Source organism: Alligator mississippiensis, chromosome 10 (genome assembly GCF_030867095.1).
Source record: "Alligator mississippiensis isolate rAllMis1 chromosome 10, rAllMis1, whole genome shotgun sequence".
NCBI classification, from domain to species: Eukaryota; Metazoa; Chordata; order Crocodylia; family Alligatoridae; genus Alligator; species Alligator mississippiensis.
In genome coordinates, this window is record NC_081833.1 from 19,403,968 (window position 1) to 20,507,674 (window position 1,103,707).

Here is a 1,103,707-nt window from a genome sequence, read left to right on the forward strand (position 1 = left end):
CAGACACTGCTGAAGACCTAGCCTTCCACAGGCACTGTGGAGCAGAAGATAGGGTGCTGGACTGGGACACAGAGGTCCTAGTTTGAGTCCCTCCTCTGACACTTGGCTGCAGAGTGCCCTTCAAGAAGCCTCTCCTCTCTTTGTTTCCTCAGTTTCTCCATCTGGAAAATGGTTAAACAACTCACTGGATGGTTTTTGTATAACAAATAACAAAGTGGCTAAAAACAGAAAAAAATGGTTGAAAATAAAACAACCATTTACACTGTCAAGACTCAAAGCGAATCCTTCCAAACCCACGTTACAGCAAATCTCCCAGACAAAGAAGACTAGGTTTATTTCACAGAAATAAATGGGTAAAATTAAAAATATTTGAGGTGGACAGGTAAACAGCATGAATGCTTGACAGTTATGCCGATGGCCTTCATCATTCACTAATGGTAGCTCCATCTGTGGGCAGAAAGATTTCTTTTTCCTTAATTTCCCCGCGCAGAAAAGGAAGCATATCAAGAGGGCTTTATGGTCAAGGTTAGCAATATAAAGTGAGACTGCTGAACCCAGAGGTTCCTTTGCTTATGATGCTCCATCCTCCTTTTAGTCCCAAGGAAGAATAGAACAGAAAGTAGAATCCCAGTGCAGCAAAAGATGCCTCTCCACTGCTGCGTTCAGCTGAGCTCTCACATTAAATCCCCAGGAGAATCAAACCGCCTCTCCCTGGATATGCCAGATCATGTTCCAATGGCTCCTTTCTGATCTTCCTAGCAATGGAACATCAGAGAAGGGGTAGCCTGCCTTACACTGGGTGTATCTACACAAGCAATTAATGCAACGCAATAAACTCCAGAGCAGTTCGTGCCGGAGTCAACTGCTCCCAAGTGTGTCTACACAATGCCCAGGATAGCAGCAATTTGAGCTGGATTGGAGCAGACCCCAGCTGGCTGGGCTGACCAAGTTCAATTTACACCCCACCCCTGGTCACCATCTACACATGTGTTTTGGCTCAGTAGAGTACCCTGTATGTTCCCCAACAGTACTATCCTATGATGGAGTTAATTAGTTTACTGTTCCCTAATACTGGTGCACGTGTAAACTGTGATGCTTTACCAATGAGCTAATTAGTCTACTCTGCAGCAAAGTGGACATTTAGATGCACCCACTGACGGTACGTTTCTGAATGAGAGTATCATCCAGTGGGTTTAGAACCCGCACCTTGTCTCTGTTTGCATAAGAGAAGGCTTCTGAAGATAAACTATTCAAAAATACACCCACAAGTCAAGATGTGAGGCCCTAGCATTGACAGGCAGGTAGCAGGGCTGTACAAAACTTTGGTCTCTGATTCGATTTGGTGGAGATTCGGCCCGATTCGGTGGCCGAATCTCTGAATCCGAATCAATTCAAAGGACCCTTTAATCTCTCTGAATTGATTCGGAAAGATTCAGAGATTCGGACATAGACACAGCTTTAAATGTTTTTTCTACATCCTTCTAGGTAGCAGGAGCTTGTGAATGCTGTGATGCTGGGGTGCATGGTGCATCCCACAGAAGGATGGTGCTCAGCAGCAGACCCAGAAATGAAACAGAAGCACTTCTGGTCCACTGCTGGTCTGCTGGCGAGTGCACAGGCCCCCCCGTACCCCCCAGCTTGGTGACTGGTGCCTTCTGGGTCTGGGGGGACACCCAGGGTCCCCCTTGCAGCTGATCACTGAGCCAGGGGGGCGCAAGGGGCCCCCCATCGCACTCCCCGGCAGACTAGGAAATGGATCAGAAGCACTTCTGGTCCACTTCCAGGTTCACTGCCAAGCATGTGGAGGCCCCGGCCCCCCCCACCCCCCCGCACCCTCTGCTGTGGGATGCTCCATGCGTTCCAGCATCGCAGCGATCACAAGCTGAGCCTGCTACCTCAAGGTACATAGAAAAAACTTTTAAAGCTGTGTCTATGTCCGAATTGCTGATTCTCTGAATCAGCATTGAATCTTCAGATTCGGCCAAATTGAATCAGGGACAGTGATCTCAATTAACTAATCGAATCACTGTCCCTGATTTGGGTCGAATCCAAATCGAATAGGACCCGCTTTGCACACCTCTAGCAGGTAGCTCTCTTCCTTCTGGACCCAGAGTACATTCACAATGCTGACAAAGGCATGAAAGCAGAGTATAGACATCCCCAGCTAGCTTTTAGCCTAGCTACCTTGAGTATAGCATTGAAGCCCCAGAGGCACAGGCTTCAACCACTGTGTCATAGCCTCAAGGCAGAGCAGGCTTTTGCAGTCCATAGTGATAATAGTGCTATCACAGTTTCACTGCTATCAATTTCTGAGCTAGCTGGTAATACCTGCATGAGCTGCACTCACACCTTGAAATTCAGTGTGGACATAACCTGAATCTATGCAGGTATGATCTGGGACGTATATGACCTCCAGAGTCTACACTGGCTAAACCAAATTAGATGTGTAAAGAGGAGAGGGAATGTATTAGGTATTTTCATGGCAGTAGCACCTGGAAGCTTTGTGTGAACAAGTCCACTTCCTGCCTCACACTCACTCATGCTGAAAGGGTCACATTTGTGAACAAGGATCCATTGATACGGTCCCATGTGGATGGGACAGGCACAGCTGCGGGTGTGAACAGCTGGCAGAAAACACAGAGATGACAACTGGCAGGCAATTCAGAGGAAGAAAAGGGAAGCAGCATGCGGGAGTGGAGGGGGACTGAGGGGTTTACACCCAAGGGAATCTGCAAGTGACAAACGAGTACCATAAGCTGTCACAACAGTAGATCTCAGGACGTCTTGAAGGTACAGTGGCAGAAGTGGGAGGGAAAAGTTACAAGACTTCTCTGAAATGGACTTGGAAAAAAAAATCAGTCGTATCACACAAGGAAGGGTTGGACAGGATAGCAAAAAGGTGAACTTAAAGAGCCTGATGGCAGGTTGAGAGACATTATACGTTAAAGACTAAAGGAAGTGGCCTGGGTTCTGCATCCATTTCTGCTGCTGACCAGCTGGGAGACTCAGTCAAATCACAGCAGCTCTCTGCTGTATCTCTGTGAGGGAGAAACTGATATTTCTGGCTGGCTGGGGCATCAAGAAGGTCAAGCATCTGTCTGTAAAATGTGCCCAGTTGTCTAGGTGAGCCCCACTCTCATACAAAGAAGAGATAGTGTCCAACTTTGACTTTGTACCTCAGCTGTGTCACATTAAGAGGTACAAAAGGAGTGCAGAAACCAGCAGGGGCTCATCCAAAGAAGCCTGATGCAAAGACTTGAGACAATGACGTCCGCTTATATCCTCAGACCCGCCCTCGGCAGCCCAGCTTTTGCACTGACTCAAGCAGCCTCATGAGAACCAAAAGAGTTCCCTGTAGTTTACCTAAAGCTGCTCTGGGGAGATACTTTCCATCAAGTCGTCCCAGCAGACCCAGCACATGGCTGTCATGAAGAATGCCCTCATCTGTCCATGTGCTCCTTCCTTACACTCTCCCTGCTTTCCTTTCATATCCATCTTCAATGCTAATTCTCTCTGTTCATTGCTCTTCTTTCCTCTCCTTACTCCCACTCTGGTCCCTAAAGGAAGCAGCTCACCTGTACTTGGATGCAGGCTCAAGCAACACAGGGCTAGCCCAAACAGCTCTCCTCCACTTGAGCCTTGCCTTGGATGGCCTGCATGGACCCCCTCTCATCCTGTGGCACTTAGCTCTCTAGCAAGTGAGAGAATGGGGAGGGGGAAGAGAAGGCATCAGAAAACATGAGAAAGAGAAAAAAAGAAGGAAAAATAAAAGAAACAATGCAGAACACGGACAAAAATAGAAACTACAACAATTTGCTGAAATATGATACAACAGGAGATGGCAGGGCCATGATGCATCTCTCCATGAATTCTTTTCCCCCTTTCCTGCTGCTTGTTATACACCTGTACCTCTCCCACTACCCATGTTCCCTGCCATCCCCTGCCCCTCACTCGCCATCCTCATATTCAATTACCTTCAGGAACATTTGCAACAGGAAGATGCCTAGGACGTAGCAAATTAATGCATTATGAAAATGCAGTCAGGAAATGTCCATCTGATCCTTATTCAGTTACTGGGAGGTGATGGAGTACACCACACTAGGAGCAGGGGATGGTGCTATATCCAGACACACACTGTCCAGGCCGCTGTGTTGTCTCATCTTTCATGTGCTGCTTCTGCCAATGTGACCATCACTTCCAGCCCCATCATTTCCCCTCACTGTTACCTTTGTTTATACTGCCAGAGCAGGGATATTTAAGGAGAAGGACACAACAAGGGTTTTCTCCTCCTCTTTTCTTCAGAATCATGCTCACTATTGGTTATTTCACTTGGAGGCCATTAACATGTCCACCATAATCCCATGACATTTCTTTTCCAGTAAAGCTGCACATGTCCTCAGATGCCTGCTAAGATCCCATTCTTTTCCCAGATGTTCTCATAGCAACCCCTTTCCTTGCCATCGCTGACTGAGACCTTCCAGGTCCCAAGTCAGGCACTTCAGAAAGAGGCATCTAGAGGTACATCTGCACCATAACTGGGAGGGAGACCAAACATGCCACCAAGACATAAGCCTTGCACATTTGCTCCTGCTCTTCATGGGCCTGGGTTCACAAGATTATGAATGACTTGGCACAGCTCAGGAGAGCCTAAACTGTACCACAGGGCACATTTGGGACTCTGCCAAGCCTTTCACACCACAAATGCATGATTGTGGGTGTAACAAGACAGGACTTATTTCTTGGTAGTATACCTAACTTTGCCCAGGTCAGAGGGTAGACATTTGTGTCTAGTTGTGAACATATATTAGTTATGTATATTATTATTGTATAAATTATAAGTATATATAATTGTATTAATATATAATAATCATTTGGAAATACTCAGCAGGTATTTTGGATGAACAGTTTTCAGCTTACTAGCTCCATTTGCAAATCTGTGTTTATGTGACTGTATTTCTGTTTCCTAATTTATATGACAAATCTTCAAAACAAAAAGAACAAGAATTAATTTTCCGCAATTCATTTTTGGTGGAGTACCAATTTGTGCTAAAACTTATGGTGCATTGGGGATTTATAAACATCATCTCCGGAAACTCACAAGTAATGAACCTGCAGCCCTGCAAACACAACTCAGCAACTCTGCCCCCCTCAATATCCCAGGCTCTTTCCTAACATTCCCCCAGCTCTACTGATAGTCACTCTAATAACCAGCACTTATATTGTTGCTTACTAGCATGCTGCATTTCTAACAAGCTTCAGATAACTGACCAAGAGTCAAAACCATCCAGGTGAGGGTTGTGTAGCTGGTTCCTAGTCTACATAAGGATCACGTTGAATTTAACTGCATGGCTTGGAATCAAACTGACTGGCTAGTCATCCCAGTTTGATTTCAGTGGAGTTACATCATGGATAAAGTTGGCTTAGTGTATTTAACCATCATGTGGTCAGTTGTGATGCTACAATGAAGGAGACAGAGATATTGTCTCATTGGTCTCAGTGGGAGGATGCCACAACCTAGAGAACTAACAGATGTAGGGTTTGCTCATATTGCTGTCACTACTGTGATGGCAACTTAGAGTGACACACCAACGCTGAGTTTGGATACTGTTGGTAATGTAGTTGGTGTGGCACAAATTCAGCACAAACTGCAAAATCTGCTGGGAAAACAAATGTTCACATATTAGCCCATACTGGTGGTAGTACTCCACCTAGATAGCTCAAAGCTCAGGTATATCTGCAGTGTAGACACCCCATGGTCTCCAGGCACCACACTGATCATTGGGACAGCACACAGGCTACTTCCTGAACTCCACAGAAGCGGCTTGAGATTTTCCTTACGTAAGTTCTAGGTTTAGTCCCTATCTATATCTCAAGTGAAACAAGTTCAGTGGTTTGGGCCTACGCCTTAGCAGAGATTTCTCCTTGGCATAAAGCCACTAGCTCAGTACAAGAGGCTGCATCATCAAGGGGACAGACCACAGCTGGGACCACACTAGGGCTGAAGTTCTATGGTGCTGTAAGTCATGACTGAGTTTCATAGACTTGTGCTGAGGGGGAACCTGGGGCCTATCACGCTGGGGAGAGACGACAAGGGATCAGCACATGGAGAGTTGGCCCTGGGAGCAGCTCCCAGCTGCTCGGGCCTCACCCAGTGCGTGGGTCAGTGCACGGAGAACCCGCCTTAGGAGCAGCTTGTGGCTGCTCAAGTTAGCCTCTGCCCTAGGCCGAGTGACCAGAGCCCCGCAGTGCAGCTCCACCTTTAACTAAAAGAGACCCAGTGCCCAGAGCAGGGCCCGGGACAGGGGGAGGACCCTTGGTGTGAGACCAGGGAGCCAGAGCCTGTAAAGGCTCAGCTCCTGTGAGGGAGTGAGCCCTGGGCCCCCAGTGCAGGGTGCCGGGCCATTGAGGACAGCCGAAGGCACTGTTGCAGAGAGGCTCTTGTGAGATCAGTCACCAGGGGATGAGCCTTGGCTGCTTCAAAGAGGAAGCGTGAGTTGCTGGGGAAGTGGGCCCTGCAGGGGAGGCTGACACGGGTGAGGAGGGTCTACCGCCTCCACCCTCCATTGCGGGAGGGGCGTGTCCACATCCCAGGGCCCTAAAGGGGAGGGACTCCAAGAAAACCCCTGGGGGAGGTGCTGAGTGCACTCCCTATTTTGGTGATTGTTGTTGTGTTAAGGGCTATATAGCTATGGGTATTCTTTAAGGGAGTTTATATGGTTCATGTGTTTTAATGCATTAATATGTATATTTGTATTGTTACCTGGTACGTTAAAAGGAACATTATTATTAACTTATTTGGGTTATATAAGTTGATTCCCCATATGTGTTTTTTGTGCTGTAACTTTAAATATGTTGTTTAATGTATTAATTATTATATATGTTGCAAGTTATCTGGTTTATGTGGATTGTGGGATATTATATGTAGTGTCATATGTTAAGCTTTATTGTAAATATTTCATGTTTTATCTTAAATATATGTATTTATTATAGTAATAAATTGTATATAGTTAAGCACTTGGTCTCAGCCTGGCTCTGTAGAGGCGAGGGAACTGCTCTAGTAGCCAGCCTCTCCATCAGCACCCTGCCTGACCTCCACCATGGTCATTGGAGGACAGGGTGCACCCCCCTGGGTGTACCTGGGCTACATATTCTAAAATAAACATGCTCTGAGGCAAGGCTTTGGGAGAAACACCAGGGAAAGGGAATCATATGCATCTCATACTGCTGCAAAGTCTGGTGTTGGATGGACTAGCTGGGGGAGGCCATGCAGGCCTCAGCAGACCCTCAAATACCACTGGAAAGTGTCTGTAGCAGTTTGTGTATGAAAAGAAGGCTTTGTAGCAAGCAATAAGTTCTTCTCTTGTCACCTAAAACAGCGATGAAGCCTGCTAGACCCAAAATGGTTTTAACCGTGTAGACCAAGGGTTGTCAACCTATGGCCCACAGGCTGGATCTGGCCTGCAAAGAGGTTGGATCTGGCCCAGTGTGGCACAGGGGAATTTGGCAGCATACAGGTGTGCTTTCTGTTCACCGTGTCCACACCACCCCCTCTGCAGCCTTGCCTCCCACTTCCTTGTGCCTGCACTTCTCCTCGAGGTAGAGGGGCTAGAGATCAGTGGTGAGGACAAGCACAGGGAGGCTGGGTACTCCAGGAAGCTCACCATGGAAAATCATGTCCTAAGCTGGGCTGAAGCTGTCCTAACTACTAGCATCCTCTAAAGGCTTCTATAGCAGCATTTCCTTCGGCAAGGTGCCTCGCGTGACCATCTTGAGAACCGCGCCATAATCTAATCCCCCTGCCTTACAGGCAGGATACAGCAGTTTAGTAACATGGCACCTTAGGGAAAGCTGCACCACACAGCTCTCAGGGCTGCCATAAAGAAGCATAGCTGCAGTGCGCTCATAGCAGCTGTGGGCAAACAGGACTTCTCAGCCCGTCAGCTATATTGAGGATAAGACTTAGTGGAGACTAAGAGCCTGAATCCAACAATGGCTGAATATGTTCCAGAGCAGCTGGCAGCTGCCAAGCACCCAGTACTGCATCCTGCCTCATATAAGCAGAACACCTCTGGGATTTCAGTGCGAGCCAGTGAGGGCAAGTAGCCCAGCAAGCCTGCTTAGATCTATTTTTAAATCCCTGATCCATCTGCTCCACTCCACAGCTGGCAGGGTCAGGAACCACAGTGTAAGATCCTCCTAACAATAGCTTCCTTATGAACCACAGGAGCCCCCTGTTGGGTTGCTGGGACAGAGTCTATTTTGGGTGACACAGATGGCATTCCCATCTCCTCACAGAGTGCAGGGAAACAACAAGCAAATACTTGCCAGAAACAACACTTGGCCAGAGACAACATTTGTGTAACGGCAAGGTTCTGACAAATCCACAGGACCTGGGGTGGGAGCATGAGGTCAAGGCTGGCAGCCTGGCCTCAGGGCAAGTCTGAGACACTGGGGAGTCCTTACCAGCATAAAGGCTCTTGAAACCTCCTTTGGGGATATATCTAGAGGTCTGATTAGTCCTGCAAAATCACAGCTCAACAGCTAATTAGCAAGGAGCTCTTCTTGTCCTCTGGCCAGAGACTGGGCTGGTCCTGCATCCAAAACCATGCTCTAAAGGGCTCCTGTCCGTAACACAAACTTCTCCCATCCTCTGCACCACCCTGATTTAGTGTCTGAGCTCTCCCTGCCATAGCCCAGAGAGCTCTTCCATTATTGAGTGCTTCATGCCATGTGACCCCAAAGTACAGCCATGCCCCCCAGCGTCTCATTTTTCTATTATTTTATTGTATTTATGCTCTTTTCTGTGTTTAATGTTTCTTGTACAGCCATCCCACCTGGGTCCTACCTGCTGGAAAGCTACAATCCTGTCCCCAACCATGGCACTTGCACAGAACTACTACAAAGCAGCTTCTAGTTTCTCTGGGACGCACAGAATGAAAGCACAGCGCACGCCACAGATCTTGAGAGAGCAGGTGCCCGAACTTCTCTTTTGAAAGGCAATGTCAGCAGAAGTGCCTGTGGAGGAAGACAAAGAGGGACACATTTCTCTTAACAACTCTGAGGTACCTCTGGAACAAAGCAGACAGGTGTGTAGGGACCTTCCTTCTTAATCCCTAAGTGAGCAAGCGCCTATGCTGGATGCACAAGCGCTACAGGGCCCCAGCATACATGACAGCCAGGCTCTCCATGTTTAGTCTTCCAGGATGTCAATAGCATGTCCCCTACGCTCTCAGGATGGGATATGCTTGTACAAGTCCTGCCCACCACCACCAAATCACAAATGGGCCCATGCCAGAGGTGTCTCCTATGGTGGCACTGAACAGGGAGGTCTTTAGACCTCTAGAAGTTTTGCATGGTGAGAAGTTGAATGGCTTGACTTCTGCACTTTGGGGTCTGGCATATGAGTGGGTGGGGGCAGGCAGGCCACAGCCTCTCGACATAGCTTTGCAGGGGACAGAGGGTTAAATAGTCATTGCAAGAGTTGCAGGCTGAACGCAGAGTTTCCCAGAGAGAAACACAAATCATAGATCCTAACAGGGGAAGTGTAACAGAGTGATAGGAGGCAGGGGTAGCATCTCTCCCCTACACTGTACAGTGGAAACACAGTCATACATTTCCTGCAGATCTGACCATGGTCACCCAGTGCTAACAGTAGGGAAAAAAGAGTCCCTGCAAGCCTCTCTAATAACGAACCCGTGCTGTCTGGTTCTCATTTTGAGTACAAATTCATTTGGAAATGTAGGAAGTGGGATGGGAAAGAAACTCCAGGGAGAACAGGTGTTTAGAGGCAACAGCCACAGCTGCAGGTTTCTGTTTAGACAAGTCCTGCTCCTGGCATTTGAGGCAGGTGTGGCTATGAGGAACGTAGGAGCCTAGCTTTAGTTTTATATTGCATGGGTTAGTTCTGAGGATTTAAAGGCTTTAGTGCAAGCAAGGGATATTCCTGTATAGTTCCTCTGGATGGAAATCAGCATTTTTCTCATGAATTCTGAAAGGCTGCAGCTGTACAACAAACAACTGGCCTCAGGCTTTGTTCATGGCATTGAGTTACCTATGGTGGGAGAGAGAATAGTTCTGGCTTCTTTTTTTTAATGCAGCCTTTAGCATTTTCTCTACTGGGAATTCAGGGAAGGTCTCAGGGACCCTTTGAAGTTCTCTGGCCCCCTGATTATGCCCCTATTCTGGTAACTTTTTCAGCGTGTATCTGAAGAGAAACATGACAGGCCAGCTGCACTGTGCCAGCGGCATCTTTGAAATGAAAGAACAGAGCTGTTTCTGCTTTATGGTGCTGAGCATCACTGGGGAGACCGTGAGCCACCTCAGATCCCAGCAAAGTCAGTCTCAGATGCTGAGACCATCATCACTTTACAGCAGATGCTCAACATTTCACAGTGCTGGGCCCAAGGGCTGAAAGCCAAGTGTGAGGGTTGAAGTTCAGCACACTGAGAGCACTGCCAAAGGCACTGTAACAGGGAACCCTAACCCCGTTACTAGGAGACAGGGTGGTCCCTTTAAGTCCAGAACCTTCCAGTCACGGCTGGCCGGTCAAGTAGGGGTTAAGGCTCAAGCCCTGTCTGCCGGTCAGGTGACAGGAAGAGGAAGGCCAGGACCTTACAAATGGCAAGTGGAGAAGGCCAGAGGGGAGCGGGGAGGTAGACTCCCAATGACCAGGTTGCAGTCTCTGTTGGAAGACTACGCCATGCCCTGAGCCATCCTCATGATCATCTAAAGTAAGCAGGCATGTTGCCTCTCTTGTTTCTGTATTATCATTTTTCCACTATATGGCCTTAGAAGCCTATGTTAAGTTATAGCCCAGGGGCTTATGTTTTGATTGTAGTTTTATGAGACCAGTGGTTTGGGTGAGGCTTTTTGGGAAAGGAGGAGGCCTCATTGGGGACCCACTGCAGTGTGGGGACCCCAGCGCCAGAGAGGGTGCAGTATTTGGGGGTGAGCAGACCCCAGCACCAGAGGGGGCAGGAGCCCAAGTGGCTGGATTTTTTTTTGGTTTTTTTTGGGGTTTTTTTTGAGAGCTAGAGCCTGGGAGTCAAATCCTGATTAGTAGAGGTTTTTTTGACTGACAGGCCTAGCTAGAGAGAAAAGGGGTAGGCCCACAGCGGCTGAGACCCCAACATAAAGAGGAATTTACGACTACCATCTGCAAGGCTTGGGCTGCGGGGTAGGAGAGGAACGGAGCTGCAAATAGCGCCCCCTGGCATCAGGGCATACAATGGGCAGCCTCCCACTTAATTAACAAGGCATGGCAGGAGAGAAGGTGGGTGGTTGGCCCATAACAGGTGGGTGGGGCCACCAGTAGACAGACCCCGAGCAGGCCCCCACCCTGTTACAGGCACCCATCAGTGCCAGGGCTAAATTCAGTCCTAAGCAATGGCACAATGGTGCTAGCAGCACTTTTCTCCCTAAAGCTGCATCTGCTCTCCCTTCCCAGCCACGAGAGAGGCGGTAGAAGTCAATGGATTTCTCTGTTGTAGCTCCCCAGTTGCTACTGGAGAGCATTATGAGTTTCTATAATAACAGGTACATTTTGGAACTGATCAGGGACTTGGTCTTCACTGACTTACCAGGTGCACCCTGGGACTTACCTGTGTTCAAGACTGAGATTTTGGTCTTCATGAGTCTCCTGTCCATGTATCCCAAATACAACATATAGACCCCACAGACAGAGGCTTGCAACTTGTCAACAAATCTTTGACCTGAGGTGCTTCTGTTGTATATGAAGGGTTCGTTCATCCAAGGAACACAACAGGTGGTGCATGTAGACAGTGCTGTACCTCCCTTCCCTACCCCCATGTCATCTCTGAACATAACACTAAGAAGCTGCCCCAAAACCTTTTCAATCTCTTTTGTTGCAGTCTCCATTGAGACAGCAGCACCTGATATCCATTTCCAATAGCAAACACTTCTGCATAGCTTCATGTTTCAGGCTGTATGTTGGGTTGGCCATCAGCCTAATTGGGTTCTGGTTCACCTGTGTCAGTTCAAGTTTTCAGCTCTGTTACAAACATTTCTGGTGCTATGTATTCTATGGGGGGAGGGAAGGATGGAACCCGAAACTTCATTGCAAGGACACAAATTGTAGAAAAGTGCCTCAAGAAATTAGCTGTAATCCCTACAGCTGTGCTTCTCCAGTATTCCAGTACTGCGGGCATATACATGACTTCACAGGTGCTGTTAAAGTTCAACAAGACTGATAATTTTTCTAACCTACTATACTCTAAGCATTAAGAGCCTGCTCAAATGCTTCACCATAGGATTCCCATCCCTCTTCTAAGATGCATGTAGATGTCAAGCCCCAGCCACTGTTCTGCCCCCAAGAAACATTAGCCATTCAGTATTTGACAGAAGACATAGTAAGGCAGGGATTCCTCCAAAAGCCATCAAGCATCAAACCTAGAATTCATGCCGCCTTGCTATCAGCCAAGGCTTCCAAATGTTTGAGCAGTTTAAGCTCCACTGGCTGCACAAAAAGCTCCTGTCTGAAAGAAATGCAGGCAAGAAACAGTCAAATGTGGGGTTTGTTCAAACCTTTAAAGTGCTTGCACTAATTTGAGGGACTGGACTCAGTCCCTGGGGCAGGCAGTTCTCATCACGCTCTCCAGATTTGTGCCACTGTGAATAACAACATCAGTTTGTAAATGCATTTCCCTTTTATGGCTCCATTTCCAGGGACTGAATTAGCATAGAACCAAAGTGAACTCCCCCACCCAGAATCAGCAGATACTTCTGCACCATGCACCTGTCCTGTCGAAGATGGTTTCAGCATCTATTGCTGCTCAGCCCTTCACCGTGACTCCCAACTAGGCACTTAACAAACAAAGCTAAGAGAATGCATTGCTAAGCAGAACATTCTGCTGAGTCCTGGTACCAGGACTGCATGTTATAGGGCACTTGCCAATTCCTTAGTCAGCTTTATTTATTATACCCTTTTAAGGGTCATGATGAAACTCAAAGATAAAATCTGGGCCTGTCAGGCCTCCTTCCTTATTTTCACTGGCCCAGACCTCCATGTTCCACACCAACAATAACAGGACGTGGGTTCAAGAGGTACCGTCAGTGCAGCTCACCCTGGAATGGCCCAGATGTGTTTTGCATTCCCTGTATAACCGATCCCTATTGCTCAGTTCTCTTTTATTCACTTTCCCTTGGATAGGTTCTCTGCGCAGCACAAGAGCCTTCCCCCACCCTCACATCCAACATAGGAGACTTTGGCAGCCCAGGGAGTGCCAGATTCCTTCCAAAGGATGCAGCTGCAAGTCTTTCCTCCAGGTGGGAGCTCTCCAGAAACTCACAGTACCCATCTAGAGCATTTTTGGCTTCTAATTCAGGATGGGGGAAGAGACTTTCTAAGCCAAATCCCATTCTGATATAGGCCCTCTACAATCCCACCAGCAGTGGCAGGAGCATGACACTCCATGTTGAAGGATCTGCCTACACTACATCTGGGTGTGACTGACATACTCCAAGTTGGCTTTAAACTGGCAAAGCTGCAGACTTGGACCTCAGCAAAAGCTGCACAAGCCTGCCAAGGACTTTGGAGCTGCAGCAGCTTGTATTGGAGCTGCCTGGAGCTCTGAATCCCCAAGCCAGCTAAGCTTAAAACCAGCTCAGCTATGAACATGCAAGCAGTAATTGCATCCTTAGCCTGTAGCATGGTTACCACTGGGAACTACCCTGGTGCTTTCACCCCGCAGCTCAAAGCTACTGATCCAGTCTCTTATGCATGTATTTGAATATAGTAACACAGAACTGTTCTAGGCATGGATTTGCCCTCCCCAGTGTAAACCTATGCATTGCACATCTACCCCACTTTGACTATGGCTTAAAGTCAATTTACTGCACAACACACATGCCATGTGTCTACATACCTAAACTGGTAGAGAATTACCCTTGAAATCATCTGGGGTAAAACTCCATCGGTAAAAGTCAAAATGTGCCTTGTCCACCTTCATCCTAGGACAGCAGCTTGCTGAAGGTCAGCAAGCAATGAGCCACAGTAATATAAGCCACTTACTGTGCAGCTAACTTGGCACTGCTGCACACCCATCCATTGGGAAACTTACATCAACATATGAAACCCAACGTCAGTTGTGCTGCACGTAAAGCCCTCTGTCCACACTCAGAAGCTGCAGGATAATGTTGCTCTTTCTGTTCCTTGTTCTCTAGTTCTTCAAACCTGTTGTCCCTCAATTTCTCCACTAGGCTTTGGCCTCTTTCCTGCAAACAGCAAAGGCTCAGATCTTTGAAATGAGCATCTGAGTTATTTTCTGGGTCCCAAGCAGAAGCCTCCCATGTCTGTGCAGAGTCTTACCAGGGACTGTTCTTCCCTTCTATTGGTGTGGCATCCCTCTGGTCTGATCACACTTACCTCTTGGACCTCATATTCACTGGGAAGCTGCTGCCTTGTAGCATCAAAGTTTGCTTCCATTGCTGGTTACTGAGGCTCTCCTCTCTGTTATGCATTTAAACTGGGATTTTCACAGGAATGCATGGGAGATGGGCACAAGGGTCAAGAGAAACCCCATCCACAGAATCCTGTTCAAGCAGTCCTACTTCTCTGTCCTAGGAGAAGGGAACATCAGTCTCATCTCTCAGATAGTCTCAAGTACCCATCAATTCATACACATTATTCTCAGGACAATATCAAAGAAGAAATGGGGGCAGAGGAGAAGCTGGCATACAGCTTTCCAATCTATCCATAAAACACAGTAAGGTCTGTGGAAATAATCCTGGAAAAGTACAGCCTGCCTCCAAGGAGGTGCTGAGCCCATTCAGTTGCTGCAGATTTTACCCTGATGAAAAAGGAGGCCAAGGGGGCTTCAGGCTTTTATGAGAGGAGGCCAAGGGGACTTCAGACTTTTAAGCTGCCAAGGGGCTCCCATATCAAGAAAACCAGGGAGGGAAACCCCATGGCTTTTAAAGTAGTCATCATCAGCCATACTTACCTGGTGTCCTTGGGCTCACACCATTGCCACCATGTTAGGCAAGTGGAAGCTAGAGATGGACAAGAACTCCCATGTCCCCAGTGGATGATGAATGATCATCTCTCCCCCAAAGAATCCAATGCATATTAAATTATAATTCAGGCACATCACAGCATGAGGCTGCAACTAAAGCCCTGTGAAGTGTCTGTTTCCTGCCCTTGCCTATGTTGGTTGGGATTGCAGGAGCCAAGCAGTCAGGCTCAAGGGTTACGTCTCCAGAGCTGGCCAAATGTGTTTTGAAACTCACTGTGTTCTTCCAAGTACTCTGCTTTCTTCCTGCAGGACAGGTACAACCATTGTTCCTCCAAGAGCTCCTGCTGTACTGTGGCAAACTCCCATTGTTCCTCCAAGCTCCTTTCCTTTGATGCTTCAGAACAAAACACACAGTGTTTGTGAAAAAAGGCTTTTTCATTGACACACTTGACTGCACAGCTCAGGCACTGCTAGTCTGCAGGGAACAGGGACGCCAGATACTTCTCACAGTGGGGTCACAAGGCCTGATATGGTGGGGTGGGTACTAGCCCCCTCAGAAAGAGGTCTGAGAGGGGAGTTTCTATTCACCAGCGGCCACCTGGGGAACTGTCACTTCATCGTCTCTGTATGCCTGATGCTGAGGTAGCAGATCAGCTTTCCCTGAACCGCGCTTCACAGCTGCTATGGAGGAAAGCTGGACACAGCTTTTCCTGTGTCCTGACACAGCTGCTGTGCACTGGCTTGACAGGGGTACTAGAGCAGCAGGAGGGGCCATTTCCTCTCTAGAGCCGAAAATTTAACCAAGCTACAGCTCTCCAACCCCAACCTGCACCATTCTTGCTTTGCCAGAGTGATGCAGGGGGTGAGAGCAATGGGGTAGCCAGGGCATTATTGGCAGGAAGTCTGAAGTGCACTGATAACACTGATAACACCAGCCAGTGCTCGGGTCCCAGCTGGCAGAGTTGCATTGTGGTGCATGTGTTACCTCCAAGTAGGTGTCTGTAGTATTTGCACACTTTGCTACTGCCCTGATAGGCAACGCTGCCCTGCACAGCTCAGGCAGACAGATGGGCTGCAATTACACAGCACATTAACGTGATGCCCTTTTGCTGCCAAGACGATGGCTCCCAGGAAGTCAGAGATGTGATAGGCCTTCGAGACTCTAGGGGTCCATCATCACGGAGCAACGTAAGAGTTTCAACAGAAGTCTAATAGAAGGAGTCAGAGGATGGGGAATGGAACAGGATGGAAAACTCTCCTTTCTGTTGGCTTAACCCCAGAAGTCAAATAATAACAACAATAATAATAACCATGTTGCTGTTGTCCAACCAAACCAGGAGCCGGCTGGCCGCCCCAGCACTAGGACACAAAAACACTCGCACTGTCTTTTATAAATATATTTTATTTTAGTGCTCAATAAAAAACTTAACCAAGACATCACACTCAGCAGCACCAGGGCGCTTCCTGCCCAGCAGTCTGACAACTTCACACATTCAAAAATTGTAGTCAATGCACTTAACAATACATTTACAGGCACACAGACTCTACCTCTCCCCACCATGTCCCTCTCAGGCTGCTCCCACTTGCTCCAGATGCAGAGAGAGGGACATGAAGACATCCCACCTATAAGTTACAAAACTTTTAAATTAAAGGGGTGGGGATCTCCTAGACTGCAGCATGTACATTGGTGTGTTTGGGTTCCCTTGTGCCAGGGAATACCAGGAGACAAACCGAGATGGGGACAGAGGCTCTGCAGAGTGAAGGAAAGGGACCATCTGCTTTGAGAGCAAATGGGAAGGAGACCAGGAGTGGAGGCAAAAGGCGCTTTAGGATCAATAGGTTCCAGCCCTGATTTTGGCCTATTTTGGCTTGACATGACCCAGCTTCCTGGAAAGCCACAAAGAAAGGACCCAGACCTGATTCTGGCATTTTAGAGACTCACCAAGGGTAGTCACCTTGTTTCAGTTACTCACCATTCATGCTACCATGGGGAAGATTAACATCAGCCTGGGACCTCTTCTGCTCTCAGGACCGCAGGGAGGTGCCAGGTCTGATGCAGAGCAGATTCAATGAGAAAGGCAACAGAAGAAAGAGCTGATCTTTAGGCAGCTTCCTAAACACTGTGCTAGTGTTCTGCACTGGTGACGCAACCCACTTTACAAGGGCATGACTTCAGTGCGTTCATGTGTTCCTCTAAAACATGGTTAGGCTCATCAGAGGCGTAGGAGGGGCCTTGGGATACATTGAGGCAGGAGGAAATAAAGAGCATCTGAAGGGAGTAGGCTGAGAAAAATCCCTTCTGCCTTGGCTGCATACCAATCAGGTGGGAATGGGCTGCTCCCCCTGCTGTGAACAGCCCTGGATAGTCATGGCACACACCCCATCTGCCTCCCCTCAAATCCTGTGGCACACTGCTGGGCCCCAAGACTTGTGGTGTCCATCCCTCCACCCCCTGAATCCTGCCTGAGTCTCTCCCAAAGAGAAACTTCAGCACACTTGTCTCCTCAAACCCCTGAGTCCTCCAGCACGCTTCCCCTGGGAACACCTGAGAACCCTCCAGGATCCTCCCCTACCCCAAACCCCAAATGTGCCCCAACCCTCCAGAACCACCCTCCCCTCCAAGGACAGGTGCCCTGCTCAGCAAATCGGACAGGCTTTGCATTTCAGTCCTTCCCACAGGAGTCCTCTCTCTCCAGGGAAGCATCTGGCTGAATACAGTTAATATGACAGGTTATCCTGCCCTTGAGGTCTGTCAGGCCAACACAACACACCCAAAACTTCACCCCCACCACATATATGTGCCCAACATCTCTTCACAAGCTGGCTGCATGTTCAGATGACCCTGCCCATGCAGCCCATTTCAGAGAGTCCTCCCTGATAGTCCAATCAGGGAAGGAAGCATGGTGGACATTTCCTGAGGACAAAGTCTCTTGCAACATTTCTGAGAGCAGCCCGTTTCTAGTTGGCTGGGAACATGAAGCGACACAGGATTTAGGCACAGAAGCTTTTGACCTTGACCAGAATCACAGTGCAAAGCTGAACTGAGATGGGGGAACAGGGGAAGAAGTTTAAGGTAATCCCACCTCCCTGCCACTTTGGCCTCAAAGCCAGTTCCTTTCAAAAGGTGAACAAAAGCTCAGCTTAGTCCCAATTTCTTCCAAGCCTGTTTGCAACCCAAGGCCTCATTCCCTAGCTGACAGAGCCACCATCCACAGGCCCACTCTCCCTCCACATACCAAATTTTACATGCTGCCTTGCTGGGACATATTTCTCAGCTACTGCTGGACTCTCAGCTGCCCTATTCAAGCTTCCAAAACACTCAGGAATACAGCCGGTCTGGAAGATGCTATGCAAAATAAAGTGGTAACGTGTTGCGTTGCACACACACAATCAAGACAGCACCCAGCAGAGACAACGGGCCTTAGCATGACTCTTAATGAAGTCAGTCATGGCCATAAGCCAAAACTCTGTCCAAATCCCTGCAAGGCAAATAGATACTGGAACTTGCCTCCTGGGAATGGTGAAATTCATAGAATTCCCTCAAATAGAATAAGGCACCAGATCTCTCTCTCTCTCTATGAGGGTTAGGGCCGCTTTTAGCAGAATGTTCCAGTTCAGTGATACTTGACTCCCGCAGAACTCTGCCTCTGTGCTGTAACACCACGGCTCTGCATCTTGACTCCCTAAGAAAAAACTCTCCGTCTTCCCCTGCCCTTTATCTCAGCCACGTCTTAGCTTATCCAGAACAGCTGTATTTCATCAGCTACACATTCCCCACTGAAAAAGGATAGGGGGGTGGGAAGAGGGAGAGGAAGACGTGCTTGACCTTTCCCCTTCACAATGACCTTTGACCTTTGTCACTGAAATATTTTAAGCAGGGGCATGTTTCTCAAAAATGGACCAACAGCTGAAAAGGCTGGAGTGGAGGGGAAGAGGAGCACTCAGCTTCCCAGGTCCCTGCATCTGGACTGGCCATTGTCATGACTGAGGATGGTGATAAGGCCACAACACTGCCAGTCACAATAACATGAGTCTTGTGATAGGCGATGTCTCTGCTACAGCCCCAGTTCTTGAAGTCACTTGCTCACATGGGCATCTATACTTCCCCTCCTAAATACAGAACAAACCAGGAAAATATGAACCCTAACAAGGCTCAAAAGCAGGACAGCAAAAAAGACAAACCTCAAATGCCCTTATTTTTGGGTTGCCAATACTGTCAAGTGGAGCTAAACAACCAGTGTCTGCGTTTGGGGCCACAGCTACCTAGTAAACATACCGTCCCTAGCAGAGACAACTTCAGATGGGCCACGCTGCTCAGGCTACCTGGTAACCCGAAGCAGTCTGCATGGCTACCTGACTCTGCTGCTCAGCAGTGCTGATCAGCCCACCTGAAGCACTGTGCAAGCACAGATAGATACGCTGCACTGAGGAGTCAGCCCCCAAGGGACAGTGCAGCAGGCTTAAGGTGCTGATGCTGCTGGGCACAGTAAGTTTGTTGTGTAGATGTAGGGAATGGGAGATAAAATTGGTCAATGGACACAGAATGTGGTGGACGGGTCATTTTCGACCTGGAGGGATGTGAGGAGCGGGGTCCCCCGGGGCTCGGTCCTCGGACCTGCGCTGCTCAACATCTTCATCGGTGACTTGGATGAGGGGGTAAAAAGCACCCTATTCAAATTTCCTGATGACACTAAGATGTGGGGGGATGTGGGCATGCTAGAAGGGAGGACTAAGCTGCAATTGGACCTAGACAGATTACAGGGGTGGGCAGATGAGAACAGGATGGGTTTCAACACTGACAAGTGCAAGGTGCTGCACCTGGGGAGGAAAAACCAGCAGCATACCTACAGGCTGGGGAACTCCCTTCTCGTCAGTGCAGGGGCAGAAAAGGATCTTGGAGTCATTATTGATGCCAAAATGAACATGGGCCAACAGTGTGGGGACGTGGTCAGGAAGGCCAACTGTACCTTGTCATGCATCCACAGATGCATCTCAAGCAGGTCCAAGGAGGTGATCCTCCCCCTCTGTGCGACACTGGTCAGGCCGCAGTTGGAGTACTGCATCCAGTTCTGGGTGCCGCACTTCAGGAGGGATGTGGACAGCATGGAGAGGGTCCAGAGGAGGGCCACCCGCATGATCAGGGGGCAGCAGGGCAGGCCCTATGAGGAGAGGCTACGGGACCTAAACCTGTTCAGCCTCCACAAGGGAAGGCTGAGGGGGGATCTAGTGGCCTGTTACAAACTAGTCAGAGGGGACCAGCAGGCATTGGGGGAGTCCCTGTTCCCCCGAACACTACCAGGAGTGACTAGAAATAACGGTCACGAGCTGGCAGAGGGTAGATTCAGACTAGACATCAGGAGGCGCTACTTCACAGTCAGGGCGGCTAGGATCTGGAACCAACTTCCCAGAGAAGTGGTGCTGGCTCCTACCCTGGGGGTCTTTAAGAGGAGGCTACATGTACACCTTGCTGGGGTCGTTTGACCCCAGTGCTCTTTCCTGCCATGGCAGGGGGTCGGACCTGATGATTTGTCAAGGTCCCTTCCGACCCTACAAACTATGAAACTATGAATTCTGCATATACAGCTGGGCAGATACAAAGACAGATGGAGAGAAAATGATTCTAAGACAGCGCAAACCTGGCCCTGGCTCCAGCCTATCCCCTTCTATTGCTCCCAATGCACCTGCCAGCCATCCACCAAACCTGTCAACACCTCCTGGGCACCTTTCCCTACCCCTGCCTTGTCGCACTGTTACCTGCAGAACACAGATCTGCTCTCACCCCTTAGTATCTGACAAAGCAGGCCGTTGCCTCTGAAAGCTTTTGCCTCTCTGAACCATTTAGTCTCTAGGGTGCCACCCTATCATGCCTTCTGCCCTTTGGTTAATATAAATTATTTAAAATAATTTCATATTCATACTTCTTTAAATGAAATGGGGGTCTGTGAAATATAGTTACTGGTTTCTTTCAACATGCTGGGTCTACCAGGGACATGGGCGGCGTTGGGAGCTGTGTATAGTCATGCTTCAACTGCTAACCATTATACATAAGAAGCAGGTCCTACGATGATGTGATTTAGTGGTGATAAGAAAAGTCAGGAAACCTGTGGTGCAGTTAAGCTTTAAAAACAACAACGACAAAGTAAAACAGTTATGTAGTTTAAGGTGTCCAAAGCTCCGGATGAGAATCCCTTCACTTCCTAGGTATTGTTCCTGACCAGCAGGCACGGTTATGCCTTTTACATTTTTAACAGAGGCTGCAGACTTAAAAGCCCCACCCCTCTATATAAATACTTCTAACCAGCCCTTTACTTCTGTGGGTGAAGACAACTAGACCAACACGCATACACAGACACATAGTACAGAGGAGAACAGCACAATATACCCTGAATTAACAGTCTCCTGGTGCTCAGCTCAGGATGTCAGCTTTGACCTTAGCTTGCTTCTCTCTGCATCTCAGAGCTGGACCTTCGACAGATACAGTTTTCCTTCTTCCATACTCCATTCAAAACTCTCTCATTACTTTTCTCCAGCCCAGCTCTTAGGATCTTCCCATCAGTCCTGGGCAAGGACCCCCTTCACCAGAAAGACGTGGACAGACTTCCCTTTCTTCCCAGCCTCCCTTTTTCCCATATAGAGGCATCTGACAGGGCAAAAAAAAAATAATTCTACCAGGAAGACTCTATACAAGTCATCAGGAAACATCAGCTGCTGCAAAGGTTGAGCTCTCCAGATCAGAGTAAGAGACGGATGTCTCAATCAGCTCTTCACTAAGCAGCTCCATGTTCTTACATGCCTCTGAGAGGTCCCCGTTTTTGCAAGAATGTGGGATATGCCCATTTGTTTCCATGTCCAATGCACTCCCATTCTGGTGCCATTCCAAACCTGCCTTGCATTTGCTCAGGTCCTGCTTTTCAGGGTCTCTGTGGATCTCCCCATTGGTGTATACATTCAGGGCATATTCACTGATCCTTATGCTGGTATTCTCCCCATCCCCACCATGAGTTGAAGTCCGAGAGCTGGCAGTACCGGTCTTAAACTGCTCCTTCCTACCCAGGATATGCTGACTGATAATTTTCCGGAAGGTGTGTCGGAACTCCCGGATCCGATAGGCATAGATCAACGGGTTCACTACGGAGTTGGCATGAGACAAGATGATGGCCAGGTACATCAGCCAGAGGGGAGCACGGGTACACCCTGGGCAAAAAAGAGTGAAGCAGTTTATAATGTGGAGTGGAAGCCAGCAGATGGCAAAAAGTCCAACAATGATGGCTAAAGACTTGGCTGCATGGACCTCCTTCTGCAAAGTGGACCGCGAGCGTTCCCCGTGCACCATCTTGTTCTCCATCTGCTTCAGCTGCCGCCGGGCTGCCATGAAGATTTTCAAATAGATGCCAAACATGATGAGGAGGGGCAACAACACGCAGGCAAAAAAGTTGTAGTAGACCATGTATTCCATGGTGACCACAGTCTCAAAGAGACAAGCCACCATCCTGTTGCTACAGTTGTTTGGAGACGAGTTATTGGTATCCTGACCTTCACTCTGGGAACATTTGTTCCAGCCCAGCATGGGTGTCAGGCCAATGATGAAGGACAAGACCCAGCAGATGGCAATGATACCCTTGGCACGTGAGCCAGTCACCAAACCATTGTACCTGAAAAACAGAGGAGAGAAGAATTACAACAGTGTAACTGGCACAAACACCTGACACCTAAGTAACCCTCCAATGGCCTGTCCCTGTGAGTGCAGAAAGAGGAGAAACTTGTCCTGAAATACTCCAGTTAGCTGTCACATGCCTATCCAAAGAGTAACTGAACAGCAGAGCACAGCCCACTTGCCTCAACCCCCGCAGGATCTACAGCGATATTGGACACCCTCTTAATTTATTTCATCCACTCTTGGGTGTTGAAGGATGGGCAACAACATATTAGGTGAGCTGTATAAACCCTCCCCCTCCTCCCCCTGCCAAAATCCACCTGCCTTCTCTTTCCTTGCATCTCTCAAGCATCATCAGAAATTTATTAGGTTGATTGTCAAGCAAAGGGTGGCAGCCCTGCTCCAACTCCTTGACACATAAAAGAAGCACCTCGAACAATGCACAAACTTCACTTCCATTTACCAGCAAATACTGAAATAGTTCTTCCATTCTGCAACGGAGAAAATCCTGAAGAAAAGTTTTGCTAGCTCCATATCTGAGTGTAGGTAAGGCCCTGGGTGGACAGTACAGCTGACTAGTAACAGAGAGCTCGAGAATACTGTATTATTGGCCCAGCATCACAGAGCCTGGATGAGAGTCCCAGATACAGAGCATGCTACCGGTCTACAATCAGAGCCAGTCCAGGATCTTGGACTGTGAATTCCAATTGCATCGACCTGATTTTGATGAACATCCTAAGAATTTCAGTATCACCAATGTAATGCAGAGAGGGGGATTAGTATTGCATTGATACTAATGGTAGAAATGGATGCTGCCAGCTGAACAATACTGGCAGATGTGCCTTCCACATTAGCAGCAATTCAGCATGACTGTTAGGCTCAGAACAAGGATTTTCACAGAAGGGCCGTATTACAGATTGGGCCAACACACAGAACTGTAAGGAAGGCATCGCTAAGCCTGTCCCAAGCCGATGCACCCAGGAATAAATCCACTCAAATATTCTGAGAGAGAAAACAGCAACCTGGTAAGACCCTAATGACAGACCAAGGGACCTGTCCTAATTACCAGCCGGTCACTGAGAACTAGCAGGCAGCTGCAGGTCCTGAGCTGGTGGCACTAGCTTTGCTCCACAGAAATGTGAAGCAGAGGGATGGTTTCATATTTCAATACAATTTCCTTTCCTAAGTAGCACTTCGCACGGAAAAGGAACAGAAGAGTTCCCACATTGTTTAGCACTGATCCCACACTGTGCCTGACCTCATGTGTGCGTGATCTGATCATGGTAAGATGTCTCCCATGTCGCCCCCTATTCCCACTCCCTGCTTCTCCATCTCCATTTCTTTAACAAACAAACATTAAAAAAAACCAACAAAGACAACTCTCTCTCCATGGGCTTGCTTTTCCCACACACGCTGTGCTCTTCATGTGAGCTCAGAGGAGGGGCCTGGCTTCTCCCAGCCACAGTGCAGAACTGGGGCCTGGCACAGGTTCTCAGTCACTGATGAAGGACCATGGAAAGGGCATTGAGGCACCAGCAGCACATATGGACTGTTATTCCCTTTGTTCATTTTTAAATGGCAGTTCACAAGGAAGAAAAAGTGGGGGAGAATCAGAGAGAGAAGAATCATAAGAGAAGTAGGGCTGGACAGGACCTCCAGAGGTCGCTTAACCCAACCCCCCCCCAAAGGAGGCTGGGAGGACAAGAAGTATCCTCTGGCTCTTCCCTCAGACCTGGGACAAGTCTCCCTCCCCCAGGTTCTGGAGAGATGGTGAAGGGGTTTCTCTAGAAACTTGTAGCTCTCGTCTAAACCGCTGAAAGGGGCTGAGCGTACTCTATATTGGGGATGTGAGAGGAAAAGGGGGTTGCTCTTCGATTCAGATCCCACTGACACAAATCAAACTACAACTTATGATTCAAAACATATATTTAAAATCAAAACAAGGCAGCAAGAGATCTGCTGAAGGAACTTGAAGCTTAAAAAATAGCAACTAGAATTGGCTGCATCTCTGCCGGGAGGAATTTTGAACTTGAACAGCTGTTATCCCACGGCTGGAGATGTCCTTCCCTTCCACTAAAAATATATTTATTACAGCTGCTTACAAACTCCTCCCCTTCCTCCATGTTCTTACCCTCTGGGGATTCCCGTGCAAGAGGATTTAAAGGCTTGTGAACCAGTTTTTAACCCAAACAGGCTCTTTGCTTCACTGTCCTAGAGGACACAGCAGCTGGTAGTGAGTACCAGCCTAAATCTGGACGCCCTTCCATAGCGCCTCATTTAGGGATCTCCACTAGGTTTTGGAGTTAGGTCTTACAATTCTCTAGTAAGTAGTTCATTGTAAGATTGTTCCTATTTTAGACAACTACATTAAGGCCAAAATATTCAGAAAGTTTCTGGTCATTTGGGGGACTTCAATTTCTGAGGCTCAGCTAGAAACACCATGAGCCTGAGGTGCTGAGCACACGTGAACTGGGGTGGAGTTGGTCAGAACTGCGAGTCCCCAACACTTCTGAAGATCCGGGGCTTAAGTGTCCGGAAAGGGGCACCCAAAAACCAATGTCTTCTCACCTCTCACTGGTGGACAGTTTTCATCACATTATAAGATTGGATACTGGCAGAATCCTTAACAGCCCCCAGCCCAGGGTCAGCCCACACTGCTCCAAAGGAAGCGTACTCATGAACTTACCTACACATCTGTCCGCTCCTTATCCCTGATTCCCAAATCCTGTTGGCTACTGGGGATTGCACTTAAGACTTTCTCTGGTCAGTTCTCTGTAATACAGGGCTAGTGGTATGGTACTTGTTCGCTAGAAAGCTTTGCCATTACACAGTTTGGGGCTTATTACAAATTATTATATTATGAAGCTCTAATATTCCCAATTAGGGTCACAATGTGGTAGGCTCTAAAAATACACATAAGGTTGTCCTTGCCTCAAACAGCTTACAACCTAAATACACAAGACAAACAAAGGGAGGAATGTCCCCATTTTACAGATATGGAACAGAGGCACAAATACAGCTTATGGCTGCATAAGAAATCCTGCGGCACAGTATCCAGATCTCTTGTATCCTTGGTCTGGAACTTAACCCCCATTTCATGAAATCCTCCATCAAAAATCCTCCTTCTCCCATCACTGGTGGCTGCCAATATGGCCATTAAAGGTTGAACTGACAGGTAGCAGTAAATGTAGTGTCCAAGCACTACTTCTTTGGTCAGCATAATCAGTTCCCGTGTGCAAAACCACATGTTAATGATTGCTGGGCACATGACTGATGCCCAAGGCACTGCACTCCTAGAATCGACCAGTGCTGAGAGACAGCTGACGCACGAGAATCCACTGCACACAAGCAAGGTCTATACAACTCTGAAGGACCAGGGGAAGGTGACTAACCTCCTTGCAACTGTAACCTAGCAAGTAGTTGAGCCAGAGCTTCTAGAAATTGAAAAGCTACACCAAGACTGGAGTCACTGCTGTCACATCCCCAGGTGCGTTAGAGATGGGGACCAAAGACAACATTTTAAATAGAAAGAAATAAAATCATACTACTCAAAAGGTCAGCCCCTTTGACTGTTTCTGAGGAATACCCGCTTCGGGGCTCGCTCATAGGTGGCAAGCAATGAGCCAGACAAAGGATTACCAAGTGCAGGATGACCTTCAAATAAAGAGTGCCACATAATTACTTTCACATTGGTTAGCTCCTGGCTTTGCTTCAGAGTGGTACCACAGGTCTGCAGCTCTATCTGATACTGCCATTGACTGAACGTGATCAGAAGCTGAAAGATACCTACTTGAGGTTATTGTCTTTCAGAGGGGACAATATAGGCAGATGGCAATCTGAGCCAACTTTTCCATTTGGCTGCAGGAAGAAAACCTCTTCTCTTCCTCTTCTCAGGGCATCCTACCTACCTGCCATTTCTCCATGGGAATACCTCTATAACAAACACACGGAAGCACACACTGGGCACTATGCCCTCTGGAGCCTGTGCTGGCTCAAAGAGCTTGGAAAGTGCTAGCTGTTCTTGGCCAGCCACATCACCCTGGAACTAAGAATACCCAGCCAGTTTTATTTATAACACCCAGGTTTATTATGCCAGCGAGCGCATGCTCTCAGCATACCTGCCATCTTAGAGATGCAGCCAACTGTTCTTCCCAGACCATTCAAGAGCCTGTGTCTCTCTCTGCTTCCAGAACGCAACACTGCTACATTTTGGAATTTGATATTAGCAACTAACCGGATGGACTGTCCTCTCTCTCTTAATTCCTTGTGGCATCAGCAGACTATTTACAAAACACTGGAAGCATTCATCAAATTCTGCACAGTTATCTATTGATTGTTTTGGAAAACAAAATTTAGAAATTGTAGGATATTTTTAAGCACAATGCTTAGCCTGAACCCTTTTAACTATACCCAAGTGTACCTTTTCTTTCCCTACCTTCTGAAGATCATTCTTCCCTTAGGCAAGATTTTTCCTCAAAGATATTCCAGTCCATCTCTTCCAGTAGGATGGACAAGCCTGTACAAGATCTGAGATTGCAGTCAAGCATCTGTCTCTTAAAAACCTGTGGAACACCCTTTCAATTAAATGCAAACACCTGGTTATTTTGCTTGAGACAATCAGCAGTGAACTAGTTAAAATTGACCTAAAAAAGACAAAAAATACTGAATTTGGGCCCTTTCTTTTTCTTTAGGATGTACAAGAGAGGCCTGAAAATGTGTTATGTTTTTGGGTTTGGTTTTGTTTTGGGTTTTTTTGGGGGGGGGGGGGTGTTAAGTCTGGTATATATACACACCTCAGAATACTAGCTACTTCTAGTCTTGTCTCCTTCATTGTGTGGTATTCTTCCTTCAATGGACTAGAGGAAGTACTCTCAGTTATTACAGGTTAAAGTAAAGATACTGAATTTTTAAAAGGAAAGTATTTCTTTCAATTGTTTTTTAAATGTTTGAGTGAACTGAGTGCTAAACAAAAAAGTTCTGACTAGTCTAATACCACTTCCTTTGTCCATGTAGGCTAAGTACAGACATTCAGGGGCATTACAGGGAGGTTAAATCAATTCAAAATGGCTGCCCCAAATCAGGTAAGTCAGGATGGGGTGGCTAGCCAGGGGGTTGAGGATCCAGCAGGCTGGAGTGGTTTGAGGGTCCTCTGGGAGATGGGGGTAGGTGTGACCCAGAGGTGGAGTAGGGGGGCAGGTGCAAACTATAGATGGGGTGAGGAGAGCAGGCACAACCCACGGCAGGGAGGGAGGCAAGACCCACTAGGAGTGGGGTGTCTCCCCGCAGTGAACCTACACCCCCATCCCTCCCCCCACCCCAGACTTACTTGCTTGGCTCTGGCAGTGGCGAATACTGATAAAAGCAGCTGTACCGAGAGGCTTGTGGGATGGGAGTTGAGAGGGCTGGCTGGTGGGGGGTGGAAGGGAAGGGACACACAAAAAATAGACCCCTGTGGGGAGAGGGAAAGAATGAAAAGAGCATCCCTGGGGCTGGGGCCAATGACTAGGTTTTCCCAGCCCCGGAGCTGTACAGATGAAGTGTACAGAAGTTCCATGCATCAGTTTGACCTAAATTGAGTTAATCTAATACGACATAGATCCAGGTTTATCTTAAACTGGGTTCTGCAATTTTCAGGCCAGTTTGTGTGCATGGAACTTCTGTACAGTTACAGGTTTGGACTGACTGCCCGTCACTGAGACTGGGTCTATAAGTGTAAGGTCGGCACCAGGACAAGCTAGGTTTAAATCAGGCAATTCTGAACCCAATTTCACCTCCCCAAAAGTCTGTGGTTAGCCTTACAGGTTTGGTGCTCTCATCATACTGAAGGTCAAAAACAGATTTGAGTTGTCTAGTCACATACAGGTTCTTTCAGGTAAAACAGACTCGATAAATCATACATTCCTAACTATAAAAGGCAAACAGCAGATGGAGGGGCATGTGTTGAACACTTGAGACCTTTTATTTTACAATCTTTTATACCAATTGCATTTTACTGGGGGGGCGGGAGGGAAGGAGGGGAATATACATTTTATGTAATTATCCTCGTATAAAGGTGCCTTCTATCTGTATTGCTGAGCCCTATAAACACTTATAATAGTCAAAGCAATTCAAAAACTGAGCATAAACAACTAAATCAGCACATGCCCCAATTTTTGTTTTAAACTTTTCCTGCCATTCAGCTCATCCTTTTACAATGTGAAAAATTGTCAGTAAAAGGTTCCAGAGTTAACATTCATCTGAGATGAATGAGAAATATTTGCATGCTCTGAGAAGAAACATTATTTTAGAGACATACTCTGATCTACACACAGTTTTTGTACCACATCTACCTATGCTCTTTCAGAACCTCATAACATTATATTAGTCCAACTCCCTGATGTGGACACAATCCATTGTAAAGGGGCTTATGGTGATGTAACCAGTTCTCAGAATGGCATCTAAAATAGCGGGCTGTAACACTGTGTATATGCCTGGAAACCAATTAATAAAAGATGGAATTACAGTTACACACAGAAAAGCCTTCAGAAAAACTACTGCATCTGTATGAGTCTGCTGTGGAAACAGCATCACCGCAACGGTAATTAGAAACTTTATTTCTAAGTCAGAGGTGTTATTAATCAGCCGGAGTTCCTGACTGCCTTGCTTCTCACAAGTGACAAAGCCACAGATGAATCATGTAGGTCCAGTCAAATGATTTACTGCAGAGATGTGGAGGAGGCAGTTGTGGGTGGAGGTTGGGGGGGAAGAGGGGGAGTCCTCAAGCACGTACATGATTTAGGTGTGCAAGACACCAGAAGCCAGTTTCAAATTCTTCAGCTACATTTAACCCTGAGCAGAACAAGCAGCAGGCACTTCCTTCCCCATCTGCAGGAGGAACCAGCATGCTTCCCTGTTTTGGCTCATGCCAGAGTGTGGTATGTATGAAAATGACTCTGTCTCTGTTGCACCAGATGCCTAAGAGGACATGAGGAGGGGAGGACCAGAGGGATGACATCTACCTCTTGCATATGCAGTGGAGAGAAGGCAGGTTTTCACCCTCCACATCCCTCCTGATATTTCTGCAAGGATCAACCATAAACTGGCTGCTGCAGGTCTGACTGCTAGAGATGCACATTTCTTGTCAATTTGGCCTTATTGTCTTACTTGTGATTGGACAGCGATAGAAAAGAATCAGAGAATGGGCAGCACTTGTTTTACTTTATCAAACAGTCAGTTCACTTGGAGATGCAGGTTAGTCTAGGCCAGGGGTCAGCAACCCCTGGAATGCGTGCTGAGCATGGCACACAAGGGCATTTTGCTCAGCATGCCATGGCCAGCCCTGGCTTTGGGTAGCTGCTGCCAGCGACGGAGCCCGGGCTGCTCTCAGCAGGGTTTGCAGTGTCCCAGCTGCCTGCTGGCAGCAGCCCAAGCTCCCGGCTGGCAGCAGCTACCCAGGGCTGGGGCCGGCTGCAGCCGGGAGGCTCCAAACAGCTGTGCCGGGCTCCACAGCCCCGGCATCAGCTCTGTACCGGTGCATACACCCGCGCACCAGAGCAGGCAGTGGGGGAGGGGCCTGAGGCAGCGCAACCCCAGTCTCTCCTCCGCTCCCGGCACAGAGGTGATGGCAGCGCTCCAGAGCCTGGCGCAGTTGTTCGTAGCCAGCCTGGGCTCTTGGCAGCTGCAGCAAGCAGCAGGAAGGCTGCAAACAGCTGCACTGGGCTCCACAGCTCCATGCTGGTGAAGACTTCATGGGCACCTTGGGGTGGGCTGCGCTGCCCTGCTGTCCGCTCTGAGGTGAGCAAGCAGTTGCCGCCAGCACGGAGCTGATGCCGGAGCTGTGGAGCCCAGCGCAACTGTTTGGAGCCTCCCGGCTGTAGCCAACCCCAGCTCTGGGTAGCTACTGCCAGTTGGGAGCCCGGGTTGCTCCTAGCAGGGAGCTGGAACACTTCAAGCCCTGCTGGGAGCAGCCCGGGCTCCAGCAGCTACCCAGAGCCAGGGTAGCTGCTGACAGCCACAAAGCCCGGGCTGGGGGGCAGGGGTTTTGGGTGGGAGGCAAGGGGCAGCAGGGCTGGGGGGCAGGGGCTTTGAGTGGGGGGCAAGGGGCACAAGCAGGGCATCCTGCCATGTACCCCTTGCCCTCATTTTGTTTTTCTGGCATGCCAGCATGCTGGCACTGTGGTGCTTTTTGGCACTCTGGCCAAAAAACTTTGTCTACCCCTGGTCTAAGCTGTGTAGATTGAACTGATAACTTAAGCAAGTGAAAGGACATTCATTTTTTATTCTGGAAATGCAGCCACATGCCTGCAGCAGCCCAGTCCAGAACCTGCGGTGCACTAACATGTCTCCCTGCTTGGCTGGAGCAGACAGCTTGGGCCAAGGCTAACCTGTCCACTCTGGGGGTATGCAGGGGAGATGCATAGCATCCTGGGATGTTGGGGACTATGAGTTAACTTGAGTCTGATTGGGATCAGGGACAGAAGTGCAATAAACTGATTTAACCTAAATCAGTTAAGTCTAATACTACATCCATCCAGTTTCATCTTAAACCAGTTTCATCCATTTTGAAAGTGATTTATGTGCATTAAACTTTTGTTGTGTTACAGATCTGAACTGGTTTCTGTTCACTTACACCAGTTTATGTGTAATTTCTGTCCCTAGCCTGAATGTGCCTCTCCAAGGGCTCTCACCCTCTCCCGTGAACCTCCAGCTGCTTCCATGAACTGCTGGCTTCATCTCTACAGGAAACTTTTACAGTCCTGGGGTACAGAAGCCTAAGTGCACTGGAGTAAGGGAGGGGTCAGGCTACAGTCACTACTGTAGGCAGGGCTGGGTGGCAAAAACACTTAATTTCCCTCTGTAAAGAAACAGGCACCCCTCCAAACAATGGCTTTTACAAAAAGCCCTTCTTAACCTGAGTAGGAGTAAAGCTCCCCTTTGGGAAGGCCGTGGATTCCTCATCAGCACTCCCCAACAGCCAGTCTCACTACAAAACCATTCGTCCGTGTCCTAAAGCCCCTATTCTCTCGACATTCTTCCATGTACCAAAGCAGCCACCTTGGCCCCCCAGAGCTACGATGAGTCCAGGGGAAGGGGTGGGGCTGGGGGCAGGACTACCCCACCCCACCCACCTGGCACCAGACCCTTTCCTCCAGAACACCCTCCTTTAGCTCAAGCTTTCCCACAGTGATCTTGTTGGCACTGTTTACTTCAACTTGGAACACAAATCATTAAGGGTAAGACATGATTGTCTCTAAATATGGAACTCAAGCTCCTAGGCAATGTTCTTGTAATGCCATGGGCACATACTGTATGGGGACAAAGAACAAGAAACAGAAATGCAATGACAAGACAAGCCAGCAGCTGGGGAGGCCTAAAAAGCATTTTTGGATTACAGTGCAAATGCCACGGTTCCTCCACGCTTTCCTCCTCAGTTGCAGTTTCTAGGGAACTCTAGAGATGCCCATTCTATTAACAATTTCTCCCACACCAATGATCCCAGTGCTTACCTGAGGGGTATCCGGATAGCAATGATCCTGTCAATGGCAATAGCCAGGAGGCTGAAGATGGAACTCTGAGTCAAAACCAGGACAAAGCAGGCAATGAAGAGGCATCCATAGAAGAAGGCACAGAAGCCAGTGCTGATGGTGATGGCAAAGGGGATGGCCAGCACGCCCACTGCAATGTCGGCTGCAGCTAAGGACACCACAAAGTAGTTGGTGACATTCTGGAGGTTGCTATTCAGATAGACGGCCCAGCAGACCAGGACATTCCCCAAGATGGCCAGCACGGCAATGACCAGTTCCAGGATGATGTAAACTACATCCGCAAGGAAGTCTTTATTCCCATGTACTAGCATGGTGAGGTTGACCAGGCCAATGTGAGAAAGTGCCAGAGAAGCTCAGAGTCCATATCTGCAGCACAGTGAACAATAATTGAGGCACCTCAAAACTGTCTGGGTTCTGAAGGGCACTTAATTGCTAAGCAGATGGTGGGAGGATGACGACATCCCCCTGTTTCTTGTTAGCTACCTCAGATCTCTACTGCAGGGAGGTACAAAAGGAAAATAAAGGGTTTGTCATCTTTAGCCAGTCAGATACACTTTACAGAGTCTGAGCCTGTGCAGAAGAATAATTTATCAAACTCCAGCCAACGTCGCCACAGGGAAACCTCACTCTGATCAAGTGCTTTATCACCAGCCCATACAGTCCTGCAGGCACTTCTGTGTGTGAAGTATACTGTACGACACAGTCATTTATACCAGTTTCCTGTTGACAAACAGAGCTCCTTCACTATTTCCTGTAGTTACAAACCTAACAGGAACATGATCTTCTTGGGTTTTTCTTCTCTTTCACTGAAGGCTATAGGACTTGGGAAACACTTTCTTCAGCTGATGCAAGTATCCAACTTCTCCATTCAATATTTTCTAAAAAAAAAACACAACAAAAGAACACACAGTAAGTAATCAGCTCTATGGAAGAGAAGGGAAAAATAAAACCCTCATTAAAATTGCATATGAGCTTGATGTCAGAAATTAAACAGACTAAGGCAAATACATCACAGGCAACTATTTTGCATTCTATCCACTCTGAAAGCTGCATAGCTAGAACCAAGTTCAGAAAATCAACACTTCACAGCAATGATGAGAAACACAAGGGCTGTCTTGTTTTTGAGATTATCAACTGAGCTGGCAATTCAGCTGCTACTTGATAGTCTGCCATGAAAGAAGAGAGTCAGCTTAATTATGCTTTGGAAAGTTTTGTGCCCAGACAGGACAAAGGTGGAGGAGGCTTTTGTACACACCTACCTCCAAACTGTCACAACTATGTAGCTGTAATCATCACATGCTGCTTACACTTAAAGGCATGACCGTGCTTTGTCATCACATAAAAAACTGTGTGCGCTTGCATGTAAAGAGCATGGCATGATTGCCCCTGAACCTCTATGTACTGCCCCATAATGGTCTTTGCATTTGTCGACACGTGCAACGGCTCTGATATTTTCTTTACCATTGATCTCCAAGGGCTTTACAAAGGAGCCCTGTATCATTTGTATAATGAAGGATATACATGCAGAGGTACATACACTCCTCCTCATGGAAAGTACATGCTCATATCTCACATCATCTTGTGATATCACATACTCAAACCTGGAAACAGCAGCAAACTCAGCCTTTGGGGCACATATTCCCCTGCACAAAACAGCTCTTTATCCCAAATACATGGTAGAATACTAAACCACATTCATGAGAGTTCAACACCCAGCACTTAAACCCAATTGCATCACAATCTCCCTCACTTTCAGATATAAGTCTTCCCACAGAGATAGACCCTCAGGTCTAGCTTGCACTACAAAGTATTGCTGGCCCATCCTTGCTGGTTAGTGGTGTAATAGTAGCATAACTAGGGTGGGTCTCCAGGCACCTATTTAGAGGAGGTGCAGAAACAGCAGTTGTACCACCAACCCAGCTGCCACCACCAACCCAGACCCTGCTGCCAGCCCAGCTGTCCCAGGAGCAAAAATTGCTTGCAATGTCTCTGTGTAAAAAGGATCTCACTGTTTAATCAATATATGCATGCTAGAACCATCCGCCCAACCACCTCTGGACACAGCTCTACCACTAGAAGAGGTGGTGTAGCCCAGCAGTTCTCAATCGGGTGTCCACAGCAGGTTTCAGGGGGTCTACCCAGCCCAGCCTGGCCTAGCCAGGAGCCACCTCAGCCCCCCAGGGCTAAGATGAGTCCCAAGAAAGAGGCAGGGGCAGGGTAGGGTGGTGCTACAGGTGGGTAGATGAGGCTTGGGTGAGTGGGGCCCTAGGGCTATGAGCCACTGAGACCCATCTGCTGCACCCAGGGCTGTGTGGGCAGGGCTGGGAAGCCAGGCCAGTCCTCGGGCAGAAAAAGGTTGAACCCCTGGTGTAGCCCACAGAAAACTGCCTTTGTGGTCATATAACGACCCTCTGATAGGGGGCTACAGCTCTCTTGGCACAGCTGTGGCAGCAGCAGCGCTGTCATTAAGACAAGCTTTCAAATCAAAATGTCATGATGGAGAAGTGTGGTTTGTGGAGCTTAATTTGAAGCTCAAGTCCTTCACAGTCCATTTCTAGCTAGGTCAAGTGGCTGCCCACTGCCAGAGCCTGGCTCCTCTGCACTGAGTTTGTAGCCACCTTTGCTGTGAAAGGCAGCTGGGAGTTTGTCACTTGTGTAACACGAGACCATTCATGCAAACGCTGGGGGTGGGATATGGCACCATCTGAGGGGCCACTACAGTGGTCAATTCACAAAATACAAACAAACCTCCCAAAACAAAGGTTTCTACAGCCACATCCACAGGCCTCCCTACCTGGCCCCGGCAGTGGGACTTTCATGCCTTCAGGGACGATAGACTGATCTGAAGTTAGAAACCTAATTTTCCAGGAGAAAATGAAAGAATAAAGAGAGTAGAAATACCAGAAAATAAGATTAACTTGTGTTTCACATCTGATCTCAGGGAGATAATCTAATCTTGGACCTTCCATCGTCTTAGACATCTATTACTAATGCTGCCTTTGGAAAGAAAGTGAATGTCTGTGGTTTAAAAGTGTGTAAAATATACTTTTCCCTTAATTTCTGAAATTCCCTTTTATTTTATATATGTACATTTTGACTCTGTGTGGGGGAAGACAGCAATGGAAAGTAATTTGCAATTTACCTTGTATAAGGCAGATAAGGATGTTCCTGTTTGACCTTTTTATCAACAGTTCCATTCAGGAGGGACAGCCTCAGTCTACTTTTCTCCGCTGTCCCTCCTAACACATTGAGCTCTTTCTCCACATGCTTTTTGATTATCCGTTTCAAATCCTGGCAGATATGTGCCAAGGGCCACACTTATCAAGCTGCATTTTAGCCTTGTTTTCAAAGCAGATGAACAGAAAGAAATAGGGAGAGAACAAGACAGCCGGAAAAGGAGAGACAGAGAGAAAGAGCATGTGCACATGTGAGAAGGAGATAAGACAGGGCATGAGGTGGAGGGGAGAGATGAAGAAAGAAAAAGAGGCACATAGAGAGAAATGGGGAACAACTTGTGACATTAAGCAATAGGAAAAGGTGGGGAAGATAACTAGTAGGGCAGAAGTGCTGGACTTCAGGAAGGCCAACTTTGGTAAACTCAGGAAATTAGTTAGGGAGGGACTGACTGATAATAGCCTCGCAGAGATGGGAGTCCAGGAAGGGTGGTGTTTCTCAAGGAACTAATCCTGCAGGCACAAAAAAGACTATCCCAGTCCATATAAAGGGGGGCAAAAAAGCAAAGAAACCCTCTTGACTGAGCAGGGAAATCCAGGAGAGCCTGGTGAGGAAAAAAGAGGCCTACAGGCTGTGGAAGCAGGGGGCAGTCACCAAGGAGGAGTTCACCTGTTTGGGTCGAGCCTGAAGGGAAGCTGTGAGGAGAGCCAAAGCGGAGACGGAGCTTAGGCTGGCGACAAAAATCAAGGATAACAAAAGTCATTTTTCAAGTACATAGGCAGGAAAAAGAAAGTGCAGGATAACTTAGGACCACTTCAGGATGAACAAGGACAACTGGTAACAGATAGGATAGCTAAAGCAGAAATTCTAAATGAATTCTTTGCCTCCGTGTTCCTGGACACGAATACGAATATGCATCCCATTAGGACTTTGACAAGCCCAGGATAGACACCAGCCCACCAGCAGTTCATGCAGACCTAGTAAGGGGACATCTGGAGGGGCTGAATGTATTTAAGTCAACAGGCCCTGATGATCTTTACCCTAGTGTACTTAGGGAATTAGCTAAAGTCATAGCGGACCCACTGGCACAACTGTTCAAGCACTCTTGGCGCTCAGGACAAGTCCCAGAGGACTGGAAAAGGGCCAATGTGGTCCCTATTTTCAAGAAGGGGAGGAAGGAGAAACCAGGTAGCTATAGGTCGGTTAGCCTCACCTCTATTCTTGGCAAGACCTTTGAGAAAATAGTTAAAGATCACATTTGCGGGGGACCAGCAGGTAAAATAATGCTAAGGGACAATCAACATGGGTTCAGAGCAGGCAGATCCGGCCTGACCAACCTAGTTTCATTTTATGACTGGGTCACAAAATGCCTGGATGAGGGAACAGAGGTAGATGTTGTCTACCTAGACTTTAAAAAGGCCTTTGACACAGTGTCACACCCAATTCTTATAAATAAACTAAAAAACTGCAGTGCAGATTATTACACAGTCTGGTGGGTGGAAAATTGGCTTATGAGATGCACCCAGAGTGGTGGTAGATGGGTCAGTTTCTACTTGGAGAAATGTAGGCTGCGGAGTCCCCCAAGGCTCTGTCCTGGGACTGGTACTATTCAATATTTTCATTAGTGACTTGGACAAGGGAGTAGTAAGCACCCTGTCCTAGTTTGCTGTCGACACAAAACTATGGGGGGAGGTAAACACACTAGAGGACAGGAAGCAAATCCAGGCTGATTTGGACAGGTTGCGGAGGTGGACGGAACAGAACAGGATGCAGTTTAACAAGGATAAGTGTCATGTGTCGCACTTGGGGAGGAAGAATCATCAACACTCTATAGTCTGGGAGGGACCACTCCAAGCAGCACAACTGTAAAAGGGATCTCAGAGTCATAATTGACTCCAAAATGAACATGAGTCACCAATGTGATGAGATAATAAGTAAAGCTAACTGCACTCTTCCTTGCATAAGTAGGTGCATCACAAACAGGTCTAGAGGGGTGATACTTCCTCTCTATGTGGCATTAGTCAGGCCGCAGCTGGAGTACTGCATTCAGTTTTGGTCACCGCACTTCAGGAGGGATGTGGATAACCTGGAAAGGTTTCAGAGGAGGGCCACCCATCTGGTTAAAGGCCTACAGAAAAAACCCTATGTGGACCAACTGGGAGACTTGAACCTCTTTAGCCTCCACAAGATGAGGCTGAGAGGTGATCTTGTGACCACCTACAAACTCATCGGGGAGCTCAGCAGGAAGTGGGGGATACGATGTTTACCAAGGTAACTAGAAACAATGGACACAAGTTAAAAAAGAGCAAATTCAGGCTGGACATCAGGAAAGAGTTCTTTACAGTGAGGGTCGTCAAAATATGGAATAGGCTTCCAAGGGAGGTGGTGATGTCCCCTTCCTTGGAAATATTCAAAAGGAGATAGGACAGACACCTGGCTGGGGTCATCTGACCCCAGCGCTCTTCCTGCCTTGGGCAGGGGGTCGGACTCAATGATCTAATAGGTCCCTTCCGACCCTAATAACTATGAAACTATGAAAAAGCTATGCAGCTGTAAAGGGATATTATGCAGGTCTGTTAGAAGTGCCATACTGTATTAAATTAATCTGTGCCAGCTAGAGCCAAGATCTATGTTCCACATGGGCAGCACTGAAGAAACACCAAGTTAATTTCCACATCCTTCCAGCAGTGCAACAGAAATATACTGAGAATGACTAAACAGTGCATTAAAAAGTCCTAGAAAGCTGCGTGTGAGCTTCCTAATTCACACTTAGATTTTCATACAGGAGAATTTCAAGAACATCAAGATTTAAACCAGCTCACCATTTAAGGTTTAGCGAGATTTAACAATTATGTACCAGGCTGCTGAGTCAAAATCTTTGACAGATAAAAAGACAAGATGTAAAAGAGCAAAAATGACATGTGAAGTCACAACAGCTATAAAAATAGCAACACTCTATAAGAATTAGCCACTGACGCACTCAAATGAGACAAGATGCAGGGAACAATATGAGTACCTCCATGTAGTGCTTTACTTGCAACAGACGTAAATGCTATTTTACTTCACAGAAGTTGAGATTAATGGGGTGTTCTTTTCCACCTCAGCACTTTCTTATGCAGGTTTGTGAATCCCACATCAGCCCTACTCTGGCTTTGTTTAACCCCTTCACTGGCTAATCTTTGTCCAGCATAACTGTTTTCATTCAGGTTGGGAGTAACGACCAGTTTCAGTGCTCTTCATTCCAAAGAGCTCTCCCCTAGTTCATCTCATCTTTTCTGTAGTTTACCCCATCCTGCTGGACTAATGCTGTAGTTTTAAGCATAATGACACTATCAATTCTGCTAGATCAGTTCTTGAACATTTTATGTTACCCAGTTGTCTCTGTCTAATTTCCCCCTCTTTATTTAGTCACTGGAACCTTTCAGTTCAGCTCTTGCTTAGCTTCCTGGTTCCTTTTGTAATCTCTGGTCTTATTTTGCCATCAGAGTCTTTACTGTTCACTTTAGAATTATGTCCAGAAAGAAGAGGACTTAGTCTCACACTCCACTCCATTTCCAAGTGAGATGGAAACAATTAAAGCACTTTGCACAGCTGCCATATCTCAGAAGAGCAATGATGGGAGGTGAGCAAACATTCTAGCCAGGGCATGCTGACAGTTTATCTACTTCAGCACCAGAGTTTCTGTGGTTGCCGCTAATATCAGACAAAATATTAACACGGAGGCCATTCCTGCATTCTAGGTGCAGCAAACACATTGATTATAATGGGGGCAGCTGTCTAAGGTATAAATTGCCTCAGATTTACTCCCCTGCCTCCTTCATTTCCTGTGCTGTGGGGCAGGACAAATTGCCATTGAGCATGGGGCTTACTCTTTGATTGTAGAAGTAGTTGAAGCTCATTTTAAAATTAAATTTGCAAAGCAGGCGCAGTTGGTTCTGTTCAGGTTGCTAAGATATACTGAACTGGAGTAAAACAACATATAAGCCATGCAAAGGAGGAGATAAACCTATTTATTTGGTGGATACATTGATTTCTCTGAGAAACTTCTATTCCAGGTAAGCCCTTGCAGTTCACAGCCTGAACTGACAAAACAAATCTAATTAACAACTTGTTTTACTCACAGGGGAGGTGTATATTTAACACTTACTTAGGCCCTCCAGGGACCAGTATTATAAGCTTCTTGTAACTTAGGGAAAATAACCCCTAGGGTACAGCCTGCTGGACAGCTACAATTAGTATTGCTTTTCAGGCTCATGTCTTGTTCTGCTAATTGGATTATTTCTCCCTTGTTACTGTGGGCTATGTCCCTGCCTTCTCCCTGTTATTAAATAAACCTTTCTTGCCACTTGCAAACCCATAAACTGCTCCCCTGCTCACTTTTCTTGACTTGGAACACACAGTTCTATCTATCTCAGATTTCAGCCCCAATGAAAAACTGCCTTATGAAAATTCAATAAAGAATCTGAACAGCACGTTCCAGTGAAGCTGCTCACCACTGGAGGTGGAACAGGCTTTTGTTTTGGGGTGTTCCAATTGGCCTTGGACCGAGATGCTGCCTTCACAGTCTCCTGAGCGGCACCGGCTTTTTGTCTGATGCGAACGCTTGGAAATCGCTGATTCAAACAATATGTCCCAAATACATTCTTTTCCTGCTACTGAGGTTCACTTTAGGCCTCTTGTTGCATGTATGGTCTGCCAGTTTGCATCACTGTGCTGATGGTGAGTGGACTTACTCCTCTTAGGACTCCATCTCTTCATTCAATACTATTTCCCACTGTGGAAAACCACAGCTGACAACATCCACATCATTTTTAGTTGGATAGCTAGGCCTGGGGACATTCAGCAAGGTTCCCAGAAGAAGACTGGGCCACTTGGTTCAGGTTTTCTTAGACAATCTAGAGCCCCACAGCTACCAGATTGTGGACCTTTGTGACAGTGAAAACCCTGGGACCCTTTGTTATCAGCATGCAAAACTAAGCAACAAGAGAGATGCACAAAGGCTGGGAAGAAGGTTCAGACTGCAGGGAACTTTCCTAGCTGTGTAATGTGTCAGAGAGCCATGAGAATGTCTCATGTAATGAAGCCAAACCTACTGTGCTCTAACACTGCATGGCTTCAAGTGGAATAGGGGAAGCTAACTTCCAAACAGTGAAACCTACTGCTCTTTAGGGCCCAGGAAAGTGATGGAGGACTCAAGCCTGTTCCTTGACTCGCTGAGTGCCTCCTGTTCTCCACCCAAAAGCACTACCAATCCCATGGGGCCACTCAGGCTTAAATGACCTTCCATCTCTGGTCTAGTGTCCTGCTAGGCATGGCTTTTTCCTGCTGGTTCCAGGCTAGAGAAAATGAGAACCAGCAGCAGAGGAAATGGGGGAAAGTGACCCTACTAGGAGAAAACTCAAGCGTAACTGGGATCTGCCTTTCAGGTAAGAGTCCTGAATTGGCTCCACATTCCCTCCTGCTTGTCACTGGGCCTCCAATCATCCCAGTGAGAAATTTTACTGTTGCCATCCATATATGAATTAATCTCCACAGGACAAAACTGAGGACATGTCATACAGGGCTTTGTTCTCATCTGTCCTGATCCTACCACTAAGCCAGCAAGTTGGCACTGTTAATTCAACAGTGTGCTTCTCACTGGCAAAAGCTGGAGAAAAATATTAGGGCCAGCTGGGATTATTTTCCTCCCTTTGGAAACCCTTTCACTCAGGGGCTGACTCAATATCTCTGCCATTCTTTGGCTAGAGAACAGGCCTCATTCTCTTCTCCACCTCCTAAGAGATGAATATAAGGTGGGACGCATGCAGGCAGGACCAGGAATTGCTATAAGCAGGACATGGTTTCTCTGGTTTCCTTATTGGCTTTTTTATTGGTGCATTTTTAACTGACCTTTCAGTCATCTGCTTCCAGTAATAAGAGGAAATTAAATATTAATAATGGCCTATTTCCCTTGTGACTGTTCATTGTTAAAGAAGGTGGCAAATGAAACAAAGCAGACAAGACCACCACAAAGCACTATTATGTTTCCAACTTCCCAGGCGCATCAAAGGCCTGCTGCTCCCATACATCTGCTGGAAGACAGGAATGCTTGGCCCCCTTGGAAAGGTGATTGTGGATCTCTGTCCTGTGGACCTCTTGCCACATGCATTGCCCGTGCTTTGCCCTGAGCACCCCTGCATGGGTGAACTCTCCCGCTAGAGGGCACAGAACATCCCTGACAGTCAGAGAGAATCTTGCCTCATCTTTTTGCCCCATCCTTCTGGCAGAGGATCTCAGAAGAGGCAGTCTTCCAAGCCCATCAGTGCTTGTACTTTGGTCACTAATGAGTGGGCAGTGGTCCTCCTCTGGCCCCATGCCCAAGTACTCGGCCCACTGCAGCACTCCCCACCTCTGTCCACCCAGGGAAGAAGAGATGGAGATTCAGACATTCAGGCAGATTTCCCCACACTCAGTGGTACAGAGCACTCATACCTCCTCTACTGCCTTCCTCATGAAGGAATCTCTTTTCCAGAAGAGCAATCTACAGACATCAGGACAAGCAGCTAGGCTCTTTGGAGGTTCAGTAAAGAGAAGCCCTTGAGAATTTTACATCCAACAAAATGATGAGTTTGTCCATTTCTAACACCAAATCCCTCCACACCGCTCTCTCCCAAGCAATGACAGCCCACCCCTACACTCCAGCCCCCACCCCTATTCTTTCCTGGAGCACAAAGGCCCTTTTAAGAAAACTGCATTGTCCCTGATCCCAGTCCACCCTAAATTCAGCTAGGGGAGCAGCAATGATACCTCTGCTTTCCATTCACCTTCTTAATATGCTTCCATAACGTGGGTCCAGGCTGCCCTGCTCACATCAGAAGCAAACCCTAAGAAGCTGGCTGCAAATTAAATCTTCCATCACTGAGCCCATCATTTATTATGACTCTCTCCACTGCTGTATAAGTAACAGAGAGCATGTGGTAACTCTTACCCCACCAACCTGTATCTTCTGTCTCACTTCTGTTCTCCAGGTCCAAATTATAACTTCAAAGGGAGGAGAACAAAACATCCCCTGCTTCAGCAAGCAAGCAGAAACCACTTTATAATCATTCAGGAATGGGTAAACTGATGCCATGGTTCAACCCATGCATCCCACCCTTCAAGTATAAAAAGCAAATTAATAATCACTGCTGTGGTGACAGAGGATATTGGAATGGGAAATATCTGGCCATTGCTCTCTAAGCGGATGCTGTAAATGTTACAAAAAACAGAGCAAGAGGGAAACAGCCTGAAATAATGACTCCAACTCTAACACGCACCAAGAGTCAGTGTGAGCAAAGGCACACAAGGGATACACAAAGCAATTGACACAGTGGCAGGCAGATTAAAAATACAAACAAACAGCAAAAAAAAGGCTCCCCTGTGCCTACTTGAGCGGAGTCTCAATCATTGCCATAGACTGCAAGAAGGAAGAGAGATCACTGTAATGCACAGCAACATGCAAGATCCTAGGTCAATCCAGTACATCAAGAGCAAACAGCACCAATTCCAAGCACGCTGGAGTAAGCTAGATCATTAAACATGAAACAGGATAGAGAATGAACAGGATGCTAAATACAGGTGCAAAGAAACACACCCTGCTTGCTAACAAGTCACTATCTTAAACACCATTTAAAAGAGACTTGTGGTTTCTCTTGGGGAAGGATGAGGTTTCTGAGTTTTTATCTGTTTTCAAGAGATAGAGCTGGTGATCACACATCAAATGCGCCTTCACTTCTTTGTACAACACACAGGAAATACCAGCTATCTTATCTATTTCATTTTTACTTTAGTTGCCCTCAGCACTTGTTTCACCTGTAACTCTGTTTTCTAACTAGAGTGTCACCAGATAAAATTCCACTTCCTCCAGGCCTCTCATTCATTTTCCTCTGGGAAGTTTCTGGGTTGCTAAGGAAGAAGCCAATGGTTATAAAAATATGTCTGCTTGTCCTGATCAAGGTGGAAAGGAACTTGCTACAAACCAGTGCAGAGAATACTGTTGTACCAGTTAAACTGAGCTGGTACCTTCTTTCAGAAAAGATATCTACTGTCCTCTCTGTCCATACTTTTGCAGTGAGACTTTCTAGATCTACACATACCAGGATGTGCCCTTTCCCACTTCCCCCTCCCATGACAGGTGCCCTTAGGGGCATGCCACTTTTTGGGGTTAGTAACATGTCTTAGAACACCATTCTCCATCCTCTTTCCTTTTTGCTCTATCCATTTTGGGAAACAGTAGGATTAGCACCCTTTGAGACTGTGCTGAGCACACAGAGCTTGACCTCTTTCAAACAGCTTCTGCCTAGTTGTCCTGTAAGGCAGATGCTGCTGGAAACCCTCTCTACATTCCCTGTGTGCTCTGCAAAGCCCATCTCAGTGACTAGCCTAATCTACCAGGTTGCTCCTGGTGTCAAACACACCCTCCTTACACTTTCAACTGACCTAAACCATTTAGGTGACCTCTGTTACCAAATCTATTGAGTACTACCCAAGGCTGCTTCAATTTAGGACTTGCCTCCATAAAAAAAAAGTCTTCAAAAACTAGTTTCAGTCCCTATATCAACTTTACATTTATCAGCAGAGATCTTCCATGAATGCTGGTTTGGTGCATTGACCTCAGGAAGGAGGCACCACTTTCATAGATTTCATAGACATTAGGGACTGGAAGGGACCTTGCAAGATCATTGAGTCCAGCCACCCTGCCACAGACAGGAAGAAAGCTAGGATCAAGTTACCCCAGCAAGAAAAATATCCACATGTTTTTTGAAAGAGTCCAGGGTAGGTGCTTGCACCATCTCTGGGGGGCTGTTCCAGACCCTGGACACTCGGACCATAAAGAACTTTTTTCTTATGTCTAGTCTTAAATTGGTCCTCCTGGAGTTTATGGCGGTTAGACTTTGTTACCCCTCAGGAGCTCTGGTGAACAGCTGTTCTCCCAGGTCCGGATGTACCCCTCTTATGTAATTGTAGGCTGCTACCAAGTCCCCCCTGAGCCTTCTTTTTTCCAGATTGAGGAGTCCCAAGTCCCTCAGCCTCTCCTCATATGGCCTGCCCTCCAGGCCTTGGATCATTCGAGTGGCTCTCCTCTGGGCTCTCACTTATCCCTCTTCACGTTATCTCCTCAGTTCTTTTACTCCCAAGGTAATCCCTTCTTATACTTCTTTAATATGCTGTTACTGACCGAGCAAACCCCCTCCATCCTGTGGTATTCCTTGCCATATCCATGACCTTGCATGGATGACCTTGTTCACTCAGAGTTAAAGATGCACTTTTTCAAACAATGCTTTTGTTTTCCTCATTTAGTCTTATTTGTTTCTTGTATGATGCTTCAATTATTCTCTTATTGGACAACTTGCATTTTCACTGGCATGATTCACTGAGCCACTCATATAGCCTGTACCAAAGACATTAACTGTGACTTTTTCTAAAAAAAAAAAAAAAATCCTGTTTAAAATCCTTGTTTATAAAATATTTCAAGCATTTGCCTTTACAGATCCCAAAGGTCCCTAAATAAAAAACTCCTCTTCCTCTGGGCCGCTGTGTCATTTGGAAAATATACTTCCATTTATGTATCACAGCCTGTTACTTCTGCTTGTACCTACTTGGATTCACTCACACAGATTCCGACGTTGGACTTTGGGAAGAACATTAATTGCTAGTTAAAAAGGACTGAAATTTGGAAGCATTGGGTTCTCTTTTCAAACTATATACATGCTGGTCTGCATGCCTTACAGCTGTTTATAAATTAACAGGTTTGCTTAAGGGAGGAAAGGACCTAAACCCAGTCTGATGAAATAAGCTGTTATTTATGAAAAGTCATGGCTGTCTGGACCAGTCAGTCACTAAGGTGACACCCTGCCCTGCTTTGTGCTAAGCTTTTACCATGCCATATATGGCCTTGTACAGACATTCAGTTTCTCATAGGCGAGTTTCTTCTCTCCCAGGAGAAACCATGAATATATAGATAGTCAGACTTTTTCTCCCACAGTAAAAATGGCCACTCCAGAGTAAAAATAACCTGGTAACAACTTGGGTTAAATCACTCCCAGCAAATTTTTCCTGGAAGAGTGAATGTCTGTACATGCAGTAAATTTTGATAGGTTACTTTCCAGAACTGTCCAGGCTCAGGGACTGATTCAAACCTGGACTTATTTAACACTCAGCTTTTTGGAAATTTCAACAGCCAAGAGTATAGGTTCACAAGTCAGGCCTGGAGGACTGGGATCCTCACCATCCAGCACATGGGGATAAAAGTAAATGAGACACAAAAATATGCAGCACCTTGGGCACATTGTACAAAGCCCATCCCCACCCCTACACGAACACATCAAAGCCTGCTTTGTACTCAGATTCCAGAGGCTGTTGTTTTGGAGACACCATGCAACTCCTTGTAATGCCCATAGTTCCTGAAGAAATGGAGAGGGGGAAACAAAGGCAAATGGGTTAATGTCACAGTCCAGGAGAACAAGGTGAGATAGCTTCAGAGGCTCAGGTGTTAGGCAAGGAAAGAGACCTATCACTGTGCTACTTGCCCTGAGCAGGAGAAAAGTGCAAAGCAGAATGTGGAGAAAGCAGAACAAGGCCAAATTACACATCACTCTGCTCTGCATCTCTGCATTATTCATTTGAATGACCACATAACTCATTCCAGCAATGAGTTAACATACCTAGAGTGATCCCAACTAAGGTCAGCTCAGCACAATGGTTGCTGGCCCTGCCAGGAGGAATGGAAAGGAGGCAGGGGGAATTCTGGAACAACTGCTAGATAAAGATCATGAGGGTCCCCACTACTCTGGATTGGGATAACACACAGGTTATAGATACAGCAAAACACAGACACTGAATGTATCTAGGTCAGCTCTAAGCTAGCAGATCCTGCAAGGCCTGATCCTGCAAAGGCTCCTGGGAGATCCAGAATAGTATCTGCTTCACTGATGAAGGCAGCGGGGAATACTTTGCCCTTTGCAGAAAACATCCCAGCAAATAACCTCTTACCCCCACATTTCTAGGAACTCCTCACCTGCAATTCCTCCACCTCTGATAGGCACCAGGAAAATGAGTTCATCCCTTACACTAATGCATCCTCATATGCCTTACCTAGACTCTGTTTAAACCTCTCTAGTGAGGGGGGTTCATAAACTGTTGTTTCATAAATATTGTCTCAATATCATTATTTGCAGGTGCTCCCTAAATGCCAACCAGAGCTCGATTTCCAGGCTTCAGGCCTCATTACCCCACCTGGCCTTTATTTTATTACCTCTTAGATAATTAGAACCTTGCCACATGCCACCCTACAGGTATAATCAAAGACAAATGAGACCAGTGGAGTTGGTTTCATTTCTCTTTCAAACTTTTCCCTCTGGTGGTTGCTGCATTTTACATACTCTTCTCTGGATTTGGAATACATTTTCTAATTGCTCAGCATAAATTATTAGCAGTGGGAATCCCAAAAACATGCACAGAGCCCTACATCTGGCCTCCATACTTTGTGCCAGAAAATCAGCCAAAATGCCTGTCCTATCTGATGCATTCTATCACATCCTATATTACAGCTCTCTGACCCAGCAGTAGGCCCCAGTGAAGGCAGCCTCCTTATCCAGCACAGGACTTAAATATATACTTAAAAGGTTTCCTGAGTAGAGATGGACTTACACATGTGCTTAAACACTTTGCTGAAGCTAGGCCTGAAGCCTTTAGACTAGTATCAATTTGAATTACTGCAAAGACAATTTTTTTTGTTGCCTTTTCTCCAAGCTCTTTTGATCATTCTATTAGTGGTTCGTCAGCCCACTTTAGAACCTCATCAGAGTGCATTTATCCAAATGTTTTTGTTCCAACTTTTCTATTGCATTACTGCATTTGACTGTACAAGGATGCTAATAAATATCACGTCTGCCGAATCCCCTCAAGTTCTAAATCTGTAATCAGATCAAAAGTAGACTAGCAGCGTGTCTGCCCAATTTGATTTTCCAGAATCCAAGCTGTCAGCTCCTCATCAGGTTACACTTTACGGAATTATAAGTCAAATCCTTTATTATTTTCTCTTGCATTTTACCAAGGATATAGGTTGGACGTGACTGTAAATAGCTATAAGGTTTCCTCTGCTACTTGTTTAAGAATTGACAGTGTTTGCATGTCATCGTGCCATAAAAACCTACATCTGTTTTGTTTAGGAATAAGCACCTAATAAAACTGATTCCTGCACTTGGTACTTGCATGTTATTTTACCTGTTGAACCTAGCTACTTAATCCTTGTAACATACCTGTAAGGAACAAGGTCTTTTTCCCATATTACAGTTGAGAAAGCTGAGGTACAGAGAAGTTCAAGTAACTTGGTATAAAGAGTCTGCAAAAGAGGTGGCATTAGAATATAAGGACTCCCAGAACCCAGTCCTTTTATTTATACCTCCCTCCACACAACCTCTTTTTCTTAGACAAACTCCTGCTGGAGTCCAGCTTTTTCAGCAAGTTGCCTGGCTCTTCCTAATATCCAGATGCACTCCTTCAGGATAAGACATTCTAGTTTTTGAGATCAACAGGGAAATTCTGTTTTCCATCAATGAGAAAACACTGCTGTAGACAGTCAGGGACATAGTGCTGAATAGCTCTCCCAGGAAAACTCAGCCTGCTGCTTCTGAGCTACTCTTTACCTGTGGATCTTAGGGGTGCACTGATAGAGATTTTTTAGGCCGATACTGATGGCAAATTTTGGGGTGGCTGCAGCCCCTCCTTGTAGCCTCCCTCCCAGTGCTGCCACCACCTGCCCTGAGCACAGCACAGCCCAGCCCTTTGCCAGGAAGTGCCCAGTGCCACCCAAGAGCCCCTGCCCTTGCCCTACACACAGATCCAGGGGCATATGCCCTCCCCTGCCATGCCCTCCCATGGTGCATGCAGTGGCGGGAGCTGCCCCTCTCTCCCCGGATGAGCTGCTCACGGCTGTCTTGTGCCCCAGCCCAGCTGGGCAGCGCCTGCCCTAGCCCCATTCCCTCCCTCACTGCAGGCCCCCCTGCCCATGGCCCTTCCCTCACAACAGACTTACCAGCTGGACCCAGCTGCTCTCCGGGCTGCTGAGCTCTACTCCTACAGGGCATTTATCAGCGACATTATCGGCCACATCAGCCAAAAAAAAGCTGATTGCCAATACTGTCAATTTTCCTTATTTCATAGACATTGATTTCATAGACATTAGGGCTGGAAGGGACCTCGGAAGATCATCGAGTCCAGCCCCCCGCCCAAAGGGCAGGAAGTCAGCTGGGGTCAAAGGATCCCAGCAAGATAAGCATCCAGTTTCATCTTGAATAGATTTCATAGACATTATTGGCATTTTGGTGCCAATCCGATTTGGGACCCATGTATCAGTGCACCTCTAGTGGCTCTTTGTAAAAATGTTATCAAAGGTCTTTTTTTTTTTAGTGCCTGCACTGAACTGCAGAAAGTGCTTCCATAAAGCCAGAAAAGTGACACTGTGCTGGAAGTTTAACCTATATCAATGGTTCTCAACATTTATAGACTCAAGGCACCCCCTCAGTAGACTCAATGCACCCCTCGGAAAATACCAGCTCTCATGTTTTGCTAGTTTTTTGACAACAGGAAAATAATAGAGCAATTCTTCTCTTGCAAAGAACTCAGAAAGACCACAACAGGGTGGAATGCTTGTAACACTATGGATTTCTATGTGAAATCTCTGGGTGTATCTTGTGAATCATGTTTGCGCACCTAACATTGTGTGGTACCCCATAGCACTCCTCAAAAGGACCACAAGACTGAGAATCACAGTCATAGATGAGGTACTGGGGTACAAACAGGCACTATTCGCACAAGCAAAATATTACTGTGACCTCTTCTGGAGAGCACAGGGACTCCAATCCCCAGCAAATGGATGCTGGATCACAGAAAGGAACTCCACTGACATGCAGCAGTACTCCTCTAGTCCTTCAGTGGGCAGCTCAACACAACTTGGTTTTTACTGTAGGCTCCAAGGCAGATAAAACATTAACAACCCTCTGCCCCTTCTCAGATCTGCAACATTATGCAGTTTGGTGGATGCTCATCCACCAGGTCCAGAAAGGGTGGATAAGAAGAGCAGCCATCTTTCTCCCTAAGGCCAGGCCACAGATGACGCCTGGAGGGAGAACAAGCACTGAGAGTCTTATATGCCGAAGCCCAGGCCAGAGAGGCTGCAGCTGGACAACGCGTGAAAATCACTCACACCCATGGGCAGATCCAGGATTTTGTAGAGGAGGTGGAGGATGCAGCGACAGAAGCAGCGGACCTTTTAAGTCCCTAATTCAGGGAGGAATCTCCCTTGCCTGCTCTTGGCACCCCTTCCCTCCCCCTCCATGCTCAGCTGCACCAGTCTTCCTCTCCCATTCCCCTTTACTCCACCTCTTGCTGTTGCTGTCCCCAGCTGATTTGGGGGCAAGGGGAGCACCAGAGCTGCTCCTGCCCCACTCCAGCCAGGCAGAGCAGCCATGCAGGCTCAGCCAGCGACAGCAGCAGGCAGGTTCCTCCTCCCTGAGCCTCTTCCTGGGCTAGCAGGGAACACCCAGGGGGACCTGGCAGAGATGGGGATCCTGCCCTCTGCTGCCACTGGCTGAGCCTGGCCCCCACATAGCTCAGCTGGAGCAGGGCAAGCATGGCTCTGGTGTACCCCATCCCTGAGTCTGCAGGGCAGAGGCAGGAGGGAAAATGGGAGAGGAGGGGAGGGGCTGCTGACAGCAAGAAGGATCCTTATCTGTTCTGGGGACTTAAAGTCCCTGGCAGTTGCTCCTTCAGCATGGTCCCAGAGGGGGGTACAACTGTACCCCTCCTTACACCACTGAGAGAGCTCACAGCAACCCCTTGTCCTTGTCCCGCTGACAGGAGGTGGACCTCAATACTAGGCTTGCTGCAGTCCGGGGAGGGAGCACAGTATAAATAAGTGCTTTAGGAAAAACTTAAAGGACTCTGAACAGCCCATGTATGTCAATCACGCATAGCCTAACCACCCTCCTAAAGAAAGGCAAAGGAGGAGAGGGCTTCCCTGCCCCAAATAAACTGATGGAAAGGAGGTCAAGCCCAGCAGACAGCAATGCCTCCTGAACTGCTGGGTTTTTTTACTGAGCATCTGTGGGGGGTGAAAACCCATAAACACCTTCTGTTTTTTCCCTAAACCTTCACTTACACCTTGACTTTTCCTTCCTGTTTTTAAGAGGGTTTAATCACACAGCTCAACCAAAACCTTGTTACAAAAAATTAAACCTGCTTATATTTGAATGCAGTAGTGGACAGTAAATTTTATGGAAAATCCTTCTAAAATATCAGCAAAAAAGAAATACAAACATAAAAGCTTTGGCAAGAGGTACTTGGAATTGTACAGCCCTCCCACCCACTTCGTGTGATTTTGCTCAAAGCTCTCTACTGCTAAGGCAAAAATCTCCTGGACTTAGGGAGAACTGATATTTACACACAGACTACCGACTCCTTGTACTGAAAGGAGAAAAGACCCTCTGCCTCCTTTTTTTTTCCCTTTTCTTTTTGAACTCTTGCTGCCTGATGTACTTTTTTATTTTCTATGCATACATGCACATGTGTATGCACACGTGGGTTCCACATACAAATTTGGAGGATCGTGAGCCTGGGCTAATAAAGGTCAATCTGTCTGCCGCATTAGAAAGAATTTGATTTCCACATTACTCTGCATAGTTAATTATATTTCTATTGGCTTTTTTATTGAAATTCAGTGAGTGGATTCTGCCGCAAATCTAATCCAATCTGAGGACTTCCTCTATTGCTGCTAATCACTTAGTTTGGTGGTTTTTTTGGAGCTGGCTGGTTCTGCGGCCACCACTTGAGACAAGAGTCGTGTATTTTGTATAAGCTCATGTTTCTATTGCATGTCGGAGGATGTATTTACCAGTTAGTAGAGTTATTTAGTTACTGCAAGGCTGAGACTTAAAGGTCTGATAAGGAACTTGAAAACAAACATGCTCAGAGGTAGAGTTATTTAACAGATGACCATCTGCTTGGTAAAATAATTTTGTTTTAAATAGTTAATAAACATGGCCTTAATTACTATTTACCCAAATGACTCACACTAACTTTTTTCTGGTAACCCTTTCCGTTTCCTCCACTACATATGATAGCAAGACTATCAAGCACTCTGTCAAAAGTATAGCACCTGCAGGTTTGCAATAGCTCAGAGACTTGGGCTCCCGTGGCACTAAGATTTGAAACAAGATTAGAGAGCAACTACCTGGTGCTTTAATGGAGTGTCTGAAAGGCACCTCAGAGAAGAGGAAAAAGCCACTCCCCTGGCTTCCTCCTTCAGTTAGTGCCTCATGCTCCGCCAGGGAGCGCAGCCTCTGAGGCAGCAACTCTGCCCAGGTGCCCCGCTGCCAGAGGGACAATTTGAAAAGAACAGGGGCTGAAGGAGTCCCATGCATCTCTTGGCTTCTCATAGTGCCTTGGAGTCACAGCTGCTGGCGCCCAGCCCTGTGAGCACCCATTACAACGACACTCCTTCCCTTAAACCACAGCAGAAGGGGACACTAGATGAAGCAGCAGCCTTTTTAACAGACACTTCTGAAGGTTCAGGAAGCAACCAGCACGGTCCATGTAGAACCTCCCAAGCCAGGATCTCAGCCCAGTCAGGATCCCCTCCCCCACGCTAAATTACTGGATTCCTATATAGCTACCGCTTCACTACTGAAACCTGCACGTACTGAAACTCAGATGACTCCCTGGTCACAGCAGCTGGAGACACCAAGGAAAGGCTGCACAGCCTTGAGCCTGCTGTCAGTGGGTGCGTCTACATGAGATGCTAACTGCACAGCAGCCGAATAGCGCTGCAGTCATGTGCTGGGCAAAACCTGTGCTAATATGCTTCTGCGCAGTAATATTAGGGTACTGTGCAGTTAGCATCCATAAAAACCCGTGTGCCAGTGCTACTGCGCAGTCGCACCAGTTACTGCGCGTTGATCTAGTACTTGGTTATCCAAGTACTAAGCTTAATGCTCGGTAACTACGGTGCATTAATGAACGTGTAGATGCACCGAGCGTCACCTAAGAAAAAGGAACTGGGTTTTTGTATCTGAAAAAGCTGTTTAATTTGACTCATCACCTGATTTCAAAGCAAGTGAAAACCCCCCAGTGTTAAATACCACGAGAACGCTTCGAAGCTGGTGAACGCTCCAGCGAACCCCCCCCGTTTTATGACCAAACACTTGCAGGAATCTGCAGGAGCATCAGGTGTGACAGGGGACATGGAGGGATGGAAACAGGGTGGGGACGAGCACTGGGGAGTCCAGGGGGCGCGGGGCAGGGAGCCAGAGCAGGGTGGGGCGAAAGCCTGGAGATTCCAAAATCAAAGGCGGGCGGGGGAGGGGGACAGAGGAGCTGGCTGGGACCTAGGAATTGTGATGGCAAAAAGAAAGGAGCACAGTCTTGGGGATTTAAGCAAAGGCAAAAAAGATAAGCAGACGGCACAGAAGGGAAGGGCAGGCCTGACCCATCACAACCCCCGAGGGAAGTTCGGTGGGGGGGATTCAGACCCAACACCCCTGGAGCGGGCGCCAAAGTCCCTCCTCCCCGCGGGTGCCCAAGCGGTGCAGGGCCCCGGCTCCCCCAAGCCCGCCACGCGCCCGGGGCACGCGGGCCGCCCTGTCACAGCGCACACACGTCCCCCGCGCCCAGGCACGTCGGGCCGGGAGGAAAGGCGCGCGGACGCGGACGGGGCGGACGCGCCGCCGGGCGAGGCGCGAGCTCCGGGGCCAGCAAAGCGCAGCAGCCGCTCGCCGCAGCCCGCTCCCCGGCCCCGCCAGCAGGGGCTTGGCGGCCCCGAGCCCACGCGCCGGGCGGGGGCCCTCGCAGGCGGGACGTGCCCGAGCCGGCAGCACCGGCGACCCGCCCCGCCCCGCCCCGACCCCGCCATCACCCACCTGTCCCGGGCCGCGGCTCGTGCTCCCGCCGGCGCCAGCCTGGTCCCGGCTCCGCCGCCCGCGTGCCGCCCGCCCCATTGACTGAGCCCCGGCGCGGCGCGCACCGACATGCCGAGCTCGGGCTCCGCGGCGCCCCCTGCCGGGCAGCGCTGGCCGCTCCGGGCGCCCCGGCCCGGGGGGAGGAGACGCGCCGCCGCGGCGGGGCAGCCCCAGGACGGGAGCGCCGCGGCTACTGCACCGGCCCCGGCTCCGGCAACGCCCCGGGACGGGACAGCGCGAGGCCTCCAGCGCAGGCACTCCTGGCCGAGCCCGGCCCCGGCCCGCCGGGCGAGACCGCGCCCCCGGGGCACTGACCGGCCTTTGCCCAGCGCGAGTGCGGGGCCCCGCCGCTTCCCACGGGGAAGGTGGCAGCCGCACCGGGCTCCAGGGACCCTTCCCCGGGCTTCCCTGCCGCCACTCTTATCCCTCAAGTAGAAACCCTTGAGGAGACAGTTCACCTTCTTGGGCAAGTGACCTACGTGCCTTTGGCCCTGAGCTCAGAGACCACCTCAGCCCGTCCGGGCTGCCAGGGGTTTTGGCTGAGTTCCTTTTAAAACTTTTCCCTTAGCTGCCCTCTCCCTCGCACTCGGCTCCGCACGGAGCATTAGCCAGCTGCCGGCTGGAACAGACTTCCTGAAACCTAAGAGTTTGTTAGAGTAGGGATAGCCCATAACTAGCAACGGTCATGGCAGACATCCTCTAAACCCTGATTTGGGAGAGGTGAAACGGAGTTAGTGCTCGTGCTGCCACCCTCCTGCGCTCTTGCCTTCACAATCCGTTCAGCATTTGCCTACATTGGGGCAATTTGATTTTGCAAGTACTAAAAGGAGGAAAAGTCACTTTGGCCAAGAGATCCTTCACTCACTGCCAACATCAGCCAAACCAAGGGCAGAGGGAGCACCACAGACTCTTGGTAACTACAAAGGCCTTTTTAGAGTCCTGGGGACTGTCACGTACCTTCAAGTGCACGGAGCGCTTTGTCTCGTCTCTGAACAAGGCCAGGTCCTCTGTAGCTGCCTGTATCTTGCAGGTACATGTCCAAGAACTGGATCCCAAGATCTCTTCTTGTGACGGTGGTGGGGGTCACAGCAGATCTATGTATGGTTGTTTGTAAGTATGTTCCCATGACCATCTGGCTCTCCTTTGATGACTTCCATAAACTCCTCCCTGTTCTCCTGGGGGCTTTCAGACAGCAACGGAACAACCTTCTTCCTAGTAAGGAAACAGCATTTATCAAGCAGGGCCAGCTAGTTCACCGTGCAGAGTGGCCAGGGGGTGATGAATGTGTCTTGCATCCAAAAAGCCCGTTTCCAAAGATCTTTACACAAGCTGTGCCCAAGAACAGATATCACTTGGCCTTGCACTGCTGAAACAGATGGGGGCTCTGGGGTTAGATAGGCAAAGAAGTGCTCCAGACTCTTTGGGGGACACCTGGTATCTAGTCTTGACTGATTCATACGTGGGAAAGGGAGCGGGCATGGCTCACCACAGACTTTTGGCTGGTTCAAAGATAGGGAAAGCAATTCAAAGAGTTTCAAACGTTTTTCCTCTGAGCAAAAGGATCACAGTTGAGAAAAGCTAAAGAACCAGTGCTATCACATCACAGCATATACTTATTTTATACAGGACAATGAAAGGCTTCTTCAGCAAGGCATTAGCTAGAAGCAACATTTCTATGGGGTAGTACCAGAACTCACTACTAGATGGAAGATGCAAAAATGAAACCTCCAGAATACCCAGACGTCAAGTCAGTGGTGCTGCAGCGTGACGGGCTGCTTGGAAGTGACCTGAGGGATCCAGTGCTGCAGGCTGCACTGGAGCAAGTATAACAGATGGAAGAAGGCAGCAGCACCTGCACCATCCCACTACAAAGAGCTACGTTAACACTAAGGTTATATACATCTCATCATCTCACTGCTACCATGGGATGAAACAGGAGGTGTGGAGAAAAGGCCAAAACACATATCAGAGCTCAGCATCAGATGCCAAGCGCTCATCCACTAGTTAAGAGACTCTGCAACTGGAATCCTGGTGGGAGTGCTAGTTCTCTAAATGCTGCATAGAAGTAGTGACAGTTTTAGAAGTAGGCAACTGTCCCCCTTGGATGTTGCATAGACTAGAAATCCTCCAGATGAGCTGCTATCTACTTCTAGGAGTTACCTGGTTTTTTGACCAGTTATTACTTTTTTTTTTTAAGCACAGTTGATCCAACTGCCAGACTGGCATTTAAAGAAAAAAACTTAACCCCTATGAAAATCCTCATTCTTGGCAAGACCTCATGCTATTCATGGTTGAAAATGGGAGCCCTTAGCATGGAGAAGGGATGCAAGGAGCATCTGTCCATCCAGGGGCAAGTGTACAAGAGATTTTTGTCAGAGGAAGAGGGTGAACCAAAATGGCACCTCAGTCCACAAGCCCACTTCCACTCATTTCCAGGTGCTGGCTTGTGGATGCAGCAAATGGGGAAATGAGCAAAGCAGCAGGGAGTGCTGGCATCCAACAATGTGAGAGGGTGGTCTATGTACATTAATTTTTTTATCCCTCACAGAACTGTGGGCTCCAAGACCTCATGCACACATGCTATTTGGCAAGTTTATTTCAGTTGTACCATGTCCACAGAGCAGTGGCTCCTTCAAGCAATCAGTCTGCTGGGGGACAGGACAGGCACCTACAACACAGAAATTGTGACCCATCAGGAACACATGGTCTTCTTTCTTTCTGGTGACAGGCTGAGTGCATGAGATTTATTAAGGAGGTTTTGATTGCACTATTGCAAAGGCCTCAGTCAGGGATCTGGACCCTATTGCAAGCAGCTAATCTAAGCCTACAAATGCCAGAAACCACCATCCGCTAATGCTCTCCATACCTTTGCTTTGCCACTCATCATCTTCCTTGTTTTCCCATCCAGTCCCCATGATGCTCTCATATATGGCTTTGCTGACTTTGAAGCTTGTATTCCAGGCACATCTGCCTTCATTGACAGTTTGATGTGGCTTTCCTATGGATTTTGTTAGTTGGAGTTTCCTGCTGGAAGCCAAAACATCCAGCACAGAGAGCATGAAAGTGTGACAGTGCATTATGTTTAATGAGGAGCAGAAGCTTTCACTCTTTGATAGGGTGCCTCCATAGAGAGTGGAACAGGAAGTTATATAAGAGTTTTGTCTGTGCATACCTGTAAGATAGGAAGCTTGAAGCTGTGTCACTGCTCATCCTTTTCCCAGACTGTCAGCTGTTTGGTCAAGGATGGTCTTAATGTGTGTAGCCCAATGAAGCTCTGATCCTGAGTGGGGACACTGGATGTTACGGTTCTGCATCATTCACAGTAGCAAGAAAGTCAAGACTCTTGCACAGAGTTCATGGGCAGGCGGTCACTTAGTCTGATCTCCAGCTAGGGAACCTCAATTTCTGCATTAAATCCAAATTGTTTGAGTCGTACCATTTCTTTTTAAGTCTTGATTTAATGACTCAAAATGATGGAAAATTTACTTCAATCCTAGGTAAGTTCCTCTAGTTAATTACCTTTATGATTAATTTGCTATTTATTTCTAGTCTGAATTTCTCTATTTTCAGCTTCCCCTATCACTGGAGCTTGTTATGCCTTTTTCTTCTAGACAAAAGATGTGGCTACTTAGAAATGGCCCTTCTAAGATCATGATCAAGTCACTGCTTACCCTTCTCTTGCATAAACTAAACAGAGCTTTTCTAGTCGCTATGCAGCAGATTTTCCAGATTTCAAATCCAAATTGTTTCCATTTGGCCAACATCCTTTTCAAAGTGTTGACACCCAATTATCTCACTAATGTCCTATACAGAGGGAATACTCCTGCTTTACTCTTTTGTGAGATTCCCTCCTTATACATCTAAGGGTTGCATTTACTTTCTTAACTACAGCACAACTCTGGGTGCCCTCATCCAGCTGGTTCTCTTCCAATTCACTGCAATGTATCCTGGAGAGTAGGAACTCTTGAAGAGACAATTCACCTTCTTAGGCAAATGACCTACATTCCTTTGGCTCTGATCTCAATGGTATAGAGAAGTGTGCAGGTTTCACTGAAGTACCTTGGAGAATGCAGATTTGAGATTTCCTCAAAATAAGCTTGTAGCTTCAGCTGTGTTAAAATCCATGTCGTCCAAACAAGCTTTTATAACTAAGCAACCAATCTCAATTGGTCTCTCTTCTTTCTCCATAGATTGTCCCACATCAGTTTTTGTCATCTGGAAATTTTACCCAATCTTTGATACAGATATTAAATAACCTAGGCCAAGAACATATCCCCACAGGGCCCGCTAAAGTATATGCCACTGAATGTCCATTTGCACTTTTACAATTACTTTTTGTGATCAGATTTAAAAGCAATTAGGCATTGCTGTTCAGCATCCCCCTGCTAGCTGCTGGAATAGAAAACATTTCATTATCATAGTAAGATAAAAATACCTCTTCCTGCTTTTTTCTGAACATAGAACTGAAATCTGTTGAATACTTCTGCCATTACTATAACTACTAATTTTATGACAGTTGCATAGTATCAGACTTACACCATTGTTAGGATTTCTTTTTTTCACCAATATATTAAAAACATTTCTTCTTATTGTCCTTCACCACAATGGCCATACACTTATCATCAATACCCTCCCCTTGTGAATTGTCTGCATTCCAAACAGCTGATTTGTACTCATGGCTATCAGCTTCCCTGTTTTCTTTTCAGTTACTATATTTTCTTTTTTACTGCTGCCTTCACTTCCCCTTTAATCATAATGTCTTTTTTTTTTTTTTTTTTTTTTTTTACTTGACTGCAAAGGAAGCTTTTGTAACTACAGAGGTGTGCTTTTGGGGCATCTAATAAAATATTCTTAAAAAATCCCTGCTTTTCCCAATTTGGTATAAATATTTCCCCCCGCTCAGTTTTGTTCACAAATGTTTTTCACTTTAGGGAAAAAATACTCTTTTCAAGGATCCGGATATGGGTGCAAGTATGTATTCTGATAACATTTTGATTGCCTGCAGTAAATGAAGTTAGATCCAGTTGCCTCTGAGTAACCATCAAGATTTAATTCAAAATATTTTTGCCTCAGACTAAAATATTACTCCAAGAATTTTTAAAATAAAGTTACTCCAAATAAATATTTGCTCACTTTGTTTCCCAAACCCGTTAGTGACATATATTCTTTGAACCCACTGTCACAGGTTTGAGAACACCTTGTTAAAACTTGTAAGTTTAGCCACCACCTTTCATTTCAGATGAGACAGTGAAGTTTCTCAGGCTATAAAGGCTACTCAAGTATTCAAACACTGGGGGGGACATGCTTCAGCTAAGTATTATTTGGTAAGAGGTGTGTGAGGTGGGAGGGGTTTGTGTACATATATGCCTGAAGATAATACAATTCACAGTGTAGAACGGGTCAGCAACTCCTGGGACACATGCCAGAGGATGGCATGTGAGGCCATTCTGCTCGGCACACCACAGCTGGCTCAGGCCCTAGGCAGCTGCCACAGGCCAGAGCCTGGCTGCAGGTGGCGGAGAGGCTGCTACAGGGCAGAGCCTGGCTGCAGGTGGCGGAGAGGCTGCAAGCCCTGCTGCGAGCAGCCTGGGCTCTGTGACAGGCAGCACAAGCCTGCCTGGAGCCCAGACTGGCTGTGGCAGGTAGACGGGAGGCTGCAACCAGTGAACTGGGGTTCAAAGCCCCAGCCCAGCTCCATGGCTCAGGGTGCGTGGCAGGCAAGGGGCTTGGGCCTGCCCCAGGCCCCTTCCCCACCGTGCACACTGAGGCATGCATGCGGCCACTGCCAGCCACAGAGCCAGACTGGGGCTCTGGACCCCGATGCAGCTGTTCGCAGCCTGCCTGCTGCAAGCAGTCTGGGCTCTGTGGCTAGCAGCAGGTGCACGCACACCTCAGGATGCATGGCAGGGAAGGGGCCAGAGCAGCACAATCTTGGTCCTTCCCCCACTGTCTGTCCAGAGACGTGTGTGTACCTGCTGCCAGCAACAAGCTGGGCCAGGGCTCTGCAGGCCTCAGTGCAGAGGCTTGCAGCTTCTTGGCCGCCTGCCACAGCCAACCGAGGCTGCTCACAGCAGGCAGCAGGGAGGCTGCAAACAGCTGCGCCGAAGTCTGTGGAGCCCTGCCCCAGCCTGTTGCTGGTAGTGGGTGCATGCACACCTTTGGGCAATGGTGGGGGAGGGGCTGCAGCTGTGCCTCCACAACTAGGATCAGGCCCCTAGTTGCTCCCCCCACCATCTGCCCCTGGCACGCCAACATCTTATAAGTCAAGGTTGGGGTGTTTTTGGCACTCTGGCCTAAAACATCACCAACCCCTGGTGTAGAATGAGAAAACACAAAGAAGAAAGCTTTAACACAGCCTGAACAGCACAGGTAGGTGGCAGTGGGAGAAGACCAGAGAGGGTTTTTCTGGGTAAAGGTGTTGACTAAGAAGTCTGGAACTGAGTGGAGAAATCTGATTGCTTGATTCTTCCTATACTCAAGGTGGTAGGAATTTGTATATTCTTGAAGACAAACTTGCATCAAAAGATACCCAGACTCCATCACCAATTTCTTCTCATAGAAGGAATAGCCTACAAGACACTGAATTATGGCTAGTTACACAAGTCAAAAGGGGTAGTGTTACACTACTATAAACTCATGATACACACCCTTCAGCCATCAACACTAAGCCTAAGTAGTCAAGGCTGAAGAAAATCATTGCAACATGAACCCTGAACAAAATTCCACCAAGATGGCCTTTTGTTAGCTGACAGTGCACCAAACACCAAGAGCCTACTTGAGTAAGACCCTGATGTCATTAAAAAAGAGATAAAAGTATAAAGGGATATAATCAAAAGGAAACAGCTACTTTTGGCCAGAAAGGATAACACTGCTTCAGACAGCGGAACAGCAAGATGGTATGGAAACCGCCTATGGAAACTGTGTTCTTGCAGCTGAGCAGCAAGATGGTATGGAAACCACCTATGGAAAGTCTTGAAGCTGCTATGAGGAGGACACGCACGGACTCCTACTGAAAAACTGGATCACTCAATTTGTCCTGAACAGACCGTTATCTGTGTATCCAGAGATCTTGTAGTACTAAACAATTATGCTTCTGTGCCTTCAAGAAATAACTATTGTTTAAATTGAAGGATGATGGACATATCAAACTTTTTTCAGCACTTACAGATGTGAATTAAGGCAAGAAGTGAGCCTAAACCTGCTTTGCCAGTTCAACCACAAACTGTGACAAACAGCTGAAGAGTAAATTGTGCTCTGATAACCATCTTCCACTGGACAGATAGCCACATCACAAAAGGCAGACTGTGCAAAGGCAAATAACTAAGTGGTGATGGTCTGCAGGCTAATGGATAAGTGAGTGAAACGAACAGAGGCGTAACAACCAGGTTCTTCCCACTAGGCATTGTACCCCTTTAAGTGGGCTCCTGGGGCTAGTTGCCTCCTCCCCCTCAATTATGCTTCTGCTCAATAGGGATACAAATGTACTCATAGAATCATAGAAAATTAGAGTTGGAAGGGACCTCAGGAGGTCACATCTAGTCCAACCCCCTGCTCAAAGCAGGACCATCACCAACTAGATCAATCTAGCCAGGGCTTTGATAGGCCAGGCCTTAAAAACCTTCAAGGATGGAGATTCCACCACCTCTCTAGGCAACTTGTTCCAATGCTTGACCACCCTCCTAGTGAAAAAGTTTGTCCTAATATGCAACCTAAACTTCCCTTGCTGCAACTTGATACCATTGCTCCTTGTTCTGTCATCTGCCACCACTGAGAACAGTCCAGATCCATCCTCCGTGGAACCCCCCTTCAGGTAGCTAAAGGCTGCTATCAAATCCCACCTCAATCTTCTCTTAGGCAGACTAAATAAGCCCAGTTCCCTTGGCCTCTCCTCGTTAAGTCATATGCCCCAGCCCCTGAACCATTTCCACTGCCCTCTGCTGGACTCCCTCCAACTTGTCCATATCCTTTCTGTAGTTGGGGGAGGAGGGAGGGCACAAAACTGGACACAGTACTCCATTATGTGTATATATATGTATCAGTTGAACACAATGTTTTATTGATATATTTACAATTTTAAAGCAATCTGGAAGCCTACCATTGCCTCAATCGTTATAATAAAATAAATGATAAATACCTATATATTTTGGCATTTGATTTTGGGGGTTTTTTCCCATAGAAAAATCAGAGCTCCCCCTGCCCACTTCGCTCATCGGGATGTAGATCCAGCTGCGGGCTGTCCCCTCACCCTCCCTGCTGCTTTGTGGTGCTGAGCAGCCCTGATATGCTGGTGCCCTGCCCCTGCCATTGCCCCTCACTCCCAATCTACAGCCACTTTACTGGTGCCTCTCACTCCTCACCTGCTGCCCCCCACCCCCAGACTCCAGCCCCCAGTGTGTGGGGAACAGGGTGGATGTGTGAAGAACAGCAGGTGTGGGCACTGGCCATGGTGGGCACATGCCCCCCTCCCCAGTTTTCTATGCCCATAGCAGCGCACAGGGCTGCAGCCAGACTGGACAAGCTCCAAGCAGGAGCCACCTCAGTGCCCCAGTGGCAGGATCCACTGTGGGAAGGAGTGCCACACTACCATGGCTCCCAAAGTGAGATGCCCCCTGGCAGCAGCTGGGGCACAACATGCATGCTGCTGCCGCCCACCCCCATAAACTTACCTGGAGAGGGGGAGCTGATCTCCACCATACTGCCTGGCTGCCACGTGCATGCATCTGCACACACATGCACTTGAAGCCTCCTGACCCTGCCTCCTGCTCCCCCAGCAGCCCTTTGCTGCCTGGAACAGTGCCAGCCTACAAGGAGAAACCCATGGTTTCCCTGGTTTTCTCCTTCAAAGTAGAAAATCCTTGATTTATTTAATGTTAAATGCTTTTATTCTCTTTTCTTTTATAAATTATTTTGAAATTTATTCTGTACAAGACCTTATTTAAACAGTGCCTGATTTCTGTCCAAACTTTAAAAAAAATGGAATAAGTAGTAGATGATGTCACCAGATCAAGTCCAAGTTATTAAAGTTCTTATTGGGTCTCATGTTTGCAGTTGCCCTCTTTATCAACATAGTTTAATTGGATTCACTTCTGTATATGAAAAAGCCTATAAAAAGTCTCAATTTTTCTTAGGATTAATTTCCTTATTTTCCCTTCAGTTTATCCAGCCTTTTGGGGCCTTCCTTATTAAGAAATTAAAATTAATTAAAACATTGGAAAGTTTAGCTAATTTGCTCAAAAGTGTTCTCACTGCTAGATTTTTTTTTTTTTTTTTGGTATTGATTAAACATTTTAGGGACATATTTCTGTTTTACTTCTGTGATACCTATATATCCAGTTTCTTCCACTTCCTCCCCCTTCCCCCCCTCCCGCCCCCCAGCCATTTTAGATTCTCCGCCCCACAGTTAAGCCTCCTAAAAACGACAGAAACTTGAGGAAGAGACATAACAGTCTGGAGACAACTTCACAGAGCTGTTGACAGGATCATATTTTTCAAAAATAAATACCTCACAGTGCACTAAAAGTCAAAAGCGCTCAGTTACAGTGCATGTGCTTTGGGGGCCCACTTCAGTTTCCTACTGACATTGTCTCATTAACTGCAGCAGGCAGTAGATCAGTGAGAGAGTAAAGGCATACAGCATACTCCCTTCATTAGACTTGGATTTTTATCCCTGTAGGACCAGATTCTCTGAGCTGATGAGCACCTGCACATCCAACTGAATTAAGTCAATGTTGTTGGGTGTTCAGCATTTCTGGAAACCAAGCTGTTCATTTTTTGGAAATGGCAATGCATCATACAGAAAGCTGGGTCGCGCCCAGCTGAACAAAAAAGGGGAACTCCAAGGCAGTGTTGTTGCTAGCAAAGGGTTATAATGATACATTAGATCAAGCTACCCACGCACTAACATTTTATTATGAACTGATGAAATTCCATTGTTCTACATCAACATTCCCAGTATGTCGAGGCCATAATAAGCCCTCACAAGAAGTGACAAGGGGGTCAGGAGTTAGTTATATTTTGTCCTCCATGTTTCTCTTGTTGCCAAGCTCCTGTCATAATGTGGATCTTGTCCAGGTTAATAAGTGATGCCCTCTCACTGCGCCTTAAAATAGAATGGGAGTAGTGTCTAAGGGAAAATCATCTGATCCTTGCTGACATCCTCTTGCTGGGGCCTTGTAACTTCAACAGTTCCTTGATTGTACAACAGTGAATTCTATATAATGAAAGAGCAAGTCAACAGCTGTTTCTCTACAACATGCGTATGATCATTCATACTTATGTCAGCATTTAATAGTTCACAAGCAACAGTGTTTGAATGTACTGTTCCATTTTTCATCATGCTGAGGAGTGATAAGCAAAGTGAAGCCACAGTTGAGGTGGGGTGAGTATCCTTTAGGAGAGACAGTCCAACACTAGACACTAGTGATCTGAGTTAGGCAAATGGGTTCAGTTGGTTCAACTTGGCAAATATCCTTTGGTTAATTTGCTAATTATCTGGCATCTGGATGTTTATCTTGCCAGGATCATTTGACCCCTATGGCAGGTGGGCTGGACTCAAATGATCTCATGAGGTCTCTTCCAGCCCCTAATGTTTATGAAATCTATGATATTGGTCTGGGTACACAACACTGGAACCTGCTTTTAAGTATTCCTTCAATCATTTTGCATGTATAACTTAAGGGCACATTTCCTGTTTTGAAAGTCTAACTTAGTAAATGATTTTTATATTACTAAAAGCATTTAGTGGTTAAACCTTGAGTGTTGGAAGCACAAAAAAGCAAAATCTTGCTAAAACTATTTTGTATATTTGCCTATAAAGGTCACTGCTTCTTTACAATGTGTGGCTTAGGTATCGTTGGCCATGTAGAAGAATGGGCTGATCTCATTATAGGAAAAGCTACCTAATGGAGAAGAGGTCTGACTCAAGGTATGAGGAATCCGTATGCAGAGAATGGAAGACTGGAAGTAAATATGGGGCTTAATGAGGTTTGCAGGGTTTTGTGTCACAAAACAGTTTGATAAAGTAGGGTAATTGGCTCAGATGTCTGTACACAAATGCACAAAAACTGGGAAACTAGCAGGGAGAACCATAAGTCCTTACACAGTCAAGGAACTAGGATGTGATTGAAATAACAGCAACTTGGTGGGGTAGTTCACATGACTGGAACACTGTGTCGTGGAAACACACACAGCATACTTTTGGGTCAGGTCAGCAGAAGCTTTTATTCAAAAGAAACTACAGCTGTAGGGGGGATTCCAAAGTGACATGGATTTCCCAAGCACTTGGAAGGGGTCCCCCCCCCAAGAGCAAAATCAGGAGGCTTATATACTTTTTAACAGTTGCTTACAACTCACGTGATCATATAGTGAAATTAGCATGAAAAGCAGCTATAATATTACTTCATTATTTCTTTGCTGTAATCAGGATGGGAACTAATGGGGGAGGCGAGGTTAGTTCACAAACCTCCTTCTTGCACCTGGAAATCAGATTTGTGCATACTTTTTGCTAGCTTCAAGGTCACGGTGAGCGAAGCAGTTGCAGAGGAGTTACAAAGAACAAACACTTCCTCTTATCTGTTCTACTATACAGAGCCAGCAATTCTCCACAAAGCGGTTATGTCATCTTATAACTAAAATAATCAAAGTTTAAGGCATATATTTTTTCTGATTCCACAGTCCCCCCCTTTGAGACTATTTAGTCTCACTTTAGCCTTAAACTTCCATTCTCATGAGCCCCTCTATTTCATCATGCAGCCTTTCATGTTTTCTTTCAATCTGCTCACACTTTTGTAACACCATTATTCTAGACTCTGCTGTGGGTTTTCTTGCCTTAGCTAAAGCTTCTCCTGCTGGCTTTCATGCAGCAGAGGATCAGTTGCACTAAGACATAAAACATTATCAGAACTATCAAGACAAACAATATTCCATACAGGATTTTCTTGCCAAGGGCCCCGAAATCTGGGAGCCAGGAGGTTAGCCAAGACCACATTTCTTCTAGACCCCAGTCAGTATTTTCTGAGGCCACTTGATGTAAGACCCTTAACTGATTTCGGATTTTGCGAATGCCAGTTTCGATTCGCATGTCCTGATTGACATAGACACAATAGGTGGAGTTTACTAAGGCACATACTCCTCCCTGGGATACCAATAGGTAATCTAGGGCTATGCGGTGTTGTATAGTTACTTGTGAGATCTGGGAGATATCTTCTTGCAGAGCCTGAATTGCATCCGCAGTGGCATTTCCCATAGCTTCCATTGTGGCTGAAATGTTAATTATAGCTAGTTCCAATTCTCTTATTCCAAGCCACGGTATGAAGGTTTTCACAAATTGATGGAACCCTGTGTTTCTGGTAGCTAAGGGGTTAACCGCCCTTTTCATGTGATGGTTGAAATTTTTTACTTGTTCCAGATATATTGCACTATGCATTTCGAAACCAGGGATAACACGTCCAAGAGTGCATGCCCCCACCCAATTCCAGGGCAAGATTTTATGAGCCCTGTTTCCACAGAGCCAGCAAAGGCCTGGGGCAGAAAGGGTACTCAAATCTCGACAGGTGTTGTGCCATATCCGGCACTTTCGATTGATATGCATCGTATAGGACGGACCACGTTTAGCTGCTATCCTGCTGGACCGAGATATATTACAAGAAGTAAAACTGGAGTCAATGTAAAATTCCGATCTGTTTGCAATGAGAGCAACATGAGGTTCCTTAGAAAAGTTGTAGACCATGAATCCTGTACAACTGAGAGAGGGTACGTTACCCAACAGGATTCCACTGGTGCTACTAGGGCTATAATCTAGAGTAGTTAGGCAATGAGGGTAGTGTCCTACAGGTGTGGCTTTATTATAAGCTCCGGTGTTGTTGGATCTGTAACAGAAAGGCGCCTCTACTCTTGGGGAGATTATCCAGTTAGCAGGGGCAGCCCTCCATTTTTTAGGAGTGGACCGATGGGCAGCTAACGAGTAGTGTCTAACGAAGCCACCGTTTATTGTTCCCCATTGCTGGAGGGATATTGGTACTTCGATCATTGGGATTCCTTGGTGTAGGTGCGCTGGGCTGTGAGAGCATATCCAGCAGTCACTTTTATTTCCAGCTTGAGCCACCGCATGGGAGATCTGCAAATACAAATTTTTCTCCCACCCCACTTGGGTGATACTGAGATACCCAAGTGTGATATATAAGGACATCAGTGCCATTTTTAGAGACAGGAGGGACAAAGAATCTTAACAACAAACATAACCAGCACCAGTAAGAAAAAGAACACTACCAGCCAAACCCAGGATGGCAGCCAAAGTCTTTCTTCGTCCTCTGGGCTCAAGTTACCTAAAGGACTGATAATGTTGGCTCTTGGTCTTGATCGAGGTGGTGATCTTCCGAATGGGAGCGTTCACTTTCTTCGAGGCCAAAGATGATATCTTCGTTCTTCAACTGATGAATCCAGCTGGGCTGAGGTGTTGGGTTCAGGGGAGAGGTTACTAGCACTTGCACCCTGATGCTCCTCACTTGCCTGAGTGAGGTCCTGCGGGTCTTTGTCCTTGGCCTCAGGGAAAGATCCCAACCTTGGTTGGAATACAGCTGCTTCGGGGTCCAATGGAGATGATACCTTCTTGCAGTGCGAGGCGTGAGTCCACGTTTGGTGACCTTGGCAACGAACAGCAGAATTAGTGGTCAGAAGTACCTGGAAAGGTTCTTTCCATCTGGGTTGAAGTGCGTTTTTCCATTGATAGACCTTTACGTAGATCCAATCCCCTGGTTCGAGGTTGTGACAGGGAACATCCGGTGGTTGAGGTAAGGCTTCTTGGACCTGTGAATGAACAGACCTGGCATACTTCATTAATGCCTTGCAATAATTTAGTACAGTTTCATCAGTTAATTGTAGGTCTGTTTGGTGTGGGGCAACAGGTGGTGTAGCTGGCATCCTCATGGGTCGTGCCATGAGTATTTCATAAGGGGTTAGGCCATGTTTTCTGTTAACAGTGTTTCTGATGTGCATAAGAGCAATGGGCAGCGCATCAGGCCATTTGAGGCCTGTTTCAGCACAAACCTTCGAAATGCGCGTTTTTAAATCAGAGTTTTTACGTTCTACAGCACCACTTGATTGTGGATGATAACTACAGTGTAGGTGTTGCTGTATGTTGAGTGCTTGGCAGATGTTTTTTACTATCTGTCCTGTGAAATGGGTGCCACGGTCACTATCTATTGTGAGGGGCAATCCAAATCTAGGGATGAATTCTTTGAGCAATTTCTTTGCTACAGTGATGGAATCAGCATGTACGCATGGGTAGGCTTCCACCCATCCAGAGAACACATCAATAATAACAAGAATGTACTCATAAGAACAGCACTTAAGTAGCTGCACAAAATCAATTTGCAGATTTACAAATGGTCCCTATGGAGGGGGATGGGCTGCGGGTGTCGTTTTTACCCGTTGCCCAATGTGAGCTAAGCAGATGGGACAGCAGCTACAGTACTGTTGTGCCATGGAAGGAAAATTTGGACAAACCAATTTCTTTGTACTGTAGCAATCATCCCCCCTTTGCTCGTATGGGCCACAGAGTGGGTTAAACGAGCAAGTTGTGGCAAAAGCTCTCTAGGCGCCACCAGGCGGCCGTCCAGGGAGCGCCAGAGAGAGTCGGGGTGCAGTGAACATCCTGCACGCAGCCAGTCATTTATTTCCTTTTTTGGGGCCTGATTTTGAAGAAGGGCCAGACTTGAAAGGCTAGCCAAAGGAGACTGGTCTGCTGAAAAACAAACAAAAACAGAGTTAGGAGCCTGTGGGCCAGAAAGGGCCGCATTTCTGGCAGAACAGTCTGCCAGATCATTTCCTCGTGTGACATTATCAAAGGGTTTCTCATGAGCTTTATATTTAACAATAGCAATAGCAAGAGGCAATTGAACAGCTTCTAAGAGCGCTTTTATATAACAACCATGACTGATTTGGGTCCCTGATGAAGTGAGGAACCCTCTTTGTTTCCAGATTTGTCCAAAATCATGAACAACACCAAAAGCATACTTAGAGTCAGTATAAATGGTTGTGGTTTGATTTTTTGTAAGAATACAAGCACGTGTTAAAGCAGTGAGTTTAGCAACTTGAGCAGAACGAGCTTGGGGTAAAGAATAGGCTTCCAAAACAGCATACTGAGTGCATACTGCATATCCCGCAACTAATTTGCCTGCATCATTTCTAAGATAGGAACCATCAACAAACAAAACAAGGTCAGAGTTTGGGATAGGAATGTCCTTGAGGTCAGTTCGAGGGGTTAACAATTGAGTTGTGATAGACAGGCAATCATGAGGCTCACCATCAGAGGCAATAGGCAGAAGTGACGCAGGATTCAGAATTGAACAGCGATTTAAGGTTACATTTGCAGCTGACAGTAGAAGTTTCTCATATTTAGTAAGGCGGGAATTGGAAATGTGCTGAGTTTTGCCCTTGAGCAGAAGGGCCATCACAGCATGTGGAACTGCAATGGTTAAAGAGTGTCCCAAAACTAGAGAATCTGCCTTTTCAACCAACAAGGCAGCAGCTGCAACTGAACGGAGGCAAGGAGGAAGTCCCGCAGCTACGGGATCAAGGGCAGAGCTGTAATATGCAATTGGGCGATGATTTTCACCATGCAGCTGAGTGAGTACTCCTAAAGCGATTCTTTCCCGTTCATGACAAAACAAGGTAAAGGGTTTCTTATAATTAGGAAGTCCAAGAGCGGGAGCAAGAGTGAGGTCTTGCTTAAGGGCCACAAATGCTTGTTCGGCTTCAGGAGTCCAAGGGAGGGGTTCCGGGGTGGTATCATGAGTGAATGCTTGCAAGTGTTTTGCAAAAGCAGCATAACCCAGGATCCACTGTCTACAATAACCCGTTGCACCTAAGAATCCCCTCATCTGTTTTCTAGTCATAGGTTTGGGAATGTTGAGGATAGCTTCAACTCTACTAGGGGAAAGGTGTTGTTCTCCTGCTGAGATATCATGCCCTAAATAATGTACCTTAGACTTGCAGAGTTGCAATTTAGATTTTGAGGCCTTGTGGCCTTTTTGAGCTAAAGCTGTGAGGAGTGTCAAGTATCTTGTTTACAGGCCTCTAAAGTGGGTGAGGCTAACAATAGATCATCAACGTACTGAACAAGGGTGGACCCCCCTTTGAACATGATAGGATCCAAATCTTTTTTTAGGATCTGGGAAAACAGGGTTGGGGACTCTGTATATCCCTGAGGGAGTCTTGTCCAGGTATATTGAAATCCCTGATAAGTAAATGCAAACAGATACTGGCTATCCTTATGAACGGGGATAGAGAAAAAAGCAGAACAAAGATCCACTATTGTGAAATATGTAGCATCTGAAGGGATACAGGAAAGAATAGTGGCAGGGTTAGGGACCACGGGGAAAGCGGGTAAAACAGCGGCATTTACAGCTCGAAGATCTTGTACAAAGCGATACGTGTCTTTACCAGGTTTTTTGACAGGTAGGATAGGTGTGTTGCAAGGGGAGCGTATTGGGACAATAATCCCTTGCTCAAGGAGTGAGGAAACGACAGGCTTGATCCCTTCCTCAGCTTCCTTTGAGATGGGGTACTGTGGGACACAAGGAAGTGGCTTGGCAGGGTTCAGGATGATACGCACTGGTTCAGCACTCAGCATGTGCCCCACTTCATTCGCATGGGTGGACCACAGCTGTGGAGGTACTCGTGCCAACAGTTCCTCTTGCAAGTAGGAAGTGTCAGGATCAGAGTACTCCTGGGTTAGCAAAGCCACAAGCTCAGTTTCCCTATGTTCCGGTACCTCAAGGTAAACACCATCTGGGCTACAATAAATCACGCATCCCAGTTTACACAGCAAATCCTTACCAAGAAGGTTGACAGGTGCACAGGGGCTAAGAAGAAAGGCATGGTTTTCAGACAAAGGGCCAATAGAGATGGAGACAGGTTCAGAGACGGGATGTGGGATAGGTTGTCCGCCTATACCGACAGCATTAACAGTTTCAGGAGAATAAGGTAGAAAAGGAAACTCAGCAGCCTTTAGCGTGGAGCGGGACGCTCCGGTGTTGACAAGACAGGAGACAGGTTTACCAGAAATAAGGCATTTAACAAACGGACCAGATTGGTCAGTAGCAAGCAAAGGAGCAATGATGTCGCTGTCCCTCAGGCCGTCCTATTCAACACTGGGAAAATTGACTGGAAGTGGAGGTGGGGGCTGGGGTCTGGGTCCTTGGCCAGGGCAGTTGGGGCATTCTGATTTCCAATGTCCTTCTTGCTTGCAATAATGACATTGGTTCCCATAGCCTGGGTTTTGTGGGCTCAAGGATCTATCTCTTCCCCTGAATCTACCCGGGCCTCCCCTTCTCCGTCCTCGTCCCCTTCCTCTACCTGGACCCTGCAACTGAGAAATCTGTAAGGCCATTAACTTAAACTCGGCATTGTCTTTAGACCGTTCCAATTTGTTATGAAAATGGTTAGCCGCAGCAAGGACTTCGGTCAAATCTTTAGTTTCCCAGCCAATAATTACTGTTTGAATTTTCTCAGCAATTTTAGGGTTAAGTTCCTGGACGAATGCTGCCACTATTGCTTGTTTAGCATTTCCGACTGGGTTATCCATTCCTGAGTATCGTTCAAATGCCTGTTTGAGGCGTTCTAAATAGTCACTGGAGTGTTCATTTTTGTTTTGTTTACAGGTATTTATTTTGGTCCAGTCTGCCTTTTTTGGGCAAATTGTGAGAACCGTCTGAACCAAAGCATTTCTCTTGTCAATAAAGTCTTGGCCAATCCCTGGGTTTTGATCTGGCCAAGTAAAGGCGGCGTACAGATGTAGCATAGTTTCCTTGGGCAAAATCAATCGCATGAGCTGATTAATGTCAGCCCATGTTGGATTATAACAATTTATAACAGTCTGCAATTCTTTCTGAAATTTTTTTGGGTCTTCCCTTTTTTTTGGGAATTTTTGAGTTAAATCGTAGAGATCACCTGGAGTCCAGGGTGCATGCACAGTTACTATATTTTGTCCATCGGTGCCAATGCCTGGCATTTGTCTTAGGGGGTAAACTTGTGCAGTTCGGGATCTCAGATTGATGGGAGATCTTTCCATGCCTATTTCCATTCTTCTAAATACACCTGTGGTGGGTTGTGACCCAGGAGTAAATTGCCACACTGGTGATGATTGAGTGGCAGATATGGTGGATGAGTCCGGACTATTAAGCTCCATGGATGGATTTACTGAAGGAGCTTCAGCTAACGGGTTACTAGCCTAGGCTACAGCCTGATGTTGAACCGGTTGTTGCTGATGTGGGAGTCCCAGGAGAGCAGGGTTCGAACAAAGGTCAAGGATATCCTCTGCTGGCTCCGGTGGTGGGGGCGCCCCAAGCAATGCTGGATACATCGGAGCGGTGGCCGGCGCGTAATTTGGGGGAGCAGCCAATTTCTCCCGAACAGCTTTTAACTGCTGTTTTAATTTTTTTTGAGAGTCTTTTAGGCTCCTAGTTTGAGATTCTGTCCGCCTTTTGGACATTTCATCATACCAATAAAAGAACGCGTCCCACTGGTTTTGTGGTGTTTTGGATCCACGGGACTCTAAAGCCCCTCTCAAGTGCACTATTTTATCCTGATCAAATGTTCCTTCCTGTGGAAAATGCTCCACAGGATCATCCCTAGTATGCCAGTTCCACTTATCCAGGTACTTGCAAGTCTTGGGAGAATAGTGTGTGTACATAAAGCATGCCGGAGTCCCCTTAGCGGGGACAGGAACTTGTTTAGACTGACTTGTTCCCATTTTCAGTCACACAGGGAGACGTAGGAGAGGCTTATTTAGGATGTCCGGGCCGCTCAGTGCCTTGCCCCGCAGTTTTTCACTGCCCAGACAAAAGGCTTCTGACCCAACACTGGCTCATAAAATGGAAATGGGGAGGGAAACACAAGAGGGATCCTTTCACTCCTGCTCTCGGCAGAAGCTACTGGGACAAGGGGTTTAGAAAAGACAAAATCACTCAGATGCCCTGTCCACTGGGTCACCAGGTTCCAGTTGGGCCCCCTTGCTTTCAAAACTACCCTGTCAGGCAGAATTGGGGCGGCTGAACCCAACCGTAGTCTCAGACCTGGTCATTGGCTCATATTTCTAAATACACACACACACACATTCATTCAATAAGCCCTGTCCACTGGGTCACGAGGTTTCAGTTGGGCCCCCTTGCTTTTAAAACTGCCCTGTCAGGCAGAATTGGGGCGGCTGAACCCAACCGTAGTCTCAGTCCTGGTCAGTGGCTCATATTTCTAAATACACACACATGCACATTTATTCAGTCAGCCAGACCTCCTCCCCCACAGCGCCTTAGTTAATTAACTACAAGCCCGATGTGCTGTTGGATGAAGGTGCCTCAAACAGTTTCTCCCTAAATAAAATGTACGTTACCAGACACAAAATGGGATCCTTTACCAGACAGAAAATTTTAGCCGGCAGTAAGGTTCACACTGACCTGTTTTAACAAGGTTCAGATCCAGTTACCATGGCCAAGTTGGGAGCCTACAGGCAGTCCTCCTCCGAAACCCCAATAGAGATTTTGAATTAGGTCTCTTACCTCTCAAGTTTGGCGCCTCGGGGTTCGGGGGGGGGGGGGGGGGCAGTCTGCGGTCCTCCTTCCTCAGCCTGTGTTCTGGATCTGAGTCACGGCACCAGGAATTGTCGTGGAAACACACACAGCATACTTTTGGGTCAGGTCAGCAGAAGCTTTTATTCAAAAGAAACTACAGCTGTAGGGGGGATTCCAAAATGACATGGATTTCCCAAGCACTTGGAAGGGGCCCCCCCCCTCCCCCAAGAGCAAAATCAGGAGGCTTATATACTTTTTAACAGTTGCTTACAACTCACGTGATCATATAGTGAAATTAGCATGAAAAGCGGCTATAATATTACTTCATTATTTCTTTGCTGTAATCAGGATGGGAACTAATGGGGGAGGCGAGGTTAGTTTACAAACCTCCTTCTTGCACCTGGAAATCAGATTTGTGCATACTTTTTGCTAGCTTCAAGGCCGCGGTGAGCAAAGCAGTTGCAGAGGAGTTACAAAGAACAAACACTTCCTCTTATCTGTTCTACTATACAGAGCCAGCAATTCTCCACAAAGCGGTTATGTCATCTTATAACTAAAATAATCAAAGTTTAAGGCATATATTTTTTCTGATTCCACAACTGTCATGGATGGGTAAAAACTGTTCAGGAAAGACGGGCAGGGGAGAAGAGGAGTTGCACTTCATGTAAAAGAGCTGTATGATTGCTCAGAGCTCCAATATGAAACTGGAGATAGGCCAGTTGAAAATCTATGGGTTAAGGTTAGGAGAGCAACAAAGGTCATGTTGTGCTGGGTGTCTGCTATAGACCACCAGGACCAGGAGGATGAGGTAGATGAGGCTTTCTTCAGACAACTAACGGGAAGTTTCCAGATCATAGGCTCTGGTTGTCATGGGGGACTTCAATCACCCTGACATCTGCTTGGAGAGCAGTACACCAGTGCATAAGCAATCTAGGAAGTTTTTGGAGACCATTGGAGACAATTTCCTGGTGTAAATGTTGGAGAGGCCAACTAGGGGCTGTGCTCTTCTTGTCCTGCTGCTCACAAACACAAAAGAATTGGTGGGGGATGTAGAAATAGATGGCAACTTGGACAGCAGTGACCACGAGATAAGAGCTCAGGATCCTGACCAAAGGAAGAAAGGAGAGTAGAAGAGTATGGACCCTGGTCTTCAGAAAAGCAGACTTTGATGTCTTCAGGGAACTGATGGGCAAGATCCCCTGGGAGGCCAATCTGAGGGGGAAGGGAGTCCAGAAGAGCTGGTTCTATTTTAAAGAAACCTTACTGAGGGCGCAGGAACAAACAATCCCGATGTTCAGGAAGAATAGCAAATATGGCAGGCAACCAGCTTTGCTTAGCAGAGAACTTTATGGTGAGCTGAAAAACACAAAAAGCAGGCTTACAAAAAGTAAAAGCTTGGACAGATGACTAGGAAATATTGGCGATGCATAGGGGGTGCACGTGCATGCATGTGCACCCCAAGTTTGGTGGTGCACCCCCTGCAAAAAGTGCTGCTGACCCTGCCAGCAGCACCCGTGGGCAGTCACCGCTCGCTACCCCGTCCCCCTCACCGCCAACACTGCTGGTGGCATCTGCAGGCAGTCCCGGATTACTGCTGCCAGTGGCGTCTGCAGGTGGTCGCCGACTGCTGGTTGGCGCCCCCCACTGCCACACTCCCACCGCCGCAACCACTGCCTGTAGGCAGTTGCCATGGCCCCCCAGCCTCTGGAGGCATGTGGTGTTCATGCTAGGGAGGAGCATAAGAATATTGCTGGGGCATGCAGGGATGAAATCAGGAAGGCCACAGAGCAATTGCAGTTGCAGCTAGCAAGGTTTATGAAGGGGAACAAGAAAGCAACATGATGATGATCAGAGAAAGTGTGGGTCCTTCATTGAATGGTGGAAGCAACCTAGTGATAGGTCATGAGAAGGCTGAAGTACTTGATGTCTTTTTTACCTCACTCTTCACAGGCAAGGTCAGCTCCCAGACTACTGCACGAGGCAGCACAGTTTGGGGAGAAGGTAAGCAGCCCTCAGTACTGAAAGAACAGGCTAGGGACTATTTAGAAAAGCTGGAAATGTACAAGTCCACGAGGCCAGATGCAATGCATCCGAGAGTGCTGAGGGAGTTGGCTGATGTGATTGCAGAGCCACTGACAGGTTCCCCTGTGCGCCCTCCCCCATTGCTGATTGCTTGAGGGTCCCCAGTGGCCCTGCCGCTGACTGACTGGGAGGCAAAAATGGGTTCATATTTAAAACCACGGTTTAGCCTCCTTGCTGATCAGAAACAAGTGGCTGGACCCCTCTTCCAATCAGTGGGGAAACTTGCAAAATTAAAGGAGCTGCCACACAGCCCGCTCCCACCGTGAATTCGGTAGGGCCCTAGTTATGAATAATGCAAGCAGTGGTTGGCTATTAATAGTCCTTTCTATATAAATAACAAAGTAAGTTTCTATAACAAGGTTATGCCCAAATCTTACAAGGAACCCAACAAGGGTAAAATCTTGTCTCTCTAAGGAATCCCCATTGCAATGAAGCTATCTGTAGGACCAGGACCTCAGGATAAAAACTGAACAGCTTTGCTACAGACACAATGTAATGCTTTAAACCATAGTTTCTTCACCTGTGGTATGAGTACCTCTGGGGGTACACGAGACAGGCAGGGTGTACACAGGTACCCCAACACTCTCTCTCTTGCCCTCTTTTCTTCTCAAAACTAGGGCAAAAAAGTTGGTGCATCGCATACTGCATGGTGCTTTAAACTCCCCAGTAATAATTAGGTTCAGCCAATAAATAAATTCCTCAGTAATAATGTGGTTCAGCCCTCCTAGGTTTGGGCAACATCACCTGTAGCCCAGGTACATACTTGAGTTGTGCACTCCTGGTGTAAAAGGTGGCAACCCTATCCACACCAAATCAGACATCTGTCATATCGCAGCCTTATATATGCAGCCCTTCTTCCAACATATAGCACATATTAGGCTGTAAATATAAAATCCCCTGGAAAACTGCGTGTTGGGGTACTTATTAAAATGTTCAGAACTGAGGGGGTACTTGCTACTTAAAAGGTTGAGAAACACTGCTCCTTTGTTCAGTATTTCATACGAATTTAGTAGAAAGTTCTGTATTATTAAGCAAGTTACTATATAAAAACCTCATCTAATCATAAAACTTAATCCTGTGACCGCAAAAATATTTTCCCACAAATATGATAAAAACCTGTTACACTGTTGACATTTCTCAGTTTTTTTCCTAATATGGATTTCCCCTCTGGAATTAGCCATAGGATTTTCAATAGTCCTTCACTGTAGGACCACAAGAGTCTTGATCAGGAAAAAAATGGAAGTTAGGTTTTAAAACTCATGCAACTCAGTGTACCAATCACAGTGTTCGATGTTAATACTACGCCTCCTCTTTTTGTTAACTACCAGTATGTCACACTTTTAACTAATGAGCTTTGCTGCATGCTGGACTCTTTTAAACCCACAATTAATTTTTAATATTGTTTTTGAAAAATTCCTTATTCTAAAAACAAAGCCTATATGAAAAATTTGTGCAGACATGTTTTAACAACCAAAAATGTAATTGAAATTTTCAAAATGTGAGTAGTTTTTCACATTCTACTTACAAATTCACAGAGAACTGCTACTGCTGTGAAACTGAGGTACTCCTTTTGAGTTAACTTTCCAAGCCTCAGTCAAGACATATATAAGCTGTATAACTGCTAGAAAGCGTCCTCGAACAAGGGCTTGATCTAACTCAAGAAATCAACACATTTTTCCACTAACTTGAGTGGGAATGAGGTGGCATACCAAAAGAGCCATGTCTATGGCCTGCATCCAATATGGTAATCACATCTGAAATAAAGATTGGCCCAAACCAAATCCCAGCACTGGTGTGTGTAATATATTCAAGATGAAATAGAACTGGAATCAAATTAGTTCTTCCATTTTCTCTAGAGGTAGAGTAAAATTTAGTCAACAGGTTGCTGAATCATCATAAGGTAAGCTCTTTATATAGTCACTTCCCCCCCGGCTCCTTTTGACATAAATCTTGGAACAATTTGGCTTTAGTCTCCATACGTGTATCACATAGTTCCAGGCAACTCAGTTATGAATGTTGCTTTATCAACCAGTGTAAATAGGATGAAATTATACCCAAGATATTTTAGCCTGTTTCACCTGGAGAGTTTATTTAGGGCACAGAGGGCATGTCTACACATGCTTTTACATGTGCCTAAACTTAAGGTGCATTTCCCTAAGGTGATTTTGGCATGTGTCTATATGTGTGTGCCCTAAGGCTCATTAATGCAGTGTGTGGACAGACTTGGGACTAAAGTTAGTCCCAAGTCAGTTGACATACACAGTGTCAATGCACTTTAGTGCATCTACATGTGCATTAGGGTGCTTTAGCTATTCATGCCTAAATTTGATACCTGCTTTTTGCTATCTGCACCATCTCAGGGTCTACGCATGGAAGTCTGGCGCCTTGCTGCTGCCTCTCTACAACCTCAGTGAGAGACTTGTTGTGTCCCTCACTTAGGAACACTGAGGCAAAGAACTCGTTGAGGAGTTCAGCCTTGTCCCCCCTGTCTGTCACCAATTGTTTCTGCCCATTTAGCAGAGGTCCTATTCCTCCCTGGGCCTTCCTTTTACTCCCAATATATCTAAAAAACAATTTCTTGTTGTCCTTTACTTGGGATGCCATCCTCAGCTCCATGGTAGCTTTGGCCCGCCTAACTGCCTCCCTACAAGCACGAGCAGAGGAGGTATATTCATCTTTAGTGATCTCACCCTGTTTCCACTTTTTATGTGCTCCCCTTTTGGCCCTTAGGCTGCCCTGGATTTCTCTGGTCAGCCATCGAAGCCTCCTGGCCCCTTTCCCTTTTTTGCCTCGCTTGGGGATCGTCTTGCTTTGTGCCCAAAGGATGGTTTCCTTAAGGCACAGCCACCCTTCTTGGGCTCCCATCCCTTCAAAACTCCTACTCTGCAGTGCGTCCTTGACTAATCACCTGAGTGCATTGAGATCAGCTTTCCTAAAGCCTAGCACTTTCACCCTACTAGTTACCTTACCCACTCGACGTCTTATGTTGAATTCTATTATTAGGTGATCACTGTCTCCCAAATGGCTACCAATCTGGAGGTCCCCTATCATGTCATCCCCTGTTGCCAATACCAGATCCAGTATGGCATTCCCCCTAGTGGGACCATGCACCTCCTGTGTCAGGTGGAGGTCCTGTACACAGGTTAGAAACCTGCGTGAGCGATGGGACCTTGCTGTCTGCGTCTCCCAGCAGATGTCCGGGTAGTTTAGGTCCCCCATGACTACCGCCTCTTTAGCTTTTATGGTCTCCGAGAGTTGCCTCAGGAGCCCCGCATCTATTTCTTCCCCTTGGTGTGGGGGTCTGTAGCAGACCCCTACCACCAAATCCCTTTCTCCTTGCCCCCCATGCAGTATGGCAATGTGTGTGGATAGTAATTACACAAACCTATTTGAAAATAAAAATTATTCAGGTGTTTTATTTTAAAATATCTAAATATGGGGAAAGGAGCCACCAAAAAAAGTGACAAATATTAAAAGCTTAGCAGATGAGTCAGCAGTCTGTTGGCTAAACTGTACTTGCCTCTAGAGAAAAATTAGGAAAATGGAAGAACTGATCTGATTTCTGTTTTATTTAATATTGAACATTACATAATGTATGTATTTAAGACCCTGTTGCTATCTAAACACTAATCATTTATTTGTTACCAGACTCTAAAGCCTCACTTCACATTTCTTTTATCAATGCCATTTTATAAAATTCAAATCTTACCTTCTGAATTCTTATGTACCACTATGTAAAGGGATTCCACTCTCAATGAACTGAAAGGCTACAAAGCAAGAATTCCCTTTGTGGAGCTGTTCTGAGGTACTTGCATCTCCCTATGGATGCTCCCATTCCCTAAGGGAATTTTGAAAAAGTAGGAATGTAAAAAAAAAGTTATCTAATTCAAGCACAAAACCAGCAATTCAGAACAAGCTAACATAAAACAAAAATCCCAAATAGACATTTTTATCAGAAAAATCTATGGTTACATATTACTAAAATATTAAAAATCTTTAGAATAGTTGCTTTACATTATACTATTACGCTAAAATAGCAAGAAGAATTCACAAAGTATCAGGAATTTCTGTTACCCACCTGTCTACAATTTTGCACTCAGGTCACAGTGTTACAAGCCTCTCCCTTACAGTCTTTCTGAAAGCAAGAAAGTGAGGGTGACAGAATAAAACAGTTTAACTAGATCTCATTTTGTAGTGTGGCTTCTCTCTCAAACAACACAACACACAGCTGGAGATTTGTAATCTTTATTTCACATATACTCAAGAAGAAAACATGGCAACATTGGCAAATTGAAGGCGTACATACTAAATACAAATACAGAATACATTGTTATGTATAAAGAAAATACCTGGATCTTTAGCAGTCCTTGCCAAACTAAAAGCATATTGATTCCAAAATCTTTAACTAAAAATATGCTTGTCAAACTTTTAAGTCCCAATGATTAATGGATTGTGCCTTTTGAACTGGAACCAGGATGAAGTTTAATTTAAACACATTTTGGATTGCTTTGAAGTCTCAAGCTCAGCTAGATGGGACACAGGAAAAAAATACTAGCATTTCCCCCCTTTGCCTTCAAGGCCAAATTCATGATCCAACCATGTACTTTAAAAGTTCAGTTGTTTCCTGAAAGCTTTCAATTATATCCATAGCATGTGTTTGTATGACTTTTGAGAGGGGGTACTAGGAAGAAGAGAAAGTGTTTTTTGTATAGGGAAAGAATCTCTGCCTCCCTCTTGTTCCACAACTGCTACTCAGACAATCCATGTTTCAAAGTATATATAAAAATTAACATATTAGGAAAAACTGATGGAGAAGTTTTCCAGAATCACTTTTCTTGTTACAAGACTGTTGAAGGCCACTGACAATTCCCTTTAAAACAGTTATACCTTGCAAGTAATGACAATATTGAAGGCAGTAGTATCACCAGCACAGGTTGCATCCCACTTTTAAAGATAATGTAATATGTGTGATGCCAAAAGGAAAGAGTGGACAATAAAAATCCATTTTTGTTCATTGCGGGGCAGGGCAGAAGAGACTAGGGAAGGCTTGTTCACGCTACTGCCACATCTGAATCAAAAGTACCATTAAAGTGTCAGCGTATAGCTCAGTCTACCAACTGGGTGATGTCAATTAGTGTCATTATGTTACTTTGGTGATCCAGTGGAGAGGTGTCCACATCAATTTGGTTTTAAACAACTTTCATACAGCTGCTAGCAAGAAACTGGGTTTGAAATAACAATTCAAATGGCAAAATGCTTCAAAGTCACTGGAATGCTTCAAAACGCTTGGAAGCCATTGTGGTGGAATGGGGGAGGAAGGGGAATGTGCCTACTGCAGAGGCCAGGGTCACCCCTGGGCAGCTCTCCATGTTGTAACAAGCTAAAAGTCTCACACTTCTCATTTATTTTATCCAATGGGAGATAAAAAGATTTTTTTGTTTAGGAAAACTTCAGCAAATTTTAAAAATTGCAAATAAACTGGTATGCTATATTGGTCTAAATAGGAAGCTGTAATAAAGTAATATGTTTAAGGTTGGTGTGCACATTTAAAAGCTTTCAGGATGCTCATGAAACATTGGTCGCGTACATATTTCGACAGACACATGTTACTTGGGTAGTTTATCATGGAAAGTTGTATTTTATTCATTCCAGTGGCCCCCAGTTCATCACCCTAATTGAAAATATATCATTTACATATTTCTTATGAATAAAGCCTCCAGAGAATGCATGTCTGCAACATGAGGGAAAGAGGGAGTTTCTGTGTAAGATATAGACTTTAAAAAGTAGAGTTTTGACCATTAACTGCCTACCCTTTAAGTCCTCAGTACATTAACTATGGATCTGAGACAGTGATAACTCAAAAAATGTCTGCTGTGGCATTCTAGGTACAATATAAATACTATAGGCACATGCTTAAAATCATGCATATTATTCACTGAAAAGAAGAAATGCACATAACACAACATATTATATAACTGCAGCAAAAGTCAAAATAAACAGTTCATAATCTAGAACTGTACACAAAATGCTCAGTTGAAAATCCAAAATATTAGAAAAGCACAATAAATCTAAACCCCTGACAACATTTCTTCTACTTCATTTAATACAAACTATTCCTTCAAAAATACTAACAGAAGCAAACACCCCAGCTGAGAACTTATATTCCATTTGTCAGCTTCATGTGAATGATTTTGGCCACACTAAGACCCCTGAAAATAGGGGATAGAAAGAAAAATATAATCTTACCCACAATAAAGCTGCCTTACGTATTCTGTAGGAGATTCATCCTACTGTTGTTCTGCACCCAGCACTTGCAAGGTATGCAATGCTCTGGCAGACCATGGTCCTGAATCAGTAAAGGTCAGGAATATCTCAAATGAAAAATACACTGCTTTAGCTGAAGACAAAAGACACCTGACAATCATAACAATTATTATTCTGTTTTATATGTGGGGAAATATTTCCAATGAAAGGAAAGGAATCACATAAATTTAATTTGCTAAAACAGTAATCCTGTCAAATTATGAGTAAATTGAAAAGCTTCTTACCCCAAAAGTTCGCAAGCACAGAATACATAAAATGAAAACCACTTCAATACTCTGCTTAATGGGGCAAGCCTTCTGTACAGAAGTGTATATAAAAAGATTGTTTAAATGATTTGGGGTTAGCTCCCAGAATGCACTTTGCAGATGTTCCAAGTGCTTAGCACGCTTACCTCTTGACAGTTACCAAATGTACTCAGTTATTGACCTAGATCTTACAGATTAAAGCAAAAGGCAGGGCAAATTCAACAGCTTCATTGGAAATGCCTAACTGATCTGAACTCTAATAATAGGAGTTATTTAAAATTAAGCAAGCAATTAATAACCCTTTCTACTACAACAACTCACCTTTTGAATGTAGGACCACCTTGTAAGCAACACTCCAGAAGAAAAGCTATTATAGAAGCACATTCAATCTTAGATCTATCTTTTTTTAGGACCACTAATCACATTACAGATGTCTAACTATTTTATTTACTGGAGAGCTTACCAGACAAGTGATCTGGTAGCATAAAGACTAGGTGCGCTGACTGAGCGGTTGAAGAGTTCTGATTGTATCTGTCGCAGTAAACAAAATGCACGATAGTGTTTCTAAGACACAGGAACGACATGTCGGTTTAACAATACTCTGTGCTAAATCACATCTCAAATCAGTGCTGGTGTCCCCCTTTGTAAGGGATTCATACTCTAACCATTCACCTTGAGGCAAGGCACTGAAACTGTAGGGTTCGGAGGAAAATAAAGGCAAGATAGTTAATCATTGACTATATCAAGTCTGGAGGAAGATCATAAACTAATTTAGGAAATATATTACTACTCTAAGGCCCTTTTTCCTCGGCAATATACTTGGGGCTGTCACTTGATTTAGGTTCCAGAAATAGATGAAGGTACTGATATTCCTAAAGCAACCCAGAAAGGGATACCTACTCATCAGCTTAGAGGCAAGCTCTGTTCCCAGAACAGTCATGAATAGAACACAGCAGGTAAAAAAAAAGCCACTAATAGAATACGATCCTATTTATCAATTTAAAATAGAGTGAAGTTTCTCCCCTTTACCCCTCCCCCCCCCAAATTGCACAGAAACTAGAGATGTAAGAATCAAAGAATGTTGTTCCACATTCCATACTAGACTTGTCACTGAGGTCACCTTACAGGGGGAAAAACCCACCATAAAATACCAAAGACATTTGATAAACAATTTAATGTAATTACTAAGACAGCTCTTCATAACTGGTTAAACTACTACTCCATGCAAACCAAAATTCTGCTGTTTACACATGTAAAACCAAAGTAATTATTGAAGAAGTCAACAGAGTTGATATGGACTCACACCAGTGGAACAGAATGGAGTTTGGTGGTTTTGTTCTGGTCTGTGAAAGAGACCTTTCGGAGAAAGAGATGGGGTATGGGATAAGGAGAAGGGGGTAAGGTGGCCTTTAGGAATACACAAGACAACTTAAGCTAGAGAAACTTTATCAAAAATTTGTAAAACTGTATATATGGTAGTGTCATTATGAACACGACATTCTGGGATGTGGTTTCAATTACCAAGTTTTGCTCACAATTTCTAGCATGTATGCTGTGATGAAAGGTCATTATGAAGTCTACTGGACTACATGGCTAAAGTTCATGCATTAGTATTTCTAGTTAAATATACCTGAAAACCAAATCAGATGCATTTTACTCATTCTGAAGCCATTTCACTTTTATTTTTGGTTAGGATATCAAAACACTGAGTCTTTCTGAAAAATCAAAAATAAAATATTCCTTCCCAGCGCCATTTGAAGGTAAATAAAAAGCTGCAGCTGTTCATTCAGTCCATCTCTGATATACCATCACCACAAACTTGATACACTGTGGGACTGGGTTTTGACATTTCTACATTCTACAGAATATGTTTCACATACAGTATCGCTACACAGCACAGTACACCCCTGCGTAACAATACCTGAGCTAGCTGTAAATGAGCTGTAGCTTGCTTCCCAGGAGTAGAATAACTACAATAGTGTTGTGCTCTGTCCAAGCTAATCAGCCCTGCTGAGAAACAGACTGGATTAGGGAGAGTTAGCCCAGGTATCTTAGTGCCATGGAGAGACACCCTTAATGCCATTCAGATAGTAGCAGAGCTGTCTGCATTAATGTCTGATAACCCTAATTTGCTTATGTGCATCTCTGGCAGAGATGGTCATCAGTAACACTGACATACAACATAGGCATTTGCAAGGCACATGTTAAAATGCAATAAAAAAAAAATCTACCATATCATGTTTGGCCTTCTTAGTACATTCAGAAATATTTAAGAGATCAAAAAATAAAAGTCAATTAGAAAGAAGCCTGCACTCTATAACGTGTAACAGAACTGGCCCTTCCAGGATGCTGTATATGGTAAGTCTGCATCATGTTGAAGCATACCATAGCTATTCAGAAGGATTACATCATTACTCTTCTACTTCAACAGCAGAAAACTTGTTTGAGCCTTTCTGAACATATTGCTACAAACTGTAGCAAGGATTTCTGTTTTACTTCTTCCACATGTTTCTTGAATCCTTCCACACTGTCCATGTCAATATTGTATTTGTACATATTCAGATACATATCTAGGAAAAGCCTATTTATTCAGCCATGTGCTTATTTCCAGATCTGACCTACAGCACAGGTTTATCACCAAACACCACGAAGAACTTCAAACATAAAAAACAAGCAAGCAAGCATACAGACAGACCATGCCACCCAGCAATCTGCAGAGTTCATTTCACAGCAAGGTTTTTGTTCATTATTTAAAAGTTTCCATCTCTGAAGACTCCCAATATCTCTGTCACAGAGCATAAGTGGATGCATTTAAAACGCTACAGTTGCTCTTTTATGAATACTTATATGATTATTATTATTTCAATTGTTGACAGATATAACAGAGTCCAAACAAATAAAGTTCATAGACAATGCAACAGAAAAATAAGCAAAAGCCCTAGGATCAAACTATATTAACAGAATGAGTGACTAGTAACATTTACACAAAAGAGTATTGTTATTTCCACCAAACAGAATTTTCTTTTTCTATTTTAAATGCAATAAATAAAAGCATAATTGTAGAGAGATATCTTAAATTCAAAGGAAAGTGAGACTATAGCTTTTTGTGGCATAAATGTGCAAAAATAGGAATTCATTGGTGAGATGCATGTGACCTTGACAGCATACATTTCCAAACTGATCTATTCGTCCTGTAACTTAAGTTCCAAGAAATAAGTAAAAATACCAAAACAAACTGCTTTAGAAGGGAAAGTTAAATTTCAGTCTTCTATTAAAGATGATTTTTTTCATTTAAAGTTTCTTATGCAAGTTTTCTCCTGATTCATAGCCTGAGAATATTTACCTACTTTCAGGGATAACCATCCCAGTCCTAGGGGAAGTAAAGCATAAGTCACCAGAAATTGCTGCTCTGAAAACTTCTCAAAGTGCCTCTAAATGGATTAAATAATTAGGGGTGGTTGTTACATATGATAAAAGCATTTTCATTGACATTTGTTAGAATTTAAATGTTAGATGAGCTTTTTGAATATTAAAGTTTGCTAAGTCTTTTTTTTAAATGCCACAGACACGGAAATGCTCACTTCTTCAGACTGGTTATCTTCTTCAGAACCCAGACTCTTTCCACCTGACTACAGCTTTGATCTGAATCAGTGTTTTTTCTGTGTGACAGTTCATAGCACACTTGCATTCAAGGAATTGTTAATATCTAAAACATTAATTTCAACTCTCTAGAAGAGTTATAGGCGCTATATATGAATGGTGGAGTCATCATTTCTAATGGTTGAGTTGGAAGGTTAAATGTACATATAAATAGAGGTTGTCAGAGAACTAACTTTGTAACATAAGGCTTTCACTCACTATCAGAGGTTCTTTGCTCTGGCTTAACTGTTGATAAATATTTAGGGAAGAAAATGGCAGAAATAGTGGTAGAGAGAAAGCTTTTCCTTGGCTTGACATGTATAGGATTGCAGCAAATATGCTAACACTGCCCATCAGCTTGACACTGAAAATGTTTCTGAGCTGCTGATATTCTGCACAGTGCCCTGAAGTGCCAAGATCTAACAACTCAAGGACAGTTAAGGCACTTGCTTGAATTCTTTTGCCCAGAGAGTTTTGTCACATGAATTCATGGGAGAACAGAATTTGAGAAGAACAAAACTTTACAATTTTTCCTCACAAGCATGAGCTTTGGGATACAATATTCTTTACATAAACAAGAATCCCTCCGCGGTTCTTTTCAAAGTATGTCTTGTCTTCTTTGAGTCAGACCACAATGTGCAAGATGAGAGAAAAAGCATACATGCAATATTCAAAGGAAGACTGAGAAAAACTGTCCCATTACTGCTTCTTCCTGAAAAAATCTCTTTGCTGAGGAGACTCCCATTCTGATGGCATGGTTAGAAGTCAGTGACATCTTATGCTTGTATTGTTGTAAAAGAAAAACCACAGGATTTCTTTGTGTGCTATACAGACAAAAGAGGAGGAGGAAAAGGACGAGCTGTACAAGGATAAATTCTGGATTCATCTCACTAGTTAAAATGGAAGCACAAAAATTATATGAAATATGGATTCATCCAAGTACAGTATACCCTGAATGCCAGGCGTTGTATGTGCTAGTCCTTATAATCCATTAGATAAAGTTGGAAGCCACATTACTGTGTGACAGAGGTAGGCTTAGAACAGAGTTATTTACTGAAGAATCCTTCTGTGCCAGATTTGTCAAGATGGTAACAGTACTCTCCAGTCAAGTAAGCCTGATGGAATAAAAGCTTATTTTCCTAGAATATTGTGCATATTTTAGAGGAGGAAAAATAGTTATAAAGGCAGTAACTGAATTATTTTTAAGAATTTTATCGTCTGGGGTGCAGTGAGCATGGGTAAAATATTCACCCAGACTCTGCGGTATCTAATATTGTAGAGAAATTGTTATTATGATGCTCTGTCATCTTTTCCTTCTCATATTTTAGCTTTACATTCAGTCTTCTATACGCTACAGCATTCACTTACTGCAATCTCTTAAGTATGAAAGCTTCAGGATGTCTGGTGAAAAGGCAGTTCTTTAAAGTCCAGACTTACTAGGCTACATGATTATTTTGGATACTTTAGGAACTTGGGATATTCCAAGCACTGTGGTAGTAATTTCTTACTTCTAGCTGTTATCCAAGCTTTACTGGCTGAAGCTGAGACAAGCTTTGATTGTGTCACTGAAGTTAGAGAGATGTGAATGTTGCCAGTTTTCAATGAAACTGGGATTAGCATTTCAGTCAGGTTTCCATCTGGTAGCTAGAGTTGGCTCCACTCTGCAAATCTCTTGAATTACCAGGGTTTCAGGTTTCAAAGTATTTGTAAATTGCTGTAACATACATCATGACATTCTGCCAGTCAGGACGCTCAGTTCGCACCATTTCATTGATGTCCTGTCACAGAAAAAAGATATGCCAACATTAAATATTTCCACCTTGCAAATTCCTGCTACTGTTCTGCTCATCCAGGCATAAAACTCCCACAATGAAAAAGTCTAAAGGAATGAGCTTTCAATTTTATTCAGTGCTTTATTTGCAAAGACTGGATGGTAAAAGACATTTCACAACTTTAGATTTCTTGGGCCATCTGCTGATGGTGATCATGTTACAGAAAAGCAACATTAATTATGACAGGAAGTATAAGAGTCCAGCATCAGAACCGATCTCAGCTTTTTTCTCATTTAGCATTACTACTCCCAGTCAAAACTATTGTTTACAAACAAGAACTGATAGAACATAAGTTGGCTTGTGTTGCATCTACACATGCATTCATTATCAGTTGGAGGGTAACGGCCTTGAATAGCAACAAATTTAACTGTACAAAGGATGGAAAATAACTAACTCTGACATTTGGTCTTTATACTTTTCTTGTCAAATGTCACTTTGCAGTACATTAATGAGCTCAATGTGGATTTTGAACTAGGAAAAAAGTTGGCAATTTATTACCAAATCAAATATACCCCGGAGGGAATATAAAACACGAGCAGTCATTTCCTGCATAAAAAGTTATGAACTGATCTAATAACTATTCCACATAGATTTGAAAAATGATTAAGTAGTAAATAGAAAGAATGTTTCTTGCTCTACAAGTTAAATAGACAACCTAACAGACTAAAGAAAAAAGGATTAATAGTTTTTAAACCCTTCCTACCATTTCTCAAGTTTATTTCTTAAACCTCACCCATAATCCTCAGGAGAGTTTAAACAGAACCAGTTGATTTGTTGGAAAATGAGCTGTGAATAAACACCTTCGTTAACAGGCAGAAATGAAATAACTCCCTCTAATATTACTATTGTTAATCTTTATATATGCAATGACTGTTTTCCCATAAAAAAGCACGGGCACACACCACAATGTGCTGCACATACTGGTAAACAATTAATCCTATAAAAGGCAGGTTATATTTCCATACAGGTGATTTAATTAATCTGATTTTATAAGTGTGTCTGTAGGTATAGAGATTACACTTTAGGACTATTCTTAGTTTAACAAATTCTATGCATTCTGCATAATCCTAGTTCTAGAACCCTCAGGCCCTGTAACATTACAAGACAGAAAAGAGAGATTTTTACAGCAGCTAATTCTATATAAGCATTACTGCAGTTACTCTAATAGTTTAGGTCTTACATCAGCATTTGGTAAGAAACTTCGTGTTTCAAAGATCACTATCTTATATGATGTGACTCAGTCATTTCCATTGTGAACAAATACAATGGCTTCACAGAAGCTTTGATAAGGATCACGGGAAGCGTTATTTTTAAGTGTTGAACTATTCTGCATTATCAGCTGCCAGGTCTATGGAGCTTTGCTAGAATTCAATTTACATAAGTCGCAATGAATTATCAAGTAAATTCCAATTCTAACACTGGCATTCTAACTGGATTGCTGGAGTCATTCATTCAGGCTTGGGTTTCTTAGCCCCATGTTTTCAAATAAAAGTTTTCCTTTTTCTGATAAATGCTTTTATAATGACAATTAATAATTCTTTCCAGAACTGCCTGTAAATTTCTTCTGGTAGAGAGTCCAAAGGCTCTTAGTTGTTAACTATTAAGAGAAACAACGTTAAATTAAGAGGTAAAATCTTAATTTGCTTTTCTTCAATATGGACCTTGTTTCAAATTTTCTATTGTGTTTCCTGTGGTGGATTATGAGGATAAAGATGGCCTTAATACCAACAATATGTTGGACCAACAAATTGGTCCAGCAACTGATGTTTCACATAAATTATAACCTTCACATTGCACTGAGAAGCAGATGAGTCTTCATGGGTCTGAGGTGAACTTTTAAGAAATCCAACACATTTGAAATGTAAAGTCAAATCTAGAATGTAGTTTGTTCTTATTCAAGGTGCTAGCACAGATTCACAGTATGCTGAGTAAGAAATGTTTGGTATCTGCAGACCTTCTACATCTAACAGGCAGAATACCTGCAAGAGTTTAACCTGTGCCCTTCTTTAGCTTCACTGTATTGCTTTGAATAGAAATATTTTCTTTCTATGCAGTAGTTGGTCACACACCTGTTTTGTCAAGAAAGCAAGAAATGACCAAAAAACCCAGAAGACACCAGTAATGCCCATATAACCTTTCATATATGATTACAACTGTGTCATTTCAGCCTAGGGACTGTCTTCACTATTGTATCTTGGGTCTAAAACATGAGCATCTTTGTGTTACATAGCTTCCAAATGTAAAGTTTAAAAGATATTTTATGAACAACACATGATCTGCTTAGTGTGCACTTAACACTTACCAGAGTGGACTTGATGCCAACACTTTCAGCAGCTTGAAAAGCCAGAGTGAAATTCCGCCTCTGTAAATGTGATATGAAAATATGTCAGTCAAGAATAAAGACAAAACTTTTGAAAATTTAGCAGGCTTCTTGCTTGAAAACATTTCTAATAAAATCCTTAATTAATTTTAGTTAAAGCATAATATTAGATACCATTCAGACTTGTGCCATAGGAGTCATTCTGTATCACAGACACAGGAGTCTTTAGGAAATATTTACCACCCTCCTGACTCAAGGATAAAGAATTCTGAAGATGACAGCTAAATCAAGTGATAACTGAAAATTTTGTCATGTATCAAATGGGGAAAACCCCAGAGATAAAAAGGGGTGTTTCCTAGTTTTGGAGGGGGATGATTTTATATCAGGATGGGTAAGAAAGAAGCAATTACAAGGCATAATGCTTTTTTCTCTTTATCTGACAACATTAAGTAAAAGACAATGCTAAGCAAAGTTCAGGAAATTCCATATTTATAAGGTTCTAAATTTCAAAATTTCATAAGCTGCATATACTTCAATATTACACACACACTTATGTTGTTTGATAAAAGTGTGGGACAAAATGAATTGGCAGTAAGGGGTTCTGTTGATTAAATAACAGTCAGTTTTACAGAGGGTGGAATTAGCATTCAGGAAGAAAGTATGCAATTATTCATCTTTCCTAGGTATTCCCATAATATTCCCTCCATTTAGTAAAATATTATGTAAAGCTGATTTTCAAGCCAGGGTCTAAAATTAAACTTTACTGGAGATATTCACTTTGTTTTTGTCAGCCTTAGCATTATACAAAAAAAAAAAGATAACATTTTTAATAATCAACAAGAGACAAACAATTCAATTTAGTTTCAAGTAAAAATATGTTTTTCAGAATAATAAGAGGTCAAAAAAGCTGCAGCACTAAATCTTGGATGAAAGAGGGAATTGTAAGAGAATATCCTCCACAGACCAAAAAGGGATATATGATAAAAGTTATTATGAAATAATAAAATCATTTAAATATACCCAATAGCGAGAAAATAAGAACTCAGGGACTTATTCAAAAGGTGACAATTATTTCTTCACAAAAATGGAAAAAGTATAAGTGATCTCTTGGCATATATTGAGGAAAGCCATTTTGTATTTTTTTGGACGTTTCAATGCAACTCTGGAGTATGGTCTTAATAGGTTCTAATTACAACAAGGGATTACTTGTTTCCTTAAATGATACTTAAACTTTTTTTTAAACTATTTAATTAAAGAGGAGGAAAAAAAACACCCCAAAAAACTTTTTTTCTGAACATGACATGACCAGGGTGGGACTGGAGAATATTTGCCCAACCTGGAGGCCTAGCCTGGCTCCCCCCAGTACCCCAGCTGGGGTAACTGATGGGGGCTGCAAGGCGAGAGGCTCTGTTCCACGCCCCACTCCAGCGTATGCTGGGCATAGCAGCCAGAAAGCTGCTGCTGCTTCCTTCCCTCCCTTTCCAATGACAGCTGCAAGCGTGGAGCTCAGCTGGTGCTTGCATGGGCTAATTTCTTGCATGATCAGCCATTTTAGAAGTGCTCTGCAGCTGTGCACGTGTTAGGTCATGGCTGAAGAGCTCTTTCAGGGGCCAGATCACGCGAAAAGTGTCACTACTGTCTGCATCCATAAGGAAATGTCCTGACTTACTGCCCACACTCCCATTCCCCAACCATTTTTCCCGGCTCTTTCTTTAAAGAGCTACTTGGCGCTGCTTCTTCCCTGTGAGAACCAGAATGCAAACAAACTTTCAACATGACTTACTTAGTTGAACATAATAGCTTTGTGTTGAGAAGAGAGGAAAAGCACATACCCAAAAGCATCTCATAAGGTGTTTGAGAGCCACACTGCTTTCACTCTCGCCTGCCCTTTGCATGGGTCTGTGCAAGGGTCAGGGGAGCACCTCCTTCATCCAGCTGGTGAACTGAGTTCACTTCTTATTAGCAGCATAGCTGAAGGGGGAGGCAGGTGGGGATGACAGCCCCTGTCATCAGCTCTCTAGTTTCCATTGCCGGCAAGTACTGGCAGAGCAAGTTTTCAGGGTGCTTTTCCCCACTCTGGATGCAGAAGGAAGTCCCATGAAGCAACAGTTACTTGTTTGCTTGATAAAAATGTCTGCCAGAGGCCCCAGTAACCCAAATACCAGCCACCTTCCTTGTGTCAGCTCTTCCACCTCTATGAACTCTCACAGAGATGCTATGATGCATTTTTCTAAATGGTCTGTATTTTCAGCAAGTCTAAATAGGACTTTCCAATACTGTACCTTGTCCTGGCTGTTCAGCTCTTGGTAGGGAATGTGGGCTGGGAGGTAAGTATGGAGGACTGCACAGAAGGCCAAACCGTCGTTCCAGCTGCTGCTGAAGTTTGTGATGTCAATGTTCTTGAAGGGGAACAAAGTTTATATAAGCAAAAGGTTAAATTCTAAAGCATTATTAAGTGATAAGCTACAAAGCACCTGGGAAAGTAACAATGATAAAAAAACAAATCACTCATGTTTTTTGCCCCTAGTTGAAACCACTCTGTTTCCTGCGTTTCCAAATAGCCATCTCTTCCAATTCTGGAATGGTATGAATTCAAAATCTAATACTGCTGAGTGCACGAAAGACAAGGGCAGAAGAGAGCCATTTTTTCCTGTCAGATGATTACCTATGGAGCATCTTCTGTCTTGCCATTCACTACAGATGCATGCCCATTTCTGAATGCTTATGTTCCACCAAGAAAGGAATATTTTGGGAAAGTTGAACATATTAAGATATGCCAGCAGGAACAAAGTATAGTTAAATATTTCTGGGCTCTTTTAGTAGCATTGTAGGGTTTTTCTTGTAGTTGTCATGATCTGGAGAATTTGAGAAGCAAGATTTGTGAGATAAGATAATATGTTTCACTGGTCCAACTTCATAGCTGAGAGATATGATAAGCTTTCAGTGCTCTGAGGAAGGATGTTCTCTGCCCAAAATCTTGTCCAACATCACTCCAAACCATAAAGTTGGCCCAATAAAACATGTTTCACCACATAAATCCTAGTTCTGGGCTTTATGGAATCATAAAATATTATGGTAGTTGACCTGTTTTATCAAGAAATGGGAAGACTAGATTTTTCTCTTTTTTCTACTGTATTACTAATCAGAGAAAAAGACTGATCACTGACCACAGATATTTTCTTAAGAATTTTATTTTCATTAGAGAAAGATAAATGAATGAGGAGTCAAAAGATTACATAAACTAGTTACTAATTCCTGATGAAAAATTAGTTCACTGGAACACTTCCATCACTGAACAGCTGAAGGCAAAGTTCTTTTTGAATGAGGTATAACAGTAAAATTCCACATTCTTTAATTGGTCATCCCATATACCCTGCCCTTTACTGTTCCAGCAGGAAGCTCAGTAGCAATGTTAGATGCATCTTTTTATTCAACAAAATTGTATAAAGAGTTGTTGACAAGAGTGAATAGGGTCTGCCACAGGAAGTTATGAAAAAGATGCTTAAGTGACCGTTTTAAAATTACTATTCATTTGTTTTTGGCAGCTAAACAAGGGTAAAGAGCTTAATGCCACCCTAGTGAATGTCAGCCAGTTTAGATTTAGCTGATTAAAATCCAATTACGAACTAAAACAACCAGCCTATCCTTTAAGATCCAAAGGCACATATTCCATGCATCAGATATACTTCTCCCTTAACTGAGGTTAAGTCATGTTCTTCATATTTGTTGTTCCTCTAAGCCTGAAACAATTAGAAATCATAAAATCCAACAAACAGAAGAGTCAAACTTTTCCTCCCCACAGCCTGATGTCCATCACAGAGACTCACAAAATACTAACTGTAATAATGATTTATCCTTGGTAAATCTCCAACAGAAGTGTCCAGAGTATTAATATGCCAAATACAATAAAACTAAAAACAAACATCAAAATTATGGAATTGCGAGACTCAGGTTTCCTGTCTTATCATTGAGGGTTTAGGATCACAAATGTAAAACAATTGCAATGTTCCCTAACCCTCCCTTTCACATCAATTTCTGCAAGAGTACAAGGGGAAATCTTCATTTCCTGCTTAGCTTCAGCTTTTTTTTATACAGTGTCTACAAATACAGGTTCAAACTATAGTGATGTAAGTGTACGTGCTTAGCCTCACAATGCCTGAAGGCAATGGTCTGAGTGTTGCTGTGCAATCCAGCAGCCTGCTTGCAAACGGAAATGGCTTTGTTCGAGACCCCCAGTCTGTGGGAATACCAATTTTTTTTTTTTTTTTTTTTTTACACTCAGGCTCAGCTTCCTCCAGACACAAGAGCAAAAAAAAAAAAAAAAAAGAAGTCTCCCTCCTTTCCCTTCCAACAGCCAGGAAGCTGGAAACCAACTGAATTAATTTGATTTGGTTCTCAGATTTCAGAACTAGGTCAACACTACCTGAACTGGGGGAGAAGGGGGCCTTTCATTTTTAGCTAAGAGCCACCAGGCAAATCTTATACTATAGAGACAAGGCCAACTTTCAAAGATGTTAACAATCAAAGCTATAGAAATTCCTTGATACACAAATATAAGTTGCTCTTTGAAAACTTCCTCCCCTACCAGCATGACATGCACTGCCTGAAAGCTTTTAACCCAAATTAAGCTTTTAAGGGCTCTTCTTTCTTGCCAACATTGGTTTGCAGCCACCTACCTTTAAAGTACTTGTTCATTTTTTTTTATTAATCAAAACAAAGCTGAAGATTTGGAGTAATGATAAACTCTGCCCAATTTTACAAAACAGACACCTACCATATGACTATTGTAGCCACTAAAATTGAAGAGTATTTTTTATAAAGTCACATCCCATAAATAAAACTACAGTACAATATGAAAGACTGCCCATACAAAAATAACATTCAAGTCTCTTCCCAAGAAAGAGCCTGGGAGGTGGAGAAAGGGGAGAAAAAAAGACAAGCTGGATTGTGGAGAAGTCAAAATTTAACATTAAACGGTGTGGCCCTATGTGCATTTGGCTGAAGAAATTATTTGACTCTGGACTGCACCACAGAACATTCAATCACTTCTTATGTAAAGACTGGGGCAAATTTAGTAAAAAAGACAGGTAAGTATAATTAAAAAGGCAAAAAACAGAGAAGTTGCATACAACTGAACATTTAAGGAATGCCTGTATTTAGTGTTGTTATCCCCTAAGCTCTAGCAATTTGAGCTGGGAGAATGATCTCTTCATAATGTTCGGCAACATTCAGCCAATATTTCTTATGAGCAGAAGCTCAGAGTTTATACAGACAACAGTTGACTGCAATAGTCTAACATAGAAATAACAGCTCTGAATATGTTGTTTCAATAATTATATAGACTATAGACCGAGTAAGGAATAAGATGTTAGCCTGTTTCTGCCTTCGACATTTACTGTCATTCACCTAACCTGGGGGCGTGAAAACCCTGGTTCGCAGGCCAGATCTGTCCCCTGATGCCATGTCATCTGGCCCAGGGAAGCCCCATGGGCTAAGGCCCTGCATGTTAGATTGGGCAAACAGGGTAGTGCAAGGCCTGAACCTGGTGTGTGGAGCCAGGTGAGAGCAGTGCAGGACCCCAAGACGCAATCCTGACACAAGGGAGCCAATCTGGGTATGTAGGCCCAGCCTGGAGCATGGAGTTTTATCTGGTCCTGTGCCACTCATCTGGCCTGCAGGGCCAAAAGGTTGGGCACCACTAACCTAACCATATTTGGTTATGTGCTCTGGTCCTATTTAGAAAAACAGTTGTTCACAATAACTGAAGATTATTATAAATTCACCCATTTTATGTGCTCCCAAACAAACGGTGCGACTGATACAGCTGTCCATCCAAGCACAAAATGAATACCTGGTGGAGGACCAGGCTGTTCCTACCTCTATGGAGATCGTGGCATGTATATGCTAGAAAAAAACAGCAGTAAGTGTAAATCTGGTATTTATTTAGGAATTTACATTTAATCCTCATCTAATCTTGCCAGTTTTATACAGCTCAGATTCAACTGCTTTTTCTGCAGCCTATGAGCTTCTGAGTTCAGGTTTACATATTGTGAGCCAGGATTTCTTCCAGAATAGAGTTAGGTGAGAATTTTCAAACTAAATGATTTTTCACAGGACTATACTAGTTTTGATGAAGTTTTGTTGGAATAAGGTTTCTGAGCTCCAGAATAGAATTTCTAGGCAAAATTGGAGAGAAACTGATTCACAAGAACTGATGCTAGTGTGGGGTAAAGAAAAGCAAGATTCCACAGCAGGGCTGCTGCTCTGCATGCCTGTGTGCATGTTTTTACCCTGCAGTACATGAAAGCTAACTTGTAGTAACTCAGCCTTTAAAATGAAAGTAAATCAGATTTTTTAAATAGCTGTACCTGTTGGAGCCACGTCTCTAGCCACCTGTGAGTCCTCATTATATCCACTGCAGATTGTGAAAGAGAGAGGCAAGGCTTCCTCAACCCCCTCTCAGCCCTTTTGCCAAGAAGAAATCCCTGCATCAGGTTTCCATATTTGCATGGATGAAATGTAGGTGCATCATGTGGACACCTCATAACTAGGAACCTACTAAATTTGCAGTTTTGCAGAAACAGCAACATCTGGGATTGTCTGCAAAACCAAAAAACAAACAAACCTTGCTCCCCAGTGGTCCTTACTGTTGGGAGGGAAAGGCTGGCTGGTGAGGCAGCATGCAGGGCAGCAGACAAGATGATAGCTGCCCTCTGGTCCCTCTTCCCCCTGCCAGGGCCTCTCTGCCAGTCAGTGCTAAGGGGCAGGGCCATTGTGAAAAGACTGCAGAATCAGAACTTCACACCATGATCAACCCACAAAAATTGTTACGTCCCCGTTCCTGCCCCCACTTCTGCCATGACTTAGGTAGACCCCTACTCATAACTGGTCACTGAGTGGCTGTCAGTAGAAATTTCATGCATAGCGGTCGGCAAGCAGAACCATATGCCTGGAGATGGGAAAGGGAGATACTTCCTGAATACTGGTTAAAGCTGCCCTACTGAAGCTTGCATCTGATCTTTAGGCCTGAACCAGTACACAGAAAGTGGTAAAAGCATGAACCAAACTTTCCATTGTTGCCTACAAATCTCTTCTGCCAGCAGTCCTCTACTGTAAACAAACCCCAAGATACTTCAAGCTCACAAAAAAAAAATCTGGTTGCTCACTCTGTCTTATTTTCTAATTTTAATTAACTTAATGATAACCATTATAAGGGGCACGGGAAAAATGTACCAGTGAAATATATGTACAAGAATAATGATTCATTTTTGGACAGCACTTGGGGACAGTGTTCAGATATACCAAGCAGACTACATTAATTCTCTTAACAGGATTTGAAAAAAGTCAAAAAGAAAGGGAGCCATGCTTCGTAATGTATCTCCATTCTTTACTTACAGTCTCAGTATGACAACAGTGCACATCTTACCATCTAAATCAGGGGTAGGCAATGTTTTTGGATGGAGTGCTGAAAAAAACCACAATATCTACCTTGTAAGGTACTGGAGTGCCGGCATGCCAGAAAAACAAAACCAGGGAGGTAACATGGCAGGACACACTAAAAGCAATAAAATGTTGCTTTTTTTTTTTTTTTTTTTCAGTAAATACCAGGTTTTCTAAAAATTATAAACCTGGTGACAATAAATAAAACTTCTTATATTACCTTTGTTCTTGTGTATTCTTTTTTGTTAGGCATGTGATGAGAGAGAGAAAAGAGAAAAAGAGATAGAAAAGAAAAAGAGAAGAGAGAAAAGAAAAAAAGATAAAAAATAGAAAGGCGAGAAAAAAGAGAAGAGAAAGAGAAGAGAGGAGAAAAAGAGGGAGAAAAAAATAAAGGGGAAGAGAAAGAACAAAGAAGAGGCAAGAGGAGATGAGAGAAAGAGAAAGAAAGAAAAAAGAAAAGATCAAAAAAGGAGAAGAAAAGAAAGAAAAAAGAACAGAAAAAGAAAAGAAAAAAGGAGAAAAAGACAAAAGAGAGGAGAGAGAAAAGAGGAGGGAAGAGAGAAAGAAAGAGAGAAAAAGTAAAAAGAGAAAGAAGAAAAATGATAGAGAAAAAGGAGAGAGAGAAAGAGAGAAACAAGAAAAAGAGAAAGAGGATGTGTCTGTTGCTTGCCCATGTCTCCCACTGCTACCAGCTGCAGCTCAGGCCCACTTGTCCAGGGCAGTTTCTGATGAAGAGAGGCAGCAACACCCCAGCAGCAGCCACCAGGGCCAGGGTGCTCAGGCCTCCCCGATGGTCCCACAATGGGGGGAGCCCAGACCCAGGGCTAGAAGGGAGGAGCCGGCTGGGGGTTGGGCAGATAGATGTCCCATCCCACCTGGGCAGGGGCAGCACCAGGGAGCCGAGCGCTGGGCTGGGTGCTCAGGGCAGGGTCTGGGTGGCGCAGGGAGAAGCAGGCGCAGGGGGAGGTGCTGCGGGATGGCCAGCTTGATTGGGCACTTTGGAAGGTGGAAGCTGGAGGAGTGTAGGGCTAGACAGGAAATGGGGGCTGCCCTGGGGCTCTGCAGACTCAGGCCACAGGGGGCAGGTGAGTGCCCAGTGGCACCCGATGTGGGGCCCAGCCTAGGCAATGCAGCTCTGCGGGGATGGGCTGCAGCCACCCTGCCTGTGAAGGATGCTGCCTGGCTGGGGCAGAACGAGAGGGCTCCGCACTCCAGGCTCAGCCTCCCTGCACACCGGGCACAGCATGAGTGGGGCGGAGCCACCCCTGCTGCAAGGGCCTGGCCACAAGCCCCCCTGGGCCCTGGGAACAGCCACCACTGGCAGTGCTTGGAGCCAAACCGTCTGGAAGCCTCCAGAACAGCAGCCCTCCGCAGCGCCACCCCAAGCTCTGGCTTTGCCCACCTGCAACTCCCCTCCAGGGGTCAGGCTGGGCTGGGAGGTGCAGCCTGGGGACAGGGGGTGGAGTCAGCACAAAGCAGACAACCAACGTCATTGCTTGTGTTCTCCTGACTGCTTCCGTGCCTGCTGCAGCGCTGAAACCCGTGGCTGCTCTAGCGCGCCTGGAGCAGCAACTTACAAAAAAGCATTTTTAAAAAAAATTTCTTTGCACACCTCCTGATGTGCCAAGGAAAATCTCTCCATGTGCCATTAACTGGCACACATGCTGAGGGTCGCCTATCTCTGATCTAAGCGAATGTAGAGAAGATACTAATTTTTTCTCATCAGGTGCTTTCCCCAATTTTTAATTATTGCACTAAGGAAGTACACTTGAGTAGCCTAAGGCCCAAATTATATTTTGCCTTCAACAAACAAATACTGCATTAATAATGAATAGCAATTACCAGCATAGTGAAGAACCCCCAAACAGGCAAGGCATATTCAAAGAACTGTAACAAAACAAAATGTGCTCAGAACAAGTTGAAGTGACCAGAAATCCTACAGGGGTTCATTATAGCCCATCTTCTGACAGAAAGTCAAGACCGCAAAAAAGACAGCACTGAATTTCAATTGTGCAATCCAATTGCAGAGCCAGGAACATATTGGCTCTTATAAATGCTTAAGGATCTTAAAGTAGAAGATAAGCAAGAACTGTTGATCCAGTTCTCAACTACCCTTTGCTCTTGCACATGGCTTCCCTTCTAGAACATTTCTGATATACTGGTATTAGAAATATTTTGGTATATTAATTGCCTAATGAATGTAAGATAATTTTGCCGCCTTAGTGGTATTAAATACTGTATATTATGGGTGGTTGCAGACATTAAAAACAAACAAGTCACCTTTTACCAGAAGAAGCAGCATGTTACTTTGACCCAGCTCTGCAGTGTCTGTATATTTCGGGTACTTCAGTGGGGCTTTCTGGCACTTTAATAGCTGATTGACTTAGCTTCAAATAAGATAAAAGCACCAAAACCCCGCCACTGAAGTGCCTAATTTATACAGATGTTGTGCAAGCTGCATTCAATTAATGTGCTGCCTCTTCTGGGCACGTGGTGGGATCGGAGCAGGAGCATGCTGAGTTTAAAGTAAAGCGCCTGTTGTTGTTGTTTTTTAAATGTCTGCAAGCAGCATATTTGTCCTTTGCTTATTCTTTTCTAGTACAACTGGAACAATACTAAATATAGATCCATTTAAAGACTTTTTTCCATTTTAAATTGGGACCACTGACTTCCTGCCCATCAGTAACAAGATATGAATATTCCAATACATTTCATTCTTGCTACATTATAAGAGGAATTTAACAACTGCATAGTCTCTAGCCCTAAAAATGACTATTGTGGGGGAGAAGAGAAGGATTCCTTATGAACATGTACTGGCCTTTTTTTATTACTTCTGAAAAATCTAATAAATTAAATGAAATAAGTTGCATTAGTGTAAATTAACCTGCTAGTAAACAAGGGACTAGTTACAACATGTCCTATCATCAAGGCAAGGAGGAACAAAACACTGTATATTCAAATCTAGAGATTTCTGGAGTTAGAAGTGATTTTAGCTTCTACTCATATGTTTATCATTTGTGTTTCTGGAATACACAGAGTACTAGCCCTGGATCAGAAACCCCTATGTGCTAGGCACTGTACAAAATATTAAATAAGAGGGTCTTCTTCCCCAGAGGCCTTATAATCTAATTATAAAAAACAAGAAACAGATGGATACAGGCAGACAGAACATGATAATGAGTCAATGCTAACTGGCATGACAGGCAGTAGTCACAACACAACAACCTAACCACTACCAAGTTTTCTGAAGGCATCACAGCAAAGGAGAGAGAATATGAAACTTGAGAATACCTAGGAAAAAGCGCAACGGTATTGTTTGAAAAACTGATGACTAGATGACACAGACTGACATTATGGGCCAAGCGAAGGCATGAGTTAACCTCTCAATAGTGTAAAATGACAGGCTGGTTGGGAAAGACTGGGAAAAGAAAACAAGTAGCTCAGATTTAGTATAGAGAAGGGAGAGCCAGCAGATGGATGCAGGGAGGAATGTGTGACGTGGGCAAAGCAATGGGCTTGGAAAATGTATTTGCCACAATGATCTCTGCAACATCATCTGCAACAGTCACATCAGCAAGCAGGACTGCATTTGTTAAGTCCAGAGAAAAGAATGTTGCTGTAAGAATGATGGAAGGATAAGATCCTGGACATATGTTTAGTGGTGTGAATAGGAAGAAAACAAGGCCTTATCTTATACGTGTCATGTGGTAAGGATCTGTGAAACGTACTTAGCCTGGATATGAGGACTGAGAGATGGGTCCGAGTCGAAGAGGATGCCTAGCTTTGGCAGAAGAGGTAGGCGGGAAGATGGTGGCGTCCACAGTGGCTGAGAAAGGAGGTAACAGGATATGACATGCCTCCAAGTTGTGCAGGTACCTTTTATGGTTTGACAGTTATCTTTTTTCTTGAAAGAGAAGAAAATTGTACCTCTCCCTCTCCTGCCCCCCCCATGAAGACATGAGAGGATGATTAGACACACACCATCAGAAGCAGAACCCTGTCCCCCACCCCAGCCCCTCCCAAAAGAAAATAAAGACTATTTTTCACTCTAATATTTGACTTACAATAAACTTCAATTTCACTTAAATGGCAACATTCCTAAATACACAGAGCTCTGAATTTTCACCATAAGATAGTGAAACATTCCTTTAAAAACAAAAAATAAAAAAATCAAACCTTAAGTCTATTTGAAAAATGTCTGCTTCAAAAAGCTTAGCAGATGAGCTAACCAAGTTTCTAGACAGACTATAAAACACCCTCTTCTCTCTAGGCCATTCCTGTCAGTTCCAGCTTCTATTAAGACAGCAAACAGAAAACAAATCCATCATCCAAGCATGTTAATACATTCAGAGAAACCAAATGAAATACAACGGAAGGAAACAATTAAAAAGGGACCTGCTTCTATTTACAAACTGCTTTGAACGTTAAGGATGACTTTTATTACCTAAGTGAAGGAGGTGCAGCATGGCTTGACGAGCTCACTGGAAATCCAGGAAGCAAACAGGCGGTCATCTGAATGAGCAGTTTTCCACACTCTTAAAAGGTCCTATTATATTTGCACAAGGTGCAAATACACAACTGGCACATTTCAGGACTGTGTAATTCTTTAAAATACCTTCAACTACTTATTATATTGTTGGAGGAGCTTACTGTAATGAAATTAGCCTACTTTTAAACAAAAGTGGATCATTACTTACATTAAACTGTTAAGCAACCACAGTAGAAGTGTGAGCCTAAAAGCTTCCATAGCATTTCCTCTTCATTACAGGTGCCTATATCTGGCTATATTAAGAGGAGTCTCACTGAAAGACAATTTGAAACTACTGTTTTAGATTATGGGTATTAAAGCAATAAGCAGAAGTGAGTTTTCTGGCAAGCTATCAAATGAAAACTAAGCACTGTCAGAGATGAACGTACTCTATAGGAAGTATGGCAAGAGGGCCACAGGTCAAATGCACAAATGTAATACATTTTCCATTTTTAGAAATTAGCCATTTTCCAATGCAGTTAAAATGATATCTAGGAGTTACTTGAAACCATCTCTGGCACTGGGGAGGACACTGCTCATGAAAAAACAGATGCATTCTTCACATAACCTGCTGTTGCAGCTGCCTGTAGGAGATGCAATGCTATATCCCCAAAATGAAAGAACATACGTAAGTTATGGATTTGTGAAAATTTTGACTTGGAGGCAAAGATATGGGGGAAAATGGTGAAGAGGTCAAACTGTTTAAGCCCATAAGCATGTTAAAAGCTTCTAGCAGACAGGTTTGGGGTTTTCACACTCAATCATGTCAAGCATTTTGAATGCGAGTTAGTGTCTGTCAAACTACAATGGCAAAGCAGCGGCATGCTGACTGAAATGAAGGGTCTTATGGTTCACTTATACAGAGGGAGAAAAGAAATTGCTCCAACAAGTATGAAATACAGAATAACGTGTTGCCTTAACTGAACATATTTTAATGGTTATATAAAGCAAATGAATTATTTAAAAACCTCTCTCAAATGCATACGAAATAGATTCACACAGTTCAAAAATTGAACCAAAGGTGATATACTCCTCAGACTAACCCACCTCCCTCATTTCTCTTCCTGCTCTAAATTAACATGGAATCTTATGTAATTGCAAAAAGGACAGATTATCTTTGTCTATGAACCTGATCTTAAATAATATCTCTAGTGCTACTGGCTAGCACCACACCTGAAATCTATCACCTGGTTTCTAATGTGCAGCTATGAAGCAAGAATGAAATGGGCTGACCTATTTCCTCAGAGTACATATCCAGAGCTGTTTTTAGTCTCACTTGACTGCTAGATCCTATAGGTTGTTTGAAGGAATAAGGTGTGCATCAGCTAGTTCTCTGGATCTGGCTCAAAAGGCCCACCACCACACATTAAACAATTAGATAGGGTTTGGGGTTTCAAGTATAGGGACCTATACTTAACCCAATGCCAAACAGTAACCATTAAAATTAATTCTAAACCTTTTATTAAAGATATAGACAAGACAGCAACACAGCTAAAGCATTAAAGTAGAGCTTTAATTTTAGCAATAGTCTTTTAATTAGCATAACAGACTTTTGGAGAAAAGGAGGTATTTGAGATGGGCTGGAGCTACTGTTATTGAAGTCCGATTCTGCTCCTCTGAAGAATCATGGCAGATGTACACAAAAGAAGAGCAAAGACAGAAAAGGCAACTTTTGTTTTCATTACTATCACTTTCACCTTGTATACTATGCAACTGGCTGCTTTAAGATCTGGGAAAATTATAAAAGTTAGATTAAGACTAGCTTTTAATTACCCCTCTGGTGAGATTCACATCAGTGTACTGAAAGATGCAGTCTCGATAACTAACTTGGATGAAAGAAGAAATAAGAAAAATAGAGAAGGAAAAGGTCTTAGCAGAGCATAGGTGAAAGCATAAACACTTCTCATAGTTTCATAGTAGCTAGGGTCAGGAGGGACCTGAACAGATCATCTAGCCTGACCCCCCGCCACAGGCAGGAATGAGTGCTGGGTTCACAAGACCCCAGACAGGTGATCGTCCAACCTCCTCTTGAATTTGCACAAGGTAGGGGCGAGGACCACCTCCCTGGGAAGCTGGTTCCAGATTTTGGCCACCCTGACTGTAAACAAACTGCCTTCTGATCTCTAACCTAAACCTATTCTCCATCAGCTTATTACCATTGTTCCTTGTCACCCCAAGCGGTGCTGGGGAGAAAAGGGCTCTGCCTATTTGCTGTTGATCGCCCCTGATGAGCTTGTAGGCAGCCACTAGGTTCCGCCTCAGCCTCCTCTTGCTGAGGCTGAACAGGTTCAGGTCCTTCAGTCTCTCCTCGTAGGGCCTGTCCTGCTGCCCTCTTACCAAGCGGGTGGCCCTCCTCTGACCCCTCTCCAGGCTGGCCACATCCCTTTTGAAGTGCGGCGCCCAGTACTGGATGCAGTACTCAAACTGCAGCCTGACCAAAGTCACAGACGGGGAGTAGCACCTCTCTGGACCAGCTTGAGATGCACCTTTGGATGTGTGACAAGGTATGGCAGGCCTTGCTGGCTGTGGTCTGGCATTGGCGGCTCATGTTCATCTTGGAGTCAATGATGACTCCAAGATCCCTTTCTGCCTCTGTGCTATCAAGAAGGGAACTCCCCACCCTGTATGTATGCTGTGGATTCCTTCTCCCAAGGTGCAGCAACCTGCATTTGTCTACAATGAACCCCATCCTATTCTCATCCGCCCACTTTTGTAGTCTGTCTAAATCTAGTTGCAGCCTCTCTCTCCCTTCAAGTGTGTCCATCTCGCCTCACATCTTAGTGTCATCAGCAAGTTTGGACAGCATGCTTTCCACCCCCTTGTCCAAGTCACTGATGAAGATGTTAAACAGTGTGGGGTCATTTCAGGTAGTGTTCAGGATTTATCCAAAGCCAGTGGATACACTATCACCTGGGTCCCTCTCTGTGGTTTACAGTGGTTCGAAACATCTCTGAGGATCAAAACGAAGGTCCAACAGTATTAAGGAGGATTATATAGTACTACAGGGAAGAGTTGAACAAAAGAGTGACCACAATAGCAAAGTTTACTCCTTTCAGTGTCTTGGCATCAAATTAAGGACCTCCAACAGGGAAGGGGTCAGCACAGCCCATCACCTCTATTTCGTTCACCAATTCAGTCTAAATATCCAAAGTGTTAATTTTTATCTATTAACTTATAGCCTCACACCTCTTGTTTACCAGACGTGATCTCAACATGGCCTTTGGGTCATATAAGCAGACCTTGTTGCTTGAACTACTTCAGCTTTTCTATCTTTAACTTTTGCTGACTTTTGTTAAAACCACTTGATACAAGCCAAGTTGGATTTCAGTTACTTGGGACAATTCTGACCACAGGTTTCTAGCAAACATCCCTTTCAGCTAGCTCCTAGAAGACAGTGACAGAGCAATGGAGCCCAATGCTTTATTTAAAGAACAAAGCAGAAATGTTTTACTAGTGGTGGAGGTCTAATCCCCTACGGACTAACAAACACTTTGTTCTTATTAGCCAGTAATGCCATACAGCCTCAGCAACTTCATGGACTTTTATCTACAATGTACATTTAGATGAAAGAAAATCAAAATCTAACGCTTTATAGCATAATACACAGATTAGGAAGGAATTTTCGTTCTTTCATGAACAATTTGCTTGGTATAGTCTGTTTTCTGGTTTCCTTTCCAGATTCCTTCTATACATTCATATTGACAATGCTGGTGGAAAGGTACCATACTTCGCAGCTCGCTAGCTTAATCAATCCTGCGTACCATCCGGAGCTGCATTTCATTTCCCCCATGCCCTTTGCAGCACTGTCCCTTGGACTCCTGGGGATTACCTTCTTTAAAACTTCTTCCCCTCTCCTCTTACCTTGGTGCTACTTACAGTAGGGACTACCTCCAATGCTAATACCAGATTCTGCTATAGCCAGATGTGTTTCAGGCTCCAGGGAGGAAGTGACTATTACTGATCTTTGTTGTGAGGACTAACAGGGAAAAAAAAACCTGACAACTAGCCCTAAAATTGGTCTGCTTTGCATGTCCAGTCTTACAATGGGTTACTGCAAAAATCACACTTCCGCAGTCAATGCAAACAGTTATCCAGACTCTGAGTGTGGGTTAGTTAGCTCTTAATCCCTCGATTTAAGCTGACACAGAGGAGGGGAGAGGGGAGGGGAACACCAAAAACATTTCACGAAATGTTTGGGTCCCCAGCAGTCCCAGTTGCTTTGGTAGCAGATATTGGATGAACTGATGGAGAGGAAGGCAAACTGCAAACCAAAATTCATGTTAGGCTAACTTTTCACCATTGAAAATTAATTGTCCCACTGGCATTTTTGTTCTGAATACTTTCTATATTCAATTCAGGCAAAACAAAAATGAAAGGAGTTTCTCCTTTCAAGAAATCTTTTAAAGTTTTTAATACTCCAGGCAGTTATGGGCAATGAGACAACTTCATACTTTGCTCTAAGTTTTGTCCTAATTAAACAAAACAGGTCTGACAGCTCTTACATTAGAATCCAACCCAAACAGAAAAAAGGAAGTGTGCCTTTCCTCCTTTGCACTATTTTCAATAACTTTTTTACAAGACCCCCATAACTTGAGATGAGAAAAGATAAGTTTTGGTTATCTGAATACTTTAATAAGTCAGCCAGCCAGGGCCAAGGAAAGTTATTTAAGACCAGAATATTTTTACTTGTATAAAGCCTTAAGCTTTATTTGTATAAAGCCCTAAGTTTTAGCTTCCATTCCCCTCCCCCATTCTTTGCTATTTTGAAAGTAGAACAATTTAGAATATGATCTAATTTCACATTTTAAAAACTACTCTTATTTACTGACAGTTTTAAAGAGTAAGTTCAATTAGCTTATACACCTTACCCCATTATGGTCGTGTTGTACAGCCCTTTTTGGTAGGTTCCTTCTGTACAGCCTACTTGAGGACATATGAATCTGTCATGCTATTTTCACAATTTTTCAAGATTATTTTCAAGATGTGTTTAGTCTGGTATTACACACATGTATCTCTTCATGGTCAAATTACACTGCTGATGTGATACCTGATGTGATGACCAACAAGCAAGACTGATGAATAGTCCTAAACTTGCAAAAAACTAGCTCTTTGGTTATGGAATTAAGAACAGAACCAATGCAATTTATAATTCTGTGTTTGATTAGCAAGATAAATGCACCAGGTTTTGGGATTCGTTCCCAAAAATCAAGGAACTTAAACAAAAGCCTATGTAGCATAACAGGATTACCAGCAATGTTAGTAAGTCTAGATTCATTATCTACACTCTGTTGTCATAAGAACATTTATAGAATATACAGTAACCATTAACCATAATTAACAACACAAAAGACAAGTTGCATCTTCAGAAGGGATTGCCTCCATACTTGGAATACCCTACCCATTTAAATAGGCCCAGACAAGCTCAGGTTAAATGCAGTTATGACAGTAGAAATAATATTTAAACAAAATTAATGTGTCAAATCTTATATCCTTTGGAAAACCTCCAAAGACTTAATTTTCTGGCATAAAATGGGATGAAACAAACAAAAAAAAAAAGTAAAAAATGAAGGACTGAGTCATCACACGGAAGTGTGTGCATGCCAGAACAGAAAGCAATAATATTTTGATTGATGAATGGGGAACATTTAATGCAACTTATTAAATGTTCGTCCACTTTACTGGCTATGTAAATTATTATTTGTTTGCCTTGTTTCCATAAAGCAGAGCATTGGTAATAGGGACTGTATAAGACTGGATGGTCAACAACTGAAGGGGAAATGCCTCCAATTGTGCATCACAAAGGACTTGCCTCCATCGCCACCTTGAAAAATTCCACACCTGCTTGCTCCATTTTGCATGTGTTAAATACCTGAAATGAGATCATGTAGTCACCATGGAATAATTGTATGCATACCCAGAGCCATGCTAAGGTGGGTACATTGTCTCATTTCCAAGACTGTGTGCATAACAAGCAGAGCAAATGGGTAAGGCATGCTTCATGACAGCACTTCTGGGTATGGCAAGGGATGGCAACCTTGTAAACATGCCCTTATTCTGCCGAGTCAGAACTCTATACGTTGGCAGAAACAGGCTCTCTCTCTCCATCTATGACCATTTCAAAAACCCAAACTAAAGTTTTTTCTTCAAAACCATTAGTATAGTATGGGGACAGCTGTGAGTGCACAATGGTAACTTCAGTAAATACAACCAAGTGAAGTAACATTAAAAACTCAACAGTTCAAGCTCTGTTAGGCCTATGTGGCACTTGAACCCAAATTAACTCTACCTCAGAGCAATACCGAGAGAAAGTCAGGAACTCATGCTCTTATCTAGCCAGTTTCCTTTACCCAGCAACCATAAAACCAAGAATGCTTCAATATTAATAGCACAGTGACTGAATATAGTCTAACACCTTCTTTATAGCCCATGCAATCTACAAAGAATGTCACTGTTTCCTTCACAAAGCATTCTGAAGGCAGTCCTTGCCAAAACTTAATATAGGGCCCAAACCTGTGAGGTATTCATGGTATTCAGCATTACCTGTTAGAAAATTATCCAGTTACTAAATGATTTCCAGACATCTTAAAATTAAAGCTCTTCAATGAAAAGATGCAACGCACAGCTTACTTTTTGTTGGACAGAGACCAAAAGCAAGTGATAAAACTTAAAGTTTTAAAGCAGCTGGAGTACTGTGTTCAGTTTTGGGCTCCACAATTCAAAGAGGATGTGGAGAAGCTTGAGAGAGTCCAGAGGAGAGCCATGCGCATGATCAGAGGTCAGGAAAACAGATCTTATGATGAGAGACTGAGAGCTTAGGGACTCTTCAGCCTGGAAAAGCGCAGGCTCAGGGGTGATCTGGTGGCTGCCTATAAGTTTATAAGGGGTGTTCACCAGCATGCCCCAAGGAATAACGAGGTCGAACGGTCACAAACTCCTCCATGACTGTTTCAGGCTGGACATAATGAAGAACTTCTTTACTGTCCAAGCCCCCAAGGTTTGGAATAGATTGCTACCAGAGGTGGTTCAAGCACCCACTTTGAACGCCTTCAAGAGACATTTGGATGTTTATCTTGCTGGGATCCTATGACCCCTGCTGACCTCCTGCCCCTGGGGCAGGGGGCTAGACTCGATGATCTTCTGAGGTCCCTTCCAGCCCTAACGTCTATGAAATCTATGAAAGTCTACAGTAAATATCCTTGATACTCTATAGGTGAAGGACAATATATGTTTGCGTGTGTGGGGAGGCAATGTTAAACAAATCTGTGTGCTTTCTTTGACTAATGCCACTAACTGCAATAATATTTCCCAGGTTTCTGATAGTTGTTTAAGGTTTTAAAAATATGCATTGAAATAACTTAATCAGTATTAATAAATACAAATACACATGGAAGCTCAACATCAGACAAGTCAGTATGTCTAGATGTAGTTTAAAACTTTAAGTACATACGTACAAAGTACCTATTCCTTTCTCCTTTTGTTCATAGATTTCATAGACATTAGGGCTGGAAGGGACCTCGGAAGATCATCGAGTCCAGCCCCCAGCCCAAAGCTGTTAAGCTGCATCTTTCCATATTATTTGTACAGTAATATATTAATCTCAAAGCTACTGGAATACGCAGTGAGATGAAGCAGACTGACTGGTATGCATCAGATCAGTTACCGTTCCTCTTAAAGATGCTAGTCTCCTGAGAATAATTATGAAATGTGCTCTCAATTTTAAGAGACTACAAAAAATTAATAAAAAATGCTTGTAGAAGAAGATTCTGGGAATGCTTTTCAAACAGCTGCTAAATTTAGCATTAAAAGGAATTTCTTTCAAACAGGAAACTACTCAGTCCATTGAAACATCCAAATGGTTTTCTTGTAAATTTTGCCAGTGGGTCACAACATCCGTTTTAGACAGACAATATCCGTGACACAACATTTTCCCTCCATTTTTGACTAGTGGCAACAAATGAATTTTAATAATCATTATGCTCTATCTGCATGCTTTCTTGATAAGGTGCCTTAAATAAATCTATATATTGCTTATTATTTTCTGTACCTAAACAGCTTTGTAGCAAGTGACATACGCAAGATTTAACATAGAGTGGACTTACAAACTGAAGCCGCTTCCAGGTACTCTTTTGTGCTTAAAGTTACTTACAGTCCCATTAAAAGATAGATATAAAATATTTTAATAGATATTAAGTTAGGAGTTTAAATTCAAGAGTAAGGACCATTAAAGTTGTCATGGTGACATCAATTAATTCACAGCACATATAGCCACTGTCAAATTTTTAGCAGATACTTCTGGACTTATGTACCTCACCTGTTATCCTCTGAATCCTAATTACCCTAGTTAGACAATAACCTCTTCTGTAATCTCCGCTACATATTTCCAGTAATTTAGATGAGGGTTTAGGCTAATTAGCATGTTCCCAAGATTCCACGTATACAGAGGCCTGAGCTTCAACCAAGAACTGTTCTTCAGCATTCAAGCTTTGAACCAAATGATGAACATTTCTAGTTCTTACTGCTGAGAAAAATGTTAAAGTGTGAATAAACTGCAAGACTGTTGATCTTCCCAAGTTGGACAACTGCTCTGAGAACTGTAAATTGCCCATTTCTCCTAGATATGTTAACTCTGAAACAAAATTATGTGAATGTACAATTAAATGCATCTCTGATTCCCTTCTAAGAATCACCCAGAAATATATACCGAGATTATTAATCCCTTATTTTAAACTAGTGGCATAACTGGGGGGGTGGGGAGGGTGATAAGGGCAGCCGCCCCCAGTGCTGACTAGGAAGGGTAAGGGAGGGTTAAAAAAAGCAGCCACTGCTGGCAGCTGTGCATTTGCTGTGGCAACTGTAAGCAGCCACTTCCTTTTGCCCTGGGGGCCCAGCCACACCCCTTCACTGCTGCTTCAAGCAACTAGGAGGGAAAACCATAAAAACAGTGCGGGGGGAGGGGGGGGGGGGGGGGGGAATCTTTTTTATTTGAAACTGAAGGACAAAATGCCATTCATCAGATCTGGTATTTAAGAAAATGTTATAAGATCTTGGGCAACTGCAAATGGACAAGGCCTTTCTTGTAAATAAATCATCTGAAAGACGGCTTCTCCAAGCAGTATTACCATTCTTCAAAACTGTATATAGACCAATATAAATACAGTCCATTTCTTGCAGCATCTTGGCATTCTCTTTGAGGTCTTCTATCAATACTTTAATTCAATTCCATTTACCTTGCAAAACTTCATAGAAATACAGCATAAAGACTGCTCTCTAGTAACCTTCATACTTGTAATAATTAATCACTGCGATGTAGGAGAGAAGCAAGAATTATTACAAGTGGCTTTTGTCTGTAATTTTAAATAAGTGACGTTTCTGAAAAGATCCAGTTGAAAAATAGGAAGCCGTATTGATGACTGGCTGTAAATTGCTCAACCTTTCCATCCCTTCAAATAAGATCAAATATCTGCATACCACTATCCCTGAGGAAGAAACATTCTGTTTACTCTATAAAAAACCTTGTGCTGTATAATGCTATGATTATGGTAAGAATTTGCATAATTCTTTAAATGAGGAAGTAAACTCCAAAAGCTGTGAGAAAAGTTATAAATCTTTCCTTGCAAGGGCTTAACTATCACTTTTTTTGCATTAAGTTTCTATAAGTAAAGTCTTTTACATCCAAAAAAACATTGAATACAATTATTTCTGTTCAGCAAATCTGCCATTGATAAAGATCCTATTTAGCTATCCTATTTAGTAGTCCTCTTCATTTTAACATGAAATGCACACTCCTTCATCCTTTTTTAAATTCATTACTTGTACATTTAATATGTAAATAATTATATTACAGCTAGGGTTGACTGCTACATGTCAGCTGGAGTGGACTGTTTTCTACTTTCAAATTATCTGGGATTTAATGTCTCAATTTAATGACACTCTGCATGTTTTTAGAGGAGCCAGGATGAGTCTTTCTTTCTAGAAAATCCTGTATTTGGCTTTGTATACTGTTTGAATTAAAAGATTAAATTATGAAGAAGACCTGCATGTAATCAAATCCTAGTTATTTTACATCTCTATCTGCAAGTCAATGGGACTTCTGCTCCCAAGTTACTAGAGGCCTTGGAAAATCTCACCCTTTTAAAGCACTTGCTCTGTCCAAGCAATCTGAAGTTCATTAGTGCTCAATTTTAGATATATTTATGTTGGTCAACTCTGTATTCATAGATAACACTCTTGCTCCTCTGGGTTTGTTCTAGACAAAAACGTGTTATTCAATTTTTTTTCCTTTACATCAATCTGCAATTCTCTCCCTTAACAAACCCCGGGCATTGTGTTGAAGCTAAGTTTCAAGGGAGAGCTCTAACACGAGTATTCTGTAAACTGCACATACATCCAACTATCAGACGGCAACTCATCAGGGAGAAGCAGTCGTGCCATTTTTTGCATTAAGTAACTATGTTCCATTATTTTCATTGTTTTGGATGCAGGAATAGTATGCTGTTCATTCTATTAAAAGAAATTCCAGAATAAAATAGTACATTCTACACAAGGGTCAGAGGCTCTGTGAATAAGAGCTGTTCAGTTTTTACTTCTATTCAATGAGTATATTACTTTCTTGTTGAGTAGGCTCCAAGTTGCACAATGCGTGAAGCAGAATACTGTGAATAAAAATGCATCGTAATGCATTATAAAAAAAGAGGAGAGAGAAGTTTTACTATTGTAAAACTTTTCCACCATCATTTTTTACTTAAATATTTCATTTTATACCATTTGGTTATTTTTTAGTTTTTATCTGTCACTAACTATGGTGTTTATTAATGACTGAAGAACATTTTACCACATGGAAGCAATTGTCTAGTACAAAGCATGTATGTTCATAAATATTCAAAAACCTTTCTACCCAAATCATAATGAATATTCATCGTATATCCCTGCAAGGCAGGATGTACAACTCACAAATTTTCAAACTTTTACCACCTTGTCCTAAAGGGTTAAAAGATGCTTGAAAAGAAAATTCTCAAAAATAATTTGAGAATTATTTCTCTTCCACCTCATCTTCTATCTGATAAAATATATATTTTGTAACAGCAAACAGTCAGCCCAGAAACTTCACAAATCTCAAGGGTATGAAGTACCTTAACTTCCCTAATATGAAATATCACTTTTAGTTCAAATTAACACTTAAGGCAAAACTGTGAGGCTCAATCAATTCATCTAGCCTTTGAGAAGATTAGTACTTGATTGTGTGCTGCTGGCTGCTAAAAGGTGGCCTGACTGTAGAGAATTTTGTTCTTATCGGGTGTCATGTTACCTGCAGGCCACAACTCTTCTATGGGCACTCTGCATAAAAATAAAAGGGATTAAGACTATCTAGCTATTTTTGTCTGATTAAACATTCAACAGTTTAAACACACCCAGAAATGCAACCTTTTTCTATCTCTAATGGAACAAACAATTCCAGGATCTCCAGAGCTAAAACAATTCCAAAATAAGCCATTGTGTGGGTCTACCCCTTCTACCATACGCAAGCAGCTGTAGTAGTATATAAATGAATAACTACATTTTTCAATTCTTGCTCTTGGTACAGGCAATCAGTTCACAAATCTGCAAGACTGGCCAATATGTATTGAATGAAAAAAAAAAACAGCTGTTTCAAAAAGAAAGTAATTTCTGAATAAAAGGTGCAAGAATGAGACTGAAGAAGTATAATACTGACCACAGGGATGATAGACTAAAAAAAACCTCTCCATGCTGAAGTGGCAAAAAGATATACTAAAAAAAAAAAAAATGGATTGACAAGTTTTGAATGCTTACTCTCATTTATGTGTCAATGGGTTAACTGGTCACCAAGGAACCAGAAGTTCTCCTCTCTTTTGTATGTTAACTTCTTAGTGCAACAATATAAAGTTAAAAATCAGAAGACCAAGACCAAGATTTTGATTCTTCAGGCATAATCAGAAATATAGCAGAAGAGTTTTCAGACTAAGACTATGGTCTGATCTAATTATAACAAACTGCCATGCTCTGGCTTTGCAATAGGAAATGGTATAATTTGAGACAATACAGCTGGGATGAAAGCAGAAAGATAATCATGATAAAAGTGGTAGAAGGTTTTTGTTATGTGATAAATCTGGGTTTAATCTTTTGGGATAGTTTAAAATCTAGATTGAATGATTCTGAAAAGTGTTTTTTGTTTCCCTGCAACCTACAAAGCCTGGAGTATGTTACTGAAAAGTGTTTCATCTTTTGGTTAACCTAGACAGTTATTTTTAACATTTCTGGGCACCTTTGAACAACTGAAAGTCCGTTGCCACCTCAATTTGTAGGCTACATACCCCAGCCAGTACACTTGCCCGTCTGTGGCCATTTTGTCATGCCTGGAAGTTCCTGATGTGGTATTTACATTTTTTACATTAGTCAAACCAGGAGACCATTGGGTGAATTATTTTCTTTAAAACATGTTAGCATACACAGAGTAATTAGATTTATTAGAGCCTCAAGAAGATGGTTCCTGATGTACAAGTAGTTTTAAGGGGGTAACCAGGGATGGAAGGGAACTAGCACTCAATAACAAGAACAGACATCAGAGACAGGACAATATAGGCATGAAATCACCTGCCTTATGAACAGCCTTTTGCAAATACTTCAGGGCTCCCAGCTCTTGTCATGAACCACTTGAAGCATTTTCTGCGTTTGCTTCTAAGCGACGTTCCAGGCAGTGTCTATGCATTTTTAATTCTAACAGGAGAGCCAGGGGTTTCCTTTCCTAAATACAACACTACTTTTTTTGATAGATGTGTATTTGTTCTAGTTCTGTGTTACATTTTCCTTTTCTTCAATCTTTTTTTTTCAGGTTTCTTTCAGCTCCCACCAGTGAAAATTAAGTTTCCTTCCGTTTTGAATATATTATGCAAAGGTCTCAATTTGTAAATATCGAGATTAAGGGACATATGCAAAGTCTGATTTTCTTGAAGTACAGAAACAAAAAAAAATCCCAGCAGAGGAAGTTTCTGCTCAAAGATGAGCAATATCATAACTATACAAAATAATAGGAATGTGACATGTTCTTCTTTTAGAGGTTTTTTATACTGTTTTACTGTATCAATCTATTACTCATCTTCAAATTTACCACATAATGTTCTTCACTTCACATGAAGTCAAAATAAAACAAAACTTTATGAAGGTTTGGTATCCAACAGAAGCCCTAATAATTATTTTTTAAATTAATAATGCACTTGAGATGTCGAAAAGCTGGATAATCTGTATTCATAATGAGAACAATTGAGGATACATGTATAGCATTACAACAACACTCACGTAGAACAGAATTGAATTTGTGTGGGATCTTGAAAACAAATAATGCTATACAACTAATTTAAAGGCAAATGATAAATGTGGATGTCTAAACAATAGCATTCTTCTGCGAAACCTAACTTAATATAGCCTAATAGCGCAAGTTTATTCCTTTAAAATAAGGCTTGTAAGGCTCAGAGACATGACATGTTAGGGTCCTGCAGCAGCAGCACATGCAGAAAGTCACGTAATAGCTGTCAGGGAAGCAAGTACATTAGCTGTCAGCTGCTCCCCCCTTTCTATTAGCAGTTACAAGGGTCTATGAAGATTGATCATAAGCAGCTAATCAACATAAACAAGAGAATGGCCAGAGAAGGAAAGCTATTGAATACTTTCTATAATGTTGTCCTGATGAGTTAAGGAAACTGCCAGATGCATCATTTGTTTAAGGAGGTTCAGATATTTTCCTATTTAGACTTACACAATTTACAGTGAAAGATGTAGTATCCTGCATTTTTAAAAAAGAAAGTGGAGAAAGGAAGGACCTTTTCTACAAAGCATTTTACACTCAGAAACAGCCAATTTTGGTACAGACGTGCCACAGGAAGAGGGGGAGGGGCACCTGGGGCTTATAGCACAAGCTTCTCCATTGTACTGAAAGACGACTTTTCCTATGGATGGTCAACCATCCTGTTTTGTGGCTTTCAGCTTCCTCCTGTATTGTGAGCTTGAAGTCATTGAAAAAGAAAAGGTTTTAAACTGAGGTCTGTGTTGGGAATTCCAAACACTTTCAATACATGTTAACCAAACAAATACATCATGCCTAGACTATTAACATCCTGGTTCACATTGCTGAAGCCACTATTCTTTGGAAAAAAATAATGTAATCACAGAAGAACTTTGAATAGCTATCTTGTTAGTTCTGATAATATTTAGACAAACTGAAAAGAAATTTGAAAATGTGGTAGAAAGCCAAGTACAGTGTGCGCAAGACAATGCGTCTCGCAAAAGAGAAAGAAAAATCCATCCCTATAAACATTACGGTTAAGTGGCAACATCCTGAAACATTCAAACAGACAAATTCATATTAATAACTTCTTACTTTTCAACACTCTAACAAATGCATTTGTGTTAATCTTGATGGAATATTTGGAAAACCTCTGCCTTAAAATGTTAATTTTGTATCCATGTTTCAAATGTGTAAACTGTAGGCTGATTATTTTCAAGTGCCTTGCTTCAATGGGAGGTGAGCTGCCCCTCTAAGAAAAACATTTGCACTATGCAAAAAAGTGACTAAGTAACTATTAATGCTAGTTTGGTTAGGACTTGTAGCATGTGTTCCTGCAAGAAAGTACAGCACATACCAGTTTCATCGCGATCTATGCAGTGAACTGTGGAGCAGTCTGGTTTATGCCACTGGCAGACTTATGTGTTGCAGCTATGTGTGTGCTACATTAAACAGACTGCAGTTACCTGATATCCTTCTGTTTTCTTCTGGCACCACTTCAGCAAGGCATTTCTTTTGGAGCCTCCATATTCTCTTGCCAGGGCAGATAAAGGGTCTTTCCTTTCTTCCCTAAGAATAGAAGGGGAGGAAAAGAACAGCAAGGTTTGATACCATGCTCCCTTCTGCAAGTTTTTCTTTTTCATTTGAACAAGGTGAGTACCTTTCTCTCAATGACAGGAATAAGGCACAGCATGCCAGTTAAGGGATGGAATATGCCCAATTAAACCCACATAGTTTTCTCTGTTAGGCAAGATCAAATCAGCTGATTTGCTGGCAGTCACTTCACCTATTGTCCATTCTGAACAAAAATTTGAATGCGATCATACTAAGATCTTTGAGAGTTATCACCACTGGTGCTAATCACTTACCATTTACTTAATTATTTTTAAATTAAACCTCTTTTCTAGGGCTCTGCATACAAATAGGGCTTCTTCTAAAACGTATAACATTAAGCTAACATGCTCAGGACACAATATGTTCCAGCTTGAACTATAAGCTAATGCAAACAACTTTATTTTGTTTAAAAAAACCCAAACTGATGGTATCTCTTTTGCATCTCATTTGATTAGCAATGTCACCTTGAAAGAGCAGTAACTTGGAACACTGTTAGGACAAAGTTATTGCTAAGAGACTGTCTGCTCCCATATCTGGAGTTTTCAAAAGAAGGGATCAAGGACAGTCTCACTCATTTACTTCATATGCAGGCAATATTGATTGTAATGAAACACTGATCAGGTCTCAATAAAATATGTTAAGATAACAGATTCAAACCCATCGATAATGATCTTGTGTACCATTCTGATTAAGACAAATAAGAATACAAGTATCCTTGTGCAGTCATATTTGTCTATTTAGCCAGTAAAAAGCTGGATTGAGGGAGAAGGGGAGGCTGATTAAGAAAACAATTACTTTCCCTATGATGAAAGGCAGAGGGAGGAAGTGTAACTGGGTTGGTGAATGCATACTACAATTTTGCATTAACAATTTCAATGTTAGGTTTTAATAGTCAAACTGTTCAAAATATTAACTCTTAGATTAATTACTCACATTAACACCCTTGTGGTAGTGTGACTGAGGCATGTCTTTCTGCAGGCACTAAAATGAAGTACAACAAAAAGGTCTAGATATGACGTTTTATGTAGCTTGAGTAAAAATAGAGATACTCCAATAGGTCTATGCAGTTAACCCTAATGTTCTCTGTTTGGACCTTTTCTACAAAGCATTTTACACTCAGAAACAGCCAATTTTGGTACAGAGGTGCCACAGGAAGAGGGGGAGGGGCACCCAAACAAAAAAAACATCAATTAACTCTGAGTTTTCCCTGTAGTGGAGGGTTCTTTATTTCCCAATTTTTAAATAATTCTATACAGATTAATCATTCTATACAGATTCTTAGGTCCCTCTGCCAGCATCATAAAAATGTACCCCTCTGGATACCTTCATTCTATAAGCAGCTAGTTTATACTAATTACTTATTCTCTGGTTTTAAGCCCTTTACGGCCAATCAATTCAATTCCAAAAGAAAATAAGTGCTCCAGTGCAACAACTCTTGCAAACTATAGGCATAGATTTCACAAACCTTAGGGGGGTGGGGGGGAGCTATTATTGGAACCTGTATTTCTTTGTGTGCACATACTGTCACCTCAGCACTAATGATCGTTCTACATGACCCATGTTTAATTTAACTCCATGTGCCAGATGAAAAAGATTAGTTCCTAGAGTCTAATTAAATATAGTTAATATAATCACACCTTTTTGCTGTCATATGAAGTCCTGACTGAAGTTGGCAACATTTCAGAGTTGCTCAAAACTAGGTGGCTCAAATGCCATCTGTTGTCAGCTATTAAAAATAAGTTCAATAAATGAAATAACAGGGGAATAAGGATGCAGCTGACAGAATGCATCTGAAAGGAATGTCGTTAAATTGCAAGCAGTAACAGACCATGGATTGGCTGCAGTGCAGAGGAGTTGCACATTCTTCAAAGTAGCCATCAGTAGCTATACTGACTTGGCAGATCTCTAAATAGATCTGGTAAATCTAAGTTAAATTAAATATTATTTTTAAAAATCTTACTACCTTCATAAACATTCCAATATTGAAATGAGGCCTGAACTTGGGGTCTAGCCCACATTCCTAAAATTCTGCCATTAGGGTTTTGATTCTTTTCAGGCTTTTCCTTACAACTGCACATGAGGGAAACAGAAAATAAATTACCATATTTACTCAAATCCAAGACGAGTCATCCTGTCCCCCACTCCCTCCCTCTCCCATTTAACATAGGGGGAAAAAGTCCTTGTCTTGGAGCAGAAAACAAGCAGGAGAAGTGCGGGGGAAAGTGGGGGAGGGGGCAAGAGAGGGCACAGGCAGCTGCTGCAGCTCTGACTCCTGCCCCAACCCAGGCTTGGAGGTCAGAGTCCTCCTAGCCACTGCCTACCCCGCTGTAGCTTTTGCGCCCCACTGCCACCTGCTTGCCCTGCTGCGGCAGCGAAGGGGAAATATTTAAAACAACCCTTCAATAATTAGTTTCTATAGATGGAAAATTATAAACTAATTTATAAATTTTCTATGTATAATCTGATTATTGGGGGGTTGTCTTAAACTCAGAGTTGTCTTGGATTTAGGTAAATTCAGTAGTGTATTTTGGCTTAAACAGAGAATTACTTTAGAGACTTTTAAAAATACAGCATTATAAAAAAAAAAGAAAAAACAATGAACGATAGATCATATTTAACCTGGTAGGCACCATGTAGCTAGACTGAAGTCTTAAGGAATTTACCTTGGCTTATATATCTTCAATGTACATATGCTTTAACTGCCCAGACTCCCGAGTTAATTTAAAAACCAATTAAATGAACAAATTTGGGAATCTTGTATTTAGATTAGAATAAAAAAAAAAATACAATATCACCTTAGTTTAAGAAAAAGATAATGGAGACACTTAACCCCTAAAGATTTGTGAGAGAATACTAGAACTTGAATTTAAGTTCTCTCCCTTCATGCTACACATGCTGTGTAGCCATGAGGGAACTGTACAGACTGTTCCCAAATTCCAGTAAGGCACATGGTTTATATCATGTTCTTATTGTTATGAAAACAGCATTGAAGGAAACAAATTAAAATGAATAGTATGGAGACAATGAAAAATGGTTTGTGATTGATATAAATCTTATAAGTGAATATATTAGGTCAGCTGTCTTCCAAAATGTAAGAACTGATTTATGGCTTCAGCTTGCAGAACAGGGGTGGTGCCTGCATTTACTGGACAGGTTGGCAGAGATTTATTTTCTTTAATAACTTATTTTACACACTGTTGTAAACTTTTGCAAACCACACAGCATATTAAAAAGCCCAACAAAAGATTATCCAGAGAATATTCCCAAGAAGTAATTCTTCTCCCTGCCCTACTTTCCCCACACACTGATCAACCCACTCTTCTAATGGTAGCAATTTTTCTTCCTACAGTGAACAACTCTTTACTTCATGCAGGCAGAGAAGTTACCAACTGCAGAGATCGTTCTCCATTTATGGGTCATTCAAAATTTCATACTTCTGTTACAATCTCAGGTTTACACACCCTGCTGGTATTAAGAGTTTAAATTTACATAAAATTCACTTTTTTTTTTTTTTTTTTTAACTCCTACTTGTGGGACCAGATATCAACCAGAGGTTTCTTGAAGTGCTAGTTGTACATTACCTGCAAAATAATGCATCAACCCAGTCCACAGACTTAAGACTACATAAAAGCATTATACTGAAGTATGTCTCACTTAATTGAAGCAAAACCATTGTTTTGAATAATATCCAGAGCTGCAAACACTCTCTTAATTTTATAATGTGATTTTTATAATTCCCAATGGCTCAAAATATTACGGGTTTAATTTTCTGGCATACAAGAGCACTGCTGATAAGCTACAGTGTCAGATGTTCTCAGGAAAAATCATTTAAACTTGGTGCACTGCTTTCTAATCTGTGAAACTAGAACTTACCCACATCAGTGACACGAGGCTCAGTGGGTGTTCATACATGTGCTCTGGGAGGGGGCTCTTTAATTAGAGTGGCTCCAAGAGCTGCTCTAACTGAAGTCCCAGAGCGTCTCGTGTATCAGCATCCCTGTGCTAAAAAATGACAGTGGGGTGCCTTAACTAAAACTCATTGAACAAATTTTAAAGTGCCCCTGCTGCCATTTTTCAGCAGTGAGGATGCTGATACGTGAGATGCTGGAGTCTGCTGAAGTGCAGTAATAACCGTGTTCCAGCTAACTCAATTAGTTGAGTCTGCTCCAACACACTGTAATGACAGTGGATTGGAGCAGCCCTGCTGATCATGTATAGGTGCCTAATACACGTAAAATATTTTGAGGTCATTGAACAGAAGATATTAGAGAAGTGAAAATATTCTCTCTGGGATATTTAATATGAAACCAGCTATTCCTTAGCCTGCTAGTTGGCCACCATCAGCAGGATGGCTTATGACTGTCCTTTGACAGGAGGAGTACCCAGGCATTTGTTAAAAAAATTACAATTTGATTTAGGTAGGAAACACTGGTGGAGCTCTTATTCATTCAGCTCTTATTTGTTTATGGCTGGTCAGGAGGCTAGGAATACCTTGTAGTGGAGATCTCTCTCTTTGGCTGCGCACCCCCACCCTCCTCCTCCCAACCCCCGAGCTCTGCGTCTGGCCACCAGGGGTACACTGCTCCGCAGCTGGGGGTACACTGACCCAAAAAGGTTGAAAACCCCTGCTCTATATGGTATACAGGCCATAAACTAACTTGAAAATGAGTTGGGTACAGAATGCCACAACTAACCTGTTAAACCTGATTTTGTACTCTATGCATATGACAACACAGCTTGCTGATCTGCACTAGGCACCTGGTCTCCTAGCTGAGTTTAACATGTTGGTAATAAGCTGCACAGGTTATTGAAGAGCATGGATCATTGTCAGTCCTGTTTGTTGACTGCCAGAGCTAAATAATATTCATATTAAGTATAGTATTTGCCAGCTGCAAAGTTAATACTGGTTTAATGATGTACTGAATAATGAAGTTATACCTTATTCGGCTTCGTGTTGTGGGGGTGACGGATGCTGTGGGAGAGGAAGAGAGGGAAAGTTGTGGTGAGGTGGTACCCATCGCCATGAGAGAGGCTGGAGATGCTCCATCAGGTGCATTAATGTCTCGCTTGATTTCTTCGCTGCTTCGTCGTGACACTGAACAGTAAAAATACCCACAAGGTTATCGTTTATAAAGAAAAATCCACTGAAGCAGGTTCCTAGTGTTTGTTATGCACTTTCTCCTGAAAGCTCAACCCCCAGTTCTCCCCTTAAAATACATACCACAGCTTGTACATCAAGAACTATACAAGGCTAGACCTCAAGAGTGTGAAATTGCAAGAATTAAATGGCAAAAGGGATTGCAGGAAGGGAATAACTTTCTCAAATTACCATTATTTTCTAGGGTAAAATTCCATTTGAAGCAATGAAAGCTTCCTGAATGGACTTGTGGAACCCCTTGGAAAATGCCAGAACTTCATTTTCACTCATTTTTTGAATGCAGAAAAATAGTAGACCAATTTTTCTGTTCCAAAGAACTCAGAAAGATCAAAACAGTTCAGAATATTTTTAGCACTATGATTTCCTATTTGAAATCTTTGCTTTCATCATGTGTGAAAACATGATTCATTTAACAGTGCTAACATTGCATGGCACCCTGTAGTGCCGCAAAAACATTTCACAGCATCCTATGGTGCTGAAGCTTCCTGGTTGAGAATCCCTGCTCTAATGCCACCCCTAACCGACAGTAAGGGGATCTCTCGAGGAAGACAATGCTTATATAAAATGAAACCATTTGGCTTTCTTTCTGTCTAAGTGGTTCCAGTGCTAAGCTGTGCTAAGCTTTCTAATTTTTTTTTTTATAAAGCCCTTTTCAAATATTGAACATTTAACAAAAAACACAGACACCTGGGTGAAAGTTAGCAGGTGATATGAAAAAGAAATCCTATCAGCTGTGACAGCTGGCCTTATCAAAAGTTAGAAAGTGATTCCAATTAACAATGAAAGGTGCCTGGAACAAATTTAGATAGCATTAAATTTTCCTGATGAAAATGTTGCCAATTAAAAAATGACCCAGGACTAATCAAACACATTCTAGAAAAAAAACTACTGTGATTTACCAGATTCACTGTTTAGACACTAATACCAGCCCCACATTCTGAACGTACATCAAAGCTTGGAATGGTTGTGTAGTAATGTTTTTCCTGTCTTAAAACTTAAAAAGTTCAAATAAATGAATAAGCGGTGAGTTTTGGTTACAAAAAACACCATAAATTTGGATATAAAAGTATTTCAGAAACTTGGTAACAGTTTAAAATCCCGATTTAAATATGTTCTTACTTGCATAACTAAGATTGAGAACTTAGAAAAAAACCCACGCTTTTTATTACTTATATACTATTTCCTTGTTTTTCAGAATTTCCCTCAACTTTGACAGTAAGAGCTGATTAACTGAGAAATACTTTGTTTATTTTAAATATTTTTAGGTTCTAAACGTTGCAATATTCATGTCATACACTTCCCAGGGAAGACTTGTTTTAAAGCTTTCCACTGTAATTTAGTAAATATATACATGATTTAGTTGTATATTTAGGCTCTAGAATTTAGCTGTTTTTTAAAACGTAGGGGTCTTTTAACCCAAATAAGTGTGGAGTTAATTTTCAGTATGAACTAACCTTGACACTTACTGGCAGCCCATGCAAATATTTTTCAGTTGTGGCAGCATATTTTAAAAAGGGTTTACTGTGGTCACTCTTTACCCTGTAGTATGGTAAAAGTTTTGTGCGGTGGCTTGTAAAAGGGTCTGTTTAAATGTCTCGTAATAACCATTTCATTTTATAAATTAGTCGATAACATTCTACTACAAAAAGTAGCAGTCTTGGGCTACGGACAAATGCAAATGTTCAACTGCTCTAAAAGTGAAGAGGCAGCTGCCAATCAGAAGCACAGATGTGTTGTTATATCTGTTTGCTCCTGTAGCAACACAAAATCAATTACATCTCTGCAAGTGTGACTCAGCGAGACAGGGTTAACCCTGCAATGATTCTGTTACAACTGCATCCATACAAGTGCATGAAGATGTCACTGTTACATTGCAACAGCTTACACTTGCATGATTTGATATTGATACGATTATTACATTTGTTTATATCCTCATTTTAAGCGTATAAATTAGATGGAATCCTTTTCAATAGAAAAAATCTCAACACATTATTTTGCACTTCAGGGGGTCAGTTTGCCTTTGATAAGGCAAAAATGGGAGTGTACCATTGCTGCTTTTTTTTTTTTTAAAGGCATCTTGCAAGGCAAAATTATGTGCAACACCAAGAAGAAAAGTTATAGCTTTTTTCTTTTTTAGATACAGCCAACTACTGGATGGCTGTAGATAAGCCATCAAGGCAAGTGTTTTGGTGCACATGTTTTCATGCAACTATGCCATAGAAGGAAGTGATTCCACAGAGTTAAGTTGTTTGGTTTTGTTTGAATCTGACAGGTCATAAGAACATTTTACCATTAGGCCTAGTATCACCCTGATGCCTTGCAATACTAAGCACAGATGTTGGAAAACATTCAAAACTGGAAAGTGAATGCCTGGACACAACCACTTCCACACATTCTCTCTAGAAGCAGTAGCTTGGTCACGTTACTACAGTACTGGAATCAGAAGGTTCCTGGTTTTATTAGAGGTGCACCAATACATCGGTCCGATATCAGATCGGTACTGATAAAAAGAAAACTGACTATCGGAAATCAGCCTAATGTGGCGGATAATTTGGCTGATAAATGCCCATATGTGTGCGCAGCTGCTGCGCAGCACACAGGCAGTGAGAAGCACAGCCAGTCCAGGGGAGGGGGGGCAGCTCCCGCCACTGCAGATGTCACTGGGAGGGTGCCCCACCCCCGCGCTCCCCAGATGAGCCACAGCTCTGTCCCGCACCCCACTCTGACCCAACTAGGCAGCGCCTGCCCCAACCCCACTCCCTCCCTCACTGTGGGGGCCTTGATCTGCCCCCTGACTTCCCTCCCCTTCCACCACAGCACACATACCTGCTGGACACAGCTGTATCGGAAATCTGATCGGTATTGGCCGATATGCCTCCTTAAAAACTGGCTATTGGTATTGGCCCCAAAAATCTCTATTGGTGTACCCCAAGTTTTTATTTAGCAGCCATATGCAGATTTACCTGAGATAGATTTGGCACTTTCCATAGCAGGTACTCTTGGCAACGAGGCTGGTCTGCTGGTAGAGGATGTCCTCAACAAATGTTCTAGACAAAGGAAGAGTAGTAAAAATTTACTAATACATTATTTCAGTTGTGATCAGTGAAGAAGCTGTGATACCATTTACGAATTACAGAATGGGTTCATTTATCTTGTTGAGACAAACAACTAACTGATTGTATGTCAATCTAGGAGGAAGGCTAAATAAAGTTCATACCTTTTTTTGCCATAAAAAGTTCACCATGGAAATTTCATGATCCTTTAAACTCTACTCCCTTAAACCTTTTCTTCGGACATGGCTGCTATAATCTGTTGATTCATTTAACAATAAGCTTGACAAGAAATTCCTTTTTAGCACAAAGATAGCCTAAGTCAAGGGTGCTCAACCTCCAGCCTGTTATCCAGATCTAGCCTATGGAGCCATGTCATCCAGCCTGCAGAGCTCCCCACTGGTCCAAAAATGTGGTGTCGGGAGGGAGAAGGGGGGTGGGAAATAGTGACAGTGTTAATCGCTATTCTGTTGCTCCCAAATTTCTGGACCCAAGGGGAGCCCGGTAGACCAGATAACATGGCCTTGCTTGCTAGATTGGACATGTGGGGCTGATCAAAGCAGTGCAGAGCCAATTGGGGTGGCACAGGCAAGGAGGCTGATCGGGGTGCCATGGAGCCTGATCTGTGTGTGTGGGGCCAGACAGTGGTAGCCCAAGGCCAGATCCAGCCTGCTGACAGGCCCCACACCACGTGTCCGGCCTTTGGGGCAAAGAGGTTGAGCTCCACTGCTCCAAGTCATGTGCAATTCAAGCGGATTTCTGTCATTCTGTGTAGAGTTCAAACCAAACATGTTTGTAGCAAAATTTTCTATCATCATTTTTACCTTCCATATATAACAGCTAGAAGCTGCTGCTATGTTAAAAGTGTTGGGAGATTAGCTCTGCCCACAGTCAGTGCAAAGAAATTTAGTTTTCTTTTAAAAAAATCTCCAATAAAATGGATTCTTATATCAATATAAGGATCAATTCAGATTTAACATTCATATTATAAAATTATATTTTAATCAATATCCTTTATGCCATTTAACATTTTTACATAAGGCATATGGTTAAATGTTTGTAAGGTAATTAAAAATAAAATTATCCCAAGGCAATAATTTGCAAATAAGAATGCACAATACTAAAATACAAACAAATGTGTAAGGTCCTAGCTCACTGACAGAATTTATTGGTAGATAAAGAACACAAGTCAAAACTAATCTAAGTATGCATATCTAAAAAATAAACAGATTTCTTACCTGTCTTTTTTCCAGGGTTCAGAATTCTGTATTTCTCCTGTATTAGGTGATCACATAAGCCACATAAAACAGCATAAAGAATGCTGTCTCCTTTATGAACAACTGTATGTGAGATAAGGGTATTAACACTTGCAGGAGAAACAAAGAATCCTGAAAACAGGTCTTGGCAGGTAACAGGTCCTTCAGATTACTTTCAACACAGAAATGTTCTTAAGTCTTATTTTTTGTATTATTACAATTTAAAGTCCTGAAATATCTTCTTGGCAACGTATTTTAATATAACTAACATTGAAAAGTATTCTAAAAAAATTAGCCCCTTGCTGCATTGAGCGAATAACCACAATATGTAATCAACAAATGCAAAAAGGAAATCGGGTATATGTTAAGTGCTGTAAAGTGTCATCTTTTTTTTTTTTTTTTTTTGGGGGGGTGGGGGGAACGACACACGACAGGGGTGGGAGAGGAATTTCTGAGGTCTGGGTCTGTTATTTTCTCAGCTGAGAGGAAGTATATAGCTTGGAGTCACATGGGGATTATCTTAAAAAAAAATCTAGAAAAAAACCCCAAACAGACATAAATCAGAGCGTTACACCCAGAATACGATAGCAATTTATTCTTACAGGAAGGGCATATTGTGAACAGAGTTTTGACAGACAAAACAAAGTTACCAAAACAGGGAAATATTAGGATTTGGAAAAAGCAACACTTTTAACATTAATCCAGTTTTCTGTCTTGTTGCTGAAGAGCCATTACATAAAATACTGACAAAATAGCAAAAAAAAAAAAAGAAACTTATTTACATACAACAGAGCACCTTATATACTGAAACTAAAATAAGAATAAACCTATCATAAGATACACAAGGTATCATTTTATACCTTATCTAGTCCTCAGGAGGATGCAGCATGCCATTGTGTCATGAATGTCATCTTGGCTTATCTTTGCATTTGACCTCACGATATTTTGGCCCTATTTATAGCCTGTGTACTTTGATAGTTGTATGTAGGATGTAAAAAAACCTGAGCTCACTAGCCTTGCAAGACTTATTCCTGGGCACAACCACCTCAAAAGGCACCCCAGTGATTTATCGAAGACAAATGTTGCTTAGTATCCTACTCACAGAAACAGCCATTTCAAGAAATTACAAACCCCTGGGATAACAAATGAAACAAGGTAATATAATGGGAATATCATTTTAAGTCATCCCCATTCAGAAACAAACCTGTATAGAAACATAAATTACATTATGTTAGATGCTTGATGGGAGAAGGCCTATTTTTACAGTAAGGAAATCACTGTTCAAACTAGCTGAGGTACTAATTTAGTGGATAATATTTTATATACTATGAATTGTAATTATCGTAATCAACAAGATTGCTGACACTGAAACATTAGAACTCTGTTGGATTAAAGGTGAAAAATCAGACTGAAAATGAAAGAAGCAATTATCACGCTGTAACAGCAGATGCCAGCTGCATAAGCACAGACTTTTACAAGCCGTCTGCTGCACATTCATGGAACAGGTAACTCAACTGGTAAACTCAGCTTGTTATCACATACAAAAAAAGATGCCCACTTACAGCTTCCTGTACCTATTTATAAACAGGAACTCTCTAATTGCACTTGAAGGTAAATTACAAAAGAAAAAATGTTGCTCTGATTTTTCCCAGAAAGCATTTACTGTTTTTTGGGGGGGGTTTTGTATTACAGACACTAGGCCAGATCCTTAGCTTACATAATTGGCTGAGGTCCAGTAAATTGGCTATACCAATGGTGCTTAAAGTACAACCCAAAGCCCAAATCTGGCCTGCAGAGGCAAGTCATCTGGACTGTGGGGCTCCTCACAGGTGTGGAAATTTGGTGCTGGGGGAGCAGTGGCAGCACAGTGGCAATTAACACCGCCACTGCTCCCCTGCCTCTAGATCAGGGGTGGGCTGGATGCGGCCCATCAGGCCATTCTATCCAGCCCATGGGTCCCCTAAAAAAATTTATAAAATTAATATTTATCTGCCCCTAGCTGCCTGTCATGTGGCCCTTGATCACTTGACAAAACTCAGTAAGCGGCCCTCCACCCGAAATAATTGCCCGCCCCTGCTCTAGATGCTTTGTCCTGTGGGGAGTCTCATGAGCTAGATGACGGTGCCAGATTGAGCCAGGTCATGCCCCAGACCCAGCACATGGGGTTGGTTTTCTGGCCAGATTCAGCTTGCAGACCAGCTTTATTCAATTCATCCAGCGCCTGCACTAGAGAGGTTGAGAACCATTGAGCTATACCGATTTATAATAGCTGAAGATCTGGCCCATCTTGTCTTGATCTGTACTTTATAGGAATGCTCTTACAGTGTCAAGAGGACACTAATCATGACACAACAGAAAAATGCCCACGCTGTATTTTTTCTAGGTGTTAGCTAAAAGGGGAGGTGATGTTGAGTCTTTAGCAGAGAGATCCTATATTCCATTTGCTAGTCAACTTTAATTAGACAGTATTTAACAAATACAGTTTAACATAGTCTGGAACCCCATCTGACCCTAAGAATTCTTCACACCCCTCCTCAGCCTCACTAGCACAGGCAACACTGCATCTTTGGTGCAAATTCAGGGGAGAAATACCAGGCATGAGGGACAGCACAAAAACAGCAGAGGGAGAGCAACAGGAGTATAGGGATTTTGCAAGAAATCCCGCTTCTGATTCCACAGGATTACAGTTCCTTGGTTTTGCAGAGAATTGCACACAGTGTGCTCATTATAAACTCATGTCATTTGTTTGAATTCCTTGGTGGATTCTGAATCTAAGTCTGGTGGGACCAGGCTTTCACACCTGCACATAAGAATATTCTTCATTACATGTTCTCTCAAGAACTTCTCTCTATCACTTGTAAGCAAGCTGCTATTATGGACTGACTTTTTCAGATGAAAGAATTACTCTATTTTCTACAGACAGCTTGTAAAATTTAACTAAGCAAAACTACAGAAAATATTGGCCATGGAGAATAAAAGCTCCAAAAGGTCTCTCTGCAGAATCAGGTCTGGGCTCAGGAGACCTGCAACTACAATCAAACTATATACATGGGACCAGGTCCCTGTCTCCAAAGAAGAGAATACCTCCGCTGCTCGGGCCTGTAGGGGGCTGTTAGGAAAGCTAAGGCAGACATAGAGCTAGGACTAGTGTCCAAAATCAAAGATAATAAAAAGTCCTTTTTCAAACATATAAGGAGGATGAAGAAGGCACTGGGAAATGTGGGGCCCCTGCAAGATGTGCTGGGCAATCTGGTGGTTGCGCCAGAGGAGAAGGCAGACCTCTTTAACAAATTCTTCACCTCCATTTTCTTGTGCAGGGACCGCGATTCCCCCACCGTGTTTCAAGACGGACTCGAGGGGAACGCCTCAAGACCTAAGGTTGAGGAGGACCAGATTAGAGTGCTTCTGGAGGGGCTGGACATGTTCAAGTCAGCAGGTCCAGATGCTCTCCACCCGAGGGTGTTGAGGGAGCTAGCAGGGGTTATTGCTGGGCCCTTGGCATGCCTTTACGAGTGCTCGTGGTGCTCGGGCCAGGTGCCAGATGACTGGAAGATAGCCAATGTGGTCCCCATCTTTAAGAAAGGGAGGAGGGAGGACCCAGGCAACTATAGGCCTGTCAGTCTTACCTCAATCCTGGGGAAACTCTTTGAGAAGATCATCAAGGAGCACATCTGTGATGGGCCGGCATCAGGGATGATGCTGAAGGGCAACAGCACGGTTTCATTAGGGGCAGGTCATGTCAGACCAACCTGATTGCCTTTTACGATCAGGTCACAAAAGCATTGGATGCAGGTGTCGCCGTGGATGTAGTCTTTCTGGACTTCAGCACAGCCTTTGACACTGTCGACCACCCCATTCTCATTAAAAAACTAGGCGACTGTGGCACTGATGCCTACACGGTCAGGTGGATTGCTAATTGGCTGAAGGGTCGTACTCAGAGGGTGGTGCTGGGCGGGTCATATTCGACCTGGGGGGAAGTGGGCAGCGGAGTCCCCCAGGGCTCGGTCCTTGGGCCCGCACTGTTCAATTTCTTTGTCAGCGATTTGGACGATGGGGTGAAAAGCAACCTGTTCAAATTTGCTGATGACACCAAAATTTGGGGTGAGGTGGGCACGCTAGTAGGGAGGGAAAGACTGCAGAAAGTCCTGGATAGGTTGCAAGGGTGGGCTAACAAAAACAGGATGCGTTTCAATACAGACAAGTGCAGTGTACTGCACTTGGGCACTAGTAACCGGCGGCACACTTATAAAATGGGAAACTCCATTCTTGAGAGCACAGAGGCAGAAAGGGATCTTGGAGTCATCACTGACTCCAAGATGAACATGGGCCGACAGTGAAGGTCACGGTCGGCAGGGCTAACCGGACCTTATTGTGCATCCACAGGCACATCTCAAGTAGGGCCGAAGAGGTGATCCTCCCCCTCTATGTGACACTGGTCAGGCCGCAGCTGGAGTACTGTGTCCAGTTCTGGGCACCCTACTTCAAGAGGGATGTGGACAACATTGAGAGGGTCCAGAGGAGGGCCACCCGCATGATCCAGGGACAGCAGGGCAGACCCTACAAAGAGAGGCTACAGGACCTGAACCTGTTCAGCCTTCACAAGAGAAGGCTGAGGGGGGACCTTGTGACCGTCTATAAACTCACTAGGGGGGACCAGAAGGGTTTGGGAGAGACCTCGTTTCCCCTAGCGCCCCCCCCCCAGGATAACAAGGAATAACGGCCACAAGTTGTTGGAGAGTAAGTTTAGATTAGACATCTGTAGGAACTACTTCACAGTTCGGGCTGCTAGGATCTGGAACCAACTTCCAAGGGAGGTGGTGCTGGCTCCTACCCTGGGGGTCTTTAAGAAGCAGCTCAGTGCCTACCTGGCTGGGGTCACTTGAACCCAGTTTTCCTCCTGCCCAGGCAGGGGGTCGGACTTGAAGATCTACAAGGTCCCTTCTGACCCTACTTCTAGGATTCTATGACATACAGTGGGAGAGCTCAGATTTAGGCGTTCCAAAACTATCATAAATTCTATGAAAAAGCATTTTCATTAGAATTTGTTCCAGTATGACAAGAGCTACAGCCACCATATGCAGCTCTACTTTTCTTGTGTCTGGAGGAGATAAAAAGACATTGTACCTCATGCTAATTAAGAACATGCAACATCCTTCACTTGTTTGGAAGAACTGTATTTTGAAAGCTGGCGCACACTGCCAAATGTTTACTGCAGACAATGTAAATTATTATTTATTATCAAATATAAATCCTCCAGATAAGCAGTCACACATACTTAAATGTGCTAGATAACCAAAGACCTATGTTTCAGCATTCCTACAAAGTCTCTTGTTTTTATGTTTTAAGTTGCTCTCAAAATTTGAAGGTTTCTGATTAGAAAGACACCAACTACAAATCAATCCTGGTAGTTTTACGGGAAGGAAAGCTGATAAAGTAGAACACCTACCCTGAACCGGGATTTCTGCGTAGCTTGGTCTTTTGTCTGTCAGAGTAGTAAGGGGTTTGGAAGTTGATATTGGTCCACTTATAGAATGCCTCTGAAATAGTAAAATGCCCATGTCAGAATCTATTTTATACAAAGCTAAATATCATCAATAAGTTAAAAAAGAAACAAAGTAGGTTAATTCAGAGTTTAATTAATCCATCTGATTTTATATGGTCACTGTTAATATATGCATGTGCTATAGCATCTGTATACAGCATAAATATACCCAAGTTGATGATAAAGCCTGCAAAGAGAAGTTGCACATTTTTTTGCTCCTATACAATGTATTAAAAAGGACCCTTTTTTCAAACCGTTTTTGCTAGCCAACTCAAATTGCAAAGCTAAAACAGCCATGCTATACCAATTCAGTTTTCTGTCAGCTCTTGCTTCTAAACCTAAACCTAGCTATGTAACTGCACAAAGCTGCACTGATTTGAAATCATGTACATTGACTGGTTTTGTTTTTACATCATTCACATTTGGGTCTTAATTTACCCCTTTTATTCTGGAGACTAATAACAATGGGTTAGCAGGTTTATGACACCTCAGGTTCTAAGGAAGCAAAAGCCAACTGAATTATTATAATATAGAAAGTTAAAAAGTGATTTTCTTAAAACCTTTTAAATTTGAGCCCCCAACAAATAGCTGAAAGAAGAAATTTGTTCCAACTAGTTAGCATATAGTTAAACACTCAGTAACACAGCAATGCAATCACTCTTTCATTTGAAGGTCACCTCAGAAATGCAGTTCTATTCTGAAAAGTAAGATGATACCAGTTTTTCACTTTTAAAAAGTGTGATGGGAGCTACAGGGAATTTTGGGGTGGCTGCAGCAGCAGCCCCCGCCCTTAGCTCCCCTCCTGGAGCTGCCACTGCCTGCACCAACTGCAGCCTGGCCCAGCCCCCATGCCAGGAGGAGCTCAGCACCACCCCAGCCCATAGCAGCAGCCCACCCTTGGCCCGCAAGCAGATCCAGGGGCACATACCCTCTATGCCCTCTTGGGGTGTGCGGAGCCATGGGAGCCATCCCCCTCCCCACAGCCCCCAGATGAGCCACAGCTCGGTCCTGCACTCTGCCGGGGTAGTGCAGTGCCTGCCCCTGCCCAATTCTGTTAAACTAGTGAAAATCTGCAATATTTACAATGCAGTCAATCAAAACTCGGAGCTTATTTATAAAGAAAATGTGGGGAAGCGGGGAGGAATGGGAAGGGAGATGGGAGGGAACTCTATTAGTTTCTGAAAATTATTTTGGTTTCGAAACAGCTAATGCATATTATAGCACACATTCATTATTTACTCATCATCCTATCTATCCAATTCTTATATATAAACTGCCTAATCAACTCAAAGTGGGTAACGAGAACAGCCTGTCAGGTTTCCATCTGATCCATGACAACACAGCAGGTTAAATGAGCACTCATTATCATCACATTGAACACCTTCAAGATGAAACTGGATGCTTATCTTGCTGGGATCCTATGACCCCAGCTGACTTCCTGCCCTTTGGGCGGGGGGCTGGACTCGATGATCTTCCGAAGTTCCTTCCAGCCCTAATGTCTATGAAATCACGAGATAAAAGGTCAGATGTGTCTCGTTACAAGTCATACAGATGAACCTAACCCGAAGACAAGATAAAGAAACTTAATAGTATAAGGTCAGTAGGGCTGTGCGAAGCTTCGCCGGCTATTTTGTTTTGACATTGTTTCAACTTGTTTTGAGCTCGAAACATTGAAATTGAAATGAAATTAAAGGCTTTGAAACAGCCTCAAAACAAAATGAGGCCAGGCGAAACATTTCAAAAGCCTGGAAACATTCTGAGTTTCAAAACAGAAGCAAGGTGGTGGGGGGAAGCAGAGGAGAGCCAGGGCTGCGCTCCAAGCAGCTTCAGAGCTCCATGTAGCTCAGCCCAGCAGGGAACACAGCCCTAGCTCTCCCTGCCCCCTGCCTGCTTTCTGTGGGGCTGACGAAGCTGATAAGAGTGCAGCCAGCTCTGCCCACCTCCCAACTCCGCTCTGCTGCCCTCTGATTGGCTCCACTAGCCCCATGAACTTCAGCCCGGTGGCAGAAGACAGGCAGAGCCAGTGCTGCACTCTGCCTCAAACCACCTGGCTGAGTTCTACGGGAGTGCGAGCCGCTGGGAGCTGAGCCTGGTGGCGGAAGGCATTTTCCCCTGCCAGGCTGAGTTCCTCAGGGCTGCGAGCCGCTGGGAATTGAGCCCGGCAGGGGGAAGCGCCTCCCACCCCCAGGCAGTTCCCAGCGCTGGGAAACTCAGAACGGCTGGAGGAGCCATGTCCTACTGTCAGGCTGAGTTTTCCAGTGCTGGGGGCAGGGTCCAACTAGGGGAGGTGTCTCCCCCCGCCAGGCTGAGTTTCCCAGCACTGGGAACAGAGCATGGCTGGGGAAGCACCTCCCCCAGCCGGGCTGAGTTTCCAAGCATTGTGAACCGTTGGGAACTGAGCCTGGCAGTGGGAGGCACTTCCCCTAGCTGGGCTCAGTTCCTCAGCACTGGGTCTCAGGTGGCAGGACCAGATCGGGGGCCCACCCACACCACTAGGAAGGCTGCAGGGGCTCTGCCAGACTCCTCTGGGGGGTGCAGACCCCCAGACTGCCTGCCGAATCACAGAACTCTGGCTCCTGCTTGTCAGTAGCTTGAGGTGCAATTTCCTAAAAACCCTTACACCTATCTCCTTGAAACTTGACAGGCTTCATACCCTCAGAAGGGGCTACCATCCCTGCAAGTTTCATTGTAATCAGGCAAGAAGTGACTACATTATAAGCTGTTTCATGCTTCCCCATTAAAGCCTATGGGTGAAACGTCAAAACAGTTCAAGATAGCAAAACCGTTTTGACAAAACGGAACAGAACAGTGCTTTCAAAATGAAAGGAAACTCAAAACAAAACACTGATCCATCGAAACGGAAATCGAAGTGAAACATTGCTGTTTCGCACAGCTCTAAAGTATCCCCTCGCACACTAAAAGACTACAAGACTACTTATTTTTGTTTGGTTCTTAACTAATAACTATTAGGGGTGCACCAACAAAGGTATTTGGGGCCAATACCTATAGCCAATTTTTAAGGAGGCTGATACCGATCCAATTTCTGATACAGCATGGAGAGCTGCGTGCAGCTGGTAAGTCTGTTGTGGTAGAAGGGGAGGGGGAGGGAAAGGAGCATGGGGCAGCAGATCAAGGCCCCAGCAGTGAGGGAGGGAGTGGGGCTGAGGCAGGGTCTGCTCAGCCAGGGCGGGTCGCAGGATGGAGCCGTGACTTATCCAGGGGCCATGGGGAGGGTGAGGCAACTCCCGCTGCTGCATGTACCCTAGGAGGATATGGGGGGGGAGGGGTGCGCTCGGATCTACGTGGGGCAGGCTGGGACCGGGGCTGTACCGGGCTCTTCCTGGCATGGGCTGGACCAGGCTGCACTTGGGGCAGGTGGCAGCGGTGCTGGGAAGTGGTTATGGGGGAGGGGGGCTGCAGACACCCCAAAATTCACTGTAGCCCCCTCAACCCCCCTTCTCAGCGTTGCCACCGCCCACCCCAAATACAGCCCTGGCCCCAGCTTGCAGCATCCCACGCAGATCTGGGGGGCACATGCCTCCCCGCTGTGCCCTCCCAGGGCATGCACAGCAGTGGAAGCCACCCCACCCTGCACCTCCCAGACAAGTCAGAGCTCTGTCCTGTGCCCAGCCCGAGCTGGGCAGCACCTGCCCCAGCCCTACTCCCTCCCTCACCGCAGGGGCCTTGATCTGCACCCCCCACACCCATTCCCTACCCCCTCTCCTTCTACTATAACCGACTTACCAGCTGCATGCAGCTCTCCAAGCTGCTGGACTGTGCTGCCTGCCATGTACATGCTGCGCTGTGGCTGTGTGCATGCACAGGCCATTTATCAGCCACATCAGGCCGATTTCCAATACAGCCAATTTTCTTTATATTGGTGCCGATCCAATATCAGACTGATGTATCAGTGCACCTCTAATAACCCTTTTGTACTGGTAACCAAAGGGAAAACAATTATCAGTATTGAGATGTTTTATCCCTCGTTACAGTAAGAGGATTTTTATGTCATCACTTTATAAGGAGATCACCTATGACAGGGGTGTCAAAGATATGGCCTGCAAACCAGATCTAGCTTGTAGAACCGTAGGACTGAACTCATAGGTCTCAGACTGAATATGTGCTGCATGCATTCATGCATGGAGCTGGTCTGGCATGTACTGCATGCAGTGCCCATACTGGACTGACCCACCATGCTGGCTCTGGGGTTAGATCAGGCCTACAAAGTGTCCCTGAGCACCTAGCCAGCATGTAGGGCTGGTCCAGCACAGGTGCTGCATGCAGTGAATGCTTTGTGCTGGCTCTGTATGTACCATGAACCCCAGAACAGGGCTGGCACATACTATGTGCTGGACCCAGCATGTACTATGTGCAGTGCCCCACTTGACCAGCCCTGACCACTGGCTTCAGGGAGTCAGGTGAGTTTGATATCCCTGATCTACAACATCCTAAATGAACACTAGAGATGTACACACTTCATTCTTTAAGTATGTTATCAACTGCAAATCAAATGCACATTTAATTCTTATGCATGTAAAATTGCTTCCATTAGTAACTATACAAGTTGAAATTTCTAATAATTTTATTTTAAAGGCTCATTTCTACTGAAAATACCACTTTTTAAATCTCCCATGTAAAAGTTAATTTCTTCTTTCATAAAGGAAAAAGAAAGAAGACCTAATTGAGACAGACTGTGACAAAATGTGAAGAGGAATAAATGTGAGAGGCAGGAATTTTAGTGGGTGGTATCTTTTACTGGAGCAGTTGCATGGCTGTGATGAAAGCTTGTCTAAGTTTAAATGTACTTTATTCCTTCATTCTTTTTCAACCTGAGCAAGGCTTAACAAACTACATCTGCTCACATGTTAAACAGTGATCCCTGGCTGGCTGGACTTGAGAGGCTTGTAAGGGTGCTAGTGGGCAAACAGCTGGCCATGCTCCAATGATTTTGAAAGATACTTCTGCACTCTTAGGACAGAGGATAAACAAAGAACTCCTTTTAAAAGTTCTCTCTTTCCATGTCTCCAACTTCAAAAGGCTTCAGCTTTAAGATAAGTCTCCACCCAACAGAAAACTCCTGCTAAACCTTGTCCCATGCCACTTTGCATTAACTGAAGTCTTCAGGGTAAAAGAAGTGCTTTCATCACACAGCCTAAATATGGAGGCTTCACAGTATTCCAAGCATGGAAGCCAAGGAACACACAGGTATAGAACTGCACCTACACTAACACTCTTGTTCTCCCACATATTTTTTGAAGACAAATCTCTTTTACATTTCAATCAGAAATAATGCAGCTACAATTAGAAAAGGCAACTGCCTTCTTGATGGATAACTTTCCACATATCAGCCAGTCACAGAGATGACAGAACTTTATGTTCATTGTATTATGTAGCTCTTGCATGGTTATTTTCAATCTATATTAAGAACTACCAGAAGAACTGCCACTCAGGCTAAAAGTAAAAAGGATGTGCTTCTCAATAATGATCCCCTGCTCTAATCATCTTTTAAACACATAAAAAATACATCATTATTTTTATGGCACTGGTCCTTTCTTAGCTTACTGCAGAGATCTAACCTATAAATGACGCTTTTATTTAAAAGTTAAGTTATACATCCATACAATCATAACTGCATGCATGTGAGACTTTCAAATTTGAAGTACAGAAAGATGGTGGAATAAGTTAGTTCATTAACTTTAACATCAGTATTCTTCTTCTCGTGTCCTTGTCATAAACTGCACGTTCTCCAGAAACGTGCAGAAGTGATGGCTCTTTCCATTTGTGCAGTGTGGTCCTCCTTTGTACAGGTCTCACCAAGCAGCTGGCAAACTAGCAGTTGTTCCACAGTCTGCACTTTGCCATACTCGCATGCATTTTGTCATCACAGTAGCCTCATTTGATCAGGTTTGTTTTTGATCTTCCAGTTTGCACACGAAAGTAGTTCCCACTAAGAAGGTCCTCCTGGGGTTCCAGGTCCATTTCATGGCAAATGATTGTGTATAATCTTTTCTTCCATAATGTTAGTCATGCCCCGTCAGCTCTTGTGTCCAAGGGTGCAACAGTGCTCACAACACTTTCACACTAAGTCAGTTGGTTACTTCTGTGTGACCCCAGAAAGGATGTCTGGGGTCTTTCATCTGCCATGATCTTTCTTTCTGGCTCACTACCTTTCTTCTGTTATCAGGTGGTGCAATGCCAGCCAGTTAAGTACAGGCTATCCTTTGGGGTTGGCTTTAGACATCCTGTTATTTCATGACAGCTGTCACTTAGAACTGGGTCTAGTTTCTTGGCATGAACTGATTGTTCCCATACTGGACGCGTATACTGTGCAATGAAGTAACACAAGGTAATAGCAGTGGTTCGTAATGTAGCTGGGTTTGTTCCCCACTTCGAGGTAAGCAAGCTTTCGAAGAGTGCTGTTGTGGGGGCTGACTTTCTCTTTCGTCTTGTCTACATGTGCTTCAAAGATAAGTGTTTGGTCCGCTGTAACTACCAAGTACAAAGGGCAAGGGTGATAAGTCAGTGGGATTCCATTCCAGATGATATTTAATTTCCTCTTGGCTTTTCTATGGCATAGGTGAAAGGATGTGACCTGCATCTTGGCTGGGTTGGCAAGGAAGCTGGTTCTTATTGTAACAAATCTGAGAGGTTGCTCAATGCACATGTCAGTCTGCTCTTGACAGTGGCAAAGTCCTTCTCTTGTGACATGGCGCCTACATCCTTAGTATATATGAAGCTCCTCATATTGGTCAGTATGGTTTGGTCACTGGTATATATCAAGAGGCCAAGTGCTAGCACACTGCCCTGTGGGAGGCCATTTCATTGTCATCTCCAGCACCTCTGTTTCTTGCACAGTTCTATGTGAAAATGTCTATTCTCCAAAAAAGATCAGATGAGCTGCACTAGGTGGTAGTCATGTAGCATATTGTAGACTTTGGCAAGCAGACTTCATTGGTTGACTGTATCATATGCCACTGATAAGTCTACAAACACAGCACCCGTTATCATCCCTTTCTCAAATCCATCTTTTACATGCTGGGTGTATGCAGAATTTGACTGGTCTGTATATGGCTTGTTCTGGCACTAGATGTTTGATGCGAGGTGAAAAGCAGTTGAGAAACAAGCATTTGTAAAGCTGATAAAAATGGCAAAGGAATGACATTGGCCCTAACATCAGCGATTTGAAGCAAAATCTCTGGAACAACTCTGGTAAACCTCCTTAAATGACACCCTTGATTATGTAAGTTTAGTTGGCAGAAGCATAAAGGGCAGCACAAATTGCAAAGCTAAATCCAGTTTTCTTCAATGTATTTAATGTTTATGGGCCTTTGTACACACCACAACAGTTGCCTTTAAAGCAGCTTAAAGGCCCTTTTGCACCTAACGAAGGACTTCTTATTGTCCTTGACTCCTGTGGCTAACCTAAACTCAGTCACCGCCTTGGCTTTCCTGATCACTTCCCTACAAGTGCCGGCCACTAACATATAGTTCTCCTTGAGGACCGTCCATAGCTTCCACTGTGCATACACCTCTTTTCTTTAAGAGGACTGCAATGTCCCTGTTAAGCCAGGAGGGCTTGCCAGCCCTTCTGCTACCCTTCCTTTTTGCAGGAACAGTTTTCTTTTGTGCTTCGAGGATTGTATCCTTGAGCAATAACCATTCTTTGTTCACCCCATTTGCCTTCCCGGTCCTGCATCGCCTCCCCTACTAATGCTCTGATGCATCTGGGTCACAGCAAAATAAAACATGTCCAAGGTGTTTTCGTTTGCTACCTTACAGCCATGGAAGGAAGCACTGGGCCCCATGCAACTCATGGGCTGTGCAGGCAGCCTGGTGGCAGCCCACGCAGGCAGGCTCCATGGAAGGAAATAAAACAGTGGAGAGCCTGATCTTTTTTTTTCCCTCTCCATGGAAGCTGCCTGAGCTATGCGGGGATCTGGTGCTTCCCCCATTGGGGGGGAGGAGTGCTTCCCTCCGCAGCTGTGGTGCCCCCCGGGACTGCCCAGGCAGGGTACCTGTGGGTATTTTCCAGTAAGAAAGCATAAAGAGAAAACATACATATTCACTTCTGACTTAATCCACTTGCCTACTTTTGGGCTGCTGAGTAGTACACCACTCTTGCTTCCCCAATTCACTTGCACTTTAAACTCCAAATGAATCAAACCAATTAAGAGATGACCATGGTTAAAACACAAGTAGCCAGACTCAAGACCAGGGTTCTAATTGCTGTAAATACTGGGAAAGCTGAACCAATCAATAGTTGCAGGGAATTTTTGCTACTGGAGGCATGGTTGAAAAAAGAAATGGCACTAATCTCAGAAATGGTTCACTCTGACTAACACTCTGTGGTTTGCCTATTATGCTTCAGGCCAGGGTTGACCAACTTTTGGCACAAGTGCCCCAAGTGGCATGGGCAGCCTATGTGTGGCATATGCACACAAACTTAAAGTTAAAAAAGCTACACTAACATTTAAGCCCAAGTTAGGAACACATCTGCTGGCATGACAGTAAAATACAGGAACATGTCATAAACTAGGAGCATCTTCAATCCACTTCCAATATTTTAAACATTCTCTTTGTGCTGCTCCTCCTAAACCATGTTGCAACACTACTACATCCTATTAAACAGCTAACAAGTGGGCTAGTGCAAACTGAAGGACACTTGATTCCAGTATAAAGTCCTCCCAATGCACAAGGTATTCTGTATAATTAATATTCAGACAACAGACTTCCCAGAAATGTCAACAAATGTAGGACAATTTGAGTACTCATAAACCAGACCAAATCACAGATGTCAATCTCCAAGCAGGAAAGGGAGGGGACATGCAGGAGGCAAAAAAAGAGAAATGCATCTTCCAGTTGGACCGGAATAAACAGAAAGTAGGAGAGAGGGGGAAGAGTTGCACCTGATTCTCTCCCAAAGGAATAAATAGAAAAGTAGGTTAATCTGGTGAGCATGCATATATTTATATGTATACAATATATAATATTTATATGTATTCACACACACACACACACACACACACACATACACACACACACACAGCCTGCGTCGAATTATATAGAGCCTTAAAGGAAATTACAGCAGAAACCAATGTATTAACTTTACTGAAATTCTTTTTAGGCTTCATTACATACCTCCTTGACTAGAAAAGCCTGTACACGTACACACACACACACACACACTATCAGTGAAATAACTCGTACATATGCAAGCATGTACATTACTGTACTGATAATACTGTCAGACTGCAATGTCCTAAAACTCTGCTGTGATGTGACTGATACTCTTTAGAACACAATGATACTAATTGGTATTGCTAACAGACATAATATTCACAGATTCATATATGTTAGGGTCGGAAGAGACCTCAGTAGGTCATTGAGTCAGGCCTACTGCCCTGGGCAAGAAAGAGCGCTGGGGTCAGATGACCCCAGAGAGGTGCTTATCCAGTCTCCTCTTGAAGACCCCCAGAATAGGGGAGAGCACCCTGCCCCCCAAAGCCCATTCCAGATTCTGGCAACCCCTGCTGTGAAGAAGTTCTTTCTAGTGTCCAACCTAAATCTGCTCTCTGTCAGTTTGTGGCCATTGTTCCTAGTTACTCCGGGGGTGCCCTAGTAAATAGAGCATCTTCCCTGCTGCCCTCCTCTGATGAATTTATAGGCAGCCACAAGATCACCTCTCGGCCTTCTCTTGCAAAGGCTGAAGAGATCCAGATCCCTCAGTCTCTCCTCGTAGGGCCTCGCCTGCAGGCCTCTGACCATAAGAGTGGCCCTCCTCTGAACCCTCTCAGGATTCTCCGCATCCCTCTTGAAGTGCGGTGCCCAAAACTGGACACAGTACTCCAACTGCGGCCTGACCAGTGCCGTATAGAGGGGAAGCATCATCTCCTTGGATCTGTTTGTCATGCATCTGCTAATGCACGAGATAAAGTGCAGTTAGCCTTGTTGATCACTTCGCCACACTGACAACTCATATTTATCCTGGAGTCAACTATGTCTCCAAGATCCCTTTCTGCTGCTGTGCTGCTGAAAAAGTCATCCCTCAGCCTGTGAGTGTGTTGGTGGTTCTTTTTGCCCAAGTGCAGCACATTGCACTTGTCTTTGTTGAACTTTATCCTATTTTGTTCTGCCCATTTTTCCAACCTGTCCAGATCCGCCTGGATCTGTTCCCTACCCTGTGGTGTGTTAACTTTGCCCCATAATTTGGTATCATCTGTGAACCTGTACAGGGTAAACATTCTTCCATTCATATCTGGTCCTAAATGTAGGCAGTTTCACACAAAAACCTGGTTTTCACTGTCTCCCAGTCTTATCAGTTTCTCCAGGTGGGGTTTAGTGGGATTTGTGCTAGCACGCTGATTGTGCCACTAATTCACCAAGTCTCTGCTTGAGCAAATACTTACTTTGTGTAAGTGCCTGAGTCGCCAAGAGTAACTGTACATAGAATAAACTCATCTTATACACTGGCCCCAATTTTAAATCTTGTTTTTCCACTAGAGATAAGGAGGGTGAAGCCATCATAGAAGAATGCACAAATGATGCAAGTGGAAGAAACACAAACAGGCTATGGAAGATGATATTACTGTAGGGCAAACGTAATTAAAAAAAATAATTTTCAAAATTCAGACTGTGTCAAGTTACAGAGCGTTGAAGGAAAGTACAGTAGAAACCTATGTATTAACATTACTGAAATTTTTTGAGCCTCATTACATCATTCCTTGACCCAAAAAGTTTGGTTAAATAAAATGCATGTAAGCAAGGTAAGGGACAAATCACTCTTTTCACACTTATATGCATTTTCAGCCAAACCACATGTTTAAAAAAATATATAAAAGAGGGAAAGTTATATTACAACTTTGCTTTTCTCAGGTAATTTCGTCCACTACAATATGCAATCCACTCCTGACATTCTGTGACACCAGAAGCACAATTCAAAATCTAATTCTTGGAGATACAGAGCTTCAAATGAAGAACAGTAAAGCTTATGCACTAACTCCTCAGTACTGTACAATGATACGCTGGTTTATTTGCAAGTATATAACATGACTAAGCCTTAGGCTACAATGAAAAACTTGTCTGCTGCCAAAGCTCTAGTCTCTTTTTTCAGAGTATGAGATTAAGTGTGCCCATTCCTACTGGAGCACAGAAACAAACAGAAATATAAAAGCAGATCAATGGAGTCAGAAGACCCTACTGACAAAACTAGTCACACACCCAAGTGCCTTCAGAAAAATGCCATCACTACTCACTGAACCACAGAAAGCAACAAGAGATACTGTTTCACAAAAACATCCAATTTTTTCCACTTAGGGCCTTGCTACACATTCAAATTAAATCTGGATAAAAAACAACTGGAGAGTTGCTACATATTTTCAAGCACTAACTTTTTATAGCCAGTTGGCTCTTTTTTTTATAGCTGGACAACCATTTTTATCATGTGATAACTTGGCACATACATATGGCTGGTTTAAATTTATTGTGCCATTCACCTGTTAACCTGCCACAAATGCAAAGTAACTATCAGACAGTTTACATTTATTGTGCAATTAAGCAGTTAATTGAATAACAAATGTAACATGTAGCAGGGGCCTTACTCTTGAATCTCTACATGCTTACTTTTGAATGAGTGCCTCAATGTGGCAGGAGACTTAATATCTACAACAGAAAATCCTGATGTGTATGACAGTAGGTTTTAAATATTATTTTTTTCACTAATACAATCCAGTATTTAAAAAGGTTCTTCATTTTGTCTGGACAAGGTCAACTACTGAAAAATTATTAGGAATATTATTGTATTTACTTTTCATTCCATCCAGGAAGAGCACACACCAACTGCTGAAACTTCCTTAGCCTGACAAAGGGTTTTTGAACTCGAAAGCTTGCTTAATAATTATTCTCCAACTATTTGGGTTGGTCTAATAAAAGATATCAAATTCACCCAAGGAATCTTGTCTGCCTATGTTCTTAGACCAACACGGCTACAACCAACACCCCTAGGAATATTATTGACATTAGGGAGTTACATATGTATGCTCATGGCAAGCAGCGCTGGTCCAGACAGCTTCTGTGGAAAAAGGGGGAAGGCAACACAATAAACTTACAATCACCAAATAATGAACTAGGTTTGAAAGATGATTTTGTTTTTAGTGCCTTAGACAAATAGAGTTCTTCTAGGATTGTCTTCATTTCAGCAGCTATTTACTGGAGGCAACATTTTATTGTTATTGCCCCCAAAGCCAGTCAGTCAACATTTGCATAATGCCATTGCCACCAACTTTCACATGCTTTTCTCTACAGATAAAGGATTAAATACCATCAGAAAACACTTACCTGCATAGGGGAAACTGCAGCTGCAGGGGGTGTTTTCATGGGGCTTGGACTGAGCGGGGTGCGAGGAATTGTGGCTGTGGCTGGGCTTGGAACTATTGGGAAAAAAAAAGTGGCTATGACATGCTCCATAGTTTTCAGTGAAAAAGACCATAAATGTCCACGTGTTCATATTACATTCGACCCTTACATGATCACTCTGACAAAACAAACATTGGCTCATATTTAGCAGTACTAATTTCACAGAAAATAACTTGTAGGATTTTAAAAAATGCTCAGAACATGGCATCTGTCAACTACTAAAGCATGCCTGAATTGCAGAAGAAACAGCTGTATAAAATTACATTTAGCAGCTCATCACAAAACACTTCCCCCAAGCTCAAGTGGCTTTGCCTTTTTTACATGGGTGGGTTGAACACTTTGCTGCTTCTGAAGGTCAAGTACATTTTCACAAGCCAGGAAGTCCACTGCTCCCCACACACTCTCATGCAATTCCTCAAGCTCTATACCTGCCAGGGCTTCTATGTACCCTTCTTTCTCCCCTCCTGTCCAGACAGTTGTGGGAAAAGAGAATCCCTATTCCCACTCTCCCACCATTGGCTTTATTTCTTCTCTTATAGATCATTAAGCACATCAACATTTTTAAACTGCATGAGAAGATGAGCAGTGCAAAGATATGGAATCCTATTTGATTGGAAGGTGTCAACAGTTGTAAAGATGGTTATTATTTCTTGGTCTGCCAGATGCTTCCCACATAACCCATTTTCTTCCTTTCAGCTTTTCCATTTTTTATCAAAATCAGTATGAAGTCTACAAAGCCTAGGACATATAAAGGTCACAGAGTCATGACTGAGAATTCACTTCACTCTGCCAGTCAGCTGATTTTCTAACAGCATGACTAGCAGCTGATGTGAATCTGACAGGGGGAAGGGCATGGAAGCATTTTATGCGACTAAAGTTGCCGAAGCAAGAGTTTCTTTGTCCCAAGAGAAACAAGAGGCAAATGTTTTCTCGATTCCCTCATGTTACTTCCTCCCTGAATCGGAATTTTATTTCTTTTTGCAATTCCTATGAATAAAGCAACTGCAACTCCTAAGTTAGCAATGAGGAAGCTAAAAACTAGAAGTATAATAGAAAGAATGCAAATGTAGAAACATTACTAGCTGTAGAATCACTATGACTTATCAAATATGATGCAACATATGACAGGTCTTCAGGTAGAGAGCAATTCTACCTGTTCATCATTTACTTTAGGTCACAACGGCCTTAAAACAGATGTAAACATTTAAATGCAATATACAGCTACATGTTCCCCCTTCACACTACAGTATTTTAAAGTGACCTTACTATAAATGTGATTCACACTCAAAAATTGAGAAAACTAATGCCTAGTGCTTGCAATTTCTTTTTTGATCCTCAAGGAAAAACTATATATTGATCATAATCCTGCTCATTTTCAGAGAAGTGAAAGAACTAGACCCCAAGCCCATCTCTTCAAAAAAAGTCCTAATATCAGGACATAAGACTAGGTTGGCTGTACATCTCATTTTATAAAGTCTTTTGGCACCCCAACATACCCCACTAAGGCAAAGAGGAGCTGAAAAAAAAAAAAACTTGGCTACAGCCATAACATGGCTTCTAGGATGCTGAATTTAGAACCTCTATTAATTTCAGAAACTCATGGCTGGAAGCACAGCTGAGTGCACAATACATTTTATATCCCTAGAGTGTGGGAGTGCTGAATCATCACCGGGTAAGCAACAGTGCAGAAAAGTGACCACTGAACCCCTGTGGTAATGATGGAAAGAGATGAAAATGAGGGCCCCTCCTGACACGCAGGTAAAGGTGCGGTGGGATCTAATATGTAATCCATACAACTGCACTTCCTGCCATGCCACATGTTTGTGACAGGAGGTGTGATAGTGGGATCATGCATCAGACACCATCACATCTTACTGCTGGTGAAGGGGGAGCCTAAGATCATAATCCTGGGATCCCTTTGCACCAGCAAGTAGCAAGCTCCTGTGGCCAGGAGTCTGTACACACGCCATGGGTCCCAGATAAACAGGTGACACCATGTGTCACGGCAGCTGGGTGTCCCGTGGAAATGCATGGTGTGCCCCAATGGCTAGGAGCTCCATCAGCTGATGGCACTCCCAGCTGTAGGGGTGCCCCTGACCTCACCTTCAATAAATGGCGTGATAGGAACCAGCCAAAAAGTTATTACACTTTTTTGTGGAATAACTTTGTGGCTTATTCCTCCTTTTATTATGCCATTAATTGGATGTGTGGCCACATCACACCTGGTTAATCATGTCTTAAGCATAAGTGTACCTAACAGTAAAGTATCACCAGTAACATGATTTCATTTAGAAGGGTTTGTTTAAACCCTTATTTGTAGGTCACAACAGCACAGTCAAGCAGCAGAATTCTGAATTGGCTAAAATAGCAGCAGGGTACCACATTAACATACACAAATCCTTTACTTTCTACAATTACTACATTAATTGAAAGTAATTACCTTGTGAGGCACTGTCAAAGGATTTGATGAGTGTTTTTACAGTAGGAGTTGGCTCTGAGGAGGTGGAGGACCTGCGACTCAGCCCCATTCCTTGTCTGAGCGCTGCCAGATCTCTCTCTACAGCATTCATATAATTGTATACTCGGCCACGTTCCTCTTCCTGCCTGGAAACAAGAGCTAGGCCATCTCAGAAATGCTGGGAAACAAATCTTTCTTTATGAGGAAAGGTCTGAATGTGAACCCAAGAACTGAGCTTATAGCCCTGCTCTATATTAACCACATTTTCTATTTATTGTATTGAGTTAAATTACCAGCTTTGGATTTTTGGTCAATTTAAAATATTTGTCAAGTAAAGCTATTTGATGCAGTCCACAGATATGTGGCTTTGGCAGTGGGAGTGGTTGGCTGCAGGCACTCTCCCCATGCTGCTATGGGGAAAAGCAGCAGTGGCAGCTGAGTCCTAGTGCCCACACTTCTCTGACCCAAACTGGATCACTCTGGCCTGCAACCTAAAAGGTTGTCAATTGCTACTGAAGAATACAGTATTGAAGAACAGGTTCATTTTCAAGCTGGATCACACTGCTTAGTAGGAAAGTCAACTGTAGCTGTTTTTCAGCCAGAATATTAACTATGCTAATTTATTTTATTCATATTGGTAGGAGAACTGTCAGTGCAAATTCAAGCCTTGGCTTCAGTAAGAGAACTGAAATACTTCACAGTTACATATTTACACCTTAATAGATAGATTTCCTAGGAATAAAGAACACAAATAAAAATGCTATATATACAAAAAAAAGCAAAAATGGGGAGAGCCAACTGGGTAAAAACGAACTGTTTTTCCCCTCTAAAAGGTACAGGCAAGTAAGCAACTAGCGCTTGCAAGAGTTGCTGCTTCCTTTCCATGTCCTTTTCAGGGAAGTTGACCCAAAGTCAGTGCTGCTTATATGCAAAAGTGCCAAAACCAGTATATTTCCTCTACTGGAGGAAAAGAAGTGTGATCTGTAAAAGCCAGAACTAAACAAAACAATATCACCCAACCAAACAAGCTTGCCAGTTTTCCCAAAGTGGTATCCAAAAATATGCAGAGATCAGAGGCTGATATGCTCAGTCCTCAGAACAACAGCTTCTTGCTCCATAACCTTCCAAAGTCTCAGTAACAGCTAAGCAATTAACCTCTGAAATGGCAAAAAAAAAAAAAAGCATAACTCCCAATGTTCAACATACTTGCGAGATTTTATTTCTTCTAGCTCCTTAGTGAGCTTCTCATTTTTCTCCTGAGCTTCATGCAGCCTACGCTTTAAGTCTCCTATCTCCTCCTGGGCTTCAGATTTGATATCATTTGCTATGACCACTGCAGTCTGTAGATCAGCTTGGAATTGGCGCCATTCAGCAGACTCTTCCTATAAACAAACCACATTTTAAACTGCTAGCAACAATGAGAAATCTCAAGTCAAAAAAGAAGCACTTATGCACCATTCCACTGCATCATCAGAAGGAATGATTTAAAAGTGATGTTACTGCTGACAAATAAAAACGGCAGAAAAGTCAAATGCTACTTAAGTGTAAAACTTAAAGTACAGCTCTGGGGAAAAAAAAAGGTTCTTAGCAGAAAGTCCTGAAATTTCTTTTCCTCTAAAAAGTAAAGATGTTTATTTAAAGAATACTGTACACCAGACAACAGAAAAAATTGTTTATTTACTGCACACATGCTCTTACAGTTCCATTTGTCAGTCCCTGCGGCCTAGTAACTTTATCCCAAGATGAAGCCCCTCTCCTCAAAATAAGTCATTTTATCTGCTTTTATAAACAAAATATTGTTCCCTGTTCCACTCATTAGTAAGTTTGTATTTGCTTTTGATACCTGTTAACATCAGCAACATTTTGTAGAAAGCAGTTCCTACTTGAATGTGCCACGATCCCAGTTCTTTTCATATAACTTTGAAACATTTCTGGTAGGTTTTCAAAGCAATGCAAGAGTAATATAGATAAACTACACTCAGCTGTTACATATTATGTATTTCTTGCTGCAGAATGTCTTGCATATCACTCCTATAGCATCCTTCTCGCTTTAGTCCTTACTGATGCATTGGGTTTTAGCTTTAACCTACCCGGAGCCTCCTGTGAAGATTCTTTATTTCTCTCTCCATATCATGCTTTTGGTCCTGAAGTTTTTTAACTGTATCTGGAAAGAGAAGTTAAATTCACTTTAAGACAAAATCTTACTGAAGGATCTGTTTGCCTCCGAAAAAGTAACTGAAGTTCCTTGTTAAAAATCTCTTTCCAAGCTCTCTTCCCCTCCCCCTCTTTATTTATGCACACACCCCCCACACACCACTCCCCTTTCCCCACCAGAGGCATTTTTGGAAAAACACTAGGATTAGAAAAGGTTTAATGTATACTTTCTTAAGGTATACATGCTTAAGTCTGAGCATGGCACCATTTTGCAAGTGTGCACTGCTGCAACTGCACATCACTCCAAACTTTAAAGTTGAAGGATTCCCACTTTTCTCCTGCCCCAGAAAGAACCAGTATCTAAGAACGGCTCATGCTAAGAGGAGTGACATGGGAAGATACTAAGTAAAAGCTTCAAAACCACCAGTTTAGATGGCCTGAAATATTTTTTCACAATAAAAAGAAAAAGATGAGTTACTGCCCCTACTGAGTTAACACTTTTGGGCACGTGTATGTGTCATGGGGGTTTAGCCCCTAAATTGAAAAGGTGGGTTTAATTGTGACAATTAAAAGCCTAGCATTCCAATTTAGGGGCTTCTATCACTGTTGCAGCAATAGACCCGATCCTCCCCACCGCCGGCAGAGCCTGCCTGAGTCTCCCACAGCTGGGGGGCGAGCTGCTGGTGGGCTGAGCAGCCCCTGAACTGCAGACGGCCCCCTGAACTGCGGCAGCGGCACCCCCAGGGCCCACCCGGGTGGGCTGCTAGCAGGCTGGATGCTGCCCCAGCTACAAAAAGCTATGTTGCAAACAAAACTACATGTAGATGTGGTTTAGTATGCAGTGGGACAAACGCATTTAAAATCACAAAAAAAACCCCTGTATGTGTACAGCATGATGCAATTAAACTGCAAAAATGGGCAATTTTAGTCATGTGTACAAGCAACCTTTCTTTCCTGCATAAGGTAGCTGTTGCCAGTACCAGCTTCCCAAGCTGTGACTTCTATATGGAAGATTTATATTCCCACCCTCAAGAAACTCACATTCTTGTGTATCAGCACATTGTTTGAGATGGGAATAAGTTATACGTAAAGCACAGTGGGCAAGCATTATATCATAGTCAACAAGATCAGAGCTGGCAAGAAAGATGTTCCCTTAAATCTGTTAGCAGCTACACAAAGAGTAAGAAGAAGCTTGATCACTAGCAATGCCTAAACTGTTGTCTGACAGATAGACTACTGCGATTATTCTTCATTTGCTGCTTTATTCAACGCTCCAGGAGAATAGTATGATTGATTATTCCATTCTTATAAGTGAGCCACTGATGAAGCACCACATGGAATAATTTTTTCCATTAAGTACTGCTTCACTGATCCTTGGGTCTTAGGGGCATTTATTTCTATGGTACTGTGTATGTACCTGCAAACTGTAAAAATGCGGGAGCTGCTGATTTGTAGTTAGTTATAATAAATTATGCTTTGTATTTCACATTCATACTACTAAGGGCAGTTGTGAAACAAACATTTTGTGTGTATGTTGGCAGCACTTTTTCATAAGAAGGTTGCAACTATTCAACCTTTAGCTATTTAAAATATAAGAGCTCGGCAAAACCTTTGCAGTAATGTGCACATACCTTCTGACTATTCAAACATCCACTGAACATTACCTGAAACAAACTGTCAATGTAAAATTGTATGATCCTTATTTCATAGTAAAATTAAAATTTCCAACATCTTTACTTGATTACCAGATACAATTACTATGGCCAGGGAGCAGCACTATGAAACACAGAATTATTTCTAGACCCTTAAACCCCACTAATCTTCCTGATTCCTTTTACCTTGTTTTTGAAGTAGAGCCCATATTTTGATACCCAGAGGTGTCCTCTGGTCTTTTGGCAAAGGGATTCTTTTAGCATGAAATGAGCCTCAGTAGCATATAGGGTGGACTAAACAGAAAATACCATGCAGACTGCATTTATTCACATAAGGCTACTCTATTTTGCAATTCTGACCCTGATGCCAACATGGCAGTATTCAGGCAAAGTCAGATTGTAGCATGATGACAACTCCATGGTCATAATTTTTATGTCTTTAGTAATTATAAACTTATTGACTCTTTCTTGTAATTTTTTTTTGTTTCTTTGACCTTTTGGCGTGATACAAAACTCTAAACTAGAGAGTCTTTTACTACTATAGCTCATTTCTTTTTAAAAATGATATAAACCTCCAGCAGCTTGAAAAAAAAATGGCATTTCAGGATTGGAAAAGTTCACCGACTTCAAACCAAACTGACGTTTTCTTCTAGCCATCTTATGGGATAAATGACACATCCACCTCATCCTTTAGCACTGGACAGGATAAAACAAAGTGGGAGTCACTTAAATCACAAAATACCATGTCATATTAGCAAAACGTACAAAAGCAGGACTCTTTATTTGCAATTCTTGATTGAGCTTAAAAAAACAAACAAACCATACAGACTTGCCAATTTTAGGTTAAAAGTGACAAAGTCCAACTGAAGGATGTGAGAATGGGCTTCTTCAGAGACACCAAAAATGTACAGTTCCTTCAATACTGAAAGCTGCCTATCTAAGGAGTTGATGCAGCTCCTCATACTTGTTTATAAGCTTGTTCCCAGAAGTGTGAAGTTCTAGTGGGTGAGGCATCTTTTTTCTTGTTTTTAAACCAAGGATTTTTTTTAAACAAACAATTTTTCTCTAGAAGTACACCATAAACTTGTCTAAAAATAAAAAAAAGAGTAAAAAGGAAACACCACAAACCGGAAATTCTAAATGTGTCCCAAAGCTAGATCTTGGGTAACGCTATTGTTCTGGGTTTTTGTGGTATGAGACGCACCATTAAGTTTTAGTATGTTTGTGCTTTGAAGTTCAATACAATGCTCTGAACATTCTCCAGCCATTATAAACAATACAGAGTGTTTTAGAGCAAAAGGTAAAGTGTTTTTCTAAAGTCTACTGAGGGGAGGAAAATAAGAGAGGGAAGACAAAGACTTGAATCTTGCCAGCCCCCAGGATCCAAAAGTCATTATATTAAAAGTCCTGATTTTTGGTTTCTTTTGGTTTTTGAACTCCCAAGTTCATGCCCCTACACCCCCCCCCAAGCATATGCACTACCTACAGGTTGGCAATTGAGCCTTAACTGCATTCAACCCATGGGCACCTGTCCTTCTGTGAACCTGCTCTGAAGCATCTTCCTTCCCTTTAGCCTAACTGCCTAAACCCCTCCCTCACCCCAAATGTCCAAGAAGCTTCAAGAACCCCAACTCCACATGAGCAAGCCCCTGCAGGGACCCCTTTCTCCAGCCTGACCCTTGAGCCATTACCCAGTCTCCCCATCTCACAATGGAAGAGAAGAAGGTAGCATGTTCAGAGAAAGAGAAAAAGTGAACACTGCTTCCAAACTCCAACAACTGAAGCACAGGGACTTCACATTACTGCAGACAGCAGCAACAGCTATTGCAGCACAGGAGTTTCTAGTGGCTGAACAGGGAAACTACATAGCAAAGACAGGCTTCCAGACTTGTCTGTTTTACTGAAAGAGGAGACGCTTGTTTTAAATAGGCAATAACAACTTAAAACATGTTTTAAAAAACCTGACTTTTTAAAAATAATAAAATCAATTTGATAAGGATTCAATCCAATTGGACATCAAGGGAACAGACACAGACAATTCCACGGCTTTAAAGGTAAGTCGGGACATACTGTTTGTGAGAGTATGGTAGCTGACATGCTTAACTTTTGCCTGTCTGCTTCTATCCCGCTGTAAAAGAAGCTATATTAAACACATGTAAACTACTGCGGTTAGGCCTCTACTTACTGAAGGGTACAGTGAACAGGCAAAACAGTTAGACGGAAAAGCTGAACTGCGGTGTCCCCTCCCTCACCTTCAAGGAGTACAATTGTTTTGTGTGTTTATGCCCTTAATGCTACTGCATTTTTATATTAAATTTTAATGAGATAAGTTAAAAAACCTGAAATGATTGCTGACATGCTAATAACTGGATTTTAAAGGCTGCTGTAAGAAAAGAGCAAAACAAGCTGAGAAACCAAAATTACTTAAAAGTAAATACTCAAGTCATTTGAATTCAACACATTTCAAATCTGTGAAAAAAGTACCATCCTGGATTAAGATATCCATATCAGTTTCATCAAACAGCACACACAACATTACTAGCAATCCCTAGTCAATCATATCAGTTAAGGTTCATTCTTCAAACTCAAAGAAGATCTTTTTATAGTCTGAAGCATTATGATGCTTTAGAAATGAAGGAAAGTCTTATTTGTCCCTTCCAGTTTTCTAAACTTTGAATAATGTGTGCGGGCCGGGGGTGAGCCGGGCCCGTCTTTGCGCACGCGGGCTGTGGCCAGCAGCCCAGGCACGCGGGGCCGGAGAGGACCGTGTGGCGGCAAGGCATGCACGGGCTAGAATTAGTCACAGAGGCGTAATGGTTGATTTAAAGATTATTTACTTACACCCAAGATGGTCGCGGTGTAGGCTGGACAGTTTCCCAGGTACAGCTCCGCTTAAATCCTCGTTGGAGGACTACGACAAATTCGGTTCTTTGGCCCCGGAGCTGTTAAGGCTCCGCAGGTTCGGCAATTTCTTTCCCACAGAGTTGTCGAAGCTCCGTGGGTTTGGTTCGGCTCTCTGGCCCCGGAGTTGTTAAAACTCTGTGGGTTCGGATCTTGAGTATATAGGAAAGGGATACATCTAGGATTGCGCTCAGCGACGGGGAGAGGCCAGAGGCTGTTTAGACCTCTGTTGCCTGCTTAAGAAATGCATTGGGTCCATGAGGATCCGCAGCGCTTAGAGATCTTCACGCTCTCTAAGTGATTTCTCTCCAACTTGGGCGGAAGCCACCCAAGCTCTTTATATGGCTAGCAAGCCAATCGCTAGCCGCCACGTGTGCATAATTTAGAATCGGCCAATAACGTGGCACAAATCTTCATACAAATGGCGGGAACTCCTTTGCACCGTGCATTTCTGAGATGCAAAGAAAGCTACAAATTGGCGGGAAATTCCCCGTTGCACCGGAGTTCTCTTCTGCAGCAGAGAACTCCACCGTGCAAGGAAGCTGCAATTTAGCGGGAACATAATTTAACGATGCCAAAGCACACACAAACAAAAACTCACAACTTTGGGTTGTGACATAATGCATCAGGCAAAATGATGAAAATAGTCGGTCTTTACCAGCAAAAAGACCTACAAGTTATCAGGCAAAATGCTACTTTCACAATCCTATCCTTTCTTTTCTCTCAGGACATTTAAATTAACAGTGGAAAATCTCAAGTAACTGTTAAACGTTTCAGTATTTCATGGAAGAACAAGCTTTTATGTAACAGAAGATGCTAATTTGTAAATGTATTCCTGATGATAGAAATCCAATTCCTATACAAGCTACTCTGGCATACCGAAGGAGCATTTAGTCCTCTGCAGCAAGAGGAAATTCTGCTGTGTTCAGACTGCCAGCATGGTGTTACAGACAGGTGATTCTTTCAGAATGTGCATTTTGCCATAATCTAATTGCATTTCAGTAATTTTTCCCCCTGTACTTCATCAGTTTTTGTAACTGAACACAAACTCTTCTATAAAGAATCAAAGACTTCAACATTTAGAGCAATTATGAAGCAAGCCTCCTTAGAAAGCTCTCTGTTACCTACTGGGAAACCCCAATATTCCCCTGAGCCGCTCCTGAAAGAGACCCCCTCAGACAAGTTGCAAAAGCATTTCTTTCCTTACTACTTAGGCCAGGGCTGTCCAACTGGTGACCTATTAGCTGCCCGCAGGCCACAAAGGGTTACATTGCAGCCCCCAGGCTCCCACCCAGCTGATGCTCTCCCCTGATTACTCTGGGATCTCCATGCTCGCTCTCCCCCTTACCCCAGGGGCTGGGGGTGCAGCACGGCACAGACTGCAGTGCTGGTGGAACCTAAGTTCTGAGGCCCCCCGAGAGGCACGATGCAGCGGGGAGCTGATAGCTGAAGATTTTAGGACAGGGGTTGGCAAAATGGTGGATGTGGCCAGCAGCTGGACTCCATTTCCCAACAGCCCCTGCTTGCATTGCTGTGGCTGATTTCCACAGAGACCCCAGGAGCTGAGGTAGTGCCATGACAGCGTGAGGTCAGGGTTTCCATGGAAATCGGGCCCAGTAGCTCTGGCTAGGTGGGGAGCTGTTCCACCGCCGGGGCTAGGATATTGCAGTGGTGACAGCATGACCTGGAGCTGGGGCAGACCATGATCCTCTGCCCACAGCCTTGCCTGGGGCACGCGAGCAGCAGATGGCAGCTCTGCCCCAGCTCCGGACCACACTGTCACCACCATAAGATCCTAGCCTTGGTGCAGCTCCCTCCCCTGCCATGAGTCCTGCCAGCGCTGCTGGGGCTGATCTCCAGGGAAACCCTGACCCTGTGCTGTCACTGCTGCTGGGGTCTCCATGTAAACTGGCCACAGTGATGTAGGCCAGGGCTGCTGGGACAAAGTCCACCACGGGCCAAACTTTGCCTGCCCCTGGTTTAGGGTGAGGCCAGGCATGCAGTGAAGTGAGGGGACACACAATGCAGCAGGTGGTGGGGCCAGGCATAAGGTGCAGTGTGCAGCCCTGAAGATCCATGGACCCCATTGGTAGGTTCAGGCTGGACATCAGAGGGCAATACTTCACAGTCAGGGTGGCTAGGATCTGGAACCAACTTCCAAGGGAAATGGTGCTGGCTCCTACCTTGGGGGTCTTTAAGAGGAGGCTGGATAGTTACCTAGCCGGGCTCATATGAGCCCAGTATTCTCTCCTGCCCAGGGCAGGGGGTCGGACTTGAAGATCTACTTAGGTCCCTTCTGACCCTACATCTGTGAATCTATGGTACATCCCCAGCTAGCGTGACCCATGAAGCCTGCAGCCCCTGACTGCTTAGAAGCTGGACAGCCCCAACTTAGGCCATGACAGTCTCTCCCCAAGTACCTTCAAGAAGTACACAAAACAGCCACATTTTAACACTTATTTTTCTTGCAAAGCTATCCTCACCTTTGCCATATTAGCTGTATTGTCTGTCACAGGAAATCACAATATTTCTCTGAAAAATTATGTAAGGAAGTAAGTACTTGTAAATGTACTGATGTGCTCAGAAGAACATGGATAACTGAAAAGCTATGCTTATCAGACGAGAAAACAGCCCTTCCTTCTTCAGCCACTCTGATACAATAGGCTTGTCATGAACATTACACCACTTATCTTTAGTCACGCACAGAGAATTTCTGACAATATTCGGCAAATGTCTACATCAGGGGTGGCCAACCCACAGCACGTGGCACAGGCAGCCTTTGGGTGTGGCACGTGGCATACCAGGGAAGGAGCAGAAAGCAGAGCAACAGATCAGGTGGGGGAAGGGGATCAGAGTGGCAATTGGAAAGGGTGTAGGGCTCAGCTTGTGGTACACCTGACAAAACAGTCAGCCCCCACAGGTCTAAATGGCACAATGAGGCACTGTGTAGACATACCTACCTATGCTAGCTCTGAGCAAGCTGGTATGTCTAGACCAGTGATTCTCAACCAAAGCACCCCTCTATAGACTCAAGACATCCCTTGGAAAACGTTAGCTCTTAGTTTTCACTCGTTTTTACCATGGAAAAATAATACAGAATTCTGTTGCAAAGAATTCAAAAAGCCCACCACAGCTCAAAATGGCTTTACCAATTATTTCTATTTGAAAACTCTGATTTTTATCTTGTGAATCATGTTCGCATACCTGGTGGTGCTAACGTTGTGTGAAACCCCACACAGCACCCTTGAAAAGACTTAACTTGCTATGGTCCTGGAAGCAGTATAGCCGGGGCAGGTAACTGTATAATACCACACTGCTCTGTGTAGGCATACATTTAGCCTTCTTGCGAAATACTTAGACTAGAAGACATTCACTGCTGACCCTAATGGAGGCATCCTGGTTAAATCTGTATTGGAAAAAGTATACTACCTGGAACTAATACCAATTAGAAATAGTTAGGCATGTTGATTTCATACCAGCATAGTTATACGGGTACAAGATATAGTGCAGAGACAGCTACAGTGGTAAAAAGGTACCCTAATACTTGGATAGCTATTTCCTGAACAATTAGGGATAGCAATTCCGGTTTAACTGTATTGGTATAGTTTAAGTGATACAACCTCCTAAAATAGGAGAAGGGAATAGTTTTCAAATATGCCAGGATCAGTATTTGATTATCAATAATATACCCAAATATATACTCTATAAAAGTTCATATGAAACAGTAATTAAGTCTTAATATTATTTAAGATACCATACAGAGAAAAACAGCTCTAAATCTTAACACTGCCACCATTACGCAGAGTTTTTATTTATTGACTAGTCATATTTATCCGAATTAAATCTTTATGATCATGGGGGAAAAAAAAACCCGTCAGCAAGATCTAGTGGGTGCCTGGCATACACGTGCAGCAAGGCTTCTCCGACGCAAGGCTTCTCCACAGCACGTCAGAGCAGACTTCATTAATCAAGTAATTAATGGCATGCTTACATGCCTTCGACAAGCTTTTGATGAGCCTGCGAGCGTTCAATGAGTCTGCATGCATTCAACAAGCTTTAGTTAAAAGTGCCCCTGCTACCATTTTTCAGTGAGGGGCGCTAATACACATGATGCTCCAGGAGCTTTAGTTTGAACAGCTCTCGGTGCCGCTCTGATTAAAGTGCCCCTCCCTCCTACTCCTGAAGCACATGTATAAAAGCTGTGCAAAACAGAATTTCACTGATATTTCAAAGAACGAAATACATGTCCATATTTGAATGCATCTTGCATTATTACATCTTGACAATGATTTCCAATTATTATTTATTAGCTGGGTTTGAGGAGATACTATGTTGAGGGATTTTTTTTTGGTTGGGTGAGTGTTTTGGGGGGTTTTTTTTGTTTTTGATTTTTTATTTTTGTTCTTTTTTACATTTAGCTTAGAGACTTTACTGCATGTCTTCCGTTACAGTCCATTTAGTTTCTGAAAACCAGTACTCAAAATCAAGGCAAATACGCCATCTAGTGTAATGTTTCCAAAAACACTATGGGGGGACTTCTGCATCTAGCATATGTGCTGCAATAATGTAAAAAAAACAGTACAGGCAACTTTTATGTCCAGTAAGGAAAAGTCAGATCAAAATGGTTAGGCATAGGGAGGGAAATTTCCTGAAAGCAATTAAATAGTAGCCCTTTCCTTGTTCTCAATTTCCTGGTGTTAACTCAGGAAGCCTATACACGAGCAAAGAGGCTGCTCTGACGTGCTGTAATTACCATGCTCCAGCAGACTCCAGCGTTGCATGCATCAGCATCCCTGCACTGAAAAATGGCGGCAAGGGCACTTTAAGTAAAGCTCGTTTGACAAGCTTTATTTAAAAGTGCCCCCACAAGATACTCCAAGCACTTTAATTAGAGCAATTCTCAGAGCCTCTAATTAAAGTGCCCTCTCACCCCCCACTCCCAGGGCCTGCTTAACACTTATATCTTTTTTCAAGCAATATTTGAACTTTACTGCATACATTCAATAGATTGTTTTATTTTGCAGATAACATCTATAACCAACTTCTTCCACAACTAAAATCTTAAGTATTTCATGCTTCCATTGTCCCAAAAGGTTTCTTCCCAATTTCCTCTCATCTCAACAAGCCATTTAAAGCCATGTCTCCTAACTTACGGCACCTCAGCTTCTCACCTTATTCCAACATAAATGTTGGTTCCCATTAAACTACATGAACTTAGTTATCAAATATGGCTCTCTTCTTTATAGAGACTAGTTTCTGTGAGCTTTCTAATTCATAATCTTCTAATATTATTCACTGCTTGTCATACTACTGCCTTCATTTACACATTAAGTTGTCCGTCAAGAAAATTCTCCCCTCAAAGAATTAGAGTTTTCAGATGCTACAGATGCTGGGGTTTTCAGATTTTTTAAAAAAAATCTAAATTGAAGTCTTTTCTTTACCGAATGATTTTTTGTTCTTATTTTGGCTTTAGTTGCTTTAATATGAAGACCAGAATTTCTCTTCTGACTATATAACACAGCACACAGACATGCAATTAGGAAGAGGTTCTCCATATTTACAATGCTGTTAATATGGAGAACACATTAATAGTGGACACTCTTTGTCCTTACCAGGTGTGATTGCAACATCTTATCCACCAACCCATCTCATTGACATTATTTCCCAGGAATATTTTCCATACAGCATAAAATGACACTCCCTATAGCAGCAATTTAGGAACGACATAGGACTAACATGTTACAACTAAGAGGCATCAACTGTATTTTCACAGCCAAAGGGACAAGCTAGATCAAACACCATGACAGGGCTTACAGTCAGGATGCAATTTTCTAACACATTAATACCATCACAGCATTATACAATTGTTTGCTATGATCCATCTCTGTCTTATAAGCACAACCTCTGGGTTTCAGACCTGCACTTATGGCTCTAGTCTCATAAGCAGGGATCTGGGTTTTATGTTTGCAACAGAAAAGCATGGTAAAAAACAGATTTTCTCATTTTAAGGAGAAAAATGCAGGAAACAGCAGGTTTCCCCTTGCAGGTTGACAGAGTTCCAGCCTGTGAGGGACTGGGGGGGGAGGGGGGGGCTGGTCAGGCAGGGGGTGCCAGGTGTATGTGCACAGGTGCACATATGCACATAGCCGCCAGGCAGCTTGGAGAGCAGCTCCTGCAGGTAACTCTGGCGCGGGGGTGGGGAGGGATTGAAGCCTCCATAGTGACAGAAGAAGGGAGGGAGTTGGGCAGAGTTGAGGCTGGGGCTGCGGCCCAGCCTGGGCGGTGTGTGGGGCTTGGGGCCCAGGGCCAGAATGCCCGGCTGCAGGGCCCAGGTGGGAAGTAGGACGAGGGGTAGTTCGTCCAGGTGTAGCAGGGAGCAGCTCCCCACTGCTGAGCACACTCCTGGAGGACGTCTGGGGGGAATGTGCCCCCCCCGATTTGTGCACGAGGCAGGGGAGGATGAGGGCTGCCCACTACAGGCTTAGGCTCCCCACCCTGCTGCCCTCTCCCTGGGACCTTGGCAGCTGGGATCTGGCATGGCAGGGCACAGTGGGGTGGGGAAGCTCGGTACTACTGCTGCAAGCCCTGTGTTGCCTTGTCAAAGTGTCCCAGTCCACCCAGCAGCAAGGGGCACAACTCTATGCCACCAGCCCCGCTGCTGTCAGGAGGGCAGGAGATGCCTTACCAGGGCACCACAGGGCTCGGTGGCAGCACCAAGCTTCCCTGCCCAGCCCCACTCTGCCCTGCTGTGCCAGGTTCCACCTGCTGGGCTGCAGAGGCCCCAGGGGGAGGGAAGCAGGGCAAGAAGCCCGAGCTCCCCCAACCCCCACTGGGCTCTGCTCAGGCTGCTACACTTGGGGGATGGGGAACTGGGCTTTGTGCTCCGCTCTGCTGCAGCAGCAGCTGTCACTTGCCACATGCGGCAGCCAGTGCTCAAGCACTGCCATGGTTGGGCAAAGGGCTGTGGATCCGTGTCCCTTGCCCTGTAACGCTGGCAGCTGGGGGCCCCCTCCGGCAGGGCACCAGTATACCAGGACTGCTCAGCACCACAAAGCTGTTAAGGGGGACAGCTGCAGCTGGACCCATGTCCTAGTCAGAGAAAGGGACATGGGGAGCTCTGATTTTCTGTGATAAAAAACCCAAAATCAAATTCCAAAAATCATAGTTATTTAGAATTTGTTTTATTATAGTGATTGGTACACTGGTAGGCTTCCAAATTGCTTTAAAATTGTAAATATATCAATATAACATTGTATTCAGGTGATACCTATATATCTAGTGGTGTTTCATTTTAATTACTGAAAAACACAGATTTGGGGATTTTTAATCAGATAATTTATCATTTTTAAACACAGAAAACCAGGATCCCTGGCTCGTAAGGAAGATTGTTCTCTTTCTTTAAAATGTTGCTTTTTTGTGCTACATATTCCATTCGAAACAAAAGTAAACTAAAAAGGAAAACAAAACAATAAAAATATCCCAGTAAACTACTGTAGGTATGTAAGTTTTAAAGCCAAGAAAAGTTTAAAAAACTTACAAGAAAAATGTTAGTTTTGATTACGCTGATCTTTGGTTACCATACTGTACGGGTACCACAAGATGTCGCTTTCCTTCCTGCCTTTACTTCAGGTTGTCTCCTGAAACTGTTAGACTGCGATCCAGAAACTTCAGCTACGTCAGATTACTTTTAGATGTATAAATAGCAGAGACTCAGAATTCCTCATGAGACTTTCAGCTCATTGAGCATGCCGTGTCTGAATCTGTGCCAGTAGCCCCAAAGCTAACTCAGTAGTGAAGACCTGTTGCAAGACATCTGTTTGAAGAAGAGGTGAAGTAGTTATATTTGACAAAGCTATACAATAGAATTGGAGCTGCTCTGTAATTATCTGACACCGTGTATTGACTCGGTATTGAAAAGTTTACAGGGGCCACATCTACACAAGCGGCAGATTACACAGTTGTTATTAAGCAGTCATTTAGTACTTGCATAACCAAGTACTAAATAACTGTGCAGTACCTGGCATTACTACACAGTACCTTCTCCACATGTTTTTTTTTTTTTCAGACGCTACTGCACAGTCGCAGTATGTCATGGTTAGTGTGCACCAACGTTACCGCAGAGTAGCAACGACTTAATGCACAGCAGCATCTCATGCAGATGAGCCCTGTATGTATATAATCATTTAGTTTAATAGGAAGGAAAAAAAACAACCTAGGAAAGGAAAGACAACCTTCATCTATTGTTTGCAGAGAGATATCTAATAGGCAAAAACCTAGCTACTGGCTATCTAAATACTAGCTCGGTTTTGTCTAGAAAGACCAAAACCAGGAACACAAAAGAAAGAGGATAGCAGTTTAAATAGCATCTCTCCCTCTCAAGAAAAGGGGCTCCCTCTTCCCCTCCAAAGAAAGAAGAAGATGAAGAAGATGATGCCTAGAGAAAACAATCTGATTTAAAAGCACACACTAGTAGTGTCTGAAGAAGTTTAGACCTGCTTACCTGGGTTGCCATCAACAATTTGTAAAGTTTTCAGTAAACTAGACATGCATATAGACTGGTTTTCAATCTTTTTGGACTCAAAACCTCCCTTGGAAAACACCAGCTCTGTTTCTTGACTACAGAAAAATAATAACATATTTCTTCTGTTGCAAGAACTCAGAATGACCACCATAATATTTTTGACAGTGTGAATTTCTATTTGAAAATCACATGATTCACAAGATAAATCCAGAGCAGATGTCTGCACACTGAATAGTGCTGATATTGTGCGGCACCTTTAAGGGATCTTGCAGCACCATAGTTGAGAATCAGGGATGTAGACTATCTTAAAATCCTATCTTCAAAAGATTTATTTCCTATAGTTAAAATAAACCATATTTTGGTTCAGAAGGCCATTTTGTCACTGTATGATGCTGGTCACACAATCCCCAAGGGAAAAACTGCAGGAATCTCAGACCTGCTGCTGAGTAACCACAGTTGATTAACAGGGTGCTGCAGCCCAGGACCCAGTTTATGACTGGAACAGACGCAGAACCTCACGCCAGGGAAAACGAAGGCATGAAGTCTAATAGCTATGCAGCTTAGGGAAATGGAGATTAAAAGAGAACAGGATGGAGTTTTTCGCACTTGTCTGAGCTTTGTTTCAGAGTTAGCATTTTTGTTTTCAAGGACCAAATCAATTTTAAAATCTGAACAGTCTACACAGAAGAGTATATATGGTTGTACCAAGGAGACAACAACATAGTTAGAGATCTTTAGAGCTGCATCCTCCAGTTTCTCTGAGAGGGAGAATTTTTCTGGTCTAGTGAACTACAAAATAATCCTCAGATGCTGAAATTGCCTACTTAAAGGTTGTAGGAATAGAAAAGAGAACTTGGGTTTCCCAGACAAAAATTAAATTAGCCTTTTAGCAGTCACACGGGCAGTAAATGCTATTATCTAAAACTACAACTACTAGCAGTTCTGCTGTGAAACATGACTTGAAATAGCATTATTCGTTTTGTATTTATTCCCTGCGTTTGATCAATTTACTTCCCCTCACTCCAACTTGAGAACCTAGAAATCTTCAAGTCAAGCTAAATTTTTTCTTTTGGGGATATACGAGATTCCACAAGTCCTCTTCTGACTGTAAAACATACATAGCAACTTACAACTCAAATATTTTTACCACTTCAACATGCTATTTGTGACCAAGAGGAACTCACAACACTTACTTTCCAAGTCAGATATGATGAGATTGTCATGAAGTTTCACAGCTCGGTGTTGCTCTACTTCATCTTCTAACTCAAAGATCGTTTCCTTCATGTCGCTTCTTTCAGTCTCTTTCTCTTCTAGCTCTGTCCGAAGCTTTTCTAGAGTCATATTGAGATCTTCAATTTGCTTCTTGGCTTCTTCTTGGAAGACCCTGTATTCATCTTCAACCTAAACAAAAAAAAACCCAAAAGGGACCATCATAATGAATTAAAGATAACGATTTACATTAATATAAAATGTCTGCATTTTACCACAACACTCTTAAGATGTTTTTAAAAAACACCATAACTAGATTTTAGAGTAAATCAATACCAAAATGTTTTACACAAATTCATTAGGAACTGTTATGCATGGGATCATTGCTGCACTGGAGTGATCAATTTTTGCTTGTATTGACACATTTAAACAGCTAGCACAATTAAAGAATTTAAACAGCTTCTGGACTGCTATGCCATCCTATATCAACAGTAACAGAATGGTGCTGAAACACAAATCAAAATGACAGCCAGCCAAAAATAACGAACAATATTTCACCCCTTCTTTGTTACAAGAACAGGATTTAAACATAATGAAGCTCAGAACCAATTTTTATCACCAAATCTCAGTAGCAGACAAAACTAGAAATGATGTAGCCCTAGATAACTCTTCTAAAAGATATTAAAGATAAAAATGTTAAAGGATGTCCACTTGCCCAATTCCAACTAAAGTTTGACAGATTTTGTCACATGTACAGTTTAGGTCATGCCTGATCAAAGCAGGGTGCATTGGTTTATAAATATCAATAAAATTGGTTGGGTTGTTTTTTGTTTTTTGTTTTTTAAATCAACAAGCAAGAAATCTTAAATAATGGATTTTAATTTTATTCATTTACATATTCAGTATTTTCTGAAATAGATTTATAACCATTAAGACAACTTGATTTCCATGACAGTCATTACACTAAATTTGATGGTAAAAAAAAAAGGGAAAGGAGGAAAACAAAAGAATCTAACCAACACAGATGGCAAACAGATAAGCAATTATACACACACTTTCACTAACGCCCTTTGTATTAAATAATTTTGGTGTTTGATCTTGTTTTTTTATCATGGAAAGATAAGAAGCTCCCCTGCCTCCTTCATTCACCAGGACATGGATCCAGCTGTGGCTTCCCCTCTCCTCGCCCCCGCCTTGTGGCGCTGAGCAGCCCTGATATACCAGTGACCTTCCCCTGCCCATGCTGTTGCCCCTCCCTCCCCACCCTCAGCCTTGCCAGTGCCCCTCACTCCCCACCCCAGCCTCCCCAGATCCCTCATTCCCAACCCACTGCATCCAACACCAGGCTCCAGCAGGGATGGGGGTGTATGATCACAAGCACTGTGCTGGTGATGTGCAGGGCAGGGAGAGAAAGAGGAATATACCCACCCCCCGATTTCTGCACCCACAGTGGGGTGCAGAGCTGCAGCCAGGCAGGACAAGCTTTTGGCAGAAGCCACCTCCGCAGCCTAGTGGGCAGGACCCAGTATGGGAAGGAGCACCATGCCACCACGGCAGCCAAGGTAAGGTGCCTCCTGCCCACCTGGCAGCAGCAGGCGGCACAACTCCCTGTGCCAGGTCCCACCTGCTGGACTGCAGAGGTGGCTCCTGCCCAGAGCTGGCCCAGCCTGGCTGCAACCCTGCACCCTACCACACATGCAGAAATCAGGAGGGAAGAGAGGGGGGTTCACCTGCCCTCCCCCCACCCCACCCATGGCCTGTGTGCCCCTCCCCCAAGCCCCACAGATCTCACTGGAGTGACCTGCGGAAGCTGCTCTCCACAACACTGCCTAGCTGCCACATACATGTGGCACCCCCTGCATCCCAACCCCAAGCAGCCCCTTGCACCCTGCAAGGGGAAACCCATGGTTTCCAAGGTTTTTCTCTCTAAAAGGAAAAAATCCATGTCTTTCTGCAGCAAATGGGAAACCTGGATCCCTGGATACTACCCTAAGAAATCCTTGCCTCTCACAATTCCTTGGCCATCAGGACTACAACATTACTCTAACACTACTGAATACAAAAGGAAGTGTGGGTGGAAAAATGGTTCCCACTTACACGTAAGTTATTTTTTGAACAATGGAAGTATTTTCTGTCATCAGTGAGACAAGCTAACTAGTTCTGGTTACCATGTCCTTTGCACTGAGTTACTATTCACAAATTAGAAGAGGAAGATGAGTTCTTCTGCTTTTTCAACTGTAAATGAACCAGTTACCAAACTGAACAAACTGAAGTGAGAAAAATATTCCCCCTTTGCACCTACAGACAGGTCTACACCCATCAAAAGCTGACGTTACTTCAACAAACTCTGGTTCTAGATCCTTGGCCAATGACTTCTCCTAATTCAATGGTGCAACATTCTTTAAAACTTTGGCAACAAACATGAACTACCTGAATATTATTTTAATAGAGTATAGTAAATTTATGCCTTAATACAAGTTGCCGTAATGTCAAATAGATTTCTTTTTGAAGAAAAATTCTACTTCAATTAAAAAAACAACAACCTCTTTTGATTTAAGACACTGATTTTTATCTACGCTCTGACCAATGTCTATAAAAAAAAACTAATTAAAAAAAAAGATATACTTTTTTTTGGGCAGTGGAGAGGTCAGGAAAATGGGAAGATACAGTCTATTTGAATATAGGCATATTCTAGTAACACATAACTTATCACATTCTCCCAAGAAACAATTGGTTTGAAAAACTGCATCCCAAAACCAGTTTTATAAAGCACTACCTTAGCAATTGCATCCTGCAATCTATTGGCATCATTGCGAGTGTGTGCTAGCTCTTCCTGTAGACCACTGGCCAAGGTTTCTGCTTTTTCCTTATCCAGTCTGACACTCTCCAGCAAGTCTTGTATATCCGATTTATCCCCAGAGTTGTGTATGGAATACAACTCAGCCACTTTTTGCTTTTCATGCTCCAACTGAGCTTTTAGCCTGTTCATCTCAATCTGATCACTGGCTACTGTAGCTTTATACTCATCCAAGTTGGCTGCTAGTGCAGTCTTGGTTTTTTGCTCTGACTCAACAATTCGCTCCATGTGGTGGTTGCGTTCCTTTAGCGCACCTATCATTTCTTGGGCCTCTTTATTATCCTGTTCTGCCATCTTGAGAGTGTTGCTCAGATGTTGCTGAACACCCAGCAGTTGCTCTCGTTCAAAACGGGCGTTCTCTGCAAGGTCCATGTAACGTTGCTCTAATTCCATGTAGCGTCCACTCTTCATATCTTCATCAATAACGTAAGAGATGTGGTGTTCATCTAAGAGGGAACGAAAATACTCGATCTGTCGGCTGAAGTGCTCTAGCTTGTCACTTTGTTGGCATAAGGACTCCATAAGAATTACCTTTTCTTCTCCGAGTCTTTCATTTTCACTATTCAGTTCTTGAGTTATTTGTTGTAAATCTGCAAGTTCCTGAAGTGTTGCTTGAAGCTCCTCAGCTGTACTATGCTGGTTCTCTTCCATCTGGTGTATTCGTTCTGTTAGACAAGCTACAGACACTTCACTGGCATTACCACTGCTTCCTTTCCTAGACCTTTCTATGCTTGGCACACCTTCAGACTCTGAAGATGAGGGAGCATCTAAGGCATCGTCACTTGATGTAAGTGGTTGATAAACTTCACTACATTCACTGTCTAAGTTATCCATGGAGTTACTGTGTTGATTATCCATCAAAGTGTTTTCATCCTGACTCAACAAATCTTCCATTGATCCAGGAGCAGAACCTTCCACTGAAGATGTAAGAGTACCACCACCATCACTGTGGTTACTAGTTGCAATTTCTGGGCTCAAAGAAGGGTAACCAAAAAGTTTTTCAGAGTTATCCAGCCTTTGCTCCAAAGAAAAGCCCAAAGCATTTAATCGGTCCTTTAGCATTCGATTCTCATTCTTCAACTGATTAAGCTCTTCTCGGATGGCAGTGTTTTGTTCTTGTAACTGTAGCAATGTAGACTCTACATCAGTTGGCTGGTGAACAACAACAGCCTCTTTTTCCTCAGTCTTTTCATCACTCTCACACTGATCTTCATTAAGGCCCAGTTGAGCACGCATATCTCTGAGTTCATTCTTTAAGTGTAAAATCTCTACATCTTTAGTTTTTGCTAAAGTCAGAAGATCTTTCACTTTAGCTTCTAAAGCAGCTTTGTCACTGATCTGATTGTCCGACTTGGACTTGCTCATACGAACATCAGATTCTGGATTAGTACGACTTCGAGAGCGTTTTGCCAGTACTGTATCATTAGTCCCCTGCCCCATTAAAGGCAGCTTTTTGCTCTGGTTTAGACGGGAACGATCACGTATTCTCTCTCTAGAAGAGCTAGATTCCTTATTTCCAGATGAAGTGCTACGCTTGGTTATGGAAGTTGTACCTATACATTTAAAAAAAATTAAAAATATTAATTTAACCAAAAAAAAAGTAAAAAAAAAAAAATCATATTAAACTATGCATGTTGCCATGCTGCACACCTGAACCTGAATAATAACATTCACATGATTCATAATGTTCAAACTCCCCTGAATGCCTCAGAAATCTGGGCAATTGTATTTTAAAATCATCATTAACTGTTCCTGTCAGTACTTCAACATGCCCTTTCAAAATTAAAATTGGAACACAGTGCTTGCAACAGGCAAAAGACCAATCTCCAAGTTACTAATAAACTGTACAGAAAAGGAATAAATATACATACACTGACATCTCACATTTTCTTAAAGGAAGAGTATTAATTTGAGTACTTGTATATCTGGATCCCCAAGAATGAAATGTATTTGAGTACTTAAATATTCTCACTCTTATCAGAAAATGTTGAAGTAGAGAACCATATTATCACTGCCTACCTGCAAGTAGACTTGCATTTTTGTAAACTATATGGAACCCAAAGAATACCAGTAGACATATTTCCACTAGTTCTGATGAATGTTAAAGAACTTCACACCTTCCTATGCAGAAGCAGGCAATGCTACAACCCTACACAGTGTTTTAATAAAGACATTCACTCCTTAATGCCTCCTGAAGTGGATATTTTTAGCAGCATATGTCTACATTGGCAGCTTCCTCCAGAGATTATCAACATGAACACAATCATTTACTAGACCTAAAAAAGCAGGTATATGTACAGATTAAATTGTTGCCATGTTTTCTCAAATAATACAAGCACCTTTGCCCCCCAAAATTGGGATGCACATTTTAAGCAGGGAAGCTGTTTTCTTTGCTGGAAAGTCTTGCAGCTGCCAATATGGCAGACTCTTGTGTTAACCCTTTCACAGCCGTAACTACTGACTGAGCACTGTAGCTTGTACATGAAGCAACAAGTGAGTGGCCTGTAGTATCTCAATGAGGCTTGTGATATACAAAAATAGTTTATTTAAAAGAAAGCATATAAAGAATTACTTATAATAAAGAAATGACAGGTCTTGCTACTGCCTTTGTAAGAGCCCAGGGAATAAACTTGTGTGACAGAGTAAGTCCTCCAGGAAGCACAGTGTCCAGCAAGCATGGCATTCTAGGAAACAGTATGAATCAGGCAGCAGACACCAAGAACTTCCTGGTGTCACAATTTCTGGACACTTTAGGTTTCCAAGAAGACTTACTCTGCCACAGCCAGCCATGATTCTATAAAAATTTAAAAAAAAAATTGCCTTCAAGAATACAGTGCATGTTTTATTTGGGGCATGGCGTAGGCAAGAAAATACAGTATTCATATAAACGGATAACCAGAGTTATGAGCAAAATGCTCATAAATGTCTTATTTGGCTTTGGCCTTGTTGACCATATTGTATCCTCTCTACACGAAAGTTCTTTCAATATTTTCATATCAGAAGAAACTAAAACCAAGAAAACAATCCATAAAGGTCAGTATTTCTTTTTACCTGTAATAGTCTTGGGTTTATTCTCCAGGTTATTCATGGTGGTCCCTGAAGCTGAAGGCACTGTAGATGTGCAGGTGCTCTTCTTTGCTTTCACACCATTGGTCACAGTCACCCCACCACCAGCCATCCCAGCTAAAAGGTCATCATTACTTTTTGTCTGGAAGCAAAAAAAGGCATAAGTAAGACTAGGTAAGTAGTGGAGGAGCAGAATCATCAACTCCTCAACATTTAAAGTTAGAAGTTAATATGTTAATTTTTATAATCTTTTATATTCAAAACCAAGGATATGCTTTTTGTTTAAAAAAAAAAAAGGCTTACATGTATTTTTAGTTAAAAATCAGCCTGTCCCGCACAGTATTTATTATTCAATGTGTTTTCCCTTTCAACAGTTTCACAATAATGATGGTCACCTGTAATGGATCTTGGGAATGGTCAAAGGTTTATGAGAGTTATGCTTTTTACTTAGAAAACTAGTTATACAACCTAAATTGAGCTCAGAAGAACTATATACTGCTGTGCTTGTTGTACCTGATGATAGAGGAGAGTAGGTATAAAATCTTCTACAATTAAGGTATGCAGCTTATCCCTGAATCAACACAGGAACATCATGACATTCTAAAATGGCTCCTAAAAGCACAGCAGAAGTAAAACAATCAAGTCTAAAAAGTGTTAGAATGGGAGGAAAACCTTACTTTTCTCTCATTTCTCCATGACTATTTCATGAGACAGTTCATGAGAAATGAATCCGTTTACTAGTGAAGGAGGAGATTATGATATGAGGATCATGTAAAGTATAAAAAGTGTGGCGTTCTGAAACACTGTCAGGAAAAGTTGACTGCATCCAAAAGCTCCTTAAGATACAAACTTTAACTAAAAAACTATCAAATTGTAGCATACCAGCTCCAAGACTTCATGTCTAATCTACTTCAGAATAACCCCACACAATAAAATAATTTACAAAGACACGCTGAACAAGTTACTCGTCTTTTGATATTTTCTTACCAAAACTGACAGTGAAATTGTGCAGCTAAATATGACAGTCCAAACAGACTGCCAGTTCTCCACACTTCCGTCTTGTTAAAAGGACAAGTAAATTCAGTCAATTATAACTATTTATATGAATAGTATAAACTCATGCTACTGAACCAAATAGGTCAAGTTGTGAGAATGCTGCCCTGGTGGTGTGATTCAGCTTGGAGGGAAAAAAAACAGCTCTGTGGTAAGCAAAACAGATGTATCTATAATAATAATAGGCTTATTCTGTCTATCCAGAGCACTCTGATTGGTTATCTTGGTAGCCAATCACAATGCTTACTGAAACAACCAATCAGAGTGCTCCAGACAAGCACAGCATTGCTCCACCGAAGGAAAAAAATAAACAAAAAAACCAGCAAGGGGCCTGATCCTTCCCCAGCCCCCGAAGAGCCTGCCCGCCTTTCCTGCAGGGGGGGGGGAGGGGAATGAGCTGCCAGCGGACCCTGAGCTGCAGAAGGCCCCAATGCCTGGGTGGGGTGCCAGAGGATGGGTGCTGCCCAGGGGGCACTGCCTCTGTAGAGGGAAGCACCTAGGTCCCCCACAGCTCAGGGCCGACCAGCAGCTCCCCCCACCCCAGAGCCTGTCCCACGAGCAGGATGGGAGCTAGCTGTGCGGGTGCAGCCCCAGCTCATAGACAGCACCTGCTGGATCCAATGGTGCACGGGGCACTGGAAGCCCGGGTATGCTTGGGGAAGCTCAGGCTTGGTGGACTTCTAGGATCTCATGGCACCATCCCCGCTGCCTTCCAGCCACCTGGAACCACCTGGGAACAGGATGGCTGCCCAGGGAAGGCAGCAGGAGGGCGGCAGGAATGGTGCCTTTCAAGGGTGAGAAGTTGATTCCATTACTGTATTCATTCAAAGTATAACCAGAAATCCGGTATTTAATGAAATACTTTTGCAATAAAAATTTAATCACAAATGTTTTGTGGGTTTCAGCTAGTTATGATAATATTAGTCATGCAAAGTCTTAGAAAAACAAAAGAATTCAAGACAGCCATCCCTCTTCTGCTTTGCCCACAAACTGCTTCTATTCTAACTTGGAAGTCATTAAATACTGTAATTTTGGCTTAGGATGCCATCTTGTGAAACTTTTTCATAAGATTAAAAAACAGAATTGGCCAATGGTTAGTTTTTCTCTTGGTTTAACAATACTTGTAGCAATCTTGCTCCCTCTCTTTCTCCCCCCTGCTCCCTTTTTTTTCTTTTTAAAGAAAAGAACATTGTAAAAACAAGGACATTTCTATGACATACTCATTGAAATTTGTAAGTTGATAGCTGGGTTGATTTCTGAAGGAACCAGTTCATTCCAGTGGGTAAATAAAAATAAAAAAGACAGTTCCCTCAAATCCTGCACATACTATAATTGCTTTATTTAGCCTAAGTATAAGTATACTGCATTTTTAGGTAGCTTTTCTATATGTGAAGTCAAGCACTGAAAATGAAGGAAATTTGTGCAGCCATATTTTGGACCCCGTATCCATTGGCAACACAAAGCTATTACATGCAGCTAGCAGACACCACACAGGCGAGGGAGGCGGTGGTCATGGGATATCTGAACTACCCAGGTATCTGCTGGGAGGAGCAGACAGCCAAAACAAGCCACTCATGGAGGTTCTTACACTGTGTGCAGGACCTCCACCTAACCCAGGTGATGTCTAGTCCCACCAGGGGTAGCACCTTGCTTGACCTGGTCTTAGCAACAGGGGATGATCTCGTGGGGAACATGCAAGTTCATGGTAGCCTGGGAGATAGTGACCATCACTTGGTCGAGTTCACTATCTAGTGAAGGGTGGGTAAAGTAACTAGTGGGGCTAAAGTGTTGGATTTCAGACGGGCCAACTTTAGCAAGCTTAGAAGGCTTGTTAGTGAGGGGATGCAACTCAAGAACATAGGGCAAATGGGGGTCCAGGAGGGTTGGAGGTATCTCAAGGGAGTGATCCTTGGGGCTCAAAAGGAGTCTATCCCATTACGTAGGAAGGGAGGTAAGAGGGCAAAAAAGCCCCCTTGGCTGAACAGGGAACTCTAGGAGAATCTGGGAGCAAAGAAAGAGATGTATAGGCAATGGAAGCAGGGAGCAGCCACCAAGGAGGAATATATCTCCCTGGCGCGCTATTGCAGGGAATCAGTTAGACAGGCCAAGGCAGAGCTTGAGCTCAGGCTGGCTTCAACAATCAAGAACAATAAAAAGTCCTTCTTCAGGTATATAGTGGGCAAAAGGAAAGCTCAGTCACATAGGGCCCCTGCAGGACAAATCAGGACAGTTGGTGGTTGACGCGGGGAAAAAAGCAGAACTCTTCAATGAGTTCTTTGCTTCAGTATTTCTATGTACCAGCCAAGCCAGTTTCCCCACCTCGATCATTGACGGATGTCCACAGGGAACCAGTCCACCTACGGTTAGCTCTGAAATAGTTAAGGAGCTCCTGGAGGAGCTGGATGGGTAAAAGTCAGCAGGCCTGGATGACATCCATCCATGGCTGCTGAAAGAACTGGCCAGTGTAATAACTGAGCCACTGGCATAGCTGTTCGAGCACTCGTGGTGCTTCAGCCAGGTCCCTGAGGACTGGAGAAGGGCCAATGTGGTGCCCATTTTCAAGAAAGGGAGAAGGGATGAGCCAGATAACTTTAGACCAGTCAGTCTTACCTACATTCCTGGGAAAATGCTAGAGAAAATAATCAAAGAACACATTTGTGCAGACCCAGCAGGGGAAATGATGCTGAGGGGAAACCAGCATGGGTTTGTCACAGGTAGATCCTGCCTGACAAACCTTGTAGCCTTCTATGACCAGGTCACACACTGCCTGGACGTGGGAGCTGAGGCTGATGTCATCTTCCTGGACTTTAGGAAGGCCTTCGACACAGTTTCACACCCTGTCCTCATTGGGAAGCTAGCAGACTGTGGAGTGGACCCCTACACAGTCAGTTGGGTGGCCACCTGGCTTAGGGACCACACCCAGAGAGTGGTGGTGGATGGTTCCTTCTTGGCCTGGAGGGAAGTGGGCAGTGGGGTCCCGCAGGGTTCGGTCCTCAGACCAATATTATTTAATATCTTCATCAGCGATTTGGACAAGGGCATGGAGAGAACCCTCTCCAAGTTCACTGATGATACCAAGTTATGGGGCAAAGTTAGTACAATGGAGGGCAAGGAGCAGATTCAGGCTGACCTGGACAGGTTGGATCAATGGGCAGAGAGAAATAGGATGCAATTTAATAAAGATAAATATAAGTTACTCCACCTGGGAAGGAGGAACCCCCAGTACACCTATAGGGAGGGAAGTGTCCTCAGCAGCTCAGAGGCAGAGAGGGATCTTGGAGTCGTAATTGACTCCAATATGAACATGAGCCGGCATAGTAACGAGGCCATCAACAAGGCCAATCGCACCTTGTTGTGCATTAGCAGGCGCATGACTAATAGAACAAAGGAGGTGATGCTCCCCCTCTATGCGGCACTGGTCAGGCTGCAGTTGGGAGTACTGTGTCCAGTTTTGGGCGCCACACTTCAAGAGAGATACGGGGAATCTCGAGAGGGTCCAGAGGAGGGCCACTCGCATGATTAGTGGCCTTCATGATAGACCCTATGGGGGGAGGCTGAGAGAGCTGAATCAGCCTTCACAAGAGACAGCTGAGGGGAGATCTTGTGGCCGCCTGTAAATTTATTAGGGGAGGTCAACGGGGAATAGGGGAAGCGCTGTTTACTAAGGTGCCCCAGGGAGTGACTAGGAATAATGGGTGTAAACTAGTTGAGAGTGGATTTAGGTTAGATATTAGGAAGAAATTTTTCACAGTAAGGGTGGCCAGGATCTGGAATGGGTTTCCAAGAGAGGTGGTGCTATCACCTAGCTTGGAGGTCTTCAAGAGGAGGCTAGTCAGTCACCTGGCTGGGGTCATCTGACCTCGGTCCTCTTTCCTGCCAGGGGCAGGGGGGTCGGACACGATGATCCATTGTGGTCCCTTTCGACTCTACAATCTATGAATCTATGAACACATTCCATTTTTTCTGCAGGAACCCCTTACATTATACTATGGACAGGATACGCAGTGCTCACTGAATGAGCAATTATACAATATTTAATTTTACCCTCATTGTTCAATGTATTGTTCCATATGTTATTTGCTACACATCATTCAACTTGTACTCTGAATACAGAAATATTGATTTCTATATTGGATTTTCTATGGCGCTTATTTTAGCAGCTGAATATTTCATATGAATCTCTGCAGCAAGCCTGTGGTAAGTAGCAGCATTATTCTCATTTTACTGATGGAGCTAAGGCCTATGTGAGGCATACCGTAACCCTGAGTGTCCAGCCTAAGATGCTCAAGTCCCTTTTTTCAGAGAACCTGGCAATTTTTAGAGCTTAATTTGTTCAAAGCACAGGTCTCCCTCACCTCAGTTGCAGTAGAAAGCCCTGATCTAGATATGGCATTGCCTCATCTTCAGCCACGGAGCTTCAGGCCTCTCCAAACTGGAACTCTAGGATTTTGCTGAGACTGTCTTGTAAAACTTACAGAACATTAGAGAGCAAAAACAGCTGATGCTCAGTTTTCTGGTTTATATTCAGTACAGCAACCATTCTCAGTGCTCTCTGCAAATAAGACCACAAATGTCCAAACCTAGAATCTTCCCCGCTCCCAAAAAAAGGAGATAAGTGGTGGCCACCTATGACAATACACTTCCTCAGCCACTCCATGGCAGAAAAAAGAACAGTGGGCAATTAATGCAACTGAATATACTCCCACTCAATTTGAGCCATAGTAAACTAAACCCATCATCACCATCTACACATGCATTTAAGTGCAGTAATTTACTGTGATGTAGGATAGTACCCGTGTCTGATGGGACTACCCCACACCAGAGTAAATTAATCTATTGTGCACTAATTGCGGCACACATGTAGATGGTGATGCTTTACTGCATATTAAATTAGACTAATGCACAGTAAAACTCAAGTGTAGATGTACCCAGTATGGCTGAGATGGCATTCAACTGTCTAAACTAACTGTCTCTTCCCCCGAGTCCCACCTCACTCACTACATACCCTCCCAATTTTGCAGCAAATACAGCAAAGGTTCTACGGAAAAAGGGCATAGCTGCATTTAAAGACAAACTTAACACTGGCCTGTAGTCGTATTTCAGAAGGGTTTAAAAGGAAACACATCACAATTTTATGGTTAACTTCATGTTGTCACTACAGGTTGGAATCAAGGTTGTTACAGTGCTTTGTGCATTTCCATTCTTTACTAGGTTTGCATTAATTTTTTGTATAGGCAAAAGGCAGAACAGTGCCATCTTATAATTTAGGTTGAACTCAGAATTTCCTTGGTCTGTATAAAGGCTTGGTTTGAGGATAATTATCATATCTGAGTAATATATTCTAATCTAAATGATAGATATGCTCTCAATCTTAGCTCTATATGTACTTTCTGCCCAGCAATATACATGATACAATTAATACATTTGTTGTTTTACAATATAATTTTAAAGTTCAAGATTACATTTTCTGAAACAAAGAACTGGAACTGGTCTCCTGTCCATTATGTCCAATCTCCTTTGCTTGCACGTAATCATTCACCCAAAGGAATCTTCAAAATTGTCTCTTCAAACTCTCATGCGCAACTACAGGGCACAATACCCAAAACACCATGGACACTCTATGTTATGGGTAAAAGCAGAAGAGATGGTAGCAGTGATCACAATGATAGGGAAGTAGTTGGCTAATGTATGCTCAGAAGATCCTACAAAAAGGACCATGCCCAAACTACAGAGAAAGGCAAAACATGCATAGCCCTTACAAATCTGACCTGGGGGAAAAATTCCTTCCTGACTCCAATCTGATGAACAGCTCAACCTTGAGCAGAAAAGCAAGACTATGCAGCCAGGAACCTCAGAGTTTTCTGAGCACTGGCAAGCAGACACTATCAGTGCCCACTAGTCAAATCCCAGCCTTAGCTGTGGCCAATACCCCGAGTCTTCCAAAGGGAAGGACAGGAAGGGACACCCCCAAAAGCCAGCAACATTTCTGAGGAAAAAAAAATTCCTTACTGACCCCTTGCAGGCAACCAGCAAAAGCCTTGAAGCATGGGATTGCCCAATACCTACCACGCTGAGTTTCCCCTGTACCCCAATAGAAGAATGCAAATACAGGATTCTACATACTATAAACACCAACATTCCTTATCCTATTATGCCATCCTTCCATAAACTTATCAGTTCAAACAACAAAACTGGAGAGAGCAGTATGCCAGAGACTTCATAGAAAAATCACTAAGAAGAAAAGGACATAAAAACATTTCTTTTAAAATAGCACAATTGATTATTGTCTCTCAAACCAATAAATGTAGATGTAAATTGTCAGTACTGTACTAGTAAATGTACAAACTACAGGTCAGTCGCATCATACGTGCATTTAACTTGCGCAAATTCAACTACACACGGGGGGAGGGGGCAGGGCTTGAGTTTGCACATGGCACTGCCACATACCTGGAGGCCCATTATGGCGGTGACGGCCACTGCCTCCAAAACCTCCCACTGTCACCAGGGAGCCGTGCCCGGAGCTGCGTGGCCGGCCGCCGGGCGGCAGCGTGGTGGTAGCCGGGTGGCACGCACCCATTCCCACCACCACCACCACCCTGTGCTGCGCTGCTACCGCTGGCCGCACAGCTCTAAGCACAGTGATGCATGCAAACTCAAGCCCTGCCCCCCCTCCCACCCTGCGTATAGTCACTGATTTTGCCTTACGCGCTGACTTCAGCACCTAACCCCTGTGCAAGATGCGACTGACCTGTACAGCCTTTTAACTGATACAGATGGAAACCTGACACACAACTGGCTTGACAATAACTCCCTGTGGGTTATAGGATGATGTAGCTAAAACCTAGCTATAACAAAGTTGCAACGACACTTAGTTGCTATTTAAGAACTTTCTTACCATGCCTAAAATGCATATAATTGCCATTATATTCTACTTCTACACTCAGCACCATCAGAAGTGCTGTTGTTAAGAGAGAAAACTGTGTACAGGTTTCCCTTGCCAACCACATTTTTATCAACCATGGTTTTGGGTATCCACGCTTCAGAGAAGGTGGGGGTACAGTCTGAAAATACTCTCCATGACCCTCCTGGCCCTGCTCATGCCTCTTACTCCCCATTCCCCACTACAACCCCCACAGCCTTGCTGGTGCCCCTCACCCCCCAACAACAGCCCCTGCTCCTCCAGCCCTGCCAAATTTTGCCAGCCATGGGAACTTTCAGGAACCTAACCCCCATGGTGGGTAAAGGGAAACCTGTAAGCAAAGAGGGCCAAATAATTATAGGAATTATGGAGAGGCCCCTCTTATGACAACCAGGGAAAATATCTGACTTGAATGTCACCTGCTTGCCCCCTGTTCAGTGACTGCAACTCCCAGTATTAAACCACTCAAATAGCAGATGCCCTGGGATGTGCTCATGTGTTTGAAGACTTGTTGCCCTATTTGCTAATATTTCAGGGAGAAACTTCTGACTTTTTAACTTGGCTCCAGTACCTCAGAGGAGCACTTACAAGTTGAGCTAGAGTTCTACTCTTTACACAACATGAGAAGGACATGGAAAAGACTGCAAGGACAATGTGGCCACTTAAGCCTGACATTGGTCACCAATGTTAGGGAATACCACAAAGGCAGCCTCCTCAATTAAGTATCAAGTATTTGTCCTGACAAACAGGAAGTGGAACTTTACATGCAGAACACAGTTCCTATCAGACTCCACCTCTGCTATTCAAGTCAGCCAGAGGAGGTAATTCAAGAGCAGCATATGGCATCGTCTGGCTAAGTGTGATTAATGGTGTTCACTGGAAAGCACCATTCGCAGGGCAGTTAAAAACTGAGTTACACAAGATTTGCTGCCTTCCACCCTAGTATTTTAGGAGAAACAAAATTTAATGAATACCATATTTGTAACCTGCTGTTGTCTCCTGTGTAACTACCTAAATTCCTTTTCTATCATTCAGAGATCATGGATCTCGCTTCTTCCCTACTTCACATTTCATATTAAAATCCTAGATTTCGAAATCCTTTATTGTCCAAAGAAATCAAAGCACTCTGCTAAACATTACCTTCAACAGAGAGGTTGATGTCCCAGTTTTTGAGAGTTTTGTTACTGCAGACACTGAGGAGCCGTTTTCTTGTTTCACTTTTTCAACTGTTTGAGTTTTATTTATTCCGGGCACTTTGGGCGCTGAGCCAACACTCCTGCTTGCTTTCTTCATTCTGGGCTGCCTGTTTGTGATGCATTTACAAACAAATCTAGGAAAAGCGGGGAGGGGAGGGAGGGAGGAAAAAGAGAAAATGTAAATAAAAAGCACAAAAGAAATAGGATGTAGGTCTCTGAATGACTACTTTAAAATCAGGAGTGCAAGTTTAGTGTTGAACAAGCACAAGTAGGAAATAGTTTTCCCAAGCACCTGCAGACTGTTAGCTTCAATGTGAAGAGAGAGTTAAAACCCATGAATATAATGCAAATTTTATTTGGCTGGGAGATGAGCAGCAGAGGTAAACACTGCTGTTATTCATAAGGACTGACAACCCAAAGTTGAAAATGAGTGAAAGGTTGAACAAGTAGAGTTACACCTCATGGCAGCTACAGCCGAAGGACAACAAAACAAGCAAATCTTCACGTTCTTACAGCAATGAGGTTTGTGGGAGAAAACAGCTATTTTCCGAAGTCTGAATAAGAGATCACAAGGAAAAGAAAACTTCTGCTCCCAATACTAAAACTCAAATAGAAAATGGAGCAAGAAAGCATTCAGGTTTTTCAGTGGCCTATCATCTTCCAGGCGATAGGTAAGATAGAACAAGGTTAGTTGTCTGCCCTTCTGGAAAATGGTATTTTAAATACAAAAGTACCTTGGGACAACTCAGAGTATGGAGGAATGTTATATAAAAATACAGTGATCAAGGTTACTAATCCAGTTTAACCAGCTCCATACCTTCACAGCCTTTAAAAAAAAGGCCAAAAAACACTCTTCTTTCTTTTATGTATTGTTTATAGGCAATAAAATCTAAAGACCTGTAAAGACAAAAGTAATTCTCCATCTTAAATATGGAAAATTATTACCAGATGAACTATTCTACAGACTGAAGTCTACTCTCATTTCCATTAAAATTTATGTTGGCTATGCAAGTAAATACGAATTTAAAATGAATTAGTTGCTTAAAACAACCTCAAGTCTCCTTGCACCCTAAAATTTAACGTTTGATTTTAGCAAGGCTCTTCTCCATGTTAGCATTTGGAATATTTTTGCTTGGCCAGTTCTAAATAATTAAAAAGGCAAAAATAAGCTTACTAACTACTAAATTTCAAACAGTCACTCAAGAAATTCAAAAAGTTTGGTGTTACAAAGGGAATTATGTCATGATGAGAGGCCTTTTCAGAACACACGAGTATAAAAAGTAGGTGTGTGTGAAGAGGGCCCTATTTGATTCAGATACGGCCCGAATCAGGGACAGTGATTCAATTCGTTGATACGGATCACTGCCCCTGATTCAATTTGGCCAAATCCGAATCTGAAGATCTGATGTCAATTTGGAGAACCAGCAATTCGGACATAGACACAGCTTTGAAAGTTTTTTCTGCCTTGAGGTGGCAGCGCAGCTCGTGAACGCTGCAATACTGGGGCGCATGGAGCATCCCACAGGAGTGCAAGGGGGCCTTCCACTTGCTCGGCAGCGAACCTGGAAGTGGACCGGAACTACTTCCGGTCCACTTCCAGGTCCGCTGGGGAACGTGCTGGGGGGCACCCCCATGCCCTGGTGAACAGCCATGGGGGGACCCTGGGTGCTCCCCCAGACCCAGGAGGCACCAGTCACCAAGTGGGAGGGTGCGGCCCCCCCCCCCCCCCCCCCCCCAGCACACTTTCCCGGCAGACCTGGAAGTGGACCGGAAGTGCTTCTGGTCCATGTCCAGGTCGGCTGCCAAGCGTGCTGGGGAGCCCCCCGCATTTCTGTGGGACACTTCATGTGCCCCAGCATCACAGCAATCACGAGCCCCTGCTACCTAGAGGTATGTAGAAAAAACATTTAAAGCTGTCTCTATATATGAATCTCCAAATCTCTCCAAATTGATTCAGAGAGATTAAAGGGTCCTTGGATTCGATTCGGAGATTTGGCCACCGAATCAGGCCAAATTTCTGCCGAATCGAATCAGGGACCAGCGTTTCACACAGCCCTAAAAAAAATATAAATGTTTCAAAGGGACATGTGAGAGGCCAGGATTTTTGTGGGTGATACCTATGATACCAACTGTATTAGTGGGACAGACTTAGACAAGCTTTCGAATGCAATGCATTCTTCTTCAGGTCATAGATGAAAGGGACATACCTTTCACTTTAACTTTTACACCTTGTTAAAATACTGAAGGGTTCTAATTATGCTCAGCCTCACATTTAAAAAAAACGATTGCTGCAGCTGCCTGTGAACTCTTAGGTGGAGGCACAGAAACTAAATTGAACAAACAGTCAAAGTACACTGAAATACAGGAACCCTGCCAGGTCCCGAGGCTGGTTTAAACCCTACACTTTAGTAAGTGTTCACAGCTTGGGCCAAGTTATCACACCTACACTTGCATCAGTTATCAAGTAGCAATTTGAAACTATTTAAAAAATGACTAAGTATTAACTATATATTTCTCACTTGAGACAAAGACTCTTCTTTCATATAAAGCAAAAGTGGCATTTGATTCCACTATGGAAAACCTATGGCACAAATAAAATGCAAAGCTGTAGAAAAATTTTCTTTGATCAAGTTTTTGTATTACAATATGAATAGTTTATCATTTTGTTTATTGTACCATGGGAACATACATGTGCTTTGCCTGAGTTCACTGTGAACTAAATCTAGAAATACCAAAGGAAAACAAATGCTTAGAGATCATATAGTTAATAACTATGCCTGATCATTCCAACTTATGGTACTGCTCTTCAGATAAGCAATCCAGCACATTTATTTGTAAAGCAAACTGTTCAAATTAGTTTAAAGTTGCCCACTTTGTTACATATCTGGATGCATTCATGAAGCTACCAAAAAAGGAGTTAATACAGGAGGCACAGGGTATAAGGGTGAAGTTAATGAAAAACTATAGACCCTCATTAGCTTTACAATCTAACATCTAGTAAACCAGCACTTATGGCTTTATGACTGGCTTATCCTGTCAGCATCCCACTACTCTAATGAAACCTAGAGTGTTCTTAATGGAGGTAGGACAAAGAAAGTACATGTCAATGACTAATGAAAATATGCCACTGATACAGTTATGAGGCAAAGGCTTGGATTTTACTGCTGCTAACCCTTTCCTAAGAATGATCTGGAAGTTGAAAGATTGCAAAACAAAGAAACTGGCAGGATAATCCTTGAATGGTCCCTGACAATCTATCAACAATAACTGTTAATCTTAGGTCAGTCTTAAAATTCAAGTAAAACTAAGGTTTACATCCCAAAAACTGCATGTTTCCCTTTATGTTCCACCCAGGTTAATATGTTTTTGTGGTTTGGAATTCGTATACAAATACATACCTTAGTGCACAAAATGTATTTATGGTTAGGCCAACAAATACAGCTGTTGAAACTACATTTTCACAGAATGCAAGTCTAGACTTCCTGTATCGGAATTATGGCTCTGATCCTGCACCATTAAAGGTTAATGGAAACTTTGCCACTGGCTTCAATGAATAAAGGATCAAGTCCAACGAGATCAATGATCACAAGAGATGATATCTATCCAAGTTGTGTGCTTCTTAATCGTGATGGATCGCAGAAAACACACCACAGCAGTTTTCATTAAAAAATGACCAGCTTATGCTCCAAAAACAGCTACCATATTGCCAAAGTAATGTAACTAAATATTTCTATAGTATTTGGAGAGAAACTGAACCTTATTTTCTCATCTAAAAAATACCCATGATATTATCCTTCATACATTTTTTTAAATATTAAGCTCTTTAAAATGGAAAAGACTGTGCCAATCTCTACATTTATTTGGTGCATATCCCAATAGGGCCCCAGGCTGTTTTGGGCCACTGGGTGCTACTACAAAAGTTTCTTAAATATTTAATATAAAAATGGTTTTATAATAATGTTTTAATGACCTGCAACTACAGAAGTCCTTTCCAATACCAAATTATTGAAAAATTGCATAAAACAACAAGTGACGTTAAAACAACCATGAACGGTGCATGCCCTCAGCAGCTGGGGAGGGCATGGCTGTGCTGGCGACGGTGGGAACCTGGCAGCAGTAAGCTGAGAGCTCCTGCAGATGCTGCCGGCACTGTCAATGGCAGGGGATGGTGAGCGCCGACCAGAGGTTGGCGACCACCTGCAGGCACTGCTGGCAGTGTCGGCAGTGGCCAGCGACAATCATGGACCGCCTGCAGACACCACTGGCAGTGTGGGCGGCAGAGTGGCAAGCTGCACCACCACTGGCAGTGTTGGCAGTGGGGTGGTGAGCTTTTTGCAGGGGGTGCACCGCCACGTGCACCCCCTACACGTCGCCCCGAAAACAACACTCCAATCCTACTAAAACAACATATACCTATAATGGTTTTGATTACTTTATATTTGAACTAACAACAGGTACAGAAATATTTACTGTAATGAAATAATTTTTAGGCCAACAGTTCAAAGTTGCACATAACACATCTCAATGCAGCACTATTGTTTAAACATGATAATTTCCTTGAAAATCATTTTATAATATAATCATTGCTGTCATTCTATAAATATCCAAAGGCAACAACTCGGGCAGGAATTCAATATTAATGAGGTTCAGAGCGTATTAGGGACAGGACCTGCAGGTGCTTTGCTATTATCATCGTGTAATGATCAAAACTTGCGACATCCCATTCTAATGAAGGAATTAAAAAACAAATTTCTACTTACCCATTTTTTAGAATTCTTTTAGATACTCACCATAATTTAGTGCAGATTAGTAATAAGCAAAGTACTCTGAACACAGAGGGGAAGGACCTACATAGCTAAGTCCAAAGTGGAGTTACAGAAAAACACTTATCAGCTAAGGTTGCTCAAAGCGTATTTTTCAATGCCATATAAGTAAATATACGAACTACATAACAGAGTATGAATCCCAACAAAACTGAGGACTAAAACAGGCCAAAATCACAAATTAGCATTTGCAACAGGGAAAAAACAAAGTCACCACCACCAGAATGTGACTATTCATTCTAACCTGAGCCCTTTTCCAGATGTTTCTCTTCCAATAGCACACACACTGCAAAACATGAGAAACAGTCCTGTTCAGCACTGTGCTCAGTGCCCCAGTGAAAACAGAAACAGATAAGTCTTATGTTTTTTACATCAACCACAAGTGCCGCTCCAAAAATAATGTTTTAAAAATGGTTTGCCCAATAGGAAGGTACATATCAGTGCTGCAAACCAGTATGGTCAGCCTGCCCTGCCAACACCAAATTCTTTCAGTGACTGTTTATGAATCAATTAAACATTTCATTTTAGAAGTCCAAGGAGGCAAAGGGCATCTACCAAGAGCCCAACAAGAGGATTTTTAAGTTGATTCTTAGTTTTGTTGTGGTCATTTATCCTTTAAATTAGATTACTCTGTTCAATACAGCTATTAAAAATAAAATCTTGGGGAAAATGACCAAGTGGTCTTTTATGCCAAAGAAGTGAGAGAGATTTGTCTAATAAACAAGATGCTACATGTTCTTTGTATAAACCTGAAATGTTTAATAATTTGAACAATTCTACATATCTAAAAGGCACTGAATATTAAGGAAAAATAGATTAGCCACTTCAAAAACAGCAGAAATTAACCACCCAATTGCAGCAAGTATATTAAGTGCTTTATGGAAGTTTTAATGACCACAAAATAGATTATAAATACTTAGCACAAAACCAAAGATAACAGCTCAGCTCCCTGAACATGAAAAGGGTGCATGTGTGCTTTGGGGTAATCCCATTACACTTCCATTTCATATCTGCGTAAATTTCCCAAGTCAAAATCCTCCACGTGCATCTAATTTATTAATCTAAAGACATCAAAACAGGCAAGTGAAGACTGAAACATGAGCCCCACCTGCTCAAGAAGGCAGAGTGGGAAAGATGACTATGCAGAGCAGGTTTTGCAGTCTTCTGTACATTCTACTACAGCTCTCCAGGCATGAGCAGAGGCAGGCAACAGACGAGGTAGTGTGTGGCCAGAGAATTAATATGCTACACACAGATGCACTGATTCTAGCCCTTAGTGCTCCACAGTGGTGAGTCTCCACAAAGAAATATAACGCCTGTATATGGCCCTAAATTTCCTTACTCCTTGTTTGGCCAAAAATTTAAGGCCCCTGGCTGCTGCAAGCAACCTTTAACTGCAGCTAATACTTAGCATTCCAGACAAGTGACAGGAACATTTGCCGGGCTGCCTGCCTTAAGATGAACTGTGCTCTAGCTGCTTGTTAATAACATACTTTGGTCTTGTTTCAAAGTTGGTACTGTAATTTAACTGGCAGGTATTTCAAACTGTTGCAGAGAGAAACCAGTAACTAAGCAGCTGTTTATGTTCAAACGTTGCTGCTTTAAAAAATAAAAAGCTAATTTTCCTTGAAACTGAATTTAAAAGATGAAAAAGCCACAGAACAAGGATTGTAAATGTATATTGTTTTAAAATAAAGCTAGCCAGCATAAACTTATAATAAAGTTTTTTGTACATAGGGCATGAGTAGAAACTTTTTCAATAGAATCCTTGTTGCTTTGCTTTTGAACTCTACTTTCCAAGAAAATCTGAGGAAGAATACAAGATGAATTCACCTTGCAGAAATTAAAATTAGATGCAAGGAAAATATGTAAAGTGAAATCAGGGACTGACTTCTAGCCAGAGTTTGTACCCTGGTAATTTATGACATTGTCCACAGGACAACTGCATAGGTTTTGCTATACAATACACTGTTATTTTTTAGCGTGTGTAACTTGGCACAGCATAGAAGCCTAAGGTTATGGGAACTGAAGCACTAAAACAGAACCACAGCTCCACACAGAAAATAGTAGACAGGATGCAATAGGTGCAATAGGTGTCCCTTGATGAAGGGACTCTGATCCCAAAAGCTTGCAGAAAAGGACAATTTTCTTGCCATTTTCCAGTTGGTCTAATAAAAGGTATCATTTTGGAACCAAGAGTTCTACTTTTTTGTATGGCAGGTTTTTTAGTGCACTAACTCACAACCAACTAAACTATGTTTGGCTTGCTTCTGGTATAAAACTTGCCAGTTCAAAAAAGGTCACTCCTTGTCAAATTAAAATTAATATTTCTGTCTGAAAAAAAACTTGTACCTCCAATTGTACAAGTGACATCTAAGAACAGTGACCCCCAGCAACCTGCTGCTCACGAGGGATAAAAGAGCAATTTTATTTTCATTTTGTTTTGTACATTTGACTTCTTATACCACTAAGTCTATACTTAGTGTCCCTGTTTCCTACTAGCCAGATCCCCCTCTTCCAAGCATTTCATCACACAGCAAGAAGGGTGAGAAAAATATTTAAAAATAAACAGGAACATGCAACTGTAAGACAATGCACACTGATTGGACAATTTGAAAGCAGGTTCATGACCTAAATCCCTATCTAACTTTTTTCTTAATGTTACTAGATTTCAAGCTGGAGAATTCCTTTGCATGAGCATGGTTTCATTCACTGGCTTAGCTCCTCCTTGCAGGCTAGAGGCATCAAGCAACCAATATTTGCTTCTTAAAGGAAACTGTTCTCCTTTGTCCAGCTTGAATCCCTATCTAGCTACACTCCTACATCAGGAGCCAGGGCAGCAACAGCTACCTGAAAAGGTCCAGTATGTTGGCCAAGGTAGGACTGAGAGAAGCACCTGCATCTCCCAGCCTACTCCCCACAAAAAGGAGACCACACAGTTTGTGCATGAAGCAGGTACTCCTGAAGGAAAGAGGGAGAAAGCAGAAAACTTGCACCACTGCCAACCACAGAATTGAGGAAACCTGTTAAGGAAAGAACCAGGATCCTGTCATTGGAGAACAGGGAGCCAGCAGGGTGAAAGGAGGCAGGATAGGAAGGTGTAGCTGGAAGTTCCACCAGTGGCAGGGAGAGAGGAGGAGACGGATGTCTATATTGTTGTTGACTAGGGATTAGGCAAGAAATCCAGATTTGGAAAAAGATGAAAGGAGGTTAAGCACAATGAGGAACCTCATGACTGGCTGCTGAATCCAGCTCTGCACTTTGCATTCCTTTCTCCTGCTTCCCACAGGAACTCCCAGCAGTCTAAGCAGCTACCCTCAATATTTTTAGATTTTCCAAGCAGAGGGTGGTAAGAGAAAGCTGGATGAGAATCCTCCTCAAATACCCAGGGACCCCAAGAGAATTGAACACTCAATCACTTCTGAGTGGTCAGAAGGGATGTGCAAGTGGGTCATAAGAAAAGGGCTTATAGATACTCTCTGCCCTCCCTTTCTTTGAAAGGGGGGGGGGGGAGGAAAAAGGGAAGGTGTCAAGGGAAAGAGAATGAGGGATGGAGAGTTTCCTATTCCACAGCCCTATTCCAAATCTGTCTGGAAAGGGGCAAGTCACAAAAGCTTTAAAAAGCTGTTGTTTCCCCTAACTGCTGTAATCCTTGGGCATGACACAGGAGACTTGGGGGTGGGGGGAAAAGGGGAGAGGCCCTCAGCCTGAGAGGTGGGGAATGCAAGAATCAGGGGAATCTCTAAAAGCCAAATGTAATCTGACAGAGGCACTGATAATGTCTCTGTACTTAAGCCGCCTAATACTTTCCATTATATAAGACTCCTATAGTCTCTCTCTAAGGGGTTCCTATGGAATCATTGTTTGCAACAGGGCTTTGATATTTGGCTCAAGGAATGCCTTCTGGCTAGGGAAGGGCCTTGGAACATTTTTCAACATTCCCATTGTTTAGTGGAAGTAATGGTTGCATTCAAGTTTAAGTACTTCAAGTTCAGCTACAGATTTCTTTGCTAGACCCTTCAGTCTGAAAGGCAATTTCAAGATGGATAGCACTATGAAATGAAAGTTTAGTGTAGTGATCTGTCCCTTCTCATACAATAAGTAAATTAGAAAAGTTATTATTTGCACATAAACAGGGTACAGATTCAATGCAAGAGTGCAGTATTAGCTGCCCCCTTTAAAGGCAACCCACAGCTACATGCCCACATTGTATTTCTCAGACATGAAAACCAAAATTTTCCCATAACCCTGGATATATACATCACAGTATTCCAATTCTAATACCCTTGCTCTAATTTCATAACAACTGTCCAGTGTGTTGATTTACCCACAACACTGAATCAAAAACACACTCATATCTTCAATAGGAGCTTCAAGCATCACTTCCTCCTAGGATCTGGTATTTAGAGACCTTATTTTTTATTAGTCAATACTTATTAGTAAGCTACATGCTGGTGCTCCAGTACTATGTTGCTCTTAAGGGGCTGCTGCTGTTACAGAAGATGTCATCCAAGTACTTGTATACAAAATATTCCAGAGGAAATAGTTCTGGTGCAACTGCTGCTCTTACCAGGAGTTGCTGCAAACTTAACTATGTTAATCTCCACCCCCCACCCCATTATGATTTGCAACTCTTAGCATTTATAAGCCACAGATATAACAGAATTTCTTCTACAGGCAGATGCACTGCTGAACAATATACTGTTTGTATGTCAGAAGCTGTTTCAGAAAAATGCATGCAGTTCTATTGCTACATCGTCTCCTCTAGAAATATGTCACAATTTACCTGCAAACTGTCTTGGAACTCATTACACCGTTAGAGAAAGTACAGTATTGTTCTGATTATATCAGTGTCTTTTCACTTCAAAAAACTCTAAAAATCCAATAGGCTTATACACAGGATGGACCTATATTCAGAACAATACAGTATGATTATACAGAGCATATAACCCCTGCATGACACCCTTAAGGGCCACAATGACTAGTCCTGAAGAGTACTGTACTAAGTGGGTGCTGCTCTGGCACCAATGCAACATACTGGTGCATTGCATGCTGGCCAGCAAAGGAAGAAGCAGCAAGGAGAGGGCTAGGAATAAGAGGATAACGAGCAAGGAATTCTTCCTCATGGTCTGCCTGACCCCCAGGGGGGCAGGACACCAATCACAAAAACGTTCTCCACCCCACTCCACACATCCCTTTTTTAAACCATTGCTATCCTCAATCCCAAAAACAACAAAACAGCACTGCCCTTTGTGCTGCAAGCAATGTTGCTAACACAAACCTTGCCTCAGAATACTACATTTGCAGCTGCAGGCAGGAGAAAACTCCAAAGGAACATTTCTACCTTTTAAAAAAGTAATCTGAGCTGAGCTTGTTGCAACTCCTTGATCCCTATGCTCTATTGAAATTTCTGGTACCTTTGGATCTATTTTAAGTTTTTAGTAGCTTCATTCTGCAAGAGTTGCTTTGTAGATGAGCAGATTAGAAACTGCACCATCCAAAGCAGAGCACAGGGAAAAACCTGAATGTCCAGTGGGAGTTAAATCCATGTGTGGCCATGGAATGTTAGGCTGGTGATGACATTACAGTGAGCCTTGGGCAACACTATCTTTGGTACAAAGGATGGGCAATTTTTTTAGTGCATTTAAAGCTTTGGGTCCTTTCCTTGGTTATTTGATTCTCCTGTGGGATTTTGTAAGGGCAATATCAGCTCAAGGACTTTCTGCAATTATCCACTTATATTCAAAGGAACAGACGTTTTTCTAAAAATGGAACTGAAACTGTGGAGTTGATTTATAAGCAGAACAATATAGTCCTTTATTTAAAATACCTTAAACTTTTTTTTTTTTTTTAATGAGTGAAATTTCACGCCCAGAACTTATATACATACAGTTGTATGAATCTGCAAGATTTTGGTATGTATCTAACAAGACATACATGGTTAAACTGAAAAATGAAGTTGTGCGCGCCGGGTCTGACCCCGGGTCGCTTTCGTCGCTCTGCACGCGGGCTGTAGCCGGCAGCCCGGGCAGGCCGGGTCGGAGAGGGAGATCACCGAGCTAGAATTAGGCACAGACGCGTAACGGTTGATTTTAAGATTGTTTACTTACACCGAGATGGTCGCGGTGCAGGCTGAAAAACTTGCTTGAGTTACAGTTGCGGATAGAAAAGAAGAGAGGCGGACTAGAGTTCCTCCAGGAACACTCTTCTAGCCCATCCGGTTGGAGGCTCTAAACCGCGAGCCTGTCAGACCAACCGGAGAAAGTCCATCCGGTAAAGAGCTCTGAATAGACTCACTCACACGAAGTTTGCTAGGCTCCGTGGATCCGTCTCTTTGGCGCGCAGGGAAGGATACGTCTAGGATCGTACGGCGACGGGGAGAGGCTAGAGGCTGATCAGACCTCTGTTGCCTGCTTAGAATGCGTTGGGTCCGTGAGGATCCGCAGCGCTTAGAGATCTTCACACAGTGCGAAGTCTCCTTCTCCTGGTGTTCGTGGAGTTCTCCAACTAGGGCGGAAACCACACAAGCCTTTTATACGGCTAGCAGGCCAATCGCTAGCTGCCACGTGTGAATAATTTAACGTAAACCAATAATGGGGCTCGAATTAGAATACAAGTGGCGGGAACTCTTTGCAACGTGCATCACCGTGCTGCAACTTAGAAATGCACACTGCAAAGAAAGCTACGAATTGGCGGGAACTTCTTTTGCACCTGGGGTTCTCTGTTGCAGCAGAAAACTCCACCGTGCAAAGAAGCTGCAATTTGGCGGGAACAATTTAGCGGGGAGCAATTTAGCTGTGCCGAAGCACACAAAACAAAAACTCACAACTTGGGTTGTGACAGAAGTAACAAGAGTACCTACAGTCCATACAAGCCATGGTCTCTTTGATTTATTATGTGTACAGTGCCTAGTACACAATCACTAGTGAAAGTAAGCAAAGTGAGAGTAAGCAGGCAGCTTGGGTTGGAGATCTGTGGCATGCAGCAGGCAGCCAGATCATAAGTTTCAGCCTGTGGCAGCAAAAAATTGCGAACCCCTTGTGTAGAATATCTGAAAAATTAAACATTGTAATTTGATTCTAAAAGGTTTTAAAAGCCAGTAATTTCATTATTATTCTATTAAATGACCACAGTATGGCTGAAGTGTGGGTACAATACACTGCATACTTCTCCTAGATTTCACATGTATTGGACCATCTAGCACAGAGCAATATTAGTAGTCTTGCACACGCATCTCTTCAACGGTAGAAAACATGTCATTTATGAAACAGTGGCAGTGTAAAAAAAAGTCAATTTGCACGCACAGCTGGACTGAGTATTCACGGCTTAATCACACAGCCTTGAATTTTCAATCTGTCTTTACTAGAATTTGAGGCTTTTCTTAAGAGAGTGCACACATGCACACAAAACTCAGACCAAAAAAAAAAAGGGGGGGGGGGGGGGCAGTAATCTCCAAGGCTTTTAAACTCTTGGCCTGAAAAGAACTACAAATAGAGGATGTAAGTGCCATATTCTGGAACTGCTGGATTCCATTAGCACACTACCCTTAACATGGGCCTCTGGAAGCTAGTCACCCTTGACAAGCGCCTGCTCTGTTTACTCACCAATCATCTACTTTGCAGTAGTATGGCATGAATGGTAGCTAGAACAATTAAGTGACAGTAATTACCGATTACTATCACTAACCTAAGAGTTTCCTGAAGTAAATGCTTGATGTATAGTGTTCCTATATCATACTATTATAGTTAAACTAGTGTTTTAAATAGGGGTGCATCAATAGAGATTTTGGGGGACGATACCAATAACCGATTTTTAAGGAGGCATATTGGCTAATACTGATTTGATTTCCAATACCCAGTCTGGCTGCATCCAGCTGGTAAGTCTGTTGTGGTGGAAGGGGATGGGGGAGGGAAGGGGAGTGGAGGGGTAGATCAAGGCCCCTGCGGTGAGGGAGGAAGTAGGAGTGCAGCCGGGGCAGGTGCTGCTCAGCCGGGGCAGGGCGGGGTGGGGCACGGCACCAGATGGAGCTGCAGCTCACTCAGGAGGAATGGGGGGGGACAGCTCCCACCACTGCACACACCCCAGGAGGGCATGGCAAGGGGGGGGGGGGGGGGGGGCATGTGCTCCCAGATCTGCACAGGGTGGAATGGGCTGCAGCTGAAGGCCTGGGCTGGGGCTGAGTCTGCACCAGGCTCTTCCCAGTGGGGGCTGGGCTGGGCTGTGATTGGGACAGCTGGCAGTGCCCCAAAATTTGCTGTAGCTCCCCATACTCCCACCCCCCAGCACTGCCGCTGCCTGCCCTGAGCGCAGCTCTAGCCTGCCGCCCTCCCCCACACACATACTGGCAATAGCCCAATGCAGCCTTGGCCCCAGACCACAACTGAAGCCCACCCTGCCTGCACCCATGCAGATCTGGGGGCACATGCCCCCCATGCCCTCCCAGGGTGTGCACAGCGGTGGAAGCTGCTTCCCCCTCACTGCGTTCCCCCCCCCATGAGTCGTGGGTGGGCAGCACCTGCCCCAGTCCCACTCCCTCCTTCACTATGGGGGCCTTGATCTGCCCCTCCACGCCCCTTCCCTCCCCACCTCTTCCACTGCAACAAACTTACCAGCTGCACTCAGCTCTCCAAGCTGCCAGGCTGTGCTCCTCGCCAAATACGTGCTGTGCTGTGGCTGCACGCATGCACAGGTATTTATCAGCCAAATTATCGGCCACATCAGGCCAAATTTCCGATACAGTCAATTTTCTTTATATCGGTGCTGATCCAATATCAGACCAATGCATTGGTGAACCTCTTGTTTTAAATATATGCAGAAAACTTTTAACATTAAAACACTTGACAAGTTAGATCTATGGAGAACAATCAAGTTTTAAGAAGTTGGGTGCAAACACTGACACGTTAGTTGGATGGGAGACAAGTTTATAAAATGACACAGGTAAATTCCCATTCATGCAAAATGCTCCATGAATAGCCAGTAGCATCTCACATTTGAAGTCAGGTCTGAAACATGTACATAGAAAACAGCCCACTGAAGGTCTAGTCTGCACTACAAAGTTTTGATAACAGAACTCCACCATACTCCAATCTTCTCCACAGCTGCAAAGCTTTCCTTTCTAGCAGAAGAGTCAAACCATCTCCATCAAAAGCAGCAAAGCTCCTGCGTCATCTAGCAGGTGTCAAAAAACATGTGAAAAGGTACTCCTGTGCCTTCAGTCTGTTGGGCAGCTAGTGCTCTTACCATACAGAAGAACAGCTGCTGAGTGAAGTTACCTGTATCCTCTGGAAGTGCGGGGGGGGGGGAAGAATGACAACAAACTCTGGGAACTGAGTGACAGCGGTTACTGTCTGCTGCAAGAGCTACTGGCAGCTGTGCAAAGAAAACACAGGCAAGGCCTAACTTGAGGATGAAGGCATGAGTCAACCATTCCTAGGCCTCCGTGTTAGCATATGCATAAATTACCCTTTTCCTGACTAGTCCACGCAGAGTAAATATTGCAAACTCTATATTTAGAGAACTGCACAATTCCCTCCAGGAGAATCTGAAGCTCCTGCCCTTCGGGTAGTTTCTTACTGTCTTAAAACAAAATCAAAACCCACGTAGCCTTCCTGTAACCTAACCTCTTTCCTTTTTATATCCTAAGACTCATCTCTGCTAGACTCTGGAGATAGATACAAATCTATTGGAGAGAGACTGACCTAAGACAGAAAGAAATGTTTGCAAGATGCCATGACTGCTGTATTCTTTTCAAGCTGTAAAGGGCAGACACACCAATAGCGTAACTGGAGGAGAAGGGGGGCAACCAAGTCAGCAGCCCCAGGTGCTGCCTTTGGGCCGGGGGGGGGGGGGGGGGGGGGGGGGGGGAGGTGGCACAAAAGCAGTCATTGACACAGTGGCAGCTGACTGTCCCACCACAGCGTGGCAGGAGCTGGCGCTGCCCCAGGTGCCATGCAACTGCCCGGGGCACATAGCTATGTTTCTACAACTGAGACTTTGAGACATACAGGGATGAGTTTGTTAAGTAGTTATAAACTATGCAACTATATCTGCTAATACTCAGGCCCTGGTGAAGTACTCCTATCCCAAAACATCCAACTAACTTTTTTTTCCACAGGTGACAGGATTTTAGCTGGGGCTGGGCCCTTTTAGCAATAAAGATGACGCAGCCCCTTATGAATTACAGCTCTGTCTAGAAAAACCACCCTCCAACTGGCTGGCTGTCCCACTTCGCCACCTTCTGAAGTTAAGAAGCCCAAGTAGCAGACACAGCTCTCCTCCCCCTCCCACTTAGCAAACCCCTACAGCTGCCACCCCATTCCCCCACAAACACATACCCCCTGACAGCAGTCAAGGACCCCAAAGGTAGCAGAGGCAAGACTGGACAGAACTGACATGAAGCTTGGTGGCAACACAGCAGGACTAAGCAAGGTTATTAGAGAAGGAAGGATTATTACATTTGGGGCAGGTGTACTTACTGAATTGGGGGCAGCCAAGCGTGAGAAGGAGAGCTCCTTCAACAGAAGTCAAAATAGCCTCTCAATTTTAAGGAAGTGTGCTACATTGTCACACATTCAAGGAACAGAGATCAGGAGACCTGCCAAAGAACTAGTCTTTTGCAAATCTTATGTTTGTTTATTTAGCTTTTGGGGATGACAGTCCTGATTATCTTTATCTTACAAATTGAGTAAGATGACAGCTGTTAAGTAACAAGCTCACACAGCAAATAAGGAGGTGGGCATTGTATTTTGGGTTACAGACTAAAGATCCCATAGTGCTACCATGACAAGCAATTCAAAATTTCGGTGACACATTTTTATTACATCTGAAAATTAAAAAACAAAAACAAAAACACAAACACCTCACTAGATGAACAAGAGGAGGCAGAAGTAATGTTGATTTACAGAAGTAAAGCATAGTTTTGAGCTACTTTTGAAAATGACATGACACAAGCGTTTCATACCTGCATAATAACTACTACCTCAGAGTTCTCAGTTCTATTTCTAGCTCGGTTACAAGCTTCCTCTATGCCCTTGAGCAAGCATCTATTTGTGCTTCACTTTCACTTGTAAGCAAAGTAACAATATAGACCTACATCCTTGGGGAGAAGTGCAAGATCACTTTTAAAACCTCTCTCAGCCACAAGAAGCATACTTTTTCTGACACAAGAGAATAACAGGCCATCCCATACAGCTGAGAAATCATCCCCTCCAATTCTGTACAATGAAACGAGCAGGAGATATTTGGAGCAAAGGTGGAAAGAAGGAATATAAAGAAGAAAATGTAGCATATTTTTCTTATTAAGAAGATCTCAGCTATTGAAGAATCCTATCAGCCAAGGAAAATTTGGTGGCGATAACGTTTAACAGCTGAATCCATACTAAAACGTTTACTCTCTCCAATACCCAAACTTAAGTGTCCATCTGCTCACTTGTGCCATAAGTGCACCAAGTTGCTTTGGTAAAGAATCACGGCAATAGAGCAGGAACATGCTTGCCCACAAAGTAAAACTTACCAAGTTCAGATAAATTTTATCTGGACAAGTCCATGTTCATAATGAAATCATTTAACATGTGATTTTCTGATATAGCTCAAGTAGGGAATTACAGAAAGAAGGACATGTGTTTTAAAGAAGTAAAATCATATTTAATGAGAGGGATTTCTGTTTGCAGTGTGTGAAAAGAGGTAAGAGAACCCTCCTGAACAACTGAACTGATACACTGAAAAAGTAATGTCAGCTGTCAAATGCTGGTGTCTGCCTAGTGATTAATAACAACAACAAGAAACAACCCTTTGCTTACTGAAACCTAACTTTTCTCAGTTTTGCTAAATCAGTTAATGCCTAAACCTCAAACAGGTCAAACTTTACTGGATCATTTTATAGACTTGCACATTTCAATTAAGGCTTATTGATTTTAAGATCTCCAAAGTTTTAGCATTTTGCAGGAAACTATGCTGAAAGTTCCTTTGCTCCCCTGCTCACCATATACTGAGGAAATTCTATAGTGAGGCTCTTAAAGAATGCTGCCTGCCAAAAACCGATATGTCTGCTCTTAATTAAGAATATTTAAGTGCGTAGCAAGTTTCAAAGAGTTCTAAGAATTTTAGGCTTTCCACCAATGATCTTGCAAAACTGTTTTCAAGCAAAGTTTATTTTCCACTGACAAAAAAAAAAGAAAACTCCTTTGTGCAGAACTACAGAAATCAAAGAAAAATAAATTTCCTTTTTACTGTGACCTTTAAGCTTTTGGTCTTATTAAATTATATAGAGGTGTACCTCTATATATATATCAGATATATATATATATATATATATATATATATATATATATATATATATCTTTGCTCCAAATATCTCCTGCTCGTTTCATTGTACAGAATTGGAGGGGATGATTTCTCAGCTGTATGGGATGGCCTGTTATTCTCTTGTGTCAGAAAAAGTATGCTTCTTGTGGCTGAGAGAGGTTTTAAAAGTGATCTTGCACTTCTCCCCAAGGATATATATATATATCAGATCAGCACCAATAAAAGGAAAATTAACATTATCAGCCATTGGCTTTTTTTGGCCGGCGTAGCCAATAATGTCACCAATAAATGCCATGTGCCCATGCACAGCTGTATGAATGCACACAGCCAGAAAGGCAGCCTAGCAGCTTGGAGAGCAGTTCCCTGCTGTTAAGTCTGTTGGACGGGAGTGGGGGGGAAAGGGCATGGGAGGACAGATCAAGGTCCTAACGGTGAGGCAGGGAGTAGGACAGGGGCAGGCGCTATCCAGCCATGGTGGTGAATGGGACTGCTATGTACACCCCAGGGGGGAGGCATGGGGAGCATGTGCCCCACCAGATTTGTGCGTGGGGTGGAGGTGGGCTGCCCACTGCAGGCTCAAGGCCGGGGGGTGTTCCTGATGTGGGGGCTAGGCCAGGACTGGGCTCAGAGTGGGGTGGGCTCAGCTGTGTGGAGCAGGCAGCTATGCTGGAAGGGGTGGCTACACGGAATTTTGGGGTGTCTATAGTCCCCCAAGCTGCCCCCCAGTGCCAGACCTGCTTGGGACACTCCGCTCTGCTGCCTTTCCCTCGGAAGCTACGCACTGTGGGTCGGGCACAGGGCACACAGCGAAAACAGGACTCCAGAGGGAAAGGCAGCAGAGCAGAGTGCTTTGGGCAGGGGCAGCACTAGGGGTTGGCTTGAGGGGGCTACAGCCACACAAAATTCCCCATAGCCCCAGCATAGTCACCCCTCCTAGCACCACTGCCTGCTCTGCACAGCTGAGCCCACCCCGCTACTGGCCACTCCAAGCCCAGACCCCACACTGGAAAGAGGTTGGGCAAGCCCAGGGCCCAAAGCCCGCAGTGGACAGCCCGCCTCTGCCCTGCATATAAATCTAGGAGTGGGGGGAGGGAAAACATGCTCCCCATGCCTCCCCCAGGGGTGCGCACAGCACACAAACAATATCAATTCACATCACCAAAGCCAAGTAGCACTTTTAGATTAAGAATAAAGCCAAGTAAAAGAAAATTTAAAAGATTAATCTGGTCTTTATATTTTAATTAGACATCATTTAAGCACGTTTTTTTTTTCTTTTTTTGTTTAAGAGTTGCCTTGTTTAGTCAGCTTTGTATTTTTGTTTATTCACTTCAACTCTGAGGAACAGATGGCAAACAGTGCACCCTGGAAAGTATGAGTGCATATATATCAATTACCACCAGGACATTAATAAGTTTGCTTCCATTTTTGCAAATACTGATATATGCAAGATATACTGCAAAATCAACACACGTGCAATAAAAAATCCAATACAAGTCTTATCTTTAGGACTTACTAAGGAGTCAAGTTTAAAAAGAATGACCAATAAGGAGTAAGTACTTTACCCAAATATTTCTTTGGGGAAACTGTACTACTTTGTAGTATGCTAAAAATAGTAAAAAAAACAAACAGAACACTTCATCCTACACTTTTCTCTTCTTTCTGAACAATCCCATAATCTGATCTAATAAAATATTCTCTTTTTACTTACAACTACTTAAGATATACCCATACTGGCTTACATTTGTTTTGATTTGGGGACAAAAACAAAAGATATACACTGTTATTTGGAATATGCCAAATAATCTGTTGTAGGTTTTTAGACACAGCAGCCAACTCCCACCTGCAGGATGTGTTAAAATTTAAGTTCTCCAAATGGTAAATTCAGGACATTTTAGTTTAAGATAGCCCAGCACAGCAGAACACAAACATTTTCCTTGTGACTATACACCTAGTCATAACCTCAACTAACTCCATTTCTAAAGCCTATTGTTTTTCTTTCCCTGGCATATTACAAAGGGCTGAACCATCAAAGCACATACATAATGGTAGTTAAATGACCTGTCATCACTTTAATAATATGAGTAAATCCATATGCTTCAATGTTACAAACACTTAAGTATGTGTATATCAGAGCTTATGCTTGCTTGCGAGAATCCAAAAGGTGCAAGTCAGAGACCATAGAACATAATTTCTGAAGAAAAACATAATAAAGGATTCTTTACTTTAAAAAAGGTTGGAACAACATACCTTATGCAGGCATTTTTCCTTAATTATATATTATAAAGCAGCCAAAAAGGGCACAAACTCCATTTATTTCCCCAACACACATCACATGTAAGCTTATATATTTAGATTTACAAAAACAAAAAAAAAAAACCTACCCAAGGCTATTAGTTCCATAACATACAGAGACTACACCAAAATCTAGCAGCAATAAAGTAATACTTCCTATAAAAAGTCAAACAGACAAAAAAGACACCTACAGAAACTCATTTCCACCCTTCCAAAATTCTGGGAAACATACTCACTGCCCTTTCTCCCAACTCTGATCTAAGAAATGTCTTTTACAGCATGCCTGGAAGGTTACCAAATTTAAGCTATTTGGGATACTTTGCACAGAAAGGTGAAAGTTGCAGGTGACCAGCAGCAAGCAATCCATGGAAACTGGAACAGGGACCTGCCTGCTCAGATAGGGTTGAAATAAGGCATGAATGAGTGCTACCCACACCAAATATAAAATCATTTAAGTTCTTGCTAAGCAATGCCTGTCCCTCACCCCATCTAAGTGAGGACACATATGTCTATTAAACAAGACCCACACAGAAAACTGCCAGCAACAACTGACCTGTTCAAGACCCGGAGCAAACAGCTGTACAGTATAAATTCAAACAGTTATCTGGCTGATATTCTGCTTTGTCAGCAATGATACTCTGAATCAAGCAGCTTTCAGACTCCTTGATCCCCATAATCATGCACTTGGTTCAAGGGTGACCTGCAAGAGAAAAAAACTGGAATTGGGCTTTTAATTGTTTTTTTTTTTTTTAAACAGTGAATAAAAGAAAGCCTGGAAGATTAAGGGTTTTTCCTGTTTCTTTTGAATAGGAACTCAAATCTTTGGCTGGCAGACTATGATACCTGGAAAATTAATCAAACGGTGACATTACAAGAACTACAAAAGTAAACAAGGAGGAAAGTGATTTTCAGTCAGGCTTTTAATGATCAGATTGGGATTTTTTTTTTTAATAAATAATTATTTGACCACAAAAACTCTATTTTAAATCACAGACATTTTTGTTAGAGTTCACAAGTTGCACCCCCTCCCAAAACACTTTAAAGGTCCCCCAACAAAATAAAACAGCTGACTAGATTATTTAACTAATTTAAAAAGCTAGCAAGATGAGAAAAGATGCTTACAGTCATGTTCAGAACTACATTATATATAGCTGGCATTAACACCATGCAGAACCAGTATCCTGCCTATACTATGGCTCTCGTAACTACTAAAAATGGTAAAATTGAATTGGCACTATTATCAGAGATTTTTCCCCCTTCTTTTTTTGGTAGAACACCCAGAGTATACAGGGACTTTGTTTCTGTACAACAATTTTCACACCATAGAACAAGGGCGGGCAATTATTTTTGGGCAGAGGGACGCTTACTGAGTTTTGCCAAGCCATCGAGGGCCGCATGACAGGCAGCCGGGGCAGATAAATATTAATTTTCTAAATTTTTTAGGGGCCCTGTGGGCCGGATAGAATGGCCTGGTGGGGTGCATCCAGCCCACAGGCTGCATTTTGCCCACCCCTGCCACAGAACCCACTTCACAGCCTAGTTAGTTTCCTTTTAGCAGAAAAGTTCTCTAGAAAGGTGCTAAGACTTCCAAATATCTCTGCAGGCAGAGACTCTCACTTCAGCCCCAAGCTATTCCATGCAACTGGATGTAGAGAAAGGAGTGCAGTTTGCTACCCAAAAGCTAAGGCCTGGTCATCTCGATTTCTTCTCTTATAGGAGATGCAGTGGGCTTGAGCTCTACAGTGTACAAGTTCTTTACCTTACGTTTGTCACTATATTTGCCTAGCCAACGTGAGTAGCTTCTTTAGGCCCTAGCAGTGGCAACGCATAAAGGGTACACGGGGTTGCATGTCCACCCCTTGAGAGCGCCAGTGCACCCACTGACCAGCCACACTCGCCACTTAGGTGATAGGCAAAGGGGGCAGGCAGAAGTGCCAGCGTGCCCCCCGGAAGAGCCAGCCAATCGCTGCAGCCGCTCCCGGAAGCGGCTGCAGCGATCGGCTGTCGTGTGATTGGATCCCCCCAGGCAGTGAGATCGGCTGCGGGGGGAGGGGGTGGCAGGACTGGTCGCAGGGAGGGGCATGTGCCCCCCCCCAACTAAGGCGGTACTAGTTGCCCATGGGAACTAGCACTGCTACCCTTAAAAAAGGTGGAAAAGGAATAAAAAGAAGAGACTCAAATTTCTGCAACACCATACTTGGTCGCAGCCAAATCCATCTGGCCCATGACCCTGTATGTCTCAGTGGAAATGAATGCTGAATACAAGAATATCAGTGTAGAGCCTACCCAGTCTGATCGGCCCCCTCCCGCCCTCCCTTGCAATTTCTGGTGCTGTCAGAGCAATGCTGTAGCCGTGACTGTCCAGAAGTTATGAGACAGGCAAGGATTTGTTACAGCGAGATCCTTAACCGAACCAACAGTGTAGATGGGGGAGAATCAGACAAGCTGTTGAACGCAAGACAGTCGTCCTCAAGGCTGACCTCCCCCGGCACACGGCAGAGCTCAGGAGGTCCGCCCCAAGGAGGGCCGCCTTGCATTGGCGAAAGCTTGTCCGACTTGGTCCCAGGATGGACGTCGACAGCCCGATAAAAGATCTCACCCTAACAAATCCTTAGGACGGCCTGCCGAGACGTCCCTGCTGCCGGACGTATTCCCGGCTGAACCTGCCCCGGCCTCCGTCGCAATCGGCCGCTGCAACACCGGGTGGGCGCGAGCTCTGCCAGCCGTCCCATCCCGTCCGTGACAGGGGAGGAAATAGCCTCGAGTGGGTCTCACGCCTCGTCTAGTCGATGCCGCCGCGCGCCCCTCGTGCCCCTCAGCTCCCGCCAACCTGCCCCGCGCCCCCATCACAGCCCCCCCCCGCCGGGGCTCCCGAGCGCGCGCGGGGCGAGGTCAGTGCGGGGGGTGCGGAGCCCCGGCCCGGCGGCGCCTGCGTGGCTGCACGACCCCCCCCCGCGGCCCCCTCAGGCTCGGGCCTTACCGGGCCGCGCCGCCGCGTCCCGCGCGTCCGCACCGGCCCCGTCCGCGGCCCCCGGGAAAGCGGCTGCGGCCCCCGACGGCGGGGGGGGCACCACAGCCCTCAGACCCCTCCCCTCGGCCGAGCCGCCACCGCCACCTCACCGCGCAGGCGCAGGCCCCGAGGGGGCGGGGCTCGGGCTGCGCAGTACCGCCCCTGGCAACGCGCATGCGCGGTACTTCCCCGCGCTCCAGCAATGGGTCTTTAAACTTCCACCTGCTGCTTTCGGTCCGTGGCCGGGTCCCGCAGCGCCGGGGGTAGCGGCCACGGCCCCGCTTGCTTTCTCTTCGCCATTTAGTACGTTGCAAGCCCGTCTCATGCTCCCCCTCGTGTCTCTTTTCTGCCTCCCAGTTCATCGGATTCAACTTGAGCAGGGCTCTCTAGCCAGGCAGGATGGCGGGGGTTGTAACGCTGAAGGGTTGCACTCCAGTTTTCTGATTCGTATGTTCAGCCGGGATGTGAGGAAATCCCGAGGGCCCTGTTGAGTCCTAGGGACCATCGTTTATAAAACCGGTCTGATAAAAAGTTTTGTCCTCATGAAACACCTGTGGAAATGTTTTATGTCCTACACAGCAGTGGCTCTGCCTTTGCCCCTTGTGTAGTGATTAGGCTCCTCTCTCCAGCTGGGAGAGGAAGTATTTTATCCCAACTTTTACAAGCATAAGTTACTACTGGTTTCCCTCGCTTTATGTTGTACGTCGGTTCCTGGAAAGCGGCGCATAACTCAAATTCACATAAAGGGAACCCACTTTCAATGTAACGAATAGGGATACGTTCCAACACCTCGACTGTACTGACCCCCAGGCCCGTTTCTACCATTTTTACAAAACAATTTTGGTACTCGCCGACAGCAGAGACGGGTAGGACATAAGCTAGCGGGATGCATAGAAGCCTTAATGGGGATGGCAACTACAGAAACACGTGTCGCAGGCAACGAGTGAGGAGCAGAGAGTCGCACGGGAAACTATATTTTGGTGCATGTCACTCCCACAGTGCACCACACAAAGCAGCTGACTGCGGGCTTCCACCACACCCTTCGCAATCACATAAGTGAATTTATCTTGCATATAACAAATTTTCGGTATAAAAAGGTCATTGTATAAGAGCAAACTCGCACATAGAGAACCTGCATAAGGCAAGGGAGACCTGTACACGTTGCAAGATTATAGAGAATCATGTGCCATCATTGCATTGTGCAGAGCACCCATGAGATGTACCTTAGAGAAAGGGACTCTAAACCTACTCATCAACCGCACTCCCTTGATTCAAGGATGATCTCTACTGTGGATAACTGAAGGTGTCTTGAGCTGACTTCAAAGTTCAATCCTCAAGCCACAGACCTGTTCACAGAAGTTGCGGGTCATTCTGCAGAGGACAGCATGCCGTAGGCTAGGATTTTTCTCCTTTTCTTCCCTCTGTTCTCACTTCTGTGCTTCGAGGGCAAGACATTTTACCTCAAAATGGGCTGCCGTCTGCTGCTTGGTTGAGGTTGCTGCAGCACTGGAGTCAGTCAGTAGCCAGCTCCTCTCAACTCTCTCAACCAAATAGGATCTTTAGTCATCCTGTGTAATCTCTCCTCATACAGAAGTCCCTCCATACCTCTCATCGTCCTTGTTGACCTCTGGTTTTTCTGTTTCCTTTTTCGACAGGTGAGGATCAGAACTGGGCACAGTATTCAAGGTGTGGACACACCATGGATTTATAAAGAGTGATACTTTCCGTTTTAGTTACAATGTCTGTCTTAATAATCCTTAACATTTTGTTTGCTTTTTTAATGGCAGCTGAGCACTGAGCTTGTTTTTAGTGAACCATCCATAATGACTTCCCTTCACATGCCCTGCAGATTACATTGACTGGACTAAAATGGCTTGAGTTACATTACTACTGCTTGTTGATGCTGCAGTTACAGCCAGGAATGCAAACTGCTCCCTTTTGGGATAGATGCATACCCCAGAGAGCCAGCTGTACCTTTTCCCATCTTGTTCAACGTAACCAGACTCAGCGATGGGAGAAAGTTCAGCCTAGGAAATTCCTAAACTGGCAAGTGCTTTGTCAGCCTGCTTGATGTCCTATTAGCTCTCACTTTAGGTTTGAACCTTGACTGGGATTTTTAAAGGATAAATGGATACATAAATGACTGCCCTGCTCTTCTGAGTCCCTATGGTCAGGGCTGCTGAGCCACTCTTTTCCCCAGACCCAAGAGTAGCTCAAACAGGCTCTTGAGATTCCCTGATTAGTAGCATAGCTATCCACCCCAACCCTCGACACTGCTCAGTGCAATAACAACATTTTGGCCTGACCCATCTACCCATATATATGGCTGTTCCAGTCACTTGGTTTAAAGCAAGGCCCAGAATGGCAGGGTCTGGCTTTCCATCCTAAACCCTCTCTGATGGAACTTCAGGTTGATACTTGTTCATCCTGCTCAGCAGTGTGATAATCCCTTCAGCTTTGTATAGCTTAAGTGTGGGCTCCAAGGGACACTTTAATTTTCAGTATTCTAAAAGTCAACATGAGCAATAGCTTTTCCCAGAGTTTTCTTTAAAATGATAAGATGAGAGGATGTTTTCTTTCAGTTGTGGAAAAGCTCAGTTTGAACAGTAGAAACTGTCTTGTACTCAGCAAACAGTGCACGTCAGTACAAATTTTCAAGACTATAAAGAAACTAACATTCCCCTCTCTCAAAGGTTTTAAGAGTAAATAAATATTGGTTTACTTCAGGAAAATAGCAAGCCTTTGCCTTTGGGCACAATTTTTACCTACGCTAAAAGACAACAGGGTGGTTTGGAAGTAAAGCAGTGTTTTGTCAAGTACATATCTTGCATGTTCTTTAGCTACAAAAATGGTTTTTATTGTAGGATTTACCATACATAAAATCCCTCAGATACCCAGAAAAAATGGATCTACCACCAATGGCACACACATACACATCAACATCAGTAACTTGTAAAAAGGTCAACAAAATTATACAACAGCTGCTTTTTTTCACCTTCAAAAAACATCCTGTTAATGGGATATAATAGTCCTTTGAGGTATAATAAAAATGCTGAGGAAGCGCTGATTGCTCAGGAGGTCAGTGGCTGAGATGTAGCCAATCAAACGTTCAAATGTATACTAGCTTGCTGGCTAGTGGTCATAGTAGGTCTGTACAGAAATATAGGCATTTTTGGTTTTTATTCAGTATTAGGATCCAGTCAATCAAGTTTCTCTAGGTTTGGTATAGTAATAGTACTGCTGATATTATTCCAGTAGTCATTATTTGAATCATCATTGTGCTTGACAAAAAATGTGATTTGTATACTACTGCAGATGTGTTGGAATTTGAATTTTGGATTGGATTTTAAAACCTGACCATATCTGTGGTCTGTGTGCTGGAAACATGCAACTCCAGCAACATGAAATCAGTAAGGGCACTACCACTGGTTTAGAGCTGCTAAATGCATTCTGCATTGTTAAGTCTCACATTTTTCATTTTAGTCTGGTAATGTTCTCACTTCTGCTTTGTAGCAACAGCAGCATTGTCCAGCTCCATAAATTAATAATGAGCAAGCTACTGGCTGACAAGGCAAATGCCTTATGTCCTAGTTCAAGAACTAAAAAGGTTACTAAAGCAAAATCTGTATAGCAGTTCAGTGCTACAGCCTGCCAGGTAGCAGTCTGTTTCTAAAGGTAGGACACCATAGCAGATGGCTAGCACACCTTAGGTAAGATTGCAAATCCTTTTTTGTAAAGGCTGATGTTCCTTAATGTTCTAAAATGCATGTGCTTAGTCCAGCTGCCCTCAAATTTGGTGTGGGTAACAGGAATGTGGCATATGGTTGTATTCCAAATTTGTGCTCATCGGGAAAGGGGGGGGGGTCCTGACTGATCCCCTGTCCCCTCTTGTGAGCCAGAATCTAGGGATCTTTGCTGCTCTGCTGTTAGCTAGGAACTGTGAAGGGCACTATGAGCCCCTCTCTATGCCTCTCAATCAGAAGCCCAGATTTGGAGAATGCCTTGTCATTCTAGATGCAGAGCTGAGCCCTTGGCCTTGTCCCCTGTGCCTGTGTTGGGATCTGTGGTATGGGGCTCTGTCCCTTTATGGATGTCTGAATCTTTCCTCACCCCCTCCATGTGAGCCAGCAAGAGAGGGGAGGTGTTGCACCTCTCTGTGGGGAGTGGGGAATAGCTGTGGTGGAAACGTACATTGTGCACACAAGGCTGAGACTGCGCAGGAAAAAGTTTCATCACCAGGTTTTCCATTTCCCATGGAAAAACAGAAAAAAAACACATATTTTCCCTTTTAGCCCAGGAAAATGTGGATTTCTCATTTTAAACAGAGAAACATGTGGATTTTGCCCTTTTGCAAAGAGCTCTCTGCAGGCTGGCAGAGTTCCAGCCTGCACGGGGATTCAAGGGAGTGGAAGGAGGGCGGTCAGGCAGGGGGTGCCATGTGCATGTGCTGCAGCCAGGGCGCAGGTGGTGCTGCAGGGGAGCAGGAGGCTGCGGACCCAGGTCTCAGGCCCTGTAGCCTTGGCAGCTGGTGGCCCCTCCAGCATTGCTGGGAAGGCAGGGGGTTGTGGGTGGGGGATGAGAGGCACCAGTAGGGATGGCAGGGATGGCGGGGAAGGGGAGTGAGGGGCATCAACAGGGCCAGGGGGCTGGGGTGGCGGGGAGTGAGGGGCTTGGACCTGTGTTCTGTGAGCTAAGGTGGCAGGGGGAGCTCTGATTTTCCATGATAAAAAACCCAAAATCAAATACCAACATTTATAGGTATTTAGAATTTATTTCATTCTAGTGATCGAGGCACCGGTACACTTCCAAATTGTTTTAAAACTGTAAATCTATATACATATAAAATGAAGTGTATGTCTGTATGTTTGCTTATAACTCGAGAATGGCTGGTCCTGTCTACTTTAAACCTCCCAAAATCACTGCCACCCGAGGAAAATTATAGGCGAGTTATTTTTCACTTTACCCTGTTTGGGGCTTCCAGTGACTATTTAAGGGAACAATGCTTTTCACACGGACAGCTATATGTGGCTTGCTCCAGAGTTAGTAGTCAAAGAGGGTTGAATATACTGGCGCTAACAGGAAACACCATGAACATTGTTTACAAAGAAGTTCTATAATAAAGATGATTCATAGATGTTAGGGTCGGAAGGGACCTCAATAGATCATTGAGTCCGACCCCCTGCATAGGCAGGAAAGAGTGCTGGGTCTAGATGACCCCAGCTAGATGCATATCCAAACTCCTCTTGAAGACCCCCAGGGTAGGGGAGAGCACCACCTCTCTTGGGACGCCATTCCAGACCTTGGCCACTCTAACTGTGAAGAAGTTCTTCCTAATGTCTGTCATGACCCAAAGGTCTGATTTTGTGTGTGCTTCGGCACTCGAATTATCCCCGTGGGATTACAGCTTCATTGCACGGTGGAGTTTTGCTGCGCAGAGAACCCGTGTGCAAAGGAGAGAGTTCCCGCCACTTTGCAGCTGTCTTTGCAGGGTGCATTTTCTTTGCAACACAGAAATGCACGGTGCAAAGAGTTCCCACTCTTCGAATGCAAATTTGTGTCCCGCTATTGGCTAGTGCTAAATTATTCCCACGTGGCGGCTAGCGATTGGTCTGCTAGCTGTATAAGAGGCTTGAGCAGTTTTCGCCCAAGCCGAAGAGGACTCCACATCCATCTCGTGGGGATTCTGGGTGCGCAGCAGGGTCATAGAAGCCCTGTGTGTTACTCAGAGGAGTTTGGCGGCCTGATCCACCGCCCACCTCTTCCCGTCTTCGAGCGGTAACCTTTTATAAGACGTATCGACGAGTTTTGAGGTGCGCTTGTCCTGGACATCCGGAGTTCTGTCTGCGTGGAGCCTAGCAAACTCCACGCGATTGTTCGTGTTTTCTGTTTGTAACCGCAACTCAAGCAAGTTTTCAGCCTGCACCGCGACCATCTCGGTGTAAGTAAACAATCTTAAAATCAACCGTTAAGTGTCTGTGCCTAATTCTAGCTCGGCGCCCACCCTCTCCAACCCGGTGTGCCCGGGCTGCCGGCCACAGCCCGCGTGCAGCGCGACAAAGGGCCTGGGTTCGCACCCGGCGCGCACAATGTCCAGTCTAAATCTGCTCTCTGCTAGCTTGTGGCCATTATTTCTTGTAACCCCCAGGGGCGCCTTGGTGAATAAATACTCACCAATTCCCTTCTGTGCCCCCGTGATGAACTTATAGGCAGCCACAAGGTCGCCTATCAACCTTCTCTTGCGGAGGCTGAAGAGGTCCAGGTTCTCTAGTCTCTCCTCGTAGGGCTTGGTCTGCAGGCCCTTAACCATACAAGTGGCCCTTCTCTGGACCCTCTCCAGGTTATCCGCATCCCGCATTCATTTGTATGTCATTTGAAATGTGGCTCCACGTTAAATATCAAATGTCAAATATGTTGTATCATGTTCTTTAAAATAAACAATATTTTTTACTTATGTTCTATATTATATATGTTAATGTGTATATATATATATATACACACACACACACACACACACACACACATATACACACATATCCATATACAGTTGATATATAACTGATAATTATATATCAAAACATTGTGTTCAGCTGATACCCCTCTCTCTCTCTCTCTCTCTAGATATATATATATATATATATATCTAGAGAGAGAGAGAGAGAGAGAGAGAGAGAGAGAGAGAGGTATCAGCTGAACACAATGTTTTATTGATATACTAGCGGAAGGACCTGTTCTTCGCCCAGGTCGTTATTTCTGTAAGTGCAGTGTTTGTTTATTTTCAAATAACCTAGTATAACATATTTACATAAAAAATATTGTTTATTTTTAGATAAAGAACATGATACAACATATTTAACATTTGATATTTAATGTGAAGCCACATTTCAAATGACATCCAAATAAATTATCTTCATTATAGAACTTGTATATAGATATATAGATATATAGATAGTGGCCTGTCATTTTAATAACAGATTTTGGGATTTTAATCAGAGAATTTGCTTTTTTTTTTTTTTTTTTAATTATTCAGAGAATTTGCAATTTTTGTTTAAATCAGCGAAAACCAGGATCTCTATTCATCATTAGTCTATTGCCAGCATGGCTGTTGTAGCAGAGCCCCCTAGCGTACACACAGAATCTGACACCAAAAGACCATTTCTTTCCATAATAGGCACCTATGAAGGGTCCCTGAGGAATGATAGGGACAGCAGCACATAAAAAGACTTAGACTTGAGTACCATGAGGACATCTGGGATGCCCCAAACAGAAAAGACAGCTGCTATGCTCCACTTTTCTGCAGGAGTTAGAATTTTCCAGGATGGGCAAGGTTTATGTTACAAGGCCCTGTACGATGTGGGCAGGTTGCTCTGACAATCTGATTCTGATGGATAGAATCAAGTCATGGTGATGGATTATGGAAGATCAGACGTAATTCAGAAGACCTAGAGTTTTAGAGAAGTTCATCTAAAGCTAAGACAAACAGGTTAGATACTCATTGGATTCCAACTCCCTGCCACAGGGGAATACAAGTAAGTCTTCATTCCTTGCACATAGAAAGCTCACATTCAAGAGTAGACTGTAAAGATAAAAGCAAATGCTTCTTACATGGCATGATACAAAACTTAATTCCAAAGTCATGGGAGTCTGTTGCTTTCATGGTGAGCTCGATCACTGCCACAGGGAGAATGTTTTAACACTTACTCACCTTCCTTAAATGCACAGTGACCGCTGCTAGAATTTGATAAACACTCAGCTCAGAGCAGCGTATCTGAACAATTAGATACAGTTCATCTGATTAAACTGTTTAGTAGGGACCCTCTAGACATGGCATGATTGCAAGTGTTGATTAATTTGTAACAGTGAATGATTACACTTGAATCTTATTTCTTCTGATTCAGATATTCAACCAGAGTTTCTTAACTGTGAGAAAATCTTGTGGGTCATGTTGAATTTTACTGGACTGGTATTTATAAAAACAGTCCCTGAAGAAATTCTAATAAAGTTTACCCTTATAAACACCAAGTGGATTTTTTTTTTTTATCCTATTTAACGGGCAGCTCTGCCTTTGCCCTTTGTGTAGAAATACACTCTGCTGCCCAGCTCAGAGAGGAAGTATTTTACCCCAACTTCGCAGAGGAATAAGTTACTACACCTGTTGCAAGACTGTAGAGAATCATGCCCTATAATTACAATTTACAGAATACTGATGAGACATACCTAGAGAAAGGCACTCTACCATAAAAGAGGAAGCCTGGGAAAGGTGCAAGCAGACAACAGCAGAAATCATCTGTATTTATAGCTACAGAAAGAATAAGAAAATACTTATTGTATTGATTAAGAGTCCAATGTAATGTTGCTTCCATGGAAATCCATGGCGATTTCATTATTCACTTCAACTGGAAAAGGATTTGACCTTAAGAACCCTGTGGCCCTTTGCAGACAAACATATCCAGGGCAATTAAGAGATCTGTGAGAAACCAGCATTTGATGGGAAAAGTCAACAGCTCCTTGCTTTCAAAAGGGCACTTCATAGGTGGATTTGGAGACAATTACAAGAGATAAATCTCTCCACCACTGTGCCAAGAAACTCATAACAGACTGTAAATAATTTAAGAATGCAAGGGAATTTACCAGTTCAAGGATACTGTGTTGCATCTTCTACATGTAGCACAGAGATGTTCTAGGACAGAGGTTTCAAATTGTTCAAGATTCAAAGAACCCTCCTAAGCTTTCACTCATTTCTTGGCTACAAAAATAAATAAATAGGAGCAATTCTTCTGTTGCAAATAACTCAAAAAACTACGATAAGTCAGAATGATTTTGGGACTATGGATTCCTATTTTAAATCTCTGGATTTCTCTTGTGAATCATTCATAGGTGTTTGCACACCTAACTCCATTAATATTGTGCATCATCCTTAAAAGGATCTCATGGCACCCTGGTTGAGAACTGTTCTAGGGTGACTGAACAGCAAAGGTACAGGTTTTAACTGAGTGAGAACCAAGTGCGCAAGACTTCCAGACCAAACTGCCTGTGCAAAGAAGATCCTGAAGAGGGGAATATACCTCCCTTTCCTGTATTGAAGGAAGGGAGTTTCATATCCTCTTTCTTGCTCAGGAGTTAGTATGTAGGCTCTTCTTGGCTAGCATCCCCTTCTGGTTTCAATGTATTCTCAACCAAGAATGCAACCATCCATTTCAACTAAGCAACAGCCTCAAACTCACTACCCCCACATCCTCTGTGTAGATAAAATTGAACTTAAAAATATTATTTAAATATTTTTAAAGGATTTAAATTTAAATTTGAATTTTAAAGAGATTTAACCACTTCTGAAATTATAACCACTTCTATTAAGGCCTCAACTTACTAGAATCTAGTAATCACTTTTAATTAAGTAAAAATATATTCAAGCAGTACATGTTTGCAGCAACAATAAACTAGCTTGTGACAGCTTCTCCTGATCATTAATTCAGTCCAATAACTAATTCACTTGTTCAGAGTGGAGAGAACAGGAAATGTTGTCTATATCCCACCGATACAATTGGCCCAATAAAAGATATCACCCACCAAAATCCTTGCTTCTCACATTTTTCCTGGGCCATCATAGCTACATCACCCCAATACTACCACTCACCATTTCTGACATAATAAAGCATGCACATTAAGATTCTCAATAAATGCTTGTTAAATTATATTACTGCTTAAATGTGCACATAGTGAAACCACAGACTAGCAAAGAGAAGTACCAAATTTAGCATAGAAGTTCTCCTGTTGGAAGTCAACATGTTTTAAAAGTTGCTACCCAGTGAGACACTATCATTTTTAAGGTGGATGCATATCTAAAAAGAAGCAAAAACAAAGCAAGATTAAAATTAGTGCTTTGACACAAGATTTCTTTGCTTGCTGATGTAACTCAAAATTAAAACAGGCCCTTGAAAGCACCTTGATTTTAAATCAATCTTCACCCTGAGGTGCCCTCAGATACAGGGGTGGGCAATTATTTTGGGTGGAGGACCGCTCACGGAGTTTTGGCAAGCCATCAAAGGCCGCATGATAGGCAGCTAGGGACAAATTAATATCAATTTTCTAAAATTTTTAGGGCCCCCGCGGGGCCGTAGAATGGCCTGGCAGGCCGCATTTTGCCCACCCCTGCCTCAGAACATCTTTGCCTTCCAGTTCCAAGAGCCTAAGGACAAAGCGAACCACTTCATCCTCTCGGCAAAGTGCCAAGTACACCGGGATTGCTCAACGTAGAAATGGAAGACCATGTTTATAGCTTGTTTCATTTTGAGGTACGAATCCTATCATGAGATGAGCCCAGACCTAAACACAGACAATTCTGTACCTTCCATCGCAGTGCCTGTCTCGTAAACTGCCTATCAATATATCTTCCAATTACTTTGAGTTAACTCAGTGACATCCATGTCTTGGTTCATGGAGTTTATTTAACCCACCATTCAATTACTGTTTTGTAAACAGGTATACTTTCAAAGTCAGCAGTTATAAAATGAATAAAATGAAAAATTAACAAAACTGAGATTAAAAATTAAATACAAACTTTAAATTGTACACTATTCACTATATCAACTACCATTCACACATTCAGCCCTGCACAAATCTACAAATGACTTAAATTAAAACCAACAAAACAGGCACACATAGATACAGATTTTTATTTAACATTGTGTACAAACAAAGGCTACAAATGCCTTAGATTTTTTTGTCCAAATACAGGTTCTGGATCCCATTTTTATACCATTTATCTTCAGAAAATTAAAAAATCCAGACTGACAGTTTGTCATTTGTACAGTTTTTCTCTGCTGTTTTCTTTGGGCCTAATTCTGAGAAAGGTGGAGCCCTCTTACATTGCAGCACCTTCTAGGATTAGCCCATCTATTTTTTGTTCCTTGAAAATAGAGCCCTATGGAAAACTGAAGCACTAACAGCAGTACAGAATGTCCAGGCAGCCTCCCTAACCTGACGCAGGGTCATGTTAAAACAGTGATAACAATAGCAACTCTGTGGTGAAACCCAAAATTATCCACTGACAATCAACAAGGGTTTTTTTTTTCTTCTACACCTGATACTTCAGCACTAATCATATAATTTAAATTGTATTTATAGTTAAATAAATAGTTTTACCATCTTCCTTTCCTCTGAACCTTGCATGGATTATAAACACTTGCAAACAGTAGAGGTAAGAACAAAACAATACAAGTTAACAAAGGCAAGAGAAGGCTTAGTTTGTTTTTATTTTTATTTCTTCGCTAAACACAGAAAGAACACATGGTTCATAGTGTCACACTCCCATTGTCTTTTTTAAATTCACAGTTTCCTTCCAACACCATCTGTTATCCAACACTACAATTCAGTGTCCTCTTCTTGCACTTTCCACCCTAATATCTAGGCTTGGATACGCAGCACTGACAAGATCTGTTCTTGTGTAGTAAGAACGTGATCCAATGCTCCAAGCAAGTGCAGTTATTGTATAATATTCACAAGTGTTTAAAAGTTACGAAGAAGCCCAGAATAAGCCCACTCTCAGGCTGTAACTCAGCCAAGGGCCAGGGAGGAGCTAGGTTAGGAAGTACTGCTGTGAAGAAATGCTCGTCTCCTGTGGCTCTTTCTACATGATGACCCATGACTATTTGAAAGTTTTCAAACATGGTTATAGTCTCCTCCAGCTGATGTGGATTATGTCCAGACCTAACAGGACTACTGTAGGTCCAAAGGGTTCTCTTTGCAGACTGGTGCATGGTCCTTCTTCTAGTTGGGGAAGAGAAAAAGTTGAATTTGCTAAGGAGTCCAAACTCTGTCTCTCCTTTAGGATTCATACACATCTGGGGAAATCAGGAGGTGCTCAGAGCCATCTGCATAGAGGCCTCTGCAGGATCCCCAGACTCAGTGAACATCTTACACAGAATCTTGGTTAAGTGTTGCAGGGAGCTGTCACCATTTGGGCACAGCCAACTCCCTCCATATGTCAATACAGAGAAACAAGTGGGGTCTGGGGCACAATTGCTTTCTAAGGCTGAGCTGTGAAGACAATTTATCTGGCAGCATCTTGGGCACAGATGACTCAAGAAATGTTCTGGCCCCTCTGTGCTGAGAAACTGCAATAGCTGTCCTAGCAACTGGCAAGTAGCTAGCCATGCCTAACCAAAATGATTGCCTTCTGTGACCAGACTGGCTCTGTTGATGCAGAGAGAGCAGTGGACATGATATAGTTCGACTTCAGCGAAGCTTTTGATATGGTCTCCCACAACATTCTCGCAAGCAAGCTAAGGAAATATGGGTTGGATGAATGGGCTATAAGGTGGATTTTAGAAAATGGGCTGGATCATCGGGCTCAAAGGGTACTAATGAAAGGCTTGATGCTCAGATGGCAGCTAGTATCAAGTGGAGTTTCCCAGAGGTCAGTCCTGGGGCTGGTTTTATTCAATGTCTTCATCAACAACCTGGAAGATGGGATAGAATGCACCCTCAGCAAGCTTGCAGATGACACCAAACTGGGGGGAAAAGTAGATACACTGGAGGATAGGACTAGGATTCAGAGAGACTTAGATAAATTGGAGGATTGGACTAAAAGAAATCTCATGGGCCACATCTAGACGAGCACAGCTGTGGGGTATGTGGTGCCACAGACCCATCTGCGGTGCCACACACTGCACTTTCAGGTGTTCTCTGTGCTGCAAAGTAGCAGCATGGGGGGGACCCCAGGAAATCCCGGGGTCCAAAAAAAACCTTCGGGGGGGGGGGGGGGGCTGCACAGGAGGAAGCAAGGTCGTGCACATGGGGGCAGCATGCATCACCCAAAACCAGAGCCTGGCCAGCTGGAAACGCACTCTGGCTGCTGCCCAAGATCTGAATGGCAGGAGCACCGTGGCTGCAGCTCCCCCAGCCACCGGGACCCCAGGTAAGGCTGCTTGGGCCAGCACAGTTGCTGGCCCCAGCTTCCCCTACCCACTGGGGGTAATCTGCTGTGCTCCAGACGTCCCCAGGGAATGTCTATGCTATGCGCCAAGTAGGAGAGGCACACGGTGTGCTTCTTGGCCCCAGGGAAAGAAACATTCATGCTCGTGTGGATACAGCCATGAAGTTTAACAAGGAGAAGTGCAAAGTCCTGCACTTAGGACAGAGCAATCCCATGCACCAACAGGCTGCGACTGACTGGCTGAGCAACAGCTCTGCAGAAAAGGACCTGGGGACTACAGTGGACAATAAAATGAATATGAGCCTCTGCCCTTGTTCTGAAGAAGGCTAACATCATACTGGGAGTACACTGCCAGCAGATTGAGGAGAGTGATTATTCACCTCTATTTAGCCTGGTGAGGCCACATCTGGGCTCCCCACTACAGAAAGGATGTGGACAAATTGGAGAGTCCAGCGGAGGGCAACAAAAATTGTTAGAGGCCTGGGGCACAGGACTTATGATGAGAGGCTGAGGGAACTGGGTTTATTTAATCTGAAGAGAAGACTGAGAGGGAATTTAATAGCAGCCTTCAACTACCTGCAGGGTGGTTCCAAATAGGATGGAGCTAGACTGTTCTCACTGGTGGCAGATGACAGAACATGGTGCAGCAAGGGAAATTTTGGTTAGTTATTAGTAAAAACTTACTCATGAGGATGGTAGTAAAGCACTGGAGGAGAACTACTGATAGCTTGGGGCAACCTCTTAAGGGCAGTTATGTTCAGACACACTGTCCTAAACTTAAAGCAGAACCCAAATGAATTTCAACTAGGTTTCATAATGATGTTGTAGCACAGTTTGGTCCACTCTGTACCAGATGCCTGAAAAATCTTTTAGGGCTATCAGGAGACAACTATTCTATGTAAGTGGGTCACTCAATACAGGAGCTTCTGCAATGCAGGACAGGATATGGCTCAAATTTGTGTTTGACAAAGAGGGCTTATTTCTCATGGTAAGGCAGAAGGATTTAGAGGAAGGAAAGCAAAGGGTAGAGGGCAAGAAAAGTATATGCATAGAGTCCCTGCCTGTATGTTCTGCAATGATGATCTACAGGTTCAGCACAGTCCATTTGTTCACAGAGAATCAGCAATAAGGGGCATCCCAAGTCACGCCCATGTTTGCTATTCCTCAGGAGCTCCATTGCTGCATTTTGGGTGGCCCACAGAAACAAGATGAACTTTCCAGAGATATGCCCAAGGGAGAATGAGAATCGGGACATTTCTCTTCCCTTCTTCATAAAGGTCACTTTAGTCTTACTGCTGTAACCACTTCCCAACAGTAACTTTGCATGACACTATTCTCATGGCCTGGAGGTTGGCTCTTTCAGCATCTCATTTAATCTAATTTGCTGTTTCCAGCCTGTGCTTTATCTGTTTGTTGCATCTTTTTTTTTGTTGCAGTCACTGTGTAACCTACAGAACCTTTCTCCTCACTGAGGACAGACACTTTGGATAAAACAAGCGACAAGATGGAATACTCAGCATTGGAATTGTACTGGTTTTGGTAGCGAGAGAGGAGGATTGCAGCACATCAGACCCAGCAGGTGACAGGCGCTGAATGCCTGTGCTTCCCGTAGTAAAGTTCAGTGAACTACTGAAAATACACTTGGCTCAGGGTGTATCTGAGGGCACAGGCTCTTTGTATGATATTGAACAAGAGGCAGCTGCTTTGCTTCTTTTAACGCTAGACCATATGATTTGCAGGATTCCTAATTGTTATTTTAAACCCTGCAGAGGTTGGTAATCCACAGCTCATCACCTCTAGGTGCCTCCTTTAAGGGAAAGCCCTTTAATTTCAAGGCCAACCTGGATCCCGCCTTCCATACAACAAGCAATAATATAATCAACCTGAACACACGCTTTTCATTCCAGTTTCATGTGAAGAATTAGCACCTCTAACTCCAAAGCCTCAGTGTCTCTCTCTAAGCAGCCTGGATTTAAGAGAGGTGTTCCACACGCATCGGCAATTTTTCAAATGAGTAGTGAGAGCAGCTCGGCAAAGTTTACAGAGACAATGGAAACCAGAAAAACAAAACTAGGCTGCAAACCCTAAATCCACTCGTCCACATGATTTGACTGTTTCTACTTAGGAACTGTCCTGTTCATTTTTTAATTTCTTCAAGGGACAGAAATGAGTCCCTACAAGAGTGAATTCTTCTGCTTTCTTGTAACGTATGCCCGTTGCCAGCTCAGAAATTCCAATAAAAAAAAATGTTAATGCCTTATGAAAGACTTGCCAGAGTAAGAACTGGGAAAGGTATTCCCTTTGGACACAAGTAGGCACTAAAATAAAGGAAGGACTGAGCAGTGAAGGATAGCAGGAGGGGTTTTTTAATCTTTATTAAGATGCAGATTTTAGGCACCTTGAAAGGCCAAAGCTGTTCATTTTCTGCTCCACATGTATTTTGAGGAATGGCACAGTGCGAGAAGTGAACACATACCGTAACGCCCTCCAGTGTCGCAATGGGTGGTGAGCAAGTTTGAAGACCCTTTATGTGCTTTACAGAACAGTACATTTGTTTAAAGGAACCAATATATAAAAGAAACATAAAACAAATCAGAAAACAATTCAAGTGAACAAACAGCATCTCCAACAAACACAATCCACAGTTGCATCACGTAGTGACCTACAAAAAGTATTTGCAGTTTCATTTCACATGGTACATATTGATTGCCCTGTACTTTACTTGGCAACTGAAGGTCAGAGTCAAGCCAGGCATTAGGCATCAGTGAATGGGATCAATGCATTGCTCTATGTTGCCCTTAGCTGATACATAAAAAATTAGCAGCATATAAAGTACAGCCTGATTTAGCCTAACAACTACCTCAGCTCTTTACATTTACTCTTTTCAAGAGTAAAATGCACCAGCAGCATTTAAATGGATGTGTTTCAGTTTGGTTTCAACTAAGACACCTTTTCCCCCCAATATAAAACAACACGCAAAACACAAAGATAAAACAGATCTAAGCAGTTATCACTGGTCCTTATACACTCTTTTTCAGGGTTTATTTGTTTGTTTTACTTACTGCTACTTGCTGGTTTAAAGACTTACTCCAGATTGGAAAAACATCCACATAATTTTTTTTAAAGCTATTTCTAAAGGCAAGGGCTCTGGTGCCTTTTCTTTTTTAAATGATGTTATACAGATGATATTGAGATTATCTGAATAATCCCAGATGCACGTTCTCATGTTTTAGGTTTAAGCAGCTGAAAGCTATGGGCTTGGAAGAGTTTATTCAATACGTTGGTACCAATTCCCAGCATACATTACAATCTATCCAAGAAGGTTGAATCTTGCCAGTTCTCGCTCTCACACTGCTGATGCTGTGTCTTCTAAAATGTACGATGGGAGAGGCCAGTTTTCCTCCTGGGAAGCAGGCCTCTCTGACACTCCAAAGGATCAGTTCTTTTTCATTTATTGTGTTGAGATGTAAGAAAACAGTGGGCAAAGGGAAATAGCCTTTTGTGAGTTTTCAATTTCGGGAAACGTAGTCCCCACACAAGACTTACAGCTGCATCTCTAAGGAAAGTTTAATTAAACCACTCCCACATTTCAAACAAATCAATGACCCTGCCAGTATCAGAGGATGTGCTATTTTTCCAGCCCAAAATTACCAGCTTTGGGGAAAACATACACTTGTACTCAACAAAAATAATTAACGGGTTACGTTAAATTAACTCTTGACACTTCTTCTGATCCACATGCCTGCATGTTAGATAGTGTTTCATTAGAATCACACCTTGTACTGTACTAAGAGACTAAAAGCAACAACCTGGAACAGTAACCAAAGCAAAAAGCAACTTTCTTATGGTTACATAATATAAATCAGCAATTTAATATTAAAATTACACTTCCTATATAAATAAAAATAAAAAAGTCCGGCAAAAGTAAATTGGCACAGTCATTATGGTATTGCTTTCCAGTTTAAACACTGCAACCTGCAGCCACAGATTATAAACACCAAAAGGAGAAAATTATTACACCACTACTTGGAGCAGGAGTTTCAAAACAAAGTTATTTGCAGTGCTGCTGCCTCAAACATACCAAACTCTGAAGTCCATGAAGGGACGGGTGGGTGTGCAGCTGACAGTGAAAGGATTATTACAGATATGCTATTAAAACACAAAACACAGAAAAGCGCGAAACCAAAGTGTGTTATTGGATGGCATCACTTTCCTTGAGATAGCTTTCAGGATTGGACCAATTTTTATCTATTTTTCCCCAGTGCCCTCCACCCCCCTCCCTCCCCTATTAAAAAAGGACAAATTTTAAGCCTTCAAGTTTCCTTGGCTCCACCCTCCTCTGTGCAAATACCTCTGAACCATGCACATTTTTTGGCCTTAGGGTTTCTAACAGAAAAGAGGGTTTAAAGTGAGAATGCAGTGGAAATACAATCCAGAGAAGGATTTTCTAGTTGTACAACACACAGAGGTTTTGCTCCCAGACCTAAGAAGGGAGGGGTGCTAAGCAATATTAAATTCCTATACGAATCCTTACAATAGCATGCAAAATGTTGATATACTCACAAAATCGAAATCATTTCTATTTGTCTTCTTTTGAATTTGCAACTTCACAGTACAATAACATCTAATAGTATGCAGCAGTCAGAATTAGAGTGACTACCAATTAGTTTCTTTGCTTCCCCCCCCTTGTTTGGAAGATTCCTCTGTCATTTTTCACAATGGAGAGGTTTGAGAGACCTTCTGAAAATTTGGCATAACAGGATTGGTTTTCTCTTTAGTATATCCCTTAAATGATGCTGATGATTCAACTGCATCATTTCTTTTTTCAACTGGCTTCTTCCCTCCCAATCCCTCCCACCCCTTATTCTATTTTTTTCTCTTCAAGCTGCCTTTTTTTTCAAAGCCAGGATGGTGATGGATGGTCATAACTAAAGTTGACACTGCACAATGGGGTGAGTTGTAAAGGGGGAGGAAATACCTTATGCAGCTGGAATCTCCCCTCAGATGTTTGGCACATCTGCTTCATGACCAGAATAGCTCATTCTGGTCTAGATACCAGGCAATTAACTTATGCTTACAATTCCCAAGGCAAATACTGGTCCCACTTCTACCCACGTAAGCCATTCTGGTTACACTAGTAGAAGCAGAGTAGGTATTATGGCCCCTTCTCTTGTATTGCTGTGTAGTTCCACAGAAATTGCTGCACAGCTCTTAATTAAAACAGGGTTGGAATTTCTGAAGAATACAAAATGCATGCTACCTGTGAAATTGTCCATGTGATAGTACATTCTGACACACCAAAGCATTTGTGCCAATCAGAAAAAAGACTCTTGGAAAAGCAACATACAAAGTCTCGAACAAAAGAAAATGGAATTCAAGTTTCAAAACAAACTTTTCTAAGAACAGTTTAGAGTACGCAGCCAGCAAGAAAGACAGCTGTTGATTTTTTGTCCCCAGATGTTTGAAGATACTTCAGTAGGTGTTTTTAGTGCTTATTTTTGCACCAGTGCTAACATGCATTCATATGAAGAGCTGGGAGTTACAGCAGCCTCACCAGTTCATTTCTGTCCAATTTGAAAAGGGCCCAAAAAAAATTACTGATCCTCTGGAGAGCCCAGCCACTCCTTTCTGACACAGCCAAGCACGCTTGCTTGTTCCAGAGAACAGGCTCATGGTGCACTCGCCCTGCCTGTTGACAAATGGCAGGGAGGCCTAGGCTTACTCATTGTATCATTGCAACTGAGGCTGGCTCCTTTTAACACCAAAACAGTGTCAGAAGTGCAACAAAGAGGCAAAAAGAGGGCTGCCCCTTCCCTCAAGTTTGTACAAACCTTTACAAGGGAAGAAGTGGGCAGGAGAGAGACAAAAAAACAACAGGTCCAGTTGTGCACCAAACTTCTGGTGTATTGGTTCAAAAACCCTGTTCAAATCAAGGCCTGAATTTCTGAGTGGAGGGAATTGTGGCTCCCCCTTGCTGAGCAGCGCAATCCCTTGTAACCCAGAACAATAGCTTAAAACAGCAGTTATAAAATGACACAGTTGTGACAAATCCTTTAAACACCCCCTTACCCCAGGGCATCCTGACAAGTGGTCCAGTAGAAATCTTGAAACTTCTTTATGATAAATTAACTCCATAAAAATGAGGAAAATCTTCTGTCCTATTCCCAACAAGCACAGCAGCTGTGCCCTGGGTGGCCTTCATTAAAGTGTCTATTGCTCCTTCGAGTGGAGGCTCTTAGCACAGTCTCATGTCCTGTCCAATTCTTTCCTGTTCTTACCGATCAAAACGAGAGGGAGTTTCTCCTTTCTCTTCAGCTTGTGTCTCTGTGTGACAAACAGCAGAAGCACTGAAGGCCACACTTCCCTGCGAAGGGAGCAGGCCAAGAATGTCTGAAGAACCAGTCTTCTCACTCTCAGAGTGGCAGGTTCACACTGAGAGCAGTTCTACAAGTCCCCTTGCTAAAACCAGACCTCTATACCTCTGTGGAAAAGAGGATGCTTTGCCTCTTGCTGTCTGGGGTGGGAATCGTTTCCAGCTGCAGGAAGTAAAGAAGAACTTGAACCTGGAAAGAAAAAGGGAGTGAAACTGTAAAACCACTTAATTCATAACTAGCTCAACTTCTGTTAGAGGAGAGGACAGGATTTTTAAACTGATCCTCTGAGGAGCTGCATACATCCTTTTGTTACAGTGTGTAATGGGACCTTGAATACTGGAACATCTTCAAGGGTTCAGTGGTTCTCTGTTCAGTCCACAGATTAAACCAGGGCATGTGAAGGCCTCTGAATTCAAGATAAGTCTGCTTTCTGAAATCTTTTTGACTCATAAGTCACCTTACCTAAGCCAAAGAAGACATCAGGCTCAAAAACAAAAGTAGTCTCTGTGCTGGAATTCCCTATTAGGCTCTGAGCAGGCCTCAATGCTGAAGACTTCTGGAACCGGCAGAAAGTCTTCCTGGGTGCTGGTACCCCAGATACAAGGAATGGGACGTTTGTAAGAAAATGCCAAAAAATCCCTTGGCTTTAAAATCAGTGATATACTGTGGAAAAGCTGCCAATATTTACCATAATGCTTAGGTACCCACAAACCTGTGACGCACAGTGAATGGGGCTACACAGAATGTTTGCAGTGACATCCATGTTAGCACAGATGTGAGCTGAACTGTCACAGCAAATACTGGGCCAGACTGGGTTTAAGGCACTGTCTAGCCTAACCTGGCTGAAAACTGCTTTGTAAAAGGAGTCTCTGGCATTGCCACAGGGCAGGTCTCTAGCACTGTTAGCCACCAGAGATTTATAAAAACCATTCACCCTGACCACAAACATTTCTAGATAAGCTGTTATGTAAAACAACTGTTATGTAAAACAACTGTGCCAGAACCTGAGGGCCAGAGCAGCCAGCCTGATTCCCAGAGGCTAAGATACTACCTCTAACAAACACATTAATTATTGTTTTACCTGGGACATGACTTCTAGTGACCAGCTGTCAGTCATTGTTATGGGCTGGGTTGGGTTAGCAGGAATTTTACTGTCCTTCTCTGAGGGTCTCAGCAGCGTTGGTCCAAAGACAGTTGCCAGATTGTGCAGGGACATCTTGTTGATGCTCTCCCTCTCAGCAACCCTAGGAGAAGAAAAACAACGGTGAAGAGGATTTTTTTCTAAAACTGGAAGCTCAAAGAACTTTATTTTTACCTCCCAGAGTTTAGGCAGGGATGTTCTCACTAACATATGTATGTTTGGAAATATTATTTATATAATAGTAATGCCTTATGGTGCCAACCACGGTAAGAGCTATTGGATTGTACAGATACTGAATGAGAGACGACCTCTTCCCAGCCAGCTTAAAATCTAAACAAACTAAAGGATGGAAGGAGGGGAAGATTTTCATCCTAATATTACAGATGGGAAACTGAGACTTGGTAGTTAATGGACTTGCCCAAAGCCAAAAAGAAGTTTGTAGCAGAGCTAAGAATTGAATCCAGATCTCCTGGTCTTAATTCCTAAGGCCACCCTTTCTCCCTACGGGACAGTGTTTTTATTTTTATTGTTTTAAATTTTTAATTAAAATCTAAAATGAAAACACAATGTCACAAACCTGCTTATTTAATGAGCACTGAATTTTCCAAGCGCTGTCCTCCACTTTCATAACAGAACTGTCCTAACATTTCATAACACAAAAGCCATCATATAATTCACCCTTTGAAAACTACAAGAGTGACAGAGATAGCCCCTAAGCAAAGAGGAGACATTTATCACAGGAGAGTGAATCTTACTCAGTAAGGGACACCCCTGCAAGGAACACAAAACATGGTGCTGGCAGTCCCAACAGGCAGGTTATGTCAGAGCACTGACCCCATTAAAAACCAGGCTCAGAAGGGAACCATTGAACACAGTCTTCAGCTTTCAAGAGTTATGTCCAAAACCTTTGCCAGTGATTGTCTCCCAGAAGCAAGTGTGATTTCACCAAGATATTCAGATCCTTTTTTCTTTTTTTGGTTTTTTTTTTCTTGGGGGGGGGGGAGGGGGGGAAGGATTGCAGGAACTCACATTTTCATTGGTTCCAGCCTTTAACATCTTTCTCCCCTCTTCCTTGAGCACAATTCCAGTGCCATCAATAAGTATGGAATTCAAGACTTAGCCCCTTACAAGACTAATTTTGCATGGACTACTCAATAGTTATTAAGGGAAAATCAGCAAAGGTGCCATATGGATAATTCAGCCCATAACCTCTATCCAAGATAGGTCTGACTTGATCTACACAGTTAGCGCTCCTGTCTGAAGAGTCTCTGTGTTACCTTTTTAAATGGTCCAGAAGGAAAAGGAATGTCACAAGGTTAGGTTCTGGAAGTGACAGCAATAGGTTCAGCATGCAGCTTTCCTTTGCAACCGGATCTGAAAGTGCTGCAGGAGAAGAACACGACCACACAGGAAAGGAATGAGAACTTAATGGACAGCAGAGCTTGCCAGACCTGCTAGGTGATGCTTAATGTTTTGCAACAATATCACAAGCAAGAGGCTCAGTATTCCCAGGCACAGCCTCTCTCCCCCTTGGATTTTCAGTTTTCCTTTGACAAGGGAATTAAGAATCCTGTCCTCTGTGCAGGGGATGCCAAAGCACTCCAGACCCCAAACCAATGAGACACCCCTGCTCTGAATCAACCTCGGAAGTTGCAACTCAAATCCTTCTAAACTGGACCTCTCTTCCATTCTTAATGTCCAAAACTCAGCCTTTTTGCACCTTTCCCCAGTCTAAAATCTAATCAAGGTAGGATTCAGGCTGATTAAAAAGCAAGAGCTCTTCACCTCCACTGTATTACAGTAATATTATAGATATTACTATTAACGATGCTGAAGTGCCTTTTTAAAAAAGGAAGCACAATGTTAATCTATCACATTTAACATATATTTCTGCTGCTACACACCGATGCCCTCTGCAAAGTTGGGGTACAGTTCATCTGTGAAGAGGGGCTCAGGCAGTTCTCTGAAATACAGCTTTAATGTCCCAGCAATGGCGTTAACATCCATCTCACTCATCATCACTGACACATCTTTGTTGTCTGGAAAAGAAACCAAGGAGATAGGCATGTAATGAAGTATTGGTCTTTTGTTCGTTTTTCTGTCTGCCTCTATTTTGTTCCCTTTGTTTATTCTTTCTCCTTGCACAAAAAGCAGATGCTCACTGCCTGCTGTTACTGTGCTTGGGCTGACTGCAACATTCTCCATTCATCTCATCCCAGTGCCACGCAGTGGATTACATTCACTGCCCTGTGACCGCTAAGCAGCTATAAGCCCAATGCCCCTGAATCAATCAGCCTGGGTGAGTGGTAAATCCAAAATACCCAGAAGTACTTCTACTTTGTCATTATCCTGGGCCAGATCCAAAAGCCAGCAAAGTCAAAAAAGGGCTTTTCCAACGTCGTCAATGAAATTTGGATCAAGCCTCGTATAAGTTCAATTAAATGCATTTCTGTTCCCTGTTTGGACCATCCCAATACTCAGAGATGCCCTCAGCTTCTTCTGATAAGAGCTGTGTTAAAGGAAGCTATCTTGTTTAGGTCTCTCCTGAAAAACCCAGGCATGGCTCACAAAGCCTAGTGTATGAATGGCTTAAATGAAAGCAGTTATGTTGTATTATTCTTAATGTAATACCGCCCTTCCTCCACCACTGAGTGCACACATGTACACACATATACACACCCGCTGCTGGAAACTCAGACTCAGCCACATTTGAAAAGAGAAGTTTCACAGTCCCAGCAAAGGGAAATTGCAAGAAAGGTGAAATTCAAGGCTTGACACAAGGTGTGGCCACCACTTCAGTCAAAACAGGGCTCAGCTAGGACTTCACCAGTGTCCAGCCCTTGCACTGGCCCCTTTGACAGGGGCAGAGCTGGGAAATTCCACATGCAAGGAACAGACACTAAGTGCTTTCCATTTGTTAAACCATTTTGACCTAGCAATCCCTGCTGTTATTAGAACACACGGAAAATACAGCAAGACCACAGGGCCTTATGTCATCCATGGTTGTCAAAGGATTACTCTTCTCTTTGTACAGATGGGCACAGAAGGAACAGAGAAAACTTGGCTCCTTCCATGTTGTAGGGAAAACCAATGGCAGAGCTGGGAATAGAACCCAGGAGTCCTGGTTCCCAGTTACATCCTGGTCAATCAGACCTCTCTATCTCTATTGAAACCTTTAAAAAATCATCTTGTAGGGCTCCTTTAATATGAAATGCACAAGCAGCTGCAAGTGCCTCACTCATCCCAAGTCGCCAGGACCATGTAGGAAGTGAGGCTTCTGGCTGCTCCCACTTCCTCTAGGGAGCGTGAGGCAAACCACCAAGTTGTGCCTGCCGGGCAGAATAACTAGTATATTTCTCAGGGCAAGGGTCCAGTCCATTGTGCATGTCTGTACCTGGAGATCACTATTAAAGCCATTGTGTGTTTTAGATGATAGCCCTTGTGCCAGCATCTCCATTTCTTAATGCTTCCTGGGCTAGGCACAATTAATGCAGTACAGCAACCTGAAAGGGCACTTGCAGTGGAGTGCCAGTGGGGAGGAAAACATCAGGAGCAAATACTTACTGACATCGAAGGCAGCTTTCAAAGCCTGGATATCAGTTGCAACCCCTGAGACACGATAAATGCCCACTTCCTCCATCCCACGCCGCTCTATCTCCTCCACACACTGGCGCACAATGTAAGGCACCTTGGATCTCTCTCTCCTGAAAAAGTTGGGAAGAAGAGTTCAGTCCGGTGTACATGGAGAGAACACTATTACCAGGCTCACATTAGGCAGGGGGCAGAATGAGACCACTCCATGTCAGTGGCTCCCAAACATCATGTAGCCTCTTCTCAACCAGTTGTGCTGAAGTGAATGGAGCCCAGTTACCACAGTTGAAGAGCCCCTGCTTTGAATGTTACTAGTTTAAGAACTAGTAAGAGGTAAGGATGTAACCACTGGATTCTCCCTGTCATATGGTAGTTCTCCATGGAGCTTGTTTTTTCTGAACAGAAAATTTAGTGGAACTGTTTTTGTAGCAATGTGGTGAACAGGCCCATCTGTGCACACTCCCACCCGCACAGAACCCCTCCTGAGGGGGGACTGCAGCTTCCGAGAGAAGAACACTCGAGCTCATTAGTATTAATTGCTAGGGCTGCGTGAAGCTTTGGTAGCTGATTCAATTCAGAGGAGATTCGCGGACCAAATCTCCAAATCTGAACTGAATCGGGAGACCAAGTAAAAGCTCTGAATCGATTTGGAAAAGCTTTGGAAAAGATCCGGCAGATTTGGAGATTTGGCCATAGACTAAACAGGCAGCTACAGCTACCTCCAGCTGGTAAGTCTGTTGGGGTTGGGGGAGGGAAGGGGCGTGGGGGAGGGAGGGATTGGAGCTGGGACTGGGACAAGCTGCCCAGCCGGGGGGGGGGAGGGGGGGGTGTGCTGGTGGGGTGTGGCTGTGGCAGCGCTGGGAGCAGGGGCTCTGCCCTGCTGCCATTTGCCCAGCTGGAGTGGGGAGGGGACATAGGATGCAGGTGTGGCTCGCTCTAGGCGGAAGTGTTCTTTTTTTGGGGGAGGGGGTTCATTTTTAAGTGCCAGGACTAGGTTGGGGCCGGGTAGGGCAGCCATGGGGGCTTCTCCCACAGCTCCCACAGTCCAAGGAGAGGCAGGCACAGCTGGAGGAGCCGCCTGGCTGTGCCCGTCTCTCCCCAGCTAATCCAAATCAGCAGATCTGTCCTAATCAGTGCCAAATCTTCCAAAGCTGATTTGGCAAAATCGATTCAGGACAGTGATCCAAATCTCTGAATCAAATCACTGTCCTCCAAACAGGCCAAATCCAAATCTGAAATGAATACTTCCCTATTTGCCTATTAACTACATGTATTTACAACCAAGAACAGGCTTCCTCTGTACTGCAGGGGTGGGCAAAATGCGGCCCACGGGCCCAACGTAGCCTACCAGGCCATTCTATCTGGTCTGTGGGACCCCTAAAAAATTTAGAAAATTAATATTTATCTGCCCCTGGTTGCCTGTCATGCAGCCCTCGATGGCTTGCCAAAACTCAGTAAGTGGCCCTACGCCTGAAATAATTGCCCGCCCCTGCTGTACTGGGTGTGGCACAAACACAGAGCAGTAGATGATTCCTACCCTAGGGAGCTCCCCATCTAATCAGCTGCAGGATGGGAATATGCCAGCAGAGTGAACAGTGTGATGACATGAAACACCAGATTAGCACCAGAATTTTTAATCAGGAGAGGGTGGCAAGACAAGGAAAGTGAAGGGGAGTGAGAAGGACAGAGCAGAGGACAGAAGAGGAGAAAAAAAGAGCAGGCACAGGGTGAAAGGGTGGTGAAAGCTATGTCTATACGGAAGAATGGAGCTGCAACTGTAGCACAGACTAGCAGTAGTGAACAGATGGCCACAAAGACTTTAGTCACCAGAGCATATGCCCCTGGAGAGGTTACACTCTGACTGCTACCATATACTGAAGCCAATGAAACTGTATCCTCAATACTCTCAGCCCCAATTCCAGCTAGCCCAGGCTGGCACATACTCTATCCACCCCTTTGTCATGATGTGGATACACACCCTGATGGAAGGAGAGGGAGAGGGTTGGAGCAAGCAGCAGGGCCAGAGGGGGCACAGAAAGTGCAGTTAAAGCTATGGAAAGTTCTCTGAAATGTTGCAAGGTCCCTGCTTTGACTGCTTCTGCAGACTGGAGTGTACGGCTGGGTCATCTACGCACAGCGATTGTAACACTAGCAGGTGATTAGAGGATTCCACAGCAGCTCTGCTGCTGCCAAGTTACTGTACTTCCCTGGGGAGGAAATTCCAAGGCTCCCTAATTATCTAACATGAACAAACGGGTTTCTTTTGGCAAACAATTCATAACAAAAGATCAGGGGTTAATTTAATACAACAGGATCCAAAGCGCTTGAACATTTCCGAGCACGGAAAGGAAATACTGCAATTCAGTAGCTTTGGAAATCTGGAGCCAAGTCAGCTAAGTACAGACGAAAAGGTCAGGGGGCATTTCTGGAATACAGCAAAGTGAGAGATGTTTGAAGTAAACACCCTGGGTTTCCAAGCACGGGGGTGGTTTGGTTTTTTTCCATGCAAATAATAAAGCTGCTAGGATACAAAACAGTTCTTTTCTGCAGAAATTGCTATTGATATGAGTCATGCAGGGATAGAAAGGTATATATGGATCTGTCTGTTCACTGAGGACAAAACCAGGAGCTACTTAAAATAAATCAACAAAGAAGAGATTGGTGAGTCTCAGCACTGATGAGGTGAGTATTCAGCACTGGTAAGGCCACATTTGGAGTACTGTGTTCAGTTTTGGGTCCCCCACTACAGAAAGGATGTGAACAAATTGGAGAGAGTCCAGCAGAGGGCAGTGAAAGTGGTGAAGGGGCTGGGGCACATGACTTCTGAGGAGAGGCTGAGAAAACTGGGCTTCTTTAGTCTAGAAAAGAGAAGACTGAGAGGGGATTGATAGCAGCCTTCAAGTACCTGAAGTAGGGTTTGAAAGAGGAGAGAGCTAGACTAGCGGTTCCCAATCTGTGGAATAGGTACCACCAGTGGTATGCAGACAACCTGTCAGTGGTATGTGTTAACAGATTTATTATAATTTATATGACAAAAATTCGCTACTGGCACTTAAGGCTGAACTGAAAAATTTGCTGCTGGTATTTAAGGTTGTATCTTTTTAAATTGGTGGTACTCAATCCGTCAGAGTTTGGGAACCATCGAGCTAGACTGTTCTCAGAGGTGGCAGATGACAGTACAAGGAGCAATGGTCTCAAGTTGCAGCAAGGGAAGTTTAGGTTAGATATTAGGAATAATTCTCACTAGGAGGGTCATAAAACGCACTGGAAAAGGTTACCCAGAGAGGCTGTGGACTCTCCAACACTGGAGGGTTTTAAGACCTGGCTAGACAAAGCCTTGGCTGGGATGACCTAGTTGGGGATGGCCCTGCTTTGAGCAGGGGGTTGGACTAGATAACCTCCTGAGGTCCCTTCCAACCCTAGTTTTCTACGATTCTTTGAGAACTGTGACTGGCCAACTCACTTGGTGACAATAGCAATCTTGACTCCAAAGACCCCAGTCTGTTTGCGGGATGGCATTCTTTTCAGGCTGAACTCCCGACTGGTGAATTTCACAGACAGTTTCACTTCAATCTGTGAGGAAGAGACTGTTTGTTACCTTTCAAGCAATAAATATTTTATTTTTTCAAACTCACAACAAGGAGCAGAGAGAATAAAACATGATAGTGAGGCTTGGCAGAGAGGAAGTGTCAGCCTCAGCACTCCGTACTTACTCCATTCATTGAGATGACTGTCCGCTGCCAGTCTTTGTCCTGCAGTACCTGTGGATCCAGCTGAAAAACATGGAAGTTACCCACAGGTTAGAAATTGGACCCAGAGAATAGTTCAGCCAGGCCTGAAATTCAGTGCTGAAACAAACACATTCTCCACTTTATCCCAATGTCGCAAAACAACAGAGAAGAGTCCCAGGTTCCAGGTGTCAGGTCACTCACAGAGAGCACGCTACCTTAAACAGGGCTGTATATGAACCGTAAGTGCAGAGACGAAAACCCCAGCAATGATGCATCTGCAATATCCACTTAACAAGTGGAAACCTCTAATAGCAAAACTGTTTCTCTAGCACCACTAACCTCACCTTTAAGTGACAGTCAGACTGGGCTCACTGCCACTGCAGAGCAAAAATTATGCCACTGACAGCCTGCCCAAGAGGGCTGGGAGTGGGCAGAATAGGTTTTCTGAAAGGAAAACAGTGATCATCTGGAATCCAGCACGGGGCTTCTTCCTTTCTGAAATAACAGACTGAGGAGCTGCTGGCCCCAAACTGAAAGGCAGCTCATTTGCTGGCATCAGCTGGGTTTATAAAAAATTGCTGCACAGGTGTTTTGCTTTTAAAAAGTTTGGGGGTGACAAGATTAGGGATAGGAACTGGGCAGGAAGCTTTTTCTTTCAGCTTTGGGAGCCTTTCAGGGGGTCGGGTTCCCAGGCACAGTGTGTCAGTGAGGTTTAAACACAGACATCTGTAGCCTCTCTCATCAGTCCCGTCCTACTGAACTTGCCTAGTTCCTCTGCACAGCTCTTCCTGGTGAAGCAGCTAGCATGGAGGCTGTCTGAGCATTTATATGGATTTGCTCCACAAATCAGGAACTGCTGAGAATAATTCATCACATCTTTAAATCACAAACCCTAGGCTTTGTCACTAATGCTTATTTGGTCCAACCTATCCAGGTCTTCAACAACACAATTGCTTGCTTGGGTACCTGGGCACCATATCAGTCTCTTCCAGGGACTATTTTTAAGCACCTGACACTGTGGATTTATTAGGGAGTAAAGTACATCATTCGCATATCAAAAAGCAAGACCTGAGCTGCAGCACCCTGCTGCTTCCCCCCGGACACCAGCCTGCAGAGCTTTCTGGAGAGAAGGGGTAACCCAGAGGACAGGATGGTTTCCTGAAGCACACCCTTTCCAAGAGCTTCCCATAGCACTGCAATTCCACACTGCTCCAACTGTGAGCCGGAGGACAAATATCATAATGCAGCCCCAAGTGGGGAGTTTGGATCACAATTCCCCAGTGACCAGCAGGGCTGGAGAACTGTGGACTTGTCATACACAGGCTCAGGTAGAAATGAAAAGTGGGGCTGAGAAAGAGCTGCTTCAGCAACATCACCGAGCATGCCCAGCACTGAAGCTTACCTGTTCCTGAAAGTAACAGTGTCCACTAAACTCAAAATACATGTTGTCTCAACAGTCAGTCTCAGAGGAAGAAAACAGAGGAGGAACATGGGGTGAGATTCAGGAGGACCTTCCCTGAGCACCTCAATCCAAGGACAGATGTCAGCCATGTCCTGTCCTTTTTAAAACCCTGCTCTGACTTGGAACCAAAGCAAGATAGCAGCTGAAATCTGCTGAGAAAAGCAGCACAGGTCACAAAGGGAAGTGGATGAAGCACCCTACCCCAGCACACCCTATTCTTTTTCACTTCACCTCCAACATAAAGGCAAGAAATGTTCCCCACCCTGACAGAGCACCCGGCTGTTGCAGGAATCTGTGGATCAACACAAGCTTGGAAGCTAGATCTGGACTCTCCATTTTCAGGTCTCGCTTAATTTCTTGCAACATGAAAAACAGAAGGTTGGAAGGCAGCCTGTCAAGTCCTAGAGATTAGCAATATATGTGAACCACACACCTGCAAAGAGCTCCAAATAGCTCAGACTGAGCTTGCAGGAGAGAGATCTGAATGCAGAATTGTATGAGCAATTGGAACCTGACTGAAGGAAACAAATCTTGCTCTTTTCCTGACATGGCTCTGCAATATAAAATCCTGATGGCTGCAGAGCAGGTGAATGCTCTTGCCTTGCACCGTGGGAAGTATGGATTCAGAATCCACATCTTGGTGCACAAACAGGAAGATACTTAAATAAAATGAATCCCACAGCACAACCACCTTCCTTGCCCCAACCCTGTGCAAAACAAGGTCAAACGTTGGACTAGATAAGACAATGCAGGGCAGTGCTGAGGCAGCACCTTGTAGACATTTGATCAGTGGTCAATGCCAGTCGCTGCTATTCTAAAAGGTATTCCATGCAAACAGCCTCTCCTGGTAAATCCCAGTCCCCTCTACCAACTATCAACACATATGGCTAAATGCTGCCCTCAGTTATGCAGATCAGACCCCAACCCCTGCCTCCCACACAAGCAGAGAGAGAAAGCGACTCAGGCCAACCTTTCCTCCGCGCAGTTTCTTACAGATATGAGCCCACAGTGGGGTGCTGCCCACACACGTGTGTTTCCCTGTGGAATTGGAGCGGCTTCTGTAGGTGCAGTTGTGGCAGAAATACTTGAAGACTCCTTGCAAGGAATAGTCGGTGACCAGCAGCTCCCACATCCTGGCTGTGCAGTGTTGAGGAGATCAAAGAGTGGTGCTTAGTTGCTGTGGCTTCTAAAACCCTCAATCTCAACGGTTTGCTAAGAGGTTTTTGACTGGGATCTGGCGGAAGGACCTGCCCCCTCCGGGACAGATGGCCAAGTCCCTTCAAATCAGCTGTAATCTGCAGTTTTTTTTTTCCCCCAAAAAGTTTCCAAGGAGGAAGTGCTGCGTCTTTAAACAACACGCTATTCCCAGAATCAAGAGGAAACCATTTCTGAAGTGTGTGGTTTCCTATAAACTGAGCTCAGCTTTCCTGAAAACCTGATCATTGGCCGACTCTGATCTGTTATTAGAAACTTCGTGGTAACCAGGGATCCTGGTTTTTCTTTGTTTAAAAATCCCAAATTCTCTGATAAAAATCCCAGATTTTCTGATTAAAAACTGCAAATCCGTGTTTTCCTATGATTAAAATGAAATGCCACTACCTATCTATCTATCTCTCAGTTGAACACAATGTTTTATTAATATATTAACAATTTTAAAGCAATTTGGAAGCCTACCAGTGCTTCAATCATTATAATAAAATAAATTCTAAATATGTATATATTTTGGGGGTTGGTGTTGGGGTTTGTTTGTTGTTTTTTTTATCATGGAAAATCAGAGCTTCACCTGCCCCCTTTGCTCACCAGGATGTGGGTCCAGCTGTGGTTGTCATCCCTCCACCCTCCGGCTTTGTGGCACCAAGCAGCCCTGATATGCTTGTGTGCCCCCCCCCCCGAAATGCTGTTGCCCCTCACTCCCAGCCTGTAGCCCCCTGGCCCTACCAGTTCTCACTCCCATCCCACAGTACCCCAACCCTGCCAGTGCACCCCCTGCTGGAGGGGACCCCCAGCTGCCAGGGCTACAGGACCAGGGCCCACAGCCCCCTTTCCCCCCAGTGCCCGAGTCCTGGGTGCTACATGTGGGAGGCAGCAGCTGCTGCAGCCAAACCAGTGTAGAGCCCAGCCCTGCTCCCTGTGAGGGGGATAGAGAGAGAGAGAGAGTGTGTGAGTGTGAGTGGTGGGGGGGCAGATGTGAGCTGCCTACTGCGGGGCTCAGGGCCCCCCCATCCTGCTGCCCTGGAGGCCACCGTGGCCCAGTGAGTGGGTCTTGGGAGTGGGAGTGTAGGGAGACTCAGTGCTGCTGCCACTACTGGGATCCACCCTGTCCCACTCCCTCCCTCCCTCACCTTGGGGGCCTCAATCTACCTTCCCCCCACCCATCCATGCCCCCTCCCCCTATAGACTAACTTGCAGGCAGCTAGGGGAGCTGCTTTCCATGCTGCCTGGCTGTATTTCTGGCCATGTGCATATCTGCACACGTTTGCACATGCACGTGATGTCCCCTGTGTTCCACTGCCCCCAGCCCCAAGCAGCCACTTGCAAACTGGAACTCTGCCAGCCTGCAAGGGGGAACTCGCGGTTTCCCATGTTCTTCTCCTTCAAAGGAGAAATTCCATGGTCTTCTCCTTTACAAGAGAAAAATCTGCATTTTTCTCCTTTAGAGAAAATCCACATTTTTTCATGGCAAATGGAAAATTTGGATCCCTGGTGGTAACAGTGCTTCTGGTACCATCTCTTGTACTATTCATGACTGAGAAAATGGTTGTCCATGCACTCTTCCAAGGAAGGCTCTTTAAGGAGCATATGCATCACCAAGTAGTGATTAAATAGTATGGGCGGGCAGGGAAGTAGTGCGTGCGAAAAGCATTCAGAGAGGTTCTGCCTATTTCAGGTGTGACAGGAGAAGTACCAAGAAGTGCCCAGGCAGTATCAGTCTTGCTCAGAGTCATAGTAATGAACTCCCACTGTGTGGAGCAAGGCGAAGGGAAGTAAACAGATGTTACAAAAGATAAACCAACTGCAGTATTGCTCTTTGTCTCCAGAGTGAATGCCATCTGGCAGGTTAGAATTGTCAGGAGTCTTCTTTGAGGCAACAGCCAGACAGATGACTGTCCTTTGTGATTAATCCTTGGTGTTTGCCAAAGGCTGTTAGAATAGCTTCTGTTACCTATTCCTTCCCCTCCCTTCCCCCAGCATTGTGCATGGTCAACTCCCAGATCCCTCCAAACTCTGGCTGCTGGATCGGAAGGCCTCCTCTGCTCCCTGCAGCTGGAACCTCTCCAAGGAAAAGAGTTTGTACTCCACAGAGAGGAAGCTGGGAAAAATGAGTATGAGAAAGTCAAGGTTAGATGCCGGGTACGCAATGGGATCAAACATTCAAGGCTAAAGCGCTTCCCACAACATTATTTGAATAAACACTCACTCCACCACTGGACGAGTCAAGAAGATCAGGCCCAACAACCTGAAAAAACCACAGAAGCAAACAACAGAGCCAAAGGGAAGTGGACAGCATAGTTTCCCTCATCTCTGAGCAAGCTGGCATTGCTGCACTGTACAGGCAGCTGGCTGACAGGGTCAGCAAGCGTAGCATGGGGAAAGGGCAGCCGAGTCAGAACAGGGTGCTGGGCTGGAGGGTGAAGGCACAGGAGGCTAGTAAATGGGGCAGCTCAGTGCAGGAGGAGACCGTGGCTGGTGGAAGGCCTGATTTATGGGTCAATGACCTGGAAAAAGGAACATTCAGTAAAAGAACAGAACCCACGCAGAGGACAACTGCTCTCCGTGGATGAAACCATAGGAGCCATCAGGCCAAGCACACTGCTAAAGACCTGGGAGGGCTCCTAGTGTCAGCTGCCCTTGCATTAATTTCAGACTGAGATTATGGAACGGATGCAAATTTCCTTAGAATGATCACTGATTTTTAATGGCCAGAAGCCTCTCATATCTCTGCAGAAAACTGGTGCCTGGCTTGTTTCCAGGACCTTTGGGGGTAGGAACAGACTATCCAGGACATGGAGGAGCAGTCTCGTCACTACAAGGTCTGCCCCAAAAATGGGCACTGCTTGGAGAAATTGCAGCGGGAGCATCTTTAAACTCTGTTGCTGCTTGCACCGATTCAACTGCAGCAGGCACGCAACTGCTCTGTGGCTGGCCTTGCTGCCCAGAGCCCCGTCAATCACCACCACTGCCCTTCTTTGGCAGTGGTGATGCTTGTGGTGAGCTTACATTGTGAAGCTCTCCCCCTGCGCTCAGCAAATTCCCCCTCTCCAACCTGCACAAAGCACAATAGCTCTATGCAGCAGAGGTTTCAATATAAAGAGTCAGGCCCTAGAAATGGCTAAGCCCCTGTTTAAGCAAAAAACAACAATGAAGCTAAGGAGAGTTTGGGGTTCACAGCACCTTGTTGGGTGGGGCCCAAAGAGAAGATAGAGAAGAACACACAGTAGACAGGATTTGGGGAAAAAGGTGTGGGGAGGAGAGATAGCAGGACATGGCTGGTAGGGAAGGCAAGGCAGGGCATGGGTGGAAGAGGCTCTGGTTGGGTGTAGTTACCCATCCGAGAGGGGGCAGCAGTTCGGAGGGAAGTCCCAGAAAGGGGTAAAGCAAGGAGCAACCAATGAAGGGGGAAGATGAAGGGAAAAGAAATGAGGCAGCTTTAAGGTTAGCATTACATATTCCTGTTATTCCCTCCCTTTATTACATTCCCATGGCAGTTTCACACTTCAGCAGTTTCTAATTGTAACGGATGAGAGTTTGTTGTCAGCAGCCCATTATTGCTGGAAACACGCAGTCCTGCCTGGCCCCATTCTTCCTTGAGCTCACCACTGACATGTTAATCTCCCCCAGCTCTGCCCTTTAGGCACAACCCGTTGCTTTCTTCGTTTCCACCCCTGTTTTCACTGCTGTTCTGCATGGGCAAGCTGCTTAAATGATCAAGTGAGTGAACGGCCTGGAGTCGGCTCTGGAAACCATCTATCTCCAGGTCTAAAGAATAAAAAAGGGAAGGGAAATGGCTTGACACCCTTCTACATAATGTCACAGATAATTAAGCAGATAAGGTTGATGAGTCTGCATGGCAAGAGAGGAACATGGCTGTCAGAGCACCAGAATATTTGTGTTCACAGTGCTGTTGAATTGCCAGCACTGTTTTGGAGGGGGAAGGGGCTTGCCTGCGTTGCTCATGCAGAAAAAAAAATAATGGAGGAAGCCAAGGTGCTGAGGCCTGGGGTGACTCTGGGACCTGGATGACAAAGCAATGTAGGTTTTTGCAACTAGCCCATTCCCAGGGTTATTCACAGTCTTGCTGACATCTTCGCTCACCCAGACACAGTCAGAGAATAAACAAAGGCAGCCCAACTCCTACACGGAGCCCAGACCAACCTGTCTGGCAGGAAAAGGGCAAAATCCAGGGGGTAGAAAGGCCAGCTTTCAGCCTCCCAAAAATTCATCCCATGAAAAAATGTAAAGGGAAAAAACAACCTTCACTTGCGATGAGAGGAGCTGTCAGGTACCATTTAACCCAACTGGGCATTTCCTGTTATGTCGAGGCAAAAAAACCCCCCGACCCCACACTGTGCTTGGGAAGCTCATCTCCTGTCTGCACACAGTGCCTCTGGCATGGTGGGCTGGTGCACCTGTGTGTCCATGGGAGGTGAGAGCCATACAGCTGCTGCTGCCATTCTCAGGGAAGCAGCCTTTCTAGAGGGGTTATTCCACTTCATAAAGCAGCCCTGTCAGAATAATGGGATGGGTTTGTATAATGTGGAAAGAAATTCAGAACCTACCAACAATGAAGCTTTGCCTGTGGCTATAAAAAGAGGTAAATAAAATATTCCAAAGGAAAAGAACATATGAGCAATGGGTATCATTAAGACTGCTGCCTGTTCCTGGAAGCTTCTGTCTGGATACATGGAGTGATTTACTGCCTTCCTTCCTCCTCAGCCATGATAAAACATACAGCTAATAAACATTTCACAGCTCTGGGATCCCACAATTGTCCCCATCCTTCCAGCACAGAGAATCTGGTAATTCAGAAACAGTGCTGGGAAGCTGTAGATTTACCGTAAAACCAAATGGGTTAATAATACATGGTGGTTTTTAGGCAATGGAACCTTTTCCCAGTTTCTGCAGCAATGAGAGGATGCAGATGTGAATCCTGACTTCTCTGGGACACTAGACTCAGTGGGATTTCAGAAAAGCGTACCCAACTCCTTTTGGTTTCCAAACAACTCTACTTGTATTTACGGAGGGAATTTTGTCTTGAATAAGGATGACAACGAGAACACGTGACCGTTCAGAGTTCCTAAGTGAAAAGACATAATGCAAATGCTTCTGGAAAAATCTTGATAGTAAACAAATATTAAAAATAGTAGTAGGAAGAAATACTGACTTCACTAATAATAAGTAATTCTTTTCCCTTACCCACTGATTTCTGCTGTTGCATTACAATAACCGTTTTTGATTCTACAAGGGAACTTTCAATGGCTCACTTAAAAAAAAAAAAAAAGTAGCCCAGTATAGATGCATAGATTTATAGAAGTTAGGGGCTGGAAGGGATCTCATGAGATCATGTCTAACCCCCCGCACTAAGGCAGGAAAGACTGCTAAGGTCAGATGACCCCAATGAGGTGCGCTTCCAGTTGTCTTTTGAAGATCTCCAGGGAAGGCGACCGTACCACTGTGGCAGAGCTGGGGAGAAGAGCAGGGAAGAAACCCCGCTTGCCACCCTGCCCCAACCACCCAGGGCCCTGAAACCTACCAGAAGTCTGGCCCCAGCGTGCAAGCTGCAGAGCCAGGATGGTGTCTCCACTCATTCCTAGCGGAGGGGGGATAAACAGTAGAGCCGAGAGCTGACATCAAGAGGGGCTGCCGGCTTGAACTGGAAACTTGAGTGGGGATGTGGCTGTGGCCCCTCAGATGCCTCTAAGGTGAGGCAAAATACGGCTCCCCCACATCAGCTGTTCTCACTCTTAGCTCAAGGGAGCATCCCCAGCTGCGTGGTGATGACAGCTGGTGACTGGCTCCTGGGAGCAGGCAGGGACCTCAAAAGCTTCCTGGAAACCAGATCCAGCAGCGAGCTGAAGAGAGACCACGTCCAGTCACAGTTGAACGTGGAGCAGCCTGTCTGCTCACTTTTTTCTATACCAATAGTGAATGGACTATTTGGTATACCCAGAGTCAAGGGAGGCGCTTACAGCAATGATGTTGGGGCACTATTAAACTGACTGAGACTATTAAACACCCGGATGTATGTGGCAGGAGTGTAGGGACGGAGGAGCTCCCAAACTTGGCACATAAGGCCATATACTATGCCTGTGTGAAGCAGCTACTATTCACTTCAGATTTGGATTTGGCCGATTCAGGGGACAATGATTCCATTTGGTGATTTGAATCACTGCCCCAAATCGATTTGGCTGAATCTGATTCGGAGATTCGGCTGCTGCTGAATCTCCAAATCACGCAGGCCCATCCCCTGCCTACTCTCCCAGCCCTGGGAATGGCTGCCCTGCCTGCCCCAGCTCCCAGTACTTTGGAAAAAAAAAAAAAAAAAGCCTCTACTCACCAGGTGCTGCCAGGCAGGGGGCAAACCCCACTGCCCTGTGCCACAGGGGGGGCATGAACCCCCGACCTCACCCCCCGTTGTCCCAGTCCCCTCATGGCTGCCCTGCCTGCCCCAGCTCCAGCCCTTTAAGGGGAAAAAAACCCCCCAAACTCACTGGTTCTTGCCTGGCAGGGGGCAAACCCAATTGCCCCGTGATATGTGGGAGGCTCTTCCATGAGCCTCACAAAACCCTGAGGCTATTGCAGGAGCTGATGAGTCGGGGGGGGGGGGGGGGGGGGGGGTGTCCAGGTTTTTTTTCTTAGAGGGCTGGAGCTGGGGTGGGTGGGGCAGCCGTGGCGGGGCTGGGGGCTCGTGCAGAGCCCCTGAAGCAGCGTGGGACAGTGGGGGGCAGTGGGGACCGTCCCCCTGCCAGGCAGCACCCGGTGAGTGGGGCTCTTTAAAAAAAAAAAAAAAAGCCGGGAGCTGGGACCAGGCAAGGCAGCCATGGCAGGGGGAGGGAGGAGGGGGAGGCAGGGGATGGGGCCCGACAGGGGTCTCCCCATGGTCCCTCCCCTGCCCCCTATTTACCAGCTCCAAATCTGGCTCTAGCTCCCTGCTGCAGTGGGCAGGGACTGTCCGAATCATGGAAGCTCTCCAAATCTTTTCTGAAGATTCAGAGCTTCGGATCGATTTGGACCTTTTTATTGGTCCCCTGATTCGATTTCGATTTGGAGATTTGGCCACCAAACCGGGTCAAATCTCCTCCGAATCGAATCAGCACCTGAAGCTTCGCATAGCCCTGCTGTATACCACACTCAATTTAAGCTGACAAGAGGCTGAGAAGCGATTTGCTAAACTGCTATTTTGGATCAACTCTAGCCAGGGAGGTGTTGATTGTCCCATGGAGAACAGTAACTGTCATCATTCGTCATTTCCTCCTATCAGTAATTTCATCTAAATCGTGGCGGGCGAGGTAGGCAAAGGACTGTGAGAATTCTTCCTTGAGAAGAAATAGAAAAGCACTCCTTTAACCTGGCGAGGGTCCATAAAAAGATAAGAACACAGCCCGATGACCTTTACCCTCGTGGTGACGCCAACTCGGTGACAACCACCTCTGGGGGGAGTCTGTTCCAGGCTCTTGACACACAAACAATGAAGTAGTTTTTCCTTATGTCTAATCTGAAGTGAAATTCTAGCAGTTTATGACCATTATTCCTGGTCTTTTCCTGGGATGCCTTGGCAAACAGATGATGTTCTCCTAGCCCCTGATGTTCACCCCTTATATACTTAAAGGCTACCACCAAGTCCCCCCAAGTCTTCTTTTCCAGGCTGAACAGTCCCATGTCCTTCAGCCTCTCCTCATATGGTCTGTTTTCCAGACCTCTACTCATTCATGTAGCCCTCCTCTGGACTCTTTCCAGTATGACTCACAAAGCCTTGAGATTTTGTCAACATAAATCCCTTCACGCTGGTTATTTTTAGGATTTTCTCTTTAAAACTATACTATGATGAAGAATATGGTCATTAAAAATAAGTTGTGTGACAAAGAAGTTCTTGAGAATCAAGGAGTTCCCCTCAATGAGCGCGTCCAAATGAGAGTGGACGTGTCTCTTACAGCATCTCAAAGCGCTTTGAGACGCTGCAAGAGGCACATGCAGGAAGGAAAAAATGTTCCCCATGCTGCATGTAAATTTGCAGCATGGGGGCAAAATTAGACCCCTGGATATCCAGGGGTCAAAAAAAAAAAACGCAAAGGAAAAAAGCAGGGCAGGGCATGGTCCTGGACCATGTCCTGAGGCAACTGGAGGCTGGGTCCTCCACAGAGATGCTCTGGTAGCCAGCCGGAGCATTTCTATGGTTGGCCCTTGCCCTGGTGCTGAAGCACACTGCCTGCTCATGCAGGGCAGGCTGCACGCCAGCAGCAGGGAGCTGGACCTGGGCTCCTGCCAGTAAGTAGGGGGTAGGGGGGCTGGAGGAGGGGGGAGAGGACCATGGGGGGGACTCTGCTGGCCCCCCCTCTCCCCCAGCCCCCCTCCCCTGATCGCTGCCCTGCCCAACCCCATCCACTGCCTGCCTCCTGAGCTCCCCCCCATCACTGCCCTGCCCCATCATCCCGGCAATATGGGGGAGGAGGGGGGGCGCTGCAGGAGCTGGTAGGGGATGGGGCCAGGCAGGGCAGCAATCCAGGAGGCTGAGGGAGCAAGCGGGGGTGGGCCATGTGTCCCCTGTGAAGGGGGGCTGTAACCCCTGTGGGGGGCAGTCCATGAGGTGTGCAGGGAAGCTGCATCTTGTGGGGGGTAGGGGATCCACCCCTCCTGAGCAGCCCCCCCCCACACAGTCCCTCCACAATCCACCCACAAATCCCATGGCCCCCCACATCCTCCCATACCCCTCCTGCAAACCCCACATCCCCCCAGCACACACCCTGCGTGCCCAGCTGCCAGACAGGATGTGACCTGCTGGCAGGAGCTGTGGCTGCAGGGGCAGATGTCCCCACATCCTGATTAGTGAAAGGGTCACAGGGAGCTCTAACTGCTCTATGGTAAGAAAACCAAAGGCAAGCAGCAAAACATAAGTATTTAGAATTCATTTTATTATGATGACAGAGACACTAGAAGGCTTCCAAACTGCTTTAACACTGTAGATATATCAATAAAACATTGCCCAATTGATCACTGTCTCTCACTCTATATATCTAGTGGTCTTTTGTTTCAATTGTGGAGGAACATGGATTTCAGGGTATTTTACAGTGACTTTGGGATTTTTTAAATCCGGGATTTTTCAGTTTTCAAACAGGGAGCACCAGAATTCCCGCTAGGGAGGCAAGTGGCAGGACCCAGGCAGTGGAGCCTGCTCAGAGCTGGCACGTTGGACCCAGCTGGAGGTGACTGACCTCCTGGCTAACTTGGGCCAGGAAGACATGCTTTGACCGTTCAAAGCAGGCCACCACACCCAGAACATCTTCCAGGAGACAGCTGCCCAGGTGGCCGGGCAGGGGCACACATGGCAATAGTATCACACAAAGACCAACTCTGCAGCCACAGCCCACTGGCAGCTGGCCCAAAGGGGCAGATGCCTCTACTGGCTCTGCAGTCCCCATCTGGGTCTGGCAGATGTGCAGCAGGTCACAGCCAGGCAGCAGCCTCCACTACTAGATTGTTGCGGTGGGTAAAGGGTACAGGGCACTCTCAGGGTTGCTTCAGCAGTCCAGCTGGCACAAGGGGTAGTGTCCCCAGGTACCAACTGGCTGGGCCCCAGAAGCTCCTAAGAGCAAGTAGCCCTGAGCTACTTGCCAGGGCAGCTTTTTGTACTGTTGGGGCCAGGACAGGGCACTGCTGGGGACAACACAGGTGCTGGCCCTGGGCTCTAGGTCCCCCTGGCTGCAGATCCAGGAGGAGCCAGGCAGGGTTATTTTGCCCTAAGTGGCACAATTTGCCCCACACCAGAGTGCATGTCTGGGCACATGTGCTGAGGCAAAAAGCCCCGGCTCAAACTACACCACTTCTATTTGAGCTGCTGCAAGCACACATGCTTGCATGTGTGGATGCACCCAATGGAGAAAATAATAAAAAAGAAATCAGAAAAAAGATCCAGAAGTGGGAAGGGACTTATTTCTCCTGCTACTACAGAATGCAGATTTTTTTAAAAACTGTCCAAAAATTATTTTTTATTTAAAAATGATCAGGTTCTCTTCAAAAAATGAAAAGCCTTTTTTAATTTTTTTTTATTTTTTTTTTTAAGTTTGGGGACAGAAGAGCTCAACCAAAAATATTTCCCTTTCCATTCCCTCCCCCACCTCACACAAAAAGGATTAGACTTTTTTTAAAAAGTAGAATTTTTTAATGAAACACTATGCTGAGTCTGTGATAATGCCTATTTTGGCCAAATAGCATCTCATTGTCAAGAATCTTCCATGAAATTTATTTTCACCATCTCCACCTGAAACCTTAGAAAAAAAAATCATGGATTTGGCAATCTTGGGACCCCTCAGAAGAAGAGAGAGAGACATCAAAGAGTTTCCAACTAAAGTTTTATTCCTTTATTAACACTAAGCTCCGTGAAACAGAGCTTCAGTCAGTACACCCCAAAGGTATATATAGCCAGTCTACTGTTGGCCTGAGTGAGGTGCACAAGAGATCCTGCACTGTACTAGCATTTACCGATTTAAATACTCAAATATTTGCTTTCTTTCAAACATTCCCTAGAGATTTGGTGGCAAAGTTTTCCTGGATGGTGGCACAGAAGAGGAAAGGGAAAGAGCAGGTCTCATGCTGTGCAGACGCACACTCAGCTTTGCCAGAACCAGAGGTTGGAATTGGTCCTGCAGGCCTTAATCATTCAAGGCCCCTGTGGAAATCTCACAGGAGAATAAGGTCTGCGTAGCCACCACTCAGCTACAAGAGGACAGCTTTTCAAGGGAGAGGTGAGGAACACGACAGAAATGGGAGAAGAGAACTGTTAGTTATTTCACAAAGTGCCATAAACATGCAGGAAACAGCTCTGGGCGGAGAGGGAACCATACAACAGTCTGTGCCCACAGGCCTGGAACAAGTGGGACACCTGCCCAAGTTCCCAGGATCTACTATCCAGAGCTTCAGCTTCCATTTCTCAGAAACACCCTGGGAGTGTCTCCCCCTTTGCTACCATCCCATCACAGCTCCATCCTGCTCTGATGTTCTCCTAGGATTACAGAAATGTCACAAGCTGCTTCTCAGTGAGTAAGAGCTCAAAACAGGCTATTTCTCTGTCTCAAAACTAGTGGTCACAGACACTCCACTCTGGACACAGCTGATGTCAGAGGAACAGGCAAGTCTGCTATTGGTCCTATTAACACATCACTACAATCCCAGCCCATAATTTAGGGCTGGTAGTGTTTGCCCTAGAAAACTCAGACAGCCCACTCGTGCAGCCGTTCCTTTCACTTTCTCTTTCCTCCTGCAGCCTTGCCATGGTACATGGAGTCTAACTGGGGCTCATTGACTGAATTGTTGTCCTGACCCTGAAAAGGCAACTTAGTAAAAGGAGACATGACAGAGGATGAAGCCCTGATTCTTACAAGCACTGCGTCCCTTCCCCTTCAGAATGCCCCTCCAGTCCAAGACTGGAAGGGGTCAGGAGAACATGGGAAAAGCCATATCATATTTAACTTCCCAGACATGTCTTGGACAAAGAGAATCCCCCACCAGCAACCAACATTTGGAATATTTCTTGAAGCAGAGACCACTGGAATGTATGGAAACAGGTCTCTGCTTCCCCATCACAGTGAGGAGTCTGGGAATGGGTCAGTTCACTCACCTGGATCTGGCCTTTCCCCATGATCCTGTCAGTGGTCTCTCCATCCTCTTTGGTGAGCTTGGTTTTGTTATAGCATTTTTCATAGCACAGAATCCGCAGGGTCTGTGAGCCCTCCAGCTCAATTTCAAACTCCTACAGCACACCCAGGGAGCAGAAGAGCAGCAATAAATTAACAAGGACACAATACAGGCACTGCGATGCTTTATTCAACATCATCAAAACCTGTCTGATGGGACCAGAGATAAAACCCATCTTGCCTAATGGAGTCAGTCTTCAGAGGGGCTGAACAGGACTGTGGTCAATACATGTAGGGGGTACTTTGGATACTGCCTGAAGAGAATGTCTGGTACCCTTGTTCATATTCTACTCATGGAGACAAAAAGAGGGTCCCATATTTCTGGCACTTAATTATGTTCCAATGCATTTAAAACAAACTTGCTACAAAGACCCAGGGTGCCTAAAACTGAGGGTTTAATAACTATCCCTTTCCTTCCAAAAACACTTTCTTATTCAATAAATTTCTACAGATGACACTTGCTTTTTTTTTTTTTTTTAATACCTTACATCTACTCAATTATCATTCATGTAATCATCTGCCTGACAATTCAATATCCCTCTGTGGCTGACAGACTCTCTTCATCAGTGATGCTGCAAGATAAATCACCCACAAATGCAAAGAGCCAAGAGGAAATGACAGGAGGCTTGCACAGAATGCGCTGTCAGATGCACTGTGCATGCTAAGAGTCCAGACTGCGCGGCACAGATTACACACTGAACAGCCTCTTCATTTCTAAATGTTCTGCCCTCAGGGGAATAATCAAGGTCCCACACATCAGACAATTCACACCATGAACACCACAACCCACCTCATTCCAATTGGGCTCCGTGGTATCCCTGTAAACACGGGTCTTAGCTTTGTTCACAAAATACCCGAAGGAATCCACCTCTAATGTGCAGTACAGATCTGGAGGGAAGACACAGAATCAAAACATTTGTTACAAGTACCAGAATCTCTTACTATCCAAACTGGCTCTTACGTGTTTCTTTACCTAAAGGCCTCTCTCTGCTGATGCTCCTAGCCCTGGCATAGCTAACTCATTGCAAACCCCAGTGTGGATGGGTTACATGGGTCAGCTAATCCAAACACCACATTTCACTGTTGAGAGCATCCCTAATGAGGAGTGGCTCCTGGGATAAGGTGTAAACATGACAGTAAAAACCTCTTCAGACCATTTACATATACTCCAAGTGGTTGGCATTCACTGATGCCAGAGAGTCTTCAATTCATCCTTAACTGGTAGAAGCTTCATGTCTTGTGCGTCAGAAAAGGTCCTCCGTGTACAGGAATAAATCCAGGGGCGGGGAGAGACAGTTACTCAGAGAGAAAGGTACCTGCCCTGCAAGGTAGGGGCTCTTCTAACTTTCATTAAAACCCCTGGAAAATTCCTCTGCTGACTTCACTGGAAACTGGACTGTGTTCTTCTTAAGTTACTTTAGCTGCTGCTGCTGAGAAAGGATTTCTCTCCTCACTCTGCTCAGCTTTGCCCAGTCCTTCAGCAAAACCTCAATCCTGTGTTTATTACCATCTCCTGGCTACTGTTACTATGATCTTAGAGATTCTGCCTGACACTTTCACTGTGGTGTTAAACAGGCTTGGAAAATGAACAATAAGGGAGCTAAGCAGGCAGGAAATACAGTAGCATCTTAACAGCAAAATGATTAGTTCTTGAGCCCCAGCTATTTGAGTGCCTTAACAGCACAAAAAGCTGCTTAGTATCCTGCCAAATTTGCACAGATGCCCCAACTCCTTTCCCACCTCACCAGTCTCTCAGGCACTGTAATCCCAGCTTAATCCCAGTCCTGCCACCTCGATACCCAAAATACCCCATACAATACAGCTCTACTAGCCAACTACCTCTGCACCTCCCCGAGTATATCACCTATCTGCAACTCACTTGAACTCTGTTTGAATCCTGTGGCAGAATGGACGATCACGTTCAGGAATCCATAGAGCCCGGGGGATTCATCATCTGTGCAAAAAGAGTTTGGTTACAGCTTAAAGGAAGGCCTGGAAATGAGACTTACTTCACTGAGATTTATGGGTGCATGGCAAAGCATCTATAAATGGGTCCCAGGCAAGGGAGAGCGAGGCAATGTTTTAATAAGGAGTTATAATTCATGTCATGCACTGCTCCTGCCCCAGGGCACTCCTGACAAATTGGGCAGTTGTACAATCATGCTTTACCATGTTTAAATATGTTTTTCTTTCCCATGTTGATGTGTGAAAAGCAGGAAATGGACTGGACTACAGGGAACACCATATACAGAGAACTACCAAACTCACAAACAGAACCAAACCCCAATGGAACACCGTAGGCCTCTACCCTGAGAACAGGATCCCCTTGTGCCTGGCCTCAAATTTACAAATCTAATGCTGCGCAGGCTTCTCCACAGTCTTCTTACTGCAACCAACACAGGGGCTTCCAAGCATGCGACTGGCCCCCCAGAGATTGGTTTCAGTTGATATTCTTGCGACTCAGGCAGCAGCAATGCCAGTCATTGCAATAGAAATTCCAGTCAGGTGCACAGGCCAAACATTTCAATCAGCATAAAAGCAATTTCCTGTTAATGCCTCCAGCCAACAAGCAGAGAGAGAGCAAAGCAGAACAGACTGTACCTCCCTTACCCTATCATCTGGAAATCCCCTGGCCTACCTTCTCTGCAGGAAGGACACCAGGGCTTACACCTTTTTCTCAGATCCAAATTGATCATCTTAAAATTGCCAGTTTAAAAAAAAACACCACCCAGGAGCAACTCTCATGGCTACATCTTCTGCTAGGAAAGCAGTAGGCTGGTCCTAGGACAACAGTTCCCAAATTCAGGGTTGCAACCTCAAATGGGGTGGTGAGCCCCACAGACATTGAATTAGACTGGAAGTTAGGTTTAGAGCCCCAAAGCAAGATCACAGTCTGGAAAACCAGGAACTGCTGCTATAGAAAGGAGGAGTGTGGCTGATCTGGCCAGGGGATGAATGATGTAAGGAGGAAAAAGGAAGAGGACTGAGTGCATATGAGTAATGGGAAAAATGAAAGAATTATCAAAATAAAAAGAAAATGTAACCAGAGCCAGTGGAAGATGTGGAGGATAGTGCAGAGACAGGCAGAGGTTCTGCATGCTCATGGGGGCAAAACCTAGTAAAAACAAGAAGTGCACGTGTTTTTCAGCCTTTATTTATACTGCAGAAATCAGTAATGGTAGGACCTCAGACCACACCATCCCAGCCCTGCTCCTTTCCTTTCTGCTGCTTCTTATCCACTCAAACTACACCATACAAGCTGGGTACATTTGGTCTCCAGCCATCGCTCTGCTGGGGCCACCAGTCTCTTGTGGCTCACTCAAAGCCTTTTATTGAAGGAAAAAAAACAGAAGAGGATAAGGAAAATATAAGAGGGAAGGCAGGACCTTGTTGTTTTTGACACCAGCTGTTGACAACCACTCACCTTCTTTATTGATGGTAAGGGGAATGTTGTGGACAGTCTGAAGCTTGACACATGAGTTGGTCAACATCTGGAGCTCCACTGATGTGAGCGAGAAGCTTTTAAAGCCTGCCAAGGAAATTCAGAGAGGCAATGGCATCAGCACAGGAAATGGCTTCTCAGGCACTGCCTGGTGACAATATAACAGAACATGCATGTAGCTAAAGGGAACCATAGATGAAGCCCTGATTTCCCATCAGTACCTCTAGGAGCCTGCTGCACATCTGCAAGTAACTCACTGATTTAATGTTCAGAGGATTAAAGTCTCTGGGCAGCACAAAAGGAACCAGAGACACTCCTCCTTGCAACCATAACCAACGCCATTCCAAAAAAAATGAGTCGTTCCTCTTCAGGTCAGAGACAGAGGGAAGGAATGGGCCTTTTACTGTGCTCCAAAAAGTATACAACTCCAGCTCTGGCTGGCTGATGCCAGAGGTGACTCCACTGCTGAGAGATTTCCTTGGCCCCCAACTCCCAAAGAGTCAGATCTGGGAGCTGCAATCAAACCCATCTTCCACTGGTCACAGCTGAAGTAAAAGGGCAGAAGGACAGAAAGCAGCCATGCTGGCCTCACAGGTCCTCTGGGGTAGGGAGTCAGCCTTACCTAACTCCCTGGGATTCAGATAGCCTTGGACAACCCTTATCCTTCCCCCAGCAGAGGAAGAGCACAAATGCTGCAGCTATTCAGCCAGACAGTCTGTGACTCCTTGAGACAGGGGCTCCAGCTGGCAGAGGGACACTTACATTTCTTCTGCTGTTCCCGGATGTTTTCTCTCCACTCCGCACGTTCGTAGTCTGATGAGATGAGGAACGTGTAACTCTGTGGAGAGAGTGTCAGGGAAACGGGGAGCACATCAGGTTGGACAGACATCAAAGATGCCTATGGTCCAAACATCAGCAAGCTGGATCTTGTAATGATCCAGCAACAAGTACATGTGGATGCTATGTCACCCACTTGCCCAGAGCAGGTCCGCTGCCCACCAGGCAAAGTCACATCTCACTGGTGCTCCTCCCAGCTCCTCACATCATTGAGCTGTTAATGTCCACTGAAATCGCAGCATTGTACTCTCCCTCCACCTTGTAACACCAACCAGCCAAGGCTACTGCAGTCCAAGTTACCACAAAGCACTGCCCTGCAAATGGCAGATGAGACTTGGGCTCCTGTAATAGCTGGATGCTGGACTTGGGCTCCTGTAATAGCCAGGTGCTCCCCACAACACCTCCTGGCTGTGCTCTGGTGCAGGGGTGGGCTGACACTGGTCTAGGAGGATAGACATCAAAGATGCCTATAGTCCAAACATCAGCAAGCTGGATCTTGTAATGATCCAGTGACAAGTGCATGCGGATGCTATATCACCCACCAACAGCAACACAGGCCTCTCCCATTTGCTACAGGAGACTCTCCAAGATTGTTTAACAACAGTAGTGCCAAAGCAGGTGGCTGTAATGGAACTGAGGCAAGGGGAGCCCCAGGTGAAGAGACATGGGCACTTCCACTCTGCCAGGGCAGAACCAAGCACACGCAGATGTCAGGGGAGGAGATGAGGCAGGGGGATCTGATTATGTTTGTGCAATGCAGACTGTCCAAATTAGCTGCTGTCCCCAGGCTGCTGCTCTGTGCCTGCTGCCAGCCATTAGTGTGCAGGACAACACTCAAGCCAACCCAATTTCTTTGCACCCAGAACAGCATCACAAAGAGGAAGTTACAAGCCTGCTTACACCACATCCACCACCCTGTACATGAGGCCTGGGCAAAGTGCGTGGAGCTACTCACCTTGCCATTGCGGTTGTGCACCCGGAAAGCCATGTTGGGGGACATCAGCAGCAGCAGGGACTCCTGCTCAGAGAGCTTCTTTTTCAACCTCTCAATGACTTTGCTGCCCTTATTCGCCTTCTGGAGAAAAGAAAGAGGCAACATGAAGGTCATGCTCCAGCACTGACACAGAGAATAAGACTAGGCTCAGCTTTTAGATTAATTTGCCCCTGCCCTCTATGAGAGGGCACAGCCCTATCCCAGGCAACAGAGGGCCTGCCAGCAAGGCAGGTAGGGCTCCACCCCACTCAGGGAAGTGGGAATTATAAGTTCAGTCAATAAATGTACTTCATGCTCTAGCCCTGAGTCCCACTTGCAGCTCATGTGAACAGCCCTTGCAGACCAAGGCGCTCTGAAGGGGAAGCCATTCACCAACCCAGGCAGAACAATGTATGCTCCAGTCCAGAGCAGCTGCAACTGCCACACAACAGCACAAAGGGTACTTGCAAGAGCATCTTTACTTAGGGAGCACACAGATAAAACAGCATCCTGGAGCCAGCATTCTATGTAGAGATAGCAGCCCATGATCCTTTCCCCATCCCTGTGAACCTGTTTTCTGAAGTCACCCACCACCAAGTTTTTCCTTGGACAAACCCTAGATCCTAGAATTCAACTAAGGCATTGTTTGGCCCTCATGCATCTAGAGACACCTGTAAACTGTGACTTAGCAGCTGAGTCAGCAAAAAGACTTTTCCCACAGGTGATTTCATACCACACCATTCTTCCTAGGTAACCCTCAGAGAGCTAGCAGGGACCATAGGGTTGAAATCCCCTTTGTAACTAGGGGCAAAAGGTGCAAGTGAAGGTCCGTGCACTTTGCTGGTCACTGGGCAGGGTCTCAGCAGTCACATCTTGGCTGTTCCCAGAATAGGCTGACTTGGATTCTACCATCTTTGAGAAAACCCAGACCTAGCAAATGAGGAAAGGCCAATGTTTAAAAACCACAGAGGCCCATAGTGGACAGTGAGCAACTAAAATATTCGATTAATTTCTCTGGACACCTCCTCCTCTAGGTCTCAAGCACACCTTAAAAGCTGGTATGGATGTAGCAAAAATTCTTCTCTGTTTACAACCAAAACCGTAAGAGCCACACAATGCTCCTCTCAGTTCATGCTTCCAGCTAGAGCAGAGCCAAAATCTAACACCAGCAGAGGGCATGGAGATGAGAGGCAAAGAGTTAACCTACAGCTGCTATGTGAAGATACTGAGCCTTTGTCATTCCCATGTGCTTACAGGACACCAGCACTCAGGGTTCAGCATATAAACCCTGAGTTTGGCCTCATAACAGCAAACTGCATATCAGGTACACATGTAACTAGTACTTTAGTTGTCCTGGGGGCCTCATCCAAGTAGCATGGCTTAGCAGGACTATTGGGAAACCACACTCATTCACCCCAGGGCAGTGCCTTGTCTCCCAATTGAGATGCAGTACATGCTCTGTGCTGGAGGAAAAGTTCTGCTGTTCACCAGTACCTTTTCCCGCTGGATGTCATTCTTGATCTGGGAAATCTTGATCTTCATGGCATCCAGCTCCTCATCAGGCACAAGTGGGATGTTAGGCACAGCCTCGGCCTCGTCCACTGTCTGGAAGCTGAGGTCTGTGAGCGGAATGTACCATTTACAATCATACTGCTGGCTTTTCCTGGAAGGGAGAGGGGACACAACTTTAAGACATTTATGCTCCCTCAGCTCCTGGCTTGTTCTCCTGACTTATTTCAGCTCTGCAGGTCATAGGGTGGTGTCAACAGATGTAGCTCACTCTAATCTCTACCATGGAAGCACAGTGTGGCTGGGGCTGCTCCTCAGCAATAAAGCTTGGAAAGAGCCATTCCCATTTCAGTGCAATGAACAGCATGGTGCCCTCCAACACTGCAAGCCTACTGCCTCTGGTCCTGGAGGATAGCGATGTTTTTTCTGAACATCGTGATCTCTTTAAACAAACCCCCCTCGGAGGCAGAACTGGCAGCTTTCTATGTGACAGCTGATGATACAATGCTATGCCACCGGGTGACCCATTGGCTTGAGGGAAATGAACTCAGGACCTCTGGATCAATGAAACTGTGAGCCTCTACTGAGCAGGGCAGAAAACCCAACGCTGCTGGCTCAAAGGCTGAGGCAGACTCAGAAAGGACTATGTGGTCTAGCCATCAAAAGGGAGATAGAGGCCACCACTATGTGAGGGCACCATGCAACTGGAACTGAAGTACTATGGCAAGGGGTATTATGAGAGATAAAATTAAAGGAGACTAATGGCATTTGGCCCACACTCCAAAGTCAACAAGCCCACTCTTCAGCAGGTTGCAGTGTTCAACTCCTCACGTGACAGGAGGGCAGCTTTATGCTGCTGCAGGCACTATCTGGCTGCTCCTTCTACATGCGGTGCCCTCGCTCAGTTTGTTCACACAAACCCAGCTTGCTCTCGCTGGACCAGGTTTCTGTCCTGCCCAGCACTTGGCTGACTGTGGGGTGCCAAACACAGGGCCCAGCATGGGACATCTCACCCTCCAATCTGCTTCTTGAGCTTGGCACACAGGAACAGGTCAGTGAAAAGAAAGACGTGGCGCAGCTTCCGAGCCCCCTCAACCAGCTCCACCATGAAACTGTCCTTCAGGAGCTGCCGGTGCTGTGGATAAGGAAGAGATGGTGCTAGTTAGGGCAGGAAGGGGCCCCAAGCCATCACATGTCTCTTGCTAGCAGTGCACCCTTGTGACAACTCTCCTGGTACCCACTCCCACCAAGACCAGCTCCCCACATGACCAATCGCTGCCCACCCCAGTGCTCTGCCTCCAGGACCTGGGGCCCATTGCTTTAGGCATTTAATTGATTAGCCTGTTTGCCTACTTCTTTCCCCCATCCACACTCTTAATGGGGGCATTATAATCTGAGGTGAAGGCAGCTCTCTGGCTTCCTCAGACCCCAACAACTATAAATGTGCTTGCACAAACACACCGTGATCTGTGACTGGGCTAGGACCATCCTCACTGGGACTATTCCCATCCATAGAGTTATTTGTTTGCTGACATGCAGTGCCCAGTCTGAGAAAGCGGCCAAGTGTCAGGTGTATAGCTTTGAACCAGGATCAAATCTCTACCCACCAGTCAGGGAGATGCCAGGCAGATTGAAGCAAGGAGAAGAGAGCTACAGACACTCAGTTACCTACAACCTGCTGCCAACTCTGAAAGGCTCAGCCAGAACCTCCATGCAAGGCTCCCCTTTCCAGCCACTCCTGAACTTAAGAGTTTTCCTTTGGGGCTGAAACCTCCCCTGCCTGATTTCTGACCACAGGAAGCCTCCCTGGAAACATTCAATACTATCTTTCAGCTAGCAAGTCACTGCCAGGCCACTGGCGCACATACACATAGGGCTTGCCAACCTCTATAATTTCTGTTACTCCACCATTCATCAGGAGAGGGCAGCAGACACCACCTCTCCATTAAGTTATTGCTGCTGCCCCCATAGGCTACTACCCAGTCCAGGCCAAGATCAAGCTATGCTGTGTAGAGTAAAGGGGAACCCACATATCCCTTCCTCACCTGTCCCTAAACACATGCCAGGCTAAACCTCCAACCTTCTAAACAGTACAAAAAGTCCTGCTGCTTCCTTATTACCACAAGCCCTGCTGAGGGACCGTGACCCACTCACACAAGGTATATCTGGCAAATTCACCCATGTTCCCAAATCAGCCTCTGTTTAAACAGAACCATCTGGATATGTTTTTCCCTTGCATCTATTTAAAGCTTTTTTATATTCCCTATAAAATTCCCCCAAAGCACAAGACAGGAGAGACAGCTATAGTGACAGGATGGAGTGGCACCACTCTGCTCCTTTCAGAAGCAAGGCTCCTAGTTTCCAGGGTCTCAGGGAGTTTCTCAAGCTAATTGGACATTTTTACACATGCTCTGGGAGGCATGGGGGGACGCTTTAATTATCAAGTCATGTTAATTAAAAGTGCCCAACTGTCACATGTATCAATCAGTGTCCCTGCATTGAAAAAATGGTGGTGGGGTGCTTTAAACTAATGCTTGTTTGACGAGCTATAGTTTTAAGTGCCTCACCGCCATTTTTCAGTGCAGGGACACTGATACGCAGGACACTAGAGTCTGCTGCAGCGCGTTAATTTCCACAATCCATTAATTCGAGTTAATTCATCAAGTCTGTTCCGATGTGCTGGATTTCTGTCTGCTCTGATGCTCTGTATAGGAGCCCACTGGTTCACATCAGGGAGTGATAGCGTTCCCCACGTCTCTGTTTTGTTAAAGCTATGCCTCTGATGTAAATACTGGCGTATTATTCAAACCAAGCCAGACAGCACATGTTCTTACCAACAAGCCCCAAAAAGTTCCCAGCCTAGGTTTCTGCTCAGACCTTCCCAAGAGGGCCAGTGGGCATCTGAGGGTGAGGTTGGGAAAGGTGAAATCTTGTTGCTTTCAAAACAGAGTTTGGGGGGTTTCAATTTGGGGATAAGCTTGATGCTCACAAAAGAGAAAAGCTTCTAGCTGTCTGGACCCAGGCACTGAGCGGGTGGATGTCCTGCTAGTTTCCCCAAGCAGCTTTGCCAATGTACATTCATCCCAGCCTGCCACACAGGCACCCACTTCCACCTAGATACTGAGGAAACTGGGTGCTTCGCTCACATATTATGGCATGATATTATGACATGACAGCATTATTCTAGCCTTACTCACAACAAGCCTCCAGTCCCACACCCAGGGCTCTACACCACCCCCCCGCTACCCAGTACCAGGACTCTTACATGCAGAATCTACCAGTTTTCAGACAGCAGCAGTGGTCAGCTTTGTGATGCCTCTGACTGGGAAAAAGTGGAGTCTGGAAGGGGCTGTGACATCTAGATAGTTACTTGGGGCCAACTTAGAGTTTATGTTACAGACTCCCAGGGGACTGGCCAAAGTGTTAGCTCACTGCAAAGTTCAACATACCCACAACACTCATTGCCCAGCACAGGGGTCTTTGCCTGGATCCTCCCCACCTGCCTCCCTATATGCTGAGATGTGGGAGCCAGGAGCAGACATAGTGAAGAATACAAGAGCTCGATGCATCTTAAGCAGCACCTCATCCCCACCTTCATGCTTTGAGCATCATGAAACCTTCAGTACAGACAAAGATGATGCATTCTCCCAACACCACAGCGGCACTATAACCACTGCTGAGTTCTGGGGAGCACGAACTAGCATCAGTCCCAAAGACACCTGCCTATCTCAGATCTGACAGCCATGCTACAGTCACTAGCAAGGAACGCCCCACCCTTCCCTGGTGCCAAGAAAATGAACCTGCCCCCTACCAGCCAACTGCACTCTCTCAGGGCAGGATGCTGGGGGGCCATGCTATCCAACAGTGACTCAGGCTCAGAAAGGCCCATGCTAGTTTGATTTTAGGTGGGAGCAAGTCTTTTGGATTCTCCTCTCCAAACCCGTAGAGAATGCAGAACACTTGCCTGCATTGATGTCTCTACTGTTCATGTCTACTCCTTTTCCTCCCGTCATGCCCTCAAGGACTAGTGACCTCCAACCCTGACAGGGAACTAGAAGTGCTCAGCTATAAACCAAGGATGCTTCTAGTCAATGGTAAAAAACCCACTTCCCACAGCTGGGAAGGATTTGACTTAAGAGGTAAAGGAAGCTGGGAAGGAGGAAGTTTTCAGCAATCCAGACCTCTAACTTAGATCTGAAGAATACTAATTATGATGCAAATCAGCTCAGCTCCTTTGTGGTGCAAAGAGCAAACAGCTCCTTGTTGCCAGCCACTCACTCACCATCCTTAGGTGTAAATATGTTCTCACGCCTCGTTACACAGCTGCCATCCTGGGGTGCAACGCGCAGTGCCGACTGCCTGCTCTTTCCCCACTCTAAGGGGCAAATGGCATCATCCTGTCCTGGGGGAGGCAGCTGAAAGGCTCATTCTGGCAGAGTTAGGCAGGTAAGAACTGTGGAGACTCACCAGTCATCAACCTAACAAGGTGCTGGTTGTTTGCTCAATAGCCAAGAAGGAGGTTCCTTCACAGAGCCAATGGGAACAGGATCAGGCCCATTACTTACAGCTTCTGCCCTGCTGAAGGGAAACCATTTGTCTACACTCCCATCTGAAAACAAAAGGGCTGGCTCAAAGGCAGCTCTCATCCAAAGAGCTGCCCCCTCAAGGCAAGGCTCCTATCCTCCTGAGAGATCACTGGCTTACTGAAATTCTCCTTGCATCCAGGGCCTCACAGGGGGCCATCAACCTCTAGTGCCATGCTGTTGGCAGAGCGCCTCCTTCTGAAGTGCATTCTCTGCCAGGCTAGGGGTGTCTGCCAATGGTCTGATGCTTTGATTCCTTGACACAGGGGAAGGAGGACACAAGCTCATGTGAGCAGTTTGACAATTCACCTGTTCTGCTGCAGCCAGGGTGGTCAGTCCTGCCTGGTTCTGTCAATGATTCAATTGCAAGGGTACAAGACTCTCGGAGAATGGAACATCATCTCTGCAAGCAACAAATACCTGGACCAGGGCTCAAAGCAGAACCTGGCAACATGAGCGGAATGATGATAGGACCTACCTGGCCCCCCCATCAAGAGAAGAGTGTGAGGAAGGGGGTGACAGAGCAAAGGCAGTGACTAAGCGAGACTGACACGCTAGTATAAACACTGTCATGTGGCATTAGGGTCACAAGCCCATCTGCAGTCATACCCCCACCTTCCCCCAGGCCCCAGTCAGAGCATCCATTACCCTGTTCACAATAATCTCAGCAGCAAAAATCACCTGTGTAGCTTATGCCTAAGAACAGGCAGGCAGACTTCTGTCAAATGGCAGGTCCCCATTTACTTAAAGTTCTACATCCAAAATTTCCCATCAACTCAAACAATAAGTTCAGTAACACATGGCCCAGAGCCTGGCTGTGATGCTGACAGCTATGCTCCTGCCAGCATGCTCATCTGCTCAGGTGGTTATTTTAATCAGCATTCAGAGGAGTCACCCAGATCCACGAGACAAAGCATTCTCATCCAGAAAGGAGCCCCTTGGGAGGCCTGGCCAAGGATGTATTTCAGTCAAGCACAGGAAGTCATGGTAGAGGCAGAGGGGATGTATTCCAGTCAGCAGCTCAAAGAGAAACACTGTGCAGGTCTACACATTCATTAATATGCCATAATTATGGTGCATTAAGTTTAATACCTGTAATAACAGGTACTAATTTAACATGCTGTAATTGGCACTACTGCGCATTAGTGCGGATGAATGCTTTTTGTGTGATGCTTAATGCCCATTGGACTGAATCTACTGCACATTAGTACAGAAGAATGTTTTTTGTGTGATGCTTAATGCCCACTGGATTAATCTACCACGCATTAGTGCATTGGCACAGTTTTTACCATCGTGCTAATGCACAGTAGAATTAGTCCAAAGGGCATTAAGCAACACATGTAGAGATGCCCACTGAGGGGGCTCTTCTCTTTAAAAAGCCCTAGCACGTGCATCCGTTTAGAAGATCTCTTGGCAAGGGCAACTCCTGGAGACATCACCTTGCAAGGCCTCATCTACCTTGCATGAAGCAGGGAGACTACAGAGGGGATCTGTGGAACAGCTTGTTATTTCTCTCCCCACAGGAGAGCACTGAGCTTGATCCAGGGGAAGGATTTAACTGCCAGCATCCCCTGGGCATTCTTTAGAGCTGGGTACAATAGGTGTGCCCCAGGCTACTTAGCCCTGACTGGACTGTGGGGGAGAATTTCCAGTAGGGAGCTATTAGGGTCATATTCTTTCCTGTGATGACTTATCTTGCTAGAAGGGTTCAGCAGGTCAAAGGGAAACAATTAAAGGATTTCCCAACCAGCTTACAACCCACCTCTCCCCAGCCTCCAGGAGTGAGTCAGCATGGTCTTCATTCCTCCCCACTCAGTAAGCACTGAAGGCCTTCCTACTATCTGACCCCACATGCCCTGCCAGACACCTGGTCTCAGTCACAGGGGTCTCTCCTAAGCAGGCTGGGAACAAAGGAAGCAGATTTCTGTGAGGAGCTCCACAGAGAGAACCCACTGCTCTGGTTCCCTACCCAAACAGATTTCCCCTAGCTGTAGGTGCGAGAGACCTAGGGAGCCTCCTGGCAGAGACCAGCCAGCCTAACAGACATGATCCCTCTCCCGTGCCTGGGCCTGGAAAACTCTTGATCCCTCTCTGATGGTGCAAGATGCGTGCTGTCATGTGCCCTTTGGATGTTTATACACACGCTCCAGGAGTGGAGGGGGGGAGGCATTTTAATTAGAGTGGCTCTGAGAGCTGCATTAATCAAAGTGCCCAGAGTGTCATGTGTATCAGCATTCCTGTGCCAAAAAATGGTGGCAGACGCACTTTAACAAAAGTTAAAACAAGCTTTAGTTAAAGTGCCCCTGTCACCATTCTTCAGCATGGGGATGCTGATGCATGTGATGCTGGCGTCTGCTGGAGCGCGGTAATTACCACACTCCAGCAGACTCAATTAATCAAGTCTGCTCCGATGCACTGTAATTACAGCAGGTCAAAGCAGCTTTGCTGCACTTGTATAGGTACCCTTTCACTCCAGATGGTGCTGCAGGATGCCAGGTTGTCTGAGGAGGGTTGGGCTGTACAACTTGCAAGGACTACTCACATCTGGAGTTTAAGATCTATAAAAGAGCTGCCTCTACATACTGGAGCTGAGAAGGGATTTTTATCCTGCATGGTGACACAGAAGGACTGCAGCACACATGTGGATGACAGTGACAGGAAGGACTGGAACATGTGCAAGGCAGGAGGAGGAGGGCGGCACTGCAGAAGGGGATGGTTGCTGGCACACGTCATTAAGGAAGAGGTGGTTTGGCTTTCTGCAGAGTGTAGGAGGAAAATGTTTCCTCATGTTGTGCATGTGATGCAAGAGCAGTGCTCCAGAGTAATGGGATGATCTGCCTGGGGAGTTAATGGACTTCTCAGAAAATCCTACCAGCTTCTCTTATTTCAAAGCTACCATCACTAGGAGCTGGTGGACTCTGGCAGAGAGACAATACTGAAAAGCCTCTAGAAGAGCATTTCAGAGTATGCTGAAGCAGGCAGCCTCTGTTTAGGACCATTGGGCTCTGAGCCAGGCACAGCCACCAGTGTCTGAGACTACCCCATGAGCCTCATATAGCTCCAGTTTCCATGCCCATCCCCATGCAGAGAGCCCTGTTCTCTCTCTTTCCCTGCCACACTCTACCTAGTCAGGCTGCAGCCTGAACCGATGAAACTGCCGCTCAAAGGTTACCTAGCTACCTCCCCACAGGCAGTTCACTAACAGCTGCACTGACCAGCCAGCCTCAGAGACATGGTAGCTGCAACAGCTCAGATGCTGTGGAGAAGACGGTGACACATGAACAAGAGAAGTCCTCTCACCCCTGTAGAGAAAATAAGCACCCTGCCCATCACATACACAGGCTGCACACCGAGGGGTGGGGGAGACTGAATGCTCCCCCACCCTGCAGGCCAGGTGAGATCTGCAGAGCCACTCCCAGACCTTGCCCTCCTTTTCTCCCAGCTTTTAATCACAAATTAGTGTCTCAACCACTTCTCCAGACTGTAAAGAAAATGCAGGATTCTGCCCCCTCCTCACATCTGGGCCACACTGGTCCCATACGCTCACGGAGTCACCTTCAACCCTGGGACTGGCTTGTCTTTCAGCACCCAAAGTATCAAATGCATGGATTGCACAACAAACGGAGCTGAGTCTGCTGCTCCCCCTGCCCAGTCAGCACCACTGTCTGCCACAGCAAGAGCTTGTGCCAGAAAGGATGATAACAAACAGCAATTAAAGGCTGTGAGGGTACAGGGCTGAGCTGTCCTTGCTATTCCACAAGGTCCCCATGGATCGTGTTGCTCACAGACCAGGAGTGCCTAGACTCACTCAATATTTTGTAATTAGTTTACAGACATATTTTACCTCTCCATCCTACCTGCCCTCTCAGAGAACAGTGCATTTGCTCCTTCTGAGCCCTCCTGTTCTGGAGGTGTGAGGAATGCTATCACCATATGTTGTTCCCTGAAACATGCACCTCACCCACCTCGGTGCACTAGGCCTGTCCCATGAGGCAGCACTGTTCTAGGGGGATCTTTTTACTCCTTAAGAGCCCAATCCTCCAGCCCTCATGTGTGTACAGCTTCATCTTGAGTTATGCTATGCCTAAAGGGAAGAGCATGGGGCTGGAACAGGGAGTGGGAAGTGGCTTACAGTGAAAGAACAGGATGAACATAGTGGATCAATAAGTCCAGTAGCACCTCAGGTCATACCTTACCCAGAAAAGGGGAGGGTGTATGTGTGTTCTCAGCTGTGGGGCCCTGTGTTCAGCCCTGACCTGCATTCCCTATTAGCAGCCCCTAGGGAGATTAGCTACTGGCTGCTTTCACAAATTCAAAGCAATCCAGCAAAAGAAAGCAGGAGCGAGAGGCAGGGCAAGGGATTTACACTCTCCCAGCACTGTGCTCACCAAAGGGGAAGAACACTCCACATTAAAGGCAAGGAGCAGCCCTTTTATATGCACACAAACAACTGGGACCAGCACCTGAGCAATATGTGAGGGGAAGGGGCTGGAGTTACTGCAGCTAAGCACCTTTCCCCAAAGGAACCTCTGAAGGGAGGGAAGGAAAAAACGAATAAAAGCCATCAAAGCGAGTTGACTATTCATTAAAATAAAAAATGCATTATGCATTGAGAGCAGTCAATTAGGAGATACAGACTGCATGCTGTCCTGTCACCCAGGGGAAAGCACAGGCAAGGGGAGCAGGAGGAAATATGAAGGCAGATTCGCACACACACAAACTCCAGCTCTGCTGCTGAGCAGAAAGGACTGGTGGAGGTAGAGAGCAGAGTCTGCTAACACATCAGGAAGACCCGCACAAACCCTTCATGAATGAACAGCTGTGTCCCCACCTCCTCTCAGGGAGTCAGGTCGCAAGTATAACCAGTGCAACAGTGAACATACCCCATTCTGGACAGGATATGGAGAAGTGGGTTTGGGCCCTGGCTCTCTACAGGAGTTGGACCCTGGGAGCAGCAGCCAAAGATCAAAGGGAGCAACTACAGGGAGAGGAAGTCACAGGGTGACCAAAGGGTCTGAAAAATGTGTCAGTCTTCACATTGGTTTGAGGACCATAAGCACAGCAGATGAGGTTGAGTGCAAGGATTTCTGCATTCCCTCTGTTGCATGTTTTTTTGGCTGGCATTTTGCTCTGACTGACACCAAGGTAAAAATGGAGTCACCCCACTGAAATCACTGCAGCGTGAGCGAGGGCAGCAGCGGGCTCTCCTGTGCACACTGTAGACACCCCTCTTGCTGTTTTGCAACTGATGACAAAAATGACTCGGTGGAGAGAACAGCATCCTTCTCTTGGCTTTGCCCCTCACTGCCCTGGCTCTGCTGCTTCATTAGGATTCCACATGACACTTTTCAAAGCCTGCATCCCTCATGGAGATGCTAACAGACAACCTGAGAATATAAAGTGCTCCCTCCCCTGTGATGGGGCATTCCAGTCTGCCATACCTGCTACGACTCAATCAGCATCCACTCTAATGAGATATTCTCCTGCCTCAAAGGCCTTGGACACTCTGACACCTGCACTTCCCTCTCACCCTGCTGTTGCCTGCTTCTTCAGCCCCATTCTTGGCCCTTCTGAGCTACAGTCCTGGATTTTCAATGCATGTCCAAGAGCAGGGCATCTTAAGGGGCCTACTCCAAGTACCTCAGACTCATTTGGTATCTGTGAGCTGAGCTGAAAGTCAGTGAAACATGAATGCATTTGATTTAATCGCTCAGTGAAATGTCCAGGGGGAAGAGCGGGGGAACTCTTCAATACATTCATAATCATCTTGGGCTCTGCAGGAGACTGTTTTACATGGAACCGGTTCAGGGCCAGGGCTCAGCTGACAGCATCTCTAGCACAGCCCTGATTCCTCCCCCACGTACACAGCACTGTTGCACATCTCAGTCCTGTTCTCTCTCTATTCCCAAGACCCCCCACACTCAGCTTCACCCAGTCCTTTCCAACGTGCTTTGTCATGTGTGGCTTTTACAGGGCAGGATGAAACAAATCTAATTCTCAAGAAGACACAATGGAGTCCCCTCAGGGACACTTTTGACCTGGTAGCTACATAAGCCACTCAATTACACCAATGTGTAGTGCTTTGCTTCCATTAGCAGCATTCCAGTGGGCACAGGGAGGAAAAGGACCCCAGCATGAGCAGGGTACAACTGAGTTCCCATAGATATTAAATGGGAGCTGGATGAGTCTCGTGGGAGATTAACACCCCTGAGCTTCCCTGCTTCAACCCACCTGGATTCCTTCCTACCTCCACTTACCACAGTTTATCTGAGAAGTGGCTCTGCTTTTTCAACCTTTTTGTACACTTCCAGTGAATGTGCCTTGTTGGTATACACGCTGTCTGACATCTGGGCCTACTCCTCTGCCGGCCCTTGGGGCCTGCCATCATTCTGGAGACTCTTTATGCGACAGAAATAACTATGTCAACTCCTATTCAGTAATTGAATGGGCCTCTCTCCCCCTCACGCTATAACCGGCTGCTCTAGCAAGCTCTGGGGGAGGAAGTCTCACCTGTCCAAGACTTCAGACTCCTAAAGGAGACAGAAAATGTGTGTTCGCTGCAAACATGCAGGAGGGGATGAAAGTCCTGCCCAATACCTAAGGGGCAAGGGGGCATTCAAGGGCCTCACTTAATGGAGAGATGACTGAGGAACAAACAAAACTAGGAACCAAGAATTCCTGCATCCTAAGTCTGCAGCTGCCTGTAACCTCATCTGCGTTGTCTCTGAATACTAAGCTTGAGGCTAGGATATCCTCAGTTATCACTGCACTCACCACGATGTTAAACAGGCTGGGGTACTAACCTATCCTCCAGCCCTTCCCACAAGAAGGGAGAACTAGAGCTTAAAAATGGATCAGGTCACTAGAACATGGAGACTCACCTCTCCCTTCTTGACAGTCATTGATTGTCTGCGGGGCGTGATCTCCTCATTGATGCTGGACAGGAAATTCTGAGAGATGCGCAGTGCGTCCTGCAAGAGGGGGTAGTCAGGATGGGTGGCTGGAGTGTGTTTCAGTAAATCCTGCATGAAAAAAAAAAAAAAAAGAGAGAGAAAGAAAGAATAAAGGAATGGCACTTTTGAGCTGAAGGCTTAACAGCTATTTTATCAAGGCAATAGGGCAAGGGTCTCTGGACTCCTCTTGGCATCTACAGGCAGGGCTACAAAACACTGTCCCTGCCCATTGCAGCCATGGGAACTAGCTTGTCCTGCTAATCCTCACTGGGTTCACGTCACAGACGCCACACAGGGAGACACTCACCTCCAGAAACATAAGATTCTCCTGTACTTGTGCAATGTGATTGCCCAGTCCCTTCCCAAATCTTCCAAGTACAGAAAAACTTTAAAGCGATACAAAAGAGAGGATAGCCTACAAACTCTTCCAACTACCATTTAATCACATGCAAGCTACTTACATGAAGAACAAGTGTGCTGCGTGTCACTCGATCCACTGGCTTGTACAGTAGAGCTGTGGAGAGAAAGCAGCAGGGATGTAACAAAGGCAGTCACCTAAAAGAGTGCCCCATAGAGAACACTGACACATGCAGCCAGAAGACACAGGTGTGTGTTAACACAGAGAAAACATGTTTCTTAACTGGGCTCTCATGCACAGTTAATGAGCTACAGTCACACACACACACACACACACACACACACACACACGGAGAGCAGCATTCAATAGCACGTATGCAGGCACAGTCACTCCAACACACAGCTCCTTACAGCCAACTCTGACATACAAACATGCCATGCAGACGTGCATTTGCACATCTGATACACAGACAACTGTGACTTCATGCACACTCAAGGCCATGCTGAGCTGACAGACAGCAACCAATGAGTGCACAAGACAGTGCAGAAAGATCTCAGCAGGGCATGCTCATCTGATTAACCCCTTGCACTCTCAAGGCTCTTGATCTTCATGACTATAAGTCTGTGCCTTACGTAACGAGCTGCAGCCTACCCCGCCGTGGCCTCCCTTCTAAAGCTTTCCAACAAGGCTACTAAAGGACGAGCAGGACACCGTCTCCCCTCCAAAGCTCAGCACAGCACCTCTAGGGTGCACCCAGACTTCCTTCCTTCCCAGCCCCCATCCAGGCAGCAAAGGAATTAAATTCGGTCCTATAAACTAGACTGGAAGCTCCTTGGATCATGTGTAGAACCCAGCATACAGTAAGGCCTGATCTCAGCTGGTCTCTTTAGTTGCTTCCATAATATATAACTCCATGTCAATTGTTTGCGATAGCGGTAAGGCACTGGATACTCAAGTCCATAACTAGTCTCTAAGCAGCCCATTGCTGGGAGGGGCGGGGAAGTGCAGCAGGCATGCCGATTAGCCAGTAAAGCAAACGCAGGCTTTCTGAGCAGAGGTAGCCTTCTAGGCAAGTGCTCTGCAAAGCCAGATGAGGCTCCATAAACCACCAGCACCTGAGAAAGCAGAAGGGATGCAAGTATTGGGGACTGGTTATTTCACAGCATATATGATCTCCATGCATGGCAGCAACAACCCCCCACAGTACTGACAAACCACAGCCTTCTTTGCATGGATCACTCACTTTCCAAGGAGTTTTTTGTCGTCTGATCCTTAGAATCCTTTGTGCTTCTGGCCTTTAGATTCTGAATGAAAGAAAACCCACATAGGAGATTGTGAATTACCCTGGGATATCACATCAGTAAGTAAAACGTCCTCAATCCTTCCAAGAGAAGGAGATGCCCTTGTGCCTGCAGCAGCCAAAGCTCTATTTCAAGCCAGGAAAGGAAAAAGCTGTTGTTCTGCTGTTAACTCCACTGTCACCATTTCACAGTTACCCAGGTGTCTTTTGCTGCAGGAACTCTTAGGACTAGACCTCACAACATAAGAAACCACTCACAACAGTGAGAACACAGGGGGAAGGTGGCTCTTTTGTCACTTGGAAGAAAGGGTCACGTTTGTAGGGATAAACACACCACTGTCACAGCCTGCATGCAGTCCAGGAGCTGATGCCCACAACTGGGAGTCAGGGACACCTGGCTTCTATTCCTGGCTGCTGCTGCCCTACTAAGCAACTGTGGACTATGACTACCCCTCTGCTCTCTTCAGGCAATAACTGTGACCTCCCCTCCTCCTCCTCCTCCCCCCTGCTTCTAAGGGGGCTTTGAGCAGCATGCGTGGATGTGTGCAAAGTGATGTGAAATTCCCAGATTGCAAAAAAACATCATCATCATTATTTATTAAACTTGGATGTCGCTAAGGCTTCAGCACTTTTCCTTCAGGGAACAGCAACCTAACCACAACGCATTTGCACGGTAGGGCCTTAATCTCTTGTGTGGCCTCTAGCTACTACCAATGACAACTAATGAATATCCTGCTTCTAACTTTACTAATCATAGTTTCTAGTAACAAATTAAGCTATTTTAACATGGAGGCAGCTTGGACCCTGTTGATGTTATAGGCTGTGCTTGGGATTGATACCCAACAGGAAGCCAGGGTGGCAGAGAAGATGGGAACCCACTCGCACAGATGAAGCATGCAGCAGACTTCCACAAGCCTGGGCCAGTCTGTATTCCCTCAAATATAATGTTGCTGAGAACAGTTTATCCTAAAAAAATCAAAAGCTTTGGGTTCCCAGATGAAGTTGTGTACATAAACCCCGCCAATAAGTCTCCCTTGATGATTCGATGATTCTCTCCAGCTTAGCTCAAACCAGATAATGAAAAAAAGGTGCTATTTCAATCCACCTTTTCTTGGCGCCTGTTCTGTCCCTGGCAGCTGTGCTCAGCAGGGCTATCATCATGGCAGCATGAAAGTCAGTGACATGGGGCTCTGCAGAGGGAGCCACCGTATGGAGCTCCTGGCACGAGGCACTGGGAAAAAAAAGCCTGCATAGTGCCTCCACCCAAGGAATCCCACTCACGGGGAGGAAATCAAAGCAGCCTAATAAATAATATTATAGATCCCACTTGACACACTTGTCATCTGAAACAGCGCACATTTTAGTGCTACCCCTTTCTGCACTCAAAGCTAATGAAGCCTGTGATTTCACTGACAGAAATAATGCAAGCCATTAAAGACAGCCTTTTGCATCAGTCAGAGTCATTGTTAGCAACAGAGACGCAAAGCGCTCAATGACAGTCGTTCTTTCTTAAGAAAGCATGATGCTGTAACAGGACTGGGGAAGTTCAAAGCCCTGCCAATCACCACAAGAGGAGTCACTGTGGGGAGCATCAAGCAAGGGGCGTCTCGGAGAGCACTCAGCTCCTCCAATGCCAGCCCTCGGCCACAGCCGCTGCCAGGGCTAGTGCTGGAGCAGCGGGCACGGGACAGCTCACGATGCCTCCAGCTCCGGCCTCTCCCAAAGCAACAGCCACAAAGGCATTTGGAGGGGATGCAGGGGTGACATCGCTGGGTATTAGTCAGCTCCGGGCGGTGTGCATCTGAACATCATGACGTTACCTCAGAGATTTCAGCAAACTGAGCGTTGGCCTGGCAGCATTTCTCTGCTGTCTCCATGGCAACCTCATAGTTATCCACGAAGGCCCGGTACACTCCCAGCTGGCTGGCCTGCAGGAAGCAAAACAAAACAGAATGAAGGAGCCTGCTTGGGACAGCTGGCTTGGGTATCCACAGGTCATCAGACAGTTTCAGTCCAAGACAGGGAAACTCAGGAGGCTGAACAGAGCAGGCAGGGCCCCTCCGTCTCGTTTCCGTTCCCCCTCTGGAGCATGATGTCTCCATCTGCCCAGCAGAAGGTAGTTCACTAGTCAGGGAGGATGACACATCTTTATTACCATCACCCATTTTTCCCCCCTTCTAAACAGCTAGATGAGGATCTACTAATAAATACTGCAGCTCAGATGAGACCATACAGGAGCTGCTGGCTACGAACCATGATATATGAATCAGCGGGAATGATTCAGACCAGCAGCACACATGTGACCCCAGCAAGCTACTTGTTTGCTTCTGTGTATCCGGGGAAGACGTGAAAAGTAAACATCAACCAATATCGACCTGAGCAGGCATCATTTTAAACCACATGGGCAAAGACATGGCAGCAGGGGGCTGAAAAGACAGATTAGGACACGCACAGTACAGCACTGCTACGGGACGGCTCAGCCAGCAGTGCCAGGTGGAAGGAAACAGCAGGGCTGTTTAACAGTACAAGTTTCAGCCAGGCCAGATGAAGATATGGCAGGCCTGAGAGTCCATAACAAGCCATTATTCATTGCTAGGTCTTAGTACTGATCCCATTTGCTGATTTGTAAATAGCAGCTATGTTCATGCCAGACAGCTGAAGATCCAGGCTGGGAAATCCCTGGGCAAATTCCAAGCATGTCTGAACTCTGGAGCAACCTTTGTGTTGCACAGCGGCACGCACTCTGCTGTAAACACCTTGGCAGTTCAAATGGGCTTCCTAGGGGACAGTCAGGAGAGAGCCAACAGAAAGAGAACTGCAAGGAGCTGATTTTCAACTCTGCACTTTTCTTAAGATGTTTGCATTTCCCCTGTAACCCAGTCTGACTTCTGCTGAGAGACTGGGACTGGAGGAGTCCCCACTGCCAGTGCTCTTCCACCTCTCCTGTTGCAAGCTCTCCCATAGCCAGAATATGCCCCATTCCCTTCCAGCACTTGAGAGAATGGGACAGAAGTAGCTGCGATCTCTCCCCCCACAGCCAGTACCTCCACTGCATTCCCCACGGGGCCTTCCCAGGAGCGACTGGGAAAATCCCTCAGTACATTTCTCCCTTCACAACGTGCCTGAGAGACTGAACAGTTTTCTTCAGTGCCTCACACCGAAATTAGAGGTTGCCTTTGGTCCTTCAGTAGAAGAGCCCAGCTCTCCATGAAGTCAAAAGAGATGGTACTCACTTATGCCAGGGAAGCTTTGGCATTGGAGCTGTGGAAGATGTACAGCCAGTAACCGACACTGCTGTACCACTCCCAGCAGGGGCTATTGCAAGGATTATTGCTCATTTGAGGGATTTAGAACATTTCAGCCTTGGAATCGCATCCTGGGGTGCCAGCTAGGACATGCAAAGGCTTTGGCTTCCTCATTAGTGCCTAACCTCCTCTTTCTTCTCCACTCTTGAATGAGTGGGTCAAAACCACTATTCTACTGAAAACTGGCATTTCAATGACAGCTAAAAAATAATAATATTAATCATGGCAAGTTTCACTGAGCTGGAAATTTTACAGGGTTTCTCCAAAGAAAAGAAAAAGAAACCAAAATATTTTTATAAGGATTTTCAGTTTTCAAAAGGCAAAACCTGTTTAGCAAAAAGTTTCCAAAACTGATATTTTTTCAGTTTTTCGTTTTAAAAAACCCATAAAATCTGCTAATAAATTTTAAAAATACCCAATACATTTCTGATATATTCTATAAAAAGTGGCACATTTCAACCAGCAGAGGTACCCACACTAGGTAAAACTTTGGATTTGTCCTATTATGACACTTTCAGCTTCAGTCTGAAGTACTTTGTGGTACAAATGTTAAAATTAAATTCCAGTCATCAGTGCCCTGAGGATAATAATGAAAAACTCAAAGTTCACCCTTGTTATCAGGTTTTATCTCATGGCCATAAGTGAACAATCTGCTGTTTACGTGACGAAGGTCCCACCTGACCCTGTTCCAGTATTCAGCGCTTTCTTAGTCTCTCTTACATCTGGTTTTGGTTGGATGCTAGAGAAAGTTGCCTTTGTCCAATACAACATAACTGGTCAAAGAAAATAGTGGAACAAAATGACAGCTTTACATTACCAGTCAGAACACCGATCAGCACTGAGTTCAAATTCTTATTAACACTGCGCATAATTATTGTTAATAATTATTATTAAATTATTATTCCTGTCATGTTAAATTCATATAGCAGACCTGGGGCTAGTGCTCCTAACATAGCTTGCCAATTGTTACAAATGCAAAAGACTGAAGGGGAATGGAAAAGGAGAGCGCTGCAGATTCTCGATGCCTAGGCCAACCAGGCCTGTGGAAGGGCACAGTCTTCAGAGTGGCATTAAAACAGGTGGAAGTTTGCCTGGACAGCCTAGTTGTGGTAAGAGATCTGTGTACCTCTCTTTCAATCAGTGACAACTCCTCCATTATTTTACTAGGTTTTCAATGCAGTTTATCAAACATCATTTGATTACAACTCTCCTCCTGAATCTTGGCCTCAGCAAGCAGCAGCAGGTGGCTCTGACCTTCGGCTCTGGCTAGTTGCTGAATGCTGCATACCATCAGCTATCTCCTAAGACACTAGCCAGACCCCTCCTGCAAAAGGCAGCTTCCTGCAGTTTTGTTTTGAGCTGATGGAGTGTAGAGAGAATATTATCCCCACTCCACCCCTCCAGCCAACAGGGAAGGGAGCCGATGCACTGACAGACAGATGTTAACAATTGAGAAAGCTTGGTGAAGAGTACTCCATCCAGTAAGCCACCTCAATGGAATCTCACCCCAATCCCAAGAATCAAAGGCACCTCAGGAATGCGGAGTCTTTTCTTTTCAAAAAAAGAAAAGAGATTTCTTTAATCCTTTGATTTCTCCACTGGGGGGGGGGGGGGGGGGGGGAGGGGAGGAGACAGGTCAGAAGGGCCAGAGAGATGATTTCAGCATGCAGTCAATTAAGCATCTGGCTTCAAGACCCCATGACTCTTCAGGCTCTGACCAATGCTTTGTCCTTCTCTGTTCTGTTCTACACATTGGGGTCTTCTGCTGAGCTTTGTGAGGGGATCTCTCAGCAGCAGATTTCAAAATGCATCAGCATCATAACAAGGGGAATTGCAAAGGCTGGACAGGTGGAAGAATATCAAAGCCATAGGTAACCGCAAGCAGTGCAGATGGAGTCAGACAGCACAAGGAAGGGAGTGGAGCAGGAGCAGAACAGAAACAAAGGGAAATGTGCAAACAGTCTCTTTTCAAGCATTGTAAACACATGCACTTCTCTCACCACATGGGAGCAGCAGTACCCCAGGGCTAGAATAACAAATCATGAAAAGATGACTGGAGAGTGGCTTTGGGTTATGCCAACTCCGACAAGATTTAAAGGATGGACAGCATGAGGAAGAAGAAAAAGAAGGGTAATTCCCTACAAAAAGACCATTCCACATGCACAATCCAGCCAACTGCATTTGGTTTTGCCCTTAGCCATGGATACAGGGAAAGATCATGTTTGCTCCCCACAAGGTGGCCAAGGACCACCTTGGCTGCTCCCCCACACTGGGGTAGCAGAGCACAGATCACAGGGAAGGTCCAATAAGGAAGGATGCCCTTTGGTTCTGGCACCTGGTCTGTCAGGTTTGTGAAAAGCTGCAAAAAGGCTGTGTATTAGCTCCTGCAATGGGGGATAAGGGTGCTCTGATTGGGGAGTGAAATGTTATCAGTGTGGTCTCCATCACAGTCACACTGACCATGCAAGTCCTGTGCTCAGGCTAAGTTTTTATCATACTTTTGCCAGTAGCAGTAAAATACACAGCCACGTATGCTCAGGTTTTGCTCTCCAATCAGAAGGGGCTAGCAGGGGCGTGAATATATATCAGGTCAGCTTCTGTTGTGGTTTTACAGAAAAACCTATGAGGTCTTGGTCTGCGACTCAGATTTCTACCCTGCGTCCAACACAAATAATTGTTGGCCTCTGGGAAGTGAGAAAATATGTCCTGTTCCTCTGTAGGAGATCTGAATACTGGTAGGCCCAAGGGAAATCATTCACACAGAGACCAGAAGGTCAAGCACAGGACAGTATCTAGGGAAAAAATACAGGGGAGAGTTTTCAGGGCTCAAAGGTGCTTGCAAGTTGTCCACCCCACAGGTACCAACAGTGCATGAATCAGACTAACTGCACAGCCAATGCATCGCTTAAGTCTAACCGAGGTCTATGCAGCATCATGGGATACTTGGTGTGTGACACACAAGACTGAACTCTGATCTAAATCACTGTAAGAGGGCTCTAATACCACCTCTGTGAGACCAGGTTCGTAATGCTGGTGACAATTTGATGCAGCCTCTACAGAGATGAGAGAGCAGCTCTTCCAGTTATGATAACCCATGGCAGCCAAGTGAAGGAAGAATCACTGAGCCATAGGCCTGCTTCTGTGTTGGGCATGCAAAGGAATGGCCGTGAATCTATGCTGCTGGGGATACACAGAGGGAGGTCCAACTGAGTTCTGGCTGGGTGGGTTTACTCACCAGCTTCTGGAAAAGGTCTCCTACACGCTGCTGGTGACTCCACTGCTGCACACGAGGAAAGAGACCATCATAGAATTCTTTGTGGATCTCGTATAACTCAGGCACTTTGAAGAAAATGGTTTCAATCTGCTGACTGGTCAATACAGGTTGAGAAGTGGTGGCAGCAGCTTTCAAAGGCTTCATGGGCTACATGGAGAATCAAGGAGACCATTACCTCCCATACTGAGTCAGCCTTTTGTTGCTGTGTTTTAACATACATCCTTCCAAGCACAGATTTTCTATCCTGTCAATGCGCAGTATTCCCACTGGCACATGACTGCCTCTGAAAGCAAGACAGCAGCAATTCTCCCACTAGAATAGATCAGTGACCTACAATTCAGAGATCTTCCCAGGATAGGTATGGTGAAATTACAATTCCTCTGCTCTCGTTGCAGTCATTAATTCCTATTGCATAACTGAGGTGCAACATTTCTTAGTTTTCAGCACGCAGGACCCAGGGCTCCTGGGATCCATTTCCAGTGGACTCCCTGTGTGACCCAGGACAAGTCGCTTCATTTCTCCATGCCTCCATTGCTCCACTTGTAAAGGGAGCTGATGGCCCCATACTTTAGCACGTTGCTGCAAGATAGTCACCTAGTGCCTATGAAGCTTTTAAGAACCCCAGGATAAAAGCTGCAACAGAGGCATTAATACCATGATTTGTGCTCACAGCTGTCCCCATGCTTACCAGCAGCAGAGCCTCTAGGTGGCTCAGGTAGGTTTCCTCACTGGCTAGGATTCCAGACAGGACCCATTTCCTCATCTCCAAGCCCTTCTCCAAGTCTGGTTCACTCTGTGGAGAGAGAAGTGGTGAGAAAAGGATCAGGAAGAATTACTGAGCAAGGAAAATCTCACCTCAAGGCATACTCATTTACAAATAGGTGTACAAGGAATGACACTACTGCCTGGCTTCTGGCCACATATACAGAAGCAAAAACACCACAGAATTTATTTACCCATAACTTCAACACTTAATGATAACTCTCAATGAGTTAATGCAAGGCTTATGGTTGTGGGCATCTCTTTAAATAGAGGACAACTCCCAGTACCATATGCACCCCCATACCACCCACAGAACAGGGTTTCCACAGGAGAAACGGTCCTTTTTCCAATCACTAAGTAAGGTCTTTTTCAGCACCAACTTGCATCAGTGGTTTAATCAGGTTGATTTTATTTAGAGGATGGACTAGTCAGCCCTGCCAGGCATGGGAATGCTGATTCTCTTAAATGGACTCGTTCTTCTCTCAGGATCCCACACAGTATTAATATATTCATAGAAACCAGGCAACCTAGAGAACCAGGCAACATAAATTTACTGGCAAGTAGGGGGGAAAACAAAGGCAAATTACATGGACAGGTAGTGACCTTCACAGTAAGGGCGAAAGGCCAGGGTGCCAACTTAGGGCACCTATACAAGTGCCTGACGTGTGCTCCGATGTGTTCTAATTAGAGCATGCCAGCGCAGACTCGATTAGCACACGCCAGCAGTCTCGGCGTCACATGTATTCAGTGTCCCCATGTTTCAAAATGAAGCAAAGGATGCTGAATACATGAGACACTGCAAGCATTTTAGAGTGGTTCCCGAGAGTCACTGTAGTTACATGCACCCCCCCCATCCCATCCCAGAGACTGTGACCTTACAGACTAACTGGTTCAGAGGCATGTGTCTATAAAGTGCCACCCTGCCCTACCTTCTACCTTTCTTCAGAACCAGCCATGTATTCTTTACAGCAAACATTTCAAACATCTTTCTATTATAAAACCAATGACCTGGTAATACCCTTTGGCTTCATAATAGTCAGATTTACCTCAAAGACAAAAGGGACCGTTTGGAAAAAAACCCAAACTGTTTAACTGATTATTTGTCATTAGGACATCCCCCCCCATTTGATATTAGCCACAAATGATTGCGTCCCTCTAACTGAAATGCTGTTTCTTATAGATTCATAGATACTAGGGCTGGAAGGGAACTCAGAAGATCATCGAGTCCAGCCCCCTGCCCCAGGGGCAGGAAGTCAGCAGGGATCATAGGATCCCAGCAAGATAAACACCCCATCAAACTTCCCACTCAGTGAAATCTCCTTGAAAATAAGTGCAATCACTATGTCTGAGATAGAAAGCCACTTGCATGACCATCTGCTATGGTTCAACCCTGCTCCTGTCAAAGCAAAGGAGAGAGCTTTTGGCCATTGACTTGTGCTGCAGCAGGGTCAGGAACGACCAGCACAAGACAGCAGAGTGCATGCTGCTGGCTGAGCACAAGAGCCTTGCTGGAGCCGATACATAACAAAAGAACCCAACTGTATCTTGGAGACTCCCTGGTTGGCCCTGCAGATGTCTTGAGTTTATTACGAAGAAGGGGAAGATGGCCACTCCACAATTAAGTCTGCAGCTACAGTAATGCTTCCAAGTTGACTTTGAACCCACGTGTAATTCAGGACAGAAAGATGGATCCTCCTGCTTTCAGATATTTTTGGCTTACATCTCATCAACAGCTACAGTGGTTTTAGAAACAGAAACACTTTCATTAAACTGTGCAAGTACTTTCTGAGACTAAAAGTCCTTGCAGCGGCCACTTTATAAAAAGTTTTGCAAGGTGTCAAATACTGCCAACACCTCTTAAATGGAAGTGGCAGACGGAAGCTGTTCTTGGATCTGAGACGTACAAGATACATTTTACCATTTGAAAGGGGGTTTCTAAGGTGCTTGGGAATCTGTAATCCAGGAGCCAGATTCTGAAGCTTCAAAGGTGGAGAAGTAGAGAAGAAGGAAATGCTAATTAGCTAAATACTCAAACAAAGAGGATAACAAAATAGTCAACATGTCACATATGTACACTGACATCCTCTACTATGTAGAATCAGACTCAGGCTCAACTGCCTTACAATAGTGGTCATCACTTATACTGTACTACACCTTGGGTGTCCCAGTCATGGGCAAGAGCTCTGTTGTGTTTGGCATGATGCAAACACAGGAGGGGCTAACTTAAGATTTTATACAGAGCCTTCAGCTCAAAGTAGATGTCAGAGCACTTGGATGATCAGAGGCCTATTCTGGCTTTAGCAGCTGCCAGTGCTCTTAGTGTGCAACAGGCACAAATATGAAGCTCCTTGTGGCAGAGGATTGTTACTAGCTTCACAAAAGAAAAAAGAATACAGGTTCACAAAGGAGCCCATCCACTGTTCAGCACTTCTGCTTGGAACGGTGGCCTCCTGCACAGAGGTGGTAGCATCTCAGGTCCTGTACCTCGTAGTCCTGACATGCGAGGACTTGGAATAAATGACTTCTAGGAATCTTGGGCAAGTGATTGTCTGTGAAGGCAGGGGGCTGGACACGATAATCAGGGAGGTCCCTTCTAGCCGCATGTCCTTCATTGGAAGCCATCACTGTACTAGCCATAAGGCTCTAACCAATACCAGCAGGTGCTGCCTGATGAGAGAACACAAGACTGAGGAATCAAAATTGGCTTGTTTCCTACTAGCCAAATCAGGGAAATATAATAAACAAACATTTACATAGGTGGAGACAAACACATTCTGCCAATTCATTTCAATCAGTTTTGACACATGAATTTCCTATGACAAAACAGAGCTTTCCTTAAAGCTTTGAAGGTTTCTCTTCCCTTTCACATGAACAGGCTCCCATGTGCACTGGTTGTCCCTGGGCATCCTCTGATGGCTAAGCTGGCATTCCCAGCTTTCATTTTTTTTTTTTGTTACAGATATAGATAGGAGGCACGTTTTTGCATCTCACACACACGCACCCCTTCTAGTCACTGATCGTTGCCTTCTTAACCCACCACAGGAACCCACGCACCTGCGGAATGGCACTCCCGCGCATCCATCCTCAAGGAATTGGCTTCCTTAAAACCCCTTGTCTTAGTCCTGTCCCTGAATATGGAGTTTAAAACTCAGTTCGCTATTTTCTTCTTTTTTAAGAAAAGAATCACTGATCAGCGATACAAGCATCTCTCAGGACTCAGCAGTGGCCATCCATCCTCCTAGTGACACCGACTGGGCTGGAGAGGTTACTTCCGAAAGTCTCTGGAGGGTTCCTAATCCCTATTATACAACCAGTTTCAAGTGTGACCTTTCCTTTCCAGCCAGCTGCAGTGGGCTGCCTGCTTTGGGCTGCAGTGCAATAGCTCCACTAGGAACTCCCAAAGGAGCACAGTCCAGCCAGAGAGCAAGTCAAAAGGTTCCCAATGTGGTACCCAAAATTTACATACAGATTTACCCAGATGATCTAATGCTGCTGCTGTTGTCAGGGATCAATGAGTTACCATGTTTCTCCTGTCTCCGCTCTGCTGCTGCTCTGTGTTCCCTTCCTGAGAACTGATGATCCAATGCAAATTTCCTGCTGAGGAAGCCCTGGTTTGACAGGTTCATCAAGTGCCTTAACTCAGCAGGCAGCCCTGCTTCGTCCTGCTGTTCGGAGTGGGGCTGCTCTTTCTCTCCCACTCTTTGGGAACCAGGCTCTGATCACTGGGTGTTTGGGACCCAACTGGCAGAGAAGCAGAAAGTGGTCCTGTCCAGTTTGATCAGCGCCTTCCTCATGTGGGGTCTCACCCACTCCTTGCAGCAAGTCAAAGTGGAGAGCAGGTGTAGGCTCTCCACTCCTGGACCTCCCCTGCAGCACACAGGCAGGGCAAGGAGATATACACCCACCCCAAGGGTATTATCTGCCTCATCTAGTACAGAGGGGGCAGGTTGTGATACTGTACCCCCTTTCCCCATCCTCCTGCATTCTGGACAGAGAAGCAGACTGCATGACACCCCCAAACCCAACAACAGCCCCTGCCACACCTTAGGCACTCCCTCCCCTCCCTTCCCCACTCATAGGGGGGAGGGAAGGAGTCTGATGGTACAGGTGAGATGCAAATCCAAACCACTGTCAAAGATGGGCAGTGGTGAGCCAAGCACAGTAGTATACAGTGGAAAGTGCTGGCTAGCAGGAGAGATTCATGTCTTCCTCTGACTGGTTTCACTTGGAGGAGGCTAGCAAGGTTTCTCACACTCACATTCTGTCCTTTATCCCAGCAGCCTCCTGTCCCCCTGCCCCTCTCTGCTCCCCTCCACCTGCCCCTTATCTAACCCTGCCCTAGGGGTTTAAAAACACATTCATCTCCTAAAAGCCTCTGATGGCAGCAGCCAGGGCCCATCTACCTATCATGGAAGCTCGCTCTCTTTGCAAGCCTCCAGCACCAGGCAGGCTCTGAACCACCTTCTTGTAATCCATGTTCTGCTGTCTCCTCAAACTACATGGAAGGGGAGAGCACAGATCAGAAGCAGCACTTCAGGGAACATCTGATGCCAGCAGCACTATTTACAAACTGCTGTTTCCTCTGTGGCTGGATGGTCCATCTAACTCTCCTGGGGATTTAAAAGGCACTGGCTTGGATCAACTGCCATTGGTGTATCCCCACACCCTGAATCCAGGCCAGTCTGAATAGCTAAAGGTGCTGAAGAGTCTCCATGCACTGGCCTAAGGCCAGGGCTGCTTTGTATGTGCTCGCAGGTTGTCAGTCCACGTCCTTTAGTTTACTAACCAGGTTGGCACTGCATGTTGTATTCAATTACTGCAAGCTTGGGATTCACCACTTCCAACAATTAGACAGATTCAGCTCTTCCTGAACCTGTTCAAAGGGCTCAGGGCTTTTGTAGCTGTTGTTTAAATTAACAGCAATAATCGTTTTATTGTTGATGTTAGGAGCGCGTGGATTAAGGATCTGGAAATACGATGAATAAGATTTTACAAAGCAGCTCCTGCCAGCACCTCCCTGTGAAGGGAAATGTTGCTTCTGAGTGGGCGTATGAAAGGGAGCTTTAAAATCTCTCCCCTCCCTTTAGCGAAGCGTTTTCGGAAGCCATGAAATTAGCATGTTCAAAGGAGACGGTTCCTGTAAGGAGAGCTCTGGGACTTGCAGAACAGCTGACAGACTGCAAAGGGGAAAGACGACTCATTCTTATTTTGAAAATGTAAATGTCTTTGGACGCTGCTACTTTAAGATGCTGGAAGTAACTCATTGTTTGAGCAATATTAGAACAGGGAAAGATTCTGTAATGAAGCCAACCCGGCTCTGTGGGGGGGGGGGGGGGGGGGGGGGAGGGGAGGGAGGGGAAGCAGGGAGAGAAGCCAGCATTATTTATAACATCAACACGGCATGCGCCAGCTCTCCTCAGGAAGGGCTTGTACATCCAGGCAAAGCCATTAGAACATCAATGAGAAAGAAATACGGGAGAGGAGGGGGAAGTAGAAGGGGGTAACAGAAAGTGAAAATAAAGGAAAACTTGCAAACAAACACTGGGATAGAAACAAAGACTAAATAGGAATGGAAATAAACCTGGGGAGACGTCAGAATGACACGGGGAGAGGCAGAGGGGTTTGCAGATCCGGGGGAGGATGTGCAGGTGGAGGCAGCGTGAAGCCATGCGGAGGTTTACATGAGAGATGCTCTCAGCTCCTGATGCAATTTCAGAGGTCACCCTGCTTGTTCTCCCCTGCCAGCCCGTCAGTAGCTGGTGAGACAACCTGAGTAGGAGGGTGTTGCCGTCAGCAAGGAACGAAGTCTGGAGGCAGCGCCGGTGTTTTGTACTCGATGTGCCACAGCACAAAGTGGAGCTGGCAGCTGGGAGCAGGTCAGGTAGGGAAGCCTGCCCCTTATGCCCCCACTGCCATGGGGTGCCAGGCAGTGAGGCTGCTGCAGCGCATCTTTCCTGTGACTGACGCCCAGGGTGTGACTGCTTTAGGCAATCTGAAATAAAGGCTTGTTGTGAGGACCGGAAGCAGAGCTCTTCACACCCGTGAGCAGCCAGCATCACAAGGAGCTCCAGTCCTGGCCACTCGTAGTTTCCAGAACTCTAGGCCTGGTTACATTGGCAGGAGCAATCAAAGTTCCTGATGGTTTAACCACAGAAGTGCGGCCTTACACAGTAACTGCAGTGTTCTTCCCAGCCCCAGCCAGGCTAAAGCCTCTCCTTCCTGCTGGAGCTTGGCCTGGTAAGCCACAAAGCAAAGGTAAACAACAGGGAATTATTTTTTTAATGAAAGGACTAATTAACATCCCAAAGCACACGTGCGGGGGGGGGGGGGGGGGGGGTTTGCCCCATGATAGTGATAAGTTCTGAAACCAGGCACTTAGGTTACTGTTGTTCATTAAATGCAGGACAGAAAGAGTGCTAGGTAGACGAGCAGCAGGTGCCAGGAGCAGAGAACTGAAAGACTTGAGCCACAAATGAAAGAGGACAGCTGCAAAGAGGGCAGCATTATCTGAGTCATTTTCTCATCAACAGGGAGGCTGACGGAGCTGCCCCAAAGAGGCAGAGCAGTGATGCAGGCACCACTGGAGGAAAAAGGGCCCGAAGGGCCTTGGCAGGGTGAACCTGACAACATTCCTAAGTTTTGTCCAGGGGTTAAAACATAGCTACCCCTCCTGAGCAGAAAGCCCAAGGGAACAGCCCCTTCCCCACTCAACCCTGCTCCCTTCCCACCTGGAGGTCCTGCTCCCTACTGGCTGGCTGTGGGAGGTCTGCCTGAGTACTGCCAATACTCGACCCAGTGGCGAGTGGAGCAGCAGGACCGCCTGACCAGGCAAGGAGAGAAATCCCATTGGAGTCCTCATTCACACTCAGCTTCCCTCCCAGTTAGAGCAGACAGCCAAGAGACCCTTACCAGCTCTAGCACTCCCATCCCCAGTGGGGAAAAAGAGAAATAATCAATAAGAAAAATAATTATAAAAGGGATGTGGAAGGGGCACAGGAAAGGGAAGGGAAAGGTGAAGGGAAGGGAAAGGTGAAAAAACCCACAAACCTCATCTTCCATGATGGAGAAATTGGCCTGATTTTCCTGGTGCAGCACCTCAACTGCTGTCTCTGCATTGTTAGTACAGAGACTCCCTGCCAGAGGAGACTGGGACAGCAGCTGTGACTCCCCTGAGACTCCCCAGGGGAGACTGGGACAGCAGCCATGGGTGCCACATTTGTGGGGGGAGGCACAGAAGTAACCATTGTGGCTCTCTCTCTGCTGAAATCGGCACAGCCAAAGCAGGAACTGCTCCAGGGTCAGACCTGCCCTGGCACACCTCTGCTCCCTGCCACCAGGAGCTGGGATGCAGAACATCTGGGATGCAACTGTACCCAGAACCACACATTTTACACCTCATACCCTTGCACACCCACACATGTCTGGCCAGCACCTTGCCTGGGGCCAGCACACTGTCCAAACCAGGCTTCTTGAACTCTTGACTATCCCTTCAGTGAACGAGGAGATAGCGAAGTGAATGAACCACTGGGGGAGGAAGGAGGAGAGAGACTCATGGTCAAGGTAGCCGAATGCTAACCTTGCTGAATTTGCCATCCCTGCCTCTGCCACAGAATTTCTGTGTGATGCTAAGCAAGCCCTGTAAACCAAACTTTTCAGAAGCAGGCACTCATTTTCAGGGTGCCTGACTTGGGTACCGACCATTCTCAGCTGCAACTGAAGTCAACTGGAGCTGTGGTTCAAACATAAGTGTTATCTAAGGCAGTGTTTCTCAACCCGTGGGTCGTGACCCAAAGTGGATCTCAAGAATGTATGAAAGGGTCATGAACAAACTTTAAAAAAAAGGATTCTCCTTTAAAAGGAGAAAAACGTGGGAAACCGTGGCTTTTCCCTTGCAAGCTGAGACAGTTCCAGCCTGCAAGGGGCTGCCTGGGGCCCCCATGCTCCACACATTCCCCTGCCCCACACACTGGGGGCTGGGGGCAAGGGGCAGTGGGTCAGGATTGACCACTGATGTTTACAAATGGGTCCTGGTACAAAGAAAGGTTGAGAACCACTGATCTAAGGCTCAGTACTAGGAAAAATCAAGTCCTAGGCAAGTTAGGCACCCATATTTAGAGGAGACTTTTGATCTTAATCTTCCTGTCCCTCAACTACCTGTCCTTAAACTGGGGATAATATTCCCAGCCCTTACTCTCACAGCAGGAATGCTAATAACATGAGTTATAGTGTTATCTGTGTAGTACTTAGATACTATTGTGACAATGACAGAAAAACCCAGGAAGAAATTGGTCCTGTCCCCCCCATCACCTCTCTCTTACCTACTGACAACCTTAATTTACATTTTAACTGACTGGCTTTCTTGCATACCTACTGGCCTCTGGCTGCTTTACCATTCCATCCAGGAAGAGCACAGACCACCTGCAGATGCTTCTTCTGCCTTGGTATTTATACCCGAAAGCTTGCAAAGAAGAATTTTTCCAACTGAGTTGGTCTAATAAAAGATATCAGATTTACCCAAAGAACCTTGTCTGCCTCAGAAAGAAATCAGTAACTCTGTCTTCAGAACAGAGCGTGACTAGCATGCACTAAACAAGGCTTGGGATCACACCTGGAACAAATGACAGTAAAACAAAATATCAAATACAGTGAACAGTTCAAACTGGGCACTGAAAAAGCCTAGGATGCTGAGGGGAAAATACAATATGAGCTCAGGCAATTACAAATATTAATAAATTCTCCTCAGGCAGATGCACAAGGCAGGGTTGAGGTACAGTTGCACAGGTAGCCTTAACTCTGGCCTTTCCTTAATATTAAACCTTGGACTTTGCAACTTTGATGTTCTTTGCAGTTTTTTTGCATGCAAGCCTGCATATCTGCACACAATGTATGCATGCAATCCCAGTTTTCATATTAAAAAAAAAAAAACCAACACAAAACTGTAAGATAACAAGGATTTCAAAAGTCACCCTAGGCATCAGTAACTGAATGGCTCAGGAGGAGAAAGCTAATTATAGAGGAGAAAGCTTTTGTTTACAGGTCATCTCTGGTAATCAATGACTGTGGGAAAGGAAACACAAGAAGTTCATGTGACCACTCTGCAGGCTTCTGGGCAAACACTCTGTGCACTAGCCTCAATGAAGTGCCTTGGGCACTTGCAACTTTGTTCCACTGAAACATTTTCCAGTACTGCAGCTGTGAGCAGAACAAGTCACTCTGCAAGGTGCAGCAAGAAGGGAATTAATGTGCTGTAAAATACTGGTACACAAAGGAATTAATTTCAATCCTCTACCAATATTTTACAGGATTGAAATTAATTCCCTGATCCCTGTGCTGACATTTCTGTGTGCACTGACACCTAAAGATCATTTACACTGAGGAGGGTCACTAAGTGGTGCAGCTGTTGCAGGCAGAAGTGCAAACCAGTATTGAGACTCCTCTACTAGCGGTTTTAATGGACTGGACCAGAGCTAACGTCACAAGAACCACAGTCGCAAACTCTTCCGATTAGCACCAGCAGACTTTTCTATACCCTATTTCCAACAAGCCACTTTACCATCTGCACCTGGAGACACAGGAACTTGACTGCTGATTAGCACCCTTCCCACCACAGTAGCACGAGGATATTAGAGGGACACTGCAGGAATTCCTTCCTTGGGAGGTCCCATCACAGCCTGAGCATCTTCTCAGTCAGAGGTTTTTGCTATCTGATTTTCTTTATTTCAAAACAACTCTGTTGGCAGGTTAGGGGGTGGGTCAGGAAAGGAAAGTAAAAGCTTTTGAGACTGGATCTCTCTCTGCACGCAGTTAAGAACCAGGGTAGAACTCCAGGCTGAGGAGTTTGTGGCTGTTCCTTCTTGCTTCAATTCATCCACAACACACTTAAGGCTTGGCAGTGCTACACTGACAACACCACAACTGAATGAGATCTGCATGTTGTGATAGACAACAAAATGAACATGAGCCACCAATGCAATGCCATAGCTGGCAGAGCTAATCAAACACTGGCATGCATCTACTGAGGCATCTTGAGCAAGGCTAAGGATGTCATCCTCCCGTTCTACTCAGCCTTGGTGAGGCTGCAGCTGGAGTACTGCGTCCAGTTCTGGGCGCTGCATTTCAGGAAGGAGAAGCTCAAGATAGACCAAAGGAGGGCCACACGTGATTAGAGGCCTAGAGACAAAAGCAGATGAGGAGAGGCTGAAAAACATGGGACTGTCCAGCCTGGAGAAGAGAAGACTCAGAGGGGACTTGGTGGCAGCCTATATCTGGGGTGTACGTCAGGGCCTGGGGGAGCATCTATTCACCAAGGCCCCCCAGGTGGAGGACAAGAAATAATGTGCGCAAACTGACTAAAGATCACTTCAGGCTAGACATAAAGGAAAAACTTCTTTACAATTCGAGAGCCGAGGGTTTGGAACAGGCTCCCCCCCCCAAGGTGGTACAGTCACCCCCCCTGACGATCTTCAAAAAGTATCTTGACACCCACTTTTCCTGCCCAAGCGCAGAGAGGCTGGACCTGATGGTCTTGTAAAGGTCCCTTCCAGCCCCTAACATTTATGAAACTATGAAAAACTGTGCTGTGCCTTTAATAAGTCACAAAACTAACAAAGAGTTAAATGTTCCTGAACTAGAGTCGACTGCCCTTATGGTTACCAGAGGGAGAGGAAAGGTGGGTTTTTTTTAAGTTATATTAAAACAAATCTTTAATCTGAAATCAGCAACTGCAAATCCCCTGGTCCCACTGGCACTCATGACAACCTAACATGATACCTCACCGATTAGGGACAACTTCAGGTCTCTCTGAAGGGTCCTGAAACAGGAGGTCTAAGTAACCACCTGGGAGATGCTTCCTGTCCTGAGAGTAAAGCCAAGGCAGAAAGCAGATGATTCCAGAAATAAACTGCTGATGAGAGAAAAGGACTATCACCAAGTGTGCTTTGGTTTTATGGGACACAGGCACATCTTCAATTGGGAAAAGGGTGTTAAAAGCCATGAGGAAGCAGACATTTAGAGGACAGGCTGACTAGGCTGGCCAGCTCTCAACAAAAGGCAGGATGGAAACAAAGAAACCCTCATTAAGCATAAAAATCAAGATGTCAAGAATGAAACTAATCAAGGCACCAAGGGATATGAAGAGAAGAAATTAACTGTCAACACAAGGAGCCCGTGTAATAAACAAGAGGAATCAGAATTACTAATTTATGAGCACAAATTCAACTTCGCAGGTATTACTGAATCCTGGTGGGAAGATTCACATGATTTGAAAGTTTAAAAAAAAAAATCACATGCTAAAAACTATTTAGCAAGGACTGAGTAGGTAAAGCCACATCAAAAATGGCACTACTGGTTTCTGAGTCCCTGATAAGTCAGAAGCAAGTGGACGTGAGTGATTCTGAATTAATATTCTAAAAGACAAAGCACAAAATGGGGTACAACCTGGTGCATGGTGCAGACCAGAGTCACGCCCAGGAGCAAGAGGACCCATCCTGGAACGCCTCTCTAAATTACACAGGGGCAAAAAACTGCCTGGGGAATTTCAACTTGAGGAACATACACCGGAAGTCTCATGCTGGCTCCGACCTTGAACATGCAAAATATTGTTCTCAAAACTAAAAATTGGTGGTTGCTCTAGTGCAAGTGACCATAACATGATTATCTTTGTTATGTGCACACAGAATAAAAGTCTAAACCAGAACCCAGAGATTTGGAGCTTTAAGAGGCCCAATTTCACAAAACCGAAGACAGTTACGTACTGAATCAGCTGAGAAGGAAGAAATTAAACATAAAGAGGTAAATAGTAATAGGGAGCTGCTTAAGTGAAATTTTATTAGATTTCCAAAACCCCAAAATCCCACAGTTGATTGAGACAGTTATATGTCTACAAGCAAAACAAAGCACAGCAAAACCTGACCTGCCTTAAGAGGAAACTGAAGTAAAAGAAAGTAAAAATAGCTATAAAACAACAAATGGAAAAAGAGGAAGTTGATGGTAACGTATATAGATTTTGAAACCAAGGAATGGAGAAAATTGGTAAGAAAAGCAAGAGTGGAAGGAGAAATCTATGGCCAAGAGATTTAGACATATTAAAAGGAGTTCTGAAGCATATTAAGAGCAAAAGGAATTTTAACAATAATATTGGTCCATGTAACATGGCAGAATTATCAGAATGGCAGAAGTGCTTGGTAAGTAGGGGAAAAAAACCCAGGTAATGCAAAAATACCTTTCCCTGCCTCAATAATCAAGGCACCAGTGACTAAAGTCAAGTGTTTTTAAATCAGTGGTCCTGACAACTTGCATACAAGAAATATATAGAAGTTGGTTGAGGAGATCTCTGGACCTTCAATATTACTTTTTTCAGTAAGTTCTAACATTAATGTTTAAAACCAGGATGACCCAAGTAATTATAAGCCTCTTAAGTCAAACCTGGAAAAAGTAACACAATACCTTATGTACTACTCAATTAATAAAGAATTAAGGGAGGTAATATAATCAATATCAGTCAGCTTGGGCTTTTGGAAGACAGATCTTGTCAAACTAAACATATTCTTATCAGATTATAAATTCAATTAATCAAAGGTATAAAATGCATTTATTTAATATACTTAGATTGCTTAAAGCATTTGACTTGGTACTGCACAGAATCTTGATTAATAACCCAGAACAATGCAAAAAATCAACATGGCCAACAATAAAGGCTAGTAAAATGATTAAGAAGAAATCATCCTTGAGTGGCTGTTTCTAATGTGGCTCTGACAGGGATCAGATCATGGCTCTGTGCTATTCAACATTTTTATCAGTGCTTTGGAAAAAGCACAAAATCTTTACTACTGATAATGTTTGCAGATGACTGGAGAAGTGGTAACTCATGAAAAGGAGAGGTCAGTAGTACAGAGTGAGATGAACTGTTTGGTAACCTTGGCTCTGGCAAACTGTATGTACTTCAATACAGCCAGTCATGTGTCTAGGAAGAAAGAATGCAGGCCATACCTAAAAGGATAAGAGACTCTGATCCTGGGCAGAAGTGACTCTGGAAAGGCTTGGGAGTCATGAGAGATAATCAGCTGAACAGGAACTGCTCTTAGTGCAATGCTGTGGTCACAGGAACAAACACAATTCTTGGAGTGATACACAGGGGGAACATACCAGCAGGAATACAGAGGTTATATTACCTGTGTATTTCGCACTGTGTAAGCACTACTGAAATAACGCATCCAGTGCTAATGTTCCTGCTTCCCATTGTCGATCTTGAAAAACAATGGGGAGGATTCAGAGAACAACCATGGTAATGATCACAGGATTGAAAAATATGACTTGATGATCAGAGATTTCAAGAGCTCTTATTTAGCTTCTCAAAGAGACTTGATCAAAGACAATAAAGTACCTACATGGAGAACAAAAATTAAGGGCTCTTCAGGCTAGCAGACAATTTTTTTTAACAGTGACGGTAATTCATCATGGGAGCCCCTTACCTGGATCTGTGGTAGATTCTCCACAAGAGGATTTAATACACACACACACACACACACACACACACACACACACACACACACACACACTAGACAGACAGACAGACAGACATTCTAATGTTATAAAAACCTTAGTTTTTCTGTCCGTCTGTCCGTAACACTTTAGTCGCACTCCGATTGGTTGTCTCGGCACCGGAGCACTCCAAGAGCATTCAAGACAGGAGGCGGCGGCGCGGTGGAGCACCACCATGACAGTAAGGACGGAGGGTACAGAGAAGACGGAGTGAGGGGCGAGGTCTGAGCCGCTGGCCTTGCTCTGCCCCCCCTCAGTCCCCGCTGTCATGGTGGCGCCATCCCCCTCTGCTTCCAAGGACCAGGGCTGCAACAGGCGCTCAGTCCCCACTGGCCTCAAACCCCCCCCCCACCACCAGTCCCTCAGTCCCTGCTGTCATGGCAGCACTGTCCCCCTCTGCCTCTGAGAAGCAGGGCCGCAGCAGGCCCTCAGTCCTCGCTGGCCTCTCCCTCCCCTGCTCCAAGCCCTCAGTCCCCGGTGTCATGGCAGCGCCGTCCCCCAGCAGGGCCGGAGCAGGGGTGGAGGGGGCAGGTCCCGACCCTAAGTAGCGGGGGGGGGGGGGGAAATGGGGCCAGACGAGAAGCAGGGGCAGGGCCGGATGTGGGGCCACGGCCCTGCCTGGCCCCCACCCCCCATGATGGTGGGGACTGAGGGTCCGGAGCAGGTAGGTGCCCCCACCCCGCCCGCTCTGGCACATGGAGCTGGAGGCTGGTGCACACAGGGCCAGAGGCAGATCCAGTGGGGGAGGTGCACAGGGCCGGAGGTGGAGCGGTGGCACTGTGGGCTGCTAGGTGGTGGTGCTCTGTCCCCGCCTGCCCTCCCCCCACCTCAGTCACGATGGACAACGGCGGGGACAGACTGGGACAGCAATGTAGGGAGGGCGGTGGGTGGTGGCCCTCCATCCCCGCCTGCCCCCCTCCCCAGGTCATTCTTAAAGGGCACTTGGCTAGTATACATAATATATACATATACACCCCACCCCTTAAGGTTTTTCTAAAAGGGAAGCTTCGGTTCAAGACCAGGTACTGAATTTGAGGTATAAAGTTCTGTGGTCTCGGTCATGCAGGAAGTCAGATTAAACTATCACAATGGCCTTAAAATCTACTAATCTATTATAGATGGTTACATTAATAGCTATTAAGTGCAGATAAAATTTTTCACCAAAAGCAGCTCCTTCAAGTACATGGTCACTACACTTAAGAGCTTGGCAGGTTGGCAGTTTTAATTCCATCTGTCATCCAGTGTTCAAATTAAATAGATTTTACCATGTTTAAACACTTGTCAAAGCATGTGGTTATCTACATGCAACTCAAATATTATTTCAAAACACATTCCATAGTACCATTACCGTGTACTTCCTAAGTATATCTTCTTACAGCTGGTAGTTGAGATAGATTCTACAACACCGATTCATTAAGCAACCTCACTGATTCACTAGGGTTATTTATATCAGTAGAACTGAAAAAACCAAAACCTGGCCCCCAATTTGCAAATACAGATTACAAATCCATAACAAGTGAGACAAATATATGAAAGCCATAAAGGCTTCCACACAGCCACTCACAGGTCAATTAGTCCTTCTTTCCACACAAGTGGTCTCAGTTCTTGTCTGTTGCTGATACATCCCCTTCCTTGAAACACTCTACCCTAAGCCATGCTATCTCCAAGCAAAGAGATGACTAAAAGGACTCACTGATTTTGTGGACTCCAGAGACCCTGAAGAGAGGGTATCTCGGCTGCCCCGACTCTTGGAACTGAGATGTGGCGATGATGACGGTGAGTCATCAATGTAGGGCATCATGTCATGGTGTCGCCGCTGTTCTTCAGCACGGTCAGCATCATAGGCATAGCTAGGTGGCGTCCCACTGAATGAAGCATCTGTAGAGAAAAACCTATATTAGACACAGAGCAACGGGATAGGAGAATAGCATAGGCTGGTCTGCCAGCTCCCTTCCTCGATGCCTGGTGATAACACTTATTTATCAACATTCAGTAAATGCAGGAACATCAACAGCTAGACATATGTCCATTCTGGGCCCAAGTTTAACAAATTTATGCTGTCACTACAGACCTTATTCCACTCCTTAGCAGCTACAGTAGAGCTTTTCTGCAATCTAACAAATTCTTCCTTGTCTAATCATAGTCTATGCACCTTCATTTTTGCCTTTATTGCCAAGTGTTAAAGATTCTTTGCAAAAACCTTTTATAGGACTCCTGTAGCTACTTGCAATCCAGGACTAGGTTTCCTCAATCTCGTTTTCATGAGTGCACTGGATTAGGGCAAAGAACCTCATCTACTCAGCACAGCAGGGATCGCACCTTCACCAATTCAGCAATCAGATGGATTTTATAGACTCACTGATCAAGAGGGAAATTTCAGGTTTTCCTCAAACTGCTTCCCTGCACTCCTGTTTCTGAGCTGAAACACTAAATGTCAAATGCACAAACCTACTTCTAAAACATCCCAATGGGCCCCAGGGGGAAAGCCCCTAATTCCTTAGTTTTGAAATTAACCCTTCAATCGTAAGGAGAATCAGTTCAACTAACACTCACTTCCATCCAAAGCAAGTGAACCCCTGCAGAAAAGGCTGGGGGGCAGGACTCCGATTTGTATCCTGCACTGTGCGAGGACAGAGGAACCTGTTGTATGTATTGTGTTAAGGACACAGCTTGCTCTACCGGTCTGCCATAGCCTCTCTGATTACTCTGCATAGTGCAGAAAGAAGGACATCCAGCCACAGGCAAGGGTGAGTGAATGTTTGTCCCTTAAGAGAGATCTAAGCCATTATGTCTCTTGGGTAGTACATAGGCCTCAATTCTCTTCCCAGCATGGGCGACTGATGCCGCCTTAGCCAGGGGGGGCACATGCTCCCCCCCACTGACTGGGGGGGTCCCCCCCTCAGGCAATCTTGCTGGGGGGGGGGGGGGTGTTTCCCTTGTGGCCAATTGCGAGATAGCCGATTGCTGGAGCTGCTTCCTGAAGTGTCACGGCACTCCACTCCCCTGCCGGCGCTCCTGCCTGCCCCCTCCCTCCCCCCCCTGCCCATTGCCTAAGCAGAGAGCATAGCTGGTCATGGGGTGTACGGGAGTGCTCGTGCACTCCCGTACACCCCTTACGCGTCACCACTGCTTCCCCAGACCAAGGCCTGCAATTGTTCAAAGATACCCGTGTGCAAACAAGAATGTTTAAGCATGGACCAGTGAGCATGGGACCTGAATGTGCAGCATTACAGCTTACTTTCAACCCTCTCTCTTTCCCCTACAAGTGTCGCTGCCCCCTTTCACAAGGGCATTGCAGGGGAAATGGGAAACTGCAAAAGAACAATGAAGATTTCTATAAATCAGCTTAGTCTTGATCCCCTGTGAAGTAACTAACTCTCCTTTCTAGCTTTAGAGGACAGAAGAGGACATAGAAGACAGAGCCTCTTGTTGTTGGGGCCTGGGGAGCTTTTTATGAAAGCTGTGCATTAAATTCAGGCTGAAATATAAGAAGGAACAAATCTGCCTCTCCTTCACAAATATTGAGGTCCTGCTAAGGAAGTGAAGCTCAGCAGCAGCCAGACACACCAGCAATTCTGCCAGACAACTGTCAAGCCCAGGGTCGAAGAGTAACATTTTATAACACACTTCCCTTCCTCACAGCCATCTCAATGACTTACTCCCACAAAGGACATGAACTTTGTGAGAAAGGAGTAAAAGTTTAGATCTAAAGCCAATGCAAGACGGGGAGCTGGTCAAGGTATTTATAAAAACAATACCCTTAGCACCCAACAGTACATTTGCTGGAGAAATTATATGTACTAGAAATGACTAGCTCTGAGGCCTGAGCCTAGCAAGCCCATGCAGGCCTGTGACAACGTTATTTTAATAAGACTATAGGGGCCCTATGCTACTTAATCCCTTGAGGTGTTACCTTCTGTTTCCTGACAGCCTTGACACTGCACAAGAACCACAGGAACAAAAAGTAAAGCCCAAGTCGTGTACGTGGGAAGGGCCTTTGCCTGGTAGCCTTCCAGATTCCCCAGTGGTCCCAAAGATGACCCAATGGTACTGTTTTATCTAATGATTGCTTAGCAAGAGTTTAAATAAGATTGTTTGATGAAGTCTGTGATAGTTGCTGCCTACAGTACGAACTCTCTCCCAATTTGCTGGCAGCCAACCACAACCCATTATGGACTTCTTGACAGGCCTTTAGCTAATGACAGGACCCAGAGAAGGCAGTACAAGCTCCCACGTGGTAGCAATAACTAGGCAGAAGGAAAGTTGCAAAATCTTTACTCAGCCACAGGGAATTTCTTGTGAGCATGTGACTCCAGAAAGAACCAGTGAGAAAGGAGGGATGCTGGCTTCTGTTAGCCCATCCACCACTTCCCTATTGCCAGCATAGATTTTTAATATCCTGGTGAGAGAGGCAACCGCTACGCTCCTCCAGGGAAGTCACCTGATTTGGACATTTTTCTAGACTAACAAGCTGGCAAGGTAAGTTATTTGCAGTTGAAGGCTGGTATTATCCACACTGGAAGATCAGGGTTCTTATCCATCTTCCCACCTTGGAAGAGACAAGAACGCTCTCCCCCCTCTCAAAAGTTTCTTCAGGCCACTCCCCAACAGACCAGCTTCTCTCCAATACACAGATAAAAGTGAGTTTGTGCTGCTGTACAGAGATGATGGCAGGATTTTTTTCTCCCGTTCCCACACTTGCTAATTTTCAGTCTGCTCCATCTCTGCTCATGTAGGAGTAGATGCTTATGATGTTTGGTATAACTCTCTGCTAGTTTATTTTACACTAAGGTCCCTTTATTTTTTCTTTCTCCCCCCCTGCTAGGGAACCATTTCCATGCTCTGACCTCCAAGACTCACTTTAAATCCTCTTGCAAGGAAAGGCAAGCCACAGAACAGGGACTCGCAAGCAACTACAATTGTATCACAGGCTTCCATGTGACCTTAAAAGCCCACTCAGTCTCTGTCTCTCAGTTTGCCCAGCTGTAACATTAAGAGAATATGTTCCTCTCTTCCTCCCTTTAGTGTTTACCGAGTGCTCTAGGATCTGCATATTGGAAGAATAAAATATTATTACTGTATCCACATGGGGCCCTTATAGCTTTAAAAGGTTTTGTAGCAGCTTTTCCACCTTGCCTTTCTACTGCTCATGCCAGGCACAGCATCCAAACCTAACTATGTTGATTTTAACTACTCTCAGAGTAGAAGCAACTTTCTGCTTTTATTTCCCAACATTCAATTCCTCCTGATGCTGAGAATCAGCGCAGACTTTCACGGTCTCCAATTGTTGCTGGGGAAACAAGGATATTCAGATTCTCAGAACTGAGTCTGGCACAACATGGCATAGGCTGGCTGTTCAGCTCCAAGACCTTCTCTGAAGTGGCTGTTGAACCCCACCAAGATTCAACCCATTGTGCTTTTCCATTTAGAGGTTGGAAATGCTCATCTTGTTCCACTAGCTGGGAGACAGAAGGTGAATGGAGGATCTACCAGGCCCCCCCTTCTCCCCAGCACATCCTGACCTGGCTGCCTAGGAACAGCCAGCCCTAGCCCTTCTCAGTCTTCCCAACACCTATTCAGACCACCAGCAGATCCTCTGCTCTTCTAGAGGTAGCTTACAAGAAACCCCAGTCTGCTCAGAAGAGCAGCAGCAGCTGCCAGGGAACACACAGATGGACCTTCCCAGCACCCAAAAAGCAGCCACTGTCACCTCATTCAGGGAATCTCTTAGGACCTTTCACCACTCCTGAACCAGGGCTCCAGGGGAGAGAAGTCCCTTCACCCACCTCCTTCCAGTGACAGGTCTCGTGAGCTACTGGCAGAAAAGGCGGAGGAGAGGGGTTTACAAAATCCTGAATTCTGTTCAACTGACTTCATGTTGCCCAAAACCTTTTGTGTTCTGGTGCCCCATCATGAACTGGCCCCAATGATGCTCACCTCACTTTGCACACTTTCCATCTGCATCCTCCAAGTAAATGCTTTCATCTTCCTGAGCTCTCCCTCTGTTGCTCCCTTCTCTTACGTGGTCCTAATCTCAGCCCCCTACTCCTTTCTTCTAGCTTCCCTGTCCTTCCCATCTTTGTTTCCCTTGCTCTCCCCACTTCCTTCCCTCATCCCTTGTTTCTCAATTCCATCTATACATGCAAGTAGACCTGGAATGAGACCTTCACAGCACAAACCTCATCAAGATAGATAAGGCACAACCTTATTGTTACCCATTTCTTCCCCCACCCACACTATTTCTGTCATGTTACACTCATTTGTTCCTCTCGCCTATAATTAGGCTGTAAGCTCTTTAAGACCTTGTCTTGCTAGAGGGGGAAAAATGAAAGTAACAAATGGGTCTTTAAAAGGCAGCTTCATCCTGTCTGGTCCACAAAGGCATGGCAAATCTTCATCAAACATGCATGGTTATATGTTGGGTGGCACTATGGGTATGTCAATCCTGTAACAGGGAAGTGTCACTGCTGCAGGTGTCACCCTACCTATGCTTTGATCCAGCTTGCTCAAGTGTTGAAAGTAATCATCTTATGCTGGCCTTGACTCCAGCATGCATTTGCCACCCAGAAATGTCTAAACTCAGGTCACGATTGCTTCTTTATTACGAGTACCTGAGCTAGGTTATGGCAGCGCAGTTATGCCTGCCTGTGCCGAAACACACCTCCTAGGACCTAGGTGGAAGGTAGGGGCAGAATTAAGGTGTTTTGGGTACCCTGACTGTACAAATTAACTTGCTTGGATTCCTTTTAAGTTTAGCCTTAATGCTTGTTATTAGGATAATTACAACATTCCAGGAATAATTTTTACCTTACAGTTATTAGCCTGTATTCTCAACATTAACTACATCATCATGCTTCAGATGTTTTGTTCAGCAATAAATAATAATATGGCATCATCTTATTTTCCTTATCAGGAAAGCTGCTTGCAGGCTGGCGTGGGATTCAAACATAGCACACAGCTTAGCATAATAGAGGGGTGTGGATGGCTCACCTCACGTTCTGGTAACATAGCTGTGCAAGATGTTAGGAAGATTCACAAAGGACTTTAAGAAATAAAACTGTATGGAAAATGAAGCATTGTGTATTTCCCTTCTCAGTCTCCTTCCCCCAAAATATCTATCGGTGGAGAAGACTGTTGGTATTTGGTGCTCCCTTCCCCCAAGCTCAGATCCCCAAACAATAATTACACTGCCAGCCTCTCTCTCCCTAGAGCCAAGATCAAATATCAGAAGGAAAAAGACACACGCATTGACCATGTCAAATCTCAGTGGCTTTATTCTGCTCAGCTGGGTCAAGAGAAAGCTCTGCTATGACGCTAAACAGATTCGGAGGAAATTCTGTTCCTCAAGCTCTGTATCTCTTCCCTGCATGCAGCACATGTATTAGCATGTAAAGGAGATGTTTAGCGAAACCTAAAGCTTCCATTCAGATACAAAAAACAAGTTCATTTAGCAGCATAAATCCTATTAGTTTGCAAATCCATTCTTTGCTACCAGATGAGCGTGAAAGCAGAGGTTGAGGCAAGAAGCATCAGCTCTTAGCTTGCCCATCACCTCAAACACTTTACACCCCCAGTGATGCACAAACAGAGGAACCTCACACTGCTTTCATTCCACCTGGGAGGCTTCCTAGGAGACCACCTCTGTTATACATGTTAAGAACAAAGCTTCCATGAGAGAGACCCCCGGGGAAGCACCACACTCTCTCGCTCTGCTGTGCTCTGGGGAGCCAGCAGCTACTAGGATAAGCCAGAAGAGAAGGGTGTTTTGCTAGTCTTGCTCAGCTGGGGGGAGCAAGATCACAGCTGGAGCACACTATGCTACCTCTGCAACCTTACACAGGCGCAGTGCATGCACACAAAGGAGGCTGAGTTAAGCAAACAGCTTCACACAATGGAGTCAGGAAGCCTTTCCTCATCCCCAGGCATGCACAAGATGAGCTCTGAGGATGCACTCTGGCAGCATCAAGAGAAATACAGTGGCTCCAGCTTAAAAACAGGACTGACTGAGAAGAGTTTAGTTCTAATTTACATTCACTGAATTCCTCAAAAAATATAATTATTTAATTTGGGTCAGTGTCCGACACCCACCATTGTGGTATCCGAGCATCACCTTGCAGCACATTGCAGGGCAAAACTGGAATCAGTCACCTGTAGATTTTGCCAGTCTTCTTGCTCCCCCCTACTCTGTAAGGAAGGAAGCTGCACTCATATTATAAGTAAATAAAATGTAGGTGGCAGAAGTACACCTTGGTCTGGTGGGTCTGAGGTTTCTGGAGGTTCCCCAAAGTTGTCAGAGCCCATGCCATCATTTTTTACCCCAATAAAGCTCAGTCTTCAGCATAGATGAGCTTTACTCTCGCCTCAGAAGCAGAGACCTTGACCGCAGTCCTCATTTCGGAGCTTTAATTTATAGCTTTTTGCTCTACCAGGCCCAGCTCATTAAGCACCCTGAAGAGAAGAACAGAGACCTTTTATCTCCCATCTATTCTTCGGGGAGCCAGAGCAGAGGACAGGCTTGATGCGTTAGCGTGTGTTGCTGAGGAGACGCACTGCTGCGTTCTGTACTGATCGACTTTTCCTGGGGGCGGAAGGCTTTGCACCCAGGGAGACCACAGCGCTGTAATCCAGTCAGGAGCCGATGAAGGCATACACTATTGGGACCAGATCAATCGTCATGTTACAAGACAAGATGCCCTAGATGTTCCTAGGTTTCCCTGGATGGTAGAAAGAATTGCTCATCACTGCTACCAAGTGAGAGACTTCAGCAACAGTGAGAAATCCAGGGGTGCTCCTGAACTGCAGGATAAACTGCCCTATTGGTGATATGTAGCTTCATAGATTCATAGGCAGAGGAGACTGCATTGTGCCTGCACACTCCTCAAAGATACCAACCAATGTGACCCCACTTTGCTCAGTCCAGCTCCAAGCAGTCATTTTTCATACCTGGGCTGATTCTGGCCAGAAGTCAAGTTCAATCTGCAACATTAGTTAAGTCATGCAGTGTAATCTAAATAAAGCCATGTTTCCTGTCTGGTGCGGGTGTCAAAGCCTGGTTGGATGTAGACAATGCAATGGTCCAGAGAGAGTACTGAACCTTGTGAAGCTCTGCAATGGTGCAGTGGCATGTAGGGCTGTGCAAAATTTTGCTGCCTGTTTCGTTTCAACACTGTTTTGACTAATTTCAAGGTCGAAACAGCAAAATTGAAGCGAAACAAAGGGCGTCAAAATAGTCTCAAAACAAAATGAGACTAGTCTAAACATTTTGGAAGTTGAAATGTTTCGACCGTAACGCTGGGCTGACTTCCCATCCCCAGCACAAGATCCGGCAGGGGATGGGGAGTCAGCCCACCCCTCACACTAGATTGCACCAGGCATGATCTAGTGTGGGGGATGGAGAGTCAGCCCAGTTGGGCTGACTTCCCGCCCCCAGCTGGGTTTGGAAACTCAGCCCAGCTGAGCTAAGTTCCTTTCCCCAGCCCCATGGTCGGGTGAAACGTCGAAACAGTGTTAATACAGCCTCACTGTCTCGACAAAGCGAAACAGCGAGGTTGTTTTGACTCAAAGTGAAATTTGATACAAAACACTGTTCCGTCCAGACCTCGAAACTGAAGCCGGAACGGAACAGTGCTGTTTCACACAGCCTAAGTGGCGTGGCTCCCATCACTGCATCCCACCAGTAATCAGCTTCAGACAATTAACTGGAATGGTGTGAGTACCGCAATAGTTTCTCACCATGAACAGGACCTGGGAGCCCAGCTCTTTGCTGTGGTCACAACTAGTTTGTACCACTTCTTGAAGATCTGGAAGACACAATGTTTTTTTTTCCCAGACCAAGGAAAATCTCCACAGCTACCAACACATTTCTAAGCTACTACAATGCTCTGTTTGGAACTAACCTTGCAAAATGCCCATGGATGTTGATGGCTAGTGATGCCCATACTCTACGGGTTGTCTAGAGGCCACCCAACAAACAAGGGCTTACCATAGCATGACAGGCCCAAACAAACAGTAAGCACATACCTTTGGATTTTGATTCATTAGGGCTTTATCAGCATCACAAGCTACACAGTTGAGGCTGCTTTGAGTCTCATACCTGGTGCAGATAGTCTTGGGCAGCACAAGCAGATGAACAGATAATAGCCAGTGTACTACTCCCTGCTGTATTCTGTGGCCTTTTCATACAGAGAAAATTCCTCCCAACTTTAAACAAAGTATTGCAGCATTGACTGCTGGGGGGGGGGGTAAAAATTAATATGGGGGGAAAATGGAACAAATACTGAGACAGAGGTTATTAAAAAATATAAATTTTATCCAGCAGGTTAGCAATTTCCTGATCTGACTGGAGCTAGCCAGAAAATCTTGCCAAGCACAGAGGAAAATGCCTGTTCAAAAGAGGGCTTGTGCTAAATGAATAGACAGGTCTGTGAAAACGGAAGAGAGGTTCAACCCTGGGCAGCAGGGGGTATTTCATATTCTGTTCAACAACAGCAACATGACTGGTAAGAACATTATGTTATTTATTTCCAGACCTCCAGTCTCCATTCCCCATCGGGATGATCTCCATTACACTGACATTTTTCCTTTTTAGCTAACATGGTCAAAAAACCAAGAGGCCAATAAAGTTGTCCACTCTTTTCCTGTTTACACTGTAAATCTATGCACTTAGATCTTATTTGTTATAGAGTTAAAAAAGGAACAAGAAGAAAGTGCTGACTTACCATCTTGGCCTAGAATAAGCAGCCAATTGTTAATCTGTGTCCATGTGTCTGTGCATCTCACCAGGCAGACAGGCCTTACGCAACACCACCACCACCTATTTTGAGCACATTTTTACTTCCTTTCAACTCCAGTAATGTGAAACTGTTCTGTAACATGGCTGGAGTGACATCCAGGTTTGGTGTAGGCCAGTACAGCACACTAACATCTTTCCCAAGCTGTTATCTTGTTCTCCAGAACCTTATTTTGCATTTTAAAAAGTTGATCTCTAGTTATAGCTATGAAGTAAAAAACCTTGAAATCAAGACTCAAAACACAACCAAAGCAATGACTGTCTGAGTTTGCAGACAGCCTGAGAAAACAGCCCTGAAACGTGAACTGATTCATTCATGGAAATGGGAACTCACTCACATGGCAATCAAGAGATGCTTTAAAATGCTTACACTTTTAGCTAGGCTGCTGCTGTTCAAATCACATAAAAAAGATAAAGAAAGAAAAAAAAAAGAAGGAATGCATCAGAAAGAACTACACAGCCAGTAACAAGGGACAGCTTATTTTCACACCACTACTGTCTGATGCATGAGAATCACCTTCCTCCCCGCGCTGGGTTGTGCTAGCCCCACCTAGGCCTGCAGAGCACTGGGGACAAAACGATCCTGACTGGTCTAGAATGAGCATTGACCCACGGTTAACTGAAGTCAGAAAAAATCCATTAAGTTCTATTAACTGACAGTGAGCCAAGACAGTTCCAAGAAGCACCCCAGGTGAGTGACAGGTAAGCAGCAGGAATCTGGGAAAGAAAGCAATGGTTCCACTTTTTCCTGGGTACATCTACAAGAAGCAGATATGTAATGACCTGTCTTAAGCAACAAGACCTGAATAAGGTACATTTGACAGAGCCGCCTAAACCAGGCAGAGAAACAGGTTGGGAATGGATTAAAGCAGGGGTTGCATTTCATCTGGAGGAAACAACACACCACAGACTGCTCCAGTGCAGTTCACAAGAAGCCCCCTTTCAAACACAGGAAGAGTCAAGACGCAACAGCCCACACAAATAATGAAAACAACTATGGTATCCTTGGGTTTCCAATCTCACATCTGCAAAGCTAAGCTGCCAGCAAGGATGCCAGCTCTAAAGCCCAGGGGCTGAAATTGGCTGAGCCCAGCCAGTCATAGGGTTGTATGGAACAAAGTTAGTGGGGGGGGGGGGAAGAGGGGGAAAGGGAGGGAAAGGGCTCATGGGTTCAGTTCTAGCCATAAGAAGCTCTCGCAACCCCTGCCAGTTAAAATGAGAGCTGTGGGTGTTCAACACAACAAGCTTACATGCTGACCTGAGCTCTGGAAGGCTAGAAGGGCTGGTGCTAGGATCCAAAGATGGATTGGCTGGGCACACAGCATGCAGCTGCAATGTCCACAGAGCTGACTCTGAGAACAGTTCAGGTCATAGGATACAGAATAAGGTAGGTCGGGGAAGGGAGCAAAGCAGAAGGAATTATCTGTGGAGACACAAGCAAGGCCCTCTCCTGGATGCAAGCCCTACATGGGCCTTCTCATTAGAGTCTGCCAAGGATTGTTTAACCACAGGAGAAAACTTCACATGGCAAGTCACAAGGGAAAAAACATGTTGAAGTATCTTAGACCTAACTGCTCAATCCCCTTTTCTTCCCCAACACCAGTAGGGATTTACTGCAGGGATTCTTTGGTACCAGGTGCATTAAAAAGGTGAGGACACCAGCATGCCAAGGTAATGCATGTGTGCAAGTAAGAGTTTATACAAACTACTGGTGGTAAATCTACACCAGTATTTGCTCAGAGAAGAGAATCTTGGCTGGAAGGAGGAAATTACTACATTTATTTGAACTCTGACCTTCCATTTTTATTTTCCATATCTTGAATCACATTCACCATCCGACAGTGTGTCATGCTCTGGAGACCTTCTTGCCCCCATCCCACCCTTGGAGTAAGATTTGGCAGTTCCAAAGTCCAGGCCAGCAGCACCCAGAGAATCCTCCTCAGGTTTCACACAGGCTCAGTGCATGCTAGAACACGACTCTGAAAGTATGGCCATTGCCATGTAGCTATTCATGCAGGATTGGCCATGCCTGTCATAGGACTTCTTGCACTTTGTGTGTCGGTTCAAGTCCCAGCATTTTTCATAGATGTTAGGGGTTGGAAGGAACTTTACAAGATCATTGGGTCCAGCCCCCCTGCACTCAGGCAGGAAAGACCACTGGGGTCAGATGACTCCAGCAAGGTGGGTGTCAAGATGCTTTCTGAAGATCACCAGGGTAGGTGACTGGACCACCTCGGGGGGGGGGGGGGGGGGGGGGGGGGAAGCCTGTTCCAAACCCTCAGCACTCAACTTGTAAAGTTTTTCTTTATGTCTAGCCTGAAGCAATCTTCAATCAGTTTGTGCCCATTATTTCTTGTCCTCCCCTGGGGGGCCTTGGTGAAGAGATGCTCCCCCAGTAGATGCACACCAGTGTTTGATTAGCTCTGCCAACTACAGCATTGTATTGGTAGCTCATGTTCATTTTGTTGTCTATCATGACACTCAGATCTCACTTAGTTGTGGTGCTGGCAAACATAGCACTGATGATCCCGTAAGGGTGTTGTGGATAATTTCTCCCCAGGTAGAGCACTTTACATTTCTCCATATTAAATGACATCAGGTTGAGAGGTCTGCCCACCTCACAAGCCTGTCCAAGTCAGCCTCTATTGCCAGCCTGTCTTTGAGCATGACCACACTCCCCCATAGTTTGGTGCTATCAATGAACTTAACCAGTTCGCTTTTAATACCCAAATCCAAATAGTTGATGAACATGTTGAAAAGCACTGGTCCAAATACTGATTCATGAGGGACCTCACTGGTCACCTTCCACTATGACGACTCAGTTCCATCAAATCAATACCCGCTGGATACTATCATGGAACCAGTTACCTGTCCACTGGACCGTAAAGTAATCAAGGCTGCATTTTCCCAATTTTACCATGTGGACATTGTGGGAGACCAGGTCAAAGGCTTTTTTTGAAGTCCAAGTATATGACATCAAACTCATTTCCCTCATCCAGGTGGCAAGTTACCTGACCTAAGCCACGTTGGCTATCCTTCAGAATACTGCCTTCCGTTAGCCTGTCAGTAATAGATGCTTTGATAGTTTTCTCCAGGATTTTACCAAGGATGGAGGTGAAACCAATTGGCCTGTAGTTCCTTGGGTCTTCCTTTCTCCCTTTCTTAATGATAGGCACCACACTGGCCTTCTTCCAGTCTTCCAGGACTTCTCCTGAGCACCAGGAGTCTTCAAATAACTTTTAAGAGCACTAAGTAAGCTGGGATGCAGGGCAACCCCCAACAGAGTTCAAAGCTCTTTTCTAATATTGATTAGCCACCAACCTTCTGTGCAATAGTGCATTTATTAATCAGGCTTTTATTTATTTATTTTACAGGCAGGTAAACTGGACCAGAGAGGATGAACAATTAATCCAAAAACCATACCGAGGCAGGGGGCAGAGCTGAAAATGGAACCAGGAGTCCTGGCTGCCCCTCCCTGCTCCACTACTAAATACCACCAACTTTCAGACTCTGAACACAACACCATCAAGCAAACCTCTCTCGTGTTTAAGTATTTTCTTCCTGCTCTCTGGCATCCCACTGCCCCTTCCCGCTGGAGACAGACACCCCACAGATGAAGCACTGAAATTCCAGGAGGCTTGATGATGATCACCACGGTTTGACATCAGCACTTTAAACCTGTTTCTAATTGCAAGCCTGAAGAAATCAATTCTTTACCACAGTAATGACCTATTTAACAGACAGGGGCTGTGACCCCCTGTGGGCAACATTTCTACAAGACACAAATGTGTTTAAAAAAAGAAAACAAATGGGTGCAGATTGGGCAGCTCCCACAAGACTCCCAGCGTATGAGGCACCCATCAGTGCTGCTACATGAATGGCTCTCAACCCCCATGGGCAGTTTACATGGCCACACCTGGACACCACTTCCTATTGTGTCAGTCACCAATCCCAGCTCACCCTTCCACTGCCTCTGGTACCCGGCAAGGCTGGTCGGGGGACCCTGCCCATACCCCACCCAGTGACCAGGCCAGAGCTGCATGTGGCAAGTGCAGGAAGATCACTGCCACTGGTGACACCGCGGCTGCCTCCTGGTTCCTCAGCTCTGGATAGCATTCACTCTCTCACTTGCAAGCAGAAGTAACCCCAAGTTCAAGAGCAGCTAAGAGGAGCCCACAGAGCTATAAAAAAGATAAAACCTGGAACCTGGGGAACATGATGGGTCTAACCATCTTGCCAGCGACCACGGTAGAACCTGGCTGGATTTCTAGCACAAGGCCATGGGGTGACCGAATGCATTCACTTTGGAGGGCGACTCTTCAGGTAAATATATGTGACCACAGCACCAAGACTACACAGCTTGAGACGGCAAAAGGGACTGAACTGATCCCAGTGCTTTGGGCTGAAGTTTGCAAAGAGGGAAAATATCATGGAAAGATGGCACCCAAGTACTGTACTGTAAAGGAAGTGGGATGGAAAGAAATGATTAGTTCAGAACCACATAACTGCCAAACAGTGCTAAATGTAGTGCATACAACTAATCCTTTTTCCAATAATGTGCGACACCTAGTATCATCCACACGTTCCTTTGCTTGCTGGCTTGCGGACAGGTCCAAAGTCCAGCCTTGTACATTTTCCTTTGTAGACGATCTAATTTACTCACTTTACTCGCCCCGCCTTTCACATGGCATTTGGATGAAGTGAAATATATTTTGCTAGGACGCAGAAAGCTCTGCCTACTGGAAGAAAAGCAAAACACACACCACTGCGGAGAAAAAAAAAAAATAAAGGGACACTTGTGCTATATTTAGATCTGCTTTACTAGGACTTTTACAGAAACTTGGAAGACGCGTTTTGTTGATGCTTCGTCCAGTCTTTAAAGCTATTTGACACAGCCCCGAAATAGAAGTTCTGAGGCTTTAGACTGAGCTGCACAGAGCTGACTCTGTTCAACAGCACAGCACAGCACTCATTCTCCATACAACGTCTGCTCACAGCTACGTTTCCTGGCATTAAAAGCTGCACTTTCACTTGCAGCAGCCTTTCTAACATGACCTAACAGGGGCTCATGCATTCTGACAGGTCTGTAACAAGTGGAAGATGGAAGGAACAGACAGGTCTCCTATAGTTTAGTAGTAGCAGCAGAAGAAAAAAAAATAATGCACTTTGTGGCTTCAATCTGGGATTGGTCACTCAGGATGCTAGACACTGTAGGAAGATGCACCAAATGAAGAGATGGTCTCTGCCCCACAGGTGTGTTTTTTTCCTTCTTAGTGAGGTCAACAAAGGCTACTTCCAAAGCCCCAGAAATGTGCACAGTCTGTGACAACTTATTTGTCTTACGATTCATGTCAAAGACCTATCCAGTACTCTGGACACATGATCAGCTATAAAAACATACAACAACATTAAAACCCATGCCCAAAATATTAATTCCCAGCCCCAATAAAAAGTTTGGAAAAAAACAGACTTGGTTTCAATCACCTCCCCGTGGAATTACTTTTATTTTGCAGAGCCTAATTTAAGACCAAAGGAAGACAAGTACAATTTTCAAGAGCACCTAGTAATCTGGGAGTCTAAGGGACTTGTGAAAGTGAGACGTGGGTACCTGCAGTGCTTTTTAAATTTTTTACTAAGTTCCCAGTCCTAAAGGGGTGCAGACGAAATGTCTGAATGCAGGTGCAGATTAAGTTTTGTTGAACTTACTGTCTGCATTCAGACACTTCAAAGACAACTTAAAGACAAGAAGTGGTAAGGATGGGAGGACAAATTGTGCCTACATAAAGAGAGTTTTAGAAACGAATCCACAATTGAGCAAAGGGAAGGAACCAGAGCCTGTTTTTCACTGAAGTCAAATTAAATTGATGGAGGATGCATTGAACAATGATTTTACTTTGAGCAGACTTTGCACAGAGAGAGAAAGAGAGAGAGAGCTGTCCTAAGATGAGAAAAAAAAAAAAAGTGTTGCTTTTCCCACTAAATACACTTCAAACAGAGCAACCAAGAAACAAACATTGAAGCCCCACAAGAGCCTTCAGAGATGATCCACTCATGCTAATGGATCTTAATAGTGTATTTTGTTTACAAGGCTGAAAGCAGAAAAATCACTAGCATACCTTTGCACCCAGTCACCCCAAGCAGGCAAGTTCATTCTTAACTTTTCCTAGTGCCAGATGCAGCAGTATCAAGTCCTTAGTTAAAAAGCACCCTCCGAGTCAGATGGAAAGACTACGCTCTCCCCTGAATCCCACTGTGAGATCAGTTAATGAGCCCCATCCACATGTGATCTGCATCTGATTGTTCATGAAGCTTCAGCTGAGGGAGACTAGAGACCATAGGCTCCCCCAGGGACAGGACATCAGCTGCTAGGTTACCTTTAGAGACCAGTTTCAGGTAAAAATAGATGTCAGGCTTATCGTGGGCCTGACTGTCCTGGAAAAAAAAAAAAAGGGTTCTCAGATACTTCACAAGCACTTAATGTGGGGCAATGGGCTGGTACATCTGTAGGACCCCAGAATAAAAGGCTTTGTGCCAGGATAAATCTAATGTCTTTATTAGCTTGTTATAATGGCACAGAAACTAGTTCATATCTAAAGGTCTGTAATAGGGAACCAGGTTACTTTGAAGGAGAAGGAAGCAACAGAGTTCACCAGATTGGGGGGGGGGGGGGGGGGGGGGGGGGGGGAGCTGGGAGCCGGAAACAGGCATCCAGAGAGCAAGAGGCTGTGAGCCCCTAGTGCAGAGCAGCAGGTATAACCTGCTGCCCCCCCCCCCACCCCAAATGAGGAGATGTCATGGCCAGCGATGAGACTCAGTCCTGTTACAAGGTCCCAGTCCTTCATGGTCTTGCTTGCGCAGTATCCTCCACTACTGCTCCACCAATTTGACATAGAGAAACTAAAGGACCCTAAAGCCAGTCTCTTCCTTCAAAGCCCTGCTCAGGATGTAGTTAGCTTGAGATTGCTCCATTGCTCTGCCTTCTATGGAAGGAGAGGACACAGGAACAGAAGTTGTGGGGTGTGAAACCAGGCTTCCAGAACCTAAAAGGTTCCCATCAGGTATACACAAAAGATAACCACAAAGCGCATTTGCTGCTGTTGTTTCTTGGCTGCTGGAATTTGAATGCAACATACTTCACTTCCCTCCCACCAGGGAAGACTAGCATGGATGGGTCTCTAGAGAACAGCAGCTGTTACTCTCTCCCTGAGCTGCTTCTTGGAAGCCAAGTTCTGTATGGGACTCCAAGCAGCCAGGGGGTGAAAGGCAATATTTAGTAACAGCAGGAGCTGCAGAACAGCAGGCACACAGTGCATAGACTTTTTCTAAGGGGATTACTGGCTATCAGCCACTCTCAGAGGGGCTCTTACACCAGCCTGGCACCTTTCCCAGGAAAAACTGGGAAGCAGAGGCAAAACAACCCAGCACATACTAGTCAAGAATTATCCCCATTTGAGCTTAGGAAGAAGCAGTCACTGCAGCAGGAAGGTCTTGCTAGATGAGAGCATTAACACCACAAAGTACTATTTAACCCCCTTGTGCCCTTTTACAAGGGTGATTATCCCTTCCCACTTCTGTTCAGGGAAGGCCTGTGGACCAGGAAGCACTTATGCCATGTGCCTGAGCTCCATCCCAGGCTCATGTGTTCCTTCATCTGGTTTCAGGAGGTCGCTATTGAGAAATGCCATTATCCAGCAGGTGGTAGATCTCTCTCCTGGACACCATCAGAGAACGGGAGCATAGGCACTGGATATTATACGTATAAACGAATGTTAGAGAGAGCCCGTTAGCAGTGCACCTGTTTAACAAGAACAAGTGCCTTGAAGGGTACAGCTCTGGGATGAGGTCATGTCCCCACCATTCCTCTTAACATTTATTATTAACCCTAAAAGATGCAGTCATCAAACCTATGTAAAGTCTCCTATCCAGATGCAACTTTGACCCAGGAACAGAAGCAGCCCAAAATTACTGTCTTCTGCTCCCAAGGTACAAAGAGGGACCTTCCCTTACTGAGCCTCAACCAAACCATGGGAAGCCTTACCTCTCTCCCTACTTCTTGCTGTCCAGTATATGAAATAATTTTGTCTTGTTGCTCACTGTCTTGTCACTCCCTTGACATCCTCCTGGAATCACAGCCCTTTCCTACCTGGCCTACAAGTCCTGTCAGCAAGCACAGGAGAGAGAAGGGCTTTCTAGTCTCAATACTGTTGGCTCCCCATAGAGTCCTCAAGACTCAGAGAGGTATTACACACACTGCTATGAATACAAGGCTTAAAAAATAAGGGCATAGTGCCCAGTAATACAGGAGGCTTCTGTATGCAGCTCTGTAAAGGTCTCTGTGAAAACACATCAGGCAGAAGGCTCTCACCTCCCTGGAATCCTATTAAAAATCCTCTCTTCCTACTGAGTGCCGGCCACATGTTGCTGAGATCCTGAGAATGCAGCAGCGTGGGTCGAAGGCACAGCCCTCCACATCTGGAGGCTTGTGAACAATGAGAGACCAAGGCTACATTGCATGCCAGAGTGCTTCAGGCACCGTGCAATTTGCCTAGACAGTTGTGTGGTTTACTGCCTGGCCTCAAAACATTATGTTCCCTTTTCCTCTATACCAACTGGCACAACTGGCAGGCCCGAATACAGTGTATAAAGTATATATTTAAAGGAGGAAGAGCACGGAGGGAGGAGGGGAACACAGCCATGAACAGAGGCTTTTATGAGAGAAGTCCGTCTATCTGGCTCCTTGGCATTTTAAATCCTTTCCCTGCTGCCCGTGGTTAACTGAGCACAGAAGAAGAAAAGGAGGGAATGGCCTTGGGCTCCATCGCTCCTGTTTTGTTTCCGCTTTAAATAGCAACAGGTTCCAATTTTAATTTTACCATATGTAATTGAAAGCTATCATATCCCATCACCACAACTACTTACTTCATACACTTAATTGCTAACAATACAAGAGCAGGGTTGGTTCTTCAAGGCTTTTTCCGGGTTACCAGTGCTATTCTCATGTTGGAGATGAGACAAGAATCCTATCCTATGCAGTAGCCTCCAAGCCAAAAACCTCCCCCTCTTCAACAGTGAGAGCCCATGAGAACTGTCCTGCCAAGACAAAGGACAAGACCTTGGTTTAACCTTTCATCCACTGCTGTAAGTTCTATGGTACAAATGGAAGGAAGCTAAGATTTCTTGATTACCATCATAAAAAATTTGGACCTCCAGCAACTGGAGGGAGTAGCAAGAGGAGAGATGAATCTGGGCTACCAATGGGCAGGTGCAGTGTCTCAGAAGGGCAGTCACTAGAACCCGAATGGCTACAATGGGAAATACACAGCTTAAGCCACCAAGCTTCATTCTTCCCACAAGCCAAGCATCCCTACAAAAACTCAACATTTTCATCCAAAGATGTCAGCACTTCATAAACAGGCAGCATCCTGGAGAACAGAGCATTAGTCTCGACTCGGCAGGAAGAAATGCAGAAGACGGAAGTACCTACTGAGTTGGAGAAGAGACAAAAGATGAGTGTGACTGTACATGGGCACACATTAAGCCAGTTCATTAATAATGTTACCGGCCTTGTTCACTAGCTGCTGCCAAAACAGGAATTGATTCACTTACACACATGCCATGTGGGGATATGGTCAATATTCCACCACACAAGGAGGAAATTGCAAGGCCAGGGCTTAGCAGCAGCAGCAGCTCATATCTTTGTATGTATGCCTCCTCCCCAAGAATGGGAGCAAAAAAAAAAATTAAAAGCAGAGAGAGAGAGAAACCCAGAGCAGTTGGTAGCTGATGGAAAATTCAATCAAAAGAACACGAGGGCAAGAGTGGTAGCTTCTCTGAAAGTGACTGCTGCAGCAGGGAGAAACTCCTGGCATGCAGGAAACCCAGGGCAGGAAGCAGCTTCCAGACTCCCCAGGCTGCTGGAAACTAGGAGTGTCCCAGTAACTGGAACTTGTTATCATTAGTAACAATAAAAGGCTCTACATGCAACCGTGCTTCCCTGCAGACAAATAAAAGCTCAGGTCTAGGATCATGCAGGGAGCAGGTTGGAGTTCATTACAATTCCACTGCTCCATAGTCTAATTCTACCAGAACAGAGAACACTGTACCTGCAGAAACGTGAAGGTAGCTCTACCATCTGCTGCTTAAGCACTGGAGCATGGCAAGCAGATACTTTTCTACTTAGGACAGCCTCAGATTCTCTTTTTTAAGAAGAGAGAGAGAAGCAAGATGGCCATGTAACTCCTCCCTACTGCCCTCCAAATTTAAAACATTCTGGAAACTCTCAACCATTTGATGTACATCACAAATATAGTGCAAAGTCTGGAGCTTTGATGTGTCCCTGCATGGTGCTGTGTGGGCAAGGCTTTGCCCAATCAGGATGGTGAAATCAGAATTTTAACTAAAGGTATGCATCTGAAGTAGATACCATATTTAACTCCTGTGTAGATGCTCCTATTTAGGATCAAAGTGGCCCTAATTCAATTTAGTTTATTTATATTTTGAAGCAGTGTCCACAGAAAAGTTTAAATCCCCTCCTTCCCAAGCAGAGGCAAAAAGCAACACTTTGTGCAAGTGTCCCTATAAACGTCATCAGCTTACAACATCACAGCTTGCAAGCAGCATGCATTGGGACAATTTAGGATGCAAAAATCCTTCTTTTATCTTGAGCTGCTGAGGCTGGCTCTCGTGTCAGTAATTTCCATCTGCCTGATGGTAAAGCAACCAAGGCATTTCCAAGGGAAAATGCACAAAATACACTTAAAGAGAATGAGAAGAGGGTATCTATTAAAGAGTATAATGGGACTTATATTTCATTTTTATTTCTTTTTATCAATTTGTTCCCAAAAGATGGTCTGCATAGGCTGTGGCTAGAAAGAGTCTAATCTGCTTTGTGTAGCAGTGGAGGAAGGGTCAGGACTCCCCGCTTCTTTCCTGCCTCTATCAACTCATACATGACCTCCAACAAGTCACAATGTCTCCATGCCTCAGTTTCTTCATCTGTAAAATACAGAAAATAATACCTACCTAGTACAAGTGTCCACGCTTACTTACCATACTTCTTTCCATACTGTGTGCACCTCTTCCCCAAAAATCAACCCCCTCCCCCCCCCCCCCCGAATTGGGGTGTACATCTTAAACAGAGAAGCTGATTTATCTGCCCCACTTTGATTCCTGTTTGAAAACCAACTGCCCAGCAGCAGCAATGGCATTTCTTTTCAGGCAACTAAGGAAGTCACAACTGACTTAAATCAGTCGTCTTTACACACTCCTCAGGTCTCCCCTTTTAAATACGAATCGATGTTCCACTAATCAAGCTAACTTTCTACTGTTAATGTGGCTGTCTTTTAGCTACTCCTCATCTCTCTTCCCCCATTTCACAGCCTTCCAGACTGTTTAACTCTGTCCCTGCTGCATGTGGCCATAACTCAAGGGGGAAAAAAAACAAACACCCAAAAAACCCTTTTTCTTCATTATGCCTTCCCCAAAACAAGGTGCATCTCTTGTTCCAGGCTGCATTGTATGTAAGAAAATACAACAGCTAACAGTTGCTGAGTGCTTGAATATCCCTGGCTGAAAGATATGGTAAGAGAACAAAGTAGTTATTAAGAGTGACAGAAACAATAACTTAATAAAACTTCCTGTTAAGCACCACTTACAAAGGATTTCTATATATGAATCAAGGGAAAGGTGTCATTAGGAACCGACTAATTCAGTTTAGCATCATTCAGATTCTAGGAAGAACATTTTAATTTCGCTTCAGTTTTCCTGGTTCTGAAGTCAGGTTAATTAACAGATAGAGTGGCTTACAGATGGGGTTACAGATCCAGATCCGGATCCAGAAACAGTTACAGCATCTCCAAGTAGTAATAAATCCCTCATGTCCCTTCCAAAAAAAAGCCCCTTTCTGGGAAGTTGCCACCTTGGGTAATTAATGACCTCCCACAGATTTGCCTCTTACCAGGGTCTGCAGAGAAGTTCAGGGCTGCCATGCAGGTATAAGCTCACCTTGGATTTTCACCCTCCAAAAAGCAGTGTGTTATTCTGTACCACTTGCACAAGAACAGGAACCAGAACTCTACAGAACGCGGGAGAGGAACAGAAATGCCCACCTCTTCTCTGAGCTCGACTGCTTTTCAGTCGCACCTTGCCATTCAAAAAAATAAAATAAAATAAAATAAATAATAATTAAAAAAAAAAATGGCCAGTCGGGTAAAAACCTGACTCCTCGTTGCTTGAGACAAAGACCATTTCAAAATGTAGTGTCTTCTGTAACTTGTGTCTGCAAACTCCCAGCCTGTCACTGTTCTCAGAATGGGAGGGGGAAAAAAGGGAGTAACTGGGGGGCTTCAGCCCTCCTGGAAGGTGGGGCAGGTGTACTGGGCCCCACCCCACCCTTCAGCACCAGCTGGGGAGCCCCAAGAATGAGCTCCCTCTGCTGCCTTTCCCCCCCTCCCATTCTGAAAACAGCGATCATGGTCAGAGATCTGTGGCCATTGCTACCAGTACCTGGTTGCAGGCTCCCAGCCCCAGTTAGATTCCCCTCCCCTGGAAACAGCAGCAAACTTCTGTTTGGTCTGGGCTAACACAAACTCAGAGTGCTTTGCAGGAAATGTGCCGAGTTACAGCTGGGAGCTGCACTTCTTCTGTTACAGACAGCTAAGGGTACAGACAGAATTGCTCTAGTATTTTTCTGTAGTCAAAAAACAAGTGAAAGCTAAGAGCTAGCATTTTCTGAGGGGTGCCTTCAGCCTGAAAAGGTTGAGAAACCCTGCTTCGGCAAAACTGCCTTATACATGGTTTGCTGAAAATGGAGTTTTGTACCAGGAAATGTAGCACACTCATGCAACTAATGAGCTTGTCTAAAGGCAATACCTCTCTGCTACGGGATATCCAGATTCTGGTCCAGGGACACCTCATACTGTTTGACAGTAACTCCCAACAGCTGTTTGAGTTGCAGTTGCACTCCCTGCAGAGAATCCCAGTGGTGCTATTCAACTGAGAGGATGCAGATCCCTGGATAGGTTTGAGGGCAAAGGCTCCAGCAGGAAGAGGAGAGGGAAAGGGCTTAACATTTAGAGAAGATACAAATGAAGGGAAATGGCATTTGTTTGCAGTTAAAATATTCTTGAGTACTGTTAAGTAGTAGGTGTTTGTTGCATCATCGCAGCCCCAAGAGAATTCAGAAGCTGCAAACAAATGAAACCACAGCTACTGCCCTGAAGAGAACAAGACAGGAAGTTTCCCCAATCCAACTGAAAAAAATCCCAGACAAACCAAAAAAAGCCCCAACCCTCACTTCCCCCTTTCACTCAGTTAATTCCAAGCTGCCATCTACTATGTAGTGAAGCCACAACATGCCCCATCCTAAGGCCATCCTTTAAGCATAGCCTGCCCTGAACCCCTGCCACAAATGACACCAGTTCAGGTAAAGATGTGGAAAGCAGCCTGTATCAGCGGTGTGGAAGCAAGGAACATGTACATTCCTGGGTCCTCTGTTCAGCCACTCCTGCATCATGAGAAGAGGGGCTCCAGTTCATCCGGGTATAGCATAGACAGCTCCTGCAACTACTCTTTTGAGAGGGGGAAGATGGGAAAGTCACTGCATGAGAAACTAAATGCCACTCCCACTCCACACACATCTCTTCTCTCCATCGAAGTCATGCTGTGGCATAAAACATCACATCAGCTGTCAAGAGCACAGCAATGCGAACCAATGACTTCAGCAACAGAAAATAAAAGCCAGCCCCTAACTCGGGGGTGGGCAAAATGCAGCCCGGGAGCCAGATGCGGCCCACCAGGCCATTCTATCTGGCCCACAGGGCCCCTAACAAAATTAGAAAATAAATATTTATCTGCCCTGGGCTGCCTGTCATGCGGCCCTCAATGGCTTGCCAAAATTCAGTAAGAGGCCCTCTGCCCAAAATAATTGCCTGCCCCTGTCCTAACCGTATATGCCATGTACCTGCACTCAGCCTGCATCAGACTACCTGCAGAGACCAGGCATCTCCATACACCTGCTCTCATCTAGTTTGCCATGTGGACCTCTAAGATGACATTTAAATAAAGAAATCTCTATGAGGAAGATGACTTTTTGAAGTCAAAGGTCTATTGCCAAAGTGATGACTCTGCACAACCAGGCTCCAAAATTCTGGGAAATCAGCACCTGAAAGAGCAATATGGTCAGGACATTGCCACTGCAGCAACCTGCAGTAAACAGCTGTAGGCACTTTATACCAATCTCAGCACTGGGCATTTTTTTATTCTCTTGGTCACTTTCTTTTCAGCTGAACTCTGGGTTTTCCTGTTGTCGAAGGCTGCGATTCACTGCTTCAGACCCACTTCCTCTAGGATACATGGACGAGAGAGATAAACCCTCCCTTTTAGTCAGTGTCAGCTAGAGATAAGGGCGGGGGCTTTATTATTTTCCACCTGTTCCCTACCAAGCGCAGCAGAATACAAAATGAAGATAACCTTAAACTTCACAAGGAGAAAAAGTAAAAGCTTCCTAGATGAGTCTTGGCTCACTAGTAAGGGTTAAGCAACAAGAAAGGTTCTGGGATTAGAAAGAAGCCAGGCTTGGGATCCTAGGGAAAAGAAAAAGTACTCCAGTCTTTAGTGATACGGTTAAGTGGCCAAAGTGCATGACCACTCTCTGAAGGGTAACATGCACTGACACAGCTTCTCAGGCCAGGTTAAAAGCAGCCACATTAATTCTCCTTCATAGCAGCACGTTAGCTCAGACATCTTCCTTTGCAGGTTGTCATGTTCGGAGGTTATGCCCTAGGCTTTGAGCTCAAACATCCTTCTGACATGGTGGTGTTTGAAAGCAGAAGAGAACAGCTGAGGAAGTGGCTCTGCCTGATCCACTGCTGGAAGCTGCGGGTAGCCGTGTTTAAAAAAAGAGAAAAGCTAAACAAAAAAAGGGCCAAAAATTAGATTTAAAAATAAGCTGCGCTTCCAGCACAGCAACAAAAGCCAGGAAATTCCAAGTCCTGGCTCTTAGTTTGTCCTTAAATCACACCATTGTATTTTGGAAGGCTGCATGAAAAGCAAGCAACTTCATGCATTGCCAGCAGTGCCCTGATACAAGGATGACGGAGAACTTCATGCACTCAGTCTACAGCATATACTGCTGCCCAGACAGAGCAAGCACATTCCAAACATCATTAGCCTCACCTCTAGACCTCATCTCCTCTCAGATTATATTACAACAGGTACATTTTTTTAGCCTGCTTTTGTACTGTAGTTAGTACTCAGGGCTCCCACAGAGAGCTCAGACACCCCTTTCCTGGACCACTAAAAACACCCATTTTGAAAAGTACAGAACCAGGCTACTTGGCAGACCCCCTGGATTTTGGCAACCATCCTTCTCCTCTCTCAAAAGCAAAACATGTGAGAAATGCAGACAATTAGTGCCATGCTTCAGAGGGTGGACACCAAGTGCCACTTTAATGATGTTTAATGTAGGATTTCCATCTTCACATGGAAATGTGAAGAATCTCCAAAATCATATGACAGCGTGACAAAAAAGAAACAGTCAGAAATTAGGAGTCCTGGTCAAACAGCTAAGACCATGTTTCAGCACTAGAAGAGCATGTTCTCTCCCTATACGCGTCTCCCCATGTTTCAACTGCACACAGTATTCTACACTTTCATTCCTAAGTAGTTATGCACTGCTAAGGGACTTGCTGTGGTGATCCTCTTTGAAATAAGCCAACTCATTTCACGTTAACAGATAACTGTTAGAGCTAGAAAACTAACAGCAGCTGCAAGTCAAGGATGCAGAGACTGCTAATCTAAACCCCCCCCCCCCCCCCCCCATCTCAAGTCGCATGTACTTTTTAAAATTTTCAGCTCAGGCTTACAATTCCCAAGTTTGGTCTCTCCAAAAACAGTGATTCCCCCACACCCTGCCAGAAAGTTTGAACAAACAGCCTTTCGATGTTTGAATGCACAGAGAATGAAAAACAATTTAACATACATTTGACCCATTACAAAGAATAATCTTGCAATTTATTCTTTTGAATGGCTCTACTACCAAACCTATGGGGCTCAGGAACCTAAGAATGGGCAGAGAAATAGGCTGCAGTAAGAAGGGTCCTTCTAAAAATTGGTCTTGATTTGACAGAGCTTTGCACCCTTGAGCAAGCTGTCTAGGAGCTATACATTGTGAACTAAGTGAGCATGTACAAAAGATGCGCAGATAAGGAAGGTCACACTGCTTGCATATTAATGGATAATCTAAGACGCATAATTAGCAAGGGTAAGCATTGAACAAGGTTCCTTACCATTAAACCACTGCAAGTGGTAAGCTAAGGGCTTAAGTGAGACCGAGATGCTTGCCACTGGAGTGACTTGTACTCTCTTGGCATATTTTTACAAGCAGCACCAGCCTGGTGCACATGAAGACATTATGCTCAGGGTGCCCACAACTTGCTGTATTAATTCCTGGCCTGCTTACAAAAGGAAAAATCCTTCATGCCTTTTAAATTCCACAGGACCAGATCAATCCTGGGGAGCTTGGACAATGCCTAGGCCCTAGATAAATAGCTGCATGCTGAGGTACATCCTTTTTCGTGTCTTTTTTTTTTTTTTTTTTAAAAAGACACACACAGAGCATCCCACACACAAGCATTTCTACACAAACCTTAAAACACGTTTAAAACCTGCATACCCATAACAGTGGTTGCCCGCACACCTGTCTGCAGTCCTTTCCATAAAACGGTCTCTTAGTTCTCACCCTGCTGTTGGGGTTTATATTGTCTGCTTATTCCCTGTCTTTGTTGTCACTGTCAGCCTCACTATTGCTTCCACTGCGGCTGACACTGCTGTTGTCATCGTCACTGTTTCAAGGTCTGGTTGTGTCGCTGTCATTTTCATTTTTTGCTGACCACTCCGCCTCTGAGTGTCTTTGAATAGCCTTTGCCAAGAGTCCCTTTGCCAAATGGAGTTGGCCACATCTTCTCCGTCTTTTCCTCACCACTTTTTGGTAGTAGGACTGGAGTTCACTCAAAAACATTTTGACACGGTCTGTTTCCTTGAGCTCCGTGTAAATGTACACCAGTAGGTTCCTGCATTGCCACAGGGTGCTCCTGGCGCAGGACACAAACTGGTTGAAGCGAGCTGTTAGGGACCCCTGCTGTTTAGTTAGATGTCCATACGGTGCCCCCTCCCTTGTCATCAGTCTGACTCCTGTCACCTCTTCAAGGAGCCAGCTTACCTTGTTCCATGCTCCCTTGGTGTAGGGACAGAGCCACAGGAAGTGGTCAATGGTCTCTTCATCTTGGCAGGTTTCCCTGGGGCAGTTGGATCAAGTCCTTCATCCCTCCGTCTCCACACCCTCACTGGGAGAGCGCTGTGTGGTATTAGCTAGTTCAAGTGTCTGTGGGCCTTTCATAGGTCCTTGTGGAAGATCCGGTCCCAGACGGCTTGGCAGTCGTCTTCAGAGAGCAGCTCCAGAGTCAATAGCCTGTCTCTGACTGCCTTCTGTGTCTTCCCGTGGTTGGTCATAGATACTGGGCTTTCCATCTGTAGTCAGTACTCACTCCAGAACGTGTCCAGGACTCTGGAGAAGCAGGGGTGCTCCATGGTCCACGGTCTCCCATTGGTTGGTGCAAACACCCCCCACCCCCACGCCAGTCTCAGGAGGTGACTTGCAAAAAAAACTTTACTAGACAGGCTGTTTTGGACTCTGTCCTGGTTACCCGCTTGCAGATTTGGCTTGTGTACCATGCCCACAGGGACAGATGGATATCTGGCATCCCCCTGCCTGGGTCCGTTTCTTTTTGTATAGGTTCTTCTTTGCCACCTTCTCCATTCTGGATCCCCAGGGAAAAAAAAAAAATGCACATAACTCTCTGGATTCTGTGGGTGATGCACTTGGAGGGGGAGAGAGAGAGAGAGAGAGGACTGGAGGAAAAAAAAAAAAAAAAAAAAAAACACACACAAAAAACCAGTGTGGTGTACAGAAGCACTGGTAGCAACACCATCTTCATGGAGCGCCACATGCCCTCCCCATGGAGAGGTGGTGCATATGCCAGACAACCTCTGCTTCACCTTGGCCTCCTTTTTCTCCCAGGCCCCCCTTCCACTCAGCTCAAGGTCAAACTCTACCCCAAGGATCTTGACCTCCTCACGGGGGAGGAGGAGGAGGAAGTACAAGGGCCAACCAGAGGTATAGCTCTCCTAGACTTGGTCTTGGCCAAAGGAGACCATCTGGTGTGTGGCTTGAACACTGAGGGTAGCCTGGGCAACAGTGAACCTGATGAGCTTATGGTTGCTATCTGCTATAAGAGGTTGACAAATCAACTAGCAGGATTGAAGTCCTGGACTTCAAAACAGGCTCAGGACATTGGTAGGGGAGGCAATGCAGGACCAGGGACGGAAGGCAAATGGGGTGCACAAAGAGTGGTAGTTCCTCAAGGACATGATCCTCGAAGCACAAAAGAAAACCATTCCCATGAAGAGGAAAGGTAGCAGGTGGTCTGGTAAAGCCCTCCTGGCTCAATAGGGACATTGCAGTCCCCTTGGAAAAAAAGAGGCGTGCACACAGTGGAAGCTAGGGACAGTCCTCAAGGAGGACTATACAACAGTGGTCCACACTTGTAGGGAAATGATTAGGAAAACTAAGGCAGTGACTGAGTTTAAGTTAGCCAAGGGAGTCAAGGACAATAAGAAGTCCTTCTTTAGGTATGTAGGGAGCAGAAGGAAAAAAAAATAAGAGTGAGAGGCCCCTGCTTAACACCTCAGGACAGCTGGTAACAGACACTCAGGAAAAAAACTGAACTCCTGAATGCCCACTTTGCTTTAGTATTTCACCGGACCAAGGGACAAGACACGAGATCAAGATCACAGGGGCATAGTTGGAATGATAGCCTTCCCACTGTGGATGCTGAGCTGGTGCAAAACCAACTAGAAAAGCTAGACATTTATAAGTTACCAGGACCGGATGGACTCCATCCGAGAGTGCTGAAGGAGCTGGCTGAGGTCATCGTGGGACCCCTGGCAAAGCTCTTTCAGAAATCCTGGCACACAGGGGAGATTCCCGAGGACTGGAAGAGGGCCAACATTGTGCTCATCTTCAGAGGGGAAGAGGGAGGACCTGGGCAACTACAGGTCAATCAGCCTAACCTCTATCCCAGGGAAAATCCTGGAAAAAACTCATTAAAAGAAGCCGTGTACAATATGCTCATTGAGGGTAAGATTCTGAACAACAGCCAGCATGGCTTCATCGTGGGTAGGTCTAGCCTTACCAATCTCATCTCCTTCTACAAACAGGTCTCTCACCACCTGGACATGGAAGAGAAGGTCGACATTACATACCTAGACTTCCAAAACGCTTTTGATCTAGTATCCCATGATATCCTTGTGGAAAAAATTGGAAGACTGTGGGCTTAACTGCTCAACAGTTCAGTGGGTGGAAAACTGGCTGTATGGTAGGACCCAGAGAGTTCTCATGAACGGATCTGTGTCATCCTGGTGAGAAGTGGCCAGTGGTGTCCCTCAGGGGTCCATGCTTAGACTGGTGCTTTTCAACAACTTTATATTGATTATTTGGATGTGGGCGTGAAAAGCTTGCTGGCCAAGTTTGCAGACGACACCAAGTTCTGGCATGGCCACACTCCCCCATAAGATAGGTTGCAGATACAGACAGACCTGGATGGGCTGGAGAGTTAGGTGGACCAGTACCAGATGAAGTTCAACACTCGGAAGTGGAAGGTGCTCCGGTGGCAAACAATCCCCAACATACCTACAGGCTCGGTGGCGACAATGTGATTTCACCATGGCCAAAAGGGACCTGGGGTAGGTGATTGACCACCGCATGAACATGAGCCAGCAGTGCAATGCTGTGGCCAGCAGGGCAAACAACACGCTGGCATGCATCAGCCATTGCATCTCATGCAAAATTACGGAAGTGATATTCCCACTGTACTCCACAGTGGTGAGACTGCAGCCAGAGTGCTGCATTCAGTTCTGGGTGCCACACTTCAGCAACGATGTGGAAAAAACTTGAGAGGGTCCAGAGAAGAGCCACCTGCATGATCAGGGACTTGCAAGACAAGCCAAGCTTGAGGGACTTGGGCCTTTTCAGCCTACAAAAGATAAGGCTTTGACATGCTTTAATGCCACAAGTTCCTGCCAAGTATCTCTTAGAACAAATACACTTCAAAGCCACAGTCCTGCTCACCTAATTTTGCCTTCCCTCTCGCCAGGATGGGCATAGTTCTGCCCTGCTGGGAGGGTAGGAGTAGATAAGATAATCCTAAATCCATAAGGTGGTCACGTTTCCTAGGAAAGCTGCCTTTCAGCATCACTGCAAAACAGAACACCAGGCCAGTCAGCTACTCCTCCCCAATAGACATGGACATGCATATTCCCTATGCATGTGCACACACACAAAAAAAAAAAAAAAAAAAAAAAAAAAAAAAAAAAAAAATGGTGCTTGCTATTAGCTTGTATTTGCATTTGTCTGCAATTACAGACAATTACAGCTGTAGCCATAACATGGTTATTCCCCAAATTCTGAAGGCATTAGCCTCCCGGAGAGTACAAAGTGGCTTTTCACCATCAGAAGGACCAGCTGCCTGGGGATTACTGTTGTGCTAAAACCTTTTTCCCCTGGCTGCTCCCTCACACAGGAGCTTCAGGCTGGAGGACAAAAGAAAAACCAGGAGTACTGCTTAAAACAGACTGATTTATGGAGGGGGAGGGAGCCCCAGAGCAGGTTCTGAAGATAACTCAGCCAGAGGCAACTCAGACCAAAAAGGATGGATGGTATGTCACAGAGGACAAGCATCCCATCTGAGCGCAAACCAAGAAATTAAATTTAAGGGGGGGAGGGGGCAGAGGAGAGAGACGCATACACCTCACATTTCCTAGGCAGCTGCTCAAGCACCTGGGATTAAAAACCAAAATGAGAGGGTTTCTACAACTTTAGTTCTATCCTAAACTGAGAAAAATCCAAGCCAAGGCTGGCGGGGAGGGGGAGGAGAGCATCTTACAGCAGCAAAAGGTCAAGAACTGGCCTCCCCAATAGGATGGTGCCCTGGAAATGATGCTTCATTGCACCAGTGGATGGAGTCAGGCCCCTTGTTCATAGTCAATTCTGAGACTTCCCCAGAGTCATCTCATTTATTAAATCACTCCTGTCCCAGTTTCCAACCCCAGTGTGTGAGCTACTGTAAACTGGCAGCAGGGACATGCTACTGCAAAGGAAATTGTGAGATGCACAATGTACCAGGCTATTCCACTAATCCCCAAATATAAATCCAGTACATGGCTAGAAGAGGACATCTCTGTCCTTGCATAAACACCTGTCTCCATATCGTACCCCAGAGCAGGCAAATGTCCTAGTTTTAGGGGCTGGCATTGAAGGGAAACTGCACTGATTTAAGTTAAATCAATCTAGTTAAATCAATTAAAAATCCCAAGCAAATGCTCTTATTTTGGTCCGAGAGCAGCTCATTTCTTTTGTTGCCGACTGTTTTACAGTCACACTGGCTCCACAGAAAAGGAATGTAGCTAGGGACTTCTGCATACCTGGTATTAATCTGGATTAACTCCAATTCCCAGTAATAACCCTTCCCACAAGAGCCTGATGATACATTCAACCTTGAGCAGGCTTCTCTCTCCCGCAGAGTCACAGAAGCAACTGGGTCCATGTCCATTACCCCCCACTCCTCTAAAATAACACTTCTACGCTCTACTCCTCTGATTTCAGAATCATTTTGCTCCCTGCCGTGACAAACAAATTCCTCTTTGTGTCTCAAAGAGCAGCATGTTTTCCTCAAGGCTCCTGCTAGGTCTTTCACAGAGTCTCATCCTTGGCCCTTTCTGTCACAAGGAAGGGACAAGTGGCTCCTACGCTTAACATGGCACCAGGGCAGAACAAAACCTGGCTGAATTTTGCAAAGCCTCAAGTTCCTTCTAATGCAAGAGAATATATGAAAGCTCACAGTGCTGCAACTCCCATATGCGAGGTGCTGGATAAAAGGAATGCTACTGCTCATGCATCTCCCATCAATCATCTGACATTTCTTAAGACGCAGAAGGTGGCCAGCAGTCCCCATCCCATCCCAGTATCTCTAAGCATATTTGAATGAAACAGCTACTCCTAAACTTGAGATGTGCAAGCGTGCACACACACCTCAACACCACAGCCGGCACCTGCAAGGCACTGCTATAGCCTAGATTCACACAGGCATTGCCTCAAACATACCAGCTCAACAGCTCCAAGGATTTGTCACTCAGGATTTTATGGATTTACAGCAAACTTCTTTAGGTTCCTCGAGTACTGAAGGAACCTGGGGGATGTGGGGGGCAAACAGGAGGGGAGGGAGAGTGTCCTAGAGGCGTCTTCCATACAGTACTTCAGCAGCACAGGTATCAGTGAAATGAAGAAGTGCAATGGCCTGAATTTTGGGTGGCTGCCACCAAACTGAAAGCAGCACATGAGAAACCTGACACTTTACAGGCAGTAATTTCCTTAAGTCATCGGGGCAGAGAGAAAGGAAACATGATCCAAATCAGAAAGGCCCATCATCAGATCCAAAGCAGATCCAGAACAGCCTGCTGGTTGATGTTAGGCACGGGAGCCACAGACCCTCCCTGGATGCCAGATGAAAGACCATCACTGTTCTGCTACTGTTGACTAGCAGTTCCTTGGCAGATGACGCATGGAGCTTATCAGCAAAAAACACAAAAGCAATAAGAGAAGATTCATTTCTGTCTCTCTCATCTTTCAAGCTTTCAATAAATGCCTGTCCGAATAGTAATTCCTTCTCTAGCTTTATAAATATAAACCTTGTTCAAATAATGATAAAGCGCTCATTTAAGCGGAGGACTCCAGCCAAAGCCTCACACTATCCTCAGTTCACCCCTTTGTAAACAGGTACCGCAGAGACAACACAGACACAACCTGCAGCATCAGGCAGGTGGCAAACGGCTTCTCCTATTACCCAGTACGAGATCATCTTTCCTTGGCCCTTACCCCAAGACCTCCTTCATATCCCGGTGAGAATCCCACAGAAATCTCTGCTTTGCACTCCTCCAAAGCCCCCTTTGTACATGGCTCTTCTACACAACAGTGAAAAATTTTCAAGAGCAATTCATTTTTTTTTTATTTAACTTCCAGGGCATGTTTTTCAGAAGGACTCAGAGCTGGCCTTGCTCTGCTTCTGTTGACAGAAACAAAAGTTTTACTAGGGACTAACATGGGGCTCAGAGTTATGGCAACACAGGGCACTTTTGAAAAAAGAAAGTCACATCTGACTTAGTAAAGCATAAGGGTAAGGATGACAGGACTACTGCCCATTCCCACACCACCTCCTGCTGCAATCAGCCCTGGCAGAGAGACAGCCAGGTTTGGGCTCTGCAAAGGGAACCTCAACTCGCCCTCCTAGGCCAAAGACTGGGCTGCAAAGCCTTGCGAGAAGTCAGATACTGCAGGGGGGAGAATAACCCAAGGGGGTTACAGCACTCATGAGAAGTGGATGCTGACCCCATTCTACATATCACCTGCAGCCCAAGATCCTCAACAGTGCGCAGCGCTGTCTGTGGCAGCTGAGGAAGCAGACACCTCTTTTGTCTCTCAGCCCTCAGGCAGCTGCAGGGGAGGGGGAAAGAGGAGAGGTTTCAGCAGCAGGAACCCTGGGTGTTTTCCTCCGACACACCCAAAATGCATCAATCATGGAAAAAAGGACTAAAGCAAAGGAGAGGCAATGGAATAAGGAGACAGATGCCCACATATTTTCATCCTCTTCTTCCTTTCAGTGTGCAGTTATTTGTTTTTAAAGGCTATTTTTTATCCCTGGGGAAATTCCACGTCCAGCCAAGGTAAGAAATAAAGAACACTAAAGCCTCACCAACTGCTAGCCCTCCTGGGACAAGGGAAATGAAAGCATCCTGGTCATCTGCAGTAACTCACAGCCTCCATTAGCTGGGGAGTGCCAGCAGCTGGGTGATGAAGGCTGGAACAAGCTGGGGTCTCCAGGAGTTGTCATGCAGACATGGTTACACCAGCGCTAGAAGGACCCAGTCCTGCCAGGCAAGCAGCAGGTACTGCAACAGTGTGTGCAACATGCTTATATGCCCCTCAGGACAGGTGGCAAAGTAAAAAGCAAGTCCAAAAGCAGCCTTGGCTGATGAGGACAGGAACTGGGGATCAGCAGTGAGATGCACACTTATCCTGGGATCCAACTCATGGGTTTGCATTTCACATTTTAAGGACTGAATAGAGTTCTCCAGACTTGGCAAAATAATTCCCTGGAGGACAACGGAACAGTCCCAGCAAAGCATTCAGGTAACATTTATGGCCTTCCACAGAGAACACACGCTCCTTTTTGGAAGTTTTGCCTTGATTTTGAACTTGCTCTAGCTAAATAAACAAACTCTCCCAAGCCTCCTAATTTTACCCCCCGCCAGCACAGGCTGCTTCTGAAATTTTAAAATTAAGCAGAATTCTCTCAATCTGGTTGGCCTGGCTCCCTTCAGGTAAGCTTGGCAGGCCGGCCTGACCAGATCAGTCAGTCAGCTGCACCTGTTTTATCAGCCAGCTTTATCAAATGTTTCCTGCACATACGCACTACAAGCCATGGAGGCAAGCTGGGCAGCTAAGACCATGAGGACCAGCAACACATGATGTGATAGGACAAAAGGTAGGCAAGGAGCACCGCTCTGAAGAAGGCAGATGTGGGCCTGTGGAGATGTCTGTTTTGTGGTGTGAACCCAGCCAATGCTACATGGACTTCAATAGCATCTGCAGGCAAATAATGGGCAGCACAGAAACATGCTTAAAAAAAAAAAAACAAAACAAAACTTAGGGAATTCTTCCACTAATACCTGTACTAAACAGGGACTCCTAAAACCCACCAGCCCAAGCTATAGAAACCCAGCAAAGAAGGAAGTGCACCGTCTACCTTCCTCAACTGATTTCCAGACCCTCCTCAACTGCTCTTCTTCCACTACCCACAGCACACACCTCCAGCTTTCCTCTAAACCTTACAGAAAAGCATATCTTGCAGCCAACCATGACCCCCTTGCTCAGGCAGACACAAAAGGCACATGCAATGTAGCTTTCAGAAACTATATCAGCCTAACACTAAATCAGTGCAACACAAATATATAGCTGGAAATCCAGCCAGTGATCAGCGGTGCCAAGGGGCTGTGCCAATAGGAGTAGCTCACTCAGAGCAAAGTTGAAACACATCCAAAGTTGCTCATGAAGGATGAGCTCTGAACAGTTCTGAGCTCCCCTTAATAAATGCCCAACTCTTATACAGGCCTTTTCATTATTGGGCAGCAAAACACTTGCAAAGGAAGTCTCATCAACCCCATTTTACAGATGAGGAAATTGAGGCGTGGGGCAAGACAACTGCAAATGGTCATCCAGGTGAACAGCAGCACAACTGGGAATAGATCCGTCTCAGTCCCAGTCCAATGCTCTAGCAAAAGCACTACATGGTTCTCCCATTTTGGAGATGCCAGAACATATTACAGTTCCCATCCTCCTGCACTTCCACCAGCCTCAACTGCAACTGGAACCTGCTTGCCTCCACCCTCACCTGGCAGTGACATCAGCAGAAAGAGACACGGGGAAGGAGATAAGATTGAAGAGCAGTGAACAAGGTCTTAGCACACAAGTGCCCAATAGGCAGCCTGCGTTGGTCTGGCACCTGGACCTTTCATAGTCTCTGCACTTGCTACGTCCGATGGCACTAAGGCAGGGCTTCTTGCCACCTGCTGGAAAGAAGCTGGGGCAGGTGGAGAGATGCATGGACACTGGAGACTCCTCTCAGCCACACACTGTAGGGCTCTGCCAGACCTTGGCATTGCTTTTTGTTCATTATTTCAACACAATTCTCCCCTCTCCCCTAGTGCATGGCAGGGTGGAACCAACCCATGCTGGAATTTAGCCAAAGGGAACTACAGCAGACACAGCCAGACCCAATAAAATGCTGGGGGGAGGGAAAGGGAGAGGACAAGAAACACAGGGCAAGCCAAATTAGACTCACTTCTAACCCATAGTGCGTCTTTTAAAACAACAAACTAAAAGCTGCACAGCCCTTGAGGTGCAGTACCTACCTTAGGAGCCTCCTCACACAGACATATCCCACTAGCATTGCCTACAGTTCACATGTCCAGGATGAACTCAAGACTTTAGCTCTTTACGTCTTTATTTTGAGATCAGTCTCAAAAACTCCCCATCTGCTGGCATGGATCCAAACCAGGGGCCTGCAACTTTTTATGAGCTGCAAGCCAGAACAACCCAGCCCCAATCCAGCGCAGGTCAGGTAGCTTCGGTGGCACATCACTGCCAAGGGGAGTTTTCTCTGCACCCCTGCCACAGGCACACAGCTGGGAGCGGTGCCTGTGCTACCACCATTTCTCCCACCCTCTGGTCCCTGGCTGCAGAGAAAGCACAGCCTCTAGCTGGAGGGGCACTTCAAGGGGACCAGACAGCTGGAAACTGTTTCCACACTGCTCCTGCTTCTCCCTATTCTCCCCCCCCCCCCAGTCCTAGCACAGCTCCACTCTGGCTGGAAGCTGCATTCACACCACAGTCCTGGGGACAGGGAAGACGGGGTAGGGAGAAGCAACAGCAGCATGGGCACAGCTTCCAGCAGCCTGGCCCGCTCCGCCCCCCTGCTGCTCCCCCTTGCTCAGCCCCAGCATAGGCAAGTCCTGTAGCTCCACAGGATGGATCCAATGCCTCCACAGGCCAGATCTGGCCTACACGCTGTAGGTGGCCAACTAAGTCCAAGCCATTCAGTGTCCTTGAAGCACACTGAAAACTACAAGAATTAGCAGCAGGACTTCTCCTCTTACCTGCCCTCATCCAATTGTTGGTCACATGGTTAATTTGCTTAGAGCCCCCAAGCCTTGCCAGTGGGCAGCCTCTCCCCCCTGCCCAAGCTCTCCAAAAATGCCCCTTAGGCAGAAAGGCCTACCCCAGCCCCTGATCAACAGGGTTTTCCCTGATAAAATAAATTGCAAGTTCTCCGATTTTTTTTTTGTTTGTTTTTTTTTTTTATAACCCCCCCCAAAAAAACCGACGATTAAAATTAAAGCCCACCCAAAGCGCCCCCCCCAGCCCTGCTTGTGCCCTTCACTCACCCCTACCACAGCCCCTGCTCCCCTCCCCCCCCACCAGAGGGGGCCCCCAGCTGCCACAGCTATGGGGCCAGGCACCCAGGTCTACAGCCCCCTGCCCCAGGCAGGAGGTGGCAGCTGCTGCAGTGGAGGAGAGCAGAGCCCAGCTCCCCACCCCGCTGCCTGCTCGGGGCAGGTGTGGGGGAAGGGGGGGCAATGGACTCTGGCTCCCCGCTGGGGCATACACTCCCAGAGGGACAGGGTGGTCCTGTGCCCCCCAGATCTGTGCAGGGGGTAGGTGCGTGCTGCCCGCCGTGGGCTCGGGCTCCCCGCCCTGCTGCTCTCCCCCAGGGCCTCCACAGCCCAGCAGATGTGACTTAATGCTGTGGGGCAGAGCGGGGCTCTGCAGGAGCTGCTTGCAGCGACAAGCTCCAGGCTGCCCTGGTGAGACATTCCCTGCCCACATGTAGCAGCAAGGGACACAACCCTGTGCCGCCACCCCTGCTGCAGGGCAGCACAGAGCTCTCGCAGTGGCAATGAGCTCCCCCATGTGACCCTGCTCTGCCCTGCAGCACCAGGTCATGCATGCTGGGCTACAGAGGCCCTGGAGGAGGGCAGAAGGGCAGGGAACCTGAGCCCACAGCAGGCAGCACACACCCATCCCCAGACTCCCCACCCCATGCACAGATCTGGGGGGCAGGGGTCCCCACTGCCCCTATAGGAGTGCACACAGTGGCAGGGAGCCAGCTCCACCCCTCTACTCCCCAGATGAGCCTCCTGCAGCCCCGTCCACCTCCCTGCCAGGGCCCTATGGCCATGCAATGCAGGCCTGAGCCCCAAGCCCTGCCTGGCTGGGCAGCAGCCACAGCCCCAGCCCTGCCCAACTCCCTCCCTCCCTCTGGGGGCCTGAATTCCCCCCCCTCCCCACTTACCTGTAGAAGCTGCTCTTCAGACTGCTTGGCAGCCCGTGTCCCCCGCCTGACCACCCTCCTCCCGCTGCCCCCAGCCCCTTACAGGCTGGAACTCTGCCAGGCTACAGAGAGCTCTTTGCAAACTTGTACAATCTGCAAGTTTCTTTGCTAAAATAGGAAATCCGTGTTTTACTCCATTTTTCCATGGGAAACAGAAAACACGGATCCCTGATGATCAATCTTCTTTTTCCCAACCAGTGACTAACACAGTCTGCAGCTCAGCCTGGACTCCAATCCTTTCTTCCACAGTGGCAGTTAATCAATTGACCCTTGGAGCAGCATGAAGTTACTGGAGTGGTTTGGGGCAGGGCAAGAGGGGTGGTGGAGAAGGCAGTTTGGTTTGGCTGTCACTCAGACTCCTACAGCCACCTTCTGCTTCAGTGCCTTCTCCCCTTACCTTTCAGAATGACAATGGAGAGATTTTGGGCCTCTGGGGTAACATCAGGCCATAGCCAGAGTGTGAAGATGTCATTAGCTCCCTATCTAAACACATTACTTTCAAATTGCTCTTGTAGGGGTTTTTTGTTTGGCATCTGTCACATGAAGGAACTTACCCTTCCCTCCTGGCCCACCCCACCCCTGTGCACAGACTCCAGCTCCCCCACTGCTGAAGGTCCTCCTTTCTCCAGGGGGTTGCACAAAAGACTGCGAGCCACAGAGAACAAACGGCTCCCCCTGCCAAGTCAGCAGCCTTCTGTAGGGCTGCCCCATGGAAGCAGGGGCTTAACTAATGCCCAACCTCTGTTCATGGTCTCTCTCCTCTTTCTCCTACCAGATCATTTGAGGGATTGTTTCCTGTTTTTACTGCTCTGCCTCCATTTGTCAGTCATTATCAGAGCCATTAAAGCAGGGAAACAGGAGCAGACTGATAGGATGCCAACCTTTAGGGCTCAGTAAATGAAGAACTGTCATCTTCCCCCTTCGAGTCCCTCCCTCCCTCCCTCCCTCCCTCCCGCCCCCACCCATCCACCCACCCTCCCTCCCCAAGCTGGTGCTCTGTAAACATGGCTTCTCGTCCAGCACATACCCCGACTCTGACCTCTCCTGAAGGCTAAGGATTTCTGAATGATTCAAAACAAGCAGCCCATTCATCCTGGCCCCCGATGACAGGCACTTAGCCTCCACGGCTGGTTCGTTCCGGGATAAAATGAACGACTGTTCCGAGAGCTCCCTGCACATCTCTTGCAGCTGGGGTGTTGTTGGGTGCTTAGGTCAGATAGAGGAGCTCCAAGAATAAGATGCCCGCTTCATAAGGCTGATAGAGAGGGCTTGCGGAGGATGGCAGGTCCTATTCTCATGGTCGTACAAGTCAGGAATAACCGCACTGAAGTTAACGGAGCTGTAGCTACAAGCAAGAGAATTCAGGTCCTGCCTATTCTAATGGACTAAACTAGAAGCAACCTGGAGAGTTCCAGATGCAATCCCTCTCTCTGCTGCCCCTTTTTAACCTGGTTTATTTCCACTTTTCCCAAGAATGAGCTCATAAGCCTTCTCCAGCAGGTGAGCAGGCAGGGCCTCCGCTTCTTGATGACCACTGTACTCCCTAGTTTTATCTACTCCCTGTTAACTATGGAATAAGCTGTAGCCACCCCAGGACAGCAAGTCTTTGAGGGAGTCAAGGCAAGGACAGCAGAATGGCTGTACGGAAGAGGGAAAACTCATTGCACCAGCTGCCCTTCAACCAACCATCAGGGTGGCTCGATTCACTCTTCTTTTGTATAGCACAGTTCCAGTGGAAGCACTGCCACCCTGTACCCTGCGCAGAGCAAGTACACAGGATGTAGAAGAATGTCACGTTCCAGGCCAGCAGTGTTTGTGGTATGCAGAAGGGGAAGTACAAGAAGTGAGGAAACTGGAATGGCAAGGTGAGAAGACCAAATACACAGAAAACCCTGAAGAGCTGGAGAGAAATTTGATACCAGAGTCTAAAGTGATTGGGGCCAACACAGAGGTCAATGCATTTCCATTTCCAGAAATATGTGAATTACAGCTGTCCAGTGAAGAGGAGCTGGAGGCATGGCTGAGGGTCAGGATTACTGTCTGCAATGCCTGCCATTAGGTTGCATCAGACAGCTCTGAACAGGATGTACAGGTAAGTCAGGAAAGATGAGACTGATAAGGTCAAAGTGATTTCCCAGTGACGGGTATCATCTTGTTCCTCATGCAGTGTTAGAAGGCAGCTGAACGTCACCAGCAGCTTTAAGAAAAGCTGCATGGCACATTACAACATCCTGCACAGGAAGGGAGTCCTGCACTGGTGAAGTCTGCACCCAGAAGAGGCAGCACTGCAATCTGTGCCAGTTGGCAGCCTTGAAGGCTCTACGACGGTATCACAAAAACCGTGTGCAAGAGAACAAGTGGAACCCACTGGTCAGTGTCAGAAGAGGACCGCATGTACCCTCACTACCTAGGCTGCAGCTTCTCTGGAACAGGGTGTTTTTATGCTCTACATTCATACAGCACCTAGCACAGTCCCGTAACGTTAGTCAACAGTACATAAAGATTCTTCACCCAGCTCAGAAAAGGGATCTTTGAGCACAGATGCCACACAGCTCAGCGTGTCTATGGCTTTTTAACCCTACTGCACTGTACATAAGCAATACACCCTCAGGTGGATGGTTTGAGGAGTGGATGATTCAGAGTTGAAAAATGTGAAGGTTGTTTAACAGTGCAAAGGAAGTGAAAGGCTTGGCAGGGGAGAGATGGGGACAGTCAGATGCCAGAGGGAATGAAACAGGCCAAAGAGCCCAGCATTCTCCCAACCTGGAAACCTGACGGAAAAAATTGCTGCTATGTAGTTATTAAAAGGTCTCTGGACTTCACTTCAAACCTGTTCTTGCAGTGCAATTGCCTTCTTTGAATGAAGGAGCAGTCATTGAGTACATATTAACGAGCTTGTCCTGGAAGGCTCCTAAATTTAGGGGGAGTTTTGTTTTGGCAGGGAGAATTTCACCAGCACCAAGTCTGAAATGCAGCTGGCCTGAGCTGTAAATGCACCTTTTTAAGCAGCGAGGACAATACAAACAGCAGCCTTTAGAGAAATGTAAATAAGAAATGCTGGTTAGTCTGGAAGTCAATCTGGTAGCACAGGAAAACTGGAATTTGTTTAATTTCTGTGTCCTTTATTGTTGCCAACTGGAGACTGGTTCGATTTCTTAAGCAAACTCAAAGGGGGAAGCAGACTAGACTTCTCTGCCACCAAACTTCTGTAACAGAGTATAAATATCACTTCCTTGTCTAAACACTTTGAACAGTAATAATGTTTTCTTGATTTTTTTTTGTTGTCTTTATTACAACAGGTGCATAAAAATCTACATCAGGATCAAGCCTCACTGTGCCAGGAGCTGTACAAATATATGTACTATACAAGATGGTCCCCAATGCTACAGACTTTAAGGCAGGCGGCAAGGGGCTGAGATTTCTATATCAAATTCACTGCTTGAGGATTCTCATCCATCAGTAACCAAGAGATGCCTATTCACTGGCCACCACCCATATAAACCACCACAAATGTGCATGCCACTAACTGTGAGGTTAAAAACTGAACAGATACACAGATGCAACTACTCTGCCAGCTCAGAGCTGCCTAAATTTACAATGAGATTTGTTTTGATTAGATGCCATTTGGCCAGAAAGCAGAGGGGGCCAGACTGTGTTTAAAGCTACATTCTCCCCAAGACAGGGAAGGAAATATGGCTTTGTGGTTAGGGAACAAGACAGAACAAGAAGAACCTGCTTCTAACCCCAGGTTTACAAGACTCAGATCTTGAAGACTCATCCAAGTTCTCCAAGCCTTGGTTTCCTTATCTGCAAAATGCGAATAATACTACCTTCTTTCAGAGGACATCTCTGTGACATCATTTATTAGAGTTCCTAAAGCACTTGGAGGTGCTAGGGTGGAAGATATAACAGATATGCATGGATTTTAACAGTGCTATATGTTATTAATGTGCGATTGGGAAGACCTCAAAAGAATTGAGCTTTCACAAGTAATCTCTTTCCCTTCCTGTACGGGAGATTTTTTTCAGATGGACTAAGACTGGCTTTACAAAGGCAAATACAAATCAATTCTGTGTCAACTGAACTTCAACTTCTGTAACATTAGTCACCATCACATAAGAATCTTCTCCTTCATAAGGGGAGAACAGCACTTCCCAGAAATCCCACGCAGCTCAGTGCATTTACAGCTCTTTAACCAAAGGGTTTAAAATAAAATGTAAAAAGCAAGAGGGAGGAGAGACTCATTCCCCCGGAGGCACCCCTTTCTGTGAGGCTGCTTCTTGCAAAAGACTGGCCCACCCAACTCGCCTTATCAGGGACCTGCTACATTCCAGCGGGCTGTGCTCAAGGTTACACCATTCCCCCCTGCCAACTTGCTGACCATTTCATTGCTAGCTCCAGCCTCAGGCAGGATGCACTTATTTGCAGGACCTCAAAACTAAGACATTACAACAGGTCTGTACTGCCTGCCGACGGGAAGAGGCAGACTCCTGTTTACCTCGGCCAACAGGAAAAAGTGTGTCACTGTGTATATTTTTTGTTTTAAACCGGGAACTTATTAATAATGAACATTTATCTTCACCCAGTTCTTTGATCCCAAGGCAACATAAGGAGTACAGTTATGTCAAGTACTACAGACATGCAGACACCTCTTCAGTGAGCCACCAGAGAACAGCAGCCTGCATAACAGGAGGAAAGGAGAGAAGGCACAAGGCCAAACCTACCTACTCATAAAAGGCACCAGCCTCTTTAGTCCTTGCAGAGAAAATAAGATCTCAAGGTCTCATCAGCAGGCCCCACATGCAACCACCAGCCTGATGTTCACCCTTAGGAGCTTTGCTTCTCCTCCTATCAAACTAACCAACCTCCTGCCTCTGCCAGGAGTACAGCCAGGCAGCTTTTAAAGGAAGCATTTTTCCTATGTGTGCAGAAACGTGAGCAGAGAGGACCCGAGCGCCCCAGGTTCCACTTGGAAACTTCTTCAAGGAAATGCTAAGTCATAGGGTGAAATCCCCTTAAACACCTGATGCAGTAGAAGAATAAACCTGTTAAAAGGATTACTCTGCATACTAGTTTATTTCTACAACAGCTGTATTTGTTGCAAAAGCCGTTTAAGGGAATACCAGATAAGGGAATAAGCCTGTGGCAGACAGCACATGAAAAACAGGATTCTCAAGCCTAGCAGAGCCCCCACCCCTCCCATCTATTTAAAAAAGGGGGGGGGGGGGAAGAAAAGCAACCCATATATATCTTTCTTTTTGTGTGGATTAAACTGCCTCCAATTATTATTCCTATTTCAGGAACAGAGGGAGTGTTCTGGGCACAATGAGTCAACAGGGTGGGGCACCTCTTTCCATGCTTATGAAGCAGAAAGGGAGTAAAAAGCGAAGGGCAAATTAAAAGCCAGGAATCCAGCACCTGGCTAATGCTAAAGTAGGAGCAAAACAGAAACAAGCACAAGAGCTCCCAGATGTCTGCCTTCCCTGCATCCGCAAAAGGGAACTGTTTATCTTGCTCAAGTCATGCTGAAGACCTAAGTGAGGCAGACCAAGATATAGAAGATACCAGGATGTTTTAAAAGGACAGGTACAACAGCAGTAGGGTTTCCAGGCTCTCATGGCTGCTCTTACTGACTGCCTTTAGGGTTAGTTTGAGGAGTGGGGGACCAATTTAAAAATCAGGACTCGTGCTGGAACAAAGACTTATTTGCATTTTGGGGTCAGAAAGGTAAAATTCTGTATTTCATGGCAAATCAGGAGAAGTAAAAAAAAAAATGTAGCAATACTTTGACTGAAAAAAAAATGCTTAGGAAAAAAAAGTACTGCACATGGATGTTTTATCAGAGACAGACCACTGCAGATGAGCTCTGGTTACAGTAATTACATCAGATGATAAAAATAATGCAACTCTTACCCCCCTCCCCCTGCCCCCCAGCTCGCCCAGGCAGAAAGATGCCCAGTGTCGGTTACCCTGGAAAAACCTACCTAATCAGAATCTCAAGGTGATCCAGTCTCCTGGGAAAGAGGTGCTGACCTGGCATCCACACCAGCCTCAGTCCAGATGGTTTATTGACTTAAGCAGTTCTTCGGGTAAAAGCCAGGGGTTTTCCTATTCTTAGAGGAAAGGGATAAATGCATCCTCCCTCTCAACCTCTCTTGGCCATACACACCCAACTTCTTGCTGACGCAATATAAAATAATAACATAAGTAATGGGCAGCTGGGAGGAGAGCCTATCACACAGGCTGCAAGATCATCACCTGGTTAAGGTTTTGAACACTGCTTCTGGCTGATGTAAACTTGTTTTCCCTTTGATGCTGGTCGTTGACTCTAGACAGAAGGATACAGGATGGATTCTATTTCATTGTCTGGAAGAGCTGAGCAATTAGTGACAAAAAGCCATTTCTACCTGCACCACCAAGCCCCTGTAACCAGGGATCTGAGTAGGGAAAGGATGCTCCCAGATACCAGCCCAAATCTCTTCCTGTAATTCCAAAGCTGCTGGCAATCATCAAGATTAACTAGTTAAGATCCCAAAAGGCCCAGCTCAAACACCTACATTATCACTGGGATTCCAGTAGAACCCAGAAGTCCCCTCATTGCAGCGATACTGGGTGCTGTACCAACACAGCAGCAGTGGCAGACCCTGTCTCAGGATGTACAATCTAGCTCAGGCAGATAGCATGGGGAGGGGGAATGCCCAACACTGAAGCAGAACAACAAGAGTGACAGGTAGCAAATGCCAGGCAATTCTGCACTGCTGTTTCTAATTATTTAGTGGGGAGGCAGAGAAGAAGGAAGGAATAGGTAATAGAGAGGAGAGAGAAACAGGAGGAAAAAAAATGCATGGAATCAGGGCAGACAAAAGGGTCCTGGTAGAGTTGAGGCACAAGCTCACACCTCCGAGAACTAGGGTTTCTGTCTCCAGAAGCAGCTCTGCCATTGTGCAAGAAGGGGGGGAGGGAGGGGGTGCCAGAGAAGAGTAAGAAGCAAGTCTCAATTTTAATTTATTTTTAAAAATATTAAAGCAGTCACTGTACAAAACCAGCAAAGTGGGCACCAGCAAGGGGCACCAGCAGTGTCAGCACCAGTCTCCACAACGGAACTGCACAAGCCACCCCCTGTGCATAACAAGAGTCAGACAGATAGCAAAAGCCAGTGAGCACCATTTTTTACCATGTTTGCATGTCAAAATGGTATGCAGGCATTATAAATTATGCAGAAACACATAGCCATGTGTTACACAGCCATACACAAGATGGATCCTTTTGTTGCTGGGAGTCCATCTAGCCCATGGAAAGTGCAATAAGCTGGAGTGCAGGAGACCTGAGGGCAATTCAGAAATCAACCAACTGGGGGGGAGCTAAAGCAAGTCTCTGTGACTGTTTCCCATCTGTAAATGAAACTAACAATAACGACCTCTTCTCTAAAGCATTTGGAAAAAAAAAAAAAAAAGGATGTATGAAAAACAAAAAACAAACAAACAAACACACACTACTAAAACCTAGAGGTTCTTTTAGAAAAGAAAATTGCCAAAGCTGGGGGAGAAAACACATTTTAAACTATTTTTTTCTTAGTTGGTATATACAGATTTATATAACTGTATTTTACCATTCCAACTCATTGCAGGGTGGGGGAGAAGGGAGGAGGAAGCCCACTTATATGCTTTTAAAATCCAAATCAGTATCACAACTGACCTTGAAAGTGTTCATACATGGTATGGAAAAAAGGAAACATTTTAATCCCAAACTGTCCATATGTCATTACAGCAGCAGTCAGCCAAGGAAAAAAGTAAAAAAAAAAACAAAAACACACACCTTTGAGAAAAATGCAATGATGTACAACTGCATAGGGAACAGTCTGACACATTTACATGAACATCTCTGAAATTTCCACCCCAGACTCTTCACAATGATGCAGTTGGGCTCTTTTGTGATCACCTCTCCCAACATATACAGAATGCATTTGCACAATAGATAATACAGCAAAATAGCAGACAAGAACCAGGGACACCAAGACTCTTGAAAGGTACTAAAACTGGAGACGGGTTTCCAGTCTGGCTGGAAACCCCATAAATCTGGAATGATTTAGGTTCCATTTCAGTATTATTTTTTATTACATTTAAACTGTGCATAACACACAGCAGTGCCTTGACCACATTATACCATGGTTTAGTTTTGCCCGAGTGGGTCAGACTTTACAAAGTTCAGGGCTCAGGACTCAAATGTGCATAGAAGTCGGGCTGGTCAAGGTCTCCTTAATGGGGTCAGCCCCCAAAACAAATAAGATCATACCGTTTGATAATATGGCTCAAGAATATTGCCCTACGAGGCAGATTATGGCATGAACGGGGCCTTGTTTTAAGATGTCCCGAGGTAACATAATACAACTTGAAATACAGACACGTCTCTGCTTATGTAAGAAATCTACCCTTGTAAAATGTGTTTGACCCCATTAAAAATCACATCCCCAAGGATTAAGTCAACTACAAAACCAAATTCCAGAAGCTGCATGTAAAACACTACATTTTACAGCAGATGAACTTTTCCAGTCTGCTTCTTAAAATATTTGAGGAGAGAGAGAGGGAGAGAGAGAGAGCAGTGCTGAAAACTATTAAATAAGTCACAGGCAAAAACGCTTTCCAAGCTGGGCAAGCGTTTCCATAGTACCCATCCAGAAAGCAGAGTACACGCACGTGTGCAGGCAACGTAGTTCTCACAGGAGCAGAGAAAGTTTAAATCAGAACCAGGTTTTAAACAATCTGCCCAGCGTGCAGCTCTGGAACGGACTGCGGCCCCGCTTCTGAAACTGGGTTATATAAATGCTCTCCCATTTTAAACTACTGTAGCTACAAACCAGCACACCAAGGAGAGCTCTTAAACAGACCTAGATAGGAAGAGAGAAGCTCAGACTTCAACCTGGATGTCTCAGATTGCTGCTTCAGGTGAGGAATATAGCAACCAACAGTTCTTGCTCCAGGACTCAGGCTAAAGCCTAATGAAATTGCTGCACTCCCTTTTCAGTTCCAGCTCCCTGGTCACTTTATCTAAACTCACTGATGTGACCTGGAGTGGCCATCAGTCTGTGCAAACTTGTTAGCAGAAAGCACTGCCATCATCTCCCCAAAATGCTCCAAATCAGCCTCTCTTCTCATAGGATCCACCTTACCCAGCCCTGGACCCACGTGAGAGCCAATCTCCCTTAGCTACAGTGTGGCCGAAAACCCCCTTCCCTTTAGCAGTGTAAATGTAGTGTTTTATATGCAGCTTCTGGAATTTGGTTTTGTAGTTGACTTAATCCTTGGGGATGTGATTTTTAAATAGGGTCAAACACATTTTACAAGGGTAGATTTCTTACATAAGTAGAGGCATGTCTGTATTTCAAGTTGTATTATGTTACCTCGGGATACCTTAAAACAAGGCCCTGTTCATGCCAAATCACAGAATAAACTTATTTTCCTCAGCTACTGTTTGGTAACCTCCACCCTCCCCACTTTGTTCAAATGTATTTTAAAGAGATAGACAGGATCCTGCCTGGCCACAACAGCATAACTCTGGTGGCTGTTTCACTTAAAAAGCACTCTCCTTATTTATTCTAGAGGCACTAGAAAGTCCTGTCCAACTCCAGCAGGGACTGGGTTTCCAAAATATCTTCCTATTGCAACCTCAAGCACACGCCCTGTGAAATTTCTCACTGCAACTCCAAATTCAGGAGAACTTGAACACATTCCCCGGGAGTACATGAATGTAGACGTGGTGGGTGGGGGGTAACTCCGGGCTCCGATTTACAGTATAGTCGAAGACCCAGTGGCGGCACAGCTAGCTTCTGGCCCCATTATGTACATGTTCCAAAGTTGCACATTAGCAGGACTTACCCCTGTCCTTGTGCAAAGGTCTGGACTGTCCAATCTTCTAGCCTGGTTACAGGGACAAGGTTAGTTTCCCCATCTATATTACTGCTTTTCAGTGCTGTCCCCACTCCTGTTTACAGCTGTGTAGTAACCTGGCCTCCTGACACCTTTATTGTACATGACCTCATCTCAGTCCATAGCTAGGCAATAGATACCTGCCAGAGGATTAGGAGCCTTCAGCATCAAATGCTTGCATGTGACACTACCTTCAGGAAACCCATTGTGAGAAGACTAATAGACCTGAAGAATAATGCTTTGCATTCAAAAGCTTGTCTAACTATCCCGACTATGCAGTTGTTCCAATAAAAGATAGCAGCCAAAAACAATCCTTGCCTCTCACATAATTCCTGTACCATGACCACTCCCACTATGCTGAGGTAATATTTACACCATTCATACCCGTGTTGTCACACAGCCTTAGCAAATACACTTAATAAAGAGAAACCCTGGGGAGTTTTCACCCCAGTAGCATCAGCTTTAGGTTTCTGATAAGGGCCAAGGATAAGCCATAGCAAAGCGCATGCTCCCGCAGTTCTGAGTCTCCTGTGTTGGGTATCGATTAACTCCTCTAACAAAATGTGCTGGATGCAAATTAGATTAGAGACAGGCCAGCAGTCCGATTCTAGGACCTTCCTATAAAATCACTGTCATCTCTCAGCATGTTGAATGGAGCTGGGAAGTCGATGCCAACTGCCCAGATGGACTGGAGCACTGTATTCTCCAGGCACTGAAGAACGCACACCTAAAACTACAGCGTTTCGGAGATCCTGGTCCTTGCTCCTCTCTGGACTCTGAGCAGTAGGTGGTCTATAGTAAGGAGATCCCAGACTGAGAAACCCATGCTCAGAGCCTCTATTTGGGAAGTAGGGAAGAGCACAAGACTTCCCTGGAACATACCGCTACCAAAACTGATGAGGCAGTGGAGCTCCCGACTGTGCAGGAAGCAGGGCCCAGCTGCTATCTGAACACTAAATTGACAAGAGCCCCATATTGTGTAGATGGGCTTAACATTGTAATTGCCAGCTCACTGCTAGCATGTCAAATCAGGGAGTGCAGCCAGCCTGCCAAGGCAGAACTGGGAACAGAGGCTCAGGCCTGCCAGGGACGCTCGTCTCAGGAACAGCAGAGCACTGCAGTGTTGTCACAGCCCTGCCTTGGCTCACTGGACAAAGCAAAGCACAGGCTATCCACCACACTTCACCTGTTCCTCTACTAACGGTATATATGCCATTCTGCTGTCTACACTGGATAGACTGAAAAATGAATGGACATGGCTCCAACATCAATTCCAGACAGACAAGAGCCAGTGGCAGAGCACTGGCCGCTCCATCCCTGATCTCAGAGTAGCAGTCCTTAAACAACACTAACACTACTCCGCCTGTGTTCAGTTCTGGATTCTTCCCCCATTACCTGGACTATTATGTCCCACAGCCAGTTAACTGCTTAGTTTATTCCTTCTGATCTCTTCACCACACACCTTTGCCTCTCTCAGAAGTGCCCCCTCCCCCTAACCTTTTCTTCCCTACCCTTCATACATTTAAGCTGACTTTGTTCCTTTCTAGTCTCCCTGTTCTCTGCCAGTCCATTCATAACATATTGAGGAATTAGGCAATAGCATACAAAAGTTAATGCCTTTCTGAATAAGATGTTCTTTAAGACTGTAAAGAGACCTCGTTTGAGGCACTCACTCCTGATTTGTAGTTGTCCCATGTTTTGACTTGGATCCAAGAGGAGTGGCACAGACCTTTACACCAGAAGCAGAGAGAGCACACAGCCCGACAGGCTTGTCCCTGGAAGGGCTGGCAATTAACCTGAATGCGCCACTATTAACTTACAGACTACACAGCATTGTCCTGGCACACTTCATCTTGCATACTTCACAGGTACTTAAAGCAGGACAATGGACTGGTACCTTTGTAGGATCCCAGAACAAAAGGGGTTTTGTTTCTCTTGGGAGAAAGCCTTTTGTTCTGGGATCCTACAGAGGTACCAGTCCACTATCCTACTTTAAAGTACCTGTGAAGTAAGCAGAATACAAATGTGCTAATGTTCCCTTCCTGTTACCCTGCCCTCCCATGGCTACATGGTCCCTAGGGGTATTGTGCTTTTTCCCCAGGACAAGCTGGACAAGCTACTGCTCCTCTCCAACAAAGGTGTGGCACAGACCCTTCCAAGCTACATCGGTGCTCCTATGTGAACCACTGTCAAACCCCAGAACAGTCGGATCCAGATGTCTCTTTACAGCCTACGGTGTCAGTCATCCTGCCCTGCCTTCTGCCTGACTTCAGACTAACACAGCCAACTACCTCTCTGCATACAAACTGTAACTGGTTACCATGTAATCAACTGTACTCCCTTTAGCTGCTTCTGCTTCATTATTTCTGGGGCAGTTATCAAAGGGCTTCAATAAGAAGCCTTGAAAATGAAAGTTCCCTGTTAGTTTAGAGGCTGCTAATACCAGAGCACTGACAGAGCCACATAACCAATACTGTTTACACCAAGTTTGGATATGCATACACTTCAGAGAAATGCACAGGCTTTTTTCAGTCCCAAGGCTATACAGCATATTGGATGAAATGCAATTCCTTCTCACGCAGTCCATCAAGACTGCTAGGAGACTATACCCATCAACACAGAAAGAACGGTATTCACCCCTGCCCTGCTAAACACTTCCTTCTTCCCCACACCCTTTTATACTGGGCAATTACATTAGGTGACTGACTGGAATATTTATTGAGCTATGATGTTAACAGCCTTTTTTCCTACCAGCCACCCGCCTGGGAAAAATTAGCTCTTCTCTGTCCCTTTGCAGGAAAACCAAAATAATTCACTTCACTGTAGAAACCTTTTGGGACAGCTCCACTTTGATCTTTCTAGTGATGTTTCTCTGTTCCTCAGCAACACATGTCCCAGGGCAGAAGAATATATTTCCATTGGCCACAAACTGATTTTTCTTCTCTGTACCTCATTAGCTCTTTGCAACCTTAAAAAGCAATTATCTTAAAATGCACTGCTCCCCACTTTCAATGACCACAGTCATCCTGGAGTCATGCACACCCTTCCTTTAAAAACACCTTTTATCATCACAACTCAGCATTGAGACACCAGCGGCTCAGACGGGAGAGCGGCAATAATTGTTAACAATAGGATGCTCTCTTACTGATTAATTCACAAATCCACACAAGCAACTATCACAACCAGCATACCCTCATCCAAATTCAATCCCTGAAACATAGCAATGATATGACACTGCCAGATTCTGCTAGACTATGAACCGAAATCAATCTTTACATTATCTGGTATACTAAGTGATATACTCGAAGTGATCACAAAGAAATACTGAGCAAGCAGTCAAGCAAAACACAATGGTAGAAAAGGAACTCCTAGGCCAAAGGTCTATACTAGTTGGACCCAAATGGGGGACATAAAGACACAAAATGGAGGGTATGAAAAAAAAAAAAAAATAGCACAGGAAGCTTCAGATAGTGTATGATTAAATTTCCGCCACGTTACATTCTTGTAACTTTACATCCCTAATTTCAGCCCTGCCTTCTGTAAACAATTTGTAGGAACAGAACAAGGTCGGTGGGAAATAGATGGCAAGATAGCTCTGATCAAGACAATTGGAAGGTAATACGTTTCGTTGGAACAAAAAACGAAAACCCTTTTCCATCTCTTGGCTCATTCAAGGCACCATAATCTAATCTTAATTAGGGCACAGGAAGCTCTGAAACCAGCTATGCTGACAGGTCATTACTACTTTCCTGGGTGAGCTCACTGAATAACATGCAGTTCCAACCTGCAGGAGACGTGGTTCTCTCTGCATTGTTGGAAATATGCAAATGTGCAAACAACAGATCAGTCACATTCACTTTTCAGTAGCTAAGACTAGCATTTGAAGCCTGATGCTCAGGGGATGGTTACATGCCTTATTCTTCAGAAGAAATTACAGAGCAAAGTTGTTTATTCATTTTCACTAAGCGCACAACTGTTGCTATACATACTTGAAAATGACTGGGGGACTAGACTAATTTTTAAAATTTAAGTCTACATTCTAGCACCAAAAGTCCCCCTTCCAGTAAGGCTCAAAATTAGCACTCTCACCCAGTTACCTCTCAATCAGTAAGTACATTTACCTGACTTTCCGTCCTAAAGCCATTGTGTAGAACTGCTGGTACCATTTTCAGGGCTGCTGCATCTCCTCACAGAAGCAGCTACATTTGGTTCTAGGACTAGAAAGTTGGATACCTCTTCTATAGTCATATTGTCTTTGGGAAACTAGTCACAGGCCACAGAACCAGGTCTTTGAAGCTCCTGGTCCCAAGCTCCTTAAATGGACATAAAAAAAGGAAAGCACTAAGGTTGGAGAGTACAAACACAAGGGCTATTAATTATTAACTAATTCCTGCAAAAAACACTCATTGTTTCCTTACATATGAGGTCAGATACAGTCATTTGGCCCACACAACACAGCGGTATAGCTGCTACTTTCTGGTGTCAAAAGACAATCTACCGGTGATCTGGTTTTTTACCACATTTAACCTGGGAGTGGTAGATAGCTTGTGCAGAGAGAAACTTTTCATGATTTTGGACAGCACCAGAAGAGATATTCCTTTTTTAAAAAACCAAGCAGTAGGGATTGGGATGAATGAAGACAGATGCAAACAAAATATGAGAAGTGGCCATTAGACTAGCCGGTTTTGTATGTTGTGCTCAATAAGTGATAGAGTCCCAGCAGAGTCTGCAATACCAGTATACATGGCTCCAGTCTGTACACGCTACCATTGAGAGCTGATTCCAACAGTATGGTCACCATGGATTCAGTCACTGTGCAACCACACAGCCACGAGGCAATCCAGCACCAGCTGCTACTTTTCGGCAGTTTCTTCCTGGATAAAGGAGATTCTGATCTTGTTGCCATAAGTGGGTTAAATAAAAGGTTTGAGCAACAGACATTTGACAGATGGGGAGAGGGGAAGAGAGAGAAGGCACTATTATTTGAGAAGCCAGAAAGGCTCTGCAAACCACTTACACATTCAGTGACTGCAGCGCCCGGCATCAGCTCTGCCCAGATGACAGTTTTACTGTTTAAAAATACACATGCTGTAATTCAAAACAAATTTTAGGAAGTTACAGATTATGAAGCACTGCCTCAGCAGCAAGATAGGCTTTGATGTTCAAGTATTTATTTACAATTTACAGCCACACCTCCCCCCACCTCACATATGTAACTTAAAAATATGGGCCAAAAGAATAATCTGCCTCTCAAGTGTGTAGCTGGCTAAAACATGCCCTGTAACTCAAGACCTTCAATAGTCGCTTTAGGACTTCATCCACACACTGCTCACCCTGCTAATCCACTTGGGTTTCCTGGGAGTTAGACACCCCCTCCCTGCCCCCAGTTGCAACAGTGGTTGCAGTAAAAGCTGACTCAACTCCAAAGAAGTTTCTTCTCTCACTTGTACACAGCAAGGGACAGGATTTGCTCCCCCCGGTCAGTGGAATGTCACGGGGGTAAGAGCAGACTCAGGCCCTTATTGTTCTTCTCTTGCTTATCGGGGTGGGTGGAGCAAGCTAAAAGGAGAAAGTCAAACAACCTGCTGGTCTTCATTTCTCTACGGGGGAAAAAGGCTGCAGACAAGCTGGGACTCTACTCCAGTCTGATTTTCATAGGCAGCCAACACTCTCCCATGGTAATTGAAACAGAGCGATTCTCTACAGACATCCAGCTTGCCAAGTCTCACCTCATTAACCTTTATGAGATGACCTCCAAGCCTCCTTGGAGCTGGGGTTCTGGCCTCCCTTGCCTAGGCTTTGTGACTGTTTATCCCCAGCAGGTTGAAGAAGGGGGAAGGGACAGGACTTTAGCAGGCTCGCAATGCACTCCGCTGTCACAGGCATGTTACCAGGCTGTTAGCAGCACTTGCACTCTCAATGGCAACTCACAAGCCTCCCCCTGAATCATTCAAAGCCCCCACAGTACTTCTTGTAAAGCGGCCCTGATCACATTCAGCTTAAACCTCTTTAAAATTCTTGCTGCTTCCTTTGCAAAAATAAATAAATAAATAAATAAAAAATCTTCGCCGCTAATCTGTCCATCTACTCTGCATCCAAGTGCCTAGCTAATACTAAAAGCAAGGATGTTGCTCCTCCCCTCCCCAGTTGGCAGGTTACTATTTATCATCGTTATCTTTGCGCACTGCTCCAAGTTCCTGGGTACAGTTTCCTGGCAGCGCTCTGTTGCTGCCATAACTCACACCAGAGGTGTCTGCATTTCTGTGATCAGTAAAGTGTTTTCCAGCTGGAGCTGGTTATTCTGAATTCAACACTTGGCACTTTACCTATTTGAACCACCAAGTATTTCCAAGCGTTTCTATCTAAAAGGTGCTCAAGAAGCCAAATAGTCCCACAAAGCAGCAGATGACCCAAGTCAAAACACCCCAAAACATTTGGTCTCTTGAAATAATGCTGAATTGGGAAAGGCCTTAAGGGCAGCGGTCAAACTGCAGGACATTCCCACTTCTGTCCCCGCTGGGGGAGAGAGCACAGCAGCTGCTGCACAAGATACACCAGTACTGCTAAACCATCAAAGGCTCCAGGGTGAAAGCCATGTCCCCACAGGACACGTCTCTGCAGAGGTACAAAAGCAGGTGAAGCCAGAGCAGTTTACTTTTTGAAGCACTGTCACTTCAAAATAAGGGGAGAGGGAAGAGCTGGCAGCACTAGTTTCAGTCAAAGGGAAAAAAGGTGTTAAAAGAACGGATGGATGAATGCATGTTTTTGGTACTATAGAGGGGAGAAAACCCTCTGACCCCTCTCCTCTGGGGTACAACAGCCAGTCAAACAGGTTCCTCCCCCAGTAGCACCAAAAACATGCATTCGTCAGCAACTCCTCTCACTGTTCAGATGTTTTATTTTTAGGTCTGTGGCTGTGGTCAAGTATGGAACAAAAAGTCAATAGTGTTCTCCCACTTCGCCTCCACCACAGTTTTACACCGAAGACAGTAGGAGCCTCCTACGAGAGGTGACACCAGCATCTCAAAGTTAGAACTTCCTTCCCTCAAATACCACATTGACATAAGCGGTTTGAAGCCCCTGCTCTTTGACAAGCAGGCTTTCTGTAACAGCTAGGCCCACCTGGAAATAAAACCTACAGCCCTGGGCAAGCTGGAGGAACAAAAACACAAACCCCCAAGGTCTATATTCATCTCCCCTTTCTGTGCAGGGCCACAGCTCAGCATCTGCATTCTGCTGCCAAGAGAAAAGCCAGTTCCTAAAGCAGTCAGCAAGGCTGCGAGAAAAAGCTTCCGCTTTTCCAGTAGAGCTGGTGGGGCGAGAAGAGGGAGCTCCACCTGCTCAGTCTAGGAAGAGGAGGGTGATATAATAAGCAGCTTGATAAATCTCAAGAGCAAACAAATAATCTCTGGGAAGCACTGAGGGGGCCATTTAGACAGTGTATTGTCATTAGTGCTCCTGAAAAATCTGCTGCCTGTTACTGAAACGGATTAAAAAGCGAGACTGGGTTATAACAAAGAAAGGCCTAAAAATAATAGCAAAATGAACTAGAACCAAATGTCACAGACTAAATCTAAAACGCATTCCTGACTGCGAGAGAGCCAGTGACATGCCAGCAGCCCTGCAGACAACAGCAGGAGAGCTGCACATAATGGAGTTTCCTATGCTTGAGGTCTCCTGCTCCCAGGAGTGGAAGGACAGTGCAGCAGAGTAAATCCCACCTCTGCTGTTCAGTGTGAAATGCCGTCTGTAAACGGGAAGGCACCAACAGCGCGTCACTTTGTAACGCCTGGGGATTGCAAAGCACTTCCCAAGAGAGTCTCACAAAATACAAGCAAAGGTCACCAAGTACCAGTCTACCCACCCACAAAGGGAGGAAACTGAGGCACAACAAGGCTGAGAAATGTGCCCGAGATCACAGCGTGCAAATGACACCACTTGGTACTGAAAACACCTGCTACTTTCTGGGGGTGCAACCAGCAGTACCCCGAGAAGACCCTTCTTTAAAGGCCCATGTGTTAGCAGAAGCCACTTATGACCATAAGGATGCTTACAGAAAGAAGCTCTGAAGAAAAACCCTGCCCTTAGTGAGAACAAACTCCAACCCTGAGTTGGATTAAATGTGAGTCGTGCCTTCACACTAAAGAATAAGGTCCTCTCATCCTCTGAGCAGCACCAGTGGGTCTTACACATACTAAAGAGCTGGAAATGTAAACATGAGCCACAACTTCAGTGCAATCGGTATGGATCCGGGCTTTTGGTTCACCATGGGAAAAAGTGTAGATTTTCTCCTTTAAAGGGAGAAACCTGCGGCAGCCAGGGGCTATAGACTGAGCTGCCCCGTGCCATGGACTCCACTTGCTGCTTCTGTGCCCCCTGCCTCCTCCCGTGCCTGCAGGCAGGAATATACAGAGGCAGCAGTGGGAAGGCCTGGAGCGAAGGGGACATGGGGCAAGAGTGCCGGCGGGAGGCACCACACCATGACAAGCATCAGGCATGGCTCCACAGTGGGTGCAGAGAGTAATGGGCCCTCCTATTCCAAGGAACTGCACCCACACCCCTCACACCCAGCCCAGGGGCTTGGGCTCAACTTCAATAGGCTTTCTCCACCCCTGGGCCTGTGTGTACACAGCAAGTGCCCTCCCCATTTCCCCCAGCAGCCAGGCTCACCCCCATCCCCATCAGTCAACTAGACCTTGCACCACCCTTATTTTTTTTTTTTTGTTTTTGATTGCACCACTGACCAACATGGAAGGAAAAAACCCAAAAGAAACAGGCACTTTACCGGAAGGGGCAGAATGGTAGCTAGACCCAGCTCCACAGCGTCTGTAGACATTGGGCACTTCAGCAGGGCTTTCTGGCACTTATCTAATAGCTGACTGAATCAGCTATTAGGTAAAAGCTCCAAAAAGTCCCACCGAAGTGCCCGATCTATACAGATGCTGGGCAAGCTGGGTCCAATTAACTCGCTGTCTCTTCTGGCCATGTGTTGGGCTCGGCATGGGGATGTACCAAGCTCGAAGTAAAACACCAGGGTTTTTTTCCCATGTCTGTAAGCAGATGGCTTCATTGGCAAGTGGCAGGGGGCAGCAATGAATAATGCTGCAGCCCACACAGCCCTCCAAGGTGGCCGGTGATGCGCACCCTGCCCTTGCCAAGGCATGGCTCCCACGGACTTCTCCTCAGTTCCCGGTATAAGAGGGGCTGGAGCAGGCAGAGAAGTGAGGCACGGCCTCCAAGACAGATCCTGGCAAGACCAGGGGGCTGCAGGTTGGAGGTGCAGAGCGCCAGCAGGGATGGGAGGACACTGGATCAGGAGTGAGGGGCATCAGCACAAAAATCAGGGCTGCTCAGCACCACAAAGCAAGTGGGGAAAGACAGCCACAGCTGCACCCATGTCCTGGTGAGCAGAGGGGGCTCTGGTTTTCCATGATTTAAAAAACAAAAAATACCAAATTAAGTGACAAAAATATATAGGTATTTAGAATTTATTTAAAGATTGTCATTATTGAGGCACTGGTAGGCTTCCACTGTTTAAGTTTATATAGAGTTTCATTTGAATTGCAGAAAAATATGGATTTGTTGTTTAAAAAAAAAAATTATAATAAATCAGAGAATTTACAATTTGTTTTTAAATCAGAGGTTTTTTAAAAACTGAGAAAACCAGGATCCCTGGTGATCAGTAGCTAACAGGAAGCATATCTTAAAACAAAACACACCCCCCCGACCCCAAACTGACCAAGGTCATAGCAAGGCCCCTACTGCAAAACGTCATTTTTTCTTCTTGGTTGTGTTCAGGGGAAGTCACAGCGTGTTTCTTGGGAAATAGACAGTTAATAGTGGGTGGGGAAAACATGTTTTTCATACAATCATATTAAAACCATCATCTCAAATTTATCACAGGATTAAGACCTCTTTTCACTTTCTCCCATTACAGGAAATAATCATAGGTGTTGCATACTTCATCCTGGCATACAAACTTATTAATCCACTCTTTTTAATAAATACAGTTATTATAAACCCACTCATTTACCCCCAAGCTCCTCACCCAGCCATCCAGAGAAAACCCAAGTCCAGCCCCAGTCAGTTTTCCCCATTCTAGATACCTTTCATCCCTGGAAACAGAGGTACAAACCTTGGCTTGATGCCAAAGTGAAAGGGAGTGCAGTGATCTCATCCTAGTCCCCATCCACTAGGAAACTAACAGACGATTTAGTATGATTGGCAGTCTCTGCTCAACCAAGGTCTCAGGGAGAAGTCGCAGGTGTTTGCTAAGATCATGATGCACTGGCAGACCCACAGCGGAAGCCTGCATAGCGCCTGTCCAAACTGTGCCAGGCTCAGCCTAGTGTTATTGTGAAAAAAAAAAAGATAGATGCAACCACAGAACTGTAAGCACATGACATCTGGATCTCTAAAGAAACCAAATCTACCTAGATGCTAATCATCAGGACTGGGCAGAACCTGCTGCATCTCAGGCTTGCGCTCTCATATTGAAGCACGGCTTCAGGGAAGACGGGCAGAACTGGTGTCTGAACCACAGGGCAAGGGATGCTGGCTGAAGTGATCAACTGCTCTCATTACATGTGGAGGTGAAAGACATGTCCCCCATCAGAACATGTGAGGGAAGAAGAGCAGCCAGCAAGCTAATCACACAGGGATCCCTCCTGCCCTTTGAGGAGAGTCCTTTCTTTGTATCTGCTTTATAAACAATTTGTTTAGGATCAAACACGGACTTTCCCAAGGAAAAGAAAAATCCCACAAAGCATCCCTACTGACAGTGGAAACTAACAAGTAGCATAGCTGTGCTGTGAACACAGAAACCTCTTTTTCAGTGGAGTAGAAAGTTGCCACTAGCTATAGCACAAGACAGCAATGAACTGCCATCTGATCCAGGTTCCTGCTAAGCTTGCCTTGCGTTACCCCCTGTACTTGGGAAAGCAGTTATGTGATGCCCTTGTTTGCAATTCTCTGGCCCCCCTCAGGAACAAAATCCTGCCTTGTCTTCAGGGACCAGGCATTACACAGGAGTTTTCAGATCCCAGAAGGCCCTTTCATTCACACAGGATCCTACATGCTGCCAACCTAAGCAAAATACATGATTGAAAATAAAACCAAACTGCCCATCTTCTGGAACATCAACCAAGCAGCATGAATTTGCCTTGAAGAATGAGTTTTATCCACCTTTGTTATTTTGTCCCTTTTGTTTCTTTCTGCAAAACTGCAACAGCCAGGAGGCTATGGAGCCATCTAAAGAGCATCAGTAAACAAAAAGAGCAGAGACAGATGGCTGCAGCTCAGTTTATACCAGCACTGGATCCAACCTCCCCCCAGCATCTCTCCAGCTTCCCATAGGAACAAACACGAGACCAAATCCTGGCATAAAATAATACATATTATACAGAAATCTGATAAGGACGAGGTCACTGTGAGGACCTGGTGCCAAGGTCTGGAACTCTCAAGTACCTTTCATTTATAGTAAACAGACATTAAGACTGAATAGCCTTTCACTAGCACAACAATGGCGACAGACTTTAGGAGAACTGAAACAATATCTGTGAAAGCCCTTCAGGCCAAATGCTCAGCCAAAGCACTACTGCATTTAAAAAGCAATAGGGAGAGGCGACCCAGGGATCTCCATCCATTTAAGTCACCCCCTCTGAGAACTAGGGCAACTTGAGACAATGAAAACATCTCTGATGGGCCTCCCTCTTTGAACCTCTTCAGGGCTTTGAGTGCATCATCAATGTAAGAATTCAATCCTGTTTGCAAATGTCCAAGTTAATCCCTTATTAAAATATAGGCTTAGAGAGAGAGAGGGGAAAAAAATAAAATCAAGATTACACACATGCTCAAAGACAATGATACAATGCTACTTGATCACACCGATTTCTTCTCTCCAGACAATATTTATGCTCAAAGGCAAGGAGACTTAATGGAAGATGTCATTCACCACTGCACCACATGATACAAGTAGGAGTCAGATACCCACATACATTCTTATGCCCGTTTGATCCAAGCATTCACTTTGCCCCATCCGGACTCAACTCTGAAACCTAGTCGTTAAGCCTTGAACATACAGACATGGGAATGGCATCAAATATGCTTCCCAAAAAAAGAAATACCTTCCCATTTAGACTCTGCCAAAGCCAAATAAACTATTCTCCACTACAATGTGTAAGGCTTCCAAAATGTTCCATGCTCTTGCCTCATTTATGACACTACAAGCCAGAGGGCTGGACCAGCACTGTATCCAGTCAATAGTAATTCAAAGGAAGACATGAGAGAGTTGGAGTCTCCCAGTTAGTTATGGGCAGGGGAATAAAAAAAAGGAGAGGCAAGGAAGGAGTCCTTGTCTTACTAATGTAATGGGAATAAAAAAGGAGAGGTGAGGAAGGAGTCCTTGTCTTACTAATGTAATGGCTTCGTAAGGATGCCAGGTTAGAGCATCACTGACCTGCAGCCACTGAGGGGGTTTAGTCCCTTAATGACAACAGCTGGAGGACAGGGGAATTTTGGCTAAAGAAACTGGTCAAACCCATTTTCTTACAGAAAAGGCCCAGAGGAACTATGATGTACACATGGAGAAATCAAGGCCATGCTTTACATAGTCTTGAAAAACTCAGAGTAAATTGCACGGAGCTTTATTTATCTTCTCCAGAAGGATGCAGAGCTGACTCAGGCTTCCCAGGAATCAAACTTTAGGTTCCAAGACAGCTACAGATGCATCCCAAGTCGGAGGCTTTGCTTGCTGGCCTTCCCCCAGAACAGCAGCAGGGCTCTCTCCAAGCAACTGCCTCCCCTTGCACAATCTTCCTAGGAAGCCCGTGATGTTGTACCTCCTGCCCTCCCCATATTACCAACCAACCAAAGCCCTGTTTAAACAAAATACAGGTACCTGTATCTCCATGGAAACAGCTGTCCTGATGATTTCTCCCAGATGGTAAGTCTCCATCATTCGGCCAGATCTGCCCTGTTTTTCGTACTCCTACAATAGTAGCTTCAGACACAACAACCTGCTGTGGCCTGTGCCGCTTTTGAGACTGAGGAGTTGGTGGGCTGCTGCTGTCAAAGGATTGCTGTGAATTCTGGGACGGAGAACGGCTTTTATCCCGATACATGCGGTAAGCGGTAGGGCTGGGAGAAACGTGGCTGGACTGACCTGAAGAGAAGTCCTCCTCACTGGATGTGAGGTTCTCATTAGAGCTACAGTCAGGAGTATACCCTCCCCCAATGTCCTCAAAACTCCTGGGGGAATAAGATCTCCTGGGCCATGTAAGATGTTTCTCCTGGTCAGACATGCTTTGATTTCGCAGGACAGATCCTTTGCTTTCTCCTTCCCCCATCATCCCACCAACGTAGATGCTTTGGTAGGGCTGAAAGTCCATTGGTTGCCATGGTGCTCGGTTGCCCCCATTGGCATTTATCAGGTTGTCTTTCAGAAACCTGGGGTTCAGTTCAGCATCCTCATACTCTCCATCGTAGCCAAAGGTGCTCTCGGAGGATCTCCCCCTGTAGGCAGCCCTTTGGAACTCACTAAAGCTGGCTACCATGTTCGGAGGAAGAGAATGCAAAGACTTTTTGCGCTCCATCTGCATGGCTTGGCTACCCAGGGAGCTTATCTTATCTGAAACATCTTTATCATTGACCTTCACAAGCCCCTTCTCATGGTGGTACTCCATGTTCACGTAAAAGGGCTTCTCCGAGGCATCCTTGCTATCTGTAGAGGAATGCAAATTTATCTTTTTAATCCGCTCAAAATTGGACCTCAGCGCCGCTACACTGGTAGTGTTCCCTCTCTCCTTCGCAATTGGCTCAAAAGACCCCTCTTTCTCAGCGGATCCTACCAGCCTGCGAGTGGAAGCCAGCCTGGGTTTCGAAGGGGACCCCTCTGTATCGCAGCGGTTCTCCGTGTCCTCCACGACTCTCTTCAGCTTTTCTTCACTGTAGTATTTACACCTGTCCTGATCCCCTTCTCCATGGTGGGGACTGTCCAGCAACGACAGGTCTGACCCGTCGCTCTGGGTGGACAGTTTCCGCAGAGAAGGTATCCTTGGCTTGAACCTCTCCTCTCCATGATGGGGCTTGTTTTTTTCCAGCTCCCCTTGCTCAGCCAGTTGGTGATGTGGGTCTTGATTCTGCAGCTCCGCAGCCCCTTCAGGGAGATGGGAAACTCGCTTAAAGCCCCACCTCTGTCGGTCATAGCTCTTCTTCTCCTTGGCCAGGAGGGTCTGAAGGTAGATCATGCGGAACCTCTCCTTGTTGACTTCCATCTCCAGCCTCCGGATGGAGGCTTTGCACAGCTCCAGCTCCTGCTCGATGTCTCCCACTGACTTCAGCTCCATCTTGGGAGGCTCCGAGTCTGCAAACTGAGCTTTCCAAGCCTCCACAAACCCCACTGGGTCCACCATTTTGCATCCAAGAATAGACCAGGGTAAGGAACAGGGGGCGGAGTACGCCAGCCAAATCTCACATGGAGCTACAGAAGCAGACAGACAAGGGTTAACTCGCGAAATGCGTCTCCTTCGCGATCCACGCCGGAGAAGAGGGCGCAGAGGCAGCTGCTTCTGTCCCTGGGACGGTCTCTCGTCCTCGTCGCCCCCCACCAACACCTACAGCTTCAGCCCCGGAGGGACCGGCGTTTGCCCGAGAACAACGACGCTCGCACCACGGCCATCCGACGGCAGGGCGGACAAAGGAGCAGGGGCCGGGGAAGGAGGACGCGACCGATGGCGCACCCAGCCCCCGCTGCCCCGGGCCGGGGGCCGCCGTGCTCCGCTGCAGGGGCTGGGGCTTGCAGAGTCCCGCAGCTCCGTGCGTCTTTCTCGCCCCTGCCTCTTCTCTCTCTCCTCCTCCCGGCTATTGTGCCGCCCTCGCTCCGCAGGCGCGCTCCGAGCCGCCGTGCAGGGCAGCAAGGCTGCGGCTTGTCCCCGGGCCGGCTCTGGCGCTATCCCATGGCTCCGGAGAGCCCAGACCCGCGGCCGCAGCCCTCCCGGCGCTGCTGCTGCTGCTGCTGCTGCTGCTCGCGCTGCGGCTGGTCCCGGCTGCCCATGGCCCGGCCGCGCTCCGGCTCGCAGGAAGGGGAGGAGGGAGCGCTGCGATTGACAGCCCCAGGCGGGCCTCTTAAAGGGGCAGCCGGCTGCAGCCTGCGCTTCGCCGCCTTCGGGTGCAGGCCCGTACCTCCCTGCGGGGCTAGCAGCTGCGGAGAGGGGCCCTACGGCAGGAGGATCCCCGTGGCTCCCGCCGGGCCCCTAATGAGACAAAGGCGCAGCTTTGCAAGGCCATGCATATTCATGTCTATTCCCATGCGTGGTGCATATGAAAACACTGGGTTTTGTTTGCTGTGTAGAGCTAGGGTAGTCCAAGTATTTAGACCTGTGTAGAGCTAGGGTAGTCCAAGTATTTAGACCCCACTACTGGGGACCCCACCCAGATCCCCCAGGGGAGAGGGGTAGGTGCAACTAAGGAGAGTTACTAAGGAAGCAGAAACATGCATCACAGATGGCTACTAAGTACCCACCTGTCAGGTCATGTAACAGGAAAACTGTAATAATGCCTAGGGGTTCAAGTAACCTTTAAGAGCTGGGGATCAAGGGTGGCAACCTGGTTCACCAACTTTCTTCTTTGTACCCATTTCTAGGACAGGAGGGAGACCCAGTTCTTTAAAAGTGCTGGGTCTGGGCAGGTTGAGAACCAGGATGATTGAAACTGCCCCCCACTCAGCTGGTGCCTCTGTTGCTATAGCCCTTTGGGCGGGAGTTACAAATCAAATTCACTAGCCAAGATGCATAGTTCACTCAGTCAAGGTTTGTTTCCTTACATAAAGAGATTCAGAAAGTAAGGACTTGTGACAGAGAGGAAACGGTAGAAAAGATAGAGGGATATGGAAAAACAGGCTGTAACGCAGCTGTTATACAGAGAGAGATGTGGCAAGTGCTTAAAAAGAATGGCAGTGAAAAGTTTGGATGCAAGAGCAGGCAGGAGGAGAGAGTAAGAATCACATTTTAGGAGTGACTGCTTTAGAGCAGGGAGAGCTACAGTGGCTGTGACTGAGGAAAAGCTGTAACCCAATCTCCGTGCCTGAGCTCTGTTTGGATTAAGTACAACCACTTCTATTGCTGGTCCAATAAGAAGTCAGTGGCAGAGGAGACTCAGCTCTGTGCTAGAAACTGCATTAAGTGTTTGTAACAGCAGGAAAGCCTAAGAAGTGGGCTGCATTGCAGAGATTGTTAAGGTGCTTGTGCAAAACAGAGAATGAAGCAGTGTTGTGTGGTTGTTCTGTGCCTGTATTGCAAGACAGCGACTGTTAGAAGTGTAAAAGTGGACCTTCTCATTGGTAATGGGGGTTAAGTATGTCCAGAAATAGTGTGGGTGTAGTGTAAATATCCTAGAAATAAAAGTGGTAGCAACTATTAAGGTTCTTGCTGTGATTGATAGGGTTAACCAAGACAATTACATGAAAGCATTTCCTAAAGTTTGGGCAAAGAAAGAGTTAAATATGGCACCATGCAGGAGTGTGTCTTGTTTGAGGGAACCAAACCCTCCTGCCCTAAAGGCAGTGTAAATATTCACTAGAAACTGAAATAAGATTATAACTCATAATAAATAGTTGGTAAAGTCAGAAAGTGATAATATAGATGCTCAGTGTGTGTGACTCCCTGATTTAATCCATTTTAAAGGCAAAGGGGAAAATCTGAAAACTGACAATAAACTTCAGAGTTTAAATATAGTAACAACTCTTGTAGCAAAGTACCCTGAAATTCTAGCAGCTATAATCAGGAGGGGTAAAATGATTTTCAGTATTACATTTAGCTAATGCAGTTTTTATTTTGTTTTCTATTTCCACAGTATGCAAGTGTTGATATAATTTTGTGTATTCAGGAGACAACGGTATTGTTTTATCCAAGTATCCTAAAGATTTCACAGTGCCCACCAATAAGGATACGGAAAAAGCTTTCCAAGTAAAAATTCTGAGAGAGAAATTGTCCCTCTGAAGGAAAAACTCATTCTTAAAATGGCAATTTGGTTAAATGGTAACAAGGGTATTGACATCCCTCAATCTGAGGTTGGCAGGTATGTGTTTGTTTTCTTTTGCAGAAACCATAGTGTAACCAATTCAGTAGCAAAGGTGACAGATAGACTACAAGGCCTCATTACCATCAACAGCATCTTCCACACCTAAGCCATGACTTTACCATTATAGCAAAAATTGTCTTGTTAGTTTGTTTAGTTTAAGTTGTTGAAAGTTTAAATGCATATGAATATCATAAAGATGTTAATGATAGTTAATAAAATGGACAGCTATGATGGATCTGACAGTTGATGAGCATGATTTTAATGCCTAAGTGGAGTCAAACCGCTAAACTCATATGCTGCCAATTACAACCACTTACTTGAATACCAGGCCCTCAACTTTGGGTCAAGGATGGTCTGTAGCTAGAGGAGGGGTCTGAGCAGGGGTGAAGTGTAGGGGATGCACTCAGGTACATGTGTACCCTCTTAGTGTGGCAGTGCACCCCCTACAAAAAGGGGGTCACTGCTCGCCACCCCGTCACCGCCGGCAGCGTCTGCGGGCAGTCTGCGATCCCCGCTGGCTGCCCCTGACACTGTCTGTGACATCTGCAGGTGGTTGCTGACCCCTGGCTGTCGCTTGCCACCCCTTCCCCTTGCCACTGACGTCTGCAGGAGCTCTCCTGCTTACTGCCACCACACTCCTGCCACTGCTGCCGTGCTCCCACCTCTGCTGTGTCCCCACAGCTGCAGGGGGCACGTGTCATTCATGGGTCTGAGAGATGGATTCTAATTCATATAGCTACAGACAAGTCTCTTGTCTTCTCTTTCTCAACTGAACCACTGATAAAATAAGAATAGTCACTCATCTTGCAACAAATCTATTTTTATCAAAGTACTTGATTCAGTATTACCTGAGCGTCTTACAAAAAGTGCATAAATCTAGCTAGGTAATTTACAGGTCTCCCTCTTGTATATGAAACTTGTTTCCATTTTGGGTTTGGTTTTTTTTTAATATAAACTGATATGTCTGATGCACACAATTCATTCAAGTTTGATGTTGGGGGTATTACAGGGGAATTGTAACAGGCGAGATGCCAGTAGATGGCTTCAAGAATATGTAAAATGGTTCCTTAGGTTTGTAGGTCCAATAAAACAAAAATGTGTTTTGAAAATGCACAGGTGTCCACAAAGTAAGCTTAGATTTGTCTTTCTGACTTTTAATAGTTAATAGTCCATTAAACCCTTTTACTTTTTATGTATTCAAAATGCCAAATATAGTATAATAAGAGACTTGAAAATAAATGTTTTCACAAAAAATGGCTGATCTCACATTCAGGCTTACACCGTCCTCCCCTTACTGTTTGTTAATACAGTTTTTACCTTTCCCCTCCCTTCAGAAAAATGCACACCTGGGAACCAGGCTTCTAACATACATGGGGCATTGATTGATGTATGTGGAAACTCTACTATAATCCAAACAAAAATGAAAGGATACTTTTCAACATAAAAGTCATTCTTTTAATAGAGAACTCTTGCCTGTAGAGTGTTAAATAGGATAAAAATGAATTTAAAAAAATTATCAACAATTCATTTGATTTTCAAAGATGCTGGGTTTTTTTACTTTAAAAAAAAATATAAAACTGACTTTGAACAATGACAGCATGATACCAAATATTTTCAGTGCTATAAGAGTTAAGTATTCATTGGCATTATTTTTTAAATCTATTGAACAGACATAGCAGCAGGTTTTAAGGCCACATGTGTATACAATTACCTTAAAAAAACCCTACATCTTCAGCATAACTCATCTCTTGAATTCATACACTTTTTAAAAGTTACATAGGACTCACCATTTTACTTTCTCTTTATTTCTAACACAGATGACCTGTAACAAAAGCAGAGGGCAAAGCAGTGGGTTTCCCTGTCTTCCTTCCCCATGTTTGTGCATCTCTTGGAGTGAGATGACACAGGAAATGCTGATGAGTATTGAAGTGAGAGGCTGGATTTCTGTATGTACATGCTATTTTGATGTGTACTTTAATTAAAAAACTGTGTGCTGATTGTGATACAACAGCAGCAGGAATTCTCATGGGCACAGAAGTGGCTGCTGTATCTGTGCAGTCAACATAAGTATTTTATTTTGCCAGCACACTATCATTCTAAAAGATGCACTGAACTTTGCAAGGCAGGAATATTAGTGATTTGAGTGCACATTATAGTAACCTCTCAAGAACAGTTTTTGATCCAGTGACTAAAAAATAGAAGTACAGTATATCCATTACACCCTCCTAGTGGCCTATAGACAGAGCTACAATGTTAGTTTCCTTAAAGCAAGGCACTTAGCTGACCCTGGGCCTCCCTCTTGTGGTCAAAAATAAATTACTTTTCTTTAACCTTAAGCTGTGGTGATATAGTCACCAAACTCTTTATAGACAGAGGCTTGCTCCTAACACCATGACATCAGTGGGAGTTTGGGAGTACTTTTTTTTCCGTTGTGGGACCAAGGGAGTGGGGGTGGGGAGGATCTAGTTTAGGTTTTCACTTTGAGATTGATGCAATGCTTTTTAAGAGCATAGAACCTTAAATTGAGACTATCCTGGCTTGGTAGTCAAAGACGGAAGATTTCTTGTTTAACAAACACTTCTTGGCCAACATACAAGGAATTGATCTGAGATCCTTTAGAGCTAAATGCATGAACTGCTACTATTTCAGCTACAAAACCAGAGCTGTTTTGCTGTGCTCTTGTAATAACTCCTTCTCTGAGGATCAGGACACAGGAGAACTGCTATGTACTCTTACCAGTGGTGTATATAGTGCTCCTTGGAACAAGCTTTGACTATGGAATAAAGCCTAAGACAGAGCAGAACAAAAATGGGTTTATTCACCCTGCTGGAATATACTCTGCTTGTCACTCATCAAGAAGAGAGACCCTAAACTGGACTTGATGAACCACCAGAATGAATTCCAATTACAGCCCACTACTTTCTTGGAATGAGCAAAACAACTAAACTAGCTTCTGCCCTTTACTCATCTAACTCATTGTAATTTCTGTTCTGCTCAGGAATGTTATTGCTCTCAACTTTCTTGTCTTTCCTGTGTCTGTTGTGGGAGGAGTTGGACAGACAGAATGATGAGTAAAGCAACATATTCCAAGAGATGCATATCAGTTATTACTAATGAATGTTGGAAGGGGTACACAGATCTTTACAACAGAAAAACTGTACATAGTAAGTTCTCTCAAGAAAATAACAGTGTAAAGGCACAACCTACTACAGCATAGAACAGACACGTTACTTAGCATCTTCACTGTGTGATGAAATAATCCATGTAGCACTTGCTCTAAAATTTAAATTCATTTCTTCACCTCCTGGCCTACAGGAAAAATATAGAAAATAAAACAACATAAAGGAAAAAGCCATTTTGGTGGTAATCACTCCAGGGATATGAAGCTGCGCCTAGATTTGTTTTCCAGCTCACAGGCTTCTATGAACTGGGACTGTCACAAAAGCAACCCAGTCAGACTGAGTGAGGCAGTGCTTCTATCCTCTCTCCTGATAGTTCTCCTCCTTGGAGTTTCATGTGGCAAGGAACCGAAGGAATCCAGGGTTTTGGCAGGAGCATAAAGAACTCGCTTCTTTGTGTACAGATAAAGAGGAATAAAGGTGAAATCTGAGAAGACATGAGGCAAAGAAGAGGAAAAAGGGAAATGCGGATGATTAAAAAGATCCAGAGACAGCAGGAACATCTGTATGCAGAAAAGCCAATAAAGTCCTAACTCCACAACTACTAAAAATGTGATTTTAAATTGGGAGCTATGCACCTTGAGGAAAAGCTGGATTTAATTATCAAGTTATGGGAGCCAATAGGAGAGAGACAGTAGAGTCACATGACCTATAGAAGCAAACCAAAAACAATTCTAATATTATAAAAGCCTAAGTCTGTCTGTAACACTTTATTCACACTCTGATTGGCTGTCTTGGCAGTCAGACTGCCCTACACAGACAGGGACAGACAGCGGAGCGCTGCCATGACAGTGGGGACTGAGGGGTTGGAGGGGAGGGGGGGCAACAGGGACCAGAGTGCTGGGGTCTGGTTCTTGGAGCCAGGGGCTGGCACCCCCATCCCCCTCAACAACAGCTGGCAGGGAGGGAAGCAGGAAGGGGAGGGGGGGGTTACTGGTTGCTGCGCCCCGCTGCGCCTGCAGCATGGGCTCTGGCCCCAGCCCTAGCCTGAGACAGGGAGCAGCCCAGACCCCAGCCCCAGCCCAAGGAGAGGGGGAAGGGACACAGGTCTCTATCCCCACCCCCCTCCCAGTCATTCTTGACAGGCACTTGGCTAGTATTCAAATATTCACTCAAATGGCAGGATTGTTGGTAAAAACTAAAATTTGCCTTTTCTAATATCGCATGGCCTAAAACAAGGAGTCAAAAAGATTTAACTTGGTGTGAGGTTTTGGGTTTTTTTAATAAATGGTCTTGGACTACTGCCAGCTCTTTGCAGCCCATGCTCGTTGTTTGAATAAGAACCAACCAACTATTAGCTTCAATTTATTAAGACAAAACAAAGCATAGCACTAGTATTTTGTTTTGGGAGACATTACTACATTTTTTTTCTTAGCTGTGTCCTTGAATTGCTCCCAAACACCACAATTCCCCATAACCCCTACAGCCCATTCCCCAAGGAAGGTAACAGTGAAACTGTTGCCATGAATACAGTGAGGGATCCACCAGCTGGTTTCAGAGTTGTATATAGGCTTGCTGTGACAATCAGCCTGCACTCAGTGCTGATATACTTGTCTCCCCTCCCTGTCATTTCTTTCACTATTTAAAAGGCTTCTTCAAAGCAACTAAAATGCCTTTCTGTTAGAATTAAACATGCACAAGTAAAATCTAGGCCACAGACATGAACATCTGTCTAAGAAATTACAAACGAACAGCAGTGTTTACCTTTCAGCCAAACTTGGAAGCCTTTCCTTGTGCTTCCCTGTCTAACCAATTAATCAATAGTAACATGATCTGAGTTTCATTTTTACAGAATCAATTATTAATAGCAGGCTCCGTACTGAGGAAATCTCAATGGGGTTTTAAAGACAGGCCTTGCAGCATCCATCACTGAATGGCACGAATTCGGCCCTTTCTGAAGGCTATTTATTGCCTAACAGGCTATTGCTCTTATGCATGCAATATTTGGAGCCACATTAAGTAACTTACTGTGTCATTTCTGCTACTAGAAAACAAAATACAATTTTTTTTCCAGGTTCAGGACTCCCAATACACAGGCAGGGTAAAGGGAGGAGCCCATAGGAACAGAATCTCGCTCTTTCAGACACTGCAGTTTTAAAGGACCCATGTACTTCACATCCATGAACCAGAAAAGCTGCCTCATTTTAAATTTCTCATAGCTACATTATCACATGGATAAAAGCTGCACTCTCAGGGCATTTTAAAATATCTATGTATACACCCAGGGCTGCCGAATCCTCTCCCAAACTTCAACCTTGGCTCACAATGTGACTGTGGTCAAGTCACATACAATATGCCTACACTGCCTCCCAACTGAGACTGGGCACACCACAAAGAAACAAGGCCTGCCCACTCATGCTCATTCCATGAACACCCAAGCCTACAAATTTGCAAAGCAGACAGCTTGGCACAGCCTTGGTGCATACTTTGGCACAATGCTCAGGCTCTTTGAGGCTTCATCAAGCTGTCTGATCCATAAATTTGCTGGCCCAGTTGTGCCCAGAGCAGGTGTGAGTGGGTGAGCTTATTTTTCTGCAGTGTACTGATCTCACATAGAAGGCAATATAGACATTCCCTTAACAGCTTGAGTTTAAAACCATGACTCCATTTGTAGAATCACATTTTTTCCTGTAACAAAATGGGTCCTAATTTAGTGTCAATAGTGAATTATCAGAAAAAAGCATGAATGAACTGAAGGAACAAAATTCTGGGACCAAAAATCACTTCAGGTACAAAACTGTGCTTACAAAAGAGGCCTAGTTTGGAAATTAGGCCTATTGCCTCTGTGAGCCTTGGTTTATCCATTCATAAAATGAGGCTACAGTATCTCAGAAGGATGTTTATATGGAACAATTAGTTTATATTTGTAAAGCATTTTGTGTATGATGAAAGGCACTATACAAATGCAAAACATATTTAGTGTGTGTATATATATGATATGCCCCAGTGCAGTGAACCATCTGTCACTCACCCATCTAGTAATGCATCAAATTTAATAACCACAAAGAAGCTAGTTTCCTGCCCACTTAAAAGAAAGCATGGTAGAAGGGAGCATCTATTCGTCATCCCCATGAAACAGATTTTTTTGAGAGATGAACAGCTACGCAGAACATCATAAGGTCAAAACGTTCAATCCTTGGATAGATAACTCTCCCCACATACACACACATTCATCTCCTTCACCAAATGGTGCACTTGTCTTTGCCAATCCAGTTGGCACAGTTGCCAATGTCATTGTCAAAAGAGGAACATGTACAGTTCCCAGGAGATGTATATCTAAAACAACAGGAGTCTGAGAGAAAAGCAGAATATAGGCAATGCAACAGCTATTTTAAGCTACCTTTCTCCCCATGATCAACTGCAGGAGCAGGGATAATTTAGAATTAGGCTCTTTTTAAAAAAACATTTTTTTTATGATCAAAGATATTTCTTTCCATTACCTTCCTCATTTTCTTTGGAGGACTTCAGCTCCAATTAGATTTTGTTATATTTGGTACTCTGGTTACTGATGCATATGAACAACTGTGTGATAGTTTGATGGGGTTAATAATTAATGAGTGCCCTACAATTTTTTGTCTTCTTTCCCTCTGAAAGAGTTGTACTAAGAATATATTGGACCTTATGGAAAACACTTCTCTTCCACTGATGAAAATCCAGAGTCATTCCACTGTCCCTAGGACAGTGGACATTTTGTTACTGGCATTTAAGCTTTGAGTAGTGATGGTCTTGGTTTCATTCTTTTGGGTGGTTCTTTCATTTAATCAGAATATTTACAGAAATGTTTACAGTTTAGTGTAGGTGAATGATTTTCTCTCGCTCAGATTTAGTGTAATACTGCCAATTAGACACATGGTACTGAGCGTTACAAATGAGTAAGAGATTCCATTAATTCCTTCTCCCAGTGTAAACTGCACTCCGGGAGTATCTTGTTCTTTGCCTTGTACCATGCTACATGCATTGCAGTTCAACAAGAAAACAATCTGATAAGAAATTTAGAAACTAAGATTAGGATTAGTAAAAGTCTCACAAATACTGACCCAGCATGTGTTTATAACAGTTGTTTTAGACAATGACACCTTGCCATTCAATCATCAAGGACAACTAACAAGGAGTCCCTATAGCACCAATCAGTGCTACTGACACAGCAGAAGAATCTGATATAAAGCTGCTTCACCCTAGTTTCCAATACCACTGAAATTCATACAACTTCCTACCCTAAATAATTATGCTGGTTCCTAAAGAATCAGCCTTAACTAGTAATGGCAGGAGGGCATTTACTCTTGGAACAATAGAGGAGACCAGAACAATGTTTGTAAACCTGATATACTCACTGAGCTGTGGTCTGTTCTTTAGTAGCCCCTCAACAGTGAAGTCCCCACATGGCAAGTAGATTGGGGCTTAGGCAGTGCATGCCCCTGATTTTGCCGCCTCCTTTCAAGACAGGCTGCAAGGCCTGTCTTTACTCACAGACACCATTTTTTAAAAAGAAATACAAAGATACATCAATGATACAATTGCTTCTCTACCACTGTTGCTTCTGCTCAGTAGTAGCACAGCCTGTTCCTAGCAAAGTGACCTGAAACACTTTCTCCAGCAAGGTCAGTCAGAACACTTATAGGCCTAGTTATGCTTAGTCTTATCTTACCAACTCACTGTTATCTGGCACAGATAGGAGAGATCAGGTTCATTATGTGGGCTGTAACATGTGAAAACACGTTGTCCCTTCTATACAACAAAAAAGTGGTTATAAGAACAAAAAAGTGGTTATGACATAAATGCCATCCATTCTACTTAGTAAGGATCTTGTAGTGTACACAGGATGTATAAAGGGGAAAGATGCATCTACTTTCTCTTTGACAGAGAGACTATATAGAGCTTGATTCTCTTCTGCTTTGTACCTTGTCTAGCTATGTTCCAGACAGCATACAATTATACCACTCTCATCTGGCATTTTCCACAAGTGGACACATCTCTATAAGGTTCAAGGCAGAGAAAAATTAAGCCCTCCAAATGTTAAACAGAGATGGGATAAGACTGCCAGGTTCAGGACTGCCACAATATTTGAGAACACATGGATCTTGGGCTCTAATTTTGGCCCACCTTAACTGTGAAAGGCAGAAAAACCATGATGTCAAAAAAGAGGAATCATTGCCAGTTGTTTTTAGAGCTTCATATACTTCAGATTTGTGTTTCCTCATTACAGAATGTATCCCCCAATTTCCCAGCTCTCTCCAATTACCCTGCAGTTGTATCCAAAGGGCCAGATTTGTCAGAGTAATAAAGAAAGCCAGGTGAAGCAAACAAAAATTCTCTCCCACCTTACTTCATTAACAGTACACATGTAGACTAAAAATGTTTAAAGGGTACGTCTACACATGCAGTTAACATGACTGAATTTACTCTGGTGCAGTGTGCACCAGGGTAAACTAATCCAGGCACAGCATCTGAACGTGTGCCTGGTGACAGGAGAAAATTGAGCTTGGGGGGAACAGTGTAGGCCAGGGATGCTCCTGGCCTGCCCTGGCTTAGCTGACTGGGTACAATTTGCACCTGGATCACTGTCTACATGTTCACTTAATTGTAGTTATTTACTCTGGCACAGGATAGTACTTGTGTCTGATGGGACTATCCTACACCAGTTAAATTGGTCTACTGCACCCTAACTGCAGTGCATATGTAGACAGTGACATTTACTGCAGAGCAAATTAGTCTACTCTGCAGTAAAGTGTGCAGGTAGGTACCATAAGAGATCTTAAATGCAACTGAAAAAATGTTTATAAGCACATTCATGGCCCAGTGGAGTTGCCTGAGTGCAAGTCAGAGTAATATTGTGCAAGGAGTTTATGTTTAAAAGATAGAAAACATATGGATTCACTTAGCACTGCCACATGTTTTCTGCTCCCAAAAGTATGGGACCAGGATTTCAGCATCCAAGATTTCAAAGTTCTAGTAACAACCAAGAAAGCAAAGAACACACAAAATCTTTACCACAGGGTTTCCTGGAAGCAGGAGGGCATGTTGGACTGGCAACATCTCAAGTAAAAAGAGGTCACCAGTCAGGATAGGTAAGCACAAAGCAAGAAAGAATCATCTCTCTGAAGAGAAATGCTAGGATCATTTTCTCCTCACTGCTTTGCCAACACATAATGACTTTCAATCCTTGAACCAAAAACTGCACAAGAGCTTTTTCTGCTGCAGCTTCACCACACTTGTGTACGCACATGCAGATGGAGAAATAATGTTTGCAGAAATGTTTGGCAGCTAGCAGCAGCTCAGGCTTGCTTGAGAGTTGCTTTCTGGAGCATCCAGTGAGTTTCCTTCCAGTTCTGGAATGAGGAAACCAAAGAATTATTCATACTTCATATCACCTCAGAATCAGAGAGCTGGAAGGGATGTCATGGGTCATCTAGTCCAACATCCCCCTACCCCACCTCCCCAGCAAAAGCAGGATGTACTACTTTGAAATCATTTTTGGGAACTTCTTATCTAGCTTATTTTTAAAGGACCTTTATACCAAGGACCTTCCAGTAACAAAGATATCAAAGGCCATATTTCAGCCCTTAGTAATACATGTGAAATCACATATAAGAATTTAGGTAGATAAATGCTGATGTGAGTAGGTTTGGATTAGCATATGTGAGATAGAATTTGGCCATCCAGAAACCTCCCTACTCCCCTGAGTAAGCAACAAAAGCAAATAGAGAGAGCAAAACTAAACATACTGATCAGGTTCCCAGCCCCAATCTGGGCCATGCGACCATTACTCTTCTCCAGCTCCTTCAGCATGGATCGTTCAAAAGCCAATGCAGCAACCCGGGAAAAAAACTCCTTTACATTTTCTCCTGGGAAACATGAGAGAAACACTTCATTTACAAGCACAGTCATACAGATCCAATTCATAAGAACAAGAACACAAACTACTGTATAAAACCAGGGAGAAAAGTAATATGCTGCTACTTGCAAACATAAAAAAAAAAATTACTTTAAACTCTGTGCACCCTTATACTGAGTGCAGTGCATGCCCAAAAGAGGCATCGCATTAGCTGGACCTGGCACACCTGACATCTGTATAGATTGGGTGTTTTAGTGGTGCTTTTTTGGTATTTTTATCTAACAGCTGATTGAATCAGCTGTTAGATAAAAGTGCCAAAAATCCCTGCTGAAACACCCAATCTACGCAGATGTCACAGAGCTGGGTCGAAGTAAGATGCTGCTTCTTCCGGTAAAGCGAAGGTTCGTTTGTTTTTTTGTTTTGTTTTGTTTTTTAACGTCTGCAAGCAACCAGCATATCTCCCCAGAAATATTTCCCTCCAAAGCAATTGGGCATTCCCATCCCTATAATCCCAGTTAGGATTTCTCATTCCCATCTTGTGCGTGTGCATACACACACACAGATGCAAACACGCAGGTTTCAATTAAACATTCAGAGGGAAGTTAAGGTGTGGCATAACTTTTTATTTTCCCAATTTCTGCAGCAGCAATTGTTAATTATGTGCAATTTCTGCACACAATTAACAAATGCACAGCCCCAAACAACTATATAGCTATGTGAACACCTGATCAAATGCATTGCTGCAAATGCACTCAGCAGAAGAACCTGACATACTCTTTATTTAACACATGGCTGTGGCTGCACTGTACTAGTCTTCCATGAAGCAACTAACCTGTTTTTGCTGACACCGACCAGTATTCAGCCTGCATCTCACTGGCAAAACGGATGGCATCTCGTTCTGTCCGCTCACATGCAGCACCTGACTAAGACAGCAAAGAATAACGGTCTGTAACAGAAAGCAGGCAGAGTCCCTCTACAGCAGTGGTTGTCAACTGGGGAGTTTGTGTACCCCTAGGGGTACTTAAAAAGGTCCTAGGGGGTATACAGACCTAATGTGTCCAATAAATGCTGCGTGCATGCACGCAGGTGCAACGCAGCATGCAGGTAGCCAGGAGAGTGGCCAAGTCCGGCTGGTAAGTGTGTTTGTGAGGGAAGGGGCTGGGGGGTGAAGATTGAGGCTCCAGCGGTGGGGGAGGGAGTGGGGCTGGGGCTGCCCACCGAGGGCAGAATGCTAAACTGAGCTGCATGGGGGGCGGCTCCCACCTCTACGCCCCAGGAGGGCATGGGGGGCACGTGCCCCCCGATCTGTGTGCAGGGCAAGGCGAGATGCCGCAGCCAACTGGGGCCGGGGCTGCACCAGGCTCTTCCTGGCAGGGGGATGGACCAGGCTGTGCTGGGAGGGGTTGCAGCCACCCCAGAATTCACTGTAGCCCCTCCAATCCCCCCCTTCCAGAACCACACCCATCTGCCCCAAGTGCAGCATGGCCCATCCCCCACCAGGAAGAGCCCGGTCCTGGCCAGAGCCAGCAGCATCATCCTACCCTGCCCCGCATGCAGATCTGGGGGCACATGGCCCCCCGGGGTCCACATAGCTGTGGGAGCCACCCCCACCCCCCAGCACCTACCCGGACAAGCCACTCATGGCCTTGATTGAGGCCCCCACAGTGAGGGACAGAGTGGAGCTGGGGGTAGGCACTGCACAGTGGGGGCAGAGTGCGGGACAGAGCTGCGAGTAGCTCGTTTGGGAGATGCAGGCGAGGGGGAGAAGAGGCTGATCCCGCAGCTGTGCACACCCCGGGAGGGCATGTGCCCCTGGATCTGTACATGGGGCAGGGCAGGTTGTTGTTGCAGGCTGGGGTTGCTCTGGGCTCTTCCTGGTTGGGGACTGGGCTGGGTTGTGCTCAGGGAAGGCAGTGGTAGCACTGGGAGGGGCCTATGGGGCTGTAGCCACCCCAGAATTTGCCATTGGGCCCCCAACCCTCCCTCCCTGCACTGCCACCCACACTGAGCTCAGCCCAGCTCAGCCCCTACCAGAAAGAACCTGGTGTCGGCCCCAGCCTGCAGTAGCAGCCTGCCCAGCCCTGCCCTGCAAGTAGATCCAGGGGCACACACACCGTGTAGCTGTGGGAGCTGCCCCCTGCGTGGCTCAGTCCCATGCCCCACCCCGGCTATGTAGCTGCAGCCCCTGCCCCAGCTCCAGCCTGCCCTGCACGCAGATTGGGGGGCACATGCCCCTATGCCCTCCCAGGGTGTTTGCACCAGCAGGACATGCCTCCCCCTCCCTGCGCCCCCCAGACAAGCCATGGCTCCATCCCATGCCCTGCCCCACCCCGGCCGTGCAGTTCCAGCACCAGCCCTGCTCCCTCCCTCACCATGGGGGTCTCCATCTGCACCCCTCCCCCCTTAAAAACAAGAAAAAAAATATAAAGGAGGTACATAAGCTGCAACTTTGAGAGAGAAGGGGTACACTTGTTAAAAAAACATTGAACACCCCTGTTCTAGAATATGTCTGGATCATAGTAAGACAGTAATAGCACTAGCTGTATGGTTTCATGATGATCTGTCTTTCCTTTTTTAGCTTTGCCTTACAACTTACAAAATATGATACCCCATTTAAAAACCAAACTGCTGCAAGAGAGTATCTGGACAGATATTTGATAAGGAAAATCACTGGTATTCATCTTAAAATATTTTTCCCCTATAATCTACAGCATACAAACATTAGCTACTGGAAGTGAACAAATTATGTAACTGTACAGCAGTCTAATCTACTAACAAAATGAAGCTTTTGCTTGTTTTTTTCTAAGATTTGTTTCACAATGTAATTCTCAGCAGAAAAATTGCAGAAGCCACCAACAACTGTATGTTCTTCCTTCCCCATCTAAAGTCTCTGGCCCCGATTTCACTCTCCTTTTTCTTTTGCCTTTATATTTCACAGAAACATAGAAAATTAGGGTTAGAAGGGACCTCAGGAGGTGATCTAACTGAACCCCCTGCTCAAAGCAGGGCAATCCCAAATAGATCATCCTAGCCAAGGTTTTGTCTAGGCAGGTCTTAAAAAAACCTCCAAAGATGGAGATTTCACCACCTCTCTGGGTAGCCTATACCAGTGCTTCTGTACCCTCCTTGTGAGAAAGATTTTCCTAATATCCAACCTAAACTTCCCTTGCTGCAACTTGAGACCATTGCTCCTTGTTCTATCATCTGCCACAACTGCAAACATTCTAGTTCCATCCTCTTTGGAACCACCCTTAAGATTGAGAGGGGACTTCACTTTCTGCTCTTCTCCAGACTAAATAAGCCCAGTTCCCTCAGCCTTTCCTCATAAGTCATGTCCCCTAGCCCCCACTCCATTTTAGTTGCCCTCCGCTGGACTCTCTCCAGTTTGTTCACATCCTTTCTGTAGTAGATGGCCCAAAACTGGACACAGTACTTCAGATGTGGCCTCACCCCCCAGATGGAGAGGAAGAATCACTTCCCTCAATCTGTTGGCAATGCTCCTACTAACACAGCCAGGGCTGGCCCACAATTTTTTGGGGCCCCCTGCAAAATAGTTTTGGGCATGGGTGACTAGTGCCTCCTGAGTCAGGAGGGGCACTTGCCCCTCCACGGCCGATCCTGCAGACCGGGGGAGAGGGGGTGCCCCCCGTGACTGATCTTGCCGACCACTGTATTGTCCACTGAAACCCTCAGATCCTTTTCTGCAGAGCTGCTGCTTAGTCAATTGGTCCCAAGTCTGTCCTGGTGCATGGGACTGTTCCATTCTAAGTGCAGGACTTTACACTTGTCCTTGTTGAACCTCATGAGATTTCTTTTGGTCCAGTTCTCCAATTTGTCTAGGTCACTCTGAATTCTAGCCCAACACTCCAGCGTATCTACTACTCCCTCCAGCTTGGTGTCATCTGTGAACTTAGTGAGGGTACAATCCATCCTATCTTCCAGATCATTAATAAAGATATTGAACAAAACTGGCCCCAGGACCAACACCTGGGCCGCTTCTCTTGATGCTGACTGCCAACTAGACATCAAGCTATTGATCACTACTCTCTGAGCTTGTCGATCCAACCAGTTTTCTATCCACTTTACAGTCCATTAATCCAACCTGTACTTTCTTAGCTTGCATGAACATTGGGGGAGACCATATCAAAAGCCTTGCTAAAGACAAGGTATTTCATGCCCATTGCTCTTCCCACATCCACAGAGCCAGTCATCTCATCATAGAAGGCAATCAGCTTGGTCAGGCATGACAGAGGCCCCCACCCACCTTTGAACTCACATGTGTCAGAAACCAAGCTGCTGAGTCAGAGAAGACGACTAGCTATTTACTATGGTTTAACTTTATCTTCCTTTTCCCTCTTCTACTTTTTATCTTCCTCTCTTGCTAATCTCTTTTACACTCCTCAACACGGCTTCTCTCTCTATTCCTGCCTTTTCCCCTTTCTCTTTTTCTTTATTTAGTTTTTCATGTTGCACTTTTATTTTCATTTCCAAATCCTTTCCCTCTTTGTTTACTGCCAGCTGCAGATGCAAACTAACTACTATTGTGCAATCCTGCAACTCACTTAAGTTTAAGCACACAAACAGTATTCCCTCAGTTGGAATACACAGATGTTTAAAAAGTTAAATTTTTGTATAAATGTCTGCAGGATCAGGCCCCTAACCAGCTTCTCATAGCAGCTGACTGTGTGTCAAGAGCTCTTCACTGCTTTAGCTGCTGCTGGGGTATGAATGATGGACAAATGATCAGCTAGCATGGCAGGGCTATTTATATGTAGTGAATGCAACCACCAGTTTATGATACTGTTGACCCTTTTCTGATTTTAATCCAATGTTCTCCCTCCAGACAAAGATCCTCTGACACCCATTATAATCTTAATAAGTTTATCTTAGGTCCCTCAAGCAGAGGCATGGTTTACAAAATGCATGATGGCCAAATGTCCCATGAAATGGTTTATCATTGTGGCAACATTTATATTTTATACCTCTCTAGTTCACGTCGTCTGATCATGCCCATGTTAGAATGATCTCTTCCTAGCATGCACATATCTTAGGCAGTTTGAGAGGGAATTTCCCACTATAAAAAAATGGCACATTTGGGAGTAAATTCTGAAGAGGCAGGTAGGTAGGGGAACAGGAAGGCAACACTGGGAATGGGAGATGAACATAGCTTCTGAGGATAAGCCACACCACCAGCCATACCCAAAACTCAAAACCTGGGAACAAAGGTAATACACAAAAAGCTATGGGAGAAAATAAGTGGCTGAGGAGAATAAGTCTCCTACAAAATGCTGAACCTTGACAACCCTTAGCATAATCTTGATATCTACCTAGTCAAAGTCTCATTATCTTCCATACATCATTTTTTCTTATTTCAGGCACTGTTGGAGCCCAAGTCTCTTATCTGTATCCCCAGAGCTCTAAAACCTGCTTAATTTTTTCTTCACTCTACAATACCCCTGCTATACCTCAGAAGGCCTTAAGTGCTTCTCACTGTTATAAAAGTGACAGGCACAAAGCCTTCTGGGGTGCCTACTCCAAGCAGACAGGGACTGATGGATAATAAATAAGTGAAGGGACTTCAGGGATAAGACTTGCTACAGGTAGTGAGTAAAAGGAAATACAACTAAAGAGTGGGGAAAAGGTGTTTGCTTTTGTGTCTTTAGGATTATTGTGGCTGTTGGTTGCTAATAAGGGAGATAAACTTAGGTGTGGAAGGCTATTGCTCCCTTCTCTGTATAAGCCTTCAAGAAACAGGGGACAGGGATAATACTTGAGTCCTATAAACTGTTGTCTATATTGCAACTTACAGAGACACTACCATGCAATTGCATCTCCTCATGTCTAAATTTTTCTTTGCTTGTGTAGTGCTTGGGTGCATTTGATAAAGGTAAGCTCCAACAAAAGAAAAGGGCTGCTTTGGTGATCTCTAGGAAGTGCTGTTTCCTTTACATTCTATACAGTTCACTCTGTTTTTCATGTGACCTCTCTTCCCAATGGTTGTTGTACAATTTGCTTTTGAGGGGGGTTTCAAGCAGCTACCACATAATATCTGGATTTAACTTCTCAGGGAACAAACTTGGAGGGTAGGGGAGTTAAGAGAGGGACATTTTTGAACCATCTTTGTTCTACTTACCACTAAATCTTTCTTTGTTCCAACCAGAAAGATAAAGCTGGACCCTGGCTCATTCTCCCTCAATGCATCCTCTAACCACTGTCTGAAACACACAAAAAGAAGAGGAATAGATGAGATGAGCCAGTGGGAAGAGGGGAAATAGAAGTGAGAGTCACAGGGAGAGAAATAAATGGCAGTGGGGGAGAAGGAAAGGTGAAAAGAAACAAACAATAGGTAACAATGGAATGAGAGAAGAGGCGATGTGCCATAGGCAGACAAGGTTCTTCAGGTAAATGTGGTATCTTTTATTAGATCAACTAAATATGCCTTTTCTGCTAAAGGAGGGACTGTTTTGAAACTGTTTGGAAGCATCCCTTTAGATGTTACATGCCTCCCATTCAGGGAAAGATAAACCTGCCCACATTAGAATTAGAGTTCAGTAGGGACTAGAGCAAGGATGGCAAATGGAATGCACCCGTGCCACATCACTTGCACTAAAGGATAGGACCAAAGCAGTAGTGATAAGGAACAGATAAGGCATAAGATGCAAGGTCAGGAAAAGAGAATGAGGAGCAGAGGAGGAAGGACAAAGCAGAAAGAAAAAAGGGGGTAAAGGAAAGCAAGGAAAAATACCACCACATGAAAGTATCTACTCAGCCACACAAAGACAGAGCTCATTGTAAAGGTTGGACCTGTTTCTTAACTCAGATGAGTGTTATAGCTTTGTCACTCCATTGACTTCTATGAACTTACTCAAATTTACACCAGTATAAGGAAAATCAGGCCCCTACAAAACATTTTTCCAATCAAGCAGACACTATTTAATAACATTCTATCCATACAAATTGCACAGACACGTTAATCTATGCAGATGTGGATATGTCACTACAGGTATGACTGCAGTACAGTATAAATATACCCAAGGCAGCTTGAAACTATCTCACTGGGAGAAGAGTCTCTGCACGGTAGCAGAAAACCCATGTCAGAAGCAGGATATATAAGCCCATGGTACACTCTGACTTTAACCAGTACAGAAGCTAGCTCAGAGCCATTGCTGACATACACTTCTCTCATTTCTGCCCTTCCTTTTTAGGGCCTATGTTCTGTCTTCAGTATGTTCAGAAAATCTCCTTACAGAGATATCACTACAGGCAGCACTGAAGCACAAAATGTCATTTTGATTAGCAAAGAACCTATGAAATGAGTAATACTTGAGAGACACTAAATAGTTTGAACAAGTGGCTACACCCACTCTTAATTTTCCTGGCTCATTAAGATATTGGTTCGTTGTCTTCCCAATTTTGTGCAGTCAATCCAAATTCCCAATTCAGTTTTAAACCAGGCCTTCTGCTAAAACCTCAGACTGCCAAAATCCCAGGGACTTACTTGGTGTGATCCAAGGTCTGGATATCAGCCAGATCAAACACTGTTACAATAACTGCAACAAAAACAGAAGAGAAAAAAAATGAGCAAGACAGACATAGGATCAGAAATCTTGCTGGTCCAACTGAGCTCCTGAAGCATAAAGAGAGTGAGTGAGTGAGTAAGAAAAAAAAAATAAATTTGATCCTGACTGTGAAGTGCTTTCGAACTTACCCTCTGCTCCTCGGTAGTAAGCAGATGCAATGCACTTGAACTTTTCCTGACCTGCTGTGTCCCATCTGTGCAGGAGTAAGAGAGAAATTTCAGGTCAGTCAAGCCCAGCACAACCTGAGCAAACACACTAATGAAGCAACAGACTGGTACAAGCTGGAGAAGAATGTGATACCAGAGACGTGTTACCATCTGGAATACGTTATCCATTAACTACTGACAGAGATCTTATAAAGAACCATTCTTTTAATGAAGACATTTTAATCATGTTTTTGCTAGTCTTGTAGCCTTTACTCATTGGGGAACTTTTCCTGGACAGGTCAGCTCAGACATACATGCTCAAAGCAGAAATGCCTTTTTCATAATAATTTTCTGTGTAACATTTCTATTTATTCCTAGAGCTCTCATTCTTAAAATGTATGTTCCAAGTGCTGCCCACATAAGATCAGCCCACAGCAGGCTCATCTACACATGCAATTAATGTGACTGAACATACTTCAGCTCAATTTGAAGTGGAGTAAACAAATCCCTATGGCCATGTCCAGATGAGCACAGCTGTGTGATATGTGGCACTACAGACACATCTGCAGTACCACATACCACAAATTCAGTTGTTCTCCGCACTGCAAAGGAGCAGTGCGGGGCATTTTTTTTGACCCCTGGATATCCAGGGGTCAAAAAACCTGCACAAAAAAAAGTGGAGTGGTGCACATGGGGGCAGTCCGCACCATTCAAAAGTGGAACCAGGCTATCTGGAGTGACATTCTGGCTGCTGGCCAGCCTCTAAGCTGCAGCCACTGCTGCAGCCCCAGGAGGCCCCCAGGATGCCAGGTCAGGCTGCTGGGGCCAGCTCAGTGCTGTCCCCAGCCTTCCCTACCTCACACAGGGCAACCTGCCATGCGCCAGAGGGCGTATGGCACAGGCATTCCATAGGGACAACAAGCAGCAGCACAAGGTGTCCTGCTACTAGTTTTCCCTGGAGAACCAAACGTCCACACTCATGTGGACACGGCCTACATCACCATCTACATGTGGTTTTAAGCACAGTAATGTACTGTGGCATAGGATAGTAGTTGTGTCTGATGGGACTATCCTACAACCAGAGGTGGAGAGAGAAATATTTTTTTTTGGAGGGTGGGGCAAGCGTGTGCATGCATGCGTGCACATGCCCACCCTGGCAGGAAAGTCTGTGGGGGAAGGGGCAGGGATTGGGAGGGAGCAGAGCACTGCCAGGATCAGGATTGGGGCCAGGATCCACTGCACCTGTGCAGTCACCCCTTTTCCCATGCCTGGGGTTGTTGCCAGGCACCGGCACCCCCTGTGCCAACGAATCTGCTGCCCCCAGGCCCGCAATGGCCCCAGCTGCCTCCTCGCACCAGCCCTGGCCCCATACTACCCAGGAGGACCCAGAGCCAGGGCCTGCAGTGGGGCCAGCCTCTGCTGTGCTGCCAGACCGGAGGGGACAGAGCCCCCAGGATCCCAGTGCCTGCCCCGCCCCAAGTTGGAAGAGCCTGGCACAGCCTCAGCCCCAGCTCACAGTGGCAGCTTGCCTTGCCCTGCACAGATCTGGGAGGCACATGCCTCCCCTCCGCCCCGTGCCTCCCAGGGTGCACGTAGCAGCAGGAGCCACGACCCCCGGACAAACTGCTCATGGCTCAGTCCCACACACTGTCAGCTGTGCAGCACCTGCCCCTCTTAACCCCAGCCCCACCCCACTCCTTCTGCAGCCAATGTAAGCCCTCTGCCAGTCAGCTTGTGGCCCTACTGCTGCCCTGTGTTTGGGGGAGCTAAGCCCCATTAGCCCTTTCCACTCCTTCCTTCACCTACACTGGAGTAAATTAATCTATTGCACACTAATTGCAGAGCACATGTAGATGGTAATGCTTTACTGCACATTAGTCTAATGCACAGTAAAGAACATGTGTAGATGTGCCCCATGAAGACCTTCAGGAACTAGAAATCCATACATCTGTAGAACAACCTATTGCAGATTCCAGTCTCAAAACACAGTCTGGCCAGCTACTTGTAATACCACAGACTTTTCCATAGTCCTTCAGGTCGTGAATAGTTACAGTCTCCAAAATAATCCCAGCAGCCATTAGTAATGCTAGACTATTTTATGGCATAACCCTGCCAATCACTGATGCTGCAGAACCCTGCCAGCACCCAGGAATACCACATGCCACTTCAAAACAGATCCCTATCAAGCCATTGAGGATTTTTGTCAATAATCAAAAATCAAAATCCGGTAGTCAATGGAGACCTGCCAATCTACAGACATCTACTGTACCAGTTACTAAAGTGTCTAGGCACAAGATATCTGTTTTTAAAGACATTTAAACATCTAAAGATAGAGAGGCCTTGAACTTAGGTGCTGAAACTGCTGAAAGTTAACCACATGGGTGCTATTACTGTCTCAACAACTTTAAAACACTGGCCTCCACTGCAAAAGACTTTTATATTTTTACTAGAAGTCATTTCACAACAAAGTTTAACAGTACTACATTGTTAGGAATTGAAACTTCAAATCTTGCTTCTGCAAAAACTGAAACAATTCAAGTTTGGTACATGCTGTACTTTTTGTAAAACAGACAACAGCTGATACTACCATGTTCCAACTTACATCTGGAGATTATATGGCACACCAGCTATTTCAAACCTCTCGATTTCAAAATCCACACCAATTGTTGCCTTGTAGTCTCGGTCAAAAATATCCTTACAAAACCTGCAAAAAAAAACCCAAACCTAACAATATGAAGGATTGTTTTAAGTTTAGTATTCTGCTTTAATATTGTGCAGGGCATGTTATAAACAAAGAAGTTAAATAATGGTGAAGTAGAAAAGCACTATTTAATAGTATTATATTTCAGAAGTATTCAGCAAAACAATAAGACAGACAATGGCAATGAAGAAAGTAGTCACTTTGAAAGCTGTTTTGCTATAAATGAAATTATAGTCCTACAAACCAAGATAATAAAAGAACTGAGTGAATCCAATGTATGTAGAAAGAGCTAATGATTTAAACAGTAAACTTAATTTTCTAATATACACTGTACCTATTAATGAGGCTGGTTTTCCCAACAAATAGGTCTCCAACCACAACAACTTTGGATATTTTCAGCCTGTAACAAATATTTCATTATTATTCATACAGTTTCAATACTCTGACCATGTAAATGAAGATTTAGGCTTTTAGTCTACAAGTGATAGTGCATATGAGGCGTGTTGTGCTTTTGCAGTTTATAAGTAACTGCAAGAGCCTTCCCAAGAAATATACTTTGCAAGATCAGTGTCTTAACTTGCAATTATAGTACAAAAGGAAAAAAGGAGGACATAAAAGGTCTAGTTATAGGGAACAGAAATAAATCGTTTGTTCTGTAAATTATAAAATTCTTGGGGACTCTCCAACTAAGGAAGCTTTTCCTCTATATTTGACTGCGTGAACAGGTAGAAGCATTTGAATACAGGTTTCCCTCACTTTATGCGGGTTCTGTATATGCAAATTCACTCTTATGCGCTGACCCTTTTTATACCAAAGATTTGCATAAGAGTGAATTTACCTCGCATATAACAATCGGTGTGGTGGAAGCCTGCAGTCAGCTGCTTTGTGCAGTGCATTGTGGGAGTGATGTGCACCAAAATATAGTCTCCTGTGGATCTCTGCTCCTTGCTTGTTGTCTGCAACACATTTCTGTAGTTGCCATCCCCGTTATGGTAACATTCATCACCACCCTGTGCTTGTGTGTACTGCCTGCTGTTGGCGAGTACCAAAATTGTCTCGTAAAAGTGGTAGAAATGAGTCTGGGGGTCAGTATAGTTGAGGTTTTGGATCATATCCCTATTTGTTACACTGTAAAGTGGGTTCCCTTTATGAGAATTCAAGTTATGCACCGTTTTCCAGGAACGCATGTAGAGCATAAAGTGAGGGAAACCTGTATAAGGGCATAGAAAAAGTCACACACTTATGAGCACATGGATGCAAGCAGACTTAATCCTGCTGCCACTAAAATTAACAGCAAGACTCTAATTGATGTTAACAGCGTAGAATCAGGCCTAATGTGCATGGACGAGCAAGCAGATGATAATGAACTAATCTACTGTGAGATTTAATCTCTGGAAAAAGCATAGTGTTTGGTGCCAATACATTTCCTGTCTATCTGGAATAGTATTAATCTGAGGAAAGCTTCATGTGAATAATCCTCTTTGCTCAAGATTCACCTACAGAACACAGCAGATGGGCTTTAGGTAACTCAGTCTGTACTCTTAAAATTGCAATTTAGCATATCTTTAAGGAGTTGCAGGTGGCCAAGTGAATGTAGCTGTGTAGCTGAACTAACCTCTGAATGATAGTTTAATGTCTTCCCTGTAGAGGTTCCAGAAATACCTTAATAAATTTAAGATATATAGTAAGGAATGATTTTTAAAACGAGAAAAAAAAAAACCTTTCATTAAACAAATCAATTGGTTATATCTTGGTTCCATTGGATTCTGATTGTAGATTATTAGTTCCCATAAATATGATAATAAATAAATCACATGTATGAAAACCAACCTGAATCAAAAGAAGAAAATTACTATTTGGGTCTGTAAATTTTATTAGCTCATAGTAGAACAAAACATTCTGGGCTGCAGAAATGTAACATATTGATGAAATATTAACAGCTAGTCTAGTCTCAGCAATGAAATTGTAAGACTGCATTTGTGAAATACAACATTATAATTTCACTGATAGAACAAGTAAAAGCTCCATGAGAGATGACATTAAAAAAACCCCCAAAAACCCAAAACAGGTAAATGAGTATTGTGAAAAGCACAAGAAAGTAGATGTGCATTTTTAGTACAATGTATTATTGTACTCTAAATTTATGCTCCAGCTTTAGGGAGATGGTATAAAAACATCTGTTCTTTGGCTAATATATGCTCTTTTTTTAAAGTTAGAGCCAGATTCTTAGTTTACTCAATTGACTTTAAAAGATTACTCTAGATTTACTTAAAGGAAATTGAAATTTAGCCCAAAGGCTTCTATTAATTTATGGGCTCCTATATTCAATCAGCACTGACATCAACTGGGAGGAGCACAGCAAGGCAGCCTCTGTGTTGTTCCCTGCAATGAGCATTAAGGTTAGTTGTCTTGCTGATCTGGACATGATCAACAGAATTCAATACCTGTTTTGAAAGCATGATTAATCATTTGTATTAACAGAGGACAACTATGGTTTGTTCAACAATCACTGGGTTTGGCTGACTCTATCTACCTCAGCAGAAAAAACAACTTCAGCACATTTGTGGAAACCAGAGGGCACTTGGATACATGACAACTGTTAAATATGGCTGAGAATTCCAGTGCAGACATAACTGGCCCAAAGCGTGCTTGGGTGCAAAGAGTGTGAAATAAAGATAAGTCAGTGAGAAAAGTGAGGTATAATTAAGAATGTAAAGTATTTTTCAAAAAGTAGTCCAGTTTGTTACACAGACTCACCCAACTGTCCCGGTGTTCCGCTGGTGACAAGCACTTCTGACCTGTGCTTGAAAATGATCTTTGAACTGGAGGCAGGCCTCAGGTGTATACCACTGCAGACAGCAGAGAAGTTGTTTAAATATACTGTATGGTGATAGCTACCTTGCAAGGAACCCACCCAACAAGACTCAAATAATAAGGTGATGAATTTGAAGCTGTCATCAGGCACAGGCAGAAGAGAAAGTGATACTCTGGATTAACAGGCAGTGAGCCAGTCCAATATGTGTGACCAGTAGCTTCTTCTTCAGAGAGTATATATTTCTTTCTCCAACCCTTCTTTGGTCACTTTTTCATGTATTAGTCTTCTTAATAATGTAAACCCCAGACAACCTCCACAGGTCTTAACTGTATCCATGTTTTGTTTAGCATTAATCATTCCTCTCAAGAACAATGAATCAGGATATTTGATTCCAGCCATCATGTTAAAAAAAGTCACAGCTGCAGACATGCTATCCAACATGCTACATTTATACTACACTATCTTCTACATCTCATTTTGGGCAAAGAACTCATATGTTCTTGATTTCTAGTAAAACAAGCTTTGATTTTTCCTCCACAGTTCTCCCTCTCATTCCCTCCTACTTCTTAAAATCAACAATGCCTTAGTTATTGCATAATATTTTGACTACTGTGTGAGTTAGGCAATTTTTATCTTTACATCTTAATACTTTACCAGTCTCTGGGCTGGTACTAACACCATCTCTTAATATGAAGGATTTATGCAAGTGTAAACATTTAAATAAATGGGCTTTTGAAAAGTGCTACCCACTACATGCATAATTAAAAAAAAAAGACTTAAATTTTCTCAGATTAAAACAAGATCTTTAGGCAAAGATCAAACAGAAAATTTTACCCCAAAAGGAATGTATGCCTTCAAGGAACTTTTGAGCAACAGAAAAAGGAAACATAATTGTCACATTACATGTCCTACTATATTCCTGCCTGTCAGAATCTGTCTATGTCTGCCTATTCTCTCTTCCCTTATACTGAGATTGTAAACTCTGGGGTAAGACTATCCTTTTTATCTGAACAGTTCCTAGCACATGGAATCCTGGTCCATGACTAGGGCTCCAAAGCACTATCATAATACAAACAAATGAATGACAATAATAAAAAATGCATCAAACATGATGTCCAAAAAGCCTATGGATCTATTTTCCCTTTTTGCCCCCTAAGTCCTAGACATGTTTTTAACTTTTCCTCAAACAATGTAATAACTCTCTAAGTGTGGCACTTACACCTCTGTTTGGCTAAAATAATCAAGTGGGGATTGGAAACAAGGCTTGTGTGTCAAGGGACCCTTTCTGTGCAGGTTGAAAGAAGGGATCAGGGTTAGGGACTTGAGGTCATAGAATCATAGAAAATGACAGTTGGAAGGGCAGGACCCCCTACTCAGGGCAGGACCATCCTCCACTATATTATCCCAACCTGCCTCAGAAGGAAAGGGGAAATTATGTTTGCCCCTCTGAAATGCTGAAAAATTATTAAAGAGTTTTATATTTTAATGGTAAAAACAACTGTATGCAAGCAAGGAAACTACTGCATAGGGAATGAGCATTAACCACAATATGCAGTTACCGAGATGTGTGGGAGGAGCTGCTTACCTTAGGGAAGTGGGAAATTACTCTGTCCCTGCTTACTGGGGGAACCAAGTGCATTAGGCTGGACTTCATCGTCTAAATTCAATTCTGCCCCTGTCAGGCATGAAATTTGTAAAGGAAGAAAATGATTAGGAAGCATCGCAGCATACTCCAGATAGGAACGAAAAAGGAAACTGACACTCCTTATGGATCTAGCTCCTTTGTTTGGCTGGTACTAAAGCAAGCTGTTGGCAGTGGATTGCTGGCAGATCTCTTATTTCACTTCGTAATAAATGTCTTACGTCTAAAAGGAAGCAATTCAACATGTTGCTGCAGCAGCAGTGAACAGCTTTCTGTGACTATACTACAGCCAAGTCTCACTTTGGGGTGGGGAGGGGAGCCCCTAACCCAGAGATTCATTTTATGGACAGTATTTATAGCTTCTCCCTCTTGTAAATGATTTTTGGAACTTGCTTTTCACGGAGACATTTACAAATCCTGCTCATCACCAACTTAAATGTCCCTATGTGCAAAGCGTGGTGCATTATAAATCTTACAAAGATGTTGCATTTCATCCAGTTGTTTGGAGCAGGGAGGAGGAAGGCTGAAGGTGCTACATTTGCCAACTTTAAATACAGTTCTTATCCAAAAGTAGGTCAGGCCAAGCGAAGTCAGTAGATTACATGATTGTGAAGTGGGATGATCATATGAATTACATATATGTTACAAAACCCGTTTGGTGAGTTGAAGGAGACTCCCTAGCTACCTAGAGACTGGCTTCTAATGTACCCTTTGGGGACATAATGAAACCTAGGGAGCTGTAAGGAAAGGCCTTTAGTATTGTAACCATTTGCTACTGGCATTTAAATTAAGAATATTTCTAATGAGAGCACTGATCAAGTAGCAAAGCGTAAGGAAGGACTCACCGTGCAGCACTGATGCGGCAGGTTCCCAGCTACACACGCAGCTCCGCCTGCTGCTCTGTGACCATAGTAACCAGCTGGTAACACTCATCCCCCAACCACATTAGAAGGGCGGAGTCAGACTAAACGGTAACTAACTCCATCAGGCATCCGGCTTGTAGGGGTGGGGGAACTACTTTTATAGGATCCTCTGTTTCATTCCTTATTGATGTGACTGGTCAGACACTGCTTGTCACTAAATCCTACATTAAGCAAATAGTGCCACTGACATCAAAGACCTGTGCACAAATGAGGACAGCAGGATTAGTGCCTTAAAAAAGGGGCTGAAGGATATGGAAACTGGTAATATAGTAATATCATCTCTATTTAGCAACTGTAATGAAACTCTTCAGGGAATTTTTCAGAATTTCAGCTGACTTGAGCTCAACTTCTGAAGCTCAGTATATCAGCAAACTGTTGGAAACAATCCTTTAATAACAAATTGTTTCTATCTATTAACACTCTTGCTTCCTAGCAGCCTGGGAACAAGAAAAGGGATTGAGTAATCAAGCACAAGTCTCCTGCATAGTAAGAACATCGCTGTGCATGTTAGTGCACAATGCAAACTTTCCCAACCTCTGTCCCTGGTTTTGGGATTTATTTTAATTCTATATAGCTAAGGTCTTTGTTATGTGTTTCAATGAGACTCTCCCCCCCCTTACCCCCCCAAACAAAAACAAAACACTCTCATCTAACTGTCCGTGTGACAATCCTAGTGCAGAAACAGGGCTCAGAATATATGTACGACTTGCCCTCTATCTGCTGTCATAACTCTGTAGACTTCATAGACATTAGGGGCTGGAAGGGACCTCGTGAGATCATCAAGTCCAGCCTCCCTGCCCCAGGAAGTCTGCTGGGGTCAAATCATCCCAGCAAGATAAACATCCAAATGCCTTTTGAATTAATCCAAAGTAGGTGCTTGCACCACCTTTGGGGGGAGTCTGTTCCAGAGCCTGGACACTTGGACTGTAAAGAAGTTTTTCCTAATGTCCAGTCTAAGCCAGCCTTCCAGGAGTTTGTGGCTGTTTGACCTTGTTATCTCTGGGGGAGCCCTGGTGAACAACTGTTTTCCCAGATTCGATGCACCCCCCCTTATATACTTATAGGCAGCCACCAAGTCACCCCTGAGCCTTCTCTTCTCCAGACTGAAGAGTCCCATGCCCCACAGTCTCTCCTCATAAGGCTTGCTCTCTTGGCCTTTGATCATATGAGTGGCTTTCCTTTGGATTCTCTCAAGCTTATCCACGACCCTCCTGAAGTGGGGGGTCCAAAATGGATGCAGTACTCCAGCTGCGGCCTCACTAAGGCAGGGTAAAGCGGGAAGATGACGTCCCTGGTTTTGCTTGAAATGCACTGGTAGATGAGATCTCAATAACACTCAATAACAGATTGAGAATTCAAGGAAAAATTAAAGAAATTATATTGTGCATGGAGAATATTGCACAGCTGAATTTCTTAATCTTCTATCTAAAATTACTGTTTCATTCTCGTCTATATCCAAGTACTTTAAAACAATTGTAGGCTTTCTTGTGTATGCAAAGCTACTGAATAAAAACATGAGTGCAGGATTTGTTGTTGATAGGTCATTCAGCAAAGAAAATCAATTTTTATCAATGTTACAGCCCTTAGGTTAGATCCTGCTTGTTCTGTTCTGTGACTAGTTTAATCAATTACCCCATGGGTGGCCAACCTGAGGTATGGGTGGCACAAGTAAATGGGCTGCCTCCGTATGGCATACAGCAAATCAGGAAGGGGATGGGCAGTGCAGCAGCAGATAGGCAGAAAGCAAAACAGCAAATCAGGCAGGAAACATGGGGATGGAAGTAAAAGGCAGAACAGCAGATCAGGCAGGGAAGACAGAGCTGAAAGCAGAAAGCAGAGCAGCAAGGGAAGGGGATTAGAGTGGCTCTTGTTAGGGGGCGCAGGGAAAATTTGTGGCACAACTGCCAAGAAGGTTGGCCCCAGCTGAATTAGCCTACTTGTGTATGTGTAACCTGAGAAAGATTGGGACCTCTACGTTGGTCCCCTTTGTGGCCAGTGGGGAGAGGTTTAAGATATTAATACTATTTTAAAATAATAATTTTAATATCAAAATGACAATCTTGATTTCTGTATAACAGCTGTACCATATGAGCTCCTTCCTGCATTTTGTCTATTCTGTTCTAGTACATCCTAAGCATATAGACAACTGTCATGTGTACCTTGGCTGAGTCACTGTTCGTCTCCTAGAGCCCGTTCACAAAAAGAAACTATAAACAAAAAAAATCAATGTACCACTCTCAAAGAATCCAAAGAGCAATAGTGACCAAGGTAACCAAACAGGAACAGATTTAAATCGACTGACTGTCTGCATTAGTACCCAGTATATTTACTTTTCACTCCTATTACCCCAGCAAGTAAATCAATAAACTATCTATAAAATGAGGGCAGATGGGCAATGGTTTAAGAAATACAAAGTTTACAAAAATCTTTGAGGGAGATTAGAAAGCTGGTTATAATTATTAGTCTGTACTAAAGCCCAGACTATGCCCTCTGCATTCAAGATTGAAGGGAACTTGGTCACAGAAGGGAAAAGACCTGTTTGCTCCATAAAACACCTCCCCCCACATTTCATCAATGTTTGATACAAAATGGACTCTGTGGACAGTGAAGGAAATGAGGCTAGTCATTCTCTTTCTTTCTACCATCCCACAAGAAAATGAGAAGAAATTATTGCTGACTTTACTATTCCTGAAGGCAACTTCAAAACAGTTCAAGGAGCCCCTGACACCTTGTTTCTGCCAAAAAGTCAGTGGGGAGGAAGAAGAGGCACCAGGGAGATACAGGGTCTTTATAGGGGATCTGTTTTCCAGTGAACTGGGGAAAAATTGTGGGTATTTGGACTACCCCCATCTATACTCCAAAGGGAAAAGTTCATACCCAAATGGAATTAGAGGAAAATTCCACAAACATGGTCAATGGGAATAAGCTGTCTACTGAATAATTTTCTCCCCAGTTTTGAGATGAAAATAAACATTTTTCTGAAAACCATTTTAACATCAACAAGATTTCTGCTGTGGATTTTGATGACAGACAAGTTATCTATTGCTGTTTTGTTTTAATCCTACTGATTGGACTGACCTATACTGTGAAGTTTGTAAAATCCTGTCTAAGATCTTTGGTTATTATAACTGTTATAAAATGTAATAAAACATTCATGGACTTACATATTAGCCACTTTAATTGTGTGGAGGTGACCTCTTTTGTGGCACAAGCTGCATACACAACTTATTTTTCCCTGTGACTAGGAGCATGTCAAAGTCACTAGAGTGAGAACCCAGTGAAAAAGGCAGGTGATCAGATCTGCTTCCTGCCTAACAGTATGCAATACATGCTTCCTGCCTAACAGTCCCAATATAATGCTATACAATTTAATGTATCGTATCGAGAAGGAAAGCAAGAATCTACCCAGAGGTTACAGCAGAACAATCCCCATGAACTCCAGACTTCACGTCAGTGGTAGCTGTTTGGAAAATGGGGAGGACGAACCAGGGGCACAGTCTAGAAATAAGCATGTGGATAGCAAATCTATGCAGAAGTAAAGATACGGGTCCAAACCCCTGTATGGATGAGGAACACCAGCCTATGCAGGGCATTTCTAAAAAAAAGTAATAATTTTACATCTTTTAAAAAAAATTAAAACTTCCATTGCACATTTTGCAGGTTAATTTACAGACTGCAACTCTTAGTTCATTTAAAATAATAGTTGGATCCTTTTCTGATATTTGGCTCCATGTAAGTTTTGTCCTAGGATATTTATTGTGTTACTAAGACATGAAATACAAATGTTGTAAATGATGTTGAATTTACATAGAAGACAAATAAAATTCGTCAAAATAATGGTTACAGGAATCGCAGGTTTGCCTGGCATTATGAAGTGTGTTTTTTATAAGGTGACAAGCTCCTAATGCTACTATCTTCAAGGACTTAAGACTCCCTTAAAAGCTTAAATGTGATATGAATTAACAGCTCCTATTTTTAATTTAAATGATGCATAGCATTTCCTGCTGTCTAAAAGCCTGCTTGCCAAGAAACCATTTCATTAATTGGTTTAAGTACCAAAGCTTTAACATAATTAAATAAATAACACAAATACTTTCAAACTAAAGGCCAAGAAGTTGAACTGTGCCCACTAATTTTAATAACAAACTGTAATTGATTTTAAGTGGAGCAGAAGCAGGGCCTAAACCTTAGTATTCACATATTATTCCCATTTCAGTGGAACAAACTGTGAGAGGAAGGTAAATTGGACTGCACTGGTTTAAAGGGCTGGGGATTTAGTATGATTTTGGTGGGTTTTTTTAAGGAAATAAATTTACACAAGTTATTCTGTCTCACACATTTGATCAGAGGCTATATCAATCTTTAATGTTTCAGAGAGAGCTTAAAATATATTCAACCATTTGGTGCTCCTTTTTACTGACAAACAACACAGTACTGAGGTAGTCTTTGTCTCAAATTTTAATGCAGAAAAATCATTTCACCCTGTGGAAGGTAAAAGTCCAAATCAAAAAGTGGAACAAGATAGATACTCCTGTTTTTGGACATGAAAATAAATCTAGAAATGCTATCATTGTTTCAAGAAGGCAAAGCACACTGCAAAAAAAAAAAAAAAAAAAAAAAAATGCCTCCTGTGATCCTTACAGTAGTTCTGTAAAGTTAATAATTATTATTCCATTTTATAAATGAAGAAACGGAGGCAATAGGCCAAGATGCCAACGGCTTTAGAAAGAACTAGTGGGAGAAGATGGAGCTTTTTGTAGGCCACCTCCTGTGTCATCAGATGCAAGTCGAGAGGAGGTGACACCTCATGACGTAGGTGGTGGCCTGCAAAAGCACAGGTCTCTTTGAATGAGTTAGTCTCTAAGGTGACACCTGCTCTGAGCTCAGGGGGGCATGGCTGGGAGCCCTAACCCAGTTCCCCCCTCCATAACGGGGGAGAGAGAGACTGCGAGGTAATCTCGAGCCCCGCCCGCGCCCAACTGTCGCTCAACGGCTTTCCCCACCGCCCTCCCGCGCCTACGCCAAGAACCGCGCCTATTCTGCAACTCACGCCATCGGCGTCAGCGCTGCGTAGTAACCTGCGGGAAGTGCGTGAGCTGCACCGCTTGCTCAGACGTGGGCGCCCACGTGGGGAAGCTACGCAGATAACGTCCACTCCTATTCCCAGAGCCCGGCGCGCGCGGGCAGCGTCTGCGGTGCTAGGCAACCGGCGCGCGCTGAGGGGAGCAGGGTTGGGCGCTCCAGGGGCAGGCGCTGCGCGAGCGGGGTTTCTTTTCGGACAATTGCATCATTTAGGAACATTTCTGAGAGTTTTTTTTGAAGTTTCTTAAATTTCCTGAGATCTTTTACACTTACACCAGGGTCCTGGCTTATGTGACGGCAGGTCTCTTTAGAAAGCGTTATTATTATTTATTTATTTATTTATTTATTTATTTATTTATTTTTAAAGCTCGTTAATTGCCCTGATTCCAGGTACTCAGGTTCCTTCACATCCCCCGGGGAAGATCCCAGTGCCTGCCAACCTAGCCGCACCCCAATGCCCGGCTTGGCTTTTGGGTGGTTGCAGACAAACCAGGCAAGGAGCAGAGGGAGAGAAGCCGCCCAGGACAGACAGGCTGCCTCTGCCTCTGCCCCACCCCCCCTTTTTTTTTTTTTTTTTTTTAGGTCAGTATTTGCTTTATCCCACCATACCTGCACTTGAGGCCAGAGGGTTTATTCCATGGGAAGGCCGTTCTCTCTCCTCTGGGTACTGTAACGGCCATCCTTTTGGGGGTGGAATTGCTATTGGGGTGTCCTTATTTGTGCAAAGAGAAGGCAGCCATTAGCAGTTGGAAATGGCACACGCTTGTATCTCAGCCTACCTCCCCCCTGACACTGACCCCACTAAAGCGCCCATCGCTTTTGGGGAGAGGGCCCTTCCTAAACTGAACGAGGAGTTACAGTCCCCCGAGCTGCTGACCCGGCAGCAGGCGTTGATGGCCCTGTGTGACCTGGTGCATGACCCAGAGCACGTCTACCAAGCCATGAAACTAGGTAAGTGATCTGCAGTGCTACAAACTTGCTGGGAAGAACTAGTTAGATGCTCCACTTGCTTCTTCATGACATTTAAAGAGGTCTGTAATGCGAGCGTGTTTTCCCTCCTGCTTATTTTTAGTTTAGAAATGGAAGGGATGCCCTGCCTGCCCTTTCCTGGCTTGCTGCCGGTGCTCTGAGGGGCATGAATGTGGAATATGAAATTTCCTCCCCTTAAATGAACAGTTGAGGCTGACATCTTTTCTTCTAAGATGTTTACTCTGACATTCAAGTAAATGTAAATAAAAACATCATGAATTAGTCCAAACAAAAAAACCACTTCCCCCAGTTATCTACAAAATGTCATTTTCATGCTGGCCTAATCCCATCGTTTTTCCTGTACTCAATATCTCTTATAGGATAAATGAAGTGGTGAATACCTGAATTTCCAATCATGTAAAAAGACAAACCACAAAAAATATATTGGCTCTGAAGGAAAGGATAAGAGGGGGTAGGTGGTAAAGCGAGACAACACACCTTTCAAGTGATTATAAAGCAAGAAAATAGGGCCAAAACAATCAGTGTTTTTCCTTTGTTGACCATCTTATATTTCTTCCAAATTTAATTTGTTTGTCTATTAGCTTTATATGCCACCTTTCCCAACAAATGGTTCAGACAGCATATAAACTACTGCTCTCCCAACAAAGGCTCAAAACTAACATAGTTCAAGACTGATGGTGATGCTGCTGTTCTCACTCATATCTGGGCATAAAAGACTACCCATACAATAAACTTTTTAGGGCCAAGCCCCTGACCCTGCTGCAGGATAAACTGTTATATCCACATGGAGTCCTACTGACATAACTGGGATTCTGCACACAATAAGGGTCCAAGCTAGCAGAGCCTGTTGGAAAAATAAGTATAAAGGCTTGATGCACATTTTAATTACTATGGAATAAAAGAATTAAACACTGAAGCCCGGCTTACAAAACTGATAGCAGTCAGTTTAGTTACTCTTAGCTATCTATCTGCTCTTCAGTGGATAATATGGATGGTTAAGAGAACATAGCGCTGCTGGAGGGTTCAAACAGCTGTGTCTTAAGCAAAGGATGTTTGGGGATTGTAGAGTTAAGGTGCAGGTTAAGAGACTAAACCAGTGGCATTCCATTAAAGTTTGAGCTGAAAGACAATCTGAATTATTCCACACCCATTTGCATTGCATAAAAGCACCTCTGTTTTCCTATACTTTTCACTTCCAATATTTGGCTGCATATTTTCCTCAGGTCTAGCTAGCCATCTTGTGAATGGCCTGCCAAAAGCAAAAAAAATGGATGAAGCAAACTCATTCCTGGCACAGCACCACTGAACTCAGTCTTGTATGTACTTTTGGTACTTAAGTTCTTGCACACATAACTATTTAATAATGATAAAGATGGAACCTTAAGATTTGCCACCACTCATTTTTTGTTCCCTCCTCTTCTAGTACTTCCTCTAGTCAGGAGTATTCGCCATTTGGAAGTTGTTTAACTCCAGTTGCAGGGATAATGTGAGATTCTTTTTTTTACTTTTTCATCCTGTGTTAAATCTGGCCATTTATGATGCTAGCTTTATTGAGCATATTGCATCTATTTTTTATGCATTTCAGTTGTGAAAATAAAGTTTGGGTAATAGGTAGCAATTTTGGTGATACTTAACTTTGGAAGTCACTTTGCTTTCTGACTTTTCTGAGTCTAACTGTTAGGACAGGATATCGAATCCATCTAGTTAATCTTTTAAACTGTGCACTAAATTGCTTATCATTGCAATTTTAAGCCAACACTGAAGTAAATAAATACTAACAAATGAATCTGTTCTGTTTTCCAGGCTTCTTGGATAACCTGAAGTATCTGCTGGTAGATCAAGATAGTACTGTTCGACAAAAAACAACAGAAATCCTATATATTATGGCTAATCATAATGTTGGAAGGTAGGTATAATTTTAAAGTTTACTGCATGGCACCGGGGAGCTGATATGTAGTGGAAATCTCAGTGAGGCAATTCAGCAGCAGAATTTCCAACTTTCAGCCAGACAACTGTAACATGCTGATACGCAACAGAGCTTCAATTAAATTATTATACCTTGATGAGATTTGTGAGTTTTATTATGGTTTAAATAAATCTCTCCTAAATCTATCTCTCTGTCTGTAGGTATGGTTTTATAGAAAATGAAGTCATTCCTGCTCTGGCCCAGCTCTTGAATGATCCAGTAGATATCTGTCGGAAAAACATGCACCGGGCATTTGAAATGATGGCAGAATTGCCAGCCGGTAAGAATTTGTTTTTAATTGAAATTTGTCTCAGAGGACTCACGAGGTACTTTGACTTTGCAAGTGAGATGCCACTTCATTTAAATATATATTTAATTGATTAAATACTCAGTAGGCCAAAGCAGATATCTAAATTAATTTTATTCCCAAAATAATTTACAGCTCTATTCAGTTTCCTTAAAAAGTCCGTTTATAAGTAGTAATTTTTTCTTGCTGATTTTAAGCTAGTGTCTTGTTCTGATAAGTTATGATTTGGTTATCCTTGAGAACATTAAAAGGTATGAATGTTTTGTTGCTTTTGAGGGGAAGAATTACGTTGCATGAAACTGTTATTGCACTAGTCACGCTCTTAAAAATTGTTAATTCATTTTATAATAGCAGTGTGAATTCTTACTTAAAAAGGTAAAGGCGCAGATGGGTCTTTGTATTGTGATATTAGTGATAGTAGTAAATAGATATTTCTTTTGGGGCCCCATCCTGCAAATGCTTACTCATAAAGTTGTAGTGCGCAAGTTTGTCATTACCCTGAAATAGAATAGTTTTCTGAAAGCATACTGTTAGGTTTACAATAATTTGGATTTTTTAAGAAGTATTAGCTTTACAGCTGAATACAAGGCATGACCTGTGGCCTAGTAATGCAGCTGACCACAAGGCAGAATGATAGCTAGGCCTTTGCTTGTGTCAAGTAATCATTTTAACTGTACCAAGCATTTTCTGAGTTAAAAAGTGAATCTGTGTCTGCGTGCTAAAAAAAAATCAGCTACAGCAAGAAGTAAGATAAGACAGAGAAACCATTGTTTGAGCTTACTGGTTGTGTCCTTGAGAAGTATCTTCTACTGTGTAAGGTTTTGCTAACATAATGTTACTGTTACTTAACTTTTAGCTTTTAAAAAGTGCTAGTTCAGCTTAATAGAAATATGCTGTTACAAAGATTTGTAGAGCACCGCCCCAAATATTGCTTTTTGTTAACCATATAGTCTTGCTTTGTTGTAAGAAGTATAAAAGATTGCCTCACCGTTGAGGGGGGCCATTTTGCCTTTTGCTGGCTTTATGGTCTTTGCTCGAGCAAATAAACAGCTGTCTTTCTTTACCCGCGTTGTCTGTCAATCAAATTACAGCTAGACAATGGACCTTAGGGAGATTTCTCCCACCACAAAGTTAACCCCATTGATTTAATGGAGATGATTTGCATAAGGACAGTTCACTTGCATAATAAGGGGCAAGATTGAATCCTTGAATTTGGATTTCAGAAACTGGTGCTGAATATAAGTTTCCTTATTTTTTCTGTGACAATGTCTCTTCAAGAGGGGAGGGGTTTAAAAGCCCGTCACACAAGGGGGCCTGATTTTAGCAACATGTAAGGATTGTACTGGAAACCCAAGAGACATGGGCCAAATTTCTCTGGTAAAGGAGCATCAAGATCCTATATAAATTAGGCTCATGCTTCTCCATACCACCTTTACAGCTCTGGCATAAGGGACAAATCAGTGGCAGAACAGGCATGCTTATAGCATCAAGCACTGCAGAGGTTCTGTGCTATTTTATATATGATCTAAACCAGTGGTTCTCAATCTTTTTTGTACCGGGACCCATTTGTAAACATCGATGGTCAGTCCTGACCCAGTAAACAGTGTAAGTAGCTAGCCTCCTGCCAGTCTGCAAGGTGAAACTCACTGTTTCCCACGTTTTTCTCATTTAAAAGGAGAAAATCTGATTTTCCACATTTTTCCTATGATTTTCGTGACCCTTTCATATATTCTTGCGACACACTTTTGAGTTGCAACGCACAGGTTGAGAAACACTGACCTAGACTGCTGTTTTCTTTTTTCTAAGACTTTCTTTCCATCATAAATATTTGGCCTTAGTTTTTGGTTCTTTTGTCTCCAATTGTTAATACCACTCATTTCTGTATGAAAGACTTAACAAGTATAATGGTATCGGTAGAAAGTTTCCATTTAAAATCCATTGTATTAAGACAAATTTGGGTGGAAGACTTCTACCATTGTAGTAGTGTTTAAAAGGCACAGAATGAATGTTTAAAAACAAACAATTACTGAGCAAGCATGCTTGAATTATAGAAAAGACTTATACGTGAGTGCAACCATTGTGAAGTCCAAAGTGAATAAATCATTAGGGCTCTGTGAAGCTTTGGGTGCTGATTCAGTTCAGAGGAGATTCAGCCCGATTTGGCGGCTAATATCTGTGAATCTGAATCAAATCAGGAGACCAGTAAGAAGGTCCAAATTGATTTGAAGCTCTCTGAATTGATTTGGAAAAGATTTGGAGAGCTTTGGAGATTTGAGCAGTTCCTGTTCACCACCGCAGGGAGCTGGACCCAGACTCCGTGTCGGTAAGTAGGGGGCAAAGGGGACGGGGGTTGGAGGAGGGGACCATGGTGTACCCCCACCAGGCTCCACCCCCTGTCTGCTTCCCCAGCCCCCTGAGTGCCCCCCACCTGCTCTCCCAGGCTTCTCCATGATTGCCCCACCTGGCCCCAGCTCCTGGTTCTTTAAAAAAAAAAAAAAAAGCCAGGCACTCCCTGGTTGCTGCAGTAGCCATCAGGACTTCTGGGGGCTCTTGGAAGAACCCCCCACACAGCATGGGGCAGCGGCGGGTAGCAGGTAGTGGGGATAATACCGCCCCCCCCCCCCCCCCCCACTGGCAGGAGCCAGTGAGTGATGGGTTTTGTTTTTTTTTAAAGAGCCTGGAGGCTGGGGCCAGGTGGAGCAGCCCTTGATGGAGCTGGGAGAGTGGGCGGGAGATGGGGCCTGCTTGATTCAGCCGATTTGGCAGTGGCCAAATCTCTAAAACAGATTTGGCCAAATTGATTCAGGACAGTGATTCAAATCACCAAATGGAATCACTTTCCTCCAAATCAGCCAAATCTGAATCCAAAGTGAATACTAGCTGCTTCGCACAGGCCTATATATCATGTAAAAGAAAAACCTAGTCTTTAAAAAAACCCACAAGAAAACGTTTTTGTGATTCCTTTACAGTGGATATGTGCACATAAGATAATCATGTTAAAGTTGAATAATTTAACATTTTTATCTGCAATATTCAATCTTCTTACTGACTTTAAAATTTGCTGAAAAGGTCATGCATTGTAACATTTTTAATGTGTCTTGGCCCATCAGTGTTCAACTACCTTTAAAATCTGGTCCTTAGCTCTGTGGTTCCAGATTATATATAATATTCTGTGGTACTTCTAGAGAATTTGTGAGAGCAGAAAATGTCACAGAAGGAAATTGAGCTGTTTGCTTCACAGCAGATTTTTGTGTTTAAAGGATCACTGTTAAGTCTAGGTGGTTTAACATTAGTAGGAAATCAGCAAACAGGTAATAAATATGTGATATCCACGTACATTTCCATTTGCTGTTCTTGAACGCTTGATTCTTCTGAAGTGGCAATACATTGAAATGGCCAAAGCAAGCAAGATTCTTGTATATCCTTTTTAGGACAGAAGAAGAATAGTTTAATATCTAGACACACATAAGCAAAAATAATTAAAAATGGAATAAATTATATTTTTATTCATTTAAAGTTCATTTATGCAGCCAGTGTAAAGGAAAGGGTCTTTAATATTCTAGTAAATGGAAGTTATGTAATATGTTATGCATAAAGTCTTATTCTTTTTGTTTTCAACTTTGACTATGCTGCCAGTAGAAATTCACTTTGCAGTAGAACATTATGGTAATGTACCATAAGTTATAAGTCAAATGTGTGCCAAAGAAGGCATGGGGTTACTGTTACTGGTATAGGATCATCTGTCAGAGAAGCCTGAATGTCAGTAGTATTCTAGCCTTCATTTTAGGGAACAATTTATGTTCATGATATGGCAAGGATGTTGGTGACTACTGTTAAACATGTCTGAAATGGACAGACAGTTGCAAACCTAACTGAAGCTGGGCTTTGTTACATAGATATGCTTTATTAAAACACAGTTAAGTGCTTTTGAGGGTAAGATACCTGAAACTATAGGTACCATTACCCAAAACACAGGCCTCCTAGTCAGAAGCTAAGTTATGTAAGTGGAAAAGTTTCACTGGAGGCTAATGGTAAATACAGGGAACTGCAGATTAGAACCAGCCAGAGATGGGCAGAAAGAAATAAGAAAAGGAACATATAGTTCAAATACCTTGTTGTAGCACGTAGTTAAAACAGGGAAGTTTTTACTCTTTGTATTTGGTATTAGAAGATTATTTACATGGAGTTTGGTTTCTAAAGAAAAAGTTGGTAAATTGTTACATTTTTCTCAGAACATGCAAATACTGCTGTCTGTACTGCACATAAATCAACTTGTCACTTTTTAGGCCCCGATCCTGAAATGAACTCTTTGGGAATATTTGCCCTCCCCACTTGAGCTCATTGCAGGATTGAAGACTTGGTTTGTTTGGATTTATAGCTGGTGGGCTTAAATTGCACCCCACCCCCCCAATGGCGCTCCTGATCCAAGTTCGTTAACCTAGTCTAAGAAAGGGTTAACCCAATCTTGATCTAAGGTAGTGCACCTACTCAGGTGGTCTCTCTCATAAACACCTGCATACATTTGTAGTGCTGCTTCGGGGCTGGGAAAGCCCAGCCACTCACCTTGGTGCTACACTATTTCCACCTCCCTCACCCTGATTTGGCTTTTTTAGCACTCTGAACCCATCCCCATCCCACAGACCTGCAAGCCCCTCTCTGATCCCACCCACCTCTCCTCCAATTTGAGTTACTCACACCAGTTCCCCCACGCAGCTCCTTAGAGTGGCAAATGACTGCACACACCCTTCTAAACTAAGTACAGATTAAAAAGCCCAAGGCTGAATTAATTTAGTCTTTGCAGATTAGTCTAAAATGCTAAGATTGAACCAATAAACAGATGAACCAACATTTTCTTTTGATTCAGGATATGCAGCCACGTGCCTTCAGTGGCTGAAGCCAGAAGCCGGGGGGCACTAGAGCACAGTTCTATGGCACAGAGCCATCATGGGCTGTGTGTTTGCTTTCTCTTCTTGTTTCCCCCTACTTCCCCCCTGGGTTGCTTATCATTTCCTCCTGCTTCCAAGTGCCCCTGGGATTTGTAGTCTACAGTCACAGCCAGCACTAAGTAGGGCTGCGTGAAGCTTCATTCCCTGATTCGACTCGGCAGAGATTCGGCCTAATTCAGTGGTTGAATCTCTGAACCCGGATCAAATCAGAGGACCTTTTAATTTCTCCAAATCGAACCGGAACCCTCTGAATCAATTTGGCGATTCGGACATAGACACAGGTTTAAATATTTTTTCTACATACCTTTAGGTAGCAGGGGCTCATGAATGCTGCGATGCTGGGGCGCATGGAGTGTTTCACAGAAGCACGGGGGGCTCTCCACTGTGCTCAGCAGCAGACCTGGGAGTGGATCAGAAGCACTTCCAGTCCACTTTTAGGTCTGCTGGGGAAAGCGCAGGGGCCCCTCCCAGCTCAGTGACTGCTGCCTTCTGGGTCTGTGGGGGGGGCACCTGGCGTCCTCCCCACAGCCAATTGCCAAGCTGGGGTTAGTGCAGGGGGGCCCCCCCTGCTCACTCCACAGCAGACCTGGAAGTGGACCGGAAGTACTTCCAGTCCAATTCCAGATTCACCGCCAAGCACGTGGAGGGTCCCCCCCGAGGGACACTCCAAGCACCCCAGCATCGCAGCGATCACAAGCTGAGCCTGCTACCTCAAGGTATGTAGAAAAATCTTTTAAAGCTGTGTCTATGTCTGAATCTCTGATTCTCTGAATCAGTATCGAATCTTCAGATTCAGATTTAGCCGAATCAAATCAGGGACAGTGATCTAAATCCACAGATCGAATCACTGTCCCTGATTTGGGCTGAATCCAAATTGAATAGGGCCTGCTTTGCATACCCCTAGCACTAAGTAAACAGGGCAGCTCTGTACTCAGGGGAAAGGAAGTTTAACCGCACTCCCTGGCCCCAGACCCCAGCAGGGGTTTGCCTGGGAGGGCCAGTAAGCCAGCCCTCACTGCTGCAGCTAGGGAGCAGAGGGGCAGGACCAGCCCTGCTCTCTGGAGCAGACAGCACAGCATTTTGCAGCCCTGGGCTGGGATGCTGGGGGACTCTGATTTAACTTGAACCAGGAAGGGGTCTGGGACAGAAGTTTCATAAACTAGTTTGACCTAAATCAGTTAAGTCTGGTTCAACCAGGTTGATCTTAAACCAATTTCAGCCATTTTGAAACTGATTTATGTGCATTGAACTTCTGTTCTGTTACAGGTTTAAATCTGTTCCTGATCACTTAAACTGGTTTATGTATAACTTTTGTCTATACCTCTAGTCTAAGCTGCATAAATGTAGACTGCATGCAGCAAAAGGCTCTATGCACTCTAGGCTGGAGTGGTTACACTGATAGTTTAAAGCTAGCTCAGATATGAAACTACATGAGCTGCAATCATACCCAAGGATCCAAAGGTTAATATACCCTTAGAAGATTTTCAACAGAAATACCAAGCTGAAGATTTTGAAAAATGACTAGTGACAGTGCTTAGTAGGGGTGTGTGAAGCAGGCCCTATTCAATTTGGATTCGGGTTCAGCTCAAATCAGGGACAGTGATTCGATTAGTTGATTCAGATCACTGTCCCTGATTCAATTAATCTGAATCCAAATTTGAAGATTTGATGCTGATTCGGAGAATCAGTGATTCGGATATAGACACAGTTTTAAATGTTTTTTTTTATATACCTTGAGGTACCAGCACAGCCGTGATTGCTGCGATGCTGGGGTGGATCGAGTGTCCCACAGGAGTGCGCGGGGGAGGGGGGGGGGCCTCCATGTGCTCGGCGGTGAACCTGGAAGTGGACCGGAAGTACTTCTGAGGCCTTCTGAATCATTAGTTACTTTTGAAAATTCATATCTTGCACTTTCTCTGTGCACATTTTACCAGCAAACATCTGCCTAAGGCACAAAAGCTCTTCTGATCATTTTCCTATCAAACTGTGACACACCAACTGCATGCCAAATAAACTCATTTCATTAGTAAACACTCCCTGTGGTACACTTGATCCAACAGTTGTATGTTTAGTGACTGTCCTAACAAAGTCTCTGCCAAAGCTCCTGGATTTTGTGGCATTTCAGTGTGGAGGACTAGAAATTTTGGGGCAGCTTTTAAGCGGAAGGTATGAATCATACAAATTCCTTGATAATAGATTCACTTTATTTTACACTCTCTAAATTTTCAAAGCGCTACAGAACTTTTAATTGAAAATGCATTGACTGCATTATTCCATCCAGGAAGAGCACACACCAACAGCTGAAACTTCCTTAGCCTGACGAAGGGTTTTTGAACCCGAAAGCTTGCTTAATAAATATTCTCCAACTATTTGGGTTGGTCTAATAAAAGATATCAAATTCACCCAAGGAACCTTGTCTGCTTATGTCCTTAGACCAACACGGCTACAACCTAAACCCCTGACTACATTATAGAAGTTGTCAAGGGAAAACTGGAGTTTTGGCAGCCTGGGAAAGAATATTTCTTTTGGCAGCAGCAAGGCACAGGGGGAGCTTGGGGGTAGCAAAATAACCACTTAAGGTCTATATATTTCTTCTAAAGTCACCAGCAATTGAGTTTACATTGTAGGCATTTAAATGTTCCACATTACATTTCTAAATGAATGATTCAGCGAGATGAATGGCTTGATTTACAATTCACTTTAAAGATCAGCAGGTACTCAAAACTGCACAGGACTAAGCCTATTTTGTAAAATATTTCTATTGTAACTTCTATAAATATTTTAACTCATTATATTACTATTTGCTTACAAAAACACTAGTTAGAAGATGTTTTCTTTCCTAATATTTTAAAGTCAAATTCTATGGGGTTGCTGAGTAACTAATACATGTGGATTTCAGTGGGCAGTGAGGATACTTACTTTGCTTAAGGATCAAACCCTTCCTTTAGTTTTCTGTACACAAAGCTGAGTGAATATATGGAGCTGGGTACTAGTACTCCCCCAGAAGGAATATTTAACTTTCAAGTTTAAGTTTGTTCATAGGTTACCTGGAAGTTTTAGCTGCATTGGTAAAATTGCTTTTTTGTTCACTCTGTATTTTTGTAATAGAGATCTGATAAACTGATGCAAAAACCTCAGTTTGTAATTTTAATTTTATGCTTGACAGACAAATGGTACAATAGTAGAACCTGCTTTCAAAATAGTTATTTTTCATGGTGCATTATCAATTAAAAAAACATCTTTTACTTTTGGAAGAATCCCTAAAGAAAAGATTTTATATAGTTGCACAAAGAGTAAATTGGTTTAGGTTTCAATAGAATAGTTATTTCCATCCAATGAAATAATGTGGTAGTAAGCAAAATTGGCTCATGGTGGTGCCAAAACATAAAACATTGCTGCTAAAAAATTCCACATCAATGAAAATTCACTGGTAGAGCATACCATAGTAATCTCTGGGCCATCACTGGTCATACAGAGTAAACCGATTCCCCAAATCAAATGTTCAGTACATTTAACTAGTTACTAATTACTGGAGCTCTCAGAGAAGAAGGAAGAGAGCAGATGCAGATAATTGGCAGAGATGAGAGAGAGTGAGAGAGAGATTTACAGAGCTATGAAAACTACTGGGTTGTGAAGTAGACTGCTATGCATAAAATTTTCATGTGCACTTGAGATATAATAGGAATAGGCAGAATTGCTGAATCCCGAAGGACCATGTTTCGTGGATGTATTTTATTCACTTTGAACATTTGCACCCAAGCCCATTATAGTTGCTGAATTTAGACTCTGTATCAGTGCTGGCCACAATTTCCCTAGTTTTCCTATGTCAGAAGTTGGACTATTGAGAAAAACAGGATATAATCATTTATCATCTGAACCTCTTGTTCAATTCTCAAGAAAGAAGTTGGATCTCCAGTATTAATCTTCCTATAACTTGAACTATACCTAAGCAAGCTTATATCTTTATTAGAAGTTTCATTTCTGCTTCTCTGGTCTATATCAGAGTTTTGACCAAGACCTCCACCTGCTAATTTCTTTTTTGCTATTGAATGCTTCAGTGACTGCAGGTTTTCGCCTTTTAAAAGTCTTAAACCAGGGTCCCTTTAGTTTTCAGTTAAACTAGATGTTGATATATACACCACTGAGTACCTTTGTTGTGGGGATGGAAAATGGCCATCAGTCCATCAAGGGAATTTGCGGGAAAAAGTGCAATAAAAAAATCTGGTGGCAATATCCAGGACTGGTGCTGGCTTAGGGAGGCCAAGGACATGCACTGATTTAGCACATTACCCAAAACACAACAGAACCTGCCTGATGGGGGTTCATCCCTGCAAGGGGCCATGAACTGCAAGGAACAAAGAAGTAAGTTATATTTTTGTTGTTGTTCTAGGTCTCAAAATCTGCCAGCCTTTTAAAAGTTAGTGAGAATGACAGTCAAATGCATTAAGTTAGTTAAATAAATTATTAAAGACATTGTCTCAAAAGGGTTAATTATGATATTCTGATGTTAGGTCCATCTCTATTGCCAGAATACATCTTTACCCTGAACTGGGCCTGTGCCCGTCTTGGCTAGAATATCCGTTCACATGCTGCCTTGGCGTGGGTGCTTGGTGATAGGCTCAGGGAGGCTTCATGCAACCTCTGACAGGGGCCCCGATCACCCTGGGAAGGACCCCAGAACTCACCTGCCACAACTTTGAGTGTATCTTCAGTGGTGGGGCCTCCTGTTGGCAGTCCCTTGGGATTGGTTGTTACTCCTGACAGATATTTGTGGGGTTCCACCTCCCCTACACCCCTTCCATATGCCAGCCTCTGACGGCCACCTGATCTTGGTGTGGCTTGCCCTCCGGTCTTGATGATCCTTACCCATTGCATGTTCTCTGGCATCAGGTCCCATCCCTCCTTTCCTAGTGGACCATGGGTCTGTTGGGTATTCCCTTCTCCTGCGGGTCTCTCCTGCTCAATGCTGGCTGCCTGTCAGTTCTTGTAAGTGGCCCTCGTTGTTCAGTTGTCGCTCAGATCTCTTGACGTAGGGTTACCGACAAATAAAATAAAAGGGCAAAACAAAATAGAAGACAACAGAGGAGTATGCACAGGCCAGAAGGAAATGAAAAGGAAGGACACTTAGAAAAGAAAAGGCAGGTAAAAAAAGATCAGGCTGAACAGCCTTGTTATTCTCTCTGCCCTTGAGCCTGTGCCTGGCTGTGTCCCCCAGGTGCTCTCTACCTCTGTTGAAAGCTTCCTCCACTCTTCTCTATGTCAGTTTCTCTCCCATGACCCGGTATGTGAGTCCCCAGTGTAGAGAGTTTCCACTGTCTCTGGCACTTCCCCTGCTCTTCCCTGAGTGGGGTCTCCTTCCACATGCCAATGCTGCCCGTGACTGGTGTGAAGGCTATCTGCAGCCGCTGCTGCCTAGGACATACCTGCTCAATCAGGACTTCCCTTTTCTTGCCGGTGCAGCTGGCTGTCAGTGTGGAGAGCCTCCACAGCCTTCGCTGCCTCTTCCACTCTCCTCCGCTTCCAGCTGGTGCCATATTTTATCCTTATCCCAGCTGGCAAGCAATAGTTTGTGATGTCACCCGCCAGCTCCAGCTGTATATAAGTGCAGCTGATGAACCGCATGGGTTTCTCCCCTTGGCATTGCTTATCCGGAGTCCTGAAGTGGGTAAGTAGCCTTTGATTTCGGGGTTTCTACTCTGGGGGTGTGTAGCCCCCGTGCTTGTACCCCTGGGACAAGGCCTTATTTCCCACATCTGTTATCTATAAATGAGCCTATCAATCACCATTTCTGGAACACTGCTGGAATTTGTCTTTATCTTGACCCTGTCTTTCTGTCAAAACCCTTGTTTACCTTTTGACTGCATTCATTTTTACCTTTTAAAGTCTTCCCAAGCCATACCCCTTCCAAATTTCAGGGTATCCAGAATGCCATGTTATAATGGCTTTCTTCCTTCAGTAAATAAGACAGTATCAGCCTCATCTTCAGTCACCTTTAGTAGCTTCCTATCTTCATTTGAATCCAATCAAAAAGTGACCTATTGATTCTCAGAACTCTCTCTGGATTCTTCACCCTTTTCCCCTGATAACCAGGAACTCCCCTGCCAGCTTACCTGCTTTTCCAGTATCATTCTTATCACTGTTTTTTGCCCCTGACTCTCCGCAATTGACATTTTTTTCTTTTGTTTATCCATCAATATCAGACTGCCTTATTTTCTCCCAGTCATAGATGCGCTTTGCTTTTACAATAGTCTTCTCAGTTTCATACCAGTAAGTGGCACTATATGATTTATTTTTTAGGTCTAAGTGACTGTTATATACCTCTCTTAGAACTGTTTTTTCTCTCTCTGTTTTTTATCCATATACTTACAGCTGTCATTCCATGATAAGGCCTGCGCTAGGCCCCATGCTTTACTCAGGATTGGATCTGTAAACATATAATTATATCAACAGAAAATGTATAACATTTGAGTGGAATTTTATTGCTACGGTACATTAATAGGACACTAATTTTACACATCTTTTTGTATTTGGATACAAGTGCTCTAAGAGAGATTTTTCTTCTTCATACTTAAGAGAGCGTGTGTGTGTGTGTGTGTATAGGTAAATTTGCAAACATATTACATGCTAAACATCACTTCTGCCTTTGAAAGTTCCCCCTTTAACATCCCAGACAAAACTCTATTAAGCTACCATTAGCATCAACATTATATGTCAGCCATTCAGAATAATGAACATTTATCCTCAACAGTTCTTTTGCCTTACTAGTTATGAGACATGGTGCTCCTAGAACTGTCTTGAAAGAAAGCACTGGCTATTAGTAGGGTATATAAGTGCTCTCGCACAAGGTTGACTTTATCACCCACAGCATGCAAGGGAATGCATCAAGGCTGAGTATTAGAGCAAAAGGCAAAGTCTGCAGTCATATTTAAGTTGTCACAGCCAAGTTTTAGACAGGAGGCAAAATCAAAAACTCTAGGTATTAATTCAGGAGGCTGGTATCAGGCAAAATCAGGAATAGGGGACACTGAACAAATTGCAAGTCCCTTAAGTGGCTGAGTAGCTTCCTGCTTCCTTTGTGGCATGACCAATGATGTTGAAGGGCAGCAAAACCAATGATACCACAGGTATATGGGGATGAGCCATCTGACCTGCAGGTGAAAGTCTTTCCAAGTGTTGAGCTCCCACCCTGCATGGGAAAATGAGTCACCACAGAATGCACCCCCTGCCAGCACAGAGAATGAATTAATTGTGTACTCAGGCTTGACTTTCCCTTAGTTTAGTTTAAAATTTTCTTCTAAATATTTGGTTTACCATTGAGGGTAGTTTAGTGTAGATAGCCTTACTGGTGTTTTGGCAGCCTTCAGCTCCTTACTAGGATTATGTCAGGCCTGGAGCCTCAAAAGTGTTCAAGTACTACACCTTGTGCCCATCAATTATACTGGTGATGATTATGTTTGGCATTTTCTATGTGTGTGGAAAACCTACCTTGTGTCAGAAGGGAGAGATACTTTGAGATTCTAAGCTTATCTAAAAGACAAGATTTTAGATAAGTACACTGGGTACCCCAACAACCCCTAGAGGGAATTAAACCTGGTTCTTTGTCGAGGTTCTCTTATACAGGTCTCGGCACTTTGTTACTTCCCTCTTAATATCACCTTCTATCAAAAGTCCTAAAAACAGAATATCTTCTGCATTGTCTCTAACAGATGCTCCATTCAATACAGTAGTAGGCTGCTTCATCAATCTGATCTTCTGTCTTTTGAACTCAAGGACCTATCACATGAGAGAATTGTCATGTAAGAAGGGTGGGATCCACAGAGGAATTTATATAGGAAGATTGAGAATTTATTCTTGTTATTTTCTCATCCCCAAGATGGCAGAATCATTATCAAGTATAGTAGAACATTCAAGTTTAGGATGATTCCTATCAGGAATATTAGTCCTTCTTTATCTCTGAGAGATTAATATAAGGTTCTTGAGTTAAAGGATACTGACTTTAATGTGGCAATCAAATTGACTTGTATTAAATGCTTAGGATTTTTGTTAGGACAAGATGCTAAGACCCAACTTTAACTCCATTTCTAGGCAGGAATGTAGCATTTTTCTTACTATCTGTGCAAATGGAACTTCAGCACACTTACTTTGATTTTAGATCCTACTTCCACTGGGAAGGAATATAACCTTGTGTGAATCACAGAACAAAGTATATCAAAACAAAAGGATACCCTTTTACCAGTTAGCTCAGTAGCCTAGTGGTTAGGTCACTTCCCTAGCAAGGAGAAGGCCCAAGTTCTAGGACTCCTTGTCATACAAAGGGGGTTTGAACCCACACCTCTCACTTTCTAGCAATGTACTGGAACCACTAAGCATTGCTTCAAGCATGCTGCATTGTTACTTTTGGAGCTGGCCTACTGGTCAGTTGAGAGAAAAAGACATTTAGGCATAGAAGAAGAGCAAGCCAGTGGGAGTGTGAGGTTGTAGGGAAGTAGGACTGAAAGGGACCTCATGAGGTCATTTAGTGCAGCCCCCTGATCAAGGCAGGATCACCTTGGACGAAACCATCCTAGTTAAGTGTCTCACTTACCCTTGAAAGTTTCCAGGAATGGAGATTCCACCGCTTCTCTAAGTAGCCTGTTCCAGTGGGTAATCATGCACATGATGAGAGAGATAAGGGTGGGCACTAGGCTGGAAAGGTAAGGGTCATAGAGCCTAGAATGATATTTGTACATTTCACATTGATAGCTATATTCACAGTGTGGCAGCACTGTTGCCAAGAGCAAAACCTTACCTTTTGGAGTGTCTTGACTTCTGAAGATTTAATACTTTATCCTTAAAATTGTGGGAATTGAATTTGCTTTAACTTTTCCTACTTTGTTTAGAAAAAGATATTATGGAGATATTCAGTCTTTTTTTGACTTGGGAAATGTATGGGCTTCACTACTAGAATCTGTAAAGTCTTTACTCTCAGATTAAATGATTTAGGGCTGACTGTCCAACTAAAAAGCAGCCAGAGGCCACATGCCCCACAAGCCACACCAGTAGGGCTACATCTCTTGGGTCCTGCACTAACAGGGGTCATTGGTCCTCCCAGGCTGCACATTCAATGCATGTGCATGTGGGCAAGCACCCCCCCCCCCCCAAAACACACACACACCCTGCTGTAACATGCACACACTGCCTCACTTTCAACTCCCTATAACAACTCCCTGTAACAGACCCTGTCCCCCACAAACCAAAGAGCCTCTCACCCCCTCCACACAGACCCCTGTGGGGAGGGGGGTGCCATGATGTCCCCTAGTGGCTGCCTTGTTCCTGCCTGGCTCTCACTCCAGCCTCCCAGGGTCTCACTCTGCTTCCTCATCTGCCATGCCTTGATGTTAAACGGTAATTAGAGGAGGCTGCCCTCAGAAGCTGGTAAGCCCAGGGTGCTCTCTCTGTCTCTCTCTTTACTAATTTCCTCAGGTCCTGCTTGCCTTAAGGGCTACATCTGTGGCCATCTTCCACCCCTACAGCCATACTCTTGCCTTGTAAATGTTACTCCATCCACAGTTCAGTCCTTTTGTACAGGCCTCTGCCATTTTGGCTTTAGCCTTCCTTTCCTCTGGCTGCAAGCCTCCGGCCCTGGCCCACTGATTCAAGGCCAGCTCTCTTGGTGTCAGCCCCCTCTGTCTCCTGGCCCCTTGGCTGTGTCTTGTACCTTGTCCCAGCCACCCTGGCATCCCTGACCTAGGCCAAGGCTGTGCTCTTGGTTCAGCCCAGTGCCCCCTGGTGTCCTTGATCCAGCCCAAGGCTGCTCTTAGTTTTGCCCAGCACCCTCTGAAGTCCCTGACCCAGACCAAGGCTGTTCTCAGTTCAGCCTCCCTCTAAGGCGTTTGGGCTTCTGGCCCAAGCAGCCCACCAGGTCCCAGATCCTGAAAGGTCTCTATGCTTGGTGGCCTGTGGCCTCCTGTCCACCCCTATCAGCTACACTCAGTCCTCCAGTTTAAACTGGTACAAAAAAATGCAAACAGCCGCTTCAAACTCAGTTTCCCTCTCCAGGTCATCATAATTGCTGCCCAGCCACTGCCCCATTCTCTGGCTCTCTCAGTCCTGGGAGTACCTGACATGCCTGCAGTTCCCACTTCTCACCAGCCTGAGCTAAAGGGAGCTTCTCTTCCTTCCAAGTTCAGGGTTGCACTGCTAGGCAGCTAGCCCCTCAGTAGGCACTGGCAGGCTGCTGGTAGACGACAGCCTGGAGCATGACGAGTGGAAGCCCTGCCAGCTGTAGTAGGGCAGTTGCTGTGAAGCGGGCAAGTGATCGGGATGTGGGTCCCGTCCAAGGCCCTGATGCACTGGGGGGACGCCCAGGGTGTGGAACCCCACCAACACCTCCAGGGGGTCATGCACCGGGACCACAGTGTGTCCCCACACATCCTGGAGGATGCTGCAGACCTCCAGGATAGCCTCCCTGGTGGCCACCTTGTGCACACCAAAAAGGTGGCTAATGTAGTGCAGTCTGGCAGGCATGGCTAGCCTGAGCAGGGCAGTGGCCAGCTGAATGTCTACAGGGAGGGACTGCTGCACGGTGGTGAGCTGCTGCTCCAGGTACAGGTGGAGCTGGTTGAGGAGCTCCTGGAAAGTGACCTGGGTCATGCAAAAGGAATCCAGCCATTGCTTATCATTGTGCTGGACGATGTGCAGCCATCAGTCCTGGCTTGCCAGGCAGGCCTACAGGCAGCAGGGCTGGAGCCCCAGGAGCACATGGACAGCACACGGGGTGGTGTCCAGATGTGTGTTGTTGGCATCCCTGCCAGGGTCCAGGCGACAGCAGCGCAGAGTCACGGGGCCTGAGATGCTGTGGTGAGTCTGGCCAGGTGGCCACACTGTGTGGGAGGGGTCACTAGGGCTGAGACTGACCTGGGCCAGGTGGCAGTCACTGCAATGGTGTAGCATAGTGAGCAGGGTGGCCAGCAGGAGCCTGAGATGCTGGATGTTGCTCCTGGGGCCTGGGGGTGGACCAGCTATGGTGTGGTGGGAACAGATTCTAGCGACAGAGCTGCAGTGTGCTGGCATAGTGCTCTGCAGATTGCTCTGGGCCAGTGTCACCAAGTCACAGTTGCCTCCTGTGAAAGTTTCGGTGACTGGGTAATTCCTGGCCTCTGACTGGGGAAAGGTTTGGCTCACTCCCTCCTCTAGGGGAGACTGCTCCTGCCCTTGCTTAATCTCGCCCACCATGACTTTGAAAATTTATAGGAGGTGATGTTTGGTCTGAGAACAGTCAATTTTTGAGCGGAGATGGAGTACCAAGAACGATCCCAATCTTGTGCAGCACCGTGTCCTTCAGGACTGGCCAACTTACCTTATGCGCCAAATTTTGGGAGCTCCTCCAACCCCTACACTCCTGCCTCATACCTCCGGTGATTTAATTACTTAAAGTCCTATCTGCACCCACCCTTGTTGCTGTAGGTGCCAGATTTAGCTCCTGGGATACCCGAAAGTCCATCCTGTGCGTACCCCCTAGGACTGGTCTAAGTATCCCCAGGGGTATGTGTACCCCTGATTGACAGCCCCTGCCCTAGGGGTACTTGGAACGGTGATAGGGGGTATGTGTGGGTGGGCGGCGATGGAGCAGGGCGGGGCGGGGGGGGAGGGCGGGCAGCAGCATTCCTCTGCGGGCCACACAGGTGGCATGCAATTGGCTGAGCATGAGGCCCAGCAGCAGCCCAGGGGGCCACATGTGTGACCGGCTGTGGGAAAGTGGGGTGCAGGGCAGTGGTAGCAGCGGCACGGGGTGGTAGGTGGCGGCAGTGCAGGGCAATGGGTGGTGGCAGCAGTGCGGGGTGGTGGGTGGTGGGTGGTGGCTGCTGTGTTTGAGCCCCTGTGTGTGCGAGCACCCCTCCCCCCCCCGGCATCCAGCCGCTGCCACCAGAAGGAGTACACTTGTTGAAAACCCTTGTCTTATAAGAATAATGTAAGGTGAGCAGCTCAGCTGTTCCTCACCCATCCTGCGCTCGGTTTACACTGATGTCCATTCACCACCAAGCATTAGTTCCTGGGCTCTCTCGCCAGCTCTGTGCTCCAATTAGGTGTGACCCTGGCTGCACAGCTGAGGCTTGTAATCCCTACAGAGGAAACAACCAAGCCTTGATCAGCTGGCTCCTGGTTCAGTTGCAGAGCTGGTGTGGGGTTTTGGCCCTATGCCCTCTCTGGATGCTGATTCACCTTGGTGTGGATCTCCAGCATCAGTCTTACCCTCCATGAGGCTTCTTGGTTCATCCAGGGTTGGGTGAGGTACGCGCCCCAGCTCTCCTGACTCTGAGCTGGTTTGAGCGTCTAGGTCAGTCCTGGGTGCTCAAATGATTTGGGCGGGGGTGCAAGTGGGATCTTTCTCTCTTCTTTACCAGCTCTGCCACAGCCAGAAAGGCAGGTGGCCAGGGAGTAGGGAGTGAGGCTGGCTTTTAAAGGTGGCCCCCAGCCACAGGCAGCTGCAGCCACAGCATCCATCTCCCCCTAGATGCTGCAGGGGGCAGTGCAGGGCCACAGGGAGCGGGACCAGACTATTTCCATGGCCAGCAAATCTACTCCCAAATCTCTGCATGTGTAGATGCCTGCCCAGGGTGGGTTTACTCCGGAGTAAATTACTCTGGAGTAAACCCATCCAGCAGCATTTGCATGTGTAGATTCCTGATTTCATTGTAGTAAATGCTCTTCACTGATCTGGAACCAACAATATTTTGCTTACGGGGTTTTGCTTGTGGGTTCTTCCCTCTTTTCCAGTAAAGTAAAATATGCTTGATTGAGACCTCCTTAAGAAATGGGTCTTGTTATGAAAAGTAATTTTTGTGACTAGAATTTTAGTTTAAAATATGTTTGTAAAGAATAGATAGCCAGCTTCTAATGACATTCCCAGTTTTTGTCACTTAAAGAAGGTTTCAAATTTTCTCCTTGAAAAAAATCTAGGGTTGTTTTTTTTTAATCCAAGTCAAGTTCTCATTTCCATTTTATTAATTTTTTAGAACTTACCAATATTCAAACTTTATGATTAAAACATATGGGCAAATGGTTTTTTTCTTCTTTTTAATATAAAAATACTGATTTGCTAAAGCTAGGAAAAATCACTATATAAAATTTCAGCACAGAAATAATTTATTTGAGAAAGTTATAAGAAATTGAAAATATAAGCAGATTGAAATTTAAGAGTTCTAACTAAATGTACCAGGGTCTCCTGCAGCTCTGTATAATAAAGGTACATATCATAAAAATCATAGAAAATCAGGGTTGGAAAGGACTTTAGGAGGTCATCTGGTCCAACCCCCTGCTCAAAGCAGGACCATCCCCAGATAGATCATCCCAGCTAAGGCTTTATCTAGCAGGGTCTTCAAAACCTCCAAGGATGAAGATTCCACAACTTCTCTGGGTATCCATAAGTATTTTACTAATATTAAAATTAATATACTATGTACTGATATAAACCCTAATTCTGAGGGCTTTAAGGTTTTATGTAATCTCACTGACCTTCATGGAATACCTTATAGGCTCAAAGGTTAAATCTGAACATGCATTTTGTAGGGCTGAGTCCAAAATAAGTACATTAGTACAAAAATATTGTTGGCTGAAAGTAGCAATTAGGAAAACAACTGCACCATTGATATACTTCATATTTTAGTACCTACCTGTCATTGGAGAAGTTTAGCTACACATTTTCCTGTTTCTTCTTAACTTATAATAGCAGTTCTCAGTCCAGGGCCATGGATATCTGTTGCTAGTTCACAGATAGCTGCCAAATCACGTGGTTCTAGCTTTATTCCTTGCTTCCAGTTGCTTCTGTAGGTATTCAGACTTTTCAGTGCAAAAAAAAAGCCTGCAATGGCTGCTCTTGTAGTAGAAGACAGAAAAAAACAAAACCCCAAAGGGGAGTGAAATTATTAATTACCAAAGGGTAAAAACTTATGACGAAGCTGGGGGGAAAAGAGAGGCAGGTGTCTGGGCAGCATTTCTAGAGGAGAGACCTTAGTGGTCCAAAAGTATGGGCAGAAGAAAGAGAGGATAAAAATATTAATTGATAAAGAAACATACTTTGGGAGATGGGGTGGGGGGAGGGGAAGAGGAATAAGAAAAAAGGAAACAGAACTAATGAGAGGAGAGTATAAACAAGAAGTACAGTAAGACTGATGTGAAAACTAATGTTCTTTTTCAGAATATAACTAAAACTTCTAAGAAAATATTGCAGTTATTAAAGGGAAGTTATGAAATTGCAAAGAGATTGGGAACTGCATATGGGAGAGGAACTATCTTTAAACCAGGGGTCAACAACCTTTGGCTAAGGGGCAGATCTGGCCTTCAGAGTCATTGGATCCAGCCTTTGGACAGGGGGACTTCATTGGTGTTCAGCCCTGATGGGCTTTGACTGAAGCACAGCTGGGTGCTGTGGTCACTGCACTGAAACCAGATGGTGGGGAGCTTTGCCTGTGATGTGGCCAGGAAGGAAGGGGAAATAGCAGTTGCAGCCAGGTCCTGGTGCCAGTCTACCTGGGTCCTGAGACAGTTCATTACAGCCTGCTGTGACAAAAAGGTTGCTAATCACTGTCTTATAACACTCCTTGAGATGTAGCTTATGCTGCAGAAAATTCTGATAACTTTTGAATTATTCCAATTTTTTCTTGCTATTCTTATACAGGCACTGTCCCCACAAAGTGGACCGGCTGGTGCAAGTCTTATCAACCTGCCACAACTTCTGTTAAATCCTAATTAAAAACTTACCAGACTCTCAGAGTCCAGTCTCCTCCATACCATTCCTTGACGGCTAAGGAAATCATAGCCACGTAATCTGTAGATAATCAGTGTTCCATAGGTAGATTTTTTTTCTTTTTGAAGCATGTGTTGCTGTAGAGAGCATCAAAGCTGAGCCAGTCCAGATAGAACTCACATTTTGGCAGATGGAACATCTATTCTGTGGATGTCTTTGCCTATGTGAAGTGGAGTCCCAGGTGTATAACTACATTTGTCCCTTCCAGGTGATAATGCACTGCATCACTGATGAACCAGAGAGCTAAGGAATTAGACACAAATTTAATTGCATGATTTATCCACAGCAGGGGAATGGTGGTGGGTGTGGAGGGGAGTATTAGATTCCAGCATGTCTGAAGAACCAGGAAAAATAAAAACTGTGAAGCAGGAGAAAGAAGTGGATTATGCAAAAGCAAACTAACCCAGACCTCAAATTAACCCAGCACTTATTTTTGCCTTAGGCTTGATAATAGTGAACTGTAGTGGAATTGCCCACATTGTCAATGTCAGAAAATTAAGCATACATTTAAAAATGACAGTTATTTTCAACAAAGCTTATTTGTAGAGGTGCAGACGCATTAAACAAATTATCTGACAGGTTAGAATTTGGGGTCAAATAGTTTTCTTCCCCTATATAGTAGTTTTTTATATCAACTGCTGAGCTGGATGCAGATACTTGACAGCCTTGAAGCAGATGGCTAGGTCAAGAGGCTTAGGGTGCAAACAGAAGTAACAAATTAATTGTTTCACAGAAGAAACATTTCAGCCAGAGGATAGATATGTTCCTATGCTGTTCCTGGATGGAATATGCTGCAGGCTTCTCTAGCATCAGCTACAGGGTGCTGGAGCAGGCTCCAAAGACTCCACTCTTCCCTCACCCTCCTCTCACAGGGACAGGAGTAGAGGAATGGGGAGAGCAGAGCAGTAGGCCTGTGCAAACCAGCTAATATTTGCTTCGCATTCAGATTTGGCCCATTCGGGAGACAGCGATTCGATTCAGTGATTCGAATCACTATCCTGATTTGATTTGGCAGAATCAGCCAGGCCAGGCCCACCCCCCGCCCCTCTTCTAGCCTGGCAATGGCTGCCCCGCCTACCCCAGCTCCCGGCACTTGGGGGGGGTGGGGAAAAAGCCCTGGCTCAGCAGGTGCTGCTGGGCAAGGGGTGATCCCTGCTGCCCCTCACTGCATGGGAGGCTCTGCATGAGCCTCCCATACCCCTCCCCTGGCCCTCCCCGGCTCTCCCAGCCCCCCCATGGGTGCCCTGCATGGGCCAGCTCTGGCCCTTTAAGAAAAAAAAAAACCCTGAAGAAACCCTGGGACTCACCACTCCTGCCGGCAGGGGCTGATCCCTGCTGCCACACACCACATGGGGGGCTTTGCAAGAGCCCCCAAAGCTGCAGAAACAGTGAGTCCTGGGGCTTTTCTCTGCTTTTTTTTGTTCTTAAAGGGCCAGAGCCCCAGCAGGCGGGGCAGTTGTGGGAAGGCAGGGGGAGCGGGGGGGGTCAAGGGGGCTCATGCAGAGCCCCCCATGTAGCATGGGGCAGTGGGGATTGCCCCCCAGCCAGCAGCACCCGGTGAGCATCGGGACTTTTTTTTAAAGTATGGGGAGCTGGGCGTGGGTCGCAGGAGCTGGGGGAGCGGGTGAAGGTCAGGGGGCTGGCAGGCGTCCCCCCATGGTCCCCTCCCCCTCTTCCCCAGCCCCCCCTCCCCCACCCCTAGTACTTACCAGCTCGGACTGCCCAAATCAAAGCTCTCTGTATCTTTGCCAAATTTTCAGAGAGCTTTGAATCAATTCGGACCTTTAAATTGGTCCCCTGATTCAATTAGGATTCGGAGATTTGGCCATTGAATTGGGCCGAATCTCCTCCAAATCGAATCACGACCTGAAGCTTTGCATAGCCCTACAGAGCAGAGAAGCAGGTGGTGGACAGCGCTCTCCACCACCAATTTCCTCTGCCTTTCCCCTCCCTCTCAGCCTAGCAGGCCTGCTTGTCCAGCCACAGTTGTCACCAGGAGTTAGCAGGGTTCTGGCTGAGTTGTAGAAAGAGGATAGCTAGGTTTTTTTTATTTTGGTGGGGGTGGGCGTCCCAGTCACGAGTGCAGGGGTCTGTCCTAATGGGGACTTGTCAGCACCCCAGGACCTGGAACACGCTCAGCATCTGGACAGTGTCTGCCTGTCTACACCACTCTCCATCCTGCCCCCATCCAGACATAAAAAACAGTTAAATGCTCCAGAATAATATTTCAAGAGGTACTATTTTGAAATGTTTCAGCCAGTTTTAGAATGTTTCAAAGGGCTTGTATGTGTGCACAGCTAGAAAAGGCCTTTGAAACCTTTCAATTATTTTATATATCTACACTCCTGGTTCCCTGTGTTTATTTAACCTCTCAAAGTCTTAATTTTCATATCTACATGTTGGGTAATAAAATTGCTCTGCTTTACCTGTGTGTTAAGCTGTATTTGCTAAAGCTTGTGAAGGGTTTTACTGTTCGAACATATGACACACTATAGCAATAATTCAGAATATGAAGACCAAAACACATTATTGGGCTTTTGTGAACAGAGACCTTATTGTCATCTGAGGAGTTAACAGCAAAAAACCCAACTATTCAAGAAATACGGAAGCATGGAAATGGAAGATGTTTTGAACTTCATTTTAAAATGCTCATTTTCTTTCCTATCTTACCCTCTTCTTGGACTAAGTAGTCTGTTTAAGTGAAGCACATAGGTTTGCCATTTCTGTTCCAGTAAAACAACCCAGGTGCCCCATTTCTACAGTAGATACCTGTTATGTGGCTGTTGAAGAATTTTCTCAGATAAAAGATTAAAACATAGTTAAGGAACCTTGTTCTCTGAAGTACCTACTCTGAAGTTCTGCTGCAGTGAAAACCACTACTTTCTTCTCATTCCTCTTAACTTCTTATCAGCCTAGAATGGACACGGATTATATGGAGGCTAGTGATTAAATAAAGTAAACACACCATTAAATGGAACAAATGCACAATTAAAAAATAAGCATTTAATCTGTTATATAAAGTTATTGCCCAGTTCAATTTACTGTTGGTAGAAAATGATCAAGAGGAAAACTTGGATCGAGAATGCAGTGCAGACCCCCTTATAAAAAAATGATGTCTTTTACATATGCTAAATCTTTGCAAATTGATTAAATGTAAAAGATCTTACATCTATGTATTGCATTAACAGATCATATATGTTGAAAACCTGGATACACATTGGTTTAGATCAGTACTGAGTACTTTTGAAAACTCTATCTCCTGAACTTCTAACTTGCTCATACAGAATATTTTTGATTTCCTTTGTACTGTCACACAAACATGGAAAAAATCCTTTGATCTCAGGCCGCTGCTTTGAATGCACCACATTTCATGTAACAGTCCCATAGAGCACAGTCTCTAGGCTATACCCCTTGTTGTTTAAGGACATACCAGCCTAAATTAAGATATTCCAAACCCTTTCAAAAGAGGAGCAATTCTTAAATGTAGAAGATGGGAAGGAGCATGGAAATGGATGCTCATAGTTGTTTGGATAAAGACAAAACAAAGCTGCCTATTCCCACAACCATTGTGAGGTATTTTTAGCATGAAAAGGCAGAGCATAGTGAAATAATTATTTCCATAGCTGATCTCAGAAGTGATAAACACAGCTGAAAGGTTGCAAGTCAGATCATGCTATACCTCCAAGGATATTCTTTATTTATTAGCTTTCTAGCAACTAATCTTTTCAGTGTCTTTCATGACTGGAGAAAAGCAGCAGCAAAAAGCCACCCCCCACAAGCCTGATGTACTGCTGTAGCTGCTACTTCTTTCAGGTCACATAGGTTTGTACTCCTTGTCTGGGCAACAGTACAGTACCTATGTTACTTTTGCCCTGGGCTCCATATTAGGCATTAAAACCTTTTGATCCAGAAACTCTTTTTCTCTTTGAATAAGCACATCAGAAAGGGGTTAGTGTCTTACTCTAAAATTTTCAGTTTCAAGAGTTATGGAGTTCAGTTACAGGAGAAAAAAAAAGAACTGTCGATTCAGTTTACATGTGGTGCCTATCAGGGGAACATCTCTGTCTGATCATCCATCTACTCACCCGTTTTCACACGAAGAGTGCAAGCAAACCATTAATGACACTATGAGGTATTACCTGAAGGGGAGTTCAAAAGAGGATGGAGCTAGACTGTTATCATTGGTGGTAGATGACAGAAGAAGGAGCAATGGTCTCACATTGCAGCAAGAGAAGTTTAGGTTAGATTTTAGGAAGACTTTTCTCACTAGGAAGGTAGTAAAATACTGGAACAAGTTACCCAGATGGGTGGTGGAATCTCCATCCTTGGAGGTTTTTAAGACCCAGCTAAACAAAATTTTGGCTGGGATGATCTACTTGGGGATGGTCCTGGTTTCAGCAGGGGGTTGGACTAGATGACCTCCTGAGGTCCCTTCCAACCCCAATTTTCTATGATTCTATTAATTTAAATAATATTATTCATGTGTAGAGCATGTGACAGTCAGATGTGTTATAGGATCATTGGTAAATAAGACTTGAAGGTATCCCAGCATCTGATGAAGTGAGTTTCAGCCTATGAAAGCTATTCTAGTTATTCTATAAAGGTCCATATCTACCCTGCCTTCTGATTGACTTCAGACTAACTTGGCATAACTACCTCTGCTCAGGGATATCAGGAATAATCAGTCTGATACAACAGGGCATGAAGTTGGAGACAAGATTTACACTGGAGTATTCTGAAGTTTGTAGTATGTACTACTGTTTGGTACCTGTTGGAGGGGGAAGTGAACACCTCGTGGAGTGACTATGTTGTAAATGGTTATTATTATAGATGATGTAAAGATTGCAAAGAATTCTGAAGACTTCTATACCTGTAAGGGTTTTGGTAGTTGCAAGACACCTTGCTATAACCTTGAGTTATTATATATGGACAAGATTTTTTTTAAAGGGACACAGTTTCCAAGGAGAATTGTGCTGCTAAATTATTTGGACTACTGTGAAAAATTCACCATATCTGACAAAAGATTTTTTTAAAATGGGGGTACTGTAAACCATAATGGGTTCTTAAATAAATGGTTGGATTTTCAGAAGTCCATTACAACCAGAAATTTCTACTGATTTAGCAGGGGCAACATGTAGGGGGTACACGTGTACTCCCTGCAAAAAGGCGCCGCCGATAGTGTCAGCAGCACCTGCGGGTGGTCACCACTCACCACCCCACCACCGGCACTGCCAGTGGCATCTGCAGGAGATCCATGATTGCCCCTGGCCACTGCCAATGCTGCCAGCGGTGCCTGTGGGTGGTCGCTGACCCCTGAGTGGCGCTTGCTGCCACCTCCCCGCCCCCCCAAGCACCAGCAGCATCTGTGGGAGCTCCCAGCTCACTGCTGCCATGCTCCCACTGCTGCCACTGCTCCAGCTGATGCCAGAGCAGCCATGCCCCCCCAGCCACTGGGGGCATGCGCCATTCATGTGATCTAGTTACAGTTTTTCAGAACTGGGGTCTCTTTTCAGGCACCAAAATATAAATTTAATAACACCCACATTTAAAAAAAATCAAAAGCTGTTTGAATACTTACATATAGACATAGGTCTCTGAACATGGAGGTTATGAGAATGAATGATGAAAATCACTACTTGGAGTCAGGCAATATGCAGACAAGTGTCATGAAAGTTTCCTTGTAGGCACCATGGTAGTTTCCTGCAAATACATGTCTTTATTTTAAATTGTTACACTCTTCCTAGAGTTACTATTGACCCTCTCCTGAGAAAAAGCTACTCTTAACCATGTTGAATTTTGTGGTGTCCCCAAATATTGTATTGGGTGCTATAAATGTAATGTTTGTTGTGTTCTAAGATTATCCTTAATATGGATGGACAAACTGTGAAAAGATGTCTGTAGTAAATTAACAAAATGCATAGCTGGTTAGGAAGAAATGAAAGATTCAAAAATGTTATCTCCTTTTGTGAATAATTAAAACATAACACCAATAAATGAAAACACTATAGACCAGTATAGTACCATTCAGATTATTTATTTTCTTTAAGTGGACAACCTTTAACTTTGATGTTATTAACTTTTTTCTTTGAAATTTCTTAAGAGCCCTTGGCTGAGAATTCTCACACTAATCTTGGTACACATGGGAAACAAAGGGAGAAGGAGATTTTCCAGAGTATCTGTATGTATGTGTGTGTGTGTGCTTTACAACTTTGAACATATATTTATACACTGTCTTTACAATCAAGTCTTTAAGAAGTCTTTTCTATGGAGGGGGAAAGAATCAAACGACCAAAGACTTAGGCCCATATGATCCATGTGAGATTTTCCAGCATAGTCCCACAGAGCTTCTCCAGCATTCTGTTTTGCTGGAATAGTACTCCCTCTAGTAGTACTCCTTTATGAGACGAAACCTGGAGCTGAGGAATTCATCTCTCGAATTTTCTTAAATCCACTAAACTGTAAATAATTTAAATTATTAAATTTAAATATCAAGACATTTAGTTATTGTTCATATCGCTCATCTTTAACCTTCTAATAATATATCACATTTTTAAATTAAAAAAACAACAAAAAAGACTTCAAAGGGTATACACTACACAGTCTTAATGGCTCTTGCTCCCTGGGAAAAGCTGTTACAATATTATCATATATCCCAGAATTTTTTGAAGCAATGGAACAGAATTGTCAGTTGGCAACTTTCACTCTGCAATCCAGACACTAAAACAATAGTTAAAAAAATTGCCTTGTGATTTTTTATCTGTATTAAAAAAAGGACACTCACCTACTTTTTAAATTTTCAGTTTTGTTTTTGTGAAACACCAGAAGATTTGGCAAAAAAAGATGTAAAAGAAGACCGTCTTGATATATAAAAATTCCTTACCGGTAGAAGAAACACTGACCTTGATTTGGCCTGTTAAATTAGTTATTTCATTCATTTCATGTATTTTTCCTGCATATTTTGAAGCAATCAAGAGCAGAAATGGCTAAAGGCCAGGTTGGAAATCATAGAACAATTCTGCACCAACAATTCCTTTGATAGGAAAGGTGTCCATGATAAACAACAAAGCAAAGCAGAAGTGTATACATAGTATATGCTGTGAGTTGTGGGCAATGTGTATACATGTTGGATGTGTATATACTGTACGATTGTGTGTGCCAGTGGATACATGCCCCTTCTTTAAAGCTGTAAGTAATGCTTAGCTCAGATTTTCCTGTTCGGTAACTTCTGGTTGGAACTAGCTTTTCTCCTGGGAGAAGGGTGGGGGTGGGAAATAACCCTGCAAGGCAGGCCCATCTTTCACTCACCAGTTCTGTATCTTCCTGGCAGTAAAATGGTTTCTAGAACAGTTGGATGAGGAATTATTTCTTACATAGAATATGGTATCTCTGCCATCTTAGCAAAATGAGATGGAACAAACAGAATGAACCAGCAGTGATTGTGGTGAAAACATTTCCACACACTTAGACCTCAACTTTTTTTTTTCCTTTTTTTTCTTTTTTTGGAGGCTTTGCATCCTCCAGAGCATACATTTTTGAAAAATAATGTGGTGGCATAATAGGGCTTAGGGGGTCTGTGAACATACTTCAGACTTCCCCCTTCCTCTTCTTGCACTTTCAAGGGCTGCCACATTTTTGCCACCAAAAGTGAAGGTGGTTGCCCCTTTTGCATCACCTCAGGAAAACAGATTGAGCCTCCTGGATTCTTAGCAGAGGCCAATATACTTGAGATTGTTCTGAATGATGACATCTGTCACCGCATCAAAGACAAACTGGATATTACTGGTATCAGTGGCACAGGTGAAGTGCGAGTAGATCTCCTTGGTCTCCTTGTTACGATTCAAGTCCTCAAATTGACGTTGGATGTAGACTGCTGCCTCCTCATAAGTATTTTGGCCCTTGTACTCAGGAAAGCAAACTGTTAGCGGGATGCGCCGAATTTTTTCTGCCAGCAGATCTTTCTTATTGAGAAAAAGGATAAGGGAAGTGTTGATAAACCAGTTGTTGTTGCAAATGGAGTCAAATAGGCGTAGACTTTCTGCCATTCGACTCTGTAGGGAATGAAACAGCAGTGTTAGCAATAATATTTTCACACAACTATGCAACATGCATAAGAATGTGTCATTGCAGCTGTTAGTGAGCAAAATGTCCATTTAGAATGACCTTTTCTATTTCTCACACCTGTTGTATTGGTGCCTGTATGTCTCACTTTAGGATGAAATTTCAAAAACCTTAATTTTCTAATGTTGGCATATCACAGATCACCAAAGAAAAGGCCTTCTCCATTTGACTTTTATTTAAATCATGGGAAACAGTAAAGCAGTGTCTAAAACTGAATTTTTTAAGAACAGCATCTGTAATTGTTAGAAGAGTCACTGTTTTTCCAAGTCAGATTAACATTACTAATATTTTCAAATAAGAGGGGTGAATCATTATGGAAATTTCCTGCTACAGAAGCATGCTGCTCTTAAAGAGGATTGTGCAACCATTAGAGTCATAGGATAACTTTTCATACACCAGTATCCTAACAATAAAATGCCTTCTTCAGTATAGTACACTTTGGGCATATCCCTGGTGGCACATGGTTATTTTTAGATGCTACGTTGCCAGGGTAGCTTGTCGCTACGGTGACGTAGCATTGGCATCATGGTTTGTGCCTGCCTATGCTACATCGCTGTAGTGATGAGCTATGTTGTCATAATGTGTTATTACGGCAACATAGCATCATGTGTAGATGCGCCCTTTGCTGTGCAGTTTGGGCCTCCATATGTAAACCAACCGTCAGTTCCTGCATTCCTTTTCCACATGTATAAAAGTCACTTTGGAAGGTTATGCAGAAAAAAAGGCTAAATTCTACTCCCGGGTGTAGACAAATGCCACATTTACAGAAGTGAGACAATAATGAGCAAACTGATTTTGGTAACACTACTGTCAGGAGCAGACAGACAACTGACTCTCCCTAGATGGATTCCTGCAGCAGCTCTGTCATAATTCCTTATCACTCGGTGGTGGAGAAGCTAACAATAGCCTGTTTTTATTGAGTAAACAGTTACTCTGGGGTGAAATGGACTGGAGTTGGAGACGCATGACTTTTACACTTGTGTAACTTACCAATGAAATGGCGTCTTACATTGACATAAGACCATATGGCCACTCCACATTTATCCCAGTGTAAAGACAGGCTACACTAGTATAAATGCATCCTTTGGCTACAGCTTCAAATGCATGGACAACTCAAAGTGAGTTGTGAACTTACAGCTACATTTTTTGGCTGAAAGAACTTAGTAGATGTACCTAATCTTGTGCTTGCCTTTCTAAACTGACAAATCCTTTGACAACAATCTTGGAGTGACTAACAAAAGTCATTTACATTTTGAAATATTTATTACAGCTAAAGAAACTAAGGTTGAGCTTGGACATCTGTTACAAACTAGAGCCACATTTGCCCTTGTTCCCTGCGTACTCTTCCTTCATATAGTGCTGTTGTGAAGTCTTAGGAGGCAGATGGAGCTCTCCATGGTACTAATTACTATTGGAGTACCAGGAGGACTTCCTATATGTTTTGTGCAAAAAAGGAAAAATATTCCAGCTGCTGCAAATATTGATGAGCTGTCTCTTGATTAAGAATATTTATGCTAAAGGCTATGGCATTTCTGCCTGTTGCAAATTAAGTCCTATTTGTTGCTAAAATTTTATTCCTCCAATATAAACATTTTATTTAGTTATTAAAGATATTCAAACCTCGATGTTGTTTATTTACAATCCAAAGCCTTCAGAGTCCTATTGCAAAAATATTGCCATCAAGTCTGACAGTTAAGTCACCTCCTGTGACTCTCTCATAGGATCAGACAAGAATTTATAGCAGATCTAATGTATGAATTTAAGTTGTAGAATTTTAAGTCAGTGAAAACTTGAAGTAGTGGCAAGAGAGTTGCACATTTTAATGCACTAGGCTACCTCTTGTTTTCTGTGCTCTGTCATTAGAAGACAAGTATCCTTTTTAAATAAGTTACTATTATATTGTATATCTATTTCCTGTTTACAGTGGTACAAAGCATCCCAGATTAAGCCTTATCACCAAGGATTCATTCCAATCTTCTTCACAAGTCTGTACTTATATTTCTTAATAAAAGTAATGATAGAATAATGGAGACCATACATGGGTGCACAGAGATGTTTTTCCAACCATACAATATGATGAAAGTAGACAGAAGATTTAGATAAAAATTGATTATAAACTTCACCTAGATATACACATGCCATTAGATAATATCCCAATAACTTTATTCCAGTCAATTTGGAATCAAAATGTACCCCAGAAATCCTGTGTCTGCCCTTATGGTTAAAAAAACCATGCTGGAATAATTGAAAGGGAGGTTGAAGTTCAAATCCCCCCTTCTTAAAATCTCAGATCATTATAAACTGTGATAAGCCTGAAGAATATTCTGAGCATCCTCAACTGCTTTTAAGTGTCACAGAAAGTTTGGACAGTGCCACAGAAACATTTAAGTTCATTATGAACACATGGAAAGATGTTAATTATATCTTTTGAGGCAATTTGCTGTACATGTCCCTGTGATATTTGTAAATTGAACTCAAGTCACCAATACCCACTAAAAGTTCTATGTATTTTACATTAAGTAATATCACTATCCAGTTCTCATGTTCAATTAATAACCTGACCTTTGGGCCAAAGTATGGCTACAAGGAAGAAAGCAGTACACCATATAGCATTTAATGGGCTGTGGAAATATGTGGAAAATCTTTCAGTGAAAATAAATGCAAACATACAAAACACTGCTTTAAAATAAGACAAATTTTTCAAAGTCAAGTAATAAATTAGGGAGAGCTACACACCCTGAGACAATACAACTACTCAATATACAAGATCACTTGCAATTATTGCTGCAGGATGCTTGGCTGGTACCTAGTTGAATGAGGAAATGTGATGTTGTCAAAGAGAGAGACGTCTGCTTGTCAGACAATTCTTGGGGGTTATTTTCCAATCCCAGACAGTTTGGTTTGGACTGAGTTGGAATATCTGTGTCCATGAATACTTAAAGAAATAGGGTGCTTTTTTTTTTTTTTTTTTTTTGTAAATTCTAAAGGTCTGACTTTATTGTACCAGACTTTCATGCAGAACCCTTACTTGGTAGCTTATGTCCATGTACAGTTGGAGCTGGTGTAAAAATGTGCTACAGTAGGGTGGGGGAGACAGGATTGTGTGTACATACGCTTAGTGGAAATCACTATGTTGAGGGTGAAGGGAGAGTATGTCTCAGATGCCTTCCCCACATCTTCCCTGGCTGCCAACATTTTAACCTTGGTGATTTCACACACAGGTTTCGGCAGGATATAGTAATAGAAGGATACTGATGGTAAGGGTAATGGAATAAAGCAAGTCAAAACTCTTTTTACAGGAGAGATTAACAAAGTGTTTTGTTGAGCTCCCCTTCCACCCTGGAGTATTAGGTACTTTTGGCTAGAGACAGCTGAGGAGATCTGAGAGCGTCTTCCTTAAAGGTGCAAGTCCTCAGTTGTGCTCTGCTTGCTGTCCTGATCTAAAAATTATTTTAATATTAGGATAGTCTTTCCAGGTTTATCCACTTGTCTTAAATTAAGGCTTCTGCCTTTATTTACCCTGATACAACCTCGCCAAAGCCAATATTGTTGCTATGGAGCAGAATTAATCTTTGTAAAGGCTAACAAAGATTGCCGGTGAGTCCAAAGATGGTCTCTTTTCCTTAGCAAACACTATTTAAATTCTGTCTACCTAAAATCTGTTTTACTGTTATATGAGTGTTGAGTCTGTCCCTATCAATAGCTTTCAAATATTGACATCTGTGATCTGGGTTAGACGCAAGTTGATAAGCAGTTTAGGAAAAAAAAATATTGTCCAGCATCTTGGGATAAATCTAAATTCACCCTTCAGATGCTGAAAGGCCATGTAAGGCTTCTTCCTATAAAATTGTTGTTTATCCAGTGCCTGTGGCATCCAAATCTCAGTCAGTGCTGTATTACAGCTAAAGTGACTTGACAGTGACAATGTGCTGTGCTTCCAGTAACTATTTTTGAGGTCATAGAAGCTGCTTTGAGTTTTTCAGTAGCAAGTTTACCTTGGCTGTAATGTTCTGACTAAGGTCTGGGTTGTTGGGCACAGCCTACGTAGAGCTGGAAATAAGACGATAAAGAGATTGAAAAGAAAAAGTAGTACAGGATGAAAGACTGAAAAACAGTCTCTCAGGGCTCAAATTTTTTTCTTGTTGTCTAAGAAAAATGTCTCTGGTGAGTAAAAGAAATGAAAAGTGAGTGGCAGGAAAATAAGAGGACAGAGGCAGCCAGGAACAGAACTAAAAAATAGGAAGAAGAGGTGAAGAAACTGAAAAAATGGGGGGAAAGGAACAAAACATGTAAAAATTAAAAATAAATGGGGAAAATATCTGATGGAAAAAATAAAAATGGGCAAAAATATTCCCTCAGAGTCACAGTAGTTGAATATTTTATATAACGACAGTCAAGTAGGAACCCATCAGGTTTGAAATCATACTGTTTTTCCATGCGTCTGAACAGAAGAATACTCTAGGATCCATTTGAAAGCAGAATTTAATGTTATTTTTTTTATTGTTTTTGAGGTAAAAGAAAATAAAAGCCACAAGCAAGATTAAAATACCAATTTTTATAGAATCCTTCCCCAGCATGTAGAGTTGGGAAATATGGTTGCATGCTCATGAAAAGTCCCACTTTTTGTATCAAATATGATCAAAAAACACCTAAATACATTCTTATATGCAGATGCCTGACGTCTGCATCCAGAGTGGGTGTGTAAACACAAGCTGCTCACTTGACGTAGTCTCAAATGTATAACAGCTACTTTGTTTCTTGAACATTTACTATATGGGTATATGGTCAGGAATAAAACACATAGAAACATTTTATTCTCAATGGAAAATAAAAAGAATTGTACAATTTGTTGGTGTCCTTTTGTGGCTTTTAATTACTTTATTTTCATAGTATAATATTCCATGTAGAGCTATTCAGAAAATGGCTCCCTCCCCTAGAAAGTTTTGAGTTTTTAGTGAAAAATCAAAACCCAAAATATTTTAAGTGTTATTTCTATGCTTCATAGGAATTTTACTTCATGTTTCTCATACTGCTACTGTCCTCAAGAGGCAGGGCTGGTATATCACTTCCCAGGCTGTATTAGTGTCCCCTTTTTGGAAAAGAGAGGTAATGCCTTGACCAGTGCCTCATGGGAAACTAATTCCAGGTTGGGAGACTTGTTCACAGAGAAGAATGGGAACATGAAGCAACCAAACTAAGGCTTTTCTGAAGTGCTGTGGTAGCAGCATATTCCAGTGGAAATATTTCAGGTTTCAATTTTTGGCTGAAGTCAGAAATATTGTTTTTTAAAGGCAAACATACATTTTTCATAATTAATTTCATTTAGCTGACAATTGTGGAAAAACAATTTTTAAGAAATGTTTTGACCAGCTTTAATCATATGAAGTATGGGAATTATACGTACTGTCATTATCATGTATCTCCACATCAGCTACTATTCCAAGCCTATCAAGTCTCTTCCAGATTATGCAAGATCACTGGTAGCAATTCAAATGACATTATTAACCTTTTGCACAGTAGATGGGGAAATAATTTGAGTCTCCTAAGACCTTTTTCATTCTTAAATCCCCTGGGACAGAAGCAAATATTAAAATAACCTGACCCATTCAGATTAGAGTTTTTGCATGTTCCTATAACTTGTATACCTCAGTAGTAAAAAAAGTTACTATATAAAATGGAAAATGCTTGTACAGTACAGGTGAGGCTAAATGGCACGATACTAATCTACTTTGAACATAAAAAGCTGTAATGGGTAGATATGATGGCCTAAGTCCTAAAGTCAGGGTAAGTTCCACACAGAGCAAGACCTTAGGAGACTTTTTACTACCTTCATGCTCCCTTGACTTTGGGACCAGTCACAAGCTGTTTGCTTCCCTGGGTCAAGGTAGAAAAGTCTCATAGCTTAACTCCAAATTTTGTTACCTTCACTAATAACCAGAAGTAATGGAATAACTCTTAAGGAAAAAAACCCTCCCTGGTTTGATCTGAGGTTGAGCTGTATTGTGTCTTTAGATCATTTGGCCAACAGATCTCATACGCCAATAAATCTAGCCACACCTGATGAGTTTTCTAAGGGTCTTGTTACATGCTACACTGTGAGCCACATAGATGTTCACTGGTGTTAGTGCTAGCATGAGTTTGAAGCAGTCACACCTTCAGGACAGCAGGAGCATGGAGGACCGAAAGGTAAGAATTCCCCCTCCATTCCAGGACTCCTGTGGTTCCCCACTGCTCCCGGGGCTCCTCCCCTGCCCATTTACTTGTGGCTGCCTGCACTGTCTGCCCAGGGGAGCAGGCAGGAAAGGGTCAACCTGCCTGTCTGCCCATCACTGCCAGGCTGCTGCTCTTCTTCAGGCTGAGCTTGCCCAGAGAGCAGCAGCGATGGTGGCAGTGACAGCCGGACAGGCAGGTTAACCCTTCTCTGCCTGCTTGCCCAGGACAGACAGCATGGGCGGCTACAAGTAAGTAGAGGAAGAGGGGTGGGTGGGGGTGGTGAATGGGGATCTGGGGTATTGGGGAGGGTGGAGGGGGCAGTGGGCCTTATCTGAGCCACTGGGTGAGGGGGAGATGTCTACACTAAGGTGGAGCCTATAATGGCTACACCTTAGTGTAACATGAGCTAGGTAATATGAATCAGAGATAATCCTGCCATGGAATGGCGTAACTTTGAGCTGCCTAACTACTGCTTAAAACACCTAGTTTCAGGTGTTAATGTGCAGATAATCCAGGCATTAAGAGCTTGGGGAGTCATCCAAAATTACCATGTAATAAGGCCCTTAGGTGCTTCAAAAGTAGTTACACTGAACATATACCTACAGTATATCCCAACAAGCTAACAATGACCCTCCTAAAGATGAGTTAATCTTTCAGCAGTAGAATGTACTTGGTGAAGAAAAGTTACACAAAAGACCACCAGAAAGTGAAAGCCTTTACTACCACTTGGGTTCTTGAGAGAGACAATGCAAAGTTCAGAGGAAGGAGTGATGGTACATAATTAGGGACCTACCAAAATCAGAGAGGCAGGTAGCCTATGGTGGAGCCGGCCACCATTTCTGTAGGCTTATTGTGGCAAGCCACCTCTGCCTCTGATTGGCCAAGTGGTCCTGGTGGCTCTGCCCTCTCACTGCTGATTGGCTGAGAGGGCTGTCTGTCACGCAGTCCCACCCCTCACCATTGACTGGTGGAGAGGGGTGGCGCTGAATGATGGGTAGCCCATTCAGTCAATCAGTGGGGAGGGGCAGGGGTGGCTGCCATCTTGGCTGCTCCCCTTTGTAGCAGCAGCTCCCTTCCAACAATGGTCTGTGTGGCTGAGCCACAGTAGCTGTGAGGACTGCTGGCTCCCACTGGAGAGCCATAATTTTGTTTTTAATAAGTTGGGGTTTTTTTTGCAGATTTCATGGACAATGCTCAATCAATTTATGATTTTCTCAAAATTGCAAATTGGGTAGGTCCCTATACATATTCTGTGAATCGTACCCACTTTCTCTCACATGCCCACTCTACGTTTGATTTAAAAAGAGTCCTTAATGCACCATGAGAATGTATAATAAAATGTAAAAGTTCTAGTATTCTACTATACTTGTACCCTGATTACCTTCTTTTATACTTGCTATTCTACTGTACGTAGTCTGCATTAACAAATTGGGAAAGTAGCCTCGTTACTGAGGATAGTTTATCCAAGAAGCGATTCCAAAAACCATTGTAGTTTTCTTGTACAGTAAGTAAACAAGTCAGGGGGAAAAAATGCAGAAGCAGTAAACAAGAGCATTTTAAAAACCTGTAGTAGAATTCCTAATAGGGACCTAGAAATGAATCAGAGTAATTTTTCTGCCGAGCAATAATCTCACAGCTGCCAAATACCATCCCTCTGGATCCTATAACTGTTCCACAAAAACAAAAGGTAAAAGATACTAATTAAAATCACCACAGCATATTTCCTGAAGGAGAATTTAGCCAAAACATCTTGGCACATATATCCTCTTTACATTTTTAATACTTCAACCAGAAACAAACTGATCTCCTACATGAACAGGTCTCTTGAATGTGTCAAGAACCTTTACTTCACAGTAAAGCTGTGTAGCTTTGCTGCAGAATAACAACTCCACACCAATAGATAAAAAATCTAACTGAAATTTTAGAGCACTTCTTTATACATACTTCAATAGCACTTTCTATCTGAGAATATGAATGTGCTTCACAAACATTAATTTGGTAAGCTTCACAACAGGTCTGAAGTATTAAAGTGATTAAACCCATATTACAGAAAGGGAAAATAAAGTACAGTGGTTAAATTACTTGCCCATGGTCAGATAAATCTATTATGGGGCCAAGAATGAAACAAAAGCATTATGTTCAGGATTGCTTTTGATAGCTTGATCAAATTATCATTAACAAATAGTCGAAATTACTTTTGTGTTTAACTTTTATTTTGGCTTTAAACATTCCCTGAGAAGGTGAATTTTATGGCCGTGATCCATCATTGTATTCATGAATATGTTACTGGTTTTTTACAATTGATTGTTAGAGTTGTACAGGTGTAAAATGGGAATTGCGGTTGCAAATCAGAGCCTATATTTAAAAATTTTGGAATGTAATTATCTTACTGAATTTATATCTTGAATTCAATTACTTCTTGAGTCCTTTCAAAGCTAAATCTCTTAGGGAGTGTCTACATGTACGTTCAGGCATGCCTAAATTTATTGCACATTATCTTATTGTGCATTAAGGCGATTTAGGCTCACTTCCACACATGCATGCATTAAAGTGCATTAATGCCATGTGTGAGGACTGACATGGGACTAAAGTTAGTCCCATGTCAGTCCATTACACAGCGTTAATGCACCTTAATGCATCCACATGTGAGTTAATGTGCTTTAGCTATTTGGTCTTGAATTTGATGCCTGCTTTTGCAGGTATCAAATTTAGGCACAAATAACCTAAAATCACCATTTTTAAGGTGCGTTAAGGGTGCACATGTGCCCTTAATGTGCCTTAAATCAGGCTAAAGTGCCTGAAATTGGCATGTGTAGACATGCCCTTAGTATACTTTGGGTGCGTCTACACATGCATTTACACCGGCTTAAATTTATTGGACAGTAAGTTACTGTGCAGTACGCAGGAATAGGCCAGCATCTACACATGCAGGCTATAAAGTACATTAACACTGTGTGTGGACTGATTTGGGACTAAATGTGGTCCCAAGTCAGTCCGCACACAGTGTTACTGCGCAGTAAGGCATCTACACATGCATTACTGTGCAGTAACTAATTGGTTGTAAATTTGATACCTAAAAATTTACGCTTAAGTTGGCATAAGTCACCATATTTACTATGCAGTATGGGTGTACACACGTGCCTATAGCGCGTAGTAATTTCAGTTACTGCGCGGTAAATGTGCACGTGAGGATGCACCCTTTAAGGAGCTTTTGCAGAGATTTAGAATCTGTAAATGTCATATTCTCAAGGAAATCCATAAAATTTAGACTGAATTTGGTACTGGCATCAATGACATTTTTTTTTAGTCTGAAAGGGTTTTTTATGCTAGCTGTTTTATTTCAGAAGTTCATGAAAAGTACCTCCTTCAGCTTGCCATGATGTTGTTTACTTTTTTTCCTATGTTCCACCTTCCTTTCAAGTACCAAATCTTGAGTTGTAGCAATACATACAAGGCAGTCATCTCCAGAGGACCTAATACAATCACATACTGGTTGTTCAAACATCAGTGGTAAATCTTAGAAGAAAGCCTTAATGCATTTTGCCTCTTGAAGAATTAAGCCAATGAATAGGTCTCAAAATCTTTTCACATATATTCACCAATATTGTATATACCAATGTTTTGTTAATCACAGTATATGACATTCGTTTCTCCTAGTGCAACACCAAAGTATAGGGAAATATCTAGGGGCTGGAAATATGGATTTCTCCTCTATACCTATGAAAAACAGCAGGGCTACATAAACAGAATATCAGCCACCATTCCCTTAACTCCCCTTGTATGGAGGTACAACTATAACTAAAATGATGAATGAGGAGGCAGTGTGTAGTTTCCCTGATCCACCTTGCACAATTCTTTCTATCTATTCTAAGATGGCACCAAGAATTTTTTGCAGTTCACATGGGGTGCAGAGAACCCCTGTTTAGCATCTTCTGCATCCCCTCCATGCTAAGAAAGCACAGGGTAAACTAATGGTTTGAATTTAACCTTATTTAAAAAACAGTAAAAACATAAGTAAAATACATTTAAAGCAATATATATCATAAACAGCCTCCATACAGAGGTATGCATATTCAAGGATCGTACTATAAACTTCACTTCCTACAAATACAATACAATACTGAGTTTGCTGGATGTCTGTCATACCTCAATGTTTTTTACTTCCTTTTACTCATTTTTGTAACCTATTTGTTTAGCTCAATATAAATATTTGCCATTTTCACTTTTCCTTTAGACAAAATGAGTTTGCAATTCTAGCCTGTTAAGAAAAGAAATCCCATCTCATTATGAATAACTTTTTATTTTTCTAATTATTATTCACAATTCATGAGATTGCCCAAGCTTTGATGTAATGACTTTAACTACCCCACATACCAAATTTAATTAAAATTAGGCAGAATGATATGCATAGGATTTAAGAGAAGGGAGGGATGCAAAATAATTAGGCATCATCAATGTTGTGGTAGTATCAAGTACCGTTCCAAATGCCCCTTCTCCTTTGGCTTTGCCCTCATTTTGTATCAGCCACACCCTGATTAATTTAATAATCTGATTTAATGTTCTTTCACCCTGAAGTTGATTATTTCAAAAGAGGAAAGGTAGCCTTTTCTGGATGCTAAACTGCTTTCGACAGTGTGAGTTGTCAAGTTAACTATTTGTTCTTAACTTGAATTTATTTTCTTGAAGTGGGAAAAAAATTGTTGAAAGTATGTCATAGACAGATGCTGGCATTGAACTCTTGCCACCAGCATTTCCTGATTGTCTCAAAGGGCAGCATAAATTTATTTCAAACTGAGTTGCATCAAGCAGTACACAGAAGAATTTCTTCCAGAGAGTCTGCAATCAATCCAAGACTAACAGTGTTTCTACAGTCAGAAACATCATGGTTTTCTCCAAGCCTCCCAATTTCCCTGATGAAGAAAATGCTTGCTGACCACACTGAATGATCTTCCAGCAAAAAAAAAGAGATAAACAATCAAACACGAACTAATGGAAGATGTTTTAATTGCCCTTTTCAGGGCTTCAAGGAAGTTTTTTTTCTTCCTTCATAAAATGCTGCATTGCTTACAATCAATTCTTTTTTTTTCCTGCATGTGAAGAGGTGCTGTCCTATGGAACTGTGCAGTCCTAACATGACAGAAACCAACCTGGAAGAACCAGGTCAAAGGGCCAAGCATTACCATTGCCAGTACTTACATGAACTACATGCCAGGATGCAGTGCAATTAGCAAGAATGCTGTATTACCATGGGAACATCAGATGACCTTTCCAATGGCATCACATAATCTTGCCTTTCTAAGAATGTGCTGTTAACAAATAGTGGCTGCTGGGAGCTGGGTGAAAACTTCTTAATTGATAATTAATTCAGTCATTTTTATATTTGCATATTGCCTATGAACAGTTTTTGATTTTTATGAATGGTATTTTATAGATATGTGCAATTGCTAAGCACAAGTTGATGGTGCAGATATTCATAAACTGCTGTTTGCATGGTACACTTGGGCAACCCCATATTTGTGATTTTTTTTTCTGTTTGATAATAAAACTATTGAACTTTTTGGCTAAGTATAGACAGTCAAAAAGCCCGAGGCTGAAGTGATTCAATCTGGAAGGCTGGAATTACCACCAAGGAAGTCTGGTCTGTAGGAGCGTATCGGGAAAGCCAAGGCTGTAGCCGAGCTCCATCTGGCTTCACATATCAAAGATAACAAAAAGTCCTTTTTCAGATATGTAGAGAATTGGAAAAAAAAGCAGGGGTAACATTGGACCCCTGCTGAACGAAGCAGGACAGCTGATAACTGACACCCAGGAAAAGGCCAACCTGCTTAATGGGTATTTTGTATCTGTCTTTCATCAGTCCAATGGGACTGCCCTGCCTAGCAAGACGCAGGAAGGCCAGGGTGAGGACGTATGTATATCCAGCATCAGTGTTGATCTAGTAAAGGATCACCTTGAGTGGCTGAACACCTTCAAGTCAGCTGGTAATGACAGATTACAACCTGGGGTACTCAAGGAACTGGCACGTGTCATAGTGCAACCATTGGCAAAAATATTCAAAAACTCGTGGCACTCAGGTGAACTACCTGAAGTCTGGAAGAAGGCCAGTGTGGTACCCATCTTCAAGAAAGGGCTGAAAGTAGATTCTGGGAATTACAAGCCAATCAGCTTGACCTCAATCCCTGGCAAGGTTCTGGAGAAAATTATCAAGGAGACCCTTCTGGATAAGCTGGCTGAGGGCAGCATACTGAAGGATAGCCAGCATGGGTTTGTCGCAGGTAGGTCTTGCCTGACTAATCTCATCTCCTTCTATGACCAGGTGACATATCACCTGGACAAGGGAGAAGAGATTGATGTCATATATCTGGACTTTAAAAAAGCCTTTGATCTGGTGTCCCATGACCTCATGGAAAAAATGGACAACCGTGGCCTCACCACAGTCCGATGGCTGGGAAACTGGCTCCGAGGATGGACCCAGAGAGTAGTGGTTGATGGTAGTGAATCATTATGGTGCACCATGACCAGTGGTGTCCCCCAAGGCTCTGTCCTTGGACTGGTTCTCTTTAACACCTTTATCAACAATGTGGACATTGGTGTCAGAAGCGCACTGGCTAAGTTCGCCGATGACACTAAACTTTGGGGCATAGCATCCACACCTGCGGACAGGCTAGTGATCCAGGCTGACTTGGATAAACTTAGCAAGTGGGCAAATACAAACCTGATGCTGTTCAGTACTGATAAATATAAGGTATTACACCTCAGAGGGGGCAGAGGTGGGGACCCACAGCATACTTATAGGCTCAGCAGTGCTACGCTTGCTAGCACCACTGCTGAAAGAGACTTGGGGGTCATGATTGACCACAAGATGAACATGAGCCACCAATGTGGTGTCGCAGCTGGCAAAGCAAACCAAACTCTGGCTTGCATCCATAAATGCTTTTCAAGTAAATCTCAGGATGTCGTCCTCCTGCTGTACTCAGCCTTGGTGAGGCCACAGCTGGAGTACTGCATCCAATTCTGGGCTCCGTAATTCAAGAAAGATGTGGAGGAGCTTTAGAGAGTCCAGAGGAGAGCCACATGCATGATCAGAGGACAAGAGAACAGGCCTTTTGAAGAGAGGCTGAGAGCCATGGGACTCTTCAGTCTGGAAAAGTGCAGGCTCAGGGGGGACCTCGTGGCTGCTTATAAGTACATAAGGGGTGTACATCAGGATCCGGGAGAACATCTGTTCACCAGAGTGCCACAAGGAAAAACAAGGACCAATGGTCATAAACTCCTAGAATACCGTTTTAGCTTGGACGTAAGAAAAAGTTTCTTTATGGTCCGAGCCCCCAAGACCTGGAATAGACTCCCTTCCAAAGTGGTGCAGGCATCTATTCTGGACTCATTCAAGAAACATTTGAATGTTTATCTTGCTGGTATCCTTTGATCGTAACTGACTTCCTGCCCCTGGGACAGGGGGTAGACTTGATCCTCTTTGAGGTCCCTTCCAGCCCTAATGTCTATGAAATCTATGAAATCTTTTCAAGTTAGTATAAACTGCATAGATTGAACTGAGAAGCAACTGAATGGACATTCACTTTTGATTCCAGAAATGCAGCCACGTACCTTGCAGGGGTTCATGTTAGAAGCTGGGGGGGGGGGCACTAGAGCACTTCTCCCTTTCCCTTCCTTTCCCTTTTGCAGTGGTCAGAAAGCTGGAGGGAAGTTGGGAGAGAAGCCCTCTGAGGCTTTTCCCAGCACCCTGCTCAAGCTGTGGGGGTTGTGTTGCCAGGCACTGGCAGGCCTTCTGAGTATGATGGGGGTGGGGTTTAAATCCCCACTATGGCCTGCACGGCCCCCAGCCAAGATGTGCCAGGAAGGGGTGGGGAGGGAGAGAAGCAGCCTCTGCCAGTATTTCCCCTGCTTCCCACTCGAGTAGTGGTGGGGAGGGGGCATGGCCTGGGTTGGCACACTTAAACCCCCTCCCCTGCCCCCAGGGAACCCCAGCTGGGTCTGCCTGGAAGGGGTAGAGCAGCTCCTGACAGTTTTTTCCCCATTCACCTCTCCAGCCCCCTCACCCCACTCTGCCCGCAGCCCGGCAGGGGATCTGGCCAGGCCCCCTCACCTCCACTCCAGCAGCGAGTGGAGAAAATCCTGTCAGGGGCTGTTCTTCCTCTGCCACACAGACCCTGGCTGAGGTCCAAAGCCAGGTTTTCTTACCCCTTCTCAACCAGCCGGAGCAGTGATAGTGCTCCAGCTAGGGAGCAGAAGGGCAAGGTCAAACCTGCTCCGCTGGAGCAGATAGCACAGTCTAGGGCTACAAAGCATCCTGAGATGCTGGGGGACTGAGTTATCTTGAACAGGGAAGGGGTCTGGGATAGAAGATCCATAAGCTGGTTTGACATAAATTAGTTCAGTCTGATACTACAACCAACCAGTTCCATCTTAAAACCAGTTTTGGCCATTTTGAAAGTGGTTTAAGTGCACTGAACTTCTGTTGTGTTAAGTGATCAGAAACCGATTCAGATCTGTAAGCCAGTTTAAGCATAACTTCTGTTCCTGGCCTAACAAGTGGCTGAAAAAATCATCGGGACTTTGATTATTTGAGGGAAGTCTGGGGAACAAATTTAGGGCAGAAGATACAGTAGGAAATAAGCAGGCCCTTAGAAATTTAGAACAGGTTTCATATTTTTTGTTATATAAGAAAGAATATGTTATTTGACTTCCTGCATGGGTCCCCAATGTAAACATACCAATGTTTCTTCCCAGCAGAGGGGTAGAGAATAATTCATAGACTCAAAGAAAATTTGGGCTGGAAGGAGTCTCAGGAAGCCAACTAGTCCAACTCCCTGCTCAAAGCAGGACCATCCCTAACTAGATCATTCCAGCCAGGGCTTTGTCAAGCTGGGCCTTAAGAACCTCCAAGCAAGGATGGAGATTATACCACCCCTCTAGGTAACTTATTCTAGTGCTTCACCACCCTCCTAGCAAGAAAACTTTTCCTAATATCCAACCTAAATTTCCCTTGCTGCACCTTGAGACCATTGCTCCTTGTTCTGTTATATGTCACCACTGAGAACAGTGTAGCTCCATCCTCTTTGGAACCACTCTTCAGGTAGTTAAAGGCTGCTATCAAATCCCACCTCAGTCTTCTCTTCTCCAAAATAAATAAACCCAGTTCCCTCAGCTTCTCCTCATAAGTCCTGTGCCTCAGCTCCTGAACCATTTTCATTGTTCTCCACTGTACTCTCTTCAACTTGTCCACATCCTTCCTACAGCAGGAGCCCCAAAACTGGATACAGTACTCTAGATGTGGCCTCACCAGTGCAGAATAGAGCAGAATTATTTGCTGTTTAATAGATTTTACATTCACTTTTCTTTCATCACAGGCACAAGGTACAAATTGTTTTTTCATTTGCATGGTGTTATTTGCAAAGACTGCAGACATATTTTTGAGTGTCTCCCTTTGTTAACTGCCTGCATTCCAGGGCACTGGCAAGGGCAATTTGGAAAGCAATTGTATGTTTCATCATTCTACATAAAACAATGCTCTTTCAAATCCATTATTTCTTAAGTGCAAGTATTGAACCCACGGCTCTCAGATTTTATGACCCACCAATATAAATCATCCATCACAGTCAATTAGAAAACTGGATTCAACATCCCTACACACACCTCTACACAGTACTAGTTGGATCTAGCATATCAAATGCATGAACAGCTCTACATTCCTCTTAGCAAAGACAACTGCACGTGGACTTGCTGCTACTGTGGCAGATACTGGCACACCTGCTACATGTACTTGGACTATGCCAGCAGCCTCATGCCACTTAAACATTCTTTTCCTATCCTTGAAATCTTGTTGGATCAGAGCAGTCTACCTTAGAGAATGACAGCCATGAATTGAAGAGCCATTAAGCTAGTAACCTCTCTCCTGTCTTTCTTATGGGTAGTGGTGATAGTACACCAGCTCAGTTACTGCTGTTCATTTTATTTACTTTTAGCCTCCTCTTTTTCCATAGTTCTGTTATTTTTGTCTCTTTTTTTATTTCCTACTCACAGAATGTTCACCATTTCAAATGGTAGCAGATACACTTCCAGTGCAAATACTTTTGCTGATAGCAGCTCTCACTTACCAATATGCAGTTCTTTTGCTTTCTAGAAACCTTATTGTGAATAAAACACAATTCTCCTGAATGTTACCAAATAAGCAAAAGATAAAGGGATTTTGGATACTAGTAGAAGGTAGATTTTATTTGCAACAGGATTTGTGAGCACTTTCATGTTCTATGCATCTAGCTTCTGTTGGGAGGAGGAGGATATATACAAGATACAGACCTTTCTTTTTGTTGATTCAGTTGTGGTAGCACTGTGTGTCTGGATCAGTTTGCCAGTTGTCTTTAATAGAAGTTACAGTACAACATGACTCAATTCTCTTAGCATTTACAATTTTACCCTTATATATTTCCACTGACTTTAATGGAGGTACTCCCAAGTTCCATGAGTGACAATAAGAAGCAAAGAAGCAGATCCTACATTTATTAAGTTAAAAAGAGTACAGAAAATGCTTGTTTAAATAATACATTTCTTTAAAGTTTACTTTCTATTCTGTTTTATTAAAGAACAAAATACATTGTATTTTCAGTACCTGGGAACCAATACTGTAATAAACTGAGAGGTAGTTATATTGTTACACTAAAACAGTCATCTTGGGAACACTTCCCATCTCTAAGAAATAATGCATAGCTTTTGAAATATGAGCTGACAGCTTTGGTTCAAAACCCTTCCCATTTCCTCTCCTACCTTTTTCTAATTCCATTTTTAATGTTAAATCTTTACATTTTTCACAGACTGACACACAAGAAATTGAATATAAGTTCCATATTGCCTGTTCTCAGAGCTCCAGGAAAGAATGAATATTTACCAAACAGCAGAATTGATTACAGCATACCCGCTGGTGTCCACCCTTTCTCTCTCCCACCAAGGCATGTCAGTCTGCTGCCCTTTATATCGCTAACACATTAGAGAGGAGGGAGAGGATAGAATTTCAAGGGAATCTGAAGTAAGGAATAGTCAAAATGTTCAGAGACAGTGCATAAATCCACATATAGGAAATACACATAGGAAAAGCACATCAACAAACACTGAAGCATAAGATGGAAAAGACACACAAAAAGATCTTGTGGTCCAGTGTAAAGTCCCACTGAAATGGCAAGAACTACAGTTATTTATCTGTAGGAACCAGGAATACAGGACTAAAAGGCACCCCCCCTCCCCTCCCCCAGGTCATAAATCTGTCAAGCACCATTTTCTAAGCAGTTTTTCCTATTGGAACAGACCAAAGCACCATCCAACCCAATATCTTTTTTGTGGCAGTGGCCAGCATCAGATGTGTTAGTAAAGAAACTTTGTAGGAGATAGTAACATAATAACTTGTGTTTCAATTTCTACCTGACTTCATCAACTCTTGGCAACTGATTTAAGCCTTGAAGCATAAGGTTTATAATTCTCATGGATTTTTTTCCTATTGAATTTTTGTTAGTAGTATACATATCTAATCCGTTTTCAATATTACTCAACTATTGGCCTTGATACCATGAATGACTGGGGTCTCCTGAGACTTGGGGGACACCATGGCGGTGGGCAGCAACTGCCCGCAGATGCCAATGGTGGTGTCAGCAGCGAGGGGGGCAGGTGGCAAGCAGTGACTGTCCGCTGAAGCCAGCAACGGCCAATCTCAGTGTGGGGCACGTGCCCTCCTGTGCCCCCTCTACGTGTTGCCTATGCTTGATACCTTTTGGCAATAAGTTCAGAAGGCTAGCTGTGGGAAGCATTTCCATTTATTCATTTTGAAGGCAATTGCTCTTCACAGTTTCACTGAATTTCCCCACCTTGAATTAGGAGAAAGGGTACATACTGGAGAATGATGATCCAGCATTTAGAGTTCTAGCCTGGGACTCAGAAAGCCAAGGTTTAATTCCCTGTGGCACTGAAGTCTGTGCTGCTACTTCATTGCTTTAGTTATTTGTGCTAATTAGGTTAAAGCTAGTATGGGTATATCTACCTGTGCTACAATCACACTTCTGTAGCACAGGCTTACTCAGAGACCACTGCTTTCTACTCTACACATACAACCCGCTAATGGCGACTGGGCAGAATGACATGGATGGATCATCGTATCCTGTTTCTTATACTCTTCCTCTTCCTCCTACTTGCCACTGTCAGAATCAACCTGCTTGTCTCCTAGATGGACTTTTGGTCTGACCAAGTAGGGCAGTTTTATGTCTTTAGCCAGTACCTTTCAACACAAAAAACCCTGACACAACAGAAGACACACAAAGATCACAGGTTTGTTTCCAATAAAGTGCCCTGCTTCTTTCTTTTTCTGAATTCAGAAGCATATAATTAAGCCATGTAAGCAATAGTTGGCTCTGTTGAAATACTTTTGCTATTAACTGTCTAAGAAGAAATTTGATAGTGTTAATGTAGAATTTTGGCCATCTCCCAGAACTCTCCTGTCACCAGGATATGTCATTTTTAAGAGGTTCTAGTTTATAGTTATGTTTTATAACAAATAATGTTATTCTGTCTCTCAAATGAATTTCTCAATAAGTCTGTAGTAGGAGGAAAGAATTAGGGAGGAAAATCCAGGCTATAAATGACAAATAACAATGACGCAGGGGTGTAGGTTGTAGCCATGTTGGTCTACCCAACGTGGCAGACAAGTTTCCTTGGGTGAATCTGATATCTTTTATTAGACCAACCCAAATAGTTGGAGAATAGTTATTAAGCAAGCTTTCGCGTTCAAAAACCCTTCGTCAGGCTAAGGAAGTTTCAGCAGTTGGTGTGTGCTCTTCCTGGATGGAATGAAAAGTAAAGAAGCCAGGGGCTGGGCTGGGGAGCCAGTTGTCAGGCAGATTATAATGTGTCATAAATCCAATGTCTATATTTAGTCCATGATTTTTAGTATCCAACATCCCACACCAGGATGGCATCCAAGCCTGCCTTACATATCTACAGGAACAAGATTACAACTCAAAATACAGACCCAAAGATATTACTGACCTTATACACTTCATCCTCACACACAACAATTTCACTTTTAATAATCAACACTTCCTCCAGATGATGGGAACAGCTATGGGCACTAAAATGGCCCCACAGTATGCCAACCTTTTTATGAGCCACCTGGAAGAAGACCTCCTCAAGAACTGCACCATCAAACCCTTGCTATACTTAAGATATATCGATGACATCATCATTTGGACTGAAAACCTACAATCTCTGATTGAGTTCCATCAGAAATTCAACAATCACCATCCCTCCATCCAACTTTCTCTAGAATACTCCAGCACCAACATCTCCTTTTTAGACACGATGATCAATATCCAAAATGATAAAATACAGACCACGTTATACAAGAAACCTACAGACCAACAGACATATCTGCACAGAACCAGCAATCACCCTAAACACACCAAAAAAGCTGTGATATACAGCCAAGCCCTCAGATACCACCGCATTTGCACTGAAGAGAACACATGGGATTGCCACCTCACCAATCTTAAAAAGGCTTTCACCCAGCAAGGACACTCCTCCAGAGAGATAGATCACATGTTTGAAAGAGCCACCCGGATACCACGTGAAGAACTGCTGCAGTACAGAACCCCTGCCCCCACAAATCGCACACTGCTGGTTATGACATATCACCCCTCCCTTGTACCTGCATGGAAAATCCTCAAACAATTGCAACCCATACTAGAAAGAGACCCTGTTCTTAAAAAGATCTTCCCAGAGCCACCCATCCTAGCCTTCAAACAAGCACCGAACCTCGCTAACCTCATCACCAGAAGCAAACTTCCTCAAGCCCAGAACACACCAAAAGGATCCAGACCGTGCCATGACAAGAAATGCAAAACCTGCCAACACATCTCCACCACCCCTGCTATTACTACACACCACAACAGAGCCATCAGCATTCCTGGATCTTACAGCTGCACCTCCAGAAATGTAATATACCTCATCCAATGCACCAAATGCCCTGATGAAAAATGCGTAGGAGAGACCAAACAACACTGTGCACCAGAATGAATGCGCACCGGAAATCTATCAAAGACAGAAATACCCAGTTACCAGTGGGGGCACATTTCTCACAAGAAAACCACTCTCTCTCCAATCTCTCAGTCCTGATCCTCAAAGGAAACTTACACAACACTTCCCAGAGATGAGCCTATGAACTCCACTTCATCAACCTCCTGGATATTAAAAATCATGGACTAAATATAGACGTTAGATTTATGACACATTATAATCTGCCTGGCAACTGACTCCCCAGCCCAGCCCCTGGCTTCTTTACTTTTCATTCCATCCAGGAAGAGCACACACCAACTGCTGAAACTTCCTTAGCCTGACGAAGGGTTTTTGAACCCAAAAGCTTGCTTAATAACTATTCTCCAACTATTTGGGTTGGTCTAATAAAAGATATCAGATTCACCCAAGAAACCTTGTCTGCCAAATAACCATGAATACTTTATTCCAGGAATACAACCATACTGCTAGTTTCTGTAAACCTACCGATCTCATAAGTAAAGTAATAATAATGTCATTAAAGAAAGGAAAGTTATGTCTAGACATGTACATGTGTATAATGAAAAGAGGAGTTAGGTACAGAAAGATTAGTTCACCTTCACTCTTCTTGCAGACAGATCTGTTGTGTTTTGTTGCATTTATTTTACCTCTCATTTTCTGAGGGGCCTGTATATCAATTAAGCAATATCAAGATTAACCAGAACACATTGAAATGAGTTAAAACTGGAGGAAGGTATCCTCTGATGAAAAAAAGCAGGACAAGGAAGCTCTGCTGCCATCTTGGGGCGTCATTGGTCCCATAAAATTTGCCTTATAAGTTATACCTCTAAGTTATTTTACAGGGCTGTACCCAGAAAAAATAAGAATGCGTTTTCCCTACTCAAATGGGGAAACAATGTAAATTATAGAAATATATACTAACTATACTAAATATATCCTGTTTTTGATTTTGCCCTCCTGTGGTGAAAATACCATCCTTACTGTCCTTCAAGAGAGAGGATCTTACTACTGAAGAAATTTCTCTCTAATTATGCTTTGATCTGACCTCATACTACATCCAGTTTTCTTTTTATTTACATTCAACATGTACTTACCAACATGACTGTGACCAACATTTTACAAAAAATTAAATACAGGATCCCTATCTTGAAGAGACTGCAATATAAATTAAACATGGATGGCAAAGATAACTGATGAGGAAGTGGTTTAGAAAAGAAAATGAGGGGTAACAAACTTATGAATAAGCAGGCCAATCTTATCAGTCCTTGCATTCTAATATTATAAAAGCCTAAGTCTGTCTGTCTGTAACACTTTATTCATGCTCTGACTGGCTGATAAACAGCCAATTGGAGCGTGAAGAAGCGTTCTGACAGAAGGCAGCCCACTGCCATGATGGTGGGGACACAGGGGACAGAGCGGGGGGGGGGAGATGGGTGAGGTTGCCCCTCCCGCCCTGCTCCCTGCAGGTAATGTGGAGGGCGGGGGGGAGCGGGCCCAGGTCCAACGTAGAGGGGGAGGGAAGTGGGCCCAGGACCAACATGGTGGGGTGAGCAGGCCCAGGCCCAACATGGGGGGCGGGGAGGGAAGAGGGCCGGACCCAATGTGATGGTGGGGAGCAGGTCCAGGCCCAAACACAAGGGTGAAGGGAGCAGGCCCAAGGAGAAAAGCTGGCCCGCTAAAGCGGGGGGGGGGGAGCAGTGAGCCCTGCCTGACGCAGCTGCGGCAGCAGTTGGGGGAGGGAAGGAGCAAGCTTGCTCCCCTGCCTCGAGCCTGTGCCCATGCCTCCTCCACCCCCCTTCCCTGCATCAGCCCCAAGCCTGCTCCTGCTGTCCCTGAACGCGTCTGACATGGGGCGAGGAGGAACAGGTGCACCGTGACATTGGTGTTGATGATGAGGCCAGGGGAGGATTGGGCCTGGGCCCAATATGAGGGCAGGGAGTGAGCCCAAGCTGGGGGAAAAGCTGGCCCACTGTGGCAGTGGTGTGGGGGAGGGACATGGGCCTGGCCTGGCCTGGCCCAGCCCAGCCCAGCCCAACATGGCAGCTGCAGGGGGAATGGAGGAGCAAGCCTCCTCCCCCACCCCCCTGTGTTGGCCCCAAGCCTGCTCCTTCCATACTGCTGCTGCCACTGGGTTGGTCTGGGCCGGCTGCTCCCCCCAGCACCCCTGCTGCAGCAGCCTGGCTTCTTCCCACCCTTGGGCCCAGTCCTTCCCCACACTGGGCCCAGGCCCAGTCCTCCCTTTCCCCCACCGCTGTGGTGGGGAGTTGGGGAGCAGGCCCAGACCCCAAGCAGCAGGAGGGAAGGGGGAGCAGGCCCAGACCCCAAGCAGCAGGAGGGAAGGGGGAGTGGGCCCAGACAGTGGGGGCCTGGGGCTCTGTCCTGCCCTCTCTCCCCCTCATCATTCTTGACAGGCAGTTGGCAGCCAATCAGAGTGCTCCAAGCATGGGGAAGCGCTGCCATGATTCCGAAGCCACGCTGAGGACCGGACAGAGGGTGGGGGAGCCAAGGCCAGCAACACTGATCTCAGCTCCCCCACCCTGCTCCCTGCAAGAGGCAGAACAGTAGCAGCATGGAGCGTTAGGTGGCGGCACTCCATCCCAGCCCCCTCTTCCCCTGGCTCCCTCTGTCGTTCTTGAAGAGCAAGTGGCTAGTTTTTACATAAAGACAGACGTAGGACAAGGGAGCTGGAGGAGACAGCACAGGAATGGAAATCAGCAATGGAAAATAAAAATGAAAACATGGTTTGAGGAGGTGTTTGGAGAAAGTCAGTTCTGCGGACACAAAGAGAGCCATCACTTCAGGTTAGGGAGCAATGTAGAGAAAGGCACAAAAGCAGGAGTAAAAGGAGAACAATTAAAGGGAACAATAAAGCAAGAAAAGTGGTCAGAAGGTGGGGTTTGACAAGGGGGGTGTAGTCCAAGTCAAAGTTGTGTAGAATGAAGATGAGGAATTTGAATTTAATGTAGACAGAGACTGAGAAACATGGAAGGGACTCCAGAAAGAAGGTAGGGATGACATAACAGAATAGTGGGGAAAAATATCCAACTTCAGCAAGAAAAATGCTATTTTTCTCTAGAAAATTAGGAAAATCTGTGTAAAGACAGAGAAAAGGAATCAGAAATGGAAAAGGAAGAAGGAGTAAAACAGAGTTGAAGATGCAGAAGAGCTGTGGAGGGTTATTTATTTAGGGCTGGCACATGCCTGCGTTTCACCCATACTGGGGTAGTGCATATGCTGGACAGGGAGAGGATGGATGAACAATTATACATGATAAAGGAAGAGATGGGTTTACTGCAGCTCAGATAAGTCTGCTGTAACTGTTTGGACTGTTTGCTCCTATCCCACTATAAGTTGAAGCTAAATTGGGGCATCTTATCTCTGACTGAAACAGGGTTGAATTACCATGGTTTAGATTTGCTTACTGAAGAACAGGAGAGGCCAAGACAAAACAGTTACAAGCAGATCAGTTTGTGTGCTCACTAAAGATAAGTTCCCAACTTTAAAATGACATGACTGTCCATCTATGCCCACAGTGGCTCAAGAGGGGCACCAGGAGTCACCATTCTTCAGAAATAATTTTATCACTTTCATTTTTGAGCTGTAGCAAACTTATAAAGGAGCTCCTGGAAAGCAAATGAATCACAGACTGCAAAAGTCAGTAGATGCTTTAAGGATACAACTGAAGCTTTTTGTTCAGTAAAAAACACTTGTAGGCAAATATGGGGGCTGATGACTTGGGACCATCTAGGAAGACCATGCAGTTCAGTGTGGAGTGTAGACCTCACAAATTTTCCTAAGTTTTAAACTCATGAGAAGGGCCTGGGAAAAAGAGTGCATGGATAATCAACATAGAGAATCAGAATGGATTCACAGGGACAGAGATACCAACTTGTTCCTTAGAACAGGGCAGAGGTGTCTGGTCCCCTAGGGGAGGTATGGGTGGCATGTGCCCCCTGGATTTGTGCATGGGACAGAGGTGGGCTGCCGCTGCATGCTGGGCTCTGCACTCCACTGCCATTGCCCTGGGAGCTGTGCGACACCATGCTGTGCCTCCTGTTGCTGGGCAGGCAGGAGACACGGCTCAGCCAGCACATGGCTTCCGGGGCAAAGAAGCAGGGTGCAGAGCCCCAGCCCAAAGCGGCAACCCACCTCTGCCCCATGCATAAGTCCAGGGAGCACGTGCCCTCAAGCCTCCCCTGTGGTGTGCACAGCGGCAGGAGCACCCCCCCCCCAATGCCCCTAGATTAGCCACCTGCAGCTCCATCCCATGACCTGCCCTGGTCCCAGGGCCCCATTCACCCTAGCCCCTTCCCCTGCCTCTGCCCCACTCCCTGCCTCACTGTGGGGGCCTCAATCTGCCCCCCCCCACATCCCTGCCCTTCCCCATGCCCCTTCCCCTTCATAGACTTGCCTGCTGGGCACTGGTCCACATGCCTCCAAGCTGCATTCCTGGCTGCCTGCAGGTTGTGGCTACATGTCTGTGTCTGTATGCACCCCTTCCTACTTCCCCGCTGCAGCCACCCAGAGCCCATGCCTGGGCTGCCTTGTGGTCCTGCACTGCCACCGCTGCCCCAGAGGGCATCCCAGATGCAGCAGTGATGAAGTGGAGCCTGGGCGCCGGCTCCAAAACCACGTACATGATTATTAATGGGCTAAAAAAATTTAACACACACAACTATTAGCGTGTTAATCACGCACGTTAACTGCAATTAATTGACACCCTTATGTTAAAATGATTTCCTGAATGTATAACACCAATTTCTCATTAAAATAGAAAGTGTACTGGAAGTTCCTAAATTCAACTACAGCCTTGCCACAGGACAAAAATACTCCTCAGTACTTATGAGAGCTGGCTGCAGAACATAAGTAACAATGCATGACTGTCTTCTCATACCTACTGACACTGACTCCACCTATATCAAGGATGGGCAATTATTTAGGTTGGAGGGCCACTTAGGGAGTTTTGGTGAGCTGTCGCAGGCCAAGTCAGCACCTGCACCCCCCTCCTCCCCCAAGCTCACCAGAACTCCCTAAATTGTCCTCTGGCCCAAATAATTGCCCATCCCAGGGTTAGGGGAATCTAACCTTTGTTCCCACCTTCTCCCTGCCCCGCCCCTTCCACCCTGAGTCCCCAGCATGTGGCTAGGGGAGGGGGTGCAGAAAAGAGAGCACTGGACTCTTCAAAGATCATTTTCCTCTTTAAAAGTGGGAAAAGTTTTTCATAATATTTAGTATGTAGTAAAAATTGGACTAGGACTGCTGATAGATCCCTATTTTCAAGGGAAATGGCCTGTTTATTAAAATTGCTTCTCAAGTGAAGACTGGAGTAAGGAACTTAATAACCTTTCTTCATTTTATCAAGGACAGACCACAGGAACACTAATTTTCTCTCTTGACTGTGGCAGTTGAGTGTTAGGTTACACAGTTTAGCCTATTAGCATCCCTGTGGCAAGCTTCATCACCCAGTCCTTCTGGCATTGCACAAAACTAATATTATATGACCAGTCAGTCTCTATTCTCAGTAAAATGAATAAGAGGATGATGCACATCTTCAGTACTATTCAATATATTCTTATCAGCAGTTCCTTTACATTTCTTCTGAGTTGCAAAGTGTAAGTGCAAATACGCTGGGTACCAAAGGCTGCACAAATGTAAGTACAGCAAAAGCTCCGTTATCCTGCACCCACGGGAGATGGGGTGTGCCGGATAACCAAATGTGCCGGTTATCTGAGAGGTGTCTTTGCCTGGTCGGGCAACGCCACCGCCCACTGCGTCCACATCTCAGATTAACTGTGCTACCTCTCCACTGGTGTCAGTGTGCTGGGAGAAAGGGAGTGGGGGCTATGTGCACACTGCTTTCCCCTGGGCTGTGGGATTCAACAAAACCGGAAGTCCCACTTCCAGTTTCCCTTTTGCCATGTTGACCGGCGTCAACCGGCATGCCAGTTAATGGAGCATGCCGGTTAATGAAGTGCCGGTTAACGTGGCTTTTACTGTAGCAAACCTATTTCCTGAGAATGGGAGGAGCACAGATTTCCACCTTCATGATCTATTTGTGGCATTGTTTCCCAAAAGTGCTGCATCTACTTCTACAATTCAGCACTATGCACTGTGATCACGTATGGCAGGTTCTCTCACCTTGAATTATTTAGGTGATGACAGAGCAAGGAGGTATGAGAAGACCAAGCCACGCTCTATTATTTACCTCCTTCAAAAGTGGAAAGCAGTTTCCAAGGAAAGCAAATGTGAACTGTTATTTTTGTTGAATCTCAAGATATTACTATGCTGATAGTAGTGGGGCTTACATAAATAAAAACTCACAAGGAATTAAAACAAAAGTGGAAGAAGGAAGATTTGTAGGTTTTTCAAGAGCAATTAGAGGTTTCCCAGGATAGGCTGAGAGATGATTTGCAGTTGCTAGGGTAGCACCTACAATGTATCTGGACAGACTATGAAATCCAGTTGCAGCTCTCCCAGTTTGAAAGGGCAAGACCGATTGATGAGGTGACCAGGAGCCTGGCTGCCATAGATCAGAAGGTTTTCTATAAAGTAGGGAGACTAATAAAGCTCTGGCTATCTTGAAACTAGTTAGTAGAGATAAGCTTCTGTAAGACTGAAGGACCTAAAAAATCAGTTGCAGAAGGAAGTAAGAGGATCACAATCACAGTGGAAGGTCAGTGATCTGGATGTCAAATTGAGTCATTTGGCTGAGACCAGAGCTATACAATAGATTACTACCCTGTTTGTAATTCACAGAGGCCCAGAGGGAAAAGGCAGGGCTGTCCAAGTTCAAATAATGTAAACATGCACTATTTTTGAGGTAGAAAAGCTCCCTCAAGGGCCTTATTTGGCTCAGTTCAATATTGTAGCAAAATAAATGGTTGGGAAGATGAACAAAAAGGGAGTTCCCAGTAGTTAACAGGAGGGACTTAGCTTTGACAGTACTACGGAACATAACTCTAGGAATGAGACTGAATTATTCAGATGATTTACAAGTCATTGATACACAGTTTGGAGCCAGCTAGCCACCTGAGCTGGCCAGGACACAGCTGAAAACTGAAGAGAAAGGAAAAGAAAAAGCTGTCCCTGAAATGGCAGAGGACCTAAAGCTGCCCTTTGCTTGTGCTTGCCCCCCTGCCACCTCAGCCCCCTGGCTCTGCTTCTCCTTTCCCCTTCCTCTGCTTCCCCCTCCCCCACCTTAGCCTTACTCTATGTGGCAGGCCCTGTCCTCATTCTAGCCTGGGACACCGAGCACAGCCCCACCCCAGCAGTGGGTATCCTACTGCTACAGGGCTGGGCTGAACCCATGGTCTGTACCCCAGGCTGCAGTGTGCACAGAGCCTGCTGGCACAGATCAAGGGGTGGGGGGAGAGGGGCAGAGAGGGGAGCAGGGGCTGTATGGGTGGGGGGAGATAGGGGCAAACAGGATGCAGGGAGGAGATGATGGGGTACAGAGGTGGGGGGGGGGAGAAAGCAGCTGTGGCTATGGCTGGACCCTGGGTAGGGACTGGAGCTCAAGCCACAGCAGCCACCTGCCCCCACCCCTCGCACCCACCTTGTATGCGACTCTAAGATGAGGGGCTTTCTCCTCATGTTGGGGGGGGGGGGAAGAGAGGAACCTTGTCTTAGAATTGAGTAAATATGGTATGTCCTTCCAACAGCCCACCAGAAGAGTAATAACCACTAGCAAGGAAGTTGGAAGTCTACTGCCAAGATGCGATTAGTCAAGGACGCACTGCATAGTAGGAGTTTTGAAGTGATGGGAGCCCAAGAAGGGTGGCTGTGCCTTAAGGAAATGATCCTTCAGGCACAAAGGGAGACGATCCCAATGCGAGGAAAAAGAGGGAAAGGGGCCAGGAGGCTTCCTTGGCTGACCAGAGAAATCCAGGGCAGCCTAAGGGCCAAAAGGGGAGCACATAAAAAGTGGAAACAGGGAAAGATCACCAAAGACGAATATACCTCCTCTGCTCGTGCTTGTAGGGAGGCATTTAGATAGGCCAAAGCTACCATGGAGCTGAGGATGGCATCCCAAGTAAAGGACAACAAGAAATTGTTTTTTAGATATATAGGTAGTAAAAGGAAGGCCCAGGGAGGAATAGAACCCCTACTAAATGGGCAGAAGCAACTGGTGATGGACAGGGGGGACAAGGCTGAACTCCTCAATGAGTTCTTTGCCTCAGTGTTCCTAAGAGAGGGGCACGACAAGTCTCTCACTGGGGTTGTAGAGAGGCAGCAGCAAGGCGCCAGACTACCATGCGTAGACCCTGAGATGGTGCAGAGGCACTTGGAAGAACTGGATGCCTTTAAGTCGGCAGGCCCGGATGAGCTCCATCCGAGGATGCTGAAGGCACTGGCCGACATCATTGCACAGCCACTGGCGGGAATATTTGAACGCTCATGGCGCATGGGCCAAGTCCCAGACGACTGGAAAAGGGCCAATGTGGTCCCCATTTTCAAGAAGGGGAGGAAGGAGGAAGCGGGCAACTATAGGCCAGTCAGTCTCACCTCCATCCTTGGCAAAATCTTTGAAAAAATTATCAAGGCTCACATTTGCGAGAGCCCGGCAGGACAAATTATGCTGAGGGGAAACCAGCATGGGTTCATAGCAGGCAGATCGTGCCTGACTAATCTAGTCTCTTTTTATGACCAGGTTACGAAACGCCTGGACACAGGAGGAGGGGTGGATGTCGTATACTTAGACTTCAGGAAGGCCTTCGATACGGTATCCCACCCCATACTGGTGAACAAGTTAAGAGGCTGTGACTTGGATGACTACACAGTCCGGTGGGTGGCGAATTGGCTGGAGGGTCACACCCAGAGAGTCGTGGTGGATGGGTCGGTTTCGACCTGGAAGGGTGTGGGCAGTGGGGTCCCGCAGGGCTCGGTCCTTGGACCGATACTCTTTAATGTCTTCATCAGCGACTTGGACAAGGGAGTGAAATCTACTCTGTCCAAGTTTGCGGATGACACAAAGCTATGGGGAGAAGTGGACACGCCGGAGGGCAGGGAACAGCTGCAAGCAGACCTGGACAAGTTGGACAAGTGGGCAGAAAACAACAGAACGCAGTTCAACAAGGAGAAATGCAAAGTGCTGCACCAAGGGAGGAAAAATGTCCAGCACACCTACTGCCTAGGAAACGACCTGCTGGGGGGCACAGAAGTGGAAAGGGATCTTGGAGTCCTAGCAGACTCCAAGATGAACATGAGTCAGCAGTGTGACAAAACCATCAGAAAAGCCAATGGCACTTTATCGTGCATCAGCAGATGCATGATGAATAGATCCAAAGAGGTGATACTTCCCCTCTATCGGGCGCTGGTCAGACCGCAGTTGGAGTACTGCGTGCGATTCTGGGCGCCGCAATTCAAGAGGGATGTGGATAACCTGGAGAGGGTCCAGAGAAGGGCCACTCGTATGGTTAAGGGCTTGCAAACCAAGCCCTACGAGGAGAGACTAGAGAACCTGGACCTTTTTAGCCTCCGCAAGAAAAGGTTGAGAGGCAACCTTGTGGCTGCCTATAAGTTCATCACGGGGGCACAGAAGGGAATTGGTGAGGTTTTATTCACCAAGGTGCCCCCGGGGGTTACAAGAAATAATGGCCACAAGCTAGCAGAGAGCAGATTTAGACTGGACATTAGGAAGAACTTCTTCACAGTTCGAGTGGCCAAGGTCTGGAACGGGCTCCCAAGGGAGGTGGTGCTCTCCCCTACCCTGGGGTTCTCCAAGAGGAGGTTGGATATGCATCTAGCTGGGGTCATTTAGACCCAGCACTCTTTCCTGCCTATGCAGGGGGTCGGACTCGATGATCTATTGAGGTCCCTTCTGACCCTAACATCTATGAATCCTTAGAAGCGTGGCTCATATCTTTTATGCCTAAGACAAAATGGGGGTACTGATCTGATTTATGATGATATTGAAAGAGTAATACAATTATAAACAATGGAAATTGGCAATGACGCAAAAACTAAGGAGCAGTTCATTTAAAGGTTTATATTCTGAAAACACTGTTCACTAAAAAGATTCATAAATATAAAGATAGCCAGGGAAAAGAATCAGACATGCCTAACAATAGGACTTGTTCAGTTTAGGTTACAAGGGGACAGACACCAAGCAGAAAAGGCAAAGCAGGCAGATGTAAGGATCAGTTGTACAGTTCTTCCTTTGATCTGGATTATTAAATGGTGACATTTTTGGTGATTGAATGAACAGTAGGATGTGTGGAATTCCTGAGAAGAGTAGATGCTGGTTGTCGCAGGGAGAGACAAACGGGGGGACCCAAAAGGGTAAGGGGGGAACCCCAGGAGCAGAAGTCGGGGGAAGAACAGAGGGAAAGAAGCAAAATTGAGAGAGAGCACTCACCTGCAGCGAGACCCGCGGCGAAGCAGGAACACCAGGAGGAACCCACGCGAGTCGTCAGCCGCGCTTTCATTCAGCTGCGGCTGGCTGGTGATGTCAGCAGTAATCACCGGTCGGTGGAAATAAAGAGAACGGCCAGTAAGGAGGCGGGGGAATGAACGCTGGGAGAAACCCCAGCCAGAGGGGTTTGCAGGAGGCTCAGAGCAGAGCAAGTGGGCCAGGACACGGCGGTTCCCAGCAGGAGAGGATCCGATGCCTCACGCGGTGAGGGAGGAGCCGCTGACGGCGGCGAAGGTAAAACCGCACTGGGAGCAGGACCTCCGGTGCGAAGAAGGGAAGAGCAGGAAGACCGAGGCAGGAGAGATCCCAAGCCCAGCGGCCGCTGCGGAGAAGGGGGAGACATGGATCCACCATCCAGCCTCCAGCCAGGTGGGATGGTGAAGGGACCCAGGGGGCCCGAAGGTATGCCCCAGGGAGAACGGTGTTGGCGGGAAGCCCCAGACAGAGGACGGCTTCAATGAAGAGCTCTTGAGGAGAGGGCAGTAATACCAGGAGCTAGAGGGGCGAGGGGGAGAAAGCCCAGGGATAACCCTAAGGTCTCACGACCACGTACGGAACCTTGGATAGCCTCTAAAAGGGAAGGGGGTATGGGTAGGATAGGATTGGGCCTTAGGGGCCGGACGCAAGTACCAAGGGGTACTTCGAGAAGTGTTAGGAACGCTTGGTTCTGGTGGAAGTTTGTTGTAACTCATTTTTTTGTTTCCCTACGTCTGGAGGGGTTGAGTATAAGGGGACGTGAGGCGAACTGGTGGTGGGGTGAGCCTCAGGATTAGGGGTCATCAGCGAAGAACATGAGTGCGCCCAAAGGCCGGGGAGACACTAGGTATCCATCGTGCGGGAGAGTGGCCGCAGGATCAACAGTGGCCCTCCAGGCTGGGTATAGGGTGAGGTAGAGGGGAGGTGGAGCCTTGCAAAAGTCCACCGGAGAAACAGGCTGCCTGTGAGGGAATCTGAACAGTCCCGAAACCCCCCACTGTATTAAGATTCAAAGTCGTGGCAGGCGAGATAGCGGAGGACTGCGTCAGGAGTAAACACCTCCTCGAAGGGCCACCGGTGACAGCAAGGTGGACACCCATATGCATTCGGACCAAAGCCGCTCAAGACAAGATGTTCAAGGCCAGGCAGGCACACTGGTTAAAACTTAACAGTTTTTAGACTAGAGGTGATAAAAGGATAGGAAAAAGAGAACCAAAATTTACAAAAACTTGACCAGCTAGTTGGTCTTGAATTGAGAAAGTGACTTGGAATATGCATTCATCTAAAACTTGGTAAAGCAAAATGTTGTGATAGCCAAGATAGTAGGGCTGTGTGAAGCTTCAGTTGCTGATTCAATTCGGAAGAGATTCGGCTGGATTCAGCGGCCGAATCTGAATCTAAATCGAATTGGGAGACCAATAAAAAGGTCCAAATTGATCTGAAGCCTCTGAATCAGTTCAGAAAAGATTAGGAGATACAGAGATCAGGCTGCCCCTGCTCGCCACCACAGGGAGCTGGACCCTGACTCCATGCCAGTAAATAAGGGTCAGGGGGCTGGAGGAGGGGGGAAGGGACTGCGGGGGGACCTTTGCCAGGCCCCATCCCCTGCCTGCACCCCATCCCCTCTAAGCATCTCCCAAACTCTGCCTTCTCTCAGCCCCGTCAATGGCTGCCCTGCCTCGCTCTTTAGAAAAAAAAAAAAAAAGCCCCGCAACTCACCAGCTGCTGCAGTGGCCATTGAGGCATCTGGGCAGTGGGGATCTCCCCACCCCCCCAGTGATTCGGATTCGGATCACTGTCCCTGATCAGATTCGGATTTGGCCGAATCGAAAGATTCGATGCTGATTCAAAGAATCAGCGATTCAGACATAGACACAGCTTTAAATGTTATTTCTACATACCTCGAAGTACCAGGTGTGGCTTGTGAATGCTGCAATGCTGAGGCAGATGGAGCATCCCACAGGAGTGCGGTGGGGGGCCCTCCATGTGCTTGGTGGCAAACCCGGAAGTGGACTGGAAGTATGACTCAGCAATCGGCTGCAGGGGGACCTCAGGTGGCCTCCCCAGATCCAGGAGACACCAGTTGCTGAGCCGGGTGGAGTGGGGGGGGGGGGGGGGCCCTTGCATGCTTTCTGTCGGACCCAGAGGTGAACTGGAAGTGTGGAAGTGCTTTTGGTCCACTTCTGGGTCTGCTGCCAAGTGTGCTGGGGAGCCCCCTGCACTTCTGCAGGACACTCCATGCGCCCCAGCATCGCAGCATTCATGAGCTGCCTGCTACCTAGAGGTATGTAGAAAAAACATTTAAAGCTGTCTCTATGTCTGAATCTCCGAATCAATTCGGAGGGTTCTGATTTGATTCGGAGAAATTAAAGGATCCTCTGATTTGATTCAGATTTGGAGATTTGGCCACTGAATTGGGCTGAATCTCCACTGAATCGAATCAGGGACCAAAGCTTCGCACAGTCCTAATGTATGAGCTTTGGTAGGAAACAACTTACTTTGTCAGATGCTGACCAGATCAGTTGTTGTTTATGAATGCTCATGTATCTCTGAACCAGTTGGTCTCTAGGGCCTCATTCCCACCAGCAGGGGCATGCAGTTGCTGTGGGGAAAAAAAACAGCGGCGCAAATTCATGCCACTACTTTTTGTCCCAGTGCATGCCCTACATGTGGGGTAAGCACAGGGAAAAATACTGTAGGTGGGATAAATGAGGCTGGGACCAGCACCTGGGCTGGCCCCACCAGCCTTAACTAGGGTTCTGGGGGCCTCCTAGGGCTCCAGTGGCAGCAATCTGGGTGTGTGGAGACTGGCCAGCAGCTGGAGCATGGCTCTGGCTGGCCAGGCTCCGGTTTTGGGTGCCACTCACATGTGCTGCCCTGATTTTTTCTGGTGTGGGTTTTTTTTGACACTGGTATCTCCCAGTATCAAAAAAACCTGCCGCACTGCAAATTAGCAGTACAGAAAACGCCTGCATGTGCAGTGCATGTGTTTTGTGGCACCACAGATGGGTCTGCGGCGCCACAAACTACACATGTGCACTCATCTGGATGAACCCTAGGAAGCCATCCAGGTCTACCTTTTTGCCATTATGGCTAACAGTTCTGTAGTCAGTGCTGAGAAAGGCATCTTACACATTCAGTCAGTGTAAATTCCCTTTAAAGACGTATCCTCCTGAAACAAATAACTTGATAGGCAGCTAGTTTGCTTTGAGCCAGGTATTGCTCCAGGACTTGCTGAATCTGCTGACCACCTGGTCTCGCAAATATTGTGGAGCACACAGGCTGCCATAATGAATGTCATAATGTTTTCTGGCTCCACCTTGAGCCTGTAGTTCAGTAACCTCCACTGTGCTTTCAGGTGGCCAAAGGTGCATTCAACAGTCATCTGGCATTTACTGAGGTAGTAGTTGAATACCATCTTTTGCTGGTCAGTAACTTGTCCTCCATGTGGCTTTATGAGCCAGGGCAGGAGGGGGTAAGCCACATCCACTATGATAAGTGGGGGCATGGCAACACCCTGAATCACTGCATCAGGAACCCCATGTGCATATTGTCCTTTGTCCTTTCTCCATCATGCCAGGCAGCAGTGAGTTTCGAAAGACATACCACCCTCTTTTCTGGTGCAATGTGGTGTTGCATGACAGTGTCCTGGCACTCAATGTGTGGTGACAGCAGCGAGACGATATGCCCAAATGTGTCCCTGCTCATGTGGAAGCTCTTGAGCCACTGTTGATCATCCCAAGTCAACAGTATGATGCACTCCCACCAGTCAGAGCTGATTGTGTGGGCCCAGACCTTGTGATCACTGCTCTGTAGGTTGATCTACAGAACCTGTCAGCCTCAAGATCTATGACTTCCTCTTGGTTCTCTGACTCCAGCTCAAGGCCCATTGACTGGTATAGCAAGGTCCAAGAAGCTGCTACCTTGCTTTGGCGCTTTTGTAGAAGGTCCATCATAGCCTGCGTTGTGTTCAGTAGCAGTATCTCTGCATTATCGAGTGCCTCCAGTGTCCAGTTGGTCACCTACAGGGTGTTCAACAGCATCTGTTTCTCCTCACAGCTCCTATCAGGATTAATCGAAGCCATGTTGTTATGCAGGACATAAAAGTTACTACTGTTTCACTCAGAGCACCACACGCTTGTGTTAAGGGGGTTGAATAGGTAGGGCTGTTGAATAGGGTCATTAGCATTATAACAGCCCTGCTCTTTACATTTCAATTCCTTCATGCCTCAGGTTTCTGTAACTGCCTCTTCACTAAAAACTTGGGCTGACTCCAGAAACCCATGATCTGCTCAAGGCTTCAGATAATAATGCTTAGTGGAACAGTGAATAGACCCACCACAAAATATCACCACATCAAACACCCCAACCTGGCAGAAGCCAGGGAAGAAATGTGGGTGTGAGGTCCAATGTTCCCTCTAAGGAGTGTGAGCGCGCTGTTTCGTTCTGTGAGCGCGCTGTTTCGTTCTGTGAGCGTGCCGCTTTGGTCCCACCTCCCCCTTTTGTCACGGTCTGCCAGTAAGTGTCCCAAAGTAAGTGTCCAGGTGGCAGCGGGCAGGGTTCAGCCACTATGCTAACTGCTGCCCAGAGAAGCGCAGTGGAGTGCTGTGGGGCAGCCATGGACTGGACACAATCAATTGACAGAATTGATGCTGTGGCCCAGCCATGGGCCGGACACAGTCAATTGTAGCTTAACACCTAAAAATTTAAAATATAAGAATATATCATGATCGTAACCGAGAAACTTATTCCTGATTTACTAGATGCTGAATATCTTACTATAGTTTTGTCAAGGCAATTTTGAATGAAAATTTGAAGCTATTTAAATGCGCAAAAATATGTATTTTTTTTCGTTAAAGAAAATTTCTTATAATTTTTTTTATAAATTCTGGATACCAAAGAAAAAAAAGAGTTATGTTTTGCATTCAAAACTAAATGCTTCATTAAAAAGTATTATCCATTAGAGGAAAAAACAAGTTTTCTAATCCCATTCTGTTTAAACTTTAAATGTAGTAATAATTAATCAGAACTATCTGAATCAAGTAAAGTACAGAAAATCTCTCCCTGCACCTGCAAAAGAGGTTAATATTGCCAAAAGTTGCTTGAGAACTTCATACAACTCTGGTCCCATATTTTTATCAATGAAGTTTTACCAGTTCAATGGTTTGGGTTTTTTTAAAGTTTTGGTGAAAGCACTCTATCCAAATTCACTCCCCAAGGTGAGGCAAGGCAGGGCTGGGGCTGGGACTTGGGCAGGCTCCGCCGCCTCTGGAGAACTGCTTGACTCCCCAGCCCTGACGTCATGTGCCTCCTCGCTCCCCAAGGCGATGCGGGGGAGTGGAGCAGTTCCCCAGAGCCAGCGGACCAGTTTCCTGGAGCCGGCGGAGCCTGCGCCAGCCCCAGCCCCTGTCAACTACCCTGCCTTGGGGATGAGCCACTGCCTGCCCTGCACGAGGAGTGAGGAGCTTATCTCCGGTAACTGTCCCACGCCAGCCCCGGTGCCTCCACTGCACTTCACGCCTAGCTCCTCTCTGGGCAAGTGCGTGGCCTTAAAAAGTTTGTGTGTCAGGTAGTCACTGGGTATGGGCCTGGGCCCTTATGTCCGGTTGACATCCACCGGCCTTCTCCAGGGGCACTGCGACCCTCAGTCGGTATAGATGGGGCCTCTTATGCTCTCTCTTTCTTCCCGCCTGCCACGACTTTGCTGTTCTCTTCTTAGCTGTTAACAAAAGGGAGGTGCGGTGACTATCCCGCCTCCACCCTGACTGACTGTTGGTTCACACCCCGAGCTCCGTGTCAGTGAAATAAATGGAGGGAATGACAAAAAGACCATGCAGACAGGTTTTCTTCTTTTGCCCCTTTTTCTTTATTCTAAGGCAAGTTGAATCTTCTCTCTAGGGGCCGGGTCTTGGATGTCCCTTTAACTTGGCTTGTTACCTCGCCAGCATTGACTCTCCTCTTTAGCCAGCAAACGGGAAGCCCTTCTTTCCTCTTGTGATTAGCAGCCACACCTGGCTTAATTGGCAGCCCATGGCAGTTAATAAGACAAAAACAAACAAACGGAACTGGGAAGGTGAGAGGCGGGAGAGCATCAGCTTCATCTCTCTCTCCCTCTCTACTGGGTTTTAGCTAGTTTTCTTCCTCTCCTGATGCCTGGCTCGTGATGCCCCTGGCAAACGGGGTTCTTTCCTTCCCAGCTTTGCTCTCTTCCCCTCTCTTCTCTTTCTTTATTGTGGCCATGCCTGCCTTAATTGGTGGCCCGCGGTGGGCAATTAGAACCTCCCAAAGAAAACAAACAGCCAAGCAGTGAGAGGCAGCCGCCCCTTCTTCCCTCTGTCTTTTCTCACTTTTTCTTTTTCCTCTTCCCCTCCTTTCTTTCTTTTTTCTCCCTCTTAGAGTGGGTTCCTTCGAGCCCCCGAGGATCGATTGGGCTCTTACCCTGCTCCCGGGGGTCAGTCTCGGCTCCTGCATCCCTGGCATCCATCATGCCGGCCGTCTTCCCTCTTTACCTCCCCCAACGCTTCTTCCAGTTCCACGTTTAGTCCTGGATATTGCCCCAGCTGTGGATTCCCGCCAATCCGCCTCACCTGACGAGGTGATAAAACTGATCTGGGGCAAACCGGGAGCTCCCGCAGTAGAGTGAAGGTTCTGTTCCTGCCGGTCCCATGCCTGTGGCTGAGGGAACACCCCAGGTGAGTGTCCTCTGGTCCCTCAAAGTGCACAGCAGGATTTTTACTTGTATGTGGCCATGCACATGTGCAGCTTAGAGGGAACACTAAGTAAGGTCCCCGTGCTCTTTTTGAATAGGTCCCATTAGCACATCAAGAGCTATGCCAGACATTGAGGCACCAGAACCACCAAATAATATCGCAGTCACAAATGTCCGAAATCTCCCTACACTCTGTTTTTGATGTCATGTGCTTAGTGGAAAAAAGCAGGCACAGAGCAGAACACTGAAATGGCCAAACCCCAAATTAGGGGTTGGTGAATAGGGACATTAGCATTAATAGCATTAACAGCTCTATTCTTTACATTTCAATTCCTACACACCTTAGGTTCCTGTAACTGTCCCTTCTGTAAAACCTTGGGGTTTTAGGTTTTTTGGGGATTACCCCTCAAATCCATCAAGCACTTTGCAGATAAAAGGCAGGCACTGAACAGAAGACTAAATGGATGAACCCTGAATTTCACCCACACCTGACCCTCATAGAGACCTGACCCTCATAGACAGCTGATCCATGATCAGCCCCCCATAATGACAACATCAGCAACAGCCACTGTGCCTGTGAGTGAGGGGTGTCCCTACTCTAGAAGGCCGAGGAGAGTGCCACAATGCTTGAGGGATGAAGGGGAAGGTGAGAGAGAGGTCGCATGGGCAGAAGAAGAACCAATGACAGATGATGGGTTTTTAGTTGTTAGTGCTGTGCTGTTGCTTTTGCAGGAAAACGGGGAGTGAGAACTGTGTTCCTGCATTATTTTGGTTCTGCTTTGGTTACTGACCATAAAATAAATGCTTTGGTGAAATTAAAATGAATTTTCGTCCATATCTGTCTGCTGTCATAGGAAGGGTTGTAGAGGCATGGGTTGTTGGGGGGAGGGAGCCAGGCTTGTTTCAGATACATTGCACTGATGAAAAAGGACGCACCCACCTCTGGACTGAGGTGTGGGGGGCAGGGGGAGTTGCCCAGAATGCGGGTACCGCAGGGTACAGCAATGAGCAGTAACCAGGGGTGCTGCATAGCACCCATATTTCCTCTGAGCACATCCAGCATCTCAGGGATCAGGACTTCACCTGGATGACTAGCAGTGGTTGAGAACAAAACAAATTAAAAACCAGTCAGGCAGGCTTGACTATATGCTAATTGCCACTACAAGCCAGAATACAACCCTCCCCCACCCATCTACAAGCCAGCAAACCCCCCACCCCCATCCTTCTACACTTCTCCTCTGACACAGGGAACATGAAGTAGAGAATCGAACAAAGCAAATAGAAACCTTTATTTACAAAACAAATTTCAACTATAATTAAACAACAGAACAGCTTTTATAAGATAATGCATAATTACTACAACAGAGGAATTTCTTTTTACTACCATAACAATGCGTATGTCATGAAAAATATCAGTCTAAGTAATAATCATTTCTAACAGACCTAGGCTCTAAGGTGGAATTTCAGAGCTTGACTGTGAACTTGTGGGTGGCAGAGGGTGGATCTGTACTGGCCTGTCCCACTCCCAGGCAGGAGCAGGAGCAGGAGCAGGAGCAGGATCGGGACTGGCAGGGCCAATGACCACTAGGCATAGAATCATTGTTAGGAGCCCAGTCAGTATCTGCCAGTCCTCCTGGGTCTAGCAATGCCTCCTGGACTCGGAGTGATTCCTGTCATGCTGAATGTCCATAAATATGCCCATAGCCATATGGATCTGTCTCACCATCTTGTGCAGCCTATGTTTGCAGCCCCTGAGGTTGTTCATGATCCTGTCCATGTGTGCATCGGTGGCAGCCTGTCTCATCGGTGGTGGCATTGCAAGTGGAGCTGAAAATCAAGAAATACAGGAAACAGAGTAAACTAAGGATGCTCAGTGCTATAAAAAGATGCATTCAGTGAACCTTGTGAGCAGATAAGTAGCGGTCAGCTCAAAATGACCAAGAAGAGATGTCTGGTCACAGGTGGTAGCAGGCCCTGAGTGGCTGCAAACAAGTACCCACCCATTTTGGCTACCAATGTGCCTCCCTGCTGTGCACTACCCTGTACCTCTCTGCACTGCCTACTAACTTCAGGGGTCTTTAAAACACTGTCCTATGCCACCCTCCCTCCCCACCTTCACCTCACAGCCAAGCCTAATCGCAGCTGTCAGTTCAGGTGACAGGTGATTTAAAGGGTCCCCAGGGCTTCACATACCAAGTGTGGAGGTTGAGCTCTGCAGTCTATCCTCCTCTTTGGAAGCAGCAGGTGACATGACTGGGACCCTCCCGCTATCTTCACCATTGGAGCCCCCATGAGTCGCAGCGGTAGTTGGCGATGTCTCCGCAGGTGAGGACACCCCAGAGGCCTCTGTCTCTGTGTGTTCATGGTAATCCAGTATCTTCATTAGCATCTGGAGGTATCTGTAATGGGCCACATCATGCAGTGGGGTGCCCTGCTGCTGTGTTCTGTTTAGCATCCCTGTGGAAAGCAGCCCGCAGCATCTTTGCCTTGATACAGTACTGGGCTGCCATCCTGTTGTGCCCCCACTCACCCATTCTCCTGGAAACAGCAAGGTAGATGTGCCAGTTGGCCTGTGGGCTGCAGACAAACTGGTGTATGAACTCAGGGTCCCCCAACACCCACACCAGGCTCTTTGTTGTGGTGAAGGCCCAGTTGGACCCAGACCTACGTGCCCCGGTCTGCTCCATTCTCCCCCAAACATCAGATATCTCGGATCAATAAGGGGTACCCTGGGGAGCTGCGCACTCAATTTGTAAGTCTTGAGGTGACAAGGCCAAAGGAAGTTCACCCCCCTCCCACCCTCTTGTGTCTGGGCAAAGTTTGGACAGCAGACATGCTCTGCAACTGTTACAACTTTTGGCACCAGTCAGCTAGGACATGCTGGTGGCAGGCAGGGTCAAGGCAGGGAGGGGAGCTCTGTCTGCACCAGTGGCAACTTTTTGTACATTATGGGCATGTTTGTTCTGGACATGTTTTAGCTCTGCTAGGACCTTTAGTCCTGTGTATGCCATGACACAGTAGCAGGCTACCAAGTGACCCAAGTGTAAAGACACTGCTCCTAGCAGGACACGGTCTGATCTTCTGAACAGTTTAGACATAGCCAGTGGGGGAACAATTTGCTGACAGAACTTATCTGCTGTTCATAAAGCAGGTGCACTTAATGCTCATGATCAGGTTCACAGAACTCCCCTTGTTGGGTTTATGTAAAACCAGCGAGTAAATTAATGGCTTTAGGGGGACAATTATGCTGCAGCCAGCCAAAAATGGATGTTTTAGAGGTGCAGGGCAGAGGGGCGCAGGGGTTCCTCATGGCTGTTCCCAGGAAAAGTCTGGGAATTTTTGCTGGGCATGCAAGAACTATGCTCTGCAACTGTTACAAGTTTTGGTACCAGGCAGTGGCTTTCACCACTGACTGTTTCATGTTCTGGTGCCATTCATCATTGTTCACCAGGGCTCCCTCCTCCCACCCTGCTGTGTCTGGGCAAAGTTTGGATATTGGTACATGCTGCTGCCAGGCAGGGTCAAGCCCTGTTCACCGGGGCTCCACCCTGGTGTCCTAAAGCATTCGTTACACACAAATACCTGTAAATTGTGGTGACACTTGGTGGACAAAAGGGCTCACCTCACGTCATTCAGTGAATAATAGGGGTGCACCAATAAAGATTTTTTGGGGCTGACACCAATGGCCAATTATTAACGAGCCATATCGGCCGATACCGATCCAATTGCCGATATGCAGCCTGGCAGTTTAGAGAGCAGTGTCTGGCTGGTAAGTCTCTTGGGGGAAAGGGGCAGAGGGGAGGGATGGAGTGTGGGGGATGCAGATTGAGGCCCCCATGGTGAGGGAGGGAGTGGGGCTGCGGCTGGGGCAGGCACTGCACATATGGGGTGGGGCAGGGCATGCGACAGAGCCGCAATGGCTCATTCAGGGGGCATGGGGAGGGGGGGCAGCTCTCACTGCTGTGCGCAACCCCAGGGAGATGAGGGGCATGTGCCCCTCAGATCTGTGTGTGGGGTGAGGGCAGGCAGTTGCTGCAGGCTGGGTCTGGAGATGGCACCGAGCTCTTCCTGGTGGGGGGTTTGGGCTAGGTCTGCACTTGGGACAGTGGCAGTGGCTCTGCAAGGGGGCCTACAAGGGAGCTATGGTGAATTCTGGGGTGGCTGTAGTCCCCCTGTAGCCCCAATCCCAGTGCTAGTGCCACCCACCCTGAGCACAGCCCCAGCTCAACCCCCCTCCCACTGAAAAGAGCCTTGCGCCACCCTCGACCCCAGCCCGCAGTGGCAGCCCAGGGAGCATGTGCTCTCCATGGCTCCCTTGGGGGGAGCTGCCCCTCCCCCCCCTTGAATGAGGCACTTGTGGCTCCAGACTGTGCCTCTCCCCAGCTGGGCAGCACCTACCCCAGCCCTAGCCCTTCCTCACTGTGTGGGCCTTGATCTGCCCCCACTACACCCCTTCCCTCCCCTCCGCCCATTCCTCCAACAGACTTACAAGCGAGACACTGCTCTCCAAGCTGCTGGGCTGGCTACATGCACGCTGTGGCTGCACGTGTGCATGCAGCATTTATTGGCAACATTATTCACCAAAAAAAAAGCCAATTGCCAATAATGCCAATTTTCCTTTTATTGGTGCCAATATGATATGGACTGATGTATCAGTGTACCTCTAGTAAATTACCATGTACCATGTGACAGATGAATAGCTGCACCGTTCCAAGCTGCGTCATCACAAACTAAACTACATTAGGATGGGGATTAGTTTACGACAATGCAACTAATTTATATCACCAAAAACTTGTGTACATGTAAAGTGAGACACCAATAAGCCACACAAAAGGGAAATTTTCATCTCATGTACATACGTCATCACGTGTACGAGTGCCCCCAGAATTTATATTGGACCTGTTCCAGTGTAGTGCTGTACATTTAAATGAGGAACAGCAGAAGTGAGAGACTTTTGATAAGGAACTGGGAGTGGTTTTCTTATCTAATGATGTAGGTTGTTTTGCACAGCTCCAGCACAAGACTGATACTGGGGAAAGCTGAACCCCTAAACAGCCACCATACCATTTACCAACACCAAAGGAGGAATGCACATTTCAGGCCAGTAAGGATCTTTATCAGAAAAGCAAAATTAAGCCTTCAGTTAGTCCTTGGGCCTTATCAGTAATTTAATTACAAAATGAAAAGTAGCACTGGCTACTTTTTGAGCAACAGAAAATGAAGTTGCTTTAAAACAATGGGGGCTAACCTTTTTGGCAGGCATGCCACACAGATGGCCCCCACACCTTCCCCAGGTGCCACTCTAATCCCCTTCCTGGCCCAATCTGTGGCTCTGCTTTCTGTTTTCTTCCCTGTGCTCTCTGCTCAATCTGCTACCAGTGGTGGCCTTAGGGTTGTTGAGGCCCCAGGCAAGAGAGTCATTTGGGGCCCCTTAGAGGCTTAACTTTTAGGACCTATAAGCAAGTCAGACATTTTCAATTTCACTTTGCCCTATCCATGAAACTGCAATGAAAATATCTTAATACAATATTGATAATACAAATATTCAGTGTAATTAATTTTTCATTTTTATGAAGTGTGGGGCCCTGGGAGGTCACCTGGTTTGCCCTCCCCTAAGGCCGCTACTGCTGCTACTTTGCTTTCTGCTCCCAGCTGCCTCCCCAATTTGCTGTGTCCCAAACAGAAGCTACCTGTGCTACTTGTGGCACCTGTGCTGCAGGCTTGCCACCCCCGCCTTAAAGAATTCTTATTCATTACTATAAATAGATGACATGCAGGCAGGTTCAATATTGTTTTCCATGCTAGGTTTTAAAAATGGGTATTGATAAGTGAAGGTGAATCTAGAAGACAGGAGAAAACTGCTTTCACAGCAAGACAAAGCCTATGGCAATTTAAAAGGATGGTTTGGGGCTTTTACAATGCATTGGCTGCATTTGAAAGCTAATGGAGAGGGTATTACAGGGCATGACTCTCTTTGCTTGTTTATTATAACTAGCTGATATGCTGGGGCATGTTAAAACTATAAATAAGAATTGATGTAATTTACATGTGGTCTGGATTTGTTTGGTCTGGGGGTTCCCCAATCAGCACTAGAGGGTGGGACAGGTGGTTGGAGTTTCCTTTCTCCTCCTCCAAGGAAATCAACCCAATCAACACCCCCTCCCCCCTCAACCACTCCAGCATGGCTGAGGAAAGCCCAGAATGGATCTCCCTCCCCTCTCTTCCCCCCCATTCCCATCCTGAGAGAACATGGGAGTTTGGAGGGGGGGGGGGGGAGCGAGGTTAGGGGACAGACACTGCAGACTCACAGACTTTCTCCCCTGATCACTCCAAACGGAAGCTAGATCACACACCTTCCTGATCCAACAGTGAATGGCTGTTGGATCAGGAGGCTTGGTTTAAATCATGACGCTTTTTTGTAAAACGTCATGTCTTAGACTGGGGAGCTACACATCTGTCGGAGCCCAGAGTGAGTGAAAAAGGACATTCATTTCACTGAATGTTATTTAGCATTTTCAGAATTGAAAAACAGCCTCTGTCTTGGCCAACTCATATTTCCAAACCACTTCCCACACTGGACACAGCTGCTGGTGCTTGAGGTTTGGAGGTAGAACTTGCATAAAAACGCAAGGACTTGGGCAAGTGATGTTTGACTAAAACAAAAACCTAAGTCCTACTGAGAGAAGTTATTACACAGTCCAGAAGGATTTCTGGTGATGGCTAAATCTATAGTGCTGAAAATAATCTATTTATATAGGAGGGAGGAGGCTTGTGGGAATATGCTTCCTTGCAATGGTTCTGTAAATTCAGGAATCTTGAGCAGCAACTTGCTAGATGGGTGGAAAAAGTGTAGAACTATGATTTCACAATTAAATGCAGGCTGAGGCACATGCATGATAATGCTGATTGATGCCTTGTTCAGACAGACTTGTTGGGGGGGGGCTGAATCACAAACACTGCCGTAAGCAAGACAGTAAGTAATTAACTGCTCAAGGGAATAATTGTGCCTGAGGAACAACAGATGGTGCCTTCCTTTCTTCCCATCTTTTGCAAGTATTCCTGGTTCATTGGGTGGAGCGGTGAATGGCAGGTTGTATGAGTGGACTTGAGAGCAACTGTCAGTTTCCTAAAGAGAAGACCCTGATATCAGGATAACAGGTGACTGGAAAATCCATTGGTACACACAATGGAATATCACAGTTTACAAGTGAAATATTATACAGGAAATGGGAAAAATCAATAAGTGGTTATGCCAGTTACATTGAAAAGGAAGTTGAATTAACATTATTTTAAAACTTTTGAACATTTTGGGGGTAGCAAAAACCTTAACCAAGCTAAGATAAAACTCATAGTTGGTAAAATGCAGACAGGATGTAGAAAATGGTGCAGGAACCACGATGCCTTCATTGAAAAGATGACTGGTAGAGTATTCATGCAGCAGTATATCTCTGGGTCATTAGTGGATTGTATTGCTGTAGATATACAGTAAAAACTCTATTATCCAGTATCCATGGGGAATGGGGGTTTGCTGGTTAATCAAATATGCCGGTTACCTGAGTTATACTTATTTCCGGCCTGGCCAGTGCACCAGGGCTTTCACTCCCTGGCATCATTGTGCCAGGGGACAGGGAGGGGGGCCCTATGCAAGCTGCTTTGCACCAGGCTGTGGTCCATGAGGAAGAAGTGGGACTCGGCTCACAGCAGCAAAACTGGAAGTGCCACGGTGGGACTTCCGGTTTTGCTTTTGCTACATCAATCAGCAGGTGGTACGTAAGATGACAGTTAATATAATAGAGCATTCTGGTTGGTAAAGTGCCGGATAACACAGCTTCTACTGTATTTGTCAGCCTGTCTCAAATCAAAGTCCAGTCAATATGTGCTGGTAGTTTGGACCTATTTCACAAAATGGCCTGAGGCTTATTTTTCTTTCTGTCTAAGATAGGTTGTTTAGGGTTTCCCCATTATAGGTCTCATCAAACAGTAGATGGGTAGCTACCAGAGGGAAAACATTATGGAAGTTGTGAGTACAGAATACTGCTCATTCTAGAAGACAGCTAAAAAACCCAATTAAGTTCTTCTATGAAATACTGGCAGTCTCTAAACGAAAACACAGGCACAATACTGCCCAAAACAAAAGCACACATAGGTCAGGACTCTGAACTATGTGGGTAGAGTTATTTCATGGCATATTGCTTGAGTATGTACACAGTAGAAGGCTGGAAGTGTTTGATACAAGTGAAACAGCACAGAAACAGGTCCAAAAGAAACAAAAAGCAACATGCAAGCCCTGGAAGCCTGGTCCTAAGAAAAAGCCCAAATTCTGGGTCAATTCATAGATGTTAGGGTCGGAAGGGACCTCAGTAGATCATCGAGTCCGACCCCCTGCATAGGCAGGAAAGAGTGCTGGGTCTAGATGACCCCAGCTAGATACTCATCTAACCTCCTCTTGAAGACCCCAGGGTAGGGGAGAGCACCACCTCCCTTGGGAACCCATTCCAGACCTTGGCCACTCTAACTGTGAAGAAGTTCTTCCTAATGTCCAATCTAAATCTGCTCTCTGCTAGCTTGTGGCCATTGTTTCTTGTAACCCCCGGGGGCGCCTTGGTGAATAAATTCTCACCAATTCCCTTCTGTGCCCCTGTGATGAACTTATAGGCAGCCACAAGGTCGCCTCTCAACCTTCTCTTGCGGAGGCTGAAAAGGTCCAGTGCTGCCTGAAAGTCTTGAAGCCGTGTGTAAAGAAATAATTTCTTATTATGGAACTCCTCCTGTGTTCAGGGATGTAGGCCTTTTTCTAATTTACAAAGAATGTATTGTATCAAATAAATCTGACTCAATCAATTTCTCTTCTTGACAGAAGCAACCTGCAGGGCCCCAAACTTTGACTAGTCACTTGGGTCAAAATAGGAACAACAACAACAACATGAGTCATAAAAGAAATTGCTTTAATTTAACAATGAACAAGAAACTAAATTAATTGGAGGGAGGAGAAAATAAAACATGTCCAGTCACCTACTTAGACTCCTCGATGCAGAAGTGACAGGCTTCACCAAGGCCAAGATAAACTCAGATAAAAATGTGGACTCATTCACCTACCTCCTCATGTATTCTAATCTGTGGGCTTTACTTTAGCCTTGACACCCCCCACATAGAGCAGGCCACTTACCTGTTACCTAAGAAGGGCTGCATTGTCTTGTGGGGAAATGGGCAGATGCATAATTTTGTAAAGGGGAGTGTGGGAGCAACAACCAGAGCTGCAGGGGTGGCAACAACCCTGTTCACAGCTACCTACCCTTCTCCCCCCTCCAGGATGCATATCCATACTGCAGGAGCAGCAGCCGGAGATTCTTTTAAAATTTATAACTCAGGTAAGAATTCACCCCTGCCTTGGCACCCCCCCTTCCTTCCTCTCTGTGTTCAGCAGCAGCACTGCTCCTCTCCCATTCTCTGCCTGCTCTCACCTACCATTGCTGTTATTTGCAGCTGACCCCAGGGGCTGGGGAACACCAGGACTTCTCTTGTCCTACTCTACCAGAGCAACATGGGGAGCTGGGCTCAGCCAGGGACAGCACTGGTGGTGGCAGATGGGTTCCTCCTCCCTAAGCCTACTTTTGGAAGGGAACACCCAGGGAAATCATGCAGGGAGGAAGAAGCCACTTAGCAGTGCTGCTGCTGCCCCCTTGCTGAGCACAGCTTTCCCACACAACCTAGCTGGAAAAAGGCAAGAGTTTTTTGAGTTTTGGAGTTCAGTCAGGGGCAGTAGCAGGGATGGGCAGAAGAAGGGGGGAATGGGAAGGGAGGGGAGAGGCCATGCTACTGAACACAGAGGGGAAAGGAGAGGGAGAGATTCTTATCTGCCATGTGGATTTATAAAAAAGTATCTGGATACTGTTTCTATGGTGTGGTCCGAAAGTGGGGCATGCCAGTACTACAGCGACCCTTCTGCCCTGTGGTGGTGGTGGTGGGGATTATTTTCACTCTCTGGGAGCATGAAACTCCCAGAGAGGAAAAGGGAAAGAAGGATACCCATAAGAATTTTTAAAAAATTTAGGAGTACAACTCTTATTTGAATTAAATAGGATTTGTGCATGGAAGGAATTTAGGAGCTACTTTGAATCTCACTCCAAATTCTTTCCATGGTCACCAAAACAATGGGCATATTACTTGCAACTTACAACCACTGTGGTAAGAGCCCACTGCAAAACATTCTCCCTAGTTACAGAGGCAGAAGACTGGAATGAGCCAGGGTTCCTAGAAACAAGCATTATACTGACCACCAGTATAACCGACCACCAGGAGTGGGCAAAATATGGCCTGCGGGCCAAATCTGGCCCGCCAGACACTTTGATCCAACCCGCAGTACCCACCAATGAATTGTGCCCCACCTAGCCCTTCCGCCCACGAGGGTGGGAATGAGGCGCCCCTACATATGCGTAGCCCCCAACATACAGAAGAGCCTGACCCGGCCAGCACGCAGCTTCTAGGCAGGGAAGCTGCTGCCCCTGCTGCAGCTTTCCCCATGGGAACCTGCTTGGCTTCCCAGGCATCCAGCTTGCTCCAGGCAGCAGATAGGGAAGTGGTGGGGGCTGGGGCACTGCAGCTGGGCAGAAGTGTGGAGAGCAGCGCAGAGCCCACACCCAGGGGGGTAGTGGGAGCGTGCAGCTCAGCTGGTTAGGGTGTGGGAATTACCCACACACTCCACCACATGGCGCGCAGCCCCTGCTGCTGGCAGCAGCAGCAGGCAACGGGCACTCAGGGCACTGGTGCCCAGTGGGTGCGGCAGCCAGCACTGCACACGGGAGGGCAAGGAGTAAGCCTGCCCTGCTGCCTCTATTGCAGGTGCTCTGTGCTGCGCACCCACAGCTCCCTCACTCACACCAGGGGAAACCCCGTGCTGGAGCTGACTGCCTTCCCTGCCCCCTGCTGTGCAGGTCCCCAGACTCTGTAGGAAGTGGAGGGAGCTCCACCCCCTGCTTCCCTGTAGAGTCAAGCATGGGGCTTCCTTTGGTGTGACTGCAGGAGCTGCAGGTGCACCACACAGAGTCCATGTAATAGAGGTGGACCAGGCAGGCTGCACTCTTTGGCTGCTATGTACAGCACTGGCCAGAGCTGCGCCCCACCAGGTGCCAGTGCTGGGCATAAGCACCCTGAGCTCCCCCGCCTGCTGCTGCTGCCAGTAGCAGGGACTGCGCACCATGTGAGGGAGTGTGTGGGGGGTCCCCCTGCCCCCACCCTTCCTCACACCACACAAACCTCACACATCCACACCCTGTCCCCACAGTCCCCACCAACATATACACACATACCAACGTACCCTATTCCCCTCCACACACAGCCACACCCCCTCACAACCCCCAATACACACCCCCACACTCCACCATACACACACAGACACACACCCACACCTCACCACAACCCCCCCCAAGGGGAGGGTCTTCCAATGGCAAAGGTTAGGGGGAGGGACTTCTGGTCCCAATATGGCAATGAGGGGCAGGATATCTGTCAAGGGGCAGGGCTACCCATGCAGCCCTCAAATGCTCACCAAAACCCTTTAGGTGACCCTCCAGCTGAAATAACTGCCCACCCTTGTCCTAGATGTAAGCTGACTCATCTATCATCCACAAAATGCTTAAAGTCTAGTAATGAGCTAAGATGAAGTTACCTACAATAACCTAGTAACAAGGAGCAGCAGTTAGACTACATACTATGGTCACCTCACAGAAGAAACTTTCCTAAATCTTACTAATGATTTACTAATAAACTTACTAATCTTACCTCATGTTAATACAGAACTTGTCTGGGTAACACTTGCTTTTCCCACTCAGAATTGCACAGATCATTTACCCTGCACTCACACATCAAACCATATCCTATGGCAATGGCAGAAATTGTGTATGTGGAAAAGCAAAATGAGGAAACTATTATGGAAGCACTTCTTGTATTTCCATTTTTAAAGCTGTACATAAAGCATATACAGCATATCTATCACCAAATTACAACATTTCCTTTGAGCACAGAATGATTTTTCTGAGGGTTTTCAATTAAATCTGTTGCTTCATTATTTAGAATTAATTTTAAAACAGATCCTTTAAGAAATTTATTCAGTCAAACCTTTTCTTTATCCTCAGTGATCATAACGGAAAAGCAGAAACTTCAAACTTCTTAATTAAAATCCCATATTTGTCTCTTCAAAAGAGTTTTAGAGTTAATGGCCATTTCCCCCTATTAGTCTTAATAACTGAAAGTCTCTCCTTCAGCATAAATAACTGACTTTTGAAATGTTTTCACTGTTTTCAGTGAGAAAAAAGCCACAGATCTGCCTTGAGGATACCTGCTACTACAAGCTCATAGTAAAAATGGAAAACTATGGCTATTTTGAAAGAGAACACCTGGATTTAGGGAACCATGGTCTTAGTCCTACTGAGAACAATGAGAGATGACAAAGAGGACATTTCTTACTTGTAAATTCCTCACTTGTGAAGAGGGCAGATCTGTCTAGATGTTATGCGCCTGCCTCTAATAACAGGTGAACTTTCAGTTATGAAAGAATAATGCTAAATTATCATTAATCCTAAGTATTTCATAACCAAATCTACCTGTCCCACCATATCTATTCAACAGAATGGGTATGGAGAGAAAACTAGGATAGAGGAAAGTTAAAACTGGGATAGAGGTGCAAAGAATGTGAAGTACAAGGAGCAAGGGGAAAGTTAGTGCTTATAATATAAAGATATGGGAGATGCACATATAGGCTTACAGCACTATATTAGCGTGTCTATGTTTTATGCCACTCCTTGCTATAAGAATAAGGAAAGAACATGGGAACTAATACATAGGATAAAAGAATGTGCAGCAATAGAGGTAGTTAATACCATTGAACATCCATAGTTTCATAGTTGGTAGGGTCGGAAGGGACCTAATCAGATCATCAAGTCCGACCCCCTGCCACGGGCAGGAAAGAATGCTGGGGTCAAATGACCCCGTCTAGGTGAATGTCTAGCCTCCTTTTAAAGAACCGCAGGGTAGGAGCATGCACCACTTCCCTTGGAAGTTGGTTCCAGCTCCTGGTCGCCCTGACTGTGAAGTAGTGCCTCCTGATATCTAGCCTGAATCTACTCTCAGTCAACTTATGGCCATTATTCCTTGTTACTCCTGGTAGGGCTCAGGGGAACAGGGACTCTCCCATTGCCTGCTGGTCCCAGAGAACCAAGAAACCAATGCCTGTTTCACAAAGTGAAATTGAAGTAGGAGCTCTGTAGTCATCTCCCAGGATTTTTGCTATGCAGCTGTACATCTATATGTTAAGGGCAAAAACTATTTCAGTACATGGTTGTGAAAAAAAACCCAACATCCAAAGGGCATATTTAGAGGAAACAAATTTGTCTTCAATTGCAGTAGAAGGAAAACTCCACCATCAACAATAGTCTAGAAACTGGCAGTTTCATCCCTCTCTATTTTAAACAAATGCCCAGGTCTAACTGTAGATGGAAAGGTATAGTTGTTTCTTTGTGTAGATATAAATCTGTGGGACAAATGAAGGAGCCAGTACCAGATATCTGATAGGGTTGTTTCAGAGCAGAAAGGGTAGTACACTTGGCAAAGCTCTAATGTAATAAGCCGTCTCCCTTGATGATTCCCTGTGGACTACCACTATTCCCATTACAGAAAACTTTGCAGATGATAATTGAATCTGGCAACATTAAACAAAAGTACAGGGGATCTTCAGTTTTAACTATGGTATAGGATACTCAATGACACCATTATGAACATTTTATTGTGTATAATCTCAGTGCTGTGAAAAAAGTTGTAGTGTTATTATGGCTTTTTGTAGACTAAACAATGCAGATATAAATGAGAGAAACATTTTAGCAGACTTGAAAATTTTGCAGCAGCTCAGTCTCTGTAATCATTTCAGCAGGGCACTGAAACAGTGATTCATATGTGGAAGGTCTATATGATTACATTTTAAAAGGCCACACAGAAACAGAGTAGCAGATTCTAGGACACTACTGTTCTTTGAGTCATCCTGATGTCCAATACATGAACCGTGTATACAAGTGCACAGGTTGCAGGTATTTCAAATTATGTTTTAACTACAGAGCTAGATTGGCTGTTCAGGGTTCTGGTTAGCCACATTCAGGTCTGAATAGCTATAATGCCAGACCTTGCTTAGATCCAAGCTGATGTTGCCCTGCCAAAGTGTGTTGTAGGGCTTCTAGATGCATATCCCACAATTATTTGTGCAGCAGTAAACAGAGGTACTCTATGATTCTTTCTTCCAGTGAACTGCTGAAAAGCATTAGAGGACTATTGACACTCAAGTGGTTTAATACGCATCATTAATACAAAGTGAGTGGGTGACGAGCCTGACTGAAACTTTCACTTAGACTCTGGCCTTTCCAGATAAGCCAAAAAATGCAAGTTTAAATCATCCTGCTTGGTTTGCGTGTATGAATGGGAGCCAAGTTGGGGCAATAGCTTGGTTAACCAAGGACTAAACTTAATGCGCAGTAACCACAGCATATTAATGAACGTGCAAATGCACCCACTATGATTTTACAAAACAAAGGTATGCAAGAAAACAAAAACTACAATCTAAATCAGCCTGTCAGTATGTCAAAGGATGTGTGTGCCATTTTACTGAAAATATTCTTTATGCTTATGTTCAGCATGAATGAAAACACCAGAAAGAAATGGAAGGAAAGATGATGGACTGGATCTTTTAGGGCAGAGGTGCTAGACATATGGCCTGTCGACCAGATTCAGCCCACAGAACCATTCCATCTGGCCTGCTGGTAGTTTGGTGGGCTATGGGAAGTTGGAGGTATGGTTAGTGGAGCATGGCCTACCACAAAATTCAGGGTCCCTGGACCCCAATGGATATGGCTGTCAGTGGCATGAGAGTGAGCAAGGTCTCTGCTGATATAGCCCTGGTTTACTCCACGGCTGCCCGATTCCAGACCCGCACTGGTGCCCAATTCCCCACCCATATTGCCCTCCACCCCTTGATTCACACTGCCAATGATCTCCCACCCACACCTGGATCCATGCTGCTGCCCAATCCCCAACATGTGCTGCCACCAGATCCCTCATCCATACTTGCAGCCTGCTCCTGGATCCCTGCTGCCACCAGGACTCCCATCCACATTACCACTAGGTCCTCAACCTGTACTGCTGCTGAATGCCTGACTCATGCTGCTGCCTGGCCCTGCAGCTGCATTGCTGCTCACCTTTGGACCTGGATGCAGAGCAGCTGCTGCTGGCTCCATGGATCCAGCCTAGGAGGAGCCCCTGTGGTCCAGATTTGGCCCAGGGCAAGTTTGACCCTCTGCTTTAGGCAAAGCTTAAAGGAAACCTCAGAGGAACATACGCACTTAGGAAATGCCATATTGGAACAGCTGCAAGAGCCAAATTATCTAGAAACACATCTGACAGTGGCCAACATCAGATGTTTCAAAGCCCACAAAAAACCCATTACAGTACATGTAGGATACACACCCAGACCATTAAAGTTTCATCCTAATGTCCAACAGTTAGAAACTATCTTATACCAATTATACTGAGATGTAAGATTTATCTTTCTTCACATACTTTTTGTTAGCAATAGCTATAAACAGCACGGTGTTCTTGTTAACCTGCTTCCCATTGGAATTGCACTGAGCTTCAGGCCTCAACAACTATGTAATAAATTCTTTTGACTATTTATTTATTGGGTTTATATTACCACCCTTTCTAGGGACGAGAATGGGGCAATCACTAAGGCACATGGTTGACAACCTAGAAGGTTGCAAGCTCCAGGTCACAGCAGAAGCACTTGCAGTGTGGCCCTGTCAAATTCCAAAAAAGCTGTGAATTCAGCTAAATACCTTGTCATAAGGACATGAAAAAAGAAAGGAAAGCCACCCTTCCCCAAAAAAAAGCTTACAGTGACTCAGTTAAAGGCAAAATCACACATAAAAATGAAATCTTAATTTAAAATAGTAGGTGTTTTGAGAAAAAAGCATTTCCTGTTACTGATTTTAAAGCTGACATCTTTCAAGCTCATTAAACAGCACCTTATTCCTGTGTTACAAGACAGAGAACAGAAATTTCTGATCTAACAACTTTAGTCATTCATTATTTTTCATGTATCCTGTCCCCTTCCTCAAGTCTATGGCAAATTCAGTTATTTTAATCTTTTTCATGACAATTTCCCTCAACTTTATCATCATCTTGAGCTTCCTCCTTAAAAGGTCCTCTTTAATTCTGGATTTCTGAAATATCCTCTTAGAGCTGGGGTGACCACACATGCACACTTTATTCCAGATGAAACCTCATTGCTTTTTACAAAATGGCATAATATTTGTATGTTACTTTGCATCTCATTCTTTATGTATTCTAGTGCTTTACTCCAAAAATCATCTCCAAAGCAATAGGAAAGGAATAGCCAGTCTAACCGGACAGACTCACATACCTTGTCCTTTTTCATAATTTTGAAATCTCAAAGTCAAGTCATCCAATTTACATACTGAACAGCTCATTGGAGTCAGATTCAGACCCATTCCTGACATGTTACGAGTGGCTAACTTTATTCCATAAAAGTGACCAGCCACCATTAATAATGGCAGTTAAATATCTTGAGCAAATGTGAGCCCTCTAGTAGTGCTTACTGTGTTCTGTGTTAGGAACTGTGGGTGCAGACAGGTATGTTTGTTGTGAGACTGGCTTCTTGAAAGTGCTCTACAGCTGTGCCCTGACAGAAGCGTATGGGTGCAGAGCACTTGAAAAGTGCCTGATCGTGGGACAAATTGACTTTCATGTAATGTTTGGCAGCAGACCCACCCACACACCAAATTTTTGGACCCATGGGAGGCCTGTGTGCTGAATAACCTGGCACTGGGTGCTGGATTTGGTCCGCAGGCCAGAGGTTGAGCACCTCTGGTATAAAGGGGAAAAAAAACCCTTTTGTATCTAATACTTTGCCATTACAGAGAAAAATCAAATGACTTACTGTTTTCCTATGCCGAAGCTACATGAATAGGGACCTACCAAATTCACAATTAGACAGTTTTTGTGGAAACTGCCAATTTGGTAGGTTCTCCCATGCAAAAGCCCAGTCCCCACAAAAAAGTATGGGGACTGCAAAAAAGCAGGAAAACAGGGAGCGGGGAAGTAGAGCTGTATGAAGCTTCGGTCCTGATTCTATTCAGAGGAGACTCATCCCAATTCGGCTGCCCTGCCTGGGCCCATCCTCTGCCTGGCCCCAGTTTCCCAGCAGTTTAAAAACGAAAACAAAAGCCCTGCACTCACCAGCTGCAGCAGCAGGGATCAGGGCCTCTGAGGCTCATGGCAGAGCCCCCCCATGCAGTGTGGGACAGTGTGGGGTAGCAGGGATCCCCCCCCTGCCCCCCCGTCCTGGCACCTGCATGGCAGCTGCCCCATGGCGCAGGTGTAGTGTGGCTCAGCAGGGCACTGCATGCTGTCTGGGAGCTGGGGCCGCTGGGGCTGAATGGCGCCAGGCTCCAGCTGACAAGTGGAACCACCTGGCTGTGCCTGCCTCTCCCTGGCCAACCCAAATCTCTGAATTAGCGCCGAATCTCTGATTCTGATTCAGCTGAATCTAATGGGGATAGTGAGTCGAATCACTGAATCAAATCACTGCCCTCTAAAAAGGCTGAATCTGAATCGAATACTTCCCTATTCACACAGGCCTAGGGGGAAGGAAGCTATAAACAGAGACAGGAAGCCTTGGCATCCTGAAGCACGGGGAGGGTGGGGGATGAGATTTTTGCAGTGGATTGTGGTGCCCCCTCATGCCTCTGATTTGCCAAGGGCCCCCCAAAATCCTGGCCCACCCCAGAGACTGACAATCTCTGGGGCAGGGTGGAGCAGAGTGGTACTTTCAGGGCCCTTTGGCCAGAGGTTTGGGGAGCTTTGCTGCACTCTGCTGCAAAAAGGACGCCAACTGCTGTGCTAGGACCATGAAATACAGAGGCAGCCTCCATGAATTATGTAAGTTCCTATACATGAGGGATAAGAATTTACTCAGCAGTCTTAAACCACAGCCAGAAAAGATCTTTCTGTCATGATGCAAAGGGAACTTTATTCTGTACTGTCTATGATAACCTCTAAAAACATATCTACCAGTACATTTCAGGTTCAGCATACCAGGCAGTGGCAAACTAAAACATGCTGCACTGTTTCATATTCACTACCTCCTGAACCAGAAGCAATGTAGTTGTATGTACATAGCACTGCAAGCAGGCCTGTCATTTGGCAATCCTAGCTATACAGTTCCCATTAGAGAAGTATCATCTGTATTTGAGTACCACTTCTAGACAAGTTAAGTAAAGACTGGGGTAGACATCCTCATAGATATAATAGATGCATGAATATCTACAATGGGTAATCTTGTGGGGGCAAAAATATAGAAAGAAAGAAAGAAAATAAATAAATAAATAAATACAATTCTTATAAAATAAAGACATTACAACAATGGTTCTCAACCTGGATGCCACAGCACCCTGGGGTGTTGTGGGATCCTCTTAAGTGTGCCATGGCATACCACACAATAGCAACACTGTTAGGTGTACAAACACCTGCACATAATTCACAAGATAAGCCCAGAGATTTCAAATAGGTATCCATAGTGTCATAAACATTCTGACCTGTTGTGGTCTGAGTTCTTTGGAAGAGAAGAACTGCTTTATTTTTCCATAGTCAAGAAACAAATGAAAGCTAAGAGACAGCATTTTCCAAGAGGGGTCTTTAGTCTAAAAAGGTTGAAAACTACTGAGCTAGGATATATACTCTGCAGCTTTCTAAGCTCTGTAATTTTAATGCTGGTAATTTTAAGATGTAAAATAAAGAGCAATTATTTGGCTCCAGAGCATACATATATTGATATAATTATTTATGTGAATCTATTTTTTTTCATCATCCCATCACTTGTTCAGAGCACTGATATCCTTTCTTAAGGACACAGATCCTTTTTGTTAAGTCCTAAAATTTGATCTATTTTTCCAAAGTCTCCATTTGCATAGGGGGTATTACTGTTTATTAAGGAATTCTATTCCCAGCACATTTTTAATTTTTAGAAAACACCAGAGGAGCAGCATCTTGATGCAGACTGTAGCAGGGAACACTGTGTGACTACAATATGGCTTAGATATAACACGTGTACTGTGGAGAAGACCATATGCTTTCCCTCTCATGCAAACCAGCATGAAAGCAGATCTGTACACCAGAATTATGATGAAACAAGAAATGAATAATTGTTCTGCTATAACATCAGTTATAAAAGAAAGTGTTACACATGTCAAATAGCCTCCCCTCTGGTGGCACTAGGACACATATGGTGTCCTCAGTGGCTTAGGGAAGTAAGAAATTCCAGCCCTAGTGGCTGCAGAAACCATCCAGTTTGAACAAATGGAAGGAGCAGCCTCAGCTGGCACTGCAGCACACTGTTCAACTCAGCTGCAATCAAATGCTTTTCTGTTTTTCAATCTAAGCATTCTTTCTATCATGCTCACTGGCTGTTTGCTTCAGCTTCACTCCTGCCTCTTTTCTCAAGTGTCTCTTCATTTGAATCACAGTTCCTACTGCTCACTCCTTCCTTTCCCTTTTCTCTTTCCCTGATTGCCCACCCTGGTCCCTCTCTCATCTTTTCCCTTTTTTTCAGCTAAGAACATAAGAACTACCACTGACTGGGTCAGACCACAGGTCTATCTTGCCCAGCAGCCTGTGCCTCACAGGGGCAGACAGTGGATGCTGAAAGGGATACTAAACAAGGTTTGACCAGATTTTTTCCACTGTTCTTCTTTCACTTGCAGCCTCCGGCATTTAAAGTCTAGGACATTCCAATTCAGAAACTGTAGTCCTAACTCCCACACTTAATACCTACTGATGCACCTCTCCATGAATTTGTCCAATCCCTTTTTGAATCTGGCTAAACTGTCAGCTTCCACAACACCTTGTGGGAAGGAATTACACACTTTACATGCTGTGTGAAAATGAGCTTCATTTTGTTTGTTTTAAATGTACTACCTACTAGTTTCATTTTGTGACCCTGAGTTCTTGTATTGTGAGAGAAAGTAAATAATAATAATAATAATAATAAATAGTAATTAATTTCTCTTCACCATTTACTGTTTTGCAAACCCTTATCTCGTCCCCACAAGTATCTCTTTTGCAAACTGAATAGGCCTAGCCTCTTTAGTCTCTCTCCTCATATGGAACCCCTCCATACTACTCATCATCCTTGTTGCCCTTCTCTATACTTTTTCTAGTTCTTCAATATCAGTTTTGAGGTGTGAGGACCAGAACTGGACACAATATTCAAGGTGTGGATCTACATAACTTACCTAAGCAGTTCAAAAAAACTCAAAAAGCCTATGAGCGGCTTAAACCCCTTGACATAAGAGGTCCATAAGCCATATACTTGTCTTCTGTATTTATTGTCAGCTGAGGGCATGGGGTTTTAAGAAGTGCACGTATTCCAAAGCATTATCTTAATATTTTCATCATTCAGCTATTAGAATTTCAAATATTTTAAGTTAGAACTTCATTTATTTTAAAAGACTAAATCAGTGACATTACTCTTGTGCCTGGCTGTAAAACAAAGGAATTAGTACTCTCTCTTTTAAGCATTCTAGGAAGCAGTATGTTCCTGTTTCTAAGTGCTAATATGGATAAAACAATTTAGTCTAGAAACACCCTTCTTCTCATTAAAATCATGTTAGGTTTAAATCTGTTTGTTCAAAACAGCAAACCTCAATGCTTATACAACAGATGTAAAAAGATGGATGCATTTTGCTCAGGTTACACGTGTATATTCAGTTTTAGGGACCAGTTTTTGTTCCACCAAAAAAATCAGTACCACATGTATATTTTTGAGCAAAATACTTCAGTATTTTACACTATCCAGGTGTGATCTATTACTGAAGATATTTTGCTACATCAGGACTGGAATGAAATAATATTTATGTAATTTTAGCTTTAGCTTTGATTTATCTAAAGATTTCTTTGGATGTTTGTTCTTAGATTTCATAGACATTAGGGCTGGAAGGGACCTCAGAAGATCATCGAGTCCAGCCCCCTGCCCCAGGGGCAGGAAGTCAGCAGGGATCATAGGATCCCAGCAAGATAGACATCAAGATGTCTTTTGAAGGCGCTCAGAGTAGGTGCTTGAACCACATCTGCTGGCAATCTATTCCAAACCTTGGGGGCTTGGACAGTAAAGAAGTTCTTCCTTATGTCCAGCCTGAAACAGTCATGGAGGAGTTTGTGACTGTTCGACCTTGTCATCCCATGGGTCGTTCTGGTGAACAGACATTACCCCAAATCCTGGTAAGCACCCCTGATAAACTTATGTGTGGCCACTGTCAGAGCGGATTGGTTGAGTGCCTCGGTACAGTAGAACTTTCTAACACAAGGCACGGTGAGACAGGGGAATTCTCAGCACGGTGGAGAGCCCCGGCAAGGAAAAGTTCCCGCCGTTCATATGCAAATGCACATACTCTAATTGGCTGGTTTCACATTATTCCAACGTGGCGGCTGGCAATTGGCTCGCTAGCCGTATAAAGGGTTGGAGTCGTTTCCGCCCAGGTTGGAGAACTCTGTGCTCGTCTTGGAGTAGAACCTGGCGGTCTGATCACCCGCAACGACTCCCCGTCGACGATCCCCCCGATGTACCCCCATGTTTTGCATGCTTAAGTTACCCAGTTTAAAGATATCTCGTCTTACAAGAGCTGCTCGGTTTGATGGTAACAGAAGTTGGAGTTTGAAGTTAACTGTCTTCCTACGCCGTACATCGTGACAGTGTAAGTAAAGTCATCTTTGTTTGAACCAGTACACGTTTGTGCCTAATTCTACTCCAGCGGTCGCAAGTACCCATCTGTACGTGCCGGGTTTGTGGCCACAACCCAGCCGACCCTTTCCCGGATCCCAAGCTCGGCCACCCACAGCCACCAGATCACCCCTGAGCCTGTGCTTTTCCAGGCTGAAGAGTCCCATGGTTCTCAGCCTCTCTTCATAAGGTCTGCTTTCCTGACCTCTGATCATGTGCGTGGCTTTCCCTCTCAAGCTTCTCCACATCCTTTTTGAATTGTGAAGCCTAAAACTGGATGCAGTACTCTGGCTGCGGCCTCACCAAGGCTGAGTACAATGGGAGGATAACGTCCTGGGATTTACTTGAGAAGCATCTGTGGATGCAAGGAAGAGTTTTGCTTGCTTTACTAGTCCCTTTCATCCATAGTGCTAGCCAGCATAGCACTGCTGAGCCTATAAGGATGCTGCAGGTTTCTCTTCCCAAGGTGGAGAACCTTGCATTTTTCAGTGTTAAACACCATCAGGTTCTCGTCTGCCCATTTCCTGAGCCTGTCAAGGTCAGCCTGGATCATCCTCCTGTCTTCAGGTGTGGATGCTTTACCCGAGAGTTTGGTGTCATTGGCAAACTTGGCCAGTCCGCTTCTGATACCAATGTCCACATCATTGCTGAAGATGTTAAATAGTATAGGCCCAAGGACAGAGCCCTGGGGGAACCCACTGGTCATGGGGCACCACAACGATTGACTTCCGTCAACTACCACCCTCTGGGTCCTACCGCGAAGCCAATTCCCCGGCCAGCGGATCATGGTGTGGCTGAGGCTGCAGTTAGCCAGTTTTACTAAGAGGTGATCATGGGATACCAAATCGAAGCCTTTTTTAAAGTCAAGATATATGACATCAATCTCCTCTCCCTTGTCCAGGTGATAGGTCACTTGGTCGTAGAAGGAAATGAGATTGGTCAGCCAAGACCTACCTGCAACAAACCCATGCTGGCTATCCCTCAGGATGTTGCCATCGGCCACCCTGTTAAGAATGGCCTGTTTGATAATCTTTTCTAAGACCTTACCCGGGATAGAGATCAGGCTGATGGGCCTATAGTTTGCTGGATCCACTTTCCTCTCTTTCTTAAAGATAGGCACCACATTTACCTTCTTCCAATCATCAGGCATTTCACCAAAGCACCAGGAGTCCTTGAAGATCCGTGCCAGGGGCTGGGCTATGATGCTAGCCAGTTCCTTGAGTACCCTGGGGTGTAAACTGTCAGGAACGACTGACTTGAAGGTGTCCAGCCTCTCAAGGTGTTCCTTCACAAGATCAGCATTGATGGTGGGTAAGGAATCTCCCTCACCAGGGCCTCCCTGTCCTGTAGTGGGCAGGGGCGTCCCATGGGACTGATGAAAGACTGACACAAAGTACCTATTTAGCAAGTTGGCTTTTTCCTGGGCATTGGTTGTCAGTTGTCCCATCAGGTTTAGCAGGGGTCCAATGTTGCCCTTGCTTTTCCTCCAGCTCCCCACATATCTAAAAAAGGACTTTTTTATTGTCCTTGATACTTGTAGCTAGTTGGAGTTCTGTCGCAGCCTTGGCTTTCCTGGTTTGCTCCCTGCAGGTCCGGACCAGTGCAGAGTATTCCTCTTTGGTGGTGGATCCTGTCCTCCACCCTTTGTAGATCTTTCTTTTTAGATGCAGGAGGTCCACTAATTTCCTGGAGAGCCAAGGAGGCTGCTGTGCTCTTTTGCTGCCTTTCCTCCAAGATGGAATAGACTTTGCTTGCGCTTCCAGGATTGCTCCTTTGAGGAGCAACCACTCATCCTAAACTCCCCTCCCCTTTGGGTTGTGGTCCTTTAGGGCCTCCCTGACGAGCCTCCTGAGCTTGTCAAAGTCAGCTTTTCTGAAATTGAGGACTTCTGTATTGCTGTCTGACTTGCCAGCTTTACGGTGGATGGTGAAGGTGATCAGCTCGTGGTCACTGTCACCCAGCTTCCCTTCGATCATTAGGTCGCTGATTAGGTTGTCTCCCATTGCCAGAACAAGGTTGAGCAATGCTTTACCTCTCATCAGCCCATCGACTTCTTGCATCAGATAGAGCTCATCCACTCATGAGAGAAAGCTTTGCGACTGCTCAGATTTGGCCAAGCGCTCTTCCCACGAGATGTCTAAGTAGTTGACGTCTCCCATGACAACCATGTACCAGAAGCGTGCGGCCTCAGCCAATTCTCTGGCGAACTCCTGGTCAAGGTCCTGATCCTGGGTCAGAGGTCTGTAGTAGACTCCCGCCATTGTGTCCCCTGCGCTGTGTTCCCCACGGATTTTAACCCAGAGGGTCTCGAGTCATCCAGCCTGGGCACCAATGTCAGCTTGCAGGGATGCATAGCTTTCCTTGACATAGAGAACTACACCCCCGCCCCTTTTTTCCCCTCGATCTCTCCTGTACAGGGTATAGCCGTCTATACCTCTGGTCCTGTCATGGGTAGAGTCCCACCAGGTCTCCATTATCACTATGACATCATAGTTATGTGTGTTAAGCAGGAGGACAAGTTCCTCCTGTTTATTTCCCAAGCTCCTGGCATTTGTGTACAGGCAGGCAAGTGTCCCTTTGGGGGCCCTTGCCTTGCCTGCAGCTCACTCTAGGGCTGAGGCAGGGGTGGGTTCCCTTAAGTGCCTTGGCCTGCTGGCTTTGCAAGGATTGCTCAGTGAGCCAGCAGTGGCAGTAGTCCCCCTATCCACCAGCAGGCTTAGTTTAAAGCCTGGTGGAGCAAGTCAGCCAGTCTGGCTGAGAAGAGCCTCCTCCCCAGTGGAGAGAGGTGGAGGCCATCCCTTCCCAGCAACTCACTGCCTCTCTCACCCAAGAGCGGACTGTGGTCATGGAAGCCAAAGCCTTCCTAATGACACCAGCACCACAGTCTTTGGTTCACTACCTTAATCCTCCTCTAGCTCGAGACTGGGAGAATTGATGAGAACACCACCTGCGCCCCCAACCCCTTAACCCCCACTCCCAAATCCCTGTAGCGCTTCATGACCTGGCTGGGAGCACTCCAAGCCGTGTCATTGGTGCCCACATGGATAAGGAACAAAGGATAGTGGTCAGTGGGCTGGAGGAGCTGAGGGATCTTCTCTGCAATGTCTCAGATACGGGCTTCTGGGAAGCAGCAATCTTCCCGGGCTAAGGGGTAGGGGTGGCAGATTGCCCCCCCAGCCCCCCTCAGGACAGAGTCTCCCATGACAAACACTTTGCGTTTTATCTTGGGGAGAGCGGGGCCAGTAGCTACAGTACAGTCTGTGTTGCCTGCAGGAGCTGACAACTTAGCAGGCTCTGCTTGGGCTGCAAGAGGTTCCTGTTGCAAAGCTCAAGCGAGGCAGGCACCTTGGTGTGGCAGGCCTTGGGGCCCTTGACCACCTTGGTCCAACCCCTTGGCTGGACAGTAAGGGAGATCCTCGAGTCCTCCCTTGTCCTGGAGGGAGACCGTGGTTTACCCTCTGTCTCCCGGGGCAGAAGGGCCTGGCAGTAGGATTCGATCTCTTGCTCACAGTCCCTGATGGCACGCAGTCTCTGGACTGCAGCCTGGAGCTCCACCAGCTGGCGCGCCAGAGACACCAAAAGGGAGTCAACCTCAAAAGGGGAGGTGGCCATGCTTCCAGGCCCCAGAGCCTGAAAAAGCGACAGGCAGCCCCCGCAGCCAAGAGCCGTGGAGTTCGGGAACCATCGACTCCATCTGGGTGGAGGCCTCTGAGGTCTTGGGGGCGGGGGGGGCGGGGCGTGCAGCCCACAAGGGGACCAGCATGCCCCTGTAAGCCGGCTGTGGCTGGGACTGTCTACCCTAGGGGGCTCACAGGCAGGGCCTTGGGCCCTCCTGTACACCCTCCTGCACAAACTCCCATGCTAACTTGTCTGCTGGGCCCAGGAGCATGCCTGTTTGCACAACCTGCTCACACGGAGCTGGGGAGGGGTGGGGGGGAATTGTGTCCTTCCCCGCCTCCACTCAGCCAGCTCCCAGCTGGCTAAGTTGGCTAGTCCCACCCTCCACAGGCCCTTGCTTACCTGCGGGCAGGCTGGGGCTCATCAGGGGTCCTGGGGGCTCTTCTGAGGGTCCCTGGGCTCACAGGGTCACAGCGGGCTTACACCTGCACGTCTTGCATTGAAGCCCGGACCTAAATGAGGCTTCTGCCATTGCCAGTCCCTTTTTCATAGATTCATAGATTGTAGAATCGGAAGGGACCACAATAGATCATCGTGTCTGACCCCCTGCCCCAGGAAAGAGGACCGAGGTCAGATGATCCCAGCCAGGTGACTATCTAGCCTCTTCTTGAAGACCTCCAAGCTAGGTGAAAGCACCACCTCTCTTGGAAGCCCATTCCAGATCCTGGCCACCCTTACTGTGAAAAATTTCTTCCTAATATCTAATCTAAATCCACTCTCGACTAGTTCACACCTGTTATTCCTAGTCACTCCCTGGGGCGCCCCAGTAAACAGCACGTCACCTATTCCCCGTTGACCTCCCCTAATAAATTTATAGGTGGCCACAAGATCTCCCCTCAGCCGTCTCTTGTGAAGGCTGAAGAGATTCAGCTCTCTCAACCTCTCCCCGTAGGGTCTTTCCCGAAGTACCCTCCTCTGTACCCTCTCCAGATTCTCCACGTCCCTCTTGAAGTGTGGCGCCCAAAACTGGACACAGTACTCCAACTGCAGCCTGACCAGTACCGCATAGAGGGGGAGCATCACCTCCTTTGATCTATTAGTCATGCACCTGCTAATGCACAACAAGGTGCAATTGGCCTTGTTGATGGCCTCGTTACACGGCCGGCTCATGTTCATCTTGGAGTCAGTTATGACTCCAAGATCCCTCTCTGCCTCCGAGCTGCTGAGAAGGACACTCCCCAACCTATAGGTGTGCTAGGGATTCCTCCTTCCCAGGTGGAGTTCCTTACATTTATCTTTATTAAATTGCATCCTAAACCGCATGCATGCGCAGAAGGGCCAGCCGGTGCCTCGCTGCTCTTGGGGGGCTAAGGGGAGTCCCTCCCCCCCACCGAGGGAAGGAACAGGTGACTACTCCCCCACTAAACTGCCACACACACTAGCAGACCAGTTGCAAGGCTCCCTGGAGGGCTGGGCGAAGTAGGAGCTGAGGGGGGTTGTGTCCCTTCCCACTTCCACTCAGCTGGCTCCCAGCTGGCTAAGTTGTCTAGTCCCACCCTCCACGGGTCCCTGCTTACCTGCGGGCAGGCGGGGGCTGGTCAGGGGTCCTGGGGGCTCTTCTGGGGGTCCCTGGGCTTACACCCACTTGTCTTGCTCAATGACAAAATAGCATTTTACCCTGTTTTATGGGAGAAGCGGATTGGATGTACAGGCAGTCCTCAGACTTATGACACAATTGGTTCCTGAATACTGCGTCTTAAGTCAAAATGTTGTAACTCGGAACCAATTTTCCCATAGAAAACAATGTTATAAATGGGGGACTTGTTCCTGAACCAAGGCCCGATACCCTATTTTCACCAAAAATAACCCATAATTTTGTACTCGGTCAATTATAGATGAATAATATAGCTACATTAATGTCTCTATATTGTAATTAGCAATCACATTGATTTGGAAGGACTTCTTTGAGGTGACTTTGCTGGACTTTTTGAAGGGCTCTTGGCTGGAGTCTTCTCAGGAGTCTTGGCTGCAGGTTCTTCTTGAGTCTTGGCTGCTTTCTTAAAGAAAGCATCCAAGGAAACTCAGACAGATGTTTTCCAGGGAGATGGGCGATGAACATGTTCACTGGCATGCCATGGCATCAGATCAGGCATTGTAAAGTTGAAACGGATGTCAGAAAGTTGAAACAGGATGTCAATTTATAAATGTTGTAAGTGTGAAACATTGTAACTCAAAATGTTGTAAGTTGAGGACTGCCTGTATAGACCTCCTCACTTAGGAAGCTGAAGTTTGGTTTGCTTTGTCTCCTTCTGTCCAAAATTTGGGTAGAAAGCTCATTGATGAATCTGTAATTGAGATTCCACAGCACATGCATCACTGTGATATAATTTTAAGAGATTTAATTAGCTTCTATCTAACTATGAGAGAGAATCCCACCAGTATAAGGGTAATCCTTCTACTGGCAGAGTCACCCTACACTGGTTTGTTAGCAATTAGGGAAGGGGGATGAGAAAAGCAGTTGAAGGAAATAAGGCATCGCCTAGTAGCTTGCTAGCTTTTTATGGTGTTTTCAGTTCCTTCCCAAGGGCGGTGTGAGAGCCCTTGTGTTACCCACACATAGTAGAGGCCCTATACAGACTTCACCATCACGAATGACACGTGCCTCCGGCGGCTGGGGGGGCACAGTGGCAGCAAGTGGGGGAGCTCCTGCAGACGCTGCTGGTGCTGCCAGCGGGGGGTGGCTAGTGCCCATCGGGGGTCAGCAACCACCCACAGACTCAGCAACAGCCAGTGGGGATTGCAGACCATCCATAGACACCACCAGCAGTGTTGGCAGCAGGGTGGTGAGCAGCAACCATCCACAGGTGCCGCCGACAGTGTTGGTACTGCCTTTTTGTAGGGGGTGCACATGCACCTAGGTGCACCCCCTACGCATTGCCCCCTGTTCACCAGGATACTAGTGAGTAGAGAAAATCTTTTAGGCACCTTGTCTACCTCTCTGTAACCTGAACTCTGTGTTCTTTCTAGGGTCTGGCTGATTGATTATTACATTTTAAGAAATAAGGTTTTTATTGTGGGCGTGTTGAAATCCATATTTTTCTAGGTCTATCTATCCTCCCCCCAAATACTTACATGTTGTCTATTACAAAGAGCTAACATGTAATCACAAAGTAATAATATGCAGAACAACATCCTGTTTCTTAACAAGAATTCCTATATTACTGAAAGCTCAATCAAAACCTCACATTCTGCCATGATGCTTGCCACACCTAGGCTCTGCTAGAGGGAGTGGATTGCAAAGACCCAGTGCCTCTTTGGAGGATGCCTTTTTCCTGGCTTTGAAAAGTTTAAATTCTGGAACCAACAGCAATAGAGGCATCTATACACATGGTCTGGGGTGGAGGGGGTGGGGTGCTTTAATCAGAGCAGCTCTGAGAGCCTCTCTACTTAAAGCGCCTGTAGCATTACATGCATTCAGTGCCCTGCACTTCAAAATGGCGGTAGGGGTGCTTTAACTAAAGCTTGTTCGAAGAGCTTTAGTTAAACTGCCCCTGCCACCACTTTGAAGTGCAGGGATGCTGAATACAAATGATGCAGAGGCTGCTGGAGCACGCTAATTAGCATGCTCCAGCAGAGTCTCAGCAGATTCAATTAATCGAGTCTGCTCTGACGTGCTAACATGTTGGAGCACAGCTCCATCATGTGTATAGGTTCCCCTAGGAGTCCGTCCTCATAGGATAATATACAAGTAAAAAAGAAAGGTGTCAAATAACTAAAGTTTTCATTTCAGCATAACCAGGCTAGATTCAAAGTTGATTGGAACATCATTTGATTTGAAAGTTTATAGATATAGCCCTTTGTTTCTCAGGAAAATGCATACATAAGCAAATGCAAATGAAGGGTCACTGGAACTGTTTTACTCAAAACAGTTCTCCCATTCAAGAAAGAAGCCACTGTGTTCTGTACTAGCTGAAGCATCGCAGTTATATGTTGCTGTATTCTCTAGCTGAGAGCACCTTTCCCAGTGGACATGTTTCAGTTTATAAAAAATCCATAGTTCATTTGTTTTTAAATCTTCATAGTCACTTGAAATAGTAAACTGTGCTCCCCAAGGAGCTGATCAGGCCTTGGAATATCCTGTATTGACCTTCCAGCTATTGGCACCCTCCCAAGTCTCGCTACAACAGTCAAAAAGGGATATTGAGAGAAGAGTTGTTTCTACTTGGGATTTGGAGACTAAGAAGAAGAGTTTTAATTGGCTTATTAATACTGAACCACTTGTAACTGAAACCCAGGTGACTGCTGGCTGTGCTTTTTGGTAGTATTCATAGCAAAGAACATTAAAAGAGCCTGCTGTAGAACAAAAGGAAAATAATTAAGTTCTTATTTTGCTTTATTGCTGCATATGTTCACTGTGGAAAAAAACTGGGTCTATTTTTGCTGTTGTGTGACATCTTGAGAAGAATGCTCTCAGAGCTATAGGCAGCTGGAGTTTCTGCAGGAATACTGGCTGCCTTCTCTTATCACATCTCTGATATTTTGGGCAGAATGTTTGCAAAGCTTAGTGCAGCTGGAGATCTCATCTGTGTTCCTTTTATCCAATCTATGATGCATGGCTAAAGTAGCACTTTTCATGATGAAGTAGTAATTTCAGATCTTTTAGCAGCCTTGCCTATAATTCTAATGTATCTCTTGCCATCCTGCTGATCTTGAGGTTGCTTCCCACCAACCTAGCTGAAATGTGAAGACTGCAGGGCAGATAGGTCAATATCTGAAGTCAGTGAAAAAATGCTAAAGGACACTTTAATGACATTTTCCACAGGATGATGGCCTGAAAGTCATGGTACAGTAGAGTCCAAGTCTGATCCTGGCCCCTTTTCCTCTGACTAGCAGTGAAGAGGCAGCCTGTTTAGCACCTGCCTCATCTCTCAAATAGTCCTTCAGGTTGACTTTCAAACAGCATTGTTGGTTTTTAAATGAAACTGTATTGATTCTTTTACAGCATAGAGGAAGACTGCCATGGTGTTTGTTTTTTGAGAGTCTTAGGAAAGAGAGAAAAAAAAAGGAAAAGATGTTGTGGACCTCTCCTCATGTTTGTTGCAGCAGTTATAGTCCTCAGTTATATCTCCGCTGTCTGTTACAAATTTGAATCCTTATTAGTGAAAGAGAAAGGCTAAATAGAGCCAAATTTTGCCTGTAGTTACACAATTGTAAAGTTGGTGTAATTTCACTGGTGTCAATGGAGTTACTCAGGATCTACACACAGATGCAACTAAGCAGATTCTGGCTCAGAATTGCACTGCTAACCTGCATTCTGAAGCACTGGATTTTCTGTAGTCCCTGCAGGCCAGTTGAGTGCACCCAATATCATACAAGAATCAGTTCTTTATAACACAGGCCTACTGTTTCAGCTAGTTATCCCTGGTAACATAACAGTGTCCTACCTAGCCACCACTCAGTATCAAACCTTCTGTTCCTGAGCAGGTTCATAGAGCAGCTAGCTAATGGCCAACAACCAACTCAGTTAATTGAAGCTAATATCCTGGCACAATCTGGACTTAAGGTCAGGGTACTGCATGGAAACAGCCCCAGTGGCACGGATAACTGATCTGCTGTTGTCAAAGATTGCTGGATAGACTTCACTGCCAGGTTGCTGGTCCTCTCCAATATTTGGCACTTAATGCAGAAAGGTTTTTGAGCTACTTAAGATAAGTAGCAATGGTTTAGGGGCATAGCTGTCCAATTAGCAGCTTGCAGGCCACATGTAGTTTATGAAGGGCCAACAAGCAACCCAGTAGCCCCTGCATCCCCTGCAACAGTGAAGGCTGCACAATGCCAATGCTGCTCATGCAATAGGGGCTGTACTCCACTGGCAGAGCTTGTACAGCAGGGAGGCAAGAGGCAGCATGTTGCCAGTGCTGCCGCTGCAGCTGGAGGGATTGTACGCTACTGGCAGTGCCTGCACAGTGAGGGGGGGAACCCAGGCACCTACCACTGCAGTGTATGGGTGTATGGCTAGCAGAGAAGTTGGACAACCCTGAGCTAGGGGAATAAGCTAAAATGGTTTAACTCATTCCTAGAAGGATACATTCAGAGTAAAAATGTAAAGCTGCATCTCTGCCTCTAGTTACCTCATTTATGAAATCCCAGAAGGATTAATTCTCATTCATGTCCTAATCTACATCTATTTGTAGCTACTAGGTAAACTACTGGGTGGACAGGGACAAAAGTGCCAGCAATATGCAAAAGTTATGTATAATTTCCTATATACCACTACTACAAAGAAAATAACCACTTTTTAGGTAATTCACAGAAACACAGAATCAATGGACAAGAAAGGACCTGTAAGATCATGGAGGTTAATGAGCTCAAACAAGCTCAATGAGGTGCTTATCCAGCCTCCTCTTGAACACCTTTTAGGATGACAACCACACCACCTCTGCCAGGAGTGTGTTCCAGGTTCTAGTTACCCTTACGGAGAAGATGTTCTTCCTTATGTCCAGCCTGAATCTTCCCTCTATTAGTTTGTGACTATTGGTACTCATTCTTCCAAGGGGTGCCTTCCTGAAGAGTTGCTCCCCCAGATCTTGGTGTTCCCCCCAACATACCTGTAGGTGGCTATCAAGTCACCTCTCAGCCTCCTCTTACCCAGACTGAACAAGCCCAGCTCCTGGAGTCTCTCCTCATAGGGCCTATCCTCCAGGACCCTAATCATGCAGGTAGCCCTTCTCTGCACCCTTTTGAGTTTATTCACATCTTGAAGTGTGGTGCCCAAAACCGGGTACAGTACTCCAGTTGCAGCCTCACCAGTGCTGAGTAAAGAGGGAGAAGCACCTCCCTGGATCTGTTGGCAACACATCGGCTGATGCATGCCAGAGTTCTAGTTGCCCTGCTGGCAACTTCCTCGCACTGTTGGCTCATATTCATCTTCTGGTCGATTGTCACCCCCAGATCCTGTTCTGATGCTGTGCCAGCCAGTGAGCTACCACTTATCCTATAGTTGTGGTGAAGGTTCTTTCTACTCATATGAAGGACCTGGCACTTTTCCTTGTTGAACCTCAGCTGATTCTGATTAGCCCATAAATCCAGTCTGTCAAGGTCATCCTGGATCCTTCTCCTATCCGCATTTCCCCACAGCTCGGTATTGCCTGCAAACTTAATCATAGAGCATTTCACCCCCTCATTCAAGTCATTAATAAATATGTTAAAAAGCACAGGTCCAAGTACTGATCCCTGTGGGACACCACTGGAGACACGCCTCCAGGATGAGACTGTCCCATCTATTACAACTCTCTGGGACTGGCCTTTGGGGACCGTTATCAAATCCTTCTTCAGTCTTCTTTTCCTTAGACTAAAAAAACCCAGTTCATTCAGCTCCTCAGGAGCACTAGCTTAATGAGACCTGAGCAGAATCAAGATATCCTACTCAGATGGCCTGGGGAGTTCTTGCAGCCTTTCATTTAAGTTGTGTTTTTCAGGCCTCTAATAGTTGTTACACTTAGCTGGACTCTCTAATTTGTCTGCATCTTTCTTGAAATTAGGGGCCCAAAATTGGACACAGTGCCCTAGGTGGGGCTTAGCTAGTAGGGGTGTGCGACGCTTTGGGTGCCGATTCGATTTGGAGGAGATTTGGCCCAATTCGGTGGCTGAATGTCTGAATCCAAATCAAATCGGGGACCAATTAAAAGGTCCAAATCGATTTGGAAAAGATTCATAGAGCTTTAGTGATTCAGGCAGTCCCTACCTGCTGCAGCAGGAAGCTGGACCTGGACTCCGAGCTGATAAATAGGGACATGAGGAGAGGGGGCTGGAGGACAGGGGAGGGGACCATGGGGGGACCCCTGCCAGGCCCCATCTCCTACCGGCTCTCTGATGAATCAGCTGGCTGCGGTTAAGGCCTCCTGATTGCCAGATCCCCAGCAGCCATCAGCTACAGAAAGACACAAAAGCCTGTGGCAGAACACTTCAGTTGCTCTGGGCACTCCATCACTGACCTCAGGATTGCTGTTCTCAGGCAGAAAACATTTAAAAACCAGTTTGGACAGGAAATTGCAGAACAAGAAATCATCCACAAACTGAGCTATGTTAAAATGGTTTAAACAGGGACTATGGAGTCTTATCTCATAACCTGGATTAGCTTTTGTGACCCCAGTGTTCCTATGAGCTCACTGCTGATTTGTTCATCTCTCCTAGCACTGCCCCACTTATCCCTCTCCCTCCTCTCTCTCTCTCCCTGGTCTACTGTATTCTAATTTCTCTCTCCTTGTATTTTTCTTTCTGAACATCCTTTCATAGCATCTGGTGAAGTGAATCTGGGTTCATGAAATCTCGTGATCTCTCTTTTTATACATCTTATGTATTTAGTCTATAAAGGTGCATCTCTACCCTGCCTTCTGACTGACATAAGACTAACATGGATGTCACAACCCAAGGGTGTGATTTTTGTTTGTGTGTGCTTCGGCACTGCTAAATTATTTCCCGCCACTAGAAGTTTTCTTTGCAGGGTGCATTTCTTAGTTGCAAAGAGAGAAGTGCACGGTGCAAAGGAGTTCCCACCACCCACATGCAAATTTGTGTCCCACTATTGGCCAGTTCTAAATTATTCCCACCTGGTGGCTAGTGATTGGCTTGCTAGCCGTATAAGAGGCTTGAGCGGTTTCCGCCCAAGTTGGAGATCTCCGGAGGAGAACCCTGCAAGGGAGGACTCCGTAAACAACTTGAGGAGAACTCTAGGTGCGCTGTGGAGTTTATCAAACCCCGCGTGTGCCTTAGAGCTGGCTATAGAGGTCTGATCAGCCTCTCCCCGTCGCCGAACGATCCCTCGACGAACCCCTCCCTGCGCGCAAGTTCCACGGAGCCTAGCAAACTTCGTGTGAGTGTATTCAGAGCTCTTTGCTTCGAGTTATTTTCTTTGGTTGACACGACGGGCTCACGTGTTTAGAGCTTTCAACCGGATTGGGCTAGAAGCTTCGTGTGGAAGGAACTCTAGTCCGCCTCTCTTCTTTTCTGTCTGTAACCACAACTCAAGCAAGTTTTCCTGCCTGCACCGCGACCATCTCTGGTCTAAGTAAAATAATCTTTAATCAACCACTAAGCTTCCGTGCCTAATTCTAGCGTGCCGCCTGCATTCCCCAACCCGGCGTGTCCAGGCTGCTGGCCAAAGCCCGCCGCACACCCCCGAGGGCCTCAGACCGCTCCCGGCCCACACAATGGATAACTACCAATCTCTAGCAGACTGCCGGTCAGCCAATAGTTCTTTCTGAAGGTCTGCTGTAGTAAGCCTCTCTGGATCTCCTTGGCTCTGCTTCTGCTTTAGGAATGCTACTCAGCTTTGGTAACATGGTCCTTGACTCCAGGACAATAACTCAGCTTGTGACTTAGATTCTACCTCCGGCTCTGGCCCTTAGATTCCCAGCTCCTGTCTCTGGCCCTCCCCTGGTGGCCTATCCACTAGGCCAGACTTCCTATGCCCCCACCAGGTACACCCACTCAATACCTCCTTCCAACTGGACATTGAGCCATTGATGAGTATAATCAGGCCTTCATTACTTCCTTTCTGAATTACAGCAACGCAAACTAGAATGCAATGCAATGCAAGATACAATGCAAGAATGCCTGAAGCTATCAGCTATTAGGGAAATCCAGCAAGTGCAAAACACTCTAGCATGTCTCCTCTGGAACGTGGGCTACTGGGAGAAGTGTTCTGTCTGTTTTATATGGACATGCCATTAAATACTGAATCTAATCCAAGGTCCTGGGCATTAGCTTCAAGATGCTCATTGGCTTGGGTCCACCATATCTAAAAGACGACTAAAGTTGTAGACTAAAGACTGATTTATAACTCTGCTCAATTAAACTTTCTACTCTTTGGGTAAAGCTCATCTGTGCTGCTGAATGCAAGACCAGAACAAAACTTCTACTCCAAATGCAGTAGACCTTTTTTCTGTAATGCAAATGCAAAAATCCATTTACACTGAAAGCAAACAAACCTCCAAATAGTAGTAGGCAACTGTCAATCCTCTGGATAATGGTGTACATGCAAGAAATCTAGTCAGATGTTTGATGGATCCGTTTGTGGCAGACAAGCCCATTTGAGGGCAACATGGATTAACACAACATAAAGTACCACTTCCAAAGGGAAAACATCCAGCCCAGAAAAAAAGATAGAACATGGCAGTTCAAAGGGAAGAATCACTGTCCTGGTTCCTGGATTCCTGTTTACTTCAGTCTAGAGAAAGCTGTAGTTGTACATCCCTAGTTCTTTTCTATGGGTCAATGGGTTTTTGTGCCTTGCTTCCAAACTTCAAGTGCTTCCTTTAGCATTTTGTTAAAGGAGTCTCCCTACATTATTATTTTTAATTCCATATTTCTATGTCTCACACAGTGAAAAGAAAAAGTGTCTGTGCTGTAACTCTAACCCCTAGAATATACTTTTACTTGCCTGGAATATCAGGATATTATTTCACATGTCCATACTTCATCCTTCCAATGTAAAGATACCATTTCCATACCTCTAACAATAACAATTTACCTTTTTATCATTTAAGATAGGAGAAAGTTATCAGTTTCTGTCCTTTTGTTTGGTTAATCTGCAAAAGATTCTTTATTATATAGGTGAGCTAGTATATTCTGATATGCAGAGATGTATGGGGTTCTTTAGATTCTGGATATACTATAGTTTACTTCCACCATTACAGTACTTTCATTTTTTGTATTAGAGGATGCCTTTCTAGTATTTCTAGTCCTGAGTTTGAAACAGCTGCAAACAGACAACCATAAAGGCTGCTGGATGCCACCATGCTAGCTCAGTTGTACTGTCACTGATGGCTTGTGATGGAGAGAGCATAACAGATCTCTCCTGCTACCTGGAGATATTAAGATAACCACTGATTTCCTATAGAAAATAAGCCTGTTTTGGGGGATGGTGGAGAACAAGAACCTGTATCAAAAGTAAAGGAAGGGGCATGAGAGAAGTACAGGTCACAGAAAAGGAGAAAGGCACTACTGAAGTAGGGGGATTAAAGAATGATTTTGGGGAATGCCAATGGCAGGGAAGAGCAGCCTCCAAATATACGGATAAGCATCCAGTCTTTGGTTAGATTCAGTCCAATCCCAAATACTTACGGCTAGGAACAGACATTCAAAAAGCCTGAGCCTGAATTGATTAAATCTTTGCAGGTTGAACTAAACCTACAAAGCTTGAACTCATTTGGAAGTGGACAGATATTCCCTTTTCATTCCAGAAATGTAGGCACATGCCTGCAGTGGCTCAGGCTAGAAACTGGGGGGGTGCTACAGCAGCCTTCCCTTCCCTTCCATAGTGCTGAGCTGATGGGGGTGGGCAGGCCCTGGCAGGACGCTCTGATTAGGAAAGGGTCGTCATCCCCCTCGCTGCTCCTGACTGGCAGGGAGCCAGCTGGGAGCATTTAGTTACACAGCAGGGAGTTACACGGGGAATTGTTAGCATTCACCATCCCATCAACAAAACAAAAGGCTCTCTCATTGGTTCAAGCTCTTAAACAACTTTTTCCAAGGAAGGAACAGAGGGACATTACCAGCTACTGTTGATTAGCTGCAAAAAGCCCTAAGCCAACACTGTCCTGTCTGCCTTTGTCCTGTCTCCCGCAGCACGGACTATAGCCAGCATGTGGTATGCTAGCTAATGCTGAGAGGTGTCTGCATAAGGCAGAGAGGCGGGGGGAATCCCTGATTGAGCAGGGACTGATGAAATGGAGGTGGGGTAGGGGGAAGCCAGGCAGATGCTGCTGTACTTGCAGTCTCTGCCAGAGCTTCAACCAGGGAGCAGATGGGCGGGGCCAGCCCTGCTGGGCAGGAGCAGAGAGTAGAGCCCTGCCCAAGGCTGCACAGCATCTAGGAAGGGGTCTGGGACAGACATTGCATAAACCAGTTTGACCCAAATCAGTTAAGTCTGATATATAACATTCAACCAGATTTATCTCAAACCGGTTTCAGTCATTTTTAAACTGTTTATGTGCACTGAACATCTATTCTGTTACAGGTTTAAACCGGTGTCTGATCACTTAAACTGGTTTATGTGCAATATCTGTCCCCAGCTTAAAGGTTCAGCCAATGCTGGTAGTACTACAAAAGTCTTTGTTGCTTGTCTTATCCCTTTTTCAACAGGATTATTTTTTTGCATTGTCCCTACAAAATTGATACTTTCTGATGAATGGGCTCTTCATTAATGGCTCTTTGACTAAATCAAGGAAGACACATTCTAAGAGTTGTATCAAAAGAAAAAAAGGAAGTAACTAGGCATATTACTAGCTACTTCTGCCTTGAAGCAAATTCAACAATTCATGTACCTATTTATCACTTGTACATTTCATTTTTCAATTAAAAAAAATGAAGAATCAGGAAAATAGGGGAAGAAGGGGCATCAGGAGGTCATTTAATCCAACCCTCTGCTCAACGCAGAATCATCCCTGTGTAAACCATGTAAGAAAAAAAATGTCTAACCTACACTTAAAAACTTCCAAGGATAGCCATTCCACCACCTTGCCACACAATCTTTTCTAATATTTAAAGCCTTACTAGTTAGAAAGTTTTTTCTAATATCTAACCTAAATCCCCTTTGCTGCAAATTAAGACCATTACTTCTTTTTGTGGACAGAGCAAGCAGTTTATTTCCATCCTCTGTATAATAACACCTAGACTAAATTTTCCCACATCTTCTAAACTTCCTTCAATTGTCATGTTTTCCAGATGCCTAAATCATTTTGTTGTTGTCCCCTCTGGACTCTTTCAAATTTGTCCACAGTCTTAAAAGCACAATACCCCAAACTGGACACTGTACTCCAGGTGAAGCCTCACTTGGGCTGAACAGATCAGAAGAATAATTTCCTGTGGTTTGCATACAACATTCCTGTTAATGCATCCCTATATGGCATTAGCATTCTTTCAAAAATACTATACTGTTGACTCTGCTGAAGCTGAGCCAGCCTTTCCCCATTTTGTATTTGTGCACTTGATTGTTCCTTTCTAACTATAGTATTTGCACTTGCCCTTAATGAATTTCATTTATTAATTTCAGACCATTTTTCCAATTTATTAATGTCATTTTGAGTAGTAATCCTATCCTCTAAAGCACCTTCTACCACAAACAGCTTGGTGTTTTTCACAAAGTTATTACGTATACAATCAACTCTGTCTCTAAGTCATTAATGGAGATACTGGAAAATACCAGATCCAGGACATATCTTTGGAGGACCCCTTTGATAACTCCTCCTATTTGACAATATTGACTAGCCTTTGAGCTCAAGTATCCAACCAGTTATGTACCTATTTGATTGTAGTATAATCTAGAATGAATTTCTATTGCATCATTAAAGAGGGATTTTTGTTTGTGTGTTTATTTTTCTGCTGTTTATTTTCAGTCTGTGTCTTAAATGTTCAAACTTCTGTTTTCCCCTGGTGGGATAAATTAATCCTGATGAAAAAGTAATGAAGTCACAGTTACACCAGGGATTAATTTAGCCCAGTGACTCCTGAATTTATCTTTTGTGTAAAGGGAGAAAAAGATGCGTTCTTTTCCATCCTCTGCATTCCAGTGCAATCATTCTAAGTGAGTTACTCTTCAGGTTTCCATGGAAATAGCAGAAAAGCATGCTTATATTAGTGCTGCTTAAATATTGAAAAAGAGAGAGAAGATGATTTATATGGCAGATGCTGTACTGTGAGGCAAGCGCAGTTGTATATAAAGTTCCTTGCTATATGTAAATGATCACATGCCCATGTGCACCTATCATGTGAAGAATAGGCAAAGGAGTTTCACAGAAAAATGAAAGATGGCTGATTTCACTGCAAATCAGATTTGTAATACCGGAAGCACAAGACTTCTTGGAACAATAAAAATGAAACACCACCAAGGTTTGACCATTAAAAATACTAACCTGTCTCAACCTCTCATATAACTGACAGCCACCTTTTTACAACAAACCCAATACTCACTACCAAAAAAAAAATCCAATGTTCAATATTCATGAAAAAGTTAGCCTACAAAATAGATTTTTGGCTGCCTAACTTTGGGACTGAATACTAAAAAGAGAAATCCTGGTTTGAAATAAAAAGAGAAATCCTGGTTACTCAGAGGACTCTACCCAGATGGAGCTCCTGGCTCTCAGCTGCGTGGGCTGCCTGTCACTTTTTCAGGCTCTGGGGTCCGGGAGCATGGCCACCTCCCCTAGTGAGGTCTGCTCCCTTTTGGGGTCTCTAGCGCACCAGCTGGAGGAGCTCCAGGCTGGAGTTTAGAGACTGCGTGCCATCAGGGACTGTGAGCAGGAAATCAAATCCTACTGCCAGGCCCTTCTCCCCCAGGAGACAGAGGGTAGACCATTGTCTCTCGCCAGTACAAGAGAGGACTCGAGCATCTCCCTTACTGTCCAGCCAAGGGGTTGGACCAAGGTGGTCAAGAGCCCCAAGGCCTGCCACACCAAGGTGCCTGCCTCGCTTGAGCTTTGCAACAGGAACCTCTTGCAGCCCAAGCAGAGCCTGCTATGTTGTCAGCTCCTGCAGGTAACACAGACTGTACTGTAGCTACTGGCCCCGCTCTCCCCAAGACAAAACGCAAAGTGTTTGTCATAGGAGACTCCATCCTGAGGGGGACTGAGGGGGCAATCTGCCACCCCTACCCCTTAGCCCGGGAAGATTGCTGCTTCCCAGAAGCCCGTATCCAAGACCTTGCAGAGAAGATCCCTCAGCTCCTCCAGCCCACTGACCACTACCCTTTGTTCCTTATCCATGTGGGCACCAATGACACGGCTTGGAGTGCTCCCAGCCAGGTCATGAAGCGCTACAGGGATTTGGGAGTGGGGGTTAAGGGGTTGGGGGCGAAGGTGGTGTTCTCATCGATTCTCCCAGTCTCGAGCTAGAGGAGGATTAAGGTAATGAACCAAAGATTGTGGTGCTGGTGTCATTAGGAAGGCTTTGGCTTCCATGACCACAGTCCGCTCTTGGGTGAGAGAGGCAGTGAGTTGCTGGGAAGGGATGGCCTCCACCTCTCTCCACTAGGGAGGAGGCTCTTCTCAGTCAGACTGGCTGACTTGCTCCACCGGGCTTTAAAATAAGCCTGCTGGGGGATGTGGGGGACTACTGCCACTGCTGTCATGGGAGACTTCAAGTACCCAGACAACTCATGGGAAGAGTGTTCGGCCAAATCCGAGTGGTCTCAAAGCTCTCTCATGCGTGGACGAGCTCTATCTGATGCAGGAAGTCTACAGGCTGAAGAGAGGTAAAGCGCTGCTCGACCTAGTACTGGCAACTGGGGATGACCTAATCAGTGACCTAATGATTGAAGGGAAGCTGGGTGACAGTGATCACAAGCTGATCACGTTCACCATCCGCCATAAAGCTGGCAAGTCAGTCAGTAATACAGAAGTCCTCGACTTCAGGAAAGTTGACTTCGACATGCTAAGGACCACAACCCAAAGGGGAGGGGAGTTCAGGACAAGTGGTTGCTCCTCAAGAGAGCAATCATGGATGTGCAAGCAAAGTCTATCCCGTCTCAGAGGAAAAGCAGCAAAAGGGCACAGCAGCCCCCTCTGCTCTCCAGGGAACTAGCAGACCTGCGTCTTAAAAGAACGACCTACAAAGAATGGAGGACCAGATCCACCTCAAAGGAGGAATACTCTGCACTGCTGTGGACCTGCAGGGAGTGAACCAGGAAAGCCAAGGCTGCGGCGGAACTCCAGTTAACTACAAATATCAAGGACAATAAAAAGTCCTTTTTTAGATATGTGGGGAGCTGGAGGAAAAGCAAGGGAAACACTGGACCCCTGCTAAACCAGATGGGACAACTGATAACCGACACCCATGAAAAAGCAAACTTGCTAAATGGGTACTTTGCATCAGTTTTTCACCAGTCCCATGGGACACCCCGGCCCACTACGAGACAGGGAGGCCCGGGTGAGGGAGATTCCTTACCCTCCCATCAATGCTGACTTTGTGAAGGAACACCTTGAGAGGCTGGACACCTTCAAGTCAGCCGTTCCTGACAGTTCACACCCCAGGGTACGCAAGGAGCTGGCTAGCATCATAGCCCAGCCCCTGGCACAGATATGCAAGAACTCCTGGCACTCTGGTGAAGTGCCTGAAGATTGGAAGAAGGTGAATGTGGTGCCTATCTTCAAGAAAGGAAGAAAAGTGGATCCAGCAAACTACAGGCCCATCAGCCTGACCTCTATCCCGGGGAAGGTCTTGGAAAAGTTTATCAAAGAGGCCATCCTTAACAGACTGGCTGATGGCAACATCCTGAGGGATAGCCAGCATGGGTGTGTTGTGGGTAGGTCTTGCTTGACCCATCTCATTTCCTTTTATGACCAGGTGACCTATCACCTGGACAAGGGAGAAGAGATTGATGTCATATATCTTGACTTCAAAAAAGCCTTCAGTCTGGTATCCCATGATCACCTCTTAGCAAAACTGGCTAACCGCGGCCTCGGCCTCACTGTGATCCACTAGCTGGGGAATTAGCTCCACGGTAGGACCCAGAGGGTGGTGGTTGACAGAAATCAATCATCATGGTGCGCTGTGACCAGTGGGGTCCCTCAAGGCTCTGTCCTAGGGCCTATACTATTCAACATCTTCATTAATGATGTAAACGTTGGTATCAGAAGCAGACTGGCCAAGTTTGCCTATGACACCAAACTCTGGGGTAAAGCATCCACACCTGAGGACAGGAGGGTGATCCAGGCTGACCTTGACAGGCTCAGGAAATAGGCGGACGAGAACCTGAAAAATGGAAGGTTCTCCACTTTGGGAAGAAAAACCCGCAGCATGCTTATAGGCCTGGCAGTGCTACGCTGGCTAGCACTATGGACGAAAGGGACTTGGGGGTCATGATTGACCACAAGATGAACATAAGCCTTCAATGTGATGCTGCGGCTAGTAAAGCAAGCAAAATGCTGGTTTGCATCCATAGATGCTTCTCAAGCAAATCCCAAGATGTCATTCTCCCATTGTACTCAGCCTTGGTGAGGCTGCAGCTGGAGTACTGCATCCAGTTTTGGGCTCCACAATTCAAAAAGGATGTGGAGAAGCTTGAGAGAGTGCAGAGGAGAGCCACTCACATGATCAGAGGTCAGGAAAACAGACCTTATGATGAGAGGCTGAGAGCTATGGGACTTTCAGCCTGGAAAAGCACAGGCTCAGGGGTGATCTTGTGGCCGCCTATAAGTTTATCGGGGTGCTCACCAGGATCTGGGGGAACATTTGTTCACTAGAGCACCCCAAGGGATGACAAGCACAAATGGTCACAAACTCCTCCATGACCGTTTCAGGCTGGACATAAAGAAGTTCTTTACTGTCCAAGCCCCCAAGGTTTGGAATAGATTGCCACCAGAGGTCGTTCAAGCACCTAGTTTCAACGCCTTCAAGAGACATTTGGATGTTTATCTTGCTGGGATCCTATGACCCCAGCTGACTTCCTGCCCCTGGGGCAGGGGGCTAGACTTGATGATCTTGAGGTCCCTTCCAGCCCTAGTGTCTATGAATCTATGAAAACAGGACTTTCATTTTCCATCTGGCCTGGAAACAGTCAAAGAAGCTTGTTTTCATCTTTAGTTTATATTTATTCTGGGATGGCTGCTGCCTATATTTAAGCCAACATGCGAGTAATTTCTCTAACTACTGTTCTGATGTTAGCAACCATTATCTTTTTATTCATATGTTTAACTTCCTGATTTCTCTCCAAAATGCTCAGAACTTTGCTCCTATTAGTCAACGTCACACTGATTGCTGCATGTCATTAAAATAAACTTGTATTCTAGCAGCAATGTTGGTAAAAGGACAGAAAAGGGGTTTGTGAACGGAAACGTATACAAAATATGATAGGTCATAAAAATACTCAAAAGGTTTGGATAAAAGCAAGGCCAACTGCTATTGTGAAAAGGATGCAAAGAGAAAAAATGAACTTTTTATCAGAAGATGTACACCTTTGAATATTTTCACAGTTAAAACCAGTGTAAAAATTTCCCCATTTCTTGGATTTAACTCTTATTAGAAATTTTTACAAATATTTCAGTTGCACTATTACTCAGAAGTAGCACAAGAGGAATTTCAAAAAATGCAGATAAAGTTCAAGTGATCCATGGTTGCTGATGAACAGGATATTAACAATAATGGAAGTTTACTGTACAAATCCGCTTTGCAGTTAGATCAACATGTTTTATTATACACTCAGTTTAGAGCTCTTGATTTTTGGAATGGCTTTTAAGTTTTAAACTAATCAATTAGTTTCTTTTGGTTTTTATACTGTGTTGAACTGGGCCTTTGAAAGTAGCTTTTAGAAACTGTGAAGAAAGAAAAAGAAAGAGACAAATTTGAAGAAAATTAATAGAGGAATATGAAAATGTGAGAGATTATTAGAGAACAGAAAGACTTCAGTTTAATTCTCTTTTACTATAATATTTTAAGAGCTTTGGTTTCAGAAATCTCAATTTGAAAATGTCACTCTTACTGCATTTGATGGAGATAAAGGTCTCAAGTTATTTTGCTGAAGTCAATTTTGTGGGACATACAGAAATTTGGGCATATATTTGTTTACGCATCAACATACTTTTAATCACTAATTGCTTATTGAAGAAGAACAATTGTTAGAGTGCCAAAATCTTCATCCTTTTGAACTGGGGAGTACCAAGAGGGGAGCAATGTTTTTTTTTCCATCTCTCAATCAGCTTTAAGGGAGTAACTAAATGTCTAAGTTTAGCTTACTACACAGAGTGTTGAAAGAACAAAGATGAACTCAACAATGATTGTCTGTTATTCAGCATCCTTCTTTATACAACACACCCAAGTTATTTCTTCCTTAGCTTATTCCCAATACTGTTAGAGCATTACACTTACCATTTTCTAAAGCAGTAAAGGAGCAAGGAATATGTACATCTATCCAGCTTCACTTTTTTTCCTTAAAACAGGGGCAGGCAACCTTCTCCAGCTGTGGCCTGGAATGACCTATCCTGGGTCAGAGATGGGCAAGTGCAATGCCCCTGCTGCTGCCATCACTTGCCTTTCTGACCGCATGGGGAAAGCACCCTCAGCCAGTATTTCTCCACACAGTGGCATTTGAAGATCGCCCACTGTCAGTGTTCAACACAAGGAGAGTGCCTGCAGAAGGTGCCCCCACAACTGAATGCCACCAAAGATCCACATCTGTGGGCTACAGGTTGCCAATCCTTTCCTTAACATATTGGACAGTCAACCACAGTTCATTCTGCTCAACTGCTATTCACTGACCTGACTTCTAGATATTTAATATCTTGTAATATCTAGGTATTTAAGGTCTTGTAACAAATGCAGGTTTTGTAAGGAAGACAGTTGCTAAATACTTCACTCACATACAGGGGAAGAATGCAACTATAACTGTTAATTCGTCATCCTGCAAATTGGCCTTTACAATTCAATTCAGCTGACACGGGACACATTTACCTGGTGTTTGTATCACATTCTGTAGGGGTTTGAATCCACTCAGGATCTAGAATTCTTACCTCCAGGATAAGTGGTCTGATGACTAAGTTATAATATAAAAGATAGGCATAGTTATCACTGATCATGGTGGGTCAAGCTCAACATTGTTGGTCGGTTAGGGCACGCCTAGCAGATCAGGCCTCTCCTGAGGCTTATATGCTGTTCTGACTAGTTTCTAAATCACAATGGAGCAGGTGGAAGCTTAGCACCTTGCTGCTTTGCCTCAAACTCTTCTGCAGATGCACTGAAGAGTCAATTTAGGCTTTTAGGGAACGTTGCTATCCAAAACGTAGGCACATAATATATTTAGGCATCTACATTTGTGGGCACTGGAGCAGAATTTTCTATATCTTAAGGATTTAAGCACCCAAGTACTACTAGATTTGTGGTTTAGACAACTGAGGTGTCTCTATGAACTAGCCCTAAATCAAGGCATCAGCTGTTGATTCAGACCATTTGGAGGATGGCGAATACTCACAAACTGTAGCACTGTAATAAGGGGTACACAAAATACATCAATACATGGTGAGATTCATGCAAGGTTAGACTCTATGCTGTGTTTGCCTACTATGGTGATGAGCACAGAATTGAAAAAAAATAGATAGCACAGAGCACAAAGGGATCGCTCCCTTTCTTACACCCACACAAGCAATAGGACGTCTTCACAGAAATCACAATAACATTAGGTGAGGAAATGGTCTGCATGGCAGTTCTCTACTGCTCCAAGAGGGTGTAGTCTATCAAACAAGGGACATATGCTCATAGGTAAGCTAGAATAAATGCTGGTGGTAGCAGCACAGCAACTGGTTTTGACACTTGCTTTACTTTTGTGAAATGTGGTCTGCATTATGGAATCCTGCTGTGCCCGGCCAAGGTATCTGGAATCTCTTTGTGTCCCTGCTCCTTTTTACAATCCAGTCAGAACAGAATTTGGTCTGTTTTAGCACTTAATATTACTTATCAGCAATTTCAAAACCAATCTTTTAGTAGCATGCTGTAATACACCAATTAATGAAAAGAATTGTCTTTGTTTTTTATAATTTTTCTCTGTCTTCATATGTATCATTTAAATATTTGAGCAGATTTCCATATTTGGGCCTGAGCCTTTTTCCCCCACTTCCTGTTTCCAATGAAAAAAAGGTTGCAACATTTGCAGTTTCATATTCTCAATTAATCTGACAATTAATGCCATTTCCTAAACTCTTTAATGCCATTTCCTAAATTTGTGCTGATATATTGTAATCAAGGCAGATATCTGTCAACATCTCTTAAACATTACTTAATATTATTTTAATTATAAATTTAAACAAGATTTTAAAATATTTTAATAAAATGGGAATCTTGTGTTTTCCTATTTTGGGAAGCTAGGTATTCCGTTAAAACTGAAAAATCTCATGGGAAACCTAAAAAAGCACACAGTATTTGTTTCACTTTTTGCAAAGAAAATGCCGGATCTAAGTTTAACGTTTCCACAATCCTGGAACAAAAAATGTTTTCCGTTTATTTATCCTCTTCCAAGAAAATGAATGTTGCAATAACAGCCTTAAAACCTTAACAATCTTTAAGTGTTTCATATCGTTTACAAATATATTGTTAATACATTTTGTTTACAATTCAAAACAGGTTTTTTATGTGGGTTATTGTGTATATTTTTATTCAAACCTGTTTTATATCAGGTACTTATTTTTTAAATGTATTCATCATTGAGAAAATTAGATACTGAGCTCTATTAAAATCATTTTCTAGTAGAATAAATGAAAATAAATTCCTAGAAGATCAGCTTTTATGATTAAAAAATTAAGCCCCAGTCCTTCAAAAAACACTGTCTAGGTAGACCCCATTATAGTGTCTGGGAAACAAAATAAATGCACTACAATTAGATTAAAGCATTTGACACACATGCAAAAAAAACCCAGAAAAAATATGCAAAGTAGAAAATATTTAGAGTGTAGAGATTTAATCTATCTGGTTTCCACAAAAGCAGGCCTTTTAAAATATCTTTAAACATTTTAACAGCTCTGAAAACAAAGCATAGATGTGTAAATTAAGCATTTCAACAAGCCAAACTGGTACAGTTATAACTTTCAGATAGAAAGTAAAAGGCAAAAAGGAAAAGTATATTGAACTGCCCTGTCCTTAAAAAAATAACTCTATGAAAAAGCCCTGCAATTCTCCCAACTTAAAAAGTTTATTATGATTCCTCCTTTCCCATCTGGCTGTAGTTGATCTGGTGAATGAAAAGAACAGGCACAAAGCAGATGACCAATTCATGCAGACTGGGAGCCATCAAAATGTGCATTGATATTTCTACATACATCAGCAGAGTTTTTGGCTGTATTTTTACTGGTAAATACCAATTAAGAACTAAATGCAAAAGCTTTTTAAAAAGTTGTTTTTAATAGGAGTGATAGATAGAGACACAGTTAAACACATAACTTAATAATAGTTTAAATACTTATTTTTTCAATTTTTTTAAATAAGTCATTCAAACAAAGGTTTGGCTGATTGCTGGTGGTCAAGGTTACTAAAACAGTTAAGACAGAAAGAGCAGAAAAATGAGCTTTTAGATTAGCAGCAAGATGAAGCTGAAGTAGTACGTAACTTGGGTTCATTCCACTTCTGCCTTGAGAAGAGGAATCCAATACTTAAAATTAAATCACTGTATATATTCCTCTTTGTGTGTATGTGAAAGTACATTACCAGGACACAATTCTGGCCTCAGAGACTCTTCTATCAAGTCAAGGAATTGGGCCCTGTGAGTGAAATCTGTGTTGTGTGTGTCAAGCCCAAGTAAAATGAGACTAATCAACTGAGAGTATTAATAGTAAGGGAAGGCATGCTCTGTGTATACTCAGTGCTCAGTGTAGGGAACAATGGTAATATCTTTATTATTTTTCTGATAATAATATCATATCATACCATTTAATATTCAATCTGATTACATAGAGTTAGAAAAAAGCAAGATGTATGAGGTGAGGTAATATTTTCTATCAGACCCTTTGTGCAACTCTACCCTGCCTTCTGTCTGACTTCAAAATAACATGACTGACTACCTCTCTCTGTGATTCTATACTTGGTAGACATAGGAAATCATCTTTTGTGGTTTCCAACACTCGAATATGGAAAAGAACCAGTCACATTCCAAGCCAGAAAGAAGAGCTGGCAGAGGGAGAGGCAAGAAGTTATAATTAGACATAAAACCAATGTTTTTGTGAAGTGTGTCATTGTTGGTGTCCAGAGAAATTACAAGTATGTGTTCCCAGGTCTGTTTTCAGAAGGTAGTAGGCAGGTTTCATTTGAGGGCAAGGATTGTGTGGTTTTAGATGGGGTGCTTGTTTTGTGAAAAGTGTTCTTTTGCTTCTGACATGGAGTTAAATCAATGAGGCTAAAAGGAAAAATAAGCAGGACACCAAACTGTGGTCAGAGGCCATTTCTACATGCCACGGGGATTTACTTCAGTTTTATTCTCCCTAAATTGAAGTGGTTGGTTTTTAAAAAAAACACTTCAATTTAGGGCGAAGTAAACCCCCATGGTGTGGACACAAGGGTCAAGCCCAATCCTTACCTGCCTCACTGGCAGTGGGGAGGGGAAGGTGAGCTGCCAGTGGGCCCAGCAGTCCCTGAGCTGCAGGGGGGAAGGGGGTCTGGTGCTCTGCGGCAACAGCAGTGCCCCACCAGGCAGCACCTGCCCACAGATACCCAGTCCGGGCAGTCCCGGGGGCACCACAGCCATGGAGGGAAGTACCAGGCCCCAACACAGCTCAGGCAGGCAGGCAAGCTCCGGGGAAAAAAAAAAAAGATTAGGCTTGCCACTTTTTTTTTTCCCTTCAGTGGAGCCTGCTGGCGTGGACTGCTGCTGGGCTGCCTGTACGGGCTGCCTGCACAGCCCCTGAGCTGCATGGGGCCCGGTGCTTTCCTCTGCAGCTGTAAGGTAGCAAACTAAAACATCTCAGACATGTTTTATTTGGCTGCATCCCAAAGTAATTTAACACGCATTACATCGCCAATATGTATAAAAAGCTGCACCGTTAAAGCAGTGCAAAAGGGCATTAAGCTGCCAAAAGGGCTTTAAAGGCCAATTTTGTGGCATGTACAAATGGACAGAGAGACAAGGCACATCTGGATAAGTTCAGGAGAGTTAGAAGATAATGGCTTAGTTGGGAAGATACAATTTCCATACGCCAGTCAGAAGCTACAAAGCTGGTGTTTTAGGTCATATGTAGACGAAATGAGGGGCATGTGTGCATGACACTTTAAAGCAGGTTAAATGCTTTTGCACCGCTTTAATGGTGTTGAGGTTTGCATGTGTTAGTGACATATTGTTCAGTAATTCCAGCTGCCGTAGCAAATTCGGCGGCATAATGTGCCTTAAATGACTTGGGGTGCAGCAAACTAAAACTCCGAGAAGGAGTTTTAGTTTGCTGCCCTGCAGCTGCGGAGCGAAGCACCAGGCTCCATACAGCTCAGGGGCTCTGCAGAAAGCCTGTGCAGGCAGTCTGGCAGGAGCCCAGAGCCTGCCTGTGTGACAGCGGAGCCTGCCTGCCTGAGCTGCACAGGGGTCCAGTGCTTCCCTCCGCGGCTGCGGTGCCCCTGGGACCGCCTGAGCCAGGTACCTATGGGCGGGTTCTGCCTGGGGTGGGGGAGAGCCGCCGCTGCCATGGAGGGAAGCGCCAATCCCCCACGCAGCCCAGGGACTGCTCCACCCACCAGCAGCTCGCCCTCCCCTCTCCACCACTGATGAGGCAGGTAAGTGCACAGGTGTGTGCACGACACGGGGTTTACTTTGCCCTAAATTGAAGCAGTGGTTTTAAAGACCCGCCACTTCAGTTTAGGGCCCCCGTTTCATCTACACACACCCTTAAGGCCTAAGATCAAAAGGACACTAGCCAACTAGTGGGGGGGAAGGAGGGAGTGAAGTTGTAGAGGGCAGGTGGACTGAGACAGATGCTTGGCAGGATAGGACTGGGGCAGCAGGACTTGCTCAAACTTCAAGGGAAATAAGCTTTTAGTAACACCAGGCAATAAGCTTTTGTTGTTTTTCTCCTTTTTCTCCAACGGTTGTGTATCTTTGGGTGACTTAAAACAGCTTCCTCAAGACAAATTTATTTAGTCACTTTAATCACCTACTAATCACAGGCTCATGGAGGGAAATTTCTTGCTATATATACTCAGAAACTAATGGAAAAATAGCTGCCCACACTGTTTGTCTGCAACAAAATGAGAAACTACAGAGCAGCAAAAGAACAGTGATGACACATTGTCAAATACACCCATCATTTTCAACTATGTAGGAAAAAGAGATGGAGGTCCAGTAAGTGATCACTGCACACAAAATGGCTTTATTTTGAAATTACCATTAGTTTCTGAAACACCTTCATACCTGCCCACAGTGTCAAAATATCATGACTGTTAGACAGAGCTGCAGTCCAGAGTGGTTGAACTATGGGCTTCTACCCTTGAAAGCGAGGAAGTGGAGAACTCAAGAATGACTCCAAACGCATCAAAGGCACAACTTACCTTGTACCCCTTACACTAGTAGTATATTTGACAGTTCTCAGTAGGGGTGTGCGAAGCAGGCCCTGTTCAATTTGAATTCGGCCCAAATCAGGGACAGTGATTCGATTTGTTGATTCGGATCACTATCCCCAATTCAATTTGGCCAAATCTGAAGATTCAGTGCCAATTCAGAGAATCAATGATTCGGACACAGACACAGCTTTAAAAGCTTTTTCTACATACCTCAATGTACCAGCATGGCTTGTGATCGCTGTGATGCTGAGACACATGGAGCATCCCAATGGGGGGGGGAGGGGAGGGCTCCATGTGCTTGGCAGCAAACCTGGAAGTAGATTGGAAGTACTTCCAGTCCACTTCTAGGTCTGCTGAGGAGCGTGCAGGGGGCCCCCTGCACCCTCCTGGCTTGGCAGTCGGCTGCAGGGGGACCCCAGTTGGCCCCCCAGACCCAGAAGGCACCAGGTGCCGAGTGCGGGAGGTGCGGGGGGGGGGGGGCGGGCATGGCCAGCACACTCCCTGGCCGACCCAGAAGTGGGCCGGAAGTGCTTCCGGTCCACTTCCAGGTCTGCTGCTGTGCACACTGGGGAGCAAGGTTCCCTCTAATCTGCATACATGCATGGCTGTGCGCAAAAAAAAAAATTCTTGCCACGTATTAATTTTTTAATGCTGTGCACCCACCCGTGGAGGAGCTGGGCTGCGGCTTCCTAGGAATCTGGAGCACAGTGGAGGCACTAGGGCTGGTGGTAAGTTACCGCTCGACTTCGCTCCACTTCTCACCATGCCGGCATCCCCATAGGGAGAAAGAGCAGCGCGGGGCAGGCAGCAGCTCCTCCCCAAGGTGAGGTGGGGGTTGGGACAGGGTCTGGGGCTGAGCCAGGCACCACGCGGGCTCCACTGGCTCCAGGGAACTGCTCTGCTTCCCAGCCCCTTTGGGTGAGCTTCTCCCCAAGCCCCAATACCATGTGCCTCCTCACTGTCTGGTCTGCCCAGTGGCAGGACACACAAGGCTCCATGCCACTTTCAAAGGCTGAGGAGGCACGGAGGCAGTGTTGATCATTTTTGAAAGAGTGATGAAACCTGCCAGATAGGGCGGAACAGTCATACTTTCAGTGTTTCACAGGACCTGAGAGCTTTACAGAGTATATTCAATGATGTGATTTATGTCTGTCACATAAAATCCATTCTCTTTTGCACACTGTCTTCAGGTGGAGAATTATACATAAAACTTTTATGTTTTGGTACAGTTTATTTTTTAATAAAATAAAATATATAATATATATAGTTTAGTATTTCAAGACTCTTTTCTCCCAAATAATGTTGTGAGAATAATTTGTTCAGCACGCTGAAAGGGGGAGGTGAGACCAATTCGGGAATGGACCAAAGTGGTGCACTCACAGACCAAACTGGCGTGCTCATGGATCGCTAAGCCTTTGAGGGAATATTGCTGGGGAGCCCCCTGCACTTCTGTGAGACACGCCATGCGCCCCAGCATCGCAGTATTCACAAGCCCCTGCTACCTAGAGGTATGTAGAAAAAACATCTAAAGCTGTGTCTATGTCCAAATCTCCGAATCTCTCCAAATCAATTCAGGGGGTTCTGATTCGATTTGGAGAGATTAAAAGGTCCTCTGATTCAATTCAGATTCGGAGATTCAGCCAGCAAATTGGGCCAAATCTCCGCCAAATCGAATCAGGGATCAAAGCTTCGTACAGCCCTAGTTCTCAGTATGCCACTTCCTCTTTCCCACTGTCTTGGTCAGTTATCTAAACCAGGGGTTGGCACAACCTATGGCCCATGGGCTGGAATTGGCCTGAAAAGAGGTCTGATCTGGCCTGTGGATGTCCGATTCAGCACAGAGCATCACCCCTTTTCTCCGCAGTGCTCCCTTTCACTGCTCCACAGCATCTGAGCTTGCCCCTGCCTGCTGCAGAGAGGCTGGGAATCTGTCAGCCAACTGCTCAGAAGGAGGGAAGGGGCAAAGGCTTCCAGCCTAGTAACAATCAGGTGGTAAGCCTTGGCCTGCACCAGCAAAAGGCTGCTGATCCCTGACCTAGACACAATACAAATTGAATGGTTTTAAAATTCTTTTAAGTTGGGTTGGTTTTGGATCACTACCTGCCACCAAAAGTCCCTTGTAACTACGCACCCTGCAGCTGAAATATTTGCAGAATAAACCACTATATGTAGTGAAATTTATGTTGCATACCAAGATTTTTATGTTACATTTGAAACAGGTGCCAGCTGTTTCAGAGAAGGATTATGTAGGAGCAATGTTACAGAACCTTACCAACATGTTGGAGAAGTACTGTTGCTTTAGAGATATTTGGTTTTGTACAAACACTGTAAACTCTGTTTAGTATTTGAGGTGGACAGTGAGCTATCTCTGTCTTCTCCTGCAGTCCTATCTTTGTAGATTTGGCTCACTGTCTTGCTGTGGTCTTTTGAGGGTTTTTTTGGCTTTTCTTAAGTATTGCAACATTATAATAACTTTTAGGCCTCCTTCTGTATATGAACATAATGGAGGGCTATAGAAAGTATTTGGGAAATGAATGATTTAGGGATTTAGTAAATCCCTGAGGTGGCTGGGTTGTAATAGTAATATTTTAGTCTGAACCAGTATTTTTTCTGTAAAAGCCTGACTGTAATGACACTGGCAGTAAAACTTTTATTCAGAATAACTGTCATCAAAACCCATTACTGAATAACTGATACAGCTTCATTACACTAAAGTTAGGGACAGTCAGTCAAGAGAACAGTAAATAGAACTCTTTTGGCAGTTGGCTTACAATTGTAGGACTCATTCCTGAAGACAAGCATCCATAAACCTCATTACCTCCAATACAAAATTCAAAACAAGCTTATTTGACTTAACCAACATAAGCAATATTTTTGAAAGGTGTAAGGAAGATGGATGAAAAAACATTATCCTTGTCAAATGTTCTTAAATGTATGTGCAGCATTAAAAAACCACGGGGTACATTTGTGTGGTGCAAGATAGCACCAGGCTGACTCTATTTAAAGTAGCTCCCAAACCAGAGACTATATCTCCACATAATATGCCATACCACTTACATTTAGGGAGTTCACATATGCAAAGTCAGTGTGGTTCATTTTAGCACAACACTCTTGTGCCATTCAGGCATACCCACAGTAATTAGCAGTGTTAAAAACATCTAATTATTGTGATCCAGTGAAACAGTGTTAGAAATCCTGGTTCAGCTGAAGTCAATGACACTTCTTATCAACTTGAGTGGGCCAGGATTTTACCTCATGTCCATATCTTTATTGCATTTGTTTGGCAAATCCTGCTGAGTAGATGACCTTTGCATAAAGACTCCATCATAGCACTAGAATTTGACTGACATCTTTTCTAGTGATTAGAATCTACCTTTTCCAAATCTCCATACTGTAGTTCTGATGTCATAGATTAGGAGTTAATTCAACACATGACAATTATGAAAACCATTATTTAAATCAATAACAAAGACTTCTATGGGTTCTTTTTTTTGTCAGAAATTATGAAGACTAAATATAATTAGAAGCAAATGCATTATAGGGTGTGAACACACAGCCTATTAACACCAGAATAATTTAAATGAATGTTATCACTTATGTGAGAACTCTTGGTAGATATCTTTTATTAGACTAACTAGATAGTTGCAACAAAATTTCTTTATTTGCAAGCTTTTGGGCTCACGCACCCTTCCTCAGGCAAAGGAGAATGCAAATATTGTAAAATTTCTCCCAAGTGGAAATGAAACTTCATATTGCACAGGAGAGTTGAAGGATATTATAAGTTCCTATGGGTGGAAAAGCTAATTTAATGCAAATTAGGCTCACATAATAGTTGGAACCATCTCATTACCTCAAAGGTGTCTGATGGCAAGCAGATTGGTGAATTTTGCTTCTTTCTTGGTAAGATGTTTTATATTGCACATGAGAGTTGGTTGATGGAATGTTTCTCCTGGCTACGGCAGTTCTGTTGTACAGAGTTTGTTCTGCAGGTATGCAAATTAGGCTCAAACAAAAGGCTGGAGCAGGGGTAGTAGCCTTCAGGTCTCAGGGTTTTTGAATATTTCTTCTTTTTTTGTAAAAATTATGAAGCTTTCATTTCAGAACAGCTAATTATAATATCTTCAGTGTTTCAGGGATACAGGTTTTAGCCGTGTTGGTCTACAGGCAAAAGCAGTGAGAACTCTTGGTAGAGGCGATATCTTTTATTAGACCAACTAAATAGTTACAAAAAAATAAAAATAAATCTTTATTTGCAAGCTTTCAGGCTCATTGCCCAAAAGTTTCATTTCTATGTGGGAGAAATGTTATAATCTTTGCATTCTCCTTTGCCTGAGGAAGGACACATAAGCCTGAAAGCTTGCAAATAAAGACATTTTTTTTGCAACTATCCAGTTGGTCTAATAAAAGATAATGCCTCTACCAAGAGTTCTCACTGCTTTTGCCTGTAGACCAACACAGCTAAAACCTGTATCACTGATGTGAGGCATCCAGAATGGGTGGATGACCAGCTCTCTCAAGGTATCTTCCTGCCATAAGCATTATTACACAACCTTGTCACTACAGTGGTAGGGACTAGTAGCAGCCTGTTTTAATTGAGTAAATAGCAACACCCAACAGAGTACTGTTACTCCTTACTTCCCAAGGGGTTAACTTTACCCTGGAGTACAGTAATAAGTATAAGCTATGCATTGTCAGAACTGATTAGTTGAGTGCCTCGGTACAGTGGAACTTTCTAGCACAAGGCACGGCGAGACGGGAATTCTTGGCACGGTGGAGAGCCCCGGTGTGGAAAAGTTCCCGCCGCTCATATGCAAATGCGCATACTCTAATTGGCCGGTTTCAAATTATTCCTACGTGGCGGCTGGCAATTGGCTCGCTAGCCGTATAAAGGGTTGGAGTCATTTCCGCCCAGGTTGGAAAACTCCGTGCTCGTCTCGGAGTGGAACCTGGTGGTCTGATCACCCGCTATGACTCCCCGTCGACAAACCCCCCAACGTACCCCCGTGTCCTGCATGCTCGAGTCTAAAGATATCTCATCTTATAAGAGCTCCTCAGTTTGACTGGAACAGAAGTTTGAAGTCTGTAACTTTCTTCCTATGCTGTACATCGTGACAGTGTAAGTAAAGTCATCTTTGTTTGAACCAGTATGCATTTGTGCCTAGTTCTACTCCAGCGGTCGCAAGTACCCATCTGTACGTGCCGGATTTGTGGCTACAACCCAGCTGGCCCCTTCCCCGGATCCCAAGCTCGGTCACCCACATCATCATGTGTCCAATCTGCATTTACCCCTGGTATAAGGATAGCTTACACTGGTACATATGTGTTTTGTCTCTCCATGCTTAGATTCATCCTTACATAGCTTATAACATTAGTTCTTGGTTACAACTCTCCTTATTATTACATTTTGATACTATAATATAGATAAGATGATATGCCTCAAAAAGAATGAAATGATGATTCTAACAATATGCATGATGTCAAATGTATCTTGAATTTTTATGCTGAATGCATAAGGAATAATTACCAATAACATAATAAACAAGATGCCAACTTGTTTTGGTTTTAGAGCTCTCACTAGATTAAGAAAATCATTTAAGAATGATTTCCTTAATCTATATCTGTTTTTCATAAAAGATGCAATGCAGAAGTCACTAATAGGACCACAGTTAGTTATCGAGTGACTTTTTAAAAATAATTTATTTTAAGAAAGCAGGTGAGTTCCATTTTTAGCTATATTAGCTGTAAGCATTGTTTAAGTAGATATCAAACAGTACAGAGGGAAAGGAACAAAGAGATCTTGCATTGGAAATGTCCCTGAAGGTACCATTTTACATTATTTTTTGTGTGTGGATAGTAGAATAGGATAGTTGACTATTCATACAGCTGTACTAACTGAAGACAGCCTCGACTGAGTCTTTTTTACAAACTTGTTCCTGTTATCTAGTATAAACTTTTCTGTCCTAAACTTCACGCCTTAGTCTTGTGTTCTACTATCTTCTAAGATTCTGGATAGTCTGCTTCTTCTTTTAGGCTAGGGATAGACATTCAAAAGCCTGAGCCTGAATTTTCAATATTCACAGGGTAGTCTAACCTGGCTAGGCTAAATCGGTTTTGTAACAGGACAGACACCCCAGAAATGCAGGCACATGCCTGCAGTGGCTCAGGCTAGAAGCCGGGGGGGGGAGGGGGGGAGAGGAGGGGTGGCTAGAGCAGCCCTCCCTTCCTTCCACAGCATGGAGTGGAGGGGGGCATAGCAGGATGCTGTAATTAGCCCAGCAGGGAACTGGTAACAGTTTTTATCACCCAATTAAGAAAACAGAGGGACATTACCAGCTACTTGTTGATTCTACCAGTTGATTCAGCACTAACCGTAGTCAGCATGTGGTCTGTTAACTAATACAGAGACACCTCCTCACCAACCCAGAGCAGAGGGCAGAATTCCTGCTTAGCAGGGAGTGCTGTGGGGGGAGCTGCAGCCAGGACAGAGGGAGGGGGTAGCCCTACTATGGAGTAGAGAGCCCTGCTGGGGTGCTGGGGGTGTCTGGTTTATTTTAAACCAGCAAGGGGTCTAGGACAGACATTGCATAAACTGCTTTGAGCTAAATCAGTTAAGTCTGATACTACATTCAACCAGGTTTTTCTCAAACTGGCTTATGTGCACTGAACATCTTTTCTGTTCCAGGTTTAAACCAGTTTCTGATCACTTAAATGAGTTTATATATAATGTCTGTCCCTAGCCTTATAAATAGAAAATCATTAAAAATGATCTTCAGAGTTAGCTACCAAATAACATGATGGGGTCCACAAACTATAAAGCAAGAAATAAGTTGCCTAAAACACCCTACTCTCCTCCATTAAAGCAAAAGAAATAGAAAATGCATCTAGCTTCTATCGTATGTTTTCATATGCCTTCTAGCATCCGTCTTTTCCATTAAAGAAACATTTTCAAGTTTTACGGAGAAAACTGATGTCACGCTGTTTGCTCTCTGTGACAGGTACACGATCTGGGCCGACCTAAATGTGGCCCACACACCTGTTCCTGGGGGCAACCACCCGCCCACTCGCCTGCCATGCCTGGTTGTTAATTGATTAATTGGTGTTAATTAGCGGGAGGCTGCCCTTGTACTGCCCCGCTGCCAGGGGACACTATCCGCGGCTCTGTTTCCTCCCTTACACTGCAGTCCACACCTCGCCAGTGGAATAGATGTTATGTCTCATTCCAATTATGATCTGGTCCCTCTTTTGTCCTCTCTGAGCCTCCTCAGTTACGCTGTCCCCTCTCCAGGGCTCCCCAATAATGCCCCCTCCTCTGGGGCTTCTCGGCAACTGCCCCCTCTCTGGGGCTCCCCAGTAGTGCCACCCCCTCTCCAGGGCTCACCACACCTGCACTGGGGCTTCTCAGTAACTGCCCCCTTCTCTGGGGCTTTTGCCCCCTGTCAGGGCGCTCCTCAATACTGCTGCCCCCCTCTCAGGGCCTTCTCTGTCAAGCCACCCTCTCTCATGGCCTTCTCTGTCAAGCCGCCCTCTCTGAGGCTCACCATGCCCTCACTGGGGCTTCTCAGTAAGGCCGCCCCCTCTCTGGGGCTCACCATGCCCTCACTAGGGCTTCTCAGTAAGGCCACCCCTCTCTGGGGATTCTCAACTGCCCTTCTCTAGGGCTGGGGTCTATGCACCCCGAACACTGCACCCTCACTGGCACTGGGGTCCTCACACTCCTCTGTGAGTTCCCTATGAGGCCTCCTCCAACCCCTAATAGCCTCTCCCAAACCACCAGTTACAAACAACAACATAAACGCGAGCCTTTCGACTATAACATAAACAGAAGCCACCCACCCCTAACAACATTCGGTCCTACCAGTGACCTTTTAACTCTCAGCAATGTTGGATGCAGCTCCTGTATCAGGTTTCCCCTCTCTCCAAGGGCAGAGAGCTCCTTCCTCTTTGGCAGCTGGCAGGGAACTGCCTCTGGCCCCAGCCCCTAGGGTTTATAAGGGAGCCAGGCCCTGCCCCTTCTGGTCAGCTGACCTTCCCTGGTTGCCCCGGCAACCCACAGCTGGGCTCCTTATTTCCTGCTAGGGCTTCCTCCCTAGCAGTTTTCCCCTCTTTGGGAGCAGGGCACCTCAGTGCTCTGTGACACTCTCTATTCTGGGAAAGGGCAGAATATAGAGCAACATGTAGCATAAACATTCATCATACCCAAATAATGCCCTGAATGATAAAGATCAGCATTCAGTCGAATGGGATGCTGACATCTATCTGGCTTCACAGAGGGAAGGGGGTGTAGCCCAGCCCCAGTCTGGCCATTGAGGGAGAAAGGAATCTGGCCTGGCCCCATCTGGCTGAGTGGGGTAGAAGGGGGTAAGAATTTGGGAGTGGGGAAGGGTGGCGGTATTGATGGCCACCGCTCCCCTGCTGCCGAATTTCCTGACCTGCAAGGAGCCCCGTGGGCCAGATGCCACGGCTCTGAGGGCTGGGGGTTGAGCAGTAGGGCTGTGCAAAGCTTTGGTCCCTGATTCGATTTGGCAGAGATTTGGTCTGATTTAGGGGCCAAATCTCCAAATCCGAATTGAATCAGGAGACCCTTTAATCTCTCCAAATCGAATCGGAACCCGCCAAATTGATTTGGAGAGATTTGGAAAGATTCGGCGATCTGGACATAAACACAGCTTTAAAAGTTTTTTCTACATATCTCAAGGTACCAGGTCATGAATGCTAAGATGCTGGGTCAGATGGAGTGTCCCACAGGAGTGTGGGGGGCTTCCCAGCATGCTTGGTAGCAGACCCGGAAATGGACCAGAAGCACTTCAGGCCTACTTCTGGGTCCACCGGGGAGTGTGCAGAGGGGCCCACCTATGCCCCCCAGCTCAGTGACTGGTGCCTCCTGGGTTTGGGAAGGCACCCAGGGTCCCCCTGTGGCTGATTGCTGAGCTGGAGGGGCACAGGGGGCCCCCCCCGCATGCTCCCCGGCACACCCAGAAGTGGACTGGAAGTACTTCCAGTCCACTGCCGAGCACGCGGGGGTCCCCCCACACTCCTGTGGGATGCTCCACCTGCCCCAGCATTGCAGCATTCATGAGCTGTGCCTGGTACCTCAAGGTATGTAGAAAAACATTTAAAGCTATGTCTATGGCCAAATTGCTGATTCTCTGAATCAGCATTGAGTCTTCAGATTCCGATCTGACTGAATCAAATCAGGGACAGTTTCAAAATATATAATTAATACCAAGTACACACAGCTCCACTTTCAGCATTTTGCTCTGCTCCCAAATTCTAAAGAACCACCTTTGTTAGCAAGGGCCCTCTGGCAGATGTTAATATAATGGTATGATGCGTAATTTTATGTCCCATACCAAAAATCACACATTCTGCTAGATATGCATGGCAGAATGCACGATTTTTGGGGTGGGGCATAAAATTCCTCAGATCCCTATCATGCAACTGCCAGGGATAAACCAGCCAAATCAAGACCTAGGGCTCCTCCTAGCCTAATCCTGGGAACTGGGGAAGAGGACAACTATGTCCTGGACCCCTGGGCTGCCTCATGCCTGATCCCAACGATCAGCTGATTGTCTGGATCCGGTACAGGACAGCACCAGGTGCTGATTTGAGACCCAGGGCTTGCTTGGTTTGATCTGGGGATCAGGCAGGAAGTGACTGTGTCCTAGACACCAGGGGCTCCACCAGGGGCAATCCTGATGATCAGTTGATCATCTAGATTAGGGTGCAGCAGCCCCAGATATGGGACATATTCCACACATTCAGTTTAAATCCCAATACAAATTATATTTTGAATTAAATGTGGCTGGTTTATTATTATATTGTGCCATAAGTCATCCAAATGTATGACATGATGTGTAATAAATCTAACATCTGCTAGGAACTTAGGAGACCTCAAAGTGGGAGGGTTAAGCAGGATTGTGTAATTTAATTAGATCAAGTCATGTTTTACATCCCTTTTTTTCTCTGCCTAAAGAATAAGTGTGATAGTAAGAAAACATGACTAGAAAATCAAAGATTCAGGATCAATCACTGAATCATCTAATCTGACTTTCAGTATATAAACCCTTGATTTTCACTTGGTTACCCCCTGTATGGACCCCAATAATTTAACTATAGCAGATCTTTCAGAAAAGAATCAAACTTGATTTGAAGACATGAAAACATGGAAAATCCATCTTTTCCCTTGATAGTTTGCTCCAGTGGTTAATCACTATCATTGTTAAAATTTTGAATGTGTATGGCTTCAGCTTCCAATCAGTGGTTTTTATCCTGCCTTTCTCGATCCAGCTAAAGAGCTCTTAATTATCTAGCATTTTCTCCGAAAGCAGGTATTTAGTTCTCTCTCAATCTTTTTCTTTCAACAAACTAAACAGGCTGAGCTCCGAGGTTCTTAGTCATGTAAAATATTTTCTCCAGACCTTCATTCAGTTTCGTGGGTTTTTCCCTGCATTTTTTCCAGTTTTTCATTTAACATTTTAAAAATATTAACCCTAGAATTGTGCGCATTATGCCAGTATCTGTCTTATCAATGCTATATGCAGAACTAAAAATCATCTCCTTGCTAACTACTCCTTTGTTTAAATATCTATTTTCCCTAGAGGTGCAATGACAGAGATTTTTGTAGCCAATACCAGTAGCTGATTTTTAAAGGAGGCATATCAGACGATACCAATCTGATTTCCAATACCCATCATGGTAGCGTGGAAAGCTGCCTCCAGCTGGTAGGTCTGGTGTGGTGGAAGCAGGGGGAAGGGAAGAGGCTGGGGGGTGTAGATCAAGGCCTCCATGGTGAGGGGGGGTGTAAAGCTGGGGCCTGGGCTGGGTCAAGTGCTGCCCAGCTGGGGTAGGGTGGGTGTGGCATGGAGCTGCAGGTCGTCCAGGTGGCGCAGGGAGTGGGGGGGTGCGGCTCCTGCCACTGTGTGCCACTTGGCTGGGAGCTGCTGGTCCGGCGCTCACCTGCTCGTCAGGTAGCTCCCACTGCTGCTCCCACCGCTCATCTGGGAGGGCAGGGCAGGGGGGCATGTGGCCCCCAGATCTGTGTGGAACAGGCTGGGGCAGGGTTTTGCCAACCTCTTCCCAGCAGGTGGGGCTGTGATGGGAAGGGGCTATGAGAGGCACATGCCACCCCCCCCACCCTCCCAAATGAGTGGCAGGAGCAGTGGCAGGAGCTGACGGATGAGCAGGTGAGTGCTGGATGAGATGCTGAACCAGCAGCTCCCAGCCAAGTGGCACGCAGCAACGGGAGCCATCCCCCGCTCCAATCCCTGTGCCCACCCTGGACGAGCCACAGCTCTGTACCACGCCCACCCCACCTCAACTGGGCAGTGCTTGCCCCAGGTCCAGCCCCACTCCTCCCTCACCGCAGGGGCTTTGATCCCCCCCTCCCCTTCCCTCCCTCCTCCCCTTCCACCACACCAGACTTACCAGCTGGATGCAATTCTCCAAACTGCAGGGCTGTGCTCCTCATCGCCTGTACTGCACTGTGGCTTGCATGAGCCATTTATTGGCCAAATTATTGGCCTGATATGGCCAATTTCTGATATAGTAAATTTTCTTTATATTGGTGCCAATCTGATATTGGACTAATATATCGGTGCACCTCTCATTTTCCCTTTTCTTGTTTATGATTTTTTTAAATTTCTAATTACTGCCTTCACTTGCTAATGAAAAACAGAGCCAAGTAAGTTGGTGTAAGAATCAGCGTTCTCACGTCCACTGTCATGAAAATTCGCATTATTGGGGTTACAAGTGATTTTGAAAAGACATTACTGTAAACACGAGTCAACACTGCTCAGTTCACACCCAGCCATGGCTAATATTCTTAGAACACTGTTGCATGAACGTTCACACTGCTTGTATCCTCACTGACTTTGACAGGGGTTTACTGTAATGGGAAGAAACTCTCTTTGCTATGTTTACAGTTGCCACAAGCAATTCTATGGAAAAAAGTAACTGGTAAAGAAACAGCTACCTTTGGCAGGACACTGCTGTATAAAATCTCAGTTGATTGACATGACTCATTACCAAGACATGTTACCATGGAAACAGTATAGGAAGAGAAAGCAGGGCTGTTAAACTGGAGGGGCTCTAACATAATATTCTGGGCTAAAATTCCCAGAAGTATAGCTGTGGTATTAAATCATGCTGTACTTTTGTTGTATCATCATGTTACACTACAAAATATGTCTAACCACATGCTTGCTCCTGAGTATCCAAGGGAATGTATGAGGGGAAACTGTTCACACATCAAAAAGCAGCATTTCTAGGTTATTGGTTTTCAAGTAAATTGAGTGAAATTGCTATTAAACATTACTGAATTTGTTTCTACTTACTCTAGACAGTTTTATAATCTTTTTAAATAATGATTCAAAGCTTTGGGAAGCAATTCCTATAAGAAAATTAAAACCTGGGCAATCAATAAGTGCTGGGGTAACTACATATAAAGGGACTACATTGCATGGTTTTAAGTGACCAGTTTCAGTCAGCTGCCTTCACAAACTACAGAAAAAAAGACAACATTCAGATCAAATAGCTAATAGAATTAGTGACAGGAGTCAGAGAACAGAATTAGGGTAGAATAGTTATTCACTGTCTGCTAATTTTGAAGTATTATGGGAGGGGAAGTGGGGACAGACATGACACTTTCATGGGTGTCAAGTCCAAAATTGAACCAGCACAATAATAGCTCTTTAAAAAAATTCCTCCTGATCCTGAAAAATCTATTACAAAAGAGGGCTTAAGTATTGCTAAAATCCCATCCAAGCTTCTCTACTGGGCAACTTGCCAAAAACTAATCCATGGCACACATGTATTGGTTGTGCCTTCCCCAACTTCCAGCTTTCTGCTTCACTCTTGCAAGCAGACAAAATATTTAAATGTACAGTATTATTTTCTTTATAGAAATTAATCTTCTTTCAAAATTTTGTCTGACAGAAAAGTGTAGTTACATCAGACCTCAATAATACAGTCCATCCACATTTTTAAAACAAATTAATTCTGTCAAGGGATGTATATTTACTAATCCTATACACAGAAAACTCAACCATTTAAACACAGGATCTGCGAAGTTAAAGGTATTTTAAAGTTTATACTGCTGACGTGATAAATTTACATATTAGGTCTTATCAAACACAAAGAAATGCATGTCATCCCCAACCAACAGACTTAATTATGACCTCTGGCCTATTTATGTCAGGTATTATCTGGATATCTGTATCTGTTTATATTACTGATACTAAAGTGGGCATTATCAGATAATTTACTGACTTTACTGTTTACCAACTATGATTTTTATGTATATTACTATGAAAAAATAAGTTATGATAAAATTTGTTATGATAAAATTATTCATAAATAAGGATTTCTATTTCACACTGATCATTATGTACCAATATTCTCATGTTACTTCCACTGGCTTTTGTACTGTTTGCTGATGACAGAATAATGTTTCTTTTAAATTAGAATTAATATTATTGCGTTATGATAAAACTACATCTCTGCATTTGTTGAGTATAACGTGCTTAAGAGGTTCTGAACAGAACAGTAAATAGACCTTTCTGAGTTCTTTGCAACAGAAGGATTGCTATATTAATTTTCCATAGTCAAGAAATAAGTGAAAACTAAGAGCTGGCATTTTCCAAGGAATGCCTTGAGTTTAACAAGGTTGAGACCTGCTGGTCTGTAACAATTTCAGAATTTGTGGACACTTAACACCTATGCAAATTAAGACAGTTATACTTCTGAAACAAGCTGCTTCCAAAGCAAAAGGAACATACTACACATGCACTTAAACTATGGTAGCCTATGCATGACCCTTGTATCTAGCAGCAGCAATGCATGCAAGTGGAGCAAGTACCCAAGGGCCTCAGTGCATACTGAGAACTATAGTTAAGCACAAGTCTTGGTCTTGCTCATTCTCCAATCACCCTTTGCCACCTTTTCATCCTGAAGTCTTGAGTTACTTATCACTGGCCAGGTCTACACGAGACATTGACTGAGCAATAACTGGAGTTACGGTGCAGTAGTGTTGCCAAACAGCTTTTTCGTGATGCTGACTCTGCAGTAGCCCAAGACCTCTGTGCAGTAGCTTTGTGTCATGCTTTCTGCCATGCAACACTACTGCACAGTAGTCATGGGCTACTTCATGGTCAGCATCTCATATAGACGTGGCCTCTATACATAAACTTCATTAATACTTTCACTGAAGTAGGAAAACCTGGACCTTCTTTCTGTTCATTGTTCAAAGATGCATTACCTCTAGATCCAAGACAAATGTCTTATATAAGAGATGTATTACAGGTTTCCTTCATTTTATACGGATTCTGTATATGCAAATTCACTCTTATGCGATGACCCTTTTTATACCAAAAATTAGTTATATGCGAGGTAAATTCACTCTTATGCAAGCAGTGTGGTAGAAGCTCGCAGTCAGCTGCTTTGTGCAGTGCATTGTGGGAATGACACACACCAAAATATAGTCTCCTGTGTGGAACTGTGCTTCTTGCTTGTCTGTGACACTCATTTCTGTAGTTGCCATTCCCATTATGGCTTCTAAGCATCCTGGTAGCTTATCTCCTACACCTCTCTGCTGTTGGTAGGTACCAAAATTGTCTTGTAAAAGTGGTAGAAATGGGCCTGGGGGTCAGTATAGTCAAGGTCTTGGAACATATCCCTATTTGTTACATTGTAAAGTGGGTTCCCTTTATGCAAATTTGATTGCAGGAAAGCATGTACAGCATAAAGCAAGGGAAACTTGTATAATTAATATAGGACTGTCAGTTAATCATGGTTCACATGTTAATTGTTTGTGTTAATTTTTTTAATGTGTAAAACACATGCATGGTTTTGGAGACTGCACCCAGGCTCCACTCCATCACCATCACTGCTGCCTCTGGGCCACCCTGTGGGGCAGCAGTGACAGCACAGAGGATGACAATGCAGCCCGGGTGCAGGCTCTGGGTTGCTGCAGCAGGGGTGGAGGAAGGGGAGGAGGGGCACACACAGACACGCAGCTACAGCCTGCAGGCAGCCAGGAATGCATCTGGTGGTATTTGGAACAGCACCCAGCAGGCAAGTATGTGAAGGGGAAGGGGGATGGGGGAGGGAAGGGGCATGGGAGAGGCTGACTGAGGCCCCCACAGTGAGGGAGGGAGTGGGACAGAGATAGGGCCAAGGGCTGGGGTGAATGGGGCACCAGGGCCAAGACGAGCCACCACAACTCCATCCCATGACCCACCTTAGCCCCAGTGCCCCATTTACCCCAGCCGATGCCCCACTACCTCCCTCACCATGGGGGCCTTGATCTGGTTTCCCCCTCTTTCCCCCCCACACACCATGTCCCTTCCCCCCCCACACACTTACCTGCTGGACAGTGTGCGTGTGTGTGTCTGTCTGTCTATCCATCTGTCCCTCATTTCTTACCCACAATATCCCAGATCCTGCCAGGGTATGCAGGAACCCCCTTCCCCAGGCTCCAACCCCCACCTCCCGACACCTTCATAAATTCCCCCCCACACCCACTTCCCAACTATACAAAGTACCGGCATAATTTTGCATAACTTTGAGTTTTTCTGTGTCTAATTTAGAATTTTTAGCTGTCGATTAAAATTACAATTAATTGCGACTAATTTTTTTAATTGCGCAACTAATTGTGAGCAAATTTTTTAGTCGTTTGACAGCCCTAAATTAATACAATGAAAGGAAAGCTGGTCTTAAAGCTGTATAGCACAAGGCATAACAGCAGCTTAACACAATCCTAAGACTGTCTTCTTTACAACTAAAGCCATGTCGGTTCTACGTGGGTACACAAGTCCAGGTGCTTAGATTCTATAGCAGGCTCAGAGCTTACGTTGGCAATCAAAATCAACTTCTGGTAGAACACACATTTCTTTTGCCATTCAGTAGCGACTCCTGCAACAATTTAAGAGCAATGCCAGGATGTTCTGCAAAGACCCCTGTCCTGTTTTCTACAATTAGGAAGAAAGTAACTATATGAGGGGCTTCAAAGAGTGAAAGTGGGCATTGCAGCAAACTTCATGTGTGGAAAAATGTGTCAACATGTGAAACAAGTTGTTTTCTTAATACAAGTGCATTACTTTTGTTTTCAAAATACCTAAGCAGCCTTGTCTAATTACAGTACAGCAGTCTGGACATGTTCATTTTTAAAATGGAGACTCACAAATATGAAATCAAAATATTTTGCTTGTCTTTGGCTTGCTAAGTGAAAAACAACCTAATATAAACCAATATCACATTTGAGCTGGAAGTGAATTTTAAAATCCTCTCCAAGCACAGGTTTTATGATGTGAAACCTGCCAGGTTGTAAGAGTTAAATAAAATAATGGAATAAAAAGAAATTAAATGACCAAACTTCTAGCAAATACTGGAATTTGGACATATGTTAAGAACAGATACTATTGGACAGACTTGATTTATTATTTTGATAGAAATGAAAAATAGAAGAGACAGAGAAAGCACTCAGTACAAAAGATTTGAATTATAGTAAAGCATTTGATAAAAGTGTCTTATGAAGTAACTCCAAATTGCAGAACATTCGTTTGGCCAGGAACAGTGTCACATGTACTCCAAGTGACTGAAATAGCAAATAGAAATAAAGATAGAGTGATAAATGTAAATTGTCAACTTTGGAGGAAGTGTCTAGCCAGATACTCCAGGGATCTGTTTTATGTCCAAGTCTATTTACTATCCTAATTCACTATAGAAAAAGGAATAAACAGCATGTTAATGAAATCCCCAACTAAGTTATATACATCTGTCTGCAACCTAATGTTCTTTAGATTCTTTATATGAAGTAAGTTTTCAGTTGGATACCAGCGTTAAAGGTGGTTAAAAGATAGAGCTAACAGTAAAATCAAAAGGAAAGAAGGTAGTTAGAAAAAAACAGAGGCTAAAAATGGAATCATGCAGTATTCTATTGAAGCAGCAAGATATATAGGCAAAGGAAGAACCACTCCAGAAATGGGGAAAGAATGATTAAGTCGGAAGGGGACATGAGACGGATGAAAGGGCAGACATGTAGCTAAGAAATTTGAAAAGACCGAGTGGTCTCAAGTGTCAAAATCTGCCTGGAGATCAAGGAAATACAAAACAACAATGTCCACTGGAAAAAGGTAACGTTGTTGAATTTACATACAAGAGAAACTTGCATGCTGTGGGAAGAGTGAAACACATTAACTGTTCTGGAGAAAATGTGTGTAAGGTGATAAAAGAGATGACAAACACCTTTCTTAAATACTGCGGTAGAAGAGGTTAGGTTAAAGATGGAGAGTAGTGAGGGAATACAAGGTGCATGTGTAACGATTACAACATTAATTTCCTATTGTAAGAGAGGCAGTGCACACACAGTTTATGAAACGAGGAAAAGGTAAAGAAAGAAAGGAAGAAAATTTAAAATGGGTTTATTTTTCTTCAAGCACTTTGCTTTTACATCTGAAACAGGAATAATTATTTTAACCATCTACATTGGGTGAACAGGATAAATGGAATGGTTATAAGCAGTTCTTTAGCCATTTTTTATCCAGTTTTCACTCTTAAGTAAAGATTCATGTTCTGATAATGTGCCCCATGTATATTTTTGAACATATAAAATACAGATTATTTTATACTCATTTTAGTTTTCTTTCTTTTGCCATATCATAAATTGGGCCTTTCCTTTGGTCCTTTCATCTGTACAACACCAAACCAACCGAGTTGTTTGGGGTTTTTTTAATGGTTAAACATTTATCTGGTTATCAGTTTCATGCATTTAAAGTACACTATTGTTGGGTAAAATGATACTATCAATTTCAGGCTGGTCAAGGGTCAATATTGTGGATAGGCATGGAAAAAAAAGATGAAGAAAAATAAACTCTTCCACGTGATAGTAGTCTCTCCACAAAGCCGGCAGAAAAATAGAAGTCCACCCAGGGATCCCATTTCTAGCCACAGAAAGTTGGAATGATCTGTCCTGTTGCTGTAATAGCTTAAAAACTGTTTTAAATGTGGTTACACATCCTGATATCAACAGGGCTTTAGAGATGTTCAGTTGCAGTTTTTGCCTGTCACATTATTTGTAATAGGCAAATGAACAGAGATACACAATCTCTGTAGGCTTCACAAATGGTTTTGTCTGCTTTGTTAGATAACTGTATGTCTTGTTCACTAATTAAGTAAAAAATAATTTCTCCAATTTTGTATTTTTTTTACTTTAACACAGAAAGTGTAGCTTTAACACAAAGTGCTTGCTGAGAGAAAATGTTTAAAGTGTGGATGCATTATACATTTGAAATGCAAATACACATATTTTTGCACAGCAATAACGTTTCAGAATCATATATATTTTAACATGGTAAATTACTGGTATTTTAAAACAAAATACATATTATTCCCTGGGTGAACATTTAAACACCTATTTAAGCAAATTAAGTTGAAGTAAACTACATTTGAAAATCTAACCCTATGACATGAAAACAGCCTCTGAGCCAAACATATAGTCTCCTTTTCTCTAACTCTGGGAAATGTTTTTGTGTTTGGATTGTAGAATTATTTTTAAAAATTAATCTGTATTGATGTTAATTACTGGAAAAGCTAATGCACTCAGTAAATTAACCATGTTGCTCAGTAATGGTATAATTGAGCCACATGAGGTTTTTAAAATGTATTTGCAATTCTATATTGCATGATGGACTGTGCCACAGAAATAGTCTTTTCCCTGTTCTTCTGTCCTTTGGAAGTCTTGAGAGGATCCCCAGAATGAATGTTATTTTGTTACTTGAAAGGTTAGGCCACAGTTATAGTAACCACATGTTCTTCTTATAATACTAATAAACTTGATACTTGATGCCACTAAATAAAAAGTGATTATTTTACTACTGTGTAATTTACTTAATGCACTAAATTTGATTATCAAACTTTGTTAATTTTACCCATAAATTTGGTAGCAACTCCAGCAAATTTTGCAACTTGCATATATATATATAGTTGGTGTATATGAGAGTCTGGTAATATTGTGTTCGGGGGGGGGGGGGGAGGGGGGTTCTTGACAAATGTTGCAATCATCAAAAAAAACCCAAAAAACCTTGCTCCTCCTGTACATTTCCCTCCCTAAATTCTGGGCATTCAGGCTAGGGGCAGACATTACACATAAACCAGTTTAAGTGATTAGAAACTGGTTTAAACCTGTAACAGAACATAAATTCAGTGCACATAAACCAGTTTCAAAATGGCTGAAACTGGTTTAATAAACCATGGTTGAATGTAGTATCAGACTTAACTGATTTGGTTCAAACAGGTTTATGCAATGTCTGTCCCAGACCCCTTTCTGATTTAAATTAAACCAGAGTACCCCAGCCCCCAGCTTTGCAGCCCTGGGCTGGGCTGTACTGTCTGCTCCAGAGAACGGAGCTGGCCCTACTTCTCTGCTCCCTAGCTAGAGCTCAGGCAGAGACTGCAGGCATAGTCAGTGTCTGCCTGACTTCCCCTGGCCCTGCACCCTCATCAGTCAAGAAGGGATCCCTCCTCCCTCCCATCTCCCACAGCATGGACCCCAGCCCGATGAATCCTAGCCTGCATGTGGTATGCTAGCTAATGCTGAGAGGTATCTATGTGTGTGTCTCCAATTTCACTGGGACAGGACAAAGGCAGACAGGACAATGTCCACTTAGGGATTTTTGGAGCTAACCAGCAGGTCAGCTGGTAATGTCCCTCCATTCCTTCCTTGGAAAAAGCTGTTTAAGAAGAGCTTGAACTAATGAGAGAGGCTTTTGTTTTCTAGATGGGCTGCTAAACACCATGTTATCAGCTCCCTGCTGGCTCCCTCACCTGTCTGGTTTGCTGCAGACTGTATGATGAAGCAGGGAGAGGGAGATTGAAAAGCTCAGTATCATCAACAGATGCATGCACTCCACACAAGCAGTCCACCCTCCCTCCCCACTTTGCCTCAGAGTACTAGCTGGGGGCTGGGAACACTCCCACCCCCTGAGCAGCGAGTGGGAAAAAGCCTGGACCTGTGCAGACAGGGTGGGGGTTTAAATCCCTCCCTAATCATAGCATCCTGCTGTAGCCTCCTCCCCAGCTCAGCACTATGGAAGGGAAGGGAGGGCTGCTCTAGCACTTCCCAGCTTCTAGCTTGAGCCACTGCAGGCATGTGCCTGCATTTCCTCAGTCCAGAGGGAATGTCTGTGCATTGGCAAATCAATTCAGTCTAGGCAGGTTAGACTAGCCTGCAAAAATTGAATCAATTCAGGCTCAGGCTTGTTGAATGTCTGTCCCTAGCCTCAATGCCTGAAATATCAAATTCCATTCTCCTGCATTTCCTTGACTATTTCTGTTGTCTAAATACAGCACCTGGCTGCTAACTTTTGGACTTTTTGCCATGTTGGATAACTGAAACAATGGGGGTCAACCGTTTTGGCAGTTAGCCTCGCACCCTCCTCAAGTGCCACTCCAATCCCCTTCCCCTGCCCAATCTACTGCCCTACTTTTTGCTTCCGGCCCTGTGTTTCCTGTCTGATATGGTGCTTTGCCTCGTGCTTCTTCCTCTGCTTTCCCAGCCCAATTTGCTGTTCTGCTTCCTGTGCTATCTGCCATTGTATTCCCTGTTCTCTCCCTGACCTGCCACATGCCACATTTGTGGCACTTCCCTGCACTAAAACAATAAGAGAAATTATGTTCTTGAAGGATGATTGTCATGCCAGAGCAAATTTAGAATAAAAATATTCTCGAAGAAGAGGTAGCCACTATTTCTCTACATTTTCTTTATATTAATAAATACATCTGTGAGGATTTGGGGGAAGGAATGAGAGCTCTGGATTCTTTCCATTTTCTTTTTAGTTATTCGCTTCTCCATTCTAATGATAATTGTGATGACGGATGTCTCGAGTCTAGTATCACCCATCATTTAGGTAGCCCCTTCCCTCGTCCCACCTGCCACGACTTTGCTGTTATGTATGATTATGAGAGGGTTTCAGTGGAGTTCTCTACCAGAGGGGTTCTCCGACGTGGGTGCACTCACAGCTGTCGCCTCTGGTGTTCCACGAGGCTCCGCCACCCCTACACCCTGTCCACTCGTCAACCGATCACGCACTGGTAGGATGGTAGCCTGCGGTCCTCTGCAGGCTTGCTTGTCGTTTGTTTCCCAAAATGTAGGGACCTGGGCCTAACTGTATCACTTGGCCAGCCCGTCCTCTAATCTCGCTGGCTCTTCTGCTAGCTCTTGATGTCCTTCTTCTCTCCCCTTCCTAGAAATAATATTCTGCCTGGGCTGGGAGCCTTCCTGGGCTGACGTCCTGTACCCAGTGGCTACTAGGGACTTCTTCACCTGTCCCTGTCTCTGCTTCCCTTAGGGGCCATGCTAATCCACGCAGGGTGCCTTGTCGTTCCCCCTGCTTCCCTCCTCCAGAGGGGGACACTGGCCCTTCCCCACTCCCTACCTGTGGTAGGACAGGGAGCTTCGAGCTTCCTCCTGCCTCTGTCAGAGGCTTCCAACCTTGTTCTGGCTTCGGTGTGGGTACAACACAGCCTAGCTGGTGCCTCTCCCAAGGGGAAGCCGCAGCACGCCGGACATGCTTCCCGCCTTCTCTCTCTCTCCCTCGCTCCCCCTCCCCACGGGTGCTGTCAGGGCTTTTAAACTCTCCCGTGGTGGCCATGGCGGCCGCCATGATTGGCTCAGCTGTCTCCCTCACTGGGAACAGCTGCTTAAATAACTGGCATAATGCCGGCTCGCGCGGCTGTAATTGCAGCTGCTGCCGTGGTCTCAGCTCCAACGCCGCTGTCTCTCCCGGGGGTAAGTAATCCCGTCCAGGGTTCTGTCTCGGGGTTGCGTCTGCCCCGCAACCCCTCCTTGTCTCACCCTGTGCCCTTGATGGTGGCACGCCGCCGTCACAATGATACTTAAACCCACAGTTCCTTGGCATAAGTGACACCCTCCTGAGCCCATTAGCGCTGTTGCAACCATCAGCTAGAGGAAGTCATATGAAAGTGAAATGAGGCACTGTGTCCTCAAGGACTTGAACCAACTTACTCTCTGATGTTTCTAACTCCTGATAGATTCAGCGCCCATATCTGGATTTTTTATGGCAAAGCATTTTAAGCAATGAAGCAGCTAATGTTAATCATTTTATAATGAAACTGTTTATAATACAAACTGTTTCTAAAAATCAGTCTTATAAGTCCAACATTAATTTATGAGCCTGACTCTCAATTACATTAGTACTGCTTTATTTTGCTAAAGGAGCAAAGTGAGACTTGAAGTGGGTGGAAATGTATTTCACTTCTCTTTCAAGGCAGCCTTTAAAATGCCCAAGTTGTACAAAGAGGCTGTAAATCCTAAAGTTTTAAGGAAGTGGTGAGTGAACAAAGCCTTCATTTAAAACACCAATATTAAGTATAAATATTAAAATCCCATGGAAAGTTATATGTGTAGGTCGCTTAGTTTTCTCCAGTAAAACAAACTGTTTAGAAACTTTTTATAGAACACTATAAAGCTGAAGGAGAAAGGATGCTGGCTTGAAGGAAAATTTGCTCTGATTATGTGTGCTTTCACCATGACAGGAGGCAGAGTTAAGCCAGTATTTATAATTTCCACAAGGAAAGCAAAGAAATATTACGCCACTTTCAACTTCTCCTGTGGTTCTTGACCTCGTAATTACAAAACGTCCTGGTGGGATGCACCATCAAGAGATATCTAAAATAGTTCCTTGTTATTAGTAATATGGCTTTTTTGGTTCCATTTTTAACGTTTTATTGTGGACTGCCAGAGGAGAGTACCCAAAATTGGTATATTCTCATTCATTCAGAAACAGAATTATGGAGTTGCTTAAGTTAGTCTACATACGTAAGTGTGCTGTTCACCAGATGATTTCATCAAGGGCTTGAAATGAACATAAACAGATGCATTTTGAATGATAAAAATATTAATTTAACCCATAGAGCCACAGGCAGATACAAATATAATTTGCATATCAAAGAGGGGAAGGATGGAATTAACAGAAAAGTATCCAACAAGGAGTAAGCAGATATAAATGAACACAAAGAGATTTGTTTTCATTTTAATAGGGCAGGTATTTTTTTCAAGATCATATTCACTTACTGACATATAATTTACATCATCTCTTAATTTATATAGTATGTTGAGTCACCATTCTGCCTCTATGGTTACATGTTCAACATGATGGGAGCCTCTCATACGGCCAACAACAGGGTGTCATTTAAACATACAGATCTATTTACCAAAACAGCACATCCTTAAAGATGCTGCAAATCCACTCATTGGATCACTTGATTTAGAACTTCTTAAAAGAGGATAGGGGCTAGAATTCTAAGTGTACACTGTGCAAGTGTCATTGTGGTTGAATAACTGTAGCTCAGTGGTGCTTAACCTCTGGCCCTATAATGGATCAGGTCATGGACTGTCTGGCCTAGTGGTTAGGCCACCAGGAGGACCAGACATAGGGGTAGAATTCAAAACATAGGCCCAATCCAGGATCAGGAAACAGATACCAAGTTACTAAATTCAGGGGGAATCTAGGGGCAAGGTCAAAATCACAAAATGAGCTGAAGTTCAAGAGTCAGAGGCCAAATTACTAAACCCAAGGGAAAATCCAGAAACCAGGGTCAGGAAACCAGGTGAACTAGATTGCAGTGGCTTGCCAGGGCAGGCCTTCAGCAAGAACTGTTGGCTGGTCTGGAGTCTGTTGCAGTTACAATTATATGGGGAAGCTTCTCTCCCAACAGCCAGTCAGGAGACCCAGACAATGGCTAGTAGGGCTATGTGAAGCTTCAGGTGCTGATTCTATTTGGAGGAGATTCAGTCCGATTTGGTGGCCAAATCTTCAAATCCGAATCAAATCAGGGGACCAATAAAAAGGTCTGAATTGATTCGAAGCTCTCCGAATCTTTGGAAAAGATTCGGAGACCTTTTATGATTTGGCCAGTCCCCACCCACTGCAGCAGGAAGCTGCAGCTGGACTGTGTGCTGCTAAGTAGGGGGCATGGGAGGGGGCTTGGAAGAGGGGGGAGGGGACCATTGGGGGACCCCTGCTAGGCCCCATCCCCTCCTGCTCCCCCAGCCCCTGCCTACCCCAGCTCCTGGTGCCTTAAAGAAAAGCCCCACTCACTACGTGCTGCCAGCCAGGGGGCAATCCCTGCTGCTCCCCACTGCCCCACACTGCATGAGGGGCTCTGCATGAGCCCCCGCCTCCCCTTGCTCCCCCAGCCCCCCATGGCTGCCCCGCCCAGCCCAGCTCTGGCCCTTTAAGAAAAAAAAAGAAAAAGAGAGAAAAAGCCTGGGACTCTCCACTCCTGCAGCAGTCTCTGGGCTTCGGGGGGCTTGTGCAGAGCCCCCCACATGACACAGGTCAGCGGGGATCGCCCCCCGCCAGGTAGGAACAATAAGTCTTGGGTTTGGGGGGGGGTTATCTTAAAGGGCCAGAGCTGGGGTGGGCAGGGCCGCCATGGGGGGGCAGCCATGGGGAGGGGCTGGGACAGCAGGGGGAGTTGGGGGGCTCATGCAGATCCCCCCCCCAATGCAGCATGGGGCAGTGGGAGGCAGCAGAGATTGCTCTCCCACACGGCAGCACCTGGTGAATCAGGGCTTTTTTTTTTTCAAAGTGCCAGGAGCTGGGGCAGGCAGAGCAGCCATTACCAGGCTGGGAGAGTGGGCAGTGTGTGGGCCTGGCCTGGGTGATTCGGCAGCAGCTAAATCTCCAAATCAGATTCAGCCAAATCAACACAGGACAGTTCTTCAAATCACCAAATCGAATCACTGTCCCCCGAATCGGCTGAATCCGAATCTGAAGCGAATACTAGCCACTTCGTACAGGCCTAATGGCCAGCTGGAATAGTTAGCTGGTGAAGGGCTGTCAGTCAAAACCTCCGTCAGATTTGGCCCACTAGGCAATTATCCCAAGCTGGACTGCCTGTTAGAGACCCTGCCACCATTCCCCCACCACCAAAGTTCTAGACCCACCGGGAGCCCTGAAGGCCTGATGAAATGGCCCCATGCACTGAATCATGCTGGCATGGAAGGCTGCTCCACAGTCAGATCCAGCCATAAGACCAGGGTGGTGTGCAGGGTCTGTCCACGACCACATCTGATGCAGTGGGCTAGACTGGAATACCAGATCACACCTGCAACCAACCCCACACTGGATCCAGCCCATGAACTGACCCTTTCCATGGGGTTGGAAGGTTGAGTACCACTGCCCTAGATCAGTGATGCTCACAGTTTTGGCCTGAAAAGTAGTAGTCATGATGTAAGTTCTCTTAACTTACCAATGTAGTAACATGCTCTAAGTGGATTTGAAAAGATATGGTAAATAGTTATCTGTTCTAGGAGTTTTAGGTACTGCCTAAACAGAATCAGAAAGTCAAGGCACAAAACAAGATAAAGTTGGAAAGGGACATGAAGGATAATAAGAAAACATTTTAGAAATACATTAGTACTAAGAGGAAGATCAAGGAAAGATTTGATCCCCTACTAAGTGGGGAGGGAAAGAGAAACAATAGATGATGTTGAGGCCAAAATGTTTAACATCTTTTTTGCTTCAGTTTTCACTATAAAGGTCATCTGTGAATAAATAGCTAACACAGTTATCATGAGCAACAAAGAAGCAAGAACTTAGACTTGAGGTGGAAAAGAACAGGTTAGAAACTACTTATCTCTATTTATTGTTTTTCTGAAATTGGCTGAGACTGACAAAGTTCCCTCTAAAGTACTTAGGAAACTGGCTGAATCAATCTCAAAACCAATGACAGATACTAGCATAAATAATCAGTCAGTTATAATAATGAAGCACCTTTTAGGTAACAAGTCAAAAAGTAAAAGTCAACATGGATTTGTCAAAATCAAATATCAAACCAACCTAATTTAATTTTACAACAGGGTAAAAAGTTTCGTGGATAGGGGACAGGTAATAGATGTGCTATCACTTAACTTTATTAACTTCTGACATTGTCTTACCTGATATTATCATAAACAAGCTAAAGAAATAGTCAGTGATAAAACTACTGTAAGGTGGATGCTCAACTGGTGAAAAACAATTCTCAAAGAGTAGCTATCAATAATTGCTTGAAGGATATTTCAAATGGGGTTTCACAGTGGTCTTTTGTGAGCCTGATACTAGTCAATATTTTCATTAATGATTAGAATGATGGAACAGAAAGTACACATTCATTTGCAGATGATATACAGCAAGCACTTTGAGGACAGGATTAGAATGCAAAAATATGTTGGCAAACTAGAGTCCAGAATAAGTAAGGACAAATGTAAACTACTATACTGGAGTAGGAATAAGCAACTGGACAATTACAAAATAGGGAATGAAACTGACCATAAGTTAACAATGTTATGCTGTTTTGCAAAATAAAACCCATAATTCTGGCACATATGAAGAATGCCATATGTAAGGCTAATTAAATAACCTAATGAACAGTACTCAGCGCTCATAAAGTCTCAGATGGACTACCCTGTCCAGTTTTGGGGCACCATGCTTCAAAAAAACAAAAAACAACAACAACAACAAAAAGGAATCTGAAGAATGGCAAAAGTGATCAGAGGACTAGAAAACAAGGACAAGTTTGAAATGCCCATATGGAAAGACTGAAAGAACTGAGTGAAGACAAATTTTAGGGAAGGCATACTAAGTTTTCAAATATGTAAAAAGCTGCTGCCATTAATTGTTCTCCAAGTTTTCCAGGGATAGGATAAGTAACAGACTTAGATTGCCACAAGAATACAAGTTAAGGTAAAAAGTTGTCTAGAACTTTAAATGCATTCAGGTTTACATCCAAGTATAAAATTTGTCTATAGAATGAAGCTATATGGATTAAGCAGCTGAATCTCATAGTGAAACATTATGGGTTTTCACAATATGGTTTTTAATTACATCTTTTGGCTGATGAAACAAACCATTATCAATCACTCATAGAGGCGTTATGGTAGTTATCAGGACCATACATAGTAGTTATCCTGTGCAAGTAAAGGGACATAAGCTGCTCTTGCTATACATTTTTGAACACACATTGGTTGTTCTTTTCCAGTGTAACTGGAGTTGTTTACAGTAAATTTCAAACTAATGCAGTGCACTATGAAAATGCTGTAGCAGACAATATGGATTTCCTAGGTATTGTTATATAGAGCTTGTTTAGAAGATAAGAAATATAAATCAAATTGTACCCTGGATGTCTGAAGTCTTTTCTGTCTCTTTTATATGAAAAAAAAGTACTGGTATTTCAAAATGAAAAAAGAAGACAATCAAAGCACTTCAGTTAGTGGCTAGACATTATTCACATGAAACACTAAAGTTATCTGGGCTTTGCTGCTCATTAAAGATCACAACAAACGTCCTGCAATGCTATATAAAAGTGAGAATATAAGAACAACTGCAAACTCTCCTTTCCTCAGATTCCGAAGAGACTAAGTCTGATGGAAGGATATTTCTCCTGAAAATGTGTTTGGCAATATGGATTTTTACCATCAATAGCAGCAAGTACTAGTAAGGTTCTCGTACTAGGTATGTTTACATGACATGCTTTACTGTGCAGTAGATTACTGTGCAGCAAAGCATCACCATCTCTACATGTGCTCACATTTACTGTGCAGTAAATTACGCTACTGCACAGTTAACTACTACCTAGAAATACAGATAGTAAACTAACTGTGCAGTGCAGTAAAAACATGTGCAGATGCTGGCCAGGCGCAAATTTGCTCCTGGTCAGCCTAGCTAGCAGGGGGCCACAGGGAATAAGGAGGTCTCTGTTCCTGGTCCTGGTGCTGCTCAGCTCCCTGGCTCCCCCGAAGAGCTGATCAGGGCCAGGACTGAGGAGCTGTCCATCCCTTGTCCCTGCTCCTCATGTGGAGCTGGCTGCTCTGGGAGTGAGCAGGAGTTGGGAATCCAGCCCTAACTCGTCCCCTAGTGTAGCCAGCTCTGCCCCAGACAGAGCTGGCTGCTCTGCGGAGTGAGCAGGGGCTGGGATTCCCAGACCCACTTCACTCCCCAGAGCAGCCAGCTCTGGCTGGTGTGGAGCTGGCTGCTCTAGGGGACAAGCTAGGGCTGGATTCCCAGCTGCCACTCACTCCCGGGAGCAGCCAGCTCCATGACAAAGCGGACAGCTGCCAGTGAGCCCCATTTCCACCCCCCACCTGGCAGGCAGCTCCCCTACAGCTACCCCAGACAGCTCTCAGCAAACCTTTTGCCCAGAAGGGGGCTTGCTGACAGCTGTGTGTCTGGATGTGCAGTCCCAGGAGAGCTCTGCAGGGCAGCTCTCTCCTGGCTCTCTGCACATCAGGTCCCCTCCCAATATGCACAAGGCCAGGAGAGCTGCCACTGCAGCTAGCAGAGCTCTCTTGGCTCCATGCCCACTGGGACCACCTCTGCCCCTTGCCAGCCCCCAGGCTAGCATGAGGGGGAGGGGGAAGCCTGGAGCTCCCCCTGGCTTCTGAAGGGGGGTAGAGCAAGGTGGGAGCAAATCTGCTCCCAAAAGAGCAAATGTAGACATGCTCCCCTGTAGGTTTACTCACAGTATTTTTACTGCACAGTAAGCCTAATTCAAATTAACAGCACTTGTAGATGTCCCCATGACTCTTGACAGCTATTATTAGTATTGCAGGAAAAGAGTTGCATGTTTAAAAAAACATGTTCATATACTGCATTTTCAAAAGCTGAACTATCTGAGAAAGCAAATAAGCTTATGGTAGATTTAAGGGCCCTGAAGCCCTCTTTCAAAATGCATCTGATAATAGTTCCTGTGGAAGCAGAACTTTGTAATTTTAAGTTAGAAAAATATTCTTAGTCAAGGCCACTGGTATTAAAGCTAACCAAAGTGCTGATAATGGATTTTTGGAAAACACTTCTAACAGGTAAAAGTAGCAGCTGTAGCAACTTGATGTTTTACCTTCTGATAAGAAAAAACTAATTATCTGTAGCTAGTTATCCTATTGAAATAATAGATTGTCTTTTTAACTAAATAAGGTAAGACAGAACTGTGTCACACTGTTGATGTAAGTGTGTGTAAGCAAATAGATAAAAAGGGAAGTTTAGAACACTTCTGGGAGGTGTTGGAAACAATGCATTCATGGACAACTGAACAGTACTCTCACTAGGCTTCCTAAAAGGCGGTGAGATAGCTTGCTTGCTTTCTGTAACCATTATCTGAATGACTCATGGCTTACTTACTTAGATCTATAATTGGATTTTTAAATAAATGGTTAAATCTGCCTAGTTCTCTGCACACTCATATTCCATCTTTTCCCTCCTCCCAAACTTTCAGGGAATGAAACACATTCTGTTTCAGAAAAATAGTTTTAAAAATTCTTTACACAATTAAAAAATTCTGGAAATAAAACAAATGAGCTTCCCATTTAAAATCTGGGCTATGCTGGATGGCAGACAAAGTCTTCTGTGATGATTAGATAGCAGAAGGTCCTGGAATATAGCATCATAACTCAAACCTTTCCTTTTCCACCATGCCTACCATATCCTTGTCTTTCTGATGCAGCACTTTGTCATCTTTCATCTACAGCTTCTTCCAACCTGGGAGCTATACCAATAATGCAACCATAAGATAGCCTGTGTCAGTCATGGTACCATGTGTACTCTAATACCTATACTTAACCCTGAGATAGAATGTGCTTATCTAGCCTCTCTACTCTGTTGCACTAGTATTAGATCAGTGTATGTGCCCCAAAGTCTTCAAAACACTTTTCTAAATAACTGTATATTTTGTAAAGTTATGCAAGTAATCCAACACACCTGAGTTATAAATATTGTTCCCATTTATAAGAAAATAGAATGGAAGTGTGCACATGCATCTCCTATAATGAATAAATTTTGTCTTCCAGTCATGCATGCAAGCCTCTACATCATAATTATTTCATTCTTGTACTGTCTGAGGTCCTGTGTCACAGATTATGACCCCATTTTGCCAAGTACTATATTAACACAACAAAAAGAGAATTCCTAACCCTATAAAATAAATACCAAATATAAGACAAGAGACAACCAGTGAATGCAGATAGATGGAAGGCTTCAAGGAAACAATGAGACAGTACTAGTCAAGGTGAAAGTCAATTATATCATTACATTAGCAGCCTAAACACAATTACATTTTCTGAGAGGTGGTTAGCTGTGTTGATCTGAAGTCAGAGCACAGTGACATTAGAGACTAACTGGTCCAGGGAGGCATGAGCTTTCATAGATGACTCTACTTCGTCAGACGCTAAAGTAAGTTTTCTGTAGGTCTCACTACAAAGGGGAGTTTTAATGAGAAATTTGTGAGGGACAATGAAGATACTTAGGGAGAAGCAGCATGGGAGAAAGCACAACAGTGTTTCTTTGAAAATTTAACAGGGATGTGGAGGCTAGCAATAGCATACTGGAACCCAGAGTTAACATCTCAGTCTTGAATGAGTGATGGGATGTGTGGGGGAGGGCGTTGAGAGTGGAGACAAGTTTACTTCAGATGCAATAGGAAAAGGAGAGTGGAAGGATTAAAGTGAATGGTGCCATGATGAAACCAACAGGCTGGAAAAGAGATCTTCACAGTAATGTTCTGAACTGATATGCATGGAACAGGACTGCAGTTGTTAAGCCCAGAGAAAAGTTGTTTTAGTAATTAGATGGAAGAAGGTGACAGCCTGGAGGAAACCTTTAGATGCATCGATGGGAAAGACTGAATCTTTGCCGTTACACAGTAAGTATATAAAATGTGGAGATGTAAGTTGGAAATGAGGACCTGGAGACCAATCCAAATCAAAGATGACATCCAGATGATGAATGTACTGTATATGAAAGATGGAGTAGTGGTGTTACCTATTGTAACAGAGGAAATGAATGGGTAGACTTGAGAAAGGGAACCCCAAGAAATCTGTTATAGCCACATTGACTTGGCCCTGACAGCTAGACATCAAAAAGAGGGCAGTGAAACAGGCCAAGATTTTATTTCCGATAGAACAAGAGCAGTCTGGAGAAGAGAGAACTGTGAATATTCAGCACATAAGTGGAAGCTCAGTTTGTGTTTGTAGATGAGATTACCCAGAGATAAAATAGAGAGAGAAGGCAAGCAAGGACTGGCTGATGCTATGCAGAAATCCAGCAGGTATGTAAGTTAACTGAAACTCTGTAAGTGATGAGTTTGTAACAGGTGTTCTCAACTTGGACCATGTCTGGCAGCAGTGATAAACACACAGACACTTTCAACCATGGCAGAGAACTCAGGTATAGGATTTGTACACTTACATTATTTGGAATCATTCTGAGGAGTTCATTATATAAAAATATTCAGAGTTATGTGCTTTAATAGTTTTTCTTCAGGTGCTTAACTTAAATTAAAGTTAACAAAAATATTAATGTTTATGTGCTAATTTTAATAGATTTTCTAATGAAACACTGTGACTTCATTCTGTTTCAGTTGCTAAACTGCTGTTTGATCATGTGCTATCAGATTTAAGCCAATCATCTGATAACTATATTCTGCACATAGAAAAAAATATAATAAACTTAAATTCTTTTCATGCCTAGAGTCTAATTAGTGGGGGTGGGGGGGGTGGTTATCTTAAATTCAGTCATCTTGGATTCTGGTAAATACAATATATCAAATTGAAACGTGTTGGCAGTAAGATGTGCTGACATTGTATCTTATAGCTAAAAACTGTCCAAAACCAATACTCTTGAAATCAAAGCTAAAAATTATCAAGGACCAGGTAAGTCCTCAGTTAGCAAAAGCCTAATTCTGCTCATACTTACACAACACGATCTGTGGAAAATAAAATGGCCACGCTCTGCTAAGTTTCAACTCATCAGTCATCAATGTGATGAAGCAATCAGGAAAGTTAAACGCACTTTATCATTCATTAGCAGGTGCATGACGAACAGGTCCAGGGAGGTAATACTTCTCTATGCAGCACTGGTCAGGCTGCAGTTGGAGTACTTGTCTGATTTTGGGCGCCGCACTTCAAGAGGGATGTGGACAACCTTGAGAGGGTTCAGAGAAGGGCCACTCATATGGTTAGGGACCTGCATGCAAAACCCTATAAGGAGAGCCTGAGGGACCTGGATCTCTTCAGCCTTCACAAGAGAAGGCTGAGAGGTGATCTTGTGGCCGCCTACAAATTCATTGGGGGCGAGGGGGAGGGGGCAGCAAGGAATAGAAAATGCTCTCGTAACAGGGGGCCTTCCTGGGGCCGGTCCGCCATTGGCTCGCCCACCTGTTTCTGGGCCAGCTGCCTAACTAGAAAAGATACATGTCCCTAAAACAGCAGTCTTGTTTAAAAGTTTGTCATCACTGCAGGCACTCAGAGGGAAGGTAATGGGGTAGTAGCATGGAAAATTCCACAGAAAGCTGAACAAACGAGCAGAAGTTAAATTGCTAGGTTGTTTTAAGCTATTGCCAAGTTCTAGTACAGCTTGACAGGTCTAAGTTTTCTTATGACTTGTACTACCTCCAGTACACAGAGCTGTAGCTGGCTCTTTACCAGCTGATCCCACCCCAGTGAATTGACACTTCAGAAGGAGTCAAGCATTTTGAAGCCTAACATAAAGATTTATAATTAAAAATAGAAGGTGCAAGTCCATGTCAGATTTTGGGCCTAATTCTCACCTACACCTCAATGCAATAGCTCCTGATTTATCCCAGTGTGAAATTAGGATTAGGCTATGGTTGGCAAATGGGTAAAGTTTTCATGGAAGTCCTGCTTTGATTGGGAGCTCGAAAAAGGGATCCATTCCAGCCCTACTTTCCTATGATCCTATATTTGGTATGCTTTGCAACATAAATATTCTTTAAAATTACCATTCAGGGACACAAAATTATTACAATATGGGTCAGGGCATTTGTCTCTGCAAGGCAAAACTTTATAAAGCTAAGCAATCTGACCAGGTATTAGCAAGACAATACTATAATAATTCTCCTTGAGGCTATGCTCAAGGCATGGGTAGATGCAGTAAATATATTAACAATAACTGTAATATAAGGGTTATTAATGGTGGATCATGGCCCTCATGTAACTAAAACTGCATCATCCAACTACTACTAAAATGTGTTTCTGTCACCCAAATTTTCAAAGACACCTTTAAACAGCAGTTTTTCAGAGTAAAGCTATCTTAAAGCTAATTAACTTACAAAGGGAAGTACATTAAAATTTCCCCCTCAGAGAAGGAAATATTAGATCCTGGACAGATATAACACTTGAAGTACTCCAAATGCCTTTGAAGCATTTCAAACTGTGATTGTACAGATGTGTGTTTTCTAACTTGGGCACCTAAGCTTGATTCTCAGATACTGAATGGAGACATCAAAATGGCATGTACTGTACATGTGTAAAACGGGTTATTAGATTTACTCTAAGTGCCAGTTTGAGTGTCCCACTGAAGCATTTGGGTTTTCAGTAAAAGCATTTCAGTGTGAACACTGAATGTTGAAGGAATGGCTAAAGGAAAAAGAAACCCTGCCTAACTATGGGAAGGATCCCAAAAATATGCATGGGAAAAAGAGAACATAAACTGAGAAAAGTGACTCTTAGAAACAGATTCCATCCTTCACTTATTCTAATCTAAACCATGCTGTGAACAATCTGGACAAGTTATCCAATGCAGGTTTTGTCTTTTTGCAAATAACCAACAACTGAAACTCATACTAGCTCCTTTTCCCCTTGGAATTACTATTGCCAAAGACTAACCTAGCAACTCACATAACAACACGTTCTGCCAGCCATGTTAGTTCCAGCTGTTTGTGAATGAACCAATCTATCTAACACTTCTGCTTATCCTTTTGAAATTGCACAGCAATATATAAATATGTTTGTGTAATGCTTGTAACAAAGTACTGTTTAATTGTTTTCTACCATTTACAGCGCTATTTTTCTTTCCATTACATAAAAGTACTATTTCATACATTCAATTGCCCCCATAGGCCAACAGCATCTCTCCAGTCAGGCTGTTTCTATGGACACCAGTCTGGGCTCTACTTCCTCACTCTCATTCGTTGCCAGGAAAATTGAACTCCTATCCCAATTCCCAGTGAGAATCACATAATGGAGGTCAGGAAGACGCACAGCCACAAACAAATACTCCACCTTGAGAATGATCACTAAAATACGGCAGTAGCAAAATAAAATGACGATGAATAGAAAATGATTTGCCATTCTGCAACTAAAGAAACACAGTATTAAAGAACCTGGGCTCAAAGTTGCTACCATTTATTACTGAGATTTTCCTATGTTGAGCAGCTGCCCACATTAGCTTTTTGCCACATACCAAGTGTCATGGAGATCTGAAGAAAATCTACTGCAAGCTTAAATATGCAAAACGGAATTTTACAAGACAGCAAAAAATATCAATTACCTATTCTTTCATGTTAACAGAATTAATAAATCACTTGGCACTGTGTCAAAACGTCATCCTGACATTCATGGAACCAAGGCTGAAAGGAAAGAACTGGAACATTTAATCTATTTGAGAGTCATTAGGGGTACAATGGCCATTCAAATGCTTTGCTTTGGGAGTTCAGTGAAAAGACAGTATCTGGAGACATTTCCCTAGTAGAGTTTTTTCTTCCTAGCAGAAGAAAAAAAACAAACTTTTTCCTCCCTCTCTGTCCCTCCCTCCTAGCTAGGGTTTAGTTACAAAACTACCTTTGGTTTCAAATTGTTGAGAAAAGGATTAGGCTTTTTCAGTTGGGTACATAGGAGCCAAATCTTCTAAGGGTCTCCCTATATTGGCTACTCCCCTATTTCCATAAAAATCTGGATTAAACATACTGGATATAAAACAATGTATTTCGGGTGCAATATATTTTGTGAATTTTTCTGTCATATCTGAATTTTGATTGCTATTTTTCTGGGGGTGGGAGAGCTTCTCCCCAGAATGATTTGAATATTAGAACTGTATAATCTGCATCCCTATGACAATAGTAAAAGTTTATTTGGTTAATCTGAATACTTTCTAGACACACGTTGTCCGGTAGGTAATTCCTTCAAAATTATTCAACAATTATTCTCTAACATCCTAGTCTGTAGACTGTTACCTGGTAGTACACTACATTTTATTTATATTTGATTTTATTTATACTGTATTTTATTTTTTAATAGAAATATTTATGCAACATGTTCAAAATTCATTTTAAGTGCCTACTCTTGACAATAAGCTCTTTACTGGAAGAATCATGAAAAGTGAACATGAAAGAGGTTAAACAGTCAAAGTAAGTTTGGAGAAAGTGAAAGTTTGAGGAAAACATTCTGTGGTCTTTGCTCAGACCTAACTGACTGTTCCCCAGCAACTTTGCTCCACTTCTGGAACTTTTCACTTCATCTGTTTTCATAGGAGAAATATCTGTAAACTCCTACAAAATGAGGGGGGAAACACAGAAAAGTTTTGAAGTATTAATGAGGAGTGATTGTAGCTCTTTTCTTTAATGTATTGATAATTATAATAGATTTCACTTCACCTCCTTTCCCCATTACATGGGGAGTGGCAGCATTGACCTAACTATCCTCTTAATGGATATGGACAATATTGTACTGACAGAGCTTTTCAAAACCTGTTCAGATTTTTGTTTCTCCAAAAACATCAAAATAAGGTTGTATAAGTGCTGCTTCTAAGCAGGATAGGTTTGTTTTATGTTTGTATATAGACTTGAGGCATACTTCCAAATAAATACTGGTGTCTTGCTTCTTCAAACTCCTCTTCAACACTGTATTTTAGTTTCCCCCTGAAAGTTCAAGAAGCATATTAATAGCGTCTTTTGGTACTATTTTTACAGCCGATAAAAATTGCCCTTTCAGACATTTCCCTGCCTCAGCTTCCTTCACAAAGCTCACACCAACCATGTCCAACAATCACAGGGGTCACTCAAAAATGGGCAGCTGCACCTCAAGTTCTGTGGTCATTGGTGCCATGTAAATAACCAAGGCATTAGACGGGCAACTCAAACAGCTGGCCTCCATTTAGCGAGCTGGTAAGTAGTATATACAATATGAGGCACACCACTATCAAGAAGCTGTTTCAGATTAAAAGAAAAAAAAACCTTTGCTACAATTATTCTAGGAACTCCCAGACAATAAGTTAAAAGTCTTCTTTGCTTTTGCTTATGCATCATTAAAAAGTGTAATAGCTTTTGGCTGCCACAGAATTTAGCATAATAACTGACTGATCAACCCTGATATTGTTTGGATCTAAAGTACCAGGCTGAGACAGAAAGAGTCAGAGGAAATCCACTCCACAAACAGAGAGAATGGAGTTTTTCAGGGCCGAGGGAAATCCATGAAAATAAACTCTACACCCTGCAAGAAATCGTGTATGGGTCCCAACTCTTCCACCCTACCTCACCAAAAGGAAGAGGCTATCCATCTCTCGCTGTAATTTGGATAGAATTTGTTTTGAGGTGGTAGTCAAATGTCAGCATAAACCACGTGATTCTCATTCATTTCCTGAGTACGTGAACTATATAAGTAGAAACTTAGCACCCTGACTGCACCTGCTTAAGGAGACAGTTTCTTTTAATTCCTTTTCCTAGAACCTAGATGCCAAATATGGTCGCACTTGAGCACAGCATACACTTGAGGGGATGGGTTTAGATGGCTATATACAGTAAATTCTGCTTGCCGCTTCACGGTGGAGTCACATGCACCCCTGGTTCACTTTGGTACTTGTGAAACCCTGCAATGTCACACAAATGTTAACGGCTCCTCACTGTGGGTCAGACAGAACCCAAATTCACCCTCATTTATTATGTGACCTGTAGATAAATAAAATTCACAGTAACATGAATTCCCTGTAGGCCTTGGACCCGTTACATTTATAGTGTTATAATTGCCCCTGTAGCATCACATTTGCACCATCTGTAGTGCCACAAAAAATGTTCCCGTTTCAAGCAAGAACTTCTACAAAGCACTAAATTTTGCAGCACTGCACATAACATGTGGCCAGTTACTAGGCCTGTGCAAAGCAGCAAGTATTCAATTCAGATTTGGCTGATTCAAGGGGCAGTGATTGGATTTGGTGATTCGAATCACTGTCCCGATTTGACTGGGCCGATTCAGATTTGGAGATTCGGCTGCCGAAACGGCTACCGAAGCTTCAGACAGCACTAACAGATAGGGATATGTTCCCAGGTGGGGAGGGAGAGAGTGAGGCTGGAACTAGGGAAGGGCTGGGGGGAGGGATGCCATTCCCAGGGCTGCACCGTGCTCTGCTTGTCCCCCTGTGCCTGGGCTCCACCTATCCCCAACTTCCTGTGGCGTGCTGTGATGCAGGCAGCTGGTGTTGGCTGCTCCCAGGGCCACTGCAGCAGGGGCTGGGGGGAGTGGCAGCAAGCGGAGCCCAGGGCAACACAGGGCACAGCACAACTTGTCTGCACTCACCCTAGCCCCCACTGCAGTGGCCCTGGGAGTGACCGGTGCCAGCTGCAATGGGAATTGTTGGGGGGTGAGGGGGCGGAGGCTTCTGTGTTGTGCTGAGACAGCTTACAGAATCAGTTTGCAGCATGTCACCTATGGCTAGGACACACAATATCCACAGCATTACCCTATTCTCTAGAAAATCTCAGCTGTAACAACCATACTATACATGTGGTTATACCAGTTAAGGGTAGTGAAGCATTTCCATAGGGAGCATATTTCATAAGAACCTACCAAAGCCAGATAATTAAATCTGGTAGAAAAGATTTCTTAAAGACAGCTTACTGTAATGCAAGGCGTGAGAACAAACAGAACCTGGAATCTCAATTAGGTTCTAAACTTAGTACACAAACACGCTCTTAAGACAAGTCCCTCCCTAGCTTCACTGAGGAGCTGCTTCTACTGTGAAATAGCTGGACATGCAGCCTTCTGAAGGGCTCCAGGGCCTGCCCTGCAGTGAAAAAGTTCTGCAAAAGCAAAGCAACTGAAGATGTGTGAAGGACTGGTAGGAAGGGGGTGCATCGTTGGATAGGCAGACATATTTTCATGGGTTTCATTTTAATTTCTCCTGATGGATAGCTGTTTTAAAACTGAAATATGGGTCACCGAAGACCCGGGAGCTAAACCGTTAAATATTCTTAGGAACACATTCATTTTTTCCTTAAACAGCTTGTGCTTTTATAGGACTATAATAAAAGAAATTTAAAAATTCAAATAAAACCATCCCATGGTCAAGTCAAGCAAGCTGAGTGCGAAGGCAAACATGTTGCTGTATATGCAAGTGTGGCACACATTTCTATAGTTACTATATCTGTGTGCTAAGCAAGCTGAAGGCTAATGTTAGTATCAAAGAGAACTCAACAGGAATAGCTGTGAATCAGACAATGAGTAGAAAAGTAGCTATGTAACAAAATTATCCACAAAACAGACTTCTCATGACAATTTCCATGCCATTTAAAAGGACATTTGCTGGAACATTTCATAGGGATTCTGTATTCTGTAAAACAGTCCATAGGGGGAAACTGATTACAAACAAGAGGCTGTCAAATACATAAACAAACATTTTCTGTGAACTTTTCAGTTAAAACTTTTAACCCACACATCTTGCACTGTTGTGCCAGCTGAAGAAGTCCTCCTCTTTCTGTTGACAGCATTAAAAATGGAAGCTGTTTCATGCTTAGTGACTGCACAAAGAAAAGATTGTGGATACAGTGTATACTGCTGGGCAACTTATGCATATGCATAGAGCCTAGGACAAGCGGGGTAGGGCCCTCAGACATTACTCATTACAAATAAAGCAAACACGGAAAAGAGCAAGATGTACTCACCGTTTGGTTATCCTCATACAGCTTCAAGTCATACCCACTCAGCTCCACGCAGAAAATTATTGCTGTAACCCCCTCAAAACAGTGGATCCATTTTTTGCGCTCAGACCTCTGCCCACCCACATCCACCATTTTGAAAGTCAGCTCTTTGAAGGTAAACTTATTTTCCACAATCCCTGTGGTCATGTCCCGAGAGCGCAGAATATCTTCCACTGTAGGAATATAGTCCAGGGCTGCAATCCTTTCTAGGTCATTCAAGTAGTATGCAGCATTATCCTCTAGGTGGTACTCATTGGAGCGACAGAAACACTCCTGTACACCAGGGTCTGCCCAGAGCCGTTTCATGACCCCTAGAAGCTCAGGAGTAATTTCTCCTTTGCTTTCAGCTGGGCCTGTCAGGGCAAAAAGCTGCACAGCATCATAGGCTCTGTCTGGATTGTGGAACTCTATCTTAAGGGTGGCTAGAGCACGAATGATACGCGTTAGAGAGTCAATTGCATTATAGATAATCAGAGGTTTATACTCCTTGCAAGCCTCCAAGTTAAAGCCGCCACTGTGAATGATTTTCATTTGCTTGACAATAGTACTTTTGCCAGAGTTGCTAGTACCCAGGAGTAAGAGCTTGATCTCTCGTCGCTGTCGTTGGCTTTCAGAGCGCAGGTGGCGGTCAATCCTCCGGGACCGCCTCGCTGCCTCTTTCTCCTCAGAGCTTTGCCTACATCCCATGGTACAGCTGACTATTGCAGAAGAGGAGGACTAAAGAGTCTCTCTCTTTCCTTCTCTGTCTCTGAACAAGAACTGCAGTATCTTTCAATTCTCGTGCCAGGTGCACCCTGTAGAAAAAAAAAACCCACTATCCAATAAGTGATGGCCCAAGAGGCCTATACCAACTAGTTCAGTCCCAGAAGGGGTGCAAAAACAGGTACAAATGCAACCACAGAGATAGTCTCCTTAGTAGATCTCATGGCACTCCCCTTTCCTGTGGCACATTCCTATTAATGAAAGGACACTTCCCTTTTCCACAGTGTGGCCGGATCAGTTAAATAGCCTTTTCTTTTCTGCATAATTATTTTGATTCTTTCTGTCCAAAGGTAAGGAGCTGCAGTTTCATCTGTTCTGCTTTAGCCCCACTTGTCTTTTAATTGTATTTTCCGGTTGCTGTGGTGATGTTGCTAGATAGAGCTGAAGCTCTGGTACAGTCTGGTGCTGTGTTTGTTTTGTTTCTCCCCCACTTCTTTCGGTTGATTCAGTTCAGATCTGTGAATCTGTGCTCTCCACCTGTCAAGCAGAGACAGAAGAAATTAATGAAATTGGGGGGCGGGAGGGGGAGAAGAAGAGGGGAGGGGACTATGTTTCCTTGTTGCAAACCATTCACTTTTTGTTTGCTTCTGGCATTTCTGAACCTTTTATCATCCCAAACAGACAACCCAGATGGAAAATGTGTAAAGAGAAGCAATAAAAATCTTGAAACAGCAAAAATTCAGGGACAGCTGAAGTCTGAAGACCTTACAAAATGTGTGCCCTGAACAATAGTAAATCAAATTCCCTTTTCTTTCCAGCCTTCTGTGTTTTATTATCTAAACCTACATGCAAACAAATAGTGCTGAGCTGTGTCCCAATTTCTCCCTCAGCAAGAGCTGATGGCAGCCCTTTCCTGAACAGCCCTGTTCTGACCGGTTTTCCCAAAGTGGAGAATGTGAGATAGATTTACAGCTATTTTACCCAGTCTTGGTATTTATATTTCTATCAGTTTCTGGCAGTCAGATTTGTGTACACAAATGTCCTCCTAAGACTTCCCTCCCTCCCCCATCTTTTCTGTCCATTTTGCGTTGGAACATTTAGCTTTTGCAAATAAATGATGAAACAAAAGGAAGGGATTAGGTTTGCCTCCAGGTTTTGTGAAAGGGTTTATATATGACAGGATACAATTATTGATCTTTGCAGGAATCCTTGCTTCCCCTTAGAGTACAATTGTCTTGTTGCATCCTGCTTAATCAATGGAGTGATGCACTAGTCAAACAAAATCTTTAAGGGATTTGCTTCCCATAGCTATCACATTTATTTGTTTATTCCCCTTGCTTCCAGTTTCACTGCAGTAAAACTGATGTGCCATTAATATATGGCAGGCATTTCATACACTACACACGTGAAAAATATCCAATAGCAATCCTCCTATGGGAGTTCTTACTGACCAGGTCGTGTCCTGCTAAATGTGATACTCAGAAAATAGGTTCAGGGGAACACTTTTAAAGGTGAAGAAGCCATTGTTTTTCAATGAAAATAACATTCTTATATGACATTTTCAAAAGTCTCTTAAGCATGTTAGGTGATTTTAAAAATTTTATCCTGAATTAATTTGCTAGAGTTTCCATATAAACAGGACAAGACACTACAAAATGTATTAAAGAGAACACAGTCCAGCAGTGGCCGTGGGATGCTCAGGGCCTGCTGCGGCCAGAGCCCCACCATGGCACAGCGTGGCCCTGGCTGCCTCAGAGCCAGTGCTGCCTGTGCTGCCTCTTGTGGGCCTGGCCCAGCGGGGCCTGGTTCAGGGCTGTGTGCCTTTGGGCAGCTCCAGGCTGCTTGGGCCGTCATCTGGGGTCCGGTGCCATTTGCAGGAACCGCACGTTGCGCCGGGCCACATCCTGCCTCTATGGAATCAGCCCGGCCTGGCTGTGTGTGGGGCCCGTGGAGGCAGGTCACGGCCTGGCATGACACGTGGTCCCTGTGAGCGGGGCAGGGCCCCAGGTTCCAGCCCAAGTAGCCCAGAGCTGCCCGAAGGCACACAGCCCTGTGCCATGCCGTGTTGAGCCAGGCTGGACCCGCAACAAACAGCATGGGCGGTGCTGGCTCCAAGGCAATCGGGGCTGCGCTGCGCCATGGTGGGGGGCGGCTCTGGCTGCAGCAAGCCCCGAGTGCCCCACAGACACTGCTGCTGCAGGGGAGAGCTGTGGCTGCTGCAGGCTCCTGTGGCTCCCATGGGGGGGGCTTTGGGCCGTCTGTGAGCAAAAGGGGCAGGGACAGCTCTGATTTTCTATGACAACCCCCACCCCCTGCCAAATAAATGCCAAAACATTTAGTTAGAATTTATTTGATGATGATGATAGAGGCACTGGCTTCCAAATTGTTTTAAACTTGTATATATCAATAAAACACTGCTCAACTGATCCCTCTCTACATAGTGGTGTTTCATTTTAATAGTGGAAGAACACTATTTTGGGTATTTTAATGACAGAATTGGGGTTTTTTATCAGAGGATTTGCAATTTTTTAACAGAGAACACCAGGATCTCTGCTGGTGAGACAAGTTGTGAGACCCATGCAGAGGAGCCTATCCAGAGCCAACACTGGGGATCCAGCTGGAGGGCAGACGAGGTGGCTGACCTCTTGCCATTTGGGGGCAAGAGGAGACACTTTGACAGTTCAAAGCAGGCAACCACAAGAAGTACATCTTCTGGGGGATACCTGCCCAGATGGCAGAGCAGGGGCACCCCATCTGGGTCTGGCAGGCATGCAGCCATGGGGTCACAGGTCCATGGGGGGTGGATGCTGTCACAGGTGGCAGCAGGTCACAGCCAGGCAGCAGCCCCCTGCTGCCAGACTGCTGCAGTAGGTAGAGGGTGCAGGGGCCACTCTAGGTTAGGGCTGTTTCAGCAGTCCAGCTGACACAAGGGGCTAGTGTCCCCAAATACCAACTGGCTGCACCGCAGAACCCCCTGAGCTGCTCATCAGCTTTTTATACTGCCGGGGCCAGCACCGGTGGCCCCAGGCTCTAGCTCCCCCTGGCAGCAGGTCCAGGAGGAGCTGGACAGGGTTTTTTTGCCTCAAGTGGCACAACCTGCCCACACCAAAGTGCATGTCCAGGCACATGCGCCGAGGCAAAAATCCCCAGCAAATTTGTACCACTCTTATCTGAGCTGCTGCAAGCTCACGTGCCTGCATGTGTGGACACACCCACTAGAGGCATACAGAATGTGCATACAAAAGTGAAGAGTGGCAACAAAAGTTTTTACTAGCACCCAGTCAAATTCAACAGATGACAGACAATTGCATCCTTTTTCCTGAGGCTGTACTTGCTTTTGCCGCCTTTGTATGCATCTTTACATCCATGCTTGACCCAGACTGCTGAAAGGAGATGGAAGACCGAATAAGTGTGGACACTAAAAACCCAGTGCCCTCAGGAAGTTTACAAAGAGTCTTTATGGCAGCAGTTCTCAAACTTGTAGACTCAAGGCACCCCATGTTAGACTCAGGGCATCCCTTGGAAAATGCCAACTCTTATTTTTTATGCTTTTTTTGAGTATAGGAAATTAATAACTCTGTATTTCTAGCTGAAATATATGGGTTTATCCTGTGAATCACATAGTGTTAACATCGTGCGACACCCTGGTTAAAATCACTGTTTTATGGGTTAGGGTTAGCATTAACAGCAGAACTACATTGAGGAGTGTGTCCACTCATCTACCCCGAGTAAGTAATATCCTGCACTTGTTTCAAAACTCTGACTACAAAAGGCATGAAGGAAAATGGTAGAGACCCATACTGAACAGGTTCCTGCCTCACATTCCCAGTCCAGTGTTAGAAAGCACATTTCTAAACTAGCTACTTATTCACCTGCTCTGCGGAGGATATCCATAACACTGTCTTCATAGCTTCCTTGTTGCTATTTAAAAAAATGCCCGTTTTCTTTTGCTTAATTGCTGTGCTCTAGCACCTGCTCACATGCTGCTTCCACACCTCCAGATGTGTTGGATAATTGTATTATTGCAGGCTCCTCTGTTAACTAGCTCAAGATGAAACTTGTCACCCACTGTCTTCTTTCTCCATCCCTAAGTAACACTTCCACATGGTAAGAAAATGGAAGTGTGAACAGAAATGAGGCAGAGTACGAAAGGCAGGGTTTTAAACCTGGATGTAATGTGACAGCTTTCTGAAAGTAGCCATTTCATTTATTGATGTATTATTTAACCAAAAATTTTAACTAGTGTTTTGCTTGGCTCAGTCTTACAAAGGTGATATAATCCCAGAGAATTAATTTGGAGTATACTGTGCTGCAAAGACACTAACAGAAGGCCTTAAGTTCACAGTGCTTCTCTACTCACTATCTAGTCTGCTGAAAGAGTGCTAACACCGCTGTTGCTACTTACCTTGCTCTCCTTTACTCCCTCTCTCAGCAATTGGATACGGCCTTGGCACATACTAAACTCATTATGTACAAATGATCAGGACCAAATGAAAATGATACGGCTTGTATTAATAGAGCAGTAATTAGCATAACCATGTTTATTCTGGCAAATTCAAACACACGACTGTAGAAAAAAACCTTCACTGAAATGTATATTATACTATACATTCGTCACAGAAATAGTTTTGCCCGGTGGTATATGAGACAGGACTGATGTATGGCATCTGTTTGGCCTTGTGAATCACTGACCTTCTGGCCAGAATGACATGACAGCGTTAAATTATTAGGTCATATTCTCCTCTCAGCGATAGTGGCTTAAATCTGGGGTTAGTTCCTTTAACAGTTTCTTTAGATTCCCATTACCAGAATGTTTTATTTAGTGTTTTAATGTATTGCCTTTTAAATCCCTATTTGTAAATTTATGCTCAACCTCAATTTGCTGTGTCCTGTCCTTGTAGGGTTGCTGATTCACATTATTATGGCTTTTTTTTTTTTTCTTTTAACTCTATTCCTGTCATATGAACATAGGAATTTCCATTTCTGAAGAATGGTTTGTCTAGTCAACCATCATATCTGACAGCAGCCAGTACCAGATGTTTTGAGGGAAGGTAAAGAACCCTGCAGTAGAGAGATAAGGAATAATCCTCCCCTCTTCACCTTAGGTTTTATCCTGATTTAGTAGATTAATTTAGGCCCAGAAGCAGGAGATTTCATATCATTTCCAAAAATATCAGTAATTATTATAAAAGTGGATACTTTAGAAATCCTTATAAACATCCACTCCCTTTTATAATCTTAATTTATTGGCATAAATTATTTTTGTGGCACTACATTCCACTTCTGTGAATAAGTGCTTTCTTTTGTCAGTTTTGAATATCCTACCTTTTAATTTAATTCATTTTCCCCTGGTTCTGTATGAACTATTCTGAAGTGTTTCTGTATTCAGCCAACATAAGCAAGGTATTAGGAGCTTTTATCATTTACATTTTCTTCTCTCTCAGAACAAGCCATAATTAAAGTATTCCTCTTTATTCCTGCCTCTCTTCAGCTATTTTTCTTTTCTTCAAGATTTAAAGATACTCAGATATATTCTGATATTCACAACTAACCAAGTAATTAGATGCCAACAGGTACTGCACTCATTTCTCTATAAATATTCGCTCAAATTTTTAAATAATTCAGTTGACCCTTTCTGTGTTCCTTAACTCTTGTTTTCTGTCAGTATTTTAGAGATCAAGTTCTGCTGACACAGACATTCATAAAGAGTGAATTTCAAAGTCATGTCCTGGCAGAAATATTTGGAGGAGTCATACAAGTTAGGGCGCTTCTACAAGTGCAGGTAAAGGCACGATGGGATCCAATGCATGATCCACACAATCGCGCCTCCTGCCATGCCACACATGCATGGCAGGAGGCACGTTTATGGGATTGTGCATTAGATCCCATCACACCTTATTGCTGGTGCAGAGGGAGCCCAATCCCATGCTCCTCCTGCACTAGCAAGAAGCAAGCTCCTGCTGTGATCTCCCAGGCACAGGGCTCCCCACACACCCTGGGGCTGGGAGATCACAGCTGCTCTGATCTCCCAGCTGTGGGGGTGCTCCATTGGGATCTCAACAATCCCAGGGGTGTGTGGGGTGCTTCTATGGCTGGCAAATTGTAGCAGCTGTGATCTCCCAGCCCCAGGGTGCCCCATGTATCCCTGGGGCTGGGAGATCACAGCAGCATTCCACAGTTGCCAGGACCCAGAGTCTCCAGCTGCTGGGCACTGCCAGGGCTGAGAGTCTCCTCAGATGTGGGACTCCCAGCCCCACCTGTGCATGGTACACCCCTGAGGCTGGGAGCCATGTCAGCTGACAAGACTCCTAGCCTCCAGGGCAGACCTGGCTATATGTACAAACTAAACCTGGAACCAGCTTTAAAGTTAGTACACATTTTCATGGTCTAACGGTATAGCTGGCTGGACCTTCTTATGGCATGATAGGTACTTTGCACATGTAGCTGGTCTCAATTAATTGCACAATTAACCAGCTAATATCATAATAATTGTAACCTAACATATAAAGAGGGCCTTAGTGTTTACCTTAGAAGTGCTTTTAAATTCACCCAGTCAGAGAGAAAAAACAATACCATGTGTTTTGCTGATTGCTCATTATAAAGCATAAACATTTATTGCAACTTCTTCACCCAGTTGGAATACTAATTTTGATTGTCATCATATTGTATGGTAACTACAATGGTGTGAAACCTACTACAAAAGCAAAACTCTTTAAGTTTATGTGCAGACCTGAAACAAAGAAGCTAAAGGGCAATGAAACCCCATGGACTAAATTAATCTTCATAAGAACTTGTGAACTACATAACCAACGGATTTTCCCTAATCCCAAAGAGACTGTATAAACCTGAGGGTCTTTTTTGATAGGGATGTTCACATTCTAAATTAAAATTTTAAGTGTTACACGGTTTAGAGTTTTGGTTTGGACCTCAAATATCATTCGTTCAAGTGAAAATCTTTATTCTTGCTGACTTGTCCAGGAAACTTTTTAAGCTTATACTTGGTAACATGTGCCATTCCATTCTCCTACACAAATATTTGGAAAGCCTGATTCTCAAAACTACTTACACTTCCTTTGTGCAAGAGGACACTAGCAGTAAATCACTAGCAGAGAATCCTGTGATTTAGTGGACCCCTCTGCTGACATACTGGTACCAATGCGAGACTGCAGCTGAAACATCAGTAATCATTTTCAGCTCCAGCAGCAAGAGAATTAGCACTCTGATGACAAAGAACACTTTCCATAGGAGGCTCTTCTACACTATCTTGCTTCTTTTTTTTTTTTAAAAGACACATTGCAAAAGCACTGTAAAGGCTATCAACCATGTGTCCGCAACTACACAGAACTCCAATTTTAAATGGCAGATGCATCATCGATGAGTGTGAAGTAGTGTAAATGTCAAGACTTTTTATTAAAAGTATTATATGAATATGTATGTTCATAGGATTTTTCCCCCCATAACAAATCAAATGGCTCTATCTAAAAATAAATGGGTATAAAGCCACAAGGTAGCAATAAGTCTATATTCTTTAATTTGAAACTATCTGTTATTGTTTTCCATCTTTTCAAATTGGTCTATAAAGTAGTGATTAAAGATCTAAGGCAAACTTAAAGCAAAGAGAAGAGCTATTAAGAGAGCAATAGCTTCTGCAGTCACACCAGGCCACAGACCGATTTAGTGACTGAGCCTTCAGGAATGTGCTTACCGCAGTAGCACTGGTGGTAGTGCTACTGTCACTAGTGACAGATAGCAGTTTCTGGGGACTTCTCAGCAGCTCTCCACTTGTGGAAAGGAGGCAGAACAAAGCCACTTTCAAAGAGCAATAATGGTTTAAAAGAACTGTTATTGGAGAATATGTCTGGTTGCATTCAAGTGTCATTCATACCCATGCATGCATATCTTGTAAGGCAAATGCATTGCTCAGCCACCAGCTGTTGTGCCTGCTATCCATTTGGATGTTCAGAACAGAACAGGATATGGTGCCATCCCATCCTTCTAGAAAAGGCCTTGAGTATGTATAACATGGGTTTCTACAAATGAACTTAAGTGCTGGATTTTTATGTATATTTTTGTATAATTTTTCAGTTTTCTTCATATATAGGTGATACCTTCTAAAGATTCCACTGCCATAACATCTAGCTTCTGTTGTTCTAAAGGGAAATAAAATGAAATGATATCCCCATTGCTTTCCTCTTTTGTAAAGCTAGTACATAATTCCTAAGAGAATAGTTTATTATAACACATGATTGTTGCCAAGAATACCATGTTCTTTCAAAAATAAGTCACCCTTGAATTTAAGATGCACCCACATTTTCTATCAAATTTGAGAAAAAAATAAAACATAATATACAAATGATATATCTTATGAGATTTACAACAACGCAGCTATAGTGCATATAAGAACTTTTTTCCTTTTTTAATTAACTCAGATTTAAGATGCAAGCTATTTTAGAATAAATATTTCATTTTCAAAAGCGAGTGATGCGCAAAGGATTATGGTAGAGGCAATGATGCTATTTAGGTCTGAGCAGCAGTTCAGGGTTCTCGGATGCACAACCTGTTAACCAACTACAATGAAGAAAAAACAGACATTAATTACTAGAGAAATAATAGCTGAGTATGTTCCAGACTGTAAAAGATGTTTTACCTGTGTGTAATGAATATGAAGCACATGAAAGCACAACATTGCAGAGGTGACCTTGTGCAGAGCAAAATTGGATGTGTGGCCAAATTAATGCATTAGCGTATGCCACCTTAATAGAGAAGCATAGCAAATTCACCAAGCAGGCAGATAATGCAGGTCCAACTCTAGCAGTGAAATGGGGAACAGGTTGACTGACTACATAAACCTGCATGTTTCCAATTTGACCATATTGGGTGTTTACATGAATACAGCTGTCTACTTGTCTTATATCTGTGTACCTATGTGTAGGTCTATTTGGGAAACTTGCAGGTCCTGTATCTGAACCTTTCCTTTTGCACTATCATTTGATCAAGTACACAAACACCACCTGTTACTCTAGTGAGACACAAGCATTAAGTTCAACGGCAATAAACCAGCTGGGATAAGAAGTACATGTGCTGACCAAGCCCACTCTCAAATACCATATGCTGCAGGGATTGGATGGGACTGCGTGGCAGAATGTGCCTTACTTTCCACCATCCAGCTTTGCAGACATGAACTTCCTTTCACTACTTTCACTTTTTCTTGGAAGAAACTAAATCTGGCCTTTTAAGCAAAATTAATAAACTTTGATTTGTTTTAATCTGCCATGATATTTTTATAAGTGTTAAGCACCTGGTCTAATTTCCAATGAAATCAAAGGAAGTTATTTCATTTATCATAATAGAAGGCCCCAGTGGGACTGTTACCTCCCTATACTATTCCATCATTCCCTTCATATGTTCTTCATTGGATTTATGAATGATAATATATTGTAAATTCCTGTCAAAACTCATACGTCTGCCTTCTTTTAATTAATGACATCTCAGTAGTTGGGGTAGGAAGGTCATAAAAGTACATAATATTATTGTCTTTTTATGCAAATATTAAGACAAGTTTTGCACTGACTTATTTTATAATTGGTGGGTTATTATAATCACTTTATAATGAGTGGGGTATCTTACACTAGTGAGGTGTTTGTTCATACTCCTGGAACCAATTATTTATTGCTGCTATTTTGTCTGACATTCATATCCTGTCTGTGTTCCTGCCTACTCTTCAGCTCCAGGCACTGGTTCTCTAGGATGAGGAAAACCTCTACCCACCCTGGACTGTCTTAAGCTTTGTAGCAACAGAAGGTTAGTCCTCCAACCTGTCCTCTGAAAGGTCCCAAATAACAGGAAAAAGTATCAAAGATTCTCCAAGCAGGAGTCAGACAAGCAGTGTCTCCTGTTGTACTAATTGCTAACACTTCACTATACAGAGCTAAGCCATAGCTGAAAAGAATCTCCCACCAAAAGATCTTCCAAGAAAGGGAGCAAATAAAGAGAATTACAGCCAAGAACATGAGGGCTGTATGTGGTAACGAAACAGATGGTTGCTTTCATTTCAGGTTAGAGAACAAGAACATAGTATGTTGCTAGAAATGAGTAGTGCAACTAGCCCAATAGAATGTGATTATGGGCTCCTTTTAGTGCAGACTTTGACCATCGTACAGCATTAAGCAAACATCCCACTCGTGAGAGGCTGGACATCCCTACCTCTTTTTAACTTCAGGGGATTTGAAGGTATTTAGCACACAACAGAATCAAGACTGAAATACAATTGCCAATACCATATTTCTTGACTATAAGATGAGCCTGACTATAAGTCGGCCCCCAAAATAATTAGATTCTATATATGGAAAAATTATTACTTTGTTACACCTTTTTATGGATATAGAATCTAATTACTGGAAGATCGCCTTGAATTTGTCTCCCTCTCACTGCTACAGTAGGGAAAATAAATCTGGGGGTTCAGGTATTCCCCTTGCCCTCTGGCCCCCAACTTCCTCCCCCTGCAGCCCTTTCCTCCTTTCTTTACTGTCTGACCCTGTTCTCCCTGAGAATGTGCAAGTGAAAAGCAAATTTGAAAACACTAACATCAACATAAACAGACATACAGTAATTTGCATATAGTACCCATAGACTTAATTAATGCAGAAATGACATAGCATACCTTTTTTCTTAAACTGCTACAAGTTTTAGCACAGGTACTCCATAAATACACTTTTAAGCAACACTTTTGTACTTACTTATATATAGTACAACTATGCATGATATCAGTTCAAAGCCAAAAGGCTCATGATTTACCATATAGTTCATTGGGCTGAGCCCCACCAAAGTCAACAGGATTTCAAGCCATGGTTCAGCACTGCTCCATGTGTACTCCAGATACCCCCCCCACAAAGGATCCATGTGCTAATTTGCACCCAGTCATGGCTAGAATTGTGTGTTTTGTCATGGGTCTTGGGATCCTCCAAAAATGTACATGCAGATGAGGCACAGGGCAGCCTAGTCCAGCTCTACCTCATGGAGGGTAGGGCCACACTAATTATATGTGACAGAGTGATTCTGGGTGAGCTTTTGGGGCCCTGTTTGGTGATGCTTGCTAGACATTTAGAACTGGTGAAGAAACAGGAATCATTGAAAATGGGAAAGAAAGGAACAAATCAGCTGTGGGAATGAAGAGAAAGTCAAAATGATGCAATGGAGTAGTTTACCATGAGTTGGAAAAGAGTTGGTGCTGAGGGGTGCTGTACTCTGTAGGCACTACTATATATCCTATTTAGATGGGCTGTATAAACCTATCCTTGTGGCAAGTTTCCAGAAGCATGTTTGCCCAATATGGACCATTTGTTTTATAGTCATGCTTAGTGTTGGCTGCATTTAATCAGCTTTATAGTTGGTTTCCATTACTGAGCACATTCTCCTTTTGGCAGCAATTTAATGATAGACAATGTATTTAATGAGGTTTCCTTGCATGCGAACATAAGATATGGGGCTTTCTCCCCATATTCAAATAAATGCAATACATAGAATTTGATAATATAACATTATTAAAATCAGTGGAATTAATAAGGCTACTAAAGAGAACAAAGTTCCAACAGCAATCTTAGCCATAGATGCCAGTCCCCCTGGTTTGTTTCAAGACAGTCTCAGGAAATCAATGCTTTGGCTAGTGTCCTAAGGAGTGCATGTGCCAGTACAAGAAAGCCAGCAGGAAAAAGCTTTGAGTGGCTCTTCTCCCAGCAGCATGAAACTGGCCCTGATCCGTATTGCTGCTTCTTTCTCTCTTCTTGTCTATACACAGAAGCTGGATAGGTTTCTGTTACGTTAAACCAATTTAAATTAATGTAATGTTGTGTGTGAAGACTGTTACCAGTTGCAAAAACATTAGCTTAGAGTAGCTAGCTTGCACCTGCAATTTACAAATGCAAACTAAATTAGAGTGTAAAGAACAGGCTACTCAGTCACTTTACTTAAGTCACGTAGGGTGTACATGCCACACATGAAAGTGCAACCATGAAAAATACCCTCTCTTTGTTCCCACTCTGCACACCAAATCCCAGTAGGGGGTGATGTAGCCACCAGAGTAGCACTGAGCATGCATCCAAACTTACATTTACATTTGCTGTTGTGGGTGTGCTAACTGGGGTTTACTCATGGTCCCTAAGATGGTTACTTAGCCTCACTGTCAGCATTTAGCAGACATGGAGCAAGAGAAAATGGGCAGTGTATGTTTCCTGTATCTCTCTAAGGTGCACAAAAGAGACAGTAAGTAAAAAGAGAAGCTCCTGTGTGCTCACATTTGGCCCCCAACCATCTCTTAGCATAGGGAAGGGAAACACTATGGAGAGAATGAAAGAAAACTGAGGGGAAAACATGGAGGACATGAAGGAATGAGTTATACTGATGGAGATTAGGCAATAACCAAGGAAATTCAGTGAAGGAGAGATCAGTGAATTGTCAAAGTAAACCCCATATTGAGTGTGCAGCCCTGCTAGCAAGTGTGAAATCAAACTAGAGCTTTGGCTCAAAGAAGGAAACTAGTTAGAGAAAGATTCATCAAACCCAGAAGTAGGCTTGAAGTCCATTTACTCAGTGATATAGACTCCTGTCACAATACAATGACAGTAATCAAATAACTGTTATGAAACTGTTTTAGAAATGCCTCAATGCCCACTGCCAGCATTCTCCTGAGAAAGCTTCTCAAATGCTAAACCTGACAGAAAATTAAGATATAGACATTTCTGAAGGAAAAAGGATCAATCTTGGCTGGCTGATTTTCTGTCAGTGAGGTGGTAGTAGAATCATAGAAAATTAGGGTTGGAAGGGATCTCAGAAGGTCATCTAGTCCAATCCCCCTGTTCAAAGCAGAACCACCCACAACGAGATCATCCCAACCAAGACGGATCATCCCATCTAGCCGGATCTTAAAACCTCCAGGGATAGAGATTCCACTACCTATCTGGGTGACCTGTTCCAGTCTTTTCTACCCTCCCAGTGGGAAAGTTTTCCCTAATATCTAACCTAAACTTCCCTTGCTGCAACCTGAAACCATTGCTCCTTGTTCTGTCACCACTGAGAACAGTCTAGCTCCATCTTCTTGGTAGTTGAAGGCCACTATTAAATCCCCTCTCAGTCTTATCTTCTCTAAACTAAATAAGCCCAGTTCCCTCAGCTTGTCCTCAAGTCATGTGCCTCAGCCCCCTCACCATTTTTGTTGCCCTCTGCTGGACTCCATCTAATTTGTCCACATTCTTTCTGTAGTGGGGGGCCCAAAACTGAACACAGTACTCCAGATGTGGTCTCACTAGTGCTGAATAGAGGGAAATAATCGCTTCTCTTGATCTGCTGGCAACATATCTACCAATGCAGCCCACTATGCCATTTGCCTTCTTGGCAACAAGGGCATACTATTGGCTCCTATCCAGCTTATTGTCCACTGTAACCCCTAAGTCCTTTTCTGCAAAGCTGCTGCCAAGCCAATCAGTCCACAGACTGTAGCAGTGCATGGGATTCTTCTGTCCTAAGTGCAGGACTTTGCATTTGTTGAACCGCATGTCATTTCCTTTGGCCCAATCATCCAATTTGTCTAAGTCTCTCTTAATCCTAACCCTACCCCTCCAGGATATCTTCTACTCCCCTCAGCATGGTGTCATCAGCAAGCTTGTTGAGGGCGCACTCTATGCCATCTTCCAGGTCATTGATGAAGATATTGAACAAAACTAGCCCCAGGACTGACCACTGGAGCAGTCCACTTGATACCCGCTGCCAACTAGACATAGAGCCATTGATTACTATTCTCTGAGCCCAATGATGTAGCCAGTTTTCTAGCCACCTTGCAAGACTGTTCTTCCAACCCGTACTTCCTTCATTTGCTTGCAAGAATGCTTGGGGAGACCCTATCAAAAGCCCTGCTGAAGTCAAGGTATACTGCATCTACTGGTCTCCCCACATCCACAGAGCCAGTCATATCATAGAAGGCACTCAGGTTGATCAGGCTTGACTTGCCCTTGGTGAATCCATGATGACTGTTCCTGATCACCTTCTCCTTCAAGTGTTTAGAAATGGATTCCTCAAGGACCTGCTCCATGATTTTTCCAGGGACGGAGGTGAGGCTGACCAGTCTGTAGTTCCCTGGATCCTCCTTTTTCCCCTTTCTCAAATAGGGGCACTATATAGTTGCCCTTTTCCAATAATTCTGGACCTCTTCTGATCTCCATGAGTTTTCAAAGATGAAGGTCAGTGGCTCTGCAATCACATCATCCAATTCCCTTAGCACCCTTGGGTGCATCTCATCCAGCCCCACAGGCTTGTATAGGTCCAGCTTTTTGAAACCAGCTTTTCCTAACCCGTTCTTTTGACACAGTTGGTTGCTCACCTCCTCCCCAAACTGTGCTGCTAGGTGCAGTAGTCTTGGAGCTGACCTTACCTGTGAAAACTAAGGTGAAAAAAGCATTAAGTACTTCAGCTTTTACTTCATCCATGATTACTAGGTTGCCCCCCACCCAGTAGAAACAGGACTAACAGTGCTATCTATTGTTCAGTTCATCCAACAAGTCCCATTACAATCAGCTGTTTTCAATTCCTCAAACCTGTAAAACACATTGCTTAGTTTGAAATTTTCTATGTCTGGTATGTCCCATAGACTAATTTTTAGAAATTTTCAGCCAAAAGGATGAGGTAGGGGAAATATATTGTTTCGTTGCTTTTAAAAAATTGTCCGTTAAAAAAAATACAACTCTTATGAGAAGGAACACTGTAATTGGACAACAAGCTGAGGGGAAACTGGGATGAGTGATGGGGAACAGAGCTAGAGTAGGGTAACCACCTGTACCTAATTGGGAAGGACAGTCCCAAGCTGAATGATTCCAGGAAAGCATTTGTCCCAGATACCCAGTATCATGTGTGGATCCGGGTTTTCCATTTGCTATGGAAAAATGCAGGAAATGGCGGGTTTCCCCATGCAGGCTGGCAGAGTTCCGATCTTCAAGGGGCTGCTTGGGGCTTGGGGGAGCGGGACACAGGGGGTACCACGTGCATATGTGCACGCACACATATACGCACATTAAGGCTGTGTGACATTTTGGGTGCTGATTCGATTCGGAGGAGATTCAGTGCAATTCGGTGGCCAAATCGCTGAACTTGAATCGAATCAGGGGACCAGCTGAAAGGTCTGAATCAATGTGAAGCTCTCCGAATCAATTTGGAAAAGATTCGGAGAGCTTTAGTGATTTGGGCAGTCCCCGCCCGCTGCAGCAGGGAACTGGACCCAGACTCCAAGCTGGTAAGTAGAGACCAGGGGAGGGAGGACTGGAAGAGGGGGGAGAGGATCATAGGGGGACCCCTGCCAGACCCCATCTCTTGCCTGCTCCCCCAGCCTCCCCGGCCCCCACCCACTTCCCCAGCCCCAGCCCTTTAAAAAAAAAGCCCCCACTCACCGGGTGCTGCCTAGTGGGGGGGCAATCCCCACTGCTCTACACTGTGTGGGAGGCTCTGTCATGAGCCCCCTGAGCCCTGCCCACTGTCCCAGCCCCCCCATGGCTGCCCCACCTGCCGCAGCTCCGTTCCTTTAAGAAAAGCAAAAACAAAAAAACCCCCGCACTCACCAGTTCCTATAGCAGCCTTGTGGCATCTATGGGCTCATGCAGAGCCCCCTACATGGCATGGGGCAGTGGGGGGCAGTGAGGATTGCCCCCCACCCCCACTGAGCAGCAGCTCATGAGTCTGGCCTTTTATCTTTTTTTTTTTTTTTTAATTAAAGGGCCGGAACTGGGGTGGGTGGCGCAGCCATGGGGGGACTGGAGGAGCGGGCAGGGTTTGGGGGGGTCATGGCAGAGCCCCCCATGCAGCATGGGGTAGTGGGGATCATCCCCCTGACCTGGCAGCAGCCAGTGAGTGCAGGCTTTTTTTTCTTGTTTTTTTTTCAAAGAGCCGGGAGCTGGGGCAGGCAGGGCAGCCATTGAAAACGGGTGGGGGATGGGACCTGTGTGATTCAGAGATTTGGCTGATTTGGCAACAGCTAAATCTCCAAATCAGATTTCACTGAATCAATTCAGGACAGTGATTTGAATCACCAAATTGAATCGCTGCCCCTGAATCGGCCGAATCTGAAGCGAATACTAGCCACTTTGCACAGGTCTAATGCACATGGCTAGCAATACAGCCTGGCAGCGGTGGAGAGATGCTCCCTGCAGGAAAGTCCTTGGGGATGGAGGGGGCAGATTGAGGCCCCCACAATGAGGGAGGGAGTGGGGCAGGGTTGGGGGCGCTGCCCACCCAGGGCGATGTGTGGGGCCTGGGGCTGGGGCAGGAAGGTACAGCTGCGGAACCCGGCCAGGGAACAGGATGGAGCCATGGGCTGCTTGTCTGGGGGTGGCAAGGGGGCTGGTTGACTCCCTGCCATCCAGTACACTTCTGGGGAGGGGATCATGGGGGGCACATGCCCCCCAGATTTGTGCATGGGGTGAGGGAGGATGCGAGCTACCTGCTGCAGGCTCGGGGCTCCTTGCCCTGCTGTCCTTCCCGCAGGGGCTCTATGGCCCAGCAGACGGGACCCGGTGTGAGAAAGTGGAGAGGTTCAGTGCTGCCATTACTGGGAACCCCGCACCACCATGGCAAGGTGTCCCCTGCCTCCCCAGCAGCAGTGAGGGTAGTAGCACAGAGTTGTGCCCCCACTGCTGCCGGGTGAGCAGGGGCACCTTGCCATGGCAACGCAGGGTTCCCAAGAGAGAGCAGCAGGGAGGGAAGCCCTGAGCCTGCAGCGGACAGCCTTCATCTTCCCCAACCCTCCAAGGGCCCTGCTTGGCTCTGCTCTGCCCATGCCACAGTGGTGGCATGGGGTCAAGCATGTGTCTCTCCTTTCTATTTTGAAAAGGTGGTCCCCCTAGGCCGTGGCCAGTAAACAGACAAGAAGTTGGGGCACAGAAGAAGATAGGAACTAGGTAGGCAGAGAACCAGGAACAAGGGGGCAAGGAAGAGACTGACAAACATAATGTAAGGAGACGTGGAACCAAAGGGGGATGGAAGAAAGACAGTTCAGGCAAAGAGCCAAGAATGCAAAACTACATCTGGCAGGGAAAGGAGACTTATTGCATACTATGGTGGTAGAGGAGAACTGCTTTGTTGAGTCACAAGCCTGGGCCTGGGAGGAAAAGCTTGAAAAGTGGAGACTAGGACTGGACAGGCAAGGACTGGACTGGGACAAGGACCCTGGAGTTGAGAAGGGATAAATATGAGATGCTTTATAAACAATGAGACAGAAGAAGTCAGGCTTGAGAGAAACGCATACAGTCTATATCCAGTGAAGGACATTTCCCCCCAGAATCTGAAACACTACCAGCAGTTATCTGTGAAACACACTGGCAAAGCATGTGCTTCATCCCCTTCTACTGTGGGTTCATATTGGAATGACAATTTGTTATTGCTACCATTTACTCCATCAGCTGGATCTAAAGTTTCCAGGCTCTACAGATGAATCATGTGGGTGTCAATACAATAAATACCACATTATGAAATTTGTTTTTCTATTCACTTTTTTTTAAAACCCCAGGAAAATATACAAGAATTTAAGTTAAAAAAACATTAAAGTTCCAAAGCCAAGTATTTAACAGTTGTGCATATGTATGACGATAGTTGCTTATTACATGATCATGTACTATTTTTCATCATTCAGTAAACATGATGGATCTGATCTAAAGATAGCTCAGGGCTGTGTAGTGAATGAGGCAGTGATTGCAGAAACACATCCTCGTGGTTCAGAAAGCTGAATGCTGCTTTGTTGAGCCACAAGACTAGGCCTGGGAGAAGAAGCCACTGTGCACACTGGAGAACTGAATTCTGTCCCCAACTGCCACTGGTGCTTTTGTGATGCCAAGTAGTTAATTTAAACTCATCTTTCCAAAGATGGCCTCTAATAGTGTAATTTTCATTTCCTTAGTCCGCAATCTAAGATCTTTGGGCAAGATCTGAAGAAATGCTGAGTACTCAAGTAGACCTGAAGTCTCTTGGAACTACGTTTTATATATTTTCATACTATACATTGCTATAAAATCGGGGGGAAAAGGCTTGGCTCTCTCACACTGACTGAAGATAGTGACTACATTTGATTTCAGTCTGCCTCAGCTCTGTATGTATAAAATGGGGTAATATCCCCTTTTCTTCCCAGGAGAGTTTGAGGAGGAATTAATGCGTCTGTAACACTCTGTAAGCACTATAACACAGCCCAGGAGGAAATTAATTCTTTTGTCATTGGACGGTTTGTCCAGTGTACACTAAAAAGGCCTAGGGCCACATGAACAATGAGGATAAAACAAAATATTGAATAGCACCATGTACTAAATGAGACAGGGGTTATGTGGGAGAAAAATAGAAGAATAATATAATTAAAGACTATCATAATGCATATGCAAAAGCAGAGAGGAACTGAACTAAGGTTGCACAGACAATCTTAATTCCAGCATTTCCTAACTTTTGAGTGCTTGACGTTGTAACCTGATAACGTTCTTTTAATGTAATTTGTGTGTGCAGTTATAAAAGCAGTATCATCATTTTCCTACCGACTCCCTTGGCAACAATCAGAATCTCTTATTATGATAAAATACCTGCCCGTTAGTCTTTTAGTTCACCCACATGGAAATCAAACTGTTGCTAAGGAAGATAGTAGGACAATGAACTGAACTGACCTGAACTAATTCAGGTGTGATTTTCTTTACTGCAGGGAAGGGGGGACTTTAACAAGATGACTAAACCAGTCCAATGATATAAGCTCCTGGTCAATGGTGGCAGTGATTGTGCTTGCTGATTCCACCAGCAGCTGCTTCCAGCTTATTTTCCCAAGAGCTACCTGGGTGGAGATATTTTTGCTTCCCTTTGTATTTTTTTTTTATTGTGATTTTTTTTTTTAAAGACTGGAGAGACCTGTGGCCTAACACCTGTGTTCAGTCAACAGAGTTGCCACCTGGGGACATGTAAGCAAAGCAGGAAGAAGAAGAGAGACTGGGAAAGGAGTGCTAAAGAGTGTGAACTAGGTAGTCAGGAAAAGCTTACTAGGCAGGGCCAGTTGCACACACATTTGCACCCATCTTCTCGAAGGTGTTTACTATAACTGCTTCCACAAACCAGAAAATGCATATACAAGTTGCATAATTAGGTCACTTTTGTACAAATATTGGTAGAAACAGCACATGCAGAGGACAGACATGTGGGCACTTTGGTTTTGCACTTGGAACTTGATCTCCATTTACAAAATGTGATCTCTCTATATATACACACATATATTTATTTTAAAAATAGGAATTTTAATGGAGATAGTTTCTTACAGTAAGATGTTACTCACCTACTGTATGTTCATTGAGGCAGACTGTATCTCTGTATTTTGGGAAATACCAAGCATATTTTAGGTCAGTGGTGCTGAACCTTCTGGCCCAACAAATAGCTGTGGCAGTTAATGGTGCCACCACTCCTCTGCCACCAAATTTCCAGACTAAAAGGAGCCCCATGAGTATAGGTGGCAGAAGGCTGGGGCTAGCAGGTCTTAGCACCCCCCCCACAAATGTGGCTCCACTGCTTCAGTGCCACCACTATGCCCTGCCACTGCAGTGCTGCACCCAATGCCCCTGCCATGAGCCGGCCCCTACAGGAGGGAAGGTAAGCCTCACACCACCCTGCCCTACACTGTCCCTTGCACCCGCAGCCACCCCAAATAATATTTTCCCCCATCGCCACTGCCCATGAGCTGGATGACAAGGTCTTGTGAGCTGAATTCAGCCTTCAGGCCGGAGGTTGAGCACCAGTTTTAAGCATTTTAAAAATGTATTGTCAATGATGTCCATTGACTAAAAAATGTAACCCAATGTAAACTTAGTACATAACCCTGACCTAAGATCTGGAAAAAACAGAAAACAGAAGTAAGGCCAGGGCCAGATTAACCCTTTAGTGGGCCCTAGGTAAACAAATTTTGGGCCCCTACTTAATACCGTATATTTATATTACTTTTTCACTCAATAATTATAATATGTAAAATAAGCATAACTGGGCCCCCTCTTCATTTAGGCCCCTAGGCAAATTAGGCACATGTCTATGCGTTAATGTGGCCCTGAGTAAGGCTCTTGCCCCTATTTTTTTTGCAAGTCTATTAATATATACAAGGTAGTCTGTATCCATCAACTAATCCACTCCTACCTTCATGAACGCAGATCATGATCTTCAGTTCTATGGAGGTACTTGAAGTTTACACCAGAGGAGTGGAACTGAAAATCTGGACTACTTTGAAGCATAGGGCATTACTCCTTGCTCTTAGCTACTTCCAGCCCAGATTTAGTTAGCAGGGTTTGGTTTAGACTGTGGAGAAAAGTACTGTCTCAGAGGAGTTGGTGCTTCACACCCATCATTTTTCAGCAGGAGCCCTTGTATGGGAATGGTTTAAATTGTAACCTGTTTATTAACACTAGACAAAGAAACAAGCCATTTTGACATAATCAAAAACCAGTGTCAGTCCAATCTACACAGCCAGCGTATTATACCAGTTGCCTCCTAAACTGAGACAAAAAGTACCCACTCTGCTCTCAGATGCACTCTTGTAAATCTGGAATAATTCCAGTGACTTCTTGTCATTACTGTGACTTCATAACGATGTAACCAAGATAAGAATCTATCCTAGTGATTACAGTATGACCTTTAGACTTTTCATAGAGGAGGAAATGTAATAAAAATATTACAATGGGGATCTAACAGGTGTGCAGAGAAGCCTGGCTAACAGACAGGGAAGCACAGACACTATACACACAGCATCTGCTTTAGGGATGTACAAACATTGTATTCAGTGAAAGGTAGGACAAAGCAACCACAGGAAAGCAGTGCCCCATCTGCCCCTGAATAGATGACAACAGTGTGGGTTTTTTACTTTTTTTAGAGCTGCCTTTTAGTATTTATTATCTGGATTACCATAGCAATATAAGTCTCAGTCACAGATCAGGCCCTATTGTGCTGCATGCAGTACAACGAATCAAAGAACAAAGATGGATCTTACCCCAAGGAGCTTGCAATACAAGGAAAAGGTCTTGTCTACACTGGGAAGTTAGTGCACAGTAAGTTCTAAGTGCAAATTTAATGCAGACTAGCAAGTACCCAGTAAGCTTAGCATGCTCAATTCCCTGGTATTCAAACCCTAAGATAAAGAGGCAGCAGATGGAGAAACAGACAGATGAGGGGGTGTTCAGGGAAACAGGAAGAGAACATTGGTCAGCAACAGAAGCAGAATGGTTAGCACTGGCAGTCTAACCATTGTCCAGTTTTAGTAGACATCCAGTAAAGTTTCAAAAAGAGATTCAGAAGAAGATAATAAGGTAGCTGTATAGATATTTACAGGGAGTCTCTCTCAAGCATAAAGTGATTCATACAGAAAAGCACAAAGGCACTGGAAAATTTAACAATGACTGGCATTGTGTGTTGATTAGGGGTGGAGGTCAACATCTCAACATTTAATGGGACAGGCCAAAAATAGTCCTGAAACTGACAACAATTAGTTAATGTTCACTGTGACAGAGAAGGAAGAGCCACCAAAATTATTAAAAAAGGGAAGATGTAGGATTTATCTGTACCACTGCAGCGGCCAGCCGTGGAGATAATGAGGCTGAGCGCATTTTAGCAGCCCAAGACAGCAGGAATGCTCTAGACCTGAAAGTTCATCAAGAAGAATCTGAAGGTGGGGGAGCTTCTCTCTGTTGCCCAGTCTCAGACCCACCAGAGACTAAGGGCTTGACAGCTATTTGGGGGGAGCCTAGAGCACGCTCAATGGCAAAATTCCAGATCTGGAATGCATCAGCAGATTCAGGTCCTAAGGCATGTTTGGTCCCATTTTCCCTTGGTACATACTCCTGCCACAGCATAAACAAATCCACAGAGAAAGGGGCTAAAAAAGGGAACTTTGCAGTAGCATTCCAAGTGGATTCTGGGTGGCTAAAGATTGCACACATGAAGGCCAGAAAAAGGATTTTGCAGTAATCAATACAATGAGAGTAGAGACAAGAATTTTAGCTGTGTAGATGGATAAGGGCAGTTAAACCTTAGTAACAGCCTTCAGAAGAATAATCAGCAAGATTCTGTTTGCTTTGTGAGGTACAGAGCCAGATGAATCAAAGGAAGAGGAGAAAAAATGGATTGTAGTGGTACAAATGTGAGACGAGAAGCCTCATATTTGTTCCAGGCCATGATCAGAAAAAGGAGAGGCCACCATAAGGAACAGCAGCTGTAGATGCAGTGTCACGTGAGGGAATTCAGATCTTAGGAGCCAGGAGTTGGAAGGAGCAAGGTATGAAGCTGTCATGGATGGTTCTGAAGTTTTGGAGATGGCTGCTCCAGAGACAGTAAGAAAAGGGGAAAAGACATAGTGGCAGGGACAGTGGCAAAAGTGGGAGGTGGAAAGGATGAGCAGGGGGACAGCAGACCAGGTTTGAATCAAAGGTCACCAGAATGAGTAGGAGGATGCAAATACAGGCCTAGACTTGTGCTGGCAGGAAGAGAGGACAACTGAGGTAGAAATGGTTCAGAAGAGAGATATGGCAAGAGCCAGGTGTGAGTGGCAGATTTACAAAATAATAAAAATAACCTGGAAGGTCTGAATGCCTACATGTGGCCCCAGTGCATAGTCTCTTTTGTCTGTGAAGAGCCACAGCTTTGGGCAAAGCTTCTCAATCACAGCCTCATGGGTGGTGAGCAGGTAGGTATAAGCTCTGGCAGCTCCCAGCCCTGTGTACCAACCATGACTACCTGTTATTAGAATCTGCTCTATATCCTGATGTTTCCTTCTAGCTTAGAAACATACTATTTAATATATGACTTGTTTTTAATCTTGACTCATTGCTTTGGGTGAGGTTTAATGGAGGGTCAGATTTAACCCGTCTTCATAATGAAATAATTATCTAAACTTCAGATAACCTCTTAAGTTCCACCTTAACACTTCGAATTAGGCAATGATTTTATATACATTTGCGGAAATAAAAGACCAGAAGTTTCAGTAGACTGCAGCTCAGACCTAAAACCTGAGGGGATAACAAGAATTCAGAGGATACTCAAAAACAGAACACCTGGGAGCAGTGATGCAAGGTATGAAGTACAGATTACTGCTGCAGCTTGTGCTTGGTCTACTCCTGCTTCTCCCCTGGGACCCTGAAGCACTGACAACTTTAAAACTGTAGTGTGTGCTGTTGCATTGGCAGGTCTTTAAATACACACGTTTCTGTATCATTTCAACATATAAATATAGCAGATTGTAAAACCTGATCTAAACAAGTTCGTTTAAGCCTTAGGTATACTTAAATACAAAACAAATCACAACAAACATATCTTGCGACATAATCAGTTCAAAAGTACCTCTGACTTATCTTTTCACATGCCCAGGTGCTTAAACAAGCACACACACATTGGTAGTCTAATGCTCATTCCCACTGGAAGGTGTCCATATCACAAATGGCACTATAATAGTTCGCACTGTTTGGTATCTTAGTTAACAGCTTCTGCTGAGGAGTCAGGGACTGGATGGCTATAGGCAGACATTGCATTTGTTCTGGCAGAAACCATTTTGTCCTGGGTCAAAACGTGATCATTCAGTTTTTGTCCTGCAACAAACCCTAAAAAGGTTTGCAGGATTAGAAGTGCTAAGCTTGTCCTGGGACACTGAAAAGTAGATCTGGAACAGTTATCCCAGGATTGCATTATTGGATTCATAGCAGAAAAGAGGCAGTTAATTCAGCCACTCATTAAACCCCTTTTGGAAGGGCAATGTGTGTACATACCAATTCTGCAACTTTTTGGTTGCAGGATAAACAGGCAGAACTGGTCCTAGGACAAATGCATTGTCTGTTCCTAGCTATTGAGTAAACTATCATTTTCTTCCTAGAGTTTTTTCCTACAAGCTATTATGTTGGCAAGACAATGTACATAGACTGGTACAGCTGCTAGCTGTACTCTGTTTTGTGGATAAGCAAAGGATTTTATTCCTAAGTGGTGTCAGCTCATCATCCTTAAACCCTAGATTCACTGAAAAATAAGGGAAAAACTGTCTGAGACTGTCCATGTCACTAGGAGAAAAGGTTTCTCCAACCCTTCTAAATATCAGTTATTACTTATACAGTGAATGAATCATTTGTTAGGTTGATTTTAAAGCATATGCTATCAAAATGGAATCTGTAATATTATTTAACATATTAGCATTAACCAATAATAGAACATCATCAGTCTTACCTACGTTAGGTGTAATTTACTTAGATACTTCTAGTATTAGAAAATCTCTAATATCACACATCAGTAAATATAGGGGTACAATAATGAGAGAGATTTGTAATCTTAGATCACTTGGCGTATGAGTATTACTATTTGGTCCTGGAGTCATAAAGGATGATTGGTGCCCTTCTGGTGTAGATTCAGTCTGAAGCGGCCACCTCTCTATCCGGATCATTATCTTGACCTTAATTCCAGTTATCTCACTACCTTTCGCTCTCAGGCCAGCTATGTCTTTATACGATATTTCAAATGGAGCAACGGTCATCCCTACCTTGCTCTCAGGCAAGAGTCTTAGCTGGAAATCAAGCTTGATGGAACACTGGGTGGTACAGATCAAATCAGCAAACAAGAGACTTCTCAGGGCTTTAGAAGTAATCTCTCCTTTTTCCATTGCAGAATTTTATCTTTGTCCTGAAGATCAGATACTTTGGAGATCTACTTAACACCATTACTTTTATTCATTTTTAAAGGGACCCTACAGGCTCTCAATGTAAATTGGCCATTAGCCTTCTTAAGAAGTGAAATCTTTACCAGTTAATTAAGAAGCTAACAAGATCTCTTTTTTTTTTCTATGGCAAGTCTCAGAGGTCTAATATTATATACTATGCATTGTTTTCTAATATTCTAGCCTTGTACCACAAGGCTTTATCTTTTAATAGACCAAATTAAGCCAAATGTGTTTGTACTTAATATTGCCAGATTTTTAGTCATTAGCTATGTCACTTCCATGTCATCTACCCTGCACTCTGAGTTGCTCACTCAAGATGCTTTTATAGAAATAAAATGTGATCACCCACGTAATTATTACTGGAGTGTGATCCATTTTCTTCAAATGCAAGTGTCCAGTAATGTTCCTTGTATAGCACACATGGAAGATGGAGCGCTGTTGCCATGAATTTACACCTCAGCTAATAATATCCTTGCATCTGAAAGCTTTCAAAAAGCATTTGAAAGCTTGTCTAACTGTATCCCAACTATGCAGTTGGTTCAATAAGAGATAACATCCTAAAAATCCTTGCCTATCACAATGATATCCCTCTGACTTCTGCAGCTCCAGATCTCTGCCTTAAATGATCTTGCTAATCTCTGCATCCATGTGGCCTGAGAATATTTCCTAATTTGCTAGAGTTTAATTTGAGTAGTTATCTAAAAACACCATCCCAAACAAACTAATTTTCTTTCCAGAATTTGCCCCTGCTAGGATTTCCCCTGAAGCCTTTATCCTCCCCTTCTAGCTCCCTCTCTCCAGAGGGCCATTCACACCTTCTTTATACTGCAGTTGAAATTAATGAGCCACACAGGCCACAATGAGTCAGAAGAAATTCAAGCAGTTTATGCAGGTTTCCAGCAGCTGCTAACTAGGCAGGTCCACAGAGGAGCCCTGCCATCTTATTGCATTATACATACCAACCTTTTGGAGAACGCTGAACGGATTAAATCCCTTGCACCCGACTTTAAGATTTTTTTTCAAGCAAAATTACTGTAAATGGGAAGTGAAGATTCAATATCCCAAGGGATTGTAAACTTAATTTATCCACAGAACAACCACAATTGAAGCAGCAACTGTGTGAGTTTCTCTGGCATTACTACCAATATGTCTTCAAAACTAGTCACATGAACACAGGCAAGGTAAATTTATATTCCCAATCAATCTTGGTCCATCTCCAGATGTCAATAAAAGTATTTTTTTCTTTAATGTTAAAAGAGTTGTCTAGTGCAGTTTCATGCGAAACCACAAAACTTACTTCATACAGGTCAAACCTCCAGGGGAACAACTTCCAGGTACTCCTTAGAAGTGTGGGGATGTGCAGGAGGGGCAAATGGAAACAAAGTACAGAAATCTCACCAGTAATTTTCATGCGAGTTTCCTAAGTTTTGTATTTTTAAAATATTCAGATACTTTGAAGCTGCAGATAAACATCTTCACTATTTATCCTGAACTGTAAATCTTTTAAAGTTCCCAGTCATTAACTAGAGAAAAGCCATTAAGTCAGATGTACAGAAATGGCAGCCTGCGATGCATATCATGAACTAATAATTTTGGGGAGAGAACCCTCATTTCCCCCATGAGAAAAGCAAACACTACCATCATTTAGGAGACATAACAGATAGGGACCTACCTAATTGGGGTGACTGCCTCCTAATTCTGCAGTCCCAGCATGGCATCAGGAGCCATTTTCATGGTGGAGTGTGGTGGGTGCCCCATGCCTCCGATTGGCCAAAGGGCACCAGAAGTCCCACCCTTCCCTGAAGATTGACAGATGGCACCAAATTGGGGCTTGCCTATTAACATAGCAATTAATGGCTTTCCTGGGCTTGATCAGGGATTAAGCCCACAAAAGTAATTAATTGTCATGTTATTAAGCAGTCTAGGATGCAGTTAATGGCTTTCCAGGCTTGATCAGGGGATTGCTGATTTACCAAACAGTCTAGGAAATAGTTAATGACTTCCCTGGGCTTGATCCCCTGATCAAGCCCAGGAAAGCCACTGGCTTTCCCAGGCATGATCAGGGGATCAAGTCTGAGGAAACCATTAACCACATACTAGACTACTTGCTAATGCAGCAATCCCTTGATCAAGACCAGGGAAGCCATTAAGCGCAATGTTAGCAAGTAGTCCAGGACACAATCAATGGCTTTCCCAGGACTGATCCCCTGATCAAGCCTGGGAAAGCCATTAACCAGGTGCTAGATCAGTGGTCGGCAATGTTTTTGAGCCAAACACCAAAAAAACCTCGTAATCTGGATTTGGAAGATGTTGGCGTGCCAGGGGCAGATGGCAGGAGCTGCCAATCCTTGTTGTGGCAGTGCAGTCCCAGCCCCTTTCCTATTGTGCTCCCCAAGGTGTGCATGCAGCCACTGCCAGCAATGAGCCCGGCCAGGGCTCTGGATTCCAGTAGAGCCGATTGCAGGCTTGTGGCTGTCTGCTGTGAGCAGCCTGGGCTCCATGTTGGGTGGCAGGGGCTGCCCAGAGCCCAGGCTACTTGCAGCAGGCAGCCTCAAGGCTACAAACAGCTGTACCAGGGTCCATAGCCCCAGCCTGGCTCACTGCTGACAGTGGCTGCATATATGCCTTGGGGAGCACAACAGGGAAGGGGCCAGGGATGCACTACAACACTAAGGATTGGGCCCCTCATGGGTCCCCTGTCATCCACCCCTCACAAGCCAACCCTGGCCCCTTCCCTGCTGTGCACCCCACCACCATGGAGCATGGGCTGTTCACAGCGGGCAGGCTGCAAAGGAGGGTCTGGTGCCCTGGCCCAGCTCTGTGGCAGTGGTAGCAAGTAGCAACTGCATGCATACCTTGGGGCACATGGCAGGAAAGGGGCTGGGCTTGTGCTGCACTGGCTTCTTCCCTGCCATGTACCCAGAGGTGCACATGGAGCCACTGCTGGCAATGCAGCTGGGCCAGGGCTCCGGACTTTAGCGCACCAGTTGCAGCTTCCTGGCTGCCTGCCACATCCAGCCCAGGCTCTAGGCAGCTGCTGCCCAGAGCCCAGTCTGGATCTGGTGTGCAGAGCAAAATGGCCTCACGTGCCATGCTCTGGCACGCATGCCAGGGGTTGCTGACCCCAGTCCTAGACTGCTTAATAACAACAACGTGACAATTAATGGCTTCCGCAGGCTTGATTAGGAGATCAAGCCCAAGGAAGGCATTAATTGCTGCATTATTATGAAGCAGTCTAAGCACCTAATTAATATGTAAAATGAATATCCTATTAAAATAAATCAATGGACACCATGAACTGCAAGTAATACCAACTATATAACTTTATTAAATAATACCATCTATATACAGGCAGTCCTCGACTTACAACATTTCAAGTTACAATGTTTTGCACTTGCAGCATTTCTAAATTGACACCCTGTTTCAACTTTATGATGTCAGTTTCAACTTTACAACGTGGATGTGATGCCACGCTAGCGAACAAGTTTGCTGCATCACCCATCTCCCTGGAAAACATCTGTCCAAACTTCCTTGGACACTTTCTTTAAGAAAGCAGACAAGACTCCAGAAAAACCTGCAGCCAAGACTCCTGAGAAGACTCCAGCCAAGAACCCTTCAAAGAGTCCAAGCAAGAGCCCTTCAAAAAGTCCAGCAAAGTCACCTCAGATAAGTCCTTCCAAATCTATATTATTGCTATTTACAATATAAATACATTAATGTAGCTATATTACTTATTTATAATTGATCGAGTACAAATTCTGGGGTATTTTTGGTGAAAATAGGGTATCGGGTCTTGGTTCAGGAACCAATCCCCCATTTATAACATTGTTTCTTATGAGAAAATTGGTTCCGAGTTACATTTCGACTTAAGATGCAGTTTTCCGGAACCAATTGTGTCGTAAGTCCAAGGACTGCCTGTATACTTTATTAATACCAACTTTATATACTTTATTAAATAATACCATCTAACCACTTAATCAAACTTTAAAGTGAAATATCTTATTAAAATAAAGCTGTACTATGCACAACATGAATTGTAACTAATACCAACTATATACACTTTATTAAAGGACATTATAAAAAGGACTTTACTGAAATTGAATGCTAGCCTTAAGACAGATGGTTCAGGCTATGTATTAAATATAAGCATGGTGCACCCAGCCACAGTGACTGAAGACGTTCTCTGACTCTGTGGAGTGAACATTTGTCCAGACAGAGATGGCATGCTCAGCGTCCACCAAGTTCATTGGAATGGTGAGGCAGAATCTTGTCAGGGTGTAAGGATGTAGAAACTGGTCACAGGCAGAGTCCCAGAACACAGGCATGAGCACAGGCATCTAGTACTCTGTGATGAAGTTCACACACAGGCAGCACGTTCATTGTCATGCTCCTTCCCATCCTGGGATTGTTTTTAGTAGCTGAGGGTCGCAACTCAGCAGAGACACTTGGTTGGGGTCCAAAATGTCAAAAGCACTAGGGAAGGGAGCAGCTGGTTGTCTGAACCATGGTGGCAGTAGTGGGTCGTACTTGTAGTAATGGTTCTTCTTCACAGCTATTGTCTGAAATGGCTCCCTTCTGCGCTGGTTTTCATGGAAGTAGTTTAATAGTTCTTGCAATGCCCTGTCTTTGACCCAGCTTATCCAGTCCATCACTTGGTTGTGTGCATGCTGGATCATAGTCTGCTGGCCTTCAAACCAGGTCAGAAGCCCCATGAACCAGGTGACACAGTCAGCCACAAACATCTTGAATGTCTCCCTTGCCCTAGAAGATCACAAAGCTTGAGAATGCACTGTGTGTTAGGCATGATTTCCAGCTTTTCATTCAAACTGCGGGTAATGCTGCATGTGCTTAGCATGGGAATGGATGACAGTGAACCAGGAATTCCACAGTGTGAGCACAAGCTCTGCTGGCAGTGGTACAGTGTCATACGAGTCCCTACTTTGACTGGTGATGGACTCCCTGTATCAGACCTTACAATCTGTACAGTGCTTGAAGGTTTTCTTGAAAGAAGACACCAAGTTACCTACCTTGGGGAACTGCATGTGGTAGATGTCACTTACTAGGGACAGAATGTGTGCATTGCAAGTGACATGAACAATGTTGGGCAGCATTCCTTGGAGCACATCAGAGAAAGCTTTGCACATGTACATGGCACTGTCAGACAGGAATGCTGAGATCTTGTTAATGTCTACACCATAACTAACAATTACCTTCACAATTTCTTGGGACATGGTGGAAAAACTGACAGAGGTGAAGTGGCCCAGCTCAGTTTGAAACACAGGCAGGTCCCAGTCAGTCCAGCTCCCCAATATGAATAAAATGTGCAGCATGTAGTTGTCCTGAGGGTCAGTGGCTTCATCAGCCATAATGGAAAAGGAATGATACCCTGCCAAGGCAGCCTTCATAGATTCTTCATGTGAAGGAGTCACTGCAGGGAGACAATCCTGATGATGCTTGTTGGCGCACAGAAAACTGCCAGCATTTGGCACATTTTGTTTCAGGTAGTCCCTTAACTTGGGGTGATCAAGTTTCTCCACCGGGATGTTAGGAAAAAAAAGCCTCCATGAGGGAAAATGCTACTTCTCGTCTTGCCAAGCTGCTTTCTGTGGTCCACTTAAACAGGAAGGACACGGTCGCTTGTTTCTTGCTCTGATCTTCAGTCTTGGCAGCAGTCTGCCTCTTCATGTGTGCCTTGGACTCCAAGTGATGATCAATTTAGGTTTTCTTGCACACATCCAGAGTTACACTGCAGGAGGTACAGAAGGGACTGCCTCCGTCTGCTTGCGAGGTCCCTGAAGGATACTGTCTTGCACGGTCCAAAGCTGAAATGTAAGTCTTGAAAGACTTCTTGGCATTCATGACTTCTCTTTCTCAGTCAGAAGCTATTTTCCCACTTTTTTTGTGGGGATGGGGCTTCTTCATGGGGGACCTATCAATTTCATGGTTTCTGCAAAAATCATGAAATCACAATTTCAGTAGATCCCTAGTAATAGGTTACAGGTGCAATCTGTCTTCCAGTAATGGAAATCAGTGGAAGTTTTTACACTGACTTCAATGAGAGCTGCAATGAGCCCTATATTTTATATTGAAAATAAAATTGATGTTTTGCATCCAAAATAGCGCATGTAGAATGTCAGAATGCTAGCACTGCAGCCATTTCTGCAGGTAGAAAACTGACCATGGGAGAAGGAAGGCTGGAGCTCAGGCAGATTTGCATTGCAATGAGAGATTATTCTGCAAACACAGTATTTAGTAAATGATACAAACACCTTTTGCAGGAGTACAGCAGTCAGATCAGTGGCAGATTTTGTTCTATAATCTGTTAGTTTCCAGCCATTTCTAAGCACTAGTGTCTGGGTTTTATTAGTGTAGTATTTTCTATAGATTTCATAGATTTACGCAGTGTTATACATGTAGAAGGAAAATGTTACTATATAGGTTCTGCTTTTATCACATTATGATAGAAACTGGTCAGTATGATTCCATGCACAGAGTTTGTCAGCATGGTGTTTGGAATTTACCATATGGAATACTTCAGTATCATTCTGGGTATAGATGTTACTTAAGGATTGAGAGTACCTAACTAGGTACTGTATACCAGTACAGATATGTTAATATTGAGCTATATTGATTTAGCTTTATTGTGACATACGAGGAGGCTTATCTATATTTTTATTTAGGTATTTATATTATGTATGAGTGCTGTGAGTTGTGTTAACAGAGTTTGTGGACCTGCTACTCTACAGGCTTGATCAGTATCCTGAATTGTGAACCAGTTAACAGCTGAATCATATACACAGGAGACTAGTTCTGTTACTATTAGAGATGGACCAGAACCATATCCCAACACATGGTAAACACTCGCCAACTGAGGATACTGAAGATTCAGATCTACGGTGATTCTCCCTTGGTTCTACATAGTGGTGGCAGGAGAAAATATTATCTGGGAGAGCTGGGGGTGCGACAGGTGGTGCAGGACAGGGTGTGGGGGCAGTGCAGGGCTCCCCCTCCCTCCCACAGGGCCATTGCAGAGCCGGCGCACGGCGGGGGTGCTGGGCATGGTGCTTCAGTAGTGGGGTGTGGCAGTGGTGCTGGAGCACTGGAGCTGCATTGGGGGGGGGAGCTAAGCCTATAGAGGTGCACCGATGCATCAGCCCAATATCGCATCAGCACCAATATAAAGAAAATTGACTACATCAGAAATCAGCCTGATGTGGCCAATAATTTGGCCAATAAATGCACATGGGTGCACGCTGCTGCAGCACAGCACACAGGCAGCGAGAAGCACAGCCCAGCAGCTTGGAGTGCTGCGTGCAGCTGGTAAGTCTGGTGTGGTGGACAGGGAGGTGAGAGGGAAGGGCCATAGCGAGGCGGGGGATCAATGCCCCACATGGTGAGAGGGAGTGGGGCTGGGGTAGGCACTGCCCTGCCGGGGTGGGGTGGGCACAGGATGGAGCCGTGGCTCATCTGGGGGGCACAGGGAGTGGGGCAGGGCGGGTCCTGCCTCTGCGTGCTGCTTGTCCGAGAGCCACTCGTCTGGCAACTCCTGCCACTGCTCCCTGTTTGCCTGGGAGGGCAAGGGGCGGGGGAGGAGATATGTGCCTCTGGATCTGCGCGGGGCAGGCTGGGCAGGCTGTAGCTGCACTCGGGGCGGGTGGTGCTGGCACTGGGAAGGAGGACTATGGGGATGGGGACTGCAGCCATCCCAAATTTCACCATACCCCCCTCCCAGCACCACCTCTACCCACCCCGAGCGCAGCATGTCCCCAGCCCCAGTCTGCAGCTGCAGCCTGCCCAGCCTGCCCCGTGCAGATCTGGGGGCACGTGGCCCTGGCCCCGTGCCCTCCTGCATGAGCATCAGGAGCAGCAGCAAGAGCTGCCAGACGAGCAGCTCCTGGATGAGCAGCATGCAGCAGCGAAAGCCGCCCCCCCTCCCCGGATGAGCCGCGGCTCTGTCCGCTGGGCAGTGCCTACCCAAGCCACAGCCCCACTCCCTCCCTCACTGTGGGGGAGGCTTTGATCAGCCCTCTCCCCTCCCTTTCCCTTCCACCACAACAGACTTACCAGCTGCACGCAGCTGGATCAGACTTGGATCGGTATCAGCCAATATGCCTCCTTAAAAATCGGCTATTGGTATCAGCCCCCAAAATCCCTATCGGCGCACCCCTAGCTAAACCCTGTTAGCACCTACCTTATGCCAACTATGGTTCTACAAGTACCTTTTGGGTACTCTTCTTCAATACATTTACAGCAATTACTACTATTATGATAATCTGTTAATTTACACAGAAAAATCGTTTCAATGCAATCACTTTTCCCTTAAAAAAAAAATTCAGTCTAAACTCTCCAGGTCCTTGGCTCTTTTGAAAGGAGAGAGGAGCAAGGGGAGACATGACTCACCCCCAACATCTATTTACATAGCACATGTTCCTGCACAGTGAAGTATCTCTGGCATGAGTCCCATGATCATGCAGATACTTTTCATGCAGTGCTAATTCCTTATTTTCATCCAGTTCTGCTGTCCCCCCTGGCGAAATCCAGCTACATCTCCATGGTAACTGGATCCCACCGGGACCCTTACTACTTTTTTGTCACCTTAAACTGTCTTTAAACCTCCCCTGTTCTTCCTCTTGTACAAGATCTCCCTGACTCTTTTCAAAGTTAAAACCGGCAAAATCTGTCCTGGCCTTTCCATCTTATTTCAGCTATTGCAGTCTTTCCTTCCGTAGTTCATCCAGTTTCTTATCTCACTCTTCTTGTTCATTCATTTTATGCAATGGTGTGCTCTTTGTGGCAGGACTATCTCAAGATGTGTTTGAGAAGTAAAAGTTTAGGTTATGATACCAGATAAACTAACTTGGCTCTGGCCAGGGAAACAGTAGAACTGGACAATCACATCATTTGAGGGTATTGCTGATAGCAGCAAAAGCCACAGTCCTGCAATCCTTCTGCACATAAAATTCCTGACCATTTCAGGAGAAGTTCCATAGAAGCATTCATATACAAATTTAGCTTATTATCACTGACATCAAACAAACAGTTATCCTGCCCTTCCCTCCTTATACTGTTTGCACTGTGTGACTCCTACTCAATTCAAATAGCTGTGAATATGTCTAAAACAGGGGTCAGCAATATTTTGAGGCTGTGCGCCAAAAAACCCCACAACTTGGACTTGGAAGATGTTGGCATGCCAAGGGTGGATGGCAGGGTAGCCACAAGGGGCCCAGTCCTTGTGACAGCACAGCCCTGGCCCCTTCCCTACCATGCTCCCTGAAGTGTGCATGCAGCTGCTGCTAAGAACAAGCCAGGCCAGGGCTCCAGACCCTGGTGCAGTGGCTTGCAGCTTCCCTGCCACCTGCTGTGAGCAACCTGGGCTCCATGGTGAGTGTCAGGGGCCTTCTCAGAGCCCAGGCTGCTTGTAGCATGTAGCTACAAGGCTGCAAGTTGCTACACCGGGGTCCAGAGCCCTGGCCCAGCTCATTGCTGGCAGCGGCTGCACACAGGCCTCTGGGCACATGGCAGGGAAGGGGACAGATGTAAAATCCCTAAAACTTTTTTAAAAAAGTGACAGAGAGGTATAAAACCCTAGGAATAATTCCAATTTTCTTGTCATTTTCTGAGTTCCTTTTTCAGTCTGTTATCAACAGATGGCTTTATATTTTCAGGGTATACTTCTGTGTATACTTCTCAGGGTATACTTCTTTATACTTCTGTATTGGTCAGAAGAGTAGTGAACATGACAATCCTAACACTAGAGCTGAGCAAGTCATTTTTATCAGATAATCATCTTACATGAATCTCATAACTAGGCAACTGAATGTAGCTCATAACTAAACTGAAAGTAGCCTTTTTAAAATCAATTTTCAGGAAATATTAAATCAGTACTTTATAGTTATTGACAAAATAGAAGCATATGTGAAGGAAAAAATCGAAATGCACTTGATGTACACACTTAGGTAAAGGCCATTATTCAAAAAAAAAGAAAAAAGAAGGCAACTAAGAAAAAGTCTACTCCATATTACCATACCCTTTTTCATGTAAATAAGAACAATGCTGCCTCAGATTGACAGCGTTCCATCATGGCAAGCTTCAAATAACTTATTAATGAACATTTAGCAAAAATTATTTGCATACAATTTGGAAAATTATGAGTATTTAATATCCAGAGTCCAAAATTTGAGTTGTATTAATTGATAGGGGTGTGCAAAACGGGCCCTATTCGATTTGGATTCGGCCTGAATCAGGGACAGTGATTTGATTAGTTGATCTGGATCGCTGTCTCCAATTCGATTCATCTGAATCCAAAGATTCAATGCTGATTCCCAGAATCAGCGATTTGGACATAAACACAGCTTTAAATGTTTTTTCTACATACCTCAAGGTACCAGGTGCAGCTCGTGAACGCTGCAATGCTGGGGGGATAGAGCATCTCACAGGAGTGCGGGGGGGGGCCCTCCCACGTGCTCAGCAGCGAACCCAGAAGTGGACCAGAAGTACTTCTTCACCTCTTAGCCTTCTCTTGCAAAGGCTGAAGAGATCTAGGTCCCTCAGTCTCTCCTTGTAGGGCCTTGCCTGCAGGCCTCTGACCATACAACTGGCCCTCCTCTGAACCCGCTCAAGATTCCCCGCATCCCTCTTGAAGTGTGGCACCCAAATGGGATGCAGTGCTCCAACTGCAGCCTGACCCATGCTGCGTAGAGGGGAAGCATCACCTCCTTGGACCTGTTCTTCATGCAGCAGCTAAGGCATGATAAAGTGCAGTTAGCCTTGTTGATCACTTTGTCACATAGACAACCCATGTTCATCTTGGAGTCAACTATGACTCCAAGATCCCTTTCCGCTGCTGTGCTGGTAGTATTATTTTATTTTTCCTTGGCCCACACACACCAGATGGAAAAAGAAGACATTAGTCAAGGAACACTTCAGCAGGAAGAGGAAACAAAATCAATGCTTTCTTTCTTAGTTTCAGTAAGAAATATAAATTCTTACTGCCATCAGAAATTTTGTGTATGCTTTCTATATAGCCCAGTCCACATTAGATTCACTATCTTACTCAGAGATCTTTGTCTGGAAGAGACAAATATTATCCAGTCAATATTTAACCTATTTCATTCACTGTTTTGGATGGTGAAGAAGGTTGTTTCTTCTAAGTTGTATTCATGTGACATGTAGCTAAAAAGGTAGAATGGGACAGTATTTGTTCCATTATTGGCTTAAGTTAACTTCTCCTAGAGGGTGTTAGCAGGATGCTAGCCTCTCTAAAATGACCGGTCATTTGGACCTTTCTTGATTGACAGCCAAGGTATCTATTCTTTGTCCCCAGCTGACTCCTGTGGAGTAAAGCTTACCGAAAATGGGGTGTGCAAGGCAAATCTAATATAAAACAAATTTCTTACAGCTCTTCCAATGAAACTTTAATCCTGAGTGTGATATGGAGATGACACTACTTCTCTTGACTGATGACCAATGCACTCCTAGCAATTGGGAAAGATGTTTTCTGTGTTGTTCTTTTATATCCAGCAACAAGCCTTTGATACAACTGGCTGTAAGGTTCTTTCAACTTAACTATATACTGGTACATGAGCAGTTCTTGTGGAGTTATGTTTAGTCAAATCTTTCTGGTCAACAGGGGAGATTGCTGAGGGATACTGAAGTGAGTTAGATTGTAATATCACTACTGTGCTTTCTCTTTTCATTTCATGCCAACCGACTACACTGTCTTGCTTTCTCAGTATCTCATCAAGTGTCAGCTGATACACACTTCCTCTAAAGAAGATGGAGGTGGTGCTGGCTGGGTTGGAAATTAGTCATAACTTTTGACATGAAGGAATAGGATTGGCCCAGTGGCCAAGAGGTTCTCCTATCATTTCAGAGTGAGATGCACAATTTAAAATATGTCCGAGTTCCAAGTGACTCTGGTGGTCCACTGTGTTTTTTTCTATTTCTTTCCGATATGCCCCTTGTAAAAGTTATTCTACCCTTTATGATTTTCAGAGTAGGTTACTGCAAAGACTCTAGTGTCTGAAGTCTCCTCAGAAGATGAAACTTGTGAAGTCATGTGGCTGCTTGCTCTCTTAGCAGCATTAGCCTACTGAGCCAAAGATTACACTGATTCCCTGTTGTGCATTTCAAAGCATTAATACTAATAGTTAAAGCCCTATATGGTTTGAGTCCTAACTACAGGAGGTGGGGAAAACCTTTTCCTATGCATGGATAAACGGATGCACTGTTGCTAAGTGTCTGCATTAGGCCATCTGGTGACAGCAAGCAGGATATTTTCAGTAGAGGGTCCTTGCTATTGGAATCTACTTTCCCCCTGATGGTATGGCAAAGCTGACGTCTGCTTTTCAGAGTACCATAAGGAAAGTCATATTGGGTCAGGCCACAGGTCCCTCTATCCCAGTATCCTCTCTCTCACAGTGACAGAGAATGGATGCCAAGAGAAAGTATTTAAGTAGGACCTATTCAGACAGATTTATTCCCTGCCCCTGCCCCTCCCCTCCCCCAGCTTCCAGCATTCAGTGGCATAGGAAGGCCTAATTTTGATGTTATACCTCCAATCTATTGTATTTAATACCCACTGATAGACCTACCCTCCAAGAATTTGTCCAATCCCCTTTTGAACATGGTTAGATCATCAGCCTCTATGGCAATGAATTGTACTAGTTAATTAGGCATGGTATAATTAGAGAAGCATCATCTAAAGCTCACTTCTTACTCAGACTTCTGCCTGAAAAAAAAACCCCAACAAAAACAAAACAGAGCTTGGACCATGTTTATTTTTATAACTGAATTTTATGACATGTCTAGTTGGCTTTGGTTGATTCAATGTGTATTGTTTAAAAATATCTTTACACATATCTAGGACAAATAAGGAAGTCAGTAATACATTGAGGCCCTCATTTTCAGATTTCCTGTGTTTTCCTAAGATACAAATGGGCCAACAGTGGCTTTTGAACACCCACGTGGTGCCAAAATCCTGTAGCTAGCTGATTGTGTTGGCCTCAGTGAGAGTTTGAGCAGTCTTAACCTCTTGCCCGAAGATGGTATTATGGTAGCATTGGCCATTCCTAGTTTCCATGATTCCAAACATAGGAGGAAGTGCTGAGATGTCAAGCCAAATGTACAACACCTGGGGATGCCTTCACTATTCTGTACCAGGAGAATTCTCAAGTAGTCAATGAAGCTGATAATTACAGCACTCCTGTCCTGGCAGAAGTGAAATGAGGATATAGCATGATGAAGAATTAGGTCCCTTGTATTTTGGTGATGATTATGTTTGTCATTTGGAACAGCTGTTGCAAGGTACTGACCACACCCTCAATTTAGTGAATTACCGCTTAAATTATTATGTCGGGTATAGGCTCAAACACTTGTGGGATCAGGTATAGCTTTAATTACATGACAGAAAAATCTACAAAGGCTGCTATTAATTGTAGTCTAACATTACAGCCTAACTGTATCAATGTGAATCTCCTAAGTTAGGCTGTAATGTTAAACTATTCAAGCTTGTAGTGCACTACAAGTCTCTTTAGGTAATAAAGAATGGTAATTTGCAGTTATAGGGACACAGATTCATACATCCCATTGACAGGGAAGTTCAATTATTGCTTGTTTGTTTTATGTAGCTATAGATTGGCTTTGCATACTGGGCTAAATGGTTTAATGTGATTCTACCTAAATTCCTTAACCTTTCTGTGACGGGGGCCTGTTCAGGGCAAGGTCTCATCCTCGGCCCGCCCACTTGTCTCTGGGGCAGTCCACCCAGTCTCACCTGGCACAACTTGTTGTATAAATATCTGGTATAAAAATGCGGGAGGCTGCCCATTTTGTGCCCCAATGCCTAGGTCATTAGACATGGCTCCAACCTTCCCTATACCATGTCCCATGCCTCACAGATGGCATCCATAACAAGTTCTTAACTTCTGACTCAAACTTGGCCTCAGAACATCTGAGGACTTACTGGGGTCTCCCTGTGACCCAAAACTCAGTGTCACAACGTCTGAGGACTTACCAGTGTCTCAGCCTCTCGCCCACCTTTGGCCTCAGGCATCAGTAGACTTACCTTGGCCCTTCTGCCCCCTCCCTGAGTTCATCTTATGCCCTCCTACTAGGGCCTTATATTTATTCCCTCTCACTGCAGCGAGCCTCCTACTCAAGTTGACAATCTTGTGGGGTTGGGCCCATGTGCAGCCCTGCAGGTCTCCCCTGCAACCCTACTCTGCATGCCCCTGGTGCAGCCCTGCAGGTCTCCCCTGCAACCCTACTCTACACTCCTCATGCACAGCCCTTCAAGCCACCACTACACACCCTACTTTGTGTGGGCCTCTGGACATACTTCTGCCCCCTCACTGGAGCCACTGGGGTCTTGAATATAATGAGACTCACATGCCTCTCCCTAGGCATGCCTGGCCCCCGTACCTGGTCCTATGACTGGGTTACCCACCAGGTTGTGGGGGCTGCAGCTGTAAGGCATCCCTTACTTGCCTTTCATTGCAGAGGCACTGGCTTGGTATTTCCTGGGGACCGTCCCACCATGGGTGGACCCACCAGACCATCCTACCACAGCAGGGTATAGTTTCAAGTCATGCTCCAGGGCCCGGAGCCTCCAGCCATAGCCATCCCCATAGCTCCTGCCCTTACCTCCAAGATGCTGTGAGCAGCAGCTCTAGCCGGGTGATGTTCTCTCCATAGCTGCAGCCAGCAGAGTGCTGGCTCCCCTGTTCAGTCCTGCTCTTATTGCCAGCTCTTATTGCCTTCTTCCCCAATCAGGAATTTCACTGCTGGCCATATAACTCCTGATTGGGGAATGCAGCCACCTGCAGGCTGCTCTGCTGCTAGCTCTCAGCCTTTAAAGTGGCAGGCACCAAAGGTGCTCTGCCACACTTCCACACAATAAACAATGTTGATGACTTTCATTCATAGAATGTAGGCCGGAGGGGACCTCAGAAGATCATCAGGTCTAGCCCCCCTGCACCAAGCAGTTGTCTTTCCTGCTTGGTACAGGGGGGCTGGACCTGAAGATCTTCTGAGGTCCCTTCCAGCCTACATTCTATGAATGAAAGTCATCAACATTGTTTATTGTGTGGAAGTGTGGCAGAGCACCTTTGGTGCCTGCCACTTTAAGGACTGAGAGCTAGCAGCAGAACAGCCTGCAGGAGGCTGCACTTCCCAATCAGGAGTCACGGCCAACAGTGGACTGCCTGCCATGCTACTTGAATAAACAGAATCCTAAAATTATCAACCAAGAACTTGTTAATTTTTTTAAACATAAGCAGACATTTTTTGCTTTTTTCTACAGACATTTTTTGAGATTCTTTATTAATACTTTATTTACACTTGAAAGAAGTGAGACAAGCATATGTTCAGATACTCATAGGAAGCAAATTTTAGGCTTACTTTTGCTAAATGTTGATAGTAAGAAACTTAGAAGAGTTATAGTCATCAAGTTAGTGAGCAGAAATAATAGCCTGGCCACTCAATAGCTTAAATTTAAAGTAGACTAACCTTAGAATTTTAAAAATCACAATAAAGGTCATTACCTTTATTTTAATTTTTTTGTTCAGGCTGTTCATGGACATGTGTGAAGAGAAAACCAAGAAAAACATGGTTCTGGAATTATTCATAAATCATAGAAAAATGTGAGCTGGTGTTATTTTTTTCCCTACATTTAGAGGAGGAAAAAACATAACAGGTACTTACCAACAAGAAGGGAAAAAGCTACAGGTGCCTGTTGCAAAATGGCTCCTATAGCATCACAACTGTTTAGCTCTGCCAAATTTATATGGTCAGTCCTAGAGAGGCATTCTGGGAAAAGAATCAAGAAAAGAAGAGCAAATCTGCCCAACAGACACTTAATGTAAGACTAAGCAGTCAGAAATGGGATAAAAGCTAGACTGGCCTTGTATATCATATTGTAACATAGTTGAGTTTGTGGGCCACTGTTACTAATTGCACATTTTATTTATTGACACTGGTGTTACAAACAATATAGAAGAGTAGGGTGTTGGGGGGAGACGTATAGTATTAGTTTCATGAGTTTCTATCATAGTACAACAGCAGTGGAAGTGAGCTTCATTGTCTTTGCTCTTAAAGCATCAAGGCAAAATATAAAGACAAAAACATGTATATTGATCAAGTCAGTATTTTATTAATGTACTCTGCCTGGTTTGTTTTTATGCCTTGATCTTCTATGTGTCCAAAGAAAAATTTTACTACTATATAAAAATCCAACATAACAACTTATATTGTACTTATTTGAAATAATGGCCTCCTCAGGGAAACCATAAGCATTCTTAGGAATGGCATACAATTTTCTTTTTCTTCCCCCTACCTTTTCTTCTTCTTAAGAAAGAGATGCAAACCTTTTCTGAACAGTAAGGGTACAGCTACGTTTTTGATGCCATTCATCTGACCTGATTACAACAAATGCAGTTGATTTTTTTTTAAACATGACTATGTTTCAACTGTATACGTGAATCACCACCAGTTGTGCTGCCTGCATAAGTTTGTGCCTGTGCACCCTGGGAAAATGCAGATGGTTATTCTGCACTGTTTCCATAACTGCTTCAAATCCTAGAGAACACACACACAAAGCAGCACCAGAAGCACATGGGAAATGTATTCGGTAATACTGCTTGGAGAGTAAGGGGGGAAGGACTGGTTAACCTAATTATTCAGTCAGGCTCATGCAGCCCCCCTCCCACAGTAAAATAATACTGTTAGGACATGGCTGAAGGAAAAAATAAACAAACGTGTGCCAGCCCATGCAGCTAGCAAAGACAACTTGATTGGCTGATCTGGGTGATAACTACAAGTTAACAACAGGTGAACATAAACAATAGAAATGATGACTGGAAAGGGACTCAGAAGGTCATCTTGTTCAATTCACTGCTCCAGGCAGGAGACGATTTGTCCTTCATGGGCGAAGATTGAAAGGAAGTGGGAAAGAAACAGGGAGGGAGAAAAGAGAAAAGGCAAAAAAGAGGAAAAAGGAGAAAAGAAAGGGAGGAAAGAAAAAGAAGCAGGGTGGAGGCTAAGTTGGGTGGGTACGTAGGTGACTTACAAGCCTGATCTTTGCTGCAGCAGGGGCAGGAAAGCAATGAGGACTGGGTACAAGAGGTTTTTGTTTTGCTGGCCACATGCTTCTTCATTGCTTCTGCCTTGCATTGCGGTTTGAAGGCCAGTACTCTGTTCTGGTTTGGTGACCTCCAGGATGAACAGTTGGGAGCAATTTGCTCCCACGACTCTAGGTTGATGCCAAAACTCTTTAGGGACACCTTTAGGGTGTCCTTGTACTAGTTCTTTGGTGTGCTGCAAGAGCGTACTCCATTTGACAGTTTGCCATAGATTTTCTTTGGCAAGCGAGTGTTGGGCATTCTTGAAAGGTAGCTGGCCCATCTTAGCTGGGCCTGTTTCAGTAGAGTGTGAGTACTGGGAAGAGTTGATCTTCCAAGCACCTCAGTGTCTAGAATCTTGTCCTGCCACTTGATCTTTAGTAACATTCGCAGGCAGCACAGGTGGAAGTGGTTTAGTTTCTTGAGATGCTGGTAGATGGTCCAGGTTTTGCAGGCATAAAAGAGGGTCGGGAGAATTATGACTTTTTTTACCTTCAGTTTCTTCGATATTCTGATGCCTCTGTGGTCTCAGACCAATTTATGGAGTCTGCCGAAGGCCACACTAGCTTTCACTAGTTTCGCATTGACTTCATCATCAATGCGGACAGCATGGGAGAGTATGCTGCCAAGACAGACGAACTAGGCAGGATCGCCCCTGAATAAACCATCCCATATTGACAACCCTGGACACTATCATGGGAGCCAACTACATCATTAACTAGCTACAAAGTTGGTAAAACACAGGAAAAATGGGGCTTAATTCAGCAGCTGTCAAACTAATGGCCTTGCTTTTTCAAAGACCTACAGCAAAAATGCCATGTTAGCTAGCATCCCATGGATGTGGTTAGAATACATCCGTGATTTAAGAAACAGCCATTATTTTTCTGATTACAGCTGTTCTTGTTTGCTCATAAGATATCCATGCCCTCAGCAACCTCCCTATTTAACTCCTGCAGTAACAGACTAAAGCCCACTGCCACTGCCCAGAGACAGAGGCAAATTTTGGACATCAATGTGTATGCCAGTTTGTAAATTTAATAGGCCCTCAACTGTCTAAACTATGGCAAAGAAACCAAACTTGCAAGCATTTTTGTGGGAACACGTACAAAGTGGATGCTTGGAATTTGAGACCAGTTCTGCAAATAGGCCCATTAGTGTTTCTTTGTTGGCCAGGGTGGTCATTAGCAATTTGGCTGGCTCTAGCCATAGCATGGCAATGTCCTCTCTCTTCTTTTTCAGTCTTTGCTACACTGCATGTGAGGACTTCGGCATCTTGAATGGAAATAATTCTCTGGATGGAATGGATTTAGGTTAATACAAAATGTATTGATCAGATGCGATTGTATGGCTGGGGCGTATGCTATTAAATATATTTTGAAGATTTCATAAATAATCTATGTTCACTCCAAAACTGAACACTGGAGAGACCTGAGTTCCTGCTGTACCATAGAAAATACTTTCATGAGTGGTACCAGGGAAAACATCTCATCAGGCTTGCCTTTCTGAAAGTATGCCATACTTTTTCTTGGCTGATATTTTTTTAACTATTCTTTAGTAGGAAATATTTAGAATTGAGAAAAAATTAAAATGATGGCCCCAAATGTATGGACAGCACTGTTCCATCCTATTTTATCAATGCTCAAAAAAATGACTACTTTTTTTTAATTATGGGTGCTAAATTATGTTCTCAATTACTCTGGTATAAATCCATAGAAATTCAAAGGACTTAACTGGAGTTACTTCAGATTTACATTAAAGTAAATAAGACCAGAATTTGGTTCTCCCCTATCATAAACTGTGTCTTTTTCCTCTAGGTTGTATGTCCAGGGACAATTCGAGATAAGAAGCAAGCTCAGTGTTTTCACCTATGGAGTCCAAGTTTTGTGCTTGTTCTGTTGTTGCTTAGTTGGAATTGGGACTTACCAGTCATAATTCTTAGATTCTGGAAAAATTATCTGAGAAAGAGTGAATTTTTAGTATAGACCAAGTGCAGTGTCAATCTGATTTGCAACTATGAAGTAAATCCAAAGTAACTCCATTAAAAGCAGGGGATTTATTCAGGATTTTTACTAGAGTTATTGACAGCAACATTTGGTCCTACACATTTTAATAAATACAGGACAACTCATCTGGTCAATTAAAATCTTCCAGGTTGCAGAACTCTCTCACTTTTGAAGACTTCTTGTCTATAGAGAGGTCTTAACTGTGCCTCAATGTAGGGAAATCTATACTTTAAAATAAACTTAGTTACAAAACTTCAGTGATTTTATTCTTCCAATAAAAATGTGTTAATTGTTAACATGCCATGCTGTTACTGCTGCAAGTGGGTAGTGTCAATCTTTACAGCATTTGTGGAAGGCCAATAATTTAGCAATAGCACTGCATATTTCACAGTAACAAAAATGTGATTACTGTCACACTTGTAATTTACAAATTAGAGTCAGTGAGATTGGTAAAGAGTTACAGAATTTGTTGTGACCCCTCTGAAAATTGCCATAGAATTGTTTAGCATTATTGTTCATAGAGGGAAGAGGAGAATTTGATTAGTGAATCTATATTTATATCGAGCCTGTTCCTGCTCAAATGGGAATACATGAGAAAACTTCTACTGAGAACAATGAGAGCAGGACCAAGTGTTTAATTAAAAATAATTGGTCAAATTCTGCTTTCTTTGACTGTGGTGTAAACCTCAGGATACTCTCTTCAAGTTAGTGGAATTATTTACTTACACCAATGGAAATGAGAATAAAATTTGGACCAAAGATTCTGAATTGAAATGAGAAGATTCCCTGTTTCACTTTGTCATCATTACATGTTAGCCAGGACATGGTAAGATCATTAGCTACCGAAACTAGAGAGGAATTCATTCTTTGTTCCATAGCTGCAGATGGTGAAAGATGGCACAGCTCCATTGAAGACAATAGAGCTACACTGAGTTACATCTATAAGGATCTGATCCTTTAGATTTATTACCTCTTTAGTTTTTCAGTGCACCTAGCATATTTATCACTGCTTTGGCCTCACCCCAGCACCCTCGTTGAGATGGTGAGATAAAGTTTTAACCTCTTGTTCTATCTAGGAATACATTTTAATATTTTTTTTGGTTAATAGTTGTAAACTGAACTGAAATAACCAAAACCCTTACTTCAACCCTTCAGAGCCACCTGACTGGTTATCCTTAAATATTTTTGTTGCGAGTAAATTCAAACACAAATCCTACATCTGAAATCCTCAGAAGCACTGGAAACTCAGTAACTCTGACATGAAGTTAATCTCTCCAAAAGACTCATTCCATTCAGTTCACCAGTGATCAATCAAGTGAAAAGAGCATGTTCCACAAACATGAGTGCTACAAAGCATTATTTCTATAATATGCAAGAGTTTATTCATCTTCCTCTTAGTCATAATGAAGTCTCCCCAGTCATACTCAGAAGATGTCTGATTTCCCTTATATACATACACCCAAGATAGAGACTCCACTGTGAAGACAGGATCCAATACAGTAGTAGAGGGAGGTGTCAGGGACTATTAAATAGGCTTCGTACCCAGATCTCTTCTACTTGGTTGTACTCATCACTTGCCATCTTGTAGGCAGTAAGTCTAGTCTTCTCTGTATGTGGGCCTATCCTGTAACAGTGTCCTCCATCCAAGGGCAGGCAGGAATCAATCCCTTCTGGGTGACAGCTTCCCAATCAAATTATTCAGAGGGGAGAGTCATGTTAACAGCATGAAGCATTGTCTCCTGCACACAAGCTGAAAGTATCTCCCCAGTTACTAGCAAAAGTGAAGAAAAAACCAACACCTGCATAAAGCAAAAGACCTTAGCTATCACTTGTATTTCAGATACCTAAATTCATAAGGCTAGGAAAAAATATCCCTGCTTAGAAAGAGCAAGATACTAACTAGATGCTACTACTTGATACCACATGAATAAATGTTCACATTGACTGGGTTTCAAGCTGACCTGCTGTTGTAACCTTTGCAACAGGAATAATTATATCAGTCAGCCTAAGGGTGTGACCCACAATGGCGTGAATTATGGAGCCACTAAGAACAGATTGTGGGGATAGGAGTAGTAGTACATAGATATCAATGAACACACAGTGAAAACCACCGAGTTTTTCCCCAAATGTTGCAAAAGCAAAAAATATAATCAAGATCTGTCAGTAACCTCTAAAATAAATATTGCAAGAGAACACCTTACCAGCTTGCACAGAGTAATTGCCACAAATAGAATAGTATTATTACCAGAAACACAACTGACATATATTCCTCTGAAAAACCGGGGGAGGGGGGGGGGAAGGGCTGTACATTCCTGGAGAATCTTTGTGTGTCTAACTTACTAAAAGGCAGATAAACACACATATAAAAATTTGTGGGTCAGAACTGCAGATGGGAACTGTCTACAGGTGCACATTAATATAATAAACCCTCCCCATTCCCTCACATGAATTGACACACAATAAGAGATAGTGCACCCCATAGGGCTGTTCCTCCAAGATACGCATCCACAGGCAAGACATGCCCTGTATAGGTAGACATTATCACAAGAATCCATCAGCAAGGTGCCTTTTCAAATATAATGCAATGCTTCTGGCATCTCCCAACAACAAGGTTTGGGGAGAAGCAGGGGGTTCTTTGCTCAGAGGCACAATTTGGGTGGTTACCTTTCTGAAATATTAGCAGAACACAATGGGCCTTCAGAAGGGACTGGATGCTAATGGATTAGAAGCCAGAATAGTAAAGGGAAATTACTTTATTTTGTGAAAAAGAGCAGGCTAAAACAGCAGTCGATAGAAAGCCAGTATCCCTGAAGAAGGTCATTCTCACTGTGTCAGCAGCCTTCCTCCCTCTACTATTTTTCTCTACACACAGCAGAACATTTCTAGCTCACAGTGACATTCAACTGTGCCTTCAGCAAGAAACCCCTTAGTCTATTGTTTCAAAATGACATCTCTTCCTCCTCCCCCTTTTTAAATGCCTTCTTATTTGGAAAACACAAGAGAGGGTCACGTTAATCCTTAATCTGATTTAAGAGAAAGAGAAATGCAGTGCTTCACTCACCTCCTAGCTGGCAGGCAGGCAAGCAGCCTCCACCTCTTCAATCCATCAGTACAAATGCTCACATCCACTGATGCTTCCTCGTCTTTTTTTGACCCTTTTTCACATCAGCATGTAGGATCTGAAGCAAGAAGATGAACAGCAGCTGCAGAGACACTAGCCCAAAAGCTCAAGTGAGGGAGAAAATGTGCTTTTTCCCCATTTCCTTCCGTAAGAAAAATGAAAAGGAAACACTTGTCTCTGTCCCGTGGTCCCCTGGTGTGAGACAGGGAGGTGTTTAATGATCACACGGAGAAGACAGGGCAGGGGGGATTTTTGGTTGGCTGTTGTGGGAGGAGTCAGAAGCGGAGAGCCTGTTTCCAAGTCAACAGAAGGTGGGGGTACAGCTATCTTTACACTGAAAGGAGGACCACACTCTAGAGCACAGCTGTCTGGGGCTGAGGTGCTTGCTAACTTGCAGAAGCACTGTACTCCTGGATTGGCCAGCCGGGAAGACAGAGCCTGGATTGTCATGCGTGTTCTCCAATGGAGTGTAAGGGAATATATTGCTGCTTAGGCAGGGGATAGGCAGTGCTGGAACCATGCTCACTGCAGCGCTTCTCTTTCTCTCATTCCTATTGCTCTTCCTTTCCTTGTCTGCTAGATATGTCATGTTGTATATGGAACTATATGTTCACAAATGCTTTTCTTGTCTTCAGTGCTGTATTGCACACATGCATTAACATGCACATATATCCAATACACTACATCCTTTCCTTCTATACACGTACATTTGGGTGCTTACATTTATTTACTGAGCTATTTTTCTGCAGTGTTGCAGATTCCTTTCATGTCTCTCTCAGTCTGTATCAGTACTATTATTCTTATAATTAATTTTATAGTATTTATTTTTAATCTGCTGTTGCTATATGACCTGATGATCACACTTTACACTTCAATATAGTTCATCAAGAGAGGAAAAATAACAATTTGAGCATCTGTTTTATTTTCTTCTGGTTTTCTCTCTCCTTTCTACTTTGCACATATTTTCTTCTCTTTTTGTCTCCAGCTTTTCCCGTTTGTCTCATTTGTGTCTGTGTAACTAACACTTTCATGTAGATAGGCCTTGTCAAATATCACCATCTTATAAGCTTCCTTTTACCCATGAAATAAAACATCCCATTACCATATTAATGCCTACTTTATCCTACTGATTATTCGTCTTTTTTTCCTCATTGTCTTTTACTTCTAATCTTCTTCAGCTCATCATAAACTTTTCATTAAAATACCATATGTGTATCAGTAACCTTAAAGAATAGGCAGCCTTCCCTCTTAGATCTCTTAGGCCTGGCCATAACTATTTCTTAGCCATAATTCACCACTGGTGTGTTTCCACAGGAGGAAGCAACAGGGAAGGGTGTGGTGTAGAAAGGACATGAAGTCAGGCTAATATACAGAGATAAAGATATCTGGGTCCTGGCAATATAATCACTTCCACCACTGACATCACCTGCTAAGCTGCAATGTGGGTAGATTACAATAATTTTTCTATTGTAGACACATCCTTGAAGCATCAGTTCTCGTACCCAACACATAAATAAAAGCCTAGCATTGATTCTTAAAGTAAAAGGAACATTTTCCCCAAAGTGTTGTCTTACACATTTTTAGTCCTAGAGAAGTTTGCCAGCATAGTTATCCCTCACACAGATAAACTAGCCAAACCTTCCTAATCTAGATGCCACTTCTAGTGACAAAAATATGTTTTTTCTGCTACAGCATGGGGTTGAAAGACCAATTTCCAGGACAACATAAGCAATACCACAAAAATAAAAGGGTTTTTATTGGCAAGGAATTATCATAAGAATTCATGCATCTAACTGACATTAATATTTAACAATACCATTGTAAAAAGTGCACTCAGAGCTGTGATTGTTTTAATAAATGCTCCCATGCTAGAATTTCTACATGCTTTAAGTAAGTTTCTAGGTGCATGTATATTACAAGATTATGATCAGTTTTGAAAATATAATATAAATAAAATTTTACTTTAGATTTCATTGTGTGCTTTCCTTCCCATTACACACAAAGCCATCTCAACTCTGCTGTAGAGAAAATGCAGCCACAAAACAGGCTGAACCCCTGTAATTACTGATGTGAATGGGCAGTATTTGGATAAAGCAGGGGTGTCAAATTCATCCGGCCAAACAGGCTGTATGAATGGCTTGTGGTCAGCCCTGTGGGCTGGATTGAACTACAAACCTGTCCGTCCCCCCCCATGCCAGATCCAATCCACGTGGGCTTGCTCCAGCTGGCCCAAGACTGTACCACATACTGTCTGTGCAGGGCCAGTCTGGGAAACATGTTGCACACAGTGCCCACATCAGCCAGTCTGGAACCCATGTTGCATGCAGTGCCCCTCCACATGCAGTGCAGGTCCTGGAGCAGGTACCATATGCAGCAAAACTTCCCAGAGCAGCTGAGTTACGTGTTGCTTGGATTGGCTGGGTTGGGTGCCAAGTGTGGTATGCATCTCAGTAGGCACCATCTGCAGTACAGTCCTGGACTAGCTGGAGTGGGTTCCACATGCAGCACAGGCTCAGTCTGGCACATGCCAATTGGTACAGTGAACTTCAGGCCTAGGGGCAGCACTGGGGATGGATGATGAAGCTCTAGTCCATGTGCTATATCATTACTACCCCTGGGATACAGGAATAGCAATAAGATGTCCAAGTTTCATCTGCTGTTCCAAAAAACCCAAGTAGTTACTATAAGGACTTATATGGCACCAAGCCTTCAGTTTCCTACTTTACATCTGAGAAACATCATGAACAACACTAGCATGTTCTGGTTTCGGTTGTAATACCGCATGAATTGAGCTGTCCTGACTTATTTTCTCCAGATTTTATCACAGCGATAAAAAATGCACAATGTTTGGTTTCACTGATTAAAATTTTTGTGGAAGACAGCAAGATAGGAAACAAAATCATAAAAGTGAAAGTTGTGAGAATAAGGCACATCAGAAGTGTAGTAAGTCTGTCTGGTGATGCAGTTTTAGTTTTGCTGTAGCAGTACAACTATATGGTGACAGTTCTGATTACACATTAATAGTATGGATGAAGTGCATCCACCCAGCTTCCTCATCAAGGCCAGTCTGCTCTGAGTTCAGGTTTCCAGTCAGTGGGCATGTCTACACTTCATTGATGCACCACGATTATAGCGCACTAAGTTTAGTACCTGTAATGGCAGGTACTAACAATGCACCGTAATCAGCGCTACTGCACATTAATGCAAACGGTTATCTTATAAGGTTAATGCGTAGTAAACTAAATCTACCATGCATTAGCATGGATTTTGCCTGCCGCACTAATGCACAGTAGAATTAGGCTACTTCACTCGAAGCGTCTTGTGTAGATGCAAGCCAGTTTGTTTTATATAGGGAAGGCTTGGTCCCTAAGGAAATAACAAAGCAAGCAAGGGAGTAAATAACAAAAACCAAAACCTTTGTTTTTTTCTTCAGACCTATAGAGGGCAACCCAGGTTCTGTGCTTTTCCCTCATCACACGAGCTTCCTTTTCTCTCTCCTTGCTCTCTGCTCCTGCAGCTCTTCACTTTCTCTGTAGTTCCTCATTTACTGATCATCAGTTACAACTGGTCCCAGGCTTCAGCCCAGGCAGACTCTTAACTGCTGACCACCTGCAGTTAAGTCTCAGCCCTCTGCAGGCTAAGTACCTCCTTACGCTCATGTACTGCAGAACAGAAGGAATCTAGTACCTCCACATGTAACACAAGGAAATCTATCCTCAACTTTATCTCCATATCCTCTGCATCCAGAAAGTCTTCAGTATAGCATTTCTATTTTGAACTGATTGTATCACGTGCACTTCTCCCAATTAATGTAAAGGGAGTTAGGTGGTAGATGAGTCTCTAGGGCTGTAAATGACCCTTACAGATAATTAAAATCCAAAAGAAATCTGGAAGATATTTCCCAAATCATTTATGGCTAGTAGGTTTCAGTGCCACAAATGTTATTCCTAATAAAGGACTAAATTGAAAACATACAAGCCCCCGACACCAATGATACAACTTGAAAATATACTAATATGAATTTTCTTTTGTGCTTTGATAATTTGGGATTGCTTAGGTATTGCCTGAATCTTCCTGTGTGTAGAGGAATGGCTTAGTGAATAACTGTTTGTGGGATCAGTCTATTTGGGATGACATCCAAGGTCTGATAGAATTTTACAAGGACGAAGACATCAGTTGAAGGGGATAATGTTTGCCTCAAAAGCTTTAAATTAATATCTGTCTCTTGTATAATGTCTGGTATGCAATATAGTAGAGTCCATAGGTGCCCAAGTTCATTGCTTTTCATCTTTCCATTGCCACTCACTGACCAAAGCTGAATCCTTGATTGCTTTTTATCATTTTGGGAAAGAAAGGTATGTTTGTGACCAATTTATACCTGTTTAGTTACAAAGTACATTTTAATAAAACAAAAATATGCCTGAAGTTGGAAAATCTGGTAGATTTTTCTAATTTACTTTAACTGGTATTTATTTTACATGAATAACAATGTTAGAACTTTTTACATGCTTGTGTACAGTGTTTCTGTGGAATAAAAATGCACAAACACTAAACCAGAAAAGTGTCTCAGTTTCCTCTTTTTATGTGGAAGAATCTTGTTAATATAATTTTATTTTATTTTATACCTACTTTCCTCTTTTTTAACAAGCAATGGTAGATGTGGGCTAATTATACATAGACAAACCTGAGATTCTCTTTTTAGCACATGAAGAATAGAACAGAACATTTAGAGAAGAATACAAGAGGCTGTATTTTTATTTTTGATCATTTTCTCATGTACAGTGGTTTGAAATAGCAGCAGGCATGGATGACTAGATTCTGATATTTATAACTTTCAAGGATATATTGTTACTTTAACACCAGTGTCTTCAAAAGAAAAAAAATGAATGCACTTTCCCACAGGTGGTATCAGTCTGAGTTCAAAAAGAAGGGTGTACAGTGGGTGTTATGAATCCTAAGGTGAAATTTGGCCTTCATTTAGGATTTCACCCTTAAATCTTGGTCTGGTACTATTGGGATTTGTCGGAGCTTTCCTTAAGATCTATCCTTTAGTCTATGCTTACCAGGTTTGAGCAAGAGAATCATTCAAGTATTTGAGACAGATGTCCTATGTACTCCTGCTAATGCTACCCAGTAGGCTAGAGAGGAGTTCCATTTTCTGCTTGTATCTGGAAGACTAAGACTCAAGTGCCACAAACAGACCAATTTGAATATGAGCTTTTGTTCTGAACTGAATACATCTTCAGTTTTCTTCATATTTTGATTATACATCTATTGTATCCACAGCTCACAGACATTGGCTCAAATGCTGAATCAGCACTTGCCACAGAAGCCAAGTCTACAGTAACAAGCACTAAATCCGGCAGCTGGTGAACAGCTGCCTGGGGGCTGGCCTAGAGCCCTGAAAGATAATGCTGGCTTTGCTGTGCAGTTAACATTACATAGCAGTCTTCACTTATCATAAGCTTCATGATAGAAGCGGGGCCTAACTCTTGCAGAAACTCAAAGAGAAAATAGCTCTGAACAGGGATTTTATGAAATAAGGTAAAACAGTATAATCCTTTGTAATGGATCCAATATTCAGAATTACAGTACCACTATGGACCTGCTTTTGTTTTATGGAAACATTTTGGAGACCATGCTAAAAAAACCTGTACATGTTACTCTCTCATCTTTAGTCTTTACTGCTAAACCATGGAGGTTCTTTCTGAGTGCATTTGGGGGAGCCAGGGGGAGGAGAAGGGAAAAGGGAATAACACTAGTTGTAAAACCAGCTGTAACAATAATCAGATACTTAAAATTTTACAATTTACTGTCCAGTAGCCTTAAAATCTTGCCTGCTCTGCAAAGTAAATTTTGTTGAACGACACTGAATTCCAGCAGCTAAGCACTTCCTTCCAGCAAGACTGGTGGAATTTTAAGGCTCCTGCTGACTGTAGCACTTTAAAACTCTCCAAATTATAACTTTTATTTAAAAAGGAAAACCAGTTCTTCTAGTTTTTGGACTTGAAGCTGCTACTGTTGAATTCAGTGGAAAGCAGATTAGGTCTCTATGTAGCATTGAACTGCTACATAGAGACCTAATCTATAGAGACCTAATCTGGGCCCCTACAAGAAAATATCAGTAAGGCAGCAATTATCTCTGAGAGAGAATATAGTCTGGTTCCCTCCGTGGAGATAATATAACAGTCATAGAGAGTTTTAAAATCTGGAAAATTCCTTTTAAAAAAATATGTACTGTATTCCCAATTAGACAAATGTGCTTCTTTAATAATAATGCCCAGCTCTTGCATACCATTTTTCATTGATGGATCTCAAAATGCTTTACAGAGGAGATCAGGATCATTAACTTCATATTACTGGTGGAGAACCTGAGGTATGAGGCAGGGAAGTGACTTTCCCAGGTCACCCAGCAAACCAGAGCCAAGAATGGAACACAGATCTCCCGACTCCTAGTCTAGTGCTTGATCTAAAAGGCCATGTAGCCTGCAAAGCTAAGCGCAGAGTTTGATTTCCCCCAGGTCTGGAGCAAACTGCCATTCATGGATTCCCACCTCTTTATGGAATAGGGATAAAATTAAGCCCCATTATTACCAACACTCTGGTTGTATGAAGTTGGCCGAGATGAAGACAAAGAACAAAAAAACCAAAAACCTCATAAACTTCCCCCAGATCCCGCAGAGAATTTGCATGAAGTAACAAAGTCCTAGGCTTACCTGCTGTGTATAGGCCCTCCCCAGTAGAAGACACTATTTCTGGGGGCAGACAAATGTGGGCGATTCTGGCAGGCAGCTCAAGGGGAACGGTGCTGCCTGTGATCATCCTGACATGAAGGATGGCTTTGTGCCTCTGGCAGCTTCCAGTGACACCCTTCTTCTGGTGCAGAAAGAAACGTGACCCAGCAGAGGAAACTTCATGAAGAGAGCAACTTTTCCTCAGCACGACCCCATTTCCTCAGCACAGCCCCTCGCTCCCAACCCACAGCTCTCCACCCTTGCGACTCCATCAGCTGATGTTGCAACCCTATTTGGGGTCATGACCCACTGTTTGGAAACCACCGGTCTAGGCTTCTTCCCTCACCCCTGGGATTTTCCACAAGAGGAGATGGATGATCCTTCTTCTGCTGCCACTTTACTTTTAAGTTGACTGCATCCCAATCGCACCACAGTATGCAAATCTACTAAAGTACAGTATAATCTTCTAAAAACAGGAGCAAAGTAACTAGAAATGAATCCCCAAGGGAGAGCTGTTCACAGTAGAGCTCTTTCTGCCAGCTGATCTCTAGACACCTACTGCACTGAGCATATAAGCAGCAGTAAGGTAAAGGATGGGGAGGAGGAGGAGGATTATCTGTGTTTCAGAGCTCTTTATCTATAGGATATTCATCATTCTATTCTCCAGGCAGGAGCTGAATGCTTAGTTAAGCATTACACAACTGTGGCTTAATGTCTGTGGACCTGATTCTCCATTGCCCTGCATCTGGGACAGTTAAAGCATATGTCAAACACTACCAAATCATAAGGATCATGTTTGATTTTTAGTTTGCATCCCCTTCTCACAGATATGCAAACAAAGCACAGGATAGGGGATAATGAAGCCCTTTGTCACAACATAGAATTTTAATTTGGTGGTAAAGAGGTATGTGGGGTCTGCCATATGCACCTGTTTAGATTTGCACAGCTTCAGGGATCCAAACTTCATGCGTTTCACTCAGACAGTCATGCCCCGCAAGCTTCACATCAAGGTTCCAGGTTTCCCCAAGATCCAAGCTAAACCTGGCCCAATACTTGGTGAAATGCCTTGGCCTCATAACAAAATCAGGGAATTTCACCATCCTTTTTCTTCCGGATCTCCTGACATCTTATAAAGAGCAGACAGGTGACTTGACTTTTGCCTCATCCTTGCTTATACCCCAGGGATCATTTGGCTGGCATCTCGTCTTCCCCCAGGGGCTTTATCAGAAAGACACAAGAGCTAATTCTCCTTCTTCCCTCTACATTTGGGGTGATATCTTCAGGAGCCTGAGCAGTTGCCTCTTCCTTCAGCTGTAGAGCTAAAAAAATCCTCCTCCAGTCTTTAACTATCATTTATCCTAAGTCTGAGATACTCTAGTAGTGTGTGCTACTTTTGTGTTACTTCCCTTTAAAGGGCAGGCTTTCAATACAAAAGAAAAAGAGGCTGGAAATCTTACAGTTTCTAACATAGCCTGCATTAGAAACCCTGAGGAGAGCCACACTAGTCTTTTTCACAGGATTCTCCTACACCTAGCAGTAGCAGAGATGTACGGTACTGTATATTTTTTAAAGGTAGCAAATATTTTCAGACCTCAAAGAAATGTATGGTTAATCTGAGGACTGGATGAAAATTCCATCAGACCATATTTTATCACAAATGTTTCACTATCTGCTTAAAATTCCAAATTAAAAGCACCATTGTAAACATTGTGAATGTTACCTTAGAAAATTCTTAATATCTGTAAAACATTCTTTCCTGTGCTCAGAAAAACAGCTCAACACATGTTTATTAAACATAATTAAAGTTCACACATGTGCATGAACACACACACATGCACACACGCACATGCTCTTCTGGATTAAGACCAAGCACACAATATTTCAGTCCTCAATCAGGATTTTGAAAAAAGGTGCATCTGATAATAGGGCCATCGAACTATCTATAGAATTGTGCTGCATCCTTCCAGAAATAGATTGCAGGTAAGGATGAACAGGATTTGTGATAAGAGCATTGCATACATGTACCAAGTATGCAATATCAAATAGACAAGGCACAATCTTGTATATCAAATAGACAAGGCACAATCTTGTAAGGTAGTGTCAGTAGTTTTCAACCTTTTTGGACTCAAAACACCCTTCCCTAACTTTGTGGATTCAAGGGCATCCCATTTCAAAAACTAATTTATGTACTGCAGTTCTTTCTTCCTTGAGAGGAGCCAGGCAGTGGTGTGGGTGGGGGATCAACCAGGCAGGGACAAGCCTAAGCCTGCACTTATTAAATTTATCTCCTCACACTTTGCAGTACTCTTCAAAGGATCGCACAGCATCCCAGAGTGCTATAGGACCTTGGCTGGTCTAACAGATATGGCACTGAACTGAGTTTATTTCCATTGACCTGATGCATGACGTCAAACAATCATTTGCTTCTATATTTTTCTTTCCCCTCCCAGGCATCTTCTGTCTGCTTTTTCTATTTAATTTTGGGGAACAGACTGTCTCTTATGATGTGCTTTTACAGTGCCTAGGAGAATGGAGCACTGATCTTACTACTCTACTGTAAATAATTATTGAATATACTTACAGACCCTATTGATCAAAATCACTTTGCCAGCAGATAACAAAAGTGTGTGTCCCTTCCCCCACTTTTTTAAACAACACATTTTAGGATGTCAGTGCTTAAATCTGAGGTTAAAATCATTGTTCAAGTTTCCAAGGCAATCTCTAGGTGCTTGGTTTTACAGCTAGAGAAATGAAAAAGCAACTTTATGTTAGAGGAGTCAGGTTTAGGACTTCCCATAATTGTTAGAAAATAAATAGTTTAATGAGGAATATCAACTATATATTATGAAAATCTGCTGAAGAATATAATGCAGACATTTGAAAAAAATTCCCACTACAATCAGATTCAGAGGGAACTAGGTTGTGGGGGCAGGTCAAAGTAAATTGGTTGGATTTGACAGAAGCCTGTTTGTAGTAACAGTTAAGTATTTTCAGGGCTCTTGATCTATGTGCCTGCATACTTAGGGAGGTATAAAATCCACTATTTATATTAGCACTTGCACAGACACCTGAATCAATACAAATTCTCTTATGAACATGTTCACTTTTTTATACCCACTGAATTAGCTTTCCTTTCTCTAAATGACTTGAATACATCTTGCCAGGTATTTGTGGAAGCTATGATGTCATCAGTGCCTTTTATGGCACGCTGTTGCATGAGTCACCCTATACGTGTATTTCTCCCTTACTGACTTGAGGAATGACAGGAGATCTGCGAGATCTGAAATTTGTTGCTATCTCATGTCTGGTACACAGCTCCTGGAGACTAGTAATCAGAAGACTAATTCCCTCTGCATCATTTGATTGCAGCTCTTCAGAGCAAGCAGTAGAAATGTCAGATCTTTTTTCTTCCTTCATGTTTTTGGAAAAAACCTTCACAGTGGAGAGAGTTCAATGCATTTGAAGATCGCATTTCAGTTAGTAAATGAATTATCCCAAATAAGGAAGCCAAACCTTAACACTAAATTACATCATTTTCTCTGAACAAAAGAAAAATTAAATTATTCTGTCATAGAATAAGACCTGGAAAATTTCCTAATTTTTATCATCAAATTTATATTAATGTGGTCAAGATATTGGAAGGATTCGACAAGGGACTAGATTGTTGTATGGATGATGAAAGTATCTAGAGTTACTTTAGACAAGGTAAAAAAACCTTTGTCAAGAAGAATATAAATGCTTATTTTTCAGGGCATAAGCCAACTGCTGCCTGATAGGGCTGGAAAAAAAAAAATCGACAGAAAGCATGGTTTATGATTTTCCACCATGGTTTGTTTATACCTTTCTCTGAAGCACCTAAGAATTGGCCACTGTCAGAGAGAGTCCTGGTCTGAACAGATCATCAGTATAATCCAGTATGTAATTTCTACATAAAGACATAATCCAGGATCTATTTTTCATGGAAACAATTCTCTTCTTTAAATGCCAGCCTAGGGCCCTTCTGACTCATTCTTCCCCAGAGGTTCCAGAGACATTGGCCTTGTGACAGACATTGTGGTTTCAGTGTTTGTTATTTAAGCATTACTCCTCCCTGCTGTACAAAGCCTAAGTGACTTAGAAACTCAAGTCCATTAACTTTCAAGCAGAATGCCATGGACAATTATTATTTATTCCCAAAATTACATGTTAACATTATTTTTTCAGTTTTGGAACTCTGCCCCTTTTGGATTTCTAACTGAATGGAGCAGCTAGTGCAGCTGTATTGGTTTCAGTCTCTGTGCTAAATATTTTCCTCAGTTCTTTGATATGATAATTTCCCTGAGTTTTTGTCCATGCCCAAGAGCATGGATTTAAAAAACAAAAACAAATGATCACATATGTAATAGGAGTCTCTTTCATTCCTCATCAAGAATCAGGGGTTGCTTGGCTTCCAGGACAAGCCTTCTTCTATGCTAAGTACTAGGGCAATCCTGGCATTTTTGCAGCTTTATATAGAATTTCACCACAAGTTTCTCCTTTTGACAGTTATACAAGATAACAATTGTTCTGCAGTGGTATGGTGTTACATGGTATAAAATGATAGTTTTACTTCCCATTATGTGTTTCATACACAAGCTACCCTGAGGTTTTGAATCTTGGCAAAATTCACATGGACTACAACAAGAGCAGAACCAGACCCCAGAATGCCTCTCAGAATTAAGAGGTATTTTATTTAGCAGGCCTGCAGAACTGGTTTAAACTAAATGTTACAAGGAATTAAAAACATGGGCGATTCCTAAAGGACTTATATTGTTTAACCAAAGAAGAGAAATAAGGGAAACACTTTCCATTTAGCTAGATGCCTGTTGCCAGCACTCCCACTGTTCTCTAAGAGGCCCCAAATTACTTGAACGGACATATTTCTTTCTGCCTGGCAGACATTTCATGCACAAGATGCTGTTTTTTCCTGTGTGTGTTTTTGGAGATGCTGGGAGCTCTCCTTTTTATGCAACTGTTATTGAAAGAGAACATTTGGATGTAGGGGTACATTGAAAGAGGAGAATTAGTTTAACATTCCCAGGCTAGGATCCAGAGTTTTTCTCTTCAATAAGATGATCCAGCATAGCTCAGTGGATGATTGAAGGGTGCAGGAAGGGGATTTTTAGCTAAGATCAAAAGTACTCTTATCCATAACCTACCCACTGGCCCAGGCTTGGTGCTGGGAACTTGAAGGGCTCTACATTTGTAATCCTAAAACTACATTAGGTCCCACAGGGTTCTCAAACTGTTGTGCAGACTGACAGTCCAAAATTCTTCCCAGGGTCTAAAGACTAAAACATTGGGAAAGCTAAGCATAGATGAATCAGAAGTTACAATGGAAGGTATCCCATGACTTGCAGAAAGAAAACAATGCAGTAGCATTAAACTACCGTATGCATGTAATCCTTGCTGTCACTCACACCATTGTCTCAAAAAGTTAGGCCTAACCTAGAATGCTGTTGCTAACAAAAACTTGAGGTTGCAGTACTGACAACTCCTATTGGTTATGCCGCAAAAAAGAGTTGCTGCCAAGTTTGAGGCTTTATTACAGGTTCCTTTAAATGCTTCCAGCAGCTGGTGGCCTCCCATGTTGGACTTTTTCAACTGCTGTCTACAGGAGATTGCCAATACTAGATCGTGCCACTATGAGGACTGTTGCAGTCTGCAAAGTGCAGCAATACCCTTCATTCTGTTTGTTGATGCTTCTGGTTCCTCTCAGTTTTCTGTCGTTCTCCAGGTTGAGCGGGTTTTAAATGAATACTCATCAAACTACTGTCAGTTATGTTAGCAAATACAGATTTCCCTCGCTTTATGCTGTACATGCCTTCCTAGAAAATGATGCATAATTCCAAGTTGCATAAAGGGAACCCACTTTACAATGTAACAAAAAGGGATAGGTTCCAAGACCTCAACTGTACTGACCCCCAGGTCCATTTCTACCACTTTTACAAGACAATTTTGGTACTCACCAACAGAAGACTACTCACAAGCACAGGGCACTATCATAAAGGGGATGGCAACTACAGAAGCACGTGTCGCAGACATCAAGTGAGGAACACAGATCCACACAGGAGACTATATTTTGGTGTGTGTCACTCCCACAATGCACTGCACAAAGCAGCTAACTGCAGGCTTCCACCACACTGATAACATAGGAGTGAATTTACCTCACATATAACGAATGAACAGAATACACATAAAGGGAGGGAAACCTGTATTGTTATAATATATAGAATTGGTGTCAAGATTGTACCATTTGCTTTAACATTTGCATTATACTGTATGATATGGACTAACCATGGCTTTGCATAGGCTTCTCATTAAAAATAACATCTTTTTCAAAAATACTTTGATTTAAGACCTGACATTTGTAAGCAAAAGGGTACACGATGTAATGTAATTGCTTTAGGTAATTAAGAAAATACTGTTATTTTTAGTAAATGGTTTCTTTATTCCCGTACAAAATTTCATTTGTTTATCTGACCTGCAGCTATATTAAGAGAACAGAGCAAATGGCAACTCCTCTTTGAGTCTATTTTAAAAAAAGCGACAGGAAAAAAAAAAAGAGTATGGGAATAGCCAGGGGGCTGTGAGGGGGAGGAGATGAGTGCTGAGATAGAGAGCAGCTGAAGGGAAGAACACAAGTTCACAGGAAAAACAGATCAATACTAATGTTAACTATGCAATTGCAAAGGCAACAACTTGCATTTTATAGCACTGTTTTCCTCTCTGTTTTGCTGCTCCCACTGTATGTGTTCCACAGGACAAATCACATTTCTGCTGTGGCACCAAGTTATTCACCTGTGAAGTGACACTATTATTGCAGTGGAAGATTGAGTCCTCGTGGGATGCCACTGCACTTCTAAGCAGTATAGGATGTTGGATGAAGCCTACTTCCCTTCCCTTCCAGCCTAAAATTGCTGGAATTTTGCAAGCATCGCCTCTACAACTCTCCACCAATTACTTTTTGTTCCTTCTTCCTGTTCTTTTAATCTCTCAGTCTTGCCATAAATTACTCTTTTTTTTTTTTAACTGCTGTTATCAGTTTCTCTGCCCCCACCTTATTTGACTTCAGTGAAACTTTTGAGCTGGTGGACCAGTCTATCTTCCTAGATCGCATTTATAATTGTGCAATTGCCTCTACTAGCATGGTAACATGCCTATCAAGCTGCATGGTTTTGGACGCCATGTAGAAAAGTCTTGGGGCCAAGTCTAGACCCCTATTGAGACAGAACACAGGGTCACAGCAGATGATTGTTAGAAACTAAGTATTCCGAAGTCTTTTCATAAAAGAAGTGTCAATTAATCAGGCAAAGGCAATATTCTAAAAATACCTCTTAGTAGAAATCACAGAGCTGTTTAAATAACTACAATTTATTGGCATGGTATAAATAGGATGCTGCTTACAACCTAGATCACTGGAACTGGAAGGAACCAAATGGCTGTGACATACATTAGCTCTCATAAGTGCAATAGGAGGGACCATCACCAACAGTAAGGCAGCATGAGGAAAAATAGAGGGGCTAAGAGATGACTGAGTTAGACAAAGTCAATAAACATTAACTGATAGAAGAAAACTCAAGGGCCAGTGGAAATGGTGCAGTGTGGAAGAAGAGATCAATATAACGTGCAGAGGTGAGAAGCGAAGGATGTAAACAGAAAGACACAGAGCACGAATGTTGAGATGTAGCAAAAGATGCCTCTAGATGGCTGCGAGAAGAGGAAATGGTAGACCCCAGATCTTGAAGGTAGCAAACCACAAGTAAGGAGTGAAAAAGAAAGAAAAATGAAAATGAAGGTGGTGGATAAAAAGTAGAGAGAGATGCATAGCAAATATTTGGAGAAAGAACTAATAAGCTGCTTTGTAGAAAAAGATTAATGGAAGACAGGCTTATCTGAGAGGACAGGGGGAGAAAGAGAGTAGAGGCAGGCATAGTAACAGACAGAAGGAAAACAAAAATTGAATGATCTTTTCTTGGCTAATACCAGAGCCTCAGCTCTAGTATATGAGAAGCATGTTTGTCTTATGAAAGGTTAATGCTTAGACTGTGACCCTTGCCTGGGGAAAGAGCTGGATAGCCGTGAATTAAAACTACAGGCAGAGCCTGAAAGGGTGAGGCATGTGGAGCTTTTAACTTCAGTTCCTCATTACTTCTATTTATTTTTGTATTGTGCATTCAGTATGGTATCTTATCTGGAACAAATAAAATTACTTTAAGGTCAAGCTGTCCAAATATGTTTTCTGTTTGAAAATATCACAGAACAGCTAGCACAGCAACTCCATAGGAAGCAAGGAGCTGCTGCAGTGACCATCAGATTGCTGGCTAAACTTTCGCCTGCCCCCAGATCCTCCTCTGAAATTGTATGCTAAGCATGACATGTACAGTGATTTGTATAACATACCTGCAGGGGCAGCTACCTGGAGCTGTTCATTTAATCAGTCTGGGGATCCAGGCCTCATGTGCCAATGGTCACATGTGTAGATTTTTCACAGAAAGAACTGCGGAAGCGGGTTTAGAGGCTGGAAGCTGGTTTTGAAAGGCTGACCCTGAAAAAACTTATGCTATGTAACCTACTTCAAAAGGACTTCACAACATAAGGAAGCAGATTCCTGAGACTAACCTGTAGGGAAATGTGGCTGGATCACCCCTAAGTGTAATCTTGAGCAACCTAAGGGTGACTTTCAGTTATCTTTGTAGAAGTCGCTCTCTAGAGACCATTGTGCCATTCAGGCATCCTTGACTGCTTTCACCTGCACCTTCATCATCCCCTACCTTTCCTGCAACACAGCACCTATGGAAAGGAACCATGAGTAAATGACAGTGTCATATGATTGGGCTTTATGTCATCCATCAGGGAAATCTCTAGCCACCCCATTAGGGCAGCCAACCATTCTATTGTTCCCTTCAGAGCCACACAAAATGAGATGGAGCCTCATGCCAGCATCTGGTCCATGGGGGTTTATTACCCTTCATGCTTGAAAAAGGAAACAAAAATAAAACTAGATTAAAGTTGAAAAATGAAAAATTATGGCTAGTTGCATATCCTGCCTTCAAATATCACTCCCCTCTCCAGTGACTCACCCATACCTGATGTTAGAGAGAGCATATAAGCAGGAGTGAGAAAATAGAGTGACACAATATGCTAGCCTTACCTTACAGCATCACTCAGTTTTGGCTTGCAAGCATGATCTTTATGGGTCTAATTTCCTTTTTATTTTTTTCTGTTTTATATTCTCACAGCATCTGCTTTCTAAATGTCACACAGATAGTAAAAGCTCTTACGCCATCACTAGCATTTGTCATTGCATCTGCATTAGGCAATTAAAACCCAGTAAGCTAATGACATAAGAAATTACTCAATGCCAGTGAAACCTCTGCTATAGAGTAAGGCTTATTCTGTGCTATACATAGATTAGGCCACATTTTTCAGCTTGCTTGAAAACTTGCAGAATTTTTTCCCAGGAGTTACCAAAGACTGTTAAAATCCCTTCCCCTGCCTGTATTTGAGTTAAAGGTTCAACTATTCCCCGGCTGGGGAAATTGCTTGGAAGAAACCCTGTTCTCTCTCATACACCAAATTTCCTTATCCAGCCATATATGAATCACTTCAAATGGAGCTACATTTCACTTAGCAACCGAAGAATTGGTCTTAGCAACCAGACAGCTGAGGATTTTGTTTTTACATCGTTACTTGTGGACAATGTGTTCTCTTCTGCTTTCTGCTTTTCCATGGCAATGCTGTCTCAATGTTGGCTTAGTATTATATAAGAAATGGAACACTTTAAATCAGCCACTTGGCTAGTGGCAGAGACTGAACTTGCTGGGCATACTGCAGCTACTCTATAGCCCTGCTTACACAAAGAAATAGGCCAGAAGGACTCTCTTTTGGGAAGCACAAATTTCATTTCCCCTTCCATATATTATTGCAAGGAATAATTCTCAAACCGTAGTCTCTCTCAGGAAAAATAGTAGAGTTTGATATTAGAACTGGCTATGAGGGCTCATAGATTCTTATTTCACAACTTTACTGAGCATCTCTTCATTTGGGAATGGTGAGGACTGTTAGCTATGGGGAGGATCAGAACTATTGCAATCCTGTAATCTCTCAGCAAGAGTCATTGTATGGCGGAATACTGCAGTGGTGAATATTGGGAGGATCAGAGCAACACAGTTTGAGTCTCCCCCAGCTGAAGTCATTGTAGAAAATCGCGTGAACACCCTGGGTGTAGAGCATTTGTGGGCTCTCCTTGTATATGTCACACAGAGAACAGAGTAGAAGGGCACAGCACTGTTGGATATAGTGGAGAAAATTGCAAGCTGTTTACAGGTTGCAAACAGAAAAAGAGGTGAAATGTCGTTAGTAAATACTGAGGGACTGATGCAGAAATAGCTGTTTGAGGCTTCCACAGTCACAACCATCTCTGTCTCCCAACAGCACTCTGCTGAAGAGGAATAAATTTTAATCTTGGTAGCCAATTTCCAAGTGTTGATAGAAGCATTAAATGCATTAGCACTTTGTGTCCCTTCCTGTCTACTCCTGCAGGTGCTGCTGGCATAGTAGAAAACGGTTTGGTTCCCTCACTTGTACATAAACTGAAGACCGAGCTGGATGAAATCCAGGAGCTCATATTGGACACACTCGCCAGCTGCCTGCTTATAGATGCTTTCTCAGCTCTGATGGCTGGTGCTGTTCCCATTCTGAAGGACAGGCTCACTCATGAATCAGTGGCCATCAGAAGCAAAGCTGCCCGTGTCCTGTTGGTAATCAGGTGAGGGAAGGAAAGGACTGTCCCAAGACAGTGCCTAACTAGTAACTACTGGCCAAATCTTGGGTGCTAGTTGGAGTCCTTGCCATGTCTTACTTTAAACTTGTCACACCTCCAGAGATGATTTAGCTGCCCTGGAAAATTATGTTGGCAACTCCATAGAAGATGCTTTTCCCCCACACCTGCCCCCTGTTAGTAGTGAAGTTATGCCCCATCTGGTGCGTAGCTATGAGACATACCATTTTGTATAGATGTTAGGTAAAATCAAAGATCTGTCCACTTGTAATTACATTAATATTTTTTTCCTAAAAGAATATTGCAATAAGAGCCCTGGTAATTATTTTCTGCCTACCTAAATTTACTGGATAAAGAATTCTTCATAGTCTAGTAGGCTATTATTATACAGTATCAGTTATAAGGTACTGTTAAATGGTTCCTGTGTTTCACCACAGGGGTGGCTGCATTTCAGCAGTGGGTAAAATGATCTCTATATATGCTGTGTATATATCAGTGAAGTTTGCAAAGCATTTTAGAGTCTTTCAGGATGAAATGTACAATACAAGTAGAAGTTGTTATTAATGGTATAGTGCAGTGTGGATGTAGGTCCACACAGGTCACTGATGTGTATTAAAAATATAGAGCTACACTGAGCCTAAACAGAGCCTTAGCAATTAGCTATAATATAGTATGTCCTCCTTAATGAATGAGTACCCAGTAGCATCCCAAGTATCTCCTTTTAAGTCTTAAAAATCACCATTCACAGATTATGTTTACAGCAGATGTTTTTTCTATCACATGCACGAATTAACCTGCAGTTCAGAGCACAACAGAGACCTAGTATAACCTGTAAAGCACCATCTATACTTGGGTGCTCTTTAAGAAAAACAGTCTGAACATTCAACAGCTGAGTTTTTGATGCAGCTGGCTTTGGGAAGTCCGAAAAACCCAGTCTCATGACAGTGCTGATGTCACCAAAACAACTCCATTTACATTTAACAGTAACCCCTCTGCAGCAAACAGTTGTGTCCCTCTCTGGTTTGTAACCAAGGCCTGGGTGTTTAAAGTGCCCCTAGCATTCAGAAAACATTTACTCCAAATGGAATAGAGGAGCTTCTGTATTATCACTCTGGCTATCTCCTAAAACAAGACACTGACACAGAAAGCAAACTAACATTGCTTCATCCTCAGTGTCCCTCTGGAAGGAAAAAACACCGTGTGGAGTGAAGAGGTTATCCCAGTGCTGGTCAAACTGTTGGAAGACTCACACCCTGAGGTCTGCGCCAATGCAGCAGGAGCACTGACAAATGCCACCATTACAACCCAAGGTAAGGAAAAGAGAAAGACAGCCCCAGCTAGGGCTATTTCCTTGTACAGCTACCAGCACAGACCATTTGATGAACTGATATTTTAGCTCATCACTTTCTAAACTAGATCAAAAAAGAAAAAAAAAAAAAAAGTGAGGTTTGGATAATGCAAAAGTTCCTGCAGAAACTAGCAAAAGCAGGGCAGTCCATTAAGTCCATCCCTGAGGTACCTTGCTCTCTCCCTTGTGTCTATATTAAAGCATAACTGAACTGCGATTCACTCCACTAGCTCCTGTTCTGGTGCTAGTCCCTGTGCCCACAAAGGTTTCACCCTGGCAGAGGGCAATGTATTTAGTGCCGTCCTCCTTCAACAGGGAGGAGGGAAGACGTAAGGTCTGTCAGTAGTCTGTCCAAAGCAGTCCCCACCCCCAGAGGCTGCCCTAAACTCAGAGTCCCTAGCTGAGAATCAGAATTAATAAGCTTCCTGTTATTTCCCTGTAGTTTCCATGTGTGGTGAAAGGGGATTTTTCCTCCGTAACACCCAGGGGAAGAGTGAGAATTGGAGAAATACAGAAGTTCTTGGCAAAGTCAGACACATGACTCTGAAAATGCTAGTGGTAAATTTTCAGGGTGAATGTGTAATTGGACATACAAGAATTCTTAATAACAGCAATTGTGCTCCAGCCCTCCTCTGCAAATGTCCCCCTTGCTTTGAAAGTTGACACAGGATTGACTCCAAGTATTTAAAGTGTCTTAAAAAAAGAAAAGAATGCATGGTGTTCCTTAGGGCACTCTCCCAGAGGAACACAGTAGCCTATCATTTGGTGTCTTTTTTAGATCTAAGTGATTTATTTTAAAGTGAAAAAACAAACAAACATGAAAAGCAGAGGGAGGACTAAAGTAACTCTGTCACTCTCTTGCTAATGGATGATTTCTATGGTCTTCAGTAGAGATGAGCCTGAACCAAAATCCTCAGCTCTGAGCTTTCAGACTTAGAAGTGTTAAAAATCAGGATCCAAAAGTTAGTTTAAGGTCTATCCATCGTCCACAATTCTGGCTGTTTATTAATGGATATTGGCTCATTAACTGTTTATCTGATTGTATTCTGTAATAAATTCTAAACCCATTTCTGTTTTGTTCAGGGAAATATGCAGCCCTGGGTGCAGATGCCATCCCACCTTTACTGAAGCTGGTTAACAGTGAAACCAGCAAGGTTCGCCTGAATGCAATCAAAGCCCTGACCACACTGGCCGAGGCACCTGAGGGTCGCAAGACACTACTGAACCATGTGGGCTTGTTTCAAAAGCAACTGAATGACCCCAGTGAGGCTGTGATAAGAGCAGCAAAAATTGCCATCCGTGTCATTGAGTGGAAACCTTAAATCAAGGGCAATACAAAGCAATACATTCATAGTAAATCCCCTTTGTATCCTGTGACAAAATAGCCTGCTTTCAAATATTCTATGTTAAGTCAGCTTATGCTTTAGTATTTGAAGTTGCTTCACCTGAAACTGCTCTTAAATTTCTTTACATGGGAATCCATAAAGAAACAATGAGGTAATGGGGTCCCAGTCAAGTCCCACCTGTTTTTATCTATAAGTAAAGGTGCTGTGGTTAGGACTGATATTCCACCTTTTGTCATTTCTGTCCTTCCACAAGGCAGCAAATTGAAAGGCATGCAGTAGTACCATCCATTAAATTGGACATAGCATCCTTTTGAAACCTTCTTAGAGGCTCATTTTTCCCTCGTTCAAAAACATTTTATGAAGGAGCCTCACCTCTTCCACTGAGGTCCAAGGCATCAGCCATGGGGAATCTTCCAACCTGGACCACTCTAGCATTCCCTGAAAGAGATAATCACCCACAGCACCCCCTAGCATCTTCTGAGGGCACAGCCCAGCCCTAGAACTGCTTGACAGTTTATCCTTTTGAGATGGCTTATTCTCTCCTGTGGTTTTTTTTCTGTTTTGTGATGAGGGATTATGGTTCACCCTGGATTCAATCAAAGGTCCCATTAAATCAGTAGCCTACTTAAGATACCCCAGAGGAAGATGTAAAACTCACATCATGGACAATTATGTAGCAGCTGCATTTGCAGAAATTTTCTGCCTAATCTCAGAGACATGCTGATTGGTATACCATTAAGCAGGAGGGTATATATCTTTTAGCCATCTTCCATCTAGCTAGTATCTCTGTGGATGTGCAAATTTTTCCTAATAAATGGCGAGTCCTTCTTTTGAATGCTACTAACTGCTTTTCCTCAATATATTTTGGTAGCAAGTTCTGTGGATTGGCTCATTATGCATTGGTTCTATTGCGCCTTCAGTACCCTGACATTCAATTGCATCATGAAACAATATTTGCATGAGCATTAGGGCAAGAACTACCTATATTGTAGCTGTGAAGCTGGATCTTTAGGCATAAAAAGTAACAGATTTGTGGGTTTGGAGGTGAGTTTTTTCCTTTTGAAAAAACTACTTATCTGCTTCAATGAAGAGCAAAAGGAATAGATGAAACAAGAGACAGGGAACTGAAGATGAAAATTTCCTGTTTTGAAAGAATATCTTCCTTGGCTTTTTCATTCTCCTAACACTGCCCCTATGCCAGCTTTTAAACAAGTTCTACTTCACAGAATTGAGAATAACACAGTGTCTCACATGCAACATATACCTTTTCTCCTAAAACCTAGCCCTCCCCCCCACCCCCCTCCAAAAAAAAAAGCAGGGAAACTGTTTTCTTTGCTGGAAAAGGAGCCTTCCTTGACACATTTCACATGCCGTGCAGCTGCGAAGATGGTCGCTGCTTGGGTCTGCTAAACAAACTAAAGGGGGGGGGGGGGGAATCTTGTGTTACCCTCTCACAGCCATAGCTATTGACTGAGCACTGTAGTTTGTCCCTGAAGCAGGAAGTGAGCTGTTGGTAATATCTTGATAAGGCTTATGGGGTAGAAACAACAGTTTATTTATAGGAACTTATATAAAGACCTACTTACAGTAAAGAAGTAACAGGCCAGCTACACCCCTTTGCAAGGGTTTAGCCTTGTGTGACCTACAGTGTGTCCAAGAAGTGTGGCATTGCAGGAGAGTGTTTGCCATACCAGGAAGTTCCTAATTTCCTGATGCCACACTTCCTAGATACTCTTTGGGAGCATCCAGACAAACCTGCACGTGTCTCTTGCGAGGGCAGGGAATGGTCCCAGACTGTGCCCTGGTAGGCAACTGGAGGCTGAGTCCTCCACAGAGATGCTCTGGCTGCTAGAGCATCTCTGTGGCTAGCCCTTGCCTTGGTGCTGAAGCACACTGCCTGCCCGTGCAGGGCAGGCAGCGTGCCAGCAGCAGGGATCTGGACCCAGGCTCCATTGCCAGTAAGGTGTTGGAGGGCTGGAGGAGAGAGGGGACCATGGGTGGGGACCCCTGCTGGCCCTGCCCGCTCCCCCAGCCCCCCCAATCCCTGCCCCACCTGGGCCCAGCCCCCTGAACCCCCCTGATCCCTTCCCTGCCCGGCCCCACCCCCCAACCCTCTGAGCCCCCCCAATCCCTTCCCTGCCTGGCCCCCCCAACCCCCTGAGCCCCCCCGATTCCCCCCCATACCAATTTTATCTTAGTCATTGTAGAGGTGGTCAAAATTGAAAGGATTTGATTTCACAGCCTGATCAAATTGGGATTTGTTTTGCTGTCTCTCATAAAGGCATGACTAATGAATATTAAGTCAATTGGAAACCATTCCTCTGGGCAGGATCCTGGTTAGCCAATGTAGAACACCTTGCACACACAAAATTTGCATGTGTAATAAGTATCAACAGCCAAGCACAGCCAGTTCACTGACAAAGTTACGCTCAACAGCAAAGGAAGTATGCAATAAATAACAAGGAGATGAAGAACAGGAGAGAATGTTGGGCCCATCCTCACTCACCATGGGCAGCTACAGCAGTATTGAAACAATGAGCAGATCTGTGCTTCTGGAAGATATTATCCTGAATCCTGAAATGAAGTAAGTGACAAGTCTCCCAGATTGGACTCTGAATGATTATCCACCCCAGCAAAAGGATATCTATCTGTTCCAGCACTTAAACCCCCCCCCCCCCAAAAAAACCACTTTTGGGCAGTTGACTGTTTGGTCACTGGTTTCAATGAGACAGAAATGATTTCCATAGGCCCTGGCCTTATCTCAACACTCTCATGCTGTCACAATTTAAGTCTGTGCTCCATAGCCTTAGATCTGAGCTTCAGTTTTGCCCACTGGGTTTGTGGATAGCGACTGCCATCCCCTTTCTCCCCTCCCCCCCCCCTTTCCAGAATGCTGTGCCAGCTTAAACGGACGTGCCGTTTCAATCACCAGGATACATTTACTTGGTTGTATGGAGCAGGTATTTCTATGAACATGCATTCTTTGAAAACTGGGTTTCAAAGAATAAATTGCACAGCAGTGACTCTTTGAGGGACCCCTTTTGCCTAGTATTGGCTGCAAGAAGGATGTGTAACAGCAGAGATCCATTTTATTTGCTGTGACACTGTGCAGCTTGCTTCAACTGATGGCAAGTTTGAAGTGTGCATTGCACAAATGATAAACATTTGCAGTAGTACAGTATAGCATGCAGCATAATGGTGTAAAAAATAAACAGCACATGTAATGAAGAGGATACTGCAGGAGAATGTAGGCTAATGCTGAAATAATCCCATTTAGTGCAGCATAGTGCATCCATCTTTTCTAATCTATCTAGCAATAGTATTTCTGGAGCCCATATCATTGCCATTCGAGTGTTTGGTATCTCATGCTGCAGCATACACTGTGACTTCCTGTGGTATCTGGATGTACTGCTGGCAAAGTGCAGCAAACTGTGGAACAAAATGTAGATTAACCTGCGGTATCACTGATCTACCAGCTGCCTTGCTTGCCTCTTATGAGTCGGAATTAAAAGGTGCATTTTTTTATTTTGCCATTGTTATTTTTCAATCTAGAATTGAAGTATTGTATTCAGCTTCCCCCACTGTTCAGTGATCCCTCTGCTGCTCTGAGTTAAAATGAGACCCTAAAACTCAGCGTGATATCTTGATCACTTTTTGGATCAGTAACTCCTGCTCAATCAGTGGGACACTAAATTAGCCAGAACAAGCTCAGGAGATTAGTCATAACCAGAACTGTTGTTTTCCTCAGGAAATTACAATGCATCAATTTTACAGTATGTAGCACACAATGTTATTTCTTTTCTTATTAGAGCATCTGACAAAGAAAGGAGAGCCATAGTTTTGCATGGATTATACTGTGTAGCTCCAGTGTATTTGGCTGCTGGACACGAGACCAACATTCTGAGAACATCCATCCAAGGGTAACCACGTAATAAGTCATGTTACCATGGATCAGTATATGCTTATCTTTCCCTGTAAAACTAGTGACCACAGGATGAAAGGACAGAAAAAGCATGTGAAGTCATCAAGCCAAAAGAGGAATGTGCCTGTGCAAAAGCTTTCATAAGTGGAGGAGCAAAGGAAAAACAGTAAACATATCCAAATTGACAGAATACCTTAGTAGATTCTGAAAAAAAATAAAAGAAAATAAAAACAGACATTATGTACAGAAATTATACTAGAAAGAAACTGAGCTGAAAATTTTCTTGAAAGGTATTTGTCCCTGAAATGCTAGATTGGAATTTTACACTAGAAAAGCTCAGTACATCTACTTCCCAGCTGTTAGATGCATTTTTAATTCATAGTTTAACAATAAATTGTTTTAAATAAGGCAAATCTATATGTCAAATAACAAGTTTCTCTAACTATGTATCATTAAACTAATTAAGGTTCTCTTTTGAAGAACACAGTGCAGTCTCAAAGTGAAAGAAGACTAGAACTATTTAGACAGATGCCTTTGGAGATGGGACTTAATGCAAAATATCCACAGCAAAATATAGCCATAACTAATTACTGTTTGTTAATAATTTTTGTTAAATACCAAAACTATGCCCAACATTAAATGAGACGCAAAAAAGTCTCATTCCTGGAAAAGACAAGATGTGTTGGTAAGCCTAGAGGCAGGAATAACTCAGCCATTTTGGGATCATTTGCTTAGCTACTATTTAGCTTGGCTGAAGTTCTCTGTGGGTCTCATCAGTAAGGTAACTACATCATTGTTACTCACATCTCCAAATGGACAGCTAGAAATACCAGTCACTTTTCTCTATGTAGTTTTCTCCTCCTCTTTTGCTTTGTTCAATATGTGATCGATTTTCTGGTCAAAGCCACCAACCCAGTTGCTTCTTGCTGTATCCCTATTCTTCATCAGGTACTTGTGTTAAATGCAATAGTAGCACATAGGAGGAACATGAAAACTCCTGAAATGTCATGCATGTGTAAAACCACAGGACTATGAATTATCTATTTTTCAATAAGACCCTGAACCAGCGTTCATTGAAGTAAGTAGGCTTGCTGCCATTGAATTCATTAAATGCTGCGGTGAGTCTTAAAACAGTATTTTAGGTTACAGACTATTCTGAAGCATCTTTACAACTCATTTAAATTTGAGACAAAAGGCCCCTAATTTGTGGGGTTGGCAGTGATGTAAAAACTCTCAAAGGGTGGGAATAAACAATAGTTGGATCAAAGAAATGTGGCTAAATGATGGCAGTTTCAGTCACTGATGGGTTAAAAATCACTGGATTTTTCTTACAGCCACTTAGTGTGAGCCTTAGATGCCATGTGCTTTTCAGCCAACTATCCTGTTTCCAGTTTGCTACATCCAGTATTATGACTGCAAAGGACTTAGTCACTCAAAAACACTAAAACCCGCTTTGAATTGCCTCATGCACATTATAAATACTTAAATTAACGTCAGGATCTAGCATCCCCATACTCTATGATTACAGCCGGGCTTTCTAAAGAATGTGTTGGATACAGCGAGTCCTTGTTTTCAGCACTGTGGTTAGCTACTCTATATGGCCTGAACAATGTTGTTCTACATAGTGATGACATCAGCATGGAGACAAACTTTTACATCTGTAAAAAAAAAGGTGGGGGGGGGGGAATTGTCCTTTTAGCTTGAAGCCAACAAAGGCTGACATAATTAATGTGGCTATAGGTCAATACTAGAGTGAGTTCACTTACACTTGCATAGCTCAAGTTTTCAGATTGGCCTCCTCTCTCTGTCAGTTACCAGTAAAGTCTTCTTTGACAGTAAGAATGACAGATGCCAAGATTGGGAGGAGGGCAGACAAGCTCACCAGAGTGAAATCGCCTTCTGCTCACCCCATGTGCAAGTCTCATCTAGATGAATGGCCCATACAAAGACTTGCATTTTTTTCTCACCTCTAACTTCTGGAAGCAGGCTTTTTGCTGCTTGCAGTTGTGATTTGCTAGGTGTTCTTCATATGCTCTGGTACCACTTCTTTTTTTCTAGTCTCTTTTACACTGTTCTGATTTAGGGGCAGGGACTGGAAGCCACAAAGGCTAAATGTAAATCTAAGGTATGCTGGACAATGGCAACTTTTAATTCTATTTCTTAGAGATCAGAATAATAATGCTGTTCCTGTCTTATTGCATGAATAATTGTAGGATGAGATTCATATCAGAAAGGCAACACATGAACGTTTTGCCGAAGCAATGAGGAAAAAGTAAGTGAGGATCTTGGGACTTGGTCATTGATCATTTTATTATCTGTAAGAAGAAGAATGTATTTGCTACACACACATACAAATGAATACAGGCCTAAGATCTACCACACACAGGGCTAACAGCTTTTGGGAGAGCTCACCCTTTGTGTCCAGGCTAAAAACCACATCTACTGCTGCTAAGAGTTTACAGTGGCCTTTTATAAAAGGTATTTTAAATATAATTTCCCAGTTCCTCAAATCCCTGCTTCTTCCACTGTAAGATAAAAGGGCAGGCCAAGAGGGAGCTCACAGTCTGTGTAAGCATCATTCTTTGTAGGTATTTTAAGTTAAACAGAATTAGATTCACAAATGCAGCTCTCATCCCATTGCTCTAATTAGCTCCCATAAAGCTGCCTGTGTCACACGCAGAACATAATGTGTATCTGGAAAGTACACAGGACATCACACAAAAAACTTCCCTCACTTGTTAGCACCTTTCCAGGGTTAACCAAATCCCTGCCTAGGCCTTTTCTGTCCCCCCTCCCTCTCCACCTCGAGATGCAGCAGGCTCTGGGCCCTCATCCCTAGTATCTATATCAATTCAAAAAGTGACCAAAGTCCTATGCCATTAACCCTCACTTCCAGTCACTGAGGGAAGGATAAATGAGACCTCTTGCACATACAACTCACCCCAAATCTATCATTATTCTCTGTGTACACTCTTCCTCTCAGCTTTAATTATGTGAGTGCATTCCTAGTCAAGCACATTAGAAATGAATTTTGAGCCAGAGTCTGCCAGACAGTCATCAAACACTTCTTAAAACCTGATGTGCCGTGCTTTCGCCTTTATTCACATTGTCTCAGCATCTCCGTGTTTTACTTCTAATTACAAATTGTAGTTAAGAGGGAGCGGCATCATTCACAGATGGGCTCACTTGCCATCATATGAACAGCCAAGACCAGGGGTGGGCAAAATATGGTCTGCAGGCTGGATGTGGCCCACCAGACAATTTCATCCAGCCTGTGGGGCCCCTCCATAAGGCCTCCATCAGCCCTGGCCCTTGCTGCCTCCTTGCAAGCCAGGGCCCTCCATGCAGAAGGGGTGGCTATAGTTGCTAAGCAACCACCTCCCATCCCAGCCTGGCCTGACCCACCCTCAGCCCCAAGCTAGGGAGCACTAGAAGAGACAAGAAGCCTCTTCCCAGCAAGGGCTTTTGGTGGGCCCCCCCATGCTTGTTCCCAGCCCTCCCCGCTTGCCTGCAAGTATGGGAATTCAGGTGAGGGTGCACCGGGCTGGGGGCCAAGGACTCCTGTTGGAGAAAAGGGAGCAGGAGCAGGAGCATGAGGAGTTGTGTGCTATGGGACCAGGCTGGGCTGGCCATGACACTGCAGGAGCTACGTGCTATGGGGCTGGGTCAGGCTGTCCCCGCACACTGCCACTACGTGCGGCCGGGGGGACTGGGTTGGGAGCACGGGAGCTGCACGCTAGGGGCAGGGCTGGGCTGGTCCTACATGCTGCAGCCTCTTGCAGCCAAGGACTCAGGTAGGAGTGCAGGAGCTGCGGTTATGGGGCTAGGTGGGCTGGCCCTGCACCCTGCCACAACATGTAGCCAGAGACTCAGGCAGGAACACAATTGGGGCTGGGTGGGGCTGACCCCGTACGCTGCCGCCACCTGCAGCCAGGGGACTGGGGTGGGAGCGCAGGGACTTGCATGCTATGGGGCCAGGCAGGGCTGGCCCTGCTTGCTGCCAGCACATGCAGCTTCAGGAACTTGCACACTCCAGGGACTCCAAGGACCCCTGCCCCCCCCCCCTTCCCCACACACACACACCCCTTCCCATATGCCCCCCCACCATAACAGCACACCCTGCCCCCCACCATACCCACTCCCCAACCACACACCCTGCACATACAATATACAAAAATAAGACTGTATTTTGAACTATTCTGCAATTGCCTGTATATATACACTATGCAAACACAAATCAGGACAAAAAAATATTTTTAAATAAAATTAAAGTAAGTTATAGTAGATGTTTGATTATTTTTTATTTTTATTTTTTTATAGTATATGATTTTTTTTTCCAGTTTCAAGATGGCAACATCCCCCCCCACCCCCACCAGCAAAAGAGTACTTCCAAGGCAAGGGGAGGGACTTCCAGTGGCAAAGGTCTGAGGTTAGGGGCAGGACTTCTGGTCCCAAGATGGCAACCAGGGGATAGGATGCCTATATCAAGGGGCAGAGCTACCCTTGTTGCCTTCGACAGCTCACCAAAACTCATCAAGTGGCCCTCCAGTTCAAATAACTGCCCACCCCTGGCTTGGACTCTGACCCTGGTATAACCCTAGCTCAGACATGGGGCAAGTGGCCATAACTGAAGAGATTTGATGTGCTCAGAGAGAGAAAGATGTTTTGGTTTTTATATTTTCTATAGGGCTACACAAAAAACATTGACTTAGTGGACATCAGATACATTAAAAACATTTTAATACTTACAAGCCTTCATAAATACACATATTTACCAGCTGGTAAATACACTAAGAAGGGGGATTAAAAAGTGTATTAACACCCTCCCTAATAGGGAAGTCAGACCCCCTAAATTTTCTTGAATTTATTAAGATACTGGGGATGAGGAGTCAGACCTCTTAAATGTGAACAGAGGTTATCTTTGGCATACCGTACTGTGCTAGGGAAGCAGAACCAGTAGGAATCTCTTATAAATAAGGCTTCCCATTCAAGTATAAGCACATATTAAAGTTAATATGTGGGAGCTCTTAATGTTAATCTTGAAGAATGAATCAGTTTTAAGCACAGTTCTTCTTAGGGCTAGTTAGACTTGTAGTGCCTAATTTCAGATCCACTCAAACAGTGAGTAGAAAAGTTGCACTCTGATGTTTCTACTTTCCTGACATTCCACTGGGAAGAAACAGTGAAAAAGAAGCAGAGAAGGAAAAAAATAATGCAACATATGGAATAGAGTGAAACGAGAGAATAGATACAGTATCAAACAAATACATCAATAAAAATATCACCCAGAGGGCATTCACTTGAGGCATACTATGTTTAGGGATTCATTTATCCTGGATCTATATAGTGCAAGCCTCCATGTAGCTATGCTTTGTTTTTTTCAATTGACTCAGGAAGGGAGGAAAAAACAGATTTGATGGACAGCAGTGGTTTTCAACCTTTTTTTCTTTGTGGGCACCTTAAAAAATTTCAAACAGAGGTGAAGACCCCATTGAACTGTAAATGTGGATATTCACATACTTTTGATTGATCATAGTATATTTCATGAATCCGTTAGACAGTCTGTGAACACTCAAGGGTCCACGGACCACAAGTTGAGAACCACTGAAGTATAGGAAAGTGGCAGAGGAATCAAGTCAGTTCCACCAGCCCTCAAAAAACAAGAATAAAGCTCACAAAACCTTGAATTCCATATGGCTCATGCTGCCCTGGTTCCTCCGCTCTGAAGCAAGGCATGAAATGTATTCTGTGAGAAGAGAAGCCTCCTAAACACCATCTCCCCTGATGTATTAGGCTGAGGTTCTGCCCTCTTGAAAAACTCAGTACTTCCAGTCTTTAGCCAACAAATTGTTAAATTATGGCTGCAAAACCAATGAATAAATCACCTTAATTTGTAGAAACTCTGGTGACAAATACAATAAGTCTAACTAACTCTACAATTTACAAATCATAGTTTCATTTTTTTTTAACAACACTGTGCAACTTCAAGAGGAAAAGGGACTTGAGTTAGACCTTCATAAAAACTCTGTGGAGTGTGAAGTGGCATTTATGCAAAAAAGGCATGACAGAAGACAGCCACAGCCAGTAGGATGATGCCATTGATGTTCACAACATTTCTCCACAGTGGCACCTCTGAAGTGTCAGTCAGTTTCTTCTGCATTGCTTCCTCCTCTTCCTTGCTCATTTTGGGCCCTTTTTGCTGATCTAAGCCACAGAACCAGTTGTAGGCCTTCTTCATGCATCCCTGCTCTTCATCACCTCCTTCTGCAACTGAAAAAATACAGCAATATGTCAAGAAATGCAGTGTGTGGACCCATAAAACTGGCAAAAAAACCAGGTTCTGAGCAACAGAGTATTCTTTGGAGCTACTCCTATTTGGAATTATATCCCTAATTTGCAGTCTGAATTTTGCAGAAGTGCTGTAGGAGGTGTGTGTGTGTGTGAGAGAGAGAGAGAGAGAGAGAGAGAGAGAGAGTGTGAGTATGTGAGCTTGGAGGGGTGGGGAGTTGTGAATGAGATTTCACAGTAGAGCTGCAAAGTGAATGATTTCTGATCACTGAATGCCAATGCAGCCAGCCAGTTATTATGAAGCCTGGAGACCTGCTGTTTTTCAGTTCATTCATTGTTTGTTCTCAAGTAGCAGTGCTATAGCTCACAAACACTAAAAGTCATGTTCTGTCAATTAATGCCCATTATAAATATTTAAACAGAGGCTGAAAAGTGTTGGATACATACTCTTTGGGCCAGACCACCCCAATCCATCACCACTGGATACCCAGTGCTGCTCCAGGGTGAAGGAGAAAAGAGGCAGCTGTGGGAAGCCACCTGCACCTCTTTGATTCAAGGCAATACAGGGTAAGCCTTAACTTACACCAGTGAAGATCTGGCACAGCAGAGCCCTGCTCCTGCACAGCTGTTTTCCTTCCTCACCATATGTCTTGACTCCAGTCTTGGCCTCACTGTATGTCTTGATCCCCTCCTGATCTCTGCCTTCTCCACTTCTCTGCTGTCAGAGACCCTTTATGCAAGGGGAAGTCTCCACCAGCTATACCTAGCTCTCTGAGGTCACTTACTCTGCTTTTACAACTCAAGATGGCCTTAGCAGACTGGAGATTTTTAGTCTGGTACCAGTTCCTCAGAAGCTTGACAAAGGGCAGGATTAACCCCCTTTTTTCCTTCTCCAAATACTTTGTTTACTAGTTATTAAAAAGATGAAGGGCTGGATCCTGTGCTGCTTTTGGAGTACTGCCAGGAGCTAGGCAGAAAGCAGGTGGCTTTGTGCAGGTGGAGATCTAGCAGTACATTGTCATCCTGTCCTGCCTGCATCACCTTTGCTCTTGCACTCCTCACTCCTGCTCACATCTGCCAAGTGCACCTTTTTTCTGTCCAATTAGGTCAAAGGCTTATACATAACTCTGCCAATACACATCACTCCTGTCTTGGAACACCCTTGTTAGCTCTGGGCTTCTCATAAGGGAAATGCAGAAAGAGCAGCCGAAAACTGCATTCACTTAATTGGTTTCAATTCTAATCCACATAAATCTGATGAACTAGGGAAAATTAATGCACGACCTAACTGTAGGATTCTACCAAGCCCTTTGGCTTCCGTGTTTTCAAGAAGTACAGGGTACTTCATTGCTTATTCAGGAATAAAGTGGGGATTTCAAATACACTGCTGGCTTTTTTAGGCCTCACAACAGACTTGTATTCAGAAGTCACCTGACACTTCATCTTCATTAGGATATTCCTTCTTCTCATCATCTGCATCCAGGTCGATACGTTCCTCCTTGCTGTTCCTCAGAGTCCAGCACAAGCGGTAGAGCTGCCATAAAATAGATCAGGTTTGTAGAGCTGCAATCTCAGAACACTGTGACCAGGAAGCCTGGACCAGCACAGCGAGCAGGCAGACTGCAGGCTTGTGAACATCTGGTAAATCACTTTCAGGAATTGGAGGACTGAGGGCAGATACTGTGAATAACTGTTCCTTTTCCCTTTTTAAGGGATCTTTGCTCCCACCCGCCAAAATGCTCCACCCACTCTTTGCAATTCTGAGGGGTAAATTCCCACATCTGACATTTTATTTATTTTTTTACTGTATAATATCTTCAAGCTGTTTCTGACTACAGATATGCCTCTGGCATTTCCAGAAAACTGTTCTTCTCACAGAAAGAGCTACATTTCCCCAATATATCTTGAGCAAAATGCAGACAAGCTTCTTTGGGTAGATGTGATGTGATATCTTTTATCAATATATCTGGAGCAAAATGTAATTTGGGGAAGATACCACAGTTCTCTCTCAATCCATACAGCTGGGAAGAGATTATATAATTTTTGTGATCTAAACTCTAGGTTAGAATATTTTTGTTAATGCTCATTTTAAGTTTAATTTGTAAACAATGACTTCATTGGCCTTTAGTGTCTTGGGGAACACAATGGGAGCGATACTCACATGTACATCCGGAATGGGCTTTGTAATCAGGGAGACCCCCAGAATGATGATGATGGATATCCCAAACAGGATCATGGCAAAGTAAAGATAGTGAATTCCACAAATGATATACGGACAGTTGCTGGGTTGTATACAGCTGCCAGTTCCATAGCCAAACTCCGTAAGCATCCGAGCCAGTCCAATCAGCAGCCCAATGACCAAGCCCCAAAAGGCTCCCTGTAGATCAAAGTGACAGGGAGAGTTATCAGAAAGAGTTACTGTGGGTTTGGAAATACAGCTTCTCCCTCTAGTTCTTAATATCAGTATAAAATATATTTCTGGCAGTGACTATGTGAACAACCTACAGCACCAAAATGTTAAGAACAGAGAGAACTGGATAATCCTTGTTGTCCACAACCAGACTAATGATTAAATAAGTTCCTGACATTAGTGTCCACAGTCCAAGCCTTGGAACTCAAGAGACTAACCAAAAGCCTCTGAAATGATTAAAATGATTTTCCTGGGTTTAGGAATACTGTATTTTTCCAGTTACACATCACTCCTGCATCTATAGCAACCCCATGTGTTCAGCTATTTTTTTTTTTTAAGGAAATGCATCTTTTCCTCTGAATGTAAGTTGATAACTAGAGATGAAGACCATGACCTGCTATTTTATTTATTTATTAAATTGATAACACTGCCCTTCTCAAAAAGGCTCAGGCCAGTTGATGATAAAAGAGACAAAGACTTATAGAAACAAAATAAAGTATTAATATAAGAGCAAACAAATTCCCCCCCACCCAAAGAAGAAAGCTAAATTCAGAAGCAAACAACTTCATGTCTCACCCCTGCTCTCTTGCCTCCGAGTAGTGTGTCCTCCCCTTCCCTTAATCTCCTTTCCCAAACCACAGTCAACAAAAACAATAATTTCCCCCCACCATTATTCCCTAACACTGTCCCTTCCAAGCCAAGCGCCATCATTTCGAAGAGAGGGGCCAAGGCTGTCTCCAAAACCTACTCATTGTTCCCTTCCTACATGAAAAATACATTGTTCAATCAATGCAAAAAACAGAAACAATAGCAAAAACACTTCACTTCTTCACCCAGTCTCACTCCCTGCCAAACGGGGCCCTTGAGTGTTCCCTTTGGCTGCTGCTTGCCCAGAGCAGCTTCCCCAGTGGGGCCTTTCCTTTTCAGCTTGGCTGGCCATGCGGTTTGCCAGCTCAGCCTCCAAGTCCTCCCACCCTAGGTTCAGCCCCCACAAGCAAGCGAGGTGTTGGTGGCCCTGGGGTGCTGTTCTAGTCTATGATTTAGTCATTACAGAAATAAAAGGTATGCTCATAATCAGAATATGGTAATCTTTTCCTAGTCTGCATTTAGCCAAAATGTAGAACATCACATCCATTTCTTCCCAATAGTTATTCTTATTCAGAGTGTACTATGGATGAATCCCTGAGGATCTTGTTCAATTTTTGATCAGCCCTTAGTCAGTCTCAATACCAGTTGAAGTCACTGGAAGACTCTCTGAATTAATGAACACAGGGTGTCTGAGAGTCAGCCATGCTACAACCAAAAATGGAAGATTCCTGCTTAGAAAATGCATGCCATTATTAGGACATGCATTAGTAGCAAACTGAACCAATCTCCAAAAAAACATGAGTGGTAGAAAGGAGTCAAAACCTAGAAAGCTCCAACCCCCACCCTTGGAAATTGTGTTTGTCTTTTTCCTCTCTCAGCTTTACTCACTGTAGCATCTGTGCATTTTCCAGACATCAGTGAATTTATCCTCTTGGGATAAATCTGCTCTGGGAGGCAGGAAATTATAATTATCCCTAATATTACAGGTGGGAAAGCTGAACTTCAGAGCAGTTGTCAGGCTGATTTTAAGAGACTAAGCACCACAGCTCCCACTGGCTTCCTAGAGTCTTTGAATGTTCAGTTCTTCTGATATTTAAACCATCAGTGATGTGCCCAAGTCCTCATTGGATAGAGATGGGAGTAGGAACAGGACTGGAAGGGGCCTCCTGAGCCACCGAGTTCAGTCCGGTGGGTTTGCAGGCTACCATTAACTAAAGGAATGCCCCAAATCACCACTGTACACCCTTAACCACAACTACCATGATCAGTAGCCAAAACAGCAAAAGAGGTCAACTATCTGCCACAGTCAAAAGCCAGGGAAACGATGGCATTGCCAGTGCCCTGCCACAGAAAAAGACAAAATCCACCAGTTGTCCATACCAGTCTGACCTTGAGGAAAAATGACTTTGACCAAAATTTGGCAGCTGATATGATGAAGTGGAAAAGCAAGATCCTATAAGCCAGGAATCTCTGTATAGAACTCAGATCCCCTGAATTCCCACCAAGAATCTCAACCATGGGACAGACTGCCTGTTTATCGAATGTGGCAAGGACTTGCTTTCAACTCTTAAATCTCTACAACCCATCCCCTTCAGCACAAGGCACAGTGAAGCAGTAAGTGGCCCCAGCTTCACAACTATTTAAGAGTAAGTGAACTGTAGTTAAGGTCATGCTGATTTGTCTATCCGTATTGTATGCGATGAAGGAGGATTCTTCTGCTTAATAAAGGGGCCCTTCTAAATGGTCAGATCTGGAACATCAGACCATGGGCTACGGAAATATTAGACTCTAGGCTGAAGCAAGAGTAAGACAACCTGGTTGAAACACCACTTTGAAACAAAGGCGGGTTTGTCTCAGGACCTGAAGGATTGTCCTTTGTGAACTTTTACCCAAACCACTCTTAACTGTACTCACCGCCTCATTGACCCTCTTGCAAAAGATAGCAAGCAGGAAGACAGCAGCAATGGGTGGCCCCAGGTAGCTGGTGATAGACTGGATATAATCAAAGAGCTGTCCACTTTGAGCTGACTGCACCACAGGAACCCAAGCAATGCTGACTCCAATTAAAACCAAGATGAACATCCTGTAAATACAGGCAGTCATAACAAAGTGAAACCCCTGTTTATAAATGTCACAAATACAGAAATCAAAAATGAATCAATCAACAATTTAACAATTCATTTTATATTCCCACCAGTATTAAAATACCAGTAAACCCAACAGTAAATAACCTTCAGCAGCTTTGAGGAAGTTCTGTTCGTTTCATCAACTGCCAGTCCTCCCATTGAGAGAAATCCACAATCAAAACAATCGGAAATCAAGAATAATAAGTTGCTTGTGAACACAACAAGCCATGAAACAGAGACAGATCAACCGCAAAATCACCAGCACAGATGAGAAATTGATGCTGTAGCTTTTTGTAACTAGCAGCTGTAGGAAATGAGTGCATTGGATTTAACTACCCCATGTGCATCACCTTTAAATAGGAAATAAGGTCTGAAACAGGCTCCAGGGAATTCCCAGAAAACATGGGATTAACCTTTCTGGCCACAAGAGGTCACTGCTGCACCACATGGATACAGCAGAAGGGTGGCTCATCAAGGCACTCATTTTTCCTGGGCTATCAGGACTACAAAAAACCCAACACTGCCTCTAGCATCCGTTACATTTCTAATGCTGGAGAGAAGCCCTGTGACATTTACCTTCCAGCTAACATGAGCTCCTTCTCAGACGCCCGGGTTCGTATTTTGGTGTAGATATCCATGGTGAACAGAGTGCTAGCGCTGTTAAAAATGGAAGTCAAGGAGCTCATGAGAGAGGCCAGCATGACTGACAACATCAGACCTCGCAAACCTGAAACAGAGAGAGACAGTTCACGCTACAAGCCGGACAGGTCATGCACTCAGGAAACTCACTAAGCAACAGCATTGGGTGTGTGGGCTGACCTGTCCAACCCAACCAGCTGTCACCAGATGAAGTATTTTCAAGTTATGACACCTTCATGACGCCATACTGAGTAATGAGCAGAATTGTGCCTGCCAGGGTTTGAAAAAACAGAACTTGCGGTCTTTTCAAAATTAAATCCACAAAAGTGGCATCCATATGCCAAAAGAAAAGTCCCTGGGCTGCTGGCATATGGATACCACCTTTGTGGATTTAATGACAACAGATCCTTGTATATAAACTTCCTGGGTTACAGACCTGCTCTACTGTTCTCCAAGTTTAAGTTCCCCAATTAGATTCCTGACCACCCAGAAAGAAAAAAAAAAAAAAAAAAAAAAAAAGCATTCAGGAACAATAATCCCAACCAGAACCACTATCATCCCTGCCTTGTAGAGATGGTAAGTCTCCAATATCTGGCTCAAGGTAGTTTCTATCCCTACCTTTCCTATTGTCTGGTGTGCTTTGATTTCCCATCTTAGCTGGCCACTTTCTCACCTCTTTCTGTTATAAGTCCTTAACTCAAGTCTGCAAGCAGTTGAGGCCCATTTTCCTCACCATGTTACTTCCCACAGAGGTGCAATCTTCTCAGCATGCATTGAGGCTGGGCACTCTCAAACTCTTCTCCAGTCTGCCAAACTATTATATTAGGGTCCACTAAAGATCCTACATGTACAGGACCCAAGTTTCCCCCAGTCACTTTCACAGGAACAGCACCCTTTTTCAAGAGAAGATGCTAGTGAAAAGTGAGGGATGCAGGCTACAGGATGAGTTCAGCACAAGGCACCGCTCCAAGGTAGCTGGTCCTAATACTGACAGTTCAGCAGCAGCCTCCTGGATCTGATTTAAAGCTCCCTTCTTAGTGGTTCTTTTGCAAGTCACAGGCATAATAAACACCAAGTTTCTTTAAAAGAGATGCTCTGGTTCAAACAGACATTAATTCAGGGGAGTCCTCTGGTCTATGCTTTACAGCAGGGCAGACTAGGTGATCACTGTAATCCCTTCTGATCTTACTGTCTCTGACACACTGGATGTCTGCAGGTTTCTCTTTCTTCCCTGTACGTATGCCTGCCTCTCTACAGGAAGGAGCATTGTTCTGTAATTGAATAAGCCCAATATAAGGAATTCATGGCTGCACACCAGGAGGGCTGTATTTTCTCCTCCCAGTGGGTTTAGCAGAAATCCTGGCAGAAACATCCTTTTAGTAGCTGGTAATTGAAGGTCAGGTTCAGTCCTTACATAAGCCAACACAAGCAGTATTTTACCATCTGATATTTGCAAACATTGGTGTCCGCTCTATAACTATTTGGCACCAACAGCCATAACAAAGGCTACAGGCACTGCAGTCAGCAGCCCCTTAACACGTTATGTGTAGGAATGTGATGTGTGTAATGGAATGGTGTTAGGGCCTCCCATAGCTGAAGCTGGGGGACTGATGTCAATTCAGACTAAACAGTAATGCAGACCTTGGTTCTGGCAGCTGAATTCCAAGCCAGGGAAGCTAGTAGACTTGTGCAAAGCTTCAGGTGCTGATTTGATTTGGAGGAGATTCGGCCCAATTCAGAGGCCAAATCTCCGAATCCAAATCGAATCAGAAGACGTTAAAAAATCCAAATTGATTCGAAGATCTCCAAGTTAATTTGGAAAAGATTTGGAGAGCTTCAGTGATTTGGGCAGTCCCTGCTCACTGCCACAGCGAGCTGGACCCAGACTCCGAACCGGTAAGTGGGGGGAGGGGAGGAAGAGGCTGGAGGAGGGGACCATGGGGGGACCCCTGCCAGGCCCCATCCCCTGCCTGCTCCTCCAGCAACCCTGAGCACCCTCCGACCCCCAGCTGCTCTCCAAACTCCCCCCCCCCCCGATCCCAGTTCTTTAAAATTAAAAAGCCCCTTTTTTTTCTAAGGGCTGGGAGCTGGGTTGGGTGGGTCAACCATGGGGGGCCTGGGTAAGCGGGCGAGGGTTGGGGGGCTCATGGCCAAGCCCCCCATGCAGCATGGGGCAATGGGGAGTGGCGGGGACTGCACCCCTGCTGGGCAACAGCTGGTAAGCGGGGGCTTTTTTTTTTTTTTTTTTTTTTTAAGAGCTGGGAGCTGAGAGAGTGGGCAGGGGATGGGGCCAATTCGAAGATTTGGCCACCAAATCTCTGAATCAGATTTGGCCGAATTGTTTTGGGACAGTGATTTGAATCACTGTCCCCCAAATCGGTTGAATCTGAATCCAAAGTGAATACTAGCCGCTTTGTACAGGCCTAGAAGCTAGCACCCTTAACGACCAGCCTTTGTAACCTGGCCACTGCAACCTCCACATAAAACACTAAACCAGGCACGATCTTACCGTTTGGCATAAGTTCCACCACCATTTTTGGATAAGCAATGTTGGTACAGCCGACAGGAGTGCCACAGTACCGCTGACATTCGGAGGGCACAACACAAGCCACCACATCTGAGGAGAAGATCACAAAACAGGAAATGCCAGGGGGGTTCTATCAGCAAGTTATCCAAAAATCAAGAGAACTTCCTAAATTCATCTCTGAGGAAAACCATCAATTTGCTTAGTACCATCCTGGGCCCTCCGTTGGGGGAGGAATCCCATTTCTGTACCATTTATTTCCTGCCTGAAGGAAAAGTAGAAGTGCTATATGTGAGAAGATTAAAACTGCCCTGACAGAGCTGGAAATGGGGGCAGGATTGAAGAATGCGGGTGCTGTACAGGGCAGCATCAGTCTGAATCAAGAAAAGGCCCCCTCCCATTCTGCCCATCTGTTCTACTGCCTGCTGTTGTGTACACAGCTGGGTGTGGAAAGGAAGACAGCCTGGCACTATGCTTACACTGAACCAGCAAGCATGAGAACTTCAGGAACCTCCAGGAGCTGGGAACAGCCCTTGTGGTGACCGAAACTCCATCCCTCAGCCTGGGAGCAAAACATCAGTCATGGATGGGGGTGGTTTCCCTTCACTCAGTCAAAGCAGGAATGCTGTGACCAGTGGAGAAGTTAAGAGACAATGATAGCATTATTGAACCCTGAGCAGAGGGAAGGGAAACAGCAGGTGTCTTAATGATCTGGGTATAGAAAGCAGAAAGGGGGAAGGAAATTGGAAAGGAACAGAGAAGACAAGACCAAGGGGCACTGAGACAGTAACGAGAAGAGGCTAAAGGGGCTTGAATGCTTGATCTTACCTGTGTACAAAATCCGACTGATCATCCCAGGCATCACCATCAGGAACATTGGCAGCAGCTTCAGGTACCCACACATGATACAACCAGCCTTTACATGGGACATGTTCTTGCCGGAGAGACATCTCTGGACAATAACCTGTCAATGACACATGGACATGAAACACTCCAGGAAAGAGCTTTGTTACGCAGCCTGCCAGCTGCATCCAGATGCAATGATGCTCTTTAATCTGTGTTCCAGGAAGAGTTCTAACCAGTCCTCCTTAACAAAAAAATAAAACCCTAGAAGGGAAAAGCAGATGCATCACAAAGATAAAAGTAACAAATACTGTTAGTCCAAAATATGTTTCAAGTGTAAAACTCCCTGCCCCAACATATTAATAAGCTTAGTAGGAATCAATAAAAGGATTACATATTTGCAAAAAATGCTAAGGGGAGACAGTTACCCTCACTAGCATGCAAATATAGGTAATCAATCCACATGATATGGAGCATAGGTAGATCACCCTGCTAGGGGCTGACCAAATTCCTCACCCATTCACACAAGCCGGACAGTACTTCACAATTACAGTAGTACATATCCCCGTCTCTCCATATCCCAACATAATCATTTTGTAGACTGTGTAGACTGCTATGCCTACAGAGGAAATGGAAGAAGGAAAGGGGAAGGTCGTTCAACCTGAGGTAGGATGAGGAGAGAACTCAGCAAGTATCAGTAAGTATCTGCTCACCGTTGTATACACAAGAGATTAAAACAGCACAAATAGGAACTGTACACAGGATAGCTGGATAGGAAATTACTTTAACAGACTGACAGAGGCCCTTTTTAGCATGTAGCTAGGCTATTTAAGAGGCCTATCAAGATGCCCATATTTGAAAATTGGACACTCAAGTATCACAAGAAAGAGGGAAAACCCATCATAGAGAACATATCTCTGCCCATCACAGTATGTAAAAGGGCACGCACTTGTGCACATATGCGCATGCGCACACACATGCACGTTTCAACATAGTAGGGACTGGATCTGAATCTAAAAGCTGAAAAGAAAAATAACTTTGCTCTCAGGAGATAACAGCTACACTATGGCAGTCCTGTGTGGGGGAAAATACATTTAAAAATAAAGATCCATGAAAACTGGATTTCAGATTTTAGAACACACTGAATTTCCCAATCCAGTAGCCTTTACATTACCTGATCTGTGCACCAGTACCACAAAGCAAGGATGCTCAAACCAAAGATAAGCCCTGGCCATGGCAGGTCTCCAGTGATGGGATCTCGGAAGATGTGGAAGGAATCTGGCCGAGGGGTGTAGCACGCTGGGTTAAGGGTACCATTTGTGTATGTGAAGTTGGTTGGAATTGCATTCATATATTTCTCAACAAAAGCATTGTAGCCTCCTACTTTGTCAAATGCTGAAAAACAGAATATAAGACCATTGATAAAGATGTTAAATGGCAAAAGTCTCTGATGGAGCTGAAGAGTCCAAGAAGGAAAATTCATGCTATGGGTGCCATAAGCCTGCCCAAAATTAATCATTGTTGGCAGAAAAAAATTAAAAAATCCCCACTGTATTAAGAAAGCTCTCCTAACCAAGGTGTCAGCGTGAGTGGCTTTGCTGCTCAGACCACTATAGAGGAGCTTTACATCACTCTGCCTGACTCCACTCTCCTTCCCATGACCCATACTTAAGCTTTCCACTTTGAACAACAAGCCAAGGTGAGAGCGGCAGTAGCATAGCTAAGGGGGAAGGAGGGGTGCAAAAACAGCAATTGCTGTACTGCAAACCCAACTGCTGTTACCACAGCTGCTAGCAGCATAGCTACTGATGCTGCCCTCTGCACTGCTAAGGCCCATGGCTCACAGGAGTTCAGAGATGCCTCTGAAGAGGGAAGAAAATTATGCTTCCTAGGATTCCCTGTGATTATTTCCTTCTCTTAGGAACGCAGAACTGCAATGGACCTCTCAGGCCACTGAGCCCAGGCCTCTGACTCTGCAGCGAACCATTTATCCAAAAGTCTAAATTAAGCCTCAATTTAATTACGCAGGCTAGCTCCTTAATAATATGGCTCTATTTCATAGTATAGGCCATATTTTAATGCATAGATGGGCCTGTGGACACTTGCTCTCCCATTCTTAATCACAGAGCCCATCTCATCTGTCATGGGCAATGGGGGCAATGGAATGATATCCCTATGGCAACTACAAGACTAGCTTAAATATTTAATGTATTTGAGATGTTTTAATGCAATTTAGCAGCTAGAAACAAGAAGCAGCTGTACCATGTGATCAATCACCTTTCTGCTTAGCACTAGAAATTCATGAGCTAGTCTGACACACTGTCCTACTATAACCTTCCTGAAACAAGTTACCTTCTGGACCTCTCAATGCTTGCAACAACTCTGCCTCACCCCTCCCCACCTCCATACACAAAATATTTTATCCTTATGTGGGATGATGTCATGAATTAATTGTTGCTTTGGCAATGCAATCATGTGGATGACAAGAAGACTTGGCAATGCTATTGTCCTCTTCCAGGCAAATGCACAAAAGCAGCTGCAGTGCTACAACTGGCGACCTGATAGGACCCCACAATGCTGGACCCACTTCACTGGGACAGTAGGGCACAAGGTGTATAATTCTGGCTCTAATTCACCCAATTTACTTACCAAATCCCATGAGAATGAAGGACCCCACCAGCATGATGAAGGTCTGCAAGGTGTCTGTGTAAATCACAGCTGCAAGGCCACCTAGAGGCAAAGAAAAAGCCAAGAATAGGTGAGCTCTTCTGAAGGAGAAAGCCTCAGTAGGAATCACCTCGTTGTACTCTTATACAGTATCTCTCTCCCTCTCTCACACACACACACATTTATACACAAATCCAAATCACTTTCCACTCATATTTTCATTCCTTTCTCCTCTCTTCTCTCCCCTTTTCATCTGTCTGCATCACTCAAACTCATTTTGAAATTTGTCAGGCTGTTCCGTGCACTCACCTGTGATGGTATAAAGACCAGTAATGGCCAGCAGTATAATTATAGCCAAGTAAAGGTTTAGGCCCATGGCCAGCTGGATAAATATAGCCCCAGAGAATATGTCAGCCTAATAAAAAGAAAGGTGAAAGGTTAAGGAAGGTGGAGATAATGAGAACAATTCTGTTGCTCTAACCTATCCCTTCCCCCAAAGAACAGCACAAAAGAATAAAAACATGTGCAGAATAAAAAGAAAGCCCATCTCCTTGGTCTCCAAGGACACCTATACACGACGAAGCTCTGCTCTGATGTGTGCTAATTAGCACAGGTTGGAGCAGACTTGATTAATCAAGTCTGCTGGAGCATGCTAATTAGTGCACTCCAGGAGCCTCCATGTCACATGTACTCAGTGTCCCTGCATTTCAAAATGGCGGCAGGGGAGCTTAAAGTTAAAGTGCCCTTGCTGCCATTTTGAAGTGTGGGACGCTGAATACACATGATGATGCAGGCACTTTAATTAGAGTGCTCCAGCAGACTCGACTAATCTCTGTGAGCCACTCCAATTAAAGCGCCACCCCCCGCTGCACCCCAGAGCATGTGTATAGGTGCCCAAAGACTTGTCTTATTTTAACTGCTGGTCTCTCTCTGAAGTTCAGTGCCCAGAAATGTGGCTACAATTCATCTTAACCAAATGTGACTAGTCACCTCTCCACCCCTGTGCATTTACATATGGGGAAAAAACAACAAGAAAGCACTTAAGCCCCAGACCATGTGAACACTGATGCCCACTGACAACCTTTGTGTCATCCAGGAAGAATTATGTTCAATGACCCTTCCATTTAGCGATAAGCTACAAGTCTCTTCTCCTAGCTCCACACAGATACGTGCAGTACAACTGGTACTGGTAGTTTAGGACAACACCTTATTTTGCACAAGTTCAATGAATGCCTCAAAGTAACTGACTTGAAGGTGGCCTGCTACGAGGACATTTAGCTCTTGTAAGAGAGATGAATTTTCAGCTTTAGGATTAACACTTTATCTTGGAGGTTAGTTAGCTAAGCAGCTCCTGAGGATGAGAAAGAATTTGCCTCAGTGTGGCGTCCCCAGATGTGACATCAGGCTGGCCTACCTCAGTCCAGCTCATGCTGTACCACTGAAGGCTGTTTTGTTGAGGAGTTTGCAGCAGTGCAATAAGCTGTCCCAGTGGCAAAGAGACTGTTATGTGGATCAGACAGTGCAACCACAATCAAGTCACTGAGTTTTTGCTTCAAAGTCACTCATTCACTTTGGAAAAGCTCACCTAAAATCCCCAAACAAGCACAGCTAAAGAGGGGCTTTAGCTGTCAGCTCTACTAGAGGTCACAACAGCAAGTACTGAAGTAAAGCAGGGAGGGCCAATCCCATATTGGATCAAACCAAGGATATAAGAGAGGCTGTTCTGCATGCAATAATGTTGCTTATCACGTTTCACCTTTAAAGCTCTTTGATGTCCATAGTGTATCCTCACAGTGAGACTAGGAACTGGGTACTACTCCATTTTACAGACAAGGAAACTTAAGCAGAAAATATTTCAGTGGCAAATCCACTCCACTCCACCTCTAGCTGGGTAGGCGCTAGAGGAAGAAATCCTCTCCTGCCTACCCCTGAGAAACTACTTCATGGCTGCTATTGCAATGTTGAGACTGCAAGGCCTGACAACACCTCAGCACCGCACTCTGCAGGGTGAGGAGCGCACATGAGGGCCAGCCTGGCAGTCCTGCTCCTTTGTCAGCCATTGCCCACTTGCATGCAGAAAGCTGGAGTGGAGCAGAGCAGCACCCACACAGGGGAAATGTAACACAAGCACAGTCCCATCCTTAATTCTCCCCCACCTTCGCAATCAGTGCCCAGGGAGGCTGGGCCAGGATTTCCCAACAAGAGACTCAGAATTAGGACTAAGAGACCAGAGGTTTTAGAGCTTAATCCCATATGCTACTTGCTTAATCATCATCTGCTGTGTCTGGGAGGAGATGCCGTCTCGAACCTCAGGTGGCCGATCAGGTCATGTCCCAAAGTGCACCAGGTTTATTTTTAGCATTAGTTTAGCATGCATATATTTAAATATTAATGGCTATAAAATGATCCCACTGGGAAATATGCAGTTAATTATTTAACATTCTGAGCGATACCTTAACTCCCTTGGATTTGCTGAATTACCTTTGACGTTCACCTTTCCTATTCGCAGTTAGATAATTTACTACTGATATTTCTTTGTTTCTTCATTAACTCTTTTTTATGGATAGCATTCAAAGCTTATCGTTATTCTGAAATTAGTAAATGTTTTTCTTGCACTGCAGGACTTCACACAAGAGCCACGCACAAATACGCAGGAACTCCTAGAGAAAACTAGAAGCGACATTGGTTGTAGCTTCAATGACAACTACTGTTGTTAACAGTAGTTAAGACTACTAAGAAAAACTAAAGGAAGTTAAGAAAATGCCACAGTGCCTTAGGAGATTCAGATTTTGAATTCCTTCAGGATGTGAACAGCAATCAGTCACTTATATCGCTCATTAGATAGTCTACACCATCTTCTGGCTCAGCTTTGCTACCTGTGGTTCAGCTACACTGTTAGGAACAGCAGTAGCATCATGAATAGATAGCAGTTTCTTCAAAGCAGTTATGGGCACAACTCATGCAGATGCTCTCTAGCCCCATCTCCAGTGCTCTGCTTCCACAGAACATACCTTGGCTTCAGGAACTTAAGAGATCATGGCTCTTTCTGGGGAGCTGGTGAAGAAGCTGCCAAGCAAGACAAGAAAGGAATAAGAGCGCATAGAACAGAGAGGGAAAAAGCGAGTGGGTAGAGAGAGTCACAGCAGGAGCTCTGCATGGTGACACACAGCGGACCCATTACTAGTCTGTCATAAGAGAATGGAGACTGCCAGAAAAAACACAGGAACCGGTGCAGCCGAGTAGTCATGGAACATACATAGAGCCATGCACCCTGGATAAAGCTCTCACAATCACAAACACGTGGCATGGAGGAAGCAACACAGAAAACAGGTACCCTGAAAACAAGATCTTATACTGATGCATAAGCCTAAATTGCTGTGGGTGTCACCATGACTCAAATTCTTAGGTGTGTCAAGGTAACCACAAGTGATGAGGAAAGTCATCTTCTGGTGGTTGGCTGGCAATGATAGTAACAGGAAGGACAGGGAGGATCGGCAAAGGCAGCAGCCTGAAAGCAATATGCAAATCTGTGCAACCAACTGGTATGTCTTGACTCAGATTTTTGAGCAATGCTATGTCTCTGGCACCAGAGGGGAAGATTCCTACAGAGCTTCTTGGTATTTGCATGCCACCCTGCATACGTCACCTGCCTCAGTGCCCATACAGAACTGTAGATGTATTCACATACTAAATGAAAGTTCTAGTGTGCAGATACTGGGATCTGCTGCCCTTCTCTGTTTGCCTTATTCCAGGTGACCTGTTGGACTGACAGGCACTTGCCATGGCCACGGGCACAGTTCTGTATGCTGCCCTTGATCAGTTAATTCTGTCATGGCAACAGGCATGCCACCTGGATGAGTTAATGTGCAGAGGTCACAGTTGGACAAGCTGTAATTGGAGAGGGGCTCAGCTATAATGGCCCCATCATGGGCTGCTTTGTTGTGTTAGCTGGGCAGGACTGAGAGCGTCTCTGATGGCTATTGTAACTCAGGATGAGAACACTCAACCTATAGCCAATTAATTCAATACACTGCTGCAAATCATCTTATCCCTTTGACTTCTCTTTACAAGACACAACCCTTTTTTCCCTGCTCCAGTGCTCCCCACTTGCATCTTTCTCTACACTTACACCACTGCTTCTGCACCTCAATGTATAAGCTTTACCCAGTGACATCACTGCAGGATTTGGCCCCTTAGTGATAACATTGTTACTTGTTACCCTTGGCATACCCTGCCTACATCTCTGCTGCCTTTCCACCTCCTTTCAAACTACCCTCCCTGCCCACTTCACCCAAACTAAACTTTCTGTTGCACCACTTGCTTGGCATAATTTTGCATTTAACATTCAACAGCTATCCCTCCTTTAACAGGCAGATCCTGAAGGCTTTCCTATTCTGTGTAGTTTTTCACCTTCCCATCTTATTCCATTGCCTAAGAGGAGGGCATGCCTGCTGGAACTGACAGAAACCCCCTAAGCCAACTCAGGTCACTTCAACTGGATATCAGGGGAAATTTATATATATATTTTTATAAATATATATAATCTAGGATATAGTTAGCAAACTGATGGCCTTTTCACAATACAGCAAGAGATACAAGTTCCATACTAGGATTGCAAATCAGTTATCTATCTGGATTCATGCCACATCTATTGGAGCTGATAGAATAATATTATGCTCTGTGTTGCAAATGCTAGATTTGTGATTACAGCTGCACATAAAACCAGTTTTATTGACTGCTGCTCACTGAAAGAAATGCAAGAGCAAACCCAGTGTGTGGACTTCTTCCAAGTCCCAGCCTGTTTAATTTATAATCCTTGTGAGGGTCAGTTATCACAAGGGTGTGAGATCTGAGAGCAACTGTTTTACCTTAAATTGCACTATTATCACTCAGCTCCCATTTGGGGGGCAAAGAGTAACCTTGCATAGCAACTGCAGGAAAACAACAGCCCCGGGTCTGCCTGGACTCTGGACTAGGCTGGAGTCTTGTTAGTTTCAAAAGGTGTGGAAAATCATAGCTCCCTTTACTCTTGCACTGCACCCTCCTGAGATGCACTTCATAGCACCAGCTGATCAACAGAAAGGTTCTCTTCTCTTTCCTTCTCATTCAGTCCTCCCTTCTCCTCACATTTACCCACTCTCTTTTCTAACTGCTCCTCATTCATTCTCTTCTTTCCACAGTGCTAAAAGGTTATTGTTTATGGCAGAGGAGGGTAATGGAAAAGATGAGGATGAAGGTGAGAAAAAAAAAAAAACACCTCATACTCCTTGCATATGAAAGGGTCTTGGTTTCCCCGGCTTGAAGGCAAAGAGAATTATAAACTTAAGATGGCAAGGAGGCCTATTGCCCAGATGATGCTCAAAACAAAGTGTGGATGGGTGGTCCTGGGAAACAAGCAGCACTTGTTACCCTCTGGAGAAGAGAAGCAGAAAAGGGGGTGACACAGTCTAATAGCTTGCAACCTTCTCATCAGTCTCTATCACTGATTCCTGAAATGGAGTATACGGTATGCAGTACAAGACTCCCACTATCCCGACCTATTCCAGAAGGAAGCACATGTGAAAAAGAAGCCCTAAAAAAAAAAGAGAAATCATAACAAGCATCTAGGAAAAAAAGCTTCCCCTTGGATATTCCAGAATTTCCACTACTAAATGGAAGTAACAACATGGAAACACATTTTTACCAGCCTAAGTTAAGCCAAGGACACTGAATGAGAACCAAAAGAGCCAGGCACGTAGAAATGGGTCATGTGTGGGTGCAGAATAATTTAAACTTGAGCTTCTCTCTCTCAGGCCAGTATACAGTAGAAGTGGGGAAAACTGGAAAAGTGTAACTCACCGAGATCTTGGTGAAAATATAAAGGAGCAGAGAAAGCACTGACAGGTAGACTTGAATCCGTTTGCCACCAAATCGCTTCCTGAGATACTCCGGCATTGTCACCACCTGTGGAAAGAGAGAATTCATGATAGGGCAATGTTTCCCAACCAGTGTGCCATGGCACAACAGTGTGCTGTCAGAAATGAACTGGTGTGCTGTGGAACTTTGCCATGGCAATGAGCTACAATAGGTATGAGGATAGGGAAGGTCTTAACAAGTGTGCCATGGAAAATTATTATTAATTTAAGTGTGCCTTAGGCTGGAAAAGGTTGGGAAACACAGACATAACTTCAGATAGTTTCTGCTGCCCAGATATTACAGAAATGAGGGCCCCAGAGGTGCAGGAGGAAGAAAAAAACCTGCAAGAATTGGGGAGAGACACAGAAGAGGGCCTTTGTACATGCCACAAAATTGGCCTTTAAAGTGGGTTAAATGCCCTTTTTCACCACTTTAATGGCATTGCTGTTTGTATGCTCAGCAGTGTATTGCACTTCAAATGACTTGGTACATAGCGAGATAACACACCTCCGAGGTGCTTTAGTTTGCTACCTAACAAAGTGCAACAGTGCACGGAGTGCTGGAAGCCGATGTGCTTGGGGCTTGGCAGGCCCTGCACAGCTCAGGGGCTGTGGGTCCCAGTGACAGCCTGTGCAGGCAGGCTGCACTGAAGAAAGGAAAAAAAAAATGTTTAAAAAATCAGCAAGCCTGATTTTTTTTCCTTCCTGGACCCTGCCTGCCTGAGCTGTGAGGGGGCCCAGTGCTTCCCTCTGCAGCTGCAGCACCCCCCAGGACTGCCCAGGCCAGGTGCTGCCTGGGGGGCTCCCGCACAGCTCAGGGACTTCTCGGCCCACCAGCAGCTCACCTCCCCCCACCCCCGGCTCCCCAAGCCTCCTGCCACCAAAAAGGCAAGTAACGATTGGGCCGCTATCCTTGTGTACATGCCATGGGGTTTTAGTTCAGTTTAATTCTCCCTAAATTGATGCAGTATTTTTAAAAACCTACCATTTCAATTTAGGGAGAACTAAACCAAATTAAAACCCCGTGGTGTGTACAAGCAGCCAGAGAATTCCCAATCTTCCCCATGCAAAGATCTCAAAGCCAGAAGAACCTCCCTGTCCAAATACATGTATATGTCACTGGTACAGATCATATCTCCAACTTGCAAGTCTCTTGCCATTGAGAATGGTTTTCTGATGGTGCTAGACCCCACACACAATAGGGTGAGAAATAAATAGTAACACAGGGTACAAAGATGGGCAAAAAATATATATTTGTGCTTACCCCAGCCTTGATGTAGATGGGTACAAACACCCAGCCAAGAACGACCACAAATATCAGGGCCTGAACAAAAAAGATCAGCTGAATTAAGCCTCTTAACCTCTTACCAGCACTCCCTGTTGAAGCCAAATATCAGGCTGCATGTTAATGATACTGCTACAGCAAACAGAACCATGGCCAGTGCAAGACCCTTGTCCTCATTCCCTCTGTTCTGCTTGCATTTTACAGCTGAAACTCAAAGGGATGGGATCCTGACTGTAGTTAAGTCAATGGGAGTTTTACCACTGACTTGAAATGGGGCTAGGATTTCACTAGAATCCAACAGAATCCCCCAAGGAAGTCTCCGCTGGGACTTACTGAAGTATGAAGATTGATTCAACACTTACCCTTTGCCTGTGTATGGGGAAAATACATATGCAGTGTCTCAGCACAGGTCTTAAGAGTTTCCCTCTCTTGCAGATCCCCTACCAACACTCAGCCTGACTATAGTGTGGGCTCTTGAATTTCAATCACTGCTTCATCTAGCTTTACTCAGTAAAGATCTGTGAAAGTTAAAATGCCAGCAGCCCTCTAGAGGCTGTTCTGTACCCAGCACAGACATTCTAAGGATGCCACCCATGTCCCCTTTTCCAGTCCCTTGATCCAGTCTCCCAGCAGCCACCACTCTAGGAAACATTCTCTCCCCAAATCCAAGTACGCTTTGATCATCTCTGCCAGCCAGGATGTTAGGCAGCAGAGTTTCCCTCAGCAGATTAGCTTGCTTCCATACTGCAGCAGACTAAAGACTGGCAGAGAAGCCATTACTTCTTGCAGAGGCTAAAGATCCAAGAGAAAAACTATACTTCCCCCATCACCACCAGGGTCACAGTAACCTGCTCCCCCAGGCTATCAGGGGCTGTTGATTTAAATGTGTGCCACTTACATTCCACTCGAATCCTCCTGTGGCAATTCCAGCAGCTGCTCCTGTTCCTGCCAGGCCCACAAAATGCCCACTGCCAATGTTACTGGCAAACAGAGAAGCACCAATCTGAAAACAGAAAGAACATGAGATCTTAGCCGAGTTCTTCAAGTCAGGCCCTGGCTAAAACGGCCACTCCATTTGGAAAAACATCTTGGGAACAAAACAAAACTTGCTTAGCTGTTGTCCTTTCTGTCCGTCTGTCGTTGCCATGGGATCCGAGTGCTTGGCAGCCACCACCTCCCTGACAGCTTTGAAGACTCCCTCCCACATCAACACACATGCACACAAATGTAACCATCATATTTGCAAGCAACGGAAACCAAGTAGGATGTTGCATATTAAATCAGCCAAGTGGACACTGCTAGAGGATAATCCTTCCTCTCCTAAAAATAAGCATGCTGCATGTTGCTCATGAATCTCTGCAAAACTTCATTAACTGTCATCTGGGTCATATATTCCAAAATGAGCAGCCAATGCCCTTGGCCAAAACCCTTGGCAGCTTGGACTGATGTGATATGTTGACCCTGCTCCAGGAGTGATTCTAGCCCACATCAAGAAAATTAGATATAATCAAACAAAAGATGCTTAAGCCATATGGCCAGCTTGCATCTCCAGTGGGAGATGCACCCCTTTTGGAGATGGCTTGCTTTGGTCAAGGGAACATTAAAGCATTATTGGATTGGATTAAAGCGTTAAAGTGCAAATTAAAACATTATTGGATTACAGGAGATGGCACATATGCAAGATCAAGATTATGCCTAAAATCTCATTCTTCATCAAGTACTGCAAAGAGACAATGGGAGAAGATGGAGAGAAAAAGCCGTGAACATAATTTCCCTGAACTGAAGCACAAAACTGTAATCTATTATAAGGTCAGGAATTTATATCTGGGTGTGAGAAACTTGAGTGGGAAAATACTTTGAGATGGACTTGGATACTGCAAGCAGAGGATACACAGGAGATGAAGTGGTTCTGAGATGAAAAGGGAACTCTTATTTGTTTTCAAATCCTATAAGAACAGCAGAAAGGATAACTGCAAAAAGAGGAGAGAAGTAAAGAAAGAAGGTATGGAGGATAGCTGAGCTGAGCTCTGCTGAACAGTTTTCTCCCACTCTTTGGTATCAGATACAATAATCATAGCTTAAATGTACTGAAGACTTATCATGATGAAGGATCCTGAAGTACTTTAAAAATACATATAATTCAGACTGCGCCCAGAGTCACTGTATGCGATACACTCTCCATCCTCATTCACTAGTTGCAGTCAGTTGGTCTAAGGTTCTACAATCCTTGTAAAAGGGAGAGCAATTCACTATCTGCAAATGAGTGGGAAGTTGTAGTGCCCCGATGAACAAGAAGTGGGGAAGAGGCAAGACTTCTCATTCCTTTAGCGTTATAGGAAATCATCAGGCATCACAAAAAAATAAATTATCTTTCTAGGAGCACAAGCAGTCACACCCATGTCCTCACAGTGCTTGTTTGCAATTCCTGGGGATAACATGGAGCTTTCAGCATAGAAATTAGACTCTGAAAATTAGGCTCATAACTAGTAAATCCATGTGAGAGCCAGAAAGGCATTAGCAGCCTTTGGCTCATGCTTCTTAATGACAAGATAGCTCTCTCTCCCACACTTTAAATGCAAGATATATTCAGCAAGTAAAACTAAGCACAAAACATTATAATTTCTTTCCCCATTCTCACTTTTCTTCCTAGCAATCTTATGCTTTCCTCAGGCTCCAGTACCTTTGTGAAGGGACAAATCTCCTGGAATACCAAATTTCTGCTCTGCTTACTCCTGGAGTTCCCCATACTTTTCAAAAGGCAATCAGCCCTATCCTGTTTGTGACACCAAGTATTTCCACAATAATGTTTTGTGATATAACAAACAATTGTATCAGCAAATGAGTCAAAGAGAAAGACTATAAAGAAGAGTAAGAGGGTGAATTCCATCACCTGTTTGTTCCAATAGGAATGATTTTTGATGCAACACACAGTAGTGGTGAATGAGTCAAAGAAAAAGATTGGATAGATTATAAAAAAAGAAAGCCCTTTCCCGAGGCCACAAGGGCAAATTCATTGTCCCCACCTACACTTAATCCTGGGTTTTCCCTTTGCTGTTCCACCCAGACGTGGCTATGGAAATTAATTAAACGCTATCTTCCTCTAGCTCAGTGAGTATGTCCAAGTAATGCAGTTCTCAACCAGTATGGGGACATTGCATTCCAGTTTCTGGGAAGCTCACAGCATTCGCAAGGTCACTGGGAATTACAGATGTGCACACCACTGCCTAGAATTGGACCCAATAGGACATGCTTAGTTTTCACTGGTCTCAGATGCCACTTCCTTTAGCAGGAACAGGAACATGGTCTATAGGAAGACAATAGTAACCACATTTTTTAAAAAAGGAGGCAATAGTCTCATCACCAGTAGCCATAGATTACAGCTGAAGAGGGAAGGGTGCTGAGCATGTATGGATCTTATTTATCAAAACTTTATTTTTGTATTTGGGCAGAAGGCTGTCTTGGTTTCACTGCTCTGTCAGCTGTTGTCCACTGCTTCACCTGTGGATGAATTATTAAACCTCATTCTGAGTTATTAGGAATGCAATCACTAGAAATTATTAACTACATTATTCTCCAGTTCTCACTGAATGAGTTCCTGCTTCTGGCCTGAAGGCTTGAAATGCACCTTAAGCAGCTCTAAGTAATGAAAGCAGCCAGCTAAGGACCCAGAAAACTGACAGCTCCAAGTAGAATGGTGGGAGTGCCTCTGAACTTGGGTTGTTTGTCTGGAGTGAAGCTGGGACTGTTTCTGTGCAAAAAGATTTGTATTTTCTTCATCAAACTTCCAAGAAAATACACAGCCAAATGGAAACCCATGCAATCAGGATAACAAACATGAAGAAGCAGCAGTGTAAGCATATAAGTATATTGGCTTCTGCTTCTGTAGTTTTTTGACACAGGGAAGACCCACTAGCACGTACTAACTACAAATGCAATCTAAAACCATGTTTTCAGTGATTCATACATCCATTAATGTACATATATTTACATAAAGTATTTATACATCACACACACTGAGGTGGGGGGAAGCTTTTTTTTTTTTTTTTTTTTTTTAACTCAGAGGTGTAGAAATATGTTGGCAAGAAGAATGCACTTCATTCAAAAGCTTGTCTAAGTCTATTCCAACCATGCAATTGGTCAAATAGAAGATATCACCCACAACAGCCCTTGACTCTCCAGTCCTTTTGTAAATTGTGGCAAGAAAAGCTACAAGGGGGTTACCTAATGCTTTGCAGTACCTATTATAGCTACTCTCATTAAGCAAGTGCCTAGTGAGTTCTGCTTAACCCTTGCCATTGGGATTTTTGAAGGAGCTAGACTCGCGTAAGCTGTTTTAAAATGTCAGCCTTGTTCTAGACACAAATATACTCAACAGCACTGAGCCTTGGAGACCTAGAGAGAAAGTAGACCTTAAGCTTTGGATTATATGAGATAGGACTGAATACTGAATTCCCCCAATCTGAATTGATAGTGCCTGTAATAGATCCCCAGTTGCAATAGCCAAAGGATTCTGACCCATTTCCCAGATTGCTCCATATTACCACTAACATCTTTCCTTCCTTACAGGTGCAGTATTGCAGTTGCAAGGCCCTATGTTATTAAGAGGAGCAGTCAGGCCAGTTTTTTTATGACCTTGCTGACACAGGTAAAGTAAGTCAGAGGAAGTGGTTCTCCTCACTTCCATGCCCTTGCTGACTTGACCTGAGGTTCATGACGTGGAGCCCTGTGGATGCAGTTGCTTAGCTGCTAAGGGAATTCCAAGGAAACAGTTGTTTTTACCAGTTTGTGCAGCCTCCACCAGGCAACTCCATAACTATATCTTCCAAAGGATGGGCTGAAGGCAGGAAGGCTCACAAAGATAAAGGTCAAACAGGCAGGGGGGAAATGGATGAAAAAAGAAAGATATGGTAGGAAGAGGGAAGATGAAAAATGAGGGAAAGGGGAAGGACTGCTAAAGTTGAAAGCAGAGGGCAATAAAGTGAGATGGGAAGGGAGAGGTTAGGGCTAGAGATCCAAGAATATTATAACTTCTCTTAAAATCCTTTGACAGGTCATTTTTGACAGGGGTTTGGTTAATCTAACTGAAGGCTGCAGGTAGATTAAAGTTACAGTTCATTTTCTCTGTGTTATTCATTAATCTATTCCCCTACTGTTTTCATTACCTTTTTGATCAGAAAAGTCCTGATTGTCATTGCCCCCCCTCCCGCCCTAAGTCTCATGGGACTCTGTGAATCCTACCTTTTGTGCAGCAGCCTAAGTGAATACATTCTTGGTCTCTGGTGTTTGATCTTTTCCTTAGCTCATGGTGGGTCTCTGTAGAGGTGACTACTCTTGGGGAAGGACACTGCTTTCTTTATTCTACTCCTTTGGGGCACACACATACATGCATGAATCCCCTGCTCTCTGCACCTTTAGCCACTCTGGAAAACCTACAGAGTGCTTAGTGCCATCCTGTGCAATGCTTAATTTCTCTGCTCAGTATCTCTTCCAAAATAGGAGAAATCAGTTCAATTTCAATTTAATACATGCATTCCTCTCCTTATATTTCAAAATTACTATTCACTACATTTTTCCAGAGGCTGTATTGTTCAGCTATTTATGCCCAGCAGCCACTACTTTTATGCCGTTCTAACAGTTATTCCTGAAGAAGAGCAGATTAGGGTCTATTGTTTCTTCGTGCACCAAAGTACCCTTTAATGTAGTTGATGAGCAGAGATATGTCCCCACACTTTTACTGTTGTGCATTTTTATTTCCAGGGCCCTGTCAATACTGGGTGATGTACCACATACCAAAGATATCAGAATACCGGTTTGTCCAGTATCAGGTATATCCCTCCCTATGTCCATAAGACAATGCAACACTTTCAGCTGTTATCTGACTGAACTCCTCACCCCTCCAGCTTGCAAAAGAAGAAATAATTCAGTGTCCATGGTCCAGGGTTTCATAGTTAGCTTTATAAGAATGCCACAATCAGTTTTCTGTATTTTAAGAGACTTTTAGAGCCGTGTGTGCTCTTTCGGTACATCTATAGCTGGTTTTTCATTTAGGATTGCTCTCAGGGTGCTTAAAACAGGACTATGAGAAGCTGCAGCTTTCATTACTGATGGAAATGCACTGGGTCAGTATGTAAGAACTTGATGTACAGGACCTTCACTAGCTACTGAAGTTACCGAATCCATTTCATACTTAGTACAATGTCACTACAAAAGCATGAATTGGGCCCACGGATGGGATGGAACAACCTCACATGGACCCAGTTTTGTTAAATGTTGGGCACCACTAATTTCAATTGACATCAAGATTTGAGCCAAACATTTGAAGCAAAATTGGTAGGTTCTGCCCAGTGCAACTGTATTTACCCTATTTTGCTAACAAACAAATCATCTGGCTTGTGCCCACACACAAGTATCAGAAGCAGGATTTTACCTCTCTTCTTCTGATTGCTGGCTCTCATCTAACCTGCCAGAACACAGCTTTCTTACAATGACTATAATCCCTTTCCTGTTCTTGTTAGGAATAAATCCTGGACAAATTGCCACTGACAAACATCCATTTATGTGGAGTCAACAAAGCAAAAGAACAATTCACTGTCCTGCTCTCTCCTCTTTTTACTCTCCCAGCTTATCCTTGAGGCCACTGAGTATAACAATATAGCATGTTACAACTGAAAATATACAATGGGAAATGTCTTGGAAGGGTTTAATTGCTTCCTCCTTCCCTATTTGAGAAAGCAACCAGTCACATCACCACATCTCATCACCCTGAAAGCAAAAGTAGCAAATCTGATAAAATGTGAAGAGTGTGTTTATTTGGACTTCGGAAACTCAACATTTCCTGGGAATACCCTCAGGTCATAATCACACTTAGCACAGCCCAAGGATGAAAGCAGGAAGTGGCATTTCTTTGTAATCACATTATGTAAGTCACTGTTCTCAACACTATGTTGATTTTTATTTTGTTTTATTTTTCTAGATTTTTTTCTTGGTTTCCTAACCCCAGCCATTTGCCCTGGGTGACCAGAGTCCTGCTCAGACTCTAAAACCTGTAAAAGTATTTTTTGGAATCACTTTTACACAAGATAAGATCTCCAGGATGGTATGCTGGCATGAGTATTTAACTTCAGGGCTTGAGTGTTTGCCATTTCTGTTTTTCTCTTTGCTACTACCTGGAAGGATGAAGAGAAAGATTTGTTTTTATGTTCTGGGAAGGTCCCTAGGTGTTCCAAAATGAGGGATTAGAAAGATGGTTTTAGAATGCACAGTGGATTAGATCCTCTATTGCAATAAACTCACAGCATTAGGGGAGGCAAAGATAACCCTAAGAGATATTCCAGGAGCCACAAAGATGCCCTCTGGCCTCTGCTATGCCTCCCACCTGAAAAAGGTGTGTGGGTGATGTTAAACACTGGGGGATTCCCTGCACTGGGGGAGTTTCCAGCTAATTCTTGCAGGCTGACCCTTTAGAGTGAGGACCTGGCTCAGGGATTTTTCTGCATGCAGATACAGGCCTAATTCTCCACTGTTTTATAATGTGTCCTCACCTCCAGCTGCATAAGAGTCCTGTTTTGTTGTCACTGTTCAGGGGCATAAACATTTACCAGGATGAAAAGCAGTGGAGAATCAGGCCCAGGACATGTATTGTCAGGATCAGACAATGGCAGTGTTATCCTGCATCAGTGTCTTCATTCAATCGATCAACAATTAGCTGTATGTTTTGTAAAGAGGAAATCATTTTCATTAAAATAATTCTAAAATTCTCCCTTTCCAACTGATTTGTACCAGGACTTGAATTTTCTTAGTCTTAGCCTATCCAATGAGATCATCCTTCTGCTGGAAAATACAATGCTCCATCTTTTAAATGGCAGCTCTAATTCCACTGAAAGGCAGGCAACAGTCTGAAGCACCACAGGCAGTGATGTAGACTTCTGTAAACTACTTTTAAAACCTCTGTATTTTTATTTCTCCAAGGCCCCAATCCTGCAGCTGTGTAGATTGGTAGATCCCTGCATCAAGTCCCACTAAAATGGAATAGTCTACCTGCATGGATCTGATCAATGGATTGGAGCTAGGTATTGTAACCAGATTTTTCCTCCAAGGCAGCCTACAACAATGAACACAAAAGTCCCATGTTAGTGACACCCAGGCAAGGAATCACATTTGAGAAGGTTTCTAAGCATCCGTTTAGATCAGTTGGTTAGGGTGTCGAGTTAAGGCTGTAAGTTCAAGCCCCTTATGGGCCACAAGATCTTTCCTGCCTCAGGCAGAGGGTTTGATTAGATGACCCCTTGAAGTCCCTTCCAACCCTACATTTCTATTATTTTATGATCTGCAAGGAAGTTTCATTTAAATAGGGACAGGGTAGTCTTGGAGGAGATGGCACTGGGCTTACTCAGGAGACTTATCAGGTGCAGTTAGAGTAACCTTGAGCAAGCCACTTCACTTGTGCATGACTCAATTTTTCCTAGGCCTAAAACAAGGACAGTGATACTTGCCTTCCTCTGGAAAGCATTTGGGATCTATGAAACAAACGTTCTAAGTAAAAGTTAGGTATTATCTTCAATATAAACTATGACCTATTCACTATTTAAAATGTTCCACTGTTTTCTCCATGGAGCAGTTGACTTCATGAAGCAAAGGACTGCAGTGCTTAGCACCAAAGCGATAGAACAGCCGAAGAGGCTATGCCTCCACATCACACCTCGGCATGAGTCAGACTCTTAGTGGAAAACTTTGATTGTGTCCAAAAGAAGTCTTAAAACACTCAGTCACCTGCAGCATGGAGTTAAGCATGAACTAACCTACCTGAGCATTTACACTACTGTTTGCAGCATGCTTTGTGTTGCTGTGGCTGGATTATTACAGGAACTCCTAATTAGTCAGATTAAACCTACTTCTTGCTTGTCTACAGTATACTGCAGTCACGGCAGTTCCTACAGCTTCTAAGCACCCCATTGCTATGTCTGGATTGGAAGTATAATAATATTACCTGCACACACATAAAGACATACATACATAGTACATAATGAAAACTCACCGGCCACCACACCATGCTCCTCCCTGCCAAGAAGAATCCACCCACTGTTCCTCGGTTGGTTGAGTACATAGCCTGCAAGACAAAATGATTAGATACATTTTGAACTACATTTGAACACTTCAATTTTCATTATGGCTGGCCTGCAAAACCAATGCTAAATACTGGACATGTTAAAAGACAATAAGAACATGATGCAAGAAACACATCATTATGCCAAGGGTTATGCTTGCAAACTCATATAAGCACTCCTTTCAGGCGAGTAGTCTCCTTGATGTTAGGCCCCCAAAAAGCCAGTGTTGCAGTAGACAACATATAGCCAGCCTCCTTTTTCCTCAAAGGATGGACCAATCTTCTGTAGGAATCCGCTATCCAGTTCTGATGATACTACCAATATACCCATGCTCCACTTGTCAGTATTTCTGCATTTCCACAGAGTGGACAGGTAAGAATGATAGCCCTCAATCTCATTTTAGATCTGACAGGAATGGATTTTACAAGGAATTTTCCTCAAAGTTTTAACAAGTCTTCATCCAAAGCCATTTGTAAACAATGTGTTCCCCATGCTTTCAAAAGACCTTGGTTCCTACCCATACAGGGGACATATCTGAGCCAAAGCAAGCCAGATCCCTGATCCTGATATAGAAGCAAAGAAGTAAATAAAACCCAGTTACACTTCACTACTCAAAATAGTTGAACCAATATTTATCAGCATTGCCAGAGAGAGGCAACCTGTCAAAGCTATTCAGATATTAGAAACTGTAGTGCCTCAGTGTCCGATACGCCTCTTCTGCTCCTGGGAGTTCAGTATTACAGAGGTTGACTACAAACTTCTAGGCAGATTGTGCTTTAACATCCAAGCCTGGCTCCTTCACCAAACTGCCCAGTATCCCGGGGGAGGGTGTATGCTACATCATTCTTTAGTGGAGACTTCAGATCATGCTTGGAGGGAAAGAAGGGTATAAGGCACAGAAAGGTCTCTCATATACTCTGACCCTTGACAACCACTGAACTACTGCTTACAAAAGTTTATACATCATTGATTTAGTTAGTTTATAAGGTGCAAACCTACCCTGCCTCTTGCCGAAAGAGTACACCAGCCAAAACTAATGGCCATTTTGCATCACCAAAGTGGTAACCAAACACTAATGTGTGTCCCTCCATAGTTTATCACGTCTCAAAACTCTTCCAGGCTGCTCAAGTGGAAGATTTTGCCTGCCGTTGCCTACTTACTCTGCGACATGGCCTGTGAGGTTTTTTGGAGGTAGCAAAGGCCACTGAGGAAGGAGCAAGTTTCCCTGACTCAGTCCTTTAGCTGTCAGCTCTTTTCTCAGAGAAGACAGTTTGAGTTCTCCTCAGACAGGATATCTGTTCCCAAGAGTGACACTCAAGTGTTTTCCACTAAAGCACCATCATAGCAAATACTATCTGCCCTCTACCTTTGAACCCTGCAGTATCTAGAGTTACTTTAATGGGGCAGTATCTCTCCTTTACCTGTTAGGTGCAAAAATATGTATTTTTTCAAAGATAAGTCACAAAAAATGACTGATCCACACTTCCTGGGCAAGGAGGAGGAGACAGAATTTTACTTGGACGTTAAACAAAGATGACCACAGCACCAGCAGCATTTGCACTAACTGAGGCTGGGTCTTCCTGCAACCATCTGCCTGTGCTTTCCATTCATTTTGCATACATCCTGCAGCACTTCCCAGTGGCCATCTGCCACTCTATTGCCATTCCATGACACCTTGACTTCCATCCCAGTCACAATTACTTACAACACAAAACAGTACTTACATGACCTTCCTATCCCAGCAGCCCCCCCTACAATCTCCATTCATCCACAGTCTCCATTCAGCCCACTGCCCACCCCACTATCACACACACTCTCATGGAAACATCCTGTGCTCCATCGTATTAGATCTTATCCATCCACCCCTGCTATCATCCCATCCCTAGTTCATTTCCCCCTTCTTCCTTACAAGGACCTTTCTCTAGCGCAAGCCCCATCTATCACCCATCTCCCTGACATCTTGATACTCCCCCTCCTCTGCCCTTAGCCTAAACGGCAGCTGTCCTCTCTTTGAACTATCATCTTGCCGTCACTCCTACTGTCATCCTCACTCCAGGGACTGATGTCCCCAAGGAAATGCATCATAATTCCAACCCATACACCCTCAAACCATCCTTCCAAAGAAGCAGCAGGTAATTTATACAACTATAACTTCAGTTTATAAAGCCATTCCCTTTAAACTCAATAACATATTCTATGTAACAAAAGAAAATCCAAACATACCCATAATCCCACTGCCAGGACTACCACAAAATAAATGACTATGACAGAGATGTCTGCAGGATTATTGATCTTGTAGGTGGAATCCATTCTGCCTGCTTTTCTGGTTCCCTTCTTTCTCCTCTTCTTATATTTCGTTTGCAGACTTCAGGTTAATGATAAACTTCCTTCGCCCCTCTCCGTCTTGTATAATATATAACTTTGATTCACTTATTTCTATCAGGTACAAGTTGAAACTGGTGCTTTTCCTTGATCTGTGATTTCCTCCAAAGAAACTGTTCCCTGTTACAGATGCGGCAGATCGCAGAGCCAAAAGTCCTGAGTTCACTTTCCCTGCCAAAGGTGCTCAGAGTTTCAGCACCTAAGAGCAGGTTCATAAGAAGGCGTGATCAATGGAAGGAGTGGCTTGCCCACAATAAACCCAGTGTATTCACCTCACTGCTTTTGAATACTCCTTTCTGGAGCTGTTGTTCCTGTAAAGCTGGTCATGGAACACGTTGTTCACTTGAGGGCAGGATGCTTGCTAATTACCAACCCCAAAGGAGGAGTGACCTGACACAGGGAAATCCCAGGGGTCCGGGAACTGAGACTCCTCCTGTGCCATTCCCTATCCCAGCATGAATAAACACTAGAGTTGCAGCTGTATATTTCTGAGTAGAAGGTATTAGGAAGCTGCTTTGATTTCTCACATGTGGACATTTACTGAGATGCATCTGAGATACAAAGCTGAGATCCAGAAGTGAACCCTTCCAGAGATTAACAGAGAGAGACTAGCAGAGATGTCAGACTAACACACCTATCTACCTCCCTCTGCCTTCAGAGTTTGGGATGCTCAGGTGTAGGGTTTGGGATCTGCCTACTGCGACTACCCACATAGCTTCACTTCACATTCGAAGGACCCCAAAGTTCAGTGGTGCGTGGATTGGGACCCATCTCCAGTGATTTATTCATTCTTAGACTTCACAATTAGACCAAGCAAAATGACCTGACAAATGGGAACTCAAAGATGTGAGGCCAGCTGCAACTAGTTCTCCCTCAATATGACAGGAAATCAAGGGTCTCAATTGGATAACTCATTTGCCTGTACACCAATGAGGCAGTACACCTCCTTGGAGACCGACATTGGCTCCAAGAAAGAGTGGCTTGAAGCCCTCTGGGTCAAACTATTGGGGGGGGGGGGAGAGCATGGTGAGAGAGACCATGCTGTAGGTATGTACTACAGACCACCAAACCACGGGAGGAGCTCAATCTGGAGTTCTCTCAAGAACTTGCAGAGGCCACTCACACACAGGATACGGTCATCATGGGCAACTTCAATTACCCAGACGTGTCTTGGGAGGAACACTCAGCTAAGTCGGACCAGTCACATTGCTTCCTGACCTGTATCAAAGAGCTCTACCTGACTCAGGAAGTGCACAGGTCAACCAGAGGTATTGCTGTCCTAGACTTGGTCTTGGCCAAAGGAGATGATCTGGTGAGTGACTTGAATATAAAGGGTAGCCTGGGCAACAGCGACCATGAAACCATCATGTTCACTGTCCATTGCAAGGCAGGCAAATCAGTTAGCAGGACTGGAGTTCTGGACCTCAAAAAAGCAAATTTCAACAGGCTCAGGGCAATAGTAGGGGAAGTGCTGTGGGACCATGGACCAAAGGTGAAAGGAGCACATGAAGAGTGGTTGTTCCTCAAGGACACGATTCTCAAAGCACAAAAGAAGTCCATTCCCATGCAGAGGAAAGGTAGCAGAAGGGCTGGTAAGACCTCTTGGCTTAATTGGAATATCATGGTCTTCTTGAAAAAAAAAAGAAAGAGGCATACAAACAATGGAAGTTTGGGACAATCCATGAAGAGAACTATACAACAATGACCCGCACTTGTAGGGAGCAGATTAGAAAGGCTAAGGCGGCAACTGAATTTAAATTAGCAACAGAAATCCAGGACAATAAGTCCTTCCTTAGGTATATAGGGAACAGGAGGAAAACAAATGGAAGTGTGGGGCCATTGCTTAACAACTCAGGACAGTTGTTTACCGACACTTAGGAGAAAACTGAATTCCTGAATGACTACTTTGCTTCAGTATTTCACCGGACTATGGGGAAAATCATACTAGATAAAGTTCAGAATGGGCATGGTGGGAATGACCGCCTTCCTACTGTTGACATTGAGCTGGTGCATGATCAGTTAGAGAAGTTAGAGATTTATAAGTCAGCAGGGCCGAACGAACTTCATCCAAGACTGCTGAAGCAGCTGGCTGAAGTCACTGCAGGACCTCTGGTGAAACTCTTCCAAAACTCATGGCACTTGGGGGAAGTCCCTGAAGACTGGAAGAGGGCCAATGTTGTGCCCATGCTCAAGAAGGAGAAGAGAGAGGACCCGGGCAACTATAGGCCAATTAACCTAACTTCTATCCCAGGGAAAATCCTGGAAAAAAAATCATCAAGGAGTCTGTGTGTGATATGCTCGTAGAAGATAGGATTCTGAATGACAGCCAGCATGGCTTCATCATGGACAGGTCTGGTCCTGCCAAGCTCATCTCCTTCTATGACCAAGTAACTCACCACCTGGATAAGAGAAAGGAAGTTGACATTGTATACCTTGACTTCCAAAAGGCCTTTGATCTGGTATCCCATGGTGTTCTCATGGGAGGATTGCAGGCTTAACTGCTCAACAATTAGGTGGGTAGGAAGCTGGCTGCGGGGTAGGACCCAGATAGTTCCAATGAATGGACTCGTCCTGGTGAGAAGTGGCCAGTGGTGTCCCTCGGGGGTCCATGCTTGGTCTAGTGCTTTTCAACATCTTTATTAATGATTTGGATGTGGGGATGAAGAGCTCATTGGCCAAGTTCACAGACAACAAGTTATGGGGGAGTGTGGTCCTGCTTGAAAATAGGCTACAGATGCAGGCAGACCTAGATAGGCTGGCAAGTTGGGCAGATCAGAACCAAATGAAGCTCAACATTGAGAAGGGTAAAGTGCTCCATCTGGGGACGAACAATCCCCAACATACGTACAGGCTCAGTGGTGCCACACCGACTAGCACCACAACTGAAAGGGGCCTAGGGTTAAGCCAAGGGTAGGCAACGGTTTTTGGCCGGAGTGCTGAAAAATACCACAACGTCTACCTTGGAAAGTGCCAGAGTGCCAGCATGCCAGAAAAACAAAATGAGGGCAGGGGGTACATGGCAGAATGCCCTGCTTGTGCCCCTGCTCCCCAGCCCGGGCTCTGTGGCTGTCAGCAGCTACCCCAGCTCTGAGTAGCTGCTGGAGCCTGTGCTGCTCCCTGCAGGGCTTGCAGCATCCCAACTGCCTGCTGGGAGCAGCTCACTCCCAGCACAGAGCTGGTGACTGAGCTCTGGAGCCTGGCACAGCTGTTTGTAGCCAGCCCGGACTCTGCACCCACAGGCAGGCAGCTGGGAGCAGCCCAGGCTTCGTCTCTGGCAGCAGCTACCTAGAGCTGGGGCTGGCCATGGCGTGCTGAGCAAAATGGCCTTGCGTGCCATGCTTGGTACACGTGCCAGGGGTTGCCGACCCCTGTAATAGACCATAGTATGAACATGAGCCAGCAGTGCAATGCTGTATCCAGCAGGGCAAACAATACTCTGGAATGCATCAATCAACACATCTCAAGCAAAACCAAGGAGGTGATTCTTCCGCTTTACTCAACATTGGTGAGACCGCAGCTGGAGTACTGCATCCAGTTCTGGGTGCCACACTTCAACAAGGATGTGAAAAAGCTTGAGAATGTCCAGAGAAGAACCACCCATATGATCAGAGATTTGCACGGCAAGCCATACATGGAAAGGCTGAGGGACTTGGGCCTCTTCAGCCTTAAAAAGAGAAGGCTGAGAGGGGACTTTGTCTTTCCTGCCTGGTGCAGGAGGACTGGACCAGATGATCTTGCAAGGTCCCTTCCAGCCCCTTGCAATCTATGTATGTATGAATATATGAACTGAGCAGAGCTTCTAAATCAGTCAGAAAAGGGAAGCTTGCCAGAAGACTCCCACAGTCCTCCTTTCTGGCTAGGTAAGCTGTAGGTGGCTAGCAGAGCCAGGGATTCAAGAGATACCAAAGATGAAGGGCAATAGGTAGATGTGCAAAAAGAACTTCATGGCTTTTGGGGTGATTTGCAAGTCCATCCCCCATCTTTACTTTATCCCATGCAATCACAATTCACTTACTGTTCAGGAGTGTGCCAAGAATCAATCGCCACATTGCATTTACACAGAGCAGAACAAACAGTACAACCCATGAAAAGCACAATGGGCTTCTCATTCTCATTGGTTGCACATCATTGACCTCAAAGATGCAACAGATTTTCAGTTTGTAACAGAGATCTGAATCTGGCCCTTTGTTGGCTGATAAGAAACCCTCTCCCAGGTGCAATTATCCATTTATAAACTATTAGGCTTGACAAAAAAAATAATAGTTTAGTAAGAGGTGGCCTACATCTAAAAGGCCATAAGAAAGTGTTATTAACCTTAAGTTATCATTGAACAAAAATCCCGATGCAACTTAAATCCTAACAAATTTCTAGCAAGATGCTATGTTCTGACATTTGGGGGATCATTCTTCAACAGTCTGTTCTACAGATCTGTGAAATACTAGTTCTAAATCCAGTACCCATTCGCTTTAACTTTCTTTGCTGTCTGTTCCAGAAAGAAAAGACTTGTGTACTGACCCTAATACCAAATAGCACTTTATCTAAGAAGGTAGCTACTAGGCTTTCATGCTAAACTTGAAGCAAATGGATTCCCATGTGCCCTCATAACAAAGGAGTTATTTGGTTTGCAGCAATTGCTTGCATGTGAATTGCATTTTCAGTTCTGGTACCTAGAGCCTCCACAAACAGATTAAACAACTAGGTGAAACCACTTGGGCCATATTCTCCGCTGTCTTGTTTCCTGGCCTGCAATTCTTACCTAAGCAAAGTGAATGCGCTGAGGTCATACTACTATTGTGAATGGTGCAAGAGGAGAATTATGCTTTCTCCCAACTGGTCAATATGCAAAGACAAGGGAAAATCAGACTACAAGAATTATAGTCATACCACTCACATCCGTATGTATGGCAGCTGTATGGGTTTAATTCTACTTCATCCTTGTCAGATACAGATCTAGTTCAGTGATTCATTACCCTGTGCCAAGAAACAGCTAGTTCTAAATGTAGAACTGTTACTAGCAGAGGTGGTCCTAATACCCGTGATATCCATATCATCATACCTGCAGTTCAAGATACAATCCCAGAGGTGTTATACTCAGCAGAACGTTAGGGCAGTGAATGCACAATCTCTAATGCACACAGCCTGTAACCAGCCTAAGGAATTCACTTCTGTAGGAGGTCAGAGAGTCAAGGATACTAAAACATTTCTTTTAAAAAAGTCAAACTTACTTATATAGGCACAGATAAGAGTGAGAAAACTTCCTGCTGTGGGGTATGAACTTCACAACAGGGGGCAGGAAAGAATACATCTTATCCCCATACTTCCAAGTAGGGCATAGTACAGTTAGCTATATGTCATCTTGGGCATTTTTCTGTCCTTCAGTATCAGGTCTAGGACCAGGCACTGATCAAGGTAGGATCCTACACTTGAGTTACCAGTAGTTTGATGCAATATGGAAAATCCTCCATTTCTTCCTTTGGGTCCAAGCCAACTCTCAAAGTCAACTGCAGGTTTTTCATTCATATAAAAGACAGTGGAATCAAAACTATACATAGCATAGCACAACATAACATAGCATAAGAACTGCTTGATAATCCTGAGTCCACTATCTCTCCAGACTCTGTTTGGTGGAGGTTAATTCATGATGGTGGTGACATATTTAGAATTAGATGCACTTGGGCCTTCCAGGGACAGGAAAGAGGGAACACGGACAAGCTGCAGGCAAGGACTGCTCTAGAGCTAGTGACAAACACTCCTTGCACATCTTGAATCCAGGAGCTGCTGGGAGGTAGAACTGCCAGCTGTGCTAGCCTTGCAAAAGACAAAGAGGAAAGGGAAGATGTGAAAGTAGGTTCATGGTCCTTCCCCCTCCACTCCAGTCAAAGGAGCTGAGTCAGCACTGAAGGGCACGCACACTGCATTCTTTCAAAGGGATGTAATACTTCAAGAGCTGGCTGCATCAGGCTGCTCCCAGGATCACCATGGGTGAAGATGTGATTCTTACCGGACTGATGTTTTTATTCTCTCACTATTAATTATTTATACTGTAAGTAGAGCTGTAGCCTCGACCAAAATCAGAACGCCATTGTGCTGCATGAATAATATAGTGTGAAGCAGTTCCTGCCCCAAAGACTTGGAGTGTAAGTAGAAAAGTTAGATGAAGGATAAGAATAGGGTGAGGTAGTAGTTATATTAGTCTGAAGGCAGGCACAAGGCAGGGTAGATATGCACCTTATAGAGTAAGATATATATACGACATAAGCTTTTGTGAATTTGAGCTCACTTCATCAGATGCTGTGAAAGGCAAACAAAGCAGTGTGTAAGGTGGAGTGAGTGACAGAGCTCAGAAGTGACTTGCCCAAAGTCGCATAGCCGGTCACAGCATATGATGAAGTGAACTTGGGTTCACAAAAGCTTGTTCTCTGTCCCTTAGTTACTCTATAAAGAACCATTTTTCTCTCTCATTTAGTTACTCTATAAAGGAGCATCTTTACCCTGACTTCTGACTAACATAGCTGTCTCCCACACAGCAGGTGATCATTGGTGGAGCTGGAACAGAACCAGACCATGTGTTCTCCCGCTAAAGGGTGCAATGGCCCGGCATTATTAGTACCCTCCCTTTATGGGCAAGGTAAAGGCTAGATTTTTGAAACTGTGAAGGAGTCCCAAAAGTTTTCTTACTGTTGCTGTAAAATGGATCTGTAACACAGGAGAAGTTGACAATTGCTGTTTCAAGCCAGGCTGTCCGCCAGACACAAACCTATCCTTTAAACCCTCCATCTTACCTTATATCTCAGTAAGAAATACTTGATCCTCCATCACATTTAAATGGATGTTTATGAATAATAGTACTCATGAATGACAGTGCACAAATGACTGATGCTGGCTACATCCAAAAATAATTACAAATGTCACCTCAGCTATCACCTGCTCCCTACCATCAGTAACACTGCTCAGCTCCACGCTGCACTTGCAACATGGGGATACTTAGTGTAGAGGGGCAGCTGGCTGCCATAAGCATTTTTAAGTTTGCATTGATATAATTTACTCCGAGAAGGGCTAACAGTCAACTCTACAGCTCCTGATGTGCTAACGCTACTAGATGGGAACCTGCGCAAATAACAGTGGGAATTTTTCTAGACAGGATAACAAGGCCCCAATATGCCCTGTTTGTCCTTCTTGATTTGCATTAGTTTGCTTGCTTGGTTTGTCCTTGTTTGACAAACCTTGCTTGGTTTGTCCTTCTTGATCACCATTGTTCAATTTATACCTCTACATCATCCATCCACAGGTGGATCCATCCACATCCATCATCCTTCCACCACTTGGTCTGTCTTATCCATAAGACAGATCAAAAGCAGTAACAGTTAAAAGCTGCAAGTTTAAAGTTCTGTGGACAGCATCAGAGTGCATCAAAACATTTAGAAGCGCATCGAGAGCTGTGGGATGCAAGTGTCAGTAAAACCCCCACCAGAAGAAAAGAAAAGTATGTAGGACAGTAGAACCAAAGCCTGGTACATACCTGGGGGAAGATAATGTTGTAACCAAGTAAGTTCATAATCAGCAAATTGTAAGGTGCCTGGTACCAAATGTGATTCTCACGTGTGGGCAATGATGCAGGCTTGATGCAAGCATTTCTAGTGTATAAAAAAAGTAAAACAGAAATGCCCCTGCACTGTCCCTACTGGCAGCCAGTCTGACCACCTCACTGATAGCATTAATAAAGGCTACACTACATTTATACTCACTGAATAGCTGCCATGTGCTTATTCAAACCATACTGCAGGAGGACCTAACAGGGCCTTGGAGGCAACAACACCAACATCTATCCTAAAGACAACTGAATGATGGTGTTTGATGCCTACAACTTTAACATTATTAGACTCTTAGTCCACTTTCATCAGAGCTGGCTGAGTGTGGTAAGGAAAGGCTCCACGGATATTCATTTGAACTTCTAAATGATTTTGCTCTGCTCACATAATGTGTCTTCTTCCTAAAAACATCTAATTGACTGAATAGCTGTTAAACAGTGATAACAGACTATAATTATTCACTCAAAGGCTATGAAACCTTTTTCATAAGCCTCAGATAATGAACCTCAGGTCTCAACCTGTAACACATCCAACAAGTCACTCCCCTCTCAGCTTTACCAATATACTAGAGTCCTCATTTATAACAGCTGCACTCTTGCATTCCTGGGCACAGATAGTTCTCTCAGAGACCTTGTTCTACCCGACTCAAAATGCCTCTGTTATTGTAATCTTTAGGTTTCACTCGTGAACTGAAATTTATTTGGCTAATTGTCATACTGGATAGCATTGTAGGTTTGTGATATGGGCACAAATCGGTCAGTGTGAAACATACAGTTGTTGATCAAACCAGATGTGGGGAATGGAGCCCAGAGAAAGGCTAAACAGCTAACTACTATTACATCTGCTACAATATTGCAGTGGGTTCATGAATGAGGAAAACAAATACTCTTAAATGGGATATATTGGTAATAGCAAAAACTTTAATCCTTGTACTTAAGAGGGAGGTTCTGGAAAGTTTCATGTTAGGATGCAAAAGTGACTCCTACCCAGTTCTGGGAAAATCCCAGATGCTTTGGTCCCAAGTTGTCTGAGGGTGACGTCATCACAGGTACATGGTCTGAGGGAACCAGTTTTCATTTGCTGGGTGGAGGCATGATGCAGTCTTGTAGTACCTACCCATCCTCTGATCCAAATAGCTGACCTCTCTTTCATTACTAGCCTTCCTCCTGATGATAGCAAATGACAATGAAAATCAAAATAAAAGTAAAATAAACAAGAGAACACAAGCAAACAGACAAAAAGTTTCTAGTAAGCTAATTAGTTACCATAATTGTTACTTCTAGTAGATGTTACTTCTAATAATTGAAGCCCAGTCAAGGAGGGGAAACAAGTCATGCACACAGTAAATCATGTAAGGACGTTTGCTGCGGTTAGTCAGTTCCTAGATTTTGAAGTAGGCTATGACACAACAGCATGAAAACAGTAGCCCTTGCTGTGCAAAAAGCATATTTCTTCTCAAAGGGATCATCAACAGTGCCCCTTTTTATACAGTGGCTTGTATACAGTGGATAATGGACAAACATGTCTCAGGACGTGCAGGTAGTCACACGGTGGATTAATGTATTCCATTCCCCAAGTGGTTTCTGATCCTTAAGGTACTGTTGAATGTAACATATCTCTAGTTCTAACCAGGTTAGCAAGTGGACAAGACAGGAGCTCATAGGTTTTGACTGGAGTTCTGCTGAGATGGATCTAATACCATGGCAGTTGGAACAGAGCAAAGAGGGGCCATTGACTGTCTTTTCTACAAAAGACAAGAACTCATGCCTAAACAAATGTTGAAAAGAAGATTATTTCCTTACATGGAAGGACATGAAGAAATATGAACACCAGACACTATATATACCAATTTTCTAACAAGTATCTACTGTTGCATAGGGATAACAGAAGACAAAAATAAGATGCACCTTTTAGTGCATGGGTATGGTGCAGAAGAATTTGAACATGCGGCTATTTTCAAACCTTCATCCAGTCAGACATTTTTATCTGTCCATCGCTGGGGTATCTGAATATTACCAGGATTATAAAAGGCAACAGTGCAAAGCAGTATAAAGGATTATAAAGGCACCATATTCTTCCCAGGTGATCAATTAATACAGCAAGTGAGGATAAACCTTTTTTTTGTTTGTTTGCTTGTTTCCTTGTTTACTAATTACATTTCTTCTTACTGTCATTGTTTGCCATTTTCAGGAAGTGAGTACAAGCAAGCTAATGAGTCTGGAACTTCCATATAGGGTTGGTCAGATTTCACAAGACCTTGAAATCTAACTCCTCTTTAACAGATTAAAAATCCCTCCTTAAAAGCATGGACTTGGAACATCATTACACTTAGTCACCTGAGGGCGAAAGCAGCCATGCACTGTATACTCCTCCCTGTCTGATTTGTGTTGAAGCAATCAAAACTTTTTAACTCAATGACACTCCCATTTAAGCACAAGAGTCTGAACATCTCCTGTTACCAGTACATCACATTTCAGAGCATTTTTTCCACCCCCATCAATTAACCCAATGCAATACCAAACTAGGTGCACCTGCAGTGACTATCAACTCTTTCACTAGGCTCCCTTCCCCACCCAAATAAAAGTTTCTATGTTTACTATCAGATAACAATAAATGTCGACTTGCCTCTTCTGCTGCAGCTACAAAACAATTAAATAATGGAACAAGCTACCAAGTATGGCTGTATTGTCACAAGACCCAAGGCAGTCATCTATTAGTCACACTACCAAAATAATCAAGTCTCCACTGATACAATGTAGGAAAATAAACTCTCAGAGATGACCCTCCAGAGGTCCTGCATCCCAAATGACTCTGATTGTTCAGGTTATATAAATGGAAGATCCATTTTCTGGTACTTGGATTTCGTCTGATGTAAACAATTATTTTAAAACAAGGGACAGCATCAGCCTCAGTGGAGATGCTTTCATTGCTTTAAAACCATAAGCAACAGCAAATATATTATTATTTATTGCATTTGACACATTAATTTGATTACAGATATCTCAGAGGACAAGAGAAAAAGAACATAACTTACTAATGTAGGAGTCTGATACATACTATTTGCTTTACAGGGTCCCTAGGGCATTTCAGTTAGCCTCTTGTTTGTGCTGTCTGCTTTGAAAATTAAATGAGGGAATCTGAAAAGTACTGCTATCTCCCAAATGTATATACTATTAAACCGAAGGGAAAACTTTTGACATCAACAACTCCCACTGAAAAGAAACTAGAGGAATGAACATTTGATCAGCATGGATTGGATGGTATGGGGGAGTAGTCACGTTTAACATTCACCATCACTCAGTTGCTCCAACAGCATACATGTATAAGAAACCTCTCTGGGAACAGCAGAGTGACTCCCTGGTTGCAGCTTTAAAGCACCTACACTTTTAGAAAAGAAGGGGAAAACAACACACAAGGAAGCTGTACAGAAAAAAAAATCGAGTGCGAAGTCCCTAGCTCAGCAGTGACTAACTGTGGATGAACTGAAACAGAGAAACAGAACAAGGTGATGCAAAGCAAAGACCTTTATGGAGCTCTAGAAAAGGAAAGGAACTTGCTCTTTGTTCCTTTGGGATGTAAATGATGATCATATTTAAGCAGCTGAGAATTGAGAATAATGAAGAAGAATCTTTTGTGATACAGAATGAAAACCGTATTATCTAAGTGTGGAAAGAAACATTGACAAATTTACCCAACACACTGTCTGGACATTTTTTTTTCCCTCAGCAAAACCCTGATTTTCTACAAATCTAGAACAGTATAAAGTTAAAACATATTGCTTCACTCCAAGGGCCAGTTAGCGTTTAATATAGATTTATAAACTATCCAAGCATATTCTTCCTGCCAGATGTGAAAGAACCTAATCCTGAGCTTCAGAACCTGAATTTAAAAAAAAGGTGATGTGGACAAAAGCCAGAATAAATCCTTTCTTGCTATGGCAACCACAGAAGATGCAATATGAACCCACGTTGATTCTAGGCCAGATCCTGAGAGTGTTACAATGGCTAACTCCTGCTGCATTCTACTAAATTTAAGCTCCATGAGGATCCACTAAAAATGATAGGAAGGGACACTACATTGACTCCTAAAGTGAAGCATATACAATCATCAAGTGCTAATTTCTTGCTATGGAAAGTAACACCAGATCCCAGAGAACTGACACTGTTAAATGTCCTTGGAATGATAAGTATAATAGACTTTAACACCGCTAAATTGGACTATCTCTGAAGTTAATCAATATCTGCTACACTAAACAGGAATGCACTGTTAATTCTAAAACAATAAATATATAGAAGCACATCACAGGTATGGTATAATAGTGCAGTGGCTGATAGCTAACTATCTATTACTCATATTCAGAACTATGATTTAGAGCAGGGGTCAGCAATCCCCAGCATGTGCGCCGAGCATGGCATGCAAGGCCATTTTGTTTGGCACACCACCACCAGCCTGGGCTCTAAGCAGCTGTTGCCAACCAAGGAGCCCAGGCTGCTCCCAGCAAGCGGCTGGGAGGCTGCAAGCCCTGCTGGGAGCAGCCCCGGCTCAGCTGGGAGGCTGCAAACAGCTGCCCTGGGCTCCAGCATGTTGGCACTCCAGCACCTTCCAAGGTAGACATTGTGGTTTATTCGGCACTCCAGCCAAAAAAAAAAAAAAAATGTTGCCTACCCTTGACTTAGAGCATTGCCAAATGATATTGCACTTTTACTAGCATGACATTTTACTCCTATCAGCTGCCTTATCTTAATTGCTCCCAATGTTCTGATGCCTGCTAAACCTGGTAATGTAATCTATTGGCTGCTTTTTTCAGGTGATTTACCCAACTAGCGAACCAAATTCTGCCCTGAAGTACCGCATGCAAAGCCCTGCACAAAACCTGGCACCATTGCTGAAACTGGAAATCCAACAAGCTGCATATCCAACCTTAGAGGTTTATTTGCATGGCCTAAATAGCTTTGAAGATTAATACATTTTAAAGAGAATTTAGAACAGGCACGTATCCTTTTCTTCTCCTTGTAAAAACAAGTTACAGAAAATCATTCTGATGCAATCTTCAAGCAGATTTTAATAATGACTTCTGTCTATCGGGTGTGTCTGAGAGGAAGTTTTGCACATGTGTCCTTGATGATAATGTGTAGTAGCCACATTAGCTCTATGCAGGAGGAGCTTTTCCATTATGGTGCAAGTAGGAGCATCTATGCATGTCCATAAAACATGTGTGTGAATACAAGGGTACATATGCATGTTTCAAGTGGGAGTGCAGGTATAAGCACTGGCAAATGGGTGTGGGTATTTCAGGGATTGTGACTGATGCATGAATCAGTTGTTTGTTAGGTGGGTGCCATATAATACCAGTATACGGGGAAGTGCTTGATCTTCCCAGATCCCCTTCTTTTGTTTTCCAACACCTAGGTAATTCAGAGTATCCAAATTGTGATGACAGGGTGACTGAAAGCTAAAGCTAATGATTCATCTCTGTGTGGTACATTCTGCACTAAAGGCACTTTTCAAAATATCTTCCTTGCTAGCACAGAATCAGTTCACACAGGTTTGGCAATGCTGCAAGCCCACATCACAGGATACTGGTGCCTTAAGCATCCTATTCAGAGCAGATATAATTTAAAAGAACAAATAAAATGGCAGTAGCAGTCACTGACCCTTTCCCATTAAAACTCCCAGTACTGCTAACAGTGGCAGTGCTTTACTGCCAGTGGGTAATGGTGGGACATTTTCTAACAATTTCCCTAGCATAGCTAGCAAGTCTATGCTGGGCAAATCAGTTTTACACAGAAGCAATGAGAATTCGAAGCGTTCTAAAACACACATCTGTAATGCTTCCATACTAGAAAGAAGGAACAGTACCCTTCTTATTCCCAATCACAGATGGTGTCCTTTCAAACAAAGGTCATAAATACTATTTCTTTAAAATACTTTAAACATTACTAGGGGGCAGGGAAGGAAAATGCAGAGCAGTTTTGACCAATGGAATGTACTAGTCAGCAGTAAGAAAAGGGGAATACACTAGTTTAGTATCACTGTAACACTAAACTAGTGTTGGATGATCTGACAGCTGAAAGTAGCCAGAAAGCCAGTTTAACTGGTTAGGCAAGGATTCTCCTACAGAGAACAGCTAATATTGAAGGATCTCTCAAGAGAAAGGGGGTGGGATATGGCTGGTGCTATACTGCACTATAATTACTTTCTACTATTGGAAATGTTCCTTGGGGCTGCAGTCCTCTGAGGCTGTAAATTCTTCCGAGGTCCAAATGAACCCTAAGATAGCCCTAAGATTGAAGATATAAAGATGGTGTAAAATCAGTTCAGTGTCACTCCTTCCCTTAATCCAGTGCAGCCAAAATCTGGCCCTTAGTCTGTCTGAAGAACGGCTGGTGCTTTGAGTCTTAAAAAGACAGCTTATTCTAAGAAAGGGCTTAAATTTGGGTCCTTAATTTGCTGTTCATTGTAGACAGTGGGCCTGCCTCTCCCCAGAATAATTTCTCCAAAGAGTAATGGTTTTGTTTATTGGGCCCACTGTCCAGAAACTAGCCCAATTCCAAAAGATATTTCTTGTTATTTGATGTGACAACATTTAATTTGCTGTCAATAGCAATATTAAATGGAAGTGGTAACAAAGCTATATACAGCAAAACTAAGCCAGTGTGGGTCAAGAATCTAGGGAAATTGCATTACTGTTTTGACTAAACATAAAGGCATTTGTATTACTATCAAAGATTCAAGCAATCCATTTTCCTCTCTAAGGCTAGAGAAAGAAGTTATCAAGAACTTAAAATAGAGAAAAAAAATGTCTAGCCCATGAAAGTCAAAGGACATATTAGACCAGGGGTGGGCAAGATGCGGCCCACCAGGCCATTCTATCTGGCCTGTGGGACCCCTAAAAAATTTAGAAAATTAATATTTATCTGCCCCTGGCTGCCTGTCATGCAGCCCTTGATGGCTTCCCAAAACTCAGTAAGCAGCCCTCCACCCAAAATAATTGCCCGTCCCTGTATCAGATGCATTTTTTTACTAAGGTAAAGCCACCAATGCAGAGGGAAAATCTCTACAATCCCCACAGTTTTTTTTGCATTCAACAGTTCTTTAGCCGCCAGAAAGATCTAGACCATAATATTTTTGGAACACAACAGATGTGACAGGACTGAACTAAACTTGCCCAAAAAGTACTCACTATAGCTGTATTTATTTTATTATTCACATCTGATATAATAATTACCATTCATTTAGTTGAGTCTGAAACTTTCTTGCCACTTGTGCCAGGAAACATACACCCACAAACTTATTACACTTAATGTTGTAGGCCGTCCAAAGCTTAGGTACGTGTAAAGCCATCAGGAAGGCACAAGGAGTGTTCGGTGTAACTACTGAAAGTCTAGATAGAGCATGAGAAACAAAGACTGTCAAATAAACTGGGTGTAGGTAGTTAGGTGTATGGTAGGAACTCTCAACAGAACAAGACCACAAGAGAAGGAAGTATTTACCTATAAATTACGCATTGCTAATTGCACAAAAACATTTCAGGTGCTGAACTACTGTCACATGGAAGATGGGAATTTCTAGACGGCATGGTACTTAAAAAGGGTGTGTAATAATCTGAACATATTTTTGCAATTGAAAGACTTAAAGTAGCCAGAATTGTTTACAGGAGACATGGATGAGGACTAAAAGGCCTCTTCATGTAGATAATGTTCGTACAAAAAAAGCATCCCAAACAGAAACAAGACTTACCTAGACTTCCAAAGAAAACTCTTTGAGAGGGAAATAATATTTAGCATACATACCCATGATTTCCTCATAGCAGTGGTGTAAGTAGTGGGGGGTTATAGGTTCAACCACACTGATTGGGGGGAGGGAGGGTAAAAAAAAAGCTGCTGCAGGCAGCTTCATGTTCGCACTGATGATCACAATGGCAACTGCAAGTCACCGCTTCTGCTTTCCCAGGTGCCCAACTGCATCCATACACTGCTGCCTCATAGCATATGGACTCAACAAAAATTAAGAGCCTCTAATTTACTAAAACCTAACGGAGTTTAAGCATAAGATGTTGGATGCTTTTGGGACCTGTTCCAAAGCTAACTAAAATAAATGGAAAGATGCCCATTCACTCCAGCATACCCTGGATAAAGCCCTTAGAGCTGGTACTCACAGGCTGGATTTGCACTTGCGCATGCAGTACAGTTTGATTTGTATGCATTAGAGAGGGAGTAAACCATAACATTCAGGCTAGAAACAGACATTGCCAAATGAAGCAGATCAGCTGTACTGCAATGCATCACAGCACAGCTGATCCGCTTCACTGGGCAAAACACACATTTTCCCTTGCCCCACTCTTGACGGTACAGGACAAGGGGTAATGGGATCTTCCTGCTTTCCCTGCTCGGCCAGACCCAGGGTGTAGGTCTCGCTGAACAGGGAAAGCACCATACAGGTAGTAGACATCCATTGCAATAAAACATCAGAGTCTACTACCACTTTTTGTTGTGCCACCAATTTTCTTTTCATGTGGTGCAACAAAGGGTATAGTCCTCTATTAGGTCAGTGCTTGTGCCACCCTTAAAAATGTATGGTGGCAAAAATGAGACATCAGGCAACATCTGTTTCCACTCTCAGGTCCAAATTTTGAAGACTGCACAAAATGTGGAGTGTTTGGCTCTAAACAAGTACCTGTGGAGGACTGCGTGTACAGAGGATAGCTGCAAATTTAGTACTTTTGTTGTAATTCCTGACCTGCTCAGGAACATGAAGTTTTATTTTCCTGTTCCAACTTGTTCAAGAAAATTCCACTCTGCTTCTTGCATATCAGTCAACCTATAGCAGTGTCTTCAAGGAAGCCGAGATCCCCAGATGTGGGAATGCAGAGAAACTTCTATAGGATCTGCTGTAAAAATTGACCTTCACTCAGGTGATTACCTGCACCTATCCCCTTGTGCGCTCCTCTCTTCTGAGATCATGAAGGAGCACAGAACACTGATCAATTTGTTATAATTATGGGACACCCAATGAACCCTAAGTGGCTATTACATTTTATTAATGATTCACTAGAAATCCAGAGCTGCTGGCACTACAAAAAGGCCAAATGCTCATTTCCTCCCAGTGACACACAGAGATGGTGAATCCATTGTGGGAGGAGGGATGGGAGGGCAGGAAGCAATGTTTTCTAAATTCTCAGGTCATCTGCACCTGTAGTTGTTGGTAGTGGGAACAACTAAGACTGCACTATAGATTGCAAGAGTTCTACTTATGTAGAGAACTGCCCCCAGAAGAAGACAATGATCTCACACCTTTCATCATGTCTTCTACTGCCTATGGCATGTGCACACAGACATATTCACATCTGCATATTGGTACATTCATGCACATCCTCACACCTACACAAAAACCCACTGAACAAGCCAATGCATCACATACTTGTTGTCTAGGTCTAGTTTATTGGCCAAATCATGCAGGCCTGCCTCAGACAAAACTCCCATTAACCCTGGAGAAAAGAGTGTAGGGCTTGGCCCAGAAATCTGATTGGGAGTTTTACCTGAATAGAAACTACTGCCTGAACGTTATGACTCATATTACAGTGCCATCGTTTGCTCTTTCTGGGATAAATTCTGAAGCCATTGCTCACTTTTTGCTAAGTCCTTACTCAGGCTGACCCACTTCAGAGTTACAGGCAACTTCTCTGAGTAAGGGCTGAGCAAAGTTAACTAGAGATTTCAAGATTAGATGTCATATGCTGAAAATAATCTATTTTAGTTATTGCAATCCAAAACCTAGAGCCCAATAGTGAAAAAGGTCATTTGTTTTAGAATAAGTAGTTTTAATTTCCCTGTCATTGACAGCGATGTCTATTAGGCGCCTAATGGAATTACACTTCTATCAGAGAACAATCAGATCCTATAATTTTTAAGATCAAATTGAAGTTGGCCAAAAAAGCCCCAAGAGATATAGCTACAGATCTATTTCTCCTTAACTTTAACCACATTGAGTGCTAGCAGCAGTAATTATGAGGTATAGTAAGTTAGCTTAAAAACCTTTAAATCTACAGAAGCAAAAAATCTAATTTTGAAAATTTAAATATTAAACCATAAGCTAACAATCTAATTACTTCCTTTATCATTTTTTTAATTTCAGATTCTAAAGTTCCTTCTGGTAACTCTGGGCCTGGCTCCTCTGACTTACAATGCTTATACATTAGCCTAACTCTAATGACTTCAGCTGAGTTACTCCTGATTCTCACCAGATCTATGAATGAAACTTAGAACAAAACTTTCAATACACTACTGATGTGAAAGAAGACCACGCTATACTGAGGCCTTCATTCCCATTCCCTGTACCTCATACTTAGAGATCAGTGGCTTGTAATTGCTCATTTCACCCTTTCATTCCCCAGTTATGTCATTTCCATTAGCTGAAAGAGTCCAAGGCTATTTCATTAGGGTTTTTCTGTCACTAATGGATAAAGAAAATGTTTACAGCCATACTTATTTCTTGCAAATTATGCTTCTGGAGCTTAATGGCTCATGTTTCCTTGGCAACGTGTCATTTGCTGTTTAGATAAGGTTTGCACATGTGCTGTATAAAGAAGCAAGGCCACAGATCCCAGCTAACAAGGTTTCTGCAATCACACCCAGAAAAGTAGGCTCAAGCTTTGGCCAATAAAGATCACATTAGCTCCTTGGCAGAAGAATGAAGGCATCACCCAATTTTTATAAAATCATATAGCTGCAGCCCCCTTTGCCTTTGATATCCCAAGTCCTAGCATGCATTGCTATATCTTCTTGAGTACACTTCTTATAGAACTCCTTGGACCTCATTATGATCTCATTTACCCTTATTTTATATCAGTAGAATTTCATTCACTTCAAAAGCATTCCAATGCATACCACACTCAGTAGAAACAGAACGGGTCCCAGGAATCAAATTTAGCCCACAAGGCTTCATTTTTGCATATCCTGACCTACAGAAAAAAACCAGGCCTTGAAACAGACCCAGCTGCCTTCTGCACCACAATTTCAGCACAGACCACATAAGCACTGGAACAAATAACACAGATTATAACATACGAAGTTCATTTACTTGTAACTTCCCCAGTGTCATATGTTGTCACCTGCTTACAGTGCCCCTCTGCCAGTGCCGTAGCAAGGGGGGGCAAGTGAGGTGGCCATCCCAGGCACTGAAGCGAAGGGGTGCCACCAGGTGCTGCCCAGCTGGGGTGGGGTGCAGGATGGAGCCACAAGTGGCTCATTTGGTGGGGCATGGGGACAGGGGAAATGCAGCTCCCACCACTGTGTACACTCCCGGGCAAACATGGGGGGGCATGTGCCCCCCGGATGTGCGCGCAGGCCAAGGGCAGGCTGCCACTGTGGGCCTTGCCCCAGATGCCAAACTTAGTTGCTACAGCACTGCCCTCTGCCATCTACACTGGACAGACTGGGCGATCCCTACACAACAATGAATGAAGACTGCTCGAACATCAACTGCAGAAAGACACGCAAGCCTGTGGCAGAACACTTTAGCCTCCCTAGACATTCCATTGCTGACTTGAGGGTGACTCTTCTCAGACAACAAACCTTTAAAAACCAAATTGAGCAGGAAATTGCAGAACAAGAAATCATCCACAGACGGGATTTGTGGTAAGTCTGGTTTAAACAGGGACTATGAATTCTTATCTCATTACCTGGGTTAGCTTTGGTGACTGCTTTGTTCCTTTGGGCTTACTGCTTGTTTGCTTGTCTCTGCCACCACTGTCCCCCTATATCCCTCTCCCTCTCCCCTTGTTTTTATATTCTAATTTTTCACTCCTTCTTATATTCTGCACATCCTTTCATAAAATCTGATGAAGTAAGCTTCAGCCCACAAAAGCTTGTTCTATATATACACAGGGCTTCTTCATGTCTAGCAGCAGGAGAGAAGAGAAGTACAAGGCAGGGTAGATTTGCACCTCATAGGCCAACCACAGTAGACACACACACTTTTAATAGATATCGTATTTATGCAGATATTTACCCCGCTCTCCCGCTCAAGTCAGCATGGGGAAAAAAGGCTCATTGTCCAATATTCACATACAAGAAAATCTCATTTAATATTTTATCTATCAGTAAACTGCTGCCAAAAGCAGCATATGCTTAGTCATGGAAACAAGCTATGAAGCTGAGTGAATGCAGCAGACACTGAGTATGCCTGTAAAACACATAGTCCATAGTGGGCAAGCACACTGATGGGAGCCGAACACAAAGCTAGGTTAGTGAAGCCCATCTGAATAAGATATCGTGCCCACTGAGCTCAGTTCCCCTCAGCACCAACTCTTTCAACTCATATTCATGTTGTGGTTCACTATGAGTTGACTTCCTCCACACTCCCACGAAGCTTTCTTTCACATTTCCAATCATTCTTATTTCTTCACCAGCCTAAAATGCCTAGCAAACAATCACCAGATATCTATGTAGATGAGAGGCTCTGTCACCCACTCTCTTGACCTGTCACATGTGACTGATGTGGCCCTGACCTTCATGAGGACAAGTTGGACCAAGCAGTCCTGACACATCTGCATAAAAAATGTTGGTGGGTCCCAGGACTCATGATCAGAGCAACAGGTTCCAGTCATGAGTTGGGAGCTAATTAGCACATTAATCCATTGTTGGGGGGGGGGGGGTGGAGGGGTGGTATCTAGAGCACACACATACTGAGCAGCACTGGGCTGAGGGTCACCATGGCTTGAAATGCTGTCGACTCTGCTGGGACCCAGCCCAACGAACTATATGACAAATCATGAGCCTTTTGGTTTTGGACTAATATCATTCATAGTTTGTACTATGCACAAGTAGGTACAGAAGTGTTGTTCAAAAGTATGTTTATGGAGTACCTATGCCAAAACTTACAGCAGTTTGCAAAAAAACTTAAATGAATCAATTCTGAATTAACTAAGTCTGTAGGTACTTACAGTAATTTGCATATACAAAAACTACTGTGGGTATGTTTATTTCAAAGTCAATGGTTTTTTGTCCCTTGCTTCAAATTAGCTTCTGCTTACCCCTCATTCCCATCTGCTTGGGGAGGGAACAGAGTCTGAGCAGGATTTGATAGTAAAGAAGAGAAAGGGCTGCAGGGGGAAGAAGTTGGACAAGAGGACAAAGGGGCCACCTGACCCTTCCCAGACACTATTTTCCCTGTAGTAGCAGTGCGAAGTAGAAGAATTCAAGACAAACCTCCAATAATTAGATTCTATATGTGGAAAATTATAACAAATATATATATATATATATATATTTTTTTTTTTTTTAATATAGAGAATCTAAAGATCAGAGGGGTTGTCTTAAATTCAGAGTCACCTTAGATTCAAGTAAATACAGAGTATGAGTGTGTGTATGTCTACTTCATAGATCTACTTTGGTTAGTTTATAAGGTGCAACTCTACCCTGCCTTCTAGTTCCCTTCTCAGAGTTTCCTGTTGCTAGAAAACATGCTGTGGCCTTTCTTCAACTAGCAGATATTTTTTCTAATTCTGAAAAAGACACAAGGCCCATTCACGAGTACAAAAAGTACTTTTAATTACTTACATAATTATCAGCACTCCACAGCATGTGCTCATACCTGGAGGAAAATATATATTAAAATTACATAGGATCATAGGAAATTGGTTGCAGAATCCCCATCCCTGGAAACTGTACAGACACTTGACTGAAATGAGTTAGTCAAACATGATCCTGCCTTGAGCAGGGACCTGGACTGGATGACCTTGTGAGATTCCTTCCAGCCCGACCTTCCTATGATCCTATGTAATTTTAATGTATATTTTCCTCGAGATACAAGCATATGCTGTGGAGCGCTGAGGGTGTACAGTCCATGGGCTGCACCAGAGGGAGCCATAGTCCCCCAAGCCACATAACACATGGACAGGACACCCACCACCATTCTGTACCCACAACCTCCCTGCACCGTGCACCTGCAGCCTCCCCCAGCCCCTCTCAACCCCAGTGCACCACATGCTCCAGGGCTCACCCTCAACTGCCCGCACTGCCAGCAGGAAGCAGCAGCTGGAGAGGGGAGGAGGAACCCAGAGACTATAGCTGCAATTGCAGCAAGAGTGATGCAGGGAGCAGCAGCTGGACAGGAGCACAGGGGCTGGAATTTAACCCCTTGTGGGCTACATGCAGCCTACAGGTTGCTAGTCGGACAGCCCTGGACTAATTCAGAGGTGCATAAGTTTTAAAGTGAGCTCTTGCTTCTGTTTTATAGTTAGTCTATAAAGTGCAACTGTAGCCTGCCTTATTCCCCAAGAGTATAGGTAGCAACAATAGCCCTCTACTTCCAATTTCCCTCATAACTTAGTCTTGGAGGGGCCAATCTTGGCCATAAGAGAAGAGTTTAGTTTCCATGATCCTACATTGTGAGGCTGTAGTGAGACTTCCAATAACAATGAAAATTGACCGGATGGTGGCATTAGTAATGGTAGATGAAGGCTGGCAGTTTTTGAGAAGTAGGACTAGAGCTCCAACCTATCTACCAGAGACTGAACTGAAGCTACCCACTTATTACCCAGACAATTTTTAAATCAGTGATCAGTGCCTGGAGATCAGTGACTAGGTCCACACTAACATGGACTGGTTTCAAACTATAGACAAGGGAAGGCAAGTGTCGCAGGGCACCTTAGTGCCTGCTCCTAAGAGAGGAGAAACTGCCAGGGAGAGAGCCCTGGCAGAACCAAGTGAGCACAGCTGTGGGTTGCCGGAGCAACTAAGCGGAGCCAGCTGCCTGCAGGGGGCAGGGCCTGGCCCTTATAAAGCCCAGGGCCGAAGCCAGGCTGGCAGTTCTCTGCCAGCAGTTGGAGAGGCAGGAGCTCCCTCGGCCGAGATATGGGAAGGAGCCTAAGTCGCAAGTACAGCTCATGATAGCCCTGGAGGCTTGAGCTATGATGATGAGTTATGGCCAGGCGGCTTGCATTTGTGTTACAGCCTAGGGGCTTGTGGTTTTGCTTTGTGTTTGTATTATTACACCTGGAGGCTTGGGCGAGGCTGTAGGGGTTGGAGGAGGCCTCAATTACTCGCACGCCAGTGCGTGAGCAGCTGGCGGCGAGGAGCGCGGCCAGTGGGTCGCGGGCGCAACCCGTAGGTTGCAGACGGGGACCGAGACCCCGGATTGCGTGTGGGGAAGCATAGACCCCGAAGGCGCAGCTCGCACGCCAGTGCGCGAGCAGCTGGCGGCGAGGAGCGCGGCCAGTGGGTCGCGGGCGCAACCCGTAGGTTGCGGACGGGGACCGAGACCCCGAATTGCGTGTGGGGGGAACATAGCCCCCTGGCCCCAGGAAAGGGGCGGTATTACTGAGTAGCCCAGTGTGGGCGCAGCGAGCCCCCAGAGAGGGGGAACGCCCTTGTACATTATTGAGTAGCCCAGTGTGGGTGCGGCGAGCCCCAGAGAGGGGGAACGCCCTTGTGTATTATTGAGTAGCCTAGTGTGGGCGCACGGGCATAGCGAGCCCGGCCGCAGGCTAGTGCGGCAATCCCCCTCAGACCAAGGCAGGGCGCTGCGGTTGCCCCTGAGAAGACAGGGAGTAGCAGCGCGGGGAGCCAGAGTCAGGGAGGGTGTCCGTGCGGTTGGCCCATAGGACCGGAGGCCCGCTAGAGAGTCCCGAAGCGGAACCACACCGGCAGGGGAGGCCCAGAGTGGGCCAGACGAGAGTCCCAGCAAGAGGCTGGGCATGAGAGAGGGAGCCCAGGGTGGGCCACAGTAGAGAGACAGACCGGACAATGTCCTTTACATCCACGAGGCTTGGGGCGTGGTATCAGGGGAGGTAGGAGCCACGCATAGCCCATAAGGCTAGGACGCTTGGGTAACGCCTATTGTACAGGGAGACCCATGAGGGGTCCAGGAGCTGACAGGCCCGAGGAAACACAAGGCAGCCTCCCTACTACATATTCGATCAAGACGTGGCGGGCGAGAATGGAGGGTGCCCTCGGGCCGGAGTAGCGTGGTGAGAGGGCCTCAAGGAGATCACGGCTCTCCGCGAGGACCCCGCCGTGACAGCAAGTAACTATTATATTATTTTGTACCATTGAGTTCACACTGGAATAGTTATATATTTTAAAGAACTTCTTGTTCCTGTGTGCAATACAGATATATTATTACTCCTTCGTGTTCCTAACTACAACACTCCAGGAGTAACAGGTTTTTCCTCCCTTCTTGAACTGCCCATGTAGCTCCCACACACAAAACAACTTTTATCCATTTTTGTTCAGTGAAAGAAGAAGTGTTTGTTTTATCTATCAGCATCTTGGCATTCTGGAAATATAGACACACTTGGGGGAAAAAAAATCAAAGTACAGGCAGTCCTCAACTAACAACACTTTGAGTTACATTTCGCACTTACAACGTTTATAAATTGACACCCTGTTTCAACTTTCTGACCTCAGTTTCAATTTTCCAACTCTTGATCTGATGCAACTCCACACCAGCGAACAAGTCCCTGGAGAACATCTGTCCAAGCTTGTTTGGACACTTTCTCTAAGAAAGCAGCCAAGACTCCAGAAAAACCTGCAGCCAAGACTCCTGAGAAGACTCCAGCCAAGAGCCCTTCAAAAAGTCCACCAAAGTTACCTCAAAGAAGTCCTTCCAATCAACATGATTGCAATTTACAATATAAATGCATTAATGTAGCTATATAATTCATCTATAACTGATTGAGTGCAAAATTATGGGTTATTTTTGGTGAAAATAGGGTATGGAGCCTTGGTTCAGGAACCAATCTGCATTTATACCTATGGGAAAAATGGTTCCGAGTTGCAACATTTCAACTTGAGACAGTTTTCAGGAACCAATTATGTCATAAGTCCAAGGACTGCCTGTATTGCAAAAAAAGACTAAACTCACAGCTACAGAACTGAAGAAGATAGCAAATAAACTTTATAAAAGAATCAATACTAAATGAAGCTGTAGGTGAGGAGGTGATGCTGAAGTCAGTTTTTGTCATGTCTCTGGAAATAAATAAAGCTAATTAACAGTTATACTCACTGGAGAGAAGCTGGTAGATAATCTTCATACTGAAGCGTAGAGAGAAACAGAAAAGAGGTGTTGGGACACTGAGTCTTTAACACCAGGTGCCAGATAATAAGATCATTTACACTCTGATACTGTAAGTTCAAATGGTGTTATCTACCATAACAAGGAAAGAGCACTGTTACGTGTCCTGTAGAAACGTCAACAGCAATCACAGAAACATAATCCACGCAGTGCTCTGACGCTGAGAACTGTGCCCCACTTCTGAGCTGAAAGGAAGCTCTCCAGAGCTGAACCACAGCAGTGAATATGGGGGGACAGATTCTCATTGGAATTAAAGCCTAACTTCTACTTCCTGAGCTTGGCTACTAGATTATTAGGTTGCATTATAACAAGATCTTGGAGACTCGTTAACTATCCTGAAATTTCCTGGAACTCAAGTTACTTAGAACCACGGACCCAAAGATGCACATTAATTCCTGCCAGCATTGACTGTGAGGGAAAACTCAAGTTCATACTCCAAAAAGACCTCATTGTCTAGTGGGCACTTCACATAAGTGAGATAAATTAACAGTATGAACTGTTTTATGTTGTACTTATACCCAGGATATACCTCTACCCTCCAAAGCCAACTTTGATCCCTCAAAATACCCCAGAATTAAATACTCTCTTTAGTGCTTCTCATTGGGCAAAACTGAGTGAATCCCTTTTGGATTTGGAGAGATTGTTAGGCTTTTAGATCCCATGATATCTGGTATGACTTTTAGTAAATCCAGAATACGTACAGGAATACATCAACCCTTCCTCTGCAGTCAGAGAGTTTAACATGCCAGTAATATTTCTGGGTATGCTGGGTGCCATTTATTACAGACAGGTGTAGTATAGGGCTATGCAATTTTTTTTGTTCGTTTTGGTGGCTGAAGCAAAATATCTGAACACAGCTTCAGCTTGGATGGACCCAAAATAATTTTCCACAATTTCCCACTGAATCAAATATCTGAAAAATTTACTTCCAGGTTGAATGTTACACTTTTATGGGGGGAAATCTACCCTTGTACCATATAGTTTAGTGGTTCAAGTGCTCAGAAAGAATACGAGAGCCCTAGGTTCAATTCCCTTCTCACCAGGCAGGCATGTATATGTGAGACGTTTACTGTGGAGTTGTATAATCAACTCCACAGTAAATGTCGCACATCTACACGTGCAGTGCAATCTGGCAGGAGCAAGCTAATTAAACTCCACAGCAGGATAGTACTAGTAAATACAAGTACTATCCTGCTGCAGAGTATTTTACTTCACAGCAATGCACGTGTAGATGCTGATGTAGCTAACCGGGGCACCAGGGCGATTCAGTGGAGGGGCTGCCTGCTGGTAAGACCTGCATTGGAGCACCCTCATGCCCCAGCCAGCCCCTCCGCAGTGCACTGAGCCAGGTTGGAGCAGCCCTGGCCTGGCTGGCTGGCTAACCCCCTGAGCCTCCTGCCAGCCAGGGCTGCTCCAACCTAGATGAACATGCTATGCTCCCGAGTGCACCGAGAAGCAATACACTCTGGTGCGATAAGCACTGGAGTTTACTGCTGTGACTTAACTGAATGTGTAGACATGCCCACCAAGTGTGAATTTGAGTCTATATTTCTCATCTCCCAGGAGAGTAACCTACACCCCCCACACCACCACCACTACTATACTATGGGCTGGGGTGCTCTGAGTCTCACTGATGCTTCTATGCTTGGTAAAAAAAAACAAAAAACACTTAAACACTCATTGAAGAACAGACTAGACTCAAAATATGCCTCCTGTCAAATGATGGTGAAAACATTTTTCTGGGAAAAGAAAAAGTTTTGTTTAAATTCCTGCTCAGAGTCAGGTAGAGAGTGAATTTGAACAGTGCTCTTCCACTTTTCAGCTGAGTGCCCTAAAGATCATTCAGCTATAGAGTCATTTTTTATTCCCTGTCTCACCTGGTTTCAAATCGCCGAGACAGAACAAAGATTTAAACATGGATTTTTTCAACATTGAGTAAATTCCAAAACCACTTGGCATCCCCACCTCCTCCTAAATTTCGCAATACCAGCTCTGAAAACTTTTTCCCCAATAAATTTTTAGCAAGTTCAGGTTAAATTCACAAATACTGCATTTTTCAATAAGTGAACTGTTAGCCAAAAAAGAATTGGCTCTACACTCAGCTCTGCTCTAGTATCCTCCCTCCTTCAGTATATGATAACTACATTTAAATAGCATGAGCTGGACCCTCTGATGCACTTTTTATAACTTACTGAACTGACAAGGTATGTAGCTCATATTTCTGACAGGAGGAAAACCAAGCATGGAAAAATTTCATGTGGAAAAAGGAAGATGCATGGCTTGTCAAATGAATACCAACAACATCCAGATCTTGTTTAGAGAATTTTAACTTGACTATCTTCAGCAACTTCACTCAATGGTGGCAAGAGCATAACATATCATCAGGATCCTAGCTCATTAAACTGGGCTAGATTTGAGAATTACATCTGGGTTCTTACTGGTTTATCTTTTAGCAGAAGTTTGAATCTTTTAAGAGGCTACAAATGTCTTCATTTTTTTCTAGAGACACCTCTACCCGTGACTGAGGAGCTGAGGTTCCCTGGCTGAACACTGGGCCAGAACGAGTTTGAATATTAGACATTCGACTTCTGACCTCACAAGTTAGGATCTTACAATCAAATTTATCTTTGGCAGTTTCCCAGTCCGAATCCCTGCCATTTTGCTGTGTGCTGAGAGCATCAAGCAGCTGCATCTCTTTTTTGGTACTTACGCTGTGGGAATGCCTATGGTAAGAGGGTTCAGAAACACTTGTGCACAAGAATCAGTCTTATGCTCCAAATGACTCTTCTGCCTTTACTTAGTTCACTTTTCCCCTGGAAGCAATCCTCAGATTCAGCAAGCAGATATTTCCTCAGAGCCACCCCTGTAAGCAGAGTTAGCAATTTAGTGTCCAAAGCTGACAAAGCTGCAAGGTCAAAAGAACAGACAATGAACAAGGATGGCAGTTCTGAAGACAGCTCTTTACAAACACTTGAACTAACCGAATCAGAAGAAATTAGCTGTACTTTGGGACTCTTGCTCACCTGGTTCAGTTGTTGTTGCAAGTGCCACAGAAGGGGATTGCACGTGGAACATCTCACATGATTGGCCTGCCTTTTTTCTTAAATAGCACCATGTGGACCTTTCTTCTCTCTGCTCTTCAACTCTTTCTTTTTCCATTGACTTGTGTTCGAGGCAGAGAAGTTTTTCTTCCATTGTTGTTCTGTAATTAGTGTTTGTCCACTTGGTTTGTTTGAAACAACTGGAAGCTTCAAGAAAGAAAAGTGATCAATTGTTGCATTTGATCAAGTGAAAGAAAAACACAAATTTTCCTATGATCTACCATCCTAATGCAAAGACTATAAAATGAATGGAAAGAAGATCTGACAGAGAAGAGGGGAAAATGATATAGAACTAATAAATATAACGGGACAATTAGTGTGGTGGATCTCCCGTAACCAAGGCTAATTGAACAGAATAAAAATGAGTAAATACAACGCATACTGAATCATGGCAGGTAGCTTAGGTAGGAAAAAAAGGAAAGGAAAGAAAGGACAATAGGCTAAGTTGTTATCATGGGCAAAGTTGGGGTAAACAGACGCCTGAATAATCTCTCAGTGTTTATTTACTTCACTCAAATCACAACAGGTCTGATCCATGCAATCAGGATTAACTGCTGCTATTGTGCCATACTGAACCTATCTGAATATCAAACGGGTTAGACCAGAGGTCAGCAACTTTTGGAGAAGAGTGCCAAAAAACCCTCAACCTTGACTTGTAAAATGTTAGCATGCCAGGGCAGATGGTGGGGGAGCTACGAGGAGCCTGATCCTTGTTGTAGAAGTGCAGCCTCAGCCCCTTCTGCATGCCAAGCAAAATGCCTTTGCATGCCACACTCTGGCAAACGTGCCAAGGGTTGCTGACCCCTAGGTTAAATCAAATTCATCCCTGTTGTGACCCCAGTGGATTTAGTGGAATTACACTTCATCTATTGTACAGTAGATAAAACATTACAAACCTAAATCAGGCACAAGGTAGGACCAGTCATTGCAAGGTACCACACTGTCCTACCTACTGCCTGACTTCAGACTAACATAGCTAACCACCTCCAGACTTAAAATCAGCGGGTTTTGGCAGTGAATGCAGCCTCTACAAACCTACAGACCAGAGCATTGGTCACAAAGGTTCAACAGGGAACCATGGCAGTACTCTATTTGCAGTAAATGAACCTTTCCCAATTCTGCAGAACAGGCCAGTACACAGAGCACCACTACAGCAGAGCAGTGTTTCCACATGATAGGAAGCATGATGAATTCCTAAGTGAGCTGTTATAATATTCAGCATCTGTCCACCTAGTATCCATTAGCAAATCTCATTTTTTATGGCTTCCACATACCACGTGCCTCAAGTCACTAGTTTCTTATCTTTATGTTCCTAAAAGGCATTTTCCTCTTGTTATTCGTGGAGCAAAATAGTGTGTTTAATATGGTACCATCACAGCACGTGATCCTTTCTCCACAGAGCTCACCATGTGAGCTTTGTAAATAATTACTAGCTGCTACCTTATACCTTAAATCCGCTTATCTTTTCTGGCCTGAGAGGCAGTTTCATTCACAACACTTCACAGGATATCAGACAACACTGCACATTGCCTACTTTCCTTTGGTTTGCTCCTGCAGTATCTGGGCAGCGGGACTCATGGGCCCTCAAACCTCCAGGTGGCTGCAGGGGGGTAAATAGACAGTCTACCGATTGCATTTTTGTTTGTTAGAAACCAATGCCCCACACATTACTTCTGTTACAAGGCCACCACTTGCAACTCTTAGCATCTCTGGTATGGCACCATTATTCATTTTCCAGACCAGCAGGCCAAAGGTAGTAGGTGAATATTTAATCAAGCTAACAACTGATTGCATCATCCCAAAGGGTTTTGGTTTTTTTGCAGGGGGGAGAGGGTTTAAAAGATTTAAATACTCATCAATTTGCCTGCCAGTGGTGAAATGGGGAGAAAAACAGTTTTACAGTGCCTGTTTCAGCAAGCAAACTGCAGGGGTTTGCTTGTTCTCTCAAAAGTATGTACAAATGATCAAAAGAAAGATGCCATAGAAATGTAAAATTTCATATTTATCATCAACTTAAGCCTCCCGTAATAGAAAATGGAGGGCGTTTGAAAATTGGCCCCCACAGCAACAATTACTCTGAAATTCAGCATGTTCAGATGTAGGATTTTGGTATGTGCTTCAATCCCACCAAGCTTGATGTCATCCACAGATTTACAAAGGGCACACTCAGCTCCACTTCCAAGTTACTACTGAACATAGTGTCCTAGACCCAGGACAGATGCCCTGGGGGACCCTACTGATAACTCCTTCCCAGTTGGATAGTGAGCTGTTGATAAATACTCTTTGAACATAATAATCCAGCCAATTATGCACCTTCCTTATAGAAGTTTCATCTAGACTTTATTTCCTTAGCACTCTTATGAGAATGTCATGGGAAACAGTTTCAAAAGCCTTACTATCCTCCTTCCCATTCTCACCTTGTCATAAAGAAACCCAGACTAGTTTTGCCAGGAGGAAATCATACCAATCCATGTTGGCCATTATTTATCATTTTGTTATGTTCTAGATGCTTATGAATTGTGTGACTGAAGATATACTCCAATATTTTTCCAGGTATTTACAACAGACTGACTGGTCTGTATTTTCTTAGTTAGTCCTCCCCTGCCCTCTTTTTAAGATGTATTCTTTCCCATTCTTCTGGGACCTCAACTGACCCCCCCCCCCTCCCAAGAGCTCTCAAACATATTAGCCCATGGCTCTGAATTTACTACAGCCAGTCCTTGAGTATGCTTGGATGAAGCTCATGAGGACCTGCTGATTTGAAAACATCTATCTTATCTAAGTAACCTCTAATTTGCCCTTTCCCCTAACTCAAGGCGGATTACCTACCTCCTGTCCTTGATGCTAATTGCACTAGTCATCTAACAATTGACCTTTTTTGAAGACTGAAAAAAGGCATTAAGCACTTCAGCTTTCTACCTAGTATTCATTATCAGCTTCCCCTTCTCATTCAGTAAGGGACTTTCCTTGTTCCTCCTATTATTTCTAATTGGCTGAAGAGAAAAGCAGAGTCCCAGACGGCTGGAATTCATTAGCAGTGATTGGGGGCAGTGTTGGTTCTGTTTAGGGAGTGTGAAGAACCCTAAGTGGATGGCTGGAACCACTGAATCAACAGGAATTGCCCAGATGAGAGTGAAGAAGCTAACTTTCCAGTTATATAGCTAATTGAGTTGCACAAAAAGAGCAACCCAGAATATTAGAAAAGGAAAGTTACTTATCTATGCATTAAATGGAGTTTTTCAAGATGCATTAGCCCCATCTGTATTCCATTGCCTTTGAAGTCTGAGAATTTTGCCATCGCTGTTCAGTTGGTCTGTGCATGCATTCTAGCTATCCCTAACCATCAGAGCAAGTGTATAAAGAGTGGCGTGGCACCAACTCCAATTTCTTCTGTACTGAAGTCCCCAACCCTCCCACTCCCTGCTGCTTCTAAGATTTTCCCTCAGTTGTTGCATCCACATGAATGCAGACATCTGGCTCCCCAGGGATGAGTAGCACTGGTACACCTTGTTCCACTGCTGCTTGTCCCTGGGGAATTCCCATGCCACGCACCCTCTGGCACACAGCAGGTTACCCTGGGTGGGGTAGGGGAAGCTGGGGCCAGCAATTGTGCTGGCTCCAGCAGCCTTACCTGGGAGACTCAGGGAGCTGCAGCCACAGCGCTCCTGCAGCTGGAAGCCTAGCTGGCAGCCAAAGCATGGCTCTGGCCAGCCAGACTCTGGGTTTGGGTGGCATGCTGTGCTGCCACATGTGCCACCCTGCTTTTTTTTGCTTTTTTTTTTTTTTTTTGGCATCTCCCAGGGTCATTAAACCCCACCACGCTGCAAGGCAGCAGTGCAGGGAATGCCCGCACGTATGGTGAGTGGCACCGCAGATAGGTCTGCAGTGCCACATACCACACATCCATTTGTCAATAGATGTCACATTTCCCATTAATAGTTGAGACAGGTGTCTGCTTATATTATTCATTGATTGGGTAGGTGTTCTGCAGAAAGCCTGGTCTGATTCATGATGCATCCATTTGAAAATCTGATCTTCCGGGGGGGGGGGGCAGTGTGCTGACAATCTGTTAGGGCACTGGTGAGCACCTTTCAATCTGTTAGAAAGACCAAAGGTAAGTCCTTCAAGGTCAAGAAATGCAAACAAGGTTTGTGAGTCCAAAGAAAGCATTACTGAGGTGAGCATAATTATTCTGAACTTCAGCTTGGTTATAAATGTGTTAAGGTCCCTGTGGTTCAAAATAGGTCACAATTTTCCATTCCTTTCAGGGATTAGTAAGTAATTGCTGTAGACCCTTCATCCTCAGTACTGTAGGGAAGCTCTCCTATCACCCCCACCCCCCAGTGCAAGGAGCAAGAGGATCACCTGTTGCTGAAAGATTTTATTAGAAGGGTCCTTGATAATGGATAGGCAAGGGGGGGGGGGTGTCAGAGATAAGCACTGACCTACTCCAACATGCTTGCCTGACCTAGGCGAAATAGTTTCTGAAAGTAGATGTTTTTGGTTCTGAATTATTGGGAAGATGGTTCAAACTGCTTAACTGCCCCGCCAAAACATCTCCTGTGGAGACAGTAACAGTTTTCAGTGTTAAGACTGATAGGAGTAGTGTTAAGATAGGAGCAGGAAGCTGAAGGGAACCAAACCCAGAGGCATTTGGTTTTGGCAGTGCTGTGAGCACTGGCTCCTGGGCACTTCTCCGTGCAAAGTCTTTATCACCATAGCAAGTGCAAGCTGTAACCAGGAACTGCCCAGGAACCCAAAGCCTCTGCAGAAGGGCAGTGCAAGGGAGATCTTCTCCAGCCCCTTCTAGTGGGAGACCTGTCCTTGGAACTTCCTCTGCCTTTCACCTTGTCCATCCAGGATTTCTTGGCTCTTTTGCTGGACTTAGACACTGGAGAAGATACAGATGCTTTGCTAGGTAACAAACCCATGTTTCGTCTCTTTGGCTGTATCCAGACAAGCACAGCCATATGGTACGTGACAATGCAGACACGTCTGTGGTGCCACACACCACACGTTCAGATGCTGCCCGTGCTGCTACTTTGCAGTGCAGGGGTTTTTGACCCCAGGAGATCCCAGGGTCAAAAAAAACTGCATAAAAAAAAAAAAAAGCAGGACGGTGCACATGGAGGCAGCACACACCACCCAAACCCGGAGTCTGGCTAGCCAGAGCCATGCTCTGGCTGCTGGCCAGGCTCCCAGGTGCAGGAGCAATACAACTGCAGCTTCTCCAGTCCCCAGGTAAGGCTGCTGAGGCCAGCACAGTTGCTGCTGGCCCCAGCCTCCCCTATCCCACTCAGGGTAACCTGCTGCACGTCAAAGGGCACGTGGCATGGGTATTACCCGGGGACAAGTAGCAGTGGCACGAGGTGTGCCACTGCTACTTGTCCCCAGGGAACCAAATGTCCACACCTGTCTGGATGCGGCCTTCAGCTCCTAGAAGGCGTTTCCTGAAATCCTGGGCCTGATGCTGGGGTCCATTGACATGGCTAGGAGGTAAATCCGTATCCTCACTCCCCCTTGCTCTTTCATCTCTAAGAAGTGAAGGACTTGGAGGTAGAGCATTTCCCTTGGATAAGTGATTCTTACAGGCAGGAGAGGTCCTTAGTGTCCATTGGTTGCTAGTGCAGCCCTAACACATGAAAAGAAATATCAGAATTCAGGAGGCCTGGGGGAGGCCATCCAGGATCCAAAAAAGTTTGCTAAAAGCATACAAATTGTCAATGGGCAACTGAGCCCAAATTAAATGCTTATTAAATGATTGTGAGTCCAATCATTAAGTATTAAATGATTACTAGTGGCAGCTTTATTTTACCTTTCACTGTTTATGTGAAAAGGAAATTAGGAATACACAGGAGCTAAGTTTTCAATAAGCTAGGCACAAAACTATGGACACAAGATGTGCCTACATTTGTGCATCTGAGTTGTACACAGCTCTGTCAACTCTTTGTGCAAATCCAGCATTTATATTCATAAATGGCTCATGAGTGAAGCAACAACAGCCATCACTGTAAATACAAGTTATGCATTTTGCATGTCATTCTGCAAGGGGCTGATCACATGGCATTTCCCTGTGCATCTCAGCAAGAGGATAGAAAGTTCAGCACCTTGCAAGATCAGGCCTGTTATGCAGGCATCCCTGACTTGATTTAGAAAAAATAGGCCCATAGGGTTGATTTGCTTGGCTTGTACAGTAGCTGTCCTTCCTTGGGCAGTGTTAAAAATGGAAGATAAGCTGCACTCTTGTCCTTTAACAGTACAAGAATTATTTGGCAAAAATACAATTTTCGTTCTCATCCAATTACTTTCTAAAGTCTCATCTCCTATGGTTTTAACTTTGGACATTCTCCTCTCAACAAAACCAAAACATGCTTTACCTCCAAAAGAAGTTCATCTGGACTAATATATCCTGATGTTAAACATCAGAACAACGCATCTCATTTTTTAAATTATTTTTGTTTGTTTTTATGACCTTTTTATTGCAAGTCTCCCTGCATCTTTTTGGGAGCATTAAAAAGCAGCATTTAAAAAACAAACAAACAAATAGTGCCTTATCTAGCAGAGGCATTTCAAGGAGCTTAACAATAAAATTAAATTCAAGAGATCATCATTTTTACCGAGTTAATAATTAATTAATTAATAATTATTAAAGACCAGTTAGTAAAAGCATGTTAGAGATATGAGACTTACACAGGGAACTTTGAAAATTATACAGAGGATATTTAGATAAGGGTAACTGTAATCCCAAAGGGCACAGAAACGTACAGCATATGCAAAAGTAGAGATCACTGACCTCTGAAATACAGTACTTCTATGTTTGTATGTATAACAATACTTTAGTAAAAACCTGTGTTCTAGCCAGTAAACAGCAATACTACACACAACTATATGCTCTTGTGTATTTTACACTGTTATTTTTACCTGTATGCCTCAGCTGGAAACAGCCCTGCAAAACATAAATATTACTAAAGAACCAGGGAACAGCCATTCTATTCCAGCCTTGCTATGAGAGCTTGTACACAGTAGTGAATTTTTAAACAAGAAAAAAAAAAATCACTTGTTGACAGGAGGAATTTAAGTTGGAAAGGCTATTTACCAGAGACAGGAACATGTTTTTCCAGAACTAAATTTCTCCTAGAATTTCTTAATAGAGTACTTCAAATCATTCAATGTGCCGCATCCCAGGAAGATGCTAAAAAGAAAAATCAATGATTATTTGCTGCACTTGTTCTCAACCTCCAGTAAAAACATAGGATCCATCATTCCACATAGAACCATATCAATGATCCACCAAGCAGAATCTACTGCCTCCTGCAGGAAGCACTAGCAGGTTCCCTGAAAGTGCCTGCCATAGCAGCATAAGCAATTCAGGGTTTAAGTTCTTTTACATTCTGTCTCCACAGGACCTCAGACCCTACCATGTCTACCCATAAAATATGAAGGGGCAGACATGCATTGCAGACTGTGTTGGGGGTTTTTTTAAGTAAGTATTTTGTCCCACAAATCTCAGCCACTGTCTAGCCAGTGCACATTTCTAAGCCTGTGTGCACAAAATTTCTGTTTCAGATGCCATCTTTGCCCGATTTAATTCTCCAATGGAGTCAGTCCAAGGCAGGATGCTCCCCTCCACTTCAGCTGTTCATGGGAAACTAAAGCAGATGGAACACCGTGCGAGGGTGTTCAGTGCACAGATCAGAAGTGCTGCTCTTCCCCCAAGTGTCTGGAAGGCTTATTGCACAAATACTGTGGAACTGAAGCTCTATAGTACATAGGTTTGTCTTCAATTTAGTTGCAGCTGAAGGCTTCTATGTTAAAAAAATCCCTCTTGAAAACAAGACTATGAGAAATTACATGCAAATGTGTTCTATGCATTGTACATTTGGCACTTGTTCCATAGACAAAGAGAAAAGTTTAGTCCTGGAACTGTCAATCCTGCACCTTTTACATGACCAGATTTGTGGTGGCCAAGTGATGGGGAATACAACTTCTGCTCTAAGCCCATATTTTACAAAACCCATCTCTAGGGCAAATGATGAAGGCCACTCAGGCCACCGGATATTGGTCCTGGCTGACTCCTGCTCTGCAGTGATCTTGTGCTACTCAGCCAACGCATGGAGCTGCCCACCCTTGTTTCTCATGCTCCAGGGGATAGTCAACCTTATCCTATCTCATCCACGTTCCTTAAGGCAGCCTACAAAAAGCACCCTGTACCCTTTGGCCCTCCAGAACTTGCACTGAGCCCCTACCCCAGAAACTCCCCGGCCACCTCCAGCCACCACATGAAGAAGCTATACGTTCTGCAACTTGTCCAGCTCTAAATCATACCTAGAGACATCTCTTTACATGAACATACTCCTCAGCATGCACTTCCTCACCTTCATGTCCCATTCCTGATAATAAGTGATGGTCACACAAAGTAAGGCACTTTATCCCTGAAAGCTTGTCTAAACCTTCCCAACTATACAGTTGACCAAATAAAAGATATTACCAAAAACAACCTTGGTTTTTCACTGCATGATGGAACATTGTACCACCCTGCAAGGACAAGGGACAGGCCGTATTCCATGACAGTCCCTCAGCTGATCAAAATATAACTTGCTGGCTCCCATGCAGAGTCCTGAGCATGGGCAGTTGACTAGTGTGGTTCATGGACATCCTAATGCCTACCTTTTCTGCAATGAGTGTTCATGTTCATTTGCTCATCCATGTGGGCACCAATGATACTGCCGGGGAGACCCCGAGCATATTAAAAGTGACTACAGGGCTCTGGGGGCAAGGGTGGGGGGGTCTGGGGCTCAGGTTGTGTTCTCATTGATCTTTTTTTTTTTTTTTTTTTTCCCCCAGTCAAGGGAAAGGGCCTGGGAAGGAGCAGGTGCATCCTGCAGATCAACACCTGACTGCACAGGTGGTGTTGCCAGCAGGAATTTGGCTTCTTCAACCATGGGATGTTGCTCCAAGAAGAAGGACTGCTGGGAAGAGATGGGATCCACCTGATGAAGAGAGGGAAGAGCATCTTCACAGACAGACTCACTAACCTAGTGAGAAGGGCTTTAAACTAGGTTTGCTAGGGGATGGAGACCAAATCCCTGAGGTAAGTGAGGAAGCAGGAGACCTGAAGGAAGAGCAAGCAGGAGGGGGCAACAGGGGAGGTGCTCTCATACTTCCTGAGAAATCAGGACAAATCAACTAGTTACCTCAAGTATCTGCGCATAAATGCACAGAGCCTGAGAAATGAGCAGGAAGAATTGGAAGTCCTTTGCACATTCACGGAGCTATGACATGATTGGAATAAAAGAGACTTGGTGGGACCTCGCATGACTGGAGCACTGTCATGGATGGGTACAAACTGTTCAGGAAGGACAGGCAGGGCAGAAGAGGAGGAAGAGTTACACTTTATGTAAAAGAGCCATATGATTGCTCAGAGCTCCAATAAGAAGCTGGAAATAGGCCTGTTGTAAGTCTCTGGGTTAGGGTCAGAGGGGAGAGCAACAAGGGTGATGTTGTGGTGGGGGTCTGCTGTAGACCACCAAACCAGGAGGAAGTGGTAGATGAGGCTTTCTTCCAACAGCTAGAGGACGTTTCCCAGTCACAGGCCCTGGTTTTCATAGGAAACTTCAATCACCCAGACATCTGCTGGGAGAGCAATGCAGCAGTGCACAAGCAATCCAGGAAATTTTTGGAGAGTGTTAGGGACAATTTCCTGGTCCAAGTGCTGGAGCAGCCAACTAGGGACCATGCTCTTCTCGACCTGCAGCTCACAATTAGGGAAGAATTGGTGGGGAATGTAGTATTGGATGACAACTTGGGCAGCAGTGACCACAAGATGATCGAGTTCAGGATCCTGAGCAAAGGAAGAATGGAGAGCAGCAAAGTAAGGACCCTGGATTTCAGAAAATCAGACTTTGACTCACTCAGGGTACTCATGGGCAGGATCCCCTGGGAAGCCAGTCTGAAAGGGGGAGGAGCCCACAAGAGCTGGTTGTTCTTTAAAGAAGCTTTACTGAGAGTGCAAGAACAAACCATCACAATGCACAGAAAACTAGCAAATATGGCAGAAGACCAGCTTCACTTAGCAGGGAACTCTTTAGTAAACTAGATCACAAAAAGGAAGCTTATATTTAGTGGAAACATGGACAAATAACTAGCAAAGAATATAAGAGCATTGCTAAGATATGCAAGAATTAAGTCAGGAAGGCCAACACGCAATTGGAGTTCCAGCTAGCAAAGGGATATGAAGAGTAACAAGAAGGGTTTCTACAAGTATGCCAGTAGCAAGAGGAGGATCAGTGAAAGTGTGGGTCCCTTACTGAATGGAGGAGGCCACCTTGTGACAGAGAATGCAGAAAAGGCTGAAGTGTTCAATGCCTTCTTTGCCTCAGTCTTCACAGGCTAGGTCAGCTCCCAGATTACTGCACCGGGCAGCAGTTTGGGGAGGAGGCGAGCAGCCCTCAGTGGTGAAAGAATAGGTTAGGGACTACCTAGAAAAGCTGGATGCATACAAATCCATGGGGCCAGAAGGAATGCACCCGAGGGTGCTGAGAGAGTTGACTGATGTGATTGCACAACCACTGGCCATCATCTTTGAAAACCCATGGCAATCAGGAGAAGTCCCAGATGATTGGAAAAGGGAAAACAGCGACCATATTTAAGAAAGGGAGGATCTAGGGAACTGCAGATCAGTCAGCCTCACCTCAGTCCCTGGAAAAATCATGGAGCACATCCATACTCAACTGGCTGAAGCATCGGGCTTAAAAGTAGTAATCAATGGTTCGATGTCTAGTTGGCAGCCGGTATCAAGTGGAGTGCCTCAGGGGTTGGTTCTAGGGCTGGTTTTGTTCAATGTCTTCATCAAAGACCTGGAAGAAAGCATAGAGTGCACCCTCAGCAAGTCTGCAAATGACACTAAGCTGGGGGGAGTTGTTGATATGCTGGAGGGTAGGGCTAGGATTTAGAGTGATTTAGACAAATTGAAGGATTGGGCCAAAAGAAATCTCATGAGGTTCAACAAGGACAAGTGCAAAGTCCTGCACTTAGGATGGAACAATCCCATGCACCAGGACAGGCTGGGGCTGACTGGCTGGGCAGCAGCTCTGCAGAAAAGGACCTGGGGTTACAGTGGACAATAAGCTGAATATGAGATAGCCTTCTTGGCAACAAGGGCACACTGCTAATGGCATACTAGGCTGCATTGGTAGGTGTGTTGCCAGTAGGTCAAGGGAAGTGATTATTCCCCTTTATTCAGCACTGGTGAGGCCACATCTGAAGCATTGTGTTCAGTTTTGGACCCCCCACTAGAGAAAGGATGTGGATAAACTGGAGAGAGAGTCCAGTGGAGGGCAACAAAAATGGTGAGGTGGTTGGGGAAAATGACTTATGAGGAAAGACTGAGGGAACTGGGCATTAGTTCAGAGAAAAGGAGACTGAGAGGGGACTTAATAGCAGCCTTCAACTACCTGAAGGGTGGTTTGAAAGAGGATGAAGCTAGACTGTTCTCAGTGGTTGTAATGACAGAACAAGGAGCAACTGTCTCAAGTTGCAGCAAGGCAAGTTTAGGTTAGCTATCAGGAAGAACTTTCTCACTAGGAGGGTATTAAAACACTGGAACAAGTTACCTAGAGAGGTGGTAGAAGTCCATCCTTGGAGGTTTTTAAAACCTGACTAGACAAAGCTTTGGCTGGGATGATCTAGCTGGGAATGGTCCTGCTTTGAGCAGGGGTTGGACTAGATGACCTCCTAGTGTCCCTTCCAACCCTCATTTTCTATGACTCTATGATTAAGGAACACTGGTGCATGCAAATCTCCAGCATACCAGCCCCTCTTAGTTTCTTCACAAAGACTCATACTTTTCACCACATCCTCTGTGCCAGCTATAACCATGACCCCTGGAGGTCATGAAACCTCCTTGTCAACTTCCTCCTAGAACTGGCCAAAATTTTTACCTTCCAGTCAAAGAGGAGGCGGCGCAGAGAGGTTTTCCAAGTGTTTCATACATTTCGGGCTCATACATCAGACCCTGGGATGCCATCTCATTACAGCAGTCACTGTTTACAGTTCTCTTCTTGGCTCTCTTCAGCTGCATTTTGCATCCTTGTTCCTAAATTCTGTTCCTGTAATACCATTTACTGTCCCATGCGTTTAACTGATTCCAGTGTCTGTGACCCTGTCCGTGTTAAAGGGCTTTTGTTCCAGAATTCCAGTTAGTCTAGCATCTTCTATAAACACTAAATTTACCTAAATTATGGGATAATCCCTACCAATTATAGCAAAAAACTTCCTTCCAATCCCACTTTATTGGTATGCAGGATAGTATTAGCACTGTGCGAAGCTTCGGGTGGTGATTCGATTCAGAGGAGATTCGGCCCAATTCAGTGGCCAAATCTCCGAATCTGAAATCAAATCAGGGGACCAAATTAAAGGTCCAAATAGATCCAAAGCTCTCTGAAACTTTGGAAAAGATTCGGAGAGCTTTGATGATTTGGGCAGTCCCCAGTGGCTGCAGCAGGGAGCTGCAGCTGACTCTGAACTGGTACATATTAGGGGCAGGGGAGGGGACCATGGGGGGACCCCTACCAGCCCCCATGAACCTCCGCCTGCACCCCTAGCCTCCCTGTGGCTGCCCCTGCCCACCCCAGCTTGTACTTTAAAAAAAAAGCCCCAGTGCTCACCGGGTGCTGCTGAGTAGGGGGGTGAACCCCACTGCCCCCCACTGCATGGGGGGGCTCTGCACAAGCCCCACGATCCCCCCTCTACCTGCTCTGGCCCCGTCATGGGAGCCCCACCTGGGCCAGCTCCGGCCTTTTAGGAAAAAAAAAAACAGAGAAAAGCCCTGAGACTCACCGCTCCTGCAGTGACCTTGGGACTTTGGGGAGCTTGTGCAGAGCCCCCCACATGGTGGGGGGCAGCAGGGATCACCCCCTGCCGGCAAGAACAGTAAGTCCCAGGGTTTTTTCGATTTTTTTTTTTCTTAAAGGGCTGCAGTTGGCCCAGGGTGGGGGGCAGCTATGGGGGGGCTGAGGGAGCTCATGCAGAGCCCCCCATGCAGTGTGGGGCAGCAGGGATTGCCCGCCTGCCACGCAAAACCCGCTGACTTTTTTTTTTTTTTTTTAAACAAGTGCCAGGAGCTGGAGCGGGCCGGGCAGCTGTTGCTGGGCTGGGAGAGTAGGCAGGGGATGGGCCTGGCTGATTCGGAGATTTGGCAGCAGCCGAATCTCTGAATCAGATTCAGCCGAATCGAATCACTGCCCCCCAAATTGACCGAATCTGAATCTGAAGTGAATACTAGCCACTTCGCACAGACCTAGATGATATGTGCGAGTTGGTTGCTGCCCTTCTACCAGAAAGGTAGCTGGAGTTCAGTGGCCTTGTATGTATAGTTATAAAGCATCTGAAATGCTTGCAGATGAAAGATGCAGATGACAGATGCTATGGAAGTATAAATTATATGTCCTATTAGACAAAGGCTACATTGTTGAACCAAATGTTTACAACTTCTAAATGCAAATTTGGCAAACAATTTTACAAATCTCTTTCAGATTTAAAACTACAGAGCACTTTCTGTGTCAGCTCCCCAACATACCAAAAGAACTCCCTTTGAATTTTTTACTAGTAAAAAACTTCAGATCTCATTTAACTGACTACAGTACAGATTCAGTACAGTGAAGACAAGACTCTTCACTAGATGGCAGCATTGTCTGATAAAGACAAAGGTGAATGAATAATAGCTCCCATTCCCCAGTGTTGGTTTAAGGTTGTTGCATGCTACTTGTTTTACTGGACACCATTCATTGTGTTGCTTTGTTGTAAGAAAGTAACACCATAATCCCTTATTAATCTGACTTTTCAGGCTATTCATATATTATGGATAAATAATCATTTAACTATTTTCACAAAGCTAAAACTGATAAATTCTGGAAGGCGGGGCAATCTTAGCAGCAACCTCTGGAATTCATTAAGCATGATACTGGCCATAATTTAGAAAGAGAGCAAACACTACTGCCCAAGCCTCTGAAATGATTAAACAAGGGGCCCTTGATTTCCTGCCTGCTCACTCGCTCGCTCTCTCATATGTTTCCATTTAAACCTGTAAAAGTGCCCAAATACCATGGTGATCAGCATCCTAAAAATGCACATAACACAAGAAACAGGCTTAAGCTGCCTAGTAGAGTTCTGGACTTGAAACAACCTAAAGTTTGGAGGTGTTACCTTGGGATGGATTATTTATAAGTACAGCAACAAAACAGGTAATGTGGGGGAAGGAGTGGGCAGGCAAAAGGAGGAAACATCACATGTTTGGCTTTAATGTGTTCAAACCTGCTATATCTCAGCAATATTCTAGTTAAGTCCAGCTCTAGAAACTTCAGAGCTTTTTAGTCATCATAATAGATACTAATATGGAAATGTTACAGCCAATGAGGACCCAGGAAATCTTTACAATTAGTGAGACAAATTATCTAATTAAAAATCTCATCCCTAAACTTTGATTGGATGAAGAGGCCTGGTTTGCATATTGATTAAGGTTATTTCTCAGTAATATTTCAGTATACAAATCTTTTGTACAGCTATTCGGTTTTCATTGTAGAGCCCCAAGTTCTCAGGCTGAGGGCCACCATCCCCAGAATGGCCACATCATCGTATTTTTAGGGCTACATAACTAGGCAGAGGAGGGGTTGTCAGTGCATCCCAGACCAACAGGGGGAAGAAGTGCAAAAAAAAAATTTTTCTGATGTAACATGCTGTAATATGGAAAAGATTTAAGACCCACTGGTCTAGAGACCTAAACATTGCTCATGAGTTTTGCTTACACTTTGGTTCTGCTTGTTCTCCACACTCTAGGCTAGGGACAGACATTTAAAAAGCTGGAGCCTGAATTGATTAAATCTTTGCAGGTTAGACTAACCTGCAAAGCGTGAACTGATTTGCAAGTGAATAGACATTAAGGAAATGCAGCCACATGCCTGCAGTGGCTCAGACTAGAAACTGGGGGGCGCTAGAGCAGCCCTCCCTTCAGCAGCAGCTGCAAGGCTGGAGGGAAGCTGACCAGGCCAGGCCCCCAGCTGGGGCTAAGTATGATTGGGGAGGGGTTTAAACCCCCACCCTGGCCTGTAGGGACTCCAACCCGGGTGTGCCTGGATGGGGAGGGGGGAAGCAGCCCTTGCCAGGCATGTCCCAGAGTCCAGACACTGGCTGGGGCAGTGCCTCAGGTGAAGAGGGGCTGGGGGTGGGGGATTAAACTCCCCTGATTCCAGGTGGGCATGGGACCCCAGCTGGGGTCTGCCCAACTTTCCCCCATGCTCCTGTTCAGGTTACGGGGGCCTGGCCAGAGCCAGCTAGTATGGCCCTGCTAACTGCCTGGCATGGCCCTGGCTGTGGCTATGGCTGGGGCCGCGGGACTGAGCCAACGCGAGTGGTGCTGCTGAGGACTGGCACAGACGGGCCAGCCCAGGCTGGGCCGCAGGGGTCGAGCCCTTCCCAGTGGACTGCAACTCGGGCTGGGGCCACCGGGGCTGTGCAGCCAGATTGCTCCCGGCTCCCCACACCCAGGCCAGGCTGAGCAGGGCTCTGCTCAGCAGCTGCGACTGACAGCCTGGCACGGCAGCACTGGCCGAGGCTGGCCATACGGTTCAGAGGTGCCATCAGGCCCCAAACCCAGCAGACACCCATCACCGCCACCATTTCTCCTGCCCTTTCCAGCACCCAGCAGCTGCGGCTGCATCAAAAGCTGTGGGCTGGACAGGACCAGGCAGGCTGTTCTGCCCCCCTCGCCTCCAGCTGCCACTGCCACAGCTGCTGCTACTACTACTGCCCCTGCTGTGCAGTGCCACTCTGGGTGGGCAAGGGGAGCTTCAGCTCAGAGGCTTCTGCCCAGGGCATGAAGCTCCAGCTCCAGTTATTGCCCGCCTTGGACCCGCTCCACCCACCTGGCACAATGAACAGCCCCTGCAGGCAGGCACAGCTGGTGGAAAGCAGCTGGAGCCAGAGCTCCATGCACTGGGCTGAAGCTGTCAAGCTGAAGCTCCCCACACCACCCAGAGCAGTGCAGCAGGGGCAGGAGAGGGAGGGGGAGTAGCCACTGGAGATGAGGGGAAGCTGGCTTGGGCCAGCAAGGCATTTCTGCCCCACTCACCTCCAGCTGCAGCTCCTGCTCCAGCCACCCCATGCAGTACCGCTCAAGGCAGGGGGAGCTTCAGCCCCATGGCTTCTACCCAGCGCATGGAGCTCCGACTCCAGCTCTGGCTGCTTTCCATCTGCTCTGCCCGCGCGACACAATGAACAGTCCACGCAAGTCGAAGGCAGACAAGAGCTGGAACTTGAGCTCTGTGCCCTGGGCAGAAGGCACTGGGCATGAGCTCCCCCCACCCACCCAGCGTGGCATGGTGTGGCAGGGGCCCCAGCAGCAGTGGCTGAAAGCGAGGGGGGCAGAACAACCTACCTGACCCACAGCTTATAATGCAGCTGCAGCCACCAAGTACTGCACAGGGCAAGGAGCACAGCAATGCCAGGCGGTAAGCTGCCCAGGCAGGGCACTGCCCAGAGAGCCCCTGCTGGCTGTGACCCCATGACAGCCCCGCCCAGCCTGGACACAGGGAGCCAGAAGCAATCTGGCCACGCAGCCCCCACCCAAGCTGCAGCCCACTGAGAAGGGCCCAGCCCCATGCCTCTGCTAAGCAGCACTACCCATCTCAGCCCCACAGCCCCAGCCACTGGCGAGGCAGGCAGATGGCAGGACGATGCTAGCTGCCTCTGGCCATGCTCCCTCCCATGCCACTGGAGTGGGGAGGGTGGGAAATGGCTGATGGCCTGCTCTGCTGCTCCACCCTGGCCAGCAGCCCCATGCTGCTGGTGGGACAGGTGATGCAAGGGAGAGTAAATCCCCCTCCCTCTTCCACTTGCTTCGGGGGGGGGGCTGACAGGGACTGCTATACCCTAGCCAGGCAGACCCCAGCTGCAGTCCCCCAGTGTGGGAGGGGACAGAGTGGGGAATAAGCCCCCTCCCTGCTCCCTTTGCCTCAGGGGGCCATGCCTCCTGGTGTCTGGCCACACCCTGCCCCAGCCCAGGACTGCAAAACATCTGGGATGCTGGCTGGTTTAATTTAAATCAGGAAGGGGTCTGGGACAGAAGTTGCATAAACCAGTTAGACCCAAATCAGTTAAGTCTGATATACTACATTCAAACGGGTTTCTCTCAAACCAGTTTCAGCCATTTTCAAACTGGTTTATGTGCACTGAATGTCTGTTCTGTTACAGATTTAAACCAGTGTCTGATCACTGAAACCAGTTTATGCGTAATTTCTGTCCCTAGGTTTGACAATGAATTCTTTATATTGATAGTCATTATCTGCGTGCTGCAAACAGAATCATCTCCCTCTGCTCCTCTAAAGGCTGCAAATAGAGGTCTCCTGCTCTATTTTACACAGATAGATCCACACTTTCTAGCAGATGAAGAGAAGAACAAGATGGTGCTTATTAGCTAATGCTTCTGAAAGATTTCTACAGCTGCTTAATGCCACTGAACTAAGGAAGCTTGTAAGATAGTTTCTAATGAACTCTGGAAAATTTATGCAGACATTGAAATAAAGACAATTTGTTCTGTTGCTGCGTACAATCAATCAGTCACTCTTCCAGCTGGATGGGGAAAGAGACATTCATCTGAAGCACAAAGAGGCTAGAGAAGCTGCTTTCACAAGAGTTTATTCATCCACAGAGCAATTACAGTTACACACCCACTGCTATGCCAAAGCTACTGACATGCTTACTCAGACATATACGTAACACGCACACCCCTACCACGCACACCATTTGTCCCACTCATACACATTCCCACACATCCTTCTGTGAATCCACATACATGCTCACATCCCCCCCCATTTGCAATCACACTTATCTATATATCTATTCATGTTCATAACCATACACCTCGACCTGTGTGCACACCTTTACAGGCACCCCCCTAAACACACACATGCCCACAAATCAGGTGGGGGTAATGACTGATTTATTTTTATTGCCAATATAATAAATCATTGACCTGAAGGAGACCATGGCCCAAAGATTCCCTAGAAAATCAGATGACGTCAATGTATGAACAGAAAATAAAATCATTTTGCCTGGTCCCTAATCCACAAACAAGTGTGAAGCCCCAGGCTCAAGCAATGCATTTTACCTAAATACATATCAACCACTTCATCAGCTTCCTCCCCATCCAGAGCGTTCAGGTCTAGCAGCCACAGTACTAGGAACCACATATTTCAAGAGACAATAAGGCCAGAACCTTAGGCTTGACAAGAGTGCATTGCACCCTGAAGCAAAGATACCTTAAGCAAACAACCAAGCAGGCAATGGGAAATCCCACAGTGGAAAAGAGCTGATTCTACACTATGCATTGGCACAGGGATCATGCTAGAGTGCACTGCCCCCCCGGGGTCCCCAGCTGCCACACCAACCCCTCCTGGTTTCTTACAGGTGGTTGTCAAGTATAAGCTGAGAGTGAAGCTGTCTACTCTTTGGGGTGGTATGAAGTCTTCTTTGCAAATCCTTCAAGTCTGGTGCCCAATATAGATGTTCATACCCAAAGATGTAGGTCAGTGCTTACCAGTGAGCTCTGAAGGACAGTATCAACTTAAACATATCCCTGGCCTCAGCACAAATATTTAATCAGATGGGAAATCTATCTATCTACAGTCTATATGTATACCAGAAATATCTGGGCCTCCTGATCTTTAATCTTCATCCTTGTGAAACAGATATGCTATTATGCCCATCTCACTGATGGAGGAACCAAGCCACAGAGAAACTAATGGCTTGCCCAAAGTCAAACAGGGTACACATGTCTCAGAACAAGAAACTGAGTCCAGGTCACATTAGAGTCACTTGCTAGTCATTTTTCACCTGTCTTTGGACCCATTTTTAAATCCTATTTTTAGTCATTTTTCCCCAGGAAAGTTCATCTGAGATGCAGTATGGGTTAATTCAGAGTGAGGAACCTCTGTTTCTCCACTATTCTGCTGGGGTGAGAAGGCAGATAGAAGTCAGACAGGTTGCTTGTCAAAAGCTAAATTGCAATTCAGTGTTTTGTCTAAACTTAGTTTTCAGAAACCTCCTCTCTCTCTCTAAACCTTTTGCCAAATGCTTCACCATATTGTATTGTATAATTCTAAGCTCTCACAGCCTAATTCTGCCTACTACACCTTTGTAGTGTTTCCTGGAAGGTATTCACTGGGTACTGGCCTTATTTTGACCTATAAGGGCTGTTTCTTCCCTTTTTTTTTTTAACCTCTGTTTCACCTTTTACATTAGGTATTTCCTGGAACTGCTGGGATAATTAAAGCAAAGCAAGTACATTCTAGCTATCAGTGATGGATTGGGACTCAGGAGAGGCCAAAGGGGGAGACTCAACAACTGTATGAGTTAGAGAGTCAGAGTGCCAAAAGTCATATGAAGCACAGGCATGCAACACATCACTGACATCTGTGAAGTCAGTGACTGGACTGAGTTATTTATTATAGGAAAAAATAAGAATCTGACAGTAAAAAGGGGATGGACAAAGTAATAAAAATAAAAACCTGTTGCACCTGGGTGCACAACTAAACTGTAAATTTTACTGTTGCTAGAGGCTATTTATGGTGACAGGCATATTAGGAATTGGACAGATAAGCAGATCATGTTGTTTAAGGACAAGGCAAGGACTGGGGACTTGGAAGCACAGACAGCATCTTTTCAATTTTTTTTTTCCTGTTCTCTCTTCCCATTAAAGGGAACATTTCCTGATGTGGGTCAAATGACATCCTCTTTTCCTCCCCACAATCACTTCAGCCAGTTTAGTAACCCTAGCAACTGTCTCCAGTGCAATTACATCACACAGTTTCCTAGGTGACAGCTCCTAGTGCAATGATGTCATGCCATCACCATAGGGATGCTCCATGAGGCCAGGGAAAAAGTACAGTAAGTGGGTGGAGTGGGAGGAGGAAGAAGGCAGAAAAAGGATTCTATTGGCAAAGAAACAAGATAAAAGATACTTACAGACTAGAAGAAAAAGAAAGAGGAGGAGAAAGACGACAGGAAAAGGGATAGAGAGAATAAGAGACTTGAGAGAAGGGGACAAGCAGAGAATGCAAGGGAAGGGAACTAATCTAGTATTCTCTCACAGAGTCATAGAAAGTTAGGGTTGGAAGGAAACGCAGGAGGTCATCTAATCCAACCCCCTGCTCAAAGCAGGACCATCCCCAACTAGATCATCCCAGCCAAAGCTTGTCTAGCCAGGTCTTAAAAACCTCTGAGAAAGAAGATTCCACCACCTCTCTGGATAACCTGTTCCAGTGTTTTACTACCCTCCTAGTGAGAAAATTCTTCCTAATATCTAACCTAAGCTTGCCTTGCTGCAACTTGAAAACATTGCTCCTCATTCTGTCCTCGCACCGAGAAGAGTCTAGCTCCATCCGCTTTAGAACCACCCTTCGGGTAGTTGAAGGCTGATATTAAGTCCCCTCTCAGTCTCCTCTTCTCTAGACTAAAGCCCAGTTCCCTCAGTCTTTCCTCATAAGTCATTTGCCCCAACCACCTCACCGTTTTCATTGCCCACCACTGAACTCTCTCCAATTTGTCCACATTCTTTCTGTAGCTGGGGCCCAAAACTGGACACAGTACTCCAGATGTCGCCTCACCAGTCCTGAATAGAGGGGAATAATCACTGCCCTTGATCTGTTGGCAAAAGTCCTACCAATGCAGCCCAGTATGCTATTGGCCTTCTTGGCAACAAGGGCACACTGCTGGCTCTATTCAGCTTATTGTACACTGTAACCCCCAGGTCCTTTTCTGCAGAGCTGCTACCCAGCCAATCAGCCCCCAGCCTGTACTGGTGCACAGGAGTGTTCTGTCCTAAGATCAGGATTTTGCACTTGTCCTTGTTGAACCTCATGAGATTTATTTTGGTCCAATCCTCCAATTTGTCTAGGTCTCTCTCAATCCTAGCTCTGCCCTCCAGCGTATCTACAACTCCCCCCACCTCAGTGTCATCAGCAGCCTTGCTGAGGGTGCACTCTATGCCATCTTCCAGGTCACTGATGAAGATATTGAACAAAACTGGCCCCAGGACCAACCCCTGGGGCAGTGCACTTGATACCGGCTGCCAATTAGACATTGAGCTATTGAGTACTACCCTCAGCCCAATGCTCCAGCCAATTTTCTATTCACCTTACAGTTCATTCATCCAGCCCATACTTCCTTAGCTTGCCTGCAAGAACGTTGTAGGAGATGGTATCAAAAGTCTTGCTGAAGTCAAGATATACTACTTCCACTGGTCTCCCCACATCCACAGAGCCAGTCATCTCATCCTAGAAGGCAAACAGTTTGGTTAGGTGTGACTTGATCTTGGTGAATCCATGTTGACTGTTCCTAATCATCTTCTCCTCCACGTGCTTAGAAAGTGATTCTTTGAGGATGGGCTCTATTATTTTTCCAGGAACTGAGGTGGCCCCAACCACTGACTGGTCTGTAGTTCCCTGGATCCTCCTTTTACCCCTTTCTCAAATACAGGCACTATATTTGACCTTTTCCAATTATCTGGGACCCCTCCTGACTGCCGTGAGTTTTCAAAGATGATGGCCAGTGGCTCTGCAATCACATCAGCTAACTCGCTCAGCACCCTCAGTTGCATCCCATCAGCCCCATGGATTTGTATATGTCCAGCATTTTTAAATAGTCCCTAACCTGTTCTTTTGCCACAGTTGGTTGCTCGCCTCCTTCCCAAACTGCGCTCCCCACGCAGTAGTCTGGGATTTGACCTTACCTGTGAAGGCTGAGGTGAAAAAGCACTGAGTACTTCAGCCTTTTCTTCATCCTCTGTCACAAGGTGGGCTCCCCCATTCAGTAAGGGACCCACACATTCCCTGATCCTCCTCTTGCTACCGTCATATCTGTAGAAACCCTTCTTGTTACCCTTCACGTCCCTTGATAGCTTGAACTCCAATTGTACTTTGGCCTTCCTGAATTCATCCCTGCATGCCCAAGCAATATTCTTATTTCTCCCTCTATTAAATAATCAAAACACCCTCTGATCTACCTTGACCAGTAAACATTATCTGGGTCAGATTGCAGATTAAGTGCATCTCCCAGCTGTAACTTGGAAGGATTTTTGCAAAGCGTTCTGAGCTACAACATTACCCCAGACCAAACAGAAGTTCACTGTTGGTTCCAAGGGGGAGAGGAATCTGGGAGCCTGCAGCCAGGTTCTCACAGCAAGGGCCAGGGCTCTCTGCCAGTGCTCACTGTTTTCAGAATGGGAGTGGAGAAAGGCAGTTGAAGGAGCTCATTCTTGGGGCTCCCCACCTGGTGCTGAAAGGTGGGTTGGGTGAATGGACCCCCCCACCTCAGTGGGGCTCCAATACATCATCCATCCATCCATCCATTCCCCAGAGAAGCTAAAAAAACCCAGACTGAACTCCCTCTGCTCCCTTTCCCCCCTCCCATTCTGAAACAGGGACAGGCTGGAAGCTCAGCAGACACAAGCTACAAAAGATGCTACCTTTTGAAACAGATTCCTTATGCACTGAGGGGTTAGGTTTTCACTTGATCAGCCATTTTTTAAACTGTCTGCAGCCATGCACTTGTGTTTGGTCACAGCTATAAACTGCTTTAGATCAAGTGAAAATTGTCACTTCTGTTTGCATCTCTAAAAGGGATTTGAAAAGAATGGAGAGAAAAGACAACAGAATGATCCCCACAGGAACTGCTGGCATTCTCCCAGGAAGCTGCCCCATATCTGCTCTCCAGTACCAAGGATGAATGCTTCTTGGTCTTCCTCTCCCTTGTACCTCCACATATGACCAGCCACAATCTGGCTGATCATAGATCAGTGTTTTCTGTTTCCTATGATCAGAGGCCCCTTCAGACTCCCACAGACATAAGAATAAAAAAGGGTAGCTGTTGCTTTTCTAGTTTCCTAGATTTTCTTTCCTTTTTTAAATACTTTCAAATATTTGGATTTATCAAAAGTTTAGCCTTCCCTCTGAATTAGCCGGCATGCTAATTATGGATAACCTTAGACTGTGAGCAGTACTGTGGTGGCCTGCACCCTGCACTCTGATATTTTTTGATAGCAAAGAGAACTACCAACATACAAAGCCTTGTGCAAAAGATAAAGTAACAAAGGGCAGATCCTTGTTCAGAAGAGCTAAACTTATTAAAATGATGCCTTTGAACAAAATTCCTTTTTGTCAAGGGTTAGGATCACCCAACTTTTCTTACTTCTGCCTTGCCCCACATCTTCGAGAGATCCAAAGAGCCCTCATATTATTTCTGAGACACAAAAGACAGCAATGAAATATTTGTTACTTCTGGGCTGATTTCGTATTGTGGCACTGTGTTGTAACATCAGAACAACATGATGCAGCACTGAAACAAGTCAACGCTTTAGATATTTGTGTTCTGAAAGGCAGAAAAGTCATCATGGAGACTAAAGAATTAAAGGGGAAAAAAATCCATTTCTCCCTTCAGACCTTTGAGATAAGAGCAGAGCCTATCTGTTTTTCAACCTAGTGGGCAATAAATGTGACATAAGTGTCTTTAAAAGTCATAGGTTAAGAAACCATGTGGATACAGCTTCAAGGTCTATTCATTGCACAATATTTTTTCTATTCATTGAGGGTACCTTTGCCTGTTATCTCATGACTTGAGGGAAAGCCACAATTCAGTCTAACACACAAAGAGAGATAACAAGGTTCCTGTTCAGCTGTGTGCCCTGAAGAGATCTCTTCCATCTTTTCCTCCTACGAATGAATTTAACCTAGGGCAAGAAAACCATGAGAAACAAATGAGCAATGTGATAACGTGACTGCAAATGGGATCCCATTCATTCCAACTCAGAATTAAAGATGAACCACAGAACTCAAATTCAACTTTCAGAGAAGACTGATGGTCAGGGATTTGGGGATTTGGCATTTTAATTCCAGCTCTGAGTTTGGATTTCAAACCCATCTAAAAGTGTATCATAAGGTGAACCATGGGGGTCAAATACAGACTTTAACCACTTAAATAGTAGAAATCAACAGAATAATGCTACTAAAACCTGGGTCAAAGTAAGAGTCTGAATATTTCAGCAGAAAGGTAGTCTGAGGATACTAGACTTTTTCCAGCAATATTCAGTCATTAAAGATTAGCACAATGTCCTCTGAGCAAGTGCTCATCCAGACAAACCATTATTAGCATTTAGATGGCAGTTCATCGAGTAATATACTAAGCACTTTTAAAAATACATACAAGAAGGAAATATTGTACAGCCTGAATCCTATGGAGCGGTGCATTTTGAGAAACAGCCTTACTGCAGTAATTCCCACAGGAGTTTCATTGCGAAACTCTGCAGTCATCAGGCTGGAAATATTCCAGGTGCTTAATCACGGGCAGAGCAAGAGTAGAGCGAGAGAGAAAAATATGTTAGAGATAAGCACCAGCATAAGGAAGGATGTGGGGAGTGAGGGAGAGAAACAGGAAAAGGGGAGGGGGGAGGTAAAGGAGAAAATCTCTCACAGACTGTTGATGAATAGAAATACAAACACCAATCATAAGAGCCAGGGATAGGAAAACAGGACCCGCTACAGCTTTGCAAGGTTATTCTTGAAGGTCCCACTTTCTCACTTTTCTCCTCCCTCCTTGAAAATTACAGTCTGAGAGCAGCAAGCTGCGCACCACCTGCCCCACAAACTGGACGTTCCCTTGGAATCCGGGGCCCAATCCACCAGCTCTGCGTTTCACGGGTCCAAAAGCTGTTTCTGTAGGAACGGGAAATCTCCATACCAACATCAAGGAAAGCAAATGCAACAGAAAATAACAAAGAGAAAGGAACAAACATGCTTGACAAACATGAGCTATGAGACTGTAGCATCTATTTAAATGGGGACTTGTGTTTTTTTCAGGCTGTTGTCTGGTTTCCAAAAATAGATATTTTACCACCACAGAAATGGTGTATTAGATGTATAGTTTGTTCAAGGCACACAAAAAGAAACCTTCAAAGCTTAGTGCAGCAGAAAGACAAGGAAAAAGAGACAAAGAGCTAGTGAGATGGGCATAACAAAGTAAAGCTATTATATTTGGAATTGTTTTCTTATGTTATTATAATGAATTAATAATATATACAAGTGTCCTATGATTTAATTACCATGGAAAATATTATACTTTATATGCCTGCCATTAAATACTGACCAAATCCTGCTTTATTTATACCAGTACAACCGAGCAGAATCTGGTACCTTGGGCACCACAGAATAACAGGAAGGAGAGGCAAATGGAAATTATAGATTTGAACAAAAATAATTCAGCAAGATGTAGGAATAAAAATTATCAAAAACCAATCAAGACTCAAAACCTTTATCAGCTGCTACAGGCCCCTGAGCTTGTTCAAGTCTACAGGAAACATTGATATATAATGCTACAGTTATTGGTTCGGCTTCAGTAAAATCCTTATTGCAGTAATGCAAAACTGTCCGACTAGAGGTCTGTGCGGACCTGTGAGGGGTTAAATTGTGGTCCCTGGGCTGTTATCTGGCCACTGCTCCACCAACTGCTCTGGCTGCAAGAGCAGACAGTCTCTGGGCTCCCCACCCCCTCCTTCAGGTGCTGCATTGCGGGGGGCAGGGGTTGGCCAATGCAGCAGAGTGGGGAGTTGAGGGCATGTGCAAAGCCTTATCTGAGGGGCAGAAGGAAGAAGTGACCATGCCCACACCACACAACAGTGGAGGATGGGGTCCATATAGGTGCACAGTGCAGCAGTTGTGGAGGGAGATACTGCACAGTCCATACCAGGTACCACTGTACCTGGTGGTACAGTGCAGTATACACTGTACCTGGTATGGACTGTGCAGTATGCAGCCCTTGATGGTGTGGTCCCCAGGACATGTGAACACTGGGGACTTTGAAGTTGGGACAGCCCTATGCTAAGAGAAAGTAATAACTTCAAGGAAAAATCCATCTGCGTTGAATACAAAAATACAGGCAGTCCTCGCACTTACAGCAGGTTACATTCCTGGAAAAGGCGCTGTAAGTCGAAACAATGCAAGTCAAATCTGATTTCCCCATAGAAACAATGTTATAGTAGGGGGTTATGTTCCTGACTAAGGGCCAGGTGCCCAACTTTTTATAGAAATGACCATAAACATATTTAAATCAACTATAAATTATTTAATCAGGAGGCCATGGGCCGGACACAGTTGACTGACAGAACCGAAAGGGAGGCACCGGGGCCAGTGTGGGATACTTACCAAAGGTAAGCTCCTCAGTCCTCATGCGGGGCAGGCAGTGGCTCCTCCCCGAGGCAAGGCAAGGGCACAGCCGGGGGCGTAGGCTGGGGCTGGTGCAGGCTCCACCAGCTCCAGGGAACTGCTCCTCTCCCCAGCCCCCATGCCATGTGCCTCCTCGCTTCCCAAGGTGATGCAGACCTTGCGGAGCAGTTCCCCAGAGCCGGCAGAGCCCGCGCCAGCCCCCGTCCCCGCCTCGCCATTTCTCTGAGAGCAAGAAGGTACATGGTGTCAGGGCTGGGAAGTGGAGCAGTTTCCCAGTACCAGCCCCAGCCCCATCTCGCCTCCAGGAGCACATGGCCTCAGGGAGGAGCCGCTGCCTGCCCCGCATGAGGACTGAGGAACTTACCTTCGGTAAGTGTCCCACACTGGCCCCAGTGCCTCCCTTTCAGTTCTGTCAATCAGCTGTGTCTGGCCCATGGCCTCCTGATTAAATAATTTATAGTTGATTTAAATATGTTTATGGTCATTTCTATAAAAAGTTGGGCATCAGGCCCTTGGTCAGGAACATAACCCCCTACTATAACATTGTTTCTATGGGAAAATCAGATTTGACTTGCATTGTTTCGACTTACAGCGCCTTTTCCAGGAACGTAACCTGCTGTAAGTGCAAGGACTGCCTGTATTTTTGTATTCAATGCAGGTGGATTTTTCCTTGAAGATGCCTGAGCTTACCTCCAGTAACTGTCCTACGCCGGCCCCGGCACCTCCGCCTTTGCCTGCCGTAAGTAACAACAAGGGTGTAAATGGCAGAGCATGGCAAGTGTGAATCACCATAAATCGAAACACTGTTAAGTCGAGGACTGCCTGTGTATTGAATCCACTGGTGCTACATCAGTAATACATACAATTAGTCAGAGTTCAAAAATCAGGCTTCAAAATATCTCACTATGGAAATGGTGATGCTGATAGCAACCCATTCAAATCAAAGGACACGAGCAGCACTGTCGGTATAGTAAGTACACTGAAAAGGAACCCAATGCCTGAGGTTTAACCAGGTCCCATGAAATTGATTAAAATTTAAACTAATTTACTTTCCATTTTTTTGCTATTTATTTTTTGCATCCAAGTTTGGGCAAGAACTTGACATTTCTGTGTCACTTGTTATGATTCACTTTCTCTTTTTCAAGCACTAGCATTATAGTACCCTATTCACTTTGCAAAGAGCACAAGAAAATCGTTTTAAAAAATCCTCTTTTCCTCAGAAGGACTAGAAAAGGTGAAATGAATCCCTTTTGGTCATTGGTTTTGTGAAACCTACTCTGAGCATACACACGTTTGGAGCTAAACGTAGCCTGACTTTATGCCTCTGGGGTATACAGCTACTGAAGGCAGAAAGACGCGGTTGAGCCCAGCCAGGGGCAGATCCAGAGGCCATGCAGCAGAATGGCTGCACTCCCCTTTTGGACTGGACCACACCATGAGAGCCTCTGGGGCTTTTAAAGCAGGTGAAAATCCCATTGGCCTCCTCCATCCCGGGGTGGGAGAAGTGGGGAGCACCAGAGTTGTTCCTGCCCCTTGTATAGGGACTGGGCTCAGCTGGGAGACAGGGACAGCACCAGGGCACTTGCTCTAGGACTGGGCAGGGTTCAGGGAACTACTATTCTCCAGCCACCCCTGCTGCTGCTGTCCCCTCCCCAACTGAGCCCGGCTGGCTCTGGAGCTTCCCAGGCCCCAAACAGGGGAGAAAGTAGCAGCAGCAGGGTGGGAGAAGAGGAGAAGGTGGAGGCAGGGGAGAAGGGGGACTTGTCTGAGCAGGAAGGGGAATTTCCACCTGCTTTAGAGACTACAAAAAGTCCCCAGAGGCTCACATCTCTTGGTCTGTCTGTCCTGGTGTGGGTAGTGGAGGCTGGGAGAAAGGGTTGCAGCTGCCCTTGCGGTGTGGGTTGTTGCTCCAGCATCCTGCTTTCGGAAATCCTAGATCTACCCTTGAGCCCAGTGAATTTAACTCCATTCACATGGCGTCCCTTGTAGGACCAGACATCTGCCCAAGAAGTCAACATACCCCAGTAGATTATAGCTTCACCACTCCATAAGTACCCACAGGAAACTTGCAGGTTGGAGTAGGAGTTGTGAGGGATGATTTTGAAGGTGATGCTAGTAAGCTTCCAGAAACCTGTGTGCGCTTGGGCTACAAGCAGCAGCACCGAGTATAGTGCACTTAAAAGATTCAGAGCTACTGTTCAAGCAGAGTCCCTGTAGTACTGCACAGCTTGCTGCACCTGAAACATTCTTCACTCAAGTTCAGGCCAATGGAATATTGACCACCAGTCACTAGAGATCAAACAAAGCCTCTGGCATAGAAATTGGCTTTGTACCCCATATTCTAAGAATATAAAACAAAGTAAAGAATAAAAAAGCTCCTAATCAGGACAAATAGACAAACCTAACATTGCACCACATAATAATTTTTACAGTCTAGCAGGAAAATGAAGTGATTTAACTGTCCTAGGATTGTATCCCCTTATGGCATTTTCCATATCAGCCTTATTCCTGAATCAATGATTGTTTTAGGTGTGTGCTTTTTGCATATTGTTTTATATTCCAGTGGATGATGGTATTGGCTTATAATATGGGACTGAATTTGTTAGGTTTATAAATGTTATTATGTTTGCAGACTTGAAATAGTATTTTTATAATAATACTTCTAAAACTAGGGGTGCACCAATAAAGATCTTTTTGGCCAATGTAGATGGCTAATTATTATTAACCAGCCATATCAGCCAATACCAATCCAATACCTGAATGCAGTCCAGCAGCTTGGAGCTCAGCATTGGGCTGGTAAGTCTGTGGGTCCCCCTACCCCCAATCGAGGCTCCCACAGTGAGGGAAGGAGTAGGGCTGGGGCGGGGGCAGGGGCTGCCCTACCGGTGCAGGGCAAGGCATGGGACAGAGCCACAGGTGGTCATTCAGAGCAGTGTTTCGCAACCAGTGGGATGTGTCCCACTGGTGGGACTTGAAGGTCATGTAGGTGGGACTTCAACTCATTGCCCGATTGAAAAAAAAAAAAATCAAAAAAAAATCAGATGTTTGTACTTCAAATAGATGAATCAACAGATATCTCAAACAGTGCAGTTTTGTGGGGTTTTGTTTATCATGGTGGGACCAGGGTTTTTTGACAAAATGGTTGATGGGACATAAGGTACAAAAGGTTGAGAACTGCTGGTCCAGATGATGTGGGGGAGTGGGGAAGGTGGGCAGCTCCCCACTGCTGTGTGCACCACCAGGGGAGGCATGTGTCCTCCTGGATTTGTGTGAGGGGCGAGGACGGGCTTGGGGCCAGGAGCTGTGCCAGCCTTTTCCTGCAGGGAGGGCTGGGCCAAGGCAGCGCTTGGGGTGGGTGGCAGCAGTGCTGGGAGGGGGGCCTACAGTGAATTTTGGGGTGGGACTAACCCACCCCATAACCCCCCCCCTCCCCCAGTACCTCCACTACCTGCCCCTTCCCTGCCCTTTCGGAGCCCAACCTCAGCACAACCCCCCTGCCAGGAAGAGGCCAGAGCAGCCCTTGGCCCCAAGCCTGCAGCAGGCAGCCCACCCTCAACCCACACAAATCCAGGGGGCACATGCCCCCATACCTCCCCCAGGAGTGCTCGCAGTGGTAGGGAGCTGCCCCACCTCCTCCCCCCCACCCATGCACACTCTGGACAAGCCGCTCATGGCTCTGCCCTGGGGCAGCACCTGCCCCTGCCCCACTCCCTCCTTCACCATGGGGGCCTTGATCTGCCCCTCACACCCATTTCCCCCCCAACAGACTTACCTGCCGGATGCTGCTCTCCACACTGTTGGGCTGCACTCTTGGCCATGTGCATGCTGAGACTGCACGCATGCATGCAACATTTATTGGTGACATTATTGGCTACACTGGCCAAAAAAAGCCAATCTCCAATAATGTCAATTTTCCTTTTGTCAGTGCCAATCCAATGTGGACCGACATATCGGTGCACCTCCATCTAAAATTTAAATTAAAAATACTTAATACGGTGTTAATTAAAAAAAAATGAATGAAATGTTATGGAGAAGAGAATTGCCTGGGCAAATAAACTCACACAGGCATGGAAGCCAGGACAAGTGGTCACCCAAGACATCAAAGCAACTTCATGCCATAATGTCACCAGACTCTCTAACTTACTGGTATCATCCTCAAGAGGGATGTGGATAACCTGGAGAGGGTCCAAAGAAGGGCCACTCATATGGTTAAGGGCTTGCAGGCAAAGCCCTATGAGGAGAGACTAGGGCACCTGGACCTCTTCAACCTCCGCAAGAGAAGGTTGAGAGGCGACTTTGTGGCTGCCTATAAGTTCATCATGGGGGCACAGAAAGAAATTGGTGAGGCTTTACTCACCAAGGCACCCCTGGGGGTTACAAGAAATAATGGCCACAAGCTAGCAGAGAACAGATTTAGACTAGACATTAGGAAGAACTTCTTCACAGTTAGAGTGGCCAAGGTCTGGAACGGGCTCCCAAGGGAGGTGGTGCTCTCCCCTACCCTGGGGGTCTTCAAGAGGAGGTTAGATAGGCATCTAGCTGGGGTCATCTAAACCCAGCACTCTTTCCTGCCTATGCAGGGGGTCGGACTCGATGATCTATTGAGGTCCCTTCCGACCCTAACATCTATGAATCTATGATCAACATAACAGCTGTATACTAGCAACCCTAAACTCCCTGACCCTGCCATACCTTGAGAATCTGTGCCACAGCCTGTTTTCAGCCAATAAGGACTTAATGAGACTTCCTTCAGTGATGACAAGTATGGATTCTTACCTGACAAACCAATGACAACTTTGTGGCAAGATCAGTTGTGCCAATCAGGCCCCTGCCACTCCTGGGGCTCCGGAGGCCTGATCCTGTAGAACCGCAGCCCCAGATGCCTGGCCCCAACCTGGGATGTGCATCTGCATGCACAGAATAGGGAAGCCCATGGACTTCCCCATTCCAAGCTTGCGGACATGTGCCCCAGGAATTCCCCTGAAGGGAACATGCCTCTTTCATGCAATAAGCAAACAGACATCTGCCATGAAAAAGCAGTACAAACTACTACTAGCAATCATTGTGCTCACAATTTTGGCCATTTGTGGTGTGACAAGGGGCAAGGATGTCTGTTGACTAGGGTTTTGTGTTGCCATAACATTTTTTTTTTTTATGTAGGAACAAAGGTGATGTTTGTTTGCATCCATAAAAAAAAATGCTATAAAACTACACAGCAAGAAGAGATGTTTTTTCCCTTTAAGGACATATGGAAATTTCAGCAGGACAGCACAAAGTCATCAGTCTGGTCAACTAGCAAATGTTTGGAGAGAACTACATTATTTCCTGCCAAACATACTTGTGCCTTCTGCTTCCATCTCTGGATTCAGGCTGCAGAGACAGTAATGGGAAATCATTACTTTAGTACTGTTCTGGTTGCTATGGAGACAGGAAGCTGGTGCAGATGGTCCCCGATCAACTCCTCATGGCACTCAGCCCGGGCACCACACACCAAAAATCCACTTATTCTTGGTCAAGTTATAATGTCCACTTAACAGTCCATTTTAGAGCAGAACTCTCTATGAAGTCACTGGGATTTAAAAACTGTAAGAACCCAGAATTTAGTTCTCCATGTTTTAAGCAATAAACATGGACACAGACAGTAACAAGCATGTTGTTTTCTCATAATTGACAACACCCTCTGTATTTAGCTCAGCACAAGAGCCAGTGAATCTATAATCAGTCAATGCCCCAAGCAGACCTGGTTTTCAGGACCAATGGGTGCAACTGCAATTCTGAAGCAAAAGCCATGGAGCTCAGCCTGGGGTTAAAACTCCTCTCTCAAACTCCCTATAAACTCCACTCCAATTCCACAAAGTATGCACTAGAAAAAAGACTTGCCTCTTGCTAGAAAAGGATACTTGGTGGGAAGCAGAACAACAGTCTCCCAGTATGTAAGAGTTGGTTATAAAGGGGAAAGTGGATCAATTATTGCAAACAGTCACTAAGGTAAGATGAGAAGGAATTTTCAGGAAAGACTGTCAAATAACCATAGATTTTACATCCTCCTTACACATTCTTAGGTGAAACAGGGGTATTAGCCCACATCTTCACTTAGGCTAGGGACAGGCATTCAAAAAGCCCAAGCCTAAATTGATTCAATCTTTGCAGGTTAGTCTAACCTGGCTAAGCTGAACCAGTTTGTAACTGAACAGACATTCTCTCTGGACTGAGGAAATTCAGGCACGTGCCTGCAGTAGCTCAAGCTAGGAGCCGGGGAGTGCTAAAGCAGCCTTCCTTTCCCTTCCGCAGGGCTGAGCTGAGGGTGGGAGGCAGGCTTCGGCAGGATGCTTTGATTAGGGAGGTCTGCCTGCACCATCCCAGGCTTTTCCCTGCTTACTGCTCAAGGGACAGGAGTGTTGCCAGCCCCCAGCCCCCTGCCAGCACTCTGAGGCAAGGGGGTGGGGTGCAGTGTATGTATATGTTGATGATACTGAGCTTTTCAATCCCCCTCCCTACTTCTTTATACTGTCTGCAGCAAACTGACAGGCAAGCAAGCCAGCAGGGGGCTGATAACAATGTTTATCACCTCATCAGCAAAACAATAGCCTCTCTCCATTAATTCAAACACTTCTTAAACAATTTACCAGCTGACCTGTTGATTAGCTCCAAACATCCCTAAGCAGTCACTGTTCTGCCTGCCTGTTCGTCCCAGTGAAATTGGAAATGCTCACACAGACACCTCTCAGCATTAGCTAGCATACCACATGCCTAGGGTCCATGGGAGGCAGGAAAGAGGGAGGGAGGGGGGGATCCCTGCTTGTCCAGCAAGCAGCAAGTGTGGGGTAGGGCAGGGGGAAGCCAGGCAGACCCTGTTGTACCTGCAGTCTCTGCCAGAGCTCTGCCCAGGGAGCAGAGGTGGGGGGGCAGCTCTGCTGTGGAGCAGAGAGCCCCACCCAGCCCAGAGAGCATGCCAGGATACTGGGGGAGTCTGGTTTATCTTAAACCAGCAAGGGGTTTGGGACCGACATTGCATAAACTGGTTTGAGCCAAATCAGTTAAGACTGATACTACATTCAACCAGGTTTATCTCAAACTGGTTTCAGCCATTTTCAAACTGGTACACTGGTGCACTGAGTATCAGTTCTGTTATAGGTTTAAACCAGTTTCTGATCACTGAAACCAGTTTGTGTGTAAGGTCTGTCCCTAGCCCTGCAGAGCATGTTTATGCAACTAAGCAGAATGTAAAAAAAAAAAGTGCTCTCCAAATCACAGGGCAGTCTCAGGGCTACTCTAGATTATGATGGATTTTAACAACTCTCTAGAGCAGGGGTAGGCAACTCCCAGCATGGGTACCAGAACATGGCATACAAAAGCATTTTGCTTGGCACACGTGCCTCAGGGCAGAGGGCAGGAGAGCCAGAAGGGGCCCGATCCTTGTTGTGGCAATGCGGCCCTAGGTCCCTTCCCCACTGTGCACCTCAAGGCACAGGTGCACCTGCTGTCGGCAATGAGCTAGGCTGGGGCTCTGTGGACCCACATGCAGCTGCTTGCAGCCTCCCTGCCACCTGCTGAGAGCAGCCTGGACTCCATGGCAGGCAGCAGAGGCCTGCCCAGGCTGTCTGTGGCAGACAGCCAGGAGGTTGCAAGTGGCTACACCAGGGTTCACAGAGCCCCAGCTTGACTCATTGCTGATAGAAAGTGCATACGCATCTCAGGGTGGATGGTGGGGAAGGGCCCAGGGCTGTGTTGCCACAACAAGGATCAGGCCCCTTGCAACTTAACTGCTATCTGCCTTTGGCACATCAGCATCTTACAAGTCAAGGTTGCAGGTGTTTTTGGCACTCTGCCCAAAAACATTGCCAACCACTGCTCTAGAGAGTCATTATGCCAGCTATAGACGACTAGCTCACAACCTGCTCCAGCTATGCCTTTTTCCATACACAACATGCCTCCTACACCAGTGGGAGCCAGGAAAAGGCAATATAACATCTTCCTCACCTGCTCTAAACCAGCTGACGATTTCATTTACAGGTGTCCTGTTCGGAGCCATGGTGACCTCCATATGCAACTCCATATTTGCTACCCTTCCCACTGATCAGCAGTAATGCTCTTTAAGAAACTAAGATAAGGATCACTGAAAGAGAGGCATTTACTTTAATGGATACTGTGGGCTTTATAGCTAAATAACACATGCTAAATACACACTTATCTGGCCATGGATTTTGAAACTGGAGCAGACTTTCACCCATCCTATTTAAGTTTGTTAGACTCAAACCCGAGGCAGAATGGAACAACTAGTTATTCAGAAACATGCTCCAGATATAGATGGGGATTCCAAAACCTGTGGAATTTAACATCAGCTGCATAAATGCTGCCACAAGGACCTAGTATTTCCAGGAATTATATCATATTATTAGGCAATTGGAGCTCACCTAGGCTAAAATCTGATCAGAAATATTAGCTAAGTCAATAACAGAGACTACAACTTTTCCTTCCTACTGCTGGACCTCAGGATCTTTAACACATGGATAAAAGGGCTCTTGTATATGGAAGCCACATAATCTGATTATCGTTTGTCTGTCTCTTTAGGATATATGCCCTGATTGAAAACGTGGATTCCTTCTTTTTTGTGTTTGCACAATGACCAGCGTAATGAGGCCACAATCCTGAGTGGGCTTTTGTATATTCCATCATACAGGTAATAATTATTCATAAAAAAAAAAAAATGTAGAGCAAGAGGAAAGAAACTCAAATATACAGTGTGGCAAAGTCTAGTCCAGAGAGGATAGACCTTTGTAAAATAAAGAGATTTACAACAGAGGTAAGGATTTCTTAGGGTGATACTTTTCATTGGACCAACTAGAGTTAGACCAGCTTTCGAATGTAAGACATTCTTCATCAGGTCAGATTTATAAATGCATTCAGAGACATAGGAAACATAAAAGACCAGAGAAACAGCAACTTACATTTGAATTGCACTCTCACAATCATGTCTTGCATTTGTATATAATTAACTACAAAATTACTGATATTTAAAATGTTAGACCCTATAGCAAGCATGTCTTTAAACTTGCCATTAACAACAAGAAAGAAGGAGCTTTTGTAATAGGAACAACAGCTGCAAGTTCCACAGCTAAGGTATACAGTTATAATGGTTCTTATTGCCTCTAGTTTACCACTGGAAAAGACCCGATAGCTTGTTGATTCTAACTGGAAAATTGATCTGAGGGAATCCTGCTAATAATAGCAAATAATACAGGTAGTCATGTGTGTCTTATATTCATATGACCACCTTTCTGTCTTTGTTATTCTTGACCTCCATGCACCTCTTCTTCCCTGACTTGTTAATGGCACAGTATTATCTCTCTGTACATACTTATTCTACTCAGTATCTGTTTCTCTCACAGGTGTTTTCACTCTAGATCTTCTACAGTATACCTTGCTATGAACCCTGTTATGTTTTGGGGGTCTATGATCTATCATGAATCAGAAAGTTAAGGTGGGAAGGGACCTCAGAAGGCCATTTAGTCCAAACCCCTGCTCAAAGCAGGACCATCCTCAACTAGATCATCCCAGCCAAAGTTTTGTTTAGCTGGGTTTTGAAAGCCTCCAAGGAAGGAGCTTCCACCACCTCTCTGGGTAACCTGTTCCAGCGTTTTACTACCCTTCTTGTTCAAAAATTCTTCCTAATATCTAACCTAAACTCCACTTGCTGCAACTCAAGACCATTGCTCTTTATTCTGTCATCTACCACCACTGAGAACAGTCTAGAACAGTGGTTCTCAAACTTTTTTTTTCGTGGACCACTTGAAAATTGCTGAGGGTCTCAGCAGACCACTTAATCTCCATCATCAGAAAAAAATAAATGAAGTGCAGGGCCAAGTACAGATTTTTCTCAATTGTTCCTCAGCCTTTCTGCGGACCACCCAAATGAAGCTCATGGACCAGTGGTGGTCCGCGGACCAGTTTGAGAACCTCTGGTCTAGAATGTTTTCATGCGCTCTGTTGGACTGACAGGGCATATGTGGTCTCATTGGAAAGCCCGTTATGCTGTATCTATGTTACTGTTATTACTGTATAGGTTTGTTATGGTGTCTGTATAGATCTTTAGTTACGGACATGGTTAATCCAAGGGACAGAGGCATGAATACTTAAAGGTAACTGCCAGTCTCAGACTCTGACAGGAGGAAACATCATTGGGTTGGGCACCCCAGGGCATTGTCCATCTGCAACGAGGAAACCAACTTCACAATAAAGGCAACTGGGAGAAATAGCCCTTTAGTCAGAGGGGCTTCAGGTACATCTCAGGCAGGACAAACATTTCTAAAGGATTTTAGTGAATCATGAGCAATTAAGAGAATGCTAGTGGGGGGTTGTTGGATGCGATTTAGGGAGAAAGCTGTGGAATATGCTTCGTCTTCTGGATCCCAGGATTTGGAGGTCCAATGATCCCAGCAGCCAGTGTTGGCAGAATCAGCAGGAAGGCTGAAATTTGGAGATACAAGCAGGTCTCTCCAGAGGGCTAGGGTATAGTCAGATGAGAGGGTAAGAAACTTTACATGTTTTGCTTTCCTGTCTGCAAACTTAGGGTGAGTTCTGCTTGTACAATTCATTTCTCCTATGTAATAAATCCTTTTGCTGCTTTGTCTCCTTCCAGGTTTCCTGTGGAAAGGCTGATCTCTGGGAGAATGGCTTCCCGGGCTAGCCCTTTGTATGGAAAGGGGAACCTATAATTTCTTTCATAGCCCAACAGGAAGGCCACCTAGGGCTGGCAGAGATTCCCTTACCACAGTTGTGGGGTCCAATATAAGGGCAGTGGAGCTGAGGCTTGTTGGGGTAAGGAGTTATACCCCAGGGCAACCTCAGTCTGTTCCTTGGGGAAAGTGACAGCAGAGTGGAGAGAAACTCAGGATTCTGGACGTCCCCCGTGGGCAGGATTGTCACCTACCTTCATGTATAAACATTCTTGCACTGGTACATAGTGCCTTCGCCCTCTCCTTGAAATTCCTTCTCAAAACTCACTTTGACTTGGCATCTCCAAGAAATGTGACTGTATATGAAGTTATGCTGAAGATCCCCTGAGAAAGTCAATGTTTATGTAGTTCAAAAAATAGCAAATATTTTAAAATATGGCAAATTTGATCAGTCTTCCCCTACTGTTTCACACCTACATGTTGTCTGTAGTCTTAGATTATAAGCTTTTTGAGACGTACACTATGCTAACATCTCTGTTTATAATGTATTTAGCATAACTAAGCCTCAATTCCAGCTGATGCCTCTGGACAGTATTGTAATATAAATATTAAATACAAGTTCTCAACCAACAGTACTTAAAGTGTTACAGAACACAGGGTTTTCTTTAAGCTAAAAAACCTCTACAAATTATTGTTCTTTAAGTTAATCATACTGTGTGAGGCATATAGCATTTACTTTTCTAAGAAATGCTTGAACACCTAATTACACACTATCTTCTAAAAAAAACAGACCTTAAATATTCATGAAAGACTGAAGCAGGCTTGAATTACCATGCATAATTCCCAGAGGAAGTTGATTTATTTTCTGCCTACCTGGAATATCAATATAATGCATTCCAAATATGCTTGAAATAAGTGCCCTATTCTGCTGAATAATCACCCTAGTGATTTTCACACTAACCAAAGTGTATGTTGTTTGCATTTTATTTTTCAAGCAAGCAACAAGTTCGGACACTTTTTGGACTTATATTACACTTTATAGAATCAGGGCTTAATGAACCCTCCAAGGATTTTGCATGGTTGATATGGAAGATATGGTATGAATGGCCAGTTCAGAGACAAAATACGTCGTTAAATTTGATGCAGTTTGATCTGTGAATGAAGGGACAAATGAATATTGTTTAATGGAAATGCCAGATGCAGAGCCAGTAGCCATGTGTAGCACAGTATAGTACTGGCTCTGCATCCAGCACTACACCATACTACACGAGCCTACTGGCTCTGCATCCAGCATTTCCATTAGATAAGATTCATTTGTTCCTTCATTCATGGATCAAACTGCATCAAATTTAGTTATGTGTTTTGTCTCTGAACTGGCCATTTATACCATATCTTCCATAGATATAACCTTGCAAAGAAATTTCATCCTCCTTCCTAAAGTTCAGCACTATTGCATCTTGCAAGTTTCTTCCTGCCCTTCCCACTTAATTACCATTTAATATAATTTCTTGCTTTATTTTGCTAAAAGCAACCTTCTGATATATTAGGAATGACTCTGAGCTTACATGCAAGTAAACACTGCAACAGAAGGAAGATAGAGCAAGGAAACCAGTTGGTGTGGGGGCTGTACATTGAACAAGAGATACAGCAAGTTAGCACACATTGTCCTATGAGTATATTTCTGACTATATGGGCCTTCCTTCTAAACAACTGCCATCATTATTTATATTTCAGAAGCATGCAAAATTCCCCAGACAGGACTGGTGTGCTATTAAGCTAGCCACTATATAAATACATAGAAAGGGACAGCACTTGCCCACAAATACATAGAAAGGGACAGCACTTGTCCACATATATGCTATGTCCTACACACTATAGATGGAGAGAGACCAAGATAAAATGAGCAAAGATATAAGAGATACTAATTAATGAAAAGGTCTCAAACACAGCAAAAAAAAATTAAATGCTGAAGAGTACTGGCCTTCTGCATACATTTATGTTGGGTCTAATGAATGGGATACCAATAAACTAAACTAATACCACTATTTACTTCAACATTTTGTTTTTCAACAAAACCCAAAGTGCAATGAATAACCGAAACCAGCATCCCTATCCATTTTTTGCAAAAAAACTGAGGCATAGATCAGTGCAATTACTTCTCAAGGTTCACCCAATAGGTCAGTGCTCCATGAAGTAGGCCATGCTGCAGCACTCATCAAGTATACAGTTCTGATAGTAACTATCTAAATAATTTTTTAAAAATCTGTAACCAACAAAATCTAATGGCAAGCATCTCTCTAAAGCTCGTAACTGTAAAAGTATTTAAAGATGGCTATGATGCCGTAAGAGAAAAAGTGAACTTCCAAAAGGAAAGATATGATTAGATTTGTTATTTTATAATTATAATAGGTGTACTTATATTACTTATAAGCAATTATACTTATAATTATATGTTTATATGTATATATAATATAAACATAATAACATAATATAAATATAACATCATAATACAATATAAACATAATATAATATAAATGTATATATAATTATATACTTACTTATAATAGGTGTAACAAATAACGATTTATTTTATAATAGGTGTACTATTAGTTATTTTTTTGTGTGCTGTCCACACTTTAAAAAGCAAATGGTAATAATCATATCCTTTATAGATAGAAAAACCTTAATTAGGCCTTTCCAAAATGTTAGAAACACAGCCAAAGAATATGGCGGCATCATCATCGGATATATGTTGACTGAGTTTAAGGACAGACTATTTTACTTTAGTTCCAGAAGGCAATCCAAGTTTTTGGACAGCAAATATTTCACACAGCATAATGTTTCACCACACAAGCAGGAGAGTCTCACCCACTTAAGTAAATCTGGTTAGTCTGTCTCAAATGCTTCCCTATTACTGATCATGATATCGGGGACAAGTGAAGGGCAGGACTGTTTTATGACTGACCATCATCCAGCATGCAGACCAAAGTAGAGACACTAAGTCTGGCCCCAGATCATCCCATTATCCTGTGACAAAAGCAGATGTGGCATCTTGAATTGGGTGGACAAGACATGAGAAACACAGAGGAACCAAAATTATGTTCATCGTGCCAGAGCCAGTAAAATTAGTTTGCCAAAGTCTTGCAAAGCACACTGGGCATCAGAGGAAAGGCATACAGCTACCACACATCCATGAAATCTGAAAAGCATCAGACAGGACTTATCATTAGACACCTCTTCTTGCCCCTGTCCCAAGACCAATCTTCCCCTGTCTAAAAGTTACAAGCTTTGATCTCCTCTGATTCAGTCACCCACAAACCTATTCTGCAGACCAAGTAAATGTACATTTAAGATGATATCCAATACAAAAGCTCCAATCTGATCATGTCCTAACATGGGGAAAATGTTGTAAATATGATTGCCATGTCATCCATTTTCTGTAATGAGGACCATAGGAAGGATTTGCAGGTGTGTTCTGTTTCCCACTGAGACCATAAAGCTTGCACCTCACAATATCCATATAAACTCCCAACCATAGTAACAACTCATTTGTCACTACAGTACTAGACATTCAAGGACTAACCATGGTAGCAGATGTGTCCTCATGTGCCAGAGGCATCATAGAAAATTAGGGTTGGAAGGGACCTCAGGAGATTATCTAGTCCCTGCTCAAGGCAGGACCATCCCCAACTAGATCACCCCAGCCAAAGCTCTCTCTAGCCAGGTCTTAAAAACCTCCAAGGATGGAGAGTCCGCCATCTCTCTGGGTAACCTGTTCCAGTGTTTTACTACCCTCTAGTGCGAAAGTTCTTCCTAATATCTAACCTAAACTGCCCTTGCTGCAACTTGAAACCATTGCTCCTTGTTCTATCATCTGCCACCACTGAAAAGTCTAGCTCCATTCTTCTTTGAAACCACCCTTCTGGTAATTGAAGGCTGCTATTAAATCTCCTCTGGTTCCTCTTCTCTAAATAAGCCCAGTTCCCTGAGTAACTTTCCTCATAAGTCAGGTCCCCCAACCCCCCTCACCATTTTATTGCACTCTGCTGTACCCTCTCCAATTTGTCCACATCCTTTCTGTAGCGGGGGGCCCAAAACTGAACCCAGTATTCCAGATGTGGCCTCACCAGTGCTGAATAGAGGGGAATAATCACTTCCCTTGACCCGCTGGCAACACTCCTATTGTTGCAGCCCAGCATGCCATTAGCTTTTTTTGCAACAAGGGTACACTGCTGGCTTATGTTCAGTTTATTGCCCACTCTAAGCCCCAAGTCCTTTTCTGCAGAGCTGCTGTCCAGCCAGTCAGCCCCCATCCTGTACTGGTACATGGGATTGTTCCAATCTAAGTGCAGGACTTTGCACTTGTCCTTATTGAATCTCATGAGATGTATTCCAGCCCAATCCTCCAATCTGTCTATGTCACTCTGAATCCTACCCTTACCCTCCAGTATATCTACTACTCCCCCCAGCTTAGTGTCATCAGCAAACTTGCCGAGGATGCCCAAGAGGTAAGTGTTGTGAAAAGGGAAATAGGATAACCTGGGTGGCAAAAGCCTCTTCTCTGAGGAGGTCAGGGGTGGTACTGTCAATCGGGAGTAGTTATCTCCCTGCTACAAGGCTGGTTGGTCCACATTTGGTCACATTGACACTAAAAACTAATGTTCTGTGGCCTAAATGTAGTAAACCATGCCAAACGAGGAGTAACAGGATACCAGTATTTGTCCCAAGATGAACTTCTATATCCCCCTCTAGGTAATTGGAAAAAATATGTTGGGGACTCTCCATGTGCCAACTCTGAAACCCACCTAATTTGATGACATGAATGAGAAAGAGCACATATGATCCAAATGTCATGCTATTGGCCTTTGGGGCACAAGCATGGTCTCCCTCATCAAGTGACAATTTCCTGAATGAGTAAATACAGGTAACCCACAAAAACAAAAACAAAAAAGCCCAAGGTGACTCTGGAATTGTGTGTCCAACTCCAGCCCTCTGCACTTGCCCATGAGAACTTACAGCCTGGCTCCCCCGTATATACAATAGGTTTAACAGGTAAAGAACTTGGATATCGAGCACTTTCCTAGGATATAAGACTGTTTCATGGAGTAAAGGCATTTTAAAATAATAGTTGGTGTAGCCCCATTGCAGGAGGAGGAGGATTGGAATCCAGGTTATTACATCTGTGCAAAACAGCACTGTTCTGTTTCAACTAGAATCTTGAGGTTTCAACAGAACAGCGTTTTGTTTCGAATTTCATTTAGAGTTGAAACAGCTGTTCTGTTTCGCTACGTTGAAACAGTGAGGCCGTTTCGATGTTTTGCCCATTTGCTATAATGCAGAAGCTCAAAACAGCCTCTCTCAACTGGCAGGCCCACCCCTGGGAGGGCTGCTGGGGCTGTGCCAGTCCTCCCAGGGCTGAGGGCCCTGAATCTGCCTGCCAGATGAGGGAGGGAAGCCAGTGCTGCCGCTTGGGACTGGGGAAGGGAACTGAGCCCATGTCCCAGCCGCCAGTGGAGGGTTCGGGATTGAGAGTGGCCAGGGGTAGAAAGGTAAGAAAGGTTTATTGACTTAACACACAACTACGCGTGGTAACAAAACAACAAGGACAGACAATAACAATTTGCGTTGGCAACTTCTCAGCAGTCCCCTCTGACACCTGAAGTATGACAAGTTCTTCTTCTGCAAAGCTCAGTGAAGTCAGGCGTCTCCAATCAGCGCTGTCCTAGGGCTACTGGGAAGGACCTTCACATTCAGTCCTCGGGCTCCTTAAGATCCACAGGCCCACCAAAACCAGATCAGCAGCTAACTTTAAATCAGTAGCTTCTCTTACAAAGCTGCATCTCCCTTCTAAATGATTTCCAGATGTGCTAGCCAATTTATAACTTCTGAGCTATGCTGATAACTTATACCCATACAGATTCTCCCACTCCAAACATTCTTTAGGAAAGACCAATAGCAGTACAAGCTTTTGCATTCTTCTGATAAGGTTAATTTTAACTGCACCACAAAGCTTACTACTACTACTTCTATAAGGCTTTGCTAAATTTACTAGGCCTCACTACATACAAGGCCTCATTACTTTTTAACTTTAATTAGGCTCTTAGCAGCAACATACAGCTTATAATACATAAACAAATGATAAGAAACACCTGGTCTAATCTTCACCGCATTCAGCAAGCACCTTAGACAATTTTCAACTGTCACAAACCCAACTGTTCAGTTCCTATCCCCAGTGCTACAATAGGGCTGTCCCACTGGGGAGGGGAACTCAGCCCAGCTGCGCTGAGTTTGTTCCCCCAGCCCCATGGTTGTGCTGGGGAGGGAAACTCAGCCCAGCTGTGCTGAGTTGCCTTCCAGCCCAATCATAGGGCTGGGGAGGGAAACTGAGCAATACAGCTCAGTTCCCTTCTCCAGCCTGATTGCAGTGCTAAGGAGGGGATCTGAGCCAGTGCTCAGTTCCCTTCCCCTGTGCTACAATTGGCTTCCCACCCCAGCCATGGGAGGCGGGAAGAGCTAGCTAGGGCTGTGCTCCCCACCTGGCTAAGCCTGGAGCCGCTGGGAGCACAGCCCTGGTTCTCCCCCATCTCCCACCACCTGGCTGCTTCGAAACTCAAAATGTTTCAAAAGTTTCAAAACGTTTTGACTAGCCTCGTTTTGTTTTGAGGCTGTTTCGAAGCCCTTCGTTTTGTTTCGATTTCACTGTTTCAAGCTCGAAATGAGTCAAAACAGTGTCAAAACGAAACGGCTGGCAAAATTTCATACAGCCCTACAGGTTATATCAAGGTCATTCTAGATCTAGAAAGATTTTGAAAGAAAAGGAACTAACAAGTTGTCAATTGGCAACAGCAACAAAGTTTCACTACAACTAAACAACCACTTACTACAGAGGTCACTAAGAATCTTGAGAAATAGAATAAAGGACTTACTGATACTATGAAGCCCAGCAGAACATAACTCTCTCAAGCCATGGGGTAATAGAAAGAAAGAACCGTGGCCAACACGCTTCATCCTCAATACTCAGAACACAAAGCACAAGAAATGTCAAGGTGTATACGCACCATACAGACACCACTGGTCAAAATTTTCCAATTTAAGTGCATAGGATGTATATAAAAGCAGTGCATTGTGCATGTGGACAACTTCAAAGATTAATCAAATTTATTCAGTTAACTTAAATTCTCACTCTCTCTTACTGCAAGATATAGAGAAGAGGATATTTATCAAAATTAAACAAGAGATTTCTCTTGAACTTCCAAAATAGTATCACAATCTTTATCTGAATGAAACTAATGACTGCAAAAACCTTGATTCCTTAAATGTTAGCCATGCAGCATTTTAATGACAGATCATTTAAGATCTACAGTCATAAAGTTCTGTCAAATATATCACAGCTAACATCAGGGAAGACCCATACAACTTCAACATTTTAACTACATGCAGATTTTTAAGGACTTAAGTGTCTCTCAGTTTCAGGGGGAAGCTTAATGAACAGGTGTCACAAAATAATATTGTGGTTGCATGTCATTACTAAGGAGGATTTAGAAAGCAGATACTAACATTTAGTTCTAACATGGTGCATTAAAAAGTAGTTAAACTCAGTCCTGTAACAATTTTTGCTAAGAGCAGAGGTTGCTTTGTGTAAGAGATAGTAGAACTGCATACTTTCAAATGCTCATTTGACCTTCCCAGAGTGAAAGAGTAGGACAAGCTACATTTTCAAGTGCTTGAACTACCATGAGATTGAACGATCATATCTCTAGACCAATTGGTGAAAGTGAAATATGCAAGAACAAATAATTACATTTTTAGCTCAAAATAAGTTCCTGTTGTTCCCATAACTACTTAATTTTTGGCTTAAATATTTAAATTTGTTCCCAGGTACATTTCAAGTTCTTGGTTTTTAGGGGAGGGGTGGTTGGATTTTTTGTTTGTTTTTGCATTTTTGTACCAAAAGCCTATTTTTAAAAAATGCTATTTAAATTCACCTGCTAGGCGGTGACTATTACATAACAATATAGAGGAGGGGACAGTCTAACTGAATTACCACTGAAGCATGCTACTTGGTATTAAAAAATGGCTTCACAATAACTCTCTTTAACGCTAGTAAATCTACACATTGAAAACAAGAATCAGACAGCTAAAACTGAGATTATTTATTCACTATGACTATTTAAATAATACTCAACATCCATCTATTTAGAGGTCAGAACTCATGTTTTCCTTGATAAGGCCAATGTTTTTATGCTTGTACATTTCTTATCACTTGTTACTCATCTTGCTATACAAAAACTTCAAGATGCCTTCTCCCCCCCCACCCCGATTTAAAAAAAGATATTGAGCTGAGGTAATAGGGCTTATAAACTTAGAATCTGATGACTGGATGCGCACTCCTAAACCATTACCTTTTAATATTAAATTGTTCAAAGATGTGCAATGTTCATGTAAATATTAAATGTAAGTAAATTTTAAATATTTTGTTGTGTACTTGCACACAGGGGCCACAAAAGTGTTTGTGTTAGCAAGATTTCAACAAAAGCAGTTCTATTTGGTAGTGTTAAACTTTTCCCTGCTTGTATTATGCTACTATGTTTGTTTTTTCCTTATTTCCAAAGGAAATTGTTAATGATAATTACTCTTTTCTGAAAATAGATCACTGGATGCCCACACCAGGTCATCAACTTCTTATATGATACAGTTGAGAAGTGTCTCTGTCAAGATCCTTCATCTCTTCTGGCACGCTTTATATACAGCCGACATGCTCTCTATCTTCCCTGTATCTAGGCACAAGGAAAATAATTCATTAAGCATTTAATCTTTAAATACCGCTATCAAAGTGAGTAGCCTGGATGACTACATATTCTGCTTATTTTTATACAGACATCATGAACATTAGCCAATAAACACACAATGCTCAGGAGTTGCTACATTGTGCGTGTTAGGCATAAAAAGAATCAAATCAACTAGTCACCCCACTTACCCAGCTGTCTTATAAGAAAAACTGAATTAATTTGTAAATCCATGCCACCTTATTGTTACAATTATGTGTCTTTAACATATGAAATGTTGCAAAGACAAAGGCACAAGTATGGTTTTGTAACAATCTAAATAGTATCTAGTAAGTGTCTAAATCAGCTCCAAAAGACTCAGAATTAGGGTTTTATATATCTACATGAGGCTTTGTATGTTTCTACTCTTTCATATGAATATCTAAAAGAATTGCATCAACTAAGCCCCAAGTCCAGCTCTGCCAAGCCTTGTGCAAATGCTTAACTTCAATGCAACTATTTGTGGTGCGTAAAGTCAACAGAACTACTGAGAACACCAAGTTAAACCTTTACAGAACTGGGTCCCTAAAGCGTCTGGAAAGCTACTGTATCTTTTCCTGATCTTTTAAAAACAAAAAAAAACAAAAAACCAACAACAGTTTGGGGTTTTTTTGATTGAACAACAGTGGTAAAATTTAGAACTTATGGAGTATGGTGAGGAGCATGCAAATTTAGAACTTATTCTAGAATGAACCCAAAGCATCGAAATTTGGCTTTTCATCTTGTACTTTTTTCCTATACCTTCCCCAAAACATTTTGCTTCTGAACCATGACATGTCTTTCTATCTTGCTAAAATCCACCCTTTATGCCCTTGAACAGGGATAAGGTACAAAGATATGATGTAGGCACAGCTTCAGAAGCCACAAGCCAGAAGAATCTGATCTAACATGCTTATGGTTCCTGCTTTGCCCACACCCCAGAAACAGAATCCATGCAGACAATACACCTTAAAAACTGTAGCTACTGTAAAGAAACTGATGTTTATCAGTCTTGGTAACTAATGGGTTGGTAACTAATAATCTCTTGGTTTGAAAGCAATCAGAAGTTCTACTTACATAACTGGACAGTCTTACCAAAAAAAGGTAAATTCAATGTGGAAGTCTTTAGCAAGAGTACTGTTTTTGAGAACTGCAACCCAAGCTGTGCTTCAGATTTCAGAAATAGTGATGCTCTTCAAACAGGCAACAGAAGTTACTTGAGGGCTATTAGAATGAGCATTAGTACAACTAAGTAGCTCTAATTTTCTCATACTATAGACCTATTTTGATGTCTCAGATTATTGCCTGACATTTAACCCTTTTGACAAAAACCCCAGTCTGTGTTACTGAATTATTTTATATTTTTTAATATACTAAAGGCATTTATTGTACTACATTATACACACAAATATTTAACCTCCTTTGGGGTTGAAAAAACTCATACCAGAAAACCAGGAAATCAGTAACTTCCTTCATACATAATTGTGAAACAATACAGGCAGCAAATTGGGATGACAGTTCAGAAACTTTAACCTTCTGGAACACTAACAGGGGAACCCACCATTACAGCCTTGAATCAACTCTTCACATTGATGTAACAGTGACTTCAAAGGCAGTCTTCACTGGCATGTAGTAATTAGGTTGTGATTTAAATCAAAAAGGGGGAACCCATCAACTTTGTAAATGCTACAGTTGAGGTTCCAAGTGGAGGAGGACCCTAAAACTGAGGGGCCTGGACAGGATGAATAAGGCTTTAAAATGAAATCTGGTCCATAAAGGCAAGAATATAGAGGTTGGTTCCAAACTGGAAGCTATGTGCTCATAACTGCTGCTAAACAGACCCTTACAGAGCTAACAAAGTGTTTCCAGGCAACTAGATAATCCAATATTGCTGTCAGTGATGTCAAAGGAGACATTTGCTACTCAAGATGTATAAATAGAAAATCACTTGCTTCAATTTCATTTTTAAAAGAATCTGAGACTTTCCTGCTTCAGAGTAGCACTTGCTGAAATCCTGCAAGAGTAAGTGTTTCCTGGTTATCTTACTTCCATGATGACAAGCCAGAGCTCATTTTACCCTTGTTTTTAAAAAAGCAAAAACAACTACAAGTTTAAGAAGTTTATGTTTACATAAAAATAAAACTGTTGCTACCCTTTATGACAAGTGCTCCTTAAAAATACCCCTATTGTTAGAAGGGGGAAAAAAGCAGACAGTGCAACAGTTCTGTCATTTCTGCAGACATTTTAAAGAAGTTAAGCAGTAATTCTCAACCAGGGTGTCATGAGACCCTTTTAAGGATGCTAGGCTGCCACACACACACACACAAATTCACAACAAACCTAAAAGCTTCAAAAAAGAAATCCATAGTATCAAAAATATTCTGACCTGTTGTGGTCTTTTGAGTTCTTTGCAACAGAATTGTCATATTACTTTATGCCGCTATGATTTTGGACTGCAAATCCCAGGGACCACAGGGGCAGCAGGAAGAGGAAGCGAACACACAGCCCATCCTGGCTACATGCCAGAAAGCCATGCTCTAGCACCCTCCCACCCCCATCTAGCCTGAGCCACTGTAGGCATGTGGCGGCATTTCCTGAATCAAAGGTAAATGTCTGTTCACTTGTTTCAATTTAATCTCTGCAGCTTCAACTAACTCACAAAGACTGAATCAATGCAGCCTTGGGCTTTTTGACTGTCTGTACTTAGTTTATAAGAGTATGATGAGCCTGCTCTGTCTCTTATAACATAAGATGGGGTGAGATGATTGAAGAGTCATTACATGTATGCATCTGGGCAGGCATGGTCCCAGTAAACACTGCTAGCCCAAAAAAATCCAGTCTCTGGGGCACAGAGGACATGCCCATTAAGAGTGGAAGCCATATAAACAGTTACAGGACAGGAAAGCTATTAACTGTTTAAACTAGTAGTAGTAATAGTCTGGAAGTTCATTTTTTCTTAGCTAACATAACCAGCTATACTTACTATTTATGAGTGTTCAAGACATTTTACATTAATGGGTACAGCATTCTTATTTGTAAAAATGGGGGCAAGGCCAAAAAACTATTTTCCAAACTTATCAGACTCAAAAATAAACAGTCTTCCACACCCACCATTCTAACCAAAAATTTACATCTCCCCAGTAGCCTTATTAATACATTAAAAACAGCAGCTAAACAGAATATTTGGGCCAAAATAGTATAAAAGCAGAATTCTAGCTCGCACAGGACTAAAAGCATAGGAAAATGTGGATCGGATGGTATGAAGATTAGAAGGAGTGCGGCTATTTGTTTTTCCATTTCCTAAAAAAATTGCTGCAAGTACAGCAAAAACAAAGTCCACAGAAATCTAAGCAGAGGCTTACATACCAATGGTAAAGATGTAACCAGAAACATAAGATGACAGAAAAAGATCAATATTTGTAATGATTTTTTAAACAAATGAAAAAAATACCTGATCAGAGTTACTTTGTAGATGTAGTAAAGCTTGCACTGCCAAAAACATAAGTAAAACAAAAAAGCAGAAACACGTTATTTGAGAGAAATGATGCCCAAAGCACTTGGCTTCTTCAAAAAAAGGGAGTTTGTTAGATGGAATGATTAATTACTTTGACATGTGCCAGTTAAGGCAAAGTACATTTTTTAAATCAGTGGTCCAGTCACTGATTTATAAAAATTAATTGCAAACCAAGTCTCATCTACCATAGCTAACGTTTTAAAAGTTACTTTGATGAAGAAGCATATAAAAATCCCTGGTAGTGAGTTGTCAGTAAGCTTTTATTGTGGAATTTGAACAGGATTTCCCTGCCCCCAGACACTGCAGATGTTTGAAGGAAGTACCAGCCCTACTCTTCTCAACTCAACTACTTCAGTTATTTTTTCCAGTCTATGAACCCCACAGCAGGTGTTTACTTACCTTTAGCTAGGGTCTTCTTTTCACTTGTTTTCCACTGGACAAGGTTCTTCTTTCCAGAATTCAAACTCCATGTTGGGTGAACTACCAGCTTATCCAGCAGCTTGCTTCTTAAATTGTCCCTTCTCCCTAACAAATGCAAGTGTGACCTGACCAGTACTACTATTCTCTCTGCCCCACAACTGTTATTAGAAGAAATACTTGAATTCATTTTAAATGGAGACATGGCAAGCAGAGTTGGACAATATTATGAATGTTTAAATTATAGTGTAAGCAGACCGTAGGACTTCTTTTAGTAGTGCAACAGATAAGCTGAGGTGATAGAAAACATGTAAATGGACTTGGTAAATCCTAAATTAGGCCACGTTTAGGATGATGTCACCATGAAGAGCAACCGTTCACGAAAAAACTACAACTCTGCAGGAAAGGGAAGCCAGACAGGAAAAGGTAGGTTCCTTCATCAGGTAAAATACCCTCCTCTCCCCATATGCACCATTCACTTGTTTTGTGTACCTGGTGGAAAGGGCAGGGTATCAAGTAGCTTTGCTCCACAAGATTTCCACACAGCTGACTGGCCAGGTCCCCAGGAATAAGAAAATCTTATATTCAATTTATTATTAGAAACTGAGCCATCCAAACCACATCCAACAGAATGAGAATCTCCTAGGGATGGCTAGAAAGCATATGTTCCTTAGGGGTTCACAGTGAATTTAAACTACGGTGTTACAAGTGATGTCCCATTATGGAATAATATTCTTATTTTTCACAAGTTTGAGAGACTAGATATGTCTATCCAGCAGTTAGTTTACCTCAACCTAATATAGAACAAACTGAACCTAGATTGACTAGCTAGCTCACCTACCTGTAGCTACAAGCAGCGGAGATCAGCATGAGCTGATTTCTGTCTACAGTTTTCAGACTTAAAGAGTATCCTAAACGTTAGTAGAGAATTAGGCAAGTAATCACTGCATAGCTACAAATAACAAAAAATTAATTTGGAGACTAAAGTTAGTCAAGATAACAGAAGTCCAAAAGGCATCTCTTAAAGAAAACATTAGCATTATCTTTCACTTGTCTGTACAAATTAAATTAAAGGGAATTAAAGTCAGAATTTGTGAACTGTGCATGAAAGAGATCTAGAAGTCTTTATTGATAGAACCAACTAACAAATATCAACAAGCAATGCTCTTTAGAACTTCAAAACCACTAATAGCACTGAATTAGTTGCATTTTGCAGCAGCTTTACTGAATATACAATTGGCTGCCTCCCTCACATATAGGTGAGCGCCATAAAGTACATAAGACTGGATCTGTACATTATCTTTAGCGTATCAGGACAATTTTAAACCTTTGATGTGTTTAAATCAGACATGTTATGCAACACTAAGTCTCTGGTTCTTTTTAAAAGAAGACAAGATAGCTTATGTAGAGATAATATCCCCAAAGCAGCATTTTATTTTATTCATTTAGTTCCAAAACATTTAATTTAGAATGTCTGGCATCTCATAGTCATCCATCTTAACATGGGCTAACATTGATATGGCGCTCTCAAAATACAAAGAAGACAACTAAACAGCCAAGGAGTTTACAAATAAAAATCATGATTCTTTAAAACTGCAAAAAAAAGGTACAGGTATCAAAATTTTAAGTAGATGCATTGCATTAAAAGGAAGTCTGTGCACATAAATTAGAGGCAAAAAACAAGTTGCTACTGAAACCTCACATTTTAAAGTTTATTGTAAACTGATGAATAGGATTGAGTTGTCACTTCACATCAGCTTAACTGTTTTCATTGGCTGAAGGTATTTAGGGGGTGGATAACTTACTGTGCATGCACAAGATGAACTGCTTAACAAAACACTATCAGCTTGTATTAAATGGAAAATTTAAGGTTAGATTTCTGATTTACTCTCTTCTCTATCACTTTCCATAATTCTTGCCCATATTTTATAATCAACAGGCAAACTAAAATGCCTCATTTAATCTGCACCTTTCTGCACTATTTAAAGTGCAACTATGATAAATGGGGCTGATAAAAGTCAAATCAATCCAGCAATGCCCATGAAGACTTGTCTGAAACTGCTTCCTCATAAAGTGGACAGCAGATCTCAACAGCTGTGCTGACAATACAGATATGCTTAGCACTAGATATTTAGTGTGACTGTGGCATGGAAATATTGGTGATGGTGATGATGGGGATGCTCAAGTAGATGACAGAGAGCAGGGATGAAAGCTCTTTAGTTGTTGCCCTCTCCTGCTTCTTCATCTTGCTGGTCACTTGTCCACAGAGTGAGGTTGTCTCGAAGTAACTGCATGATAAGAGTGGAGTCCTTATAGGAATCCTCGTTTAGTGTGTCCAGCTCTGCTATGGCATCATCAAAGGCTTGTTTGGCTAAAAGGCAGGCCTGCTCAGGGGCATTCTGGATTTCGTAGTAGAACACTGAGAAGTTGAGTGCTAACCCGAGCCTAATTGGGTGAGTGGGCTGCATATGCTCCTTGCTGATTTCAAAAGCCTCTTTATAGGCAGCCTCTGAAGCCTCCACAACACTGTTCTTCTTCTCACCAGCAGCCACTTCTGCCAAGTAGCGGTAGTAATCTCCTTTCATTTTCAGATAAAAGACCTTGCTCTCATACTGAAAGTCATTGCAGTTCTTAATTAAGTACTTATCTAAGAGGGCCAAAACATCATTACAGACGGTCTCCAGCTCCTTTTCAATCTTCTCCCGGTATGCTTTAACCTTTTCTAGCTTCTTTTCATTTCCATCTGCCATTGTTTTCTGCTCTATGCTACTGATGACACGCCAGGAAGAACGTCTAGCACCAACCACATTCTTGTAGGCCACAGATAACAGGTTTCTGTCTTCATTTGAGAGGGGCTCATTCAACTCAGTTACCTGCAAACATACACAAAAAGATTAACTTAACTTGGCTTTGAAAAACAGGGAAATACAATCCTCATTCAGTATTTCCATCATACGAAATTAAATTGTAAGAGAAAAAAAATCCTTCTAGATAGGAACTGATTTGTGGTATCAGAACAGAAGTCCCTGAATGCACGACCAATTTAAAAACATGAGAAATCTGCATTTTATTTCATGTGGTATCATAGCAACACTATGGTAATTGTGAACATTTATATTATACTTTTAATTATTTCACAGAACTTTTACTAAGCATAACCACTGAGCAGCATTCACTAAACTGGGGAAATGGAGAACCATTCATGAGGGAAAACAGCCTAGTCTTAGGAGGGTCACACTTATTTAACTGAATTCAAAAGGTGTCTGATGGTCAAGCAGTTTCGTATTAGAGCAAAACAATATTGGACTCTACTGCACAGTCCTTATTATTCTTCTACACCCAGTACCTTCAGCAGAACCAAGCATGCTGCAGTTAGTATGCTCAGATTCCATGTGACAAACAGGCCATAACGCTCTATAGCAGTGATTCTCAACCAGAATGACAGGGCACCTTGGGGAGCTGCAAGATCCTTTGAAGGGTGCACCAGGAAGTGTGAGAAGATAAGTGATACAGAAAGGGAAAAGCAGATAAAAGAAGGCTCAGGCTGTCCCTGCCCAGCTGCTCCCCTGCAAGGAAATAAGTATTGTAACAGATACCATATGTTTTTTAAATGGGGTGCCACTTAATTCACAGAAGTTATGGAGGGTGCCCTAACTCTAAAAGACTAAGAACCTCTGCTCTATAGCAAGTTTTTTCAGCTGCCTAGGGAACAATATTTGCAATCAATAATTAATTTTTTTTTCATAAAAAACAAGGGGCAACAACTTGAGATCAGAAGCTAAGCAAGAAAAGGAATTGTACAGAGTAAATTGGAAAGCTTAAGCAGCCAAAGCTTCCCCATGGAGTATAAAGTATTAAAATACACATTACTATCATACTTTATGTCTTATAGCAAATGTATTATCTTTGAATAATGAATGCTTAAAAAACATTAGATTTTCTTCTCTTCATTTTAACTTTGTGTTGAGATGTTGTGTTCAATGTCAAGAAATATAAAGTGCTCCACCTCAGGACGAGCAACCCCCAACACACCTACAGGCTTGACAGCACCAAACTGACTAGCACCACAAATGAAAGGGAGCTGGGGGTAATAGACCACAGTATGAATAGGAGCTGGCAGTGTGATGCTGTAGCCAGTACGGCAAATAATACTCTCGCATGCATCAATCGATGCATTTCCAGCAAAACCAAGGAGGCGATTCTTCCACTCTACTCAGCACTGGTGAGACCACAGCTGGAGTACTGTCCAGTTCTGGACACTACACTTTAACTAAGACGTGGACAAGCTCAAGAGAGTCCAAAGAAGAGCCACTCGTATGATCAGTCTTAAAAGACAAGCCATACGAGGAAAGGCTGAGGGATCTGGGACTCCTCAGCCTGAGAAAAGGCTGAGGGGACCTGGTGGTGGCTTACTGCTACACTGGGGGATTACATCAAGGGCTCGGTGAGCAACTGTTCACTAGGGCACCCGCAGGGAAAAAGAAAAAAATCAGGAGTAATGGACACAAACTCCCAGAAGACTGATTCAGGGTCAACATTAGAAAAACACTTCCCAGTCAGGGTGTCCAGATTGTGAAATAAGCTCCCTCCAGAGGTGGTGCAATCACCTACCCTGGAAATCTTCAAGAGGACACTAGACAGTCACCTTGCTGGGGTCACTTGACCCCCAGTTACCTTCCCTGCTTGGTGCAGGGAACTGGACCCAATGATCTTCTGAGGTCCCTTCCAGCCTTACAATCTATGAATATTTCTATAGGCCCCACAGATTAATTTAGAACTATTTCTAGTTTACCAAAGTTATCAAATGGAGATTCTGAAATGGGTGGGTTTCTTGGTTAATGCATTCGCTGTATCACCAACTTTTACTATTTACCATATTAAGTATAATTTACTAATTGGGGTGTAAATATTGTTTAAAAAATATTCGTTTAACCTCCTACAATTATACTGGTTAAACAATTAACTGATAACAGCAGCTCAGACACAGCTGCTGTCCAGGCCCTTTGACTGGGGGAAGGAAGAAAGCCCAGCCAGACAATACAACCTGAAGCCCTGTGCTGGGAGGGAGGCAGCATCTGTGAATGAGCAGCTAATTGCTCCTATTTTTCTCTTAGGCTATAGGTACTAGTCCCCCCCTCCCCCCTCATTCTTCCCTACCCTGCTGTCTGATTCCTGCCTGGACACTGCAGCTTCCCTTCCCTGCCAGACAGCACCAGCCCCAAGCTAAAGGATAACCGGTAAGCTACCTGGTTATCATTGCACTCATTGGTTAAACAATTAATCCTTTAAACCTTTCACATTCCTATTTACTAATGGCACTATGAAAATCTTATGACAACCATGAAAATACTGACCTGACCTCCCATTCTAGTCTAGTTAAATTGATTTTATAACCATTAAATACAAGATTTATATTTACACAGAGGCATATTGAAATTGGGAAGTTAAAATGTTACAAACAAATGCTTGAGATTTCAATAATTCTGCCATTTCCAGACAACCTCATTAGCCAATGAATGTTTCAAGAAGAGTATCTCATTACAAATTAGAACAGCCACTGAAAGAACTGTTATCCAGTATCAACACACAGTAATAAGAGCCACCTTCTTATGGTTATTTTCTTAAAATAAAGCCTAGCCTCCATACCTTTTTTCCCCATAATACATTGATCCTACAGCCTGGGGACTAAGTTCCAAAGACTGCTCCTGATCACTTTGAGGCAATCTATATAAAAGTCTATTTTTTAATGGATTTTTACCCAATATAACATAGGAAAGTTCATATTTGATCTTCCATAGTTTTGCTAAAAGATTTCTTGAAATGCAAATTTAGATTAGATGGCAGGAAAAAAAAAGTTACTATCAGAACAGTAGGACAAACGAACAAGCTCTGCTCAGGGAAATGGTGTAATCTCCTTCATTTAAGGTTTTCAAACAGAAGCAAGACAGGTACTTGAAGGGGATCACATGGAAATAACGTATTCTGTACTCATAGAGAGACTGCATGTGCCCTTTTCGCAAAGGCGGCCAACAGCATATTGGGCTCCATTAGAAGCGTTGCCAGCAGGTTGAGGGAAGTGATTATTCCCCTGTATCTTGCACTGGTAAAGCCACATCTGGAATACTGGTGTCCATTTTGGGCCCCCCCTTTAGAAAAGATGTGGACAAATTGGAGAGAGTCCAGCAGAGTGGAACAAAAACAGTTGGGGGGCCGGGACTTCTGAAGAGAGGCTGAGGGAACTGTGCTTATTTAGTCTGGAGAAGACTAAAAGGGGATTTAATAACAATGACTGTGTGATTGTTGCCTGGGCCTGAGTTAGCCCAGGCCCAGAAAGGTATAAAAGGAGACTCCCCAGGCGACCAGGGACTGCTGACAGGGGAGTAGTTCATGGGCAGAAGTACACAGGAGCTTCTGGCAGAGGCTTCAGGTAAGCGAATGAGGAGGGGGGCTAGTAGTGGGGTGGCGACACTGAACGCAGCCAGGGCCCCTGCCCTACTCTGGCTCGGAGCTCCTGTGAGGCCCCCACCCAGACAGGTCCCTTGGATGGATCAGCAGTGGGCTTCATCTCTCCACAAAAGGTAAGAGTCTTTTGTTACAGCTTGGCTGACCTCCTACATTGGGCTTTAAACTAAGTATGACAGGGGACGGGGCAGCACGAGATGGAGAGTCTAGAACTTACAAACTGTGAGACATGCAGCAGTACACCCCAGGTAAGTAGCAAGGGGCCCTTTGGGCATCAGAAGGTGGGGGGGGGCACCAAAGGCACCATATGGAGGGCTCAAGTGCCTCTATACTAATGCTAGGGGCATGAGGAACAAGCAGGAAGAACTCACACTTCTGCTTACAGGCAGTAACTTTGATTTAGTGGGGCTAATGGAAACCTGGTGGGACCCTACCCATGACTGGGCAGTACACATTGAGGGCTACAGGTTGTACAGAAGGGTCAGAGTAGGGGGGAAAGGGGGTGGGGTTGCTCTCTATGTAAAGGAGCATTATACATCTATCCTTATCAAAATAGGATCAGAGGACAGAAGTTGAGGCATTGTGGGTTAGGATACATGGAGGTTGAGGGGAAAGGGACTTGGTGGTGAGCGTCTGCTACAGACCGCCAGACCAAGAGGAAAAGCTAGACTTGGCATTCTTGAGGCAGCTCTCAGAGGCTGTACGATCTAGAGACGTGGTTGTTATGGGGGACCTAAACTACCCTGACATCTGCTGGGAGGAGCAGTCTGCCAAATCAACCATTCACGTAGGTTCTTAACCTGCATGCAGGACCTTCACCTAACGCAGGAGGTATACAGTCCCACTTGCGGAAATGCCTTACTGGACTTGATGTTGGCTATGGGGGAGGACCCGATAGGGGAGCTGCAGATTCGTGGTCACCTTGGGGACAGTGACCACTAATCAGTCGAATTCACCATACGGCATAGGGTGGGTAAGGTAACTAGTAGGGTGGAAGTGCTTGATTTCAGGAAGGCTAACTTCAGTGTGCTTAGGACTCTAGTCAACGACGCACTGCAGGGGAAGAGTATTGGCGAGATGGGAGTCCAGGAAAGGTGGTCGTTCCTAAAGGAAGCGATCCTTCGGGCAGAGAGAGAGACAATCCCAGTACAAAGGAAAAGGGGGAAAGGAGCCAAAAACCTTCCTTGGCTAAACAGGGAAATCCAGGGGAGCCAAAGGGCAGAAAATAAGGCATATAGGTGGTGGAAGCAGGGGAAAGCTACCAAGGAGGAGCGCACCTACTTGGCCCACACTTGCAGGGAAGCAATTAGAAAGGCCAAAGCAACTACAGAGCTGAGGCTAGCAACACAAATTAAAGACAACAAAAAGTCTTTTTTTTTTTTTTTTTTTTTGTATGTAGGGAGTAAAAGGCAGGCACAGGGCAGCATAGGACCCCTACTGAACAAGGAGGAGCAATTAGTGACAGAGTTTTTTCCCCTCAGTCTTCCTGAACAGGGCTCAAGGTAAGTCTCCTAATGGGTTCTTAGATGGGCATCAGAGGGACACCAGTCTACCAACGTATCGACGCTGTCTTGGGGCATTCACTTGGATGAACTGGATGTGTTACAGCCAGCAGGCCCGGATGAGGTGCATCTGAGGGTACTGAAGGAATTGGCCGGTGTCATAGCAGAACCACTGGCACAGCTGTTTGAGCACTTGTGGCACTTGGGTCAGGTCGCAGACAGCTGGAAAAGAGCCAATGTGGTCCCTATTTTCAAGAAGGGGAGAAAGGAAGATCTGAGTAATTATAGGCCAGTCAGTCTCACCTCCATTCTTGGAAATGTCTTTGAAAAGGTTATGAAGAATCATATTTGTGGGAGTCCAGCAGGAAAAATAATGCAGCAGGGAAACCAGCATGGATTTGTAGCAGGTAGATCATGCCTGACCAATCTGGTTTCATTTTATGACAGGGTCACAAAATGCTTAGTCACAGGACTAGAGGTGGATGTAATTTCCTTGAATTTTAGCAAGGCCTTTGATACGGTATCTCATTCTAGTCTCATAATGAAATTAAGAGGCTGTGGCATGGATGTTTACATGGTCCGGTGGGTGGCAAATGGCTTAGCAGTCTCACCCAGAGAATGGTACTAAACAGGTCAGCATCAACCTGGAAGGATGTGGGTGGTGGGGTCCCGCAGGGTTCAGTCCTTGGACCTGTACTCTTCAATATCTTCATCAGTGACTTGGATGTGGGTGTGAAGTGTACTCTGTCCAAGTTTGCAGACAATACTAAATTGTGGGGTGAAGTGCACACTCCGGAGGGTAAGGAACGATTGCAGGCAGACCTGGACAGGTTAGAAGAGAGGGCAGTACACAACAGGATGCTGTACAACAAGGACAAGCGCAGAGTGCTGCACCTAGGGTGCAAAAATATCCAGCACACCTACTGGCTGGGAAATGACCCTCTCAGCAGGACAGGAGCGGAAAGGGATCTCGGAGTCATAGTGGACTCCAAGATGAACATGAGTCGTCAGTGCGATGAAATCATCAGCAAAGCTAACCGCACTTTATCATGCACCAGCAGATGCATGACAAATAGATCCAAGGAGGTGATACTTCCCCTCTATGCGGCATTGGTCAGACTCCAGTTGGAGTACTGCGTCCAGTTTTGGGTGCCATACTTCAAGAAGGATGTTGATAGACTCAAGAGGGTCCAGAGGAGGGCCACTCGTATGGTTAGGGGCTTACAGGACAAGCCCTGTAAGGAGAGACTGAGGGACCTGGACCTCTTCAGCCTCCGCAAGAGAAGGTTGAGAGGTGATCTTGTGGCCACCTACAAATTTGTTAGGGGGACGCAGCAAGGGATCAGAGATGCTCTGTCCACCATGGCGCTTCTTAGGGTAACAAGGAACAAGGGTCACAAACTGACAGAGAGCAGGTTTAGGCTAGATATCAGGAAAACTTCTTCACAGTAAGAGTAGCCAAAATTTGGAATGGGTTCCCAAGGGAGGTGGTGCTCTCCCCTACCTTGGGGTCTTTAAGAGAAGGCTGGATAGGCATCAGGCTGGAGCCACCTGACCCCAGCACTCTTTCCTGCCTAGGCAGAGGGGTCAGACTCAGTGATCTGTTGAGGTCCTAGCATCTATGAATCTATGAACAGCTTTCAATTACTTGAAGGGTAGTGACAAAAGATGGAGGTAGACTGTTCTGTGGTGGCAGAACAGAACAAGGAGCAGTGGGCTCAATTTGCAACAAGGGAAGTTAGATATTAGGAAAAACTCTCACAAGAAGGGTAGTAAAACACTGGAACAAGCTACCCGGAGAGGCTATAGAACAAGGGTGGGCAAAATGTGGTCCGGGGGCTGGATGCGGCCTGCCAGGCCATTCTATCTGGCCCGTGGGACCCCTAAATAATTTAGAAAATTAATATTTATCTGGCTTGGGCTGCTTGTCATGGGACCCTTAATGGCTTGCCAAAACTCAGTAAGCGGTCCTCTGCTCAAAATAATTTCCCACCCCTGCTGAAGAATATCTGTCCTTGGAGGTTAAGACCCAGCTAGGCAAAGCCTCAGCTGGGATGATCTAGCTGGGGATGGTCCTGCTTTAAGCAGGGGGTTGGACCAGGTGACCTTCTGAGGTCCCTTCCAACCCTAATCTTCTGCGATTCCATGACTCCTTAGGTCCCTTCTAACCCCATGACCTCAAAAGATTTATTATATGCTCTCTTAGTGACTGGCTTATGCATGGTATCATAAGGGCTTATATTCCTTTAAAAATTATCTCATCCAATATAAATAACATCTACAGTTTTAAGTGCCTAATCCTTTTTGTAATCTCACTAAGCTCTTGGTCTCAATGATATTGATAACATTATAGTATTCCACAGCAATAAGCTTGATTACAGTAAATCTCTAGGCCTGTTATTTTTGAGGTATTGAGAGAACGTCCACACACAAAATTCGAGAGTCCTGAAGTTGTGAGAAACTTGGATAAGTAAGAGATGAGTCTCATTTGGGCAGCAATATTCAGATTGGCAGCTGTTAGGTTGGTTAATTAGGAAACGCTTTACAATTCAAGGTTAAGCATTGTACAGGGTGTCTATAACTACTGTAACCTTTTGTGTCCATACTTCTTACTCTTTACCTCCATTCTTTCTTACTTTCCTTGCCCCCAGTTTCTCTCTTTCCCTTTGTCCCTACTTCAAATTGAAAATATATGTATTTAAACAGTAAAAACAATAGGTTGACAATTATTGCACTCTACCACTTGACTGTAATCACTGGCTATCCATTATGGTATTACCTTTCAGACTATGCTTTTGAAAATAGGACTGCAACACTGTATTTGGAAGATACTGTCTTTTTGTTTTGTGTATGTACAGAGTCCAAAGCACTACTACAATATTAAACATCTTGTACCTTGCAACGTATTTGATTCAACAATTTTCCTTTCCTGTTAAATGTTAGACGATAAACAGAGGGAGATTTTTAGACTTCAGTGTATGGGTGTCTGTCACTTAGTATGGCAGTCTGGTATATGTTTTTGAGGTTAGTGTAGTTAGGCCTGGTCCCCGCTACATAGGTTTGCCAGAACTCAGATTCAGCAGCGAGTCCACACGCACAGCTTCGCTATGGGAGCTCCTACCTGGCAAAATCAGTTCCAAATCCTATCAACTCAGCAGAACGCAATAGTTCAAATTCATGTGGCACTACCACTGGCAAGTATCCTCCATCCCAGACTCTTCAGCCTGGGGCTTCAGATATTCCCAAATGCATCCTACATGCAGGCTTAAGCCCAGAGGTCTTATAGTTCAGATGCCCCCAAGTCTCACCTGCCCTTAGCCAACCAGCCATAGAAGCAAGCTGGGGAAGAGTCCCCCATTTCCACAGGGTAGATATGTGGCCAAGATCCTCCCACTGGGAGGCTATAATATTCTCATGAGGTGAGCTGTCTGCAGTGCATTGGACAGGTCTGCCCCCACTACTACACAATTCCATTCTAAAGTGACCTCTGCCTGGGCAACAGACCAGTGCAGCAAGCTACACTAGTTATACTTAGCACAAACTGTATATGATATTAGTCCAGAGCCAAAAGGTTCATGACTTACCATGTATAGTTCATTGGACTGGGCCCCAGTAGAGTAAACAGCATGTCAAGGCACGGTAACGCACAGCCCAGCATTGCTCAGTATGTGTGTGTACTCCAGATACCCTCCCCCCTCCAACAGCCACATACTAATTAGTCCCTCACTTGCAACTGGAACCAGTTGTTCTTATCATGAGTCCCGGAACCCTCCAAAAACATATATGCATATGAGGCATAGGGCTGCCTGTTCCATCTCCACCCCATAGAGGGCAAGGCCATGCTAATCACATGCAGCAGGCTGAGAGAGGGGGTGACAGAGCCTCAGCTACATAGAAGTTTGGTGATGTTTGCCAGATATCCAAGGCTCATGAAGAAATGGGAATAATTGGTAATGGAGAAAAAGAGGTATTGCTCAGATGTAGGAGTGAAGAAGTTGAAATGCATTTTAATGCAGTGGTTTACTGTGACTTGAAAGAGGGTTGGTGTTTGAGCACAATGGGAACGAACTCATTCAGACTGGCTGCACTAACCTAGCCTTACAGTAGATTTGCCCAATATGTGTTCAGTGCAGCTTGTATGCCAGAGACTGCCATCTTATGGTAATGCAAGCCACCTGGAAAGATTCCAAAATATTTCTTCCAATCTATTTTAACTCTTTGGATTTATTTTATAGTCACCTTGAAAAAATGCCATAATATCCAAGTACTAGACTGCAAGTTTGTCCATAATTACAACCCCATTTGACAAAAAAAAACAAAAAACAAAAAAAAACAAACCACCACCCACAAGACTCAAAGCCTTCCCTTCTTTTCCAATCACAAGACAGCCTCCAATCATACATCTATCCTCCTCCTTATAAACAACCACAGAAGAACCAACCTGCAGAGCCTAAAGACCTCTGAGAAAATCATCACTCAACATCCTATTCTAAAGATATAAATCTTAGAGATTGAGAGATCAAACCGCAGCTCATGCAGACCTAACCAACCAAGCGTGGGTGCCAACAGCAGTGTACCTGCAGTAATGCAGCTTCGACTAAAGGTCATACAAGTTCACACAAGATCCTGAGCAAACACTTGGCAGCCGAAGCAGATCACGATAAGTACACTGCCACTGGTTTCCAGCTTTCATACATCTACACAAGCTACAATTACAAATTTAGAATACTGTTAGCAATAAAGTTTCACAATTCAACTGATGCAAAACCAGTCTCCACAGCCAGGTTCCAAGCTACAGAATTTTATAAAAGCAAATGCAACACAATGAAGTAAGTGTAAGGAAGCCTAGGGCCTCCAACTTACTTGCCGGTATACAAATGCCAGGAGCTTGGGGAGTAAACAGGAGGAACTGATCCTCCTTCTAAAAAGAAATGACTACGATCTCATCAGGATAATGGAGACCTGGTGGGACTCCTCCCATGACTTGACCATGGGTATAGATGGCTATGATCTATACAGGAGAGATCATGCTGAAAAAGGGGCAGGGGGAGAGGGGGGGCGTGTACCTCTCTATGTGAAGGAGCAATACACTTCCCTATAAAGCAGAGATTGGCACCCATGGAGGACAACCAGAGACCCTTTGGGTTAGAATACAAGGGGAACATGGTGAACGGGTCCTTGCACTCCATGTGGCAGCACTCCCAGGAACACTCTCTTCTGGATGCTCCATCTGCCCCCGATTCTCCGAATCACCATCGAATCTTCAGATTCAGATTTGGCCGAATCAAAATTGGGACAGTGATCTGAATCAACAAATCAAATCACTGTCCCCGATTCAGGCCAAATCCAAATCAAATATGGCGCGCTTCGCATACCCCTACTGAACTCCATCTGGCTACACGAATCAAGGACAATAAAAGGTCCTTCTTTAGATATGTGGGTAGTCAAAAAACAAACTAACAAGGGCATCATTGGACCCCTGCTAACCCAAATGGGGCAGCTGACAACCGACACCCAGGAAAAAGCCAACCTGCTTAATGATTACTGTGTCGGTCTTTCACCAACCCAAAGGGACCACCCTGCCTGACAAGATGCGGGATGACCAGGGTGAAAGCCCACCACTGGTGTAGATCTTGTGAAGGAACACCCTGAGAAGCTGGACACCCACAAATCAGCTGGTCTGGATAGACTGCACCCAAGAGTGCTAAAGGAACTGACAGACATCATAGCATGGCCACTGGCAAGGATATTCGAGAACTCGTGGTGCTCGGGTGAAGTACTTGGTGATTGGAAGAGGGATAATGTGGTGCCTATCTTCAAGAAAAGGAGGAAGGAAGATCCAGAGAACTACAGGCCAATCAGTTTGACCTCAATCCCTGGAAAGATCTTGGAAAAATTTATCAAAGGGAACACTATCAACAGGCTAACAGAATGCAACTTTCTGAGGGATAGCCAGCATGGGTTTGTTGCAGGCAGGTCTTACCTGACCAATCACATTTCCTTCTATGACCAGATGACACATCACCTAGACAAAGGGGAAGAAGTTGATATCATATATTTAAACTTTAAAAAGCCTTTGACCTGGTGTCCCATGATGCCCTCATGGAAAAATTGGGGCACTGCGGCCTCAACTACCCTACAGTCTGATGGCTGGGGACAAGTGGCTGGTGCCTCCAGAATCTGGGGGGGGGTGGGGGGGGAAGGAGACACCTGCAGAAACCATCAACTCTGTCAAGGGGGGCCCCGTCCCCATCAAGGGGGCATGTGCACCCCCTACCAGTCACCTCTGGCTGGGGAACTGGCTCTGAGGTTGGACCCAGAGAGTGGGAGTTGACGGAACCAAATCAACATGGCATTCAGTGATCAGTGGTGTCCCCCAAGGCTCCATTCTCAGACCTGTACTTTTCAATGTCTTTATAAATGATCTGGACTCTGGTGTCAGAAGTGGCTGGCTACATTCGCAGATGACGCCAAACTATGGGGAAGAGTGCCCACACTACAGGATAGGCTGGTGATCCAGGCCAACTTCAATAGGCTTACAAGGTGGGCAGATGAAAACCTGATTTCAATACAGAGAAATGCAAGGTGCTCTACCTCGGAGGGCGGTAGGGAAGCCACATCACACTTGTGGGCTCGGCAGTGCCACACTCGCTAGCACCACAGCCAAAAAAGACTTGGGGGTCATGAATGACCACAAGATGAACATGAACCACCAAAACAATACCGCAGTCAGCAAAGCAAATAAAACTCTGGCTTGCGTCTACCGATGCATCTCAAGCAAGACCCAGGAAGTCAACCTCCTGCTGTACTCAGCGTTGGTGAGGCCACAGCTGGAATACTGCATACAATTCTGGACTCCACAATTCAGAAAGGAAGTGGAAAAGCTTGAGAGAGTCCAGAGGAGAACCATGCGCATGATCAGAGGGCAAGACAGCAGGCCTTATGAAGACAGGCTGAGGGCCATGGGACTCCAGCCTGGAGAACTGTAGGCTCAGGGGCGACTTGGTGGCAGCCTATAAGTACATAAGGAGTGTGGATCAGGATCTGGGTTCTGCTTGTTCACCAGTGCACCCCAAGGGAAAACAAGGACCAACCATCACAAACTCCTGCAAGACCATTTTAGACTGGACATAAGGAAAAACTTCTTCACTGTCAGTCACCAAGGCCTGGAATAGACTTCCCCCAGAGGTGGTGCAAGCACCCTCTGGACACTTTCAAGAAACATTTGGATGTCTATCTTGCTGGAATCCTTTGACCCTAGCTGACTTCCTACCCCTTGGGCGGGGGCTGGACCCGATGATCTCACAAGGTCCCTTCCAGCCCTAATGTCTATGAATAATACCTGCCAAGAAAATGGTAGCCTGGGCAATCAAGAGAACACAGAACTAAACACTCCCCCAACCAGTGGCAGTTAGCAAGTCACCATATTCTGCATCACAGAGTTCCACAATGACAGTTAAAAGTGTAATACAATTTAATCAGCAAGTCACAAGCACACAGATAAAGAGAGCATATAGTACATGAAAAAGAAAGGTGCATCCTCTTTCCTCGAGTCACTTGCATGAACAACACCTAGAATTCCATCACTAATAATTTATGTATTTGATTAAAAACAGAACTGAATGTTGCCATGCGGGTTGATGACATACTCAGACTCTCAAGTTTTTCTCACAATTATTTACCCAACTGAATAGGAGAGACTGCCAGACTCCACTGATATTCACGTAAGCTGCTGTCATCATTCTCTGAACATCTGCCAAACTATTTCTGGAAGTAGATAGGCAGATGCTGTTCAGAGGACTGGAAGAATCCTCATGTATATCCAATTCTTTTCCATCACTTAAAGCAGATCAAACAGAGACAAGCAGTCCTTGTATCTTTATATTGCATCCTGAGATAATGGGAGCCAACCTTTTTGGCAAGCGTGCCACAAATTAAGCCCTACACCCATGCCAAGTGCCATGCCGATCCCCTTCCCTTCCTCACCTGCTACTCTCCTTTCCCTCCTCTCTGTTTTGCAGAGGCTGCCCATGCCACTTCTGGCATTCATGCTACACATTGGCCACCCTTGCCCTAAGAGATGTCCAGAGAAAGTCTGAAGACAGTTCTTATTTTTCCTTTTTCAAGAAAAGGATTTGTGAAAGATAGTATGGCAACACAGTGGTACCTAACTAGACTATCCACATCCAAAGACAGCATGAAAGAAACAGGGCTTCTTCAATTCCATTTGTTCTAAGAATACATTGTCCTTGCCATACTGTGGAAGTCATGTGGCAAAGTATGCAACTCCCACACAGAGGCTATGCAAAGGCAGTGCAACAAAGGAAAATTGGCACTTATTTGAAGGAAGCCAAACCCTGACTTCCTGAGAAGACATTAAAAAACAATTGTGCTTTTTTTGCTTCTTGCAGTCTAAGGCACCTCTAAAATGTTTTCCCAAAGTAAAATTTACTCTACTTTTTTCTAACATCAGAAATTCCAGTGTCACCTGCCTCAGACTATAGATAGCAAGAGAACAAGAACATTCCAGATACCAATAAAACTAAACCTGATTAACAGATAGAAGTGACTCATTCTCTACTAAGCCTATTTTATTGATGCCTATCAGTTAACTATGACACCACCATTTTTCTCTCATCTGGAACCTAGCCACATGAGAACATTTTTCCCCCCAGAGTATCTACAAATCCAAAAATTAATACTGTTCTTGGACATGAATAATCCCAATAATGATCATAATCAGATTTTTTTTTTTTAATTCTTACTCTTTGTTTTAGTATAACAAGTTCTTTTTAGAGTATTGGTGTGTATTTATCAGTATACACAAATCTGACCACACAGCTAAAGCATTGTCCAAATGGCTAACTGTAAGGTTGTAGTAAGCACACACATTTAGAATTACACAGATTTTATGAAGATCTGATTTACATCATTAGCAACCTGGGTCAAGTGAACCCGCACCTTCACCTCAGCTTGTCTAACACTGAGAAAGAAGAATCTGAGACCCCCAAACTACCAGTAGCTTCTGCCCAGATGAGGCTGTTCAATGTAGTAAGCTAAGGATTTTGGTACTCCCACCCAGTTTTCTAACTCAGTTTGAAAGCTACAAGAAGTTTCATATAGGTGGGTATCTAACAGGACTTTCATAGTGCCAAGTTGCATACATTTTTTATTTAGTTCTTAAGCAATGAGCAGAGACCCTTGGGCCTGCATGCATGCATATATAAGCAACTCAGCTGTATTAGGAGGCTGTGGGTGCAGCAACAGAAAGCAAGTGACTTTCAAGGAAGGTGGACAGTACAGAATACAATGGCATATTGTACTTTAATACAACCAAAATCTTCCTCTTAGTCTCACCATCTCCTTAAGGAGGTAAAAACACTGACTCAGAGGCAGAAAGTCAGCCTCCTTCCCTTTCTCTACTTTTTTATGCATAGCCATCCCTTAACAGAGGCTTTTCAGTGAGTAAACTTACCCCCAACCTGATGGTCCTCAACATCAGCTTTCGTAACTACTGTGAAAAGGAACAGCACTAATATGATAAAGCCATTGAGGGAAGTCTTCATTGCAGTGTTAACTTAGACATTAATACATATCCCACCCACATATAAAACTCTCACTCAAGTCTAGAGGTACCTTCAACCCAGGTTAGCTGGCCCAGCAGGAAGGGTATAGCTGTTGTCATTCATGCTAGTAAAGGTGACTTTGTGGAGAGAACAGAGGTTGCTGACACAGTCCTCCAATACTTCCCAACAGTTCCCTCCCCACCCCTGCTCCACACCTTGAAGGACAGTTAAAAAACAAACTGGTCAACTGCAATACTAAGAACCAGAGGGTCTGTGACCCTAGAAATCCTGACATGAGGGCAAGTAATTTAGGAATGACTTTGGGCTGCTCACATTCATCCCAGGTTAAGTAAAGTAACAGTTACTGAATTGAACTGAACAGTGAAAAATGCTTAGTATCAAACCAGCATGAAGCACTCTCCAAGGCATACCCTTGCTCACTCACTCCTCCAAAGATACATGCATACCTCAGTAGCACAAAGGGACACCAGTACGGGAAAGAAAACAGAACCAAAGGGTAGAACACTGCACATATAGTAGATTAAAATAAGTTTGAGGCATTCATAGATAGAAGAAACTTTGAAGTCAGAACCCTAAATATATTTAAAAGGCATACCCATACTATACTCACCAATGCAAGAATTGATACATTTCGTAATCTGGTATGCATAATTTAACTGCTTTTTCTAATTACAACCAATAGTTTATTTCATTCTCAAAAATAGGCTAAATAAAGGAAGTGCTTAATGTAGCCCTGAATCTTTATATGCATAGAGCATTTTTCAGACAAAAGTTTGAAGTGCAGTACCTGCACGTGAAGCGTACTGTTATGTATTCCCTCAGTCTCCCCCCACTCCCACCAACGGCTGCTGATCAAACAATAAAATTTGAGAATTTCAAAACTGAACTCTGGTACAAAATGTAATATTATCTCAATTGGCTGAAGTCCCAGAGCAGGGTTTAAGGCAAAGAAGATGCCACACCCCTTGGAGGAATGCCATTTTACCGTGGTAGAACATTTGCTTGCACTTCTCATGGATATATCTTTAGGTTGCAGCTTTTTTATTTCAAATGTTATGGGTAATATTCAGAAATGCTGCTTGCCAGAGTATATATTGGCAGGTTTCTTGATCTTCACTCTTTTACAGTTTGGAAAATACATTTAAATGAGTAATTCATACTAAGTACTGCATACTCTATATTACAGAAGAAATATTTCCTCCTTTAAATATGTCTACTACCTAGTGGCCCTCCCATTTCCTGCCCCCCATCCCTAAGAGTGTTTTTTCTAAACAACTGTTCGCACTGCAATTAGAGGAAATCTTAGGTGTACAGAATTTTAAAAGTGTCCACATAATGCAGTGATTTGCACAAGTTTTAAAACCTTCCTTCACTTACTCTCACAAAATCCACTGAAATACATAAAAGACAATTGAGTTGAAAATTATGGACAGTTGGCTTCTGATAAATTCATCACTAGACCATTATTTGCTATTTCCTTGGAACAGAAACTTACCCAGATTTTACTGCATGAACTGCATGCATACAAGAAACTGCAGTTACTTGATCAGTTTAAATAAGAGAAACACTCTTCCATCACCCTATTCATTTTGTTCCAAATTCAACCTTTGAAAAAAGAGCCCCGTTAAAGAATGAATCAATTAGCATGTTCCATTGAAGCAAATATTTGACTTCAGAGTTCTAAAGTAAAAGAAACTGTTGCCATCTATGCAGTATTTGTAAAGGAAACATATCAAATGAAGAGCAATTTTGAAGCAAGATACAACATAAAAATGTAAAAATATTTTCAGTTTAAAAGGGATTATCGGAAAAAAAGAAAACACATTGAACCAACTACATTTTATTTGTAGGATTTCCCGAAGGATGGTCAGTTTATTGTGTTTGTTTCCCATGTTCAAGCTTTCCTTTGAAAGCAGCTCCCTCCTCCCCCTTCCACTTATAGACATTAGGCTACATACATTTCTCAGATTTAATCATGGAAACTTTCCCGGATCACCACTAGACTTCACTAGAACTTGCCTTTTAGCTTGTTCGAGAATGGAACGTCTCACCTGTAATTAAAGCCATTTCCGAAACGGCCTAGACTTGCTTCCAATAGCAAGCCTGGGTGTGCCATTACTACGCTCTCTCACATCCTGTGTAACTGCTTGCTATATTACAGAGACAGCTGAACGTGCTTTTGATCAGGGATGAGATGAGCTCCAGGGCAGGCTGGGCTACACGTGAAAGCTATCTATAAAAGGTGGCAACAAAAGCCACAATAAAAAAAAAAAAAGCTTTTTTTTTTGGATTGTAATATAGGGAGACCTAATTTTAAGACCAGCTGGTCCTGAATGGATTGTCTTTTGCTATAACATGACCTCCTTTGTGAAGGAAACGGTCATTTATACTGCACTACCCACAAGCAAGGGCAGAGGGTGGGGGTGTCATTTTGATGGGGGGGCCTTTGGGTGCTGCCACAACACAGGTCACTGCAGGTGTAAACCTGAAGTAATGAGGTTGCTAGAAGCTCATTAAAAATAAATATGAAAAGAAAACAGGAGAGGAGAGGAGAGCCCTGCTGTGCGATCAGGCCGGCGAGGAAGAAGAGGTGACCACACGGGACGTTTGGGCGCTCTGCCATTTTATTGCACGCTGCGCTACAGCCGCGACACGCGATGCACGAGCTCCGCCGCTGTCCGAGAGCCGCCGCCGCCGCCGCCCAGGCCGCGGACCGGACCGCACGAGACGGACGTCGGGCTACGGAGAGGAGGGAAGAGGCGGATCCGCGGCGGCTGCCCGGTCCCGGAGCGCTGCCATGTTGAGCGAAGCCCGCCCGCGCCTCCTGCCTCGGCGGTGCAGCAGCATCGAGAAAGGAGCAGCCCTGCCCGCCGGGGGCTCCCCAGCACCCCCCGCCCCCCGCCAAGGTCGAGACCGGGCTCCCCCGGCAGCGCGCGGGAAGGTGCCGGCAGCGGGCGCGGCGCGGCGCGGATCAGAGCGGGGCCGGGCCGGACGTGGGGGCCCAGCCCCGCCTCAGCGCCGCCTCCCGGCCCCACTCACCGCCTTCATGGCCGAGGCCATGTCGTCGTATCTCTCCGCCTGCTCGGCCAGGCGGGCGCGCTGCAGCAGCTGCTCGCGGTCCCCCATGGCGGCGTCCGTGGTAGCGGCCGGGCCGGGCCGGGCGATGGGGGAGGGGGGGCGCTGCCTCGCGGGCTCCGCGACCGTTGGCTACCGTTGGCGCCGCGCGCTCAGGGACCGTTGCCGGGCGGCGACCGCGCGCTCGCGTCCCTCGGCAGCGTGTGCGGCGAGTGTGCGGCACCTCCCCGGCCGGCTCCAGCCCCGCGCTGCGCCCGCCCCCCCGCGCCTGCGCAGTGTGAGGGCAGCGGGCGGGGGGGCGGGGCGCGGGCCGGCCCGAGGGGGGGGTGCTGCTGCTCCCCCGCGTTCTATTTCAAGGTGACGTCACTTGCTATAAATAGCCGGGCCGGAGAACCGGCTGGGAGCTGCGCGCATGCGCTATGCGAGTGCTGCATTTTACTGCTGCAAAGGTGGAGGTGGGAGACGGGGAGAGGGCATTGCAGAGCAGCGGAGCTGAAGGGAGGAGGCTAGGCCGGGCCGAGGCCATGCTGCTTTGCATGCGCACGCTGGAGGTCGAGCATTGAAGGCTAGTGTTACTCCTTTCCTGAGGAAGGATCTGCCTCCTCGCGCCAAGCCCACTGCCCGCTCAGAAGAGCAGCCCGCTGGGCTGCCTTCAGAGCAGGAGCAACCCCAGCCGCCCAGGTCACAGGGAGCCCTGCCCTGTCTGCCGGCAGCCATCCTACAAAGCACCCTGTGTTGCCACCTGTACGGTTTGGCCGCGCTGTGAATTTTCCTCTTGGTCACGCTCCCTTTGCTCTGTTTTCTCCAGGCTCTGATTGTGTCCATCCCTGCGATGGGCCAGGTCAAAGGAGCCGGAAAGCTTGTCCAATGTCCCCACAGCTATACAGCGGCTCCAATAAAAGACATGAACAACCCTCTGCCTGTCATGGTTTTGCTTGGACATTCACATCGTTTTGTGCTGGACACGCCATCGTGAAGCTGTCCTTTTGGGACAAGATTTTGCCCGCATTTTTTCTAAATTTGGCCCTTCTGCTGGAACAGGTAAACAGCGTGTACCAGCTGTTACCACGTCTCTCCAGCCAGGAGCCCAGTGGGCACATACCAGCCACCATCACAGTACCTGGTGGGACAATTTCCATTTCATCACATATTTCATTTCATAGCAGTTAGATGCTTCATCAAATTAACAAACTACACGGCTTACCTGAAAACTACCTCTCATAGGCACTATTGCATAAATTATACAGCTGCTAGGGCCTTAGCTACCAGAGTCTAGTCACTGGAAATAAATATTACAGTTACTAAAATCAACCCAAAGATAAACTAAATATCTCCATCTGCTTCATGGATCACCAAAATCAGTCAGGAAGACCACTATTTGGATTTTTCTGATCATTTTCCTACTCTATCCCTCAAAAAAAAAGCTCTCAGTGGAATCCCAGGCACTGCCCTGGAATTACAAGTTGTGCCCTGTGACTGTTCTTTAGGGTGATTTTCTATACTAATTAAAAATACATTATTCTTTTTCTAATTCTATTAGAATTCTAATGTTATTCTAATTTTAACTTGCTATTTTAAATCACTGTCTCTATTTTACAGATTGGGAAATTGAGGCACACAATAGTGACAGACTTGCTCAAGGTGATGCAGTGACAGTGATGCAGGCTCTGGACCACACTACACTAAAAGATGACATCAGTGCTTTGCCTGTTAGTCTGAGTGATAGACTCATGGTGATGTTCTGCTCTCATTAATGATACATTAATCTCATATATTCAATGGTATTACACTGCAGAAAGCAAGAGCACAATTCATCCGATAGCATCAACCATGAGTTTTAGTCTTAAATCTGAATTATCTGGCTTTTATGCGGTTAAGTTAGACCACTGCTGCTATTTAGAATAAATACAGTATTTGGTTTTTAAATAGGGCTGGATAAAGGTTATGGCCAATAACAACAAAGTGTAACTTTGCATAATAAATTATCATGTTTAAGGACATAAACTGAGCACTACAAGAGCAAGGAAAGAATTCCCCTATTTTCACATGCAGTGTTGTTCATAAAATCAAGTGCATTGTGGGATTAATTATCCTGTCTTTCCCTGAAGAATCAACCTTGCACACTTTGATCACTTTGGAGGCAGGGTGCTGGAGTTGATAAACCAGCAGTCCTGTGAGGCTTACCAAATCTTGCATTCTGTTTTTTTTTTTTTTTAATATGTGCATTTAAGAGAAAACAGTGGTAAGTGCTCTAAAAAAACCCAGGAAAAATGTAAACCTTCAGTCCAGTCCCTCAGTCAAAATGTCCTTGCAGCTGCAAGGAGTTCCAAATAAGAAGGGCAGGATCATGCCTTGAAAATGGTATGATTAAATTGTGTCAGAGATGTTTTCCTGGTTGACTAAATGGTGACAATATGAAATGGAAGAAACCACATTAAATCCTTAAACTCTATAAATGTTTGAGCCAAACATAAAATTGCATCTTAGGCTAATCTCTAATAATGATTATTCAGCTCACAAATTGTGCCAGCAGTTTTGAAAGCTTGTAGTTTACCTTCCAGTCTTGTAAAGCAGTCTCAGCCTGCTGAGGGAACACAGATTAACAAATATTTTTAAACCCAGTTATATTTATTTATCCAGCAAACCAAATAATCTATTCAACTATTATATGTATGTAAATTTCCCCCAAACACACCTTTTCATGATAGGGCTTTAAAACAAATCACAGCCTCTGCATAACAGACGTTCTTTAGCGTGAAGCAATCTTAAGCATCTCCTTACCCTTAAATCCACAAGATGGCACATCACATGACATCAAATGTCTTGCTTTGAAGTTGGGCACACTTCCAAGTCAGTGGCAAAGGAAAGGCTGAAATGAGTTAACACTTTATCTAGCATTTCTACAGCCTCATTATAGCACACAGGAAGGAAAAATAATATCTAACATGTAAGTGTATGAGGATAAGGACTATCTTCTTGTAATGCATGGTGTACAACACCAGGCAGAATGGAGGTCCAGCCCCTGCTTGATCCCCTTGAGTACAACAATACCAATAAGAAATAATCATTAAAATATCACTAAGAACTTGTGCACTGAGTTTTAAGTTGCCACATAGGGGGACTTGGATATGAGTACCCTGATAAAAATCAGAGTATACATAGAACTACTGACAAACCTTTAACTGAAGCACTGTGTATCATGTAATGTTCTGCAGAACGTTGGGGCTTCCTAGAGAGCTCAGAGACAGGTCTTTTTCCATAGCTCTGTAGTTATGATCCCCCTGGCCCAAGCTCAGATGCCAGGCATTTTGCTGCAGAATTCCAAGATTCCCAGCAGAGCCCAGACATGAAGTCAGAAATCCTGTTCTCATAAAATGGGATTCAGCCTTGTTGACATGGTTACCACACAGAGCATGGAATTCCAGCTGGGGAGACTGCACATTTATGGTGCTCCAAATCCCACTTTCACACAGGGCCACAGCCGTACTTTATTGGAGCATCAAGGCAATGTACAACAATGATATGCCACATTGGGATGGTAAGATACCTTGGTTAAAATTCCCTTTATTCTCTCTGTTCTGCTCTTCATTCAAGCCATTGGAAGATCAGAACTGCAGGGACCATTGGTAAAGAAGAAAAAGGCAGGGAAAGCTGCTGGTACCCTGTCCCTGAACCATCCTCTCCTGCCATTGCTGTTGGATGGCCATCCTCTTTGGCTGCTTTGATCTCCCCCCTTCCTTCCCTGTGCTCTAAAATGCAGCAGCATGGGAGCAGAGCAACAGTGGTCTAATGAGCCTCTGCTGCTGATATTATTGAATCTCTGGAGCAAGCTACCAACCTGACATTAGAGACGTTTCTTCTTGAGGGATTCTAAAAGTTGGAGGAACCATGAGAGGTAAGTCACGGAGCAGAGGAGAGCAAGAAGAAGAGCAGTTGCTGGGTGATGAGGAGGACAGACTACCCAGCTTCCCCACAGAAGTAAAGAGGACAAGAGTGGTAGCTGTGGAGGATGAGATCTGAAGATGCTGGGGATCTGAACTAGAAAAGGTGGGGAATCTTGACTGGGACTGTGAGGATCAGATGGGGCTGCAGGGATGCACTGTTTCACAGCCTATGAGCCATAAGTGTTCTGGTTAAAGCAGGGGCGGGCAAAATGTGGCCTGCGGGGCAGATGCGGCCCGCCAGACTATCCTATCCAGCCCACAGAGCCCCTAAAAAATTTGGAAAATATTTATCTGCCCCTGGCTGCCTGTCAAGCAGCCCTTGATGGCTTGCCAAAACTCAGTAAGTGGCCCTCCACCCAAAATAATTGCTCACCCCTGGGTTAAAGCATTGGCAATACATCTTTATAGTAAAGTGAGTTAATAGCACATCAGGGAGGGAAAGGGGTTGTAATGGTGAGATCAAAGCAGAAGATAGGAGTGGGCGTAGTTTAAGTGTCACACAGGAAAACTGATTCTCTCATAGATCATGTTAGACTGTAATTCAATGGCATATTTCTAGTCAAACCATACATCACTGTTTAACTAGCAGCAGAACCTCCCCTCCCCTCCACACAACCAAGGCACATGTGAAAATGTTCTATTTACCATATTTCACCTTGATAATAATCTGCAAGGTGTTCACACTGAACCTCCCTTGCAACTGAAAAGGACAGATTACACTGAATGGTGAGAAAGATTATATTGCCTGGGTACTGCATTAAAATCTTATGGATCAAGCTGTGAGTTACATAAAGGTGTGCTGTGCCTGCATTCAGCAAATGTAAGGAGGTACTTGGCAGTAGGGAGTGGATTCTGTATGACCAGTGGTCCCTAGTGGAATGGGGTTAGGTCTGCATAGTGAAACCTGCCTGGGGTCACTGCACAATATTTCAAAGTATTAGGAATTTGTATACAGTAGCTCTTTACATGTTCAAAGCCCTGTGCAGCCATGAGTTAATAAATCCTCACAACACCCCTGTGAAATACAATATTTTCAAGCCCTGTTCACTTTAGAGTCCAATGAAGAATGAGCGCTATGTCTGAATAAAAGATTATGGCTGTGCTTTCCCTTGCCAGAATGATTCAGGGATATGCACAGGGGGGTGCAAAGCATGCTCAGTTGTGGAAGGTTTGTGCGAGTGGCAGGAGCACAGTAGCTAATTGAAAGCAGCTTTATCTCTAACTCTTAAAAGGCTGCTTCAGACCACAGTGTTCTCCTCAGTCCTGCCCAGTCAAAGGATTTAGGAGCACATTTTAATTCTTTCTTTAAAAACCAAAAATGACAATCATATAATTAAGCAAAGGTAAGTAACTAGAGATACTAGAAAAACAGGGTATGCCCTTTTTGAAGAAAGTCAACAGAACATCATATGGAGAAAAACAGAAGGAAAATTCCTTCTCCAATTTGTAAAAACCAAAGTAAAAAAAAAAAAAAAGGACACCAAATGTGTTTTTTTTTCCCCAGAGGTGTTCAGTATTTCAGGAGTCAAGGTCAACATCACTCATGCTGGACATGCAGAACTGAAACAGCCTGTTAAAAGAGTTTTTAAATTATTTTCAATGCTATGCAAACTTTAAAACCTAAATATGATTGTTCAACTAAAAAATGGATTACATTTCATGTAAAATTCTTGATTTGGAAGAATGATCCTTAACTGTAGAAGATAAAAGACCTTGGAGATAAGATCAATGAAGGGCAAAGATAAAATGGAATTACTGAGGCCACTGTTTTGAAAAGAAGCCTTTTAGGTGCCCTATCTCAGCTCGATTACCAGAAATGCTCCATTCCTCTCAACACAAGGTCTGAAATGACTCAAGCTGGGCACCCAAAATGAGAATCCAATCCATTTGAAAATGCTGGCAGAAGAGGCAGCTTTGAGGCCATTTACTTAGGGTAGGTCTCTGATCGACCAGTTCAATAGTCATGAAAGAGACGCTGAGGGAGCTAAAAACCAGGAAAGCTCCTTCCCTCCTATCATTAATCCTCTTCAGTGATGCAGTAGATTGAGTTCAGAGAAATCTGACTCGGGTAACTGCAGTGCAAGCATCTCCGCATTGCTTTTATAACCTGGATGGCCCACCTCTAAGAGAATAATGCCTGTTTGGTCTCACTGACCAAGTGAATCCTTACCCTGTCTGCTAGAACTATCAACAAGGAGGTAATTATCAGGGCAATTTTGAGTTGTGTGTCCTTTGGGCAAAAGATGGAAAATGCCCTTCTCATTTCAAAAGGGGGGGGGGTGTCCAACTAAAGAAGAGTTGTTGAAGCTGCTTACAGAATATTATTGTCCCTTTTCTTTGATCATGAAACACTGGATTGGCAGAAGCTAGGCTCATTTTAACATGGAAATGCTGCAACTTTAGCTTTTCTACTAGGGACAAAATCTTTTCCATTCCCAAAGAGGAAGATATTTACCTACACCCAAAACCAACTACCTATAGCAGCAGATGCAGAGAGGATGGAAGAGCTTGGCTATGCCTCCAACCAGCACAACACCTTTCTTAGGGCAATACTGCATTACCAACTTAGTAGAAGGGCCCATGTCTAGCACTCAGAGTAGCATAGGACTGCAATCCTACTCTGTTGTTGCAGAGATGACCTAGGGCTAGGGAAGCTCTCCTTTGCCTCCATATTTCTGCTGTCACAGCAATACAAGGCAGGACCAGGGTTTATCTGAGATGGGTAATTCTAAACCCGGTTGCTCCCGGGGTTTTCATGGTCTCAGCAGAGCAATACTTTAGGAAAGCACAGCAAAATGACTCAGATGTAAATCACAACTAGTAAACTAGGATAGGGCAAGATGCAAATTGGATAATTCAGATACTGACCCAGGTAGTATTAGAGAACATCATCTCAGAATTTCCCTGTCTCCTCTTCTCAGTCCTGTTGCTCAGCACTGTTTTTTTGTAGGGCAGGGAGGGCCAAGTACTAGATATCATAAATATTATTGACATAAAGCACTGACTCACTCTTTTCCTCTACCACTCTACAATGCATCCAGCCCGTGCCAGCTTACCAATACGGAAGTGACAGTCTCTCTGCACCCGGCTCTGCATGCAATAGCTCAACCAGAGCAACAAACCCCTTATAAAAGAATGTCTTTCAAACACTTGTTCAAACACATTTAACCCCTCAAACATTTTGGGCAGACACAACTGTTTTGGCTCATCAGGGAACTCTTCAGTAAACTAAATCATAAAATGAAAGCTTATAAGTGGAAACTTGGACAAACAAATAGGGAGGAGTATAAGAGTATTGCTCAGGCACACAGGGATGAAGCCAGGAAGGCCAAAGTACAACTGAAGTTGCAGCTAGCAAGAGATGTGCAGGGTATCAAGAAGGGTTTCTACAAGTATGTCGATAGCAAGAGGAGGATCAGGGACAGTGTGGGTCCATTACTGAATGGAGGAGACAACCTTGTGACAGGATGCAGAAAAGGCTAAAGTGCTCAATGCCGTTTTTGCCTCAGTCTTCACAGGCAAGGTCAGCTCCGAATACTGCACCAGGCAGCACAATTTGGGGAGGAGGTGAGCAGCCCTCAGTGGTGAAAGAACAGGTTATGGACTACTTAGAAAAACTGGACAGTACAAGTCCATGGGGCCAGATGGGATGCACCTGAGGGTGCTGAAGGAATTGACTAATGTGATTGCTGAGCCACTGGCCATCATCTTTGGAAACTCATGGTAATCAGGAGAGGTCCCAAATTATTTAAAAAGAGCAAAGATAGTGCCCATATTTAAAAAAGGGAAAAAGAAGGATCCAGGAATTACAGACCAGTCAGCCTCACTTCAGTCCCTGGAAAAATCACACAGCAGATCCTCAAGGAATCCATTTCTAAGCCCTTGGAGGAGAAAAAGGTGATTAGGAACAGTCAGCACAGATTCACCAGGGGCAAGTCATGCCTGACCAACCTAATTGCCTTCTATGCTGAGCTGACTGGCTCTGTGGATGTGGGGAGACTGGTGGATGTGGTATACCTTGATTTTAGCAAGGCTTTTGATATGGTCTCCCACAGCATTTTCACAGGCAAGCTAAGGAAGTATGGGCTGGATGAATGGACTGTAAGGTAGATAGAAAACTGTCTGGAGCATCAGGCTTAAAGGGTAATAATCAATGGCTCAATGTCTAGTTGACAGCCAGTAGCAAGTGGAGTTCCTCAGGGGTTAGTCCTGGGGCCAGTTTTGTTCAATGTCTTCATCAAAGACCTGGAAGAAAGCATAGAGTGAACCCTCAGCAAGTTTGCAGATGACACCAAGCTGCGGGGTGTAGTAGATATACTGGAGGGTAGGGCTAAGATTCAGAGTGACCTAGACAGATTGGAGGATTGGGCCAAAAGGAATCTTATGAGGTTCAACAAGGACAAGTGCAAAGCCCTGCACTTAAGACAGAACAATCCCACACACCCAGATGGGCTGGGGGCTGATTGACTGGGCAGCAGCTCTGCAGAAAAGGACTGGGGGTTACAGTGGACAATAAGTTGAATACAAGCCAGTAGTGTGCCCTTGTTGCCAAGAAGGCTAACGGCATACTGGGCTGCATTTGTACATGTGCTGCCAGCAGATCAAAGGAAGTGATTATTCACATCTATTCAGCACTTGGTGAGGCCACATCTGAGTACTGTGTTCAGTTTTGGGCCCCAGCTACAGAAAGTATGTGGAGAAATTGAAGAGAGTCCAGCAGAGGGAAACAAAAATGGTGAGGGGCCTGGGGCACAAGACTTCTGAGGAGAGGCCGAGGGAATTAGGCTTATTTAGTCTGAAAAGGAGAAAACTGAGGGGGGATTTAATAGCCTTTAACTACCTGAAGGGGGGTTCATAAAATGATGGAGCTAGCCTGTTCTCAGTGGTGGCAGACAAGACCAAGGAGCAACTGTCTCAACTTGTACCAGGGGAAGTTTAGGTTAGATATTAGGAACAATGTTCTCACTAGGAGGGTAGTAAAACACTGGAACAGGTTACCCAGAGAGGTGGTGGAAGCTCCTTCCTTGGAGTTTTTCAAGACCTGTGCCTAGACAAAGCTTTGGCTGGAATGATCTAATTGGGGATGGTCCTGCTTTGAGCAGGAGGTTTGGACTAGATGACCTCTTGAAGTCTCTTCCAACCCTAATTTTCTATAATTGTATGAATAACTAGTATTCAGGCTACAATGATACAAAGGCTCTGGATGGGTCAGAGTGGGTTCTGCTACCTGACTTAAAGTCTTCTATGATGATGCAAGTAACCCACTTTTTCATTTGTTGGGAACCACACAGATCATGCCTTAAATGACTCGATGCAAAGTTCTGGATAAAATAATAAGGTATTTCATTTGGGGAATTGACCTAGAAAACTCAAAATTAAGTTGACCTCTAAAGAAAGATTGTGCTGAATTCAGAAACTTAATTAATGAAATAAAATAGTGAAACAGGCATTCTAGTCCTGTAAATTTTAACTCAAATTTAACCAGGGAGCAGCTACTAGGACCTCCAGCTTAAGCCTACCTCAGGGATTCTGGTGACTTGAGTTTAATTCTTATGATTTATGAAACCATACATTTTTTTCAATCATCTTAAAATAATAGGCAGAAGGCAGGGCAGGGCAGCACCTTATGGTGCCTATTCAAGTGTTCCAATAGGTGCAGCATCCTGTGTTTTCAGCATCCCACATTTCATAATGGTAGTGGGGGTGCTTTAACTAAGGCTCGTCAAGTAAGTTTTAGTTAAAGTGCCCCCACTGCCATTTTGAAACACAGGACACTGAATACAGAAAATGCTGCAGGCATTTTAATTAGAGCAACTCTGGAGAGTCACTCTAATTAAAACACCCCCCGCATCTTGGAGCACATGTATAGATACCCTTAAAAACTAAATGGTTCAGAGAAGCATAAGCTGTCATAGGCAACAGACAACTTCATCAGATGCTGAGTGATGCCATAGCATCTGACAAAGTAGGTTGCTGCCTACAAATGCCTATGCCTCTCTGGACAAGTTAGTCTCTGAGGTTCCACCTTGCCCTACCTTCTGCCTGACTCTGGACTAACACAACTAACTACATCGCTTTCAAAATATTAATAAAAGTGTGCTGCCATTGTAAGAAAATAGACCCAAGAACAATTGTCACCGAAATATAAGAAATGCAGTTAATTCAAACAACTGCAAGCCCTGGTGTGTGTACTTTTGGGTGGGGGGGAGGGAGGGGAAATGGTATGTAATTAGTATTTAATTTTGAGTGACAAGAATTATAAGAATTGCTATGTGGGTCAGGCTACGGGGCCATTGAATCCAGTGTCCTGGCTGATAGTCTCAGGCACTAAGTATTTCAAAAGGTGGTGCTGAAAAGATACCTCGTTGCAGGACAACCATCATTCCCTCTCCAATTAAAGATATCATTCTTCCATAACAATGAAGCGTAACCATTCAAGCTACCGTGTATGTACATCATATACCAGAGAATAAATGAATCAGGCATAATATGAGTGGGATCTCAATGTTATTAGGATAAGTGATAAAATACCCTCTTCAGAGTCTACAAATCTACATGTGTCAGGAAGCCTCATGAATTTTGATAGGAGGTTGCTTCTCTCATTTAGAGACATTTCAGAGCGTTGCTGACGACAGTGCCAGTTAACTAGTGGCCCTTAAAGCTGTTACTTTCAACCGAAGCAGGCGAAGCTTAAGATTGTGATCTTAGGTACCACAGTGTAAGCCCAGCATGGACTCTGTACTTGACACCTGTGTAACAGATCACAACGCAGCCCTTTCCCTGCTGCTCACAGCAGAGGCGCCTGTTCAAATTGGGCTCTGAGTTTACATGCCCGCCCCCCCCCAATGTCTCCTGAAGATTCCAGAACCTCTCGCAGAAGAAGCTTATCGATTCCTTTTACCACCTCGCATTAGGCGCCAGCAGCCAGCACCTAGTCCTTATTGTTCTCGAAAGATACACGGAGCTGCAGTATCCGTCAGACTGACAGCTCCATCTCCTTCTGTTGCTATGGCTCGACAGCACACTACAGCCAATCAGAAAGGAGAGGGATATATTTGTCTCTGTTGCTAAAGGCAGACCAGGATCCTTGACCAATCAGGAGGCAGTAGGGAGGAGGACTGGGACTTGCTTTGAAATGCTAGCTCTCTGAAGGGACTGACTTTTCTGCTCTGCATTTTATTTTATATATATATATATATATATATATATATAAAAGAATGGCAAGTGACCTGTGGCAGCCCTTGTGTGCAGAGAGGTTCTTTTACACAAGGGGGGGGGGGGAGGCTAATTAGATGGCTGCTGCTAAATGTGACAGCACAAAGGCAGCCTGTTAGGACAGGGACAACACATCCAAAATGATTTGGAAGAGGCCCTCTCCCTGCATCCACCAAGTGAGAGTGCCCCTTCCACTTTCACATATGCTCAGACGCATCCAAATCTCAGTCATTTACCAAATAGCATATGCATATAGCCCCCTTCAAACACAAATGCACTGAACACAAAAGATCTGTCAGCTGAAGGAAAATAATGAGCAAATACCAGTACAGATATTAATACTCCAGGAAGGTCTGGAGAGATGAATTCCTGAGAGAGATCCCCACATTGTCCAGACACAAATGTGGAGTTAAGCATTTCTAATATCTTCTCATTTTATATTCTAGCCTGTTGAAAATGAAGTGTTCAGACAGAGCTGTTTATTAATAACCTTTATTTTAAAACATACTTAATTACCAATATGAACAAGAGTGCCTGCCTCCCCAGCCCTGCCATCCAAAGCTAGCCTTGGGGAAAGTAGCACCCTTTTTTTTTATTCAGAATTTCTCAAAAATTAAATAATTATGCAAAATTCTCAAAAAACTGCGCAATGATTCCCCCCTCGCTGCGATATTAAACCGAGGTCAAGGATCCTCCCTTTTCTCTCAATGTTCACGTTCTAGCCCCGAGCTCCCAATCTTATGTACAGGAAAAAATACAAGAGAGGGACTGCAGGCAGGGGCTGTAAGGCTGGTCTGGGGAAAGGCTTCTGGGACAAAGGAACTGTCAGCAATGAACTTCTCCCATGAGAGCTGCTACATCGAAACTGGGTCTCAGATATGCATTTGCCTAAAATTAATGTGCTAGGCCTCAGCAGCATATGATTACTGATTCCTGTTAGAGGCTGTATACTTCTGCAGAAGTATACAGGCCAAAAGCTGCTTTGCAAGGCATTTGGGAACGTATAGGGCCTGTTTCTCCATTGCCCCACACCTTGTGCTGTCATCCTCATCTGTATGAAATAAAAGCAAAGTTGATGTGAAATGACACCAAACCAATACCGCAGGGTGTTACTTTCCCAGAGTGGTGGGTTGTAACACATTTGTACAGAGGTAGATCCAGTGATCAACTACAAGGCAGCAGAGAATTAGGCCCATAATTTCAGACTTCTGCAAACTGGAGGAAGGGTGACCATTAGGACTGCAACACCCTTCCCTCCCAATAAGCTCCTTATCCATTTGGAGCTGTGGATTCTCAATCTGGGCTAAAAGGCTACCCAGCTACCCAGACCCACCTCCTTTCTTCTTACTTTTGTGGGAAATTTAAGATCCACCTTCTGCTAGGCACTGACCCATCGGCCAGTCCCATCTCTCCCTATATGACAGTTTTGTTAGGTACTGTAAATTCTGGCATACTCCAAAGTATGTGGCCGTGTCACAATAGGATGTGTAACACTCCAGAATTTCCAGCAAGCAGTACCACAGATTTGCCAAACTAGTATGCAGCTACCTCCTATCAAAGCTGATTTCATTCCTGGTTCTCCAACCCTGACAAACCCACACAAACCTGCTCTCCTGGCAGATTTCTGATGTTTTACTCCCAGTAAGCTGAGGGGCTTTAATTATTTCCATTATTAACAAAAACAGGTAGGGCCAGAACCATCTTGACCAGTTATAAAAATGGAGAAACCTGAACAAAGTAACTTCCATAGAACCAGTGATCAAACACTTGCAATGGACTATGCATCTTCAAATTGTTCTAGTAAAAATCTGTGATCTTCAAGGACCTCAGGTGGCTTGTCTTTGTTATTTATAAAACTTTTGATAAAACCATAGCTAAAACAAACTTTGCAACTACTAGAAAAGACCTCTCTCCCTGACTAATTTTGCCATTATCTCAGCCTGTTGATGACAAAGGGGCAACCGCTAAAGAACAGAAGGCCAAATGTAGGATGTCTGCATGCAAGTTACATTCGACTGCCAACTGAAAATTCAAACAGCAGGCATGCTGCCCAGAAAGTGTCACTGGCCACCGGGTTGCTTAGGGGATCCTCCAGCACCTGAAAGATATAATAAAAAACAAGTTTCATCATGCACTGCCTGTCAGGATGCTCTGACTCATTGAGAATGATCTCCTGGTTTCCTTCCAGACCAAGGCTAGGTGAGAATAGGGGGGTATGTATGCAGCCAAGGGTGACAATGGGTTAGGTACAATGGGGACAAAAGGAGGAAGGTTCTGCTCCAGGTACAGAGAGGGCAAGTCATCTATAGAAAGCAAGAACATAAAAATGGAAAGCAGCATTTGTGCAGTGTTGCTATCTCTCATGGCTGAGAGAAATATGCTTAGCTTTATCTTTCCCTCTGCTCATGACACATCCCCAAGAAAGCAGAAAAATAATAAAAGAGACTCCGCTGAAATTATTTCCCTAGTTCAAAACAGAAATGGTTACCCAATGAAGAAAGCAAGCTCAGGAAGGGAAATAAACATTTTCAAAGTGAATTAACCCTGTTTCCCATTTCACTTCACTTATTCCCTTCACTTACAGTGCGATGCACCCATCAAGGTAGCCTGTGGACAGCAAGAAAGATAGCTCTGGAATCTGACTATAAAGAAGGCACTTAAGACTTATTCACAGATGTCCATCGGATTCATACATTTCCTAAAACAAGCCACAGTACAAAGAAACTGAACCTTTCTCAGCATCTCCCACAAAGCAGTCAGATTTTGCAAGAATAGGCCCATGGCTATTGCACACAAAAAATATCCCTCGCAATATGACACGTGTGGAAAAAATGTCAATGTAAAACCCCCCAAATACCTTCCCAATTTCCTGAACACCTGAATAACCATTATAGAAATTTGGAGATGTCCCCTTCTGACAAATGCAAAACAGTGTAAGGCTTTTCATGCCCTGTCCACGCTACTGGGAACATCATGTTTCTAATCCCATCTCAAAATCAGAGTGCAAATCCAACAAGGCAAAAGAAAAGATCTGGCTGCAGAGCAATGGCATGCTCTGGAAATCTTAGAAAAGGCTCATTCATTATTAATACCAAAAGGCTTCCTACTTATCTGGCTCATGTTGTGGCTGGTAAAAAGGCCACTTTCCGAGACAGAGACCTATAAAGTACTGCTGTCAGAGGCTCACAAGGGGTTCTGTTACTGTCAGAGCTGCAGCTACTTCCCTTAATGGAACTAGCAGATGTGGCCTTCCTCTTTTTAAAAAAAAAGTTTATTCCAGCAGATTATGCTGATATAATGAAGATAGAAACTGCTGCTAAGTGCTCTCTGAGCCAAGAAATCTGAGGCCAAGAAATAAATACATCAATAGTCCAAGGAGAGTCCTGGGTGTGGCAGGGGTGGCTGTGAAGCTCCCAGAGTTCCTGCAGCCCTCACTTTCTAAGCAAATCCCCTTCTAGTTGCCCACCATACTTTGATGTATGTTTTTGTGTTGTTGTTTGTTTGCTTGTTTGTTTGTTGGGGGGGCTGTTGTTAACAAGGGAGGCTGCTGCAGGGCTTCCTAAATTGTTCAATCAAATGACCACCAGGTGCATGTAGCCTGTGCTTTATGGGCTAATTATCTGGTTCCAATCCTCCCCCGCACCATGCCCCATGCACACACATGGCATCTTCATTGATGTTTTCTTTCACTTAAGCCCCCTTCTGAGGTTCCTGGACCCTTGCTGGTCTCACATTTGCAGCCTCTCCCTAGGCTCTGGACCCCTTCCTGGTACCTGGGAACCTCCTGCAGCCCCTTAGTTCCTACCCACACCTCCAGACTGCTTTAGGTGTTATCTTCAAGCTGGCCTTCTGGAGCTGCAGCCATCCTGCTGATGTGGTGTTCTCTCAGCAGGCTCCCAGATGTTACTCCCAGCTTCAATCAGGGCCTCGATTTATACCTGATCACTCCCTGGATCAGATGACCCCCTAATTAGCCTTGGCCTGCACCTGCCAACAGCTTCACAAGCTACCTGACCTCTTAGTGACAGGCACCCCCAAGTGCCCTGCCACACTGGGATCCTGGCGTTTAAGTATCATTCAATTCAGAATTGTGTCTCCACCACTACTCCCCATGCAATGGATTTCTAGCTGTCATCTTTGGGATGCTGTTACTTTAAATCAGTATAGGAAAGCATAGGTTGCCATGGTAAAGATATTAGTCTAATTTGGGTGTTGTTGTTTTTTTAAGATTTACTGTAACAGTGCTTCATTTGGCTTCTTGCTCTGAGCCTTGTAGTCAGGGGGGAAAATCCCATTTTAGGAACAACAAGAAAGAGTTTGGGAATAGGTGTCACATCCAAATCTAATGGCTCAGAAAAACAGAATCAAATTGTATATGCACACTTAGAAGGTGTGAGCCCATAAAGCAGTCTCAGGTGGGATGTGCTGTGCACTGCCTGCGTAAACCTCTGGCTGTGCACAAAATTTCTGAGTTAAATAGCACATGATAAAAATACAGGCTACAGAGGCAACAGTGGCAACAGCTTCAGGGATGCATGCTTTGTTTCATACGGCTTTGATAAATAGGTTAAGTAAAAGAAGACCTCTCTCCCCTGTATTTGCTAGGCACTATTAATTGTCCTCTAACAACATGCCTAGACTGGGACTGGAGAAGGTGTGGGGAAAGAAGGGGTCACTGAGCATTAAAAAGGAGAATTGCTAGGATTTTAATCTGCCACAAGAAGTTCACTCCTCCTAAATTCCCATTTGAATTTGACTGAGAGCATGGGACTGCTCTCCTAAACAAAGACAAGTGCAAAGTCATGCACTTAGGACAGAAAAATCCCATGCATCTGTACAGTCTGGGGGCTGACTGGCTGGGCAGCTGCTCTGCAGAAAAGGACCTGCGGGTTACAGTGGACAATAAACTAATAACAAGACAACAGCATGCCCCTTGTGTGAAGAAGGCTAATGGCATACTGGGCTGCATTAGTAGAAGCATTGCCAGCAGACTGAGGAAAGTGATTCTTCCCCTCTATTTGGCACTGATAAGGCCACATCTGGAGTACTGTGTCCAGTTTTGGACCCTCCACTACAGAAAGGACATGGACAAATTAGAAAGAGTCCAGCAGAGGGCAATGAAAATGGTGAGGGAACTGGAGGACATGACTGAGGCTGAGGGAACTGGGTGTATTTAGCCTGGAGAAGAGAAAACTAAGGAGGGATTTAACAGCAGCCTTCAGCTATCAAAAGGGTGGTTAAACAAAGTAGATGGAGCTAAATTGTTCCCAGTGGTGGCACATAACAGAACAAGGAGCAACAGTCTCAAGTTTAAGAGAAGTTTAAGTTAGATATTAGGATGAACTTTCTCACTAGGAGGGTGGTGAAGCACTGGAACAAGTTACCCAGAGAGGTGGTGGACTCTCCATCCTTGGGAGGTTTTTAAGACCTGGGTAGACAAAGCCTTGCCTGGGATGATTTAGTCGGGGATGGTTCTGCTTTGAGCAGGGGGTTGGACTAGATGACCTCCTGAGGTCCCTCCCAGCCCTAGTTTTCTATGATTCTATGACTTTCCCAACACTTGCACTTCCTTTCACAGGACCAAATATGAAGTCATGATTCAGGGTCTACTGAATAGGGAGTAGGGAGAGACTGCTTACAGTTGTCTCCCTAGACATTACTCCCAGCTATGCTAATGGAGAAAGGCATTATAAATTAAGCTTTAGACATTCAGTGGCAGTCTCCCTAAGAGAATACCACACTTGTGAACAGCTGAGACTGGAAGAGATGCAAGTTCCCCTATGGACATAACATACATTTGAAGTCATTTCAAAAGTGGACTATTTCAGAAGATCAGCAGCTGTTGTGTTCCAGTTGTTACGTGTGGATAAACAGGGAACAAAATGAATACAGCAAAATCACTCCAATTATAAGACAGCTTCATCCAGCCTTAAAATTAGGATGGTTTTGCAGCCCATATGAAAAGCAGTCCCTTTGAAAATGTTTCAAATGTACCTGTGTCAGTATCCAAAGGAGGTTGATTTGCTAATAAGCTCAACAGCTAGTGGGCATCTGAAAAAGAGCCAACCATTTGAAAGAATTTGGCACACAGAAGCTTCCGTTGGGACAATCCAGCACCAAACATAATGAGTTTTTTTTTTAAATTAACGTGGATTGGGACTGCACAGCACCTAAGAAGATCAGGCTACTAAATTAGGTGTCACTATTGATTTAGGTGACTAACCTTAGACTGCCATATTTGAAAGCACCAGCCAGGGCACCAAAACCATGATTCTGGCTGGAAATCTTGGAAATAGCATAGCTGTGTGCTTCCTCATATTAAGCAATTCAGGACTACCTGTAATGGCCATTTGCAGTGGCTGCAGCTGGCACCAAAAGAGAAATCATCCTAGAATATCCCCCATCTCTGAGGTTGTGCATCAAAATCAGATGTTCAAGATGAACAAGACAAATGACTCCTTGGAGATCTGTTCTTGTGAGGACAGCTCCCTGTAGGGGGAGCTCAGAAAGGGGGATGAGGGTATCCCACCATGATGATTTTCTTAAAGGAAGTCCAAACTTCCACATCTCCCATTTCCACCTGAAGGGGGATCGTACTCCAAAATTCATGTACTGTGGTCTTTTCTTCTGTAGGTGGGATGCATTCTCTTACCTGGCTATGTTCCGAAGCCTGGCTTTCCTCCAAACAGGGCATGGATACAGGGAGACACTGAGGTTTGCCAAGCACAGTTTGTGGAGAACTGGAAAAGAAATGCATTAGCACACATCAGAATCTAGGTACCCTTTGGGTGTTCCTCTGCAATCATGCCCCTCTCTGTTTACAAAAGAATCCCAGCAGCTGGAATGGAGGGGACCCTGCAGGACAAAGCATTTGCAGAGGGAGAAGATTTTATGCATATGTTGGGAAGGACTATATAAAACCCAGGCCACATCCCCAACCCTACCATCAGGGTTTGTAAGAAGAGAAGAGATCCTGAAGTGGGAGCACTGTCACTGCCAGGAGTAGTGATGAGGAATGGCACCTAGATATTCAATTTTGTTTCTGTACCTAAAGCCCCCTCTGCACATTACAGGTATTGTGCAGTTAACTGGTTAATTATGTCATTACCTTGAAACTAGCTGTGTGTGCAAAGTAGCTATCATGCAATAGAAAGTTCCAACCAGCTATAAAGTTAGACCTCTAAAATGTGTTGCTACTGAGCTTTAATTTGCATGTGTAGCAGTGTCCCCTGTAGCTGGGAGCTACAGGTGTGGAACCACTGGGCTTACACAGGGCTCTGTGTCTGAGGTGTGCCTCATGCACAGCTGAGACCCAGGGTTCCTGCAGCCGATGGGACTCTGGGTCTCAGCTGTGCATGAGGCTCAATCTGGACCTAGGGCCCTGTCACCCTGCAGGGGCTCTGGGTACCAGCCATGTGTAGCACCCACAACCAGGAGCCCCCTCAGCAAAGCAGGCTCACAGCCGTGGGTGCCTGCTCCTTGCGGATGCAGGGGCAGCCTAGGATTGGGCTCCCCCTGCACTGGCAATAAGGCACAATTGGATCTAATGCATGATCCCATAATCTTGTCTCCTTCCTTGCACATGTATCATGGCAGGAGGTGCAACCGTCTGCATCACACATTCAAGCCAGTTGTGCCTTTACCTACACATATAAAGGGAGCCTAACAGACTTTCTTCAGCAAGTAGACATTGACCAAAGATTGTGTCTATCCTGGAGCATATCACAGAAACAATGATCTTTGAGTCAAAACACAAAGCTTCTGGAACCAGCCATAACATCCTCAGCAACTCCTCTAGTCTCTCAAGGCCTTTAGCTGGGAGTCCCAAGTCTCAGCCTGTCCTTCATCCACACCTATTGTCTGGCTCCCTCAACAGTCCTCTCCAGGGACAACAGAAGTGCCCGGGTCTTAGCTGTAGCACTAAGCTAAGGATATTTATTAGATTTCTATGTCCCTCTCTCCCAAAGAGATTGAGGGAGACTTGCAGTAAAAAACAAAACAAAACAACCCCCCCAAAAAAACATACATTATGAAGACAGATAAAAATATTCAAATAAAATATTATGTAACAGACCAAACAGAATTAGAGGGATAGGACAGAGGAGATGGACAGAGGACTCTCACTCCTCTCCCACAGTGACTTTTTCAGAGATGCTGCCTGCTGCATTAACAGCACAGTTGGTGCTGCTCCCTGCAATACTCCCCCTCACAGATGTTTGGTTTCAACAACCGCAACGCAGAGGACCCATTGGAAGGAGACTTGCTAGCAGCTTGAGCTGGGCTCCCAGCAATCCATGAAGCATCCACAAGTTGCAATGGGCATATTAACTTTTGTAGTTCCCTGCACCAACAGGCTGGCTGGAAAATCCTGGTTCTCTTGATGCCTGTGGTGCAGTGGGCTTTTCTGTTTGAAATGCAGATCACTAGGGAGTGTTGCTCTGTCTGGCTCATAAGCTGTGCAAATTCCATCTGCTCCAATCAAAGGAGTGAAAAAGTCACTGCAAGGCTGGCCTTAACAACAAGCAGCTGCTTGGGGCACACAGCCTGCCAGTTCACTACCTGGACCAAGCTCCTCTGTCTGGCAGCAGGACCAGATGGAGAAGCAGGAAACTCGCAGCCTGTTTCCTCCTCACACCCCCACATCACAGCTCCGAGCCCAGATCACAAAGCTGGATTTAGTCCTAAGCCTCTGGATTCTTTCCAACTGTAAAAAGCCCCTTCAGGAAATCAATTGGAGTTGTTCTAATCAGCTTTCAGCCCGAGTCCTGTCAGGGCAAGCACCTTTAAAATGAGACAGAAGCCGATTAAGGCTCCTTTGATTAGCCTGCAGCTCTGCCCCTGCAATTATCAGCAACCAGTTGAGGGGCAGAGGGTGGTCAAAGAGAGCGAGCAAATGACTGGACCTCTCTTCCAGGCTCTGACAGTGACTTGTTGCACGCATGCATGTGTGAGAAGGGTTTGAGCTTTTCCTCTGATGCCATGTTTAGCTCCAGTTACAGTGGACTCCTCACCCTCTTGCTGCTGTACACTGATTACTAGTCTTGCCCATGCCATTTTAAGGACAACCATTGGTGGTGTCAAGACTCCATGGATAAAATTTTCAAGAGTGCTCTAGTGACTTAGGAGCCCCCCAACCACCAGGGAAACTTCTGTGCCTCAGCATCCACACCACTTCAAAATCTCCCCTATATGCCAAATCAAGACTATCCCCACCCCTGCAAGGGAACTGGGTAGGACAGTAAATGAATGCATAGCAGCAGAGATGGGGAAAATAAATTCACTGCTTTCAGGAAATCTGTGTCATTGCAGTCAGCAGGGCTCCCATTGCCAGAAGCCTGATCCAGGGGAGTGGTGGGTGGATTCCTGACAAAGCGTATGCACCCAAGACATACTACAGCAAGGTGACATTTACCAAGGATTTCCCCATATGTTGGCATAGTTTAAAAAGAAGCACATGTTCATTCTGGGACCAGAACATGCAGTTTTAGATCCAGCCAAAACATGGGATATGCTAGGCACAGCAATAGCTGTAGGCGTCAGGCCAACAGGGGAGGGAAGAGAGGCTTTTAAGCAGAGTTGGGAATTAGGAAACACGGGGTTCTAATTCCAGTCCCTCACCCTGATCTCCCTCATCTGTAAAATGGGAATAACAAAACTTCCCCCACTTACTTATCTGATATGACAGGTCCTGCAGCTAAGTAAAGGAAAACTTCTTCACGATGCTTGTTCTGCAGCATTTGCTGCTGGAGCACATCATGAAAATAACAGGGAAAGGTTGTGCAAACCATGAACTGAACTTGCAAGAACGAGAAAAAACTCTGCAACCGTGAAGTATTTTGTGTGGGCAGAAACCCAAGAGCAGAACCAGAAAGCTGTGGCCTGTGACAGTCTGCCCTGTAGAAAAAGCTTGTCACAAGGCTACACGTCTCCAAAAGCTATTTTTGGACAGTTCACACAGGCCTTATTACCCCAACTGTCAATATACAAGGCAGGATCACCAGAATTGATGCTATGCCACAGATGAGCTGAGCAAGTGGCTCAGAAGCTAAGCCTGTTCAGATACAGGTGCCTGTGCCTTCTCTTACTGGACCTGGATCCACTTTGCCCTGCACCATGCAGAACCACTTCCACCTGGGAAATGACTGCATTTCACATCCACTGTGCACCAGTGTAAATGCTTACAAAGGGGAAGCACAATGAGAGACCCAGGCTCTTGGTGAGAGATGCAGACTCAGAGGCAGGGACTGCTTGGAGACCAGAGATGCACTTGGCACAGCAACCTATCTACACTGCTGCCCCTCAGCAGGCCTTGTGCCCTCTGCTCCTGTTACCTGCAAGGAAGACTGGTTTCCAGAGACCCTAGCTGTCCTTCTCTAAGCATGAAGCTTCCAACCTCTAACTCTGCCTGCTGACTGATGCTTCCTGAACTGGCCTCGATGCAGCCACCTGGAAGGACCCAGCTCAAGGGAGCTCTGACACCTGTTGAAATAAATGTTCATGTTAGGAGAGCTGCAGACAATGAGACTCAAGTGGCAAACCCAGCCTCCTCCTGCCCCTTCTTCTCAGGAGATGCTTAAGCCATGGTCAAAGGCCCTTTCTCAGTTCAGCCCTACAGTCAGACACCCAGGACCAGACATGATAATTAGCTAGCACCTGGCTGCAGTGCTCCTGGCTGCTGTTCTTCCTGCCCCTTTATCCACCCTCTGATCTCATTCGAGAGGAACTAAATGATGTGTCAAACTGAGACTGCTTTTCAGAAGGGGAGAATTGCAGGAAGGGTAGGAGACAAGGCAGGAAGAAAAGACAGAGGAACAGAGAAGGAAGGGAGAGAAGGGAGAGCAAGGGAGGAGAAAGGGAAGTGGTAAGGGGAAGTGCGGTGTGTGGCGGAAGGACTGATGCAGCCAGGAGGTGAGTGCATGGACAGGCAGCACTAAGCTGTTCAGAACTGGGAAGTGGGGGAGGGTTAAAGACCCAGACATCAGGGCCAGTGCAAACAGTTGAAGAGAGTTTGCCAGAGCAAGCAGGACCCAGTTGCCTGGGGAAGCGCTGTCTCACAGAAGGGGTTGCATCCCAGGTAAAGAGATAGCTGGGGAGGAAAAATAAACCTTAGTCCAGGTCTGGTGGCCTACATTTCTCAGACTTGATCCCAAGCTGTCAGTCCCAGGACTCCAGAGCTTAGGATAAACCCAGCTGCCCTCCTTCCTTGCTACCATGCTACAGAGGCTGCCTGGGGGAGCAGGAGGGTTGGAGACAAAGGCAGAAGTCTGCAAAACCACAGGGGCTCTGAACCAGGCAGTTCCACTAACCTGCTGTGCCAGGGCTCCAGGGGCGGGCCCAGCTGCTTTCGCCAGAGACTCCTCCTGCGCTGGGCATCAGCTGCCTCCCATCCAACTGCTCTGCTTGGAAGGGGAGTGGCCCATAGCAGCATGGGACAAGGTTTTCCAGCCAGGGGCTGGGGGCATTGTAACTGGATGCCCCTCTGGTCTCCAGGATGATGGAGCTAAGGCTGGTTCCAGGTTCCAGGACAGCTTCAGTACAGAAAGCTGCAGGCTCCTCAGCACTGAGAGCAGTCACAGACGTTCTGCTTGACCTGGTTTTCTGTAATGGGCTGCCCTGCAGAAAGCTGTAGTGATGCAGCAAATGAGAGGTTGGATTATGCTGCTCTACAAAGAGCAGCAGCAGCATCTCTTAAGGGGAGAAACAGCTGTTCAGTACCTACAGCAACCCAACCTATGCTGCTGCTCTTGTGGAGTGGGACACATGGCTGAACACTGGAGGCCCACTCCTGGCAGGCAGGGGAACTTATGCCAGCTGCTCAGGTTGTCTGAGGCTGATCTTGGGGCATTTCCATTGATGAAAGGAGTCAAGACTCTCCACACAGCCCTCCCTGGGAACTGCCAACTTGCGGGAAGGGTCAGTCCCATGATGGAAGTTAAAGAACATTTTGCTCAGGGATGAGACACTCTCATGCATCACCTGGAATTCAGCAACGTTGAATATGTCCTAACAGCAGAACAGTCCACATCTGCAGCTGACTGCTCCCAGCCTGGGTCACAAGGCACAAAGGACAGCTCTACATGCCCTGAGCCAATATCTGCATGGAATTCATCTGGAAGGCATTAGACAGGGCAAGTGAAGGGACACCCCTGGGAGCCCTAAATGCAGTACAACTGAGAAGCCAAAAACAGTTTTGTTTTCACTCTGAGAGGGTGCAATGAAAATACTCAGTTGTGGGTTTTACTACAGTGACCTGCAGGCTTAGGGTTGAAGGTTGCATGGGGACAGCCACCTACTAACCAGGGGAGGGAGATTCCCTTGGGCTGCTGAAAGTCTTTAGTCTTCATCGGCTAGGTGTCACTCTCTACCAATCCAACGTTATAATAGCAGGAGAGACAGACACCTGACTGGAATGGTTTAAAGAAGCATAATCTGCCCTTGAGCAGGGGTTGGAGTAGATGACCTCCCGAGGGCCCTTCCAGCCCTGCTCTTCTATGATTCTTTAACAGAACAGCAGATGCAGTTTTGGGATTTTCACAGGCCAGGCAGGAAAAGGGCAGGACAGTAGGGAAGCTACATGCCAGGCCCCTGGGAATGTTGCAAATTTCACCAGTGTCTGAGCACTGGCAACTGTTGTGACTTCTGCTGTTCCCCCACCCAACAGTGTCTACTCTGACAACCAGTTGCAATAGCAGGGCCACATCTCCAATAGCCAGTCACTGATCCCTGCTCCACGGAGAGAGGGGGTGACTGATACTGGGGACCTAATTCCACACGGTGATGGCTACCAGTAGAAAGAGACAGCTTGACCAGAGCAGTCCTCCAATGATTACTTGACTGAGCAGTGCAGAATTGCTGGTCCTAAGGAAACAGTAGTAGTAAAAAGTGCCTTTCTGTTTATTGCTGGGCTCTCAGCTGCCTCTACCACCTCCCAGGTCCACTAGGAGACTAACCTGCAGCCTGTGGCATGGAAGATCCACTCTCTGGCTGGTGCTTTGCTTGGTGGGCAGAAACCTTCTCATGAGTGGAGCTGACAAGCCTCTCTACCTGACTGAACCGGGACTTTTGACGGCGACGATAATTGGCAAACCAGTTATAGACCTGATTTGGTTGCAGGTTTGTGTCCCGAGCCAAACCCTCCTGCAAACCCAGGAGGAGCAAGGGAAAAAGAATAAACCATATCCAAATAACCAGGCTTGTCCCTCCCACTTCCAAAAGCAACCAGACAGTGTGGGCTTCAAAACCACCAAGGACCCTCATAAACTGGATAGACCACACAGCCACCCCTGATAAATTAGCCCATGAAAAGGAAGAAGGTAGAAACAATACATTCTCCTTAAGCATCCCATTTGGAGAAGGGAGTCCCAGGTATTCCAGTGAGTCTTTGCCTTTCATACAATTAACAGATGTACGCTTAACTGACAAAACTCAGTAAATGGTTAATTGCTTTCATGATTTTAATGGAGCAGGCAAACTAACCACTAGAATGAAGGTTACTGGGCTTGATGCAGGAAATGCTGCCTGCAAGATGTCAGACTGAACAATTATAACAGGCCGTTCTGCCCCTAAGAAATCTGAGACTCTAGAATGGACCTTTGAAATTCTTGCCCATTGCACAAAAAATTGCAAAGAACTTTTCTACTAAATGATCAGAAGCCAGAAATAACACAGTTCAATTGCATTTGTAACTGTTAACTTTTCTCCCTTGCATGTAGTGATTATTACAGTCTCACATTAAACAACCAGATTTTCTAAATAATATAATTTGTCCTATGTTAGATATGTGCATATCAATTTGCAATGTTTCTTTAATTTTTTTGTATTTATTTTTATTCTGACAATAAGCCTGCATGGGCTTATTCATTTTGGCTCTTTATGTAACAGGTTTGTCTCTCTCACAAGTACCTTGATAATTTATTCAGCCACCATATATTACATATTTTTTCCAGAAGTACAACTCCAAGTGCAGTTCAGGGCATAAGGGACATAGCTATGAAACAACTGTGTAACTGATGCATCCTATTGATCTATAGTGGACTTATGTGCATAAGAATGGTTCACTACATATTTAAACAAATACCTTTCAGGACTCTGACTAATACACTGGTGCATATCTAAGGTTGTAGAAAAAACTGGCTCTTATATTAAACAATTTGATAAATAATCTGATTGTATAATTAAAGGCTGTATATTATAATGTCCAGGCATAAGAGGACAGAGTTTTAGCTTAGCATACAACCTTACACTGTCACCTCCTGGCTTCTGAGCATTCACCTAGATAACCTTAATGTCCTCCTAATATACATTTGTGCTGGAATTTTGTAGGGTCTGTAACAGTTCTGAAGAAAGAGACAAAAAGAAACTTCAGAATACAGAACTATCCAGGTAGGCCCTGCCCAGCCAAATTAAGCCCGCGCACTCCACAGCACTGTATATTCTGGCTGAAACCTTAAAAAGAGTTTAGTGAGGAGACTCTGTGTCCAACACACATGTGAGCAAAATGCAAGTTTAACAGATGATAACTCAGTGAACTCAAAACCAATAATCAAAATAATTCTCTCCAGCACTTTTCAGTGAGGGCTGCTTCCCTAGACTTCATCTAGCCATTTCACAGTGTCATCAGTATAAAGTAGTGTTTTTAACAGTTGAGAAGGTATTTTTCCAATCTCTCTGTTCTTCAGAGCATCAGTAGCTATTTTGCTTGAATTTTAAAAGTAGTATATAGAAGGGACATTCAGGGTCTTAGATCAAGACTGCAAAACTTCAGCCCCAAAAGTGAAAGTTGCAAGTGACTGAGAAGAATGGCTTAGAATAGAAACATTTCTGGAGCCCTGACCACAAAAGAAACCTTCAGTAACAGCCCTGGTGCCAACGCAGCACACAGCATCCATACCCGCTGCTTCTTGTCTGGATTTGTTGTCACCTCTGCAGCAAACCTCTGCAGCTTTCTGCGCACCTTTTCTGGATAGTTTCGATTCTTCAAACCTTCAGGACATAGGGAAACTGGTGGAGGATTCCTGCATGCAATAAAATTCATGATCACTGGGATGCCAGGACTACAGCAATAAAAATCAATGGGAGTTTGGATACTGATCATACTGGAAGCAGGCTGAAGCTTCAAGTTCACAGACAAACTTATTCCCCCAAGAAGGGAGCATCTTAAGGTGTAAGCAAGCCCCTTAACCTCCACCCACCATGACCTCCTATCACAGTGAAGGAAGCACCAAATATCCCCCTGCCAGAGGTACCTCTTCCTGCAGCGGAATTTCTGCACGGGTGTCAGGGAATCAGTGCGGTGTTTCTCCATAGCCCTGTGGTAGTGGATCTCATGCCAAAGTGCCACCAGCTCTTTCTTTTCTTCTACCCTGCAATGCTATGATGACAGCAAGGCTAAGCACACCCTCTCCACACAGTTAACCAGAGCCCCTTATAGAAAAGAGAGTCCTCAGCACACTGACGCGAAGAGACAGGGATTCAAACTGGTTCAATTGAATTTGTAATCTTCCCCAAGCTTGGAGCTCTTTTGTAGCCTACTACTCCTTTTCTAACCCACATAGAGTGACACACTGAAGGAAAAAAGCTTGCTGCACATCTGTCAGCCTTTTATTTTTAAGGCTGATAAAAGGAGCTCACACAACAGTTCTGTTCCCTGCATGGCTGATACTGAGAGAACAGAGATAGTCCAGGCTTCCTTGCACCATTTCACCTCTGGCTCAGTGATGCAAACAGCTGACTACTCAGGCACTGGCGCACCAGTGCACGTATGTGTGTGCCAAGCTTCAGCACCTGAGTAGCCCTAATTCCAGTAGGAATTGCCCCAGTGCAGCTGGGAATGGACATGGGCCCTCAGTGCTTTTACAGAGAAATAATTCTCTCTCTGAACAAATGTTTCTCCCCATGGTTTCTCCATGGATGTCAGGACTGTGCAACCCTCCTCCAAACTCCTTGAGGATCCCAAATTGTCTAATCCTCTTCTTGGAGTTGTGTTTTAAGTATGAGGTCTAATCTCACTTCCTCTCCCCAGGTTCACTGAGACCAAAAGTATGTTCCTACCTCCAGGAGCCTACAGGCTGTTTCATGCTGACCCCAGTGGATATGGACAAACACACAGGCTCGGACTATGTGGATACTGGTGAGGAAATGCATCCAGTGTTTGCACTCCATCACAGCCTGCACTAGCTTCTGCAAGCTGGGAGAAACACTTTGGAGATCTTGGCAGAGCTGTCCCGCTAACTTCAGCAGCTGGGCCTCTGGTGGGTTCTTGTTTTTATTCTTATTTAGCAGCCTCATGAACCGCTTCATCCTTACGTTCCACTGGACCCCTTTTCTGTGCAACACAGAAACAACAACTGATGTTTGAGCTGCTAAATGAACCTCCCTGCCTCTATCAAGGCACAAGACTGCCTTCCAGTCTAGTTCCTACCCAACAATACAAACTCCACAGCACTTCTATTGCATTTTTCATCTTAAAAGTACTTGGTTAAGTAGGAAATTCCTCAGCACTCTTGTAAGGCAAGTATTATTCCAGGTTCACAAAGATAAAAAAACTAAGGCCCAGAAAGGTGCAGTGGTTTGAAATGGCAGAATTTGCAAAGGAAGCCAGGAGACTGACTTGCAGCAGCCTTAGACATACTCCCTCCCTCTGAAACCAATAAGCAGCCAGGGAATGTTAAGAAACCACATCAGAAATATGAGATACTTAAAAAAATAAACTAAAAAAAAAAAAAAAGGAACAGAGGGAACTAGACTTGACACCCTAACATTATATAGACATGGCAGGAATGGAGACTAATTTCTGAGACTTATGTTTTTATTAGTTACAAGGAGAATTTTAGTACCCATGCAAAATAAAACTAAACTGACCACTGGCTGGAGAAATCCTTTGAACACTTGCCTCTGCACTTTATTCATTCCCCTCTAGCCCCAGGCTACCCTTCGCTGTGCTTTTCTTTCCTATTTTCTGTCCTTGTGATAAGGTATTTAGCAGAATTCACAGATTCACTGGAATCTGACATGGCCATGCCATGAGCACAGAGACTGGGGATACTTTCTTGTGGAGACATGCTGCAATGAATGGATTATACCTTTCTGGGTGCAAAGATCTGAGTCTTCAGTACAAAACTCTGTATCACACTATGAAAGGAAACATTTTGTAAAAATGTCCCTTCCTCAAAAGCACTCAGACTACCACATAATTAAAATATCCATCACTGGACTAACCAAAATCAAATTACATTGTGGCAAGTGACAACCAAACCTTTATTCTAGGTAAGCAAGATCAAGTTATTGCCCATCTGTTGGAAAAGATACCGGCTTACACGTTGCAGGGCTGTTGGTTATAGCCATGTTGGGTCTTAGGACATAGGTAGGCAAGGTTCTTTGGGTAGCTGTGATATCTTTTATTAGACCAACTCAATAGTTGGAAAAAAGTTCTTTGCAAGCTTTCAGGCACAAACACCCTGCTTCAAGGCGTAGGGAGACTGCTGCTGTTCGAGTTCTCCAAGGTGGAAAACAAGCTCAAGTATACAAGAAGTCTGTGAAAATGCAAATGAGTGGAAGTTGAAAGAGCCACCCGGATACCACTCAAAGACTTGCTGCAGCACAAAAAGAAAATCCCTACAAATCGCACGCCATTAGTTATAACATCCTTCCCTGGAACCTATATGGAAAATCCTCAAACAATTGCAACACATACTAGAAAAAGACCCAGTTCAAAGAGATCTTTCCAGAACCACCCACCCTAGCCTTTAAGCAAGCACTGAACCTCACTAACCTCATCACCAAAAGCAAACTTCCTATGACCCAAATCACATCAAAGTGGATCCAGACCATGCCGGGACAAGAAATGTAAGACCTGCTAACACATCTCCACCACTCCCACAGTTACTGCTTTCCACAACAGAATCAGCACCATTCCTGGATCTTACACCCATGGGCGACTAGTGCCGCCTTAGTCAGGGGGGGCATATGCCCCCCTGCGACCAGTCCCAGAGCGGGGGGGTTCCCCTGTGGGCAATGGGGGGGGGTCCCCCGGGTGATCCCATGATGGCCGATTGTTGCGGCCGATCGCTGCACTCGCTGCAGCTGCTTCCAGGAGTGGCTGTAGCCACTTCTGAGAGTAAGTGCCCGCCAGCCGATCGCTGCAGCCACTCCCAAAAGTGGCTGTAGCAAGCGCAGCGATCAGCCACCACTTGCAGGGGGGCCACCGGTGTTCATGCCTGCCCCCCTGCCCATTGCCTTAGCGATGAGCGCCGTCATCAGGGGGTGCACAAGCACCCCGTGCACCCCTACGCATTGCCGCTGCTTACACCTGCACCTTCAGAAATGTTATCTCTCTCATCAGTGCACTAAATGCCCTGATGGAAAATATGTAGGAGAAACCAACCAATTGCACACCAGAATGCATGTACACCAAAAGTCCATCAAAGACAAAAATATCCAATTATCTGTGGACGCACACTTCTCACGACAGTCCCTCTCTCTCCGAACTCTCACTTCTAATTCTCAAAAGGGAACTTACAAAACACCTTTCCTAGACGAGCCTATGACCTTCACTTCATAAATCGACTGGATACAAAAAATCATGGATTTAATACAGACTTTGGATATATGGCACATTACAACTTGCCTGACATCTGACACACCAGGTAACCTCCAGCTGACCACTTGCATTCCTTCACACATTTCCCTCCCTTCCCCCCATCCATCTCTACCCATTATCTTCCCCACTTCCACTCATTTGCCTTTTCACAGACTTCTTGTTTACTTTAACTTCTTTTCCACCTTGGAGAACTCGAACAGCAGCAGAGTCTCCCTATGCCTGAAGAAGCTGTTTGTGCCCAAAAGCTTGCAAAAACCTTTTTTCCAACTGTTTAGTTGGTCTATTAAAAGATATCACATTTACCCAAAAGAACCTTGCCTGGCTTAGGTGTGAAATTCCATAGTCTAATAAATGGTTGGGACAAGAGACCTGTAGCTATTATTTTATCTCTACTACCTTGGTAAAAGCTAAATGGGAACACCCTGCACACGGGGCTTTGGAAGAAATGCCTATAAAGTGAAATGTATACACTCCAAAGGAGGGCAGGACAGCATGCTGGGGGCCGAGCCACAGAGTGCAAATAAGTAGCAGGAGCAGACCATTCACTGCTATTACATTAGCTTTGTCTTCACTGCAAAGCAGGTGCATAACAAAGTGAGTGGTGGAGACAAGCCACCTCCCCGTAGCTACTGAAGGTCAGTTCTGCCCTCCTTCCTGCAACCCCAGCGGATGGTGACTTACACCGAGGCAAAACTGAAAGCGTGCCTTGTAGGCTGGGAAATCCTACCCCAGCGTTTACCGTGACCAGCTACTGTGGGTAAAGGTACATGCGGACTGCCTCTCAGTACGATCTAAACCCAAGTTACCTGAACACGGGGTGAAGATGCAGCTCTCTCCCTACTGGAGGTACAATGGCACGGAGGCCAGAGACCCTTCAGGCCAGATTCCTCGGCAAGCCAGGGACCAAGGCGCCCCCCGCCAGAAGCTAGCAGGAATCCCTCCACCGCCTTCAGCCCAGAGGAGCAGACAGGCTGCTTGCCCTGGGGGCAGGGACACAAACATCCTCCCCAGAGCTCCATTATAACCACTCGTTTTGGCTGCAACACCCGTCCCGAGAAGCGCTTCACCCGCAGCCACGCTGCAGATCCCGATGCTCCCCGGCGAGCAGCAGGGGAAAACGGTAACACGGCCAAGCAAAGGCACCGTTTTCTAGGGCGGAGTCAAGCCGGGAGCCGGGCCCGACCTGGGCCGTCTGAAGACGGAGGCGAGAGGCGGCGGAAGCAGGCGGACGGGGCGCCCGCGGGGTGCGGCTGCAGCCCGCGCGGACACGCACCCCGGGCTCCTGGAGCCGCCCCGGAGCCTCCAGCAAAGCTCCCCTCGGCAGCCCGGCCCCGCCTTACCTCCCGGCGGCCGGCATCGCCTCGCCTCGCCTCGCCTCGCGCCTGCAGCGAGCCGAGGGCCGGACGGATCCGCCGCTCCGGGCTCCGCTCCTCCCGCCAGCGGGGCCCCCTGCAGCCCGCCGCAGCGCTCGCTGGAGCCTGCGGGATCCCCTCCAGCCAGGGAGGGTTCAGGGACGGGCAGAGAAAGGGGTTCCTCCCCCCACCCCAGGGAGATCAGAGCTCAGCTCCTCGCTGCAGGAGGCGCAGATGGATTCAGCCCAGCAGAGCCCGTCTTGCCTCCTCAGACAGGACCAGGGCCCCACGGGGGAGCAGCCACCTAAACCCCAGCCCCGGCTATCAAATGCTACCCCGCATCTTGTTCAGCTAGTGTACTTTAAGTTGGGCTGTTCTGATTTCTCCAGGAACGTGAATGGTGGCCTGCAGCTGAGGGGCAATCACTAGCTTCTTGCTTTTGGAGCAACAAGGTACCTTTCTCGGGCTTCAGAGTTTGGGACAGCAAATCCTGGAAGTTTGAAGGACAGAGCCCAACTCAGTGCAAACCGGACATAACCATGACCTCTGCAGAGGCAAGGCTGGTCATAAGAGACGAGGGAGCCTTGCCCGAAGGAGCACACGTCTGCTTCTGTGCACCCTGGGCTTTGGGCAGAACATTTCACCTTTGACTTTCTGCATTTTCATTTAATATATTTACATGTTTTACACAGAGCATGAGCACACTGTACATTTTATTTTACATATGCATACAACTATGTCCACTCCAAAGAGGACAAGGGTAGGGTTTTGCCAGGAATACCACAGACTTACAGTCCCTGATCATTTTCACAGAGCAAACATGGATTACAACCCTTCCCTGTAACACTTCCTTCAAATGATGTGTGCTCTCATAGTATTTGCCTCTGCTCCGTTTAGCTGAAGTTTTGTCAAGCAGGAGCTGCACCTACTTGAAGCAGGAGGGACTCTCTCCAGCTGATGAATACTGAAGGGACAAGATGCCAACTTACTCTCCCAAGAGCCCAATCAGCTTCTGTTGAATATCAACAGTAAATACTAGTCAGGCCCCTCTGGGTTTCAGCATTAATTCATCCTAATAGAAGCCTTTTCTGGCTTCTCTGCGTCTAGCTCTTTACCACTTGACCAAGCCGTTACTTTTCTCTTACAGATGCGCTCTGGTCTCAGGGTGCACTAGCATGCATCTTATCTAGACAGTCTGTCCAGAACTGGACAAGCCGGTTGTCTTTGTTCCAACAGAAGTCCGTGAAGTCCTTCAGCAACCGATCAGCGAACTTCTCATCCCCGGTGGCGCTGGACCTCCATGTTTTGGTCAGCATGGTATTGTAGGCCCAGTTGTATCCTACACGCTCCTCACAGAACATGTTCTGATTGGCTGAGCTGGTGGAGTTGCGCCGCCGCCGCTGCTGCCCAGAGAATTTCCGCTTGGAGTAAGGCAGCTGCAGAAACACAGTCCCTGAGGGAAACAGGCAGGGGTTTAAATCTGTGACCTGGCCCAGGTAAAGAAGAACTTTGCTTTGCCCAGACACCTGCAAGGATGAGGTCTCTCTCGAGGCTCTTTATTCCCTTGGGAGAAACAACTTCCATATTTTGAGAGCAGAGCCTTTTGCACTGGGAGTGAGGGAAGAAAAGTTGTTGCTTCTGTCTCATTCTTTCTAACTTCAGAGCAATCTCCAACCCCTACTAAGGGCCATCAGTAACTCAGTTTTCCTGCTGCCTCCCTGCCCAAGCCTCAGCAAACTTCCCAACAGCATTGTCATTTCCATTGTGATATAACTTCTTTTTTTTTTTTAATTTGTATCCAAGGCTAAATTAGCCAAAACTAAATCCGTATCCGAGTCCAGAACCATAAATGGCGCTACTACCAGCAAACATCCTCCACCCACACCTGGGGCTTCAGATGTCTCCAAATCCTTTGGCAGGCATCCTACTTGCAGGCTGAAGCCCGGAGGCTTGGAGTTCAGATGCCCCGAGTTTTGCTGGCCCTTAGCCATAAGGACCTCAAAGCAAGCTAGGGAGGAGACTCCCATTTCCATAAACTGGGCTTAAAGCCACTACACCTCAGCGGGTACTGAACCATGCCAGAAGAGCAGTTCTGCTGTGGTGCGGTTCAGGAAAACTGCCTTCATGGACACAGATAGATGGTATATCCCCTGCCAGGTTAAGAAGCCACTACGCTTGTCCTGAGTCTTCAAGAGGCTGAGAAACAATGCATGAAGCTTAATTAAATAGCACCAATACATCATCACAATTAGTGAAGGTCAGTAGGGGGTGCATGTGGACTCCTGAATTTTTCAGTTAGGGTGTCCCCATCAGTGGGTGGAGGGAGGAGGAAGAAGATAATTTTTCTCTGAAGTTGTGATCTTTGAGATGAGACTACCTGCCAGGTATGCTCAGAACTTTGGTTTATTTTTCAGTCTCTCCTGGATATAAAAGTTTTGGGAACTACTTAAAGTTTCCTGTTCAACCTCCTGTTTTTCACTAGTGACAAAAATTACTGAAGTTTTGTGCTTATCTGAGGTTATTATTTGTGTCTCCACTGTCTTCTGTATGCTACAGACACCTTGCCCTAGCTGAGACAGCTTTTTTTTAGCTGATTGGTAATATTATGAAGATCAGTGCCACTGACAGAGAACACAAACTAGGAGAGTAAAATGGTTCCCCTATCTATAATCTCCATGACCCCACTGCCTGCCAAGTATTACTCACCCGTGACATGGATGTACTGGGGCTTGTTCTCGGCTGGAAAGTTGAATGCAGAGGCTGAGTATTTATCCTGCACAAATCCAAATCTGAGGAAACAAGCATTAGAAGGAGTGAACTTACAGCATACGGGAAGAGTGCGTACAAGGGAAAAGAAGGCAGAAAGAGAACTATGCCCCCATAGTTACTCTACTGAAAGAAGGAACTTCCCAATGCTCACTTACACCACCACTACACATCACTGAAAGCAAGTGGGCAGAAAGTGAAAAAAAACATGTCTGACCTTGAGTGCTGGGTGCAGGTTTTGGAACACAAAGTTGGTCTCTGCATGGAACAGGGGAACCAATGGACTAGTTTAGGGTGCTACCCAGTAGTCTGTGTTAAAAGGCCCCCATTGTATATGCCAGAGGTTGACAATGTTTTTAGACAGAGTGCCAAAAACACCTGCAACCTCAACTTGTAAGATGTTGGCGTGCTAGGTGCAGACAACTGGGGAGCTACAAGGGGCCCGATCCTTGTTGTGATAGTGCAGTCCCGGCCCCCTCCCCAAGGTGCAAGTGCCAAGCAAAATGCCTTCACATGCCACACTCTGACATGTGTGCCACACTCTGACATGTGTGCCAAGGGTTGCCTACCCCTTGTATACATATTAGGAAAGGCTACAGAACAGGGCATTTCCTAAGGCTGTTTCAAGCCTTAAGGATTGCTTGTACAGACTGGACAGTACTGCACAGGGACCTTCCAGCCAGCCTGCCAGGATTGCTCTAGGAATGCTCATCCCTCTACAGCAGTAGTTCTCAACCAGACCGCCACAGTACCCTGAAGTACTATGACCTCCATGAGGGGTGCCACAACAGCCAGGTAAAACTGCCACATGCACGCACTCCTCCTCCATTTGGGTTCTCTAATAACCCTAAAGCAGACAGGGGAGTTGGTTTGTGTTGCAAACCTTCCATCCTCAACACCCCCATTCAGCACCCTCCCAGAAACAGAGAAGCACAGGACAGTTCCACCTGCCCTGCATGCCTTTGTTTCCAGGAGATGCCGTGCAGGTTCAGATTAGGAAGGGCTGCTGCATAAGCCCACTGCCTTGCTGCTTTAGAACCTCAATACAGAAGGATATGTATGTGCTACAGCCTTTCCCAGTGCATAGGACAGCTTTACCTGGAGGCAGCAATACTTGGTTGAAAAGCACTGAAGTAAGTTGAGGCAACATCAACAATGGATCGCAACTGGTGATGCCACCACATTGAAAAAAGAGTTGTGGAAGGGCGCCTAACTCTAAAAAGGTTGAGAACACTGCTCTACACACTGTAGTCTGATGAAAACTTTCTCATGTTAAACAGATTCAAAATCCAGATTCTGCACAATGAATAAAGAGCCCAGGAGCAGCATTGTGAAACAAACTGGCAGTCAAGGATCATACAGAGGGCAGATAAATCTTTCTCACACAAAGGACAGCTCAGAAGAATTTCAGGAGTTCCTTCTCAACTTGTTCCCAGCCTCCTCTCTAGGTCTCATATCCCTGTCACACTATCATTATCAATCACTTGTCACATTCAGATCAGGTGAAGTATTCCTCCCACATCTCAAGCCAAACATACTTAATCCAAATGTACTTCATCTACGCCGCCTCTCACACACAAACATCAGAAGACATTCTAATTAACCAAGTATCTTTCACAGAGGACTTAGAAGAAGCAGATGGCACATAGCCAGGGTCTCAGCCTTGACAGTACTGCCTGAAATCTCCAGTATCCAAGGGTACAACCACACTCTCACCATCACCCTATCTGAGGATGGATTTAACTCTTACTCACCTTGCTCTGAACATACCTGTATGCAATTGCCTCCTGGAGTAGATGCATGCGATCCCAGTAAGTTTCAGGTTCAAAACCTGAAATGAGAACCAGGCAAAAGTTACCTAGAACCATTTAGTTTTTACTAAGCCATGAGGGCTCCTGTGTACTTCCCCTATCCCTTTAAGCCTCCTCCTATAATCTGTTTTTGCTTCCAGCAATTTCCCTCAATGGCCAACAGACTATTAAGGAGGCACTTTTCAAGATACCAATAATTAATCCATCTGTTGACTCTTAGATTGGGTTTTGGAAACACTGAGGAATAGGGAAGAAACACATGTGGTGTGAAGGAAGGGTGTTGTGGTTTTTATAGTCCCTGTGACCATGAGAGTACAAGCTTACATGCTTGTGGTGCCCATTCTGGGTATATTTACAACTTTAATTTTTTTGGCTGGGTTGCAGAATAGGGTGCATTTAAGGTCAACCACCCCCTCCCTGAGAATCTGTTAACCCCAAATACAAAATATACATTAATTAAGGGAAGGAAAGTCAAGGAAAAATTGATTATGACCATCAGTGAACATCTCAGCCCTGAAAACAACCTATGCAGAGTCAATGGAGCTACCCATGCCCTATAGCACTCAGAGGACTTATCACCCTTTCTACCTGTACAGCCAGACTCTGGGGAGAGTGTTAATGAAACAACAGAATTGTCTTTTTGTTTAAATTGTAATCAGTGTCCCTTTTCAGGTCGTCTGTCTGCACCATCTGTACTACACACCTCTGTGCTGGGAATGACTGAGCTCTGATCTCTGGGGACACCTCACAACTGAGGCTTATCGCAATAGTGTCATTGGGAAGGCAGAGGTCATGCTGCACAAAAAAGAACTGACTGCAGTTTCTAGCCCTTAATCTCATGTGCAAACACTCTTATCCTGAGGTAACCATGGCAACAAAAAAGAGGATGCCAATCATGAAAGTCTACCCAGTATAACTTCAGAGAAGGAGAGATATGAACAGGTGCAGGATACAAATGCAGGATGGCTAACAAGTAAGACAGGAGCTGTAGCCAGAATGGGCTTTGGTAGTTTTACAAAATGACACGATTAGCAACTTGATATAGTTTTTCTGGGGGCATCTAGTACAGCAGCACAGGAGAATGAGCAGCACACAACCCTCCCTGTCAATGCACTTCTTGGTGACAAGCCAGTGCAATAGCACTACCTACTGCCTGTGTTACAGAGCTTTCCTCCATGTGCTGAAGGGGCTGTGTTCTTGACAGTGGATGTGAGAAAATGGAATAGCTGGCATCTTATCCAGCCAGTGGGAGAATGGCAGGTGCATTTCCGTTATGCCAGCTGTGCAGCTCAGCGAGAGCTGTATCTGTAGGAAGCTACCCAGGGGAAGCAGAGGAACACTTCTTACCATCAAATAGATGTTCACTGCCCTCCTTTAACAAGCAGCTAACATTGAGTGGGATGAACAGCTGTGCTCGGAGTGGGTCTCCATACAGGTAACTGGGCAACGCAAATGGACCCTCTAGGACTGGAACCAGCAAGAAGCCACAGGAAGTGGCTTTCCGATGCCAACCCTGAACCTGAAAGGGTTTCAGCAATAGACACATGAAGAACAGTACTTACGTGCAGAGGAGCAAGTTGTCTTACCAAGAATAATCAGCTGTGCTCAGCCATCAAGGGCTTTGCTTGCCTTGCATCCTGAGCACACAATCATCTTCGTAAGCAAAGCAGCACAGGATTGCAGAAATTAAATGTCTTGCATTCAGAGTCTTGTCTAATTCTATCCTAAACAGGCAACTAGTTGAATCAAAGACATCACGCCCCGAAAATTCTTGCCTCTTGTATAATTTCTGGACAAACATGGCCACAACATCACTCTAACATTAACATAAATCAGAAAATACTTTAAATGGGACATTCTCCAGGAACTGATCCAGCTCACTTATTCTGAATAGCTAAACACTGCTGCTTAACTGGAAAGATATGAATAAAACTTTCAGTGGAAGGGGACATATTTGACTAGTGCTAACAGGCCACATGTTAAACAGCTTCGAATTTATAAATGCCAGCCCTCATATACAAGCTGCCCCATTAAAAACGTAAAGAAAAAATTAAACAAATATAGAGATTTTTCTTGCATTTTTTATTCCTAGCATTTTTGTGGGTTTCGAAACAGACTTGTGGCTGGACTGGGACAGCAGGCAGCCTGCATATAAATCTCTGTAAAAAATATTTAACTTATTTCCACTTTAAAAATCCAAGACACAAGGGATGAGATTTACTCCTGTGCAGAGAACCAGCATGAGGCCTGTGCTACTCCAGTTGGACTTACATGAAGCACAGGTCTTGTGAATGGGTACACAGGGTAAATTTAACCCCTCAGAACCAGGAGACTGCTACTTCTCAAGTAGAATGACTCGCTCAATACACACACACACACACACACACGCGCGCGCACACACACACAATCACATGCAATTATACCTAGAAGTGACAGAGCTCCTCACAGAAGCACACATGCACTATAATGAAAGTACTGAGCAAAACTGCTCATCAAAATAAATGCCAGCATCACTGCACAGCATCTTCTACTAGCATACGCACTTCTCATTAGCTTCATATGTATTGTTTTACCCTGGTCCACTGAGTAGGGGACATGCATGTCAAGGCAACCTGACAACTCTTTGGCCATTCAGGCCACAAGAGCCCTTACCATCTCAAAAAGGACTGCTGCTGTCACTGCCATCCAATGTAATTTGATCTCGAAGGCAGCATTCAAGGAGAAATTGCCATGGTAATAACAGCTGCACCACTCCAAGCGGTCAGTGCGGTTATTCACATCGACATCCAGTGTCACTGTGCGTTGTTCAGGCACTGTGGCAGCTACGCAGGTGGGAGTCAGTAGAAGGGTTAAAAATAAATGTATCCAGAAGAGAAGAAAAGGAAAAAAGTCAGACTATGAGCGTTCTGGCATGGATTGATTCCCCCTTTTGCACTTCCTGGTCAACACAACACAGGCTGGTCTAGATAACAAGAACAAACAGAAGAAAAAAATTCTACCCACCTAAGGGCTTCCTCCCTCCTGAAACATTATCTAAGTGACATCTAAACTGAGGCAAAAGGCCACTCTCTGACCTAGAGCATGAGTCAGACCCAGGACCTACTCACTGAAAATGGGCCTAAGCCACAATTTAGCAGTACCAGACAAAAAACACTACAATGTGGGAAAAAGGGGAAGGCAGAGATCTAAAATACACCCGGTAATGCACTCCAAATCAATTCTAATGCTGTTCAGATGTCTCCATAGAAGGTCAGATCAGGAAAGAAGTATTTCATGGTTTACAAAAGCAAAAATAAATCAGGAATTAAATGCATCTCCCCAACCCCAAAAAGCCACCTGGCATTATTGCACAGTTAAAGCTGCACATATTTCCATTGTTAAAAAGGCAAGAAAATCTAAAAGTTCAGGTCCCTGCAGCAATGTTCTCTCTTGATTATTGCACTGACAGCATTTTATATCCTGTTATTAGCACTGCAGTAGTGCTTAGAGATCCCCAATCAAAATTAGTGCCTCCTTGTTTGAGGCACTCCACTAGCACAGTGCAAATACCAATTCTTGCCTCAAACAGATTTCAGTCTAAATAGAGTGGGAGGGGAGACAGAGATAGAATGGAAAGGACCTTGCCTAAGGTCACACAACAGATTCATGGCAAAGCCAGAAATAGTACTCAGGTCTCCTGACTCCCAAGTCCAGTGTCCTGCCCCATAAATTACACTGCTGCTTCTTGCATTTCTGATTAAATGGATAGTTTAATACACCTCCATACCGTTAAATGCTAAACATAAAATGCTGAGGATGTACATTAGGGCCATAACACTACTGCAGGAACCCTCACTTTAGCATTTCCTGATCTGTGCATTTTGAACTGTGGTGCATTAATCGTTCTGTGGTTTTCTTAGAGGGAAGGTGCAGTGCATGCATCTAACATCAGCATCCCAATGGACCCAACTGAGGTTTGAAGTCTGTCTCCAAAATAGACAAAGAACTCCCAACTTTCCTTCTACTATAATTTGGCTGGAGATGGTTCTCCATGATGCTGGATTACTGTGATACTGCTATTACTGTAGCTTGACAAAAGAACATGACAGAAATGCTAATAAAAACAGGCGTTTGGGACCAACTTGGAGAACATCACTCAGATGCTCTTTTGTAAACAAGACTCTTTCCATGCACTTGCCTGATTTTCAGAGAACTCACCTGGTTCCCAATTGTGTCTTGTATCACTGATTATTTAACTAATGACATTATGAACACCGGAGAGGAGCAGACAGGTTATTCTCCAACCATGGACTACACTATGTACATGGCTACAAGTGCTAGTGCATGCATTGCTATAAATCAAAAGGAACATGATTAGGTACATCACAGATTGGATTTCCATAGGGAAAGGAAAGGGAATGATAACTGGGCAAGTCATAGGGAAGTGGACAAGGATACAGATTTGGGGGTACACAGAGCTTGTTCCAGAGCTCCCAACACTTGCATGCCGTTTTCACATCACAGGCTGACACTTAGGGAAGGTGGGGGAAGGGGGAAGAAATCAAAAACAGCCAACCAAAGGCAAGAGGGGAACCAATGAAGTCACGTGGACCAGATGTCATCTGGGTTTAGTAAAGCTTCCTGCCTCAGATACGCTGGTGACATTTTTGGAATGTTTAAAATGAGGAACAGCACAGAAGTGGCACAGAACCTTCCTCCTCTCTGAAAAGAAATGCCATACTGTTTCCTGCAAGAAAATTCCATCATCCTTTTGAACAAACCATAATGGACAACATGACTGAGTTACTTGTCAATCAAGGAAAGCCAAGCTGGTTAAGGAATAATTATCCCCATTTTACAGGGGGGCGGAAAACAGATGCAGAGAAGGAAAATGATTTACACACTGAGATGGTGACAGAGGCCAGGCCGTGCGCTGGGGGCCTCACATTGCCTTCGTGGCAGCCTGAGCTCAGGTTCATTTAACACAACAGTTATGATAAAAAGGCTGGGTGCAGGCCAAAATAATTTATCACGTGGTAAAGAGGGGGAGATAACAAGAAAAAAAACCTCCTGCCCAAATGAATTTTTCAGTTTCCAGCCTTCCCCCATCTCCCTTTTTTTAGTTTCTTGTGCTGTTCCTCTTCAAACGAGGCTTTCAGAGGTGCACAAATCACCATACCTTTAGGTTTAAAAGATGCAGCTACAGCATAAGACACCAGCTTATTGCTTCTTGTCAGAGTTGTCAGATATGAAACAAAATACCACTGCAGATTTTCTTTGATAAAGGAGTTTCAGATGCATCTTATAAGCCTGAAGTTACAGTCCAAAAGCAAGGATTCCTCTGGCATGTTTTACAGGGGAGGTACAGCATATGGCAGGAGCAAGTGACTCAAGCTGGCCTGGAAATAAATGAGAAGACAACAAAGCACATAGAAAGACATACAGCCGATGCATTTCACTGGCTGGTAGTGGCAGAAAAGGCACCGTTTGGTTTTCCTGGCACTCCAATAAGAAGTGCAAGGAGGTTTTGAGAAAGATATGCAATGTCATCCCCTTACTGCATGTCCTGAGGTTCTCTATTCAAACTCTGGCTCTTTCACTGTTGGGATCTTTTGCAAGCTGTGAGGGAATAGATAATCAAATCGAAGTGAGTTAACAGGGGACTGGGGTCTATCACAAAGCAGATGACTCATGGTAACTATTCACATAAAAGTTGAAAAGTGAAAGCTAAATATGGACAACTTAACTTGAATCAAATAGAGCTAGTTCAGCTTTCACTTACCACAGAGTAGTGGCTGGCATATGAATACTGTAGCTCCCACACATCCACCATGCCAAAGCAAGTCCCTGCCCCATACCATGTCAATTCACTTTAGTTTCCTTATTAGTTCATACCAGATCCAGAGGCTCTCTCTGGTTATTAAAATGGCAGCCTCGATTAGTATTAGTAGTATTCCCAACTGGTACATCACATACGCCCCACGTTACCAAGACAGGTAACAGCAGGACTCTTGCCAACGAGAGCAGTTGTTCAGGGACATTAGACCTGTTAAGTGGAGATCTGCTGCTGTTATTGTCATCACTTTGTGCACAGTAAGAACTAAAGAGACCTCGATTCAGCAAGGAGACAGGAGGTCCGTATCACGTCTTCCTCCAGCTCCAGGGGATGGTGGAAATATTTAATGTTTTTATTGCCTTCAGGTAAGAACAAGCACAGATTGTCCCTCTCAGCCAGTGAAACACACCCTGGAGACATGAGAACAAGACCATCTGCATGACACACGTAAGGCCAGTATGAGATGCGACTTTGCTACTGGTCCACGTGAAATCATACCCTTGGGTTGGCCACTCTCCCCCCTTCAAACTATCCCCTTGTACTTCCCCAGATGTCACCTGTGTTGTGCATCTACCTAATAGTGCAGCTGCCTGGCTCCGTCCTCCGAAACTGCGGCTAAAGGAACTGTGCCTACTTGCATAGGAGGCTGGACGGCTGGGAAGCCAAGGTAGGAGGAATGCTGGGATTTCTGAGTGCAAGAGTTCTTCTGCCACAAATGCCACCTCAAACCACTTCCTCTGGAAGGCAGAGAAGTCATCCATTGCTGCTGTGTGCCACATGGGAGGCTGCTGCATACCTACTGGATGAAGGCAAAAGGGAAGGACTAAACAGCTAGGAACAAGATCCTCTTGACACACAAAGCTACCATTACCTTCTGGCATTTCTATAGATTAGACCAGGGGCGGGCAATTATTTTGGCTGGAGGGCGACTTAACAAGTTTTGGCAAGCTGTCAAAGGCCACAAAGGTAGCCCCACCCCTTGACAGATGCCCCACGCCCTGGTCGCCATCTTGGAACCAGAAGTCCTGCCCCCTAACCCCTGCCACCAGAAGTCCCTCCCCTTACCCCTGGAAGTACTCATTTTGGTCAGGGGGTTCAGCATCTTGGAACCCCAAAAACCTCCTAAATTAAAAATCACACACCATGTTAATTTGAATTCAAAAAATATATTTGTCCTGATTGTGTTTGCATAGTGTACATAGAAGTGATTGCATAATAGCTTAAAATGAAGCGGTGATTGTATAATAGTTTAAAATGAAGCTTAAAATGATGTGTGGGGTTTGTGGGGGGGTGGATAGGTGTGGGTGTATGTGTGGGCATGGGGTTTGTCAGGGACTGTGAATGTGTGTTGAGGGGCTTGTGGCATGTGTGGAGAAGGAGGGTGGCTGGGGTGTGTGAGGAGGTGTGGGGTGTGCATAGGGGATGTGGGTGCATGTATGGTGATGCAAGGGGGGTGGATACATATCTGGTACCCCACCTACAAAGAGCTCCCCCCTCCCCACCAACACATGCCCTCTCCCTCATTGTGCACAGCCCCTGCTACCACCAGCAGAAGCAGGCAGTGAGGCCTTGGTGCTCATGGCCCATGGCAGGTGGAGAGCCCCAGTGGTGTGTGGTCCTGGTAAGCCCCAGGACTGCATGTGGCTGGGACACAGGCAAGAAGGGAGGATGGAGCCAGCCTGGTGCCATAAAGCTCTTGCCAGCCTGGGCTCCACATTCCTGCCTCCCCACCCTGGGCACCAGCACGGGCCCTGTGCTTCCACCCACCCACTGCCACTTCCTCACCATGCCACCCACCGCTGCTGCCCTTCCCCTGCTGCTTCTCCTCTTTTCCACCTGCCGCCACTGCTCCCCCGCTCCCACCCATTGCTCTAGCAGCTTGCAGTTTCCAGCTGCATAGCCAGAACTGCAGGATGCAGCAGGAGCCAGCTCAGCCCCTGCAGTACCCAGCTGGCTCCTGCTGCCACTGGCCCTGGCCCTGACACCCTGCGCTCCTGCCCGTCCGCTTGCTGCCGCTTGCCCCCCGACCCTCTCCCCATCACCACTGCTTTCCCCCCACCTGCTGCTCCAGCACCTTGTGGTTCCCAGCTGTCTGGTCAGGAGTGCAGGATGTAGCAGCAGCCAGACCCACCCAGTCAGGCCCCCACAGTTCCCAGCGGGCTCCTGCTGCATCCTGCAGTTCTGGCCATGCAGTCAGAAACTGTGTGGTGCTGGCTCCTGGTGCACCAGCATTCCCCACCCATTCTTTTCTGAGTTTCCACTCTCAGATGGAGGGAGGTGGGGAACAGCCCCATGGCTGCCAGGCCAGAAGTCTCTGCTAGGCAGAAGCTTCTGGCTGGGGGTGGGGCAGGGCTAGGCAGGCCTTGGTGCTGCTGCCCCTAGGTTCTGCCACCAGCTCCTCCTGGGTCCTCCTGCTGCTGGTGCCTTCCCATCTTTGACAGGCAGCCACAGGCAGATAATAATTCATTTTCTAAATTTTTAGGAGCCCCGCAGGCCGGGTAGAATCACCTGGCGGGCCAAATCCAGGCCATGGGACGTATTTTATCCACTCCTGGCCTAGACTGAGAGAACACAAAGATCTCACACCTGTTCTTTGATCAAACCTCACCCTATCAGCCAACAATTGAAGGAGAAGTGTGTGGAGCTTTTCAAAAGAGGGAGGATAGAAGCATCAGATTACATCTGTCCCTAAAATTAATGTTTTTTTTAATTCAATGTATGAAGTCTAGCGATCTCTCTTTGGATCCCCTTAGAAATTAACCCACAATGATCTTAATTTATGGCTACTCCTCACAATTCTTTCAACTTCCTTCCAAGGATGCACTTCTTCTGCAACACCTACAACATAACTGGCAATGCTAACTGTCTGTGCTGACAGCAATGGGACAGACCATTGTTTTTAGTTCTGTAGGAACATGAGAATCTGACCTCTGTCTGGCTCTTTATCAACGACAATCTTGTAAAAATAAAACCCATAGATGAAGGTGCGCAAGGCCTCTCCGGAAGCATGGACGATCAACTGCTCATCCAGCATTTTCTAAGAAGCCAAACACAAAAGAAAACATGCTTTTTCAACAGTGTGAAGGGAACTCAGAGAAGAATAAGACATTAGAAAAATGGTTCTTCCCTTGGAGAGATTCAATGTACATGTCACCTGACCTGCAAATATGGGAGATTCAACTGTGACATTTTAAATGTTTAGCAGACTAGTGGTGAATAAGAATCCACCCAAATCTTTACCTCCCAGATAAAATATCCTTTTGTCTTTTTAGTTCCCTCCCTTTCCTGTCCAGATTAGTATTCCTTTGCTGTACTTCAGTTGAGGTTTAAGAATGCTGCCCTCTTATTTAGATGCCTTTCTTACACATGGGTTTTAAGAAAGCTGCAATAGCTAGGATGTGAAATCAGAAGTGTTTTAAAATCCTCCCTGCTTGCTGCTCTGAAATCAAAGGAAGGAAAGAGAATTCTAGAGCATTTCTAAGCCTCAAAGACTACCCCTAACACATTCATAGATGTTAGGGGCTGGAAAGGACCTTACAAGATTATTGGGTCCAGTCCCCCTGCACTTGGGCAGGAAAGACTGCTGGGGTCAGATAACACCAACAAGGTGGGCGTCAAGCCACTTTTTGAAGATTGCCAGGGTGGGTAACTCTACCACCTCTCGGGGAGCCTGTTCCAGACCCTTGGCACTCAACTTGTGAAGAAGTTTTTCCTTATGTACAGTCTGAAGCAATCTTCTATCAGTTTGTGCCCATTATTCCTCGTCTTCCCCTTGGCAGAGAAAAGGCCAATGCATAACTTGTGTATTGCATATAGCTCGTGCGTATTCATGAGCAAAATATGCTTACACAATCATCATTTTCACCACACACCTGTAGTATCAAAAGTAGCTGATGCAACAAAATGCAATCTTATCACAGTGACCTACACTTTTAATTAAATCAGAGCTTTTGGTCCCCATGAGCCAAGGCATAGTATAACTTTTAACCTGTCATATTAGCAAGGAAAATAATGCAACTTCTGCTGCATGTTGGCAAGCTGTTCAGTAACAGGATATCCAAAATTAAGCCTCCAAGAAAATATTTTACCCAGCCTCTATCAAAGGGCAATTGGATGAGTTGTAAATTGAATGCTAATGTAGCTGCAGCCTCTATTGCAAGCTAATGCTCCGCATTGTGAGGGAGTATAGAATTCTGCTGACAGAAGGCCACGCTCCCCCTGCTACTATTACTACACAATAATAGACAAGAGCAGGAATAGAGAGAGATTTACACTGCAGCTTCCCGAAGGTTTATGCCTTCCCCAGTGAATAGGATATTTCTGGCACTGCCTCTGCTCCTTTGGTCAGTTCACTTACCTGCATGATATCAATAGCCATTGCCTGAGTCTGCGCTCCTTCCACATTGTTCACAAGCCAATGGACAACTTCAGCACTGATGAAGGAGTATGGGGAGAGGCCTTTCTGTTCGGAAAGCAGCTGGATCCCTGTACTAGAGCCCAAAGAGGGAAACAAAAAAGTTTGAAAAAGCAGAAGCTTAACTTTTACACAGGAGAGTATTCCTAGGTTACTCCCTCAAACTACTTCACTAAGGCTGGGACCATAGAAATTGAAATCTACACAGCCATTTGTACTCTGATTTCTAGACACCCCTGCTGGGAGGGGCTGGAAATGAATACCACAAACACTGCCAAAGAAAAGCCATTCTAGGATGGACAGAGGCAACCTGAGCAGGGTGTGGGGCCCAGGACAAATTAGCCTATGTACGGCCCCACCCCCTCTCCAATCCCACAGGCCCTGGACATGAAGAAGCTGCCGTAGTGGCAGCTGGGGGGGCAGGCAGTAGTAGCAAGCGACTGGACACAGAGCCACTGCTTCACACAGCTCTGTGCCGCTGCTGCTCCATCTGGCTCCACGGGGCCCCACAAAGCATGGGGCCCGGGGTGGTTGCCCTGATTCATCCTCCCCCAGGGACGGCCCTGAAGATGGGTTATAACTGCTATGCTGAGCGTTCATCCTTTACTCCTAAGGTCTTTCTCCAAAGCCCCAGTCCAGTTTTGATTCAGAACTTACGTGGGATGCTTCATGGCTTCAAGAATTTCAATCAGAGTGGATGAAGAAGTTAGTGAGTTCACAGAACACTGCTGGGAGCTGAAAAGTAATGTAATGAAAGTGTGTTTTATAACCACAGTAGTTGCTAAAAGAGAACTGCTGCCCCTTCTCTTCCCAGTAATGGCTGTTCCCTCTCTATCCCTTTCAGTCATGTAAAGAAGAATATGTTAAGGCCTTGGGCCAATTCTTTTCTAAACTATAAGCATATTCCTAAGCCAGCTGTATTCATACTGCACAAATCTATTTGATATGCTGAAGTGCAGGTAGAACAGAGAGCATGCATTTTTAAAGCTAGCTTGTTTTTGACTTGCATAATAAACAAGCCTGAGAAACAGGTGCAAACAATTTATTTTTAACACTGCTTCCTGCACAGTGTTTCAGCACCATAATGGAATCCCACTGATGCCATCAACCCACTTTTATCCAATGGTACCATTTTTTTCCTGCAAGCAAAAAAGACACTTATTTCCATGTTTATTCAAATCACCGCTTCCTCACAGTGTTCCACTAATGGATCTTAAAGATCCATTGTGGAAGGATGAGACTCTTTTAGGGAAAGGGGAAGACAGGCTCCAGGTCTATTCAGGCTTGGAGAACAAGACTGAGGCTGTTTTTAAGATGATTATCCAAAGAGAGCATTCTGCATCTGAAAGGCCTGGCACAAGGTCTGCATGTGACATGTACCTTCCAGGGCTGACAATCATAGTACAAGAAGTCACATATGCTGTTTGTGCTAAATAGCCCCATCTTACCAGAAAGCAGACCACAATGAACAAACATCAGTGCAGAACTGCTGTGCTTTTCTCACCTGTTCTCAGCTGAACCAGTTGTAGCATATCCTTGGTCTCCTATATTCTGGGAACTTCCTAGGGCCTGGGCACTGCACCTCTCAGCTGATTGGCCTGTGCTTATCAACGTACTGCCATCTAAGGTAGCAGGAGCTGTTTGATCTACAGACACCTGCAGAGAACATGACATAACATTGTTATGCAATTCACAACACAGTCCATCTTGCATATCCGCTAGTCCTCTCATCAGCCCCACATCTCATGTTCCTTTCACTGATGAACAATACTTCAGACAACTATGCACACATGCAAAAGGCAAATATAGTCCTGCTTGGGGCACAACTGCTAACAACTCCAGAACGAGCTAGTACCCCGAATTGGCCCAGATCCACATCACTGAAAGAACTGTTGGTCAGGTAACAGTCCTGATATTTTCAAAATCAAAAGCATTAAGACTTACAAGGAAGTGCCACCACAAAGACACATGGCTGACAGAAGAGAAACACTAGTCACTAAAAGAAAGTGGGAAACGATTGGGGAAAAAACAACAAAAAAGTGCAAGTAAACCCCCCCTCCAGCTCTTACTCTGAGACTGGAGTACATGAATTCACCAGAGGGAGTTCAGGTTTCTTAATATGAAAAGACCTCTCTCTCTCTCAAAACCGTCTTCCTTTGATTTCTTAATGTAGTATCAAGGGACTGATTGGCAGTCACCCACAGCTACGTCACTGAGCAAGACTACAGAACACTTTCCTCCCACGAGAACACTTGTACTATTCCACAGCACACTGAATAGTTAGCAAAAATTAACAAAAAACCTTTTCAGAAAGAAGAGGAATGCTGAAAGATTCAGCAAAAGACAGGCTGTAATTACCATCTGCCATTTACATGTATGGCTTAGGAAAGGCACATTATGTAAAAGCTACGTTACAGAAGTGTGAGGGAGGCATGTGAAACAGCAGAGACAAACTGAAATAGGTATGAAATTAGAGCTGATTTGCCTTTGTGATTCCACGGTACAGGCCTGTCTCTGAAGGCACACAGCTGGCCAAGGCAGGCAGCCTGAAGGAGAAGGACAACTAGACTACGAGGCCCTGTTATCCTATGTCACATTTCTCACTCCCACCATCTAAGTTCTCACATACTGCAAACGGTGTTCTTTCTCCACAGCCAGAAAGTGGCAGATGCTCCATATTGAAGCTACAGCCAAATCCTACCCCTCCCTAGAGCTGGTTTAGGCTAGCACACGCCAAGAATACACTATCCTATAACCAACCTTAGGTAGGGGTACCAAGGAGCATATAAACTACATCTGCCATGACTACCTGATAAGATCAAGGTAAGTTATACAATGTTTCCAGCCCTCAGTCACCTAAGAATCCTAAGGTCACACCTCAATCTCCACAGTATCGGTTATGAAGACAGATTCTGCAGGAGAAACTTGGCTGAGAATTAGATAAATATGGGCTGTTGCTACCTTGATTTAATGAGAGGTGGTAAAAAACAGGAACTTATTGAAAATATGATCAATGTTCAGTATTTGGTAAGAGGCTTGCCAAGAAAAACAATGCAGGGTACACCAATATCTAAAACACAATACAAATATAGAGTTGTGAAAAGAAACCAGTGCATGCACCACCAATCAATCTTTTACATATTGATTACTCTCCTTTTACTGCAGTGAATCACTAACAGTACTGTCCTCACTGGAAATCAATGAGTATAACTGGGAGCTAGCCTATGCTTAACATCCCCAGATTTAAGTTCAAGGGCACAATATTGTGCAAGTCCATATACCAGCAATGGTAAAAGCCAATGCCAAACTGACCTGTGGATAGAAGGTTGAAGCTGTGCGCGGGCTGCGAACAAACTCCATAAAGAAGGCCCCATCCTGAAGGCATCAGGAGAAGTAGGAGCAGTGGTGGCAGCAGCGACAGGAACAAGTATCGGAAGAAAAGCAAAAGAAAGCATTGTGCAATCACCACAGGGAGGAAGGCATCAGAGGAGTTAGGAACCCAAACGAACCCAGAAAAGCAGACATATCAGAATGCAGAGCATCAGTTCTTTCTCTCTCTCTGTCTCTCCTTAGCAGACATGTCCCAGGTACTCATTACAGAGCATCACAGTGTGATTAGGGGTCAGCTCAGAGCACAGCCTTCCATTGCAGGGAGAAACATTCAAGATTAGAAGCGTACTGGTTTTCATTTTATGGAACTGCGAAGGCTGTGAAACGATTCATAACCTCCAGAACAGCAGGATGCAATGGCAACTTTAAAAAATCATCCTGGTTCTGTCTATCTCATTAGTCACTCAAATGACAAAAGGGAGTGGCGAGAAACTCCTTTCAGGATGTATTCTCTTCTCAGCTGCAAATTCTATTATGGTATGAGGGAAAGAGAGAAATTCACTGTGGACATGTTATGTCAGCAATTTCAAAACACAAACAATTAAAAAGACCCTCCCCATTCTGCATTCCCCTCCTACTCATATGCAGTACCAACGTCTCCCTGCTACTATTCAAGGATTTGTGGCAAGTCTTGCCATATAGGATGGGGTAATGGATTTAACTAGATTCTCTCTCTCCCACTCTCATTTTTACAGGCTTCTTTAGGCAAAACCATCTATTGGTTTGCAGTCACTAAGCTGAGGATATATACGCAGAAGACTTGTTTCCAGAGACTACATGGTGTGATTACATACATATCTGACAGCCTAGTGGGTTTGGGAGCATGGCTGGTGACTGGTGCCTTCAAAGGCTAAAGCTAGAGCAAGAAACTTTACAAATAACTGTGTTTGCCCAATTAGGCTGTGTACCCAGTTAGCTTCTCATCTTAAACTGCCTACCAACTTGATTGGTTAGGTGCTCTGAAGCCAGGAAAAAGTGTGGGGCCACTAATGCAGTTCTGCCTCAGAATGCACCAAACTTCAGAGCTGAATGACCTCTTGATAGATGATCTTGCTCTGCATGACAGAACACACAGCCGTAGTAGTGTCAGCCAGCCTGTGGGTTGTGGATTTCCAGAGTAGCGATAGGGATATCTTACAAGCCAGGTGAAGGACTCTGAGCCCTAGGTCATTTGTGATGCATAAGCCTGAGTGTCCTAGTAGGCTAAGGCCTATTCTAAGCAAAGATTGAGTGAGTTTGATGATGGTTAATGAGGTCCAACAACATCTGGAATCTTCCATTTAAATATAAGCCATTGGAAACACAAATAAAACCTTTTTAAAAGTAATCATTACTGAAGTGTCCAAGCTCTGCCAACAGCAGATATGCTCATCTAGACTCTACATTAAACCTGCCCTTCAGACCAAGTTTTAACCTAGTTTTTCAGTTATTGCCAATAGCATTTATGTAGAGAACAAGATATACTCTGCAGTCTGTAACAAAACGCGGTACCAGTTCAGTAAGCAGAATATGCTGACAGAGAGCCAAGTTTTTCCTTCTTCCATACGTTGTGTATGGTGCCTCCCCCTTGCCCTTTGTGAAATCCTCAGCAGTGTTACTGGTGCTAAAAGTGTGGGGTTTGTTTAACAGAGGAAGAGCAGTGTACAGAAGTATAGGCTACTGGGCAGTTCAGCTATGAGTTCTTAAAGCAAAAATTAGGGTCCAAAGGTCTTCAGACAAACTTAACTCTCTACTCTCTTCATTTACAGAAAGTCCCATCCCTTTCCCCTTTTTCAGTAGAGAAAGAATCTACAAGTTCCCAATGCAAATAGAGGTTTCTTTGCAATAAGAGTAGAGTTCTTGAACTACCATATCTACATGAATACAAGATGAGGCATCTTCCTCCAATCAGCATGGGGTAAAAAGCCCTTAGTTTTATATTTGCCTAGGAAGCAGGGGGGGAGGGGTCAGGACAGGCAGCTGTTGCAGCTCTGACTCTGGCCCTGAGCTCAGGTCAGGGCCAGAGTCAGACCCACAGCAGCCTCCTGCCATCCCTCCGCCCCACTTTCCCTCTGCAGTTTTAGAGTACCACCAGCACACTCTTAACTGTTGGTCCTGAGACACCATAGGGACTCTTCTTAAGCTGTTGGCTGCACCTTCAGATTTGAACTGACAGTGGAGTCAGACATTACCTGTGCCTTGGTTCCTGCCACTTTGCTTGAGCCCCTATAGGAAAATAAGGTGTTTCCTAACTTGAAACCAGATCCTGACTAAAATAAAAATCAAGACCACTACCTGCAGGGGAATAAGGCTATCTAGCAAGTAAGAGTGCACTGAGAAGCAGGCACACAGTGCTGGGATTCTGCCTTGTTACAACAGCCAATAAAGCCAGAGATGTTTGGGCCTCTGCATCTCTTTATGCATTTAGATGAGGGGGTTTAAGGACATCTGAGGTGAAGCACAGCCCCAACACACACAGATGGCTTAAAAAAACATGACATCACAGGTCTGAGGAAATTGATTTGAAAAGCTTTTCCCGTATTTGAGAGATTTTCTTCTGGAATTAGCAACAAAAGACAGGATGAGAGAGAGTTTACCTTGCGAGGGCTGTCCATGTAGGTGGGTGTGATGGCAATGCTCCCACTCTCAGTAGGTTGTGCAGAGCTCTTCCCAGCAAGCATTGCTGCTTGCTGCTCCCCCAATGTCCTAAAATAAAGGTGAGGAAACCCATAAAGCTTTTTTCCACAACATATGTTCACAGGTTTCCTTTGGTACACTTAGCACCAACACCCCTGGAAATAAGTTTTTGCTCTCAAGGCTACATGTAGTACCAGCAGCAGTCTTGGCATTTACTCAGAATCTTCCCTAAAGTCCTGCTAGTAATACAGCTCCTTAGCCTCAATGTTTAGCCTTTGTACAAAGATACTTTTCGGTAAAGGCTGCACACGCTCTTAGCTCATGCAGAGCACTTTCCACATGGATTTGCAGAAACAGAGTGGCACTATAGTTCACAAAACCATCTCAACACTAGGCAGGCTTTACCAGCATAGCAACTGCTGGGATGATGTACAAGTGCAACTCTTCAAATGGGAATGCCCTTACAATGGGCAAGGCTGCACCTTATGTTAGTATAGTACAGACATCCCCATGAACAAAAACAAGCTAACCAGTAAAACAATGATAAAATGTTTTCGGAAAGCACTGATATAATGTGTCTGTACTACAGTCTTCACCTGACATAATGACTCTGGGAAGAAGTGAGGGCTCTTCACATTGTTGGCCTTTACAGCTATCGTGGGAGAAGCATCTAAGGGTAAACATAGCCTAAAATGTGACTATTCTGCCTTACGAGGGGAGCTAAAAGACATTTTCGCTCTAATAAGCATCAAAAAGAGTTCTGATTTTAAGAAGAAAATGGCACTTGAGTCTACACAGATCACTTAACTATTTCTGATCAATCTGTAATATGAGCTTTCAGTTGGAAACAAACATTCAGATACAGAAGGAAGGAACACTGTTATTTCAAGTGAAATGAACTACAGTGTACAAAGCAAGCACAATGAGACCATAGACAGCTGAGGCCTTGTCCATACTGAGGTTTTACCTACGAAAGCAAATGCACTAGTGAGACTCCCTTGCGCAGACGTGACTGACAACAGTGCAAGTCACTTTGGTTTCCAATTAAGACAAGCCACCCTAAGGTAAATTCCATCATACCAGCATAAGCGGTGTCTAATAAACCAGAGCATTAGTACTGGTGCAGCTATGCTGCTGGTGGTAGCTGACAACTCACCATAAACATGTTTTTTTCATCAGAGAAGGAAACACACTATGACTGTTCCAACAGAGACTGGAGGAAGCTCTCAAAGCTTACCAGTAACCTCCCTGCATAGTCTATGAACTGTGGCTTTAAAAATCCTTTCATACAACTCAGCTCCTAGATGGCATCACCTGCATAAAGGCTTGAATCAATTCTCTCCTTAATGTGTGGGAACTTGCATGAAAGCGTGTGTATGTGTAACTCTGATTAGCATGAGTGGGAGTTAACAAAGGAATTAGAATGTCCATGACAATGGGAATTACTCAGAAATCCACCCACAGCACCAAGAGCAGAACAGACTGCGGTGTCATCATAATGTACAAACTGGGACCACATCTGCGATTCCCTGTTTAGTCTCCTTCCCCCAAAGGTTATATTTCTGACTTAAAATAACTTTCCTGCTGCCACCTTCCCTGAAGTGTTTCAGTTCACAATGAACCTTTTGAATATTCAAGTATCTTTAAGCAGGAGGTTCAACAAATACATCAATGGGGCATTCAAAGTCTTGGTTTTAATCTACAAAGTTCCCCATATTTTAGCACCTGATTATCTTAGAGACTGCCCCTCTCATGCAGCACTCCAGTGCGCTACTTTACTGGAGAAGCTATGGCTGTCAGTCCCTAGCTGGACAATTTGGACACAAGATAAAGTGTCATCAGTAAAAGGTTTGCAAATAGCTTAGTCTGAATTATTGTATTACGGAGTGAAATGACTGGGGGTGATGCTAGCTCTCTTGATATTTTATATGCATTCACATACATATTGTGTTTAATATCCTCAGAACAGTCAAAAAAAGAGAACAATATTACATCCATGAAACAAATTTGAACACCATTCACTGGAATGAAAGTGCGCTTGAGACTTGATGTTCAATACCACTCATGTATTGTTAGACTCTAAAATATTTAGGTTTGTATAAACCACTTTGCACACCAAGTAAACCCATACTGTGCTCTCCCCTGTCTGTGGGCTTGGAAGGTGCAAATGCAGAGTTCTTTTCCTCTGAACTCCTAGTACCTAAATCTATTATCTTTTTGGACTATGGGACAAGGCTCAATCTTTTAGCCAAGATGCTACCAGCTTAAATTTAATAAGATGTTGTCTTCCTCCTCCTTCTCCCCTATTTTCCTGATTTCCCTCCTAGAAGGCAAACAGTTAATCTGGAGGAAGGTTGAGCTCTGATACCCAAAAAGAATGGTTATAAAAATGTGTATTTCATATGCAAGGCATCCAAGACCTTGAATGCCCCATTGATGTATATGTATTTCATTTGCAATGCATCCAGGTGTCATGGTAATGATCTCTTTGTAAGTTATTAAAAACTAACACTCTCCAACCTCTTTGCTTCTTTCCCAATCCCAATCTATCACTGTGTTTGTACAAACAAAACATGCCAACTCCCTTTCAAAAGGGCTGGCATTTCACCACTGTTACAACCACATTAAGGAAGTAGGATAAGACAGTTGTCTTGTTTGAGCAGGTGGCATCTACATGGCATGGGTGTTTAACAGCTGATTATGTAACTGAAGCGTTCAGGCTTACTTCTGACTGGCTTCCATCTCCAGCAGGGCAGAGAGTGCTGAGGTTCCTTTCTTCCCAATAGGAGGTCCAGGCTGCTCCAGAGAGTGGGTGGAAATTGGACCAGCCATCTGCAAACCCTTCATGGCTGCTCCTTTCTAATCAAAATGAAAGGGAAGAGAAAACAGAGTTAAGATCTATAAGGCTCAACTAATCAACAAGAATGTCATATCACACAACAGCCATGTCACTCAAGAAGCAATCAATAAAAAAGAAGTTAAGAGCTAGCCTATACAGGGAAACTGAGTGGATTAGCCATTTCAGAACAGAGGTCCATGTGGACACTATCCTGAAATAAAAGGGATTTAATTTTGAAATCAAATAGTTCACAAAGTGAAGTAATCCTGAATTTTGCAACAGCATGTCTGTGAAGAAGCTAACTGTGGAATGGCTATGAGAGTTGTGCCCACCTCCGTTCCAGTAGACACTCCCGCGCGACCTTCACCCGGACTAGTGATCGTGTCTGCCCTGGGCTTGCGGGTGGACCCCACAGGCTACCCCTGCTGATGTCAGGGGGTCCCCTTAACTCACCTGCCACAACTTGGGATGTTATCTCAGTGGAGGGGTTCCCCCTCAGGGCAGCCTCCAGGGTTGTCACGTCTCCCAGCGGGCACTCTCAGGGCTCTGACCTTCCCTATACCCCGGCCACTCGCCACCTTGGGCAATCAGTCTTCAGGGCTCTTTGGTGTCCTCGGCTTCTTCCCTGCTCCTGCCCACAGCCTGCCAGCTGTGTGTCTGGGTCTTCAGGCCCGGTGTATGGCCCGTGAGGACAGTCGGCCTGGCCCTTCCACTACTGCTCCCTAACGCCCTAATCTAACCACCCTGTGATGGTATGTGCCTACACCACCACCAAGCTAACTGGGGTTCCTAAGTTAATGGGCCAGGAGGCCCACAAGGGTGCCTCTGGCCCCTGGGCCTCATGCTTTGCCCTGGGCTCGGGCCCCACCGCCCAGGCGGCTCACCCGCTGGGATGTCGAATCCTCGACTCTTCCCACGGCCGCTGGGGCCGCGAAGGTCCACTGTCCGGCCCTGCTTCGGATCTTCGTCTGTCCCTTATCGCAGCCCAACGGGGCCCCGTTGGACCCGCCCCACTGTTACCTCTTCTCTAGATCCTCCACAGATTCTGCCGGTGGCTCCACTGCGGGTGCAGCTGCTGTTTCCCCCCGTCAGCGTTACACCCACCTCCACCACCGCCTCTGCAGCTGACTGCACTGCCGGCTCCCCAGCTGGTCCTGCTGCTGGCACTATACTCAGCTTCCTGGCCGGCTCTGCTGCTAACGTTGCCGCTGGTTTCACTGCCGGCTTTGCTGCTGACTATGCCGCTGGCTTCCTCGCCGGCTCTGTTGTCGGCTTCTCTGTCGACGCTCTCAGAGCCTCTGTTGGCTCCGCCCCTGGCTTTCCACGCTGCTGGGTGCGGCGGCTGATTCCCTCTGAATGCGGGCTCTTCCCTCCAGCCTCCTCACATCAGCCGCCCCCGCCACCTCGTCAGGGCCGCTTTTTATCTCGCCCAGGCGGCGTTCCCCGCCCCCGCTGCTCGGCCGCAGCTGTATATATGCGCGGCTAATTACCCTTGCCGGTGGTTTTGCCGCGCGCCTCTCCTCCGGCTCTTCAGGCTCTACAAGAGGTAAGTGGGGCTCTCTTTCGGTCTGGGGTCCTCCTGTCACCCCAGCTCCCCTGGGACAAGAGTCTACTTCCTTTGTGTAGACAAGTTCTAAGAGAGAATAACATATAAACCAGTGCACCAGCATCATGTTTTCATTTATACACTAGGTCTCTAAAATCTGAGGAAGTGCATAGTTCTTCTACATATCCATAAGACAGTTACTAGGACTGGCCACATGGTGATTCTAGTCAAACCTGGCAACCAGGGATAACCTAATCAGCAACCTAATGATCGAAGGGAAGCTGGGTGACAGTGACCATGAACTGATTACCTTCACCATCTGCTGTAAAGCTGGCAAGTCAGTCAGTAATACTGAAGTCCTCGACTTCAGGAAAGCTGACTTTGACAAGCTAAGGAGTCTTGTCAGAGAGGCTCTAAAAGGCCACAACCCAATGGAGAGGGGAGTTCAGGACAAGTGGATGCTCCTCAAGAGAGCAATCCTAGATGCACAATAAGTCCATCCCGTCTCAGAGGAAAGGCAGCAAAAGGGCACGGCAGCCCCCTTGGCTCTCCAGGGAACTGGCGGACCTCCTGTGTCTTAAAAGGAAGACCTACAAAGGGTGGAGGACTGGAACCGCCACCAAGGAGGAATACTCAACTCTGGTCTGGACCTGCAGAGAGCAAATCAGGGAAGCCAAGGCTGTGATGGAACTCCAGCTAGCTACAAATATCAAGGAAAATAAAAAGTCCTTTTTTAGATATGTGGGGAGCTAGAGGAAAAGCAAGGGCAACATTGGACCCCTACTAAACCAGATGGGGCAACTGACAACTGATGCCCAGGAAAAAGCAAACTTGCTAAATGGGTACTTTGCATCAGTTTTTTACCAGTTCCATGGGATGGCCCTGATCACTATGGGTCAGAGAGACCCGGGTGAGGGAGATTCCTTGCCCTCCACTGAAGCTGACCTCGTGAAGGAACACCTTGACAGGCTGGATACCTTCAAGTCAGCTGGCCCTGATGGGTTACACCCAAGGGTACTCAGGGAGCTGGCAAGCATCATAGCTCAGCCCCTGGCACAGATCTTTGAGAGCTCTTGGCACTCTGAAGTGCCCAATGATTGGAAGAAGGACAATGTCATGCCTATCTTCAAGAAAAGGAGGAAAGTAGATCCGGCAAACTACAGGCCCATCAGCTTGACCTCTATCCTGGGGAAGGTCTTGGAAAAGATTATCAAGGAAGCCATCCTTAACAGACTAGCTGAAGGCAATATCCTGAGGGATACCCAAGCATGGGTTTGTTGCGGGTAGGTCTTGTTTGACCAATCTCATTTCCTTTTATGACCAGGTGACTTATCACCTGGACAAGGGGGAAGAGATCAACGTTGTATACCTCAACTTTAAAAAAGCCTTCGATCTGGTATCCCACAATCATCTCTTGGCTAAACTGGCTAACTGTGGCCTTGACGTCACCACGATCCATTGGCTGGGGAATTGGCTCTGCGGTAGGACCCAGAGGGTGGTGGTTGACGGGTGCCAATCGTCTTGGTGTGCTGTGACCAGTGGTGTCCCACAAGGCTGTGTCCTAGGGCCCATACTATTTAACATCTTCATCAATGATGTGGACATTGGTGTCAGAAGCGGACTGGCCAAGTTTGCTGATGACACCAAACTCTGGGGTAAAGCATCCACACCTGAGGACAGGAGGGTGATCCAGGCAGATCTGGATAGACTCATGAAATGGGCGGACGAGAACCTGATGGTGTTCAACACCGAAAAATGCAAGGTTCTCCATCTTGGGAGGAAAAACCTGCAGTATGCTTATAGGCTCAGTAGTGCTACACTGGTTAGCACTACAGATGAAAGGGACTTGGGGGTCATGGTTGACCACAAGATGAACATGAGCCTTCAGTGTGATGCTGCGGCTAGTACAGCGAGCAAAACGCTGGCTTGCATCCATAGATGCTTCTCAAGCAAAACCCGGGACATCATTCTCCCACTGTACTTGGCCTTGGTGAGGCCGCAGCTGGAGTACTATTTCCAGTTTTGGGCTCCACAATTAAAAAAGGATGTGGAGAAGCTTGAGAGGGTGCAGAGAAGAGCCATGCACATGATCAGAGGTCAGGAAAACAGACCTTATGATGAGAGGCTGAGAGCCATGGGGCTCTTCAGCCTGGAAAAGCACAGGCTCAGGGGTGATCTGGTACCCACCTATAAGTTTATTAGAGGTGCTCATCAGGATCTGGGGGAACGTCTGTTCACCAGAGTCCCCCAAGGGATGACACGATCGAACAGTCACAAATTTCACTGTGACCAATTCAGGCTGGACATAATAAAGAACTTCTTCACTATCCGAGCCCCCAAGTTTTGGAATAGCCTGCCGCCGGAGGTGGTTCAAGCACCCTCTTTGAACGCCTTCAAGACACGTTAGGATGCTTATCTTGCTGGGATCCTATGATCTCTGCTGACTTTCTGCCCCTGGGGCAGGAGGCTGGACTCGATGATCCTCCGGGGTTCCTTCCAGACCAAATGTCTATGAAATCTATGAAACCATTCATTACACATAAGAGATCCACCCATCTGGATCTCTGTGCTGGGGTGCTTGTCCCTCTAGTCACTCAGTCCACAGTGCACAGCTTGCTGGATCTAGAAAAGTAAAGTGTTTTACTCCATAAAAGAGAAGACTCTCGCAAGTATTATGCCAAAGCAAGCTGCACAATGCACCCACATTCACCAAGATCCTGTCACAAAACCAGAGTTCTTAAATAGGTGGTTATCAGTCATGTTTCAAAAACAGACTGAATGGAAAGCAACAGGGGCAGTGGACAGTACAGCAGTTTACTGCAATGCAAGCTGATGGGAAAGGTAACTAGAGGAATTCAGTTGAAGAATTAATTCAGCTTTCACCCCACTGAGGGTAATGTCAAATACTGGCTTACTCTGATCATTCGGTCTGATCGGTGGCGCCGACGAATACGATTCAAACCCTCCACAAAGCGGATGAAGCCATCCAAGAGTTGCCATTCCTCCTCATCAGAGCGGGGCTTGTCTCCATATACATCACAGTGGACTTCGCCTTCCATAATACGCTTTGTGGCAGTTATACAGGCTGGAAGCAGCAGGAACCGTGTTCTCCAGAATTTCAGCGACTCAATAAGACTAGAGAAAGACATAGGGGACAGGGGGGAAAAAAAAAGACATAGGACAATATTGGGTGCTAGTAAACATGATGAAAATTGGCTGTTTTTGCAGTTTAATTGTGTCACACTATACACATATGTGGGGTTTTTATGATTTAAATGCGTTTAATAAATTGCAAACTAAACCACATCCACATGCAGTTTAGTTTACAATTTAGCTGTTTGTAACATTGCAGCCTTTTGACAGCTCACCCCCTGCCACCCTGCAAGAGGCAGGATGAAGGCAGAAGCAGCGAGAGGCCCGATCCTGGGAGAACAGTTGGATCAAGCTAGGTGCTGCCTCTGAGCTGGGGAGGCACCCACCCACTAGCACCTGCCTGGGCAGCTCCAGGGGGACCACTGCTGTAGAGAGAAGGAGCAGGGCCCCCTACCACTCAAGACCTGCCAGCAGTTCGTCCCCCAGCCATGGGAGATGGGCAGGCTCCACACTGGGGTGGTGCAAGGGGGAGGATCAGGCCCCTCGCCAGTTCCCCCTCCCCACCCGTGTGAGCTGTCACCAGGCTGTGCAGCCCTTGAGGTGTGGCGGGGAGCCTAGTCCTTCCCTCCACAGTGGCGACACTCCCCAGGGCTGCCCCAGGGCCGCTAGCTGTGCAGGTGTTGCCCCAGCTCATAGGCAGCACCTGCCAGATCCAACTCTTCTCCCAGCCCAAGCTGGGCCAGCACCCACCTAACAGCAGCCCACCTGGGTGGCACCGCCACAGAAGGAAGAACCAGGGCCCCCCCACAGCTCAGAGGCCATTTGGCCCACTAGCAGCTCAACCCCCCGGCCGTCGGAGAAGTGGGCAGGCTCTGCCCAAAAAATAGTATCAGGCCCTTCACTGTAATAGTGATGGAAGCCTTTAAATTGAAATGGTGGGTTTTTATAATTATCATAATTAAAAATCTATTGTTTCAATTTAGGGAACTAAACCCCCATCATGTGTACAAGCGCCCACTGAGCACAGCTTTGTGTGTGGGATTTCATACAAAAGAAACTGGCTGCCAAGCTTCTTCAGAGTCAGCAAGTACAGTAAAACCTTATTAGAACAGCCCTGAGTCAGAAAGAAGGGCTCATCAGGTCCCAACTGCAATTTCTGGAGTTAATACTCACTTATAACCATGATAATAATGCTTCACATGACTATAACATTAAGCATTATATGGTCTGCCTAGGATGGTGTATTCAGTAGAATGATGACACTGGGAGGTATTTACCACCAAACACGCTGATATACAGCATAGAAAACAAGCCTATTTCTAGATTTAGAAAACCACAGGAATAGACCTACACTCTTAGTATGAGCCACTAAAAGCTACTTTATAAAAGCTTACTACTTAAAAGAAAAAGGAAAGGAAAGGAAAGGAAAGGAAAGGAAAGGAAAGGAAAGGAAAGGAAAGGAGGAACAGAGAAAAGGGAATAGAGAAAAGAGAAAAGGGGAGGAAAGGAAGGGGAAGAGGCTTTGCAAGTTCAGGCTAGGACAAAGAGTTGAGACTTGGAATGAGAGAGAAAGATAAAGGAAAAGCTATTTTTGCTGAGTAGAAACAGTGCAAAAAGTCTAACCATCAGAAAAGACCAGATACTAAACAGGAAGAGTGAAGAGAGCATCGTTAAGCAAGATCTGTTTGAGCAAGCTCAAAGGAAGTTTAAACAAGAACAGGGACATTTTGAATTAGGTCTAGAAATTAAAAGGAGCCAAAGAAACTGTTAAAGGACTGCACAAATCATCATACTATTGTGCAGTCCTTCATCAGTCCTTTAACAGTCCTTTAATCATCATACTATTGTGCAGGAGGAGGCAGAATGATCTAAAAAACTCAGCATAAGCAAGAATTTGTCCTAAGATCAGGTGATGCAAACACAGAACTGAATAAAATCTGAACAAGGGGGATAGAAATCCTAGCATCATGTCACTGAATGAAGACTCATTTTCCCCCCAGTTCCCATAGCAGAGCTTCCCTAACCTTTACAGGCTAATTTGTCTGAGCAACTGCAAGTCTGAAAGAAACCAAGGAAACGGGACAAACAGAAAAGTTAGGATGGAAACTAAGACCTCACCTGAAGTCCTCAGAGCCAGCAGAGCAGATATACTGATCTAGGTAATTCCATTTGTATTCTTCTAACCGTTCATGGGAGAACTCTACCCAGCAGAAAACAAATTCGGAGTCCGAGTGGGAAGGGCACAGGCTGTATGTGTAGTTTATTTGAGCAGATTCATATGGATACCTAAAAGAGACAAGGCAAACCTTAACAATCCTGACACTTTCAATGGTAACGGTACAGGAACAGAAGGAAGTGAAATGAATCCATTCATTCAAATTGAGATAACTGAAAGCCAATCATGCTGGACTAGTGATGGTAACTTACTTGAGAGAAGAGATACTCACTTTGGAAGGTATCGAGTGACAGTAATGATTTTGTCCTTTAGGGTCACTTTGTGGAAAGTGCGGCCCATGCTCAGCCAGTACTGGTCTTCTTCCTCAGGTCGATTTCGTGATACGAGGCCTAATTGTAATACACAAAAAAATATCTGCTTGCCTATCAAAGTAGTTGGAGCTCTGGGCTGCCTGCAGACATTAAAAAGGACTTCACTGGAAGAAGCAGCACATTACTTCAACCCAGCTCTGCAGCATCTGTATAGATCGGGTGCTTCAGCAGGGCTTTTTGGCACTTTTATCTAAAACTGATTCAATCAGCTATTAGATAAAAGCACCAGAAAAGCCCTGCTAAAGTGCCCAATCTATACAGATGCCAGGCAAGCTGAGTCCAACTAAGGCACTACCTCTCTTGGCTGGCGCAGGACTGCACAGAGTTTAAAGCGCTGTTTTTGGGGGAGTTTTTTAATGTCTGCAAGCAGCCTTGCTGAACAAATACTCCTATACTAAAGCACTCCACTGCACTTCTGAACAAGGATATAAACCAAGACCTGTCCTTCCTGCTACATTTAAATATGGCTTGCTTGAAAAAATGCTTTTGTTTTTAAGGTAGCAGTCACGAATATCACCATTCAAGATTAAGAATGTTCATAACTTGTTATCGCCACTCTGTTATCTAACATGAGTGGGGCAACTAAACTGCAGGTAAATAACATTAAGTGTTGTGTAAGCATATTAACATGTAGATAATTTGAACAACATTTTTCATCACTCAGTTTCATTCCTGGAGCTAGCACCTTTAACTTGATGTTTTCTCAAAGGAGCCTCTTCATTCATTTCTCCTCTCCCCACCACACAAAGAAGAGGCAACAATTCTAATTCTTACCCCTCATACCTTCTCCTTCCTATAAGCCTCTCATTACTTTACACACACACACACACACACACACACACACACACACACACACACACACACACACACACACACACACACACACACACACACACACAGAGTCCCTTCACCCCTACTGTATTTATTCTAATAGAAGACAACCTGCTTTGAGCAGGGGCTGGACTAGATGATCTCCAAAGGTCCCTTCCAACCCTAATTTTTGATGGTTCTATAACCCTGATTAGAAGATGTCTCCCCAATAATTAGATTATATATGCAGAAAATGTATAAATTAGTTATAATTTTTCAGGTATAGAATTTTATTGGAAGTTTGTCTTGAATTTGTCCCCCTTCCACTGCTACAGCAGAGAAAATAAAATCTGGAGGGGGGAGGTCAGGTAGCCCCTTTGCTCTTTGCTTCCCCCCAGCTTTTTTCCCTGGCAGCCCCTTCCCCCTCTCCTTACTGTCAGACCCTGCTCTCCTTGAGCACATGGAAATAAGCAGCAAATTTGAAAACAATAACCTTGAAATCAGACATGGCTATAGCACTTTGTATATAGTACCAATGCACTTATTTCATCCAGAACTGACGCACGTTACCTTTTTTTGAACTACTGCAAGTTTTAGCACAGACTCACAATTTTTTTTTTTTACAAAAATGTATCTCCCTATATCTTTATAGTTTTATCTCATGACTGATCCAGTTCACTTGACAGTCCATGACACATCTACAGTTAAACCATCATCATTCCTGTTACCATAGCTGCAACCATGCACCTGCACACCCATCACCATCTCCTTTACCCATCACAATAATGCAGACCACCTTAGCACCTTCTTCTCTCCGCTTCCCAAATCCCCAGCTTCTTTCCCCAGTCCTTTCACTCATTGTCATAGTCATCATTGTTGCCCTATCCAGCAGTCCCACTCCTGAACAGTTTGTGCCAATCTTTTCTCTTCCATGTGTCCTCTGCCATCTTCTTTCCATCATCTTCCTATAGTACACCTGCAGCTCACTCACTCCCATTCTGACACAGTCATCTACTGGGAGGTTCATGTGACTGTACGTGAACAGGTTCCTGGTCTTCCACAGGGCACTCCTGAAGCAGATGAACTGGTTGAAGCAGGCTGTCAGGGTCCTTTACTGCTTAGTGAAGTGTCTGAACATCACCACCTCTGGTGAGGGTCTTGACCCGTCACCATTATGAGTACAATTACTCACCTCCACACCTCCCTAGCGTATGGGCAGTTCCAGAGGAAGTGGCCAATTGCTTCCTCCTTCCACCAGCAGGCTTGCCTAGGGTAGTTTGGTGGGCTTCTCTGCCCCCTCAGCCCACTGGGCACTCCCTATGCAGGCACTGTGACAATATGCTAGTTCAAGTCCCTGTGTTTGTTCTGTACATCTTCACGGTAGATTCATTCCCACACAGCCTGGAAGCTATTGCCAGGTAGTATGTTCTCAGGTGACAGTCTATCCTTTGCCCTTACCACCTCCTACATCTTAGGCTGGTTTGTCAGGGTCACTGGGGCCTCACTGGGCAGTTCACATTTGCTCCAGAAGAATTCCAGGATCTTGCAGAACCATGCTGGCACCATGGTCCATAGGCTTGAGGTGGGCACCATGTACACCCCAGTATCACAGCTGGTGCCCTGCAAAATATTTTATGAAACATGCCATTTTGGATTCTGTCCCAGTTGTCAGTTTGCAGGTCATCTACCTGGCCTAAAGGAACAGCAAGACATCTGGTATTCTTCAGCCCCCGGTCCATTTAGTCTTATACATCATGGTCCTCACAACCTTCTCCCATCTGGAGCCTTAGAAGACGACACACATAGCACCGAGGCAGGGGAGAGGAGGGAACCAGCATGGTGTACACAGAAGCACCGGTAGCAACACTGCCATCATTAGTGCTACGTCCCCTGCCACCTGCCATTGACAGGCGGTGCACGTTCCTCAGTCCCAGGTACTCTATTTATTTTCTTGCAAAAATATTTATTTATATATATATATATATAAATATAATTGTACCTCTAACAACCTGTCACATGACTACTGTGGTTCACTTGACAGACCAAAACACATGTTAACAGTTAAACTATTTTAGTCCCATTACACAATTCATATCGCGCACCTGCACTCCCACACGCCCATCACTGTTTCCCTGAAAACATCAGTTTCATAACAGACTCCCTCAGTTCCCTCCCCTCTCCCCCTCCCAAATCCCCTTCTTTTGTGTCCAGTCCTTTCACTTGTTTTATTTGTCATTGGTGCCGTCTTCGCCACTGCCCTCCTCCTCATTCTCTTCGAAGGGCTTGCCTCTGAAAAGTCTATGCCAGTCCCCTCTTCCATATGAGGTTTGCCATCCCTTTCCCATCATTCTCTTCTGTCTTCCTGTAGTACAGGAGCGGGCAGTTATTTCAGGCGGAGGGTCGCATAGGTTTAACAAGTTTTGGAGAGCTGTTGGGGGCCCTTGACAGTTGCCCCACCCCTTAGTTGCCACATTGAGACCAGAAGTCCTGCCCCCTAACCCCTGACCTTTGGCACTGGAAGCCCCTCCCCTTGCCCCCCCCAATACTCCTTTTGGGAAGGGGAGGTGCCATCTTAGAAGCAGAAAAAAACAAATCACACGCTAGAAGTCAAACACCTACTTTAATATATTTTAATATTATTACAAAATAATATTTGTCATGCCTTGTGATTGTGTGCTATATATAGAAGGGATTGTCTAATAACTCAAAAATAAAGTGTCACTCATATTGTGTGTGTGTGTGCGCGTGCACGTGTGCAGGGGAATGTGGGGGGATTGTGAGAGTGTGGCTGTGTAGAGGGGCATAGGGTATGATGGGGTGTATGTTTATGTTGGTGGGGGTTGTGGGGGCAGGGTGTGAGGGTAGGTGGGGGGGGTATAGGGACCCCCTCACATACTTCCCCCATGGTGTGCAGCCCCAGCTGCTGGCAGCAGCAGCAGGCAGGGAGGTCAGGTTGCTCATGCCCATTGCAGGTGTGGCTCCGGCCAGCGCTGTGTGCAGGGAGGGAGCAGAGTCTGCCCTATCACTGGGGCTCTGTGCCGCATACCTGCAGCTCCACACTCGCAGCAGGGAAACCCTGTGCTGAACTCCACAGGGAAGCAGGGAGTGGGGCTCCCTCTGCTGTGAGTGTTGGACCTGTGGGTGCGCAGCACGAAGCCCTGGCAATAGACCAGGCTTCGCTCCCTCCCCCGGCACAGCGCTGGCCAGAGCCGTGCCCCGCCAGGCACCTGCACTGGGCACGAGCGCCCTGACCTCCATGCCTGTGGCTGCTGCCAGCAGCTGGGGCTGCAAGCCAGCTCTGCATTGTGCTCCTGCTTCCAACCAGCTGCAACTCTACCCCCCACAGCCCCGCCAGTTCCCTATCTGCTGCCCCAAGTGAGCAGGTTCTCGCTGCAGCAGGAGTCCCACCCGGAAGCTGCTGGCTGGGCAGAACCCTTCCACCCACAAGGGTGGGAGCAAGGCCCAATAGGTTATGTTGGAGGGTTGTACATGTGGACACTTTGCTCCAACCTTTGCGGGTGGAAGGGCTGGGCAGGGTGCAATTCGTTGGGGGGTACTGCGGGCCAGATCTGGCCTGTGAGCTGTATTCTGCCCACCCTTGCTATAGTACCAGTACATTTCACTCAGTCCTTAACTGTGGGGTCTGAGTGCCTGTTTATGAGCAGGTTCCTGGCCTTTCACAGGGCATTCCTAAAGCAAGAGATGAATTGGTTGAAGTGGGTTGCTGGGGTCCCCTGCTTTTTCATAAAGTGCCCAGAGAGGACTGGTTCTCTGGTCAGGATTCTGAAACCTGTCACACCACCAGAAGTGTGCATACTTTCTTCCACACCTCTCCGGCATATGGGTAGTCCCAGAAGAGGTGGTCTATTGCTTCCGCCTCCCACCAGCAGGATTGCCTCAGGCAGTTGGATGGACCTCTGTGCCCTGTGTTGTTTTTCCATGCTCGCATGGCGAGTGCCCAGTGGGCTGTCTGCCAGTTCAAGTCTCTGGGCTCCTTCTGCAGGTCCTTATGGAAAATTTGTTCCCACATGGCCTGGCAGCTGTCACCAGGTAATAAGTCCACTGGCAATATGATGTCTCTTGCTCTTACAACTCCTGTATCTTGTGGTGGTTCACTAGGGTTGCTAGGGCCACGTCATAGTTTGTATTTGTCCTGGAAGCGTTTCAAGACCTTGTGGAACCATGGGTACATCATGGCCAGTGGGCTCCTGCTGGCTGTCATGTACACCTGCCACTGGCACAGCAGCTGTCCTGAAAAGTACTTTACAAAGCAGGCTGTTTTAGATTCTTCCCCTGTTGCCAGTTTGCATACCTGGCTCATGTACCTGGCCCACAGGAACAGTAGGACATCTGGCATTCCTCTGCATGTGGACTGTTTCACTTTGTACAGCTTGGTCCTCACCACTTTCTCCCATGTGGAGTTCCAAAAGAAAACATACATAGCTCTTTGGGTTCTGTGGATGACTTTCTCCAAGGAGGGAAGACTAAGGTGGTGTATAGAAGCATCGGCAGTTGCATTGCCTTCATCACTGTCACGCACCCCTCTATTGACAGGCACTGCATCTGCCATAGCCCCAGTCTCTGTTTGGCCTTGGCCTCCATCTTTTCCCATGACATCTGTCCCATCAGTTCTGGGTCAGACTCCACCCTGAGGACCTATACCTTCTCGCAAGAGATGGAAACCTCCAAAGCTGACAAATTCCTGAGTTCACCCAGGACTAGGCAGGTGTTTTTGCTCACATTGAGCTTGACTCCTGCTGCTGCTCCTTATACCTGAGTGTGTTGGAGCACTCTTTCCACTGAGCCCTTGTCCCTGGCATATGATGTTAAGGTCATCCATGTAAACAAGGATTTTCATCTCTTCCCCATTACGCCTAGGAACTTCACACCGCTGATCCTGGGTTCCTGCCTGAGCCACTGTGCTAGTGGTTCCATTGCACAGATAAACAGGATCGGGGACAGTGGACAGCCCTGCCTGATGCCCAATTCCACCACAATTGGGGCCGTCAGGGACCTGTTTATCAGTACCTTGCTACTCATGTTCATGTACAGGGATTTTATCCAGGAGATAAAGGTTGTGGGGACTCCCGTCTTTTTCAGCTTCTCCAGTAGGAGATGATGGGATACACCTGGTTGTAGGCCTTCTTCAAGTCAAGATTCAGCATGGTGACATTCTGTCCCCTCTTCCATTGGTACTGAAGCGCATCTCACAGCTGCATCAGGGCTTCATGAATCTGTCACCCCAGCTGGTTCTTGTGGCTCACTGCACCTATAATAGACTCCATAGATTTCATAGACGTTAGGGCTGAAAGGGACCTCATGAGATCATCGGGTCTAGCCCCCTGCCTAAACGGCAGGGAAGTTAGCTGGGGTCAGATAACCCCAGCAATGTGAGCATCCAGGCATTTCTTTAACTATCCAGAGTAGGTGCTTGCACCACTTCTAGGGGGAGTCTAATCCAGACAAAGTGCTTGGACAAGACTTTGGCCATTAGTTTGTAGTCAAGGTTCAGGAATGTTATCAGATACCAGTATCTCAGGTCCCACCTCTCCCTTCTTGTAAAGAAGGGTTATAAGGCCCTACTCCATCCTTGCTCCCAGGTGGTTCTCCTACTATTTGCAATATTTGTCCAGAGCCAAAGGCTCATGATTTACCATGAAGCTCATTGGGTTGGGCCCCACCAGAATCAACATTTCAAGCCATGGTGACCCCCACAGCTCAGCACTGCTCAGTACATGTACTCCATACACCCCCACAAAGGATCCATGTGCTAATTAGCCCACCATTCATGACAGGAACCTGGTGTTTTCATCATGAATTCTGGGATGCTCCAAAAATTTATACGTAGATGAGGTGTAGAGCAACCTGGCCCAGCTCCACCTCATGGAGGATGGGGCCACACTAGTCATATGTGAGAGGTTGAAAGAGAGGGCAACTGAGGGATTTTGGGTGAACTGTTTAGGTCCTGTTTTGTGATGTTTTCCAGGCGTTTAAGGCTAGTGAAAAAACAGGAATAATTGGAAATGGGGGAAAGGGGTGCAACTCAACTGTAGGAATAAAGAGGAAGTCAAAATGTATGCAATGTGGTAGCTTTCCATGACTTGAAAAAGGAGTCAGCAGTGAGGACTACGCTTACTAGGCACTACCATATGTCTTATTCAGGTGGGTTGCACTAACCTATCCTGTTTGCCCAATGTGGACAATGTGTTTTATGGTCATGCTTAGTGTTGGCTGCATTTAATCAGCTTCATAGTGTGTGCACCTTTAAAGCCACTACCGTACTTAGACTATGATTCTCATGTTGGCAACATGTTTGCTAAAACTACCAGTCCATACCCCTTTTTTCTCTTCCTGAATCTTACCACCCAGCTTTATATACAGCTCACTCTGAGTCATCTGGAGCCAACTCCTTTCGGGATTAAACTGGATTACCTCAACCAAGGTTTTCAGTTAGTTCAAAGATAACACAGTTTACCCTCCCCTGTGTGAATCAGACACAGCCATTTAAAAACACGGGGAAAAAAGAATCTAGAGTTAAATTGCAGTAAGGTCAATTTTAAAAACTTATTCCAATATGGAATAAATCCAAGTGAGCTCATAGCTTTCAAACACAGTTCAGAACTGTCCCCCAGGACAGTCTACCTCATATTCACAATCCCAAGCCCATCCAGTACAATAAGAGCCGGGTCTGCATTGCCTGTACGGAGTTGCTGTTTGTACCACCCCATTTCTGGGTCATTTCCTCTGAGGCACCAATCACACAAGGCAAAGCATACGCTAAACTGAAGAAAAGAAGACAGGAGAGAACTTATTTTGGAAAAGAGAAGCTACAAAAGAGAAGCTGTGACTCACCTCGGCTGTAGAGGGGGCTGCTGCTGAGAGGGGGTGGTACAGTGGTAGCTGGTTTCTGTGGTTTGGGTTGCACAATAATTTGATATCCTTGCATGAGACGCTGGCAAATGAACTCCTCAAATACCTGCTGGGCTGTCATCTGCACTCCTTCCTCATCCCTCCTGTGCACAAATGTTAATCAGGAGACATGTCAGAGCAAGGATGCTCACCCCATGCCTGCTCTTGGCTCTGTTTTTCCCAGCTGAACCCCATTTCTATGGAATCTGTGCATATAGCACCTTGAGCCTGCACAGATCCAGCTGCAGAATAAGGACATAAGGGAGCTGCATGCCTATTGCTGACACAGATGTGTTCTGAAGGTAGCTGTGACCCAACTGTCTGTCAACATCGACTAGGACCTCTTATAAGAGTTTTGAAGCTAGTAAGACTCATTCTGACCACAATAAAGGCTTGTTTACAAAAACAGTAGTTAAAGTAGTCTCAGCTCTTGCACAAGTTAGCACATATATTAACAATAGACATTTCCATAGGATTTTCCAGAAGATCTCAAATGTTTGCAAAGGTTTGGTAGAATTAAAAAATCTAGAAGTGGTGAAAGACCTCTACCTCAGACCAATTCATCAACCATCAATCAATAGCAGATCATAGAAAAATTCAAACCATTAAGAGTGCATTAAAACTACCAGTCCATACTCCTTTCTTTCCTCCTGAATCTTACCACCCAGCTTTATACACAGACACAGCTGTTTCTTCTACGACATTTTACTTGTATTCTACTGTTTATTACACTTCCCTAGCACCTGGTCTGTATGATTTTTGTCACACCCTGCAAGAAGTTTCATTCCTCCTTAATACAGAAGGAGCTAATACCTCTGTTCTGTTGCTCCAGCTTTTGAAAAGTTTAAAGAGTTGTTGGAAAGAAGATGCACAGCTTTAGGAAGAGTGCTCTGCTAGCAAAGAGGTGTAATTTAAAATTCACATTTAGAATTTCCAGGGCATTTGCCAAAAATTACAGCTGGGGGGGAGGCGGCTTGATGTGCTTCTTACAGGTAAAGAATCAGATCAGGTTCAGTACCTAAATGATTTTTGAATGGGTTCAGTGTTAGACCTTATTCAGTGTTCACTTCTGACAGTTCTAATATATAAGCACAGGGAAGCAGAACTGTCAGAAGTGAACACTGAATAAGGTCTAACACTCAACCCAGAAGAGAAATGTACATTCCATTGGCAACTCAGCTAACTAGTATATGAAGCTCACAAAGCTTTCATCTTCCATTAGATCTACCCTGATGTAAGATACTCTACAGAGGAAGTGCTGGCCAAACCTGTCAATGTCAGCTTCTGGGAGCAGATCATAGCAGCCCTCAGTGTAGTCATTCTGCAAACTCTGGCGGTCCGGGAAGTAGTCCGTGGTAAGAGGGAGGCATGCCGGAGTAGTGAGAGATTTCCAGTCCACCCCAACTGTACAACAGAAGCCTGGCACTACGGGGGGAGCAGACAGCGTCAGAACTGCCTCGTTGCATCACAAGGAGGGAAAGACAATGGGGGCATGTGTGGTCACCCATGAAAAATTAGGAGCAGAAAGAAGGAGAAACGAAGAGTGCATGATGTGAAAGGCAGAGGACAGTTGGGAAGGATGAAAAATAAGCACAGAGTAGGATAAGAGTCACCACGGGGGCGGGGTGGGGGAGGAGAATAAGAGGGAAAGGGGGAGGGAGGGGAGAGAGAAAGACAGAGTTTGTTAAACAAATACAGTGCACATGCTAATTCAATCCCATCATGCAAATGGGATTCAAAGTTAATACATTTAATTGTCTGTTGATTGAAAGCTAGAGCTGATATAAGTGCTGTGCTGCTGAAGTTACTGCAAGTCAGGTGCAATTACACATTATTAAACATATTAAGGGGGAAAAAAAAAAATCAACATTCCAAGTTTGGGCAAGAGAATCAGACCAGCTCTTCCTGCTGGATGACTGCAAGAGGGGCAAGAGAGAAGAATGACAGAGCAGCCTGTTTCTGATAGGTAGCATACAACAGCAAGAGAGTATTTCTGGAGCTACAAAAATAGGAGACAGACCCAAGAGGTACAAAGAAAGAAAAAAAATATCTTGGAAAGCATTTCTTCCCTCCAAAAGCTGCATTTATAACTGTTAATATTCTGGAGATCTAAAAAACAGACTTAAAATCAAATAAATTACATCAGTCATCAATGTATTACAGGGCTGTTTCCAGGGCTCTTTGAATCAGGCTGCACTACAGCCTTCTGGCCAACTACCAGTCATTAATTCATCGTTACAGAGCTATCGCAGCAATAACGCTGTTTCACTTTACCATATACATATTATTTTAGCAGTTATGAGGAGAAAATATATAGTTGCAAAGAAGTGATACCAGACAGACTACTGCAAAGAAGAGTTCTCTAAAGCAGAGATACACTCACTTCTGAAAGAGGTAGACTTCAATAATGGCATCGGAGATATAAACAGATTGCCTTTCTTCTACTTTCACTGGAGTGCCAGCTGCTATCAAATAAGACCTTTAAATTCAGCGGAAGATAGAAAGGCCCATAGCTCCCTCAGCTTTTTATATGAAAATATCTGGCAGAGAAGGAATTCAGAAAATGACGTGGAGACTGATTGCTTAGGCTGGAGCAATAAAGCCATAGGACATTAGGGCAGTATGGCTAACCAGAGAAATGCCTAACAAACCTGACTGTTGCCACATACTCAGTAGATTCCTCATCTACTGGCCTACCAACCCGCAGTGCTGTGGCAGTGCACCAATCACCCTGCCTTTCACTTTGCAGAGCTCTTCCTAAAACCTCCCTCACTTACTCGGATCTGGAGAAGTGGAAACAGCATCTTCCACGGTATCCTTGTTCTGGGTCCGGATGTTTATCCCTACAAGAAACCGGCATGTATTTTCAGTAACAATTTGTGTGCAACATTCATTTTTCACTGCAACAAAATACATTAATTGCACACAAAATTCAAGGCATTTAAAGCCTTTCCTCAGATGTTCATTCAAGTCACTGGACAAAATAAAATACACTAAGAAAACCAATACTTAAAGAAGCTACCTCCCACCAACATCGCCAGTGCTCCCCTGCCCGCCTGTCACATTGCCTGTGGGCCCCCCCGCCCCAAAGACTTACCTGGAGGGAGCTGCAGGAGCCCCGCCTGGCTGCCTTGTGCATGTGTACGTGTGCACATGCACATGGAGCCCCCCGCCCCCCAGTCTCCCCAGCCCCAAGCAGCCCCTTGCAGGCTGGAAATCTACCAGCCTGCAAGGGGAAACCCATAGTTTCCCAGGTTTTTCTCCTTTAAAGAAAATCCATGTTTTTTCTGCAGCAACCAGAAAACTCAGCTCTCTGCTAATAACATCAAAATATAGGAACATAGGAAAGTAGAGCTAGAAAGGACTTCAAGAGGTCATCTAGTACAGTTGCCTGCTCAAGGCAGGATCATTCTTGATTAAGCCATCCCAGTCAAATGTCTGACCAACCTTCTCTTAAAAATTTCCAGGGATGGGGATTCTACAATATCTCTAAGTAGACAGTTTCAATTCTTAGCCACCCTCAAACTCAGAAAGGTCCACCTAATCTCCACCCTAAATTTCTTCTGTGGCAGATATAGGCTATTGCTCCGTGTCCTCTCCCTTACAACCACAGAAAAAGGCTCTCTCTATCCCATTTTTTATTTTATATACCACTGTCCTTCAGGCATCTGAAGACTGTTAATCAAATCCCCTCCTCAGTCTTCTCTTCTTCAAATTAATTAATCCTAGTTCTTTCAGCCTTTCCTCATAATTCACATTTCCTAGGCCCCTAGTCATTTTTGTTCCTTTCTGTTGGACTATTTCTAGTTTGTCCACATCTTTCTTGAAGTATGAGGCCCAAAACTGGACACAATGCTCCAAGGGTTGCTTCACCAATGCCAAGTAGAGCTGAAAATTAATAATAATAATAAATGATAATAATAATAATTTATTGTTATTATTAGTGATATATTTTAGAGTGGAAAACATCAACAAATTTGATAAAAGTAATCAGGGACTGCAACAGGCAGGTAGGCATTCATTTATTATTTTTCAACTTATAAAATGTAGCTGTCTACACCTCTATATCCTTGAAAGGAAAGAGTTAATATACACATATTGGGAGAAGGAAAAACAACAAGTATTGTGGAATTACCAAATTTTGAGATATGTTCTCCTCTCATATATGCTAGGAAAGATCAATACTAATCATGGACTTAAACTGAGTTCCTTTGAATTTATGGTAGTGCAACTGAAAACAAAATCAAACTCTTCATATTTAAAACCTTTAATAGAATGTTATGTTGGTTTGCTTAATTACATTTTCAGCCAACTTAGAGGCTGCATACTTGGCACAAATATTGCCGGGGCTGGGTGCAAAGGTAGCTTTTACAGTTTTATCATACGAGTGGAGATCTAAAATAATGTATTATATAGTTTACAATAATCAGACACTGTAAGAACTGGTGCATTTTTGCCTTTCTTAGTCATGGCAGGAAAGCAAAAAGGCGGCAGGGACAAGTTGCCAGTCATCTTATATCAGCTCCACTAATGCCATCTGCCATCCAGTTCGGGAACTGCAATAAGATTTATTTGCTCTAACCTGCCATCTGGCATTTGCTGGACAATACAGACAACCTGTTAAATCTCAATATAAATAGTTGGGGTAATTTTTCACATGTTGCAACTAACCATGCTGTAGGTAGCAAAAGAATATCCAGTATGATTCACAGACAAATCATGCTGTTACAAATAAAGAGAGATCTGCTCCAATTCACAGGTGACTCATGCTACAGGAAAGAAATAAATATAGGTTCTGAGTCACTGAGACATGCTGTAGTGGCTGCAGATGCTTTGAGAGATTTTAGTTATAAAAAGGTACTCAGATGGAGGAGTTTGAGCAAAAAAACAGCCACAGACAGAACTTTTACTTCATATATGATATATTGTATAGGCCTGAGGAGACTCCCAAAAGCAAACCATGTTTGTTGCTTAAGTACATTTTCTGCCTCTATATTGTTCAAATCATATCTAATAGTTAAAGTGTAATCCAACAATTGTTAGAACAAAACCACAAACTCAGTTTGGAAGGTACACAAGTGAGGCTGGAGATTTAATGAGGAAATAACAAAACAGAAATAACATTAACTTTACTGAGTAATGGGTACAGATTGCCACATATCTAGAGGCACAAAGAAACATTACTGTCATTAAGTTTGCTAGCAAACAGTCTCTTTGGCTTTGTACTGTACATGTGTGGGAGGGAAGAATATATAAGTGTTTCAGTTTAAGAGTCACTTATCTATAATTTAGAAAGCAGATATTCAGAAGTTATGAAAAAAATAGAAAAATGGAAAATAGCCAGACATGTTAAAAAATTATACAAATGACAGTAGTTTTTTGTATAGTGCATAAATACATTCAAAAGATCAGCTGCAAAACTGCAAACGCACAGTTACAGCAACAGAACATTTTGTTTGGCACGTAAGTTTTATTGCTTTTAAGAGATTCATCAGAAATTCTGAACTTCCCGATAATTGAGGTCTCACCATTAAAGGAAGGAGGCCTCACTCCTACTACTCTGCACTCAAGTGCATAAGAGCACATCTTACTCTATCAAGATATTAGCATTAATTTTCACACAGGACCAAACTCCACAAAACATTTAATTTCATGCGAAACTTTTTACATAAACAGTATCAGGCTTAAAGGTCTGAATTTGTGCTTAAGTGCCTTTTGGATGAGCACTCTTAAGGCTGCAAAAGTTCAGCAACCCATCACTTACAATGCAAAAGGGAAAACCCATAGTTACAACTTCTCTTGGAGCTTCTAGTTTACTTCTCATTATGTCCAAACTCTATTCCCTGAGAATTATTAGCTAGTTGAAATAAAGTCAAATTCATTTTTATTTCTAAGCTACATATTTGAAAGAAAGATTTTTTAAGATGATACCTTTTCTTGAAGCAACTATGTTGTTTGCATAGAGTCAGACAAGATTTTGAACGCAAGACATGACCTGAGGAAGAATATCTTGCATTCAAAAGCTTGTCTCCCAATGCTCTTCCAATTATATAGCTGGCCCAATAAAAGCTATCACCCTAAGAAATCCTTGCCTTACATTAATTTCTGGACCATCACAGCTACAATATCACTCTTACTAACATAATCAAGATTAATTTTTCTTTAAATAAAGAAGCAGCATGCTATGACATGATCTAGCACAGCATGACAAACTGTGAAGCACAGAGATACTTACGGTACCTTTTAGTATTTTCATATTGGGACACCAGGAATTAGCTCTCATCCAAATTCACTTTCTTTAAACTGAATACACTGTTTATCTTTAATATTTCTGGAGAATTAACATGTTCTCTACAGTAAAGAATGTAAAATGTAGCTAGAGAAGCAAAACACAACCAATCAACAGCAAGGGCAATGAGTGACCATTATTTGTACAGAGCTTTGGAACCATAATTGTGTCCGGCACTGTTCATTTCTTTTATCCTATAACTCCTGGACTCACTCATATTGCACAGTTTCCCTCCCTGTTGCTTTGTTACTTTAATCATATGTCCTTATCTGCAGGCAATGGATACTCTACAATGTCTATAAACTCTGCACTTACTTTATTGACCAGTACTTATTACCTGCATTGTTGCTGTTGACCAAACTGTTTGAGAACTCCTCTGCTCCACCAAAGGTTAAGCAGGAGATGCTGTCACCTGGATGACGAGAAGCGATATGCCTAGGGAGAACAAGACTCTGGCTGATCAAAGAGAAATACTGTCCCCTATTCCAATCAGAGCACAGTTGCAAAAAATGCGTCTAAGGTCTCAGGTCAGGCTTTGGTGAATGGTGCTCCACACAACATGTTTCAGATGAGGACCTATATGGCAGGAGGCACAGAAGGTGCTTTACCAATGCGCAATATTGATCGAAACAGTTTGGTGCCCTACCAGTGACCTATAATGTATTTCAGTTTTTCCCAACCTTTTTCGCCTCACAGCACACTTACCTAAATAAAAAAGTACCGTGGCAAACTGGATGCCGAGTGGGGAGGGGGGTTAGCGTGTGGCCAGCTGGACACTGACAGGGAGGGGTGGCGCACAGCCAGCCGGATGGCATTTTGGGCTGGAGCCATGCCCCTTGCCTGGCTGAAGCCATACTCCCCATCTGTCTGTGTACGCAGCAGCAGCAGGTGGGGTGTGTGCCTCCAGCCCCAAATGCTGCGACACAACGGTTGGCAAACACCGATATATTCCTGCAGGGTACATCAAGCTAGCTACTCAAATATTTAACTAGGAGACGAATACAGCTAAGTAAGACTTAAGATTTCTAAATTACATACAGATCCAATCTCAGGATCTATAAAATAAAAATTCTACCCTGAGAAGACTATCTTGGATTGATTTATATTCAACAGCCAATAATAAACCAAGAATGGGGGACTATGAAAATCTGGTGTTAATGATCACTTGAATTCAAGATAAAAGGAAAGACTTTGTGCGGGAAATAAATCTCTTAACAAAAGCACAATTTGGGTACTAAAGCTTGGTGAACAAGGTGCCATGGCAATACTGAATCTATGGCACATGGAAAGAGACAAAAGAATCCTAAAATACACCATAAGTTAAAAGGTGAGATTACAATTACCTTGGAAAGAAAGATGCAGGAAGAGAATAAGTCAGTGTGAAAAAAGAACCTGTACAGGAAATGGAGAAAAGTGATGGAACCAAAATAGGAGACTGTCATAGCTAGGGCTCAAAGTAAAATGACAGAGCTGTAATGTGTCAGTTAATGCCAGCCAAAAAAATAAAAGGGGAATAATAAAGGCATTTACAAACACACAAGAACAAAGAGACACTTAGGGAAAAAGAGACTGATTAAAGCATAGGAGGGAAAAGAGACATTAAATTAATATCAAGCCTAAAAGTGGCTATGCTACTGACCTGCTTTATTTAAACAGTATTTTAACAAGAGAAGAATTAAAAAAGCACAGACACAGTAAGTAATACAGACCTTATTAATAAAGATGTAGATATAAAAAGCAAGTAAAGGAGTACCAGGAGGTGGAAGGGGTATCTGCTGTACTGCTCATCGTTAAATGTAGTGAAGGGACCAACCTCCCTAACAAGGAAGAGAATACTTAATGTATATACCAGCTATAGGAGGGAAGTGGGCTTGCCCCTGCCTCAGAGCTGAACATGCTGACACTCAGATCAGTGAAGGAAGCTGGTAGAGTTCAATACATGGGGCAGGCCCGTGAATAAAACAAAATCTTAATTCAATTTTATGAGCAGCCAGCCTCTCTAACCATCAATCCAGCCCTTACATTATGTCTCTTTGTATCTTTCCAGGTTTCATTACAAAGAAGGAGAAAAAGAAGCATTGTAACTGACACTGCTCAACAGTACCGCAAGTCAAAACTGTTCCCTATGCTTGACATGTACTATTCTGAAATGAAGGTCACAGCTTCTGTGAAATGCTTCTCTGCACCAAACACATGTCTATCAACAAGTGAAAAAATAAGTCAATCAGTTACAGGGTACCTCCTGTAGCAATTTCCAGAATGATCACAGCTGAGGCGTACTGCAATGATTATATATTTGAGTACCGTATTTCATACTGTATAAGTCGAAGTTTGAAGCCCAAATAGTGACCCTTAAATTTCCACCTTGACTTATACACTGTATCCCTGGCCTGGCACAGCCAGTACACAGCTTCCAGGCAGGGCTGCAGCCACCACTGTACTCAGCTTCCACAGCATCCACCAGCTCCTTGTCTTCCTGCTCAGGGTATCAGGTAGGGAAGCAGCAGGGATGTGGGGAGTGTGGTGGGAGTGCAAAGCCTGCACTGGAAGGGGGGGAGGGGGGGGCAGGAGTACAGAGCTTGGGTGGCAGGGTATGGTGTGGGGGAGGGTGTGGTTATGTGGAGTGTGAGGGAAGGAGGGGGAAGTGGGGACCCCCCCAAACCCCCTCCCCCCTAACCCCGCCCCCCATGGCACACAGCAGCCAGTAGGCAGCAAGCACTCATGACCCATGCATGCACTGCCGCCCTGTGGCATGCAGTCCTGCTGGCACTTGAACATCACCCCTTCCCCCCACCACCTACACGCAGCAGCAGGGAGCATAGCCTGTCTTTGTTGTGCTGTTTGGAGGGGTCAGGGCTGGGGTCAGAGCTGGGCTCGGCACTTGGCTGGTGTGGCCCAGGAAGCACTGGCCCTGGCCCCTGCGAGAGGCACTGCCTGGGCTGCACTAGCCGAGCACTGAGCCTGGCTCCGGCCCCTCTAGTGGCGCTGGTCTTGTACGTGTCCACCCCACAGGTGTCCTGTGTAAGGGCTGGGGCGCAGCGGCTGAAATAAGTTGACCCCATGTCTCTGATCCAAAAAGATAGGTCGACTTATATGCCAGATCTACAAAAATCCTAACTTTTTGAATCAGAAAAATGGGATCGACTTACACCACATCGACTTGTACACCATGAAAAACAGTAATCTAACTGCACAAACTGCTGAAAAATAAACTATTTCAATGCCTGGGGTCTCATAATAAAACTGTAACATTGGTGCTGAGCATCACAGCCAACTACTATTCTCTTTACCCAATATGTGGCTAGCCTTGTACAAGTGTTTTTTACTTGGAACTGTGCTTTTGCTTAGACAAGTGCTGTGAAAGGTCCCCCCCTAATAACCTCACCTGCCAGTTGCCTCGTGGTAAGCAAGCTCCAGCAGTTCAGCAGAGGAGTGTGTCAAATCCCGCTGCCCGTTGCCCTGCATTTCTGCCATGTTCTGGCGAGTCTGGTGGTGGATCTGGATTGCTTCTCCCGATGGACCTACACCATTATAGATTTATCATCATCACCCCCTTTGCTCTTGTTTCTTCAGTTTTTCCCATTCACCCCAACTCCTTCTGCTCTAGCACAAGCAACGCTAGCTCCAATAAGTTAACATGGTGCCTCTATGGCAGGGGCAGGCAAAAAATGGCCCCTGGGCCAAATCCAGCTGACCAGGCAATTTCATTCAGCCTGCAGGTGCCCACCAACTAACTGTACCCCACCCAGCCCACATCCCTCACTCCCACTCTCATGTGCAGAAGGGCCTAGCCTAGCCAGTACACAGCTTCCAGGCAGGGCTGCTGCTGCCACTGCTGCAGCCTCTGGGAGACCTGCTTGGCTTTCCTGGCATCTAAAGGCACCTCATCTCCCTGCTGCAGCACTCTCTCTTGGCAGGTAGGGAAGCAGTGGGGATGGAGGGAAGGGGAGCTGCAGCTGGGCAGGAACATGGAGCATGGGGCTGGTGGGAGTGTGGAACTTGCACCCAGGGGAGCAGTGGGAGCACGGAGCTTGGTAGGGAAGGGTGTGGGTGTGAGGGAGGGTGTGGGTGTGAGGACCCCCCCCTCGCCCATGGCGCACTGCCCCTGCCACCAGCAGGAAGCAGCAGCAGGCGCTCGGGGCGGCTGATAGCGCATGGCTCCAGTCAGAGCTGCACATGGTGGCAAGGAGCGCAATTCCCTTGCTCTACAGCAGAAGCCAAATGAAACCCTGAAGATTATATTCTTAACAGAAGAGATATTTTTGGAAGGTGTATTTATAAGACACTAAAGCTATGTCCATACTCCAAGGGTTGCTTCTGCTGTAACTTAACAGCAGCACTAGGACACTTGGCGTAGTAACAGCACTGCCAACAAGACATCATTTTTTGCTGGAACATATACCAGTTCCCTGGCAGCTGGCTACGTTTTGCCAGCAGACATGTGCCCCCTTTCGGGGTACATCAGTTAAAGGGCACCATCTTTTCAGACACCCCCCCGCCAGCCAAGAGAAGTTGATAATGTAGACAAAGACTAAGGAAAGGTTGGCACAGTTCAGTGTTTGAATCCTATAAGCACAACACAAAAGTGTATGCATGTCCCTAAGACTCTTACTAAAATACAGTCAGAGCCCCCTCAGTATCTTCTGTCTAATAAAAGCCAGATATTTTCATCTTATGGTTTCTATGCACACCACTGACTGTGAGTTTACTCCCTAGAGAGTAAGAAATGTATAAACTCACTCCACAGTGTTTCCACATTCAGAACACCTGCATTCTTAAGAGTCAAGAGAACCTTTGCTTCACTAAAATGTATCAGTTCTCAACTCACCCCTGATGCAAGTCGATTTCAACTATGACAGATCATTTTGTGGTGGAAGCTTATTGACAGTGGGATCTGTCCATGCATATTAAAGCCACAAACGCTTGACAGGGCAGGGCAGCGATGGTTTGAAAGAAACTAAGTAATAAAGACTTACCCACAGGAAATGTGTGCATCCAGCGCCTCCTGTTGGATGTAAGCTTCATGGGCATGCGAGAGGGCGCAAAGGGGTTTATTAATGCACGCTGTGGTGTATATCCACCAGGCCGAATGTGCAGCATGGATTCTGCGCTGCCTACATGGAACCTCCCTGGCGCGCTGGAGTCTCGCTGCTGAGACTCTAGCATATTCTCAAGAACATCTGCAACACAAAGCTCTAAATTAACATGAGATTAAATACAGGTGAAGTGAAAGAGGATGTTCTACTTCATGAAATAAGGCCATGCAGGGGGGAAGAAGCTAGAGGCAGTATAAAGATTACATCACAAACAGGAAACCAGACAACACAGAATATGGATTTTCTGTGTTTCAGGTGTCCAGGCAGATTTTTAACGCCTAAGGTAAGAAAGCCAGAGAAGAAACTTTTTTTCCCAACAAGCTACAAAGAATTGCTTCTGTCTTTAGATTTTTAAATAATAATATGAGATTCTTGCCCAGAGCTCTAGATATTCCTGACAAGCTAGACAAGAAGAAAACTGAGATAAAGCAGTAGAATGAAGTCACTGTATTACTCCAATTATGTGTCAACCCTGAAAAGGTCAACCTCACATTTTCAAGTCGGATTTTAGGAGAACTGGTTTCCCCTGCAAATATAAGTTGCTAACTACAGATAAAAACCTTGGACTGTTATTGCCATTACAAAATCCCACAAAAGAATCAAAGAGCCAACAAAAAAACCGCAATGGGCTAAATTCAGTCAAGTCCAAAAACAACACTGCACTGAAAAAAAAAATTTACAATAATAGAATGAGGATCTTTTCTAAGTATACAGAGTCTAATGGATTCAGGATGAAACACGTATATCAGAACAAGTAGAAGGCTTAAGGGAGTACTTTATGGATGTTTTTAATGTCAGAGAAAGGCAACAGTGAAGAAACTCCTAAGACCCCATCACCCCAACTAGGTTTAGTGAGGCACAAAGGCTATTTTTCAGATCAAAGCACACACTGGCTTCTGTCAATAGGACCAGATGGGCTCTGTTCCAGAACTCTGAAAAAAATAATCCCCTGTCAGCCCATACGCTGACATCTACAGATGATAAATTTTACTGTAAGTGCTTTACAAACATATCACTCCTCCATTAAAAGGTAAGGAAACGAACACAGAGGAGTGAAGGGACTCAAGTTCATGCAGTTGGCCAATTTCTGAACAAGGAATAGACCCCAAGTCTCCGGAACCCCTGACCAGGGCTCAATTCATTGGACCTTTCTGCCTTCATCAAAGTAACAAAATAACCAGCATGCCATCTTTATTTATACAATGGTCAATATACAAGGAGAATACTGGAGAACTAAAGAGGCAAATGTGGTTCCAGGTTGTGAACAGTATAGCTGGCAATTACTCCCATAACAGAACAAATGCTGGAGTTAGAACTGAGTCAGCAAGACAAACTACAGGAAGAGCAGCTCAAGTTAAACTGATATGATCGATTGTTTTTAAAAAAAACAATATCAGAGCTTGTAAAGGCAGCTGAAGGTTGACAAAATCACTCAGATCTCAGAAAGGGACCTGGGATCTCTTGAGCATATATTAACAACATTTTATAGAAGCAGAACGTTGGCTGCCGTGGTTTCCCTGTTTTACCTGTGGCAGGTTAAGGTGTTAGGCCTATGTTGTATCAGGGTTAAAGGTAGTCTTATGTAGAGTTTAGGGTATGGTTTGGATAGGGATGATCCTGCCTCAGGTAGGGGGTTGGACTCACTAGATGACCTCTGGAGATCCCTTTCAGCCCCACTTTTTTATAACTCTATGACTCTAAAGCCTTCAGAAGGCACTACATGCAGACAGTGAACAACATTAATAAAAAGGACAAGCATGATGGCTAACTCAGCAAGGCAAGAGAAAGAATCCAGAAAGTTATAGCTAATGACAGCAAACCCTCATGGAGCAGAGTTATAAGTGGGGTCCCCCAGGGTTCACTGCTGAGTCCAATTTCCATTATACAGATTCAAAAGTGACCTGAAAATGAAGCACAAGTTGCACGTATCCATATTTGCAGAGGGGACACAGGAGAATTGTGAGATATTATAAGATGATAATAGACAGGGGAAATGGGCAAATCAGTGTCAGAACATGCCTATGTAGGGCAAGGCAATACAAATACAAAAGGGACAAAGATAGCAGAGAGAGAGCACCGAACCCAGACAACAGCAGTGTGCACTGCCAATGAACACTCACTCAACACCTAGAGTTTTGGTGCACATATGAGCAATGCCTCCACTGCCCTGGTTTGGAAGTGGCTGATATGAATTCAGAACCTCTCCCTCTTGTCCCACAAACAAGAGGCATGCTAAGGAACTACCCTATTTGCAGCCGTGCCTCAGTCTGACCTCGGGTGCTGGTGTAGCCCAAGGAGCTGCTGACTTCGTATTGATGCAGATGAAGTCGTGGAATCATCAGGATGTTGGAGATCTTGCCCAGGGAGCTGTCATCAGAAGCCTGGCTCCTCACCTCCTCTGGGGGCAGAGTGCGACTCTGCAGGGAAGGGCTCGATGAGACATCGTAAGAACTAGAGCTCTTCCTGGTGCGACTCTCTCTCTCCCTTACAGACCTGCTGGAGAATAAAAAGAGACATTCAATGGCATGAAAATGAGATTGTCACTTCCTTACCAAGTAGTACAGCTTGTCTTAGCTCGCAAAATCTAACCAAAGCATAGCAAAGAGGAAGCAGCAGCAATCACCTTACCAGTTAAACACAAAAGCAAAATCCAATATGGATGGAAATCGAGAGTTCATCTTTTGCTTAGCTCCCATACCACATGCGTATACTCTCAGCAGCATAGTAGGGAACCATCAGCAGGAACCTGACTGGTAGCCTGTGAAAAGGTTAGTCTACTACTTTCAAACAAGTTCTAAGCGCTTGAGGTTCAGCTCTCTCCATCTTTCCCCACAGTATTTTACATATGGGCAAATGCAGCAAAAAGCTGAAGGTGAACTTAAAAGAGCTTTCCCACAGGGCTTCTTACCTGAAAGTGGTACAGCGCTGAGCTCTGGATGGACCAGGAAGCCTGAACACTTGGGCATCATAGCCATCATAATCAACTTGGATGGGAAGGGCATTCTCAGCATCCTTAGGTGCCCCCAATGCTGGAACACAAACCATTTTATGATGTAACCTTCTTTAAGAATCCTGCTCAAGCTCTAGGATTGCTGGATGAGTTAGAACCATCCAGCTCTCACCAGAGAGAGAGAGGAAGTTATCCCAAAAGATATGGAAAGGAAATGCATATCAAAAGTGCTTCACAAACAAAACAACTACAAGCAGAGTTATCATTACAACAATGAAAGTTAACGACTGGGAATCAAAGTTCAAAGCCCACTTAACTCCTTTCCATGCAGACAGTCATCAAATGTCTTCCAGTTTTTGTGAGGAAATTTGTACATGACCATTTTCCACCAGTATATATGCATGAATGCAAAAATGACCTTAAGAGTAAGGACAAAAAGCATCCCCCACTTCTATTCTCATGTGTGTTCCTGGTAACAAGAGTGGTATTGCAGCAGAAAACCTACTTGGGTGTAAGACTGGGGGTGGAAGGGAAAAAGATCAATTCCCAGAAGGTCACTGCCCTATTAAACATGCTGGTTCCCAAGGACCCTCACTCCCGGCAAGTGCTGTTTGGAGGTTTTAACTTCCTCCGCTCCCACATATACCAATTTGCAGAGATCACACAGCCTCTGTGGAGGCTGCTAAAGAAAAAGGTGTAGTGGGAGTGGGGAGACAGCGAGCAAAAGGCTTTTTGTTTACTTAAGGGGGCATTAACCGCGACTCCTGCTCTGGCATACCCTAACCCATTGAAGCTTTTCGATATTAAATTGGCAACGAATTAAATAGCTCTATCAGCTGTACTGCTACAAAAAAATTCAGACAGCAAACTGGTACCCATAGCTTACGAATCTCGCAAATTGACAGGTCCAGAGATTAATTTTAACCAGTGTGAACGAGAGGGCCTGGCTGCAGTATGGGCTGTTCAAAAATTTGAAGGACTCACAGAGATGGGCCCAGTAATCATCCAGACACATCACTCACCCTTAAAGTACATTTTGTCAGGAAACCTGACAGGGTCTGAAGTGTCCAACACCCAGATCACCCAGTGGGCATTGTTCCTGACCGGATGGGGAGTTGGACATGAAACCCAGTCTAAGGTGGATATGCTCCCATATGCTTTGTTAATAGAAGGCACTACTCACCAGTGCCCTGGTACGGAGCCTTGCCAAGGGAACACGGGGGTCACAGAGGCTCCACCACTGGAAGAAAACCCAGCAGTGAAGGATCAGCCTACCCGTGTGTGGTTTACAGATGGGAGCTCTAGCTTTGAAAATGGAAAGTGGTTTACTGGATATGGAGCAGTGAATTTAAATAATGATCAGATAGGGGGTCCCTTGCCATTGGGGTACTCAGCTCAAGCTGCTGAAGTACCAGCCCTGAGGGAACTCCTTGAACAGCATAACCCACCTGAAGGGAAATTGTGGATCTACACTGACTCTGACTTCTGTGCTAAGGCTCTGCTATACTGGATATGTAATTGGAACAAAGCTAATTGGCATGCCGCTGATGGCAAAGAAATTGCACAAAAGGGTGACTGGCAGGCAGTTTGGAGATGGATTCAAAGGCATTCATCCTCACTATACATTCAACATGTTAAAGGTCATCAAAAGGCTGATACTTTAGAAGCCAAAATGAACCAATTAGCAGACACCGCAGCAAAGAAAGGAGCATGGGGAGACACTGCCGTGGTGCAAACCCGGTCCTCGAGCCACCAAAATTGGAAGATTCAGGAGGAGTATGCTGTTCATCAGGAAACTGGAGAAGTTAGATGGGTACCACCTCCAGAGTATAGAGAGGAAATCATAACTGCTTGTCACGGCCTCAGGCATGAGGCACCTGAAACCACAACAGCTAGGGTGCAGGAAATTGCCTACTGGCCAGGGATATCCAAAGATGTGAAGGAGTGGGTGCAGAATTGCTTGTACTGTGCAGGGGAGGGAGCAAAACCAAAAGACCCCAGACTCCTCTTCCATCAAAAGCTAATGGGTCCGTGGCAACGGATCCAAATGGATTACATTGACAAGCTCCCCCTCACAGCATGAGGAAACCAGTACTTGCTAGTGGTTATAGACTCCTTCAGCAGGTGGGCGGAGGCATTTCCTATGTGCACCCATACTGCTGAAGCCACAGCAAAGAAACTCTGGACAGAGGTAATATGCCGGTTTGGAGCTCCTAAAATCATTGACTCAGACCGAGGTCCCCATTTCACTGGGGCTTTTGTTAAACAACTGCTGCAAGCCTTAGGTATCAGGCAGCAGTGGCACACTCCTCACCACCCTCAGGCATCTGGGCAGGTACAGCAAATGAATAGGACAATTAAGGAGTTGCTAAGGAAGGTGGTAAATCAAACAGGTACAGACTGGGATCTTAAGCTTCCTTTGATCTTAGCTGCTCTCCGGAGCGGGAACCGCTTGAGAACCAGCCTCCAGGCCTACCAGATTCTATTTGGCAAGCAGATGGCTCTAATACCCACCGGGCTTATCCCATACCCAGACAATCTGGACAATCCACAGCCCACAGAAATTAGTGAAGGGGTGATAGAACTCCCATATCGTTTGAGGCAGCAGGAGCTGCAGATTAATTAAGCTATTCAGCAAGCTCGGCTGCGAATGGACAAGCAGCTCGAACAGCTTCCCAGGCTTTGGGAAATTGGACAGTCGGTCAAGTACCTTAGACTCACCCCAAAGGCACATGTCCTAGAGTCCAAATGGATTGGACCCTTCACTATTATCAATCGATTGAGCCCAACCGTGGTCCAAATTGATAAAAGGGGAATTGGGAAAATGGGTACGTGTGTCCCAACTGAAACTGTTTAAAGGGGCGGAATAGATCTAACTCTGAATCTAGCCTTGTTAATAGGATTCCTTGTGTCATGAGGAGAGCATCCCAGTGACCCAGCTTGGAGAAAAAGAAAAAAAAAAAAATTAGTGAGCCACCAACTACCTGACCCTCGAGGAACAGGGTAACCAATCTCTTAATCCTGCTGGCCACCCTTCTTGGCTAGCAGGAAGGAACGGCTCTGAGCCATTGGTAGATACGCATCAGATGGGCTGATGAGTGCCCACCTCAATGTTGAGGCAGGGGGAGGCCAGAGAAGTCTTTGACTTGTTACGGCCATCCTCCTGTAGGTAATTGCTCCTCTTGTTTGCAAAATTCTGAATTAAAACAGGTAACACCAATTAATCTCCCTCTCCTCCTCCTCCCCTGCCTTTCTAAACCAACCTTTCCTTTAATACAGAACTTTGATATGGAGACCCTTAGTCTATGGGGAGTCCTTTTCCTGTGGATTCTCCTGGTTAATGGCAGCCTTCACTATAATTTAGACAGTAAAGTGACATTACAGAGCAAAAGTGTCAAGTGCTGTCTAGAGGTAATTAGCTGTGGCAGCAGCCTTGAAGGCATCCAAGACTCACAGTAGCCCTCTCCCCAGCCAAAAGGATGCTGACTCTGGGCTGCCCAGTCTTGGCAAATTCGAAATGGTATGAGTGAAGACAGCCTGCAGGATCCCTTTAACCCTATCATCTTCCTTAAGTCCAGGTATAATCCCCATGCAGAATGTGTCGGACTGAACCCTGGCAGGGTGCTGTTTATCATAATGATAATTTTAACATTCCTAATTATATTCCTATATTGCAGACTTGTTTCCACCCTACACACAGTACATGCTAGAATATATGAGGTTAAAATACTAGCCCAAATACTTTAGTGACATCACCCTGATGGCCGATGTCAAGAGGGGGAATAATGTAGCAGAAAGCCCCCTTTTCCTCTTGCCTCCATTTGCTTTCCCCTCTTTGGCTATGTTTCTCCTCTTCTACCTTCCTCTTTCTTTCACGGAAAGATAAGGAATTGTGTTTTAAAGTTTGTATGTGAGCATTTTGTATCTCCCTTTGTATTTTGGTATTTTTATCTATTTGTGTGCCACAGCATTACTCTTGTAGCTTATATTTTATACTCTTCACCATTTAACTAAAGGTGTTTTAGTTTTAGAAGTAAGTTATACACTGTAACAATGTTAACAAGGGCAGGAATCAACACCCCCCCCCCCCCCCCCCCCCCCCGCATCAGGCAGGCCCCTGAAAGAGGGAATCAGTGATTGAATGCGTAACACAGTAGCCAGCTTCAGTAACAAGCGCAATTAACACCTGAGGAAACCGCAGATCAACCAAGGGAAGAAATCAATAGGAGACAATGTAGCAACCGGGAATTCTCTAAACTTCACTGTTCAAGGGCTAGAAGCCCTGGTCTGAGTTAATCAACGCTGGGGACCAACTTTTGGGGCTGAATAACTCCAGATCGATCACTCCCAGAGGCCTACTCATGACAGCAGTAAATTAATCAAAATTCATCAACGCACTCCCAAACCTGTACGTACATGCAGACAACCCCTGGGGCTGACAGATGCCATCCAGTAGCCACCGAGGGGGAAGTCCCACAAGGATCAATGACCCCTGGATTGGGCAAACCTGAAAACTGGGGAGTCACCAAAGTCTGCCAAGGACAGATAAAAAGCAGTGAAAAGTGACCCTCAGGGGCACCGTCTTGATCTCCAACTTGACCAGCACCCGACCTGTCCAGCCAAAAGGACCAGCCAGCCACCCCTTCTGGAGGATAACACCACGCTGGAAGAAGTCTTGACTGGCCATCGACAGCAGATTCCAGCACTTGTGGGATAGGTATACCCAACTCTTGTAGCTCGCTACTGTGCGTGTGCTTGTGAGGGGACCAGCCCCAAGGTTTATGGTTTGACTTCATTACAGTGTTTCAATCTGCCTAATAAACCAAAATTTTTAGGATCCCGAGCTGGACATTTGTAGCCAACACTAATGCAGGATTCTAAGCTTTTCATGCTGCAATTCTGCACTTATGGCACTAACAGCATCTCAAGGAAGGCAACCAAGGTCTACTTTTTCCATTCTGGTGCAAAAGGGTCAAAGACAATACATCAGGGGTGCCAAACATACGGCCTGTGAGCTAGATCTGGTGCAAAACTTTAATGTGGAGGAACCTTCCTGCAGTTGCAGCCAAGCACCAAAGCCTGATCATGATATCTTATAAAATACACGTTCATAAATGGTAATAAATGGCAGTAATGCCTATGTGATAAACATAGCAAAGTGATAAATTTTTTATAAATGGCCCCAACAACACTCCCCCAACACTAACATTGACATCTCTGCAATACATCAAATTGATACCATCTCTCCTCTAGCCAGCTGACAAGCAGTCAGGCCCAAGATCTAATTCCATTCCACATAAGCCACTAGCCAGAAAGCCCTCTTATAAACCTATCAGCACAGTGGGCAATATAGATCTTGTTCTCCTGCCATTTGTTACAATTATCCCCTTCTCGATACCATCAGCAGTAGTTCAACCACAGTGCCATGGCCTTTTTAGAGCCATTTATTATTTTAAAAAATAAAAAATAAAGCAAGGAGATGGGTCATTCCAGCACTGAATTACTCACAGGAGTCTCTGCTGTTTTTCGCCCTCTCAATCAGTGACTGGAGACCAGACACAGGAAACGTGGCAAAGGAAACAAAAAAAATAAGGATACAGGTCAGCATGTTCCAAGAAGACTTCCCCCCAACTATGATTGAACATCAGACTTAATACTTTGTGCAGAGCTTTGCAGTTTATTCTGCTGACACACTCAGGCAGCCAGACTTCCTCAGGCTCCAGCTCAGAGATTATGCAAGAAGATGGACACTCAGTCACAACCCCCAAAGTAAAACTCATCTTTGCCAACAAGACAGCTGTCTCCTCACTCCCATGGACACTTCAGTGTTAGATTTTCCCATGGTGAAAAAGGGCTGTTTATATTCCATATTAGCAAGTGACTATATTTTACCTTTAAATTCCTTAAGCTTTCTTCTAGCCCCATTCTGTGAAAGGAAAGTCTTCATACTAATCCCAGGCCTAGAACCCCTTTATCACTAAGAATCACAGCTGTACTTTCACTTGTCACTAGCATGGAATCCTATCACTACTGCTTCACCTATACTGCCACTGTTTACCTACACTGCTACAAAGAATTTGATATCTGGCACCAAAAAGCATTAAAAGCATTCTTGAATGAAAAGAAGGCATAAATCCATGCTGGTCAGAACCAATTTAGTACAGCTGAAGAGCAGCTGGAAAAGACTAGGACTCAACAGTACGCTATAGCTAAAGAGATCAGCTTGCCTACTTGACAGGAAGAGATCAACAGCAGCCAGCCTACCTTCTTTCCTGCCAGCTTGATCCGTGGAGTGAAACTGTTACACAGGAGCTGGCTTTTGGATGTGTAGAAACTAAAAAGGAAGAGCAAAGCTGTTCAGTAACTTTTAGAAAATTAATTATTTAAATAAAAACAAGCAGCTGCTTAACTACTGAATAAGTGGCCACTGAGTGTGGGTTAGTATCACCTGGATCCTACTCCAGAAGGATTCTTCTGGAGACAAGATGGAGACAGCAAGACAAACAAATAAACAGCTGCATGCAAGATCAAGACAAAGCTGTATAGTCCAATAAAGCCACATTATTGCATTCGCACACACACTCAACCTGCAACTCCTCACACCCTAAAGAACTGCCTTCTCCAGTTCCCCTCCTCTTTCCTCCCAAAACTGTTCAGTTCATAACAGCACCTGCCATTGGTAACTCTTTTGCAATCTACTTGGCAGTAGCTGGCTTCAGTTGCTTACAAGTCATGCCCCAGCCAAGACCTCTTCTATTTGAATTTATCTCAAAGAGTTGACCGTTATAATTTGCTTTGCAGTCAGAAAAGGCAAAATCTGGAACACTGCTTTTATGTAAGGCATAGATCAGGAGGAGCTTAAATACTTGGAAAAAGTGAACAGTCCGCTCTGTTTAAGCAAAGAGTCTCAGAACTGGAAGAAAAAGACTGCATTTATCTGGAGCATGTACTTACCTGAATTTAACATGACTAATGCTCATTAAGTACAGAATAACTTGTCTCAATTGCTGTCAGGGCTGTGGTATCAGTTGACTATCTCCTTTCATTTTAATAATCAGGTCTCAAGTCTTTCATTAGAAGCACTGAAAATGACAGGCACTGGCTGGTTTCAAGACTGCTACCTCCCCTTGTTTTAAAGGCATCTAATAGCAGCATTTGCCAATGTTTTCTGTGCTCTGTTTCTGGAGCCAGTTATAATGTAGTTAAACTGAGTACAATTACACTGGAAAGTAGACACAGAGGCCAAAAGAAGCTATTCATTTAAGTGTTTTTATACACTTAATCAATGATGTAAGCAACAGGCAAGAAAATTGGTCCAGATGTTGTGTTATGCAGTTGGGGGAATAAGTAGTATGCTTATCCAATAGGCATACTAGCAGAGTACTTTGTACAAGCAAACTCTGCAAGGGACACAACTGGTACATGAAGAAGGAACGCAAGAGGTACATGAAGAAAGAACATGCCTATATTACAGCTATATGGCAACAGTTGGACATAGTGGAGGCAGGTCCCTGCTTCATCTCTTTAAAAGAGAGAGAATACTCTCAGACAATCTTAACAGAAAGACGTCTGAAAAAAAGGAAAAGAAACAAGCCAAGGTTTGGAGTAGACAATACCACACTCTGAAATGCAATGTTTCATTTGGATCCTGGGCCTGGTACACGCTTTTCAGAGGCCATACCCATAGCAGTTTATTCAGGATTTGCTTGTTTTCATGAGAAATGCTGATCCATTCAAGTGTTTTAACTATCTCATCTGATTAGTTTACATTCCTGCATTTCCTTAAGCACTCTTCAAGGACAGAGGTAAGACAGCTAAACACCCAAGCCTAAGATTACATCTCCCTACTTTACAGATTGCCCTGTAACCTTTTGTATCTACGTTTGCAACCTATTATCACTTCTGTTGGGAAACCCCATGCTCTTTGCAGAAGCTGCATCTATGCTCTGCAAGTTGAACAGAAAAAAAACAACAACGTGGCAAAAAAATGTTGCGTTCAATAGACAACCAAGGGAAAACTGTACCACGAATGCTGAAAAAAAGCTGGTGTGTCTGAGAAAATCCCAACTCGCACGCTAACCTGTGGTTTATCCAGTGTGGAATATTGTAGTCATCTCCCAAGCGAGAATCTCCAGGACAACTGCGATTGTGAAGCTAGAAGAAAAAGTTGGCAGATGTAACAAGTACTCTGAGCTTCCTCTAGCTCAGTGGTTCCCAATCTGTGGTATGCGTACCACCAGTGGTACGCAGACAACCTATCAGTGGTACATGTTAATAGATTTATTATAATTACTTTATATGACAAAAAATTGCTGGTGGTACTGAAGATTGAACTAAAAAATGTGCTGGTGGTATTTAAGGTTGTATCTTTTAAATTTGGTGTGTAATCTGTCAGTTAGGGAACCACTGCTCTAGCTGGTCAAATAATAAGCTAAACAGCTGCAGTAACAAGTATCCATTACCTTAAAGAGTGGTACAGCATGCAGTGGTTGCTCCCCCATACATACCAAGTCAACACCAATACCTGTAAACAAAAAAGAACAGTATAGCCACAAACTACCCATACCTGTTACTAGAGGTGCACTGATACATCAGTCTGATATCAGATCAGCACTAACATAAAGAAAATTGCCTGTATCGGAAATCAGCCTGATGTGGCAGATAAATGCCCCATGCAAGCGCACAGCTGTAGCGCAGCATGTAGGCGGCAAGGAGCACAGCTTGGCAGCATGGAGAGCTGCATGTAGCTGGTAAGTCTGTTGTGGTAGAAGGGGAAGGGGATGGGGGAAGGTTAGGGGCATGAGGGGGCAGATCAAGACCCCAGCAGTGAAGGAGGGGGTGGGGCTGGGGCTGCCCAGCTGGGGCAGGGCAGAGCTTAGAACAGAGCCATGGCTTATCCAGAAGGTGGGGGGGGGCGGCGCAGATCTTGCCGCTGTGCATACCATGGGAGGCATGTGCCCCTGGGATCTGCACAGGGCAGGGCAGGCTGCAGCTGAGGGCTGAAGCCGGGGCTGCGCTGGGCTCTTCCTGGCAGGAGCTGGGCCAGGCTGTGGTCAGGGTGAGGAATTTGGGGGTCTATGACAAATTTGGGGGGGGGGGGGGGCAGGGGAAGGACACGGACACAGACAACACTGCTGCAGCACCGCTGCTGCCCACCCCAAGTGCAGCCTGGCCTAGTTCCCAGCCAGGAAGAGCCTGGAGCAGTCCTGGCCCCAACCCGCAGCAGCAGCTCATCCTGCCCTGCACAGATCCAGAGGCACACGCCCCCCCCCACCCCCATGCCCTCCCAGGTTGCACGCAGTGCCAGGAGCTGCCCCTCCTTCCCCACCCAGACAAGCCGCAGCTCCATCCTGTGCCCCTCCCTGGCAGAGCAGCGCCTGCCCCAGCCCCTGCCCAACTCCCTCCCTCACCATGGGGGCTTGATCTGCAAAGACCGCTCATGTCACTTGCAGCATGTGTGCCACACATTGGCCCTCCCCCCTGATTACACAGAAAAAGCACATAAATGGAACTAGGAAGTGTTTCCTCTGAACTCACACAAATCATACACCATTGTCCTTTAAGTGCTGAGCACTCACAAATCCCCCAAGAAGTTAAAGGGAGCTGCAAGGGTTTGGAAACACTGAAAATCAGGCCAGATTTGCATTTAGTGTAGCAGTAAGTCCTCCAGATTCATCCTTCAGAAAGATGCATTGTAAGACCTGACAATGCTGTGTTTCTGAGAACCAAGAGAAGCTCTGGTTTCTGAAAAATTAAGTTGTTCTTTACCATTGTCTATCATACGCTGCTTGGTCAGGATCATAAGGAGCCGGTCCACTTCAAACACACCCACACCAGGTGTGATAACCACAGACATCTGTCCAGTCCGGTCAAAGTTCCGGTTTATGTAATGCTTGTCAAACACTAAAAGATAAGTAAGAATCAAAGAGCAGGCAGAGAGCTTAAAGAAATATCCAGCATCTTTTTCTTTAAGAGTTGAAAATGTGACACTATTGATATTAAAAAAGCAACCCTAAACTATCAGACACAAATATAACAGGACCTGTATTTATCTATATACAGCCAGCTATAATACAGTGGTCAGTAATGTTTTCCCTATGCTTTTAAAATATATGTTGGAATGGCATTAAAAGTAGGAGGAAGAAGAAAAAAGTAAGGGATGGGAGGAATAAGTAATAGGTGGGTGTTTTTCCAGTCAGAGTTTGCAACTCTGGAGATGCCAAAGACAATAAGTAACTGAATCAGGTAGCACAAAGAGCTGCTGCATGACGGTGACTGGAAAACTCTGATGTAATGCTCACATATAGATGCATCTTAGATGAAGGAAAATAAACTGGCTAAAGATGACAAAGCTTTGATATAAGACCCAGGGCTCAGAACTGCCAGACTTCAAAGTATTTGTTTTTAATGCCAGTTCACTCAGAAGAAAATGCAAATCAGTTTCTCCTGCAAGCAAGGGAGACAAGTTAATTTTTCCTTACTCACCATTGAAAGAAAGATTTATGGCCTCCAGGTAGTTCCCTTGTGCTGAAGTAGAATTGTAACCTGGAGGGAAGCCCTCTAGACAAAAGTTTACAAGAAAAAAAACTTAATTTATCATCTATATAAAGACAAATCACCAACAAGGAGCATTTCCTGGAATTTTTGAAGCTATTCCCACCATGCTACCCAATGCATAGTCAGGACTCATGATTCTTATGCCACCCCACACAGTACCAGAAGGAAACCAGAAGACATAAAACTAATCATTTGCGGGGCAAGCATCAGCAGAGGAAGCCAGACACTGCAAGGCTGAGAGTAAAGACCCAGCAACTTAGATTAAAGAAGATCTCCCCCACCTGCCTGCTCCAGCCGCACCAGCACAGGATACTGGATGAAGAGTTTTTTAATAGTCACAAGCAATGATGTCCATTCTTCCCGTCTCTCATTCTGAACCACAACCCTGAAAGTAACATATTTTGAGGACCACAAAAGGGAGGTTATCATGCAGGTTCTCAGAGGAAGCGATAAAAAGTGAGAGGGAAGGACTGACAACCTACAGTCAAAGCAAAAGAAAGCTACAGAAGGAGGAAATAAGTATTTCTACAACATTCTCTCACAGGTAAGAAAGTAAAATTTCATGAGATGGCCAAGCCTTACATAAATGTTATGTCTTATACTACAGAAAAAGCATGTGATCTTTGAAGTCTATAAACAATTTCTAGAAGTGGCAGTGTGACAACTCTGCATTCAGCAAAAATGACCGTGCACATATCTGAGCTGGGGAAGAAGTGGTCAGTGGCCAGACTCAGGGAAGGATGCTTTTTGATATACTAAGACCATGTCCTTCTGAGGCACTCTAGCAAGAAACCTGATATTCTCCAAAGGGGTCCTAATTAACGAGTTCCACGTGGATTCTAAGGCACATCTATCCCTTAAAGGGTAACAGTCAACATACTTGTAGAAGTCTTCATAAAATCTTCCCTCGTGATCCTGCCGAATTGAGGCACGATGTATCTCAGGAAACTCATCTGTAATGGAAATGAAAGTGGGGGTGAAGATCATTCATTCTAAAGCATTTCTTGAGAAGCAGCCATTTCCTGAGTAAATCTAAACCTTGGAGGAAAAGCAAAACAAAGAACACAAATTTTCCTGATCATATTAAATTTGGTTTTAAAATTAAGACACAGGGCATCCTTGTACAAGAGCTTGAGGACTATGGGGACAACTGACCCATGTCCTTTCATATAATACTGCTTAAAGGATTCGCACAAGGAATCATCATGCACCCATTGTGTTTGACACTGGACATCTTGGAGAGAGAACAAGCTCATTAAAGGAAAAAACGCAGCTTTGCATTAGGCTTTGGAAAATAAGGTAAACTGCAAACTATGAAAAACACTCAACACAACTCTTCCCACCCATTTGTGCAGGACAGTGAGGACTTTATAACAACTACAGAAGTATACACAGGTCTGTGCAGGTCCTAGACTGCTCTCTGAACCTATAGCAGCTGAAGGAAGGCAAGTACTTCCCAAAATGCCCATAGTCACCAATGCTTCCTATATAACGTACTTCTAATCAACTCTAAAACATAGCATCCATTAATGAAATCAAGTCCTCCACTGACATTCCACCCATTCTGATAAGCTTCCAAGAGGGAAGGGAACAGTTAAAGCAGTGGTCACCAACCAGTCAATTGCGGAGCCTCTTGCACTTTATCTGAGGCTGTGGGGGAGGGGCCCTGAGGCTGTGGGGGCAGGGCATGTGCACCCCCCCCCCCCCCCAGCAGGTCAGTCTGTCGGGGAGGGAAGGGTGGGGATCAGATTGAGGCCCCTGCAGTGAGAGAGAGTACAGCAGAAGCAGGAGCAGGGATAAGGTGAGAGGAATCCCGGCCAGGCACGTGGTAGGAAGATCGAGCCTGGGCGGCTTGTCCAGGATCATGGGGGGCTCCTGCCGTTGAGTGGACCTCGGCAGAGGCCCCATGGGGCACGTGCCTCCCCCCCCCCATATGAGTGCGGCAGAGGCAGCTGCCATTGTGGGCTGGGCTTTGCACCCCAAGCCCCAATGCAGCTGGCTCAGGAGTGGCTTGACACCACATGTATCCGCCACCAGAGGATGAAGCTCAGCCCAGGGTGGGACACATGCCGTGTTGAGCCGCTCCTGGGCCAGCTACAGTGGGGTTCATGGCACAAAACCCAGCCCACAATGGCAGCCACCTGCGTCAAGCATTGATGTGGGGGCATGTTTTTAATGCCCGCAAACACAGGGCAGCACAGGCAGATGGAGCAGCAGTGTGTGAGGGAGTGGGGCAGGGGCAGGCCCTGTACAGCCAGGGCAGGGCACAGGACAAAGCAGCGAGCAGCTTGTGCAGGAGGTGCAGGGAAGGGGGACACGCATCCCAGGAGAGCATGGGGGGCATGTGCCCCCCAGATCTGCACACGGGGCGGGCCAGGGCAGGCTGGGGCCATGATGCGCTCGGGCCAGGCAATGGCAGCAGTGGCACTGGAAGCAGGGCTATGGAGGGCCTGCAGGCACCCAAAAATTAGCCGTAGCCCCCCCAACTCCTTTCCAGCACTGTTGCCGCCACTCACCCTGAGCACAGTGCGGCCCAACCCCCACTGGGAAGAGCATAGCACAGCCTTCCCCCCGCCCTGCCCCTCCTCTCCCCCGCCCCCAAGGGCACAGGCATCAAGTGCCCAGGATCTGCATGGTGGGGGAGAGTGGGCTGGGAGGCTGCACCGGGCTCTTCCTGGCAGTAGTTGGGCCATGTCGCGTTCAGGGTGGGTGGCGGTGGCGGCAGTGCTGGGAGTGGGGGCTCCAGCAAATTTTCAGGTGTCTGCAGCACCCCCCCCCACCCCGTAGCCCCACTCCCAGTACCATCGCTGCCTGGCCCAAGCGCAGCATAGCCCAACACCTGAACCAGGAAGAGCCTGCCCCATCCCACCCGCAGATCCAGGGGCACAAGCCCTGCCACCCCAAAGCCCTCCAGGGGTGCATACCCCCCCAGACAAACCAATTACACGTCTGTCCTGCATCCCGCCCAGCTATGCAGGGCCTGCCCCAGCTGCACTCCCTCACTCACTGCTGGGGGGGGGGGGGGGAGAGTGCAGACTGAGCCCCTAACAGTGATGGAGAGAGCAGGGCATAGGCAGGAGCAGGGGCTGGGGAGAGTGGGGGACAATCAGAGGCCTGGGAGGCACATTTCTCCCGGGCCTCTCTGCTTGTCCCACCACCGGCCCAGCCAGGGCCCAACTCCCCCCAGCCCCTTCTCCTGCCTGTTCCCTGCTCCCTCCCTCACTACTGGGGCATCAATCTGCCCCACCCCTTCCCCCTACAGACTTACCAGCTGCAGGGGGCATGCTCCCAAATTATTTTTTCTCATTTCACTTCAATCTGCCCCCCTCCCCTTCCCACCCCACAGACTGATCTGCAGGAGTGGGAGACAGTGCAGGGTAGATGTTGGGTTGCTTTTTAATTAAAGAAGTGATCTCCTATCCAAAAAAGGGTGGAGACCCCTGAGTTAAAGGCAAGGGTCAGGATGGAGAAGAAATTTAAAAAAATGTGGTACCATCTTACCTATTGATTTTGCATCATAAAAAGTTCTAGAAAATAGAACCACTGTCACTTCATGGCTGCAGTTCTTCTCCTGTCCAATAAAAATGGAAGTCAATGAGTAAAAGCAAGACATTTCTAACTTCTGACCCATATAGTTTTCAGCATATAAACAGCAGCTGCACATTCCCAAAAGAGCAAAGATTTCCCTGAAAAAAAGGAAAACAAGCACCAATGCACCTGCAGACTATACTCCCTGGAGCTTGTAGGACTGTGCCATGCTAAGCTGAACAGTATCAGGCTAACAAATAGCTGGTCTAATAAAAGATATCACATCTGCCCAAATAACCTTGTCTGGCTAACAGGAATATGTAAGAGGAGTATTTTGCATTACTCTGTAGAAACTGGGAATGGAACTGGTGAATTGTGCAGAATTCCTTGGCCACATTCTCCCAGGGTTCCTTGGGAAGAAAAATATAGGCTCAAGTAAAGAACTAAGTGAAGAAAAACAGAGCTATTCAGAGTTCTCTTGAACTCCTCTTCTCCATTCCCAATTAAAACAAAGTAGACCAATGTTACCAGTAAAGCTGCATGGAGTTCAGGTTTGTGATCCAGAGCTCTTGATGCCCTATGTCTCCTCCCACTCAATTTTGTCTATTTCACACTCACCCCCATTGAGGGTTGCTAAAATGTTCAAGTTTATACTGAAACTTTTGGCTCTTGTTTTTGAAGCTCCACCACTAAGTGAATTGCAGGCACTGGAAATCAGAATAGATCTTTCTGCAAACGTGTCAAAAAAAGTAATGTTTTACAGACTGGCTTTTAACTGTGCCCATTCATGTTGTGGCTTCTACCCCTTTTCTTCAGAGTACAGTACCAGAAGATAGATACTGACTGCATGCAGTAAGTTATACTGCATAACAGGCAAACAAAAGGGGTGACTTGTTCACTTTGAAGCAGAATCTATTCAGAACAGCAACCATACCTTCCATTTGGTGAAGAGATCAGAAAGGAAACCATTCACAGCTTTCTCAAAGTACAGGTCCCCTACAAAGACAGCAGCAACAAAAAAGCATCAAACATCTGTGCTTATTTCTCTGATACACCCATATGGTTCCTAGTAACCTTACCGTAACAGTGCCAGCACAATGATTTTTATTAGAACTGAAGGCTAGCTTCCCGCTGTTGAGAGTCACTCATGATATTACCAAAGCAAAGAACATGAAAAACAGAAAAAAGCAGGACAAGCTTTACAGGACATGAACATAAGGTACAGCTTTGGTGTCAAGGATCATACCTCTACAATATAATTATGACCAGGGATCCAAGTTCTCCGTTTGCCATGGAAAAACGTGGCTTTCTTCTTTTAAAGGAGAAAAATGCATATTTTCTCCTTTAAAGGGAGAAAAACCCAGGAAACTGCAGGTTCCCCCTTGTAGGCTGGCAGAATTCCAGCCTGCAAAGGGCTGCTAGGGGCTGGGGAGAGCGGGACACAGGGGGCACCATGTGCATGTTTCATAGTTGGTAGGGTTGGAAGGGACCTGAGGAGATCATCTAATCCGACCCCCTGCCATGGCAGGAAAGAGTACTGGGGTCAAATGACCCCAGCCAGCTGTTCATTCAGCCGTTTTTTGTTTTTTTTTTTTTTAAAGACCCCCAAGGTAGGAGCCAGCACCAGTTCTTTTGGAAGTTGGTTCCAGGTCATCTGTGTGCACATACATACACACATGTAGCAGCCAGGTAGCAGTGGAGAGCAGCTTCCACTACATAAAAGTCTATGGGGTGGAGGGACACAGACCATGCATCGGGGTGCAGGGGATGGGCAAATGCCCCCTGAGCAGTGTGTGGAGAATGTGGCTGCAGTCTGGCTGGACCAGCTCCAGGAAGAAGCTGCCTCCACAACCCAGCAGCGGGGACTGAGCATGGGAGGGAGCACTTCACTACCAAGGCCGCCAAGGTCAGGTGCCCCTTTCCCACCCAGCAGCAGCAGGGGCCACAACTCTGCACTGCTGCTGCACCTCACCTTGGCAGCCAGAGCAGTGCAGCACTCCCTCCCATGCTGGGTCCCGGCCTGGGCAGTGGAAGAAGCTCCTTCTCAAAGCTGGTCTGGTCCGGCTGCAGCCCCACACCCTGTCACAGGCACAGAAATCTGGGGGGAGGGGCACATGCCCACCCACAAACAAGTCACCTGTGCCCCCCTCCTGACAACGCATGGCCTATACCCACACTACCCCTTTTCCCACCCTCTTCCTCATACACTGTGGGGTTAGGGCCTAAGGACAGAGGGCAGTGGGTTAGGAGTGAGGGGCACCAGAAGTTGCGGGGAGGTTGCGGGCTGGGAGTAAGGGGCACTAGCAGGGCCAGTGGGCTGTGGCTTGGAAGTGAGGGGTACTGGCAAGGCTCAGGAAACTGTGGCTTGGAAGTGAGGGGCAACAGCATGGGCAAGGGCAGGGCACCGGAATATCATGGCTGCTCAGCAACACAAAGCTGGAGGGGCTGAAATGGGACAGACACAGCCACATCTGAACCCACATCCTGGTGAATGAAGGGGGCAGGGAAGGTCTGATTTTCCATGATAAAAAAACCCCCTCAAACGCCAAAATGTATCGGTATTTCGAATTTCTTTTATAACGATTAAGGCACTGATAGGTTTTCAAATTGTAACTATATCAATAAAATATTGTGTTCAACTGATGCCAATAAAACATTAGGTATCAGTTGAACAGAGAGAGAGAGAGAGAGAGAGAGAGAGAGAGAGAGAGAGAGAGAGGAGATTTAATTTTAATCATGCAAAAACATGAATTGGGGGAGTTGATCAGTGAATTTGCAATTTTTAGAGAAAAAAAACAGGATTCCTATTTATAATGAACTAGAAAATTCTCTGTTGTATCTTCTTCACATAGAAGATGCATGAATGTTTCCCTTTTCCGTTCTGTGTGGCTCCCCACATGCATGTACCTACTCAAGGAGGCTGTAAAAGAGAAGTTAAAGAACTAAGCCAGAAAGATGGAACAATGATGTATATAAAGCAGCTCAAGTACACAGCTTCAAAACAGTTAAGATAATCCTGACCGTCCATCTAGGCCAGAGTGGGATTCCCTTTCAAAGGCTAAGTTTCAAAGGATGGTCAAAGGGGACCATCAAAGACCCTAGAAAAGAGGGAGATTTAGAGTGAACTAAGCAACATTGCCCAGGGTCTGTCACTGAAAAATAAGCTGACAAGCTGGAAAGACACACAGCCATGGAGAATGTACCATAATCACTAAATAGCCTAGGCTGTTTCTCCCAATTCAGACATGTGAATTAGCTACATCAAGTATGTCAAACTTACCTGGCTCTACAGGCCAGATGAGTGTATGGGACCAGTCCACAGGCCAGACTGAGTCCACAGACACCCCCTGCCCCCACATGCATGCCAGATCCAGTGCCCACAGTGCCTACTCTGGCCAGACTGGGATACACACCGCATATGGCACCCACTCCAACCAGTAAAGGGCAGGCACCACATGCAGTGTGGGTTTCAGACCAGTCAGAGCAGGCACCAGATCCGGCACATGGGGAACCAATGGAGCACATTGTCCCCTACTGCATGCTGGATCCAGCACTTGCTCTGGCCAATCCAGGACTACACCACACACAGTGCCAATCCAGGACCTGTGTTGCATGCAGCACCCACCTCAGACTGGCCAGAATGCATGCCTTGTGTAGCACATAGTCTTGGACTCGTCAGAATGGGTATCATGGGCACAGGATCCAGCATGCAGGGGGACTCCCAGACAGCACTGGGTACTGGATGATGTGACTCTATATGACAGATCTTTGACACCCCTAAACTATATAAATAGCCTCAGCTATGGACAGAGAAATTAAATTTGAGTCAGGGTTTCTGCAGGTAGGATGCCCTTCTTGTTTTACACCATGGGCTTTATACTTGTGGATGAAAGAGCAACTAGGACCTTATTTTCAAGAAGCTGTTTTTGAATCACTTTAACCAACTGCAAAGACAGGCTCTCAAAAAGGAACCCCAGAGGGTCTGAACAATTATTTGTCCTGCTGAAACAGTTGTGGCCCCAGAGTAAGAAACCTGTAGAATTCCACCCAAAAAGAGCTAAAAGCCTGAAGTTCAACACTGTAGTAGCAAACTGGAGCTGAGACTCCAAGAAGGAACAGTGCTTTGGCTAGTCCAGTACAAAGCCAGTGCTGTGTCAGATGCAAGGACAGATATCTGAACCATACCCAGAAAGAAAACAAAAGCTTTGCACAACCACAGCCTCTAATACAGGGAAAGGAAAAATTACCTACATACCATAGATGTCAAAATCCCACATTTCACAGCTCATCTGGATAAAGATATAAACCATGGCTGAAGTTGAGCGGAACACCACCTGCAAAGAGGTGAAAGGTGGTATTATCAGTATATGCATGCTCAGTGAAAGCTTTAAGTTATTTTCTACAAGGAAATGGTTTCAGATCCCAAGCAGTAACCTCCTAACATTCTCTAACACCACAGCTGACTGTAAAGTTACCTAAAACTGTGCTTACTAGACTGTGTCATACTTTCTTCTCAAAGGTTCTTGTGTTTCAAAAACCTGTACAAATCTTAAGACCCTTCAACCCAGTTCATTGCCAGTGCTAACGGTTTGCTTTCTGGAACTGGCTACTGTTCTCTACAACATTCAATGCCATCTAGAAGAGTCCCCATTAACCTGCACATGAGCAATAATCAAAATGATCAAGACATGAACATGGAATTGAAGGATCTATCAATGTACAGGACAGCACAATAGCCTCTGTTTTCTTCTAAGTTTATATTTCATCTTTCACATTATTATATCCTTCAGATAAAAAAAACAAAACTGGGGAACGAAAACTTTTTAACCACAAGAGCCCTGGACAAAGAACCTGCCAAACATCAGGGAGGATCAAATAAAGAAGATCCTAATATCATACAGTAACTTGTTAATGGTGTTAAACACCAATGTTGTTTGCCAAAGGGTTATGAAAGGTGCAGTGATTGGACACCCTTGTTTCAGAGGCCCTGAAGACAGAAAAAGCCAAAACAAAGAGAGAGACTTTATAAAGATCTTACCCGTGTATCCTCACTGATGTACCCACATGTGACCTTCTCACTCTTAACCCACAGCTCACCAGCTTGTGCCCTACAAACAAACCAATTCAAACACAAAAATAACTTGTTTTAAAGAAAGTGGTTATGGAAATCAGAGAATTGAACCATGTGTGTCCTAGCTGGAGACAAAACAAACACTGCATCCTGGTGGGACAGAAGTACAGCCACAGAAATGCATTTCAGTAAAAATTTGTCTACATAAAAAATATTTTAAATAGCTACCACATGGCACCAGTGCCAAAATGCTTCCCACTGAATCGCTCTCCCTGTTAGTCCTGCTACGACATCAACACCAACCTAAGAAGTCCTTGTTTTGTACCCTCTTACTAAACCCCTTGCCACAATAGTATTTAGCTGTCAGCAAGTACCAGCAACTAACCAAATGGCATTCACCAAAGACAACATGTGGATTTGTCCCATCACTAATTCCCACCACTTTAATTGGACTCAGTCACCCAATAACAGGAGACATCTTAAATGTGGAGTTTTAATATCTGTCACATGCTTCTCAGAATGCCTAAAAACAGGTTTATGCTTTTATCAGGCATGATTCATTCCTTTTAAATCCCAGCTCAAGACTGTGTGTGTGATATGACCACACAAAAATTAAGCCACTGGGCTAAAGCCAAAACACAGAGACCCAATGAAAATTCAACCCTGGTAAAAGATCACAGTATAATTATGAGAAATATGATTTATTACAGCTCTCTTGAAGCAGAAAGCAATCAAGACCATTTCACACACAGGTGCAGTTATGTAATGAGCACCAGTAATGCCCAACCAGACCATTTCCTCATTTCCCTCACCCATCAGAGACTGATTTTGAATAGTAATCCCTCTTAAAAGGATTTCCCAAGCCAACCATGCTTTGGGTTCTACAGTGGTCACGAGAATAATACTCACACTCCCCAGGCCCATATCAAGAAAGCAGCATACTCAGTCCCAAAAGAAAGCTTAAACCAATAGCACTTGATTATACAAAAACAGCAGTGACAATCTCCAGAGGAAGAAGCATTCTCTTGTTGCTGGCAAGTTTGGCTCTAACATATGAAGTAAAGAGGCAGGTGAACAGGGAAGCAAACTGGGAGGAAAAGGATACTTGAGGCTCTCAGATGGTAAAGGGGAACCATAGAAATCAGAAAGATGTAGGGATGGAAGGGACATCTAGAGGTCGTCTAATTCAACCTGATGCAGGATTAACCCTATCCAAACCATCCCATATAGCCATAATATGAACTCTACATTAGACTACCCTCAACCCTGATAACACAAGATGTAACACCTTAGACTGCCACAGGTAAAGCAAAGCCAATGTCCTGCTACTATAAAAGGCTGTTAATATATGATGCTTTCCCTTCAAGTATTTGAAGAAAGTGTTATTATATCCCCTTAGTAAGCCTCTTTTCCACAAACTGAACATGCCTAACTCCTTTAGCTTCTACTCATACGACTTGCTTTCCAAACCCTTTATCACCTAACTCTGTATCTTAAATTCTCCATGTCCTTTTTTGAAACGTGGGAGCCCAGAACAGCATTCAGTAATCTAGATGAGACCTAATCAGTGCCAAGTACAGAGGCAACATCACTTCCCTTGGTTTGCACATAATGTTTCTATTGATGCATCCCAAAACTTCATTTGCAGGAAAAAAAACGCATACTCAAGATTATTCAGAGAACTGGAGTTCATAAAATATACTTTCCATCTGTTCTCACATTGGGTGTGTTGAGCTCACTTCACTGATCTAGTATCACCAGCATTAATACAGCTAAGTGTTCTATAACTGAGTTCAAAAGCTAGAGGCAGCAGATTTCTCCCTTGACATTTTCACATTGACTGATATAGCTGTAAGTGTTAAAATCCTAGGTATAAAAATCCCCAAAGCATTTCTTTTTACAGTTATTTGTTAAGTGAGATCTCTCTACACATATAAGCGCTTCCATACATAGATACAATGAATAAATCAGAACAGTGAAATACTCACCGTATCCCAGCAAACTCCACCTTTTGAGTGATATAGGCACATGTGCTGACCTACAAAAGAGAATTTCAGAGGTCAGGAAAAAGGAAAATCACTCAAAGCAACGAGAATGACCTGCAGATACAGTCATCAGAACATACTGCCCCCACACCATTCTCCTAAAAAACTGGAGAGCATTTTACATATTTCCAACTAACATCTAAACCTCCACAAAATCCTCCTAGAGCTTGGGAAGGCCACTGGAAATAGTTTAATAACAAGAGAAAAGATCAAGTGAGCAAGGGAAAAGGCAGATAATTTGTCTGGTCTACAGTTTGCCACACTGGATAATAGCCACACTCTTGAGATTCTGAAATGGGAGAATTTGAGGCAGTTGTCCAACAAGTGGTAATATCATGAAGCAAAGTTATTTTAGTAGATTTTTACATGACATGCACTCAGATTCAATCTCTCCTAAATGTTCAATCAAAAGAATACACAATGTGATCAGCGGCACTTAAGAGTGCAGGTAATCAGCGCTCCATTAAAATGAGCATTATTTCCAGAAAAAGACAAGGAAAAACTTAACTCATAACCGCAACATTCTTACATAAAGCTCCATTTCAAGTCACAAGGCAAAGAAACAGATTGCTTACAAGCCCTTGCCTTAGCCTTTTCATCCATTCTCTGTAGCTTGGTCCATTTGCATGCTAACTAACATTACATGTTCCTTAATAGTAAGAAAAGGCAAAATACTTTTGCCAACCCATACATTAGAACAAGTATAGGGTTTACCAAGCTCTTCTTCAGTCGCCACATATCCCCACGCCCAATGTACTGATCCTTAAAGGTAAGCTCCACCAGGTCAAGGGTCACATCCTGGAAAACAGAGATGAAGAAAACATGTACTGATGTGCATTTACAGTGCATTACCTTCTATGGTCACCTATATTTGTGCCTGACACCTGCTCTGACACATGCTAATTAGCACACATCAGAGCAGACTCGATTAATCGAGCCTGGTGGAATGTGCTAATTAGCAGCCTTGGTGTCATGTGTATTCAGTGTTTCCATGCTTCAGAATGAAAATGGGGGTGCTTTAACTAAACCTCATTGAACAAGCTTCAGTTAAAGCACCCCCGCCACCATTTTTAAAAGCAGGACACTAAATACACAAGACGCTCCTGAAAGCCGCTCTAATTAAAGCACCCTCCTCCCCCCACCCCGAAGCACGTGTAAAGATGCCCTAACATGTTCTAGTCTTGGTCAAATGTTACATAAAAAGTCTTTTTAAAGGTCTTAAAAGATAAAGAACGCTCTCAAACCTTCCCTCTTGTTATAAAATCTCTAGGGAAACTCACATGGCTTGTACAATTGAAAATGACAGGCTGGCATATTACATAGTTTAGTGAACTTCAAAGTAAAGATTTGAAGACCCTGCCTTTTCCCACTCACCCCAGTGCTGACTTCAAGCACAAATGAAAATGCTTTTTTATGAAACAAATATTTCTATTTTGATGCCAGAACAAACATGGAGGCATCAAAATTCCCATTTGTACTGTGAAGCGAGGCAGATGGAAATACTGTTACCAAAGCTTTGATCATGTACACACCTTCGGGTCAACAACATTCACATGGACATCCTGGTATGGTCTCAGTCGGAATACCTGAGCAACAGTCTGATCCACACTTATAGTTTCTACCACAGAGAAAAGAAAGAAGGAGGATTAGAGAAAGACAGGGCCCAAAACATTCTAAGTTGGCCTCATCCTATTTCCCACCACAAAGTGCCAAAAAATAAAAGGGACTTTATGTAGGGCTACCACAGGATACAAAGTCTAGAGAGAGCATCAACATCTCTCAATAATGTTCTGAATAAGATTCAGGCTCTTAACTTTAGGGACAGTTAAAAGCTAGGATAAAAGATAATTTTCTTTAGACTTTCAGAGGGCGGCAACAAGAACAGATGGAGAAAACCAAGCCATCAAGAAAACAGATAAAAAACGTTATAGACAACAGGAGATAATTTCTTTAAATGGTTTTCCTGCATTATCAAGCCAACAGGCCACTTTAAATTGGCTATTCTTTTTCCAAAGTAATATCCACTTTTCAACTAGAAAACATGTTTTTTTTACAATGAGAAACATCAGCTTTCTACTCCTCTATAGACAAAGCACTAATCTTTTTGTGAAGTTAAAATACCTGTCATTTTTTACCTTTATTTAATCCATCCCCTACTATAGCCCCAATGACAGAATCTTCTTTATTACTTTAATATAGAGAACATTGAGGTCTAAAGCCTTACCTTTCTGCAAATCTTCCTTTAAAGACTTCACTTGCAGCAGCAGGGGGCTTTAATATAAGAGTGAGAAAGTAAAGAGATGAATATGGGGAAACAGCTGCCTAACTTGCTCTCATTGAAAGCATCTGAAACTCCCCACCACAACAAAGCCACCATAGGAGCACTGTGCAGGGGATAAGGTATAGCATTTACTATGCTAACTAGCAGAAATGGTACTCAACTTCAAAGAGAAAACAACTAGCTATCCCTGCTCTTCAACCTCATCACCCTTGCTCTCTACTCTATACAAGCTAGATATTATTGTACAGACCTATTTCCCCATCTCTCACAGAAGTAGAAAACAGATGCAAGGTAACATCAGCTACATGAAGAATATAAAGGCCTGGAAGCTTTTTCATGTTCAGCTGTGATCCTTACTGGGTGCAGTTGGCAAACTGCAGCACCAAATATATGCGAAACAGTCCTCATTTCAGGAAAGGCCAATTGATCTCACAATCATAGAAAAGTAGCACTAAGGAACCTAAGGAGGTCATCTACTCAAAACCCATGCTCAAGGCAGAATCTTCCCTGTCTAAACCATGCCAGACAAGCGTTTGCCTAAGCCAGTAATGTTAAACATAGGGCCCATCGGCTGGATCCTGCAGACCAGCCCAGTGATGCTAATCCAGCCAGTGGAGTTGGATGAGCTTGACACCCCTGATCTAAGCCACTCTTCTAAGAGATTCCACAACTTCTCCACATAATCTGTTCCAATGCTTAAAGTTCTTCCTAATATCCAACCTAAATTTCCCTTGCTGTAATTTAAGACTGTTACCTCTTATTCTGTCCTCTGTAGCCAAAGAATAGTCTATAACCATCTTTTTTATAGCCACCCTTCAGGTGTTTGAAAACTATTATCAAATTATCCCTCAGTCTTCTCTTCTCCAGTCTAAATAGTCCCAGTTCTTCCAACCTTTTTGCATAAGTCGTATTTCCTAGACTTCTAATCATTTTTGTTGTTCTCCGCTGTGCTCTTTCCAATTTGTCCACATCTTTCTTGAAGTGTGGTGGCCAAAACTGGACACACTACTCCAGGTGATGCCTCATCAGTACTGAATACAGTAGAAGAATTATATCCCTTGACTTGCAAGTGATGTTCCTGTTACCAAGTCCAGTATGCTACTGGGGTTTTTTTTCTTTTTTGAAATAAAAGCATACTGTTAGCTCATATTCAGCTTACAGTCCACTGCAGAGATGCTCAAAGCCTAGCCCATGAGCCAGATACAGGCCTTGGTGCCGAGTCATCTGGCCCATGGGGCTCCCCATGGGTCTCCCCACAGGCCCAGAAATTTGGCAGTGGGGACTGGTAGTACTGCTCCCCTGCTGCCAAATTTCTAGATGGTTAGGAACCCTGTGGGCCAGAAAGCATGGCACTGTGACATGTGGGGATGGCATGGAGCCCTGATCCTACAGTGCAGTGGCATGGAGCCCTAGGGATCAGCACCATGCCACTCATCTGGTCTGTGTGGCCAAAAGATTGAGCACCATTGGTCCACTATAATTCCCAGTCCTTTAGTGCCACACTGCAGCCTAGCCAGTCATTCCCCAATCTATATTTGTGCATGTGACTGTTCCTTCCTTAGTGCAGGATGTTGCACTTGTTCTTACTGAATTTCATTTAATTTTAGACCATTTCAAAAAGTGATCAAGTCACTCCTGATCAAGTCACTGCTTTGTTTTTTTCCAGACAGGAAACAATAGCCCTGTCCTTGTCCAAATTACAAATACCCACAGAAACTTTGATCTACAAGTCATTACCAGAGTTGCCAAGTCTCATGAGAAAAAAAAGCAGCACTGCCTTTAAAAACAAGTTCAAAGCAAGCCCAACCCATTTCAAAGACAGGGGAGTGGAGGTGCTTACCAACCCGTGACTCTCAAAAAACTAAAGCAACTTTAAAAAAAAACAAGCCCAATTCCACTTATTATAAGCAGTCTTGGCAACACTGGTCATTACACACAAAAGGGATACAAAAGTTAATCTTCTGGGTGCTCTCGCTCCCCTTGGCTGGTCTGATATTAGCTGGGAAAAAGTTTACCTGTACTCATCATTGGGGTGTGCAATCTCCACCACATCTCCCAGTTTGATCTGAAGAAACACTTTGGGGTTCACCACCAGTTCATCATCTGAAAGATAAGCACAGCAAATCACTGAACCAGTCTGCAACTAACAGAGATAAATTAACCACAAGTCCTTGTATATTTAACTATATTGGACAGCACTACATTAATTTTTGCTAAATTGTTGTTTATTTTCTATAGCTCCTCTGGCCAGACTGAAATGGCACAATAATTTTGGGATCAGACACCCTTCCATTCTCTCAGATCACAGGATTGTCAAACACTCCATGTTCTTAAGAGAAAAATTACATCAGATAAGTATCCTGAATTTTCATGTTCCTTGTTTCTCTCCTTTGGTAGAAAGGCAGGAAATGACTGGTTAACATAGCTTAATTAATATATTATGATTTTGAACCCAATGTGACAGTGGAAACCAAAACCCAGAACCTGGACAACTCAACAGTCGAGTCTCCAAAAAGCACATGCATTAAACTGTTTTCTAAATCCTGCTTGAGTTCTGGACTACCAAGTGGTTATGATTTATCGAGGGAGGACAGAGAGATGTCTGGTCAAAATTTTCTTGGTAACATCAAAACACTTTGTCTGGCCAGTAGGAAATTATTGGAAAAATGAAAATCTATTCACATGCAACAAGAACAAAATGCACCACCTGACACAGAGCTCCTTGCTCCTGCCAAAAAGTCACACACACCCTAATCCCACACACTTCCACACTCAGCAGTAATATTATGTCACTGTTCTCTCTGACCATTCTGTGGCTAAATCAGAAGGATGGTGAAAAAGAACAAAAATTATTAAACGAAAGCAGAAGAGTTGGAATAAAATCAGCTTCTTTTACAGAAGACAATCCTTTCACTGTAGTCTGAAACTAAATGGGCTTTAATTTGTATTCTGCTATAAAAGGACCTTCCACCTTTTGCTTTGTAACTCCTCAGATTACATCAAGGTTTTTTTGCCTACCATTTTGTTTGAAATATCAGCATAAATGGGAAGCAGCTTTACCTTCACCTGAGCAATATTATTGTAGATTTGCAATAAATATGTAACTAGTAGCTCCTATAACACATTTGGTTCAGCAGATACTGACCACTGCCCCCGAAGCCCTTCTTGTGTATGACAAGCTTGTAGACCTTGTTGGTTCTCATCCTGAACATGGGGCCTCCTCAGCTGCTCCAAGTTAAGAGTGTGGATGGCATCTTGTCTCCCTAGTAGAGAAAGGAAAAATTCAAACCTTTCCTTATTAAAACTCTTCTACATGGTCTGTGGTGATGTTCTGTGAGACTAGATCCTCTATATTTCAAGGATGAAACCTTAGAGGGTTGAGTTTCACCAGTAATCCACTGATACTTCACAACCCACACGCTTCTAATAAATCCTTGACTACCAAAGACTTCTTCCGTAACACAGTGTTTTTGCATGCAGCACAACTGAGCCAGAAATCTGATCCAGCACATCAAAAACATAACTTCCTGCAATATGAACTATGAACAAGTTGTATTATTACAGCAGCGGCACTTCTACCCAGCAGAGGGCACCTCTTTATCCCTGTAGGCATAGGCTCACACACCAGTTTATCACATTGGACTACATTCTGGTCAAGTATTTTAAATGAACACTACAACCAGATTTTTTTTCCCTTCTTGCTGTTTTCACTTAAAACTGGAAATAGGATGTTTTCTCCCTGAAGGATCTTCACCTTTGCAACTTACTCCCTTCCAAGCTGAACTTTATCAGCCTTGAGATCCTTTCAAGGGTGCCACACCACATTAGCACTATTAGGTTTGCAAACATGTTTCACAAGATAAACCCAGAGACTTCAAGTAGGAAGGCAGTGTTAAAAACAAGCTGCCCTACTGTGGTCTTTCTTAGTTCTTTGCAATGGAAGAATGGCTCTATTATTTTTCTGTAGTCAAAAAATGAGTGAAAACTAAGAGCCGGCATTTTCTGAGTGGTGCTTTGAGTCTAAATGGTTGAGAACCACTTTTCCGGAGCCTGGTACATGGCTCTTAATGTCAGCCATGACCAAACAAGTTAATGATAACATTTTGTGTATCACTTCTTTTCTTTCTGAGTTATACTGCAGCACTGCTTCATCTGCAACATGTTCAAATGTCATGTCAAGAGATTCAGTTAGGATCTTTAAGAGTCCTGCCTGGACTCAACCATTTCTCTATTCACACAAATGGTAACTAACTAAACTCCCAAGGTAAAAAAGGAAAGTGGTATTTGGCTTGGATAGGAATCACCATGCCTGAGGTGGGGAGTTGTCCTGCCCCTTCCACAGGCACAGGGAGACCCTGGTGCACATAACACTTGAATGCACCAGGCTGCAGCCCCTACGCCTCCACCACCTCCTCCTCCTGAGGTTCTGGATGAACTTTACCCCCCACCTTTTTATTTTTGGGCACCCCATCTGCAGCCCCACCAAGTCCAGGGACCTCCTGGTCAACCTCCTTGGCCCTGGCCAAGTGGGCCCTGTACATAGCCAGGAAGGAGGCTCTGGCCAGGAAGGTGCCTGGCCCAGGGACTGCAGGGCCACTTTCCTCTCATTCATCTCTGCACATTTCCAGGCAGAGTCCACCGGCTCCTTGGATGCCTTTGAAGACTGGTGGGTGCAGCCTGGGGGGCTCTGCTCAGTGTCCCCCTCAGGAGCCCTTTTTCACATTTTGACCCTTTAGCCCCCATGTTACTCCTATCCTGCTTTTTCCTTAGTTGTCCCAAAAAAATAAATTAGTTGGATCTTTCACCCTTTGGCCCCACGCAGTGGGGACCATTACTTAGATGGGTGGGCCTTAAGGCCCATGTTAACTGAAAGATACAAATAGGCAGGTGCAGAGTTGGACTAGATCAGCGGTTCTCAACCTTTTGCACCTTGCACACCACCTACATAAGGTCAAAAAATCCTAGTCCCACCAGTCGATGAGCAGGGGGGACAGGGGCCCCCCAGAGACCAGCCAAAGAGCGTGCGTGTGGGGGGGAGTCCTATAACAGCTGACTAAAGCGTGTTGCCGCAGCCCAAGTCCCACCTAGAGGACCTTCGTGTCCCACTGTTTGAGAAATCCTGGGCTAGATGACCTCTGGCCCTTCCAGCCTGACTTCTCTACAATTTGATCCAAAACAGAGCTTTCATAGAAACAAAGGTTTTCTGTCGTCTCGGGAAATGAAAACCAGAATTCGCTGACTTGATTCTGAAGAGCCAGAGGCTCCTCGGCAGTTTGCAGCTCAAATATTCAGCCCCAAGACCCTGAACTGACAGAGCCCAGGCTATCCTCAATGCCCCGGGCCAGGGAGACGCAGAGGGCTGGTGGGAACCACCTGGAAATCTGCCTGAGCTGCCCCAGGACGGGGCCTCTGCCCTGCAGCCCAGTCCTTCACGGGGAACAAAGCGCTCCTGCCTCCAGCTGTGGGGCCGGGACACGGAGCGAGCCGGGCAGCAGCGCGACCCCGCATGGGAGCCGGGCACGAGGCGCTGCAACCGCCCCGCCGGCCCGGCCCCAGCCCCAGCCCCAAACCCAGCGCCCGCCTGGGCCCCCGCCCCCATGGCAACGGCACCCTTGGGGCAGGCCACCCCTCACGGCCCGGGCGGGGCAGGAAGAGGAGGGGAAACACCCCCCAGGCAGACACTGGGGCAGCGCGGCCCGACCTGCCCGGCTCCGCGGGTCCCGGCAGCGCCTCCAGCCCGGCCGGCGGCGGGTCCGCTAGCGGGATCGGCGGCACCGACCTGCTTCCGCATCCGGGCATTCGCGGGCCCCGTCACGTGACCGGGGGAGCCGCGCGCGGGGCTGAGTGGGCGCCGCGCTCCGCACGTGGCCTGTTCGCAGCGAAGGAAGCCGGTGCCTGCAGCCGGCCCGCGCCGCCCTGGGCCAGACCACCGAGTCCCGGTGGCCGGGAGGGGCCCGGGGACAGGCGCCTAAAGAAGGGGCGGGGGGGGGGCACTGGTGCGCTTCCCCCCTTGGCTTCCTGCTCCAGACCGGGTGCGTGGCTGTGGCCATTGAGGAGCCACTGATGTCATGGGTCGTTATCATCCAAGCGGTGGTGCCCAACCTTTTTGGCCAGACAAGCAAAGCTCGGTCCGTCCACCGGCTGCACTGGGCTGCTGACCTGATCCAGCACTCGTGGCAGGCATGGAGGCCTGTGGAGCAAGGGGGCAGTGGGAGCCTGGCCCCAGGGGAGTGTGGCCCAGCCATGACTCCACTTTTTCTGCATGGGGCAACCTGGCTCCAATTTAGCAACATGGGGGAAGGGGGCCTGGCCCAGCACCCATCTGGCTGTGTAGGGGGAGCAGGTGTGGGAATTTGGCAGCAGGGGAGGGCGCTAGTATTAACTGCCACTGACCTCCACCACCAGATTTCTCGACCTGTAGGGAGCCCTGTGGGCTAGATTCATAGATTCATAGATGTTAGGGTCGGAAGGGACTTCAATAGATCATTGAGTCCGACCCCCTGCATAAGCAGGAAAGAGTGCTGGGTCTAGATGACCCCAGCTAGATACTCATCTAACCTCCTCTTGAAGACCCCCAGGGTAGGGGAGAGCACCATCTCCCTTGGGAGCCCGTTCCAGACCTTGGCCACTCGAACTGTGAAGAAGTTCTTCCTAATGTCCAATCTAAATCTGCTCTCTGCTAGCTTGTGGCCATTGTTTCTTGTAACCCCCAGGGGCGCCTTGGTGAATAAAACCTCACCAATTCCCTTCTGTGCCCCCATGATGAACTTATAGGCAGCCACAAGGTCGCCTCTCAACCTTCTCTTGCGGAGGCTGAAAAGGTCCAGTTTCTCTAGTCTCTCCTCGTAGGGCTTGGTCTGCAAGCCCTTGACCATACGAGTTGCCCTTCTCTGGACCCTCTCCAGGTTATCCGCATCCTTCTTGAAGTGTGGCACCCAGAATTGCACGCAGTACTCCAACTGCGGTCTGACCAGCGCCCTATAGAGGGGAAGTATCACCTCCTTGGACCTATTCGTCATGCATCTGCTGATGCACGATAAAGTGCCATTGGCTTTTTTGATGGCTTCGTCACACTGCCGGCTCATGTTCATCTTGGAGTCCACTAGGACTCCAAGATCCCTTTCCACCTCTGTGCCACCCAGCAGGTCATTCCCTAGGCTGTAGGTGTGCTGGACATTTTTCCTCCCTAGGTGCAGCACTTTGCATTTCTCCTTGTTGAACTGCATCCTGTTGTTTTCTGCCCACTTGTCCAACCTATCCAGGTCTGCCTGCAGCTGTTCCCTGTCCTCCGGCGTGTCCACTTCTCCCCATGGCTTTGTGTCATCTGCAAACTTGGACAGAGCACATTTGACTCCCTCGTCCAACTCACTGATGAAGACATGGCTCTGTGGGCCACACTGGCTCTGTGGGCCAGAGGCAGAGCACCCCCAAGCTAACTAGTCCCTTCTAAACTCATTCCACAGGTGCTAACCACCCTCTCCTTTTCAACCGTCTTGATGTTCCACTAATCAAAATGTAACCCTCCTGCTGAGTACCTGTCAGCAGCAACAAGGGCTGGGTTCAATTTTGGGGCACTAAATATAGTTCACCTTGGCCCAAGCCCCAACCCAGGCCACCTAGGAAACACTAAATGAATTACTAGGGTATCCGATAAAGCCAACAAGGCTTCCATTGGAAGCAGTATGAATGAACCCAAACTCCTGATTTATTACAGAGGCAAACACCAGAACACAACGTACATCAAGAAAAAAACAAAACCCTCTCCTGGTTCAAAGTATACCCTGTATCACCCCTACCCCTTTTTGAAAAAACAAAAAGCCCCCAACCCAGGCGGCCTGAACCTTAAATAATTTTTCTAACATCATCATCACAGGATCCCAGTCAAGAAACAGCATCATTGGTACACTGCTAATGCAGACCAGTCAATTCACAGGTGATCAGTGCTCCAGGATTTGGTCAGTTACTAAAATGGATTTACAGGTTCTGTTGAGGACAGTGAGCAGTCTGGCCACAACGAGGGGGAAAGGAGGTGGTTTTCTCCAGTCCTAGAGGAGGTACAATATATGACAATTAGGTCACACAGAAAATACGATCATGCTTTACAGCCAAACAAGATACACAGCCATGTGAAACCAGGACACACTTTATAGTGCAAAATGACTTTTACATTTTGGGTGTGCTCCAAAAATGTAATTTGTTCTGCAATTCTGCTGTCTTGTTTCCTGCTCCTGGTCATGTCCCTCCTATCTCACATCCCTACAGACTTTAATTTGGTCTAATGAAGTTATATTTGTTTCTGTTTCAACCTTAAACTAAATAATAGAGCCCTAGGCCCCTAGCATATTAGCAAACCTTCTAATTTCTTTTTCACTGGAGAAAAATATGTGTTGTCTTATACAGGATGATGCATGAATGAAGCATGCCCCCAGCGTCTGGGGGGGCACGGCAGCAGGGGGAGCGCGCAGCAGTGCAGGGGAGCTCCTGCAGACACTGCTGGCATGGGGGGGCGGGGGGAGGAGTGGCTAGCACCCACCAAGGGTCAGCAGCCACCCACAGATGCCATCAGCAGCAGCCAGTGAGGATTGGGGACCACCCACAGACACTGTCGGCGGCAGAGTGGCAAGTGGTGCCTGCCTGCACTTCTTTGTAGGGGGTGCCCCACCACACCCAGGGCATGCACCCCCTATGTGTCACCCCTGGGATAATGCACCCCACCATCCGCGCCCCCTTTTCAAAATCCTACATCTGCCCATGTTGCTGGGTTTTTGGTTGTAGCTGTCTTAGTCTAAAGACATAGGCAAGCAAGGTTCTTTGAGTAAATGTGATATCTTTTATTAGACCAACCGAGTTGGTCCAACCAACTTCCGGCTACCACCGCTGCAGATCCCCCATCAAGAGTTGGAGTGTAATTCGAGCCATCTGAGAATAAACTAGTTAATTTCCCCTGAGGTCACAGCTCCATTGTCCGGTTTATGCCTGAAGGTGAGACGCATCCAAGGGGTGCAAAAGTCACCTACAGAGGAGGCAACACAGCTGCTCTTGGGCCCCGTGACCTGGGAATGCCCTGCTGGTCAATTTGAAATCACCTCTTCAGTACAGGGCTTGTGATTTCTGCCCTGTACCTGCCTAGAACAACAACCTGGTCTGCTTGGTGTTATAAAGACCAAGCAAGAACTGGGAGTGGGAGGCCACAGGCTCTCCCTGGTCAGCAATCTGGCTGCTGAGCAGTGGTGAAAGAGCTGAGATCCAAATCTGGGTCTGTCCTGGGAAGGACCTGGTCTCTTGTTCCCCAGCAGGGAGCATCCTGGCGGGTACAGATCTGGACCACTCCTGCCTCTCTCCTCCACCTGGGGTGTCCCAAGTGCTGGCACCGTCCAGCTGGCCACATCGCACCCCTGGGCAGCATGTTAGTGCCATGAGCACCTGTGCGGTGCCCATCACTGCACACCCTGCCAGACCCTGCAAGACAAGGCCCTTATTTCTTCAGGGCAGTGCTCAGTGCCGGGTCCGGCTGCGGGTGCGGGGCAAGAAGCAGGCGGGCTCTGGCGTGGCTCAGCTCTCAGAAGAGCCAGCTCGGACTGGACTGGGGGGAGGTGCTCGGAAGAGCTGGCACAGCCAAGCGGGGGAGGCGCTCGGAAGAGCCGACGTGAGCACAGGCGGCGGCGCGCGGAGGGAGTCGCCCGGAAGCGCCCGCCCGGGGAGGTGTCACTCGTTCGGAGGGCGGGTCCCGGATGAGGAAGTGATGTGACCATAGAGGAGAGGCGGTGGGGGAGGACAGAGCGGCTCTGCGCGCAGGGAGCTGGGCCGGTGGCCTGCAGCCCGCCCAGGTGGGGGCGGGGGGGTCGGCGGAACTGGACCCGTGCCCCCGGCCGTGCGAGCGGGGCCCCAAGCCGGCAGCCCCCGGCGGGGATCGGCCCGTCTGCAGCCGGGCGGGGCGGAGGCTGCCCCGGGGAGGAGCCGGGATCTCCGCGCGCGGCCCCGTCCCGCCTTGCGGCCGCGGGTGAAGCCCTGCTCGGTTCGCCTCTCTGCGAAAGGGAGGCAGCCCGGGCCGGCCCTTGGGGAGGCCGGGCTGGGGGCGCGGAGTCTCGGCTCCCGGGAGGTGCTGTGGCGCCCTCCGGTCCTTTTGTTTTGAAAGAAAAAAACCAGCCTGGGGTCTTCAGGATTTAACTCGTCTTTGCCACAAGCAGCCCTCGGGCTTCCTTAACCGGCTTGGGGTCGGGGTCTGCGTTGCTCCCTTGGCCGAGCCACCTTGCCTGGGTTTTTCTGTAACGGAGCGTCGTGCGGGGCAGGCCGGCTTGAAGACGACTCTTCTCCCCCTTCCTTCGGGAGCCTCTGGGTGTCATCCGCGCACAGCCTGGAGGGGCACCTGGCAGCACCAGTGCCAGAGCCGGCGGGAACAGGCTGGCAGGTTGTGGCTGTGTAATGAGCAGCCAGAGGCATCTTGGGGTAACTGTGTTTAGCAACTGGCAATTGAATCAGTGGTCTTTTGTGGGAGGGAAAACCGGTCTGGGCCACGCTGTCTTCATGAATAACATCCTTAGTGGAGATTCGTGAGCTTTCAAAATGTCGTCTTGTGCAGTAAGCTTGCATCTGTGCTCCCTGAGTCTGAAAAGGAGCTAGTTAATGAAATTCAGAGCCTTTGTGGTGCAGCCTATTGGTGGATGCTGTGGTTGAAACTAGTAGCCATAATTGTGTTTGAAGCACAGGATCATGCTAACCGAATATCGTACATTGCTGACATATTTGGGTCTGGGTATAGTATGAAGCAAATGCTAATTTCAGGTAGTGAAGCTAGTAAGGGCACAGTATTTTGCCATGTATTAATGCCTGTTGTTTGTATAGGGGAAACCACAAGGCAGAGCAGCGTATGTATTAGGAGATGTTTGGTCATGTGGCTTTTCTATCTGAAGAGAACCTGAGAGTTGTCACAAGTCTTAAAAAGTACAGAAAAGTACATGAAATTTGGCCACATCCATCAAACATGTAGGGTGGTCAGCACAACTGTTCCCTGGCTATGAATCCTTGATGATATGCTTCCCTCAGAACCTTTCTTTCCATTCCCTGTGTGGGAAGGAAAGGAATAGCCTTGAGGTTCATGAAGCATTTGCTCTAGTGCTCAAGAACTGCACACATTTCTTCTTTCTTTGCAACGTACTTTTGAATGCACATACTAGCTGCTGCAAGGAAGCCTTTTTTGTTGGGGCAAAGATTGTTGTTGTGCATATAGTAACTTATTATCTCTTTATTTTCAGAGTGAACTGTGAAAGGCTTTGGGTATACAGTTTTGATTGCCCTGATGCTATCAACTGGAGTGGAATCATTAGACAGAAATCATCCACATCTCCTTGATTCTTCCATGTCTGCTGTGGTAGAGGAATTGTACACAGGACTGCCAGTCAGCATCTCCACTAAGCTTACTGCTGGGTCTGAGCCTAATGCTGGACTAGACGCAAAGTCAGAAGCATCACCACTTGTGCTAGCACATAGTAACATTTTGCAATCTGAGGGCAAAAGGACTTGTGAAGTAAAAAACTGCTCTGAGGCAACTGAGAATTTGGGTAATGGGTATAAGTCTGCTTGTAAAGGACTGACAGAATCCCTTCCTGAAGAGGCTGGAGACCCTGCTGAGGAAGATGAGGCAGAAAATGGGAGCTTGGGAAAACAGGATGCCTGTGCCATTAGATACCAGACAGAAAACACAGGAGCTCCTGAAGAAATACAAAATGCTGAGGAAGAGCTTGTTGGATGTTCTGCTTTCATCACCGAGGAGGAGCAGTGGTCAAGTGAACAGGTAAGAGAACAGAGAAAATTATCCTAGTGAATGTTCAAATTCAGGTTGCTAGAAACCACCCAGGTAATAGATCAGCCTGGGGTTTCTTTGTATGTATGTGGTTTCTTTCTTTTGGTCCTGCTGCCAGAACATGTTGGTATATGAACAGTTGTTTGGCCGTTCACTGTTTCAGTGTAAATGAACATCTGTCTGTATAAATGTAAATGCCTTATAAAATATTTGGGAGAGTTTATTTTCACTATATTAAATATTGCTAAAATGTTGTTAATATAACATGGTAGCAGTATGAAGAGCAAAATCAACATTATATAACCTGAAAGAAAGAAAAAGGAAACTACAAAAAAAAATAAATAGAAAAGCCTTCTCAAACTTCAAAAGACCAACTTTCCAATTATTGTGGAGGGTACAATGTTTCCAAAACTGTCTGTTACAGGCAGACACTAGCAGTCATGATAATAGTATCCCAGACGCACAAAAAAAACTATAAATGCCAGTCCTTAAGCAGAAACCATATATGACACCACTTACGTTGTACGTACAATTTTTTTGCTATAGTTTCCAAAATCTTTAATATTTGGACAATAGATCAATGTCTCCTTGATTCTGCTGTGATCTACCTTGATTATTTGCACTGGGACCTTGAGAGTGTGAACACTTTAAATATATAGCTGGGGAGTGCGTCCCTAGACTGTTCACTGGGTCTCTAGGCAGTTCTCTAGCCCTTTTCTTTTTGATTGCAAATTAGACACTTAGGATTTTTTCACTGGGTCTCCAGGCAGTTCTGTAGCCCTTTTCTTTGTGATTGTGAATGAGGCCCTGAGGATTTTTTTGCAATCTTCCTTGTTCTGATTGGGAGTTGGATCCCTAGTTTGCTTTTTGGAGCTTAAAAGTGAGAAAGCAGTGTCTCTGGCAGGGGCACATCCCTTGATGTGTTAGTATGTCAATGGTATGTTTAAAGATGCACGTACTTCATGGAGAGGCAAGGATTTTTTTGCGAGTGGCATGTTTTATTGGACCAACTGTATAGTTGGAATAAAGTTAATGATGTTTCGAATGCAAGAGGTTCCTTATCCAGTCTGAGGAGGAGAGCAAGCAAACAGAGCTCAAGAGTAGAACTGTTAAGATGAGAGGTGGGGGGAGCAGGAGGGGAAATTCCCAGGGTAACAGACAATTATCAGAAGAAAAGAAGCTGATTACTAGGAGTTCAAGACCCATCAAAAGGGTCATTAATACCCATTGTGTGTAGGTAGAAATTCAGGAATTGGATAGACTATAGTGCATCAAAAAAATCAGTATCAGTGTTCAGTCTTTGATTCTTAGTGGCCACCTGGTGGATTTTTGTTCCCAAACTTGCCTTTTTAAAGGTGTTTGGAGACATTGGTGTAGTACTTACAAGAAATATGTCTCTAGGAAACATGCTCTTGTGTTTTTTGTCTTCATCCTTCAAGATTTAGGGTGTTTCCTTCATGTTTTCTCATCTGCTTGAGAGATTTCTTGGGGGGGAGGGGAGGCAGAACATAAAAATGGATTGGGGTACAATGAAGTCTGGGAGGCTGGATTACCATTCCCTTCAAGGTGTGGACCTTTTCACTGAATGCAAATCTATTTGCTGTCACTGCTTCTGTGACTAGATGATACTTGTGCTGAGTTTAAACATTTTCTGGCTGTGCCTTCACCTAAAGATGAAACAGTAACTCAGCATTAGTGAGCAAATTTAAAAAAAACAGATAGGAAAAGAGACGGAAGAACAGAGACGGTGAGGGAGCCCTCATCCTTCTTAGAAATGGTTGGCATAGCATTTGGGTTAGTTTGGTTTTTGTTTTTTTTTAATTTCCCCCTAAATGCTTACAGCATCAGAACTAGGGCTGGCTGAGTGGGTACAGTTCCAGGAATTATTTTACAAATATTATAATTATCTTTACATCTTGGCTGTTGTTGCTGACACGGTGACTTGTTCTTTTATTTCAGAAGAAACCTTGGATACGCCCAAGTGGGGGAGAATTTTCAAGGACCTGCTGCCATGAAATGCTGACACCTCTGAAAAGTAAAGGTGCATATTTGAGTTTTTTCCTTATGATCTTCTTTCATTAATATGAGTAATGAATGACTGCAAGGATAGCTCCTTTTGTCCTGTTTTGGAGTAGAAATTATTGCCATGTTTAGAGGAACACAGAAGTTTCATAGATTTCATAGACATTAGGGCTGAAAGGGACCTTGTAAGATCATCAGGTCTAGCCCCCTGCCCAAGGGGTAGGAAGTTTAATCTTCTGTCTCCTGATGTGGGTGCTCAGTGATTAGAAAGGCAAGGTGTACATGTGGTAGTTCTTACACTGAAATCTTTGCTGACCCTGAGGTAGAGGCTCTTGTTTGTTAATAACAGATGTTGCATTGCTCCTATTTAAAAAATTGGACTATGTGAAAGTGTTAATCATTAAAGATGCACAGAAACAAGAATTGCTGACTTAGCCACTATCTACCATTTTAGAATGTGCACTTTCCCAAATGAGAAGTCATCTGTACTAATTCTGTGTATTCCTGTTATTGACTTGCTCTGGTACAATGTTCATCCATATGCTTTGGTCACCATCTACACATGTTGGCTTTTCTCTCTTATGCTTACACTTTGTCTGCCGGCTGTGAATACACAGCAATATTCTGATTTTTATATTTTCCTCCAGGGTCCTGGACCAACCATGGTTTTAGCCCCTTTGTGCTGTGTCTATTATAAATCAGGTCTGGCTGTCTGTAATTAATGTCCTGTTCTAATCTGGGTTCTCAGTTTACCACAGATTTTGCTGACCTTGTATTCAACAGAGATTGTATTTCAAATACAGGATTTGGTCTTTGTTTCTGCGTGTAACGTGATAGTAGCAGATGCATGTATTTATGGCTGTTATTCTGTAAATTACTGCCACTCAGACTAAGCATAAAACCAAACCAAGAGAAGGCTAATCTTCAGCAATACATCAAGCTTGCTCTTGGGCAGAGACTAGTTTTCCAATCTTTGTCTCTGACTAGTATGGAAAATGTTTTTAAAAGCTGTAACAAATATGATTCAGATACTTTGGAACACGAAGAAATCAAAAGCTGTTTCTCTTCCATTATTTAGAGAAAAAAATAGCCTTACAACTTCTCTAGCACAAGCCTATAACTTGACAGGCCAGGCATGGGGATGCATTATGATCTGATATGGAAATAGCTCACTTTTTGAGTCCGTTCATGAAAATTGTGCTGCAAAGTATATTTTATGTAAGAAGTATCATTGTGTTCACAAAATAGGAACAAAAAAGGCTGCATTCATGTGTTCACGTGGCTACTAGCAGAGTTAAAATTGTACTGAAAGGGAGTGCAGACTTTGCATAGTACCAAGACAAGGCCGATTCTGATAAACCTCAGGAAGTGTATGGGACTTGTTATGCCAATGATGTTTAGTCAGATAGTTTTTATAACCCAACAAAGCTATTTATTCTGAGATCTTTAACTTTTTTTAATCAAAAAAAGTTAATTGTTGCAGCACAATGTATAAGTTAACTAAAAATACATGTGTAACTCTTAATTCCATGCTTTTGTACATGGGCACTTTGATACTGTTGGACTGCTTATTATTTCATCATTACAAAATACATTTTTTTTCTTAAACATTTTTAGCATCTTGTATTCTCTGTGCTGTAGGGCATTTTAAATAGTCTGAAAATCACTTGGGTAAGTGTGGTTTATTGTGACTTGACACAACATACCATATTTTAAGAACAAAACTTAATACAATGCTGAAATATTGCTGGCATCTGTGCTGCATAGACTTCTAGCTAAGTTGGCTTTTCAGTTAACTATGTTCCTTTAATTTCACATAAAGCTGTTCTGTTGATTAAGGAAACTTGGTTTGTAGACTGAATGGCTGCAGCTGTACAAACACATACATGCTTAGCAATTAAAATGCATACATTGGAGAGAAAAGAGAACTTTTTTTCTTGAAGCCTCTTGGTAAATGAAGGTAGTGGATCATGGTGGAACATGAAAACGTAAAGACTGTAAGCCATGTTGCCAGGTGAAAATTAAAAAATATTATGTGGACCTTTCAAGTTATAAGATGAAATTTTATATTTGAAAATATGATAGTGTAATTATATTGCACTAAATGAATCTACACCAAGAAGCAGAGTTAAAGTTTTAGGTCTTACTTTGATAAAACAGCCTGACTTGGAATCACTGACCTATGGAACCTTTGTTTTGCAGATAACTTCAAATTTACCATAGGAAACACCATAACAAGGATTTTAGTACACTTTTTCTTTTCCTCCTTCTCACCTTGCTATTGTGGCCAAGCTTAGAGCCAGTGACATCTTGGAGATTTAGATAGCCTATTCCAGTAACTAGCACCATTACCTGTCCTAGTATTTACCACTACATGCAGTAATAATGCTATGCTTCTGCTAAAATTTTTAGTAGTAAAATAATTAATATTGATAGTCAAGCTTTTCTCTGGTTTAACATCCATTTGAGATGAACAGGCATTTAAATAGACATAAGCAAGTTTTCTTCTTCTTGTACATACATTTTCCTGTAAGTTTTCCAGCCAACAAAAAAGAAAAGAAAAACATTTAAAAAAAAAAAAAAGAGAGAGAGAGAGAAATTATGATGCTAAAGCCACAAAAATTGGCAACAGAGGCTTGTGAATAGCTGTAGTGGTGAAAATATTTTGAGTGTTTTTAAGATGAAATTTCAGATTAACAGTCTATTAACATTTCCCAAAGAGCTCATTTCTGGTGGTTTAGCAAGGGGAGTAGCACTGCACTAGTTTATGTTCAGTTTGTTAGGTAGGCCATCTTCAGCTGTAAGGGTTAGAAAGGTAGTAATTTTTTTAAGGTATAGTTGCAAAACCTAAAATTTGTTGTCTTAAAGGACAGAAAAAATATGCCTTGTCTTTTCATCTAGGTTCAGGAAATAAATAGTATCTTATAGGTTGTGTATGTGTATTTGTTCTGTTTCTCCAGTCGGACAAAGAGAATGAGCACAATCAAAAGAGAGAAATTTAAGTTACCAGTAGATGCAACACAAGAACCCCCCCCCCCCCCCCCCCCCCCCCCCCCAACGCCGGTTGTCATTCTGTGATCTTAGTTCATTAAATCAGAAAAATACGTACAAAAGCCCCAAACCCAAAGGGGTCTGATTAAGTCTGGTCTTCCTGGAAAGAGATAAATGTCAGACAGACACTGGGCCTCAGGCGAACAACCCTTTTTGGCTCTGTTTTGAAACTCCTGAATTAGTTGCAGGCCTGGAACTTTAGTCGGACATCACCTGCCTGCAGAGGGAGGTGGATGAAGTAGGTGATAAAGCTAAGTAAATGCACTGGGAAATATTATTCATTGAGTCCGCATTTAGAATTATTTGTTCTGCATGTCCAAGTGTTATTAGGACAGAATGAGAATCTGGTTAGGTCTAAGGCAGGCAAGGTTCTTTGAGTAGATGTGATATCTTTTATTAGATCAACTGAGTAGTTGGAAAGTTCTTAGCAAGCTGTTGGGCGCAGTCCCCCTTCAGGCATTAGAAATCTAAAGCAGATGCAGTTTAAGAATCAAATGGCAAGCAAATAGATTCTTCCCTAAGAAAAATTTGTCTCAACTTCCACATGCTTTGCCAGGGCATAAATGTCTCTAGATAGATACTTTTTCTTAAAGGTAAGTAAGACAGCCTGGAAGCATCACTGGGTATTTTTATTTCCATGGCCTCTGTGGAGCAGTTTTTTTACAATGAGACAGAAATTAGGCCATCAGAGCAAAGTGAATCATCAGAATTTATTTCTGAATTTGCTGATTACAATATAAAAGTCCTTTGAGTCAAAGAGATTGGGGGTTGAACAAACAATAAAAGAGGGCTTAAGATCAAACCCTGATGTTTCAATCAAATACGATGGTGATAGACAGGACTCTAAATGTGAAACTGTCAGAGGTTTTTTCTTTAATTGCCCTGTTGCATCTTATTGGCTCAAATCTGTGGAACCAGTCTCTATGTGGTAGTCATGTCTCCACACCAGTGGCTGAAAGATATAGAGGGGTTCATGTTGCTGTACTTGTGATGGGGCAGGAAATGTACATGAGGCAAGGGTTCTTTTCTGTTTATCGTTTATCACAGGGGTTGGCAGCCTTTGACGACTGGGCTGCTGTTTGCAACCCAGCCCCCCACTGTGCCCCTTCCTCCCCCTGCCCCCCCAGTCTTCTCAGTAATGTGCAGATGCTGTGAAGCGAATAGATAGAAAAAGGCAGGTGCGAGAGCATAAGCTGAATGCAGCATGCATTCGGACCCTCAGGATGCCTCTGCTGCTGTGGCTTTTGTGTCCTGCCAGTTTCCTGAGCTGCCAGCCCATGGGCCATAAGGTTGCCAACCCCTGTTCCAATGGATCTACTGTATAGTTGGGAGAGAAGTTAGATTTATTTGCAAACACAAACTGTCCCTTCTCAAGTTCTGAAGGATAGCATTTATTTTGCTGGTCACGGTCACTTAGGGTGTGGACAGAGGCAATGTTCAGAGTGCTTCAGATACCTCAGAACTGCTTCAGAGGGCAAGCCAAGTAGACATTTGCACCCTCTGAAGAGCTCCAAAAGAATCTTGAAGGAGACGGATAGCACTTCCTGCTCGAGTGTGAACACTACAGAGTGCCACAAGGGGACCTTGGATCCTCCAGCATCCCACAGTATTCTGTGCCTTCCACTTTGCAAAGTGCAGCTGCACTTTGGAATGCTTCAGATGTTGTCTGTCTCCACCCTGAGGTAGCACCCTGTGGTAATGCTGGCTGCAATCTGAATACCTTGGATATGCACAAGGAAGGAAAGACTGTGCGAGGGATCTGGACCAGAGGAGAGCAAGCCCACAACCGAAATTGACGAGCACAGAGCTTTGCGGAGTGGCTTCAGAAATATGACCCTGTATTGCACGATAAGAACACTCTGACAGACAACCCAGCAACTATTTCTAACATAGATGATCGGGAAAGAAAGCAGGTCACCAGCCCTACAGATTGAATTTGGTCTTCTGCTCTCCTGCAGAGAGCCATCTGTCATTTCAACATGTTCTTTATGTAAAAGGAAAGCTCACTATCAAGGTAAATTGGCTGAGCTGATGATTGATAGACTGGAGCCTTCCTCTCAAGAATTGTTTTAATTGCATTTCAGGTCTTTGCTTGGCTCAGAACAGATCTGTTTCAGCAGCAGGACACCCGATGCAATCTCAGCTGCCAGAGCAATTGATGCTTTATCAAAGAGATGGCTGAAATCCTTTCTGTATGCCTTATAACTTATTTTTGTATTCTCCAAACAATACTAAAAAGTTGGGAAGCAAGTTGTCAAGACAACTGATTTCTATAGGCCTTGAGAAGCCTTGGTTTTCCAGCTTGATTTTATTCTAATAGACTGTTTACCATTTTTTTTTTTTTTCCCTACAGGAAAGACTTAATCAACTAGGGTTGAATTCTACACCATGAGCCAGAAAAGTCATGTTTAGCTTCAGGCCACTCAAAAGGAAACAAGTAAAAACAGAATCCTGCTGTTATGCCACCTTTGCTACATTGCAGAAGCGGTTGGCCAACAGCTTGTATTCTAGAACTTGGCTAAAGTTCAAGTACCAACACAGGTACAGTAAAGTAGTCTAAGTCTCACTGACTTTCAGTGGGACTTATGAATCAAAAGTTCTTAGGGAGTTTTGAAAATTTCCGTCTTTGTTCCTGAGGATACGCTAGCTCATCTGTCATACTAAAGCACTCTCAAAATGTCAGGAGGGGACTCAAAATATAGAGCACTTATAAAGCAGACTGGTAGTGGAACTTGTCATTGACCATTTTTAATAGAAGACTCAATTAGTAAGTCTCTGCTGCCTGCAAGTGTATGCTGAATATTAAATGGAAAATAAAATGAGTTGTAAGCGTGTTAACCTAGTGTGCAATAGTGAATATATTTTTATTTCATTTTATTTTCTTGTGCAGAAGAAAACCAAGCAAATGAACAGGTGACAACTGAAACTCTACTAAAGCCCACTGAAGAAGCACAAGGTATGAAGGCTGATGGGACTAGAATATTTAGTAAAGCAGGACACAGGAATGACAGAGTGAGTAAAGGTCTTCCACCTCAGAGCAATGAGTGCCCAGATGTAGAAACAATCATGGTCAATGGTGAGGTTTCAGAAACCAGGACCTTAGTTTCCTTAGAACCTTTAACAGTTGTGGGCACTGGATCAACAAAAGAACATCTACATGAAGCAAATGAATATAAAGGGTTAGCAGCCTGTACTGTCATGCCATTGACAGCAGAGGTTAATGCCAATTCTGACTTGGAGACTGGAGAAGAAAACTTATCTAAATCAAATCATGTTAATAAAACACATACAACATCTGTTAATTATCAGACTGCTACTTATCAGAAGGAAGAAAATACCTCTCATAAGTGTAGTGCTGTCCATGAATCTAAAAGTAATATTGATGTTGATATGCTACTCTCAAAGGCAAGTTGTGATGCTTGTCCTTTAAGAAGTGTATGTAATATGAACTGTGGAACTATGCCACAAGAAGATAACACTACAGAGAGCTGTAAAACACAAGAAGAGAATCTTGTTGAAGATATGGAAAATAACACGTTTGAAAATCAGCCTCAGCTTTTGGAGGATTGTATTTCAAAGCCAGTACTACAAGGGCAGATCCCACCAGTGTGGGGCAAAGAACCATTTAGCAGCAAGGCCGCACAAAGGGAAGTGGGCAGCAGTACTGACCATTCACACAGCTTTAGCTCTGGGGAAAACCAGAGAGAAACTGCGGTAAAGGACAGTTATGTTCTTGATAACAGTCAGGACGTACAAGATGGTATTCATTCAAAGAGTTGTCATTCTTCAGTTTTTAGTTCTGTTGCTTCATCACCTGAGGAGTTTCTAGAAGGAGATTTAAAAATAATTCCTTCAGAAATTCATAATCTAAAAAAGGATAAGGACCAATGGCAAATCTCTACTAGCAATGTATGTAGTTATGTAGCAGAACAGCAGACAAAAGAAAACAGCAGCAAATCAATGGAAACAAAAAACCTTGTTTGTACTAATAGTGAAGACGCACATATGTGCTTTGACAGTGCTTACAATAAAAACACTAATTCTTATCCCAGTAGCCATTGTTCTCTGGATGTTGTCACCAAGGTAGATGAAGTTACACTTGAGAAGCAATCATTTGAAAAGAAATCCAAGAGCAGTGTGATGACAGAAGAGCTGGTCATCAGCTTAGATAAAGTTCCAAAAGCAAACAACAGTGCCAGCTTTGTCACAGACCAAGAAACTGCTTGCATACCATATGAAGCCATGCGTCCTGATGCAGAAAAATCAAAAGCATCTCCTTGGGGTGGTGGTGATGCATGCTGTAAGGAAGATGAGTACCTGAGCAGACTGTCTAGAAATGAATCAATCAGTTCATCAACAAAAGTGGAGGTCCAACCCACTGATCATCAGCTTTGTAAAGATGAAGTATGGTCTTCAATAAATCACAAGAATGTTGATACTTCTACGGTAGTGAGTAAAGATTCCATAAAAAGCACACTGTCTCCACTGGAAAATACAGAAATAATGGTCACTGATATGGAAAACGAATGCAGCAGCACATGTTCTCATAACAAACAATGTACAAAAGACCCTTGTTCAGCTGTCAATACTTGCTGCATCTTGTCTGATAAAACCAACTTTGATAATGTATTAGTAAATAGGCATGCTTTCAAAGAGCAGGTTGAAGTGAACACTGAAGAAATTGGTGACTTAGAAATGGGAGACCCATCTGGACATAAGAGTGACAGCTTACCTGAAGAATGTATTTTTTTAGCAAATAAGTCTGTCCCTTTTGAAGGGAGACTTGGTCACAAAAGTAGAGGTCAGCATATGACAAACCATACTTCTATAGCAGAAAATGCCTTATGTTCAATTTGCACTGCAGAGAAATCTACCACTGGCTTGTCAGAAGCTGAGATAAATGCAAACATGGAAGTGGAAAGCTTGAAGCTACATGATGATGGCTGTTGTGGAGTAATGGAAGAAAGGCTAGAATCTTACAGTGTTGTAATTTCTTCTGATCCAAATGAAGGACAAGAACAAATTAACTCTTACAGACTACAGAAAGAAGAACTTGATAGAAAGAAAACTATGGATAGTATAAAGGCTCATGAAGGCAATCGGAAAAAGGATACTAGTGAACAGTCATTAGTCAACAAAAATTTGAACAAAAGCATAATTAGTCATCGCCTTGAAATTTGCAACTTGCAGGTGGACCAGGGAAAAGGGAAAAGAGAGACACTGAGGAAGATCAGCATGTTGTCTTGTGGATTTAATCTCTCAGAGTATAATACTTCAACTACGGACTCGGAGTCCAGCATGCATCAGAAAGATTTGGACCAGTCATTTGGCACTGAATGTACATGTTCTCAACATGCAAACCAATCAAAAGGGAGTGTTTGTCAGATGCAAAATCAATACCTTGAATGCCAAAGTGAGCCTAAAGGGCCAATTTCGGGTGAGAAGCAAAATGAAATTCTTACAGTAGGTGATGTTCCAGAGCACCAACAGCATCAAATGAAAGTCTTAAGTAAGCAGATGTTCAATACTGGCATACAGACTATGACTAGTTCAGGTGAAGACCATAAAATATCTATTGACTCCAATCAAAATGAGCTGGTTGGTCTGAAGGAGGATAGAGACCTAACTCTATTGCCTCATGAATTTTTAAGAGAAGATAATTTGCAAGAGACCTTCAAAGAAAGTATGTTGGCTAATAACTCTCCGCATAGTGTGGTAAATGTAGACCATTCCACAGACTCATTCAGTAACTTCTCTGAAGAGGAGAAAGTAGAATTAAAGGCAGACAGTAATAACTGTAGCAATGCAAGTGATGTTCAAGGGACTTTCAGAGAAAGTGTAGTGGAATGTAGCTCTTTGAATAATGTGGTAAATACAGACCATTCAACACAACTAGATTCTATCAGCAGCACAAGCGATCAAAGCAAGGAGCCTCTAATGCCTGTAGAAAATGCAAATATTTCTGAATTACAGAAGATGGATAGCTTGGCCATGGGCCAGAAACATGAAGTTAGGACCATTGTTGAATCCTGTGTTGTTTCCCAGTTGATCTCTAAGAGCCCATTAGATGAACAAGAAAATACAAACCTTCTTTCAGAGATGAGAAATGAAATGTGCTCACTGGCAAATTTAATAATAAGTGACACTTGTGTTCAGTCTAAACTTGAGACTCTTACAGAAGCTGATGGTCAAAAAGATATAGACACAATGCAATCCAAGGAGTTCCTTTTGAACCAAGAACTCCCTAGTGCTAAACCTGTAACTTCAGAAACTCATTTGGGTCAGAGCATGGAAATCTGTCCCCCTCAGAAAGATGAACCACTTGCACTACCTGAGAACACACACATGGTTAACCATGGCTTTTTTTCAGCAAAGGTTCTTTGCAATCACTCTCCTGCTAAAGAGCCTCTTGAGGTAACAGTGTCAGGTAAGAGAACTGTTGATACTAACAATCCATCTGTAGAGAGTGACAAAGCAATTCACTTCCTAAAAGAGGCAGTTAAATTAAAAGTGTGCACAGACAATAGTGTTTGTAGTAAGGAGGGGCCTGTAAGTGAAAAGAACAGTAAGCCAGTTGAGAAAGAAACGGATGCAACTTCATCACAATATAGTAGTTATACACAGAAATTTAAGAGAACCTCTGTAGAAGATGAGATGGAAAGGGAAAATAAAGTAATGGTAGAAGAAATAAACCAGCCTACACATTCCATTTTTGAAAGTAAAGATTCCTTAGGCATTTTGCTAGATAATGGGCAATGTTTTTGTAAGAAAGTAGAAAGCTGTGTTCCTCTCTGTGTCAGCACTTCTGAAAAGCCTTCACAAGTTTGCTGTGTTGAACAGATCCCATCATGTAGTTTGAATAATTGTTCTGATAAAATATGTTGTTTTAGAAATCTTTCAAAATCGCCCATTCTCAAGTTGCCTTCAGAAAGCACAGATGACTCTTTGCTTGCAGGGAAAGATTTAGTTAACGGGGAAACATCAGAAATCAACTATACTGCAACAGCTGAAGCTTGTTCAGGTAGCAATACGCAGTCAAACAGTTGTACAGAAGCATCTCTGAAATGTGTTGTCAGTGAAGAGTGTCTCCCTTTTGAATTAAGTTCTTGGAACAAAGAGAACAGCAAGGAAGCTATCAGAAAACAAATGAAGCCACCAAGTAACTTAATCACTGCAGAAAATGACAGATCTGGTAGAGAGAGACTTGACCAAGGAGATGAAAGTCAAATATTTAAGCGAAAGAATGTATATGAGGAGACAGAAGAAGTGTATCTAGCTCAAAACCCCTTACTATTGAAGAGGCAGACACAGCAAAAACAGGAGTCAAAAAAACAAGTGAACACAAAAATCCCATTGCAGCCCAGCACACTGTATGATGCTGAGTCTTTGGACACCTCTTATGAGTTGGTGGCATCTTCAGGAGTCACAAAGCTTGAAGATCCTTCAGGACAGATCTCTGCTATTGTGAACAACAAGAATTATAATAAAACCAGACAAATGTTTAGCACTTTACAAGATGTGAAAAGGCCAAAGATTACAGAGAAAGGTGTTAGCTCACTGTATATGAAGGAACCAGAACTGGAAAGAATGAGCCTTCAGTTAGGGACCCACGTTAAGTTGTCAACCGATAGTAGCCTTTTTATTCCAAATTCAAATATGCTTCCAGGAGCTAATAACTTTGGGCATAGTGAAATCCATGGTGCCTTTGGGAATACACACAAACCAAGCAGGCTCCTTCTACTGAAAAAACAGCCAGGAAGGAAGTGCAAGAGAGTTGCCATGCCAGATCAGCTCAAAACTATAAGAAAAAATACCAAAATTAAGAGCTCAGCCTTTTTAAGGAATTCCTCTGGAACCATTCTTAAGCAAGAACATGCACTCCTCCACTCTACATGTTTTGCAGATAAACCACCAGCTGTGGAAACAGAAATAGCTGTGAGATTGGACCATATACCAAAGCAGAGAACCAATAGGTTCAGTTTGAGCAGCTTGAAATTTAGTAAATGCACCAAAGAGCCAGCATTGTTAACCAAGCTGTCTACATTGGCCAGTAGGCTACTGTCCCCAGCCAAAAGCACACGGAAATTAAGACCTCTGCAGACTTCTTCAGAACTTCTTCCAGTGGCTGAAAAGTATGGCCACCTTAATAGGCTACTGGAAATGTTTTCATGCATTAACATGAAGTTAAGCTCGCACTGGGCTGATGGCTGGTGCACAAAGATGTTCAGCTTTCCACCTTTGGCACTTTATCCTGGAGAATCCACCAAAATTCATTCGAGCAACAGGATTCCATCACCATTTCTCAATGCCCCATTTCTCCCACTTCCTTTTCCCATAAAATTGGACTCCAATTCTCTGACAAACTTCACTGGGTTTATGTCCCAGCATTGCATAGCTGATAGACCAGCTTTAGGAGCAGCACCAGCACATCCTCTACAATCTTCAAAATGGACCCTCTCCTTTTTCCTGTCCCCGAGCTGGTCAGGTACAGCTGTTTTCAGGGAAGACGCCAATTTTGGTAATAAGCTGCACTCTTCTGTTGTATCTCTAAGAACCACAGAGGCCCCTGCCCCTAGTCATGACTGTGGAAGAAATGCCACAGCCAAGAGGAGAGCAAATTGTTCCATGCTTGGCCTTCACACCGTGTTAGCACTTTCTTCCCCTGGATGTTACAGGATCTGGACAAGAAGAAGAAATGTAACCAGTCGAATTCCCACCATCCAGAGACTGTTTATGTCACAATTCACACAGGGCTTGAAAGGGTTAAAGTCTCCAATTTCTGTATCAGATGACCTCTTCTCTTCATTACCCTACTCACTGGGCAGGGCACTTTCCATATGGAGCCAGCATGGGCCTTCTGCACATTGTCCTTCTGAATTCCCTCCTGTCCATTCCAATCACTGCAAGTGGCAGCCAAGTGTGGGCATCGAGAACAGGTAAAACCCATCAACTTCTTTCTGAGAGTAAATATATACAGGGTGTATACTTGCTGCTTTTTGGGAGGGAATAAGAACTCGCAGTGAAGGGTGAGGTTCTGGTAGTTCCTGTCTTAACCCTGCATACTTCACTCAGAAAATGGCTTAACATAGAAGAATCTTCCATCCAAAACCCTATCTATTAATTACATTTGAGTAGTGTTTTAATTGATTTCTTAGTCTTCTTTTGGTAGAACCACTAACTCTGCTATCTTCTTCTTCCTCCTTGTAACACATATATGTCATGTGCCAGAATATGTATTGCAGAAAGGTAAGCTGCTTCACTAGCTCTATTCAGTCACAGCAGAACAGCTGGATTTCTAAGGTAGGAAAGTATTTGGAGATCTGAACCATCTGCTGAATTTGAGACTTGAAAGGCTACACAGTCTCTAAATTCAACAAAAGGAATAATTCTGTTGCATCCAGTTAAACTTTGAATTGCATTCTAATGACTGCTGTATGTTAATTTGAATTCCAATCTATTCAGTGTATAACTGTGCCTGTTAACAGTTTGTGCCAGATATGTTGCTGGCACAAAAAAGTGCAGCTGCATTGATAAATTTTGGCCTCTTGATCTGACAGATTATAGGTGGAGAAGAGGAGCGGAGACTATCATCTGTTTTTGTTTTTTGCTACTAGTTGCATGAAAGATGTAATAGCTGTTCTAGGAATGAGAAATGAGATTTTTGGTTCTGCCGCAAATCTGTGACCTAGAGCAAGTCACTTCCTGTTCTGTGTCAGCTGTCCTGTCTGTAAAATGGTTAATTTTGTTCCTTGCCTCACAGGCATGTTTGAGAAGTGCTCAGATACCACCGTTATGAGCACTGTAGAAAAAACCTGTATATAAAACTGGTGAACTCTTGCCCATTACTGTAATTTCTAAAGAATGTGGTTCGGATTTATCCAAGCAAAATGGATTATTATCTATGAATCCATATGTACAAAGCAGCCCTATCTACCAAGAGATTCAGAAGTATTCAGCCCGTTAATGAAAATTTTATCGTTCTAGTAAGGTCTTGACTGTGTTTTCCATTAGGAAGAGTAAGTATAAAGTATGAACTTTGGAACTGCTCTGGAATAAAAGAATAATGTGCCCCACTGGAATAGCTTCATAATAATCCTGTGGATCTGGTTTTTCTGCCAATTCTTTACACTCTGTCAGGCTGAATTTTCTGGCATGTGCCTTAAGTGTATTAATGTGCCAAGATTCAGCTATGTTTTGATTGAGCCATTGATTGCAACTCTAAACTACCTGCAAAATCCTAAGAAAATGTTAACACTTTAAAACTCACATCTGTATAGCAGGTGAGTTTTTTCCTCTGGAATTGAGAAGTGTAGCACTTCAGTATTAGAAGCAAGTGGTGAGTCCTGCATTAAAATCCTTCTGGGTTTAAGTATCAGTTTTTCCTCCCACCTCATCCCTGACACTAAGTCCACAGATTGCTAAGCAGCCTGTAACAGCATGCTAAGCCAGCTACAGTAAAAAGACTTTTATCCCTAGAACTAGAGGACAGTTTGGAGGTGGGGGAAATTCTTCCATGTGAAAAGTTGTTTATCCCAAGTAAAGAAAAGCTAAATCAGGTCTGGGTACAGATCAAGGGACAAATAGCAGAAGTTAGAAAAGCGCTTTTTGTCCCTAAAGTTCAGTGAAATCATTTTTAAAACAGGAAGTGTGTTGATGACAGACTTACTCCTCTGCTGCACTTAGAGCTTCCTTTAAAATGTGTTTGTTATAAGTGTGCTATAATAGTTGATGCTCACTGGAGCATTTATGTAAAGCACTAAGCAAATACAATAACCAGGAACATTGAAATTTTTAGTTTATAAAATATAACTACAAATTTGGAATGCATAAGGCATGTTAAAACATTTTGATGAAGCAGCCATTTTAAACAAATTTAAAAGGGTGTAGCCTTTAAAATGAGAGAATGCGAGTCTGAAGGATGGTTTAGAATAGATTTATCTGAATTTAAATGTGTGAATATTCAAGAAAAATTTCCTATGAAGGAATGCTGCTGTTCTGTAGTGAAATATATTTACTGCAACATATGCTGTGGTCAAAAAATTATCTACTTGTACCCAATAGCATAATAATCTCAGTATGCTATTCTCAAGAAGGTGGGTGAGTATGAATACCAGGAGAGGACTTCTGATATTTACCTTTATCAGCAGAGTTTGACATGATTAAAAATTCGTAGCGGTTTCAGCTTCATACAGAAGAACTGGATTAATTCATAGCTGGGCAGGTAGCGAATATTTGGAGTGGTTTTTCCTTTCAAATCTACTGCTACTGGTGCTGCCACCTGGTGGTGTTAAAAATTCTTATGCTAAGCAAAACCTTGCACCTCATTGGTACTTTTCTAAGATTCAGAACTATAAATGTTCAGAGCTGGGATGTTTGCACCAGCATTTTTGCTGCATAAAGTAGAATGCTTCCTGCAGGTGGGAATTCTGTGCAAATTCTAGCACTGCCAGACTGCAGTAGCTGGGATGCTGGTGGGAAGAAAGCATCTTACTTATGGCACTGAATGGTAAACTTGGGAGTAAATTTATCATAGGGTATTTACACAAGTGTCTCCTTCATGCCTGTTTTTGATATGCCTTTCATTGCTCTGAAAAGTATATAAGCTCCTTAATATGGTTTGTTTTCTGAGTTTAACACCAGGCATCCCATTCTAATTCTGTAGCTTTCCAGCTTTAGTAAAGACAAAAAAAATTACCTGTAGGCATACGTGGAGAAAGGACTAAGATTTAATCATAAGAAATGTAGTCTAGTCCACTCTAAATGATTGATCACAATGTATCTTTGTTGTTGTGATGTTATGAGCGTGCATACAAAAATAGGAGCATTCTTTCAAAGGATTAAGAATTATTGTGCTGACTTTTTTGTTGTTGAAGTATTGTAGCCACCATAGAAAGGCCTTGGTTAACTGATGGGAATAAGAGCATTCTCATCAGATTGTGGAAGCAAGAGAGGATGTGAGGTTAACCTTGTAGAAGGTCCTCCATCCTTATTGATTTTGCTACTACACTTGTGTAGTAGACAGATCTGTCAAGGTTTGGTTTTTTAATTGTTTTAAAATTGGCTTTTAAAAACAGGCTGTTTTCTCTTTCTTAGAAAAGAGCATCCACAGCGCTTCTGGAAACATGTCCAGCTTTCAGACTAACACTAGCTTCTTTCCTTTCTCTGTTTTCTGTTTCCTTTTCTTCTTTTTTCAAGAAGTAAAAATAGGAGCCTTTCCGTCCTGTCACTGAAGCTTAGACATTAGTGAAGTGAATGGCTAAGGTGGCTTGCTCTCATGTGGTTTAGGTTTTTTTTTACCCTTTCTCTCTTAACATAGCTGACATTTTCTTTGTCTTGGAGTTTAGATTCTGCTGAGTCTTTTTCTCCTTCTCTTTGGTGTAACTTTAACTCCTATCTTCTGTTGTTGTTGTTGTTGTTCCCTTTTTGAACCAGTTATGTCATTTTACCACGGATGCCTTTCCATGGCACAGAAGCAGCAAGGATCTCAGGTGATGAGATAAAGTAAGTGTCTTGCCATGCCATTCAGTATGTATTAAATATGGTAGGAGTGTGAACCCCTTCTCCCTCCCACCCCAAAGGGGCAGCAGAATACATTTTTGGGGTGGGTTTGGCAGCTTGCTTCTCAAAGATGCTTTTTTTTTCCCTTTTTTTTCTTTTTTTACCAAAGCCATTGAATAAAAACAAATATGAAAATGTGTGTTAGAGGTAAAAGAGCCCTGCTACTGGGGAGAAAAAAAGAAAGCCTTGTGAACTTTAAATGTAAAGAGATGTAATGTAATCTGAATAGAGAGGATAAGAAAAGAAGAAAGTTTTCAAAGATCCCATTTCCAATATTTTATGTTTCAAACATGTGCTAGATTCTAGAATACTGTCACAGTAAGTCGGGCACTAATCTGGATCTTCTGTTTCTCCCTTTCTACTCCTTTTCCCCCTCTGTCATAGGCTGGAACCTTCATTTTCAGTTTTGTTACCAAAGTCTTGCTCAGTTCCAGAATCAACTGTGTCTCCACTAAGACTTTCAGCTCCTGAATTCCAGGTCCATCCCTTTGAAGTTGATGCTTCTCTCCCACCATGTCCCGGATCTCAGACTGACACTGAATTTAAAAAAGTAAGTGCGTGGCTTTTTATCGGCTCCTACAGGAAGCAGGTGGTGCATATAGTTTAGTAGTTCAGTTAGGGTACAAACAGACATCATATTTGTCCTGGGATTCTATAGATATACACATCCCTTACCCCCCTGTAGGGCCTCTGAAGTATCCTGGATAAAATGCACTCATACTTTTTGCTGGGATGTTCTGTATGGTTATTACGGGTCATTCTAGGGGCAAGTCTGTCAGGCTGTGTGCTCTTGCTGGCCATCTACTGGCAAAAGAGCAACAAAGTAATGAGGCTTGGAAGGGCAGTTTGTGTACAGGACAGTGCTGCAGCAGTTTCCCAAGACAACTTAGCTTAGATCAAATGAGATATCTCTTTGCAGCGTAACACTACATGAGAATTAGAATTTACTTAATTTGGACTTTTGTTTTCCAAGAAGGCAGGGTCTAGGATTGCTACCGAGGCAACACATTTAGCCACTGACAGAGACAGTCCTTGTATCCTTCTAGTCTATCCTGCTCCTGCATTAGCTGGAAGTAGGTACTGTTGGAGTAGTGAGATGAGCAGAAGAAAAAAGGTGGAGGGTTCATCTCTGACAGAAAAGTGGAATACTGGAAGACTGTTTTGCCGCCTTATGTCTCCCCAAAACCCTCTTCAAGTAGCACACTGACAAGCACTAGCCACTAGAACTTTGTAGATTTCCTGGCGTTGTCTTAAAGCCAGATGGGACCAGTGTACTCAACTAGTCTGACCTCTGCATACATGATTCCTGCAGTGAGTCCAGTAATCTGTAGTGAAAATAGAATATATTTTCTTGTGAAAACATCCCATTTTGATTTCAAGAAACTCAGTGATTTGCTCTGTACATTCCCTGTTGAATGGTTTGAGGTGCCTTGTCTTTTAGTCAAGTAGATATGTATTTTATATTGTAGGATTTGAGTTGCAGAAGAAAGTAGTGTGCTACTAACTTCCTTAATGTGTCTGTCTCTTCTTATCTTTTAGTATTTTACTTAATTTTTTTTGAGGCTCCAAAGAGAAGGGAATAACATTGACTAGTAACATGATTTCTTCCTTGTTTTTCATTGTCCAAAAGGCTGAACCAGAAAAGAGGCCAAAGAGAGTCTCTCAGATCCGGATTCGGAAAACTGTTCCTAAGCCAGATCCCAACCTCACCCCAATGGGACTCCCTCGACCAAAAAGGTGAGTGAGAGGCCTCACTTTTTTAAACAGACTGATACTAGGATCTGCTTCTCCTTAAGAAGTGTGTTCAGCATAACCACTTGGGTAAATGGCTTGCCTTTCTTACCACTTTTTTTTTTTCTGCTTGTCTGGATAAGCAGTTTCTGGTTAGGGTGCATGTTACCTAATGTTTTAAATCAGAACATTTCCTGAGCTAAGAGCCATAGGAGAGTTGAGCATTAGTTTAGGCAATAATTGTGCCAACTACAGTTTTTCTTTCAGTTGTCACGTTCTTAGGCGGATAAGACTGGAAAGGGCCTCTTAGGCCTTTGAGTCATCCTGTGCTTTTGCAGGCCAGTATGTACCAAAGAGACAACCAAAATAGCTGCTTAAAATGCTTACATGCACAACTACTAGACCATAAATACCCAGAACACCAAGGACATCCTACAATATGCCATGGGTAAGAGCAGGGAGATAAAATGGCATCACCAATGTCCCATCTCTGCCACAACAGGGAATTAGTTGGTTAATATATACATTAAAAGTCCTAAAAAATTACAGTGCCTCATGCTATAGAGGAAGGCAAAATTCTCCTGTAATTTGGGTCAGTGTTATCTAGGGGATGATTCTTAAACTAGGGTGACTTCAGTTGGGTATCTTTCTCTCTTATCTTGACCATTGTTGTTTAGAAACTATACTGCATGCTTGGGATGGGAGCATTCTTGCTTACAGAAATGCCAGCTCTCAACCCAGAACTTTACAAAGTACCATTTGAAAGATCCATTAATGCATGTTTCTCAGCTCTCTGCATGTAAATATGCATTATAAAGGGATTGATAAAAGGGAGATAAACCATGCTCAAGGGTAGCAAAAGAAGATAGTTGTGAAATTCTATTGACTTTCATTCATTACTACTTCCAGGCTCAAGAAGAAAGAGTTTAGTTTAGAGGAAATTTACACAAACAAGAATTACAAGTCCCCTCCTACAACAAGGTGAGTTGCATTCTGTGATGGGAGAAGTGATGCAGATAAAACTGATATCAAGGTATTTTGGAAATGGAAACAACAAATGCATTTCAAAATAGAACTGAAATCATTGCCTTTTTATACTCGTAAATATGAAGTATAAAAGAAAGCTAATTCAGAGGCAACTGATGTCCATCTGCTCTTAATATCTGAGACAGCAGTGGTACCACAGCATGAATTTGAGGGAAAGCTTAAGGCTTAATTGTTACTCTTTGTAATTAGTACTTGTTTGGGAATTAATTCATTGCAGCATGCAGCAAAGGATAGTACTGAGTATCATGTTTAAAACTCAAGGTAAAGATGATATTTCAAAATCGTATTGCCAGTCAGTATAGCGAGGTTCAGCTGTCCGGACAAATCCCACATGAATCTCAATGTAAAGTAACAAGAATGTTGTTTTAGTTGTGCATTTTTTGCTTTTTTAAATAATTTTTGTCTGGCTTTTGGTGCATTTTGTTCAGGCTTTTGGTGCACTTTGTTCATTGGAATAAAACCTTTTGTTTGTACTTTTGAACTAAAATATGGGCTGAGATTAACTCCCTGGATTTCTATGCACCAACAAGAAATTATTCAGAAAATATACTGACAACTAGGTGATATGGGACTGTTTCTGAAGACAAGTGGTCACTGATTTGAAACAATCATCTAGTCCATCTCAAGTTAATGATACTCAACTTGTACATGTTGACTTTCCCAGGTGTTTGGAAACCATCTTTGAGGAGCCCAAGGAGAAAAATGGATCCTTGATCTCTGTCAGCCAGCAGAAGAGGAAGAGGATTCTGGAGTTTCAGGACTTCACCATTCCTCGGAAGAGGAAAGCAAGAAACAGAGTCAAAGTGGCTGGAAGTTTCACACGAGCAAAAAAAGCTGCACTACAGGGCACAGAGCTAGATGCCCTTTTGATTCAGAAACTAATGGACCTTGAAGCCTTCTTTGCAGAGGAAGAAGAACGGGAGCAAGCATCTGGAAGCTGAAGGAGACATCTAACTAGAAATGGCCTAAAGTTCCTTTAATGTTTAGATCCACTTGGGAAGGATTTGCTGGTCTCTTCATTCCACTCAGTCCTAATACCTGATGATCAGTTCTTGGCTGTGACCCACTTTGAAATGTTAATATATATAATATATATTTTTAATAATGTGGGATTTGTTCCTCTGATTCCTTTTCATAATTGTGACACAGTGGCTCTCACTGTTCCTTCCCCAACCGCTCTAAAAATTATGGCTAATGTTTAATTATTTTGAAATACTTCCTAGGAATTAAGTAGGGAGAGTAAAGGAGGAAGTAACGCACCTTCAGTAATGCTAAATACTCCTGAACTTTTGCACGTTTATTTGAGTTTGCTGCTGTGACTGTAGTGGCTAAATCTGAACATGTTGACAGCAGAAGTAGGGGGCTGGAACAGGGATGAATTCAAGTAAGTGGATTCTTGCATTGAGATACCACTATTTTAATTATTAAAGATTACTAGTCTGGATTTGCTTATAATTACTTCAGTTTTTCTCTGTACTCAGAAGTTTCCTTCTGTGATTCTTTTATCTTTCATAGCTTCAAGCAGCAGAAGCCCCTCAAGACTAAATCTTAACTAACTTGCACTTTGTGTTTCTTGTTTTTTAATTTGCTGCATGAGGGCGCCTTTTATTGTAATGCTGTTCTTTTAAAAATAATAATAATAATCGTGCATTAAGAACAATGGTGCAGAATGCTAGGGTCTCCCAAATAGTTAAGCTGAGTTTAGCCTAGTTGCTGGTGCTTTACCTTTTGGTTGAAGAAGGTAAAGTACCTTCCTCAGCCAAATATTACTGGGAAATATTAACGGGAAAATATTATTAAGGTTCCTATAACTCCTACGTAGTTCTATATTTAACACTTTTGGGCTTTGCTCAGAGATGGAGCACCAGGAACTTCCAAGTGAGGCTGGACTCTTAATTGGTTATACTTCTGACAAGAAGGCTAATTTTATCTCAGCAAGCAAGCAAGCAGGTTTTTCTGCATTTTGTCTTTCTTCCATTTTTAACTTGACAATTTTAGGCTTGGGGCGCTCATGTATGTAGATGTTCAGTGTACAACAGTGCTGTACATAATAGTTTGTGTTGTACAAGGAGCCTCCAAGTATGCGGAAAATATTTTTAAAAAATGCTTAAGGCCATTTGTAATTATCAGCTATATCTGTCTGAGGGAACAGTGTTTCCTTCTGGAATACTCCTGTTTAAACTTACTTGAAGCATAGTGGAGAGTGAAGGCTAGCTGCAATTCAGGTAACTTCTACACTTCAGTGCCTACAGAGTTTGTTCAGGCAGAGCTAACGGGATGCTGTCATTGCTGACATAGTTTAATAGTTCCATTCTTTCTTTTCCCCTGCCACTTGAATCTTGCACTTTTTCACTTACGTGCCCCTATAGCAACTTTCTACTTACCTCTAAAATGGGTGTTTAAAGTCTAGCATCTAGTAAATGGGTTTCATGATCCAATCCAAACCACTTCAGGGTCAAGGATACCATGCTACATTTTCTGCTCAGTCAGCTCCTTCGTTGACTGATCAGAGAACTTGGACTGAAACAACCCATCAGAATGCAAGAATTCTGAACGTTAGAAAATGTTTGTGCCTAAGACTGGAATGAATAATTTTCTGGATTTGTTTTGCTCCCAGCTCCTGTGATGGGATTTTTTATTTTCATTCCCTGGTTTTGGAGGGTGATTATCTTTAACCAATCACAAAAACTGATGTGGAGGAATATGAACTTACGGCTTTTGTTTTCAGTGGAAAGAAGTTTGGACCTTGTGGATATGCCATTTCTACTACCTCCATGCATGCCCAGCTGATCCACTAAGTGGTATTTTAATCCATTTTAATCCTTGCTGTTTTACTAAAGGAATCCTTAAAAAACAAACACCCCTCCTCCCCCAATCCCAGTGCTGAGGGCATGAAGGTTTTGACTTTCTAAAAATGTTACGATTCCCCTCTACTTAGGTTATCAGCACTGGTATTGACCAACTGGGAGCTATCAAGAGTCATTTTATGCCCCAAGTTTGGGTTTCATGCTATAAAAGACTACTATGATATGAATTAATGCTAATGTGGAACACATGATAATGTAGAAACTGCTGGGTGTGTGCTGGCGTTGAAATGTAACCTCAGTGGGGCTTGTAACAAAATTAGGGAATTGGGTGGGTGGGGAAACAGCTCAGGTCCAAGCAGGGTTCTGTCCTTTTACAGTGTACTTTGTAACATTTACATAATCTCTTTACTACTTTTGCTTTTTCTGCTGCCTCCTTCTCATCCTTTTTCCCAGTCACTTTGAAGTAGCATGTCCCAGAAAGCTCTTTTTCTGGAAACAGCAGAGGAGCAGTAGAAATACTCATTTTCATTTCACTTATGAAAGCAAGAGCTATTCAGGAAATGTTGTTGCCAACCCCTGCATGTCACACTTGCCAGAATTTGTGAAAACCCTAACATATTAGCATTACCATGTTTTTTTAATTTGTTTTTTATTGGTTTTGTTTTTTGTTTTTTTGCTGTATGATGGATAAAACACCTCTCTCCAGGTATATTAGCTTCATTTGTGGTTCTGTGCCTCCCTCCTCTCCCCTCCAGTCCTCTGTTCCTATTTGCAGTGCTCACAGAACAGTCTTTGACTGTTGCCTGTGGCAGCATCTGACATGCTGGGAGCGATAAGTGCAAAGACTGGGTCTCTCCAACTCCAGTCTGACTTGCTTCTGACCCAGATACTCTGTATGAGAGATGTGGAGGATGCAGATTCATGGGTACTTGCATTCTCTTCAATGAAGCAGATGTACACTTGCCTTTTGGTAAGATGGTGCCACTTCATACAGATTTTTATATTATTGTGGAAAAGGCCATGTACATATCACCCTGAGTGACTGTACTAAGTATTTTAGAAAGGATTGTGTAGAGCTGTCAGGAACGAGCCCTGCAAGGAAGTTGAGCTTCTTTTGACAAGCATAGCTAGGCAGGGGAGGGATCATTTTTCTGAAAGAAAAGATGTACATTTTATCCAGCTACAAACCCAGCAGCAAAGATTACCTGATGCATATTAAGGGGAGCACCTTGCCCTGTGCACCTAGGACTGTGTATACAAGTTCCAGTGCTTGCTGGATATGATTTTTTGCAAGGCTTTCCAATTTTAGCATATCTGATTCAGAGTTGGGTTCTGTTATGTGATATGCTTCAGCTACTTTGTTAAAGTGCTGGTAATAACTGCCTGGATGAGATGTCTGATGCTGTCATGCTAATAGTTGGGTGAAAATTTGTATACTTTTATAACATTGGTCTATCATGTCCCTGCAGTTTTGTTTCTGTTTAGTAGTTTGTGAATCTAAAATTTCATTTTTGTGTGTATGTTTAATTTATGAAAATAAAATTTTTTGGAGAACCTTTCTGTTTACTAATGACTTTGGATTCTTCTCTCTTCAGATGGGAATGAAATTTGCACCTTCATGTAATTCAGAGGGAGTAATACCTGACTCTTTGACATTAAGAGAAATTGTCTGTATAATGCTTTGAAATACTTGACTAGAAATGCAAATACTGCTCTTCAGTCCGTTACAAAATGCTCTTTAAGCTAATGTGGGCACAGGAAACTAACACATTTTTGCAGCTGTGTATACAGTAAAGATGATGGCTGAATATGAATCTTCAAAAACAACCTGGATGCCTCAGGAAGGGAATTTATTTCTGTTGGTCCTGATGTTTTCCTCTTTAGAGGCTATGCAGCATGGTGGGCAAGTGTAGAATGGTTCACCTTAAAAACTATCTTGTGTTCCTTACTGTATCATCCCAGTTTTCTGTGTTCTCAGCTTTTCAAACTAATAAGCTCTGCTGTAACTACTAGCCTTTCAAAGTTTGCTGACCAAGTACAGCCTACTGGTGTGACCTTGCAATACTCCTCCCAAGTTCTGTTGCCACAAGGGTGGAGGAAGAGAATGGAGTAATTAGAATCATAGAAATCATACAGAAGTAGAACTGGAAGGGACCTCAAGAGGTCACCTAGTCAAACCCCCTGCCTGAGGAAGAGAGGTGTATGGTATCATATGTAATTGCTTGTAGCAAACCACAATGGTCATCTCTAGTAGGTAGTAAAGTATTGTCAATTACAGCTTATGAAATACTGAACAATCCACTGGATTCAGAAGCAAAAGAGATCAGAAACTATGGATTAGGCCTGTGCTTCATACACTACAGTCTGTGGACCAGGCCGGTAACATTACACCAAAACTGAAACAAGTAAATATCAAGAAAATTTACCCCGAAGTTTCTGTGAACAATTCTTCCTGTGGAAATTCCTGTCTGGATTTTTTTTGGACAGATGCCATCCACATATCAAAATGTAGTTGATGAAACTTGGAGATGCTCATATATTTTAATTGCATTAAGTCTGCATTCTACAGCCATCTTAATATTTCCCACTTTTAATATAATCTTAGCTTTGGAAGCCCTTTCTCAAGATCCAAGTACAGTGCTGCTTCAGTCCAGCAGGTGGAATATTAAACCCAAAAAATAAAAGGATGCCTTTTAAGACTTCAGCTTGCTAAAATTAATTGATCTAATGCTGGCTGTAGAACTAACACCATACAAGGACTTCACAATTTTTGCTGCATTATGCCATTTTATTTTACTCTTGCTAAGTGCTTGACCAGTTTTTATTCTCCTGCCATGCTTGGACCTTCCTGCATCTGCCCTTTGCTTTTTCAGCCTTCTGCTGGAAGGCACGTACACTGTAGTGCCTGCTTCCTGTATTGGCTTGTTCAATGGAGCCAGGCAGGGAGTCTGAGCTGGAGTTACAGCCCTCAGTGAGGGAGATGGGGAGCCAGAAGTAGAGATGGTTCATCTAGACACAAACTGCTGAAGCTGGCTCCAAGATTTTTTTTCTTCCCTATTGGATAAGAAGGTGGCACCATGCAAGACCATTTGGAGAACACTGCAAGGAAAGAAGCCTGGGAGTCAACCCAGCTACCTGGAAAACAGCAAAAATATTGAAATTCCCACAAATCTTGTATCCAGATATGTTCTTAACTGAGACTCTATGGTTAGACAGTGACAAGTAGACTGTGAGTATTTTTAGTGATGGCTATTTGCAACTGTGTTTCTGCTGCAATGTCCAGCTAGTGTGCCTTCCATTGTTTCATATCAATTTATTTAGGGAAAGTTCCTGGTTATTCTTTCTCCCTTGGATAGCTTAGGTTAATGTAAGTCCCTTGGAAATGGGAGGGTTTTGATTAACCTAGTGTGGAGAATGGTACTGTTCAGCAAGGCAGACGGAATGAGTTATGTCCAATCCTCTTCAGACGGATAACAGTGGCTTTAAGCAAGGACTGAGAAAGTAACAAGCCAGATGTCAAGCTAGGAAGAGCAGGACATGATAATACACTCCACAGACTTTGCACCATGTTCAACTTTCTCCTGTTATAAAAAGCTTACAGCTTAACTACATACATTTAGACATAAGAGATTCTGTAAAGTAAAGATCAGTGTTTTGGAAAAGAGTGGAAACTCCATTTGTTTTTGCTTCTCACCTATCCCCAGCACATCTTAAGCTTACAAGAACCTGATTCTGTGAGTAGAAACTGTTTATTCCTTAGAGTGAATTTTCCACAGGCTACCTGGAAGATGTCAGTACATTTGGTACAAGTTCTTGTTTGTTACAGCAGAAGAGAAACCAACTCTTCCCTGTTCCTAGTAGAAAAGGCTACTTAGGTTGCTAGTCTGTGCTAAATGTCAAAAACGTGTGGGTAGTGGCTATCTAACAGTAACAACATCCTTGTGGGAGGGTTACAACTTACCCATTTTAACTAGAAATGTAGTATAAATGAGACAAAGGGGAAAGAAGTCAAAGCGTCCTTTTCAGCAATGTGTGATCCACATGATACATAAAAACAGGGATGACTGCTGGGCCTATGGAGTTGGACTAGCTCTTCCTACAAAAATGTTAAATTGTTGCTATAAAAAATTATTTGGAAGGTGTCTGTATTTTAACTGTTTGCATACACTGAGATACAGCTAGTTCTGCTGCCTGATATATGGGATTCTGCATATTGCCATGTTCCAAGCTGAGCAAAGAAAATCTACAGGTGATGTGGTCACTTGATATGTGGGAGTGACATCTGTAGGCAAGGTTCTTTGGGTAAATGTGATATATTTTATTAGACCAACTAAATAGTTGGAAAAATTGTTCATTGCAAGCTTTTGGGCACAAACACCCTTCTTGAGGCAGAGGGAGAGTTTACAGTTATGTGCTTTCCTGGATAAGAGAGAAGCCAGTGCAAAAATGCAGGTCAGTGAGAATGCAAAAGCATTCTCACCCCCCAGTGAGGGTCAGAGGGGGTGAGGCAAGTTTTTGTTGTTTTGTTTTGTTTTGTTTTTTTGTGGGTTTTTTTTTTTGGGGGGGGGGGTGAAAGGGGGAATGGTGACCTGGTAATAAAATGTAGCTGGTAAATTGTAGAGAGGTTACCTGGGGTCATCAGATGGAAGGCAGGTTATAATGTGTCATAAATCCAATGTCTATATTTAGTCCATGATTTTTTGTATCCAGTAGATTTATGAAGTTATCCAGAAGACTTATGAAGTTTGTAGGCTTTTCTACTAAAGGTGTTTTGTAAATTTCCTTTGAGAATTAGAACTAAGAGATTGGAGAGAGTGGTTGTCTTGTGTACCCACAGGTAATTGGGTATTTGTCTTTGATAGATTTTCAGTGTGCATTCATTCTGGTACACAGGTTGTACACAGGTACAAAGGTTACTGTTTGGTTTCTCCTGCATATGTTATCAGGGCATTTAGTGCACTGGATGAGATGTATAACATTTCTGGAGGTGCAGGTGTAAGATCCAGGAATCGTGATGATTCTGTTGTGAGGTGCAGTTATTCTGGGAATGCTGAAGGTATATTGGCAGGTCTTGCATTTCTTGTCCTGGCATGCTCTGGATCCATTCAGCACATTTGGAGCCATAATGGGAAGCTTGCTTCTGGTGATGAGATGGGTGAGGTTCAGTGCTTGTTTAAAGGATGGGTGGTTTTGGGAAGATCTCTTTAAGAATTTGGTTTTCTTCTAGTATGGGTTGCAATTGTTTGAGGATTTTCTGTGTAGGTTCCAGGAGGGATGGTATGTCATAACTAATGGTGTGCGATTTGTGGAAATTTTCTTTTTGTACTGCAGCAATTCTTTATGTGGTATCTGGATGGCTCTTTCAAATGTGCAATCTATCTTTCTGAAGGAGTGTCCTTGTTGAGTCAAAACCCTTTTGAGATTTGTGAAGTAACAACTGCGGGTGTCCTCAGTTCAAAATCAGTGGTATCGAAGGGCTTAGCTGAATATTACAGCTTTTTGGGTATGTTTTGGGTGATTGCTAGTTCTGTGCAGATACGTTGGTCTGTGGGCTTCTTGTATATACTGGTTTGTATTTTACCATTCTGGATAGTGATCGTAGTGTCTAAAAAGGAAATGTTGGTGCCAGAGTATTCAAAATAGTCTGATGGAGGGGTGATGATTACTGAATTTCGGATGGAAATCAATCAGATTGCAGGTTCAGTCCAAATGATGATGTCACCTATATATCTTAAGAAGAGCATGGGGTTGGTGCAGTTCTTGAGAAATTCTTCTTCCATGTGGCTCATAAAAAGGTTGGCATATTGGAGGGCCATTTTGGTGCCCACAGCTGTGCCTGTGGTCTGGAGGGAGGTGTTGGTTATTGAAAGTGACGTTGTGTGTGAGCATGAAATGTATAAGTTCAGTAATATCTTCAGGTCTGTACTCTGAGTTGTAATCTTGCTCTTACAGATATGTAAGCCAGGTTTGGATGCCATCCTGGTGTGGGATGTTGGTATATTGTCACAACCCAATTAAGTAGTGCCCATGTCACAAGCAAGAGATACCAGTTAACAGTTTAATTCTGCACTAGGTTAACTAAGGGTTAACAAATGATAGTAACAGCTTTTTTTTTTTTTGCTGCGCATGTCAAAAAGAAATTTATTGCTGCGCCACTAACAGAGATAAAACTTTTGCCTTCTTTGCTTTACATAAATCATTATAACTGGTCAGAATAAAAAGAGGAGTAGCCCTATCATAACACCCTAGCGAAGACTGCTAAATAATTGGCGATTCTAATTAAATTTATGACGTGGCGAAAACCAATTGGCTATTATACAAATAAAACCCACATACACTTCCGCAAAGAGGAAGAAGAAGGGGGACCTCCGTACGCACCTTGGAGACCTCTGATCACACATATCAGAGTAACTGACAATTTGATCACTTGTCAGTTCCCCGCGTCTCGACCCAATCTCAGACATAAATCAACGACCTGCTGGCCCGACCTTTTCTGCCCAACCACCGAACTCTTATGCAGACCGACCTACGAACCCTAAGCTGTAACTAACCAAGTATCTCTAACCTCCGCTATTCACCACCTTGACGGCGTGAGTAAACAATCTTGCTTTGCAACCGATAAGCGTCTGCCTAATTAATTCCACTCCATGCGTCACAAGTACCCGCCTGGTGGCTTCTAAGGTCCCGACCCCTTTGCTGCAGTTCACGGCAGCGACATATATAAGCTGGTAACATCCATGGTGGCTAAGAGAGTGTTACTTGTAGAAAGTCTTGGGTCTTGGACAAAACTTGCTCTTTGGGTGACAAGAGGTTTTAGGATGGATCTGATGAAACCTGGTATTTCCTCAGTTAGGGTTCTGTGTTTGGATATGATAGGTCTACCTGGGTTCCCTTGTTTGTGCATTTTAGGGAGCATGGAAAAAATCCCTGGTTTGGGTAATGGAGGGGATCAAGTTTTGTAGTTTTCCTGTAGTTTCAAGTATCCTGTAGTTCAGATGGAAATGATTTGATGGTAGTTTTGAGTGTTAAGGTGAAAAAGGGAGTTGTACTTCCTCTAGTTTTTTTTGTAGTAGGTGGTGTCAGAGTTGTCTGTTGGCTTCTTTTACGTAGTCTTCACGGTTAAAGATAACTATAGCTCTTCCTCTATCTGCTAGTTTTATTACTGTTTGGTGGTTGGATCTTAGAGATTCTGTGGCCCTTCTCTCTGAGAGGGAGAGATTGTTATGATGGCATATTGCTATTTCATTGTTCATTCTTACCCTGAAGCAGTCAGCATAGTGGTCAAGGTTTGAATTTTGTCTACTTTGAAGTGTGCAGTCTGATTTTTTTGAAGTCTTGTTGGAAGTGAATTCATTTTGGTTGTGGAACTATTCCTTGAAGTGGGTGTGTCAGAAGAATTCTTCTAGTTTTCCACATTGAAAAAATACCCTAACAATGCTACAGATAGAAATTCAGGCCTTTAGAGAGGGCAGATTTTTCAGCTTTGGTAAGTGTGTGTGTGGAGAGATGAATAATACTTGAGGGTTGACTAGTTCTTTCAGTTACATTGAGTATGAGGTTGGAATGTTCTAAGGTACTGGGTGTTGTTTCTCTGATGGTTGCTTTGTGGTTGGGAAAAGTTGTCCCTAAAGTAATTGGTTCCATTTCTTCTTTTTATGTTGGAAGGATGTTGTAGAAAATCTTTGGTAGTCTCTTTGTATATGTTGTATAATGTCTGGAAAGATATCCAAATTTTTCTCTCTCAAGTTGTTGCAGCATGTGTTGATTTCCTTCCTGAGTTGATCTCTTTTGGACTAGGTTAGGTGAAGATGATGATTTCTAAGTTTTTTCTGAAGTTCTCCTCCATAGTTGTGAAGCATATTTAGAGCTGTGTGTAGTAGTCAGAAGATTGTAGCTATTCAGTCCTCAGGGAATGATGTTGTGTTTCTTGCATAGGCTTAGAAAATATATGTTGCTGTTGAGTTCGGCTTCTTTCTTTTTCATTTTGTGAAGGAGTGACATCCCAGCAGCATTATCAGCTTCTCCAGCACAGTAGTTATCATAGGATGGGAGAGTGTGCCTTACCAGCAGGTGCAAAGAGCCTCCTGAACATTCAGCTTTTTCACTATGTAAACATGAAATCTGTCTGGTCATGAAATACCCAATCTTCATCTAAATTTCTATTGGCAGCTGTTTTCCTTGTGCTATTTTTGCTGATGTTAGGCTTGCATCTTTTGATTTCAATCTGTGCAGTGGTTAGGGAACATCCTGAAGAGCTGATGTACGTCATATTAAGATGAAGATGTGCAGATATCCTGTTTGCAGAAGTCCAAGATGTCTACAAACCAGAAAGACAGTTAATTACTGATGCTGTCAACATGTTATGGTGCTGTCAACCCTAAAATGACAGTTCTTTTGGAACTGTTTGTACCTGCTGCATTCAGTCACTAAATCAAAATGCTAGATCACATACTGGAATGCTGACTTCAGTTTTACTCCACCTTTAAGGGCACTTTGATGCCTAAATACTATAAAGATGATTTAAGGTGCCTAGCATCCCACTGACTTGAATACCTTTATGGGTCTGTCCCTTTATGCCATCAGTTCCTTGGGTTTGCTGATGGGCAGTCGTATGCTGTCATGGAGGGTAAAAAAGAACCTTTATAACAGAATTAAATAATTGTAGTTTCCTGACAAGCTATTGAAAGTAATTTTTTTTTTTTTTAATTCAGTTTGATAGTGTTCTCTTTAAAAAACAAATTATAGTAAAAATGTTGATCTCTGCTTATTTTTTCCCTTAGCCCCAGAACTGTCTTTGGAGATTAAAGGTTAGATTTACATCTGGAGTAAGTGGTTCTGGCTTCAATAAACTTGTACCTGCTTTGTACTACCAGTGAATTTGGCCACAAGGTTGTGCCATACCTTATTTTGCTACTGATCATATACTGTACTTGTGGTATCCTTTTTCTGTATCCTTTAGGTACCCTCAGTATTGAGGTTATCAGATATAAATTATATGTATAATACAATATTTACACTATACTGTATCAGTACATTAAGAGCTGGTAGGTAGCAGCAGTTACTTTAACAAGGTTGTGTGAGAATAGGCCCCTAGACTGACTGTATACCAGTTCCAATAGGGAGTAGCAGCTGCAGGGGAATGCTGGCTCTGGAGGAATTCCCTACTATTCTACTCCTAGGAGAAGTCTCTGAAGGAGATGGTATAGCAGGACTGGCTCTCTAGGGAGCTGAAGTTACATTCCAGAAGTTATAGTAGGCATATTTTCACATTTGATCATAGCCAAAAGGCCAGGAAGCAATACCATCTGCATACTTCTAAAGGTGTGTTTTAACCCAATATCTCTCATTACCTGCGTGGGTGCAATTAAATACAGATTCTGCTAGCTGAAAGAAAGGCTCTCCAAGGATTGCCTGGTAATCCAGGTGATTTATGTGAACAAGGTATTGAGTAGCATCTTTAAAGAGCAGATCACTCTCTCCATACTTCTGAGACTGAAACAAATGGAAGTCAGGGTCCAGACTGGTTCCCAGACTTTCCTAAATCAGAAAAAAATAAAAGTTTCAAAGCAAAAATGATGAGCAGTGAAATGAATTAGGTGAATTTTTAGCTAAAAATCAGGCTCTAATAGAGATGTGTGAGGTTCAGCTAGTGCTCGCTTTGTTTCTACTGGAAGGGATTTTGCATTCCTCTTCCTTGGATTAACCTACTGGCTGTTCCAGCATCACAGGTTTCTCTCTCAGCAAGAAGATGTTATGATGAAGAAACTACCGGTGCCAAAATTTGCCTTTAGTAAATCCAAATGGTTCTCCCTTTATTTCCTGCACACATTCTTAATCCACTAGTGCTGGTCCTAGAAACACATTATATGTTATGAACAAAGCTCTGGATCTTGGTGGGGTTTTCAGCAATCAGAATTTAACAAAGAGAGCACATTCATCTTTTTCCCATCATCTGCCTCACCTGAGATTTCATTAAGAAGTCATAGATCTTAGTGATGGCCATTGGTCGAGTCATGACTATACTAGGAGGAACAGGACCAAGGTTACAGTCTGCCCACTCTGTGACTGCAACACGCCTTCCATCCAGACACAGGAGTTCAAAGTCACTAGGTGTATAACCTTTGGCCCAGCCTGTGTTGTCCAGATCTGCAAAACAGATGGAAATGCACTAAGTTCTTTGACTAAATCATTACCTGACTTTCAGTCAAGACAGAGGGAACCTCGCCGAAAAAACATTAACACAGGGCACATCTACAAGTGCATTAATGCACTTTAGTTAATGCACATTAAATCTAGTACCCCTGGGTGCCTATATACGAGCCTGGAGCAAGGTTTCGTCTAAGGTGTGTGCATACATAGCTGTGCACAACTAAAAGTGTGGCCGCACACAGCCTTTTCAAGGCCACGCACCAGGAGAGGCTGGGGCTGAGGGCTGGCATGGGCTCCGCCGGCTCTGGGGAAGTGTTCCACTCCCCCCACATCAGGGCCAGGGAGTGGAGCACTTCCCCAGAGCTGGCAGAGCCCACACCAGCCTCACCTCAGGGAGAAGCTGCTACCTGCCCCAGTGAGGCTCTGCCAGCTCTAGGATACTGCTCCGCTCCCCCACATGGCCTTGCGGGGCATGTCCCGCAGTGTCCCGGAGCTGGCAGAGCCTCACTGTGGCAGGCAGCAGCTCCTCCCCCAGCGGAGGCAAGGCAGGGATGGAGGCTGGGGCGGGGGGCTGGCGCGGGTTCTGCCAGCTCCAGGGAAGTGCTCCGCTCTCTGGCCCTGATGCAGGGGAGCGGAGCACTTCCCCAGAGCCAGTGAAGCCTGCACCAGCCCCTGGCCCCCAGTCTCAGCTCCAGGCCCCAGGCGCCAGCCCCCGGCCTCCAGCCCCCTTTGATAAGTGTCCCATGCCGGACCAAGGCGGCATGCTCACAGACCAAGGTGGCATGCTCATGGACCACTACTCCCTAGAGGGAACATTGGACTGGAGGCTGCTCTGACACATTGTAACTACGCATCAGAGTAGACTCAATCAAGTCTGCTGGGGCATGGTAATTACCGTGCTCCAACCAGCTTCTGTGTCTCATGTATCAGCATCCCTGTACTTCAAAATGGCACCTCCTGAAGCATTCTGAAGTGTGGGAACACTAATACACGAGATGCTCTGAGTGCTTTAATTAGAGTGGCTCTCAGAGCTGCTCTAATTAAAACACCTCCCCATCCCTGGAGCACATGTAAAAATGCCCTCCATTGTGAAGTATTAGGAAAATGCACATTAGCCTGTCTTAATGCACATTAACTAAAGAGCACAGTTTAAGTGACACTTAATGCACATTAGCTAAATAGCATGTTTTAGTGGTGCTGTAATGCACATTAAATTAGGTTAATACACATTAAAGCACATGTGTAGACGTGCCCATTGAAGAAGCAACTCAGTCCATTGTGTCCAACAAGTACAACTTGCCACACAATCATTTACAGAGGATGTGGAATGAATGTGTGGGGAGAATTTTATTTCAACCCATGTAACAAAAACTGAAGAAATAGCAACTCCTCATATGGACACTTTATCATTCCCTCAATCCATCTTAATATACAGCTGGAAAGGCCATCTCTCAGAGGCAATAGTTCAGTCTGTAGGTACATTTAGCCCTTAACTAGTTTGCAGAAAATGTTTATCAGTGTACATATTAATGTGAAAGTCCATTTTTTTAAGGAATATGAATCCCAATCTGGAGAGACCACTGCTTCTTACAAATGCTATACTCAGGAGGTTTTACAGCTCAAATTTAACAAGCCATTGAGATAACTTTGTTCAATGTTTTGTCATCTTAAATGAAAAAGGGATTTCTTTCTTTTTCCCCCCTGAAGGATGTGACCTCTCACTGCTGCTATTAAGATTGGAGCTGGGGGCAAACAGCTTGGGAGTTTAAAATTTAATGCTTAAAGATGTTCTATCCAAAGATGATTTTATATTTAACTCCCCAGGTCTTATGTGCTTTCCACAACTTAGTCTTCTCTATGCTCCTGCACTCGCAGATTCTTTCCATTTCAAAACAGCTCTGTACTCAGATAAGACATGAAAAAGTAGTTTCTAGGCACTATGGTCATTATGTGAGGAGACATTCTTTAAAAATGAGAAAAGGGCTGCATCTCACTCTCAATATTCTGGAGCAGGTTGTAATGTTCCAGGAAAGCCACATCACCAAAGCTTCTTCCACTGGGATTGCCAACAAGACACCTAAAATAGGAAAACACAATAACTCATCACAGAGGCTCTATCTGATGGAGGGAGTAGAACTTCTGGGAGTAGTAGATGCCCAAATGTTTTGAATACTAGTATGGAGACTAGAATCTCATCCAAGTCATTGTAATTAGAGGGTACAACTGTCTGCCTTAAGATTTTAGGCTGCTTGCAGACATTAAGGAAAAAAAAAGAAATGGTTCTTTACTTTAAACTCCATGTGCCCCCACACTGATCTCAGCATTTGCTCAGAAGATGCAGTTGGACCCAGCTCACCTAATGTTTGTATAGCTCCGGTGCCTTAGTGATTGAATCAGCATTAGATAAAAGTGCCAAAAAGCCCCGCTGAAGTGCCCAATCTATACAAACACTGCAAACTGGGCTGAAGTAATGCGCTGCTTCTTCCAGTAAAATGTGGTTTTGGGTTGTTTTTCGTTTGTTTGTTTTTAATGTCTGAAAGCAGCATTAGGTATCATAGTGTTAAAAGAGTTAAGTGGTCTCAGTGCAGGTCTTGTTGAACAAGTGCCTGTTACAAATAACTGCCTCCTCACAGATAATCTTACCAAAGAGGCTCTGATTTAACTAGGCACAGAGACTAGACAACTTTCTCATTCCTAAAGGAAATGAACTTAGACATACAGCAGCATAAGAAAGGTAATGCTACTACTGAGAGGAATTTGGTCTCCAAACTAGTCCATTTAGTAACATTCAATTACATTAATTATAAATGCAGAGATAGAAACATGTCCTTTTTATGATCTGCCTGTGCCCTGTCTCTAATTACTGTATATTCTCTTTACATGAAGTCTTGGGAAATGATCCCCAACCTATTCACTGTAATGGTCTACTATGTGCTGCACCATCCTGTAGCTGCTCTGCTGTCTCAACATTGTGGCACAGGGCTCAGAAGGCCTATAGTCATAGGACGTCAAGCCTTGTTACTTGGTTTCAAAATGAAAAGTATTATCTTTAGGGGTGCACCAATAGAGATTTTGGGAGGGCGATACTGATAGCTGATTTTTAAGGAGGCATATCGGCCAATACTGATCTGATTTCCGATACAGCTGTGTCCACCTAGTAAGTTTGTTGTGGTGGAACGGGAGAGGGGATGGGAAGGAGTGTGGGGGGTCAGATTAATGCCCTGCACAATGAGGGAGTGGGGCTGGCACTGCCCACCTGGGGTGGGGCAAGGCACGGGACAGAGCCGCAGCTCATCTGTGGGGTGCAGGAAGGGGGAGCAGCTCCCGCCGCTATGCACACCCAGGGAGGGCACGGGGGAGAGGCGTGTACCCCCCAGATCAGCATGGGGCGGGCCAAGGTGGGCTGCAGCTATGGACTGGGGCCAGGAGCCACACTGGGCTCTTTCCGGCGGGGGCTGGGCTGCGCTGTGCTCAGGGCAGGCAGTGTCACTAGGAGAGGGGCTACAGGGGGAACTGCAGCCACCCCAAATTAGGCCCCCCCATAGCCCTCCTCCCAGCACTGCTGCCACTCACCCCAAGCAAAGCTTGGCCCAGCATGCGTGTTCCCCCCCCCCCGGAACAGCCCAATGCAGCCCTGGCCCCAGCCCACTCAGCCCTGCTTTGTGCAGATCTGGGGGCACATGCCCCCCACCACCCTCCTGAGGTGCATGCAGTGGCAAGAGCCACTCCCCCTCCCCATGCCCCCCACACAAGGCATGGCTCCATCCCACATCCTGCGCCCAGCCCCACCTCAGCTGGGCAACACCTACCCCAGCCCCACTCCCACTCCCTCCCTTAGCAAAAGGGGCATTGATCTGCCCCCCACAGCCCTTCCCTGACCCCTCCCCTTCCACCACAACAGACTTACCAGCCGCACACAGCTCTCCAAGATGCTAGGCTGTGCTCCTCACTGCCTACATGTTGCGCTGTGGCTGCGCACGCACACAGGCATTTATCGGCCACATCAGACTGATTTTGGATACAGTCAATTTTCTTTATATCGGTGCTGATCTGATACTGGACCAACATATTGGTGCACCTCTAATTATCTTATTTCGTCTCCCCCTGGAAATGACTCTAGATCTGTTTTAAATCACTAGGCCAGCCAAGTCCATCCCGTTGCAGCAGCAACTGAAATTATATAGGAACTAGTCAAAAGGAAACCTTCACAGCCTCTAGCCTCTGAATAAGTCTTGCCAAGGAAACCAACAGGCAAAAGAACTCAGTCTCATCTCTGCATTGCTTTTGAGAGACTTACCTGAGCGCCCCCATGTTGCCGTAGTAGCGTTCGTTATGGTTGGCAGCACACCGGCTGGATGCTTTGGGCATTTCTGTTTTATCATCTCCAATGCAGACCTTGCACAGATTCCCAACTGCTCCTGGCATGCAGCTTTTCCAAAAGTAACTCTGGTAGGCTATGGGAAGAGAAAGGTGTGACAGTTAGTCAATGCAGGGCGTTCTAAAATGTCTTTATTCCCTACACAAGACAGCGGGCTGCTCTTATATTTCATTTAAAGAACTGGCATTTCCTCTATGTTCCTCAGAGCCGGTCTTCTGGTCTCTATGACAAAAAGTTAGAAATCACTTTATCGCTTGGATGTGCGTGCTCTGAGGGCGCGTCTACACATGCATTAGGAAAAGCGCGTTAATGCACTTTCAATTTAGTATCTACAATGTAAAACACTAAATAAATGCACATTAGGTTGCTCCACTGTGCAATACCAAAAACGCATGCTTTTTAAGTGACGCTTAATGTTAAGATGCCTATTTTGCTGCTTATTAATATATTTGCGTTGATTTTTTTGCATGACGCTTTAACGCACAGTAAAGTAAGCTACTGCTCATTAAAACATGCCCTGAGACTTGCAGTGAAAGAGAGCAGATCATAAGTTAGCTCTTACTGAACGAGAAAGACTGCCAAACAATATGTTTAAGCAATACTTACAAGCTCCACAAGTAAACAAGACTGGCTGTGTGCTTGTGGAAAGAAGAAAGGATACAGCCAGAGATGCTGTCCACATGCCAAGCTCTGGAAGATTTAATTAACATTCCTAGGGATCAGGAGAGACATTCTTGCTCATAGTTCCTAACACTTGGGGGCTGGAGGCAGAAGGGTACCTAGTTATACATCTTGGCCCATTAGAATCTGGGTACCAAGCAGGTATCTGATTGATTTTTAAGGCTGATTGTGAAGAGCACCTGTCAGGGATGAAAGGTACCTTTTGATTATTCTGGGTTGCATTTAATACTTGGTAAAATCTATATGCCAGAGGAATGCAGAGTGAGAGATATGCATCACATACATTCATTAAGACTACTCTCACTTGAAATCCATTCAACTAAAACAGCTTCATGGAAGGTACAAGCACAGCAGATGTGAATGTATTAGGTCACCTGCAAGTTCTCCAATCCATCTCCTTTCTTCCCTCCTCCCCACTCTACCACCCTTATCTGTTTTTCTCTCCCCAGTTTTGAGATATCTTGGTATGGCCTACCTGGCAGGTATCTTGGTACAGTTCTTACCAGAGCTAATATCACAGTTCTCAGCATCATTCTCCAGAGCTCCTACTGTGTATCTAGAAAGAAGCAGCCATCCTCCAGGACTGTACAGGTGACTGTGGCAGGAGCGCCGTCCCCCCAGGTTATGAACATTTATGTGCTTGGCATTCTTCTTTGCCACAGCTATAGCATAGATAGGGGACAGTGCTGTGGGACAAAGACAGTGATACACTGTCAGACAGACAGCAAAGTGTCCAGGAAAGGAACATACCCCGTACTAAAAGTAAGATTTAGACTATTGTATCCTCCTTAAAAAACATTCAGGACAAGGACAGGAGGGGAAGTCTGTCTACTGAGCTTTTTTGGCTACAGCAGAGGACCTGCATGGCCTCTTTAACTATAGAAATCCAGTACTTGCCTCAGAGCCTGGGACAGCAAAATTTCTAGCCAGGGGCAACAGCAGTTCCTTTCAGAACCAATAAGACACCCTGGTAGTGCCATTCCTGTCTCTGCAGAAGATCACAGTCGCCTCTTCCAGCTGTCTCCTTCCCTTCCTCTGTCCATTATGGAGCTTTGTTTAATTTTTTTTAAAGGAAAATAAAAAGTGTGTTTAGGGGCTGCTACCTGACCACAATGCTTAGGGTGGAGTGAACTCTATCTACATCACAGAGCCTGATGCTTACTGTTGGCCACACTGGTGATAAGCTGTGTTTAAGGACCCAGTCTTTATCCAAGATAAACTGCTTGAGCCACTCTGGTGGAGTTACTTCACTTAATTTAATTAAAAATCCATTAATTGGAAATCAAACATTTTCCTTACCTCCATCTGTAAAACGGATTAGCTTCTCTGTTCTTCCAGCACCTGGGCCACATTCCTTCCCTGGATAGGAGAAGCAAACACCAGGAGAATACTACCAAAAGACATGGGGATGTGAACTGGTGATTTAGCACCTCAGTATAGATGGAGCATGTGACTGGATATCAAAACCACAGCAAGTGAATACTATACCTAAGGGGAAGGTGTGGCTGAGAAAACTAAGTAAAGCATGGGTGCTTAAAGGTAGACTACAGGCCTGTGCCAGACCTTTCCATTACTTGCATTCCTGCCATTGAAAAAATGCTGATGACTTATGCCTAGGGAGCTACCTAAATCATGCCAGAAGCATGCTGTGCAGTGGCTCCTTTAATCTTGTTATTTTTACTGTACCCCTCCCCACCTCCACCCCACTGATTGGGAGGGGCCCTGGCAGTCCTGCCACTTGTTCCTGATTGGCCGGGAGGCAAAAACCATGGTTTTAAATATATCACAGTTTTTGCTAATCAAGGGCAGATGGCGAGTGGCAAGGACACCAGGGCCCCTCCACCAATCAGTAGTGGGGGTGGGAGATGCATGTCAAAAATAACAAGATTAACGGAGTCACTGTGCAGTGGACCTCCAGCGCAATTTAGGTGCCATGCCCCCAGGCTGTCATGCAGTGAAAGCTTGCCTGGCGCAGTAGTTATAAAGATGTTGACTTGCAGTGAGACAAAGTGAAAGCTCCTCAGATGAGGAAAATGAACGCAGGAAAGTTTCCTTCCTCACGCTAAAGTATTGAATCAAGTATTTCTCCCTTTCCTAGATGGTTTCAGTCAGAGACTGGTTTAAGTTCTTTGCAGAATCTTTTCTTTCCACAATACATACAGTGTCACCGGCTAGAGAGGAACTTTTTTCATTCCACCCACCACACAAGAGTTCATGGAGAGATACATCCTCCAGATTCTGCTTTCTCAAAGTTAAGAATTGTGCACCACTTCCACCATCTCTAAGAATCCATTGCATGTCACAACTGGATTGTGTGAGGGAGTCAGTCCCAACGTGAACCAAAGAGGGCAAGAGTGCTAAAAAGGTGCCTTGGCTCAGTAAAGGCATCCAGGAGGGCCTGAGTGCAGAAAAGGTGGTATATAATCAGTGGAAGCAAGGGGCTATCACCAAGGAGGATTACACCTCCATTGCTCGTGACTGTAGGGAGGCGGTTGGGAAGGCCAAGGCAGAGACGGAACTATGGCTGGTGACCAGAATTAAAGATAACAAGAAGTTCTTTTTCAAAATACATAGGGAGTAAGAAGAAGGCACCAGGTAACGTGGGGCCCCTATAGGACAGGCTTGGCAATCTGGTGATTGCAGCAAAGGAAAAAGCTGATCTCTTCAATGAGTTCTTTGCCTCCATATTTCTGAGCAGGGATCGGGACAACACCCCCACTAGGATTACAGACAGGCTCAGGGGCACGACGCCATGCCTAGGGTCAGGGATGATCTAGTTAGGGAACTTTTGGAGGGTCTGGACATGTTTAAATCAGCAGGTCTGGATGCTCTTCATCCAAGGGTAGTGAGTGACTTGGCAGAGGTTGGAGCAGGGCCCCTGGCACAGCTATATGAGCACTCCTGGTGCTCTGGCCAGGTCCCAGAGGACTGGAAAAGGGCCACTGTGGTCCCCATCTACAAGAGAGAGAGAAAGGAGGACCCAGGTAACTATAGGCCAGTTAATCTCACCACGGTCCTTGGGAAGATCTTTGAGAAAATTATCAAGAAGCACATCTGCAGAGGCCCAGCATGGGAGGTAATGCTCAGGGGTAACCAACATGGGTTCACTGCGGGCAGATCCTGCCTGACTAACCTGGTTTCCTTTTACGATCAGGTCACCAAGTCCTTGGATGCGGACGTTGAGGTAGACGTTGTCTACCTGGACTTCAAAAAGGCCTTTGACACTGTTACCCACTGCATTCTCATAAAAAAACTAGACAACTGCAGCAAGGATGCCTACAGTCAGATGGGTGGCAAATTGGCTTGATGGTCGCATCCAGAGAGTGGTGGTGGACGGGTCGTTTTCGACCTGGAGGGATGTGGGCAGTGAAGTTCCCCAGGGCTCAGTCCTCGGGCCTGTGCTATTCAACATCTTTATCAGTGACTTGGAGGTGGGTGTGGAAAGCACGCTGTCCAAATTCACCGATGACACCAAGATGTAGGGCGAGGTGGGCACGCTGGAGGGGAGGGACAGAATCCAACTAGATCTAGACAGGTTACAGAGGTGGGCAGATGAGAATAGAATGGAATTCAATGCAGACAAGTGAAAGGTGCTGCATCTAGGGACAAGGAACCTGCAACATACCTATAGGCTGGGGAACACCCTTCTCAACAACACACTGGCTGAAAGAGATCTTGGACTTGTTGACTCCTGGATGGACATGAGCCGCCAATGCAAGGAAGCGGTCAGTAAAGCTAACTGCACCTTGTTATGCATCTACAGATGCATCACAAGTAGGTCCAGGGAGGTGATCCTTCCCCTCTATGAGGTGCTGGTCATGCTGCAGTTGGAGTACTGCGTCCAGTTCTGGGCGCTGCACTTCAAGAGGGATGTGGCTAACCTTGAGAGGGTCCAGAGGAAAGCCACTAACATACTCAGGAGCAGCAGGCCAGGCCCTACAAAGATAGACTAAAGGGCCTGAATCTATTCAGCCTCCACAAGAGAAGACAGAGGGAATCTGGTGGCCGTCTATAAACTCACCAGGGGGGACCAGCGGAAAATAGGTGAGGCTCTGTTCCCGAGCACCACCTGGGATAACAAGGAATAATGGCCACAAATTGATTGACAGCAGATTCAGGCTTGATATCAGGAGACATTACTTTATGGCTAGGGCAGCCAGGCTCTGGAATGGGCTCCCAAGGGAGGTAGTACTCTCTTCTGCCTTGGAGGTCTTCAAGAGGAGGCTGGATAGATATCTGGCTGGGGTATTATGATCCCAGCACTCATTCCTGCCCAGGGAAGGGGGTCAGACTTGATGATCTGTTCAGGTCCCTTCTGACCCTAGAAACTATGAAACAACTTCTCGTCCAAAGACCTGAAATTATTTCAAACACTTCCTTAAAATACTGCAACACTTCACTTGAGTTCCAAGTCGCTGTCCCCTTTGTAGATGCAGAAACTGAGGCTTAGAATACATAACTCACCAAAAAGTGAAACCAGTCAGTAGAAGCACTGGGAAGGGCACTCTTGACTTCCATTCCCTTCCATGAGCTGCTGAGCACAAGGCCGTCTGGTGCTTTACAAGTTTTTAATGGTGCCCCTGATCTTTTTCCTTCTCAGGACTCAGGGCAGAATGGGACTCACCATAACATTCCACAGCTACTGGGACCAGCCCACACTTCCCAGCAATGTAGGCATGTGTTGCATCCAGCGTAACCGCATCAGCCTCATTACTCTGCCAACATCATCAAAGAAAGAGACATACAGTGACAATATACTACATTCATAGTTGGCATAACCAAATGGCTGTTTACTGCCCATCTGGCTAGGAGGTCTCTTGTGCCCCTCTGTCTCATTTTGTAGAGTGTCTCCTGCTGGTGGGTTTATCCATAGTAACCTATTTCTCCCACTCCCAGTTTAAGACAAGGATAGATGCGCCTCAGTCCTGTTTTCATTTACACCACCCTTATCTAGATTCTCACCTTGATCATCTCAATGCAATTGGTCATTGAAGTTGCTTGGACACAAACCAGAGGGTCAGATTTGATGCTCAGGGCCCATTCCTCACATTTGCGGAGTTCAGCATGGCTAATACAGCACCAGCGCACGACACTATTGTCCAGGGAACTTCCTATAACAGCAGAGAAGAGCAATGGGAGGTGTGTCATCTATATACTGTAAGATCTCTTTCCTAACCAACTTCTTTGTGCACTTCTCTCCCTTGTGACGTAGGAGCTACTTTTTCCCCTTCCCTTTCTGTTCCCTGAGAATGCTCACCTTCATGACCCAGTCCCTTCAGGAGGGCTACGTAGTCCAGGCCAAGGATATGGGCAATCTCTGCTTGATCCTCAAGGAGCTGCAGGTGCTGAGTGGCATCACGGAACAGCAGGTTCTTGCCCCTGAACGGTGCTGAAGAGAAAAGCTCAAACCTGGCCTTTTGCTTTCCCTTCTGCCCAAAGAGGTGCTGGGGAAAGTATAGTGCCTTTAGCTGTAGCAGTGCTGTTCTTCCTTTGTGACTGGCACCCTCCAATATCTTGTTTTCTTTAGAATCATGTCATGCCCCCTGGCATTCAGGCAAAGCCCATATGAATCAGAGTTTGGCTTATGATGGTTTCCCTCCCTAAAAGCCTGGGAAAACTTTTAATCATGAACAGAACTTGTTCTGATAAAAACACAAGCTGCTTTTATATGTTAGATCAAAATCCCATTAGAAAAGGTTGCAAATAATATATTCAGGTCATCATTCATTGCTAGTAAAAAGTCTAGAATATCTTCCTAGATCCTAAGGAGGCTATAAATGTCATCATTTGGTATGATCACTTACTATATTAGCTTGGAGATTTTTATCACTTGAACGGGCTAATTATTGATTCAATGTTATAGCAAGTTGAGGTTGCCACTGTCTTTAATTAGCCTTGGTAATATACTTATTTCTTCATGTTAAAATCTATAAAAAGTGTGAAAACTAGTTTATTCCATTAAATTACAACATGGATCATGAAGTTTGAGCTGAGAAAAAAAATGTGCCATCTGCTTAGCTCTCCTTCCAAATTAGTTGCTTGTCTCTGCTTCCCAAATCTTTCCCTGGGTGGACCTCTTTTTTTTTATTGCAGCTGCCTATGTAAGTAAAGGAGCTGGAAACAGCTTCTCCCCTACCCACAATGTTATACTATTTCCCCTCAGAGGCAGCACTGAAACTGGCAAGAAGATGCCCTTCTTCAGATAAAAGGAGTTTGCTATTTATTACTCAATATTTAAACTGATAGAGCCCAGAGGTCCAAATCAGTATAAAGTTGTACTATATGCTGTACAAAAATCATACCCTCTCCTAGACACTTTTTGTCTAAAGATCCTGACCTTAGTATAAGTCAATGGAGGGATGTATAGAGATTGGAGCTCTCTAGATTTACATTAAATTGCTAGAGAATAGAGAGAACTCTTCACCCTTGCCTCATGCCCCCTCTCTCCAACAGTGTAGTAGTTCAAATGTCATTTTTTTCTTGGGTAGCCTTGGGAATTCCCACCCTAGTACCTATTGTAGCAGATGACACCACCTGCCCCCAGAGTAGCTTCTAGATCTGCAGTCCCGCTCATTACGATACCTAGAGTGGAGTGGTCATGTCTGGGGAGCTCAACTTGCCTCCAACTTGCCTGGATCAAGGTGAGAAATTTCTTGGTAATCTTCTGGAAGTTGTGGCGGCTGATGATGGCATGACCAGGCCCACGACCCAGGTTACAGGTGCTGTATGCCCTTAGCTCAGCTGTGGTTCCATCAGGACACAAGAGCTCATATTCCTCTTGATCTGACTCTAAAATAACATGACACCCTCTGAGACTGAAGTGAAGGGTATTGACGCAGCATATTTTCAGAGAAGCCTGCACAGAGTCTCAGTTTCTGGCAGGGCAGTGAATGCCAAGTGGAATAGGTTTCTGTCTGATGTGCTGCTCCCTTTTACCAAGGAAAGGGATGTTAGTGCAGAAGGGCCTGGGCTGGAGAAGTTCTTCAGTATGTTCTGAGAAACACTCATTCAAAGACACAGGCTTAAAGAGAACTGTGCAGAAACACTCATTCTGTATTGCAAAGTTTTGGTTGGGTAAAACCCCTGGTACATGGGACCTCTTACTCTAAATCATGGGCCCTATGAAAAAGGCCTGATGATCTGTTGTCAGCCACACGGTAACCACTGGTTTACGGAGCTGAATGCTAAGGAAATCACCTACGTGAAAGACTGGTGATTCTAAAGACAAGAGGCTCCTTTAAGCAACTTATTCTACTGTGATTTGTTTGGAGATCTGGGGAGTAAGAACTGCTTGCAGAGACTGAACTCAAACTGGAATAAAAAAAATATATCAGGCATCACCCCCAAGCTTCCATGCAGGAAGAAGTGCTAGCTGCAGGGAAACACAAATCAGAGGGTTTACCTGTGGCATTCATTATCTCCAAGTGATCTAGGAAAGCAACATCTGCAGCCCCACTCTTCAAACACCTGCAACAAGATTAACACCAAGCCATAAACACTTTAGGGTGTTATACCCCTCCCATCAACCCTTCCCTCAAGTCTACTGCAAGGATGTGAGGGTCACCTGAACGCTCCTTCAGAGTCATAGAAGGGCTCATTACCACTGGTCTCACAGAAGTGGTTCTTGTCCCTGACGTAGGATTTCTGGCCTTGGCAAAGAGCACAGAGCTGAGGGGAGGTAACTCCAATGCCTGGGATGCAGCTGGCATTGAAATACCCACTGATCACTGGGAACATAAGAAAAATGGTCAGACAGAAAACGCAGGAAAAGATACTGTAACAGGGACGAATCTGAATGCAGGCATAGTCAATGCCCAAGCTACTTGTTAAAACCTATTAATCTTCAGAAGAATGTCCTTGGCTGTAGAAACTTGAGGTTTGAAAATGCTCCCAGTCAGCTATTCTCCAATACTTGTTGATGCTGCTGTAGCAAAATGCTGCCCTCCTTGTTTCACACAGAACAGGAATTTCCTGTTGCTCTTGCTAACAGTTGCTCTCTTCAAAGAGATCATAAAAGGCTCTGGCAGGAAAGTTAAACAGCAAGTGGCTAAGCTGTGGGTGCAGAACCCAAAGCTTCTGCTCTCTCATGTGTACCATATAGCTCTGTAGGTGTTGCACCTGCTACCATTTTGTTCATCTTTATCAATGCAGAAACTTGGCCCTGGGATACCTGTCAATGTTCATTCACCCACCTTGGCTCAAAGGCTGCTCCTTATCCCAGAAGAGGTCATTCCTAGCCAGGAGGAAGCCTAGTAGGATATTCCAGCCTGATGTCCACCTGGCTCCATTGTGGCAGCTTTGCACTCCTCTGAGCTTCTGAATGTCCAAATTTCCTTTTCTGGCAATGGCCACAGCAAACACACAGCTTCCTAATGGTGAGAAAGGGAAAATGCAGGAAGAACAATAATTTGTAATAAAGGTCTGATCACAGCCACAGTGTGAGCAGTCCTTTGATCAGAGCTAAGGAAATTCTCAAATAAAATGTCTAAAGTACTGTTAACCAGAAGAAGAGGAACACTGTATTGGTTACCCCAGTGCACAGTTTGGGCAAAATGTTACACAACCAAGGACTAGCAACATGTGAAGCAAGGAATACTGAAGTTAAAGGTTAAATGTTATAAGAATAACTGTAAAGTGGACAGATTACTTTACACACCTTGCATACAACACTCCTGTTTATTCATCCTAATAAAACATTTACTGTTTGCAACAGTATTACATTTTTGACTCACATTCATATTGTTATCCATTATAAGCCCAGAACCTTTTTATTTGCAGACCTCCCATCTAGCTAGTTGGTCTCTATTTTGCATCTGCGTTCCCATTACTTCTACTTATGTGTAGTACTTTTCACTCGTGCTTTTTAACTAGCACCCTATTTACCAACTTTTCTCGCATATAACACTCAACTTTTCCAAAAACAGCTGTTGAAAACTGGAGTGTGCATTCTATATGAGAAATACAGTAAAGAGCAATTTCTGCTGCTTACAGAACAAAGGCTAAAGCAGACAGATGAAAGACATGTAAGAATCTATATCAAACAAAACACCCTCTCACTTCACTTTGTCAATATATTTTGTCTAGAGGTGCACCAATATATCAGTCCAATATCAGATCAGCACCGATATAAAGAAAATTGGCTGCACTGGAAATTGGCCTGATGTGCCCATAATGTGGCCGATAAATTCTCCGTGCACGCGCGCAGCCACAGTGCAGCACGTAGGTAACAAGGAGCACAGACTGGCAGCATGGAGAGCTGCATTCAGCTGGTAAGTCTGTTGTGGTGGAAGGGGAGGGAGGAGGGAAGGCACATGCTGGGGCATATCAAGGCTCCCACAGTGAGGGAGGGAGTGGGGCTGGGGTTGGGGCAGGCTCTGCCCAAAAGAGGCAGGGATGGAGCCGCGGCTTGTTCGAGGGGAGTGGGGGGGGGAGCTCACACTGCTGCGCACGCCCTGGGAGGGCACAGGGGGCATGTGCCCCCAGATCTGCACGGGCAGGGTGGGCTGTCGCTGTGGGCTGGGGCTGTGCAGGGCTCTTTCTGTCAGGGGTTGGTCTAGGCCTGACTTGTCCAACATATGGCCCGCCAAGCTGTTTTCTGAGGCCCGAGGTGCTGTGATGGGAAACAAAAGTAAACACTGTTTACTTTCGTTCCCACCCCTTGTCCCTCCTCCAGTCCCTCAGCAGCTTCCTAATGGCTGCTGAAGGGCTAGGGAAGGGACATGGTTCCCACACGCAGCCCACAGCGAGCAGTGCCCCATGGCAGGGCCCAGGCGCACACGTGCTCCCTGGTGCCTGGATGACTTACTGGGTATCCTTGAAAGCAGGCGGAGGTGGCAGCGCGGGGCCAGGGCTCAGCGGCAGAGCCATGCGGGGCCGAGGTCAGAGCGGGGGGCAGCACAGGCATACGCAGCTACTGGAGCAGTGAGGCGGGTGGAGGCGAAGCAGAGGGTGCATTCCCACACATCCCAGAAAGGCTGCGGCTGAGAGGAGGAGGAGGAGCCCGGACTGGGGTTCCCACATGTGGCAGCGATTCTCCCCGCCCCGCTCCAGTCCGTGTCCAGCTGCAGCTGCGGCCATGCCCAGCTGATCCGCAAGTCTCTCTCGCAGCCTCTCGGATGCACTAAGCAGCCCCTGCTCCCTCCCTGCCCGTTTGCCCACGCCCTGCAAGGCAGCGAGCGGCAGAGACTGCAAAGCACTATGCAGGTGTCTCCCGCCGAGACACATCCCATCACCTTTGATTAGTTTCCACTCTGGCTGATATTTTTTCCACATTTGATCTGTCGATTTGCATTATGCTTCTTTCATTATGCATTATGCAAAAGTGTTTATTTTAGTCAAGTGTTTGGTATTATTTCATTGTTGCTTTTATATTGTTTTTATTTTGGATTTTAAAACACATTTCCAGACCCATTTCATTGTCACTTCCTGCAGCTTCATTGGTGTCAAAGGTCACGTGACATCATTTCCTGATGTGATACCACTTCCTGAGAGGTCTTTGAATATGGCTCGCAGGTCCACTGGGTGATAAGAAGTTCATGATCCAGCCCCACATTCAAAAAGGTTGGACACACCTGGTCTAGGCTGTCTTCAGAGGGGGGTCAGCAGCAGCACTGGGAGGGGGCCACAGGGGTACAGCGAATTTTGGGTTGTCTGCAGCCCCCCACAGCCCCCTCCCAACGTCGCCACCACCTGCCCTGAGCGCAGTCTGGCCCAGCCCCCATGTAGCCCAGCCCAACCCTCCCCATGTCCTCCCGGGGTGTGCTCAGTGGTGGGAGTCCTCCTGCACTCCCCGGCTGGGCAGCACCTGCCCCAGCCCCTGGCCCTGCCCCCACCCCTGCCCCAGACCCACTCCCTCCCTCACCACTGGGGCCTCAATCTGCCCCCGCTCCACACCCCTTTCCTTCCACCACAACAGATTCACCAGCTGGACACTGCTTTTCAAGCTACCGGGCTGTGTATCGGAAATCAGATCAGTATTGGCTAATATGCCTCTTTAAAAATTGGGTATCAACCCCAAAAATCTCTATCAGTGCACCCCTAATTTTGTCAGGGCTTTGTGATAACTGGGAAAGGAGGATAGGTGGGGAAGTATCAGAACTCCAGTGCACAGCAGGCCACTAATTTCCAGAGGAAGAGGACAGGTTGTGTTTTCAGTGGAAAATGCTATCGAGATATAGCACATTATTGACATTTTACTTATTATTACAAGTGTTTCAAAAACAGGAATTAAATATCTCAAAACTTATTTGAAGCAGGTGAAAACTGGACAGATAGGAATCTGATTAATACTGCATAGCAAGTCATGGCCCAATCCAGGAATAGAAATTGCTCTGATCTTTACATTGCATATATCTGACTTGCTCCCTTGTACTGCCCTGGGCAAATGAGAGCCATGACTGTGCTTTCTTTTCATCTTCATGCTTTTATGGGAGAATTATGAAGATGTTCTAGAAAGAGACATTTGTTTGCTAAGCTACCTTCCTTGTAGATCTCCTTTGCCACCACAGTCAAGCCATACATCTTCACAGCAGAGTAAACATCTCCAGCATCCAAAGAGGCAGCATCTGCTTTATTTGCCTTTAAAAAAAAAATCTATTATAGAATGGGCTCATGGGAACAGCCAGAACAGTCTGAATACTAGCGAGCCCTGCTGGATAGGGGTCAGCCATCACAGTTTTTTCCTAACGTGCTCCTGGTTTTTGGTTGTCCCTCTGCTACAGGGCATGTTAGAACATCAGCAATGCATAGAGAAGTTTGAACTGCCAGTATGTCATGTGTCAATATCTTAGGCACAAAACATAAGTATCCTTCCTAACAAGCCAAATTTTGCAAGGTGACTTCTCCTCCCATTCTTCTTTTAAACTCTCTCTACCCAGGGTGAAATCCTGGCTCCAGTGAAGTCAAAGATAAAACTCTTAATGACTTCAGTGGGACCAAGATTTAAATGCAGGACTTTTTTTCTTCTATATACACAAAGAATGACTGAGGATTCTCCCCACTGTGCCCCTCAGAAAACCTTTAGCAGAAACATCCAAGCTAGAATCCCTTACCAACACTTTCTATAGAGCCATATTTGGTAGGAGCTGAAATCCAGTAACAAGGAGGTCAGGAATGACTGAAGAGATGAGAATAAGTTTTTATGACCTTCCAAGAGGTTTTTTTATTCCTCCTAGGTCAGAGATGTGATCTGCTGAAGGAAAGCAGGGCTGAAAGAGCACAAACAGCATTCTTCTCTCCCAGTCTGTTCTGAATACAATAGTATTACATGGAAGGCCAGGACTAGGTCATTTTTCTCTTCATGGGAATATGCGTTTAGTAGCACATGGCAGTATGAAAGCATCCCAGCAATGCTTAAACCTCTAATTACAACACTGCCTTATCTCAAGGAAATTATGACCATTTAGAATTATAAATTATTTTATTATTTGGAGAAGGGCCAGCTGTCTTGTTCAGGAAAGACTAGCTAGAAGTTAAAAGGGAGAAGGAAATGGAGCATTCAAGATAGTAGCACAAGGACTGAAATTCACAAGCCATGGGAAGAGCTGGGGATTCAGATGTCACTCTGAAGCAGCCCTCCAACTTTGTCTGACAGGGTTGCAAAGGCGCAACAGATGCTCTATTTGGGCAAAATTTGAGTAAAATTATTTGGATTCTCCATGGGGGCCTATGTCTCAGGTACTGTACCATGACACAACAGGATGGATTTCACTCACTTTTGGATTCATTTTACCATTTTTTTTTCTTCTCCCTGCAGAGGAGCTAGGTTTCAAATTAACTCTGAAATTCTCCGTAGACTCACCCTGATTTTGTCGATACAGTCATGAGTGTTGTGTGCCCGGATGCAAGAAACCCTTGCAAAGGAGTTGATTGTAGCAAGAGGCAGGACAGCCAAGAGAGCCTTAGACAGCTCAGCGCACTTCCTTTGTTCTAGATCAGACAACGTACACCATCGGAACTTCTTTCCTGAAGGACCAGAAGGTAAGAATGAGAACCAAACCTGAAAACCAGTAGGGAACAGGACGTTTTTACCAGTTTTTCTTTGTTTAATTAGAAAAGAAAAGAAGTGAGGAGCGTAGTAGAAGTAAACTCTATATTTGAATGGAACACCATTTCTTGCCAATTTCTCCATTTCTGTTTTTTTTTCTTTTAAATGATGAGATGCCCTCCCTAAACCTCCAAATCTAAAACTTTCTTGATCAGAAGGGCAACTCTGAAATATTTATTACAGTTTAGAAGCATTCTGAAATTCTCTTGCTTGCCATGAGGCACATATGGAGAGATGCTGGCATGTTCTAACCTCTGATGATTTCCTTAGTATGCAGTGTCAGGTAACACAATAAATCACACTATTTTTACAAACTCAGATACATAGGCACAGCTCACTGTCATATTTTTTTTATTCTTGTACAATTATTCTAAATTGATTGTGATAATGGTCTATCTCTTGCAGCAGGCTTTTTAATGGGGATGATTCTTCTGGAAAGTATATAATCATTTAGTCAGACTCAAGCTCTATCTACCAACACAACCTTCCTTATGTAGATGAGGCAATTAGCTCCAAAACTAGTTACAACTTTAGACCTCAATCTAGCAAATATATGGATTGATGCAAGCTTAACTTTTTATGTATGTAAGGAACACTGCTCAAGTCAAAGCAATACTTTCTATGCATAAAATTAGGTATATACTTCAGGTTGGCATCTAAGATGGCCTGTAGATGCTAGCAATTTTTCACTCTTGTTTTAGGTTCTATAATTAGTCTGCCACGTATTTAACTACAGATTTTTGTGTATGCTTCACATAAAAGACTTTCATCTGGGATATAGTCACACATGGTGAAAAAGATGCTCTGTGTTTAAAGGTCAAGAAAAAAATTACATTATAAGCAAAACAGAGGGTAATCATGCAACTGAGAAAGGATTGTTTACATGTTAAGTACCATAGTAAACACCAAAGCAGGCCAAAGAGAACAGGAAATGTGCATGTGCAACGCCAGCATTGTAGCCTCCAGACTTTTAAGTACCCAGCTGTGCAACTTCAATGTTCTCTTGGTAGGAAAAGGGGGGGGTGGACTGCATGAGATTAGTCACACTTTATTTTGAAATGTTAAAGACTAGTCACTCACACTGGCAATTTGATCAGGAGATGTTGCTCCACCTGCTTTGATCATAGAGCAGTTGGATTCAAGATCACCCACCCCGCTTTGAAGTTCTAGAGCGGAGGCACAAGCTGAACAGGTTCACTCTTTTAGCAGAAGAGGACAAACAGCTCCCTCCAACTACTCAAAGGAATCAACAGTGAAGAGCCAAGGAATAGATGCATGAAGCAGCTTCAAAAGTCACTATGGAATTCAGCGTCTGCCAGTGATCCAGGGGACAGAACACCCTCTAACAAGGATCAAAGCAGTCAGAGCAGACACAGACCTAACTACAACCATTTTGTACCAAAGCAAATAGAACCAGTGCTATGCCCACAAACATTAATGCACCCATCATCGCTCCAGGAGCTGAGGGTCTTTCTCCTCCCTTGCCCCTGCACCAGCCTTACCTGAAGAGAGCAAAGTGAAGGTGGCCAAGACAAGTGCAGTGGCTGTCTTCATGATTGCAGCAGCACTGCAAAGATCCCTTTCTCTCCTCTGAAGCCTTGTTTCATAACTGGGATTCCAAAGCAATGACTGAAGCTGCTGGAAGAAAACACATGTACAAAAAAACAGGGGGGAAAAAGACAGCAGCGGAGATTGAAGGAGGATGGTGCGAGTATGCGTGCAGCAGGGGGAGGGCAAAGGAAGGGCCAGGGGCCCTATTCTTAGGCACAGATGGAAAGCATTAGCACTTTCTCTGCTCCACCGTGTGTAGGCCCCTGTTGGAGGTTAAATCATCTCTCCTGACCCTTTCACTTCAGGCAGCACTTTGAAAGCATATTGCTTGTTGGTGCCTCTTTTCCCCTAAGCAGGTTTCCAGCACAGCCAGTTCAGGCTTTCTGGGCCCACGCACAGTGAGGAGCTTGGTCGTTCCCCTTCCCAGCTCAGGGAGACTCGCTCCTCGTGAGGGCCACGCTACACATTCACATTAAATCTGGAGAGAAACCAGCTGTAGAGCTGTGACACGTTTTCAAGCACAAGCTGCTCCACTGGACAGTCATTTTATAGTGTGGCAACTACTTCCCTTGCCCTGAATTGACTGCGCGATTCGCTAGTGAGCTGCATCACGTATCTAACACGTCGCAGCGGCCGGTGAGGCTGGTCCCCTGGGTGCCAGCACCTGAGGGGCACGGGCTGGAGGCCTGCCGTTACCCCTGTCGAGCTGCCCTTGCCCGCAGGGGCTGGGGTGGCTGCAGAAGAGAAGCCGCCTGCAGAAAAGGAGGAGGAGACACATCCGAGAGGGGAACTGGGGTGCTGTGCCTAGCGAGAGGTGTCATCCTGCGGGCATGTCAGCCCCCGGGCAGGGCAGGGCAGGGCAAGGCAGGGCAGAGATGCACGTCACGGACCAGCTCCACCCACCAGACCAGCGCGCGGGGGCCTAACGCGCTCGACGCGACGGGACGCGCTGCCTCGCCGCAGTAGCGGCCCCGCCCCCGCTTTGGCCCCGCCCCCCGCACTGCCGGGGAGGAGGCGGCAAGATGGCGGCGCCCATGAGGCGGGTGTGCGGTTTCGCGCTGCGGCGGAGCAGGTACTGGGAGGCGGGGTCAGGTCAAGTCCCCTGCTGGGCTCCGGGGGCCGCGGGGCGCTCCGGTTCTCGTCCTCCCTCCTGGCCGGGCGCTGGTGCCAGCCGGGCCGAGGGAGGGCGCCTCTCTCCCTGCCGCCGCCTCCTCCTCCCCGGGGTCAGCCTGGCGAGATCGGCCCTGAGCCCTTGGCCCTCCCCGAGCAGCGGGTCCCCGGGGACCTGTCCCCTGCGGCGGGCTGTCGTCGTGCCCCGGCCCGCGCCGGCCGCCTGGCATCGCTGCCCCGGGGCCCTCGGAGCCCCCTGCTCTCTCCGGGCTCAGCCGGGACGCGGCGCCTCAGACCCGCTCGGGAGGTGCTTCCCAGCGGGTGGCACTGAGAGCCGGGGCAGGTACCAGTTGGCGAGGTAGCACCTCGGGGACGTAATGTGCCAGCACCAGCCACGAACATCGAAATGTGATGGGCTCGCGGTTCTGGGGTGAAAGGCAGAAGGATGCTGTGAGAGCGCTCGGGGTGCAGAGCTGCGGCCCCTCAGGGAGGACATGTCCTGCAAGCACTTCCTGAGCTCTCTGGCAGGCCGACCCCCTCCACATGCAGGGAGCTGACAGCGCCCCGTTCCCAGCTGTGTGGTTTTGTCCCCTGGGTAGAGAAAAGACATGCAATGTGAGTGCGGATCAGCTGTTTCTGAAGTGTAAAGACATCCAAGCAGCCTCTTGTAAGTCGCTGGTAGATTCACAGGCTTGGAATGGGCATGTTTCTCTTGGTTTTCTCACTTGGGTGTCTCCTTTTCAGATGCAAAAAGTATACATTTTTAGATGTTCAAGTCATGTTGGAAGCTCCTTCCTGAATTGTCTCATTAAGAGGTTTGCTTTGTGTGTTTCCAGAGTGGTAAAGCCCTTTGGTGTCATGGTTCAAGAAAGTGCAATGTGGTAAAGGAAGAGATACAGAATCACAGCTCTTGACAGTCAGAGAGATTGTAAATAAATTAAGGAAGATGTTTTACGTGACCCATCCTGGTTTAGGGAGCTTTTGAGGTTGATTCTGCCTCATGTTAGGTCACTGAAAGAAGCTCCCATCTGATTATCTGTTTCACAGCTTGTTTGAAAGGAATTATTTGGGGGAAGAGGGAGACACAAACTATTACATTGCAGAATCTACCATCTGGCTTGCAAGAAGCAGTGTGACTTGACCAGAGTGACTGAACTCTCCTTTCTCCATTGTAAGCTTTTCCTTCAGGTCTGAGTAGATGCATGTGGCAGAGTGAGTGGGTTTGTGGAAGCTACTCTTGGACTTCATCCTTTCTGTTTGTAGAAAGCGCTGTCTCGAGCATGCTAGGTTCCTCTGGCAAGATACAAGTAACTCTCACTGACATCAGAGGCAGTTGTTTTGTATCCTGTCAGGGGAGAAATGGGCTCCAGGGGAAGCAGGACACCATGTCTCGCCTCACTACACTCACTTTATAGAAAGGTGCAACCTGTGAGATGTGAATGTGTTGAATCCCCGTGTGTGACTCTTAAGTTACTTTCTGTTGAATCTGCTAATGCCAATGCATGTATAGTTTTACTGTGTTTACAGTCTACCTTTGCCAGTCTAGCATCACTGTTTCCCACACCTGTGGCTACAGTTGTTTATATGTGAATGCCTTGAACAATCATACCGCAACTTGATTATGAAAAGTCTGGACCTAGGTAGTGCATAAAACAGAAAATGCTGTCACAGGTAGAAAAGCCGTCCAACTATAATAGGCTGTATTGTTCAGTCAGAACAGGAGTAGGTTTCCCACAGAGTGGCCCATTCCTACTGGTAGTGCTTTCAAAGTGAGTTGTATCTACAGTCACAAACATGCTGAAAATAGAGCAGCACAAAATACAGAAATGATAAAAGCCATTAAGAAATTGTATCAATAAGTATATACCACAAAGTAGGCCTGCACCCTTCTCAAACACTACTCTGAGCCCCTTCCCCTGCCCAATCTGCTGCCCAGCTTTCTGCTTCTTGCCCTATCTGCTACCATGTTGTCCCTTCCCTAATCTGCCATGTGCCACAAATGGAAGCTGTCCCAGGTTGGCCACCCCTACATTAGAGATCTGAATAAATTCAACACACACATCGAGTAGTTCCCTTCAGAGGAGAATCCCTGTTAGAGTTAGCCTAAATGGAATATTGACTCAGTGTTTTGAAAAGGCAGGAAAAATCCAGATAGAATGATTATTAATACACCCAATCTTGTGGGAGATTTTGGTACTGAATCTCCCAGGGGTGGGGAAGAATGTAAAGATTATCTAGGAAAGGATAGGTTCAATAGGATTTCCTTGATAATCTGAGGAGATTATTTATTGGTGTGCCATTTTTGCAACCTGAAGTTACCAAAACATGTTAGTTTAGTGATCTAAAATTACTGATGAAGTTTGTCCATGTTTAGACACCTATTTCTTGTGTTTCATTTACAGTATGCCAATGGATTGGAGTTTTCCCAGGCATAAGACTCTTCCCTTGAGAAACACTCCAGTATTCTGGAAAGAGCCTACTTTCAGAACCTTTTTCAGTGGTAAGTGAGGATATTTCCCCACCTGTGTTTCAGTTTCAGGACTCCAGCTTGTCTCCAAATTCAGTACTTCAAAGCTGAACTAATAGGTGATCATACATGGGTGAGAATTGTTGGGGAGTAGGACATTCGTATGACATAAAGAAACTGGAGAAAGTGTCTGGAAATCTTGCAAATGTCACTTCATCCTTTGTATTGCCTCAATTTTCCTTTTAATCAGATGCAGAGAACTACCTATCACTTAGGAGTAAGATTTCATAGATTTCATAGACATTAGGGCTGGAAGGGACCTCAGAAGATCGAGTCCAGCCCCCTGCCTGAGGGGCAGGAAGTCAGCTGGGGTCATAGGATCCCAGCAAGATACCTGCATGTGTGTAGGTGCCCAACTTGACTAGGGTGACTCAATTTCCCTTTCTCCATTGCAAGCTTTTCCTTTGAGCCCAACTAGATACTTAAACTTGTTTATGCATATATTCAGAGTTGGCTTGATACTATCATATTGCAGCCATTAGTATAGCTCACACAGTGCTCTGTTACCAGAAAGTTTAACTTCATTTAAAAAAAAAAAAACTCCCTTGCGCACTCCACTACAAACAGCTCATCTGGTAGACGTGGGCGCAGTGGCTGATGCCTTAACTTCTCTCTCAGATCTCTGCAGTCTCTTGGTGTGACTGGCCTATGAACCACCGCACAAGATAGCCATTTATTGTCAGTCTCATCTCTGTAGGGATTATACTTGTCTCAGGCTTTAGGACCAAGTCCCATGCATCTATTGGCTTTACGGTTTGAAAACTTTCTCCCTTTATTTAGGTACTGAGAAAAAGAACAAGGGAAGGATATCCTTTGTTTCACTCATGATGTGCAACTGAGTAGGCCCCTTGCCTACCGCTGGCTGGAAGCGTTAGCTGAGGTCACGTAACTGCAGCTTACACGGACCCCCCACAACATCAGCCACCACCAAAACAACATGTCAGCTGAAGTTACAGAGACAGCTGTGTCATTTGAGGGAGATGCTACCTCTCTTAACTCCCCGTGGATACTTTGATTTCTACCGTGTATCAGAGAAATTGACTCAGCCCTGGAGAAAAGTGTCTGGCAGGTCCAGCAGGGGATGAGCTAGGACATGGAAGTGAATGGGACTTGAGTATTTGCTGCAACCTATATTTCAGAAGTCACACCCTCCCTCCCCTCCTCTCCCCCACTGGACCTTTTTGGGTGCATGTATTGATAATCATGCTATGGAATTATCTCAATCTGTGCATATGCTGCAGTAAGTGAGTCTACTGATACATTTTTACAGGCAACTCCAAGATCCTTTGCACCCATCTCTGGCATAGGGTCTTGCCTTATCTAGTCTCATCCACACCTAAGTACATCGGTGAAGCAAGTTTTACACATGGGCATTTTTGTAAAACAGTTCAATTTTGAGGCAGATTCTAATTGTGACATTATTCACCTGACGCTAGACCAGCAATATTCCTCCAGCCCACCAAAGGGGAAAAAATGAGAGTATCCCTTAAGGTGACTAGCCAGGTGATATCATTCCATAGCTAGAGACTATGCTACCAAGATGTGGTTGAGGAAAGAGATCCCACAGAGAAGAGGTCATCTAATGGTTGCATCCTTAGCTTATGGAAATACCCAAATCCTAGCTCACTCCTGGCTTGACCTGCCAGATGGATTTCCCCAAGGTTGAGTCAGTTTCTGAAAAGTTGTGGAAATCAAGCTGTCTAGACTACCTATACCAGACTGCCAAACTGATTCCTGATGCAATATGACTGGCTTTAATGGGCAGGATAGATCAGGCCTTCTACTGTATAGTCCTTCTATCAGCCTGTCCAACCCTGGACTTTTAAATGGAGGCTGGATTCACCTAAGCTTCCCTTCTGCCCTTGAGGGACTGCCTTTAAATTCAGCTAAAATTCTGTGTAGTTGGATGGAGTTCTGTAACCACAAAGCCATAGAAATCCTGTGTTTCAGATGTTCTCACCTTTATTTGTAAGTGGATTGGCTGAAACACCAGGGAATTGATTTACCAATTCAACATCAAGTTAGTGGCTGAAGTGTTCTTATTATGCAGGAACTTCCTGGCTTCCAAGCCAGTGCCCTAGATCACACTGTCTTTTAAATGAGAAACACTGCTGTTAAGTGAATTATAAGTAATTTTTCAGGGACTGCTATTAAGAATGTCTGAATTCCAAGACTCAGAACTGCCATCCTTTCAATGTTTACCTTAGAACCAGAAAAAATTCTGTGGTCACCCTTTTATCAGAAGATTGGCAAGAGGCAGGGTTATTAATGAGTAAGCTGACTTTTTGTACATCAGTTTAATCATTGGTTATACCTGCAACAGTTTTTTGAAGTTAAATTACTCATGTGGATCTTTGTGGTCCAAGAACCAAGGCTAACAAGTCTGTCCTGTAGCTGTAGCTACAAATTTTGACAGTGATGTGAAGAAGTTTGTGTGGGTGCAGTTAGAGAAGTCTGTGTAACAGCTTAATCTTGGATAATGACTTAGATACTAAAATGGTATGAATTATCACCATGAAACATGAAGGATAATTTTGAGTTTTAAGCAGTGAAGTGATATCTTTAATGCAAGGATATCAGACTTTATATATGATGAATAAAGTGGAGAAAGCAACAATTTACAATTTGTCCTGTGAGTCATGTTACAACAGAAGCAAGCTGCTTTTCCTGTATAAAAAAAGTCTTCTCACTCCTGCTCAGTCTCACTACTCAGAATCCCCTGTTATTATCTAGCTATAATGAAAGCTATGGGTGTTGGGACCCACATGCTGAGGGGCTACTTTGGAGTCTTTGATCTCTGAGCTCAATAGTGCTAATTTCTTCAAGGCAGGCTCTGTTAATCCCCCATCCTATTACCCAAATATATATCAGATGTTGAGCACAGCTGGTAAGGGAGAATAGAGACAGACCATTTAAGGATGGCAAAGCAAGTGTAGAAAAGCAGGTAGATGGAATCCTCCTGCCCCCACCACCAACCCCTCCCCGCCCAAAAATAGGGTGCCACAAATGCAGAAGCTGGAAGAAGTAGTCATTTGAGGAGCAGAAGTAGGTAAATTAGAGAGGGAGTTCAGAAATGAACACAAAAGAGGAGACAGACACTGGATATCAATCAAGTAGAGCCAAGCTGCATGTGTGTGGGTGGGGCCAGAGTTTTGGAGGTAATCCAGATTTCAAGGGAGAACAAAATAACTGGAGGAAGAAATATGGGTAGGATGCTAGAAAAAGTATTTAATGAGATCTAAAATAAAAGCATAGTTGAAAAACAAACCCAATGTGCCAACAACTTTAGCTGATCAAACTTTCAGCTGCTTAAAACTGGGCTAACAAAACTATTTGAGACTAGACCCTTTCTGAGGAGAGGGGTATAGCTCAGTTGTATACCATCACTTAATGCTCTGTGAAAGCATGCTAGGAATAACTGTGTTCAAAGACAGTTGTAGGTTGAGTATTTCTCCTTGCAGTGCAGATAAATCCTTCACCCTGACGTTTCTGTCAAGAGTTCAGGTACAATTTCCAGCTAACCCTGTTGCTTTTTTAAAACTAGATCAGATGGCATTTAACACTCCAATGTGTTCTTAAAATTTAGGGAGAAATTCTGACTTATTATTGGTGTTGGCAGTCAGGATCTTACCTGGATCAGCCGTTGGCTAACTTTCATATTTTGTGATTCTACTGTTTAATGTAAAATTCTGGACTTGTTCAGGAAAAATTGTCAGCACCTTTCCTTATGCATCAGTAGTGCGTCATTTTCTTCATAGATTTCATAGACGTTAGGGCTGGAAGGGACCTCACAAACCAAAGGGTCCAGCCCCCTGCCCAAAGGGCAGGAAAGTCAGCTGGGGTCAGATGACCTCCGCAAGGGCATCCAACAAACAATCTAGGTGTAAACAAGATCCTTATAACTTCAAGAGATTCTGCTTCTACTATGGGTTTGTGTGATGCCTCAGAACATCAGCCATCCTTTTGGGTAGTGCCTTTTGGTGGTACAAACTAGCCACATGCTCACCTGATGCACATACATCAGAGGTTTGTATGCTTTCTGTGTGCTGATGGTGACGTGGCTTTTAGGCATATTTAGTGACATGGCACCTGTGGCGGAGCACAGGGTGCTCCTGCCACTTTAAGGGCCTGGAGCTGGCAGCCTCCAGGTGCCTGTTGCGGCAGCCATTTTGAGGCTTATATAAACCAGGCAGTTTGGCTGCAGGAGGTCAGGCAGCAACATCGCCTGGCTGTAGGGCTGCTGTGAATGACCTGGAGGTAAGGGGGAGCTGTAAGGGGATGGCAGGAGGCTCCTGGTCCTGGGCATGACCTGAAACTGCACCCTGCCAGGAGTGGGTGGTCTGGTGGGGCTCTCAGTGGTGCGGGAGCCCCCAGGAAATGCCAGGCCAGTTACCACCCCGGTGAAAGGCGAGTCAGGGCGCCTTAACCCCTAGCTCCCACCACCACCGGGTGGGTGACCCCTGAGTGTGATGAGGGCCAAGAGGGCCAGTGTTGTGAGGGGCCCAGAGAGGGCGGACCCCGAGAGTGGCAGTGATGTGGGCGAGGTGCTGCGGTGGCTCCTAGGAGGAAGGGAGTAGCAGCACAGTGAGGCCCAGTGATAGAGTGAGTGGCTAGAGAGACCCAGCCCGAAGGGGAGAGTACCCTCGACTGGCCCATGCTGGGGCCAGGACCAAGTGGGTCAAAAGGGCCGGGGGCCCACCGCGAGGGACGCCCAAGAGCCGGGGGCCTGGGGTCCCGACTGGCCTTGAGGTGGGCCAGGACAAGAGGCCAAAGGTTCCGGGGGAACCACACCCGAGAGGGGAAGATGGCTTCGGGGGGGTGAGGTAGCCCAGTTGACAGCGGAGTGGGCGCCTGTGTAGCGAAGATCATAGTGGGGTCTTGCATGGAAGATTCTGGGGCCCAGTGTGGGGCCGGTGAGGTAGAACACCATGATGCCATCAGCGAAGCTTGGGCTGCGGTATTAGGGGAGGTCGGAGCCACAGAGCGCCCCTTGGCATCGGGGCAGTACGAAGGGCAGCCTCCTGCTTAATTAACAACTTAATTGAACTAATTATCGTCAAAGGCGTGGCAGGCGAGATAAGTGGGCAGTTGCTCAGAGACAGGGGGCAGGCCGGGGAGATCAGCCCGAGGAGGCCCTCTGTCACAGCACCTCAGAACGTTCTTTGTGTCTAATCTGACTTCCCCAGTCCCCTCAAACCTTTTAGTTTTGTCTTTACTCTGTATCTGTTCTACTTCCTAAAGATCTTTCTCTCTTTATTCTAGACAAGAGAAAACTTCATACTGCTGCAGTTGGGCGTATTTTCCGTCTGCGCCCCTTCCATTTCCTGGTGGCTACAGGTGGGGGATATGCCGGATACAGAAAATATGAGAATTATAAGGTGGAGCAGCTGGAGAAAATGGGTCTAGAGGTGCCGGCCAAACTCGCAAGAGAATGGGAGGTAGGATACTTTCAGCGAGTTTGTACTGCACACTATGTTTTGCTCCTTTCTGCTTTCCATTTAACAAAGGGAAAAATCTGTTGTTTTACTATCAGTGGCTTTTCTGGCAGATAGATGGCATAAAGCTGCTTTTCTTATCTTCTACTTCTGCTTTTGCAGCCAATGTAATGGCATGCTAGGAACTGCAGCTGTCTCTTGTCTCTTAGTACAGCTCTAACCGTCCTACTGCTTCCTATAGCAGAAGCAGCTTGGACAGTTTGTCCGTTTGTCTACTTCAGCTTGTATCTTACAGCTACAACAAAGAGCGGACTGGTAGGCAAAGCATAATGCACAGGTTGGCAGAGATTTTGGGAAAACTGCAGTCCTTGTGCCTAGTAGAAGAAATCTGTTCATATCTCAGCCTTCCAGTAATCTTTCATTCCAACTGAATTGGTAGCATCTCTTAATTTTTAATTTACTTAAAAATATGTTGACAGTCCTATATTGGCATGAAGTCTAGATACTCAAAACAGACCTTAGGCTATTTATAATTAAAGCAGGTGGTCTGTAAGTGATATTAACATCCTTCTGCATAACAGATATGAGCACTTAAAAAGAGTTAGCACTGAATGTGTGCAAGGGCTGGCAACCCACAGAGCTGGGGGGCTTCAGTGGTGGTGTTTGGCCACAGGCTGCTCCTGAGCACTGGGGAGAAGCAGAAGCAGCAGCTAGATCCTAGTGCAGGCTTGCCTCAGACCCAAGCTGGTTAATTTTGGCTTACTGCCAGAAAACATTGCTGACTGCTGCTCTAGGCCAGTAACAGCTCTGGCTAGAGCATGTGTAGAAGCTTGCTTCAGCCCCTAGATGGAGGAAGTGGAGTCAGGAGTTGCTAGTTCCAAGTATCCCTTTTGCTGTTGACTCATAATATGACTTTGACCATGTCACTTAGTTTATCTCTGCCTTTATTTTTCCCCCTGTAAAATGTGCCTTATTATCATTTTCCTCACAAGGGAGTTCAGACTGAGTGAATGTATGTGGGAAAGTTTGAGATTCTAGGATAGTCAGGCCCACGCAGATGTGTTTGCAGTGCAGAATTTGCATAGATGCAGTTCTTACCCAAGTGCATGTGGGCACATGCTGAGAACTGTTTCCTGCAGGGCAATGCCTTAATCCCTAATGAGTCTAGATTATAGCCTCAAGTAAAGCTCGTTCCTTTCTTCCAGATGCCAGCAATTCTAGGTCTTCAGTGTTGTCACTCTGTGAAGAAGAATGCAAACTAGCTTCATGGTCATGCCATAGTAATCAAAGTGACTTAATCGGAGCCATACATTGAGAGAAATTACAGAAACTTTTATAGCTGTCGTATCTTCTACGGTTACATGGTAGACAGTTTACAATACTGTATTTTCCTGTTCATAAAATGCATTTTTCCCTGCCAAAAAGGAGGTCTAAAAGTGAAGAGTTTTTATATGTGAAACTTGTGGAATGAAGAATTATTGAATTTCAATATGGTAGATTGAAGACAACACCATAATCTTGTCCTGGTGGTCAATCCCCAGGGGTCCTATAAAGTCTGGAGATGCCAGTGAGAATTGGTAGGTCCAGGTGAGAACCCAGCAAGTAGAGGCATATGTGACAGTAGTCATTTCTACACACAGCCCTGATGGGGCCTGGGGCCTATTCTATTACTGTGCTGCCTTGAGGGGCTGCTGGGAAAAAATTTGGGGAAGGAGGCTGTAGTTGCCCACTTTCCATTCTGCCATTTGCCCCTGTGTGTGTCTTGGGCCAGCCTCCAGGGCCTTGCCATCCCTAGTGGTCGAGCTGTGAGAAACCCTATTTCTCCTTGCCTTGTGGTCTGAGTAGGGTCAACTCTGTGAGGGGGACTTTCTCACTAACTCTGTCCTCATGCTCTCTACCTCCCTGCGGCCCTCCCAGTCCTCTTCATCAGTTGCCTTGAAGGCATATGTGAGAGATACCCCTCATCCCACAATCACACCAGATGTGGAATTTTTCATCAATTTTGTCCTTTTTTGGGAGGGTGCCTCTTATACACTGATAAAGACAGTACTTATTTTGGTTTGTTTTGCTGCTAAACACACAATGAGGTGACTTCATGCTACTTTGCCACCAGCCCCTTTCTGTGAGTGAACAAATATGACATATCTGAAAGTTGGGGCCTGACAGGGTAGGCCAGTGCAGAGAATGTTCCTTTACCCTTCCTGAGCACTGTCTGTCTGGGGGGAGCTTTGGCCAGCCATATGTTTACTAGGAACTCTAGACTGGAATCTCTAAACTCGTTTTCATTTGTGATCTAAATCGGATTTGATGCCAGAGGCCAGATGTGAACAGCTTGGGCTGTAACAGTTTCTGAGGAATTTATCTGTTCACTCTGCCTTCCTTTCCCAACCTAACGCAGTTCATTTTGAGCAGGATCAGAAAAGACCTTATGGCATGATGCAAAGGGGACATATACAGTTCTGCTGAGTGTTCACTCTTTGTCAAGGCATTTTCCACCATCATAATGATAAGAAAGCAACTTCTTTTCACTGTTGAGAAACACAATGGAAATGTGAAACAGGGCTGTTTCCTTTGGTTTTCTTCACACATTAGTTTTCTTCTTTTGGACTAATACACAGGCTTGTTTTCACTGGTTTGCTGCTCGGTTCTGAGCTGCTAGTACAGGTTTAGCCTTAGTGGAACCAAGCACTTAAGGATTTGTTTGTTCAGTGGAGAATTGCATGAAGAATTTCAAACAGATAAGGCTCCAAGTGGGACAGGCAAATACCAATGTGCCATGCTGGCAGGTTCCTCTGCCCCCCTTCTTGTATATACTATGTTGGTTTAGGCTCCACTGAATGTGTCCTTTGGAAGAAACCCTGCCAGTTAGGAGGGAAAAAATATGGGGGGTGGGAGAGGAAGGGAAACTATTTTCAAGCTTCCCCAGGGGTGTTACAAAGGTGGATTCAACCAAAAATATATCTGTACTGTTTCTTTCCCTGGAAACAAGTGCCTGTTTTTGCTGACTTGTCTGCATTATTCCTTCTGTGCATTTTTGAAATTGTGGGAAGCAAACTTGGGATAGGAGAGAAGGGGACTATCTCCATGTTTATGATTGTGGATTGGCAGAAATGGAGTGCAGTTATGTGGGGTAGATGGGTCTGAAAGACTGTAAAGTGGCTGTGGGGAAAGCATCAGCAGCTGCACACGCATTTGAATAGTATTAGCCTGAACCTGTGACTGCGACTTCCTGATTCCACAGCTCCTGAACTTTGTGTACAAATGAGATAACCTAGGTCAGAGTGTGCTTGACCTGCTAGTTCCACATGGAAGGTAGATTCTTCTGCTTCTGCAGAAAAGGCAGTAGCAGAAGTAATATGCAAGCAGAGTCCTCTCCCCACTTCAGATTACCTTATTGTGGTGTCTGGAGCATCTGAGGTGACTTTTATACACCATTCTGATAGAGAAGCAGCAGTTCTGGACCATCTGCCAATGAGCTAAAGAATAAAAGCAAATATTTCTGCATGCATATGGTCTCCATCACTATAATGTCCAAGTCCTTCCCAGTGTGTAAAAGTAGGTGCTGGCTATATTATGTTGTAAAAGCTAATGAAAGCAGCTCCAAACAGGGATGCTGTCAAGAGTAAAAATTCTTAATATTGGCACAAAAACAAGATGATCTTTATCTTAAATACAATAGCACACAATTAAAACAACAGCCAGGACTGACAGTTATTTAAACCTATCAGAAATCCCCCAATTTAGTATAAGATAATTACTTTAACATTATTTGCATTGTTTTTCAATATGTAGTTTCTATATGTACTAAGGCGTACAGTTGGTGTCTTGGTATTGTTTTGCTCTGGATAGTATGAATCAATTGACCTGGGTCAGAAATACAGTCCTGAAAATGTCATCATTTGCTAAAATGTGAACTTTGATTTCTATATGTGGTTGTTGTATTTCCACTGAAATGAAGTGTTCTGAGTGATAAGTGGAAAGATACTTCTTTTTTGTGCTAGTCTTTGAGAGTGTACCTCCTCTGAGAGCTTATTTTTAATTCTATTTGCAAAGTTTCTATTAATCATTCACAATTAGGAATAATCTAAAAAAGCAGCCAGCAATTGTATATCAGCAATTAGTTCTTTGTGAATTCTTTTAGGTTGTATCAGTGTATCCAGGTACTGAATTGATTTATCTGAAGCAACACATACATGTGTAACCAGAATCTGTAGAAGTTTCCTCCATTTAATATGCCTCCCTTAGGTACGTCTTCAAAGCTGCCATAAAAGATGCATGATTAAGGTTTCCTACAATACACTAAACAAGGGCTTGAATGTTTAATATAATTTTCAAAGGGTTTGATTAATTTCTTCTAATGATTCCCTCACCAAAGCACTAAATCAATCCTGTGGGGAAGAGCTGTACTCTACAGGTAATGTTTTAAAGTTCAAGTTATACAGATCTCAGTTGCATGTCATGGTTGATACTGCACACGTAGTTAGTCATTTTTACTTTCTGCCTCTCATACCCTGCATAATGCTGGTTGGTGAGGATGTCCCTGCAGGAATGTGTTTATATTATTTTGACTGACTATTTTGAAAAATCAAAAAAATATTCCTATTTGTATTTGTTTGGAAACACTTTATAAGAAAGAATCTTTACTGGTTTGTGTCTGCCATCCCTTATGTTTCTCATGAATTTCCCCTATTTATCAAAAGGACCAGGAACCACTGGCTCTTCAGTGTGGGCTTTTTTTCCTTTAATTTTCCTAGAGACAGTATGTGGCTAATAGCTTGATCTGATTAACACATTAGTGTATGTCTTGTTGTGAGTACTGGTGGAATTAGCTTCCATTTAATTAGATGAGGCAAAGCAGACAGCTGTGAACTGAACAGGTAAAATATTTATCAGATGGGTGGAAGGAGGGATTTGAGGCAATAAGCACCAGTCTGTCAGGGAATGTTTCTTGATGAGTGTTTCTGCACAGCATCCATGGTGCATGCTAAATGGAGGCAGTTGCATTCTCTGCTGACTACTGTGGCAGTGTTGATACACTGATAGTATAATTTACACAGAGAAAACCTTGGCCAAAGAGTGAGTTTGGATAAACAGTGTGACACAGTGACCAGAGTTTAACTAGAGAGGGAGGAATTCTTTGCTGCCATCCTGCCTGTATATCTTGGGTTTGTTGTTACTTCGGATGTGATATGCAATGTTGCATTTGTGTGTAACAGTAAGAGTGAACCTTTCAGTGGTGGTGTTGGTCTGTAGTGACCCCTAGAAGTGTGTATGGACAATAGCTTGATGTTCTAGCTTACTGTATGCAGGCACCTCATCTGCTTGGCTTCAGAAGTGCAGGGTACCCAGAGTTTCTTCAGGTCAATGAGCAGTGATGGTTAGCAGCAGAAAGATCGTTCTGGAATGCTGTCGGGGCTGTCCAATTTAGGAGCTTGGGACTGCACCAGCAGGGGTACCTGCAAGCTCCCCCATTCCCCAAGGTTTCTCCCCCATTAGACTGCTGCACCATGAGTGGGCGCCCCTTCTTCCTTGGCTGCTGGCCACACCAGAGGCTCCCCAGTACTGCAAGCTATGCTGTGCCTCACCCCATGGGGTGGGGGCAGGAAGTGAAAGCCAGAAAATGGAGGGGGAGTCTGGAAACCCTGACTGTAGCAGCTGGAGTAATAAGGGAAATAGCAGCTGGAAGGAGTCTGGGGGGGCTGTAGATTAACTCTCGCAGCCCCCAGGCCACCAGTTGGGACAGCCCTGCTCTGTGCCAGCAAGTTACAGCACCAGTCTGGTAATGGAACACATCATCTAGTGGGCACAGAGCTTTTGGTAGTAGCCTATTGCATAGTGGGTGATCCTGACTCTTAAGGCAGCCTGGGAAAGGGTCAACAGAAAATCTTCTACTGGAGATTTAGTACTCAGTCTGCTCTAATTCTCAGTCCAGTTGGCCTGTTTGTGTCTTGGACTTGCTCCTTTCTTGTGATGCCAGAATCCTGTGTGGGGAGCTGTTGTTATACAGAAGCAATCCCTGGCATATAGCAGAGCGGTAGATGTGTATTGTGGGGCAAATTGGGAGATTTCAACAGCAAAAGCAGAAGGAGGGGGGAGGAAAAGTGTTTTTTCCAGCAAATTTGTCCCCATATTTCAGCCAATCCAAGAATATTGTAAGTTTCAGTGTAATGTTCAAACAAATCAGAGAGAAAGTTTTATGTAATTAAGTCCCTTCCATGGTGTAAGAGTCTTTCTAGTTAAATGTGTCACTGGGATTGTGGACCAAAGTATCTGAATGTTCTGAAGGGTTCATACTAATACTGTATGTACTCAGCAGCTGGGAACGTTTACGTCCAGGTTCTGTTACATGTCAGTAATCCACAGCAGAAAATTTGACCTAGATCATCCTGGGTACATGTTCTTCCATCCTCAAGGTATGAAATGTATGCCCTGGTCTGCAAGGTTGTTCTGTAATGATTCCGGGTGGTGCTTTGTTAAGTGTAGTTTTTTAATGCGTCTCTTTGGGAAACTGTTCCCGATTTGGGAAACTGTTCTCACTGTTAGAAACTGCTTCAGGTGTTAGCCTAAAATGTATGTTCTCGCACGTTCTAATCTAACGGATGATTTGTGAGAGGCCTGGCTACTTTAGTATGAGTCTGCTGTTTTGTAAGTGCTGGGAAGTGCTTCCAAGTAATTTAGGGGAAGTGAGAAATGATGTTGCCATGGAGTCTTCCCTCTCCCTTCTCTCTCTCCTTTCGGTTTTTCCTGTCTTGTCTCCGCCTCTTAAAGAGGCACAGGAGAGTTCGGGCGTTGTGAGAAGGCAGTTGCTTTTGATGATTATTGGGGCTTCCTTAAGAGTTCTCACTCGGGAGCCTGAATGGCTGAAATATGAGCTGAACAGGAGGTCCCAGTGCTTTGTGCTTCTATCTTAACCAATGAGCCGGTCAGCACTGGCAATCAGACGGTGCCAACGGTCTGAGATCTCAGAAGCTGCTCTCCTGGGGCTCATCCTGTCAAGCTTCTAGAAGATTATTTTAGCCATCAGCAAACAGCAGCAGCTACAGGTGAAACCTTCCGCTGAGTGGGGAACAAATTGTTACTGTAGTTTAGCCAAGTGTAGTTTTTGTGCTGAGGTGTGGCTACTCTCTGTAACTTCACCCAGGTTTTAGACTGTTAGAAACATGATAAGCATGAGAAGGGATTGTGTTATGGACTGTTTGAGAGGGGAGGAGGATTTCAAGGTGGAAATGAGTTTAGAGAACTAGCTTCTGTGTCATCTGTGGGTGGTTTTCAAAAAATGAGCCTGCAATGGAGTTAACACTTTGAATCTGTACAGGGGCGGATGCACATGTAGCAGACAAAGAACAAAGATTGCTATTAGTCATCCTCCTGATTTGCATGCCTCTCCATATGTGAAGGCTTAGCTTTCTTTGTGAATCCCTCCAGGGTTCTGGGTCAGTAGGATTCAGTATTGTCCTACTGTGCTGGCTCTTGGTATTGTTTCAAGGACCTAGCACTATGCCAGTGAATTGCGATTGGAGTTGGGACTTCTTTTGGGTGGGGTTTGGCATCTATCTGGGTGTCCTGGCTGATGGGCATTGGCAGCCTAGTGTGGGGCTAAGATCTGGTGATGGTCCCATAGGATCATGTTCTCCACAGAAGTTGTCCAGCTGAAGAAACCTTGCTTAGGTCTCTTCTTTTACTCTTCCAACAGAGCAAACTCACAGCCTGCAGTCTTACTTAAATGTACTTGGTACATCCAAAGTCACTGGTAAAAAATAGAGCTATGAAGAATGTTGGGGGTCACAAATGACTGGTTTAGGGTGATGTCCTAGGGTTATAGGGAGGGGTGGACACTTCAGTACATATGACTACTGTTAGGCACAGATTAATTTTTCCCCCTTTTTGTGCGCCAACCTGTATGAATTTTTCAGGAACATTTTATGGGGGGTTGGAAATCCATTGTTTTGTTTACCTGTCTTGGAAACTTGTAAAAATGGTTGGGAGGAGCCAAGTGACTGTCACATTTGAGCAGATAAAAGCAGGAAAACTGTGAAGGAACCAAAACAGGCTTACCTGGACACCAGTTCTGGCAGCTGCAGAGGCTAACTCCCAGGGAAGAATGCGGAGACTTTGGGATGCAGCAAGACCAAGTTGGACTCCAAGGAGCACCACTTATTAGTCACTGTTCTCTTGGCATTTCAGGATAGATGAGAAAGTTGAAAAGTCACAGCGTTAGAAATCTCCGCAAAATGTAAAGGTTGAGTTGTACCAGCATTAACAGAGTACGTAGTTCCTGTGTTACCAGTCACAAAAACTGTAGTCAGGCTCAGGAGTTGCACGTGGGCTTGTGCTATTTTTGTTGAGTTTCCAACTCTGGACTCTTAAGTACTTAAGAATTTTCCTTTTCAGAAGAAAAGTAAAATATCAACCACCAGTTCTCCAGTGTGCTTTTATTTTAGATGCCTTTTACTCCAGCAGAGACCTGGCTCTATAGATTTCTAGGGTGAAAGATACTTGTTCAGTGTTTGAAATGGAAGATGGGTTATAGAAGTGGAGAATTTAAAATACTACAAATGTTAAGAGTGCTACAAATTGTCTTGTGGCTTTACAGGAGTAGAGAGATCAATGATTAGTTAAGAAAAACTGCAATTTTTAGAGATGATAAATATTTCTTGGCCTTTCCAAAATGTTGATTTCTTTCACTGCATCTAAATGGTGACTTTAGTTTCCATTTAAAAAAAACCCAAAAACTAATTACAAAAACTTATTGAGGTAGGGGGAATTGTGGGAAGGCTTTTGGGGGAGAGGGAGCAGATGGAGAATTCTAGAAGCTATAGGTGGAAAAAGCGTCCCTGAATTGGGATACGTAACGCGTTTCTTAGCTGGTGCTGACAAATCTACAAAGAAGGTTAGGGGATTGCAGGCTTTCTGGGGAGGGAAACACACTCCCTTAACAATCATGTGACTCCCACAAAAGCCAGTCTGCATCCAGGTTCCCCCAATGCCTGAAAGGATTTTTGTTTTGCTCTTAAAGTAGCAGAGATCCTGATTGGCTGCTGAGGAGGGTATTGTTTCTGCTGCTGGACTACCCCACAGCAGAGCTGGAGGGGAAGAGAGATTTCTTTTTAAATATATACACACGTTCAAACGGAGAGAACTGGCAGTGGCCGGGGGAAAGGGATGAAGCTTTGATGATGAGCTGCCACATGCCACTAAGAGTACGTCTTTCTGGTGCAGGCAGGCAGTTTCCCTGTCAGAACTGTCCCCCCTCTCACTCCCCCCGACACTTCACTGCTTGGTATTTTCTCATGTGCTTCTTGGGTGGGATCAGTTCAACAGCAGCGCGGCTTGCAGACATCTATTTTAAGTTATGCCAGATATTTCTAAGTGGTAGTACTGGTGCCAAATGCAGGGAATAGGAAGGGAGGGCTTCTGGCCCTTGGGCTGGCAGATCCCAAGTCCAGCAATGCACACATGATTTGAAAATTGACATTTCTTAATTGTGGTCTCAGATTCCTACAAATCCCCTGGTTTAGTGTTTTGGAGTCTTGAGAGGAAGGGCTTGAAGCAGTAATGAGAAGACAAGTAATTAAATGAGGTCACTGGATTTGATGCTTATGTGAACTGACAGAGCAGAGTGGAGTTGCATAGCTGACAGATTAGCTGTTCATTATTAGATAATAATTCCCCTTTGGGGATTTATGCCTCAAGCAGTCCCTACTTCCTTTACTTGCTTACAAGGGATTCTGGGGCAGTTCAGGCAGGTGGGGTTGGTTGGGGGTGAAGCCCCAGTACTGGATAGGCAAGAAGGTCCAAACTCTCCTCGGGTCCTCCAGTACAGCTAGTGATACGTTGATGTGCCATGTGTGCTTGTACATCGGTTTTTAAGCAGGTTTTTGTCATAGGCCTTGGGCTTGTTTCTTGGTGGGCATAAAGGGTTGACTAGAACAGAATTTCTGAGAAACAAAAGACTTGTCACCTACATGGTTCATGTACGAGTGGAGAAAGAGATGCAAACTGCATTGATATCCATCTCTCCCTGAAGTTTACCAAGCAGAGAGTCTCTTTGTATCATGGGGTGCCTGTAAATGTGCAGGAATGCTGCTCTGATGCGCTGTAATTACAGTGCCTTAGACCAGACTCGATTAATTGAATCTGCTGGAGTGTGCTAATTAGCATGCACCAGCAGCCTCCACATCTCCTGCATTCAGTGTCCCCATGCTTCAAAATGGGCAGTTTAACTAAAACTTGTTGAACAAGCTTTAGTTAAAGCGCCTCACTGCCATTTTGAAGCACAGGATGCTGAATACACAAAACGCTGCTGGCACTTTAATTAGAGAGGCTCTCAGAGGTGCTGTACTTAAAGTGCCCCCCTCCCCCCAATCCCTGGAGCACGTATAAAGACACTTTAGGATTCTTGCCCTAGAGGGTAGTAGCCACCATCACAAGTTCCTTTCCCACCTTCAGCGGTGCCACCATTAAACAGTGGTGTGTTCCAGTACTTGTTCAGTCCTGGGGTGCAAGTTGGTTGTTTCATTCTCCTCATGCTTCTTGAGCACCGTGTGGAAATAAAAACCCAGTCCCGCAGTCTAGGATGTACACGTGCTTGGGGTGGGGAACATCAGTTGGGAGGCTTCCATTAGAACAGCTAGTATTTGAAAGGAGCATTTCCTCTCCTGGCTCTGGGGGGAATAGTTCTGTTTATTGGGAATGCATGTTACTTATTCTGTATTTTTCCTACATGTCCATGAGGTCCCCATGACCTATAGAATGAGGCTAAATCAACAGCAAAGAGAAAAGCAGTGCACACATCCTTGCGTGTGGGAGCCCCTGCATGTTGGGAATGTGAGCAGGAGGAAAAGAAATGTAAGGGTCAGCCTTGCCCTTCTCCAGCCTCTGCATCAATGCTGTGAATAGTTCCTTTCCCTTTTCACAGCTTCTGGAGTTTGCCTGGATGCCCTGCATTTGTTGGGATCTTGATAATGGCTTTCCCCTTGTCCTGACAAAACGTTTTTTAAAGGAACTCTGTCCACTTCAATTATGTTTCTGGCTCAACATTTGTACCTATTCTTGTAACTAGAAACTCCTCCTGTTCCCGTCAGTAGCAGATCAAGAGTAAATATCTGACTTACTTTTTCTGGTTATTTTAATCAAACTTCCTGTCTGCTGTTTCACTCTTCCTCTGTAGAGTCAGATTCTCCTTTTACATAGGCCTTTGATGCTGCAACAAAAAAGAAAGCATGTTAAAAACAGACAAGTGTGACTACAAAACCACAGAAGTAGCTGGGGGATTCAAGAGATGAAGCACGTGTTGAAGCACGTGTTGTGCCTGAACCATGTTTCACTGTTTTTAAGTGACTGCATTTCATGTTACTAGCATTCCCTTAATACGCAGTAGCTACATCAGCCTCATCTGTGGCTCTTGTATTTAACATAAGAGATCTTCCTGAAAAGCTATGGTTTGATGAATTTCCTTCCTTCTCTCTCATGTTTAGGGCACTAGAGGTGTTTCTAAAGAAACATCTGGAACAGGGCAGGGAAGGCAGCCATCAAAATGTGCCTCTCTGTAACAGGGGTTCTTGAAGGGACAGCCTGAACTGGGATGCTGTTAGCACATGAGAATGCAACTCAACGTCTTCCTGCCTGCCCTGCCACTCCTCTTTTCTTCCTTGCCCACCCATACAATGTGTAACCTCTCCAACCCTGGATTAGTGCAAAAAGCCCTCACTGAAGAGCCGCATCACTTCTGGCACTGGTGTGTGAGGTGTGCTTTGCAAAGGGAAAACTGGTTTCTCCCTTGGTTTGGGCAGAAATCATTAGTGATTAACTATTCTGCTTAAATATTGAACTCCTATACCAGGGTGGGCAAAATGCGGCCCGGGGGCCGGATGCAGCCTGCCAGGACATTCTATCCGGCCCATGGGGCCCCTAAAAAATTTAGAAAATTAATATTTATCTGCCCTGAGCTGCCTGTCTTGCGGCCCTCAATGGCTTGCCAAAACTCAGTAAGCGGCCTTCTGCCCAAAATAATTGCCTGCCCCTGCCCTATACTGTGGCTGACACTGAAGTCAGGTGTCACTCATTACTGATCCCTGGGCTGGCCTCTTGTTATTGGTTTCCTCCCATTAACAATACAGAACATCCAGCAGGAGATGCAGGAAGGTGCAATCTGTAGGGTGGGAGAAGAGAACTTCTCAAGCTGAATATTTCCAAGGCTGGGTTGGGTCAAATAGGCACAGTCCTGTAGGCAAGCTTCCAGCCCCATGCTGACTTGACCTTTGAGCTCTTTGGGATGTGAACACTATCGTTGCAATGCTGCAAGCCACATAAAGCATCTGTTGAACACTGGTAGCACCTACTTCTCAAGCTGGCCTTGGGTTTGTTCCATTGTAGAAGTGTACTGGTAGAAAAGCATTTTTTTCCCCTCTCCCTTGGTGGGCTGCGTGGGATGGCAAGGGGGTCCAGGAAACAGGTCAGTCTCTGGCTGGGCTGTATGAGATGGAAGAGATGTTCCCTCTCCTGCTCCTTGCTTAGGAGCTTTTTGGCAGCACGAATGCTGCATATACATCAGATCACTCAGCAGTCCAGAACGGATCTAGCTGCAGTTACTGCAGTGCAGAATTGAAGGTATGAATTATCTCCCTCCTCCTCTTCTCCGCCCCCACCTCCCAGCCTCGCATTCAGACTGGCTCTCAGGATAGCTGTGTAAGGCCAGCTGGCTGCAGTGCTGACAATAGTGCTTTGGTGCCCGGCAGCCTTGGACTGCAGGGGGCTCATCTGGGAGCTGAGCTTCAATGGCAGTCCTGGCTAGCGAGGAGTGGGGACCGTTTGCAGGCAGAGGTTGTTTTTTGTCTCATGCACAGCTGCCTGTACAGGAGGATGATAAAGTGTGACACAATGCCTGTTTGTTTGCAATAGCCAGGACCCTCGTAGCCCGAATTGCAAGTAGGAAAGAGACAGAGGGGGAATCCGGAGACAAACCAGCGGGGGAATTGGGAGCCGTGACGTCGTGTCTTCCCTCCTGTGCTGCTGCAAGCAAGGGAAGGGGAAGTAGAGGAAAAGGAGAAACTGACTGAGACTTGCAACTGACCTTCATCCTGACAATGTGTCAGTCAAACACCCTGCAGGGACCAGATCTGCACGCAGGGAAATGGTGAGATGCTATAAAGCTTTATCTAACCCTCGTCCCTCTTGCTACAACCTCCGCAAAGTTAGAATTCATGTCCGGAGGCTACGTTCAGGGAACGGTGGCAGCAGCAGCTGTGCTGCGGAGCAGCACCCACATCTGGAGAGTCCAGGCCTGGCCAGCTCTGCTGGGGTCCCATCAAATAGGAGAGCCCGTTTCAGGTACTGTTCGGTGTTTTCCGCTTTGCGGGAACAGCAACCGAAGGGAGAAATGAGGGAGGGAGGGGAGACGGACAGAAGGAGTGACAGCCATCTGCAAAGCTTTTGTTTGGCCTAATTACTATAAAGCTCCTTATGAACTGAGTTGGCAGGGGAGGGAATGCTGTTTCAAAGCAAGGGAAACGGATGAGGATTTCTTTCCCTCTGGTCACCTTCTGATCATCAGGAGAGCAGAAAATGTAGTGAGGGGCTTCTCTGAGGCAAGGCCAAGACAGTGAGAAGCCAGGGGGTTTCGAGCAAGCTGCCAGGATGCAGCTCTGCAGGGATTGGTCCATGGCTGTCTGCAGTGAAGGGGGGGGAGAAGGCAATGGGAGGGGAAAGTAGTACCTTGTCCTCGGAGCTCTTGGTGAGGCCAGCTGCCTTGCAAGGATCTCAGGCCCTGGGAGGTGAGGATCAGTGGGAGGAGGACCCACAGGTTAACTGTCCCTTCCTATTCCTGTGCTCTAGGCAGGTCTCATCTCATGTAGATGAGGCCTGCTCTGTTTCTGCTGAGAAAACACTTCATCTTGGGTTTTTCTTTCACTCTGCTGCCCAGAATCTTCCTTTGTTTTGGAAGAAGTAGTGTTACTTACTGAGGAAATCACTACCCAGAGGCACAACAGGCATCTCACAGTGGTGGCCATACCACTTGCACAGGTTCTGCTTTAATCTTGCCCCGTATCTTTAGAACAGCAAGTTGACAAGACTGTATTTCCCTTTCTAATCTCCCAGCTCCTTTCTCTCTGGGAGAGAGAGGCAGAGCGTGTTACAGCTAACTCAAACAGTTATATCGATTGATCGATCGATCGATAGATTATATAACTGCTTGAGTTGGCTGTAACATGCCCTGCCTCTCTCTCACACCCTAGTAGTTGCCCAGCAGACCTGAGTGCATGTCCAGAGGACTTCAGTCTGCTGATGTGTCCTGAGAAGCGTTGAGAACAAAAATGGCTAGGCATTGCCCCCCAGGGGACTCTTCTGGGGAAAAAGAGGGGAAGAAAATGGTTTGCCCGAAGAAGACCCAAGCAAGGTCTTCTAATGGGATGTGGAGCTTCCTGCTGAGTCATTCTGGCCCATAAGACACAGGCTACTGGTGGCTGTTTATACAAAATGAGTTTGTAATGTAGGTGTCTGGCCTAAGGCCAAAAAATAACTCTCCCAGTTGTTTATGAAACCAAAGGCTGATTGGGCTGTGCAGCCTGAATTATCACACTACCCAAAAAGTGTATGTGTTTCATCCTTGTATCATCTTTCTAGGACTGAGGTGCCCTAGAATGATGTAAGACCTGAGAGGTGCCTTTTGCCTTTGGCACTTTGGGCACAATGTGCATGAACTCACAAATGTCACTTGTTTGGCTCTGCAGAGCTAAGAACCAGGCCACATGGGGCCAGATATTTCCTGAAGTCAGTTAGTGTCCAGCAGGCTGATTCCAGGCATATTACAGTTTGACCCTCCTGCTTTTTGTGGCCCAGCATAGGACTTGGGCACAATATAGTCAGGGTTCCTCCAGCTGGTGAGCTGTCTCATGCTGGTAGCTTCTGATGTTGCCCCCTATTTGGAGGGACTACCAGAAAAGAAGAATGGTAGCAAGCATGAGTTCCTCCCATTGCTGCTGCTGCAAAGGGAAAGGAGAGATGTATGTTTAAATTTCCCTTTCTCCCAGGGGTTGTAGCTCCTTCCCGACAAGCAGTGTGAGCCCAGGATCTTCTCCAGCAGTTGCAAGAGGGAACAGCACTGTAGGTGGAACTTAGAGCCAGATTCCAATCATCTTACCCCTAACTGAAGCCCCACATCTGGGACATCACTGCCCCTGGGCTTGTGGGGTTCTTGCACTGCAACTTGTGTTCTTTTCTTGACTTGGGCCTAACCCTCCTGCACAAAATAAGTTTTATTCCCAGGCTCCTGAGCCCTGGGTTCTCTGCTTGTAACCTTTCTACCTCTCCCAGCTTTGGAGAGGTTACATGCCTGTTTCCTGTCAGGTAGAGCTGCTTCATCTTCAGAAATCTGGGAAGGAGCTGGTTTCTTCCTTCTCTGGTGATTCCTAGCCTACCATTCATGTTACACTGCCAGTTGGCCTGGTTTTCACTTCTCTCAGACCTTCGTCAGTACAAAATGTGTTGTAATTCTCCAGGTCTTCGGACCATCAGGAGGGTATACTGATCCTGTGTTTTGGGTGTCTCATTCAGGGGTGAGCTGACCCTTTATTTGGGAAAGGAACAAGTTTGAAGCCAAATAAAGGAGCAGGGATGTGCAGAGGCAGTATGTAAATGTAACGGACTGGGATAACCACCCTGGCTATGAGGAACTGGTGGTTCTGGTGCTGAGCAGGCTGACCCCCGTGTGTGTCATCTTACAGGTTGCAATTCCCCCAGTTGGCCCTGAGGCGGAGGTTGGGCCAGCTCAGCTGTATGTCTAAGCCTGCTCTGAAACTCCGTTCTTGGCCTCTGACTATTCTCTATTACCTTCTGCCTTTCGGTGCTCTTAAACCCTTGACCAGAGTGGGATGGAGGCCTATGAGCAGGGTAAGTGTGATCAGGTCTTTACTGTGCTTGGTAACAATTGTGTGGGTGACTTCTCTTTCTTACAATGGAGGGGCATTGGCAGAAGAGGAATGAGCAGGATGATAGGCAGTGCTATTAAAGCAGCAAGCTGTGGTTCATGTTTCCCTCTCCCTCAAGCTTTTACTTTATCTGTTTGTTTGGAAGCATCAGGGATAGTGTTTCACGGACAGAGGATGAATTTTCAGTAGCATAGAATTTGCATATGGACATTTACTGAGTGGGGTCCCAAGTGGGAGAAAATTGATGGAAAATTCATTCAGACAGTTACACCCACAAATATTAGAGCTGGGGTAAGGCAGGTCAAGCCTTTTGCAGACATGTTCATGCGACCTCTCATCTGCTGTAATTTGTGCGTAAGAAGGGTTGTGGTTGCTTGTTCCTTAATTTTGTTCTTGGGTGCCTGAAGTCTTAACTGTTTAGATAACATGTGAATGCAAATGCTCCTAGCTAGAGTGGGAGAATGTAGGAAGCTTTAACCTATGGATGTTTCTCTGTATACAGATCATTACAATGTGCAAATAGCACTGAAGTCTTTTTACTGCAAACTTCAACAGCTGTGCCAGCTCTTAACATTTACAGCAGCTAATCAAACACCATGAACCTGAAAAGCCAGTCAGTTTTAAAAAGTGAAGTAGGCACCTTCAAGAATTGTGCATGACCCCAAGTTGTTTAGCCAGCTTGCCAGTGGTTTTACAATCGCACATTATTAAAAAAAATCAAAACAAAAAAACCCTCTCCCATGACTGGGAGAAACCCATGAGTTGGTTCCACAGGAAAACCAGGAAACTATCTTTCTGCAATGGCTTTCAAATGCACAGAGTAAACAAGCTAGAAAATATTTCTGTCTAACTCTTCACTTACTGTGATCTTGGGTGTTGCTTGTTTAGTTGGTTTAAGGTGTCTCAGTCTGAAGTAAGGTTAAGTTGGCAGTGTCTCATTTTAAAGTCACTGGTTTTTATTTCTAGGCATCAGCCATTAGTGGAGGTGGTGAAGGTAAAAGACCACCTCTTGGGAAGCATGAACTGCTGTTCATATTGACCGCTGCCTTCTGCAGATCCTAACTAGGATGGATACCCTTGCCACAGGGAGTAAATAGCTTCTCTTTGGCTTGGGAAAGAAAAGAGAAACCTTTTCTCTTGGAACTGGTACTAGCTAGGTTCACCATTAAGTAAATTTCTAGCAGACATTTGTAGATAAGTGTTCTCTTTGCAAAACATAGTTTAGGGGGCTCTCTCCTCTATGTGTGATTAAAATATGCTTTTGCAAATTGTTGAGTAATAACGGATACCACAAATCGCAGGCGAGTGATCCTTGGAATGGCCCAAATGGTAAGGCCTGGCATATACACAGTCTTGTAACCATGTTGGTTAGTGGTATTTTTTTAAAACCAAAATAGTTGCACTGGTGTAAGTTATGGCAAGTATAGAGGTGTCATATACTGGGATAGCTGTTCCTTTTCATGTAGGGAAAAGAGGATCAGTGGCCTTTATACCCGTGGGAGAATGGGAACCATGTAAGGAGGGACTGCACTGCTATAATTATACTGGCATGATGAGAAGAGAACAACTAGTGTGTAGGATTAGATGGGAGTGTGAGAAGTGCTGAGATGTAGGGGTGTATTCTGAAGTGGGGCTCCTTTTGGTTGTTCACAAAGACAAATGGGGTAGTCTGCTCAGCCTCATCTCATCAGTGCTGTACTGGAAAGCTGGAAATGTGCTGCTTGTCTGCAAGCCTCTTAAGAGCAGTTTCCACTAATTCATGCCTGAAGCAGCAGCCTGAGTGGGAAGAGGGCACCTGCACTGTGGCTGCCCTGCACCTCACTGAAAGGTGGCTTCTGTGCTGCAGTTGTAATTGGTCTGCACCTCTACCTTTTACCTAACTGCAAAAACATAAGCGTCAAAAAAGCCCTGTTAGAAAGGACTCCACTGTCCCTTCCCACATCTGGTGAAATGTCCAGATTTACCTGTTTTGCTTCCAGAGCAGGAGCTTATGTCGTCTCTCCTAGCATGTCATTGCGAGGGAGTGAAAGTGAGGTTCTGCTTCTGGCATACTGAAGACTTGAGGGCTAATACATGCTCGGTACAACCCCACTGAAGTCAGGGAAGCCCTAGCAGGGACACCTCTGTCCAGTCCACTTCATGGGGAAAGCTGAGGGAATGCCAGGGGCAGTAGAGAGAATAGAAGAGCAAAGCATAATCCCTCTCTCTTTCTCTAGGTTGCTCTGTACAAATCAGTACCAACACGACTGCTGTCACGAGCCTGGGGACGTCTGAACCAGGTCGAGCTGCCAACCTGGCTCCGGAAGCCTGTGTACAGCCTGTATATTTGGACGTTTGGTGTGAACATGAAGGAGGCAGCTGTCGAAGATCTTCATCACTACAGAAACCTCAGCGAGTTTTTTCGCAGGAAGCTAAAACCACAGGCCCGGCCAGTCTGCTGCTTGCACAGTGTGGTGAGGATGGGAGAGAGGTTGCAGTGTGTTTTAACCCAGAGAGGGAAGTTTACATTGGGTTGTAGCTTCCCTTCTAGTTTGTGTGTGGACAGGTGCTAAACATGAACTAGTTGCAGGCCAAATCCTGGGAAGGTGGGCTAGACTGGGCTGAATGGAGCTGTAGATCTGTCATTTGCTCCTACAGTTGCTGCTGTTCTTCTTAGTTACATATAGACTATCGGGGTGAGGAATAACAGTTGTTACTAGACTACTAGGTCAGTAGAGGGTATTTCTGCTGTGAGTTGTTCCATGTAGACTGGAGCATGCATTCTCATTTAAATAGAAACCTGTCTCTTTAGGGGATCATAATGATATCCACTTTGAATGCCAATATGAAATGTCCACTTTGGTCCTTCTGGATCTCAGTTATGGGGTGTCCTGCTTGCCTTTCCCATATAGAAGGGGTTGGGTCTATCCCTGTGTGGGGTGAAGGTTTAACCTGGGGGGAAGAAAAGTGCAAGCTACACACTGAAATGACCATTAAGGCTTGTTTTTCTTCCAACTACAATGGAGTGTGTTGAGAGATGCCTGGACTCCTAATGCTTTTCCTTTCACTGTTTCCTGTAGATCAGTCCCTCAGATGGAAAAATTCTCAACTTTGGACAAGTGAAGAACTGTGAGGTGGAGCAAGTAAAGGGTGTCACTTACTCACTGGAGTCCTTTCTGGGGCCACAGATCAGTCCAGAGGACCTACAGTTCAGCCAAAGTAAGCTTGCCTCGGTTGGTCTCTTAGTAGGTGTGTGCCCTTTCACAGCTTCCATTAACTGCAGGGAAATGATAAATCCTATTTGTACTAGGCTATACCCACATACTTTCAGCAGCAGCAAAAACAGCCCTGCTTCCTTTTGGCTTAGTGTGAGAAATAACATGGCTCCCTTTTGAGTCCACTTTCTCCTTAGTACCCCTTCACTCTTGCCAGACTGTGTTTTGTATTTGCTATGATTAACTGCTGTTCCCATAGTGCAGGGGTTGTCAACTGGGGGTATGTGTACCCCTGGGGGTACTTGGACCAGTCCTAGGGGGTATGTGTGGGGGGGAGGGGACGGAGCACTGGCACCTCCCAGGAGCAGGGTTTGGGTGGGGCAAGAGCAGTGACACCCCTCTGCAGGGCAAGAAAGCTCACACGCGACAGCCACTGCTACCACACACAAGCCTGGCGAGCTTCCTTGCCCCACAGAGGGACACCGCTGTCCTCGCCCTGCCCCAGCCCTGCTCCTGGGAGGTGCTTCGTCCCCACCTCCCTGCTCCATGTCTGGCCATGCGCTGCCCCCTTCCCCCCTTGCTCAGCATCCAGCCACTGGGGGTACTTAAGACTAAAAAAGGTTGAAAACCTCTGCCATAATACGTGATTATATTGGGGTAGCATCTGATGAAATGAGCTCTTGCTCATATAAGCTTATACAACTCTTGATTCAATTAGTCTATAAGATGCATCTCTACTCTGTCCTTTTATTGGGTTGATGGTGGCTGATTTCAGGTTTCTCACCTTAATGACAATTCTGAGCTTTTGGTGTCAGACTGAAACGTGCCTGTGTGTCCAGTTAAGAGCTGTTATACTAGATCAGATTTTGGCAGTAGCACCACAGCATAGAGACATCAGTCTCTCTTCTCTTAGGCCTAGAGCGGCTCATTTCAGGTCAGGGCTTCAGAGACTGTGAGGAACTTTGTGCTTTTGTTGCTTCTGCTAGAGCTGTTCTGTGGTCAAGTGCTTCTTTCTCCAAGGCCATCAGTCTGGTGGTAAGATGGTTGGATAAACTTACGAGTGAGCAGCATGCCATGAAAAGAAACCCTTTGGAAGCCACAGGATTTTTGCAGCACTTATGAAAATACAACCAAACTATGTTTTCATAACCCTGGAGTGTTCCCCCCTAATTTTTCTATCCCCAAATAGTTGAGGTGTCTTTTAGACAAGCCCCTTGTATTCTGTTAGCTCCAAGCTTCTGCTGCTTTTCTTCTGTCTCGGAAAGCTGAGGTTCTTTAAAACTATTTGAATTTTTCAAGGACTGAACTTCCAAAATGTTTAAATTATATAGAAAAGGAATCAAGTTGCTTAAAATGGTGGGACCCCTGCATTGAAGCACATCTGTTCAAGATTTCCTATTGCCACATCAATAAGTGTGGGGTACATTTAGTGCTCTGCAGTTACCATGGTCTTCTGAGTACTGTATGTTTCACAGTGCACGCTTCTCATATGCAGTAGATTCTTTCAGGGGATCCTTTTGTCCATTCTTTATAATTCCTTCCATTTTTCTGTTGTTCCCTTGTAGCCTCCTCTTGCAACTCATTCCAAAATCAGCTCGTCACAAAGGAGGGGAATGAACTCTATCACTGTGTGATCTACCTGGCCCCTGGTGATTATCACTGCTTCCACTCACCCACTGACTGGAGAGTATCACACCGACGCCACTTCCCAGGTAGGTTCTTACCTCTGGAGACAGGAACACAGAGCAAGTGCTTTGGAAAGTGCAGGCAGGGTCTGTTACTGAGAAAGGCACAGAACTATGTCTTTGTGATGTGCTTGCAGAACCAGGAGTGAGCTGCTTGTTGCACACATGAAAATCCTGAGCACCACCCTAATAAATTTCTGGGTTTTCAGAGTCTTGCCCATAGCTTATCATAACTAGTGAGATGAGTAACTCGATCTCCAAACAATCCCAGTTCTCTCAGTGTATGAAAACCTGACTTGTTTCCATTAAATTTCTTACAGTGAAGATTAAGAGCTTGAAAATGTTCTCTCATCACCTAAATGGGGAGAAGGAGCACTCTCCCTTTCCATATCCACAGAACAAGCAGCAATCTAAGGCATAGTCTCTAAGGCTGGCAAAGGGGAGTTTCCTGGAGGGAGATGTGATGATTATGGGTAACTCAGTCTTACGGAGCCTGTGAATATGTAACTAAATGAAGTCACTTGATTGGAGTCACAGCTGGGAGGTTTTGCCCACACCCGTACTTCCCACTTTACAAATAGACACATCCTTCATTCAGCAGATGCTAGTTCTTTTATTCTTTTTTTTTAATTACCTAACAACAAAGAAAGGATTTAGACAAGATTTCAAATGCCCTGTGAAAGAGAGAGACTGAGAGCTGGCATGAGTCTCATGATATCTGTCAAACTTTAGACTGAAGCTGGGGTTTCAGAGGGAAATGCTGCCAGGAGATCCATTGTAAGTGCAACAAAATACAAAAATGGCTTTAGCTACAAACCTGCTGGCTCTGGTGAAACCTAATGACTGCTGTATATGTTCTTCTGTACTGTGTGATAGGTTGGAAGCCTTTATAGTTTCTTTTGTGGTACACTTTCTTTTTGGATCCTAGGCCCACTTTAAGCCTTTTGTTTCCTATCTGGTGAGCTGCCTAGCTTATTTCTGCAGCACTAGAGTCATTTCTTCATGCTTTTGCAGGACTGGAAGGGCTACAGATCATGGCTTTCTTCCAGTAGTGCTAGAGATGTGGTCCAGTGATACTATTCATGTAGATAAAAAGACCTGTTTTGTTTCTTAGCACTAGAACCATTTTGCATAGTTACAACCCACTAGGACCAGAAAGCCCCTTGTCCAGTTTGAGTTCCACCTGAGCTTGTTGGGTGGCAGTGATATTGTCATGTTCATGCTGATTCTGTGAACATAGATGAAGATGCTAGACTCAAATACTGTGGCTGAGCAAGCGGCAAAGCTTATTAGATTTATACATCCTTCTATGGCAAAGTATTATTAATGACCAGGGATCCTGGTTTTCCCTGATGATAAAAAAAAAATTGCAAATTCTCTGATAAAACCCCCCAAATCCATTATTAAAATTGAAGGCTCCCCCACAGAACCTCCAGCCTTGCTGATGCCCCTTGCCCCCCACCCACAGCCCCTGCTCCCCCAGCCCTGGCAGAGGGGGCCCCCAGTTCCCAGAGCTATGGGGCCAGGGACCCAGGTCTGCAGCCCCCTGCTCTCCACAGAAGGCAGCGGCTGCTGCAGTGGAGCATGGAGCTGACTCCCCCCTGCTGCCAGCTGTGGGCTCAGGAAGGGGGTGGGGCCAGCCTCCTGTGGCAGCACACACTCCTGGGGGATAGCGGGGACCCATGCCCTCTCCTGAGGCCCCTGCAGCCCGCAGGTATGACCCAGCGCTGCAGGGCAGGGCGCAGTTGCACAGGGAAGCTGCTTGCTGTGAGCTCTGCACTGCCTTAGTGACATCTCCCACACATGCAGCAGCAGGGAGGGGCACAACCCTGCTCTGCCACCCATGCTGCCCGCCTCCCTCCTCCCTCCCAATGTTGCCAGGGTATTATGGAGCTCACTGCAGCACTGGGTTACATCTGCTGAGCTGCAGAGGCCCCAGGGGAGGGCAGTAGGACAGGAGCCTGCAGTGTGCAGCCCACACCTGCCTCTGTCCCCACCCTGCGCACAGATCTTGGGGGCATGGGTCCTCCCTCTGTCCCACCAGTTCACGCAGTGGCAGGGAGCTGGCCCCATGCCCCCCAGATGAGCTGCCCATAGCCCTGTCCCACTCCTGGCCAGGGCTGTGCATTGTGGCCCTGGGCCCCAAGCTCCACACCCTGCCTGGCTGGGCAACAACCTCAGCCCTGCCCAACTCCCTCCTTCACTGTGGGGCTTCTGCCTCCCCCCACCCTTACCTGTGGGAGCTGCTCCCCAGGCTGCCTGGAGCCATGTGCGTATATATGTACATGGCGCCCCCTGCCTGACGGCCCTCCTCCTACTTGCTTGCAAAAAGTGCGTGCTGTAAAAGCCACAGACTTCCCTGATAAAATGAGAAATCTGCATTTTACTCCAGTAAAGGGGGAAATCTGCATTTTATGCTGTTTTTCTGTAAGAAACCTAGATCCCTGTTAATGAGCTATTTAGTAGGAATGTTTTCCCTTTCATTTAACCCTTCAGCAGGGAGCCAGGAGCTTAAATATTCTGGATGATAAATTAGGCTCTGAGCAATGGCAGATATTTTCAAACAAATCTAAACACAGATTTTGCCTCCTTAGGGGAGTGTTGGGCAGATGAGGAGCTCCTGCCATGGGATAACTGATATTTAAAAGTATGTTCCCCATTGGTGGCAAAAGTGAAGAGGGATTCAAGCACCTTCATACTAAGGAGCATTCTGATAATTCTGAAAAGTTACAGGTGAAAATGGACTTGATCTGTTCAGTGCTAGACTCATTGTAAAATAGTGTCATGATCTAACTCTGTTTGGATGTGAACATAGGTGCTGAGTCCTTAGGTGCTCCAGGGCTCAAGCACCCATGGATCTGTTTGCAGATGTTAAAGATCAAGCACTTTTAGAGATTTAGTAATCCTCAGTAGGCCCTTAGCTGGTGAATCTAGATTCTAGAACTCCAAATCTAACTTTGTCACGTTTCTGCCTCTGACTGGTATATGTAACATCTTAAGGAAGTACAGATGTTCCCAAATGCTTTCCATAGGGTTGCAGGAATTCTGTGTGGGAATAACATGGATTGCCATTTAGAGTTCCCCTCTCTTCAATCACTTCTGTCTCAATTCAGCCCTTTCAGATGATGTGAACCCTGCTTGTTGTTCTTTGTGAATTCTCTCAGTTCTATTCAAGTCCTCCATTAGGGCTGCTCTAGAGCAGAGGTTCCCAACCACTGGGCCGCAAAGGGTTGGTTGCCAGGTCGTGGTACAAGCCCCGCATCTGGCCAGGCAAGTGGCTTCTGCTGTCGGCAGTCGTGTACAGGGTTAAAACTGGGTGGTGGGGCAGCCCCTGGAGGGAGGCAGCCAGCTCCATGAGCCCCGTTTCGCTCCTGTACTGGTCTGCAGTATAAAAAAGGTTGGGAACCACTGCTTTAGAGTAGTAACGTGTCCTAATCCCATGGCAGTTAAGATCTGCCAAGCTATGTTCGTCTTGATTCACGTGAATATGGGTGCTGTCAGATATGGAAAAAAAAAACACCATGCTTTACTGGAACAAGCAGTGTGTTGGTTCGACTCTGCTCTGCAGCATCCGTATAAACCACATGCTTCATCCGGGATTTTATCTAATAGCTTCATTCAATCAGCTACTAGATACAGGTGCTAAAAAAGCTCCATTAAAGCACCCGATCTGTACAGACTCTGGATGAGCTGGGTCCAGTTAATGCACTGCCTCTTCTGGGCAAGCACCGGGCTTGGGATGGGGGTGCCCAGAGTTTAAACAGAAGTGCCAGTTTTGGGGGTTTTTTCTATGTCTGTACACAGCCTAAGGGTTTAAAGGCTGGCCCAGGCTAGCCTTTAGTGACCTTGAAGCTGCAGCTTGATAAAGACTCCTAACCTTGCTCTTCCTATTTACTATAGGCTCCCTAATGTCTGTGAATCCAGGGGTTGCTCGTTGGATCAAGGAGCTCTTCTGCCATAATGAGCGTGTTGTCCTCACAGGGGACTGGAAACATGGCTTTTTCTCACTAACAGCAGTAGGAGCCACAAATGTGGGCTCTATCCGCATCTACTTTGACCAGGTGAGTGGCATGACAAAAAAATCAAGCTTTGTTTTGAAAGTCAGGGATACTGTGTCTCTAACGTAATGAAACAAGGCCACTTAATGAAACTAGGTCCATCTTTCCTTTCTTTGAATTTAGCAGCAAGCTAAAATTGAAACTTGGATGATTTTTAAGCAGTGTTACTCTGTGGACTGGTGTGTGTGTTCTAGGACCAGGTTGAGGCATCTACTCTGTATAGTTTCTTAACTCCCCTTTGAATTGCAAGTTACTGCTTTGAAACTGTAGCCCTGGTAACAAATAGAGGATACTGAAATGCACATGTGACAGTCTTTTTCTCCCCTCTGCATGCAGGACTTGCATACTAATAGTCCACGTTACAGCAAAGGCTCCTACAATGACTTCAGCTTCATAACTAACAACAACAAGGAGGGCATCCCCATGAGGAAGGGAGAACACTTAGGAGAGTTTAACCTGGGCTCAACCATTGTTCTCATCTTTGAGGCACCCAAGGACTTCAAGTTCCACCTCAAACCTGGACAAAAAATTCGCTTTGGAGAAGCCCTGGGGTCCCTATAGGAACTGCCAGAGCAAGAGGATTTTATACATGGAAGGACTCAGCTGTACAAGGAAATGTTTCACTAAACAGAAAATATCACTCAGCAGGACCTGGGTGAGGGAAATAACATGCATCACTGCTCTGTTAAACGGGGAGTGTGCACCCTATAGTGCATACCCTTGCTGAGTGCAGTAAAATAATCGGATAATTCATATACATATCAGGTACAGACGCCTTTAAGAATGTTGACCAGGGAGGTTCCTGTTCCACCCTGTGCCTGCAGTCTTTCATGCTCTCCCCCACTTTAGCCTGCTGAAAACTGATTACATTTACAGAGTATGTAGGTCCTTACTGGGCCTGCTCAGTCTCTGTAGTTGCAAGGGGGAGGGATGAAGGCAGAGAGATTAGTATATTTAAAGGGACACTGACAGGTTGATCAAGATCTAAAATTTCAGTTCTGTAAAATCTGGGTTTCAAACTACCTAGTATGTCTTCCCACATTTATTTTTCAGAACCATCATTCAGCATCGTGTTAATACAGGACAGCCATAAAGTCTAAACTGGCTAGTATAGTTTCATTGGCCAGACTAGGAGAAGTGCACAAGAAAACAACATCAGTATTGGTGAAAGCAACTTAGACTCATTCAGTCATAACAATTCAATGTATTAGCGACAGATATAAAGCATTCAAAAGTTCATAACCTGACACTGTCCCTTTAAATTGGACTTTGCACTGTATTTTTAACCTGAAAACACTGTGTCTACATTCCACGTGGTCAAACTGATTATCATAATCATCTTTTTTAAGGATTTTTTTAAAACTTGTGGCAGTCAGCCCCAGCCACTCTATTCTCCACCTCTGTGGTTTTACTTAGTTATTCCAGGCCTTAAGGATTTTTGTTCATGTGGCTGACAGTTACACTCATCCAATGACAAGCTGTTGCAGGAGAAGATTGTGACAGGAAAAATAACACTTAAGGGGTATATTGCCTTTTCAGTGCTTGGGGTGTTTCCATCAGAGCCCCCTTGTGCTTTACATTAGGAAAGCAGCCAAAGTGTGTGTTCCCCTTCTGCTATTCATGGGATGTTGCTTTTTTTGTTGTCATAAACTGTGGGATCTGTCACTAAGTTCTGGGTGGAGGGATTTCTTCATTTATTAAACACTTTGAAATACTTCAGGGCCTACTGTTAGTGCATGGATTGAAATACCACATGCACTGACTATATTCAAAACCATTGTGAATTTTCAGAGCAATCTCAGGTTGCTCCCCTGGTGCACTAACCTACTTTTCCATCCAGCAAAGAACTTGCAACTATTTATCACAGTAGAAGAAGCCAAACTTGTACTTTTTGCCCTCAGACCTGGTAGAGAGATGCTGGGGCTGAGAGCTCTGTTCTGAAGCTTCATTCTGTTGCAAACTTAAGTGTTTTTGTAAATTCATACCAAGGAGGATTAGAATGGAGATATTAACATTTCAGCCAGTCTGTGAAACATGACACTAATACTTGGTGTGTTAAGCTTCTTGTTACCAGTAATGGGATTGACAGCAACTGGTGCCAAAAGAGTGGAGAGATACTCACTTTTAAAGCAATGTTATCATCTATTCTAAAATAAATTCTACTTGGAGTCCAGGAAGTCAAATGCCTGTAAGTAACTAGGCCAAGTGAGGGAATTAACTCAAACTCCTGTCTGAACGTGTTTCACGCTGGCTTGAGCTTCGAGGGCACACGTGCCACGGGGGCACTGGATGTTTTACTCAATCTGCTGCTACTTTAGGGGGGTCTTCTGACAAAAACGCTTCTTGGGAGTCTATACCTTCTTCTTGTTCCGTCTCCTTGCAGTTCAGCTGTGCTGAAGGAAAGTCTAAACTCCCCCTGGGCTGTGCAGAAAATAGAAAGGAATTTTGTTATAAGTGTGCAGTTGGTCAAGCCCCTGTACATATAGCTTCCTAGTAGGGAAAAGAGATGATGTAATCTGTTTGCTAACAAAGCCTGACAAATACTTACCATATGATCTTGACCGTTGGAGGCAGGGGGGGTGGAAAAAAAGAATCCTTTGGTTCTAAGTCAGTCTTTCCTCCTTTTCTATGGGGATGGTTTTTGTAGAAGTTTGAAGTGGCTCTTAGCAGCCAGCCACCTTGTTTAAACCCTTTCAGTTAGCAAGTTAGTTCCTGTATTAGTGTTTCAACAGTCTGGTTTCAAATATGCGGAGATTTAAAAACAAAAACTTGAGGGTGTGAAGTGCATGAAGACAGATATCAGCCCCCGGGGTTAAAGCTGTCACTAGCTTCTTGCAAATTCCAACTTGTTGGACCTGTTCCAGTGGGTCAAAGGAAGGAAGACTGAATCTCTTCCACCCACCCCCTCCACTGGGGCTTAATTGCCTCTGGGCATGGCCAAAGCAACTCTAAGCTTTAATTTCTCACTACTTGGCATCATCCTCCATAGTATCTGAGGGCCATGGTTAGGTTAACAGTGGAGAAGAGGGTGCTGCTGCTTACTTTAATATAAATCTGAAAAGAGGCAGATCATTCTGCACCAGGTTAACTCTTCATGGTAGTCTTCACACTGTAGAAGCCTGGCTGATGGCTGGGGAAGAGGAATCTTAGCCCTAGATCAGCACTGGTCATAGAAAGGGGAAGCAGAGTTCCTGGAAGGTACTGGTGATGCTGTGAATTTCTCCTACATGGAGAATCCATTTAATTTTTCAACTGTATCAGTAGCACGGTATTTTTGTATGTCAAAGTGTACGACTTATGAACATTAACTCATTTACCTGCAAACATTTTGAATAAAAAGTCTTATACGTGTTGCTTATTGTCTTAAAATAGTAGGAGCAGTTTTGCTAGCCAGGTATTTGTGCATCCATCACTCAAGTAACTTTGGGCTACTGTATGAATGCACATTTCTGAGCTATACAACAGGAAATTTTCCCACCTGTTTACAGTTGTAGTAAATGAATATGACAACATGTTACGTAAATTAATTTTTAAAACAGAAAAGGCAACTTTATCACACACATGTGCAAGGAGTTTTACATGAACTGGTGGGCCAGGCTTGGTCCATGATTCAGTGAGGCATGGACACTCAATATTGTCTTCCCCTGACAAGTCTGTCTCTGTCCCCACTCCCCATCAGTGACAGCGATCATCTTACTAGGGAACATGAACCACTCTTCAGAAGTTTTGGATTCATTACATGGCCAGAGCAGCACGAATGTCCTGTAGACGCATGACATAACTCTGTACTCTGTCTCTCCCCTCCAAGAGCACTTTTGCCAGAGAGTTGATCCTTAGCACCAACTGTGAAAGAGAGCAGGGAAGAGGAAAGGGCTAAGCTGGTGATTAAAGCAGTCCAATTAGTTCAGTTGCTAACCATGCCACCAGTCATTCTCATTACCTCCCCTGATTGATTAGGAAGCATTAAGTGATTGAACTGGGTTACACCTTCTGCAGCTGGGCTGTGGTTCTTCCCCCCTCAGATGATGAAATGCTATCAGACCAGCCTGCAGCACACTGACATACCCAAGCTAGCTTGAATACTGGAAGCACTAAAGACTGCAACGTAGACTTCAGTGCAACTTAGCCACTTAGAAATCTTGGGTGCACTTCTATAGGGTAGCACAGTTTGTGTCAGTTTTGCTGCTGCTAACCCCAGTCAGCTCAGGAAGTACAGCAATATCCCCAGATTTTATGGTTCCTTTTCCACTCTTACTCCCAGTGCCCCCTCTGCTTGGAGAAACAGTTTTCCCTCCTCACACCCCCTCCCCCCTTACCTTTGCTAAGCTCTCATGATGCTTCTATAACATTATGCATAGTTTTACAAGCAAGCAAGAGTAGCCCAGTCCTGTGATACCATTCAATTCTCTACAACAGCATCATGGGGCCAGTGTTTGCTCTGCCGCCCCCCCCCCCCCCATGTACCTGCTCCAACTCTTCTTGAACATGCTGGACAGCCTCATGCTCCTCCGGCCCTGTGCCACCTGTACTCGTATCTAGCCACTTACGGAGAATCTGTGCTTGCCGCTGACATGACCTGGGAGAGTAAATCAGAGATTCCTGTTCAGTACAGAGCTAACAATGCAAGAGAAAGGAAGGTACTTTGTGTCTCATGCCCAGCATTACATGCAGACATTGCTAGGAAGGTGCTCTGTGACTGCTCTTTACAGATTGCTTTACAGAAGAGATTTCTATTAAAAGTCAACTGTGTAAATGCAAATCTGCAACCCCTCAGGTTGGCTTGTGCCTGCCAGATGGGAGGCAACCATGCAAGTGCCTTGAGTCCAAAATACAAAGCCTCAAACTCACTCTTCAACTGCTATCTAACCCTCACTGGGCAAGCTCCCTGCATGCCAGGACACCTACACCCTGACAGGGCCAAGCAAGTAGGTGCCTAGGCCACACTGGAATCCAACTACAGAACCACATCGGAAGGCACTCTCAGATTCTAACCAAGCAAAAGATGCAGGAGGTCTCTCCTTTTGGCCACAGCTCAGCTGTTAAAGCATTCACCCAAGATGCAAGCTCAAGCTGCAGGTTAGGACTTTCTACATCCACTACCTGACAAGTGAATGCTCCACAACCACGTAACTACTGGTTGGTCTGGGTCAGTTTTCAAGTCTCCCTATGGAAACTGCTTTGCTCTCATGGAATAATTATATATGTTGCAGCAAAGAAAGAACACAAGCACACACCTATATCCTAGTGGTTAAGATATTTAATCAAAGAAAAGGGAGAGACTGGTTCTAGTCCATGCTCCAACAAACATAAGGCAGGGGGTACAGTGGCAGAGGCGTTAAGGTGCCTTGGCTACAGAAATCAATTGGAGCTTGGCTGCTGGCTTACGCTTAAGGCCAGCCCCAATGAACTTTCAGAAAGGTATTTGATTATTTGGACTGGGGAGTTAAAAGGGAGCCAAACATGATGCTAGTTACTCCCTTGTGTACCACTGCAGGCTAAGCATTGGTTCAGTTGCACCAATTCAGCTACAAAGTATTCAAATGATGCCCTTACTGACACCTGTATGGTGTTACTTTCTTCAGTGTTTGCCCCAAGCCACCTAAACCAAATGACAAAGTGTAAGAAAGCAATACTGGCTCTGCAGGGCTATAACAACCCCTCACTGGTCAGCAGGGGCAACAGAACAGGTCCAGAGCCCATGTTCAAGTAAGAGTGGAAAGGGGTCATTTTTAACAACTGAACTGCACCAACAGTGGCAATGCAGCACTGGACTGAGGCTAGAAGGGAAGGAACGCTACGCACTTGAGCTCCCGCTTGCTGTCGCAGTAATGCTGCATTTCCAGACGGATGTGTTGGAGTTCTGCTTCCAGCTCTACTCGCTTGGTTGAACTGCCTTGCCTTTGTTCATGTTTACCTGAAAGGAAACCCAAGGCGCACACACAATGACACTGCAAAGCTATGGTCTGTTTCCTGTGTCTACTTGTTAGACAGACAGTTGGGAACTCACCACCCTCCTGGATCCTTTTCATTATACCACCTGGCAATATGCAACCTCCAGCCTCTCTTCCCTTGCTAACAGCATTAGATTACGCTATGCCCAGCAGGAGCCTAAAGGAGCATTGACCAAGACCTCCAGTACTATGCACTTAATTCTCTAGGTTCTATTCTCACATGCAAGAGGAGACATGAGACCCTGAAGCAGAGGCTTAGTACCAGAGTGTGTTTGTACTTGAGTTTTTCCATTAATAATTAAATGTAGTCTGCTCTAGGAAACCAAATAGCCACATAGCATATAGTCAATATCAAGCAGGATCCTCAGCCTAGTCCCACAGAACATTTAGATCCTGTCTTATGATTCATGACCATAGTGGAAACAGCCACTGATCACACTAGCCTGCAGCTCCAGGACACCCTCTACCTGGTAGGGATCACTTAAGATAGCAAATAATTACCACACAGGTATAATAAGCCCCATGGGTTGGGCCTTGCTCCCTTGCCAGCCCTTTTCCTCCAGGCAGTTCCCCTTTTCCTCAAAACCCCAAAGCTTGTTTACACAGATGTGCATATAAACATGCCAGCAATAACATCAGTTTTCTTGCTAGCTAGGTTGAACCTATATGTTCACATCCTTCTCTCTCCAGGAGCCCTGTGCCCCAATTAATTCTTCAGCATCCTGATACAGCTCTCCTTTCCAAAGCAGACACATACAACATTTTCCCCAACACTAGGGGAAGCACTTGTTGGGGGGACTTTGGTGGAGGCACAGCAACTGTAGGTCAGATCTTGAGACCTACCTGCAGGTTTGGGGCTTCTCTCTCTTCCCGTAAAGCCTTCAGGCAACAGTAGATGTGCCTGTGGGTTGAGCTGCACCATCTCTTCTCCTGCAGTGGCCTGTGTGTCATGGGGAGTGGCTTCTGGGTGACCATTCAGGGATTTGCCTCTAATCTGCAAGGGCAAGAGAAGTGTAGGATGATAAAACAGTCATTTTGCCCTTAAACAGGGTAAAGCACAACCCCAGACAAGGCCTTCCAGACACTTGATGACACTAAACTCTGCTTCCAAAGGTAACTTTGTACTTCCTGGGTGTCCACAAGTGCCTCCCCACTGCCTTGCTCCTCAGGTACTATTTGTGGTCAGAGCTTTTCCATGGAACAGAAGGATTTCAGCTCTTAAAGAATCCCCACATCCCCATCCCTACCCTTTTGCCAAAAAAACAAAAACAAACAAAAAACAACCACAAAAAGGAGGCACTACCAAGTTGAGTTACTCTTAACTAGATTTCCTCAGCTTGATGCTGAACCCTTTGAATATTTTCCTCCCAGTCAGATGCCAGAATCAGGAACAAGATGTGAATTCTCCTGCAGTACAAATACACTTGCTCTGATCATGAGAACTGTTTCTTCAGACTGTGGCTATTGTGACTGGCAGGTGGAATGGAAAGGATCATTTTACTTTAAGAGCCTGCTGACTCAGCCTATTGCAGGTGCCAGGACAAGCAAAGAACAACTCAGGGAAGATGGGGGGTGGGGAGAATCAATAGGGAAACAGTAAACAAGTAACAAGCAACCAGTCACTCATGGAGTTACTTTAATTCCTCCTCAAAACTCACCAGTTCTGATCCATGTCTCACACATGGCATGAAAGATGAGGGAGGCAATAGCTCAAGCTTTGGATTTGTCTGAACAGAATGCTGCATGACAGGTGTCCAAGATGGTATACAGGGCAATGGGGCAGATGCACGAAGGGGGCAGATGGTGTTTGTATTGCTGTCCATGTGAAGTGACAAATTATAGCTGCTTCGGTCTGCTTGAGTCGATGGCAGCAAGTTCTTGGCTGGAGCAAAATGTTTGTTCACAGCTGCTTGTTGCAAAGGCATTTCTGCTCCCTCCATTCTAGAAGGGGAAGTAAAGGGCAAGGTGTTGTTACATTCCAGACAGCCCACAGGGTCTCTTATCCTCAAATGTAGGGTTGCCAAAGGGAAGCATAGTTATGGTTGCGTACAGAAGCAGCAAACCCGTCCTGAGGAGTCAACTGATCCCCTACAGTCCCCAACAATACTACAGCATCTGGCTCAGTGATCTGATCTTAATTCTGTGGCACAAGTTAATTAGAAATGGAAGTGCAATGCAGGAGCAGTGCAATTTTAAAGGAGGTGGTGGCAACCTATAGGATTCCTTCCCCCAGCACCCAAGGTAACTACTTAATTAGGCAGGTAAATCCCCGGTTACAAGACCAGAAGAACCAACAAAATCAAATGTATTTCCTAAAGCTGCTAGAAACACACCATTTGCACCAGGAGTCCATTTCTACCTCTTTTCAGTCCCAGGACAAGAACTCAATCAAGACTTTGACAGTACAAACAATGGACAGGAGCACACTTCTCTGAACTGCAGTTTCTTTCCTCTCTCTGAAGCAGAAGCCATACACCTAATGTGAGAGCACAGTTTCAAAGCAAACTTAAACTAAGTATTTTTAATATATTTTTTCCTGCAGCAACTTCAGCTTCTACAGCAAGAGCAGCTTCAGCCCCCTCCTTTCAGAAGAAAAGTGATATGGTAACTAGAGCTGAAGCAAAGTGCTTCACGACAGTTTAAGTGCTGCCTGCCTCAACATCCTCAGCTTTACAAGTGTCAGAAGGGAAACATCAAAACTGGTAACTCTTTAATGGGCTATTCTGAGCTATAGTGTTGGGGGAGGGTGCAAGTGCTCAGAGAGTTTGAGGATGGTGGTTACTAACATTACTTCTCCCTCCTCTTAGCCCTCAAGAGCCAACTCAGCTAAAAAAAGAAGAGGGTGAAGGGTTCTGGCTCATGCACTTAACTGAATTGTGGGTAAACATTTCAATGGCAAGGCCAACAGGTTCAGCTGTAGTATCTGCATCATGGGGTGAGGAAGGGCAGGGTCTAAGAGTACAAGAGCCAGCGAACACCCTCATGACTCAGACCTGAGGGTTAAGGTTGCAGAGCTGGCAGTAAGAAAAGCCATCTGGCTTAGCAAGCGAGTCTCCATGTGGAAAAATCAGAGGTATACCAAAGGCAAAAGCTCCAAAGCCATTTTGCACAGAATTTTTTCAGAGCACAGCTGGCACTTCAGTTGTGTCACAGAACATAGTTTAAACTAACTTAGTCATTCCCTCACTGGGGGAAACTGAGCTCTTGGGAGCTGGTAGGTTAACACAATTGCTACATTACTGTCCATTTTGTAAGATGCCTGAAGCTTTTCTACTTGCTGTGGTCTTTATACTGTATAGAACCCGCCTATGCAAATCAAGATAATCATAACATAACAAAGCGTGCTATTTGCAACAGGGTGCATTCAGTTCATGTGGCAAATGCAGCTGAGTAGGGACAACAGTGGCCCTTATGCTTAGTTTCCTTTCCCCTGTTTTTAAAGTGTTCTTACCTAGGGAAAGGTGTTCTTAAGAGTTTCTCTCTCTCCAGAGATCCCAGCAGGAAGTCAGGGCAACGTGGCTGTAACCTTGCTTGGCGGACAGCATTTCTGGGAAAAGAACAAGAACAGTTACCTAGACCCCCCCAGGGACTCCTGTCCTGGGCTGTAGCAGCTTTGCAAAATTTCTACAAAGTCTCCTGAAGAGATGCATTAGCAAGGCTGTCAACGGCTTCAGAGGGGAAAACTTTCACAGAGGCAGAGAGAACACAGTTCCTTTTTCCCCACAAATGTGCAGGGGAGAGGAAAAACTGATCATCAGTATAAGTGGGACACTGACACTGCAGCCCATTCTTTCATTACACTTAGATTCATAGAGATTGCTGTCCGCCAAGCAAGATTCCACACTTAGCCCTTACCAGGAGAGTGAAAGGCTGTGAAGACTTTCAGGTTTAGTGCCAGTTGGGTTACTGTGTTCAGAGTTTCATGGTAGTTATATTTCTATTCCTATACTATTGGGCTCACATTCCCCTATAGGACAATTCTACCTTAGAGGCCCACTAGCATACCAGCAACCCATTACCATACAGTAGGGAAGCACCTCTGGGAGACTATACTGGGCTAAAACTTCTAACAGTTGCTAAGGAAGCATGTAGTCACAAATCCTTTCATTATTCATGGACAGCCACATGCATTATGCAGCAGTTTTAAGAGTTCAGCATGAGTAGACATACGAGGCAGTGTTAGGAATGAAGGAAACAGCTCGAAGTTCATAGTGGTCACTGCAGGACTAAGAAAGTGAACCTGAGCTGCAGTGCTAGGGACACAGGTCACACTCAGCTTTACACTCACAGCTCACTAAGAACGGAGTCCCCAGCAGCAAGGAGGAATGGAAGATCGTCACTCTTCATGCGACACAGACTCTCTACTGAGTTTCCTCTTTCCCAGGAGCCACCGTCAGATGCAGGCACCTTAAATGTCACCCGCTTCTTTGGAGGAGGCAGAAGGGAGCGAGGTTGGTCTAGGCTCTTGCAGAGAGCCTTCTGTTTCCAGAGCATGGCACAACGATACACTGACTGGTGGAGGCTGTAGGCTGCCTGCCAAAACACAGAAAACAGCAGATCGTTTGATGGAGAAAGAAGAAACGCAGCACCACGCCACCCAGAGAGGAGGGTCTTGCAGAGAGAGGTGGGGCTTGGCAAATTGTCAAAATGACAAGATGGCCATGATATCAGCTCCCAGTGCTGGAAGCATCAGCCCAACTTGTTTCAGTCCAGTAGAGAAAATTACCAGCCACCACTGTGGCACCAGGACCAGCAAAACAGCCAAGGTATCTGACTCTCTTACAAACAGGGAAGCAAGCAGAGTCTTACCCAAGAACAGCAGCAGGGAGAAAGCTGGCAAGTCCCCCTCCTATCTGTAAGGCCAGGTTGAATTACAAAGGCAACTGCTGCTAAACAGGAGCTACGAGCACTGACTGAAGGTACCTGGCTCTGGGCATTTTAAAGGTCACTTCCTACAGCGCCCAGGGATTTTTCTTTACAGGTATTTTTGAATGAGTATTCTGGCTTCCAGGTGCTACACAGCTTCTCCTGTAGATAGACACAGCTGCAGAGCTCAGAGGTGCCTCTAGGGTCCTGTTCTATGGCTGTGACATCCATGTTGGAAGGGGGTTAAATGAAATGTAGACGATCACTGAGTTTGAGACAGCATCTACCCCACTACTTGAACACACACTAAGGGAAACTTTGAGCCACACTGCAGACAGGCAAAGTTGTTGCCTAGCTGTGCTGTGCAAGCAGCTATAGGGCAGGGGGGAGTTCAGTTTCAAGGTTGCTAATTGACAGCAACAGTCTGAAAGGCTCCAACTGAGCTGAGCCAATGGACAGAAGGAATACTGCTAGGTCCATGCAGAACTTAAACCTCACCACCACCCCTACCTCAGAAGCCAAAGGATCAGAGCCAGGTGCATGGAGCCAAATGGCAACATGCAGCCCCTTTACCTTTAGCTGGTGCTGGGCTTGAAGCTGTCCCCGGAACTGTTTCATGCCAGCCACATATCTCAGGACCCGTGTCACACCTTCTTTCAGCAGAGTGGCACGGTAAACTCCCACAGCACTTTCAATGCGGCCTTTCTTCCTCTGCCGCTCCTGGACAAACCCCAGCCAGGCATCAAACACCTGTAGGAAGCAAAGATAAGGACAGATTTCAGAGTGCTGCTACAGGAATTATCAGTCCTCTGAAGAGGGAACTTTTGGGGAGGCCAGGATAGTAGCATGCAGAGATGCACTATGGCTATTCCTCCCTCTTGGGACAGAGGGAGATAGGGAGGCATGAGGAAGTCATCTGCGATTGGACAGAAGAAACAAATGCTTTTATTAGAGGACAGCATCAGAGATCAAAGCATCCCAAAGCAGAACATGGTGGTCCAAGGAGACCCTACCTAGCACAGCTGAACCTGCACACTCTCAGCACAGATCCTGGTGTGCATCAGTCTGTGTAACACTCCTTACCTTTGCCTGCAGGGAGAGTGACCAGTGCCACAGCACCCGCACCGTCTGCTGCTTCTCCCATTGTTTCTGCACCAGCTGTCAGTAAAACAAATTGCAGTGGCTGGATTAGCATTTAGATGCTGTATGCTAAGGGTCCTACCCCACTACTAATGTTAACCAGAGAGAGAGTGATTTGATTTACCTTAGGCTAAAGGGAAGACAATGGAACAATACAGCTATCCACTGTCCCTACTGTTAGTTCCAACCCAAGGGTCATACAAACTGCACACTGGGCTCTTCCTAAGCTGGGTTTGAAGGCATTAGCTTTACAGCTTTGAAAGCAGAAAGGGATTAACTCTTTAGCATGCAGGGCAGCTGTCCAACACCCAAAGGACACTTGTAATGACAACAAAAGGGCTGATGAATATAATTCACTAGGGGTGACTTTTTCCTTGAATCCTACCCACCATCAACCTGACAGACATCAACCGCAAGTGAGCAAGGCAAACTTTACAGAAACTCAATCTTTTCCTTTCAGCTGAAAAGGTTATCCTTTGGTGTGAAAGCCCTGAGGTCAATGTGATGGGTGCATCTCATGCTAATGGAGATGCCTGGACACAGGAGGAGGGGTGGATGTCGTATACTTAGACTTCAGGAAGGCCTTCGATACGGTATCCCGCCCCATACTGGTGAACAAGTTAAGAGGCTGTGAGTTGGATGATTACACAGTCTGGTGGGTGGCGAATTGGCTAGAGGGTCGCACCCAGAGAGTCGTGGTAGATGGGTCGGTTTCGACCTGGAAAGGTGTGGGCAGTGGGGTCCTGCAGGGCTTGGTCCTTGGACCGATACGCTTTAATGTCTTCATCAGCGACTTGGACGAGGGAGTGAAGTGTACTCTGTCCAAGTTTGCGGATGACACAAAGCTATGGGGAGAAGTGGACACGCCGGAGGGCAGGGAACAGCTGCAAGCAGACCTGGACAGGTTGGACAAGTGGGCAGAAAACAACAGAACGCAGTTCAACAAGGAGAAATGCAAAGTGCTGCGCCTAGGGAGGAAAAATGTCCAGCACACCTACAGCCTAGGAAATGACCTGCTGGGTGGCACGGAAGTGGAAAGGGATCTTGGAGTCCTAGTGGACTCCAAGATGAACATGAGTCGGCAGTGTGACGAAGCCATCAGAAAAGCCAATGGCAATTTATCGTGCATCAGCAGATGCATGACGAATAGATCCAAAGAGGTGATACATCCCCTCTATCAGGCGCTGGTCAGACCGAAGTTGGAGTACTGCATGCAATTCTGGGCACCACACTTCAAGAGGGATGCGGATAACCTCCTGGAGAGGGTCCAGAGAAGGGCCACTCGTATGGTTAAGGGCTTGCAGACCAAGCCCTATGAGGAGAGACTGGGGCACCTGGACCTCTTCAGCCTCCGCAAGAGAAGGTTGAGAGGCCACCTTGTGGCTGCCTATAAGTTCATCACAGGGGCACAGAAGGGAATTGGTGAGGTTTTATTCACCAAGGCGCCCCCGGGGGTTACAAGGAATAATGGCCACAAGCTAGCAGAGAGCAGATTTAGACTGGACATTAGGAAGAACTTCTTCACAGTTCGAGTGGCCAAGGTCTGGAACGGGCTCCCAAGGGAGGTGGTGCTCTCCCCTACCCTGGGGATCTTCAAGAGGAGGTTGGATATGCATCTAGCTGGAGTCGTCTAGACCCAGCACTCTTTCCTGCCTATGCAGGGGGTCGGACTCGATGATCTATTGAGGTCCCTTCTGACCCTACCATCTATGAATCTATGTCTGCCCAGACGATGATATCTGACATACAAGCTCTTTCACTGTTTTTGTGGCAAGTCCAGGACTCTAGTGGAAAAGTGAAGGACAAGGGTGCAGCATGACCTCCAGAAGGCCAGTCTGTGAGGACAAATCTCTCACCTGTCTCTTCCAGCAGGAGAAACAAATGGAGTAGAGTCTTTGAGCCATCATCTGGTCTCCTTGTCTCTGCAGAAGCTGCCAAGGAATCAGTACAATGAGTCCTACTGATGTACACAAACATCCTCGGGATCACACTGATCTGGGATCCATTTCTCAAAAAGTGCCCAAACCCAGAAAGGATTTCTACCCTAGAAAGTTATTGGTCCATACCTGAAATCCCCCAGCCCTTCCCAACAGAGGGCTCATCACCCCATCTGACAGCTCTATGTACTCCGGTGTAGAAGAGACAGATATCATCTCCACACTAGCCAAGACTCCCACACTGTTCCCCAGCCTAAACTGTGGGAATGGGCTTCACCTGTAGCTCCATTCCTTTTGCAGAAGACTGCTGCGTAGATGGCTTCTCCCTCCTACAAAACCTTCCCAGTCCCCTAATTCCCAGTTTGTCAGCCCTTCTCACCATCTTCCCAATGCACTGCAGATGATACTGCTTCCACTTAGTGAGGCAGTTTCTGAGCAAGGACCTCTGATGGTGTTCAGCCGCAGTGTCCAGCTGGGTTCTCAACACCATGGACCTCTTGGCAAGTTCCTTCCAGCGAAGAAACAGGGCCTGTAGATGCACTGTTGACAAAAGATATCATGAGCTAAGGGACCAGGAGACCTCCTGCTCTCTATCAAAGGTAGAAGCAGCTATAAGACCAGTTCTTCTATTTCCTTTGTTTGACAGTATTTCATAGAATCATAGAAAATTAGAGTTGGAAGGGACTTCAGGAGGTCTAGTCCAACCCCCTGCTCAAATCAGGACTATCCTCAACTATATCATCCCAGTCAAGGCTTTGTCTAGCCAGGTCTTAAAAACCTCTAAAATGGACAGTCCACAATACTAACAACAATATTTAGGCTGAGAGGAAAGATAGTCTTATATGTCACTGGGAAGGGAGTCAGGATATCTTGGATGTCTTCCCAGCTCAGTCACTGACATCCTTTGTGATATTAGACCCTTGACTGCTTCATGACTCGGGTCCTTCTGAGAGTGGTGATAACACCACCTCCCACCAGGAAGGTAACTATGCAGTTATGTCTACACTAATAATTAAGCCTGACCTTAAAGTCATCTTCAAGCCTGTAACCACAAAACATTTATGCTGCAAACCCCTAAACTCAACCCCTGGCAGCAGTCTGATTAAAATGAAACACCACATGCATACATACATATGGTGTTTCATTTTAAATCATGGAAAAAATGTGGATTTTGGGTTACTTTTTTTAATCTAAAAATTGGGTTGTTTTTTGTTTGTTTTTTTTAAATCAGAGAAAACCAGGATCCTTGGTTATAAGTTACCATGTAGACAGGGAAAGAGCAAACTACATGGCTCCAGGTAATTATGGATGACCTTGAGGTTGACCCTAAATATAAGTGCACCCACAGCCTTAGCCATGAATTGGTTAAGTGTTCTGAGAACCGTAAATGGAAAGCACTAGTGATAATAAATGATTCTATCAAGCTTTGCCTCAACCTCCCTCAAGATTCTTGTACAATCCTCAGCTCCAAGGTACGTAAGCATCTTGCAATCATTAACAGATTTTCTCCTCCAAACACTCCTATGCGGGTGGGAGAATTATCCCTGTTGTACAGATGGGGAGCTGAGGTATAAGATAGATTTAGCAACCTGTCAAAGGTCAGACAAGACCACTTCCCTTTCCATTAGGTCAGGAAGAATGCCTTCATTTGTACACATCTCGGAGATTAGAGGGGTACCCATTATATGACATGAACCTCTCCAGAGCAATGTCACTACCAACAGTTCTCATGGCAGATCCAGTTCATCTCATCAGCAGAGAGTAAATGTGTGGCTGCCACATGGAGCAGGGTGCTTCTTGGAGTCATGCAGCCAGAATACACATACTAATATGGTAGCATTGGAGTTATGCAACTCAACCATGCACAACTCGGTCGCAGCAACCCAGTCTTTTTGTGACTTCTTTACATCTCCTGTCCCCCAGAAACTCACCTGCATCCAAATGCTTCCTGGCTTCCCTCATAGCTGCTGCATCCTGCTGACGGCAGTACACTTGCAGGGAGGTGATGTCCCTCCACTCCAGCAACACCTAAGGAGAGAGGGAAAAGACACAGGATCCTAATGGATAACTTCTTGTTCTTTAGATGCTGGAGTGGAGACAAACTGTTCTGCTATCAGAAATGCATTCGCACACACTTCCCCCAACTTTATCTTACACCAACTTCAGCAGGCAGGTGTACCCCCCTACTCCTAACAGAAATTTTTATTGCCACAGCTGTGTTCCTGAGGGGAGCCATCCATCTGGGCCCCCTTTCCATTTGCTGAAGATACAGGCAGTCCTCAACTTACAACATTTTGAGTTACGTTTCGCACTTATATTTCTAAATCAACACCCTATTTCACCTCTGTCTGACCGCTCGCCCTATTTCACCCTGTCTGACTGCTCACGTAGGTTCCTAGCCGAGATACAGGACCTCCATCTAACTCAGGAGGTGCACAGCCCCACCAGGGGAGACGCCTTTTGTTGGATCTGGTGTGGCCACAGTTTTTCTTTTTACAGCTATCACAGTATAGGCTCTGCTGTGCAATTTAAATGTCACAGGAGACTGCTGCTTACAAGTTGATTCTTATTTCCTGAGAATCTGAAAATATCAGCTGCATCATTTGTGCAGTGGGGCTCACAGAAACATGGTGGGACCCAACCCATGACTGGGCGGTGAATATCAAGGGCTATAGGCTGTATAGGAGGGACAGGACAGGGAGGAAAGGTAGGGGAGTGGCGCTCTACATCAAGGAGGAATACACATCCTCATCTAGTAGCACAAGGTCAGATGAGTGCTGTGGGTTAGAATACAAAGAAGTCGAGGGGAAAGGGACTTAACGGTGGGGGTCTACTACAGGCCACCCAACCAAGGGTAAGAGCTAGACCGGGAATTCTTCAGTCAGCTCACGGACATAGTTAGGTCAAACGACGTGGTCACCATGGGGGACCTGAACTTTCCAGACATCTGCTGGAAAGAGCAGTCAGCCAGGTCTGACTGCTCACATAGGTTCCTATCCGAGATACAGGACCTCCATCTAACTCAGGAGGTGCACAGCCCCACCAGGGGAGCTGCCTTGTTGAATCTGGTGCTGGCCACAGGCGACAACCTCGTGTGGGGGCTGCAGGTGCTTGACCACCTAGGCGACAGCAATCATCGCCTGCTGGAATTCACCATCCAGCGCAAGGTGGCAAAAGCCAGCAGCAAGGCAGCAGCCCTGGACTTCAGGAGGGCGGATTTCAATGAGGTAAGAAGAATAGTTGGGGAAGTACTGAGGTCCCGAGGGGGAGGGGAGTTGGGTGTCCAAGAGGAGTGGTCGTTCCTTAAGGAGATGATCCTCCATGCCCAAAGGGAGGTAATCCCAACAAGGGTCAAAGGGGGCAAGAGGGCGCAAAAGCCCCCATGGCTCACCAAAAGCATACGGGAACATCTCCTAGCTAAAAGGGAGGCGTACACCCAATGGAAGGGAGGGGCATCACCAGAGAGGACTACACCTCGGTTGCTCGGGGCTGCAGGGGGGCAGTCAGGAAGGCCAAGGCAGAGATGGAACTGGGACTAGCTACCCGGATTAAGGACAACAAGAAGTCCTTTTTTAAATACATAGGGGGCAAAAAGAAGGTACCAGGTAACGTGGGGCCTCTGCAAGACACGCTAGGAAATCTGGTTGTCGCACCAGATGACAAGGCTAACCTATTTAACAATTTCTTTGCCTCCATTTTCCTCAACAGGGACCAGATCAGCCCGTCCGCCAGGACCCCCTCAGGCCCTGGGGGAGGTGCACCCAGGCCTAGGGTCAGTGAGGATCTAGTCAGGAAACTTCTGGAGGGACTGGACATATTTAAATCAGCTGGTCCTGACGATCTCCACCCCAGAGTGCTGAGGGAATTAGCAGAGGTCTTTGCGGGACCCCTGGCACGGCTTTACAAGCACTTGTGGTGCTCTGGTGTGGTGCCAGAGGACTGGAAAAGGGCCAATGTGGTGCCCATTTTCAAAAAAGGGAGGAAGGAGGACCCAGGGAACTATATGCCAGTTAGTCTTACCTTGATCCTGGGTAAGCTTTTTGAGAGAATTATCCTGGCGCATGTCCACAAGAGGCCAGCAGGGGAGGTTATGCTTAGGGGCAACCAACATGGGTTCATTAGAGGCAGGTCCTGTCAGACCAACCTGGTGACCTTCTATGACCAGGTCACAAAATCCTTAGACGCAGGGGTAGCAGTGGACGTAGTCTTTCTGGACTTCAGGAAGGCCTTCGACACTGTCTCTCACCCCATTCTCATTAAAAAACTAGGGGACTGTGGCATCGACACCTACACAGTCAAATGTGCCGCACCCAGAGAGTGGTGGTGGATGGGTCATTTTCAACCTGGAGGGATGCGGGAAGTGGGGCCCCCAGGGCTCGGTCCTTGGACCCACACTGTTTAACATCTTCATCAGTGACTTGGACGAGGGGGTAAAAAGCACCCTATTCAAATTTGCTGACAACACTAAGATGCGGGGGGAAGTGGGCACGCTAGAAGGGAGGAAGAGGCTGCAATTGGACCTAGACAGGTTACAGGGGTGTGCAGATGAGAACAGGATGGGTTTCAACACTGACAAGTGCAAGGTGCTATACCTGGGGAGGAAGAACCAGCAGCATACCTACAGGCTGGGGAACTCCCTTCTTGTCAGAGCAGAGGCAGAAAAGGATCTTGGAGTCATTATTGATGCCAAAATGGACATGGGCCGACAGTGTGGGGGCGCAGTCAGGAAAGCCAACCACACCTTGTCATGCATCCACAGATGCATCTCGAGCAGGTCCAAGGAGGTGATCCTCCCCCTCTATGCGGCTCTGGTCAAGCCACAGTTGGAGTACTGCGTCTAGTTCTGGGCGCCGCACTTCAGGAGGGATGTGGACAGCATTGAGAGAGTCCAGAGGAGGGCCACCCACATGATCAGGGGGCAGCAGGGCAGGCCCTACGAGGAGAGGCCAAGTGACCTGAACCTGTTCAGCCTCCACAAGAGAAGGCTGGGGGGGGGGGATATATAGTGGCTAGTCAGAGTGGACCAGCAGGCATTGGGGGAGTCCCTGTTCCCCCGAGCACTCCTAGGAGTGACTAGAAATAACAGTCACAAGCTAGCAGAAGGTAGATTCAGACTAGACATCAGGAAGCGCTACTTCACAGTCAGGGCGGCTAGGACCTGGAACCAACTTCCAAGAGAAGTGGTGCTGGCTCCTACCCTGGGGGTCTTTAAGAGGAGGCTGGATGAACACCTTGCTGGGGTCGTTTGACCCCAGTGCTCTTTCCTGCCATGGCAGGGGGTCGGACTTGATGATCTGTCAAGGTCCCTTCCGACCCTACAAACTATGAAACCTTTTGGATGTCAAAACTATGAAACTGTTCGACTTTATAACACTTGATCTGATGCAACGCCATGCTAGCAAACAAGTCGCTGTGTCACCCATCTCCCTGGAGAACATCTGTCCAAACTTCCTTGGACGGTTTCTTTAAGAAAGCAGACAAGACTCCAGAAAAACCTGCAGCCAAGACTCCTGAGAAGAATCCAGCCAAGAACCCTTCAGAAAGTCCAACCAAGAGCCCTTCAAAAAGTCCAGCAGTCACCTCAAAGAAGTCCTTCCAAATCAATATGATCGCTATTTACAATATAAATACATTAATGTAGCTATATTACTCAGCTATAATTGATTAAGTACAAAATTCTGGGTTATTTTTGGTGAAAACAGGGTATCGGGTTCAGGAACCAATCCCCCATTTATAACATTGTTTCCTATGGGAAAAATCGGTTCTGAGTTACAATGTTGCGACTTGAGACACCGTTTTCAGGAACCAATTGTGTCATAAATCCAAGGACTGCCTGCATCTTCCTGCTTCTAGCAGATCTGCCATGTTTTTCTACACAACTATCTACTTCCCCTTCTAAGAAAGAGGGTAAGGAAAATTGCCCACTCTCCTCACTCCTTTCCTCTCCTCTCAGCAAAAGCTGGTAGGGACCTCTCTTGAGATGGGAGGTTCTAACCTAAAATCCCTGCATCCTTTTTATGGGAAGCTGTCCACTTCCCTGTGCTTAATACTACTGTACTATATCTAGACTTAATCCCTGCTTGGACTGGTTTCACTTCCTGGCTAAACTGACCCAAGTCGCCTCCATGGTCCCACCTTTGCGAGAGTTTTTCTTCTGTAGTGCTGTTCTGCCTGAACAGCTGCCTTAGCTTCACCCATAATGACAACAGTATTTCCTCTCCAGATACTTAACACCCACCTGCAAAATGGTAAATAGAAACAAATCAGAAAGGGTCCCTGCCCTTCCATGCCAGTTTGACCATGGCACCCTTTCCACTCTTATAAGGGAACCAAAAAATGTTTTTTCACCATATCCACCCTAGCAGGGCCCCTTTGGGTCTATGTTAGAAAGAAGAGTATGTACCAGCAGAAAGCACTCTTCATTTCTAATGAATGAAACTATCTGTTACTGGACATCAAATGAATCAGGCAGTCTGGTACTGAAAGAGTACAACAAAATAAAGCCATCAGGTAGCACAAAAACTAAAACTGGTACAGTTAATGGAGAGCAACTGAAGTCCTTACTTGCTCAGTTACCTGCCTTTTCTGTTCCAAAATAACTTTTGCTTTAAGATAAAAACAATCAATCAGATAGAAACCCAGGCAACTGTACACATTAGCCTTGTCTGCGAGTCAAGCTTTAAGATCACAGCAGCTAGAGCTGATCCACAGCAAGGGAGGACACAGGTTACCAGGTTAATGTCTTTCAGAAACTGATGACTATTTGATCAGAGCTATGGGCCCAGCAGTCACTTCCAGAAAAGGATTGCCACAGCTTTGAGACAGGAACCTACTGCCTGGCAGGCAAGTCTAGGGGGAGTTCTGCCATTTTTATTGTTATTGTTCTTACTGAGATGCAGAGGAGCACTGATGCAGTGATGAACTGGCACCAAGTATTTCAGAACTAGTAAAAGTGCCAGAGAAGCCCAGCGTAGTCTGAATACACAGGTCACCCTTCTCCAGTACTGCACGTGGATAAGCAGCCTTACCGCAAGAGCTCTCTGTTCTGGTCCTCTGTCTTTTCAGCAATCTGGTGTAGAATGTGCCGTATGTTACACTGGTAACTCTGTAAGAAATCAATAAGATGAGACCTCCCCAAGCAGTTAACAACACAAAGGAGAGAAGTCCTTTGGGGAGCCCTCAGGAGCTGTAAGGTGCAGAAGCAAATGGAGGAGCTGGAACCACCCAAGCCTACCCCACTCCTCCTGATTCACAGCAGCCATCACCCACCAGTGACTCTTAGGAATCTACTGCTTATCTCAGTCTTACAACTAAGGAGACAACTTGGGCCCTTTCACACCACAGCTATCAATAAAGCTGAGTGGAAACTCTCCACTCCGTGTAGGAGAACTTTGCCTCATCCTCCCCTTGGCAGGCCAGCCCCTACCACTTGGGCAGCTCTGACCTTGAGAGTGAAGGTGTGCTCAGACACAGAAGACCCTGTAATGAAAGAGGTCTCCTACCTTCCAGGCTCTCAAGACCCTGTGCAGCAGTGAGTGCTGATAATGCATGTCTGCTCGCATCAGCTTCCTCCATTTCTCACCCTTATGCTCCATATACTACAAGCAAAGATGGCACAGGGAGAAAGAGATCAGGGCAGGGGCAGAGAGAGAGCAAGAAGATAAGCATTGCAAACCTCAAGGGAGTAATGTTACCCAAAAACAAGTAATCCCAACCAGCAATGGACCCTGCTGTTAGCTTCCTCTTCTCTGAGCGCTCAAAAAAACCCACAACACTGTGCCAAGCTAATGTAGCCAACAGCATCTTATCCACAGCGTATTGCCTGGGTTTCTACTTGCCTGCTGACAGACCATACTTCCCTAGCAGGACGGAGGCAAGAGCTCTGCGCCCCCATACATGGGTGCGGCACAGGTCCCTATGAATTGTCTGCACTGGCATTAGGTAGTCTGAAAAAGCAAATAAGGAAAGTCTGTCAAAACCAGAAGGATGTCTGAAGGCTGCAGCATACACCAACCACTACATGACTTGCACTGTTTAACTGCCTTCTGCCCAAAAGGGGAATTTAGAAGAAATGTTCCTGAGAAGAAGGGAAAAAAAAAAAAAAAAATCAAGCACTGCCTCAAAGATTACAGCCTTTCACTTCAGTGATGTTGGGGAAGGAGATGGTGTAATGGTGAGAAAGGTCTCCACAGAAACCTCTGTAACCACTATTTATTCTAAAGCAACCCACACTTAGCTACACTCCTGTCCTCTTCCTACACACTTTACCCTGGGCAGGAGAGCCAGTGCAGAACAAAACTGAAATCTTCCTCAATCCTCTAAAGGCAATTTCTACTCCTCCCACATTGCACTGATTTACCCCTTCTTAGAAAAAGGACAGACTTTGGTTAGGTAAGAGCAAGATTAAAGAGCTTTATTTCAAAATACACAATGCTTTTGTTATTGTAAATATTTTTAAGCAGCCAAATAATGATTACAAGCAACTAAGAGATGGTAGAGGATTCAAACCTTTCTCCTTTTGCCAAGATTCTCACCTCTCTCCACTGGATCCAAGACCACCGCAGACATTTTGAATAATGGAATCTTAAGGCTTTCACCTCCTTGATTCTCCTGAAGAAAAGAGTTTTCTTACTGCGCAACTTCGATCCAGACCCATTGAGCTCCTCTAGCATGAAACCCAAACCCATATTTGCCATCATGCGAGGAAAACACTCCTGCATATTCAGGAAACAAAGACATGCAAGCAGTTTCTCAAGCACACAAAAGGGGTGGCAAGCTGTGAATCAGACATGCCTTCATAAAAGGGGCCAGCTGTAGAAATGGACTGGGATCACTACCCGTTCTGGGCTGCCACTTACTCTATTCTGATCGCCTGAACCTTCTTCTTCCAGAGATTAAAAGTCTTTAGTAGGAGCAGATGGCAGTAATGATCATGAGCCTGAGCCAGGCCCTCTTGCTCCTCTAAGCATGCTTCTGTTCTCCTGCGCCAGGAACACCAGAAACGAACCAACAGCTGCCACTCAAAGTGAAGAACAGCCTGCAATTGAGAGGAGAAAGTTGGTAACCTCATGACACAAACCAGTTATAACCAGCAGGACAAGCTTCCTCAGTCAGAGGAAACAGGCACAGGAAAACAGTCCTATGTGGTTCATCTCTACTTGAGGGACAACAACAATCAGTGCAAGCACATCTTGTGTAGCCTGCATTCCAGCAGCTGTTTAGGGAACTATCCCATCCATCCCCTTGGGTTAACTAAGGGAAAGCACTGTATTCACCGTTCTCTCTGCTGTTCGATCCTCTTGCTGCTGATGTGTCCTTAGCCACCACATGTCAAATGTCCGTCTAGTCCAGACCTCCCTGCAAGCAAGAAGGAATAGCATCAGTAGAACAAGCTAATCTTTCAGCCAGCTATAAGGATGACTATGGACTCCAATGGGATTTGAACCATGGTTACGTCAGTCTATTTATTACGCAGTTATCTGACCTGATATTTCAAGGCAAGGGTCCTCCGTAAGTCAGTTATGTAGCCCCACTACCCTACAAACACCCTGCCCAAGTATGTTATGTAACCAGATGGACAGCTCCTTTGAATCCCTCCCATGCTATTAGATGACAAATAAATGTTCACATGTCCCTTGACAGATGCTTCCTGCTTCCAGCCAGATTATTCAGAAGACCATTCCAATTTCCATTCACATCACACATCACTGAACATGTATAGAGTGACAAATGACAAACTAACATTCTGGGTCAGGAGAGATGTTGTTACTATTTACTATATATAAACTTACACATGCACACCCCTTGTAAAAGTGCAGTGAAACTCTATCAGCCTAGAAGCTTAGGCTGCAGCCCAATAGGAAGTGTTCCAAGCACAAGAGAAACTATTTCTGAAACACCTTAAGATAGATCTACTACTAACCTGCCAGCAAATCCCAGCAGTTCCCTAGCACAGAGGCCCAGGAAAGGACTCAGGTAGTGCAGTTTGTCAGGAGAAGGGCTGCTAGGGAAGATTTTCAGGGACATGAATACCAGTTAATAGGTTGAGAAGGGATGAAAGTTAGAAGAGTTGTGCTGAAGGGTGTTGCTAGCTACCAGCATGCATGTCTGATCCTTGGGCAATCAGAAACCTTGGATCTCATGGGCATTCATGTCCTTTTTCACTCAGGCCAAAAATGTGTGTGTGTCTGTGTCTAAAGGGGGGCAAGAAAAGCTGATATAAGAAGACACCATGCTAACAGAAACTGAACTTTGTGGGAAGTCTAAGCAAGAATTAACTCGAGAAAGAGACACAAATCCCCTGGAACAGGCAGTAAATGCAGCAGCTGGACCTTTGATTGGTAAACCTTTGCATGGCAAGACTAAGATCAAACATGGAAACAAGACATACATACAACAGTGAGTGTAGCCCTGGGTGGAAGCCAAAAAGCATGTTTGTTCCTACTGAGTTCCGGACTTTGTGTACCTTCTTTGTAAATAGAGGACTGCACCCAAAACATCTGACAACATTAATCTAATAGAAGAAACTCAACAAGGTCAAGAGACAAGTGCTGAATGGTTGCTATATCTGTACATTCTTCTCATCTATCAAATCCCTTTTCTGGCTGGGGAGGCACAAGCATCACATTAGCAGATTCATGCTAGAGCCAATTTTCTCCTTCCTCACCTCAAGTTTCAGCCTCTTGAATTAAAAAAAAAGCAGGGGGGGGAGAGCATCAAGTCCACTCCCCATCCAACAAATTCCAACAAATCTGAGACAATGGTTCACAGCTGCATTCCCACATCAGCAGATACCATTCCTTTAACTGCTTTCAGAGATGCAGCTGCCCTCATTACTCAACTCTTCCCTCCAAATTCATCTGCCAGTCTCCTACAATGCAAGGTCACTTCAGAGACACTGCAGAGGCGGTCTGTGGCTTGTTTTTAAGTGTGGTTTTTGATAGTAAAAATAATTAGCCTAAGAAAAAAAAAACAGTACACAACCATTTCTATTTTGTAAAGTTGAAAAGAAAAGCCCACCAGGCCCAGAGCCCCAATTTCTTTCCAATGGGGAAGAAAAATATTTTCCTTCTGACTCAAGAAGTGGTGGAAAAAAAAGTTTTCCTAGCAATTCTCCCAGTAGAAACTGAACATCTGTACTTACCCAAAGCCAACTCAAAACCAATGCAGAAGGCCCACACATGAAATGCAGACAGATGAAGTTGTGAACCACAACCAATGTGGTTATTTTGGTTCAGATTTTGATGCACAGAAGATTCAAGTTTGCATCAGAGACAAACTGAAGCCTGTAGGGTTTTTCAGGCAGTCTCGTGCTGAATCTAACAGACTCAGTCTCATGCCAGATCTTTCCAGCAGCAACACACTTTCCCATTCTAACATCATTTATTTGCTGGTCTTTGGGCATTCTGACTTGTGGGTTATGGTGCCCCCTGATGTCAAGACAGGCAAACTGTTTGCAACAAGTGCAAATATACACAAGTAACCCTTAAAGAATAATTCCCAGGAAGCAATCTCTTTTTCACTAGACAGAGAAAGTGAAATACCAAACACTAAGTTTCTTCCTTACATCTGACCAAAGCTGCCACAGCCCCATACAAAACAAGCAACCTCTATTTAGAGAAAATCCATAAGAACAATCCAATGTACCTGTGAAAGCACAATGCTGTTTCCTTCATCTCTCTCCACTTTTGTTGATGATTCTTAAATTGTTTCCAAACCTGCAAGGTGACAGGCAAGATCATCTTCCCATAGTGGTTATCAGCTTTAGCACGCTGGATCTAAAAGTAAGCAACAAGATTGATTTCATTTCTGAGCCTTTCAAGTCCTTCCCACCTGAGGGACTTGTGCAATAAAGCAACCCGAAACAGACAGCCTTAGGTCATGTATAAGGGTTTTGAGTTCTGAGGGTTTGTTTCTGATCTTTATGCAACTCTTCTTTCCAAGAGGGAGGCAGCAACTACCTCCAATACGGAACACAGCTTTAGCTCACTGCCTGGTACATGTGGCATCCTTGTTTATCTAATTCAGCAACTCTCAATTAGAGTGCCATGAGATCTTTTTAAGGGTGTATCAGAGTGCAAGGAGGCAAGTGATCACTCATCCCTGCCTGGCCCCTATGGAAAGAGGTGAGCCCTGTAATAAACAAATTAATTTTTTTAATGAAGTGCTGTTAAATTCTAAAGAGTTATGGAGGGGTACCTAGAGTCTAAAACAGGTTGAGAACCTGTGATCTAATCCAAATGTTTAGTAGGTCTGAATCTCTTGGGGGTTCATTTAATTCAATCACATACATCTGGGTTCTGGAAATAGTTGTCAGATTACACATTTGAATCTGAGGAGAAGAAATGAAAAAGGAAAGAGACAGTATTTAACGGCCAGTCACTCAGTGAGGGAGAGAAGACAGCAGTGAATAATCTCTTCTAATTTGAATGTAAGATCTAAACCCACTCTTCCCTCTCAAAGCCTAGCTTTGTTTTTATTTCCTAAAACTGATGAATTTGGGAAGTTACAGCTGGTTTCATATTAATTTTCTTCTTTCCTCCAGAGAAATGGGCTAACCAATCTGTGCTGCTTTATCATCAACACAGGGGACAGCAACTTCCCTTCTAAGCTGTACAATAAAACTTGAACAGAGAATCTGAAGCAACCGTTGGAACTAATTCTCCATTTAAATGCTATCAAGCAAAGTCAGAATCACTCATATCTGGAAGCAAATACTGGAGTATTTTCTGCATTAGAGAAAGGCTTCAAAGTATGTGAATTCTGGGCACAGCTCAGCATCACTAGCAAACATGCTGCAAAAGAACAACAGCTATGGAGTCCATGGACAGTGAGAGCTACTTAAGCATACTAGGTATCACATACCTGCCTGTGTCTTCTCCACCTGGCATTCTCTAGCCATAGCCTGAGAGATTTGCGTAGCAAAATTATTCTGAAATAAAACATAATAAAAAGTCAGCCCTCTGGCAAACATCCATCCTTTACCTCAGGTAACAGCTCAGGACCAAGGACAGCTCCATCTAACTAAGCATCCTGAACAGCTAGCTGCTCTCATTAAGGACACTACTGTATTGCTTAATTCAGAAGGCTCTACAGGCATGCTATACGCTGTCTCCTCTTGCCCCACCAAAAGTAAGGCAACAAAGGTGGGTGTTGCATGTTAATCTAGCAGAGGATTGCATGCTTCACAGCTTGTTTAGGCCAAGGTCACTGCACCCACTACAGGATACCTGTATCCTTCTAATCATCCCCACTAAACCTGTGTGTCACATTCCAGTCCCCTCTATTGTATGTACTCTCTGCAACTCCACCTACCCCACCTCCCTTCATGTCTGAGTCTATGCTCTCCTTCATCCTTTCCTCCATGCCAGAGAGAGAGAGAGAGAGAGAGACACACACACACACACACACACACACAGTGTGTGTGTCCATTCCTTCTTCACCTTCCCATACCAAAAGCTCTGTAGAACCCCTTTCCCTAATAAGCCTCTATCCCTTCCTTCCCTCTCACAACAGGGGCTCTAGGCCTATGCCTCTTCTTCACAGCTTCATCCAACAGAGCGTCTCCCATTTTCTTCCCAAAAATCAGGGCTCTGTCACCCCCATTCCCATGTTCTCCCCATCAAAGTAGCTGTGTATACCCTCTTCCTCAGGTCTATATCCCCCCTGGGTCTGTATGCCCAACCCATGCTATGTATCCACATTTCTCCATCCCTCCTCCACATTCTTTTCTCATTATATCATTCAGGAAGTCTGCATATCAAACTATTGGGAGGGTGGAAAGAGATGAGATGGTGCATTGTCATGTTGGAAGGCATGATTAAGTGCTTGATCTATAGACAACTACAGACCTAGAATGCAGGTCAATGCTAAACAAACCATCATGGACTCTCCTGTCTCCCCATTGCCCTCCCCCTGCGTTGAGTTTTCCAATTGCCCTTCCCCTCCTCTACAAAGAGAGGGAAGGTGAAAAACAAAACAACAACAAAAATGGTTCTGATCACCAAAGCCAAAAAAAATTCCCTTAAATTTTGAAAACAGTTACACATGGCTTTCAAAAGCCACCATCATATGGACGGAGAAGTGTCACCAAGTTGAGTTCAGGGGCTCAGCAAGCTCAGCTAGGATAGAGGGGGACAAATACAGGTTTCTTCAGATATGTGCACTCACTCCAGGACTCTCTATAAAAAGGCAAACCGTGTCTAGTGGAAGGATCCCAATCATGGAAGTGTTACTAGATCTAAAACCAGAAATCAAGAGTTGGTGGAGTTACAGCTCCTTCGGTACATGGAGATGCAAATATTCCTACAGACCTGTAATGCCTGTGAGCTGCAAGGGTCAGAGACCATAGCTGCTTTTCCTCTTCCTGTTCTAGCCGAGATTTCCAGCAATTCCAGAAGCTCTGCAGCAGCTGGAGCAAAAGAGCAAAGACAGAAATGCTCACATATTAAGCAGGTGGTAGAATAGAGTATATAAAATGTCCTTAAAAAAAAACAACCCCAAAAACAAAACAAACAAAAAAACCCCAGCATTCTGCAAGGAGTTTCCAAAGCAATGCTTAAAAAACAAAAGCAAGCACATGAACTCAGTACATTTCTGGTTTCTTCATGTTACTCTGAACATGCAAAATGAATACCCAAAGCCTTGCTATAGAAAAGTTGGTATATATAGGTACTGCTATAGCCATGTTTTACATGAGTTTGTTCTTGTCACAGGATTACAGAGATGTACTGTAATTCCTCCAGGTTACAAAGGTTTGTGATGGGACTCCATAAAAAACAAAGAACCAGACCAATATATTTGTCACCGATCCTAGACATACATAAGATATACTTTTAACTGTTTGTACCAAGGGAACAATGCAAATGACTGAAGAATATTTTGTAGGTGCTATTATGAAAAGGGTTTTTTGTTTGTTTGTTTTTAAGGAAAATTTTTCATGTCCCAAATCAAATCAGCCAAATCAATTCCAAATCCTTGAGTCATTCAAGAACCATACTACTGGCAACATCCTCCACCCCAGCCTGGGGCTTCAGATGCTTCCAAATCCTTTGGCAGGCATCCTACTTGCAGGCCCAAGCCCAGAGGCTTGGGGTACAGATGCCCTTGAGTTTCGCTTGCCCTCAGCTGTACAGCCACAGAAGCAAACTAGGGAGAAGTCTCTCATTTCCATAAAGTTGGTGTATAAGCAAGATCGTTCCACTGAAAGTGAAAGTGGGAGGCTATCTATGCATTACCTCAGTCAAGGTACTACCCCCAGCGAAGAAAGTGCCTTTCCCCTGCAACTAGGAAAACCACCTTAGTGGTATTTCCCCTGCCAGGTAAGTGCTATTATGCAAAAGTTTTGGGGAAAATGTCTCAGCATAGCACATGTGCACATGCACCCCCCAACCCACCACAACTTGATGTTGCCGATGAGCCACATTTTTTCTCATTTGTTGGAGACGAGCATTCACAACACTTTTCTGGAGGGCATCAAATCCAAATTGCTGTGGAAAAAAAAAAACAGTAGAACAGCACTCAACACTTGTACACTGTGAATTATTAAACATGCAGGGGCTGATTTGCCAAGGAGCAGCTGAGCCCTATACACAGTACTGGCACAGAATTAACAACAAAATTAGGTTGTTGTCTTACTGCCTTGTCAGAGACATGTAATTAGCGGTGTTAGTCTGAAGTCAGGCAGAAGGCATTGCAGGCAGCACCTTAGTGACTACATTCATAGAGACATAAGCTTTTGTAGCTGATTGCCTACTTAGTCAGATGCATATGCCTCTCTGAAAGAGTTACTCTCTAAGGTGCCACCCTGCCCTACCTTCTGCCTGCCTTGTCATAGACATACATGCATCCCTCAGCTTCTCCTATTTCATTAGACACTTTAGTTCTCAAGCTAAATTAAAATTCTCCTCCCTTCAGGCTTTCTTCCTGAGCTTTCCCTACCAGTCCTCCCAACAGCCACTGGTCCTACCCCTCTCTTGTGGAAACCAACAAAGCCTGTACCTTGCCCATCTTCTCTAACTGAAGATTGACAATTTGTTCCTATCCATGAACAAGAGAAACCCACAGACTCTTCCATTTGAAGGTCCTTCTCACCTAGGAAAAGAGATTCTACTTTCCCCTTTCCCAATATTCTAACTTTTTAATTTCCATGCTCTCTCAGGACTAAAATCCCAGAATGCTCTGATGTTGGGAATATTACTGTGCTAGAACAACATTCTGCCTTGAAAAGTTTATATGCCCTCTTACACTACTGCTGCCATTTTCAAAATACAATTCCACTGACTTTAGGGACATGTTTTTTGATGACAGCCGCTTGCCTATGTTACAGAAAAACCTCACCTTCAACAAGCGTAATGATCTGTAACTCAAAAAATTCAAAGAACGTGTCTGCTGGGAGGGAGGCAAGGATAAGATGCGAAATCCCAACTTTCCCCAAAGGCATGAGACAAATTCAGGGACTCTGAAGCTGGTGTATGCTGAGATTATTGTAAAGGGGAGTGCAGACATGAATCCTGCAACACAGCAGTGTAAGAGGGAACACAGGCATTTGGGGCAGCAACTCATTCACATATAGCAAAAGTGGAAAAAAAATATCACCAACAATAAAAAAGGGAAAATGCTATTCTGTATGAAGGGGGCCAGGGAGTGCATGAAGAGCCCAAGAGGTCAGGACTGATTTGCTACTTCTCAAGCCTCTTGATTAAAACAATGAATTTCTCAGAGGGAAGCAGAGTTTCCACATCCAGATAGGAGGATGAGTCCCTATACCATCCCTGCACACAAGAGCTGCAGAACAGCTAGTCTGGTAGATTCCACAGCAGATGAAGTTTGCGTGACTGAACACATCATTGAGGAAAATTCTCTAACCCAATGCACTCAACATTTATGCGATCCCACATGCTCCTAAACACAACTATCTGAAATACTTCCAAGGAGTCCAGGCTCCTGCTCACCTGAGATATCATAAAGTTCTTACCAACAGATGATGCTTGTGATGCTTCTTGGCCAGCTCATGCTGCCAGTTTTCTTCTCTGCGCAGTACCACATCTGTCGAGTTAAAAAAAAGGTCTTGCACGAACTCCTCATCCTGACAGGCTCCCACAATACGTGCCATTAATCCTCAGAAACCAGCAGAGACCTGCTCCTGCAACCTGCCTTAGCATTTGGGTTCTCCAAACTGGGATCATCATATTTTGAATGAAGCATGGGGATGGGGGTCTTTAAAAAAAAAAATCACTATTGTGCATGTTGTTACAGAGCAATTCTCTCCATCCATATCTTAGCCTTCACAGGTTCTTAGCTTCAAACACGCTAGCATATTTCATTGCAACAAGTCTTGTTTCCTTTCTGAGTTTGTTCCTCACAGACTTACCTACATTTAGTCAGGAAGTGTTTCTTGCACCTACCAATTCTTGAAGCAAATGCTGTTTCTTACATTACTCTTTCACTTGCTACTTTCCCTGAAGAAATACCCTGAGACTGGTTTCTTTAATGGTGACCCACAAAAAGGATACAATGCTTCCAGTGTGTGAAGACCCTCCGTAAGGCACTCCTTACTGCTAGCTCACCAAAGTACTCCTGATGGACTCTCAGGCTTCTCCTGTGCTCCCAGGCCAGCTGCCAGCTTGAGAAACATTGCTGGAGCACATGGCCCTGGTGGTGTTTCTGGGCCAGCTCTAGAACAAACAAACATTACAAGTGAAAAACTATCCTTGCTCTAGCCTCGTGTGCATCAGGATTAGAGCCCACAGTTTGTACATCATTACTTGAAGTGACAGCAACTCTACTATCAGCAGGAATCAGAGGAATTCATAACAGCTTTGGTAACTAAGTTACTTGTGGGCTACATTCCTCTTCTTGGTGTGAGTAAGCAATCCCAGTGTGGTAACATTTCAACTTCAAGCAAGGGTTTCTCTCTCCCTAACACTCTCTCAAATCCTCTGTCACTTAAGAGCACAGACCTAAAATCTGCAGTTTAGCATGCATTTCAGTGCATACCAGCTTCTTTGCACTGTAAGGTTTCATATTTACCACTTCCCAGAGCACCAGGCTGGATTATCACCAAGTCTTAGGTATCCACTCAAAAGACCAAATTCATCTCAGTGAATTTCATTAGAGCTCTACTGGAGAAGCATTTGGTGCAGAATCCTTACACCCCCTTCTTTTAGCAATCATTGTTCTGCTTATTTGCAAGGATCCAGATTAGCCCTGAACTTGGCCTCAGACTTCCTCCTCATAGATAACGTCAGATGCAAGCCATACTGCAAGAGGACAATATAATGCTTTCCTTTTTCAAGACCATACCCATCCTTCCAATAAAAAAGGAATAATGGGTACTTCTCTCAATGGCTCAGCATGCAACCCTTGCTAGCCAGTCAGCCCTGGACTCTGGAGTTCAGCTGAACCACCAAACAATTAACCATGTTTTCTAATGCAGAAAACTTTTAGCAGGAGCCAGGAACTAGCCAGTCAGGGAAGTCAATCTGTCCTACCTCTCCACTCTGACTTACTGTCCTGATGCCTTTTAAGTCTTCGGAGCTGCAGGTATCCCTGCCAGGCCTTCATGCACCTCTTCAACTCACAGTGCCGATGATGATTCATTGCCCAGGCCTCCTTCCACTTGACATTCTGGCTGTGTAAATACAAGTCTTTCCACTGCAGCCAGGCCTGACAAGGTAATTAAGGAAAAGTGAAGAGGAGGACTAGCTGGGGAGCAAGAGTGAATGGGGAGTAGCAGGGGAGGGAGGAATGGAAGCACAAAGGCAACAGATTGGGAGACGAGACTGAAGAGGAAGCTATAGTAAACTCAAGCTTCTACAAAGCAGTCCTTCAGTTTTGAGTCTTATACTGAACTGCCAACCAATTTAGCCAAGAATTCTCTTTTACAGCCTCCTCCCTTCCCTTCAATCAAGATACAAGTCTTGCAGCTCAGGTTTCCTCATACACATCCAGCCCAGTTCCTCCAATCTCAATAACCACTCCAACCTAAGCTTTCTCTACCAAAGCATATGGCAGTTTAGAAATGAGGGAACTGGGAAATGTCTGGGCAAATGTTAAATAGGAATGTATTGTTATTAATCAATGTTTTTGCAATGTTTTATTAATGAATAGTTGTAATTTTATATCTTTGTGCATTGGTAAACTGTATAGCCTATCAAAGTTAAGCCACAGCTATATCGTAATATAGTCCCAGTGACACTAAAATTAAATTTATCACTTCTGTAACAAAGTGTTAATAACTAACTTACACACAAAATGTTTTAGTGATGCTACATAAATGCTCTGTGCGCATCAAGGAGGGGACTGCTGGATATGAAAACTGAAATATTGGACAATGTTTGTTGCACAAAAATGCAAGACAATGGTTGGGGCAAGACTGGGTTGTGGTAACAGGACTGTTGCAAGAAAATCAAATTCTGCTAACGGCTTGCAACCCATTAAGCAGAGACAATGGAGCCTGAGGTACCCAATACCAGACCCATGCCAAAAAATAATAAAAGTGATGGTTAAAATTGTTGGCAGAGACCTGATGCACTCATCACATGTGTATTTCCAAGCTAAGAAAGCCAAAGCAAAGGCTGAGCCACTGAAGGCAAGGAAACTATGTATGCATTTTAAATGAACTAGCAACTAAAGAAGACAAAAGACTAAATATGCATCTCAAGAAAAACCTGTAAAAGGTACAGGAAAAATGTCCTGTATGTGACATGCTCATATTTCTCAAAACAGGCATCCAATATCCAAGGCAGAGGCAGACAAAATCCAGCCTGAGAGGCCATTCTATCTGGCCCATGGGACCCCTAAAAAATTTAGAAAATTAATTTTTCTGTCCCTGGCTGCCTGTCAAAGATGACAGGAGCCAGTGGCAGTAGAACCCAGGGAGAGCTGGCAGCAGAACTAAACAGCCACAGCAGTAAGTCTTCTTACTTACTGCCACAGAGTAACTGCTTCTCCCCTGCCCCTCCCCTGCACCATGTGGTTCTCAGCTGCAGCACCGGGACTGAGAGAGCAAATGGGATGTGGAGCCAGAGTGAGGGGAAGACAGGGTAGCAGCAGGAGAAGGGCAGCAGTGGCAGACTGGAGGCAAGTGGCGGTGAGCAGGAGCACAGGGCGTGTGCCAGTGCCCCAGGACCAGGAGTAGCAGGACCACAGAGCCAAGGCTTGCAGAAGTGCTGGCAAGGCCTCTGCCTGTCATACTGGTGGGGGGGCGGGGAGGGCAGGCTGGACAAACTCTCCCCCTCCACCCATGCCACAACCCTCCTCACACACACACACACACACACACACACACACACACACAGCTCCCCACAAAACCCATACCCACCCACACCCCACAGAGACTTCTGGTGGCAAAGGTCAGGGGTTAGAGGTTAGGGGGTAGGACCAGGCAGTAGGGCACCTGTCAAGATGGCGACCAGCGGGTGAGGCATCTGTGGGGCATCTGTCAAGGAGCAGGATTACCCATGCAGCCCCCAATAGCTTGCTAAAAATTCGGTAAATGGCCCTCTGCCTGAAATAATTGCCCACGACTGGTCTAAGGTGTTACAAACATCTCAATCATTTGATGTGTCTGGAGTTTTGTAAATAGACCATCACCAGTACAAGCTATTGTGAATTTGCCCCATTGATAAATAAATACCCAAAGAAGGTCCGGTAACCAATGCCTCTATGCATCCTGTTTGACCACTCAAAACCTGTCACCTGTAATTGACCTATAATTGCAGTGGCTGTGAAAAACATAAGTCTTCACAGCTAGACAAATCCAAAAACAGGATCCAGGCAATTTAATAATTGTAATATGATGGTCACCTTCTTTCTCCCTGTTTTGTTCAAACTTTAATCGGCCAACTATCAAGGAAAAATGCTTTAAAGCTGTACAATTAAACAATATAAAGGAAGACAAAACTGCCAGCAAGGTGTGTGCAGTCCAGGGAAGACCAAAAAGCCATCCTGCCACCCAGCCGATAAGCAAAGGATCCACGCTGTGAGGCTGCACAACAACTGCTTCCTGCCTGCACTGGATAAAGATGTCTTCGCAGCTAAGAAAATACAAGGACTAATAGCTCATTTTATATTGGGAAGAAGTCTTCTTCCATCATTTACTTTATTAACTTAATAACTTTTAGTTATTAAAGCAAGCCTTTCTGCTATTCGTCAACCAAGTGTTGTGTCAATTCTTACAGCAGTAGGTTTAAAAACCCATTTGTAAGTGCAGCATCAGTGATTTAAGACACAGAAGTCATAAATCAGGATCTACTCAAATAGCACTGAAGTGAAGTAAAAATTGTGGGCCACTCATGGTGCCTGGCACCATTTTTGCGGTCTTTTTGTGGCACATCTCCCCACTGCTGGTTGGCCAAGGAATCCAGCAACCACTGATTGGCTGAGTTGCCCTTCATGTGGCCCCATCCCTTCTCACTGATTGACAGAGGTGGTGAGGCTGCATGAAGGGCAGCTCTCTTGGCAGATCAGCAGCAAAGGGAAGGGGGGGGCAGTGGCCATCTTAGCTGCTCCCCTTTGTGTCGACGGCTTCCCCCTTCCCACCCCCTGGTAGGCTGCAAGGCTGGGCCACAATGGCTGCTGGCTCCCACTGGGAAGCCAGCATTTTATTTTTTGTAAGCTTGTTTTTTCCAGTGATTCTGTGCAAAATCTTGAAAACTTCTGTTTTTCACAGCTCTCACCGAAACTGCCATTTTTCACAGTTTCCACAAAAGTTGAGAAATTGCAATTTGAAATTGCTTCGCTGGGGGATGGAAATTGCTTCACTGGGGGATGGGGCCACGGGGACACAAGGACACTTCCCAGCCAAGACAGGTGACGAGCACAAGAAGTATCTAGGTAAGTGGCAGGGGTCCAGATAGTCCTGGAATCAGAGGGGAGGTGCATGCACCCATAGGAGGCCTTAAATGCCTCTACACTAATACTCATAGTATGGGGAGCAAGCAGGAGTAACTTGCCCTCCTGCTAGCTAATACAAACCCGGACATAGTGGGCCTCACTGAAACCTGGTGGGATTCAACCCATGATTGGGCGGTAAACATCAAGGGCTACAGACTATTCAGGTGGGATAAGAATGGGGAGGAAAGGTGGGGGTGTGACGCTCTACATTAAAGAGCAATACATGTCCTCAACAAACAGCATGGGGTCAGAGGAGGGGCAGACTGAAGTGCTCGGGGTTAGAATACAAGGGGGTTGGGGGGAAAGGGACTTAACGGTGGGTATCTACTATCGACCACCCAAACAGGGGAAGAGCTGGACCAGGAATTCTCAGGTCAGCTTGTGGAGGCAGTTAAGTCAAGGGACATGATCAACATGGGTGACCTAAACTACCCGGACATCTGCTGGGACGAGCAGTCAGCCAGGTCTGACTGCTTACGTAGGTTCCTAGCCGAGATACAGGACCTCCACCTAACCCAGGAGGTACGCAGTTCCACCAGGGTAAATGCCTTGTTGGACCTGGTCCTGGCCACAGGCAACGAGCTGGTGAGGGGACTGTGGGTTCTCAACCACCTGGGAGATGGTGATCATTGCCTACTGGAATTCACCATCCACTATCCACCAAAGGCAGCAGCCCTTGACTTCAGAAGGGCCAATTTCAATGAGTTAAGGAGATCAGTCGAGGAGGCACCGAGGTCTCGGAGGGTAAGGGAGTTGGGAGTCCAAGACGAGTAGTCGTTCCTTAAGGAGACTATCCTCCAAGCCCAAAGGGTGACAATCCCAATGCGAGTCAAAGGGGGCAAGAGTGCTCAAAAGCCCCCATGGCTCACCAAAGGCATTCAGGAATGTCTGAAAGCTAAAAAGGAGGCATACACCCAAAGGAAGGGAGGGACCATCACCAAGGAGGATTATACCTCCACTGCTCGAGACTGTAGGGGGGCTGTTAGGAAGGCTAAGGCGGAGACAGAACTAGGACTAGCAACCAGGATCAAAGATAGCAAGAAGTCCTTTTTTAAATACATAGGGAGTAAAAAGAAAGCACCAGGTAACATGGGGCCCCTGCAGGACACGCTTGGCAATCTGGTGGTTGCACCAGACGATAAAGCTCTTTAACAAATTCTTTGCCTCCATTTTTCTGAGCAGGGACTGGGACATCCCCTACACTGGGATGCCAGACGGACTCAGGAGAGGCATAGCCAGGCCTAGAGTCAGAGCGGACCTAGTTAGGGAACTTCTGGTGGGACTGGATGGGTTCAAATCAGCAGGTCCAGATGATCTCCACCCCAGGGTGCTGAGGGAATTGGCAGAGGTCATTGCGGGACCCATGGCACAGCTTTACGAGCACTCGTGGTACTCTGGCCAAGTGCCAGAGGACTGGAAAAAGGCCAATGTGGTCCTCATTTTCAAGAAGGGGAGGAAGGAAGACCCGGGAAACTATAGGCCGGTTAGTCTTACCTCGGTCCTGGGGAAGCAGGGGAGATTATGCTTAGGGGCAACCAACATAGGTTCATTAGGGACAGGTCCTATCAGACCAACCTGGTTGTCTTCTATGACCAGGTCACAAAATCCTGAGACGCAGGTGTTGCGGTGGACATAGTCTTTCTGGACTTCAGGAAGGCCTTCAACACTGTCTCTCACCCCATTCTCATTAAAAAATTAAGCGACTATGGCGTCGATGCTGTTACCTGTCAGCTCTGTGTTCCCGAGGGAGTCCTGGCACCCAACTTGCTGAACTTACAAAGGACTTTTTCTATTCCACCCTCCCATACACACACACTCACCCACTTCATTTAACCAGAACTAAGCAGAAGAAAAGTTTAATAGGCATTTTGGGCCGTACATTCCCCGGTCCCACTATGGGAGGCCTATTTAAACTTGATTGACTAAAACTCGGTCACCAGGTTATGGAATGCTGAGGCAAGAGACCGAGTCAGGGGGGGTATGGGCAACATTTGAACAATGGTTAAGGGTTCATCACAATGTCCAGCCCATTGGAGCCCTGACCACAAATGCTGTCATACTTTTCCCGGGATGACTGGTGTAAGTCCTCCCCACAAAGTTTATGAACACTCCAATAATCCCCTTAAGTCTGTTAAAAGACTACAGTAAGATCTGGAAAAGTCATGCTAAGCTGAGGCTTATTCACAACAGGTAAAAATACAAAACCCTGATGCTGCAAGCTATCTGAGAAAAGCAATGAGGTATCGCCATCCAGTATATCTGCTATCCATAAAAATTTCAAGCTGGCTCCTAAGTGTCTGGTTACTCCTTAAAAACTTATGTTTTTGTTCATTAATCAGATTCTTGAGATGTTCCAAACCAGATAACCCCTTGTCAATAGAAAAGACAATTATTTACACAGTTAAAAGAATGCTTTGAAGAATCTAAACTGAGTGTTTAAAAAGCTGTAAAAATCAGCAAACGGAGAACTTCAAGAGAAATCTCTCCAACACCATCTGCTATTGTTCTCGGGAAGCTGGAAGAAACAGATAGTCTCCCTTCAAGGATTGTGCTAAGAACTTTACCTGTCAGCACTGGAACACGAGTGCCTTGGACTAGTGAGACCCCAGGTCTTGCTCTCTCTCTCTCTCCTTTCTAGGCATAGATTTCTGAACCTGAATTGTATTAGTTAAGCTTGAGCTAGGTTTCCCCAAATACTTAGTGAAACCAGGGTAGTATTGCAATTGTTTTTGTTTGTTTTCCTTTGCGTGTCTATTACCATGTACTGTTATAAATTTCATATACTTAGCAATAAATAACGTCAAATAGTCAAACTGGTAGTAACCAGATGCACATTTCCTTCTCTACTTTCCTTCCCCACTTGCTCTGCAGCAACTCTTCTTTTACCTAAGCTAAAGATCCCTGTGAAGCCCAGAAACACTGTGGGGTCTGCTCATCGAGAGGCTACCATTACTAGGACAGTTAGGGCAAAAGATTGGGACATGCTGAGTTTGAAACACATTAAGAGGATCAGCTTGTACAGGCTGATTGACCCAGTTTGGCTCAGACATGCCCTAATAAACTGAATGCTGGCCCATGAGGGTGTCAGCTAGATACCCAGCTAGATTCAGAGGTATTCTGGTTATCTGTGTGCTAGTGTCTGACTGCATTTTATTGCTACCTTAATGAACTGATTCCTAGCATATGAGGGTGTCAGCCTGTCCATGCTGATCAACCCAGCAGGGTCAGGCATGTCACGTTAATCTGTGTGCGTTTGTGTGTATGACTGATTTGGTGACTGGTGGAACCCAGTCCCATTGAAACTGAGTCCTGCAAGATAGCTCCACTGGGGGTAAGGACTTGCAGAAGGGATAGATACAGCTCTGTATAGAAACACAAATAACACAAGCAGCACACGGACAGAATTACAAAGACCCTAGAAACGTATCCCTAATAAATAAGCACACCCCAAAGTGATGGGCAAATCTAGTAACAATGCCTACAGAGTCAGATGAGTCGCAAACTGGCTGGAGGGCTGCACCCAGAAAGTGGTGGTGGATAGGTCATTTTCGACCTGGAGGCATGTGGGCACTGGGGTCCCCCAGGGCTCAGTCCTCGGGCCCGCACTGTTTGACATCTTCATCAGCAACTTGGACGAGGGGGTGAAAAGCACCTTGTTCAAATTTGCGGATGACACTAAGATGTGGGGAGAGGTGGGCAAGCTAGAAGGGAGGGACAGACTACAACTAGATCTGGACAGGTTACAGGGGTGGGCGGATGAGAATAGGATAGGATTCAATACTGACAAGTGTAAGGTACTGCACCTAGGGAGAAAGAACCAGCAGCATACCTACAGGCTGGGGAACTCCCTTCTCGTCAGCACAGAGACAGAAAAGGATCTTGGAGTCATTACTGATTTCAAGATGAACATGGGCTGCCAATATGAGGACACGGTCAGTAAGGCTAACCACACCTTGTCATGCATCCACAGATAGATCATGAGCAGGTCCAAGGAGGTTATCCTCCCCCTCTATGCAACATTGGTCAGGCCACAGTTGGAGTACTGTGTCCAGTTCTGGGCGCCGCACTTCAGGAGGTATGTGGACAGCATTGAGAGGGTCCAAAGGAGGGCCGCTCACATGGTCAGGGGGCAGCAGGGCAGGCCCTACAAGGAGAAGCTATGGGACCTGAACCTGTTCAGCCTCCAAAAGAGAAAGCTGAGAGGCGATCTGGTGGTCATCTATAAACTTACCAGGGGGAACCAGCATGGAATGGGAGAGTTCCTGTTCCCCCGAGCACCACCAGGAGTCACTAGGAACAATGGCTACAAGTTGACTAAGAGTAGGTTCAGGCTAGACATCAGGAAGCACTGCTTCACAGTCAGGGTGGCTAGGATCTGGAACCACTTCCAAAGGAAGTGGTGCACGTTCCTACCCTGGGGGTCTTCAAAAGGAGGCTAGATAATCACCTAGCTGGGGTCATTTGACCCCAGCATCCTTTCCTGCCCATGGCAGGGGGGTCGGACTTGATGATCTGCTCAGGTCCCTTCTGACCCTACCAACTATGAAACTGCGAGTAGGTCCCTAGTTATAAAAAGTCAGTGTTTGTAGGATTTACCCGAAACTGAAGACTCAGGGCCCAGTGTTGCAAAGCCAGGGCATCCATCTCACGGCTGGCACAATTCTGAAGCAGTCGCCTTGTCCACATTCTCCATGGCACGCTACCAAAAACATTTAGGACACATTCAAAACATGCAGTTTGGTACAGGGACCTAGTCTCCTCTTATCAGGAAAGCAAGGGGCTCTCTGACTCTACCTAGACATATAAGCAATGAGTTACTGCCTGCCAGCTTGAGTCTTATGGAGCCTTTTCACTTCAAAGTATATAGGTAGGAGGAGTAGAGACAAAAAAAAACCTCATAACGATCAGTCAACAATATTCAGTGCAGAAGATCATGTGATAGAGAGATGGAAGCTCTGCACTTATGGTTAATAAACAATTCTTCCAAATCCATTCTCACCGCAGAGTGCTCCTTTCACTGAATGCCAGGGCCTTAGATTGCATGCTATGCTTGGTCCTGCGAACATCAACGTAGATCAGCCAACACCGCCATGTCCAGCGTAACTTCTGCTTCTCTGCTGCATACAGCAATGATTACATCACTTTTAAAAGACATCCTATGAAGATTTGGCAATTCTGTAACAAATCCACATCGTCACTCCAGCTCAACCTTCCATCCCACCAGCCTCACAGTGCCACTTGGTAGGAAAGCCTAGAAGTGCAGGTGGTCCAAAAGCCAAGACTGCTCTGCAAGATGGCTGTTGGCTCACTAAGCTTTGTTCAAGATAAGAATCTATTGGTATTGCAGAGGTTATAACTGTCAAAATATACACAGAATATGCTAGGTTAATTACTTTGTTCAAGCTTTAAGATCCCTGTGGGCTTCACATACATGTGCTGATAATATTCAATAATTATTATTATTTCTATTGCATTAGTTTAGTGTAACTGGTTTATTGGAAAAGATTTAGCACCTTATGCAGCCCTTCAGCAAAAGTTATTAGAAAGTGAAAAGCGAGGCACAAAGAAATTATTTGTTCAGGTTCATCCAGCAGCAGAGCCAAGAACAGAATACAAGTTTCCCAAATCCCAGTGCTCTATCCACAAGGACACACTACCTTTCACACTACTCATATATAAAGACTGATGTTGTTGAGGCAGAGAGTTGTTAATGAGAAACAATCCAAACCAGCAGCATAACTGGGAAGCAGGGAGAGGGGGCAGCAAGTGGAACACCAGCTTCAGTCACTGATTTACAGCAGGTGCCAATGGACTGCCCTCCCCCAGAAGTCTTTATCACTACAAGGGCAGCTTGGCCATAGGAACTAAACAAGCATACCCCATGGCTAGTAGTGTATCTATCTGAGGGGGTAGACAGGTGTCATTACAGGCTTTGCCACAGGAGAAACATGCTTGTACCTGAAGGGGCGAGGGAAGTACTAGGTACCAAGAACAGCCCCCAAGGAGCCTGCACTGCTGCCTGTCCCCCAGCAGCAGCAGGTGCCCAAGCCCATACTGCTGCAATAGCAGCCACAACAACAGCTGTTGCTGGAATAAAGACAACCAGGCAGGTAAGAATCTCCCCCTCCCCCAGTTCTCCACTAGTCAGCATAACACCACGCCCCCACCCCCCTATCTCTGCCCTGGGCACTGGAAGAGCTAGCAATGTCTCTGATCCAAACCACATGTTCACACACCCCTCCCACACATGCACAGTCCTTGATTTTATGCTGTTTTGTATTTTATTTCTTTTATAAAAATAAACAGAAACCTTCAACAACAAAAGTCTTCCTACAAACAGATGTCCAGGATCTTGTGAATATAGGCTTAAAAGGGGTCATTTCTTTTGCAATCTGACTAATTAATGAGACATTATTTTTCTTTGAAAACAAAATGGTCCACCTTAAATTGGCTCTGTGGTATTAGTATTTCAAAGCCTTGCACAGATCCCTTTGATCTTCAGTGTGACAAATTCTAAAGCTTTAACATCAAAAGTGGGGGTTACAACAGGATACTCCATGAAAGTGATGTAAAAATGACTATTCTGGCCAGCGTGCACAAAATCTTTGTTCTGTGCCAGTGAACAGTGCTACTCTTCTTTTCCACACTTACCATGAGACTCTGCAACATGATACTTGCTCTTCTTCTCTCGCTGCTGGCATACATAAACCTTCCAGGTCTTAAACACTAGATTGTATAAGAAATATCTGAACAGGAAAGAAAGAAAAACATTGCCATAAGCCTTCACCCAAACACACCAGTTTCTATATAGCACAGCCACCCTCACTTGGTCTGGTAAAACATGTCATGATCAAGGGAGACTCCTATCATTCAGCAAGACTCCTATCATGCAGGATACTGGGCATTCACACTGAGGACTTGTATTTAGGATTATAGATTCATATTCTGGAAGGGAAGCATTTTACAGAACAGGATACAGACATTTTGACTCGTCAAAATATAATGGGAGAAGGTCTTGGATCCATTCAGGATTTCTGCTTGATCTAACCCCTTTTGGAAAGGGAGCACCTTTACAGAGAGACTTTTAGTAAGTCTGTGGGGACTAGATGGTCATCTGTGTTTTATTCTCACCTTAATGAGAACAATAGCCTGCACTGAGAAGGCAACAAGGATGGGATTCTAAAGGGTGTCTCTGCCTGAAAAAGGCCTCTATGAAGAAAGTCTGTTAAAAATGGGGCTGAACTCAGTCCTCATCTCTGAGACAAGATGAGGAATAATGAAATCCCTTGGTTCCTTTGAACAGTTGTCAGGAAAACCTTGTGAGGAAGGGAGAAGTGTACAAAGGACTATGAGATTACCGTAAAGTGAGATAAAGTACAAACAGATTACAGGTTGGCTTGGGATCCATAAAAGTCCCATGAAAAAGCAACTTCATTTTATTCCCAGGTCCCATCACGCAGCAATATGAACAAAAGAATAATATAGAATGGAGTGGCCAACCTGCAACATGAGTACTGCATGTGGAACAGGCAGCCTCTCTCACACATGGCAGATCAGGCAAGAAGCAGACAGCAGAGCAGCAGATCAGGTAGTGAAAGGGACTGAAGTGGCACTCAAGGGTTTCATTTTATTATGCCTGATGAAAAGTTTGGTTCCTACTGATCTAGAATGCCTTTTTCACTGATTGTGCTTCCAGAATCTGTTCCAACCTGGCATATAACCTGGATGGTGAACCAGTCAGAGAGAGAGACCAAGTTCCCATACCTCAGTGTATAAGAAGCAGGCAAGAGGCACGGTGGTTAGTCTGCTTTGACCCCAACAGCATAAGCCAACAGCATGGGATCACTTGAAGGACAAGTGGAATTCTTAGTCTGAACTTAACTCAGACCTTTCTGAACAATTATATGTTGCTAAAAATCAGGAAATTCAATTTGTGCTAGCCAAGCTGAACCCTCAGGACACCTGAGCTGTACAATATGACCCCATCTTAGGGCAAAACATAAAAAAAGGAAAAGAAAAGTTGGATAAATGGGTCAGAGATTAGAAAAAGACAGGAAAGAAAAACTGAAAAAAGACATGACAGAGGCATTATAATTGGTCTTTCCCAACCATGCAATCCTGCCCAGGTAGATACGTACTAATACATATACCCCTCTGAACCTAGCTATGAACACAGTGATCATTTCACAAACCTGTGATGGCAGTCAGCTCTGATGCTGAGCTTCCACTCTCTGCAAACAATCCACCATTCCTCCTTCCACTCTCTGAAAGTTTTTTGCAGAATCTTCTGGTCATAATGGCATCTAGAGATTTGAAAGATGTTGAGAATGGGGAAGATTTATAATGATTTCTGAGATAATAGCAGATGCATGTTAAAGAAACTGCATTTCTTTTTCCAGTCTTGTTTGCTTAACCTAATAGTCTCTGAATGCATGACAAAACATAATCATTCTATCCCAAATTTCACCCGAGAATCTGGAAGTGCCAAAAGAAACACCTAGTTAAATCTTACATAATCTGTGAAAATACAGCAGCTCTTGTAAAGTTGAGCAAAAAGAAAGACAGTTTAAATAACCAGCCCAAGATCATGGAGTCGTTTGATGGTAGACCTGGGAACATTTCCTGACCTTTCAATCTCTGCTCTAGCCACTAAACCCACAGCTAAATGGTGACATTTCCACATCTAATTCACCTCATTCTACATTGATTTGCATGAATATTTTAAATTGCTTTATCTTTAAAAAAGTATATATCATCTTAAAATCTCTATTTACTCTTAGAAGTCGTGCTGAATTTAAATCATCCTGATTTTAAGACAACCATTGAAAATTGATTGAGATTTTCAAACATTTTGAGTTGCATATAACCCTCATTAACAACGTAGATGGGTATTCCTCTCTAGTTGTGAAATATATAAGAGGTTTATGAAGTATATACTGCCTCTGTATTTGTTAACTTCCTATTTTAGCACAAGCAGCAGTGGTCCCATTTAGATGCAATTTGTGCATCCAACAAAGCCTAGAGGTATGTGACATAAACATTCAAAATTAAACTGAACTAATACAAACTCACATGGGAGGAGGTTTTAAACTGAACTAGAGAACTGGGACTTGGATTAGGAACTCCAGCACAATATTCTCTGCATCAGGTAATACACCTACTGTCTCCTTCTCTGGCACCATAATTCTGATTTCATTTAAACCAGTCATCTTTCCTCTGTACTACTAATCTGTGAAAACAATCATTTGGCCAAGATGGCACAGTTCATATTGCAAAAAAACCGAACAATCCAACAAACCCCGCCCTTTAAATATCATTAGATGGAACTATGAAATACTGCATTTGTAGGCATTTCTTACTTGTTTGTATTCGTCACAGAAAAGCAAGCAAACAAGGCAGTAAGCAAACTACAGGCCCAATCTTGCAGCCTTAATTCACATGAACATTCCCAAATTAATGAGGATGCTCAGAGGTATGAGGACTGCAAGTTCAGACTCAAAATACCAGCCCTCCCACACTGCAAACCCTTCTACAAGCATCTGTGCATATATTGTACAACTCAAAACTACCTACCCCATCAAATCAAGTTGCTAAGCCATTCCAAGCACTCAAGCAGAGAAAAAACAAGCAAACAAGAGAATCACAAATTATTCTTTGAAACTGTCGAATTATTAAAAGTCAACAGGTGAGAATTTTTTGGTATGATATATGTCATTGAGCCAACTGCATGCTGAGATACAGTTTAAATAAGTTTTCCACAGGTACCAGAGTACCCTTCCTCAGGTCTCAAGACTACGTTTAACCCTATCCCAATCATGCAGTTGGTCCAATAAAAGACATCACCCACAAAAATCCTTGCATACTTTACGAGCCATCACAGCTACATCACTTCAACACTACACAAGAATTAACAGGAAAATTAAGAAACCAAAATAACATGGAACTCAGGAATCTCTCTTTTATTTTGAAATATATTATTTGTTGCTTTAAAATTTAGCTAGCTGAGCTCCAGGAAATTTCTAATAGCATTGCTACTCATTCTGAAAAACTTCTTGGACACTATCTACATATTGCTAAAGCAAATAATGCAGATCTGGTTTGTACAATGGGTAGAGAATTACTCTGGTTCACAAAATTATTCTTGCTTGCCACCTAATACAGCCCAGGTAACAACCTGTGCTCCTCAGTGGAATCATCTGGGGTGATTTAGGGCTTGATCTAGTTCACCATGAAATTAATACAAGCCTTTCCACTGACTTCAGTGGGAATTGGATTAGGACCTTAGAGAGAAGCAAAGCCACAGTGGACACACAAACGACAATGTAACAGGGTGAGGGTGATTTGGAGCATCCAATTTAAAACTAAACTGAAGAAACTCTATTACTGCAGCTATGCCAAAGAGATGTATGCAAATGCTATTGAATACAAATTTAAGGACAATCGTACATGTTGCAGGGCCATTTGAACTCTGTGGCAATAGGTCTTTTCCCACTTCTACTATCTATATTACTACAATTTTAAAGTGAAAATGAAAAAAACAATTCTTCTCAGGTTTGTTGCTGTGAATGCAACCTACCCATAAGGCTTCTCTAAATTTACAGAGAAGCCAAATTTGGCTATGATTAGTTAGGAATATGGATGAGAATGATATTCCAAAGACAGATTTCAAGTAGCCTTAAAAGCCATTTATGGATGTTCCTGCAAAGCCCTACAAATGCTCCCCCATATCGAGGTAGAATGCTTTCTACTCAGAACTGTACTACCTGGCTTTGGAAGGAAGAACTTGTCCAAATGTCTTTTTCACCCACAAGTAGAGGAACTTTCTGGCCAGGTGTCTGAAATGTAAACAAAGTTTATTTGCTTTTCTGATTTTAAACCCATGGTTCTATTAAATTTCTAACTAACTGCCTTACAGATGGAGATTCAGAAGCCTATCAAACTCGAATACAAATGACTAAAAAGGCCTCAATTCTCCAGATCTCAGTAGACATGGGACTGATTTACACGCAATGATATTAGACAGCAACAACAGTTGCTTAATTTGGATTCCTCCTGGTGATTCAGTGAGGATTAACACTTTGTACACCCCAGCATGCTCATTCAGTCTTGTCTTGTAAGACATTTTCAATTCCTTCTTAGCCATGATGCTTACAGCAAATGTATGGAGTGAAAAAATAAAAGAATAAAGAAAGAAGCATATTACAACTTAAGAGTTTCCTTCAGGAAAACAGCTTTTTAAACAGCAAAATAAAAAAAAATTATAATGAACCTGATAGTCTAAGATGCCTGCTTTGATAGCTCAGGGGCAAGCAGGCAAACTGTTTGTAGAAGTCAGCTGAGATCACAGAAATGAAAGCTATGTGTATATGGTGCAAGGCAGTGCAACACAGCTAGTTCTCCATGCGCTAGCTCCCAAGCAGACCTATATTAGTGTAGCACTAGACTAATAAACTCAGTTGAGAAACATAAGTTATTATCATGCCAATGTAGCTATACTGCATACAGATGCAAAAGCCAGCACATCCCAAGCTAGTTCAAGTTTTCTAAAACCCATGCTGCACTGTGCCACATAGATGTACCCAAAATGCACAATTAGATTCTTTTAATTATATTCTTAGTTGTGTGTACTTTCACTACTTATAATCTAGTTTCCCACAGGAGGAAAAACCATATGACGTCAAACTCCTTGCAGAGCTATCCAGAAGGGGTCATGCTAACGACACTCCTAATAATGTTTGTTATTTATTTATTTAACTAGTACCTTACCCCTGAGAATCCCAAAGCACTTTTATGAACCGGGTAGTGCTGGCCCCTTTTAACCAGAAACTGACAGAGAGGTTAAGCAACTCTCCCAAGACTGCTAAACAAATCAATGGAATATTTGTTATGAGAATCCCAGTCTTCTGATCCCAGATTCCCTGCTCAAAAAAATTGCCAAGATTAAAAAACAAAACCCCACAAATACAGAAAGCACAACTTTCACCTGATTCGAAGTTCTTTTAACCTGCCCCCTCGATTCCAGGTATATGTAACCCGATAGGGAATCTGGCCACTCCCAATCCGACACCAACTGCCTGCATGCCGGGGAGCAACGGTCCGTCCAACTGGATGGCTCTGAGGAGATCGCCATCTTAAGCTTAAAAGGAAAGAGGAATAGTACTGGCTCATTCACATTGACTATTAACAGATGCTAGTGTCTCTATGACCTTGTCCCATAATCAAGTATTAAAATAAAATTACATATCAAGTAATGTCTACAAATAGCATATTAAAAAGTTCCATTTGATTCTATTAATGCTCCGTAAATTAACTCTCACTTGAGTTTTCTGGGTCATTCCCCAAGAAATACCAACACACACAAAGACTGGAACACAGGAGACCAAAAGCAATCATCTCCACTTACATTTCCACTCCCTTTTAAGGCAACATGGAAAGGAAAAACAATGATCTTGTACTTACTCTGTTTCTTTTTTATTTAAAAAGCCATGAATATGCAATTTTGTGTGTTTTCTTCTTATGATTCTAATATAGTATATCAAGAATTTTCTTGCACATTTTTGTTGAAAGACTTCCTGAAAGACTAGAGCTGTGGTTCTCAACCTTTTTTGTACCAGGACCCATTTGTAAAACATTGACAGCCAGTCCCGACCCAGTGCCCCTCACCCCCGACCCACTGCCCCCGTGTGTGGGGCAGGGGGGGTCCAAGCAGCCCCTCACAGGCTGGAACTCTGTCAGCCTGCAAGGGAAAAGCCACAGTTTCCCATGTTTTTTTCCTTTAAGGGAGAATCCATTTTTTAAGTTTGTTCATGACCCTTTCATATTCTTGCGACCCACTTTTGGGTTGCGACCCACAGGCTGAGAAACACTGGACTAGAGAACTGAACTGCAAGTATTTTCAGTGCTCAACAGAAGAGCAAGAAATACTCCATCTTCAGCCAAGATATTATCAGCTGCTTGCGCACATATAATTAACACTGATTTTTCTCTTTAAAAAAACAACTTCCTTTTTCTGTTTAAAAAAACCCAAACAGAACTAGGCAAAGATTTTATTTTCCATTATGCAGCTTTTATTGAAGTACAGTTCTACTCTGAAACGACTTTCAAAATGGTGCAATGAGTTCTACCTTTATTTTGCCTTGGTAACTTTCTGAAAAAACATAATTTAAGCTAATTTAAAACTTGCAGAACCAGTTGCACCCAAGCCTGCCACCCAGAAGCAAACACAGCCACCACCCTCCAGTGTTATATGCTGGAAGCATAAACACAACCCTGAGCTCCCCAGCAAGGGGTGCAATAGTATCTGAAAATCTCAATCCACTGAACACCTCAGGAAAAAAATCCTAGTTTCATTGAAGTTAACGGCAAAACTCCCATTAACTCACAAAGGACAGTTTACCTGAAGTTCTAATAATCACAGACCATTGCAGTCAAAATTTCAGAGGGGCAGAACTGCAAGTGTCACTGTTTGGATCTCCCAAGTTGCAAGAAGAGAGACCAAAGCTAACAAACAAAACAAGCCTGGTGTTTTGTGAGAGTTTCTTTTCATGTAGAAGGCTCTTCTAATATTTTGTAAAATAACAGGGCCCTATCTAGCAAGCAGGAGAGTTCAGTGCATGCCAATATGCACAACTGCAGCAGTCACCATGATAACTCTCCAGGTGCTTTTGGAAAAAAAAAATGTTTCAGTTGCTCTTAAAATTATGCAAATGCATTTCAACTTTTACATGTCAGGTGTACAGTTCCCTATACAGCTTTGGGACAAAAAAGGAAGTTAACTTGAATCCAAATTTAACACAATTTAGATATGGAAAAAAAGCCACGCAAAAGGATTATTGCTAGCAATAGTTAGAGATTTCATGAAGAGAACTAAATGGAGAAATTTAAATGGTTTGTATTAGTGATGAAAGTGTGTAAATACTGTATGGGTGAAGTATTCACCATATGGCTTGGAATAGAGTAGTAACTGAAGATCAAGGCCCCTTTGTGACAGATGCTGTACACATACATGGTGAAGGACAGTCCAGGCCCCAAAGAGCTCACAGCCTGAACAAACAAAAAGAGTAAGGGCAGCAGAAAGTACCATGCTCCTAATTTTATAGAGGATACAGACATACGTGTGACTTGCCTAGGATCACACAGGAAGCAGATGGCAGAGTCAAGAATTCAATCCAAGTCACCTGAGCCCCAGTACAGGGCCTTAGCATTGAGATCATCCTTCCTGTTTTTTACACTAATAAGGTTTATGACTTTATCCTATAGTATAGCCATAAAAAAAACCAAACTTTAAGTACTTCCTCCTAGATAAAGTGGGAAAACCTCTGAACAGATTTGTATAAAACTGCCCCTTCACACCAGAGCATAACCTTTCTAACGTTTTTCTAGTCCCAGGAACCCGACTGGAGATAAAAGCAAAAGAGCAGCACAGCCTCTGTGTGACAGTCCTCACCTGCCCCTGGACTTCTCCATCCTGCCCGATAGCCAGGCTCTTCTGTAAACCAGCACCCCTCTCTTTTTGCCACTGGACTCTGGTGCGCGGCCTTCGGACAACAGACAAGCACTGGTTTGAGACATTCGTGGTGACTGTGAGATGAGCACACAACGCGCCCCATCAGTGCCCCCCACTGTGCTCGGATCAGCAAACTGCTGCGTGAGCGCAGGGAACCGCCAACCCCCGCAGCCGTCTGTGGGTGTCGGTGCCACCCGGCTGCCGCTGGCCAGTGCCATCACCAGGGCCAAAGAGCTCAACTCTGAAACGAGGGGTGTGTAAAGCCCGCGGTGCAGGAGCCTGGCGTTTGCTACCGAGAGACACCGGCATCAAGAGCTGAGCAAGGGAAGCCTGAGGGGGTCTGTCTGCTTCCAGGAGCTGCCGCCTTCTCTCCTCAGGGCACCAGCAGCCCAGGGGGCCCCTGCCCCAAAGGACGGAGCACTGTGTGCGGGTCCCGGAGAAGGGACGGCGGCGGGAAGACCCCCAAGCCCAGCTGTGCCACGCAGTGACCGAAGGGACGGGGTTCACGGAAGCGGAGGCAGGCGCAGGCCCAGCCCCGGCCTGAGGGCAGCGCCTCCCCTCAGGGCCCCCGCGCCCCGCACTGACCGGCGCCTCCCGCGCGCCCGTCGCCATGGAGAACAGCGGGGCCTGGCCGCGCGCTTCCGGACCAGGCGGGTCCCAGCGCCCCCTAGCGCCTGGGAGGAGAAGGGCACGAGGCGCTGCTGCTGCGGCTGCTCCGGCCCGGCGCAGCGCGCTTAGTCCCTCCCAGGCCGCAGCGAGGATGGGAGCAGGAGCCTGCCCTCGGCTCCCCTACCTGGCTGGGCCCGGGAGGGGGAAGACAGGCTGTTTCGTTATTTGCCAAGAGCAGCTGAACCTGATCAGCAGCCTCAGCCCTTCCTGACCTTGAGCCGAACATCTCCAGCCCTCAGCTGCACCTCCCCATTGGGAAATGAGCTCTTGAGCTCCTTTAGGAACACGGTAGGGCTCCAGTGCATGAATCCTTGACACGTTCATCTCCTTTAAAACCAAAAGTAAAATCTATGGGCAAAAAAAAAAATAAATCCATAGGCATGTGTTGAGTCATTAGTTACAGGCAATTCAAGTTGAACTGCTCTTTTTCAATAATATTATGTCAGAGTTCACTCGAAGTGCCTGTGTCTAATGCATTATTTAACATGGGTAATTTGTTTGTCAGTCTCTAACTGGGAACAAGGTAAAAGTATTGATTCTGGGCCCATCCTGCAAATTCCTTCCCTATACTTGTTACTAATTACTTTCTATGATAAACTTCCTGCTCTGAAGGAAGGGCAAGATTACATGGGCCTTACATGGTACAGGCTTCCACCTGCCTGGAATTCACTGCAGAATCAAAGCCTCTCGTAGCGTCCATTAAATTTATTCTGGAGTTTCATTGGAAACTGTCTCTGTTTCTTTTTAATAGTAAATAAGATACACAAGGAGTCTGAGGGTAAAGAATATAAAGCAATACAATTCCTTGTATCTATCTTTTCCTAATGATGTTATACAGATATGCCAGCTCTCACTTAGCTGAGAAGGGAAGCACCTCATTTTGGACTGATTTTAAGGAGACATTTTAAAATTTTGCATTAGTAAAACAAAATTCCAATAATTTTCTAATAAAGCATTTAAACAAACACTTGGTTTCAAAATTAAGCTATGGATTAAAGACCTACACCAACTGACTTAACAGAATCAGATATGTGCCTCTGACATCCTTTTCATTTGCTTAGACAAACATTTCTGTTGAGGAAAACAGGAAGTGTTTTATTCCTCTAATGCAGTCATATTGAAACAACCACACAGACACCAGCAGAAACTGACTACGGACTGTGTCTGGCAGATCTCGGAGTCTACACACAAATCCTGAGTCCGTGTGCATAATGCACCACCTCGGTGCTTTCATGAGTATACAAAGCAATTAAGCAAAACTTCCTACAACCAGTGGTGTCAAGTGCAGAAACTGAACGCAATGAAACTAAGACAGCATGATTGCTTTTTCATTGAAGATTGTTTAAAGTCTTATGTCCCTGCAGCATATTCAGATTAAAACTGGATGAAAACCAGCTATAGAGTTGTTACACATTCCCAAGCACTAACTTCATAGCTGATTGGCTATATTGATAGCTGGACAGCCATTTTTATCCTGCGATAATTACTTTACATAACCTACACTAAGTGTGTGATTAACCAGCTAATGGCATAACACATGTTACATAGACCAGGGGCCTCAGACTTAAATCGTAAAAGCACTAAGCCAAAAACCGCAGCACCCCTCTAACACCTTCCCCCGCGGGCGGACCCACAGCCAGAAGGAGCTCTGTGGAGTCTTGTATGACCCTTGCACCTGCACAGTAAGGCTCAGCCCCCGCTTCGCGCGCCCCAGATAAGCGAGCACCGTGCACGTGGCCTGCGCCCTTCTCCTAGCCCCCTGCACAGAGCTCGACCACGGCCACGTGGTCCTGACGTCACTTTCGCGGGGCTGCCTCACACGAGTGCCTGAAGGGCCCTTACTAGTCCTCCCTCCGCCCTCATATATCCATAAGGTTGTGGACAATAGAGGTTGGGCGGCCACTCGTCTTCGGGACCCGCTGAGAAGCGGACACGGGGCTTTTCAGTCAGGCACCGCAGCGGAGAGCCCGGGTTGGGGCGAGCGCGCCGCGCCTGCGCAGTGGGTATTAAAGGGGTGAGGGCCGGGCGGTGGAAGGCCCCGGTTACGGCGGCTGAGGAGAGACAGAGTCGGGCGAATAGGGAGCGGGCGCGCGAGCCGGAGGGGTGGGGGAGCGGCCGCGGCGCGAGCGGGGGCCGCGGGTGGGGGCGGGGCCGGGGGGGAGCGGAGCGGAGCGGAGCCGGCCGCGGGGGCTGGGAGACGCCGCAGGCGGCGGCGCGGCCTTCGCTGGGGCCGAGCGCTGTGGTGGGGCCGTCGCCCGGTGAGTGTGGGCTGGGGGATCCACTGAGTTACTGCGCGGGTCCGCGGGGGCCGGGCCGGCGCTTCGCGGGGTCCCTCTGCCTCCCCCCGCGGCCCCCCGTCTTGCTAGGGCTTCCGCTTGCGGGCGCCTCCCTGTCCCACCGGTGGTCGCGTCCCTGTGGCAGTAGCTTAATCCCCGTTGTGCTCGAGCTCCTCAACAGCCGGGCAGCGCCTGCCCGAAGAACAAGCGCAGCCGCCGCCGTCCCAGCACCCCGGGGTGGCTCCCTGTGAGCCCCTAGACACCCGCCTGGCAGCGATGTCCAGCGTGCTCTGCTGTGAGCACCTCTCATCCCGTGACAGCTTTAGGCTGCAAGGGTGTGCGCAGTACTACTCCTCCTGCCTTTTGATGCCTCCTTTTTCTCCCCACCCCCCCTTCCCCAAGCAGGTCCGTAGTCGGAGGCTTTGAAATAGCCATGGATAAACGAGGAGGCATAGCAGAAACTGAAAATGGGGATGCTTTCCTTGACTTGAATAGAATAACAGCAGCAAAATACCCTCATCGTTACACAAAAGTAAGCTCACCTCATTTCTTTGGAGGGGGAATGTGATGCTGATACCCATGAAGTCAACTAGGAGGTGAAACTTGTGTAAAATTCAAGTGTAGTTGTTTGAAGGGGGGAAAAACCCAACTCTAGATCAACCCATGTTTAGACTAGAATTGAGGAAGGTCTAATGCTTGCTAAGATCATTTAAAAAAAGTTAAGTCTGGTGTTGTGGATACAGAATCCCTATGGCTTCAGCACAGTAGTAGGTTTCTGAACATCTCATAATGTGCTGATCAAGTTAAAGCCTATGTTTGGTTTTCTAACAAATCTTTTAAACGTTAGTATAGGATGACGCCTTAAACTGTGTTTAACTTAAACATACAGGAGAGGATTGGTAGGAATGTGCAGATGGCAGAGTCTCTTCAGGATATATAGTTCTCTCTTCAGAGTTGTATCAAATGTGGGTGGCATGTCTAAGTGCTGCTGTGCTTACATAGTTTTGGAGCTTGTGTTTAGATATGGGGTATGGAAGCTGAGCCTTGGTCTTGTATAAAAGACGTCAGTGTATTTAGAAGTTGAATATAGGAAGGCACATTTTTAAACTGTAGTCATAATATTAAAAGCATGGTGAGAACAAAAATACTTATTGGTTCTAAATTATGCAAGAGTTGGAAAAAATTATACCATTACAGCAAATGTACGACAAGTTAGTAGTACGCTTCTAAGGATAACACTGCACTAGGCTGTAACAACACTGCTCTGTCTTGTAGAATGAGGGTGTGAGGAAATTTAACAGCTCTTGGGTTTTCATCTGGAAACTGACATTCCTTGCTGTAAGGAGCATATGTTTTTAAATGCAGTATATTGGAACAAATAATTTAATGAACAAATGTATTTAACATACGCGGGGTTTTAGAAAGGACAAGTGATTGTCCTTCCTTCACTTTTAAAAATTACCCAGTATGTTACTTAAATTCAGATTTCTTGATTTTCCTGAAAACCTGTCTGCTTATGTTAGTTTTATACTAATCTATGAAGTGGCTGTAGATATTGTCAGCTAACTAAGAAGAGTGAAGACAAATGAGTTTGTTTGCTTTTTAATAGCTAAAACATGAAACTGGTGATTTGTGCATGGTTTGTTACCTCCCTCATGCCCCTGGGGATATGCAGGACATTGTGTTATTAATAAAAATTAAATCCACCATAATAATAATAATAATAATAATTGGCATGGGAGGGGTTAAAATATAAAACTTATGCAGGCAGCTGGTAAATTTGTAATGGGGTATGTAATAAGGAAATTGGGGAACCCCTGCCCTAGATAATGGTCTAAAAATTAAGTTGTTAAAGTTTGTCTATCTTCCTATTGTCCCTTTTATGCTTTTTATTTCTGCCAATAGGTACCATCTCTTCAGATTATTTTTGTTTTAAAAAAACTCTTATAGGGATTCTGCATCATTGTTGTTTCATTCTTGTTGATGCAGTTAACATAATGTGATGAAGCTGCTGCTCTTGTGAGGTGCTTTTTGCCTGAAAACTGAACGGGTGCAACTTTGCTTTCACTACTGCTGCCACTGGCAGTGAGATTTATGGGTTGGTCTCATGCTGTGGTAATGGGAATGCTAGTGGCCTACTATTCAGCTTCTCTTTTCCTAGGAGTGCTTTCCCAGCATAGAGAATAAGAAAAATGGAACTGATTCAGTTTCTCTTTTTTTTTTTTTTTTTTTTTAATTTGTGGTGTTATCCTTGGACTGTGTAGTTGAACTAATAGCATAATACTTCTAGTCTTGCTGATTTTAAGTTTCAGTGGATGTTGAATGCTGTCCTCAAAGTAAGGAAACATGCCCACTTTAAGTAACTATAGCTGTTACTGGGCTTCAGGTAATGTGTTCATTCTATGATCTGGTAGACTACAGGATCACTTTACATGAATACTGAAAATTAATCCAACTTGATCGAGTTCTGTAGGTTTCAAGCTAACTTGTGGGCGGCTGCTGGTAGTCCAAAACACTTGCTACTAATTTGGAGACTTGAGTGTCTGGGCTGTAACTTCACACTTAAATAATACTCCCAGGATGTTATGCCAAGTGTTTGTTGCAGAAACATGTAATGTCATATGGGAGGTCAGTTGGTTTATGCCATGAAATGAACTTTGACTGAAGTCACTTCAAAAGGTGACCAGTTCCAGGTTTATATTTTTGTTATGCTAGCCACTTTTTTAAGGTATTCAAATTGTTGTGCATGTAATCTTTACCACTGAGAGAAGTGTGGTAAATATGCTCTTTTGATAAACAGCAGGATTGTGGTTGAAGTAAAATGATTGGTTTAAGGCTGTTTAATCTGTGATTTGGCAGAGAAGTACAAAATCACAAGGATGTCTCTCCCCCAAACCAGGGGTCATTGTATAGTTCATGGTAGGTATCTCCCTTTTGAAAGAGTGACTGCTCTTGAACTTTGTAGTCATATGTGACTTTGAACTTTGTTTTCTGCTATTTTGTCGTCTTTTGTGCTCCCTCTGGTGGCTGATAAAACTGCAAATTGATTGATTTATTGTGAAATGCATTCCTCGCAAGCCACAAGTGGTTATGCACTTTTAGTGGAGCAAAAGAGCATTTAAATGAAGCATCATATCTGTGTGTGGCTGCTATGGTGCTATGTGGGCTGGCTTCTCTTGGAAACCAGTATAAATTAGGGGTGCACCAATAGATTTTGGGGGCTGATGCCTATATCCAATACAGCTGCCTCCAGCTTGTAAGTCCAGTGTGGTTGAAGGGAAGGGGTGTGGGGAGGGGAGGGGGTCAGATCAACATCCCCAGCAGTGAGGGAGGGGGCAGGGGCAGGTGCTACCCAGCCGGTGCAGGGGGGGCATGAGACAGAGGCACAGCTCATGGGGTAAGGATGGCTCCCACCACTGCTTGTACCCTGGGAGTGTGGGGGGCCGTATGCCCCCAGATCTGCACAGGGTAGGCTGTAGCTGCAAGGTGGAGCTGGCACAGCCCTGGCTGAATGCCCCACCTCCACCCAAGCACTAGGAAAAGCCACAGCTGTGGCAGGTGGCAGCATGGAGCTAGGAGTGGAGCTGTGGCGGAATTTGTGGTGGCTGCAGCCCCCTTCCAGCACTGCCAGAGCCTGCTCCAAGCCCAGCTCCTGGCAAGAAAAGCCCCATGCAGCTCTGGCTGCCCCCCACAGCTGCAACCAGCCCTGTGGAGGTCTGGAGGCACATGCCACTTCCCCCCCCCCCCTCCCCCCTGGGGTGCAGGCAGCAGCAGGAGCCGTCCCCACCCCATGAGCTGTGCCTCAGACCCTGGCCTGCCTGGGCAGTGCCTGACCCACACCCTTCCTCACTGTGGGGGACATTGATCTGCCCACCTATGCTCCTTCCCTCCCCACTTCCCTTTCAGTTTACCAGCTGGAGGCAGCTCTCCACACTAACGGCTCTGCTCTGTGTTGTGCTGCAGCTGTGCATAGCATAGCCATTTATTGCCCAACTTTCAGCCCTGTCGGACTGATGTTAGATATAGACAATTTTCTTTATGTTGGTACTGATCCCGTATCGGTGCACCTCTAGTATAAAGGGATCCTATGTGCTCAACACTCCATGTGAATCGCCTCAGAAGTAAAGGTCTCTCTCTTGGTCTCTTTCATTAGCTGACCACAGTTTTACCAAAAAAAGGACATGGTTATCTAAAACACTTATGGTCTGAACATCATAAACAATAACTTAAAAATGGCAAATTAGAATTAATTATACCTAAACCACTAGTGTATTTTAAAAGTAACTATTTGGAAGGTATGCTGAGTTACTGAAACACTTCTTGAACTCTTAACAGCAAAAGAGAGAATTTTAACTGGGCACTTATTTTACTTAGTGCTACATTGCTGGTAAATATATTTCCATCTAGAAGATCAACTTAAGTAACTATGTTTCCAGTGGTGAGTTAAGAATTCCAGTACTCTAATCCCAGCCCATCCCCATTTAATAATTGACATTGGGATAATGCTTGTCTACTTACTGATGGTGTTGGTTTTGCAATAGTTCACTGAGGTAAAGAGTGTGTCATCTTTGCAACAAACTCTTGGCAGAAAAAACAAAAGATCTGTTGGCCAAATCTCAAATGTAACACTTGTGCAGGTTTTACTCTTTTCTGGGATTGAAATAATAAAATAAAAAAAAACAAAAAACCAAACCAAAGTTCTGGGGAGAAATATATTAATGTTAGTAGTATAGCTTTTTAAGATGTTCTAGCCCACAGGTATTGCTTTTATTTAAATAGTGCCTGGGTCTGAAACTTTAAATTTTTGGGGGTTTTTTCGGTTTTAGGAAGAACTCTTGGATATTAAGGAACGTCCTCATTGTAAGCAGAGGCCCTCATGTCTTTCTGAAAAATACGACAGGTAATATTTTAATTGCGTAGATGGTTTAGAATACATCTGACTGTTCTTAAAGGTCTATTATCAAGTAGCAGTACTGTACTGCAGTGAGAATCTGTAAATCACTTCTGAAGCTATACATAGCGTAGTATAATTGAGTATTTTTCAACATCTTAAGTAACAAGTACCCCCTGACTTCTGAAAATGTTAATAAGTACCCCAACACTCAATTTTCCAGGGGATTTTATATTTACAGACTAATGTCTTGGAAGAAGGGCTGTGTATACAAGGCTGTGGTATGACAGATGTCTGATCTGGTGGGGGTGGGTTGTCACCTTTTACACCAAGGGTGCACAACTCAAGTATGTACCTGGGCTAGAGGTGATGTTGGCCAAAGCTAGGAGGGCTGAACCCAGTGCCACACAGTGTGGCACGCCAAATTATTACTGGGGAGTTTAAAGTGCAGCGCAATGCACAACGCACCAACTTTTTTGGCCCTAATTTTGAGAGGAAAAGGTGAGGGAGAGTGTGTTGGGGTACCTACATACCCCCTGCTTGTCTTGCGTACCCCCAGGGGTGTGTTTACCACAGGCTGAGAAACTGGTATAGTTGACTTGCATCCTGCCAAGGCTTGGCGTGCCAATGTTTTCCTGGAAACATCAGGTTGTGTGGTATGATCTAGACATGGTAAGATTTTTAGTTTGTTGTGGCTAGAAAAAAAAAAAAAAGGAATATAAATTAATTTGAGAAAAAAGAACCTAGTATAATGCTACATAGTAAAAGCCTTGCTTAACAAAGTATTTCATCAGGAAATGCTTTGTATTCATCAATATCTCTTCCTTCCTGACCCCTCATGCCAGTAGTACAGTCTGAAAGAATTGTTTTCAAAGAAACTTACTCTGGTGTTGGAGCATACTAGAGCTGTGCTTAGCATGGTACTGCATCTGACTGGAAACCTGGAATGCCAATACCATTCAAACTTATTTATCTTAAGTTGCCAGATAGAGCTAGAACAGTTGTGATATTTGAGGGGCAAATAAATGCCACCTAGATAGTTTTGACTAAGAACCATGTTTTGGATCTCAATGCTTGGTCTCAATGCTGAGTTCTTTTGTCATGGTATTACCTTTTAGTAGCATTTCTTATTGCCCCTGTTTTAAAATGCGAAAGCTTTCTACTCTGTGAATTCCTTAATCCACGTGATGCCTCTGGTCAAAAAAAAAAGTGCTGTAAATAAAATGTTAGTTTTGTACTGTAATGCAAAGGGTTTAAGATGTTATTTAAACTTAAATCTGGAAAGAACTAAAGAAACTGAACTTTATATAGTTGATACTTAATCTTCTGATTTAAAGAACAACTAGTACAGTGGGAGAATTGGTTGGGAGTTGGACTGACCAACACATGAGTCTGGCTGATTTTGGTGGCATATGTTTAATGGCAACCATACTTTTCTGCCCCCCCCCCCCCCCCACTTCCCCCTTCATTAACCAAGACTGGTTCCCAGTTGCCAATAATAGCTTGCTAAAGGGTTGGGGGGTGGGGAGGTCTGTCTAACATCTTAATACACTGGGATGAAAGGAAACCCAAATTTAGAAAACTGGAAGATCAGTTTTACTCTTGAAGATACTTGCCTTCCTGCTTAAGGGTGATATTCTTTTAAAAAAAAAAAAAGTCTTCACTTAAATGTCGTGGGAACTTTAATTTCTGCAATTCTGTTTGCATAGCGATGGAGTTTGGGACCCTGAGAAGTGGCATGCATCTCTGTATCCAAGCTCGGGGCGAACATCACCAGTGGAAGGGTTCAAAAAAGACTTGGATTCAGACCGGACTTCTCTCATGCGCAGGATAGTGGGTGAGTGCCATTCTTAAAACATGGCTCTTGGTCAAAAAACAGGATACTGAGAGAACTTTATTTACTGTTAACAATAGGATAATGAAATTAAGAAGAGGGAACAAGATCTTTATAAATGTATCTACTCCTTCAAATGCCTCTAAAATGTCAATTTATGAAAATCCTATTTTGGCAACTATAGAAGCATTAAGGTAGACTGGAGTGAGTGCTTACAACCAACCTACTAATGTTCTTCAGACAAGTCTTGTTTTGTGGTTGTCTTTTTTTAAAGTTACTAGTTGTCTTTGTTCTTTACTTCACTGATAGATTTCTATATAATTGAAGTTAAGAACTTGGTGAACCCATCTCATGTGATAACTCTTCTCTAGGAGATTAGGGTATGCACTTTGTTTATTGCTGTTAATGTTTTGGGGCAGGGGGTGGAGTCTTTGAATATGTACTATAAGATTTTATGAATGTAGTAGATAATCAGATAATCATTTCCCAGACTGTGCTTTGTCTCTGATAATAGCTTAAGGTTGCAAAATGTAAAAAGACTCAATTTCAGCTATTTAGGCTTTCTTGTATTGGTACTTAAGTAGAGATTTACAATATCCTTTATGGGGAATGAACATCCATTTTCAAATAATGTAAAGCTAAAACTAGAATATATGGCACTGTCTTCAACTTGTTTTCTGATTTTGCAGGCTTGTTGGCAGACTTGCATTGTACTGATAATAGTTCTAGAGAAACTAGTACATAGCAAAAAGTTTATTTTTAATATTTACAGATCCTAGGGAGCGAGTAAAGGAAGATGACTTGGATGTAGTCTTAAGTCCACAGAGGCGAAGCTTTGGAGGAGGTTGCCATGTAACTGCAGCTGTTGGCTCACGTCGTGCAGGAAGCCCATTGGAGAAGGAGAATGATGGAGTCCGTGTTATTGGTGGACGTAGGATTGGCAGTGGGAGAATCATCTCTGCTCGTAACTTTGATAAAGACCACCGAGGTGGTGACAAGGACATGCGTGATTCTAGAGATGCAAGAGACCGAGATCGTGAAAGGGATTACAAAGATAAACGTTTCAGGGTTTGCTCTTATCTTGTTTTCGTAGAGAATTTTAATAAGGTTTATTTTGCGATTGTGGGACACATCAAGCAGACTAGATGGGGATGGGCAACCACCTTGTGGTACTTGTAATCCAAGTGTGAATAGACTAGATGACTCAAATCTCTGGTACTAGTAAAGGTTTAGTAGCTCTTGCATCATCAGAGTGAGACAGTTCAAAAGCCCAGTCTGGCTTAAACAGAACTGCTTGCCTGTAGGTGACACAAACTTGCTACAGCTGTCTTTGGGAAATCTGTTTCACTTATATCTTCAAATTAAACTTAAATAAGAGCTGTATAAGTATCCTGTGTGGGAGCTAATATGAAGAATATAGCTGTGTTCCTACTGGGTTAGATACCCCATTTAATCCAATAGTCTGACACGGGCTTCTACACACTTTGGACAAAGGTTAAGGATCTTTGAAGTAGTTGGTTAAGAAATAGAAGCCCACTCTATAAGTTGGCATATTCTGCAATGCTATTGGCCTCAATGTCTTACAGTAAGGAGTTCAACAAGCTAGTTGTGTGTGTGTTGGTGTTTTGTTTTCCTTCTTAGAGCTACCTTTCAGTTTAACTAAGTACTCACTTGCCCTTCTAGTGAGGACAAACTTCTTGACCTATCTCTTTCTGACTAATAATTTTGTAAACTCTTACCTTGCCTCAAATCCAAGCACTCCCAATAACTTCTATATATGGAATCTTTTCCATGGCACTTCTTTAAATCTCCTTAAGACAAATGTTTTTGTCATGGAGGTCAGTTATGGAATTCACTCAGTTGAAGGATCTGGGTTATATTTTGTGTTAACAGATCACTTGTTGGTGTGCTAGTGGCTTATCAATACTAAGTTGGAAGCTGTGTGTGTGTGTGTGTGTGTGTGTGTGTGTGTGTGTGTGTAAATAAAAAAGCCCCAGAACAAAGATGCATGGTCTTGACTCTGTGTTTAGGCTTGTGCTTTCTCCCTTGGGTGTGGGAGGGAGTAGGACAAATGTTGCCTAGCTGTAATCTGTAGCCAATCCAGTGGTAAGGAGTAGGAAAAAAGCGAGGTACAGATGTTTGTGTGTCTTAATCCCTTGTAACATGCAACAAAACGATCACAATTTTATGGAGTGCAGAGGTATATTAAAATGCATAATGAATAGTTTTCCTACAAGGACCATATAATAAGATCAGTTTATTATCATGGATCAAGATGCCTCATTACCAGAAATGTGTAGAGACAAAATAGAACATCTGTAGAAAAGAATATTGAGTGACTGGGGACTAAATGTATAATTTTACATAGTAAATGTACTAAATGTATAATATTGTCAAAGTAAATAGAGTTGGAGTAAGGGATGTATACGCAGGTGTTTTGAGTGTATACACCTATGGCGGGGGGGTTAGCTTACCTTATTTTCCCCTCCTAAGACTTTTAATTCTGAAACGTTCTAAAAATCAATAGACTGGGGAGAGGTATGAAAATGCAAATAGTCCTCTCCTGTCTGAACTTGCTTTTTCATGTTTAAAAAGCAAGTAACGGGAGCTAATTCCTAAGAAGGAAATAACTAGTGTCAGATTTTTCTAACTTAATTTCCTTCCTCTGTTAAAACAACCCACTTCAGAGGGAATTTGGGGATAGCAAACGTGTCTTTGGAGAACGTAGAAGGAACGATTCCTACACTGAAGAGGAGCCTGAATGGTTCTCTGCTGGACCTACAAGTCAGTCTGAAACCATTGAGCTCACTGGCTTTGATGACAAGATACTGGAGGAAGATCACAAAGGGAGAAAACGAACAAGACGACGCACAGCCTCCCTGAAGGAAGGTAATAATGACCAAATTGAAATGGCAAGATGTTCTCATAGCGTTCAACTGGAAAGCAGTATGTGTGCATGCATGCATTGGGAGAGTGGAGGGTATGGACAAGGTATAGATGCCCATAAATGATCATTTTAATGGTTCCAGAACACTAGAAGTTTCATGTACACAAATGTATCCTGCATGCCAGAATCTTACAAAAGGGTAAGATTAAGTAATGCGGCCTTTACATCTTGATAAAGTAATGCGGCCTAGAAAACTTGCAGCGTATGACTTATAAAGAATAATGACTTCTGACATATGTTTTCTTGTATGGTGCGCACACTTTTTTCCAGCAAAAACACAAGCTGTCATTTGCAGCAGTCTTTTTTTTTCCAAGAAATATGGTAAGAACTGTTTCTGCCTATTAAGCAAAACTGAAAAGTCAAGTTCTCATGGGGCTCATAGGGAGCAGAAGAACAAGCAGGCTCTGTTCCTTTAGCTGCTGCTACTTGAATATTCTAAGGAAACTTTTTTCCTTTTTCTTTTGGCCTCAAACTAGATGCATATTATACTGTGGAGCATGTTTTACATGCACAAAAATCAACCCATGGTATACTGAAGTATAATACCTAAGGTCATGGCTAATAAGATTTCTGCTGAAGATAACAGCTTTTTCCACTGTACAGTAAATTTGGTGTTGTGTATGGCAGTGACTGAGAAATCGTGACGGCTCCAGACAGTCTGTAGGACAGTAAAATTTTGCATATTGCTGTTGCTGGCCGAAGGCCATGATTTGAGCCATACCCATTTGCCTGTAGTTGAGCTGTGGTGGCTTGGTTTAAGGAAGAAGCAGTTCTTGTTTTATGTGCATTTGAGGAGACTTCATTCTCATGCTATAGAAGCAGTTAAGATCTTTTTCTTAAAAGGTGCTATGAGCCTACAGGCTTTTAATGTGTTCTTCATTTGAAAATCTAGGCTAGCAGTGTAAGCCTTGTAGAGACCTGGAAACTTCCTGTTTCAGATCTTGAGTACTGTAGTCTTCTCAGCGTTGAGAGAGGCCTAGAGTTTGGTAGACGTCTTTGAAGAGATCAAATGCAGTCTGGAGGCTTTCCTCCGTGTACACAAGGATGGTACAGTCATCAGCATATTGAAGGTCAAGAATGGCTGGTTCAGTACTTTGGTCTTCGAGGAAAAACATCCCAGACTGGAGAGTCCATCTGGTCAGTATTCAGTGTCAATTCTGAAAGGAAGATGGTCCTTAATGAGAACCAGGATAACTGTCAAATGGAGAACAGAGTTGGGGTGATTTTTTTTTTTTTTTTTTTTTTTAAATCCTTCCTTGATCCCAGTTCAGATGACACATGGAACAGTCTCTGATCTGCTACATAGAATGGTTACAATCATCTGGTCTTGGAGAAAACTTGATTTATTTTTCAGGACATCGAAATCTGGCCAGTATTTTCTACAGGGCTTTGAGTGATGGACTCAAAAGCCTTAGTGAGGTCAGTGAAGGCCATAAACAGATGCCAGTGTTTCTGATGCTTTTCTCAGATCTGATGGGCAATAAAGATTGTCAGTTGCCCCACAAGACTGTGGCAGAACTTGCTCAACAAGAGGTAGAAGACTTAGGAAGATGCAAGAGAGGATTCTTCCCTGCTTTGGAAAAGTGGGTGATACTTCAGTAGTTTCCTCCACACAGATTCATCTCCTTTCTTGGAGATAATCACAATGTTGGCATTACTCAGGCCCCCAGTGGTCTCTTAATTGTCCCGAATTCGGCGAATAAATCTGTGGAATCTGTGTCAGTTTCTTGCCATCAGTTGTAGATTTTAGCAGGTATGCCATCTGATCCAGTAGCCTTGTTCTTCGTTTCCTTGATGGCACACCAGACTCTTAAGACATGAGGGTTGGCAAGGGATCCTTTTTCAGGGTGTTGGTGGATGAACTTGATGGTAGCATCTGCCACAGTTGACTCACGGAAAGAAAATTTAGGCGTTCCTGAACCATCTAGCTTGGAAAGATTTGTCATCTGCAGAATGGTTTGACACTCCTCAATTGCAGGGAAGCTGGGGTATAAATGGCTTTTGCCAAGAAAAGAATATGCATGTCTTATTTGGTAGCGTAGAGCTGGATCTCTTTGGCTTTATCTTACCACCACTGATTTCTGATTTCCTAGATCCATCTTTGGTTTTGAGGAGAGATCTTCCTTCATCTGCTAAGATGAGGTGTTATCTTGCCAAACAAATTGAGCCATTCTCTTCTGCTTGAGTAGGACTTGAATCCAGTGTCAGTCATTGAACTAGTCTTGGTGTTGACGGATGGTATAGCCAATGGATTTGGCACAGGTAATAGGGACAGCTGTTTTAAACCCCTTCCAGAATTGCTCTATGTTGCCTTTTTTGTGGAAAGGGCAGAGAGCATTTAATGGAGACGCTTTAAGGTCTGTAAGGGTCTCCAACAGTCTTCAACAGATTTGGTGTTGAGAGTCCCTTGCACTGCTTCAGCCTATTTCTATTGTTTTTGGAGCAAGCCAGATCATAATGGCTTCTGATAATGGATCTGATAAGACATTGATCTGTCCATCAGTCATGGGTTCCTTGCAGAGTTAGTGTGATATGGACATCCATTAGATCATGGGCTCTAACAATAACAGTTGAGAAAGTACTTGTGCCCAGAATGAGGGTGTCTCCAGGTGATCTTACACTTGGCTGTCTGAAGTTAATGTTTGTAGTGACAAGACCATGCTCCGTACGCTTGCTTAGGAGAAGGTGGAGTTGGCTTTCCCTATTTCCTTACCACTGATGTTAGTCTGGGATTTCAGGTCACGTCCAACTCTGGCATTGGTCACCAAGGTGAATTATCTTGTTTTCCTTGTGAGTATTAGTTAGAATGTGGTCAGGGATGGAGTAGAACTGTTCTTTTACATCATCCCCATCAAGCAGTGGGGCATATGCACTGATGACGGTGGCATACTAGGTCTTGATGAGCTTCAGATGGAGGGTCATAAATGTTTGTCTAACATCCACAGGGAGCTCTGTAAGTTGACTGACAAGCTAATTCTTGATGGTGAAACTAACACCGTGAATGCATCTGTCCTGGGCCAGTTTCCCTTTCCAGAAGGTGTAGCCTCCACCCTCTTCCTTCAGCTCACCCTCATGCTGTCATCTTGTCTAACTCAGCTGCAATGGCAGTGTTATCTCACTAATTCCATGAAGACAATGGCAGTCCTTCCGGGTTGCTTGTTGTCTTGGAATGTTTGTGCCTTGATGGATAACCATGTTGTGAAAAACATTGTCATCAGTTTCTGACTTCAGAGAAAATGACCCCACCAAACACTGTTGTCCATCCAGAAGCAAATAAAACAGCCTAGGTTTAGGTCACCATTTCTAGCCCCTTCCCTGAGCAGAAGGGATCCTTAATAGGACTGCTCAGTTACTGTAGCAACTTCCAAATTGCACCCCTTTCTCAACCCAGGTGCAAGATGACCATCAGGCTACTGCTGCCTGCGTGCAGATTCGTGGCTGGAGACTGCCAGATTCCCTAGTCCTGTGTCCATCACCACTGGTCCATCACTGCAGGACTCTTGGAGGTTGGTACAGGAGAGTGTTTCCTGTAGTAGAAGCCTGTGCATGACTTGGTTTAATGTGAAGAAGCTGGTGCTTGGACACGGTAGCCACATGATCCTGACAAAGTGGAGATCTGGCCCCAGTGGCAGGAGAGAACTCTAGACAACAGGAAACCTCCATCTTGCTGCAGCCTTCTTCTGTCTTTACAGCCATAGAGATCCTGACATCTTATTCCCTCTGATCTGCCATACAGGACTTAGCGTTGGACTGTGGTTTGTCTGGAACCTCCCCTCATGCCTGTTCACCATGAGTGACCCTTCCAGGAGTATGAAACCCTGGGTGACATAGCACTAAGGATCTTTGGGACACATGTCTCTACCATGACAAGATTTTGATCTCGTGCTCCTCTGACAGCTGAAGTGTACAAGTAACAAAGGGATCATAATTCCTACACCATATATGATGTCAGATACCAGCCCTGAGAATGGAGGGCAAGGGTCTAACAGCCTACAAGGAGAAAGAAAATAAGAGAGAACTGTTGGGGGGCCCCCTGCAGGAATCTTTCCCCATGCATCCTCCTTGCATAAGAAAAGTAGCCTCCATTGTTAATGGACTGCAGAGGCTTCAGAGATCAACCAGGCTATGTAATGTAAAGTTATGGGCAAATCTCATCTAGGCCTCTGTTTAATTCTTATATACTGGGGCACTCAAAAGGGGGCTCGTCGCAGTTCAATAAAATATATATTTAAAAAAAAAAAAAGGATTTTTTTTTTTTTACCTATTTGTAGATGAGAACTTCAGATTAATAATGCATGTGCTTCCTGCCAGGGGCTTCTTCCTCTCCCCCCCCCCCCCCCCCCCCCTCCCACCCCTAGGAATTGGAATCCACTGTACCGTGTGCTCTTACAGTATTGCTTGCAGTATAATTTAGGTTAAGGCTACATGGATCATCATTTTCAGAATTTCTAGGAAAAACTAAATTCTAAATGCAGTTCTGTGTATTAAGAGTAATAATCCATCAAAGGGTTATGGCCATTACTTGTAGTAATCTATTACTAACTTTCCCATCTTGCTATAAGGGGTAGAATGCAATGGTGGAGTGGCAGAGGAAGATGAAGTGCAGGCTGTCCTTCCCCATGAAACTGCAGCAGATCAGGAAGTTCCTAGAGAAGCTGTACTTCAAGAACCAGCTCCAGGAGAGTTTGACTTTAATGAGTTCTTTAACCTGGATAAAAGTGTTCCTGGTTTGGCTTCGGTGAGTGATACATTTTGGGCCAGGTATGTACATAGGGTAGAAGCACCATCTTCAGCTACTCCTGTCATCTAATGGTGACTGAAATTTTAATTTATGGCAGAGTTAAATTTTTTAATGGTGTATATAAAGGGAGATGATTTCCCCATAATTTGTTTTGTTTTCCAAGTTTGTTTTTTCTGTGTTCTTTTCAATTTGGAGGGAATTGTCCATAGCCAAACTTCTTAACAAAATATGAAGATGTTGCTTCTGAGATTCTTCCCCACCCCCTCCCCATACACACTTTGAATTGTTTCTCTTTGGGAAGAGCACTTCATGTTGTACAAGTCAACTTCTTGGGTTTTTAATCATTGCCTTGGTGGCTGCATGAAATACTATTATGGGTCTTTTTTTTTTTTTTTTTTAAGAGTTCTAAAACACTGTTTGAGGGTAAGTTTCATGCTAAAGTTTTCCCTATTAGCTGTTTAGTTGGACTTTTCCTTCAGACACTTTTATATACTCAAATGAGAAGTAAAATTTGAATTGTATTCTGAGCTCAAACATGAAGCATCTTAGTCATGGATTACCAGCACTCTTGTTAAGAGTGCACAGATTGCCTGTCAAACTTGCTTTTGAGTAAGCTTATTCTATTTTAAGGATGTCTTGTCCATACTTAGTCATTCAGCCTTTTAATGAGTTGTAACTATACTACTGTCAGTGTTAAAGACAAATGGACAACATGCTGCTCATGTTTCATAAATATTACTAACAAGGGTGTATGCCAATATGGCTTGACTTTGTTAGGAATGTGGAAAGCTACAACTGCCTAAGACCTTATGGGAGGTGGACAGAAGGATACTACAAGTCACAAAGGCTGTTGAAAGGAATGTAACTGTACCTTGAATGTTCTAATACTATAATGCACAGTGTCTGAAACAACTACAATACAAAAAATGCTGTCATTCAACAATAACTTGACTACTCTCCAGTGGACAGACAACAGAAACTGATGTCACTATCCAAAATAAAGGTGCTATTGAAGTCTAGGTGCAGTGGCTCACTAATCATTTTGAAAGACATAAGCTCTTGGTGCAAATATCAGCTTTCAAACTTGATCATTTACCACTAACTCTCTAATTTAATTGCAGATGTGCCTCTCAGAAGTAATGTAGGCTTGGCCTGCAGACCTTCTGACCAGTCTCTTTCCTTAGAGGCAGCAAAAGTAGAAAGTGTTTCCAAACCAGCAAGGGGAGTTCTGCATTATGGGTGGATTTTCCTGCAAGTAAATATCCACCCATGTACAACATCCACTTGAAAATTAACAAAGTACCAACTGTAGTGCAAAAGAATAGGCTGCAGTGCTGTTCCATAAGTTGTTGGTGAAGGGGGGGGTTACATGTAGTCTGTATTTGTATGGGTCTCTTCTAGCACTGTGGGGTAAAGAACAACTTTTTTGTTCCTAAAGAGCCTTACACCAATTGCAGTTAGTGGATCAAACTATGGTCATAAGATTATTTCAGTACTTCCACTTCTGAGGAAACAGCCTGCACTCTTCTGTAAAACCAAAGTTCCTTGTAATAAGAAATAAGAAACCAAGGATTTTGTGAGGTACAAAATTCTTTCAGCAGAATATAATGCACTCTTATTTCATGATTAGTATAGTCTGCAGATAATGGACAGTAATGCTACCTCAGCTGGTACATAAAATCACATTTGAAAAATTGTTTTACAGATGTCATGGCAAACCAGATGATGTGGCTAGGGTTGTCAGTAATTCCTTCTGCTCAAAAGCAGAAAGTTTAACAAAGTGTCAACTACTGAATAATATTAATGGGAAATCTAGTATTGTGGTTTTTGAATGATGCAATTAAGTTTCTAGTTAGCAATGTTGTGTTCCAAATTCCCCTAAAAACAGCAGTTGTCCATCAGGTTTTTTTCATATGGTTTATAGTTTGTATATAATCAAATAACATCTTGATACATGTCCTTTCCAGTTATCAAAATTAGCTCTCAGTTTGGGCTGAATGAAATGAGAAGAAAACTAAACAAAGCATTGTTGGTATAGTAAATGAGGCTCTCTACTTCTTTTTGATCTGTGCAGGTTGTCTTTTGATACAAATAGGAAAAAATATACTCTTGGGATTTTGGTGACGATTTAAGCAAGATTTGATTTGTTTTGGAACTGAACTGTAAAAGTTAATTGTTTTGGTTAAATTGAAGGGCATTAAAGTCTGAGGAGTCCTTGCTGCTTCTGGATTGTTTAAATGTTTGGTAGCTGCTGACCTGAATTAGAAGATTGTTCTTCAGCTTCCCGATTCTAACAGTGTTGCACACTGCTAGTTACGTAGCAGTGTAAATTTTTTTGCTTGTTTGTTTGGTTTGTTCATTTTTGTTTTTCCTACAAAGGTTGATCTTTCTTTACCTTTCTAAGAAGAGCACTCCTGATTTTGAGGGCAGCTTTCTTTGCTTCCTTAATTTTTACTAGACCTGCAGTATTTTTATCTGGGCCTCCTTTCTTTCACTGAAATTTGACTTCTATGGTTTTACTGCTGAATGGGAGTGCATAATTTAAGGCTGCCAAAGATTCAGCCTACACTTGTTTAACCTGGCCTGAGAAGCTGGGAATTCAGGGATGGGGCTCACTGTAAAGTTTCCATCTATGGAGTCCTCTTGGAGGATATGGTGGAGGGGGGTGGATGTGAGTGGCTCTTTTAACCTGGTGTACTGCCATTGCTTAGGCCACAGCTGGATCTGACCCAGGGGCCAAGTGAGCTTGAGCTTGACTTTCCCAAGTTAGCTGAAATTGTCTAAGGGTAATTACTCTGTTTAGTGATGGGCTAACTAACTAGTTTAACTAGTCTGGTCTCAGAAGCAGTTAGAACTGTTCTGCTCCTCTCTTGTGGCAACTATTTGCTTGTTAACTGTTCAGCAGTACAGTGTGAAATATTTTACGTTCTTAAACTGTTGGTCAATTAAGACATGTTGCACAAATTACAGTAATTTAGGTGTGCTTTCAACTTTGAAACTACTTTGCAAAAATGAGGCATTATTGTTATGCCAAAATGCTAGTCACAAAGAGAAATAGTAGCCAGAAGCTTCTTGTTACTTCCAGAATTCAGAACACTATCAAGTCAGCATAGCAAAAGAATCATAAGTTACATTAAGTGTCTGTCTTAAACACCTTGGCACCTCTGCTTCTGTTGAGGTTATTCTCTAAAATTTTTCCTTTACCCCATAATATAGATGATAGAGGATGTGCTGGGGGAAGGCTCAGTGTCTGCCAGCAGGTTCAGCAGGTGGTTCTCTAATCCTAGTCGTTCAGGAAGTCGCTCTAGCAGCTTGAGATCCACACCTCATGAAGAACTGGAGAGGCTAGCAGGTAAGGCTACTAATTTTGCTGTGTTTCATCTGTATCTCTTTACTTATTCCTCCTCATCTATTCTTTTTGTGAACTTGATGGATAAGGCTGCAGTAATGAACTCCATATTCTGATTGCTCAGTGTCCTTTATGAAGCTGCTGGCATGAGCAGTTTTTTTCCATCCTTTCTGCAAAAGGTATAACTTTTTTTTCTTTCAGGCTACTTCCCAGATAACCCTGGGCAGGGGGCAAGAGGCATGTATTTCAGTGAAGCATTAAATTTAACCAACTTGTGGTCATCTTAAAACATTTAGTTGGTAAATTGATATGGCAGTGCTCCTGATTTTGCTGTTTCAGGTCTAGAGCAAGCCATTCTCTCCCCTGGCCAGAACTCTGGAAACTACTTTGCTCCTATTCCATTGGAAGATCATTCTGAAAATAAAGTGGACATCCTAGAAATGCTACAGAAAGCCAAAGTGGACTTAAAACCTCTTCTCTCAAGTCTTTCAGCCAACAAGGAAAAGCTTAGAGAGAGCAGTAAGTGCCTTCAGATATTGTGGAGTTCCTGTGATTTTATATTTTCTCAAGAAAAAAGGCTTTCAGAATGCCAAGCCCCAATTGTTGAGGTCCAAAGCAGGAAGTACTACAGGTTTACTTACACTTCAGAAAACTTACTGTTCCACAAATCCATTATGTCAACACCATCACTGATGCTTTCTATCCTAATCCTACAATTATATCTTCAGGACTTAATATGAACATAGGTCATTGGCTTGTGCTAATCTTATTTATACATCAAGGTAGTCCAAATGTTTAATATATAATCTTCTAGCTATACTGCTCTTGGTCTCTAGATTGCTCTTCACATTGAAGACTGCTGAAATGCCAGCAGTCTTAAACTCCATCTGACACTTGAACTCCTGTTCTGCAGCCTTTCCTAAATTTTGCATTACAGGAGTTGTATAGCAAGCATCCATAGCTGGAACAATATGACTCTTTTTTTTTTTTTAATTAAAATCCAATATCTTAAGCAAATGGAACCAACTAAAAGCCTTAAATGGAGACCTAGTGTACCTTGTTCAAGTGTAGCATATATCTGCAGCTTTTTGCAGCACTGCATCTAATCTTCAGCACAGCAGCATTTAAAAAAAAAAAATAATCTTCAAATATCTGTGGCTTATCTGCTTTGCACTTTGATCCATAAATATGGATCCTGTCTATTAAAGTGTACTACTAAAGTAGCTCCAGTAATGTAGGAGCAGAACAAAGAATGGGGACTAACTTGTCTTAACTTCTGCCTTATCAACTTAACCGTAACGCATTCTGCATGTAAATAAGAAGGAAATCTATTCCTTGAGGTGAACTCTTAATTTGCTGGAGTCAGATGCATTTTTTTTTAGTATTTATTCAGTGTCAGTTCCAACTTACTTCCAGATCTAGATGCACAATCACTTGGAAATTTGCATGTTTGAGCCTACTGCATGTGTGTACCAACTGACAAAAGTACATGTACTGCTCTGAAAAATTAACTGAGCTGCCAAAGCCACTTGCTGGCAAGCAGCATGTATTGCCATGTAAATGTTAAAACTGCTGGCTAAGTGCAACCTAAAACATCCCATGATTTGGGAGTGGTGGAAATATGGAGGAAAATTCATCCCAGGAAATTCTGCTTCCCAAACTGGATGCTTTTCAGTCGGTAGTAAGTGTGTGGTCAGGATGAGTAAAGCTTTCTGTTTAGCTTAAACTGAACAGTGTTCTAGGCTGAATTCTGACCAACATCATGCTTTTTTCCTCAAGTTCTATAGTGCATGTCAGTCAATATTTTGTTTCCTTCTTTTGCCTTTTGGTCACAGTCAAATAAACATACTACTTCAGCTTTGCATCTGTTACAGAAACCCGTGACATGTTCCCATCTCTTCCTCCTCCATTTATTCTTCAAGGTACTGATACCTTATGATCTGTGTAATCAATGCAGAATCAACAGATGTCTTGCCTGGATTCTGGGCACTGAAATATAAAATACCATCAGCATTGCTTATTTAATATTTGCTTTTTGAGTGCTACTGAAAGTCTGCGAGCCATAGTGACTTTAGCTTTTGGGGAGGGAGAGAAGTTACACCTAGCTAAAAGCTTTATGCAACTCATTCTTATTGTGATTGGGTCTCCAAAGTATCTAAACTTCCAGGTATGTATGCTCTTCACCTGTGGTGACTTCAGACAACAAATTTGTTTGTGGCTATGAAAATCTAGTTTCCTGAAGTATAAGCTAAAGTATGCTTTGCATACCTGAAACAACATAATAGTAAATAGCTTGATTTTTCTAAAGCTAAAGGAATAGTATTGCTCTGACTTTGACTGTACTTCCTGTTAATCAGTTTTCAAATATGTCAAGACAATAGAATGGATTCCCCTCCTTAGCCCTATCCTATCCTGAGAGACTTAACTTTCTAAAGTTAAAATCTATTCTAAAATAAAAAAATTGTTGAAAAGACTTGTGCCTAAGATCTGTGCATTGCTCAGTCTTTCTAATGAGTGAATATAATGTAGTTCATGCTAGTTTGAAATGAAGGTGGCAGCAGAACTAGCTTTCTGGGTTCATAGCTTGCCTAAAAACAAAACAAACCAACAAACAAAAAAAAAAAAACCCCCACCCATTAGTCACAGGTGCATCCAGCATAAACTGAGTACCTATTATAATTGTCTTCCTCCTAATTCTCAGCAAATTCAGGAGTTGTACTTTCAGTGGAAGAAGTAGAAGCTGGGCTAAAAGGCCTGAAAGTGGACCAAGAAAGGAAAATTGCTACTCCCTTCATGGCAGACCAGATGGAGGAAGCACTAAATGTAGCTGGCTCCAGACAGGTCAAGAAAGATGGAGATATGACTGCATTTAACAAACTTGTCAGCAGCATGAAGGCAAGTGGGACTCTACCATCACAACCCAAGGTCAATGTAAGTAACAAATGCTTGGCACTAAAACTATAAATGGATCCATGGCAAGGTGCATAAAACAAATCTGAAGTGCCTTGTTAATTTACAGATTTCATACTGATGCATGGTTCTTGCTTGGATCCAGTGGCTGGTGGTAACATACTGGCTTGGTCAGTGATAGTTCAGTTGCCAGTACCTCCCTAGGTATACTGTCACACCTTGAAGGATGCTGACCCAGAACAGCTAAGAGCAAGCTTTCTAATTCAACTGTGTGGATAGCTTTTATCTGCATCAAAACCCCTGCACATGTTGCCAAAAGCTTCTGACAGATCTAGAAATGTTAAATTTGAATGCAAGTGTTCTGCACATATAAGAATTATTCCACTTAATGGAATAAGACTATCAGCACAGACTTGAAAATCAAACTAGACAGTTAATCTTCCAGCAAACATCTGTATTGACTAGGAGTAACAGGATAGCATTGTGCTATTGGATGACAAGGACCCTTTAAATTGGGGAAGATGCTACTGTGAAAACAGTGGCATGAGGCTTCATGTGCTTTAATTTTAAGATGCATTGCCTAGTTAATGAGTAACTTGGCTTTCAGCTCTGAATAGTCTATCTTTTCACATCACTGTTATAAACACTAAATGCCAAATTACCCCCTGTTACATCAGTGCAGCCTCTAATGTGGTGAGGCATAACTGAGGGACCAGTTTGCAGAAAATGAAGTCTTACAAATACAACTAGGAAGATGTATTTACACTGGAAAATCTCTCCTATGAGAGCCTAAACTTGACTTTCAAAGCAGGTTTGTTTTTTGCCAGGCTGGCTGTTTTTAAAAGGTGTGGTTGAAACTGAGCATACTTAATCTGGAAGCCATGAAGATGATGTAGAACTCTGTTGCTTTGTGGGAGTACTTGACACAAAGTTATTTCTTTAAGAAGTTCAGCTTTCTGTACAGTCTTTACTTAATCCAGATCTAATGTGTATACAGTAAATGAGTGCATTTTTGAAGGCTTGATGTTTAATTGATTTATAGGGTTCCTTTAAGACATTTGGATCTAGAAGCTGTTGTTTGTGGCTACATGTAATACAAGTTTTCTAGTTTGTAGGTCAATGAGCAGTCATTCAGTAATTTTCTTGGTCAATTCCAGGTTTCTCAGATAATAGCTACCACCAATTAAGAATTTAGAGCAGGCATGGTCTAATGGAATAGCAGTTGCAGGGTAGGAGGCAGGAGTGATTCATGCATTGGTTTCTAGCTGACTAATCAGAGCTTAATTAACTGTTAAATGTCAAGTAACATCATTCTGCATGGTTAAGATTTGGTATTGCCTTTTTAAATTAAAGTAACTGCTTCAAGTTGAACTGATCTCAAATTTTTATACCTAGCTGTGTATGTACACAACCTGGAAGGAGGGAATGAGAGTAAATACTTTTTTTTTCTTTGTCATATTGGATCAGGCTTGTATTGCTAAGCTATTCCAGAGAAGCTTCAGCCTTGTATTTGACCACAGGCAAACTAGGTGGGTGGGAAGAGCTGAGCATTTTTTTTTTTTTTTTAATAACTTTTATCTTACCACTTGGCTAAGCATCATGCAGATGTCAATCCTCAGTGACTGGTATCAGAAATGAACTCTGGAAACATTTTTTTTCTATATGTTTTCATTAAGAGATTCTCACTTCTTTCATATGGTAAATTGACTCCCTGCCACTTAACTGCCTGTTGTTCTTCAGCAGTAGATGAAATTTAGGGACTTGATTTTTAGCTGGCTGATGAAAATTCAGCAGCAGGGAAACTAGTAGAAGCCTTCATTATGACCTCAGTAAATGGAAGCACTTGTAGGTCAGGCATCCAGATAGCTCACTTTAATTTTTTTTTTAAATAAGTATTATCAGCTACCTACAACAACTAATGGATTAGGGTTAAATTTGCTAATTACATATTATTAGTAAGAAGGTGGTTGGACTTGTCTGTGTGTAGATGTCTGATCAGTTATCACATGAGCTTGTGGTGTATGTCTTTCCTAGGAGATGGGAATGATGCGGGTTCTGAGCTTTTTTATGTTTTTAAACAAAAATCAGCTTTAAATATTATATGCAGATGTGACCAACTGTCTTTCACTTCCTAGCAAAACCTTGAAAGCCACTTGATGTCTCCTTCTGAGATCCCAAACCAGCCTCTATCAAAGAATATACTGCAGGTATTTTTCAAACTTCCAGGTGAACTTAAATATGCAAATACAGCCACCACTAGGAGTAAAAGTGAATTCCAGAATTGGACTTCTTGGTGTATTTGGGGCTTGTAATGGATATTAGCATCATACATGATTCATTCACATTCAAAGAAAGTGTACAGGAGAAACAAATTGCTATACAGAGTTCTCTAGGAACTTTTTGAAGGGAAAAATACCTACCCAGTGGAACTCTTAATAAGCAAATACTAATACTTAAGTGACCCTTCTTATTAAAGGGAAAACATGGTGGGACTGTTCTAAATTTGGACCAGGTCTCTTGGATGCCTTTTTAAAAGGAGAACTGATGAAGAAAGCTTTGCATTTGAAAGCTTGTCTAACTTGATCCCAATAACATACTTCTTCCAGTAGAAGATACTACCCTAAGAAATCTTTGCTGTTCTTTTAAATGCAAGTAGCTTATGCCCCTGTCTTTGTGTTGCTGGATAGTAACTTAGGAAGCTACCATAGTCTGCAGTGTCTAAAAAGATTGTTTATTATGTCCTTAGTTTGTTTAAAGGGGTTATCTGAACCAGCTCTTCATTGCTTCTTCTAAGGCTCTTCTGGGTCCACCTATTGCCAGACCTGCTTCATCCAATATTTTAAGTGGCCTGATAGGTGGCTTGGAACCAGCACCATCTTTACTGGGACAAAGAGCACCTTCTCCTCCTATTTCACAGGTTTTTCCAACTAGAGCTGCTTCTGCAGACTATCTGCGTCACAGGATTCCTTCACCAATTGGTAAGTGAGACAAGGTGTAAAATGTGCAATTTCTTTGTAGAGCAGTAGAGACCTGTTCCTTGTGAAACCTGAGTGTTTTAAAGAACAGTTGAGTTGACACTAATTCAGCATTTGATGGATGATTAACTTAAGATCCACTTCTTCAGGTATCTCTATATAGTTTAGCAATGTGAAGTTTAAAATATCAGTGAAGTTAAGGTACTTGCAGCTAAAGTTTGAACTTGTATGGGAAAGTGGTTTAATGCAAACTGCTAATCTTAATTTAAACCAAGGTATCTTGTCTTTTTACAGTAAACTTGAGCTGTCCAATATGCTTTTCTACACTGTAGATATGACAAGTCTCATCTTTCCTTTTTGAAGGTGAATATCTACTACGGATTTAAAAGTCCATACCCAGCTTGACCAGGGTGCATCATGATTTAATGCTGCAAGTTAAGGAGCAACTTTTTAAATGTAATAACACTGCAAACCAAGCTGCTCATCCACTATGAATAAGCAGTTAGTACCAGTTATTGTTTAGGCACTAGTTGCTCTGCATTGCCAAGATCGCAGAGGATTGTAGCTTACTCCACAGGGAAGCAGAACAGGATCTCGATTCTGAACAGGTCTTACTAAATGAGTGGTGCTGAGAAGATCCTCAGTTATTAAATTTGGAAAAGAGAAGATGGGGGGAGGGGAGGGCAGAGGAGAAGCAATTGAATGAGTCAACAGATACCTAACCTTTAGGTATATGGAGGTTGGTAGTAGACTAAACTATTCTGTGGCTGCAGGGGACAGGACAGAGAAACTTCTTAAGGTGCAGCAACATAACTTAAGGCTGGATATTGGGAAGAATTATTTCACTATAAAGGTGGTTAAGCACTGAGAAGAGATTCTACAACCTCTGTCCTTTGCAAGTTTAACAACAGGTTATTTGGGCACTTGCCTAAGTTTTTTACATGGGAATGATCCTGCCTTGAGCAGGGGGTTAGACTTGATGTCTTCTGAAGTCTGTTCCAGCCTTACTTCTATAAAATTCTCTGATTTTTCTAAAAGTCCCTGGTAGGTACCTTTCAAAGGAAAGTAATAGTTGGCAGCTGAAATCAATGGAGGACACAAAGCTATCTTACTTTGTAGGTGTCAAGTTGTTTGTAACTTCCCTGTAGGTTTCGGACCTGGTTCTCAGCAGTTGCTTGGTGATCCGTTTCAGGGGATGCGGAAATCTATGAGCCCGGTTGCTGCACAGGTTAGATCCAAGTAGTTTCTTTATTCGAGAAGCATTGATCTGCTGTCTTTGCAATCTCTTGCCAGACTTAAAACTAAGCTTTGTGAGATTTGCATAGGGGTGGAGTAAGTGTTGAATTTTTCTGTATTGTAAGACAAATGAAGATGTCCATGCGTATGCCATAAATGCTGTGCTTATCCCTTAATTGATTCTCATTGATTTTTGTTGGAGCATAGTACTTAGTGTTCTGTTCTCATGAGGCTTTTCCATAGTCTTGGGGAAACTCTGTAACGGTCCATGTAGATCCATGATTCTCAGCCTCTAGACTCTATGCACCCCTCCATAACTTTCTGAATTTAGTGGTACCACATTTAATTTTTTTTAACTTTATTACAGTGGGGGGGATGTTTTGTTTTCAATTTTAAAAAATGCGTAAACTGGAAAGAGCATATATAAATAATGGGTATTATAATTAATACAGTATCCATAATACTTTAGCTAATGCCAGTCTGGTGGTACTACAGTTGACAGTCACTGCTTTTAGAAAGATATATATTATGGCTCCTGTCACTGGGGGGTCTGAACACCCCAAATATTTAATGTACTTATCCCTGGAGAAGTTATGGGGTGTGGGCCAAGGTCAGATTCCATCTCACTCTGAAGATGCAGAATGGCATATAAGGGCTTAAATGTGAGGTCTGGAAATCTTGGATTTTAATACAAAATAAAATTATCTCTAGGAGTGAGGGCTTTGCACGGAAAAGATTGAAAATGTAAATCACAAGTTTCCCCAGCTTGGAAACTGCTCCTTTTTAGCACACTACCTAAAAAGGGAGGGAAGAGGCAGAGTGGGAAAGAAAATTAAGTGAAGGGGCAGCTCTGTAAAATGAAGGAAAGGGGAGTCTCTCCCTATAGGATGGAGATTCCATAGCAAGGACCCAGCCACCTGCAAAGACAAGTTGCTGGCTGGTATGGTGTAGTGTGGTACAGCCTAGTAGCAGCTTCTACCAGCTTGCCCCAGGCCCTAATTGCAAACTCCCTCCTGGAGTGGGGCCTCCCAGGTATCCTGCAGAGCTCCTCCCCTCCCACCAACTTCTTTACTTTCCTTGAGCTGTAGCCTGTTACAGGAAGAGTTGAAAGGCAGACATTACATCTTGGTCTTAGGAGAGCTGATTCCTGTCCCCAACCACTTCCAAGTCTAATCCTGTTGGCATGTCCTGGCAACAGAGGTGCAACTAAATAGTTCAATCTGCAAGCAGTGCAGCACCCTTGAAAGCATGTCACGCATCCCAAAGTGCTGTGGCTGCCTGGCTGAGAATCGCAATATGGACAAATTGGAGACATTAACTTGGTGACAAATCTCATGATCAGACTATTTAAAGCAGGTGTCAAAATGTTTTCCTGTTAGCTTATTTTAAATGCTTCAAGGGAGTAACACAAGAATTGGCATAGAAAATGCAGGGTTTCTGATTCTGATGCATCTCCTGCTTGGCTTCAGATGAGTCCACTGGAGTTGCAACAAGCTGCATTAGAAGGACTAGCACTACCACATGATCTAGCCATGCAGGCAGCAAACTTCTACCAACCTGGTTTTGGCAAACCACAAATGGACAAAAGCAGAGATGGCTACAGGAACAGGTGAGAATAAACTGTATTTACAGTTGACTAAATACAGTATTTCATAGAGCAAGCTATTAATCACTTCTGGGCACATTTCCTTTTAGTTGGAGACCTTTTTGTTCATAACTCTCCCCTACAATACAAGTACAAATGAATAGAGGTTGTAAGGAAACACTCTAGACTTTATTACCAGTAATAGTAGTTCTATTGACTATGAAAATGAATGTTAAGAGAATTAAAATGGTCTACCTAACAATTTTAGGATTTCAGCACTTGGCATCATTGGAGAAGTAGTCCAGTTAAATCATTCACAAAAAAACTTTAGTAATAGTGATCTCTGACTTCCCCCTAGTTCAACCAATTGGTCTTGGTCTTAATGTGAAATATCTCTAGCCAGGTAAAACAGTTTTCTACCTGTAGCCTTAGTATGTACGGTTTCACAGCACCATCCTTGTGAGTCATTTACCTGGCACAAGACACAAATATGCAGTTAAACCATGCAAGTAAAGGGCAGTAAGCCTTTCTGCTATTCTTCCTATAAGGACCGCACTCCAGAGGAGTGCAGTGAATGTAGATGCATCTGTTCTGCTTAGTTGACATACCGTGTGGTGCTATACTAAGATGCTGTTCATGTGATTCTACTAAACCAGAAATAGTGTAGCTGCTCTAGTGTAGTGCTGTGCTTGTACCAAGAATCTCTGCCTTGCAGCAAGGGCACAACTAACTGGTCAAGTTCTGCAGGAGGGCAGAGACCTCGCCTTCCCAAGCCTTACATGGCACACTACTCCAGTATTTCCATAAAGAACACTGCACAAAAGTAAAAACAGAAATAAGAATAGGTCTTGCAGCCATCTAATTAACATGACTGGTATGCTTCCAGACTCTTCAGCTATTAAGAGTCCTAATTTGACTAAACTAGTTTTAAACTAAATCTTTTTGGTTTAAGCTAATGATGAATTGGCCTGGTGTTCTACACTTGAGCTGAGTAACTTGAATGTTGCTTCCCCAAATCTATGTGGGAGTGCCATGTGCTGAGATCTGCCAGAGTTGGTGTAGAAAAGATGAAAAGCAGGTTGCTACTTCAGTCTCTAACTTTGTCTCTCTGTAGGCAGCAGCGAGCGACTAAATCTCCTGCCCCAGGCCACAGAGGGAATGCATCATCTCCGGCCCCTTCTGCATCCATCACCAGCATGGTGAGTGTTTAGATCAAGAGCATGTGCTCAGATTTGTGTAATGTGGTGAAGAGGATTTAAAGTTAAGTGTTCTAATTGCCATTTACTAAGTGGGCTGTAAAGCAAATGAAGATCCAGCTGTTTTGGCTGGGAGGTTAGTTACTGGCGCATCTAGTGGTCAAGAAAAATATGGTCAAGAACCAGCAGTTCTAGTTCATTAATCTCATTGGATTGACTCCTAAATTTGCAGAGGAAAAGTTTTCAGCCTTCTGATTTTTTTGGGGGGGGGTGGAGACTGCCCACAAAGGCCTTTGTTTTCGTAAGTGGCTTTTTAAAGTAATTTTGAGACTTGGCTTTGCTGTTTCTTAGAAAGTTCATTAGATAACCTTAGTGTAAACCACGTTAAATAGTGGAATTACTAACCACCCCTGAAAATTTTGGACTCTGCAAACATCAGATGAGCTTAATACTGTAAACTCATGAAAGACTAATTAGTCATAAGATTACCTTAGTCTGCTTTTCAGTATATTCTTCAGTCAACCACTTGATGTGTAGAGAAATGCCTTCTCTGAGCTGAAGAGCATGCTTTCCTTTCCAGTCTCCAGAGGGTTTGCTGGTCTGTGGCTAAGGGCAAGCAGACTAGTTAGCAGCTGGACGTGTCATCTACAGCAAACATCTAAGGCTGCTTGCAGACTTAAGTAAACTACTTTTCTACTTGGAGAAATGCAAAACTAGAATTCTTGGTTCAGAGATTATATACCTTTCTATCAGACCAACTAACAAATCACAAAAAAATTCTTTCTGCAAGTTTTCAGGCACATATGCCCTTCCTCAGGCATACTTTACTCAGCATACTCCCACGCAAAGCCCAGCATATGCCTAGAAGCAGCAGCACATTAATTGGACCCAGCTTGCCCAACATCTGTATAGATCAGGCACTTTAGTGGGGCTTTTTGGGGTACTTTTTATCTAATAGCTGCTTGAATCAGTTTTAGATAAGAGCACCAAAAAGCCCACTGAAGTGCCTGAGCTATACTTTGACCCAGCTCTGCAGCATCTGTAATGCAGTGCTGCCTCTAGTAAAATGTGGGTTTTTAATGTCTGCAAGCAGCCTAACTGTTTCCTAATGAGTTTGTCTAAGTTGGAGGAGCTGCCGGGCAAAAAGTCTTGACATTTCCAGCGGGAGTCTAATGACTATCTACATAAGCAATTCTGGAATATGTTATATATGAAATGCATTAAATTAGTGGAACGAGTTTTTCTTTTTCCAGATTAAGTAGCCACATGTGGAGTTAATTAGCAGTAGCTTGGGCTTTACATTCACACACTCAATTTCAAAAGCAGACAAGCTCTTTGAGAATCTTGGGGATTCTGATACAAATAGTCCACTTCAGTAAATCTGGGTAAGAGTTTTTTTTCAAAAGTAACTGTAAACAAGGAAGCAGAAAAACTACTAGGAATTTTGTTCATCCTCTCTATTCTGACTTCAGAATATATAGTCAACCATGAAGAGGGAGTGCTGGTTGGTTCCAGTAAAGAGTAGGGGAGGGAGTATTTGTTTGCTCCTTAATAACTGTAATGCCTAAAACAGTGAATCTAAGACTTCACTTTTAATTACTATTTCCTACAGCTTTCTCCATCCTTTACACCTACCTCAGTGATTCGTAAGATGTATGAAAGCAAGGAAAAAAGCAAAGAAGAACCAGTTTCTGGGAAACTGAAAGCTGGTGATAGTAAAGATGAAGGTCAGAGGACAAATGAAGGTATTGTAATAATTGTTCTAATAGAAGCTCACCAATGCATAAGACTTGCTGTTCTCAGTGGTGGCAGATGACAGAACAAGGAACAATGGTTTCATGCTGTAGCAAGGGAAGTTTAGGTTACATAGGGGACAAATTCTAACTGGGAGGCTAGTAAAATGCACTAGAACAAGTTACCCAGAGAGGTTGTGGAATCTCTATCCTTGGAGACTTTTTTTAAGACCCAGCTAGACAGCCTTGGCTGGAATGATCTAGCTGGGGATGGTCCTGCTTTTGAGCAGGGGGTTGGACTAGATAACCTCCTGAGGTCCCTTCTGATTCTAATGAATCATTCAGACCAAAACCTGTTGATTTGCTATTCCTTGAATTGTTTGCTGTTCTTCAGGACATGCTTGATCAGACAAATTGAAACTATAAAAGTATACTTTAAACTTCCTCTACCTCTAGCTTCCCAGAAACTAAACTACTGTGTGTCTTCAACCCCCCTCTCCTAAGCTTCAGGTTCTTCTGAAGACAGTGTAATGGTGTTGACTAGGCACTCTCCAGTATGCTCTGGAAATCTACATACTGAAGATAGCATAAGCAGAAAATCCTGTCCACAGGTCTACAAAACATTATAAATCTGTGGAGCAAAAATATATTGGTTCATTAGGAGTAACAATATTAGAAGTACTCCTCTCTTCCCCCCCCCCCCGGGCACTTTCCATTTTGAGGGAAGCTCTTGCAAATCAAAGTGCATGGTGGTCCTCCTGTGTTGTTTTAGCTAATCTCTTCTAAATAAAGATGCTTAAGAGGCTAAGGACCCTCTATCTTAAATGAAGAAACATCTTGGCTAGAAGGATGGATGTTTTTAGTGAAGGTCCAATAAAGCTAGTGAGGCAACAGTAGAAGGGAATCTTGGTAGAGATTCTTCAACTATATTTTTGCACCATCTTCTCTAAAGCAGGTAACGTTTCCTCTTCCTCAGATTGCCTCATACTTGATTACCTCTTCTAATGTTATTTCTGGCTAACTAAAATAGCTGTAAATTCCCACATACACTATGTAGACTTCAGGATGCTTCCAGGTGTGTGTGTGTGTGTGTGTGTGTGTGTGTGTGTGTGTGTGTGTGTGTGTGTGTATATATATATGTGTGTGTGTGTGTATAAAAAAACAAACCATTTTTATAGTCAAGCAAGTCATAGACAGTCCAACTAAAATTCCTTGTTTTTAATCTAAAATTGAACAGAGGGCTGAAGAAATCATCTAAACCTAAAATTGACAGCTTTCGGTTGATAGAAGTTGCCTCATAGTTTGCATGTGGACCCAATTTATTCCAGCAACTATGCAAATGACTTCTAGGCATGAAAGCAAAAGTGAAGGCCACATGTACCTTTTGTTCCAGGGTTACATATTTTAACCCAGGCAGGTAATAATTGGAATGGAATACATTGGAATCTGAGATTCGGAGGAACCTGCATTTGAGGGTTATTGCTGATGCATGACTTGGATTTAAAAAATCTGGTTTTCAAATAGGTTTTCTGCATTTATTCCAATAAGCAATCTCTTCAAGGAATGATCCTTTCTTGTCACTGCTGTCTTCACACTTTTGTTTAATACTTGTTTTTCTTCCCTGCAAGGCTTCCAGTTTGACTCCTTTTAATCTTTTATTTCTTCCAGATAGATCTAGCAAATACTAGATTAGACTTTAAATCTTTCTAAACCTGGTCTCCAGCTGTATTGGATTAAGTCCTGTTCTGTTCTGACTACAGATAACCTACTGTGTAGCTCCATGGAGAATGCAGACCAAGAAATCTTGCCCACGTTGGGTACCAAACTACCTGCACTGCAACGCTCTGCATGTTCCACACCTCTTACTCAAACAAACCGTTGCACAAAAGAACAAGACTACAGGCCTAAATCATCAGGCAGAAAGACTCCTACAATGGCATCCCCAGTTCCAGGGGCTCCTTTCCTCCGTCCTGTTCACCAGGTACCCCTTGTCCCCCATGTACCACTTGTACGACCTGCTCATCAACTGCATCCCGGATTGGTTCAAAGGATGCTGGCGCAGGGTGTTCATCCACATCTTTCTCTGCTGCAAGCAGGTAATCTTTCTTGTACCATTGTATGCATCTGCTAGGGGAAAACTTGTTTTGTCCTAAAATCCTAATGCTAGGTACAAATAAAGAACTGTGTGCTTTCTATAAAAGAACTAGCTCATTTGTGGTTAAGTGTTTAATAGTCTTTGCATAAAGGTACTGGAAAGAGATGCTTTACATGTAAAGCCTCTTACAACCTTGCATTTCTGATGAGAAAAAAATTAAGCTTTCTCATCTCCTTTTTTTTGTCTGGTCAATAGGTATGATTCCACCTGGAGTGGATTTGTCTCACTTGCAGGGATTATCTGGTCCCATCCTAGGTCAGCCTTTTTATCCAGTACCAACAGCTGGCCATCACCTGCTAAACCCACGCTCTGGGACACCTCTACAGCTTGCAATGATGCAACAGCAACTGCAGCGATCAGGTAGGCTAAGTAGAACCCAAAGGCTACTATAGGAATTTTGATGTTCTGTTAGCATGATAATGCTAATTGCATCTGCACACTAACTAATTACTTTCAAGCCATACAAGGAATTGATTGGAGTAGGGCTAGAAGGAACTTCCAGAAGTCATCTAGATTCTAGTCCAACCTCCTACCTGAGGTGGGATCATTCCATAGGACCCATGATTTAAATCATGAAGTACATCCTAGTTTCCATGGAATTTCCCAAAAAATTGTCTGCAGTTGATCTCTTAATTATAGTATAATTAGACCCTCCCACTAATAGAATAACTTTCTTTAGCTGAACAGAAATCTCTACCCTTCACAGGAGTTATTGTTCATTGTCACCCACTTAAGCTAAACAGCTTTTCCCTTTTTAGAGGGTAAGACCTTGGCTAACCCACATCTTGTTAATTCACCTCTTGATGCAAAGATAATCATGCTACCAGTCTTCCAGTGGAAGTCTGAAGCAACAATGCCTTCCTGAACTGGGAAAATACTGTTACCTCTTTGCCAAACCACCTGAACAAAATCTTGACCCTGTAGGAGTGCGCACATGCAAAATCCAATCTGCATAGTAGCCATGCAGTCATATAAATTTTGTTTTAATAACTAAGGAAATCTTCCTCCTGTACTCTACAGGCTCTGGAGCACAGGGATCAGCTGTTGGTGTGCAAACCACCCCCCAAAATGTGCCATCTCGAACTGGACTGCCTCATGGACACTCGCAGCATGACCATCGCACCAGCCAGAGAAGTAGTTCCCCTATTGGCCTTGCAAAATGGTTTGGGTCAGATGTTTTGCAGCAGCCTCTCCCTTCTATGCCATCCAAAGTCATCAGCGTAGATGAACTGGAATACCGGCAGTGAACTCTGAGAGGATATTTGCTTGTTTAGAGTGGATAAAAATGCCTACAGTCAGGATCTCTTGTTTCACCTAGGTTGTTTTGGGTTTTTGTGGGGCTCTTTATTTTTGGCACTGTGTGCAGAATTTCTTTTCAAGAGACTAAAGCACATGGCACCTGTCCTGGTCTCCATGTCTGCATCGGGACTAAAGGATCTATTAGGGCTTAAAGTGAAGCCTGAAGTGATGTGGATGCAAGACAGACAGTTTAATCCTGGAAGTCTCTTCTTTTGATTTTTTTTTTTTTCTTTTTTGTAAGATATGTGAATGAAATGCTGAAATCCTCTTATCTAGAGGTAGCAGCTGAGGGTTCCTCCTACAGAAAAATGTATAGACTTTGTGTACAGACTTATGTATAAACAATCTTTTGTATATACACTTAGGATAGCTTTTTTTTTTTTTTTTTGACCCTATACAGCTGTACATAAGAGTAGAGCAGTTGAGCTTTAGTTGTGCCTCTGGTTTGGATCTTTCTCCATTGTACATGTGGAACTTCTTTGTTTAAGATTTAAAATTGCATATCCTAAATGTGTGAGTGAACAGGATAAAGTTGCTTTGCCTTTTCTTGCTACTCATCTCCTTCCAGAAGTCTCCCTTCTCCAGCACATCCCTCTCTCATGTACTGTGCACTCAGTGTAGAACTAAAGGTGTTGAAGTAAAAGCCCACATTTTGTTTCTTGTACAACAGATCTGACTTCCTCTTGCTCTTTTTCCCTTCTCATCAAAGGAGGGAGCAGTTAACTTCATAACTGCTTTGAAGATGGGACTGGCATGGAGATCAGAGTAAGCTGGTCCTTATAGTCTACAGTCTGACTGCTGTCTGCTGCTCCATAATTGGCTAGAACAGATATCCTGTAGCAGCTGTAATGTTTGCACACAGTTGTCATGATGCGTACAGCAGTGCTGGTGCTGGTCCCTGTTTAGCTGAGGTATTTTTGTTTGTTTTTAATTTGACGTACTCCAACATTAAAGGTCAACAAAACAGAGCCTTTAAATTCTTACCCTTCCAATATTTTGGCCAGTTACAGTAACTTGTTCCATACTACCTCCAGTTATATTTCTGGAGGGGAATTCTGCACACTTTTGCACCTAGCATGCATCAATTTATGCAGTTACTGTAACAGTGATTTTCTGTGTGGGGAGGGGGTTGGGTTTTTTAAGGGAGAGAGCTAGTTCTGTGATCCTTATACTTAGGGATTTTTTTTTTAATACTGTGTTCCTCTCTTTTTTTTTTTTTAAGCTTATGCTTCACTTCCCTGAGCAACTTAAGCATTCTCCATATTTCTACTGCATGGTTTCTCACTTTCTCACTTGTGTTGAGTCCAGTATTAGTCATATCTTGTTTTAATCTAGACCATCGTGCCCTTTTAAAAGGTGAAAGCACAACCCAGAATTCTTTCACCAGGACTTGATTCCCCTACCACAAATAGTCTAATTGAATACAAAACCAGCAGCAGAAAACCACTTAATTGTACTACGAGTGCTGATATGCTGTGGTGGGATTGTTCCAGGCTGATGGAGACCCTTTTTTGCAGAAATGGCAAGCATGCATCTCCAATGAAATTCATTAGGGTTGCTAATATTGAATAAATTATTTACTGGGTACTTGTACAATATTGACCCTTATGTTTAAAAAAAGTAATCACCAGCTCATCCTTGTAAAAGATTTGTTTTCATAACTTTTTAACTTGACACATTTCCCAATAACATTCTGTAAATAAAGTCAGTTCTACCTGCTGTTGGTCTCAACTGCTCTTTTTTTTTTTTAATATGGCTGATACATTGTTGTCTTATACCTTTTGCCCTTTTTTCCTTGGGTTATTAAACCAGATTACTGTTACTATGTTACATAACTCTCTGCATGAAAAGACTAACGCTTCCATGTGCAAGAGCTCTATCAGTGTTGTGTTTTATGCACCTTTGTAAGCCTGTTCACTTTTTGTTAAGAAAGCAACTGCTAACTTTCTTCCACAATATCTAAATAGAGCTCTGTTTTCTATTACTGGAAGTATCCATCATAATGTAAGGGTGGGAATTATAACTTATTATGATCTAGTAGGGATTATGGATTCATAGATGTAGGGTTAGAAGGGACCTGACCAGATCATCAAGTCTGACCCCTTGCCCTGGGCAGGAGAGAATACTGGGTTCATATGACCCCAGCTAGGTAAATGTCAAGCCTCCTCTTTAAAGACCCCCAGGGTAGGAGCCAGCACCAGTTGCCTTGGAAGATGGTTCCAGATCCTAGCTACCCTGACTGTGAAATAGTGTCTTCTAATGTCCAGCCTGAACCTACTCTCAAACAATTTTATGGTCACTATTCCTTGTTATGCAGGGAGGTGCTCAGGTGAACAGGGTTGCTCCTGCTGGGTCCCCTCTCCACCTTCTCTTGTAAAGGCTGAACAGATTTCAGGTCCTGTAGCCTCTCCTCATAAGGTCTGTCCTGCTGTCTTTGATGATGCATGTGGCCCTCTAGACCCTCTCAATGCTGGCCACATACCTCCAGAAGTGTGGCACCTAGAATGGGACACAGTACTCCAACTGCTGCTTGACTAGTGTTGCATAGTGGCAGGATCACCTCCTTGGCCCTACTTGTCATGCATCCACAGATGCATCACAAGGTGCAGTTGACCTTACTGCCTGTAGCCTCACCTTGGCAGTCCACATTCTTTTTTTGGAATCGATAATGACTCCAAGATCCCTTTCTGTCACTGTACTTAAGGGAATTCTCCAGCCTCTAGGTATGCTGCTGGTTGTTACTGCCAATAAGTCAGTATTGAATCCCATCCTAGTCTCACTTGCCCACCCCTGTAACCTGCCCCGGTCCAGCTGTTTTCTGTCCCTTCCTTCTAGTGTGCCCACCCTGCCCCCAATCTTGGTGTGGGCAGCAAATTTGAACAGGATGCTTTTCACCCCCTTTAAGTCACTAATAAAGAGATTAAACAGTGCAGGCCTAAAGCTGCCTCCAGCCTGAATATGACCTGTCCACCACCACTCTCTGGGTGCAGCCCCTCAGCCAATTTGTGACCCAGCTGACTATGTAGGCATTAATGCCAGAGTTTCCTAGCTTTTTAATAAGAATGGGGTGAGATGGTGCTAAAGGCCTTCCTGAAGTCCAGAAAGACTACATCCACTGCAACACCTCCATCCAAGGATCTTGTGACCTGGGGGTAGAAGGCAATCAGGTTGGTCTGACAGGACCTGCCCCTAATGAACCCATGCTGGTGTTGCTCCTGAACATTATCCCCCCTGCTGGTCCTTCCCAGATGTGCTCCTGGATAATCTTCTCAAAGAGCTTCCCCAGGATTGAAGTAAGACTAATGGGCCTATAGCTGCCTGGGTCTTCCCTTTTTTGGAAAACAGGGACCATATTGGCCCTCTTATGGTCATCTGGCAACTGGCCAGAGCATGAGTGCTCATAAAGCTGTGCAAGGGGACCCTTGATAACCCCTGCCAACTCCCTCAGCACCCTGAGGTGAACATCTGGACCTGCTGATCTGAGCACATCCAGCCCCTCCAGAAGTTCCCTAACTCAGTCCTCCCCAACCCTAGGCCTGTCTCTTTTAAGTCCATCCTGAATCTCAGTGGGGGAGTCCTAGTCCCTGCACAAAAAAAAGATGGAGGCAAAGCAATTGTTAAAAAGGTCTGCCTTTTCCTCTAGTACAACCACCAGATTGCCTAACATATCCCACAGGGGCCCCCCATTACCCAGTGCTTTCTTCATACTCCCTATGTGTTTAAAAACACTTCTTGTTGTCCTTGGTGTTAGCCCTAGTTCTGTACCTACTTTAGCTTTCCTAACAGCCCCCCTACAAGCCCAAACAATGGAGATACACTCCTCTTTGGTGATAGCCCCTCCCTTCCCCTGGGTGTACACCTCTTTTTTGGCTTTCAGACATTCCTGAACACCTTTGGTGAGCCACAGGGGCTTTTAAGCACTCTTGTCCCCTTTGATTCTCATTGGGACTATCACCCCTTGGCCACAGAGGATCATCTCCTTAAGGAACGACCACTCATCTTGGACACCCAGTTCCCCACCTCTTCTACCAATCTCAACTTGTTGAAGTTGGTCCTCTTGAAGTCAAGGGCTACTGCCTTACTGCAGGCCCTTGACACCCTGCACTGTATAGTAAATTCCAGTAGGCCATGATCGCTATTGCTCAGGTGGTCAAGAACCTGAAGTCCCCTCACATCGCCTGTGGCCAGAACCAGGTCCAGGAGGGCATTCCCCCTGGTGGGACTGTGTACTCCTGGGATAAGTAGAGGTCCTGTATCTCAGCAAGGAACTTTTGTGAGCAGTCCAACCTGGCTGCCTACTCCTCCCAGCAGATGTCCAGGTAATTTACATCACCCATGATAACCGCGTCCCTTAAGTGCCTTCACAAACTGGCCCAAGAATTCACAGTCCAGCTCTTCCCCTTGGTTGGCCTGTAGTAGACCCCCACCGTTAAGTCCCTTTCCCCATGACCCCCCCCCCTTGTATTCTGACCCAGAGCACTTCAGCCTGCCCCTCCTCTGACCCCATCCTGTTAGTTGAGGACATGTATTGCTCTTTGATGTAGAGTGCCACACCCCTACCTTTCCTCCCCATTCTTTCCCACCTGTATAGTCTGTAGCCCAGGGGTGGGCAATTATTTCAGGTGGAGGGCTGTTTACTGAGTTTTGGCAAGCCACTGAGGTCCACATGACAGGCAGCCAGGGGAATATAAATATTAATTTTCTAAATTTCTTTGGGGCCCTGCAGGCCACACGGAATAGCCTGGTGGACCGCATCCGGCCCACAGGCCACATTTTGACCACCCCTGCTGTAACCCCTACTATTTACCGCCCAGTCGTGGGATGAGTCCCACCAGGTTTCTGTGAGCCCTACTATGTCTGGGTTTGTACTAGCTATCTGGAGGGTGAATTCCTCCTGCTTATTTCCCATACTATGAGCATTAGTGTAGAAGGCATTTAAGGCCTTGTACTGGTGCATGCACCACCCCCCGATTCTTAGGACTATCCAGACCCCCATCACTTACCTGGGTACTCCTTGTGCTCGTCACCCATCTTGGTTGGGAGGTGTCCTCCTGTGGCCCTATCCCCCAGTGAAGCTAGTTTAAAGCACACTACTCCTAGTTTAAAGCACACTAAAGACTCCTCACACTACTGGAGTGTAGCTATAGAGGGCTATACCCTACATAGAAGGGACTGGGTGAGGAAAAAAGGAGGTGGTGTTGCTCTTTATGTGAAAAAGTAGTACACTTCCTTGGAGGCTGACATCAGCTCCAAAAATGGACAGCTTGAAACCTCCTGGGGTGGGGGTGGTGAGAGAGACCTAACTGTAGGTGTATACTACAGACCACCAAGCTCTATCTGGAGTTCACAATAGAATTTACTGAGGCTGCACATGCCTGTGACATGGTCATCATGGGCAATTTCTAATTATCCAGACATCTCCTGGGAGGAACACTTGACTAGGTTGGATCGGTGATCCCTTCTTGACCTGTGTTGAGGAGCTCTTCCTGACTCAGGAGGTGCACAGGCCAACCAGAGGTGATGCTCTGCTAGATTTGGTCCTGGCCAAAGGAGGTGGTGACTAATTTAAATATAGATTTCATAGATTTCATAGACATTAGGGCTGGAAGGGACCTCAGAAGATCATCGAGTCCAGCCCCCCGCCCAAAGGGCAGGAAGTCAGCTGGGGTCATAGGATCCCAGCAAGATAAGCATCCAGTTTCATCTTGAAGGTGTTCAATGAAGGCACTTGAACAACCTCCGGTGGCAGGCTGTTCCAGACCTTGGGGGCTCGGACAGTAAAGAAATTCTTCCTTATGTCCAGCCTGAAACGATCTTGTAGTAGTTTGTGACCGTTCGACCTCATCATCCCATAGAGGGAAGTCTGAGCAACAGCAACCATGAAACCATCCTGTTCACTGTCCAACATAAGGCAGACAAATTGGATAGCAGGATTGAAGTCTTGGACTTAAAATACAAATTTTAACAAGCTTAGATCACTAGTAAGGCAAGTGCTGCAGGACCAGGGACCGAAGGCAAAAGGTGTGCACAAAGAGTGGTTGTTCCTTAAGGACATGATCCTTGAAGCACAAAGGAAGTCCATTCTATTGCAGAGAAAAGGTAACAGAAGGGCTGGGAAACCCTCTTAGCTAAACAGGGAAATCACAATCCTCTTAAGAGAGAGGCTTATAAACAATGGAAGCTCAGGGCGGACACCAAGGAGAACTATTCCAACAACAGTCCGCATTTGCAGGGAACATAAGATGGGCTAAAGCAGCAACCAAACTTCGATTAGCAACAGGAATCAAGGATAACAAGAAGTCTTTTAAAGGTACGTGGGGAACAGGAAGAAAACAAATGGGAGTGCGGGACCATTGCTCAACAACTTAAGACAGCTGGTTACCAGCACCCAGGAGAGAGCTGAATGACTACTTTGCCTTGGTCTTTCACCGGACCAAAGGGAAAACCATGCCAGGTAGAGTAGACGATGAGCACAGTAAGAATAATCGCCTTCCTACTATTGCTGTAGAATTGGTGTATGACCAATTAATTAAATTAGTCATATACAAGTCAGCAGGACTGGACGATGTTCATCCGAAAGTGCTGAAGGAGCTGGCCAAAGTCATTGCAGAACCCCTAGCGAATTTCTTCCACAACTTGTGGCACTCTGGAGAAGCCCCTGAGGACTGCAAGAGGGCCAATGTTGTGCCCATCCACAAGAAGGGCAGGAGGGAAGACCCAAGTAACTATAGGCAAATCAACTTAACTTCCAACCTAGGGAAAATCCTAGAAAAGTTAATCAAGGAGTCAATCTGCAATAAGCTTGCACAAGGTAAGATTCTGAATGACCAGCATAGCTTGTTGCAGGCAGGTCTTGCCTTACCAACCTCATCTCCTTCTGCAACCAGGTAAACCACCACCTGGTCATGAGAGAGCAGGTTGACCTTGTATCTTGACCTTCAAAAGGCCTTTGATCTAGTATCTTATGATGTCCTCATGAGAAAATTGGAGGATTGTGGGCTTAACTCCAAGACAGTCAGGTGGATGAGAAACTGGCTGCAGGATAGGACCCAGAGAGTCGTAGCAAATGGATCTGTCATACTGGTGAGAAGTGGGCAGCGGTGTCCCACAGGAGTCGGTGCTCAGTCCAGTACTTTTCAACATAGTTTATTAATGATTTGGATGTGAGGGTGAAGAGCTCACTGGCCAAGTTTGTGGACAACACCAAGTTATGGAGAAGCATGGTCACACTTGAAGATGGTCCACCTGTAACTGTAGCCTTAGACTGGCTAGCAAGTCGGGCAGATCGGAACCCGATTCAGTTCAACATTGAGAAATACTGTAAAGTGCTCCACCTCGAGACAGACAATCCCCAACACACCTACAGGTTTGGTGGCACCAAACTGACGAGCACCATAACTGAAAGAGACCTGGGGCTAATAATAGACCACAGTATGAATATGAGCTGGCAGTGCAATGCTGTAACCAGTAGGGAAAAATAATACTCTGGCATGCATCAATCAATGCATCTCTAGCAGAACCAAGCAGATGATTCTTCTGCTCTACTCTCCACTGGTGAGACCACAGCTGGAATACTGCATCCAGTTCTGGGTGCTGTTATATAAATAGACTTTTTGCCTATTGCTTTTAATCTTATGTATTTTCTTGAGTTTTGCATTGCCTTAAACTCCATTTTGTATTGCTTTGTAGCTTGACATAAGTGCTCAATCTTTGTATGCTCTGTGTGTGTAAGAGAATGGGTGAGAGCATGTCTGTGGAAAAGGAAAACATCAGCTGTCGAGTGACTGAAGAATGCAGGCAGATAAAAGACCAAAACCAGAAGAATCCACCCCAGAACAGTGAGAAAACAACAGCAATCAACCTTCAAGGAAGAACAGTGGTAACATAGCAAAAGCCCAGAGGCCTGGATGAACTGACAAGGCTGTAGAAGATAGGGTGAGACATACTGATTTTGGGTCTTGTTCTGCGTGTCATCCTAGAGCATTGGTTCGTCAGACAAGATGGACTGGCAGGAACCTGGCTCCTACTCGTGATCAACTTGGCTGGCCACTAAGTTTATCCGAGCACTGATAAGACTGGTAATGTATACCAGCGCAGAACAGAAATTAAGGTATGAATAGAGTGTGTGAGTGTGTGTTAAGTGCTTAATCAATAAACGCAGGATCTTGCCTTATCCTCCCTCATAAAGTCTTGCTCGTGATTTGAGTAATTGGCAATTTATGTAACAGCACCACACTTTAACAAGGACATGGACAAGCTTGAGCGAGTCCAAAGACGACCCACCCATATGATCAGAGCCTTAAAAGGCAAGCCATACAGGGAAAGGCTCAGGGATCTGGGACTCTTCAGCCTGAGGAAAAGAAGGCTGAGAGGGGAGCTAGTAGCAGCTTACCACTACACTAGGGGAATACACAACAAGGGCTCAGTGAGCAACTGCTCACCAGGGCACCTGTGGGGAAAACCAGGAGTAATGGCCACAAACTCCCAGAAGACTCATTCAGGCTCAAAGTTAGGAAAAATTTCTTCACAGCTAGGGTGTCCAGACTGTGGAATAAGCTCCCTCCAGAGGTGGTGCAATCACCTACCCTGGAAATCTTCAGGTGGAGACTAGACAGTTACCTTGCTGGGGGAACCCAACCCCCAGTTATCTTTCCTGCTTGGTGCAGGGTGCTGGACCCAATGATCATCTGAGGTCCCTTCCAATCTATTAATGGTCTTTGTTTGGTACTGTAGCTGCTATAACATACCCTTTCTTTGAAGTGCTATATCCATGCAATGTTTTGCATTTCTTCTTAAGGTATCAGGCAATGAAATAGCTGCCTTCTATTTAAGACTTAATAGGTGAACAAATAGGCTTACTATAATAGTGCATCTCAATTATGTGATTTAAAGCCTCAGTAAACTGTAGTTCCTGTGCAAAATATCTCCAAAGCCAACAAGAAACAGTTCCGGTTAAGCTCCATGTAGATTTTAATTCCTCTGGGGCACTATGAGAGAAGGTGGTGGCTATAGAGAACATTTCTCAACCTGTGGGTTGCGACCCAAAAGTTGGTTGCAAAAATATATGAAAAAGTCACAAACAAAACTTAAAAAACGGATCAACAAGCTTTAAAAATACTGATTTTCCTTTAAAGGTGAAAAATATGGGAAAGGATGGGGTCTGGGGGGGCACTAGGTCTGGAGTGAGGGGTACTGGGTCAGGACTGGCCATTGATGTTTACAAATGGGTCCTGGTACAAAAAAAGGTTGAGAACTACTGGTATAGAAAGCACACAGTAGCATACTTTACCCCAGAACATTTAAAATATAAACAGCTAAAGTACAATATTCTTTCAACTATCAGATTGTGTACTTGTTTAAACAAAATGTGTCTTCAGAACTTATCTAGGCTTATCTCTTTTGAGCTTACAGAGGGAAGGTTTTTTTGTGACCCAGTTGCAAATAGGTTTTTCTGGAGGGGCTTTGGTTTGTTTTTACTGCACTTGCATATGGTATTACCCCTCTTCCCCATACACCTATTCCTTCTCGCACACTAGGGTGATGGGGTGGGAGCGGGCCAGGAATGAGACCCAGTGGGGATGGGGAGACACCGCGATACAGGTCCAGCTGCAGCTAAGCAAAGGGCACAGAGGGAGATCTGACTTTCTATGATTAAACACAAAAAACCCACAAAAATATATAGGTATCTAGGATGTATTTTAATTATAATTGAGGCATGTTAGATTCCAAATTGCTTTAAAACTGTAAATACATCTATACAACATTGTGTTCAACTGATACCTATATATAGTGGTGTTTCACCTCAATTGTAGAAAAAACACGTTGGGGTTTTAAATCAGAAAATATCTGTATTTTTAAAACAGAGAAAACCAAGATCCAGGGGGTTATAGCTGGTTAGGCCTCCAAAGCATGAAAATCTTTTCCTGTTACATTTTTAAGGTTAGTGTCCTTTTTCAGGAAGAAAGTGGAGCAGGCTTGTTGGGGCTAGAAATTAACAAATCTAGTGAGGGAGCTGCAACTACATAATTTAGCTAGTATAAAGTTACTAAACTTTAACTACTACTATAAACAAGTTTACAGGTTGTTCTACGAGCAGTAACACGCTGGTCGCAGGAATTATGTCTAGTAACCAGCCAGATCTGATTATCCACCAGGAGAGGCTGCTGTAATGCTCTTCTATAGGACAACGATTTGCCTATTAGAAGGCATTGCTAAAGCTCTTTAGCAAGCTCAGATACCAAGTGTTTTTCCAGTTAACTACTTCAGTAGCATTTGCACTGAACAGATTCTAACTTTAGCATGAAAATGTTAATGTGCATCTCCAAAGCCAAAAGTAAACAGATGCTTCTGATCACCACCTCCCTGACACTGTACACACAAATGTGTACCAATTGCAGCATGCCTGTCAAATCAGCATCCACCCTAGTATTTATACATCCAAAAGCAGTACTTTAAAAGGCATACAAAACACCTATAAAATGATGGCTGTAGACAAAGCCTTGTTTTTGGAGTTGTGGCAGTTTTTATATTTGCTAGAACACTGAATGAACTTAATGTCTGCAACATCAGTAATCTAATTTCCAAGAAAGACTGCTTGCTGAAAGTTTCAACAGAAGACTTCTGCATTACCAAGAAAGAAGGTTGAGTCAGGGATCATCTAACCATAAAGCTTACCTCTTCCACGAACTGTGAACTCACCTTGTCTTAGTAAAACTATAAAATTGGACAAGAAAACCAAAAATAGAAAAAAGCAACAGTACTACTGCTACTCCCTAGCTTTACAAAATAGTAATTTTGTTGTCACCCCTGGAGAAAGTGAAGTCAACTACCAGGTATGGAATAGAGGGAGTTTTTGATGTACTTTGCAGGGTAGACAAAAATCAGTGATTAAAAATAAATAAAATTAAAAACATTTTTTTTTAAATTTAAATCAGATTTTTTTTTACTTAGTCTTTTTTTATTTTTTAAGGTGCATTTTAATTTAAAAAATTAATCTACATAAAGATAGTTTTAATTTAAGGTATGTTAAAGCTCAAATATATCAGCATGGAACGGGGCTTATAACTTCTAATTATATATTATTTGAGACTATATATTCATGTAACCTTTTTAGAACAGTTCTATATATAGGTCACAACAGACCATGGACTATATAAGGGGCCCAATCTTAGGATGTTTCCTCCATAGGTTAGTAAAGATTAAAGATAACCACTCTACCCAATGGGACTCAATGCTCAGTCTAGAAAATCCCAAGAAGCATTGCTGTGATGCTTAGTTTCAGTTCTCAAACTGAATTTGTGCCTCCAGAGAACATCCTTGTTAACAGCAGTATACGGAGATGAAAGCTAACAGACCCGATTACCTACCCATCAGCCCTATTGCATCTCTACAAGTTTGCGCACACAAACAAGTCAAGCCCTCAGTTTTCTCTAAAAGTGCAAAGTTTCAAGAAGTTAAATGAACAGAAGATTGTTGGCAGTGGAGTAGGTAAGGAGGAAGAGCCTGGAGATAAGAGGGAGGGGCAGTGGAAACAAGAACCATTTTGAGTAGAGTATTCCAGAAATCTTAAGGGATAAGTTTCTGAGTATAGCCTCTCCATCGATTTGAGATCTAGTGAGGGAATGATATGGTAGAAGGGAAAACTTACAGCCTGGCAAGCCTGCAGCCATGATATAAGGTAAGAAATCAAAGATTAGAAGAAAGTAAAGGTGAATCGATATAAATCGGTCCATAAGGGATCAGCACCAGTAAAAGAAAAATTGACATTAAATCGGCAAGTCTTTTTTTGGCTTGTGTAGCCAAGTACAACATACATGTGCACAGCTGCAGTATGTATTCAGCCAGGAATGCAACCTGGCAGCCTGGAGACCAGCATCCAGCCGGTAAGTCTGTAGCAGGGGGGCACCAGATCAAGGCCCCCGTGGTGAGAGGGAGGGAGTGGAGCAGGGTAGGGCTACAGGTGGCTCCTCCAGGGGGGCACAGGAGAGTGAGGAGGAAGGCAGTTCCTGCCACTGCTTGCACCCCAGGATGGCATGTGTCCCTGGATTTGTATGCAAGGTGAGGGTGAGCTGCCTGCTGTGGGCTCAGTGCCAGGAGCTGCACTGGCCTCTTCTCAGTAGCAGGGCTGGGCCAGGGCTGTGCTCAGGGTGGGTGGGGGTAGGATGGGCAGTGGTGGCACTAGTGGGAAGGGAGGCTACAGCCCACCATGCAGCCCTCCTTCCAGTGCCACCACTGCCCCACAGCCCCACCCCCTCAGTGCCACCACCACCCACCCAGCCCCTGGCTCAGAGCCCACAACAGGCAGCCCGCCCTTACCTCACACACAAACCTGGGGGCACATGCCCCCCATGCCTCCCCCTTCCTGACACCCCCAGCAGCTCCATCTTGCACCCCACCTTGCCTCAGCCCCATCCCCTCCCTCACCATGTTAGTCTGCCCCCCGCCCCAAACTCACCGACCAGATGCTGCACTTCAAGCTGCCAGGCTGCATATCTGCTATTGGACTGGTTTCAGCCAGTGGTTAATAATTGGCCACTGATATCAGCCAAAAAAAAAAAAAATGTTGATTGGTGCACCCCTAAAAGAAAGTGAAGAAAGCCCCAAGCTAATAACATATAGCTGCATCATTCATTTGATGTCCTCCTAATACAGCATGGCAAAAACATCCCCCATATATCCATGATTAATCTAGTAAATTGGGGATACTTGTGAAGTCATTGGGAGGTGCACTATCTGCTTCAATTAGCCTTGTTAAATAAAATAACCCATTCATAATTCAGTTTTTTGATGTAGCTGCAAAATTAATCTGAAAAAATATTTAAAAAAAAATCACTGATTTAACATGTATAGCATGTACCTTCCAAAAATGAAACCTACATCTATTTCTGAGTTGTGAATGATATGTTTATTATATCAAACAACAAGAATGATTTAAATCAAATCCATCCTGTGTACTTGTCTATAACAAAAGACAACATTAGGTCAAGTGGTTCAGTAGGTTGTACCATCAAGCTGTACACCTAGGTTTGAGGAGTTTGGTGTCCAAGGATGCAGTGAACTCAATGCCCTTAATGCCTAAATAGGGATCCCTTTACATTAAGTTGATAGAGTCAGGCCTTCTCTTATTGTTAAAGACACACTGTAAGATGGAACATAAAAGCACAGCTTACAAAGAAATTACTTTTATACAGGCATAAGAGAAATCCTACTTGTGTGTGTGGATTTTATAAACCTGACAAGTGATAAACACATAGCAGAGAGACTACCCTTTTGAAGCATAGACTCCTCAGTTTTTTATCCAATTTTCAACCATGTGTTTCAGCAACCATCTGGATATGCAAGTGAGCACCAGAACAAAGTAACTCCCTCTCCACTTAGCCACTCAAAACTGACTGTATATAGAAAGAGAGTCACAATAACAATGCCAGTTGTTGTGGCAATTGATCGGGGACAACTTTATTTCTTTACAATCTGAATGACATCCTCATCCTCAAGCGTGTGATCTTTGCCAACCTTCTGCGGGTTGTGTTTAACAGATGAACCCCAAACCAGTGCACTGAAGGAGAGAGGGGGAAAAAAAAGACCCAATGAACTTTTGAAATACCACAGAACAATGACAGCTACTATTCTGTCCCTAGGGGGGTTATCTATACAAAATACCTTACATAAGTACCTGTCCCAGAGGCTCCAAGCATCAACTCCAAAAGCAGACAAAAGGTATGGATGGGGTCATTAATACCAAACCATAGCTACAGAGCTCAAGACTCTGTAGACTAATACCATTCTCATGCTTTAAAAACAGTGGCTTTCCTACCAGGAAGGGATATTACAGCAAGCAAGGAAGCTACAGAACAGCATACAAACACTAAAATTGAATCATTCCAGATACTAGCACAAAGATGTACATAAAAGGCTATTTCAGTGAGAGCAAATTCAAGTCCTATAGTTTTTCAAGTTTCAATCCTGCTGCTAGTGAATAACTTTTAAGAAATAAAAATCACAACTCAGAATGCACCACTGTAAAGACACTGGAAGTAGAGGATAGTTTGGCCCAATCTTTTCCTATGGTACTTACTACTTAAAATCTTTAATGAGATTTTTGTGTATCTTCATGCAAAAATCCTCCACTGTGGTCTTGGAGTAAGGCAGCACCACAGGAGAGGTGTAGTCTGGTAACTGTCCTTTAGGTTTAGTATAGCTACAATGTAAAGAAATTAGTCAAGTTAACCAAAAAAAGAACATCCCTCTTCCTTTTAACTCAACATAACTCATTTTCCCATAGCCCTAAGCCTCAGCTTAAGCTCTCATGCAGATGGCAGAAGCTGTCCCCACAGAGCATCCCCTTCATTCTCCTACTAGGAAATAAATTTAAATCCCAGTATTTGAGTGTGTTGAGCAAACTGCTCCTTCGTCTGCATCTGAGTCACACAGCAGAAAAAACATATAATCAAACCAATGCTGATAACAGACTAGAGCATTTGAGGGCTAACGTTCTGTATGAGCTTACAGGAAGCCATTATTCCTAGAACAGGAGAATGAGGACTCCAAGGCATAGAAGTCTCTGCAAGCCCTCTAACCAACTCTGCAGGAATTCAGCAGCAATTAACACTCACATTCGCACTAGTTGCAAGTAGTCCCAAATTTTCTCCAACAGATCATCAAAATTCCAACGGTGATGAGCAGAGATTGGTACGCAGTGAGGTACCTTGTAAATGATATCTAGTTCCTCAATGGAAATCTGGTCAATTTTATTCAGCACATAAATACACGGGATATAAACTCTGCAAAGAGTAGGAAACAAAGCAATACAGAAGCAGTAGCAATGTATAAGAATACTCCCTGCCACCTTGTGGATCCTTGTCTGGGGAAGGGAAGAGAATGGGGGATATACCATTTTGAGGGTGGATGCAAACAATGACTTGGTGCATCACACAAATAACCTGGCTTGTACTGGAAACAGATTTTGACCGATAGGCTTTTTCAGTTCTGTAATTTGACTACATGTGGTAACCATGTCTTTACTTTGATACAGTACCTGTTTCCTTCAACCACATCAATGAGGTCATCTGCAGTAGCATCACTCCGCAGCGTGACATCAGCGTTGTGAATTTTGTACTCTGCTAAGATGCTCTTCACTGTTTCAGTATCTAGCTCACTCTGTGGGCACTGAATATAAAAGACAACATTAGGTGGGAAAAGGAAGAGTTTGCATATAGTCAGATACTGCAGTCATTGATACTAATACCTATAAGCCATTGTGCACTGGTACCAAGTAGTAGTAACTGCATTTTGAGACACTGGAATTCAGTGCTGTTGGTAGCAGAAACTCAATTTGCAGTCTCACACATATCTTGTACACTTCAGGGCAACAAGACGACAATGCTTTCTAGAAGTGACATTTCCATTCAGCATGTTGCAATTTCCAACTTACAGTGGCTGTGAGATTGATGCCTCCTTTATCTTTCTTCTTAAAGCCAATGTTGGGGGGCTTGCTATTCAGTCGTATTCCAAAGCCCTCCAGCTCATTCTCAATGATCTTTTTGTGTCCCAAGGGCTTTAGCACATCCAGAACAATCAGAATTAGGTTACATGTTCGAGCAACTGAGGATCAGAGAGAAAAATTATCCCAGAAAAGATTATACACATACATCTTTGCCAGAGCACTGTACAATTAAGTAAATATCAAAGCATCCAAGAACTGGTTCAATGGGTGGTGACAGCATAGGCAGATTAGTGCACGGGCCAGCTGGGCACGAGCCCAGGGGCCCTGGCCCCAGGATCCTCATCCGCAAGGAAGCGAAAGCGTGGTTTTGTCTCCAGCAGGGAGACAAAAAATTATGCCAAATTTAAAACCTTGGCTTTCATGTGTGTTTCCCTGCAGCTGGGAGAGAGCCCCTCCCCCAGTGCGGCTGGGGGGTGCAGGCTGGGGCCGGGCTGGCCAGGAGTGCACCACAGTGCCATGCCTTTGGTGTGAGAAGCCAGGCTGGGAGTGCTGCACCATGCCTCTGCAGGAGGATAGCAGCACTAGGGGGGCTATAGCCCCCCCAAATTCATCTTAGCTCCCCGTAGCCACCCCTCCCAGCAGCGTGACACTGCTACAGAGAAGGCTGCCCAGGCACAGCCGGATGCCTACAAGTCAGTGAAACAGGTGGGGAGCAAGACAGAGCCACGGGTGGCTCATTGCGCACGCGCGGGGGGGTGGCGGCCCAGAGGGTAGGGATTTGCCTCATAGTAATCAAGAGACAGTGGGGGTGGGGGGAGTTCCTGTGGGAGGGAAAAAGTACGGCCAGGATGGATGTGTGTGTGCATGCACGCATGCCTGTGTCTGTATGCATGGCCATGTCTGTGCACACATGAGTGCATGTGTGTGTGTGTGTGTTTTCATGGCAGGGAAAGTGTGTTTGTGTCCCTGTGTCCATGTGTGTGCACATGCATGTGCTTGGCTATAGCACGGAGAGGGGGAGCAGGTAGCAGGGAGAAGAGGTGGGCATGAGCCCCCACCACCCCCAGCCCAGCAGGGTCCACCCAGCCTCCCCCACCAGCACCAGGAAAGAAAGGGGCTCCTCCCCCGCTTTGTAATGCAACTCCTGTGGGGGGAGGGCACCTCCAATTTTGTGTTTGCTCAGGGCCCCAGTACACCTTAATTCACCTCTCAGTGACAGACTTTGGTACCATCAAGGAGATAAACCCTGCCTAACCTGATAACAATTACAATGAGTTATGTTTTTGAAATACAGAGGCCTACAAGAGCCAAGTTTCTAGTCCTAGGCCCTTGCCTAATATTTACTTCACCATGAAATAAACACTAGAAGCGCACCGATATATCGGTCCATATCGTATCAGCACTGATAAAAGGAAAATAGACATTACTGGCTGATGTGGCTGACAATGTAAACTACAAATGCTAAGTGCATGTGCACAGCAGCTTGGAGAACAGCATCCAGCTGCTAAGTCTGTTGGTGGGGAAGGGGTGGGAGAAGGAAAGGGGGGGGGGGGGAATGGAGCTGGGGCAGGTGCTGCCCAGCTGGGGCAGGGCCCAGGACAGTGCACCCCTAATAAACACCCTTCCAATTCACAGGCTAAAATCAGGTGGGACCTGCAGACATCTGGTCTGACCTACATCTACTTAAGTTCATGCCCTTGTTAACAAGTTCAGAAGCCTACAAATGAAAGACTGAAAGAATTTTTATGCAGAATGATGTACTGTACAGTCTTATTATAAAACCGCTCCCCCCTTGCTTTTAAGAACACCAACAGCAGGAACCAAGTTTTTCATTATGTTACAGTAAAATTACTAATTATTATGGCAAACAACCCTCTTTTAATTCATTTTTCCCCCAATCCCCTGCGAGTTCATTATGAAGAGGTTGCACCATGGTTACCAAGGACTTCTTTCTTCAGGGCCACTAAATTAGCAAGTCAGATGAGCAAGTGTCATTGGAAGACCGATATCTCACCTTAACTTCACCCCAACAGAAGTCAGCAAAGCTCATGAAAACCAGTGGGAAATGAATCGCATCTTATTTTTGCAGTTTTGGTGATATGCCTTGGCTTCCATCCTTTTTTGGTCCAGTACTACCAGACTGAGTTTGGACATTTGTCACTAATGCAATCAGATTCTGTCTTAAATAATCTGACTGGTTGGACAGAGCCTGCTGTCTGTGTTTACATACAACTATAGCATAGTATCAAGTGTGCCAGAGATATTAAAACAAACACCTTCTTTAATGTGGGAATGTATCTGACTTTGAAGTGCTAGTATACTTCTGAGCAGTTAGGAAGATACAGAGCACAAAGAGCTGAGCAAGCCCCGACCTTCAAGCAACATAGGCATGAAAGTGAAAAATGCCTGTTCCCCCCCACTACCTACAAATTTAGTAACTCATTTCTGACATAAGACACACTGACCGTATACTAGGCATCCAAGGGCCCAGAGAGAAATCATTGTGAAACCTCACCCTTCCATTAGCATATAAAATAATGGCTAAAATGAGCTCCCAGCCCTTCAAAGCTCACCTGCAATGACTTGTCGACCTCTCCCTTTCCCATCCTTAGCTCCCTCAATAATTCCTGGGAGATCAAGAAGCTGGACATTTGAAAATAAAGAACAAACTCCATTACAGTGAGAATGCCACCTCCCCTCCCTCCCAAAAAATGAAACACACCCCATCTTTACTTGTAATAGTAACTCAGCCTAATGTAAATTTGAGTAAGTCATTAGGATTCCCTCCTCTTTGAATATAATACTTAGCCTGTTTTACTGTTTGTCCTGTTTTACAACAGAATAGAATATAGCCATTTCTGCTATATAAAACATGGAAGAATTGCCTTGCGCCAGTAATTTCTCACTGAAGCAGCATGAAGTACCACAAATTATTTAAATTTAAAACCAGTAAAATGGTTTTAAGTGTGCATATATCCTCAAACCATCTTTTCTGGCAGCGGTGCTCAACCCTGGATCCATGAGCCAGGTTAGGCCCCCAGCGTGTTATCATCTGCCTCACAGGGCTCCCCGTGGATCTGTGGAGAGCCCTACAGGCTGGGGCTCCGATCACTAGACATGTCACACAGGATGGTGTGGGGCCCAGTCCCGGCACACAGGGCCCCTGGAACCTGATCCCGACCAAATGGGGACAATGTGGGGGCTGATCTGGCCCACAGACCGGTCTTGTGTCATTCATCTGGATTGCGGGGCCAAAACAATGAGCACTGATACTCTACTCTATACTGCCTCTAACTTCTGAATGGCAGACCAGACTATCCAGCCAGAACCAAGCTAGACCCCACCCCACCCCACCCCCTTGCTCCTGCAGGCAGAGGTGTGTCACCTGTATCTTTGCTCCTTTATATCGAATGACCCCAGGCACCGTGGTCAACGTCGTGAACTCATACGCCGCCACCTCCGAGTACACACCAGCCAAATTACTCAGCAGAGTTGATTTGCCCACTGACGGGAAGCCCACAAAACCGATCCGGGCATCACCCGTTTTGGCGACATCAAAACCTACGAGGCAAGGCACAAAGGACAGGTGTCCGGGGCACAGGAAGCACGGCGGCAGACCAGAGCCGGGGCGCCGTCACCTCCATTCACAGAGAAACGGGTGGGGGCGGCTGGGCCGGCCCTGGGCAGCGGCCGGGCCGGCGCCAAGACGGGGCTGGACAGAGCTGGGCTGCCCCGGCCGCCGCGCGGGTCCTGCTCGCGAGAGACACTTCTGCGCGGCGGAGGCAGCCCCCCCGCAGGCGCCGCGGCCGCGCTACCCACCTTCTCCGGGGCCGCCGCCGCCGCCGCCCTTGGGGGTGATGAGCTCCCGGCGCAGCTTGGCGAGCCGCGCCTTCAGCAGCCCCAGGTGATGCGCCGTGGCCTTGTTCTTCTGCGTGCGGGCCATCTGCGGGCACACGGCGCGTCAGCCCCGGCCCCGGCCCGCGCCCCGCGCCCGACCCCACCCCGGGGGAAGGGGCTACCTCGGCCTCTATCTCCGCGATCTTAGCCAGCGTCCCGCTCATGGCGGCGGCGACAGCAGCCCCTGCCCGGCACCCTCCGGCCCGGCACCGCACTGCACTGCACTGCGCAGGCGCACAGGCAAACACCGCGGGAGCCACCCAAATCCTCGCGAGAGTCCGCCCGCGCGCGCAGCCAGACCCGCCTCGGGCCGAGATGGCCCTTCCCACTCGCATAAAGCCCCGCCCCCTCGCGCGCTTGGCTCATAGCTGTGCCCGCTAGCACCCCCCAGTGGCCTGAGCCAAGGGGGCGACCCTGAGCGGGAAGCGGGGCGGTGGTGGGGCCCGAGGGCCTTAGGCCGCGGCTCTGAGGAGCCGCACCCGGACCCCACCCAAAGCAGCGCTGCCCGAGACTCCTTTCCAGCGCTTAGCCAAGTGGTGTGGCCAGTGCCCGGTCCCTCTGTGCCTCCCTGGGCTTCTTCCCAGTTGTGGAGAAAGCCCGCGCTGGGGAAAGACTTAACTAGAAGGTAACAAGCACTCCACCTCGTGCTGACTGTTAACCTACTGCTGCTTTTAAGGGGTTGAACCTTTGGCTCTTGAGGTCAGGGTTGGTAAAACTTCCTTTTCCAGCTAGTTCTGAAAGCCACCTGAGGCTCAGAAGATGCTGTTCCCTGGGCTTGGGCTAAACTACAGTATGAGCAATACTACATCCCTGGCTGAGGTTTTCTCCCCCTCCAGCCTTTCTGTGCCTGGTTGGTGCTCTACCTCCAAGCCAGTCAGGCAGGCCCAAGACTCTCCACCAGGTCCTGCGGCACCCTGGGGTCCCTGGAGAACCTTTCGAGGGTGCCACGGGGCATCACACTTAGCAGGGTGAGGTGTGCAAATATGATCCACGAAATAAACGTAGAGATTTCAAATAGGAATAGATCATGTTGAAACCATTCTGTCCTGCTGTGGGCTTTTTTTTAATTCTTTGCTGTTATTTTTCAATAGTTAAAAAACTAGTGAAAATGAAGAGCTGGCATTTTCCAACGATACCTTGAGTCTAATGAGGGGCCTTGAGTCCAAGACGGTTGAGAGCCACTGCTGAAGATTCTCCTTGCAAAGACTCAGTCTCAAGTCCTCAAACAGTATTTAGGTGTTTTAAAAAATGGACTTCAATGGGAGTTGGACACTTAGGTCAGCACTTGATAGCAGGGTGGAGTGCTTCAAGCAGGTACTTGCTGTCTATAGCAACATATCCTTTCAAAGTGGAGTAGTAAGACTTACTTATTAAAGATACAGTATATGTTATGCTTTTTCTTGCTACTGCCTTTCTAAGAGAATATTTGAATGCTAGAAGACTGGGTGGCACTTGGGGTATTCTCCAGTTTTAAGGATGGCAATTCAGTGTGACATCTAAGAAAATGATTCTTGGAGAAGTGAAGAGTTAAGGGCTGGAGAGTTGGAAGTGGACATTTGATGTCTGCTGAGTCTTGGAGGCTAGAATGCTACAACTAGAACAGAGCAAAGAATGGCTGACAATGGAAAGGAACTGGTTAGGCCAAGGGTTGGCAACCTGTGGCCCTCAGGCTGAATCTGGCCTACAGAACTGTTAGAAATTGTGAAAGAGGTTTCCTTCTCTACCAACACAGGAAGCACAGCCTGCACCTTCAGGTACCCACAACTTTCCCCATAGTGACTAGGCATGATAGACAGGCTTGGCAGCAGACCTGTGCCTTATTTGGTAAATTGTTTAAAATTATATTGTGATTGGAGCTTACCCCCATAGGTTGAAGAGGAGTCATGCAATACTAGTAATTTTCCGCTAAAGCTTTGTGAATGCCAAAATCTCACGTACCCAGAGAATATAAATACATGTGTGAAAGTGCAACCCGGGCCCCTCTGCCTTTCTAATGTCTGGGGACCTTCAGCCGAATAAACTGGAAAGACCACACCCTTGTCTCCTGCTTATTTGAGTCTCAGCTGGGAAACGAGCCCCATTGGGGTCAGGAGTATTTGCAGGTGTTTCCTTACTAGGTTGGGAGCTTAAGCAAATAATTTATCTGACAGAACCATTGGATCTGGCCTATGGGTATGGAGCTTCGACAGCATTCGGCTGCGGGCACTTTTCCCATACCACTGTGGGGACAAGTGATGGTGATGGCTGAGTCCTAGCGCCTGCCTGCCTGCCACTGACTTAGGGTGACTCATTCTGGCCTGCAACTGGAAAGGGTTTCCTCCCCCTAAGTTAGGGCATAGGGGCACCAGAAGATGGCTCTTTGGAGTGAAGTGAGGGAAAGAATAGATGGGAAAAAGTATTAGTAAGAAACTTGGTATAATGGCAGTGAAGAGGATAAAGGTGAGGGAACTGAAGAAAGGGGCAGAGAGAGACTGAAATCCACTTAAGATGCTAACTGAGCCCTCTGTCATCTTCTTGCACTGAGGACACTTGGAGATAATTACTTGTTACATGACTGGGGTCCTTTGTTTTTTTATATTTTTTACAACAGATAATTCTATTTTCCAAAGTCGTAACATGTTAGCTTTAATGGGAGTTAAAGGGTTTGAGGGAATACTGCTGATGCTGAAGTAAACTGTTACATGTTCAGACTCTTGAACTCAAAACAAGGGATTGAGTAAAAAAGAAACAAAACAAGTAGACTTAAATTTTGAGCATAAAACATACAGTATAAGTGATGGTGGTTAAAATCAAATGTGTTCAAACATAAATAAACCAAGGTACCACAAGATGGTGCAAGGGAGCAGATTTGCACTGTAAATGGGGAATGCCCCTTTTCCCAGACACTTGGGAAGTGTAACATGGCACAGGGATCCAGGGTTTCAGCTGTGAGATTGGAAAAGGAACACTGGGCATCAAACCAAGTGACAGATGTAAACACAGTCACATTTTGCCACCATTAGGATCAGACAAAAGACTTGGGAAGTGTTATGGCAAAAATGCTGAACTGGGAGTCAAGCTTCTTCAGGTAGATGTGATATCTTTTGTTAAACCAACTGAGTAGTTGGAAAAAGGTTATTTACAAGCTTTCAGGCACAAGCACCCTTCTTCAGGCATAGGGAGTCTCTGCTGTTCTGAGATCTCCAGGGAATGAAAGAAGCTAAAAGATGGGGAGTCTTAATTCTGTGTTCTGTTAAGTTCTTCCACTGATTAATTGATTTTGAGCAAGTTGCCTCCCTTATTTCTGCTTTAATTTCCATATCCATGTAACAGGGATAATACGTACTTGCCTGAGAAGGATTGAGACTTATTTAATATCCCTAGCTGCCAGGCATTTAGATACCACAGCAGTGATTGGGATAGTGTAGATAGATGGATGCTACAGAAGTGCTAAATAGTATTTGCATCTGGTTTTACCAGATCTCTCATTCTAAAGCCTTATTGATTGTGAGTGAAATGCTAAGGTCCTTACTGAAGCTTGTGGGAATTTTGCTCACATGAGGATCAAATTAAGTAAGAATTTTAGGATTTGACCCCCTGGATTTTCTGGGTAACTGATATAAAAGGTGATGTAATTTATAATCATACAGTTTTTAAATTAATCATGTCAATGATTTTGTGGAATCTGACCCACTTACAGTCACAGACACCTCCTGTTAATCCAAGCCACTTATTTAGTTAAATTACTTTTCTATAACTGCAAAGGCAAACCCTCAATGGATATTAAGTCTATTCAAAGTGAACTGAGAATAACTCCCTTTAGCTTAAGAGCTATTCTGGAAGTTGGCAGTGCAGCATTACATGGTTTTGTAATGCATCTCTTGGCAGGGCTGAGGACTTGAAACATTTAGAGACTACTAGATTAAAGTTACAAATGTTTATAGGCTTGCCAGTGACTATATTCTTCACTCTGTGCATGATGAAATGTATTTCGTACAGGATTTAAATGCTGGAAGGGACGATTGATGCATATTCCTGAAGCTGAAACAATACAGATCACAATTGTTTGAAGTTTCATCCCAGTAAGGGAGGAAGTGCAGAATGGTCTGATGTGGTGAAAAACGACTGTATAAAATGACAATCCAGGCCTGGAGGAAGGAGATTTTGCTGATCCAGAAACTACAGGTATGAGACTGACCAGCCTACTGGAACATCCTTGTGGAAGATTGATGGCCACCTAGTAAGTCAAGCAGTTTGTTGTTTTAAGGAATGTTTTGTTCTTTAAATGATACTTTGCTTTGAATATTGCCAGGTCACCTCAAGTTTTGGGGTGTGATATTGGATAAGGTGAGATATAAATCTAAAAAAATTATAAAACCATGCCACTGCCCAGAAAAAAAATGATTGCAAGTGCTAGGCATACCTGAATAGTCATAGTGAATTGCCAGCTTGACAGGAGGGGATTGTGAGACTCATCCTGAAAAAAAAGGCTGATAGAAGCCTGAGACCTTGTCATGGGGCCTTTAAGTAGGCAATGCGGATAGGAGGTCAGAGGCATAGTTAGCTTGGGACTAGACAGATCTGATCATCCGATTGATAGTTTTGAGACACAAGGCAAAATGTTACCTGCTTCCTTGGTCCTGAAAGAAATTCAGGTGTCCACATACTTCCACACTGTTGTTGTGTCTTATTGAGTTTAATGTTTTATGCCAGTTATACTCTCTTAATTAGTGATATATTTTCTTGCTCAGGATAGCAGGTCACCTTCATGGCTTGATGAGTTAATCTATCAAAATGAGACACTAGACACTAAGATGTGCGATATACAGTGATTTTTCAGTGAGAAGATCTCTTCTCCCTTGTTTATGTGGCCAGGGCTGCCTAATTCTCAGAGCGTTCAGTGCTCACATGCAGGATTGGATGTCAAGAAATATAAGTTACAATCCCACCTCTGCTACAGGCTTCTTAGACAAATCTGGACATCTTGGGCCAAGTGGCTCAGTCAATGGAAATGGGATTTCAGCTCTAGATTGGAAACATAGCAAGCAGGGGAAGAGTACAGAAAGAAAGGAGGATAAAACTCAAGGAGAGTGAGAGTGCTTGTATCAAAGATAGGCACTGAAGACTGTATCGAATGAGAGTTTCTGGTATTTGTGTGTTGGCTACAAATGCCCAACTCGGGATCCTTAAAATTCTAGTTTATTAGGTGGATTGAAGCACTGTAATGAGTTAAATCATAAACCTTGGGGCTGGTCCCCACACACACACACATATGCACACACACAGTAGCAAGCTACAGAGTCAGGTATACCTATCCTACAAGCGCTGGAGTCTGCCGTTGATGGCCAGTCGAGGCTTCTTTCAGCGTGGTGTTATCCTCCAGAAGGGGGTCACCGGCTGGTCCTTCTGGCTGGACAGGTCTGGTCAAGTTGGAGATCAAGAGGGCACCACTGAGGGTCACTTTTCACTGCCTTTTATCTGTCCTTGGCAGACTTTGGTGACTCCCCAGTTTTCAGGTTTGCCCAATCCAGGGGTCATTGACCCTTGTGGGACTTCCCCCTCCCTCTGGTGGCTACTGGATGGCATCTGTCAGCCCCAGGGGTCATCCACATGTATGTGCAGGTTTGGGAGTCCCTTGATGAATTTTGAATAGGGCTCTGGGAGTGGTCGATCTGGAGATATTCAGCCCAGAAGTTGGTCCCAGGCGTTGATTAACTGAGGCCAGGGCTTCTAGCCCTTGATCAGTGATGTTTAGAGATTTCCCAGTTGTTACATTGTCTTCTATTGAGTTCTTCCCTTGGTTGATCTGCAGCTTCCCAGGTGCTAATTACTGTCTGCTACCATGTTACACATTCAATCACTGATTCACTCCCTCTTTCAGGGGCCAGCCTGATACAGGGAAGGGCAGTTTGATTCCTGCCCTTGTTAACATTGTTACAATGTATAACTTACTTATGTAAACACATTCAGTTGAAAGTTGAAAGGTGAAGAGTATAAAATATAAGCTACCAATGCCATGGCACACAAATAGATAAAAATACCAAATTACAAGGGGAGATACAAAATGCACACATACAAATTTTAAAACACAATTCCTTATCTTAAAGTGAAAGAGGAAGGAAGGAAGAAAAGGTAGAAAAAGAGAAACATATCCAAAGAGGGGAGAGCAAATGCAGGCAAGAGGAAAAGGGGGCTTTCTGCTACATGTGAACAAAAAAGGTTTTGCAATCACTGCTCCAAAGTCTCTTGGAACCAACATCACTAAAACCGCAGCAAGTTGTCACGTTCAGATTAATTTGTGTTCACACACAAATACATTTTAGATTGACAGTAAGGACTCCTCCCCTCCATCAAGCATTCAGGTCTTGTGAAACCCATAAAACAAAGTTGTGGGAATTATAGCAGAGCCATACAAATTCTATTAGACAAAACATTAAGCTTTTAAAACTTCTTGGAAGGGGGCAGAAGGGGGAAGAATAAGCAGGGAAATTAATGCTGCCCTTTGCATTAGAAGCCATACTAAGAATAATCATGTTTGTCCTTAGTAAGAGTTAGCTATTTTTCACAGTGGTATTCTAGTAGTGCTAGAGGCCCTAATCGAGAAGGTATCAGGGAAGAAAGGGGCCAAACCGTAGAGAAGCATGTATAGAGAGTGGAGAGGAGAGTGAGATCAGGCAACAAAGAAGCATGTGCAATGGAAACAAAGGGGTTGGGGGCAGGCAGGGGAAGAAATGGAAAAGGGCAAAGGCAGACAATGCAATTAACTCTTTTGAAAAGAATTTTTATCACGTGAGATGACTGAAATACCTACATGCTCTTCCTGATGAGCAATTGCTCTAGTTGCCACAAGAATGTTACGCATTCTTGGATAGGAACAGAGATGTTTACATGTCTGTGGACCACCAGCCCCTCTATTCAGACAGGATCCCAATTATTACAGAGGCTGAGGACCCTGGCTTTTTTGGGTCAGCATTCCTACAGGACACTTTCTAATAAAAAAACCTCATGAGCCCACATTATATTGTAAAGCTGCAATTGAGTAATAACCAAGGTAACTAAAAATGAATGCTGAATTTATTGCTTGTTAAAACTGTTGGATTTGATCAAAACTCCTTTGAAAGGTCTAGAAAATTGACAGCTACTTAATAAAACTGAAAATCACCTACTAAAAAACATGGTTTCTGTGAAGCTGTTGTTAAAAGTCAAGAGTTCAAATGACTGATTCCTAGCAGACACTTGAGCGCCACATGAGAGTGAGGCAGAAGGCAGGGTAGATTTTCCCTTTTATAGACCAACTAAATCAGAGGTGTATAGCATAGGCTTTTGTAAGCAAAGGGTTTATTTGGGAAGTTGCATCTGATGAAGTTAGCCCCCTGCATACAGAAGCCTATGCTACACATCTCTAATTTAGTTAATCTATAAAGGTGCACATCTCCCTTGCCTTCTGCCTAACTTCAGACAAACTACCTGTCTCATATAATAATGAGTCATTCTGCTCATATTATAATCCATCTGGAAGTGTTCAGCTAACCAGCCTAAAGAGTTCCATAATAGACCTACTCCCACAGGGTGCTGAATTCTTTCAAAGGCCTAATAAAATAGTTGATTCGAGGGTGCTTGGCAAGTTGGAGGTGCTCAAAATGTAGATGGGAGTTATCCAAGTTAGTTCCCTTATTTATGCTAGTGAATCCCTCTGACTTTAATAGGTGTGTTTGTGTGAGAATAGTGAGCGGGAATTGGCTCTGTGATGCTTACCACTTACAGTAGTAATATAATGCCACCAATGTGCATTCATGGTCTAATACTTTCTCATTAAAAATGATAGCAATCCTTCCTGTCAATTAATACAACCACTGGAGTGTTAGGGGCTGGCCACTTGAAAAGACTATTGAAACAAAGGATGGGTACAACAGAGTTATTCCATGGAAAGGAGGGAAATGGAGAAAGTTCAGTGGCCGGATTAAGTAGATCAGGAGAACGTTTTTGATTGGGAAAAGATGCAGCAAAAAGAAAAAAAAAAAAAAAAGAATGGACCCAGGAGAAGACTGAGAGAGAGAACATGGCAGGAAAGAGGGGCTGAGCAATCTACCTGAAAAAGGAAGTAATTTCGAGGGGGGCATTGATGTGTGGGAGGCAAGTGTGAGCTCCTCATTTAAATATTTTATTCCAGTTGGTAAGTTGCAGCCAGGGCAGCATTAGTCAGTTCTGGTGCTGGGTAGACAAGTTTTCCCAGTAGTCCTACTAGTGCTAAGGTGCTTGCATAATGAAGTGGTGAGACCTTGCATTGTAGTATTGCTCCAAGAATACTCTTACCACTTTACTTGCATCTAAGGCCCAAGTCTTGCCAGTTTTGCCTAACTCCTATCTTAACTGTAAGTACCAGTAACAGCTCAATTTTGTACAACCTGTTGTATTGAACAGCTAACTTGCTACACACCCAAGTGCATATATCACAGTTTAAATCTTTTGCTGTATGTTTGACCTTACAGTGTTGATACAAACCACTGGATGTGACATTTATTCTGTGATGGTGGGCTCAGATGATCTTGTGCAAAAGCAGCAGGCAGGGGAAGGACTTGTGCTGTTGTGGGAGGCTTCAATTCTCAATACTATCAGCACGTGTTCAAGTAAATCGAAAGATAGTAACAGAACTAATATACAGAACATTTCACTAAGTGACATGAGTATTGCTCATCCACAGCTGGCATCGTCTCTGGGTTTTTTAAAACTTCCCCCTCTGCTGTCAGCCTGGTCCAGTGCTGTGGGCGATGTCCCTTTAAGAAGGGGAATAATCTGCTGGAGTCACTGTTCCAAGACAGCTTGAAATGGCAGTGGTGGGGGAGGGAGCCGAGGGGGCCGCGGCTGTGCCTGTGTTTTGGGGCCAGAGCAAGTGTGGGATAAAGTTTACCTGAGCATGAGTTACCGGCTCTCAGGGGAATGGCACACTAGAGCAACAGTCTGTTTACACGTGTGTGTTTTACATCCGTGTTCACATGCAGAGGCCAGCGCTTTGTAGTTGACATGAGTCAGCCGGGGTATTTATAACAGGAGTGGTGCTAGAGGCATGCTCTGGCAGTTGGTGAGCCCAGAAATGCATGGAGATGGGCACAGTAGAGGGTGACAGGATGAAAATAAGAGTGGGATCCCAGCCCGGAATCTGCAGGAGTGACCTGACCCCTCTCTCGGGCACAGGGCTGATTGCTGGGATTGGGGCTTTTCTTGGGACTGCAAGGGGTGGGGGTTGCTAGGTTCACTTGGTTGAGAGAGAAGCGGGGGGTGGGGAGGTGGCTGCTGCTGCTGCCGCCACGAGAGCTGGGGGCAGCTTTGCCTGGTGGCCGGCCCGGCAGCAGGAGCGGAGCGGAGCGGGGCAGGGCGCGGGGACGGGACCCCCTTGCGGAGGAGAGACAAAGAGCAGGCAGCGAGGGAGCGGGGCGGCCGCGTGGTGAGGCGCGGGGTCGGGGAAAGGGAGTGGAATAAAGAAAGCAAACGGAGGAGCCGAAAGCAGCGGGCAAGGACCTCTGCACCGTCCAGGGCCGCGCAGCAGGGAGTCCCTGACTGTCTCGCTGCCCCGCGTGTGCCTGAGTGAGCTGCTGCCTGTCACGTCTGCTTAAGGGGCATTTTTCTGTACTGAACAGAAAGCACCTCATTGCCCGGGCAGGTTTGCAGGCACGAGACCCGTGCCGCGTCTCCTGGCTCTCCTCCGAAGGGGGTGTGTGCTGTATACACGGCCCTTGCCAAAACGGTCGGAAGCTGCTCGCAGGTCCCAGCCCGCCTTGGAGACAGGCGTTTCCACGGGGTGCACGTGGGTCGCGCCAGGCCCGGCCTCCCGGGTTGTTGCTGGGCTGGGAGCTTGGCGGGCTCAGTGCACAGAAGTCCCAGCAAATGAGGCTTCGGCTCCAGCACGACTGCATGATACAAGTGCTGGCTCTGAGCTCCGGGAAGGCTCCGAAAGTTAAGGAGGCAGTAGCGTGCCCTGCACTCAGGATGCTCCCGAGGATAAATGTGTGAAGAGGCCACACCACGAATTGATCCCCGAGGGCAGCTTCTGCTCCAGCCCCGCTGGAGTGCGGGCTGGCCGCGGCTGCACATAGCGGCGGGGAGCCGGAAGGCGGGCGGGGATCCGGCGGGGAGGAGGGAGCTGCACAAATAGCTGCTGCCCAACTTCGAAGGAGGCAAATTTGTCTCCAAAGTGAGCGCCGGAGACTGTGTCAGTCGGGCGAAGCCCCCCGGAGGGCACGGGGAGGATTCAGCACTAGCACCGTCCGCGCGGCCCGGCCCCGGGATCAAAGCAGCGGGAGATTTCACAGGGCCCAGGCGCGAAGGCAGCCTCGGGCTGGCTCAGCTCCGTGACCCCCGCGGGCAGCACGAGGCTAAGCCGGGGCCCCCGCTCGGCTTCTCCCAACATGGAGGGAGCCGGGGTTGTGTAAGCCGAGGCGACTCCCGCAGCCCCCACCCCTCGGGCAGCGCGGCCTCGGGCGGGCTTTCTCCAGGGGACCCCGAGCCCTGCCCTGCCCCCAGGCCGAGCCGGGGCTGCTCCCGCTCGGGGGCGGCGGGCAAATGCACCACGGGCCGGGGGCGGCCGCCCTTCCCCGTAGCCCCCAGCCCCACTGGGCCCGGCCCGGCCCTCCTCGGGCGGGGAGAGGAGGTGGGGGCCGCTCCGCGCTCCTGCAGCTCCGGGAGGGTTTGCATTGGCCGATCCGCGCCGAGGGAGGGGGGAGGCTGAGACTGCAGCCCCCCCAGCCCCTCCTCTCCCCTGCGGGCGGGGGTGGGGGGGGCGAGCTGCAGCCCGGCTGCTGGGGGGAAGGGGGAGGCTGCAGGCCGCCCTCCCCCATCTGCTGCGGGCGGGGGCCTGGCTGCTGGCTCGGCATTGGCGGAGCCGTGCTGGGGAGGGGGGGGCTGCAGCCCCCAGCCCCCGCGGGCGGGCGGGGTGGGGGCCGGCCTGCTGGCTCTGGCTGCTCTTGCATTGGCGGATGCGGGGAGGGAGGGGGGCAGGAAGCGGGGGGGCTGGGGGAGCCGAGTGGCTGGAGGGGGGGGGTCTCCGTGAATAGGGTGGGGGGCGCTGGAGCCCAAGAAGAGCGGAAAGTTTGCGGCGCGGCTGGTAGGGCGCGGCGGCGCGGGCGGGGCCGGGGTCAGGCCGGCGGCGGCGGCGGCGGTGCGGGGTCGGGGGGGAGCAGCCGGGGGCCCCCGCTGGATTTTTGCAGGGGGGGTGGGATCGCCCCCTCCTTCTCCTCCCCCCAGGGGTGAAAGTGCAAGAGGAAGTGCAGCCGCTGCCATCTTTCCTCCGCTCCAAACACACAGGGACGGACAGAGCCGGCAGCCCGGAGCCGCGGCAGCCGCCGGAGCCCCGTCCCTCCCCTCCTCCCCGCCCGCCGCCCGGCCCGCCGCCGCCGCGCGCCCCTTCCCGCCGCGGCCGCAGCGCCTCGTGGCGGCCGGGCCCGGGCGCCGCTCGCGCCGCCGCACGCGCCCCGCGGCCGCCCGAGCCTTTTGTCTCGTGCCCCCCCTCGGTCCCCGCGCGCCTTGAGCGAGCGCCGCGCGCCGCCGGCCCCGGCCGGGGAGGGAGGAAGCGGCGGGCGGGCGGGCGCGAGCGAGCGGGCGCCGCCTGCGGGCGGCCGGCTGCAGCGCAGCCCATGGAGCGGGTGAGCGAGGCCGCCGCCTGCGGCCCCTCGGCGGGCTGCTACACGTACCAGGTGAGCCGGCACAGCGCCGACATGCTGCACAGCCTCAACCAGCAGCGCAAGAACGGCGGCCGCTTCTGCGACGTGCTGCTGCGGGTGGGCGACGAGAGCTTCCCCGCGCACCGCGCCGTGCTGGCCGCCTGCAGCGAGTACTTCGAGTCCGTGTTCAGCGCGCAGCTGGCCGACGGCGCGGGGGGCACGGACGGGGGCGCCGGCGAGGCGGGGGCCGGGGCCTCGGCCGGGGCGGGCGCGGGGGTCGGGGCCGGGCCGGGGGCAGGCGGCGGCAGCGGCGGGCGGGAGCTGGAGATGCACACCATCAGCTCCAAGGTGTTTGGGGACATCCTGGACTTCGCCTACACCTCGCGCATTGTGGTGCGGCTGGAGAGCTTCCCCGAGCTCATGACGGCAGCCAAGTTCCTGCTCATGCGCTCGGTCATCGACATCTGCCAGGAGGTCATCAAGCAGTCCAACGTGCAGATCCTCGTGCCCCCCACGCGCCCCGACATCATGCTCTTCCGCCCCGGCGCCGCCGACCTGGGCTTCCCACTCGACATGACCAATGGTGCCAGCCTGGCGCCCAACGGCAACGGCATCGCCGGCATGCCCGAGGATGAGGCCACCCGCGCCGCCCTCAGTGCCGCGCAGTCCTCCTTGCCTGTGCTGCAGGGCGTGGACCGCCTGCCCATGGTGGCAGGGCCCCTCTCGCCCCCGCTGCTGGCCTCGCCCTTCCAGAACGTGGGCACCAGCGCCCCCCCTCTGGGCACCAAGAGGGGCCGGGGGCGGCCCCGCAAGGCCAACCTCTTGGACTCCATGATGTTTGGCACTCCCGGAGGCCTGCGCGAGGCGGGCATCCTGCCCTGCGGCCTGTGCGGGAAGGTGTTCACCGATGCCAACCGCCTCCGGCAGCATGAGGCTCAGCACGGGGTGACCAGCCTACAGCTGGGTTACATAGACATCCCGCCACCCAGGCTGGGCGAGAACGGGGTGCCTGGTCAGGATGACCCCGACGCCCCCCGAAAGAGGAGCAGGACGAGGAAACAGGTGGCCTGTGAGATCTGTGGCAAGATCTTTCGGGACGTGTACCATCTGAACCGGCACAAGCTGTCGCACTCCGGCGAGAAGCCCTACTCATGCCCGGTGTGCGGGTTGCGGTTCAAGCGCAAGGACAGGATGTCCTACCACGTGCGGTCCCACGATGGCTCCGTGGGGAAGCCATACATCTGCCAGAGCTGTGGGAAGGGCTTTTCCAGGTAAGGGGATGCTGATGGGGGTCGGACATCAGAGACAGAGAAGACCTAGGCAGCTCCTATTAAAATAGCGAATGGTATATAGCAGATAGGAAATCATGTCCTGTAATAGTCGAACTGGGGGGGGACATCCAAGGAAATTTATGGGGGGCAGGTTGAAGATGACCAAAGAAGTACAGTTTTTATTCAGCTCATAAGTAGCTTGTGGAACTCCTTGCCACTGGACATTGTGGAGCACAATAGTGTAACTGGGTTCAAAAAGGAGGCAGACATTAAGTTTGGCTGGCTGGTATTTGATTAAACAAACTTATGGAGGACAGACCTATTTGGGAGCTTTTGAAAACTAGGGGCTCAGGACAATCTTGAACTCAGCCCTTTGTGACTGACAAGTTACAGCAGGGAAGGGAATGGATCACTCTTCAGGTCCTGTTTGTTTTAGTTTTCCTCTAAAGCAGGCATGATTGGCTACTCAGAGAAAGGACTGGACCTTTTAATCGGACCCAGTAGGACAGTTCTTACATGTCTAGCCTGCGCTATGGGAACCAGGGTCCAGTCATTTCTGGTTCATTGTCCGTGCTAGTTTTTTAAATGCCCCAAGTGATGCAGTTTTCCTCGCTGCACTTAAAAGATTGCTGTAGTCTCTTGCATGCATTGAGCAGGCGCAGAACTGGGAGTCGAATGGGCCCTGGACAACATTCCTGGCTTTTGTCACAGACTCTTGTGACCTTGGGCCAAGTCGCTTAGAGTCTCTGCCTCAGATGAATTTCTGTGAAATGGGTTTTGAGATAATTCTTTCCTTTGCCTAGTTGTCTTGAGACTTAATTACTGTTTGTGAAGTGATTCAAAGCCCTCAAAGGAAAGGTGCTGATGAAGTGTAAAATATTACTATGTATCAAGATATTTTTATTTCTTCTTGATGTCCAGTTTACCTTCCTTTTCTTAACTTGCACTCATTTCTCTTCATTTATGTCTATATCGCCCAAATGTGAATGAAGAGGTGAGCTTTTAAAGCCTGCAGCATCACCTATTCTTTTAATACACAGTTTTGGTGTTTACATCCTTCTGGAGGGGAATTCTGTTTCTACTCTGCATTGTGCCTATAAGATGTGTCTGTGTAATGTTGCTGATATTTGGCATTGCCTTTCACCTATGAGAGTGCAGTTCACATAACAAGTGCAGTTATTTGATTCTGGTTTAATACAGCTTGTGTATATTTTGTAGTTTGAGTTCGGGCTCAGCTTGAGCCTTGAGCTCCTCTGAAGTTCAATGCTCAGTCTGTGGAAGGGGTACTTGGGAGAGAGAGGCCAGGCCACCTAGCTCAGGTAGGCAGCTATAGTATCCCCAGCTAATGGAGCTAAAGTCTTTCATTCCCTCTTATTAGAGGGAAGGCACTGAGATGATAATTGGTAAACAGTGAATAGCCACTTAGAGGAAGGTACCTCAGAGATACAAGCTTTAAGAATTTGCCCCTGCTGACTCTGCTTTGGTAATGAAGACTGGGATTTCTTGCTATGAAAACAAACATCCTGCAATTTTTCAAGTTCGTTGTTGGTTTTCTTTTACAAAAGATCTGTATAAACTAGTGAATTCAGGAATTTTCTAGGAGAATAAAGTTGCTTACAAACCAGCAGCACAGACTCCAAATCTAATTGGTACACCTGAGTTAAAATTACTTTCCTCTGCAATACTTATCTCAAAGTTCTCCTGTCATTTTTTGTATTATTTTCCAGTAGTAAAAAACTAGAAAATAGAGAAACTCTTCTTGCCCCCACTTTTGATCTTTTGTCATTGCAAAAGTAAATTAATGAAACAAACTGGATGGAAGTAACATCTACATTGCTGTCATAAATTCTGAGGTCTGTCTGTATGTACTAGGAATATAAACCCCTAACCAGTCTTTCCAGTTAAACAGCCCCAGCCCACCTGCCCTAGCATCAGGTTTAGCAGCTTAACCGTGGAGCTAACTCTGCTATTTTTCTGTCTCCAGAGAGTGAATTCCATCCAGCTTTCACTGATTGGCTGAGCCTAGAAAGTTGGGGGAGGAGAGGTGGAGAATTTGTTTCCAAGCAGCTTTGGCCTCATACAATGAAAAGCTTTCTTTCCACTAGGAGAAACTCCCACCAAGAAAATCTGCAGCTATTCAATCCTCCCTCCTTTCCAAACAAGCTTACTTTTTCAGTAATAATTTGCTCTTCCATAGCACCTTTCAGCCAGGACCTTCAAAGACCTTTACAAACATTAATAAAGCCTTCCAACACAGTTATGAGTTAGGAAGGTTAGGAGGGGGAATTTCTTTGCCCTAGTGTTTTTTATACCAGGGCGATTAATGAATTCTTAAATCTGCATCTGGAACTTAAAGTAAAGTGGAGTGACTTTTAAATGAGGAGATGTTTAGAAATCAGTGTGGACTGAGTGTCACCAGCCTAACTGAGCAACCAGGTTTGAAACTTTTGGCTTAAATCTGATCCCTCTGTCCACTAAGCATTTTTAGTCAAGGAAAATGCCTACCTTGCAGGGGGCTGGGAGGGGTTCATTATCAGAGTAAAGCTCTGTCTTGCTGATCTGTGCCTCAGAGTAAAAAAAAAAACAAAACCAAAATTGGCAGCTGAACTGGATCCCAGACACCAGAGGGAACCTTTCTTGGTTTGGATGCAATAGTAGTTTCTGGTTTTTTAATGTTTGTCTTAAAGTGTGTGTGTGTGTATATATTTTTAAGGCCAGACCACTTGAATGGGCACATCAAACAGGTGCACACGTCGGAGAGACCTCACAAGTGTCAGGTAGGAGCTAGAGAGGGGCAAAGGAGGGTTTATGTCTTTTTTAATGAATGTACATATGTGCAAAGAATTATGGAGCATTGATAGAAATGCCATGCATTGTGAATTACAATCAATGTTGGTAACTAATTATGTTCAAACTGACAGGTGCCTTATATGCTCCTCCCCACCCTGCTCTCTTTTTTTCCCTCTCACCCCCACTTCCCTGATGTCATCTTCTGTTCTAGTCTTCCTGCCTTTCCTCCTCCTCCTCCACCAGATGTTCTTTCCTGCTGCTCTATCCCGATGCCCAACCTGGATCTCTTTACCCTGCTGCTTTGTCTGTGGCCTCCCTGCCAGTGTCACAAATGATGCCCTTTTTTTCTTCTCTAGTGCAGTGAGCACCCGCAGGAAACTCAGAATCTGACTTGATTTGAAATTACTTCAAATAAACTCTTTATCATTTACCATGAAGCTCTTTATCACATAGCCTACAGAACATTGCACTGAGCAAAATTGGAAGCTTTTTTTTTTTTTTTTTTTTTTTCCATCAAGGGCATGGGTAACATCAGCACAGTAGTCAATGTAATGCAATGTCATAGCAACTTGTAGAGCTGTTGACAATTAAAGAACAAGTCTTCCATCTAGGTTTAGTAACATACCAAGATTGACTAGCAATCCATATGTGAGGGACTCTTAAGAGGGGGTCTGGAAGTACTAGTTAAAGGTAGGATTACAAAATGACTTCCATTATGACCCCTATTTTCACATGTTGTATGGTGAACTTTTGAAACATTTGTTTCTTGGACCAAAACTATCCATGCTTGGTCTCTGAAGGAAGATTTTTTTCCCCCCCCAAAGTTGGTACAGAAATCCTTTGGGGTTTTCCCTGAGGTCAGTGAAGGTAGAATTTTTAAAAAAATGTTTTTTTTGCATTCTAAAATTTCTAACCATACTTTGAACCTAATCCGTCCTGCCTGACTGCTGCCTCTTATCCTGCATTTTTCCTGTCTCCTGCCACATCCCCATTCTAGTTCCTCTAAATTGCGGGAGATCTGGGAATGCTTTTGCAGTACAAAGTAATCCAATGAGACTATATTAAAAAATGTAAAACACTTAAAGGCTCCAACCTAACCTCAGTGGGAGTTGTAGGAGCCTGGCACCTCTAAAAATCAGGCCATGGGGCCTTCAAGCTGATCAAGCAGCTTAAACCTATCTAAAGCCTTAGATAGGTTTAAGTGTCTTAAGATGAACTAAATCTGTAGATTAGTTTAAATCAGAAAAAAAAAAAATCCAAAAACACATGCTGGGGAAATAACAAGGGGTCCAGTTGGTTATGGTGACAGTGGGGGGCGGGGTTTAGTGGGGGTTTTTTAATGCTCACTTGCGTATATATTAATGCACAGTTCATAAAATGAGTACCTAGCTTCCAGCAGTATCAAAAAACTTGCTGGCCTTTGACCAGTTTGTGTCAAGCCTGCAGAAAGTGTGCAGTTCTTGAATAACATTGGTAAGCACTAACTGTTCTTTGCCAGTGGGTACCTGTTAATTAGAAATTCAGAAAATTCTTTTGACTTAAGAATGTAAATAGCTATATCTGTGCAAGTCAAAGGCTGCACTGAACACTTATATGTTCCAGAAATACAAAAGCCAGAGCTGAACACACAACCTTAACTCTTCCCACGTACCTATGTTTTCTTGTAACTCCGTTTCTTAGAAAAATCTCCTGTGTGTACCAATTTGGAAAATGTGTCTTGGTATTATATATGCAAAACAGTGTATTCTTAATTAGGCCATAGCTCTTGGGTTATAAGTATGGAGGTAGAGTAAAGGTTGTAAGTTCAAACTTGGCTTGTACTTGACTTTTGACTACTTGATTATACAAAATTACTGTCTCATTAATATTTAACATAAATAAGATTAGAAAATTTGTTAAAGAACTGCTGTGCATCTTTGCAAAAAACTGCTTAGCAGAATCCTGTCAGAATTCAAAAAAATCCTTGCATTTGCAGAAATCTGTTTCTTTGTAAGAATGTGTGCAATACAAACCACTGAAGGAACACTTTCACTTTTGGAAAGTTGTTTCAAATCTTAGAAGCTGATGTATATATATTAACATGGCTTTCACTCTGATTATTTGCTGACCAATAATTTTCCATCCTGTACAATTCTCTTTCTTAGTTACTAAGTGTGGCTACCGAGGAGGAAAATAACTTAATGTTGGTATGTTATTTCCCCACTTATCCCCATTCTTCCATTGATTTCACTGGGAAATTTCCCTCTCCTTAGGGGCAATTAGAACATCGGTGCAAATCTCTGTGGTATGAATATAACATGTATTCTCAAACCATGTTAATTGCAGAATAAAACAATTGTTTTGTTAAAGGGAGAAATGTTTTCTAATGTCCAGTATCCTAAAAGACACTCTTCAAAACCATGCTGTGCAGAAATTGTAGTGGAAACTGCCACTTACCCAAGTCCCTACATGTACCTACACAAACCAGTAGGGATCTTGGAATGTCAACCTTGGTGTGCATTCTGGCCATCAACACAAGACAGAAGCTGGAGATATAATTTCATGGGAGCCAAATCAAAGCTCTGTGAGGAGGCAGTAGTTATTCTGAATGTCTTTCACGGCAGTTTGTTTGGAGTAACCCTACCCTTACCTCACAAAGCAAGTTTGACTGGCTATGCCGACTTTTTGAAAGACTGTCTTAGGGTCCAGCATCTGTTGTCTGTTGCTAGGCAAGAATCTAATTCCAGCTTTTGCCTTCCTCTTAAAACAGACTCCAGATGGGGAAGGAAAGCCTCTACAGAGCCAGTGCATCTCAGAAATCAAATCCAAGAAGTTGCTTTTGTGTCCAGACCAGGCAACAAATAAAACTTTGGCTACTTTTGCCCCAGCACTACTGTACTGGTGACATCTCAGATTTAATTTTGTATCTGACAGTTGAGTGCTTGACGCAGGAAAAGGGGTCAGTCAGTTGCTGGCCATCATGAGAAAGGTCAGGTTTCTTCCTCAGTCATTTAAAATGGGGTTGGGAGAGTTTTGGCTGCTGTCTTAGTGCTTTGTAAGGAGTGGCCAAGATCAGGCTGTGGAGTGGGAGGAAGGATACTTTGAAGGGGATGGGACATCAAAGTGGTTCATTAGGTCTTGGGGACAAGGCATACCTCATCTGACAGTCCCAGGTGACATCTTGCAGTAAAAAAAAAGAACACTAAATAACAGTTACATTTAAAACCAATTTATGCTTACTTGAAAAATACAGCTAAAATTTCTTGACTTTAATCTAAAATTGGCATTCCAAATCCAGGGCTCTTCCCATTGATTTCGATGCAAAATGAGTTTCTTCCTGTCCTAATTTCTCTTACTTCCTGCCTATTAGCAGGAAAATGGCAGCCACCATGGAATAAGCTCAGAGACATCCACAGCCATAGAAAAGTTGAACCTTCAAGAGGTATTTCTGAAACAATGTTATTTTGAACTCTTTATTTGTATCTCTCTATATACTACTTTTGGCCTCTCTATCTACCTGTGCAGTGTTTTCATAGCCAAGCACTGGAGTTTTTCCTTGATTATTAATAATTAATAATAAATATTTAGCATTTATTTAGCATTTTACATCTTTAAAACCTTTACAAGCATTAACTAATTAGATATTAACCTGAAGAGGTTTTCTCCAGCCTATTCCTGTCTCCCACGTATGGTTCAGCTAAACTGGTTGTTGCTTTATCAACTGGACCTCAAACTTTCCTCTCCCCACCTCCTCCCTTCCTCCCATATTTTTTTAAGACTTTTTTTTTTGCAGGTCTGTTCAATACATAGTTTATCCAGGAATGGACTACACAAAACTCACCAGCAAGAATGATAAACCAAACATAGGAATATGATCATGTTGAACTTCCCTGAGCTTCTCACTCAATCTGTTCAGTGTAGGATAGACAACAGGTTTACTTCTTACATCTAAGGATTTGTGTAGTTTATCTCTACTTTATAGAACTAATGTCCAAATATTCCCAGAGCATTTATACACAAGAGTACTATGGCTTAATACTGAATTATCAGTAATAGAGACTTTGGTTATCATGCTTCACCCAGTAACACACCTTTACTTTACGTCCAGCAGGATGACTTGTTATCAAGGTTGGAATCCTGATGTCAGTGCTCATTTGTTTTAATAGTATTGATTAAAAAAAGCTGCATCTGTTTTGCTCAGCGCTATGTCCTGAGAGTTCACATAAGGAAACATGTTTTTCATAATAAATTGCTTTTTATGATTTCATCACTTGTGATTTACATCTCTTACCATGATTTATGTCTCTTAAATTCCATGTTTCATAGCATTCCATGTTGTATCTGTTTTTAAACTACCCGAAGGCCTGATTCTGTTTGGTGTAGGGTCCTCTCAACCTCCTTTGCAACCAAGTCAGTGGGAGGTGATGATGGTTAGCACCTGCCAGAATTGAGCCCTTAAGGCCTGATCCAAAGCCTGTTGCAATTAGAAGATAATGTTCAATTGGCTTAAATAGTCTTTGGATTAATGAACTAACTCATAAAAATCTATATGTGACCTCTACTGCATTACAAGTCTCATTTATTTTAAGCAACTGTGTTGTAATTGCAGTATGGTAGGTTTTATCATCCTAGCAAATCTACTTTACTAAAGACTAATGCACTATTCCTTGAAAAAGGTAAAAAAAACAAACAAAAAAAACCCCCAACCCCAAACCTCCAATCATAAACTATGCAAACATAATCTCCTAGGATGTTGTGGTCTAGATTATATATGGTACTATATTGCCTAATATGCCATGGTATAAAACAAACAGTATGCAACTTTGAATTTTATCTTTGGACTGGTTGTTTTAACATTTGTGACTTTTTTTTCCTCTGCTGCTTGTAATCAGTGTACTCAAGTTGCAATTTTAATAATTTCATATTGATGATTTTATTGTTTCATTTACATGCTAATAACAATCAGCTTTGCAAAGTTGTTGGATGCCTACTAGTTTTGGCACATAATCTACATGCCCACCCTTTTCTATGATTATAAAGAAGAAAAAAACCTCACTCATCTATTAGATTATTTTCTTGGGGTAAATAGGCAAGTACAGTTTTGCAAGGCTGATGTATACTGCTAATCAGTGTTAGTTTTATTCCAAATCCAAGTTTTATTTCATGGCAGTAACTGGATTATATCATCACCCAAGCTAAATTGTAAGTGTATACCAGGGGTGTCAAACTTGCAGCCTTCAGAGCCCTGTTATGTGGCCCATGGGGCTGGTAGAGGGGCTGTGAATCTGGGAGCAGGGCCAAAGTCCATACAAAGAGCCCAGTTGGGGATGTGTGTTGATAGTGAGCAAAGACTATGTTAACCCCCAGAATTTCTGCCACTATTGCTCACCACACAACTGTCATGTCTGGATCCAGTTTGCAAGGAAACCCATGGTCTGGCCTTGTGGGGGCAAGGCACGTTTGACACCGCTAGTATAAAACAATGCACTGTGTAGATAGCAGCTTGGCTTTTCTATAATGCCCTTTGTGGTCCTGTCAGTCCAGCCATATATTCTGTTTTCTGATGCATTTCTTACATCTCACAAGGGGCCAAAGGGGAAACAATGAATTCTGGAGACAGACCAATCAGATCACAAAGTAAAATACAGACGGGGGAGAAACCGTTTGGCATGGGCCTTGTTGAAGTTGACAGTATTTTCACCACAAAATGACTGAATTTGGTGGGCTATGGTAGAATATCTTGTAATGGGAATAGACTTTTTCAAGCAGGACAATGGCAAGTTTATTTCCACTACCAAATTTGACTCATTATTTTAGTAATGCAAATCTTGATTAGGAGCTCTGAGGCATTACAGATCTGTGTTTTGGTTTGAATGTTTCCAGCTCTATGTCAAAGCTTCTTTCTTCCTATTGAGGTCTAATCCTGGTGCCTCTTTTTGAGCAGTACTATGGCATTCTGTGCAGCATGTGGGTGACCTGGATTTTTGTTTTCTGTGGGAGGATTAGCTTGTGTAATGTGTGATTTGTGTGCATATACAGGCTCTGATATTCTTACTTTGCTGTAGAGTAGATGAAGCAATATCAATATTTTTCTCACAGTTGGTGACTTGCACTGTTTTCTTTCTATCTGCAGACCTGTAATGCTTCTTTTGCCACCCGTGACAGACTGCGCTCACACCTAGCATGTCATGAGGACAAAGTTCCATGCCAGGTGTGTGGGAAGTACTTGCGGGCAGCATACATGGCAGATCATTTGAAGAAACACAGCGAAGGACCAAGCAACTTCTGCACTATCTGCAACCGAGGTAATCAGTGCGCGCTCTTTATTTCAGAGGGATGAGGCAAGGTGGAGGACAGCACTAAGATACATAATGCTGCTTCACAGAAGGAGTTTACACCACTTCCGTGTTGTCTTTTCTCTTTGAACGATAAGATTGAAACTGATGGAGGTATTGTTCTGGTCTTTGCATATGGGTTGTTGCTTAAATATTCTTCCTGTGATGGAGTTCTGTTTTCAGTGCAGAGCTGAGTATTTTACGATAGGCCTCCAAGCAATTTCTTGCCAAACTCTACTCATACAGGCAAATCCCCCTTGTCAGGATAGTGTTCACCATGTACCTGCTTACCTGCACAGGGCAGGATTAGTGCCCAGGGGAAGGCATGAAAAAAGATTTGTTAAAAATGCACACAAAACTTAACTGACTCCTTGTAAGTAGAAAGTCTGAATTAATTGTAGTAGTAGATCCCATTTGCTCTTCCCACTCACCCCAAATTATTACTTTGTGATGGCTTTGTTTTCAAAGCAAGCTTTGTGAGAAAAAAAATGCTAGAAATGGACTTTTTTCAATTTTTATACAGTAACCTTCCTCATTACATTTGCAATTCCCACAAATTGAGGAGGGAGCCATAGATCTATGCCTTTTGTGATGTGAAGACAGGTTGTGGACAAAGAAAAAGCTTCAGAAAGTAGAGATCTAAAGAGCAAATGGATCTGTGACCAGACTTACTGATACCATGAGACTCTTCAGATGTTGGAAATGCTACTGCAGAACAGTAGAGTAGATTGTAAGGCAGACCTAGCATGGACCAAGTGAATAGAGCAGTGGAGCATGTCTGCTTTCTCCTTTTGGCATAAGCATGGCATCTGATTTCCAGGAGGATGAAAAGATGTTTCCTCAAATGATTCCCCCTATTAGCCCATCTCTAAGAGCTAATAGCTACATTAGCGTTTAGGAAAGCAATTTGAGGGGAGAAAAGAGAACAGAAGGATTCCCAGAAGAGAGGTTGGAAAGCCCCTACGTTCTGATGAACGGGGACTCATGATACACAGGGAACAATGCGAACCAGTAATGTGGCACAAACATGGAATCTTGTGGGCTCTAGAGACCTTTTATTTTGTGTGTCTAAACATACGGTGATGAATTGTCTGCCTGGAACCCTGATCTGTAAAGCGTGCCTATTAATAACAGGCAAGAATTATTAAAGATGAGGGACATCAATGAGGAGTGGATTAAACTTGGTATTTGTTGAAGTAAAATGTGTTGAATGGGTGGCTTTCATGTGTGGGATCACTTCAGGTGTTGGAGAAGAGGAGGTGTTTCCAAATTGTAGTTTTTCCAGGACATCTAGTTTAATGCAGCAGGCATTCCCTCTTCTGATTGAGAAGAGCTGGCATCTAGTGGGGGAATATAGCAGTCATGTAGGTGTTAGTCTGAGGATACTGAGCAGGACAGGATTGTTGGGTGATCAGAGGTGAAAATGAGAGGGAGGGAGATGTTTGATAATGATGGAACTGCCGTGGAATTATCTGTGGAATCCTTTGAAGTGAGTGAGACTTTGTTTGGAAACATCAGATAAGTAGGACAGGGTGGCTTCTTGGATAGAAACTGGTTCAGAGAGGCATGAGTATTGTAGGTAACATCCTACTTTTTCATCAGATACTTTGTCAGTTTCTACCAGATAGATAGGAAGTTCTTGGGGTTCTGAACAACCATGGGGTTAAATGTAAAGTAAGCATTAGTCCCATTCAAGGGCTTGAATTCTGAGAAAGTTTTACTTTAGCTTAATCTTACACTTTGTACCATATTGAGTCAGAAGTCTGAGCTATATATATAGTCTGAGCTATATATTGTGTATCTTCAGGTAACCCCGATGGATTGCTCATTAAAAATTCATTCAGGTTAAAACGAAGGAATATTCTCAGGATTTGCAGGCCTGCAATTCACCATAGCTGCCCCTGGATGTCACTGCTGCTCCTCAAAAATTCAGCTAAGAAAAGAAGGGCTGGCCATCAAAAAACGAAACGATTAAAAAGGGCTGCGTACAAGACAGGGTGGGTCTAAGTAGTTATTGTACATCTAAATTTCCATCAAGGGGTGAGTGGGTACATGTATGTATAAAGTTAGAGGAATCTGATAGGCAGCCAAGATGGCAGACAGCTTTTAATAGTGTTATGCTGCTGCTTTCTTCAGATGGCAGTTTTTGTACATTTTGTCAGTGAGGAGCTGTAGACTATTGCTTTGAGCTTAACTTTCCATCGGCACTAATATAAGGAAGATTCGCTGCTAAAATTGAGAGTTGAGCTTATTAATATCCATATGCAGACTGAAGTTGCTGGGAAATTTGGCATTATGTGCTAAGAATTTTGGTTAAAGATGAGCAGGCTAAGACATTTGAAAGCTGTATTTCAAAATGTATGACAGCGGGCACTATGGACTGTTTTAATTAGAAGCTCTAGAAATGTAGAACACTGAGAAATCAAATGTGCTGGAAAAATTTAAAAAAAAGAAATCCCTTGTTTGTTTTGGGGAAGGGTGTCCTCAGAACTTTGTGATCGTTGTGAGAATAGTTTGATTACGATTTCTTCACTGCGTTGCATTTTGCGGAATTTAAATAATGCTGGACCTGATAGTCACAGAGCAAGAAACAAAGGTTTTATAATATGCATGTGAATAAGATTAAATATTTAAACTCAGTTTGCTTTGGGAGACTATAGGAAGAAAGTTCAGGGGTGGTTGAAGCAGCTCTTGGTATCTGAATATGTATTGCTGATAAAATTAAGTGTGTGCCAATAAAGCTTTTCTTGGCCAATACTGATAGCCGTTTATTAACCAGCCATATTGGTTAATACCAATCCGATAAACGATATTTAGTAATAAATAATGCAACGCATTTTAAAATATTGACATAAAAACCTTTGTTTGTTTGTTTGTTTGTTTTACATTTCATACACACAGAGTCATTCCGTGGGAGGGAGGGGGGCGAATCGGGGTGACCACCCCAGGCCCTGCACTTTGGGGGGCCTCGCAAGCCAGGCAGAGAGGCCACAGCCCCTCCCATGTGTGAGGTTGTTCCTGGTCCCCCGCCCCGCGTGCTGAGAATTTCTTTAAGCGTGTTCTGGCTGGGAATTCCGGCTGCCACCCCTCCACCCGCATCCAGCATGCCGCGATGTTCATTTACCCATGTAAATGTGCCATGGGACAGGAAAGGTTGGGAAATGCTGCCCCAGCCCATGCCCTGCCTTTGCAGGGGTGCCATGGGCCCCGCACCCCCCTAGGGACGGCTCTGCGCACGCACCCACACACACACACACACACACACACACACACACACACACTTTTTGCATTTCTGTTTCTATAAACATTTAGTAGCAAAATAAAAACAAAGTCATACTAACTTTAAAACTTTAACTTTTAAAATGGTAGTTTGCAGTATACACTTACATAATGATTCATTTGACAGTAAAGTCATTATAAAACTCAACATTCAATTTGTTTTACAAAAATCACCCAAAGAAAGTTGGAAAAAATGGCATAATCATAACAATATTGGTTTCAAAATATACCCACAAGAAATGCAGGTCAAGATGTAAAAATTACAAGCAAAAAGTACAGGTTGTAGTAGTAGTAGAAGCCATTGTAAGTAATTTATTATTATTATTACAGTATTGGTAGAATTAAAAAAAAAAAAAGACATTCCTACTTTCCTCATTGCTTAATCATAACTCTGACATAGCAAGTGGGTGAGTGGAAGGTTTTTCTTGACAAAAGCAAAATTTCTTCACACATCAGTTGGTTCCTCTTATCTACAATGTGCGGCTGCACTGAACAGCCGTTTGCTCTCCTTACTGCTGCTAAGGGTAGAGAGAAATTTCTGCGCAGCTTCAGCCAAAATGGGAAATTGGACTTCATTGCTCTCACAGTATTTCAGTTTTTCTGCACTGCTTGGAAGCGTGGGCTCACTCAGATAACTTTTTCTGAAGTATTACACTGCTGTTTACCTTATCAGTTTCTACCCCACGTGTACTTTCCTCCAGTATCTCATCACACATTGAGCACAAGGAGCTCGGTTTTGTAGTGCTGTCATCTGCTTCCTTTGATTTCTTTGTGCCGGGTTGTCTGTTCTGTGTCATTCCTGCTGGCTTGTCATTCCTGCTGGCTTGCATTTTTTCCAGGTGTATCACCAACATTTGTGTAGCCAGCAGCTTTTTGCTGTTATCGGTGAAGTATCTGTCCTTGTATCTTGGATCCAGCAGCATTGCAATGCTGTAGAGACGAACTGATTCAATTTTAGCCAAGCATGTTTCCATGGCTTCTAGCAAAGTAACTTTCATAGTTTTAATTCTGTGGTCTGAATCTGTAATTTTGCTCAAAAGCCTTTTTAAAGCCACAAAGGATGGGATAACATTAGACACACAGGCCGAGGATGAACTCGGTTCATGTGTTAGTTCTTCAGAAGGTGCTAGAACTATCGCTGCTTTTTCCATCAGCCCCAACTGATGCACTGTGAGAGTTACAAGGATTTCATAGTCAGCTACATACACTCCAAGTGCACATTTCTGCTCCAGAAGACTTTGTAGCATGTAGTAAATGCTGTTCCACCTTGTCTTTGCATCCTGCTATAACCTCTTGGAAGACATTCTGAGCTCAGTCTGCACCTCTTGAAGATGAGAATAGGCCAATGGAGAGTGTTTGAAGTGCCCAACAATTTTTCATCTGATAGCCAGTATGTCGGACACATTGCGGTGTGATAGCACTCCTTCATTCACAACAAGCTGAAGTGTGTGTGCTACACACGGTAATCTTGGCAAGCCAGAGTCTTGCATTGATTTTGCTATGTTTCTTGTCTTATCCCTAATAATGGCATGAATTTTTGTCCTTGGGATTTTCCATGCTGCAAGCATCTTGTCAAATGCCATTGAAATAGCCCCAGCCATATGGGAACCACTGAACTCCTGGGCCTGGAGTACTGTCCTCTGTAAATTGTAATTCGCGTCTATCCACTGTGCAGTTAAACTCAGCACTGACATAGGTGACACATCAGACTTCCAAATATCAGTCATAAAGCTAAATGCTGATGCATGATCATCTTCACCCAGGATTGGTATGCGTTTTAAAACAACACACAGCTCTGGTAGTGCAGTCTCAGCTATAAACTTTCTGCTAAGCAGTGTGTAACAAGGCTCCAGGCATTCAATGAGATGATGGAATCTAGGATCTTCTGCAGTCTTCTTCTTCTTCTCTGATCATCCAGAGCCATAAATTCCACTAAACGGTTAGTAATTTCTTTAGCCCTGGCGTCTCCACTTCCAAACTTCTGTGAGTGTTTTAGTGCTTTGAGCAATGATATTTGCTTTGGCTCAGCTTTTTCCTGCTCTGCTTTTTTCTTCTCTGTAGTCACCTTTAGAAAATTATTGTATTCAGTAGCATGGCATGTCTTGAGGTGCTGTATTAAGTTTGTTGTGCTGAAATCTTTACTAGTGATGCTTCCACACAAAATATTTGCAGCACGTACTTTGCAATCTGTTCTGTAATTTTTTTTTCAGACACTTTAAAAAAATTCCACATCAAGCTTCTTTGGGACATATTTATAGCGGATAGAGATCACACTGCATGGTGCAACATGGTGTAGCATAAATATGTTCACTGAATAAAGAGCTTGCTGTAGGCCCTCTCACTTTGCCCATTCCTGGCCCCACTGCTCTGGATACAGTGTCCCAGAGGTGCCTATACACAAGCAGCAAGGCTGCTTTGACACCCTGGAATTACAGCATGTTGAGCAGACTTGATTAATCAAGTGATTGCCACACTTCAGCAGACTCCAGCGTCTCATGTATCAACGTCCCTGCACTTAAAAATGGCAGCAGGGGCGCTTGAACTAAAGCTCATCAAACAAGCTGTAGTTCAAGCGCCCCCACTGCTATTGCTAAGTGTGGGGATGTTGATGCAATGCAGGAGACATGGCGGCAATTTGATTAGAGTGGCTCTTGGAGGCACTCCAATTAAAGTGCTGTCTCCCCACTCCTGGAGCACATGTAAAACTACCTGTGCCAGTTGCAGCAGGCAGGGCTAGCCTAGCAGAGCCCTTCAACCCCAGCCTGGAGGCAGCTGCCTGGCCACCCAGAGCTGGGTGGTCTCTGGGCCAGGCTCCTCGCTCTTCTCCCTCTGCCCAGGGCAGGGCCACGGGACCATTTTATGCCTGGAGAAACTGAGCCTCTCCTCCCCTGCAGCCAGGCCCCAGGTCCCAGGAGCTGGACTCTAGCAGGGGAAGGGCCCCTTCCCCTCCTGGTGCTGCTGCTGCCCTGAATGGACCCAGCCCTGGAAAGGGCAGGACCCAGCTGGGCTGGGGCTGGGTGGAGGACCCTGCTGCACCACAGCAGGCGGGGTGTGGCTGCCCCAGGTTCTGCCCCTGGAGCACAGATCTCTAGGCACTATGGGTTGAGTCAGGCTGGGCCAGGCAGCTCAGCTCTGCCTGCCTCTTTTTGCCAGTCACATCGGCAGCATTTGGCGCCTTTTTATAGCACCCTGCCCAGCCCGCAGTCCACACCGCACTGCACCAGTGCCTGAGACGCCATGGCAGCTGCTCTGCTCCAGCCTAGCCTGGCCCACCAGTAAGGGGGTGGGGGTGTATCCAGGGTCACCCCAGCTCATGGGAGGGAACCCAGGTGTCCTGGGGCCCCAGCCCTGTGGGCAAGAGGGAACCCAGGCATCTGGGGGCCCCGGCCAGAAGGCATAATTATTGGAGAACATTTATCAGCTACAACAGCCAAAAAACTGATAGTCTATAATATAAATTTCCTCTTTATCAGTGCTAATCCAACAGGCAACAGATAGATATATCAGTGCACCTCTAGTTAAAATGGGAAATGAAATATGGAAGAATCACTTGCTTTATCCTGGCAGATGCCAGTAAGTTTTCTGTACAACACAGTGCTATGCACTGTGCTTCAGACAAGGAGGTGGTGAGCTATTCTTGAAGTGAAAGGAATAGCCACAGATTTGACATCCAAATAACTGACGCCCTTCCTAAGTTTAATTATTTATTATCTTTTAAAGGTAGAACACATGCTCTCCTTCAAAAGTTACCACGTCTGAGCTGGCATTTGGTTCAAGGCTGTTTATCTAAATGGGACAGTTCATACTTGAAACAAATATAGATACTCATCATAAATCTTGTTCAATCTGGAAAGCTGTGCAAGGCGTTTCCTGGGAAGAGATGTCTTGACTCATCTGAATACATTATTTAATTACAACAGTTCAGAAATCTAAGTGCATATAGTTTCCTGAGCTGCTCCTAAAAATCATCCGTTTGAGTGTCCTCGTTCAGTGACTGGGGCTTCTCTGTCAAAGGGGCCAGCCATTTTGCTGATGCTTGTCAGCAGGCCCCCATTTGGTGATGCAAAGCTGAGCTGTGATGGGGAGCAAGGAGTTTTACAGTGGGATGTTGGAAAGTTTGGTGTCACTTGTAAATACTGATTTGTTTAACTGGCCAGTTACTAAAAATAAAAGGTAATTAATCTTGCAGTTAATTCAGGTCCAGGAGCCTGCTTCCTAATTGTTACATAGTTTTCTCTTGTTCTTCAAGATCTTTGGAATTTCTGTTTACTAGCTTGGGTTGGGATTTTCAAAGGAACCTAAAGGAGATGGTCATGGACTCCCTTTGGCTCCTTAGTATTTTGTAATAATATGTACCCATTAGAGCAGTATAAGACATCCATTTTCCGTTGTTGCATAGAAATAAGACATGGCTGTAGAAATCAAGTGAAAGGGTAAAACCCGCATTTTCTGCTCCCTTTGGACGGGTTTTCTTCAAGGCAGAGTGGTCAGACAGAAAATCAATTTTACTTGCTTTGATAGGTGTGTGAAGTGTTGCTGTTCTGTGCGTTGGGCTCAAAGTTGTAGGATCAAGTGGAGGAGTCATTCACCAGCTGCTTGATCTGCTTCAGCGCTGTAAAGGGGGAGCAGCCTATAGTTTTCTTCATAGGAAATTTCCCTGATAGACCTACAGCCAGGCCACTGTGGTAGACACTAGTCCGCTTCCTTTCTGTTCTTGTGTATGGTTTGAGAGACTTACTATGGAAGGGAGAAATAGTTTACTACTTGGAGCCCTGATGTATCTATGTGGCGTAGTCAGTAGAGGAGTGGTAGGAGAGAGTGTGCATGTGAAGGGAGAGGAGAACCCTTGCCTACATTTTTTTCCAAGAAAAGTTTTAAAAAGTGATGTGTTGTTCCCCTGCAATAACCCATCAATCATTCTTCCTAGAACTGATGTATACTTGTCTGTATTTGTGGCCTGATATAATTCTTGGACCATAATCAGTTTTTCGGGATATAACTGTTTAAAAAGACAGAACAAGAAACTTGTTTTATCCTGGCTTTCTGGGAAATAAGTGTTTGTTTTTCTACTTTGATAAAAGTTGGTAGTTCATACCTTACCTAACAAGAGAGAAACAAGGCACTTCTCAGGAATTTTCACTACATAAAGCAGTGTTTGCTACTGGGGGAATCGTGGAGCTTGTGAAAACCTAGCACTTTATAGCTGTCCTTAACCAACTTTTTGTAAACTGTTTTTAAACAAAAAACATTAAATTTTAACACAAAAATCACTGACCAGTTGAACACAGTTCGTCTTTCAGGGTTATTTCATGGTTGGTTCTGAGGTTTGGATGCCTCCTACATAACAGGATTTATCCTAGAAGGCAGATTAGTTATTACACCTACTCTGAAATAGGGGATGGTTTCTACCCCTGTAAAGCTCACTACCTGGTTGGAAGGGTCCTCATGAAGTGTCGACTTTCACTCTTTCAACCAGACTTTAACTCTCTCTTAACTTGTTATGACTTAGCAGAGTGAGGATGCTTATTTTCCTTGTTGTTTGTAACATACTCTGCATCACATAAGTCAATCTTTTTTTTAGTTCAAGGGAAAATATCCTCCCCCTAAGCATTTTTCTGAGAGGGCTTGGCATATGCTTTTGTTTGTTTGCTTGCTTGCTTGCTTGCTTGACCTGTATTTTTCTCAAATGTTGTGGTTTTCTTGCTGGATCTGAGCTGCTTTCCCCATATTCTGATTCTCTTCAGCTTAGCTGTTCTCAGGAGACGGTCCTTGTACTGTGCCAGGAATAAAAGCTGCCTGCCCTCCTCCTATTTCTTCTTTAGCAGGTTGCTACAACCATTCTGAACTTGTATTTGTATCCAGCTCCCATGAGCTCATAAAAGGCTTTGCAGTGCATTAGTCCATTCTGAATTTGGATTCTAATGAAGGTAAAGAGGGTGTTGCTGTTAAACAAAGTTTAGTTTAAAGCCAGCATCTGAATGGCCACCTTTTAAGCCCTTGTCTGTAGTAGAAAGGTGTGCCTGTAGAGTTAAAGCAGCACAATTCTGGCATGGATGCAGTTATATCAGTATAAAAGTGCTTTATACCAGTATAGACAGACAAGAGGCTTCTGGCTTCTTGGCTGTTCCATCCAGGAAGAGCACAGAGCAACTGCAGATGTTTCCTCATCCTGATGAAGGGTGTTTATACCCAAAAGATTGCTAAGAAGAATTTTTCCAACTATTGGAGTTGGTCTAATAAAAGATATCAGATTTACTCAAAGAACCTTGTCTGCCTATGTCTTTAGACCAAAATGGCTACAACCTATGCCCTTATACCAGTATAGCCTTTTCTCCTTGGGAAGGGGATTAGATCTACTGATCAAAGGTACAGTTACTGTACAGTATACAGGCCCCACCAAGGCTTGTGTAAATATAAATGTATGGGGGAATCCCCTACAACACAGGCACACCTTTCCATTTTGCACCAGGCCTAATTAGTGGCCAAAATGGAAGTCTCACTTTTTGCCTGTGTATTTCTTAAGTCAATTCCAGCTCCTCTAACTGGACTAAGAGAGTATGTGGCCCCATCTTGACTCTAAGAGGGAAGTATTTTCAATATGAAAGCCACTATGTTGTTGGTTGAGCGGTTGAATTCAACTTCTTTTATTGATAAGTTTATATCCTCCAGTATTATCCATCAGTCATGGTCCTAATACCCCTCATGTTAATCACAACATCTTCTGAAGGCTGGATGAAAGGGGAATTGCTGGCACATTTGAATTAACTGTTTTTAATTTCTCAGAGTGGTGGATGTAAATTGAGAGCCACTGTGCTCTCAGAGAGCCCCCAAGTGTAAAAAGGCATTAATATCCCTTTGTTCTGTCTGCAGGCCCTGTAACATAATTAGATAATACAGAGTCCTCATGGAGCTGTACTGTCTGCACAATGAGGCAGACAAAAAATACCCTAGCCTATGATGTGTTAAACTTAGGGCAGGGTGAGTAGCAAAACTTCTGTCTTTCCCCAAGTAGGGAAAAACAAAATCAGGGAAAAGAAAAACATCTTCCTGCCTCCAAGAGGGCATCACAAGTGTTGGGCTTTATAGGGAAAAGGAAGCACACTACTGGTGAGGGAGTAGTCAGTGATGTCCCATCAGATGGTCTCAGCAGAATGAGGGAAACTTATGTGGCTGCCCAGAATGCGCGTTAGGTTTATAAAGGCATGTTCTTGTTTAAAAGCATGTAAGTGTGTCACTTGAGTCTCATCTCTTCCCGTGAATTTAAATATGACTGGGCGCGGCTTTTCTGCACTGTGCCTTCTCAGGAAACAGTAATTCTCTAACACCTGGTTGAAGAGCAAGGGCAGTGAAAAGTTTTATTTTACACTTGACGCCTGGTTAGATTTACATAAGAATTCTCCTTCAGCATGTGGTAGACAGCCAGAAACCAAAATAGTTTAATGAAAACTAGGACAAAAAGAAGAATAAGACAAACAGGGAAGGCAGATGTGTGTCTTTGCTGGTGGCAGGATCTCATCTCCTTTTATCTTGTTTAGGTTTCTCCTCTGCCTCCTACTTAAAGGTCCATGTTAAAACCCACCACGGTGTTCCCCTTCCCCAGGTCTCCAGGCACCAGGAGTCCATCCCGAATGGGGGAGCAGCGTTCCACTGCGTCAGGACCTATGGCATCAAAGGCAAGCGACTCCTTGCTCTGCACTTTGCTTCTCTGCGTAGGACTTTGTGTTGTGGGATGCTGGGTTGGGCATGGGGAAAGGGAGGAGGGAAGGACAGGGAAAAGCCAGAGAGATGTAGAGAAGGTACGTAGAGCCTTGTATCTTTGTCCAAGGATGCCATGGGATGGGTTGTTGAGGGGGAAGTACTGTAACTTCTGGCAGCTTCCTTTACTGTAGAGATGGCAAAGACTGATCTGGTCATACAGCTCCTCGGCCTATGAGCAGATTGCGCTTTAACCCTAGTTGAGGGAGGAGTAGTTGGAAAGGTGTCATTTATAGCTCTCATCAGATCCTTGTACTACCAAGACTGATTACATCTTGTGTTATACCCAGCATGTGATTTCCAAGGGAGGGCCTCAAGTAACTCTGTTCATGATGAGAGTAATGACTGCCTGTGTATTCTTGACTCCAGTTGATGGAGGGACTGCACTGATACTTTTAGTAAAAATCTTTCTTGCCTCTTTTCGTGCTATCGTTGGAAAGGAGTTAGAGAGGATAAAAGATATTGGCTGCTTCTTTTTAGATGCCACTGATATTAACTTCTACTTTGGCCTGAGGTCTTTTTTTACAAGACTGGTTAAGAATGATTTAGCATGAATTTACAGAGGATGTTTACGTATGTTAGTGTGTGTACAGTAACTTCTTTTTTGCCTTACAATTCTGAGCTATCAGTATTCCTGGTCAAAGCTGGAACATCAAAAATATTAGTTTGGAGACCTTGGGGATCCTGAAGATTTGGGTTTATTCTTGCTCTGAAGACAAAATAGAAATGGGTTGAACATACCCTATGCTGTCTTGTGTTGATGAGCTGTTACAGTTGTGTAACTTTTTTCTGAAGGAAGTCCTCTTGGAGAGCTGCTGGAGAAGCCCCTTAATCCTATGTTGTGTACTGATTTGGCAAGAGACTTGCTCCCAAGCTTATGGGGTCTTGATTTCATGTACGTTCTGTCTGGTTGCGTAATGCTGACTCAAGAGAGCAAATCTGTCATTTGAAACATGCCAAATGACTCTTTGGTTTTTCAGCATTACGCGTAGAGCAAACTTTCTGCTCAGTGGTTTGTTTCGGGGAATATGTACATCTGGGTTTGTTATGTCCATATGCATCCTCTGACAGAGGAGAGTGTGGAAAAGTTTCCTTTGTGCATTGGCAGAATAGAATGGGAATACCCCCAGTATACCAGTGACCCTGCCAGGGTGTGCGTCCAAGTAACAGAGAATGTCTCAAGAAGCATGTTCCTCCTACTGTCTTGCTAATGTGTTTGAGGATGGAGCCCTTTCAGGTGTGAAGTATACTCCAACAACACTGTACTTCTAAGACGGAGCCTTCAGAGTTCATATAAAACTGCATCTCCAGGAGCATGGCTGCCCCTGCTGCTGTACAGGGAGACTAGCATATGAACTGTTTCTTCATCACTTGCCTGTTACACGTCATTAAGCAGTTTCTGGAGTCCATCCATAAGTGCCTGTTGCACTTCAGCACTGAGAAGTTATTCCAGTAATAATAGTGTCTACATTTTATGTTACGGCAAAACCATAAACATGAGGGTACATCCTTTGGGATTCCAAAGGCGGCATTGCATAAATGTAAGAGGATATGGTGGATACGGTCAGTATCGCTACAAATCCACAAGACCAACTAGGGGATGCTAAGAGAGAGCATGTCCAGGCTTCTTAAAGAAGAGAGGTGCAGGGCACAGTGCCTCATCATGGTATTTATAGAGGGTTTTAGCTCTTTTAAATCTGTAGCAGTCAGTCATCTTGATTTAATTGTGAATCAGGTGATGACCAATCCTGCCTACTTAAAAGCATTCTAGGAAAAAAAAACATCCTTGGAGTTGAGATTCTGACAACTTTTCTTGTCTCTTCTTCCATAGAAGGCCAGAAATGCTCACATTCGGACCCGATTGAGAGTTCTGATTCCTATGGAGACCTCTCTGACACCAGTGACCTCAAGACTCCAGAGAAACAGAGCACGAATGGGTCCTTCTCCTGCGACATGACAGTCACCAAAAACAAAATGGAGACAGAGGGAGAGAAGAAATACCCTTGCCCTGAATGTGGCAGCTTTTTCAGATCCAAGTCTTATCTGAACAAACATATACAGAAAGTTCACGTCCGGGCTATTGGGGGCCCATTGGGGGACCTGGGCCCTGCTCTAGGGTCCCCCTTTTCACCCCAACAGAACATGTCTCTCCTGGAGTCATTTGGGTTTCAGATTGTCCAGTCAGCATTTGCATCGTCCCTAGTGGATCCAGAGGTCGACCAGCAACCAATGGGGCCTGAGGGAAAATGAAATGAGCTTAACCTTAACTAAGCAAAGCAGCAGTCTGGTCATTAACTACAAAATGCTGTGAATGAGAGGAGTAATGAAATTTGGTTCTGTAGCTGAGAAATGTTTATTCATTTTTAGCTCCCTTCCCTGTATTACACCTGGTCCCACCTTTAAACCGTTTTTAGGGAGGGGAAAGGCTTTCCAGCCGATGACTTGCAGAAATCTACATGACCCTAAATGGGAGACATGATCTAAAATACCACATAGAGCTCAAGATGCTTTTTCCAGAGCTCCAAGATTAGTCTTCTAGAATAAAAGCTGCGCATACTGGTCTGAGAGGTGCGGGCAACCCTAGTGACCCGTACATCTGGAAAACTAGGGCTTTTTATGCCTTTGTCCCCTCCCTCCCTGTTTTCCCCTCCTGCCCTTCCCAACCTACCCCCAAAAAAGCAGTAAGTTTAACACGCGTACCCATTACTGATTGCGTATAACACAAACGCAAGCCCGGGGTACCAAGCAAGCTGCAGTGCAGTTGTCCTTTTAAAAACATTAAGATTTTTTTAAGAAGGCAAAAGAATTTGGTCCCCTTCTGCCATTTGTGAGGCTGCGAGTGCTGCAGCAGGACTGAACTGCTGAAGAAAAAGAACCATCACCCAAAACAGGTTGTTTTTGTTACTTTTAACCATTAAACTTGCTGTCGGGTTTTTAATTCTCCATTATTATTATTATTATTATTATTTTTAGGACCTGTTGTAATGAATTGCTACTGAAAAGCCAGTCCAAGGCGTTATACAGAGCACTCTTAAAGCAGCAGTCACATTAGGGTTAGTATTCATTTTTTAGATGTATCATAATTAATAACTTGGCTAGTTGATTGTTTTAAGTCTATGGAAGAAATAGTTTTATGCAAAAAAGAAAAGAAAAAGAAAGGAAATAACCTTGCAGTCTGGTTGACTGGTGCTTGTTTTATGCGTGGGACCTAGAAAATGAATGTGGTCAGCAAGCGGGTGAACTATGTACCACTGACTTGTTTAGTGTGAATAAACCCAGGGTTCACAGAGTGATTTTTGGATTAATCGGATTGGACTGTATTAAAGAAGTTAGTATGTTACTTTACATCCCCTGGTTTTGTCTGGTTTTTAAGCAGTTCAGCCACCTATCTGGGAGGTGTGCAACTGAGAGCCAAAAAGTAGGGTCCCCCTCTCCTTATTGCACACCTAGTGACCTGGACCTCTTGGTGCCAGCACAGCCCTCCTCATTTTCCTTTAATTGGGCTTGTACAAAGCAGTCCTGTTTTCTTATCTGTCTCCAGAGCAGAAAGGATTCCACCAGGCCAGGGAGGGATCCAAACCAGAGCAAATCTCCAAAAAAGGACCTCGTACAGAATACTGAGTTGAGCTCTGTAATGTTGAGGATTCCACTGAGCAGAATACACATGGAGAGAGATCAAGTGCCCCATATTAAAAAGCTTGACAAATTATGCACCAAAAACCAAGTGTAAGCCTGGGTTGATGTACTGAATGCAAGGTTAGGAATTGGGAATGCATTGTGTTCTAATTATGGTTCTGTTGTTGAAGGTCAAGATTACATAGTGCAAGTCACTGAATTGCTGCCTTAATTTCCCATTTGTAAAATAAAGGACTGCCCCTTACATCCCCAAGGAGTTGCAGTGGGTTAACTAGTGAAATTCTGCACTGAGCTGTGGAAATGCCAGACTTGCTGGTTATTACTTGATCTATCAAATAGAAGTGCATGAGACCTACATCAGATTTACAGGTTGTGGAGAATATCTGCAAATACAGCACTGTGCTTGGTTCAAGGTCGAACAGTACAGGGTGGAGCCTGTACTCTTTGGGTTGTACCTCTGTGTTACAGGTATGTGCAACCAGGAGCTGTTTTGTAGAACTCTCCACACTTTTCCTGATCATTCCTAATCAAGTCTTGTAACTAGAACTTGCTGGAAGTGGTATACTGGTGGATTGTACTTCCTATCACTGCCGTTGGCATAAAGCATCACAGGGTGGTTGTGGGGGAATTTTTTCAAGATTTTGATTTCACCCTCTTCCATTCATCACAGCTACTCAAAATCTCTGACTTGACTTGCACAGGAAGTTGTTCTTTTATTTGTGCATACTTTTGAGTAATTTGCAGCAAAAGACAATCTGGAGCCTACTTTACATGCTACCAGTCCAGCCCAGATAGAGGGCTTCTGGTGGTAGTTACACATTTGATGCAAAATTTACTGGTTGCTGCTAACTTGCAGAAAGAAGGAATAGGGTATAATCTCTTTTGCTTCCATCTCATCCCCATTCCTTCAAAAGCATCTCCAGAAGGTGTCTTATTTTAAGAAAAACTGGAATTAAAAAAAAAAAAACCCAAGCAGCACAGGATGCGGGGGCTGCTTCTTTTATTATTGACCGATGCCTAGCGTTAGATTGCTTATTTGCTGAAAAGTAGAAATAAAAGATTTCAGAGTGGTAATAAAACATCTTAATATCTTACTAATCTAGGCCTTGACCAAACAACTTTGTGAGCTGCCAAGTGTTTTATCTGCAAGTCAGGACAAAGCAGTCTTTCCAGTCAGCAGAAGGGTAAGCCAGGATCAGAGAATGGCAACTCCAGTCACCTGGACTATTGATGATTGATAACCCACATTTGAGAAAAAGAGGGAGCAAGTGGTAACATGTTTATCAAGAGCAAACGCTGTCATCTTAATAGCAGTTGTCAAGAGCTTGCTCCTCCAAGTTAGGATTGAAAGAGACGGGAAATTCAAGAAAGAGAACTCAGGCAGCCGAAGTGTCTCTGTTCTCATGAACGCTCAGTCAGCAAACTCTGGTGACATTAGACTGAAGTCTAAGGAAGAGGCCCAGACAGTGGGCCAGACTCGTACTGCATTTAGCTGCAGTGTCTTCAGTGGAGTTATAGCTGGGAGGAATTTTGGCTGTTTGTGTCTGAACTTATTTTGAATGCTGCAGAACTGGTCCCAAAAATACAAGTGTAGAGATTTGGATGGGGAACAGGATCTTCTAAAAGTCCACCAATACATTTTGCTTGCTAAGGGGGTACTCGTACTAAGCTGGTATCAGCAAATGGAACGAAAACCACTGAATTCCCAGTGTAGCAGATGTGAAAATAGTTATGCAGGGTAACACACCTCAAGTCATAATTCTAGATGGTCTTGATGTGCTCAGGAAGGTTACACTAGTGTGGTAGTTAGGGTATATTTGTGTCTGTTTTGCTCTGATCTAGCTGGCCTTAGGGGAAAAAAAAGGGTATGTTTTTTTTCCTTGGGAAGTGTCTCCTTCAGGAATAGACCTGTCTAGAAAGTTCACCTGATAAGTATTTATCTGTGAACTTGGAATGAATGTGCACAGCCTCAACCAGCTTTCTGTTCATTGTAATACTGCCATACATGGGTATAAACAAACTTTCCTTCAGAACCAACCTCCATTTCCATTCACTTTATATGAAGTTACAAGTGCAATTTTGGAGAATGTATATTTTCTTTTCAAGAGAGGGACTACGATGCAGTGTCATTCAGGCAGGCATTAGGAGAGGCCAAAAAAAGGAAAAGGCTCAGTTCAGCGCTATCTTGGTAATTAAAGCAAAACAGTTTTGGGGTTTTTTTGGGGTTTTTGCATTGCAATAGAGCCTAGAACTCCTCAGTTGAGACCAGGATCCCATTGTGCTAAGCAGTTTTAGAAGCACAGTAAGAAACAGTCCTTGCTGAAAAGAACTTAGAATCTGCATAGCAAAGACATGCAAGGGGTAAATAGCTATCAAGCATTTTACAGATGGATAACAGACACAGATCAAGCACCTAATTCACAAACCACTTAGGTACTGATCTAAATGTTTTGCTGAATCCTAGTGTAAATTGCCCAAAGTCAGATAGGAAATCTGCAGGAGAGCTAAGACTTGAATCCAGACTTCCCAAGTCCCAATCCAGTGCCTTAATCACAGGAATCAAGAAAAGCAAAATACTTATAAAACAAAAACACAGCAGTAGCACTTTAAGATAGTGTTGATGTAGTCTTCATACTAGTCTTGTATAATTGCTGATACCAAGTCACAGTACTGGATGTCTTCTGAGTGCCGGTGTCTCTTTCCCAAGTATCCCAGGACTAAATTAATAGAATTAAAACTAACCTAGATTTTTGTAGATTCTGTTGTGATTTTTTTAGTGTCTTGTTTTCCCTTAAATCTCTGTTCTTAAAATTCTGTGTCTAAATTTCAGCTATTGTCTGTCTCAATCAGTAGTGGATGCAACCTGAAGCTTTAACAAATAGAGGGGGAGAAAAGTGTTCACATGAGGAAGTACATACCTTAGTACATTTCGAAAGAACTCTAGTCTCCAATATGGAAAAAAAAGAGTAAAAAGCTCTGGGTTTCACTGGATATGAAATTAACAAAGTTCAAAGAGGCTGCAGAAGCCACAGGCAAAAGTTTTACATACTTTTTCATTGTCAAATAGTGAAACAGAAGGGCTTCTCTTACCCTGCAAAAATTATGTCAATTGTTCAGAGCAGCAGAGAATCTGAGAGCAAGTGCCAGACTGGGCTGGACTGTGGAATTCTTGCCTTAGTAAGAGGAATACCTTTATATAAACAAAGTGGACTTTCTCCCCTTCACCCTTTGATTTTTTATTTTGAATTCTGATTGTGAGTGAAGTAACATTGAATTTTTGAGCCTGTACTTGCATTCCTATCCTAGGGGAGAGGAGTAAATTAACAAGGAAGAAAAAGTGATAGTAAAACTTAAAGTAAGTCAGTGGATTCTTCTCTCCTGATGAGTCTTGCCTTCTTCCTGTTGAGCAAGCCTCTTTTTCAAAAAGCAAGGCTTATCAGATTATTGTGACTGATTCTTTGGATTTAGTTTTCATGCTAATCTGCTAGTCTGAGTCCTCTGAGCTGTGGTGGACTAAACACAGCATTGAGAATGTAGGAGCTCCTGAATTGTAAACCTGGTTGTATAGCTGATTTGCCTTGTGGCTTGTCACTCAGGCTGTAATAAGTGGGGTGCTGAGTTCCTTATTCTTCAGCTCTCATTCTCTTCAGTGAGATTTAAGGAGGCTGTCAGCACCTTATAGGATCCAGCCCTTTTCCCCTTTTCCTAGATCTTGTTCCCTGTCCATGTACTGGATGATAACATCACACTCAGGAAATACTGCTCCTAATGATTAGTTAGTAGGCCCAGTTCTGCTCCATGACATTCAATCAGCTCCACCTACTTCAAATATAACAAACGCACCATTAAGCAAACATTTGGCCATTTCTTTGCCACTTCCCCCATCCGTGTGTGTGTGTGTGTGTGTGTGTGTGTGTGTTTTGGCAGGGAGTGACTTGGTGCTCTCAGGGCTCCCAGCTTTTGTTTTCATGGCCTTTCCACTTACCACTGCAGTTTTGCAGACCTGCAAGTGTTCTGATCTGAGGTTTATTGAATGGAGGTGCCTAACTGATTACCTAATGACTCCCTTACAGCTCCAGACCCTAGGGGGCTTTGTTCATAAAGCCACTAGCTGTTATGTACTCTTAGGCTGCTTGCAGTCACATTGGGAGCTTGGACAAGTACTTTGTATGGTCAGGGTCGCATTCTTGCTAGTAGCTTCCTGGCTGGTATGTCAAAAAAACTGGTGCCTTCTCCAGGCAATTTTTTATGCACTCTTTAGAGTGTTAGATTGACACTGCTGACTGTTAGAGCCCAAGAGCATGCCTTGGGAGATGCTTAAGTTCACTTTTCCATTACCATTGTGGTCTGAGAGCTGCTGCAGTCAGTGCTGGTACAGGGCTTTAAGGGAGAGAATAAAAGGCGTTTCTCAAAAGTCCTAAACACTAAATGACTGGAGTGTAAATTAATCCAGAAGAGCTGGTATGATTATCCTGTCTTGGTGCCACATCAAAGAGACAATGTCTTGGGAAGGAGCAGAAAAGCTTGTCACTGGCTCTTGCAATTGTCCCAATCTCACTCAGATTGAAGCCTCTGGGAATGCTCCATAAATCTTCAATGGGGGCAGGAGTTGGGCCTTGGAGTATGGGTGACTCTCCCTATGTGAATGGCATCTCTTGCCTAGCTGTAGGACTGCTTCTGTTGAAACAGTCTGTCTAGCCTTCTTGGGTATCTTAGGTTTATATCAAGCAACTACCTACCATTTTTTTCTATTGTGTGTATTTTTTGTACGTTCTGTTGAAAGGTGAAGCCTCTGTAGAAGGTGATACAGAGATCTGATTTTGAATAGTAATAAACCAAGAATTAAACCCTGCAGGCTGCATGCATTCATTTCCTGGAGACAGACTGTAGAAGCCAAGACTGCACAGGACACAACCTGTATTTTTCTTAGTTCTGAGTGTCAGAGGCAGCTACCACCTGCCCTACAGGACTTTCCTTGCTACCTCCACAGCACTGTAGAAGAATTTATACAGCATTTGGATGGGCTTGCTTTGAGCACAGAAATCCATTGTTGTGTGGCTGCTGGAGTAGGTATTCTCTTCACTCCTTTCAGGAGAAGGTGACCCAGCAACAAATGTCTGTCTGACAGAGCAGCTGGAATCCATTGTTATACTTGGAGGTGAGAAAAGATGAAAGGGTGCTTTTGAATAGTATGCAACCTCTTTTACTTCAGTCTCCCAAAATGACTAACAAAGGTATTACATCTTAAGACAGAAGTAGAGCTCTCTTAGTCTGAAGTCAGGCAGAAGGTGGATTTGCACCTTATAGACTAAATTAGAGATGTACAGCATAAACTTTGTAAGAGCAGGGCTTGCTTAGTGCATCTTATACAATACTTAACAAAGATGTTGGGTTGACATAAGAAAAAGCAATGCTACCTCTCACCAGGTGGATGGCTTTTTGGCTCCTTGTGTTCTTTTCTAGGGCAATTTGGAACCTTTCCTTCATACCTAGAACTGCTAATGATGAATGGCAGCTCCACCGCTAGAACTGCAGGACAAATGAATGCTCTTTTTGCTGCGGGCACATGGAAGAACAGATCCTGTACTTCTGTGGTGGACATGGTGTAGGAGTCCTTTTGCAACAAATAATAAAAGGGCTGTCTCCGCTGGCCTAAAGCATGCATACAAACCTGGAAAAAATGGAAAATCTGCCCAAACAGATACAACTCCTCCTGCTGCCCTCAGGCAAATGCCTGTGGCTGTGCACAGGACCCAAAGTACCAATATTCCCTTTTTCTTTCAGATCAGCAGAGGGAGGGAATTCCAGAGCTGAGGGCTCCTTGCTGCAGTGCTCTGTCCCCAAGTTCCTAGACTGTACTTCTAAGGACTATGACCCACTTGATCTCTGTTCCTGTGGTGGATTAAAGGTAGAGAGGTGTCTCAGATCCTAGGAACCTCAAGGCCTAGCTAGGAAAGAAGTGAACTGTACACCTGAGAAGTGTGTCCTGTCCTAGCTCTGGCTAGAGACTGCCTTTTTTAACAGACACACAGCCCTTTCTTTGCCCCTGCTAAGGTGGCATAAGAATTTTACTTCCTTTCTAGCTGGCTGTGTTCTTAGGTAGTCTTATCTTCTTTTGTCATTAGAAGTATTTAATTGGAAGGCCCATGGTAACTTCCTGGCATTAGCTTCTAGAATCCTAGAAGCTTAAATAGCAGTGTCTGGGACCATTCCTTCTCTCAAAGTCTGTAAAGTCAATACTTGGTTTGCAACCTTGAAACTGGTGAGTAGAAGATTGACAGAAGGACCTCTGATCCTATCCAACCCCAAGCAAGTCACCTTGTTCAGGGTCAACAACCTAAAAACTAAGGACGCCTGGAATGTTCCCACCGCCGGCCAAAGCTCCCATAGATGTTGGTATAAAGTTTCCACGGCTGAGTTTTTCACATCTCTTAGCTGTTCCTAAACTTCATAAATTTATTTTTAGGATCCAAATTTCCCTTTAACACATGCAAACTTGGTTACCCAGGTTCATACTGGCTGAAAGCCACAACAAGAAATCATGAAGTTTAAAAGGATTTCTACAAGTTTAAAAAAACAAGAGTGGGGGATACATATTTCCTTCTGTTGCTCTAGTGTTTTCTGTCTTTTGCTTGACATCTTTACTTCACATTTTAAATGGCTGGTGCTATTTATCTGGGATTTGGGGAGAATTTGAATCGCCTCTATACCTCCCCAGTACAATACTGCAACAGTCTTTTTTTTTTTTCTCCAGTGACTCGTATCCAAAGTTCTCAAAGTATATTTTGGGCACTAGTCCTTTCTTATACCTGTGATGCTAGTGCTACACTTGTTTAAACAAAAAGGGAAGCTAAGGCATGGCATGAAGAGAAGGGAAGCAGCTTGCCAAGGTTCACACAACAGAGCAATGGAAAATCCTGGAATAAGCTGAGCTCTTTCCTTCATTGGCTCAGCTTCTGTGCTTGCTTACTATATATATTATACTGCCTTCTTCCTAAAGGTATATCTCCCCTCTCTTCCTAACCAGGCTTGTTCTTGTTTTTCTACCATTTCTATGTTGTAGCTTTAAAAGGATGGAGTAAGGGTGGGGTGTATTCTAGCCTGAAATCTCTCTCCCTTGCCAGACTTGTGATTTGTACCCAACAACATAGCCAGGAGGGTGGTAATATCTTGCCATGACACACCCACGTGAGGCCAAGTAAATAGCAGTGATCCAAGTAATAGTTTGTTTTAATATGCTCAAGAAGGGGGAGTTTTGATAAGAGCAATACTGGTCTGAAAAAAACAGCCTACTGCAAATGCCTCTGGGCTGTCTGCCTGTTACAGAGACAGGAAGTAGCTCTGATCAACATTGCATGAAAATGCTGTACATTTTGTCCCAGGCTATACAAAAGGGTGCTGCTGTTTCACAGTTTTGGTCCAGCAAAGGGACTGATTTTCTTCCATTTTGGCCAGTGCTTGATGACAAGCATTAAGCACAGTGACAGAAAAACCTAATTCTGCCTTCAAACCTCTGCATCAGCCTCAGGGGCTGCCTCGCCCTCCTTGAGACAATAGGATCCAGATTACAAGCTGCAGCCTCTGGTTACAGCCCATGTAGAAAGCCTGTCCCCAGAGGCATTCTGAATAAGGACAGCAAATGCTCTGAACCAGTCTGGACCGGTTCAAATTTGCACAGGGTTGTTTTGCTCCTACTAACTTCCTCATTAATCTTTGAGGTTCTGGCTGGCACTTGCCTGGCAGTAACTCCTGGTGTCAGATGGGAGGGGAGCTTTACCTTGAATATGCCAGCCATGAAACTTGATCTCTGGCTCTGCATCTCCACTCTGACCCCTCTGTAATGCACACTTGCTCACTTTCTGGTTTGTAATGCTGCTGTGTTTAAGCTCACAACTTCATGAACTTGGTGTCTGTTCCCCTTGTTCCAGCCCACTCCACAGCATTTTCTTAAACTAGGAATAACATAGGAATTTGTTTCCTTGAGTATTATTAAGTAAAGCTGGCCTTGTCAAGTGGGATCCTCTGATGACATGTTTATGAGTTGGGAGCACGGAAAGGCTTGCAGAGCTATCAGCATTTCATTGGACTTGTAAGTACATAAAAACATTTTAGTAGCACTTGTCACTTCCTGTCTTCCAAGTCCTTTATAAATATCATGCTGGTGAGGCCTTGGCTGGAGTTCTGTGTCCAGCTGGAGAATGTAACCCAACTGGAGAAAATACAGAGGAAAACAAAAGGAATGAGGAAAGGTTTAGAAAATGGCACCTAGGAGAAAAGACTGAAAGAATGGGTTTCTTTTTATAAAAAATAAGGGACAGACAGGAAAGGGGAGTCATAACAGTCCTCCAATATGTAAAAGGTTCTTATAAAGAGGACAGTGATCAAGCATTCTCTATGTTCAAACAGTAGTCAATTTAATTTGCAGCAGAGAAGATCCAGGTTAGAAAGGCTTTCCTCATATCTAGCTATGAGGATGGTTATATACTGGGAAAAGCTACCTGTGGAGGTTGTGGAATCACCTGCACTGAATTTTTTAGGAATTCTTTAGACCAACATCTGTCAGGAATACTCGAGGGATGCCTCAGAGCAGAAGGGTGGGCTCAATGACCTCTTTCAGACCTATGTATCCAGGCCTGCCTCACTTTCCCAATACTATAAACAGTGGGACAAGCTCCATTGCTGTTGTTTTGCTCTTTAAACTTTGAGTTTTTCTGCAGATGACAAAATAGAACAAAGAAACTCCAAAGGAAAGGCTGGAGTGAGAAAACAGCTGGGACAGTTTGATCTGGAACTTCTGCAAGGTAAATGCTGTAATTGGTAACAGCCACATACTGCCACTCTCCACATTTGGGAATATGGATGCAGTGGAAGGCAGTGTATTTTCTAGTGACCATAAAGCCTACTTTCTGCTGCTGATTGTATGGCTTTGAACTTGGGTGAATCATTTCATCTTGTTCTATGTCTCCGTTTCTCTTTCTGTAAAATGGCACCATGACTGTCTTAGTCTGTGAAGCGCTTTAAGATGCATGAGGCGAAGGGCATATGGATGTATGTGTGTGCATGCACAAAGCTAGCTATTAAAAGATCAATGGAATAGTTCCTCTAAAATCAAGTCTTTAGAGAGTATCTGCATGTCTCAGCTGCATGCACACAGCAAATAGATTCACCAATTCCTAATGAACAGTCAGAGCAGTTAGCTCCCTTGCTTCCCCCAGGAGAGTAGCAATAGCATCTCATTAGATCTCATTAGTCCTTATTCTGCCAAGCTGCAGGGCCTGAATCTGCCCTGCAACCCCAGGAAGAACTGGAGATGAAAGGCAGGGGAAACCAATGCTTGGAAGTCAGTTTTGATTTGCTGTTAATACAAAGGATTTTGAGTCCTGTCTACATTCCCTGATGGGGACAGTAGACGACTTCTATCTTACCATTGACTAAAATCTCAAGTTTTAGGGGAGCTTGGCTGTGTGGGGTAAGAATCACAGCTTGTTCTAGGAAACAGCAGTAGGGAAGGCTTAAGACATGCTTCCACAGATGTTGCTCCCCAGCCTCTCATTTGTTGGATCAGTTTGAGGGTCAGATAGTGCCTCTTGTGTAGATCATTCTGAAGCATGGGATGAATGTAGAGAAATGAGTTATGCTGAAAAATGGTTAAATTTTCTGCAAGCAGATATGGCCAAATTACCCTTGCATGCCAACGTACTGTTCAGTCAGATTCAATATGAGCAGAAGTTGGCACTTAGGACCTTTTCTAGGGACTCATAATGAGGGCCTAATCCTTAGAAATTTGCAGTCAGTACTCACAAATGTGAAAGTGACCCAGGTAATATAATGAGCTTTCCAAGAGTCTTCCCAAGATAAAATGTAAAAGTGATGCACTTAAACAGAGCAGATCTGCCAGCTGGTGAGGACAGAGGTTTCCCATGCTGGGCTTTCTGCCAAGCTGAGAGTTGAATTTATATCCAGTCCATTTGAAGTCCACTAAAGCTGTAATAACTGATTAATAATTCTTGTACTTAAGGATGTCTCATCCACTGATCTCAGATCTTACAAAGGTCAGGGAGGACTAAGAGGACCAGATAAAAAGTGATAAACTGAAGTGCAGGCAGGTTAACTAAGTCTCCTGGACTCCCAGTCACCCACCAGCCCATGCAGCCTCCTGGGATGCATCCACACAAACTTGAACATTTGTCTCCCTGGGGACAAGCAGCTGCCATACACCTTGGGCTGCTGCTGCTGCTACTTGTCCCTGGAGAATGCCTGTGCCACACACCCTGGTGCCTGGCAGATTACCCTGAGTGGCATAGGGGAGGCTGAGGCCAGCAATTGTGTTGGCTCCAGCAGGCTTACTTGGGGGCTTCAGGGACCTGCAGCTGGAGTGTGACTCTGGGCAGCCAGGCTCCAGTTTTGGGTGGCACGTGCTGCCCCACTTCTTTGTACAAATTTTTGATCCTGGGGTCAAACTTCCCCCCTGCTACCTTGCAGTGCAGAGAACGCTTGAATGTGTGGCACATGCCCTAGCTCATCTGGATGTGGCCCTGGTGTACAAACTCTTGCCCCCTTTAGTGCTATCACATGATTTCAAAGTATTTGTGAAAAAGTGTCCCATTCAAGGGAGCACCCTCCTGCCCCAAATGGGAAACTGAAACACCAAGGAGGAAAGTAAGTAAATGGCTCGAGGTCATGGAGGTGCTGTGATGCAGCCAGAAATAAACTTTGTGCTCAGTCTTGTGCCCTAACCACAAGCGCCGTCTTCCTCCGCAGATCTCTCCTGAGACTTGCTGCCATCCAGAAAGACTGAATATTTCAGCTGCTTATTTTTCATTTGCCTAAAACAGGAAACCTCAGTCTATGAATCAAGGTGCTTCTATGGTCGCTATCATCATAGTATCCGAGTCTCCCACCTAGGTAAAAATAGAACTATTTCAATGGTCTGGTTTGAAATCACTATAGAAAGGTGGTATCATTGTGACCACCTGCCTGCTATCTAACACCAAAAAGTATCTTGAGTTTTTTACCTCTTGCTTGACTGTATCTCCAGAGTCCTGTAACCAGATGCACAGCTCTTGGATGATGTGGGTTCCATAAAGGGAAGCATTAATAGAGGCTACATGAACTGCTGTCCTTGCTGGGAAACACAGCTAGTGTACTTACGGGTGCCTCTGGATTTAGGAATGCTGTTTGGCATCTCCCACTCACTACTGCAAGCTCAGAGAAACTCAGGTTAACCCACAGAGTCAGAGCTTGGTAGCCGTGGCTATGTTTGGCCAAAAGCATCTCTCCCATCAGCTGTGGGGGGCTCTGCATTGGCCAT

At 44.5% G+C, this 1,103,707-nt stretch overlaps 18 protein-coding genes and 4 long non-coding RNA genes across 65 annotated transcripts; 8 read left to right on the forward strand and 14 right to left on the reverse strand.

Moving 5' to 3' along the window:
- Nucleotides 1–16,356: 16,356 nt before the first annotated feature.
- On the reverse strand, nt 16,357–54,362 carry ADORA2A (adenosine A2a receptor). 2 transcript variants are annotated; one of them, XM_006272206.4, is made up of 3 exons: nt 54,254–54,362; nt 32,112–33,028; nt 16,357–22,624 (listed from the first exon to the last, which is right to left on the reverse strand). In XM_006272206.4, the coding sequence occupies exons 2-3, from the start codon at nt 32,459–32,461 to the stop codon at nt 21,664–21,666; spliced, it is 1,311 nt and encodes a 436-aa protein (XP_006272268.1). In that variant the 5' UTR covers nt 32,462–33,028; nt 54,254–54,362; the 3' UTR covers nt 16,357–21,663. The 2 variants fall into 2 exon arrangements, with proteins under 2 accessions (XP_006272268.1, XP_059569502.1); XM_059713519.1 differs by lacking the exon at nt 54,254–54,362 and adding an exon at nt 53,258–53,361.
- A 9,654-nt stretch (nt 54,363–64,016) lies between these two features.
- LOC132243547 (endogenous retrovirus group V member 2 Env polyprotein-like) lies at nt 64,017–72,888 on the reverse strand. Its single transcript, XM_059713520.1, has 2 exons — nt 72,850–72,888; nt 64,017–67,099 (listed from the first exon to the last, which is right to left on the reverse strand). Exon 2 carries the CDS (start codon nt 66,489–66,491, stop codon nt 65,124–65,126), a length of 1,368 nt encoding a protein of 455 aa, XP_059569503.1. The 5' UTR covers nt 66,492–67,099; nt 72,850–72,888; the 3' UTR covers nt 64,017–65,123.
- A 6,284-nt stretch (nt 72,889–79,172) lies between these two features.
- SPECC1L (sperm antigen with calponin homology and coiled-coil domains 1 like) lies at nt 79,173–200,106 on the reverse strand. 2 transcript variants are annotated; one of them, XM_059713521.1, is made up of 18 exons: nt 199,981–200,106; nt 197,554–197,700; nt 177,527–177,716; nt 168,400–168,556; nt 165,268–166,901; nt 162,476–162,683; nt 148,145–148,218; nt 147,261–147,436; nt 146,037–146,200; nt 143,519–143,610; nt 131,090–131,180; nt 124,301–124,384; nt 121,118–121,274; nt 117,113–117,160; nt 116,032–116,134; nt 91,586–91,702; nt 89,286–89,345; nt 79,173–86,929 (listed from the first exon to the last, which is right to left on the reverse strand). In XM_059713521.1, exons 3-18 carry the CDS (start codon nt 177,677–177,679, stop codon nt 86,840–86,842), a joined length of 3,408 nt encoding a protein of 1,135 aa, XP_059569504.1. In that variant the 5' UTR covers nt 177,680–177,716; nt 197,554–197,700; nt 199,981–200,106; the 3' UTR covers nt 79,173–86,839. The 2 variants fall into 2 exon arrangements, with proteins under 2 accessions (XP_059569504.1, XP_059569505.1); XM_059713522.1 differs by lacking the exon at nt 117,113–117,160 and having other exon boundaries at nt 199,981–200,105.
- Nucleotides 200,107–210,664: 10,558 nt separating this feature from the next.
- Nucleotides 210,665–346,161, reverse strand: BCR (BCR activator of RhoGEF and GTPase). Of its 2 annotated transcripts, XM_006266967.4 has the most exons (23): nt 344,649–346,161; nt 284,674–284,858; nt 269,368–269,472; nt 268,641–268,826; nt 263,921–264,028; nt 262,044–262,104; nt 260,904–260,956; nt 260,371–260,511; nt 249,920–250,041; nt 248,892–249,060; nt 247,380–247,499; nt 246,350–246,425; nt 245,570–245,674; nt 244,025–244,099; nt 242,936–243,033; nt 242,070–242,201; nt 227,761–227,820; nt 227,511–227,620; nt 224,021–224,160; nt 222,361–222,495; nt 221,734–221,839; nt 220,397–220,559; nt 210,665–219,504 (listed from the first exon to the last, which is right to left on the reverse strand). In XM_006266967.4, exons 1-23 carry the CDS (start codon nt 346,159–346,161, stop codon nt 219,415–219,417), a joined length of 4,053 nt encoding a protein of 1,350 aa, XP_006267029.1. In that variant the 3' UTR covers nt 210,665–219,414. The 2 variants fall into 2 exon arrangements, with proteins under 2 accessions (XP_006267029.1, XP_019349224.1); XM_019493679.2 differs by lacking the exons at nt 210,665–219,504; nt 220,397–220,559; nt 221,734–221,839; ... (2 more) ...; nt 227,511–227,620; nt 227,761–227,820 and adding an exon at nt 240,240–240,720.
- Nucleotides 346,097–350,773, forward strand: LOC132243548 (uncharacterized). The gene is made up of 3 exons (XR_009455162.1): nt 346,097–346,184; nt 348,599–348,823; nt 350,644–350,773. It is a non-coding gene; the product is annotated as an uncharacterized LOC132243548 (long non-coding RNA).
- A 91-nt stretch (nt 350,774–350,864) lies between these two features.
- On the reverse strand, nt 350,865–374,812 carry RAB36 (RAB36, member RAS oncogene family). Of its 2 annotated transcripts, XM_019493680.2 has the most exons (12): nt 374,567–374,812; nt 373,665–373,754; nt 372,022–372,113; nt 369,599–369,664; nt 369,166–369,267; nt 366,546–366,610; nt 366,336–366,387; nt 364,971–365,052; nt 359,670–359,760; nt 358,728–358,847; nt 358,227–358,331; nt 350,865–352,432 (listed from the first exon to the last, which is right to left on the reverse strand). In XM_019493680.2, exons 2-11 carry the CDS (start codon nt 373,731–373,733, stop codon nt 358,267–358,269), a joined length of 804 nt encoding a protein of 267 aa, XP_019349225.1. In that variant the 5' UTR covers nt 373,734–373,754; nt 374,567–374,812; the 3' UTR covers nt 350,865–352,432; nt 358,227–358,266. The 2 variants fall into 2 exon arrangements, with proteins under 2 accessions (XP_019349225.1, XP_014449161.1); XM_014593675.3 differs by lacking the exons at nt 350,865–352,432; nt 369,599–369,664 and having other exon boundaries at nt 353,298–358,331; nt 374,567–374,797.
- A 5,064-nt stretch (nt 374,813–379,876) lies between these two features.
- On the forward strand, nt 379,877–606,150 carry RSPH14 (radial spoke head 14 homolog). The gene is made up of 6 exons (XM_014593674.3): nt 379,877–380,677; nt 382,520–382,622; nt 382,844–382,962; nt 602,379–602,604; nt 603,790–603,926; nt 605,048–606,150. The coding sequence occupies exons 1-6, from the start codon at nt 380,479–380,481 to the stop codon at nt 605,284–605,286; spliced, it is 1,023 nt and encodes a 340-aa protein (XP_014449160.1). The 5' UTR covers nt 379,877–380,478; the 3' UTR covers nt 605,287–606,150.
- On the reverse strand, nt 408,739–538,249 carry GNAZ (G protein subunit alpha z). Its single transcript, XM_006266969.4, has 2 exons — nt 537,388–538,249; nt 408,739–410,768 (listed from the first exon to the last, which is right to left on the reverse strand). The coding sequence occupies exons 1-2, from the start codon at nt 538,108–538,110 to the stop codon at nt 410,424–410,426; spliced, it is 1,068 nt and encodes a 355-aa protein (XP_006267031.1). The 5' UTR covers nt 538,111–538,249; the 3' UTR covers nt 408,739–410,423.
- A 7,366-nt stretch (nt 606,151–613,516) lies between the features above and the next one.
- On the reverse strand, nt 613,517–646,183 carry SLC5A1 (solute carrier family 5 member 1). Its single transcript, XM_006266971.4, has 15 exons — nt 645,824–646,183; nt 643,531–643,602; nt 635,395–635,499; nt 634,476–634,535; nt 633,156–633,260; nt 627,627–627,732; nt 627,300–627,380; nt 625,825–626,045; nt 624,636–624,771; nt 623,793–623,900; nt 621,221–621,371; nt 620,433–620,601; nt 617,682–617,897; nt 616,952–617,054; nt 613,517–615,502 (listed from the first exon to the last, which is right to left on the reverse strand). Exons 1-15 carry the CDS (start codon nt 645,908–645,910, stop codon nt 615,279–615,281), a joined length of 1,944 nt encoding a protein of 647 aa, XP_006267033.2. The 5' UTR covers nt 645,911–646,183; the 3' UTR covers nt 613,517–615,278.
- A 78,640-nt stretch (nt 646,184–724,823) lies between these two features.
- Nucleotides 724,824–744,288, reverse strand: YWHAH (tyrosine 3-monooxygenase/tryptophan 5-monooxygenase activation protein eta). Its single transcript, XM_006266973.4, has 2 exons — nt 744,014–744,288; nt 724,824–726,296 (listed from the first exon to the last, which is right to left on the reverse strand). Exons 1-2 carry the CDS (start codon nt 744,098–744,100, stop codon nt 725,640–725,642), a joined length of 744 nt encoding a protein of 247 aa, XP_006267035.1. The 5' UTR covers nt 744,101–744,288; the 3' UTR covers nt 724,824–725,639.
- An 11,396-nt stretch (nt 744,289–755,684) lies between these two features.
- On the reverse strand, nt 755,685–775,782 carry ANHX (anomalous homeobox). 2 transcript variants are annotated; one of them, XM_019493613.2, is made up of 10 exons: nt 775,147–775,782; nt 771,259–771,532; nt 770,454–770,578; nt 770,099–770,222; nt 768,159–768,345; nt 767,185–767,317; nt 766,515–766,831; nt 765,540–765,687; nt 761,861–761,948; nt 755,685–757,306 (listed from the first exon to the last, which is right to left on the reverse strand). In XM_019493613.2, the coding sequence occupies exons 1-10, from the start codon at nt 775,161–775,163 to the stop codon at nt 757,214–757,216; spliced, it is 1,506 nt and encodes a 501-aa protein (XP_019349158.1). In that variant the 5' UTR covers nt 775,164–775,782; the 3' UTR covers nt 755,685–757,213. The 2 variants fall into 2 exon arrangements, with proteins under 2 accessions (XP_019349158.1, XP_019349159.1); XM_019493614.2 differs by lacking the exon at nt 775,147–775,782 and adding an exon at nt 774,613–774,993.
- Nucleotides 775,783–775,854: 72 nt separating this feature from the next.
- Nucleotides 775,855–857,352, reverse strand: DEPDC5 (DEP domain containing 5, GATOR1 subcomplex subunit). Of its 11 annotated transcripts, none has more exons than XM_059713528.1 (43): nt 857,311–857,352; nt 854,677–854,794; nt 853,547–853,634; nt 851,475–851,521; nt 850,783–850,868; nt 849,965–850,048; nt 849,194–849,243; nt 847,173–847,242; nt 846,390–846,468; nt 843,069–843,130; nt 842,108–842,177; nt 839,487–839,559; nt 838,888–838,991; nt 838,535–838,609; nt 837,818–837,952; nt 836,512–836,573; nt 836,130–836,203; nt 834,314–834,383; nt 833,558–833,594; nt 828,008–828,128; nt 827,372–827,595; nt 824,980–825,183; nt 823,389–823,524; nt 820,341–820,438; nt 816,492–816,557; nt 814,983–815,166; nt 813,658–813,818; nt 805,896–806,013; nt 805,567–805,734; nt 803,271–803,490; nt 798,696–798,829; nt 795,931–796,039; nt 793,277–793,339; nt 791,469–791,620; nt 790,622–790,699; nt 789,908–790,040; nt 788,479–788,587; nt 786,185–786,349; nt 782,388–782,557; nt 781,083–781,254; nt 779,695–779,755; nt 777,865–777,947; nt 775,855–776,611 (listed from the first exon to the last, which is right to left on the reverse strand). In XM_059713528.1, exons 2-43 carry the CDS (start codon nt 854,741–854,743, stop codon nt 776,319–776,321), a joined length of 4,755 nt encoding a protein of 1,584 aa, XP_059569511.1. In that variant the 5' UTR covers nt 854,744–854,794; nt 857,311–857,352; the 3' UTR covers nt 775,855–776,318. The 11 variants fall into 11 exon arrangements, with proteins under 11 accessions (XP_059569511.1, XP_059569507.1, XP_059569508.1 ...); XM_059713524.1 differs by having other exon boundaries at nt 786,125–786,349; nt 827,372–827,592; nt 857,311–857,351; XM_059713525.1 differs by having other exon boundaries at nt 786,125–786,346; nt 857,311–857,351.
- Nucleotides 857,353–861,261: 3,909 nt separating this feature from the next.
- On the forward strand, nt 861,262–888,113 carry PRR14L (proline rich 14 like). Of its 3 annotated transcripts, none has more exons than XM_006266989.4 (9): nt 861,262–861,358; nt 862,784–863,322; nt 865,291–865,372; nt 871,295–877,340; nt 880,837–880,905; nt 881,347–881,512; nt 882,593–882,699; nt 883,603–883,674; nt 884,405–888,113. In XM_006266989.4, the coding sequence occupies exons 2-9, from the start codon at nt 862,828–862,830 to the stop codon at nt 884,679–884,681; spliced, it is 7,314 nt and encodes a 2,437-aa protein (XP_006267051.2). In that variant the 5' UTR covers nt 861,262–861,358; nt 862,784–862,827; the 3' UTR covers nt 884,682–888,113. The 3 variants fall into 3 exon arrangements, with proteins under 3 accessions (XP_006267051.2, XP_014449152.1, XP_019349253.1); XM_014593666.3 differs by lacking the exon at nt 861,262–861,358 and adding an exon at nt 861,381–861,977; XM_019493708.2 differs by lacking the exons at nt 861,262–861,358; nt 880,837–880,905 and adding an exon at nt 861,381–861,977.
- Nucleotides 888,114–889,063: 950 nt separating this feature from the next.
- On the reverse strand, nt 889,064–917,256 carry LOC102564664 (melanotransferrin). 2 transcript variants are annotated; one of them, XR_009455012.1, is made up of 17 exons: nt 916,303–917,256; nt 914,555–914,718; nt 913,233–913,332; nt 909,948–910,124; nt 909,320–909,482; nt 909,158–909,222; nt 908,387–908,544; nt 907,013–907,199; nt 906,718–906,866; nt 906,380–906,470; nt 903,055–903,114; nt 902,259–902,441; nt 900,994–901,150; nt 898,691–898,773; nt 896,509–896,693; nt 891,177–894,864; nt 889,064–889,682 (listed from the first exon to the last, which is right to left on the reverse strand). XR_009455012.1 is itself a non-coding variant. In XM_019493642.2 (17 exons), the coding sequence occupies exons 1-17, from the start codon at nt 916,352–916,354 to the stop codon at nt 894,818–894,820; spliced, it is 2,208 nt and encodes a 735-aa protein (XP_019349187.1). In that variant the 5' UTR covers nt 916,355–917,256; the 3' UTR covers nt 894,733–894,817. The 2 variants fall into 2 exon arrangements, 1 of the variants encoding a protein (XP_019349187.1); XM_019493642.2 differs by lacking the exon at nt 889,064–889,682 and adding an exon at nt 895,898–896,084 and having other exon boundaries at nt 894,733–894,864.
- A 72-nt stretch (nt 917,257–917,328) lies between these two features.
- Nucleotides 917,329–953,638, forward strand: PISD (phosphatidylserine decarboxylase). Of its 5 annotated transcripts, none has more exons than XM_014593663.3 (8): nt 917,329–917,423; nt 919,864–919,961; nt 925,251–925,426; nt 943,566–943,802; nt 944,409–944,547; nt 946,109–946,255; nt 950,129–950,289; nt 950,623–953,638. In XM_014593663.3, the coding sequence occupies exons 1-8, from the start codon at nt 917,374–917,376 to the stop codon at nt 950,845–950,847; spliced, it is 1,233 nt and encodes a 410-aa protein (XP_014449149.1). In that variant the 5' UTR covers nt 917,329–917,373; the 3' UTR covers nt 950,848–953,638. The 5 variants fall into 5 exon arrangements, with proteins under 5 accessions (XP_014449149.1, XP_059569246.1, XP_006267038.1 ...); XM_059713263.1 differs by lacking the exons at nt 917,329–917,423; nt 925,251–925,426 and adding exons at nt 938,324–938,558; nt 941,146–941,311; XM_006266976.4 differs by lacking the exons at nt 917,329–917,423; nt 919,864–919,961 and adding exons at nt 938,324–938,558; nt 941,146–941,311 and having other exon boundaries at nt 925,337–925,426.
- Nucleotides 925,397–934,419, reverse strand: LOC109284649 (uncharacterized). Its single transcript, XR_002092183.2, has 3 exons — nt 933,479–934,419; nt 928,814–928,899; nt 925,397–926,662 (listed from the first exon to the last, which is right to left on the reverse strand). It is a non-coding gene; the product is annotated as an uncharacterized LOC109284649 (long non-coding RNA).
- Nucleotides 951,314–1,003,074, reverse strand: SFI1 (SFI1 centrin binding protein). 10 transcript variants are annotated; one of them, XM_014593661.3, is made up of 34 exons: nt 1,002,928–1,003,074; nt 1,000,524–1,000,614; nt 998,061–998,213; nt 996,841–996,912; nt 994,270–994,380; nt 992,729–992,823; nt 991,077–991,194; nt 990,674–990,776; nt 982,690–982,846; nt 981,694–981,855; nt 981,156–981,226; nt 979,576–979,668; nt 978,493–978,590; nt 977,045–977,111; nt 975,827–975,957; nt 973,456–973,537; nt 973,039–973,217; nt 972,715–972,790; nt 971,683–971,778; nt 971,209–971,285; nt 970,316–970,418; nt 966,112–966,208; nt 964,560–964,720; nt 964,100–964,174; nt 962,187–962,261; nt 961,677–961,853; nt 960,526–960,770; nt 959,689–959,784; nt 957,896–958,178; nt 957,081–957,231; nt 956,089–956,200; nt 954,751–954,862; nt 954,026–954,129; nt 951,314–952,707 (listed from the first exon to the last, which is right to left on the reverse strand). In XM_014593661.3, the coding sequence occupies exons 2-34, from the start codon at nt 1,000,541–1,000,543 to the stop codon at nt 952,692–952,694; spliced, it is 3,768 nt and encodes a 1,255-aa protein (XP_014449147.3). In that variant the 5' UTR covers nt 1,000,544–1,000,614; nt 1,002,928–1,003,074; the 3' UTR covers nt 951,314–952,691. The 10 variants fall into 10 exon arrangements, with proteins under 10 accessions (XP_014449147.3, XP_014449145.3, XP_019349184.2 ...); XM_014593659.3 differs by lacking the exon at nt 1,002,928–1,003,074 and adding an exon at nt 1,001,169–1,001,255; XM_019493639.2 differs by lacking the exon at nt 1,002,928–1,003,074 and adding an exon at nt 1,000,877–1,001,133.
- On the forward strand, nt 958,638–977,137 carry LOC132243438 (uncharacterized). Its single transcript, XR_009455016.1, has 2 exons — nt 958,638–958,939; nt 976,725–977,137. It is a non-coding gene; the product is annotated as an uncharacterized LOC132243438 (long non-coding RNA).
- Nucleotides 1,003,075–1,003,403: 329 nt separating the features above from the next.
- Nucleotides 1,003,404–1,038,098, forward strand: EIF4ENIF1 (eukaryotic translation initiation factor 4E nuclear import factor 1). Of its 4 annotated transcripts, none has more exons than XM_014593662.3 (19): nt 1,003,404–1,003,510; nt 1,003,934–1,004,060; nt 1,008,355–1,008,428; nt 1,010,129–1,010,256; nt 1,011,026–1,011,321; nt 1,012,941–1,013,142; nt 1,017,763–1,017,938; nt 1,021,158–1,021,293; nt 1,021,630–1,021,809; nt 1,023,992–1,024,221; nt 1,026,336–1,026,407; nt 1,026,995–1,027,178; nt 1,028,324–1,028,403; nt 1,029,881–1,030,020; nt 1,031,111–1,031,195; nt 1,032,805–1,032,937; nt 1,034,686–1,035,021; nt 1,035,276–1,035,440; nt 1,036,101–1,038,098. In XM_014593662.3, exons 2-19 carry the CDS (start codon nt 1,003,962–1,003,964, stop codon nt 1,036,325–1,036,327), a joined length of 2,943 nt encoding a protein of 980 aa, XP_014449148.1. In that variant the 5' UTR covers nt 1,003,404–1,003,510; nt 1,003,934–1,003,961; the 3' UTR covers nt 1,036,328–1,038,098. The 4 variants fall into 4 exon arrangements, with proteins under 4 accessions (XP_014449148.1, XP_019349186.1, XP_059569236.1 ...); XM_019493641.2 differs by having other exon boundaries at nt 1,027,118–1,027,178; XM_019493640.2 differs by having other exon boundaries at nt 1,003,418–1,003,510; nt 1,003,931–1,004,060.
- DRG1 (developmentally regulated GTP binding protein 1) lies at nt 1,008,540–1,055,960 on the reverse strand. 4 transcript variants are annotated; one of them, XM_019493647.2, is made up of 10 exons: nt 1,055,841–1,055,960; nt 1,055,641–1,055,764; nt 1,055,207–1,055,382; nt 1,054,395–1,054,464; nt 1,051,810–1,051,979; nt 1,051,414–1,051,544; nt 1,050,992–1,051,159; nt 1,050,454–1,050,576; nt 1,031,682–1,031,798; nt 1,008,540–1,009,114 (listed from the first exon to the last, which is right to left on the reverse strand). In XM_019493647.2, exons 1-9 carry the CDS (start codon nt 1,055,880–1,055,882, stop codon nt 1,031,711–1,031,713), a joined length of 1,092 nt encoding a protein of 363 aa, XP_019349192.1. In that variant the 5' UTR covers nt 1,055,883–1,055,960; the 3' UTR covers nt 1,008,540–1,009,114; nt 1,031,682–1,031,710. The 4 variants fall into 4 exon arrangements, with proteins under 4 accessions (XP_019349192.1, XP_019349191.1, XP_019349190.1 ...); XM_019493646.2 differs by lacking the exon at nt 1,008,540–1,009,114 and adding an exon at nt 1,011,195–1,011,265; XM_019493645.2 differs by lacking the exon at nt 1,008,540–1,009,114 and adding an exon at nt 1,030,017–1,030,135.
- Nucleotides 1,055,961–1,056,073: 113 nt separating this feature from the next.
- On the forward strand, nt 1,056,074–1,060,389 carry LOC109284663 (uncharacterized). Its single transcript, XR_002092203.2, has 3 exons — nt 1,056,074–1,056,343; nt 1,056,810–1,057,032; nt 1,059,697–1,060,389. It is a non-coding gene; the product is annotated as an uncharacterized LOC109284663 (long non-coding RNA).
- Nucleotides 1,060,390–1,067,288: 6,899 nt separating this feature from the next.
- Nucleotides 1,067,289–1,092,105, forward strand: PATZ1 (POZ/BTB and AT hook containing zinc finger 1). Of its 7 annotated transcripts, none has more exons than XM_006266993.4 (7): nt 1,067,289–1,068,622; nt 1,071,336–1,071,399; nt 1,073,557–1,073,598; nt 1,074,762–1,074,833; nt 1,077,525–1,077,696; nt 1,088,541–1,088,678; nt 1,090,592–1,092,105. In XM_006266993.4, the coding sequence occupies exons 1-7, from the start codon at nt 1,067,325–1,067,327 to the stop codon at nt 1,091,008–1,091,010; spliced, it is 2,205 nt and encodes a 734-aa protein (XP_006267055.4). In that variant the 5' UTR covers nt 1,067,289–1,067,324; the 3' UTR covers nt 1,091,011–1,092,105. The 7 variants fall into 7 exon arrangements, with proteins under 7 accessions (XP_006267055.4, XP_059569242.1, XP_059569240.1 ...); XM_059713259.1 differs by having other exon boundaries at nt 1,088,606–1,088,678; nt 1,090,592–1,090,712; XM_059713257.1 differs by lacking the exon at nt 1,088,541–1,088,678.
- The last annotated feature ends 11,602 nt before the right edge of the window (nt 1,092,106–1,103,707 follow it).

Coding starts and splice junctions, on each gene's coding strand:
- PRR14L (XM_006266989.4), top strand. CDS start 862,828: ATGCTATCAACTGGAGTGGAATCATTAGACAGAAATCATCCACATCTC. Junction 882,700..883,602: donor GGACTCCCTCGACCAAAAAG/GTGAGTGAGAGG, acceptor TACTACTTCCAG/GCTCAAGAAGAAAGAGTTTA. Junction 883,675..884,404: donor AAGTCCCCTCCTACAACAAG/GTGAGTTGCATT, acceptor TGACTTTCCCAG/GTGTTTGGAAACCATCTTTG.
- LOC102564664 (XM_019493642.2), bottom strand. CDS start 916,354: ATGAAGACAGCCACTGCACTTGTCTTGGCCACCTTCACTTTGCTCTCT. Junction 908,545..909,157: donor GGAGATAATGAATGCCACAG/GTAAACCCTCTG, acceptor ATGTTATTTTAG/AGTCAGATCAAGAGGAATAT. Junction 896,085..896,508: donor ACTTCTTAATGAAATCTCAG/GTGAGGCAGATG, acceptor TTTCTGATTTAG/GAAAGTCTGGGAACCAGTCT.
- SPECC1L (XM_059713521.1), bottom strand. CDS start 177,679: ATGAAGAAAGCAAGCAGGAGTGTTGGCTCAGCGCCCAAAGTGCCCGGA. Junction 147,437..148,144: donor ATCTTCACAGGAGGCTCCGG/GTAGGTTAAAGC, acceptor GTTTGTTTATAG/GAAGAGTCTGCTGAATGGCG. Junction 131,181..143,518: donor CTGCAGTTTCCCCTATGCAG/GTAAGTGTTTTC, acceptor TTACTATTTCAG/AGGCATTCTATAAGTGGACC.
- BCR (XM_006266967.4), bottom strand. CDS start 346,161: ATGGTGGACCCAGTGGGGTTTGTGGAGGCTTGGAAAGCTCAGTTTGCA. Junction 269,473..284,673: donor CTCTGGAGTCCACAAAATCA/GTGAGTCCTTTT, acceptor CTCTCTCCACAG/AGTGAACCAGACTTGGAGAA. Junction 250,042..260,370: donor TGACTGTCAAGAAGGGAGAG/GTGAGTCTCCAT, acceptor CCTTATCCACAG/CACCGGCAGCTCCTGAAGGA.
- PATZ1 (XM_006266993.4), top strand. CDS start 1,067,325: ATGGAGCGGGTGAGCGAGGCCGCCGCCTGCGGCCCCTCGGCGGGCTGC. Junction 1,073,599..1,074,761: donor AGGAAAATAACTTAATGTTG/GTATGTTATTTC, acceptor CCTGCCTATTAG/CAGGAAAATGGCAGCCACCA. Junction 1,077,697..1,088,540: donor CTGCACTATCTGCAACCGAG/GTAATCAGTGCG, acceptor TATCTTGTTTAG/GTTTCTCCTCTGCCTCCTAC.
- SLC5A1 (XM_006266971.4), bottom strand. CDS start 645,910: ATGGATTCCACCTACAAGATCAATAATCCTGCAGACATCTCTGTCATA. Junction 643,603..645,823: donor TCCTGGCAGTGGGATTATGG/GTATGTTTGGAT, acceptor TTTGTCTTGCAG/GCTATGTACTCAACCAACCG. Junction 627,381..627,626: donor TGGTCTTTATACCATCACAG/GTGAGTGCACGG, acceptor CTTTGCCTCTAG/GTGGCCTTGCAGCTGTGATT.
- ANHX (XM_019493613.2), bottom strand. Junction 766,832..767,184: donor TCAACGTTGCTGAATTCCAG/GTGATGCATGAG, acceptor GCATCACTACAG/CTTTCTGCAGGGCAGCCCAT. Junction 761,949..765,539: donor GAAACCAGTCTTCCTTGCAG/GTAACAGGAGCA, acceptor TTTCTTTTCCAG/TTCTCCACAAACTGTGCTTG.
- GNAZ (XM_006266969.4), bottom strand. CDS start 538,110: ATGGGATGTAGGCAAAGCTCTGAGGAGAAAGAGGCAGCGAGGCGGTCC. Junction 410,769..537,387: donor TGTATGAGGATAACCAAACG/GTGAGTACATCT, acceptor CATTCCCTACAG/AGTCGAATGGCAGAAAGTCT.
- EIF4ENIF1 (XM_014593662.3), top strand. CDS start 1,003,962: ATGGATAAACGAGGAGGCATAGCAGAAACTGAAAATGGGGATGCTTTC. Junction 1,008,429..1,010,128: donor CTTTCTGAAAAATACGACAG/GTAATATTTTAA, acceptor CTGTTTGCATAG/CGATGGAGTTTGGGACCCTG. Junction 1,024,222..1,026,335: donor CATCACAACCCAAGGTCAAT/GTAAGTAACAAA, acceptor TTCACTTCCTAG/CAAAACCTTGAAAGCCACTT.
- DEPDC5 (XM_059713523.1), bottom strand. CDS start 854,743: ATGTTCAGGATGAGAACCAACAAGGTCTACAAGCTTGTCATACACAAG. Junction 850,869..851,474: donor AAAGGAAGATTTGCAGAAAG/GTAAGGCTTTAG, acceptor TCTCTGTGGTAG/AAACTATAAGTGTGGATCAG. Junction 850,049..850,782: donor TGAATGTTGTTGACCCGAAG/GTGTGTACATGA, acceptor TCTGTTTTCCAG/GATGTGACCCTTGACCTGGT.
- SFI1 (XM_019493637.2), bottom strand. CDS start 1,000,801: ATGGCACTGGCCAGCGGCAGCCGGGTGGCACCGACACCCACAGACGGC. Junction 981,856..982,689: donor ACTTAAAAGGCATCAGGACA/GTAAGTCAGAGT, acceptor TGTTTGTTCTAG/AGCTGGCCCAGAAACACCAC. Junction 979,669..981,155: donor ATCACAAGCATCATCTGTTG/GTAAGAACTTTA, acceptor TTTTTTCCACAG/CAATTTGGATTTGATGCCCT.
- YWHAH (XM_006266973.4), bottom strand. CDS start 744,100: ATGGGGGACCGCGAGCAGCTGCTGCAGCGCGCCCGCCTGGCCGAGCAG. Junction 726,297..744,013: donor TGGCCTCGGCCATGAAGGCG/GTGAGTGGGGCC, acceptor GTATGTTTGCAG/GTAACTGAGTTGAATGAGCC.
- LOC132243547 (XM_059713520.1), bottom strand. CDS start 66,491: ATGGCACTGATGTCCTTATATATCACACTTGGGTATCTCAGTATCACC.
- RAB36 (XM_019493680.2), bottom strand. CDS start 373,733: ATGAAGTCCAGCCTAATGCACTTGGTTCCCCCAGTAAGCAGGGACAGA. Junction 365,053..366,335: donor CAGACCTTGGATCACACCAA/GTAAGTCCCTGG, acceptor TGTGTGTTTCAG/ACAGTGGTTAGAGGATGCAT. Junction 359,761..364,970: donor GAACAAAGAAAGATTTAGTG/GTAAGTAGAACA, acceptor TTGCTGTCTTAG/TCAGGTGCTGCATGTGAGCG.
- RSPH14 (XM_014593674.3), top strand. CDS start 380,479: ATGGCACACGCTTGTATCTCAGCCTACCTCCCCCCTGACACTGACCCC. Junction 382,963..602,378: donor GATGGCAGAATTGCCAGCCG/GTAAGAATTTGT, acceptor CTACTCCTGCAG/GTGCTGCTGGCATAGTAGAA. Junction 603,927..605,047: donor TGCCACCATTACAACCCAAG/GTAAGGAAAAGA, acceptor TGTTTTGTTCAG/GGAAATATGCAGCCCTGGGT.
- DRG1 (XM_006266981.4), bottom strand. CDS start 1,055,882: ATGAGCGGGACGCTGGCTAAGATCGCGGAGATAGAGGCCGAG. Junction 1,055,765..1,055,840: donor TCGCGGAGATAGAGGCCGAG/GTAGCCCCTTCC, acceptor GTGTGCCCGCAG/ATGGCCCGCACGCAGAAGAA. Junction 1,054,465..1,055,206: donor ATAAAGGAGCAAAGATACAG/GTGACACACCTC, acceptor TCAAATGTCCAG/CTTCTTGATCTCCCAGGAAT.
- ADORA2A (XM_006272206.4), bottom strand. CDS start 32,461: ATGCTAGTACATGGGAATAAAGACTTCCTTGCGGATGTAGTTTACATC. Junction 22,625..32,111: donor GCTATCCGGATACCCCTCAG/GTAAGCACTGGG, acceptor TCTGTTTTTCAG/GTACAATGGTTTGGTGACTG.
- PISD (XM_059713261.1), top strand. CDS start 938,556: ATGGTGAGATGCTATAAAGCTTTATCTAACCCTCGTCCCTCTTGCTAC. Junction 941,312..943,565: donor GATGGAGGCCTATGAGCAGG/GTAAGTGTGATC, acceptor CTCTTTCTCTAG/GTTGCTCTGTACAAATCAGT. Junction 950,290..950,622: donor TCCGCATCTACTTTGACCAG/GTGAGTGGCATG, acceptor CTCTGCATGCAG/GACTTGCATACTAATAGTCC.